Raw genomic sequence first — 933,986 nt, forward strand, 5'->3', positions numbered from 1 at the left:
AAAATTTGTCTTCACTTAACATAGGTACATGAAATAGTTTGGGACAAAGTTGACAGTCGCCATTTCTGGACAATCTTGCAGATCTCTCAAACCTCACCAAGTCACCATCTCCAACTTCTGAAGCCAGCATATCTGAATAGAAAAGAAGTGTTCAAAATAAATAACTTTTCTTTGATTAACTGTTCTAACTTAAATGAAACCAGAACAAAACTGGATTTTAGAGGATAGTAGCATGAAGTTATTTTTCGCAACAAATCAAAATCTGGGATGGACAAGCATAATTCTTGATACTGTTTAACAGCAAAAACTTATCATGAAATCAAAATGGCTACATATAATATGAAACAATTATTAGCACATTTTGAATCACAATGAATCTAAATCTAGGCTGGACAAGAACAATTCTTGATTTTGTTGTCAGTGAGAAATTTTTTAATGAAATTAAAATGGTTACAAATAATATGAAACATTACTTAACAACACATATCGAAGGGAGATAAGGGATCGAAGGGAGCCAACGAGATAAGGGATTTCCAAAATCCAGGAGAAAGTAGAAACTGTAGAAACGGCGACGATGCGACCGTCTTCATTCAGACCACGTGAGAAGTGAAAAAAGTTCTGTAGCAGACGGTGAAGGGTGAATCGCAATAGCAGATAGGCAGTAATGAATTTCTCCGCTAGATGCTATATAATCGCAGGCGGATACAATTTCCAATTTATTTAAAATACATTACTTCCTAATTAAAAGTTACTATACTATTTAAATATACTTATAATCATCTTAGTTACCTATTCATTTAATATCGTTGCGGGAATGCAAAAACCCCATCAATTGATCGACGAGGAACTTAAATTTACACTCATATAAGGGCGAGTCTGATAGACCGGCAATCGCAGATTCCGCAACTATACGAATAATTGTTCAGAGTTGTTTAGAATGTCAGAACATAACTGAGCTTAAAAACGAAATGAGCAACTGAAAAAATGAGAAATTTCTTAATGACGGTAGTATATTTACTGAATTTCTCGACTAAACACAATATACTTAAATTGTCGCTACGCTGACATTGATCAGATAAGGATACAGACAAAATAAAACGAAATACTTATTTGCGGACGAAATCGGAATCCCGGCGGAATCGTGATTAATTAATTTTTAAAGCAAGCCTCGGCCAAAATATAATAGTGAAAAGATTTGAATGATACTTTTTCTCGATGGACATTTATACAACATTGGTCAGTTGGAGATTTTGTATGCGTTCTGGGGTTATGTATAAATCATACCACGTCAGAGTGAAGAATGTGACAAGGAGTGAAAAGATAATGCGGCGGTTAGTTTTGTCCTAATTTTGCTCATCCTTGTCAATGTCATCATCGCCTGCAGGAGGGTTTTTAACAGCACATCGTCGACAAATATAATCTTCATTGGCCTTGACGTCTCTTGCTTGTAATCCGACACATCTGGAAAATAAAACAACACTTGTAGATCCTTAGCCACCAATAAGAACCAAATAAAAATAGTAATACCTCAAATGGAACCACATTTCACAGCCTCCATCACATTGCACCCAAATGACTTCCTTACCTGCAGGCTATGTTAAAAACAAAACATTAATTCTACTGAACGAAAGCGCACAATTTTCAGAAATACCTTCAGGCATTGATCGGCCGCACAATCTTCGTCGTTTTCACTTTCATTGTTTGATTGCCTTTTCTTCCCATCCGATTTCTTCATCATTCTTGGTTTCTTATTTCCTTTCATCGTTTTCGAGTTCTTGTTGCCTTTGGGACCCTTAAAACAAAAGAGAAAATATTAAAATAACACTCACAAACGAATTTGTCAACATCCGACGACTTACTCTTGGCGTCTGTTTATCCCCTGGCGGATCCAACTTTCTCTTCTTGCCTTGCATTTTCTTTTTGCTGAAGGAATCTCCATTGGATTCACAATCCTGTTCTTCATCTTTGGAGTACAGAAGAGCCATCACAGGAGGTTCTGAGGGAGCCTTGATAGCCTGTGAAGAATGAAAACAAATTATGTCACACAACTGTTGAATTACTTTGGGAAGAATTCTAATACCTGAAGAATCCTTCCTATATGGATCGTTTCGTCGAGCGACACTTCGAGTGAATCACCCTCGAGGATGAGATCTTCGAGTTTCGCAGCAGTTTGAGAGGACAGAGTTATGAGAGGAACATTCTGTGAACATGATGATGAATTGTTTGATGGCGAAGTCCACACGGAAGAGTTTAGCTGTCGAGGAACTAACGGAGATTTGCGTACATTCTTCTTGTTAGAAGTCATACAACCTGAGCCATCTGATTTTTCCAAATTACAACAAAATTTAGTTAAAAACGTAAAATTATCTTGTCGATTGTTCGACGTGTTTTTACCTCTGGAAAAAGAAGAATACGCATGCTCTGAGTTGCTAAGCGCTGGAGGTTGTTCGACAACTTCTGGAATACTGTCTCTAGCCGTACATTCGCTGTCCTGTGACTCTTCGCTGCCACTGAAGAAATCGCGGTGCTCTCCGCTCACCGACAATTTTTGAAGCTCATTTGATCCAGTCTTACCATCCATTTTCTTCCGAGAAGTAGCGTCAGTAGCACGTTGCAACATGGTAGATAATTGAGACAGACATGCTGTTAACTCTTCAGTAGATAGCAGCTGACGAGCTCGATCCTGAGTAAAACAAGAATACAAATTCGGGTTACATTTTTGAAGTGATGATTATAACAATGTAATAACACACCTGCCAGTTCATGGCCCTCTCGGTGAGACACTGAAGAGCTTCACCCTCGGGTAATCGAACAGGAAGTTTTTGTAAAGACACCAGCAACGAGAGGATCGTTTCTAGACGAGGCCGTCTCGAACGACAACAATAGCCACAGAGGTAACGGCCATCTTTGATTCCGCTAATCGCATTGCCTTCACCATTTGTCTTGTTTTTGGCCCCTGGACCTTGTTGCTTCGCTCCCCTTAAACACGAAAGATGGAACCATTCTTTGCAGAGTGCGCATTCGATCATGCCTCCCTGGGCTTTGCCTTGGCAAATACAGTAATGAGCAAGGCCCTGATCATCATGTACTTTTTTCTAAAAGGCAAAACATAAAATTAGTTTACGATAATGTCAAAGTGAATTAGGATATTTACTTGAATGTTTTGAACTCGGATACGCTTGAAGCTAGTTAATTCGTTGTTTTCACTCTCTTTGAAAGCTTCAACGATCAGTCGAGGATCTTCCTTCTTCTCTGCCTCGAGGGTGATTACGTGAGTAACGTTGATTGGGTTGAAGGGATCTTCTTTGGGTCGACGGCGTCGGAAACGTGAAGCAACTAATTTTGAAAATTGCCTTAGTAAAACAGAAAAAGTATTCAATGATTCTGAAAAAATCCATACCTAATACGTCGAGTTTCGGGGAAAGGACTTCGATCAGGGAATAATATGAGTTCTTTCGTAAAAATGTTTTAGCAGTTCTTTCGCGCCAAGCGTGAGCGGCGGCGATCTGATTTTCGAGTTCGTCGAGCGAATCCAGTCTTATCGCAATCGGTTTGGCTTTGGACATCAAGCTTTCAAGCGCCTCAAGATAAGGGCTGTACTCCAACTTCTGTAAAACCTCTAGACGGCTGTTCCAGTCACGAGCTTTCTTAGCAGCTTCCTTTAAGGCAGCGACCGAAGGCAGGTAAGTTGGCAATAAAGCCACTTCTTTGATGATCATATCAGCAGAAGAAAGTGGTAGCCTAGGCCTAGATTTAGACACAAAAATCAATAACATAAGAATTCGAAAAGGAATTAATTAAAATTTTCCTAATTCATACTTTGCCTGCAAAAAAATGTTCGCCTTATCTTCGATCTTTTCTGACATTTCGAGCAATCCTTGTAGCTTTGCTAGAGATTTTTCCAACACCGGATGAGGAGGTAGACCGACGCCAAGTTCGAGCAGCTCACGCAAAGAGTCTAGAGAAACCTCTTCTGCTTCGTCTTCTTCAGTAGCATCGCGATCAGCGGAAGGAATGACTTCGGGATCCCAAATTGGATTTGTCCCGAGTAAATCACGGTACTTTTCGATCCATTCAGCCTGCTGAATTCGCTGTAAACATTCCCAAATGATCAATTAAGTAACTCATAAATAAATCGATAAAACAAGACTGCATTTTGAAAATCGTAACCCTTACCGTTCAATATTCCAATCAGAATGATAGATAAATAAAAAGCAAAGAAGCAAAATTGTAAACAGTTCTTATAGAGAATATGAAAGTTAATGCTAGTAGGACGATCAAACTTACCAGTTTCAAGCGGCCAATTTCAGGTAGATCGATTCCAAAAGTAGCTCCACGTTCGAGACTCTTTTGCAAAACTTCGAGGTCTGGAATAGATTGGTTTTCATCGATGGGTTCAAGAAGAAGCCTAACTTCTTTTTGAAACTCGGAAACATTTTTGAAAAGTTCTGCATAAAACAGAGGGAAAAATTTGAGCAAAGTTTCAGGATGGAAATTAGATAAACAGTTTGTGCTTATACCACAAATGGCTTCGGATTCGGGTAGCTTGCAAGGAAGTTTTTTAAGTTGTTGAACAAACAACTGTAACTCCTCTAGAGTTAGACGACATTTTGCCTCTCCCTGGAGTCGAGTACGCGTACGCACTTTGCTACTCATAAGCTGTTGGGCCACCATAGTGCATTTTTCTGCACTTTCCACTGCTTCCCGAAGTGACAATACTAATTCGGTGCCGGGGAATTTCTGTTCATCCGCATCCGACAGCAGAGCTTTTAAAACCGCTAGTTCTGAAAAGTTTAAAATTATTTGAAGACGCGTTACAAACCAAATGCTAGCAAGTTTAACTTACCAACTCTATCGTCTTCTTGTCCTTTTAAAGCTTCACGTAATTTCGCAGCCCAGCTATTAAAACTGTCTACTTTTCCTTGGATTTTCAGGAGAAGACCTTGCAACTCGTCCATCGTGTAACGGTAGCGAAGCGTGTGCTTCTGGGGCGGGCACTCGCACAAAAGTTTAATGTGCCTCAGACAGACAAGTTTGTCTTCGACGCAGCTACATGTCAACGCCGATAGGAAACAGGTTGTTTTACAATGATCGCATTGGCGCTCGTCATCTGGCAATAGTTCGAATGCTTCTCTTTCCGAATCCTGTAAAAAAAAAAGATCCATCTTTACCTTCATCAATAGATTGCTAACCATTAATTTGTCAGACCTTAACTCCCCAAGCCAGGAGATTTTTTCGCAACCCCTTTTCACTTTCAACCATTTTCACCATATCCTTGTAAGCAACGGTGGCGATCTCAAGGCTTAGTTCCGATGCTGAAGATGCGATCTTGCATACCAGTTCGTCGTGAGAAAACACACAAAAGCGATGTAACTGTGAATAATTTTCGATGCACTCTCGTCCCTTGTCCAGCCAGTCAGATGGTGTAAAGTTGACAGCTTCAGCGAAATTGTATCCTTGATTGAATCCGGCGTGATAGGCGCGGGGGAAAGTGACGATAAACTCGCCTGCTGCTTGATCTATACGGTATATGGGAACACCAGCGTCCATTAATATATTGGGATTCATGATTGTCACCAACTGATGAAGAAGATCTGGCTGGCCTGAAATGAAAACATAGATTAAGTAAGCGTCAAGCAGATATCACGCAAAATTAAAACTATTATACTTTTGAATAATTCAGGGGCAGCACTCTTCATTGCTTCTTCGAATTCTACAGCTCCGTCTCCGGGAACTCCGTACCAAGTTTTATGTTCTCCCCAATGTAAATAATTGATTGAGTAACTCCAATGATCTTCGTTGTGCCAGCAAAATGCAGAAAAACACATTCCTAATTTGGAAAGTAACTTTTGTTAAAGATGTGTTTTTAACCAAAAATTCGGTGAATTGATTTTAACGTACCAACATACATCCAAGGAACCTTCATTCCAGAGATATCAGCGTTAATGTAGCCCAATACTGAACCATCTACGTTCGGTAAATTGTTAAGATTCCATCCAGATGTCGCATATTCTTCGTCACCAGACAACAAATGCCTCGAATTGAGGGTTGGAAAGCCTGTCACACGTAGGAAGTTGTTAGTATGGAGCATCAATAATGTAATGTGTTTACGGACCTGATCCATGGTCCATGGAATGCAAGTCTGCTCCGTATTCAACAACGACATCTTCATCAATAGATGAAACGACTCGCCAGAATTCCTTTTCCACCACAGATGTCGGCACCAAGTGACCGGGCATATTGAAGTAGTCAGCCTTAAATTTATCGGCCATTTCGCCAAAAGTCTGTAGTGTGTACTCTTTGGTAGCCTACAATTGAAAAAGAAGTTGAATCGCATCCGCTTCGATCAAATTAATAAAAAAATAACCAACCTGTTCAAAACCAAATGCTTCTGTTGGTTTACTAACTTCTTCAGCTACGCAACAAGGACAGCGCCAGTCTCCTTTCGGAATTTCATTTAGAGGTGGATTCAGACAAAATGTATGATAACTGTCATCACATCCATCGCACAGCAACATGGCTTCTTCTGCATCACCTCGACCACAATTGTGACAAACATATTTTTCTAACGGGTCAAATTCGGTATTTGTATCCACTATAATCATAAGTAAAACCATTAAGAAATATTTTTCATATTGATTGATTGACAATTATAATAACCTTGTCCGCGAGTAACTCGATCGGTAGTTTCTCCATCGTCTTTTTCAGTAGGAGTGAAATGGCGATTACGTCTGGATTTTTTGGCTAAAATGCGAGAAAAATGAGATTAGTTTTTATAATTTTATGCAGGATCATAACGTAAAACTTACTGGGAGGGGGAGGTTTAACTGCCATCCGCGAAAGGATGTGATGAGGAACATAGTCTTTGTCCCTATCTGCGTCTTCTACCTTAACTTTTTCGTTTCCTACGCTAACTCTCTTGGTATTTTTCCCAGTTTCAAAGATAACGTACGGATATACAACTCTTTCATAATGGGTCCGGAGAATACCACCGATGCCTTTATTGTTGGCTGTTTTTAAGCCCATTCTTGTAGCAAGAGTTGTCCATCTTCTTTCTTTTGTGATTAATTCCATTCCACCTAAAATCAACACAGTTAACCATGTAAATTAGAATTCCAAACAATAAGCACTACCTTCTTCTTGAACAAGTTTGTGCAGTGTAAATAAGTCCAAAGCTTTCTTGTCAACAACAGGGATTCTCAGGGAAGATCCCTGTAATTCCCAGAATCTTGCAATTTTGTCCAAAAAATTTAATTTGATTCTGGTTTGAGCCTAGAAAATTTTTAAAATAAATTATTACATCTACATCTGAATCTGAAGGGATATAAGGGGACTTGCCTCTAGCTCATTAAGCCTCTGAATTCTCGGTGTGAATTTGCAGTTATCAACATCAACAGCAAATGGAGGCTGCCAACCCTATAACATTAAGCATTTTAATAAATTTATAGAAAAAGTGTCTAAAATGACATGAAAAACAAGATCAATGCATGTCCATCACCAATAAGATGAAAGATGTAAAAATGGAATGAACAACATGGTTGCCTGAGGGAAAGGGTGCATAAAGAAACCTGCTGTCTCTCTAGCACATGCTTTGTCAAAACCTCCCAGACAAATCTTTGGGGAAATAGCCATCCACATGCAACACAAAGATGGAATTTCTCAGGCTTAAAATTAATATAAATTGATGTCACTTACAGGTGGTGGCTTAATCTTGCACATCCCATATTTTTCAGCTTCCGGTCGGATTTTTGCAATATAAGCCAACGGGTCCTTAAATTCTCCTATTGATGGACAATATGTTGGTGCTGGTGGAGGAGGACGGAAACCCAATTCGGCTGACATTTTCGTCACTTTTACAGAAAATTCCAAGTCTCGATCTAACTGCGTTCCAGGTGTTTTAAATGACGAACGTCATGGACATTTCCTGCGTTAAATAGTGCACAAATCGTAAAGGCAGTTACGCTGTGCTTCCACTTCTTGCCTGCACGTACGCAACTTAATAGTGAGTAGTGGAGTACAGATTTTTTGGAAAGGGACGCCTGAAGGAAGAAATTATTTGTGTGAATAGTCGTTTCTTTAGCAGCTAGATGGAGTTTACTTTTTTCAAATAGACATTTAAATTGTTGCCATTTGACAAAATAAAAACAATTATCATAATTAAAATATAATATGAAAATATATTTAAGAACTATAATAAAAATAAAATGTTTTTAAAATTATTTTTCTTTCTTATTTTTCTTTTTTTTATAGGAAATTCGATGAAAAATAACTACTGGCAAGCTTGCTTCTGCAGTTTTGAAATTGATGGCCGATTTGTTTTGAAAAGTACTCAACACACAAGCTCAAGCTTTCTTACTTTCTATTACCGGCAGTTTTAAGGAAAAAGACCTAAAAGCATCTCAGTATGTCAGGAAAATACATTGAAGAGCTTCCCACAACAAGAGAAATGGTTCAAAAGTACAAAAATAAGCTGGAAAAATGTTTGAGGGACTATGAAGGATTGAATAAGACCCTCGCAGCGTAATCATTTTATGTCATGATTATGTCTTCTCTACCTGCCTTAACCAGTTTTTTGTAGTTTAAAATTTCAGTTTGAAGACAGAGAAAATCTTGAATCAAGGATTGATTCCATGGAAGAAAATCTCCGAATGACTAACAGTGTTTTAAGCAGGACGCAAGCCTTATTACTGAAAGAGCGCAATAATTGTCAACAAATGGCTCTTCATATTGATCTACTTAAAGTAAATCTAACCTTAAATTTAAAAAAAATATGTATTAATTAAAATTTATTTAGAAACAACATGAATTGGATTGTGACAAACTAGATCTCCTCTTGTCACTGGATGGAAAACCTGTTCCAAGCCATTATTTTCAAGGAGAACTTGTTTTAAAACAACATATGGCAAAAATGGATAAACTGACAAAGGAACAGGCCTCAAAATTACTTGAAGAGCGTTCTCTTTTGAAAGAAGAGTGGGACAGAGAGAGACGTTTAAACGAGAAATGTAAAAAAGACATGAGACAAAGGTAAAATATAAAGAACATGACATGGTGAATTATAAAACAATAAAAAATAATCATTGTTAAATTTAAGAATCCAGGATTTGCAGGAAAAAGCTGTGCTAGCAAATGAAAGCAGAATACTTCATAGCCAGAAGCATTTACAGAATTTTCTTTCTGGGAAGCCTGTTGATGAAAATGATTATAATTTTCATGGTGATAGCAATTCAAATGTTTACGGATCGAAGATGGATCATTGCTCTGATCAAGAAACCAAGAGGCTTAGGGTAGAATAACATTTATTTTTTTAGGTCATGTGTACAGCACATCACGTTAATCTTATTGTACTATTATAGAAAAAGGTCGCAGAACTACAAAGCGAAATAGAATCGTGCAATAAAAAATTGACGGCGCAAAACAGTATAATTCATGAAATCAAGGACGAATCTAAAAAAAGACAGGAAAAATTTCTAGTATGAACACTTATAACTCAATTGAAAAAAAAAAAAACATAAAAACGAATCAACTTTTATTGCATTTTCATTTTCAGGCACAGACGAAGTCTATGAAGGAGATAATAGAGCGGTTAAAGGAGGAAAACAATCAGTTGAACAAACGGAGACTAACCGAAGGTTCCGGTTTCCGCACTGAAATCAAATTATTACAAGATCAGCTTCATAGAACTCAACGCCAGCTTTGTTTTTTAACCTTGAGAAAATCTGAAGAATGAAACTTTTCTCCTTACATTCACCCTTTTTTCCCATCTCTTTAGTTTTTTGTTCCGTTTCCAAAAAAAAAATTGACCTGATTTTATGAGTGACTAATACGTGTGTTGAATAAGTATACATTGCGGCTTTCATTTCACAATCATGCAGCTTTGCGCTTCTTCAGGTGGGGTCGGAACAATTGTACCTACTACTTAAGGCCTGAAAACCGCGTTTACATAGTTCGACCCTTTTTGTAGTTGGTCCTCCTCCTCACTCCTCACTTGTTCCTTCTCCAGCTCTTTGAGTTGCATTGGCCATACAATATTTTGCCGCTAGGTTCGCTCGTTATGTCCTTCAAGAATCTGGGCGTAATTAAAGAATTTACTTTTCAGGCCCTAAACATGTACTGAGCTTTGCAAAACAGATACAGAATTGAAAAAAAATCTCTGGGTGGTTATCAGTTTCTGCGTCAATCAATTTTTGTATTATTCGTCCAATGTCCAAGATTTTTTTCAGAAATCTACTTTAAATAGGTAATGTGTTCAGTTACTTTCTAAATTTGTAACTTAGCTAAGCTTTCAATAGTTCCAAATAAAATCTCGAAATTATTTTATATTATCTCTTCACACTTTATAATCAGGCAAGTCATTTATTTGCTAAGCTTATCAATAAACATAGTTAAATATAGGTCAGACCAATAATTTATTTTGCTGGGTATTGCGTGTGAAAAAATGTGACCTTTCACTTGCACGAAAAGTGTGTGATGAATGATGCACATGTACATTTTCTAATTAATCATCTCATTTCTTAAATTCATTTTCTATTTCAGGTTAAAAGATGTCTCGTCTGAAAAACTTTTTTAAGCGAGGAAATAACAATCAAAGTGACTCAGGACCTTCTGATATTAGTGGTCCAGTGAGTGTTTCTCATAATGTTCATGTTGCCCTCAACCATCAAACAGGTGCTATTGAAGGACTCCCTGAAGCCTGGCTAAAGTTGGTTAATAAAGAATTGACGTAAGTAGCGTTTTGCCAACTTTTTTTTTTAAATGCCTGTGTATGCCTATTAATTTGTTGAAACAATTTAGTCAGGGAGAATTAAATGAGAATCCAGATGCCGTCCTTCAAGCAGTTCAGTATTTCATGTTTTCTCAGAAACAAGGCCACAAAAATTTACCTTTCAAGGTAAATTAACCTCCAATAATTATTTATTGCAATAATTCAAATTAATTGTGTTCTGTCTATTAAGATTTTGGCTACCAGAGAGATAATTGAAAAAGAATCTATGGAAATTGAAAACATGGGTAAGTTTTGAACCACTTTACGCTTTGTTACTTTCTGAATTCAAAAAGTGAACAGCTGAGTGCAACATTCTCGTCAATAAGGATCAAGCAAAGTTGCGACTGCTATGCTTGCTAGTGCTGCCGTGAATCTCGGTATGGCTTCTATGACTTTACCTAGCAAACAGCCCCAAACACCTCCCGCTTTACCCGCCCGTTCACCTGTTGGTATTACAACACCGACAACGTCTCCTCGGCCGTCCCTATTCCCTACGGGCCATGTTCCACCGCCCCTGCCTGCTGTTCCGCCTAAAGGTAGCCGTGTATCCCTGGAATCTACAAATCTTGATGACTGTAAGTGTTCCTCGACGCCAAGCTTTCATTTTATGAATCTGTGAGCTTTATCGATTTTTTTTCTTTGATTTTCTTTGATTTTTTTTATTGAATGATCCTAATAATATTTTTATTTTGTGTCAGGCGGACCTAATTTCAACAAAACTGTCGTCGTTAAAGACGTAAATGATATTTTTAATTTTATTTCTATCTTCTTATATAAAATGTGCTGAAGCAATTTTCAAATTTAAGGGTAATTTAAAGGAAGCAAAGAATGAACAAGAAGATTTCGATGGAGGAAGCCCACTTCTTATTCGCAAAAAAGAAATTAAAATGGATGGTATGATGTCTGATGATGAAGTTGATTCCGCATTAAGAAAGCTTTGCAAATGTGGCAATCCCTTTATGCGTTATGTTCGACTAAAAGAAGTTGGCGCTGGGTATGTGCTATTTAAATAATATTTATTCATTCGATACATTTAAACAATATTCTAAATTTTTAGAGCGTCTGGCACGGTTTACATTGCCAATGATTCAGAGTCAGAAGGGAAAAATGAACGTGTTGCCATCAAAGAGATTGATTTGTCAAAGCAACCTAAGCGCGAAATGATTCTGAATGAAATTTTCGTTATGCGTGACATCATTCATCCAAATCTAGTCAATTTTCTTGATGCGTATTACGACGAAGATTTCCTTTATGTAAGTGCAATGTGCTAAAAATATTTGATCGCCAATGATTAAAGAATTGAAATGCCGTAGGTGGTAATGGAACTTCTAGAAGGAGGACCATTAACTGATGTCGTAACAGAAACGGTGCTCAAAGAAGGACAGATTGCTGCTGTCTGCCGCGAAGTTCTTCTTGGAATAACGTACTTACATAGCAAAGTAAGTGTTGGAGATCTTATGATTCCAAACAAAGCCCTTAACAATTTTTCTGCTTGTTTTTAACCAGGGTATTATCCATCGAGATATCAAATCTGACAATGTTTTGCTTGGCATGGATGGAACAGTTAAAGTGACAGATTTTGGGTTTTGCGCAAATATCCAAGGCGATGAGAAGCGCCAAACGATGGTGGGAACTCCTTATTGGATGGCCCCAGAGGTAATTTACATTTCGTTTAGGATTTAAAATGACAATGTCTAAGTATATTTTAAAATCAAATAGGTTGTAACCAAAAAGAAGTACGGTAAGAAGATAGATATATGGTCGCTTGGTATCATGGCCATCGAAATGATAGACGGAGAGCCACCCTACCTAAAAGAAACTCAACTGAGAGCTTTGTTCTTGATCGCAACAAATGGTCGACCTCAAATTCCGTCATGGAACAAATTGAGTCCCGAGTTTCAAAATTTCTTAGAGCGGTGCTTAGAAGTAGATGCAGACAAGCGAGCTTCCAGCGAGGAATTACTCAAGCATCCCTTTCTCCTCCGTGCTTCTGATTTGCGAACTCTTAAAGGAAATATTCAAGCTGCTCAGCAAATCTTGAAGAAAACGATGTGAGAGAAACTGCCTTTACCCTAGCTGTTAAATGACAAAGTCCCTTTAAACGAAATAGGGTATAAACTTGCGGGACCAAAACCGAGTGCCATACCATTTTTAACGAAAATGATCCTTACAAAGATTTTTGGGTGTTCCATTTTGTTTTTTAACTTCGGACAATCATTTGACTAAAGTATCTTATTTGTTTTAAATTTCAAGCTGTCGCTACCCCCCAAAACTAAGGTTTTCATGGACCACTCTTTCTTTCCCTAGTCTTGTTCATCAAGCCTTAACTTTCACAGTATTTTATGTTCCGTAAGACGGATTGATTGTCGCTTGGCTTTTATCCTTATGTGCATTAAATTGATGCAATATACAACTGTGAACCTTCGTTCCAATTCGATTTTAATTTAAATAAGCGCATCAAATTGAATAGATTGACTAGACGACCAGATTGTTGAATAACTCGAAATTCAGAGAAAAATTATTCTAAAATTTCCGTGTATTTAATTCAAAACTTGGTAATTTCTGTTTAATCGTATTTATACATCACAACGAAATATTTTTTTAAATAGAGGCAAATAGAGATTGAAGAAACCATGGCGCCCAAGATCCTGTATATCACTTACGTTTTGCACAACAGACAACTGAGAGATCGTGCGACAAAACGAGCCCAGGTGATTATGGTAACTACTTTCGGATTTCATGTGGGCTGTTGGCTAAGATGGAACATAAAGTCTGAGTATTTTCTTGCAATTGTGCTGCCAGATTACTTATGTACTCCTTTGCCTCGCAAAGCTCTTTCTTCAGATTATCTATATCGCTGTTACAAGCCTTCAATGCAACTGATTTTTGTTCTAGTTGGTATCTCAAAGAGGTTACTTCCTCAACGGAGTTGCGACAATTGCAAGTTGGGCGTAAATTGTTTGGGGCAGCAACATCGGGGAGAATATAGTCACAGTCGTCCTTAGTTAGGTCTACAACTTCGTGGTTTGCACTATCGCGAGTGACTCGAGCAGTTGAAGCTTGGGCTTGGGCTTGAGCAGCTGGTTTTCCCGAATCCAAAATGTTCTTCTGGTGATGATTAATTAGATTCAGCAATAAAGAACTCAGATTAGTGTCCTGAGCGGTGGGGTTCTTTTTAAGCATCAGGTCTCGGATGTAAGTATCGATGTTGTGCAGATTTTGAGATATCTAAAGAAAAACCAAATCGTTAAAAATCGCAAAGAAATACTGAGGCAACTACAGTAATAAATTACTAGTCCATTTTGAGGAGCTGGCGATGATGGTTCCATCATTTCCATTCGAGATACGACCTCCGTATTTTTTGGCAATACAGGACAGGAAGGGTTTGCAGATTTTGTTTGTGCTGCAACAGTTGGTGAAGTTTTAGCAGGTTCACCTTTTTTCAGAATCAAAGTCTTGGCAGCAGGTTGTAGCATTTTTAATGGTTCAGCTACGTTGGTTTTGAGGGCTGGATCTGTTGAAGAAAAAGCTTTACACTTAATAGTCGGAGTCGAGTTTCCCGCGAGTTTTGGTTGTTGCTGGAGTGTCGTGGAAGAAGGAGGAGCTTGGATTTGCTGTACAATCTTTCCAACATTCTTTTGTACGATGTGAGGCGGAGTATTTAATGATGACTTTAGCGTTATCACGGTTCTCGAAGTTTTATCAAATGCATCTTTTCTCACAATCAAAATCTTGGAGGGAAGTTTCACGGTGTTTTTCAATGGTTCAGTTACTCTTTTAGGAGCATTGCTATCTCTGCTTTTTGGCGCAATTTTGACAGGCGTCGATTTTCTTCCTGAACCTTGACCGATTTGACTTAACGATAAAAGCTGCAGAAATTCGTTCTTTGAAACAGATGGTGCCAAAGGGGTAACTTTATCCGTAGACGCAACAACCAAATTTGCCTCGACGTGTTGTTGTTGAGCGGATGGTCCGGAAATTATCAGATGACCGTTGGATACTGTTGGTGAAATGCTTGATACAGGCGGTAGAGTATTCGACATATCTTTAACTTCGGTTGTGATGGAGTCATTTCCTGATGTGTTGAACTGTTTACTAATTTCACTTATTCGCGTAAACGACGTGTCGAAATGATCCTCAGCAGAGGGTAGTTGCATATCGATTGATTCAATTTGATTTGCATTTGGTTCAGGCAGCACCTGATTTTTAAACATTGTTATTATTTGGTGAAGTTCTAGGTAACAAAAAATTGTCTATACCTTGTTTTTTTTATTATTCTTTCTTAATAAAAGAGCTGCTTCTCTCTCTGCTATTTTAATTTTTGCTTCTCTTTTTGCCTTTTTTATGGCAAGTCTCTTTTTCTTCCATTTCTTTTCTCGAATTTTTACCTCGATGTCTTTGGCTTTTTTCTCTGCTTTCGTGGCTTTTTCAATAGCCTTCTCTTTTTTCTTTTTAAGTATTGGTAGACGACGACTACGCCTCTGACTCAATAATCTTTTTTTTTTAACTATACATGAATTTACAACATTGTAGTCAAAGCAAAGGTTGAAAAAGGTGATAATGACTTAGACACTATCGTACCTGAAACAGTTGTCTTCCATTGGTAAGCAGTTGGTGGCACTGTTGACTGACAGTAACTGTGCTCTTCTGTGGGGGGTGGAACAGGTATGATTTTTGGAATCGGAATGTTTAAACTTGGCACCCAATCCACACCTACATCAGGTTTACCTATATAGATATTGAAATATGATCAAATTATTTTCACACATATTCTATCTAACATACCTGATACAAAATGTTTTGAGCAAACTAAAATTGGTTCTCTTTCCGTATCAGCTTCAGTAAGACCCAATGCTTTCAACCACAAAGAACGTCTCTTTTGGATTAATTGTTTTGTCAATTCACACATAGGCCCAGCTTTTACCTTTGGGATACTTGGCATACTAAAGTATTTTTCATTTCCGTTACCCGATGTAACAGATGTGCAATATGGACTCAGAAAACATCTGTTACGAGGTCCCATCTTAAAGACGATTGAATATTAACTAAATATTCCTTTTATTGTTTTCACAGTTTCGGAGGGAGTTTGAGTTCAGTTTAAGTTGTAAACAAAAACCCACAACAATTAATCGATAGTGGAAAAAACTCGATAATCGATATATTTCCTCGTGGCTTCTGCTTTTGCCAGAAGATTCTTGTCTTAACTTGCAGTCTTGCTCTTGCACCACAGTCCCTTGCAGAATTATTATTTAATTCGCTGATAAAGTTCATCTTCGTTCGCTCTATTCATTCTTTAAAATCTCAATTTGTAAGACTCTGTTAAAGTTCAAAATCTCATTCCCATAATGTCATTTTCGGTGATAAATGTCGTTCGAAACGTTTCACGCCATGCGTTACCGGCGTCCATGAGGTCTATCCTGTCGAAACCCATTACCAGGTCTTTGTGGTACATGTCTAATCCCACAAATCAATTTGTCCCAACAAAACTTTCTCCAGCATTCAAACATACTCCCCTGAGCCCTTCCTGCCCATGTGGAGAATGCAGAGGAGTTCATACAAGAGGTAATACATTTTAACCATTTCACGTCACATTTAAATACAGCATAATATATGTTGCATCATAGGGGACAAAGAGCTGATTGAGTTCCTCTCAGAGGAAATTGCTGCTGAGAAGAAGGGAATGAGCAAAGCCAGGCCTGTCGCTAACTTGGATGGATTTGATGTTAAACACAATGGTTCAGAGATAGTATTGTCTAAGAAATTTAATGATGAACAGTGAGTAAATCTTTATGGGACAATTCTAAATTGAAACTTGTGGCTTAATTTTATTCATTAAACAGAATTGAGATAACAGTTAACGTCAACCATTCTGTTGATGCTGACATCAGTGAGGAAGTTGACAACAAAGCTGACAATCCTCCCCAGGCTGAAATGAAATCAAAACCACACTTTGAAGTCAAACTAATGAAGGGAAATCAAGTAACCAGATTTGCCTGCAGTTACATTCAAGATGCAGGAGAGCCTGTTGAAGATGCCCCAAGTAAGTGTTAATTGTATTTGAATAGCCAACAATATAAATAACACTCGATTTTTTCAGATGACATTTTCACTATTGATGAACTTGCAGTATATGAGGACAAACATAATGATCAGACTTATGCTGTCGCTGGAGACATTCTTGATGGGGTATATTTTAAAGTCAACAATATTTTAACCAAATTAAACTGATATTTCACATTTTCGTTATAGTACATGTACGACCTTCTGATGAATCTGCTCGAAGAACGAGGAGTATCCAACGAATTTGCTGAAAAGCTGAGCGATCTAGCTACCAAGCGGGAACACCATCTATTTATTAATTTGTTAGAGAGCCTTCAGTCTTTTGTCCAAGGCAAATGAAAGGTTTAGAATAGTTTTGAGATGAAAAATAAAAAGCTATGTAGTCATTTTGTTTAAAATGCTGATTTATTATTTATGGTTTTCCAAAACAATGGTTATTTAGAACCATCAGGGGTCTTAAATTCATTTTCAGTCCCCATTACTTCTTTTTCTATTTCTTTAAGGTCAATATTCTGTTCCTGGATTGCTTTCTAAAACAGAAAAGAGTAGATAAACATCTATAAAAGACAGAAATGTTGGACCAAAATTAACTTACCCTAACACATTCACGATACACCTTAAAGAAAGGACCACATGAGTCTGTTGAATGATCCCCTCTTAAGAATTTTTCTGTGAACCATGTGTTGAAACATGCATCATAATTTTGCTTCAATTGGCTACAGGCTTCACTTACACTATTCATGGTACAAATTTAACCTAGAAAAATAAAAATACAATAATCAATTAACATACTTTAAGAGCTTTGTGTGTCCCACACTTGTACCTTTGAACTGTAGATGAAGATTGGGCAGGATAAGCAGAGATCATTAACAAATTAGAGCACTTTTCTTGATTGAAAATTTATTCAACACGGTTGTAATTTCAATTAAAACCGGTCCTCAAAACATATTATGTACTAGGTAGTTTACAGCATTATCAAATCATGTGTACTTTGATTCGATCGTCTGCTCCATTGAGATAGCCTAGCGGCGAAAGAAAGTAACTTTTGTAGCAGACAATATTTTGCATCATTTCTCATTACCATAATCCCATTCCCTTCCTGCAATTCCTTGAATTTGGACGAGCTCACATGTGGACACTATTTATTACAGCTGTTGTAAATTATAAGAAATACTTTTCTTTGCCACAAGAGAATTGAAATACTGAATTAAAGAATGAGCTCCAATAAAACTTCCAAATCAATGTCCAAGTCCGGTTCTGAAGTTCTTAAACAAGAAGATGTTGTTCTTGCTGTTCTAATCGCTGATAGTTTTTCAATACGCTTCGCACCTGTAACTGATTCAAAACCGAAGGTGAAGATCCTACAATTAGATTTTTTAACGTTGAGGACACATATAACTGTTTAACTATTATTACATCAGGCACTTCTTCCGCTGGTCAATAGGCCCATGATTGACTATGCCTTGGAATCTCTACTTCTTAGTGGAGTACAGAAAACCTTTGTTTACTGTGTTGCACATGCTGATCAAATTCGTCAGTACCTCAAAGAATCTAAATGGATGAGATCTGTGTCTCCTATGTCCATTGAAGTTATTTCTCAAAGCCCTGATGACTGTCGATCTCTTGGAGATTCCCTTCGAGACATAGATGGAAAGTCATTGATAAGAGGAGACTTTATATTGATGTCTGCTGATGTCATTTCTAATGTACAGCTCATACCCATATTAGAAGAGCACAGGTAAATTGTAACATCTCTATAAAGTTGTAATCAAATCCATATCAAGTTTTTATTTTGATTTCATGCACTCTTTAATAGAGAAAAGAGGAAAACTGATAAAGGGATTGTCATGACACACATTTTTAAGAAATCTTTCCCGGGTCATCGATCCCGTTCTGCAGAAGAAGAACTCGTCTTAGCCATCAATCCCACCAACGGTCGTATTCTCAATTACCAGCAAACAACAAACCTGAAGAAGCTCAGTTTTCCTTTGGTGAGTTTCTGCTTTCAGTGTTTCGAAACCAACGATTCTTATTGATTTTCATATCAAATCTACAGGAAATGTTTAAAGAGCACGGTCTTGTTGATTTGCGCTATGATTTGGTTGATACGCACATTTCTATTTGTTCTCCCGTGGTTTTGCCGCTTTTTTCCGACAATTTCGATTACCAAACGTGGGGAGATTTTGTCCGAGGTATTCTCATCAACGAAGAAATTCTTAATAATACCATCTACTACCATCAGTTGGAAGGATCATACGCGGCACATGTTTCGAACGTTCCCATGTATGATGCTGTGAGGTAAGGAACACTTTCCAACATTTTAAATTCTACTCATCAAGTAACGAAAATGTTTATTTTTACAGCAAAGATGTTATTCAACGATGGGCATTTCCGCTTGTTCCCGATTTGAATCGGAGTGAAACAACTCCTCGACACACTTTATCACGTCACAATGTTTACAAGCAGCCTGGTGTCACCTTGGCCAAGTACACAATAACCTTTTCTCTTTTTTATTTCCATGTTACCATGATAACACCCTATTTGCGAAATAGGGAAAGTGTTTTGGAAAGGGACGTGGCGGTAGGAGAAAACTCTAAAATAGGAGAACGCACATTCGTCACCCAGTCCGTCATTGGCAGCCGTTGCACAATCGGAAACGACGTGTACATCAATAATGCTTATATTTGGGACGATGTTAACATCAAGGTTAGACCCAGCGAAAATTTTATTTTTGATAAATAATCAAACAATTTGCTTTTAATTAGAACAACTGCCACATTGAAGTAGCTCTCATCGCCGATGGTGTTGTGTTAAATGAAGGAGTCAAAATCGGCCGAGGCTGTGTCATTGGACCCGGAGTAGTTTTAGCTGCCGGTACCAAAATCCCTGACAATACTCGCCTCATGGCCCATCCTCCCAAATGTGATAACGACTTTGAAACATCGGACGAAGAAGATGGTAATGCAAACTTGAATACGTATGTCTATTAATTTAAATATAGTTACATTGGTATTTTTGTTTCCCCTTTTAGATAAGGTAGCTAAACCGTTTAGTGCCGATAGTGTCGCTTACGTTTATCAACGACCCGTCGAAGAAGATTCCGATGCAGAGTCTTTGATTGATGAATTATGGGGCTTGGACATTGATGAAGATTCAGAAAGTGAAGAAGATGAAGACGAAGACGAAGCTGATAACGACGAAGATGAAGAACACGAAGAAGAAGTGGACGTGGGCGACCTGCCAGAGGATATGAATGCTAGATGTAAGTTGCCTATGTGAACCTAAAAAATTAATTTACTAATTTGTTGAATTTTTCTATAGCATTTTATAATGAAGTCTTGGAGAGTCTTCAAAGAGGCTACGAAGAAAAAATCAAGGGTGACAACTTGGTTCTTGAAATTAACTCGTCCAAATACGCTTATAACGTTACCATGAAAGAGGTGAACATGCTCGTTATCAAAGCTATGCTTTCGTTGCCATCCGTCATGACTAAGGTAAACTTTAACGGCGAATCTTTTTGTATTAGATGTTTGATTGAAATTTGGTTGGCTTTTACAGAAGGCCGCCACTGGCACCAACGAAGATTGGGTCGCTCTAAGGCCGATATTGCAGCACTTTCTTCCTGTCATGAGAAATTACTTGAAAAACAATCAGTCGATGTTGGATTCTCTCGAGGCTCTGGAAGAATTTGGAGTTCATAACTCCCATTTTGTGAAATCTATTTGTAAAGTTCTCCATTTTTTGTACGGCGAGGACGTGTTGAGTGAGGACGCAATTTTGGAGTGGTACACCAATCCACCGAACGATCCCAGTGCATTGAAAACTATCCGGAAAACTGTACGTCTTAATTTCTTGAAAAGTTGACTTGATCCTTGGCCTGTTATTAACTTGTTTGTGTTTTGAAACAGGTGGAACCATTTATTACATGGCTGGAAGAAGCGGAAGAGGAATCATCGGAGGAATCGGATTGATAAGTCGCACTTGAATTTGTCCTGGTTTCTGAGAGCTGTAACAAATATCGAATTTATTGAAGTATATCTTTTTTCACAATTTATATGTCACTACTTCACATTTACTTGGATAACCATTGAAAATTACAGGCGTTGGTCACATAAGTAATAAGTGTAATGGTGGCGTATTTAAGAGTAACCGATTCAGTTCATGTCGTGAAAGAAACCAATTTTGAAAATCCTTTCGTAGTTCCAAATGGGTTAAATCGTAAAGAAAAAGGACGTACAAAATTATTTTAACGGATGCATTTATTTGAGAAATTTTGTGATTAACCGGTAAATGGAAATGCTCATCAAATGAAGACGTTGGAATGTGGGATGGAAAGAAAGCAATCCAAACCAAACGATTATCCATTTAAATCTTTTTCTTGTTTGCTGGTAAATTCATTCTCCAAATGGTGAAGGTGAGTAGCGAAGCGAAGCTCACCCAGACCAAGTAGGGCATCATCAAGTAAGAAGCCGTTTCGTTGACAGATTTAAAAGTGTAGACACAAGAAGCGATGCCGATAAGCAGAGCGATGACTTCGTAGAATGCCTGGAAATAGATAAGTCGGTAACAAAAACTAAAACTCTTTTTTTTTTAATACTTTTAAATTGAATAAATACCCATTCCAGATTGTGATAATAGAAGAAGATGAACGACCAAGCATAGTTGAGGACGAGTTGAATGGCGAAGAGGGTGAGTGGCAAGCCGGCCGGGCCGTTCAAAGTCTCGCCGCCATCACGCCAGACCAAGTAAGAAGCGAAACCCATCGTGAGGTAAAGCAGAGTCCACACGATTGGGAAAGCTAAATTGGGGGGACGCCAATTTGGTTTCTTGATATCCTGCGCGCGTGTGGTTCAAAGTCAATATTTAAATAAGGGCGCCAATGACAACGCTGTATAAATTACGTAAAAATCATGCAATGATTTTCGGGAATTTTCTACTCTTCCCTTAAATTTTCCACCCAATTTTGACACACAGACAACCATTCCTTGCATGTTACGTAATTTATGTGCACTGTCAAACACTCTTGACAGCGGCAACGCCTGTTGATTGTTTGGTTAAAAAGCGACACAAATCAAATGTTTTTTTGGGAAAACTTACGTTGTACCAAGTTTTGATTTGTTTCCTGGTTGCCATGCCTGCGGGAAGGGATCCAATCCATGGCAAAAGTGTCAAAATGATGGCGGACCAGACGATTTCCATTTTGTTAATTCGATGTGTGATGGTTAACTCCAAACCTTACTGCTGCTCAGACACTGCGTGAATGGCGGGGTGCTTTGACTGCTTCTCTCTACCGCGGCTCGAGTGTTTTGACATTCGCCGGAAGGCGTGGTCTACGTGCCTGGCAGCAGGATCTTGATTTGTTGTATAAGAATAAGGAACGAAACAGAAAATATCCAGATGTGCATGTGGCAACTGGATACAGTTTGGGGTTTTATCTTAACTTGACCCTGGGTCGTAAAAAAGATTTCGAGTTCAATTTTTTGGGGGAAACACAGTAAGTCTTTCACACGTGGCTAGTAATTTTACAACTAGAATTCGTAAATCAACATGTCATTCTTAAAAGTTAAACCCTAGTAGCGTAAACCAAAATAATCTGTTCACTAAATTGTTGTCGAGTCCATCAAATTATTTGTTTTTTGGCCTTTTACCTTTATGACGAATTTCCCTTTTTAATTTTGAACCTGCCAACGATTTTGTTGGAGAAATCTTTTATCACTGTTATCTATCGTTGACTTGCCCAAGACTCACTCTGGACACACTCGTGTATGACGTTTGAGGTTTATTTATATTTTGAAGTGAAGCGAATCAGCTGACATCTAGCGGTCATATTTGGAGACGCCATTTCTTTTTGTTGGCTTTTATGACTAATGATTAGAAACGTGTGTGGCTTTACTAAATGTTACTTTGGACGAACACAAATAGAAATAGAGTCGTGACACATCGGCCGGCTATGCCGACATCTCTTCGTGAGTTTTTGACGCAGACTTTGTGGACAAGATGGATGACTAACGCCTTTATAATATTCAGACTCCGCATTCACAACAGAGCCCTTCTTTTGTTTTCATTCGATCACGTTCTCCGATGTATGTATTCCGTCACGATCGAAAAATCATCAAAGATAAGTTGCTATTCAATTTGAATACCGTCGTGACGTTTTGTCTTCTCCCCCCCCCCCCCTGTACCGAAGGTAACAAAATAAAAAAAAACACGTCGGCGGGTTAAAATTCCTCGAGTATAAATAGCCGTGACTGTGCGTTCGGCGAAATGAATTTATTTCTTTTTAGGAAGGAGAGAAGAGGCCGACATATGCATGGGTGACATTGCATGCAGGCTGTGCCCCGCGTTGGACGCGAGTTATAGTCTAAATGGAACAGCCCCCGGTATTTTTAGCAGAAACTGGGGAGAAAAACAAAGTGTCTGAAAAAAAAACTCAAATTCCATTCGGTCTACTTATTTCAAATGCACACCACCACCACTAAAGCTTTTTTGTTTTTTAAAAGAACGGGCCTACACTACGTAATAGTCGTGCGCGTTGGGGGTGGATTACGGGATATCTAAATATTTACAGGGTCCCTAAAAACACCAATCCATCAACACTATAAGCGGATGAGCGCTAACTTTGTTTGTTGATATTCCAAATGATTAGTCGAAACTTAAATTATTACGATTTTAAATTATGCAATTTCATTTTTTTCTTTTTAGAGTTTCCATGGCGCCGCACCGGATGATGGAAGAATTCAGAAACGATTTCCGGGTCGACTCGAATTTCGTACGGGCCCACGGAATGAGACCGACAGTGTATATACGTATATATGCATATTCCGTCCGTCCGCCCGCCTCATAGACTACAGAAAACTCGCGTCTGTGTCTCAGTCATTGAGTCGACGCCGTCCCGACTGGGCGTCTGCTGTATCCCGAAAACAGGCGAAAAAGAGAGTGAGAGTTTTTAAAAGCTTTAAAAAAAAGAAATAATAATTTTATCCCCAGTGTGTGAGCGTGTGTGTGTTAACAGCTTTTCTGGTCAGTTCGACAGCACATCATGGCGCAGGCGTTAACGATTCAAATGTCCCGCTCGGGCAACCAACAACCGTGGGGATTTCGGCTTCAAGGCGGATTGGATTTCGCGACTCCGCTTACCGTTTTGAGGGTATGAAACTTAAAAAAAGAGAATCGAATGACACATTGGCAAATTAAATTTTTCGTCCGAAATTGGAAAAATTAAACAGGTGAATATGGGAAGTTTGTCGGAGAGCGCCGGATTGAAGGCTGGCGATGTCATTTTGAGGGTCAACGAGGTCGACGTGATGCGTTTACGTCATCAAGAAGCTCTGGACGCTATTGCCCAAGCTGGGAATCAATTCCAGCTGCATATCGGACGGTAATAAAATAATTTTGAAGTTCAAAAAACATTTTTTAAAAAAATTTTCCAGGAACCGTTTTCACGTTAGACAAATAAGTCGAGGGCGGAAATAGCTGGAATATTTTCGCTCTTAAGAGAGTGATGGTTTCCGTTTTGTTGTTTTTCCATTTCTTGTTTTTCTCCTCCAAACCCCGGCCTCAAAAATAATGAGACACCTACGCCGTACGCGAAAAGAATTGGCGCGCTATTTGAAAAACTCTGCGGGGGAACTAGAAAGAAAAAAGAAAGAAGGCGGTGCCGATTGAAATGAGGCTGCTTTTTTAAAGACTCGGCTTTTTCTCTCTCTCGGGACTCACGGTGTACTATACTCGCATGTGGATCAAATGGGTCGACTCTAAATCGGGATCAGCTGTGAGACCTGAACAGTCTGGACGGCAACGAATCTATTTCTGGGTCTTAAAAAAAAGCCATCAGTCGCGAAATAAATGTATAACACACACCGCGTGACCCACGGCGTCTAAACGCTCTGAATTAGGTTAACAGCATCTGTCGTTTCTAAATAAATATTTCACCGTCTGTGATTATCATTCATAGGGCTGGAATATGGAAGCCGCAAGTGACGCCGTTGGCCGAACCCGTTCAGGCTCCAACTGGCGAATCTTTGTTGACCAAAACATCTCTAGCTCTTCATCACGAAGTAAAATTTTTAAAATTTTTAGTCAAACAAATTGCAAATTAGAAATTTTTGAATTTTTTTTGGCGGGATTTTTGAAAACAGGAAGCTCAAAGGATCGGATCCGCTCATAATACCAAAGCGGCCCCATTCACTTCTTCGGTTAAGGTATTCCAGTAATTAATTAATTTTTACATTTGTTATTAAATCGTTTTAATTCAATTTTTCTTTAGGATGAAGCCAAGACGTTGAATCGTCAACAATTCAACTCCCCGATGGGATTGTACAGCGAGGAAAAGATTGCCGAAACTTTGACGTCGCAAGCTGAAGTCCTGTCTCAAGGAGTTCTAGGGTATTTCATCCATCTTAACTGAATTAGTAATTATGACATTTAATTCAATAATTTTGAAATATGCCAGGATCAATTTTAAGAAAAACGAAAAGATCTACGACTCCACCAATAGCGAAGTCTTGAAAATGCTTCAAGAAATGGACAAGGAGCCGCAGGATGAGCCTGATGAAGATCCGGCGGAAGTGACTCACCGTGCTGTTGCGGTTAATCCGCCGATTAAGAGCCAAGCTCCCCAGCAGCAGCCGTTTGTCGTTCACCACCCAGTCGTTCAGCAACAACAACAACAACCTAAACAACAGCCGGTTGTCATTCATCATCCCATCCACCAACAACAACCGCAACAACAACAACAACAACAATACGGTACACTAAACAGCTCCCCATTAATGAAAATGACTTGATCATCTTTTTATTTTGTTAAAAAATGTTTAACCAAATATTTCAGTACCGGTTGCAGCACCTGTGACGTCACTGGTTGGTCCAATGTCCGCCCCGGTGGCCCCAGTGTCACGTCCGGCCGGAGTCCGGTCCGTGACTGCGCCCACGGCGCCGGCCAATAAAAGTTTCAAGGGTCCTGAACCTCCGCAAGCCACGGCTGATAATCCGAGATGTGCCGAATGTGATCGGCTCATTGTGTAATTTATTTATTCATAAATTGAAAACATCAAAATTTAAAATTCGACATTTTCTGAATTATTCGCAGGGGAGTGTTTGTCCGCTTAAAGGAAAAGAATTTGCACGTCGAATGTTTCAAATGTTCAACGTGCGGCACTTCACTCAAAAACGTTGGTAAGTGTTTAATTTTCAAATTATCGACAAACTTAATTATTTTAATTTAACCCTTTTTTTTTACAGGATATTACAAACTCAATAACAAATTGTATTGCGACGTTCACGCCAAATTGGTGGCTAGTCATCAACCACCGGCTCCTGATTTGACCCCCATCACTGTCAAGCCGTAAGAAAATTATACCATTAGTTGTTTAGTTTTTTTAAAAAATGAATTGTAAATGATGACGTAAGAAACGGGTTGACATGTCACGCGTGATTTAGGGGAGCGCCAATCCCGAAGAATGCCCTAACAACTGAAGTGGCAGCCAAACAGCTGGGGGCTTCTCTGATGTCGATGGCTTCTGGACCACCTCCAGTAGGCGGCGTTCGCATCTTCCCGCCACCATCGTTCAAATAATATTATTAGATTTTATTTAAAAATGGGAAGAAGAAGAAGAAAAAAAAAGGAAAAAATTTGAAAAACGCACGTCAATCTCGGCCAATCCCGACCCACCTCTACACACCCAACGCATAACTTGATATTGCCTGCGTCCTTTATAATTTGTATAATAATAATATTAATAATATACTTTTAAATTTAACCCACTATTATTTGACTAAATTTTATATTATGGCACAAACAAACAAACACACACACAAAACCCAAAGTCATTTAAATATTAATCCAATCTTATCTTGCATTTGATTTCTTGTGATGTTTCACGTCATTATGAACTGATATGAGGAATAAAAAGAAAAATCTCAAAAGTTAGACCAACATTGCACTGTGTAAATACAGACGTCTGACACGATCAAGTCATTTGATATCTTTTGGCTATCCACACAAAAACAGTCTCAAAAGATAAACAACTTTACAAATTTGTGTAAGAAAATAAGACAGTCAATGCATCACGCACACATTTCATCGAGTGTGGTCTTTAAGTCTAGTAGTCATATCGGGATCATTTCATTTCAAACATGGCGCTCCCATATGTTTTGAAAAAGAAAAAAATGAGTAGTTGTTTTTATTTTTTAAACAAGAGTGAAAAAGATTTTTCTGCTGGAGCTGCTGGATGGAAATAGAGGATAAGAGACAGAGAGTTCCGGATCTCCGGTCGTCTTGTTTTTTCTTCCTTTTTCAAGGGCATCTCGTGAACTAAAGGAGAGAAAATTTTCAAACAAGAAATAAAATCCCAGTGAAAATACATATAAGAGGTATGTATATAGGGCTGGCCATTGCAGTATATAGCAAGGGGGGCTAAAATAGATCACTATACCCACCGTATACAAAGCTGCTTGGGCTTGGCTGGGCTGGGCTGGCTCACGTCTTTTCGCACTCGACCGCCAAAACACATTCCTCTCAGTCACGACCGACCGTCAACTTCACGATCCAAATCAAACATTCTCCATCCAACGACAAATCTATGAAATTGGCAAACTTTCTTTCACTTTTCATCGAACTGATTTCCTACTTTTGGAGAATTGAAAATCAATTTTTAAGTGCAAAAAGGAAAGTTTTATTTAGGGGATTTTCACCCAAAAACAAATGACAAACCAGTTTCGATTCCCATACAAAGGAATGTCGTCTGTCGTGAGAGCGGGATGTAGCAATCATCCATTATGTAGATAAGCTCACAACATATATTGGCCAATTTAAAATAAAAAAGAAAAAGATAAATTTGCATTTTTTTTATATATTCTCAAAACGGAACCAACAAACCACGAAATTATATTCGAAAAAAAGAAAGAAAGAAAAAGGCGATTGTGTATGCAATAACTTCCGGGTGAGGGGAGATGGCGCAGCGATCATTTTGGCGCCGTTCAGTTATTGAGTGGCTGCCGACCAGTGTGGTCGCAAGTTTTATTCGGTGTGAGAGCGTGAACGTGCTGCCCCCCTTTAAATTTCCCTGGTGTGTTTCTTAAACGGTGTGAGCTGATAATCGAGTGTTTTGTCTTAATTGAGAGAGAGAGAAAGAAAAATTTGATAACCAAAATGGCCGAGATGACGTCGATCAAAATGTCGAAATTCGACAACCAACCGTGGGGCTTCCGACTACAAGGCGGTATCGACTTCTGCGCTCCTTTGACCGTTCAAAAAGTGAGTTATGGCGTTGATCCTCCAATTTCCAAAATTTGATTTATAGTTGTTGGCTTTGAAGCCTAAAGGGGATAATCATATATCCAAAATGGCCGATGAGTGGGAGGAGGAGGAAGAGTATCGAAAAATCAGCTGTTCATTATGGAGAAAGTTTCTTTGGTTGTACTCTCAGCCTCTTTGCTTATATTTCACCTGATTATTTTTAGTATGGGAATGTTTTGCGGTTTGAGAAAAAAGAATTGTTGTACACACGTTTTTGTTTGTTGTAGTTTTGTTCAAAAAACTAAATAAGCCGGGAGGATTGCTGCTCTCCGCTATATTTACAACACAGGGTCTGTGTGTGTGTGTGTGTGTCGTTTGGCAAAAGCTTCTAAGAATCTTTTCTTCTTCTTCTTCTTCCATGTTGTTCACGTTAAATTTCCTTGGCTCTGCTTTTTTGGCTTCGGACGTCTGCGCTAAAAATAATATTCGAAAGCCCAGCAGCACCTCCTCCATTGCGTTTCCTCTTTCTATTTGGTCGTGATCTCACGATCGCCAGCTAGAGAGATCTATACCTTTATTTTCTTTCACACGATTCTCTCATATCTCTCATCTTTTTTTCTGATATCCGTTACGTAATTATTCACTACATCTTCCCGCCTTTTTTAATCAGTTGGGGAAAAAAAATGGCCGTTGATAAAAAATTGAAATCCCGCAACGACACGGTTAATGTGATTGGCTGGGGTTTTCACTTGTATCCACTTCAATAACTATCGATTTTTTTGAATTTGTGGGAGGGAAAAATCTATGACCTAATTGAATAAGAGCAACAAAAGAAGGAAGAAGATAATGGGTATATTACAAACAATGACTCACTGTGTGTGAGAGTGCTGTTACGCTCGATATATTCGATACACCAAATGACTCAGAGCAATTAAGAAAAAAACACTTAAGAATGTTTATCTTATCGAATTTACTTTTTTTTTTAAACTTTTAGGTGAATGGTGGCAGTTTGGCCGAAAAGGCTGGGCTTCGCGTTGGAGATGCGCTGATCCGAGTCAACACGACGGACATTTTCCAACTGCGTCATAAAGAGGCCCAGGATGCCGTGGCCAGGGCCGGCAATAATTTCGAACTCGTCGTCAGCAGGTCTATTTAATTTTTACATTAAAAAAAGAGAAAAACATTATTTCCTCTCTCTTTCTCCTTTCACACATCTGTTTGTTGCGGTGTTGCCCAGGCTGCACGATTTCATTAAAAAAAAAAACTTTCCGCACTGATAAAAAACGGTGGCGGCGGGATATTATTTGAGGTCGTAGGTGTGGCTTACCGTAATCACGATTTTTCCATTACGTTTCAATTTGGGTCACCAACGTATAGAGTAGTCACAATCTTCGAAATTTTTTTTCGTGATTTTTTTGGGTGAACGAAAATTAATTTCCTTTTTTTTTTCAATTTCTGGGGGTTGGGTATGCGTGTAGAAGCGCTAATTCTGGAGTCCCAGCACGCAGACAGAGGCCCGGCTCAAGTGTCTCGGGAGTTTTTCTTCCTTTTTCACGCGCCTCCTTTTAGGATTTGTCCCGCCGAGCCGAGGGAAATCTATTCCTGGGTTTATTGTGCGTGTGTGTGTGTGTGTAGGGGAAAGAAGATGAAGAAACCCCCACCTTCACCTACACACACACACGTCTGCTTGTATTTTTCTCACACCGGCTAGCAGATGGCGCTTAGTCGGGAGACATCTTTTTTCTTCTCTCTTTAATGTCTTCATGTCTTTAGCGCGTCCCTATTTTTCTAATAATAACTGGGCGAAACAATAACAATCGAAAAACACGAGATATTTAAATGAATCTCCCGTTTATGTTCAATTTTCCAGGGGTGGAGGAATGCCCAAAACGGCTGTCAAACCCAGCGATGTCATCGACAACATCCTACCGGTTCAAGCGCCACCAGCTCCAGTCCAGCAGGTTCTTTTATTTTCTCTTTCTGCCCACCCACCTTATATAGAATTAATTAGGTTTTAATTAAAAAATTATCGCCTGACAAAAATGTTGCACGATTTGTTGCATGGTCCTTTCCCACACACAGCCGTTGATTCACAAGTCGTTGAATTTAACGGCCAAACCTTTCGTCCGTTCCACCCACACGATGGCGACTTCGGTGTCGTTCATCGAGAAGAAAACGCCGAAAGAAACGGAATGCAACAATAACAACAACAATAACAACTACCTGACGTCGCCTCCTTCTCAGTCGGACACGGACTACTCGTCAATGTTCTCCTCTAACCCTTCGTCTCTGTCGTCGTCCAACAATAGTCTAAACAATAAATGTATCACGCCGGACGAAACGAGCCGGGCCAAAGAATTGATTTCTCAGCGTCTGTCGGTTATGCGCATTCATCCGGCGTCGTCGTCGTCGCCACCTGTTCGATCCGCTAACAGCTCACCTCTAGTCAACACACCTGCATCCCCGTCATCACTAACCTTTAACAAGTCCAACAATGTAAGTTTGATTTAATTTTGTTTGAGTCTTTTTTAAAAAACTATGTGGTTTCAAAAAGGAATGTTGTTAGATTAAATAGATTTTAAATATAGATGAAAGTGACCAAAATCCGTTTAGAAAAAAATGTCCTTTTTTGTTTTGTACGTGTACGCTAATGAAACCAACAAAACAAAAATGTACACACGTCATACAAACAAAATATATAGGCTGTCCCTACCGGGTATAAAAGTGCTGGCACCGGCCCGGCTTCTTACGTAGCCATCAAGGTAAAATTGTTACTAAATTGTGTGTGTGTGTTTGTATAGCCTGCATGGTGTGCTGCTTGAACGAACAAACATGATAAAAGAAAAATAGTAATAATTGAATTTTACACGTTTTAATCATTTAAAAGTGTTGTTGAAAAATTTGAATGTTTTAAAAACTAACGGCTGTAATAATGTAATTTCAAAAACAGATGTATACTGCGGTGGCGATTTGGTTTAACTCTTTTGATTTTTTGGGTGCCTTAGGAAATGTTAAAATTTTGTTTTGCTAAATTAATTTGCGAATTAAATTCCTAAATAGAAAACCGACGGCAGTGGTGTCAAGATGGTCAACCGCCAATTCAACTCTCCGATGGGACTCTACTCTGAAGAATCGATTGCTGAAACGCTTTCGTCTCAAGCCGAAGTCCTTTCCCAAGGAGTCCTGGGGTAAATTGATTCAAGTAACAATTCAAATTGATTGCCTTAAATAAATCATTTGGGTTCTAGGGTGAATTTCAAGAAGAACGATAAAACTTACGATCCTGGCAATAGCGAAGTATTCAAGATGATCCAGGAGATGGACAAAGCGCCGAAGGAACCCGAGCCAGGTATTGACATTGATCCAGCCGACGCCTCGCCGGCCCAGAAGGGCCTGGCATCTCGCACGATTCAGTCTCGCACCTTCCAGCGCATTCATCAGCAAGCCCTTCGGTCTTTAGAAAGTTCAGCGTCTTCAAATCCAACATCACCCCTCCTATCCCCCAATACTAGCATGGAAGGTAGGTTGGTCTATTCCCCCGCACTCACCCAACACCCTTCTTCCACATTTTAGAATTTATTTTAAAAATATTTAAAAAAGAAGAAAAAGGCCAATCTATTTCCAGGATTTTTTTAATCATTTCCTTCTCTCTCTCACTTGTAAATGTGTAGCATAGTCTTTTGTTTTTATATATGTCTTAAATTGACTTCAGGTAAGGTTTCTCGAGATTGGCTTTCAAAAACATTTGCACGGAGTTATATAAGAAACAACAAATTATTTGGGGGTGTAGCTGCTTCCGGTTGCGGTGCATTTGAAAGAAATAATAGTTTTTTTTTAGTTTTTTTCTTTTTGGAAATTGTGTCTGTCTTGTCTAATGTTTTCGTGTGTTGTTGCTATTTGCCATGGGGTTTTTTACTTCTTAACGGTGTGTAGGTTTTAGCGTTGTAGTGGACTACCAAAGAATGATTGATTTTTGTGTGTAAAAATTGTGCGTAACATTGTCATTATCTGTTGTTTTTGTTGTTTTATCGATTAGATCGCCATCAACATATGGCTCATTCGGCTACTCCGACCCACAAGCCAATGTCGTTCAATTCTCCCGTTTCCATGGCGGTCAACGTGAGTCTTTTTACAATTGATTTTTTTTTTGAATAAAATAACAAAATTCGATTGCGGTCGATAATTGTTTTTCGTGTTGTTTTCACCCAGAATTTCGGTGGCGGGGCTCTTTCCCCGAGTGCTCATCATCCTCCACCAGTGGGTGGCGTCCGAATTTTCCCGGTGGCACCGGCTCCAGCTCCGGCCAAGCCGCAAGTCAAGGTACTGTTTTTAGATTTTTCTATTGTTGTTGAAAAGGTTAAAAAAACAAAATTTTATTTCCGGGTGCTGTGTGTGTGTTTGCGTTTTTCTATTCCTTTTATTTGATTTTATTTTTTAAAAATTTTCTGCCATTTTTTAAATTTTCAGTTTGATGTGTTTTTAATCCTTTTGCACGGTTTTCTGATTTCTTTTGCCTTTTCTATTACCATTTTCTTCCACCTGGTGATTTCGCTTTCCTAAACACAAAAATAAAATGCCCAAAAACGAACGGTGTGTGGCACAGTTCGACGAATCGGTTGAGGAAGTCAAAGTGGAAAACACCGTCAGTTCCATGATGGGCACCGTCATTTCTTCTTCCTCTTCTTGCTTCAACAGCAGCACTGTCACCACCATTGAGGAGACTGTGGCCACTTCGACCACCAGCCTGACCTCTCACGAGGTATTCCCACGTGATAAAAATCACACGCACAACGGCTCACGAACCCTCATTATACATGCATGATAGCACTTGGATTATTACTTTTCTTCCACCTTTTCTAACCTTGTTTCACATCAAATTTGAATTATTTAAAAATTAATTTTGTCATTTCTTTTTCTAGCCGGCTGCTATTCAAGGCCCAGCTCCTCCGGCTGTCAAATCCGTCTCGTTCACTCCGGCCGCTCGTCCATCAGGTAAGACTAAACTATTTCAACATTTTAAAATCATCATCCCCCTTTATTTATTAAAAATAATAAAATGAAAAAAGCAATTAGAATCCCAGAAAAATAAAATTTGAAACTTGTGTGAGGTAAAGAATTTAGCGAAACAAACAAACCAAAAAAGAGAATCGGGACAACATATACTCCCCTCCCCTTTTTTGTGGTTGATGTTGTTGTTGTTGTTGTTGTGGTCTACCGTCTCTGTGTGTGTGTGTGTGTGTGTGTGTGGTCTTTTTTTTTATTCTTTTCTCCTACGGGTTTCTCTCTCTCTCTTCTCTCTCCTCTCTCTCTCCTTGTTCTTGCAGGAGTTGTTGATCGCTCCTTCAATGCTGCGCCCAAGCCATTCACACTTTCTCGCTAACACAAACGACATTTTACACACCACCAACCGAACCAACACACACACCAACCACGCGCTCTCTCTCTCTCTCCAATCCTCGATCATCTTAACACAATTTGGCTGATGCTGCTGCTGCTGCTACTACTTGCTTGGAACTTGTGTGTGTGTGTTTGGCTACTACTACTACTACTACTACCCTCGGCTTGCTTTATAATTATCAGTGATATATGCATGGCTTTATTATTCTTAAAAAAAATATCGAATTAATTGAATTATGTAAAGATTTATTTTAAAATCATGTCTTTGAAAAAGATAATGGCTGCGTTAAAAAAAAAGATAAATTGCTTATATTTTAAAAACTCAATAAAAATCGCCGTGCTTTCATTAAAAACCCTAAAAAATAATAATAATTCTTTCTAAAAAAATAATGCTGCTCAATGTGATTTTTCTTTTTTAATTAATTTCATTCTTTCCTCTTTTATTTTTCTCACACCTTTTATGTGTTTTTGTGTTTGTCACCTTTTTGTTTTGTGGTTTCGTTAATGTTGGGGTGCAAAAGAGCCGGCGAGTGGCAATCGGGTGGTTTGGCCACCGGTGCCGTCTGAGCCGGAAGAACCCCACCGGAATGTGGCTTTGCCTGCTGCTTTCGAACCCCCTTCACCCTTGCCAACGATGCAACAAAATCCTTTTGCCTCTCTCACTGCTACTGCTGCTACTGGGGTTGTCGATAGCGACGGAATTCCTTTTGCCCTTGACGGTTTAACTCCTTCGCCCTTTGCTGCTGCTGCTGTACCCGCTGAACTTGTTGTCGAACCACCGACACCCGTGGCAGACGTCCCTCCTCCTCTTGTCCCTACACCGGTGGTAGAAGTTCCCGTTCGTATGCCCAGTCCGATCCCGTCCACGTTGACGGGACTCAAGGCCAGTCCCATTAGTGTCTTAGGCTATGGTGGTGGTGGTGATGATGGAGGCAAGCCAACAGATTTTGGTCAAATGCTACAACAACAACAACAGCAACAACATCATCATCATCACGAACCATCCAACCCCGGTCTCGCAGGCTTTGGCTCGGCGGCAGCTGTGGCTGCATCGGCGGCGATGGCGGCCCAGGCCCAGCATCAACAACAACAAGCCCTACCACCTCAGCTACCACCTCAAATGCCCCAACAGCCACCCAAAGGTGCCGGCTCCGGGATCCAATCGGCGCCCAGACGTGGCAAAGGTGTCCTCAATCAACAAGTGGCCGCTGGAGCTCGCGTTCCCGTTTGCGCTTCTTGCAAGGCCCAAATTCGGTCAGATTTATTATTTTAATATTAACTGTAAAAAAAATGTGTAAATTTGTTTGTTATTTTATTAGAGGCAAGTTCGTGACGGCTTTGGGGCAGACGTGGTGTCCTAACCATTTCAGCTGCGCTATGCCGGATTGCAAACGTGAGCTGCACGATATTGGATTCGTCGAAGAAAAGAAGCAACTCTACTGCGAGGGATGTTTCGAGACTCACCTGGCTCCCAACTGCTCCCGCTGTTCAAAACGCGTTAAAGGCGTACGTCGAATTAAATCGAGATTTATTAAATTTTTATTGATTTTTACAATTTGATTTGATTTGATTTTTGAAAACAGGATTGTTTGAATGCCATTGGCAAGCAATTCCATCCCGAGTGCTTCTCCTGTACTTACTGCGGATCACTTTTCGGCAATAGTCACTTTTATCTTGAGGATGGCCTCCCTTACTGCGAAGCCGGTAAGTTAATTCGATTAATTTTTCATTTTAAATCATTAATTTGATTCATTTACATTTTATTTTTTTATAAAGATTGGAATGAGCTGTTTACCACCAAGTGTTACGCTTGTGGATACCCGATCGAAGCCGGTGATCGCTGGGTGGAGGCTATGAACAACAATTACCACAGCCAATGCTTCAACTGTTCGGTAATTTTAAATAATCATCAAAATGGCAAATTTCAATTTTTAAAAATTATTTTAAATGTTTTACTTTACAGGTTTGCAAGAAGAATTTGGAGGGACAGAGCTTTTTGGGCAAAAGTGGTCGACCCATGTGCAAAAGCCACGCCCGCTAAATATTCAACAATTGAAAAAACAAAACAAAAAGAAAACGATGGAATTGTTCCTTTTTGTTTGTTTTTGGATGGGACACTCGGCGGATATTCTTCTTTTTGGTAGGGAAAAGAAAGGGGGAAACAAAAATACTATATGCGATTTTATTATTTTTTAGTCAATACCACCAACAAATGGATACGTCCCATTACGATTGTGATCGGACGTTGTGTCTTTATAATCTTTCTATTATTCTATATTAAATAATAATACCCAGTTCCTTTTAAAAAAACAAATGGCGCTTCCTCCCCTAATTTTTTCTCTTTTTCTTTTCAAAAAATTATTTGGGTCGTTTCCCAAACCAAAAAAAAAAAGTTTTTATTATTTTCCCTCCCACAATTTTGTTGCCGCGTGTGTGCTGTGTAGTTTGCTATCAAAAAATTCTTTTTTTTTCCCTCCGCTTTCCCCTCTTTACAAAAATCAAATTTTTACCCACGATTTTCGATGGCTTTTTGTCGAGAGAAAGAAATTGGTGTGACACACATCTTTACGATAATTACAGTCCCACTTAGTCAGTGTAAAATCCTAGATCTAAAAAATTACATTTTTGTGTTTTTTTTTGTGTTGAAAGCAAAAGATTTCACTTTATATCGGAATGAAATTTGTTGTTTTGCTTTTGTACACCACAACAGTCGAAAATACCGAAACGAAAAAGAATAATAATTCAACTAACTGCTGTGGGCTTTTAAAACTAGACTGTCCGTGTGATTTGAGAGAACAATGGGGAAAAGAAAAATAATAATATAACAAATCAAAGTAACCAACCCGATGATCGAAATACTATATTCAATTATTTATGTTATGTTGTCCAGACGTTCAAAAAAAAAGAAAGAAAAAAGAAATATACTGCCAAGACAAAAAAGATTGTTACTTGATTGATTGACTTGATCTTTAGTGGCTTGTTATCGATGGGTGGCAGTCAACAAAAAGTTTGAATGACAAATCTTCTTTCAGCATGGCAATTATTTGTTCATTCCTTATCATCTACCTGGTTTGGAAAATCTGAAAGAATGATTGATCAATATATTTCATCACAGAAAAATGATTTACCTGTTTATTGTGATGCGCAAGGTATTTGACCCCCATGAAATGGCATTTCCAGACGATAAAAAACCAGTTGAAATTTGTGCGTTCAATCGTCTGAAGATAAAAACAACTTGAGAAATGGCAAAAATGTTAATTCAAAGTCATCAAATTCGGTTAACAAAGGAAATCTATTGACTGCCGACCGACTATTATCCTGGCGGGTCGTGATAAAGCCGTTCGCGTTATGGCCAAAAAGCATCGAAGAGGTCTTTTATAATATATACAAGTCGTTATAATAAGAGCTAGGGGAATAATAATCTGCGTAAAAAGTCTATACGGTTTAAATGAAACTCACGATCGGGGATTGAGTCTGCACGTTTTTATTGCCCTGGCGTTCGCATTCATCAAATCGACATGAAGAGGAAAAGTATAATCGCCGTGGGGGGGACCGCTGCAACAATTTCGTGACTTTGTCTACAACAACAACCGCCAGGTGAGGAAAGCCAAAACACGCCGAAACGCAGAGCCATCCGCCAGCAAGAAAATGGTTTACGTGGAAGTGAACGCGGAAGACTCGACGACCACGTTCTTCGTGGCCGAGGACAGAGGTACACATTTGCATAGATTGAGCGCGAAGGAAATTAAAACTGCCAAACAGGTGATTGAAGAGACCTTCCAACCGAGTCACTCCATTGATGGACACGCTGGCACCATTGTCAACTCTGGAGGTTATCGCATAGATTTGCAAGGTTACGTAAATAATTGCGGGACGAAATGGGCCAATGTTCAACTTCAATACGGCGTGAGGCGACCTGGATCGTCCAATATACTTTTGCCCAGGTATACTGATCCCCACTGAAGATTCGATTGATTGCTCTCATGACATTAGACTTAAGGCTCTTTTTCTCAGTTTAGAGCATCGAGTCGCTGTTTGGGTCCGAATTGTCCCTGCCACTCCCGACGAACTGAAAGGAGCCCCGTTTCGTGATGATTTTGTCAAAACGTGAATCTATACAGCACAGCACAATGAATCTGGACTCTAGTCGTCCTCAATTATTATGAGGTAATCCTTATCACCTAGTCGCAACCTTTTGGCATTCACACAAAGCACAGTCAACGATCTCCAGAATAATCAGTATTGCATTATCTTGTAAATGTTCTCGTTTGAAATTGTGAAAGGGGCAGTTCTTGTGAATACATTCTTTGCGAAACTACATTGACCTTTAACATTACTTCCAATAATCTATTTATCAACAGGCTACTCGGAATGCAACCTTTTGGTTTTACAATCTTCAAAGGTCAATAAGTTTGAGTTTCATTTCAAAGGAAATAAGAATAAGAACTTTACAGATCCTTAACCCAAGATATAATTTAATGCTATTTAGATGTCTATACCTATACTCAGAAAAACATAAATGTAAATGTACACACAAAAATTCAGAAAAGTAAGTTAAAACCCAAATACTTTCAAAATTTCCAGTTAGGGTTGGTTCTCTCTCAAGTCAATAATTTTAAAGAAGATTAACAGATTAGATTGACGAATGTGAGTACGTGATCAGTTGTTTGACAGTCGACACAAACACAAAAGCGCAGACGACCTTTAAATACGTTGCCAAACGATATTTCTTCATAAACAGGAAAGGTTTTTTCCGGTGGGGTTTTTCCAGCCCTAATTCCCACGATAATTGATTATAAATCCTATTTATAACTTATTTTCCACCCTCAAAGATATATAATTCCCTCTAGAGATGATCATTAAGGGTCGAGAAAATGTCGGTCTGGGGCAGACTTTCTGCCCTTATCAATGGCTCTATATCTTTATAAGGGCACGGTGCCATAAAGCCTTGACTTCAATAAAAAGAGAGAAAAAATATATATATCTTGTTATGCATTTACGACCTGGTTGTTGTCCTAGTGTTCAGCGCTATCATTTTTAAATGGAATTATTAGGAAACCCCTTTCTCCTTTCATTTTTGTGTTTTTGACGGTTAGATACTTGTTGCTGACCTCAATCGTTTCCCGGAAGCAATATGCTCGCAGCTGCTGATGGATATGGCGTGATGATGGATCTAGGAAATGAACGTAAAAATCTATATTATCACGTAACTGATCACACCATCGATACTCGATACAACTAGTGAGGAAGTTGATGAGCCGGAGATAAAAGTCATTCGAGCTTCAAATATTCGGTTACCAGGATACGGACATAACAAAAGACACTGAAATTATATTGACGTCGCCACCAACTGTGTGGGTTATTTGGTGTCAAAATAGATAAAGCTTTATAATCTTCGTCACACAAACACAAAAAATTAATCCAATTTTTATTTTTTACTGCGTGGTCGGTAGGGACAGGAGCTTATCTGAACGAGCGGATTGGTTCAATTTTGAGGGCGGACCGAAAATGCTCGTCATCGTGAGAATAATAAATCTATAATCTAAGGTCATTAGATTTTCATTTTATCAATTGTGTTTATGAACTTTGTTGTTGCCCAATTTTTTCCTACTGATAAATTTTTTAAACTGACGCAATATTTCATTTGTTTGACACGGGCGTGGTATTTATCCTTCCCCCCCCCCCCCTAGAGAGTTTAGTGCGTAGTTGATTGGACGAGCGGTAGATAGCGTTAAGGGAGTTGCCAGAAACCGTTTTCTACGTCGGCTGCTTTTCTGCTTCCTGAATTTCACACACAGTTTATTGGCAGCCAGCCCAGAGTTGTGTGCCACTCACCCGACGTTTTCCCTGTGTATATGAACCCGATTACCTGAGCAACTCAAGTCATTCCCGTTTGCAGCGTGAAACAGTCAACATTACCCTCTCTCAGCTCTACCCTGGGAATCGTTTTTATTGCTCTTTATACACTTGTATTTCGAAAGGAACAGCTGTGAAATGTGCGGTAAGTTTACTCGTTTTATTTTCCCCCTTTTTCGATTTTTATCTCTTGTCAAATGCTCTCCATGTTGTGGGGCCTGTCTCTCACGTCAGCCTTTCGAGTCGATTCAGGTCGACAATCTTATAGATGTATATCAACCAGCTGTTTATTGCATTTGGCTGTGCATGTGAGTGTGGGGTTCGACGTCATTGCAATGAAACATTTGGCAGATAGTTGATTAACACAACTGTTTTTCCCGGCATCCTAGCTAACTGAAATATTATTCGCTTTTAATTCTAAACCTCACATCCTATTCCGGTTGTCTTGGGTATTTTTCTCACACAATTCTTATTTATTTATGGCCCATTAATTTTACAGTTATGAAGAAAGCTTTAACAAGAAATAACGTAGTAAAGAATGTGACGAGAAAGAAAATAAAAATCAATAATCTGATCGCATCCTCAGATAACGTAAGATCGCTCGACTAGAAAAATGCTTGAGAAATGTGTGTTTACACTTTCGTTACATTTCCTCGCTCACTATTGAGACATTCGTCAACAAGTTCCAGGAATTGTTTTTTGGCAAGGTCCGTTATTATTATTATTATTGTTTTTATGGCGTGATTGCCTTTTTTGGCACGACCAGGAAAGTAAAGAGAAAGAGACCCTTTTTCCTCGATCGAAAAAATTGCATTCGCCTTGAAATAAAAAGTCGTTGCAGAACAGTACTATTCGAAAAAGAACTGGTTACGAATTGTTTTTTTTTCTTTTAGAAAGGGGTGCAAAAATATTGACTTTCTCTGTCCTTAATTCCACCATATTCTTTTAACTCATCAAGATAGAAATAACTTGTGTAAAAAGAGAGAGGCTTTCGTTATGATGGATGATGTGTGTTTTTATTTTTTTAATTTCTGTGTCTACGTGTGAGTGTCTCTTAACTGTCCACAGTGCAACCCGTTGAGATCTCTAATGACCCAGATCAAATGCCGAATTGAAGAGGGAAAGTTGGTCCACCTTTCACCTTCGCCTAAAAAGCCTTGCCCTGTAGGGTTGTTTGTTCCTTATTATTATTTAAAAAGAAAACATTTCATTTCCTTTTTTTTATTTTCGCGGTCGACGATGGGCAGCACATGTTACGATTTCCCTTTTGGGCTTAAATCATATGTTAATTAGCGCCTATACACACTTTCTCGTACAAATAAAAATGGAATGTCAAATAATAATTCTGAATTTGTCATGTTTTTCCCCGGCCAGGAATCTTTGCTTATCTGAATTACCTGACGCCCAAGACCCGGCGTGAAATCATCGAGACTCTTATCAAAGGTCTTCAACGACTCGAATATCGCGGATATGATTCGGCTGGTAAGAGAGACCACTTCCTGTGCCCTACTATCCTCGTTGAATTTTAAACCTTTCTCTCCTCAATACCACACATGAATCAAATGACTCACACACTCCTTTCTAAAATTAATTTTACTAATAATATGAAATTGAATTTTTTCCAGGAATTGGTGTCGACACCGCAGACTCTACTGGGATGAACTTGATTAAAAAGCGCGGCAAAGTCAAGGCCCTGGAAGACGAGATTGCCTCGAGTAAGTATTGGCATTGCCTTTTTTTTTAAACTTGTTTCGATTTCGTGGAAATATTTCAATGCGTTACTTTCTATTTTATTCTCGTTCGCCTTTTACCTTGCGAACAATAGTGGAAGATCAACTGGATTTCGATCACGTTCACGAGACCCACTGCGGCATTTCTCACACCCGTTGGGCCACTCACGGAGTCCCTAACGAGGTCAACTCTCATCCCCATCGTTCGGACGAGAGCAACGAGTTCATTGTCGTCCACAACGGTACTCTTGTCAATTTCGTACTTTTCAATGTTTCATGCCAAATATTAACAACGTTTGTAAACATAACAGGAATCATCACCAACTACAAGGACATCAAGAAGTTTTTGGAGAACAAGGGAAACAAGTTTGAGTCGGAGACCGACACTGAAATCATTGCCAAGCTCATCAAGCACATCTACTCTCAACATCCGACTTATTCCTTCAGGGAGTTGGTGGAGCAAGTCATTCAGCAACTCGTAAGTGATTTTAATTGAATTTCTTTTTCAAATTTAAAACGTAATTAACATTTTTTCGTTAATTTTTAATGACGAAACAGGAAGGTGCCTTCTCTCTGTGTTTCAAGAGCGTTCATTTCCCAGGCGAATGCGTTGCCACCCGACGTGGAAGCCCCTTGTTGGTCGGTATCAAGTCCAAGTCTCGACTGGCCACCGATCACATTCCCGTCCTGTACAGCAAAGGTAAGCCGAGACCCTTTTTTTTTATTCTTAAAAAAAAAAAAGAACCGTGTTTCGACTGTTCGTTTTTATTTGGCGCCCGATCGTAAAAAGGAAAAGACCCCGAATTATTTTTAACGTATACTATAACCATGTGGTGTGGTTGGCATGGTGTGCGGTTTGATTCACAATGGAATGCTGCAAAAAGCCATTCAATAATTTGTGTTTCCCAACAATCATCACGGAAATTATTTTTATTTATTTTTACCACGACGACGATGACGACGACGACATGATTATTAAGATTGCATATTATTTTACTAATCAACGAATATTGTCTCCCAAAATTTGTGGTGGAATCCAAACAAAACAACTACACGTACAAACACAGATGCACGGATTGACCTGAAAATTTTCGCAGGTACTTACGACTATTAGTTTTGAAAAAAACAAAACAAAAACTACTAGACTTGTTTTTTTCATTCTTGTATATACTAGACTTCTTTCTTTTACATTAACAAATCTGTCCTTGTTTGATTTTTACTAATAACATACTCTCTCTCTCCTAATCTTTTGGGCTATAACCTTTTAAATATTTTCGGTATCGTAGAAAAAGCTTAAATAGTCTAGACTTGAAAGTTCTTTTCCTAAATTCTAGACTGCTTTCGCTTTCACCTGGGCAACGCTTTCACTTATATATTTCCAAGTAATCGGGTTTTGGCTAATGGAGAATAGAAACCTGTCACTTTGGGCTGGAAACGAATACTGTTTGACTTGACCTTTTACGGGGGAATTGGTTTTTGAATAACATTTTGACTTAAAAATAATTCCAAAGTTTTTGTCTGTTATTTCCACACTGGCTAATAATGATTTGCTCGTTTCTTTTTTAATTATTGATAGTCATGTGCTCACCATCTTTATTTCATTTTTGTGTGTTTTTTGTCCGTTTTTTCTCTATTTTTTTGCTGCCTGACGCCATTGATCCATCGATATCCGTACCACCACACACAAACCCCCTTTTTTTTTGTTTTGCATCCATCCCGATTCCTTTTCTTTCTTTCACCTGCATCCGATACACAACCCGGAATGTCTTCTTTTTCTTTCTCTTTCGCTCCTTCCATTTCTTAACTCTCAACCTCCATCTTGTGCTTGATCAGAGATCGAAAGCAAACATGTTGTTCCAGGTACATTTTATTTTATTTTTCTGTTTTTAGTTTTCACTTTAGTGTGTGTTTATTTCACTTAGTTTTTTAAAAATATTTTCCAATTGGCACTATTTAGTTAGTTGATTGTATCACTCGTACGCGGTTTATCGGGAAACATTTTCAATATTTTTTTCGTTTTGCCTTTTCTCTCCTCGAGGCCTTTTGTTACACTTTTATTACTTTGTCTTCCCGATTTGGAATACAATTGGCAATGGGTTTTCCTTTAAAAAAAGAAAGAAAAAGATTCTCGTAAATGGAAATGGATGGGAAACTAATCTTTATTCGGTTGGAAAATTAGATCATCGCCCCGTTGGATTCGAAATGCCTTGCTTGCCGCGTGTCGACTCGACCGCCGAGTTCCACACTAGCAACGAGAACGAGGAAGTTGAATACTTTTTCGCTTCAGATGCTTCGGCCATCATCGAACACACCAACCGCGTCATCTTCCTCGAGGTGAAACAACTTTTTTTCTTTCTGCCCCAACGAGTTCCGGAAGAAAGAAACTAACGCGCATCTTTTGTTATGGATCGATAGGATGATGATGTGGCCGCAGTCAAGGATGGTGTTCTCAGTCTGCATCGCCTCAAGAGGCTGTTGGAGGATTCACACGCTCGTGAGATCACCACCCTCAAGATGGAGATCCAGCAGATCATGAAAGGTTCGTTATATCTTTATTGATCCGACTATCATTGATCGATTTTCTAATTGGACATTGTCTTTTACAGGAAATTACAGCTCTTTCATGCAGAAGGAGATTTTCGAACAGCCGGAATCGGTTGTCAACACTATGCGTGGTCGCGTTAACTTTGAAAATGGAACCGTCATTTTGGGTGGCATCACGGTAAAAAACCTATTTGATTATTATCTGAGCATGATTTTTAATTATTTGGTAATTGGGGACTGAATAGGATTACATCCCCGAAATTCGTCGCTGCCGACGCTTGTTGTTGATTGGCTGCGGCACCAGCTACCACAGCGCCATTGCCACTCGCCAATTGCTGGAGGAGCTGACGGAATTGCCCGTTATGGTTGACCTGGCCTCAGACTTCCTGGATCGCAATACCCCCATTTTCCGTGACGACGTCTGCTTCTTTATTTCGCAATCGGGTAAGCAATTATCCGTGCAGCAGCAGACTTATCGACCATAAACACACTGAACTCGATTGCCTGTAATGACTCTTTGTCTGCTGGAAAACAAATTTAGGTGAGACGGCCGACACTTTGTTGGCTCTTCGCTACTGCAAGGCCCGTGGCGCTCTGATTCTCGGCGTGACCAACACGGTGGGCTCTTCCATTTGCCGCGAGTCGCATTGCGGTGTCCACATCAACGCCGGCCCCGAGATCGGCGTGGCTTCCACTAAAGCCTACACGTCCCAGTTTATTTCTCTGGTCATGTTCGCTTTGATGATGTGCGAGGACCGCATTTCCGTTCAGCCGCGACGAGCTGAGGTAAATAAACAAAACGAAACAAAACGAACTACTAAACTATGCGTGAAACGGGTATTTAGAAAGTTAACGGTATATTTTGTCCTTGGCAGATTATTCAAGGTTTGAAGCATTTGGCTGATCAAATCAAGGAAGTGCTCGCCAATGACGACAAGGTGCTCGAATTGGCCAAAGCCATCTATCAAAACAAGTCCATGTTGGTCATGGGTCGAGGCTGGAACTACGCAACCTGTTTGGAAGGTGCTCTGGTAAGCATTTGCAAAAAATCTAGTTGAAAGAATTTCAAGGTTTTAACTTTTCGTTTCCTTTTACAGAAAATCAAAGAGTTGACGTACATGCACAGCGAAGGTCTTTTGGCTGGTGAATTGAAACATGGACCGTTAGCTCTCGTTGATAAGACGATGCCATTGATCATGATCGCCACCCGCGATCCCGTCTACGTCGTAAGTTGAAATTGTTTGAAACAACGGCCGTCATTTTGATAAATTTCTTTTGACTTTCAAAAATCTAGAAATGCATTAACGCCCTTCAGCAAGTGACAGCCCGCGAGGGTCGCCCCATAATCGTCTGTGAGAAGGGAGATTTGGAGACGCAGAAATACGCCTCGCAATTCGTCGAAGTGCCGCACACTGTCGACTGCCTCCAAGGAATCCTGACGGTGATTCCCATGCAGTTGCTCTCTTACCACATCGCCGTCCTCCGCGGCTGCAATGTCGACTGTCCCCGCAACTTGGCCAAGTCGGTCACTGTCGAATAAATAAAGAAAGGTGAGAGAGAGATGAGGGTGTCGTCGACAAGTCCCTTTTTGGGCTCTTGGACGTTCCTTCGTGATCCTGTTTTGCTCAGAAGCGCCTCTTTTTATTCCCTACTTTCTCCCACATACAAATTTCTTCCACGTTTTTGCATTTCCTCCCGTTAGCTTTACTTGCCCTCAATTTTTTAATTCTTTCATTTTCGTACATTTTCTATCGAGTGACATTTTATTAAGGTTCAAAAATCGGAATAGCTAAATTTCTAGCGGGAATTTGACACAAAAAATATCGAAAGCTATAATAGTATATTTCGGCAGCGAATATTCTTCCAAAAAAAAAAACGTTTCGAGCATTTAATTTCTGTAAATATTTCACACATTTTTTTTACAAAATATTTTTGGACGGACCGAGTGGGATTGTGTTGAAAGAAAGATCCAACTGGGGACGGAATTTCGAGACATATTTTTAAATTGGTCGATTTTATAAAAGAGAGACTGTTTTTAATTCATTTGTATTTTTCTCCCTTTTTTATAAAAATGTCCCTTCATTCCGTCGAGAGTGATGATGTATCCCCACCCCCAATTCGTACTTCATCCCTTTAAATGACAAAAAAAGGAAAAGCACTCGGTCTTGTGCTGCAGTTTCGTCCATTTTATCATTTCTTTGAATATTGTGCTATTTTGCATTCCTCTTTCTTCCTTCGATTTTTTGATATCATAGTTTTTCTCCCCAATATTTGACGGTGGGTTGTTTTCGTAATACAACGGTTATATGGTCAATCAGTCGAGTGAATTCTAAAAAGTTGTTTTTAGATTTGTAAACAAGGAGCCGTTGTTTATTGCAACAGAAATCAAAGTCGACGAGGGAGGTTTACAAATTGGAAACTGAAACAAGATGAAGAAGTCTACATGAGCCAAGAGAAAAATTCATGCCTTCCTGTGGATCAAATTAAGTCAAAAAAAACAAAAATAGTCAGTGGAGAAAAAAAAAGACAACGGCGGCAGTGCCTATTTCTTCTTTTTCAATTCGACAAAATTCAACGACGCTCACGTAGGCGACGCTCACGGCTGCGGTCTTCTCGGCGGTCAGCAGTTCGTCGGAGGAACTCGTCAACCGATCTCTCGTACTAATAAAAACGAACAAACCCACAAAGTTTAGAATAATAAAAAAATCGGGTCGATTTAAAAAGAAAAAACCTACCGAACGGTGACTTTCACCACGAGACGACCTCGATGGAAGAGGTGGTGGTGGTGGAGGAGGATACTCTGGTAATGGCGGCCCATCGTAATAACGGGCCGGAGCCAGCGGCTCAAATGGCGGCTGTAACAGAAAACGGTCATTTATTCACGTGATTGTAAAAACAAAATTTCAAAAGAAAAAGTTCCTACCGGCGGTGGATATGGTATCGGTCCTAGAGAGGAATACTCTCGCATGAACTCGGCGTATGCCTGAAAATTTTAAATCAAAAATCAAGTTTTAATGATTAGATTCATTCATTTGGTCGGAAGGAAATGCGAAAAATTGTACGGCGGTGTAAGCTCGCTCGCGGTGCATGGCATAAGGGTTGACTCCCGGCGACCTCTCCCGACGGTTGTCTTTGAAGTCACGATATCCTACGTGTGACAAATTCAATGGGGCGAGATGTAGATTTTTAAAAAAAAAACAAATAAAAACGGACAATCAAAAGTGAAGTAGATTCAAATGAAAGAATGAAGAATCGAGTCGACTACCTCGACCTCTCTTTTGTAGGTTCCTGTTGTTGTTGCGGTGGTAGTCATCATCGTTGGATTGACGTCGTCGCAGGTTGCCTCTGTTTTTAAAAAAGGTGTGTTTAACACGAGTCACAATAGGCTAATTAGCACCGGGAGTCAGAGAGAACCACAGACAACACTTAGTAGCGAGACCGTCTTTACCGGTCGCTTACGAGTCTTCATTTTTTAAACAAATTTTTTTATAATTTTTTTTTGTTTTAAAAGAAGAAGAATGGAACTTCATGCAACCAACGTTCTTTTTTCCTGCCAAACTCATTTTTCCCAAACTTTCACTTTTCCGCTTTTTTGGGGAGTTCTTAAAATCGATACGAAACGGGACGTTAAGTCATATAAGGAATCGACGTGGGGGTCCACGTCCATCGTAGATGGAACTGGACAACACTTTTGACTGTGACACGCACGCACTTTCTACATTTTTTAAGGGAGCACACAGCAAATTCTTTTTAGGAACCAACTTCGGTCACTTCGGAATTTCTTTGGGGGGGTTTGGTCACGAGACTCGGAAACCTTGGCCGCTCCATAGCACGAGCCATCGACAAAAAGTTCGAGAGGCACACATTTTTTTTTACACTAAACGTCCGCATGGAAGAATGGAGTCTCTTTTGGTTGATTTGAGCTGTGTACCTCCCCATGTCGTGACTGTCGTTGATGCCAGAACGGCCCGAACCGAATCCACCACGGTTTCGGTTTCTGTCGCGGAATCCACGCCGGCCTCCTCCTTGTTGCTGTTGTTGTTGATGCTGTTGTTGTTGTTGTTGCTGCTGCTGCAGCTGTAACGGTGCCATCGGGCCACGAGGACGGACCCCACCGTTGGCCACTTGAACGCGACGGGCAGAATCCTTTGAGCGTCGCAAAACAGTCGACCATTCCACGTCTGAATCTTCGGCAAAAAGACGACACAATTCCTCGCCTACGTGATTCTCCACTTCCTGGGGAAATGACCAAAGAGACAATTTCAATTGATGTTGTTCTATAATCAAATACAATGTCGCTCATTGAGTGCGCATTTTTAAGAAAATAAAACCTGTCCATCACGACCGATTTTCACCGGTTTGCCTTCGTTCCATGGATTGTAAAGATGCATCACTCGGGTGAATGACAAGTCTTTCCTATTGAAAAAACAGAACATTGTTGGTTTGTAAACCGACTCTTAAATTCAGGGTGAGCTTTACTTGGATATCCAGTCAATCCGGAAAACACCGCCCAACGCTCTGGAAGAGAGTCCCGGAGGGAGTATCCATTGAACTGGGCTGGCATCTCTTCGGGACTCGATTGAAAGCCGAGCGAATCCGCAAAATTTGCCACTCTCCTTGACGGAGAAAACGAGCAAGACATTGCGACACTGACGGAAAGCCTGGTTTAGTTTGGCTTCGTTTTGCGGAGGCGTCGACCAAACACCTTTTAAGGGGGAAAATGACGTAAAATAAAGTAATTCTTGTAAATGTTAACGAAGTAAGAAGATAACTCTTGAACGCCGACAACCTTTGGATTTGGCCAGAGAGATATTTTCGGGGTTGTTGCTTTTCATAAGGAAAAATCGCGCGTCGCGGAAGAGATAGTTTAGTTTTGTCGAATAATCTGGTGATAAAACTGACGTTAATACCCAAATGAAAGAATGAGATCAAACAGACAAGGCTTACCATATTTCTTTGATTTCCCTTCTCCGTCTGACTTAGGACGCTTTGGTGATGAACCTGTAAAGCACCAATGAACATTCATTTAGTTGGACTGTTGTGAAACGATAGAAATTGACAAACTTTTCTCGTCGATAGAACTTTTGAGTTGTTTGCGCTTCCTCTTGTGGCCTCGCCCCTCTTCATCGCCATCTTCTTTTTCTGCAAAACACATAATCACTTAAAAATTGAAATAATTAATTGATAAATGAGCATTAAGTACCAGAACCAGAATGAGAAGATGAAGATTCTGATGACAAAGGAGGACTGTGTTGGTTTGATACCCTGGAAGAAGAACTAACTTCACTTCTAGTGTCCATTTCATCATCTCCCACATGATCTTCATTCTAAAAGCAACCAATTGGATGATGTTTAAGAAATAACTTCTATGAAGTTGCATTTATTCTTACTTCTGTTATGTCTAAGCGTTCTTCTCCCACAACTGTATCTTCAGGTTGTGCTGTAAGAGTTATTTCAACTCCTTCTCTATTTTCCCATGACAAAGAAGAATTATCCTGGGGAATTTTCTTGGACATGGAGTCATCGACAGACTGAGCTTTCATTAGTTCAGCCTCTTCGCTTGAAGTGAGGCTAATATCCTCTGATACTTGATCACTCTGGACTTGGAGGACTTCCAAATTTTCCTAAGTGAATAAAGAACAAGTTTTAAGAGCTGACCATAGCTGACTGAGTTCAATCTTACCTTTAAGGACTTGCATTTCTTATCTTTCGCCATTTGAGCAGGAATGTCTGAAAGGGAAATGGCAATCTATAGTATTCTCTGCATGGAAACACGAAAAGCTTATCAACGACAGTGGCTTACCTTCATCCGGTAGGGAGTCAAGTCTAAGGCTCATTTCAAATCGAGATTTTTTTATAACTTGTTCATTTTTTCAATAACTGAAACAACAAAATAGTTACACCAAAATTGAGTTGATGGTTGTTTTATACCAATGGCTGGAAGAATGTCAAATTCCAAATAGGAATAGCCAAAACAGCCGTGAGACTTTACAAAGACAACCTATAAATTGGAACAAGCTGCGAATAGAGCCATCTGCCAGTCAAATGTGATGCTATTGATGATATATTCTTCCAACAGCAGATGGCAGAACTCAGCAGACGAAAATCTTTCATTCTTCCATCATCCATCAGATGGTTGAGATTCAGATCAAACAACTGAACGAACAAATATTTCTAATGTTGATTTACAAATGGTCAGGCGGTTTATAGTTGTGATTCCCATCGTACCCTCCAATTCCAGTTTGAGCATGAAAACATAGTTTTGTGCGCACAAAAAAATTATTCGGTTTTCAGGTTGTTTTGTTTCAAAGTTTTCAAAATTTTAGCTTTTGTAACTCCCTTCAATTTTGTTCCCTTTTGCGTTTCAATATGATTCACAATCCCATAGCCAATAGAAAATAGTCGATTGTAATATAAAAGTAATTTATATAACTTTAAATACTTTACATGCTCAAAATGAATCCTATCGAGGAAACATCTTACATTCGAACCATTGAATGGGAAATGTTAGATAAGAAAAAATTCATCCCTTTGAGTATTACGAGTTCATGTATGGTTAGAACCAGCCTTTACCCTTTCACTTTAGTCAAAACTAGATTGCAAATTCAGAAAGGTAATGAGGTTTACAAGGGTACCTGGGATGCTTTTCGAAAAATTGTCAAATATGAAGGCTTCAAAGGACTGTATAAAGGGTTTTGGGTCAATTTATTTTCAATCGTTTCCGGGACCTTTTATGTTTTAACTTATGAAAATGTGAGACATTTGTTGCAAACCAATGGTGTTACTGACTCAAGAATCAGAGCACTTGTGGCTGGGGGTTGTGCTTCTCTGGTGGGGCAGACAATCATTGTGCCTATTGATGTAATAAGCCAACATTTGATGATGATGGGTCAGAAAGTAGGTATCTGAGTGAAATTTTTTTTAAGATTATGTATGCTAATGTCAAATTTAAAAATTGTGCTTTTCAGATTGGTGGTGTAACACAAAATATCAAGCCAAATCTTCAAAATGGAATGGGAAAAAGTAAAACGCAACTAGCCCTGGCAATCACGAAAGATATTTACCATACCGACGGTCTCCGGGGCTTTTATCGTGGATACGTTGCTTCGTTGTTCACCTATGTGCCTAGTTCAGCACTCTGGTGGACGTTCTATCATCTGTATCAAGGTACCATCAATTGAAAACGTTAAAAAGAAATTTCACCATTAAAGAAAATAAAATTGCAGATCATCTCAGCAACCTCTTCCCTGTGTGGTTCCCCCAGTTGGGAATACAGTGCACATCCGCAATTCTAGGAGGTATAACCACAACGACATTGATAAATCCTCTGGATATTGTGAGAGCCAGACTACAGGTAAAATTATTTGAATCATTCCAAGGCGTCAATTGAATTCATTTGACGAATAAAATAGGTACAACGCCTGGACTCGATTGGACAAACCTTCCGCATTTTGTGGCGAGAGGAGCGCTTTTACACGTTCACCAAAGGATTAACTGCCCGTATCATCATGTCCACGTTTTATAGCTTTTCCATCATTCTCGGCTATGAATCTGTCAAGCGGTGGAGTGTTAAAGAGCAGTATAGGGAACAAATCAGGTGGTGAAAATTCAATCCTGATGACCTAACTTAGATAAATTTGTCGAGCTAGATTCTTTTAGCTGCATCTCCGAAGGGTAAAACTTAGAATCGAACCCGGTTTTTGTATATTGTATAAGTGGAAATTATTACAAGTTCATTCTACGCTTCCATTACATTAGGCATAGGGGAACCATATCATATTCGTTAACCGTTTCATATCTTATCTTATCTCTTATAATCTATAGATGCTCACAAAGTTGAATTAATATGATTGTATGAGTTAGTCTTAATAGGTGATCAGCGGTCTCGTACAATCGAGAAAAAAAGATTTGAATAGGTAAAATTGTTAAAAAGAATGCCATTTTTTATATTTTCATGTTAGGTTTGTTCAGTGAGCGAATAACAAGTGCAAATTTAAAATAATAACGAAAGACAAAATTAATATGCATTAGTAGATCTCGCGGAATTTTGAGGAGGTTTGATCGAATCCTGGCTGAGGCATGTTGAAACAGTATCCAAACTGGAACTACGAGACATTCTTCTTTCAACTCTTAAAGCTATACGAGATTCCTTACGTTTCCGGTTAGAACTGCTGTCTTGTGGGCAATCATCACTACTTTGTTCGGCACTGTTGCGACCTAATTTCTGTGATTTTTGGTCTCCAGAACCTTTACTGGGAGATTTAACTACATTCATGATCATATTAGAGAGCCAATTTGGTTTTCCACTGGATCCAGAACTTTTAACAGTCTCTTGCTCAGGTTTTACTGCAGGTTGAGGGACAGTTTCTAAGAAAGTAACATTTTGATTTAAATTTCTTTAAAATAAAAAAATTAATAGACAAACCAAGTGGCACTTCATGTTTTAAAGCAGCAGGATATGTTGCCTGTTGAACTCTTCTTATACTTCTTACAAAACCAGTATCCTTTCTTACTTGAGTCAAGTTGCAGTAATTAATTATATAAGGCACACAGCAGGTCTTTGAAAGATCCAAGGTTTGAAGTCCCTGTAATAAGTCAAATCACACATTATTAGTATGCACTATGCAGTATTGTTAAATAGACTCTTGTGTTAACTTACTGAGGACCAAGCTTTCTCTATGGCAACTTGAGCTTCCATACTGTACTCATTCCACTCAGAAAACCTATCACCAAGCCAATCCCATCGGATTCCTTGTCCAGCTGTACTACTCCTGGGATAGAGCATTCTTCTCACTGGGCTTGCTTCTTCTCTAACTTCACATATTTGAGTCATAGATGTCAAACTAATCCTAAAAAATTAAATATAACATTATAACAATTCAAAAGACCGTTATTCATTCACATATCCAACCTGAATCTACTGAGTGATGGGTCCGCATCTCCGAGCAAGACTTGAGTTAGTTTATTTTGATACGCTTTTTCTAAAATCTGCGAAACGGCTGGGGAATACGCTTTCCAATGCGAAGAATTTGGACGACTCAAACATTCCCACACAACTACATATTGCTGAACATGCACTGCCATCAATGAAATGAAGCTGATGAATCTTCAACAAAGGGCAATTATTAGGGTGGCCAATGACACATTCACACAGGTAGCCGTAGCACATCGATTTGGTTGTTTACAAACGAGTTCCATTAGGAGGAAGAGAAATCTTAGTATCTAAATTCACCGCTAGAGCACATTCATTAATCGATTCATCGTTTGTATTTTAGTAATACAAAGTTTACTTCACAATCTAGAAAATACAATAATTTGGTCATTTAAATTTTTATAATATTAAAGACTGTACAATTTTAAGCAAATTTCAATATTCTGTTTGAACACGATAAGTTTTTAGATTTGGCAACGCTTCTCTGCCATATGCACTGTCCGTCAACGACAACGCGTTTTCACGTCGTCCCGTCCGGCACATTTCTGTGCATTTTCCTTCAATTATTGGATATTTTTCACGCAGATTTCTATCTTTAATTAAGGTAAGTGTGTTTCTTTATGATCATCATCTACTTTATCAAGAAAAAAATGTTCCAAACGGTTATGTTGATCTTTTTTCCAATGCCGGTTGGTTGCATCAGCAATTACAGCGAATGATAGTATCTTAATAAAATGTGCTCACATTTTTTTTTAGAGTGAAAACACTACAACATGAGTCGTTTTTTCGGCACAGCCTCTGATTCGGATACAGAGAGTGATGTTAGTGAGGAAGAGGTGCAGCAGCGCCCCACAGCTGTTCCAACTTACACAGTAAGCTTACAATTTTACCCATGTTAAGTTTTGTGTATGGTTTTTTAATAAAATTAATTGTTTCTAGTTCAGTGATGATGAAGAAGAACAGAAAAGAATTGTTCGCTCAGCAAAGGAAAAGCGATTTGAAGAACTTAAGGAAATCATTAGGCTAATCAAAAACTACAAGAAGAACAAAGATTTGAGCAAAATGCTTTCTTCGTTTGAAGACTTGACTAAGGCCTACCAAAAGGCATTGCCAGTAATTACAAAGGAAGAGAAGGGAGTCACTCCTAGATTCTTTGTCCAATGTCTGGTGGAAGTTGAGACTTTCCTTAATGAACTTTGGGAAGATAGGGATGGAAGGAAAAATTTGTCCAAGAATAACTCAAAGTCACTGAGTACATTGCGTCAGAAAATGCGAAAGTACGTTAAAGACTTCGAGTCGGACGTAGCAAAGTTTAAAGAAAATCCAGGAGAAGAGGAAGAGGATGAAGAAGCCGAGGAAAAATCTGAAGATGGATCAGATGAAGAAAGTGGCGCGGAAGGCCCTGCTGCATTCCGAAAATCGGAATCTGAAACCCGTCACAAACCAGCTCCAAAGGTTAGTGTTAAAGCTTAACTGTTTTTAATTTTATTTATTTGGCTAATATCTGAACTATTTTTAGGTGAAACCAATTGCTCCTGAAGGCGATGAAAGTGACGACTCCTATTGGGACTCTGATGGTGAGGATGAGACATCTTCATCTGATGATGACTCAAAATACGCCAACCTGAAGGAGAAGTTCTTAAAGGTTGCTGGTGGCGATGAGGATAAGAAAAAGGAAAAGAAAGACCGCAAGGACAAGGAGAAGGCCCAACGACGCAAGGATCGTGAGGAAGAGGAAGAACTGGAAATGGAGGGAGGCGATGGCTGGCAGGTGCAGGGCAAGGCTACTCAAGCTAAGCCAAAGATGTTTGCCAAAGATGCCGATATTAACACAGGAGTTGTTCTTAAAAAGTTGTTCGAAATTCTTGCCGCCCGAGGAAAGAAAGGTAATAATCTAAAACTTTATTGAAAGTCGCGCTCGGTTAGTAAAGTTTGGCCTCTTTTCTAGGTACTGATCGACGTGAGCAAGTTGAAATGCTGCATGAGCTTTACACTGTGGCAGAGGCTAACAACCTCGGTGTCGGCATAGCCGTTAAAGTTAAGTTCACAATCATCTCTGCCATCTTCGACTACAATCCCAAGATCTGTGACGCCATGAAGCCAGAGCACTGGGAAAAGCTGCTGCAGTGCATTGCCGAGCTTCTGACCCTTCTTAATTCCCGTACTGACATCGTCATGGGAGAACACGTTTCGGTATGAATTTGCAGAAATCTTCATCGTTGCAGTTGTTAACTATTTTTCTTCCAGGAGGACCATGAGAAGTTAGATCAGGCCGAATATGACGCCGAGGAAGACCCAACTCGGCGCTTCTTCAGCGTTCGTGGATGCATGCTGACTACTGTCGAGCGGATGGACGAGGAATTTGTTAAAATTCTCAAGGAGTGTGACGCTCATAGTAATGAATATGTTGAGAGACTTAAGGACGAAACTCGAGTTACGGCGATCATCGACAGTCTCCAGAGTTACATTGAACGACAGAGTTTGCCCGCTGAATTGTGCCGACTTTACATGCGAAAGATCGAACACATGTATTACAAATTTGACCCGAACACCATCAAGCTACATAATGTAAGAAGTGCTTACCGAAGCATTAATTTCTTTTTTATAAATTTTATCGAATTCTCTTGTAGGATGAGACGAAAATCGAGAAAGATACCACCCTGACTGTTATGGACCGCCTATGTCGCTACATCTATGTTAACGATAAGGAAGAGAGAATCCGACCGAGGGCTATGCTGTGTCATATTTACCATTATGCTCTTCATGACGAATGGTACAAGGCGCGTGACTTGATGCTCATGTCACATCTCCAGGTATTTCAACTTCGTGTTCTTGACCAATTTTTAAGAGATAGTACTAACATTGGAATCTGGTTTTAGGAAACGGTTCATTTACTGGATCCTTCAACTCAGATTCTTTACAATCGAACAATGGTTCAGTTGGGTCTGTGTGCTTTCCGCCACGGCCACATTAAGGAGGCCCACCACGCGTTGTTGGACATCCAGTCTAGTGGTCGTGCCAAAGAGCTACTGGCTCAAGGACTCCTCCTCCAACGTCAGCATGAACGAACATCTGAGCAGGAAAAAATTGAAAAACAACGTCAGATGCCTTTCCACATGCACATCAATTTGGAATTGTTGGAGTGCGTTTATTTGGTCTCGGCTATGCTGATCGAGATTCCGTATATGGCTGGTATGTTAGTTTCTGTTGTTTTAGTCATCGATGACATTTTTTTAATGTGCATCTTTTTTTAGCTCACGAGTCGGATGCTCGCCGACGAATGATTTCCAAAAGTTTCCATCACCAACTGAAAGTTAGCGAGAGACAGGCTGTTACAGGTCCCCCCGAATCAATGAGGGAACACGTAGTAGCTGCTTCGAAGGCTATGCGAAACGGACTTTGGAAGCAAGCACACAATTTTATCATCAATGAAAAAATGAATGCTAAGGTAGTCCAACAAAAAATTTTACTAATTTAAGCATAGCTAATGCATTCACTTTTTTCGTAGGTTTGGGATCTTTTCTATCAAGCCGATCGAGTACGTACGATGTTGGTGAGGAAGATTCAGGAAGAGTCCCTTCGGACGTACCTCTTCACTCATTCATCGGTTTACGACTCACTTTCCATGGCTACATTGTCCAAAATGTTTGAGCTGGAACAACCGACTGTCCATGCTATCATTTCGAAAATGGTCATGAATGAAGAACTAATGGTTGGTTTAACTTATCTAAGTTCGCTTTCAACATTCATTTGATTATAAACTTGTTATTTAGGCTTCCCTGGATGAGCCCACTCAAAGTGTAGTTATGCATAGAACCGAACCTTCTCGTTTGCAATCCATGTCTCTCCAACTTGCTGATAAATTGGCTAATTTGGTCGACAACAACGAGCGTATTTTGAAGATCCGTCAAGGTAAAATTCTTATTTGAAGTTATTTTAACATTATTTCTCAACTATTTTTCTGGTGCTTAAGGTCCATTTGGGTTCTCTCGTGGAAACCAAAATGTGCGTTTCGGTGACCGACCGCAGTATGGCAATCGGCAAGGACAACAAGGAGGCGGTGGCAATTGGCAACGCCGAGGTGGAGATAATCGAGATAACCATAGAGGAGGGGATAATCGGGATAACCGAGACAACCGGGATAACCGAGACAACCGTGATCGGCATAACAATTAAATTTTTCCTTGTGCTATCAAAAATCAGTAATCAACCATACAGAATTCTTTTGATTTTTTTTCTATAATACATCGATTGGCTAAGGGACTCTGTGTTTATTTATTTCAACCTCCTTTACGTTACTGCTAGATATTGTAGAAAATACGGTACATCGTTGTAACACTTTTAACTTAGACTTTTAACTTTTCATTACATGTAGGGTGCAGGTAGGGTGTCTGTAGTCTGTACTAGTCTTGTCCTACTAATCCTTTCATACAACTCTTCTGTAGTCCGCTAGGTGGATATTGACATCGTCATGTCAACATGATCTGAAGCATACTGATTGGATTTGCATTGTTTTATCTTGGATATTATTAATTCATTAATTCATAGAATAGTTTTTTGCCATCAAGCAGTATATCTTAACGATGGCTGAAAGCTCCGTTGGATCATCTCAGGCAAACAATTGTGCTGATTCGACTGATAGTGTAGTTAGTTCTATTTTAGCTCCTGTGACTAAAGAGTTACCGGGCGATCACGAGAAAGAAATTCGACGTCTTCAGTTTGAATTAGATGAAGCAAGAAGTCTTGCAGCTGTTGCAAATTATTCTTTAGAAGAATCAATAGAAACTGAAAGGAGAAAATGTCAAGAAGAGGTAGCAACACTGCAGCAGTTGATGAAAGGTAAAAAGTCCATTTTCATATAGCAACTTTTTGATTGAACTAACAATTTTTTCTGAATAGAAAATATTCAAGAGGCTGTTCGTCAGACCCAGGAAAATAGTGATGCAGAAATTAGACGACTTAAAAATATAGTCACTCGCCTAGAATTAGAAGTTCATGACTTACGTAGTTCTTCAGACAGAGACAATCCAAATGTCTTTTCTGCAGTCACAAAAACCCTTGCTCGTAAAGTGGGTAATCTTACCAATCCTAATATATTAGCATCACAAACACCAGCCCCTGTTCCTCTTGTTGCTACTGCATCAACTGATTCAGCTGGAGATGACTATCTAGAGCAGAGTATGAAGAGAGCTCAAGAAGATGTGGAAGTTTTACGTTCACTGGTAAGTATTATATACTTATTGTACAATTCTATTAATGCTACCTTATACTACTCACGCCATATAGGTACTCCCACTAGAAGAAGAAATTAAGGCGCTGAAGGATAAGTTAAGATACACCGATGAACAACTAAGAGTTTATGAGAGCAATCAGGTAGAGAAAAAGCTGTAACAATTCTAATGGATTAAAATTTCAGCTGAAATATGAATAGGCTGAACTGGTTCGAGGTTCTCAATTACTGGATAAAATCGTAGAAGATGAATCATTAGAATCCGCCATAACTGATCTAATATCTAGAACTGGCATGAACACGGAGGATTCATTACCCCACCGAGACTTCGGACTATTTCTTGCGATTGTGAATGCTCAGCGAGCGACTCTTCAGGAAGAACGTGAACGTTTGAGGTTTGAAATTACTCAACTGCTTTCTGCTTTGAATAGGAAATGGTATTATTAATACAATTTTTATAGATCCCAGATGCAAGAGGCTTGCCAGTTGCTCGAGCAGGAACGCCGCCAACATCGGGAATTACGCCGTTCATTGCAGAAAAATAATTTACACCCTGCATCTCAAAACCTAACTGTAGAAAGACATCTAGAACATTCAAGGAAAACAAATTTAAATAACCTTCTTTATCTTAATCTATTAGGATTCCACCAAAGACAGTTCAAAGGGCTTCCCAATCAAGGACAGAATTGGACCATTGATAAGCCGCATCTCCCCTGTTCTCAAAAGAAAATCTTCTGCGCAATCTCCTTCCAAAGACATTTCAGCAGACTCTTACGTCCTTGATCCCGCCACATTCGGCACACCGGAAATGGTTACAAGGCAAATGACTAAGGAAGATCTTGAAAACATGTCTTCGTGCAGTGTTGATAGCAATTTAATCTCAAGCGAGGGGAACTCTGCGCGTATTGAAGACGGAAACAAGAATACGCGATTTAAAGAACTTGAAGCTGATTTCCAACAAATGCAAGAAGAAAAAGTCCAATTGGACAAGCAGTTAACTAAAGCTCGAGAAGAAGCCCGAATGTTGTCCGATCTTATAAAAGACATGGAGCATAAATGGACGGAAGTAGCCAAGGATTATGAAAAACAAGTTAGCGAAAGATAATTTTTTTCCAAAGTTTTATTTTATATAATTTTGTCTATTTCCTGCAGGTGGATTTGCTTTATGGCAATATTGAAGATGTTCAGAGCCAGCTAAAGAGTGTTACGTCCGCTTTCAAGAAGTTCCGCAATCAAGCCCAAGAAACATTACGGCAGCTACAATTTGACCGACAATCGGTCAGCACTGAATTAGTCAGGTAAAAGATAACATTTTATTTTGTGGTTTTCATGACTAATTTAACGCTGTTACTAATTTTTGGTTAGGTTGCAAGAAGAAAACGATTTCCTTGTTGGTAAGCATAGCCTTCATGCCGAACAACTACAGAATGAGATGATTAATCTACCCGACAATTTGCAAGAATTGCAATACGTTTGTCTGAACCTTAGGGAAGATTTCATTGCAGCTAAAGTACAAATTTAATTTCAAAGCAAATATTGAAATATTATTTATTACAAAGTTTATTTGCGGACATAGGTGGCAAAAGAAGCTCTGGAGAGAAAATGGCAAATGGAAACTTTAGTTCTAAAGAATCAGTTACTTAGTGAGCAGCAATCTAAGGAAACTTTGGAAAATTCCCTTACCGGTGAAATTGATTACCTGAGGGAACAGTTGGGAATGATGCGCAGTGTTCAAACGCAACTTGACGAAGAGAGTAGTCGAAAAGCCTCGCTGGAGGCAGCCCTGCTACAGGCTAAAGAGCAGCTAGCTGATATCAAAGATCGTGCTTCCGAATCTATTTCTTCAAAGGTACCATATATTCGTTTGCGTTCTTATTGAAAATTTTTATTTACGTTCTCATGCCATAGGCCAAAATGGAACATGAAAATCAACAACTGAAAAATCGCGTCAGCGCCCTCCAAGCAGACCTAGAAACATCAGAAGCCGTTCAGCGGGATTTTGTACAGCTCTCCCAGCAATTACAAGTAGTTACACTTTGTTTAGTTTAATTTAAAACAAATCGAAGAAAAATTGTCGTCTCAGGTCCAATTGGAAAAAATTCGTCAATCAGAGAAGGAACTTCGATGGCAATACGAAGAGGACATAGATCAGTGTGCTGAGTGCCGGCAAGCATTTGGAGTCGCTAAAAGAAAAGTAAGTACAACGACAACCAAATTTCACAGGAATGTGCAATTAACTCTTCTTTCTTCCACCCTTCCGTTCTTTATTGTTAGCATCATTGCCGTCACTGCTGCCAGATCTTTTGCGGCGATTGCTTGCGTAAGACTGTCACGAGTGGACCGAACAAAAGGCAATCCCGAGTCTGTAACGTATGCTTTTATCTCTTGGTACAAGAGAGTGCTCCTTTTTTTAGCTCAGAGCCTAAGCCATCTAACTGATAATCATTACATGCCAATTCTCTAATTATCATTTGTAAAATTATGTGATTTTATAGTCACTTAAGTTCTCCCGCCATTCAGCATCGTTTTTAGGAATTACTAATTAATACCATTGCCGTACTTTCAGAAATATCGCATATTGTGTATTCCAAGTAACAAGATTAGTGATGAACGCGATAAAATTATCGTTTTAAGTAAGACTTGTTTGGTTAATTTGAGAAACATATTAAAGGTTCGAAACAAAATGCGTGTATTTGTTTATTCTTCAAAAAAAGAAGTGTGTAAGTTTATATTTATTACCATATCAATATTTTTGTTTATCTGCCAATGGTTTAAAATCTGGCACAATTATTTTCTTTATAGTTGTCCTTTTAAGCTGAAACTAGCTTTAAATAGTTACAATTCTCTATACTCCAAATGGCTTTCATCCACCTAACGAAATATTTTAACATGTCTGCCCATATTGCTAGCTCAATAATTCGAAATCCACTATAGGGGAAATTCACCATGCGTGGTCAGAATCGAGTTACCTCAAAAACAGAACTGATTCCCATAATGTGGTAAGGATGGGTGTCACTCATGTAGGCAGCAATATACTTCCCGGGAATGCGGACACTTTTTTCTGGAACGTTAATTTCATAAGATCTTGATCGATCAGGTAGAGATTGGCGAGTGACCCATACATAAGAAACATACTCGCCAAGGCTCGAAAATTCCTCCTTTATAGATCAATTTTCGTTTTAGCAACAAATTTTAACACGTAATATGTAAACGTAATTTTACCCGATAAATAGCAATCCAATGCCAAGAAGAAATTTCGATGCTAGAAGGAAGTGTAACTACAATTTTTCCAACCGTTCCGTCAACCCATGACTTAATTGGATCAAAGGTAACAACATCAAGTAGCCCACCTTTTACCTAATAATTGAAAATAATTAATTATATTTTAGCGTTCCTGATCGTCCAAATCCATATGATACAAATTAGGAGAGTTAATTGTCAATAGAATAAAGGCCTACTTGTATATCAAACTGCGCTGAAACAGGTTTGTGATCGCTCACGGTGAAATTGCTGTGACTTTGATATCCTTTACATAGAACTTGGTCTGAATCCTTCCTCTGTGTTTGTTTCTCCGACGAATTCTCGAAGGTTTTGTAGATGATACGATCAGTCCAAGCTGGTCGTCTCCTAGAAACATAGCAAAAATTGAAAAGTTATGTGGTGAGGATTATATACTAACTATTTGTTTGTAAAAGCTTACTTTTTATCATATTCCTGTGAATCAGGTATGAATTTATATGTAGGCTTAAAATTAATCTTACACTCCGAAAAGCCACTAAAGGCTTTGTTACTCGAAATTGTTTCATTTAATTCATCCTTTTCCAATAAAGGTTTCAGATCATTTTGAGAAACAAGATTAACAATCTCACTTGTAGAAAATGAGTCTACATCAAGTCTAAAATTGAGATCTCCAAACCAAAAAACCAAGTCATGGTCTATGACTAAACTGATCTTTTCTTTATGGAATGTTTGTGAATTGATGATGGAGTGGTAGTCTGCTATACGATTAGAGAGTTTTTTGTCATGAGGAGAAAGGTGACAGTTGACAAGACAAACAGAACTCCCTTTGAAGTTAAAACGAATTGATACTGCTCCTTTGTTACCCTATAAGTAATTGTGAAATAGTATTTTATTTATCTGGAAAACTATTATTAACTCAAAAATAAATACCCAGAGTCCATTAAATCCTGTTCTAGTATAAGATGTTTCCACATTTCTAATGGAAAGTAAATGTTGTTTTTTCGCAAAAAAAGACAAGAGGATTCCAACTAGTCTCACTGTATGGATTTTAACATAGTCATGTTTTGCCAAAACATCTCTAAAAGTAAAAGTTTTGTGAAATTTCCATTACAACTGACAACATATCATGAACAGTTCATACCTGAAGGAATTAGTCCAGGAATCTTCATACAAGTTATCTGCTATGAGGTTCTGTGGTTGTGATTTTACCTCTTGCAACCCAATGGCAATGAAATCAGCATTCGAATCCAATAAACTTTGCAACTGATCACTTGGTGGAGGTTCTACCGTAACCACATTCCAGGTAAGAAGATAAATACTACTTTTTAAAATCATGTTAATAAGAGCCTGACACAAAACAGTAGATATTTTACCTCAGAACATCCATTGTCATGTTGATTTGATACAGGAATCCACTGCAACTATGTACCTACTTTTTTCTCTGATATATCTGATACCTACTGCTACTACTATACTGACTACAACTTCCACAACTTGACTGTAATAGTAGAGGAACGAATATTGTTACCAGCGTGTCTTCTATGTTAGGAAAAATGTCCTTAAAGATAAGATATCAATTACACATTTGGGTCAATAACGTATTGAACTATGGAACACTATCTTGGCTGAAGCGTCTAACAACGCAGGATATCTCGACTCTGTTTGGTGTAGTGTTTAGTTGTTTACTATTGACTTTATGAAAACTCAAGGTTGGTTTTATCGTCTGCCATCTCCAGAGCCATCTTCCTCCCTAGTAGAGAAACGTCGTACTATATTTTCGAATTGGAATAGTAAACCACTTCACGTCGTTTTCTTGTAAACTTGTGAGTTATTTCAGAGTGGTTATTTTAAAAATCACTTAATTTTTACGAAAATATGTTATTATTTAAAAATAAAAATGCTTGTTTCGCGATTCGATTATCCCGCTTTCCGTTTTGTCATGGACATGTTATAATGCACCGTGTTGCATTCTTTGTTAATAGACTAGAATCCGGTAAGTTAATCAGGTAAAAAAATCTTCGTTTTGCATTTTCTACTCTATTAAGCGATTTAAATTTGGTGGCTCATATCTATTTCAAACCACCTGATGGCGCGACGAAAGATCGTCTGCACATAAGCATATTAGTCAGTGTCAGACTGTCAGTTGTTCATTTCGTTCATACCTTAATTGCTTATGGAATATGGTTTATTTTCTGGACGACCACTTCAAATCTTGATTCGTGAATACAAGTATTGCCTCCAACTAATCTACATGGATCTTTATAATAGGATTCTTCGTAAATAGAATGTTGATTACAAGGTGCTGCAATTCCATCGTCATGCCATTCACATGGTTTTGCCTAATTCCCATCCAATGACGTCTTCAGTGTTGCTGAATAGCTGAAAGGAATGCAGGATTGAATTTTGAAGTCAAAATTGGTAATATTTTTCTTTCTGAGTAGAAACCTCTTTTTATTTTGAGGGGGGAGGGTTGGGTCTTGTAATCTCTCATTATTTTTAATTTAAGACCTTGATCCTCATCCCTTTAACTTAGCGTTACTCAGAAAACCTTGATCATCTTCCATTTAACTTAATACTACTTAGAAAACCTTGATTATCTTCCCTTTAACTTCAGCAGACTCAGAAACCCAACCTTAATTTGATTTCGTTTTTGAACTTTTATCACGATTTTTTTTTTTTGTTTGGCGTCTGTGTTCCGTGCCCTTGGCTTTAACATTTATAATTGCGTACGGTTTCATCCTTGTAATAATCTAGACAATATCTATCGATCGTGACAGTATTATTGAATTACACCCCACTGTTGGGTTCTTGATTGTAATTTTGAACTGATTTATTGTCGAATTTTGAACTGATTTATCTAAATTCACATTTAGATGTGTGGGCATTTGACATGGGCGTAATAACCTGAAAAATACCCAACCTGCAATCCAAAAATGTTTATTCTTTTTTGGTTACGAGAATGTTGCCAAAGTTTATTATTTGTCTTTTTCTTTCTGCTTTTCAGTTGGCTCATCTTCGTAGTTATTATAACTAAGCCACATGAATCGTATCAACCCTACGAAAACCTTGCACTGCTCTTAAGAAGTCAACTGCTCCAGCTCACACAGGTGGTCTGTTATTCATACCGAAGTGAGTAGCAAAGTTTTTTTTTTAGTTCATTTGACATGCATTATGAAACTTATTAAGTTTTTGTGAACTTTTATATTTTAATTTTTGTGAACTTATTAAGGCCTAGCCCTATTTGACTATTTCAATCCCGTATCTGTATCGGAGCGTTTACAAGCTTTATTTTGCTTACGATTACGAGTAGGGTAGTATTCGGGGGCTTACAAATTACATCTTGTACAATTAATGAATTAAATGACAATTTGTTCGTATCAGTGGCTAAAGTTATATCCTCCAAGTGACGCTTTTGTCTTCGTGAGGGACGAAATTTTGCAATTGTTTCCGAGACGCCTGAGTGGAGATGTATTCCAAATTCATTAAGGATTTACGGGGTTTTTACATTTTCAATCATGTTTTAATTGGTAATTCTAGTTTGGACTTCTTAAATTTACTGAATGCTACATGTTTATGCAATTATGTGTGAGTTTCTAGGTATAGCTTGTATAATTTCTACTTGGTCACATAATATCTCGTCTCATAATAAGTATGTAATCGTGCGTTCAGTAATGACCCTGTTGTTGGGACTCCAGTCGGATTTGAGAAAATTCTTGTTGTACAACATAATGTACATTCATTAAATTTATTTCAGGTTATCTATTCACTGTTAAGTCATAATCCAGATACTGAAGCCCTCATAGTTCCCATTCTTTGCAGCCACTATATTGTGGTCAACATCAGGTTGCAATGACCATCACAAGTTAAAATTTAAGATGATCTAAGATTCGTTGCTTTGAGGTAATGCTTGCTATTGCTACAATCTTATTTGCAATTTATTGACTTCTAAATAAATCTCCATTCTCCTTTCAGTTTAATCCTTTGCCGCTGTTCCATACTGACTTGATCCGTTGGTGAAACCGATGAGAGATTGCTGAAATTCAAGACCGATAAATTGACAAATTGTGTAGTTAGCTAAATTAAAAGTGCATTTCTGGGCTCCCTTCTTTTCTGTGGCCCCGTTTCCCTAACTAACCACTAACCAACGCCCGCCGGTGGTCACTCACCCGCTGTGAAACCAGGAGGAGGGGAGGGCTCTGGTCGAACGGGGACTTGGAAGGCGCATGATCTGAGGGTCATGAGTCTAACCCGGAAGCCTAGTAGTGACTAATCGCTCCCCAGTAAAACTTGCCTCGCACTCTTCTCTCCTCTTCCATTTCCAGGTAATCTCCCTGGATCTACGCCGACACTGCATGTGCGAGTTTTAGCAAGCAATCCGCCACCCAATTTGACAAAAAGTGATAGTTTGTTTTCACGGAAATTGCGTCAGACGGTTGAAAAATTTCTAGTTCAACAATCTCATGTAGAAATTAGCATCTAGTCTGCTGGTGCAAATTGCGATTCTTTAAGCTTGTTTAATTTTGGTGATGTGTTAAAAACTATTGTAGCTAAAAAATTGAACTAATCCACTTTTTCAGAATATTTTGAAGAGAGATCACAAGAAAATCTAAAAACAACAAAGTGATCTAAAACCAAAATATTCGGAAAAAGCGAATTAGTTCAATCTTTTAGCTACCCACATTAGCTTTTTACACATCACCTAAATCAATCAAGCTTAAAGAATCGCAATTTGCACCAGTAGACTAGATGCTAATTTCTACATGAGATTTTTGAACCAGAAATTTTTCAACCGTCTGACGCAATTTCCGTGAAAACAAACTATCACTTTTTGTCAAATTGGGTGGCGGATTGCTTTCTAAAAAGCCTCGCACAAAAAAAAATGTCTAGAACCGGACGCTCTGTTTAATGAATTGTTTATTTTGCATGTGTTCCAGAATAAATATAGATTGCACAAGTTTTATATAGTAGTAGCATTTTAATTATATAAATATAATTATAGATATACAACAATTGTGTAAATTTGATGTTGAAGATTGTGGGGTTTTAGGAATGGATGTTAGTGGATGTGGGATTTGATGTTGATGCTTATGGAGTTTGAGGAATGGATGTGTAAGTGGAAGGTATAGGTTAACAACAGATTTTATCACCTAGTACTGCATTTTCATTAAAAATATACCTCACTTCTTTTAGTAAATCATAACCAAATACCCCACCCCAACTTCCTCCTCATTCCCCCATCCTGGACATGTTTATTATTTGTTTGACATAAACCTCCCCGTATTACTATTTTTTTGTTCCTTCTCAATATATAAAGGTAAACTGCGAAGACACAAGTAGCAATCAAACAATTGGATGACACATCTGTAGCACCTTGGATGCACAAGGAACAGCAACTTGATGCAGATATCTTTCACCACCATAGGCTGCAACAACACACCACATTGGACAGCAACACCACTGCTACGTAAACATGAACCTATAACCGAAGTAAAATTAATCTTCAGCATCATTGGAAATGCTATATGAAATTTAAAAAAATATGCTACATATCATTTAAAATATTCAACCCTAATATTATTTGGCAACATTATTTTATACCTATTGTGGAAACTTAAATTAAGAAATATACATGAAACTAGACAACTCATTTAAGATTTAAATACAAATGCATTTAAACTTTAAAGGATACTCTACAGTAGAACAAATAAACAAAACTTCTTTCAGAATCTGCCTTTCTTGCATACAACAAACTCCCCTTTAAATAATCCATAACAGAACACGACCCTGAAGGAAATAGCTGTTGACTTGACGAAATCCCAAAATATTAAAACTAACCAATGTATGCAAAGCTTAATCACATTTCAATTGTAAAATCTATAACTGGATAAGATTGTCACCTTCAAATAGTGTATGTGTTCATGATGTTCACAGCAAAGGTAAATGCAACTTCCATGCAGCCTGCACGATTTGATGGAAGCCCTAGATTGGATGGCTGAAGTTTCTTTTATTAAGAGGTGCCTGCAATCCAACATTACAGATGTTATGATCCACATGTGTTTCAATCAGTTTAATTGTTAATTTTACCATTGTAAAAGCAGAATGTTACTCAGCTTCTCGACGTGGTCGACAGCATGGTTTCCAAGTCTTTCAGCATCAAAATTCATCTACAAATAAAAAATGAAATTTAAACACTTTCAGGCCACTTTAGATGCACATGCAATAGAATTTAATTGAATCAATTATACCAAGAAAACATATTATACCTACATTATATTGCTTCAAATAGAGACCCAAATACTTTACGCAAACATTATCTGTTCCCACTTAACAAAAAAAATTTACACTTGAGATTTAATTACAAATTCATCGAACTTTGGAGTACTGAACAGGGAAATAATACTCTTTCAGTATCCATCTGGCTTTTCCAACCAATTTCCCTTACACAACCCATAACTAAATACCTATGATAGAAGGACAGAGACAGACGAAGAGTTTACTTGATGAAATCCCAAATGTTAAAACTAAACAATAGTGACAAAGCTTTCCCTGAAAACTTCTAACGCTTTACTTCCAACTGAACATATTTTTCTTTTTTAAATTTGAAAAGATTGTCACCTACTTGCCTTCAATTAGGGTACATGTTGACTTTAACAGCAAAGGTAAATAGATGTAGAATACACGATAGGATGAGTGAAGCTCCATATACTAAAGGTGCCTGCAATCAAACAAAAAAAATATCATTATCCTAAATTTCATCAGTTTAATCAACCTTTCAGAACATTGTATGTAAAATGTTACTCATCTTCTGGACGTAGACGAATTGGTGGACAGCATGGTTTCAAAATCTTAAGCTTCAAGATTCGTCTATGAATAAAAAATTAAATTTAACACTCGGGTAACTCCACGTGAAATCGTATCTTCTATTACACCAAGAATAGTATACCAAGATTACCAAAATAGTAGCAAGCACCCCCCGTCCGCCAACCCGATCCAACTGTTAGACATCACAATTCACAAATTCTAAACAATCAATCTGCCAACAATCCAGCTAACATCGAAAGTTCGAAACCCCAATCGAAGGATAATGGCGTCCTTCACTCTCGAAGCCACGCTTCAACTAACAAAGAACAAAGAAGAAGGTAGGGACTAAACGGCTACCTAGCCTGCGCCCAACAACTGAAGATAAATCTGGCCGCCAGATGTCCTCTTCTGTGTCCTAGATGAACGACTGAGCGGAACGACTAGTTGCTTTCAGTTGTGCTGCTTATCCTATAGTTTAAACGGGAAATTTATCACAAGTTAAAAGAATTCTTATAATATTATGCATATCCAATTATTTACCGAGAAAGCACGATCGAATCACAATAGTCTGTTCTGTGTGAGGGAGGACCGGAGGAGGATTGGGTGTGTAAACTTCGTCTAGGGACGATCCTGTCCTGTGAGTAACCTGTGCGGCGATCACTGCCACTTTAATACTGAATTCACTGGATGCAAGATGGAGAAGGAAATCGTAGTTCCCTTTATTGAGGTGTAATTTAAAGGATAAGAATTTCTCTACAAAAATGTTACAATTAATATATGCCGGTGTATGCAAATAGACAAACTTAATACACCCAATAAATTTCCTATTTACCTCTTTACGCTCGCGGTCCTAGGCAGTCAGATTATCTGGCTGGAGATGATGTAATTCTCCGCGTCTTTAATTCTTGGAGGAGAACACAGAAATCCTCGAATCTGTACTGTTCTCTCGTTCTCTCGCGAACGGCTGGAAAGAAGAGAAAGAGTCCAAGAAATTTCGATAAACTCCTATGTAAATTTATTAATTTATGCTTTTTTTCCAGGCTCACCTAGTGTTAAAGATCTCCAACTTGTTTAATCTGCCTTTCCATTCCTCAGATGGAACGACTCAACTCCCCTGCTTTCACGCATGACTGTATAACAGTCGGTGTAAAGTAAATATTTTTCAGCTTGGATTCGCCTACATATTTTCACGATTTTCACTTTGCGCAAATGTCTTAATCATCAAGGATGGAGTGAGTGGACGAAAAGCTGTTACATGGGCATCAGAAAGAATCGAATGTATATTCAATTGTTATCGAACTAGACGGTGTTGTCGCATTGTCAGCAAGTGTCCTTCTCCATAAATTTACAGTTTTGTGTACACTCCTCCAAGCCCTTTTCAAAGAGATTAGGAAAATTCGAACATCTCAACAATTTTCAAACACGATACGTCTCGTATGTGCCATCTAGTATTGAAATTGAAAAGTATGTAGTTCGGGCAAGAAAGTGCTGGTAGTTCATACAACACGGGTTCGGGACAGCCAAAGATAAGATTCTGTTAGCAACAAGCCGTGTTAACATGGTTTTTTTGCGGATTTTTGGCAGAAATATAAATCAAAAGAAAATTGCCATATTTTTAACAACCGACTGTGGAGCGGTAGAGACTAGAATGAGTAGAATCGCAAACGCTGTGGACCGTTCTCAATAGACCGGCGAATTGTGTGCGTTGCTGATGGTGTTCACTGTTCAGCTTATATAAATCATTCCAATGTGAATAGTAGGGCGGGCGAGCTTTCTCTATAATCTCTCTGCTTATTTTATTTGTTTTGGTATTATTTAAAAAAAATAAAACCTAGGCGGGAATATCAGATGATAACATTTCTGTTTCTGCACGACGCTGGACTTTATTCGCACAAGTGGAAAAACCCAATAATTCGAATGGATCGAAGAAGATGGAAATGATTTACTGCAACTTAATTGCCAATCAAAATGGTACGACGAGTTTTAATTTTACTTGGAATTGAGGTAATTAAAACTTAATTAAACGATTGCTAATGCGAATCACGATGGGAGCAGCACTCGTCAATCGACCATTTCACTTCAATTAAATTTAAATTTTCCTTCACCTACAGTAATTGTCAGTTCTCTTTTTGGAATACGAACATATAAAACGTAAAAACGCGGGTTATAAACCAAATCAATTTTCAATAATTGATGTCAACTATTTTTTTTTCCTTTTCCCTGTTTGACCATGTCCGCAAGGTAATCTCTGCTTCAGTAAATGGTAGATTGTCCATAGCCACGTACAAAAAAAATACTATTGTACCATGACATTCAAAATTCTAATCGTAAACTTATCTTCTTATTTGCAGAGATTATATAAACACAAAGACCTGTTTACCTAAATTTATCAAGTGTAACCTTTCAGTTACATGCAACAAAGGCTTCAACTGTATAAATTGAAACGCACGTCCAGTTGGAAACCGCAGTTTCATTATAACCAATTCCGAACAACTAAAGAATGGCGCATTTTTCTGTAGTTTCACTCACCCAAGTTGTTTTGTTGTTGGTTTTCATCTGCTGGACGCCGAGTTCAACTGGCGCTGCCTTTTCCTTGGAGGAAGAATTCCTACAATTGAAGGAAAATTATGTAAGAATTTATTTAAATTTATTACTTTTCGCGTGATGTTTCTGTTGTCGACAGTCTGATTTAATTTTTTATTTTTTATGTCTTATTTTAAATGTTATTTCATTTGTCAATAGATTCTAATGAAACAAGACGTGACAAGTTTGAAATCGACAACGATTGAACAGCAGGCAAAAGTGACACAATTGGAGGCGCAACTCGAACTAAATGTAAGACTATTTGTTTAATTTAATTCAGAGTTTCACTGTTGGGTAAACACTTTTTTTTCTATGACAGAATGAACTAAGACAAGATTTGGCATTGAAAGTAATTCAATTAGAGGCCAAAAATGTCCAACTGGAAGTCAAAATTCAGGATCAAGAAAGAAGATTAACTTCCTTATTGAAAGCGGCTGAACTTCCGGTTTCCACTGATTCAAAATTATTTCCAGTTAATAAAGAAATTTCAATTCGATCAACTGGAAAGAGTGGAAGCCCAAGGACATGCAGACAACTTCAAGCGACTGATCCTTCACTTTCATCCGGAATGCATTGGATCGATCCGGACGGACAAGGTGTCGGCGATAACCCAATTTACGTTTACTGCGATATGACATCAGGTGAAACACTTCAATTTTCAATTCAAATATGATCTGATTAATCATATTTCCATAAAAACAGGATCGACCTCAATTCTACACGATAGTGAATCTTCTTTAAATGTGGGCCACTGCGCCGAGGCCGGGTGTTATTCACGTTCCATCAACTACAATTCGTCAATGGGACAAATAAAAGCTTTGATGGAATTATCCACTGAATGCCATCAGTCGATTAGAGTCAGTTTCAGTTGATCAGTTTAATTGATTTTTTTTTCTTTCACGTTTAATTTTTAATTCTATTATTAGTACGACTGCAACTATGCTCCATTCGAGTTATTTAACGTCGCCTATTCCTGGTGGAACGACAGAGAAGGAAATGCGCAATACTTTTGGGCTGGAAACGGACGCCACGCTGTCAAATTTCACACCTGCCAGTGCGGAATTGATGAAAATTGCGTCGATCCTGCGGCGAAATGCAATTGCGATACTCTTGCACCACTGCAATTAGTCGACGACGGTGCGTTACGATTCACACGTTTGTACAGAATTAAAATTTATAAAATTAATTTTGTTTGCAGGTGTCATTACCGACAAAAATGTTCTGCCCGTCACTCGTTTGAATTTCGGACGAACTCAACTGGAAACTTCATCCGGCGTCCACACGCTGGGCCGACTCGTGTGCACCGGATTAGTGACTTTGACTGGACTGCCAAAGTCGTGCCAAGATTTGTGGTTAATTGGCCACACCCTGAACGGATTTTATTCCGTCATGGGATCATCGAAAATGGAATCAGTTTATTGCGATTTCACTAAACCAACTGACGATGCGGGTAAACGTTTTGTATTATCACGAATTATTAAGTAGCAATTATCTATTTTTTAATTCTTTTATTAATTAAAAGGTTTCCAGAAATGGATTGGATACGTCGACGTCAAATCGGCGCCCGTCCATTTCTACGCCCAGAGAAATTCGAATTTTAACACAGTAAACACTCCGATTCCGTTCGATGTGGCGGTGGTGAACGAGGGAAATGCCATGGATTTGACAACGGGGAAATTCACGGCACCGCGACCGGGAATTTATTTTTTCTCTTTCGCGGGAGTGGCGCGTCTTTATTCTTCATCTTCTGTTGATTTTTCTTCTCGTATTTATTTGAACGGGAATGTAATCGGGGCGAGTAATGTTAACGAGAATAACGGTCCCGTTGATCAATATAGTCCGTTGACCGTCCAGTCGACGCTGAACTTGGAAAAAGGCGATCAACTCTGGGTGACGTTTTCTTATTCTGGTGGTTCATCCTCGTATTTGTATGACAACAATTTATACCACTACACCCATTTCATGGGTTTCATGTTGGAGGAGGAAATTGTGGCGTTCCTTTGAGGTTTCGGGTTTAACATCCAAAATGAACGTCGACACGAAATTTTGGGAGGGGAATTTTAAGGGGGATGGGTAGAAAATGCATTCGACTCCAATTTATTAAGGGATGGGAATTACTTTATCAAAATTGAACAGTGGATGCAATTACACTTACTAAATACACAAACCGAATTCAAAATTCTACCTGCAAAACTCTAGACGTTATGAACAAAAAAACAATTTAAATTGCCAGATTTAAAAAAAAGCGGTCGGACAAGAAATGGGAGTAAATTCATTCGCCTCCAATTCGTTGACGGATTGGAATTTTTCAAAAATCTTTTCACAGTTACAAACGCGAATACTTGTTCTGCATAAACTAACGTGCCTATCTTTAAAATAAGAGCGGGGTAATTTGAAAAAAACTCATTTTGATTGAAAGTTTAAAAAAAAAAAACATTTTAATGATTTGTCTATCGCAGCTCGAAATTAAATCAAATCAACACGAGAATGAAACTTTTACTTCGTATCTCATTTACCTTTAATAAATGCGTTTCACTATTCGATCGGTATGAAAATGACGACAAAGAATAGCTTCAAAACGAGAGACCAACATGATAAAATACAATTTCAATTTCAATCAGGTCGTGTTGGTTAATTTAAATTATTGCTAATGCATCCACTATTGGAACATGTATACTCGTCGACAATTCGCGACATGTAATAAAAAGTTCTTACCTGTTGCCTCCACCTTGATGAATTTCGTTTGGTATTGTCCTTGTCAATATGTCGGTGGTGTGTTTTCTTCATCTTGCCAAGTGCCAAGACTATTGCCAGGATAACTTCCTCTGATTACGTCGACGTCAATCTCACTCTCACTATAATCAAATAATCAAATGGTTTTTGAACAACTGCCACAACACTGTGAACTGAGTTGGCAGACCCACAGAGAAGTCTGCGCCCTTAACTACTTCCTAACTTCAGTAACTTGACGAGACTTGACGAGTTTCAATTTTGATTTTGCACTTCAGACGAACATTTGTGAGAAGAAGCGGCGATGCCAATTTAAATGTAAATAGACTTTCTTTTCTTTCTCCATTTTTGCCAACGTAAAATTTGAAATTGACTTTTTAACAATTTTGAATTAAATACTGTGAGTGAGCTTGATTGTTTTGATTTGATTTTTTATGTCAAATCTAATGCATTAAAGGTTTTCCCTAAGACAACAAGAGGGCGTGCGCTAACTGATGGTGCAAATCCGTTTCCTCAGACTCCTAGTCAAATAATATTCGAAAGATCGGAATGGCAAGTTGGCAACGAACGATGAACATGTAAGTGTATACATGTATTTACGCGTTTCTTATCGTTTGGTCCATATCAAATTTCGTAACGTGTTATTACATAACAAATAAATAATTACCAAAAGGGATTCAATAAATTAATAAACGACAAGACAATTTACCATTCCAAGTAGGGACTAAAAAGCTGAAATAGAATTTTGTTTCTCTTTAGAGAGTTGCGTTATTTAAAATGCTCTTTGGTTTACAAGAGGCCTCAAACTCCATTCTTCTATTACCACGTTCCAAAATTTCATGGCGTATCGTTTCTTTTGTGTGTCTTGCGAGAGTGACGAATGCGTGATTCAGAAGAATGATAGCTGCTATCAACGCTGCTGCTATCACTATCAACTGTTGCCGGTGTTTCTTCTCGATCGCTAAAGCTATCCATTTCAATATCTGAAATATGCTTCAGTTTTCTTTCTGCTTGAGTTTCCAAAGCCTATGGTATATTAAAAATTAAAGAATGATCAATGTGACAGTTGTTAGTGTAAATACCTGATCAGTGTTAGATAACTGTGGTGGTTGGTTTGCATTTTCAACAGCTATCTCCAGTTCAATCAACCTCTTATCTTTTCTCTGGAGTTCTGCTGACTTTTCAAGCAGTTGGTGTTTTAGCATCTTAATTTCTTGTCTCATGTTTTCTATTACTAATCTGGATTTCTCTTCTTCAGCAATGGCTTCAATTAATTTCACATTTATAAGTCTATGATGTTCGCTAAAGATCGAAAGCAGATTCGCGGTTTCATTTGCACTGAAAGAATGGAATTTCAGTACAAGTTTTTCCACTTCCTTCAACATAAGATCCAGGCTTTTTTCCTTCGTATCAAGAACATGCTGATAGTGATTTTGGATAACCACTTCTTTCATTTGATAAAATCCTCGTAGCTCATTCTGGAGTTTAGAACTCTAATTAAATGCAAATAACAATAAATAATAGTTATATATCAAATTTTTAAAAAATGTTTTACCATGGTCCTTTGATTGTCTCGGTAAAGTTGTTCAATTTGATTATTTATATTATCCAGTTCAGAATTCACTGAGTAAGCTCCTTGTTCGGCCATTATTGCTTCAGTTGCCTCAAGACAATCCTAAACACACATTCATAAAATAAACAATAGGTCATGAATTTTAAGTTAGGAAAGTAAGATTGCCCTCTTGCCCCTCTATGATTGACTGAAGGACTGAACTGAAGTATGCAATTAAATTACGGAGGTTTGCTTTTCTGTTACTGAAATGTCACCCACTGAAATACAGGCCTACTAAGTACTAACTCCTTAATCTTTCACAGCAGTGATGGTGATAAAGCAATAGGCCTAAACATTTTACCATGTATCATATTCATATACTAAACTGAGCAACAGTATAAACACTTCAACAATCACAACAAAACCCTGAACAAGTGAATTCTAACAGAAAAGAAGCAAAATTTACCTCAAAATAGTAATATTAAAGAAACCAAGAAGAAGTTAACCGAAATCAACTCCCCACTCTTTATACAATTGGTCAAGTGTTAACAAATTAGATCACAAAATCGTTGGAATCCACATGCCTACTCCAGACTTTTACATGTGCTTGTGCCATAAGATTCTTTCAGTTTCACACTGAAAATGCGACATTACGGAACACAGCGCCAGTGGTTTGTGGCGGGAGGAATCTGTAACACAACTTTAGGTAGGTTAAAGCTCCACCCCCATTGCTTGGGAAAGCGAAAAGACTAAAATAAAAACAGGGAATCGGTCAAATTACATTTATCATAACAAGAGGGGAAAGTGAGGTAAATTTACCGTCATGGTTTGAACAAATGACACGAAGTATAAGAAGATATTCCTGAGGAGCGGGTGGATGAGTCGGAGAAGGCGTCATCTATGTGATCGGGACACCTTGGAACCCGAGTTCGATTCCCTTGGTGAGCTTTTCTGTTAATCAATCTCCTCATCAATGCCTCAAAAATCTCCACACCCCTTGGGAGAAGGTAAGTATTGAAGAAAACTCCCATGAAGAAAAACTGTACCCGACCCGTGCTCCATTGACGTTTAATTTGTGAATTTGTGTAAGACGGCTGACGGTAGACGATCGTATCGCCAACGTGAATCTCGCTCGGCCAAGTGAGTATTAAGGTAGTATCAGTGGGTTGCGAAGACGCATGTACGCATATCCTAATATTACCCCAACCTCAACCGCTGAGCAGTGACGTACCACCGTACTGCTCGTCACTTGTGATTTGTTTCAAAATGTTTCTACGGGAAAGGATCCACCGGCTACAGGGAGCCAAAAGGTAAGTGAGCATTTTTTCCTATTACTATAATTTTGAATGTTTAATTAATCAGTTTTTTTTTTTTTAATAGTACGTGAGGGTTCGCGTTTGCGTTAAAAAATGCGAATATACTTCGGAAAGAGAGAATTATAGTCAACGAATAGCAATACTACTCCAACACCTGCTCTGATCCGGGGCGCGTTATCTAGCTGTTGTCACTTTTGTCGTGTAAAATTTGAATATAAGGCCATTACCGATACGTAACTCAATAAGCAACAATTTCCCATTACGTAAGCCTATATGGAAGCGGAGTATTTGTAACATTTGAATGGTGATCTTACGGGAACTAAATAAAATATCCCAAAGAATGATTTCCTGGACTAGATCGATAATGATGCGGTCATTAAACTAATCTGAGCTTATCCATTGAAGTGGCATGTAGGGGACTATGTTTTGTTGATTTGATTATTCCCTCATATCTCTTTTATAAATCGAGTCAGAAATTCATTTAAAATGACAAGAAAAAGCTTAAACCTCTTTAACTCTTTTGTTTAGATGACATAAGTAAGTCTAAAACAAAACAAATAGAGGTTTCCTTAAAGATTAGTTTAAAAAAGATGGCGTCTGGCGTGCGTTAAATAAGGGTGAAAGTTCGTTTCACAAGACTCCTAGTGAAATTAATTAGTCGTACTCGTAGGCTACTCGAAAGACGCAATGAATGAATGATAAAATATGTAAGAAATTTTCTTTACCTTTATTTCAGAAGCGACAGAACCCAAATTAAGAATAAGAAACATTTTCTTGTCTAATCTTGCAAGTCTATAGCAACTGACACTCATAACACCACACTGATTACTGCAAGGAACAGCTCCTCTGTTGTATACCTACTGCATGCACACAAAGGATTCCCATAAACATTAATGGCAAAATATTCTGAATTCTGATGGCACCAGCATCATGAACAGCAACAGCTTAATCTTATTTAAGCACACCATTCAACAGTAAACAGGTTGCAAAACCACATTCGATAATGTACATGGAGTCATGGACGGCCATCAAGAGTTTGAACATCACCTAGTCTGTAAAAAAACATTAAATAAAATACAATTAAAGCATAGGAAAGTTGAACTACTTCTCAACTCTTTATTTTAGATGACATAAGTAAATCTAATACCGGTAATACACTAGAGGTTTTCTTTAAGATTAAGTTCAAAAAGATGAGGTGAGGACGTTCTTCTTATTATTTCTAGAGCAGTACTTGTACACTCAAGCAGACGAATAAACGTCAGGGAAGCAGCCTGGAAGCAGCGTTGCCGATTTATGTAACTCAGCGCCACCTATCTTGGCGGCATTTTATGAAAACATAAAATTTTAATTTTATGATTTAAAAATAATATGATTTAAATTAACATGGCGATGGAAGATCATAGTTAATTATTATTGATTCAGTGCAGTTTACCGAAATAAACTCCCGTTCTTCTTTCGTTTTCTCTCAACATCTGGCCGAGTAAACCTCCGTCCACTAATCAAGGAGGTGTTCTCATCCTATGTCTTGCCCTGTTAACGAGATTTGGCTAAAAAATGTTATCTTTAGCACACTTAATTCTTTCCTCCATAACTCAGAAAAAAAGAAGTAAAGCTTGGAACTGGTTTTCACATTTTCGTCTACCAAGTTTTGTCCATCAAATGTTTCATTCACGGCGAGCGCCAAAATGACAATAAAAGAAAAGGGATCAAGTAGCCAGCGGGGGAAACACCTAGGTATAAAACGCCCGTAGAAATTACACTTAACTGTCAGTTGCTTTGAAAGCACTACTAAAGAAACTGAGTGTCTCTACATTTTAATTTTGTTTTTAGATTCGGCCATCAATTCAAGTCAAGATGTTCCTTAGGTAAGCATTCCGCATTGACTTATTCCGTATTGTTTATTGAAGCTCATCCCTTTTTGTTTTGGCTGAATAAGATTCCTTATCGCTGTAATCTTGCTGAGTATCTGTGATCGTGTTTTTGGCGCCAGTGTCAACATCACAGATTCCTTGTTGACTGTCAAAAACGCCACCAAGTTAGACAACTCGACGAAACCGCAGAATGAAAGTTTTCTTTCCAACATGAAGGTTCGAGGCTCCGATTTAAAGCTGAAGGTAATATGCATAGATATTTAAATTATGGAAATAGTTATTTAACTCCGTTGATTTATTTGACAGAAATTAGGATTTAATGTAACCGATGCCTTAGCAGCTGTTAATTCGACTCTGAATTCGACATCTGATTCTTCACTATTGAAAAATGCATCATTGGGAGGCCGTGCCATGAAGGTGCAGCAATTGTTAAAGGTAATTACAAAGTTGGATCGTTATAATCGAAATGTGCTAATTTGCTAATTTCCCTATCAGCACAAGCTTAAGGCCAACGCGACTCACGCCAATGTCTCAAACACCTCGTCGCATTTGAATTCGACTAGCAATTCGACATCAGATGCTCTGCAAATGAAAAATGCTTCTAAAATTGTCGAACGTGGGGTTTTCGTCGTCATGTTTGACAGCAAGGTAACTATTTTAAAAGTGGTGTTTCTCCATCCAACATTTCTAATTCTTGTCATCTTGATCTTAGCAGGCATTGCTGGATATTGCCAATAATACTTCTGAGGATGCAAGTGACGCATCCGATTTATTCTCACTGCTGACCAACTCCTCGTCAGTGATGAATGAGACCGAGTCTGGGCAATTGTTGGATGAATCCAACAATTCAAACAGCTCCGCTAGCCTAGGTGAGCTCTGAGTTCTTTTTCATCGCCACTTTCATCCAAACAAACAACGCCGCCGTCATCATCGCTTACGGGTGTTTCTCCTCGGTCGTCAATGGAATCCGCTATTGAACCCTCAGAATCCCTGCTATTGTATCCCTGCTATTGTTTTTTGCTTTAGCTTCACGATTGAGTTCTGCCAACAGCAACGATGATGCGTCCAAACTCGCCCCAATTCATGGAAATCGGCAAAGAGTCCAGCTCCTTTTCCGCGACCGATATTATTCGGACCACCCTTGGCGTGATTCTCCAGGTAATCTTGGTACATCCTTATCTGCAGAGGCGACAACTTTACTGACACGACGTGTTAGTGAACTTCACTAGCACGACGTGTCAGTGAACTAACACTACGTGTTAGTGAACTTCACTAACACGACGTGTTAGTGAAGTTGTCGGAACTGCAGATCAAGATGTACCAGTATTACCTGGAGAATACGTACGTATTCGTGCTTAGGAGGTATTAATTGAGTCAGAACGGCGTAATTTAAGCGTTGCACGGAATCTTCGAGCAATTTGTGCAATACATAGGCTCGTCGTTTCATAATCCAATTTTCGTCATGGAAATCGAATTTCGCTAATTCTTGTATAAAATTATGATCCCTGTAAAAACTTGTTTTAAATGTGTACAGAATTGTATTTTAAATTATTATATAAATCGCATCCATTAAATCCAATCTAAATAATGGTAAATATAACTTGCACTAGTCAATACATTATTAACAACTATTTCAAAGTATGGTGTTACCTTAAGTGGAATAAATGAGGAATCCAGAAAATCGGGCACACATTTGATGATCAATAACAGCATTTATGTCACCTTCATACAATAGCATTTTAATCTCATCGTTATTCTGGAGCAATAGAACCGAGTGAATGAAAATTGGTGCGGAATACGTCGAGTGACAGTTGCTCCCAGCACCAATTGTTTCATTGTTTAGCTTTTGAATAACGGTGCTGCACGCATTGGGACCGATGTAAGAATTACCCCGGTGGCTAGTATAATGCAATGCATATAACCCCGATTCCGGCGCCTTGAAAATTCCGGTACTTACGTCCATTCCTTCTCCTTCGTTTGTAATTATTCTAGTGTAATTTATGAGTTGGCCAATACCGTCAGGTCTACCCGTGTAGAGTGAGGAAGTTCGAATGACGTGAAAGTGAATCGGTGAGTTCCTTGAATCAGACATTACGTTTGATACGATGAAGCACAAGAAGTTCGTAATTTTCAAATCTCTGTCAGCTTCGTCAAGTTGCCCTGTATTTAGTCTGGCGTAGACTTTGTCTCCCTTCTGCAATGGCCACAAAGTATGAAAACCGGCAGATCCCCAGTGGGTGTTTCTAGTGTAACCATAACCCATCGGTTCGTCGTCGTTCCTCACTAAAATCACGTCCGTTGTGATGGAACTGGACCCGGAAAACTGGAAGAAATACGTGCCATTTACTGGGGCTGTAAATGTGCTCGTTGTAACATTAAAATTGCTCTGAATGTCCGTGTTAAGCCCATAAAAAGGAATTGTTTCATTCTTCCTACTGGCGAAGGATTCAACAGTGCGGAACGCGTGGAATGCTGATTCTCCTTCCAGAAAAAATCCTGTAAAATGGGTGCGCGGAGGATCTGACCCCTTACTTGCTTTGATCGCTCCTTGCTCCAGAAACATTTCGACAGTGTCATTCAATTTCAGGTTGAGAACGGCATTGAACGAAGTCGGCGTCCACTCTTCGTAGGAATCTCCGCAAATGGGACCATTTCCAATCGGCAAACCATTTCGATCCAGTTCAGACAAAAGTCGTTCATGCTGTTGCTAGAACGAGGCGCGACGAAATTGAAGACGTATGTACCATCAGTGGGCGCGCGAAAGACTCCCGTTGTCAAGTCCATCGATCCTGTGTTAACGTACGAGTTTTCATAACGGATAGTGTTGTTCACTTCAGCATAGCTTCCTCGACTATAGACGTGAAAGGCGACAGGACCTTCATACGGCGGAAGAAGGGTTGTAGAGGAGGTAGGGGGGATTGTGGACATTGGAGTGGTTGTACACAGAAGAGGAGTTGTTTCTGGAGGTGAAGTTTCATCCGGATGAGAGGTTGTATCCAGATTAGAGGTAGTATCCGGATTAAAGGTTGTATCCGGAATAGGAGGGCTTGTAGAAGGAGGAGTGGTTATATCTGGATAAGGAGTTGTACACGAAGGAGGAGTTGTCTGTGGAGGAAAAGTTGTCTCCGGGGGAGAAGTTGTGTCCGGAGGAGAGGTTATAGTTGGCGAAGAAGTCGGAGGTTCTAACAGCACATGAAAATTAAATATCTTGGTTAGATCAAATCCTTTTTAATGCAATTCCATTGTTACCTGGATCATTTTTCGTGCTGGCCACCACGGCATAAATCGCCAACGACGCAACTACCAAGAAAGCAACGCTTAATAAAATAATCGCCCATATATCTCGTTTGCGATCCTTGGGGAGTATGCGCGCCATTTTCGTAAGTGATAAAATTCAAAAACTGTAAAAAAAATTAACTGTCGTGAGTGGTAAGGCGCCTGCAATAAGAAAGGCGTGAACAGTTGAATTAAAATTAAAAGGCAACTGAAGGAGAAATAAAGTTACTTTGAGTTAACGCCAACGCCAAGCTACAAGAATAAAGATTAATGGAAAACTGAATTAGAACTGTCACTGACAAAGGAAACTTTAGTTCCGAATAAAATATCAGAGTTCCTGAGTGACAAGGGCAGAAAATCGTGTCTTGAACATGTCAATCAATTGAGGAGCAACGGTCAAACAGTCACACTTTGCAAACAGCTATTGGTATGGTGGATCACACCAGCACGGACGTCAATCAGACTTTGACCGCACACAATATACTACATTGTACAATCTACATTTCTTTTTTAACACGGTAGACTGAGCAGAAATTTGGACCGTTTTAAAAGTCCGCCAACGACTCAAGGTTTACATTCAACGTACGTTTGCCACAATCAAACCTAAAAGAAAACCTCCCAAAACAGTTCATTAGGATTTAGGACCAAGATTAAAATATCTTTGGAAAAAACGGATTAATACTTATACAGCTACTGAAATCCAGTAAGAATTGGCATTAATCACATTGTACAAACAAAAAAAAAAACGAGCGGCCAAAGTTAAAAAATTGGCAGCGTGATAAAAAAATCAATGATTAGACAGCAGACGGACAACTATCGAGCACGTACATACAGTATACCAGTTGCTGTTTCTAGACAACAGAATAATTCAAAATGTGTCTAAAAGCTGGTAAGAATATCTTAATCTTGGATCTATTACATTCAATCACATTGAAAAACAGTTTCCGAATTGATAGTTACTTACGGATATTTGTTGATAGCAGATAGATCAGCAGTCGCTCTTTTCCTGTTGAACGTCATCCACGACAATGTCTCTAAATTTTCAAACGTGTAGTGTTTTTGTCGTCATGTCTGACAGCAACATATAACCAACAGAACGACGTTTCTAGATGAAAAGTTCCTAATTCCTTGTCGTAGCACAGCCATTGCTCGGTATTGCATAAACTACCACTGCGAGGAAATGAGCATCCCAAATTGAATTGAATTGAAGGGCACAGTATAAGGGTTCAGTAGATTTCTTGAAAAACGTCAACACACCATTACAGCTATTTCGAAGGGAATTGAATTGATGTTTGACATTACGTGGTATAAATCAGGAACCCAGAAAATCGGGCACACATTTTATGTTCGTAAACGGCATTTATGTCACCTTCGTGCAGCAGCATTTTGATCTCGTCGTTTGTGTCGAGCGATAGAACCGAGTGGAAGAAAATTGGTGCGGAATACGTTGAGTGACAGTTGCTGCTGGTACCTATTGTTTCATTGTTGCGCATTTGAATAACTGTGCTGCACGCATTGGGGCCACCGATGTATCTATTACCCCTGTGGCTAGTGAAATGGAATGCATAGACTCCCGATTCCGGCGCCTTGAAAATTCCAGAATTCGCGTCCATCCCGTCCCTTTCATTAGAAATGATTCTAGTATAATTGATCACTTGGCCGATGCCGTCGGGCCTACCCACGTACATTTCAGAAGTTCGAATGACGTGAAAATGAATCGATGAGTTCGTTAACTCGGATATTTCGTCTGCTACAATGAAACCTAACAGATTCGTAATTTTTAAATCTCTGTCAGCTTCGTCAAGTTGCCCCGTATTAAGTCTGGCGTAGACCTTGTCTCCCTGCTGCAATGGCCACAAAGTATGAAAACCGGCAGATCCCCAGTGAGTGTTTCTAGTGTAACCATAACCCATCGGTTCGTCGTCGTTCCTCACTAAAATCACGTCCGTTGTGATGGAACTGGACCCGGAAAACTGGAAGAAATACGTGCCATTTACTGGGGCTTTAAATGTGCTCGTAGTAAGATTAAAATTGCTCTCAATGTCCGTGTTAAGCCCATGAAAAGGTATTGTTTCATTCTTCCTACTGGCGAAGGAATCAACAGTGCGGAACACGTGGAATGCTGATTCTCCTTCCAGCAAAAATCCTGTAAAATGGGTGCGCGGAGGATCCGACCCCTTACTTGCTATGATCGCTCCTTGCTCCAGAAACATTTCGACAGTGTCATTCAATTTCAGGTTGAGAACGGCATTGAACGAAGCCGGCGTCCATTGTTCGTAATCATGTCCGCAAATGGGGCCATTTCCGATCGGCAAACCATTTCGATCCAGTCGGACGTTAAGACACAACACGTCGTTTGTGGTGTTGCTATAACGTGGCGCGATGAAATTGAAGACGTAAGTACCATCAGTGGGCGCAAGAAAGACTCCCGTTGTCAAGTTCATCGATCCTGTGTTAACGTATGAGTTTTCGTAACGGATGGTGCTGTTCACTTCAGTATAGTTTCCTCGACTGTAGACGTGAAAGGCGACAGGATCTTCGTAGATATGCGGAGGAGGGGTTGGATTATCTATTATTAAATCAAAATTAAATATTGATTTGGTCCTATTACAACTTTATTTGTTACAAACCTGGTTTGTGTTTCGTGCTGGCCACCACGGAATAAATCAATAACGACGCAACCATGATGAAAGTGATAATTAAAATAAAGATCACCCATCTTCTTAGTTTGCGATCCTTAGGGAGTAGTCGCACCATTTTCGTATGCGATTAAAGTACCAAAAATGAATAAAAGTTTAAAGTAATTGAATAAAATTGAGGTGGGTGATAAAACGACGAAAAGACGTGAACCGTGGAATTTGAATAACGGTGTGCAAAGGCAACTGTGCGAGGGATAAAGTACTTCAGTTCATGACCAGACCAAGCTAAAGAATCAAGTTCTATGGAGAACAAAGTGTGTTTCTGCCAAAAAAAAAATCAGACAACAGCTTGGGATAAAATACCAGAGTACCAAAGTGTCAGAGTTTCTAAGGCCAGAGGAAGGTCTCTTGTACTTGTCAAACAGGGGGCAACAGTCAAACAGTCACACTGTCACAGTGTGAAAACAGGCAAATGACAGATGTCGATCAGACTTTGACTGCACACAATCTTTTTTTTTTTTTCAACAATAGTCAGTTGAATCATTGCCCGAGCGTAGATATATATCTTACTACTGACGACGGGAAAAGCGGACTTATGGAATACGATGCAAGTAAAACACGGTGAACTGAGCAGAAATTTGAACCGTTTCAAAGTTCGTAAGGACTTAAGGTTCACCCAACGAACCACGTATATCGCCTCTACTACTATGACACGTGCAGTTTTCATTATTGCACAATCAAATTTAAAGAAACTAGTCGATGATAAAAGTCTTATAGTAGAACTCACTAGGATAAAAAAAATTTGCATTTTGTAAATCACGGATTAATTGTGATTATTATAACTGCAGCAATCCAGTAAAAAATGGCATTAGCCAAATTTTACATAACAAAGAAAAAATTAATTGCCGAAGGTTATAAAAATGGGAGCGTGATCGAAAAGAATTAGGCAGTCGACTACAGACAACTTTTGAGCACATACCGGTAGCCGTTTCTACTTTCTAGACGACAGAATAATTCAGAATGTTTCTCAGGTAAGAATATCTTAATCTTAAATCACACTAAAAAAAATCAAATTTGGACTTTATCTACTTACGGATTACTGTTGATTGATGTAGATTTCTAGTCGCTTTCTTCTTGTTGTATGTCGTCCATGACGATGTTTTGGGTGCCGATATGTCGTATGCAAATGTCGCCTATCCCAGCTCTGCCCTCACTTGTGAATCTGACGCTGCTCCCGTGGATAATTCAACGAATGCACTGAGTGACAGTGAAATCGATGCCAGGAAATTTACGAATGCCGAGTTGAAATTCAAGGTATTTTCTCCAATTGATTGATGTAATGCAATAATTTGCAATGTACTTTTCAAATTCGTTAACAGAAGCTGGAAGTCAGTGTCCCAGACGAAGCATCACCTGTGGAAAAATCGGATAAAAAAGATGTCAAGTACCAAGTCGAAAGTGATAGCATTCCGCTCAATTCTCAGGTATGACATGACATATGCAGAGTAAAACACTACAACGTTAAGGCTACATGAAACGAAACTTACATCATTCTTTAAATTTATAGGATTCATTCCAATCTTCTTTCTTGGGACGTCTTTTTCGAGCACAAAAATAGAGCCTAGAAAGTAGAAACGTCGAAGGATTTCGATGAGTAATTTCGAACAGAACAAAAAAATTATTTATTTGTGTCCTATTTTTTACCTGAATGTATAAAATTGTCCTCTTTTAGCTTAACTTGAAATACACTGCAGTAATTTTAACTAAAAAAAAGTGTCGAAACATTTTCATCCATGGGCAGGCGTTCGCTGTCTTCGTATTACTCCACGAACAGATAACGTGGGTAAAAGACAGAAAAATGCTAAAAAAGAAAATGGCGGTCATTAAAAATAAATTAAATTATTTCATTGCACTTCTTAAATCTTAAACGAAGATTTCTTTTTTTTTACCGTCCCTGTGATATTATTCGTGACCTTAATCAATGATGCAGTGAAAATTCCTGAAATGTCGTTAACAGTGAATTAGTGAACATCCATTGTCCTTTACATTCTAAGAAACGGATTAAGATGTACGAGGGTATAGTCGGGGGTAGTCAGCGAATAAAAAGGGCCCACACAGTCAGAGAAACCAATTCAGTTGTCTGAAAGCATCCAGCGAGATACTTGTTCAGCCTCCAGATTTCATTTTGTTTCTGATTTGCCATATTCTTCAAATCCAACAGTTCAACTTCACAATGTTTATCAGGTAAAAGCGCACATTGTAATTCAACATTTGTAATTCAACCAACCTAATTATTTACCTACCATTTGAATCCGTAGATTTATCGTCGCTATGTTCTTGTTGAGCGCTGCTTACAATGTTTTAGGTGCCAGTATTGCTACTGCGGATGACGATGAACTGGCAGAGAAATTTGAAAAAGTTGCCGACCTGGACGAACCCTCCAAATCTCTAAATGAAACCACGACGTCAGCCATCAAAGTTCGAGATGTGACCACTGAACTAACGGTAATTTTGAAATTTTGCTTTTTTCCAGTTTCCGGGAATACAATAGGGTTAATTTATTAAATTAAAAAAATTATTACTCAACAGCAATTGAAAGCCAATGTTACCGTATCAGCTACCAACTCCACTGGCAATGCCACTTCATCAGTCAAGTCCACCAAACAGGACAGTGAGAAAGTAACGCCGAAGGTGGTTCCGGTTTGCAAAATGACTACTTGCTCTGTTAAAAACCGCGTCACAACTTGCAAGACAACCACCAACTGCATTTCCGCCAATTTGAAAACGGAAACTACTACTGAGAAAGTTACTACGCCAAAAGTACCAGCCCTGGACGACGACGAAGAAAGCACGAAGCAAGACTAAGGTGCTTCGAACGTTCTTCAGCCGGATGTGTTTCACCTGTATGTTTTTTAACACAACTATATTGTAATCAATATCTAAAACAAAAATACATTATCGACATATTAATTCAACATTCAAAGTTTCGAATCATGCAAATCAAATAAGGTAGTTACCGTTACTGATCCACTGAAACGAATTTTATATTAGGACAACACAACCTATTGATGGTAAAGAATGATTTGTAAAAATAGTCTGTAAAATATATCGGATAGAAAATTATACCATTAAGGGGGAACACGATGAACGGGGCAAGGTATGATTAAGGGAAAATGAAAGGGGACACAGATATTCCAACGAGGAAACTGAACTGCTCAAGGGCAAACTGTGTCTTGGCAACTGTCGGATTCAAACGAATAAAGAGGGAAAAGTTGCTCAAACTCTTCGTGTGCTTTGCGCATCTGTTGGTCAGAGCAGTGGAGATTGATCCTTGACATGATATTCCAGACAATTTGGAAAGAATTTTGGACGTTTTTATCGAGTCGAGACAGGAGTCGAATAGCTGATAGTAGCAGAATTTTCGATATGATTTCCGGGGTGACCTGACTCAATAAAAACAAGTTAATAAATACAAAAATAAACCGATTCATTTTCTTGTTATTTTTCTTAGTCTGAAATACCTTCGTTATCCTAGAAGATTTGGGTTCGACCGTGTTGATAATTCTCGTTTGCAATCTCTTCTGCCTTCTGTAGGACTCTAAAGCTGCCGCCATTTGTTGTTTAATGATATGGTCATCTTCTTGTGGAGTCCTTGCTCCAGAAAGACATTCAGAGGATGAAGGACTGCTACATTCTTCATCATCTTTTTCCTCTCTGTTGTCCAGCAACTGTTTCTTTTCGTCCGATTCTTCTATTGACCCGGACTTTGGACTAGATGTCACACATTCGTTGGCTTCTCCTTCGATTTTCTCTTCCGTTTCCACTTGGACTACTATCGTTGTGTCGTTATCATTAGTTCCAACATTTTCCTTGGACTTGCTGGAAGACACGAGCTGGAACTCTGATGTGTTGTCAGTCGGCACGGAATCAGCCGGAGGGAGCTCATTGCCCGATTCTTGAAAGTAGAAATCGATGAGAAAATCTAGCCATTGTTCGAGATCCCTCATGTGAGTTGAATAATGCAGTGCAATGTTAGCCAGGGCTACGATAAGTAAATCCGAACTGAGCCCAGTCACTTGGGCAAGACTAGGGGGTTGCGAAAAACCGTAAAGCTTCTGGAGATGCCTCCGCATGCCAAGTGCAATCTCAAAGTCGATACCGAATTCACATCCCAAACGCAAGACGCTAGTTAAAATCGCCAGGATCTTGGGCTCAACTGCAGCACAAGGTTGCATGTTCTCGGCAAACACGGCCGATTTCATAATCTTTTCATCCCTGGAAAAAGATTTGCGAAAAATTAAATCAGGTTTCAAATTGTGAACCAACAAATGTGATCATACCCGGTCAGGATCGAATTGTTGTAACACACAATATTGGCGATGGTGTTGATAGCCAACTGATAAGATAGCAAAGCGACGAATATGTTGCAGCTGCACATGGGCGACAGGGACTCGGCCACGGGTTGATTAAAGATCTGCATGGATAGATGTTGCAATCGAAATTGTTGGCGTTCCTGCTGCTCACCGGCTCTGTCATTCTGAATGAGCCTCTGCACCGCCGTGAGGCTACAGCGAACAATCAGACAAAGGGCTGAAGCAGACACTTGCCACAGTTCGCCGGAAGGGCAGAGAGTCTGGAAATGTTGTCCACAGTTGACGATCAAATGGCGCAAGCAAGAATTGCCAATGCGCACCAGGGATTCGTCATCTTGGACGGCACATTCCACGTAGAAGAGGGTCACTTCCCGGAATAAGACGGACAAGTCTTTCGTATCCACAAGACGGCTCGTCTCTTCGGCCGAGAGAAGTCGAGTCATGACTTCGCAGAGTAGGCCGCATACTTGTTTGAAAGTGCCTAAACTGGCGCCTCCAGTTTGAGTTGATCGGTTAATGCTCAACAGACCAGTCAACCAGTGACTCATCCCAGGTAGAATGGAACATCTCAGGCAGAGAAGAGCAAACTCGTACTCTGTTGCAAATAATATAGAAATATTAAATGTTCTCTCATGCACACGGAAACTAGGTGATGAAATTCTGTGTCGTAAAAGTAGCTGAATACAACTTACCGGCAATATAAAACCAAAAAAGAAGAAGCAATTGATATGTTCTGGAGATGAACTAAAAAATCAAAAGCAAAGGCAAAAGCAAATAAGCAAACATAAGAAAAAATGAAATAAAATGAAAAATAAAACAAACAAACAAAAAATCCGGCAAAATAATTTGTAATAACATCAGGACAAAAAGCCAATACGAACCTTGAATGTCGATGAGAAGTATTAGAGTGGCCATGACGACTTCGCCAATCGATTTCTGGACGGGATCTTTGGCGTGCGTCAGACAGCAGGTGACTCCGTCCAACAGCAAGTAAAATACTTTGTAAATTCCTGTAGGGTTTTCCCACAATTTGACGGCGTGACCAGATTGAGGCCTGAGCACCTCAAAAAGACTGGACCAGCAACCGTATTCTTCGGCATCCATTTGCTCACGATGCTCCAATGCCAAAGCGATTAACGGCTCGAAATCGCATTCGTTAGGTAAGAATGTCAAGCTGCACAACATTTTTCGATTAAAAATTATTGGCAAATTAAAAATACATTTGAACACTATACCTCATGGCAGAATAGAACACGGGCGTCTGGTGTGGTTCCCTACAGAGCTGGCCCAGCATTTTGGCAAATTTTTGAAGGTTGTCTAACGCCGGATCAGATAGCTCTGCTACATATCCTATTACAAAATCCTTTAGTCAGAAACACGGCAATTGAATAAAAGGCAAGATACTCAACTGTAACATTTGAGATAATGAAGCTGACAAAGAATGGCATCCATAGCTGCATTGGCGAAAATAAGCGGATGGGATCCACCCTGTTGCACAAAAGCGGCCAGTACTTCCTTGACAGTGCTGATATTCTCAGAATGAATTAGCCGGCTAGTGCTGCAGATATCTGTGGGCCCCTGGGGTGGAGGAGGCCAGCGTCGGAGGCAAGCGAAAAGTGGGCGCCATCCGGAACGAATTTCACCGCTCCAGCATTCCACCAATTCGCAAAGGGAACTCATCACCTGATCCTGCAAATCGGGATCTAAATTCTCTCTGCAAAGAACATGTTCGAAAGGTTTGAACAGCGCTTCATTAAAGTGGAAGTGAAGAGGCTCCGGTTGTTCCTGCAAAACGTGACTGATAATCGATCGCAGGATTTCCACCGAAGTTTTGGCGATGGCCGAATCACTACTGCAGGCCGCTTTGAGTAGAGTCGGACCGACGATAGCCCAACAATGTAGGGCATGATAGAGCGGCCTTCCAGTCTTGACACTCCTCAGCATCACTTCACCAATTCGATGCAAAACCCAGTGGCACTGTAAGCTGATGTTGTCTTCGTCAAGATGGTTCAACTGAACGTGACACAACTGACAAAGTTCTTCGATCAACAGCAACAGACTTTTCAGATTCAACTTGGCGGCCGCGTCTTCCATGAGCAAATCGACACGTTCGCTCAGCACTCCAATAATCCGGGCCAGTAATTTACTATCCAACTGACCGGTGTTCCTGTTTGTATAGTAAAATCATAATTATTTTTTGTGAATTAAGAGTTTTACTTTATGAAACCTACCGATAATTGTCGCATTTGACTGCTTTGTCCAACAACTGTTGGATGTCGTTGTCGTTGTTCGGCAGCTGGCTTGCTGCCGTCAAGAAACTATAGCTGTCGGTAGAACTGCTAAAGTATAACAATTTCATGAATGACGGAAACATTTCTAACTTTTTAAAGGTCTAAACCTTTCGTCGTCTAATCCCCCAAAAGCAGCTGAGGATAAATTCAAGTCATCGCCTTGCTGATCCTTTGAGCCAACGGAGTTTCTCAGTTTCCATTTGATTTTAGATGTGTACTGTTTCAGTTGGGTGGCCACTTTGAATCTGTCAGTTTTCCTCGACTGATAAACTCGTCTTTCCAACTCCGTCACGTACAAGCAACATCTATAGAATCCAGAAATTCAATTAGAACCTGTCGGTCAACCAACTAACATTGTGACACAATATACCGGAGAATATGGGTCCAAGCTTCTTTATTGTAGGACGCCAGCTCCAAGCCTTTGTTCAGGACGACATCCAAGCTGAGGATGTGCGGCAGATCAATGTCAAACACGGGTTTAGATATCAATCCGGCAAGTCGAGCCTTCATCAAGCGATTCTTCAGAGACGATTTTTGTCGAACCAGGGCACTGCCAAGTTGAGGATTGCCGCAGGCGACGGAAGCCAAAAGAGAGAAGATGGTGCCGGAACGATCCTGCAATCCTGCAAAATGGGGAATTTAACGTTTTAATCTAAACGTCGATCACACGAAGAAAATGGCGAATAGTGGTACCGAGGATGTTGGCCAATTTCGCCGCATTTTGAAGACACTCCAACGCCTGTGAAATGGCTTGGTTGTCAGTTTCGTTGGACGTCGGTGAAACGCCATTGGAATAGATAAAAAGGAACGAGTCCCAGAAGCAGGTTAGAAGACGTCTAGCAAACTTGAGACCTGTACAGAATAAGTCAATAATAATGTGGTTATGGCTAGAGGTCAAAGATTTCATTTGCGGCCGAGGTGACAGGGTTTATTAGGAGCCTGACCAGCTTGTCGACGAGGTTCCCGCAGCAGAAAGTTGGGTGTGAAGGCAAAGTGAAGTTTGCGGCAATCGGACAGGAAGCAAGTCGCTTGTTCTGGGCACTTGACTTGTCTGACATCTTTTTTGTTTGTCGCCAAAAGTTCAAAATGATCGAATTAAGGTTCGTTCAACTTCAAAGACCAAGTTTGACGTCCGTATACCAGTCAGAAGATTGATAAATGCGCAGCTGAACATCATCGATGTGTTGGAATCGGCATTGACGTTGAATCCTGCATTGCCGATGACGTCCGAGACCAGGACGCCTTGGTAGAGTTCGGCCAAGAACTCGGGCGTCAAATAAACCAATATTCCGCTGTTGAGAACGCTGGCAATGAAATCATCCTGCAAGTTTGAAGTTGATGGTATTTACAGTCTCACAAGGATAACTACAGTCTATTCATTTTTAAATACTTCGCTTTGAGCGACGAATCCAGTACGTGACGGGTAGTACTCGCGTTTGGCAAGCTCAAAGTTCAATAAAAGAGTCACATAAGTGGCCAAATAGATTCCGTCAGCATTGAAAATGACGTGATCTTGCCCGGCATCTAGATAAAGCAATAGGACCTCGTTACTAACTTATTACTGGGCTACAAAACTTTGAGAGTGAGTCAACTACTGCTTCATACCTTCACAATAGTTGGATGCGAACTGTTGGAGAGCCAAATCCACTTCGAGTGGACTGCGCCAAGAGCCCAGATTGGGAATGAACGATTGGAGATCTTCTAGGAACTTTCGAGCGGCCAGTCTCTCCAAATCAACGTGATTTGAACGGGCCTAATGAACCGGCGGAGCCGAAAATCAATAACAAAAACATTCACATCGAATCACGAAACGAATTTACCGCGTATCCATCGTTGGCGCCAAAAAGTTCGATGTCGTTTTCAGGTTCCTTGTCTACCGATTCGACGTCTTGGTCGACGATTTCGGGTCCTTCCGTCACACCAGAAGTGGTGCTGCAGTTGTCGTCATCATTGTTGGCCACCACAGTTTCCGCTGCCTCCTCATCTTCCAGCAAATGGGTGAGATCGATCATGATGGTGGGTGGCTTCACAGGGATAGTAGTTTGATCTTTCAACAACTGCTCATAGGTTTTTGGCAATCTTAGCCTCGTTGGGTAGCTTAAAGCGCCTAATCAACCCACAAGTGTAATTTGAGGCTCTTGTTCCATTTTTTGAGTTTCAAACATACCAATATAGTCGCAACTTTCTAAATCGTCGTAGAGCAAGTTAATCTTTTCCATGAAGCTATCGGATATTTGAACAGAAGTTGGGGAGCCAGTCAGACTCAATAAAGAAGTCAACAGCGTATTTGCACAAGTTAAAACAATGGTCCTCAACTCGACATTATCTGTTTGCATGCTTTCCTCCATTCCGTCGAACAATCTGAAAAGTAATAAGACAAAAATCAGTGTAACTTGTTATCGAATCAATCATCAACGAGGCGAAATAATGATATCATACACTCTGAGAATCCCGAATTCGTTTGGTTCAGGGAAAGTTTCTTGATTACTTCCCTCCACGAGGAAAGGTCCGCCGATAACCAACAATCGATGAGGCTTGGAAAAGACCTAATTACACAATATTATTAGAGCTTAGTGTGTTTCATTATGAGATAATCCTTCGCTTACCTCTTTGATGGTTTTGAACATTTCAATTCGAGTTGCGATATGATCGGTGACCAGTAAGCGGTGGAAGAGGGATTCCAACGGAGCTCGGAGTACGTTAACATTGCCAAAGAGACGCAACAGCTCACAACCAATGCTCGCCACACATCGCAGCTCGGAAATTTTACTGTCTGTAGTGGCTGGAGCGTTTGGACAAGGAACACCAACAAGTTTCAGAAGAGTGGGACAAAGGGTCCTCCAAACAAAGCTGTGACTTCTCGAGTTTAGCACCACACCATCAGGTAAATTGCTGAGCAAAGCTTGAATCGACTCGAGAGAGAATTCGACGGGGAAAACTTGAGCCGTCACCAGACCATCTTCTAGCTTGTCGCATAGAAATTGGATGATTGGAATGACTTGATTAACGTCACAATCACCAGGGACGAGGTTTTGGGGGTTAAGCGTCACGCTGATGGCGATATTTTTGCCAAAGGTTTGCAAATTTTGGACCGAGGCTGTCTGAAGAGCTACTTGATGTTTACGTGATCTTATGCCTCCGCTCTGCCCCATGTCTAACAATCGGGTGAGAAGATCTACGATGACATGTGCGTTTAAATTTAGAAACTTTGACTCCAGGCAAGCAAAACTAATATAAATCTACAGAGAAAAAGGCTCAAGTTAAAATTTTAAGTTAAAGCAATAAGAATAAATAAGTACCTTAGTCATTTCAATCTGAACTTCTTCTGACACTTTTACCCAACTGGGGAACGAAAGACAGTCCAACAACTGGGAGAGCAACCACTGGCTATCATCTGGCGGATCACAATGTTTTGAAACAAAATGATTGTCTCGTAACAGTTTCTGAATTTGAAAATTAACAATGAAAAGTCACAAAAAACAGGTAGAAGTAAAATATGTGTGTAGTGATACCTGAACACCCATCAGCCCAAGCTTCAGTAAATGTCCTGAGTTTGAAACAAGGGCAGAATGAAGCGAAATGAAACACTTTTCTCGTAGCTCATGTGGTGTGCTCTGCATTAACCCAGTTTGAGATTCTAACATTTCTGAAAATGATAAACATTAAAATCATTACATTAACACATGGAATTCACGAAGAATGGTACGAATGTATACCTAAAGCCACTTGGCTCTGTTGCTTAATGTGCAAGAAGCCACGTCCGAGTGCTTGCGAATCCCGAACGAGACATTTTAGTAGGTTCTCCATGGCCATTTTCTGCACTAAAGATGAAAGGAAAGTGCCTGTAATATTATCAATTTGTCTACAGGCGAAACAGTAGGGCAGCAACTAGGACCGAAACACCAAATCAATAACATTGAACACAACAGTCTCCAAGAGGCAAGAGCAACTAACCTGTTAGTTGGATGACGTCGTCTGCTTGTAACTTTTGTTTTTCCCAAGCTTTTGTTTATTCTTTTGGCGCTTCGTTCGAATGGTTTCAGCGACTGCCAATGAAAATGGTTTCTTTTCTTTAAAAGCTGTAGAATTATATTGTAACGAAAGAATATTATTCTAGAGAAAAAATAATTCGTTCAAATCACGGAAAAATGGGAATAACATGCTCTTTGTTAGTCAAACAGTTTACAAAATGATAATATGTTACTGATGTAAGCACGGAAATAAATCACAGTCAGATATACATGTGAAAGAGGAAAAGGAAACCGACAGAAGCATAATATTGACGGATTCCCATAAATTCTATTGAAGTGATTACAATAAACGACTCGGAGCTGCCTTTTCTCATGTTCGTATTATAATTCCGTATAGCTCCAAAGTGGTTTTGTTTCTTGTTTTTTTTCTGTGATAATCGTTTAAGAAACAAAGGAACAAGCAGAGGCAATTACGACGTCCAATTCTCCTTCAACTGCTGTACGAGTTCTTGACGATCGCCCTAGTCCGTGACTGGACCTCATTAAAAATCAACAACTGACCCACCCGACTCCGACTATACCTTAAACCAAAAGCTAACAACGACCCCACCGTCTGACTCATTCCCTTTGTACGAAAATAAAAGAAACACCAAGAAGCAAAAAAAAGTAAGAAAAATGAATATGTTGGGTTTTTTTTAATCTTTTTGAGTCAAAAGTTAACGAGGTTCAGATTTTAAAAAGCGCGCGTATGTGTAGAACGTATTGGAATTCAGTCAAGGCAGCTTTAGGACTCGGTGTCGTTGCTAACTGGGTGAAAGAGTTGAATGGAATAATGCGCATTTCATTATACGAAGATCAACGCCAACTGCCTATAGTCTCTCCCTGTTCCCAAGTGAATTTTTTACGAGCTCAGTTTATCATTGAATCAAGAAGTATTCCGGTGCGTGTTGCGCTCTGTCGATATTTACAGGGAAATATATGCGCTACGTAAGGCAGCGAAAGTTTAATTAACCAAAAAGCAAAAAGCAAAATGAAGGAGAAACCAAGGAGAGACTATCGATCCTGTTAATGTTTAGCGCGGCTGTTCATTTCAGAAATGGCTAATACTGCAGGCGATCCATCATCACTTGCAGCGCAACTGAAATATCGCCCATTTCGGCGCAAACATTTTCAACGGCTAATTATTATTATTGCGAAACTTTTTTGTTGATTCATCAATAAAATTTGAATCGGTTTGGAAGACGACGTCTAAAGAATTTGCGCCCGTCGTCATTTGTCAGGTCTCAGGCCGGAACCGGCACCTGCGAGATTTCAATATTATCCACAAAAGAAAATGAAGCTTTTGTTAAAATAGTCGTTGCTTTTGTGTTGCTTTTTTGTTCAGCCAATGAGAAAGCAGAACAGCAGAGAGAATCAAGGGGATGAAGGCGTCGTTATTGTGCGGCTGTGTTGGAATAATAAATGGGGTGGTGCTGGTTGTGGGTCGCACGCGACGTCATAAATCAATTGAGCGTGTCGTTTCATCAATCCCCGCGACCCAAGTTTTGTTTCGCATGGGAGGTGGATGGAGAGAAAAAGGTGAAAGAAGAAAACAAATTCCAATTCAAATGAGAGGATCACGCATCTCTAAATTATTAATTTATTCGTTGGCGCAGTCAATGGTAGGAACCTCGTGAACTGAAACCAATTGTTGGATCCCACGCATTTCATCAAATAGGAACGAACTGTCATCTCTATGCAAGGTCCCTCTCCCAGTCCTGTGGTAATAATATCACGAAGCTTCAACAGCAAAAGGGAGGCGGGAGGAAGGAGTCCGGTGATTCTCTAAATGATTTTTTGATCTCGGTCCCTTCTGTTTTCAAAGGGCACGGATCAATTTTATTTTAGCTGAACGGGACTATGACGATTTGTAAAGGAAAGCAACGCAGTACGACTATTCTGACCCCAGCATATATAGTTCATTCAATGGCGTGCAGATGCGCCCTTTTATTGGACGAATCTTTGTTGAATTCTTCATTGCATTTGGGTCAGATGCCATTAGGTGAGTGGCAGTTGCTCCTTCATAAAACTTTCGTGACTGCGTGGGGAACTATTATTAATAATTGAACATTTTAACAGAAGAATTGAAGTCAACCAATAAAACAGCGTCAAATCTCTTGAAAGGAGATTCGCCATATTTATTTCGTCGTTCCTACAATTTCGGTCTGGCGCTATATTCAAATCACACGACAGTTGTCAGAAAGTGAATTACATTAATTGTCGAGTCTCAATCAAATAAGTGACACTGACACAAGTCGTGTGATCTGTGACATTTGCAAAGTGAACCGAGTGATTTACTTGTCCCGGTTAAGGATCTACTGGCACGGAGTTGCAGACAATTTAACCAAAAGTTTTGGAGGTTGTGTAAGACAAAAGTTGACGAGGGGCGGTTACCAGCGGTAACGCAGTGGAAACGGAAAAGAAAGAAAAGACATTTTGAAACAATTTGACGTTACACGTCAGCATTTCGACTGTACCAGAATGTCAAAATATTCGCGATTCAATCCGTTCTGCAATTAGAAACTGCATTGCATCAATTATTTTCTACCTTAGTTATTATTCCTTCTAGTTTTATTTCATTTTGAATTCTCTGAGCTGGGCGCTGCGTGCCAAACGCCAAAATTCAGCAAAAGGCTTCCTATCTCCTTTGCATCTCGCATGAGGAGAGGCAGATCCACTTGATGAGATTTTCCATCAACTTATTGTCAAAAGCTCTGCAATTCCGCACTGCAAGTACTGCAGCTCCAATATCCAGCACCACCAGACAACGGGCGGCCGTTGACTGGGCTGGACTTAATCAAGATTGTCCCGCATCAGCGCCTGCTGTTTTTGTTTTGTGTATACATTCGTTCATATTGGCGCTCAGCTCGTCACGATAATGAACGAACGAAGAAGCGGCCGAGTCACTGGATCTGCTGTGTCTGCTGGATCTGCTGCCTCTTGGGCATGGCCGGATGGACAAAGCTCATCGACGAGCCTTCATTCAAATAAGCCCGGGATTGCATTACAACAAGATGAAAATAAGGGGAATAAGGCGCTAGCCGGACAGCCAGACGGCCTGGTCCATATTAAAACAACACCAAATTAAGGAGAAGATTCAAATGGAATTAAAAAGAAATGAGCTCGAGGGAATCAAGATTCGCTCGGTGATTATTGTACAAGTCTAAATAGGGTTCTCGGAAGTGCTGCGAGTCTGTCTGTCCGTCTGTCCGTCCGACTGTGGAAATTCCAGGAAATCGGGCGGAATGGAACGACGACCCGGCCCGGCGGCTGAGGCAAAGTCAACTCGACTCGGACAACGGCCAAATGAGAGGAACCCCACTAAAAAGATGAGACTGTTGTCCTACCCCTGCTGGCCCGGCTGCTGCTGTCGTGATGGGATGTGCATTATTACTACATGGAGGAGGAACGAGCGGGAGTCATGGCAACGGGCGTTGATGGTCTGTGATGATAAGCGACGCCGGGGAGACTGGGGAGGAGGGGATGAGAGGCGCGTGCTCGCTGCTGGCTAGACCGACTGCGGACTACTACAATGATGTCGACAACAACAAGAACAACAACGTTGTTAATGTCCGTTGCGACTAGGACCCAGCACTAGTGGAGTCTGATACACACAACTCCACTTTCCTTGATGAAATGAGTCAACTGATATGTCGGCCATTGCTGCAGGCTAGGCTAGGCTGGACTGGGCAGTACCACATAACGAACGCCAACGACCCGAAAGGCTTTGGGACTCGGCCCCGACCCGAGATGTGACTCGGATTCAACTCTATTCAGTTACCAAATATAATAAAATTAAGTTCATCTCATCCGAATTTACTAAAATTAATAAATTAGCACGATTGATTGATTTTCTAATTGACGACACGATTGATTGATTTCAACAGTCCAGCAGACCAGCAGCAGACCTACATCTAACACACGTGTAGCAATCGGTAACAACGTCATAACCTTTGTTACTAGGCCCATATCTATATTATGGAATGATTTGTTTGAAAAATTGATTTCGGACATTGTACATACATTGATTAGGCTACAACTCGTTATATCTATTACAAAAACTACGTATGTCTAGGGTAATTTTAACCATGATTGCAAGCACAAATGAAGCAAGAAACGCTTTAATCACGAGACGAACAACGAATTCTGGCTGGCTATTGGCTATTGGCTGCTACTGGAAAACAAATACGCATTTCGAAAGTAAAAAAGGTTATTTCCCTTGATTAAGAAACACTGCATATTGATGAGACTTTGTTCACTATAAACTGATGGACTTTCTTATCTAGATTAGGGGGAACTCCATCCGCCATCACGTACAGCTTCAACATGTCCTATAAATTGCGCATTCAGCAGGAAAACAGGATTCATTCGAAAGCTTTGCAAAGAAGAAAATGGCTCGTCGTCAACTTTCTGCTGCCACTTTGATCCAATGTGCCATTTTATTGGTATTGGTTTGGTCAAAAGGAACTGCTGCCATTTCCTTGGAAGGCAAATTGCAGCAGTTAGAAGAGAAACTAGAGTCAAAATTGGCTCTAGTTGAAGCCCAAAACGTTCACCTGACCGGAAAAGTAACACAACTGGAACTCCAACTACAACAGCAAGTGAGTCCCTTTTCACAATTCATTTTCTTTTCCATTTTAACGCGCATTTCTATTAACTATTAATTTTATTTAGGATGAAATCAAAGAAACTTTGGCATTCAAAGTGGATCAACTAGAATCGCTTTTGAACGCTCTGCAAAAGAATAACCAGCGACCAACCGTATTATCCGAGTGGAAAGATGATCAATCAGCAGTGGTGACCTCCGATGGAATGCCAACATCGTGCAGGGATCTGAGGATACTCGGGCACCTCTGGAGTGGAATTTATTCGGTCATGGGCAATCATTCGGTGGAGACTGTTTACTGTGACTTCACCAAAGTCCTCGATGACCCAGGTATTATTTACCAACAAACTATCCCATGAAAATTTTAAAATGAATTCGGCCTATTGTAAATCAATTGTCAATCAGGGTTCGAAAAATGGATTGGCTACACCGACGTCAAATCAGCACGCACTTATTTTTACGTCCAGAGAGAGACTGATTTCAAAGTCCTCAACACTCCGATTCCATTTGAGATCGAAAGACTCAACGTAGGAAGGGCCATGGATTTAACTTCGGGAATCTTCACGGCACCTCGCACGGGAACTTATTTCTTTTCCTTCACGGGAATGGGACATTTCATCACTTCGTCTGCGACTAGAGTTTACGTGTACATGGGTCTGTTTTTAAACGGCGATAAAATCGGATCGGGTCTGGTCGACGAAGCCAACACGGTCAGTTATCAAAACAGTCCGTTGATGATCCAATCGACGCTCAATTTAAAGGAAGGTGATCAAGTCTGGACGGCGATAACGACTGTCACAACAGGCATGTATTTACACGACAGCACTAATCACTACACCCATTTCAGTGGGTGGATGTTAGATGAAGACATCTACCAGTCGCGTTAAATTCCCCAAACAAACGCAAAGACGAATGTTTTTAACCACAAGTAGAGAAATATTAGAGAAATATACTGCAATGATAAAATGACCCGAGATAATGTCACCTCTCTTCGAAAATAAACATAGTTCACAACCACTGGTCACACCAATAAGAAAAAACGACAGTCTAACACAAGCCTAGCAGACAAAAAGTAAGAAGGTGCGATAACTGAAAATGCAGCACATCAGAGTCTGTGTGGCTGCTCAACATTTCCCTAAGCATCTACAGTAGTACCGGTAGTCGAGTAAGTAGCAACTCAATTAGAAACAGACCGGAGCGGATAATTATTAAAAAAACACGGACGGACTATAGCGCATCAAGATCCAGCCCTTTTTATGCCCAACAGCGGCAACAGCAGCTACAAATGTAATTTGCTTTTTTATGTTTTATAAAAACACGAAAAACACTCACAGCAGGAAGGAGCTATCCCGTCTGTTAATGTGCACTATAAAGTTATTGTACAAGAGTATATAAACGCGTGGATCGCCCATCTCTGCGGCCTCATGTCTGTTCGTTTTAGTGGCCTGGCGCTCGTCTTGACGTCGTGACATAAAAACACAAATTGGTGGAGAGATGACTGTCCAGTCCGGTCGGTCGACATCATCATATAAAGTGCACTGACGACTGACCCTGCATGAGAAATACGCAAATAGCCGAGGAGATTCTTATTCTCATATTTGTGGCCTTTTGGCCTTTTCCACACAACGCGAAGGCGATTTAGGCGCTGCATAAAACAACAGCCGCGCAATCTCAAATGGCCAACGATTGCGGATCAGTTGAACAAGGCCGGCCCATATCTGATGGGCATCGGGACACGTGTCGCTCAATGCTGGCCTTATTCACTATCGGACGACGATGATCGGGTCCCATATAAAGACGAGGTCCATCCACCAGAAACAAAAGAGCCAAAAGTCTTCGATTAAATCGTGGCGGATGCAAAAGGGTCAGCGGCGCTTCACCGTCGTCGTCTTATTGATCGGATGTCGAGCGGCAGAATCAAAGGAGGAAGTGGGAGGATAAATAACCGCAGACACGCGAAGTAAACGGAGGGAGAGAAAAAAAAGTTGGACTCAAATGATGAATCACGCGGCGCCTTTTTTTTGCGTGCCGACGATAATCTCGTGACAAAAAAATTCACGAAAGAAAAGGGGGAAAACAATAACAAAGTTCGGGAGAGAGTCGATGGGGGAGAATAAGAAAAGAGGAGGCGGCATAATCGGCAATGTCGTGTCCCAACACACAAGAGAAACTTAAAGCGCTGCCGGTGGTGGTGGATGGAGGTTATATTGTGAGTGTTAATGGCTTTTCAAATAGTTGATTTCGTTTCTTTCACGTTTTCAGTTTTTGTAGCCGACGGAATTCCGGCGGAATAGATGGGAGGATCAAATAATTCAGCAAAGTTGAGTCCTAAACTGTCGTAAAACTTTATGAACACCAGGGACCATGTCTAATATGTAAAACTTTAAAAAGAGCCTGTGACACGAATATGCGTCGATGCCGGCCGGCTCCGGCAGCCAAGACAAGTTAATCGCTATATGACTTCATGACAATGAGGCCCAGCTCAAATAATTGCAATGGCTTCATTTTCTATACCGGCCACAGCAATTCCCAAAAAATTTGCCTTTGGTCTTCCGCTGCCCCCGTGAAGTGGAAACCCTTTGAAACGCCCGCCGTATTACTTGCATGTCGTCTAGATTTTCTGATGTTCGTTTCTGTTGTTTCTTGTCCGCGTGACTCTGTAAGTAATTCCTTTACACGGCCGCCATTACAGCAAAGGGGGAAAAAAGGAATATTAGTCTAAAGGGAGTTGGTTGCGTAATAAGGCAAAACCGGAAGCATATTTCTCTCGCTCTCGTCCACCCCTCGTCTTATACGATTATATGGGATGCCCGTAAAATAATCAGCTAAGCAAAGTCAGGTCTAACAAATCAACGACCCCACCCTATAATATGAAACAAAAAAAAAACCGCCTGCACGAACGAGAAATAATCCATTATTTCTTGTTCTTCCATCGCCTAGTGACCAGCAGGGGCCCACTGACCCGCCTCATAAAAAGACGCCGTCACATTTCCATGGAAACCAAATTGAGAACCCAAAAGGTAGTCAACAATTTGGATGAGAGTTTGATAGTTGATTTCAATTCCGGCTGATGGTTCCCTGAATATTGTTGGATGAGGGGGGGGGGGGGGCAAAGGGAATGAGCGAGTGAGTGTTTGTGTGACTCAGCCGAGTGATGCGTCAATGTCGCACCAGCAACAGCCGACGGAGATCGTTCCGTTTCTTTATGGGACGAATCGGTTGGTGTCGGACACACCGGCCGTCCACATGCCATGGCTTATTCATCATACGACCATCAACTGCAACGTCCTGATGCACGTAACATTCAAAGAAGCAACACGAAAAGATTCTCAATCAGAATAAGAACAATCGGATCGAAGTTGACCAGCAACTCCAAATCGTCGGACTGGAACTTTTCACATCATCACATCCGCCCCTTTGCTGGTTGTTGCGGCCAACTCGTTGACCGACACTTCCGTCCTCCTCCTCCCCGTACATCCATCCCACCCCACATCTATTCTGCACGCGTGTTGCCACATTTGTCGAACGCTCCGGTATTCCAGAACTTTTCGGGTGGAGCGTCAAAAAAAGAAAAAATTGGGTAAAAACAGAAAAAGAAAAAGTTTCGGAATGGAAGAATATCATTTCCATGCAACTCGTCCGTAATCCAATCGACTTTTATTCCTTTCCGTGGGGTGATGACGTTATTCCCTTTGGTTTCTCCTTTTTTTGATTTGACTCGGTGCAACGCCCGGCAACCAAGGCCCGAAAAATCCTTCCAATGGACGTTTTTCCGTTTGTTCTTTCATACACGACGAACCTTTTTGATAGGCCGACTCTTATGTACCTGAACATCATCACATTAACTTCAAAAGGAGCTAGGCCTCAGCCTCAGTTTCTTGTGCCATCTGCATCACATAGGCTGTGTACTCATTGGCTGGATATAACGAGGTCAATCACGTAAGTACAGCCGACTGCCTGCGATGGAACAAGAAGAAGAGACGAACAAATTTCGTTAAGGGGAGTAGGCAATTATACGAGACTACACCACCATGTGTGGTGTAGTTGATCAGGTTATGTACGGGGGGCACCGGAATGTCGTTTTTCCCTTCGTCAAATGCAAAGCAGCAGCCATCAGTCGTCGGCGCTATTTGCATGAAAGAAAAAAGGATCAAACGAAAATGAACATTTTCATTATGACGGAATTTGGGAAAAGAAAAGAAAAAAAGATGTGCGCCGGTCGGCCCATCACATGGCGACTGCGCGTTCTCCCCGTGGACGGCCCAACGTTTCCATCGCAGTCGCTGCTGTGCCACTGACAGGGGGAACATGTCGACGTACCCCGCAGTTGCCATTGAGAGGCCGCCCAGTGTTGAGCTAAAAAGTGGCAAGATCCCATCAATCGGTCGTCAATTCAAAGCAACAACAAAAGTCATTGTCATTTGTGCATTTTTAAAAAGGGGGCGTATATTCACGCGTCAGTATCAAAATCATTTGGATTTATCCTCGAATTAGTGAAACATTTCGGAAAATTGTAGCGACATTTTTCGTCATCCTCGTCATATTAACATTCAACTGGTGATTATTTTAGTTCCCGCGGCTTATTCGATCGGCTATTGGTGATGTGATGTCATTCCTCCGCCCGATTTCCGGATGTTCGATCCGCCCAATCGTCAACATGACAAGTGCACCATTGACAACATCGCACTAGTTGTGCATTTCGGTGGCTCTTTAGAAATTGATCCCACAATCTTACTTCACGTGCCCAATAAAAAGAAAAGAGAAACAAGTTTAATTGAGTTCAAAATTTCATTCAGCACAGGATTTCCGCATTAAGGTAAAAGACGCAGCGCAATTTCATTAAGTCATTAGGTCTTTTATTGCTCTTGAATATTTAAATAGTAGTTGCTACGTATTATTATACTTTCGGTTATTCGGGCATTTCCAACAGCTGCAACCTTTTCTCCCTTTTGGACGTCGCCGACTTAAGTCACCCGCGTCCTGAACGACGGACTCGATTCGGCCGGTCGACCCGAGAGAAAACGGAATGGGGTGCTGGGCGAGGCCGGGGGATTTAGCGACACAGACGCTCCTAATGTCATTACCGTGCAACTGTTTTTCTCTTTTACTGCTGTGACTCACAACTGGGCACTGAACTGTATAGTGCCCAGTGTCCATTGTGACTGACTTACTGACTAAGTGCAGTCCGCCGTCGTCGTCGTCCTGTCCGTCCCGATTCATTCTCTTTTTTATTATTTTATTCGCCTTTATCTTTTATTGCTGGATGTTGTCGTCATCAGTTTAGTTGTTGGTCGTCCTTCTCTTATCTTTTGATTGTTCGCTGATTCAATCATCGACGATCAACGACTGACCGCTCAACGTTATTTTTACATTTAAATTTATCTCGTGAATCTATCGGACAACGTGAAGGCGTGAACAGCGTAGACACACAGCAACAAAAGAAATGGAAAAGTTCAGATGAATTTTTGGGGAGAAAAAAAGGCGAGTCAGTTTACTCAAAGCAAATGTTTTTGGCGCGCATTGATTCAAAAAGAAAAAGTAAAATTGAAAATCGAACATTTGCCATCGATTGAATTCAGACAAATGGAAACGGTCAGTGGCCTGAAATAGTTTTGATCCGCCATGTCCGCTGTTTCTATTTGCACAAAAGACTGGCCGAAAGTCGGTGCTTTACTTGATGACGTCCGCGTTTCTTTCTCATCACATAATGAGAAATTCCCGCGTGATATTACCGCCCATTGTGACACTGCGGCATCACGATTCTAAACGAGAGGAGAACTGCAGCAGTGCCACACGACCAGGGGGAACAAACGGGAGCGTGAGGTCTACGTGTCCACCAGCAAGGGGACGAGACGAAGGTGATTGGGTATGCAGCAGACCCCGGCACATCTGCCACACTCTCTCTGCTCTTTCGTTTGGTCCTACCTAATAGAATTTAGGGCCGCCAGGACCCATTTGGACCATGACGAATAATCTTCCGTTTCCCATTACGATGTTCAAACATTAACAAGAACCTGGATTGTATATTTGATTGCTGTTAGAACGCAGTCGCTAGGGAAGATTGTAATGTCGCCACCTTTTTTGTCCCGTACCAACACATTTTGTTTCTGTGTCACAATTTCCGATGAAAATAAGAGTCAAATTGAAGTTACGAAATCGCGAGAGAGTTTGAAAGGTGAACTAGAAGTCTACAAGTCAAAAGGTTCACGTGATATTCTTTTTCTACATTTCCATTTTTTCAAAGTTTACATGACGGCGACGGATCGCTTTGCGCAACTGCGAGTCGAAATTGACATTGCGGTAGAATATAGTGGAGACGAAATTTTAAAATTTTACCTTCTTTAAAGAATCATACGGCCACGAGAAATGAAATGGAAGACGCAACGAACAATGAGCTATCCTAGCTGGGATTCGTTTCGCCAGATCGAAATATGTCAGAAACATTTCAACCACAACCTCAGCTGTGATTGCGCCTAGCCGGAATTCAAGCCGAGCCTTTAATATTTACGTATATATTCTATTCTGGTCCATTTAAGTGTACCTGCGATACCATCCAACTTTTGAGCGATGACATTCGCACAAATCTGAAATATTGGTGCGGCTAGAAACTCTGAGTGTTCCGGTTTGAAAGGGTTTGAACTATGTCGCCCTTCCTTCCTCCTCCCACGTCGCGTGTAGTTCCGGCTATTGCCCAACGCTGAATGCGTACGCGGAATTGCGGATCGATGGAACGTGAAAGCTGGATGAAAGACCAAAAGTTCATGTCTACATCATGAGACCCTCCTCGTCTTTTTTTTCGTGAAAAATTACAAGAAATTAAAAATTTTCAGCAATTTCTTTTCTTTCCTTTTAAAACTTTTGAGTGGCAATTCGGCGACGCTTATGTCAAAGTTAGTATCGTTGATGTCCAAAAGTTACGAGAAATCACTGAAGGACATTGAAAAGTTATCGGACAAGTTATTTCATTCCCTTCAATTTTACCGAAAAGAAGAGAAACAGAAAAAAGATGAAATTCAACGTTAGTGGTGGTTAAACATTAAAAAAAAGTTATCAAGCCATAGCAACAAAATTGGCTTGATATTGTTGGAGCTCTTTTAAGGGAAATTCACCTTTAGCTGAGCCAATAACTTCTTCGACCGTTGAAAAACGAAATAAGAAGATTTACAGACTGTGTGCGATAGAAAAACGAAGTGCAAGGAGCCGCAAGGAGTGACGTTCCTACAACAGACGGGATCGGGATGTCTGTTGCTCTGCCAAGGAAAAAAAAAGGCGCAAATTCAATTACGACGCATCAGAGTAAAAGCAACGCGATCCTGCACGAAACTGCAGCCGGTGCAGATGTTGCTCAAAACAGCCCCTCCCAGTGATGGTTCCTGGTTGTTGTTTATGTATAAGTAAATATCAGACGCCCATAACACAAGGGCATAAGGAAAGCGGGCGAAATTCGCTGGGCCAAAGTGGAGAGTTGTAATTCCCATTAAAGGATCTCTCGGCTCAACAGATGCATAACCATTTCTGATTAATGGAAATGTATCCGACTAAAATTCAGCACAACCATCATCCAAGGTGTTGCTACGCTGTAATTCGCTTATTGCTCAATCGAAGGACAATGGCAATAAACGAGCTCATTTCAAAAAGTCTAGTTAGATTTGAGAAACTTACCTTCAAAACAGCTGCCAACGGACTGGGGGTAGTTAATGAGTGATGCCACAGGGCACAATCCATCAAGTCGCAATTCCTTTCATCATATTGCGACACAGTAAAGGTTTTGTCTCCTCACTTAATGGAAATCAAAGAAAATGTTTTAGTACCGTCATCAAAGGACTTTGTTAAGACTCTCATCATCGAATAATCACGAACGATACCAATCAGAACAGGCCGCAGTCATTATCAAAATAAGTCATTAGCCGACATTAATTGTGTCTATGGTTCTACAACAGTTGTTGATTGCAGTCGGTTGCTCATGAGGATGAGCTCTGCCCTGACAACATCACCCTTGTAATCTCAAACATTTAGTCTTAAACAACCAACTTTGTTTCAAATACAAAAGTATCTCAACTAAACTTTCTTATTCTTACCGTTTCTGTATCGCCAATATATAGTATAGTAGGAGAGATCGATCCGGAATAGACTCCATCGATCTTTCCTCGTGCAACAACAGGAGCAGCAGCTCATCGGATCGCCTGTGGTCTGTGCAGGACATTTGGGCGTCCGTCGCCAGGAAATTTAACGTCGCGAGATCAAATTCCGGTGGCCTGGGTCGATGATGGATCATCATGGACCAACGGTCAGACTGCCGACCAAGATCCCGAGGCTGGTGCTGGTCCACCTTTTTGTAGCTGCGCTCCTCACGGTCGAATCGTCGTCGACGTCGTTGTCATCGGCGCTGCTCCTCATCCCGGCAGATTCACAGCGTCCAGCGCCGATTTCTTCACGGCCGCCGTCATCCGACGAGGCGGCCGCCAACAGCATCGACACCTCCGACGATGAATGTGAGTCCTTCTCCCGCCTGTCCGTCCGTCTCTTTCACTCCTTTTGTTACACTCTCGGTGGGTGTCCAGCAGCAGCAGCAGCTGAGTGACTGGTCATATCGCTGGATGCGCCGGATTGTTGAAGGCGACACGACAGCAGGAAATGCGCGTCCATTTTCCATTCCATCCGCTCGCGACTGAATGGGCCGCATCTTCTGCTGGATGCGTCCCTTTTGATGAAGATGATCCAGCAGCTGTAGCGTCTCTGATCCTCGATTTCCAAATGGCCATTCACCTCCTTTCCCTTTCCTTCTAGCTTCCTGGAGAGGATTTAAAAAGTCCATATGATGACGCCATATTCCTAAGAAAATAAATTGATAAAAAACAATCAAAATTAATTCAAAATAGTTCCCGATAGTTCCTCGATAACATTCCATCATATCGCACTATGATGAGAAATAGACACAACAAATAAAATCCAATCCAATCCAAATAAGAAATGGATGGAAAAGATACAAGGAAAAGACTGCGTTCAAGAAGAAGAAGCACTGTGTTCGAGTGAATTTACGAAATTACATTCTGGAGGCTTTTTCGATCCCACTAGATCTGAAAGAATGTCATACAAAGAAAAGTATCACGCCTGGCCGAAATCACACCCATTGATCTCATCGCTGGCTCCCGCGTTCTGGGTGACCTTTTAAAAAATCGATGAGGTTTACTTCGTGTCTATGTTGTCGCACACAGAGTAAAAACTGCGAAAGAACGAACGATTTCCACAAAGTGTGCCCCTGCTGAATTATTGATTTCATCGTTGCTGTATAATTGTGTAACAGGAGTGGTCTAGTCAATTAAACATTTCCGATTTTTGAATGAACTTTTATGATCTTTCATAACCGATTACACGTTGAACTGACAGAAAAGCTCTAGATCTAGACCCAATCGATCGAATAAGTTATAATATACCATAAGTAGTAGTATCGACAATCTATCACTACAAAAGATGAATAATAGATCATCCAACAATGTCAAGTGAATGTTGTAACAATTCCAATAAAAAAATAAGAGCCGATCAATAAGGCACTGACACAGCAGATTGGCAGATATCCGAGACATAAGAAATCGTAAGAAATGCAAAACAGCGGACGGCTCCAGCACTGATTCGTGTTTGTCGGGAGAGCACGAACTACTTAGAAGTCAAGGATCTAGATGTTTGAGGATCTTTTATGTACAAAAATAAACTGAAAGTTGAAACTTGGGATGAATAAAGGACAACTAATGGAGTCATGCAGTCAAGTGGACATGTGTTGTCTCAATGTCTCGGTCTCCCAAGAAGATACTTTTGTGAGTAATCCTATTGATCACTTCCTTTAGAATTCTTTTTTAAAAGTCATTATTTAAATTTAAATGATTCAGACGTACGAAATTCCACTGAAAACGTATTGTCTCATCTAACTATATGCATAGACGTATTTGACTACTTTCAACAGGACCCAAAATGTAAATGAAGTTTAACGACTCGTCCATTGTTGTGCCATCACACGCTCATCATTCCTCATTACGAAAAATTAGGCAACTCTCTTACCTCACAGTCTAGCCCTTACAATCTACAACTTAATCTACATATAAAACTTAACAGAAATGAAAAACTTACTCGATCATAACTGCTATGTGGTCCAACTGATGGTCAACACAGACGTGAACACTGAACACGTGAATGAAAAAAGCGCGAAAATGTAACACACAGCTCCATCGACGAATCTCACAGGCCACAGCTCACAGGGCCCGTCCCTTCTATTCAATTCAACTGAAGCTGCGTTGCAATTCTAACAATGACAATGGTTAAATAATTTTTTTTTAGATGAATTTCAAAAATATTTTTTTTAATTGGATTAATTTACTGGCCATGATTCTATAGTAGTAATTCAATCAGAAATACTTTAAAATTAAAATTATTAATGTAATGATTCGAATAAAAACAAATTGCAACACTGCTCTGAATCACAGAATCAGAACTCCTCATTGTTAGTAATATAATTCGATGGACAGCATGTTGGTCATTTTCGCGCTTCTTTTTTCACGAGTATCACGACGAATGAACCAGATTGAGTAAGTTCTCCATTCCTAGCTTATATTTGTTGTTTGTTATCTTGCTTGTCAGTTGTCACTCCAAAATGATGTCCATCGTTCGACTCCCTCCCACACGCTTTTATCATTTAACTTGTTTTGCACTTTCCTAACATTCCCTCTTCGTCACTGTATGATTACCATCACGTCCAAAGGTCTTTGCTAAGCATTCGTCAGTAGGTAGAAGTGCTCGAGCCCTCCATTAAATTTTAATTTCAATTGCGTACTGTGGGTTGCGTTGTACGTTGCGTTGTACGTTCGATATGTCAATGTGTCCATGTCAACCTTTTGCGAGTTTTGTTGAAATCAAGTAAGATACCAAAAATAACGTTGGGTATGGTCATGAACGTCCAATTTCACTTGTTTCTATTTCCGTCCCACTATGGGGCTCTTTCACATCTGTTTTATTTAGCCGATTTATCTGGCAACGCAGCATGGCGCCGTCTTTTGGTAGGGCAAAAACGGGGAGAAGAAGGAGAATGGGAGGAATGGGAGGGAGGAGGGCGTCCTCCCATTCTCCCTCTTCTCCCGTTTTTGCCCTACCAAAAGACGGCGCCATGCTGCGTTGCCAGATAAATCGGCTAAATAAAACAGATGTGAAAGAGCCCTATACCTACATGTCGACCATTATTCGGTAATGCAAATTGTCTAGTGAAAGTGTAGGTGGATGTGGGTGTTTTCCATCAGGTCCAAATAAATTTTTTAGTAGATTTCTTTCCGGAAAGATGATACGAAATTTCATTTCCAATTCAAGTGAATGGCAACTCATAATCTTTCTTTTACTTCTATTCTGATGTAGAACGTACATGACAAAATTGATCTACTCCCACCATCTTTTCTCTTCATCTTTTATCGCCCTACTTGTTTATGTCGTATGTTTATGCATTGGATATTGTTGAGCTGCATTTGTTTTATTACGCTTATCGTTTCCATGGCACCGCCCAACTACAAACTACAAAGAGAAGAGAAGCAATGAATCCCCACCCTACCATCACCAGTAAACAAAGTCTTGTTCGATGTAGGGGCCCAACAGTTCAGATTGCGAAAGATTTTACGGTTTTATGATCTCGTCGAAATTTTACTGGCACAAGAGCAATGAATATTTATCTATTCTCTTGCTCTACGATGATGGAGAATCGAATGTTCTAGTCTGATACACCACATGCGTTGGATAATAAATCAACTTTGAATCTCCCCCTCCCATCAACGATCCCGCCTTATCTTTTATAAATTCCCCTCGATCGAATCGAATGGGAGGAACAAAAACAGAAATGAGAAATTCATGTTGCGTGGACGATACACTTTTCGTTCCTGATAGTTTTCGGTCGTGTCTGCATTTGTAATAAGGAAATATTTTAGGATCATTGTAAACACATTTTTAAACGCACAAACCTTGAAAGTTCGTCATCATCATCATCATCAGAAATGATGAGAGAAAATAGGTTCAGTCGTCCAAAACATTTTCAAAAAATTCTCTTATCTGTAACCCACAAAATCCCAACGATCCTTACAAAAATGTCTATAGAATCTCTGAAATCAATTAAGCAAGTGTGCAACTTTTGGGGGATCTGACCGCTCCATTAATCACTTTGATTTTGTTGTAACACCATTCGATGGATGATTGATGGTGGTGACGACGCCTGGCAATTTTCCAATCGATTCTGATTCTTTTCTTTTCAAATTTATTCCTTAGCCGTTAGATTGGAGAAGGTGTCGGTGTTGAGCGGCCGGACAGCCGAGTTGCCGTGTGACATTTCCCCACCGCCACTCGATTCCCTTTACCTCGTCCTGTGGTACAAGAACAACTCGGATTTCCCCATTTACAAGTAAGTCGAAGTCGCAAATTCATTTTCAACTTTTTCGTTGTCGCTTTAGCAATTGCACCGATTCGCTGATAATTCAATTGGCAAATTGCAGTAAAGAGTGTGGACAAATGATTGTGGAAATTGCCGTTGCGGCCAATGAAGTCAATTCAAAGTCTAACTTGACTGGTCAACGTGCGTATTTATGACGTTTGAAGTTCACGTCATAAACTGATGGACTAGCCATAGCACATGCGATTTCCCATTTGTGTGTCCCTGAACAGACACACAAGTTTGAAATCCATTTGCGTGAAAAATCAATTCCTGTCGTTACCAATCAAACATGTAATAGGAATCGAATGTGAATCTTCACTGAAGGAACAATATGCGTAATGTATTGTTGAATTAAACAGGTACGACGCTCGTCGTTCTCGGGAGAGTTACCGCCAACAACAGACGCAACACGACAGTCAGATGCTTTTGCTGCAACAACAACAGGAACAACAAGGACATCAGCAGCAGCAACAACAACAAACGTCGTCAATTGCTTCAACTGCCAGTCGAGTTCATTTCCAATTCGACAGTCACCCGGAGGCTCTTTTATTATTGAATAACGTCGGCGATCACGACGAGGGAATTTACCGGTGCCGAGTGGATTTTGGTCGGTCGCCAACTCGCAACGTCCTCGTCCAACTCACCGTCGTCGGTATAATTTCACATTTAAACTTGATTCTAACTTGAGGTTATTACAATTGTTCATGTTTCGTGTTGTCTGTGATCTATGCGACGCCCAAAGATTTGGTTCACTCCGATCTCGATCGATAGGAAGATGCGTGTCGTGTTATGTAAATGAGATGTTGTAGCAGAGGAAGGTTGGGGGGAGTTGTGTTTCACCATTAACATTTTGGAATCAAACAAGTCCTGTGACTCCCACTGGGAACAACAGGAATAATGAGTGGGGAGGATTATTCTTGTAGCGATCGATCCATTTTGGAGTGATGAAACAAAAGAGACAAAGGATTTTGCTAAATTGGCGACAAGATGGATGATTTTCAAAAGAATTGATTATTTGTATTTTTTCCTGTAATTGTTTGTTTAGTGCCGCCGGGAAAGATCCGCATCATCGAGGACAATCGCCAAGTCTCGTCCGTCATCGGCCCTTACGACGAAGGGGCTCAACTTTCGCTCAATTGCATCGTCACTGGAGGTGAATTACGTCGGCATTCATCAGTCCCGTTCGAGTCTTTGAGCTCAATGCGGGCATTGATTGCAGCAACTCGTTCACTCTGCTCATTCGTTTGCTGTTGTTGTCGGACGAGTCTCGATCAATTTCCGCCTCATCCGCACAAACGGACAAACGGAGACACGACACAACAATCAACGACTCGACGGGTTTCGGGTTACAATTCCATTGCGCTGATGATTTGTGTCTCATTTTCCCCGGTGATTGTCAACTGATGGATTTTATTTTCTGTTTTCTGTTTTGCACGAACGAAAACAGGTCGACCACGTCCGGAAGTGAGCTGGTGGTTGGACAACAAATTGGTAGATCACACGTACATTGGCACGTCGGAGAATGTCGTCCAGAATGTCCTGGTGATTCCGCAACTTCAACGCCACCACCTGCACGCCATTTTACGGTGCCAGGCGTCCAACTACTTTGGCGTCCGCAACAACACGCCGACCTACACGCCGTACCCGACCATCGCCCCTTACGTACAACAACCTCCGCATCACAGCCGACAACAACAACAGCAGCAGAGCACGATCGTCTCCAGCGTTCAACTCGATCTCAATCGTGAGTCATTATTCATCTTCTATCCCTTTTAGATTTTACCTTTTGAAATGATCGTCATATTTAAGTTGATGTCCGTTGCGCCCGAGTTGGTTCATTCGCGGACTTTAAGCCGATTGTCCATCAGAGCTCGTCTACATGACATAAATACCAAAGGGAACATCCTGGTCTCGTTGATCCCCCGTGTCATGAATAAAAAGTCCCGTCTAATCCGTTGCCGTCCGTCGTTTGATTCGACGATGATGGCCGTCGCTTTAGTCAAACATTGGGCCGGTGGATTTGATATGCGGATGGTGCGGTCAAGTCCCAGTAATAGCGACGAATTCCCACAACCACCAACAGGATGAAACGTCGTCCATTTTAAATTTAAAAATTTTTTCTTTCGAGTCGATAAATATTCACGGCCGACGTCCGTTCAAAGTCAAACGCCAACCGAATTCGCTCAAGAGGCAGCCGGAATCCACTGGTACATAAGAGGAGTGCCCTTTTCAGACATGCCAAAGGGCCATGGGCCAATATCGGACGCGTGACGTCAACTTAAGTGGCGATGGGCACGCGAATATCACCAACTTTTGTGCCCGGCGTGACAGACTCTTTGGATAAAATAGGAAAATCTGAAGGGGGATAGGGAAGCGCGTTTATAATATGCACAGACGACTGGCATGCGATATCATCCCCACGCAACGTAGCTACCGAACTGTATAGTCCATTGCATTATGTATCGTCGTCTGCCGTCGCATTTTGAAGGAGGTGCACCTCATAAAAAGATGAGCCGGAGCGACAGCGGCTGTTGTATCAATTGTATTTTACGGCGGATGCAACTGGGAAAGTTGAATAGGAAAACCGGAACAGCCACCGGGGCTTTTCAGAGTAAGGGGGGGGGGACAATTTTTATGGGAGCGACTTTGCTTGTATCCACACACTGGGCCTTTCGATATGAAATTTATATGCAAAACGACCGACGACACTTTTTGGCATTTGACACGCCACACGTTGGCACAGATACGGTGGCGCATGGCGTCCCCTTATCTTCACATGCCCAGCGCCTCTTTTCGTTGTGAATCTTTTGTGGAGAAGAAAAGGAGAATTCACCTCGGAGTTTGTTCGTTGATTTCTTTTTCTTTCTCTTTTTTTATTGGCCGCACTCGCATCTTCGCTGTGAATGCGCCACTGACTTCCCCCATCTCATCGGAAACACTTTTGGCACTCGACATGTCACGAGACCTGCACTTTTCTCGTTGACAATTCAAGTCCATGCACTGAATAAATATTCCATTTCAAATTGCTCTTTCTTTTTTAAAGAGAGAAGAACAACATTGTCGTCGCTTCCTTTTGGCAAAAAGGAAACGATAAAAGTAGAAATCCGAGTAAATATTTGAATGCGCATCGTACTCGGAGGGTCCTATTGTTTTTGTTGTTATTGTCATTCCCTTGGTATTTGTAGGATAAAACTTTCATTCATTCGTTCGTTCGAGGTAAAATAACTTTGGCAAAGAAATTCAAACAGAAGCAAAAGTGGCCCATTGTCTCCTAAAGTCGGCAGTTGTCGGCCATGAAACGACCCAATGGGCCATGTCGTCGTTTACCATTTTGAATTTGTCTTGTCCTACGATTTAACAAATGAAGTAAACTGCTGACGTAACCGTTAATAGCCGCAATTGAATAGACGAAAAAGAAAATACAAAATAGAAGGAAGAATGGTGACCGCATAAAAGCGTCGGCCAACGTCATAACTTTTTCACGTCATTCGCATTCCAAAGAGCTGAATCGATAATTCGGATTTAATCAAATTTCATTTCGATGCAAATTTCAAAAATTCTTTTCTCGACTGATATTGATCTGATATTAATTTGATCAGATTCAAACTACGGTATAGTAAAAGTAACGATGATAATATTACTGCAAGAACTTGAAGCGAATAAAATTATTGCCGGACCAGAGTCAACGGGAAAAAGTTTTTTTCCGAAACGTCCATCGCGCCAAAGTTGTTGGAATGGCGCGAGGAGGAAAAGTGATGACGACGCCATGGATCAAGGCGTCCGCCAAGTTTCCGTGGCCGAACATTGCAATGCAACTGCGGTCGGCGAAAAAAAAGGGAAAAAGGAAGAAATCCATCGCTCATTGGCGTGATCCTTGGATGTGATTTGCTGCAAGTGGGTTGTAAAGTTATTTCAGGTCGGATGAGCCGAGCGGATGACGTCCAGCCAAAGTTTTGGTGTTGGGAACAACCCACACAACTCGGCTGTGGTGAATAGTCATTATATAGTGATTAGTTTTAAGTTTATTTGTTTGATCTTTTTCTGTAAAATAATGACGAAAAAGGATAAGAAAACGAAAAGTAAAATTCAAGAAAATGAAAATGAAGCAGATGCGCCTTTCATCAAATGTCTAATCCTTGCCGTTGTCGCTCCTAGACGCTGGTTTCTGCTTAATTATGGGTGCAACATTTCTTTTAATTTGGGATAAGAAACTTGTCTAATAACTCCTATAATCAATCAACTTTCACTTGGGAAAAAAGATTATCGCCACAGCAGATTCGGCGTGAAACTCATCAAAAGATAAATCGTCGTTTGCGGATTTCCTTGACCAATCATTGCGCCTAGCCGATAAAATCTTAACTGGTACACGCCGTTATTTGTGGCGATTGCTGACGACGATTGGGTATGAAGGACGACGACGATGTTTTCCTCTTGTGGAAAGGAAATGGCCGAGTAAGAGGAGCTCAGTGGTTTGGACAGGCTCACGGGTCGATAAGCGGATAGGACCTTCGCTAAGAGGCTTTATTCAACTGAAATGATGTTGGAGATCAACTAATAGGCTTTCACCGTCCTCGTCATCGCACGTTTTATATCCTGTTCACATTCTGAGACTTGCCCAGGCCAAAATCAATTGGAAAATTTAAATTGCCATTTTGATTCGATTCCGTGAAATGATTTTTAGTTTGACATTCACCGATCGCCTTTTGTTTTTTGATTGGCAGTGAGGCCGGTATGGGTGGCCATCAGTGGAACAGAGAAGCCTCTCTCAGCCGGAAAATCCTACACGATCGAATGCGCCACTGGCGGATCCCGTCCTTCGGCCAACATTCACTGGTACCTGCACTCGATCCAGCAACAAGCCGCAACGGAACGGGTAAGATTATCGTCCATCCAATTTTTCCTGCCTTTTCCTGGTCCATCCAATTTCTTAATTGCAACAGCAACGACAGTTATAACGAGAGAAATTCACCTTGTCGCTTCAAATCTCATAAGAAGAAGAAGAGACGAGATTACATCCGACCGGATTTGGCGATCCGAATTATTACCATTTCCATCCACCCAAATCCGCACGTGACTGGAATGATGAAAACATTTTTCTCGTTTCTTTTTCTTTTTCCCTTTAGGTGACGATGGACGGGCGCAACACGACGAGCACATTGAAGTTGATTCCGTCGGCCAAGGATCACGATGCCGAATTGATCTGCTCCGCCTTCAATCCGGTAATGATTCCGGCCTCCAGTCGCAACGTCAGCAGCAGAGGCGACAACGAGGAAAATCATTTGGTGGCCAGGATTTTGTCGTTCCCGTCGTCGGTGGAGACTCGAAGAAAACTTGTCGTCCATTGTAAGAACCAACTTTCGTTTTTCTTCTTCCTTTTTTCTTTTAGTTTTTTAAGTTTTTTACACCGATCCACTTCCGCCCACTTCCTCTCAACACAAAGACACTCATCCTGATGACGACGACGACGACGACTGGCGATGATGAGATTTTCAATAATGGAATGGGACAGCGTCGTGGGAAATGGCGCCGGATTCTTTTCTTTTTCGTGAGGGAGTTTCATTTTTTCCGTCTTCGTCCGTCTCCATTCATCCGCTAAAGGGAAAGGGGAAATCCAATCCCGCGACACACCAGGGGAGGGAACAAGATGTGGTGGCGTCTTTTGGATGATGTGAACTGGTTGCAACATCAGACGACATCCAGCAGGGATTCGTGTAGCAGAACGCGGACGAGGAAATGTGCCGGAAATGGGAACTGCGGGAAATCCCAATCGGCGGGGATCCTGGCGCAGGGCAAATTCCGATACTAATAACTTTTTTGTTCCGTGTTGGGAGGATCGTCTTATCTTTATGAGCTGCGTCGGCGTTTTGACGCTAATTCCACGTCCGCCGTCCGTCGAATCATTCAAAAACGAATTATGCGCCCAAAAGGATCGAATGGCCAGCAGCTGCAGGACGGGATAAATCTGATCCTGATGCTGATCAAAGTTGCCAGGGATTAACGAATTATTTGCTGCCGCTCGTTTCCAAATGTCTCAATGACTCGGTGCTTGTACGTGTCTGCCGTTATGTAATTGCAACTGGATCGATTGGATGAACGGACGTTATAGGTTGCAAGAAATCGGGAAATTGGCGAGGGTCGGCCGGAAGGCGGAGGAAATGAGGAGCCAGTCGTCGTCGTGTGATTCGATTGCTCCTGCAACAAAAACGTCAACCTGCCAGTCTCTTTGACACGACCACCAAAGTAAAGTCTCGACAAACCGAAAAAGAAAAAGGAGAAAAAAGGAGAAGAAAATGAATTGAAAGAAACTGGTGGGGCGACGACGACATTTATTGCAACAACAAACAGCCAAATGGCGTTGTGTTTCTCACGTACTTGATGGATCGATAAACAAAAAGGAGCGCCAAGGACTGGCAGATCCTCTCGTCTTTCCCATTTTATTCGTTTAGTCTTTGGGTGACAAACAAAACAAGAGACGATGACAAAGTAGGAAAAAATAGAACAAACAAAATGGGACGACGAGGATTTTCTGTTCGAGGACGAGGGTGGCGGGGGCCCAAAAAATCGGGTCGGTCGTGCGTCACCGGAATCCCGCCGTTTCCTAAAAGATTTCACAGCGTACGAAAAAGGAAAATCTTCTGCAACTCCGCAGTGTCGCAGCGTCGGCATGGCGGCATCTGCTGCGACAAACGGACGATTAAACCTCCGTCGGTTTCATTTTAATCAAATGCGATCAAATGCCGTTGATCAAGAAAATGAACGAAAGAATTCCCGTGGCAGAAACCCAAACATTTTCACCTCCAATCCCAACCGCTGGATGGAATGGCCATTGACTTTTCAAGAAGAATTGCGCCGATGGATAAAATCCGATGCCATTCCCATCCGTCAGCTGATGATGTCGACGTCGATAATAAGCGAAGCGTCTCTGATGACGGGCAAGGCCCTCCGGCACTGCCACCGCCGCTCCTTGGCTCCCGCATTGACTGGATGCTGCCATGTTCTCTATTACATTTCGGGCTGAGCCTTTGTATATTGTCCCGTGTCTCTGTGTCTCTGCTGTGTGTGTCTGTGGGTAATGCGCGTGTGATTGGCTCTCGGCGTCGTCGTCTTCCCACTCACAGCACAGCGGCGGCTCTCAGCCGTCGACGGCGCATCACGTCGCGTCTTCACAGTCGACGACGACGGTCTTTTTTATTTCATCTTTTGGCCCGGATTCTCTTGCGGCGGCGGCGGAAGCAAAAAGCAGCAGCACTCCAATTAGGACAATCTTCCGATCCTTTCGGCGTCGGAATTTCCTTTTTTCTTCTTTTCTTTTTCCCGGTGGATTTTTTTCTTCTTTCGTTTTCTTCCGTTCTGAGGTTTGGAGTCTCTTTCATCCGATTAATCTTCCGGGTGACGATTGTCAATCCTTTAATAACCGGATCTTCCTTTTTTCCGACTAAAAATGCAAATTGGCGATTTTAAAATTCTTTTGTTTCCCCCCGTGTCAAATGTCAGTTGCTCCGACGGCGGAACTGGAACTGGGCCGCAACTTGAAACCGGATTCAATTGTCGAGGGCAACGACGTCTATTTCGAGTGTCGCATTCGCTGCAATCCGCCGCCGCATCGGATCCTGTGGACTCACGAGGTGAGTGGATGAATTCTTCCTCGTTTTTCTTTTGCATATTCATCGCGGCGGTTGTTATTTTTTATTGGCGCCCCTATTAAAACGCGTATCGATCCTCTCGAGTTGCTTGTTGCTGGTGGCAAAAGGAAAACGTGAAAAATAGACGCCGACATTCGAATGAAAAGATTTTGCCATTCAAAGGAAATTGGAAATTTTGTTTCCCCTTTTCTGTTCCGCTGAACCGCAAAAGGATCTTGTTATTATTCGAATCGAGTCGCTCCTTCTCCGTGTACAACAAACAACGGAGATGTTTTTCTTTCCTCTTTTTTATTATTTGCTGGTTGGGTTCTGGATGGGATAATAATAAAAGCGATGCAATGCACTGGGAATACCTCAGTTTTGCCGTTCCATTAAAATCGAATTTAATTGGATGTTACCTTTTATACTGCGTCTTTTGTACCGCGTGAACTTTGAATTTCTTGTCGTTACAAAAATAGTCGAAAAGTGCAAGGAATCTGAGTTGAGTCTAAAAAAAATTTTTTCTTTTGTCACTTTTAATTGAAATGATGATTTAGATTACTAGATTAGCAAATGAATTAGTTTTCCGTAAAATGTTATGTTATGTTATCTCTACTAATGAATCCTACAGGGTCAAAATGTGCGTGAAAATTCATCCGCCGGGGTCCTCATGGTGGAGCAAAGTTTAGTCATCCGGCGTGTCTCTCGTTTGCATTCCGGCCGCTACTCCTGCACGGCCATCAACACCGAAGGCACCGGACTCAGCAACACCGTCCAACTTCGCGTCATGTGTAAGTGGCAGCACCCGATCAAATTCAATCGCCTCTCTTTTATTGATCGATTGTCAAATTGCAGATCAGCCGATTTGCCGGCCCAATCAGAAATTTCTCTACGGGGTGGCCAAACAGGAGACGGCCGTCGTCCGATGCCAAACTGACGCCATTCCGCCGGTAAATAAATTATTGGATATTTCAAATCTACACGAATGAAATTATTTTAAATAAAATGAATTTTTCAATTTGGAACGACAGGCGAATTCGCACCGATGGGCGTTTAACACGTCGTCGTCGTCGTCCGAGATGACCGAACTGACCGTCAATCCGACACTTATGACGCAACTGATCAACACCCACACCGAGGTGGTACGTCAATTTCTCGCAGAATTTCATTTTGAAATTTTCTATGGCAATTTAAAAATGTGGCGGGGAATTATCGATCGGATGGAAACAATTCCAATTGGAGAAAGTACAGGCGTCGAAGATTCCGCCACATCCATTGATCGATCAAAATACTAAAATTCCCATTTGATTCTGGAAGTTGTTCTCGTTCCCATCGCTCTTCTCATCGGTTTTTCAAAGTGATTGAAAAATGGCGCCCAATTTGCCGTCGTCAATTTCTCGCGATGTGAATTGATTCGCTCGTGTCGATTTGCATAATGGAAATCCATCCACTGGAATGCGTTTCGATTGCCATCGGCGCGTCTATCCATCACCGAAATGAGTTTCCATTTTATTGATTCCCGCGTTTGTCGCATTTCGATTTCTTCATGACGGAACCAACGAACCAACGAACGAGCGGCTGATGGGCGTGGGGCAACAACAAAAGACGAAAAGAGGCCGCGACGGATCACAGTGGCCCAGATGGACTTGTGTCAAAACCTTCAATCGCATTTACATTCGCAATCCGCCACACTCCCCCCATCAATATCCGGCAACCCTTTCGACATTATCCCAGTCACGTAAATGCGCAGCCGGAAATGTGTCTGCTGGCCTCGTCGTCCGTCTTTTTCTATGACCGAGGCCGCGCATTGAGCAGCGACGTCTGAAATCTCATCTGAAGAGACTCTGTGCAGCGCTGGGATTTGTTGATCCCTTTCCTGACCATCACGTTATTACATCGTCCCAATGCTCCCCAAGGAGCGTCCACTGATTCTTCATCCAACTTATTCATTCAGCCGAGCGACCGCACCCAATGAAGGGGAGGAGAATATCAGACGGACATTTTTTGTATCGAGATTTATTGGGAAAAGAGACGGGCAAACAAAGTCCATTTCAATCATTTTCGGGTGTTCCGGTCAGCAGTCAGTTGATTTATTTTTCTTGTACCAGCCATTTCCATCCGCCCATAAAATTTATATTTTAAAAGCTGAAACCAATTTCCCTGAAAGCAAGTGGTGCGTGAACAATCCGGAAGAAGAAAAACATATTTTGCCTAATCCCATGTGACTATATCTTTATCTATTAAATTGGACATTGTTTTTTCTATGCCATTAAACTTGATGTCAAACACATTCAAATGAAACGTATACAATTCTACGCCAATTGCAGGAAGGTGCTGACGAGGTGGTGCAGCAGGGCAGCGTCTTCTCCTATTCGCCGCAATCGGACCGGGACTACGGGAGTCTCCTCTGCTGGGCCCGCAACGACATTGGCGAACAGCGCGATCCTTGCGTCTACCGCATCTTCCTCGGAGTGCGACCCGATCCGCCGACCAACTGCTCGGTCGTCAACCAAACGGCCGACGCCATCGAAGTTTGGTGTCGGCCGGGATTCGACGGCGGCCAGTCGCAACAATTTCAGTTCGAAATCTTCGACACGCAATCGGCCGTTCTCCTCTACAACAAATCCGGACGCTATCCGCATCTGCGGGTCGGCAACTTGGAGTCTGGCCTCAAACTTTTCATCCAAGTCTCGGCGTTCAATCCGCGCGGCAGGTCCGCCCTCGTCCCGTTGGAGGCGTACACCATCAAAATCGCCGACAAACAAACAGGTGAATGAAACAATCGAAACAATGAAACATTTGGCCGTTATTTGGCAGATTAGCGCTCCCAAATTATATCGATCACGCGATCTCCAGCAGATTTCTGCGAACCGAAACTTCAATATTTATATAGTTGCCTTTCCCGCTTCCGCCCGCAGTCATTCCGGCTGACTTTCTTGGTCTCGCAAGTTTGACAGCTCAAGTTGGGTGAGGCTGGAAAAGAGTTGAGTGGCAAAGTGCCAACTCAACTTGTCTTTGACTGTGTTGCATGATGAAACATGATCAAATGCCTTTGCCGGAGTAATTCCGCCGGGGGTTTCCTTCCATAAATATTGCGGTTTCTGCCGCCTCCGCCTCTGCCGGTGACTTGCACGAGATGAGATGGACGTCGGGAGGCATCAGCCAATTCAGCCCAGCACTTTGGAATAGGGGCGGCACTTTCAACAACCTCAAAGTGCCATTTGCTGCTGTTAAGGTTCTTTAGTTCAGACGTCCTCTACAATATTCTCAGCTGCTGGAGGGAAACTTTACCTTTTAAGATTTCCCACGAGACTCCCTACAACTTCTTTTGTGGAGCGCATCCGCCATTCAGTTCTCATCCGGACCAGTTTGTTTCATCCCTTTTCAAAATGTCACCGGGCTGGAGGAATTCACAACCAAAAACGGAGACTCCCTTTCCTTGATGCTTCTCATCACCAATTCATTCCGGTTTCGTCATGTTTCCATTTTGTTGTTTATTCCAGTCATAATGGAAACGACGGATCTGGGATCGGTCCTGGGCATCGCCAGCGGCGTCTCCGCCTCGGTCCTGATGATTTGCATCGCCATCGGTTTGACGGCCAGATTTCGCCATCAACAAAGTCATCAAAACCATCCGACCCGTCAACATCCGCACGGCAGCAACAACATCCGAGAAGACAAAACCGCCGTGAAATCGACCAGTCATCACCGTCCAAACGACCCGGACATGAATCCCGACATTCTCATCAACGGCCATTCCGGTAATTGTTGGGAAATCTATTGTCCATCCATCCAGTCGATAAGGAATTCAATTTCAATTACATTGTGCCCAATAAACAGCGCAGGAAGAGCAACTGGCGCATCAACCAGAATTAGCCACACAATGGAATCACCGGAATAACAATTCCGCAGTGGGCCAGCAGCCACGGATGACCACCGACCGCACCTTCTCGTCTTATAACGGCCATCATCATCCATCGCCTCATTACATTTCGTCGGCGGCTGTTGGTGCCAACGCCATCGAGGTCGTCACCATCAAAACGCCGCACCGACAGAATGAAATTCCTGAAACTTCCATTTGACTTCCGTTGGAAGTACTATGAGGCGCGAATCGGATGTCGGGTATAGACAAAATATTGACCAATTCTAATCTCTCAATTTTAAAAATCGTCTCCTTTTCCTTCAATATCACATGCTCCAAACATGATACGTTTTCATTTATTGCCTGTACATATTTACGTGTAATTGTAAAATATTTTAAATTACATTCGACATTCGAATTATTTATATTGCCCTTACTCTGTGAACTGTGATGGTTAATCTTATGATTGATATAATAGGATAAGATTGCTCGAAAGATTCATGTATCTCATCTCATATATACTACTCCGGATGGAACACTAAATAAGTCGTATGTTTTCTTGATGTTATTCAAATGGCCAAATTGATTTACATATTTTTTCTTTTCCTGTTCGCTATTACAAAATTACATGACCGGCATATGAATATGCAGAATAATAAAATCGGCTTTCAATGGCAGGACAGCCATTCTTTAGTACTTTTATCCGTTACAACTAGTATGGTATTTTCTTGTAAACGACGTCACACGTTTAGAGGAGGAAGGGAAGTAGCTACTTTTTGTAACGATTGAAAATTACGGGAGGGGTAGGAAATTGGACGGAATGAAAAAAGAGGAAATGGAAGGCAAAGCGTGAAAAATTTATTTTATTTTTAATAAAGGGAAGGGGTCTGAAAAAAAAGTTACCGTTTTTTAGGGAGATGGTACGATAAACTTTTGACAACGTGACGAGGTGGGAACTCAAAAATTGTCCAAACTGCGTTACACCTCGTCCCATATCCAAAACGAAAACTTTGGTCTCACATTTTCTTTGATTGTAAATCACCGGTAATATTTATTTTGATTACATTAATACAATTTAACAAAACAGAACAAAAGCAAATTACGTTTGCCTAGAATTATGATGCGACGGTGACGTTATCACGTTGGAAATCGACAAGAATGTGAGTGTTAAGTAATTTTGATTGATAATCGATTATCTTGTATCGAAGATTAACCAGTCCGTCTGTTTTGAAACGATTGAAACCTTCCTTCATGACGTCGAGCCGGTTGGGACTGGGCACAGCTCTTTTGTGCGACTGCATCTTGTAGTGAACGAGGACGGACGACTGGCCGTTAAACGGCCTGACGACTTTCAGATGTTGCGAGACGACGCGGTGATAAAAGTTTTCATCCTCGCCGCCCCAACCCCAGAAAGAATTGGCCAATCCGTTGATCCGTCCGAAATCATCCGCCGATATGGCGGTCACGGCCCCGAAAAAGCCCTCGCCAACCGACCTGTAATTATTCATTTCCATCTGAATTAATATTTAAATAATTATTAACAAGCAATTTACGAATAATTCTTGAAATAATCCAGGGCAAATGCCATTTGGCGAGGCTTTCCGACTTCCGGACAGGTGTAAGGATTGCCGTCGTGTTCCGGCAGCATGTCAACGTCGTGTAAGATAAAACAATCGAATGTTTCATTTAATAACTGAGCTTCTTTGAAGCCAACGTTCATCAACATCCCTCGGTTGAATGGCAAACCGTCTATTAAAAGTAACTCATTAGCCATTTTTAAAAATTACTCTAGTAATTTTACTATTATACCAGACTGTTCGACGACGATGATGATGTAATCGAGTTGCTTCCGCTGGAGGAACGGATGCATGTAGCGCAGGAAAACGGTCAAATGATCTTTCCGGTCGCGCACCGGAACGACGATGGCCACTTTGTGCGGTGAACGGCAATTCTCCGGCTGATACCTTCCGCCCATTTTCAATCCGGCCGCTTCCATCTTCGATTCGACTGTCATTTGATCCTCTTGAAGGATGGCGGCCATCGCCTCCGAAGACAAATTTGTCCATCCAGCTGTTCAATTAACAATTTACGATTTGTCACTGATAAAAGTGAAGTTGAAGCATCGCTTACTAAGTTTAGGTGAAACCTGCGGACACGGTTGCTGGGCTATTTGCCCATCAGGATGGCCATTCGATTGAGCTGTCTGTGAACTAGGATCTTCGGGGTGGAAGATGGACGAAGTTGTGACACCATTGACAGCAGCATTTGACGTGTAATGAGCGTAGAAATAAAATGACACGGCCAATAACAGAAAACTGGAAATGACAGCACGGGAAATGCTCATCGAAATGAAGTGCGGGCTTCTTGGCAACATGCTGACACACGACTAAACTATACCATAAAATACCAACAGCAACCAGTCAAGGGCAAAAGAACTTACAATATTTTTACTTTTTACTTTTTTTTTTCTCCAGACCGAAAAAATTGCTCAAGCTCAGAATGCCCTTCACGCGTACCTATACTGCATAGTTATAACGAAATAAATGCATGGTTGGATGAGCCAAAAAGGGCTGCAATGTGAGCGATGATGAATAGTATATTCGCCCTCCGGGTCAATACCCTGGGTGTTATGCCCGTCGTCCAGTACATATTTTCACAAGGTTCAGCAGTCTATAACGGTGTTTCTGGAAGCTCAAGGCGAATAAATGTGTACCTGCAATCCTGCATCGTTAGTAATTCCTTTTTTAATTTTTGACGGGTCCAGTAAATAACCCGCCAAAAATTTCAAATTTATTCCGTTATACCAAATATAGACGTCATCACAAACAGCTGTTGGTGCGATTTGCGCTGCTCCTCTCGACGCAAATCGAAATATGAAGGATTGAACAAAGAAGGAGTGATTAGAATTAGCGCTGCTATAGAACCGGCCTGGATTTCTATGGCCATTGCTGTTGGGAAACGGGTTTGACGTTTTGTATCAACAAGGAAATTATAAAGCGGATTACATATAGTATATATATGACGATGACTGCTTTCACTGAATGACGACGCCCATATGAACGGCGACGGCGCACGCCAAAATACAGTCAAAGGCTCTGCAAATGAGAAAATGCCTTTATTTAAAATTGGTCTATAGAGCTCCATTTCAGCCGTGATGCAGAAATTCAGAATTCCCATGGGAAAACGTACGATCGATAAATTAAATTGAATTTCTCTTGTCAACTTTTTCTTACTGTCTGCAAAAGTTTCTATATTAAAAGTTCCAAACTTCCAATCATTTCAATTAAATATGCCGAAACTCACCGTTGTATAAGACATCAATAGAGAACAGGAATCTGCTGTAACACCACAGTGACGTTAACACCAAAACAATAGAACAGCAATAGATATAGTTCGATTGATTGGAGGAGTTAAGTCACGATATGTACGATCTTTATCTTGAGATTTCGTTTACATCAATTGTGCATTTGTGACGTAAACGTCGTTGGGTATTACATACAAAAAAATCAAAATAACAAACAAGCAGGGGGTCTTCGAGTGCTGCTGATTATCAATTAACGTCAACTCTTAATAACCTTTGCTTGAGGCCTTGAGTGAGACGTGCTGCGAAAGACGATCTAAAGATTAAATCGCGGACCCGACGGCAGAGCAGCTCCTGCTCCCCCCACATGTGAATTTGACATGAGATTTTTGAACACGTTCACACGGGAGATGGGCGGCGGCGGGCGATTAAATCAACTAATTGTTTGCTCACGTCCCAGCCAGTCTATCCACAGCGTCGACGACGACGTCATCTATAGACAAACATGTGTGTGTGCTGTGTGCACTGGTCGAGATAAGCCGAGCTCAGCTGTGTCTGTGTCTCTCATCCAGTCGATTGTTTTTGTGTATAAAAGCGACTGATTTTTCTGTTAAGTTTCATTCGTATCATACCGACGTGTCTTAATTATATTCATCACCAGCAGCAGCAGCAGCATGGGAGTTACAACTGTCACCACCAAACCGTTTGAAACTCAACTGAGCCCGGCGCTTTTGAAGAAGGCCCAATGCGAATTGGGCGAAGATGAGGAGCGCAGGCAACAGGTGATTGAAATCATCCGCCAATGGGTGGCGCAGCAGCCGCATTTGCAACGCATCCGCATGGGTATGTATAGGAATTAATTGGTTGTTTTAATTAATTAGATTATAATTATTGACGTTTATTACAGACGACTATGGCATTATCTGTTTTGCTCGGGGCTGCAAGTACAGTCTGGAGAAAATGAAAACTAAAATGGATTTGATGTTTACGTTGAGGACGGCCTTGCCGGAATTCTTCGCCGGATGGGATCCGCTCAAGCCGCAAATTCAAGCCGCTCTTGCCTGCGGGTAAGCACTACTATAATATAGACTTAAATGTTAAACGCTATAAAATGTTGTTATATTTTATAATTATGTCCATCCAGATCGTTCCTACCTTTGCCTGATTACGACCAGCACGGCAGAAAAGTGATCGTCATGCGGCCGGGATGCTACGATCCTTTCCGCCACAAGCCGGAAGACATCGAGAAGGCCAATTTCATGATCTCTGACGTCATGGTGCAGAACGATGAGCAATTGTTCGTTAGCGGAATGGTCATCATCTACGATTGCGAAGGTTTCACACTGAACCACTTCACTCAGCGGCCGCTCTCCTTGACTAAAAAACACATGTATTACCTGCAGGTATGTATCATTGGTATAATTATTGGCGGTATAATAGTTTTGAATTTTGTTTTTTAATTTGTTTCAATTTTTTCTGCCAATCAGAGCGCTCCGTTGAGTCCGAAAACGATCCACTTTATTCGAACGACTTCCGTGTTTCAAACGGTTCACAATGTCATGACCAACTTCATCAACGATAAAATGAAGCAAAGGGTATAAAACAAAATTTGATTTGGTTTTATTCTGAATTATTAATTCAATCTTACTCCTTTAATTTACAGTTAAAGGTTCACGGTCCCAATATGGAATCCCTTTACCAAGACATCGATCGTAAGATTCTCCCCAAGGATTACGGAGGCGATGGAATGTCAATTGCCGAACTCACAGGTAAAATTAACTGATGTTTTGCTATATAGTCAAACATAGAGATAACTGAATTGTTTTAAATGCCAACAGATATGTGGAAGAAAAAAGTCGAAGAGAAAAGGGATTTCCTGATGGAATCGGAGAAAAATCTGCGCGTGGACGAGTCGCGACGACCGGGCAAAGCTAAGACGGCCCAAGATATTTTCGGCATCGAAGGATCATTCCGCAAACTCAACGTCGATTAATTTCTGTCTTCATAATAAAATATATTGTATATGTTTATTTCTTCGTTGTGTATACGTTTAGGGGGATTTTGTATAGAAATTATTTGTTTCCACCGTGTGAAAATAATGATAATAAAACAACAATAATTCGTGTTCCATCAAAATCTATGTCAATATGTCGAATGTCAAATAACGCTGGTGATCAAATATTAAATACATATCATTTAATCCGAAACATGAAATCGAATAAATCAGTTTATCATCTGTTGTATAGAACAAAGGTCCCTTTAAGTAGATATCAATTCTCCTTTATGTCCAAATGTTTATGATACGTATTCCTTGTTCCTATTATCTTGTACCCATCAAAACTTGGCTGACGTGTACCTTAATGCCTCGCACAGTACATACTTTGCATATTTTCAAATTTTATCACGCGGTCTTATATGTGCAATATCTAAGGAAGTCTACAGACCCAATGATATCACGTAACCCAACGCACCGCGTGACTGTGTGTATACAAACTACAGTTCATACTGAACGAACTTGAGCTGTGATGACTTTTTATCTTGCTTGGAAACAAGACACTGCACTGATTCCGAGCGAGAGCGAGATCAAGCCGGAAAAACAAGTTTCTTATGTGCATACGTATAGCAGCCAGCTCTTATATCCTTACATTATTCCAAAATGTTCCAAGTTTTTTCATCCACTGCATTTTGCAATAGTGAAAGAGACGTACAGAGATTTTTTAAATAGCTATTAGCTATTCAGTCTGGGCTTGAGAATTTGCTTTGATTTTTAAAAAGAGAAAGTGTCTGTAGATCGATATTTGTTATGTTGTTGTTGTTCGTATCTTATCATATATCCTATTTAGCTTATTTTGCCGAGTTGTACCTACGTTTCTGATTAATACATCTGTTAAATCAAAGTCTCCTTATAAATTAACATACTAAAAAGAGCAAATATGTATATTGATTTGGAATATTTCGTGATGAATTTTAGAAATACATTTATCTGTTTTTCTATTAGAGAAAGGAGAATTTAAGTTTCAACTTGATACTTTTTACAAGTTCATGTATATATAACGTCGCATGAAAGAACCTATAAATATTCCCGTCAGCCAAATTGAGCACTTTGCCATTTTGATTCGATTTTCGGCCTTTGATTCCTGAACTCGGAACTCGAAAGAAATGACATTGATTTCGCCATATATCAGAATGCATTTCCTCTCTATAGAGAAGAAACCGACTGAGCTGCTGGGCGTTATATGTTGTGTGTCTTTGAATAATTCCGGAGAGGCTTGCGCGCCGGAATCGAATTTCTGTTTTGCATAACCTGCTGAACTTGACGGGCTGATCACAAGTCGCGGGCAAATCGGAATTCCAATCGTGTACACTGCTGTACACCGTATATCAAAGATTATCTTATATACAGCTCTATCTATTACATATAAATCTCAAAATTCTTAGACGACTCAAAGTTGGACGTTGGGAAAGCGACTGGGAATAAAATTGGGTCGATGTAGACATGCCCGAGAAAATGAGGTTCTTATTTTTATGTAGGCGCGCTAGTTGTTGAATTTCTATAGCCGCTTTTAATTTCGAATGTCTGGGAATACTTTCATACTCAATAACCACGACCGCAATGTAATACGTTTGACGTGCAGAAGAGAAACTGCCGTCCGACGACTTTTTGTATGTAGAGAGAAAATAGTACCGTTAGAGTGAGCTGCAGAAAGAAGTATGTGTAGTCTCATTTTCCTTACAGTAGGGTTGCCACTTTTTACTCGGCTGGACTGGTTTCTCTACAAGTGTTAAAGACGGCTGCTGCTGCTGGAAATGTCGACGAAAGCTTTTCAAACTCAGTTGAGTCAAGTTATTTTGAAAAGAGCGCAGAGTGAATTGGGCGAAGACGAGGATCGCAGACAACAAGTGATTGCCATTGTCAAGAAATGGATGACTCAGCAGCCACATTTGCAGCGAATACGATTAGGTAAAAAATATTATCTAGAAAACAAGACCTTGAGATGAGAGAAATCGAAAGTTGTCTCTCACGTGACGCAATGTTACCAGTTACGTAACAATCGATTATTTATTTTATCGCCGAGCCAAATGTCGACTGCTGTTTTATTACCTCATATAAAACCATTTGAAATTGTGTTATCATTTTAATTAATTTTGGACTGCAATTACAGATGAGTATTCAATTATTTGCTTCGCGCGCGGATGCAAATACAGCCTGGAGAAAATCAAGATCAAAATTGATTTACAATGTACTTTGAGAACGGCCCTGCCGGAATTCTTCACCGGATGGGACCCGATGAAACCGAGAATCCAGGACGCACTTGCATGTGGGTAAGAATTAAATTTTCTTTTTTAAAAATTCTAAATTTCTCAAATAGTTAAATCCTATTAAAACCTGTTTATTCGTCTATAGGTCGTTCCTCCCGTTGCTGGATTACGACCAGCACGACAGAAAAGTCATCATCATGCGGCCGGGCTGTTTCGATCCGATGCTATTCAAAGCGGAAGATATCGACAAAGCCAATTTCATGATCTCCGACACCATGGGCCGGGAGGACGAGCAAATGTTTGTCACCGGCATGGTCATCATCGTCGATGTCCAGGGATTTTCACTCAACCACCTCACCCAGAAGCCGCTCGCCCTTTTTAAAAAGCAGATGTATTTCTTGCAGGTATTAGTGTGTTGGCGATTCATTTCAATCATCGTAAATTATAATCGGGAATTGTTTTTTTACTGGGGATTAGAGCGCTCCGATAAGTCCCAAAACGATCAACTTTATTCGAACCAATTCCGTCTTCCATTCGGCTTATAATATGGTGACGAATATGCTCAACGATAAAATGAAGCAACGGGTAAGTCATTTGAATGTAATTATTTTTGTGTGTACAGTTTAGACTGAAAAAAATTTGGTTTTAAAGTTAAAGGTGCACGGGTCCGATTTCCGATCGCTGTACAAAGAAATCGACCGCAGAATTCTCCCCAAGGATTACGGTGGCGATGGACTTTCACTTGCAAAACTCACTGGTATAATTTTGATTTTTCTTTAAGAAAATGATATTGCTAATTATTTGGCATTATTTTAAATAATTCCCAATTGGATTTATAAACCCTATTAATAGATTTATGGAAACAAAAAGTCGAGGAGCAAAGGGATTCCCTGATGGAATCGGAGAGGAATTTGCGTGTCGACGAATCGAGACGTCCGGGCAAAGCCAAGACGGCCCAAGATATTTTTGGCATCGAAGGATCATTCCGCAAACTCAACATAGACTGAATTTAATTTTCCAAAGACCATAACTTGCTAACAGTGACAGTGTGTCCGTTTATTCCGGCGAAATCTCCTTATAATGACTCACTCAATTGAATAGAAATATTTACAAACTTTTTTCCAGGAAAGGTTGTTCAAAAGTTGGTGATTCTCTGAACTCTGTTAACGATTTAAATGTGTTTTTTCCCATAAATTAACTCTTATGTTACTAGGCCCAGAACTGAGTGAGAGAATTTAGAGAGAAAGTCAATTTTTAATTTCAAATTGGCTTATTTTATTATCACCGCCATGGTTACTGTTTAGTTAACAAATTTGCTTGGCTTCTCAGGGAAGTTTGTCTGCATGAAAAATGGCGTCGGCCACAAATTCTTTAGTTAGTCGGCTGTGAAAATGCTGTGAGTCTGCCAATTCAGTTCATTGTAGAGATTGTGTTGAGCTTTTTAACGTCGACATAATCATCACCATTGATCCCTCAAAACTCGAGAATAGCCAAGCCTGGCAGCATCATCTGAGCCTATCCACCGACGTTAAAAAAGGAATACCAAATTCATCAAAATGGAGCCAGCAGCAGGTAAGAACTTTGTTCTGAACTCGTTTCTGGTCGCGAATTTTTATTTGAATTGCCAATTATCGACGAGTGCACGAGCCCCTAGCACTAGCAATCGTTTCATTTAACTATAAGTCTATTATAACACGAAATTATTTTTATGTTTTGCTCTCTGTTTTATTTGAAACGTTGGTCGTTGCTGTTCATTTTCATACCGTGCGAATAGATGGCGCGTCTGTCCATTTCAGCGGGCGAAATTCACATTTTGTAAATTAAAACCGAAAAAGTGAAACACATTTACTAAAGATAACCGAGATTCGTAGAGAATAAAAGCGTTTCATTCCCGTGCTGATTTATTTAAATTCGAGCTGCGATAGGAAAACAAATGAGAAATTTTAATTTTTTGTTTGGAAAATCTGTGTGTGGGAATCCAAACGAATTTTTCTATTCCCCCGCCCTTTATCCTTATGTTTACTCATGCACAACTATTATACACGTGTAACTGTGAAACGATTAATCAAAATTCCAATCCGTAAGCGAATTAGACGAGAATTAATTTTCTCTCATTTCTAGTCGCTTTTTGAAATCTAACAATTAAAATTGGTTTTTTACTGGTCGCGTTGACATTTTTACAGATAGAAATTTGAAAATTTGTATGTGCATTAAAAGTGCTTAGTTGCATGCACAGTAAAATTTTCGTCAAGTCAGAAGTCCCAACCTTTAATGAATTAGAGTCGATCGAATTTCCTCCCCTCCCATCCTGCGACCGTGAGAAGGAAATAATTAAAATTTAATTGAAATAAATTAAAATAGTGAAAAGCTCCCTTAAAGGTAAACAAGATGTGTAGACTGTAGTCGCATTCGTTTTAATTCGAGCGAAATAAAAAAATTCCAAATAAAATCAATTTTGATATATGGCAATCAAAACGAGTTTTTCACGTCCCCTGCTCTTATTTTTAGAGATAGAAAAACGAGTTTTTGTGGACGATTGCATAACTAAAATGTGAATTCATCTGTAAAAAATATTTTTGAAAATTCAGATCCGTAAGAGAATTAGAGGAGAATGAATTTCCTCCTATTTCAAGGTCTCCCGCAATTTTGTCAATCTGGCAATTAAATTTTTTTTTGTTCGTATCGTCTAGAGTTTTGCTGTTTTGCAGATAGAATTTTGAAACTTTGCTTGTGTATTCAGTAAGTGTAATTACATCTACAGTTCAATTTTGGTAAAGAAATGTCCATTCCGTAATGAATTGGAAACAAATGAGCTCTTTTCCCTTCCCCCTTAAAATTCCCTTCCCCAAATTTTCGTGTCAACGTCAACATCATTTTGGATGTTGAACCCAAAACCTTAAAGGGACGCCACAATTTCCTCTTCCAACATGAAACCCGTGAAATGGGTGTAGTGGCGACTGTCTTCATACAAATACGATGAACCAGAAATCTCAATCTGCAGCCAGAGTTGATCGCCTTTTTTCAAGTTTAGCGTCGACTGGAGGGTCACAGGATTATATTGAGAAACGGAGCCCTTATCCTCTCGAACTAAACTCGACCCGATTCGATTCCCGTTCAAATAAAGATTAGAATTAAACTGAACATAAGAAGATGAAGATTCGAGACGCGCCACTCCTGCGAAAGAGAAAAAATAAATTCCCGGTCGCGGTGCCGTGAATTTCCCCGATGTCAAATCCATGGCATTTCCCTCGTTCATCACCGCCAAATCGAACGGAATCGGAGTATTTTCTAAAACAAATTTAGAATTTCTCTGGGCGGAGAAATGGACAGGCGCCGATTTGACGTCGGCGTATCCAATCCATTTCTGTTGGTCTGTAAACAAAAGAGTTAGACAAACAACAGCAAGTAAATTAAAACAAAGCCATACCATTTTTATTAGCAAAAAAGTTGCAGTAAATCATTTCCATCTTCTTGGATCCTTTGACCGAAAAGAATCCGTTCAGTTTATGTCCAATTCGCTGCAGATCTTCACACGAGGTTGGCATTTGACCAATGTCAACTAATTCACTCGTTCGTGCTTTTAAATTCAAATTCTTTCATTTCTCTCTTATGGGAAATACATTTTTATTAAAAATTTTACCATTTAATTTGGTCACCAAATCCGCAACGGCCGACTTTGTGCTGTTCAATTCCATTCTCGTTGAGGCCAAATTTGTTTTTGCAGTTTCCAAATCATTTGAGGTTGCTGAACCATTTGATTCAATTAAAATTAAATCAATTTCAAATAATAAAACACACTTATTTTTACCTCTCAGATCTTTTTTCATATCCTCAGCAACTTTTAATTCTTGACCTAATAGATCGGAATTCACTACACAATAAATAAAAAACAGAATAAAATTAAAACCAATTATTAAAAACAAAAAAACATTTGTTTGAACGTCCAATTTGCTTTTGGGTTCGATTGAAAAATTTCTGGCCGTGATTTTTGTATCTGCCAATTCTTTTTCAGTCGGTAAATTTATTATAAAAGTTTTTACGTTCGGAGTTTTATCTTATTTTTAATGTAACAAAAAATTACCATTTAATTTTGCAGATAATTCATCGACGGTTTTGATGATATCTGCTCTCGTTTTCACCAATTCCTTTTTAGTTTCTGTGTATAATAAAAAACACGTTTACATTAGGAAAAAATTTCAAAAATTCATTTCGAACGATTTTGAAATTTTCGGTAAAACAATGAAATACCATTTAGCTTTATTGATAAATTTTCGACATTGGCCCTCGTTTCCTCCAACTCGATTTTGGTTTTCCTCAACTCCTTTTTAGTCCCTGCTCAATCACAACATTTTAAAAAATTCAGTTTTCCCAAATTCCCAAATAATTAAAAATACCTTCTATTTCATTAGTCAAATCAATGCGCGTGTTAGTTAAAGCATTCTTCGCAATGCTCAGTTCTTGATTCGTTTTCTCCAAATTGTTCACGGTTGTGGTTAAGAGCTCTGTAGTGGCTGAAATTCAATTACAATTATTTAATTCGAATAGAATAAATTTTTTTTAAAACAAAAATTTTTTCTACAACCTTTGAGTTCGCCCTTCAAAATGTTCCATTCATCGGTGACGGTCAATTCTGCGTGTTCCATAATTTTGATTGGCGCCGACAGTTCAGCGTTCGTGTAACGGACGCGGACGTTGCGATCCTGGAATGTTTGAGAGTCACGAAATTTGTCCAAATTGATTTTGCTCAGTTGCATGGGTTTGGGCACGAATTTCTCTCCGTCCCATTGAATGTGATTTCTACTTTCATCTAATAATTTTTCCACGTCTTCCTTCAAAATTTCGAACTGGCTTAAACTATCAGAATCGTTTGACATTTTTTCTGAAATTGTTGAACTAATTCTATCCACGTCAGCCCAACTGTTAGAGTCGAAATTATGTTGGATTCTTCCTTTATTCTCAAAATTTTTATTTTGTTCATTCGTTTGATTCTTTGCAAGTTCCCATTTCTCATTACGAATTTGTTCCTCTCGTCTTTTCTCGAAGTTATTACTCAAAGTTAATTTTCCTAACATTACCGATTGCTTCTCCACTTTTTGGAACATATCCGCCAGTTTCTTTTGAGTTTCCGTGTCCAGTTTTTTAATGATTTCATTTAAAGTTTTTGTCGTTTTGTCCGGCCGATAATTATCCTCATGCCAGAAAACAGAGTCCCACATTTTGTCGTTTTGCTCTTTGATGGTCGTCCTGGATGTGACCAGCAAATCCTTTAAAATATTTGAAATTTGAGATTCCGTATCAGGCGACCCAACCTCGTAGTCGTCAAATGTGTCCATTCGGATGTTGGTGGCCGTTTCCGTCAACATTTTCTTCTCGTCGTTGGCCGTCAAAAAAATTTCTTTTTTGTCTTTAAATTTCTGTAAAAGAGTAGAGACCATTTGACCGGAAGTGACGCTTTCGAAGCGGATGGTCGTCTGTTTGGTTTGCGACGACTGCGATGATAAACTGTACAGGAGTTTGAAATGGTCTAAATGTTTGGGGTCAGATCGCATTTCATTAGCGAGTTCGTCGCAGATTTTCTGTTCATAACACGACAGAGAAAACCAGAGGGTTTTGCTCTTGTCATAATTCGTCCATTCTGGAGATAGAAAATAATCTTGCGTGGCTCTTTTGCTGATGAGAAGGACCTTCTCCAAGGGAATAACTGTCATTTTGTTTGATTTAATTTCATAACCGACGACTTCATTTAAATATTTTACGACTTCATTTTCGACTTTGTCGTTCCACATTTCAATGCGGAATCTCATCTCCGGCTGTTTCGTAAATTTGTTGTAAGAACTAACGGCACTTTTGTGGTCCAATAGCGCAAGGGGAGAGTAGAAATATTTTTTCTCACTAGCAGTTGTCGTTGCTTTGTGATTGTCAACGTGTTCGTAAATATCAATGCGGAAGTTGCCGTACTTCATAGAACTGAACGTTTTCGGTGAGATTTCGCTCGTCGTCTGTTTTGCCCTAGAAGAAAACGCTAGGAAGTTGTCTGATTGGCAATTACAGCAAACGACAGAAGCCAAAATGATGGTGAGGATGCATTTTATTGGGATTGTGGCCATTTTCATTTGACCAAATAATCTTCTGGGCAAATTTATTCTTATAATTGCAACAATTAAAAAAAATTACATTTTTGAAGTCAATTTTACATAAAAATAAATCAGGTCTACCTTATCCGTAATAGATGATAAAATGCACAGATTGAAACGATATTCACTAGAATTGTTTTTTATGACACGACTGTTGAAGTAAAAGTTTGAAACTGAGTAGAGACTCATAATTTTATTCACTGAAATATTACGAAGACTCATATTCGAATTGGGTTTTTCCAAGCGTGTTTCCGTTTGCGCGAATAAAGTCCAACGTCGAGTTAGACGCGATAAAACAGAAGTGACATCTGATATTTTTATAAACTAGAGCATGCTTCTAACCTTCTAAATTTGTTATCGTTTTTATCGTTGATGTCAAGACAAAACATGTCGTGGTAATTTTTGCCCAAATAGTTCTAAAGTAAAGCCGTTTTGTTCACAATTCACATTTACCGATACACACTGGTAAACTCGATTGAATTTCTAAATCAATCGGCAGAAAATTTTATTACACTAACGTGTTTTTGACAATTATTTTTCACGATATCTTATACAACTTGGGTTACGCGGAAGGAACAGGACACGTATACAAAAGGACAGTTTGTTCTGCTAATCGTTTCATGACGCAGATAATGATGTAACATTTGACTTTTATAAGCTTTATTAAAATGAATTAAAATGAAGAAATCTGTGGTGTGATTTCGTCAATGCCAACTAATCAACTATCCTGACAGATTGATGTCGCTCAACTCACCCGATTCCCTTGTCCAAAATGCCAATTGGTTTCCGCACTCGCAACCCTTCCGTCGCTGACTGGCATCTTTTGACATGGACCGTTACGCTGGCTTCTTGATCGTGTCGCTTAAAGCGAAGTTGAAAAGTTCTAGGTAAGTATGTCTGAAATTTGTTATCCATTAATTTTAATCGTGTTTTTTTTTTAATGCTTATCTGGTCGATGCGTAACTGGCAATTTTTCACGGAGGCGGTGGCTGGTTTAACACTCGCGTCATTGGCTAAATTTTCAAGGGAAATTCATGCAGGCGATTTCATCCATTAAAGAATAGATTCTCTTCTTAGGTGCATCTAATATTCCAATTACTTAACATTCTGCTTCACTTTTAGACGAGTCCAGCTCTGTCGAGTTTATTTGAGTTGCTACTGGAAATCAAGAAAGAAGATTCTTCCGTTTTATTGATTCCTCATCGCCTAGAATAAAAAGCTAAACCTGGTAATTCCCCTAGTTGTAGCACGCCAACGTTGCAACAATTTTTCTACGAGGAATTCAAAATTAGTTTCAACTTATCTTCATTCTGACGTGGGGAAAAGTTGGTAAGCTGTTGTGTTACTTCGCAAGGTTCTAAAATCCAGTGCATTTTTGCTACAATCATCGAGACTCATTTACTTAAAAAAAAGCTTTGAAGAAAATTAATTTGACAGTTTTCTTTCATCATGAGCAGTAATTTTTATTTTGATTGTCATCACCTTCCAATATGCAATATCATCGTCTAATACTGCCAGGAAAAACATTTCAATGTATATCCTGCGCAACAGCGATTGAAATCCTTGTTTAACGTCATATTTCTACGAGACCCAAAACGTGAAAACCCTACTGCCCTATAAGAGTCCCACTTCTTTCCTTGGTATCGTTTGATATCTTCAATTATTTTCAGAGTCAATAAACTTTTTTCATTCATTACTTGTTCCTCTACTGTTTGTGGTACTAGTTACGCTGGTCTAAGAATGGAGGCCATTCACAATTTCACGAGAATCACAAATCTCTTGCCTTATTTGATGTCAACTTATTCAGATTAAGCAGAAGGACCTTTCACTTACTTCCAGTGTCCGTAACGAAAAGATTCCGGATTCCGTAAAAAAGAAATGTTGCTAATTTTGACGCTAGATGGCGAATTGTTGTTCTCGTGGCAAAACAAATGTGTGTCTAAAGTTAAGTTTTTCCTTTCTGTTCGATTTTCTTGGTTTTGACCGGTTTTGACTAAGAAAATTCAACCATAATTTGAAACCTAGGCAAGTCCATAATTGTAGACTGATCAACATAGTTCATGTATTATGATTGTAATTTGTATCAAGAATCGTTTGCTATTTACATCTGCGTTGTTCCAGACTTCCAGTTTCGTTGTTTTTATCGGTTTTCATAGACCGAATATAATCTTAAATTGATATGTAAGAAAGTCTGCAAATGTAGACTGATTAAGATTATTATAGTTTAGTATTACACACATCTCTATATTTTACTATTCCTAGATGATCATGTGTCCTCAGAGTTGATATTTCATAATGTAGGCTTTAAATTATTTGTCAACTTGATTGTATTTGCAATTTTCAAATAACTTTCAGTTTTGTTACAACACGAAGGTAAAGGATTTGATTGGTTTGCACGCTTTGCATTTTCCCGTAGGGATTCTAGTCACAGTCGAAGGAGGCTCAGTTTCGACACGCCACCGCTGCAATTCAAACTGCAAAATTCAATTGCAGTAATTAGACACTTAAATTTACGTAATTGTGTCACCAATCACGCAAATTTTTGTAGGCATTAGATTAAACAAAGAAATCTCTTTAAAATGGATCACATTTTACGAAGATATACTATATTCATTTTTTAAAACAGCGATTCTAAGTCAAACGGGGCTCAGTTTCGAAACGCCACCGCTGCAATTCAAACTGCAAATTCAAAACGACACTAAACATTAATACAAAATTTACGTAAATGTGTTTCTTATCACGAAAATTTTTGTATGAAAGAGATTAAACAAAGAAAGGTCTTCAAAATGGATCACATGAAGATATACTAATAGCTGTATTTTTTACACAGCGATTCAAAGTCGAACGGGCTCACTTTCCCGGCTTGATGTGTGTCAACCCAAAAGCTATAGTTTGCAGGCCTAACAAGAAGCGAATTTGGTAGCAGTTTTTACGACTGCCCGGCGGCCTTGTATACATGTAGATCCCCACCAAACGTGAACAGAAAAGCGTCGGGTTTGTTTGTTTACGTTTAAATGCAAAGTAAGTTTTACCAGTTTTACTACTGGTTTAGACAAACAAATTGGTTATTTACACATTTTTTGGTATGCCTCAAGTCCATAGATAGTATGTAGAATTTCAATTTGTGAGTGCAATCTACCACAATTGACAAACATTTCTTACTGAAATATTTTCCTTTCCCTTTTTAGATGCCTGGAGAAGTTCAAATGGAAGATGAAGCTGAGACTTTGACATTCCAGGCCAAGATTGCTCAGCTTATGAGCTTGATTATCAACACCTTCTATAGTTGATCTCCAACTGCTCAGATGCCCTAGACAAGATCCATTATGAATCCCTGACTGACCCAAGCAAGTTGGACAGCGGCAAGGATCTTAAAATCAAGATTGTCCCCAACAAGAATGACTCACTCTCATGGATACGTAAGTTGAGAAATTTAGTTCCTCCTATTTGAACACGAATTTGACTGTTCTGTTTCTCTTTAGTGGTATCGGCATGATCAAGGCTGATTTGGTTAACAACTTGGGTACTATTGCCAAGTCTGGAACTAAAGCTTTCGTGGAAGCCCTCTCTGCCGGAGCTGACATCTCCATGATTGGTCAGTTTGGTGTGGGTTCCTACTCTGCTTACCTGGTTGCCGACAAGGTGACAGTTCATTCCTAGCACAATGATGATGAGCAGTATGTTTGGGAATCTTCAGCTGGTGGTTCTTTCACCATCAAGCCTGATCACAGAGAACCCATGGGTAGAGGAACCAAGATTGTCCTCCACTTGTAGTATCCAGCTCCAGGCTGGATGATTCGACTACAACGACGTTGAGTAGTGTCAACTCGACGCTGGAGGACTTGGTGAGACAACAACAACAACCCAAATCGGTACAACAAAACTTGAATTCGTGATTTTATTAAAATTCTTACAAAAATAAATTTAATTCGCCCTTAAAGTTAACTACGGCAACTGATTCGGACATGGAGTCCAAGTTGTCCGCCAAGGTTCTGGTAATGCTGCCCGTCTTCCGCTTCCTGCAGTTGCTGTGTGAGAATCACAATCGAGACCTGCAGAACTTTTTGCGGGCCCAGTCCAACAAAAACAGTTACAATTTAGTGTCAGAGACACTCATGTTCCTCGACTGCATTTGCGGATCGACGACGGGCGAACTGGGTCTGCTCGGCCTCTACATTAATGAGCACAACGTCACCCTCATCAACCAAACCCTGGAAACATTGACGGAATATTGCCAAGGACCTTGTCACGAAAACCAAAACTGCATCGCCACTCACGAGTCGAATGGACTGGACATCATCACGGCTCTTCTTCTTACCGACATCAATCCATTAGGTAACAATTTCCTTTCATTCCATTTGATTCTAATAATTATTTGATCAATTATTTAGGAAAACGGAGAATGGATCTTGTTTTGGAGTTGAAAAACAACGCCTCCAAGTTGTTGCTGGCCGTCATGGAGAGTCGTGGCGACAGCGAGAACGCGGAAAGGATCCTGTACAACATGAATCCTCACCAATTAGTGGACGTTGCCTGCTAAGCCTATCAGAAAAGTTTGGTCGGTGGAGAAGAGGCGACTAGTCCCAAAGAAGTCGGCCACAACATTTACATTTTGTGCCACCAGTTGGCGCAGCACAACAAAGAATTGGCCGCCCTGATGAAACCGCCGCCAGTGGACGGAGTCAGTGGTGATGCGGCCCTGCAGTACTACGCCAATCACACGGCGCAAATCGAAATTGTCCGTCACGACCGGACGATGGAGCAGATTGTCTTCCCCATTCTGGAAATGTGCGAGTATTTGACCAACGACACGAAAGTGCGCGTCTTCCACACGGCGGAGCGCGACGACCAGGGATCGAAAGTGGCCGCCTTCTTCGAAGGAGTCGACGACATGTTTGACGAGATGAAATGGCAGAAGAAATTGCGCGGACAGCCGTTTCTCTTTTGGGTCAGCTCGCACATGTCCATCTGGAGTCAAATCCTCTTCAATTTGGCCGTCATTATCAACTTGATTGTCGCCTTCTTTTACCCGTTTGACACTGACGGACCGGCTCCTGATCCTCGCACTCACCTCTCAGGTCTGCACACCTTTAAACAGTGACTCCCATTTCCATCTTTTCAACGATCTTTTTTGTTTATTAATTCAGGTCTCATCTGGGCCGTCATGCTCCTATCCACCGCTGTGGCCATCACGTTACCCAAACCGTCGGTTATTAGGACTCTCGTCATGACAGTCATCCTCCGGCTTATTTGCTCAGCCGGCCCTCAACCCACACTGATGCTCCTTGGCACCGCCACGGTAGTGTTGAAGGGCGTCCATCTGCTGAGCATCATGGCCAACGCCGGGACATTCCAGCGGAGCGTCAGACAAATCTGCACGGACACGGAGATTGTCTACCACGTCGTTCACCTCATCTTTTGCTTCCTCGGACTCAGCACCACCCATTCGTTCTTCTTCTCCGTCCTTTTGTTTGACGTCGTCTACCGCGAGGAGACGCTGCTCAACGTCATCCGCTCAGTGACGCGAAACGGCAGGTCCATCGTTCTCGCTGCCGTTTTGGCTCTCATCCTAGTCTTCATGTTCTCCATCATCGGGTATTTCAGTTTCATGTAAGATTTCCATGTTCCATATTGAAATTCTTTTATTTTTGCCACAAGAAACGGACAAGAAAGTCGAGATGGTCGTCATTTTCAAGTCTCCCTGCTGTATCGTCACCTCCCAGTACGGCTGGACCGTCAACATGGAGCGTATCATGAAGTGAAGGCTCAGGCTTTGAGGGATACCTCCACCATGGATTACATGGCCGCCAAGAAGCACTTGGAAATCAACTCCGACCATCCCATCGTCGAAGCCCTGCGCGTCAAAGCAGAGGCTGACAAGAACGACAAAGCCGTCAAGGATTTGGTCATGTTGCTGTTTGAAACCTCTCTGCTGTCATCTGGTTTCTCCCTGGAAGAGCCAGACGTCCATGCTTCTCGCATCTACCACATGATGAAATTGGGTTTGGGTATCGGTGAAGATGATGTCCCTGCTGGTGGTGAGGAAGCCAAAGCCGAAGAAGAGATGCCGCCATTGGAGAATGATGAAAATGCTTCTCGCTGGAGAAAGGCGATTAAACGTGTCAAATACTGTTATGAAACACAAACTCAGTTTCTCTAAATTGTTCTTATTTCAGCGTTTTTGCGAACTGGAATGAGGGCATTCATATGATAAAACTAGTCTTATTGTCTTAAAATCATGGCTTCACTTCATTGCGTTGCTCCCTCATTCCTGGCATTGTATAACTACGTGTTAAGAGTTGGAATTTAATACAACCAATCGCGGTTTGCTATATAAAAACTTTGTTCGATTTCTCTCCATACCCCTGCTTGTGACAGCTATACATCGACACCGAGTTTCGAATAGAAAAGCGGTACTACATAGAGCTTAACATTTTGGTCATGAGAAATGATTTTAGAAAAATGATGACGAATGGAATTGGTTATTCGTGGAGGATAATCCGCGGAGTTGGTTGCATAAATTAGGATGCGACTTAAAATGCTTCAGTAAGAAATTCACTAGGCTACTCGACTAAGTTGATCCATAAATCACACTTCGCTAATCTATAAGTGAGTTGAAGAAAATTCTGCCCTCTCTTCATTAGAAAACAAAATTTGTTGCCTAGATAGTCCGGCTTTCTAAAGGTGCATTAAATGGCTTCAATTCCAACATGATAGGGATCCAAATGATACAAGTTGTGAAACTGGTCAAAAGGTAACCGAAAAAAAAAATACTTAGGCGTGCTCCTGGATTACAGTTACACCCCATAATAAGCGCCAAGCAATCACCCTACCGACCCTACATTGCGCGAAAAAATACTTAACCTATATATAACCTTACCCCTAACCCCCAAAAATGTATTAAGCACACTCCCTCATTTAAGTTAGTTAAACCCCAAAAGTCCCGGAGGGAAACTGGCGACGCTAGGCGCGAGGCACAATTGGCATTTGCCGCCTGATACAGGCGATTGTATAGCATCTAGCGGAGAAATTCTTTACTGCCTATCGGCCATTGCCATTCATCGTCTGCTACTCTGCTACTTAACTTCTTCATTTCTCAATTCTCACGTGTTCGGAGTGGAGACGGTCGCCTGTTCGCCATTTTCCTGGAATTTGGAAATTCCTTGTCTAGTTGGTTATCTCTCTTATAATTGTGCTACTAAATATTGTTAAATATAATTTGTTTTCATTAAACATTCCTCGCTGTCAAACAGCAACGATATTTGTTCTTGTCCAGCCCAGCTTGTGATTCATTGCTCAAAGTAACTTTCATATTGAAATTTTCCAAAAATAGTTTTGTTCTGGTTTCATTTAAGTAAGAATAGTTAATGAACCTAAACATTATTTGTGTTAATCTTTCCTATGTTATTCAGATTTCCTGACTTCAGAAGTTGGTGAGGTGTTAAGTGACGGTGAGGTGTTAAGAGATCTGCCAGATTGACCAGGACTCGTGTTCATCACCAAATTATATTGTGTAGTAAATAACCTATGTTTAGTGAACACAAAGATTCCAAGTCTGATTCCTTTTTCTAAGTTAGGACATAACAATTTTTGTAAAAGATTTTCTTTTTTGAGTTAGGATTCATTTTTGACAGGAAAATTAAAAAAAAAGTTTTTTTGAGGGGGAAGGACTAGGAGGTACTTTGGATTCTTTAATTTTATTTCTGAGGGTGGACGAGGTGGCAAGATTCAAAGTTAACTGTAAATTCCTTGACCCTTGTTCTGTGGCGTTGGAGGACAGCGTCATTTTGAGGTGATAGAATTTTCGAGTATTGTACATTTCTTTTGTTCATGTTCCTTTTTTGACTCTTTTAAAGGTTTCAGCCATGTCAAGCGATTTCGTAATGAAAGTTCTCAATTAGATATTGTTTTTTATTAGCTTGACTTCACTTCTCCCCGAGATTAGTTGTTCCTGACTAGTAATTGCTATTTTCCGTATCAACTTCTTCCTAATAGTAATTGCCACAATCTTCTCCTGACTGAATGTCTTGGATGCAGTTTTATCACGGCCATGTTTACAGTTTGACTGATCGGCGATTTCACGTAGTCATACAATTAACACAGATTGGGATAAATTTTGTTCTTTTATTTGAAGACATTTCTAAAAAGATTTTCCGAACATCAACCAGCTCTTTCTCTTGCTAAATAAACAGTATATATTCGTTTACGATATGTAGTGTGTTTTTAAAAGTATTGATTCTTAAAGTTGAAATGTGAAATTAAAAACAGAAATAAATAGTTGGAATTGCATTTATTTTCCCACCTCCGCCCACAATTCCTCCACTTTTCGTACAATATACATACATACATACAAACATACATACACTTAAGTTAACCCATTGGCTGCCACGCCATACAACCCGTAGGTTGTTGTCTACTTCTCTACGCGCCATGTCTGAAGGATCCATGACCAAGGTGGGACTTGCCATTGCTGACAAGTCCGGGCTGACACGGTGACAGGAGAAGATGGAATGCACAACCTCTAGAATCCATCACCGTATCGACAAGGGGGAAGTCCCTATGGTGCATTGCCTAACAGGGCCTTTCGGCGAATCTGGGGCTGGTGCAACTGTCCGACCCCGCGGCAAATAAACCACGAGACCGAACAGCGCGGGCCCGTGCTACAGAGCTAACATGGGGAGAACAAAGGCGTGGCAGCCAACGGGTCAACTAACGAAAACATATTACCAACAACAAATGATGATCCGCAGCTGACATTTTTGACACACTGGCGACGTTTTGGTGTCCGTCTTCTCAACGTCTCTACATAACCTGAAAGAGAAAACAATTCTTATTAAGTGACATGGCAATTTAAATTACACATTGGTAAAAGGATCAGATTTTCTGCTCTAAACTTAAACAGGGCACTTCTATTTGCTTAAAATCTAGCTGGCAATATCAAGAAATGTATGCAGAATAGAGCTCACTTGCTGGATTCATGCAAATTTTCCGGAACTGTACCGGAAGTAAGCGTTAGCGCCCTAACCATTGAGCTCCCGTAAAAATAAACCACATATTCGTGATCTCCATAAAATTTGGGGTCGATAAGGTGTGATTTCAACGAAATCCAAAATTTGGCCAAAATCAAGAATTTTCCTGAACTATTGTTCAGGAAAATTCTCGAAACCGGAAGTACGCGTACGACCAAAAAAGAACATGAACTTTACCACAAATTTTACGAGGATCACGAATATGTGGTTCTTTTGTGCGTCGAATGAAAATTTACTGAACTACTGACTGAAATGAGAAAACCGGAAGTAGAAAAGAAAACACATTATCAAAAATCTAACATGTGAGCTTTGTTGGTGGAATAGTTATCGTCAGTATTCACTAAAAAATTTCCACACAACAGCTGCCGATAATTGTTTAAAGAGATTTGCAAAGTAACTGAAACTGACTGTTTTGACAGCTGAAAATTATCGAAAAGCCATCTAGCGTTAGAAAAAAGACACACTTCTTTTACGCGCAAGATAGGGCCTGACACAGACAGAGAGTTTAACGCTATTATTATTATTAGATTACTAGTAGATAATCTACGAAAATAAGCCAATTGTCCGGTACCTGGCCATAATCCGTTGGTGAGTGACTGCAGGTGTGTCACAGCAACTGAAGTGATCCAACTCGCCAGTGAAGCAAGAAAAGTTGTGTAGCAGTACAAGAAGCGCTGAAGCAGTGAAGTTGGATTAGCGTACGTCTTGAAGATAAGGATGGAGCAGAACGTTGGTGGAAGTCCCTCTTCTGTCATGGACAAAATCCAGCATTGACTCAAGGATGTCCGTGGGGATCTTGTGTGCTATGTAAAAAAAATGTGTTACATTAATGAAAATCTAAAAATTTAAAAAGCATATCAATCTTTACTTTTTCTAAGAAGCACACTGAAATGTTCATGATGAAACCCAGCAATAATCAAATTACAGCAACCAACTGCATTACTCCTCAGGTGGGGTAAATTTCCTGATGCTAAAGAAAGGGTTATGAAGTATTATTAGTATGAAGTATTATGAAGTACAGTAGCGTGGTGATAGGTGATATTGATGCTTACCTTTATCATATGAGTGATGCTTTAGTAAGGCATTTGACGTAGTGTGGTTGGTGTGGTAGCAGTAATGGGAAAATACCTTATACCCGCACATTTATATTCACTATATGTGTGCTTCAAACATGGGTTTAAGGCTTTTGACAGCATGGGGATCTAATGGATGGAAAGTGACTGAGTGCTAGAAGTCAACTTGTTGGGATGGCTGACAGTAGCTAATATAAGCTATGCATCTAATATTTAAAATTTTAAACAAATAAGTTGGTATAACATGAAAATAAGGAAACTAGGTAAAGTAAACCTACACAAGATACGAAGATCCATTTGGTATTTGAAATCACAGGAATATAAGTATAAATAGCAACAATTTGTTTTGTTTCGCCCATTTTTTCGTCTCGTTTCATGACATGGGGACGTAAACAACAAGTGCGATAGTGGCGACATCTAGTAATGAGTTTTGAATCTTGTGTTAGTTACACAATCACAGTAGCATGACATTAACAGGACGGTCCATTAACGGGATATTCCAAGTCGTAACTTTCAACAAAAGTTCCTTCAAAACAAATTAAAACGTTAAAAAACGGAGATCGGGTAATGAGTCTACTTTTTTAAAGTAATAGGTAACACAATCCTTAGCTAATTATTCTTACTGCATTCTTTACTAAATGTTTTCAATAGTTTCAGGTGAAGTTTTCACGTGTACCTGGCCAACTAGGTGCTCGTGACAATAGAAATAAAATTGCCTAAAATCCAGTAATCCAAAGTTCGCAAACTATGTCTTCTGAAGTTAAACAATTTCTGTTGCAAGGTAGTTATTTTACCAAAATTTATCTGGTGTTCTTTCTCTGTTCTTAAAGGTTTATAATGTTCACATGAACTTTTTCTGTCAAGATTTTGTAAATCTTCAAGACATTGATGCCTTTGCCAGATCCAATTCTTTGCTACTATCTATTTTGCGGCACCACAGCAAGAAAATGCTGCCACTTAGGATTTTGTGGTAATCGCCACCTAGTTCTAATTTAGGAGGACAATGTAAGATTGATGGGTTCGATGTATTGCTTTCTGTCACTACAATATGGTTTGAAAATAATCTAAATAATTAAACATAATCTCCTTTCAGGTTAATCCCTATCCTCTGGAAACCTACAAGAGATTACTGGAATTGAAGACTGATAATTTGTGAAGGTGTAGATAAAACTGATAAATTAAAAGTGTATATCTGGGCTCCCTTTTTTTCTGTGGCCTGTTTCCCTAACTAACCACTAACCAGGTCAATCACTATCACAATCACTGATAACCAGGAGAATGAGGAGGGCTCTGGTCTAACGGGGACTTGGAAGGCGGATTATCTGAGAAAAACTTTTGGAGGGTCATGAGTCTAACCGGGAATCCTGCTATGACTAATCGTTCCCTAGCAAAACTGGCCTCGTACTCTTCTCTCTTCTTCACCGGCCAGGTAATCTCCCTGGTCGCAGACAATCAAGGCAGTATCAGATAATGTTTTCAGGGTTAACTCTTGAAAACAATTAAGTGACGTTAATTTGTCTTTTCAAAGAGCATTTCCATTGATGCTGAAGATTAATTCATTTTATTTTGATTCTAGGTGTTGTTTATGTTCGCGTAGTTGCTGTCCGCTGTGGTTCGTTGTTGCAGCCTATGCTGGTGAAAGCTCTTATTGCATGAAGTGAAACTGGCTGTTCCTTGGACCTTGGTCCTGCTGTCATGTTATGGAAATTGCATAATTATTTTGTTAAATTGTCCTTGTGTCTTAGTGTACCGCTTATGTGTTAAGAAGGAACAAAAGCAGATATGGGGATTTTTATGTCAAACAAGTAATAAACATGTTTTCGGGATTGGGAAAGGAAAGTGGAGGATGTTGGAGGGCCGGAGGGGGGAGGACATTTCAAGTATTGACAAAAAAACAGTTAATTTACAACCCAAAACATATCTCTACGAATTAATCTCCAAACCCGACAAACTTATACCTTCCAATTCTTCAAACCCCACAAACATGCACCTACCAACCCTCAAATTTATACCCTAAACAAAATAAACCAATGTTAAACCTGAACGATGTAATATCTGTAATAAATAAAAATAAATATATTGTTTGAACCAATTTTTATTTTCTTTTTGAAATGTTCAAAAATTTTAATAAACAGAGCGTCCGGTCCAAGACGGTTTACTACTGCACGAGTTTAAACGCAACCCGCCACCACCGCTGCGGCAATGAGACAAAAAGCGATGGATTAGTTTTGCGGAAATCTGCATCGTCTTTGTAACTTGACTGACGGAGATTTCCACAAAAAATAAACCATGGCTATTTGTTTCATTGGGTAGTGGGTTGCATTGTTTTAACTCGCACATGCTATTATAGGACATGTCTACGGCCCCCAGAGATAAGTATCTGGACCGAGAAGAAGAGAGAAGTACGAGGCAAGTTTTTCCGGGGAGATGTAGTCATACTAGGCTTCCGGGTTAGACTCATGACCCTCCAAAAGTTTTCATCGGATCATGCGCCTTCCAAGTCCCCGTTCGACCAGAGCCCTCCCCTCCTCCTGGTTTCACAGCGGGTGAGTGACCACCGGCGGGCGTTGGTTAGTGGTTAGTTAGGGAAACAGGGCTACAGAAAAGAAGGGAGCCCAGATATGCACTTGTAATTATTTAATCTAACTACACAATTTATCAGTCTTGGATTACAGCATTCTCTCGTTGGTTTTCAGTTTCACCAATGGAGTCCATGATCAGTAGCGAAGGATTACCCTGTAAGCAGAATGAACATTTATTTGGGTGACAATAATTTTCAATAAGATTGTAGCGACAAAAAGCAATACCTCCAATCAAGAGGGCCTGTGTAAGGAACTAAATAGGGAGATTCAAGGGTAGCAGCCATTGGGTTAGCAAACAAGGGACCTTGTTGACTTTCTTGAAAGAACATTACTTTTCATAAAGTTTGTCATGCAAATTTAGGAACCTGAAGGTTAGAACCGGTAATTGAATCATGACACATCGCGAACAGCCAAAAATCTATAGGGTAAAACTCCGTGCTGTGTTGAGAGCAGGGTTAGGTAGGTAGTAGAAGCCGGTTGGGTAGTCGAATGATGCTGGCCGCCTAAATGATTTTCATGTAGGCCGCATCTTCTCGGTCATTACCTAAATGACTAAATCAATAAACAAAATGTAAACAAAATTTAAATTCAGTTACATGACAATGAAGTTACACAGGTAACACCAATCAGCTTTCCTAAGCAATTCAGAAGATGGAATGAGTCAAGTTCGATGACAAAATGAATGATCCGCGTTGAACGTGTGGTCATTGCCTTATTTTGGAGGGATAACCAGATGCCCCACATTTGATCTTATAGGCAACATCTAAATAAGAAATCAAACAATCGTTAAAATTGCTATTAGTATGACAACTTCTCTAAATTCAATGTAAACACAACTCACAATATTTAGCCTCTTTTTTTGTTTTTGACAAATAGGGAGATTCAAGGGTAGCAGCCAATGGGTTAGCAAACAAGGAATCTTGTCGACTGTAAGTCCTTTTTCTTGAAAGGACATAACTTCTCAAAAGTCTGTCACGCCAAATTTAGAAACCTGTAAATAAAACAAAAATTCACATTAGACTGCAATTAATAAAGTTCAGTAACATGAAAAGTGAACTTACACATGAAACCACCTATCAGTTATCCGAGATTCTCTAGAAGATGGAATGAGAGATTGATCCATTCTGGAGTCAGTTATCTAGCATAGAATCTGTTCAATAGAAACAGCTGATAATTAAGATTAATCCTAATGAAACATGAAAATAATATGTGTTTTAGCATGAAATAAAGCTAGCGTTGGTTTTTACCTGTATCATTTCGATGACACATTCGGTAAAATACAATGAATTTGAACAAAATTGTTGACGTTAGGGTGCACGACCTTCACGTTTCCTCTGACTGTGAGTTGATGAAAAACATTAAGATTATCCAATATATACACGGAATAGAACAAATCACCACATCACCGACAAGTAACAGACGAAATCACTCGAGCTAACCAATGAAATCATTGGTAATTTTCGAAACTAGCCTAACGTTGACTGTTGGCTCAGATGAAATGATTTCCCTAGATTACAAACGGTATTTTTTTTTTTAGTTTGAGTAGACTGAGACCTGAGTTCTCTTATGGCATAGCCTACTTTATTATAGGAAGCCCAACGGTTTGGGCTTTTTTTGGAAGCCAATTTGGGTTCCCTTCCTCTTATTTGGCTCCGCCCTAAGTGGACCCACGGGAGCCAATTTATCGTCTAGTGGCGATATTTGAAAACATGGATTTGTTTACGTTTTTATCGATATGATTTCATTTGTGAAGGAATGGAATCAGATTGAAAGATGGAGGTGTTTGTGAGTTTGTTTTGTTTTGTTTTCACCCCGGTTCTGTAGCAAGTTCGTTTGAGAAGTAATCCCCATATTAGAAAGTAGGAGAGAGAGAAGTAGGAGGTGTCATTATTTCGCTCACCAGATGGCCCCCCTGGGTCCACTTGGAGGATGCTAAATCGGAGGAAAGGTGAGCAAAGTAGGCTTCACTTTTCCAACACGCGAGAGATATCCTTCCTTTGGGCTTCCTATAATAAAGTAGGCTATGCTTATGGCAGCCAACTAGCGTCCCGTCCCGACCCTTGTCCTGGAAAGAAGGCCAGTGGAACCCTCTACCCTCCTTCTCCTTTTCTCACGCGTAACCAATACCCTCGCGCCACCTGTTGACATATTTTTTGGCCCACCCCACCGCCACCTATTTTCAATCGTTACAAAAAAAGCTATTCCCTTCCTCCTTTAAACATGTGACGTCGTTTGCATAAAAGCCTAGTTATAGCGTTATAACTGATAAAAAGTACTGAAGAATGGCCGACCTGCCATTGAAAACCAATTTTATTATTCGTCTGCATATTCATATGCCGGTCGTGTATCATTGCGATTACGAACAGGAAAAGAGAAAGAAACAATATGCAAATCAATTTGGCCATTTGAACATCAAGAAAACATACACGACTTATTAGTGTTCCATCCGGAGTAGTATATGAGAGATACATGAATCTTTCGAGCAATCTTATCCTATTATATCAATCATAAGATTAACCATCACAGTTCACAGAGTAAGGGCAATATAAATAGTTCGAATGTCGAATGTAATTTAAAATATTTTACAATTACACGTAAATATGTACAGGCAATAAATGAAAACGTATCATGTTTGGAGCATGTGATATTGAAGGAAAAGGAGACGATTTTTAAAATTGAGAGATTAGAATTGGTCAATATTTTGTCTATACCCGACATCCGGTTCGCGCCTCATAGTACTTCCAACGGAAGTCAAATGGAAGTTTCAGGAATTTCATTCTGTCGGTGCGGCGTTTTGATGGTGACGACCTCGATGGCGTTGGCACCAACAGCCGCCGACGAAATGTAATGAGGCGATGGATGATGATGGCCATTATTAGACGAGAAGGTGCGGTCGGTGGTCATCCGTGGCTGCTGGCCCACTGCGGAATTGTTATTCCGGTGATTCCATTGTGTGGCTAATTCTGGTCGATGCGCCAGTTGCTGTTCCTGCGCTGTTTATTGGGCACAATGTAATTGAAATTTAATTCCGTATCGACTGGATGGATGGACAATAGATTTCCCAACAATTACCGGAATGGCCGTTGATGAGAATGTCGGGATTCATGTCCGGGTCGGTTTGATGGTGATGACTGGTCGATTTCACGGCGATTTTGTCTTCTCGGATGTTGTTGCTGCCGTGCGGATGTTGACGGGTCGGATGGTTTTGATGACTTTGTTGATGGCGAAATCTGGCCGTCAAACCGATGGCGATGCAAATCATCAGGACCGAGGCGGAGACGCCGCTGGCGATGCCCAGGACCGATCCCAGATCCGTCGTTTCCATTATGACTGGAATAAACAACAAAATGGAAACATGACGAAACCGGAATGAATTGGTGATGAGAAGCATCAAGGAAAGGGAGTCTCCGTTTTTGGTTGTGAATTCCTCCAGCCCGGTGACATTTTGAAAAGGGATGAAACAAACTGGTCCGGATGAGAACTGAATGGCGGATGCGCTCCACAAAAGAAGTTGTAGGGAGTCTCATGGGAAATCTTAAAAGGTAAAGTTTCCCTCCAGCAGCTGAGAATATTGTAGAGGACGTCTGAACTAAAGAACCTTAACAGCAGCAAATGGCACTTTCAGGTTGTTGAAAGTGCCGCCCCTATTCCAAAGTGCTGCTGGGCTGAATTGGCTGATGCCTCCCGACGTCCATCTCATCTCGTGCAAGTCACCGACGACGGTGGAGGCGGCAGAAACCGCAATATGTATGGAAGGAAACCCCCGGCGGAATTACTCCGGCAAAGGCATTTGATCATGTTTCATCATGCAACACAGTCAAAGACAAGTTGAGTTGGCACTTTGCCACTCAACTCTTTTCCAGCCTCGCCCAACTTGAGCTGTCAAACTTACGAGTCCAAGAAAGTCAGCCGGAATGACTGCGGGCGGAAGCGGGAAAGGCAACTATATAAATATTGAAGTTTCGGTTCGCAGAAATCTGCTGGGGGTCGTGATCGATATCATTTGGGAGCGCTAATCTGCCAAATAACGGCCAAATGTTTAATTGTTTTGATTGTTTCATTCACCTGTTTGTTTGTCGGCGATTTTGATGGTGTACGCCTCCAACGGGACGAGGGCGGACCTGCCGCGCGGATTGAACGCCGAGACTTGGATGAAAAGTTTGAGACCGGACTCCAAGTTGCCGACCCGCAGATGCGGATAGCGTCCGGATTTGTTGTAGAGGAGAACGGCCGATTGCGTGTCGAAGATTTCGAACTGAAATTGTTGCGACTGGCCGCCGTCGAATCCCGGCCGACACCAAACTTCGATGGCGTCGGCCGTTTGGTTGACGACCGAGCAGTTGGTCGGCGGATCGGGTCGCACTCCGAGGAAGATGCGGTAGACGCAAGGATCGCGCTGTTCGCCAATGTCGTTGCGGGCCCAGCAGAGGAGACTCCCGTAGTCCCGGTCCGATTGCGGCGAATAGGAGAAGACGCTGCCCTGCTGCACCACCTCGCCACCACCTTCCTGCAATTGGCGTAGAATTTTATACGTTTGATTTAAATGTGTTTGACATCAAGTTTAATGGCATAGAAAAAACAATGTCCAATTTAATAGATAAAGATATAGTCACATGGGATTAGGCAAAATATGTTTTTCTTCTTCCGGATTGTTCACGCACCACTTGCTTTCAGGGAAATTGGTTTCAGCTTTGAAAATATAAATTTTATGGGCGGATGGAAATGGCTGGAACAAGAAAAATAAATCAACTGACTGCTGACCGGAACACCCGAAAATGATTGAAATGGACTTTGTTTGCCCGTCTCTTTTCCCATCAATAAATCTCGATACAAAAATGTCCGTCTGATATTCTCCTCCCCTTCATCGGGTGCGGTCGCTTGGCTGAATGAATAAGTTGGATGAAGAATCAGTGGACGCTCCTTGGGGAGCATTGGGACGATGTAATAACGTGATGGTCAGGAAAGGGATCAACAAATCCCAGCGCTGTACAGAGTCTCTTCAGATGAGATTTCGGACGTCGCTGCTCAATGTGCGGCCTCGGTCATAGAAAAAGACGGACGACGAGGCCAGCCACATTTCCGGCTGCGCATTTACGTGACTGGGATAATGTCGAAAGGGTTGCCGGATATTGGTGGGGGGAGTGTGGCGGATTGCGAATGTAAATGCGATTGAAGGTTTTGACACAAGTCCATCCGGGCCACTGTGATCCGTCGCGGCCTCTTTTCGTCTTTTGTTGTTGCCCCACGCCCATCAGCCGCTCGTTCGTTCGTTCGTTGGTTCCGTCATGAAGAAATCGAAATGCGACAAACGCGGGAATCAATAAAATGGAAACTCATTTCGGTGATGGATAGACGCGCCGATGGCAATCGAAACGCGTTCCAGTGGATGGATTTCCATTATGCAAATCGACACGAGCGAATCAATTCACATCGCGAGAAATTGACGACGGCAAATTGGGCGCCATTTTTCAATCACTTTCAAAAACCGATGAGAAGAGCGATGGGAACGAGAACAACTTCCAGAATCAAATGGGAATTTTAGTATTTTGATCGATCAATGGATGTGGCGGAATCTTCGACGCCTCCCCCCTGTACTTTCTCCAATTGGAATTGTTTCCATCCGATCGATAATTCCCCGCCACATTTTTAAATTGCCATAGAAAATTTCAAAATGAAATTCTGCGAGAAATTGACGTACCACCTCGGTGTGGGTGTTGATCAGTTGCGTCATAAGTGTCGGATTGACGGTCAATTCGGTCATCTCGGACGACGACGACGACGTGTTAAACGCCCATCGGTGCGAATTCGCCTGTCGTTCACAATTGAAAAAGTCATTTTTTAAAAATAATTTCATTCGTGTAGATTTGAAATATCCAATAATTTATTTACCGGCGGAATGGCGTCAGTTTGGCATCGGACGACGGCCGTCTCCTGTTTGGCCACCCCGTAGAGAAATTTCTGATTGGGCCGGCAGATCGGCTGATCTGCAATTTGACAATCGATCAATAAAAGAGAGGCGATTGAATTTGATCGGGTGCTACCACTTACACATGACGCGAAGTTGGACGGTGTTGCTGAGTCCGGTGCCTTCAGTGTTGATGGCCGTGCAGGAGTAGCGGCCGGAATGCAAACGAGAGACACGCCGGATGACTAAACTTTGCTCCACCATGAGGACCCCGGCGGATGAATTTTCACGTACATTTTGACCCTGTCGGATTCATTAGTAGAGATAACATAACATTTTACATTTTACGAAAAACTAATTCATTTGCTAATCTAGTAATCTAAATCATCATTTCAATTAAAAGTGACAAAAGAAAAAAAATTTTTTAGACTCAACTCAGATTCCTTGCACTTTTCGACTATTTTTTTAACGACAAGAAATTCAAAGTTCACGCGGTACAAAAGACGCAGTATAAAAGGTAACATCCAATTAAAATCGATTTTAATGGAATGGCGAAACTGAGGTACTCCCAGTGCATTGCATCGCTTTCATTATTATCCCAACTAGAACCCAACCAAATAATAAAAATAAGAAAGAAAAACATCTCCGTTGTTTGTTGTACACGGAAAAGGAGCGACTCGATTCGAATAATAACAAGATCCTTTTGCGGTTCAGCGGAACAGAAAAGGAGAAACAAAATTTCCAATTTCCTTTGAATGGCAAAATCTTTTCATTCGAATGTCGGCGCCTATTTTTCACGTTTTCCTTTTGCCACCAGCAACAAGCAACTCGAGAGGATCGATACGTTTTAATAGGGGCGCCAATAAAAAATAACAACCGCCGCGATGAATATGCAAAAGAAAAACGAGGAAGAATTCATCCACTCACCTCGTGAGTCCACAGGATCCGGTGCGGCGGCGGATTGCAGCGAATGCGACACTCGAAATAGACGTCGTTGCCCTCGACAATTGAATCCGGTTTCAAGTTGCGGCCCAGTTCCAGTTCCGTCGTCGGAGCAACTGACATTTGACACGGGGGGAAACAAAAGAATTTTGAAATCGCCAATTTGCATTTTTAGTCGGAAAAAAGGGGAAAAAAAAACGCAATCCGGTTATTAAAGGATTGACAATCGTCACCCGGAAGATTAATCGGATGAAAGAGACTCCAAACCTCAAAACGGAAGAAAACGAAAGAAGAAAAAAATCCGCCGGGAAAAAGAAAAGAAGAAAAAAAGGAAATTCCGACGCCGAAAGGATCGTCCTAATTGGAGTGCTGCTGCTTTTTGCTTCCGCCGCAAGAGAATCCGAGCCAAAAGATGAAATAAAAAAGACCGTCGTCGTCGACTGTGAAGACGCGACGTGATGCGCCGTCGACGGTTGAGCCGCCGCTGTGCTGTGAGTGGGGAGACGACGACGCCGAGAGCCAATCACACGCGCATTACCCACAGACACACACAGCAGAGACACAGAGACACGGGACAATATACAAAGGCTCAACTCGAAATGTAATAGAGAACATGGCAGCATCCAGTCAATGCGGGAGCCAAGGAGCGGCGGAGGCAGTGCCGGAGGGCCTTGCCCGTCATCAGAGACGCCTCGCTTATTATCGACGTCGACATCATCAGCTGACGGAAGGCATCAGATTTTTATCCATTAAGGCAATTCTTTTTTGAAAAGTAGATGCCATTCCATCCAGCGGTTGGGATTGGAGGTGAAAATGTTTTGGTTTCTGCCACGGGAATTCTTTCGTTCATTTTCTTGATCAATGGCATTTGATCGCATTTGATTAAAACGGGACCGACGGAAGTTTAATCGTCCGTTTGTCGCAGCAGATGTCGCCATGCCGACGCTGCGACACTCTGCAGAGTTGCAGAAGATTTTTTCTTTTTCATCCGCTGTGAAATCTTTAGGAAACGGCGGGATTCCGGTGACGCACGACCGATCCGATTTTTTTGGACGCCGCCACCCTCGTCCTCGAACAGAAAATCCTCGTCGTCCCATTTTGTTTGTCTGTTTGTTCTATTTTTTCCTACTTTGTCATCGTCTCTTGTTTTGTTTGTCACCCAAAACTAAACGAATAAAATGGGAAAGACGAGAGGATATGCCAGTCCTTGGCGCTCCTTTTTGTTTATCGATCCATCAAGTACGTGAGAAACACAACGCCATTTGGCTGTTTGTTGTTGCAATAAATGTCGTCGTCGCCCCACCAGTTTCTTTCAATTCATTTTCTTCTCCTTTTTTCCTCCTTTTCTTTTTCGGTTTGTCGAGGCTTCACTTTGGTGGTCGTGTGAAAGAGACTGGCAGATTGACGTTTTTGTTGGCAGGAGCAATCGAATCACACGACGACGACTGGCTCCTCATTTCCTCCGCCTTCCGGCCGACCCTCGCCAATTTCCCGATTTCTTGCAACCTATAACGTCCGTTCATCCAATCGATCCAGTCGCAATTACATAACGACAGACACGTACCAGCATCGAGTCATTTACACATTTGGAAACGAGCGGCAGCAAATAATTCGTTAATCCCTGGCAACTTTGATCAGCATCAGGATCGGATTTATCTCGTCCTGCTGCTGGCCATTCCATTTGGGCGCATAATTCGTTTTTAAATGACTCGACGGACGGCGGACGTGGAATTAGCGTCAAAACGCCGACGCAGCTCATAAAGATAAGACGATCCTTCCAACACGGAACAAAAAAGGTATTAGTATCGGAATTTGCCCTGCGCCAGGATCCCCGCCGATTGGGATTTCCCGCAGTTCCCATTTCCGGCACATTTCCTCGCCCGTTCTGCTACACGAATCCCTGCTGGATGTCGTCTGATGTTGCAACCAGTTCACATCCAAAAGACGCCACCACATCTTGTTCCCTCCCCTGGTGTGTTGCGGGATTGGATTTCCCCTTTCCCTTTTGCGGATGAATGGAGACGGAAAAAATGAAACTCCCTCACGAAAAAGAAAAGAATCCGGCGCCATTTCCCACGACGCTGTCCCATTCCATTATTGAAAATCTCATCATCGCCAGTCGTCGTCGTCGTCATCAGGATGAGTGTCTTTGTGTTGGAAGGAAGTGGGCGGAAGTGGATCGGTGTAAAAAACTTAAAAAACTAAAAGAAAAAAGGAAGAAGAAAACGAAAGTTGGTTCTTACAATGGACGACAAGTTTTCGTCGAGTCTCCACCGACGACGGGAACGACAAGGTCCTGGCCACCAAATGATTTTCCTCGTTGTCGCCTCTGCTGCTGACGTTGCGACTGGAGGCCGGAATCATTACCGGATTGAAGGCGGAGCAGATCAATTCGGCGTCGTGATCCTTGGCCGACGGAATCAACTTCAATGTGCTCGTCGTGTTGCGCCCGTCCATCGTCACCTAAAGGGAAAAAGAAAAAGAAACGAGAAAAATGTTTTCATCATTCCAGTCACGTGCGGATTTGGGTGGATGGAAATGGTAATAATTCGGATCGCCAAATCCGGTCGGAAGTAATCTCGTCTCTTCTTCTTATGAGATTTGGCACGACAGGTGAATTTCTCTCGTTATTTCTGTCGTTGCTATTGCAATTAAGAAATTGGATGGACCAGGAAAAGGCAGGAAAAATTGGATGGACGATAAACTTACCCGTTCCGTTGCGGCTTGTTGCTGGATCGAGTGCAGGTACCAGTGAATGTTGGCCGACGGACGGGATCCGCCAGTGGCGCATTCGATCGTGTAGGATTTTCCGGCTGAAAGCGGCTTCTCTGTTCCACTGATGGCCACCCACACCGGCCTCACTGCAAATCAAATAACAAAAACAAAATCATTTCACGGAATCGAATCAAAATGGCAATTTAAATTTTCCAATTGATTTCGGCCTGGGCAAGTCTCAGAATGTGAACAGGATATAAAACGTGCGATGACGAGGACGGTGAAAGCCTATTAGTTGATCTCCAACATCATTTCAGTTGAATAAAGCCTCTTATAGCGAAGGTCCTATCCGCTTATCGACCCGTGAGCCTGTCCAAACCACTGAGCTCCTCTTACTCGGCCATTTCCTTTCCACAAGAGGAAAAAAACATCGTCGTCGTCCTTCATACCCAAAAACGTCGTCAGCAATGGCCACAAATAATAGCGTGTACCAGTTAAGATTTTATCGGCTAGGCGCAATGATTGGTCAAGGAAATCCACAAACGACGATTTATCTTTTGATGAGTTTCACGCCGAATCTGCTGGGGTGATAATCTTTTTTTTTCAAGTGGAAGTTGATTGATTGTAGGAGTTATTAGACGAGTTTCTTATCCCAAATGAAAAGAAATGCTGTACCCGCAATTACCTAGAAACCGACGTAGAAGCGACAACGGCAAGGATTAGACATTTGATGAAAGGCGCATCTGCTTCATCATCATTTTCTTGAATTTTACTTTCCGTTTTCTTATCCTTTTTCGTCATTATTTTACAGAAAAAGATCAAACACATAAACTTAAAACTAATCACTATATAATGACTATTCACCACAGCCGAGTTGTGTGGGTTGTTCCCAACACCAAAACTTTGGCTGGACGTCATCCGCTCGGCTCATCCAACCCCAAATAACTTTACAACCCACTTGCAGCAAATCACATCCAAGGATCACGCCAATGAGCGATGGATTTCTTCCTTTTTCCCTTTTTTTTCGCCGACCGCAGTTGCATTGCAACGAACGGCATCGCCACGGAAACTTGGCGGACGCCTTGATCCATGGCGTCGTCATCACTTTTCCTCCTCTCGCCATTCCAACAACTTTGGCGCGATGGACGTTTCGGAAAAAAACTTTTTCCCGTTGACTCTGGTCCGGCAATAATTTATTCGCTTCAAGTTTTCTTGGAGTAATATTATCATCGATACTTTTACTATACCGTAGTTTGAATCTGATCAAATTAATATCAGATCAATGTCAGAGGAGAAAAGAATTTTTGAAATTTGCATCGAAATGAAATGATTAAATCCGAATCATCGATTCAGCTCTTTGGAATGCGAATGACGTGAAAAAGTTATGACGTTGGCCGACGCTTTTATGCGGTCACCATTTTTCCTTCTATTTTGTATTTTCTTTTCCGTCTATTCAATTGCGGCTATTAACGGTTACGTCAGCAGTTTACTTCATTTGTTAAATCGTAGGACAAGACAAATTCAAAATGGTACGACATGGCCCATTGGGTCGTTTCATGGCCGACAACTGCCGACTTTATGAGACAATGGGCCACTTTTGCTTCTGTTTGAATTTCTTTGCCAAAGTTATTTACCTCGAACGAACGAATGAATGAAAGTTTTATCCAACAAATACCAAGGGAATGACAATAACAACAAAAACAATAGGACCCTCCGAGTACGATGCGCATTCAAATATTTACTCGGATTTCTACTTTTATCGTTTCCTTTTTGCCAAAAGGAAGCGACGACAATGTTGTTCTTCTCTCTTTAAAAAAGAAAGAGCATTTGAAATGGAATATTTATTCAGTGCATGGACTTGAATTGTCAACGAGAAAAGTGCAGGTCTCGTGACATGTCGAGTGCCAAAAGTGTTTCCGATGAGATGGGGGAAGTCAGTGGCGCATTCACAGAGATGCGAGTGCGGCCAATAAAAAAAGAGAAAAAGAAATCAACGAACAAACTCCGAGGTGAATTCTCCTTTTCTTCTCCACAAAAGATTCACAACGACAAGAGGCGCTGGGCATGTGAAGATAAAGTGACGCCATGCGCCACCGTATCTGTGCCAACGTGTGGCGTGTCAAATGCCAAAAAGTGTCGTCGGTCGTTTTGCATAAATTTCATATCGAAAGGCCCAGTGTGTGGATACAAGGAAGTCGCTCCCATAAAAATTCCCCCCCCCCCTTACCAACAAAAGCCTCGGTGACTGTTCCGGTTTTTCTATTCAACTTTCCCAGTTGCATCCGCCGTAAAATACAATCGATACAACATCAGCCGCTGTCGCTCCGGCTCATCTTTTTATGAGGTGCACCTCCTTCAAAATGCGACGGTAGACGACGATACATAATGCAAATGGACTATACATAGCTCGGTACGTCGCGTGGGCATGATATCGCATGCCAGTCGTCTGTGCATATTATAAACACGCTTCCCTATCCCCCCTTCAGATTTCCCTATTTTATCCAAAGAGTCTGTCACGCCGGGCCAAAAAGTTGGTGATATTCGCGTGCCCATCGCCACTTAAGTTGACGTCACGCGTCCGATATTGGCCCATGGCCCTTTGGCATGTCTGAAAAGGGCACTCCTCTTGTACCAATGGATTCCGGCTGCCTCTTGAGCGAATTCGGTTGGCGTTTGACTTTGAACGGACGTCGGTCGTGAATATTTATCGACTCGAAAGAAAAGATTTGGAAATTTAAAATGGACGACGTTTCGTCCTGTTGGTGGTTGTGGGAATTCAGCGCTACTGGGACTTGACCGCACCATCCGCATATCAAATCCACCGGCCCAAAAATGTTTGACTAAAGCGACGGCCATCATCGTCGAATCAAACGACGGATGGCAACGGATTAGACGGGACTTTTTATTCATGGCACGGGGGATCAACGAGACCATGTTCCCTTTGGTATTTATGTCATGTAGACGAGCTCTGATGGACAATCGGCTTAAAGTTCGCGAATGAACCAACTCGGGCGCAACGGGCATCAACTTAAATATGACGATCATTTCAAAAGTCTAAAAGGGATAGAAGATGAATAATGACTCACGATTGAGATCGAGTTGAACGCTGGAGACGATCGTGCTCTGCTGCTGCTGCTGTTGTTGTTGTCGGCTGTGATGCGGAGGTTGTTGTCCGTAAGGGGCGATGGTCGGGTACGGCGTGTAGGTCGGCGTGTTGTTGCGGACGCCAAAGTAGTTGGACGCCTGGCACCGTAAAATGGCGTGCAGGTGGTGGCGCTGAAGTTGCGGAATCACCAGGACATTCTGGACGACATTCTCCGACGTGCCAATGTACGTGTGATCTACCAATTTGTTGTCCAACCACCAACTCACTTCCGGACGTGGTCGACCTGTTTTCGTTCGTGCAAAACAGAAAATGAAAAATAAAATCCATCAGTTGACAATCACCGGGGAAAATGAGACACAAATCATCAGCGCAATGGAATTGTAACCCGAAACCCGTCGAGTCGTTGATTGTTGTGTCGTGTCTCCGTTTGTCCGTTTGTGCGGGTGAGGCGGAAATGGATCGAGACTCGTCCGACAACAACAGCAAACGAATGAGCAGAGTGAACGAGTTGCTGCAATCAATGCCCGCATTGAGCTAAAAGACTCGAACGGGACTGATGAATGCCGACGTAATTCACCTCCAGTGACGATGCAATTGAGCGAAAGTTGAGCCCCTTCGTCGTAAGGGCCGATGACGGACGAGACTTGGCGATTGTCCTCGATGATGCGGATCTTTCCCGGCGGCACTAAACAAACAATTACAGGAAATACAAATAATCAATTCTTTTGAAAATCATCCATCTTGTCGCCAATTTAGCAAAATCCTTTGTCTCTTTTGTTTCTTCACTCCAAAATGGATCGATCGCTACCAGAATAATCCTCCCCTCTCATTATTCCTGTTGTTCCCAGTGGGAGTCACAGGACTTGTTTGATTCCAAAATGTTAATGGTGAAACACAACTCCCCCCAACCTTCCTCTGCTATACAACATCTCATTTACATAACGCGAGTTACACGCATCTTCCTATCGATCGAGATCGGAGTGAACCAAATCTTTGGGCGTCGCATAGATCGCAGACAACACGAAACATGAACAATTGCAATTACCTCAAGTTAGAATCAAGTTTAAATGTGAAATTATACCGACGACGGTGAGTTGGACGAGGACGTTGCGAGTTGGCGACCGGCCGAAATCCACTCGGCACCGGTAAATTCCCTCGTCGTGATCGCCGACATTATTCAATAATAAAAGAGCCTCCGGGTGACTGTCGAATTGGAAATGAACTCGACTGGCAGTTGAGGCAATTGACGACGTTTGTTGTTGTTGCTGCTGCTGATGTCCTTGTTGTTCCTGTTGTTGTTGCAGCAAAAGCATCTGACTGTCGTGTTGCGTCTGTTGTTGGCGGTAACTCTCCCGAGAACGACGAGCGTCGTACCTGTTTAATTCAACAATACATTACGCATATTGTTCCTTCAGTGAAGATTCACATTCGATTCCTATTACATGTTTGATTGGTAACGACAGGAATTGATTTTTCACGCAAATGGATTTCAAACTTGTGTGTCTGTTCAGGGACACACAAATGGGAAATCGCATGTGCTATGGCTATAGTCCATCAGTTTATGACGTGAACTTCAAACGTCATAAATGCGCACATTGGCCAGTCAAGTTGGACTTTGAATTGACTTTATTGGCCGCAACGGCAATTTCCACAATCATTTGTCCACACTCTTTACTGCAATTGAATTATCAGCGAATCGGTGCAATTGCTAAAGCGACCACGAACAAGTTGAAAATGAATTTGCGACTTCGACTTACTTGTAAATGGGGAAATCCGAGTTGTTCTTGTACCACAAGACGAGGTAAAGGGAATCCAGTGGCGGTGGGGAAATGTCACACGGCAACTCGGCCGTCCGGCCGCTCAGCACCGACACCTTCTCCAATCTGACGGCTAAGGAATAAATTTGAAAAGAAAAGAATCAGAATCGATTGGAAAATTGCCAGGCGTCGTCACCACCATCAATCATCCATCGAATGGTGTTGCAACAAAATCAAAGTGATTAATGGAGCGATCAGATCCCCCAAAAGTTGCAAACTTGCTTAATTGATTTCAGAGATTCTATAGACATTTTTGTAAGGATCGTTGGGATTTTGCGGGTTACAGATAAGAGAATTTTTTGAAAATGTTTTGGACGACTGAACCTATTTTCTCTCATCATTTCTGATGATGATGACGAACTTTCAAGGTTTATGCGTTTAAAAATGTGTTTACAATGATCCTAAAATATTTCCTTATCACAAATGCAGACACGACCGAAAACTATCAGGAACGAAAAGTGTATCGTCCACGCAACATGAATTTCTCATTTCTGTTTTTGTTCCTCCCATTCGATTCGATCGAGGGGAATTTATAAAAGATAAGGCGGGATCGTTGATGGGAGGGGGAGATTCAAAGTTGATTTATTATCCAACGCATGTGGTGTATCAGACTAGAACATTCGATACTCCATCATCGTATAGAGGAAGAGAATAGATAAATATTCATTGCTCTTGTGCCAGTAAAATTTCGACGAGATCATAAAACCGTAAAATCTTTCGCAATCTGAACTGTTGGGCCTCTACATCGAACAGGACTTTGTTTACTGGTGATGGTGGGGTGGGGATTCATTGCTTCTCTTCTCTTTGTAGTTTGTAGTTGGGCGGTGCCATGGAAACGATAAGCGTAATAAAACAAATGCAGCCCAACAATATCCAATGCATAAACATACGACATAAACAAGTAGGGCGATAAAAGATGAAGAGAAAAGATGGTGGGAGTAGATCAATTTTTTCATGTACGTTCTACATCAGAATAGAAGTAAAAGAAAGATCAGGATTTGCCATTCACTTGAATTGGAAATGAAATTTCCTGTCATCTTTCCGGAAAGAAATCTACTAAGAAATTCATTTAGACCTGATGGAAAACACCCACACCCACCTACACTTTCACTTGACAATTTGCATTACCGAATAATCGTCGACATGTAGGTATAGTGGGACGGAAATAGAACCAAGTGAAATTGGACGTTCATGAACATCCACAACGTTATTCTTGGTATTTTACTTGATTTCAACAAAACTCGCAAAAGGTTGACATGGACACATTGACATATCGAACGTACAACGCAACGTACAACGCAACCCACAGTACGCAATTGAAATGAAAATTTAATGGAGGGCTCGGGCACTTCTGTCTACACTGACGAATGCTTAGCAAAGACCTTTGGACGTGATGGTAATGATGCAGTGTCGAAGAGGTAATGTTAGGAAAGTACAAAACAAGTTAAATGATAAAATAAGCGTGTGGGAGTCGAACGATGGACTGATGGACATCATTTTGGAGTGACAACTGACAAGCAAGATAACAAACAACAGACAAGACAACCACAAGTATAAGCTAGAAATGGAGAACTTACTCAATCTGGTTCATTCGTCGTGATACTCGTGAAAAAAGAAGCGCGAAAATGACCAACATGCTGTCCATCGAATTATATTACTCAATGAGGAGTTCTGATTCTGTGATTCAGAGCAGTGTTGCAATTTGTTTTTATTCGAATCATTACATTAATAATTTTAATTTTAAAGTATTTCTGATTGAATTACTACTATAGAATAATGGCCAGTAAATTAATCCAATTTTAAAAATATTTTTGAAATTCATCATTAAAAAAATTATTTAATCATTGTTAGAATTGCAACGCAGCTTCAGTTGAATAGAGGGACGGGGGGACGGGCCCTGTGAGCTGTGAGATTCGTCGATGGAGCTGTGTGTTACATTTTCGCGCTTTTTTCATTCACGTGTTCAGTGTTCACGTCTGTGTTGACCATCAGTTGGACCACATAGCAGTTATGATCGAGTAAGTTTTTCATTTCTGTTAAGTTTTATATGTAGATTAAATTGTAGATTGTAAGGGCTAGACTGTGAGGTAAGAGAGTTGCCTAATTTTTCGTAATGAGGAATGATGAGCGTGTGATGGCACAACAATGGACGAGTCGTTAAACTTCATTTACATGTTGGGTCCTGTTGAAAGTAGTCAAATACGTCTATGCATATAGTTAGATGGGACAATACGTGCTCAGTGGAATTTTAGTCCTACTACGCCTGAGTCATTTTAATTAAGTAGTGGCCTTAAAAGGATCAGTTTCTAAACTTAAAATTAATTTAGATTATTCACAAAATTATCTTTCTGAAGGACATTGAAACAACACTTGACTGCATGACTCCATTAGTTGTCCTCTATTCGTCCCAGGTTTTAAACTTTCAGTCTATTTTTGTACGTAAAAGATCCTCAAACATCTCGATCCTTGACTTTGGAGTATTAGTTCGTGCTTTCTCGACAAACACGCATCAGTGCTAGGGCCGTCCACAGTTTTGCTTGTCTTATATGTCTCGGATGCTGTCTGCCAATCTGTTATGTGTCTGATTGATCGATCGGCTTCTTTTATTTCATTGCTACAACACTCTCTTGACATTGTTGGATGTTAAATTATTAATTCTTCAGTATTGAATAGAACAACTCGATATTGATAACTTATTCGCCCGAACGTGTCCTATCCGGTCCTATCGATTGGGTACATATAGCTACAACAGGATTTTGTGGGCGAGTTCAACACTAAATTAGTTAGGAAACCTCATCTAATGTTTAGGTTGGATCGACATTCAAAGAGTGAAATGTTTAATTGACTAAGCCTCTCCTGACAGTTATAGCTCGACAATAAAATCTATAAATCAGCAGGTGCGCACACATCTTTGCGGTCGTTCTTTTCGCAATTTTATTTTGGACTCTGGTACAACTAGAAAAGAATACCGCATCGATTGTTGTAAAAAAGTCATGCAGGATGCCAGGGCCAGTGCTGGAATCGATAGTCGTGACTCCGGTCAAGGACGGAGACTTTTCTTTGTAACATACTGACATTCTTTGCGATATGTGTGTGGTGCGATTGAAATGGCAAACCGAATTTTATTTTCTAAATGAATTCAAACACGACGTTTCTTTTCCTTGTAAAAATAGGAAAACCTATTTAATTGTTTTGGATTTAATTTGTCGCAGACCCAGACAATCTATTTAGTTGCTATTTAGGGTACGAGTTGATTGTTATTCAAATATTGATGGCATATTTAAGGGGAAGATTTAATATTAATGGGTTCATTATGTCGGCGACTCTAATTAAAAGATAGTCTTAGTCAAGCATCAGTTAAGGATATACCGACGCCCATCCTATTTTCTCCTCAATCCCCCCCTCCAGGAAGTTGCAATGAGAAGGTGAATGGCCATTTGGAAATCGAGGATCAGAGACGCAGCTGCTGGATCATCTTCATCAAAAGGGACGCATCCAGCAGAAGATGCGGCCCATTCAGTCGCGAGCGGATGGAATGGAAAATGGACGCGCATTTCCTGCTGTCGCGTCGCCTTCAACAATCCGGCGCATCCAGCGATATGACCAGTCACTCAGCTGCTGCTGCTGCTGGACACCCACCGAGAGTGTAACAACAAAAGGAGTGAAAGAGACGGACGGACAGGCGGGAGAAGGACTCACATTCATCGTCGGAGGTGTCGATGCTGTTGGCGGCCGCCTCGTCGGGTGACGGCGGCCGTGAAGAAATCGGCGATGGACGCTGTGAATCTGCCGGGATGAGGAGCAGCGCCGATGACAACGACGTCGACGACGATTCGACCGTGAGGAGCGCAGCTACAAAAAGGTGGACCAGCACCAGCCTCGGGATCTTGGTCGGCAGTCTGACCGTTGGTCCATGATGATCCATCATCGACCCAGGCCACCGGAATTTGATCTCGCGACGTTGAATTTCCTGGCGATGGACGCCCAAATGTCCTGCACAGACCACAGGCGATCCGATGAGCTGCTGCTCCTGTTGTTGCACGAGGAAAGATCGATGGAGTCTATTCCGGATCGATCTCTCCTATACTATAGGTCCTGTTGGCGATACAGAAACGGTAAGAATAAGAAACTTTAGTTGAGCTTGAGTCGGATGACAACTTTTGTGCTTAAAACAAATGAGTTTGTTGTAAAAGGCAAATGTTTCAGATTGCGTATGTGTTGTTGTCGGGGCGCTCATCTACAAAAGTCGCTGACTGCAATCAACAACTGTAGGATTCGTAGACACAATTATCGTCGGCTAATGAGTCATTTTGATAATGATGAAGTCTCTGCGGCCTATTCTGGTTTCCTTCGTAATTATTCGATGACGACTGACGAGGGTAGGCCTATCAACAAAGTCCTTTGATGGAGGTACTAAAACATTTCCTTTGATTTCCATTTAGCAAAGAGACAAAATCCTTTCTGGCCCACAATAAGATGAAAGGAATTGCGACTTGAAGGACGTCCTGTGAGATGACTCATTAACAACCCCGCCCAATCCCGTTGGCAGCTATTTTCAGGAAATTTTTTGAAAACGTAATTAGACTTTTTGAAATGAGCTCGTTTATTGGCATTGTCCTTCGATTGAGCAATAAGCGAATAACAGCGTAGCAACACCTTGGATGATGGTTGTGCCGAATTTTAGTCGGATACATTTCCATTAATCAGAAATGGTTATGCATCTGTTGAGCCGAGAGATCCTTTAATGGGAATTACAACTCTCCACTTTGGCCCAGCGAATTTCGCCCGCTTTCCTTATGCCCTTGTGTTATGGGCGTCTGATATTTACTTATACATAAACAACAACCAGGAACCATCACTGGGAGGGGCTGTTTTGAGCAACATCTGCACCGGCTGCAGTTTCGTGCAGGATCGCGTTGCTTTTACTCTGATGCGTCGTAATTGAATTTGCGCCTTTTTTCCTTGGCAGAGCAACAGACATCCTGATCCCGTCTGTTGTAGAAACGTCACTCCTTGCGGCTCCTTGCACTTGGGTTTTCTATCGCACACAGTCTGTAAATCTTCTTATTTCGTTTTTCAACGGTCGAAGAAGTTATTGGCTCAGCTAAAGGTGAATTTCCCTTAAAAGAGCTCCAACAATATCAAGCCAAAATTTGTGCCAGAAAAAGGTATTTGGGAATGTTATGGCATCTATATACCATTATAAAAAGCCGTTGAATTTCATTTTCTTCTGGTTCTCTTCATTTCGATGGGACAAAATGGAATGAAATAACTTTTCCGAAAACTTGTCAGTGCTGTCCGCTATTGAGTTAATGTAGCTTGTGGACACTAAAAGTTTCGCAAAAACGACGCCGAATCGCCACTATAAAGTTTTTCTTAAAAAAAAGAAAACGAAATGAAAATCTCTGCAAAAGCCTTCTTGATGGAAAAGTATAATCTGAAAAATTTCTTGGAATTGTCCTCCAAGAAAGAAAGTGTCTCATCATGATGGAGACACGAAACCTTTGATCTTTCATCCAGCAGCAGCGGATTCTTCGCATTCGATCGATCCGTGTCCCGCTTACGCAGACAGAACACTAGCCGGAACTATACACGTGCGGACGTGGGAGGAGGAAGTAAGGGCGACAAGGTACAAACCGGAACACTCGAGAAGAGTTTCGATATAGCCGCGCTAATATTTGAATTTGTACGTCACATCGCTCATAGGCTGGATAACATCGCAGGTATAGATGAGTCAAGGTTAGTCTTGAATTCCGGCCAGGAGCAATCGCAGCTGTTCTGATCGATAGACACATGCATATCTGGCCAAATCACGAATCCCAATCATTTCAAAATTTATCTTGTGATCGATATCTTTTCTCCGCTTTCTCAATGCTCTTTCCGGGATCGCCGAACTGGTGTACAGAGAGGCGGAAGTGTTCTAAATAAGTAACCAGAAACGTAATCTGTTCCATCTGCGCACTGACGTGATGGGCGCATGATTTTGTAAAGGAAGAAGCGAAGTAAAATCTATAAAAGTTTGGATTCCACTAGTCTCTTACAATGTCAACTTTGACTCGCAGCTGTGCAAAGGGCACCGTTGATGTTACGTAAACTTAAAAAAAAAAATGTTAAAGAAGAAAAAGAACTCGCGTGAACCTTTTTACTTGTAGACTTCTAGGTCCCCTTTCAAACTCTCTCGCGATTTCGTAACTTTAATTTGAATCTTATTTTCATCGGAAATTGTGACACAGAAACAAAATGTGTTGGTACGGGACAAAAAAGGTGGCGACATTATAATCTTCCCTAGCGACTGCATCCGAACAGCAATCAAATATACAATCCAGGTTCTTGTTAATGTTTGAACATTCCGTAATGGGAAACGGAAGATTATTCGTCATGGTCCAAATGGGTCCTGGCGGCCCTAAATTCTATTAGGTAGGACCAAACGAAAGAGCACAGAGAGTGTGGCAGATGTGCCGGGGTCTGCTGCATACCCAATCACCTTCGTCTCGTCCCCTTGCTGGTGGACACGTAGACCTCACGCTCCCGTTTGTTCCCCCTGGTCGTGTGGCACTGCTGCAGTTCTCCTCTCGTTTAGAATCGTGATGCCGCAGTGTCACAATGGGCGGTAATATCACGCGGGAATTTCTCATTATGTGATGAGAAAGAAACGCGGACGCTCATCAAGTCAAGCACCGACTTTCGGCCAATCTTTTGTGCAAATAGAAACAGCGGACATGGCGGATCAAAACTATTTCAGGCCACTGACCGTTTTCATTTGTCTAAATTCAATCGATGGAAAATGTCCAATTTTCGACTTTTCTTTTTTCTTTTTGAATCAATGCGCACAAAAAACATTTGCCTTGAGTGAACTGACTCGCATTTTTTTCTCCCCAAAAATTCATCTGAACTTTTCCATTTCTTTTGTTGCTGTGTGTCTACGCTGTTCACTCCTTCACGTTTTCCGATAGATTCGCGAGATAAATTTATGTAAAAATAACGTTGAACGGTCAGTCGTTGATCGTCGATGATTGAATCAGCGAACAATCAAAAGATAAGAGAAAGACGACCAACAACTAAACGGATGACAACAACATCCAGCAATAAACGATAAAGGCGAATAAAATAATAAAAAAGAAGAGAATCAAATGGGACGGACTGCACGACGACGCCGGCGGACTGCACTTAGTCAGTAAGTCAGTCACAATGGACACTGGGCAACGGACAACTGGGCACTATACAGTTCAGTGCCCAGTTGTTGCGAGTCGCAGCAGTAAAAGAGAAAAACAGTTGCACGGTAATGACATTAGGAGCGTCTCTGTCGCTAAATCCCCCGGCCTCGCCCAGCACCCCATTCCGTTTTCTCTCGGGTCGACCGGCCGAATCGAGTCCGCCGTTCAGGACGCGGGCGACTTAAGTCGGCGACGTCCAAAAGGGAGAAAAGGTTGCAGCTGTTGGAAATGCCCGAATAACCGAAAGTATAATAATACGTAACAACTACTATTTAAATATTGAAGAGCGATAAAACATGAAATAAGCCCAGCTAATGAAATTGCAGGGTCTTTTACCTGAATGTAGAAGGTAAGGCCTGCGCTGAACGAAACTTTGAGAAATGGAACTCGATTAAGTTAATGGGTGGAATTTCACTTTTCCTCTACAGAGAAGGTAGACTGAGCAGATAGTGGGATCAATTTCTAAAGAGCCACCGAAATAACCGAAATGCACAACTAGTGCGATGTTGTCAATGGTGCACTTGTCATGTTGACGATTGGGCGGATCGAACATCCGGAAATCGGGCGGAGGAATGACATCACATCACCAATAGCCGATCGAATAAGCCGCAGGGACTAAAATAATCACCAGTTGAATGTTATATGACGAGGATGACGAAAAAGGTCGATACAATTTTCCGAAATGTTTCACTAATTCAAAGATAAATCCAAATGATTTTGACACTGACGCGTGAATATACGCCCCCTTTTTAAAAATGCACAAACGACAATGACTTTTGTTGTTGCTTTGAATTGACGACCGATTGATGGGATCTTGCCACTTTTTTAGCTCCACACTGGGCGGCCTCTCAATGGCAACTGCGGGGTATGTCGACATATTCCCCCCTGTCAGTGGCACAGCAGCGACTGCGATGGAAATGTTGGGCCGTCCACGGGTAGAACGCGCAGTCGCCATGTGATGGGCCGACCGGCGCACATCTTTTTTTCTTCTTTTTTTCTTTTCTTTTTCCAAATTCCGACATAATGAAAATGTTCATTTTCGTTTGATCCTTTTTTCTTTCATGCAAATAGCGCCGACGACTGATGGCTGCTGCTTTACATTTGACGAAGGGAAAAACGACATTCCGGTGCCCCCCGTACATAACCTGATCAACTACACCACACATGGTGGTGTAGTCTCGTATAATTGCCTACTCCCCTTAACGAAATTTGTTCGTCTCTTCTTCTTGTTCCATCGCAGGCAGTCGGCTGTACTTACGTGATTGACCTCTTTATCCAGCCAATGAGTACACAGCCTATGTGATGCAGCTGGCACAAGAAACTGAGGCTGAGGCCCAGCTCCTTTTGAAGTTAATGTGATGATGTTCAGGTACATACGAGTTGGCCTATCAAAAAGGTTCGTCGTGTATGAAAGAACAAACGGAAAAACGTCCATTGGAAGGATTTTTGGGGCCTTGGCTGCCGGGCGTTGCACCGAGTCAAATCAAAAAAAGGAGAAACCAAAGGGAATAACGTCATCACCCCACGGAAAGGAACAAAAGTCGATTGGATTACGGACGAGTTGCATGGAAAATATTCTTCCATTCCGTAACTTTTTCTTTTCTGTTTTTACCCAATTTTTTCTTTTTTTGACGCTCACCCCGAAAAGTTCTGGAATACCGGAGCGTTCGACAAATGTGGCAACACGCGTGCAGAATAGATGTGGGGTGGGATGGATGTACGGGGAGGAGGAGGACGGAAGTGTCGGTCATCGAGTTGGCCGCCGCAACAACCAGCAAAGGGGCGGATGTGATGATGTGAAAAGTTCCAGTCCGACGATTTGGAGTTGCTGGTCAACTTCGATCCGATTGTTCTTATTCTGATTGAGAATCTTTTCGTGTTGCTTCTTTGAATGTTACGTGCATCAGGACGTTGCAGTTGATGGTCGTATGATGAATAAGCCACGGCATGTGCACGGCCGGTGTGTCCGACACCAGCAACCGATTCGTCCCATAAAGAAACGGAACGATCTCCGTCGGCTGTTGCTGGTGCGACATTGACGCATCACTCGGCTGAGTCACACAAACACTCACTCGCTCATTCCCTTTGCCCCCCTCATCCAACAATATTCAGGGAACCATCAGCCGGAATTGAAATCAGCTTTTTATCAAACTCTCATCCAAATTATTGACTACCTTTTGCTGGGTTCTAAATTTGGTTTCCATGGAAATGTGACGGCGTCTTTTTATGATACGGGTCAGTGGGCCCCTGCTGGTCACTAGGGCGATGGAAGAACAAGAAATAATGGATTATTTCTCGTTCGTGCAGGCGGTTTTTTTTTTGTTTCATATTATAGGGTGGGGTCGTTGATTTGTTAGACCTGACTTTGCTTAGCTGATTATTTTACGGGCATCCCATATAATCGTATAAGACGAGGGGTGGAGAGCGAGAGAAATATGCTTCCGGTTTTGCCTTATTACGCAACCAACTCCCTTTAGACTAATATTCCTTTTTTCCCCCTTTGCTGTAATGGCGGCCGTGTAAAGGAATTATTTACAGAGTCACGCGGACAAGAAACAACAGAAACGAACATCAGAAAATCTAGACGACATGCAAGTAATGCGGCGGGCGTTTCAAAGGGTTTCCACTTCACGGGGGCAGCGGAAGACCAAAGGCAAATTTTTGGGAATTGCTGTGGCCGGTATAGAAAATGAAGCCATTGCAATTATTTGAGCTGGGCCTCATTGTCATGAAGTCATATAGCGATTAACTTGTCTTGGCTGCCGGAGCCGGCCGACATCGACGCATATTCGTGTCACAGGCTCTTTTAATTTTAAAACTTGACATTGGACATTGTCCCTGGCGTCCATAAAGTTTTACGACAGACTAAGACTCAACTTTACTGAATTTGATCCTCCCAGTTCCATCCCGCCGGAATTCCGTCAGCCTCGGCTACAAAAACAGAAAAAGTGAAAGAAACGAAATTGATTATTTGAAAAGCCATTAACACTCACAATATAACCTCCACCACCACCGGCAGCGCTTTAAGTTTCTCTTGTGTTGGGACACGACATTGCCGATTATGCCGCCTCCTCTTCTCTTGTTTCCCCATCGACTCTCTCCCGAACTTTGTTATTGTTTTCCCCCTTTTCTTTTCGTGAATTTTTTTGTCACGAGATTATCGTCGGCACGCAAAAAAAAGGCGCCGCGTGATTCATCATTTGAGACCAACTTTTTTTTCTCTCCCTCCGTTTACTTCGCGTGTCTGCGGTTATTTATCCTCCCACCTCCTCCTTTGATTCTGCCGCTCGACATCCGATCAATAAGACGACGGTGAAGCGCCGCTGACCCTTTTGCATCCGCCACGATTTAATCGAAGACTTTTGGCTCTTTTGTTTCTGGTGGATGGAGTCGCCTCGTCTTTATATGGGACCCGATCATCGTCGTCCGATAGTGAATAAGGCCAGCATTGAGCGACACGTGTTCCGATGCCCATCAGATATGGGCCGGCCTTGTTCAACTGATCCGCAATCGTTGGCCATTTGAGATTGCGCGGCTGTTGTTTTATGCAGCGCCTAAATCGCCAAGGACAAAAGGCCACAAATATGAGAATAAGAATCTCCTCGGCTATTTGCGTATTTCTCATGCAGGGTCAGTCGTCAGTGCACTTTATATGATGATGTCGACCGACCGGACTGGACAAGTGGACGGTCATCTCTCCACCAATTTGTGTTTTTATGTCACGACGTCAAGACGAGCGCATGGCCACTAAAACGAACAGACGTGAGGCCGCAGAGATGGGCGATCCACGCGTTTATATACTCTTGCAATAACTTTATAGAGCACATTAAAAGACGGGATAGCTCCTTCCTGCTGTGAGTGTTTTTCGTGTTTTTATAAAAAGATAAAAAGCAAATTACATTTGTGGCTGTTGCCGCTGTTGGGCATAAAAAGTGCTAGATCTTGATGCGCTATAGTCCGTCCGTGTTTTTTTAATAATTATCCGCTCCGGTCTGTTTCTAATTGAGTTGCTACTGGTGGCAATAGAAGATTTCTCTTTGAATTTCCGTCCTTGCCATTGGAATTTTAGTAAATTTGAATGCGATGAACGTAATTTTATTATATGAATTGGATAACTGAATAGAGTTGAATCCGAGTCCCATCTCGGGTCGAGGCCGAGTTCCTAAGCCTTCCGGGTCGTTGGCGTTCGTTATGTGGCACTGCCAACTAGTAGCCTAGCCTAGCCTGCAGCAATGGCCGACATATCAGTTGACTCATTTCATCAAGGAAAGTGGAGTTGTGTGTAGTAGACTCCACTAGTGCTATGGCTCCTAGTTGCAACGGACATTAACAACGTTGTTGTTCTTGTTGTTGTTGTCGACATCATTGTAGTCCGCAGTCGGTCTAGCCAGCAGCGAGCACGCGCCTCTCCCCCAGTCTCCCCGGCGTCGCTTATCATCACAGACCATCGACGCCCGTTGCCATGACTCCCGCTCGTTCCTCCTCCATGTAGTAATAATGCACATCCCATCACGACAGCAGCAGCCGGGCCAGCAGGGGTAGGACAACAGTCTCATCTTTTTTTTTTCGGTTCCTCTCATTTCGCCGTTGTCCGAGTCGAGTTGACTTTGCCTCAGCCGCCGGGCCGGGTCGTCGTTCCATTCCGCCCGATTTCCTGGAATTTCCACAGTCGGACGGACAGACGGACAGACTCGCAGCACTTCCGAGAACCCTATTTAGACTTGTACAATAATCACCGAGCGAGCGAATCTTGATTCCCTCGAGCTCATTTCTTTTTAATTCCATTTGAATCTTCTCCTTAATTTGGTGTTGTTTTTAATATGAACCAGGCCGTCTGGCTGTCCAGCTAGCGCCTTATTCCCCTTATTTTCATCTTGCTGTAATGCAATCCCCGGGCTTATTTGAATGAAGGCTCGTCGATGAGCTTTGTCCATCCGGCCATGCCCAAGAGGCAGCAGATCCAGCAGACACAGCAGATCCAGTGTCTCGGCCTCTTCTTCGTTCGTTCATTATCGTGACGAGCTGAGCGCCAATATGAACGAACGAATATACACAAAACAAAAACAGCAGGCGCTGATGCGGGACGATCTTGATTAAGTCCAGCCCAGTCAACGGCCGCCCGTTGTTCGGTGGTGCTGGAAATTGGAGCTGCGCTTGCAGTGCGGAATTGAAGAGCTTATTGACAATAAGTTGATGGAAAATCTCATCAAGTGGATCTGCCTCTCCTCATGCGAGATGCAAAGGAGATAGGAAGCCTTTCACTGAATTTAGGCGTTTGGCACGCAGCCCCCAGCTCAAAGAATTCAAAATGAAATAAAACTAGGAGGAATAATAACTAAGGTAGAAAATAATTGATGCAACGCAGTTCCTAATTGCAGAACGGATTGAATCGCGAATATTTTGACATTCTGGTACAGTGGAAATTTGGATGTGTAACGTCAAATCGCGTCAAAATCAAAATTTTATTTAAAAAATTCAAAATTTAATTCGAAATTTATTTTCTTTCTTTTCTATTTCCACTGCGTAACCGAACCCCGTCAACTTTCGTCTTACACAACCTCCACAACTTTTGTGTTAAATTGTCTGCAACTCCGTGTCAGTAGATCCTTAACCGGGACAAGTGAATCACTCGGTTCACTTTGCAAAAGTCACAGATCACACGACTTGTGTCTGTGTCACTTATTTGATTGAGACTCGGCAATTAATGTAATTCACTTTCTGACAACTTGTCGTGTGATTTGAATTTAGCGCCACACCGGGGTTGTAGGAACGACGACATAAATATGGTGAATCTCCTTTCAAGAGATTTGGCGCTGTTTTATTGGTTGACTTCAATTCTTCTATTAAAACGTTCAATTATTAATAACAGTTCCCCACGCAGTCACGAAAGTTTTATGAAGGAGCAACTGCCACTCACCTAATGGCATTTGACCCAAATGTAATGAAGAATTTAACAAAGATTCGTCCAATAAAAGGGCGTATCTGCACGCCATTGAATGAACTATAAATGCTGGGGTCAGAATAGTCGTACTGCGTTCCTTTCCTTTACAAATCGTCATAGTCCCGTGCAGCTAAAATAAAATTGATCCGTGCCCTTTGAAAACAGAAGGGACCGAGATAAAAAAAATCATTGAAATCTGAAAATAAATAATTCCAATCTGTTCAGCAGAAGTTGAGCGCAGTTGAGAAAACCGCTTTCATCGTTATTTAGCGGTTTCGAAAGATGGGGTCGATTTTTAATAATTTCTATCGATACCTTAGAATGATTCATTACAAGATTAGTGTCGTCTGCTTTGTTTCACACTTTCACAGTTCCGAAAAGGAGAAGACGTTCCAGATTTCAAAGAAAACGATCAGTCGATAACGATAACTCTATTACTATTTTAGTATTTTGGAAACGCACGGAAAATAGCAGCAACAATTTAAATCACGAAAATGTGGGTCGTCGTGTAAACTCTTGTGTCCCGGACCTCTGCTACTACTCTGCATGCTCTCATCGCTTTGCTGCTTCTCAGGTAAACAAAATTAAAAATACAAATATGATTGTTATGGGAGCTTAAATAGAAAGGTTAAACCTGCTCCAAATTTTTGAAATTATCCATCGCAGTTTTCCTGCACTGAAATCTCCTTTGTGCAGATTTGAGCCCTGAGCCAGCCATCACAACAACACGATATGCAATTTTTGCTTGTGCTGGTATTTATCTATCATCAGAAATAATCTTACTTTCTTTGCTGTGGTAACCTTCAGCAATTCTCCCATTTTCTTTAGAAATTTTGGTTTACCCAGTATCCACCATCTTATTTAAAACTTTTCCTAATTGTTGTTTCTGGAAATCTTTTTTCGTAACCCATTTTTTTATTTTTTATTTAGATAATCATCATCCCAATTGATTGGAAACATTCCTTGTAATCCTCTCTGTCCTCGTGTACACCCATGTGAGTGTGGGTGTATTCACGAGGGCCCCCCTTTTCCCGTCATTCAACTTTTCTGCGTGGATGGAGCACTTGTGCTGGATGCCTGGCCGTATTTCCCAGGCTTAAAAGGTAGGAAACATTTTTCTCTACTTTCCTTTCTGACTATATGGTTAGGTCAGTTATAAATCGTTACTTAGTACGGCGTACAATTCTTCTGAGACATGTCATTGACTGGAACTTTTGTTTCTCGATTGCTGTTTTTGTTTACTCAGTTAGGACTCATTAAATAAGTCATTTGTAGAACGACTGCAGATCAGGCCTGTTTTTGTACCTCACAACTTTGTCTTTGGATAAACAATCAGATTTTTAAAATCTTTTAACTTTGAACACTTCAACCAAGTGCAACTATAGAAAATTGTATGGCCAATAGGGCCCCGTCCTCCTCCTGTTACCACAGGACTGGGAGAGGAACCGTGCATAGAGATGACAGTTCGTTCTTATTTGATGAAATGCGTGGGATCCAACAATTGGTTTCAGTTCACGAGGTTCCTACCATTGACTGCGCCAACGAATAAATTAATAATTTAGAGATGCGTGATCCTCTCATGTGAATTGGAATTTGTTTTCTTCTTTCACCTTTTTCTTTCCATCCACCTCCATTCCATGCGAAACAAAACTTGGGTCGCGGGGATTGATGAAACGACACGCTCAATTGATTTATGACGTCGCGTGCGACCCACAACCAGCACCACCCCATTTATTATTCCAACACAGCCGCACAATAACGACGCCTTCATCCCCTTGATTCTCTCTGCTGTTCTGCTTTCCCATTGGCTGAACAAAAAGCAACACAAAAGCAACGACCATTTTAACAAAAGCTTCATTTTCTTTTGTGGATAATATTGAAATCTCGCAGGTGCCGGTTCCGGCCTGAGACCTGACAAATGACGACGGGCGCAAATTCTTTAGACGTCGTCTTCCAAACCGATTCAAATTTTATTGATGAATCAACAAAAAAGTTTCGCAATAATAATAATTAGTCGTTGAAAATGTTTGCGCCGTAATGGGCGATATTTCAGTTGCGCTGCAAGTGATGATGGATCGCCTGCAGTATTAGCCATTTCTGAAATGAACAGCCGCGCAAAACATTAACAGGATCGATAGTCTCTCCTTGGTTTCTCCTTCATTTCCCTTTTTTGCTTTTCGGTTAATTAAACTTTCGCTGTCGTACGTAATGCATTTATCTCCCCGTCAATATTGCCAGAGCGCAACACGCACCGAGATGCTCATTGATTCAACGTGAACTGAGCTCGTAAAGAATTCACTTGGGTAACAGGGAAAGACTTTCAGATTCAGTTGGCTCTATGGTATTCTTAAAGTCAAACTCCCTCTTTCATTCATTCTTTAACTTGCCCACAGTTATTGCAACGGCAGTCTAGACGCGCGCATTTAAAAATCTGAATCTCGTCGTTAACTTTTGATTCAAAAAAGGAAATATAAAATCTGAAGTATTTCCTTTTTTCAAATTTTTCTCTATCCTACTTGATATTTAATTATTATTTTTTTTTGTGCAAAGGGAATGAGTCAGAAGGTGGGGTTCGTTGTCAACATTTGGTTTACAGCGGAGGCGGGGTCGTGTGAGTCGGTTGTTGATTTTTAATGAGGTCCAGTCACGGACTAGAGAGGGCGATCGTTAAGTACTCGTACAGCAGTTGAACGAGAATTTGACGTCGTAATTGCCTTTTTTTTTTTCCTCGTTCCTCTGTTTTCTTATGCTATTATAGCAAAAGAACACTTGGGAGCAGACCGAAATTATAACACGAGAAAAGGCCCAGCACCGAATCGTTTATATTTTATCTCCTTTGGGAGTTGTTATATGCAAATCCGTCATTATTATACACTGCCAAGAACTTTTTTTTTTTTTTTGCATTTATGCATTATAAGTACCCCCGACAATGTCTATACTTCCTGGGTATAAATGCATTGCCTCTCGTCTAACATCATTCTTTTTTCGGTTTCCCTTTTTTTTTACCTTTTTTGAACACGCGCCAGATTTCTATCGACTTCCATGCGCCAGTCTAACATCATTTAATAATCCATCCTTTTTCTATATACATCCTCCACTTTTCAAGAACTACGACAACACATGAGTATAGATCTCGAGCGAGTTAACATTCGCACCAATTAGTTGATTCCAAGAAAAAAAAACGGGTGGAGTCGTTTCAGACCTTTTCGTTTTGTTCAAAAAGAAAGAAAAGGAGCAAAAGTGATAGAAGTTGCAGGTTACCAAGTAACAGGTGCTGTTGTGCGTGTGTGTGTGTGTGTACGGCGTTATTGATTGCATATCCTTCCTTCCGCTCTTCCCCATCTAAACTTCCGTCTGGAAAACTACGTATAAGAAATATTACCGACACGGTCCTTCAGCATCTCGAGTGTCGAAAATGGCCATGTGTGTCTTCTGTGTCGAACGTGCCGAAACGTCTCGTTCGAGATTCATTCTGGCAGACTGCTGGCAGCAGCACAGTTGCTCATCGCTGTGTCGAGTGACTTTCTGGTGCATGGTATCTCTTGTGAACTCGACGCATTATAATCACGTCTACACACCCATCATGATTCAGCTCGTTGTCATCGTTTTAAACAGAAACAAGAAAAGTGGTTTCAAACTGAGAGCAGCACGTTTCCTATTGCTTGAAGTATAGTTTTACGCATTAAAATGATTCAAGTTTATAACTTTTTCTGCCGCAAATTGCGCAGTTGACATTTCTTACTTTTTTTTCAGATCTTATATAACTGCGAAAAATGGTGAAATTTAGTGGTCAACGTTGTACTTTGATCGATCAATATTTAATTATTTACTATGTAGCTTGACTGCTTGACATAATTTTTGGTCAAAAACATAAATTGCTGAATTATTTCCAGACGTTGTTCGGTCGACTAACGTGTCACGGAGAACATTTCCCGGGTATATAGATGTACAGACGGGCGACGGCGGTCTATCGCTTGAAGCCATCGGTAATTTGACCGTGATCCAATTTCGTTGCCCTCTTGTAGGTCATGTCTGCCGGGCTCTGTTGAGAAATTTAGACCCTTAGATTGTTGGAACGACGAATCGATCCTCCCGCTACTACTCCAAGCACCGGATGTGTACGTTTCCCGACAAGCACAATTATTTCCTATAATATAATGACGAGAAAGATTTTTTTTGTTTTTGTTTTTCCTTTTGTCTCTTGGACTCTGTACATTCAGTCAGAGACGACATGACATAAGGGGGGAAAAGTTTACTTTGTTCTAATCGTTAGCGTCTAACGACACACAGTCTTGTCGCAAGATATAACCAGAAACTCTCGAACAGTTTCAAGAAAACGTCCGGGGTTTCACATCAAACCGGAAGTGGAATCAAATTCTTTTCAATGTTAAATGATCAAAGAAACTCTCAATTTAAAAATAGTGGCGTTATCCTCAACCCTACAATTTTTTTAATAGACTCCGATAGTTCCATAACATTTCATTGCCAAACAAAAATGAAATTTCTAATAGACAAATAAGGAAGTTGTTCTGCCGTGTATAAATTCTTCGACGTGGGGGGACTAATGTGAAGATAACCCCGTGAATAACTTGGGTCGTTGTTGCCCCGGAAATGTTTCAGAGTGTGTGTGAGTGTGTTGCGTGTGTTTTGGTGTAGAATATATGAAAAACACGCTCGGCTCTTTGCAAACTTGCACAAGTCGCTCGAGCGTGAATCAATCAAGCTAATGTGTATGTATACATACGGCTGTGCTGGAATGTGTATACGTCTACGTGTATACGGCTATATTTCTCTCCGTATGCTCTATACTCTCAAGGCCGTAATTCCATTGAAACCGTAGTTGTGTTTGCGGAGAGACGGAAGCGAATATTCAAATCGCAATTATGTATTGTAATACGTTTGATGGGGGGAAAATGGAATTACAAATTGATGTTGGACGCCTAAATAATTCTCGTCGTGCTTGTATATACGTTGACTAATGAGAATAACGTAACATGTGTGAGATAAGAGCTTTGCTGATACAAAAAGACAGTGCGGCGATATTATTCGATGTTTTTAGCTGCCGGAGAATATCGTCGACAAGGATAGAAATTGGATATACCCTAATAGTTTCATGTCTTATTGCGTGACGTCTGGCCACTATAAATATTACGCCAACTCTTACGTTTACGGCAAAAAAAAAACGAGGCTATTCGACCTGCAAGGACACGGTTGCCGTGCAATGCCCGATCTGTGCCGATTACGCAACTTGAGAGCGCCTATTACGTGACTGCAAACTTGATAGTCCGTTTGCTATTACCTGATGCAGTATACGAGTTTATTTAATTCATTTAATTCACCATACGATTACGCAATGCAGAAAACAAACAAACAGATCATGCCATATTTAAATTAAGTGTAATTTTATTCCACTTCAATTGCTTTACAAAATTGAAATTTTTGAATGATAAAAGCAGCATTAAAATTTTGAAAAGTGCTCCCTGGTGTATTACGTTTTACGTGTGATTGAGGTGCCCAAAAAGAGCATGTGACATTTTTAGACTTGCACTCGACGAATTCACAAGGACTTAGCTCGATCGTTTAACCTTTCGAACTTTTCACTTTATCCCTTAAGATTTATGCATGTCACCGATTGGCCATCACTAATTCGTTTCGTCTGACACGTTGCAACGGAAGTCCCAGCTTTGAAATCCGCTCGTTGAGAAATTCATCAACCAGAGACAGCGTCGAGCTGGTTGTTAAATTATCAGTCACCATTACTCTGTGTGTCTGTCTAGAACATCACTAACTAATGACTATATACTTGATCGTTGTAATGAATTGTATCGCTAATTTTCTTTTACTTAAAACAATAACGATGCATCAACGGTATAATTATACGAACGATTCAGGACAACCGAACCATTAAGAGTAACAAATACTTGTTCCCGGTGTTGAGCCATCGTGTAGTGCACCCTGCGCATTGATTTTCTATCTTAATTCATTTGTGGAAACTAGTGGGCACCGCTTCGTGACAGGATTGTCGACATTTGTCAAGTTGTCACTTGTGACTGGTGCAATTTTCATTCGCTTAAGTACCACTACTTCCAGTTGTTCGTATCCGTCCCTCACTTATCCGTATTTTCATTTGCGTGGCTGGATGTGTTAGTGGACAGTTGACTTTCATTCTTATCCCCAACCATCGGACCCGCAGTTTTCAATGTGAGGATAATTTTACCATGGTTCTAAATAACAGCCCCTCTTGACTCTCCAGAATTTGAGAAAACTCGAGGCTAATTGGTTTTTGCTGGCTTGTTAGTTTAGCTCTCACATTGCGCAGTTTTTTTAAACTAATGATTTCTTTTTTTATAAAGAGCTTGGATGGAAATTCAATATTATGTTTTCTGGCTCCCAAGTCGCCATCTAGCAACGAACATGAACATGATTATGGCAAGACGTTCGTAATAACATTGCACGGAAAATGTAATAGGAAATAGTACTAACGCAAGTTGTAAAATTTTCCAATTGCAAACTGCTATGCAATGAATGACAAACAACTCTGTAATGCGCACATTACAAAGGGTTTGCAGTGTTATTTATAATTACATTAAAAAACACTTCTTTAAAATGACTCAATAACAATTTTTAATTGCAAGAGGTTTCAATGCAGGAATTAATCTAATTTGTCTTGTAAAATTTTTTTCCCTCGTTAACTTAATTCCTGCGTTGCCTGGTTGCAAATGAAATTTTGATTAGAGAACGTAAGGTAAATGGCAAATGGACGCATGTTATTAGATGGCTCGAAGTAGCCAACGCAACATTTAGTTGAATTCGACTATTATTGGTTTGTTGAGATCTGAGAACTGAAAGATTGGATGCTGCCAATTTTGTTCGATGCCTCTCTGTAAATTCTTCAAAAGATTTAACGATTTAACTACTAAACGTCACTCTAGCAAGCAAAATCCAGTGAAATCTTTTGATATCTCCAGCAGCCCTGGCTTATGTTAACAGTTGCATTTTTACCGTTTCCATCAAACGTCGAACAAGCATTCTATTCGTTGCTGCTTTATAGCTCATTCCAAGTTGATACTTAAACTCCAGCGGCTTCATACGTTTTTCAACTGTGGCACGTTAGTATAGCTTATTCGCGTTTGAATGAACCCAAAATATTTCATGATATTGAAATTAATGTTATAGTAAATAGAAAAGAGTTCGCATAGACCACACTGGTGAAACTAGAAAAAGGCAACATGTATTTTTTGTGTGCATATCATTAGGAGTCCATAACAGTTTTAAATGATTACTTCAATTCCAAGCGCAGTTTTAAATAAGGTAGTAAATTTAACAGTAGAAATACTTTTGATTTCCGTTGACAATCACAAATCAAATGAAGTCGAAACTAAGTAGAATCTGCTCAATTCAATCACAGAGAGGAGATATTCCAATGTCCGTATTGGTACATCGGAGTGTAGAAATCGTAGAGTTCGACAGGCAAAGGATCAAGCCCTCGCTCCTTGAGCGCCAGTTGAACACTTTGAATGGATTTGAGTATCAACAAGTGCTGGCTCTCCGTAAAAGGATTCCTGCGTGCCAATCAAAAAATAATTGTGATGGAATTATCCCCCAATTGCGCAAAAATAAAATAATTATACTTTGGGTAATTCTTCGGTCCGGATTCACTCCGCTTAAAGGAGTTATCCTGATTGTGACGGAGAACGCAATCCAGCCGATCTTTATTCACATCCGGAATTCCAAGCATTTCCGCCATCCGCAACAGCTGCCGCCCAGTGTCCCGACGTAATTTCTCGTAGTAGACGACGCCTCCGCGTTTCAGTCCACGGATCCACACGGTGGCCAGCATCTCCCAACTAGCGACGCTCCGGCTGATAAACTGGTCCCATGCTAATCAATAATCAAACATTCGCTTTTATAACACAATTACGTAATCGATAAAATTACAGCATTTAGATTAGCTAACTTGAAATTTTGCGATTTCCAATTTTGACTGGTTCAATTCCTTGTTTAAATGCTTCGACCGGAGCCAATCCGGCCATGTTCCCACCGAATGCGAAATTGCGATAAGACAAGATGGCTTTGAATGGATTGCGGATGACCAAGATGCCATCGCCCCGGAAGTGCTCCACCTCTTGATTCAGTCGTTTCTCACTGGATTTATTGGCCATCGCCATGTTGTAAACCACCGAGAAGAGTGAAAGGTCGTGAGTTTTCTGGAGTAGAGAGCAATTGCAGTCCTTTTTCAATTCGTAGTTACTTCCGGCTGCCATAAAATTCAAATTCGAATGTCATTTTCTCTTGATTCATTGAAATTATTATTTCTTGATTGAGATGTATTACCTTTGGAAATGAAGAATTCGTCGCCAGGGTAAATGGTGTCGACGTATAGACCAGTCACGCCCATCAGGAGCATCCGGAGCCAAGTGTTTCCGCTTCCGGGGAAAGATACCAGAGCTCGGGGTAATAAGTTTTCCTCCAACAGGTGAACGGTGAATTGATTGCAGATGGTATCGTTCGACCACAAATCCAGCCAGTTGAGTGTCTTGTTGGGATCCATGGACGGTGGTCCGATCCTTGGCAATTTTTCTATTTTCTTGATTTTCGGTGTAACAATCAGCTCTGATTTGTCGACGTATTCTTCTGTGACAGGCGGAGCAGATTGGGGTAACACTTGATTGTCACCTGGCCGTTCCACTATGATCAAGTCGTTCGTTTTGACGTCACTAAAACTTAAATGTGGCCCTGGGTGAATGTCGTCATCTCCACTTTTAGTCGATGTTCTCAAAAGTAAAACGTAGCAGCAAGAAATAATGGCGACCGTTGAGAAATAATGGAAGTTTCGTCGCAACAAACCGAGTCGCATTTTCCACAAAAAAGTGAATTTGTAATTAAATTCTCCAGTTCAGAATAATAATATCGAAATCACGCTTAAAATTCAGTTGCGATAAAACACAACCAAATATTGAAATGGGCTCTGTTCGGAGACTTGCTTCGTTCACAATTGACAGCAAACAACTGACTAATGCAACAGAGAGGCTTTGTCAAGCGAAAAACCTGTATCTGTACCGCCTCTGCAGTCAGTACAAGGTTATTCGTATATTCACGCCGGCATCGACCATCTGGGAGGGGAGACAGCGAAAGAGAACATCGAGTTGGAAAAAAAAAAGAGAATTGAGCTGGCCCATAAAACTCCTTGCCTGATGGCATAAACCCCAACAGCTGTGCTCTTGCGTCTATGGAGGACTATTATGTTTGCCCTTCGAAGAGGGCTACGTCCTGACCAAGGACAGTCACCCCTTTCTCCAGTATATGTTATGCTCTTTGAGTAGTTATAATCATATTTTCAACTAATGAGGTTTCAGTGTAGCTGTAAGGATTGCTGAAAGTTTCTATTTTAGAATGAAATATGTAAAGCATTTTCCATTATCTGGATATGCCTTTTTACGGCGGAAGTTTGACCATCTTTTTGCCATTGTGAGGCTGGTGGTTGCTTTCAAAAAATTCCCAACCATCACTATAACAGCTGATAATTTCGTTTGATTATATGCTGTCCAGTGTCGGGAGACTATAATTAGAAATTAGTAAATTTTGCTCAACAGGAAGCACTGGTTTTTACCTGCTATGCAAAATAGGCAAGGTGTTAAGAGCTTTAGTCAAATTTGGATATGCAATTCGACAGTTCAAGGCGTATTTTGTGAATAGGTATAAGCCAATAACTCCAGCAATCGTGCAGATAAAAAGGAATAATATGCCCTTAAGTGGAAATGGAAAACTGAAATTCAAATTTGTTTCTTCAATGGTGGTCGACTGTTGGTTGCCTTGACTTGCACAAAGAGAATCGTGTTCGACGATTGTCTCCACCTAAAAACCCACCTGCTGGGTGCGCCTGTTATAGGTGTAGTTGCGTCATTACTCTTGTCCCGACTCCACAAACTTTTGAACCGTTCAGACTATAGACGTGAGGCCGTGAAACGAACTGTACTGAGAACTAGAGCAAATAAGTTTTTGAGAAAAAACGGTATTGTTGCGACAACCGAAATCGGCAATTCCTTTGCAAAGCGGTTTACGCAAATATGTATTCCTATCGGTACACTGGCGGCAACTTTCAACTCACAAAAAAATATAAATTTTTCATTTTACCTTTTCGAATGGAATTTAAGATGATAAGAATGGGCGCAGGTCCGGATGGCGGAGAGTCCCGCTGATTCCATTGTTCTCGTGTTCGATCATTCCTCAATGTCAAGTTGTCATCCAAGATTTCCAATGGCCATTCTTGTTATCGAAGTAGAAAAAATAACAAAGGCACTTTTTGTTTGGACATTTTCTCCATTCCATTCCTCGACGCCCGGGAATTTACTTTAATGTGCTTTTAGTTTTTACCCCATACCGCCCAACTCTGAATTAGACAACTATTTAAAAAAATTTGTTATTGCAATTATTTCCAACTTAACAAATCTTTATAACCCACTCCGCCTAGCATATTATTCATCACCGAATAGAGTGGCTATAGAAACTGTACTGTCCTTCTCGGTCCTTCTTATCGTATGATCTGTAAAAGGATTGCGATCCCAAGGTCAAGTTCAAATTTCTGTTCTCGATTACGTGAGTAGATAATTTAAACGCGCACTCTGTGACTACCTTTCTCTCTCTACCCACTTGCCAACCACCGCTAGCACATATATGGCGACAGTATAATATCTTTTCGGTATAATAGTAAAGCCGTGTAGTTCGTAAAAAAAAGAAGAGAGAATGTGTATAATTCATATTAAAGTCGGACTTTATTATAGTCTGGTTTTCAGTGAATAATGGAATTTCCACGTTCAAATTCACGTCTGACTACTATGGGACAAGGTAAATTTCTTGCGCTACCTCCATTATGTATACCCCATACCGGGAAGAAATGACGACAGTTAGAAAACTCGCAGTTATCATGACTAATAGTCACCAGAATTAAGTGCTGGGTAGTCTATGATGTCGGGGCATTGCCCTTTCGTGAATAGATGCGCAAAGAAACCTGAGAACAAGAGAGGTTATAACGACTGCCCTTTGATGACTCGACAGAAGTCTGGCTACACCGATGAATATCACCGTGCAACTATAGTTCATTCAAATCCTGGCAAGCTTTAGAACTTATAACAAACTAGCATGTTTTTTTTTTCTCTAGTCCTCAGTCCTTTCAAGTTGTCATCCAAAATTTGAATTGCCATTTTTTTTTCCTGTCCAAGTAAAATGACCAAGCCACTTTTGTTTGGACATTTTCTCCATTTCATTCCTCGGGAATTTATTTCAACACGATTTTTGTTTTTGACCGCATACCTGCCAACTCTTTAGAGAAAAATTTTCACTTGCATGATTTTATCATCTTTAAGAAATTTGTATCCCCTCACTCCGCATAGCATTATAGTCATCAATGAATAGATAGAGGAAGAAATTGTCGTCCTCTTTTGTCTTGACTGCAAGGTCAATTTCAAATACCTGTTCTTCTCTTCGTGAATAGATAATTCAAACCCGCACTTTGTGATTCTAATTTTTCTATAAATACACTTGCCAACGGCCACTAGCGCACACATGTATGGTGAAAACAGTGCTCATAAATAGCAAAGCCGTGTAGTCTCGTAAAAACAAGAGGGGAAAATCTCCGATTCTGGAACAAATTCAATTACTTGCGCAACTCCCATTATCCCCCCCCCCCCGACCCCATACCGGGCAGAACGAATGACACCAAACTGAATTAGAAAATAGACCCGCACCATCACCAGTCACCAAGGTTAACTGGGGGGATGTCGGTTCATTGCCCCTCCGTGAATATAAGAGTCGGATAGTTTGATATGCGCCAAGATAAGAGAGGTTAATGATTGCCATTGGAATTGTCGGGAATTACAACTTGACAGAATTACGACTCGTGCAGTTAGAGCTAAATCAATTCTTTCAAGCCTCATAACTTTTATACAATGAACAGGAATTAAAATTTTTAAAATTATTGAATTTATCATTTTTATACGCACCGACATCCACATACCGCATTCTTGAAATAAGATTTACAGGTAATCAAATTCAAAAAACAATTGTATAATCAACCGACATTAGCGAAATTGATGTAATTGGTGACTTTCTTTGAGAATTCGCTGGCGTAATCTTCGCACCATTTCGTCTGCCACGAGTCTTTGCCGTACATGAGATTGAGCAGCGGCCGAATGACGCGATTCCACTGGACGGGCAAATAGATTTTCACCGGCAAATGGGCGTCGAACTTGAGCGTGAAATTCTCCGGCGACATCCTATCGGCGTTCCAGTCGTTTCGATCCAGCCGGCTGAACCCTTTGTCGGATACCCGATAGACGGCAGCTTCTCCATGTTTTTCCATCCACTCCGTCAGCCGGATGCTGGTCATCCGCTGGTCCATGTACCACGTCGGCTGGGCGACAACCACCGGACTCCTGGCCATTTCCCCGAAAACATCGCCCAGGTAATTCAAAATACTTTCAGAGTCACCAGCAGTCGAATGATTGTCGTTCATAATTTGGCGCCAAGTCGACACGGTGGCGCCGATATTGCTCATCGGGTACATCGGGTAGGATTTATTATTCATCTGAAAGAATCCGCAGCATCCGGCGTGAACCAAAACGACATCCATCCCTGGACGGGGGTTGTAGTGTTCCTTCCGCAGCGGCCAGAGATCCGAATCGCTGGTGATGAGGAAATCGCCATCACTTCCGGGAAATTCCGGAAAGTTGACGGTGAAAGCCCGGGCCGTTTGACTCAGCGTCGGTCGATAATCCAGCGGAGCACTGACGAAAATGACCGTGGTCCTTCTGGCTTCTAAATAGGAAATGATTAGACTCAAAGTGGGATCGTTTTCCCACTCGCAACGGGAGCCGATGATGAGGACGATGGATCGGAAGCCGAGACGCTCCCAGGCCAGGGCCGTCAGCGGTAAATTAAATGCGTAATCGTAAGTGCGATAACTTTCACCGTTGGGCGTGTTGGATCCGAAAACGACGTAATTCACTGCCGCCGGTTTCCGCCCGGAATCCTTTTCGCCGAACAATCGGTAGGACAATGTTTGCTGTTTGACGATGGTTGACTCTGCTGATGATTTGGGCTGATTGACTTGCAAGGATAAAACGAGAAACAAAGTGAAAGCTGCCAAGGCGATCAGCAATTTGTGTGATTGAAAATAATTGGCCAATCGCCTAGAATTAGCCTCAGGCATTTTTTGCGCTTTTGTTATTACAATGTAATTAAATATCTCCTGTTTTAGGACAATGTTTGGTGAACTTTAAGTCAAATCTTGGCTCACTTGAGGACACATTGGTGGTGGATTGTCAAAGTGAGACTAAATCAACTCCGATCCTTACCAGACATTGTTATATGTAGGTAAGAGCCCGGAAGGGGTTGGATTTAAGCCCCGCCTTCCCAAGGGAAAGGTAAAGACGTGGGTAGGCGTGGCCAAAATCTGCTGGCCACACTTGTGCAACGTGTTGTACATTGCCATTCAGTCCCGACGGTTTGGTACGAAAACAACTGCGTCCGTGTTTGATTGTGATGTAATATAATAGTAGGCCGATATGTCGACGCCGAATTATTATCACCAAATGGTGTCCAGCCGAGTGCGTCCACTTCCGTTCTTCACTTTCGTTTCCATCACTTTGTTCGTCTTCATTTCCATGTGGTACAACGTGCACATTCCGGACGCTGCGGCCGCCGCTTACAATCAACTGCGAGGCGTCGGCCAGCAGTGCCAACAAAATGCCAATCCATCCAGGTACATTTCTTCGCTGTGCAATTGCGGTAAAGAGATTATCATGGCGGAAGATGGACCGCCAAATTCGAACGGCCTTTTCGACTGGTGCAGTCGGGAATCCAGCGTCCGGGGTCCGCACCAGAAAATCATTTCCTACGCCCTTTACGGAAACGCCCAAAACGCTTCCGTCTTCAAGCGCTATTATTCTTTATTGAGGAACATTTCACTGACGGCCGAGCGGGATTACCCCGGATGGATCATCCGCATTTACCACAACATTCCGGATAGGAATGGGCCGGAGAGGGAAGCTCACGAGCAACTCTGCGAGGTTTACTGTCGATTCAATCACGTCGATTTGTGCAGTGTGCCGCTGCTGATCGATCGGATCGGCAACGACACGACGCCCATCGATCCGGCGCTCCTGACGGGACTCAATCCGAGAATGTTCCGCTATTTGGTGATGCTGGATCCCAATGTGGACGTGTTCATCTCCAGGGATGTCGACAGTCTGATTTGGCGTCGGGAAGTCGACGCTGTTAACGAATGGCTCGGCTCCAATTACACGTTTCACGTGATGAGAGATCACATGAATCACGGATCGGTTATCCTAGCAGGTATCTATAGAATTTAATTGCTATTAATTTCATTTCAATAATTTAAACTTTAATTTCAGGTATGTGGGGTGCCAAAATTTGGCAGCGTCGGGATCTCGTCGAAGGATTGATGAGGGCTCTAGTCGTTTCCGGCCAGCAACAAGTCAAGGCTCAAGATCAATTTTCGCTGGCCGATATCGTGTGGCCGATAGCCAAATACGATGTGGTAAAAATAATTACTTATTTTTTGTGCATAATTAGCGCAACCATTAAGTCAAACATTTTTCAGATGGCCCACGATACTTACGGATGTCAAAACGAGCGGCTCATCCGGTTGTCGCCGATCAAAGTGTTTCCGTTTCCAACTAAACGCAATGGCAGTTACTACGTCGGCGGTGCTGGGCACGAGCTGTATCCAGACAAGTGTCCGGAAGTCTGCCGTCCCGAAGGTCACAAAGACTGGGAATACTGTTGAAAGTTCTCATTATCAGTCAAACAATTACATTTCTTTTTAAATGTTCCTTTCGGGGAGAAGCCAATAAACAGTGGATCAAAAACCTACCGTGCTGCATATGCTTAGGTGGTACAAATAAAAATAACATAAGCAATCATTCTTACCGGTACAGTGACTATACGCGCTGTATAATTAGACTGTGTGTTTATTTAACGTTCGTGGTCTCTATGAATTCTGACTCCTTTTTGCTTGTGTGTATTTGCCGACTTTTATGGAAAGAAATAAAAACAACGAGATGGACCGCAGACAAAGGCTTTCACTGTTAGGAATATCGCCCTGGGCTAGTTCTTCAAAATATGTTGGGTGTTTTACTTCACGAAGGGATGCCTTTGAGTTATTATCCCTCCGAGCCCTTTTCTTCTTCAGCCACCATTAACTATTCAAATTTCATGTAACTTAAAAAAAAAGAGAAAAAATAGAGGTATGAATTTTAACGTATCATCCAAAATAATCTTTTACGACTAGAGCCACCCAATGTGTTATATTTTGTCATCACTCTATTATTATGTATAATCATTCATGAATTGATGGACTCTCCAATATTTTTATAACGTCATCTTCCTACCATTTATCAATGGCATCGTTCACCGTGATCGATGACTCTGTCAGGTCTAAATAAGTTAACTGGGAACCAAAAACCATAAACGTTTTCACTTTTTTATTTTGACCTTTACACCAAAGGTACACACAACAAATCTAAAAATAAATTAACGCGTTAAAAAAACCTGCATGTAGATGAGCTGTCTGTTGGTTACAACATAAAAAAATGACCGATGGTTCGTTCGTGACTCCCGAAAAGGTAAGGCAAAAAAAAAAGAAAAATTGCGAAATTCTCCAAACAGACGAAAACGAATTTTATCACGACGGATCTATTTTTATAAAAACCAGTTTTATTTTGTAACCCCAGCTGATGATGGCATCTCAGTTAGGTGTGGCTCATCAGGAAAGACGACCCTGGATAACAGGGCAACTTGCGGATCCACCAATGGGCCACGTCGGCGTAGCTTTTCGTGACCGTTTCCAATTGCGGATCGTTGAGTTTGGCGCACAAATCGCACCAGCCCTTTTTCGGCTTCCGGACGACCTCGTAGTGTTTCTTCCAGCGGAAAAATTCCAGGTAGAGGGCGTCGTGGCTGTCGAGCAGTTTCAGGTAGGCGGCCAAGTCCTGGGGCGATTTGAAATCGGCGATGTTGATGAACGAGTGGGGCGGGGCGTATTCCGCGTAATCCGCACCGCCGTAGACGATGGGGACGATGTTCTGACCCAGGGCCCGGTAGAATTTCTCCGAGACGTAGTCCGGACACAGGGAATTCTCGGCTGCCAGGTAGAATTTGTAATTGTCCAGCAGATTCTCGCAGCGGTAGCTGTTGCGCGGAAGGCACTCCATCGTTCCGCATTTGCCGTAAATGTCCACCTGGACGAATTTGGCCAATTCCTGGACGTAATCCTCGCGCTGGCTGTGAGTCGGGCAGTGGGAGGCGAACCAGGCCACCATTTTGGTCTTGTTGGCCAATTGCGGATATTTCCGGTTGAGCAATTCCGCCGGATTGGCCGGAAGAGTGCCCGGCGGCAATTCATCCGGCAGCTGGGCGGGAAATGTCGAAAGTTTGGGAGTGATGGCGCCGTATTGCTCGGCCACGTAAACATCCGAGTCCCTCCGGTGCGTCATGGTCCAGTTGAAATAATGCGGAAGGTACTGCCTCTCCGGAAGGCATTTTCCGACGCAGGGGATGGACGTGTTGGGAATCGTCTCGTACAGGAAGAAAACGAAACGCTGGCGCGGATGCCGCTGAGCCGGAAGATCTCGACTGTTGACCTGGAAGGCGTGAAAGATGACGGCGTCGCTCTTGTCCAGTGAATTTCGATCGGCCGTCGTGATGCAATTGGTGAACTGGCAGCCGTTTTTCACGAAAGGATCGTGACCGAATCCCACGGTGTAGTCCGAGTTATTGTAATAAGGCGTCCAGAACAAGATGACCTTATTCGGAGGCGATGGTTTAGTCTCAACAATTTCCTGCAACAATTAAATTGGGAAATTTTAATTTAAAAAAATTTTGGCGCGAGATTTGAATTTTGTTTTACTTCAAGTTGATTAATATGATGGTCGTTGATAGTCCGGCTGCTGTTATGACTGCTGACTGTGAAAATGTAGCCGCCAATGACGAGTAGGGATAGAAAAATGAGAGTTCTCGGACGGACGAGTCGCGTTAACAGCGAAGTGGCTGAAGCCTCGATCGTTCCGCGGGACGAACAGGAAGGCGAGCCGGGACCGAGGCGAGATCTCATCGTGACTCGGCGGTCGGCTGAAGACTGATACCTCTGGTGGCAACGGCAGGTTTTCGTTGAGATTTTTGTGTTACAACCTTCCCTTTTTCAAGGTCTTTCTCCTCTAGCGTGCGTTTCCCCTTGGTTGGCTTTCGGGCAACATTACAACCAAGCAAGTGTCTAAGCAGCTGTAAGAAATGAATAATAAATTTGCCTGCAGCTTTTACAATTCCTAAAGGAGAATAATTATATAAAAAATTTGCAGACGAATTGGATGACTGCCAATTTATTTGCTCCTGTAAATAATAAAAATTAGATTCGTTCGTCAAGAAGGGGATTACACCATTAAACATGATGGAAAATGGCTAGCCGAAGAGAAGGAGCATCTTGACATACGGTATGAAATGATGAACATCGCTCACTGCTGTTCGAATCGAGACTGACGGAAACGGAATCCTCGTATAATTTGTCATTATCCAAGCGACGGTTACACATAAAAGAACTGAAGAAGTCCATATTAGCCTATTATTTAGGCACTGGTCCGCGGTCTAAAATGGCCAAAAGTCCGCAATAAAATATTTGTTGGCGATGCTGAAATTCTTCCTGCATCTCTTATACGTTAAACCCATAAAACTTTATACCTTTTCTGTATGCGCATTCTTTTTTTGCCCTTGAATTAATTAAAAAAAAAAACAAAGAACTTGTGAAGCAACTTGCCCGTGCATCAAGTAAAATGGTCCCCAAGAATTGATCGTCAAAGTAAAAAACAAAAATGATATGCGCGATTCAATTTTTCAATGCCAACCAGGTCTTAGATTGTTGTCAGGCGATGGTTATCTTTAAGATTTTGTCGTTGAGGAAATTATTTTTAAATTTCATGGTATAGTATCTACATGGCTCATCGTTCACATTCAGAAATAAGAAACTAAATCTCCCATCAACTGTTTCAACATTATATTCTTATCGTCTAAATGAATAAAACATTCAATTTATTATGCACTTTTCTGTGGGAAATGTAGAGATTAAATTTTAGCTGTCTCTCTACCCAGTTAATAACAATAAATAAGTTTGCGCAACCACATGTTGTAACAGTTAATAAGGTAACACGTAGACAGTGAGAAGATTAAACAAGAGATGGAGGTGGTGTCAGGCAGGTGTGGTTGCCTCCTTGCCACCATTCGGCAATGTCGGGATAAATTTTCTCTTCCGTTTTCTTGTCGCTTAACAACCGACACAATTGGCACATTCCGTCGACGGGTTTCGGATCGACAGTAAATCGATTCCGCCAGCGGAAGTAACTCAAATAAAGTTCGTCATCCGACATCAGTTTCTCCAGATGCTCTGCCAGACTCTGCGGGCTGTCGAAATCCCTGACATTCACATACGATCCGGCCGGAAGGTAAAACGAATAATCCGATCCGCCGTAAACCACCGGCACCGCTCCGTGGGCCAAGGGTCGGTACAACTTCTCCGTGATGTAATCCGGACACAAAGAATTCTCGAAACTCAGATAGAATCGATAATTCTGACCGAGAAATCGATCGCAATCGGCTCGACTGGGACACTGGTTACTTCGGTTCCCGCAGAATCCGTAAACATCAACCGGAATCAAAAGTGAGAGATGACTGACCAACGATTCACGCCGGCTGTCCGTCTTGCAATTGGATACCATCCAGGCCACCGTTTTATTCTTCATTTTCAGATCAATTTCAAATGGAAGTGATGCGGAAGTTTCTTCAGCATCCGGCGGGTCGTTCAATCGAGGGAAATCCAAACAGGATGGCGATGGATCGACGCATTTGAGTCGACCGTACGGATGGAGACTGACGATATCCGAGTCCCGCCGGTAAGTCATTGTCCTGTTGAAGTAATTCCGGAACACCGGACGCCGCAACAGGTCCAGATCGGTGTGCGCTGGCGATTCGTGATTGAAGAAGACGAAATGCTGGTGCGGAAGTCTCCATCCGGGCGGAGGTAAGTCGTTTTCCCTCAGGTCGCGAGCGTGGAAGATGACGGCGTCGCTTTCGTTGACTAAGCCTCGATCCATCGTCGTCAGACAAACAATTCGGTTATCATCGCAGGTGGCAAATGGCGTCCGTCCGAGCCCGTATTCGAAATCGACGGATGTAAAATATTTCGTCCAGTAGAGAATGAGAATCTTACGCTGGCATGGAGCTGACAGGCCGGATATATTTACAATTGCTGGTACGACCTGCTGCATTTTATTATTTTAAACTAGTAACTTGTGCCAGGTGTAAGCTAACAGAACGGAAACACGTGGATTCGTGTTTTTAGTATTTGGTATTTGGTATTCAGAGTGATTGATATATTTTTAAAACTTGAGCTTCATCTCATTCTCTATGAATCAGAAATAGGGGAAGAGGAGGGCTAGTTGGAAGGGTCACTTTTTGTGAATTTATTTGGACTTTTAGTTTTCCCGTCGTTCCAAATTACTTCGAAAATAAACCTACAACTTATCCTAGCCTAATCTTTTGCCGATTTTCACGGCTTCGCCGTGCTGATCCTGAAATTGAATTTCACGGCTCCGCCGTGATGATCCCGAACGTGAATTTCACGGCTTCGCCGTGATGATATCGAATGTGAATTCACGGCTTCGCCGTGATGGTTGTTTGGGAGCTACTACACTTGGTAACCTAACCTAACCTAACCTAACCTAACCTAACCTAACCTAACCTAACCTAACCTAACCTAACCTAACCTAACCTAACCTAACCTAACCTAACCTAACCTAACCTAACCTAACCTAATGTAACCTAATCTTACATAACCTAACCAAAGTTAGTGGCAGTTATTTGTTTTTATTTACAGAGTGGTCAATGTTGCAACTTTGGGCGCGGGCTCCGCTATTTAGCCGCGAGGATACCTCCAGCACTCCTCTCGCCAGGGCCTCCCCGTGGGCTCGAGTCCCGGTGGAGGTATCCTCCGGTATCCTCTCTACATCCGCTCAGCTACCGATTGCATCGGCTAAGTCAGTGGCAGTTATTTTTTACAGATTGGACGATGTTGCAATTTAGGAGTTGCTTAATTTTATTCGTTTTGATTCAGAATGATTGAATTCCCCCCGCCCTTCAGTTAAATTGCCAGTCAATCTCATTGTCTCCTTGCCGTTCTCCTTTTGCGAGGTAATTTTCTTTTTGCTAAAGGGATGACCCAACAAAAGCTAATTATATCTAAAAATTCAAAGCGGCCCTATTTCTCCGTCACAGAATCAGAGAAGAGGGGGTTAGTTAGAACCAACAGCGTCACCCTTCATATACTTTGCCTAGCTCAAACAAAGATGAGTGAAATACACACATTGCCTGCTTGTTATTTATAAGTTAGTTGGCCGATTCCCGTTTTTATTATTTCATGAACATATTCCTCATGGTCTTAACCACAAAGTTCATTTTTACAAATATCGTTTTCACTTCAGAGCTGTCGTAAATTTGAAAAATTAACAAATTTCCGTACTTGCTTCGCAAATTTTTCTCCCCTGTTGACATCTGGCCCGTCAATCTAATTGATGCCTTGTTAATTTTCTTCTTGCTAGACCTTTTTCGTTTTTTGATCACTTTTTTCATTTATTCATTTTAATTTGCGAAGATTTTTTTATTTGCAATTGATTTGATTGATGTTTTATTTTTATTCAGAGTGATTTAAATCCCCCCCCCCTGTTGACATCTTGCCTGTCAAACTCATTGTCGCTTTGTTGCCAGTTAATTTTCTTCTTGCTAGACAATTTTCGTTTTTTTATCACTTTTTTTCTTTTTAAGTTTTAAAGATTTTTGTGGTATCTTGATTAGCCTGTTCATTTCTTGTCCGTAGTTTATTTATTACCTAATATTCGTTACCTGCCCGTCGATTCGTCGCCTGATATTCTGTCCCTCGCTTAATTTTGTTAGAACTATTCGTGTTTTCCCTGAAAGCTTGGTCTGTTTTAGTCGCGGATGCGTTTTCAAACAGTTTAATTTAAGACTGGTATTGTTGTATTTTGATAAGTTACCCCCGTCACTCACGTTTTTCCGAGTAGCAATTTAGTCAATTGCATTGTGTTTGACCGTGAATCAAATTCGTTTTCTTCTGTTTTTTTTTCTTCTTATACGTTAATTCTCGTGTTTTTATAATTAATTTTAAGACTGGTATTGTTGTCTTTTGATTAGTTACCCGTCACTCACTGTCTTCTATTTTTTAATCCGTTAACGTTTTATTTTGATTTAGAGTGATTTAAATTTTTTTCCCCCTGTTGACATCTTGCCCGTCAAACTCATTGTCGCCTTGTTGCCAGTTAATTTTCTTCTTGCTAGACCATTTCCGTTTTTTTATCACTTTTTTTCTTTTATTCGTTTTATGTTGTAAAGATTTTTTATTTGCAAGTTATTTGAATTGCGTGGTATCTTGATTAGCCTGTTCATTTCTTTTCCGTAGTCTATTTATTACCGAATATGCGTTGCCTGCCCGTCGATTCGTCGCCTGATATACTGTCTGCCTCTCGCTTAATATTACTGTTAGAGCTATTCGTCTTTTCCCCGAAATCTTGGTCTGTTTTAGTCGCGGATGCGTTATCAACCAGTTTAACTTAAGACTGATATCTTTTGAATAGCTAGCTGTCACTCACGTTTTATAGTGTTGCACACTTATTACCTGCCCGTGAATCGGTGAATCAAATACTTTTCTTTTGTCTTTTTTTCTTATTTGTTAATTCTCAAACGGGGGGGGGGTGTGTCTGTCGTTCTTTTCTCGCTTTTTATTCTGTCTGCCCGTCACTTAATATTACCCGTCACTCACGTTTTTCCGAGTGGCAATGAGTCAATTGCAATGTGTTTGACCGCGATTAAAATTCGTTATCTTCTGTCTTTTATTTTTCTTATCCGTTAATTCTCGGGTTTTTATTATTACTTCTATGTAACAATATTTTTCGCGATGTATTAGATATAGTAGCCATAGTATTAGACCACGACAAAGAAGATCCGCTTTTAAAACATTTATGCGATTTTTTCTCCTTGAAAACGGGCCTATTCTCCTTTTCAATTCTAAGTTCCATAAGGAAATTTAATTTAAATGCTGATTCAATCTCACAAATTTTCCTTGTGAGAGTGGCTAGAGAGTTTCTGCCACCCTTTATATACTTTGCCGTAGCTCAAACCATGGTGAGTGAAATTCACATACTGCCGTCTCGTTATTTATAAGTTAGTAAGCCGATTTTAGTCTTTATTATTTCGTGAACACATTTCCCTTAGTGTTAAATATGAAGTTCATTTTTTACAAACGTCATTTTTGCTGAACAACTATCGTTAGTAAAAAAACGAACGAATTTCCGTGTTCCTTTCGCCACATTTCCTCCCCTAGCTCGATCCCCCCTTCAGCGACTCAGCCTCCCCTCTTGCAACTCGAGGATTTTCCCTTGAGGGTAAAGAACCCAAAACAGGTAGAAACTCTGGGAGCCAATCAGCGCGTGAGCACATACTATTTCAGCTCCGCCCAAGCGACGACTTGTATTATAGTATAGGATTCAATCAAATTGGATGCAGAGAAAGGAAGCCATTTAATTTAAAATTAACTCACCTGGTTTTGACGAAAGAGCAGTTTATTGTTATCCCAGAAAGCCAGCAGCAAATAATAGAGGAAGATGATTGTTATTAGAAAGCTGCTGGCCAGCCAGTAACTCACTATTTTGGACGAACAGCCGGTCTGCTTAGACAGCGAAGATTGGATGGCAATCAAATGGCGGTGGAACGTCATTTTCGCGGTGGTTCGATTTCAACTGAAACGTTGAAGGAATTTAAAGGCGTGTAGACTAAAACAAAAGATTTTTAGTTAAATTTTTGTTCTTTCTCGTTTTTTTCTTTCAAACAAATTCGACTAAAGTTAGAAAACACAAAAAACCACGCCCTCTCAATATTACTCCCACTCATTCTCTTACTTTTGTGACTAGCACGCAAAAAATCCGCTTGCCGGATAGTTAAAAATTGGGATGAAATAATGTTTAACTAACTAACCCAGTGAATACCGTGCATTCGATACGTCAAGATCATTTTCGTAAATGTTGTACTCGATGAATTAATAATTAAATTAAATTAATAAAAAAAACTATTAAAATTAATTTTTCATCCCTTTTTGCGCTGCTAAAATTCTAGGAATAAAACGCAAAAGTGCAGCATTAAATAAAAAACTGTAGCTTACCAGTTTACAACTTAACACATATTAAAGATGATTTTTTTTCAGTGCAAATCTAATGGTTTTGGATTAAATGTATACGATTTGATTCTGACTGTTGCTGAGGACTCGCTAGAACTTTGTATGCTGTATCGGAGACAACCTCAAACATACTATAGTTGTATTGAAAACTGAAGTGACTTTGTGTGTAGTTCGTGCAGTCTTCGCCAGGTCTTGGCAGTCCGAATAAGTATTTGCTTATGTTATGTCAACCGTGACTGCCAAGGGGGGCGTTACCACGAATAGCTAGCGCCGCCTATTCGTAAGATAACCCGAGAAAAGAATAATTTCACGAATGGAAATATACCCGCGAGGGGTTGACCACTCTTTTCCGGTGGTTCATCACTCGACCGGATAATGTATAAGGAAATGGCCAACAAAATAGTAACAATTTGAAAACCGTCTCCTTGAGCTATTGGTTGCTTTTCAAACGACAAAAATGATCTACTTGGAATGTACACCGAAATCTGCTCTCTATCTACTTCCACTGCATTTCCTACAGATTATTTTTATTGTGCTTTTATGAGATAGAAGGTATAATAATACCGACTCCATCCATCAACTACGAAACAAGACTCAACTGGCAACTCCTATATCATATAATGCTTAGCAACGGCCAAAACCGCCAAAATGTTCGGCTTGTGCAGACATCCAAACTGTTAAGGGCGGCAGCCATGCATAGACAAATGGTCGACTCAGGTCTAAAACCAAATGCATTTCAAGACATATATAACATTGTGTATACACGAATGCCTGGTTCCTTGACAGTCTAGTCCATACCGCCATCCCGACTAGACGATGGTCTCTGTCACCTCCCAACTGCGGGCCATCATTCGCCCGTTGGCCGTCACTTGCATCATTGTTCTCTTTTTCGTGTTTTTGTTTAACTACAATTTGAGCAGCTATCGGTCGGAGAATTCTATTTCGTACGTCGCACTGGGTTTAATCGGTAAAACATCAGAAGCGTCGAGCGTATTAGGAAATGCCACACCCAAAATGTTGGCGGAAATCAAAACGAACGCAAGTGAAATTGAACAATTGACAAATGTAGTTCCTCGTGTTGAGAAGAAATTAATTGAATTATGTCCGCTTGTTTCGCCCAAATTAGGTAAGTCAGAAATTGATTTTGTTCAATAAGAATAAAATTTTTTTTACGATTGTTCAGTTGGCTGGACTAATATCACTTCGGAGATGAAGGAAGCCCTTCTGAAAATAGACCAAGTTCAAGTTGAATTCAAGATGAAAGAGGCCGGACTTGGAATTGGTGGAAGATACGAGCCGATCGAATGCCGATCACGGAACAAAGTGGCGATCGTCGTTCCTTACCGAGACAGAAAAGATCATCTGACGGTATTTCTCCACTACTTGCACCCATTTTTACAACGACAGCAACTCAATTACGTCATTATAATTGTGGAACAATCCGGTATTGATATTAGATAATGTGATTTCTTTTAAATGTTTCACGATCTAGCGAGTTTTGAAAAATTCTGATTCGGCGCTTGTGAGCAGCAGGTACGCCGTTCAATCGAGGAATGCTAATGAATATTGGTTTCAACGAGGCCCAGTTGCAGGAAACATTTCAATGTTTCATCTTTCACGATGTCGATTTCCTACCGGAAGACGACAGTAATCCCTACACCTGTCCGGAAGACGGAAGGCCTCGCCAAATGTCATTTTCCATCGATTACTGGGACAATTACAAGTGCGGAATTAAATTCTACAATTGAAATTAAATTATACGATTGACAATTTTTAAATTTTTTTAGGCCGACACCTAGAAGCCATTTCGGAGGTGTGACCGCATTATCCACCGCCGATTTCCAAAGAATCAACGGCTATTCAAATTCTTTCTGGGGTTGGGGCGGAGAAGATGATCAACTGTTTCAGCGTGTCAAATTCAACAATCTGACGGTTGTGAGGGCCTTCGACGAGCAGCCATTGCTGGTCCACAAAGCCCGCTACAAGACGCAGTCCCACCAAAAAGCCCAGCCCAATCCAGACCGGAAACAGGTCCTCGCTGAAGGCAACGTCCGGTTCAAAACCGACGGCCTCTTCGATCTGAAATATAAGCGACTCAATTTGCAATTCAAACCTCTTTACACTCACATTCTCGTGGATATCCAGCAGCCAGGCCCAATCATCAAGTCTTGAATTTTCGTATAACGTTATTGGGAGATCCTTGGGTCCTCAGTACTGTCAAGTTGTCATCCAAGATTTCAAATGGCCATTTTTGTAATTGTATTCTGTTATCGAAGTCAAAAAAATATCAGAACTTTTTTCGTTTGGACATTTTCTCCATTTATTCCTCGACGCCCAACTCTGTAAAGAATAAACTATAAAAATGTTCATTGCCATTATTTCCATCTTAACAAATCTTTATAACCCACTCCGCCTAGCATATTATTCATCGCCGAATAGAGTGGAAGAAACTACATCGTCTTCTTTATTTGTCTTGATTGCAAGGTCAAGTTCAAAATCCTGTTCTCGATTTCGTGAATAGATAATTCAAACCCGCACTTTGTGACGTTCGCTTTCTCTATAAATACTCTCAACAACGGCCACTATCACACACACACATTTATGGCGAAGACGGAACTAAATCTCTGTTACGTAAATAGCAAAGTCGGTTCATTAAAAGTCGGACTTTATAATAGTCCGGTTTTTCAGTGTGTTGAAATTTCTCTCCGACTTTGGAACAAAGTAAATTATTTGCGCAATTCCCATTATATCCCCCCCACCCTCATAAAACCGGGCAGAGAACGAATGACACCAAAGGAAATTAAAAATACCCACAGTATCATCACCAAGGTTAACGAGGGATGTCGGGGCATTGCCCCTCCATTTGAAATCTCAGAGAGTCAATTTGCAATAATTCAAATCTCTTTATTACACTCACATTTTTGTATGGATATCCAGCCAGACCCAATCAAATCTCGTCAAATCTTGAATTTGTGTATAACGTTGGCATTTAATTCTAAATCGAACGTCTCATTTGGACATTTGCTGATATTTGTTCGTTGCCGTTGAGGGGTGGCCTATGGCTTCCGGTTGGAACGCAACAGCAGCGCAGTTATAGCTATTCCTTTATGACACTGCGCGGCGTCGTTTCAGTCACGGAGAGAGTGTCCTATTGTCTTCCAAGAGTAATAATTATTCTTAACAAAAATTTACGGTTGGTCGTAAACTTAAAACTTCGGCGACTGTCTGAGAGAATGCGCAATAATCTGCTGCCGCCAGGACAATAATAATAATACGCAATCCGACGAAAGAATGTTCCGTGTAGACATTCGAATGTATATAATACCTTTTACGATTCTACATTCAAGGCCAAAAAGGTAAAAAGCAAACAAGGATGACAAGTGAATTCAAAAAACGAAGAAGAACATCATATAGAAGGGGATGCAAATGGGGACGAGATATAACATAGTCTAAGACATTGATCGATCGAAAATGTCACCAAAGGGAAAACCGAAAAACGCGCAGCAGATTCGATTTGGTCAATACACGACTATCTAGTCTAATATACATTTTGCGCTAGCAAGATGTGATAGATTTGCATTTATGATAAAGCGTTGTTGTTGGGCGGTGGTTCGAATGTCAAGTGATATCAATCTAGATAGGAGCGGGAGAATCCCCGGTATTCTCTTTCTACATTTCGGCAACAACAAAAAAGAATTCAATGAATTTTTATTTTTAAAATAGAAAGGAATGAACAAGATATCCTGACTGGCATACCAAATTGGATTTAAAGGGTATTCATCGGGTTGCTGGTGCTGATGTGTGCCGGGATGTTGGCGCCGTTAGGGTTGAAAGTCTTCTCCTTAATCTGCAGTTCAATCACGACGCCGATTAATCAAATGAGAATTATTCTGCGCAGGTATTAGCTATAATAATAACTTGCCTGCTGAATGGGTTTGCGAATTCGTTTCGAAAATTTAACTTTCACATTTTTGGGGCTGAGTGTTGGTGAAAGTGACACTGATGGTTTCTCATTTTCAATGAACAATACATTGTTCAAAAGGTTGGTCTTGAATAACGGACTTCCGCCGCAACCGGAACTGGCAATCCTCTCCCTCATCTATGCAACACAAGTGCTGTTATTCCTGATTCCATCCATTTAGAATGTTAAGTATACAGACTCACCTGACAAAGTTTGCCGACCACATCTCGGCCGAGAATTTGACGGAACACCGACTGCAAGAAGAGATCCTTTTGAAGGATCGACAGCAGTTGATCTCGATGCCAGAGTAAAATCCGAGATTCCTCGCAAGCTTGAATGCTGGTCTATATGTGTGTGACAAAAAAATGTTGTTTCAGTTCTACCATAAGGGCGGGAAAAAAAGGTAAAAATGTTTTACTTGATGATAACAATCGTCGGATGAAACGTCAAACCATTCGGCCGAGTCGAGGAATTGCATCGGATGGAGGAAGTGTAGGGTCCGGCTATTTTCAATGACCAACATGCTGTTTAAAAAAAATTTGAATTTTTTAATGTCAATAAAAAATAATAATAATTTAATTCAATAAAAAAATAATTACAAATTTTATTTTATTTTATTAAAAATTTTTAAACGTCGCGTTATCTGTTTATAGAATAATTAACTGATAACATACCTTCCAGATAATAAGAGTGAAAGTGTTTCAACTTTGGCTTCTTTTTCAACTGCGAAATATTCACCTCTGGCCATTAGTCGGATGGATTTGATGCATTTAGCCACTTTCTTGAACTGATGCTTCGACACTTTTAGCGGCTCGAAAAAATGTTGGTACACCTTTAAACCCGAAATGAATCAAATTAATTTGAATACAAATAATTCATTTAATTAATTTAATACCTCTTCAATCTGCGGGCCGAACTTGACAGCTCGCAATGAGAAAATGAGGAGGATGGCGTGAACGGCGTTGATGAGAAGGAAAAGGCTGTTCCAGATGAAAGTGTCGAAAGCGCAAATGATGAAACAAGCCCAGCCGGCCAAGAAAGCCGAGCCGACGGCCAGCACTAGGCGCAGGTAGATGAGCCCGTAGAGAGTTGGAGGTGCCAGGTACGACAGGCAGAGGAAGACATGAGCCATCTGGAAGATGACGTGATTGATGGGCAGCCACGAGCAGCCCGTGTAGAAATAAGGCAAAAAGACATTCGAATCTCCCGCTGCTGCTGATGGTGACGCACTGTCATTCGTGGAACTCTTGTCGGCTTGACGATCCAGCAGCCCAACCGATCCGTCACTTTTCTCCGCATGCCACTGTTCGTTGACGATGGAATAGCGATTACGTCTGTCGGACGCAGCATCCGACGATATGCGATCAAGTTTCTCGTCATTGAAGGAATCGGTGAAAATTTTGATGGAACCATCGACAATCGAATTCGATGGAAAAGATTGGGATTTGCTGACGTCATCGACAGATCCAGCTAACGTTAACATCAAAAGAAAAATGCCGCCACTACAAAATCGATAAGACAGCAGCCACATTTTCTCTGATTATACGTTCAAATAGGGATTATATAAGAATGAATGGCCAGCAGCTCACGCGAATTCGCCGGCGAGTACACTTGGATCAAGACCGGCTATCAACAAACAGTAACACCAGCGGAAGCCGTTCCGCATTCAAGAGTCTTTTCAATACTTTGTCGATCCTGTCGAGCTCCCTAATACGCAATCAATTAAAGGAGAGATTTAACGGACTGAAAGGCGACTACGTCCTAGAAACAGCGGCTGTGGCGCTCACAGTCCATCAAATAACAATGACCAACTCGCTACTGCTCTTTATATATCTAAGAGATGTGGCGAATAGACTTTCACCCGAGAATGCATAAATATGCATCAGCGCAGCCGTCGTTTGATGTATAAATAGAGTGTCTGTAGAGGAGAGAGAGAGAAAGAGGGCAGAATATGTGGACTTTCACTCGAACATTTTAAAAAACATTTTGCTGATTGTTGATGCTGTGATCGAATTTCAAAAGTTACGCATGGAGTGGTTAACATATTTTGAGTATTCACAATTGTATCCAAGCGTTTCCCATGCGTCTAAATTCTAAATTAGGCCTACATTATACAGACCTGTTCAAACTACATTTTATTGCGAGACACGTGTTAGGTAAAGCTGAAGGATCGATCCTATCACTTTTTCTTCCCGGCTAACGAGAGAAATATGTCCTAGTCTTTGATTCAGTGCGGCGACTGCTGGGAAACGAGATACAAAAAGTCCCGTTGTGAGCAAAATAGCTGAATTAAAGATTACGGGATCGATTCGGCCAAAACGAAAAGACGTGCGAGACTGGGCGACAGATTTCAATCTTTTCCTTTGGCTGAATTGATCTTGGTCGATTGATTGAACTAAATAACGGCATTCATTTCACTAACTAAAAATGAGATGATTGCTGGACTCTGAGACGTGCGGTCTTTGCTTGCACTCTCGTCCTTTTTGGGCGTACAAAGGGTGTACATACTTGGTGTTAAATGAAAGTGGGTACAAGCTTGTACACCCGGGTGTACATAAGGTGTACATATTTTTTTTGTACACCTTTTGTATACCCGGCACGAGGTCATAACGTCTTTGTTTTATCAAATTCGCGCGACCACCGTTTTTCTCACCCATCCCCCACTTTCAAGAATGAAAGGAAAAAATTTTTGCTTCCCTCTATTTTATCTCTATTAACCTTTACTTCATTTAATCTGATATTTTCCTCCTTCTCATTCTGTAATTTATGGCTTTCTAATGTCTTTCACCAATTGCCATTAACGTATTTGCTTTTATCGGGAGTCGAACCCGGAACCTCAGATTTACAAGCCAGTATTTATCCGCTGTGCCACCAGCTATTGATTTCAAGTTGGGAAGCTTGTAATACCAATTAATTCTTAGGGCAGAGAAAGAAACTTCTAATTTCAAGATTTCTATTGATTGCAATCATTGTTGAATTAAAGAGCTTGCTAACAATATATTAAGCCAACAACTTATCGAGTTTTCATCTAAAAGCACCATTGAATTTCGGTGATGGGACTTAGAAACATTTTTCGTTTTTAGCCGCCATTATGGATTTCCATCGCGCGGCTTTTCAAGAAAGAACTTGAGATTAGGGCGGTTAGGGATGGGAGAGAAACGAAGAAACGAAGAGAGAAAAAAAGATTTTTGGGTCTCTTCCTTTCGCTTAAAGAGTGAAAAACTCGAAAAAACCTAATTTGCATACTTGTAAAGGAGGCGTACAAATCGTTTTTTCCTTTACAGTATATACAAAAGGTGTACAAAAGGTGTACAAAGACGAATTTGTACACCAGCTACAAATATGTAGCCTAAAAAAGGACGAGAGTGTGATTCAACTGGCCGATTAACCGGAGTTATAAGAAAGCTCATCTGATTTATTAGTATTGGTTCTGCTCTCTCTGTGAAGATAGTTCTATGGGAAGTGATCCAGATAAGGGTCACACAGAAAAATAGTGACCCGTGTTATTTCCATTCTGATTGGCAAGCTATACTAGCTACTATAAACGCTACGATACATCGCATCAGGTTCAAACTGAATTTTTAGTTATGCTGTGAAGTTTAGAGCAGAGCCAAGAAAGTAAGACGTGTCATTCACTAGAAAAAATTTGGCGAAAACAGGTTGAGACCGATAGACCTACTTCTTGTACGAAATCACGTCTAATTAGCTATTAAATGTAATCTGATAGAGATATTTTTTAAAATTAATTCAGAGATGCCTTCAGAGAGGATTGAACTCTCGGCCTTTGGTTATCTTTGATAATGTACGAGACCAACGCTCTACCACTGAGCTATAAAGGCTTGATTATTTTATCTGGTGATTTAAAAAAAAATTAGAAAGTATCATAATTATTTCAATATTCAAAGATGAACTTATAAGAGACTGAAGCGCACCAATGAAAAAAAAAATGAGAGAAAGATACTGATCTCGCGTCCTTTTCCGATGAAAATGAATTATCTATTTCATTTAAAGCTTTGAAAATGTTGCCTTGATGTCATTCAACTATGAAATGTATGATTAACTTCGTCTTAAAAAATGTCAAAAGAAATCTGTTAAGCGGCTCGTTATAACACGGTTGACTGTAACCCATACGAGGGTGTGAATGGAAGGCGAATGAATGATATGCTAACCCATTATAATATACTATAAATATAGCGAAGACATTTCAGGTGGTGTCCGTATCAAGTAATATTTAGTGTGTCCTTCACCATTGTATAGGGATGACATGACTTACCTTTTTCCACCTGACCGCAAGGTTGAACCGAATTTCTAAAGAATGAAAAGTGGCGACCGTATTTTAGTGGAACTATATATAGATCACAAGCGGATGGCGTATATAAAAGAGCCCAGCATCTTTCGGTCTAGAACGGACTTGCTATACTCATCTCCGATCTTCTTATCAGAGCAGCCGCCAGTTTCTCAGAGGTAAGTTTATGAGAATAACTTATACTTTAAGTTGAATTGTCATAATTTCAACTTGCTTATATTACCGAGGGACAGATGAAATTCGCATTGATTTTTTTGTTGGCGATGGTGGTCCTCACCCACCAGCAATTCCAACGGCCAAGAGGTCTGATTTGGGCGTCGCCTTACGTTCAACATTACAAGCAATCCGTTTACTACGGACCCATCGCTTACATCCCAGTAGTAAGAAAACATTTTTTAAAATCGCACAGTAATATCTTTAATCCTGATTTCAAAATGTTGCAGAATGAAGATTTGAATTTCCCGCTTGTTTTGGGAAGTCAAGACGACATCGACGATGAGCCGCAAGTTGAATTCGATGACGGCCAGTCAAGATTCAAAGGTTCATCTGGCGGCCGACTCTTTTACAGCAGCACAATCAACAATCCGTTCTACAAAACGGCGACGTTCACCATCACGTCGACTGTGACAACTCTCGGCTCGGTCGTCATCTGCGTCCCGGCCAACAATTTAGCGGCTAATCCCTCGCCCACTTGCGCTGGCCGGAAGAAACGTGAAGCCGACGATTCCGGAAACCAGTTCCCGATCGTCCCTTCTAAAACTCTAGAGTAAGTGAATAACACTTTTAAATATTGTTAAAATTGCGCTTCAAAGATTATTCTTTTCTGCAAAGATTGGAGCCAACGGCTCTTCCACCAAGGGCGCGTGAATCACGTCTGCTGTCAATCAATGGCGATGACCAGGTCCTCGATGGCTCTCTTGTTAGCACCGTTGAAGTTCCGTCAGAAAAGATTCAGAGTGATAATTTGAGAGAGAAACGTTTTTTCGGTGGCGGTGTGGCTGCATCGACTACGCTGACATCTTATTCGTTCATCGCAGCGACTGTGACAAGTACGGTTCTTCTAGATCCGACAGGGATGAATGTAGCTGTCTGTTTACCATCTGGCTATGTTGTTTGCTGATCGATACCACGACTGAGAATTGCTTTCCTACTTTATACCCCGTCTGACCGACTTTCATTTGAATATTTAGCAACATCCAAGCTGTGATGCTCGCTTCCGTCTTTTGCAAGCGTCGCCTATTCAGCTTTGTAACTTTTGGTTTAAATATACGGAATTTTTTACAACAGCACTTGGTATTTTTGAGAAAAAAAAAGGAAAATGGATAATTGAATAGAGGTTAGAGGTGTAATCTGGTGTAATTAATTTAGCAATTTGTCGAATACTTTTCGCTTTTTGAATTTTTATGTAACTGGCCTGAAACGCTGAAAGTACAATTCTTTTTAGGCCGTAGTGGCGCTAGTTGTACGACTTCCGGTTCCATCAGTTCAGTTTCACTTTTCAGTATTCTCTAAGTTCACTTTCAGTTTCAGTCGCGTGTTCACCACGTCGTGGAAGCAGAGCTAAAGAAAAGATGGTAATAATGTCGTATTTTTCTGTGCGTGTAGATGTGCTTGTTTTTGCCCCGTTGGAACTTCTTTTTGCCATAATATGGCCGTGTTGTGTTTGACTGTTTGGAATGTGGATGAGGTTGGTTTTCTTTAAATAGCTCGAGTGTGTGTGTTTGGTTTGGAGTCTAAATTTTTGCATATTCTTACTGTGTCGTGGAACTTGACTGAACTATTTTAATATTTTTGTAAATTTTATTTTCTGAATTTATTTACCGAGGCAAGATTATTAGAAGTAAAAATAGCACAAATGAGTTTTGGGCAAGGTTCATTGATTCAGTTATTTTGCCAAAAATTTTGCCAAAAATTGACCAAACACTTTTTTGTCTCCGTGTCTAGATGGCGCTGGGCCTTGCTGACATTTAACGAATACATCGTCTGCTCGAGAAACCTTTTAGAATTTAGACAGTAAGTTTTGATTTTTGAAAATCAAGTATTTTATATGCAGTTTCAAAGGATAAAAGCTTTTATTCCTCAGTCCCTGATTGAATTCTGTTCTTGGTGTTTTCAATTCCTTATATTTCAAAGAGTTATTCCGGTGTAATTCTAGTTTTTAGCTTAAACACATGGGCATCAATTGTCACGTGTATACCCATATGGCTTGTATGAGAGGTAGACGCTATTGTGTCCCAATTTTCGTCGAGTTTCTTTATTTTTCAACTTAAGCATCCTTTCTATAAATTAAATAGGTTTTCTTGCTTCCCATTTAGTTATATTTTAAACATCTTCGAATTAAACAAGTACAGTCAGTGACTACAGCTGTTGATTTCTATAACACAACGATTTTATATCTTTTACTTAATCTCAGCTTGTATGTGTGCACCTGCGTTTTATGCACCTCAATTTCATATTGTTTTAAAACCTCTTGCATTGGCGTTGCATACTGGCTTACAATTTCATTACAAATGAGTTATTACAAATTGTTTTCATACTGACTGAAAAGAACATCTTACTGTCATACTCCCATTGTGCTTATTAGACTTTCAGCACACTTTTTGTGAGTTTCTTTTAGGAGAAATGTGGACTTGTAAAATGTTCAAAAAAGATCTGATAAAGAATATACTTTTTCTATCTTGAATCATTATACTAGTTATCAACAACGGATTATAGTGATTAATCGTAAGAGTAGCTTTGTCATTTGTGCTAACTTAGACCGACGTATTTGAAATCTTATTTCCAAATATTTTTCTTTCGAGTTTTTGACCACGCATTACTTAATTAAAGTTCTCCCCTTTCCTTTTGCCACTAAATAGCGAAAGGTTCGTTTTTTTTTTTCACGTTCGCCGGATCATCAGTTCCAACACCGCGTGCTGAATACCTGCTTGAGTTGGACTGATTGCGCGAGGCTTCAAGTGATATCCACTATCCAGCATCAAATCTGTCGAGTTGACTATTAAACGAATGATGAAGATAAATCTAACCCTCTCAAACGTGAATCAAAAAGTCCCAGATAGGTAAAAACCGAACAAGAATACCAAAAAATTCCCATTGGAGGTATAGTTCAAATCATTATTTATCAATCTGATTTTCTATTGATTTCTTTTTACACAATGATTTATAGCACAATGAGTCAATACGTATACATCTTAAAATCTATAACGTTAATGATTCATATGTGAATAGAAATAATTTATTGTACTTTTAGTTGGATATTGTTCATGTTAATTTAAGTTCATCTCAGAAGATGCAGCCATGTGAGATGTTTGAAATTTACGCCTCACAGATCACTTTTGGCTATTAATACCTTTTTTGTTCTTTTTTGGCGACATTTTCATTCATAGGAGTGTTTCTAATGTTCTTTTTATGAAGTACGAGAAGGTTTAGTAATTGTAGCACTTGTCTTTGGTTCAAAAAGTACGAAGCGTATGTATCTTTAATGATATCAAAGAAATTCCAAACATGGGATACTAAATTTAGATTTTTTTATGAAAAGAGTGGTCCTCTTACGTTTTGTTAAAGACTGTTGTAACAAAGTACTTTATGCCGAGGATTTATTTCCGGGGTCTGTTTTTTTATTATAAGGGACATACACTGTACGCAGCAAGTGGAACAGATGTCTAAGAAATTTCAAGCCTGATGCTGTAGACCGAACAGCGGCTGTTCACTTTGAATCTCGGACTCAAAATGAAATTTTAAAAAATGTGATAGTATATAAGAGACCTCATTCCTGCTTCAGACCATTTTGTTTTTCACTTCTCGTCGCGCTCAAACGGCGTCTCATCAGAAACCTCTCCAGCAAGGTATGTTGATTGAAATAATCTGTTATATTTGAAATAAATTCTTACGATGTTTTATACCAATTGCACGTAGATGAAATGCGCTCTGCTCTTGGTAACATCCGCTTCACTGATTTTCTCCCAGCAACCGCAATCGGATCAATACGCAAAAGCCAGCAGATCACTTTGGACGTCACCTTATTACTCGCCACTGCCCGTTTCCCAAAACCACAACTATAACCAAGGCGTCAACCACAAAAATAAGGAAAATAATGACCAGCAGAGTTCCTATTATTTTACGCCCAATAAGGCCATCTCCAGTAGGCCTACTCAATCACAGGTAAAGTCGATTTAGCATTTCCAATCTGAATACGTTTTTCATATTGAATCGGATGTTTGTAACGGTACAATATCATGTAGGTTAACTGTGGCGATTCTCCTACTTCTGATTTGCTTGATCTCGCATATCACTTGCTGAAAAATCTATTTAAACAAACAAAATGTGAATACAAAAACGAAGAAGAATTGCTTGAATTCCGGCGAAATTATGATTCAGAGTTCCGCTTCTTTGGACTGAAAGCGAATGCGCTTTTTGGATTGCTGTCAGCTGTAAGAGGACCACCGGGTATGTAGTGAATAATATATTATCCACTTATTCAAAGTTCACGATATCTTCTTTTCTTTAGGACCACCCGGACCAACAGGTCCTACTGGTCCAACAGGTGATTCTACATCCACAAGTGCTTGCACAACTTGCCCACCCGGTCCGACTGGTCCGACTGGCCCAAGTGGTGCGGACGGTCCTACCGGCGCGTCAGGTATAGACGGTGCACCCGGTGTAGACGGTGTTAACGGTGCAGACGGTGCTAATGGCACTCCAGGATCAGATGGTGTGCCCGGTGTACCCGGTGCAGACGGTGCAGATGGCAATCCAGGATCAGATGGTGTACCGGGTGTAAACGGTGCGGACGGAACTCCAGGACTAGACGGCTTGAATGGTGCAGCAGGAGAACCCGGTTTACCTGGAGAACCCGGTATACCCGGGACAAATGGTACAGACGGTTCGTCAAGTTCTAGCAGCTGTAGCTGCCCTCCTGGTCCTCCCGGACCCCCTGGCCCTCCTGGAGCGGCATCCGCAATTCGTCGCCGTCCTCGACTCATCAATCACAAGGGCCAAGAAGAGGAAGGAAAAGGTGAGACCATAAACGATCCTCAGACGAAAAGAATAAGCTAAGCCATTTCCGACTATCATGCATGATTGACTGTTAAGATTTGTATTTCATAACGTTATCCATTTCTAAACATACGTACTTGAAATTAAAATATGCGTGCTTTGAGTGTACCAATTTTTCTTTCGTGTAAATGCACATGTTGAAAATGATATACGTGTTGAAGAAATATGTGTGTATTCTTAGAAATAAGAATTTCAATTTAAAATCTTTCCCAATTATGGAACAAGTTAATCTTATAGGACCATCTTGAAAAATTCTATGAGAACCTTGAGTAAGATAAATTCGTCGGAATTCGCGATTAAGTAAGTATTAAGAATAACTACGATTCATTTGTTTTGAAATCTCTGTTACATGGTAATACTTGAAGATGTACACATCAGTGCTGTGAGGTAGTAACTATGTGTTAACGGGAGAATTGCCTTTTATTGTTTAATGAATACGTAACGTTCTTGGTAACAGTCTCGTTTAATAGTGACAGTTGTTCCGGTGCCTGCTGATCACGCTTTGCCGTGTTCTCTTTTCCTTCAAACAAGGCATCGTTAACAACCGCAATTAAGTAGAAAGTGTCAGGTGAAAAACCAGATTTTCTTTTTAACTTACCCGAGGGTTTGCCATTTGGCGATTTCTCATTTTCGATCTTAGTCGATCCATTCAGTTCACTAAACCCTTTGGCTTTCACTATGTTCGTATTGCGGCTTGTCTCGCTCAGCTTATGAACAACGTCTCGCCCAAGGATCTGATTGAAAACAGATTGCAAGAAAAGATCCTTGTGAAGGATCGCTTGCAACTTATCCCGATGCCAGAGCAAGACTCGCGATTCCTCGCAAGCTTGAATGCTCTCCTATTAAATGAAACCATCATACAACCATTCACATCATACATTCTAATCTATTTAGCAGGAAAATTATTCATTATACTTGATAGATATGGTCGCATGAATCGTCAAACCAGTCCGGCGAGTCCAGAAATTGCATTGGAGAGAGAACGTAAAGTGTTTTTCCTCTTTCAATGATCAACATACTGAAAGAAAGTAACATAATCTTATTTACTAGTTGTTATTCTGTTATTTGTGTTAACCAATTCTGTTTATACATTCCAGATAGTAAAAGCGAAAGGGTCTCTACTGCTGTTTCTTGCTCGACGGCAAAATATTCGCCTCGTTTGATTGGACGGATGGACATGACACATTTCGCCACTTTATTGAATTGCTGCTTTGACACTTTCAGTGGCTTGAAAAGGTTTCTGTACACCTGGGAATTGAATGGGAGCAACAATATTGATCAAAAGGTGATCCCCCATGGTATTAACTAATTTACGTGTAATACGTACCTGTTCCACTTGTTCATCCAAGGCCACAGGTCGCAATGAAATAATGAGGACGACGGCATGGACTGCATTGATAGCAAAGAAAAGAGCGTTCCAGAGAAAAGTGTCGAAAGCGCAAATAATAATCCACCCCCAAATGGACAAGAAACCCGAGCCGATGGCCAGTGTTAGACGCAAGTAGATGAGTCCGTAAAGTCCCGCGGGAGCCAGATAAGATAGGAAGAGGAAACTGTTGGCCAGCTGGAAATAGACGTGATTGATGGGTAGCCATTCCAGGCAGCCTGTATTGAAATAAGGCCAAACGGCACTCCAGTCCATCGCTTTCAGTCCATCATCCGTTGCTGGAGGAAATTCATCGATCACCTCAGATTCGTTGCTGGCAGAAGTCGACTGATCTGTCCAAGAGTTCCTGGCGCCAGCACCGACGATCACAAATGCTGACGATACAACCAACAGAATCAAGAATTGACTAGGCTTACACAACTGAAGAAACAACAGGCACATTTTTGTTTTCACGACGAAACAAGGCGAATATCACAGAAACAGAAGGACCGAACCAGCTTGTAATTCAGCCGGTAAGAAATAAAGTGGCACGGGTTATAGAACGTGTCTTATATAGCCGATGCAAGATGACAGGAGAAAGTGTATTGGAGAGATTTTGCCTGGAACATTGGGCTGTATAGAATTCTACCGTGTATTGGGGACAGTGTAGTCGTCCAATCGCACACTTATTAAATTTTCTTTCTTTTCCCTTTCATTTTCCATCATGCACACTTTCCCTCGCACTTTCCCGTCGTAATTTATTATTAGATCTTTTCCCTTTTTCCCAATTAGATAGACTATACCGTAGAGTACAACCGTAGGCTTTAACAAACTTGCAATAAAATTTGAATTTCTTAGGTGGGAAAACATATTGGCAACGAGTGTTGAGCGGCAAAACCCACACCCGTCAGATGAGATGCTGTTTAGCATCCACCTCAACCCTTTCCTTGTTTATGTCAAGCTCGCTACTAGATTATTCTCTCTCTGTCTCTCCTGTCACTAAGAACCTGGTGTGTGGAACACAGCAATATGTGAAACTCTTTTATTCAAACTCAACAGGTTATGGGCCCAGATTTACTGATCTCCGCAAACTAGTAGTTGAACTGTTGTTTGGCTTTCTAGTAGGCTATGTCAAAAGGAGAGAAGAAAATACTTCGCTATTTTCAGGTTTGAACTGTTATTCCAAACAAGGTTTCATTTAATTTGCATAATACTGTTTAAGTGTCAGATAATCTTAATTGCGAATATTTTGTATTTCACAGCCTCTTAACACAACAAGTTTGTGAGATAAAGTATGGTTATCCTTATTTTTGCAGCTACCATTTGCCTGTCGTGAAGAACATGATCAAATGCACTAAGCTCTTATAATTTTATTTTTTTCTTGACATAATGTTAGGTTTTATAAGTCCATTTCTCATTACATCATGTGAATATTGTTATTGAGATGGAAGATGGACTATTCCCCTCGACTGTCAAAAGGGCAAGCAGTGAATAAGTCAGTCAAGTACAAGCAAACTTTGTACGAAGTGTAAGATCCTTATCTATCCCATCTTTTCATTTGTTTTACTTATTATTCTTCTATTCATATCCTTAATTGTTTTCATACAAGTTATATTGTTTATCTTGAAGGCAAAACTATTTTTTTTCCCTCTGTGATCGAACAGATATAATTTCCAAGAAAGGTCTGTACTGCAAATAGAAGAAAGCTCTTCTGATTTGTTTTCCCTGTTACTCTGGGAGAGTACATTAAGATTATCAATACCAATTAAATGTTACTTATCGTAGAAACTAGTTTAGATACCAGTAACCACTTAATTCTCTCCAACAGGTTCTTATTATTCTATCTGACATCTCATTCAGGTCTGCTGTCCGATGTGTGTTATTTGATGTTGTTTTTCTCTCTGAGACTTGTACTGAGAGGCAGGTGTATATTTCTTTTTCAAGTTCAAGTTTCAAGAAGGCCCATTTTCAGATGTTTACTTCACAAACTTTGCATCAAATCCATTGACCTGTTTGTGACTAACCTCTCATCTATCTATGTTTTGGGTGTAACAACGCAAAATGAAGCCACGCAAGAAGGAAAAATCACGAGCAGCCGGACAGCCGTGATTGAATAGTCTGAGGAAAATCTATCAACCAACTGCCACCAATTCTACTATAATCATTGGACGCCATTACGGAACGGAATCGAGAATTGGCTATTGATCGTAACATTTTTCTCAGTCTTCTTTTACTGCTTGTACGACCTTTAGCTAATTGCCAATATTGGTGTATCATTATTTATTTGGTTGATTCAATCAGACATCGGCAAAATGGTGCTTCTAGGCTTATTTAACTTATTTTTTATATTTCTCCCCAGCTAGTCTTGTTATTCCTTTTAGAAGAATTCTGATCCTTGACAGTGTGGCGAACCGGCGACTATATCTTACAACTTCTAAGGTTATCATTGTAACACACCGCCACTTCACGACTGCATGGGATGAAGGCAGCCTTGGCGGACCACCACTCCTTCTAGGCCAAAGCTGGATCTGGTAGGCTTACATGGTTTTGATGAAGTCTCATTTTAGGGAGAGTACAATCTACGATTTTTTGCTTAACAATTATGCGTTCAAAAGTTCGTTTAATTTTGATCGAGTTTGCTTACCCCATTTTTAAGTTAAGATAAAGTAAAATGATTCTTCATGCAGTCTTTAAACTGCTCGCAGACTTCATTGCTACAGATCTCCGACTTCAATTTTAGGGAGAGATTTAAATGTAAAAATAGATGTTGGAGATTCCAGAATTCCGAGGGTAAACGTGATTTCACAAATTCAATGGAGTGAATTTTCCGTAATGAAAATTTGCAGTCATGCCGAAACTGAAGACAGAACTTTTCTCTTGGTCTGTGAACACGAGAAAATCTTAGAGTCTACACATGGACTGTGATTCCAAATCACACGTAACTGATTGAATGTGTACGAGAAAATCTCTGAGTCTACACATGGACTGTGATTCCCAACCACAGGTAACTGATTGAATGTGTATGAGAAAATCTTTTGAGTGTACACATGGACTGTGACTGAATCACAGGTAACTGATTGAATGTGTACGAGAAAATTGTTCATTGTCTACACATGGACTGTGACTGAATCACAGGTAACTGATCGAGTGTGTACGAGAAAATTGTTCATTGTCTACACATGGACTGTGACTGAATCACAGGTAACCGATCAAGTGTGTATGAAAGGAACTAATGGTTTATGTGGGAACAGGCCTAATGTAACTTGCAGACAGCCGAACAATATGATCACACATGGTTGAGAAACTGTGTAAACGTTTTTTTTAATGTCGGACCTTCCCTCGAAGTTGATCCCGGCCGACCCAAGGGTCCATCTCGCATCAGACAACGTCTCAAAGGGCGAGGGAGAGAAGACTGCCTTCTCCGTACCCCTACCGTGAAGCAGTCGGCGCCCTCCTCTACGTCGCACTGATGACTAAACCGGACATTGCATAACCCGTCGGACAGGACTATGGAATCTGGCTAGTTGGAAGCCAAAGTGGACTCATCGGATACACCAACGCTAACTTCGACGGCGATCGAGATGACTGCCGTTCCACCTCTGGAGGTATTTTTCTTTCATGGTGGCCCTGTAGCGTGGTTCATCAAGAAATAGCGCGATGTCGCACAATCGACTTCCGAATTGGAGGGAGAAAATTCACCGACTGAGTAGCAACATCTAAATCCCCTTTTTCTCTTTTGAATAAATCCATCTTCCGTTTGTTTGTTTTGAGGGAGAGTGTTGAGCGGCAAAACCCACACCCGTCAGATGAGATGCTGTTTAGCATCCACCTCAACCCTTTCCTTGTTTATGTCAAGCTCGCTACTAGATTATTCTCTCTCTGTCTCTCCTGTCACTAAGAACCTGGTGTGTGGAACACAGCAATATGTGAAACTCTTTTATTCAAACTCAACAACGAGCAGTGCCCTCAACTTTCTCCCGTGAGCCGTGACTACACCTAACCGCCATAAGATTCAAAATTACGAATTTATTTATGTTTTAGGCAGAACATACAGCGAAGATAAAAGGATTTTGAATTTTTTAAATTTACATACGCAGTTAGTGGCCGACATTTTAAGGTATTTAGTGACTCACAGGCGGCCTGTAACATTGCTCCGTCTTTCATGCATGCATATTCGGTAATTGGAAATTTCGCGTCATAAAGTCAGCTTTACTTCTTAAATAATGAACTTGAAATGAATTATAGGTACTATCCGGAATTCACCTGGAAGGCTGGAACCTTTAGTGCTGAATGTCAACAACAACAGTAGTGCTCACGCTAGTACGAAATCATTAGGAAATCAATAGTCCTGTACTTTTTAAGTTTTTAGGCCATCGACTTATTTCAGTTTTTGGCTTGGGCAATTTCTTCATGGCGCTAGTTGTATACGGCTTCCGGTTAGCACATTCCCGCCACCAGACTTATTCCTCTTGGACTTGGTCACCACGTCGTGGAAGCAGAGGTGAAGATATAGGGGAAATAATAAACTTGTCTTCGGGATTGGGGAAGTAACGAGGAAGAAGTGGGATCGGAGAGGGTGATATTTTAATTAATACTGATGTGGTAGTAGATGGTGATAAACCCTTATATTATCCCATACACATCCACTTGTGCAACCATACTTAAAAATGAAAAATGCCCTTATTAACCTATAACTGAACATTCATCCAACTATCCATCCATTCCTCCAATACCATATTGTTAGATAACTAATGGATGTATACATGATTAAAATGAAAAATTAATATGTGTATCAAACCATGTCCTTTATAACTGTGGAAAAGAAACATAATTATTAATTCACTTCACGGAGCGTCCGTTTCAAGACGATTTTTCTTCTGCACAAGTTTAAACGCAACCCGCCACCACCACTGCGGCAATGAGACAAAAAGCCATGGATTAGTTTTGCGGAAATCTGCGTCAGTCAAGTTACTAATTTTTCTAATTCAACAACTCCTGTCAAATTTTGCATCTAGTTTCCTGGTACAAAAAATAATCTTATGTGTTTGGTAGCGGTAGTTAAGAAGATGGTTTAAAAAACAAACAAATAATGGTGAGTTTTTTCAGAGCCATTACTCTGGTGGCTGTTTTTTTTGTTAAATGGCTCTGGTTTTTTGGCTAAGCTCAGAACACCCCATTGTTGGTGTTTTAAACAACCACGGTTTTAATTTGCCAAGTGAGTCACTGTGTCACATCTCACTCACAGTATTCAATTCAAAATTGGTAAAAGTGAATTTCAAATTTTACATTGGCAAAAAGGAGAAAGAAAAGAAAGTCTATTTACATTGAAATTGGCATCGCCGCTTCTTCTCACAAATGTTCGTCTGCAGTGCAAAATCAAAATTGAAACTCGTCAGTCGTCAAGTCTCGTCAAGTTACGAAGTAGTTAATTAGGGCGCAGACTTAACTCTGTGGGTCTGTCACTCAGTTCACAGTGTTGTGGCAGTTGTTCAAAAACCATTTGATTATAGTGAGAGTGAGATTGACGTCGACGTAATCAGAGGAAGTTATCCTGGCAATAGTCTTGGCACTTGGCAAGATGAAGAAAACACCACCGACATATTGAACTTGGGAAATACCAAACGGAATTCATCAAAGTGGAGGCAACAGGTAAAAGCTTTTTTATTATATGCTGCGAGTTGTCGACGAGTGCACATGCTCCAATAGTGGATGCAATAGCAATAATTTAATTAACCAACACGACATGATTGAAATTGTAATTGTATTTTATCATGTTGGTCTCTCGTTTTGAAGCGACAGTTGCTGTTCTTTGCAATCATTTTCATACCGAGCGAATATCCATTTTATATTTTTTCAAATTCATATTTTCTTAATTAAAACCGAAAAAAGTGAAACGCATTTGTTAAAGATAAATGAGATACGTAGTAAAAGTTTTATTCTCGTGTTGATTTGATTTAATTTCGAGCTGCGATGCAAATTGAGAAATTTTAATTTCTTGGGTTTTCACGTCTCCTGCCCATATTTTTAAAGATAGAAAAGCGATTTTTCCTGGACGATTGCACAATTGAAATGTGAATTCATCAGTAAAAGAATTATTTGAAAATTCCAATCCAAAATGAATTAGAGGCGAATGAATTTTCTCCCATTTTAAGGCCTTCCTTTTTTTGTCAATCTGGCAATCAAAATTGGTTATTTGTTCATAACGTCTAGAGTTTTGCACATACAAACTTCAATGTAATTACATCCACAGTTCAATTTTTGTAAAGAAATTCCCATTTTTTAATGAATTAGAGTCGAATGCATTATCTTCCCTTCCCCCTTAAAATTCCCTTCCCCAAATTTTCGTGTTGACGTTCATTTTGCGAATTTTGGATGTTGAACCCAAAAACCCTCAAAGGGACGCCACAATTTCCTCCTCCAACATGAAACCCGTGAAATGGGTGTAGCGGTTACTGTTGTCATACAAATACGATGAACCACCGCCATAATTAATCTCCACCCAGAGTTGATCGCCTGTTTTCAAGTTCAACGTCGACTGGAGGGTCACCGGATTATATTGATCAACGGGGCCGTTATTTTCTTCAACATAACTCGACCCGATTACATTCCCGTTCAAAAAAAGACGAGAATAAAACCAAACAGAATATGAAGCTGAAAGACTCGCCGTTCCCGTGAAAGAGAAAAAATAAATTCCCGGTCGTGGTGCCGTGAATTTCCCCGATGCCAAATCCATGGCATTTCCCTCGTTCACCCGCACCAAATCGAATTTAATCGGAGTGTTTACTGTGCCAAATGAAGTTCCTTTCTGGACGTAGAAATGGACAGGCGCCGATTTAACGCCGACATATCCAATCCATTTCTGGAAACCTTTTCATCAATTATAGAATTAAAGAATTAGATACTTGCAGCTGAATAATCCGTGAGAATCTAAAACATTTACCAGTTTCGGTATCGTTTTTAGTGAAATCGCAGTAAACGGATTCCATTTTCGCCGATCCCATGACGGAATAAAATCCATTCAGGACGTGGCCAATAATTTTGAGATCCGCGCATGAAGATGGCAGTCCGTTGATGGAAATAGCCGATTGATTATTGCTGATTGGAACAGAATCGGTTGCTGCTGCTGTACGTTCATTTTTCTCTCGTGAAAGGGAAGTTAAAAGCGAATCTTGTTGTTCAACTTTGGTCTCCAGTTTTCCAATTTTGACTTCCAGTTGGACATTTTTGGCCTCTAATTGAGTTACTTTCAATGTCAAATCTTGTCTTTGTTCATTCTATCATAGAAAACAAAAAGTGTTTTACCCACGGTGAAACTCTGAATTAAACTTAAAAGTATAGGACTTACATTTAGTTCGAGTTGCGCCTCCAATTGTGTCATTTTTCCCTGCTGTTCAATCGCTGTTGATTCAAAGAGTTGTTTCATTTGAATCTATTAGCAATAAATGGAATAACATTAACAATAAGACTTAAAAAATAACAAATTGAATTGTACTGTCGACAACAGAAGCGTCTCGCGTGAAAAGGAAATTTAAATAAATTCTTACATAATTTTCCTTCAGTTGTAGGAATTCTTCCTCCAAGGAAAAGGCAGCGCCAGTCGAGCTCGGCGTCCAGCAGATGAAAACCAACAGCAAAACAACTTGGGTGAGTGAAACTACAGAAAAATGCGCCATTCTTTAGTTTTTCGTAATTATAGTGAGACTTTGTTTTCCAACTGGACGTGCGTTTCAATTTATATAGTTCGACTCGTTGTTGTGTTTTCGTTGTTGTGTTTGACTAAAGGTTAGTGAAAAATCGAGATAAGCGAGTTTTTGTGTTTACTTATAATCCCTGTCGAAAGAAGATAAGTTTTCGATTAGAATTTTTGAATGTCAGTCTCATGGTCTGATGTTATTTGTTTTGTACGTGGTTATAGACAATCTAATGTTTACTGAAGTGGAGATTACATTGCGGACATGGTCAAACAGGGAAAAGGAAAAAAAGTTGTTATCAATTATTGACTCAAATGAATTTGATTTATAAGTTATAACCCGCGTTTTTATGTTTTATAAAAGTATTCTAAAAAGAGAAAGCTAACAATTACTGTAGGTGAAGGAAAATTTAAATTTGTATTGAAGTGAAATGGTCGATTGACGAGTGCTCCGATCGTGATTCGCATTAACCATCGTTTGATTAACTTTTAATTAACTCAATAACAAGTAAAATTAAAACTCGTCGTACCATTTTGATTGGCAATTAAGTTGCAGTAAATCATTTCCATCTTCTTCGATCCATTCAAATTGGGTTTTTCCGCAGGCGCAAATAAAGTCCATATAGACGATAAATCAGAAATGTCATCTGATATTCCCGCCTAGGTTTTAATTTAAAAATAATAATAATAATACTAAAGCCAAAGCCATTTACTCTGCAATGGCTCTGCCAAAACAAATAAAATAAGCTAAGAGATTATAGAGAAATCTCGCCCTCCCTTCTATTCACATTGGAATGATTTATATAAGCTGAACAGTGAACACCATCAGCAACGCCCACAATTCCCCGGTCTATTGAGAACGGTCCACAGCGTTTGCGATTCTAGTCTCTACCGCTTCACAGTCGGTTATTAAAAATATGGCAATTTTCTTTTGATTTATATGTCTGCCAAAAATCCGCAAAAAAACCATGTTAACACGGCTTGTTGCTAACAGAATCTTATCTTTGGCTGTCCCGAACCCGTGTTGTATGAACTACCAGCACTTTCTTGCCCGAACTACATACTTTTCAATTTCAATACTAGATGGCACATACGAGATGTATCGTGTTTGAAAATTGTTGAGATGTTCGAATTTTCCTAATCTCTTTGAAAAGGGCTTGGAGGAGTGTACACAAAACTGTAAATGGAGAAGGACACTTGCTGACAATGCGACAACACCGTCTAGTTCGATAACACTTGAATTTACATTCGATTCTTTCTGATGCCCATGTAACAGCTTTTCGTCCACTCACTCCATCGTTGATGATTAAGACATTTGCGCAAAGTGAAAATCGTGAAAATATGTAGGCGAATCCAAGCTGAAAAATATTTACTTTACACCGACTGTTATACAGTCATGCGTGAAAGCAGGGGAGTTGAGACGTTACATCCAAGGAATGGAAAAGTAGATCAAACAAGTTGGAGATCTTTAACACTAGGTGAGCCTGGAAAAAAATGCACAAGTTAATATATTCTAATATTCGTTCATCGAAATTTCCCGGACTGTTTCTGTTATTCCCAGCCGTTCGCGAGAGAACAGTACAGATTCCAGGATTTCTGTGTTCTCCTCCAAGAATTAAAGACTCGGAGGATTACATCATCTCCAGCCAGATAATGTGACTGCTTAGGACCGCGAGCGTGAAGAGGTAAATAGGAAATTTATTGGGTGGATTAAGTTTGTCTGAAATTGCATACACCGGTATATGTGGTAACATTTTTGTAGAGAAATTCTTATCCCTTAAATTACACCTTAATAAAGGGAACTACGATTTCCTTCTCCATCTTGCATCCAGTGAATTGAGTGTAGTGGCATTGATTGACACACTTAAATAATAGTAATACTTAAAGGACAGGATCGGCCCTAGACGAAGTTTACACACCCGATCCTCCTCCAACACACAGAACAACTATTGTGATTCGATCGTGCTTTCTCGGTAAATAATTGGATATGCATAATATTATAAGATTCTTTTAACTTGTGATAAATTTCTCATTCATTTTCCGTTTAAACTTATAGGATCAGCATTACCCGGGGTTTTGAGCTGAAAGCAAAGATAGTCGTTCCCGCGTTCCGCTCAGTCGTCCGCTCAGTCGTTCATCTGGGACACAGAAGAGGACATCTGGCGGCCAGATTTATCTTCAGTTGTTGGGCGCAGGCTAGGTAGCCGTTTAGCCCCTACCTTCTTCATGGTTCTTTGTTATCTGCTTTGTTAGTTGAAACGTGGCTACAAGAGTAAGGGACGCCATTATCCTTCGATTGGGTTTTCGATTCGATGTTAACTGTATATTTGATGGCAAATTGATTGTTTAGAATTTGTGAATTGTGATGTCTAACAGTTGGATCGGGTTGGCGGACGGTGGGTGCTTGCAACTATTTTGGTATTCTTGGTATACTGTTCTTGGTGTAATAGAAGATACGATTTCACGTGGAGTTACCCGAGTGTTAAATTTCATTTTTTATTCATAGACGAATCTTGAAGCTTAAGATTTTGAAACCATGCTGTCCAGTGTCCACCAATTCGTCTACGTCCAGAAGGTGAGTAACATTTTACATACAATTTTCTGAAAGGTTGATTAAACTGATGAAATTTAGGATAATGATATTTTTTTTGTTTGATTGCAGGCACCTTTAGTATATGGAGCTTCACTCATCCTATCGTGTAGTCTACATCTCATTTACCTTTGCTGTTAAAGTCAACATGTACCCTAATTGAAGGCAAGTAGGTGACAATCTTTTCAAATTTTAAAAATTAAAATATGTTTAGTTAGAAGTAAAGCGTTAGAAGTTTTCAGGGAAAGCTTTGTCACTATTGTTTAGTTTTAACATTTTGGGATTTCATCAAGTAAACTCTTCGTCTCTCTCTGTCCTTCTATCATAGGTATTTAGTTATGGATGTGCAAGGGAAATTGGTTGGAAAAGCCAGATGGATACTGAAAGAGAATCATTTCCCTGTTGAGTACTCCAAAGTTCGATGAATTTGTAATTAAATCTCAAATTAGTCTTCAAGTTAAAATTTTTTTTTGTTAAAAGGGAACAGATAATGTTGCTGAAAGTATTTGGGTCTCTATTTGAAGCAATATAATGTAGGTATAATATGTGTTCTTGGTATAATTGATTCAATTGAATTCTATTGCATGTGTAGTGAAGGTGATCTTAAAGTTTTTAAATTTCATTTTTTATTTGTAGACGAATTTTGATGCTGAAAGACTTGGAAACCATGCTGTCGACCACGTCGAGAAGCTGAGTAACATTCTGCTTTTACAATGGTAAAATTAACAATTAAACTGATTGAAACACATGTGGATCATAACATTTGTAATGTTGGATTGCAGGCACCTCTTAATGAAAGAAACTTCAGCCATCCAATCTAGGGCTTCCATCAAATCGTGCAGGCTGCTTGGAAGTCACATTTACCTTTGTTGTGAACATCATGAACCCCTACACTATTTGAAGGTGACAATCTTATCCAGTTATAGATTTTATAATTACAATGTGATTAAGCTTTGCATACATTGGCTAGTTTTAACATTTTGGGATTTCGTCAAGTCAACAGCTATTTCCTTCAGGGTCGTGTTCTGTTATGGATTATTTAAAGGGGAGTTTGTTGTATGCAAGAAAGGCAGATTCTGAAAGAAGTTTTGTTTTATTTGTTCTACTGTAGAGTATCCTTTAAAGTTTAAATGCATTTGTATTTAAATCTTAAATGAGTTGTCTAGTTTCATGTATATTTGTTAATTTAAGTTTCCCCAATAGGTATAAGATAATGTTGCCAAATAATATTAGGGTTGAATATTTGAAGTGATATGTAGCATATTTTTTAAAATTTCATATAGCATTTCCAATGATGCTGAAGATTAATTTTACTTCGGTTATAGGTTCATGTTTACGTAGCAGTGGTGTTGCTGTCCAATGTGGCGTGTTGTTGCAGCCTATGGCGGTGAAAGATATCTGCATCAAGTTGCTGTTCCTTGTGCATCCAAGGTGCTGCTTTTGTGCTACAGAAGTGACATCCAATATTGTGTTTAATTGCTATTTGTGTCTTCGCAGTTTACCTTTATATATTGAGAAGGAACAAAAAAAAAAGTAATACGGGGAGGTTTATGTCAAACAAATAATAAACATGTCCAGGATGGGGAAATGAGGGGGAAATTGGGGTGGGGTATTTGGTTATGATTTACTAAAAGAAGTGAGGTATATTTTTAATGAATATGCAGTTTTTGGTGATAAAATCTGTTGTAAACCTATACCTTCCTGTCAACCCGTACTTTCCACTTGCACATCCACTCCTCAAACCCCATCACATCCACTCACATCCATTCCTAAAACCCCACAATCTCCAACATCATATTTACACACTTCTTGTATATCTATAATCATATTTATATGAAATAAAATGTCATTGTATAAAATAATTGTATAAAAATAAAAACATTCTGGAACATGTGCAAAATAAACGATTCATTAAACAGAGCGTCCGGTTCAAGACAATTTATTTTGTGCGAGGCTTTTTAGAAAGCAATCTGCCACCCAATTAAACAAAAAGTGATAGTTTATTTTCACGGAAATTGCGTCAGACGGTTAAAAAATTTCTGGTTCAAAAATCTCATGTAGAAATTAGCATCTAGTCTACTGGTGCAAATTGTGATTCTTTAAGCTTGATTAATTTAGGTGATGTGTTAAAAGCTATTGTAGCTAAAAAATTGAACTAATCCACTTTTTCTAAATGTTTTGGTTTTAGATCACTTTGTTGTTTTAAGATTTTCTTGTGATCTCTCTTCAAAATATTCTGAAAAAGGGAATTAGTTCAATTTTTTAGCTACCCACATTAGCTTTTAACACATCACCTAAATTAATCAAGCTTAAAGAATCGCAATTTGCACCAGTAGACTAGATGCTAATTTCTACATGAGATTGTTGAACTAGAAATTTTTCAACCGTCTGACGCAATTTCCGTGAAAACAAACTATCACTTTTTGTCAAATTGGGTGGCGGATTGCTTGCTAAAACTCGCACATGCAGTGTCGGCGTAGATCCAGGGAGATTACCTGGAAATGGAAGAGGAGAGAAGAGTGCGAGGCAAGTTTTACTGGGGAGCGATTAGTCACTACTAGGCTTCCGGGTTAGACTCATGACCCACAGATCATGCGCCTTCCAAGTCCCCGTTCGACCAGAGCCCTCCCCTCCTCCTGGTTTCACAGCGGGTGAGTGACCACCGGCGGGCGTTGGTTAGTGGTTAGTTAGGGAAACGGGGCCACAGAAAAGAAGGGAGCCCATATTATGCACTTGTAAGTTAACTAACAACTACACAATTTATATCAGTCTTAAATTCCAGCAATCTCTCGTCGGTTTTCCCCAATGGATGAAGTCCACGATGAGCAGCAAAGGATTGTCCTGTAAACAGAATGAACATTTACTTGGATGGTAATAAGATTCAAACAAAATTGTAGCCACAAGAAGACGTACCTCAAATTAAGAGGGCTGTTGTAAGCAAGTGAAAACTGAGATTAAAGGGTAGCAGCCAACCTGTTAGCAACCAATGGACCTTGCTGACCGTATAGTCCTTGTCCTTTTTCTTGAAAGAACATCCAGATAGCCTACTTCGACGAAAAACGGTAGACAATTCCGCAGGCTGTCACTCAGTCATCGCTGAGCTGTCGTCTCTATCGTCAGGACCAATGGATTCAATAATCCATATTGAATAGCGGCGCATGACGGCGCATGATTAACTATTTATGAGAATGGATGTTACTTCATAATACAACAAATTTAAAGGAAGAAGGAAGCGACACATAGCAATACCCTAAGTTAAGAGCGGGACCGAAGTCTAAGAAGGAAATTCGAAGTAGCAGCCAACGGGTTAGCAAACACCGATCGGTCGACCGTGTTATTACCATTACTTTTTCTTGGACAGAAAATCAGATGGTTCCCGTTCACTCGTTCAGTATATCAAGCATAATCTAAATAAAAGTAAACAAAAAGTAATCAAAACTGCTGTCAACATGATGAAAATTCTCAAAATTCTATGTAAACATAACTTACATATAATCTGTGATGATAAGATAACCAATAAAATACAATCTTGGTTGTTGCCATTTTATTCTCTGATAAATGCCACAAACTGTTTTCATCTACACATTTAGACAAGGACTAAAATAGCAGCACCTGTTTGCTGTTTGGAAGTTTCTGCACGTTTTTTTTATGAGAATGGAGTATAACACTTACTTCATTAACACTATCATCAACTGCTTCAGAAGTACCAAGGGAACCTGTAAAGTAAACAATATTAAATCACCTAGTTTATAATTTATTGCCACCAATTTGCTTGATGTGGTAAAAAATTTATCATTTATTATTCTTACCTATTGCACTCATTCCCAACTTATGCCGTAAAGCTGATTTTCTGCAGCTGAAGTTGTGAAAACTGGGAAGGGACTTGTAGTGAAAACTGGTAATTTCCACGATCCATAAATACAATCTGACAGGACAACAAAACACATGATCATCTAGGAATAGTAAAATATAGAGACGTGTGTAATATGTATATGTACATACAACTATGGTGATCAGTCTACAATTATGGACTTGCCTAGGAATCAAATTATGGTTGAATATTGTTAGTAAAAATAGGCTATGCTCCGCGAGATGTTATGCTGGTTTGCTGAACCACTGTGAAAGACTTCATCGACAAAACAGTAATTTTATAAGGCATCTTTTTACCTGAAATCACCAGTATGTATCGGTAAATGTGAACAAAATGGCTTTATTTTATATATACTAATTTCGGCAATAAGCATTAAGCACAATACGTCTTGACGCTTGACAGCAACAAAAACACAAGACGCAATTGTAGAAGTAAAAAACGACTAAACGCCATCTAGTTTTGAATTTTAAAAGCAAGTAGTAGTCCTATCGGTCGTGCAACTCGAAAGCAATCCGATCCCGAAAATAATTTCGGACAGCAAAACTGCCGGTAGTTTTATAATAGGGGAAACCACCAAAGGTGAAGTTTTGTAAACGTTGCGTAAACATCTGCATCAATTTGTTTGTATGAGGATATTTAGTAGTTTTAAATTTAAAGAAAAATGAAACATTGCTGGCCAGGGAAAATGGCAAACGATTCCGATAATAGTTCCAGCCAGGTCAAAATCGTGACGGTAGATGTGTATGACAGCGACGAAGGTGTCCACTACACCCATTTTACGGGTTTCATGTTGGAAGAGGAAATTGTGGCGTCCCTTTGAGGTTCAACTTCATCGGCGACACGAACCGAAATGCGACACCAACAATTGGGGGAGGGAATTTTAGGGGGACAATTAATTCATTCGATTGTTATTCATTAAGGGATTTTTACTGAATACACAAGCCAAGTTTCAAAGTTCTATCGGCAAAACTCTAGACGCGACAACTTAAAAAACAAATTTTGCTTGCCAGATTTTCAAAATGCAGGGTGGACAAGAAATGGGAGAAAATTCATTTGCCTCTAATTCGTTTACGGATTGGAATTTTCAAAAATCTTTTCACGGTTATACGCGCATTATAGTTGTTCACCGCTGAACACAAATTGGCGTATCTACATTTTAAAATGAGGGCGGGGGACTTGAATTCTCGTTATGATTGCCATATTTACCAAAAGAAAAATGCAAATTTTTAAATTTATTAGGCTATGATCGCAGCTCGAAATTAAATCAAATCAACCTGAGAATGAAATGCTTTCACCCCCTACGAATCTCGTTTCACTTTTTCGGTTTTAATTTACAAATGTGAATTTCGCCCGCCGAAATCGACAGAGTGACGGACGCGCCATCTATTCGCTCGGTATGAAAATGAACAGCAACGACCAACGTTTCAAATAAATCAGAGAACAACATACAAATCATTTCGTGTTATAGTTAATTAAACAATTGCTAATGCATCCACGATTGGGGCACGTGCACTCGTCAACAATTGGCAATTAAAATTAAAATTCGCGACAGAAACAAAAAAGTTCTTACCTTCTGCCTCCATTTTGATGAATTTGGTATTCCTTTTTTAACCTCGGTGGAATCAGCTCAGGTGATGAAGTGATGATGCCAGTCGGTAAACTTCCTATGATGTCAATGTCAAGCTTTATTACACTGTTAAACTGGCAGGCACTTGGCAGCAACAACCTCACGGGCTAGCTTACGAACTTACATGGCCGACGCCATTTTTAATGCAGACGAACTTCCCTGAGAAGCCAAGCAAATTTATGACGTAAACAGTAACCTGGCGGTGATAATTAATTAATTGCCAATTTATCAATCTAAAATTTCAGCAATCTTCCATAGTTTCTATCAATAAGTTCAGCTCATGAATTTTAATTGGGGTTCTCCTTGTAGTGCATTACACTCACAAGTCACAAGAGGGTACCACAGGGTCAGGGCTTATGCCCGGCTGCCAGCCCGTGTTCTGGTGTTATGCGGTGTTATGTAACATTCTTAGTTCTTAGTTTCTTGCAGTTGACAACAAACTTACTGTCAAAAAATTTAAAAAAAAAATTCGTCTGAATTTAATTCTGAACAGTGAATTGGGCTGACAACATAAGAACTTTTATCGGCAGCAATTTCATTTGCACGAATAATTGATAATTCAAAGAAAAGCGCGAAAATTATTTGTATCATATTTGAATTCATTGTTTATTAGTCACGATACACGAAATAAAATATCATCAATTAAAATGTCACCAGTCTTTTTTTTAATTTCAATTAAATCAAGTAGCATCTTCCTTTTTCAGTTGTATATTATTGAATTGGCAACCGGGTTTTGTAGTTGTGCTGATTCCTCTGTGCTGCTTCACTCGAATTAAGCGCAACTTATTATTCATACTATGTAATATGCGTAAAAACATTGCTGAAATTAAATAATAAAAACCAAAGATCTACGCAATTAAGAAATGTAAGTGTCGACAGTTGAACTGGAGAATCTTCGGCAGTACATTAGATCGGTTCGCCTGACAAAGCAAGGAGTACCTATTATCAATTTTAAATGAAAAATAAAAATTAACGAACATTTCTTTAGTAATTAACGATCGATACAATTATCGCTCTTATAAAAATTTTAAAATTGGTTCATTCCAGGCAATCACTCGTGTGAAAAAAATCAAGAGAAAATGTTAACTCAATTGTAAATACGTTTGAAAGAAAAAAGTAATAATAAGTCAATACTTATTAAATATCAGTGCTGTCTAGATGCTGCACAATGGAGTAGTCGTAACGACCAGTCGGGCTGTTGATGCTGGCTGGGCTGCCAATGAATTTACGAGTGTTTAGCGCCGGAGAAGTTGATCCGCTTTTGTTTCTCATCTTTTTGCTTTGAACACTTTCGTCTAAAAGCGACATTTGCTCCGGCGGTACTACCTTCAGCCCATGCTCATGCACTTTCGTTGTTGTTGTGTCAGAATTTTAAAAAAAAAGAGAAAAGAAAAGAGAAGAAGAAATGATAAAAACGGGCAAAAATTATTAGACCCACTCACATTTTAGTCATCAAGGCAACTGATTAGTTTTTCTATATAATAACTTATGCGTTTAAATCAGAAATAAATTTGTATGTTTAACACACTCTGAAATAGTGCAAAGAAATCGGAATTGAAATAAGCCAATTATTGTTTTGTAAAACTCACTAGAATTTTTAGAACTGCCAGCTGGAAGAGTTAAAGATTTCTCATTTTCGATGAACGATCCATTATTGATGAGGTTGCTGGATCTGAATGGGCTTCCGCCACCACTAGTGGGACTGGCAATCTTCTCCTTCATCTGTGTCAAATATCAGATTAATTACTTTTGCCGGCCCCCATTTATAGTTAATTAAATGCTGTCTGGTTCTTGCCTGAGTGAGTTTACGAACAACATCTCGGCCAAGAATGTGATCGAAAACGGCTTGCAGGAAAGGATCGGTGAGCAGGATCAATTTCAATTTATCGCGATGCCATAATAAGACACGCGATTCCTCACAAGCTCGGATGCTAACCTACATAAAACCCCACAATATCAAATGATAACGTCCGTTTCCTCTGTTGCTCTTATATCTCTATTCACGGTGAAATTTAAATATAATTTACTTGGAAGAAATCGTCAGATGAGACACCGAACCATTCGGGCGAGTCCAGGAATTGCATTGGGTGAAGGACGTGAAGTGTTTTCCCATTTTCAATGACCAACATGCTGTTGAAAAATAAAAAATTATGATAACACATTATCTATGTAACGTAATATTATCCTCAATTTATTTCAAATACCTTCCGGACAGCAACAGTGAAAGGGTTTCCACTCTTGTGACTTTCTCAACGGCGAAATGCTCGCCTCTCTTCAATGGCTTGATAAGTTTCATGCAGTTGACTACTTTTTGGAATTGTTGTTTCGACACTTTCAGAGGCTGAAAAATGGTTTTGTACACCTGTAATAATAAAAGTCGCCAAATTGAAATTTACATTAATTTTCGTCATTACGTTACATGTTACGAGATGTGAATAATCACCATTATCCATTGAGAATGCTATATTTTTTTTTAAAAAGAGAGAAGAAATGAAAAGAAATGTGATCGATCGACAGTTTGATGGATGCGTATGTGCCGTGCAGAACGTGAAACTTTTTTAATCTTTTTTAAAATGATCCGATCGATTCAACAGCTCTAGTAGCCGATTATTATTACAATCACGCAACATAGCTTGGTATTAATCGACTGGAAAAAATTTTAGAAAATTGATAATTTACCTCTTCGACTTGTTTGTCGAATTTGGGGGGTTTCAAGGAGCACAGCAGGTAAATAACGTGAACAACATTGATGAGTAGAAAAAAGGCGTTCCAGAGGAAAGTGTCGAATGCGCAGAGGATGAACCATCCCCAGATGGCGAAGAAGGCCGAGCCAATGGCCAACATCAATCGCAGGTAGATGAGCCCATAAAGTCCGGCCGGCGCCAGGTAAGACAGGAAGAGGAAACTGTTGGCCAGCTGAAAATAGATGTGATTGATGGGCAGCCATTCCAGGCAACCGGTGTTAAAGTAAGGCCAAACGGCACTCCAATCGTAGTCTGCTGGCTGCTGCTGGGTGGCATTGATGCCATCGACTGTCGAGTTGTTGAGACGATCCAATTGAAACAAATCCTGATCGCCGCTGGCCTCATCTTCAGATCGATTACCGCGACTCCCAGTAGAATCACCAGGAAGTAAAAGCTCGTGATTGAAAACGTCTGACTTTTCCTCTTCAGCTGCTGCTGCTGCTGAACCATCTCCAATGGAATTGGACGAATCCGGTCGTGTTTTTCTTTCGGCGTTAGCACTGCAGATCACATAAGAAATCACCAACAAGTAAATCAATCCACTGCTTCTCGGCCACATTTTTCTATATAAACAAACTAGGAAACAACACTAAATAACATGTAAGACAACGTTGGTCCCGAATATCGATCCACGTGTGACAGGAATCAACAGTATACACACACACACGACGTTCTAAAATGTTTCAACACTTTCACAGAGAAAATTTCGATTGGCACCTTTCAATTTTTACGTTACATGTTGTTGCAACGGTGGTGGACACTGGACAAGACGAGAAATGATGTCGAGAGCAGTACTGCAGGGCACATTCACAGTCGAAATGATTAGTCAGCTATACAGATTTTTATTCCTGTTTTTTTTCTTTTTCCTTGTCCACACCAGAGACCAGACCGATGAACCGGGGGGACTTGTGTCGACGCATGCGCGTGATAGACTGAGTTGCTGAACTTGCTTCGTGTCCTGTTTTGTTTCTTCCATTCGTGCTGTTGGCTGTTGCCCTGGGAGTGTGTCAGTAACAACACAAAAAGGAACCGATGTGCTGGGAAACCGGAGGGGAGCCCAGCCCATACGCCAAACATCCAGAATATAAGAGGAAGAAGAAGGAGGGGAGGGATAGCAAAAGTTTCTTACGTGATTATATGCATAGTAAAGATTTTTAACCTTGACCCCCCCTCCGCTATAGCAGTTTCCCCCCTCTCCCAACAGCTCGTGTCTATCCCTCTTCGGCTGGACTCCCTTCACGCTCTTTTCCGAGTCGGGCTAAATAATGTGTTCTTTTGGAATGCGTCATTCTGTGATGGCGGCTAGCTTGCTGCTGGGTGTTGTATATATACCACAGAAATAAAACTTTTGGTCTTTGGGAAGAAGAAGAAGAAGAAGGGGAGCCAGCAGTCGACTTTGCGACTATATATGGAACGCAGGTTCTTTTTTGGCCTGGCTGTGCTGGCTGGCGGCATCCGAAACATCATTTTCGTGCCAACAACGATTTCCGCGTTAGTTTTTTTTTTTTCAAAAATAAGTGACTTGGCTGAAAAATGGAGCTGAATTATTTTGTTTTTTCGAACTTTAGTAAGACATTCAAATTAATTGTTTTGTTGGGATACACTTAATTTTTACCATGAGAACACCCAGTGAGGTAATGATCGAGGGACGACATGCGGTTTGGTGAGCTCGTCCATTCCTTTTTTCCTCTCTCCTTCCGCTTTTGTTTTGTCCATTAAATCAAAAAAATTTCAAAAAAGGAAAAGCGTTAGTAGGTAGTATCCAAATTAGAAATGCCGGCTAGTCCCCCCGGCGTTGCCGCAGGGACTTTAATTTAGAAATTCGGGACACGCATAAAACCACTTACCAGACAGTGATAAAAAGTAAAGAAAAAAAAAAAAAAAAAAAAGTTGAGCTCTCCTCTCCGGAAATCGTGCAAATTCACAACAAGAGTCAATTAAAAAATAGTCACAGTATTTGAACGACGCCTTTTTCTCACATCCGCCACTCATTTGATTCATTAGATTACCGGCAAAGTCAAGAGTCGGATGATCCCGGCAATCTTCTCCAATGTCTGTCTTCCTGTAAATGTCGGAATGCACTTCGCCAATTTCTAAAAAGACAGCTGCAAAATTTAGAATTAAAACACATTTTCCCGAAGGGATTCTAGTCACAGTCGAAGGAGGCTAAGTTTCGACACGCCACCGCTGCAATTCAAACTGCAAAATTCAAATGCATAATATCGACACTTAAATTTACGTTATTGTGACACCAATTACGCAAATTTTTGTATGCATTAGATTAAACAAAGAAATCTCTTCAAAATGGATCACATATTACGAAGATAAATTAGCTGTATTTTTTAAAACAGCGATTCTAATTCAAACGGGGCTCAGTTTCGAAACGCCACCGCTGCAATTCAAACTGCGAAATTCAAACCGACACTAAACATTAACACAAAATTTACGTAAATGTGTTACCAATCACGCAAATTTTTGTATGAAAGAGATTAAACAAAGAAAGGTCTTCAAAATAGACCACATGAAGATATACAAATAGCTGTATTTTTTACACAGCGATTCAAAGTGGAACGGTCTCACTTTCCCGGCTTTGATGTGCGTCAACCCAAAAGCTATAGTTTGCAGGCCTTCAAGAAGCGAGTTGGGTTCTTGGGTAGCAGTTTTTACAACTGTCCGGCGGCCTTGTATAAATGGAGATCCCCACCCACCTTGAACAGAAAAACGTCAGGTTTGTTTGTTTACGTTTAACGTTTAACATGTTATTTTAAAAAATCGTTATTAATAATATTGTTTTCGTTTCTTAGATTATAAATGTCTGTGTTTCAAAGATATTTTTTAAAAATTTGCTCTTGAATTCCTAACCCAGTGTGGATGATTATCGGAACTCCTACATTGAATTACCCTCTGGTAAATCATAATTAAACTGATTTCATCTAAACATTTTCTGTATGCTTTCATTTTTCCCGTATAGGTTCGATGCAAACCACCAGTGTATCATCTTTCAGTGGAATGTCTGCATGATTCCAACTTGTTCGCTCTCCTGCTTCATGTCGTGGTCAAAAGTTTCTGTGCCTTGGACTTTACACACCCTACATCTGGAATGGAAGAGCTGGAAACAGTAAAACTTTCTGTTCTTTTGTTGTTAAAGCCACATGATCCTAGTGACACTAAATCAGAATCTTTCCAACATGCTCTTGTTGCTCTGCATAAATTATCCGACCATCAGTTGCTGCAATTCCACATTGATCCTAAAATCGATCCTGGCCTTGTGTACCATACCTTTCGCTCTGACAACAGGTATGCAATTTCTGATAGTTTAAGTCTCTTATTATCTTTTCTTTCTAATTTTTTCCTTCTTTTATTTGTAGCAACATTAAATTCAGATTTCTAGAAGCTTTAGATATGGAACACCTCCATGAAGTCATGATACATCTAGCTCCATTAGAATTGTCATATAAAGCTCAGTATCAATTAAAAAACCTTGTGATGGACAAGGATGTCGGCTTGCTGTTCTTCAATCTTCATCTTCAATCTTCTTAGTGAAGGAGTCAATCTTCCCTATGCCAGTTTCACACATTTCCTTCTTGGCTTGAGCATTCAGGCTCTATTAAGCAAGTAAGTGTCCTACTCCTCTTTAATAAAAATGCAAGTTTCTGTATTCCAGTAATTTCATGGTGTTCTGTGTTTTGACAGAACAGTAGCTGGAATCCGCGATCAGGCTCGGAGATGTTTCCATGCACATGGATTTTGGAGATAAATATTCTCGCAGATGGTCACTCTGCTGATGCCAATTCGCGTGCTTTTGAAGTGACCTAAAAACTCCTCTACCAGCTTGCTTTGTTCTCATCCTAATCTGTCGGATGTTGCTGAGAAAATGCGTCACCCATCCGTTTGCTCCGGAAAGATCTCAATTTTCGCAGCTCTCACAAATGACTTGGTTGCTAAAAGCCGTAGCTGTCGAAGTTTAAATTGCCTCGGAAAAGGGTCTTCATCACACTTTTCTCGAAGTGGATGAAACGATTGAATAGTCACGATGGGCAATATTTCTGAAAGATCTTTGCTTTGTGGCTCTTTTTTTCTGGGAACAGTACAAAAATATCATGCGATCTCGACCCAAAATTGCTGTCCTGTTGAACTCCGTCAATCTTCAGGTATTAATTTGAAGAGTATAGTTTTCGTTTAGTCGATAAAAGTTTTAACCCTTGTTGATTGTTTAGGTTTCCTAATTGACTACTCCCACTATGGAACTCTTCGATCTAGGTGCCATCGAAGCGTTGGTTAAGCAGTGTGAAATCATCAGTGAAGTCCAGCTAACGAAAGTTGCTTTAATGCTTTGTTTCAGAATAACTTGCGAAGCGAAAATTTTACCAACGTGGCTCTTGGCCAACGCCAACAAATTCTACAAAAAATTCCGAACACTCTTTTGTGTGTAGTGCAACAAAACAACATTCGATTGGAGCTTTGGGGCTTTGGGCTCGTCGTTTCTTTTACACGCCTCTTTTTTCCGGGCATGGCCCATCGATTTTACCGAAAATTTTCTCCTGCTCTTCAAGCTTCCAACACCATGCTTACTGCTCTTGGAAACCGTCTGAGTTGGATTTTTCTAGGTTTACTTAAAATTGTGTCCTGGTATGCGTTTATTTTTTGTTAACGAATTTGTTAATTTATTCCAGGCGATGGTGATCCACTCTTATCTCTCGCACAGCGAAACAATGAGCTATTTTACAGAATCGATACTAAGACTTCTCAGTTGGAGGAAACGTGAGGCGTTACTCACCGAAGTGATTTCTCACGCTGCTGTTTGGAACGCAGTGTGTGAGGAAGTCTCCAGCTGCCATGGAGTTACGCGAGCAGCTGAGTCGTCTCGAGCAAGTGACTCTTAACCTATTGCCCATCTTCATCTGGGTAAGTGTAACATAGTCGATTGCTTTATTTAATTAAAGTTTGAACAATACAGTTTTTTTTTTCAATTAGTCGAAAACACTTTGTAGGAATTTGGTTTCCTGTCCAGATGAATCGAAGGCGGAAGCAGAAGGCGGAGACGGATAGCCTCAGTTTATTAAGAGCAGGCATGATTCCTGCTCTCGATGTGGAGCAATTAGCAGAACCCCATCACGAACGTTCCGTATGCCAAACCAATTCCACGTTACTTCCAGGCACAATGAAAGAAGAGCAGAGCTAGTAAAAAACCTTACTCACATCCAGCCTATCGTCAGCATCTGGTGTACCATCTGATGAAGAGGATCACGTCCTCGGTGTTGATCCCGTTGCCTTGGGAATGCAACAGTTGGGTGGCGCATCATTGACCTTGTTTGACATACCTGTCAATGATCCAAAGTGGATGCATTGTTGCTCGACACGGCTCAGTCATTACCTGTTACTCAACTTCCCACTCCCGACTGCAGTCATTATGGACGCCGCGATACTGTCCATCGAAGCTGATTAAAAGTTAGAGCGAGCCATTCGTCACGGCGAAGAAGAATTAAATCAGGTTCTACCGTCAATGGGCTTGAAAAGTGACTGTTGAGGAGGAAACTAAACCCAAAATAATTCCAACTGGCGAATATAATCAAGATCGAGAATTGGACGACGGCGATTTTTATCCGCGCTCTCGAACACCTGTTCTGGACGTCTCTACGTGCTACAACAGGGGTCATTCATCAGAGATTGGTCTAACACCGACTGGGAATTTTCTAGGAGACTTCCCTCAGAGAGGTAATTAATTTTATATACGTAAATGATTCTTCTGCTGTTGACATTGTACTAAATTTCGGAATAGTCATCCTTTACCACCAGGAGCTGAACAGCAATACCACCACCATCAATTACCACAGCAACCGCAGCAACAACAACTGCAGCAACAACAACTGCAGCAACAACAACTGCAGCAACACAATAACCACTATAATCACCACGGTGGTCCACCTCAAGGTTTGGTTTAAATAGTAGGAAAAAAATGATGAACTTGAACTTATGTATTTGTCGGATATTTTTTTCAGAAATGGGAAATTGGGATCGTTCCCCTTTCGAACTGCAACAGCAATCATGAACCAGATCGCTTTCATTCTCGACCACCTCATAGCCAAGGCCCAATGAATAGACCATACTTTCAGCCAAAGCACCATCAGGGCCGATTTAATCAAAGTGGACCTCTACTTCCACCTCCAGGCAGAGGTACGCTCATGATTTTAAGTTTAGGTCATGTCATTTAAACTAATTTTCGGATCGAAGAATAGGGAGAGATCATCACGGACCACCAGGTGGAGATCAAGCGTGGGGTGGTCTACCATAATCTATGGATAATGAAGAAGAATGCATTATATAGGAATTGGAGGACCCACAATGCAGCCCATTGAAGTCGACATGCGGATGGAAGGCGGTTATCCGCCTCCCCCACCTCCACAAATGAGTGATCGGCATGGCGAAGGAAACTTTTGGCGGTTGGGGTCCAGGTCCTGATCCCAACAACTATCGAGGAGGTGGTGAACCTCCCGGTTCTTATGACAGAAGCGAAGAGGATGACCAGGTCATTTCGCTCCAAACTATCCTGGACAATTCCATCCACCACCACCGCATCATCAGCCTCCATCAGGCCGTTTGAATCCAGATGGCGTAGGTATTCAAAGAGGAGGATACAACAACTATTGATGGCGGAGACCTATCTAGAGAAGAATGGTAGTCATTTCAGAAGCTGAGCCATGGCTCAGTAGAAGTATCGTGGTCATTTACAACATTTCTTTGGACAACATTTCTACTAATATGTTTTTATACTGCAATTAATTCTGAAAATGAAGAAATGAACAAAGTTGGAGAAACCCTTTTTTTATTTATTCTAAGACATGACAGAATTCGTCTTTCCAGGTCATGTGGTTGATGTCGTTGTTTCACGCGAATCGTCGATTCGCTCGTCAAATTCTACTAAAATTTAATTTAAAATTCTATGCCCGTCTTATTCATTAAAAAATTTGTTTAGCTTCATTTCGATCGCCATCGTCTTCAGAAGCATCAAACGGGCTAATTAGTAATTCGTTCATCGATCCGATCCTCCTCTTCGCAAAAAAAAAAAACAAACAAACAAACAAAAAAACATCCGCGGACTATTATAGTATTCTATAGCTCTGCCCTAACCCCAAAAAATTTATTATGCACACTTCATCAAAAAAGAAAAAGTTGAACCCCAAAAGACCCGGAGGGAAACTGGCGACGCTAGGCGCGCAGCACAATTTATTGAGGTTAAACAACCGCAAGTAACGGCTGACTTTGTAATAGTTGTCAAACGACTTTTTTAAATCAATTGATCTTTAGTTTATTGTCCTTTTTGTTTCAACGAATAGCCAGCACTTCAATTGCATAACTGGCAGGCCACTCGAACCATGGGGTCAATGACTTGAGCTCCATTTCTTCGTCGATCAATTGGTTGCCAAAGATCGTCGAAAGAAATGATTAAAAATCAGCGCCCCTGTGCTTACACTCCACCATCTAGCGGTGAAAATAACAAACTCATGGTTTAAAATTATTCAAATATAAATGTTTTTTTTATCAATCATACTCACTCCCCAGATAGGGGAATCGGCAATGTATTTAAAAAAAAGTAGGAATTAAACGGGCGCCTCGAGCTCATTTTGTATAAAAAGAGGGATGATGTGACGCCATGGTTTAAATTGAAAAAAAAAAACCTTCATTCAAATAGACGAATTACAAAACAACACCGTATGAGGGGGGAGAGAAAAAAAAACAAGACTACAAAGAAACGGGAAGCAATATAACAGTCTAAATTCTTTTTCAATTTCAGTTCCAAAATTATTTTTTTGTCTTGAGCTAGAATTCCTCAGCTTTTTTGTTTTTTTAAAGATTATTGGAACCGAGATGCATCAGATTTTAATACCTCTGTTGAATTGTGACAACTTATTAACCGCCGATATAAAGATGGAACAGCTGATTAAATTATATAAATTTTTTTGTTGTATTGTTTTTTTTTTGGTGGAACCTAAGTTTTCTGTCAGCTCTTCCTTGTGTGTGTTTGTTATTTTTGCATTTTACAACTCATCGTGGTCTGCGTTGTCGGCTTCGGCTTCTTCAGCGGGTGCAGCAGGTTTGCTGGGCTCGGCATCGTCTTCATCTTCGTCATCTTCATCCTCGTTGTCTTCTTTCTTTGACTTGGCCTCTTCTTCCATCTTCTTCCGTTCTTCCTCTTCCTGAGCTTCCTTCATTTTCTTCTCGGCTTTGCTGGTGGCAGTCCACAGCTCATCACCAATCTAATGAAAAATTTAGAATTACTTTCTGTACAAACAACCATTAAAAGTCTAATTTGTATTATTACCTTTTTGGCTTCCGCAACATCGTCGGTGACGAGGACATTGTCGAAGATGGTGCCAGCCTTTACTTGCCACAAATCGAAACCAATGATGCAGGATTCGTCGTATTTACCAATGGTGGCATCGGGGGCGTACTCGGGGTTATCGATTTCTGGGTGGACCCAGACACCCTGCGATTAAGCAAAAAAGTTTTATAAAGACAAAGCCTCCCATCAACATTTTTAAATAGTTATACATACTTTGTAAGCGGGGTTGTCGATCTGCTTGGGTTTCCACTCTCCCTTGAAGGCAGGGTTGTCGATCATAGCAGGCTCCCATTCACCATCCATCTCATCATCCCAATCTTCGGGCTTCTTGGCCTCGGGGTCGGCAATGTGTTCAGGAACATCCCAGTCGGCGGGCTTGACATCTTCAGGATCATCGATCTTGGCACGGTCATCCCAATCTTCGGGTTTCTTGGCTTCGGGGTCTTTGATGGTCTTGGCAGGCAGGAAATCCCAGTCACTTTCCAAATCACCAGACTCAACTTTCTCGTTATCAATCAAAACCTGTGGAAGAAGACAAACAGTCCAATGAATAAACAGTGTGAAAGGTGAGCAATTAATAATGGACTTACTTCGTAGGTCTGATCTGGCTTAACGATGAGTGTGTACAAGTGAGTGTAAACATCATCCTTGGGTCTGATCTCTTTCTTGATGAGATGGTTCTTTCCCTTGTAGTTGAAGATGACGTGGACTTTCTTGTTGGAGGGACCGCAAATGTCAGGGCCTGTGACAGGATTTGGGGGTTATTTCAGCTACTATATCAACAAACTATTAATAAAACTTACCAAACATGATAAGGTATGGAGAGTCTCCATGCATATCATCTTGCTGCAAACTGCAGTCAAACAGCTTGACATAGCCACCTCCACAGTCAATGTTTTGTTCATGTTTGACGGTGAATTGGAGGACTAGTGGCTTATCCTTGTTGCTGAAGGGCTTGAACTTAGTGGAAAGGCCATAAAACCTGGCATCTTGGGAAGTCTGGATACCTATTAAGAGCAATTCATGTCATCAACTATCATCCAAAATAATTTATAAAATCCAGATTAATCCTTACCCAAATCTTTTTCAGCATCACCGTAGAATTTGCCGTGAGTGAGAACAAATTTGCCTGCTGTTTCACCTTTGTTGGTCGACTGGATCCACCTTTTCTCCCAGGCAGCTGAAAAGAACAAGATAAGACGTACACGTCACCAAATGCCACACATGAACTCGACAAATCGAAAAAGCCGGGTAGAGGTCGTGGCACGCTAAACGTCATCAACTTCAGTTTGAAGGTGAAGAACTTTTTCCTGTTATCTCTAGTTCACTTGGCTTTTATCATAATTTCTATTTCTCTTGTTACTAATCGGAAAATGTTAGGATCGTTTTCTAATTATTTTTAACCTTCAAATTTTTTTGTCGTCCGCAAACTCTCGTTCACGTCGTTTTAATTCCGCATGGCAGCGATGAAAACAGATGATCAACTTGATTGTAATTAAACTCTTTTTTAGTGGCATTAAAAGTGAAATTCATATTGCCACGTCCAAATAATTCGTGCATTACAACGATATCAAGCATTTGGCTTTGGCATGCAAAGTGCTTGCGTGTGAAAATGGCAGATATGTTAAAAATAGCTAGAATATTTGTTTTACGTGTTACACAGCCTCCTGTTGTAAGCTGACGAAATTTCTAGAAAAAGACTCCCCTGCTACCCTTGACAAGTAACCCTCTCCACCATCAACCAGATATCGGGAAAAAAGGGAAATACTTTATGAATCTTTTTCTTACCTCCATCTGAGAATCGCTCGTCGAGGAAGACTTCGGCCGCAACAACGCCGATCAAGGCGATTAATAATGCTAAAGCTTTCATTTGTACAAATGAATGTGATTGAAGACGATGAACGAGTGACCAGGACAGACGAGTGAGACAAACTGACGTGATGACTCTCCTTTACTCAGGAGAAGTTTTTACGGAAAGGGAATGGGAAGGTGGATAACACCCGTAATGCTCTCATTGGTCGGTTTGTCACACTAGAGCCAGAGAGATGAGCCACTTGGTGGGTGGTATCCGATCGACCTGCTACCTAGCGATAGAGGGGCTACTAGCCGGTGTTGCATATGAAGGCCCGGGAAGATTCCCCAGGCTACCGAGAGCTCATCGTTAGGTGGCGCGCAAATCATCGGGGTAGAATCTTCTAGAGAGTTGCTCATCTCATTCACGAACTCACGTTTTTCTCTGGCCGTCACGTGACTGTCGTGTACCAATCAAATTGCGCCGTCTGGCAGGCGTTCAATTTTCCACGTTTATTCCAGTTTTCGTATTATCCGGTCATCTATGAAAACGCGTTTTAATTTAATTCTCATGAACTTTATGTATTCTATTGTTAATGCGCATTTTTTTCATTCACGGCCAAATTCTTTTCTGTGGACTATTAAACAATCCTGATATTGTTATATTGAGTTTGACAAGCATTTCCTGTATGCATTTTCAGGTAATCAAAATTGGTAATCTGACATGCCCATATGGAATCTCAATATCGATGACGTGTCGTAAATAGAATATCTCTCCGATTCTCCCTTTCAATAAAAGTTGGGATACCATATATTCCCACATGTTCATACAGCCATGTGACGTATAGCTCGGGGGGTGTTGTCTTGCGATTAGATTGGACCACGTACCGAGGGATAAGACGCGCGTTACATCCCAATTGGAGGGGATTCTTACTACGTAGACAAGTGACCAAAATCGACACGTAATCAACCACAAGCAATCGTAACGCTTATACAACCGTATATTCATGAAAACATCATATCCGACGAAAGGGGGGGATAATAAAAAACGAACCGTTTAACAACCGAGAAAACACACATAGAATAATAATGTTACAATCAAAAAGAGAGAAAAAGAGAGAGAGAGAGGACAATTAATTAGAAGATTACATGTAAATTTGGGGTTTTGCAATCATGAGAATTTGGTATTAAAAGGGGGAGGGGAGGAAACACTGCAAAATGGACCAAATATTTTTTCTTTTTTTTTGTATATCGATGTTATTTTTGTGAGGTCGCGCTTCTAAGTCCGGTTTTCTTTTTCCTTATTCTTATCCTGCCATGTGTGAACACCAATTAATTTTTAATTATATACATAATAAGGTTTTGTTTGCTGCCAATTCGTCTTCGAATAGCAATTAGGGAAATTGAGGTGATTTTCACGTGCAACAACATTCAGAAGGGGAGAGGACGATAACGCACAACAACCGAGAAAAACGCAAAAACGAATGCATTCTTTCTTTAACAACTAATATAAACTTTTTCCTGCCAAATAATCAATGCACGGAATGCTCAACTTTTGATATTGCGGACCTACTACGTCGTGCCAATTTAACCCTAAGTAATCGCAGATAAACGATAATATGAGACCGATGATGTTTTCACTGTGGCTACTCAGGGAAGTGTGTGTTTGGAAAACGAGAAAAAATGGGTACAACAGTTGTGCAAACATCCTCTAACTATCGTCGGAAAGCCAGGAAAGAAAGCACACACATAAAAGGGAATGGCTGAACTTTGCAGTTGAGAAAAGAAGAAAACTAGACACAAGGAAAAAGAAATTTTTTTCTGACTAATTTTAGCTCGGGCAATTTTTGGAGGAACTGGTTCTTTTCTCCAGGCAGAGGCTACAAGAAAAACGGGGGAGAGGGGGGGGGGGTCGCCTTGAAAGGGCAGACACACATACGAACCGGATTGCATACACCGATGATTTGGTTTCCGAGTAAAAAACCGAATGATCGCGCAGGAAAATAGAGAGATAGAGTGAGAGAGAAAGATAGAAAAAAATTGACATCAACTACTGTGCAAGGAACGTCCAGGTTGATGCGGGGTTACGGGTACACGATCCTGCATGACACACGCACTACTTTAGATCCCCATGCGATTCTTCCGCGTCCAACATTTCTTCAATATCGTCGGCGTCAGCTCCACCTGTCTGTCCAGATCCTTCGCTGCCGAGTTCGTAATCCTGAAGCTCGGCCTGTAACTCCTTTTCCCATTCTTCATCTGTTTTTGTTAGTTATTAGTCATAGAGGAAGGAAAAGAAAAGGAAATTCTAGCCATGATTCCTTGATACTTAAAATTAAGGATTATTGACATTCCTAAATACCGTTCGGTTTCTTGGTGCCCAGACGTTTGATGCCCTCCTGGACTTCTTTCAGGTCTTTGGATAGCGTGTTGCTTTGATATGAATCGGAAACAAACTCGTTCATCGGAGAATCAGGCGTATCGGCGCCCTCTGCCGAAGGATCAAAGTTAAAAAGACTAATTGCATCACTTTGAAAAATAGATCTTTACCTGTTTTGTCCTCTTCGTCGAAGCTAGATTCACGAGAATGGTTGGCAGAGTCCCTGTTGCCTTCTCCTTGGGTCATCGAAGAAAGTTCCGTCGATTGCCTTAAAAGACTAACCCGGTAAAAATAGTTGCGCCAGAATAGCTCCTCTTTGATGCTGCATTAATCAAAGTAATTTGGTTAAGGATAAGAAGAGTCAAAACGAAAATATTCAATTACATTTTGGGGACCAGTTCAAAGCGCATTGTTTCCAGGTTTGGATCCTCAGCGAGTGTTGCTAGGGCGATCGGGTAGAAAGAATCATAGTCGAACTGGAAATCAACGCCTGCAGGTGGGCTTCTCACAAAATTGCGTCGATCCTGCAACGACAGGAAAGGGCCATACGGATTTGCTCTTTAAAACAAATAAAATAATCAATCCCTTACAGTTGAAAGTGACAAGATTTCAGCCTTTAGGGCCTCCTCTTCCGGGTAACCGACCCAAGGTGGGATGGATCCTTCCATTTTATTTTTGCTCTTAATGAACGCCTCTTGTTCTTTATTAAACTCACTCAGGATGGTCTGCACAATGAATTGAAAAAAAAAAGATAGAGTATTAAATTTCAATTTGCATAAATTGCTAAATTGGATTACCGTTTCTTCGACCGTTTTCTTGATTTTAGCGCCAGCTTCAGTCACTGTTTTACCAGCCTTGCTCACGGCAGAAGCAAAGAAGCTCCCGATTGTACGAGCCCCTTGCATGGCTTTATTGGAAACCTCCTCTAAGCCTTGAGAAATAAGACATCAAAGGTTAAATATTGATTTAAATGACTGAACTTGAAGTAAGTTTTACCCGAACCGAAACCTTCTTTATCTCCTTCAACTTCTCCGGTCTCTTCTTCAACTTTAGTTTCGTCTTCAACGACGACTACTGGTTCCTCTGTAAGTTGCTCCTTTGTTTCTTCTGGCTGATCAGTGGTTTCCTTCTTGGACAACCAACTGCTCATTTGATTCTTCATGCTGCTAAAGAGATCTGCTTTGGGCTGTTCTGGTTCACCTCCATTAGCCTCAGATGTAACTTAAGTGAGTTAAATAAATAATAAGAAAGGTCATTCATTATTAATTGTGATCCCATTATCTAGAAAGAACCTGGGCTGGTAGCAGCAGCTTCTGTAACAACAGGTTCATCTTCAGGATTTTGAGGGCTTGACTCCTCTGATGGGCCACCTGCTTTCTTTGCTCCAATCCACGAAGAGATTGAGCTCATTTGATTTGTAAATCCAGAGAACATGATTAAACCTGGAAGTGCAGAAACATCAGAATTTTACATGATGGATTTTTCACATGCAAATTTAGAAAACAATCCTAAACTAATGAATTATAATCCAAAATAAAGGGCATTTAGTCATAGAAAGGTTAGCTTCTTCCAGCAATTCAATGAGAACATTTCCAGCCAATAATCATAAATATTTGTGAGAACTGGAACTGTTGAAAAACTATTTTGATGTACAGCAAAATAATTTCGTAACACGTGTACGTTCGGATTCACAAGAAACGAACGAAAACACGCGACTTTTACTTTTAACAAGAAAACACTCTTATTTTCATCTCGGGATATATCGGCGTTTGTTCTGTCAAGTTTTTGAGTGGATTGAAACCATGCAGAATTCCTTAGAAAACCTCAGATTCTTTACAACAAGACCGCAAGATAAATAGAGAAATGTTGGAAAAGTCTTTACCTTGTTGAAAATACTCGTAGTTTTGCCACGTATAACGAACGAAATATGCTAAGTTAAGGGTATTGTTTAGAACAGCAATCGCGTTGAGCTCGGCAACGGACAGATGATATTGACATGCAGTTGGGGGACGAGTGCGTTCGTAAATCCACTTGCAAAAACTTAAAGCGCCGCCGTTGCTGCGCAATAGAAAAGCAGAAAAGCTCGAAATCGAACAGCTCCGTGCGTCCGTGCCGTCGTCTATGGGTCTACACACACACAATGCGGGATTATGCCAGAACAATACTCTAACAAGCATTTGGCAAGTGCGTTTCCATGTCCCCTCCCTTATTCTTTTTTTCTTTATGTATTTCTCTCGTTCTGATAAGGTATTAATTACACTTATGCACGATACCCTTCAAAGTTTTAATCAAAGTTTCGTGATGAAAGTCGTTAACACAAAACCAGATTTACGGAAACTCTAACGCGAAAAACTGACAAAAAAAGAATCAATGTTTATTATTGACTGAGCGTGTAAAAGAGACAACACAATGTTTTTCTGTTATTCCTTCAACATTTCATTTTCAGTTGGTTAGGGTAATTCCATGCTTGGTTACTTTGAATCGGATTTTCTCATACACAACGTTATAGACATTCATACTGATTCTTCTCTCACTTGTATGTACGTATTACATGAACGTTAATCAAGCGAGCACAAGTTATGCAAGACTTCTTCAACGAGTAACACGCGGCGGAGCATTCGTGCCAAAATTTCAAGGGGCACTGGCTGGGATGAATACCATACGGGCGATTCCGGTGCGCACGACGGATCGGGCAACAAGTAGAACATGTCTTTACGTGTTTTACTCTCCTCGGGGCTGTACAATAATAATAAAAACAGTTATGTAAAAGAAACAGGAAAGAAAATAGACTCCTTCGCATTACCATTTAGATACATAGAAATTGTGAATCTTCACAGGGCAACGAGACAAACAATCAAAGTTCTGTGGCATCTCCAAGGGTTTCTTACGTTTGAAAGTGGCTGTCGCATCCGCATCTGTATAAATTTTAAATTGATTATCAAATTAACCAACAAAACTGGAAGATTTACCTGTGTCCTTTCCTGTCTTTGAATTACTGAATTGAAGTGAAAAGACTTTGGCAATAATTTTACCCGAAGATCCGCCGTTAGATACTCCTACCGTAGACAAAGGTTTCTTCGTAACCTTTTGAACATTACCGAACGACATTTCGAGGTGTTGTTCGGGCGTGTACAAGCGAAAGTATTTAGTGTTAAAATAGAGCATCGTGAAAACGAGAACGATAGGTGAATCAACACCCAACTGGCGACATTTCCACAGATGAGATTCTTTCAAACAGGTCGTCACTTCCATTGTGCTGTCAGAATTAATCCCCTTCAACAAGATATCGTAAAACGGTTGCAGCTGCTTATCCAATTCGATTTGAAAAGGTAACAAAGCGGCATCCATCAGTAAATTCTGCCTACGGAAGTCTGCCCCAAAAGACAAGCTCTCTTGCAATCCTATAGTCAACAAATAATATGATGATAAAATTTCAGTAACCAACTTGAATATGAAGGAATAATTACCAGAAATGAAATAGAGAAGGACGTCTGCTCTGTATGGTTCACCGTCAGGTTTCTTGATTTGTTGCACAAAAGCTATTAGGGAACTATTAATATCCATAACACTCATTTCGCAAAGTCTAGAAAGAGCGGGCTTTTGGTTTCCTTTTCGTTTCATCCACTCGGTCCACGCCTTGACACCCACTTCTTTTTGGAAGCCACCTTCATTTCAAACATAAATTAAATATCGGCATCGCAACAGAAGAGCACTTAAAAGTAATACCTATGACATGCAGACTCGGAGAGTCAGATCTGGATGTTTTGATAGATTCTTCACTGTCACTCGAGCTCTTGTTACTATCGACATCCTTTAGCCGTTTGGATACCGGCAGCGAAAAATGTGAAGTCGAGTGCGATCGTTTCCTACTTCCATTTCGAACTAAAATGCTAGATGATGGAATTTCTAGCTCGAAATTTACTCCGTTAGAAACATCGATCGAGTCAGTGTCTTCTCGATCTTCTGATACGAGATCGTGCTGGCTGATGGGGGTAGATTCGGTGACGTCAATTGCATTCGATTCGTTGCTGCTATCGACGTCTTTCTGCGCAGGCGGATCAGCCAAAGGAATTTCGTTTTCGACTTCCTTTTTCTTTGAGTCTTCGATAGCTTTCATCATTTCAGCCAAAAGATTGGAGCCAACAGGAAATATGAACGGGGTGACAACCGGCACAGGAAAACCAACTGGAAATGGAGATGGGAAGTTGTACATGGCCATCGGTACTGGGACGTAAATCGGGACAGGAATCGGGATGGGTATAGGTATGTAGAGTGGCTTCCTAAAAAAATTGTACCATGTTAATATTAAAATGAACAACGACGAAATGAAGAACGATAAACATACCTTTCCTCATCAGTTGATGTGCCCATTTCACATTGGGTAGCTTTAGGTGATTCGGGAACATCTAGCGGTTCCGTTACACATACAGTAGACTGTTCACTTTGACTCATCGTCGATTCATTCATATTAAAACTACTCGGGCGACACCAGACAGATTTGTTCTTCATTTCTTTAGGCTTCGGTGGAACAAAAACAATCTTGTGTTGAAGCTCGATGGGAAGGATAGTCGTGTTGGTGTGTGCTGGAGGAATCTGATTAGTGCCGGCCATACTAGAAACTGAGGTTGTAGCACTGTTGATGGATGGAGTAACTGGGGCGACAGCCGGGAGATTGTAGACCATTATCGGACGGGATACTACTGGGGTTTGTTGTACCACAGGGTTCAAAAGTACAGGTGCGACACACCGTAAAGAAGACTCAACAACCAAAGACTTTGAAGGAACTGGGAGTGGAGCAGCCAAAGGAGCAGCCAAAGGAGCAGCGGGCTGAGGTGCACTTTCAATCGCTTTCCTACGAGAAGCTTCTCGGGACATCGGAATCGGGTAATGAGTGAAACAGTAAATGGAGCAAAAGTATAACATCTGTAACAAAATAACGAAAAAAGTAAAATTAACTATTACAAATGTTCTCAACTTGCATAGTAGACAAACCTGTGCATCCAGTTGGTTCTTGTCTTGCCTCGTTTTGCCCACCACGTCACCTGTCGGCTTGCGAATCATATCGACATTGTATTTCTTTACTTGACAGCGAGCACATAGTTCAATCCTTCGCTTCCTGAGCAAATGGATTGCAAAGCAGACACTACTGCAGTACCACGACAACGTTGCGTGGTGTGTTAGTAACCCTTTGTCGGTGTTCCTCGACACAAAGCGTGGAGTAACATTTACATCGAATCCACGACTGCACATCTCACACGAAAGTGTAGTCACCTATAATGGTTCACAGATTATTTCAGTCTAAATTCAGTAAAATTAGCTGTAGTACCAAAATTTCATACCTTGTTGGAAAAACGGAATGCATTGAGACAGGGTTTACTGCACAACCAGTGGCTACGCCCATTCAAAAATACCTCTTCTTGAACATCTTTTAATTCGTTACAAACGGCGCAAAACCTTCTCCCATAAAAGTAGGATTTGTTTACAAGACGCCGAGAAAGCTCTTCGCAGACTGGAGAGCAATGTACCTAAAAAACATAAGTCAGTATTATTTAAACTATTTTGTTTGACAAAATGAAATAATTACCTTATCCTTGTCCGACATATTGACCTGGCAAGTCGTACATAATTTGTGGCTACCTTTAAACTTCTCCAGACAATCGGCCGTACAAAACTGACGAATGACGGTGCCAAAGCGAACGCAAAGCTTACCCAATATATTTTCACCCACTTGCGAGTTGCACATATTGCAATGAGAGCCTATAACTTTCACGTAAGTTTCTGGAAAAAAAGTACGTAATTACGTGACAGTGACTCGCTAGTTAAAAATTTGTGGAGTTATTTACTTAAACATTTCTCAGAACAAAATTCCATGGATTCCCATAAGAGGGTATCCGTCCTATCGTAAAGAGAAATACTGCAAGACCAGCAACATATAGTTTCTCGCGCTATTTTTTCTATCGGATCAACAGCGACTACTGCAGGGACGTTATTACCGACGGGACTGAAACGATTCAAATATTTTTAAATAAATTTTATGTTACATGTTGCGTAAGGTATATAAAATATACTTGGGGTCTGCATCTTCAAACTCCATTTGAAATTCATCTGAAAGGGTGTGGATTTCTATATCTGGTTCGATAACTATATGATCTTGTAGGGAATCGCGCAATAATATGTCACTGCAATCCCCGAATGACTGCTTCCCAACATCTTTTTTCCCAGTTGACTGGGGTGTAGCATTCAGTATTTGAGCCATGGCTTTAATTTTCTCTGCCGACTTAATAGCTGCTTTACGGGGTACTCGACCTTCAGAGCTATTTGGTGATGAAGAATTTTTATCGAGAGGTAATAAACCGGGTGGTGGACCTTTTTTTAATTTTGAAACAGATTCTTTATCAGATAATGACTCTTCAATTTCAGTGCTTGGTTTAGCGACTTTAGTGATTATCTGAATATCATCAGTATCTGATTTTAGAGAGAATTTAAATAATTTTGTTAGATCCAATTGTAGCAATTAAAATTTTAAGACATCTATTACCTAAATTGTCAGTACAATCAATAGGATTTTCCTCAACAATTTGAACATCACTTTCAGCAGGCTGACTCGCTTGAAAGTTGTCTTTGGAAATCGAAGGTGCTGTGATGGGTTGTTTTTCAATTTCTTCTGTTTCACATGTGAACGAAGATCTTGAGCTTTTCACTGTGCATACACTACCGTTAACTACACGTTCAACAACAAATACAGAATCTATAGAGGGTTTGTCAACAGTTTCCTTCAACACTGCAGTAGGTTCACTGTCTACACCGGCAACACTACCCTTGAGGCCAACAATTTCCAAATCCTTTTCACTAGATTCGTTAATGTTCAGTACTTTATCCATCCTGTGAAAAGATAACAAGAGCAATTATTCTTTGGTCTAATAGGAATAGCATTAAATGTACAGGACAAGAATGAATAAACAAGACCATGTCATGTACAAAACAAAATGTTCATAAATTCATACTTGTAACTGTTGCTAGCTTTTTTCAACACTTGGAACTCACGCTTTTCTACTTTGGACGCAGTCGTACATACTAAAGTTAACTAAGCTGATGTCGAGACAGGTATCGAGACAACCCGAAGGAAATGCACTGAAATCCAACAGACAATTAACATACGCCAGCTTGGTCAAACGCAATCAAATAAATTTGTAATCAACACACAATTAACCGCTAAAAATTTTTGCCACAGTTGCTTCAAAACACCACAGAAACGCGATGTATAAATTGGGCGGTGCCAAATATATTCAATTCATTTTTTGGCCATACAACCATTTTAGAGAAAGCTACTCAATAATTCAAAATTCAAGTTTTACCCTGAACGCAATCGAAATTTACACATTCAATATGTTTTAAAAGCGTGAGTTTAACCTGAACCGAAATTTAAGACGTTTTAGTCCCGGCAATACAAAGAAATGGAATAACATAAGAAATAGTAACCTGTTAGTAACCTTCTAGAACATGTATACTATAAGGTTGTGCTTAACTTGGCAACCTTGAACAATGGCGACCATAGGGAAGGGAAAGAAGGTTGGGTATCAAGTCGCAATTTCGATAAATCGATTTCTTAATTCAAATGCAACATGCCACCATTAGATTTAACCGTTAATATTGAGTTCTATCGAAATAAAATCTTATTGTTGCAATTAACACAATATTGTTGTTTACGCACTACCAATGTTGTTACTCATCGTAATGCCATAACATGGTAAGCGATATATCCTACCATTTAAGGATGCTAAAAACAAATGGTCAGAGGGGGTAGAATCCAAGAGCCGCAAAGTTATGAACTGTCCGCTTCGAAGGTTGACGAGAAACTAGATTTTCAAGGTCGACCAAGGCCATTTGGAGGCATAACGAAAAGGGTAGGAAACCAAAATGTTTTGTTTGGTAGTTGAGTCACCGAAGAGAGGGGAGGTAAGCAACTCCCTATTTGCGCCCCCAGGCACAAACCGGAAGTCTAAGAGGCGGAGTCTAATAACGAATTTTGTGATTCTGTAGTACACCCGGGAGACCCGACGCTAGGGTTTCGTTTTAGCTACTTTACCACTGTGAAACGAATATTTTTATTAAATTTTTTTTTAGGTTGGAATGAAAAAAAAAACGTTGAACAAACTCGTGTATTGTGATTGTAAAAATGATTTGTAATTTATTTTGGTCTTGAAAATGGTTTGTCTGTTAATTGTTGTAATTGAATGTTTTAAATCAAAATTTATGCCGAATTTATGGGAAGATTATTCCCCTTCCCCTGCTGACATTCTTGCCTCATAATGGAGTTCTGACCATGAGGGTTTAGTAGCTTCAGGGCAGCCCCACATATTTATTCCAGGATACGGCTTAAGATTAAGAGGGATTTTTTTAGCAGAAACGAAAATTTAATGCCACCTTGGAACCATTTCTCCCTCCAACCTTAGGAATAATCACAATTGACACAGAACGTTTTAAAATGATCCACCAAAACGAAAATGGGTAAAACAATCTACTCTTATGATACCAATAGCAGGGCTGTAGAATACTGGTTCCGCCACTCATATGGCGAGCCCTTCCATTTCTTTTTTTCTCTGGAAGTGAAGCCTACTTGCCTGCCCTGTCCCGTAGCTATAAGCGCCACGGCGGGTGTGTGGGGAAATAGGGTATAGGAATGGTATAGGAATGGAGGGAAAAGTGGAGGAGTGGAAAGGGTCGAGATCGATATCTTAGCTCAAATTTTCACTATCGATTGCTTAAGTTGGCTTCAATCCAGAGAAAATTTCCGAGAGGAGGAGTTAACATGGCAGTGGCGCTACCAGTATTCTATAGCTCTGCCAATAGTAGGGAAAACTACCATTCTTTTAATCAATACTATGTAGTAAGTGAATAAGTACCTGATGCTGCTTAGTAAGTGTTTAGAAGTGTTAGGAAAAAACTTTTCTGCCCTTCCCAACAAACATTTCAAGAAAATAGTTAATTTTAAAATTGTGATGACGTCACGGCGCACTGTTGCCGTGTTAGTAGGGATGCAGTGAACGATGACGAATCTCGACAGTTGACCTTGGCCGGTAGGTAACAAACGAAACCTTTTTAGTTGCAGATGCCATTAACAAGAACAAAACCCGTGGATGGCAACTCAAAATTTGGGTGTATGAGATTCTGAGATTCTAAAGATTCTGTAAGATTCTATGAGAGGGGAGATTATGGCTAGGATGTACGAAAGAGATGACCCCTCGTTAATCCCCTCAAAGTTTAAACATGCGTTAAATATATTCGAGAAACTTTATCTATTGGTCCTCATGTTGGTCCTTCTAAAGTGAACATACATAGGCTATATCTAAGAAAATCATGATTAAAATAACCATTCCAATTTCTGTATGGGCATTTGGATTTCTCAAAGAATCCCTCTTTGAGGAACTGATTCCTGGATTTCCATTTGTCTCAATCTTTCTTTTGAGTAAAAGAAGGATGACATTACGTACATGTAGCTAATCTAAGTGAATTGAGTTCAACCGTATTTCTACTGTTCTACCCCAGAAACATTAACTTCCATAAACGGTGGATTCACCTGAGAATCATTTTGATATTCTTAGGAATAATCTTAATGTGAAGCAATGAGACACTTTAGAAGTAATTTGGAAGATATCATTCATCACCCTGGTTCGAGGTTGCCATTTTGGATGGTAAATTTCCCAATTTTGTTGCAGCCACAAACCGAAAGCATTGGTGGATGGTGTTTGGTTTATTTTCGTTAAGCAATTAAGAGGTACCGGGGTGGGGTAGGAATAGAAAGACAAAGGAGAGTGACAAAAAGGACAAAAAAGGACCGATCCTTTTCTTCTCCACTCGCTATTCTTCCTTGAATGCTCAACGGAAAGAACCCCTAATTGCAAATGCTTCACCTTTACGGGTTGTGGCTGCAACAAAAGTGGGAAATCGACCATCAAAAATGGCAACCTCGAACCACTAGATAGGATTGCTAATCCATTTGCTGCGCACCACGAAATATTGCAGCCTATTGCTGCTAGTTTATTATACACAACAATCTAAGGAATCCCTTGAACCCCCTACTGTATTCTTATCAATTATACCAACTGTTATTCTGAATAAAGTTTAGGTTGCCGTTTCCAATCCTTTTAATTCGAATTACTGTTTTTTCAGCCGAATTGCTCACCCTACCTTTTGTGTATTACCTCCGTCAAAACGACTAAAAATCTTAGTTGCAACACTGATTTTACGCTACCAAATACGTAGGAGGGGGGTAGAGGTCCTTGGAAAAGGAATCGTTTTCTTTGATGGCGTTTTCACGTGGGCTTTTTTGAGCGCTCTGAAAAATTACCAAGCTCGGAGCTGGATTCCTGAAAATTCCACTTGGGGCGCCTCGAAATCTGGAAAAGAACAATTATTTTGCTCGACCAGTGGAACAGAATGTCAGATGATCCAAACGTCTGTAAAGGAAAAAAACAACATCGTCTGCTTCTACTTGCTGCAGAAAATGTCGAATCTGGATTTGCTTTTTGACTCCGGCCCTTCCCCGGACTCGAAAAGTGAATCCAGAATGTGATTTTCGCTCCAAGTTTGAGCGAATTCCGTCCCAGTAGAATGACGCGACTGGACGCTCGAGAATTTTGGGCGACACTTTAGCGCCCACTGGAACGGATTATCGCGAAAAGTAGCTCCATCTTTTTTTTCGAGCGCTCTAAAAGGCCCACGTGAAAACGCCATGAAACTCCTAAGATAAACTCCAGATTTTTCAAAAATAGATTGGTTTGCAGTGTGGCCCGAGCGGGAGCGGTTGGCAACTTAAACTTTGGGTTTACGAAGATTTGAGATTCTAGAGATTCTGTAAGATTCTATGAGAGGGGAGATGGGGAGATTCTGGCCAGAGCGGGCCAGGGAGTTGTCAACCCCTCGCCAACGCCCCGAGCGCCCCCAAACGCCATTCATTCTATTAAAATTTTCTTCTTTTCAGTAAAATTCTAGTTGTTTTGAAATTAATTAAAAAAAAATAACTGACATGTTCATTCAGCTGATCGTTCCTGAAACCCTGACGCAGTGATTCTATTTGAAATTGACGGAAGGGATAGCTTAGAAAACTCATCGTACCTCTCACTCTTCATATGGTGGGAAAGTTAAGAGAAGGTGGGAAGACAGAGTAAGGTATAAAGAAAAAAGAAACTAGAACTAGAAAAAACTAATAAGAAGGAAAAAACGGATTTTAGTATATCTTCCGTCAAATTCAAACATTAAATATAAGCCCTCTATTTTTTTTTTCTTTAAGAACTTTAAAGTATATGACCCTTGAATTTTTTACGAAATTTATTATATATTGACGTAACTAGGGCACTATTATTAATTCTTGAGCGAGTAGCTAACACATTTAAAATGTGTAATGGTTGTCTTTTAAAAAAAAACACAATTAGCCTAAAAAAAAATATGTATAACCCCCTTACGCTGAACTGTTTTTCTTTTTGCGTTCTTTTTACTGAGGACATTGTAAGAATGGCAACCCTAAGAATTCGACCGGTAAAAAAAACAGTTTGCCATTTCCGTGAGATTCGAGCGCGACCATATGAAGGTGACCGATTCAATAAATATGAGACTAACGTTTCAACTGAATTGTAGCCTAAATATATCTTTTATTATTATTATATTTCTTATGTCGGAAACATTAATCGTTATAAAAAATTCAAATTTCGCAAATCCTACAATTACTGACTGAATTTAAAAAGAATCAATCTGGTATGTGTAACCGACGCAAACGATTGATATATCAGCATACTTGGAACAATGATAGAGGCACGAGTTAATAGGTTGGTTGAAATCCTTCGCAAACTGTAATGAATCGTGTAAAATGCGGTAAAATGTTTCAAACTTTAATGCACATATAACTTATTCATGCCTTCTTCATAATGAAAATGAAATGCAAAAAAATTTTGATGGTTCAATGATCTGTTTATTGCGAAACGAGGTACGCAAATCCAGAAATAAAATAATAATGTAATGAAAGATGAAATGAATGAAACGAAGTCAGATGAGCGTGTAATGGTCCAGCATCACGCGTCCTGTTCACTTCAGTTAGGTCGTTCAAGTTAGGGGCTGATCGTAGAAGTAACTGTCACTCCACGGTGTGGTCGAGTTCTTAGTAACCGTAAGCCTTGTTATCTTCGGGCTGTGTGACGTAGAATCCCCAAGGAGCGAAGCCGTAGTCGCCACCGTATCCTCCCTTGCCTTCGTAACCCTTGCTGGGACCACGGTAGACTTGCATCTTAACACGGCCGTTGGCGTATCCAGCTCCTTTGTAGGCAGGAGCAGCGTAGCCGGATGATGGTGCAGCTTCGTAAGGAGCGTCATAACTCTGGGGATAAGCAGCAGCCATGGCGACAACGACGGCCAAGAGAACGAACTGGAAAAAGGCGAAACCAAACGTATTCGTGATGAATTGTTGGTCAATTGTTGCGGAAATAGGATGGAACATTTGCGGTAATAGAAGGGATAATATTATAACAGTTGTAACACTGGATGGCGAACTTACTACTTTAAGAGAAGACATGATGATTGTTGTTGTTGTGTTTAACGTTGTCGGATGAAGACTGGTTGATTTGAAGGCCTGTTCGGCTGGCTTATATACCCGCCGAGTGAAACTAGGAAGAACGGGGAAGGAAAATGATGCTGATTACTTCAACCCATAACGCTCCCCTCTCCAGCCCCACGACGTTCTCCACACGTATAGCCCCAGGATGGAGGTGCCCTAACTTATTTCGTTTTTACAGCTTTGCTGCAAAAAGTGTACCAATGTCCTTATATGTTTATTGTAAAGGGTTTTCACGCCCAAACGACCCTGCTGTTATTAGTTCCATTCAATCTGAATTGCATTGTCGCTCGGTCTCGCCGAATAATCCTACGCCAGGATTGGTCCCATCATCTAGGCTGTGTCAGATTCAACTAATATGTCTGGTGGATGTGTTACAGTGTACCAGTTCGTGTGTTTGCAATTAATATCGTACTTGATGACCTATACACGGTAGGCAGAAATTTAAAATTCGGGTCATAGACCTCAAGCATAGAAGTGGGACTAAAGATGCAATTATAGTTCATTAGTTTTGGTCGATGTACGGGTTTTTACATTCTCGACCCATTCGAATTTCTTATTTTAGATTCGTTATATCCGAATGTGTAAGAAACCGTAACAATCAAAACAATAGGAAGCAGATGGCATTTTGCCACGAATTTCTTTTTCCGCGACAGCCAAAAGATTGGACAAAAAAATGCAATTAAAGAGAGAGCTTGTTTCCCCCCTATGTGCACCTTAATCTCCTATGGGCGATGAGTGGAACGACACGGATGGAAATTGGGACAGTGCAGAGACCATCACTCGTATCAAGACATCTATACGTAATAGCCTACTGTTGTAACATATATTTATGAACGACATATATAAACAAAGCGGATGGTTATCTAAACATCTCATAAACGAATTGAGAACTTATAAACTGTGTCGACCCAAAAGCTGTTCGGAAATAGCTCTCGGGTGAATTCTATCAAATCCTGTTGTATCTAAATATGCCACTCTTTTATAGCTGTCGCTCAATACCTTAAACTCTTGCTTAAACTATATTCAAGTTATTTATGTGACGACGTCGAAATATGAAAGAAAAATTCTTATATCTTTTCAAACACTCTATATTTCTTGATGGGAAATATTTTTAAAACAACGTCATCGACGACAACAATCTATGGAATCCAGCCACATCATGTTGCCATTGCATTCAAATAATAATAAAAATTTTTCTTGTTGAATTTGATGGTGAATTTCTTCGGAATTTGTTCGTTTTCGTGGTGATGATGAAACGGTATCAAATCATCAGGGCCAATGGTGCATTTTGAGTCGTGGCAAGTAGTAGCCTTAATAGCCCTTTCCGTAAGGTTTGTTGTCTTCGGGTTGTGTGACGTAAAAGCCCCAGGGAGCGAAAGAATCCTTGTCGTAACCTTTTCCGTATTCCTTGTTGGGTCCGCGGTACACCTGTTTGTGCGGAAAAATGTAAAGATATAACGACATATGGAATGTACAGCTGCAATAAACCGGAAAATTCAGAGCGCAATTTTTGTTTCATTTTTTTCCCCGCAAAAATATAAGGAAGAATTTGATCAAAAGGAAAGAAATTAAAGCCTTCGATTTGATCTGAAGTGTATTATACCTGCATCTTCACACGGCCGTTAGCGTAGCCTGGCTTGTAATCAGCAGCGTAAGCTGGTGGAGAGTAGGCCGGTGCGGCATAACCGGACTGGGCTGAGACGTAAGCGACGAAAGCGGCCAAAACGACCAACTGCAAATGCACATAAAAAAAAATTCGTGTCATTGGTAATAAAACCACGGAACAATAGCTGTTTTTTTTTCTTTGGGGGAAATACCCGCCGTCATATTTGTAACTAAATTGAAACCAACTAACTTACCATCAATTTCATGGAAGGCATGTTGAGTGAGTGTGGAAGGGTTGCTAGAAGAACTGCTGCTTTGAAACAACTGATGCTGAATCTAGCCACTCCAAAGCCTTTATATATGCAAGGTTTGACTGCTAGAGGGGAGTCAGCAGCTCTTATTTCGGTATGTTGTTTTCTGTAATCATATAAGTGATGGTGAATCTCCCCCAAAAACTCACCTGACCGCAACGCTCACGACGGTTTCCGGGCCGTTATTTCGCCGAAAGTTTTTCCTTTTTTTTTCTTTCTACATGCTTCATTTCTTTTCCAGTCTGTGATCCGCCTGCTGAGACTTGATGCTACCAGCAGCGCTATGTAGCGCTACGCGTGTGTAATGACCTTTAAGACTGGCAAGCATGCATGAAAGATGGGTCTGGGGGCCTCATTTTCTCCGCATTTTCTAGGGCAAACTCATTAGTCAACCCTTTGTCGAGGAATGAAATACATAAAGAAACACCACGTATAGGTCATATAATCATCATCTTCTTGGCTCCAGCGCGTGAGGTTGTCATTGGGAACAAAAGGTCAGCATTTTATATTACGCCAGACGCACGGTATATATCGTGGCGTCAAAGTGGAAAGAAAAATGATTACAAAAATAGAATAGTACATCTAGACGAAGCTAAATAAAAAAATTGAGGCCAACCTCCGCTGCTGCTAGTACAACAATTCAGGTCATATGATTTTCTTCCTTTCTGCCGTGTTTAGGGCGACCGAAAACATGTTGCACCGTTTTAACTTGGTCACCTACAAACTTCGCTAAAATTTTACAGCTCAGCAGATGACAAGAAGAAAACTATTCGCTCGTGCGGTCTGCCACTTTTTCTTTTTTGTTTTCGATAAAATTACATGTCCGTGAGCCTCACAGCGTGGTGTATCATTTCTCCTTTGCTGTATATAAGAAAGTATGTCTTCCACTATATTTATATTTGAGAGTTATAAAAAGAAAAGGCCACCTGTTATTTTTCCAGGTTCTTTTATTTTCCACCTGCAAGCGATGCATGTCCTTTTTCGACATTGTGAAAAATGGCCATTTTCTCTGCTTTCTCACAAACCGTTTTATTATGTTTGGACGACCGTCAAGCTTTCTTCGCAGACCAATTACCCTATAAAGAAGATCTCTATTCTTGTTACTAATAACGATATAACAAGAGTTGGAACAATTTATTTTCAAGTTGCTGGACCACTAAATAGGTGATTGGAGACTAGAAATAATCACTGGGAATAATATAATATATCAATCAACATGCAGATGGTATCTTTCTTTGAAGCCACCAATCGTCGGGGTAATGATACTTTTGAATTTCTATGCCTTCCCGAGGTGCAGGGAAATATTTGTTGGGTCCAAACTTGATTTCTGACAGCGGTGGCAAGGCGAGAAGGCTAGGAAAGCACTCGAGAAGTTGATTTTCGCAGTCATCAGGCAGAAGTGCTCGTTTAAGGCCGGCTTTGCGCATCATCGAGCCGGACCGTTGTTGAAACAGTACTAGGCGGGCGCTGACATCTCGACCGACAGCATCGGGAAGCCCCGGGAAACTGACCGTTTCCATCAATTTCACCTCATATACACCCTCTAGCATGTCGTAGTTAAGCACAAGATCCTGAGTCCTGAAGAACCTGGCGATGAATCCCTCGTCTTGCTGGGTCAAAGCATCTCCAATCACACACATTTCCACAGTGTGTTCCCAAGTTCTTGGTCCTTCGTTGTAAAGAGATGCCCACAGGCTTTCGTAACAGATGAAGTGCTGGACCTCCAGTATTTGTAGGGCTCTGTGGACTCGTTCAGCCAGGAAGATTACTCTAAGTTGGTCATGTGGTCTACGGTTGAGGCACTCATTTTGTTCTGTAGATCCACCTCTAGTATGATGGACGTACTTTATCAGGCACAGTATCCCCAAGGCGAAGAGACCTCCACTTACGAGCCGCTTTGGAGTAATCCTCATCTTCAAATATGCCTATGTAAAATGCATGGCTAAAGCCCATTTAGTGGTATTAATAAACTGAGGAATAATTAAACTTTAATTTTTCCTACCAGAAAATGTTGTTGGCAATTACACTTGCTATTCGTCCATAATTTTATTTCTGTCAATCAACTTGTTTGTTTATTTTTCTCGAGGACCATTCCCTTCCGTTCTGCTATCGGCATTCAGAGTGTGTCAGTGTCAAACTCATCAATTGAATTTAGACTTAAATTGAAAACGAAACAAATTCGTTTAGTAATATTCTATTAATTAAACTATTTATTTTTACATATTTTCAGTCTTATAAAATCAATTTAATATATTACAAACTGAATTGACAAATTTCACTTTATTGGGCAATGCTGAATCATTCAGGAGTCAATGACTCGAGCAAAAAACGAGCATTAGTGTTCTTTTGCATCAATCGCCAGCACCTAAATTTTCTTTAAACAGCCCTTTACCAAGTTGAGAAAGGGAAGAAAACTGAATTATTTTTCAGTGACCGTTATTCGTGCTAGTTGAGGAAAGAAGTAGTTGCTGTCGTGTGTGTATCGACTTCATTTACGGGAGTCGAGTGTTGAAGCTTTGGTAGACCTGGTTCGTTGGAGAATTTTTGATTTACGTCGTATCAGAAAGAGCAGAATTAAGGAGAATCATGTCGGCATTATTCGCTTGTTCCCGTTGTTTCAGTCGCCATCCTTTCGAGGAATTATCACAGGGTCAACAATTGTGCAAGGTGTGTGTGACGTGTGAAGTGAGCAGGAAAAAAATGTATTCCTGGATTGTGCAGTCAGATTTCTCGCAGTGGCAAAGAAATAGTTGATGTGTTTTTATGAAATGGATTCTCATCATCTTGCTCGTGTTTTCCTTTTACCTAGGAATGCAGAGGTTCTTTTCCCATCGTCAAATGCACATATTGCCGCTCAGAGTTCCAGCAGGAAAGGTAAGATGGAGAAAGTTTTCCCTATTGTAGCATTATTACTGACGTAGGTGTGCATACTATAACTTGTTGGCAGCAAAGGGAATACCAGCACTATCTGCAAAAAGTGTGAATTCAACGTCAAGCAATACGGCAAGCCCTCTGCCTGTGAATACTGCAATATAATTGCAGCTTTCATTGGAAACAAGTGCCAACGTTGCACAAACTCTGAGAAGAAATACGGGCCTCCTGTCACTTGTGAGCAGTGCAAACAAAAGTGTGCTTTTGATCGAAAAGATGAAGACAAGAAAAAGGTAAGACTCTTGATAATGTTACTTAATAATAAGTCTAATTGTTTTTATCATTTTCAAATTGTCTGAATTTCACAGGTGGATGGCAAGATGCTCTGCTGGCTGTGCACTCTATCCTATCGCCGGGCGCTGGCCAAAACAAAGCATTCTGAGCGTGGCTCCCATTCTAATTCTTCCAAAACTAAGGAGCAACAGCAGCAGCAGCACAGGGGCAGCAGTGGTCACCACAATCATCATAATAGCCATCACGGGCACCATGATAAACGTCCACAGCGTCCTGACGTCACCAAGGTGCTTTCCTAATAATTTGACGTTGTAGTCATGGCACCTTGATTGACCCCATTGCATTTGGCCCTCAGGTTGGACTGGGAGAGAGGGAAGATACCGGTCCACCAGCCAAGATATTCCGCCCCATGATCAATCGTGACGCCATGGTGGATCCCAACTCGTCTGACCATGTTGTGGCCATCACTGAACTCCGAGAGCAAGTAGCCACCCTTCAGAAGCAGCTGGCCGTCAAAGACAACCAGCTCTTGGCCAAGGAGAAACAAGTGAGTCGAAAAGAAAACACCCCATACACCCGCCATTTTGTTTTTTGAGTTTCTTGTTGCGAGTCGCGACTGCTGTTTTTTGGCAATTGTTGCACACATTCCCATATTCTCGCGTATTCAACCCCTTATAGATTACCGAGCTCAAAGCGGGCCAATTCCGCATGGACCAGGAGCACCGCGTCCGGATCAAGACGATCCAGAAGGAATACGAAGCCAAGGTGGACATTCTGCAGGAACGTATCAAAACATTCCAGAAGGAAGTAGCCACGCTGAACAAGGCCAATAACAAGCACAAATCTGACCAGCAAAAGCAGATGCAGCAGCAAAAGAAAACGGATAACGCTGTGGCGGCTGCCAACGCCACCGCGTTGGCCAATGCTGCGGCGGCTGCTACTGCGTTCGCCATCCAGAACAACAATTCGAATCCCGGTGGATCCAAGAGTCGCCAAGGATCCGGCTCGGATTCCGACAACAGTCCCAGAACTTCGTCTTAAGGCCCTTCCGTGAAAGGATCCCAAGGAATTGAAAATAACTACATTTTTTCTTCCCCAACGTTCTCTCTCTCTCTCTAAAAAAAATAATCTTGATGAATCCAATTTGATGTGTTGCCGTTCTTCCTTAAAAAAAAAGAAAAAACTGCGATGAATCGGATAAAGGTAGTGATTTTGGCTCATCTTTAACAATTTTTTTCTTCTTCTTCTCTCATCATTTGAAATTAAATTGACTCTTTGATCCTTGATAACACTCACACCCTTTTTTCCTTTTCCCCACACACACACTCCTTAGCATAATTCCAACTCAACAAAAAAATATCCTTTTTTTGAAACCCTACTACTGTGTCTTCGATGATTTAGTTACAAAAACATCGCACTGGACTTATTAAATTCAATCAAAAATAACCCGAAAAAAAATTATTTTAAATAATTGTTTTTTTTTAAATATCTTTGAGTGGGGGGGTTATTCGATAACAAATACAAAATCGCGTGGGAAATTAATTAAGGAAAGAAATAACAAAAAAAAGAAAAGAATCGTAAACTTTTCAGAATAATTTCATAATCGCTTTTCTTCCGGGTCCGGGAATTTGGGCTCCGTTTTCGTAGACGGTTACCCACCAGTGATCCGATTCTTTTTTTTTGATTCGATAAAAAGAAATATCAGACAAAGAAATACGAATTAAACAAACAAACAAACAATTTACCGTCAATTTCGATAACCCACTGATGACCGACGCGGTCCGACTTCCTGTTGTTTTTGCTCCGTTTGGGCAAAGTTGGCGTTCCGATCCATCCGAACGGATTGGCGTAAAGACCGATCACACGGAAAAGTGACGGATGTTGATGAGTTGTTGTTGTCTTTTTTTCCGGACTGCGATGGCGACGCCACGATGGCCATCCATTGCAAACGATAGTCGATAAAGTTAGAAGCAAAAACAGGGACACTGCGATCTTATCCATCTATCCGGTCGGAAGGCTGATGATGATATGAAGAGAAGCCAAAATTCCCCCAAGTCAGATAACTAGCGCGCGTATTGCACAATCAGTGATAGCGTGGTTTTAGAACGACATCTCATTTCCTTTTCCCACTCTTTCATCCGCCTCCCCGTGTGTAAAAAACCTCCTCCTCTTTTCTATATGTCTGTTTCTCGACCATAACTCGCATGTTTGATGATAATTTAACACGAAACTTTCCCGTTACAATTTTCTCCTTTTCTCTTCTACAGGCGAGAGAGAGAAACGTGCTGCAAGCAGATGCTGTCAAGAAAAACGGAGATGCTGCTGCGACACTATTCAAATAGAAATTCCGAGCGACAGATGGACGCCCAGTTTCTAATTCGAATAAAAGTGTGTTTTAATGGCACCTTTAGATGCGCCGATGAGGTAAGGATCGTCGAGTCATTCCTTCTCATTAGTGAACAATTCAAAATTATAAACTCGTAATCATACAGCGGCCGTGAGTACCGTTACATATCTTTGATTCGTTCCATATCTTTGATTAAGTTGATGAAACCCACATTTGGTTTTTGAATAGAGTTGATGGGGGGTACCGTACAAAATATTTGGGTTGGGTCTGAGGATACTCCTGAATGGTTTCCAACACGCTACATCTCCCACTGTTTTTCCATTTCTTTTTTTTTCTCCCGCGTTCGACGGTTGTGTGTACCCTCCTACAAAAGCTATTGACGAAGACTGAATTACCTGTCCGTCCCAGCACTGCTAATATCAGGTAGCTGATGTTGCTGTACACGTAATGAGATGGATATCGGCCATAAGAAAGAGAAACAACCTGGAAGTGTTTTATATATTAACGTTCAACGATGTCCTTGTTTAGACTGGACTGCAATGGACTCACGCCATTCGGCCATCATATCCGACAAATGATGATTCGTGAAAAACTCGATTCTCATATTTCATTTGGTTGATGTGTGTGTGTGCTGCAGCTGCTGTCCAGTTTCTTGTTAGCGCCGGGCCATTTTAGAGAAAAATAAATAAAAGTTCTATTTCTAGTTGGGAAAAATCACGAATCCAGTGAAAGATTTTAACGATCGCAGCTGGACCCAGCGATCAAATTTGAGAAATCATTTCCTATAAAGTCTAACCATCGACTTTGTAATTGTTTCAAAGGGGAATAGTATCAACAGGCTCCAACCCGGCGGTTCAATAAAGTGTGTCTCCCCTAAATTGTGTACATTCGTACTCTATGTGTGTGTGTATATATTCCAGGGCGGGTGTGTGTGTATGTCTGATAGGGTTAAAAGCGTCTGCGTAGAAGCAACAAGGCCGCCGGAAAACTTTGTACCATCCGATCCAGCGTTCGGAACAGGATACGCACTTGTTAGATAAACACCGTCCCTACATAAAGACGGACGTTTCCGAACCCCTTCGATTCACTCGTGTCTCTACGGTACCACCCGTTTCCTGTTTCCTCCATTTCCGATCGCCAATCACCTCGCGGGAAATTCGAATTTCTATTTGCAATTATTTTTGATTAAATTTTATTAATTTGGGACAAACTGCAAATAATTTTAAAAATTCTATTTGAGGTTAATTTGTTTTTAAGTTTCGTTTGGTTATAGGGGCACGCCCCGTGATCGATATAGTCAAAATTAATTCTTTTAATGTTTACCAAAAAATAAAAAGCCTCGCCCAATTCAAGTAAATTAATTATTATTTTTTTTTTTAAATATCGACAGGTGAAAGATGTTCTTTATAGAGGACAACGGCCAAGTGGGCGAACGCTTTGCAGACGCCGAAAACATTAAAACGGATAACCAAAAGAATACTAATCTACCGCCGTCACGACCGTCGGCCGGAATTTCTGCCGCCGTTCCCGATTTACAAGAGACGATGTGCATGTTGCAAATGATGTCAGTCGACGGACCGCTGGCCGAATTGAAACCCAAACCGGCACTTTCCGCAATCTCCATGCCGGGCATCGCCAACATTTTTGGCGAAGCTCATCTCACCCGTCGGATTGTCTGGATTCTCGTCATCGTTTCCGCATTCATCATAGCCACAATTCAGGTAAAAATAATCTTTTTAAAATTGACAAAAATAATCCTAAATTAAAAAGCAATTTCTTTTTAATTTTATCGCCATATTTGCGCTTTTAAAAAAAGATGGGCGTCATTTTCTTGGCTGTTTAAGAAAACAATTGATGCGATTTATGGGCTTGCGTTTGTGGTGTCGCGTGCTCCGGACGATAATGCACTTTTTCGTGCGTGGTTTATATTTCATAGTCAAGACAAAAATGAATGACCCTGGGGGGGTTGTATATTTTTGTTCGGTGACTTATTAGTTGGTTTTTTTCCTTCATAGGTGAAGGATCGTGTCGAGTTTTACAGTTCGACGCCGGTGACAGTCAACGTCCGAGTCACGATGAACGACACGCTACGCTTTCCCGTTCTGACCATCTGCAACAAAAACAGTTTCAACATGAGTCAAATTCGAATGCTGGAAGCCGAAGCCGGACTCGGCCGCAACAGTAAATCGGAAGTCAATATTAGTCAACTGGTGGGCGTCCGGGGAATGGACGCCAAACAGTTATGGGACGTCATAGCTCACGATCCCGATCAAATCATTGCCGAGGTAATTCATTTCTTATACTATATGGACTACCTCCTGCGGAGTGATGATAAAAAATAGGAGGTGTCTAGTTACTTATAATGTATGTCTCTGAACTTGCTCGGTGATGATTGATTTATTCTTCCGGTTGTCGGTGACACACCCCATTTACAGCCCCCCGCCATTACATAAACCGTCCCGATAGTCGGTTGGCGTGTCTTGACTGGGCAACGTAAAAAGATAAAAATTTCGGGACAAAGATGGATGAATCGATCCAAATTAAATTGAAAGTACATTTTTAAATCGAATTATTTATTCGTTATTTAGTGCTGGTTCGGACGGAATGTCAGCTGCAACCAGGTCGGCCGCTGGACCAAAGTCTACACTTATCTGGGCGTGTGCTACTCTTTCATCCGCAGTAAGTGTTTGGATTTAATGGAATTGAATTTATAGATTTCGATTTAATTTTTTTGTGCCAATTTATTAGATGAAACTTGGGTGAAAACGACGGGCAGTTTCAACAACCTCTACGTCAAGCTGAAAGATACGGAGATGGAATGCTCGTCACTTTTGTGGGGGGCCAAGAAAGGCGAAGGCGAAAGAGGCTGGAAGATGTTGATCCACGACTTGCGTGACTCGCCCGTCGTCGACGTCCGCACGCACGGCAGCACGCTCGACAATGGCTGGGGCAAGGACATCCGTATCTATTTGAGAGAAGTATAAACTGCATTCACTCAAACTGTGTTGAAATGAATTTATTTACATTTTAAATTTCCCGCTCAAACAGTTCCGCACTTTGAACGTTTGGAAACGCCCGTGTCTGAAAAACGGCAATTATTCAAAGTGCATTGAGCGATGCTTCGTGGCAGCTGCCGCCGATCGAATGACATGCAGACTACCTTTTATGGATGAAATAGCAGGTAAATGAATTTTAATTTTTTTTAATTAAAATTTAAAATTTGTAAATTTAAGTACATTTTGTTTTTAAATTTTTCAAATGAAATTATTATTTTGGTTTGAAATTTAATGAAATTATTATTTTGGTTTGAAATTTAAAGTTGGATACAATCATCGCAAGATGGAGTACTGCAATACACCGGATTCGTTTTGGAACAATTCAAAGGAAATTGATAATCTTCTCGTGTACGGCCATTGGGCGAGGAACAGTTGTAGCCATTGCCAGCGGCAATGCAATCAGGATTTCTACATCGCTTACACGGAGATGACGAAAATGAAGCCGAGCGAGAATAAAATCAGCAAATTGAGAGTTTTCTACCAGGTGGAAAAACAAATTTTAATTTCCACACGGCCAAGTCGAGTCAATTTCTGATTTTTTAATTCTTGGCAGGATTTCACGTTCGATGAGATCGAAGAGAGCGCCGACTACGGAGCTGTTTCCCTACTCTGCGATATCGGCGGATCGCTTGGTTTCCTGCTGGGCTTTTCTGTGCTGACCGTCTGCGAGATTGTCGACGCCATCGTTCAAACTTGTTTGTCGTCTACCCGACGACTGATCAAAAAATGCAGGGGAATGAATTAAAACGGAATTTTATAACAGAACTCGCGGATGATTCTTTCTACGATTTAAAATACAACTGAGGAAATATTTGTTTCCATTTATATCGCGAAATGGAAGAAGTTAAAAAAAAATGAAAAAACTTTCAACTACTTAATTAGTTTACTTTAGTGGTTACTACTACTTTCGTTGTTTAGTACTTGGGTTATAGGATTTAGGCAACAGTGGGGCCACAGACTTACAAGTCTGGGTAGCCAACTCAGTTCACGTTGTTGCGTTTAAGTGCGAACCATTTAATTATTTGATTCTAGTGAGATGGAGATTGTAGAGTTGTGCGTTGACGTAAGATGCAGAAAATTCTACTCACTTGAGCCAATACCACGCGACATTCATAAAAGTAAAGTCAGCAGGTAAGACCTTTTTTTTATTTTTTTTTCGTGAATTTTAATTTCAATTGACAATTGCCGACTGATTACGTGCCCCAATTCGCATTAGCAATCGTTTCATTAAATTGAAAGTGTTGACCAACACTTACGTAAGACCAGTCTGACATTTTGTTTTTTAACGGCCGTTTGTTGGTTCGCCTTTTTCACACCGTTCGACTGTCCATTTTATTCCGCAGGTAAAATTAATTTTGCCAATTAAACGGGGGGGGGGAAGTGAAACGCATTTACTAAAGATGAACGAGATGCGTAGGGAATAGAAACGTTTCATTCTGATGTTGATTTGATTTAATTTCGAGCTGCGATAGGGAAACAAATTGAGACATTTTAATTTTTTGGAGGAAAATCTGACAATCAAAATTAGTTTTTCACGTCTCCTGTCCTTATTTTTATAGATAGACACACGAATTTTTCTGGATAAGTGCACAACTGAAATGTGAATTTATCAATAAAAAAATTACTTAGAAATTTCATTCCGTAAGAGAATTATACACGAATTAATTTTCTCCCATTTCTAGTCCACCCTCTATTTTATAAATCTGGAATCTGACAATCAAATTTGGTTTTCTTCTTGTTGTGTCCACATTTTTATGTTGAATGAAAATGTTTATTTTCGTCGACAGTTAAATTTCCGTTTAGAAATTCCCACTCCTTCACGAATTGGAGTCGAACGAATTTTCTCCCCTTCTCTTATTTTTCTCATCCTGCGACCGTGAGGAAAAAATAATTTAAAATTTAATGAAATAAAATTGAAATAGTTAAAAACTTCCCTAACGATAAACGACATGTGTAGGCGTGGTGTTAATTTTAAGCGAAATTTAATATTTTTAAAAGATAAAATAAATTTTTCTACGTGCCCTGCCATTAATTTTAGAGATAGAAAAGCCATTTTTTCTGGACGATTGCACAATTGAAATGTGAATTCATTAGTAAAAAAATTATTTTAAAATTCCAATCCGTAATAGAATTAAACGCGAATGAATTTTCTCCCATTTCAAGGCCTCCCACTTTTTGCCAATCTGGCAATCAAAATTGTTTTTTTTGTTTGTAACGTCTAGAGTTTTGCAGATAAATTTTGAAACTTGGCTTGTGTATTTAGTAAGCGTAATTGCATCCACAGTTCAATTTTTGTAAAGAAATGTTCATTTCTTAATGAATTAGAGTCGAATGCATTATCTTAATTTCCCCCTTAAAATTCCCTTCCCCAAATTTTCGTGTCGTCGATGATTTTGCGAATTTTGGATTTTGAAGTCCAAACCTCAAAGTGACGCCACAATTTCCTCCTCCAACATGAAACCCGTGAAATGGGTCATGTGGGAACTGCTGTCATACAAATGCGAGGTTGAACCAGGAGAATATTCAATCTCCACCCAGACTTGATCGCCTGTTTTCAAGTTGAGCGTCGACTGGAGGGGCAACGGACTCAATTGAGCAACGGGGAAGTTATAATACTCTTGAACTAAACTTGACCCGATTCGATTCCCGTTCAAAAAAAGATAAAATTCAAAATAAGCAGAAGATGAAGATTCATGAAGACTCGTTATTCCCGCGAAAGAGAAAAAATAAATTCCCGGTCGCGGGGCCGTGAATTTCCCCGATGTCAAATCCATGGCGTTTCCCTCGTTCACCACCGCCAAATTGAACGGAATCGGAGTGAATTTTGTGTAAAATGAAGAATTTCTCTGGACGTAGAAATGGACGGGCGTCGATTTAACGTCGGCGTATCCAATCCATTTCTGGAAACCTTTTCATCAATTATAGAATTAGATAATTACAACTGAATAATTCGTGAAAATGGGAAACATTTACCCGCATCGTCTGGGAGTTTAGTGAAATCGCAATAAACGGATTCCATTTTCGCCAATCCCATGACGGAATAAAATCCGTTCAGCGTGTGACCGATCATTTTGAGATCCCCGCAAGAAGACGGCAGTCCGTTGATGGAAACAGCCGATAGATTGTTGCTAATTGAAACAGAATCGGTTGCTGCTGCTGTACGTTCATTTTTCTCTCGTGAAAGGGAAGTTAAAAGCGAATCTTGTTGTTCAATTTTGGCCTCCAGTTTTCCAATTTTGACTTCCAGTTGGACATTTTTGGCCTCTAATTGAGTTACTTTCAATGTCAAATCTTGTCTTTGTTCATTCTGTCATAGAAAAGGCAAAAGTGTTTTACCCACGGTGAAACTCTGAATTAAACTTAAAAGTATAGGACTTACATTTAGTTCGAGTTGCGCCTCCAATTGTGTCATTTTTCCCTGCTGTTCAATCGCTGTTGATTCAAAGAGTTGTTTCATTTGAATCTATTGGCAATAAATGGAATAACATTAACAATAAGACTTAAAAAATAACAAATTGAATTGTACTGTCGACAACAGAAACGTCACATAAAAAATAAATTTTTATAAATTCTTACATAGTTTTCTTTCAGTTGTAGGAATTCTTCCTCCAAGGAAAAGACTGCGCCAGTCGAACTCGTCGTCCAGCAGATGAAAACCAACAGCAAAACAACTTGGGTGAGTGAAACTACAGAAAAATGCGCCATTCTTCAGTTATTCGAAATTATAGTGAGACTATGTTTTACAACTCGACGTGCGTTTCAATTTATACATAGTTGGACCTGTTGTTGTTGCGTCCAACTTAAAGGTTAGTGATAATTCGAGAACAACAGGGTTTTGTCACTTTTGTGTCTGTAAATAAGAAGATAAGTGTTCGATTAGAATCTTTAAATGTCAGTTTAATGTCATGGTATTATTTGTTTTTGTACGTGGCTATGAACAATTTCTGCTATTTATTGAACAAGGGGATTATAACTTGCGGACTGGTCAAACAGGGAAAGAAACAGAAAACACAAATAGATATCAATTGTTGACTCAAATGAACTGCAATTAGTTTAGGGTTTTTTTGTAAGAAAAATAAAAAGACTCGTGAAAGAAAATAGCGCCATATTGGCCTAGCGTGAATTTAGATATGCAGAATAAATAGGTTCTGTCCTATGTGTTGTCGTTGTTGTGTTATTGGATTTTGTCGTGACATCAACCAAGTTTGTTTGAATAAATTTATTCATTTTTCAAGTAGTTGGGGGGGGGGGGGCAGCGAGGCAAACTGGGAGGGACTTAAGGCCGTGAGTCCACGCGATGTTTTCTTCTTCCAGTACGGGGTGGATCAATTGCGTATGTGGCAAATCGCCAATAGTTAAGAATTGCCTGGTTCCTTCAATAAGCTTAGTTTGGTCGATACCCAATTTATGTGCAGAAGAGTAAAATAAAATGAGAGAAACATTTATTTTTAGTTCGGATTGAAACCTGAACTCTTTATTATGGATTCCCCTGGAGTCAAATGCGTCGATCGCCATAAAGAAAAGGATCCCAGTCGAGTCATCTGGAAAAAAGACGAACCCGGACAATAGATGTGGGTCACCTATACGGTTTGGATATTAACAAAACAACAAATTCTTAGTAAATAAAACATTCATTTTAATTTATTGCTGACAGGGAGTTTTACACGTTGATGAATCAAGTGTCAAACGTTCTCAAGTCCCAAAGAGTGGGAAAAGAAGGTAATCGAGTGGCAATTTATGTCCCACCAATTCATGTCCACTCGCTGTCGCCTTAATGCTCGCTTGTTCCCGTATCGGAGTCATTATAGCTGAAACTAAGATATAGTTATAGTTATTACTGTTGGCCAAGGGGGGCGAAGTGGCAAGTTAATTGAATTGAAGAAAATGGTTGTGACAGCAGTTGAAATATTTCCGACTGTTCTATTCTCGTAGCCAAAAGAATCCTGTTGATTCATCGCCTCTTGACGTCGATCTCGATGAGGTTGGTTTAAAATAATTAATTGTTCTATTGTTCTGTAACATTAAGCTAACGACAAATTTTTGTCAGGCGATGGTTAAAGAGAGCGGCGAATGTGAACCGGCCGTTTTGGACAGCGAAGATTTGCTGTTTATGCTCTACACATCCGGCAGCACGGGAAACCCTAAAGGGATTGTTCATTCCCAAGCTGGCTATCTTCTTTATGCGTCGTTGACGCATAGTTTAGTTTTCGATTGCAAAGAAGGAGACATTTTTGGTTGCGTGGCTGACATTGGATGGATCACGGGCCATTCTTACGTCGTGTACGGCCCGTTGGCCAACGGAGTCACGACTTTGTGTCTCGATTTCATTATTCATTTGATCTCAAATACTGACGTTTAGATTTATTTGTAGGTTTATTTAATTTTTCGTTTGTGCCAAGAAGTACTGGCTCTTCCCTAGCAAGACAGGTTTTCTGATATCGAAAAAAGAAAGGTATAGGGTTGTAGATCTCGTTACGCTGATCGAAGTACTTAAGTAAGATAACTATACCGAAACTTTTGTTTGAAATTTTGTTTTTACTCTTGAGCAACATATATTTGTTTTATAATGACTCAAATAGTTACGTCACTATTATAATCCAATTATTCCGTTAAGTTTAGTTGAATCTATTTGGTTCTTTTGAGAGAAATAATTTTAATTTTGGACGAGGATTATTCCGCTTATTATGATGCTTACATCTTCGATGCGTGATGGCTCCTCACTGATTGATCAGTTGTCATGACGCCGCTTTTCATGACTCACCTGAAAACTGCCTATTTTTCGTCAGTTTTTATTTAGTCCAACAGATAAAAACCAACAGCAAAACAACTTAAGTGAGTGAGAATATATGACATTATTTATTTGTTCGGAATTTGTTTTATATATTAATTTGTTATATAATGATGTTTTTAACTTTGGACGTGCGTTTCAATTTGTATAAATAGTTCGACTCGTTGTTGCGTTATACTTAAAGGTTACGCTTGATAAATTGGTATTTTATTGCGGATGTAAATGAGTCTTATTTGTGTTTGTATAATATATCCCTGTCGAAAGAAGATAAATTTTCGATTAGAATTTGTAAATATCAGGCTATAATGTGCTCTGGCCCTTCGGTCAGTTCGGTGATGATTCGGTCGCCGGCGAGGAAAATATTTCGAGAAAAATGCCAACGTCGCACTTGATGAATTTCGTGTCGAAGGTGTTCTGTTGTCTGCTACTGTTTTGATCCTAAGACTCGGAAGGAGTGTGCAGTCTTATTTATACCGTTTATACGTCTATCAATTGATTTTCTAAAACAGTACAACTTATTTCCCAATATGCTAATTTAGGGAACAGTAGCGTTTGAATATCTGCGCGTCTACTAGAATTTCATTCATTCAAATACGACCGATTGCCGTTTTATACCTTCTGAGCGAAGATTTGACAACAGATAATGGACTGGAATATCGTATGTGGGAGTCCTTCTCTAATCTTGTGGTCCAACGGCAATATCGGGAAATGCTTTGGTCAATTAGCTTTCACCCTACCATCCAGTGTGATATTAACTGCAGTTTCGTCCTACTATTTGGGGAAAGAGTACAACTGGGTCATTCGGGACAGACTGCAAAATACTGTCCTCTCTCTAAGAGCATTCATTTGCCTCTTTTTAGCTTTTATTCCATTATCAAATATTATAATCAAATGTTACTTCAAAGAAAATCTGTTTATGGTCGATTACTTGGTCAGTTTTGTTACAACGTTTAGTTGGCTTTGCCACATGTTGTACATCATCATCTTGAAACAGAGAGTCTCTAGAAGTCTTCGTGGGCCTCTCTCTTCCCTTGCTGCGTGGATGCTCACTGTGATTCCATGCGCTTTCCAGATGAGGGAAGACTTTTATGAATTTGATGCCAAGACGATAGAAAGCACAGAGTTTTGGCTGAACATATCCTATACTTCTCTTCAGTTCTTCTACTTGCTCACTTTGATTCCATATGGCATGGCCAACGTCACCGGTTTCGACCGGTCGTTTCAATCTCTGGCCGACGAGAACCTCAATCAACGGCGACTGCTACATTACAACCGTTTCGACATTGATTACGATCGATTCTATTTGGGTATCGCTCGGGAGGGTGTCACTTTCCTCTCGCGTCTCTTCATGTCCTGGGTGCAACCTCTAATGAAAAAAGGTTTTATTTCCTCCTATCATATGAGCCATTTGATTCACTCAACTAATTATGATTTTAATTATTTTTCCAGGAAGTCGTAAACAGCTGAATTCTCCAGACGATTTGTTTGATCTGCCCCGCAAAACTACGTCGCAAATAGTGGCGCCTCGATTCGAACGTCAAATGAACGAAACCAAATCGGTCGTCAAGTCCCTCCACGAAAGTTTCGGTTCGTCTTTCTATCTGCTGGGCTTGCTCAAATTCACTGGAGATGCCTTAGGATTTGTTGGACCTTTAGTCCTCTCAGCCCTAGTCCAGTTCATCGACAACAAAACAGAACCCATGATATTTGGTTACTTCTGTGCAGCAGCCCTTTGCATAGCCTCTTTTACCGGTATAATAACATAATTAATTTTGAAATTTTAGACGTTAAACTTCGTTGATTAATTTGTTTCGTTGTGTTTTTGTTTTAAAGCGGCTCTGTGTAACGTTCACTTCAACTTTAAAGTCAGCGAAATTTCTCTCCGGATGCGAATCGCCCTCATTTCAACCATTTACAATAAAACACTTCGAGTCAGCTCTGCAGATTTGTCTAAATTTAGGTAAGAATAAAGCGGAACAATTTAATAAAAACCAATTTTTTAACATAATTTAATTTTTTTCGTAAGCTCTGGAGAAATTGTCAACATGATGAGTACTGACACGGACCGTATAATTAACTTTTGTCCGAGTTTTCATGCGTTTTGGAGTCTTCCTCTACAGGTGATTTTTTTATTTGTTTTGTGAAAATGTTTGTTCTATTTCAATTTATGGGGAAATATGTCAGGTGGGTGTTACACTGTATTTACTATACTCCCAAGTTGGCCTGGCTTTTCTCGCTGGGTTGACTTTTGCTGTGATGTTGATTCCTATTAACCGCTGGATTGCTGTTAAAGTAGGTAAATCTTTAGATTTCATTACTAGCAGAAATTTAATTGAAAATTTAAATTAAAATCAATCAATTTCCATTACCTTTTCACACTTTGAATTTTTCCTGTTTACTTTTTCTAATTCTTCGATTTTTAAAATTCCTATTCAGGTAAATATAGCGGGGAAATGATGGCTGCTAAAGACAAACGAGTCAGACTCATGAACGAATTGCTGGGCGGTATCCGTGTTGTCAAATTCTACGCGTGGGAAAAGCATTTTCGACGTCGGATCAAGCAGCTTCGAGCCGATGAGCTCAAGGCACTCAAAGCCCGAAAGTATTTAGACGCCCTTTGCGTCTACTTCTGGGCCACGACGCCGGTTCTGGTGGCCATTTTGACCTTCGCCACATTCGTCTTGATGGGTGGCACTTTGACTTCAGCCAAAGTTTTCACTTGCATGGCCTTATTCAACATGCTAATCAGTCCCCTCAATGCCTTCCCGTGGGTCATTGGTGGACTAGTTGAAGCCTGGGTTTCGTTAAAACGGGTCCGCAAATTAATTCAAGTAAGTAAGCATTGTAATTTCATCTCAGCTAAAAGAAATGTAACATTTTAAAAATTTGATTAGCTGCCCAATATGGATTCCGGATCATACTACAGTGCAAAGCGATTGGAGCCGGATGCCCAGGCTACGTTGATTATGGAACAGGCTGAATTTGCATGGCAATCGGCTGATGAAAACTTCCGATTGACCGACTTGAATGTGAGAATACCCAAAGGGCAATTTGTTGGCGTCATTGGTCGAGTGGGTAGCGGCAAAAGTTCGTTTTTGCAAGCCATCACTGGAAATTTGATCAAGAAAAGTGGCAGCATCTACGTCCGTAATTGGCAAGAAGGTCGTCCAAATTCTAATAACCAACTTTGATTTAAGTTTGAGGTTATTAACTGTTTGAAATCTATTCAGGAATGGCGATTGTGACTCAGGAACCTTGGATACAACACGGTACCATTCGGGAAAACATTTTGTTTGGGAAACCGTACGATGCTGGCAAGTACCGAATCGTTCTGGAAGTTTGCGCCCTGAATGCCGATTTGCGGATGTTGACCGAAGGTGATCAAACGGAAATTGGTGACAACGGTGTCACGCTCAGTGGTGGGCAGAAAGCACGCGTTGCTTTGGCAAGAGCCGTTTATCAGGTAAAGATTGTTGGAATTTGATCCTTGAATCACATTAAAGTTTTAATTTATTATTTGAAACTGATCAAACGTGTTTTGACAGGATAAGGGTTTTTATTTGATGGACGATGTGCTTTCAGCAGTCGATTCTCAAGTGGCCAGACACTTGGTAGATTCTTTGATGGTGGATTACCTCCGAAATAAAACCCGGATCCTGTGCACACATCACGCCCAATTTTTGCAGTCAGCTGACTGGGTTCTCGTTTTTGAAAACGGTCAATTAATTTCCCAGGGTATTCACGTTCTTTCTATTTTTCTGTAGGCCTATATAACATTCAATATTATTCAATCACAGGCCCACCTTCGAAAGTTTTATCATCTTATATGGATGGATCGACCAAAGATGGACGACCAATGAACTCTACTTCATCCGTATTGGACGAAAGAGAAGCGCCTATCCCCATTGAAGAGGAACGGTGTACCGGCCGAGTCGAATTGAATATTATTTCAACCTACTGGAAAGCCGTTGGCATTTACGTCTCACCCATCGTCCTGGCCATGCTGCTGTTCATGCAGTCGACAAGAAATGTATCCGATTGGTGGCTGGCCCATTGGGTTTCGGAACTGCAGAACGAAACGATCAACGGAACGTTAGTAGAAGCAGAAGATGATTACGATCCTACCTTCTACCTGGCCGTCTATGGAGGAATCGCTGCAGCCAACACGATTTTCACCTTCCTCCGGGCATTCCTGTTTGCCTACGGAGGACTGAAAGCCGCCACGTTTCTACACAGTCGCCTAGTTGACATTGTACTGCGGGCCAAAATGGTCTTCTTCGATACTACACCCGTCGGAAGAATCCTCAATCGACTCTCATCCGACGTTTACGCCATCGACGAATCGCTTCCTTTCGTTCTCAACATCTTCCTAGCTCAAGTTTTTGGTCTTGTCGGTATGTCCAGTCATTCTTTAACACATTAAGATGTTGATTTTCAATCGATTAATTTAATTAGGTACTATTGTCGTCACCTGTGTTGGAATCCCTTGGATATCCTTGTTGCTATTACCACTCGGCTTCATTTATTTCAATCTGCAACACTATTACCGACACACTTCCCGAGAATTGAAGCGACTGTCCACCGTTACCCTGTCGCCTATTTATTCCCGTTTCGCCGAGACTCTCAGTGGGTTGGTAACGATCCGCGCTACCGATAATTCAGCGAAACGTTTCGCTCAAGAGAATCTGGACATGGTGGAAGACAACGTCAAAACTCAATTCGCCAGCCAAGCCGCTGCCAATTGGCTGGGTTTACGTTTGCAGTTGATTGGAGTGGCTATGGTGACGGGCGTCGGAATCTTTGCCGTCGTTCAGCATCACCTGCACACGGTCGATCCTGGTCTGGTGGGACTGGCCATTTCCTACGCCTTGTCCGTCACCAGTGTTCTTTCTGGGGTCGTGATGTCATTTGTTGAAACTGAGAAGGAAATGGTCAGTGTGGAGCGCGTCCACAATTACATCCAACGGCTTCCAGTAGAGACTTCCGGTAGGATTTTACTGATACATTTCTATCCGCATTAGTTAATTTGTTGGTTATTTCAGCAACTTCTAGGGTTTCTCTACCTGTGTCCTGGCCGACTGAAGGTCGCATCGTTTTCCAGCGAGTGTCGATGAGGTACAGGGAACATTTTCCACTGGCTGTCAGAGACGTCAGTTTCGAGATCCGGCCATCGGAGAAAGTCGGAATTGTTGGCAGAACCGGATCGGGTAAAACTACCCTTTTCCAAATTCTCTTCCGGTTAGTAGACATCTGTTCCGGCGATGTGCTCATCGATGGTGTCAATGTCCAGTCACTTAGCCTTTCTGATTTGAGGTAATTCACAATTTAATTTAAGTGTACCGGGTTCTAAAAAAAGTCCTTTTGATTGATTGGGTAACAGGTCTCGACTAGCCATCATTCCCCAAGATCCGTTCATTTTTAGCGGAACAGTGCGTGAAAATTTAGACCCGATTGGTCAGTACTCGGATCGACAACTGTGGAAATCGTTAGAGCGTTGCCATTTACGGGAAACGGTAGCCAGGTGGCCAATCGGGTTGTCCACCGACGTTCAAGAACGTGGCAGATTGTTTTCGGTGGGGCAGAAACAATTACTTTGCCTAGCTCGGGCTCTGTTACTCAATTCTCAGGTAGTACCCTCACTTGTACAATTCACTTTTAGTCGCATTCTAATATTTCTTTTCATTTAAATCGTAGGTGATATGCATAGACGAAGCGACTGCCAGTGTGGATGCAGAGACAGATCGTTTAATCCAGAAAACGATACGTTCGGCATTCCGTCATTCCACAGTGTTGACCATAGGTAAGAGTGTGTTCGCACAGTGATAGGTAAAAAATCATGGCCATAATTAATTTTGCTCCACAGCTCACCGATTGGAAACGATCATGGACTCTGATCGAGTGGCCGTGATGAGTGCTGGGCAATTGGTTGAATTTGATTCCCCGTCTAAGCTGCTGGAAAATCCAGTTTCTCATTTTTCTCAGCTGGTCAACGGCTGAAAGTTTCGTCCGCTCTTCCACATTACGTAATGAATCAATTTAAAGTGAAATTATCAAAATAATTGTTAACATTTTGGGTATTTTTTTTTCGAATCTTTTTCCGAATCCACCAAAAATTCTCTTTACATTTTTTTTATCGTGCAAATCATGAGCTCTTACAAAAGGCAATTAGTAAAATAAGGTGTAATAGAAAACTAGTCTCTGTCGGATGGATGTTGAAGTATTTTCAATTGATAGAAGCCATTCAATTCCCTCTCTTTGTTGATGAATAAATCATGTAAATCGTATAGTTCGAGTGTTAACGTTTCCAACAATTGTATATTCCATCCAATCCATTTTTATGATTCTACTATTTTTATAATAATTGGTTAAACCGGGCTCTCTGTATTTTAATATTGCGTATTGATTTATTAGAACATGATATCTTCGTCGTATTCTTCAATTAAGCTCGCTGGCTTTTCCTGTTTCTTAGCAAGGCTTGCGGCCAATGCGGCTTCTTTTTTGCTGCGCAAAATCTTCTTCTTATCTTGAATCTTCTTCAGTCTAAATAACGAATTTTAACTGATTTTAGGGGTGTGACTATGCGATTTTAATCGATATGGTCTACCTGTAAAATTCTTCACGCTCCATCTCGTCCAGTTCGGAGATGATGTAGGCCAATGTGCGCTCGATTCTCGGGATGATGACTAGTTTTAGATATTTGTTTAATTTAATTTTTATGTAGTACTTTAGTAGATACTGTACTGACCGTGTTCGATGGCATTGACACGTCGATTGGTGACTTTAATGGCTTTGTCTAGAGTGATGAAAGACGTTTGCATGGAAGCCAAATCCACCAGTAATTTAACAGCTTGTAGGTAACATTTCTTCATCTTGGCCAATTGCTGGCCACCGCGAGCGATTCCAGTCAACTCGTAGCGATCAGCTCCGTCGACGTTGCTCTCAAAGACGGGCAGATTGATACCGGCTACGTTGTCCTTTCTGGAGGTTATTCTCACCTGAGCCGTGGAGACATTCTGGATGACGTACTGATTGATGTCTCCTGTTTGGAATTTGACTTCAGCAAGGGAGAAGGCCGCCTCTTTCATGACTTCGCCAACCATTTGCTTAGTCTGTTGAATACAAGATACAAGGTATAGTACATCATCTATGCATTATAGTAATTCAATTATAATTTACGTCAATGATTTTCTTCAAAATGGACCGGAATCGAATTTTCAGAGCTTCGACTTTCTTCTTCAAAAGACGATGTCCCGTTTCGGCTCCCTTCAAACGAATTTTCATGCCAGCCTGCGCTCTGTTTTAAAACCAGTATTAATTATTTTATATTATTTTAAGTAATCAATTGGAACTTACCCTCGAGATGGGAAAATAGCGATCTTGTCCTTTCCCGACATGGTTCTGATTTGGAGTACTTTGGTTGTAACAGCTGTGTGGCAGAACAAGGAAAAAATTGACTCTTTTGTCTCTTGTGATCGTCTAAAATTCGTGAAATTCACATGACTTGTGACTTTACAGACTAGAGCGCGTGACATTTGGTTGCATTTTTCGAGATACGACCAGAAAATGTATCTGTACCAGGTATAAAAAGGAACTAAAACAAGTGCGCTCTGTTCATTCCGAGTCAAAACCCCCGCAATTGTGAACAGACACAGTATTCATTGGTGAAAACCATTTGAATCAAAAATTTTTTTTCTGTATCAATTTAGGCATTTTAAATGAGCGGTAGCTTAAAGCATTGAAACTTCGTCGAAAATGAACGGTTAGTGACTCCTCAATTTTAGTATATTGTTATGATTCTACTTAATAGTTTTACAAACCGTGCCGTTTCAAATTGAAATAATATTTTAACAATTTATGTTTTTTTAGAACATGATATCATCGTCTTGCTCTTCAATCAGACTTGCTGGATCGGGCTGGTTCTTAAGACGGTAAGCGGCTTTTGCGGCTTCGGCTTTACCGCGGGCAATCTTCTTCTTATCTTGAATCTTTTTTAGTCTGATTTTGTTTTGAACATAAGTAAGTAAGCTGTTGATTATGCAAAATTTAAGTAAGGACAAGTTACCGATAGAATTCTTCGCGCTCAAGTTCGTCCAGTTCGGAGATGATGTAGGCTAGTGTCCGCTCGATTTTCGGGATAATTACTGTAAAGTCGTAGTGATCAGGAAATTAATTTAATGTATCAAGGGTTGTATCTTGCAAATGAACTGACCATGTTCGATAGCATTGACACGCCTATTAGTGATTTTAATGGCTGTATCTAGAGTGATGAAAGACGTTTGCATGGAAGCCAAATCCACTAGTAATTTGACAGCTTGTTGGTAGCATTTCTTCATCTTGGTCAATTGCTGGCCACCGCGAGCGATTCCAGTCAACTCGTAGCGATCAGCTCCGTCGATCATACTCTCAAAGACGGGTAGGTTGACACCGGCCACATTGTCCTTCCTGGACGATACTCGTACTTGAGCTGTGGAAACATTCTGCAGCACGTACTGGTTAATGTCTCCTGTCTGGAATTTGACTTCAGCAAGAGAGAAGGCCGCTTCTTTCATCACATCGCCAACCATTTCTTTCGTCTGTTATTATCCCCGGTCAACGGAAAATTAAGTATTTTAAACCAATTGAAAATATACATAGGAATCATTTTACCTCGATGATTTTTTTCAAGATGGAACGAAATCGTAGTTGCATAGCATCAGCTTTCTTCTTCAGAAGCCTGTGGCCCGTTTCGGCACCCTTCAGGCGAGCCTTCATGCCTGTCTGGGCACTATTAGGCTAATTATTTACCCCATTTCATCAATTCAAAGTTAAATTAGTTAGAAACTTACCCTCGAGACGGAAAAATAGCAATCTTATCCTTTCCAGACATAGCTGCTTACTCTTGGATATCACTTGTGTTTCTGACTTTAGCCTCCCCTCAGCTGACAAAAGAGAAATATGGGGATCCGAATGCCTTGTGATCGCCCATAAGTCACATGATATTCTCCTGTATGGTCCTGTAGCCTAGCGCGTGACTTGATTACGGTCCGAGATAAGACTAAACAATTCAATCTCAACAGGTGACGCGATAGCGCTGCAGCCAGAGCGGAAAGTTTCATTTCTAGTCGGACACTCCAAACAGACGGAAGGTTTTTGAAGAAAGTGCATCAAGAAGAATCAAAACGAAACATGTTTGAATCGAAAGTGTAAATTGCAATTAGTTATCTTTTTCTGTGGCTACACCAACAACACCAATATAAGGTAAGGAATGAACAAAACAATAGCAGTCACAATAATAGACTTGCACATCAAAAACTATTCGACATAGATTCGGATAATATCGCGCCTAATTATTATTTTTCTTTGTCGTCTTTTTTGTTCAGAAAAGAACATCCTCGTCATGTGCGTCATCGAGTATGTTGGCTGCTTCGTCTTCAATTTTCCCTTCAGCTTTACGTTTTGCCTTCTCCAGCTCAGCCTTGGCACGTGATATGCGCTTCTTATCTTGGATTTTCTTCAACCTTTTAAAAAGAGCAACGCCCTTAAATGGCTGGCGAGTATTTTGAATAATTGTAATAAATACCGGTAGAATTCTTCACGTTCTAGCTCGTCAAGTTCTGAAATGATGTAGGCCAGTGTCCGTTCAATACGAGGTATGATCACTTAATAGTTCAAGAAATAAAGTTTTACTTATTGACCAATTTGTTTAGATGAAAATGCATTTTACCGTGCTCGATGGCGTTTACTCTTCTATTGGTCACCTTGATCACCTTGTCGAGCGTGATGAATGACGTCTGCAGAGAGGCAAGCTCCACTAATAGTGTAACAGCTTTCTGGTAGTTTTTCTTCAGCTTACCCAGCTGTTGACCTCCTCTAGCCAAACCTGCCAGCTCATACGTATCACTACCATCCTGGTAGCTCTCAAACACTGGCAAATTCACACCTGGACACAACATAATAGTATTTTAAAGCAATTATTTTTGGATGATTTCAAAATTATTTACCTGCCACATTGTCTTTTTTAGACCTGACTTTGATCTGAGCCTTTGTGACGTTTTGCAGTACTACCTGATTGAAGTCACCAGTTGCAAATTTGGCTTCAGCAAGTGAAAATGCAGCTTCCTTCATCACATCTCCCATTAGTACTTTTGTCTGAAACATTGAGTAATAATTATTTTGTAATGCCAAGTAAAGTAGATACTTAATTCCTTTTCAACTTACATCAATGATCTTTTTCAGGATTGAGCGGAACCTCATTTGAAGAGCATCTGCCTTCTTTTTAAGAAGACCATGGCCTTTCTGTGCACCGGCAAGCCGATGTTTCATCAAAGTCTGTGCTCTGATTGTGTCAAGAGAAAGGAATTAAACCAAAAACTTGAAAGTTGTTATTGAGCTCTAATATGTTCTAAATTACAACTGAATCGTCTTAAAGATAAATATGACATACCCTCGAGAAGGAAAAATGGCAATTTTGTCTTTTCCCGACATTGTGTGATTAAAACTGGATCTGAATAATACAATACAAACGAATAGGGTTCGTAAGAGGGTTTAGTGTGTGGTTACCGAATTTTGACAAGAATCATCTGATCATGTGACAACAAGAGAAGGAAGAGAGGGGGAGGAGCAAATGAGCTTTCAAATCCATCTGGCGATAGAAGGATGAAACATATTTACGTAATAAGTCTGAATCGGAAAATGAATTGCGAGAACATTGGAATGTTTAATTCGAGCATTTATTCAGAAAACCAGAAAATTGACACACAGACATAAAGTTTGTTTAACACTTAGGAAGGTACATTCATAAGGGCATTCACGAAACCATGTTATAGAGAATAGGAAAATGAACAGTGAATATGAAATTATTTCAGTTTTGACTTCTTGCTCCCTCTTTTATTTATATGTCTGGATTTTGAAACTTTTCCTAACTTATCACCATTGACCCCCTCTAAACCGAGAAAATCTCTGCTGTTTTCGTCACTTCCACTCATTCCTGCTTGTGATTCAGTTTCACTGCTTCGTTCTGCTCTCTCAGAATTCAGATCAATGATCCCGCTCACAGCCTAGGTTTGAAAGAAATTTTATTTCTGTTAATTCAGTAGAAGTGTCATGCAATTCTACCGCCATAGAAGTAATTGAAGACTTGGAGAAAAGTCTTTCATTTTCCTTGAATTTCCTGTTCCTTTTGTCAGATGAAGGGTTTGACAGTTTGCTAGTACTGTTTAAATAACGGTCCCATCCTCGAATAATATTTCCGTAAAGCTGTGTATCTTCCAGGTAACTACCTTCGAATGCATAAATTTGTCTTTCCAAGTTGGCTAGGGTTTCCTACAAAACACAAATATAAACAATGAAGTAGGCAGTTTTTAAGGTTAAATTTGAATTCATTCTTACGGCGACTTCGATTCTTCGTTTGACGAGGTCAGAAAGTTCAGATCGTAAATCGGAGCTGGATGTATTTTTAGTCATTTTACAAGCCAAAATTTCGCCCTTTTCTTTTGTTGTTCAGGCGATGCTGGCGGCCATTTAATTTCGGGTTTCTTTATTGTCCGCCATGTCGCTAGTGAACGTGGCGGTGCAGACAACGTTATTCAAATGGCGGGTATACTGCCGGACGAAAAAAAGAGCTGTGATGATAACGAGGAAAAAATCATAAAATGTCCCCCTAAATCTAAAATTGGCTATGTATATTCACCGGAATTAATTCATCAATGTAATAGAGTACCAAACCTGAAGAACAGGGTAACATTTTTTTTCCATTCACCACTAAAAAATGTCACAGTTAAATTTTGACATACTTAAGCATTATGTACAACTAACTTTCAATAGTACATATAACGTATTTTGATCTCACTTTTGCTTTGTTTCTTTTCAGGCCTCATTAGTTCATCATTTGCTGGAATCTTATGGACTCTTAGATCATGTCTTGCTTTTAAACTGTGATAAAGTTAATGATGACGTCTTTCAAGGATTTCATTCTGCCGATTACATTGAATTCCTCAAAGGTGATGTGGATGTAGAGGATGAATCCAGTGAGGAATATGGTTTAGGTAATATGAATATGGAAACATGTAATGGAAATGTTAATTTATCACATTAAAATCTAATCAAGGATTTGACTGCCCCCCACTTGACAAGCTTGATGACTTTATCTCTGTGATAGCTGGTGGATCTGTAGCAGGAGCCAAAGCACTTGTTTCTGGATCTGTTGATGTGGCAGTAAATTTCTGTGGAGGCTGGCATCACGCTCAGAGAGATTGTGCATCAGGATTCTGCTACATCAATGACTGTACAATAATTTAATATTTTTATAATGAAAACACAAGGTAAAACTATTGGATTTTCAGGTGTTCTTGCCATCCTAGAATTGGAAAGAAAATTCAAACTCGTACTTTATATTGACTTGGATATTCACCACGGTAAGTCCAACCCTTTTTCAGTGTAAATGTATACAAGGATTGATACAAACCCATTTTTATTTATTTAAGGAGACGGAGTTGAAAATGCTTTCGCTTACAGCCGCAAAGTGTTTACGCTATCGTTACATAAACATGAAGAAGGATATTTTCCGGGTACAGGTTCAGTCAACGACACTGGTTTCGGCAGGGGTCGCAACTATTCATGCAATGTTCCACTCAGAGATGGGGCTTGCGATGAAACTTTCATCCACGTCTTTCAAACGTATAAATTTTCTTTTGTCTCCTTAAAACCTACAATGTGGTTCATCATCATTCATTCATCTGTGACAAAAGAGTTTTCCAGGAAGTAATGAAACGTTTTCGTCCGGAAGCAATTGTATGTCAATGTGGAGCAGATGGCCTAGCTAACGATCCATTAGGGACATTTAACTTGACACCCGTTGCATACGCCCGCTGCACCGCTGTCATCCAGAGTTACAAATTACCTACTTTGTACCTTGGCGGAGGCGGTTATCACAAGGCCAACGCGTCCCGTTGTTTCACTACCATATTGGCAGGTCTACTAGGCGTCGAAATATCATCCGATATCCCGGAACACGAAGTAAAACTTATTGTTGTAAATTTTCTTTATAGTTATCCGTTTTCTTTTAATGATTGATTTTTATTGACAGTATTTCAATTGGTACGGGCCGAGCTTCGAGTTAGACGTCAGTCGAGGTCTCCGACGGGACGAAAACAGCCCCGACTACATCCGGACTCTTTTACAACAAGTTTTCGGTATGTTGCGTCCTTAGTAGTAGCCTATAGTGCAAAGCAATGCGTGTGTGTGTGTTTTTCAAGCCTAAATTTAGTTGCAAGAGAGTTGAAATATTTTCGGCATGCCCTTGACTCCTCGCTCCTTCCATCGCGCGGCTCGGTGACACACACACCACACACGCACATCGAAACTATATAAATAGACGGGATATATGAAATTTATGTAATACCTAAGAACTCCCTCTCTTCTTCTTCTTCTTGGCAGGCAACTTGGAGCAAATCTCTAGCGAGTCGTGAACGTTTTGAATCCATCACATTTCCCTTCGGGCCATTATTGGGATTTTCGAAGGTTTTTTTTTTCTTCTCTTTTTAACTATTAACTACATTTTCGACATTTTACGTAATCAATACAAGACGACAGCCGAACGAAATGACGCCAACACTTTTTTCATTTCATAGATTAGCCGATATCGAAATGGCTATGTCAACATAAACGTCTCCCCCATTTGATTGTTTGACGGGCCTTCACTCGGGAACATTTTGAAATTTCCGTTGAATAAAATTAGACCCAATGGACTCTCCCCTAAAACAAGGTAAACACAAATAGAAATTCGATTTTCGTGATGGTGCTATTAATCCAAATATGGGCCGTTGTGTAAAGAAGAAAAACGAACAACAGCTGTGCGGTCTGCCAATGTGTAGAAATCCACCTACGCCGCCGAGCGGTTTCAGATATCAGATTGAAAAGGGCGAGGATTTCAGGTCGGTTTTCCCGACTTGTCAGATGAGGTCATCGGATGCCGTCACATCCAAAACTTACACACATTTCTTTATCCACTTAACTCATCATCGAAACAGATGATAAAACCATTTGGTGGTGGGGGGAGACAGAGCTAGGGAAATGAGTATAACAGGCTAATCTTGTATTTGATAATCAAATGACAGGCCTAGCAACCGAGCTTAAGTTTTTATTTCTTTATTTCTTTATGTCGTTTTTACAAAAAAATTGTATGTGTGTGTGGGTGGCCTTGTCTAGCAAATTTGGAGTGTCAAAGTCTCTGGATAGTTTTATTATTTTCCCGGATCGGTTGTTGGGGATTTCTGCGGTGGACGCTAAAAACGGTCTTTTGAAAAATCCTTGAAATTGCGCCATCTAGCGGTGAAAATTGCAACTCTGTTTTTTGAGGGCGGTGCATGAGACCTTGGTTCGGAGGAGGATGGGGTTGGCACTGGCAAGGCCTCTGAAAATTGGCCTCAGTCGATCGGTGGTTGTTGGTTGACGTGAGACAACGTCCCATCCTGCCGCTTACTGCTTGACTGGATTCATTGGGGGGGGGAGCCATTGGATTCCTCCATTCTTGTTGTTGGAGAGGGTTGAATTCAATACCTTTCGAAATCCACCATCTTGACCGACGAATAAAGTGGGAAATTGTTATATTAGTTTGGTGTCCCAAGTTTTCTGTGTGTGTGCTAGATTCCGCCATTGTGGTGTGTGTGTGTGTTGGGGGCCAACTACCGTGTGGATTTTAAATTTTTCTGGTTTTAAAAAAGCCACTCGTCTTCCATTCTGCCACTGGTCGTTCATTTCGAGTTTGTCGATTAAAAAGAAAAAGAAGAACCGACCGAAGAAACAACAGGCCCAAAGGTAAATATATATACACGAAGAGATAATCTTGATGGAATAGATATGAGTCATGGTTGTGTTGACATTGAAACGGTGGTAAGAAGAGGAGGTTACAATTTCACGCTGCCTTTTTCTCGTTTTTGCTGGAGCGTTTATTGCCTTGTGACGTCGTCGGGAAACGAAACAAAAGTTGAATGAATTGTCTGTTGTGGTTTTTCTCTTGTGAAAGAAATATTCCTTTTTCCGAAAGCCGAGATAAATGCAAGAGAAACGAATAGAAGGAGGAAGAAGGAAGGGGGGAATTTTGGTGGTGGTGGGGTGGTTTTTGTGGGTGGTGGTGGTGGTGAGTCACGGCCCGGATTGTTGGCATGACTCATCGGGCTAACTCTCACAGCTGTGAGTGGAGAGAGAGAGCGGCAGCGCAATGGCCACGGCGCAGATTATGTCAGTTGGTTGTTTTGTCTTTTTCTTACTTTTGGGAGGAGGGTGTGAATATTAAACGTACACAACGTTCCCGAATAGTAATAATAATCACCCAAAAGAACACACACAAGAATGAGGTCCTCTGATTTTTCCATGTCGAGGTCGTTTGACACAGACGACCTTGCGCCCTTCGTCACAAAATGGTGGCCAGCGTGGTGGCCCTCTGCATTTTGGTAGAACAAGTTTTTCTTATTTTTATCTATCTCAATAGCAGCTAGAAGTCTTGTTTATTTGTTTTCTTTCTTTAAAGAGCACACCCGTTATCGGTGATTCCTCCCTGCAGGGGATTTCGAATATAATTATTACAGTTTTTTCCACTATCTAGGATATTTGAAACCTGCCACATTATTTCGAGACACAACAAAGTTCAGATGTTTATTCTGTGTGTGTGTCACCGAGAGAAATGTTGAATGCAATCAAGAGGAGAGATCCTTCATTGGCTCGATGTTGATGATGACGGGAGTGTGCAACGGCATGACGGCGATGATGACGCATCACACCAAAAATGAATCTTTTTTTTATTTTTTCGGCTTTTATGAGGTGTGCCGTTGAATCGGCATCCGACAAGATGTTTTTCCAGTCGTCCCTCACTGAAAAAATCAAACATTTCCTTCCTTTTTATCCACTGGCACGATCTCCGATGACGTCACGCTCATTTTGTCCCGTTTTCCCCCCTCAGCTCCCGAAATTCCACAACAGCTGACGTGATCCAGCTGTTGTGTACTCCGGAAGAAGGAGTGTATTGGGCTGTATGTGTATAATAATCCAGGCATGTTTATTTATTTTGATTATCTATTGAACTTTGCGAGTGAAACTTCATTTTTCCTACACTCACGCCGGTTGTGTAGTAGGAGGTTATTTTACGCACACGATGAACTGGCGTATGTAGGTGGTCGGTTTTAGCTGATGGGGGCTGACGTTTTCCCCCCCGTCTATTTCGGGAATATCCAGTCGGGGGATTCTTTAAGGACCTCCTCTGCGTTTTTATTTTCTAATTTTCTCTTTTTATTTTATTTGTTGCTACTCCCTGGGCTTCAAAAGGGAAAGAAGAAGCAGCTGATTCATCATTTCTCCTGTCCAGTTCATTAAAGCAAAAGGATTTTTCGCATGTTTTTGACACATTTCATGCCGAGTCTCTCTCCACTCCTGTAGAATGGATGGAACTAGTGAGGGGGCTCCAATGAAACACCTGCTGTTTCTTCTTCTTCTTCAACAGATTAAGGCAATTTATTTCTTTTTCGTCTCTGGTGGACTCGCGCGCGCGCTCTGCTATTTAGACGTCGGCGTTGATGATCGTGACTCTTACGAAATTTTCTTCTTTTACGTTTTCTCTCTCTTTCTTATTTGGGAGATGACGTGATATCGGCCAAAAAGGGCACGAGAGAGAGATTCAAAGGTGTTGTTGTTTCTTTCATTTTCGCGAAAGGAAACCAACTTGGGTGGAGTGACTAAATACAAATTCTTCTTCTATAAACATTTTTCTATTTTCTTAACCATTTCCCAATGGCAGATGTGGAAACGGACAGTTTGGATACGGACGGATTCGAATGCGGCGAATGGACACAAATGACCTTCGTCTCTACCTGAGAAGCGCCACCACCAGAGATCCTATTCCGTTCAAGGGAGTAGGAGGTGGGCTCTAGTGTTAGGAAACAAGACACAGAAGAAGAAGACAACAAAAAATTGCCTAAATTCCAAATTGGGGATATCACGGAAACAACAACCAACAACGGTCGTCCTCTCTCTACGCTCAACAACACCCAAAGAAAAAAAAGCAAAAATCTTCGCATCTATCTCCTTTTTTTGACCAACCAACCGACTCAGACATGGCCAGCAAAGAGAACGCGGTGGCCCTGGTCGACCCACACCAACTGGCCTCGGTGATCCGCAGCAGCCGCTTAGACAAGGTCAGCGCCTTTTGCGAAAATAAAACAATTCAATAGAAAAACACTCTTTAGTGTGTATGTCTGGGAAAGGAAATGTGGTTATTAAATTGTTTTTATTTGTAAATCCGGAATCGATTTTCAGGTGTTAATTGTAGACAGCCGGAGTTTCCTCGAGTACAACGATCTTCACATCCAGGGCGCTGTCAATGTTTGCTGCTCCAAATTGGTCAAACGGAGACTCCAGCAAGACAAGGTCTTGACATTCTTCTATTATAACAAACTCATTTTTTCTAACCAATTTAAACAATTGGGAAATTTTTCTTTCCCCCCTTTTTTAAAATCTCTCTCCCGACAAAAGCGCGCCAAATTTGGTTGCACGCCAAAAAATCGAAAATATATTCAAAAAGGTAGTAGAAAAAAAAAAGAATTCCATTGCCCTTAGACGGGTGGACGACAGTCAAATAAAAAAAAAAAATTATTTAAAAATAAAAAGAATCGAACGTCATCGTCCCGTTTAGCCTTTTAAAATAAACGTTCGCCATCTCACGGTCAATGTTGGCAAAATTTTTCAGGTTTGCGTCCGAGATTTCCTGCTGCAAAATTGCCGTTTGGAACGTGGACTGGTCGAGTACGAAAATGGCGATGTCATCGTTTACGACCAGTCATCTGTCAGCACGGCCTCGGTCAGCCCCGACTCGTTCCTCCACGTCCTGCTCCACAAATTGATCCACGTCTTCCGGCGGGTCTTTCTCCTGTCGGGCGGATTCCTCGAGTTCCAGGCCTGTTACGGCGATTTGTGCGAGGACAAGTCGCGATTGCTGCGATCCTCTTCGTCGACCCTGCACAACATGACGTCATTATCCCAGCCGTGCCTGCCAATCACCAACGTCGGACCCACCAGGATCCTCCCGTTTCTCTACCTGGGCTCCCAGCAAGACGCTCACAATCAGGAACTTCTTTCGGTGCGTTTCCAAGCCTTTGATAACAAACTCACTTGAACAAAACAACTAAATTATTTTAATTTAAATATTTGAAATGATAACAATTAAAAATAAAAAGGATTTCAACATCACGTACGAAGTGAATGTGAGCACCAACTGCCCCAAACCGGATTTCATCCAAGATAGCCACTTTCTACGATTGCCAGTCAACGACTCTTATGGCGAAAAGTTATTACCTTATTTCGTTCGAGCTACTCAATTTATCGGTTCGTCTCCCCCCCTCCTTAAAATAATCTTTTTAATTGTTTTATCATTTCCTTATCGACTTAAATTTTTATTTTTATTTTGAAATTAAACAAACAGATAAAGTCCGTGAAACCAACGGTTCAGTGTTGGTCCACTGCCTGGCCGGTATCTCCCGCTCGCCCACGGTGGCCATCGCTTACGTCATGCGCCACTTGCAGATGACGTTTGACGACGCGTTCCGCTACGTCAAATCGAAACGCTCGTCCATTTCGCCCAATTTCAATTTCCTCGGCCAACTGCTCGAGTACGAACGGCAATTGAGGGCGGAGGAGGTGCTGGACTCTAGCGTCGGCGACGTCACCAACTGCCTGCAGCCGTCGTCGCAACCGATGACGTCGTCGCGCTGCTCGTCGTCGTCCACGACGACAACGTCGACCAGTCCGGCGCCGGGCAGAGAGCGCTGCCTATCGCGTTCCATTTCGCTGTCGTTGTCGCTCAAGACTCCCGCCCTGGAAACGGTTCCGCACAGTTGCAGTCCCAGTCCGTCGTCGGATCACCTCCTGCAGAATCCGTTTGGATTCGCCGAACTGGTCGTCGATGAAGTTGACGGATCGACGACCACCAAAACTCGCCCGATTTTGACGGCTGATCTCTCACCGACCACGGCCCTGTCCCGGCTCTCGTTCGAGGCGCTGGAAGCGGCCGCTGCCGCTTCCGGCCAACTGTCACCCCCGCCGGAAGACTCTGAAATCAAGGAAACCTCGTCGTCCTCTTATCTGATGGTCTCGAGGCGGAAGAACCACACCCGCGAGGAGACGTACCGGTCGCTGCGCCAGCGGATGTCGAACTCGTCGGTATCGAGCAGCACGGAAATGAGTCACAGTTATTACAGCAGCAAACAAAAGACGGAAACGACCAGCAGTCGCTCCTCCTCCTCGATGGTCTTGACCGTCAGCCAGAGCCAACGGGTCCAGTCGTCCAGTTCTTCCGTCAGCCCGCTGGCAACAGCGTCAGCCACTCCTGCGGCTGCCACCACCATTCAAGTACCGACGGCAACGGCCAATCAAGGCCGGAATCATCGATGGAAACTCTCGCCGATGGAGCCGTCGTCGCCTTCGTCCCATTGCTCGGAAATTTCGGTGCAAATTGAAGAATCCAAGGCCGCCAAAGGATCGGCTTCCGTCCAGTCGAAGGAGGAAGCGGCCGAACAAGTTGACAATAGCGAACAAGTGGACGAGGAAGCGGAGCAAGTCGAAATCCGCCGACGCGGTCCCAGTTTCCCCCGCCCGCACTCGGATACCGGCGGCCGGAGTTTCCATCGCGGCCACCACCACATCCATCACCCGCTGCACCACACCCGCTCGGTGCCGAGGCGGCCCAGTTACGCCCCCAGCGAAACTTGTTACTCTCCCATTTCGGATGAGATGCTGATGCCGCCCACTCCGTCGTCACCTCCACCTCCGTCCAATAGCAGCAGCAGCAGTTGCAGTAGTCACCACTTGATGGGTGGTCTACTCAGCCCCCAGGGTATCTCTAGTAGTAATAGCGTGAGCGGCGCCTGGGGCGTGGTCAGTCCCGGCCTCTACGCTCGCTCCGACTCTGTCACCACTTCCGGACTGGGATCGGAAATATCCGACAGCGAAATGGGTCAGTCCAGGGCCGATTTGGACGCCCTGAGCCTTTGCAGCGGAATGAGCGGGACGCTGAGAGGAGGAGGCGGAAGCATCGCCGGATTGGGTTTTCTCGAATCCGAAACGGATTTCTCTTCGCTGCCGCCGGATGACGGAGTCTTCACTGAACCGCTTTTCCTTCCGCCACCTCCTCCCGTTCGGCTGCAACCGCCACCTCGCGGCGGATCTGCTCGCCCCTCACGTCCGTCTTCACTCCTGGGTAAGTTTAACTAAATTAACTTAGTGCATTCAATTAATGTGATAATATTTAATTTTTCTATCGACAGGAATCACTCCAGCGCGGGATTTGGAATGGAAACCATCGCCGAGTAACAGTAGCGCTAGTGCGGATTGCATGACGTCACTGGACACTTCGCCTGGATTCAATATATTTCCGTCACTACGCAAAGCCCGTCCCACATCGCTATTGAATCCATTAGATCCTTTGGCGTCATCTGGACCGTCTGCAACGTTGGGAGATTTATCCGCACCGACAAGTCTCTCTTCCGGACAAGATTCCGGCCTACAACCAGGTGAGAAATTATTTTTTCTATTTTTTATTTTAAACTTCAGTTTCTAATTTGATGAAATTAAAATCGAAATTAGGTGAAGATGATGTGATGCCAGACAGTGCAACTGTATTCCGATTGTGGCGACAGCGGGAATTGGAACAGCAATTAGTTGACAGGTAAATGACGACATAAGAAATCCTCGTTTTAATTCAATTCTGTACATTACTTATCGAGTGGTATTATGAATTAAGTAGACGATCAAATTTTGATTGTAAAAGAAATACTTGTGAATATTATTAGGTCGGTCGCAAAAAGACGCAGTCCCTCCATCTGATGACTTCGATTTCTCTCCCCCCCCACCCCTCCTCTTTCCTATTAAAATATCTTCAATTAGTTTTACTACATTTTGTCCCCCGACACCTTGGCCATCGCCGATCCTTTCACACAATTTCGGCTGTTATATAATCCCGCAGTTATTTCATTTTTAAACCCCCAAAAAGACCCCCCCAACCCAAATGAAAAGAGGAGCAAAATTGACACACACAGAGAGAATCAAAAAGATCGAAAAATTGATGAGGAAAGAGGTTAGGTTAGGTTTTCTAGTCGCATGATTATTTGTCCACATGATCCAAAAGCAAATTGCGTGTGTGTGGATTCGTCGTGAATGATTTTCGGTGTTTTAACGAAAAGACGTCCAGTGTTTTTCCAGGCAAAACTAAACGCACGGTTTATCCTTAATCCCATCACATTTTTAAAAGTTCTTTCAAATCACACATTTTTGTTAGACTGAATCTTTTTTATTTCTTTCAATCGATTAACATTTTCTTTGTATTTCCCAGGTCCAGTGAGTCAACTGTTTCGTTATCCGCCCGTCGCCGGAGCAGCAAAGAAATTGTGACGCCGGCCGGCCGACACCAGCCAGCGATGGCTACCGAGAGTAGCAGCAGCACTTGTAGTAATAGTAGTAATAGTAGTTCAACCTCAACTTCGACTACTTCAGTCTCCAGCAAACGGAAAAGCAGTTCGGAGATTCCTCGTGACGGAGGCGGCGATGGTGCAGGACCAGGCGGAGGAGGAGGAGCGTCGCCACCGGCTGTTGTAGAGAAACGCCGATCCGGAACTCGAGGTCCGTTTATTCGCATTTCAATGGCGCGGTGATGGGGGCACTACTCGTACAAACACACACAAACAAACAAAACACTTTTTTTCAAATGATTTTTCAAATCAATTTTCGCGGCTTTTGGGAATTTTTTTAAAAATTATTATTTTAATTATTTTTCGCTAGAAGAATTTGTGAGAAAACTAAAAAGAACTACTGCCAACGCTAACACACAAACAAATGCAAACGTGTTAATGTGTTAAACTTTGATCGTTTTCATGGGGTTAATACCATTTTTACGGTCGAATTAGATATCAACAAATTTACTACTAAAGTTGTAACAAATAATTCGCCCGATTATATTTCGGGTTGGATATTAAAACAAAAATTAATTAACTTGGTGGAGAGAAAAAATTTTAAAAGCCAGTGAAGTTGAAGAAAAATTTAATATAGGCCAATGGGTTGTGAATAATGAATCGCGCAGTTTAATGTGTCCATTTTCTTCGATATTGTTTTCGTGTGTTCGACTTGTTAATTATCGTCAAGCCAAAAAATATTAACTGCGAGCGCGTAACATATCCTCCACACTACTTTTTTGTTGTTGTTGTTGTGTGCGTGTGTGGTTTGTTTTGTTCGTTTAAAGAAGAGATTTAACACCGAAATTTTTGTCATTTCTTTTTTTTTCTCTCCTGTTTTGGGTGTGGAAAAACCAAAATTTCTTCCCTTGTGAATTCATTTCGCGTTTTTTCCGTTGTGTGATTGTGTGTGTATCGTTTTTTTGTACAAGAAGAAAAAGTGGCAAGAAAAATAACAGGGTTTTGTTGTTGTATACCAATGAAATTATTGTGGTGTTACCAAAAAAAAAAAAAAGGAAAATTCATTTTAAAAAACAAAACACACAACAATTTATTTTCTCTCTCTCTTCCGGGTGGCTTCTCATTTTCCTTCCTATCTTTCTTCCGTTCCAGTTGATGGAGGTAAAACTATTTTATTTTTTAAATCTCTCACTTATTTCGGCTTTTGGCTTCCGCTTTATGTACACACACACGTTCTTTGATTCATGTAGTTTCTACCTTATAGTCTAATCATCATTTTAAAAAGTTTATTTTGTTTTTGTTTTTTTACGATTTTTATTTGTTTTAGATGTTGTTGGCGAATCGTTGATGATGTATGGACTTTGCCGCGTCAAAAGCTGCCCCGACATTGTGGATCAAATGAACCAAGATGGTCTACTACCGACCAACATCCATTTGGAATTGGAACTGAATAAAACTAACGGTAAAACTAGCGACAGCCAGCAACAGACTTTGGTCTTGTTGAGAGTGGCCAGCAGCAGATCACGCCGCGATAGTCAAACGCAACGCTATTCATGCGGAGCCCTGGATGGCAAAGTCTTGGTTACGTCGAATAATAATAACAACAGCAAAATAATAAAAGATTCGTCGTCCAACCCGTCACCCTCGCCTTCGGGCTGCGGTTCTAGACACAATAGCAATTCCAGTTTGAATTGCAACAGCTTCTCTGTTATCGAAGTGTCATAATAAATTGATAATTATGTATGTGTAATTATTTTAAACACTACTTTATTTTTAGGGTCTGAAATTTTGCTAGTTTTCACTCTTTGCTATGTTGTACACCCCCCACCTAACAGGCTGATATCATTGATACTTTTATTGATTTTATACTTGTACCTTCTATTTTAAGTGGTTACACAATGTTGTGCAATAGGTTATTTTTATTATTGTAGTCCACATGAAATGACTTGTTTTCAAAACATGATTATTCTTGTCATTGTGTAAATTATTCTCTTGCCGGAGACATTTTTCATGTGTAAAAGTGGCTAGGCTTCATCAAAATAAATATTGGAAAATATTACTAGGGAAATTTATATAAAACTAAAAAATAATAAATAGATGTTGAGAATGAAATATTCAAGTGTGGTTGTAGCATCATGTTTTTCTTATCAGTCAGCACATCAAGATTGGATGTACACAAAATCAGTTCCCCGTTAATCAAAGGTAATACACGACAGAACACAAATTGGGAATGCATTCTGACCAATTAATATAGGAAGATTAGTCGTCTCCACTTCCTGCAGCATTTTGGATTAGAGTAATGTTGTCACCTTTCAGCAACACCCGTCCTAAAATAAAACAGCATTTAGAAGACAGAATAATTGTGAGTAAATGAAAACGTCATTACCAATCTGTTTTCTGACATTTGTTTTGACGTAGACTTCCTCTGCATCATCGAGAACAATGTTCATGTACTCATCAAATCCAACAATGTGTCCTTCCATGTGCATGTTGATGTTCTCATAAAGCCAAATGTCTACTCTTGATCTTGTCTGAAGGTATCTGAAAATCAAGTTCTGGAAAAAGACATTTTTGACACACGTGCCGGTTAATAAATCTTCGTGCTGAAATCGAAGTGATAGTGGTGAAAACTTACGATGGGTTGAACCATCACTTTCTGGACTTTAGGTGCTCGGGCTGCCATTTATCTTGAATTGATATTTAATTGATTCCACACGGGAAAATTATCAAATTTCTAAATGAGAGTTGTTTGAGTTTACACTTTTTGTTGAAGAAGAAACGAACACAGACGCTCAATTGCCAACAACGTTGCCAGATATTTATTTCCTCGTAGGGATTTTCCGATATTTTTCAAAAAGACAAGGGCGGCAAAGGCAAGCAGGCAAAGCAGCCAAGCAGCCAAGCCAGAGTAACAGAATATTACTTTTTTTATGCTGGCATCCCGTTCCGGTTTGCGAGGTTCCCGTAGGAAATAATATCAATTAAAAATTTAAAAAAGCAAAAGTAAAGTAAACATGAAATTCAAAATTAATTACATGAATCTATCGGTATGGTGAATGGGAGGGGGGACGGGCTTCGCCTGCCACCCCCGCCCCCCCCCTCTTGCTTCGTTAATCGCTTAAATTACTGTTATACTTTTACATTAAATAGTATCAATCAAACAAGGCCTATCGGAACATCAAAAAATATCTGTGAATCATAAGGGGTGCGACTTAGGTGTGGCGGAGGCTTCGCCCCGCCACCCCACGTCGCACTCTCTTTTTAGCTTAAGTAACAGCAAAATTTATTATTTTCATAAGCAATATGAAATAAAAAATAATTAGTTATAGTTACAGATAAATCTGTAAACAGTTAGAACAAACCAAACCACAACACCCACCCTCTCTTACGCTTCGTTTAAGTTATTTCGATATTTTTACTTGAAATCGTATACTAATAAAAAATAATACATATCGAAATCAATTAAAACATATCGAAACATTCAAAAGTTATGTCAAACATTCAAACATTGGGGTGTGACTTAGGTGTGTGCTGTGGCGGAGGCTCTAGGCCGCCTAGAGCCTAGATAGATGCCAGTTAACTTTTACTTTTGGTCGCTAGAGCCTAGATGCCAGTTTCTACGCGCGCAGTTCAAACTGTTTTTCATTTTCGAGGCGCGCAGTTCAAACCGTTTTCCAATTTCTACGCGCGCAGTTCAAAATTCCAAAAAGCCATCTATTGGCGAAATTTGAACTAATCCTCCCGTATGCCAAAAAACCTGTAGAATTAATATATTTTTCTATTACTCTGCTGACTGGGCCTGTGGGCTGTGGCCTTGTGGCGTGTGGCCGTTCTGCGCCGATCTGCCGTTCCTTTCCTTACAACAACTGATGCTTGCTGCTTGGAAAAATTCACAGAATCACAGCTAATACTGCTAATACTTTTCATTTAATGTCAACTTTTGGGCTGTTCTCGCCTTGGGATCCACAATGAGTTTCGCTGTTCTGTTCGTGGAATAATTTTTTTAAAAAGAAGATAAGGACATATTCATACGAGGGGTCGAGGGCATTCTCTGACGTAACTATAAAACATACGGTTTTAATTTGCCAAGTGTGTCACTGTGTCACATCTCACCTACAGTATTTAATTCAAAATTGGTAAAAGTCAATTTTCAAATTTTACGTTGGCATGAAAAATGAGAAAGAAAAGAAAGTCTATTTACATTTAAATTGGCATCGCCGCTTCTTCTCACAAATGTTCGTCTGCAGTGCAAAATTGAAATTGAAACTCGTCAAGTCTCGTCAAGTCTCGTCAAGTTACTGAAATTAGGAAGTAGTTAATTAGGGCGCAGTCTTCTCTGTGGGTCTGCCAACTCAGTTCACAGTGTTGTTCAAACCATTTGATTATAGTGAGAGTGAGATTGACGTCGACGTAATCAGAGGAAGTTATCCTGGCAATAGTCTTGGCACTTGGCACCAGATGAAGAAAACACACCACCGACATATTGACAAGGACAATACCAAACGAAATTCATCAAGGTGGAGGCAACAGGTAAGAACTTTTTTATTATATGCTGCGAATTGTCGACGAGTACACATGTTCCAATAGTGGATGCATTAGCAATAATTTAATTAACCAACACGACCTGATTGAAATTGAAATTGTATTTTATCATGTTGGTCTCTCGTTTTTAAGCGACAGTTGCTATTCTTTGTAATCATTTTCATACCGAGCGAATATCCATTTTATATATTTTTTTAAATTCGTATTTTCTAAATTAAAACCGAAAAAGTGAAACGCATTTATTAAAGATAAATGAGATACGTAGTAAAAGTTTTATTCTCGTGTTGATTTGATTTAATTTTGAGCTGCGATAGACAAATAAATTTAAAATGTTATTTTTTTTGTAAAACTTTCAATCAAAATGAGTTTTTTTCAAATTACCTTTTTGCTTTTAAAGATAGATACGCCAATTTATGTTCAGTGGTGAACAAGTTTAGTGTGATTGTAACTGTGAAAAGATTTTTGAAAATTCCGATCCGTAGTTGAATTAGAGGCGAATGAATTTTCTCTCATTCCAAGTCCACCCTCTAATCCCTCTATATTGTAAATTTGGCAATCAAATTTGATTTTCTTCTTGTCGCGTCCACATTTTTACAGATAGAAAATTGAAATTGGCATGTGCATTAAAAATGCACAGTTACATCCACTGTTCAATTTTCGTCCAGAAACTCTCACCCCTTCACGAATGAAAGTTGATCGAATTTTTTTCCCTTCCCTATTTTTTTAGTACCAAAATTTGGCGTCGAAATTTTTGTTTTAATTTTTTTTAATTCCTTTTTACTTTTTTAAAATATCAGCTTAAATTTTTATGCGATTTCAAGCAGTGTCCGGCAATCAAATTGAAATTATTTTTGTAGGGGGGGAGGAGGCTTAGTCAAATTCCCTGCCCTTGATTGTGCAGATAATAAATATCCTTGAATTTTCGTTGAGTCATACAAAACTATAATTTTGTATAGAACTGTGTAGAAATTTTGAGAAAATTCCAATCGGTAACCAAATTAAAAGCAAATAAATTTTCTCCCATTTCTAGTCCACCTTCTATTTTATAAATTTGGCAATCAAAATCGGTTTTCCCCTTGTCGCGTCCAGAGTTTTGCAAATAGAAACTTGAAAATTTGTTTCTGCGTTAAAAATGTATAGTTGCATCTACAGTTTAATTTTGGTAATGATATTCCCACTCATTCACGAATGGGAGTCGAACGAATTTCTCCCCTTCCCTTATTTTTCTCATCCTGCCACCGTGAGAAGGAAATAATTTAAAATTTAATGAAATAAAATTGAAATAGTGAAAAACGTTTTTAAAGATAAACGAGATGTGTAGACGCATCGTTTTCGATTTAATTTCAAGCGAAATTTAAAAATTTAAAAATAAATTAATTTTTATATCTGGCAATCAAAATTAGTTTTCCACGTTCCCTGCCCTTGATTTTAGAGATAGAAAAGCCATTTTTCTGGACGAGTGCACAACTGAAATGGTAATTCGTCGGTAAAAAAATTATTTGAAAATTCCGATCCGTAGTTGAATTAGGGACAAATGAATTTTCTCTCATTTCAAGGCCTCCCGTTTTTTGTCAATCTGGCAATCAAAATTGGTTTTTTGATGGTCACGTCTAGAGTTTTGCAGATAGAATTTTGAAACTTGGTTAGTGTATTAAGTAAGTACAATTTCATCCACAGTTCAATTTTCGTAAAGAAATGCCTACCCCTTAATGAATTGGAAACGAATGAGTTTATTTCCCTTCCCCCTTAAAATTCCCCTCCCCAAATTTTCGCGTCGACGATGATTTTGCGAATTTGGGATGTTGAACCGCAAACTTCAAAGGGAGACGACAATTTCCTCCTCCAACATGAAACCCGTGAAATGGGTCATGTGGTAACTGCTGTCAAGCAAATGCGAGGATGAATCATAATAATAAGCAATCTGCACCCAGACTTGATCGCCTGTTTTCAAGTTGAGCGTCGACTGGAGGGTCAACGGACTATTTTGATCAACGGGGGTGTTTGCCTCGTAAACATGACTCGACCCGATTACATTCCCGTTCAAATAAAGACGAGAATAAAACACAGCAGAAGATGAAGAATAAATACTCGCCAGTGCCGTGAAAGAGAAAAAATAAATTCCCGGTCGCGGTGCCGTGAATTTCCCTGACGTCAAATCCATGGCATTTCCCTCGTTCACCCGCGCCAAATCGAACGGAATCGGAGTTCCAGTTGTGTCAAAATTAGAATTTCTCTGGACGTAGAAATGGACGGGCGCAGATTTGACGTCGACGTATCCAATCCATTTCTGGAAACCTTTTCATCAATTAAAGAATTAGATAATTGCAACTGAATAATTCGCGAGAATCTAAAACATTTACCCGCATCGTCAGGGAGTTTAGTGAAATCGCAGTAAACCGATTCCATCATCGCCGATCCCATGACGGAATAAAATCCGTTCAGGGTGTGGCCAATCAACCACAAATCTTTGCACGACTTTGGCAGTCCAGTCAAAGTCACTAATCCGGTGCACACGAGTCGGCCAAGGGTGTGGACGCCGGATGAAGTTTCCAGTTGAGTTCGACCGAAATTCAAACGAGTGACGGGCAGAACATTTTTGTCGGTAATGACACCTGCATACAAAATTAATTTTATTCATTTGAATTCTATACAAACGTTGGAACCGTAACTCCGCGTAACTCACCGTCGTCGACTAATTGAAGTGGTGCAAGAGCATCGCAATTGCATTTCGCCGCAGGATCGACGCAATTTGCATCAATTCCGCACTGGCAGGTGTGAACTCCGTCCGTGTTACTTCCGGCCCAAAAGTATTGCGCATTTCCTTCTCTGTCGTTCCACCAGGAATAGGCGACGCCATTTGACTCGAATGGGGCATAGTTGCAATCATACTAATAATATAATTAAGAATTAAAAAATAAGAAAAGAAAATCAATTAAACTGATGAAAATAAAACTGACTCTAATCGACTGATGGCATTCAGTGGATAATTCCATCAAAGCTTTTATTTGTCCCATTGACGAATTGTAGTTGATGGAGCGTGAATAGCACCCGGCATCGGCGCAGTGTCCCACATTTAAAGAAGATTCACTATCGTGTAGAATTGAGGTCGATCCTGTTTTCATGGAAAGACAATGAATCAGATCATATTTTTCTTTAATTGAAAATTTAAGTATTTCACCTGATGTCATATCGCAGAAAACGTAAATTGGGTTATCGCCTACACCTTGTCCGTCCGGATCGATCCAGTGCATTCCGGATGAAAGTGAAGGATCGGCCGCACGAAGTTCTCTGCATGACCTTGGAATTCCGCTCCTTCCAGTTGATCGAATTGAAATTTCTTTTTTAACTGGAAATAATTTTGAATCAGTGGAAACCGGAAGTTCAGCCGCTTCCAACAGGGAAGTTAATCTTCTTTCTTGATCCTGAATTTTGACTTCCAGTTGGACATTTTTGGCCTCTAATTGAGTTACTTTCAATGCCAAATCTTGTCTCAGTTCATTCTGTCATAGAAAAGACAAAAGTGTTTACCCAACAGTGAAACTCTGAATTAAATTAAACAAATTGTCTTACATTTAGTTCGAGTTGCGCCTCCAGTTGTGTTACTTTTGCCTGCTGTTCAATCGCTGTCGATTTCAAACTTGTCGCGTCTTGTTTCATTTGAATCTATTGACAAATGAAATAAAATTACATTAAGACATGAAAAATAACAAATTTAATTGTCAACATCAGAAGTCTCGCATTAAAAAGAAATGTTGATAAATTCTTACATAATTTTCCTTCAGTTGTAGGAATTCTTCCTCCAAGGAAAATGCAGCGCCAGTTGAACTCGGCGTCCAGAAGATGAAAACCAACAGCAAAACAACTTGGGTGAGTGAAACTACAGAAAAATGCGCCATTCTTTAGTTGTTCGGAATTATAGATGAGACTGTGTTTTCCAACTGAACGTGCGTTTCAATTTATACATAGTTGGACCTGTTGCTGTTGCGTCCAACTTAAACGTTGTGATGAGTTGAGAACAACAGGGTTTTGTGTCTGTAAATAAGAAGATAAGTTTTCGATTAGAATTTTTAAATGTCAGTTTAATGTCATGGTATTATTTGTTTTTGTATACGTGGCTAGGCCAATCTTCCCTTTATTGAACAAGGGGATTAACCTGCGGACTGGCCGAACAGGGAAAAAAACAGAAAAACAAAAACAAATAGATTTTAATTATTGACTCGAATGAACTGCAATAAGTTTAAATAAAAAAAAGACTCGTAAACGAAAACAGAGCCATAGTGGCCTAGCATCTGCAATTCTGTATGCAGAAGAAATAGGTTGGCGCTCCTTCTGTCCTATGTGTTGTTGTTGTCTGTTGTTGTTGTGTATTATTGTAAGAAGAGGGGGGGGGAAGAACGATCACATGTATAAATTTTGTTTACAAAAATTTTAAATCTTGTGTTCTCTTACTTTGATTCAAAGCTGGCATTGATGAGAATTCGTTACATCCACTTCACCATTCAAGAGATGCTAGACGGCCAAAGTGACACAAACCAAGTTAGTTTGAAATAATTTTATTCGCATTCTTTAGTTTTCGGAAAATTAAACTATACTTCCAAACTGGACGTTTCAATTTATATAGTTGGATCCTTTGTTGCATGTAAGTGAAAGGTTACACTTATTGATAAATTTAGATAAACGGGTTTTTATGTTTATTTAATCCCTGTAAATAAGAAGATAAGTTTTCGGTTCGAATTTTTAAATGTCAGTCTCATGGTCTGATGTTATTTGTTTTGTACGTGGCTATAGACAATCTAATGTTTACTGAAGTGGAGATTACATTGCGGACATGGACAAACAGGGAAAAAAAGTTGATATCAATTATTGACTCAAATATCTCAAGTTTTTTACGTTTTATAATCGTATTCCACAAAAAGAGAACTGACAATTACTGTAGGTGAAGGAAAGTTTAAATTTAATTGAAGTGAAATTGTCGATTGACGAGTGCTGCTCCCATCGTGATTCGCATTAGCAATCGTTTAATTAAGTTTTAATTTAATTCAATTAAAAGTAAAATTAAAACTCGTCGTACCATTTTGATTGGCAATTAAGTTGCAGTAAATCATTTCCATCTTCTTCGATCCATTCGAATCATTGGGTTTTTCCACTTGTGCGAATAAAGTCCAGCGTCGTGTAGACGATAAAGCAGCAGAAATGTCATCTGATATTCCCGCCAAGGTTTTTTAAACAGAACCAACAGATTTCGTTTCTTTAAAATAAAATAGAACAAAACCAATAAAACAACACTGAGAGATTAGAGAAATCTCGAACGCCACTCTTTTTTCACATTGTAATAAGTTTGGTCATAACTGAAAACCAACCGCTTATGCGCACAATTCGCCGGTCTATTAAGAAACGGTCCACATCAGCATTTGCCAGTTCTAGACTCTACCGCTCCACAGTCGGTTATTAATAACTGGCAGTTTTCTTTTTCTTTAAATGTTTCTGCCAAAAATCCTCATTATGCACACGACCATGTTAATGCGGCATCCGACATGTTGCCAACCGAATATCTTTTATCTTTGGTCGTTTCGAACCCGTGTTGTATGAACTACCAGCACTTTCTTGCCCGAACTACATACTTTGCATTTTCAATAGTAGATGGCACATACGAGACGTGTCATGTTTGGCTTTAAAATTGTTGAGATGTTTCGTTTTTTACAACAAACTTACCTTTTTGAAACGGCCGTTATTGCTGTTCTTTTTCACACTGTAAGTCTTGGCTGTAAGTTAATTTGCCAATTAAAACGGGGGGAAAAACGAAGATTAATGAAATGCGTAGGGACTAGGGAATAGAAAAGCATGGAACCTTTAATTCTGTTTCTTTAATGCTGTTTAATAATAATCAAGGTTTACCAACATTCCCAAACTTTTTCTTACTTTCTGTTGTTTCTGTCTAAATATTTTTCGTAACCCATTTTTATTTTTCATTTAGATAAACAGCATCCAGTTTCATTGGAGAAACTTAACGATTTCAGTCGAGTTACGAATCTCTTCAATTCCCCTTTCTTTAAATGTCCTCGTGTACGCCCATGTGAGTGTGGGTGTATTCACGAGGACGCCTTTTTCCTGATATCCCGCCCGGTGGATTCAACTCATCGGCGGATGGATGAAGTAACTGTGGATGCCTGGCTGTATTTCCTAGGCATAAAGGTAGGACACAATTGATTTTTATTCTTCATTTTTGACTATTACGTGGTGGCGTTTGATTATCAGTCGGGACAAAACATATAGAACGGAATACGATTATTCTTGAGCTAGGCCTCTAAATTGGAACTGTTTTTATTTGCCGTTTTTGTTGACTCAGTCAGGGTTCATTAAATATTTCATTTGTAGAACGCAGTTCAGGCATGTTTTGGTACCCCACAACTCACCGACTTTTGATAATTTTCTACATTTATTAGATAACTTGTGATAACTTGTTAAAAATAAAATAATCTCTTCTATTATATAGTCGTGTATCGATATTTTAACCGATAAGAAAGTCACACCAGCAAAGAAACAATTTCATTTAGAAAAATGAAAATTTGACCCTTGTCCTTGGGTTAAAGAAATCTGGAATTCTTATACTGAAAATATGTGGCCTATCACAATTTTAGCTTTGAATTTTTGTTTCGTGGCATATAAGAATCAACTGCTGTTGGCGCTGACATGGCCACCAACGTAATGTGACATTAGAAGTGAAATTATTGAGCCCCCAAACGATCGTGAATGACTGACCGTGAGTTCATCTTTGGAGTGGCGTGAGAAGAGAGATTTATTACCTCTGACATTAAAGACCAAACGAACGTCATCAAAGTAAGAAGAATCTTCATTTAATTAACTAAACACGACATGGTTCAATTCAAATGTTGATCTCAACATTTTGGTCTTTAGAAACTGAACGATTTCGTCTTTTTTTTACACCGCGTTGGCGTGGCCGTCCATTTCGTGCGGGATTTACCGTGAAATTCACATTTTTAAATTAAAACCTTTTTTAAAAATTAAAACCAATTTTTTTTTGTTTTGTTTTAAGATGATATAAGCCATTCAGCGTTAATGTTATGTCACGTTAAGCTGCGATCCCCAATCAAATTGGATTTTTCTTTATATTTTTATTATAAAATCCAGTCCCGTGTCCTTGATTTTGCAAACAGACGCGTGAATTTGCGTTCATCCATGCACAACTGTAATGAGCGTAGAACTGTGAAAAGGTTTTGAAAAAATTCCAAACCGTAAATGAATTAGACGCGAATGAATTTTCCCCCAAATTTATTCCAGTCTGCATTTAGTAAAAATTTGGCAATCAAAATTAGTTTTTTACTTGCCATGCCCACATTTTTACAGATAGAAAATTGAAAATTGGCGTGTGCATAAAAAATGTTTATTTGCATCTACAATTTAATTTTCGTCAAGAAATTTCCACTCCTTAATGAATTGGAGTCGACCAAATTTTCTATCCTTCCCAATTTTTTTTTCTCTACTCCCATCCTGCGACCGTGGGAAGAAATTGATTAAAATTTAATCAAATCAAATTTTAAAAAAATTGAAAATCTTCCTTCAAGGTAAACGAGATGTGTAGAAGCAACGTTTTCGTGTTGATTTCAATCTTTCAATTTTAAAATTAAAAATAAAATCGAGTTTTAAATCTGGCAATTGAGCAATTAAATTGAGTTTTCCACGTCCCCTGCCCTTGATTTCAAAGCCATTTGACCAGTGATTTTTTGTTGACGAGTGCATAACTGAAATTTTAATTCATCTAAAAAAGAATTTTTGGAAAATTCCGATCCGTAAGTGAATTAGGGGCAAATGAATTTTCTCTAATTTACAGTCCACCTGCATTTTGTAAATTTGACAATTAAAATTGTTTTTTTTTTGTTTGTAATGTCTAGAGTTTTTCAGATGGAAACTTGAAACTTGGTTTGTGTAGTGTATTTGCATTCACAGTCAAATTTTAGAAAAATAATGCCCGCTCCTTATTGAATTAAGAGTCGAACGAATTTTCTTCCCACCCCCCACCCCCCCCCCCCTTAAAATTCCCTTCCTCCTCAAAATTGCGTGTCAACAAAACTGTTTGGGTCGAAAATGTTTCGTGCGTCACCGATGAAGTTGAACCTCAAAGGGAGTCGAAAATTTCCTCCTCCAACATGAAACCCGTGAAATGGGTGAAGTGGGAACTGCTGTCAGACAAATACGAGGATGAACCACCAGAATAAGAAATCTGCACCCAGACTTGATCGCCTGTTTTCAAGTTGAGCGTCGACTGGAGGGTCAACGGACTCAATTGATCAACGGGGGTGTTTGCCTCGTAAACATTACTCCTCCCGATTGAATACCCGTTCAAATAAAGATCAGAATCAAGATAAACATCAGATGAAGATTTAAGATGCGCCCGTCCCGTGAAAGAGAAAAAATAAATTCCCGGTCGCGGTGCCGTGAATTTCCCCGACGTCAAATCCATGCCATTTCCCTCGTTCAGCCGCGCAAAACTAAACGGAATCGGAGTTTTAGTCGTGTTAAATGAAGAATTTCTCTGGACGTGGAAATGGACGGGCGCCGATTTGACGTCGACGTATCCGATCCTTTTTTGTTTGTCTGTACAAAGAAAAAGATTTAGATGAACAATAACAAGCAAAAATAGCACGAGTCGTACCATTTTGATTAGCAAAAAAGTTGCAGTAAACAACTTCCATGTTCTTCGATCCTTTTACCAAAAAGAATCCGCCCAATTTGTGTCCCGTCCGCTGCAGATCGTCACATGAGGTTGGCATTTGACCAATGTCAATTAATTCACTCGTTTGGGCTGTTTAAAAAAATTTGATTTACAAATTACTTAATTTAATTTACAATTTAATTAATCGTATATTGTAAACAGACTTTAAGTTTATCATTTTACCGTTTAATTTGGTCGTCAGGTCATCGACGGTGGATTTCGTTTGACTCAATTCGATCCTAGTTGAGGTCAATAATGTTTTGGTGGCTTCCAACTCTATTTCGGTAATTTCCAACATTTGTTGTACCTCTGTAAAATTCATATTAGACTTTAGTCGTAATTTGATTTCTTATTATTGATTTAATTAATTAATTAGAAGAAAACTAAATTTAATTTTGGTTATCAGTTATCACACAGAAGTCCCGCTGTGGAATGTTAAAAAACTCGCGCAAGAAAAGGAAGAATCTTTTTCACAGTAATTTGAAATTACCCGCTAGATTTTCTTCAGTGACTTTTATTTTACCTGAAAACATCTCTGAAAAGATTGCGGCAAATTCCTTTTTAGTTTCTGAAATTCACAAAATATTTTGTTTTTAATTCTTTTTAAAAACCTTTTATTTAAAAACTTAATATGCAGTTTCAACTTCTACAACTTAATTAATAAATTTTTATTATATTACCTTCCCTAATGGCGATTAGCTCTTTCGAAAAGTTAACTTCGAGATTTGCCATTGTTTCTAAAAATATTTTAATGTAAATTTTTTATGTTAGGGCCATTTTATTCGCGAATAGAATTGTGATAATGAATCAGAATGAATCCATTTTTAATACCTTTGTTGTCTTGTGCTGGCAATTTATTTTCTTCAGATATAACCCCATCATTGACACAATCATCTAGAAATGAAAAAGTCGAATAAATTTTTGTTTGTCCAGTATTTAAAAAATCAGCGCACCGTCGTTCAATTTAGGATTAAATTCAAGTTGCAAATGTTCAAATTGTTTAGGAAAATTCAGCATTTGAGTCTTCACTCGACCGCAATCTTCCCGTGTCGGGCAGATCAAGGTAAACCTGAGTGACGGCTGATTGTCATACAGGCGCCACTCATTAGTCAGTGAGAAATCAGGAGATTGCACTTTGCTGGTCAGCCTGACACTGTCGAAAGGAAGGACTTTCACGTGACTGGGCTCGATCTGTTGACTGAGGAGCTGCGAAAGATGCTGGGTCACATTTCTTTTGACTTCTTGATTCCAGATGTGAAAACTGACACTGAGAATTCCCTGGGTGACCGTTTGATTGTGAATGGAAACGACATTCAGGCGATTTAGCAGAGCCATCGGCGAGTGGAAATAGATTTTCTTGCTGTTTTTAGTTGTTTGACTGTCGTAAATGTTGACACAAACAGACTCAAATTTCACGGATGAAATTTTAATCGGCGGTTTATCCTCGCGAGGATCGGACGAGGTGGGATCTGTTAAAGGATCGGGCGATTCAGAAGAAGTCAAACTTGTCAGAAAAAAAATCGACGCAATTATCAGTTTCCATGACAACCAAATTCCCATCTGTAAATTTAAAATTTACGAAATAGCATGACAATTTATTGATATAACAACAATTATTTGTTTAATAATTGAATTTATTTCTGTTTTAATTTTTACTAACTTCGAAACAGAACTCGGATCTCTCGATGTGCTTCGGTGAAGAGCAGCTGAAGATGTGACGGTATGAACTGAAGGCCAGCAAATTTAAACGAAGTTTTGTGATGCGTCAGTCTTAACCGAAACGTTTTCTTTTCCTGTCTCGTTCGTGCACAGCAAAGTCCGGTCATGGCTATCCGCCAGCGCCTGAGGAAAATGAAGCCTATACCTATCCACTTATCAGTGATCACATTCCATCTCCAAAAGGACTGCATTGCCACTTAAGGTTAACGTACTGCGATAGCCTTGCAAACAAAGTAAAACCCCAAACAAAATTATCGACGCCATAAAAATATTTTAGTAGTACGAATCAACAACCGACACAAGTTAAGTTGCGGAATAACTGTACATTGCAAAACATAATAAGGACGAATAAGGACAAGTTAATCCATAAGTACAGCAAAAAAATTTAAATTTCATTTAGTAATTTAATTAATTTTTAAAAAAATAAGTTAGGTTAGTCTATTGCAGCTACAAATAAAATTACTGAAATCTCTTCAATTATCTGGTCATCAGGAATTAGAGCAGCTGATTGGTGACGTCCGAGGCAGATTCGGTGACGGAATCATTATGCAGACGGCATTCAACTTTACATAGACACTTTCTAACGCCGACTCCGACTGGCCAGCTGCTGGTTCCAAGTGAAGAATAAATAAGTCTTTGTCTGTCTTTATTTCGTTGTGTTGGCGAACGTCGGATCAAAGATTGGGAAACCGGGAACAAATTTACACAGGATTTACACAATTGCTTCGGTGTTGGAAGTGATTAGAGCAGCGTTGGCCACGATGTATCGCCGACAAGTAAATCACGACCAAGATCACATAGAACGATTTGGCCCAGTGGTGGCTGAATTTTTATTCAGACGGACGAGTTGCAGTCTAGTGACATTGGATCGAACAATACGCATCATAAGGTATAAGAAATTTTCCTTTAGTCCTTTGCTGTCCGATTTTGTGGTAAACCAAAGTGGCGCTTTTTTCTGTCACTTCCGAGAACGAAGCCTTGGTATAAACGACGTGTGTAAATTAGCTGTCGCCCCATTACGACTAAATCATTTTCCCCCCCTTCACTTAAATTTTTGTCTAGAATTATCTATTAGCGTGTCTCGGTCGTTTCCGCTGATACTGTGCCAATCCTATGCCGGCTGGTGTTGTGAACGATGAAACAATGACATGGATGAAGAAACCTCGTTGCGGACTTCCACGAGGTTCTTCCACTTGACGGAAGCGCAACATTGTTATACAAAATACTTGCAGTCGTTGGCATGGAATCGAACAATACGCATTATTATAAGGTGACTTACAATAGTATGATTTCCTTATTCTTCCAGTGTCCTCATATGTCAATTATTTTACGTGCTATCAGAGTGATGCTATGTAAAATTACTTCGACTCCAAAATAATTTCATCAGTTGTCTGTGCTAGAATCGAACGATCTTGCTGCCCAGCAAATAGCGATATGTCGTCTGCCAGTCTGCCACAACTCACAAGCGCCTCGTTGGAGTTAAGTAATAGTTTCCTAAAGTAAATAATCCATCTACATAATTCTGGTTTTGTGAAAAAGATCAAAAACGTGTACTTTCCTTCGTGTATTATTGTTGTATTCCTAGTTTGATTCAACATTGCTGCTCAGGCTGATTCCACAATCAACCTCAAAGGTTTGAATAACATTTAATCTTCATACTGTTTCAGTAAAATAAATTTGTATAAAAAGTTTATTTTATTTAGATTTTCCAGATTTGCACATCATCCAATTAAAGAAACGATTGCTGGAGTAAGGGTTTTATGATCCATGAAATGTAAACCAAATCAAGCGGGGGGGGGGGTAGGTGAAAGGCCACAGCAAACAAAGCAAGAAATTGGATAAAAGAAACTTCCAAAAACCGGTCAAGCTTTTGGTGTTGGAGCCTTCCAAATGAAAAAGAATGCATTTTTCAACTGGGAGGAGTGAAAATAACAAAAACCCTCAGGTGCTGGTCTTGCCCTGTTCTGATATCCTTGGCAGTGAAGTGAACACGCTAACAAGTAATTTCGTACCTATTTGTCATAGTATTCGACTTCAAACTCGTCACTTAAACTGAGCAGACTGAACCAACAAATCCCAATATGCGCATTAGAGAGCCGCCATTCTCAACGAGTTTTGAGCCGTTCCATCCAAGGAATGGAAAAGCAGATTCAAGATTCCAGCTGGAGATCTTTTAATAGTAGGTGAGCCTGGAAAAGCATAAATTAACATATTCTAATGGACGTTCATCGAAATTTCTCAGACTGTTTCTGTTATTCCCAGCCGTTCGCGAGAGAACAGTACAGATCCGAAGCTTGCTGTGTTCTCGTCCAAGAATTAAAGACGCGGAAAATTGCATCATCTCCTGCCAGATAATCTGACTACTTAGGACCGCGAGCGTGAAGAGGTAAATATGAAATTTATTGGGTGGATTAAGTTTGTCTATTTGCATATACCGGCATATATTGCAACATTTTTGTAGAGAAATTCTTATCCCTTAAATTACACCTTAATAAAGGGAACTACAATTTCCTTCTCCATCTTGCATCCAGTGAATTAAGTATTAAAGTGGCATTGATTGCCGCACAGGTTACTTAAAGGACAGGATCGGCCCTAGACGAAGTTTACACACCCAATCCTCCTCCGGTCCTTCCACACACAGAACAGACTATTGTGATTCGATCGTACTTTCTCGGTAAATAATTGGATATGCATATTATAAGATTCTTATGTAACTATTGATAAATTTCCCGTTTAAACTTATAGGATCAGCAGCACACGGAGTTTTGAGCTGAAAGCAACTAGTCGTTCCGCTCAGTCGTTCATCTGGCTGGGACACAGAAGAGGACATCTGGCGGCCAGATTTATCTTCAGTTGTTGGGCGCAGGCTAGGTAGCCGTTTAGCCCCTACCTTCTTCATGGTTCTTTGTTAGTTGAAGCGTGGCTTCGAGAGTAAGGGACGCCATTATCCTTCGATTGGGGTTTCGATTCAATGTTAGCTGTATATTTGTTGGCAGATTGATTGTTTAGAATTTGTGAATTGTGATGTCTAACAGTTGGATCGGGTTGGCGGACGATGGGTGCTTGCAACTATTTTGGTAACCTTGGTATACTATTCTTGGTGTGATAGAAGATTCGATTTCACGTGGAATTACCGAGTGTTAAATTTCATTTTTTTTATAGGCGAATCTTGAAGCTTAAGATTTTGAAACCATGCTGTCCACCAATTCGTCGACGTCCAGAAAATGAGTAACATTTTACATGTTCAATGTTCTGAAAGGTAAAATTGTTGATTAAAGTGATGAAATTTAGGATAATGAGATTTTTTTGTTTGATTGCAGGCACCTTCAATACCAGGAACTTCAGCCTTCCAATCGTGCAGTCCTCATCTCATTTACCTTGGCTGTGAACGTCAACATGTACCCTAATTGAAGGCAAGAAGGTGACAATCTTTTCAAATTTTAATATTCAAATTTTAAAAATTAAAATATGTTAAGTTGGAAGTAAAGCATTAGAAGTTTTCAGGGAAAGCTTTGTCACTATTGTTTAGTTTTAAAATTTGGGATTTCATTAAGTCAACTCTGTCCTTCTATCATAGGTGTTTAGTTATGGGTTGTGTAAGGAAAATTGGTTGGAAAAGCCAGATGGATACTGAAAGAGTATCATTTCCCTGTTGAGTACTCCAAAGTTCGATGAATTTGTAATTAAATCTCATATGAGTCTTCAAGTTAAAATTTTTTTTGTTAAAAGGGAACAGATAATGTTGCCGTAAAGTATTTTGGTCTCTATTTGAAGCAATATAATGTAGGTATAATATGTGTTCTTGGTATAATTGATTCGATTGAATTCTATTGCATGTGTAGTGAAGGTGGCCTGAAAGTGTTTAAATTTCATTTTTTATTTGTAGACGAATTTTGATGCTGAAAGACTTGGAAACCATGCTGTCGACCATGTCGAGAAGCTGAGTAACATTCTGCTTTTACAATGGTAAAATTAACAATTAAACTGATTGAAACACATGTGGATCATAACATTTGTAATGTTGGATTGCAGGCACCTCTTAATAAAAGAAACTTCAGCCATCCAATCTAGGGCTTCCATCAAATCGTGCAGGCTGCATGGAAGTCGCATTTATCTTTGTTGTGAACATCATGCACACATACACTATTTGAAGGTGACAATCTTATCCAGTTATAGATTTTATAATTACAATGTGATTAAGCTTTGCATACATTGGTTAGTTTTAATATTTTGTGATTTCGTCAAGTCAACAGCTATTTCCTTCAGGTTGTGTACTGTTAAGGATTATTTAAAGGGGAGTTTGTTGTATGCAAGAAAGGCAGATTCTGAAAGAAGTTTTGTTTATTTGTTCTACTGTAGAGTATCCTTTAAAGTTTAAATGCAATTGTATTTAAATCTTAAATGAGTTGTCTAGTTTCATGTATATTTGTTAAATTAAGTTTCCACAATAGGTATAAGATAATGTTGCCAAATAATATTAGGGTTGAATATTTGAAGTGATATGTAGCATATATTTTTTAAAATTTCATATAGCATTTCCAATGATGCTGAAGATTAATTTTACTTCGGTTATAGGTTCATGTTTACGTAGCAGTGGTGTTGCTGTCCAATGTGGCGTGTTGTTGCAGCCTATGGTGGTGAAAGATATCTGCATCAAGTTGCTGTTCCCTGTGCATCCAAGGTGCTGCTTTTTTGCTACAGAAGTGACATCCAATATTGTGTTTAATTGCTATTTGTGTCTTCGCGGTTTACCTTTATAAATTGAGAAGGAACAAAAAAAAGTAATACGGGGAGGTTTATGTCAAACAAATAATAAACATGTCCAGGATGGGGGAATGAGGAGGAAATTGGGGTGGGGTATTTGGTTATGATACTAAAAGAAGTGAGGTATATTTTTAATGAATATGCTGTACTTGATAAAATCTGTTGTTAACCTATACTTTCCTGTCAACCCATACTTTCCACTTACACATCCACTCCTCAAACTCCATAAGCACCAACATCACATCCTACATCCATTCCTAAAACACCACAATCTCCAACATCAAATTTACACAAGTTGTATATCTATAATCATATTTATATGAAATAAAAAGTCATTATATAATAAAATTGTATAAAAATAAATTCGGTCTGGAACATATGCAAAATAAAAAATTCATTAAACAGAGCGTCCGGTTCAAAACAATTTATTTTTTGTGCGAGGCTTTTTAGAAAGCAATCTGCCACCCAATTAAACAAAAAGTGATAGTTTGTTTTCACGGAAATTGCGTCAGACGGTTAAAAAATTTCTGGTTCAAAAATCTCATGTAGAAATTAGCATCTAGTCTACTGGTGCAAATTGTGATTCTTTAAGCTTGATTAATTTAGGTGATGTGTTAAAAGCTATTGTAGCTAAAAAATTGAACTAATCCACTTTTTCTAAATATTTTGGTTTTAGATCACTTTGTTGTTTTAAGATTTTCTTGTGATCTCTCTTCAAAATATTCTGAAAAAGCGAATTAGTTCAATTTTTTAGCTACCCAAAATAGCTTTTAACACATCACCAAAATTAATCAAGCTTAAAGAATCGCAATTTGCACCAGTAGACTAGATGCTAATTTCTACATGAGATTGTTGAACTAGAAATTTTTCAACCGTCTGACGCAATTTCCGTGAAAACAAACTTCACTTCACTTTTTGTCAAATTGGGTGGCGGATTGCTTGCTAAAACTCGCACGTGCAGTGTCGGCGTAGATCCAGGGAGATTACCTGGAAATGGAAGAGGAGAGAAGAGTGCGAGGCAAGTTTTACTGGGGAGCGATTAGTCACTACTAGGCTTCCGGGTTAGACTCATGACCCTCAGATCATGCGCCTTCCAAGTCCCCGTTCGACCAGAGCCCTCCCCTCCTCCTGGTTTCACAGCGGGTGAGTGACCACCGGCGGGCGTTGGTTAGTGGTTAGTTAGGGAAACGGGGCCACAGAAAAGAAGGGAGCCCAGAAATGCACTTGTAATTGAATCTAACTACACAATTTATCAGTCTTGGATTACAGCATTCTCTCGTCGGTTTCATTTTCACCAATGGAGTCCATGATCAGTAGCGAAGGATTACCCTGTAAACAGAATGAACATTTATTTGGATGACAGTAAAATTCAAACAAGATTATAGCAACAGAAAGCAATACCTCGAATTAAGAAGGCTTGTGTAACAAAGTAAAGAGAGATTCAAGGGTAACAGCCAACGGGTTAGCAAACAAGGAATATTGTTGACTGTATAGTCCTTGTGCTTTTTCTTGAAAGGACATGACTTCTCATTAAGAAACCTGTAAATAAAAAAAAATAAGTCACCCTGTTTCTGAAACTGAAATTGGAATAGAGATTTGTTTAGAATTCAAAAATTTTCGAATAATATTGTAATACTAACAAGCATTACCTCAAATCAATCAATCCTAGATCGTCTTAAATGAGAACTTGTTTTGGTGGTCTCTGCAACCTCTAGAGTGGCAGCATTCACTCGCAGTCCACAATATAGTGGCAGCAAAGAACTGGAACTGATGAGGGCTTCAATAATTGGATTATGACTTAACAGTCACAAAGTACGTGATGGGTTCCATAATATCCCAGCTGTATTCCTCCCAAGTGAGACAGGCTAAAGCGCCGAATCGGACGCCCATGAGAGCCAGGCCGGCCCAAGTTGTCATCTTCCTCTCAGCTCCGGCCATCTCGAAATTCATCTTCTAAAAAAAGATACCCATCAAAAGAAAGAGAGAAAATATTTTTATTAGCGTTTGTATGGGAGGGAAGAAAAAAGTTACAACTTTTAGTCGTCCCAAAGACGAACAAAAGGTCAATAAACTACTGCTAAATCCTAAATGAATGACATGAAATCGAATTAAACGCTCGGGGCTCGTCGCTGCCGTATTAAAGAATAAAATAATAAAGAAAAAGTATATTTTGAAATACTTGAATAATAAAAATATTCCGTAATTAAGCCAAAAAAGAATAAAATAAACAATTATTGGAAGCTTCATAATCAACCACTTTATTTTAATTCACTTTTTCTTCACGGGAACTGCAATCCTAATCATTTAGATGGAAATGTGTTCACTTCAATCATTCAATCCACATCTAACCCATCTTAAAATATGGCGAAAATTTTAATATCATAGTCAAGGAAAACGCTGAGGAAAGTACGAAAGCCAAAAATTGTGTCATCAAGACTTACGAAAAAAAACTACTCTTCGTTTCCACTATATCAACAAAAGCAAATCGCGAGATCAAGCAGGTGCCACTGATTAGCATGGAAATACGCCAATGCATAACATAATTAAATTAAAACTTATTCAATTACTATCAAATCAAACGCGAAATGTTGGTGATGTCGCCATTCAACAGTCGTTGGTAACACCTCCCTGTAATCTTGGTCTCATCAAGTCGATGGGATTTTTCATAACAGTCGGGGACATGGACAAGTTAAATGAACGACAGGTATTAGGAGGTCGGTCTGCTCTGTCTGCTCCCTGATCGTTTTGGGTACTATCACTCATGTGGGATAACTATAAACTTTGCAAATCTCTCTCGCTGTCTTGCCCCATCTATTTAAATTCCCCCACAAAAATCTATGCAAACGGAGAGCACCATATTACAATTATTGGATGACGAAAACATCAATTAATCGTGACAGTGGGAAACAAGCGAAACAATCAAAGAAAAAAAAAAACAGTTTTAACCTAATTGCAAACGAGAAATGTCGCACTCACCGAATGTCGAGTGATGCTCTTCCGGTTCGTGTGTCTTGCCGTGTGTGACGCTGGAACACACTGAAAACTGGGTTCACACTAGTTGATCACTGCTGGATTGCGGAGTAAATGCCGTGGGGTTCGTTCATGAACATTTTGTGTAGTTGAGTTGAGGCCATCGGCTAACGTCGCCTTCCGGATACCAGGAAGGCATTTTCAATATGAATACTAAGTGAAACCTGAATCATGATAAATCAATAAATTTTAAATAAGTTTTCTGATTGATTATACAATTTTTAGGTCAAGATAAATGGACAGCACGATCCGTTTCAAACTTGATCAATTCTAGCCGGGCCCAACGGAGATTTGCCTCATTCAGTGAAGGAAAATGTTTTAAAAAATGAAGCGACAAATAGAATTATTAAATTTTTTAGTAAAACAGAATCCCGTTTCTCTAATTTTCGAATTCAAACATTCGTATATCTAACAGTCCCATCGTTTATGGCTTAATATCTTTAGTAAGAAAGGAACGTGAGCTGAAAACGGAAAACAAAAATACTGAGAACAAAAAAAGTATGTCTGACTCGCTGCTATTGGACGATTGATAGACAATCAACAAATAAGAGATATGCAAAATAAGGACTTATACCAGATCTACTGCAGGTGCAGGGAGAGATTCAAGTGATTAAAGCTTCAGGTGGTGATATCATGAATGCAGGACTGACTGAGAGAGCAGACCAACAACAATAACTTGAATTGAAATTTTTTCTTCTAAATTGCAATACCAATCAATTGATGTGTGGGTAATTTATAATTTTTGAATAATAATAGCCTTTTTTCCCATTGTTGGTTTCGAGAGAATTATATAGTAAACTAATAGCCAACTTCTTCTTTCCTATCACAACATGTGTGTGCAGGAAAACGTAAAGCATTTTCTCCCTTCAGGCAGAAGTGAAAGAAGATCGTTATATTGACATGTAAAATAGATCCCCAGAAACACATTTTAGTGATTACCTTTAAAAAAGAAATCCCATCCTTAAAGGATAAAAATAAACACTCAAAACCATTGATAGCTTGTTGGCAGCTGATCAGGGAATCAAAGAAAAAATAGTGTGAAATACCAAATGTAAAGAAATCATTACCTGACTTGTGTTTTATATGATAGTCTTGATGATGTTTATTCCGATTAAACACTAAAATTTGCATTCTTGCCAGAGACTCACATTTATAGGCAAATAGATCACAGGGAAATGCACACCTTGCTTGAGATCTCTCTACTGAAACTTTGACTTCGACTTCGTCTGCAAAACAAATGCATGACCGTTTTGGCGTTTTTATTTCATGTTAGGCTTGTCAGCTGATTTGTCGTCTCGCCATCTAATTTTTAAATTCCACATTTAACTGATTTTAACGATAATTTTACATCAAAGCATTTCACACTAATTAAACTGCATTTGCTCAATAAAGATTTGTATTATGCACTTCCATTACGCAATTTAATTGATTACACCCAACACACATGAAACCCTAAAATATATGCAAACTAGATGATAAAAAAGAGAGGCGGATAAAATAACCAATTTCACAACAAATAAAAATGTGCAGGCTGTTGGCTAAGACTAGTGACGGAGCTATACTAGTGACGAAGAAGTGCCTTTAATTCACCTTTTTACATATTGTTGGCCATCTTAGTTGCAATCCAGTCAAGGTAAGTGGTGACTCGCGTGTATACGCCTGTATAACTAGGATCAGCACAATCAATATTATAGCCAACGGAATTTATACCAACTTGAACTCCATCGACGAAAAGCGGACCGCCAATGTCGATACCCTGTAATAAGCGTAAAAAATTTAATAATTTATTTTAACTGCCCTATTAACAAATAATACGATCACTTATGAAATATACGTGAGAAAGTTACCTGCTTGCAAGTGGTTATCCTCATCTGTTCCCTTCCAGTTCCACTGAAGAAATAGTCAAGTGGCACTAATTCAGACTCCCAGTCCGAGAGTGCTGGTGAACACAGGGGTTTGGCCGTTGTTGGTTTGGTTGGCGGCATTGATGGTGTCGATGATAGAGGGGTTTTCGATGTAGAAACTGGGGTCTTTGTTGACGGGTTTACTGATCCTGTAAACGAGGCGCACAACATATGGTTGCCGACAAAAGCAGGATATTGACTGGTGCAGATCGCGTTGTCCCGCACTACAACGTTAGCTTTTAGCAATGTATTTGAAATACTTCCTCCTAATGATTCAATTAATTGTTAATGTGAAACTTCAAATTATAGATTTGCAGTAAATTATTTATTACCTGGAGAGATTGTTGTTCCCCATCCAGTGAGTACGGCCGAGCTGTTGGCATAAGTACTGAAAGCCCGATTAAACATAGATTTAGAGGTTATTTGCACGGATTTCTTTTTTATATTAGTTGTTGTGGATTTTGTGGTAAATTCTGTCGTTAATTTGGTCGTTATTGTTGTTGGTTTTGTTGTTGCGTTTTGGGTCGTAGTTGTCATTTTGGTTGTTTGTGTTGTTTGTTTGTTTGTCGTTGTCGGATTTGTCGTCGGATTTTTAGTCGTAGTTGTTGTTTTAGTTGTCATTCGGGTTGTTTGTGTTGTTGGGTTTGGCGTCGTAGTTGTCGTTTTGGTTGTTTGTGTTGTTGGTTTGTTTGACGTTGTCGGATTTGTCGTCGGATTTTTAGTCGTAGTTGTTGTTTTAGTTGTTGTGTTTTGGGTCATAGATGACATTTTGGGGGTTTGTGTTGTTGGTTTGTTTGTCGTCGGATTCGTCGTCGGGTTTTTGGTCGTAGTTGTTGTTTTGGTGGTTTGTGTTGTCGGTTTATTTGTCGTTGTCGTTTTTGTGGTTGGGTTTGTAGTTGCTTTAGCTGTTGTGGGCTTTTCGGTCGTCATGAACTTCGTTGTTGATTTCGTTGTTGTTTTAGTAGTTGTTGTAGTCGGTTTTGCGGTCGGTTGTGTTGTAGTCGGTTGCGGTATATCTGGAAGGGTGACAGTGGGTACACCTGTAACTGGCGATTGTAAGACTAATAGCGCCACGTCATTGTCCTGCGTCAGATTAATTACATAAGGTTAATACGATTTTATCAATAAGCTGCGGAATCGCCAACTAGAAAAGTGTGATGCAAGCTTACCTTGGTATTTGGGTTGAAATTTTCATGAACTATAAAGTTCATTACTCCTACACGGACGACTCCATTGCCGCCATCCGTTGTGAGCGTGTTTAATAAAACTTTGAAGTTGATGGCATCCGTTTTATTACGACTGCCAAACAACAGAAACCAAAATAAATTTGGAAGACCATTTTTTTTTTAAATTTCAGCATAGGTTGCACGGATGATAAGCAGCAACGAACAATTGTGAGTTTCCCAGTTCAACTTGCGATTTAAAAAGCCACACGATTCTAAAACCGACCATAAATTTAACTTAATTTGTATCCTACCCGAATAAACATTGAGCTGCAGTCAAGATGTGGGAAGGTCCAACTAAAGTTCCTTCACATAAATCGCCATTTAGCAGCAAAATAGACTGAAAAAAAAATTCATTAAGTAAAAACTAGTTAAAAATGTTTTTGAAAAAAATATTTACCATGTACGGAAATTCCCCAGCCGAAACTAGATCTCTGTTGGCATTTATCATGTTAATACGATCAGCCACTAAATTACAAAATTACATTATCAGGTAAATATCAAAACAAATTTCGACTGATTGGTGGTAAATATGATAAACGAATTCAGATAATTTAAGCAAATTTGCATCTGCCAAGGAACATTTTTAGTCTAATACCTTCGGGAAATGAATGGGCATGCAAACCAACGATGAAGAGAAACATTACTATTGCCTATTTTCAAAAATAAAATAATGAACGATAATTACTAAAAATATAAAATTCAACACAAAAAAAAAATAAGTAAAAATTCAAAAACTAACCAAAGAAAGACGCATAGTGAGAAGCGAAGTTTGTCGCGAGAGTCGGGGATCCAACTGGTGGCCGTACGTATTCGATGAGTCTTTTTATTGCTATACGTAAAAAGGAATACAGTTATGTCCACACCTTTTTCGAAAAGATATCATGTTTTGTCATGCCATGTCAGAACCAAATTGTGAGATCTCACAATTGGATTGGACAGACATCATGTTGTGGACACGACGAAATGTTTTCTCATACAGAGTTGTATTGATTTACATATAATCTATAACAATATGAGAATCTGATGTGAAGGTGGATACATTATTTCGTTTCCAGTTGCCAGAGGTGTGTCTTAAAAGGTAAATTGTCACTTACCATTGGTCGTTAGGGTGTTTTTCATTGCAAAAAGCCACTGACCCCTTCTCTGTTTGGTTGTTCACCGCTTTTAGCCTGTTTATGCTGAAATTTTAACCAATCGGCTTCGCTGAGTAAATTCCAGAATGGCCGCCTCTCTTCGGTGTAGGAATGAAGAAAACTATTGAAAAAAAAAGACACAAACAACAACAAACTTGTGAAAGCCGGATGTCGAAAAGACCTGTTTTCTCGTCGCATCTTTATGAATATCATTATAGATACCACACCATCTGGCACTTTGTTGCATCATTTTATATCCGATAAATAGCTCGTCGTGCGTAAACTTTTGAATTTGCCGCCCCAGTTTTGAATAGGACTTTCAAACCCATCTGCATCTAATGCCTGCTGCATTTTCGGTAATTAATGGGGTTGTACATCTGCATCGACCGAATCCGGGAGGGAATGCATGGTACAGGGCCAACAACCTGATACGAAATTTCGATCCAGATGTGGAATGGTTGTCCAAATGCTGCGATGACTAAGTGTAGCTATTCAGCGGGCTATTCAGATAAAATTTTCTACGTATTTCGGTGTGGCCTGGAATACAACGTAATAGTATATAGACCAAAAAGTAATATATAAGCGGCTACCTAACTGGAGTGTCTCAACGCTTTGCGGGGCTGAAAGAAGATACATCATCGCTGTCAGTCCGAATCGCAACGTAAGTACAGAGACTCGATGTGTTCTCACTACATATTTTTACTGTAATAACAAAAGTATTTCTGAAATGTATAGATTGTTTAACTACCACAATTTATAAATTAAAGAATATGTTTAAAAATTTAATTTGAATTTTACTATTACATTTAGAGAAAAATGGCCAATACCATTTTACCAATTCTGGCAATTTCTGCGGTGGCATATTTTTTAATTGGATCAGTCACAGCGACGCCTATCTTGAAGGCTGCGGCTGCCGTGGAAGGGGAAATCTATCGGGTATACACTATACAAATCTGATACAATTATTGGTTTAAGCCGATGACAAAAATTCTGGAACTTTTAATTTTACGAAACAAAAAACTAAACTGATTTGCTAACATAAAATGAAGTGCTACTGATTTTCTTAAATTATACTCAGGCCAGCACAAATTTCGTAGCTGGAAAACCGCTGACTGAAGAATTATTGAAAGGAGATTTTTCAAACATTGGGAAAGGTAAAATTAAACAGGTTATGGACACCGATTATTTCCCCGCCCATGTACTAACAAGAATTCTCCCTCGATTCATTCTTTAATAATTACAAAATTAATTTGGTGGGTTTTGCAAATCTGTAGAAATGACGGACGAGTTCATTCCGTGGGGCAAGCAAGATCCCACACTTCACGAAGGTGACATTAAGCTTTATGGGGACAAAAATGCTATCTTGAGTAAAAGCTACCGTTGGCCCAATGCACAAATTCCTTATCAAATCTCAGCTGAGTACAGTAAGCATTTCCGTCATTTCAAATTCTTAAAACATTTTCTTCAAATCATAAACTATTTGCTATAACTTACCTTGGCCAATGGTACCTCGTTGCCGATGAAAAGCGAGCGATCAACGTAAAATAATCGCCTACGCCATGAGCGCCTACCACAACAATACGTGTATCCGTTTCGTCCCACGAACCTGTGAAAAGAGTTACATAACGATTTCCAAAACTGGAAACGGGTGCGTTAGTTTTCCAATTTTAAAAAGGCCAAAATATTTTAATCTTTTTGTAATCGTTATTCTCATAATTGGACTTATCCTTTCTCAAACTACTAAGTTGTTGGAGTTACGTTGGCATGCTAGGCATTTCAGCCCAACAAGTAAGCCTCGATGATGAATGTCTCACCAGTCCGAGGCCAGGAGTAGCCATGCACGAACTAATGCACACCGCTGGATTCTACCACGAACACACGCGTCCAGATCGTGACACCTACGTGAAGATCAACTTTACCAACATTCAGCCACGTAAGTACCTACCGGCCAGATATAGAGCAAATAAGAATTAAACAGTTGGCGATCATCAATGAAAACAATGGTACAAGGGTTATTATTTATCCGCTATAATTCTCGTAAAATTTACACAAATCAAGAATGACTTTGAAATTATACTGTACGTTTTAGAATACGCCAACAACTTCGAAAAAAATTTAGCTTCACAGGTGACTACTCTTGGACTTGCTTACGACTATGGTAAATCCGATTTTATACATTCTAAAGAGTTATTTCAATATCATTTACTAAATAAGGAAATAAGAAATATGGCCTATTAATGGATAAGTTGGGAAGTCAGAGAAATACATAACGAATAATTTTTAAACTTTGATTTTCAGGCTCTGTGATGCATTATCCTCAATATGTGTTTGCTATTAACAAAACTTATCCAACCATCACTCCACTTATTGGAAAGCCAGCATTGGGACAACGAACAGGATTCAGTTTGGTGTGTAACAAAAATAAAAATTATTTCATGATTGCTAAAATGCTAAACTTAATAACCCATTATAATACATTCAAATGAATTTTCACTTACTGTAGCTGGACCTCCAAAAATTGAACGCACTGTATTGCTCCGCATCGAAATAAATGCTTGTGACGGGCGCACGAGAATAATTTGCATCGATCTGTTTCCCATACGACTATCGTATCCTCCCTCCTTTGCAGTTTGAATGGTGATTTGGTGGCCAATTTCGTCCACAGCTGAAAAAACAGCCTTTAAAAGCCCAACTTGATACGAGTCCTTTATTTGTTGTTCTGGTGATTGATTGTCTCACATACAGTTTCAATAAAGTTTGTTCACAAGAAAACACAGATTCTCTAACGTTACTTTCCGTGTAGCCTACCCTTCGGCCTTCTCCAAGCAAGAAGCAACTGCCAAGTGCCAAACTGCCAACTATTCAAAACTGTTGTGGCAATTTTCGTCATGACAGTAACAAAACGCCATCTAGTGTTGCAATCACAAAGTATATCTGCGAGCAACTCGGAAGCCATCCAGTCGGGGCGAAAAAATATTGTCAGCTACCTGCGCTGCGTTAAGCAAGGTACCTGAAAGAGCTGTTAGTGATTTTTGTTTTTCTATAATAAAAAAATAATAAGAATAGGAATATGACCTCATGCTGCAAACGGGATGACTAGCTTTCGCTTCTTCTTTTCTTATTAGGCACCCTCAGATTCTTAGCAATGGAGTGAAAATGTACGGATGTCTTCGATGGGATTTGAAACTGGGACTCCTGCGTGCCAATGAATGACTGTACCACTAGGCTGTTAGGTAATACAATTAGATTGAAATATTGCTAGCTATTGTCAGCCAATACTTTTATATAATACGCAGGTTTTTATAAGTACTCGAAGGTTTGCTACTGCTGTAATAGACCGGTATGAAAGATGGTAAACCCTGAACGAAAAAACCTTTTGAATTTCAATTTTTTTAATGACATTAAATACCCTTTAACTAACTCGGCAGAGGAGATGCGCTGAGAGTTGATAACGACGCTAAAGGCTGGCGAGAGAGAACCCTTGTCCCATCAATTTCTCGAGCTTACATTCTATAATTTCTCCTCTGGCTTTCATCTAGAAAATAAGAAATAGGAAAAATCGCTCCAAAACCACTGCGAGAGCCAGAGAATAAAACTCCGGGCTTGTATAAGAATGTATAGGGGAAAAGAAGAAAAGGATATATATCTCGGACACAAAAGTGCAACAAGTTATAGGTCTAACAATGACCCGTTTTTCTTCTATAGGTTTTCTCTTTTGGCTGCTTGGGGGAGAGACGAAGAGGGCGACATACCTGTGGTATATTGAGCCGTCCGTTCGTTATTACCGTATCAAAATCGGAGAGGAAAGCACACGGCAATAAAAATAGCTGAAACCTACATCTAAATCAATAATGACGAGTGCTGTCTGTGTTGCAAGTTTAGTAAATCCACTTAATACAATGGACTTTTTTGGCCGTCACTGTGTGACCCATCCCGACCCATACGCGGTGCACTGTTGTGTATGACGACTTGGATGACTCTGCTTAGTTAATTAAACTATTGATATAATGCATCCACGACCACTGCCAGTCATCGTATGGCTAATGGCAAAGTCAACAGTTTCAAATTCCTCGAGTTTTGGCACCCTACACAGAAACTAGACCATCGCCAAGAAGTAGCCTCTCTGATGCTGACACAATCTTCGTGAAACCAATTGGAAAGCCACAACCCACGTGGAACTTTCCCGGTAGCAATTTACCGGGTAGATCGAGAAACATACAAAAAAAGTTCTTACTTGTTTCTTCCACTTTGATGACGTCCGTTTGGTATTCCTTTTCAACATCGGTGGAATTGGTTCTGGTGATGAATCGTCTTCATCTCACCAATCATGGTATTCAACCATGTCGCCAAGTGCCAGAGTCGTTTACTCACGGTCTCTTGAGGGATCAATGGCAATAATAACTTCCTCTGATTACGTCGAGGTCGCAGCTCTGCTTGAATCTCACTATGATCAAACAACTGAATGATTTGAATTTAAAGACAATTTAAAATTGCCATTAATATTAAATTGCTGTAATTAATGTTTTTTTTTTTAATTTTGTTACCTCCGCGGTCCGCCATGATGATGCGATTAACCGATTAACAGCAAGAAAACGTAGAGCGACGTGAAATGCATTCGTCACATGGATGTCGTAGGCACGAAGCAGAAGCACCAAATAATCTCTGAATAATAACTCTGATTCGAAAGTGGATGCAGTGACGTGAAAGGATGGATGCGATGCAACATGCAAGCGGATCTTTAAGTTTTAATGGAACTGCTTTATTAGCTGCACACTTCTTCGATTTAGATTCAGAGCAGCGGTTGTATGTAACGACAGATCTTCTTTCGGCGTGATGGATTTGTCCTGCTTGTGGCTATGGCATCAATAGAAGACTATTAAAAACCTGATTAAAAAAACACATAAAACAAAATTAAGATGGGAATTTTGTTGAAATAATTATTTGTAAGTCTAACAAAGATGCATCTTTTATGGATTTGGCTATATTTTGGATGGGTAAAGGTTTATTGTGATATGAAGATAATTTCAGCCAGAATTACTCGACATTCCTTATTGATGTTATAGCTGTTTTCAAAGAGAGGTTCACCTGTAGACTTGATCCTTAACCAAAGGTTTTACCAAAATAAGAGGAGTTTATATGTGGTAAGATATCCCATTTTGAAATTGTAATAGCCCAGCTAGCCTTCTTATTTCCTGCAATCAATATTGTGTGCAGGAAAAATTTAAACGTTTTCTCCCTTCAGGCAAAGAGAATTTATAAACCTTGTTCAGACATGTTAAAATAGATTCCCAGAGTCAACACTTTAAAGAGATTACCTTTAAAAACGAAATCCCGATCTTTAGAGATATAATTTTCCATAAGCTCGAAAACATTCGTTAATGGAAAAAAGGAAAAAGGACGTGAAATATATGAATATGAAATACTAAGAAATTTTGTGTTTACTTGACAGTAAACGATCGTTTACTCCAGATTTCTCATACCATTCTCGCCATAGACTCACGTTTATGTGCAGATCACAAAGATACTTCGTCTGCAAAAAAAAAACAAAAAAAATTCCATGATGGGCGTTTTTTTTCATGTCAGCTGATTTTGGTTGGAGTTAAAACTTTGCCACCAAGCATAATTTTAATTCGTTATTATACTTATTAAACTGATTTCAACCATAATTTTATACCAAAGGTTTTAAAAAATTAAATTAACTTGACCTGAATTGCTCAATAAAAATTGGTTTTATTGTGTACTTCCATTACGCATAACTAATACACCCAACACACATGAAACACTAAAATATATGCTAATCAATAACTAGATGATAAAAAAGGAAGGAAATAATTTGATAAACCCAATTTCATGACAAAATAAAATCATGCAGACAGTTTGAATAGATTATAGTCATGACGAATCGCCATTATTTCACCTTTCTACATATTGTTAGCCATCGTAGTTGCAATCCACTCAAGATAAGCGGTGACTCGGGTGTATAAGCCGGTATAATTAGGATCAGCACAATCAACATTGTAGCCGAAGGAATTTATACCAACTTGAACTCCATCAACGAAAAGCGGACCGCCAATGTCGAGACCCTGTAATAAGCGAAAAAGTGATTTTTATTTCCCTAAAAACACGATCACTTATGAAATTTTCGTGAAAGAGTGACCTGCTCGCAAGTGTTTGCCCTCTTGTGTACCCTTCCAGCAGTTCTATTGAATAAATATCCCAGTGACACTAATTCAGTTGCCCAGTCCGAGAGTGCTGGTGAACACAACGGATTGGCCGTTGATGGCGGTCGAGGGTTTCCTGATGTAGTAGTCGGAACCACCGTTGTAGTAATCGGATCCTTCGTTGTAATAATCGGAACCTTCGTTGTAATAATCGGGTTTTCCGTTGGCGGGTTTACAGATCCTGTAAACGTGGCACACAGCATATTATCGCCGACGAAATCAGCATATTGACTGGCGCAGATTTCATTGTCCTCCACAATGACATCAGCTTTTAATAATGTATTTGAAAGGGTTCCTCCTATTGATTCAATTATTTGTCAATCTAAATCTTCAAGTTATAGACTTGCATGAACATTATTACCTGGATAGATTGTTGTTCCCCATCCAATAATGACGGCCGGGCTATCAGCATACGAACTGGAGGCTCGATTAGTTATTTTACCATTCAACAAATCGTCAGAACGTACTATATCAGAAATCGATTCTAGAAATCTGGTTTTCTTTTTAGTTGTTGTGCGTTTTGTGGTGGGTTTTGTTGTTGGTTTTTTGGTCGTCGTTTTCGTTGTTGGTTTTGTGGTAGTCTTAGTTGTTGTTTTCGTTGTTGGTTTTGTGGTCGTCTTAGTTGTTGTTGTTGGTTTTGGTTTTGTGGTCGTCTTTGTAGTTGTTTTAGTTGTTATGGGCCTTTTGGTCGTGGTTGTTGTTTTAGTTGTTGTGGGCATTTTTGTCGTTGTTGTTGTTTTAGTTGTTGTGGGCATTTTTGTCGTTGTTGTTGTTTTAGTTGTTGTGGGCATTCTGGTCGTGGTTGTGGGCATTTTGGTCGTTGTTGTTGTAGTTGTTGTGGGCATTTTGGTCGTGGTTGTTTTAGTTGTTGTAGTTGGTATTGTGGTCGGTTCAGTTGTTATCGGTTGCGGTATATCTGGAAGGGTAACAGTTGGCACATCTGTAACTGATGATTGTAAGACCAATAGAGCGACGTCGTTATCCTGTGTAAGATTACATGAGTTAAGATTATATAAGGAAATAAACTGCGATATCACCAATGTGATCTATGCTTACCATGGTAATTGGGTCGAAATTTTCATGAATTATAAAATTCGTTACTCCTACGTTGACGACTCCTGCGTCGCCATCCGTTGTGAGCGTGTTCAACAAAACTTGGAAGTCGGTGGCATCTGTTGTAGAAAACCTTTCCAATTTTCAAAAAAAAAAAGAAACCCAATTCATTTTCAGATAGCAATTTGCCAATTTAAAAAAAAAAAATTCATCATATGCTACACAGATACATTGATTAAAAGCAAAGAAAAATTCTAATTTATTCCGCAGTTAATCTTTCGATAAAAGCAATAGAATTCGGAATTAGAATGTAATTATAACAAGTAATCTATTTACCCGAATACACATTGAGCTGCAGTCAAGATATGGGAAGGTCCAACTAAAGTTCCTTCGCATAAATCGCCATTCAGCAGCAAAAGAGACTGAGGAGGAAACATAAATATTGAAAACCATGTATAACTGTACATTTGAAATTTGAAATCATTTACCATATACGGAAATTCCCCTCCCACAGCAGGGGATCCACTGGCATTAAATTGTTTCATACGATCGTCCACTAAATTACCAAATAAATGATAAGGAAATTTAAAAAAAACTGGTATTTCATGGTGAATAAAGACCGACAATATCAAACAACTGTCAAGGAGCATATTACCTTCAGAAAACCATTCGGCACGCAAACCAACAATGAAGAAAAGCAGGGCTACAACCTGATTTCAAAAATAAAATAATAAAAGTTTTAGCAATAATAAAATACTAAATCCAACAATACAAAAGTAAAATTGTAACGGCTAACCCGAGAAGAAAGAAGCATCGTGAGTAATAGCGAAGTTTGCCGTGAAAGTCGACCCAGAGATAGCGAGTCGAGTCGTCGATCCAACTGGTGGCCGTACCTATTTGTCGGGCCTTTTTATTGCTACATAAGGGTAACCCAAGTAGCAACGTATACGAACACAGTTGAAGTTATGTCCCGCCTTTGCTAAAGATATCATTGTGTCGCCATGCTATGTCAGAACCAAATTATGAGATCTCACAATTGGGTTTGGAAAAACATCATGATGTGACGGTATTTTGTCTCGTAAAGGTATGTGTTCACATAGATTTAAACTATGAGAATATTAGAATTGTGTTAATATAATTATGTCGCGTTTCCCATTGCCAGAGGTGGGGCTTAAAAGGTAAATTATCACTTACCATTGGTCATTGGGGTCTTCCTCTTTATAATATGCGGCAATATGCCACTGATTCCTTCTCTGTTTGGTTGTTCACTGCTTTCAGGCTACCATGCTGAAATTTTAACCAATAACTTCGTTGAGAAGATTCTAGAATGACCGCCTCTCGCGGAAAAAGGAAAACTTGTGGAAGCCAGATTTCGAAGAGACCTGTTTTCACGTCGTGCCTTTATGATAACGGGTACCGCGGCATCTGGCATGACTGTTGCATCGCTCATCCGAATATCAAACTCATCGTGCGTAAACTTTTGAACTTGCCGCGATAGTTCTGAACTTGCCGCGAAAGTTTTGAACACGGTTGCTAAACGCATCTGGTTATCCTTCCTGCTGGACATTGGTTTGCATCTGCATCCACCGAATCCGGGGAGGAAAAACAAATGTGTGCCAACGGTTCACAATAGCCTTGTGCAAAGTTCTGAACCAGATGTGCTGGATGTGGCCCGAAAGCGATGACTAAGTGCAGATAGCAGCAGTGGGGTTATTTTTCCACTGATTTCGGTCTAGTCTGTATTATACAACGTAATATATAAGCAGCACCTCTAAAGCATAACTGGAGTCTATCAAATTTTTCCGGGGCTGAAAGAAGATCGCTGCAGTCTGAGCTACAACGTAAGTACCGAGACTCGTTAGTACTTACTGTATAACCAAATTTGTTGTTTTTGTTTTTGTTTTCTGAAACTTAGGCTGATAAAAAAAAAAACATATGATTAGATAAACATATATTTAAAATTCAATTTTAAAAAATGTATACTGTTAGAATTTAGACAAACATGACCAATACCTTTCCAACAATCCTGGCCATTTCCGGGGTGACGTGTTTCTTTATTGGATCAGTCACAGCTTCGCCAATCTTTAAACCTTCGTTGGAAAGTTTAATCGATCAGGTATAAGTTTTATAAACATTTTGGCTTTAGTCAGTGACAAAATATTCGGAAGCTTACAATATGCTCGAAATTAAACAAAAATGTATAAGCTGGCGTGATATGTAAGCTTCTTATTTTCTTAAATAATACTCAGGCCACCGCAAATTTCGTAGCTGGAAAACCGTTGACTGAAGAATTATTACAAAGAAATTTTTCCAACATAGGGAAAGGTAACACTAACAACTTCGCCCTCGATTCTTTCTTTTACAGTCACAAAATTAATTTTTTTTATTTTAAAAAATCTGTAGAAATAAGAGACGGGTTCATTCCATGGAACAAACAAGATCCCACGCTTCACGAAGGTGACATTATGTTACGTGGGGACAAAAATGCTATCTTGGACAATAGCTACCGTTGGCCCAACGCACGAATTCCTTATGAAATCTCAGCTCAATACAGTACTTATACACATATTTCCGAAAAATTTAAATTTCTAATTCTAAAAAGAAATCAAAATAAATATTTGTACCTGGATTGCCTGCTGATAACCGTCTTTGGCTATTTGGTAACTCGATTCCAATGAAAAGCAACCGAACAGCGTACAGTCATCGCATTCGCTATGAGCGCCTACCACGATAATACCTGCATCCGTTTCGTTCCTCGGACCTGTGAAAGAAATTATTTAACCATTTTGAAAACTGGAGGAGGGTATGTTACATTTTTTCTATTGCAATAGATCAAAGTGTTTCGTTCTCTTGTTTACATAATGTGACGAACATTTTTTTTTCGGAACTATTAAGTTGCTGGGCCATGCTTGGCATGGTAAACACTGGAGCTCAAAAAGTAAGTCTCGATGATGGTTGCATCGCAAGTTGGGCACCAGGAGTAGTTATGCACGAACTAATGCACGCCGCTGGATTCTACCATGAACACACACGCCCAGATCGTGACAACTACGTGACGATCAATTTTAACAATATTCTACCAGGTAAGTAGCTAATGGCCTACACACAGTACGTACGAGAATCGTACATCACTGATCGCCTCACTCGTAGTACGAGTGAGGATGATGAAAAGTGATGATCAATGAAAAACATTGTAATGTATATAACAGTTACTGTTTGATCTGCTACATGATTCTTTGAATAATGTATGTAAATCAAGAATTTATTGAAAATTTAAATATGAACATTTGTAGGATATGCCTTCAACTTCGACAAAAGAACAGACTCGACGACTCTTGGATTTGAATACGACTATGGTAAGTAATAAACTTCGTAAATCCGATTTGATGATGATGCAACGTTATTTGAACTAAAATAAGTCAGGGGAATAATTATTTTGTAATTCTTATGATTTTATGACACTTCTTTATTTAAATTTCGATTTATAGTTAGAGAAATCAATAACGAATCACTTCAATTTAAAAAAAAGTAAACTTGAGTCTAAAAACTACTAATAGATTAACTACCATTATTATATCATTACATAAAGTGAAGTGAGTGTTTCATGATTTTTTTTTTTTTTTGGGGGGGGGGGGAGGGGGAGGGAGGCCTTAATTTGTATGTGCTATAACACCAATTAAAAATTATTCAAAATCAGGCTCTACGATGCATTATCCGCGGGATGCTTTTGCTGTTGACAAAAGTATTTCAACCATCAACGCAATTTTTGGGAATCCAGTTATGGGACAACAAAAAGGATTCAGTCCGGTGTGTATAATTTAAAAAATAAATCAGGACTGGAAAATTGAACCCATTACAAAACTGTTCCAATGAGCCTTTTTTTTTTTTAGCTGGACATCCAAAAACTGAACGCACTATATTGCTCCGCAGCCAATTAAACACTTGAAAGGACGAGCGTGAGAATAATTTACATCGGTCTGTTTCACATACGAGTACCGCTTTTCTTTTTACAATTCCCTCTAGCAGTTATGATATTTCTATGGTGATCTAAAGGCCAGTTCTCTCCACAGCTAAAATAACAGCCTTTCAAAAACCTACTTGTACGGAATCTTTTTTTGTTTGCCTGGTGATTGATTGTCTCACATATAGTTCAATAAAGTTTGCTCAGCATGAAAACACAGGTTCTGTTACGTTTCCTGTTTCCATACGTGTGCCCTTCTCCAAGAGTCCATGAAAAATACGACGAGTATCTAACACGTCACATTGCCGGTAAGTTAGATAAAAATTCATTCATTCTACCTACATTAGAATTTATCAGTAAAAAAAAAAAAAAAAAAGGTTAGTTATCTTCACGTCACTCGGAAAAAAATGTAGTCGTGGTAAAAAAATAATTCCGGACTCCTACACAAAAGAGTTAGCGTAAACAACTTTGCTTTTGCTTGAACGACAAATTAGCGCTAGATGGCAATCATGAATCATCTTGTGAGACAATCGACAAACTAATACAGAATACGAAATCCATCCATATAGAAAAGTAATGTTGACGTGTCAGTTAATTAAACTATTGCTAATGCATCCACAACCACTGCCAGTCATCGTATGGCTAATGGCAAAGTCAATTAACAGTTTTGAATTCCTCGAGTTTTGGCACCTTACACAGAAACTAGACCATCGCCAAGAAGTAGCCTCTCTGATGCTGACACAATCTTCGTGAAACCAATTGGAAAGTAACAACTGGAATTGGAAAGAGCCACAACCCACGTGGAACTTTCCCGATAGGAATTTACCGGGTAAGAGAAACATACAAAAAAAGCTCTTACTTGTTGCTTCCACTTTGATGACGTCCGTTTGGTATTCCTTTTCAACATCGGTGGAATTGGTTCTGGTGATGAATCGTCTTCATCGCGCCAATCATGGTATTCAACCATGTCGCAAAGTGCAAGGGTCGTTTATTCACGGTCTCTTGAGGGATCAATGGCAATAATAACTTCCTCTTCATACGTCGACGTCTCCGCTCTGCTGCAATCTCAATCTCACTGTAATCAAACAATTAAATGATTAACTTTAACACAATTTTGAGTGCTATGCGGAGTTGGTAGCCTCACCGACTGTAGCCTAACTAACATCGATCTTCTGGCCGACGCCAATGTTGATCCGATCTCAAGCCGAGAATGACAAACGCTCCGGCATATTCTTTGATGTTCCATTGCTTTATTAGCTGCATACTTCTTCGATTCAGATTCAGAGCAGCGGTTGTATGTAACAGCAGACCTTAATTCTTTCGGCGTATTGGATTAGTCCTGCTTGTGTAGCATCAATAGGAGACTATTATAAAGCACGTAAAAGAAAATTAAAAAAGCAATTTAGTTGAAATAATTATTTGTTAGTCTAACAAAAATGCATCAGTTACGGATTTGGCTATATTTCAGATGGGTAAAGGTTTGTGATGGAAGAATATTTTTTCAGCCAGAATTACTCGATATTCCTTCTTGGTTTTATAGCTGTGTTCTATTAGAGGTAGGCCTACACTTGAAGCCTTGATCCTTAGCTACAGGTTTTACCAAAATAAGTGGATAGTTTATGTGTGGTAATATACCAAATTTTTGAATTATAATAGCCAGCAGCTACTTATTTCCTGCAATCAATATTGTGTGCAGGAAAAATTCAAACATTTTCTCACTTCAGCTTCAGGCAAGGAGAAAAATCTTGGAAAAAGGAGACAAATCTTGTTCAGACATGTTAAATAGATTCCCAGAGTCAACACTTTAAATTGATTAGCTACCTTACAACGAAATCCCCATCTTACGAGTTACGATAATTATTCCATACTGGAAACCATTCGTTCAAGGGTTCAAGGAAACAAAAGAAAAAAGGACGTGAAATATGAAATACTAAGATAAGAAATTCTTGTGTTTACTTGACAATAGTCGTTCCAGATTTCTCATACAAAAAAGTTGCATTCTTGCCAGAGACTCACGTTTATAAGCAAATAGAATACAGAGAAATGCACACCTTGCTTGTGATCTCTCTAATGAAGTTCAGACTGACTGTTACTTACTTACTTCGTCTGCAACACGAAGAAAAATCCATGATGGCGTTTTTATTTCATGTCGTCAGCTGATTTTGGTTGAAGTTAAAATTTTGCCGCTACATTTTAATTCGACATTAATTTTAACTAATTTTAACGATAATTTTACACCAAAGGATTTCAATAACTGGATAATTTACCTGAAATTTATTTGCTCAATAAAGAATTGGTTTATTGTGTACTACTTCCATTGCACATAACTAAAACACCCAACACGCATAAACACTAAAATCTATGCCAATAACAATAACTATATGATAAAAAAAGGAAGGCAATAATTCGATATAACCAACTTCATGACAAAATAAAACTTTGCAGACTGTTTATATGTATGGACTAAAGTGATGACGAACTGCCATTTTTTCACCTTTTTACATATTGTTGGCCATTGTAGTTGCAATCCACTCAAGGTAACTGGTGACTCGGGTGTATACGCCAGTATAACTAGGATCAGCACAATCAATATTATAGCCAACAGAATTTATACCAACTTGAACTCCATCAACGAAAAGCGGACCGCCAATGTCGATACCCTGTAAAAGAAAAACTTATTTTAATTTCCCTAAAAACAAAACACGATCACTTATGAAATTTTCGTGGAAGAGTGACCTGCTGGCAAGTGTTTGCTCTCGTCTGTACCCTTCCAGGAGTTTTATTAAAAAAATTTCTCAGTGGCATTAATTCAGTCGCCCAGGCCGAGAGAGCTGGTGAACACATCGGATTGGCCGTTGAGGGCGACGGTGATAGAGGGTTTTCCGATGTAGTAATCGGGTTTTCCGTTGGCGGGTTTACTGATCCTGTAAACTTCGCACACAGCATATTATCGCCAACGAAATCAGCATATTGACTGGAGCAGACAGCGTTGTCCTGCACTACGACGTCAGCTTTTAACAATGTATTTGAAATGCTTCCTCCTATTGATTAAGTTTTTTGTCAATCTAAAACTTCGAGTTATGGACTTGCATGAACATTATTACCTGGAGAGATTGTTGTTCCCCATCCGATAATGACGGCCGGGCTATCAGCATAAGTACTGGAGGCTCGATTAGTTATTTTACCATTCAAAAAATTGTTAAAACGCACTAAATCAGACATCGACTCTGAAGGAATCTGTAAAGATCTGGTTTTCTTTTTAGTTGTTGTGCGTTTTGTGGTAGGTTTTGTTGTTGGTTTTTTGGTCGTCGTCTTTGTTGTTGGTTTTTTGGTGGTCGTCTTTGTTGTTGGTTTTTTGGTGGTCGTCTTTGTTGTTGGTTTTATGGTCGTCGTCTTTGTTGTTGGTTTTTTGGTCGTCGTCTTTGTTGTTGGTTTTTTGGTCGTGGTTGTTGGTTTTGTGGTCGTCTTAGTTGTCGTTTTGGTTGTTGGTTTCTTTGTAGTAGTGGTTTTAGTTGTTGTGGGCTTTTTGGTCGTTGTTGTTTTAGTTGTTGTAGTTGGTATTGTGGTCGGTTCTGTTGTTGTCGGTTGCGGTATATCTGGAAGGGTAACAGTTGGTATATCTGTAACTGGTGATTGTAAGACCAATATGGCCACGTCGTTATCCTGTGAAAGATTACATGTCGTTAAGAATATGTAAGGAAATAAACTGCGATATCATCAATGTGATCTGTGCTTACCATGGTAACTGGGTTGAAATTTTCATGAATTATAAAATTCGTTACTCCTACGTTGACGACTCCTGCGTCGCCATCCGTTGTGAGCGTGTTTAATAAAACTTGGAAGTTGGTGGTTGTAGAACGACTTTCAAATTTAAAAAATTAAAATAAAATAAAATAAAATTTAGATAGAAACTTTTAAAATTCAACATATGCCCTACACTGATGATAAGCAAAGAAAAATTCCAATTTTCTCTGTTAATCTTACGATAAAATCAATGCAATTCTAAATTAAACTGTATGTAATTAGTAAGTCTTCTATTTATACTCGAATAAACATTGAGCTGCAGTCAAGATGTGGGAAGGTCCAACTAAAGTTCCTTCACATAAATCGCCGTTCAGCCGCAAAATAGCCTGAGAAGAAAACATAAATTGAAAACCATGTAAAACTGTGCATTTGAGATTTTAAATCATTTACCATGTACGGAAATTCCCCTCCCACAGCTGGAGCTCCACTGGCATTAAATTGTTTAATACGGCCGTCCACTAAATTGCCAAAATACATTCTCAGGTAAATAATAAAAATTGGTAGCTTATGGTCAATGAAAACCGATAATTAAAATCGACTATGCACTATCAAACATCTGACAAGGAGCATATTTAGTTTAGTTAATACCTTCGGAAATCCATTGGGCATCCAAACCATGGTTTGCAACAATGAAGAAAAGCAGAGCTGCGGCCTAATTTCAAAGAATAAAATAATTTCAACGTTTATAGTAATAAAACACTAAATTCAACATTCAAACAAAAATAAAATTGAAATGGCTAACCAGAAAAGAAAGACGCATCGTGAGCAATAGCGATATTTTCCGTGAAAGTCGACCCAGAGACAACGGGTCGAGTCGTCGATCCCAACTGGTGGCCGTACCTATTTGTCGGGCCTTTTTATTGCTCCATAAGGGCAACCCAAGTAGCAACGTATACGAACACAGTTGAAGTTATGTCCCGCCTTTGCTAAAGATATCATTGTGTCGCCATGCTATGTGTCAGAACCAAATTATGAGATCTCACAATTGGGTTTGGAAAAACATCATGATGTGACGGCAATTTTTCTCGCAAAGGTATGTGTTCACATAGATTTAAACTATGAGAATATTAGAATTGTGTTAATATAATTATGTCGCGTTTCCCATTGCCAGAGGTGGGGCTTAAAAGGTAAATTATCACTTACCATTGGTCATTTGGGTCTTTCTCTTTGCAATATGCGGCAATATGCCACTGATTCCTTCTCTGTTTGGTTGTTCACCGCTTTCAGGCTGCCATGCTGAAATTTTAACCAATAGCTTCGCTGAGAAAATTCTAGAATGACCGCCTCTCGCGGAAAAATACAAATTGTGGAAGCCAGATTTAGAGGAGACTTGTTTTCACGTCGCACGTTTACGAACTATAGCAGGTACCGTGGCATCTGGCATGACTGATGCATCACGCATCCGAATATCAAACTTATCGTGCATAAACTTTTGAATTTGCTGCAACAATTTTGAATACGATTGTCGACGCATCTGCATATCGTGTCTGCTGCACTTCGGTTATTAGGGATGCATCTGCATCCACCGAAACAAGGGTGGGGGGGACGAAAGGTGCGCCAACGGTTCACAATAACCCTGTGCAAAGTTCTGAACCAGATGTGCTGGATGTGGCCCGAAAGCGATGACTAAGTGCAGATAGCAGCAGTGGGTTTATTTTTCCACTGATTTCGGTGTAGTCTGTATTATACAACGTAATATATAAGCAGCTAGCTTTAAAGCATAACCGTCTAAGTCTTTGCGGGGCTGAAAGAAGATACATATCGCTGTCAGTCTGAGCTACAATGTAAGTACAGAGACTCGATCATTACTTTTACTGTATAACCAAAAGTTTTTTTCTGAAACCTGATTAAAACATCTGATTAGATAAAGCAATATTTAAAAAATTAGATTTAAATAATGTATACTGTTAAATTTAGAGAAACATGACCAATACCATTTCAACAATTCTGGCCATTTCCGGAGTGGCGTGTTTCTTTATTGGATCAGTCACAGCTATGCCCATCTTTAAATCTTCGTTGGAAACTCTAATCTATCGGGTACTATAAGTTGTATCAAAATTTTTGCTGAAATCAGTGACAAAATGTTCGGAAATTTATGATTTGCACAAAATTAAAAAATAAAATAAAATAATTTCCAGCATTATAGCTAAGTTATTCTTCTTATTTTCTTAAATTATATACTCAGGCCAGCACAAATTTCATCGCTGGGAAACCGCTGACTGAAGAATTGTTAAAACGAAATTTTTCCAACATAGGGAAAGGTAGAACTAAAAGCTAAAAATGTTTTCCTCGATTTCTTTCTTTTACTAATTTTTAAATCTGTAGAAATAAGAGACGAGTTCATTCCGTGGGGCAAGCAAGATCCCACACTTCACGAAGGTGACATTAAGCTTCATGGGGACAAAAATGCTATCTTGGACACCAGCTACCGTTGGCCCAAAGCACAAATTCCTTATGAAATCTCAGCTGAATACAGTATTTATACATATATTTCCGAAAAATTTAAATTTCTAATTCTAAAAAGAAGTCAAAATAAATATTTGTACCTGGATTGCCTGCTGATAACCGTCTTTGGCTATTTGGTAACTCGATTCCAATGAAAAGCAAGCGAACAGCGTGCAACAATCGCCTTTGCTATGAGCGACTACCACGACAATACGTGCATCCGTTTCGTTCCTCGAACCTGCGAAAAGAATTATTTAACCCTTTTCAAATCTGGAGGAGGGTATGTTACTTTTTCCTAATTATATAATTTGATTAAAACAAATATTACTATTATTGCTATTTATTTTCTTCCAAATTATTAAGTTGCTGGAGTTTCGTTGGCTTGCTTGACCAAGGAGCTCAAAAAGTAAGTCTCGATGATGGATGTGTCAAGGATTGGGCGCCAGGAGTAGTCACGCACGAACTAATGCACGCCCTTGGATTCTTCCACGAGCACACACGCCCAGATCGTGACACCTACGTGAAGATTAATTTTGACAACATTGATCCAGGTAAGTATCTACTGGCCTACATACAGTATGTTCGACTGAAACAATCGGTGATGATCAATGAAAACCATCGTTAACAATTATTATTTGATCTGCTATATGATTGTGGTTGAATTTACGTAAATCAAGAATTTTTTAAAAAAATCAATCTATCTACATTTGCAGATCAAGCCCACAACTTCAACAAAAAATCAGAATCGGACGTGACAACTCTTGGACTTGTTTACGACTATGGTAAACAATTAGTATGTAAATCCGATTTGATGATGAACTAGAGAAAAAAGTCAAAGTTTCACGATTTCCGTTCCTTTTTTTTGTTGTTTAAATTTGTATGTGCTATAACAACACCAATTAACATTTTTAAATCAGGCTCTGTCATGCATTATGACCAATATGGTTTTGCTATCGACAACAATATTCCTACCATGATTCCACTTATTGGGAACCCAACATTGGGAAACTATAAAGGATTGACTTCGGTGTGTATAATTTGTATTTCAGGATTGATAAATTGAACCCACTAAAAATTAAAATGTTTCAATGAATTTTCTTTTTTTTTTTAGCTGGACATCCAAAAATTGAACGCACTATATTGCTCCGCAGCCAATTAAACACTTGAAAGGGCGCGCGTGAGAATAATTTACATCGGTCTGTTTCACATACGAGTACCGCTTTTCTTTTTACAATTCCCTCTAGCAGTTATGATATTTCTATGGTGATCTAAAGGCCAGTTCTCTCCACAGCTAAAATAACAGCCTTTAAAAGCACATCTTTAATACGAAGTCGTTTTTTTTTGTTTGCCTGGTGATTGATTGTCTCACATTGTTTCAATAAAGTTTGTTCAGCATGAAAACACAGATTCTCATCCGTTTCTATACGAGCGCCCTTCTCCAAGAGTCTATTAAAAGCAATGCTGTAATAATACACATCGCTGGTAGGTCTGCACTCGGAAGCAAACCAGTCCTGGCCCAAAAAGAAATGCCGCTACTTCTTCTAACCCTAATGTAAGAGTTAGGCAACAACTAAAGCGAGTTCAACTACTACAGGGCTTTTTTAAAGCACAACCGTGGACAACTTGGTGACTAAAAAGGAGTTGGAGAAATACCAAAATCGGCTTGGGAGGAAACGAGGACCACTATGACTAATTTATCTACATAGTTAAATGGTATTTCGTATTTTATCGTTACACCGAAAAATTATTACTAATGATCTTAATTAAAAATCCTTTTCAATAAATTTAGCGACTTAAAAACGAATTGGCGGAAACGAAAATCGTGACCGGAAGTATAATTCATATTTTTTATAGGATGTGATTAAACTGGAAACTACAAAAACAACTTTAGCTTCGAAAGAAAGGAATTGAGTAGCACCAAGTCCGCCGTTGCTGATTTAGAGACCAAATTAAATGATTTAATTATAAATCAAATTGTTTTTTTCTTTAAGTTTTTTTTTTCGGATACGCCAACGTGAAATCAGCGCCTGTCCATTTTGATGTCCAAAGAAATTCTGCATTTTACACACGATAAACTCCAATTCCGTTCGATTCGGCGTGGGTAAACGAAGGAAATGCCACGACACCAGGGGATATTCACGGCACCACGGCCGGGAAATTATTTTTTATTATTCAAGTTCTATTTTCACATCATCGAACTCCTTCTATTCTCATCTTGTTTTTAACGGGAATCCAACCGGGACCAGTTTTGTTCGAACTGATTTGATAGCTATCTTTACAATGAGGGTCGGACTAGGATTGCGAGAAAATTCATTCAAGCCTAATTCGCTAACTACACTTCAATCTGATACGTTTTTGAGGTGATTTTTTTTTAGCAACTTTTGTTTCAAAATGAGAGACCAACATTAAAATTTAATCGTGTTTTGTTAGTTAATTAAACGATTGCAAATGCAGCCATTGCGAGTCATCGTACGGCTAATGGCAAAGACAACAGTTTCCGAGTCCTCGAGTTTTTACAGTACTAACGCACACACACAAACTCGGCCATCGTCTACGATATTGCCTCCGCGATGAAGACATCTCACGTCTCCGTAAAACACCAATTTGAACATCACACGTCACAACCCAAGTAGAACTTTCCAATTTTCGAACGGTTTGCGAAAGATATAAAAAAAGTTCTTACTTGTTGCAAGCGCTGCCTCCACGTTGATGAATTTCGTTTGATATCCCTCCTCAATGTCGGCGGTGTTGGCACAGATTCAGATACAGAGCAGCGGTTGTCGGGAACGGCAGATTCCCTTTCGGAGTATTGAGTTAGTCCTGCTTGCGGCATCAACAGGAGACTATTGTAAAAACAGACAAAATTAAAAAAAAATTGGCTTTAAACAAAAACAACAAACAAGTTTTAACAAAAATTTACCTGTAATTTACGGATTTGGCTATATTTTGGATAAGCAAAAGTCTAAAGGACTATGAAGAAAGTCTTTTCAGCCAGATCACTCGACATTTTCTTTGGTGACAGTTTTCTTCGTGTCCTTCAGCAACGTAAGCTTCAGGTGGGTAGTCATTCAGCCGATCGCAAACACGTGCGTCTCTTGATCGCAGCAACAGCTTCAATTGGCCTGAAGAACTTTTCTTGCTGAAACCTTTGGTTATTCCATTGATGCTGAAGATTCGAGAAGATTAAAGCGATATGTTGACATGCTAAACCGAGCGAATCAAGCTTCTTGGTTTCTGCTGCTGCTTCAGTGAACTAAATCTCATTTCACTTGAGATCTTCCGTTTCAATCAATTCTTCTGTACTCCAAGATGCTCGACTGGACTACCAAATAGAGTTTTAGACAGAGTATGATTACCCGGTTTGCTACAGTTGATTTATTATCTTCCATGGAAGAAATGAAGAAGCAGAAGGCGTTGATGAGGATCGACTGTATATGTCTGACAGAGAAATCGCACAGCTACTGTGGCGCCATCAACATTATTCCTTCACGTGAGCAGGAATCCGATTCCACAATTTTTCCAGAAGAACCGATCCACCCGGACGTCAGCACAGCAAGAGAGCGCAGTGCACCAGTCAGCGATACGAAGTACACGATGTTTGATTTGAGGAATTCCACAGCCGGACATGATGGGGGTTTCTTGAATCCAAAAGAGAAAGCCAGCAGGATGCAAACGGAAGGTACAGTGCTCGGCTAGCGGTTTATCCGTCAATTCGCATTCTTCACTAGGCATGGAATGTCCAACAATAAGGCAGTGACAAGCGTGGCTCTGGAGACTCACTGGCAAATCGGATGAATCTACAGAAATGCAAAAATCAAAATCAAAGGATTTGGGCTTGGCTTCGGAAGATTCTAGTCAAAATAAACGAACCGAAATTTGAATGTAGTAATCCAGTTTAATTTGTTCAAACGCGTTGACCAGCACATTGAGTCTTCAAAGCTCTTCGAAAGATTCAGTTGGCATAGCAAGAAATATACTTCACTCACTATTTTAATAGATTAGTTGACCAGAGGGGTAGCGTCTTTCATCCAGTAACTAGAGAAAACCAAAAGAAAAAGGTGAAATAATAAAACATTTCTTCAAATACATTCACAAAGGGAAGCACAAAGGGGAAAAATAAATGATACCTGCTGTCAGTTTTCGTGTATGTCTCCACAAGAGTAACCTTCTGTAGGTTGTTAAATATTAACTAATAATTAAATAATAATCAAAAGAATAACAGCGTTTGATGCAGGAAAAGAATTTTCGAACTCCAGTCTGTCAAGAAATACTGGGAGAAGTTATCGAGATGCGTTTTATTCAGCCGTGAAAAGAGAACGGGGAGACTGACGGGTTGCAATCTCGAAACCACTTCTCGTTTGCTCTGATCTGCACAACCCGTAGAGCACAGGACTTTCTCTACCGTCAGGCCATCAGCATGTCGCCAATGCAATCAAGTTAGAGGCCAAATATTTTGTCTGCCAATATGTTTTCACAAAACCGACAGTACCTGTTGATAGTTAAAATTGCGAAAAATGGACAACGGATCGCTAGTTGGATTATGCGAGGGTAAGTCAAAGCTTAAAATATTCTTTGTGCTGGAGGCTGACAGAAACCCCGAAAAGGGGTTATAACGAATATAAGTTATATTCTTTGTTTCCCTGCCAAATTCGCCACCAACACCTGGATTAAGCAATGGAACAGAGCAACGTTGGCGAAATCAACACATCCGTCAGAAAAAAGAAAAGAAGTTAGATATACGATACTACGATAACCTCATTAATAATACATCATTATACCGCAAACCAAGACTTCGATTCTTTGTGGAAATATTTTGTCGTTTTACATGTGACCCATTTCCGTCAGCCGTGAAAAGAGAACAGGAAAGGACTGATGCTTTGCAAGCTCGAAACCACTTCTCGTCTCTACTGCTGATCTGAATAACCTATTAGGCACAGCCGCAACGGGCACTTCCTCGACCGTGTGGATTTCAGCATGTCGCCACGAAAATCCTCGTTCACCTTCAATGTTTCCAGATATTTTTTCAGAGCCACTCCTTAATTTGTTCACTAACCGAGAGCGTTCAAGCAAAGAGGTAACTCTAGTTCACAGTAGACGTTCGCGGGTGAAAAAACGCTGATTTCCTGATCCAAAATAGAAATTGAATAATTGCTCGTCGTTTTCTATTCAAACTATTGAACGTTTGAAATTGTGTTTTATTTTTGGACGTGGGGCTGCAATTCCCCAAGTTGAAAATGTTTCCCATTTCAAAGAGACGGGCGCTGCTTGGACTTTTGTTTTCTTTTTTGGCCGTTCAGATTGTTCAAGCTGCTGTAGACTTACGACTACTCCCCAAAGTAGAAAAGAACGAGCAGGTGAATGAAGAAGGATCGATTGAACAAATAGGAATCGAAATTGAGAGAGTGGGACCAGCTGATGACCCAATGGAAGGATCCAACGTCACTTTAATCTGCAGTTATTTCGCATTATCCTCAACCCTCGAGTCAATAGATCCACCAACATGGTACTTTTACGGAAATGGAAAAGCGACATGGCACAAGTTTTCATTCAATTCCTTAAAGGAACCAAACGCAGGCATATAACACTATACATGCTATAAGAAGACTGACACTGATTTTTAAATTTCTTTCTATTTGCAAATCTCGCCTATCGTCGCAGATATTAGAAACGAAATTGAAAGGACGACAAACGGATTAAAAAAGTGCAAATTGCACTTGATCAACGTAACCCTAAATATCCCATACACCAAATTCAAATGCGCGTATGGCGCCGAGAATTCGACAGCAGTCAAAGAGATTTCTTTAGCTATTAAAGGTGAATATTTGATGAATTCAAATAATAAAAGATGCCAAGTCCTATGCTTACATTTAAAAAAAAATAATAATATTAACGGATTTCTTTTCTTTTCATAGAAATCAACAACGACCCAGTGTCTAATTCAATTTCCCTAAAAAAAGGTGTCGGCCAAAATTTGATCTGCAATCGATTGTCGCAATATGTTCCCATTCATTGGCTCAAGGTGAAATCTTTCATTTTCTTCTCTTACGCGGTATTTTCAGGTTGGCAATTCAATTGGTATTCTAACATCTAGGATGGCATGGCATACTCCGACTCGGTCTATGAAAACGAAACCGCGTCTATTGCGCAACTGCAAGGAAAAGAAACGGAGAAGGGATTCTACGAATGTCGATGGAAAAACAGCAAAGGAGAGCAAAGAAACAAGTTATTCACAGTCAACAGTCAAGAAAAAGATACACACACCATCATCATATCTGCATCTTTCATCGGATTACTTGCAGTCGGATTGGGAATCGGAATTAAAGTTTATCTCGACAAAGTAAAAGATTTTGACTGATTCTAATGATGAAGCACACACAAAACTCAAATCATTTTAAAGAGAACCGTAGAAAGACAACTTGAAAAAAGGCTGAATGGAGATCCGAGTAAGATCGACCCGGATGTGTCAATGGAATTTCAAACGGAATTCCTGCCTTACGACAAGAAATGGGAGTTTCCAAGGAAACGGCTCAAACTCGGTTTGTTGTTCATCACCATTGAATTAATTTAACGACAGAAAATAATTAAAAGTCAAATTAAAAGGTCAAGAACTGGGATCCGGTTATTTCGGTCGAGTTGTCAAAGCTGAGGCCGTGGGCATGAAAGACTCGGATGAAACTATTACAACAGTCGCCGTTAAAATGATGAAACCAACAGCCAATTCAAACGACGCATTAGATGCTCTTATTAGGGAATTAAAAATTATGATTTATTTAGGATCGCACTTAAATATTGTTAATTTGATGGGGGCCTGTACCAAAACCCTCGTCAAAGGTAAAAATCACCATCATTAAACAGATGAAACAAAATAAATTAAAAAAAAAAGTTGTTGTCACTTGCAGAAGAAATTCTGGTCATCATCGACTTCTGCCGATTCGGAAATTTAAAATCTTATTTAATTGAACACCGGAACAAATTCATCAACCAGTTGACCGCATTAAGTGATTTTCTACCTGGGGACGAAACGGTGGAAATCAACACACCAGCTAAGTAATAGATGAAACAGTGAACGACAGCCACTTGTTTATTCTATTCCTTTCAATATTTAAAGTCCCTCGGTTTCAAATGATTTTACCGAGCATCCGCTGTCTGTCGACAATGAAGTTCCGGGACGTGAGTTTACGCAGAATTATTTTCCCATCAACTGCGTCATATTCACATGGCTTTTATCGATTAAAAAACTGAAGGATCGGAAAATTATGTTGACAATCAGCCCGAATCAGAACAGGCCAGTAATAACGCAGAAGATTCGAAAGCAATTGCCAATCAAATAATAAAAACGAGCGACTTGATTTCCTGGTCATTACAAATCGCTCGAGGGATGGAATTCTTGGCCAGCAAGAAGGTCAAAGACGCAATCTCACCTAAAATGCAATTATTTAATCCAAATGTCCCGTCCCCTAACAGGTTCTACACGGCGATTTGGCCGCCCGCAATGTCCTTTTGGCCGATCACGGAGTCGTCAAAGTGGCCGATTTCGGAATGGCCAGGCAAATGAAGGATTACGATTACCAGAAAACGGGAGAGGTAAATAAGGCGACAGTCAAAACGTTATTTTCTTAATTACTAATTTTATGTTTTAATGATGTAGGAGTTGATGCCAATCAAGTGGATGGCCATCGAGTCCCTGACGGATAAAATCTTTTCTAGTCAATCGGATGTCTGGTCTTACGGGGTGGTTTTGTGGGAAATCTTTTCCCTCGGCAAAGTTCCATATCCAGGTGGGAAATCAATCAATTGAAATTGCCATAAAAATGAATGACTAGCGTTAAATAATTCTAATTTCAGGAATGGATAATGGTTGGGCGCTTGTAAGAGACATTCAAAACGGACACCGAATGGAAAAACCGGAATATTCTCCCAATTTCTTTGGAGATATTACGAAAAAATGTTGGCACATAAATCCAAAGGAGAGGCCAACTTTCTCCCAACTGGCAGAGATGGTGGAAAAATACATCGAGTCACTTGTCGGCTTGGATTATTTAAATATAAATAGACTAGAACGCGAAAATGATTTAATCGGTGTGACAGTCTAACGTAATTCACCATTCCAACCCTGAACCAATCCAACATGAATAAATTTCGTTCAATAATCTGTAATTTAAAAAACTGCCATCTTCTTTTTCCAAAGAACAACTTCTATCTTTTCATTGCCTCGCAAAGGAAATTGCTAAACGGGAACACCACAATCGCCGCATTGCACAAGAAAAATTGCGTTTTCGATCAGAGTGGCGAGACCAAAACCTTCACTATTACTACAAAGAAATAAAACTGCACATACCTCATATTAGAATTAAAGAATCAAGGCCGATTTCATAACGTCCATTCTTCTCCGCGGTGATGAGGGCGGTGTCGCTCGACGCACCGGAATCAGTTTGTGGGTTTGAAAAGCAATGGCATCCAAACAAACAGCAGAAGGGAATAAATCCTACAAGGATAGCGATCAGCGCACAATATAAACTTGAGTAATTTTTCATAATTGAAGAGTATCCAAGTTACCAGAAGAAGGGCCTTGAGTTTCCCGTGACTGGTGAGAATGGCGGTGACATGCTTCTATACCAATACCATCGATGAAATCGCATTAAGCGGTTGAAGTGGCGACAGTGGACATGTATAAGTCCGGAGAACAGGCTACCTAAAGGTGGTGAGGCTGATCCAATTGTCTAAAGGATTAAGATAATAGATGATGTGAAAGATGTCAAGTGCCAAAATCGAAAAACAGTAGTCGGTCTCGACTGAAGGAAAATGTGAAAGGAGAAGTAACATATCATCATTATAGAAACTGCTACCATCACTATTGCCAAAATTAGTCTTTACCCATTCCAATTGGCAGTAGAGAATGCAAAGGGCATGAAGATAATCCGATTTGTATTAGATAGATCAATACCTTATGCAAACTGGGTAAAAAAAGAGGCTTTGATCAGGCTTAGGACTCGTAACCAAATTTAAAAGGGAGATTTGAAACGGCAACCAAATTTAGATTCGTTTGAGAAATAAAAGCAATTTTGGGGGGGAAATGATACCCCCCCCCCCTTATAACAGAGTAACACTAAGTTCACGGGGCAAGATGCCCTGCATCGTTACGTTCTTGATAGCTTCAACTGCTTTCGAAAAACCCACTAAATGATCTTGTAAGGCAAAACATTCCTGATTTCTTCTAACAAATATCTTTGCTGCATGTCAAAAAAATCATTTGACGTGAACACATGTAAAGCGCTTACTGACATAATCTGTCAGTAGCATCTACCAGAAGACTGGCCCAGCCCCTCAGCTGCACTAGCATCGAAATATCTTGCATGACGGTAACAAAAAAGTTACGCAATCAAAATCAAGTTGAGCCAGAGGTGATGTTATCAAATACAGCCTATAATGTAATAAATGGATGTTCACGATAAATATGTCTTACTTCATTTCTGAAATCCCAGTCTTTCTAAAGCGACGATCCTTTTTCCTGGTGCTCTTCAGCGAAAAGCATCACCGTACGAACGTATTGTAGCGATCGCTGCAGATCGCTAGCTGCTGCCGCCTGAAGAGGAGACCAAATTTAAACTTTTCTACGGTCAAAATTTCAAATTCCTACAAGTACCACGTGGAATTTCATCTAGTAGAAAATATATATAAATTCGTATTTGGAATTTTGGACATCAAAAATTATAATACAGGAAACAACTGCAGTTGAACGTGAACAGTGGAACCAAGTTACCAAACTGTAAGTGACACATTTTGTTTAGATTATTGCTAGGAAAAGGTGATGGGATCTTCAGATTCAAAAATTATAGGAAAATTCCAGGGCAATCCAGATGAAATGAAGCAGAGGAGTCCTACACAAATGAAAATATACAAACAAATGTAAAAGAAACTCTACTGATCTCGCTCACCTTTGAAAATAAAGTAATAGAGCACTATATGTGGAAACTTTCGATTGGTGATTTTCATTCTGTTTATACATTTTCACAATTCTGTGAATGTAAAAAAATACTTAGGTTATTTTCACATATAATACTTTCGAATATTTGTCAAGCAGACTCAAGTTATTGGGCATTGACTTTAACTTAAAGATTTTAATTGACAACTGCAACTGAGCACTTAACAAGAGCCAACACGATTATTCACTAATGATGTGCATCACAAAACTTAATTGCACTTACCATCATGCAAATTTTTCGGTTTCTGGGGTTCGTTTAGAGTTTAGACACGTTTTTTTATTCAATTTTAAAAGACCAACTTGCTTTGTTTCCTGTTTTGCTGTATTGATTTCTTGATAACTAACGAAAAATGACAAAGAAAATTAAGAATCCATTTCAACCACAACCGTAGAGCTGTAGAGCACAAGTAGGCTACAAGAAATCAATTGAATGAAAAAGCAACAGGCAGGCAGCGCGGCAGCCATTTTTTCCAATAGGCCATCTATCGTTGGAAGTAACAGTTGCTGCATAATTTGAATCTGAATGCGGGAACGGAAACAACGCGTAACTTTTCCAGTCATTAATCACCAGTCACGAGTGTCAGTGACCCTTAATAGTTGGGTGGGGGGACGAGAAATGGCACTACAAACTTGCCATAGAATAGTCTTTGCAGATCTTGTCATTGATGCGACTGTGGCCAACGCTTCTGCACTGAATCCAGCGAAAACTATACGGAATGGACGGCTCCGATACTGGCACAAGCGAGCATTGAGGCGACAGCGAGTGGACAAGGCGGCATAAAAATTGCCATTCGATCACCATTTTGTACTCCTTGGGACTTGAAAACGTTTGACACTTCCATGATGGTCAGCAATAAATTGGAATTCAAAATTTGTTATGATGCTTATATCCAACCCGCGCGTATTAGGTGATCCGCTCCTCTTTTTATCCGCTAGCCTTTTTTCTTGGTACGGTACATAAATTGCGTATCGAACAAACTTACTGAAAGAACCAGGCAATTCTTAACTATTGGCAATTTGCCACATGCGCAATTAATCCGCCTGTGCTGGAAGGAGAAAAAATTGTCGGGACTCACGGCCATTAAAATGTGTGGCATTCAAAATTTATCTTATCTGCTCTAGCTTGTTTTATTTTATTTGATTGGTATATTGCGTTTTAAAGATTCGTGAACTTGTTTTATACGCAGGATATACGCCAAGCAACGACCTTGGCGGAACTATCAAATAACACTATTTTTCTATCTTTCATCTCTCGAGGACTAAAATTGGCGAAAACGGAAAAACCCTTGGAAAAACCCAATTCAAATGAGTTTGCCTTCGTATTTTTGTGGACCAATGATATTACGATTGATATCGCAGCTTGAAATCACATAAATTCGTTAAATTCATCACAAAAAAAAAATCGTTTTATTTAAAAAAAAAAACAAATAAAAATAAAAATGTGAATTTCGCCAGAATATTAAATTACATTTCTGTAGTCTTCCACTCGATGCTGGACTTTTATCGCGCACACGATAAATAAATAAATAAACCCAGTCGAATGAGTTCGTCCAACTTTTCTGTACGAATGCTCAGTAATTCTTGAGTTCCCGTTCAGTTTAAACGTCAAAGTGTCGATAAAACCAACGGAAATGGCAACTACACCGATGAAGTGCATCCTCGTCATATTTTTGATTGCCGTTTGCTGTAATTCCCAACCGGACAACCCCGGTGGTTCTTCTTCTTGGGCGAAACTGCAAATCTCACCGGACACGCTAAGTTCTATGGAGTACGGCAACTTTCTCGTTGAAATTTACGAACACGCCAATAATCACAAGGCAACGACAACATCCGGTGAGAAAAAATATTTCTATTCCCCCATTGCGCTGCTGGACCACAAAAGTGCCGTTAGTACATACAACAGAGTAACGAAACAGCCAGAGATGAGATTTCGTGTGGAAATGTGGAACGACAAAGTCCAGAATGAAGTCGTGAAACATTTAAACAAATCTATCGGTCAAGAAATACAATCCGATAAAGTGAGAGTCATTCCCTTGGAAAAGGTCATTCTCGTCAGCAAAAGAGCCACAGTGGATTATTCGCTGTATCCAGAGTGGACGAATTATGACAAGAGCAAAACTCTGCGACTTTCTCTATCGTGTTATGACCAGAAAATCTGCGACGAACTCGCTAATGAAATGCGATCCGACCCCGAACAATTTGACCATTTCAAACTTCTTTACAGTTTGTCATCGCAGACGTCGCAAACCAAAAGGACGACCATCAGTATCGACAGCGTCACTTCCGGTCAAATGGTCTCGACTCTTTTGCAGAAATTTGAAGACAAAAAAGAAATTTTTCTGACGGCCAACGACGAGAAAAAAATGTTGGCGGAAACGGCCACCAACATTCGAATATGACACATTTGACGACTCCGAGGTCGGGTCGCCTGATACGGAATCTCAAATTTTAAATATTTTAAAGGATTTGTTAGTCTCTTCCAGGACGACCATCAAAGAGCAAAGCGACAAAATGTGGGACTCTGTTTTCTGGAATGACGACAATTACCGGCCGGACAAGACGACGAAAACTTTAAATGAAATCATTAAAAAACTGGACAAGGAAACCCAAAAGAAATTGGCGAATATGTTTCAAAAATCGGAGAAACAAGCGGAAATAAGAGAAAAATTAACTTCGAGTAATAAAGGCGCGGAGAAAAGACGAGAGGAACAAACTCGTCGCGAAAATCAATCGAAAGATGCAAATGAAAAGGAAATGAGAAGATCACAAGCAACTCATCAAGAACAATTTAGTCGCAATCAAACTCGCGATGACAAATCGACAACCAGCAGAGATGACACTGATATCACCGTCGATGGCGTCGGCTCTGATGACGGCGTTAAAATTGCGACCAATAATAGTCACACGCACAATACCGATCAGCAAAATGAGAGGAAGGAAAATGCAAAGAAAAATTCAGATGAATATGACAGGAAAATGGACAACAAAGAAAGAATCCAACACAATTACGACTCAAACAGTTGGGCTAACGCGGACAGAATCAGTTCAACAATTTCAGGGAAATTGTCAAACGATTCCGATAGTTCCCGGCGAGTCGAAATTGTAAAGGAAGACGTGGAAAAATTATTACAAGAAAGTAGAAATCACGTCCAATGGGACGGAGAAAAATTCGTGCCCAAACCGATGCAACTGAGCAGAATCAATTTATCAAAATTTCGTGATACTCAATCGTTTCAGGATCGCAACGTTCGTGTCCGTTACACAACCGCTGAACTATCGGCGCCAATCAAATTTGTAGAACACGCAGAACTGACTGTCACCGACGAATGGAACAATTTAAAGGAGGAACTTAAAGGTTTTTTTAATAAATTTTGCAAAATAAATTTATTAAATTATAAATTTATTATTGGAATTGAATTTCAGCCACTACTGAACTCTTAACTACAACTGTGAACGACTTGGTGAAGACGAATACCGAACTGAGAAATGCGAAGAACGATTTAACTAATGAATTAAAAGGTATTTTAACTTATTTACCGTACTATGATTTGGCGGAAACTGCATTTAGATGTTGTTTTGTGCAGGGACTAAAAAGGAGTTGGAGAAAACAAAGGCCAACGTCAATAATTTATCTGCCCAATTAAATGGTATTTAATCGCTGTACTGGAAAAATTTTTATAAGAAATTTTTTTCAAGTCACCAAATTCAAAATAATTTTTATTATTGCAATCTACAATCTCATAATGCCTTAAAATATTCCATTTGATTGTGTTTTTATTTATACAGAGACTAAAAAGGAGTTGGTGAAAACGAGGGCTGATGTAACCAAAAACCTCGATGGTTTATCTTCAAAATTAAAGGGTATTTTACCTTTATTTATATAAAAAGTCAGATCAAATCTGAAAGCAAAAACCTTTTCAATAAATTTAGCGACCGAGAAAGAATTGGCAGAGACAAAAATAACGGCCGGGAATATTTCAACTGAGCTCAAAAGTAAATCTCAATACGAATATTGAACGAAATTGAGAAAAATTGTATCAATTAAATTTTGTTTTCTTTGATTGTGTAGTGAATTCAAACCAATTACGTCAAGATCTAAAAGTCACTGAAGAAAAACTTAAAAGAGATCTGAGAGGTACAAGTTAACTGTTTAAAATCCTATTTGCAATTCTTTACATTTTAATTGAATGAAATGGTTCAGCAACCTCAAATGATTTGGAAACTGCAAAAACAAATTTGGCCTCAACGAGAACGGAATTGAACAGCACCAAGTCAGCCGTTTCGGATTTGACAACCAAATTAAATGGTAAAATTGAATAATTAAACATTTTTATTTCTAAGACAGAAAAGAAAAATTTTCTTTTTGAAAGCCCGAACGAGTGAAATAGTTGACATTGGTCAAATGCCAACCTCGTGTGCGGATCTGCAGCGAATGGGATATAAACTGAGCGGATTCTTTTCCGTAAAAGGAACGAAAAAGATAGAAATGATTTATTGTGACTTTTATCCTAATCAAAATGGTACGACGTCGTGTTTTAATTTCATTTGTTCATCTAAATTCATCTAAATCTTTATTTTTTATACAGACAAACAGAAATGGATCGGATACGCCGACGTCAAATCGACGCCCGTCCATTTCTACGTCCAGAGAAATTCTTCATTTAACACAACGAAAACTCCAATTCCGTTCGAGTTGGCGTTGGCGAACGAGGGAAATGCCATGGATTTGACGTCGGGGAAATTCACGGCACTGCGACCGGGAATTTATTTTTTCTCTTTCGCGGGAGTGGCGCGTCTTAAATCTTCATCTTCTTATGTTGATTTTTATTCTTATCTTTATTTGAATGGGAATCTAATCGGGTCGAGTAATGTTTACGAGGATAACGTCCCCGTCAATCAATATAGTCCAATGTCTTTGCATTCGACGCTCAACTTGAAAACAGGCGATCAAGTCTGGGTGGCGTTTTCTTATTCTGGTGGTTCATCCTCGTATTTGTATGACAACAGTGCCCACTACACCCATTTCACGGGTTTCATGTTGGAGGAGGAAATTGTGGCGTCCCTTTGAGGTTTCGGGTTCAACATCCAAAATTCGCAAAATGAACGTCGACACGAAAATTTGGGGAAGGGAATTTTAAGGGGAAAGGGTAATAAACTCATTCGACTCTAATTCATTAAGGGATAAGAATTTCTTTACCAAAATTGAACTGTGGATGTAATTACTTTGACTGAATACACAAGCAAAGTTTGAATTTTCTACCTCCAAAACTCTAGACGTTACAAACAAAAAAACAAATTTTGATTGCCAGATTGACAAAAAGTGGGAGGCCTTGAAATGGGAGAAAGTTCATTCGCCTCTAATTCAACTACGGATCGGGATTTTAAAATAATTCTTTTACTGATGAATTAACATTTCAGTTGTGCACTAGCTCGTCAAGAAAAATTTGCTTTTCTATCTCTAAAAATAAGGGCAGGAGACGTGAAAAACTCATTTTGATTGTCAGATATAAAAATGAATTTAATTTTTAAATTTTTAAATTTCGTTTGAAAACAACACGAAAACGAAGCGTCTACACATCTCGTTTATCTATAGTAAAGGTTTTCCACTATTGTAATTTGATTTCAATTCATTTAAATTATTTCCTTCTCAAGGTCACGGCCGATGGGAGAAAAAAATAGGGGAAGATAATTCAATCAACTCAAATTCGTTTAGGGATTGGGGATTTTTTAACGAAAATTTGACTGTGGATGCAAATCACTTACTTTATACACACACCAACTTTGAATTTTCTATCTGGAAAAATGTAGACGCATCAGAGAGAAAACCGATTTTAATTGCCAGATTTATAAAAGGCGCGTCAGACTAGAAAATTCATTCACCTCTAATTCATTAACGGATCAGAATTTTCACAAAATTTTTTAACCGATGAATTCGCATTTCAATTTTTCATTCGTGCAGAAAAATTCGCGTGTCTATCGCTAAAAACAAGGGCAGGGATCGTGAAAAACTCGATTGGATTGCCAGATTTAAAAAATTGATTTAATTTTTAATTTAAAAATTCCCTTGAAATCAACACGAATGCGTCTACACGTCTCGTTTATCTTTAAACGGGCTTCTCATTATTTAATTATATTAAAATTATTTATTTTCACTTCAATTATTTTCTCACGGACGCATCAGGATTTCACAAAGGGGAGGATTTTCGATCGACTCCAAATTCGTCAAGAGATGGGAATTCCTTTACGAAAATTTTACCGGAAAACAAATAAATATTTTTACTCAGAAATTTAAAAATTTCAATCTGTAAAAATGTGGACGCGACCCGTAAAAAACCAATTTCAATTTTGATTTACAAAAGGCGCGTCACACTACAAATGGGAGAAAATTTATGTTCGCGTCTAATTCATTTAGGTTAAGATATTTTTCACATTTACATTCTCATTATAGTAGTGCATGGCTGAGCGCAAATTCACGCGTCTATCTGCAAAATCAAGAGCATGGGATTGCATTTGATTAGCCCCCCCCCCAAAAAAAAATCAAATTTGATTGCCGATCGCAGCTTCAAATCAATCAAAAAATTAACGCTGAAACGCTTTTATTTTTGAAAAATCAAACAGAAATAATCTAGACAAAGAAAACTGTGAATTTCAGAGTATCCCTATGGCCCGTTTCTTAGGCCGGCGAATTGTGCGACAACACTAAATCGCTATCCGGGTCGCTATCGAAAATGCATCAGCGTATAGCGGTATTCAGGGGGGCATTTCTTTCGCCAAAAATTGGCAATACATGGAACTTACACAAACTAATTTTCAAGTTTATATCTGCAAAAATTTAGGCGTGGTACAAGTCAAAACGAAAAAAGATTAATTGGTTGTGCAGCGCAGCACAAAATTCCAGCGTCTATCACAAAATCAAGGGCGGGAAACTTGTTTTGATTGCCAAATTTACGCCCCCTCGAAAAAAGGGACTTTAAAAATTTGTTTGCCCATCTCATTTTGTAATCACATCAAATCAACACGAAAATGAAACGCACAAGTTCCCTGCATATCTCGTTTACCTAAAGAAAAAGTCATTCACTTTTTCGTTTCGAATTTAAAAAACAAGCACAAAACAAGCAGTGATTTTTAGAGACAGTTACGCCAGAACAAATAATAAATAATAGCAACTGCCTTTTCAAAAAATGAGAGTCCAACATGACAACTGAAATTTCATGTCGTGTCAGTTAATTAAACTATTGCTAATGCATCCACGACCACTGCAAGTCATCGTATGGCTAATGGCAAAGTCAACAGTTTCGAATTCCTCGAGTTTTTGCACCTTACACAGACACAATCTCCGCGATTAACCAATTAGTAAGTCACAAATGGAATTGGAAGTCACAACCCTCGTGGAACTTTCGTCCGGTAATAAAAATATGAAAAAAAGTTCTTACTTGTTGCCTCCACTTTGATGACGTTCATTTGGCATTCCTTTTCAACTTAGGTTGATTTCGTGGCTCGTGGCTCTAGTGATGATAGGTAGTTTCAGTAGTCTCAGTCGGTAGCTAGTCAGTGACGTGAAAGGATGTCCTTGAAATCTCGACACGATGCAAAGATGCAATGTGGATCCCAAGACGAGAAAGACAAACGATCCTACTTTATTAAAGCTGCAACTGCACACTTCTTCGATTCAGATTCAGAGCACCGCTTGTATGTATCAGCAGATCTTCTTTCGGCGTACTGGATTAATCCTGCTTGTGGCATTGGCATCAATAGAAGACTATTAAAAAACACATAAAACAAAATTAAGATGGGAATTTAGTTTAAATAAATATTTGTAAGTCTAACAAAGATGCATCTGTTACGGACGTGGCTATATTTCAGATGGGTAAACGTTTGTGATGGAAGAAGATTTTTTCAGCCAGAATTACTCGATATTCCTTATTGATGTTATAGCTGTTTTCAAAGAGAGGTTCACCTGTAGACTTGATCCTTAGCCACAGGTTTTACCAAAATAAGATGAGTTTAATGTGGTAAGATATCAAATTTTGGAATTATAATAGCCCAGCTAGCCTACTTACTTCCTGCAATCAATATTGTGTGCAGGAAAAATTTAAACGTTTTCTCCCTTCAGGCAAAGAGAAATGATAAACCTTGTTCAGAGTTCAGACATGTAAAGTAGATTAACAGAGTCAACACTTTAAAGAGATTACCTTGAAAAACGAAATCCCGATCTTTAAAGATATAATTTTCAGTGCTCGAAACCATTCGTATATGTTTTCAAAAAAGAACAATCCATGTTTCATTTTTGGCACTATTTTCGTATTTTGATCTGGGAATCTTGGGTTGTTTCATTATTTCTTTGGTTTTACTCTTACAGCTTTGTTTAACCACTTGTAGGGGACGGGACACACGTGGATAACACAAGCACTACCCACTACGACTACGACTAGGCAGTCGAGTAACACACGAAAGCTTGTTTTTTTATGCAAATGTTCATTTTTCAAACAATTTAATGACTGGTGAAAGTTAATAAAGCTTCGGCTTATCGAGTTATCGTGAGTTGACATCCTCACCGTCTGTGGCCTAAGTCTAAGTGAGTTTTTAATTTTTAGCTGCCGTTCCAACTTTCGACAAAGTTTTCTGCAGACGAAGTTCCGTGCGAAGTTGCGAACCGGGAAGGGGGAAGCGCTGCTGCCAATTTTGGCGATTCTTGACGGCGCCCATTTGAATGAAAATTTCAGATTTAGCGGATTTAGGAAGATGTTATATATGATGATGATTGATTAATACTGATTACCAAGTACACAAACACATTTTGTGGTGGACTTGGAAGCTAAGATTTTTCTAAGCTTTTCATCTGTGAAAATCGTATTTAAACTCGGTGGAGAAAAACAAACTAGGTTAAAAATTGAGACTGAGGAGTTTCTCTTTCTAATTTCAATATCCACATTTATAAAGCCTTACATATTTCTCAATCATAGATAAATCTGAACAAAAATATACGACGATAACGGAATTTATCAGCAGGTCAAATCTGGACTATAATACGGCCGTTAATGTGTTTCAATCCTCATTTCTACTTTCTGCTGCTGGTGTGTTGTTACTTGTTAGTGTTTGTTTTATGGTGTTTCCAAGCCGGCCTGTGAAATTATTACGTGAGAGTGTAATAAATTTTTATTATTTTTTTTTTTATTTTAAGAATCAAAAGAAGCAGATTTTTCCTAACATGTTAATTTAGAATGAGAAATTAATTCTTGATTCTGATTCGGCCTTAAGTTAAAAATGCCAGGTTACAAACTTTATTATTTCGATGTCCGAGGACGTGGCGAACTTTGTCGGCTAATTTTGCACTGCGCCGGTGTTCCATTCGAGGATTTCCGCGATATTGATTATTTCAAAGACTGGCCTACGATTAAAACCAGTAATTTAAATATTTAACACCCGACGCTCACGTATAGAGCTGCAGCCTTTATCGACATTTTCAGGAATGCCATTTGGACAAGTTCCCGTGTTAGAAGTGGATGGAGTAAAAATGTTGGCTCAGTCGATGACAATCGCTCGCTACTTGGCCCGCCGACATGGACTGGCCGGTCAAAACGACTGGGAACAGAGTCAAGCTGACATGTATTGCGATTGCGTCTATGATTTGCATAATGGTATTCATTTCACGAAATTTTTATCATAGCGCACCCAGGATAATATTTAATTACTTTTTTTTATAAAAAAAGCAACGGTGGATGCTACGTGGGAAGAAGATCCTGTAAAGCAAAAGGATCTTTTCAATAAAGTCAACCAAGATACAATTCAACCACACTTGGAGAAGGTTGAGCAACACCTTGTCAAGAATGGTAGCGGTCATCTGGTGGGCCAAGGGGTCAGTTCAGTTGATTAATTTCGTAAACTGTGTTCCTTCAATGCTGAACTCTTCTTATTGATATTTAGTTAACTTGGGCTGACATCGCGTACTATGCTTATTTCACGACCCCCATCATGACGCGCTTGGGAGGTGAAGTCCTTACCAAGGCGCCTCATCTCAAGAAACTAATCGAGACGGTCGGCAACAATCCCAACATTCAAAAATACGTCGAGACCCGTCCTGTTACATCTGGATAAATACGCCATATCAGGCCTATTGTTCCCAAATTATCACATCCGCATTATTTCCATACGTCAATGTGATACATTTTAAGATTACAACATTTGGATAAATGAGAGCTTTTTAGCCTTATCATTCAGGTTTTATTTGTGCTATGGTTTTACAGTAGTGAATAAAAGAAGTCAACTACGTGTGACTTTGAAATGTAGGACATTCTTCGGACAGGAGTTAATGGCCGATGCTGGCCATTAACTCATTAAATCTCGTTTTGCATATTCTATGGCGTTAATGCGATATTGATACTATTTATGCAGATGCAATAAACCCTCAAGGTTACATAATTTGATTATCAATTCGAATTGCCTTAATTGTAATGGGACTAGCATGTCCAAAGGGACTGTTACTAACGGAATACATTGGCCGTGTATAGATAAAGGGTAATAGGTAACAACACTATTCAGATAAGACTTTATCCTACGATGTATATAATCCTATAATCCTATTCTTGATTATGACATGTAAATAATGGTCGATAATGGTAAGTTAAACAATCCTGAATATAATATTAAATTCAAATTGTATACAGAGAAAAGTGAAATTTGTTGCCAAGACGTTAATTAAGCACTTTCATTTTCAGACGAGGGATCGACGAATGGGTATTCCCATTTTCTTTTCTTTTGCATAGAGATGAACTGAAGAAGGAGAAAGTCTGGAACAGTTTTATTATTCCCTCGGCGGCCACTATAGCGATACACCGAAATTCGCTGGAAATTTGGACACTCAAATAAATTTGTGTCCCAGTCGGAAGGACAACGATTGAAAATGAAATAAGAAAATTCTACTATATATAAAGCGATTTCAAAAAAGTTAGTTCAGTACTTCCTAGTCCACCATGGCTTCCATACAGGTAAAATTTGGCATCCCCATCAATTATTCCCAGCTCTTTGTTTCAAATATAAGTAAACTAATTCAATTTTATACCTTTTTCTTTTAATAGTTATTGATTCTTGCGGCTGTTGCGTTTTGCACTGTCGTGTGCAGGCCGGCAGAGACGGACGAATCACCTTTAAAACAGCCGATAACTACGGGAACATCTCAGAAAGGGAGTCTATCCGATCCTGAAACTGACGAAGTTGGAATGAAGAATCGCATGTACCAATATGCGCTTGGTCCCCCGCAAGGATTCATTCCGGTTTATTTCATGATGCCTCCACCACCCAATCCCGGTGGAAACAAACAACGAATGCGCCGTCCTTATTACCAGAAGGAAAGAGACCAGCAGCAGAATCCACCAATGGAGAATCCCGATCCAAGTGTTGATTTGGAACAGAATCAAAAGAGTGAAGAAGATAGAACATCCATCGCCAATCCGGAGCCTAGTACTGTTGAATTTCCCGCCGGGGATTCGATTGAATCGAGTCGTCCAATGGATCAGGATCAACCCGAACGAAGCGCCAAGGATTTGGAAAAATTGCAAACCTTTTCTTCTTTGGTCCAACCACCTCGAGCGATCCCCGCAAGAACGAAACGGACTCCACAAAGAGTCCGCAGTTATCTAGACGTCGATGACTACGGTAGAGGAGGCTATGGGCATTACGGTGGTTACGGTGGTTACGGTGGTTATGGCGGCTACGGCGGCTATGGCGGTGGTTACCGTGGTTATCCTTATGGATACGACGACCAAGTCATCGACATTGATATTCAAATTTAAAGTATTTCTTTTTTTGTAAAATATCGGAAACGTGAAATAAAGTTGACCTTAAATTCTATACTTACTTTTTTAGTGTTATTAATTCATTTACGCCTTTGCCGTTTAATTTCTGTCTTTCAAATGCATTATTATATAGAGATCACTTGAACGCTTGGTCACGATAAAATACGTAAAAACAATAAACAGTTTAAAGATACGAAGCTGTATTTTTTATCAGCCATAGTTAAAATTGAGTGGTTCTAATGTTTCGTTCGTTTCAGAAAAAGATAGCCTAAATTGTCCAGTTCACATTCCTGCCTTTGCCCAGTGCAGTGTGTTGGTAGTGTGAAGTGATGTTTCCATAATCAAAAAGGTTACATTAACTCCAATGACTTCCCTGGAAAATTGATTCCGTGATCAGCGTGCAGGTATAATTGCAAGTTTAAAATAAATGAAAGTGAATAAATTTATCACGATTCATTTAAAACACTCGATCATAAGATATGCATAGGTGTATTCATAAGTGTTCAACTTCTATAGGTATACTAGATGAAGAATCAAATTATAACCCTGACGTGATTAATCAAAATGAATCAACCGTAATAAGCTGAAGGTCTATACTTTTAAGTCTGGTGGCTGATTAATTATAGTCAGATGATCTACCAATATACTACTAAAATTAAAAGGGATATATCGTGCGCGGTGGTTAGTTATTCATTGCGCCGATTTTTTCTTCCAGCATCCATCCAATGAAATGGTAGACTGAGCTAAGATACGCTTCTTTCGTCCTGGAAGAAAGCGCCACACAAATTTGATCGCCTGGTTGCAAATCCAGCATAGCCTGGATAGGTACTAATTTAAAACTATCTGTGGCGAGCACTGACCCTCCAAAATTATCATAACTGACTACGCTGTTGTTCAAATAGAGAACGATTTCAAAAAATTGCGAAGCGGAGGATTGGGCTGCTGGCATCGCCGACAAACCGGAGAAGGAAAAGAAATAAGTTCCCGCCCGGCTAACCGTGAAAATGCCTGTTGTTTCATCCATGGCTTCCCCTCTGTTGACCAGCGAATATTTGTATGTTATGGGCACTCCAATTTCGTCAAATTTATTGGATCTTCGTACGTTGAAGAAAGTGGGCGTCGACTTGACGTCAGCGTAGCCAATCAATTTCTGGAATCCTGTCGACATAAAGTGTGAACTTTTATTGTCAAAAGTGACGTCATTTTGATCAACCATCTAAATATAGTATATACCTGTTTTGTCGTTGTATTTATTGAAGTCGCAGAAAACCGTTTCCACCATAGCGGAGCCCATGACTAAATAAATTCCGCTCAGGGAGTGTCCAGTCCGCCAAAGGTCTTCACAGGAGGTCGGCATGACTATCCCCTGTCCGCTGCATTCGAAACTGCCCAACGTGTGGACGCCGGACGACGTTCTCAGTTGAGTCCGACCGAAATTCAGGCCCGTGACGGGCAAAAGGTTTTTTTCTCTAATGACACCTGCCGACATAATTTTCCGAATCAATTTTAGAACTATTATATAGTCGATTTGATATACCAGAGTCGAATAACTGAGATGGAGAGAGAGAATCGCAATTGCATTTGACGTTAGGATCGACACAATTTCCATCGATTCCGCACTGGCAGGTGTGGGTCCCCTCGTCGATGTTTTCAACTCCGGACCAAAAGTATCTGGCGCTTCCGCTTCTGTCGTTCCACCAACTATAGGCGATGTTGTTTAACTCGAGCGGAGCGCTTTTGCAATCGTACTGTATAATGAAACGTACATTATTAAAAAATTGCAAAGATGTTACAGTTAATCTTGCGGGTCGGTTTAATTTACTTGAATGGACTGGTGGCACTCGGCAGAACATTTAGACAAGGCAGTTAATTGCTCCATTGTTGCGTTGTAGTTGATGGTTCGTGAATAACATCCGACACCGGCACAATGGCCCACGTCCACTGGCGATTCGCTGTCGTGTTCGATCACAGTCGATCCTTATTTAATTAAAATTGCATACGAATGTTATTTTAGCTGAAATATCAATGACACAATACCTGTTGTCATGTTACAATAAACGTAGATTGGGGAACCACCGACTCTGTTGCCATCAGGATCGATCCAGTACATTCCGGACGGGAGCGAAGCGTCCGCCAAACGAATTTCGTTACACGTTCTGTAATTGCCGTTGCTGATCGGTCCACTATTCAAGGATTTGTCAATTCCATTTGAGGGCTGACTGGGAGCAGCAGCTGGTGACGCCCTATCGTTTTGCAGAGCTAAAATCAAGAGCTCCTGGTGTTTGACTTTGGTTTCCAGTTGATTGATTTTCGTTGCCTGTTCCTTCCTCATTTTATTCTTGAATTAGAACCAAGCGACAAATAATTAATTGATTTGCATACATATACGAAGAATAAAATGCAATAAAAAAGGAAAAAGATGACTTACGTGTTCCTTGAAATCTTTTATCATTTGGATATTTGTTTTCTCCACTTGAATCACTTTGATTTCAATCTGCTCATACGTTGCCTCAAGGTGACTGAATTTCTTTTCAATTTCCTCATTTGGGCTCATTTGGGCTTTGATTTCCACAAGTTGAACATTTTGGGCTGCGATGATTTCATTCATGTCCTCCAAAGCAAAATTCATCTGCAACTTTGATCAGGAAAAAAAACAAAAAAACAACAACAACAAAACCGACAACAACAATACCGTTTAAAGCGAAAGAGATAATGAGAATCTTTCATTGTTTTGATTATATACTCACGTAATTTTCCACGTATTTGTCCATTTTTTGCTGGGTTCCCCGCAGCGAAGCAGTCAACCAAGCCACGTACAAAACGGTCAACACCTGAGTGATCAGCATTGGGGTCCAAGAAAGATCCATTGCGGCGATTCTTTACCGACTGACTTTACCGGTTCTTAATTCACGATATTTATATGCATTTTATGCAAGCCTAGGCGCATGCATGTACACCTATGATGAATCACGATTGCCGAAATATCATACATGACCGCAAGATAAAAAACACTTATCAGGGATTAGTGCTCATAAAGTCAAGGGGTATTTTACATTTGAAATATTCGAAAAAGACGAAAAAGATTTTTGTAGTTTAAATTGGCGTTGAAAAATTAACTCACCTGTCATATTCTGTAGATTAATATTGAGAAAATTATTGCATTTTGCTAGTTTTATAAATACATTTATCGTTTTTACTTCAAGCGACATATAATATCAGACGCTTTTGTTATTGCGCACATGTTCTTTATCTCGTTGGTTTTTGTATAATTTATTTATTTTTATCTTGTTGATTAAAGCGAGCCGTTTTGCATCACGTAATCAATTGTTGCGCTCAAACTCCAAGAATTTCTCTGCTGTTTTAATATTTCTATAGACATTGAACGTAATTAAATCGACGAGATTTCGGTGCCAATCTCTTCTCGGAAGAAGAAGTTTTAAATCGGAAACATAAACCGAAACGAACTGGATCCAATTCCCTTGTCCCATCGAAATGCGCAAGAATTTTCCGGTTCTTCTTGCAATCAAAGGACAAAATCGAAAAGACGACGATGGAAAACATTTCAGTTGTTGCATAACATCTGCAACAAAGTTATTCCATATAAAAGGAAAGTTCAGTCGCCAAACCATGTTCCATTCACATCATGTCTTCCAAACAGGTAAATCTGCAATCGCCATTCGATTATTATTAATTTGTTAGAATTTTATAATTAAAAGAAAATCATTTTATTCAGGTGTTATTTTTGCTGATCGTTGCGGCTTTTGTAGTTTTCTCCGCGCTGGGCAGGCCGACGGAAATAGTCGATTCGGCGCTGAAAGATAATCCGCCGACTGGCGTCATACGGGTCCGCTTTCCATCGCATTCCGGACTGGAAGAAGTTGAAATTTTCAACCGATTATTAGAACCCTCATCAGGTGGGATGAAAACTGAGCAGCCGAATAATCAAAAGAATCTCCAGAAAGGCATCGGTTTAGAATCAAAGGGAAAAGGTAATAATATAGAATCAAAGATAACTGTAATTTGTATCAAGAATACGAGTTAAATTTGGTAAATTTCTTAGACCAACCGATGGTGGATTCCCTTAACCCGACGCCGGAGCAAAGAGGAAATTTCGAGCCTGGACAGATCGATCCTAATCAAGCGGAAGTCGATGAATCACAACAACAATAACCATATAACTTAATCGAGTATGGAATTTTTTCTTTCTATATTAAAAAAATCCCCTACGACAACCTTTTAAGGGCGGAGTTGATTGCGGTGAGTCACACACGCTCAGATCGAAAATTGTATTGCTGAAAGGCTCTTGGTTGAAAAATAAACAAGGATTTTAGTGTAATCTACTGTTTACGATTATTATTATGTATATGAACGTGTAAAACACGTCTATAGGTCATATCTCTTGGTCAAATGAACACGGTCTTAACCTTTTTACTGAAATCTCTTTTTTTTTTGTCGGCGGTAACGTATAATTGAAAGGTGACATTACAATTGTTATCGCTCTATTCAATTCAAAAGATATTACTCTTTCTTTCCCCTCCAATTGCGTAATATTCCTACTTGTCTTGAATGTACATGTTCATTCATTCATAAGGTAATAAATCTTAATTCAATTCTAAACTCAACTTCCGATCTATTGGGCGTCCCTATTTCTATAAAAGGACGTCCATCATAAAGATCGTCATCCGTAAAATCCACCAACGAAATCGTGTCGTAAGATTTCAATACAACGACGTTGCCATCCGCCATCTTCTTCTTAATTTGCATATCATCAATTTAAACTTTTATTTTGTCCCAAGGGGAAGACCGGCAAGACCCCATAGAATTTGACAGGGCGAGCACAAAAATACCTTCCCTTTATGTATAAATAACGTGTTGCATCATCGTGTGCGACTTGTTTCCGTAGCTGCCATTGCCGATTGTAGAGCAGGTCGACGGTCGAGCTGTTATCACCAATCAACAAAATCAAAGATCAAAGTCGAAAAATGTCCACTCGGAAGTCGTAAGATAATAGATAACAAACAAATAAAATTCTGGCGACCATAGCAGCGAAAAAGTACTTTCGCTCCAAAGGGAATTGTTGATTGCTGAAAACGTTTTAAAAAACTTTGGTTTTGGTTTTTCTTTCTAAGAAAGTCAAATGAAAAAAAGGACCTAAGCAATTCCCTCGATAATTGAAAATTCTTTCGAAAAATCTGGAATCAAATTTGGCGATAGCGGCAATCGACAAAAGTCGAAAAGATGACGATGACAAGTGGACGTCGCTTACGACCCTATATAAAGCTTAGCTCGATTGCACAAGTCTAGCATTCCATCCCTGGCATGATGGCTTATTCCCGACAGGTAAACAAAATTTCATCCAACCGGAACTATGTAACTAGTACTTGAATTCATTAATTTTAATAACTTAAAATAACTAACAACTCTAATTTATTTAAATTACTATTTAATATTATTACGTCATTTCTGATAATTAATGTCTGGCTATTATTTATGCAGATTTTAGTGCTGCTGATAGCAGCTGTCTTATGCAATCACGTGATGGGCAGACCCTCGAAGACCAAGGACGATTGTTCCTTCACCAGACAGAAACCCTCAGTCGGAATATTGCGCATCCGTTATTTCCTGTTTGGTGATGATTTTATCTCTCAAGAGGAGCTGGAACTTTCTGATCTTTTTGATCGGGAACCGACTGCTGGACGAGACAAGATTCCCCCGTCGGGTACGAATGAGCAGATGCGTCCGACAGATCAAAAGGGCCAGCCGAATCAGCCGATGCGCCCGGGCAATCAAAAGGAAAATCAACCGACGACGAAGCCCCCGGTCCCGATTCCAAGACAACCGGAAGGCCAGCAAGTCAATCCACAAAATCAAGAACAACTTCCTGGTAATCCACCAATGGTCGATCCTTCCAAGACCGGTGTCCCATTGCCCGATGAGTCGGTGAACCAACTGGAACAACAGAAAATTCAAAATCCAAATCCGCCGGTGTTTTTGCCTGGACAGTCGACCCAAATGTGGGGACCCATCTCTGAAGACAAGGATCGCAATCAGGAACCGTTGGAGCAACTGAATGCGCCCAACATTCTACAACAACCAAAATCCCAGCAAACCCAACAACAGCCCCAACAAAGGCAACCGCAACAACAGCCCCAACAGCAGACCCAACAGCAACCATTCCAACCTGAGCAACAACCTCAACAGCCTCAACAAGAATTACAACCCCAATTCCAACAACAGCCTCAACAGCAAGATCAGCGCCAACAACAACCTCGACAAGAATTTCAACAACTTCAACAACAGCTCCAACAAGGTCAGCCGCAGCAACCTCAACAACAACAACCTCGAGCCACGGAAAGAAGAAATAAACGATGGCAGCCACCTTTCCGTCAAGTTCCTTCCGATTACGACGATTCGTATCCCCGTTACGAGAGGGATTTCCTCTATCCCCGTTCCGGAGGGATTTTCAGACAAGCCGACGACACTCAGCGTTCCTTGGACGGCACAAGGCCAGCGACCAACACCAACACGGACTTGGGCATTCTAGACGACAGGTCCGGCTACCTACGGCCAAGAAACGACGGCGGTGGCGTCGACATCGACTTGAACGTGTGAAAAGAACTTGGATCAGAATTTCGAAAATAATTTCTTACACGTTTGTTTCTTCAATTTTATATCTACTCTTGTTTTTTTTTGTTATTATTCGTTTATCTCGATGTAACGGGTCGTGTTTCAATATACTTCTTGATAGTTGGGATGTCGCCGACGTGTTGAATCAATTTCTTCAAGTGAGGGTGGCTCTCGAGCACTTGGCCGCCCAGATGGTCCATCATCGGAGTGGTAAAATATGCGTAATAAGCGATATCAGCCCAAGTCAGCTAACACAGAAAGATTCATTAGCTTCCTGTCAATTTAATTTGATTCGCAAAATAATTAATTCTTACCGCATTGCCGACCAAAAATCCACTGCCGTTCTTGATCAGGATTTCCTCAATCTTTTTGGCGTGAGGCTGAATCATTTCTTCGTTCACTTTGTCGAATATTTCTTGCTGCTTCTCCGGATCCTTCTCTCGTGCAACGGGTCTCATTCCTGGACAATCACGCAAGACAATTCATTAAATTATTTGACTGGCCGATTAAGACCGAAAATTACCTGCGTGTAAATCGTAAACGCAATCGATAAACATGTCCGCCTGACTTTGCTCCCATTCGTTCTGCCCGGCCAGTTGGTGCTGCCTAGCCAAATAGCGGGCAATAGTGTTGGACTGGGCCAGCAAATTAACTCCGTCCACTTGCAAAACGGGTATCTGTTTAAACGGCATATCTAGTTGAATAATTACAGCGCCAAATCAGATTATTTGAACCACATTACCAATTAAATTTAAGATGGTATATGTACCTTGTTTGATGGCTGGCCAATCGCTGTGTTCAATGCGGTAATCTTCGAACGGGACGTTGGCGCAGCTCAAAATCAACCGGGAAAGTTCCGCTCTTCCTCGTACGTTAAAGTAAATCAGTTTATAATTTGGCATCTTTTCACTTAATTATTTTTTAACAGATGGGATATTGTTTCAAACGAACGCAGTCCTAAGACTGGGCGACTGTGGTTTTGTTGGCTCTCTTCTTATCAACTCGTTATTATTTTAAAAAGATAAAAGTGTATGTGTCTTAGCAACCAAACTTTGGTGTCCGATTTCTATACAACAAAGACCATCAATCACACTGGGATCGGGGCCCTCTAGCGACAGGGAAGGCGGGGCATAGAATAAAGATAGTGAGAGCTACAAATTTGGTCCTGTACAAAGTTGGATCAATCTAGTTTTTTCGGAGCCTTTTTTCGATATACTTTTTGATGGTTGGGATGTCGCCGATGTGTTTCATCAATTCCCTTAAATGCGGATGATCATCCAGCACTTGGCCGCCAAAGAGTTCCATGATCGGGGTAGTAAAATAAGCGTAATACGCCAAGTCAGCCCATGTTAACTATATTAAGAATCGATTAGTTAAAGGTCAATTTAAAAAGTAAATTTCTTACCGCATTGCCGACCAGATATCCGCTACCGTTGTTGATTAATAGCTGCTCGATGACTTCAGCGTGAGGCTGGACCATGTCTTGATTAATTTTGTCGAATAATTCTTGCTGCTTTTCCAGATCTTTCTCTCGAGTGATGGGGCACATTCCTTAACACGCAAAAGGAAAACATGTTAATCATTCAGTCAAAGATAATTTTCACACTGCATATGTCAGTGTAGAAACGGAAACGATATACCTGCGTGGAGATAACACATGCAGTCAACAATCATGTCCGCCCTAGTTTCCTCCCATTGATTCTGTCCGGCCAGCCCGTGCTGGCGGGCTAAATATCGGGCAATGGCGTTAGATTGATGAGATTCTAAATGGACTCCATCAACTTCCAAAATGGGCACCTGTCTGAATGACGTATCTGAAGTAGAAAAAAGGGGAAATTTAAAATAATTTGGGTATACAAGAATTAATTAGGGTAATAAAACCTTGTTTGATGGACGGCCAATCGCTATGTCCACAGTGGATATCTTCGAACGGAACTCCGGCGCAGTGCAGTATTAGTCGAGCGAGATCTGCTCGGCCTCTTGCGTTGGAGTAAATCAATTTGTAGTTTGGTATTTTCACTAAAATAAGAATTAAACTGTTAAATAGATATCGACCAGGATAGAAAATACAATTTAAAAAATAATACTTTGAAGTAGTGTGTAGTCCTTCCGTGTTGAAACTGAATCCAGTCTGACGAGAATAGCGGCAGCAAATTACAGAAAAACTTATTCTGCCAAGTGTGTGGGGGTAGCGGCTACTCTTATCTTAGCGCAATTACGTGCGTGATCTCGTTTCGAGGCCAAACTTACCGTGGGTGTTGTATGAAAGATTGTAAACGATGGACTCTCGCTCACTCGAAAGAGCACCTTAATCAAGGACGTTGTTGGAGGGCAAAAATCATTACGCTTCCAGCACCCACACAAATTTAGAAACGTCACCTCATCTCTAGGCTACCCTTTTTATTGTAATCTTAAAAAATGTATCACATTGTCGTAAGGAAATAATGCGGATGTGATAATTTGGGAACAATAGGCCTGATATGGCGTATTTATCCAGATGTAACAGGACGGGTCTCGACGTATTTTTGAATGTTGGGATTGTTGCCGACCGTCTCGATTAGTTTCTTGAGATGAGGCGCCTTGGTAAGGACTTCACCTCCCAAGCGCGTCATGATGGGGGTCGTGAAATAAGCATAGTACGCGATGTCAGCCCAAGTTAACTAAATAATTAAATAGAGTTTAGCATTGAAGGGACATACAGTTTCAAAAATAAATCAACTGAACTGACCCCCTGTCCCACCAGATGACCGCTACCATTCTTGACAAGGTGTTGCTCAACCTTCTCCAAGTGTGGTTGAATTGTATCTTGGTTGACTTTATCGAATAGCTCCTTTTGCTTTACAGGATCTGTTTCCCATGTTGGTGTCCTCATTGCTGTTTATGAATAAACCCGATATGAAGTTTCATGCCCATAACAAATACAACAATTATCTATAGAAAAATACCTCCATGCAAATCATAGATGCAGTCAACATACATGTCGGCTTGGCTCTGTTCCCAGTCGTTTTGACCAGCCAGTCCATGTTGGCGGGCCAAGTAGCGAGCAATTGTGTGCGACTGAGCCAACATTTTCTCTCCATCTACCTCCAACACAGGGACTTGTCCAAACGGCATTTCTGAAAATGTCAATTAGAATATTATTTCTACATTTCTGGATAAAAAGTGAAAATAATGTTAAAAATTACTGGATTTAAATGCAGGCCAATCTTTGCCCTCGAAACGGAAATCCTCGAAAGGAACACCGGCGCAGTGCAAAATCAAACGAGAAAGTTCTCCTCGTCCTCGGACATTGAAGTAGTAGAGTTTGTAGCCCGGCATTTTTCAAGGCACTCTGATAACATTTCGCTTTTGTCATTAGAAAATAGGCAAAACATTTTGCGTCGAAATATCATTTTTACCTGATTCAGATAACAGCTGATTAATTCGACAGACGATGTGTCAAAACACAACACGGCACCTAACGGAGCAGAAAAGGACTGAACCAAAAACTGTGCGTTCAACGTTTGAAAAATATTTATGAAAATGCGATAAGCATAAAGCAGAGATAATATATATGGGCATATGGCTTATAAAAGCTGATAAAGCTTTTAAACTCTTGTCAGAGTCTGATGTCAACCTCCATTCTTCCAACGTTCAAAAGCTCAAAATAAAAATCTTGTATTGATTATGTATTTAGTTTTCCCATTAGCGATTTATAACTCAAAGACAACTTAAATCCCGAACGTCAACAAAGAAATCACGTGAAAAAGAAACGATTGTAAAAGTATTTTTAAAAACTTTAGTCCTCTCCCAAAAGATAACCGAATATCTGACTTAATATGTATATATCCAGTCAATTATTTGAAAAAGGTTTATCGTGTTATTTGTTATGAACGGATTGCACGATTTCTTTTTGACGACGACGACGACGATCCGGGACTGTTATATTAGCCACTCAGGAATTCCTGTCGTGTATTCGACAGAGAGTTATATTTATATGAATGCGGATGATGAAATATCATTCAGTCTGTCAACTCATTGGTCACGATTTTCTTCCGAGTTCAACAGCATATTATACAACAATCTGATATGCTGAGCCCTACGTGTATATTAATACTACGCAAGTATAGACGCGTGATTTAGCATAAACAATTTAACATTGAACCACGTTGGATCCGGACAGTACTGGATTTTTCTGCTGGATGCGCGCCGACTGCCGTGAATAGCCGCACTCCTTTTCGCAGCAAGCCAATTACGGTGGTAAAACGGATGCAGGTGTAATTATGCAGTTGGCGTGTTCACGAGCTTCATTACCCAAAATATAAGGAAAAACATTAAAATTCCAATAACCAACGCTGAGGTCAGCGCCATCTGCCATCCTAAAAATGAAGCCCACCAAAGTAACAAAACACATGTGTTTTCTTTTTTGAAATCAAACGAGTGCAAATAAGGTCACGATTTGGATATCTATCTTTTGGATTGAGAATAAAAGTCGGCCAATTAAAGGAATTTTTCGTCAAAGTGATTTTAATGACACGTAAAAAAAATGGCGTGCAACGTTATTAAATATTGGGTATTGCAGTCTGCTGGTGGAATCAAGTTTGTCAGAGATGGCATGTGCAGAGGCACTTATCACGAAAACCGGTGCTATTATATATCCATGTTGACGAACGAGTTCTTCCAGTCTTATGTGTCACTGCAGAGGAGGCATCATTTCAAACTCTTTTTTGAATGAAATTTGTCGGAATGTAAGACAGGTCTCAGCTATAACATGTTTCATTGATATTGTTCTTATTTCTCTTGCATGTAGATGAGTTTCAACAGGTTTGCATTGAGATTTGATGCTTTTTCCCAAAAGTAGCTGTTGAATATTCCCCCGTCTCACCAACCTACTGGCACACATTGGTTTCGTTTGCAGATTGTTACAAAATTTCAATCGCAAGCCAGGTAGGCATGGAACAGATGAAATCAATTGCAGTTTGCATTCAATTTGACATTCCCAGTGGATGGGTATCTTATATAATTGAAACCCTACCCTCCCGTTCAATCGATCAACAGATGGCTCTTTAAAAAAAATTAGTGCCAGTTCTCATATTTTGTTTGATTTCCAGAATATGCTGATGGCAGGGGGTGAACCCAACGTACTGACCGAACCTGACCAGTTCACGAAAAAAATCCACATACAAGTTGCTGCGCCAATCGGTTCAAAGATCACCTTAAACTCCTTATCGTCAGTTTCCTGCTGTCAAAATGTCGCCCCAGATGTTTCGGTTCCGCAGAAGGGGCTAATAAAAAACATTAGCAAAGTGAAATCTGGTACTCGGACACCACCACCAGCTTTTCGGGATCGAAAACAACAAACAAACAGAATAAATAGGAGAATCATATCGTTTTCGTCAAAAACCCAGCACACTTGTTGGCGGTGGGGACGTTGAGGATGAAACTGGAGCCTCTGATCCAGCTGTACCCAAGTGACCTTTGATGGCCCCTGTTATTTCTTATTTTCCAGTTTAAACTGTGCTGTGTCTCATCTCGGTGAATGAGTCTATCGCCAATGTATCAATAACGATCAACAGTCAATCCTGTCCTTGAGGAACTCTCTTGTTGTAATCATTTGGGTACAAGTTAACAGATCAACGGGGGTCAATCTATGTACATGATGCAGTTGGCAACTTATTTGATTCGGGGAAAAAGAGATGGCCAGTCTTTTTCGCCGTCCCATCTTGACAGAACCTGTCCATTCAGGCCTTTTCTTTTCCCTTTTATTTCAAATCCTCCTCTCCCCCTTTTCCACCCATTCGTCACCTCCCACTATCCCATCTGACTTGCCCAGCTGTGTGTGCGTGTGTGTGTGTATATATGCGCTTCATCAGCTGGGCTACTGCTACCCCCCAGTCGACGGCCGATCGCCCAGCCAATTGGACGTGCCCCCTTTTGTCTCTCTCTCCTTTTTTATTTTTGTTATTTTTGAAAAAATCAAATTGAAAATAATCGGAAAATATTTTTCAGTGATGAACTTCAGTGTGTTTAGCTCTTAATTAAAAAACATTTGGAAAGAAAACAAACAAATCGGTTTGGAAAATGCTGATGAGGCGTCATCATCATCCGGAATCGCCGGATTACTATTCGTCGCTGGCAGCGGCCTCCGCCGGAGTCACAAGTCCGTCGTTGTCACTGGGGATCATCTCGTCATCGCTAGAGGTATGTAGCTTTTTCAATTTGATTATTTGTCTTGTCTCTTATTTTTTCGCTTTTCTTTTTATCGTTTCTCCCACCGTTTGTGTTTGGGGATTACGAAAAAAACCAAAAATATTTCAGTGTCCACCCGTTGTGTGTTTGTCTCATTTTGTCAAAACGGAATCTTGTATCTCTCGATAAGGAGAGTTTTTTGACGATGTCGAACACACACACAACACACACTGACTTTCCTTGTTTGACAATATTTTATTGCCCAATCACCCCAGCTCTCAGAGATGTTTTTTTTTAATTGGACGCCAGCCACACAGTCCAGGGTGCGATTTGACGAACAGCAGATGTCGAGCAAAAATCATTTCCAGATGGGGCACGTGCTGGAAAAAGCCAAAATAAAAATGATGGGAGGGTTCAACAAAACTAGAACATTTTTCTAATTATTTAATTGTGTCAGAAGAAGGAAAATTATTCTCTTTCTCCCTTCAATGCAATTCAAAACGTTTCGGCGGCAAGTTTCTTCTTTTTTAAAAGAGAAAAGAAAAAAAAAGGAACTTATTTTTTTGTCTGTGTGTCTGTGTGTCTCTCGAGTTGCACAGAGCCGCGCGCCAGGATCCGGGACAGTCTGGCGCCACGGGTCCAGGCGCGCTGACGACTTGTAAAGCGCCTGGGCTGGGCAAACTGGCTACTACTATACTATATGCTGCCATGAGATGTATATGTACGCGCGCCAGCAGGTCCTTATATATACTGGCCCGACTCTTTGGAGCCTCTTTTTTTTTTCTTTTTTGTTTTTTGTCTTTTATTTTTGTGTGTGTGTTAAGATTTGGGGTGCAAGTCAATTCTTTTTTCCCCCCCACTGAAATTTTTATTTTATTTTATTTTAATTTAAAATTTTTGTCTCGTGCGCGCGATGGGTAAAAATTATGAAATTTTAGTTTTGGTTATTTTACACCCCCGCCACCTGTCTCACCTGTACGTCGCCACCTGCTCCTTCGGCGGTCGTTTTGTAATTATTATTTTTATTTTTAAACTTATTTCAACGAAAAAAAGATGTGCAAACAGACACATGTGTCAATTAGATTCGTTTTTATCGCCTTATAAGGTATGAGAGAGAAAGAAGCTCTTTCGGTCAATTAATAATTCCAGAAAAAGAATAAAAAAACGTGTTTCTTTTGTTTGTTTTTTGGCGGGGGGTTTGTTTGATTGGACGGACGTGTTGGCGATTGGTCACGAAATCATTTTCGGGAGAAGAGCGGCTGTGGGTCAATTTTTTAATGTCCTTTTTCTTTACTTAAAAAAAAAGGAAAACATGCTTAATGCAGCGGAATTATATTTTGTTTGAGGAGCCAAAAAAGAAATTTGAAACGCGCGGGGTTTTTTTCGTCTTCTTTTTTTTTTTGAAAAGAGGCGCCAGACTGTCGGGCGTGAGGGCTTACATAAGAAACAAGGCGCGTTCAACTCTTCCTTTTTCTTTCTTCAACATTTTGTTTGTTGCAATTCCGAATAGAAAAAAATTTAAAAAATTTAAATTCTTTGGAGAGACCCTGTCCTATCTCGATATTGAAAAGTTCAAGTGATGGTGGGTGGGGTGGGGTGATTATATAATCCGAGTCAATAAAAGTAAAAAAATGTCGGTGGTGACCCACGGTCACCACCTTTTCCCCTCACATCACGGTTCGTGATTCTCTTTGACTCTCATCTTTTGTTCTAAACGGCACGCACCGGAGATAGATCACACGCCAGACGTCATTTGGGGTTTTCTTTTGGCCGTGCCGAAATCAAATAAAAAGAAACTTCTTCTCTTTTTTTATTTTATTTGTCGAGTGTGCTGGGCGCGTTCAATGTCGTGATAAAGCACACAACACCCTAAATACCCCCAGTAACAAACCAGGTTAAAAAACAAAACCCCAAAAAAACTGCCAATCAAAGATATTTTCTTATATGTACCCCGTGAGCGGATTGGGAGAGAGCCACACCTGCCACAACACACCGCCGGCTGTTGACTTTATTTTCTTCTTTCTATCCTTCGTGAGCTTCTCTTTTTAATTTTTAAAATTATTTTTTTCGCCCGCCCGTTTGTTTTCGCAGCTGTTGTTTACGCGTGCGTCTGTTTATTGCCCAACACAACAAACATTGGGGGTGGCAGTGGTGGTGGTGGTGGACTGGCGGATCAAAAAGAACGAACCCCGCCCAGTATTTGTCACGATGAAATGCAAATTGCCTTGCCAGCTGTGTGGACACAAGAGTAGGTGTCTACTACTAAATGTCGTGATTTCATTTCACATTTCAAATTCTTTTCATGTCCCCAAATAAGATTCTTTTTATTTCCCAGTTGCCTGGTGTTCCAGGACGACGATCGTGTCAATAAAAACAAAAAGAAAAGAAAAAAAAAGTTTCGCCCAAAAACAACGAAAGTCTAGTCTCCCCCCTCGATAAGTTTAGCTAGACTCTTTTTCTCTGCGTGCAGCTGGAACATCTGTTGCTCGGAGATCGGTCCTTCGGCGTGCTGCCCGGTCGACTTTAAGCTGGGCTGCTGGAACACACGTATTTATAGTTGGGAAACAAACAAACACATCGAAATGAAAAACTATAGAAAAAGAAGAAGAAGATGGGCACCCGAAAATGTGTTTATCCAGGCACATGTCCAGAGCGATAGCGTCCGTCTTCTTCTTCTTCTTCTCTCCACGTCGCAGTTGATGAAAACCCCCCAAGGAATGTTGTTCTTCCCGTGCCAAAGGGGATGAGGTCGGGCCATATGGTCGACAAAACAACTGACCAACACCAACAACTTTTTTCTCTCTCCTTCCGTCGGAAAATCAAATAATTTTAAAAAACATCTGGTCCGTCCAGGATTTTTTTTGCTCTGCGCGTGTCAATCTCGGCCAGTGATTCTTATCGGCCAGCAGGCGAAAAAAATAATTTTTAATAGCTACTACGTGATGAGGAAATCCAGATTTTTATTGTGACTAGCTTTTTTTCCAGCCTCGATAAAAACGTTATCGATCAAACTTTGTTGTGTCTGTCCGTCTCCGATTGGGCAATGGTCGAATCAGAAATGTGTTTTTCTAGTCCAGCTGGTCCATCCAATCAATTTGGCCACACCCTTTTTTTGTCTATCGTCTCTGCTGGGCGGTTTGTGTGAATATTGGGCAACTGTTTGACATTTTCTTTCTCCCCCATTTTGATTCCTTTAAATAGAAAATGCCACTGGAATTGAGATTGAGGAGATCGGATGACCTGCTGAGACTGGCGGCGTCTGGACGACGGGAGCGGGCCGGCGCACTCGACGAGGAGCTGTCGCCCAAGACGGAATGCAGTGAGGACAGCGTCGAAATCCGATCGACACCCATGCGGATTCATCACCGAAAGCCTCAAATCATTTTACGACCCAACGCCGTTCTGGCCTCTCCTCTGCACTCGTCCTCGTTAAAACGGCCCAGCAGCAGCAGCAGCACCTACCCACCCAATAAAATGTCGAACTGGATGGATTCCGAACAGCCGGATGAGAAGAGAATGCGACTAATGGCGGGCCAGCAGCAGCCGCCACCTTTGACACATTTTTATCATCCGGCATCTGCTCAACATCAAAATGTTCTCAAATTAGCCGGCCAGCAGCAGCATCAGCATCCGCACGAATTGCTACTCCTGGAAGCTGAGAGGAACCGGCTGTTCCATCATTGGATGAGACCCAACAATTGGCCGCTTCCGCACGTTCACCCGGCGGCCGAATCTTCGGCCGCCCACCACCTCATGACGTCGGCACTTCATTACCACTACCCTCACCTGCTCCAGCAACAACAACAACAACATCATCATCAGGGCCACAACTACAATTTACCTCCGCATCCGTTCCTGCATCCGTCGTCGCCGGCTTCTGCGGCAGCGGCGGCCTCCATTTTCAATTTGTCCTACGGCCATTTGTTACCTCATCCGATTTTTCATCATCAAAGGCCGGCGGCGTTTTTCTCGACCCCGCCATCCGGCGGAATCGGCAAAACTCTTCCGCCGCTGTCGCCCATCTGCGCTCGATCCGTCACACCTCCGCCGCCTCCGCCTTCAATACTTGGACCACTTCCTCCGCTGATTCCGGTCGGCGGATCCCAGTCTCCCCGTCACATTGGGCAGCCGCCGCTGCCTCCACCGGATTTCAATCACAAGAAAATGCCAAACACTTCCGGCGAATCTTCTTCTCCATCGGCGACGTCATTGACGATCGGCAAGAAGACCAACAAGAAATCCGCCATCCATATAGCCGGAAGGACTAGCCAAGCAACCAAAGAGTCGAGAAAACATCCGAGCGATTCCGGATGCGACCGCAAATTCTCCAGCAAAACGGCTGACGTCGTCATCGCCGTCAAGCCTCCGGTTCTTCCGCTTTTCCTCAGCGTCGAGACGCTGTTGAGCCGTGAGAAACCGGCGCCGGTGGAAAAAATCCGGCCGGAAGAAAGATTCCGCCATGCGGAATCGGAAGAAGAAGAAGAGATGGAAGAAGAAGAAATTCACTGGAGGAGCTCGTCGTCGGCCTTCAGGGACGGGCCGGACGGTTTCCAGCCGTCGGCTGCGTCTGGAGGAGCCTCGATGGCCGGCAGTGCAAGTCACCGGAATTACAAGAACATGACGCGAGAGAGGCGGATGCAGGCCAATGCCCGCGAGCGGACCCGGGTGCACACCATCAGCTCGGCGTTCGAGGCCCTGCGGCGGGCCGTCCCTTCATTTTCGCACGGCCAACGCCTTTCGAAATTGTCCATTTTGCGGGTGGCGTCCGCCTACATCGCCGCCCTGGGCCAATTGGCCGGCGATGAAGACTCGACGCAAGAATCCAGCGCTCAAATTGCAAGAGACGAGGAAAAGGACCATCAGACAACAACAACAACAACAACCACTGGCCGTCGCCAATTAGCCGAGTGCGTCGACCGTTGCACCCGCACTCTAATGACAGAAGGTCAACTCCTCCGCCGGAATAGGAAGCGATCGGGCGTGGCCAACGGCCGGCAGCCCAGCGACGACGAAGACGATTGAAATTCAATTTTTCTGCAAAAATAATAATAATTGTCTTGTACATAATGTCGATACAACAACAAAAAATTCAGAATTTAAATAAATATTATATTGAAATTAAGATTTTATTTCTCGACCTGTCAAATTGATAAATTTGTTAGACGTCAAAATCGGACGGCGTTATTTCCTTTTTTATTTTTATTTTATTGTTGTTGATTAAAAAATTTTTGTTTCATATTTCCCGCCGCCGACGAGCGGCTGACAAAATCTTTTTGATTTGTCGACGGCCTTTTTGTTTCTCTTATTTCGACTGTTGAGGTCACGCGGTTTGAAAAGAATTCGCCGCCTGGAACCCAACAACAACAACAAAATAATTCTCAAAGGAAATTGAAAAATAAAAAAAAAGATGTCGCATCTTATCGGCGTTTTGATTTGAAAGAAGACGAAAAAAAATTTCACAAGTTGTTCGCCGCCGCCGCACAGACTCCTCCCCGCCCGATTGCGTCGAATCTCGGCGTTGCGCCAGTCGGCAGTCTGGCACGTTAATCCCGGCGCTTTGCTCAGCCAACCAATCGCAGATGAGACGAGTCCACAACCAAACTTTTTTTTTGTCATTTCTTCCCCAAAAAACAAAACAAAAATCTTTTAAGTTAATTATTTTTCTTTCGAAACAAAAGAAGAAAATGAAAAAAAAGCGATTGGAGACTCGACTACAAGATGAACTGTTAAAAATCTTGTTCACACACAGAAAGAGAAAAGAGCCGACAAGAAAAAAAGATGGGGGGGTGTCTCTATAGTTTCTCTCCCAGGTGGGAGAATATCACAAAAAGACACAAGGTGGTGGCTGCTGCTGCTGGTCGGTGTGTAAATGTGGCGGCAGGACGGTCGGCGCCAGGTATTACAACCTGACAGACAGTCAAGACAAGAGGAGGGGGGGAAGGTTTATGTACCCCCAGGTGAGAACGAAAAAGAATCGAGAGATTTTTATTTTATTTTTTTAAAAAGAATAAAATCATTATTGCATCGTCAGCGTCCGGACTTTGTTGAATGAATTTTTTTATTTTGTCTGGATAAGATTTGTTTTTTTATTATTATTAAAATAAAAAAGGGAATTAAATGGCGAACGGTAGCTGCTACCCAGCTAGCTAGAGAATAGAGAATGAGATTTTATTTACAAGTTTAACAATGTTCTGTGTTCAGTTGTTCACGCACGAATGGGAGAAGCTGTGGAAAGCCCAAGAGGGTTCCTGCAGGGTCTGATTATGTTTCGGTCTTTTACAGTTTAATTATCTGCGGGTTTTTTCGTGCAAATCTTTACTTTTATTGAGACGGACGATTAGATACACAAACAATCACGATCCGTTCGAGCGTTGGTGAGACAACCGCTTTGATCGTTTTGGATTTGAGGGTCGATTTAATTTTCTATCGATATTTTATCATTTGGCTAATTAGCAGATTAGTGTCGTCTGCTTTCGTTTTGTTTACAAGTTATTTACGAAAAAGAGAATAAGTTCCAGATTACAAAGTCAAAACGAACACTTTGTGCACGAGAAATTAGCAGAACAAGTAAAATTACAAAAATGTGGTCGTCGCGTGAACTTTGTGGTGTCACCATGCTCTCCACTCTGTTCTCAGGTAAATAAAAGTAGGCCTAAGAATACAAATGCAATGATTATGAGAGATTGAGAGCTTAGATAGAAGCTAGTTTAAACCCTGTTCCCCACAGCCCCCTGTTGATGAATGGCAGTTTGTTTGCACTCATGTTTTAAACTTTTTGTTTGTGCAGATTGGAGGCCTGAGCCAGCCATATTGGCAACACGATATGCAAGTTTTGCTTTTGCTGCTATCTGATCTATGTCATCAGCAGCAATCTCAGTTTCATCGCTTGGGTAATGATTTTCGTTACAAAGATTCTTGTTGTGACCTGCTAGATATTTTTTAATGACGCAATGACTTGCACAAAAACACTGCATTACATGGGCAGCTTAAATTCCCCTGCTTATCAACAATTAGAGTTTAACCCACAGTCTTGTTTTCAACTTTTCCTTCCTTGTTGCTTCTGTCAATATAATTTTCGTAACCCATTTTTATCTTTTATTTAGGCAAACAGCATCCCATCTAATTGGTGACATTCTTCCCATATGAGTGTGGGTTCACGACGAGTCTGAGGCCCCTTTTTCCCACCTGCTGGTGGATTCAACACTTAACTGCGGATGGATGGAGCACTTGTGGATGCCTGGCCAGGCTTAAAAGGTAGGACAAATGTAAATTTATTCTTTCCTATTTGACTATGTGGTGGTTGCTTTGATTATAAATCGTTACATAGTATATACGCGGGTTAACGATTGAGACTAGAACATTTTATGACCATGAGGGACCTGGTGCCGCCACACCGGCACCTCCTCGTTACGCTAGTCCCGCGGGATAATTTGAATGAGAGAGAATTTCTTTGTTTTTTTTGTTTGTGGTTCTCCATTCACGAATGTTTGGACGACTCGATAACAATTTGAATTCGAGAATGCCGGCGGGTAACAACAGCCCCGTCCCTTCGGTAATGATCCGTCATCACCCAGAGCCTTATGAGATAATAAATCGTATAATCGAATCAGAGAAAATATGCACAGCTGGTGCCCTCGGGCGCCAATCTAAAAGACTGGCCGGATCGACACACTAATACATAACCATTCACGTCATTCGTAACACGATCATCTGCGATATGCAACACGACTTAATTGTTACGAAACGCATTCGTGATGAATTATTTCAACCTAAAAATAAGAATTAAAAGAAAAACAAAAATGTTTCTTTTTTCTCTTTCGGGAGTGGCTGAATAGAACAGCAGGTGCCGTGATGGAATTCAATAGGAAAAAAGGAGACGATTATTTCTCACTCTACCGTACACTGTACACGTTATTAAAATGTTACGCCATTTTGATTTAAAAAAGAAGAATGTTTTAATGGGGTGTCTATCACATGTATATACGGTCGTGACTGACCACCCGCGAATCTAATCTTTTTCATCAGCTGGGGAAAATCATGTCATCATCTTCCAACAGCAACGGTGGGGGCAAAGGTTTTTTTAATAATAGAATTATTCACGCAACCATCACTTGGGCTTCAAGATCATTACCTATTCGCCCGAGGGCATTGTAGATTTTTTTATTTCGAATTCTTCACGGCCTTCATCTTTTTTAAATTATAATTTTAAAAAATAAAATTGTTACACATTTTCTGAATGCGAAAAATTTTTTTCGATATTTTTATTTTTTTTTGGGGACTGGCATTGTTTCATCCATTTTCATTCGTGTCAGTTATTAGAAGAAACAGAAAAGATCAGGCAGAGGGGGCAAAACTAAAAATCCTTAATTTTTTGGCAATCTCCATCTGTACAACCGAGTTTTGATCGATGGTTTTCCATTTCTTTTTTCTTCTTCTCTCTGAAATAAAATTCGGCCCCTCCCACTCGGTTGGGTGCGAATACAGCACGCCAAAAAAACATCATCCGTCATCTGCCTTTTTCTAATACTTTGGCTGGACACTGTGAGCTGTGTGCTGGCCGCCCCCCTCATGTTGGCAGTCCCATTTGGACGGAATTTGTTACAACAGCAAATGCTGCTCTTTTTATTATTATAGGAAGGAAAACTTATCTCGTAAATGATAATGCGGAGAAAATAAAACAAACAAAAATTCGTTTCCGTTTTATTTTTTCGTGAAAGTATAAAACAATCGAAAAATAAAACATTTTCGGATGGCGCCAAAAGTATTTTTTTTTTAAATTTAGACGCGACTTGTGTCTGTACAAAAGACAAAAGAAAAAATTTGAAAATGTTGATGGCGGCACCTGCCTCCTTTCAAGTGTTATTTCAAGAATGACGAGGATTTATATATATATATATGCCTTCTCAACCCCCTTTTGTATCCTTTTGGAAATTTTTCATTTTTTATTTATTTATACGCTGCTGTCGCCCTATAAAGATATACTGGCGCCATCCAGGAATTCATTCCAGCTCCCACCCCACCCCTCAACAAACTTCTGTACATATAATATAATACGATTTAGAAATTAATCCGATATCAATTCTTATAGATGTGCGCAATCACCGGCAATTTTGTGCCACGCCTATTTTTTTCAAAAATTCTCCGCGGGACATTTTCTTTTTTAAATCATTGTACATGTTCCTCTTTTTATTTTTTTTTACCTGTATCGCATTACACCTTTTGTTTGGCGCAGGTATATCGATAGGTTGGAAAAAAAGGCCAACACATTTTGTACGTCCGTTTTTAAAAACAAAAGAATCAAATTCTCTTTTTTCTCTTTAAAAAATCTACGTGCGCGCGAGCGCATATGAATTGGGGGAGGTGATTAAACAACACACGACTCTGGTGTTGTAGGTACGTACACACGCCGTGAGACGAGTTTAGAAAATGAGGGGCGACAGGGAGGCGCCAAAAGATTCTTCTTTTCTTTTCCGCCCTCCCACCTCAGACATAGTCGAAGACACCACCACCATTGCACAGTAGGGGGGTTCCAGGTTGTTCGGCGGCTCCCAGGTATATTAGGGGAGGGGGTGTCGGGGGCCTCTATACACCAAACATGCGAAAGTGTACACCTTTTAACAACTTTTTATTTTTTTTATTTTTTTTTGTTACCTGGTAATTGAAGCGGCTCGTTCAAATAAACTTTTTTTTTTCTTTTTTAAAATCTTTGAACAATAAAAAATTCAACATTTCGGTAGCTATTTAGAAAAGAATAATGATAATGAACGTTTTACAAAGTGTTGCTTTTTATTTTTTAAGATTCTAGTCATTCTACGAGTGAGTGAAAGAAGCGATAAAAATGTTGATTACGGCGACCAAGAAAACGAGTCCGATCGTCGCGTGATTAATCAAATTGATCCAAAATAATTTGGCCTGGATATTCGGTTGTTGGTCAGCATCACCTTGCAACTCGCTGTTGGTCGCGCTATCCAATTTCGATTGGATGTAAGAGCCGAAAATTAACAGAAAGCCCACAGTAATCTGCCAAACGTTTTCCATTATCAAATTGAATTTTTTAAAAAGATCATTTTGATAACGAGTTCACCTGGAATAGAATGCTAATGGAAATGAGAACGATGCTGGTCGTCCGTTCTTGGCTTTCGCTGCTGACGACGGCGTTTTGCAGCTGATTGGCGTTGGCCGTCAGGAAAGCGAAATCCATCAGTCCGTTGGCCAATGTTTTCTTGTTGTTTATTCCTTCCGAAATCATGATTGAATTGTTTTGTCGCCATCCGGCAGTAGAATTTGCATCGGGACCGTCCCTTGTATTTGTATCGCTCTACAATTCATTTTGATGTACTATTTTACTTAATCCATTTTAAATCAATCATTTGTAGTAGAATACCTCATTATTGCGTCCGAATGAAAACAAATTTTTGATTGAATCCTTCCATGTCACCTTCTTTTGATTCGCATTCTGCATTACGACATCCAAATCAATTGCTATTTTAAAAAATGTAATTACTTAAAATTATGGTAATTTACCTGGTTATTAACTGGCTGGACAGGTTGCTGTTCAGCACCAGATTCTTCGATCGAATTGATTTCAGATGGAATCTCAATGGTTGAATTGATTTCGCCAGTCGACTCGGCCATTGTTAATGTACACGTACCTAACTGCTCAGTAGCGTCCGACTTCCGAAATGCAACTGAAACTTTTTGAAGGAAATAACTTCCTATTTTGTAATCAAGGTGTAATAAAAATAAGTTATTTTATCTTGTTTTATAACACCCCTCTCAGCATAGCAAATAACAACCGGAATGATAAGATGGTGATTCAAAAAATGAAAAACGAAATCTTTATAACGTCCTCATTCACCCGGTTTATTTTCTTTGTCGTGGGGAATAAAACAATTCAAAATAACCTGTGTGCTGCTGCCTAAAATGGACTTTTCAAATAATTCTTAGAAATAATTTCGAATCAAATTGCCAATTTGCCAAACGGTTTCAACTGGCGGCGTCTCTGGTGGCGTATCCGGATCCGTGTTGGTGTTAACGCTCTTGGTTCCGGTGGCGAAGGCCGCAATGAAAATGTTGATGATGGCGATCATGAATACCAGAGCGATCGTCCAGTGATCGATCAAATTCAACGCTCTCGCTCGCCATTGCAGATAGGCGGCCAGCGAAGCTTTCGAATTGGGATCGGTAGTGTTGCGGTTGATCGGGATCGGCTTAGCTTGGATGTAGGACCCGGAAATCAGGAGAACGCCAGCCACAATCTACACGTAACACACTTTCAAATCAGTCGAAATAGTCTAGAAGAATTGAGGATTGAAATCACCTGCAGGAAAATGCTGGACGAGATGAGGGCGATGCTGACGATGCGATCGATATCGTACGCTCGGGCAGACAGAGCGTAGTGCAGCTGATTGGCGTTGGCCGTCAGGAAAGCGAAATCCATCAGTCCGTTGGCCAACGTTTTCTTGTTGTTGAATCCGTCCGAAATGATGGTGAAATCGGCATCCTGTTGCGGGGCCGCTGCTGCTGGCAACTTGTTACCGGCAGCAGCAGCAGCAACCGCACCTGCTGGCAAATTCTTATTTCCGTTGGCCGTTGCGTTATTTCCGACGACCGCAACTGGACCACCGATTTCCCCGTCCATTGCATTTGTTAACATCTTTTTTAATTTTTAATGATATAAATTAATTTGTGGTTATGTAATTATTCAATGGGAAAATTAGACCTCGTTGGGATTGCCAAATTGGCCAGGTGATTTATTGAATGATAAAGCATTTTTGATTCCATCCGTCCACGGATGTGACGCCTTCGCTTCCGCTGGATCCGTTGATGACTAAATCAAAATTTAATTCACAGTAATAAAATGATTAAATTGATGCCAATTAAATTAAACCTCGTTGAGAGCGTCGGCGGTAGTTTCCGATTTTCCTATCGAGAAGACACTTTTTAATCCGGAGGTGAATCGGCTGGGCGTGGCTTCCTGAGTTAACTGGCCATCCGATGGCTCATCTTGCTGGAGTGTTTCCCCATCCTGCGCTGGTGTTGATGAAGATTTGCCAAAGGGAAGAATATTCTTAAATCCGGATGTAAATCTACTGGGCTTGGCTTCCTGAGTCAATTCAAATATTTGATATTGAATTTAGAGAGTTGAATTGATGTGGTTAACCAAGTCCAAGAGTAAAGCTGTTATCTGAGACTAAAGTAAAACTGTGATATCATTCTCTGTGTTTTGTCAGCGGTGAAAGTGATAAGCTGAACTCAACTTACTACTCGAACTGTCTTAACATTGCAACTTACTTTAATTGCAATCAGCTCATATTTGATGCTAATACCTGGCCATCCACTTGCTGTTCTTGTTGAGTATTTTCATCATCCGCTGGTGGTGTTGAAGATTTGCCGAATGAAAGGACATTCTTAAATCTGGAAGGGAATCTGCTGGATTTGGCTTCCTGATTTTTAATTCAAGTTGGTGTCATAACAATTTTGATGACGTAATTATGGTGATACCTGGCCATCCGTTAGTGGTTCTTGCTGCGTAGTTTCCCCATCCGCTGCTGGTGTCGAGGATTTACCGAATGGAAGGACATTCTTGAATCCGGATGTGAATTTACTCTTTGATTTACCTTTGCTGTTATTCTTCATTTATCGTTGTACAATCAATTAAATTTCATTGAATTGTAAACTGGCACGTTCAAATAATACCTCGTCACCAGGGGTTAGCTCATTTTCATCTATGACGTCTTCTTCTTCCACTTCAACCGGATAAATTGCCGAGCGGATAGGTTCCGGAACAACAACAGGTGTGATTTCGTCAGCCTCGAAAGGATCCATCCCTTATAGAGCCGTTTGTGTCTAAATAACTGAACATGAAATTCAATCAACACTCAGCCTCCCCAATCAGTTGCTGTCCCCAACTTTGATGATGATAAGAAATGTTCTTTTTTCTTTTATCGCACACTTGATTTGATAAATTTAAATCTTTTGTAATACGTGCATCTCTATCGTATACACTACGACCAAAATGTAGTAGGCCTGTACGATAAAACTAAATCCATCCATAAGTCATCCGTCGCTCAAAACATTTTAGAATAAATTATTGTTTATCCGTAGGCCCATTTTGATAGAGGAAAAATACAAAAGACAAGCTACTGGCGTCTGTCCTTTTAACCAAAAAATCTAAAAAACAAAAGTCTATACACACGACTGACGGGGGGCAGCAGCTATAGGATGACGCCACAGCGGCGCCTCCAATCTATTGGCCATTCCGACCGAGTCGCGTCGCGTCGTCGCACCTGTTGGTTTGCTGTTTGGAATCTCGGAATTTGTTTTCACCTTTTTTGGGGTCTTTGGCTGGAGAAATAAACATTTTTTTTTCATGATGGTTGAAAGAAAAAACAAAAGAAAAGAACTTGTGTGTGTGCATTGCGATTCGGAAGGTTAAAGGATGACGGGGGGTACAGGTGTCGAAGTGCACACACACACATCGGGAGTCGGAGGGAAAAGGGAAATTGCTGAGCTTCTTGGAATAACATAAGAGTCGCTGCTGGACATTGGCGCCGGGTTGTTGATGACTTTTTCCTTGACTCTCTCTACACTTTTCCAGCGGAGGTGTAGACACACACACACACCACGGGTTTCTTTTTATTCCCTGATGTTGTTTTTTGATACACATTTTCTTTTTCCTTTTTTATTTTTTGTTTTAAAAATTTTTATTTGTGGGAAGAAGCTCCTGGTGGTGGGCCATCATCTCAGTGGGAGATCAATCCCTTTGGAATTTGATACTTGTTTGAATATAGAAAAACAAAAGGGAAAATGTTCACACTCGATGAAAACGAATGCAACGCTCTTGTTTGATTAACTCCTTTTTTTTCGGGTGGAATTATTGAGGGATTTACGAGTTGGATTCCATCCAAAAGTTGTGGGGTTTTGATTTCAAAAAATGAATTATTTCTGGGAAATTTGTTTGTGACGAGGGGGGGGAATTCCGAATGGACTTCCGCCCTCGTCGCCATCTGTCGTTGGATTTATTCACCATGTGGTGATGACATCATCTATCAGAAGAATTTTGATGACAAAGTAAAATATTTTTAGGTTGAGCAACAACGAAAGTCTTTTTCCCGTCTGAGGAACTGCCAACAAATCTGTAAAAATCGACGACATCTTACGTTTTTATTCCATTTTTCAATCGCCATTATTGACTGTGATCGCTATTCAAAATTACCCACCCTCCCCCGCGCCGTTGAAATTGGGCACTGTCGTTGGGGAGAGAAGTGAAAAAAGAAAAACAACAAGATGAGTTTTCTGTTGTAAGTTTTCATTTGTTGTTTATCAGTCAGAAACGAACTAGCCCAGAGAGAGTCGTTGTGGTTGTTGGTCTCTAATCAATTGTTTTGTTTACATCCATGGCTGACGGCCGTTTGCTTCGCAATCGCAGTGGGAGCCGTTCGTCCAAGACGTTCAAACCCAAGAAGAACATACCTGAAGGAACTCATCAGTATGATTTGATGAAACATGCAGCTGCCACACTTGGCTCAGGCAATCTGAGATTAGCAGTCATGCTGCCAGATGGAGAAGATCAGAATGAATGGGTCGCTGTCAACAGTGAGTAATCACATTCTTGTAGATTTCCCGAATCACGACTAGACATTCTCTTTGTCTCCTTCCAGCTGTTGACTTCTTCAATCAGATCAACATGCTGTACGGCACAATCACAGAGTTTTGCACAGAAGAAAGCTGCCCCATCATGTCTGCTGGCCCAAAGTACGAATACCACTGGGCAGATGGTCAAACAGTTAAGAAACCCATCAAATGTTCTGCTCCAAAGTACATTGACTACCTCATGACCTGGGTGCAGGATCAGTTGGATGATGAAAATCTATTTCCATCCAAAATCGGTGAGTCATTTTATTGATGCTGATAACAAAATGGTAAACAATAGTGACACAGACTGGACTTTGTCTTGGCAGGTGTTCCATTCCCCAGAAACTTTTTATCAATAGCCAAAACTATACTGAAGCGCCTTTTCCGTGTCTATGCTCACATTTATCATCAGCATTTCCCCGAGGTGGTACAGCTTGGGGAAGAAGCACACCTCAATACCTCTTTCAAACATTTCATCTACTTTGTCCAGGTCAGTAAAGTTTGATCGAAGAAACAAATATATTTTAAAATCTTGTATTAAACGACTTCAATTTGAAATTTATCAGGAATTTAGTTTAATTGATAGAAGGGAGCTGGCTCCTCTCCAAGAATTAATTGACAAGCTCGCCAACAAAGAAGGAAGATGAACTAGTTGTCGCGGATCGTGTTGTTGCAGCCACTTCATATCATTTTTTTATTCATGAGGCCTTGAAACTGTCAACTAGAGTCTGCTGTCAATTCGTTTTACTTTTTCACAAGGATTTATACGTAGGATCTGCCCTTCCATCAATGCCACCGTGCATCTTTATCACACACACACACACACGATTGATAACTCCCCAAAACTTCACCAGAAGGATCGGTCTATCTTTACAAATGTATCCTATTATTGATCGTCACAAAATTGTTTAGGGAAAGCGTATGATTCGAAAAGAAAAATTTTAAAAAAGTGCTTTGTCCACATTGATGAGTGAGATCCCCCCCCCCCCCATAATCACGTCACATTTTTTAAAAGAAATCCTAGCGCGATGATTTTCCTTTTTGCTTTCATGATGATGGCGTTTTCCTCCCATCTCTGATGAAGTTTCCGAGATAAAAAAAAAGCCTCTCCCTTGTTAGACTGTCGGTGAAACAAAAAAAAAAATTATACTTTATATTATTATTATATAAATAATTTTGCGCGCAAGTTGAGAACGGCCACGAAAATGTTCTTGTTCTTTTTTGTTTGTTTACCTTGTAAGTGTAAATAAACAAGTCATGTAAATACATATACAGACATCGGTACACAGGATTCTTTTGGTCCGCGAAATTCCCTCGAGTATATTGGATCGTTTTAATTGGAAAATGAAAGATACAAGGAAAAAAGGCGTATAAAACTCGCGTAATAATAATAGGAAGGCACAGCAGTTAAAAAAGTAGATCGACGGTGTAGTTTACATGTTAGACTAATAAGTCAAAGAGTCTAGTTCCTTTTTAGAAAAATTAAAAAATTACAGGGGAACTATCGTCAGCGCTGCCAGTGTTCGAAGAATTTGCGTAACATCTTGCACAGCTGAGTTGGAGCATCCGACATGATATCATGGCCGGATTCTGGTATCACCTCAAGGAAAGCACGTGGAATAGTCTAAAAGAAGGGTACACAAAGTTAACTAGTTAGTTCCAGTCGATTGAGTTTGAAATGAACAAGAACGACTTACTCTTTCCATTTCGCACATCTCGACCAAGGAGACAAACGGATCCTTTAGTCCGTGAACGAGGAGTGTGGGCATCACTATTTTGCGGTGGAAGGCAACATCGCCTTCTGGCCACACCTGACCAACTGCCAGGTTGTGACGGACGTAGGAAGGAAGACTTTGAAGGTAGACCGAGTCGTGCAGGCAACTTTTCCCTGTTGTTAAGAAATGACAAAATAAGAATATTGAAACGTTGTTCGATTGGGTGAGATCGACAAGCGTTACCGCGAGGCCCGTAGAAGACATTTCTCCTCATTCCGCATGGAAGAATGCTACGAAGGCAATGAAGCAACGAAGCTGGAAGCTTCCATTCGCGACGCCACTGGACGGGCGGTGCGAGCGGAGTTGGGCCACCGCTGCTCAGCAAAGCCAACAGGGTAACATTGGCACTTCTTTGTCGCGAAAGAGCCACGGCGAATGAACAACTGAAATGACACAAAGAGATGAATGTTGCAAATTCTTTTGACCGAAAATGGTTTTGAAGCGAAATCTCACCCATAGCCGTGACCAATTAACACACATTTTCGTCCGTTGGATATGTGTGCGTCAAAGACGCTAATAACGTCTCCCAGTAGTTTTCTGAAAGTGTACGACTTTTCTACAAATGGTGTGTGACTGAAACCGTGTCCTAGCAAGTCCACACTAAGGACTTCATAGCCAAGGCTAGCAAAGTGGTGCATGAGGATCTTCCAGCATTCAGAGGATTCCCCAGCACCATGAATGAAATACAGTAAAGGCTTGTTGACATGTTGCTGTTTGAATTCATTAGCAGTGGTTACAGTTGCACCAGGGTCACTAGGGGAACCTTCGAAAGCCAAATTTACAACACCGTTTTTGTTTTCAGTTTGAGCAGGTTCAGATGTTTGAGAAGAGATTTGATTGCTAGCTTCATGTGATGCCTCTTGGATGATTTGAGATGACTGTTCAACTGCAAAGGTAGATATGACTTTCAGATCTGTGCTAGTATCACTGGTTTCGGTTTTGGGGGTCTTGTCTGCTGCTGGCAGTCGATTCTTAATGAGTCCAATGATATTCTGTTTTTGAAGGTGTTCAGCTTGGAACCGTTTGACAGTTCTCAGCGGTCTTGACCATTTGGAGAACCAGTATTCTTCATTGGACGAGTCAGATTCATATCCTTTGTCATCACACACCACCTTCTTGGCGAATGCAGATAGTGAATGATCTTTTGATGCCAGTATGTCACAGCTTAACGAAGGGTCGATGTGAACTACACAGATAACTCGTTTTCCTTTTTTGCCAAGTGTCATGAAGTCCGAATCATTGGGTAGTGAACTGACTGGGGCCACTTTTCGCCGTGAACACGGGCACCAAACACAGCTGAAGAACCCACGAAACCAAGAAAATCTGTTGCCATTTCGTTGTAGACTATTTTCTGTTGTCATACTCATTTTACACCAAGGCACCCAACCCGGGCGGTTTCAACTTTCCTCACAAAACGTAACAAACCTAAAAAAGGTCAGCTTAAATAATTCATGACCAGCAGTGAAAGGCGAAAAAGGCACTGTTTGTAAACAACTGTCAAATATTCACTTTTGGAGGTGGTCCTAATCAAACAAATAATTTGTCGGAGAAAATTGAAAATCGGCGACCAAAAAAATTGTTAAACTTCCACTTCACCAACTTTGGATGGATTTTATCAATCAGAAAATTTTTTGCAATTAAGGACGACTTTATTACAGCATTTATCGCAAAGATTTAGCTTTGATTGAAAATCTCCGTGTTAAAATGTCCTCCCCTCGCTCTCTTCCGAATCGGCTGTGACGCCATTGTTTAGGCAAACCCGAGACTGACTGTTGTTATTTCGTTCTCGGTTTACGAAAATCGTTCGAGGGGCATAAAAGTGGCTTCATGGAGAAGCAGGAACCCAATTATGCCTTACGACCAAGAAGGTCGACAACTAAAGGGAAATATCGTGAAATGCTCGGCATCAACCATTATCAAGAAAACGGCACTGATAGCTGCGTGGAAACAATGGATAACGAATTGCCGACTGATGGTGCGAACAAGGGATGCAAAATATTCCTTCTACCACTAGTGGTTTCAGGTGAAAGTGATATTCTCGCAGACAACACGATTGAGATTGAAATATCTGAAGATGTTTGTGTGTCAGACCTACCTGAGGCAGTTTATGTGAATGATGACGAACTTAAAGAAACACAGTTAGAAATAAGAACACCGGAAAACCCACTAAGGCACATTGAAGAAATCCTGAAGAAGAATGACCAACTAATTGAAAGTATTCCTGAACCACCTAGTTTTAAAAAGCGTGGGAAAAGCCTCAAAGACGAAAAAAATACTGAGACTTGTGAATCTTCCAGGAGCAGTATGTAGTTTCAACTTCATTGACGATCATCAGCTTGATGTTTCTTTTGGTTTCCAGGTACTACCACAAAGAAAAGGGTGGATGTCTTCTTGGAATCGGAGACAAATGTAAATGATGTACACAATAATGAAGTCAAAACTGATCCCTTAATTTACCAAGACCACCCAAAGAGTCATTTAAAGAGTGGAAATTCAAAGAAACAAGTATCAGAGAAAAGGTAACAGCAATAATTCAACTGATCACATGCTTGAATGATGAATTATGAATTTACAGTGATTCAGGTGAGGATGCTGAAGAGGGGAAAGAAACTTCGGGTGAGCCATTTGTTTGCGATATTTGTGGTAAGACTTTGAAGCATCAAAAGTCGCTTTACTCCCACCGGCGGACACACACAGACGCCAAAGCAGTGTGCCACATTTGCGGAGCGACTCTCAAAAGCTCTCGCTACCTTCACCATCACCTACTGCTCCATAAAGATGTAGAAAAACCCCATAAATGTGACAAATGTGGCAAAAGTTTTTTTTCAAGCAGTGCCCTCAAAGGTTTGTGAGTATTCTCTTTTGTAATGCCATTTCGCTTAGAGCTCTAACCTGTATTCGTAATTTAGTTCACCACTATTACAATCATGAAGAACATCCTGGCCGCTTCCAGTGCACCGTATGTGGAAAAAATTTTAAAGCTAAGCAAGGATTACAGGTAAAAGCGCTTTCTTTCATATTTCATAATCAATCGATGTAATTCATTGCGTTCTTTAACAGTTTCATATGGATTCTCATTCCAACGAGTTGCGGTATGAGTGCTCATACTGTCACAAGCGCTTCAGAGGATTCAAGACCTGTCGAGTCCACGAACTGCGTCATCGAGAAGCCAACGAACCCAACAAATTTAATTGTAAAATTTGCGGAAAACTGTTCAAAACTCGGCAAACATTAAAAGTAAGGCTAGAGACATTTCGGAGGCTGTGTTCTTTAAATTGTGATTCATTGGTTTTTTTTTAATGGTGGATACCAGAACCACGAAGACGTCCATGCATCCTTCAACAGATACCAGTGTTCTCTCTGCGAGAAACGTTTCAAATTACGCAAATCCTGCTTGGCCCATATCCGGGTTCACCATACAGACCATGATCGCACGGAAACTCAGCAATCCATTGTCGCCGACGAGGTTCTTTTTTTTTTTAAATAAATATTTGTACTACTTTCTCTTACGTTATATAACACCAAATTTACGTATTAGGGAGAGATGGCCATTGAGTCCTTGCTAGCCGATGGAGAGGAATACGTAGTAACGCTTGAAGAAAGTACCGAAGGAGAAGTGCTCTTGGAAGACGGTCAAGAAGAGACTTTGGAAATTATTGTTCCAGAAGCTGATGTAGAATGTGAAGTTGCAAATGTTTCATAAACAGTCTAAAAGGTCAAACTTAAATCTGGCACTTCCCCAAAGGTAAAATAAACCAATTTAAGATGCGTTTCCAAATAAATGTATTTTTTTTAGTATTCTTGGTAGGTATTTAAACATTTAACATAGGATGGTAATAATAAGGGATGGAGGTTTTCATTCTTAATTTTATTCTTTTTAAGAATGTCACTTGTCAGCACGCTACTTAAAAAACAAACAAACAGCAAAACAGCTAATTACGATCCACACCTACTTTAACGGTTTCAATTGGATCGGTTATAAAGTTTATCGAGCGCATCGCATGATTGCATTTTGAACGAATTAGCTCTGTCCATCATTGTTTTATCTCCATATTGGCGAGCACGCCAGAGAAGACTTTCTCTTTGACTCCTTTCGCGGTAGCAATTATGGCGTAACATTCCAACATACTCTTCTTCAATGTTAGCTTCTAATCTGCGCAAATTTCCATCGTAGTACTCGTTGAAATTCTCCTTTACGTAGTATGGCACCTTCAGCGCTGTAGTGTGCTTTTCCAGGGAATATTTACTAAAAGAATAAAAGGTAATTTTAAAAGAATTTCTACTTTAATGATATTTAGATTGGGCTTTCGACACTTACTTTGATTTTTGGAACGCATAAATTGGATCGGAGACCAGAAAATTGCTCATTACAGATAAGAAGACTAGAATTAAAATAGGCATGAGCTGCAACAATAGTCCACTTCCAACAGATCCCTGCTACAAATATAAAAGAAATCAATTTGGTGTAATGGGTTAAATATTAGCAGAGCTCAACATACTTGATTTGCATTTTCAGCACGTTGTCTTTCCCATTGGCGTCCACGTCTTACATAAACATTAGGTCCACCGAAGGACCCACCAAAAAACATATTGAAGAGTTCCTCTGCGCTAACTTCAGCTGGAAATCAAACGATGTGTCAAATAACATTACAAAAGAAGGAATTAAAGATTGTGAACGTACCTTCAAATCCTCTCGAAAAATCGTGTCGATTACCACGGTGAGAATGTCTTCTCATACTTGATTGTTGATCTTCAAGAGGTCCATAGAGATCATACTGCTTCCTCTTTTCCGTGTCGTTTAGAATGGCAAACGCATTTCCAATTGCTGACAGATCAAATAAGGTATGAATGGTACAAAATGTTTATAACATTTTATAAAAATATAATGTTTTACCTTTGAATGCTTCACTTGCACCAGGGCACTAATGTTACATGACAGAAATAATGAAACAATTATGATGAAAAAAATTATTCTAAACATAATTTTGGTTTTTGCAATGCAAAATACCTTGTTTTTGTCAGGATGAAATTGTAGGGCTTGTTTACGGTAAGCTTTTTTCAAGTCAGAGTCTGTAGCTTCTTTGGTTACACCAAGAATTTCATAATAGTCTTTGCATTGCTTTATTTTTTTTACTGCTTCAATCTGTTCTTGTGTGTAATCGTTTGATGCTGGCTCTGCTTGAGGAGCACGGCGCTGATGCAAGTTTGGTTGATCACCAGACTTCTCTTCACTGGAGGGGTTCTCATTCTCATTTGCATCATCCTCTGCACCCCCACTCAAAAAGTCAAGTAAATCTGTGGATATTTGGATACACATGAGTAAAATGTGATTAGAGAAGTAAAATACAACAAAACTATAAAACAGTAGTAGGGACTATTTGATGATTATATTGAGCAACTTACCTTTAGCTTTTTGAGTAGGATAAAGTTTCTCAGCTTTTATTAAGAACCTTTTGGCTTTGGCTCTATCACCAAGTTTCATATAATTCGTCGCTAAATCTATACATCGAAGACTTTCTTCTTTGTTTCCATCCATGTTGCTCAATGGATGGGGCTTGGTGCAGTAATGATATAATGAAACGTCAAAACAGATAACAAGGAATGAATACACAACTCTTTTACGGTTTACCCCAGTTTGGTGGCTCTTAATAAATCGGCTGCTATGTCTGCTTCTGCAAATCTCCAACGAATCAACGATTCAAGAATTTCCATCGATGCACGATAGTGATTGATTATCATATAATGAAAAAATATCAAAAATCAACCTTATCAACATCCAAAAATTATATCAGGCATAATATGCAATTATTTATAAATATATTTTAAATTATTATAGATGTATAAACACATTATTTTTGCAATAAAAAACTTCCAAAAACAAAAAGTTCATATGGCAACTGCCTCTAGCTCACCAGTTGTTATGCAAATTTGTGATCACAAACTACATAGAACTACAAAATTAGTTTGTGAATTCGTGATTCGTCAAACTCTGGTTCAACTGCTCCAACGAAGAATTGAAAAATGTGTTTACTGTTTCGTATGAAAGCAAGGAAGTTTCTGCAAGACGGTTCACAGATCCTAATTTAAAGGGTTTTGAAAAGACTTGCTGTGGAAATCACAAAATATGTTTACACGTGTGTGTGGTGTGGATACAACTGATTTTTTACTCGGATGAAACGTCAATGAAAATGTAAGTTTTAACCTCTTTAACATGTTTAAAGTCACCGACAATGTGTTTTCATGCCAAACAAACTGCTGTATTAAAACATGTGCAAATCAATCACCAAGTAAGCAAACAACTGTTTTACAGATGTGTTTTGGGGCTTACGTATAAGACGGGGTACATAATAAAAAGAGAAATAAAATCGACGCAAAGTTATTATTCTCACGTGAAACTATATCTAACCGGATGCGGAACAATACAATGCGTTCAGTTTTTGGAGGTCCAGCTACAATAAAAGATTTGTGAAAACATGTTCGTAATCATGTAATCAATTTCATATCTAAAATCATACGTACCGAACTAAATCCTGCTCTTTGCCCCAAGGTTGGGTTCCCAATTTTGGGAGTGATGGTTGCAATGGTGGTGTCAGTAGCAAAAGAAAATTTGTTGTAATGCATTACAGAACCTGATGACAAAAATTTATAAGCACTTTAATGCTGTATTTTTCAAGTCAGCCTTCCCCTGTTATAGTTCCAACAATTGTTTAAAAATTAATTATTTACCGTAGTCATAAGCAAGTCCTAGAGTAGTAACCTGCGAAGTAGACTTGATGTCGAAATTGTGCGCGTATTCTGTAATATTCATTCAAAAAAATTAACAAAAGATTAAAAATACAAGCATTAATTGAAGGCATTAAAGAATTTCAAAAAGGGTTTTTTTTCAAAAATTCCCTTTGGACAATTTAAATAAGACTTGCACTTACGAGTCTGAATATTGGCAAAGTTAATCGTCACGTAGGTGTCACGATCGGGGCGTGTGTGTTCATGGTAGAATCCAAGGGCGTGCATTAGTTCGTGCATGACTACCCCTGGTGCCCAACTAGCGATGCAACCATCATCGAGACTTACATCCTGAGCGCCAATGTTGATCATGCCGACGTAACTCCAGCAACTTAGTAGTTTTACAATATGTGGCCAGAATAAGTAAATAAAACAATTACATTTACAAAGTATTTTACCCTCCTCCACTTTTGAAGATTCTTATGTAATTTTTTTCACAGGTTCGAGGAACGAAACGGATGCACGTATTGTTGTGATACGTACTCATGCCGAATGCGATGATTGTACGCTGGTCAGGTGCTTTTTATGGGAAAAACGTTAACAACGATCACCATAAAATGCAGACAAAAGTAAGGTTAGGTTATTGAACAATTAGTTTTCAAATGAACGAAAAAGTTTAGATAATCGAAATCTCTGAAATACGTACTAAAGTCAGCTGAGATTTCATAAGGAACAATTGCACTCGGCCAACGGTAGCTACTGCTCAAGATAGCATTTTTGTCCCCAAAAAGCTTAATGTCACCTTCGTGGAGCGTAGGGTCTTGTTTGTCCCACGGAATGAACTCGTCCCTTATTTCTACAGATTTGCAGAATGAGTCAAGTTATATTTTTATTTATTAAGAGAAAAAGAGCGAGGGATTCGTGATCGAACCTTTTATGAGTAGCATAGACATAATAAGCAGTAAAATAAGTAGCGAATGAAATGAATTGTGGAAATCCTGTATTTAATTACTTGTTACCTTTTCCTATCTTGGAAAAATCTCCTTTCAATAGTTCTGCAGTCAGAGGCTTCCCAGCTACAAAATTTGCGCTGCTCTATATTTGTTTTTCACATAACAAATATAGAATAATTTTTTTTATTTGATTAAATTAGAAGTTTTGATGATTATTAAAAAAATAATAATAATAGTAATAGTTCCATTCAATATGATGTCATTTGTACCCGCTCATAAGGCCTGTTCTCATTTATAGGGTTAACCGCATACTTGATGACGGGCGATGCTGTGACTGATCCAATCCAAAAACATGCCACCCCGGAAATGGCTAGAATCATCGACAAGGTATTCGTCATTTTCCTGTAAAATACCTTTTAGCCCATTACTATTACATGTTAGTTTGATATACAGATATTATTAAATTCAATGAAATGTTGCTAGTCTCAAAAATATTAGAGAAATTTTCCATGTCTTTATTTATTTCTTCTTATTATTATTTAACAGAGAAAGGAATCGGGCTCCGATACTTACGTTGTGACTCGATCAGGCTAATAGTGATAACTTCTTTTAGCAAGACTCAAGAGACTTCACGACATGAGGTGATTGACGGTTTCCGAGCTGCTTACTTATAGGTCCACGTCTCTTTAGCTGTGTTCGAGAGAAAGGTGAACTGGCAAGTTATCCACAGGGATGATGTGGATACAGCTGGTGTTTACATCTGGTTCATCATTTTATTTGCCACTTGTCCAAGGTAATTTATTTCTTTTCACCCGGTACTAATTCACGTTATCGCTGAAATGTGTTAGATTTATTACTAGTTTAGTTATAGTTACATAGAAAACATGTTGCCACTCACACTCACCCACACACACACAAATGTAACTGGAAAAACAAGCTATGATAAAGTTTTATGTGCAAAAGTTTATGGACATCTGGTACTATTCCTTCGTCGGTTTGGGTGGGCTTGAAACAGCTACAGCCAGTAGTCTCAAACATAATTTCGTTTTGAATTATTACAATTTTGATGAATAGCATGCATGTGCGATGCGCACTTGTGTTATTCTACACATTATTCAGTTATACATGCATCCGCAGTAAAATGAAAATGCTAAGCGTAGAAGTATAGGCTATAACATGTAACTGAATGTCTGAATGGTTGCATTAAAATTACGGGCATTACTTTTATTTCATAGGTTACTATATCAAAATGTCTCCGAAAACTATAATTTTTATTTGAGGAGCATCGGGTCGTATAAAAAATTCACAGCGAATAACATGTTGGATGCACTTAAATGTTGTGGACAGAACATTGTTAAATGTTTATTAGCCAAACATTCTAGCTGTTGGTTTAAGCCAAATATGCTGCTAGCCAGTTGAATGATGGTTTGTTACGGAAAGGCTACAACCAATGAAATGGAAAGTTTACCTTAAGCCCCACCTCTGGGGCACTGCTCTATAGGGGTTGTTCGTCGTAAAGAACCCCAGTTTAAGATATGCACGTTTTTAGCTTAGGCTATATTCCCTTGAGTGTGGCTCACCCTAGAGATAAAAAGGCCGCGTTAATCGACGTGGTCATCAGTTGATTGCCGGCTCGTCTCTCTACTTTGCCATTTTCTCCTAGTTGGCTCTCACGATATTTCGCCCCCTGCAATGCATCTCTCTTATTGGGTTAGCCTAATTCGAAAATTTAGAAGTCATTCAGTCAATTCACATTAAATAATTGAATACATTTTTCTAACGTTTTTTAACTACATTTTTGATAATCTCTTTTTCTTTTGAATATTTAATTATAGGTTATAGCCCTCTTTTGCTTCCTTAGTGGTTTCGAATCCCAGCCACTCAACGAATGTATGAATATTTTTCCTTTTACATTAACATATTGTCTTTTGAAGGTTAAAATTATCAGACAATTCACATTAATTGATTAATTCTTTCTTTAGTGGCAGACTTTGTGGCTAATGCTTATCCTAACAAAATCGTCAATGGAGTTCCAGCTGCGTCCGGAGACTTTCCTTATATGGTAAAACCAAAATTGATCATTTAAAGAACTCTTTTCATTCTTCTCCAAACGAAATACTTTCTTTCATACCAATAATTCAAATAATTTAGAAATGTTCATCTTAAATATTTCAAATTCTTGTTTCTTTCCGTAGTCTGTCTTGTACTTGAACGGCTATTTATGTGGAGGAACTTTAATTGGACCTTCCCAAGTCTTGACTGCAGCTCATTGTTTATACGAGTAAGATCATGATTACACTGAAATTAATTTATTTTTAATTTATGAAATTATAGAAGAACCGATCAAGAGTCGCTTCCTGAAACTATTTCATGTTTTTACTATATAGAGCTAATTGAAATTGTCCATTTAATTTCTTTTCTAATTAAAATAAGCAGGACTAATATATTGTTTGAATTTTGGGGTTAGTCACACTCAAGCAGAAGTCAGCAATTTCGTTGTTGTGTTAAATACGCTTGCGATTGACGGAAGCACTACAGGAGCTGTCATAAGAGGAGTAAAGAAGTTTATCATCCACGAAAACTACAATCCAAATACCTTGGTAATTTTTATACCAATATAATAAGATTAACTTAAAGTAATGCAAATTTTTCTTGAAAAATCATCTCTAAATGATACCTTTCTATTAACTAATGTGTATCTGTTTAACGTGCAATAATCTAAACAGGATAACGACGTGGCCATGTTGATCTTAAGTTCAACAGTTACAAATTTGCCGTTCGCTACTCTTCCAACAGATGCATCTACAAATGCAACTACCCTTATGCCCACAACTACCAAAACCACGACAAAACCAACTACTAAAACCACAACCACGAAAACCACGACAACGAAAACCACAACCAAACCAACCACTAAAACCACAACAACCAAAACAACAACAAAACCAACAACTAGAACCACAACAACAAGAACCACAACCAAACCAACCACTAAAACCACAACAACCAAAACAACAACAAAACCAACAACAAGAACCACAACAAAACCAACCACTAAAACCACAACAACAAGAACCACAACCAAACCAACCACTAAAACCACAACAACAAAAACCACAACAAAACCAACCACTAAAACAACAACAACCAAAACAACAACAAAACCAACAACTAAAACCACTACAACTAAAACAACTACAACTAAACCAACTACTACAACTAAAACAACTACAACTAAATCAACTACAACTAAACCAATTACTACAACGAAATCAACGATTACAACAACAAAACCAACATCAGCCCAATCAACTACAAATCAACCGAACACAACTCAGACATCATGCTCGTGCACTTGCCCAGAAGAGCCTCCGACCACACCAGCAAGTCCATCAACGGCAAACCCATTGTGCGATTCATTCAGCGCAGACTCGGTGTCTGATTTAGTACCCCTGAGCGATTTGTTCAATGGCAGAGTTGATAATCGAGCTTTCAGTACTTATGCGAATAGCCCAGCCGTGATTGCTGGATGGGGAACGACTTCTTCAGGTTAGTAGTCATGCATGTCTGTATATTTTCGAGTAATGCCTTAACAAATAACTAAATTAAAAGGAGGAAGCATTTCATATGCATTGCTGAAAGCTGACGTCGTGGTAAAAGACAACACCTTCTGCACCAGTCAATATGGTTCATCTTTCATCGGCGCTGATATGATGTGTGCCTCAGCACCGGGCACAGACACTTGCCAGGTTGGTATCTACCAATTTGCTCATTTTTCTTAGCCATTTTAATGCAATTTTATCGTCGGTTGTAGGGTGACAGTGGCGGTCCCCTTTTCGTGAACGGTGTTCAAGTCGGTATTACAAGCTGGGGTAACGGCTGTGCTGATCCTAATTATGCTGGTATATACACGAGAGTCACCACCTACCTGGGATGGATTGCGACTACAAAGGCCGCCAACCCGTAAAAAGGATGAAATAGTGGTACGTAATCAACGTCAGCCGTCATCCGAGAACCGCACCAAAATCAGACAGCAAATTACCTTTTTTTTGTGTTAAATTGGCCACATCAAATGTGACCCAACTAATTTTTACCATCAAATTATACCGTAATGCATGTATTTTGTGTTTTTTTTTTGTGTTGAGTGTCTTTACATCATGCATAGGATGGGGCATAATAAAATTCTTTATTGAGCAAGTAATAATTAAGTTTTAGATTGATGGATTAAAAAATAGTTGAATGGTAATACGGCACTAAATATCACTAACTATTGCTTATGTAATGTCGATGTTGATGAGGCGTCCGCCATAGTTCCGACATGAAGTACAGGTTCCGATGTCTTCCGGGGTTATGGGGTTGTTGGTCGATCCTGTAATGTAACCTGCACGATTCTGCATGTTCCTTTTTTATTTTTACTTACTTTCTACACTCGAGCCATCTAGTGCCAAGTCAAGCAACTACAACCCCGCACAATCACATTTCCCCGTGCTCATCAAAGTTCGTCTGCACTCGCAGTGCCAGTGCCGAGTTATTGCTTGTTAAGCCACACGCAACGCAAATGTTAATGAGGCTGCCATCAGCATATTGTAGAAAAGTTTCAATCATTGTTCGATTATTATGAGCATTTATCAAATGAGTCAGTTCTTTGACGCAAAAGTTTTCTTTTGTTTCTCGATTGCCCAACCTGTGTTACCCACGAGTGACGCGTTCCCTATAAAGTGGTGTAAACAAAGAAATAAAATCAAGGATATGTTTCAAACAGTCCACGTGCAAGAAATGAGCATGGTTTATTTCGCTTGTATTGAATTTGCCTGCAAATGAACAATAAATAAGTGCAACAAGAAAATGTTGTTCTGTGCGTTGGTCAAAATCACCCCAACACCAATGCAACAGCAACAAGCTAAGCTTTTCGGTCAAGTATGGTGGTGCTGTTGAAGTGACCTCAGCTCGTGAAGAATCCAGCTGTATAACAAGATGTAAAACAAGTACTTGATGGAGTGAGCTCAAAGTCTCAAACATTCAGTGTCAGCAACACAACACCTATCTACGTGAACTGTCAGACACAGCATTTGCCTATAAATAAGAAGAATTCCAATCTCCAGTCTAAATGGGGATTGGCATGGATTACAGTTTCTCATCTGCAAGAAAACCCAGTGGTAAAAAAACTTCAATGTTGGTTTAAGAAAGTGCATAATTGTCGAAAGGCAACCCAGTTTTCCATTTTGATTCCATTATAACTTTGGCATCGCCCCTTCCCGGTTCTCACAAATGTTCGTCTGCAGTGCAAATCAAAACTGAAACTCGTTAGATTTCGTCAAGTTAGGAAATAGTTAGGTTACAAAGTCTGCCAACAACTCAGTTCACAGTGTTGACGGTCAAAGTTGAAACCATTTATTTGTTGGATTCTAGTGAGATTGTGGAGATTGAAGTCGACGTAATCAGAGGATATAAATCACATTTGATCCCTCAAGAGACCGTGAATAAACGACCCTGGCACTGGACAAGATGCAGAAAATTCCACTCACCTGAGCCAACACCACGAAAGTCATCAAAATGGAGGCAAAAGGTAAGAACTTTTTGTACCTGTCGCGTAATTTCAATTGCGATTTTTTGACTGATAACGTGCCATATTGGAATGATTGATTTGCACGACATGATTGAAATGAAATGGTCTTTCATTTCTTGTTTTCTAATTACCGTTTTTCACAGCGAACGAATAAATGGCGCGCCATTTCGTGCGGTTGTGGCGGGTAAAATTTTGGAAATTGAAACCGAAAAAGTGAAACGCAATTACCAAAGATAAACGAGATACGTAGACACTAAAACAGTTTCGTTCTCGTGTTGATTTGATTTAATTTGAGCTGCGATAAGAAAACAAGGAAACATTTTTAAAATCTGGCAATCAAAATTGATTTTTAACTTGTCCCGTCCACATTTTTACAGTTAGAAACTTGAAAATTTGTTTTTGCATTCAAAATGTTTATTTCTATCCACAGTCAAATTTTCGTCACGAAATTCCCACCCCCTAACGAATTGGAGTCGATCGAATTTCCTCCCCTATTCTTTTCCTATCCTGCTTCCATGAGAAGGAAATAATTAAATTGGAAGATTGTGAAAAGCTTCCTTAAAGATAAACGAAATGCGTAGGCGTGTTGTTTTCGTGTTTATTTAAGCGAAATTTAAAAATTTTTATATCTGGCAATCAAAATTAGTTTTTCAAGTCCCCTGCCCTTGATTTTAGAGATGGACACGCTAATTTTTGTGGACGATTGCAGAACTGAAAATCTGAATTCACCAGTAAAAGAATTTTTCAAAAATTTCAATCCGTTAAGTGAATTCTGTGAATTAAACGCGAATGAATTTTCTCCCTTTTCAAGGCTTCCCGTTTTTTTTTGAAAATCTGGCAATCAAAATCGGTTTTTCGTTTGTAACGTCTAGAGTTTTGCAAATAGAATTTTGAAACTTGGCTTGTGTATTTAGTAAGTGTAATAACATCCACAGTCAAAATTTTCGTACAGAAATTCCTACCCCTTAATGAATTAGAATCGATTGAATTATTTCCCCCTAAAATTCCCTTCCCCAAAACTTCTTGTCGAAATTAAACAAAAATGGTCGAAAATGTTTCTTGTTGCCAATGAAGTTGAACCTCAAAGGGACGCCACAATTTCCTCCTCCAACAGGAAACCTGTGAAATGGGTGTAGTGGTAACTGTCGTCAAACAAATGCGAGGATGAACCACCAGAATAAGAAAACGTCACCCAGACTTGATCGTCTTTTTTCAAGTTCAGCGTCGACTGGATTGTCACCGGACTCTCTTGATCAATGATGCCGTCATGTTTATGAACATGACTCGACCCGATTAGAAACCCGTTCAAATAAAGACGAGAATAAAAATCAACAGTAGATGACCCAAGACCCGCATCTCCCTCAAGACGCGCATCTCCCGCGAAAGAGAAAAAATAAATTCCCGGTCGCGGGGCCATGAATTTCCCCGACGTCAAATCCATGGCATTTCCCTCGTTCACCCGCACCAAATCGAATTTAATCGGAGTGTTTACTGTGGAAAACGAAGTACTTCTCTGGACGTAGAAATGGACAGGCGCCGATTTAACGTCGACATATCCAATCCATTTCTGGAAACCTTTTCATCAATTATAGAATTGGATAATTGCAACTAAATAATTCGTGAGAATCTAAAAAATTTACCCGCATCGTCCGGTAGTTTAGTGAAATCGCAGTAAACGGATTCCATTTTCGCCGATCCCATGACGGAATAAAAGCCGTTCAGGGTGTGGCCAATCAACCACAAATCTTGGCACGACTTTGGCAGTCCAGTTAAAGTCACTAATCCGGTGCACACGAGTCGGCCAAGGGTGTGGACGCCGGATGAAGTTTCCAGTTGAGTTCGTCCGAAATTCAAACGAGTGACGGGCAGAACATTTTTGTCGGTAATGACACCTGCAAACAAAATTAATTTTATTCATTTTAATTATGTACAAACGTGGGAACCGTAACACACCGTCGTCGACTAATTGAAGTGGTACAAGAGCATCGCAATTGCATTTCGCCGCAGGATCGACGCAATTTGCATCAATTCCGCACTGGCAGGTGTGAACTCCGTCCGTGTTACTTCCGGCCCAAAAGTATTGCGCATTTCCTTCTCTGTCGTTCCACCAGGAATAGGCGACGCCATTTGACTCGAATGGGGCATAGTTGCAGTCGTACTAATAATATAATTAAGAATTCAAAAATAAGAAAAGAATATCAATTAAACTGATGAAACTAAAACTGACTCTAATCGACTGATGGCATTCAGTGGATAATTCCATCAAAGCTTTTATTTGTCCCATTGACGAATTGTAGTTGATGGAGCGTGAATAACACCCGGCATCGGCGCAGTGTCCCACATTTAAAGAAGATTCACCATCGTGTAGAATTGAGGTCGATCCTGTTTTTATGGAAAGATAATGAATCACATCATATTTTTCTTTAATAATTGGAAATGTAACTATTTCACCTGATATCATATCGCAGTAAACGTAAATTGGGTTATCGCCGACACCTTGTCCGTCCGGATCGATCCAATGCATTCCGGATGAAAGTGAAGGATCGGCCGCACGAAGTTCTCTGCATGTTCTTGGGATTCCGCTCCTTCCAGTTGATCGAATTGAAATTTCTTTATTAACTGGAAATAATTTTGAATCAGTGGAAACCGGAAGTTCAGCCGGTTCCAACAGGGAAGTTAATCTTCTTTCTTGATCCTGAATTTTGACTTCCAGTTGGACATTTTTGGCCTCTAATTGAGTTACTTTCAATGCCAAATCTTGTCTTAGTTCATTCTGTCATAGAAAAAAAAAGTGTTTACCCATAGTGAAACTCTGAATAAGTAGACTTACATTTAGTTCGAGTTGCGCCTCCAATTGTGTCATTTTTCCCTGCTGTTCAATCGCTGTTGATTCAAAGAGTTGTTTCATTTGAATCTATTAGCAATAAATGGAATAACATTAACATAAGACATCAAAAATTGAATCAGAGTGTTGACAACATCGCGTGAAAAAGAAATGTTGATAAATTCTTACATAATTTTCCTTCAGTTGTAGGAATTCTTCCTCCAAGGAAAAGGCAGCGCCAGTCGAACTCGTCGTCCAGCAGATGAAAACCAACAGCAAAACAACTTGGGTGAGTGAAATTACAGAAAAATGCGCCATTCTTTTATTTTATTCGGAATTGGTTATAATGAGACTGTGTTTTCCAACTGGACGTGCGTTTCAATTTATACAGTTGAAGCCTTTGTTGCATGTAACTGAAAGGTTACACTTGATAAATTTAGGTAAACAGGTCTTTGTGTTTATATAATCTCTGCAAATAAGAAGATAAGTTTACGATTAGAATTTTGAATGTCATGGTACAATAGTATTATTTGTTTTGTACGTGGCTATGGACAATCTACCATTTACTGAAGCAGAGATTACCTTGCGGACATGGTCAAACAGGGAAAAGGAAAAAAAAGTTGATATCAATTATTGACTCAAATTGATTGTATTTATCACCAGCGTTTTTTACGTTTTATAAACTCGTCGTACCATTTTGATTGGTATTAAAGTTGCAACTTAAACCATTTCCTCCTCTTTTTCGATCCTTTGGCAGCAAAGAATCCGCTCAGTTTATGTCCCGTTCGCTGTAGATCCTTTTCATCTGATATTTTCGCCAATGTTTTTTACATTCTGCGTGTAAAAAAAGAAAGTTAACTACCAGGCGCATCTATCTCGCATAGACCTAAGTTGCGGGATCAAGTATTTTTTAAATCAATTTTTAATCAGATATGTTTTGACATAATTCATCATTTTTTGTTTGGCACCAATTTTCCAATTGACACCCGAATCGCCAATGAAATTTATAATTTTCTGGGGCTCTTCCTCCGCCTCGCAGTGCCATCACGTAATTTCCTTTTTTTTTTAACTTGTTGTTTTCACATTTTTACAGGTAGAAAATTCAAAGTGGGTCCGTGAATTCGAAAAGTGCCCCTATTTATAAGTTGTGCTAACAGAGAATGTATGAGAACTCAGTTATCAATTTAATCATTTTTCAATTCTTGTATAGATTTTGCCAGTAAGACCAATAATGATGTACATCTGTTTGTCCATCCAAGTAGAAATGCAACTTGCAGACACCATCAACGAGCTTCTGTCTATGGAATCCCATCGAGAGTCATCAAACAAACATCGCATGAAGCTCATAGTTGTGCATGTCTCTCTTGCTGCACTCTTTCTTCCGGATGGATCAGATGACCTTAAATGGGACGTCTATTGTTTCATGAGCGGAGAGGATGACGCTATGCCGAACCTGTAAGTCGATCTTGATCAACACCTTTTTATTTTCCTCAATTCTTCCGTGGTCTTGCAAGGATACCAACGATTCACGTTGCTAAAACCGGCCAATTGATTCTCCTCGAGGGGTTATGAGATACTGACTACTGAGCTTAGAAAATGCGTGTCGAGAAAAACGAAAACCTGTGTCCCCCTACGTACCCAACGTTGGCCAGATCTGGCCAACAATCAATTTTTAGCTTTTTCGATCCTTTGACAGAAAAGAGTCCGCTCAGTTTATTTCCCATTCGCTGCAGATCGTCGCACGAGGTTGGCAATCGACCAATGTCAACTAATTCACTCGTTCGGGCTGTGGAAAAATTATTATCATTACGGAATTGTTTATTGCAGACGACATTCAACTCTCCATGGCCACCTCCTAACGCCGACTGTGGCCAGTTGGTTCCAAGTGAAGAACAACACACTAACACAGTCTCTATCTGGCTTTGAAAATTCCCTTCAGATATTGTTGTATTGTTAATTAAATCAAAATTAAAAAAAAAATTACTTCAGTTTTACAGGCTGATTCCACTAACCAACCTCAAAGAGTTGCTGCTTGATGGCATTACAGGTAACATTTAATTTCCACATTGTTTCAGACTTTCAGCAAATGAAGCAAAGAAATTCAATAAAAGAAACTTCCATTAGCCATTCATTCTTTTGGTGTTGGAGCCTTCAAAAATGAAAAAAATTATACATTCCTCAATGTGACTTAAAATTGCCTGGTAGGTGTGAAAACAACAAACCAAAACTTAGATGCTGGTCTTGTCATGATGTTCTGATATGTCCTTGGCGGCTTCGTTCGAACAACGAAAAATGGACACGTTAACAAGCAATTTCGTACCCATTTATCTTAGTACGGATTTGACTTAAACTCGTCGTCACTTAAACTGAGCTGAGAAAACTGGACCGACAGTATCCCAAGACAGAGATTCTCAACGAGTTTTGAGCCGTTTCATCCAAGGAATGGAAAAGCAGATTGAAGATTCCAGCTGGAGATCTTTTAACAGTAGGTGAGCCTGGAAAAAAGCATAAATTCATATATTCTAATGGACGTTCATAGAAATTTCTCAGACTGTTTCTGTTATTCCCAGCCGTTCGCGAGAGAACAGTACAGATTCCAGGATTTCTGTGTTCTCCTCCAAGAATTAAAGACTCGGAGGATTACATCATCTCCAGCCAGATAATGTGACTGCTTAGGACCGCGAGCGTGAAGAGGTAAATAGGAAATTTATTGGGTGTATTAAGTTTGTCTGAAATTGCATACACCGGTATCAAGGGTGGTAACATTTTTGTAGAGAAATTCCTACCCGTTAAATTACACCTTAATAAAGGGAACTACAATTTCCTTCTCCATCGTGCATCCAGTGAATTGAGTGTAGTGGCATTGATTGACACACGTAAATAATAGTAATACTTAAAGGACAGGATCGGCCCTAGACGAAGTTTACACACCCGATCCTCCTCCAACACACAGAACAACTATTGTGATTCGATCGTACTTTCTCGGTAAATAATTGGATATGCATAATATTATAAGATTCTTTTTACTTGTGATAAATTTCCCGTTCATTTCCCGTTTAAACTTATAGGATCAGCAGTACCCGGGGTTTCGAAAGTCGGCTGGCGGTTGGATGGGGCAATGTCCCCCTCCAATCGAAAGCAAAGATAGTCGTTCCGCTCATGCGTTCATCTGGGACACAGAAGAGGACATCTGGCGGCCAGATTTATCTTCAGTTGTTGGGGGCAGGCTAGGTAGCCGTTTAGCCCCTACCTTCTTCTTGGTTCTTTTTCAAATTTCAGTTGAAGCGTGGCTTCGAGAGTAAGGGATGCCACTATCCTTCGATTGGGGTTTCGATTCGATGTTAGCTGTATATTTGTTGGCCGATTGATTGTTTAGAATTTGTGAATTGTGATGTCTAACAGTTGGATCGGGTTGGCGGACGGTGGGTGCTTGCAACTATTTTGGTAATCTTGGTATACTATTCTTGGTGTAATAGAAGATTCGATTTCACGTGGAGTTACCCGAGTGTTAAATTTCATTTTTTTATTCATAGACGAATCTTGAAGCTTAAGATTTTGAAACCATGCTGTCCACCACGTCGTCTACGTCCAGAACATGAGTAACATTTTACATGTTCAATGTTCTGAAAGGTAAAATTGTTGATTAAACTGATGAAATTTAGGATAATGAGATTTTTTTGTTTGATTGCAGGCACCTTCAATACCAGGAACTTCAGCCTTCCAATTGTGCTGTCCTCATCTCATTTACCTTGTCTGTGAACGTCAACATGTACCCTAATTGAAGGCAAGAAGGTGACAATCTTTTCAAATTTTAACATTCAAATTTTAAAAATTAAAATATGTTTAGTTGGAAGTAAAGCGTTAGAAGTTTTCAGGGAAAGCTTTGTCACTATTGTTTAGTTTTAACATTTTGGGATTTCATCAAGTAAACTCTTTGTCTGTCTCTGTCCTTCTATCATAGGTATTTAGTTACGGGTTGTGTAAGGGAAATTGGTTGGAAAAGCCAGATGGATACTGAAAGAGTATCATTTCCCTGTCGAGTACTCCAAAGTTTGATGAATTTGTAATTAAATCTCAAACGAGTCTTCAAGTTTAAATTTTTTTTTCGTTAAAAGGGAACAGATAATGTTGCTGTAAAGTATTTTGGTCTCTATTTGAAGCAATATAATGTAGGTATAATATGTGTTCTTGGTATAATTGATTCGATTAAATTCTATTGCATGTGCAGTGAAAGTGGCCTGAAAGTGTTTAAATTTAAATTTTTATTTGTAGACGAATTTTGATGCTGAAAGACTTGGAAACCATGCTGTCGACCATGTCGGGAAGCTGAGTAACATTCTGCTTTTACAATGGTAAAATTAACAATTAAACTGATTGAAATACATGTGGATCATAACATTTGTAATGTATGATTGCAGGCACCTCTTAATAAAAGGAACTTAAGCCATCCAATCTAGGGCTTCCATAAAATCGTGCAGGCTGCTTGGAAGTTGCATTTACTTTTGTTGTGAACATCATGAACACATACATAATTTGAAGGTGACAATCTTATCCAGTTATAGATTTTACAATTGAAATGTGATTAAGCTTTTCATACATTGGTTAGTTTTTACATTTTGGGATTTCGTCAAGTCAACAGCTATTTTCTTCAGGGTCGTGTTCTGTTATGGATTATTTAAAGGGGAGTTTGTTGTATGCAAGAAAAGCAGATTCTGAAAGAAGTTTTGTTTATTTGTTCTACTGTAGAGTATCCTTTAAAGTTTAAATGAATTTGTATTTAAATCTTAAATGAGTCATCTAGTTTCATGTAAATTTGTTAATTCAATTTTCCACAATAGGTATAAGATAATGTTGCCAAATAATATTTGAAGTGATGTGTAGCATATATTTTTTTAAATTTCATATAGCATTTCCAATGATGCTGAAGATTAATTTTACTTCGGTTATAGGTTCATGTTTACGTATCAGTGGTGTTGCTGTCCAATGTGGCGTGTTGTTGCAGCCTATGGTGGTGAAAGATATCTGCATCAAGTTGCTGTTCCTTGTGCATCTAAGGTGCTGCTTTTGTGCTACAGAAGTGACATCCAATATTGTGTTTAATTGCTATTTGTGTCTTCGCAGTTTACCTTTATATATTGAGAAGGAAAAAAAAGTAATACGGGGAGGTTTATGTCAAATAAATAATAAACATGTCCAGGATGGGGGAATGAAGAGGAAGTTGGGGTGGGGTATTTGGTTATGATTTACTAAAAGAAGTAAGGTATATTTTTAATGAATATGCTGTACTTGGTGATAAAATCTGTTGTTAACCTTTACCTTCCTGTCAACCTATACTTTCCACTTACACATCTACTCCTCAAACTCCATAAGCACCAACATCAAATCCCACATCCACTCACATCCATTCCTAAAACCCCACAATCTCTAACAACAAATTTACACAATTGTTGTGTATCAATAATCATATTTTATATTTAAATAAATAAAGTGCCATTGTATTTAAATCTTGTTTATTACATTTAGTCTGGAACACATGCAAAATAAACAATTCATTAAACAGAGCGTCCGGTTCAAGACAATTTTTTTTGTGCGAGGCTTTTTAGAAAGCAATCCGCCACCCAATTTGACAAAAAGTGATAGTTTGTTTTCACGGAAATTGCAACGGACGGTTGAAAATTTTCTGGTTAAAAAATCTCATGGAGAAATTAGCATGTAGTCTACTGGTGCAAATTGCTATTTTTTAAGCATGATAATTTTGGTGATGTGTTAAAAGCTATTGTAGCTAAAAAATTGAACTAATTCGCTTTTTCTGAATATTTTGGTTTTAGATCATTTTGTTGTTTTTAGATTTTCTTGTGATCTCTCTTCAATGAAAAAGTGAATTAGTTCAATTTTTTAGCTACAATAGCTTTTAACACATCACCATAATTAATCATGCTTAAAAAATAGCAATTTGCACCAGTAGACTAGATGCTAATTTCTACATGAGATTGTTGAACTAGAAATTTTTCAACCGTCTGACGCAATTTCCGTGAAAACAAACTATCACTTTTTGTCAAATTGGGTGGCGGATTGCTTGCTAAAACTCGCACATGCAGTGTCGGCGTAGATCCAGGGAGATTACCTGGAAATGGAAGAGGAGAGAAGAGTTCGAGGCAAGTTTTACTGGGGAGCGATTAGTCACTACTAGGCTTCCGGGTTAGACTCATGACCCTCAGATCATGCGCCTTCCAAGTCCCCGTTCGACCAGAGCCCTCCCCTCCTCCTGGTTTCACAGCGGGTGAGTGACCACCGGCGGGCGTTGGTTAGTGGTTAGTTAGGGAAACGGGGCCACAGAAAAGAAGGGAGCCCAGATTATGCACTTGTAAGTCTAACAACTACACAATTTATCAATCTTGAATTACAGCATTCTCTTGTCGGTTTTCAGCAATGGATGAAGTTCACGAAGGAGTTACCCTGTAAGCAGAATGAACATTATTTGGATGACAGTAATATTCAAACAAGGTTGTACGTTGTAGCAACAGAAAGCAATACCTCCAATCAAGAGGGCCTGTGTAAGGAAGTAAAGCGAGATATTCAAAGGTAGCAGCCAACAGGTTAGCAAACAAGGAATCTTATTGAATGTCTAGTCCTTGTCCTTTTTCTTGAAAGGACATGACTTCTCATAAAGTCTGTCATGCCAATTTAGAAACCTGTAAATGCAAAAAAAATAAGTCACCTTGTTTATAATTTGTGTCATCAATGTGCTTGACGTCTATGATCTAAAAGAATTCTTATCAGTGCACTGGAAATGTCCTCTAAAACATTTGATAGAGTGCAGACTTTTAAATACATATTAGATTGCAATGAAGAAAGTTCAGTGACATGACAAGTGAACTTACACATGAAAACACCAATCAGTTATTCAAGGTTCTCTAGAAGATGGAATGAGAGATTGTCTGTGCTGGGGTTGGTGATATAGCAAGTCCAATACAACAAGAAAAATTATGATGAATTCTAATAAAAGATGAGAAGAATACATTTGTCAGCAATACTGTAATAAAGCTAGTGTTGGTTGTTACCTGATATCATTTCGATGGGACATTCAGTAGAATACAATGATTTTGAACAAAATAGTCGGTAGTAGGCTGCACAACCCTTTCACGTTTCCTCCTGTAAGTTTATAAGAAACGTTTAGGTTATCCAATATATTCACGGAATAGAACACATCACGGACAAGTTGCATACGAAATCACTCGAATTTACCAATGAATTCATTCGTAATTTTCGAAGAAAAGATAGCTCAACTTTTGACAGCAAACCGCAATAAGCCCATAACATAATGACACAATCACCACGCCATCTATTTGACGTCTCAAAACTCCGTATTTGAAGGACTAGTCTTAAGATACTTACAACACTTGAAAAGCGCATTTTTGTTTGCTAAAACCTAGCAATCAATCTAGAGAAATGTTCAGAGAACAAAGCTCACTTATTAGTTTAATGCACATTTTCCGGAAGTATACCGGAAGTAGGCGATAGCGCCTTAACCATTGAGATGTTGTCAAATTAAACCAGATATTCGTGATCTCCATGAAATTTGGGGTCGATTAGATGTGATTTAAACAAAATCCAAAATTTGGCCAAAATCGAGAATTTTCCTGAACTATAGTTCAGGAAAATTCTCGAAACCGGAAGTACGCGTACGTACAAAAAAAAACATGAACTTTACCACAAATTTAACGAGGATCAGGAATATGTGATTCTTTTATGCGTCGAATGAATATTTATTGAACTACTGACTGAAATGAGAAAACCGGAAGTAAAAAAAAAAACACATTATCAAAAATCTAACATGTGAGCTTTGTTGGTGGAATAGTTATCGTCAGTTTTCACTAAAAATTTCCACACAACAGCTGCCGATAAATGTTCAAAGAGATTTGCAAAGTATCTGAAAGACTGAAACTGACTGTTTTGACAGCTGAAAATGATCGAAAACTCGAAAAGCCATCTAGCGTTAGAAAAAAAGGTCTAAGTAATACTTCGTTTGAGCGCAAGAAGGGTAATTTTGAAATTATTAGACAGACACAGAGTTTAAAGCAAGAAGATAAGTAGATACTCTATAAAAATATGTCAACTTTCGTCTTTCGGGTACCTGAGCATAATCCCGTGATGAGTGACTACAGGTGCGGATGAAGATGGTGGTTACTAAGGTGAGTACTCACGGGCGATTACTCGTCAGTGAAGTACAACAAGATGTGTAGCAGCAAAAGAAGCAGTGAAGCTAGATGAGTGTGTTTCACGAAGATAAGAATGGAGCAGAATGTTGGTGGATGTCACTCTTCTGTCATGGACAAAGGTCAGCATTGGCTCAAGGACCACACAAATCCAATAAAGAGACTGCTTTATAGTAGAGTTGTAGTAGTAGTAGTTAGTAGTTGAAAAACTGCTTAGCTAAACGGACTTCGAAAACTTTTGCTGATGACTGCTGTCTGTTGGTCATAGGAGGGAACAGGGAAGTTGCAGTATAATCTAGAGTTTCAAGTAGAAACAATAGTATAAATATAAAAACCATGCAGGCACTAGAATTAGTGAAGAAACTTACGTTTAATATGGCGTTAAATTTATTCCAAAATACTAAGAAAATTACGAAGAAACATAAAGAAAACAGAATAACTTTCGACAAGAAAATAGTGTTTTGTGACAGAAAAATAGTGCGATGTCAGCGACATCTAACCGGATTTAAAGTGACCGTTTTGCCAATTTTCTTTTATAGTCAGTACAAGCTTTCAGCTCAAAATCCAATCATTCACATTTTAGATTGTACGCCGCAAATAATTAACAAAAAAAAAATATATTTCCGGTCTATCGTTTTCTGAAAGAGTGAAGAACACATTGACACATGTCCAGATGTCCTAATTGTCCTTTAATTAGAGGAAACCTGCATCGTGTTTCGAACGACTCACTCACTCAGGACACCAAGACAAAGCGTCATCGACTAATGCAATATTTTTTTTCTCATAGTTCCAAGTACACAATTTTCACATCTGGGCTCCGTTCATTTGTGTTGCCTTGTTTAAACTACAAAAAATGTAATGAAGCAGGCCTTAACTGAAGTTAAAATCATTTATTTAGCTGAACCGAAACATACGGACTTAAACTGTTTAATGATGAGTAAATGATAATAAATAACAATAGATATATACCCAGCACCGCATACAGTGACTATTACTACCATTTTGGGAAACCAACAAATACTCAATTAAGTAGGGAATCTCTTTAACGCCCTGTTAAAGATCTAGCAGCCGTAGCCTTTGTCGAGGGCACTGTTGTTGTGTACACGTAGCAATCGCATGGCTCTCCTTTAGGACCTGGAGGACCTGGAGGACCTGGGTATCCCATAACTCCTTTCTCGCCTATAGACAGTAATGAGTAAACAATAATAAATAAATAATAACAGACTTCCGAAGTTTACGCCGTATGCAACAACCAGAAAATTAAAAATTTCATGCGGATCAGTTGGTATTACCTGGTGTGCCAGGAGTTCCTGGATATCCGGTATCTCCTTTTTCTCCTTTATAACCTGTCATTCCATCGGATCCCTTTGGGCCTGGAGGTCCACCTTTTCCTTTATATCCTGGTGGGCCTATAAAACCAAACAGTTAATTTATTGTAAAACAATCTATAGGGAACTTAGCCACGCAATTGTTGGCAAACGAGATTGATAAGTCACCTTGTATACCAGGAGGTCCAGGTGGACCTGCAGGTCCTTTGACAATCGGCTTCTTATCGTGCGGTTTTGTCCCGTGGGACCAATCGAACCAATGCGCCCCTATTTTTTTACAGTGAGAAATACCATAGTTAAATTAATACAACTGCACAATATTAGGTAAATATCAGACCTACCAGGCTTCATATGATGAAAAAATCTTGGAGAATTTGAAAATGGATCCAAATCACTGCCCGACGTTGGCAATGGATACGAAATTTTCGGGACTGCATCGATGAAATCTTAAAAAAGAAAAATTGTTTTAGTTTAACAAACAATTAGTTCAAGTATGAAATGAGTGTCCTTACCATTCTGCTGAGCTCTGCGGTTTTGGATTTCGACAGGCTGCATCGGACGATAACACTGGAAGAATGGATTAGGGAATTCCGGACATCCTGTATCGGAAGCAACAGGATTCAGCAGGAATTGGTCGTACTGGCCGATGCTTAAATCGACAAAAAAAGCGAGAACAAAACAACCGCTCAGCAGGAAAGAAGGAGACATTTTACCAGTTGACTCTTCCATGTAACCGAACTGAGCCCTTGTTTTATACTCGAGCCCTCTGTAATGGACGGATGCAGCGACATCCAAGTAGAAGTACTCTTTTTTTAGAGATGTAATCGCTCAGTATTCCAGCATCTGTCAATTTCTAAAAAAAAAATAGTCGATTTTATTCGCCGTGTTTTAAAAATAGTATTCAAGTGGTCGATTGCATGGTTTCGATTGTTTGTTTCCTACTTCTTCCTCCTACCCATCTTTTACACGGGAATATCTGTATAAGATAAGGTGAGCACTGAGCTTGACGTGACGACGATGTTGGTGTTTCTTTGAATGGATTGTATACAGTACTTTGGAGACCAGGGCAGACTATTGTTCTAACTGTTTATCTGTCGCACACTGCAAGATTTCGCAACTGCTGGAACCAAAATAGTCCCTAATGTCAAGGTTGCAATCGATTAGCAGTAGATCATAGTCTTGTTAGTCTATAAACAATTCTAAACGCACTTGTTTTGAAATCGAAAAAAAAAGCTATATTCGGATACAAGACGTGGAAGATGGTCAAGAGATTTCCTGCCGGAGGGCTCACCAGCACATCACAAGCGATTGATTATTTCCTCGTTCACTGGAATTCTAATACAAAGTTCAATTGTTCAAATCCGAAGGGAATTGTCACCTGTGCAGTGTGGTTGTACAATTGCACAACAGTGACATAAAAATCTAGAGCTTGACAAGTCGACGAAAGTAATTAAAGCCATATGCAAAGCTGCGAACGAACAAATCGTAATGTAGTGCACGAGGCGTGGCCTATCAAGCCACAGTTGTGTACACATCCACGTCCTTAAAGGCACATATTTACTGAGCAGTATTAGACTCGACGTAATCACGCAATCTCACCTAATCACTGGGACAAAACAATTCAGTTCTACTTGTCATTGTTTCGTGATTGAACCTATCTTGATCTGGGGAGCGGCTCGTTCAACATGAACACTTGTTCAACTTACTTCGGTCCAGTACGTCGTTGGAGGCAGAAAATATCGAACGCAAATTTATCACGTCTACTTCAATATTTGCTTTTGACGGGGTTTGGGCTTTTAATCGGACAATCCTGTTGGCAATATTTAAAAATCAAGGCAACTACAGGAACGCGGTCTTTGAACCGACCGTCGCTGATGAACTACACTCACGAACGCTACGAACTGATGGGAAAATATGACCAGGAAAGTCTTTCCCAAATCGACCCACCATTCAAGCGAATTCTGTTCTGGAACGAGGTATTAGACTATTAGAAGCAGTACGTAGATTCACGCGGTTACGATAGCAAATGATTGATTTTTAGGCTTACGGAAGCAAAGATTACAATGTCGGAATTGGTCGCCATGCCTTGCGGAAACGGGGGTGTCCCGTGTGGCAGTGCGAAACGTCGGACAACCGCAACGATGTCCAGGACTACGACGCCGTTGTCTTTCACCTCCGCAGTTGGAGCCGGAACGACTTGCCGCAACATCGGTCGCCCCATCAGCGCTACGTTGCCTGGATTATGGAATCTGCAGCGTGGCGTGAATACATGGTGGACAATAGTCCCATGGTTAATTTCTTCAACTGGACGTTTTCATACCGTTGGGACTCTGATATCGTCAGTCCTTACGGTTACGTCAAACCGGTTCATGGACGCGTACCTCTTCATCCTAATGAGAAACAAATGAAAGAGTATTTATCCAATTCAAAAGTCGATTACGCGAATGGGAAAACGAAAATGGCAGCTTGGTTTGTCTCCAACTGCCTGTCGAAAAGTAAAAGAAACGAGATGGTTAACGAGCTGCAAAAGCACATGCAAATTGACGTTTACGGGAACTGTGGAACGATGACCTGCCCGAGGAACATAGAAGACGAATGCCGAGAAATGGCAGCCAAAAATTACAAATTTTACATGGCCCTGGAAAATTCCCTGTGTCAGGACTACGTCACTGAAAAGTATCAATCGAAATTTTACATTTGCACGTTGAAACATGAGAAAATAATTAATTATTTATTCTAAACGAATATCAAAGGTTTTTCGCCATGATGAAATACCCGATCATTCCCATCGTTTACGGCGTTCACGACCACTACGATAGGATTGCACCGACGCATTCCTTCATCAACGCGGCCAAATTTGAATCTATGAAACAGCTGGCCGACTACCTCATTCTACTCGACAAGAACGACACGCTATACAACGAATATTTCTGGTGGAAACCTCATTTTAAAGTGTGTGACTTTAACGATGACATAAACAAAAGCATGTGTCATTTGTGCGCCTCTCTCCACAACACGACGTCACCGCCTAAAATCTACGCAAACATGACCGACTGGTGGGAAAACCAATCCTACTGCCAAACACCCAAATTCTGAAACATTGTACAGCAAAACAAACTAAAAAAACTGTTTGGGGAGAAAAACCTCCACAAACGTTTGTTATCTCTGTTTTATCTGTCCATACATGTATGAGCCCAAGCAGTGTGGTTTATCTCAATCAGTTTCAAAATATGCCAAACCACACAAGAATAAACAAAGAAAGAATAGACAAGGAAGTGTATAGATATTTCGTGGTTAACGGGGAATATCCCGAATTTAAAATAACAAATCTATTTTTGCATCAGACGTTCTAATTATTTCAAAATCGACTATTAAAAAAGGAGCGTTTAGCTTATTTGGGCAATCGAAATACCGATAGGCAACAACCTCTCGCGTGGCAACGACTCGATTTTTAAGGGAAAGGATTTATTTTTTCCAAAGTAGTCAACGCAACGAAACAGGTATCCGACCAACCAAACACAGCACCTGTTTGACTGGGAAGATTATATATGCAACGGCCACAGACACACCCTACCCTCTAAATTTATGAGACAACGTTATAGCGTGTCAAAAGCAGAGCTGGCAACAGGAGGCTAATCCACAAGTGTTTCGTTTTTCAACGAGAATTTATGACACTTTATCTTCAGTTCCCTTTCGGGTAGTGCAAAGGACAGTCATGGAAAATATCAAATAGTGTCATTTTTATTTTAAGTTACGCGGAGAAAAGGTTTCTTTTCAAAAGTGAACATTAAAGACATTTTGACGTTCTGAATTTTCGCTAGGACGAAAATGCTTCAACGTCGAGGGGCTTTCGTAATCTTAATCGGCGTTGTGTTACTAGTGTGGCAATTCTACGTCGTCCAGCAAAGCCGAATGGTTGAGAATATTAACGTTGATTTTGAATCGTTTTCAAATAAAGTGCCAAAACATTTCAATTCCATCGGAAACGAAGGGAAACACGAAAATGAGACGACGGTCTCGATGCCACATCCACTCGTGTTACAAACGAGTCTCGAACCCTACAGAGTGATGGAAAATTATGAGCAAGAGAGACTGCCTGAAGTTGACACACCTTTCAAACGCATACTGTTCTGGAATGACGTAATAGAATACTTAAACATCGCTTAGACGTTTAAATATCCCAGACCGAGATGGTTTTTTTAAAAGCAAATTTTGTTTCAATATTTAGGCGTACGGAAGCAAAGATTACGGAATTGGAATCGGACGAGATGCCCTACGCAAATGGGATTGCCCGGTATGGCAGTGCGAGACTTCGGATAACCGCACGGATGCCCAAGATTACGACGCCGTGGTCTTTCACCTCCGCAGTTGGAGCCGGAACGACTTGCCACAACGTCGATCACCCCATCAGCGCTACATCGGCTGGATTATGGAATCTGCAGCGTGGCGTGAATACATGGTGGACATGAGACCGATGGAAAATTATTTCAACTGGACGATGACGTATCGTTGGGACTCTGACATGGTCGGCCCTTACGGCTACGTCAAACCGATTGGAAATGTACCACTTCATCCAAGTGAGAGTCAAATGAAAGAGTATTTATCCAATTCAAAAGTCAATTACGCGAATGGGAAAACGAAAATGGCAGCTTGGTTTGTCTCCAACTGTTACTCGAGAAGTAGTAGAAACGAGATGGTTAACGAGCTACAAAAGCACGTCCGTGTTGACGTTTACGGAACCTGCGGAACGATGACCTGCCCGAGGAACATAGAAGACGAATGCCGAGAAATGGCAACCAAAAATTACAAATTTTACATGTCACTGGAAAATTCCCTGTGTCTCGACTACGTCACTGAAAAGTATCAAAAGAAATCTTTTTGAACGACTAAATAATGAATATTTGTTTTTGTTTTTTATTTTCAAGGTTCTTTGCTATGCTTCATCAACCCATCATCCCGATCGTTTACGGTGTTCACGACCACTACGATCAAATTGCACCGACCCATTCCTTCATCAACGCTGCGAAATTTGAAACTATGAAACAATTGGCTGATTACCTGATCCTTCTCGACAAGAATGACACGTTGTATAACGAATATTTCTGGTGGAAACCTCATTTTGAGGTGCGATACAGTCAAAAGGACAAAAACAAAAGCATGTGCCATCTATGTGCCGCTCTCCACAATACGACGTTACCACCGAAAATCTACAGGGACATGACCGAATGGTGGGAAACAAAATCAAAGTGTGCAGACTCACCTCACATATCCTGATGTGTACATACCTCGATGTTATCTGCAAATAAAAAGAACATTTAAAATTCAGAAATGGGTCACGGGAAATTATCATTAGCCACTTCTTGGATTGGGATTTTGAAATCTGACAAGGAAATGGGAATTCCCAAGTAGTGTAAGATTTAGTCACTCTGTACTTTCTTCGTTAGCCTAGTTTAATTGCGACCTCGAATCATGTCCTTGCCATTCGAGTTATCTACAGTGATGACGTTGCTAATTCAGTGGCCATGAGGCACACACTTCCCAACTGGCAAAAGGGACAAGACAAAGGAGTTCAGAAAAATCCATTCAGTTACCATACTTGGAATAAAATTGCTGGGAATTGGGAAGCAACAGTCGAGATAATTCGATTGTCATCAAGGAATAAAAGACACTGTTTTAAAAAAACTATTTTAAGACAAATAATCAGCCACAAAAGCACGTGCACCGAGCCTTCTATGGTCCGAGTACTCCGAGACTGCGATTACATTGTGACAGGAATGAATCGTCTGCTACCTAGAAAATTCCCAACAGGTGGCTACCACTTGGCGCAAATTTTGAAATTGAAAAAAAGGTAAACTTACTCAGATGTGAAACTTAATTGGGTTGGTGGTCACAGCTGTTGCCCTTGCGACAATAATCCGGACCACAAAGTCGCACAAAGTCGAGTATTTAGTTAAACACGAGAAGCTACATAAAATTCATCTTCGTAATTACGTTTACTTTCGTTTGAGTATCAATTAACCAAACAGTCTTTGTCGTTCAAGGCTAATGAGGTGTTTCTTTGTGGGGGAAAACTTATCAACTTATCAATCTCTAAACCGGTTTGTCTTGGACTAGTCATGCACTCAATAGCAGCCAAGAGAAATATTTGATCTGTGGATGACATCACCATTTTAATAGGAGTGACGTTTAAAAGACTCACGTCCATCACATGCCCAACTTGTTCGATTCCTCTGGCGAAATGAATTTCCATTTCTTCTGGAAAACACTGATTTTTTTTATGTTGGTGGAATATTCGGCCGCAATGTCTTGCATGATTTGATCCCTTTTGGCGGTGCGAAAATTTCCAGCAACCGCACTGATGCCTAATTCCCCCCCTCGGGAGTTACTACGACGCCGGGAAATTCCAAGAAACATTGGAAACAAAATAAAATCGCTCTTGCCGCAATATCGCGGTTACAAAATCAGCGTCACGATTTGTCGAGCGGATAATCTGCAGTTTGACATTACATCACTTGTTTTCTTAGCTATCGGTTGACCCATTTTACGATCAAATTGGTTCAACAATAGAATGTTATATATTCAACATTCGTGAGCAAATGATTGGACAAGGTCTTTAATCAAAGGTGGGCGATTGTCAACGACAACTAGTCGAACCGTGAAAACGTGAGAACTGATAAACATCGACATTAGCTGATGATTCGTTTCACTGCCAAGGCCTTTAACATTCGATTGCGGAAAAGAAAAGATTCGAAAAAGATCACGTCGATACCAAATTACGTAGTTACCCGTATCGGAAAAAAAATAGCCAAGGACGCGACAGAATCTAAGCGAGAGTCGTTCACATTCACAGCCGACTAGCAACAACATACTAACAAAAAGCTAAAAACCAAAAAACGTGTTTATTGCTGAACACAATCAAGGGCATCATTCAGTTTATTGTTTCGCTCTCCCATCAGCCGCTCGGTTTTTACAAGTTTTTAGGGTTTTGTATCACTTGATTTCGGGTGCTTGCGTCAAATTTTCAAAATCGTGTGGAGTCCTTGAAATTTCAATCGATTGGACCGATGCTAAATTTCCAACAGGGAAATTCCGCCAAAACAAGGCGGTTTACAAGAGAGAAAAACACAAATCAAGGTTTCTTCCAAACACGGTGGCCAAAAAATTCCAGGCATTTGCAATCACGGCGAGCGGGTTTTTTGTTCTCTGATTTCGTGTTTTCTTCGCAAATTCAGCGGTTGGCATTTACCGCAAAAAACATTTGTCAATGATGATCGAAATATTGACGAAATTTTGTAGAACAACGATTGCTTAGTTTCGCACCTTTCAAAATCCCCCCCATCCTGATTGGTACTGATTTAAATTTAAAAAAAAAAGCGCGAATATAAAACAAAATGAAATAGGCCATAAAAAGACTATTGCATGTTAGCTCATCGTTTGAAAAAACATGTGATGTGAAACAGTGTTCAAAACTTGTTTACTCTTCGATACTCTAGGGAGTTGCCTAAAGCTATGAGAAAAACCTTGGGCGTCTTCCTGCGTAAATTTCCTATTTACTATCGGATATTACAACAACGCATGATCGCATATAGAAAAAAGGATTTCCAAGGTTGGCGATGAACAAACAAATAATCGATTTCTATTGTTGTTGTTGTTTGGTCGGAAATCGGTCCTTATCGAGCCCCCCTTTTATTTTACTACCAAGAAATGACTATTTTCCATCGTTCATTGCTGGGTAACTTTGTAGTTTTACTACTCCAAATTAGAAGCTAGAGAAAGTGAAACAATCGGCGTTATTTACCGAGATTTGGCGGAAGTAGAAAACGGACGTTTCTCCTTCCGTTTCCTTCTTCCGAATTTCTACCAACAGCCAGACGACGATCACTTTTCCTTTCAACTTCCCCCCGTCATTGCGAAATTTCACTTCTCCTTTTATTGGCAGCGTCAGGAGATCAGAGGCGACAGCACGCAGTAGGATTGAGTTTCCCACCAGTCGGTCATGTTGGCGTAGATTTTCGGCGAAAGTGTCGTGTTGTGGAGAGCGGCGCACAAATGACACGCGCCAACGTTGATGTCCTTTTGAGTGTAGCGCACCTCAAAATGAGGTTTCCACCAGAAATATTCGTTGTACAGCGTGTCGTTCTTGTCGAGTAGAATCAGGTAATCGGCCAGTTGTTTCATAGATTCAAATTTTGCCGCGTTGATGAAGGAATGCGTCGGTGCAATTTGATCGTAGTGGTCGTGAACGCCGTAAACAATCGGGACTATCGGGCGATGAAGAATCCCAAAAAACCTGAATCACTTAACAAATTAAAAAAAATTAATTCCTTGATTAAAGAAATCAATCACGGCAAGAGATTTTACTGACTTTTCAGTGATGTAGTCGAGACACAGCGAATTCTCCAGCGCCATGTAAAACTTGTAGTTTTTCGCCGCCATGGCCAGACACTCTTCACTCGAAGCATCTTCTCCCGGTTTCTTTGGACACGACAAGGTTCCACAGCCGCCATAGACGTCCACTTGCACGTACTTTTGCAGTTCCTGGACCATTTCGTTTCGACTGCTTTTCGAGTGGCAGTTGGTAACGAACCAAGCGGCCATTTTCGTCTTGCCATCGGCGTAATTCACTTTCCAACTGGGCAAATACTCTTTCATTTGACTCTCACTTGGATGAAGTGGTACATTTCCAATCGGTTTGACATAGCCGTAAGGCCTAACCATGTCAGAGTCCCATCGGTAAGTCACGGTCCAGTTGAAGAAATTGGCCATCGGACTTGTGTCCATGTATTCCGTCCAGGCAGCAGACTCCATAGCCCAGAAAATGTAGCGCTGGTGAGGTGACCGACGTTGTGGCAAATCTCTTTGAGACCAGCTGCGAAAGTGAAAGACGACAGCGTCGTAGTCCTGGACATTGGTGCGATCGTTGGAAATTTCGCACTGCCATACCGGGCAATCCCATTTGCGCAGGGCATCACGGCCGAGTCCAACTTGATAATCAGGAATCCCGAAATACTAATTGAAAAATGATAATACAATTCATTTCTATCAACTAGATGAAAACGTTTCAAGTCAAAAGAGGTTCTTACGTCATTCCAGAAGAGTATCCGTTTGAAAGCCACATCAGGTAGTCTCTCCTGCTCGTATTTGTGCACCAGTTCGTAGCGTTCGATCGTCGCGTTTGACTTTGGCGGCAGTTTGAAGGGTCCTCGTAATATTCCGCCAACTGAGAAGAATCGCCTTGGAAGTTGCGAGTAGACGAGCAGCACCGCAAACAACGCCAATCCTATAAAATGAATTTGTAGCGTTTCAACTGAACCATCTTGATTTGAATAAACATCATCTCAGTCGGCACCACCGTCAAACTAAATCCAAACTTGTATCACACCACAGTTGCACAAAGCTGCTCCTTATCATTCATCTCCGTCGATCTTATCTGTTCCAAACGTCAATACGTTACGCAAGAATAACTGCCCGAGGATAGGATCAAACCAGTCAATATGCTCAAATCTATTAGCCTTATCATGTGTGTTCACTTGGATAAGAATATTTCGACAGTTTTACGTTATTTTCTTTTCATTTCTTCTCTCCTCTGATTCATTAGGCAGCCCAGTCACGCGTTACCCCGGGCCCAACACACAGGTGAATACTTTCTCCTCCAGCCGATCAATCACTCCAAATTAAATGAGACTTATGTGAGTCATAATAAATTGATTGAAACGTCACTTTTCCAAGTACTTTCCAAAAAAATCAACCCCCACTTAATTGGCGCGGCTACCCCTCGTGAATCAACTCCGGCTGGATGTCATGACGTCGATGGAATTGGATATCCCGGCCATTGGAAAATAGCACGAAAGGTGCGACCCAGTCATCGTACGTTGCACACACACCACCTTGAAATTTGAACAGATACAAAAAACAATACCTACTATAGAGGCATAACCTCAATCTTGATGGGCGTCTACACTATGGCTCCACTGTGGTAACAGAGTCACGATCTTTCGAAACTTAAAAGCTAAGCGGTAATTTTGATGCTCGGCTGTAATTCATCATCGAATTTCGTCAAAATCGTGAGAGAGAGAGAGAGAGAAAAAATTTAAAAAATAATACAAAGCCTTTTTCGACTTTTAATCCGCCGATCCGTCTGGTTCTTTCTTCTTTTGGCCCATGCGCCCACCCATCATCAACGAGCCCATCTCAACAATTATCCAGCCCATCCGGATTTCTCCGGACAAGGGAACCTTAAAGTGCGTGATTGGATAGAAAGATAAATAGAAAAAAATTACTCAGGAACTTTTGAAATCTTTAAACCTGTTAAGCAAAACCATAAAAGACACACTTTCAGGTCAGCCGTTATTTATTTAAAACTCGAAAAATGTCATATCAATTAAAATTGGTATTTTTTAAAAAAGAACCGGTACACGGGATATTCATTCGACAAGTGTTTCATTTTACGACTTTTTTTTCCCGTTCGACAGAAAACCTTTTCGGGCCTATTAACCATCTGCGTATGTGAGCGCACATCACACGTGCACGATTTATAAACTTCCAGTCACATATAATTGGCGGTTGAGCATCTGCCGTGAATTATTCCTTGTTTCAACAGTAGGCGTCGTCGTCGCCCAAAAAGACACGAAAAGGTTTTCTACCCGCAACCAGATCATCTGTTTCCGACCGCGGTTTCCCCCCTAGTCCCAACTGGAGACGGAAACGCGGGAAACCGAATAATGAACTTTGAAGGATCCAAAGTTCAAATCGTGTCCCGCCATTTCCCGAATTTAAAAAAAAAGGGCGTTCCGGCCTAAAAAAAAAACAATTTCTTTTAATGAATAATGACAAGGCTGCTGCCGAGTTTCTCTAATGCGCAATTTATTTTATTCGGATTTTTCATGGTTTTTTTAGATTTGGCTAAGGGCCTATCCGAACAAATACCAAACAAAAAACCGTTGCCATATTGTTATGCAAATTTTTTTTTTTTAAATCTTGGGCCAGGTCGAATCTATGCGCTTGTGTATATACCCCATGCGGTGATGCTGGGGGAATTGTTCTCGTGCAATAAATCGACGATACATTACAGATCAACGGGTTTGGAAGGTAAGAAATAAATTTAAAGGCAGACACACATTATACGTATGTCTACTAGATAATAACGCCGTATATAGACTTTTGCCATGAGATAAGGAATTCTCCAAAAATGAGCGCCGGAACAAACACATGTTCCGTGTTCCAGGTGCATACGCATACGCACACACAATGCCGTGACGTAATAATAATAACCCAAATGAGAAAATGTAGAGTTTGACTTTTCTGTCGTTATATCCATTTCTCGTTTGCGCTTTAATAACTCGGATTATGCGTAATTATAGCCGGCGCTAATAAACCAAAAAAGAGGGAACAGAGCCTAAACAAAAGGATAACGTCAGAAAAACGCCAACAGTCACGCAATCATTTTCCGTGTTCCGTACAATAGAAAAAGAAAAATCAACAGGAGTTGACATTTTTGTTTTTTTAGGGGGGAATTTCTCGTAAAAAAAAATATTTAGAATTTTAAAAAATAAAAATAAAATGTGTTGGCTTATTTGAATAACGCAACAAATATTCCAGGTCGGAGAAACTACCAAGCGGCGCGCCATATTCAAAAATGTTTTTTTTCTTCCGGAAGCCTATTTTGTTTTCTTCCGCGAGCTATAATAATAATTCCAATGAGCTGCTTTTGCACGCCGCCAAAAGTGTACAGCAGAAAATGGTTTTCTTTCTAAACGAGTCGTAATCACCTGCTTTTGAAAAAAAAAACAGCTTGTGAATAACATAAGACTCATTACCTGGTTGATGAACTTGGGTGTACGATTATACAGCAGAGGGAGCAGCTCATCTTGATGGACGGATTAAATGACATTGCACTCGGAAGTCTATTCCTGGATTAAAACACACGTGTTTGAACCGCTATACAAAACTGTACAACCCAATTCTTAAGTTGAATACTAAACAAAAATCTGAATCGCCTCGAAATAAACAATCGCCGAGCGCTAAAATGGCCAGAGGCGAGTTTCACATGGACTTTTGGCCGGCGTCACAAGTCGTTTCAAACGGAAGTTTTTTCTCAGCTACTCTTTACCCAAATGGTCAAACATTCAAAAAATTTGGACATGGCTGGCGCCTTTGACGACCGCCGAAAAAAAACCGGCAAATTTGAAAAAATAATAAAATAAAAAAAAGACCAGGTACTCGTGAACACGTAACTAGTGTATATATGCCCATCGTGAAGAGCTATAACTCTTGTTAGCCCGCATATACGTGTCAAGCATGCTCAGCGGGAACGCCTTCAAAAAAGTTGAAGCGAAGAATGGCGTCTACGATGGACGTGGGGGAATGATTCTAAACCTTTTTTTTCTATCCATCCCTATTTCTTCTTTTTTAAAGAAATAATATTAGGTGGAATTTGGACTTCACGGTCGTTTAGAATATTTGCAATTATTATCTCACCATTAAATGACGTAATGAGTTAATTCCAAGAATCTATTTGAATTTCCACGAACGTAATACTGATTTCTGATTTAATTATAGACTAAATTATCTTTTTTTCTTAATTTGAAAACAATAACAAGCTTCCTAAATCCACTCTGGATGAAAAAATAAATAAATGTGTTCTTGACCCGATTCACCCGAATTTATCCGGAATGGATATGACGGTACGGATACCTGTCCTATTCCGGTTTTCTCTTCATTGACACACTTTCCATCCATATTTATCCAAAGGATTTTGAACGACGTATCACTTATCCCCATATATACCAACAATACTTAAAAATGTGTTTACCGACAATCATTGTTACGTGATTTATCACGCGAGATTTCTTAGTCGCAGATTCGGACGTGACCTCGATGGAGCGGGAACAAAAAACGGACGTCACGATTTCATTGATTCCCCCAAATAAAAACAACTTTTTTGATGATCCATCAAAAAAATAGATAAATGCATTGCCCAGGTAATTTCTACGTGTGTCTTATTGAATTTCAAAGTCGCAAAAAGGAAAAGAAAAAGACAAAAAAACCATCATTTTCCTTTTTCGAGAGTAAACCCACCAAAAATCAAAAAGGAAATTCATTTTGACGGGAATAATAAATGTGTGTTTGGCCAGGTGAGAGACCCTCCAAAATAAAATGGAAAAAACAGCGGGGAATATCCCGGCGGCCAAATATTTTCAAACAAGAAAATAATAAGAAAAGAAGAAAAAAGAAGGGGCTAATATTACACATACAAATTTGTGTTTGTGTTGTGGCCGTCCGTTTTCCCCAAACGTCCAATCACGGCCATTTTCAAACAAATGGAAGCCCGTTTTTTTTTTGCCTTTTGAAAAATATGATGTTTACAGCTATACGAGAAAAGCCCCCGGAAAACACACTGTACATTCCATAGATATTGACCCCCCTGGAAAATTTGTCCAAAATCCCATCAATTTAATAATTTGTTTTTCGTTTATATTTTTAGCAAGTCTAATGCGTAATCCCTCGTCAGGAATTTTCTTTGGGACATAATAAAACAAGGAAATGTAGACCAACACAGAAAAATGACGACTATAAGGATGGTGGATGTTGTTGTCGGTCGTATACCATCGCCGGAGAAGTATTTTGGGCAATAAACGAACAAGGCAATGACGGCTACGTTTGTGTATGACCTCCGGGCTACATCAGATAGGACCCCAACACTGCCATCCTTCCATAACAAATTTCAAACCCCAAAATATATACACAGTTGGACTGTCTACAACCAACTTGCATATGCATAACTCTCGGGAGAGCTCTGGGCCCGATCGCCATCATTAGTTTCCTGACTTGCCTATGACAATAACTAACGGGGTCGCTAGGTCAAATAGAGAGGGGCCACAACCTCGATGAACCTCTTCCTTGTCTGAATAATAATGATAACACAACCCTATGCACATATATAGAGATTTGAAACCATCAGAAGAGGCTAGAAATGATTGTGGAACAAACTCAGATTCTCCAGTCGATAAACATTTTTAGCATGCCAGAGTTGTTGTTGTTGTTGTTGCTTCTGTTAATAATGACACATTTGGTTTCTACTGCCAAAAAATTCGGTTTTTTTCATTTCTACTAGACGGACCGTCGTAAATCTACAGTTTTGTGTGGGTAGTTCCATTTTTGGGATTGGATGCAACACACTGCAATTTTCGGTTGACTTTTTGGGGGCTATGGCTCGTCTTTTATTTTTCTGCTGGTTGCCGGCTGCGGAGCGAGCGAAGCGCTCATGTATATGAGCAAATGCAAAATGGATAGACGCACACATTCGGCTTCTACCTGCGTCTTAGTGAAGAGGTGCCTTCGTTAAGTTGAGTTCAGCCTGAGCGTGCGCGATGACTAGACTGCTGCTCGCATCGGTTCATCACGCCATCCTCGTGTTCTCGTGTGCTAGTCTCCTACTCTTTGGCTCGCTGTCAATTGGCGATACCATCGGCCAATCCTCCGACCGAGATGGACACGAAAATCAAACGGCCGTCACAGCACCTGCGGAGCATCGCGGCAGCACTAAAGGTATACTACACAGTTGGTGTTTAACATCGTTTCGGAGAGAAGAAAAGAGAATTTCAAGAATTTATAAATCGGAATTTTGGATAGCGGGTCACAAATATTGGCGGTGGGGATATCGCAAAACCAATCAAATCGACAGATTGGAATTACCTCGAACGGCCATAGAAGGTAAAAATTTAAATCAAAAAGTGTCAATGGCTCATCTTTCAAAGTGAATTTTTAAACCTTAAATCAAGATGACGAAAAGTGGATGCAGAAATTCGATGTGCCCCGCCTTCATTCCATCTTCGACCGTTATTTGAAAACGGTGAAAAAGACCAAATGGATGGGCAGGATTGGAAAGAGTTTGCAGACCAAATGGCTTAAGTCGATGTTGTCCAACAGCATCGATCGGCACTCTAGTTCGAGTAGGTGTCGTTAAAAATAGCAAAAAAGGAATTTCATCTCTTAAAAATGTGTTTGCAATCAGCAGTTAAAGGCGGGCCTGACGATGTCGAACATCTCCAGCCGAGAATGGACATTAGTTTCTGGAATTTGGTACCGTGCTATTCGATTCACACCGAGCCAGGTCTTTGTCTATCGACAGCCATTTGCGCAGCCATTGGCGGCACACCCAGTGGCTCCTGCATGCACCGGATGAGCATGACCAAAACGTGTTGCATCATCAACAGTAAAAATTTAAACATTCCTCCATGTTTAAAATTTTAAAATATAATCGAAACACATTCTGGCAGAGATTCTGACTACCTGTTCGGCTAATGTGGTGGCCAATAATACTTACTGGCAATCACCGCTGTTTGGTGTCGACTCCGGCTCGGTTTGCGTCATGGCCCTACATTTGAACACGGGAGTTATCCGCCAGAATTTGCAATCCATTTGCCAAGTTCGGTCAGTTTTTTCAAATCTTTTTAAATGTTTAATCAAATTGAATTTGTGTTTAAATGAAATTGTATATAGGCTCGATTTCGACATGTTTTCCATCGCTCAACCCAACACGGCATCCGTCTGCTCGACGGATGTCTTTAGAGTGGCCGGATCTCTTAACACCGTTCCGCCCATTTGCGGAGATAATTCCCGACAACACAGTAAAAAGTTTCCATTATAAAGAACAGGAGAAAATAAAATATAAAGAACGGACTCCCGTTTCTTTTATTTCCTAAAAATAAAAATAAAACAATTTTTACAGTGTACCTGACCTCAAAATCAACGGCCCGCAACATCCAGCTAATCTTCAGCATCGGTTCGGCGCCGACCATCGACCGCTCCTGGCGGATGAAAATCAGTTTGCTGCCTTGCGACGCAGACTATCTCGGTAATATCTCTACCCCTACGCTAAGTGCCGTCATTATTTAAAAAAAAACCTTTTTCAAATTCCGCGCCACTCAAAAACACCAAAAAGCCCCGCCCAATTGCCTGCAGTACATCACAGAGAGCACGGGCACAGTGAAATCCTTCAATTGGAAAGATGTGGCGGCCAGTGCGACCTCGCAGAGGCAATTGGCCGATCAGGACTACCAAATTTGCTTCAGGACAGAATTAGTCGGCTCCAATCAGCAGGTAAAAGAGAATCAATTCCCTTTGACGACCCTGCAGGGGAAGAAAACTAATTGTCAATTTACCCATTTATGGAAATATTGGTGAAGGTTCCAAACACTCATTGTCTGACCGAATGTTCGACTACCAACGGCGGCCTGGCCTTCAGTTTGAGTCGAATGGCTACCGTGGGGGGATTGACGAGTAGCGCGGGCGGGAGCGGCGTGGCGGCCGGTAGCCAATGTGCCAACGATTTTCTATTCTTCCTCGGAGGATTCGACGTCTTGGGCAATTTCAACGATCGATTCTGCGGCAATCGACTCAATCCAACGCCCGGCTCCGCCATATCGACGCCCATTTGCTGTAATAATGACCGTGCCGCTCACGGTTGCGTTGAGAATTTTAGATTTTTAGAACGTCCGAATGACCTAATTTTCGTTTTGTTTTTTGTCCTTTTGCACATAGCCAAATTCAAACCGTTCCATTTTCGATACGTAACCGACGGAGCCGAAACGGGTGACGGAAGCAACAACGGGTTCTGCTTGAATTTCGTCCAATTTTGAATTTAAAAAATCAAACAGCGACAAGGTCTTTTCTTCGTTCGTTCGATTGTTGCTGACCATTTTCAGAACTGCGTGTACATATACATTTGAAGGACGATTTAGTTAGTACTTGGTTGTTTCTCCAAACACCACTCAATTCTCAAATAAATTATTGTTCGTTATCTCACATTTCCTGCAGTCAAATCATTAGCCAAAAAATGTTTTAAGCAAACAAATATTTGTGTCAAATGGGCGAGTGCAATTCGATCCTATCGGGAGGAATGTCGCCAAGAAACCTTCGACATTTTTTTTGGGGGCGAATCAAAAAAACCAGTTCAACTTTAAATTTAGAACTTAAAGAAAAAAGAAGTGGAAAGAGATAGTAGGCCACGTATACGTAGAGTGCGCACCCTCATCAATTATGGCCACTGAAATCTCTGTGGTTGATTATAAATTCAAAACGGCAACAATGGACCCAGTGATCTACGCAACAAAGAGGAAGATAAAAATCCCGACAAGGACATTTTTTTCTACCTTCTTATTACTTAAAAAAGTAATTTCCCCTTTCCAAAAAATAATCGGGACGAAAACAAAAGAAACTTTTTCAAATTGCGCGCTTAATTTCAAAAACACAGAAAAGTTTTGACAAGGTGGAACGAAATTAAATGTAGGAAACCGTTTTGAAAAGAAAAGAAGAAGCGCCGTAGACGACACACAATCGAGGTGAAATGAATGTGATACGCTTTTATCGTTGCGTCGTGACCCCTTCACGAATGTGCCAAACCGCTACCATGTGTACGCGCATACATGTTTATACCCGAAATGTGTTATTTGCATGTGAAAAAAAATTTCCGCCTAGCGTACAGGCATCTGAAATAAGTGTGATTGAAACGGTGAAATGGTAGGGTTGCCAGTAAGACAAAAAATTTGATTTTACAAAAAATAATTAAAAATTTGAAATTTACTGCCCAATAATTTCACCGGCATAAGAAAAAGAAAAGAAAAAAATAACAATTAGACTTGTATATCTTTTCGAATGCAATAAACGAGGTGTTGGACGTCACATTCGAAATGAGAAGCGCGAAAATGTGAAGGATAGTATATATACTACATTTTTCACGAAAATAATCGTGACCGTAAAAAGATAAAGTCGTTAAAAATAGCCAGAAAATAAAAAAACGAGCGTAGTTTCTTTTTTTCTGAGAAAGTTTGGTATTCAAAAACGAAAAAGAATTAGCCTATTTTTAGTCAGAAATGTATATCTCGACACTATCCGTCATCGGGAAAACACTCGGTCTACATAAGCGCGTATAGTCTCGGCGTGCGTGCCAACAAAAACGGGTCCGATCCATCCGGAATAAAAAAAACCTCGACACAACGAAACCGAAAAAACCAAAAATATTAGACACATTTGTACGGCAAATGCGACAGCTGCTGTCAAATGAAATTAAATAACGGGATAAATTCCAACAGACGATTCGCCGTTATCAGGTTGTCTAAGTTTAAATATTAGTGCAATGATCTTTAGAACGGGGCAACCTGAATGGGTTTAGAAACGAGAAAACAAACTGCAAGAAAGTTTTTTCTGGCGTGATGTGAGTCACTCAAACGAGCAAAACGGCTGGAAAAAAAAAAAAAAACAAGTCAGAAAGACGCGTGACGTGAGAGAATCACGACAAAGTCTCAATCAAGTGCGCTAGTGGCAGGCAGTCTCCCCCGCATCTTTATGATGTCTATATACTGTGCGATCGTAAATTACAGACTCGATACAGGTACTGCATTTAATACGCTATTGTGGACTGAAAGCCAATTGAGGTCCCCTTTCCCAAACCATCTCTCCTCTATTAGCCACATGTTGATTTTGTGTGTGTGTGTTCACTTTCGCCCAGAAAATCAGAGACTGACAATCGCCCATTTGAGTTGGAATTTGGTTTCGTACATGGCGGAATAGACGAGCGTGACACGTGAGAACGCGCCCAAGGAGACGGAATAGTATAGTCAGGGGTGGAAAGAAAATACAATCAAAAGGGAGGATGACATTGAGCCGAATATTTCCCGACCATCAACCGAAACCAAAAGTGTTGGAAAAGTAGCACAAGCAACCCAAAAGGCAATGGCTTTGTTTTGCTTTTCAACGGGTAATTATTAGGGAAAAATCTGTTGCGTCTTTTTTCCTTTCAAATTGGCAACTCCCGCCGTTGGGTACTACACACATTTCCTGACACATTTCGTAATTTTAGAGACTTTTGAAGCTCTAAAGATGGGGGTCAAGGGCGGCGGTGGGGGGGGATAGAATAACTGCAAGACTTTCAAACGTGCGGACGCTGGCCCAGCAGATTTCTTTTGGCTGAAGGTGAAAATGTTGTCGTTTCATTTGATGCTTTTTTTCGCAGCTTAATGGCGGAACACAAATAAATGGGACATCACATCTGGGGCCGGGCGCTCTACTATTTGTTCGGTTCTTTTTTTAACGAGGGTACGAAAAGAAATTTCACTTTCCGTTGTGATCTTGGTAGAAAGTCTCTCAGAGTTGTAGAAACTTTTTTTCTGGCTTTGAGAAATGTAGTTTGGAAGAGATGTGACGAAATATTTGTTAGGTCTCTAATGAAGCCCAGGTGGGATGACATCAATTAAAACGAGACAAAAGCGGGAGTAAAAAAAAATAAAAATTTGGAAAGTTCTTATTTCCGTTTTGGGAACTTGTAACTTTTTGAATAACTGTGAAACAAAAAAAAAAAACTAATTAAGAATTGTAGGGGAAAACATTTCTTCATCAAAGAAATTTGTTCACATCATTTTTTTGTTTGTTTGTTTCGTAAAATAAAAATGTTGTAATTATTGACGACACGAAGGCTTTTGCGGGAATTTAGAAAAAAAAAACTGAGTTGACCCAGACCAGCCAACCGTGTGACGTGTCTAAATTAGTTACAGCGTCGGTTACAGAAATAAAAAAGGAAAATCCTTTGCTCGGGAATTTTTTAGCCTACCGGATCCGACTGGGTACCGAAAACCAAAAAAATTGTTATCTCGACATTTCGTATAAAATCGTAAGGAAACTCTCGACATTAACCCAATAAAAAATAAAAATTTCGGCGTGTAAAATTTTAATTTAAAATTTAAAAAAAGAGAAACTGCGTCGCACTGGGTAATCAACTGGTGCCATCTGGAAATATTCAGCTGCGCCGAGTCGATCAAGGTTTTCCAGTCACGCCCGACTGCACACCACCAGTCCCGAAATAATGTGACGCGCAAGCCTCGGGGTATTTTGATATGATATCGAATTCAAACATCAAAAAACCACAAAATGATCGGATGCTGAGGCTACTGTCCAATCGCAATGGGATATCCGGCTGTTTCAATATCAGCCCCCGGGAGAGAGAGAGCGGACGCGGGAAAATACGTAATAGTTCTGGCGGGATTTTCGATTAAAAGGAAAAATAAATTAAATTTCCGCGTCCTGTCGTCTGGTGCAGTCAATTTTCGTGAATTAATCGCTATATTTAGTGCGTTGCCACTGTTGTTGTTGTGTACCAGTCACACGCGAGTTGGACCACTCGGCTCCCGGCCAAAAAATGTTGCATAGCAAAATGGCCTGCCAAAAATTCTACCCTCCATTTTTAAAAGCAGAGAAATGATTTCAAATGAAGCTACAATTCAAACAACTAATTGAAGATTCATTACAACTATTACAATCCATCACACTCTGATAAATCGACGCGGGAATTTCAAACCGCAACAAGGCAAAGAATCCGAATTTTCGGCGCTCCGTTTTTAGATAAAATGACGCAATTTTCTTTCCGCTTTCGAACAATGAGAGAAATCCGACGTAGAAAATATGAGATGAAAAAAAACGATCATAGTCTGTTCGAGGTTTATGAAGGTGTGTAGCAACAATTTATACAGTGTAGTACAAGCCTACACAAAGTCGAAACGGGCTGCCGGTTTTATCGTAGCGAAGGAAAAAGTTAAAGAAGAAGAAAGTAAACGAAAAGAAGAAGAAGGAAACAACAATGGTGTCGACAACAGTGTACAAAAGAAGCTCGTCGTACCTGGTGGTGCCTGGTACCCGTGGTACGTACGTGAGGGGCTATTGACTACGTCATCACCAGGTAAGAAAAAAACCCGAAAAATCCCAACCAATCCCTAGCGGCTGTGGGGAACTCTGCCCAACGCAATTCAAATTTCAAATTTTGGTTTTTTATTTCTTCATCCAAATTAAATGAATCCAAAAAATTGTTCTTATCAAAGTTAACATGTAGGACAACTGGTGATGAGCTAATAACTTTTTTTTTAAGGTCGTAGTGTTTTATCAATTATAAGCTGCGGGGATTAACTTTTCAGTCGTCTAATAATTGACAAGGACTTGCGTATCAGATTTACCAGATTACGTCACGAATTGGTGGGGGGGATTTTAGTATTACGTTACGATTTCTATACCTGATATTCCTGTGAGTATAAAACTTCATTTGGAAGCCATCAAAGATTATATTAGACGAAACGGACGTTAAAAAACGGGGAGGTCGTACCCACAATTTCCGCCACCTCCTACCACCACCCCACAAGAATAAAAACAACCACAAGGTCCTTCTCCTCTCCCATGGCCTTTGAAAAGCAGAATAAGAAGAAGAAGGAGAGAAGTGAAGAAAACGAAAGAGAAAGAGAGAGAATAATAATAAAAAAAAGCTTTTCACAGAGTTGGGTTTTTAACTGAAAACAGCTCGAGCTCAAATGCTCAGTTGAGAAAGTGACTCGATGGATAGCGATTCATCGCGTTAGTTGCTCTAGCCACAGTTTAATAATTAGACAACGAAAAAGAATTACAGTTTTAAAACTTGTTTAACTGTGCTAAAGTGAATGTGCCCTACGCGTGGTGGCCTGGCAACCAAGAAATTCCGACTACCAACAACGTTCAGTTCCGTTGGCCATTTTCCAACAAATCATTTCTGGTTCGAGTGGAATACACCGAATTGAGATTGTGTTTTCTTAACACAAAATCTACACAAAAGAAAAAGTTGACTTACCTTTTTTTTGGAAGTGGCTGTGTAGTAGAAAATCCTGCAGCGAGTGAAGACGACGAGGTTAGTGTGTGTGTACTGTGAAGCGTGTAGGGTTATTTTGGCAGACGCCATTTTAACCCCCTTCCCCTACTACCCCTTTAGCTACCCACCCCCCACTCAACACTGTCGCATTTCTTCTTTTTATTTCGTTTCACGACATTTTTAAAGAGCACGAACGCAAATAACCGAAATTTGAGCTTTATTTTTTGACGATATCCGATATCAAAGTTTATTTTGCAATTCTAACCAATTTTTAATCGCGAAAAAAGGTCAGCGGTCACGTCAGAGATGCTGTTTAGACCCATTTTGTTTGATTGAAACGTAAAACTCGTCGATAAGTTTTCAAAATTTGTTTGTAATGGGAACCTTTCAACCCCGACCATCTGCCAAAACGCCCTTCAGACTTGTTTGAATCATCAAAAAACAAACGATCCGTATAATGACGCATTAGTTTGTCATAGTTATTTCTTAAATGTTAACGATTCGTTTTTATTTTATTGTAATGGGATGTTAAACGGCCGACATTTTTTCCTTTCCTTTTTTTCCCTTTCATTTGTTATTCAACAGGTAAAACGTAATTATTAAACACACACACACGAGGGAAAGTTGTCTGTCTGAGTTGTCCTGCTTTTATTTTTTTACTTCTCGCTGCTTTGAATTTTTCACATATCGGCGATTCTCAGTGAAAGTTGTGTGTCGGGATACGAGATTTTCGGTTCTTGCCCTAGTGCACCGTTGTAAAAAACCCTCTGGGCTGCAGTTTCTTATTTAGGGGGAAAAGTTTGATTCAGGTTTTTTTGTCAGATTAATTTATTCGACGAGATCTGCAGCCGTGTCGTATACATTTTACATTCGAGCCTTTTGCTGTTGACGTCATTCGTAGAATTTTCATGAAAGTTATATCATTGCCAATCGTGACCTTCCGCTGATTACACTCAAATTTCTTTTTCTTTAGGTGGATATTATTTCATCAGGAATATAACCGACAAGATTCATTAATCTGACGTCATGGATTTGTACGCAATCCACAAGTCATTTCTTGACTTGCAATCAGATCTCAACCGGGGCGATGCCGACAGTCCGACCGATGTCCAGCAGTCGAGAAGCCGGGAGGAAATGGCCCGTCTGAGTAAACTCATCAACATGGCCATTTTCAAAGGGATGGTGCCGTCCAACCGACAGGCGACGTACGACGTCAATTACGACAGCAGCGACTCGGTTGAAGAATTACTGGCCCCGCTGCTCCCGTACTTGAATGACGATGGCCATCCGTCGCCATTGACTCCGACAAAGCCCAGCAGCACGGAATTCAATCCCAGTTTACTATTGCCATTTGGCGGACGTGGCGGCGGCTCGTCCAGCCAAAACACTTTGAATTCAGCCAATCATTCCGGAGGATCGTCCAGAGTCACCTTGGCCGATCAGTTTACGTAAGTTTTAATAACAAAGATAATTTCAGCTATTCGAATAAATTAAAAATGGATAAATTTGAATAAATAAACAGGTGGGGAGCTGTCGTTTGCGCTGGCGTCTTTGTGGTAGTTTTCATTTGCGTCATGGCTGCCTGGTGGGTTCACAAGGTATCAAACAAATTTGAATATTTTTTTTTAAAGCGAGGAATAATTGAATTATCTTTTTAAATACATCAGAAACAGCAGTCCCGTGTCAGCCGTCGATCTGCGCATAGAGAAGCCCGAAGGCAAATGGCCGAAGGAGGTCCTTACTGCATTGAAAATGACGTCAGAGGCCCTGGCAACGTTCCAATCGGTGACATTCAACGGCCGCCTTCCTATTTTGAAGTGATCGGATTCTTTGATCCACCTCCTTCCTACAGCGACGTTTTGGGCGAAGGATCCGGCCAGCTGGAACCCAACCAACAACAACAGGTATTAACATTTATTGCACCTCCTCCCCACCAGAGATTTTTATGATCCGCCATATAAAAATCCGAAAGGAATTACTTCATCGAATTCTTTTTCTATTTTCTTCCATCAACATCTAAAGGCTTACGATAACGTCGTGGTGGTGACAATGGACGAGCTTCCTCCGCCCTTTGTGGAAGGGGATTACATTAAATCGGTTGAGAAGAATGTCGTCGAAGAAGAAGAGTCGATCATTGCTGCTGAACCCCAAACGAGTGCCATAAGTAGTCTCCCCCCAAATAACACTGCGACTGTGATAGCCGGACGCGAAGGACATCAGCAGGAAGGATCGAATTCTTGAATTGAAATATTCTATTTGATTTACTTTATCGATCGCCTGACTCTTGATTCGAAAAAAGCTAAAAAAGAAAAAGAAAAAGTGTTTTCCATGCAACAGTGCCTTACTTTGTATATTTATAAAGAAAAAGAAATCTCGACCACAAATCCCCTCCCTCTTGTGTACAACAATGTGTATATGACCATGACGCGTCATAATATAAATAAATTCTTGGAAATGATGTTTTTGAAAATATGTTTAACCTTTTAGTCTGCGCTGGAATCCTCTACCCACAGGGTCTCAGTTTTGAATATGTCGACAGGCTTGTAGACGGGAGGCACTGGGCTGGTGGGATTAGAAGGTTTCTGCAATGCAATGTCGAATGAATATAATGGACTGGTAAAGGATTAAGTACACGCTTTTGGGGTTACCAGGAATGGTTTGAAGACGGTCTTGAACACACTCTCTGATTCCAGATAGGTTTCGGCAGTGTTGAGCTCGGTCTCCATGGAGCTGACACTCTTTTCCACCTTCTTGACGGCAGACTCCAGTTTGTCTATTTGACGGAATGTCTTCTTCACTTGATTGAAGTGAGCCACAATGTGGGGAAGCAAGCTATCCACGCAGAGGCTAGTGTCCACGTTGATCTGTTACATCATCAATCAAATTGACGTTTGATAAATTTGCTGATATGAATTTTATCTTACACTCTCTAGCAGTGATGAGAATTCCTCGACATTCGAGGACAGGTTTTGGATGACTGATTGCAATTTCGACCACTAAACGAAAAACATAAATCTTGAAACTCGAGTTGTTGTTAAGATTCTGGTGTTAGCTCTTACCTCATCATTGGAATCAACAACCAGATAATTGGCGTAATCAGATGCCAACTCGTTTAGTAGATCGTCTTTTCTATTATCTTTATTCGATTGCATTTCGAGATGTTTTTTTAAAAAGAAAAAGTTACGACTTGAATTATCACAGACAAACCAGATCTCTCATTTCCATCTGTAAACAGCCAACCACCTAGCGGCCAAATGTGCAACTCGTGAACGAAATATATATGAGCTCTGCAGCGTGAATAATACGACGCAGTTTCGTCCGAATAAAAAACCCAGGATGAGAACGACGATCCCAATAAATATGTGCATCTTCTCAACCGACAACAAAGGACCGAAATAAACAAAATTCCAGCATTCATCAAAATTTGAAGGGCGAACAAATAATCGAAACGGCATCGTCGCCCTTGAAAATTCACGCCAAAACCACACACCGACGAAATAAATTCAGCAGTCGTATTCCCGACCATCTCGCTCAAACTTTCATGCACTTGGCCTTTGTACAAACTCTCTGTCTGTCTGGACATCTTCTTCTTCTTTTATTATTTACCATAAGAAAGGGAACACGTTCGGTTCTCGTCTGGAGGGTTTGGTGCTGAAAAACATTGACGAGAGTAGACCACGATTTCCTTTTGAACAACCAGACGGTGCCAAGAAAAAAAGAAAAAGTTGTTTTTTACTTGTGAGTACTCAAGACAAGTTCCTCGTCTACTTTTACGTCGCCTCTATATTTTTGCATTTATATAAGAAAGGGGGAACGGTAGCCATCGAAGAATTCCGAGCGCGTGGCAACTGCTGCATCTTCAGTTCTTTTTATATTCTACTTTTCTTTTTTCTCTTATTACGTGAGTGTATGTCTATACATATTTTTAAATCTTAAAAGGATAGAGACGTCAGAGCAGTCTGCTGGGGTTTTTTTTGTGTGCGCGGAGGAAACGCATCCGCTGGATGGTGAGTGAGAGAGACGGTGCGGAGTAGACAAATAAAGAAGCTCTGGAATAAGAAGAAGATATATCTGTGTGGAAAAAAAATGAACAACAGGGAGAGAAAAATCAACGTCACTCGACGCGATGAACAACAAACGGAGAGGAAAAGGATAAATTTGAATAATAAGAGTCGACTGCTGCAATGCCCATGGCCTTTCACCCTCAGCCCCGACACAATATGATCGAGCTGTTTATATATTTTTTACCACTTTTGAGCATTTTCAATGTCGTGATTTTTTTGGGATTAAATTTCTTTGAAGTAATTTTTTGTTCGACATACAATGGAAAGGATTTCTATTCGATCGGCCCAGCATTTCATTGGATTCAATCCGGTTTTAGAGCGCTTCTTATCATTGACCCTAGCGCTGGAAAATAGTCGGCGAGTGAATATATCTAATTTAAAATACGGGAAAATATATTCAACATCCAACAACAAAGATATTATGTTACAAAAGGCTATACAAAACGTGAACTGCTGGGCAAAAAAGATTGTTGGACAATCAAAAGGAAAGCTGTAAATAAAATATCTCCCTTACGGGTGGGTTTATTCGCTATAGAAAGATTTATTGAAATAAAATTTTTTAAGTAGATTTTGTTATTATTATTTCTTAAGAACTGTTATATTTTTTTTTGAAATAGCAGACAAAAAAAAACAGGATAACCAAGGGTTTTTCATCCGGGATTATTCGAATCAACCAGGGAGCAATAATAACTTTTTTCCGGTGTATCAAACACGCACGTATACACACAGAGCATACATACACATATAGTATTTTTATACGTGCAAAAGAAAATGAATTTTTGTTGACTTGTACACATTCGGTTCATCGACCCAAATTTCATTTAAGGTCATCAAAACACAGTTTAAATTATGGTTTTTTTTTATTGAATTTTTGGTAAGATTTAATTACAAATTTTTTAAAATGAATAAATGAGCAGATGATGTCAGCTGTGCTGACACGAATTAATTAAAACATTTTTTTTTCAGCTTCATCGAGATGCTAATATATTTATGTATATATACCTATAGGGAATATTTAAAAATTTCATTAAAATCCGGTCGTCTTCGTTAAATATTTATTATTATAATTTTTAATTTAAAAAAACAAATTTCTGATGCGAAAAAAAATTTTCCCGTGGAAGGTTAGATAATATTGTTAATTTTTTTTGTATGTAGTTGAATAACATAAAATAAGAACAGTCAATAGTAAACGCAACAACATTTGGAAAAACTGAACAAATCATCAAAATGGTGCAAAAGTTATTTTCTTTAAAAAAAATAAATAATCAAAATAATAATTGATTGGAGCCGAGGAATGGAACAAGGAGAGTTTTCATCATCAAATAACAAACGAAAAAACGAAAAAAACTCTCAGAGGAGTGACCGTTGACGTGCCGACAGGTAAATCACGGCATTTATCAACATCAACGTCATCAGTCGAACAATAGACGGCCTTCGGGCAACGCTGTACATGGCAGCCGGTCGTTCACCTATCACAAAAAAATAAATAAATAAATAAATTCGAAAATTTGTAAAATGGAAAAATAAAATATTTGAATTTGTTTTTCTCATTTCCGGTTTAGACGATTGCAAATTGTCGTGTGAACCGGAATTAAAATAATTATCCCTATAGGGCGGAACCTTACGTATTTAGGGTCGACCATATAGTAAAAAGAAAACAGTTACTTTATCGTATTACTTTGTCCAAATAATAAAAAAATGTTGTGTAGGACTAGACTGCGCATATAAAACAAAAGACATCGATCCCTTTTTGGTGCGATGACGTCTTTTGCGTTCAACCGGAACAGAGAATAGAAGGGAATAAAAAAATAAAAAGAGCTTCAGGGGGATAACAGGAACCATGTTTCTGCGGGGTTTCTGGGCGGAAATGACACCCTAATTCCTAAATATCGTCTTATCCACGCAGCAACGACAACAAACAAACAACCTCTAAGCTCTTCCCAGCACAATCTCTTCCCTTAGAAGCATATTAGTACATGTACATAATTAAATCGGGATCAAATTTTAATTCCGTTAATGATGAACCAATGAGAAGATATAGTAGCCTATACCCCCCCCCTTTACATCAATATACCTTCTAGAATGTGAATAGAAGCTTGAGCTGCCGGTGCCGACGATGGTGAACAGACGTAAACTCCCGAATCTAATTATTTCAAAATTCATTAAAAAATTTTAAGAATTTTTTTATTTAATAATAAATTTCAATTCTCACCTCTGCGTGCCGCTTTCTGAATGAGTAGAGAACTGAGCGTCGTAGCTCCGCGTTCGACCATGACGCTGATCCCGCCTCTTTTCGAATCGTAATTCACCGTCTTTTGTTTTATTTTTTAAATATCGTTCCAAGTAGTAGTAGTACATCGTCAAGCGGGATAAACGAAAGAAAAAATAAAATTGAGCCAATTGGGCACGTTTGAATCATTACTACTGCGCAAAACAAGAAGAAGAACAAAATAAAAATGAAGAAAACGATTAACCCGCGTCTTATAAAATAAGACCCCCCCCCCACCCCCATTCTCTGATTGTTTCACAGTTTAAAAGGACGTCAGCTGTAGGGCCAGCAGTACATTCTATGGGGTGTGTCCACAGCAATCAGCGCAACATACAGAGTGAGTGGGAAGATGTGAGAAGAGAGAGTTTATCGGTTTTTTCTTTTCTTTTTTTGTAGACGATGGAAGAGAACCGGAGGACGACACAATCCGTTTGGGCGATTTTTTTTTTCAAGTGCTTCTATAACAGCTCAACATATAGTGGAAGCTTTGCGCAGTGAGTGTGTATACCATTATCTGTCTTTTTAAAGAGTGGAGGGGGGAGAGAAAAAGAGTGTCGGCGTGAATTTGAGCTCAGCTGCTGCGACGGAATTAAAAGAATAGAGAAAAATACTAAAATAATACAAAAAGATAACGATCAATCTAGTAGATTTCTTTTGTTTTTTTTCTCTCTCTTTTACAACGTTGTTGGGTGTATCTATATTGATCGGCCAGCTCACTAGGTCAACAACGCAATTTCATTTCTCTCCCTTTTTATTTTATTAATTCAATTTCATTTTTTGTGTGTTTACTTGCTGATTGTGAGTCCAGAAAACGTAATCGGGAGGCTCGGGCGTGTGCTGGACGAGGCAGGTCAAATTGATTGTGCTGCCGATGTCGATGTGCATCTCGGAGCCGCCAAGAATCACCGTCGTCGGTTCTATTTAAAAAATAAAAAAATTTGAAATCAACGCGGGAAAAATTTTTAAAAAATAAAATAAAACCTAATTGATCGTATTTAGTATTACCGACGACAGAGAGGTGGATGTAATGGCTGACGCGGGGCGTCACTCCGATCTGACATTCGTATCCTCCTTCGTCTCTGAACTGGACGTGGCTGTTGTGTGTGTACACGAAAAAGTCGTTCAAACATTTGCCCAGAGGGTGTGGCAAATAAGGAAGAAAAAAAAATCGATAAAACGACATCAACGGTACAACAAAAAATCAAATCAAATTTGTCTCATCGTCGAAAACAGACCCACACACACGAAAGAGAAAAAAACGGCGGGTGCAGAAATCGATATGACGCGGGACTGACGTCCGCGTTTACAGTCTAATAGTTACATCCGAGCTGCAGCAGCAGTTCTACTTTTCTTTTTCTAGAATGAAAAAAAGTTGATTGACTATAACCTGATTTGAAGGGACCAGGCGTCGCCGTTGCCGCTGATGCCCGCGCTGAAACGTCGATCGGCCGTGTACTGTTTAAATTAATAAATTTATCGTTAAAAATAATTATTTTGATTTATTTTTATTTTTGATTTTACCGTTTGATTGCCGACCGTCAGCAACTGCAAATCCGAGTAGCGGATCCACGCCACTTGCTATTAAACAAATCATTTCAAATTTTAATCGAAATCAAACTTTAATCAAGGTTGGACGTATTATTATTATTCTATCAACATTAGAAAGAATTTGTGAATGTTTATGGGACGTTTAGAATGTATTATTAAGACAGCGCTGGCAAATCCTCTTATAAATAGCAACGGAGGCTAAAATATTTATTCAAATCTATAAAAGACCACGCCCTTATTATTATTATTATTTTCCGCGTAATCATTAAAAAATTTTAACGCCAAAACTCTTTTCCATCAAATGTGTTTTTATCTTTTTTCAAACTCGGTTACAGTTTTATTACTATATAGAGCGAACCTTACGACACAAGTTTGATGAATATTTAATTTGTTTCTCCCCTGTGAATGTCGCGCGACCGTGTATAGGTGAGAATTTGCATCTCAACTTTTCGGCGTATAGGTTATTATTAAAAACGGGGTATTAGTACAGTAGAGTGTACCGGCGCAGCCAGCCACTGGCAACTTTTCTTATTCTTGTTCACTTTCAGAATTTCCAAACTTTGTTTCCCGCTTCATCGCATATTAAAATTCGCCGTTCAAAAATTCCGCCTTGTATATAACGGCGGGAATATACGAACGGCAGCCCCATCACCCAAAAATCAAATAAACATATTTTCTCAAACTCTGATGAAATATTTAAGTATAAACGCCATTATTAGCTTACAGCATAAGCCGCTTGGAGCTCGGTGCGTCTTTTTCGTGACTGAATAAACCATGCATATACGCGACTGTGCTCTCTCTTTTCTCTTTTTATTCTATACCTGATGACATCAACTCTAATTTGCACGAATGTCGGCAAACGGGAGGGGACATGTATAAGGCACAGGCGCGGGAATATAATTGAATGTCGCGACGGAGAGACTGTCGAACGCAAAACGGCAGCGGCGGCAATAAGTTTATACAGCCCCCCTTATAAAGTCTTATTATATACCTTGGATCTATATAGCTTCTGCTGCTGCTGCATTTAGGGATATATTAGTACTATAGATGCATTAAGTTTAATCAACTTCTTACTTTCAATCAACGCGTCAGTTGGGTTCTCCACCCTCTCTTAATGCCGGGAGAAAATGAACGCCCAGCGGAGGAAAACAAGAAAGACAAGACTTTGTGATATCCTTTTCCGCAGCTCTGCTGCTGCTGCGGACTGTGTGCTGTGTGTCTCGGGAAACTTTGCAATTTAATGGAACACACGCGGACATGCAAGGGAGCGAGGTGCTGTTTGTTGTTTGTTAACTAATGGACAGCACACAAATCAACGGGTGGAAATGAGTGTAGCAGCACGTTTTCGCTGGTTAAGGCGTTGACAATATTCGTAGAATCGTACGTGATGATACACTTTACTACTCTCAACTCGCAACAGTCTTCTGAATAGTTCATTGGCGATCAAAAGCAAATTATTTGCAATTCCTTTTGAATTTGGAATAAATTTAAAACCAATTTTTTTGAATTTTTCCCGATTAAAACTCAACGCTTGGCATGGTAATTGCAGGCGTTTGGTGGCCTATTCGGTTAGGGCGTTAGTTTCCCAATCGATAGGCCGTGAGTTCGAGTCCCGTGCGAGACATGCAAATGATGATACTTTACTCTCCACTCACGACGGTCTTCTGAAACTATCCTGACGATAAGAGTATAACATCTGAGGCGAAATGTCATTTTAAAATATTTTTAAAATCATTTCGACACATTTCTTCGGAAAGATGAGTCGATGTTTTTTTTCCCCTTGGCCTGGGGGGATAAAGACGACAGCGACAAGGAAATGATTGGGACCTGTCGAGAGTTTCGTCCGTCCATCCATCTCAACCGCCCAATATAATCTACAGGGCTGCTGCTGCTGTTATATACGAATCCATTCTTTGGCATCTATTGCAAAGTGAGAGACGAGGCCCAGCAGCACAAGAGATATTTTTCTCCCATATAGTCCCATATAAATTCTTACATGGGTCATTGAGGACCGACTGGGTCTTTTGTTGCGTCGACCAAAAAAAGACGAAGAAGAAGAGGCTATCAAAAGTTAATCGAGCAGTTTTCTGATTGAATTACAAGAGCTCGGCTGTAGTAGATTTATCTTTATTGCAGTCCCTTGTATATAATATGTATAGGCCTATATATATCTATAACCCGTCCCGTTTATAGAAAAAGGTTTGTTCCCCGGCCCTTATTCTTTTTTTTTGAAAAATGGCGCCAGTTTATTTGGTTGAACAGCTTCGAGTGGCTGACGTGTCTGCTGCTGGTGACGATGGTTATATAAAGGAAGATGTAGTATATACAGCATATAATAGGCTGCTGAGCTATAGAGCAGCAGAGGGTGGCAAAAAAGACCCAAATGGATGTTTGAGAGACCCAGCTGTGTGCTGATGTCGCTCCTGTCTATAAGGGCGTGGCGATGTGTGCCTTGTGCATGTGTATAGTCGCAGAGAGATAAGAAAATAAACGCCTTCGGTGTGGAATATATATTGGATCGTGCTGGGGGGGGGGGGGGGTGGCCCGAATATCTCTGCTGCTGGCCGCACGATGATGACTTTTGTCACCGTCATCAAATCTAATATTATATATAGCGAAATGATTATATATTATACTATATAATAGAGAGAATATATAGGCAATTGGTAACCCCCCGCCTTTGATATCTATCGGTATATATACATGGCCAGAGGGCTGCCATGCAGAATGTTTTATTTGATTATATAACAGCGAGAAACGAATCTAACGCAATCGAAATATAATACCTAATACACCTCTTGTCCACACATAATATATAGAGGCTATATCGGCTATATACTATCCCCAAATAGCCCTAATATCATTTCCTCGAAAGAATAAAAAAGAAAATTGCATACATAGATGTATGTTGTATTATATTTCTGAATTGCTGGTGCAGATTTTCATCCGATAATAGAGAGACGTCAGTTTGCATATTGAAGAAGACAGAAAGCTTTTATACCGCTTTTATAGGAGAGAAAAGCGGATAGATGCGGGCCGAAATTCCAGGAGAAACGAAATATATCCGATCGATATCAATCTTACAAATAGATATGTAGGCTACTACAGTATGTATACCTATACAGGCATGATCTACCCGTGTGTGGGGAGAGCAGCAAGAGAGAGAGAGAGAGACTATCTCTATACGAGCGCATTTATATATGGGCGTATTAGTATTATAGGATCGGATCCCCAATTTTATTATTCTCAGATGCAGCATATTTTCAGTTTTTGAATAAGATATAAGGCTATAAGCTATAGTCCTATTAAGTGTATAGAGAAAGCTACATTAAAAGGACTTATTCGGAGGTGAAATATATAACGCAGAAATTTTGTAGGCCTATTATATAGTGAAAAACGCTCAATCTCTCGATTATAGATATTAGCTATAGGTTTAGGCCTTCAACGCTGTGTTGATTAACAAATCAAAATCACTTTTAGATATTGAACGCCTACATAAAATGTGTATCATATCAAAGACGTACTCTATTTTCTATAAAGATTAAGGCCTACAGCGCGCTATTCAAAAGTATATAGATATAGATGCTGGAGATATATAATATACATGCTTTAAGCTTTATTGTCTTTTCTCTGTGTCTATTCTGTATTATAATACATCACAGCAGCAGGACGCAATTTTCAATAAATGCGACGTCTTTTGCTGATACTGGATGCTCCTGGTCTATATAGGCCTACATGAAATTTGTGTGGGCGTGCGCAAGACGATGGCGGTGGAATAAGGACTCAATTGTCATCATCAATATAGTTCATTTCTCTCTCGATCCATGTGCTGCTCTGTGCTGTGTAGATGATTCCCCGCATATAAATTAGACCTAATAACAGTTAGTATTCGACTAAAGCGACATCAAAAGGATTTCCACTTATAGAGAGAGAGTTTAACCAACCCCCCTTCCCAGCAGCCCACCCTTTTCACTTCTTAAAAGAGATGGCATATATATATATTATATTTCCTTATAAAAGGGGATTATTATTAGAGAGCAGAGATGGCACACAATAGAATACCCCGGGCTGCTGGCGGCGGTGTGGTGGCGGTCCAGCGCATTTGCACAAAAGATGTAATATACAGCCATCACATAATTTCATCTTAAAGGCCTATATGTTCTTAATGATAATAATAAATGGAATATGGCGGATAATGAATTAATTATGTTAATATATGATGATGTGATAAGGGATTTTAGCAGATTTCGAATCATTTCATGCTGAAAATTAAAAGAGTCTAATTTACTTTAAACTTGTCATTTTTTACCGTTCGATTGTCCAAGAGGCCAGCGCCAACTTTGCAGGTCAAAAGGGCGGTTTTGCCGTGAGCGACAGTCACGTTTTTGGCAGTTGCCGTGACCCCAGCAGCTGAAAGCATCAGCTGAGGAGGAGGATTTTGCTGCTGTACTAGTCCTCCTGCTGCTGGCTTATTAACGACGGCTGGGTGACTGTTGGAAATCGTGGCTTTTATTGCACCGCCAGTCGTCTGATCCTGCTGCTCTGCAGGCATTGCCAATAACGTCGATTCCTGATGATAATAATCCATGCCTGGCGGCTGATGCTGGTGTCGCCCTCCTCCTCCTCCATCTTCCGCTAGCACTTCGGCCACCAGCACCACCACCGACTCACTTTCTGCGTGTGCCGCCCAACGACAAGAAAGAAATATTTATATGCAAATTGTGCCATGGTGTCTTTGAGATCGAGCTATAAGATATATATAGATGTGAAAAAATCGATCGACAACATCAAGCAGATGCTGCTGCTTGTTGGCTTTACTCTTATAAATGCAAATGAGGGCCGTTCTATCTATTTCTTTTTTTTTATCTTAGATGTGTTGGAAATCAAATCTATGATAAATATTTACCCGCGGCTCGGCATGCGGATTGTAAGATGAGTATCAGCAGAGAAAACACTGCGGTTGATGACGGCCACATCGAGTCAAATCCAATCACCACAATTAAATTTTATTTCGGAATAATAATTTCTCCTTTTTTTTGAATTTTTTTTTTTTGGCGCGTTAAAATAAATTATTTAAACCACAAATAATCACTGAATATAGCCGCCATTTTTATTGTAGATTCGTTTTTTTTCAAAATTTTGGCGGGAATCGAATTATCGAAAAAATCACTTTTCGCGAATGCTGGAGATTCTATCCACCGGAAGTAGCACAGCAGGGGGTAGAGACAGGAAAAAGGAATGTGGCGTATGTATGTATGTTCACTGGATGACGGTCGGATGTAGACTGGGGCGGTTAGATACAGATCCAGTAGCGTATACGCCGGATTAAATGTCAGCAGAGCGACGCGCGGCGACGTCGTTCGACGTCGCCCAACACCGACGACGATCCCCAATAGATAGACGAGGACGAAACTTATAGACGCCAGCCGTCGGTGTACATCTGACGTCCGTTTGTATAATATACCTTTGTACTTTCCCGAGAAAATGTTCGACTTTCCATCCATTTGTTTTATTTTATTTTATTTTTTTAAATTTAATTTAGCGGGAAATTTGAAATAGTTTTTTTTCCAAACATGTCGACATCGATTAAGGAATTCAGATTATGCGAATCGACATTTTTCACAGGAATGATCATCATTTGCTCTTTGTTTTTTTTCCCTATACACAGCGCTAAAAAGCCTCCAGGGCAAACCGTGGTAGCTTATCGATCGGATGTGTGTGTCTAAAAGAATATACGCCGCACGTAATGTATAATGTCTGCCGGAAAAGAAAAAAACAACTCGGTCCGCCATATAAACCCGTGAAAAATCAAAAGAGAAAAAATAAAAAAGTTGTTTGACGATGTTAGAAAATGGGAGCGCAGCAACAAGACGCGCGAGCGGAGGCAATATATGGAAGCGAAAAAGAAACAAAAAACGGAAGGCGGATGGGCGGATGACACGGAAGAATACGGGCTCGACCGTGAACGAGACACACATGCACAGCAGATTATATTGCTGCCGGCCGCCATGCTGGCGTGAGCACACGCGAGACATATCTGCGTATACATAAATATATATATTATCTAAAGGCATGTATAATAATAATAATAATAGTTATCTAGTATATCCTTGTGTGTATAATTTGATGTTTTATATTTTTGTTAAAATAAAATTGGAAACACCAATTTTATTTTTACCTTTTTTCTAAATTTTCCTTATATACACCATGTAAAGGGGTGAGGGTGGGATGATTAAACATTGCATGAATTTATTGCCGCTATGCAATTTAATATTATAAGTGTCTAATAATGGCATTTTTCAATGGCGGATTTTTTCGGATTTTTCTGTCAATGTGAAAATAATACCACGCGTGAAAGATATCTCGTGCGCACGCGAAAGTAGAGCGCGGGGTGTCTAATTGAATACACACAGGCTATGTTATATACCATATATCCCCTCCCCCAGGCATGGTATAGGATATTATATATTATAAACTACGCTTTTGAAAGATGAATATCGTCCTCTTTTTATTTTTTTGGGGCGATAAAAATTTGAATAGAAAAAGATGATTTTGCATAATAAATTAAGCTCATAAATACATCGAATAACCCCATCCATTTTACGAGTTATACAAGCTTTTTATCACTGCCTTATTGTTTGTTGTGCTGTAAGTGGCGCAATATCGCCGCCGTTTATTACCCAATAAAGTATTATCTATTACACAAAAGAAAAATTGCGTAAAAGACATACAAAATTATTTTACAAGAAAAATAAAATCCTTTTCGAAAAGAATAAAAAAAAAGGATAGCATATCTTTTTTTTTTTAAGTTTCTTTTGGGGCCGCTCCAGTGCATCTGTTGTTGTTAGTTCTAGTTCACCGCAGTGCAGGCAGCAAATCGATGGTCGTTTCTCTCTCTCTCTCCCTATATATACTATCCATAACAAATATAAATACAGCACACATCACATCCACATCAGATATGTAGCACAGGAATAATAATCACATGGATAAATATAGCCAGCCAAAGATATCTTCCGCTTGTGGTGATGCCATTATATTCCGCGCTGCGCTCCTGTCCGCCTATTTCCACATACCAGTATAGGACCCAGCAAAAAAAAATAAATCAAAAGACATTATGAGAAATTGATAGCCCTTAGCCCTTATATATACTATAGGATATACTATATAGGGCAAGGTTCTGGGCGGTTTGTAATATAACAATAATGATATCTCAATTGCTTTTATATGTATCGAAATACATTCAACGATATGTAAAAAAAAACAGGCGAATAAATGGATTGGAACAGAGAGAGTCATGTTTTAGATGTAGGCCAAGCATGAATTGAATTATCATTTGTATTGCGCACGAAATGTAATCAATCAACCGGGTATATAGAAAGAATATATAACGGATAGGCCTAATACATATATAAGTTTCATTTTATCGAAACAACTTGCAGGTGAAAAATGAAATCTTTGGCCTATTATAGTTATAGGCCTATTATAATAGCTAGGCCTACTTCCTCTAAACAAACATGTTCTCTTAATTCTTTAATGTAGACTACATAGCTGCCGTGCACAACACAAAGGCATTATAATACGCAGCGGCTCTATAAGTCTTGAATATTTCAGAATACATGAAAGCTTTGTATTATATAAATAGGCTGCAGCAGCATCTTGTTGTATTTATCACGGTGGGCGAAAAAAGAAAGATACATAAATTATACTAGAATACTGCCAAAAGTCTCTCTTCAGCAGAGAGATTGTGTACAGCGAAGACTGGATGCGGCGAATTTATAAGCTGACGATGATGCCGCAGATATATGTCTTGAATAACTAATGAGCTCTGTCCCCCTCAGCCAGAAACTTGTATATTTAGTTAGATATTACATTATTAGAGTCTTAGACTCTCTCTGGTTCGTGCCCTTGTGTTATTAGTTCTACTTGTGTGCGTTTAGGCTATATAGGCTACTATAGGCACTCGTCTCTATAATATAGGTCTATTATACCAGGAAATATCCTACAACAATGGTGATTTTCTTCGACACACCGGCGTCTTGTGTTGTTTACAAGTTAATATGCAAGTTGCATACAGGCCTATTTTATTGACGTAGCCTATACTAGGCTATTACTATACATAGGCCTACTTCAAAGGGCCACAACCAACGTTGTATAATTCACATACATAGGCTATTAGAGAATTTGCACATTTCGTGAATGGACGATCTTGGTTTTATATAGTTGTAGGCCTATCGATCGTGTACAACGTACAACAAATAGCTGAAAGTGATAGAGGGGCGATTAGATTCATCAATTGCTGGGTGCACAGCACTCGACCCTGACACTAGCATATTAACACAAACGACAAATGCGGATAATAGACAATCCAAACACGTTCGTCGTCATTTAAAAAAATAAATACAGAAATCCCCACCACCGCCATTGATGTTTGCTGTGCTGCTGGTGGAAAACATTGAGAGATAGATCTAACAAAGCTGCTGCTGCTGATGCTCCTGCACATCAGGTTCATTATAAAATATAGGAGCTAGCGCGAGCCCCAGACCTTATATATTCTCTCCTTTTTTTCTTCCCATCTCGATAAGAGTTTGAAGGGGTACAACGGAGCTGCTGCTGGAGCTTTCTTATCAACTCTCTCACATCTCACAAAACTCGTCTCTCGTCATCTCTTTTCCAATTCAGTCAAACACATTATTATGACGACTTCTCCTGCTGCTGCTGGCTCCTTTTTTATTTTCAAACAGGAAAAAGGAGAGGGAAAAAATATAAAAAAAGGAAGCGCCAATCTTGGTTTCTTCTTGCCATCACCGCAGCACCACCACCAGCAAAAGTTGTTGATCCTTTGATTGGGAAAGTAGAAAGGAGAAACGGACCAAAATTGGGGCCGTCCAAAAGTGAGGAAATAGCAAAAAGATCAAGGGAGGGACGTGATTTTTAGACTTGCGATCTATATATTTCCGATAGATTTTTCCAGAGAATTAAAAAAGAAAAACCTCATACACACAGACACAACTTTATATCAATAATTTCTGTATATTCCATATACAGACATCCCATCTATACTATACATAATACGACTGCTGTGACTCTCGTCTCGTTGGTAGAGTGAATACACGCCCGTATCGCTCTCGAATTCAGCCTCTTTCAGACTTCATTCTAACGACTTTGTGATTTTCTTTTCGCTCATGCCACCGCGAAGGAATATGTAAATTCTTTGATTTGAATAGCGACGAAAAAGTTTATAGACGGGGGCCCATATGTTGAGCACAGCGTGCGTCTATATATAATGCCAATATATTGAGAGAAGAGCAGCAGATGATGGATGAAAGACAAGTGGATCTATCGGTGGGACTCGGCGCCCCAACAGCAAGGGCTCTTGTGTAAATAGACACACAGCACAGGCCGGGCCTTATATCTTTAAAATAAAAACAGTCCGAGATACGCACATGATACGCTTGATCGGAGAAGAGCAATATAGAGTCTATACCCTCTTGTATATTTACTTATTCTGTATTGCGCCACCGTATATAATACAACTGTTATACATACTAAATAGAGACGCGGCGACTATATTTTCAACTGGATAAATGAAATTGTTTTCTGTTGCTGTGTCCATTCTGTCGACGATTTGATTTCATACTACGCAGTTGAAGTGAGATCAAACACAGCGCAAGGTTATTCCTGTTGCTGGGAGAAAATCGCAAATTTGCCGTTGTGTATATAGAGAAACGAAATATTTGAGCAGAAGATATATAAATACTTTAATACACTTATACTAGCCGGTTATAGCTGGCGCACAAACGTCAGCAAGATCGCCATGGAAACAATATGCGACATAAATAATCGAAGATCGTCTATGTTGTACCTACATAGTCACCGTCATTACCTTCGTATGATGGAGACTATACAACACATTTTTCTCGTTTGTTCTTTTGCTGCCCACGTCCTTCGCAAACGCCATATGTGAAAATAAAATTTCCACGAAAATTTGAATAGGCTATATAGGGCGCCTTTTACGCATTTGACAGGACTCTATGTACCTGCAGCATACATCAATTGGTTATTTGTGTCCGATTTTGTTTCAAGAAAAGTATAATGTCATTTTCTCAGATGCAAATGCGGTGCAAATGCTGCTGGCAGGGTCTAGGAGCCAAGCAGCATCAGCAGCAGACAGAAGTTCTTTCAAGCGCCATAATAATATAAGGTTAATTGAATTAAAACTTTTTTCTTGTGAAATGGGGAGAGCTCTCGTTCTCCGAGCTATTGAATAATACACACTTTATAATGTATTTTCTTGTATGTGCATCAGTGACTCCGCCCAGCGTCAGTTCGTGACTTGCAGGAATTACACGAGTGCCAGCAACGCTAATATCGATTTTTTATTCAATCAGACGCGTTAATTTGATTAGGAATTATTGAACATTGTCGCTAAAACTCCGCTGATGCCTTTAATCTCAATTACGTTAAGTAAAAAGAATAAGTTAGTATTAATAACCGGCTAAAAGGTCGATCCGAGTGCACTGCAGTCACCGTACCCAGTCACCCAAGACTACTTAAGCGGTACTCATCATCGGCTATTCATCATACGTCAAGTGTTGTCCTAGTCTATAATTCAATCAGACTATACAATTCATCGAGAAAACATCTACTGCGAAAGAATGAACAATCGTAATACGGCAAATCCCAAAAGGAATCGAACCAAAAATAATCCAGCCACTGAAATGGCCAGTCGAATTGCCATTGGCGTCATCGCAATTTTGATTTACATAACACTCTGCGCCGTCACTGGCGCCACCGTCTACGCAATTCACGGCTGGAAGGGTCCGGGATCGGGTAATATCACCATCATTCCTGGAACTACCCCTCCTGTGTTTAATCCCTGCCCGGCCGTTGCGGAATTACCTTGCCCACCGCTTCCCACCTGCCAACTGGTCAACGGAATGGAATGCCAGCCGAAATTGCCGACCCCACCTTGTTTCGTTCAACCGGCTCCTAATTGCCAGCCTTGCCCAGTGGCTTCTACTTGCATTTGCCCAACAGCGACTACCTGCCCGCCACCGGCCCCACCACCTGAGCAGTCGAAATCGATCGAGTTATTCACCAAAGGTCAAAGATTATCGAAAACTGTTTCCCAGTGGCTCAACTTGTACCCACCGTACTCGAAGAATCGGCTGATTGTGGTCACCACTTTACTGGACGACATGATCGAACCCTGGGCCCTGATCGGCTCCTTCCACAGGTGCACGGCCGACAGCAATAACGGCCATTTCAACACGACCTGCCACATCTGCCAGGATCGCTACGAGTACATCAATTGCGTCATGTCTGCCAATTTAATCGAGGAGCACACTCTGTCCACCATGGCCAAGGGCAACGGATGGTTTAATGAAGATCCTGAATTCACGCCAATGAGGGGCTGGCTCCCGCAATTCGTCTACCATTTGTGGTTTGATAATAAGATCGATGGAATCTTTTCCAGGTACATGCAAGAAATTAACGCCATGACGGTCAGGACCACCTCAGGATCGCCCTGTCGGGTCTGCAAGGATTTCAACAGGAGCGTCTATGAAAAATGTTATTCCAGGCCACCGATTTGATAAGCTTATGAACGTTTCAATCGTATAATTTCATTTCATTTCTGCGAAATTTCGAAATACAAATAATTTCCTACCATATAAATTCGAGTTAACTTTGATTGATTTATTAATAATTAGATAATGCAACTATATCCGATTGGGGACATTATCGGAGCGATAAATGCCGGATGTAAACATGGCTGATCGGGAGTATTATATGTTTTTTGTGCTATGGGGGAGGATGCTGGGCCGGATGCTGAAACGTGACTGTTGGTTGCGTTCGGTTATTTGCCACCGGAAATGGAGGAGAGTGGGGGCCAATATTGGTGTCTCCGTACGAGCGGATGATTCGAGTCCCCAATCTGTTTAGACTTTTTGGTAATCTGCCATCTTGTTTATACACACACATGGGAGGGTATAATAATATAAGATGTCAATAAAACCCTTTTTTTATTATTTTTACTTGGCACAAGAATGTGATCCGCATCTAATTGCAATTTATTATACGGTATTTGTTGATTGCGTTTGACTAATCAACTGTCGCAGGTGCGTAGGCGTGGTCTGCAATTAATTTGAGGTCGACTGGAATGTTAATGATCATCTCGGAATAAGATCTAGGTCGACAAAAAGATCGTGATTTCTATTGTGAACGGGAGGCGTCTGATGGTAACCATGGCGACAACGACGCCCTCTTCAACAGTCGACTATTATCGATCAGTTCACAAACGCACCCCCATTTCTTTTACCAAGAAAATGTGGGAGGGACAGCACCGTAATAACCCGCAGGGCGCCCTATATATAGACACGCGCCATCAAGATTTTCACGGAGGCCTGTCACGTCCTCGGACAAACTGGGACAAATTCGGACGATGCTGCCGTGCAACGCCATGACATTCGGTTGAATTTCATAGAAAGTCGACCGCGCTGTCTATTGTAACGTGATTACATTTGTCCCGAATATAAATACGATTAAATCAAATTGATTCGACCTGTACACGACCGCCTACGTGTCGGTGAACTATTTTCATTCTTCCATTTTTCTTTGGAAATTTGTTCATTTCAAATTCGGCGAATGCCAAAAGTCAATTATATGTAGACTAATAATAAGGCGCCGAAACCTGGCCGAAACTTCTTGCCGACTTTTAGACTTATATATTTTGCTTTGCTTTTATAAGTAGGTTGCCATGGCGACGGGAATGCGATCGGTGCTGTTACGAGATAGACAATTATTGCAAGTCCCGGCAGCAGCAGCAGCGCCTACTTAGATGAAAGGGAAACCAATCTGTCATCTCTCAGGTATATTGGATGGATCTTCTTCCTATTTCTCAGACATGAGAGTTTATAGGTGTCGAGTAACTTCATCCAGAGAGTCCCCAATGGAGTGTGTGGGTACTTGAGAGATCAGAGGAAACTCGACGTACCCTTAATGGAATAAACCGCCCGGTTGTTATTGGAGTCAATATTTGATTGATGTTTTATCCACCCACTTTGAGAAATTTTTTTAAAATGACGTAATTCATTAATCTTACGAATTAGTAATGTTTTAACTTGGATGAGTCTTTTTTTATTCAAGACGCCATTTTGTTATTCACCTTTTGGCGGAAAGGAAGAGAATGAAATTTTTCTCACCCCACCCCTCATATTCAAAGTTCCCGCGCGCTGAGAAAATCCATGATGGCCGCCGTGGTGATTTTTCTCGAAACGGGGGAAGGGTGAGCAAAAAAGAAAAGGACGCCATTTTGTTCCATACCTTTTGGCGGGAACGGAAATTTGTCTCACCCCACCCCTTAAAATTCAAAGTCTTTCTTCTCACGGCTCACGCGAAGAAAATCCATGATGGCCGCCGTGACGATTTTTCTCGAAACGGGGGAAGGGTGAGCAAAACAAAAGAGGATTGTCATTTGATAAAACAAAACCCGCCCACTTTCATACAGCACACTCGAAAAGGACGTAACGTTTCTATAACTTTCTAAATAAATCCCGTTTTCAATATTTATTCGGCCTCGATAGACACCCGTGAAATGAAGGAATGATTTTTATTAAATAATATTCAGATTCTTATCAAATAAAACATACAAAAAGGGGGGACGGTGGAAAAAGAAAAATGTTTTGGTGTTGATGGAAATTCACGGGTACACAGGGAACGAATCTAATTCACATGAGAATTATTCAAATTTCCCCCGTTTTTCTTCTGAATCGCTTAAACAATGATTCGATCAAATGAATAATTTCTCTACTGCAGCAGCAGCTACCGTGATGTTCACAAACTGTCAAATTTTTAAGAAGCTCTCTGCTCATATCGCAAGCAGAATCCATTATTGCCCAGCTCGGTGTTCGCCTCCGATCCGTCTGTCCGGTAGTAAATGTTGAACGGCTTGACCGTTGCTAAGGCAACACAATCAAACTATTATTAAAAAATCAATACAAAAACTACAAAATAAATCGCGCCTTATATCTTACAGCATAAGGTGACTGAAGTGGTTTGGGCGACGGCGTTCAAATTGTTGCCGCAAAATCGATCGTTAAAATTGGCCGGCGTCGACGCATCTACCGCCCCGTCGATGACGATGTAGTCGGTGTTGGCGCACTGATTGAAGGCCGTCCCGGCTCCAGCTCCGGCCGGAAGAAATGCAACCGTCGAGTCGCCCGTCAAACTCAACGCCAACGGCGTCATTTGCGGAGCAACGGCTACGGTCGTGATGACACACGGACTGTAACAAATGGACGACGAGACCTTTTGGGGAAGATATATCAAATTTATTCAAACAAGAGTTATTTGCATTAAATTGACGCCGAAAATATGACACAAGTGCTTACCCTAGGGAAAGCGTTGGTGTTGGTGACCTGCTCCGTCCGGAAGCAAATGTTGTAGTCCTGATTGGCCAGCTGACGGGGCCCTGTCGCCGATGGCGACACTTCACGCCAATTAAACGATCTGACAGTCCCGATACTTTGCGTGAAATACTGGAGACAATCGTCAGGAGCTTTTTTAAAAAATAAATAAATAAGAAGTTATATAGGATCGATCCTTGTGACGCAGAGCAGATAATAATAATAATACCAAGTAAATTCGTAGAAGTGCAGGATAGTAAACTGATCCTGATCTTCCAATTACGATCCTGTGCCGACCCAGTGCCCAACGTGAATATCAATTGAACATCAGCCGTCGACGACGGGGCAATCAAGTACACTGGAATTGAATTGGACGTCATTTAGAATCACCTTATATACACGATGATAACACCGAAATCAACTTACTGTGCTGGCCGACATTTTGGCCGCAAATAATCGGCACTTTATTGGCAGTTCCGCTCACCCGGAAGTTGTCCGTAGCGCAAACGGTCTGAGTATTGGGTCCGGCGATGGCGAAAGCTTCGAAATCCAATCTATTATATACACACACATCAATATTTCATCAATTCTTTTTCTATACAATAATCAAGTCCGTTGTGTTGGTTTGGGCTCTGCGCGTGGGATGACGGATATTATATAATAGACTCACCGAACTTGGCAGATTGGATTCCTCCTTTGTTCCGGCAATGTCGGGTCCATTTTAACGTCGAGGGAACACGTCGAGTCGGCGCTGAGCGTCGTCGGAGCCTGCCAGTAAGTATTGTTGAGCGTCACGGTGGCCCCGCATCGAGTCACCGTATCTTTTTGGATTTTTTGACATAAGTAAAATTGATGTCGTAATGGGAGAAAATTCGATTGGAGAATTAAAATTTCGACGTACTGATGCAACAGACGTTGCCGAATGAACTGCACGAGCCGCTGGATCGCCCACCGTAGCTGGAACAGAGCCTGGAATTGGTGCAGATGCCGGCCTCGGCGTTGGGCGACGTGCAAGACGTTCCATCCAGTAAACCGAACGACGTCAACAGCCCGGCGGATGGATTGTTGAAGAAGAAAGATGATGAAATGGTCGACGCCAAGTTGGGGAATGCGTTCCGTAGCGAAGGACCCAACTGCAGACGACTTTCCGTGACTGAAATTATAGTGACAGAAATTTATTTAATTGATCACAGAATTTAGTTAATTGAATAATGCATACCCGAGGGGAAGTTGTTGCTTCCGTCGGGACGGTCGGAGTAAAGTTTCTGGACGGGAGTTCTGCCTTCAATGTCAGTTATTTCTGGCTCGACGCCTGTCATTTTATATAGTCGAAAATGTGTGTCAGAAAATCATCCAAGTCTAGAAAGTTTTGTTAATTATTTTGATTGTTTTTACTTTCTTCCTCGAAATTGTTTTTGGGTAGTTGGTCGATTGAATTCCAGGAATTGACACCTGAACCGATTTTTGAATTGAATTTTCGCGCCAAATAAATTTGAAAAATGAATTCGATACCTGTAGAGTGGTAATGGCGATAAGGCAGATAGAATAAGCCGTAATAAGGTTGGTTGATCATCAGCGGTGGCCACTGGTTGGTTAGGTAAGCAGCTGGAGATGCTCCTGCCAGCAGGACGGCCATCAGGACGGACACGGTGGATGCTGGAGATGAACCGAACATGGCCAACTTTTGAAAGGATGTGATGGACGAATGTGAACGACCCGAGCCTTTTTTATACTCGGCCATATACGAGAAATGAAATGGAAACCAATAAGAAGTCAGTTTTCTATGAAGTCGGAAATTCCAGGAGAAGAATGTGTCTCTCTGTTATATTCCGGTGCCTGGAAGGAATGAACGGGCGGTGCCTTATTATTCAATCCATCAACGAATGGCCCATCATCATCGTGAAACAGACTAATACCCCCCACCACCACCACCATTACCACATTACGCCGATTGATGGATGAAGGGCTGTCCATACCAGCCACTGGAATATTTATGGATTCAAATTTTTATTTTGGCCTGACAGGTTTATAGTTTATTCGCCAAAAATGTTCCAGCGAATCTTTTTTACTAAAAATTATTTTTCCCGTGACGAAATACATTTTAGGCTCATCCATCATTCAACAAAAAGGAAATACCACACAGCAGACGAAAGATTTTGTATTTATTTATTTATTTCCAAAAACCGATTTTGGTGATGATGATTCGCGTTGCTGTCTGCTATAATGTCAGGCTAATGTATAATAAATTTATTGCGTTTCCGTTTGAAATTTCCGTGCCTGTTTGAACTCTCCGCGGAACAATGGATCCCACAGTTTTGATTTCTGATTGATTAATCGGGGAGGTTTTGTGGGAAAAAGTTGTTTCCTATTTTGAGATAAGTGCTTTAATGTTTGAATAAACAAAAAAGTTGTGTTTGTGTAGGCTTTTTTTCTTTTTGTGTGTCACCGCGCGCGGTTTAAACTGAATGTATAACCGGACAGGTATAGATTAGATTTCGCTCCTTATTTGGTGGCATATACAAGAGCCTACCGCGCGGTTCAACGTCAAAACCATTGAGTGTATTTTTTAATTAATTCTAAAAAAGAAATAAAATCGGTCGCTATTATATTCGGTTGGGCCGGGAAAAGGGGAAGGCAAAAAATTGTGATGCAATTCTGGTCACGCAGCGCCACTCTAAAACAACAAGTTCTGCTGACGATGTCTGTCGGGAGATTTATAAAAGATATTGCACGAAGGAGCTGGGCGACAAGTGCCGCCGCTCTTAAAGATGAAAAAGAGAGAGAAGCTCTTTGTTTTCTTTGGTGCTGGCCAGGCCGGCAGCGATAAATAACCGGGAATATAAGAAACACGAGCTGAGAAAAGTTCATTCAAATATTTTATTTATTTATTATTTTCAAGTGATGTCAGCAGCAGCAGCTTCAAAATGAAATGCGACGTTGATTGAGTTGAGGGAAATGACGTTAATAGACTTTGAGGGACCGACAAGTTGTGTATGTGCTCATTGAAACAATTCGTGGACGGCAACTATATTTCGCAAGTGGACGGACAATTCCACATTGTTCGCGTGCCTTGAATCGCCATTGTCTCCACCCTTATATAGGAGCAGATTTCCCTACATGACGCAATTCAACAGACTAGGAAAATCTTAGAGTTCATCGGCCCTGTTTATATACTTAATATTGCGATTAAACATGAAAATGCGGAGCATTCATGAATGTTGTCGTCAAGTCAGAGTTATTGATTCGACCACGAAATACCATGTAGGGTGTTGGTTATGAATGCGACAAGTCTTTTCATTCTTTCACCATCCATCAAACACAACCCAAGTCAATCTATGACGGGTAAAAATTCCTTATCCTATTTTAGCTATCCATAGAAGATGGCGATCGAATTCTATACATCTATGAATTAATAATTTGTTTCTGATGGACGCCACCGCTAGACTAAACAGTAAGGTCACCCACCTATACCTTATTCTATCGCAAAACGCGTACAGGTGCCAAATATTATTAGCACTTTCCTCGAACTGTTGATGGTCTAAAAATAAAAACATAATAATGTCCACAGGTGAGTAGGTGTCCATTATATATACCTGTTGTGTGTCCTAGCTCCGTTTAATTTGATGCAGAATAACAGCACCTGGATTCGGTAAATACAATTAGATACCGAATAATAAGTTCTCGCGAACGATTCGGTTTTTGATTCTTATTCGACAATTGAATGGCGACAATCGGACGACGTTAGCAGCGGAGCGTATAAAACGGCCAGGTTGAGCGTGGGTAAAGACACACAAGACATCCGTCTTTGGCATTGACAAGTTGGACATTCTCATCATGGTCAAGGTATATTTGATTAGCTTTTGGACTTGAATTGAAAATTTTATCTTTAATTTTGATTGATTTTTGACAGATATATTTCCTGCTAGCCGCCTTGTGCGGATTGGTCTCTATTAGCTTAGCTGACCCTACAATGTACGGTGCTACTCCAGCCAAGTATCCAGCAGCTCCGTCCACTTATCCAGCTCCGGCTAGTTATCCAGCTCCTACCACTTACCCAGCTCCAACCACCTATCCAGCTCCTACCACCACTTATGCAGCTCCCACCAAATACGAAACTCCTACCACCACAGCCAAGTACGAAGCTCCAACTCCTAAATACGAGAAGAAGAAGGAAGAATACCCCATGAAGCCGGAATACAAGAAGGAGACCTACCCCATGAAGATGGAATACGGCGGCAAAAAGTACAGACGTGCCGTGGATGACAAGACGGAAGAGATCCAGGAAGAGACCCAGGAAGATCCAGTTAAGGTTTCCAAAAAGGCGGAAGTGAAACTTTCGGAAAAGAATGTCCAGCTCTTACGCGATGCCGTGATCGACAATCTCTTATCCGACCCTCAATTTGGTCGTGGATTCGGTATCGGTATTGGATTCGGAGGACGAGGTGGATTCGGTGGTCGACGTGGTTTTTACGGTGGTCGAGGTGGTTACTATGGTGGTAGAGGTGGTTTTTATGGTGGTAGAGGTGGTTACTACGGGGGTCGAGGTGGATTTTACGGGGGACGACGTGGTGGACGTCCTTTTTTTGATGGCGAAGAGGATTCCGATCTGATGATGGATGATGATCAATTCTTGGACATGGAATAAACAGCATCACCTCTGTACGAGCCTAACCAAACGACTTTTGCAGTCGCTAATTTGTCGAAATCAATCCTAACTCGTTCCTGAACAACACCGACCGCTTCTTTACAATTTTATTCTCATTGCCTTTCTTTTTCCAATGGAAATTTGTTGTGATTGGCCCTTGATTATAATCACAATTGTTTTTCGTTATTTAATTGAAATGGTTGTTAACTGAATACATTCCTCTATCTATCTAAACTAGCGTATTAATCGATTTATTTTTTTTTACCCTATAATTTTTAAAGACAAGTTCAATAAAAAAAAAACTCGATGATAAAATAAAACTTGTGAGTTTATTTTCGACTCGTTTTCGCAATCTGGCAAATCCAAAACCGAACCATCCCTGATTGCAGACTATAATTAGTTAATTTTGCGAACGACATGAGCACATGACACATAATTAACTTTTGAGAGTGAGTAAATACTAGAAATCATCGATAAAACCCACTAGGAAATAATTTGTGCAATTCACAACTGAGTCTGACGTGATACTATTTTTGGCAGGTATGTTTTGAACCTGAGTTTGAATTATTTTTGTAGCCTAAAAAAAACTGTCAAGAGGCAGGCTCACACAGACATAACTTTCTTTCTTGTCAGAGGTCAGGCTGAGGCCACCGATGGTCGATAGGTCGAATGAAAAGAAAATGATGAAGGGATGAAGGCATCAATTCAGGCACCTCAGATTTTCTGTTCCAACATATCATCCAGGTTCTCGCTGGTGAAGCAACTGAAACACTCAGAACTACGTAAAGTTTTTTTCAATCAAAGAAATTTATTTATTTAGTTTTTTAATTTACTTTAAAAACTAGATAAAACTGAATAATACACTGAATATTATCTAGTTTATCATCTTGTTTGAGGTAAAAAAAAAACTCAATATTTATTTCATTTTATTACCTTTTTCGATATTAGTTTTTTTTTTTTTTATTTGCAACACTAGTACTTCTTGATTGCCTTACTGATGTGTACATAGAACTTCACTCGCTTCCTTTTTCAATCTCACGTTTTCGCGTTCAAATTTTCCCGGTAGATTGCCAAAATTTCAATTGGAAAAGGTAACAAGGCAACAGAGTAGTCTGTGCCACTTGGCTAGATCCATTGTCTAATTTGAAGTGTAATAAGGTAATTTCTGTTGTATCGATGATGGCCCTGATTTACAAATAGCCAGTTAAAAATATTCAAGTACAAGCAAAGCATCATTAGCTTTAAAGTTTGTACAAATCCATGGGTCTCGTTGGACCACATAATACTATCGCCTTAATGATTCAAAAGTCGAACGCATTTGTTTCAGTTATAAAGAAGATATTTCTTGTATTCGTTATTTCTAGGAAACTCATTCCACAAAGAACAAACCATCACAGTCGCACGAACATTACAAGCATTATAGAAAAGAAATGTCTTCCGAAAAAGGAAAATTTCGATTTGAACGCGTTGGTCGTCGTCAGTTTTTTAACGAGAAAATGAAAAGGCGGGACGATTACCACCACCGACGTTTACCAGGATCCATATCGTCCATCATATCGTCCAACTCTTCCATGGACAAGGCTTCTTCATTGCCCAACAATCCACCCACGACACCGGCACCAAAATTACTAGCCACATTCTTCAGAAATTTCCTTCTTGCAGGATCTCTTCCGTACATCTGGACTAGATCTTCAGCATCTCCGCCACGAATCTTTGAACCAATGAAAGATCCCACTGCACCGGCTCCTTCTCGGGCGAAGGTCTTGCCGAACGACTTGCGGAAGGCGGGATCGCTCTCCATCACCAGTTTCGTCATCACGGCATCACGAACGACTTTGGCTTGTTTCCTCGACAGTCCAACGCGCCAGCAATTCTCATCGTTCAACAGTCCACCCAAAACACCTCCGGCCAAATTACCGGCGAGTTGTCCAGCGAATTTCGATTTCCCACCTCTTCGGACAGGATCGCTCGCCATGGTGAAATCATCCTCATCTCTGGACAGGAACTTGAACAAATCTGTAAGGATTCCTGCCGTCGCAGGCCTTCGGACAGGATCGCTCGCCATGATGAAATCATTCTCATCCCTGACCAGGAACTTAAACAAATCTGTAAGGATTCCTGCCTTCGCCGGCCTTCGGACAGGATCACTCTCTGCTGACAAGAGTTTACTGATGACGGCATCTCGGACGGCTTTGAGATCCGTTGGGGTTAGTTTGTACATCATAGGACGTCTCATTGGGTCAGAATGGGATTCCTCGGCATCTTCGTCGATGGATCGCCTGTACTTCTTGCCTCCGTATTCCATCTTCTTGGGGTAAGTTTCTTTTTTGTACTCCATCTTCTCTTCTTTCTTGTATTCCATTGGTTTCTCCTCGGTCTTGTATTCCATCTTCATTGGGTATTCTTCCTTCTTCTCCTCGTACTTGGGAGCAGCTTCATATTTGGCAGGAGTTGGAGCTTCGTATTTTGCAGTGGTGGTAGGAGTTTCGTATTTTGTGGGAGCCGGAGTTTCGTATTTGGCAGGGGCGGGAGCAGGAGCTGGATAAGTGGCCGGAGCTGGATACTTGGCTGGGGTAGCAGGGCTACCGTACATGGTGCTGCTTGGCTCCGCAACACTCAGTGAGGCCAATCCGCATAAGGCGACCAAAAAGAAACAGACCTGTCGGATCACGAAAATAATTATACATATTTTTCTAACGAAGTCAATTGATTAGGACTTGATTGATTTACCTTTGCCATGGTGAACGATGAACAGGAGATGATCCAACTTGCCTATGTCAAAGTAGGAGATCTTCTGTGCCTTTATCCAGACTCGGACGAGCTTTTAAATACGCCATCACCCCCTATTAAGAATTTATTAACGCACAACGGCAACTTGCTTTTGCTTCCATTCGCTAGCACGAAATGTTATTGGTTGTGGATCAACATTTCTTTGAAATCGAACGCTGAATGAGTTAGCCTTTAACCTATTTACACATGCTCACGGCCATCGATTCGAATGATAATGAAGCAACACCATCGGTTCCCAAAAGACATTATCCAGCTTGACTACCGAGTGCTATTACAATTCTTGATATTGTTTTGGAGAGGGACAGGCGAGGACAGGTGAATTGTTTTTTATTCCCATCCAGTAGCTCTTGGTATAGCCAATAATTAAGTAGTTATTTGTGTTCGTTTCAGTTACGTCTGTATTTAATATTTACCTGCAATTTCCGCGAAAAGATCAACAGATACGGCCGTCACAAACTTCTTTTGTTATTCCTCAGGTGCTGTATTTAGCCTTGGGTATATTTCTCCTGATGGCAGTTCGCTGCAATTGTTTTCTAATGTTTTGATCCGGTGTCGGCTACGATCTTGGACTTGCTCGTCAGTCTATTAAAGTACCGGAACGCCAATAAGAGTTTGGATCAGTAGGTCGAAAGGAGCGTTCAAGCCAACATTACGACTTAGTTGTTCCGGTGTCTTGTCGTCATGAAGGTATCATCTATTTATCTTAAGTTCATTTCGGGAAATTGATTTTTGATTTTATCGTCCCTGGATAAAGGCTCATTTAATTCTGTTCACCTTGTGTGGACTTGGACTGTTGGTGAATGCCACGGCTATGGATATCGAAGATGAAGAAGACGATGGATTCCACCACGGATTCTCGATGGCAGATGAAATGGACGAGGAAGAATTCGGTTTGCCCATGAACGATCAGGAAATGGAAGACGACGACTTGGAGCGAATGGCCGATCCTTTGAGAGTCCGCATCCGCATTCGACGCCCTCCGCCGTTTGGTCTTGGAATGGGTGGGATGGGAGGCCTTGGTGGAATGGGTAGATTTCCCGGAATCGGAGGCTATGCTGGACTTGGCGGATATGCGGGACTCGACGGACTGGGTCTTTCTGGTGGATTTGGACTTGGCTTTGACGAAGCTGAGGAAAGATCTTCTGTTGTAGCTGATGATGAGGATTCTCCAAGATCATCCGGCCCGAAAATGGAAGACGACAACAATAGCGAAGATGAGGAACGTATGGCCGATCCGGTGAGAATCCACATTCACGCTCGACCGTCTTTCCCAAGATTTGATCCTCGATTTGGAATGGAAGATGACGAAGAGTCAACGGCCGATCCAGCGAGATTCCGCATAGGTGTTCCATCAAAATTTGTTCCTCCGGGTAGAATTACAGCTTTGGATGAATTAATGTCCGACCCGTTCTTCCGAATTCGTATGAGAGCCGGTTTAGGCCGGCCATTTGGAATGGGTTTCCCATTTGGTTACGGAGGTTTCTTTCCTAGACCCAGCCCTTACTTTTTCGACAGCCCCATGGAAAACAAGGGATCACGTTATTCCAAAAGAGGCCAAGCTGGACGTTGGTTCGATCCGTTGATCGAAGACATCACCATCAAAGAACGCATCCGCATTCGTACGCCAGATCGTTACGATCGTTACCGTCGTTACAAACCTTATTACTGGCGAATGAGGAAATATTAATTTGCACGAGATGGACACCTCAACACAATTCACTAACGTTTTGCTGGTCTCCCTTTTGCCGACAACCATTCTTTAGAGCTGTGGACGTCTTCCATTCATCCGGCCCACATGTCTTCTCGCCTTGCATGAAATTGCGCTACTGATTTGTGTTTGATTGTTCTCTTTCCTCACCGCTATACTACCTACTGTTCTCTATACCGACAAAGAAGCACGTTTGAAATCATTTTGGAAAGTTAAACTTGGTTTATAATCTATAAATACACATGTTGAATGAATTCTTCGTCAGTCAATTCTTTGAACCGTAGTAGCACAGAATTAAAATAAAATGAGTGCAATCAAATATCAGTAGACTAACTGCATAACGTCTTCTCGGAAAATCATTAAATAAACCAAAAACCGCTTCATTTGTGAATTGATGGCAGTTTGTCACGTCACACACAAGTAATGGCCGGGTATAAATAATATTTAGTTGATTTATTAAAAATCTTTCAAATTTCAATCATTATTTAATTCGCATTAATTACGAAAATCTGAATGGCAAAGTATAATGACAAATTATTGTTTGGAGACTATCGGCTATAATAAATACCCTTCTGCAATTTCTTCATTAAGATTAAATGCATAGAGTTCATAAGAAAATATATAACCTGAATTGGAAATCGTGTCATGGACATTTAATATCTTATTTATACCTGTCATCACGGTCATGACGGACAAAGTGATCAAGCTATTAGGTATTTTTCTTCGATATTGTCTTGTCGTTTCGCCCGAACTTTCCGCGGACATTAAGCGCACCTAATGCACGATTGGTGTCTCACCTTGGGTAATTCTCCTAGCAGATTATTCTGGCCCTATTATTTCTGTTGAACCCACAGGTCGTCCTTTTCTTGCTATCCCATTATTATCTCACCTTGCCGCAATCCAAATCGTCAAAACATTGGCAACGTATAAAACAGCCGTGTCGATGAGCTGTAGAGCATCAGTTGGTCGCTCAGCTCAGCTCAGCTACACAGCTGCAAAAGCCAGCCAAGATCGACTATAACCAGTCCGTCTCATCATGAAGGTAACAAACATTTTTTCTAATTTGTTTTAAAATGACATGATTCGCAAAATTTTTTCCATTTTCAATGATTCTCAATTTTGTCTTGATTTTAGATTGCTTTTCTGCTGGCCGCCTTGTGCGGAATGCTGTTGGCCACCACGGCCATGACGTTCGACGACGATGAAATGGACCAATTAGAAGATCCCATGTCCATGGGAAAATGCCGAGGATGTGCGTGGAGAGACAACGACCTGGAGGAACCCGTAACGGCTGACGAAATCGAAGATATGATGCACATGATGGATCCTCAAGGCAGACGTCGTGGTGGCGGAGGAGACCGAAGAGGTGGGTACCGAAGAGGTGGAGATCGAAGACGTGGATACGGAGATGGAAGAGGTGGTTACAACGAAGACATTTTCCAATCGCCAGCAACAACCACCGGCGATGAAATGATGCAGGATCCTCTACTTGGCTTCGGATGGGGTTGGGGAAGCCCATGGGGCGGATGGGGTGGTTGGGGAAGAAGAGGCTGGGGTGGTTGGGGAAGAAGGGGCTGGGGTGGATGGGGAAGAAGAGGCTGGGGCCGTCGCTATTTCGACTCGGACGACAGCAGCAACCAGGAAATGCAAGGAGAAGAACCGGAAGCAATCAGCGCCGACGATTTAGAAGATATGATGATGCTGGATCCTCAGGGTGGGAGACGCGGTGGATATAGAGGAGACCGGGACCGCTACAGAGGAGACCGTGACCGTTACAGAGGAGACCGTGATCGCTACAGGGGAGACCGTGACCGCTACAGGGGAGACCGTGACCGTTACAGAGGCCGTCGCAACGACATGGAACTCTAACGGAAACAAGCATTTAATGGCTTTTGGTGATTGTGATGTTGAATATTCATCAACATTGGGTTATAGTTAAATAATGTGTAATTTCACTCCGAATTCCTTGTTTCGAATGCTGCCGATTGAACATGCTTGTATCCATTTGTGTTTTCTTGGAATTGTATTTTGAAATCAAATTTGTGTAGTGAAAATATACATCTGATGCATCCAAATGTTTAATTTTTTACTCCCATCTGTCGCCGCTTCTAATGTTGAAATATTTAAAAAAAAGCACCAAACCTTTTGTCCTGTAGGAAATTTATAATTCAAGTTAGATGTAATTTGAATAAATCATAAAAATTACATAACTATTTATTTAGGAAGAAAATAACGTTAACGAGGTGACGCTTTGAGTTTTATAAATTTAAGAGCGGGAAAAAAATAGAAACTCAGCGACACTATCAAACTGGCACCGCTGTTTTTTGGGGGGTCGGGGGTCCCTGTTTAATTGTTTATGTCGACTACGTCAGGTCGGTCAAGTTTACATAACTCAGTTCCTCGTATTTGGTCCCACTTTACAAAGGTCAAGTGAAAATCTTCTTTGACTTATTATTTGTTATATTCTTGTTTTGTATGATTTGGTCCCACTCGATTTGAAAGTGCAAACAATATGACCATGGTCATCGCGTACGTGCAATTGTGATATAACGATTTCTGTGGAAAGGATCGTTTTGTGTGTAACACAACAACTGAAAGGTGACACTATGGAAACGTCTTCAGAGAGCAAAAACGTTCGGGCATCAGTTCCAAGTCTTTGACACAGACAAGTTGATCTTTGTTCATCCATCATGGCAATGGTATTTATAAGTTCTTCGTCAACTGACTTTTTCACAGCGTAACCAAATCATATTTTGATATCCTTTTATTGCCTCTGTTTGAGTGTTTGGCCTCACAGGAATTCCTGTTCGTTGTGTTCGTTGCTTCGTTGAGCCCATCGTTTGCTGACCATTCCTTGTGCGAAAGTCGTCCGGCTGTGTACTTCGTTCCTACTGAATATCAACAGCCGAACAGCGCGGAGAAGATGGAAGAATACCGGAAGAATATGGAGCAAGGGGAGAAACCGGAACTCAGTCAGAAAAAGCAATACGTTAGTAAGTGACTTACAAATGTTTGTTTGAGGAAAAACACTAAACATTCTAGTGGAAATCCAGATCCCATGAATATGAAACTGTCGTGTAAGGAGATCCAGCAAGTTGTACGACATGCCGTCATCGAGAAACTCATGTTGGACCCGATCTTGTTCCGCTTCCGTTATGGGAACCGCTTACCTTTTTACGGTCATCGTTATCTTGGTGAGCATTTCGAGTCAGCTGACCATGTCATTTAAACAGCATTCCGTACAGAATTAATATCTAAATACAAATGCAGTGAAGTACATTCTTAGATAATCAAAAATCAATGTCATTTGATGATTGGCTGTATTTTATTGTACGTCTTTTTATGTTTAATGCAGGTGTACTTTTCCGGTCCCTTTACGATCGTATAGGCAAGAGCTGCTATTGGAGTGCTCATTTTAGACAACGAAGAGGTTTTTTGTGGATATACCATCGACGTAGAATACTCTCCGTTGAGTTTGGATTTGGAATAGGCGGAGGGGGGCGAGTATATAGTCTCCATCAACAAGTCTGAAATGCGCAGTGATCCATAAAACACCCGGAAATGGAGAGGCGGATATTACGTTTCGAGCACGGTGTATGCATTGCTGGGGGAACATTTCAAATGGCGCAGAGCACGTATTAATTCCCACTTGAACGGAGAGTTAATTTGATAGCAAAAAACTAAAAATCTGGATGAGTTGCAGGAAAATAGATATGAAAATTCACCAAGCCGCACATCAAGCATGCCCGATCGGATGATAGGCCATCGAGTTTCATCGCCGAAATAAAAAGCATATGATTTTGGTTTGACCTACATTCTTTCACGGCCTGTCGCCCTTGCCCCACTATCATCTTCGGAGATGATCGGCTCGATCATAAGAAAAATGGCTGTCATTATTATATAGACGCATTTGTTTTCGATGGCAAGTAGCGTTCGCCGTATCTGGTTTGACATTTTTATCACGGACTTGTCGCCAAGTATATAGGGGTGCGCTATCCTGTACGTTGTTGACTGATGTTTGATTTATTCATCGTTTAGTCACACCAGTCAGTTGCGCAATACTGAATGACTGATTTTCTTTTCCCTCTGGATTCCGAGCCCACTTCCCGGATATTTTGACAACTATTAGGTCATTATACAAGAAAGCAAATGCTATGGAGACCGCAAACGAAAAGCGATACGCCTCCGCAGTCAAAGGATTTCAACTTTGTTTTTTTCAGGTTCCCTATCTGATTAACTCACTCGTCGAAGAAAACCGCAATCAGGAGAACAACAACGAGTTTGTGATCCGTAGCTTTTCCGAATTATTATCGGAATGAGACGGATCACTAATTGATTGTTTGTACAAGCAACACGATGGCATTTCGGCCGATTTGTGTGTTCGTCGCCACTTGTGCAATTGTCTTCGCTATCGACCCCCTACAAGCGGAATCCAGCCAGTCGCCCACGCATCGCACAGAGTCTCCCGGTGAGTCCACACATGAATAGTTGAATGAATCTTTTGTGAAATTTGCAGCTTTGAACAATGTTGACAGTGAGCTCAGAAACAATTAAAAAAGTAACGCGGGGATGTGACTATTGTTGGGTCGTGTGTACTTATCTCAATTTCCGGTAGGTTAAATTTAGAATGACAAACATTACATTTAAATGACAAAGTCCCGGGAAAAGATATTTATTTTAAAAACATGTTGAAACGATCTTTGTCGAAAGGGTTTTCCTCCTATACTTTCCTTTTTAAAATAATCCCGTCTAGGGATTTCTGTACGATCAATCGACACGCGCCATACTTTCGTGGAACTATTGGAGCGGAACACTGCGAGCTTCAATCAGTGACGTAATCAATAGAACCAATAAAACTTTGATATTTCCGACCCACAAAATCTTGTTCGGTTATTAGTTTGAACGTAAAATGTCAAAGAGTGTGTTGCTGTAGATCCCCGCGGGAGGCGCATAGATAATTATGTTTTACTTCCCTGAATTTAACTTTTAAAAAGAAAATGGTTTCATTTGTTAGTTAGGATATTATTTTATTTTATTTTTTTATCAAATGAGGTAATAGCTGGATGTATTTTTCATCAAATCATTTCTGACTTTCTCCAGGCGCTGCGACTGATTTCAAGTCATTCGACGCCGTTGATTTCCTCACGGTGCGGCCAGTCGTCCGTGAATCGCGAACGCTGCGACGGATTCGATCGATCGGTCGTATTAATCACGAGGACCACGCTGAGCAACTCGTCGTGTCTCTCGACGCATCGTCTCCCATCGTCTTAGATCTCCAGTTGAACAGGTAAATATTCCTGCCGAGATGGGAATTAAGTTACAGAGAGCTCGGCAGTTCACGGAATCAAGTTCAAAATCCAGTTCAGAGAAAAAGGAGATCAAATGGAGAACCACGGGATGGGCTCGGAAAATTGGAGTTTCATCGACAGCAATAGCGGCGGATTATTTATTTATTTTTTTGTCGTTTCGTTCCCGCCTTCCCGGTACTCCCAATCCCGTTCCCAGGTAGAGATCGTTGGGTTTCTCTATACCATCATCTAATTTTTGTGGGGTTTTTTTTTTCTGGGAAAAGAGTTGAGTCCAATTGATTTGAAATTAAGTTTCAGGCTCGCCCATTTGTGAAGCTGAAGAAAAAAACTGACAGGATTTTCATTCGATTATACAATAGGGATCTAATCACCGACAACTTTTACGTTCGCCATCACGTCAATGGAACCGAAGAGTTTTGGCGGCCTGAAATCTCTCCAGACAATCTGTCATTACCCATGTGCCATTACCGAGGGATCGTCAGGAATGCCACTAATTCTTGGGCGACTCTATCCACCTGCTCGGGACTCAGGTAATATCAGCTTAAATCCATTACGTAAATGTTGTCTAAGTCTCAAATCTGCTCATTCGACCAGTGGGGCTGTTTTTGACGGCCTGGCGCTGTACTACATCGAGCCGCTGAATCATTCGATCGATGGCGACCATTCGTGGAAGAAACACCCGCCAGGATTGAATTCCGTGACTCCAAGATGCGGTAATGAATTAATGAGACGTGGTAAAAGGCTATGCCTTAAAATCTGTGCTTGAAATCATAGATGAGGACCATCACCAAGCGCAAATGCATTCGACGAATCACAGTGTTAAGGTGACTCATTTCATATCTGAATATTTTTTTTTAACAATTCCAGTTAATTATTTGGTTATGTAATCAGGTGAAAAGGCAAATTACAAAATCGGGAGTGCAAGAGGCTTTTAGCGGAGTGCAAGTTCTCGAATTGGTGCTGGTCGTCGATTACACCATCTACCTGAGAAACGGACGCAATATGCACAAGGTTTTGAAACGTGTTTTCGACATAGTCAACGTCATCAAAGAGGTTCCATTTGATTTGTTCTTCAAGTTTGTCCAGCAGATTTAAAAATAATTGCGGTTTATTTTGATTGGATAACAGATTTATTCGACGTTGCCAGTGTCGGTCATGTTGGTCGGCGTGATCGTTTGGTCGGAAGGTGACAGGATTCACATCGGCAAAAATGCCAGTCAAACCTTGTACGATTTCAAACATTACTGCGACCATAATCTCCATGCGGAATCCCACGACACCGCCCAACTGATGACGTAATAATTGCTCCTAATGCGGCGTGAATGTTTTGGCATGTTCTAATTTTCTATATGACAACACAGAGGCGTCGAAGCTGATCACTTCAATGGTCCCGTCGGCAGGGCTTACGTCGGCACCTTGTGCAACTTTCACGAATCCTGCGGGATCGCGGTCGACAGCGCCAACTCTCCGGCCGCCATGACGGCCTCCATCATGTCTCACGAAATGGGCCATAATTTCGGCATGAATCACGACAACTACTCTCGCTGTCACTGTCCTATGGGCGACTGCGTCATGGCCGCCGCCATCGGGTATATGACATTCGTCCTCCGAAATCTCCCCCATTGTGCACAGTGCACATTAACTGATGAAATATTGATTTTCCCCCTTTTTATTTTCTTATGCGCCGATGGATTCGATATTACGCAGACAACCGACGAAGCACTGGAGCTCTTGCAGCCGCGAGCTCATCCAGGACTTGTCACGGGATAAAAAATATAATTGCCTCCGCAATCGGCCAAGCAGGTGATGCGCAATTTGAAAGACTTTTTTTCATTCCAATCGTTAAGTTAGGGAGAAATCAAATGTGGGTGATTATTTTTAGGTGTGGCAATATGGTGGTTGATCCGGAAGAGGAGTGTGACTGCGGCTTGCCCAATTTTTGCCGGAATCAATGCTGCGATCCGCACACTTGTCAATTTAGTCGGCGCAGTCTCAAGGTTCAATGTGCTCATGGCGGCTGCTGCGACTTGATGGTGAAATAATTGAAGAATTAAATTATCAAGTTTTTAATTGTAATTGTAATTTATTTTTTAAATTTAGACTTGCCAATTGGAAATGCCGGGAGTCGAGTGTCGATCGGCGGAAAATCAATGCGACATTGCGGAATACTGTTTCGGCAACAGTTCGACTTGTCCTTCCGATTTGCATAAATTTGACGGCATCAAATGCGATACCCGCAAAGTAAGAAAATTTTTAAAATTGTTATGAGTTTCAGATGAAATAAATTTCATTACTTCCGGAATAGGTGTGTATCGACAAAGTATGTTCCAGGGATTCATTGAGAAAAATCAACGGACCCCTCCAATGTCCGTCCAACTGCACCAACGGAGGATTCTGCAATAATTTAGGGAAATGCCATTGCCCGGATGGATTCAACCCTCCGTTTTGCCAACATTATGGAATGGGCGGTAGCGAAGATGGTGGACCTTCTGTGGATCCTAAAGGTTATAACACCATTCCACACACAAAATTAAATAATCTTTTGACTTTCTCTTTTGGTGTCATTTTTATAGTCCGTCGATTATTTCAAATCGAACTCTACATCATCTTTTTGGCCATCATCCCCATCATTATCTTTTTGCTCTGCATTTGTTTCACTTTCCTGCACGACGATCAGAAGAAATCCCTTGGAAACTTTTTCCGCAACGGAGTCAACAGCGGATTCGCCGGCCGGCTGTTGCATCCGGTGCCATTAATTCAATCGACCAGCGTCGACAAATCGGATGACCAGCCCAAGCGGGATTTCAGCAACTGGGTCAAAAATCGAGTGGGTTTGACGTTGCCCAGGATCAGTATCCCACCGGTGGCCAACGGTCCATCCGTCTCCATCCTGTCGCCATCCAGCGGCTGCTCGACGGCCACCATCACTCTCAGCGCCCTCAACACACCGTCGGATGAACCGCAACAGTCTACTCCGACTTTCCCGCATCGCTTACCTCAATCTTCTTCCACGACGACCGGAGACAAAAAGGAGCAGTTGCTGTTGACTCCGCCGATTCCGAGAGTCGTCCGTCCGGCTCGTCCCCCGCCTCCGCTGGTCAAAAACAAGCCAGCCCATCCGGGCTTTGCAAACAGTGCGCTGGCATTAGAAGGCGACGTCGTTAACAATGTCAAGAAGCCAGCGAGAAATAATCAGTTTCCTCTGCCTCCGCCGAGTTCCGCCAAACCGGCGTTGATTCTTTGATGACATGTGTCGCCGGAGACAATTCAAAAGAACCGCGCCCCGGTTGACTGCCTTTTCGCTTTTAAACCCTCCCCTTTTTGCTGGTTATTATTCTAATTGACTTAAGATTTTAGCGCCAACCGTCTGAAACTATATATAAAAGAGGGTTCAGTGCGGTTCGTGTAACATGCAAGTCCACAGATTTGTTATCTACTTGACATTTCCCCTCGACTGAGTGAAGAATCTCTAAAGCATTTATCGATTGAAACATAAAACATTTTTATTTCAAAAAAAAAATTCATTTAGATTGAGCGGTAATTTCGAAATTTACAGTTACAAACTAAAATACAAATGCAGATTTGTCTTTTAGTTTTTAGTTCATTTTGTTGTTGTTGGCGTTAATATCTTGCAGCCGGTAGGTTTTCGAGTGGAAATTGTTGAAGAGCTGGAAGAACATGATGGACTGGAAGACGCAGTACCAGCAGTAGATTTTGGGGAAGCCGCAGTCGGCGAAGAAGGGCATCATGCCGTGCAGTCCGACGCAGAGGAATTGAATCATCTGCAAAGCGGTCAGATGCCTCTTCCACCAGAGATATTTCTGGTAGCGTGGGCCCATGGCGGCCATCAGATAGTAGAAATACATGACGCAATGCACAAAAGTGTTGAAAGTCGGCGTGAAAGCACTCTGGCCGCCCGTCATGAAGCGGAATCCGGCGAAGCAGGCCAGCACCATGACGAAATGATGGAAAACGTGGAGGAAAGTGATTTGATTGTTCTTCTTGCGCAGGATGAAGAAGACGGTGTCGAGGAAATCGATGAGCTTCGACACGTAGAAGCAGTAGCCCATCAGGACTTCCTGGAGGCCGTCCTCGCTGGCCGAGTAGTCCACCGGCTGGCAGACGAAACTGTAGCCGTTGAACCACGTCAGACGGCAAATGCGGTAGAACATCCAGCCGTTGAAAACGATTTGAAACGAGTTGTAGACGATCAGGAGGCCCTTTAACTGGAACGGCGAACGATTGGCCATCAATTTCGGGCCCCAGATTTTCACGAAGAGCAGGTAGATGACGCAAAAGAGCACGGGCGTGAGCGGAGACTCGGCTAGGAACCATCCGTCCGTCCGCCTGTCTGTTTCAAATTCAATTCAAAAAATTGTCAAAATAAAAAGAAATAGAAACGAAATTAATCGATGGCTTACCTCTCAAGTCCCAGACTCGGCTGCATTCGCCAATAAAGGATTGAACAATGGAGCCCATGATTGCGGTATGTGTCTAGCGCTAGACGGGATCAATTTCTTTTCCTTTCTTCTATGACGTCGCAGCACGGAGAAATAAAACATGCGGCTAAATCAAATCAATATTTAGAGAGATATAACATACACGCACACATATAGATGTATACATAGAGCTACAAAGTTTTTTTGGACATTACCTCCCTCTCTCTTTCTATATAGCTTGATAATAAAAAGTCTCGTTGAATTAGTGGTCTTTTGATGTTGGTCGATCCATCCAACCGGTCAAATGGTGCTCTCAACCCTACGAGTCGTTCCTTTTATACATTAATGATATTTTTTATTCTTTTTTCTTTTCTATTTTTTGGGGGGAGGTGCACAACGAAGCGGATGGAGAGAGAGGAAGGGATGTACTAGCTAATTACGTTTTTTCTTAGATGATGTTTTCAAAATACTTGCGAAAACCTTGGATGTTTTGTTTTTTTGTTTTTTTTAAATCTACAGGTGTTAATAAAAATGAAGAAATTTTTTCTTAGAAAATGGATTAACCCTTTTATTCACCTTTGGAGAAAACCAATAGTTCAAGGAAGTGAAAGCATCTCAGGTAAAAAAAAAATTAAAAAAAATCCCTATACCTGCGTGTGAGCCTGGGGCCCTGTCTCATGGCCACCACCCCCATATTATGTGAGTTTATTCTAGAACAAAATTTACAAAATTCAACCAATGGAAACAAAGCGTCATATCAGAGGGCTTTGTGGCTTTGCACACTTGTGGCTATATATTTTATTTCAGTAACGTTCTGTTCGTCGAATGTGTAAGGTCGTCACGTGCCGGGACTTTTCTAATAGCTCGTAATCAAACGCTGTAGAAAATGAAGTCATCGCCAAAGTCTCCCGTGACAGCCGCTCAAACCGCAAACATCTCCAATGGCAAGTCGGAAAATTATTCGGAATTAACGGAATCAACTCATCCCTACGTCATGGAAATCATTTGGCGAAATGTCCTTGTCTTTATTGGTCTCCACGTGGGCGCACTCTACGGATTGCTGCTCTTCCTGACGGCCGCCAAAGTGGCCACTCTAGTCTGGGGTGAGTTTAACATTTCAACGGAATAATGACGTAATAATACGTGTGGTTGAAATTGATTTGTTTTTCTTGTTTGTGTGCTGTTTAGCGTACTATTTGTTTATTGTGGGGGGATTCGGCATAGCCGCCGGTGCCCACAAACTCTGGTCTCACCGCTCCTTTAAGGCCATCCTTCCGTTCCGTATTTTGATCGCTGTGGCGCAAACGATCGCTCTCCAGGTCAGCAGAAGAGAAAGTGGCACGCGGGAGTGTCAAGGTTTCGTTAATACTTTCCGCTCTCTCTTTATTTGGTTGTTTTTCAAAAGGATGACATCTACCAGTGGAGTAGGGATCACCGGGTCCATCACAAATTTAGCGACACGGACGCCGATCCTTACAATTCCCGGCGCGGATTCTTTTTCTCTCACGTCGGCTGGCTCTTGTGCAAGAAACATCCCGAAGTGATTAGACGAGGCAAGACGGTGGACGCCACCGATCTATTACAAGACCCCGTCGTAGTCTACCAACGAAAGTATTTAATCACGAAATTTGATTATTCAACGGATCGATTTCTCTTTTGACGTCATCATTTTTTAAAAAATTGTTCGTCACGTTTTTTTGGTTTGTTTTGTTTTAAAATTTCGTTTGTTAGATATTACGTTCCGTTGGCATTGGTGTGTTTTGCGTTGCCGGCCATTGTGCCTTGGTACTTTTGGGGCGAGTCGTTCAAAACAGCTTTTTTCGTCGCTTCCGTCTTTCGTTACGTATTCACACTCCACGCCACCTGGCTCACCAACAGCGCCGCCCACATTTGGGGCTATCATCCCTACGACAAGTTTGTTCACTTTCTCGCTTGTTACACACATTTATGTGACCGTCTGTTTAAATGACGGCCATGACGTCTGTTTTTTGCCAAATGTTTTCAGACAGATGAAACCGTCCGACAGCCGACTGGCTGCCAGTTTCAGTCTGGGCGAATGGCACAACTACCATCACGTTTTCCCCGGAGATTATAGAGTGGCTGAATTGGGGAGTTGGAGAATGAGTGCCACGGTCGTTGTCATCGATTTATTCGCCTGGATGGGTTTAATTTACGACCTGAAGACGGTCTCGCCAAAGATTGTCCGCAGCCGCGTTCTCCGGACGGGAGACGGCACTCATCCCTATGCCTTAATGGAGAATTGTCCGCTGACTTATTCCGGCGATAGCCAACACCAACACAATGTCGATAGCGAAATTTTTAAAAGCGGGCCTTCCGAATAATAACTGAAAGTTTACGAGAGTTGCAAATCTATATAAGCGTTCCGTCTTTTGTTTATTGGTGAAAATCCTTCGTTTTTTCTTTTTGAAATAATTTATTTTCGCGCCCTTTTTTTTCCCCTGTTGCAGCATCCTATTCTACTCGTCAAAAGTTAGTCGCGACACCAAAATCGAACAGTAAGTTCCAAGTACAATTTCCGCCATTAATCTAGATGTTTACAAAGTAAACTTATCGTCTTGCCATTTAATCATTTAAATCGTTTAAAATTTAAAAAGCAAAAATGGTTCGATGTCAAAGTCCGTTGCCAAGTGAATTCAGTGCCACGTGCAATGTGAATTATTCGGCTAAATGCTGTGGGTGTGCATTTATCTCCCACGCTGTAGACTGCGTTGCGTGGATTTAAATCTCTTTGCTGCACGCGTCGGCCACATTGAAAATCATGGAGTTGTTTGACATTTTTTTTTATAATTTAACTTGCTTCACCACAAATTAGAGTTGATAGACTGTGGCTGATGTGAATAAGCGAAGATTGAGAATCTGCACAACACGATATAGCACAGAGATAAATTGTAAAGCATAGCGCGTGATTCAATTTATGATTTCCCTAGTCTATTTGGTTGCACTGAAGTCACTTTGCGAAAACGGAAGTATGGTTTCTTGATTGCGGAACAGTTTTTGGATTTTAATTTTTGAGTTCGCCATTTGTTAGTCGACGTGTTTTTGCCGTTAATTTTTCAACTTAAAAAATAGGAGCCGGAAAGTTGTCAAAAGCCCCAAACAATTTACTCAGAGAAGAAGTAAATAACTGTTACCGGTACGTGGCAGAAACGGAAAAGCAGTGTTAATAATCTAGACAAAGTGTTACTTACTCGTTGCTTTCTGGATGACAACAGCTTCCTCGAAAGCCGAGGAGGAGGGCTTTTATATACTACACCAAAGTACGACCCTGAATGGAGCGTGAACGGTAAAGTCCGCCAAGGTATATCTACTGAATTCTTTACGTCCCGAAAAAAGTTCCGTTCTGAAAAACCCCCCGAAGGACTCGACGGGATCAGAACATTTTTACGGTGGAATTTTTTTTGGCTCTCTACGGTAAAACGCGCAACTAAACAAACTTTTACTCTAAAGAATGGAAGTAACAGAATAACTCTAAAAAAGGATGACCTCCTCTCAGTCTATAGCCTTAGAGAATAGTCCGTTTATGTACTTTCTGCGATAGAAAAGAACTCACCCGAGTTATTCGGATCATTCATTCCCCTTTTGAAATTGTTTGATTTGGCGCCTTTTTTAAACTGTAGGGTTGATTTCATTTTTGCGTCATTTATTCATATAACCATCTTTATCCCTATGGCGATTGTATTTTTCTTGTTTCAACAAGAGGATACATTTGTATGGGTTAGAATCAAGTTCATTAAAAGTCTAGACAGCGAGAAAATGGTATACGTGACGGACTGACGGTCGCTCGTAAAGTTTTCGATAGAGGTAGGAGACCAATATTTTATTGGTCTGAAGGGTCTGAATGTCCGAAACGAGAAAAAGCTCTTTGTTTTTTTTCGAAATTATTTTGGCAATTGACCAAATATGTTATATCCTGTTGAACTTGACCTTATGCTTTGCAATGCCAAAACAGATACCTTGTTATACGTTGAGGCTGGACATTGTTGGCAGCCAAGAACTAACGGTATACTCTCACGGCTTTTACCATATTTTATTCAAGGTTAGGCACGTAAGCCGACAGATTTTTCTACCTGTGAAAATGTTGTTGTAGTCCAGGAATCAAAGAGCAAGCTACTAGTTTTTAGAACTGAACTTTTAAACTTACTTTTCAAACTGAGTGAAAAGTTATCGTTTTTATTTTACACATGGCGAACTCGATAAGAGAGAATGGTTCGTTGTCAAGGTCTGTTTCCGGACGTGAAATGATTTCAATGCCACATACCCTGGAAATTATTTGGCGAAATGTCATGGTGTACATTTATCTCCACTTAACTGCGCTCTACGGATTCTATCTCTGCTTCACGTCCGCCACGCTGACAGCCACTTTGATTTGGGGTAAGATATTAATAGCAATGTGCAGTGACATCAGGCAGTTTGATTGATTCATTCTTCGGTTGTTTTGTGGGCCATCCAGCTTTGTTTTTACATGTATTTGGAGGATTTGGAATAGCTGGTGGAGTGCATAAACTGTGGAGCCATCGTTCGTACAATGCCAGTTTACCTCTTCGCATTTTGATTGCCGTTGCGCAAACGATCGCCCATCAGGTCTGGATGGAAAAAATTTCGAGATAAAAATTCTGCAATTAGTTAATTACATTTTCTTTTTTTTTAAAAGGACGACATTTACAAATGGAGCAGGGAACATCGGGTGCACCACAAGTTTAGTGATACGGACGCCGATCCTTACAACTCCAGACGGGGATTCTTTTTCTGTCACATCGGCTGGCTCATGTGCGAAAAACATCCGGAATTCTATCGAATGCAAAAGACCATCGATGTTAGCGATCTTTTACAAGATCCCGTCGTAGTCTTTCAGCGGAAGTATTACATAACATAATAAATTCTTCTAGCTATTTTTAGCGTTTGTCAAATATTTTATTTCTCTATAAGGTACTACTATCCATTGGCCGTGATACTTTGCTTTGTGATGCCGGCAGTAGTGCCCTGGTACTTTTGGGAAGAGTCTTTACCTACAGCTTTTTTCGTCGCTTCCATGTTTCGTTACGTGTTCACGCTCCATGCCACCTGGCTCACCAACAGCGCAGGCCACAGTTGGGGGAAACGACCATATGACAAGTTGGTTTAGCCATTAATGTTTTTCCATTGAAAAAACAGCGTTGTTAAAATTAATTGTTTTTCATATTTGAATAGACAAATCAATCTATCTGACAGTTTACTGGCTGCCAGTTTCAGTCTTGGCGAATGGCACAACTACCACCACGTTTTCCCTTGGGACTACAAAGTAGCTGAGTTAGGAAGTTCGAGGACGAGTTTCCACGTCGTTGTGATCGATTTCTTCGCCTGGCTCGATCTCGTTTACGACCGCAAAACCGTCCGGCAAAGAATTGTCCGCAGCCGTGTCCTCCGGACGGGCGACGGCTCTCATCCCTATGCCTTAAAGGATTGTCCGTTTAATTCCGGCGATATCAAAGACCACAGTGTTGACGATGATGAAATTTGAGATCGGTGCGCAAAATTATAACTGAAAATGGGAAGATTGCAAAAGAAGCTTTTTGTCCCTGTCGTGAGTGGGAAAAGGTTTGATTACATAATATAAGGATGTTAAAATAATTTTTTTTAAAATATTTTAGACAAATCATTTGATAGTCTTCCCCATTTAGTGTTGGTGAATGACACAACAACCACCAATATTTTCTTTACAGTTATTCGGTTGCTAGCCGTAAAAGTGTAGTGCACACAGTAAAAGAACCTGGCGTTCTAATTTCCGCCCACAATCATTTTCAATGTTACAATTAACGTCCAGAGAGAAAGATATCGGTGACTGTCGCTCAGACATTTTGTTATGAAAAAAGAAACAGCTCTTATTTTATTTTGCCCGAGATCAGTGAGATTCTTTAGCGCTGCCATAAGTTATCAAACGTAACCTCCTGTTTGGCTCGACCTTGTGTGTGCTTAGCAACGCCAAAATGTGTACTCTGATGCGGTAAGTGTACACATTCACATTCATGAACACACACGGAAGCCAATGTCCTCTACTACTCGTGAAAAGGTTTTTCCGCCATCAGTAATTATTTCTATCCCGCGGAGTCTTGCGGGGGTTTTTTTGAGGGCATTTTTGGTACATTCTTCACGACTTCATTGTCGTTATTCACGTTTCATTATAACGGTGGTGTTCCTGGTATAAAAGTCAGCCCTATCCACTCGTAAGGAAGGTGTTGTGATCCAGCAACCAACGAGTGAGTAACTATTCTGTCTATATTATCAACGCTTTCTTTTATGGTAACTTTTATCATTTTAAAGTTTTCGTAAATTGAAAAATTACAGAAAAATCTTTCATTTCTTCAAATGGAAAACTCGAAAAGCAAAAGTGCTTTGCAACCAACTTCCGTTTCCGGAGATGAAGTGACTTCAATGCCTTACACTATGGAAATTGTTTGGTCAAAGGTTGTCTTTTATATTTATCTCCACTTAACTGCGCTCTACGGATTCTATCTCTGCTTCACGTCCGCCGCACTGACAGCAACTTTGATTTGGGGTAAATTTATGAACAAAAACGTGCAAGTCGGTTTCATAGAAAATTCTCCTGTTTTGCCATCAACTATAGCTTCACTTTTGTATCTGTTTGGCGGATTTGGAATAGCGGGTGGAGCGCACAAACTGTGGTGTCATCGCGCTTTCAAAGCCAACTTACCTCTTCGTGTTTTGATTGCAGTTGCGCAAACGGTTGCCCATCAGGTCTGGATGAAAAAATTGACAGACAATTTCGCCAGTTAATTGTATTTCAATCTTGTTTTTCAAAAGGGTGACATTTACACGTGGAGCTGGGAACATCGGGTGCACCACAAGTTTAGTGACACGGACGCCGATCCTTACAACTCCAGACGGGGATTTTTTTTCTCTCATATTGGCTGGATGATGTGCCAAAAGCATCCGGAATTTACTCGAATGGAAAAAACCATCGATGTTGGCGATCTTTTACAAGATCCTGTCGTAGTGTTTCAACGAAAGTATGTAGCTATACATCGACGATGCAAAAAAGTTGTTTCATAATTGTATATGGAGCATTTTGCTGTGTAAACTGTATAATCTTGTTCTTCTTAATCAGATACTACACTTCATTGGCCTGGATGCTTTGCTATGCTATGCCAGCCGCCGTACCTTGGTATTTTTGGGGAGAATCTCTAACAACAGCATTTTTCGTCGCTTCCATGTTTCGTTACGTGTTCACGCTCCACGCCACCTGGCTCACCAACAGCGCAGGCCACAGTTGGGGAAAACGACCATATGACAAGTTGGTTTAGCCATTAATGTTTTTCCAGTGAAAAAACAGCATTGTTAAAATTAATTGTTTTTCATATTTGAATAGACAAATCAATCCATCTGACAGTTTACTGGCTGCCAGTTTCAGTCTTGGCGAATGGCACAACTACCATCACGCTTTCCCCGGAGACTACCGAGTTGCTGAATTGGGGAGTTCCAGGACGAGTTTCCACGTCGTTGTGATCGATTTCTTCGCCTGGCTCGGTCTCGTTTACGACCGCAAAACCGTCCGCGGAAAAGTTGTCCGCGGCCGGGTTCTCCGGACGGGAGACGGCACTCATTCCTTTGCCTTAAAGGATTGTCCGTTTAATTCCGGCGATATCAAAGACCACAGTGTTGTTGATGATGAAATTTGAGTTCGATGCGCAAAATTATAACTGAAAACGCGAAGATTGCAAATGAAGCTTTCTGTCGCTGTCGTACTTGATAGTGGGAAAAGGTTTGATATCATAATATAAGGATGTTAAACTTATTATTATTATTTTTTAATTTTAGACAAATCATTTGATAGTCTTCCCCATTTAGTGTTTGGTGAATGACACAACAACCACCACTTTTTCTTTAGTTATTCGGTTGCTCCGTAATAGTGGCGCACACAGTAAAAGAACCTGACGTTCTAATTTCCGCCCCCAATAATTTTCAATGTTAATTAAAGTCCAGAGAGAAAGATATCGGTGACGGTCGCTCAGACATTTTGTTATGAAAAAAGAAAAAAACCCTAATTTTATTTTGCCCGAGATCAGTGAGATTCTTTAGCGCTGCCATAAGTCATCAAACGTAATGTTTGGGTCACACACAAGGTCGATTGTGTGTGCTTAGCAACGCCCAACATGCCGTAGTTTACTTTGATAGTATACTTTGAGGACAGAATGTTTTGGCCACACAAGGAATACATCGGTACTATATCCTCACAACTTTTATACAGTTTCGTCAAGGTAACGCTGCGCATTTCTCCGTACAAAAGATCACATCCTCGTTGACTTGAGAAAAGTTTGTTGCCGGAGTTGCGGGACCGAAAAGTAAGTGCACTGATAAGTACCGTATTCAACATTTGATCTAGATTTTTAGAACTTCCGACTTGTTCTCAAGTTGTTTGGTTGTCTTGTTATGTAACCTATTCTTTAACTTGCAACCTGCAATGGAAATTATTTGGCGAAATGTTGTGGTGTATACTGTTTACCTCACACGCTAATTACGACCGTATGACAAGTTGGTTATTATTATTATTTATTTTATTTTTCAAATAAGATTCAACGACATTAATTTATATTTTTAATAGTTTAGATAAATCAAATCCTCTGACAGCTGACAGCCGACTGGCTGCCAGTTTCAGTTTTGGCGAATGGCACAACTACCATCACGTTTTCTCGTGGGACTACAAAGTATAGCCGAAATTATAGGAAGTCCTGGAATAAGTTTTCTACGCGTAGTAGTTGTGATCGATTTCCTTATCTGGCTCGGTCTCCGTTTACGACCGGAAAATCTCCGGACGGGAGATGGCACTCATCCCTTTGCCTCAGAGAATTGCCCACATATTCTAATACATTCCGATGAAAATGTCGGAGAAAAAGGAATTAGCAATTCTACAACCTGCTCCGACGGACGAAATCTCCCGTGAACATCAAATCGATACGTAGAACACGCAAAGTATGAAGTTGCTAAATCAGCGTTGAAACAATCCTTAACAACAGTTTTGCCCTTATCAACAACAGACAGTTGAATTGCTTTGAATCCGTCACTTTGAAGTTCCCTTTTCCCTTATGTATATATCCACGATTTTTTATTTAAGCACTCACTGGATGCATGGAGACAACTGGTGTCGAATTTAAGATCCCAACATTTGTTTGCCTTTTACAACTTTCATTTTACAACTAATCCACTAAAGTGATTTAACCTTTTGTTTAGAACAAAACTAATCTTATAATTGCGTTCCAGCATGGGGACGAGAACAATTCGACGAATGAGCTTTGCGAAATTATTCATTGTGAAATGCACAGACATGGTAAAATAAAAAATAAAAATCCTTTTAGCTTATTAATTCGTCGCTTGTTTACAGGAATTGCCTCATAGAGAGACGTGGGGTATTTTTAATTGCGATGGTCGCGTGTATTTCATTCTTTCACGATGTTGGTCAAAACGCGTGCAGTAATTTACATTCAAAGTACAGTGATACAATTCTTTAATCTCTAATTATTTTTCGCTAGATGAGAGTGCTGTTGTGTGCAACACCAAGATGGCGACCCAAAAACCATCTAATTCGTTTTTGAATGATTTCAGAATTCAATGATAAGCCGGACGGGTTTCGAGATACTTTTTAATGTTGTCGTTACTACCGATTTGGCTGACTAGAGCCGCCATGTTGGGACTATCTTTCAATATGTCTGGATGCTTGACAGTAGCGTGATTGAAGAAGGCGTAGCAGGCTATGTCAGCCCAGGTGACGCCCTTGCCGACCAGCACTCCACCGTTCTTGGCCAGCTGAGCTTCCAGGACGGCCATGTGCGGAATCAACTTTTCCGAAGCGAATTTAGTCATCAGGACCTTCTGCTTCTCGGGATCTTGTTCGTCGTGCACCGGTCGACCGTCTGCCAATTGATAAAAGCAAAAGAGTTATGACGCCAGCAACCGAAACGACGGTAATAATGGTTGATTACTAATCATGAAATCTTTGATGCAGTCGGCGTACATGTCGACTTGAGCTTGTTCCCAGTCACCCTGGCCGGCCAAACCGTGTTGCCGGGCAATGTATCGCGCGATTGCGTAAGATTGGGACAGAAGTTTACCGTCCAACTCCAAAACGGGTACCTGGCCGAACGGCATATCTAAATCATTTTGAATTGAATTAAATTGAATTAATCTTTTTAAAAAAAAGGTGGCAGATGTTAAATTCGTTGGAAACGTCACAGGCCCAGTTTATACTTACTCGCTTTCAGCTGTGGCCATTCGCTGGGCTCGAAACGGACATCTTCGAACGGCACTCCGGCGTAATGGAAAATCATCCGGGGCAGCTCGCCCATTCCGTGCAAATTAAAATAATGCAGTTTGTATTGCGGCATATCTATTTTTCTTTTCTTCTTTCTTTATAGTTTACCAAATGGGTCTGACGGATAAGTCGGAGATGCGTTTATAGTTGTTGAAAGTAGTATAGTATAACTTCGTTTCCGTATGGGTTCTCCTATTTATCTAGTCGCAGCTGGAAAGGTCCCGCACAAGCGCACAAGTTTTGAAACACGGACGTAACCAACGGAGACACTCGATAATGATCAGCAGCAGATCGTATCGGATGCGATTGAATATTTTATTACCTTCTGCGGTCTACAGGAACGTCAAATGCGGCCAGAAATTGTGTTTGGGAAAACTGTTGAGATGGAAACCGGCAAGTCATCTCACCGCGCCTCTATCGATTGGTGAGAATTTTCTAGACTGGCCGGGGGAAATAAATTTTGTAGTTCGCTTATAACCTGATTTATTTTTATTTATTTTTATTAATGCGATGAAATAAAGTTTAACTTTGTTACTTTTGTTTTTTCAGAATATGCGAGTGGCGCGGAGAAGATAACAAAATAATCTATCAAACGGGATTATAGTTATTTTTTAAAAATATCGATTGCTATTCCATCGATCTACAGTGCAGGAAACATTGTATTCTCCTACATTGTGGATACTTCAGTGTTTCAAGCTGGCGTTAATAATAGCCGTGTGCTTAGGGGGTCTAGTGTTTCGCGATCCGTACAAGGATCGATTCCGTCACTAGTGGATCGAATGAATGTGAGCAACTGAGATGGATGTAACCGGCCAGACATGACGAATGCGGACCCACTAGAAGAAGAAGAGGATAAATCGACTCTACACTCGAGATGTTTCCCGTGACCGATGGATGTCGCGGTAGGACAAGATATGTTCCTTCAATCTTTGTTGGCAGGTATAAATCGGTATAATTACATTTTTGGGAAAGAAGCACTCCTGGCTGATGACTGCTAGACAATCTTGATTATTTACTTAATAAAAGGGGCGACGCCAAGCCGAGTTACAGATGCCTTATGTAAAGAAACTTCAAACAAACACTGTATAGCCATTGTTAAGGCTTTTGGACGTAGACATGACTTGCATTTCCGCGAAAATGAAATGTGGAATACCAGGAAAAATGTGGCTGCTGTGGTCTAATACAAGAAGAGTTTTAAACTTTATAGCTAGTATATTTGAACAAAATCTATTGCAATAATAATATTTAAATTTCGGTTTTAGGACGAGATTCAACCCATTTCTTAATGTTGGGCAGAGCTTCGACCATAGCGATCAAAGCTTTCAAGAGTGGCGCATCCTTCAAGAAGTCCTCGCCGAATTTCTCGACAAGGAAGGCGAAGTAACCGTAGTAAGCCAAATCAGCCCAGGTCAACTGCAAACACAAAAGTTTTCAATCAGACGGGGTTCTCACAAAGGTTTTAAGTAATCAAATCCACCTCTTTTCCAACCAGATGTCCACTACCGTTTGTCTCCAAGTGCTTCTCAACAATAGCAACATGGGGGGCAACATTGTCAGTCATGAATTTCTGGTAGAGCTCCTTCTGCTTGTCTGCATCCTTCTCCAAGAATGCTGGTCTCATACCTGAACACAAGAGAATGCTGAATATACAGGTAATACAATTTTCAATCAAGTACTAGTTACCAGTCATCAAGTCGTTGATGTTGTCAGCATACATGTCAGCCTGTGCCTGTTCCCACTCATCTTTGCCAGCAAGACCATGTTGCCTGGCAAGGTATCGAGAAATGGTGTTTGACTGTGCTAGCATTTGTCCATCAACCTCCAAGACGGGAACTTGGGCAAAAGGCATACCTACACAAAAGTAAATGAATCAATTAAATACTCATTTTTATACAATGTCAGAAATATCTATACTCACTAGCTTTCAGTGCTGGCCATTCAGCCCGCTCGAAACGGACATCCTCGAACTCAACACCTGCCTGATTGAGAATGAGACGGGCCAGCTCAGCACGACCACGGAGGTTGAAGTAATGAAGTTTGTAAGCCGGCATTTTGGACTGCAAAGAGATAATGAAATTTACTTTTAAAATTCCAACTCCTAGACTGTCAAAACTGCGCAGTTGCTGAAAAACCGTCAGCTGTCAAAAACAGCTGATCCCACAAGAAAGAATTCGCCGAATGCCAGATCGCAATAACACCGGAGCGACGGTACGTAATTTTTCGAGCTTTTATTAATTTATTTCTACTTGTAAAATTGTAACTAGTACTTACTCAGATAAGCAGGTGTGTAAGCGTCGAGAGGTTAAGCGGGACTGAGCGATTGCAGTGGAATGCCGGGTTCTTTTTATACTCGTTGCTGTGTGGGCCTAGACTGTGGGAAAAAGAATTGCGTGAATGACACGTGTACCCGCCGTTGGATGACTAGGCGAATGGAATTTCAAAGGGGAGGATATTTAAGGGGAAGGGATGCGCAATGGTGAAACTTAATCGTTATATGTCATTATCGGTCCTTCTTTTTTTTTTTCTTTTTCTTCTTCAAAAGGATGTACACAAAATTGCATTTCTTTTATTCATTATTGCGTCACGCTTCTTCTGGCGCCGCCGGCGGATCCCGCCGACTTTTTGTTTTTCTTTTCAAGGGCAAATTCTTGCCCAAATTCAATAACCAACGAATCAAAACGAATTCGTTCAACCGCAGACAATCGTTTGAGGCTATAAAGACTAGACATGTCTGGTTTTCTCCCTTTTATTAAAGCGAATTAACTATAACTTTTAAAAAGATTAAGTGACTTGTTGAATCGTGTCGTTTGTATCAATTTGGGTGGAAGATTTATTATCGCTTTTGTCTGCAAACTTCCTGTAATTCTTGGCATCTCAGATGGGGTCTCAAGGCTATTTCTTGTTCACTTGTTGTATAACGAACGTTTTTTAAAAAAGAATTTTGTTTTAAAATGAAATAAAGTGAACAAGGATGAGAACAGCATCTCCGGTTTCTTTCGTCATCTTGAACGGACGGATGCTCATGGGACAGACGCTGAATTCACAACTCAAGTAATTCTAATAGTGATGACTGGGGTAAAATTCGTGCTGCGCGTTTCGATTATTAAGTGGACAGTCTACAGCACTGGTGACTCATCAAGTTAGCGTATATATACCCTCAACCGGAACGTTTCGGTATTTTTATTATTTACTTTCCACGCGAGTGTTTAGATTCAAGTTACCAACGTTTTCCTTGTTCGTTTACAGTTATCCAAACACAAAATCTTTTGTTGTTTTTTATGCGATAGAGATATCGAATAACCTTTGCGTTTATTATCCATTAAATTATTTGATGAAAATAGAAACTTCATTAGTGATTTGATTCAAATTAAATCCAAATATTTGTCTGCATACCTCTGCTGGACTTTAATGTTGAGGACTTCAAAAAGGTTCGTGACGTTTCGGTGAAAATCATTTGCCGTACGCGTGGCCAAGGCCATAATTTTTTGTTCTGGTCACGATTTCACGTCTACCTGTGTAGTGTATTGTGTTGCGTGGATTCTTGTTATAACACTTTCCATAGGGCAATTTCCGAGTGCAGGGAAGCGCTTACTCCGGAAATGTCTCCCGTCATCCTGACACGGCCATTAATACAAAATGCCGCTCGTACGTACGTACATTCTAGCGCGTTCCAGCAATCGTCGCCTTTTCGGTTTCCCGAATTGTTTGCTACTTGGTCAACCGTGGAAGAGAAATAGCTACATCCCATTGCTGAAATCTATTCAACATTACAGCAAGATTCTCGGACAGACGGCGCGAAAAAACTATGTAAGTTTTGTATTTCACGTATTGTATTAAAGTAATAATCTGTGATGGAATTTTCCCAATCGGATTAACTATAGCCAACTACCAGTATAAAAAAATTTCTTGTTAATTTTCTTCGGGGTATTTTGAATCTCGAAATTCAGTCCATTTCTTGATGTTGGGCAAAGCTTTGACACGGTCAATCAGTGATTTTAAAAGTGGCGCGTCTTTCAAAAAGGCCCCACCGAATTTCACTTCAATAAAGTCCGAAAAGAAAGCGTAGTAAGCCAAATCTGCCGCAGTTAGCTGTATGAATATAGAAAAATGTGATGGTTCAGAATCGCAATCGTTTGTTTGGCAAGCTGTGGCCAACTCACCTGCTTCCCAACTAAATATCCGGTGTTGTTCTTTTTCAATTGTTTTTCGACAGCGACAACGTGCGAAGCAATCGTGTCAGTCATGAATTTTTGATACAATTCTTTCTGCTTTGCGGGATCTTTCTCCATGAAAGGCACCGCTGCAGCTACACGTCAACAAACATTATTTTAATTAACAGAAAATGTTAATAACACCTTTTTTTTAGAATGGTATTTACCGTTTAGCAGGTCGTGAATGTTTTCAATGTACATGTCAGTCTGAGCCTGTTCCCACTCGTCTTTGCCAGCTAGCCCGTATTTTCTGGCCAGATAGCGAGCAATGGCGTTGGACTGGGCCAGTACTTGGCCATCAACTTCCAGAATAGGAACTTGACTAAAGGGCGTAGCTAATATGCAGTAACAAGAAAATTTGTTGTAACTAGATTTGCGGGAAGTTAATTTTAAAAGCAACACGCGGAATACTGACTGGGTTTTATGTTCGGCCATTCGCTGTGGGAGAAGCGGACGTCTTCAAATTGAACGCCGGCCTGGCTAAAGATGAGACGGGACAATTCGGCACGACCTCGACGCGGGTTGTTAAAGTAGTGAAGCTTGTAAACAGGCATACTATAATTTAAATTACCATTGAAAAAGAAATTAAAGCGATTAAAGAGAGATTAACAGATGGTTTCCAACATTTTGGGTCAATGGCAATAAATATTCAGCACATAGGGTAAAACCTAGATACCTGAATTTGAATGACTTGTTCGAAAAATTTCTGAACCGATCTGTTGAGTGAGAAGTTTACAACTGGACATCCAGCGCCGAACCTCTTCTTTAAGTACTTGTCCGCTCTCGCAGCAACTATTATTGCATCCTTCCCGAACCTTAAAGCGCCATATCTTTTTTAAAAATCTTTTAAAAGTGTGACGAAATACTTGCCTTTGATTTCGTATATTCGGTACAGTACTATACTAACACCAAGTCACGATGACTTGCATTAATTCTTTAAATACTATATTTTTATTTAGGCATTATTCACTGATGCAAAGCCTTCGTTCCCCTTATTTCAGTTTCTTCATTCTTTAAATCATTTTGACACATATGTAAGTGTACACACTAGCGTTCCCGATTTATCTTCTATCTCTATCTCGAATTCCAATGTCCAACAATCGTCGTTTTATTCGGTTTCCCGAATTGTTTGCTATATTATTTGGTCAAGCGTGGAAATTAAATAGATACATCCTCTTATTGAAATCTTTTTATTGAATTAATCTTTTATTTTAATTTTGTGACAGACTAGCTAGCGCGAAAAAAAATTTAAAGTTTTGTATTTCACGTATGTATTTAAACAAAAATCAGTGTTGTACAATTTTTACGCTTAAAATTGACGATGGAATTTTTCCGATCGAATTATTAGTGATAGCCAAGTATCATTATAATAATATTTCTTATTCATTTCCGTCAGGGTAGTATTTTGAATTTCGAAAATCAATCCATTTCTTGACGTTTGGCGAAGTTCTGACACGAACAAGAAGTGATTTTAACAGTGGCGCGTCTTTCAAAAAGGCCCCGCCAAATTTCACTTCAATAAAATCCGAAAAGAGAGCGTAGTAGGCCAAATCTGCCGCGGTTAACTGTGAATAGATGTTGTAATTAATCGGTAAAATAAGATTTGCCGCATCGTATATATATTTTTTTCAGCCAGGCAGCTGTGGCCAAACTCACCCGGTCCCCAACCAAATATCCGGTATTGTTCTTTTTCAATTGTTTTTCGACAGCGACAACATGGAAAGCGATGGTTTCGGTCATGAATTTTCCATACATTTCTTTCTGCTTTGCGGGATCTTTCTCCACGAATGGCACCGCTACAGCTACACGTCAACAAACATTGTTATAATTAACAAAAATAGGTCAAATCTGCCATATCTTGGTTGTTGTTAATTGTTTACCGTTTAGCAGGTCGTTAATGTTTTCAATGTACATGTCAGTCTGAGCCTGTTCCCAATCGTCTTTGCCAGCAAGACCATGTTGCCTGGCAAGGTATCGAGCAATGGCATTCGACTGGGCCAGCATTTGGCCATTAACTTCTAGGATAGGAACTTGCCCAAAGGGAGTAGCTATATTTAGCAAGATGAATTGATTAATTATAATTTAAACAGCGTCAAGTTGAACAAAGCAACACGGTGTACTGACTGGGTTTCATGTTCGGCCATTCGCTGTGGGGGAAGCGGACGTCTTCGAATGGGACGCCGGCCTGGCTGAGAATCAGGCGGGACAATTCGGCATGACCTCGACGCGGGTTGTCAAAATAGTGAAGCTTGTAAACTGCCATAACTAATAAATTGCCATTTAAAAGAATTAAATTCAAAGCGAGATTAAATTTCTTCCAACATTTTCAATACCTATACCTGAATTTGAATGACTTGTTCGTAACAATTTCTGAACCAATCTGTCGATAAAAAGTTTCTATCAGCATACCACTGCCCAACCTCTTCTTTAAGTACTTGTCCCGTTGTCCGCGCTTGCAGCAACTATTCTTGCATCATTCCCAAACCTTAAAGCGTCATATCTTCAATAGATCCCAATATGGTAAAAAAAAGTATGACGATATAACCTGCCTTTGATTTTGTGTACACAAGATATAGCACCAACGCCAAGTCACGATGAGTTGCCTCATTTGAATACTTTAAATATTTATTATAGGCATACACTGATACAAAGCCTCCATAGTCCATTCTCTTATTTCAGTATCTTCATTCGTTGATATCATTTTGACATACATGTACTCAAGTGTTCCCGATTTCTCTTTTATCTCTTTTAACAATGTCACAAGCAATGTCTCTTCGTTTGATTATAAGCTGCTCGGTCGCTCGTCGGTAAACAGATAAAGATAATTTGATCCATATTCCCTGCTCAGTCAGGTGTTGTAGTGTTGTTGTTTTAATCAGACCACCCCTAAGACAATGGTCTTTATCTGTGCCACTTCAGGCACTACACTACTGTGTACACTACAGCAGTTATGCGTAGAACGTTTCATTCAAAAGATAAAAATAAATTTTTATAAAGAAAGCAGAAATTTTAGTTGCTGATTTCACCAAAAATGATTGAATTTCTTTGTGTATGCAATCTACACTTATCATTTACCACATTTTTCGCAAACTATATATCAAAATCAAATATCGCGCCGTTGAGCTGAAGAAATTGGCAACTGCGCTCTCAATTCTGAGTTTCTGACGGAAGTTCGTCTGCAGTGCAGTGACCGGCTCTCGTGAAGTGAAGTATTGAAGTTTGAGCTCTTGGCATTGTTTCATTTTAGTAAGCATTCGAGTAATAAGTCCGTTCACGGATAGTTTTCTATTGTTTCTGGACTTTTAGTAGTAGTACCTGTGTCATCTACGGTTGTCTTGTTACATGTGGTTGGAACAAAGAAATCGAGTCAAGATTCCATATGCTTGAAACTGCCCAGGATTCTCAGATCACAATGGAAAAGTCTGGAAAAGTCAAAGGCTACTAAGTATTGTTAAATATTAATTGTAGCCATTTCGATTTCACCGATTTCACAAAACATTTATCCCTCTCAAACAGTATCGAATTTGTTCTTGTCCAGCCCAGATTTTGATTCATTGCTCAAAGTGACTTCACATAGAAATTTTCCAAAAATAGTTTTGTTCTGTTTTCATTTAAGTTAGAATAGTCAATCAACCACAAAATTATTTGTGTTAATCTGATTTTTGAACAGTTCTATTCTATTCAGATTCCCTGACTTCAGAAGTTGAAGACGGTGAGGTGTTGAGAGATCTGCCAGGACTCGGATTCATCACCAAATTATTTCATGTAGTAATTTACCTATGTTAAGTGAACACTCTGATTATATTGTGATTCCTTTTTCTAAGTTGAGACATGACAATTTTCGTAGAAGGTTTTTTTGGTGTTAAGATTCATTGTTGACAAGAACATCAATTTGAAGATTTTTTTTGTTGGGGGAAGGCACTTTGGATTCTTTAATTTATTTCTGAGGGTGGGCGAGGTGGCAAGATTCAAAATTTACTGTAAATTCCTCAACCCTTGTTCCGTGGTGATCTTTTTATTTGAGAAGAACAATTTTCTAAAATGAAAATTTTCTTTTCTGTGTTTGGATTCATTCTTGAAAGCAATTAGTTCATTGGTACCTTTTTTGGGAGGGATGATTATTTTGATTTTTTTTTTTTATTTTGGAGGGAGGGAGGTGGCAAGATTAAATTTTTATCTGTTACCTTGTTTCGTGGTTGTGGAGGTTAGATTCAGTTTTGAAGTGTTAATTTGAAGTACTTAATATTTATTTTGTTTGTGGTCCTATAAAATTTACTTCTTAAAGCGGTTTCATAATGAATGGTCAGTTTATTTTGATCGTTTGCTTGAATTGACCGTGAATTGATTTTCTGACTTGTAACAGGCGTTGGTATTTTTGATGAAAGGCTGCAATCTTCTCATCGCTAGGGGCATTTTTATCGAAGTCATTGTGACAGTTCTCCGATCGATCAGTAAGTTCATGTTGTCTTAACATTCAGAAAGATAAATGATTGGGTAAAATTTTGCTTTTTTATTTGAGTGGTGTTAGGAGATTTTCTGATGTTAGGAGATTCACCAGCTTTCCTATCAAACTAGAAAAAATTTATATATTTGTTGTACAACATCGAGTTAATATGAAAATAAAAATTCTTAAAGTTAAATGTGAAATAAAAACAATTAAAAATAAATAACTGGAATTGCATTTATTTTCCCACCTCCACCCACAATTCCTCCACTTTTTATACAAGTACAATTTACATACAAACATACATACTCATACAGTTAACCCGTTGGCTGCCACGCCATACAACCCATAGGTTGCTTTTCTACTACTCTACGCGCCATGTCTGAAGGATCCATGACCAAGGTGGGACTTGCCATTGCTGACAAGTCCGGGCTGACACGGTGACAGGAGAAGATGGAATGCACAACCTCTAGAATCCATCACCGTATCGACAAGGGGGAAGTCCCTATGGTGCATTGCCTAACAGGGCCTTTCGGCGAATCTGGGGCTGGTGCAACTGTCCGACCCCGTGGCAAATAAACCACGAGACCGAACAGCGCGGGCCCGTGCTACAGAGCTAACATGGGGGAACAAAGGCGTGGCAGCCAACGGGTTAACTAACACAAAACATATTACCAACAACAAAGGATGATCCGCAGCTGATATTTTTGACACACTGGCGACGTTTTTGGTGTCGGTCTTCTCAACGTCTCCTCTGCAATATCTGAAAGAGAAAACAATTCTTATGAAATGACATGGCAATTAAAGTTACACATTGGTACAAGGATCAGATTTTCTGCTCTAAACTTAAATAGGGTACTTATATTTGCTTAAAATCTAGCTGGCAATATCGAGAAATGTACGCAGAACAGAGCTCACTTGCTAGATTCATGCAAATTTTCCGGAACTATACCGGAAGTAAGCGATAGCGACTTAACCATTGAGCTCCCGTAAAAATAAACCAGATATTCGTGATCTCCATGAAATTTGGGGTCGATTAGGTGTGATTTAAACGAAATCCAAAATTTGGCCAAAATCGAGAATTTTCCTGAACTATAGTTCAGGATAATTCTCGAAACCGGAAGTACGCGTACGTACAAATAAAAACATGAACTTTACTACAAATTTGATGAGGATCACGAATATGTGGTTCTTTTGTGCGTCAAATAAATATTTACTGAACTACTGACTAAAATGAGAAAACCGGAAGTAGAAAAAAAACACATTATAAAAAATCTAACAAGTGAGCTTTGTTGGAGGAAGAGTTATAGTCAGTTTTCACTAAAAAATTCCACACAACAGCTGCCGATAAATGTTTAAAGAGATTTGCAAAGTAAATGAAACTGACTGTTTTGACAGCTGAAAATGATCGAAAAGTCATCTAGCGTTAGAAAAAAGAAACGTCTAAGTAACACACTAACACTTCTTTTACGCGCAAGAAGGGCCTGATTTTGGAATTATTACACAGACAGAGAGTTTAACGCAAATAGATTACTAGTAGATAATCTACGAAAATAAGTGAATTGTACCTGGCCATAATCCCTTGGTGAGTGACTGCAGGTTTGTCACAGCAACTGAAGTGATCCACTCGCCAGTGAAGCAAGAAAAGTTGACGTGTAGCAGCATAAGCTGTATGAGCGTACGTCTTGAAGATAAGAATGGAGCAGAACGTTGGTGGAAGTCCCTCTTCTGTCAAGGACAATATCCAGCATTGACTCAAGGATGTCCGTGGGGATTTTGCGTGCTTTTTTAAAAAAATATTTTACATTAATGAAAACATAAAAATTAAAAAAGCATATCAATTTTTACCTTTTCCAAGAAGCACACTGAAATGTTCATGATGAAAACCCGTAATAATTGCTGCATTACTCCTCAGGTGGGATAAATTTCCTGATGCTAAAGAAAGTGTTATGAAGTATTGCAGTAGTGTGGTGATAAAAAGTGATATTGATGCTTACCTTTATCATCATATAGGTGATGATTTAGTAGCCCTAAGGTATCTGACTTGGTGTGGTTGGTGTGGTAGCAGTAATTGGAAAATACCTCATACCCGCACATTTATATTCCACTATATGTGTGCTTCAAACATGAGTTTAAGGCTTTTGACAGCATGAGGATTTAATGGATGGAAAGTGACTGAGTGCTAGAAGTCAACTTGTTGGTATGACTGACAGTAGCTAATTAGCTATGCATCTAATATTTGAAGAAATAAGTTGGTATAATATGAAAATAAGGAACCTAGGTCAAGATAAACCTACACAAGATACGAAGATCCATTTGGTATTTGAAATCACAGGAATATAAGTATAAATAGCAACAATTTGTTTTGTTTCGCCCATTTTTTCGTTTCGTTTCATGACATGGGGACGTAAACAACAAGAGCGACAGTGGCGACATCTAGTAATGAGTTTTGAATCTTGTGTTAGTTGCACAATCACAGTAGCGTGAGTGCGTGACATTAACAGGCCGAGTCGTAACTTTCAAGTTTCAAAAGTTCCTTCAAAACAAATTAAACAACGGAGATCGGATTATGAGGTTACTGTTTTTAAGTAATAGATAACACAATCCTTAGCTTATGATTCTTACTGCATTCTTTACTAAATGTTTTCAGAAGTTTTCGTGTACCTACTACCTAGCCCAGACCTGGCCAACTAGGTGCTTGTGACAATAGAAATAAAATTGTCTAATCCAAATTCCAATACTGCAAGTTCGCAAGCTATTGTCTTCTGAAGCTAAACAATTTCTGTTGCAAGGTAGTTATTTTACCAAAATTTATCTGGTGTTCTTTCTCTGTTCTTTAAGGTGTTCTTTCTCTGTTCTTTTATAATGTTCACATGAACTTTTCCCTGTCAAGATTTTGTAAATCTTCAAGATATTGATGCCTTCGCCAGATCCAATTCTTTGCTGCTATCTATTTTGCGGCACCACAGCAAGAAAATGCTGCCACTTATGATTTTGTGGTAATCGCCACTTAGTTCTAATGTAGGAGGACAATGTAAGATTGATAGATTCGAGGTATTGCTTTCTGTCACTACAATATGGTTTGAAAATCTAAATAATTAAACATAATCTCCTTTCAGGTTAATCCCTATCCTCTGTTTTGGAAACCTACAAGAGATTACTGGAATTGAAGACTGATAATTTGTGAAGGTGTAGATAAAACTGATAAATTATAAGTGTATATCTGGGCTCCCTTCTTTTCTGTGGCCTGTTCCCCTAACTAACCAGGTCAATCACCCTCTGTGATAATCAGGAGGATGAGGAGGGCTCTGGTCGAACGGGGACTTGGAAGGTGGATTATCTGAGAAAAACTACTTACTTTTGGAGGGTCATGAGGAGTCTATCCGGAAATCCTGCTATGACTAATCGCTCCCTAGCAAAACTGGCCTCGTACTCTTCTCTCTTCTTCACCGGCCAGGTATTCTCCCTGGTCGCAGACAATCCAAGCAGTATCAGATAATGATTTCAGGGTTAACTCTTGAAAACAATTAAGTTACGTTAATTTGTCTTTTCAAAGAGCATTTCCATTGATGCTGAAGATTAATTCATTTTATTTTGATTCTAGGTGTTGTTTATGTTCGCGTAGTTGATGTCCGCTGTGGTACGTTGTTGCAGCCTATGCTGGTGAAAGCTCTTATTGCATGAAGTGAAACTGGCTGTTCCTTGGTCCTGCTGTCATGTTATGGAAATTGCATCATTATTTTGTTAAATTGCGTTAAATTGTCATCGTGACTATGCAGTTTATTGTTTATAAGTTAAGAAGCAGCAAAAACAAATATGGGATGTTTATGTCAAACAAGTAATAAACATGTTTTCGGGGTTGGGAAAGGAAAGTGGTGGATGTTGGAGGGGAGGATATTTCAAGTTTGGATAAAAATTTAGTTAATCTATAAAATGTATCCCTATCAATTAATCTCCAAACCCCACAAACTTATACCTTCCAATCCTTCAAACCCCGAAAACTTACACCTACCAACCCTTAAATCTATACCCTTAACCCTATAAACCAATGTTAAACCTTAACCATGTAATATCTGTAATAAATAATAATAAATACACTATATAAACTGATTTTTATTTTCTTTTTAAAATGTTCAAAAAATTCAATAAACAGAGCGTCCGGTTCAAGACGATTTACTACTGCACGAGTTTAAACGCAACCCGCCACCACCGCTGCGGCAATGAGACAAAAAGCGATGGTCAAGTTTTGCGGAAATCTGCATCGTCTTTGTAACTTGACTGACGGAGATTTCCACAAAAAATAAGCCATGGCTATTTGTTTCATTGGGTAGTGGATGCATTGTTTTAACTCGCACATGCTGTTATAGGACATGTCTACGGCCCCCAGAGATATTTATCTGGACCGAGAAGAAGAGAGAAGTACGAGGCAAGTTTTACCGGGGAGATGTAGTCATACTAGGCTTCCGGGTTAGACTCATGACCCTCCAAAAGTTTTCATCGGATCATGCGCCTTCCAAGTCCCCGTTCGACCAGAGCTCTCCCCTCCTCCTGGTTTCACAGCGGGTGAGTGACCACCGGCGGGCGTTGGTTAGTGGTTAGTTAGGGAAAGGGGGCCACAGAAAAGAAGGGAGCCCAGATTATGCACTTGTAAGTCTAACAACTACACATTTTATCAATCTTGAATTACAGCATTCTCTTGTCGGTTTTCAGCAATGGATGAAGTCCACGAAGGAGTTACCCTGTAAGCAGAATGAACATTGATTTTGAATGACAATATTATTCAAACAAGATTGTATTAACAGAAAGCAATACCTCAAATCAAGAGGCCTTGTGTAAGGAAGTAAAGGGTAGCAGACAACGGGGTAGCAAACAAGGAATCTTGTTGACTGTATAGTCCTTGTCCCTTTCCTTGAAAGGACATGACTTCTCATAAAGTCTGTCATGCCAATTTAGAAACCTGTAAATAAAAAAAATGGTCATCTTTTTTTGTCACATGATTTGTGTCATCAATGTGCTTGATGTCTATGATCTAAAAGAATAATTAAACAATAATGAAACATCAGTTTACACTCGAAATCGTCTCTTAAATTTTAGATAGATGTCAAGAGATTTAGATAGAAGTCAGATCAATATTTTAAATACATATTAGACTGCAATGAAGAAAGTTCAGAGGCATGACAAGTAAACTTACACATGAAACCATCGGTTAGTTATCCAAAGTTCTCTAGAAGATGAAATGAGAGATTGTACATGCTGCAGTTGATGATCTAGCAAGTCCACAACAGGAAAAAAAGTATGGTGAATTCTAATAAAAGATGAGAAGAATACATGTTTCAGCAATACTGTATTAATAAAGCTAGTAATGGTTGTTACCTGTATCATTTCGCTGGCACATTCAGTAGAATACAATGATTATGAACAAAATAGTTGGTAGTAGGCTGCAGAACTTTCAGGTTTCCTCCTGTAAGTTGATGAAAAACATTAGATATTTTGCATTTGTCTCACTCTTATTAACTTGGTTTACAACTGCTAATCGAACACAGAAGGCTTTTTCACAGCCTCAATCATTCAATTCTCCTCTCACACAGATTGTTCACGTTAAATATCAAACACTCATGTGGAAAAAGGCAGAAAACATTATGTAGGAAGATACATGGTGACTTTTCTATTAGTTAACACTTAGCACTCACCTCAACTGAGTGAACTTCAAATATGCTGGCAGCAGCGGTGTGACTTGCATTCTTCTTTTCTTCAGGTTGAGATAATACTCACTTTAACCACGCTTTAACTGGGCCAACTTAACTAAATAGGGCAGCAATACCAGCACGACTTTCAGAGAATCTACAAGGCAACGAACGCCAAACAAATATTTTTAAAAATTTCTCTTGATACTGCATCGAAACGTGAAAGACAGACCACCAAGCACTACCAAACACTAATCAATGTGGAGAATAGCAGCCATTTTTGTTATTGAACTGCAGTGGCACCTGGTGGGGGATTCCTGAAACTTTATTTCCTCCAATCCCAAAACTAAAAAGTGTTAAAAGAATCGGTTTGAAAATATTGTGCTTACGATTTTCAGCAACCTTAATAAATGCTCCTTCATCTTTAAATAAAAATTCATTAAAGCAGAGTCAACAGATGTATTCTAGAAAAATCAACAACGTCACAAGGATACACAGATGCAGCCGCTGTAATGTAGGTTTCGGGGGTACCATCCACAATTCCAGATCAGATCCTGACACATCGGTGCGAATTTATTGGAATCCTCGGACGGACAAGTTACGGTGTCTTCGTGCTCACAGCCTCACAGTCAGATGAGGCAAAAGAATTTGAAACGCATAAATGAAATATTTGAGAATGTTGTAAAATAAAGCGGTTTATGCTTTGTTAGGTCGCCTTATACCTTAAAAGACTGAGACTGTTGATTGGAGCAGGATGTGATCATTATCTACATAATTATTTTTCTTTCAATTCACTGCGTGTATTGGCTGTAAAATATGCTCAAGGCAATCATCACGCTTTAAAGGTACTTTGGAAAATAAAAGAAGTTCATACATCTTGGGCAAATACTCGAGTGGGACAGTTGCTGGACACTTGTGTCTAATAAATTAAATTAAATTTCACAACACAAAACCGACGCAACATCTACCTAAATCAAATATGAACTCAACCTTTCAACTCGTCCCCCCTTTGCAAAAAAGATTTCCAGTCAGGATGAATTGGGAAAATAAATAAATATTAGACATTACCTTTCCTCCTAGAATAGTGGGCCAGATTCCGTACATCGGCCTCATCGGCATGCTGGGACGAATTTCTGATCCAGGGGCCGAGGTTGTTGGACTGATGCAAATGCCTCCCGTTTCCGTTTGCCACCAAGTGTCCACAACGGCGCATTTCTCTTTGCCCACAACTTTGTTGTACCAGTGCCAAGCCTCCACGTTGATGGGTTCACCCTGGGAAGAAAATACCGTTGAAACGTGATTATGTTTAGTACGACACTTGATTAGCAACGAACCTCGAGTGAGCGGAGAGAGATGAAAACTTTTCTTTGATGCGAGTGGCCAACGCTTCCGCACTGAATCCGGCAAAGACTAATACGGAATGGACGGCTCCAATACGGGCACAGCATTGAGTCGACAGCGAGTGAACATAAATTGGTGGGACATCAATTGCCACTCGATCACCTTTTTTTTTTGTACTCCTTGAGACTTGAGAACGTTTGACACTTAATTCATCAACGTGTAAACCTCCCTGTCAGTATAATCAATTAAAATGAATGTTTTATTTTACTTGAAGAATTTGTCATAATGTTATAATATCCAACCCGCTCCTCTTGTCCAGCAGGTTTTTTCTTTTTCCCAGATGACTCGAGTGGGATCCTTTTCTTTATGGCGATCGACGCAGTTGACTCCAGGGGAATCCACAGTAAAGGGTTTGAACAGGTTTCAATCCGACCTATAAATAAATGTTTCTCTCATTTAATCTTCTGCACATACTGTAAATTGCGTATTGAACAAAAAAAGATTAAAGGAATTGAAGGAACCGGGCAATTTCTAACTGTTGGCAATTTGCCACATACGCAATTGATCCACCCCTGTGCTGGAATGAGAAAACATTGTCGGGACTCACGGCCTTAAGTCCCTCCCAGTTAGCCTTGGTGCCCTCCCCCAGCTGCGAGTACGTATAGTACTATGGGAATCAAATACGTCAAGGCAAATATTGACTGTATCATCTGCTATTGCATAACTAGACAAAGTAAATGTTTATCTCCAAAAATCGATAGCTAACTACTTGAAAAATGAATAAAAGTATTCAAACCAACTTGGTTGATGTCACGACAAAATCCAATACACAACAACAACAGAACCTATTTCTTCTGCATATTTATGCACGCTAGGCCACTATGGCGCTATTTTCTTTCACGAGTCTTTTTATTTTTCTTTAAAAAAAACCCTATAAACTAATTGCAGTTCATTCGAGTCAATAATTGATATCTATTTGTTTTTCTTTTTCTGTTTCTTTCCCTGTTTGACTAGTCCGCAGGTTAATCCCCTTGTTCAATAAAGGGAAGATTGTCCATAGCCACGTACAAAACAAATAATACCATGACATTAAACTGACATTTAAAAATTCTAATCGAAAACTTATCTTCTTATTTACAAACACAAAGACGGAAGACCCGTTGTTCTCAACTAACCTTTAAGTTGAACGCAACAACAACAGGTTCGACAAAATTCGACCATTTTATCCTTATCACATAATAAACTCGTCGACATTTTCCTTTCTCACTGTAAACCCCCCCCCCCAAATATTTGCTTTTAAATTTCGTTATCATTTTCGTTGTGTAAATTGACTAGCCGAACGGTGAGGTGGCATTAGTTGGCCATATAAATTGAAATAGATCGCAGCAGTTCAGTCGAATCGTCGAATCTAATTCAAACACTCAGCTAAAAACTAATAGAAATTTATTATTGAAGAAAATGATAAATTTTACCCGAATTTGTTTGTTGATGGTTTTGATGTTATGGACGTCTGGACCGACCAGTGCTGCGTTTTCCATTGAAGAAGAAATTCTACAATTAAAGGTAAATTACTTGAGAATAAATTAATTTAGTTTTTATTCTTTTATGATCTATTATTCTTTAGTTCCTTTAATTGATACAATTTCGTTTGCAGTTAAAAGTGGTCCAACTGGAGGCAAAAGATGCGGAAATGGAGGGAAAAAGTACCGTGCTAAAATCGCAAATTCAAGAAAAAGTTTCTGAATTGGAGTTAAAAAACGTTAAAATGGAAGAAAAAGTGACGCAACTTGAGACGAGAAATGGACAACTTGAAACTAAAGTTAAGGATCAAGAAAAAATGTTGACCCTGTTAAAAGCGTCTGAACTTGCAATTTCAGTCACTGGATTAAAATCAATTTTTAACAATGTTGATAATGCAATTGAATCAACTGGAAGGAGTGGAATCCCGAGGACATGCCGTGAACTTCGTGCGATCGATCCTTCACTTTCATCCGGAATGCACTGGATTGACCCGGACGGCCAAGGTGTCGGTGATGACCCAATTTACGTTTACTGCGATATGGCATCAGGTAATTAAAATCAAATCTTTGCTTTTAAACAAAAATTATTTAATTATTTATTTTTCATAAAAAGGATCGACTTCAATTTTACACGACAGTGAAACTGCCATTGACGTGGGTCACTGCGCCGATCCTGGATGTTATTCCAGGGCAATCAACTACAACGCATCCATGAAACAGATGGAATCGTTAATCGCGTTATCATCTGAATGCCATCAGTTCATTAAAGTAAATTTTCTTTTAATTATATTGAAACGAATTTCCCCTAATTTCCTTAATTATTGCAGTACGATTGTATCTGCGCCTCGTTCGAATACGACAACACCCAATACGCCTGGTGGAACGACAGGGACGGCAATGCGCAATACTTTTGGGCAGGAAATAAAACGAACGGAATTCACACCTGCCAGTGTGGAATTGATAAAAACTGTGTTGATTCTTCGTTGAAATGCAATTGCGACCAGGCATCACAAGATGAATTAGTCGATGAAGGTAAATTTTAAAAATATCATTTTCCTCTCAACATAACATTTTATTTTAAGGACATTGGGTTTTTTTCCTCTTTAAAAATTTGCTTATTAAAATTCAGGTCTCATAACGGACAAAAATGTTTTGCCTGTCATTCGCCTTAATTTTGGTCGAACTCAATTTGGAGGTGGAATCCACACGCTGGGACAATTGGAGTGCAGTGGATCAATCGCCGTCAATGGATTGCCCACGTCATGTGAAGATCTCTGGCGGATCGGCCACAGTCTAAACGGATTATATTTCGTCATGGAAGACGAATTAGTAAAAAATGTTTACTGCAATTTCACCAAATTTTTTAGTGAAGCAGGTACATCGTTAATGCTGATAATCAAATCGTATTAGCCGATAGATGAAATCGATTACTTTCACTTAGGTTTCCAGAGTTTAATCGGATACTCAGAAGTCAAAACCAAACCAACATATTTCGGTATGCCGACATCTTGTGACGATTTGGAGAGAGCGGGACACAGCTCGAGTGGATTTTATTCCATCAAAGGATCAGCAATGATCGAATCCGTTTTCTGCGATTTTACTAAACACCCCAGTGATGAGGGTAAATACTTTTATCATTTCATTGGGAAAACAAAATTTATTTCTATCGTTGTAAAAAGGATTTGAAAAATGGATTGGATACGCCGACGTCAAATCGGCGCCCGTCCATTTCTACGTCCAGAGAAATTCTTCATTTGACTACGAAGGAACTCCGATTCCGTTCGATTTGGCGCGGGTGAACGAGGGAAACGCAATGGATTTGAGATCGGGAATATTCACGGCGCCGCGACCTGGAATTTATTTTTTCTCTTTCACGGGACATGCGTTTATTTATTCTTCTGTCTATGTTGGGTTTGATTTTCGTCTTTATTTGAACGGGAATCGAATCGGGTCGAGTGAGGTTGACGAGTATAACGCCCCCGTTTATCAACAGAGTCCATTGACCCTCCAGTCGACGCTGAACTTGAAAATAGGCGATCAACTCTGGGTGGAGCTTGTTTATACTGATGGTTCATCCTCGTATTTGTATGACAACAATTTATACCACTACACTCATTTCACGGGTTTCATGTTGGATGAGGAAATTGTGGCGTCTCTTTGAGGTTCGACATCCAAAATGAACATCAATCATTTGGGGAAAATAATTTTAATGGGGAAGGGAAGAAAATGCATTCGACTCTAATTCATCAAGGAATGGATATTTCTTTACCAAAATCATACTGTGGATGTAATTACACTTAATAAATACACAAACCGAGTTTCAAAATTCTATCTGCAAAACTCTAGACGTTATGAACAAATAACCAATTTTGATTGCCAGATTGCAAAAAGTGGGAGGCCTTGAAATGGGAGAAAATTCATTCGCCTCTAATTCATATACGGAATGGAATTTACAAATAATTTTTTTATAGATCAATTCACTTTTCAGTTGTGCACTCGTCCAGAAAAATTCGCTTTTCTATTTCTAAAATCTAGGGCAGGGGACGTGAAAAACTCTTTTTGATTGCCAAATATAAAAATTAATTTTATTTTAAAAATTCAAAATTTCGCTTGCAATTAAATCGAAAACGATGCGTCTACACATGTCGTTTACCTTTAAAAAAGTTTTTCACTATTTCAATTTTATTTCATTAAATTTTAAATTATTTCCTTCTCACGGTGGCAGGATGGGAAAAATAAGGGAAGGGGAGGAAATTCGTTCGTCTCCAATTCGTGAAGGAGTGGAAATTTCTAAACGGAAATTGAACTGTTTGAAATTGAAACTAGATTTACAATATAGAGGGTAGACTAGAAATGGGGGAAAATTCATTTGCTTTTAATTTTTTAACCGATTGGAATTTTCTCAAAATTTCTTCACAGTTCCATATACTCATTATAGTTTTGTATGACTCAACGAAAATTCACGGATATTTACTATCTGCAAAATCAAGGGAAGGGAATTAGATTAGTCTCTCCCCCCCTACAAAAATTAATTCAATTGCCAAACACTGCTTGAAATCACGTAAAATTTCAAGCTGATATTTTAAAAAAGCAAATAAATAAAAATGTTTAAATCAATAAAACAAAAAACTAATTTTGGGACTAAAAAAAATTGGGAAGGGGAAAAAATTCGATCGACTCCAATTCGGGGAGGAGGGGGAATTTCTTGACGAAAATTGAACAGTGGATGTAACTATGCATTTATAATGCACACACCAGTTTTCAATTTTCTACCTATAAAAATGTGGACGCGACAAGAAGAAAACCAAATTTGATTGCCGAATTTACAATATAGAGGGATTAGAGGGTGGACTTGGAATGAGAGAACATTTATTCGTCTCTAATTCGTTTACGGAATAGAATTTCCAAATAATTCTTTTTACTGATGAATTCACATTTCAATTGTGCAATCGTCCATAAAAAATCGCGTGTCTATCTCTAAAAATAAGGGCAGGAGACGTGAAAAATCTCATTTTAATTGCCATTAAATTAATTGATTTTCCCCAAAAAAATTGAAATGTCTCAATTTGTTTTCCTATTGCCTATCGCAGCTCGAAATCAAATCAACACGAGAATGAAACGTTTCTATTCCCTACGCATCTCGTTTATCTTCAGTAAATGCGTTTCACTCCCCCCCCCCCATTTGAATTGGCAAAATTAATTTTACCTGCGGTATAAAATGACAGTCGCACGGTATGAAAAAGGATAAAAAGCAACGGCCGTTCAAAAGAAAATGTCGGACCAACACTTCAATTTAACGAAACGATTGCTAATGCGAATTGGGGCACGTGATCAGTCGGCAATTGTCAATTGAAATTACAATTCGCGAAAAGATACCAAAAAGTTCTTACCTGCTGCCTTTACTTTGATGAATGTCGTGGTGTTGGCTCAGGTGAGTTGAATTTTCTGCATCTTACATCAACGCACAACTCTACAATCTCCATCTCACTAGAATCAAATAATTAAATGGTTCGCACTTAAACACAACAACGTGAACTGAGTTGGCTCACCCAGACTTGTAAGTCTCAAAGTCTGTGGTCCAACTGTTTCCTAAACAACGAAAGTAGTAGTAGCCACTTAAGTAAACTAATTAAGTAGTTGCAAGTTTTTAAAATTTTTTAAACTTCCTTGGTTTTAAATTCTATTAGGTTGTAGTAAATTAGTAAGAAACAGTCAACACAATTCATCCAGTTTCAATTTTTATTTGCACTGCAGACGAACATTTGTGAGAATCGAAAAGCGGCGATGCCAAATTAAATCAGCAAAAAACCGAAAAACGCAATATTTTTTGCTATCTTCGCTATCTTCTTTTTTGTTTGCCAATGAAAATTTGAAATTGAGTTTCTAGCAATTTTTATTATTAAATACCGTGAGTGTGGTGTGACGTCAGAGAATGCTATCGTCAGTCCTTATATTTTTTTTTTATAAATACTTAAAAAATTTTAAATTTCTAGAACAGTAAAGCTCAATGTGGATCCCAAGGCGACAACTTGGCCAAGTCTTTAAGTTGAAGCAGTTGAAGTAGAATTATTAGCTGCAAACTTTCCGATTCAGAGCAGCGACTGCATAAGGAACGGCAGATCAGCGCACTGGATCTTTCCTGCTTGTGGCACTGGCACCACACAACAGAAAATTTAAACAGGAATTTTGCTGTAAGTCATTTACAAGTCAAACAAAAATTTATTACTTGATTACAATCAATTAGTAAACATAGCCAAATTGTACGGATTTGGCTATTTGACAGTTTGTGGTTTATTGAAAGCCTTTTCGCCCAGCGTTACTCGGACATTCTTTATTGATTTTATAGCCCTAATCAATCAAAGATTCACCTGTAGACTTGATCTCCTTGGATAAAAACTTTCGTGAATAAAACAATTTCCATATAAAGCACACATTTATCCTTAGCTAAAGATTTTGCCACAACGATAGCGAAAACTACATGATTTGGAATATACCTGCAATGTATGTCTATATGCGCCATCTTACCTTGACTTGGACGGAAATTAATTAAAATAAAAAGGCCCACACTCCTACCGATGAATTAAATGTTATCAGGAAAAATCAAAATTCAAGTTTAATCCAATTGCGGTTGATTGTCGCCGAGAAGCCTAGTGTTGAATTTAAAATAGTTAGAAAAATACCGGTTTCGGTGTCATCATGATAACACTACTGATTTTGCAACTGTTTGATTTTGCTCTTCTCTCAGGGGGTCTTAATTCGGGGACTAAATTAGAAACAAAAATTACCATAATTCCATGTCCAAAACGAAAAACTTGAATCAATCGGATCTTCGTTCAAAAAGGGTGTGGGATCCCCACACCCTTTTTTGGCAATTTTTCATTACGTGTTATATTTAGAAACAATTTCAAAGCAAGTTTAACCGCCAGCATTACAACCGAATAATATCTAAAAATAAACTGAAAAGAAGACCCGTGATTTGGATAACCCATTTATAGCCACCCGATTGATCGACTGATAACATTGGCCTTCAATTTGAACAGAGGGAGGATAAAGGTAACGAACTTTAGTTCACCTCCTATTCCGATGGGTTTAAAAACAAATGTAGCCTCGCCCATCAGTCGCTTAAAAAGTATATAAAGACGAAGATTGGAGTTTGAAACATACAGACTTGTGGAAGATGTCCCGTTCAATCAGCATGGTATTTTACTGCTTCCTTCTTGCTTCTCTGGCGATGGCAACCATGGGCCAAAATCGATTTGCAATGCATGATTTAACACTGATGAAGAATTTAAATTCCTATCCGCATGGTGTTCACCCTTATTTCAACTACTACTATTACAACCATCAACCGTTTGCTGAAAATGTTCAACGCCAAGGTATTAAAAAAATGTTACTATTAAAATAGTATAAGACATTTTTATAACTGTATAAGCTTTACAAATTGACTAAATATCGAATTAGAGTTAATCAGCTATTTTTTTCATTTTAGATATTTTTGCCAAGGACAATAATGATCTGAAAGGAAAATCTGAAGCTATTGCCAGACAAGTTTCGCTTATAAGCCTCCTGGGCTTGGACACCATCTTAGCTTCATTCGGTATGTCTATCGGTGGCTCACAAGAGCTCCGTTTGTCATAATTGTTATCAGTCTGACCAATTTTACTAATTTTTATAGGCCTATGTCCAACAACATCAGGATGATTTATAGAAGCTGGACCTGCTGGAGTTCTGGGTCCTCCTGGTCGTTATAGTAGAACAATTTTAAAAAACTTAATAGCGAAAGGAAATGGGGTAGATGCTGTTCACAATTCTTGATGGAAAAGTAGTTGTGTCGGTGCTGGGATTGATATTTATCTTTAAATTATATGAGTTAGTTTGTTTTAGTGCCAATCTTATGATTAAAACGTATCTGAATTACCTACCACTTAACTTAATAATCCCTGTTTCAACGTTGAAAAATACACGAATATAATGAATGCAAAACTGAATTTGAGTAAATCTTTTTTACCTGAGCATAACCAAGTGCCTCTCGTTCAATGTAAATCAAGGTCCACTGATGAGTCACTTTCTTTTGAGGTAAACTGTAACGCCCAATTGAAGATGGGATCTGGTTGCCTAAAGGAGTGCGCATGCAACGCACGGAAGATTTGAATAAAACCGCCGCCAGTCTACTTTCGTACAGGCTATATAGTTCTACGATTAGTTAAGATAACAAAAAACTATTAACAATATTATGGTTATAAGTCAGAATAACGGAAAAAAAGGAATGCATAGAAATTACAGGACAGTGCTACTGAAACTTCATGGAAACAAATTTTGTTTCATTCAAAAATATTTGATGGCAAACTTCAATGATGGATTAAATTTGATTTACCTGAAAATGTTTCATGCGTCGGTTTTACCGCAACAGCAGAACGTTCTTGTCCGAACATGTTACGCAGTCGTCAAGATTCGAATGAAGAATTTTATTCAAATCAGGTGTGCTATAAATGGAAGGTGGCTTTCGGGGCATTTTCCGGGGTTGGCAAGCGGCACCTGAGTGGTTCATCAAATAATGAACCGCACGTGGCGTATTTTTGGCGTAATGTCAATACCACCATTTTATTAAAAACTCGGCAAATGCGCTTCGTCTGGTAACTTATCGATTTTCAGAAACTGGTTTCCAATTAAAATCTAACGAAACATGGTTCTCCAATAATAGAAATCTAAATTAAGAGTTAAAAGAAGAACTGTGTTCCGAAGATGAATACTAACTGGGACTAATGAGCTCAATTCTTTTTATATATATCTACCTTGGGTGAACCATGTTGTGCTCTAAAATTAACTCGGCAAAGACCATAATTTCGATCCAAGAGCAAGCCGACCAATCGATAAGTTGGATGATTCTTTCCATCCGATCGTCGTCGAGGCACGCCTGTGCGGGGAAAAAGAGTATATAAATTGTTGTGCTATCCAATGTTGAAGAACAGTGCACTCAAAAACACAAACAGAATGTTCTCTTTGGTCACTCTAGTTTACGTATGTCTTACCGGGTTCGTGCTGTGCATGGGTCAAAGAAATTCAACCGCAATCGAGCATCGTCGGCATGGAGTTAGCTTCGATCCTTATTTTAGTCACTTTTTAATTCAACCGAAAATATCAGCCAGAACTCACCATCGTGGTATGTAAAATTATATCAGATAAATTAAACACAAAACAGCACAGTATACGCTAAAAGTAATGTTGAAAAATTGCAATTCTTACTTTGTCTTTGCAGGTAGTAACGTTCCGGAAACGGATTTTAAAAAATGGCGCGGATTTGGCCAATCGAATCCGAACCTGTCTGATTTAGTCTCGCTGTTTGCAAGAAGCGGTAAGCATATTTATGTGTGGCATTAGTTCGTTAGTCTGTGTCTTTTTCTCTAAATAATTAATCTAAAAGCCAAGGAGACAAAGGAGACTATAAGGAGACAAAGGAGACTATAAGGAGACAAAGGAGACTATAAGGAGACAAAGGATGTCCAGGAAATTCAGGTAGTACACCTGCCTGTGATGACGATGAAACTCGACTCCGTCGTCTCCATCTTCCTCACCTGGTAGCCACTAAGTAGTTAGCACGGGAATTGTTTAAGATATCAATAGATTTTGTTAGCTTGAAGACGAATTGTAGCGTTGACACTGGGTTAGGTTTTTGCTTAATACTAGAGGTGGAGTGGTATTTTAGTAGTATAAGTAGTTGTGTCGGTGCTGGGACTGATATTATCTTTAAATTATGAGTTTGTTTCAGTGCCAATCTTATGATTAAAACGTATCTGAATTACCTACCACTTAACTTAATAATCCCTGTTTCAACGTTGAAAAATACACGAATATAATGAATGCAAAACTGAATTTGAGTAAATCTTTTTTACCTGAGCATAACCAAGTGCCTCTCGTTCAATGTAAATCAAGGTCCACTGATGAGTCACTTTCTTTTGAGGTAAACTGTAACGCCCAATTGAAGATGGGATCTGGTTCCATAAATCCATATAGCCTTGAGCCAGAGGAGTGCGCAGGCAACGCACAGATGAGTTGAATAGAGCTGCGGCCAGTCTACAGGCGCTAGTTTTACGATTAGTTGATAACAAGAAACTAATAACAAGATTATGGTTATAAGTCAGAATAACGGAAAAAAGGAATGCATAGAAAATACAGGACAGAAGGAGTGCCAATGAAAAGTGTCAATATTGGAAACAAATTTGGTTTCATTCATCAAACTTTAGCGCTGGATTCATTCGCTTAAATTTCAAAATTTGATCTAAAAAAGTAATTCAAAAATAAGCTGATGTTTTATGCATCGAATTACCGCAACAGCAGAACGTTCTCGTCCGAGCATGTTACGTATTCGTCAAGGTTAGAACGTTATATAAGACTTTTATTCAAATCAGATGCTAAAAATGGAAGGCGGCATTGTGGGGCATTTTCCGGGGTTGGCAAGCGGGACGTGAGTGGTTCATCAAATAATCAACCACACGTGGCGTATTTTTGGCTCATGTCAATTCTGCCATCATTTGAAAAACGAAGCAAATGCATTTGCGGTCATGTAAATGGTAACTTATCAGTTTTCAGGAACTGGTTTCCAATTACAAACCAACGAAACATGGTTCTTCAATAATAGAAATCCAAATTAAGGGCTAAAAGAAGAACTGTGTTCGGAAGAAAAATACTACCTTCGGAGACTAATGGATGGGCTCTCGGGATCTTTTTATATCTACCTTATATGCATCATTTTGTGCTCTAAATAACTCAGCCATGTCCATAATTTCGATCCAAGAGCAAGCCGACCAATCAATAAAATTGGATGATTTCGTCTATTTTTTCAATCCAATCGTCATCGAGGACCGCCTGTGCGGGGAAAAAGAGTATAAATTGTCGTGATTTTCAATTTTGAAGAATACAGTACATTCAACAACACAAACAGAATGTTCTCTTTGGTCGCTGTAGTTTGCGTATGCCTTACCGGGTTCGTGCTGTGCATGGACCAAATAAATTCACCCATGATGGAGCACCGACAAGAAGTTAGCCATCCGTTCTTCCATCCTTATTTTAGCCAATTTTTAATTCAACCGGAAATATCAGCCAGAACTCTACAGCATCGTGGTACGTAAAAATCATTTGAAGAAATTTAAGTCTACGCTAAAAATGATGCTGAAACATTTGCAATTCTTACTTTTTGTCTTTGCAGGTAGTTACGTCCCGGAAACGGATGCGAAAAAATGGCGCGGTTTTGGCTATTCGAATTGGAATTCGAATTCGAAGGGTGTCGATGAATTATTGCTGCTGATTGCCAAACATGGTAAGAAAATAGTTTCATTTCCTAGTATTTTTGAACATAAATCCGTTAGTCTAACATTAATGTGGTGCACTAGTTTGTTAGTACTAAATTTTGAAGTAACTTACCTTTCATGTCACTTAAACTAGGAATAAAAGGGGAAAAAGGAGAACCCGGAGCGACTGGTGCCCACGGAGAAAAGGGACCAACAGGAAGTCACGGACCAACAGGAAGTATGGGACCACCAGGCCATCCAGGACATCCAGGTCCTCAAGGTCCTCGAGGATATCCCGGATTTCACGGAATGGCAGGACCAAAAGGAGATAAAGGATACAAGGGAGATATGGGACATCATGGAGAAGGAAAGGGATATGAGGGACCACCAGGCCCTGAAGGACCTAAAGGAAGCAAAGGAAGTAAAGGCAGCAAAGGAGACCATGGAGAATATCATGGAGATCATCATGGAGATCATCATGGAGATCATCATGGAGGCAAGGGATACCAAGGCAAAGGAGGCAAAGGAGGCAAAGGAGACGGAAATTCTCGATGATTCCGTCGTCTCCATCTTCCTCACCTGATGGCCACCAAGTAGATTTATAGCATGGGAATTGCTTTAGAGATATCAATAGGTTTTGTTAGCTTGAAGACGAATTGTAGTGTCACCATTGGGTTGGGTTTTTGGCTGATTAGAGGTGTGGTGATGTCTTACGAACACTAAAAACTTTTGCTAATATTATTATATCCCCAAAACCATTGTTATTACTTAAACAAATACACGACTTTTGGTGCAAGGTAAAATATTCACTTATTTGAATTTAATTCGGAACGGTAATATTTAGAACATAATAAAATATTGTATTACAAATAACAGCTATGAGAATAGGAATATGCGACAACCAACTTTTTTAAAAGAAGCCACATGCACACAGTCAACGCGCTTCTTTTAAAATAGATACAGGGTACAGGGTAAAAGGTACTAATAAATACGTAAACTTTGTGATATGAAAAGCAACGAATACCTTGTTTTACAATGACTCACAATCGTACTTTTGTTTCCGTCAGTAAAGCCAGCCGCGGTGATTGTAGGGTGTTCGATGAACTTTGTCCGCCGGACCGTTTCTAGACTGGCCACGATTGCCGACCTCTTTTCGTGACCTAAGGGTTTTATTGGTCTTGCGGCTGGAAGTCATCTCCGGGCGTAGTTTATTGTGCCAACGATGAGGAGATCGTTGCTGCTGGCCTCCTTGCTGTTGGTGGTGATGATGATGATGATGACCTCGTCCGACATCGACATGATCACGAGATCTCCGATTACCACCGTGGTGATGATGATATTGACCGTTGCGAGCTTTATTTATGGCCTGTAAAGCTATGTCCGGAATGGTTTGGCCGTCAGGACTAATCGGCACTATAATAATCTCTAATTCATTCATAAAGAAATACATAAACATCTCATAAATAATTGAAATAATCGTATATAAATAAATCACCTGGATCACTAAGGATTTGCTTTTCTGAGCTCCGGCTTACCGGTTCCATATACTCTGTAACTACATGCATGTCTTTGGGATTACGTTCTTGGTGATAGACGGCATCTTCCTTCTCCGAGTAGATGCTGTCGTCAGTGACATCGATGCGCTCCTGTTTGGGGATCAGAGCGATAAGAGAAACAATCACAGAAGTTGTCAGGCAGCCGAATCCGATGCAGGAGGACAGGAGAGCATCGCCGAGGACGCAAGCGGCTCCTAACCAACATCCGGCAAAGGCTCCTCCAAATGTGGCAGCCAGTCCAACGTGAATCGCTTGTCGAGATTTCCATTGCGATCGAGTTCTTCGGGTTGTCCGGTAGACCAGAAGTAAAATTACTCCAATCAGCAACGCTGGGTAGAGCATCATCAACAGCTGATCGTGAACTGTCAAACTGCAAGTCTTCCGGGTGCTGCGGAACAAATAGGCGATGCTGATGACGAATTGATTCAAAACGACGAAGAAGATGAGGAGCCAGTGAAGGAACACATGGGCTCGCATAGTGTGCTGGATGATTCTAGACAGCAATCCAGCGGCCAGGAGCGCATAACCGACTCCGGGGCCAATAAAAAGGGTGCGACACGATCCATCGTTTAATGGCACAGCCGCAACGATGGCGATGGAAGCCAAGCACATCAAGCCGATGAGAAATGGAATTTGCAACCACGGCAGTAACGAAGACCTCCTGAGTCGCAAAAAAAAACAACAAGTAACCTCATTAGATTATAAGAACCGTTATTTATATCCAATCAAAACTTCTGATATATAATCCAGTCGAGTAAACAGAGATCACTGTACTGTAAATGTTGCCCCCCTCGGTCTAGACAATTTATTACCTGGACAAGGAAGGCTTGATCCAAAAGCAGAAACAGACGACTGTGTACAGTAAAAGTGAGCACAGGGTGATGACAGACATGGCTGGAAAATTAAAAAAAAAATTAGTTTAATACATCACAAAATTAAATTAAATTCACTTACCCAGCAGTGGCGTAGCCCAGGGTTCCTCGCGGAAGACACCTTTGAATGCGTCCATTGTGCTCGCCATGGCGAGTTCACTTAAAAGTTAGTCCCGAGGTTTCAGTTTGGAGACGAGAGACAAACAAACTTTACTTCCTCCTCAAGGAAGGCCAATATTAAGTTCCCATCGCTTCGTTAACAGTATACTACTGCATAACCTCTAATAGAATCTGAGGCAACCCCGTCGAGGGCCTTTCTACGGTTGATAGCGCAACAATACCAACAATGCTTTGTTTCCTCGGAACCAATTAAAAACACTCGCAACGGAAACGAAAAATTGAATGTTTTAAATGGGGGAAAACTTGGAGAGTCGTATAATACCGCCACTTGAATGCAAGGAAAACGTTGTACACATTCACGAGAGAGTTGTCTGTTGACTGGCCAACACTTGCACGAATATCGGTACTTTTCTTCTTCCCGTTGCACGCTCCCACAAAAGAACGCCGCAGGGCAAATCATAAAAATGCCTCTCTCTCTCTCCCTTCGACGGCCGAGAGACTTCCGTGTTGTTTTACTCATCTTTTTCTCCCACTGTAGTGTAGTGATGATGCACAGCTTGAACAACTGCCTTGGGGCTTCTGGGCGGGATACTAATAAATGGAATCACGCTCCGTCAAACAACCAAAAAGCAGCTCCTGCTGAGCTCTACTCAAAAAGATTTCCGACGGATTCACAAGTACGTCGACCTCCCTGTTCTCCGATCGAATGAATTTGTTTGAAGTTAAAAGATTTCATTCAATTGGTCGGATTGCGGTTTCTAAAACTGCCGGAATGAAATGCATAATATGCACACGCATGACAGGATTCAAAAGCGATCGAGCCGGTAGAGAGCAGATGGCTTTCGGCGGATTAGGCAAACGTTCGTTGAACTTCGTCACGTGCATGTGGGGAGGATGCATTATTAAAACGTTTAGACAAGTAGAAATTGCTAAAACGATTTCAGGCAGATGTAAACCAGGAAGATTAATGACAGTCGGTTATACAAAAGAAAGAAACTAAATTAAATTAACTAGTCGCCCATGGCAATCAATTATACGTACTGACTCATCCGCAGGCGATTGACTTCAAATTGCTTCTAAGGTTGTTGATTTTTTCGATGTGCAAGCTTGATTGCGTCTAGATATTTCCGAAATGGTTCGCCCTAGTCAGTCAAATGAGACCGGCAGAGTGAATCGGCACACGAATCACGACGCTCACGGCTCTCGCCTACTCGATTAACTACTCCGGGCGGGGCAATTTGGGGTTAAAGAAATGGGAGCCAACTTAACATGATCATTGAAATTTATGCCTCCTCATAAAAGAAATTAGCTCAACTCTTTTTAGTAAGGGAAAGAACAGGTGGGAATAGATTTTAATCTTAAGCAGCTCCAATTTGGGCTCGGCAATAAATGGCACAATTAACTTGAACCACAAATCAAACCACCCGAGAAAAAGAATCTCCCGAATAATGAAGGCAACTGTAAGATCTTCCAAGCGCATCCCTATTGAATTGCGACATGGAAACAAATAAATTGCTGTCAACCGTGAATGAAACAGAATGGATGCGCGGAAGCCATAACACATGTCGGGAATCAAGCGCATCCAATTGTTTGCCGTGAGATACTTAACTTACTTAAGACTGGCTGCCTTTTCAAAAGGTAAAGTAGATAAAAAGTTATTGCAATAAAGGATGTATAATCGGCGATAATATATAATTTGCACGGGAAATCGCCAACGAAATTCTACACACTGTTTTAAAATCAAGTATGGCATGTTTAAAAAAAAAAGGGGGAGAAAATTCTCTAGAGGGAGTACAGCCTTAAATAAGAATAAGAAGAAAAAAGATACTCGTTTGATGTGAATCACTAATCCCATTTTGACCGTTCGGGTTCGGTAAATTTGTGTTACTCTAGGAGTGAAAAGAGCGAATCCAAGAAATTGGTTCGGCATTCCGAGTTGATCTCGATCACTGCGCATTCAAGAGAAAAACGAATTAGTAAATAAATCGCTACCTACAGCAACACAAATCTCATACCGGAGGAGTCAAAAAATACAGATGTGATTTCTGTTTGGGTATTTTCAGCTGCTTGCTCAAAGGCTTTTCCAATCAAGCTGTGACAATCGTTGCAAACGGTTAAGAAACGGTAAATGGAATTCTAGGAGATGAGGCACTTACTTTTTAGGGGAATCCAATGATAAAGGAGGCAAACCCAATAAAAGGCAATGAGATGGTCGAGACGCCGATGGGGCTGAAATGATGAGTGGAAGCTCTCTCGCTCTCAATCCACGACCTCGTGCTCGCGAGATGTGGGCTTTGAGAAGAAACTGTCCCAGCATGAGCAAACTGTGCGGATAACCATAGTACTTGGCGTCTGGTGTCCCCTGTATGTTGCACAAGTTGTTTAGATGCTATTCGTGTCAGGGATGAATACGATTCATTATTATTACGTCTTGGATAACTGCGTACAAACAAGGTCCTGCGCTGATCACGTGACCCATATCCAGACAGGTGTGCACTTCTTTTCCGATCGCCATTTGCTGAAGCTTGGCCAGTTCGATTCCTTTATAAACAGCATCCATTTTCGAGCTAAAAGATATGAAAGGAACAATGTCTCAATCACGATTCTTTCTATGAAGATGACTTGAGGTTAAGAAGCATACTTTGAAAGACATTCCAGTGCGTCGTGAAATGCATCGGCTGGATCTTTATCCTTTTCGGCCGAATCAAGCAACGCTATAAGAGCGTAGACATAGTCACTGGCGGAATTCTTTGGCCGGAATCCATACTGAGAATTAAAACTGTATTCAACGAGGTCTTCCAAGTCGTATTTTTCCACTTTTTTCTGGAAAATGGCACGCAAATCATTTCGAAGCTCGATATCCATAGAGTTAAATTTTTGGCGACACTGAGACAGTGGAAGCCTGTGAGCAATAATAAAAGACATTGCAATAATAGTAGTAAAATATATTTGGATTCTGAAATTACCCCAATTCAGCTAGAAACTCGTTGAGTTTTTTCTCTCCTTTCAGTGTCCAAAGTTGAAAATGACTGGCTGTTTGAGGAGAGTATTTTAAGCTTTCCAATAAACTCCAGTGTCGGTACATTGACAAATTTAAACTGTTTAAACAAAAAGTTAATTTAAATTACTGTAAATTAAATAGCAAAAATATTATGTTACTCTTTTTCGTGGGTTATATATAGTGCGTCTTTGGTTCCTGTCGATTCTCCACCGTGTTGCGATAAATGGGCCAATCGAATCATGTGACTTTGCAATTTGCCATTATCAAGAACCGAGGTTTTTGATTCGACTTTACCCAGAAGCTGCTGTTCGTTCACACCAATAATAGCCCACCTGCAATACCAATGAACCATGTACATTCTTACTCAGCTAAAAATTTAAAGAATTATTACCACAACAAGTCATTGCTGTCTCTAGATAATTTCCAGGCAAGTTCAAACATAAGAAGAGCAGTCTAAACGACGAAAATGAATGGTAATAAAAGTTGAATACAGTTTTGATTTTGAATTAAACTTACCGACGATGAATAAAAAGAAAATTGCATATAGTTAAACAAAATCTCCTTTCTTTTCTCATGCCATAGCCTTTTTTCTCTACGACGCATAACCATTTCAGCAGGATCCAATTTCTGACGTTTGGATTTAGATTCACGAACTTCTTCTTCATCATCATCACCATCACCATTTGCTTCTCCATCTGAAGGATTGCTGCCCTAATTATTTTAAAAATTTATCAGTTTCAAATTTAAACATATGCCAATTAATTAACTACCTCATCATCATCATCGTCATCATCATTCCCAAAGATATCTTCATATGTTGGTATATCTTCTTTCTCATTTACCTTTCCCAGTATACAAACCTAAACAATGGCACACAATCAACAAAGTTTTCGCTATAAAAAGTAAACAGTGATATTTACCTGTCCATCGTTGTAGATGTTACAAACATCATATGGCCGATGTGAGTCTGCAATATAGAAGATTTTTTCCTCTGATGGTTCTAATGTTTCTACAATGTCCAAAGTTCCTCCACAGTTTATCAGAATAATGTGGTTCGACTGTAGAAATTATATTGACACTCACTTCTTCAACACTATATATATTATTACGAATGCATTTTCACCTGTTCACAGCTCTCTTTGTAGGCTGAAATGAGATCATTTTGGCTCTGCACAGGGACTATAGAATAGCTGATTGAATCACAAAGTAACAGGTACTGCAGAATTCGACATGAAGCTATGGCATCCACGTCGAAATTCACAAATATCAAGACACGCTGTACAAAGAAAATATGAGAAAGACATTACTTTATATCACACACAAAATATCGGTAAATCAGTCGTTCATTATTACTTTTCCCAATATAACATCGTAAAACTCGCGTTTGAGGTCACTGAGAAACATTGTTAGCCATTCACAATACCCTTTCCCTGATCCCTCACTCTTCTTTTCATTCGGTACGTGAAATGGCGCGAAACTAACAACAAAATCGAAGCCTCTTCTGGTGTCCCTTTAACACAGACAAAGGAATTGATTTTGTTTTTTCGTTCGTTTTTTAAGCACACGTGATATTTTTATATTTACAAACAAAGAATTCCACACACAAAATATGAAAAATTTAATTTTTTTATTTCCCTTCTTTTTAACGCTTACTTAAGTTTTCGTTGACAATTAGCATCCGAAATTCAAATGACCAACCAAAAGTTTTCAACTTATTTTGTAGATATTTTTCTCTGTTAGAATAAATCGTCTTTATGTAAAAATCTAATTTTAATCAATCATTATCGTGGATAAAGCTGATGCAACTGTTAAAGATTCAACTATTGGGGTAATCAAATATTCGCATATTTTAAAATATTTCACGTACGGATTCTAGTAAAGTTTTGTATACGCATATGTAGTTTTTTACAAATAATAAAAACAATACGACTTTAAATGCACAAGCATGTTAATTTATCAGCTGTAGGTCTTTATAAACCGTAGTGTCTGTAGCAATTCAACAGTTGGGCGCACGATCGTCAAGGTGCCAGCGCTTTAGGTAAAAGTTCCCCACAAGGACCCGAAAAATGAAATCTGCCAGAAACGTCAATAACGTGTTATGAAAAGAACTTTACGACATGCAAATGTTTAGGTGTTTCATACCCAAAGTGATGAGTAGCAGGAGTAGTTTCCATATTGAATTCCGCGACGGGAACCCCTCTTTCAGCAACCTGGGGAGCAAACATTGCTGCTGGATAGACAACTGATGATGTTCCAACGACCAAACACAGATCGCAACTATTAAGTTCCTCATCTAGATAATAAAATAAACACGTAAATAGGACACATAAAAAATTGACATCGAAGAAAAAATTGTACTAATTACCAGCTTTTTTGAGAACGGCAGAATCCAGATTTTCATGGAACCATACAACATGGGGCCTTAGAAGGCCTCCACAGGAAGAAACTTTGCATCTGGGCAACAATGATTCTGGAACCAATTCTCCAACCTCATTTGGGGATGGTGATCTAATAAGGGTAAGACAATTAGATTTTTATTTGAAATAAGTAAAAAAGGAAAATCTTACCCCTTTCCCCTAAGAGCTTCACAAATGGGACTGTCATGATTGGGTTCTATCTTTTTACATTTCAGACACCGAGTCTTGAACAGACTGCCATGCAGTTCTAAGACATTGACTGAACCAGCCCTTTGATGAAGTTCATCAATATTTTGGGTGATCACACTGACGTGCCTTCCTTCTTTAGTCATTCTATGTTGGAACTCTGCAATTGCATTGTGTGCCTGAAACAAGAAAAAAATACAGATTAAAGTGAGGAAATCATTCGAGTTAAACTGTCGGTTATTACATTGTTGGGAGACTTTGACGCCATATTTTCTCTGCGATGATGATAAAACTCCCAAACGAGTGAAGGATTAGACCGAAACGCCGATGGAGTCGCCAAATTTTGTGCAGAATACGTCCTCCATAATCCTCCAGCTCCCCGAAATGTAGGCACTCCAGACTCTGCTGATACTCCTGCTCCAGTCAATATGACGACGGAGTTGGCTTTTTGAAGAATTTTTCGAAATGCATCCATGTCAGAGGACGGCAATAGACAATCAGACATCGTACCTAATTTTAAAATTCCGAGTTCGTCTGCAAGAGAAAACATAATACAAGTGCACGCCATCTAGTGCCATAATTTAGAAAAGCAGAAAATGATTAGCTTAGTGAATTAGATCCAGCCGATCTTCACGTTTATTTGTAAATGTAAATACATGGAAATGAAATTGAGAAAGCCGCAAAGGCAGGCAATTTGACATACTTATACAAAAAACGATTGATAATAGAGTGCATAAAAAGTCGATTTTCAAGATTCACTTGCTGGTAGCACGGATTTTACGATAATGAGAAGAGGTCGGTTTATCAACCGGAATGGTGTATGATTTAGTCGGAGCCTTGTCATCGTTGTCAAAGATTACCTGGTAAGAACACAAAATGATTAAATTTACAAACAAGAGATGATTAAACAACAAAACAAATCATACAATGATATTTTTGTCATCGTCGGTGACTTTGAAGCGAAGTTTATCAAAGTTGCACGACCGTTTTGGTTGGGAATGGCTAGGAGAACCTCTCAATGACCAAGGACCACCGCGGCCACCTCTCTTGGCAACGTTTCTTGACGGTTGAGAAGTTGTAGGAGCTGAATCTTAAAATAAATGCAAGTTGTTAGATATGCAATGTTTCGTAAGTATAAGCTACGTGTAGCATACGAGATGGGGATGCTAATGAGCTGTCCGGAGATTCAGCATCGCTGATTGAAGTGATGTCAACTTCACTCTCGTCTTCACTGCTGCTGCTTGATTTATCTTCACTCTCACTAGTCGAGTCTTCTGAGCGAGGCCGTTTCACACCAGTACGAGTTGCCGTAGTGCTGGCGGCGACAGCGGGATTCAGCATGGATGATGCTAACGGAACTGTAGCAGGCACCTCGGCAGTTGGAGATCCATTCGCACTGGTTCGCCGGGACTCTAGCGAACTGCAGTCATCACATTCCCACTCCATCGTGCTCCAGTCCAATCTGCCACATCCAATGTGGATACCCTTTGAACCACAAGAAGAGCACAGCAAAAGCTCCCATCTCCTGTACAATAAAAAATTTAATAAAGAGACCATTCTAAGTTAACTGAACTATCAGGAAACAAATTTGTTTTAACAACTTACGTTCCTTCGCCATCATGCTGCCGGCCTTTCGGACAAATACAGACAGGGTGATCACATATGTTATGTCGCTGCACTAATTCCTGGAAAGCGTTGGGTTCCAATTCCCATGACGCATCCTGCTCCGGAACGTATATTCCACATCGTTTCATTTCACTGCAGAACAAAGTGTTGTTACTGCAAATCGGGCATTTGAAGAAATATCCGGCACTCAGAGCTAGCTTTTGCATGCAGACTCTATGAAACCAGGATTGCTTCTTGCAGCAAGGAGCCCACAGGACATCAAAGTTGGGGTGAGCTACAACCTCTTCATGGCAAATGGTGCATGTGGCCTTCTGTCCATTGCCTTTGACAACTACATTCTGAACAGGCTGATGCTTGACACAGTAAGAATTAAAAGCTCCAAAGTATTGGTTGAGCATGCGGCTCTCGGCCCCACATGGGAAATGATAAGTTTTCTTGCAAGCTTTGTTGCAACAGCCAACAGTGGCTCCGTTATGCCTGCATTTGCTACAATTCAACTTACTTCCTCGTCGGCTTTCTTTAATTATATCATGCTTCAGAAAACCCAAAATACCCTCTTCATCTGTGCCTTTTTGCTCAAGTCCAGATGAAAAAAGAAGGCAGTAGTAGTGTGCTGTGACACTTTCGTTTGTGTAGAATTTTCCATACTGTAATTCATTATCTTCCTTCCTGTGGCAAAACATGCAGGTCAGCAAAGCTTGTTCATGAGGTGGCAAATCTTTAACAAGTTGAAGAGGCATTGTGGCTAAAATTTTTGATTATAGTCAACTTCAGTATTTCATAGTCCAATATGTGGTTTTAAAAGAAGACAATGGTACCTGCAAAAAATACAAAAGCTTTTAGACAGTGTTGATTTAAAAATTGTATAGGCTACTTTAGTTTTCAATATCTAACCCTTTAATTAATGTTGCTCAGTCATGTAGTCTATATAAAGATTTTCTTATAAATACCAGTGCTCAAGTTTGTTGAATCCACAAATGCTCCTTTTTGTACTTCTAGTCTGGTGTCCGTTAGTTGAAAAGCAGACGAATATGGGTGTCGTCAAAATTAATGTCAGTATTGTCAGATAAGGGAAGCCGCAATTTCAAATTTTGTTATACTTATCAGGGATGAATGTAACTTTAACTGTAATCGATACAATATCCTTGAAGTGTCCAATAATGTAATAGTTTATAATGCTAAATCTGGATGGAGGCAATTTGTCAATACAATCAAATTGCGTTGTGAGCTGCTCTTTGAGTGGAGAGTTAACGTGTACTGACTTCTCGTAGGGCTATACTATACAGTCAAGGCTAATAGGAGGGAGGAACAAATCAAATTGATATTGCGCGCCAAGCCAAACAAACTGAAATTTTTTTTTTTATTGAAAACCGTTGAAAACAGAAAAAATATGAGTTTTATTTTTATCAGAACTCGTTGTCTTATCTTATGATAATGATGTTTATAATATATTTATATTTATGATTAAAAAAAAAATACTTTGAACTTTCGTTTTCGCCAATATTTTATTATCTTTTATTTTTAACATGCCATCGACATATTTATTATGAAATAATTGAATTAATTGTAGTAGTGTATAGGAATCGACCAATGATATTGCAATCATGAACGCGGAACGAAATATATTTCAAGATTCAAGCTACATTATTTTACGGATAACAGAAAAGGGTTTTGCAGTCAGTTGCAACAACTAAAAAACCCCATCAATGATCTTCCTTTCAGTTGACAGGTGATCCAGAAGTAGATCCGACTACCCATAATTTCTCTTGAGCTTCGCCGATCACAGAGTCCCGGTACAAAATGGATTCGAATTTCGAAAGATGTGGAAACAAACAAATGCTAAAAATCTAAGGGGAAATGAGAAGGCAGAAGAAGCAACCTGACTCTTTAAACTGAAAAGAAAAATTTGGGGGAAATAAACCATAAAAGGCCACATTTCATTGACTTTAAGGTTGGGATTTCATCCAAACTTTAGTCTGGCAATGCTCCAAAGCCTATTGACAAAACAACAAAAAGAAATTGTTATTCATGTAATCGAATTTTTCAAAGACGAAATATCATTACATTGCAGGCATCAGCATGTTGAGGACTAGCGCACCAGTACGATGGACCCCAAGTGCATTGTTTTCCGCCCAACAGTTGAACTTGGCCAGGTGGTGGTTTGCACAAATGCACCGATTCACAAACCTTCTTCTTATCAAGCATAGTTGCCAGTTGGCTAAGTAGATACGGACCGTAAGTGTCTACAATGCCAGTGCACTAAACAAGGAGGAAAACCATTAACATACTGATGTGACAAGACTATCTTAGTTATTGCAATTACCTTATCTTGGGCACCCCGAGGAACCACAGTGCACGCCTTCTCAATGATGTGGTCAATGCTTGCTTCAATAGTGTCATCTGCCAGCAGTTTGTCAAGATACTCGATAACAATCTCGCAAATCTCGCACTTGCTTGGCAATTTCCATCCGGTCACTTCAAGGGCTGTTTCCTTTTCGTTTTTGTGCCCCAGCAATTTGTGGCTTTTATCGTCTCCCCAACACAATCCCATCTGTGTGCAAACGGCTTTGGGAGCAATTTCGGATGTCAACAATTCAAATAGCTCGTCGCCATATTGCTCGACAAAATCGATACACATGTCGGCTACTGTGCTGGGTAGGTGGGCGCACAAAAACTGAATGGCTCTTGTAATCTCCTCCTAATAACAACAGAAATTAAAATTATCAATTGGCAATAAAAGAGTAAAAACTTACTTCAGTGCTGTTGGTGAGAATTCGCTTTTCGAGGATGGACATGGCGTATTCGCACATTACACACTGGGGAGTATTAGTAGATTCGATTTCTTTCGGTTTAGCCGGGACATCTTGTTTGATTGTCTCGAGGAATTCGCCAACGGTAATTCCTTTGGGAGCTTCTTTAATCGTCGCGACTACAACCGATGACAGACGCACAAAACAGGATATTGTATTAAGATTAAGGAACACCCGACTGCTTGATAAGATAAACTTACTTTCAGAGGTGGTTTTAGGGTTGCACATTTTCAATGCGACACAAACTTCATCGGGTTTCAAATCAGCCAACAGCATTTCAATGATTTCTTTCGAGTAAGCATCAACTAGGCGAACGCAATCGCTTCTGACACTTTTGGGAAGACGTTGGCACACACCCTCAAGGGCTGTTTTGATCGATTCTTCAGTGCGATTATCTTCCAATTTGCTGTCAAGCATCGTAATGACAAACTCGCACAGAGAGCAAGTGTTGGCATCTCCGGATGTAGGAGCTATAATGAAATATCGTTTCAGTATTTTAAAATTTAACTTTTATCTAACAAAAATCTGACCTTTAAATGGATTAGCTGGGAGTTTAATTTCCTGTTCCGCAGATTCAGTGCACAGCTGGAGTTGAGCGCACAAGATATTGGGATCCAGTTCTTGGCTCAAGAGGAAGAAGATGGCATCTCCATAAGTGTTGATGAGATTATCACATTCATTGCTGATGCTAGACGGCAACTTTTTGCAAATGTTTTTCACGACCTATTAGGCAAATAGATTATATAGTTAACAGAAATATTCTAATGTTTTCTAAACGCAGCTTTGTGACACTTACAGTTTCAATTTCTTCTTTGACGGTGACATTTTTCAGATCGTTGATGATTTCGTGTAAAACGTATTCGCAAAGCATGCAACCAGGCTTCCTGGGGCCAAGGACGGAAATTGAGGCGGGAAGTAGACGCTCGGCTGGCAACGCTTGTAATCCTGCCAAGTTGTTGGTGCGGATAGCGTTACTTTCGTCTTGACCAACCAGGAAATCAGTGTTCACTTCGATCTCGGTCCGTTTAGCTGGGATCATTTTAGTTGCTTCAATATCTTCTGGTTGGATCCTCAAAAATGACGTTGGGAGCTATATTGAAACGGGAAAATGGTGATAAAGGATGGTTTCAATAAAGTAAGAGGTTTGTTCAGTACCTTTGAAAGTTTAGGACTTCCCAGAGAAGAAGAAGAACAAAGAGTAAGCATACGACAAGCTTCATGTGGGTCCAATTCTTTCAAGACGAACGAATAAGCCACATCTCCGTATTGTTCAACCAAAGCTTGGCACTTAGAAAGAAAACAAATTATATAATTATACGTCATTAATTATGTAACACGTTCAAAAGACTATATTACCTCTTTGGCGTAAGTACCAGTTTGTTTGCAAAGACCGTTCAAAACTTGGATGAATTCCGCTTCAGTAGTATTGCTGATGAGCATAGCACGAACATTCTTCACAAGCGCCTCACAGAACTGGCATTCAAGGTCGTCATTCATCTTTGATGATTTTTCGAGTCTGGATTCGAATTTTCTGTCATTCGACATAGGACGAACAGAAACGCGCATCGGCTGTACAAAAAGAGCATCGTGTTATCACACAGTTGCAAGCCATTAACAATATCTTAAAAATAGGTACAAACCTTTAATTGAGATTCATCACAGAAACCCAATGGCTGGCACATATCCTTCTGCAAGCTTTGCTCCAAAGCATTGAAGATTTGATCAATGTTTTGTGAAACAAGACCCATGCATGCATCAGAGTAGCTATTCATATGTGAACAGACCTGCAATAAAACATTCAACTCAATAATTTAATGTTCTTTGGTTTAAAACCCCAATTATAAATCTTACATTGAACAGGATTTGTTGGAGATCCACTTGAGAGGAACTTTGAACCTTCATGGCATTGTGACTCATGAAAGTCTTGCATGACTCACACTGTCTGTCATTGGATAACTGCTCAACAGTTTTGGTTTTCTGGGCACCTTTGTACTCTGACAACAAGCCATCAACCCAGGCATTGTTACACAAAAGAGCTGTTGTGCATACCATAGTTGGATTCATTTGAGAAGCCAGCATTTCAATCAGTTCAGGGATGAAATCATCCACCAACTATTAAGTAGAAAAATGGGTAAGGAAGATGAGGGAATATGATGTAATGAAAGGCATTACCTTAATGCACTTCAACTGAACCATTTTGATTGGCATAAGCTTGCATGAACCTTCAAAAACTTGCTTCATGTCCTCCTGGGTTTCATTGGAGAGAAGCTGGTCTCTGGCCTCCTGGACCATTTCTTTACATACCTCGCAGATGCTGTCATTATCTTCTGGGACGCTTTGCCTTTCCCAAACTGTCTGGATGCAGTGCTTTGTTGCACGGCATGATTTAGCATTGGCGATGCTCTGGCACCAATAACTTGGGCCTTCAGAACATTGATTAACTGGTGTTGGCAAGTCACCAGCAGAGATCACGACCATACCAGCAGCACACGCCAATAAGCCTGTTGTCAAGAGAATATAAATTGAGGGAAAAGCAGTCTAACAAGTGAAAGTGAAATCACAAAAGAAAGCAGTAACAGGCTAGTCAATTCAAGCGACACTTACCAAAAGCTGCAGTGAAAAACACCGCCTTGGACGCCATTTTTCAAACGAATGACGGCGAGATAATTCTTTGTATGACTATTTCGTAAATTTTCTTGGGCTTCCTCTCTTCAGAACTACGACGTTAGAAATGACGGGAATGACGTTCAGATTGAGAGAAGTTGATAACGTAATTGGTTGTTTTGTTCCTCTAGCGGCGGGTTTGGACACTCGACGAACAACAAATCCCAAAAGTGAAAGTGGAACTAATTTCAACCAATGGGAGGCCGTCCATTTCCCGCTCAACTTTAAATTGGACTTGACAAATTATGTTAAAAGAGACTAAATACTTTTTTAAAAGCTCCGTGACAAACTTAACTTAAAATGAATAATGCCTTATCGTCTAAATTTGATCTAATTTATGTATTTGCACGATCTTTGATAATTGTATAATTAGAAAACGAACAACGCGGTTGGACGATTTCTAATCCCCGGGTGGGTTACTTCGATAAAGCTTGCATCTGAGAGATCTGCGGGATAAAAAAAGTCAACCAAAATTTAATTTATGACCGGCATGTAGAATGATGACAACGCTGCTGCCCCGGATATCCCGCATGAGAGGTAAACGAACTGTCAAATCAAAATCTAATTTGCAATAATCTTAACAATATATACAGGTAAACCACCCCAGAAAACGTCCAAATGAACAACAACAACAAAAAAAAACAGCTGTTTGGGTTGTTTTTGTCGTCCTTTTTCTGGGCTTTCTAATTGGCTGAATTCCAGGTGCCCCCGCCAGCTCGCTTCCAATTGCCAAGGTATAAAACCGAGGCCCTTGGGTCCAAACGTACCATCAGTCCGTCCGAGTTATCCTACAGGATACACATAGCAAATAAACAAATGGCATTACCTTTGACTCTTGTATTCGTTTCGGCTTTGTTGATCTTCAAGGCCGGAGCTTTCCCTCCCATCGATAATGGTAACAGTAATTTACGAAATTTTGTCATTTTTAGCTTTTTTGGACACAAATTGACAATGTTTTTGGGTTTTTTCCAGAGGCTGCCGTGGTTGTCGAACGTTCGAATCTGACTAGCGCAACCACCGATCTCTGCCTGCGCGAAGGCGGTTTGTGCGTGATCAAAAGCCAATGCCCTCAAGACAAACTGGCGTCCAAGAAGGGCCTATGCGGCAAAGCGGACAAGGAATGCTGCCACTCACGTAATAACAATAAATCCACACGGACCAAATTTTTTTGTTTCTTTCTAATCTTATCATCGCAATTTCATTCCTTTGAGACACGAACAATAATACTATCATATCTTTTTTGATTTTTAATTTTTCTTACTTGGTGTTGGTGTGTGCCCTCCAGTGCCAGATACTATCGTCGATTGCCAGGAACGCGGCGGAATGTGCAGGTGGGAAAAACATTTTGGCCAGTTGTTTTTGGTTGTTGTTTTCTCGGCGATTCGTATCGAGACGAATTCGATGATGAATCGCCGATAAAATGATGATGGATCGAAGAATTGTTTCGCATTCACAGCAAACCAACCGGCACAAAAACCTGTCTAAATATTTCAATTCTTTTTGTCTTTTACCGCTCAAGGCTGTCGTCCGAATGCAGAGGAGCTTCTCGTGATGAGCTCGGTCGTTGCGACGCTGGTCACGTTTGCTGCATCCTCATTAGATAAAGTGGAATTATTCGTCGTCGTGTACGCAGAGTTTTCCTTTTTTACTTACATAATAATAAGCAAACTAATCAAAAAGTCTCAATCGGAAAATTGTGAAACGGGACTATTATAATATCATAATCTCAAATGATTGTTTGATTGTTAATAAATGGTATATATCTGGTGTTTATCGGGAACAATAATAAACCATACTGGCATTATTATAAAGTTTCTTTGTATATTTTTTGAAAATCTTTTTCAAAGTTTTTTCTTTTTTTCTTGGTGAGTGAATCCATTGAATTTTGTTTCACTCTTTACATTTTCCATCTTTACACGAGGTGAACAACAGCAGCTCGGAGATACAACAGTCGACGCTATACGATTTCAACGTCTTTTCAATGGCGGAATTTCGCGATCGATACAAATAAAAAAAGACACAAAAGAATTTCGATCGGACATATTGAAATCAAATTTTGTTTTTTTCAGATCTTTTCGCGCTCGAACGAAAGAATGAGATTTTCGTGAGTCCCCAACAAAATTTGAATTGGATCCACGAAAAAAGACATATGACACTTTTTGAGAGATAATCAGCGAGGGAGGAGATTGAAGTTGAACGGATAATCCTGATAACATCAAAAACACTCACACACACACGACACGACACTTTAATTTAATTTTTTTTTTCATTGGCACTAGAATTCACGTTGGCCAAGCCCAACATTTTGAATATGCGAACTGGAATTTTAATTTTAGAAGGGAAAATACACAAAAACAATTATTTCACATGAACTTAAACAAAGAAATATTAGATTTTACACACGTTAAGTTAAGCCGTTTTTTTTTTGTCGAGTTAGACTCTCACTTTATGCATCGCAGCAATCAACTGAATTGAAGTTTCCTACATATTATTTAAGCAGCAATTGACATTTCGATTGTATACATGGACAATACCTGAAACGTGAAACATTGTGAAATAATATCAAATCGAGTTTTTCTGGATTTAATTCCGCGAAGAATTAAATGATTGGCTCAAAAACCAAAACAAAATTAACACAAAACAAAATGACACAAACATTTTAATTTTAATTCTAACACTGCGGAATTGATAATAATGGGATGTGCTGATGGGGGGTGCGGCTTTTCTTATACAATAAGGTTTAATGTAGATTTCGTGTGATTCATTTGAAATCAAAGGGGAACAGCTTTGCGGATGAAAAGGTACTCGGAGAATTGCTGGCCTTCAACTCCGCCGCCGTTGGATGCAGCGATGCTGAAATTGGCGTTCAACAAACGCGTGATCGCCTTCAATAAAATTGAAATCATTTAAATACAATTATATGTTTTCCCGGATTTTCAATTCAATTTTCAATTTACCTGCATCGAGTTCAACTTGCAGTAGCCGTTGAGCGGGAAGCGGATGACGTGCCGAGGGTCCTGATTCCAAGCCACGCTGGATCGGCCATCCATCAGAGGCGTGGCGATTTCCGGAAAAATTTCTTCCACCAAATTCCGGTCGCCGGATAACATGATCCTCTCGCCCAAATCGGGACTGACGTACAGGGCTAGACACTCCCAACCCAAGCGGCTGTTGCAATCATCTCCGGGCGAACCGGAATCTTCGGCTATCAAATCCTTCCGGCACGTCAAACCGGCCACACCTGGAGCTCCGCCACCGCCTTCGTTGCTACTGCCTCCGCCGGGTGAATTTTGCTGGTGATCCATCCGGTTGCTGGATGAAACAGCCGAACGTAACCGGACGCCACCAGTCACGCTCATCCCGCCAGAAACGGGCGAACAACGGGACCCCGAAACCGGACTGGAACTCGGCATTGCCGGATGACCGTTGTGCTGGTGGCTGTTGTACAATTTATCACCTGGAAAATCATTTTCAAATTTCAAAAAATTTAGAAACAAAATTAACTTAAATTAAAACAGTAATTTTATTTTATTTTTTTACCGTACTGTCCATTCCGCGTCCGTCTTTCCATCCGCAACATTTCCAACGCTTTCACCATGGCTATTATTTAAAGAAAAATTTATGAAAAATTAACAATTTAAATTAAAATAAATGAAAGAATAATCATTACGGATGATGTCGTAATATTTGGCCTCTTCCAGTAAAAGTTCCACATCGGCAAAATCGTCCGGGAGGAGTAGTCTTCCGTTGCGGACGAAATTGAGGACGTGCCGGAACATCTGGCCGTCCCTATCGATAAAGTAGTGCTGCTTCAAACTGTCCAGGACGATGGGGATGCCGCCGTTGAACATTTTGGCCAGTCGCGACTCGCCGAATCTCGTCGTGAGCGTTTCCAGCGACGACGTGTAGATGGTCCCGCCGACGTCAATGTGAACGGGCGCCGTGTAACGAGACGCCGCCGCTACGCTGGGGATGCCGGCCAATTTGGGCGTGTAAGAAGCCGAATTGGAAGAGATCACCTGGAGCATCGGCGTCGTCGTGGGCGTCGGAGTTTGGGGAGCCGGTGACGACACGGCGCTCAACGTCGGTGACGTCGCCGGAGATAAACTCGGAGATAATAGCCTATCACAAAGTTAAAATTAACATCAACTCTAATTAGTTTATCTATCATCCAAGAAAAATTTTAAAAATCCCACTCAAATTTAAATGAATTTAATTTAATTTGAAAATCCCGCTCAAATTTAAATGAATTAAATTTAATTTGAAAATCCCGCTCAAATTTAAATGAATTAAATTTAATTTGAAAAAAATTTCATTTCAATTGAACCGTGAACTTTTAAAATGTCAAGCAAATTTTGATTAAATTTTCTGATTTATTTATACAGGTAAGCGGATTACCGGAATAACCGGATGCTTTTCTATTATTTTTCATCCGAAAAATAATCTTTCCAAAAAATGTTGTTACCTGGAATGCGCTTTGCCGATCATTCTCTCCACCTGCATGTTGTTGCCCGGACTTTTTGATCCACTACGTCCGTCCCTTTTTTTATTTGAAAATTTATTTGAAATTTCTACGAAAGAAAGAAAAAAACAAGGAAAATCAATTTTCGGAATATGGATTATTATTGTAGCGGATGACGGGGTATCATCACATAACCAAACATTTTAAAAGGATAGTTAATACCCTAAGGCCAACCCCGTTAGACAGAGAGACTGATATCAATTTGAGAACAAGTAATAACATTTTGATTTCTCATTTCCTCCCCTGACGACCGTTCAAGCAAAGCAAAAAAGTAAAAAATCCTTTTTTCATTTTTTTATTATTTGATTTTCTTTCGGATTGAGTATGTGTGTGTGTACCCACACAGAAATGGCCAGTTTCCAACTTGCCTCGCGGCCAAGCCCGGCACCAATCTCTCTCTACCTACATATTCTTTTTCTTTTTTCGAAATATCTTAACTTTTAACCATATCCTTTAGATCCACCCATAGCGGAGGGCGAGCAAATGGTTTCAGGTTCTGCCTCTTGGACACGGACGACCTGCGGGAATTTAAAAAAAAAACGGGAAAAAAAGGGCCGCACTCATTTGTTTTCCAAAAATGGAACGATTGGATGTTTTTGTGTCTACTGATCTTTTCGATTACCGAGGTCACAACACCCATAACAATAATCATAAAATAACGACCCATCTAGAATTTAAATAAAAACGGGATCTTAATAATCGAGTGGTCATGATGATCTAATCAACCCCGTTTACTTTTTAAAAATTAGTTTGTGCAAACTGTTGAATAGAATAAGACAACAGGTGCGCGGATATCGAATGTCACGCGGATGTAACAATCAAAAAGAAAATCGCACATTTCATTTGACCCCAATCTAGAATTGTTATGACGTCATCAGGAGATTTTAACAGTTTTTCCTAAAAGGTGCGCCAAGAAAAATAAACAAAAGACATTTCAACACGCCAATGATATGACGTGCGTGTGTTTTCGCCGTAATAAAAATAAATCTCCGATCCGTTAAAAAAAAATAACATTTTCTGCCCAGGTGGGGTGAGCAAAAATCAGGTGATATCCCCAAAGCAGAAAAATAAAATAAAAAAAGAGAAGGGACAAGAAAAAACAAAAATTTGTCGATGCCCCGTGGCCTTTGCTGGGCTGACCCTTGCAGGCAAATACCTTTGATAATTTTGTGATTTTTTCTTCTTTTCTTTTTCTCCCAACTAATAAAAGAAGAAATACACAACGTGAAATCAAGAAAAAAAAACTGTACAGCCGCAGGAAGAATCGAAAACATTTAAAAACAGCGGATCCGCTTGAACGATTATTCCGAGAGAAATAATAATTGAAAAATCAAACTTACCTAATTATACTATCTGGAAAATTTCAATAATCATCCAGTAATCAACACCGGCAGCAGCAGTCCATTATTGAGGGAAAATCCGTTTCTTTATTCTGCGGTTAAAAACAATTTCGAAAATGTTGAAAATGAGCTGACGCAAGTGTCAAAACGACACGCACGTTTCACGGACGGACGCTCGACGGAGACTGAACGTCTTTGAAAAGCTGCGGTGCCTAGCTGGCGGATCCTATAGGAGATGCCTGGAGCACTGGACAGATGCTGCTGCTGCATGATGGGGTCCACCTCTTTTTTCTTTTTTCTTTTTTAGCTGGAAAAAAGTGCCTCAAGTGCCTCCGTAGAGCAAAGGGTATAGGTTGGAATATATCGGACGAGAGAGAGAGATGGAGAAAAAGCCTCCGGCACAGCTTCCAGTGATGTTGGATATATACCTATCTCTCTCTCTGCAACTACAACCGGTTAAATTTATTTTCCTTTTTTTTATTATTTTTATTTTTAGTAGATATCCCCCTCCCACTTCTTCTTTTTTTGGGAAATTGCAAAGTTGATGATGTTCCCACCCGCCATTTCTAGGAACTCAAATGACGTGGTGGATCAATAAAGTTGCCCTTTGATTTTTATACTCTACGGAAAATTAATAAATAGGCTACTAAACTTTGAATTGCGATTTTCTGATGAATAATAATTATTTTTGTTTCACGGATAATCGTTCATTTTTCGTTGACCCGCGAAATTTGAATATTCTAATTTCTGGGGGGGAAATGATTATTGAGGGTCTATTTCAATCAGCATTACAGCCGTTCATCACATTTGCATAAATTATGCAATGACAGCATTCACTGTCGTAATAATGAAAGTTATTTTAATACCACGAAGTGTTTTCCAGCCTCTTTTGGGAAAGCCTTAAATAAATAATTACCTTTTTTTTCTTTTTTACGTCCGTAAATTGACGCAATAAAAATTGGATTAAATTAAAATGGCTGTAGGCTCTTAATAATTTTTTTTTTCTTCTCCCCCCCGTATATACACACACACAATCTTCCAGATGTCTTCACGGTTTATTTTGTCAAAAGCCTCTGGGCGGTGTGGACTGATGGCGCACGCGCTGGAGAGTTACTCCGCGCTCGTTCATCTTCAAACACACGGAGCCGAGAGAAAGATATACTGGCACATTCGTTTCTTTTCTTTTTAGCTTCCAGCTAAATGAAGAAAATAAGCAGCGAAACTTGTAACGAAAGGGTGAGACGAGAGCCCCGGGACTCGACTGAGGTATAGCGGATGATCACGACCGAAAGGTTTGTTTTCCTTTTTTAATAAGAATCAAAATTAAATGGGGTAAATTTTAAGTTTTTTTTTTAAATGAATTAAAATAGGAGGAAAAAAAAAATTATTTCAAAATGTTCGAAAAATAACATTCCGTGAAATGCATTTAAAAAAAAAACAAAGTGCCAGTGGGATGTGTCTAAAGAAGCCGCCGGCAGCAAAGCGCACCGTAACGTTCAGGAATGCTGTCCGTCGGTCCGTCGGTCCATCTCTGACGTGGCATTTTTTGTTAGTGATGGGAATCACACATCACCTGCTGGGGCTGTTGATCTCTCTAAATAGGTGTGTGTGCGCATACATTGGCTGCTGCACACACAATAGACTGGACGTTAACTGTGTATATAGACGTTGTGTGGGGAAAACGGGAATTTTGAAAAAAAAAACTAAATTCAAATTTCGCGCGCATTAATTGTCAATACATTTTCCTTTCACTTTGTTGTTGCGCAAATCACGACCGCTCACTTTAGCTCGGGGCTAGTTGATATTTTCAGAAGAAACGGCTCGTTTTGAACGCCAATTTATTGAGAGCCCCGAAAAATTATTGACACACACACACCCATGAAGTGAGTCACTTTGGACAACGAACTTCATCATAAAACAGGTTTTCTTTCTTCTTTCCTTTTGCATTCAACATTTTTTTCGTGCCAAATAAAGAAGAAGAAAACACTCTTTTACAAAAGACCAAAATACATTAAAAATAAGGAAACGGGTCATTAACCGCAGCGGCTAAAAACGAACGGGGGTCGTTTCACGCCGAATCAATTCAACAAAAGCCAATAAAAAATCCCGAAAAATCTTCATCGACCGAAATGAATGATTACATCTAATAAATTGTGAATCACTTATCAAATATTTGAGTAAAAAAAAAAAGAAAATTATTATTTTTAAAAAATAAAAGGGGGGTTTGAAAAAGTGACGGAGAAATTTCAAACTGGCTGTAGAATGCCGGAGGCAATGAATCTATAAATCCCATATCATCTAATAACACGAGAGAGAGAGAGCGAGAGTGAGTCGAGAAATAACCCAAGAGAGAGAGAGAGGCTTATTAAAGTAGCACCGGCGGGCAGAAGCGGGATAGATCCATCCATCCATCGAGCCCCAGCAAAAGAGTCGAATGCGAATCCTGCAGCAGCTCTCTGCTACTACTAGACCGTGATCGGTTGGGGCGACGCCTTGGGCCATGCTATAATGCATCACGCATCCCAACCATCCCGCAGACTCTCTCTCTGTAGTATACCATATAACTCATTATCTCAAGTGACGGGTGAGTCTTTGGATCTACAACCCGTTTTTTCTTTTTTCTTTCCAAGTTGTTTTGATTTTATTTATTTATTTTTTGGAAACTCCAACGGCTCCAACTGCTGGGATCTGTGTGGATTTGACTCAAATAACCTTATTATTATTTTTTGTTTTTTAAATAGTTACACAAATAATGTAATTCAAATAAGACTACCACCGCGCCGCTGGCGGTTCAAGCCGACGAGAGGCAATCAGTTGGAAATCTGATTGGCCTTTTTCCCGGCCCCGTCCAGCAAAAGTTGGGTCGAGATTCCGGACTCGAGAAAAGAGATGAGACATTTCTCCAGCAGCTACTCCAGTCGACATCTCATTAAAAATCTAAAGTTCAGGATTTTTAAATATTCGAATTGAAACTGTATTTTTTTGAAAATAATGCAATTGCGGAACTTGTGGCGTTACAAGACAAGCGCCAGATGTTAATTCAGCGTGAACGAACAGCGTGTCTTACAATGTGTGATTAAATTTCGCGCGAGCGAATTTTTGAAGCACGTATGAATATTTAACTATGCGGTAACTGGTTTTTTCGTTTTTGTTTTCTAAGTCACTCGACTGGCTGTATAATACATACCCATCGTATCAATCATTATTGTTATTATATTATGCGGGTCTGGCTCTATCGTCTGTGCCAACCGGATGGCCAAAAAATAAAATTTCCGTTATTACGAAAAAATAAACTTTCACCGACATTTTCCCAGAAACTCAACGTCTAAAATTGTTGTTTGGTTATTTTTACAGCTAGAGATAATCATTAATATTTTGACCCGCTTCAACAAATTATTTTCGAAAATCTATAGCTGCTGGAAAAATTAAAAGAACGAACGTCTTCATTAAATCTATCAGCGCAAAGGTCGTCGACACATCACGAATGTTTGGCATTCCGAGACGAGATTTTTTGGATTCGTCATAGTAAAAAAGAAAAGGCAAAAATAATAAAAATTCACGGCGCTGTTAACTACACAGTTTTTTTTAATGAATCTTGTTCCCATCACCGTTGGTGTGGCGTTCTTTTAAGGAACTTGTATGCCATGTCAAGGGGTTTACGATGTTATTTAAAAATGATGCGGAACATTTGAAATAATTACAGGCAGAGGAACGAATAAAAGTGTATACGGCCTGTTGATAGTAAATGCCGGGCAGTCTAAGCAATGCGGGATTTTTAGAATTGAAAATTATACGACCCGTAATTCAACAAGGATGTAACACGGTGCAGTTAAAAGTCGGTTAATGAATCAAGTGTAATGCTTCTCAAGTAATCAGTGATTTTAACTATTCTATTTAGGGAAGGAACTAACTTGGCTCGACACGAGTTATTGTGCCCTTTGATCCGTCCAGGATGACGACATCGCCGGAACGGAATACTTGAGTCACTTTATCGCAGCCCACGATCGCTGGCAGACCCTGTAAATAAACCGGAATAATTATGAGGAAAATCTATAGAATCAATAAATATTCAAAGTTCAGTCAATACATATTCTCGGGCCACAACAGCTCCGTGAGAAATCAGACCACCGAGCTCCGTCACGACGCCAGACAACAACGGGAAATACGGACTCCATCCGATGTCTGTGCTCCGCGTGATGAGGATGTCTCCGTTCTGGATTTCTTTGGCTTCTTCCAGGTTCAAGGCGACACGGACTGTTGCTCGAACGGTTCCCTTGAAGACTGGAGTTCCCGTCAACTGGACTCCATCAGCACCTACCATCTGGTCAATCAAACGCGAATAAACAATCGACTACAGAATTAAAAACGTGTCTAAAAGTCAAAAATTACCAATTCTTCGGTAGACGATTCTTCTAGGGGTTGGGGAATACCCAGTGACATTTCAGGGAAGACGAGAGCATCCAGATCTGGGTGAAGTTTCCGTCTCCTATTGGCCTTGTTGATTAATGCGACGCCATTTGAATGAATGAGCTGCTGTAGCTCCGAATGCGTGAAAAAGAAAATCAGGTTGGCGTCAGGGATTTTGCCATCTCGGACCAAAAGTTGGGCCAGTCTGCGGTAAGCCATTCGGAAGACATGAATAGTGCGGATCAACAACGACTTGGTTTTCTCGCGAGCGATAACAGCATCGCGACTGCGAGGGACGAAGAATTTCAAGGCGCGATATTTTCCCGGCTTGCTCTGTCCAATGATTTTGAGCCAGTCATCATTAGACTTGGTCGGTTGGGAGTTGGGAGCAAAGCTAACTGGATTAGCCACCATTGATTGGAGGACAGACACCAGGGATCGGCAATTCATTCCCCAAGTTTCAGTTGCAATGTCGAATTCTTTGATGCCCCGATGTCCATGTCGGGCGATGAATGAACGAAACAACCGACCGGCATGTCCGGGATCCGTCTCCAGCCAAACTGATGCGACTTCTGGTGCGTGATCAGTAAACTCTTTAACATCGTCACTCTTCAATATGGCTTCAGCAATTTGCTGTCAAAAAGCAAACACACGTTAAATGTCTAATCTAAAATTCAATTTGAAATCTGGCACGTACCTTGAGAGCAACTGGAACATCAGCCGATTCGATATTGGAAATTGAACTGAGTAACTGTGCCATTTCACCGTACAATTCCGGCGTCCATTCATTACGTCCGTCCAATAAAATGATGAAAGCAATCAATTGGCTAATCGTTCCAGCTCGGCTCACTTGCAAGTGGGTGTTACTAATTTCAAGTAAACGAGGTAGCTGAGAACTTATTTCATCATAGAGTTCCTGAGAGTTGATGTATTTTTCCGATGGAATTGAATAGTCGGCGAACTTGCGGACAGCTTTTTTCACGCGTCTAAACACGAAGAAAAAATCTAATTAAATAAACAGTGTTTCTTTCACAAATGTCAGTAAGTTGACAAACCTGTTGTTAAAACACATGTCATTAAACATGTGTCTGAATCTCAAAAGTTTCACTCCCCAGCCTGCAACACCAAAACGATCCTTGCCGATTTGGTGCATGGTCGAGTTGGAGACCCTGAGTTAAAACGAATTTTCATTTAGCGCAAATAAATTTAAATATGAAATTGCAACTCACAAGTGACCGAAAATGGCCATGTCGACGGAACGATGATGTGATGTTATTTCTTCTCCAATGTCTCGCTGGAAAGTGTCGATGACGTTGATGAAAACTTGGTTCTGGAAGAACAAGTTAAATCGACCAATACACCAAGGATTGACCTCAAAAAATCTGGCAAATTGCTCTTTAATCACAAATTGGAAACTGAGATCTAAAGCCCTGGCGGTAACTGATAGGCCAAGAGGAGAAGTTGCACCGGGAAAAACTTCGCCTGTGTTCGCCTTAGTCACGTAGTCTGAATCCGTGAGAATAGGAGAATCAAATTCATGACGAAGTTCAAAGTCAGTCCAAGCATCGAGCGCAGTAACTGGTCTTGCCTGAATAATATTTGGAAGTAAACATTTTACAAATCTATAAGACCAATACGGCAATACTACAAAGACTAGTTTAAATTTTACCTGGAGCAAATACAGTGCGCCTCCGGATACAGCAAATTCCAAGTCCCTTGGTCCACCAAATGCCTTTTCTAAATAGACTCCAAGTTGACCGAGTTCTAAGACTTTCTCGTCCGACAAGCACAATGTGGTCGATACTTCTTCCGCAATCTTTTCTTCACGGGTACCATCATCTGACAGAATCACTTTGGTTTGTTTAGCTCCGACAGTTCGAGAAGAGACGGATAATTCTCCACTTGACGTCCTTTTGATGTAAAAAGTATCGGGGTCAGCGGAAGCGGAAACAACCGACTCGCCCAACCCGTAGTTGGCAGTCAAAATCATTTTGCTTGGGTCACCATCGTTGGGGTTGACAGTGAAAAGAACTCCAGCGGCTTCGGCGTCGACCATCTCCTGAATAACCACACCCATTCCTAAATATCGTCTCATTTAGCAAATAAATCAAGAAATACGTGATGGATTAATAATACCTGGAATGAGAGGCTCTCCATGTTGACGACGATACTCGACCGACTGATAAGAAAGCAGCGACGCCCAACATTTACGCAATCCTGACATGATGGATTCGAATCCTTGACAACCGAGTACAGTGATATTTTGTCCAGCAGAAGACAATTCTTCGCCGTCTTCACCAACTGCTGACGATCTTACAGCGAACCGTTTCTTTTCAGATTCATCACCAAACAATTCCTGCCATATTTTGAGAGAATATTATTTTGTGATGTAACTAAAAATTGTTATTCGAGTTTACCTGCAGAGCTTCTCTGATGCAATCCTGAACGAACGTGTCGACAGGAAGAGAAGCTACGAGGTTCTCCGCTTTGATGCAAAAATCCTCCAGTTTCCCTTTAACCACTCCAGTTGCTACATCTTCCAGCTGTAGGAATACTTCTTCAATATCGCGGTTATTTTGTGTTTGAGCTTTCCACGCATTGACTGTCACGCAAAATCCGGCTGGAATTTGACATGCCACAGGAGCTTTCCTTGAGTTGCTGCTAAGGAGAGCCAAAGATGATCCTTTGCCTCCTACTAAACTTTCGAAGCGGCAAGCCTCTTCATTAAATAACAAAACGAGTTTTTCTGTTTCAGACGACGATGGTTCGCGATTAGGAGCACTCAAATAAGGAACAGATACTTCATTTGCGATTGGACAATATCCGTGAAACACGTTGGTGTTTACCAAAACCACGCGTCCTTGGCGTGAATTCAATGTCAAGTGACACGGGTATGTCGTGCTACAATGAACCCACGGACGTCCAATGAAATGTTCGAATGGTGATGATGGGAGCAAATGGATGGTTGCGTGATAGTTGCGGCTTTTGGTGGAAAAGCGGATTGAAAAATGTCTTGGGACTGTGCCCTTTTCCCCGATATCTTTCAAATCTAGACTCGATGCATCAATTTTGTAGAGAAATCCATTCGGTTGGAAGACATGACCCCAGACTTCGTGAGTTAGACGAGCTGAATCCGAAGTAGCGCTCAAATAGAAATAATGTCCATCCTCAGAAGCTCCAACGATATCTAATTTCCTATTAACAGAAGTCGGATGTTAGGTGTGACTCTTCTCCCATTGAAGTATCGAATTTACCTGCGCAATGTCGAAGCATTGTTTTGTCCCCAACGCCTTTGACGAAGACTGCGCAGATAAATTTCTTTTTCAATGTCCAAACTACTATCTTGATAAGTTCCGAACATAACACCCCACTGGTCGACCCCATCTACAGTTGGCTCACTAATATTTCAAAGTACATTTGATAAGGTAAAAAAAAAAGAAAGTTACTTTGTTATTAAACATTCTCAACCTCATTTGTGACCAATCAAGCTGCCCCCTCCAACGCTCCCGAGCCATTCCTTGCGCTAGTAACTTGTGACTGAATTCTCGTTTGAACTCGAACGGACGAGTAAACGTTGCCCAGATCAGGTTGATTCTCAAGTGCACTTCAGTTTCCTATACAGAATAAATCAATTAACATTTTAATTAAAGTGACGATTTAAAGAAAAAAACCTAACCTTTCCGTGGCGCGTTCGCTTCGCTAGGCCGTTGAATGTTATCCGCCATTTCTTCATGGCTTCGAGAAGTTGGAATTTCAATCTGCCGTCGGTATTAAATGATTCCCTGCCATCCGTATTTGAAATCAAAGTATCAGGGGCGGCTGTTAAACAAATAATGAATATTTTAATGATTTAAAAGAATTCAGATTGAAAATACCGGGTAATCGGTAGACAGTTCCATCTTTCAGCGTAAACAGGAGCGTAACCTGAGCTTGCCGATTGATCAGACGATTAATCGACACTTGAAGGAACGTACTGTCGCCATCGGTTCCGTAAAATGTCAACCCGTCAAAATCCTACAGGACGAGATTATTACTTAAGAATAATTCAGAAACTTAATAAATTAAAAATTGTTTTTACCGTCATTAATTTCAGGGGATGTGGTTGTTCCCATGCAATTTCCACATTGGTCGGCACCAATCTTCCAATTTGGTTGTATCCTTTGGAATTGACTTTATTGTAGTCATCGTCAATTGTGTTGTTGAGAATGCGAGGATTTTTCTTTAGTTTCCGACTCAACCAAATTCTGGCAGCGATGATTTTCAATAAATACCAAGGTCCTGATTTTATGTTTTATTATTAGAAACTTTCTAAAATACTAGGAAACGATTTAATTTGCATATTTAAACTTACCGGGATTGGTGTACGATGATCTCAACGATTTCGGAATATCCAAACTCGCAAACAGCTTCCACCAAAGAACAAAAAGCACAACGAAAATAATTAAAAAAGCGAGGCACGTAGAGAGATCCATGACTGAAGACACTCGGGCGTCACACTAGTGAGCGGTGACTGTAGATCTTGAAAAAAAAATCCAATAATAGTCGCCCAACAACAGTTCGATGGCACCAAGTCCAACTTAAAAAAAGAAAAAATTATGGAGATACATTTTGTGTTATCTTGCGATGCTGTTACATTAGCCTATCTCGGTTCAATCTCAAACACAAACATTAAATAATGATCAAAGGTCTACAAATTATTTGTTCAAAACCAATAAGGTGTAAAAGAAACTTTTGTAAACTTGTCGCTTAGAATCTATAGATACCGGATAACAGGACTTTGTATTTAGATGACAAGATAGTTGAAATTCAACGTCCAGACAGACAGTAAAATAATCTGATCAATTCTTGACGTACTTTGAACGCGATGAGTCAATCCTGGAGGAAAAAAAAATTTACGCCAAGTTCATGCACAAATTAAGCTACAACAAAAAACAAAACAAAACACAATGCACAAACTGATGGGGATTACACTTTAGGCTAGGATGTTTTAAGACAACATTCTCAGTTCCAGTTTGAAACATCAATGATAAAAACGTGTTTCTCCTTACCAATGCATCACCAAGGCCGTACAAGCTTAGGTCCTTATCTCGACGAGCACAATCTTATCTCTCATCTTGGCCGGCAGCCAAATACAAGGGAAATCACCACTTTCTCCTGACCCTATTTATCGCATCAAAACAACACGCACGGAATACTCAACAAATTAGTTGTAAAAAATTCCTTACATCAAAAGGGTCTCTCCTGTTCCTTCCCACGTATCAAAATAAATTTCTAAGAATGAAGAAAAAATAATTAAAACATTTTTAAAAAACCTAAAAACGGTCCAGCTACCCCTTCAAATAACAACTTTGAAACTGCAATACATTTTTATTTACTAAACATATGATGGGATATTTTGGACAGAGTCGTCAACAAACCTACAAGCCCTTCCACAAAAGAAACAAAACAAAAAGAGTAATTAGTTTGAACGGTCTGACGAATGTCCCCAAAACGAAGTATCTAGAAAAATACTATAACTATATTAACCGATTAATAGCATACTGCAATGGAGGATTATAATTCCCTGAATCCCCTTGTAAAATTTTGGATGACAAGACCAAATTTTAGCTCTATCAATTTTATGCTTCCACGCGTGTAATGGTTCCTTTACTTCCATCAAGGATAACTATATCACCAGAACGGAAAACTTGCGTTACTTTCTGGCAACCAACGATAGCCGGCAAACCCTAAAATAAGAACGTATGAAATTATTATCAATTCAGGGGAAGTCAAACAAAGTGAATTACATATTCTCGGGCCACAACAGCTCCATGAGAAATCAGGCCGCCGAGTTCCGTCACGACGCCAGACAACAACGGGAAATACGGACTCCATCCGATGTCTGTGCTCCTCGTGATGAGGATGTCTCCATTCTGGATTTCTTTGGCTTCTTCCAGATTCAAGGCGACACGGACTGTTGCTCGAACGGTTCCCTTGAAGACTGGCGTTCCCGTCAACTGGACTCCATCAGCACCTACCATCTGACCAATCAAACGCGAATAAACAATCGACCGCCAACTTAAAAACGTGTCTAAAAGTCAACAATTACCAATTCTTCAGAAGACGATTCTTCCAGGGGTTTGGGAATACCCAGTGACATTTCGGGGAAGACGAGAGCATCCAGATCTGGGTGAAGTTTCCGTCTCCTATTGGCCTTGTTGATTAATGCGACGCCATTTGAATGAATGAGCTGCTGTAGCTCCGAATGCGTGAAAAAGAAAATCAGGTTGGCGTCAGGGATTTTGCCATCTCGGACCAAAAGTTGGGCCAGTCTGCGGTAAGCCATTCGAAAGACATGAATAGTGCGGATCAACAACGACTTGGTTTTCTCGCGAGCGATAACAGCATCGCGACTGCGAGGGACGAAGAATTTCAAGGCGCGATATTTTCCCGGCTTGCTCTGTCCAATGATTTTGAGCCAGTCGTCATTAGACTTGGTCGGTTGGGAGTTGGGAGCAAAGCTAACTGGATTAGCCACCATTGATTGGAGGACAGACACCAGGGATCGTGAGTTTAATCCCCAAGTTTCTGTGGAAAAGTCGAATTCTTTAATGCTACGATGACCATGTCGGGATATAAATGAACGGAACAATTTTCCTGGTTGTCCTTGATCTTTTTCCAACCAGGTCGATGCAACTTCTACAGAGCCTTTCCTAAAATCTTTACCATCCGCACTTTCAGAAATCGCTTTGGCAAGCTCCTATAAGGCAAAATAAAGAATAAACATTTTTTCAAAAGTCTCAACAGTTGAAATCGAATACTTTAAGGGCAACAGGTACATCAGCTGACTCGACGTTTGAAATAGATGAGAAAAGCTCTGCCATTTCACCGTACAGCTCGGGTGTCCATTCCTTTCTTCCATCCAACAAAATGATGAAAGCAATCAACTGAGTCATGGCACTTGCGCGGCTCACTTGCGTATGAACACGACCAATTTCTACCAAGGCAGGCAGGTGGACGCATATTTCATCATACAGTTTCTGTGAATCCGTTTGATTTTCAATAGGAAACGAATAGTCGGTGAATTTCTTCACAGCTCGACTAACCAGTCTAATTTTAAAATAAAGATAATTTGTTAATCATAACATTGATCAATGTTTTATGTCTTTAGTTACTTGTGATTGAAGAACAAATCCTGAAAGATAGTTCTATATCTATTATACTTCACTCTCCATCCGGCAACCCCAAAACGCTGTAGACCAAGACGATGCATGGCGGGCGTAGTGATACTATAGGACGGAAATTAATAAAAAAATAATGATTGGTGGTTTTTATCTAAAATAAAAAATGAACAAAATAAATGTAAACGAAACTTACATATGACCAAAAACTGCCATGTCAATAGCACGGATGTTGTCGCTAATTTCTGCTTCAATGTCACGAAGAAAAGCTTCGATAACATTAATGAATAAATGATTCTGTTGGTACGAGAAAAAACGACCCCCATGCCAAGGATTGATGTCAACTAGACGTCCAAATTGCTTTTTGACAATTGTCTGGAAGTTGAGATCAAGAATTCGAATGGTGGTTGAAACTGTAAGAGGAGACGTCGCTCCGGGGGCAACTTCACCAGTGTTGGCTTTCGTGAAATAATCTGAATTTGTGAGTATAGGAGAGTCAAATTCATGACGAAGTTCAAAGTCAGTCCAAGCATCGAGCGCAGTAACTGGTCTTGCCTGAATAATACACGTAAACGCAATTTTCAGAACTCTATGAGAACAACATTACAAAGACTAGTCTAAATTTTACCTGGAGCAAATACAGTGCGCCTCCGGATACAGCAAATTCCAGGTCCCTTGGTCCACCAAATGCCTTTTCTAAATAAACTCCAAGTTGACCGAGTTCTAAGACTTTCTCGTCCGACAAGCACAATGTGGTCGCTACTTCTTCCGCAATTTTTTCTTCACGGGTACCATCATCCGACAGAATCACTTTAGTTTGTTTGGCTCCGACAGTTCGAGAAGAGACAGACAATTCTCCACTTGACGTCCTTTTGATGTAAAAAGTATCGGGGTCGGCGGAGGCTGAAACAACCGACTCGCCCAACCCGTAGTTGGCAGTCAAAATCATTTTGCTTGGGTCGCCATCGTTGGGGTTGACAGTAAATAGAACTCCAGCTGCTTCGGCGTCGACCATCTCCTGAATAACCACTCCCATTCCTAAATGTCACAACACATTTAGCAAATAAATAAAGAAAGTTTAACGTGCTGATGGAGTAATAATACCTGGAATGAGAGGCTCTCCATGTTGACGACGATACTCGACCGACTGATAAGAAAGCAACGACGCCCAACATTTTCGCAATCCTGTCATGATGGATTCGAATCCTTGACAACCAAGTACAGTGATATTTTGTCCAGCAGAAGATAATTCTTCGCCGTCTTCACCAATTGCTGACGATCTTACAGCGAACCGTTTCTTTTCAGATTCATCACAAAGTTCCTATAACATTTTGGGAGAATATTATTGGATATGCTCTGATTAAAAATCATCATCCGAGTTTACCTGCAGAGCCTCTCTGATGCAATCTTGAACGAACGTGTCGACAGGAAGAGAAGCTACGAGCTCCTCCGCTTTAATGCAGCATTCTTCGAGTTTTCCTTCAACTACTCCAGTTGCTACATCTTCCAGCTTTTTGAAAACTGCCTGCACATCTTCGTTGTTTTTAAATTGAGCTTTCCACGCATTGACTGTCACGCAAAATCCCGCTGGAACTTGACATGCTACAGGAGCTTTCCTTGAGTTGCTGCTAAGGAGAGCCAAAGATGATCCTTTGCCTCCTACTAAACTTTCGAAGCGACAAGCCTCTTCATTAAACAACAAAACGAGTTTTTCTGTTTCAGACGACGATGGCTCGCGATTAGGGGCACTCAAATAAGGAACAGATACTTCATTTTCATTCGGACAATATCCATGAAAAACGTTGGTTGATACGAAAACCACACGTCCTTGGCGTGAATTCAACGTCAAGTGACACGGGTATGTCGTGCTACGATGTGTCCATGGGCGTCCTAAGAAATTTTCGTATTGGCAAGGCTTTAGATGAATAATCGCGTGGTAATTGCGGCGTTTCGCAGCAAAACGGACTGAAAAATGGTTAGGGACTGGGCCATTTTCTCCCAGCCTTTCTAAATCCAAATTGCAGGCGTTGATTTTGTAGAGGAAGCCATTCGGATGGTAGACATGTCCCCATACTTCGTGTGTGAGCCGGGAAGAATCTGATGTGGCACTTAGGTAGAAATGATTTCCGTCCTCACAAGCTCCAATGATATCTAATTTCCTGTTACAAACACAAAGGGGAAATTATTAGGAAAGAGTATTCCCACTTGTAGTTGTTATTGATTCTACCGGTGCAACGTTGGTGAGTTGCTCTGTCCCCATCGTCTTTGGCGAAGGCTGCGGAGATAAAATTGTTTTTCTATGTCCAAACTGTTATCCTGATAGGTTCCGAGCATTGCACCCCATTGATCCATGCCATTTAAACACGGTTCACTGATATTCAAAATATTTGTTACAATTGATAAACGATAAGTTTTGCGTCACACCGCCCACAAGAGTTATAACAATTGCTTTCTTGGAATATGTTTCTCTTTGTATACAGTGTGAGCGCGCAAATAAAAATTGCTGTTGTACTAACCTCATTTGCGACCATTCTTGTCTTCCTCGCCATAACTCGCGTGCCATGCCTTGTGCTAATAATTTACGACTAAACTCGCGTTTAAACTCGTAAGGGCGGCTAAAGGCAGTCCATACGATGTTGATTCGTAAATGAACTTCGGTTTCCTTGAAGAGATTAATATGACATGCATTTTCAGGTGTAAGTAAACTGTGTCTTCAAATCAATTGCTCATTACCTCTCCATTGCAGGTACGCTTAGCCAGTCCGTTAAATAAAATTCGCCATTTTCTCATAGCCTCTATGAGTTGGAATTTTATTCCACCAGCATTGAAACTTTCTTTGCCATCTGTATTTGATATCATAGTGTCTGGAGACCCTGTACTCAGAAAATAAAAAAATTAAGATTCTTGATTCTCAGAACCAGCAATTAGTAATAATCTCAATAAGTTCTACTAAAAATGTTACAAACAATGCAGAGCATAGACCTGGTAGTTGATATGTTGTTCCATTGGGGAGAATTAACAACAATGAGACTTGAGCTTGTCTATTAGTTCTGCGTTCAATTGAAATTTTTAGGGAAGTATCAGCTCCATCAGTTCCAAAAAAACACAGTCCATCAACAGACTATTAGGAAATGGAAAGATACAATGACTGGAAATTTCTTAGCATGACAAAAATAAACACACTTCTCTATTTTTCAGCTCGTGTGGTAGTTCCCACACTTTCTCTAATTCTGTTGCAACAAGTCCAATTTTCTCATATTTCTTTGATGTTGTGTCGTACACATTTAAAACTCTGGGATGACGAACTAATTTCCAGGCTAACCAAATCCTTCCACATATTATTTTCAAGTAATGCCAAGGTCCTGATCAAAACAAAAGTATTAACTTATTCAAACAAAGAAACCTGTAATAAATTTTACCAGGGCGAGCATAAGGGGTGTGAAGAAGTTTGGGTCTGTAAGGAACTTTAACCATAGCCCTGATGATTAGGGCAAGTATTGGCCCTCCGAAGAGAAGCAACCACCATTCAATCATGTTAAATGTTCAACAAGTCAACTTGAAAGAGTCAGCAAACGATGTTTTGACGTGAGACGGCGACTCGTTACAGAATAAATTACATGGACGGTGAATCTGAAACCATTTGATAGGGCAGGCATAAATCAGTATCAAAGTGTTGCAAGGTCAATATTCAATATTCAAATTAATAATCTCTTCCTGGTTCACTAGATTACCTTATGTAAAGGCATGTAACGTGGGCAGGCGTATTGACCACGTACTTGTTAGGTATCAGAACAGTCTGCTTGTTGCTACTCGCTCGGTTGTTAAATGAGGTCTGAGGTGGCGCGAGAAGAGGAGGAGGAGCTTTATTTTCTGTGCAACAGCTGGAACACATCGCCTTCGGCAATAGGCTAAACACGTTCTACTCTAGTGACTCAGCCAAATATTTTGTACCGTTAATGTACCATTTATGAAATTGTCGGTGATTTATTGTGGGGAAACTATGACAAAACGAAAATGAAATAAACAAAAAAATTTGGAATGAAGCTAGATTCAGCAATCAATCAAACAGGGTTGTGAATTGAGTAGAATTCCAAAAGCGCAATGGTTTGATTATATGACTGGTTTAATGAAAAATAAAATTTGCAATTAAACGCTTGTAGTCCGTTAACGCCCATTTCAACTTTTAGTTAGTGGGGTAAATTGAATACGCTTTACATAAGTAAGGGTCAGTTGTTTCTTTAAACGCGCATTGACTCAGCTAATTTACAGATACGGAGATAACGTTTGAACTATGGAACTTGTGAGGCTGGAAAATACATTGATCATATCTATGTATGGGGTGTAATATATATACTTCTCATTTAAACGGTCGGACTTTGAATGGACAGATTTTTTTAAGATTGAATATGAAATACGCGATGGTCTTCAGTTTGATAACTCAAAACGAGAGTTAATCATATTAGAAAAAAAAGTAAGTACGTGGAGACACCACCTTCTTTCACGAATAATTAAGCTGCAAGACAAGACAGTGCACTATGTAGTTCGATAACAATCATCACAGTAGCTTTTAAGGGCAACCGTTAATTAAAACAACAAGTCCTGTTGTCTTTCGTCAAACAGCATACAAATATGCATTTCTTTTCTTCCCATCCAAAGGCGGATTAGTGAACGGGGAGAACCATTGAATACTGAACAGGCCAAAGACAGAGTGGAAGCTCTTCCACCGGGACTTTCTTATCCAGCGCGCCTCTTCTTTTTTCAGTTGTTCGATGCCCTAAATGAAAACACCAATTTTTAATGGAAATCGAATTAAGTTTTAGAAATGCTGAAATTATCTTACGGTCTCATCGTTCCATATCGCTTGCATCTGAGTCCCGAGCATAATAGTTGTAAAAATCGCAAAAAGCAGCGCCTCGAAACCGAGAAACAACAATAGAATGACTGTGGCTGGCGGACTATATGTCGAACATTCTTTCCATTCAGAATGTACGCATGATATGAACTGCAGAATGACCAGCACCAAAGAATGCACTGAGAGAGTAGCTATGTAGAACTGCAGAGAAAATAAAAACAAAACAAGGTTAGTGATAATCTCCAGTTCCTTGTAATAACATTGAACTTACAGTAAAAAGGACAAAAAACTTTTGATTGTTTTCCCCAACACAATTGTTAACCCAAGGGCAATGGTCTAAAAAACAATAACAACACATATTTATAAATCTCACACTATAAAAATATTTATGAAATAATGTTAGAACTTACGGTCCATCTTCCTCACACACCTGTTAACAAATTATAATTAGGATCAAAATTACAGTGTTAAAAAAAAATAAACAATATGATTACCTTTGACACACTGAACAATGATGGGCTCTCTCAGGCTTGATGGAACAGCACTTTTGGCACTTGAATATAACTTGTCCTTGTTGCAATCCCATTCGTTGAATCATTTCTTTTGTAGCATTTCCTCTTGGTACAGCTCCCTGTAGTTGAATTAGTTAGTAAATACTTGAGACAAAGTACTCTCATGATAAGCACAGACTTACTGGGTCAGTCAGCATTGTTCTAACATGTGAGATGAAGGCAAGAGACGAAAGTGCCATAAACAGGATGAGATTGAACACACTGAAAATTGTGTGGGTCGAAATTGCAGGTATCAGGATAACAAAAAACGACACAAACATTGAATAGAGGATAAGGAACCAGGTAAGGACAACGCAGATGATCCCACAAATATCTTGGATGCACCAGAATCGTCCGGAGCAACATCGGTTATGCATATCCATATCGGAAGTGAAACCGAGTCCCGAACTAACGTTAATACTCAAATCGTCGTCTCGTTGTTCCATTTGAAATTGATTGCTATTATTGCTGTGATTGTTGTAATTCATTTTGTTATTAACAACATAAAGTTTAGAACACTAAATCAGTTATGAACATTGTCAGTTTAAGAAACACTTGCGTTGGACCTTTTGTTCGATAATTTTAAATGGATTAGAAAAAAGGTGTTGGGAACGGTAAGTCGGTAAGACACGGTACAACAGGATGACAGCTCACTGCTCAGTGTTTTCAACCTGTTTCAGATAACATATCAAGGCCCTTGAAGCGCCACCGACATATACGGTAGCGATCCTAGTGTCTAAAAAAGAAACTCAATTACACAGTTTAAACTTGGTTCTGAATATGTGTATGCGTATTGTATTGTGATTTATTCATTTTTTTAAATGCCGACGTTAGAAAGCGAAAGACATGAGATTCCAATTAAAATTCGTTTCACAACTACTCGCAATTACAGCATGAGAAAAAATACCCGTTACCTTACCAGCCTTTAATTTTAAAACTTTAGTTTTTCATAAAATTCAGAACTCTGTAAAATTATAGCAATTTTTTTAGTTCACGGCGGAGAATTTTGCCAGTGTTTGTTTTGGGAATAGCGTCGAGGAAGACAACTCCACCCTTCAACCTTTTATGATGAGAAACTTTTGCATCAACAAATTCTATAATATCTTCCTTGGACAACGGGGTGCCTTCCTTTTTAACAACATAAGCTCGAGGAAGTTCACCAGCAATATCATCTGGAACACCGATCACTGCAACATCCAAAACGCCAGGAATGCGGCGTAAAACATCTTCCAACTCTGAAGGTGATACCTTGATCATAAAAAAAAAATTAATTTAATTAATTACTATCGAAATTCACCCAATTTCGTTATAATATGACGTATACCTGAAGTCCCTTGACTTTGATAAGCTCTTTCAAGCGATCGACAATAAAAAACTGGTTTTGTTCATTGTAGTAAACCATATCTCCAGTGTGGAGCCATCCTTCACTGTCATATGTTTCTTTGGTAGCTTTTTCGTTTTTAAAATATCCTTTCATCATTTGTGGGCCTTGTACACACATTTCTCCGGGTTGTCCAGGTCCAAGCGATTCACCGGTATCGACATCAATAACCTTTACATGGGTCCGCGGTAACGGCTCACCAAACGAACCGATTTGATTATTCTTCACTGGGCTTAAATGACAAGCAGAAGTTGTTTCAGTCATTCCGAAACCTAATTTGCAAAAGGAACCAAGTTAGAATTTACGTCAAAGTCACTATAATATCTAATTACCTTCTTGCATCAAGAGATCAGGCCTTCCTAAACGCTCGACGAATCTGGTGGCAACAGCTGTGCCCAACGGAGCGGCGCCAATGGCGACCGTATGCAATCGCTGGAAGGCTTCCAGTTTCAAATCAGGTCGAAGTCCCAGAAACGCCACAAGTGGAGGCACAAGATGAAGTGTTGACGGCTGCCACAAGTTTCAATGATAGAAAGTTTAACACTTGAGTGCGATGTTTGAGTGCAATACAAGTTTACATGATGTTGATGTAGAGAATTGACGTAGGACTCTCCTTCAAACCGAGGTAGAATAACCATCTTTGCTCCTAGATCCAAACCAGTCAGCATAACGCCAACCATTCCATACATGTGGAAAAACGGAAGAATGACAACGTAAACCTCTTGAAGCTCGTCGGTTGCGTTACCTGATGTAAAAGAGAAAAAAACAAAACTTAAATTGAGAGAAAACTATATCAAGTTAAGTTAAATTTTACTAGTCGGTGGTGGAGAAGTAAGTTTCATTGCTGTTGGATGCAACAGTTGTTGAATGTTAGCGGTGATATTAGCATCGGTGAGCATAACACCCTTGGGAAGACCAGTTGTTCCGCTAATAGGTAGGAATAATTTTGTTTATAATTAAATATTATAGAAATTAAATGGCTAATGAAGTTACCTTGAATAAGGGAGCGCAAATATGTCTTCTGATGGATTAACCTGAAACCCAATTGTTTATTAAATTGTAATTAATTATAAAAAATAAATTTCAATTTCATACGTTAATATTTTCGTCGTAAAGATCACCGGAATCTTGCAACATTTCTCCAAAAGTAGCAAATCCTTCTTCAGGTTGTCCTATTATGATGAGGCGGCGTATTTCTGGACACTGTTGAGCCACTTGGCGAAGAGTTCCCGCCAATTGCGGAATAGTCACGACGACAGTGGCGCCAGAAAGTTGCATTTGGCGCGCAATTTCTTCGACGGTGTAAATAGGATTCACGGTGGTAACGGGCATTCCGATACCGGCCGCTCCGAGTAAAACAATTGGAAATTCCGGAAGATTGGGAAGAAGCATTCCAAACACTTCACCTTTCTTAAAACCCATCCGAACTAGAGCACTGCCGAAACGGCGTATCAAAACGATTAATTGACCATAAGTGTATTTGCGACCAGTCAAACCGCATTCCTGTAATTGACGTTTAATTCAATGAAACTCACGCAACAACATTTAACCACTGAAAAGATACGATAAACTTACCGTAGCTGTAAGATTCGGCCACATGGAAGCTCGTTCAATAAAGCGCTGCACTACTGTTTGAGTGCGGAGATCGAAATCCTGGTGACGAGAATACACGATGTTCTTATCGATCGACGAGTTACCGACCGATGTTGCACAAGACACTGCCCGAATCTGGACACTCGGCTTAAGAAGCTGTACAGCAGTTCGACTGGCAGTCTTGGAACGGATGGCTTGAATTGCCTTCAAACCAGTTTCCAACGATTTGAGACGTTGAATGCTGAGACCCGCCATTGCTTTGCCTACAATTTCCAGTGAAAATGTAGCGAATTAATGTCTAAAACAACCATAATAAGACGAATTTATACGATTTCGAAATTTGCCAGAAATACAGTATGTTAAACTGATAAACATAAACAGTTGCAACTTGCTATTGTTGGATACCAATAAGGTATCAAGGAAATGTATAGCTTAAAAGCTAAATTAAGAACCTGGGTTGGTATGACGTTGTTTTGAAGCTGTAGAAGTCGAACTGACGAGAAAAAAGCTATAATAAACACAGTGGTATCCCGTACACGTTCCAATACCCACTGACTATGCCTCTCTACTACCACGCTACTCACTGCCAGCCATGCCACAGGGTCGGTATCGAAATCCATCACGAGTTGCCAGTTCGGGATTATGTGTTCCTAGAAAACAATTCACTTAAAAACACCTGTTGGAATTCGGATGATAATTTCTCTGTTGTTAACTTGTTATTTAAATATTTGTTTTGTTTTGACAAAAAATGTACGTTGTTTGGAATGAATCAAATCACGAATAAATACAATAATTTCTGAATTGCCATTTTGATGTTTAGATTGTCTATGTTATTGAAAATTAATCAGGATTAGGATAAATTCGGGTTAATTTCCCCTTCATCTTTCAAATTCAAACAACTTGAGTATTGCGGACGAAGAAAGATAACAGATTGCAGGACAGATACGGTCTAACAACTAACGTATCCCAGAGAACCTAGTGTTGGAATTTGGAAATAGTTACTGCGTTCAGCCGGATACCGCTACTTGTTTGAAATAGGATTCGTTTAAGTTTATTGCATACAAAAGATAATATTCTTAACGTCCGAGAACTATTCAGCACGTATACAAAAATAATTTTGCCAAAAATAAATTGCTATTTCATTATAAAATATTTTTCTACAATAATTTTTAACGTTTAAAATGGTCTGACATTTAGCCCACATAGATTTTAAGTTTATAATTATAACAAGCTCTTTAATTCACGTCGAAGTATTTTACCTGTGGCAGTTTTGGGAATCACATCAAGAAAGACAACTCCGCCCTTCAACCTTTTATGATGGGACACTTTTGCATCGACAAATTCAATGATATCTTTCTCAGTTAACAAGATACTTTCCTTTTTAACAACATAAGCTCGAGGAAGTTCGCCAGCAATATCATCGGGGACACCGATAACTGCAACATCTAAAATACCAGGAATGCGTCGTAAAATATCTTCCAATTCCGATGGGGCTACCTAGAATTTTCACATCATTATTATTTACTCGCCTTACAAAATAACAGATGAATCATATACACCTGAAATCCCTTCACTTTGATGAGCTCTTTCAATCGATCAACAATGAAGAACTGGTTTTGTTCGTTGTAATAAGCCATGTCTCCAGTGTGAAGCCATCCATCGCTGTCGATAGTTTCTTTTGTGGCTTTTTCATTCTTGTAGTAACCTTTCATGAGTTGCGGGCCCTTTATGCATACCTCTCCATGTTGACCAGGTCCAAGGGATAGACCGGTAACAAGATCAACAACTTTGACTTGAGTCCGAGACAGCGGTTCTCCAAATGAACCGATTTGGCTGTTAACTATCGGGCTAACATGGCAAACACAAGATGTTTCAGTCATTCCGTAGCCTAAAATCAAATTGAACATTAATATTAATAAACTTTAGATGCCACCAATTTTGATGCATTTAAGGCAAAGCTATGTAACCTGCGAGCGTATACCTTCTTGCATGAATAAATCAGGTTTCCTTAAACGTTCGATGAACCTAGTGGCTGCCGCTGGTCCCAATGGAGCGGCACCAACAATGACCGTATGCAATCGGTGAAAGGCTTCCAGTTTTAAATCAGGACGAAGTCCGAGTAACGAAACTAGTGGAGGTGCCAGGTGTAGCGCCGATGGCTTCGTAGAATTTTAGTTAACAATGAAACAGTCGATTCAAGATTCCAATTCGATGCTTACCCTATGTTGGTGTACAGAATTCAGGTAAGATGCGCTTTCGAAACGAGGTAAAGTTACCAGCTTGGCTCCGTGATCTAACCCAGACAACATAACGAGAAGCATCCCATACATGTGGAAAAACGGGAGTACGCAAATCAGGACTTCTTGCAAGTCTGATGAATCACCTGTTAATCAAAATTCAACGGAAATTTGAACCGGGATATTAGCAAACGAGTTTCAAATCTCATTACTGGATGTCGCTGGACAGTAGGCAACCTTCATTGTTCCTGGATGCCCAACTTGAGCCATGTTAGAACACAAGTTAGAATGGGTAAGCATGACACCCTTAGGAGGACCAGTGGTCCCGCTAATTAAGACAATTAAAACCATTGATCAATTAATCGAATCTGTGTCAACTGTTCGAATTGAATTACGCTAGTACCTTGAAAATGGAAGTACAAATATGTCTTCGGATGGAATAATCTGTAAAATGAAATGTTACTTTCCATTTAATTTACTTTGAACAAAATTCAATATTTCATACGTCAATATTTTCGTCAAAAAGATCGCCGGAATCTTGAAACATGTCTTCAATGGAAGCGAATCCTTCTTCCGGATTTCCAATAACGATGAGACGACGAATTTCCGGACACAGTTTAGCTACTTGGCGAAGGGTTTCCGCCAATTGCGGAGTAGTCACGACGGCAGTGGCACCAGATAGTTGAAGTTGGCGCGCAATTTCTTCAACAGTGTAGGTAGGATTCACGGTAGTCACTGGCATTCCGATACCGGCCGCTCCAAGTAAAACAATAGGAAATTCCGGAAGATTCGGAAGAATAATTCCAAACACTTCACCTTTCTTAAATCCCATCCGAGTCAGTGAACTGCCGAAACGACGAATCAATTGAATTAATTGGCCGTAAGTATATTTGCGGCCAGTCAATCCGCATTCCTGAAATAAATGAAATCATCCAAAATGTTTTTGTGGTTTTCTTTAAACATTTAAACGAAGAGCTAACCATAGCCGTAAGATTCGGCCATAAAGAAGCCTTTTCGAAGATGCGCTGGATTACTGTTTGACTACGGAAATCGAAATCCTGGTGACGAGAATACACGATGTTTTTATCGACCGACGTCGAGGTTGAAGAGACGCCGGAAATCGTCCGACATTGCACTCGACTCACATTACGAATCCGCTCAACAGAACCGTTCGTGAAACGAATTGTCTGAACGATGGCCTTCAAACTGGTTTCAATGGATTTAAGACGCAGTAAATTGTAACCAACCATTTCTTTTCCTACGATTTCACTTACTCACACGACAGCAGTTTTATCAAATTGATTTAAAGGATAGAACTAAGGATAAACATGAAATCAAAATTCATGTGAATTTGAGCTAAAACGAAAGTGTTTTTGTACTTGGGAACTCGGAGGTGATGACTTGTTGATCAATGTTTGTTTTTACAGGAAGGCGTGTTCTATTGAACATGGAAAATTAATATCAAGGCCGGACAACTGGATACATAAACATGTTCTAGCGATCCTGGTGTCAGTTTTCAGAAACACAAATTTAACCCAACAGTCGTTTGAAATTCTCAAAATTTGTATTTTCAAATCTCGAATTCCACATTTTTCTCAAATGGAATAACAAACTTAATTTATTATTATACCGTATATAATTAACCACTGATTTGAAATATGGCAACACGTTTACCCGGATCGAAATTCAAAAGTTCGTTAATTTATTTCCACTCTTTTTTCAATTTTGAAAATGTCTGCAGTCTCAATTTTCGCCCTCCAAAAAAGCGAGTTAAAGAATATCGGTTGTTGTGTTTTTTCCTCCGTTGGGCTATTTTCCCTGCGTTAGTTTATCACAGCTGCAGCATAGATTCGATACGCCTGGGCTCTTGTAGCCGAAAGAAAGAAAGAAAAAACAAAATAGCGGGACGAAGTGGGGGCTGCAGATGTGGTGGTGTATATATACGGGCGTTCGAAAATAGCGTAGATATGTAACAAACACGTAAACTCCGGACGTATGTGGGGAAGCCTATCCGTTCGCCGTCGAACGGATGACGCGGTTGACAAGCACGTACACACAGCACAAAGAAAGGGAATGGGGTGGGAGGCGAAAAAGAAAAAAAAAATGAATGACTCACGCAGGTCTGGAGCTATATCACGCACGCGGGTCTCTTTGGCGTTTGTTGGTTGGGGGGGATATATCGGAAATTCTAAGCTTCATTTGATAGCCGATAGATGTATCTCAAGGCCACCTGATTTTTATTTTTTTGTAAAAGCAAATGATTGTTAACAAGCTTTGCGCAATCTCGTAGTATTAGATTACCGTCTAAATGATCCCGAAATTGTGTACGGCAGTTGCACAAGAAAATGACAACTGGCATTTTGAGTGAGTGAGCGAAGAGCAGCAGTTACGTGCACAAGCGGCGAGTGGAGCCAAAAGTGGGAGGGGAAAATTTTCCCTACCTTAAAAGGCTAGGCGACTCAAAAGTTAAGTTATTTTTCTCGCCAGAGAGCGCTGGGATCGCCCAGCAGTTTTGTATCGAATCGCCCACACCGAATTTCAATCAATTGACATTCGGCTTTTTTTTCCCAAGTTTATATCCAAGTTATTGCTTTATATTCCTCCTTTTTTTCCTTCTCTCTCCCCCTTTTTCTTTCCTTCCACTTCTTTGGTTTCAACTCTGCCCGCCGAATTTCTGTTGACTCGAAATCCTTGCACTTTCTTACAGGTACGTTACTCTCCGTCTCCTCTCCTTACACAGTGCGTTTATATTCACGTTTCCCACACCTCTCTCTCACCCACACCCTGTACAATTAAAATTCAAACGGACTCCTGGCATCCGAGAGTCGTATCTCGGTGTTTGTGGTCTCTGCTGTGGTTAACATTTTGTAGTCAACTCCCCTGTATCAAATAAGTGTGACTCTGTCATTAGACCATTGACTGACACTCCTGTTTGTGTCGTTGATTGCTGCAGTTGAGCCCAATAAGTATTTCTCCCATTATCTATTCATCCCCTCCCATTTTGATTGCAGTTTAGACAGTTTACACGCTGATTTGTTGTTTGGTTGAACAGATTAATGACGTTTCCATTCTTTGTCTGCATTTCAGGATGTCTTTTCGTGCTGTTCGTGTTTCCAAGTTTAGGCATGTCTACGGGCAGGCCATGAAAAGAGACCAGTGCTATGACAACATCAGGGTGTCGAAATCTTCTTGGGATTCCACGTTCTGTGCTGTCAACCCAAAATTCCTGGCCATTATTGTGGAATCTGCAGGTGGTGGGGCGTTCATTGTTCTACCGTTGGCCAAGGTACAGTGTAGATCTCCTCTCACATCATTCATCATCACTTCTGTCCACTTCAGCAAATCACACCATATAGGGTCAAGACTTTTACCTCGATAATGTGTGTGGATTCAAAACTGCTGTAGACTAGGTTTCTTTAGTCTCAGACGGTGTTGAATTTTTATGATAAAAGGGTTCATCATAATGTCCAGAAATAGCCACTGAGTCATTAGCCTTAACATATGAGAGTCGCTTTTTTACACGCGCAGCGGGTGCTGATTATTCCCTGCCTTCTCCCCGAAATAGATTTTTTCCCTTGCGCCCTCAACCATGCACATATTCCTTGACTCCCGTTGCTTTTCACAGCTGAGAAAAACAATTCGTTCATTTCTTTTTTTTTATTAAAATTTGTTATTTCCATATGTCTGATTGTTTACATGGTTCTATCATTGTAGGTGGGGAGAATCAATCCAGATCATCCACTAGTTGGCGGCCACAAAGGCCCTGTGTTAGACATTGCCTGGTGTCCGCACAACGACAACGTGATCGCTTCCGGCAGTGAAGATTGTGTCGTCAAGGTATGGCAAGTACCCGACCATGGATTATCAAGGTAACATAAACACATTAATTCGCTAATCTTTACACATCAATTTTCTTAAATTCTATTTTTGTTTTCAATTGCAGAACGCTCACTGACCCAGTTGTGGAGTTGCTATATCATCAGAGAAGAGTTGGCTTGGTTCTATGGCATCCAACCGCTCAAAACGTCCTTCTCACTGCGGGTACGTGACATGTTTTCTGTCAACACGATTCTTTTTAATTCACCACCGCCATTGTTTTTGTCTACATTCCGTTCTTGACTGACGTTTTTCTTGACTTTTATCTTTTTATCTGCCGTCTGCTCATAAACAGGTTCAGATAATTTGGTAGTCATATGGAACGTGGGCACTGGCGAACCGACAGTTGTGATTGACAGTCATCCCGATTTGGTCTATTCGGCTTGTTGGAACTGGGAAGGCTCCAAATTGCTCACCACTTGCAAGGATAAGAAGATTCGCATCATCGATCCAAGGAATGGGAATGTTGACGAGGTGACTAATGAACCGAGCACAGAATGTCGGGTGGATTTTTATGTGAAATTCTTGTCTACAGGAGGCGATTTGTCACGAAGGATCGAAAGCTACACGTGCAATTTACCTGCGAAATGGATTGGTCTTTACGACAGGCTTCTCCAAGATGTCCGAGAGGCAGTATTCATTGCGAGCACCCGGTCATTTGAACGATCCCATCGTCATGGTTGAGTTGGATACGTCGAACGGTGTCATGTTTCCCCTTTACGATGCCGACACCAACATGGTTTACCTCTGCGGCAAGGTATATTACATCGAAAGAGACGATTTTCTATCCAAGTTTTGTCGATATTCTAATCATTTTTCTTTTTCCCAACAGGGTGATTCCGTGATTCGATACTTCGAAATCACTCCAGAGCCTCCATTCGTGCACTACATCAATACATTTCAGACACCCGATCCGCAGCGCGGTATCGGTATGATGCCCAAACGCGGTGTGGACGTGACCTCGTGTGAAATTACCCGCTTCTTCCGACTCAACAATTCCGGCCTGTGCCAAGTCGTCTCGATGACTGTACCGAGGAAATCGGAGCTCTTCCAAGAAGATTTATACCCCGACACTCCTGGAGACGTGCCCGCGCTGTCGGCTGAAGAATGGTTCGCCGGCAAAGATGACAACCCGATCCTTGTCTCCATGAGATCTGGTAGTCAATTGTCGACTAATAAACAGGATTTAAAGGTTAACATTTAGCTTTAATTATTTTTTTTATTTTTTTTTTTGGTTTCGTGGTTTTAATATTTTCCTCTCTTTCACTTGGGCAGGTCCAAAAGAAGCACAACGTGTTAAGCAAAATGCCGCCGAGGAGTCCTTCGGGATCCCAGTCGGCTATTGCTGATAGCCCTGACAGTGCGAATCCTCAAGCACCTGCCTCTCCACCCAGTTCGGGAGTCCCCGTATGTCGTTTTTATTATTTCCGCCAAATTTGTCTGGAAATTAACTTTTTTTTTTCGTGTGTGGTTGCAGACAAAGGTGGTTGAAGAGCTCATGGACGAGATCCGGCGTCTAAAGTCCCTGTTAGTCAAGCACGAGAAGCGAATCCGTGCACTGGAGGCCCGCGCCGCTTCATCTCCCAGCGCCGATTTGAACAATTCGACGGGATCAGCCAACACTTCGCTGGTTGCCGACTCGCCGCCCGCCACCACCGCCAACAACCCGCAACAGTCCGCCACTACGGGCGGCGGTCAGCACGAAAACAACCACGTCACTCACGACACCAATGCCAACGTGGCCAAGACCATCGCCGCCGAAGACATGGCACCCGATGAAGTCTGAACGCACCAACCGCAAGTAAAAATTCAAAACAGCAAAAAACAAACCTATCGTGCACACATATAACAACCTAACAATTTAAAAGGCGAGCTTCGATTTCAGTTGGCTCCGCTTTTACAAAAACCAACCCTACCCCTCTACCCCAAATTACGCGCGATGATTAACGGCCAATTATATTTGTAATATGCTTTTTTTTCCAATCCTACCCACCCTCTAATATTTATTCGTTTACAATAATTGGTTACTCTACTTTATATCACCTCCTAATTTTTCCCAATAACGTTTTTTTTTAACAAAAGAAAAATGGCGATAAAAGAAAAAAAACGAACAAGCAAAAAGAAGGAAAAGGGTCTCGAAAAATTCGTGTAGCCGTCATCGCTTATTATTACTTATCAATGAAATCCCCCCTCTCCCAATGTCCTACCCTTCTTAATTACTATCTACAAACAAAAACCTCCCTACCAAAATTGTCAGTCTGCTAGGTACAAAATCATTTAAAATTAATTATTATTATTATTATTATTCGGTTCTCTCTATTTTTCTCTAAATATTCTCTTTGACTTTCAAAAAAAAAACCAGAAAGTGAAAGAGTGATGGAAATATTTTCCCCTTCCCTTGGATGCCGCACAAGTTAATATTACCCCCCTTACAATTGCACTTGCACAAATTTTGAAACAGAGCCACATTCTTCTCCCTGATTAGGGAAACATTTGAAACACTGAGAAAAAAAAGCTTGGAAGAAAAGACAAAATGGCGAACCACCCAAATTGTTTTCCCTCTTTATGCCAGCGCAAATATCTTTAAAAAAAAACTACTCTGTATATTTTGGTGAAAAATCATCATTGATGTGTGTGGTGTTTTGAATTATTATTTTTTTCCCCCTTCTCCACTTTGCAAATTTTTTCGCTCTCTACTCCCCTACGCCTACGTTGAAAACCTATTGTGTCTTGTCGCAACATCGATGCTCTCTTTAAAAACTTTTTTTTCAAATTAAAAAGTGCCTTGGCGAATCAACTGCACACACAAAAATTAACAATTTCAGCATTAACAATTTTCTCTTTGCAAAGGAACTCCTGGAAAATCGCCTTTTTTTAAAAAATCTTTGTTGTGTGCACATATTAAAATAATGAAAGAGCCTTAACACAAAACAAACACACACACTCGTGATGTTGTTAATTTATTTTAAACGCAATACGTTGAGAAAGAAAAAAAAAGCAAATTTAACTCTTGAATTGGATTCATTTTTGTCCTCATCGTAAACAAACGCCTAAAATTTTTACAAACACAAAAGGAAAAACTTTACTACTGTCAACTTGCGCACATTTTTCCTTCGAAATTATTTCCTGGCTTGATTACTCCAAAATAAGATTGTTGTTCGAGTGCTCTCTCTCTCTATTTTCTATTCTTAATCTTAATAATTTTCTTTCCTTCCTTTTCTTCATATTATTCTCTGTTGTGAATGCGGCGAATTCAAAAAGTGTACAAGATGAAACATAAAACCATTTGCTGAAACCATCAACAAAACAAAAAATGAGAAAAATACTCTGCAGTTTGAATTCTTTTATTTTTTATTATCCGCTCGACTTTACACATTTTCTTCTGATACGAGACACACACACGAACTTTCGAAACACACCACATCCTCTTTTTCTTTTCTCCTTATCATTTCCATATTTTTTTTTTTATTATTCAATTTTTGCTGGTTCCTATACAAGGGATGTGTGTGGTAAACGATATAATGTAATATGTATATAATATTCTAAAGATTAAAGGGGAGGGAAAGGAAGAGGAACAGAGGGCAAAACTACCAACATTTTTGTGTGGTGTGTTTCTTCCCAATTTTTCGACCACAGAAAACAAAAACTGAAAAATAATCTGAATAAATACAGAAAAAAAGAAGATTGATTATCTGGCTTATAGCAGACCCGAGAAACAGTTTCAAGACAGACCCCAAAAAAGTGAAAGACCATTCAGAATTATTTTATAACTAAACTTAAACAAAGACTAAATTTGGGGGGTGTAAATAAAACTTGGGAAAAAAACAAGACATCCCCATTGATTATTTTTTTGTTTTTACGTAAGTTCTCTTCACCGAAAGCGAGTAAAGGGGAAATGTGATTTGCGTCGATACAAAAATAATAATAAGAGAAGCCGACGATGACAGGATTAAGAAGGATAAATTAAGTCAGGACGTTATTTTTTTCCTTTTGGGTAGATTGGTAGATGACATTTGTTTTTCAAATGATTCATATTTTGTTCGTCTTGTGTGTGTGATAGTTATCATTCGTTTTTTCAATTCAATTTGTAGAAAAATTGGAGAGGCATTTTAAATGCTTAAACCATCTGTGTCCGGCAGACGGTTTCCTTTAGGACGAATTAAAGTATAACAATTTTATAAATGACACACACAAAAGAAGTTAAAGAAAGAAAAATGAGGGCAGTCGGTTTTTGTTCTCCTAAATTATATAAATCGGGTCTCTCGACGTCCTAAAGCTCGGCAGGACAGTGAACGAATTCCCAAAAAGGGGGTTGCTGGAATATGCTTGCACGATTTTGGTTTTTTGATTGAAAAAGAAAGAAAAAAAAACAGACGGATGTGGCAGGCGTGAAAAATGGACGAAATAAAAAAAGTGTGTGGGTATTTTTAAGCTAGACGGAGAAAGGGTAGAGGATTCAAAATCCAACTGATTACGTTGACCAGTTTTTCGAGAAAACGAAAAGAAAAAATATGTCAGAAACGAAATTATTATTAGCAGCAGCAGCAGCAGGGGTCTTTTTGTCAATTCCCGACAAGCCTCACACTTTCCCAAAGTCTGTCCAAACCACATGAGCTAACCGAGTTCTATCCTTCTCGCTCATCATCTTAACTCGAACAGGGAGGAGGAATAAAAAAAGGCCCAGGTTGGCTGTGAAACCAGGAGCTAGTTTTTTCTTTTTCTTTTTAGGTGAGGGGAAGAGGCTCCGTTTTGTTTCTTTCACGAAAACAAAAAAAAGCGACACACTTTGAAACCTAATTTCTTTTTGTTTTTACTGATTGTTTTCTTTTTTGACTTTGTCGAATTAAATAAACTACCAGAGACGAACAATGTTCATGTCCCGGAATTTCGACTGGGCTCTAGCATCCCAGTAATTGTGAGCGAATTCCCATTTCTCGCCCTCGGCCTCGTCGATGTCAGACGTGGTGCATCTGAACCATCTGGGCTCGTGCTTGATACCTCGTTGCTCGTTGGCGATGCGCCGCTCACGCTGCGCCTGCTCCAGTTGCAACTTGGAAGCTTCAGCTCCTGGAACGTTGCCCTCTTCCAGCAGACGCTGATCCGGTCGGAATCGGCTGTCGGTTGGCGGTAGGACGTCCACCAGGCAAGGTTCAAGGTCGTTCAGTTCAATCGCAAATCGGGAAAAGCCGTAATAGTGTTCGTGATCCTCTGGAAGGGCACCAGGTCTCCAGACGCATCGAGCCGAAGGCGCCACTCCGCAGTATAAACCTTCGCTCCATTTTCCTGTTATTGGATGATGACGATCACGTAATGCCATAACTCTTTTCTCGTCGTGACATAATCAAAGCCGTGCCAAGAAAAAAGAAAAGACAAAATTACCAAACAAATGGTGGACAAGTTTGCCATTGGGATCAGTGACGGAGCCCACAACTTCGTATCGATTCGACGACCAATACGAGGCTTTGGCAAAGTTTAACTTGCAGCGGATGCCCTTGTTGTTGGTGATGATGAGGTCACCGTACTGGTCGACCCAGCGCTGACCGCCAAATAAATTGTGAACGCAAGTCGTCACTTTATTCCAACGGTAATGATCGTCGTGCATAGGAAGTCGAACATTGACCGTTCCTAAATAAATTGATAAAACATTGAGAATGATGATCAATCAAAGTTGAATTTGATATTTTACCCAGAGGTTGAAACTCCATCGATTTGCCCCAAAATTTAGTTTTGATTCGGATATCCTGCCAGAATTCAAAGTTGTCGGAAGATGCGTAGCAGGCGCTTATGGGCGGATGATGACTCACCTAAAAACAAGAGATAACAATCGACACACAAACAACAAACAAACAAAAAATAGGTGAGACAAATAAGACCACTTACACAACACCCTATGACTACAAGTGAATACGTGTGCCAGTTATTACAAGTCCCTTATTTAATCTTTGAGTCATAACTACGTAAAAAGGTGACACACTATGAGGTAGGCCTCCTACCTGTTCGCCAATGTACTTGAAGCCCTTGTCCTCTCGTACGCATTCGTAGGTTTCGCCTAGTAGGGGATTAAATGGCTTATGACCAGCGCGGACGTGCGAGGACCCGTACGCCGAAACGGCGAAGGCGGCAATCAGTACCATTCGTTCGTAAGGGTCCTCCGTTTCAGAAGCCTTATCCAGCAACTCGCTGTACTCTAATTCTTCGCTAAGTCGTTGCAACATGCCTGTTTTGTTTTGTTTTTTTCGTGAGCCAATAAGCGGGTAAATCTATTAGTATGGGACCCCTCCATAAAGTATAGTCATAATAATAACTAGGGAGGTTATTGGGATAGGTAGGTGGGTAACGGAGACAATTTGTTTCGACGTCTACGTGTGTGTGTGTTTTGAGCGTACCTATTGGTTCGTTGAGGACGACTGGCATTGAGACTTTGGACAAGTCTTTCCCTATATTGCGTTTCATCAAGTTCCATAGACTCAAATCCTCCGTACTGGGTTTAGGGGCGGGTAACTTTGTCCGGCGCCCAGTGGTGCACTTGACCACAGGCTCGGGAGATTCTGTGATGTGAAATATTCCACGTTAAAAGGCAATTCCCAAATGATAATCGTTAGCAAACAGGAGGGGGAAAAAAAAACCTGGATCGTTTGATGCTTCGTTGCCCATTTCACTGGCCTCGCTGACACTGCCTTCCTCTTCCGCCTCGTTTTCGCCTTCCATTTCCGTTTCACTGGCGTCAGAAGATGAATCGCTGACGGCTACGTCGGTCAGGTACTCCTTGGCATCAAAGAACTCTGATTGGCTGACGCATGAGCTACTGTAAGAGAGAGAATGGTGGCCCAGTCGGGCTGAAGCGTTCAAATCCAGTTCCAGGGACATGGTCAAGTTGGGGCCCTCAATGGCCACCTCGGCTTCACTCCGAATCTTCTGCAGACGGGCACGCAATTCGTTGTTCTGCTGGACGGCCACGTGTAGAGCACAGCGAAGAGAGGCAACCATGCTAGGAACTGCTGCAATCACGAAAAAAAAACACAGATGATGTAACGCGCATTTCATATGCTGAACCATTTTACAATTGACATCATTCACTCGTCCTCCTTACCAACGCCAGCGTCACGCTGCAAAGTCGCTCCGTTACGAGAAGATATGGACGACGTCTCTGTTGCCGTTTCAATGACCAACTTGAGTCGCTCTCGTTCGTGATTCAAAGTGCGTAAACACGTTGTGAGCCGCCCAATCAGATCTTGAGCCCCATTCAGAAAATCGTGGCCTGGATCGGCTGGCGAGAGCATGTTGGAGTCAGACGTGGGCGGTGCCAACATTTCAGTCGCCGAAGAGCCGTTCATCGATGGCGAGAGGGACGGGATGCTACAGCTGAGTGGAGAGTGCTTATCGTTGAGAGCAGCGTTGTTGATATTTGCTGTTGAAAAAGAAGAACAAGACAGATAAATAACGGGACAACTTATTTACCAACTGATTTATAGCGTGAGAAAAACTTACCCGACTCGGATTCAGACATGGAAGCAGAAGCAGGTGGCTCAGCCGAGTTAGTGCTAGTATTGGATTTGTTCTTTTTGCGCCTCAAAACAAATTTCTTTCGATCCTTTTTAGTGGCTGGTGAGATATTTCCCGTCGTCGACTGACTGTCGGACGAGTGGCTCCACGCTCCGGCGCACTTGACCAGGTGAATGAGCCTCTCCTGAGCAGAAACAATGTCATTGTTCAATTGCTCCAATGCTGCAGAACTTTCGCTGAGCAGCATGTTTGCTCTGGATGGTTTCAAGTTCCGCATCAGCGAGCCTTCCCGTGAAATGGGCATCAGACTTTCTGCTGTGCCAAAACTGCTCGATACGTGAAGGCCACCGCCTCCCGTTGGGCTCATCTCGTCCCGACTGCCAGGAGATAGCACCGGAGAAGCCACCATCTTCTGAGCTGAATCCCGGGTGTGCAATTGATGCTGACGGAATTGACGATGCTCTTTCAAGGCCTCTAACCATCGTCCAAACTCTTCTCGTGATTTAACCTGATCAATAAAAAACAAGATTCTTTAGTCAATTTACAGAAATTGGTGGTTGTGTTTAGTTGTACCTTGATATGATAAATAAATACTTCTGCGTCAATGTCGATGCGACATCGACGTCTCTTAGCCGATATCACTGATAGTCCTAAATCAACAGAGCCGTGGGGTTTGCCACGAGCTAAATCAGCTGAGCGTTTAGCATACATCAAACTGCCTTTATCTAGTACAAAGTATCTCTGTTGATGGAAAAATAAGAAAAAAAAATTGTTAATGAATGTATGAAATTAAAATAGTTATTCAGTTTATACCTTGTGCCATCCTTTCAGGGGCCATTTTCGTTTTTTGAGAAGAACACCTTCAAGTTTGAGGGGTACTTGATCTACCGTTTGGAGGCCTTTGAAGCTATCGATGATTTCCCACTCTGCACCTCTTCTTCGCTGCTTTGACTTGACCTGGTGTAGGTCTAATCCAGATGGTGTTGATTTCACAGGTGATCTGCCATTGTCATTATTTGACTCTGCAGAGAGGCTGTTGGTTTCTGTGCTGAGCTCTGAATCGGAAATCCTTTCACTGTGGGACTTTGTGTGGTGTCTCAATCGTGGGCTCCTTTCCATCTTTACGTCCTGACCCTTGGAATCCAAACTGTCCGGTTCCGTTGCAATTTGCCTTAATCCAGACATTATTATCTAACCAGGTCTGATCATTACCATAGTAGTGGAGCAAATTTTCTCAACAAAAGATGACAAACGCGTGTTTTCAGGCTGGAAAAATAAAATAGAACGTAACACGAAATTAGATCAACGCCGAGAGAAAAAGTCAATAAAAGAAGGTTAACTTTGCCGTGTGCCCCTTCACTTTCGTCCTAATCTCACACTGTTTGACACAAGACATAACATGGTACCGATACCGAAATAACAATGATATTACCAGGGCGAGAAAAGCGGATGACAGGTATCTCTCTTAATTTTTAAAAGAGGTAATGAAAGAGGTCCGGCCTCCTCGTTTGAGCCCGAAAATAAAATTGCCAGGATGCAAAAAAAAACACACTCCAACTTCACAGCACACAAGGATTATAGAGACTGTTGGGGACTTTGCACTAGAGTGACTGGAAAATTTTCGGATGACGAATCTGATACAGTGGAACCCTCTGGTGGTTGGTTTGGAATTATTTCTTCGTTAAGTTTTTTCTCCGAGACTTTCCTCGCATGTTTTGCCAACTTTGTTGAACCGCTTAACCAGATTTTTTTGTATACAAATAATTCGTTTAAAGCCAACTAAATGTCATTAAGTTTGCGGCGATTTTTTCGCAAAATTTTTCTGCACACTTTTGTGCAAAAATAATTCATTTTCACTTACGTTTAACTGAAAGATAAATCGCCAGCACGATAGGTTATTGACTTAACAGATGCAGTGGCTCTACTTGTTGTGTTACACTAACGTTGCTAGGCTAAGCTGGCCTGATTTTGACTTTTTAGCATTATATACAATAACGTTATGAAAGAAAAAGAAGGAGGTGGGTCTGCCTGGCTCCATGCGATAACACGTTTTACGCAACGTCACGCTACGTGAATCTACAACAAACAACAGCAGAGCAGAGATCGACTGCTGTTTTGGAAAAATAGCGAAAGGGCGAGGACAAAAAACAATCTCTCAAATAGACTCGTTATTAGTTTCTTACTTTGCTGCGCTTAATGGCCAAGACCGGGGAAACAGCTGTTGTGGACTTCTCTGCTAGGAGAAGATGTGGCGGCGGATAGGTTTTTATGCTATGCTGTGTTGAGCGCTCGACTAAACTTCATAATGCACCTCGGCAAACGTGTCTCGGATACTCTCCCGCTGCAACGTAATAATGAAATCGATCTCACGTTCGATAATGACTATAGCACTAAGCCAACGCCGAGCGAGCCTTTCAGATCCAGCCGCCCCTTAGTCTCTCTCTCTCCTCGGTTATTCCCATCAGACACAAAGGGATAGAACACAGCCCATCATCTAAACTTTTCTTTTAAAAAAAGGAATACATATATATATGCTTACAGCCGAGGCTCTAGCTTCTTAAAAGAATAAAGCGTTTTCGAGAATATTCGTATATTATAATACTGTTCACGGGCTATCGATAAACTCAAACCTAACCGTGTGTGACTGAGCCGAAGTCTATCCAGCATGTGACGTTATATTACGCATTGATTTCCTCATTTCGTGACCCACGATATTTCAACGAAATTGAAAAAAAAAAAAGTTTGTGTGCGGAATTCCGAGTGTTGTGTTTATAAAGAAGGTTCTAATGAAAATTGAGACTGGATACGACTGGAAATTCTAAACCAGAAGAGCCTTCACACACACGTATATATATATGTGGAGAGAGCAGAAAGAAAAATAAACATTAACGAGGAAAGACTGGTTATTGAAAGAGAGAGAGAGAGAAAAAATTGTAACCAGTTATGCAGGCCTTTTTTTTCCGCAGGGTCTATCTCTGTCGCTGTCGCAGGGGAAAGATATATTTTCTACAGACGTGGAAATAATCAGGTCAAGCACGCCACGCATGCAGTATACATAAAAACGCCGAAAAACAACAAGTAACACGATGCCAAAATATTTATTTCCACTGCCGCGTGACTTGGTATCTGTCCGCCGAGCTCTATCCGCGCTATACTATACGCAAGTCATGGAGATAAAATTGGTATCGATGCAACACACACACACACTATACACGAAACGTGATGAATTGGACTCAATAAAACATTCTCATGTCGTTCTGGAATTCTCTTTGGCTAAATTTTAGAGCTCGAGAATTTGCGTGCGAATTTAATAAGGGGAGTGGGCGATGAGCTACAATTGCGCTGTTGGAACTTTTTTTTTTATTTTTGATCACGAAACTTTGTACAAGATGAAAAGATGGTGTTGGTTTTACTACGCTGGTGATGGAACCGATTTCTAATTTTTCCGCTCAACGTGACATCACCCCAAAATCATTGAAGCGAAGAAGATTTCTAATCTCCCACCACAATTGCGGCAAAGTGAAAGGTCCAAACGATTCCCTTTCACATTATTTATTTATATCTCTTATTCAATGTGTTCTCTTTCACTTTCCTACTTTTCTTTACTGCTGTGCGCATTGCGTATTATTGCATAATTAATCTACCGCTAGATGGCAGTATAGAATTCGTTGATTTTCTCACCGCCAGATGGCGTGCTGAAATGAGGAAAAACAAAACCAGACAACATTTCTCCGAAACGGGAAATGAATGTGTCAAAATTCTTATCCATGTATGTCCGGTAAAATTCCGTTGGTGGTCTGTGACTTCCGTTCAAAGCCCAAGGCCGCAAACAATTTGTGGGCACATGAAAGAAACGACGAGGTATCAAAATAATGAAGTAAAATTCAATCGGCTTAACCGAATAGAGGGCACACGCAGTTTTATGTGACCTCACCGAAACCAGATCTTCGTTTTCTTTAAACTAATAAAACATTTAAATTGGCATGCAAACGGCCGTCACGAAATGTTGAAGCAAGTTGAAGAGATTCTCATCATCGATTTGGTCTTACCAATCTTGATGAAGTTGATATTGATTCTTTTCTGGCCGAACGGCGTAACACGTATTGGCATCGTGAAGAAACTGACATGTGATGAAACGTTCGACTAACTCGTCTTGTCAATGACAACGTCACGTTTGTGTAACTTCTTATTTGACATATTTGGTAGTTATTCCCACATCTAGCTAATGCGACTGGTATCAACTAGGAGAACCGTTGGAAGCAAGGCTATTAGCTAGAGTCCGACATGGACATTGTTCTTCAGCCTTGAACACCGGAGCTGCTGCCGCCCTCGATATACAAATTTAAAAAACAAAATAATAAAACACGTTTCCCCGAGCACTCTTTTATACATTCCCCTGCGGTATCATGTGCCCCCATTCGACACTATAATTTCAGTCCTGGAACTCCACTGAGCATTAATCTCGTCTGCCAATCTCTTTTCCCATTCGTCTGCCATTCTCCATTAACACGATTGACCTTGAGTGAGTATAACGGCGTTTACCCCGAATGCCTGTTCCTCGAACTGCGACTAATCATAATGCTTTTGTAAAAATGTAGAACTGGTTTTCTCTATCCCTCCAGCAAGTTATACTTTTGTGAAATAGCCGGTGGTCAGAACTTAGATCCGCATCGAGTGTACTGCTGGTCAACAGGTAGACAGACTTGTTAAAAAGTCTCTTTGAACACAGGTGTGTCTGTAGCCAAAAAAGATGCCAAATCGGCCCGTGCTGTAGTAACTTGAATGCTCTCGAGTCACTAGGGACGCGCGGCACTCTCGTCTATCCCTCGAGTTCGGTGTGCTGCGTATTTTGTTGTGCAGAGTGGCTGAAGTGTGAAACATGTGATTCGACTCAACAATTAGTCACTTTCAAGTTGATACAAACATTCTCCAACGCTGTCTGATTGTTCAGATAAGATTCAAATCGGAATATCTTCACATTCTTTTGCGTTCATGTTGGCGAATTCTCGTACCTAAGTTAGTGTGAGGAATTTTGAGGCAAGAAATGGTGGCCAGTGTTGCTCAAGTTGAGTTTATCGAATCCAGTCAGATGCACACTTCCAACTACCTGCGAAGCAGCAAAGCTGTAGGAGTCCTATGGGGGTGAGTATTTTTAAGTAATTAACTAATAGGTTGAACTTAACATTCTTGTATTTATTTTCGTAGTGTCTTCACATTTTGCTTTGCCATCATTGATGTGGTGGTTTTCATCCAGCCACAGTGGATAGGTGACACCGTGGAGTCGAAGGGAACAGGTTATTTTGGGCTGTGGAAGCACTGCAGTTTGGTTAAAAGTGCAGTCGGTCAGGAAATCATCTGCAAAGGGCAGCTCGAAGATTTCAGCACCATCCTGAATCCTGCCTTCAGATCTGCCACAGTATTCGTAGGCCTTTCAGTGGTCATCATCGTTTTATGCTTGTGTGCCATGCTCTTCTTCTTCTTCTTCAGCCCATCAACAGTCTTCCATATCTGTGGCTGGCTCCAATTCTTCTCGGGTAAATAACCACTCAACTATAAAAATAGTTTATAGCTATTCCTATAAAAAAGTTAGTATTTTCGATGTGGAACGTGACCCAAATCTACTGATCGTTTAATCTCTAAAAACGGTGAAAGCCCAGCGATGGTTTTTTTTAAATACGTCATTCAACTTTCTGCTCGACAACACAGGCATTGTTCTGTCTATTGTCTTAATATTTTCCCCTTTTTTTTTCTCTTCTTGACAAGTAGAAATCTCTCTCTTATCACTTGTATTGTCAGACCGGAACGCTTTCCATCAAGTTATTACCGTGAAAGATTTATTAGACAACAATAACATGACGTCGTTTTCTAATGTTTGTGTTTATATTTATAATCTTGGCAGGTGCCTTTTTGGTCGTGGGCGTATTGGCTTTCCCTGGAGGCTGGTCAGATCCATCTGTTCAAGAAGTATGCGGTCCGTCAGCCAGACATTTCTATCCCGGACAGTGTGGCCTGAGATGGGCCTATATCCTAGCAATGATTGGAGTGGCCGACGTTTTGGTCCTTGCCGCCTTGGCATTTACCCTCGCAGTCCGTCATGTGAAATTGTTATCACTTCAACCTTATCCCATCATCTACAAAGGTATATTTAAATGTTGTTCACACCCAAATAATGAAAACTCGTCTCCAACCGGTTTCCATTCACAGGTGAAGTCAACCAAGGTTACGCCAATGACGGACACCGATCGCGACGATCTTCAACCAACACGATTTCCGGTCATTCGGTAGCCATGTTCCCACACCCGAATGAAGTTCACGATCGAATGTCCGAATATGGAACTCCTCACAGGGCTGGTCACCGTTCCATGAACAAACCACCGTCAGCCCACTCCTATAGACCGGAATATTCCAGCTCTGCCAATCAACATCGCTTCCACCTCTAAGGAAGTAAAAAACAACCCAACCCAACAAACAAAACTCTACACCGATTATTATTCCTCTCTGCCCTGGAGATAAAACACAACTCGACAATTTGACACACACACTACAACAATCTATAGCCTATATTCTCAAAAAACAGCACGCCACTGACCTGTTTGGTTTGTCGATCTGAATGTATTACGTGTACATTAACAATTCCCTTCCTTTTTTTAGTTTTTTAATTCGTCCCGAATTGTATTTAAATGTTTTTTTTATTTGTTTTACACACAATGGATATTATCATCAACCTTTTATCTCCAACCTTTTTGACTGTTTTTTTTTTTAACGTCAAACTTAAAAAATACAAGAAAATGAAATTGATTTTTGGCGGATGTGTGACTCGAGCGAAACTAGATCTGTGTGATATTCGAAGAAAACTGAGAGGTCTTCTAATGACTAGACATAACGTTTTACGGTAAATAATTATATGTGATTTTCTTTTTTTTTTCTTTTTTTAATAGATCGGAGGGGCCAGGCCTAACTGTCATCCTTTTTTAACAAATCTTCGATGGCGTACGAAATCTTTTTGCGTTTGACGATGACCGGCGGTGGAGGAGGGACGGCTGGACTAGCACCGGATTCGGAATCAGTCGCCGTTCGTTTGCTGCTGCAGTCTAATGGCATGGCTGGATCGTAGCTGGATGTCGTTGCGGATGTCGACGGAACAGATAAATCCAGTTGAAGAATGTTGGGAAACGCATGAGCGGCGGAGGTTGGCTGTGTAGTACTTCCAGATGGCGATAGCATTTGATGGTGTTGCTGCTGTTGTTGCATCGATGCTGATTGGTTGCTGATGAACAACTGCTGCATGTGATGGCCTACCATGAGTCCGGGCCATTCCGCCGCCAAAGAACTGGATGCGGAAGCCGCTTCGCGAAGGATTCGATTAATGGATGAAACGGATGGCACCTGACCGGGATCGCAGAGCCGCTGACTCAGCAGAGCTTCTCGGATCTCTGAAGCGAATAGCGACGGCCTTTCGCTCTTGAGTCGCAACACTTTCCGCACGACGCTAGGCGTCGCAATCTATTAGCAGAAAAAGCAGTAAAATATTTTACTAGTTAGCAAACGACTGTACCGGTAAATTCCCACAATCAATTAACGACAATTAACGACCCATTTCTTGTTTTCCGTTCGAATGATTTAGTTTTCGCGCCGGAATGGTTCCGTAACTAACTGCCACCTTACAAGTAAACCAACCACCAATTTGACAAGACAAATTGGCGTTCGCTGTTCACTGAATTCCACATTCGAGAAAACGAGGAGAAATTCTCAAAATGAAAATTGATGCGAAGGTAAGAAAATGAGTTCGAGCTTATCGGTGCGTTGAAATCACCCAAATAAAATTCCCAAACATTATAGGCTTTTTAAAAGTTATATAGCTTGTCACGAAATTTAAATTTTTAACCTTATGTTTGTTGTTGACGGCAACCGATCCGGGCCGGATGGACCCCGTTTCGTAAAAGCGGGTCAGTATCTTGGAGACGCATCCGTGGGAGACTAGAAGCTGCCGCGAGATATCGCACGGACGGACGCCTAACAACGCCAGCTGGACGATCCTTCGACGGACGTAGTCTGGCAGTGGCCGTCCATTGACGAATACGCCACCCAATTGGTTGACCCCGGCTTGACCTGTTCATATTCCACCAATAATAAGTAAATTCATTTCACGGAAGGTATCAATAAATTTAAAAGTTCACTTTTGTTTTGTATTCATTACAGACCTGTATGGGGCATGATCCAGCGACCGGAATCCAGCAGTTTAATAAGGGGCGGATGACGAGCTATGAACGAGGGGCGGAAAAATGACGTCCTGCTGAAACGATCGAAATGGGATTGTTTGAATAATACAAGTACGTATAAGAGGGAATAAAAAAAAAACTATTGAAAAACACGTCATGTTTTTAGCGTCGGATCACCCCTCCCATTTCACGTGTACACGCTACTGTCTGACGCTAATCTGATCTGACAGCCCCGCACAGCCGTCGGGATTATAAAACACACGAAACAAGCTCAGCACAGTGCGCGATCATCGGTTTGATTCGTTTCTTATTCATTGCCATTTTGACGGGTGCTGATATGTTGGCTGTGGGCGGGAATGTCGTTTCCTCTTGTCACGATCACTTTTTGACGTCAAATTTACAGTTTCCAAAGGGGTATCATCATCCGGAGGGCTCAGATATTACGTCAATAATAAATCAGTAACATCCCGTGGGGACAGCAGACTTTTGGTATCTCAAAAGTTTTAGCCTAGCTCGACAAAGTTACACAACTGCCAATAATACCCTTTCACTCGACCCTTGAAAAATGAATCAATTCTACTCGATGGAAACTACAATCAATTTTCTCAAATCAATAATCGATCATTAAAATTATTTCTCGTTTTGATACAGATTCTCCGGATGATTGAAATTTTACCTTTTTGAAATTGGCGATGTATGAAAATCCGCACAAAACTGGAGAACTCACTTTAATTACTTGCGACGCAGACGACCGAGTGAACCGACAAGAGCGGCCGGAATTGCAGCGATTTGGACTTTTATAGATGCGCGGTGAAGAAGTGATTTCGGAGGAGGATGAGGCGCCACCAATCACCGGCGTATCGGTTTCTGGAGGGGGGCATAAACGAAACGGCTTTCAAAAGGACCGCACACACACACACACACACGGGTGAGAATGGGCGTTGATATTTCTGCCGCCTATAAATTTCTTTATTCGCGTTGCGTCTGCGTGTCTCATCTGACGTCAGCATTTGCCCAGCAGCAGCACAGTCTCAACGTCGCCAGCGTAAACTATAATAGTCCCAAGCATAGCCGGAACTGCACCAACTCTCTTTACAGCTCCGCCCTGTCTCCTTCTTCCGGACAAGACTCCGCCCCACGACTGGAGGGTCACGGAACCAACCGCAAATCTCATCCGAAAACTTTTCTGAGCCACTCCCCCCCTCTCCAACCCCGGATCCATTTCTATATGTGCTGCACAAACATCATCAAATCTAAGCTAAAGACAATCATTTTGCCATGATTCGCATCATTCGAAATGGTGTGTCTATTTGGCGAGAGGAAGAAGAAATTACCGGATGGCATCCATCGGAAGTTGCGGATCTGTGGCTTATACACAACCTCCCCCGAGATCCCCCCCAAAAAGTTCATTTACTCGGCCTAAACCTTTTGATAATTATCTCTCTCCTATAACCCGCGAAGCACTGATTGTCGTCTTACTTATAACCTAACCAAACAGTCCATACGGAATTTATATCTTTTTTTAGACAATAACAAAGCCATTCATCAAGTCTCATCGCCGGACCCCCCCTATCCATATCCGCTCCTATACAGGAAGGTTCCGAAGAGGGGGTAAAAAAGGCTCTTTTGTGTGTCAGATGAGAAGAGTATTGGCTTGATGATTCGCTGGAAAAACGCCGTTTGCGCTGTACACAAGAGCTGCTGGGCCGCGCCAACTGTCCAATCGATCAAGTCGTCGCGCACAGTATATAGTTACCTCACTAAATAAATCGAGAGAGAGAGAAAAAAAAAGGCGACAGCTATAATATTCTTTTGGGTTGTATACACACACAATAGGAGCAGAGAGAGACTGTTGAATGTGCTACGAGTATATTATACACACATCAACATACACAAGAGAAGAAGAGTAGTCAGTTATTTGGTAAGGGGGGCGACAAAGTTACCGATCCGGAACATGGATACCCTCATCGACTTATATGGTATATCCCAACAATGACACGCAGTCATATGCGATGTCACTTGAAAAAAATAAAAGAGAGGATAGCAGAGACTGTTGTATATCCTATTGCTAAATGTATTTGATACGATTTTTCTTTTATGTTCTAAAGTTGAGAGCTGTAGTTGATACTCCCTATTCAAACGGGGTCACATTTATATAACTACAGACGCGCTCTCAGCACAGAAGTGGAAAAGGTTTTTTTCTGCTATGACGACGTAATAGTTGATTTCGATTCCGGTGCGCTCTGGCTGCATCGGCAGAGTGAAGAAAAGTTTCCTTCTTCGCGCGTATCAGGCGCCGGCCAAACTCTCCCTGGAGGATCCCAGCATCGGACAATGTAGTATAGCATTCGGGGCTAGTTTGAGCTCTCTGTCCTCCTTTGACACACTCCCGACGTCTGCTGCTGTGAGTGTCATCGGTGCTCTCAATGTAATCGGGAATTCATAAACCCACTCGCTCCGTGGATTCAATTCCGTCCTGCATGGTGGTGGTGGGTGGGTGAGAGAAACTCTCTGCCGAAAAGAAAAAAACCCATTTTCGTTAGCTCTTTTGTCATCCGGAAATTGACTGCTGGCCCCTTTAACAAAACATTATTTCTCGTCTAGAGCTATATAGCAGGAGCAGGAGCAGCAGCCGCTGGCGCAGTTATTCAAGCGCGGGATTTTATAATTACGGCGATAGCCATCGTTTTGTTGAGCCGCAAAAGACGACGGCGACAATTGAAAATAGATGCGCCGCCTTTATATGTGAAGAGCCCGCGCCATTATGGAGGTGTAATCCGGACTGGTGTGTTTGTGTCTATCCCTATCTGTTACGACACCAACAATATGAGCCGCGGACGCCTTATTGGAAACTCTCTCTAACCCCGGGCGGACAACAGTCGAGATAAGCAGAACGTGAGCGTTGACAGCACACACACAGCAGCGGAGATGATCTGTTTGGTCCTTTCGAATTGTTGTTTGCTATTTTTTTTCCCGGGCTGCTCTCAAGTGTTGGATAATCGAGGAGCGTGTTCACAAAAGGAGCAAACGCGGTATATCGATCATTACATGAATGAAATAACAACTCGACGACCCTTCATATCTCCCCCCCCCCCCTTTCTATTGTGAGAGTCGATGGGAGTCGGCCGGCCGTAACCAGCAACCTATATAATAGAACTGACACTCTTTTTTTTTTTTTGAAACAGGGGGACCGACGACAATGGCCGCCATCCTCGCATTGGGTTTTTGGTCGTATATAAATCTCAACGAGATGAGCGGTGCTATATAAATGTTTGCGCTTGGCTCTCCCCAACATCACATCATAAGTCGATGTAAGTGCTGTGTAACGACACATCAAAATAATCCAATACATTTGGAGAGATGGATTAGTATAGGGGAGCATTATTTGAGGTTTAGGATATTTCTTTAATCTATTGGTATATAGATTCAAAGTCTTGTGGGGGTTCATTTGGTTCGACGCGAAGAAAATCACAAAGTCGTGAAATCTAATTTTGAAATTGGCGGTTTAAACGTGCAAAGAAATGTACGCCATTTTGTTTAAAGAAAAGGGTAAGAATAATTCGTTAATGTTTGTTATGAAACACCTGAAAAAAAGGTAGCAAGGAACCCAAGGATTATAATAGGTAAGGGTAAGATTAAAAAGCTTTTCTTTTCCAAGGTTTTTTCTTTTCGACAAAGAAAGGTCGTGGAAAACCCGGACGTTTTAGTTAACTCTAAAATGTATTTTAGTAAAAATGATTCTCAAGATGATCTGGAGAATTGGACACAGTAGGTAAGTAACAAAGAAAAATTCAACTTGTGGCAAATCTAAGAAAATCACAGTTAAGTATAGTTGAGCCATCACAGATCACAGTCCTTTTTAACTCAAATTTCAATCTGCTTAGTAAGGCATATGAAGCATTAAAGTTGAGTTATCTCATCATGTGTGTCAAATGAATCGAAATTGACGTTTCCTTCGCTTTCTCGTGGTTGATAAAGCGACACATATTTCGTCACATTTGTATGTCCTGGGTGGCTGGTCCAACAAGCGTCACCAATTTCGTAAGGAATATTATTGACAGTTAAGTAGTCGGAAACAGCCAGTGGCTCCAAGTAGTCTCCTATCATTTCCTGCAGTTGGCTGAACGTTGGTCTTTCTTTCGGTTCCTTTTTCCAGCAACTGGACATGATTTCTCCAAAGAGTATGGGCGCATTGTCCGGTTTCTCCATTCGATAACCATTTTGAATGACTTTGACGAGTTCGAATTTGGCGTTCCTACCTGTAAAATAATTTACTTTTTAATTTTTTTTTTCTAATTGAGGAAAATGGCAGGCTCACCTGGATATGGAACTTTGCCAAGAGAGAAGAGCTCCCATAGAAGAATCCCGTAGGACCAAACATCCGATTGGCTGGAAAAGGTGTAATTCGTCAGGGATTCAATCGCCATCCACTTGACTGGCAATGGCCCCTATCAGCCAAGACAAAATGTATATTTTTGCAACGGACAATCAGATCAAGGTATTTTAATTTACCCTTCCATTTTTCTCGTAGCTTTCGTTGTAGTACATTTTCCTGGCCATGCCGAAATCGGCCACTTTGACAACCCCGTCGTCGGCCAATAAAACATTCCGAGCGGCCAAATCACCGTGAAGAACCTGTGAGAGTTATGTAGGGAACTTGTAGGTTGCTAATGAAATCACCGCAAACAATAATAGCGTACCTTTCTGTTAGCTAAATACTCCATTCCTCGAGCTATTTGGAAAGACCAGGAAATTAAATCGCGGGTGCAAATGGTGGGAGGAGTCGCATCAGGATCTTCTCCATATTTCCAGAACGTTTCTGGTTCTTCAATGTAATCCTCCCCCTCCACTAAAATCGATAGTCCAGCACAGAATAACATTTATTGCAATTAAGTATTATTAGTTACGATAAACTTACGCGGATACTCTGAAATAGAATTTGAACTGGAATCACATTTCCTTCCGAGGCCCGACCGCTTTCTTTCCACATCCGCACAAGCGGAAGGAATTCCTCCCGTATTCTCTGCGTCGTTACATAATTTGATATTGCCAAACTCATCCAGCTGATTGACGTACTTGTTCCGGTGGTTGATTAAAAAATTTTGCAGGTTACCGAACCGGCAATATTCCACTATAACGTACAACTCCCCTACAAAATTATTATTTGAATAGGTCAGTAATACTTTTTGATATCGTAAGAATTAGATGTAACCTTTGGTGATTTGTTTAGTGCAAGCACCCAGTAAATTCACAACGTTGACGTGCGAGCCCAAATAAATGAGAATTTTCAATTCGCTGATGAGCGCGTCCATTCCGGCGTCATTAGTTTGCGATCGGACCATTTTGACGGCGACCGTTTTGTGTTTTATCCGTTGGACGACGGCGGTTTCGTCGCAGGAATCTCTGATCCCAACAGCTTCAGCTTTGACAACTCGCCCAAAGTGCCCAGCTCCAATTTCCATTCCTATAAATCGTCATAGTTTCGTTTCACGTAGATTTCAGGAATTTTAAATCTATGACAAACCGAGCGTGAGACGATTTCTCGGAAATTCCCATCGTTTGTGATCGTAGGGTAAGAATGGCAGATCCGGGTCGACTCCATTTGTATATCCATTCAACCTCCTTGTTATTTCTCTTTTAAGTTTTTTCTTTAGTTTTCAAAAAGAAACGAAAGAAGGAATTAAGGTTTAGTCGCTTGTAAAACATTTAAAAAATTGAATGTAGTTACTTTATCCAAGTATAATTTAACACTGATTCCAATTCCAACCAAGAGTAATATTATCAGCGTTAAAGTTACAGATGCGGCTATGATGGCAGCAGTGTCCGTTTCTATTATCCTGTCGTAAACTAATCCTGAAAATCGAAATTTTGACATTAGTTGCATGTATTCCACTTCCGGCTTATTCCTATAATACCTTTGATTGAAAAGGCAATTGTTTTGGACACTAATTGCTGGTCGATATTTGCTGTGCATTGATAGACTGTGAAAGTATTTAGAGTCACGTCGATCAAGTCTAGTTGACTTTCGTAATAGATGAATTCTTTGCATCCTCCCACGCATACTTCTTTGTTGAAATGTTGCGTCTTTATCTGAATACCTTCAACGATTCTATTAATTAGGTTTTACGAAACATTATCAGTTAGTTTCAGTGTATACCTGGGGTGAATTTATTTAGAATTTGCAGTGGCTCCGTATTGTTTATCCGGTAGGCCCATTCCGGTGGCGAGGAGAACTCGGTTTCAGTAAAAATTCGACAGATCAAAGTGACGTTGTTTCCTTCAAACACCGGGTCGTCGATTTCCCCAACTTTAGTCAACTCCAATCCTAATTACATTTTTCAGATATTACCGTCATTTTGATGACATTTACAAGAACTCTAGAGCGAAATACCTTTGACGTAAATATCGAAATATTTCTTATCGGTGATGTTGTTCATCGTGCCAACACATTGGTAATTGCCAGTGTCGCTGACTTTTGAATTCTTCAATGTTAGTCCGCGATCGTATCTAAGCAGCCAATTAGAATTGGTCTCGGATAACAAGTCGTGTTTTTCCAATTGCGTTGAAACTATTCCTTTTGCGGTGATTTCACTACCGCGGATGATGGAGATGTTGAGCTTGGGATGGGTCGGTTTACACGGAATGTGCAGAGAAGCTCCTTGCTGGACTAAATAGCCGGTATCGTATGGGTCCATGAAAGTGAGAAAACTAGACTGGTAACCGTCCGGAGAGTAATATACGTCTTTGTCATCTAAAAGATGATAGAATCTGGTTGTTATTTGGTCATTTTTTGAGTGACGGATATTAACTAACTGTAAACGTAGACATATTTTTCGATTTTCTTATTGCTCCAGCTATTTTCCACACAACCGTAATAGCCTGTGTCTGTATGTCGAGCTCTTAGTAGAATCAGTGTTGATGTCGAATGCGTTTCGTTCCTGTCAAATGTTTTACTGAGGCGGGTGTGAAGGTCGCCAGTCTACGTAATCAAATTCTGATGAAAATTTGAACACAAACTTAAAAGGAATTGTTAAATTACCGGGTTCTTTTCAACGTAGTCGGGCAATTTCCACCAAATATTCCCGAAATTTGTGTCATGTTCATCCCGGTACTGATAGATGCAAGTCAATATGATACTTGAGCCGGCTTCGATCACCTGTTGTGCTCCATCCGGAATCATTGGTAACCATTTAGGAAAACATTGACCAATCACTAGTAAGAAATAGAACAGCGTTGACTGCTGCAAGCCAACAGATGATGTCATCTGAGCGCAATTTTTATCCGCCCAGCGACAGCAAACGAAATATTCCAACGGATAATTCCTGCGTACCAACTCCACTCAAGTTTATTTCAAACGTAATTTTCGCACTGAAACACTCTTGCCGTAATAACAGCACATTTACACACGAGCGAAACATCCAACACGTCTGCACTGGAGAAGACAAAGTAGTACACTGAGCTTTGCACGCACAGCCACCGTCGAGAGATCAGCAGGTATACCTAATCAGGAGTGGCCGGATTGTGAAATGAAACGGTATTTCCCAGTGCTGGAGGGAGTGTGTGACGTGCCTATCTGACCGGCAAAACATCCACCGGCTGAATGAGGAAAGAGTTGAGATCTCAACAGAATTATTTGCTGTAATTAAAACTAATGAGTCGAATGCAAAATGGAAGACCCGTGTCATGCGACGACTTTCACTTTCTATCTGTGAATCAGTGGCGCAAGAGGTATAAACCCTTTCTCTCGGACATCCGTTTTTCAGCGAGTCATGGGATTTAATCGGGCGGATGATTCGATTGATAAATTTTTACCTAAGTTGGACATTTGGAAAAGAAAAAGACCTTGGATCATAACTTCATAAGTTTCTCTATCTCTATGCTGACTAAATATGTCGGCTTTATTTGGTCACCAACATGCGCTAGAAAAATGTCAGAAGGAGATATTAAATCTTATTTTATTCGTGAACTAGCTGTGTGTTGCGTATAGTCAGTATTGCGCTATTGCGAATCTCGAAAACAATTCCTTTCCTGTTTACACTCGATTTGTTACGTTGAATGTAAAATTAAATCAATAGTGCAAGCTCTGATTCGCATGGCAATATCTTTAGAAAGTCAAATTCATCAATCAATATCCCATTCTGCCGTGAATTGTATATTCTGTGGAGTGTCATCTTTGCCAATCAGATTTGTCGAAATCAACCAAAACTTTCGATTTTCAATTTTCCGCAGGAAAACGTTCTCACACAAAGTACTGATTGAATCTGCTAGATGGCGTTTCTATCTTTCGATTTTACTTCACCGCTAGATGGCAATGAAGCTGCAGTGTTGCGATCTGTCAGTTTAAAAAGAAAATGAAGTTCGCTTCCAAAACATACATTTATGTTCTTTTTTTCGGGTTTAGTTTAATATTGGTCGATGCTACATCAGAATCATTCAGTGAAGAGCTTCTCATAAAACCATTACCCACTGGTCATGTGTATTCTTTTTTCCAGTTCACTACAAAGTGGGATGTTGATCCTTCGGAAACTAAACGTGAGCCGGCTTTATTTTCTTAAGCTTGAATTAAGACAGAAAAAACTAAAAAAACAAACAAATTATTTATATCTTAGTGCAACACTACAACCTGTTTCCGAGATCAATCGGAGAGATCATACAAAAACATTCTTTGAGAGAACTTCATCTCAGTCTAACACAGAGCTTGTGGCGCACACAGAAATGGGGATACCCAGTAAGATTTGCTGGTCCTGGTGCAGAAGTTTTTGCTACTTTTCAACCTCATTTGAACAAGTAATATTTTATAAAGTTCAATATTTATCTATTTTTCTTATCATTAAATTGTCTTTTCATAGTGACGAAGTAGATGGTGCTTGGATTGATCTAGTGAACTCACTGTCTGGCCTTTTCTGCTCCTCTTTCAATTTTGTAACTCTAACAAACACCATTCAGCCTATTTGGACCTTTTCTCCAGAGGGTCTGAATTTAGGCGGAACTAATGCTTCTCATCAGCGTTATGCAAACCTGCCCAGAGAAATTGTTTGCACTGAAAATCTAACACCATGGAAAAAACTTTTACCCTGCGAAAGCCATGTTGGTTTACTTATCAAATTCCTTAAACTCTATGCACTCTACAATATTTGTTTTTTGAACAGAGTGGATTGGGTGAACTTTTAAATGCCAAGAACATGTATGACAGCAGTTACCACTCTTTGGCTCTAGATTTGAGGCCCATCTGCAGGGTAAAATGTTCTTTTTAAAAACGTCAAGCATGTCTTAACTCTTTTGATTCAAAAGGACAAAAAATGTCAAGAATCGTCCTTGGAACTGAAATTATCGCTGTCTCTAGTTTCTGAACCAACCGTCCTGCATGGAAATACCTACCACGGTATCAATGCTGACTGGTCCTTCAAAAGTATTTATGGGGCCCATTTATTCTCATCTTGTCCAAGAGCGACACTTTCGAAGGTTTACATCGACATCACTTCAAACATTGTGAGTACAGCGCTATTGAATCCTTTATTTAGAAAACAAATTTAAAAAGGATTGTATAAAAAAACCAGACAAGCACCACACACTGGAACCTGAGGCCAGACCCTGCAGCGATCGTCGTCAATCAGCGGGGAGGTAGTTCAACTCATCTTGCAGTCTATGATCTCAATGAGGTATCACCTTGGCCCATCAATGTTCGAGCTGCGTACACCAAGAAACTTTCTTATGGAATTATTCCACCACCACTTATCCACGCTACTCGTTTTGTAGGAGGTAAATTTTCTAATACAAAAGCTCAATCTGACATTTTAAATAATGAGCAATTATTGGCAGGTCATGGGCAAGCTAAAGGAAAGTTGGTGACTCGAATCCACAACAACTATTACAGCAATGATATAGACATTGTGTTTTTGGAATTGGTGCCGTGGTATTGTCGCGTTTTCCTCCATACATTGGCATTTAGTAATTCCAAAAACAAACCAGTCGCAATCGGTAATGGCCTTTTAAAATTAATACTTCCATCTGTGGATAAAGCATCAATTTATATTTGAAAAGACATACCGCAGAAACTATACTTCAGGCCTGGGCTTGATCGACAGCGACCAAACCACCTCGAATTGCGCCTCACTCTACCTGCCAACTCTGTCACTGAAATCGAGTGGGAATTCCAAAAGGGTTTCCTGAAATGGACTGAGTATCCTCCAGACGCTCATCGAGGGTTCGACTTGGGACCAGCTGTGATTTCTGCACTACTACCCGTTGCCCGCAACTGGACTGGAATACCTAGACATGTTTCTACTTTCGATGAGAGGTAGATATGAAAAATAAAACGGTATTTTTTAAATAGATTTGCATTTAAACCTCATCCGAACTTTCTAGCTGGAACGTTAGCCAGTCCGGTTATTTCGTTCGTGTTCATACCGAGACTTTGGTTGTAGCTATGGCCACCCCTGATTTCAGCATGCCCTACAACGTGATCTGCTTAGCTTGTACGGTGGTAGCTTTGGCGTTCGGACCACTCTACAATTTAACCACTAAAAGGCAAGTGAATCTTACTATTTAAATTTTATTCAGATTTGTGTAATGATTGGAACGGTACTTCTTAGGTTGGTTGTCAAAGAATCGAGTGGTGGCGGAGGAGGAGGACTGATCTCCAAATTGAAATCTGTTTTGGGAAAGAAAAACAGCAATCCTGTAGAAGAAGAAGTAGCAGCAGCACCGAAAGCAAAGGTTCTAGCAACTAAGAAGAAAGATGATTGAGTTCAGTCCGTGTACAGTAAAAAAAAAGTCACTAATTCACAGCAACTTTTTAAATTTAAGCCTCTTGAGTTTGTTTTTTTTTTCTAGTATTAAAATTTATAATAACCACAAGGAACTCCAAAATCATTTTTCCAAAATACGATGTTTATTCTGTCGGGTGAAAGTTCATGTTGCGGATGAGCATTTTGCCATTTTACATCATTCAAAGGTAAATCATTAGCAGAGAATAAGGTCGCTATACAACAGACAACGAGGAACCCGCCTTTCTATGCAACTACGGAAGCCGAAGTTGGCGAATGGTTTTCCCCGCTAGTTTCGGTGCAGAGAGATACTGTTTGACGATTTCTCCTAGTTTTTCCAAGCCTTGGTTTGCATGGAACGTAACAACACGATCGTCGTTATCACGAAGGACTATTTCTTTTAATACCCGGTACAAATCTTTAATGATCGGCTCCAAAACCTAGAAACAAAGAGTTAAACGTTTATAGACAATTAACTATAATCAAAGAGGGGTAACAACGTTTATAGACAATTAACTATAATCAAAGAGGGGTAACAAAGTACCTGTAATGCTTCAGAATCTAGTCCACGTAACAGCAAAGTAATCAAAAGGACGGCCGCTCGGCGAACTTCAACTGCCGGATCTCGAGCAGCCAAATTGCTAACGCAGCTCAGCAACTAAAAACGAGATGTTTTATAATGGCAGCTCTCATTTTCAAGCATTTGAAAGTATGTTTACCTCAAAAGCCACCGAATCCAAAGAGTAACGAAGCAGTGCACAGAGTTCACCCAGATTGTGCAAACAAGATGCTCTTACGAATGGATCTTCGTCCTTGGTTCCACGAAGGAAAGAATTGAGCAACACTCTTTTGTATTTCGGGATGAGAGGCCCAACAAGACGAACTACTTGGAGTAGAGCTTCCCCTACTTTCAAACGGACTTCTGCTGGACGTCGTACTGGTTCCGCTGTCGGAGTGTCCATTTCAGACTGCTCATATTCAGTCACCAACTGGGGCTCCTTAAGGTCAGTGAACTGTTCCAGCTGTTGAACAAGAGCTTGGACAACTTGTTCTGTAAACACATCAGCCAGAGAACCCAGAGCCTGAATTCCCATCTAAAAAGAAAACATTAAAATATTAAAATAAAATGAACAATCAAACTTGTGACTGTGAAAATACCAGATAAATGTACGAGTCCTCGTGCTCCAGCGAGTCAAGGAATACTTTCAATAAGCGTTCTCGATTTTTAAGTGCCTCTTTATCCTTTTTCTTGAGCAAATGCGACAGAGTAAGAATTGCATGACCTTGGACGGGCAGGAATGGATCACTAAGTTGATCCCAAGCCATCTGGAAAGCTTGATCTTTGGCACTGCTACTATTTCTCGATCCAGTGGGCGTAGATTCTTTATTGAACACGAAGCCTCGGGTTTGAATTGCAAGACGAAGCTCGTCTGCTCCGCTTCGAATTCGTTCCAGCGGATGCTTTTTCACCAGTTGTTCAAGGGACTCCACCAGAGGATCAAACAAAGACCACACATCAGATTTATCTCTAAAAAGTAAGAGTTAATTTAGTCAAAGTTAAACCACATTCAATATGAAAATCCTATCTTACTCTTTTCCAACAAGGTTATCGATTTGCAGGGCAATCACGGCGAAAACAATAGCCAAACCTTCCTTCTCAAGGTCTACATCAAAGTGATTGCGATCCAAATTTTCTGCAGCACGTTTGAGGAAGACCTGCGCAAAGTCTACTGCTTGATGAGGATTGTTGAGTAAGAAACTCTGTAACTGTTCATCTTCGCTAAGTAAACCAATCAGTCGAAGAGTCACTAGTCCTCTCCTAACCGAATGAAGGAGATGGGGTTGTTGGGGTGTTAGTGAGCAAGTCGTTGGCTGGTCAACCATCAGTTTGGGAAGATCTTCTAATAGCGAGACAAAGACTGAATACGTCAGGTGGACATCTTCTATGCGCTGAAGCATAGCGATGAGAGCCATCACACTCTTTTCGTCTTCGTCCAGAAAAGATTCATCATCTTCGTTACTAGCATGAATTTGAAGCAGACTTCTGAGTAACCCAACGCGATCAGGGTTATCACTATGACGAATCAGTCGAACGAGTAGCTCTTCTAGTAGCGTCTTTACTTGTAAAATACTTTGACACCAAATCCTGCGATAAAAAATCAATTTTTTAATTGGCCGGTAATTTTTCACAGTTGCTGGTGAACTAACCTGTAAAGTTGCATGAGGCGGTAGGAATGGGGCACCAGCAATAGCAAAAATCCAGAAGGATCTGTTCCATTCACGAAGATAGAGTGAAGTGTTTCAATGCAGCTGATCAAAACGTCTTGATCTTCGGAAGCAAGAGGTTGAAACAACGGTCCGAAAACGGTGTCTTCTGCCACATGACGATAGCGGGCTGCTATTTCACGGTAACAGCCAGCTGCTATGCGATTGAAAGGTCCATCAGGAAGTTCCTGAATAAAGCAGAGAAGAAAAGTTATAAAACAGTTAATTGAGCAAATTCATAAAAAATAAACCTTGTGTGATTTTGTGACTAATTCTGATAGTTGTGGGCCAATTATCGAATAATATTCCCGTTGTTTTACAGGGTCTCTGCTAGGTGGAGTAGAAATGATGTAAGCAAGGGAATCGCATCGCTGCCACATTTCGGAAGTGATTTCCGCCAAATCCATGACGCCCTGAATAGTCATAGCTAAACCATTAGGATGCATCAGCTGCTGAGTGAGCAGATGGGCACAGACACGAATCAACCATCTCGGTGCTGGTTGCGGAGCGTCCTGTAACAAAACACATCAAGTTAATACTATAAATATTATTCAGTTGGAATTAAAGAATCATACCCGAATGATTTTAGCGTGGGATGCAGAAGGTCCTTGTAATAGCAGTAAACTTTGCACCAACAACGGCGGATACGTCCGTTCGAGAACAGAGTTCAAGAGCGGAATGAACTCTTGGCGTTCTTCATGAAGTCTCTGCCAAAGTAGCACCTGAGAATCTGAAGTTGGCTTACTGATGGGTGCATGACAGATCTGGAGTAGAGCTGTCAGCAAATCAGCCAAATGTTTGGTTGCGAATTTAGCTCCAAAAGACTTGCTCTTTTCGATCTCACATAGTCCTCTAACTGTCACTGTTAATCTTGAATATTTCTAAAGAAAAAGAGAATTGAGTAAAAGTGAAAGAGTTAATCATTATTTAGAAAACTACCTGCTCATCAGAAATATCTGTTGGTTGATGGAAGAGATTAAAGAATTTTGATCTCTTTTGAATTGGAACTCCTATGTTTGGAAGGAGATTTGGAAGCAACCCAAAGCCAACAATGAGCTGAAAGCATTTTGCAATGTCAATCTCATGTTGAACTGATAGCCGAGGTAGATTGGGATCGTTGAGATTGCCAGAGTTATTACAATTTACATTGTCCAAATCAATTGATTTGGCGATTTCAAGAATTGTTTCGAGGCAAACACAACTGTAGGACCATCTGCATGAACAAGAAAATAAAACAGGATGACGATTTGGTTTCCCCATTAATAAATAATTTATGATTTACCTCACATCTCCGACATGACATTTCTCAATACCATATGTTTTCAACAAATCATGTTTCCCTTGATCTTCAGCTGCATTGAGAAGTGTATTGACTAGCGTTAAATTATTTTGCAGTACTTGATCAATGGTTTGCACCGTCGAGCCTAGGTCATTCAACAAGACGTCACAAAAGGAATAAGAGAAAAATGAGTGACAACACATGTAGCGAGTGCATATCGATTTCAAAGTTACCTTGAAATTGTTCCAACTGTGCAGGTTTTGATAGAAAACCGATTATTTTGAGACGAGTTGTCATAAGATTGTCCATTGTTTACATTGCGTGTGACAGAGCAACTCCTCCCCTCTTAACGCAACGAATACCAAACCCCGAATTGATGGCAGCGCCACCCAAAATATGGTTTGATGACTACGGGAATTGAAGCTTAATCCAACCAGGCTAGTAAACCTCGTTGTATACTTTAGTATAATTTCTTGCCGTTGGTTGCCGTCGCGTTTTCATGTGCCACAGTGCCCACAGACAGACTATGTGAATTTTTGGTCTCGCCGAAGTTTGTGTTCGAGTGAGCGTGTGTGTAGAGTGTAGACAAGCAGCAGAGAACTCGATTCCCACTCTTAACTATCGCGCCATTTAATAAAAGTACAAGTCGGGAGGAGAAGTTATCCATCCAAGAGGAGCAGAAGAGGAGAGAGGAGACGTCAAAATCAACCATAACCATATTGATTTGATTCCGGAAACGGAGCTTCTGTGGTGTGGTGTGCACAGCAGTCATTCTGGTACATGTATATTCGATCGAGATTCCTACTTCTCCGGCCCTTGGGATTATATGGTGTACTTTTGAAAGCCTCGCGAGCGCGAGGCAAGATTGTCAATTTTGTTGATGAGTTTTGACTACGACAAATAGTCTCGTCGCCATTTTGACCTGTGTGTGCAAGTGAGTTTCACAGAAAGAGAGGGGGGGGTGGTGTGCTGCTGCCTGCTGCCTATTCGTATGGAATATTTCATCCGAGCCCGTTAGACACACATTCCTTTTTTTTCCCCATTATTTAACGACAACGAGAGATTGAGAGAAGGGCGATTGTGTTTTCCGTCTGGCTGCAGCCATGCAAGTTATTGCTGCAGCAGCACAACCTTCAGTTGTTTCTTCTTCAACTTATAACCATTTTCGATTCGGCTTGCTTACATTTTGGTAACCCATCCGTCAATCAAAGTGAACTGTCTCGGCTCGAACAAGCCACACAGTTTGTCGCAGAGTTATAACAGAGAGAAGAACTCAAGAGCCTCTGTAATCCGCGGCCATGGTGCATACCGACAGCCATATCTCGAAAATCTCTCTCTGTTCTGGTAAAGAAACTTAAAATTGTGAAAATAACTGGGTTTTTCGTTACTGCTCTTTTTCGATTCGGCGTTTCAAGTGCCATTTTGTTGAAGGACTAGAATTACTTTGACCAAATTGCTGGATGAATGGAAAGTTTTATCCATTTATGTGAATCCAGACATTTCATTCATTCATCAGCTGCCATGTTAAATTTGCTACCCAGTAAATTTTGCATTCTCCATGGGTGTGTGCCTTTCTTTCTGACTAATGGTTGTTTCTATTTCTCTTTTCAGTGTCGATGAGATGAACTTGCCAGCCAACTCTGTCCTTCTACATGAACCATTCTGCGTCTTTGCATAGCTGTTCACATCTCATAATGTCTGGTGAGTAACAACTTGCTAATTGTTGGTGTCTGTGTTTGCCTAACCCGTCTCAGCTGTCACAACCCAACAAACCATTGTCTAGGCAGATGACGATTCATCCACCACCACCACCACCAGCTAGTACTAGGCACAAGCTCGATTAATCAGGATTGCAGATGTGATCGTGCATTATCAAGAAGCTGTTGTGCATGTGAAGACTGGTGTTCAGTGATCTTTGCGTTTATCAGTCAGTGCTGTGTAACCTGTCGTACTCAGGAATCTGATCTGACATTTGATATTGAATGGGGAGGCAGAAAGTCAGCATGTTTATTAAGTGTATTTCTGATGAGTGAGCTAGTTTAGAAAAGTAAGTAATCTGCAGCCATTGCTTCTTTTCAACATGCCAGTCAAGGTTGCCATCAAGTGTGTCTACTCACACACACACACACCAGGCCCCCCTGTCCTTCCTATATCCCCCCCATCACCACCCTCCAGACGTCATACGTTTGTCCGACCGTTGCCATAAGAGAGAGAAACAACCCACGATACAACACACACATAGGAAAGGGGAGGACGAAAGGAGAGAAAAAATAAAATGACCAGCAATGGTATCGATTTTTTTTTGAACGTGAACATTGGGTTTAGGGCCGCCTCTCCGCCTCCCCAATACTTCCGTGCATCTCAATAGATCTTAAAAAGGGAGAGAGAGAGGCAGGGACGAGGCGAATAGAAGGGAGAAGAGAGAAAGAATGTGGTGACGGAGCGCCAGTGTGTGTAAAAGGAAAGGATGGAAGAAGAGTGGAATGAGAGATAGAGAGAGAGAGTAACAGTACTGTGTAGTGTATAGTAAGCTGCTGCTGCAGCCGCAGAAGCAAAAGCAAAGGACTTATAAAGGGAAAAGGTATATACGTATCGGTGTGTGTGTGATATGTTCAGTCAAGGAAATAGCTAAGAGACTAGCTGGGGGGGAGGGGAGACAAAGTACTAGTATGTGTGTGTGTGTGTGTGTGTACTGTTCGCCCAGTCTGTTATTGATCCGCGATGGGCCTCTGGACTAGACTCTCACACACACACACAACACTCTTTAGTATAGTATACTAAACAGTACTACTGTACTATGAGTCGGTTTGGTTGCCTTATGAACATAGACAGCCGACTTGTCTCCTCCGGCGGCCAGTTTGTGCCGAGTTTCTCGCACTCCTATTTTTCTCTAACCAACCAACCATCCGTCCGTCCGTCCGTCCGACCCACCCGCACATCGCCCGCTCTCTACCGGTTTATTTCTTCTTTACTTTAGCTTGAGCATTTTTTTTGCTATGCTACACCTTTCGGACTTGGATCAGAGCCCACCACCGCCATTCTTTTTCACTTCTGTGGCATTTGCATTACGTTAGTAGTCGAAGCTTGTGTGTGTGTGTGTGTTATAATCACCCAGGGCAGTCCCCATGTCACCGACAGGCATAGCCTCGATTCTATTTCTTTCCCGCTTGTCAAGAGAGCGCCCCAAAGAACAACATTTTTAGGTACTAGTGACTGGTGGTGCATTGTGGATAAGGAGAAAGAGAGAGAGACTAGTAGACAACTTCCACCTCCGACCTAGCCCGCGCTCCAGGAGTTGCATCCGGCAACTTAGCGAGCGCCCACCAATAATCGAGTCCGTGTGTCCTGGAGCTTTTGGTTGGGGACTCGTTAATTCCTTTTCTTTCTCTCTCTCTCTCTATGTATGTATGTATGTGTGTTGTGTGTTGTGTGTTGCTTATCTCTTTTCTTTCTTTGCCCTCGCGGGCTGTTCTCTTTCTCTCCTTCTTCTTCTTCGTCCTCTTCTTTCCATTTTCTTCGTCTTTCAATTCCCTTGAAATGTCCCTGATTGGGCGTCGTCGACTGTTGGGCGATCAAGGAGGAAAAGAGAATGAGAGAGAGAAGAGTAAGAAGCAGAGAATGAGAGAGAGAGAGACACAAAACGATCGATAGAACAGGCAATCTGTGCCCCCTCTCCGATCCCCCGAACCGCCACTATACTAGGCGAGAAGAAAAGTGAGAGGCGTAGATGTCTAGTAGTGTACTTTGTTGTATTCCACACACATCCAGAAGAGAGCCAGCAGAGAAGCAGCAGCAGCTTTTGACGTCGTGACCTCCTCCCTCACACGCCACCCACTATATAGCGACCCCCTTTACTTTCTCTCTGGACCGGCGTCATCGGGATGAATAGAAAACCCCACCGAGCGACCGACCCACCGCCCGCCCGCCCAACCTGCCAAAAAGTCAATGCCCAGACAGTCTTAGTGTGGGGTACAGTAGTAGGATCGGGATTGCAGGAGGGGGACGGCATATTTTTCGGGATCCGTCATGGGGGAGATATTTTTGAGTTTTTTGGAATCCTCAGCATTTTGAAAATATTTCATTTTCTTTTTGTGTGTGGTTCTACAAACAAAAAATTTGTTGTTCCTCTATGTGTGCAGGTCCTCGGGTGGACAATTTCCAGGCGTTAGATCCACGCAAGCAAGAGCTGCTGGAGGCCCGCTTCCTCGGCATGAGATCGACGTCGAATCCGGCCGGCGGGAGTGGCGCCACACTGCAACATCAGCAGCTTCAGCAGCATGCTGCGACTATGGCTGGATCCCACTCTGCTGGGCCACCGCCGGGTTGTCACGTCATGACAGCAGCGGCAACCAACCAACTAGTACAGCAATCACTCCAACAGCCTAGTCCGTCCAGTCTCCTCAACGCCTCCGCCAACGCACCGCCACTACCGCCACAACAACAACAGCAACAACAACTTGCAACTCCCCAGTTCACGGCTGCCTATACGAATCCCTCCACCAACAATCATGGTGAGAAGAGATACACTCCCCATTCCCTCCCAACGATCCCCCACCACCACCAATTTCTTTTTTCCTCCTTCCATCCCTGTCGTAGAACATAAATATGCGTGTGTTGTACACGAAATGTGGTCGGACCGGTTTTCTTTTTCCATTGAATCGCTTCAACCCTTTGAATCCAGTTGCTCAGTATTCCCGTCACGTTTTTAACCCTATTGACATAAGACGACCAAGATCGATGATGAGATAAAAGACCGGCAGGACCATTTTTTAACGATTTCTTTTTTTAATTCTATTTCCAAAAAAATTAGGTTCGGGAGGTTCGGGCAGCTCTGGAAGCAGTGGCTATTCCAACCCGAATCAGCCGGTCCTGTACAACTTGCCGGCGCCTGGCGGTTTGGGCGGTGGGTGCCCGCCAACTAGTGGATCTACTCCTTTGCAACATCAACAACATCTGCAACAACAACAGCAGCAGCACCAGCACAACCAAGATTCGAACCTGAGTACGGGCTCTTCCGACCGGGAACTCATGCGACTCAACGACAACAACACGAATGAAGAACTACGGACACCTGAGCGCGGTGGCAGTAGTGGAGGTGGCAACAACAGTGGCGGCCCACAGCAGAGGATTTCTAGCTCTAATGCGATAGCGGCCAGCGTCGGATCGGCCCAGGCGGCCGCACCGACTACCCCCACCGAGCGGAAGAGAAGACGGAAAAATGCCGACGACACGGTGGCACCTTTAGGTAATTCCTCGGCTGTTTCTGTTTTGTTTTTTAATTCTTTCCTGACTTTTGATTTGATTTTGACATTACAACCCATCCAAACCCTGGTCTTCCTTTTCTACCCTGCCACCCTCGCTTGTCGTTTCTGTTCTCTTGGCTTTTTTCCTTTTCGTTTTTGTTGGTTGATACGATTGAATCATTTGGAATGACATTAGGCAAACAATCACGTGGAGACAATAAGAAAATCAGCGAATATTTCAAAGGTCACCCACCGAATAGCCCAGGCCGTCAAAGCGGGACCAAATCCCCATCTCCAGTTCACCAGCAGCAGCAGCAGCAGTTGCAGCCGATGCAGAGCCAACAACAGTCTTTCATGGGAGTGCCCAATATTTGCCCGTCTCCTCAGGGCGCGGCGACTACCACAACAACAACAACAGCCGCAGCAGCAGCAGCAATCACGGCGTCCTCAACAGTGCCGTCGTCGACTGCCTCCAGTTATCCAAATTCGAACATGAATCATTCGGCACCGTCTGGTGCGTTTCTTTCGCTTTTACTACACCTCTACCACCTACACCCGCAACTACCTACTACCCCCTTTTTGGCCTGCTCTCCTTATTTATAACTTTTGTCTTTCGGTCCTTTTTTTCGTGTTGTTGTTGGTGGTGTGGCTGAGATTGAGAGAAAAAGAAAATTTCTTGACGCAATTCTATTACCGTCCATCAGGTGGCATTCCAGTCAACAATACGGTGATGGTGACTGGAAACGGAACGCCCGGCGGATTCGGATCCGGGCTACAACAGTCTCCTGTAGCCCAGTCAGTGACAGCCACAGGTGCCCAGGTGACTAGTGGGTCGAATCAGCCGATCGCGGCGGCCGGAGGAGTCCCAGCAGCTTCCACGCCCGCAGGAGGAGTGGTGGGCGGATCTGATGCCGGATTAATGCAACCACCACGAAACCCGGCGCCTTCGACACACCACAAGAAAGTGGGCGTTGCCGTGGTCTCTTCAGTGGGCGCCATCGGCGCCGGTCTTGCCGTCTCTGCTGGCCTGGACGGCACCAATAGCAGCGGTGGTGGCATCAACAGCAGCAGCAGCAGTCCGGCCGGAAGCACAACGAGGCGGAGAGGTGTTGCCGCTGCCACAATTTCCAGTGTTGCCGCTGTCGTCGCAGCGGTGGCAGGTGGCGGGGCCGGCCCCGGTCCACCTCCCATCGTGACCGGTAAGTTTTATCGTTGAGCTCTGAAACATTGTGAATCTCTAGAAATGACTTGATTTTATTATCGATTTTATTCTCTCGTTCAAAGTAGAAGTCAATAAAACACAACAACAGAACGAGCTGGAGCTCAAAGAGAATCGGATAGACGAGCTGTTGCGATCGAACGAAGAATTATCGGCCAAAGTGTCTGCCCAGCAGAAGGTGGTTGACCAGCAAAAGGCTTCCATTCAAAAGTGTCTAGACGTTGTCAAAAAATTGCTGATCGAGAAATCGACCATCGAGAAGAAGGAGGCCAGGGCGCGATGTATGCAAAACCGGCTCAGGCTCGGCCAGTTCGTGACGCAAAGGGTCGGGGCCACTTTCCAGGAAAACTGGACGGACGGCTACGCTTTCCAGGAGCTGGCCAAGCGACAGGAAGAGCTGAGCACCCTGCGCGAAGAAATCGACAGGCAGCGTAAACTCTTGTGCAAGCGGAAGCCGACCACGTCGGAAACGCCGACGGGAACGACCCGGAAGCGGACGGCGGCCGGCAGCGGCAGCTCTAGCACCTCTTCCGGGCGAGACTCGTCCAACAGCAACAACCTCCTCAACGGGACGGAGAGTACGCTCAAGTCGGGCGACCTCAACCGCGACTTCAACATCCAGGAGTACTACGAGGCCGAGGAGATCCTGAAATTGAAGCAGAACGCTTTGAAGAAGGAGGACGGCGACCTGCAGCTGGAAATGGAGAAGCTGGAACGTGAGCGCAACCTGCACATTCGCGAACTGAAGCGGATTCACAACGAGGACCAGAGTCGCTTCAACAACCACCCCATCCTCAACGATCGGTACCTGCTCCTCATGCTGCTGGGCAAAGGCGGCTTTAGTGAGGTCCACAAAGCCTTTGACCTCAAGGTACTTGTTTTGATTCCTTGTCTTGTCAATTATTAGAAAAGTGGGGCATGTTGACAATTTGGCGTTTTTGCAGGAGCAACGGTACGTGGCTTGTAAGGTCCATCAGTTGAACAAAGACTGGAAGGACGACAAGAAAGCCAATTATATCAAGCACGCTCTCCGCGAGTACAATATTCACAAGCAGTTGGACCATTCAAGAGTCGTGCGGTTGTTTGACGTTTTCGAGATTGACGCCAACTCGTTCTGCACCGTCCTCGAGTACTGCGACGGCCACGATCTGGATTTCTATCTGAAACAGCACAAGATTATCGGCGAACGGGAAGCCAGGTACAAAAAAACAACAACAACAACACTCACTCTCGGCTATTTTTCCTAATTAAAATGTTGTTGTGTCTTTTTGTTTTTACTTCAGGTCGATCATTACGCAAGTTGTTTCGGCTTTGAAATACCTGAACGAGATCAAACCTCCAGTCATTCACTACGATTTGAAGCCGGGCAACATCCTGTTGAGCAACGGTAGCATTTGCGGTGATATCAAAATCACGGATTTCGGCCTCTCGAAAATCATGGACGAGGACAATTACAATCCGGAGCACGGCATGGATCTGACGTCGCAAGGCGCCGGAACCTACTGGTACCTGCCGCCGGAATGCTTTGTTGTCGGCAAAACGCCACCCAAAATCTCCTCCAAAGTCGACGTCTGGAGCGTCGGCGTCATTTTTTATCAGTGTCTCTATGGTAAATCATTTATAACTTTAATTTCAATTTAACCTCCTACAATTTAATTTGTTTTTTTTTTGCAGGTAAAAAACCATTCGGACACAATCAGTCGCAAGCCACCATTTTGGAGGAGAACACCATACTCAAAGCGACTGAGGTGCAGTTTCCCACCAAGCCAGCTGTTAGTTCGGAAGCCAAAGTAAATACGAATGAAATTCAATTTTTAAAATGAAGTGAAATTAACTTTTTATTTGTTTTTCCCCGTTAGAACTTTATCCGGCGATGTTTAGCGTATCGCAAAGAGGATCGAGACGACGTGCTGTCACTGGCCCGTCACGAATACCTGCAGCCGCCTGTCTCAAAGCACGGGCGCCAGTCAGCTCAAGTGCAGCAGCAGCTGCAACAACAGCAACACCATCACCAACTACAGCAACAACAGCAGCAGCACCAAAGTCAGCCGCAGTCGGGACTCTTTACTGGAGCCTTTGTCAGTTCGGGAATGAACGCATCCAGTTCGTCCTAGACCCAGAAAGAAACAAGACAACAAACAACAACATCAACAACAACCAAAAGACTAAAAAAAAAATGAAATAACGAGATAACATTGAAAAACATGAAATGAAGCACCTGCTCTCGATCCTCCTCTTCTTCCTTCTTTACTTCTCCTCCACCGTGATCAATTGTCAAAAAAACAACAAAAGAAAATAGCAGGAGAAAAGAAAAACCCACCCTCCCGGCCCCTCCCAATGAAATGCTCTGTCGAGGACTGGAAAAAAACAAAACAGGGGAAGGAATTAATTCATTTTTTTTTTCTAAATTCAAAAGTTTATGCGAGTGAGAGTGTGAGAAAATAATTGTAAAGTACGTAACTATTGAAAAGAAGAAGACGACAGAAAATGATGCCAGTGTATCTCGTGTGTGTTCGTGTTTCAAAGAAGAAGGAGAAAAAAAAAGTGAGAGTGGTGTGTGAAAACGTTTGCGCTCGTGTTAAGTGTGTGCCGTGTGTGACGTTGTTGGTTGCTGAATACCGACGAACCAGGTCTGTGATGATGCCTCCTTTTTTTGATGATTGTGCGGCCACTTCCCCCCCTATCCCCCCATTACTACCCCCCTTACTTCCGTCATCCTTTACCGACATCGGCTTCAAGCTACAATTGATAACTGTGCGTGTGTTTTTTTTTTCGAGTGTGACTACCTACTCCTACAAACTGGCAAACAACAGCACCCGATCGGAATTTTAAAAAATATATCCAGCGGATCATAATTTTTTTTTTCCGGCGGAAGGCGGAAGGATTATACAACACGATATACTTCTTCTAATCCTCCCATACATCATTCGTCTCGTGCTGCTGCTCCCTCCCTACTCTTTTTCCAATTATTATCAACATATTTGTTTGTTTGATTATTTTTTTTTCCCTTCTTTCCTTTTGGGTCTTGTTCATATCTTCCCTCCATCATTTTCATTCTCTCTCTCGTCACCATTAATCCATTTGTCAAACCGCGTGTGTGTGTGTTTTGTATGTGCCGCGACCTCCCGACCCTCATCGTGCGAGTGCGATCTGCTCGCGCTGATATTTAGACAATGAGGAAATTCTAAAGAAGGAAAGAAACCGGCCAAAAAAGTCTGCTAATTATTTTTTTTTTTTTTCGTTTTTCTTCTTCCTCCTCCGCCCAGCCCTACAATAATGTTATTTGCCGATTCCGCTCCATCTTAATTCACGTTTTTTTTTCTCTCACCCCTCCCCACATCTCAAATTCCTTTATTCTCCGTCATCCAAAAGTCTTTTTCCGGCCAATTTTTTCAATGACGATTGGTTCATTCAAAAGCTGCTGCTGCTGCTGTGTGTATGTGTGTGTGTGTGAATTCCCTCATTTATGATATGCAGATGATCGCTCCTCCTCCTCCCCCCAATCTTTCTAATCTTTCTCAATTGAATTTTTTTCTCTCTTTACAATGACCGTTTGATTGACAAAGAAATACTTCTCTCTCTCTTGCTCTCGAAAAAAAAAACAGAAAAACAAAAAAGAAACGGCAATCTTTTTTCATACACTTATCGTATACCGATATACGTATATAACAAAACATATTTTTTTTTTAAATTATCATCGATTCATTTATTTTCGAGATGGAGAGGAGAAATTGATTCAAACACAATCCTAAGGGAAATTCATTTTTATTGAATGAACGCAGTGACAGCAAGCAGACGACGTCGTCGTGAAAGACCCTGTCTTTCATCGACTCATTCCACCACTATCAACACCCTCAGAATTGATTTTGCACCACGCCCTTTTAAGTAACGCAGATATTTGTTTTTATTACAATTTTTCATGTCATACCACACACACATCATACACACACGCAGCCACTCCTCCCTGTTTTTTTCCCCTTTCCAATGAACGATTTTAAAAAAAGAAATGACTTGGAAGACGAAAAGTTTTGGACTACAAACAATTGCGCCGCGTTAATATAAATGAAAATAATAGACGTGCAAAACAAAACATGATGTCAAAAAAAGCAAAACCAATTTTTAGCATGTGTTTTCATTTGTGCTTGTAAATAATAACAATAATTATTATTAATTATGGTGATGATTTTTGGATGATGAAACTCCTTCACTGATTTGGGCCAGGTCGCATCGGAGTAGTAGACCCAGGAAAACTTGCGCGGAATCTATGATGAGAGAGAAAATAGAAAATGGACAAGTTCTCTTCATGAATTGAACAGTGTGACTAATTGCCGTAATGTAATAAACCAAACCCCTCGTTCCTTTTGTCGTCTTCTTCTAAATCCATCAAAATCAAGACAAAATGATGAACCTATTTCTGATTATTTTTTAAATTATTCATGCGCCTATTCACTGTCTCCTTCAAAAATTTGTGTTTTTCTTTTCTTCAAATTCCTGGATATTATTAACTCCCTTTTTTTAGTTATCAAAAAAGATCCTTGTAATATTTTTTCCTCCCAATCCTTCCTGCCTTTATTCCCATTATTTCCGTTTTTTTTTTCATGCAAAAAGAAAAGAATGAAAGAAAAATGGCGATTGATATTTATCGTCGCCGAAACATAAACGGGGTGACAAACAACACGATCACAAAAAAATGCAAAAAAAATCAACCAATTTGTTTTTCTTTTGTCAAAATTTATTTCGGCTAATTTTATTTGCTACTTCCTCCTCTAGCGGCTACTTAACGAATTAGCCAAATTTCGTGAATTGTCAAAAAAGTCTCAAAAGACTCTTATTTAGTGATGAACCGATAAAACATTCTTCTTTTCATGAGTCATGAAACAGACGACACCAAGGACGACGTCGATGAAAGAAAGAAGTCACGGAATTAGACACGACGCTTCTTTTTGGGGAAGGGGGCGGCGGCGGCCATGATGTTATCCGATAGGGCCCTCTATAACCGTGACGGCCGAGTTCTGTATGCCAGTGCCAACGGTCCGTGGTGTGACGTGGTGTTACATGTCCGCACTAAAAGGAACAGGGCCGGTCGGGCGACTCGTTGAATGTGTCTACGCTGCATATTATAATCCCGGAGACACACACAGTGTCACACAAGTGACTCCGCCCACCGTGAGCTTGGTTATACAAAACGACGGGGATGACACGTATTATTACACGTAAGCATCCGATAAAATAGAGACGAGGAAATGTTCAAAAATAGCTCGCAGTCTTTTCATACATGAACGCCGAGTAGCGTATATTTCCAGGGTCTTTAACCAGCCAACCCAACCGTGCACACACACACAAAGACATTTTGGATATTTTTAAAAATGAACTTTTTTTATTTTTTGTGGGTTTTTAGCTGCTGGCTGGGAATATGGTCGTGCTCGTTCAATTAGAAAACAACCTGTTACATATACAATGGGGATTTGAAAGGGAACAAATCTAAAACCACAAAACTATTAAGCTACGTTGAAATGCCTGTGGGTTATGGCGGTCTATAAATAGAAATCCGTTCCGTTGGACACACGCTGTGATTACAGACAAGAGTCCCGAATTTCGTACACGTGGATGGCAGTTCCATTAGCAGCGCTCGACTTCCCATTTATTCCCACATTTCTTTTCTGGGACAGTAATTATAACGATAGCGAACATCGATGAATTCAATATCATGCCAGTCGGCCTTGATCCCGAGAAAAACATTTAATATCCAACTCTTTTAACGAAAAATAATGAGTGCATGTTGCTAGGGCCGAGAGCGTGAGTAAACAAGTTTCTTTTGAAAATCCCGTCAGGCACCACTTCTTGCCATCGTACGGACAACGGGAGAACCATGTCCTCCTATCGATCCACCTGTTTTTCCTCTTTTTCAAATATCGAATAACAGTCTTCTGTAAATATAAATTGTAAACTTTAATCACGTTGAAGAGAAAAAGGATTTAGAACGCGATGAAATTACAACTAGACGTCTTTTTAACCAAAATTGAATTTTGTCTGCTAGTTGAGAAAATGGCGACGTTTGTTATGAATACTGACAGTAACAGCCTACCTCATCATTTTCGTTCGTAGACTCGGCTACAATGTTCTTCTCATTAGTCTATGGATAGAAAATGATATAGGGATCCCGAACACGTGAACGTATCGAAGAACTGAGCACATCTCACTGACCAATTTCGTTCGTGTGTATCGAATAAATTGCATTCGAAAAATAAGAAGGGTCGAAGCCCCCCTCGAAGGCGCATGTTTTCTCATGACCAATCCGGTAACCCACGGTAACCCGTCTTGGACTGCCCACTGTAGACCAGGAAAGGTAACGACCTATTGGAGGAGGCCGTCCTCTGATGATCCAGTTCCATGTACTGCTTTTGGATTTCTAGGTATATTTATTTCGACCAGTCTTCACTGTTGAGTCTTTGCTGTTGGTTGTGTTTCCTGTGAACTCGTGTGAACCCTTTCATAACCCTGGGGTTGATTATTGTTATGACAGATGTCTCTTTCAACAAACGAAAGCATCAGCAGCCCAGAAAGTGGTCCCATCATTCAGTTGGATCACTCAACAGTTGACGTACAAGTAAGTGGGTTGTTGGTTGTTAACCTAAACTTGCATGTTTTATATTTAAGCTACTTATTGCTAAATAAGGTGCGGATATTTTCCTCTTCAATGGCATCCCGAGGCGCAAATCAGCCGAATACCGCCCCATTGGCCGCTGACTTGACTATTCGTTTGCCTCCCGTTCAGCACTCTGGTAACCATCATCCTCTTTGTTAGGATCGGCAATCGATAATATAATAATGGTTTATTTGTTGTTTCTAATAAATTTAGGATCACGGAATCATTCGGGGGCTCGCACGCACATCACAGAAGGAAGTGCGTGGAAAGGCCAGCAGCAGCAGCAGAATCGGCCTTGCCCCGCTATTGTCGGAGGAGGAGCGACCCTAAATCCCGGTTGGCTTCCAACTGATACTGGAGGTCGCGTGAATAATAATCCAACTAATTACGCTAACCGACGCAGAAGTCCCAGCCCGTCAGTTAGGAAATCTCCCGCCGTCGGCCATCAGACAACTAATCTGGCAATGGGGGCTACTCATCAGCAGCACCGACCCAATAACGTCTCCTCGGCACGATCTTCATATCACGCAGGGTGTCAGCATTCGAACCAGTCAAGGATTCCCGTCTATCAACGTAATCAATCATTCGACACGGTTCAGAGTCTCTGGGTTTTTCAAAACCTTCTAATCGGGTTGGACTTTTTTTTTTCCATTTTGCAATTTTTTTGGTTTCTGGGCGTTTACAGTTTCATCCTCGATTTCATCGCCTTCGGCATCACGCTCCTATCCACAGCCGCTGGAGCTTCTCATTCCAGCCGTCCGAACTCCGCATCGATTTTCCTACCACAATCCAGCCGTGGCGGCGATGGCAGCAGCAGCAGGTTTTGATTGACTCCTCTATTGAATCCCATTAAGTCCTCCCGTCTCAGCGGGAAAAAGAGAAAAATCCTTTTCCCGTTTATCTCGGTGATGGTATAGGGGGCGCGTTGAGATTGGCGGGCATTGATAAGATAATAATACAAAAACACGCAACACAAAGCCCTCGAAACCCCGGCACATAATCATCAACATACGTAAGCTGCGTGTGTGTGCCCCGCCAGATTATTACAAAATGGTCTAAGGAAAAACTCGCTGGTTAGTTAATCTTTGAGCTGAGAGCACGATAGCAATGATTGGGCATGAGTTCCACATTTACGTCATCAACTGGTCGCAACCTTAAAAAAAAAAGACACTCGCCCTTTCGCCTTCGGTCGTGTCGCATCTCTTCAATACCGAAAATTTTTCGTTTTGGCCGCATTTCCAACAGAAAAATCGTCTGCGCATCACAGCAGTTTGAGGCGCTGCCTCGGATTCATTTCGACAAAACAAACAACAAGATTTCATTCAGCATTACAGGAAATCAGTGGAAGCGTCGAGTTTAAGATTTTGGTTTTTCAATCAAGAGGTTTAAAGCTTTTAAATCCCCTCCCCAGTGATTATGTGATAGTGAATCCGGTTTTATTTCTAAATCGAATCAGGAGTAGAAAATCCAATCGACAAAGTTGTTACCCTGACACTGCTACTTGTTTCCTGTCGCGACAGCTAGTGCAACTAGACGTAAACGAATGTCGAGAGTTTAATTGAGTGTATTTTACGATCGAATAGGAATGCGAAAGCCTTGATACTCTTAAGGAAATTTACCTCAAATATCCCTTGTGATTAAAGTTACCGAATTGTTTATAAAGCTGTGCTAATCCTCGGTGCTGCTGTGTACTTTTGCTGTTGCTGATAAGCCACGTTGTAAAACATCATCACCTACATTGGTGTCGCTGATGAGATATCGCTTATAAAATCTCAAGTTCCGTTTGATTGTGTATACGTACTAAATTCACCTCTACTAGGCAGGATGGGAGACGGACCGTTGAGCAGCAAACACGTCACTGATTACCTGAAAGCCAACAGGGGATTCTTGGAACATCACGTGCTGGAACATGTCGATGCCGCCACTTTGGAACGTTGGTACATGCGCCGGGTCTGGAGAGAAAAGGCCATCAAGTCGCCAACGGTCGAGAATCCGTCGGAGGAAATGTTGAGCAAGAAGATTAGCATGTCAAAATGGAAGGTATCAAGTTCAGTATCTTTTTAAGGAAAAATGTTATTGACTTGAAAATGTTTTTGACAGTTCTGTAGGCACACTGATAAGCGCCAAATGCTGGAAACCCTCATGAATTCCTTATCGACACAGCCGCAACCTGGCAGGATACTATGGGAACTAGCGTGTTGCGTTGCTTCGTCGGTAGGAGCCGACGGATTCATTCTACATCTCTCGCATCCGCAAACGGGAGGATTCCGCGTCTTTAGAAGGTACTTGCGCTAAATTGATTTGCTCTCGGATCGTTGATTAATTAAATTTTCGCAACAGCTGCGACATAGAAGCCGATATCGACAATGGAATTTTCAACTTGAGAATGGACCAAGAATTTGGCGGATATGATAACGATGAAGAGACAACTGGACCCGGCGACAATTTCTACTCCCTGTCAAAGAGTGAGAATCATACGGTCGCTTCTTACGTAGCTAAAAATCGCCACACGATAACAGTGCGGGATATTCGTCGCCCGGATTCTAGATTCAAGGACGGAAGTATCTGTTTAAAGGTGAGGAATTATTTCTGAAATTAAAATCTAGCGCCAGACATTTTAACAGTTGATTTCAATACTTTAATTAGGAAGGAGGCATTCACATTCTAGGAGCGCCAGTCGTACAAAATGATGGGACCCTGACTGGAGTCATTGAACTCTACAGGTGACTTATTATTAAGTTCTTGCAATTGAAATGTTAAAGTTTGACTTTTTCACAAGTGCAGACGATCTACGGAACATTACAAATCTTCTCGAGGGCCATTCGCACAAGATGACGAAGAAATCGTTAGTAGTTTTCTAGTTTGGGGCGGGATCGCTTTGCACTACGCGGACATGTACCACGCATTGGCCAATCAGCGCAATTTGCATCAGTTTCTATTAACCGTCGTTAAATCCATTTTCCAGGTAAAATTTTACCATCAGAAGGAAAATCACTTTACCTAACACCCAAATTTTGCACAGGATATGATTAGCATGGATACGGTGATTGCCAAAGTAATGACTTTTGCGCAAAAATTAGTGGACGCCGATCGGGCATCTCTTTTTCTTGTGGACCACAAATCCAACGAACTTTACGCTCGCATTTTCGATATGGGCGACGGAGTAGGTGATGGACAGACCCCTGCAGCTGCCCAAGAAATTCGTTTTCCTATCGGTACTGGCATTGCCGGCCAAGTAGCCGTCACCGGGAAGGTAAACTAATTTCGTGGAATTTCGTTGAAAATGAACAACTACAAAATAATTTTATCATTAGGTTTTAAATATCCCTGACGCTTATTTGGACCCGAGATTTAACCGAGCTGTTGACCACCAAACGGGTTATCATACGACATCTATTCTGTGCATGCCCATATTTATACAAGGGCAGGTGATTGGGGTTATGCAAATGGTCAACAAGCATCACGGAACATTTAGCGCTGAAGACGAAGAATCGTTTGAACTTTTCGCCGTTTATTGCGGATTGGCCCTGCACCACGCCAAGTTGTACGACCGGATCAGAGTGTCGGAGCAAAAGTACCGCGTCACGCTCGAAGTCCTTTCGTATCACAATTGCTGTACAGAGGGTGAATTCGAAGCGTTGCAGCAACTGGATGGCAATGCCGGCGTGACGGAATCAGAAGAATCTGAAACTCAGTCGGTTCAACAGCAAGTCACGACGACTGTTGTCGGCTTGGACCAGTTTTGGTTCAGCGCCTTCAGCATCAACGACATGGAGAAAGTCCACAACGCCGTCTACATGTTTGTCGATTTGTTTGGGTTGAACCAGTTCGAGCGGGACTCTCTCGTCCGTTTTATGTTGACTGTCCGCAAGAATTACCGGCGCGTCCCCTACCACAACTGGACGCACGGCTTCGCTGTGGCCAATTCCATGTACGTGATACTCAAACGGGCGCCGGATGCTTTCAAGCCGCTGGAAGCTGTGGCTCTTTTCGTAAGCGCTCTCTGTCACGATCTCGATCATCGTGGGAAGAATAATAAATTTATGCTGGATACGGCCTCACCGTTGGCGTCCATTTACACCACGTCGACGATGGAGCATCACCACTTCAATCAAACTGTAATCATTTTACAACAGGAAGGCCACAATATTCTGGGCAAACTTAAAAGCGACGAATTCAAAGAGGTCTAACATTCTGCTTAATTTGACATGTTTTTAGTGAATTTTATTGATTATTTTTGTTGTACAGGTGTTGAGGAATATCAAACATTGCATTTTGGCCACGGACTTGGCTCTCTTTTTTCCCAATCGAGCCAAATTAGCCCAAATTGTTGAGAAAGATCAGTTTACCTGGGACAATAAAGATCACAGACTTTTGGTTCAAGCCATAGCCATGACGGGATCGGATTTATGTGCATCTTCAAAGCCCTGGGATATTCAATCTGAAACGGTATTACATTTTTTGGGTGATTGCTTCAAAAGAATTCATTTATTTAATTATTTCATAAATTATTAGGTTAATGTAATCTTCCAAGAGTTCTACGAACAAGGAGATGCGGAAAGAAAAGCCGGTCGTGTGCCAATCCCAATGATGGATAGAACTCAACTGCACTTGCAGCCGGATTCCCAGGTCGGTTTCATATCAGGAATCTGTATCCCTTGCTATGGTTTACTCTATCGATTGATTCCGGAGACCAAACCTTTACTGGACGGCTGTCAGAGCAATTTGGAACGGTGGAAACAACTGGCCAAGGAGAACGAAAATGTTCAATTAAACGGTGTTGTAGAGTCTGATAATGATGGATCGACGTCGGCTAAAGATCCGAAACACTTGCTTACCCGTGCAATCTCGCTTCCTAACCGGTCAAATAACGATCTCGACTCGCCCGAGTGAGTATCTTTTGTTTGTTTGTTTGTTTTGCTTTGACACATTTGTTTCAAGGTGTATCACAAATTGCCACCGATTCATATGTGAATTCATGTCTATTGATTTCCCACTGGATGGAATGTATTAAATTAGTTAAAAATCTGACCGTCGTGCACGGTAACAATAATTGCTTTACAATCTTGGTTCCAAAATTTCCATTTGTTCTATATTGTAAGCTATTTGGGTTTTTTGGGTTTGTTGTGCAAGACCCTTAAATGTTCAACATACTGGTCACAATGGATTAGTACTCAAAGATACAAATAAATATGTGAAAAGAACGATGTAGACCTACTTTTCTAAATGTAAGTACATGAAATCTCATGCATCGAATGGACGATGGTTCGGGTTGCTGACAGTAGAACTCCAAAGATAGAAGAACCCCAATATTTTAAATAATTTCTAAAGATTGCTTTGTATGCGACAGTAGAACTCCAAAGACATAAGAAGTTCTACTGTCGGGCGCTGGAGTTCTATTGTCGGGTATTTTTAATAATATTAAAAAAGGAGTTCTTATGTCTTTGGAGTTCTACTGTCGTTGGAGTTCTACTGTCGCATGCAAAGAAATTTTTAAACATTATTTAAAATATTGGGGTTCTACTGTCGGTGGAGTTTTCTGTTTTTGTGTCTTTGTACGTATAGTTCTATGGTCGCCATACCGATGGTTCAGCCTTCAGGTATAAAATTTACCAGATGTTGAGTCCTCAGAGTTGATATTTCACAATGTAGGCTTTAAATTATTTGTCAACTTGAGTGTATCTGCAATTTTCAAATAACTTTCAGTTTTTTTTACAACACGAAGGTAAAGGATTTGATTGCATTGCTTTTGCCGCCTGATACAGGCGATTGTATAGCATCTAGCGGAGAAATTCTTTACTGCCTATCGGCCATTGCCATTCATCGTCTGCTACTTAATTTTTTCATTTCTCACGTGGTCGGAGTGGAGACGGTGGCCTGTCACGCCTGATCCCCATATTCCTGGAATTTGGAAATTCCTTGCCCAGTTGGTTATCTCTCTTCTAATTGTGCTACCAACTATTGTTAAATATAATTTGTTGTCATTTCGTTTTCATTAAACATTCCTCGCTGTCAAACAGTAAAGATATTTGTTCTTGTCCAGCCCAGCTTGTGATTCATTGCTCAAAGTAACTTTCATGTTGAAATTTTCCAAAAATAATTTTGTTCTGGTTTCATTTAAGTTAAGAATAGCTAATGAACCTAAACATTATTTGTGTTAATCTTTCTATTTTATTCAGATTTCCTGACTTCAGAAGTTGGTGAGGTGTTAAGTGACGGTGAGGTGTTAAGAGATCTGCCAGATTGACCAGGACTCGTGTTCATCACCAAATTATTTCATGTAGTAATTTATCTATGTTTAGTGAACACACAATTTCCAAGTCTGATTCCTTTTTCTAAGTTGAGACATCACAATTTTTGTAAAAGGTTTTCTTTGTGTTAGGATTCCTTTTTGACAGGAAAATTAGAAGTTTTTTTTTTGGGGGGAAAGAGGTACTTTGGATTCTTTCATTTTATTTCTGAGGGTGGATGAGGTGGCAAGATTCAAACTTAACTGTAAATTCCTTGACCCTTGTTCCGTGGCGTTGGAGGACAGCGTCATTTTGAGGTGACAGTATTTTCGAGTATTGTACATTTCTTTTGTTCATGTTCCCAGAAAATTGACTCTTTTTAAGGTTTCAGCCATGTCAATCGATTTCGTAATGAATGGTCTCAATTAGATATTGTTTCTTATTAGCTTTACTTTACTTCCCCCCGAGATTAGTTGCTCCTGACTAGTAATTGCTATTTTCCGTATCGACTTCTTCCTAATATTAATTGCCACAATCTTCTCCTGACTGAATGTCTTGGATGCAGTTTTATCACGGCCATGTTTACAGTTTGACTGATGGGAGATTTCACGCAGTCATACAATTAACACAGATTGGGATAAATTTTGTTCTTTTATTTGAAGACATTTCTAAAAAGATTTTCCGAACATCAACCAGCTCTTTCTCTTGCTAAATAAACTATATATATTCGTTTACGATATGTAGTGTGTTTAAAAGTATTGATTCTTAAAGTTGAAATGTGTAATTAAAAACGGAAATAAATAGTTGGAATTGCATTTATTTTCCCACCTCTGCCCACAATTCCTCCACTTTTCATACAATATACATACATACAAACATACATACATACACTTAAGTTAACCCGTTGGCTGCCACGCCATACAACCCGTAGGTTGCTCTCTACTTCTCTACGCGCCACGTCAGAAGGATCCATGACCAAGGTGGGACTTGCGATTGCTGACAAGTCCGGGCTGACACGGTGACAGGAGAAGATGGAATGCACAACCTCTAGAATCCATCACCGTATCGACAAGGGGGGAAGTCCCTATGGTGCATTGCCTAACAGGGCCTTTCGGCGAATCTGGGGCTGGTGCAACTGTCCGACCCCGCGGCAAATAAACCACGAGACCGAACAGCGCGGGCCCGTGCTACAGAGCTAACATGGGGGACCAAAGCGTGGCAGCCAACGGGTTAACTAACGAAAACATATTACCAACAACAAAGGATGTTCCGCAACTGACATTTTTGACACTCTGGCGACGTTTTTGGTGTCGGTCTTCTCAACGTCTCCTCTGCAATATCTGAAAGAGAAAACAATTCTTATGAAATGACATGGCAATTAAAGTTACACATTGGTAAAAGGATCAGATTTTCTGCTGTAAACTTAAACAGGGCACTTCTATTTGCTTAAAATCTAGCTGGCAATTCAAAAAATATACGCAGAATAGAGCTCACTTGCTAGTTTCATGCAAATTTTCCGGAACTAAACCGGAAGTAAGCGATAGCGCCTTAACCATTGAGCTCCCGTCAAAATAAACCAGATATTCGTGATCTCCATGAAATTTGGGGTCGATTAGATGTGATCTAAACGAAATCTAAAATTTGGCCAAAATCGAGAATTTTCCTGAACTATATTAGTTCAGGAAAATTCTTGAAACCGGAAGTACGCGTACGTACAAACAAAAACATGAACTTTACCACAAATTTGATGAGGATCACGAATATGTGGTTTTTTTGTGCGTCAAATGAACATTTACTGAACTACTGACTGAAATAAGAAAAACCGGAAGTAGAAAAAAAAACCATTATTAAAAATCTAACAAGTGAGCTTTGTTGGAGGGATAGTTATCGTCAGTTTTCACTAAAAAATTTCCACACAACAGCTGCCGATAAATGTTTAAAGAGATTTGCAAAGTAACTTAAACTGACTGTTTTGACAGCTGAAAATGATCGAAAAGCCATCTAGCGTTGGAAAAAAGAGTTCACAATTCTTTTACGCGCAAGAAGGGCCTGATTTTGGTATTATTACACAGACAGAGAGTTTAACGCTATTATTATTATTAGATTACTAATAGATAATCTACGAAAATAAGTCAATTGTCCGGTACCTGGCCATAATTCCTTGGTGAGTGACTGCAGGTGTGTCACAGCAACTGAAGTGATCCAACTCGCCAGTAAAGCAAGAAAAGTTGTGTAGCAGCACAAGAAGCGCTGAAGCAGTGAAGCTGGATGAGCGTACGTCTTGAAGATGAGGATGGAGCAGAAAGTTGGTGGAAGTCCCTAGCTTCTGTCATGGACAAAATCCAGCATTGACTCAAGGATGTCCGTGGGGATCTTGCATGCTCTGTAAAAAAAAATGTGACATTAATGAAAATATAAAAATTAAAAAAGCATATCAATCTTTACCTTTTATAAGAAGCACACTGAAATGTTCATGATGAAAACTTGTAATAATCGAATTACAGCAATCAACTGCATTACTCCTCAGGTGGGGTAAATTTCCTGATGCTAAAGAAAGGGTTATGAAGTATTGTACAGTAGCGTAGTGATAGGTGATATTGATGCTTACCTTTATCATATGAGTGATGATTTAGTAAGGCATTTGACGTAGTGTGGTTGGTGTGGTAGCAGTAATGGGAAAATACCTTATACCCGCACATTTATATTCCACTATATGTATGCTTCAAAAATGGGTTTTAGGCTTTTGACAGCATGGGGATCTAATGGATGGAAAGTGACTGAGTGCTAAGAAGTCAACTTGTTGGGACGATGGCTGACAGTACATAAGCTATGGATCTAGTATTTGAAGAAATAAGTTGGTATAATATGAAAATAAGGAAACTAGGTCAAGATAAACCTACACAAGATACGAAGATCCATTTGGTATTTGAAATCACAGGAATATAAGTATAATTAGCAAAAATTTGTTTTGTTTCGCCCATTTTTTCATCTCGTTTCATGACATGGGGACGTAAACAACAAGTGCGATAGTGGCGACATCTAGTAATGAGTTTTGAATCATATGTTAGTTGCACAATCTCGGTAGCACACACATATTACATGGACATTACAAGTCGTAACTTTCAGTCTTTCAAAAGTTCCTTCAAAACAAATTAAAACGTTAAAAAACGGAGATCGGGTAATGAGTCTAATTTTTTAAAGTAATAGGTAACACTAACACAATCCTTAGCTAATTATTCTTACTGCATTCTTTACTAAATGTTTTCAATAGTTTCAGGTGAAGTTTTCACGTGTACCTGGCCAACTAGGTGCTCGTGAGTCGTGACAATAGAAATAAAATTGCCTAAAATCCAATAATCCAAGTTCGCAAGCTATGTCTTCTGAAGCTAAACAATTTCTGTTGCAAGGTAGTTAATTTACCAAAATTTATCTGGTGTTCTTTCTCTGTTCTTTAAGGTTTATAATGTTCACATGAACTTTTCCCTTTCAAGATTTTGTAAATCTTCAAGATATTGATGTCTTCGCCAGATCCAATTCTTTGATGCTATCTATTTTGCGGCACAACAGCAAGAAAATGCTGCCACTTAAGATTTTGTGGTAATCGCCACTTTGTTCTAATTTAGGAGGGCAATGTGAGATTGATAGGTTCGAGGTATTGCTTTCTGTCACTACAATATGGTTTGAAAATCTAAATAATTAAACATAATCTCCTTTCAGGTTAATCCCTATCATCTGTTATGGAAACCTACAAGAGATTACTGGAATTGAAGACTAATAATTTGCGAAGGTGTTCCCTTCTTTTCTGTGGCCCGTTTCCCTAACTAACCACTAACCAGGTCAATCACTATCACAATCACTGATAACCAGGAGGATGAGGAGGGCTCTGGTCGAACGGGGACTTGGACGACGGATTATCTGAGAAAAACTTTTGGAGGGTCATGAGTCTATCCGGAAATCCTGCTATGACTAATCGCTCCCTAGCAAAACTGGCCTCGTACTCTTCTTCACCGGCCAGGTAATATCCCTGGTCGCAGACAATCAAGGCAGTATCAGATAATGTTTCAGGGTTAACTCTTGAAAACAATTAAGTGACGTTAATTTGTCTTTTCAAAGAGCATTTCCATTGATGCTGAAGATTAATTCATTTTATTTTAATTCTACTAGGTGTTGTTTATGTTCCTGTCATTGCTGCCCGATGTGGCACGTTGTTGCAGCCTATGCTGGTGAAAGCTCTTATTGCATGAAGTTAAACTGGCTGTTCCTTGGTCCTGCTGTCGTGTTAAATTGTAATCGTGTCTATACAGTTTACTGTTTTTGTGTTAAGAAAAAACAAAAACAGAAATATGGGGATGTTTTATGTCAAAAAAATAATAAACATGTGTTTGGGATTGGGATAGGAAAGTAGAGGATGTAGTAGGGAGGAGATTTCAAGTATGGAAAAAATCAATTAATCTGTAACACAACAAACATATACCTACTAATTAACCTCCAAACTCCACAAACTTGTAATCTTCAAACCCCACAAACATATACCCAGCATATACCTACCAACTCTCAAACTTACACCCTCAACCCCATAAACCAGTGTTAACTTAACAAAATGATGTATGTAATAAATAAAAAAGATACATTTAATGCAAACTTTTATTATTTTTCTGCAATATATTATAAAATCACTTAAAAGAGCGTCCGGTTCAAGACGTTTTTCTTCTGCACGAGTTAGAACGCAACCCGCCACCACCGCTGCGGCAATGAGACAAAAAGCGATGGTCAAGTTTTGCGGAAATCTGCATCGTCTTTGTAACTTGACTGACGGAGATTTCCACAAAAAATAAATCATGGCTATTTGTTTCATTAGGTAGTGGATGCATTGTTTTAACTCGCACATGCTGTTATAGGACATGTCTACGGCCCCCAGAGATATGTATCTGGACCGAGAAGAAGAGAGAAGTACGAGGCAAGTTTTACCGGGGAGATGTAGTCATACTAGGCTTCTGGGTTAGACTCATGACCCTCCAAAAGTTTTCATCGGATCATGCGCCTTCCAAGTCCCCGTTCGACCAGAGCCCTCCCCTCCTCCTGGTTTCACAGCGGGTGAGTGACCACCGGCGGGCGTTGGTTAGTGGTTAGTTAGGGAAACGGGGCCACAGAAAAGAAGGGAGCCCAGATATATGCACTTTTAATTTAGCTAACTAGACAATTTATCGGTCAGTCTTGAATAGCAGCATTCTCTCCTCAGTCTTTGGAACAGCGGTAAAAGATTCAACTGAAAGAGGAATAAAGATTTGTTTAGAATTCAATAATTTTCAAATAATATTGAATAATAATCAGCATTACCTCAAAACAATCAATCCTAGATCGTCTTAACTCTTAAATGAGAAGTTATTTTGGTGATTTCTGCAATCTCTAGAGTGGCACACACACTCACTCACAGTCCACTTTAATATAGTGGCAGCAAAGAATTGGAACTGATGAGGGCTTCAATATTTGGATTATGACTAAACAGCCAACAATTACGTAATGGGTTCCATATTATCCCAGCTGTTTTCCTCCCAAGTAAGACGGGCTAAAGGGCCGAATCGAACGCCCATGAGAGCCAGGCCGGCCCAAAATGTCGTCCTCCTTTCAGCTCCGGCCATCTTCTAAGAAAAAATATATCCATCAAAAGAAAGAAAGAAAATATTTTTATTAGCGTTCGTATGGGAGGGAAGAAAAAAGTAACAACTTTTGGTCGTCCCAAAGACAAACAGAAAGTCAATACAAAACCCAGGCCATTAACAACAAACCCTACTGCTTAAAATGGGCTCGTCGCTGCCGTAATAAAGAATGAAATAATAAAGAAAAGGTACATTTAAAAAAAGACTTAAATAATAAAAACATTCCATAATAAAGCCTAAAAGGAATAAAAGAATCTATTAGTGGCAGCTGCATGATCAACCAGATTATTTTAACTCGTTTATTCTACACGAGAACTGCAATCCTTATCATTTAGATATCATATATAGAGAAATTTGTGCACTTAAATCATTCAACCCACATCTAACCCACCCTTAAATATGGTGAAAATAATAAATAATAAATAAATAAATTGGGGAAAGCGCAGAGGAAAGCCAAAAATTGTGTCATCAAGACAAGCGAATTTACGATGTTGAAAAAAGACTGGACTCCAAAAATGATATTGAAATAATAATTTGAACACTTCAACATTTAGAACATGTTGAAACTATAAATATAATAAGAAACTTACTTCAAGTTTGAAAGACTTCCCGAAATAAAAAAAACGTGTACAGTTCAACTTTTGAATAACAAAAGCCTTTTTCCCACAGTTGGTTTTGAGAGAAATATAAAGTAAACTATAAGTCAACTTCTTCTTTCCTACACAATGTGTGTGCAGGAAAACGTAAAGCATTTTCTCCCTTCAGGCAGAAGTGATAGAAGATCCTTTCAATGACATGTAAAATAGATCCCTGGAAACACAGTTTAGTGATTACCTTGAAAACGAAAACCCATCCTTAAAAGATAAAAATCAATTCGAAACGATTGATAGGAAATCAAAGAAAAAATGGCGTGAAATACGAAATGTAAATAAATCATTACCTGACTTGTGTTTTAATTGAAAGTTTAGATGATGTATATTCCGATAAAACATCAAAATTTGCATTCTCTCAAGAGACTCACGTTTGTAAGAAAATAGATCACATAGAAGTGCACATTGCACACCTTGCTGGCGCGAGAAATGAAGAGAAGACATTAAGTAGCAGACGATGAATGGCAATGACAGATAAGTAGTAAAGAATTTCTCCGCTAGATGCTATACAATCGCCTGTATACAATCCGTCAGGGTTTCTTGACTGCTGGATGGATGGATTAAGTCGGATGCAGCGGTAAACTTGCCCAAAAATTTCAGCAAGCGATGGACCCAGACGAAAATCATAATTGAAAATATTTTGAAGATTTGATACATTCCCCGCGTCCTTTTATAGCTGTGAAAATTTCTCTTCTGATCACCGGCATCAATAGTCGAAGGTTTCAGAGGAAAAATCTGTCTCACTGCAAAGGGCGTCGCCTATAATCACGCGGTTGGTGGGTGTCAGCTAGCCAAACTCATTTCAATGTGAAATATGCAGCGTTCGAGATTTCTTCAGCAATCTCTTAGCTTATTTTATTTATTTTGGTATATTTTGTTTTAAAGAATCAAGAATCTGTTTGTATACTCGGGATGTTCTGTTTATAAAACCTTGGCGGGAATATCAGATGACATATTTTTTTATCTGCAACTCTCGAGGATGAACTTTATTCGCGAAAACCCAATTCGAATGAGTCTGCCTTTATATTTCTGTATCAAATTGTGAGTCTTTATTCAATTTCAAACTTGAACGTCAACAGTCGTGTCAATAAAACCAATAAACAATTCTAGTGAATATCGTTTGATGTGTACAACCTGTGCTTTGTATCATCTAAGGTAAGCCTGTTTAATTTTTCTGTGGAATTGATTAAAAAAAAATTATTTTCAATTGTTGCAATTACAAAAACAAATTCCCCCAGAACAAATCCCCATTGATTGTGGTTACGATCTCAATAAATTGCATCTTCGCCATCCTTTAGCCGTTTGTGAGCAATAATGTATCATCTTCAATAGTGCTTGGGTGTTGGTGGATAACACAGAGTAATATGAGTGGCATTCGAGATTTCTATGACCTTTAAGTTTCATGTCATTTGCCTGGGAGTTTGTTTAACTGCTGATTGAGGATTTCATTGTCCACCAGAAATGTTACTCTTAGTACGAAATACTACTTAGCCAGGAATATTGAATTACACTTCTGTTTAGTCTTCCACTCAATCCTGGACTTTAACCGCGCACACGAATAATAACAAAATAAGTTTTTATCGCGAACCTTGAACAGTGTACACGCACTGCTAGCGAATGAGTCTGCCCAACTTATCTGTATGAAGATACGCAGTGATTCGTTAGTTCCATTTTAGTTAAGAGTTTAAGTGTTAAATAAAACTAAAAGTGGTCCCCGGTTTCATTTAAAAATAAATTCTTTTTCACTGTTACAAGTTTTGAACGGAAATGGTTACTACACAAATGAGGTGCATCCTCGTTACAGTTTTGGTTGCCGTTTGCTGCAACTGCCAATCGGACAACCCCGGTGGTTCTTCTTCTTGGGAGAAACTGCAAATCTCACCGGACCCGTTAAGTTCCATGGAGTACGGCAACTTTCTCGTTGAAATTTACGAACACGCCAATAATCACAAGCCAACGACAACTGCCAGTGAGAAAAAATATTTCTACTCTCCTCTTGCCCTATTGGACCATAAAAGTGCCTTTGTTACTTACAATAAGTTTACGAAGCAAACAGAGATGAGATTCCGCATTGAAATGTGGAACGACAAAGTCCAAAATGAAGTTGTCAAACATTTGAATGAAATGCAAATGGATGGCCATGAAATCAAATCCAATAAAGTGAGAGTCATTCCCTTGGAAAAGGTCATTCTCGTCAGCAAAAGACCCACAATGGATTATTCGCTATCGCCAGAGTGGACGAATTATGACAAGAGCAAAATCCTTTGGCTTTCTCTGTCGTGTTATGACCAGAAAATCTGCGACGAACTGGCCAATGAAATGCGATCCGTTCCCAAACATGCAGACCATTTCAAACTCCTGTACAGTTTGTCATCGCAGACGTCGCAAACCAAACAGACGACCATCAGCATTGACAGCGTCACTTCCGGTCAAATGGTCTCGACTCTTTTACAGAAATTTGGTGACAAAAAAGAAATTTTTCTGACGGCCAACGACGAGAAGAAAATGTTGGCGGAAACGGTCACTAGCATCCGAATGGACACATTTGACGACTACGAGGTCTTGTCTCCGGACACGGAATCCCAAATTTTGAGTATTTTAAAAGATTTGCTGGTCACGTCCAGAACGACCATCAAAGAGCAAAGGGATAAAATGTGGGACTCGGTTTTCTGGATTGAGGACAATTACCGGCCGGACAAAACGACGAAAACTTTGAACGAAATCATCAACAAACTGGACAAGGAAACTCAAAAGAAATTGTCGGATATGTTTAAAACTCGAGAGAATGAAGAAAGAATCCAACACAATTTCGACTCAAACAGTTGGGCTGATGTGGACCGAATAAGTTCAGTCATTTCAGGGAAAATGGCGAACGATTCCGATAGTTCCCGGCGGGTTGAAATTTTGAAGGAAGACGTGGAAAAGTTATTACAAGAAAGTAGAAATCACGTCGAATGGGACGGAGAAAGATTTGTGCCCAAACCGATGCAATTGAGCAGAATCAATTTGGCCAAATTTCGTGATTCTCAATCGTTTCAGGATCGCAACCTCCGTGTCCGTTACACAAGCGCTGAACTATCAGCGCCAATCAAATTTGTAGAACACGCAGAATTGACCGTCACTGGCGAATGGAACAATTTAAAGGACGAATTCCAAGGTTTTAAATAATTTTTGCAAAAAATTTAAATATTGAATTCATTAAATTGAAATTGAATTATTGTAATTTAATTGCAGCCACTACTGAGCTCTTAAACATAACCGTGAACAACTTGGTGAAAATAAATGCCGAGCTTAGTCATGTGAAGAACAACTTGACTAATAAATTAGAAGGTATTTTGAATTATAGAAGGATTGACAAAAACTGCATTCCAAAACGATGTGCGTTTGAACAGGGACTAAAAAGGAGTTGGAGAAAACCAAAATCACCTTGGAGGAAACGAGGTCCAATTTATCTACCCAGTTAAATGGTATTTTATTGTTACTTAATAGTTACAAAAAATTAAAATGCAACCAAAAAATTTCGCTTTTATAGCAAATTTTAACATTTTTTCAAACAAATACTTTTGCATTTCGTAAGCTACAAGATCTTGGATTGATACCTTAAAATTGTGTTCTTTATACACAGAGACTAAGCAGGAGTTGTTGAAAACGAGGCCCGATTTCCTAAAAACCTTTGATGATTTATCAACAAAATTAAATGGTATTTTATTTTATTTTAAAAAATTTGACAAACTTCAAACGCAAAACCTTTCCAATACATTTAGCAACTAGCAAAGAATTGGCAGAATTGAAAACCATGGCCAGAAATTTGTCAACTGAATTCGAAAGTAAATTTTAAGTTGAATGAAATTTTTTTGAAAATTTGATTTAATTTAATTCTGTTTTCTTTGAATTTATAGTGACTAAAAAGGAGTTGGGGAAAACCAAAATCGACTTGGAGGAAACGAGGACCAATGTTAAGAATTTATCTACACAGTTAAATGGTAATTTTGTTGTTTTATTAGAAAATGAGATCAAATCCAAAAACATTTTCATAAATTTAGCAACTAAAAAAGAATTGGCAGAATTGAAAACCAAGACCGGAAATTTTTCAACTGAATTCGACAGTAAATTTTAAATTGAATAACAAGTTTTTGAAAAATAATTTGTTTAAATTAAATTCTATTTTCTTTGAATTTATAGAGACTAAAAAGGAGTTAGGGAAAACCAAAATCGACTTGGAGGAAACAAGGACCAATGTTAAGAATTTATCTACACAGTTAAATGGTAATTTAATTTTTATATTAGAAAAAGAGATAAAATCCAAATACCTTTTCATAAATTTAGCGACTAAGAAAGAATTAGCAGAAACGAAAATCACAGCTGGAAATTTCTCAACTGAACTCAAAGGTTAACCGGGCATTTCTTTAAATATTTAATGCACATTATAATGAAATTATAAATGAAATAATTCGACTATGTAAGCGCATAGCAAATATTAAGCCTTTTCCTTAACAAAATAGGTTCGAAATATTTTTTTGTTAAAATTTTGTAAGCTTAAAACCTTACGATGAATTTGTTTTTAACTCGATTTAATTGTGGTTTTTTAAATCACACAGAGACTAAGCAGGATTTGCTGAAAACAAGGGCTGATTTGACAAAAAAAGACGATGATTTGTCAATCAAATTAAAAGGTATTTAACTGCTAGATTGAAAAATTATAAAAACCCCAAATGCCAAAACCTTTTCAATGAATTTAGCGACTGAAAAAGAATTGGCAGGATTGAAAACCACGACCGGAAATTTTTCAACTGAATTCGACAGTAAATTAAAAATTGAATAAAAGTATTTTTAAATAATTTGTTTAAATTTAATTCTGTTTTAAATCTGAATTTATAGGGACTAAAAAGGATTTGGGGAAAACCAAAATCGACTTGGAGGAAACAAAGAGCAATGTTAAGAATTTATCTACACAGTTAAATGGTAATTTTATTGTTAAATTAGAAAATGAGATATAATCCAAGTACATTTTTATAAATTTAGCGACTGAAAAACAATTAGCAGAAACGAAAATCACAGCCGGAAATTTGTCAACTGAACTCAAAGGTTAAACTGAAATTTCTTTAAATATTGAATGCACATTATGTTGAACTTAAAAATTAGGTAATTCGACTATATAAGTGCATTAATAAATATCAAACATTTTCCTTAACAAAATACGTTCGAAATTTTTTTTATAAATTTTGTAAGCTTAATACCTAAAGTTGAATTTGTTTTGAACTCGATTTAATTATTTTTCTTTATCACACACAGAGACTAAGCAGGATTTGCTGAAAACGAGGACTGATTTAACCAATAAAGACGATGATTTGTCAACAAAAATAAAAGGTATTTTAATGCTAGATTGCGAAATTGGAAAAAGCCCAAATGCAAAAACCTTTTCAATGAATTTGGTGACTGAAAAGTGAAAAAATAGAGTCGACTTTTTCGGCTACATTTGCGACCAAAGGTAGCCGGAAAAAACCTCAATAGAATTTGTACCAACTAATTTTTTTTTAAATTTGCTTGTGTATATCGATTGCGTAACGATTAGAACACGAACTTAAAGTCGCCGAGGAAAATCTGAGTACAGTGAAAGGTAGGTCTAGAATTTATTTCTTGAATTTATTAATTGTTTTAATTTTTAATATAATCCAATGAAATGGTCTAGAAATTTTCTATGTTTTGGGAATTACAACAAATTTGAGCACAACGAGAACGGTCGTTGGTCAAATGCCAACCTCGTGTGCAGATCTGGAGCGAAATGGACAAAAAGTCAATGGATTCTTTTTGGTAAAGGGATCGAAAAAGATGGAAACGGTTTACTGTAACTTTTATCCTAATCAAACTGGTATGAAATGTTGAAGTTTCTTGTTTATTGATTCCCTAATTAAATTAGTCGAAATCTTTTGTTTACAGCCAAGCAAAAATGGATTGGATACGCCGACGTCAAATCGGCGCCCGTCCATTTCTACGTCCAGAGAAATTCTTCATTTGACACAAAAGACACTCCGCTTCCGTTCGATTTGGTGCGGGTGAACGAGGGAAATGCCATGAATTTGATAACGGGGAAATTCACGGCACCGCAACCGGGAACTTATTTTTTCTCATTCGCGGCAGTGGTGCGTCTTTCATCTTCATCAACTTTTGTTGATTTTTATTCTCATCTTTATTTGAACGGGAATCCAATCGGGTCGAGTAAAGTTTACGAGCATAAAAGCCCCGGTGATCAATGGAATCCGTTGACCCTCCAGTCGACGCTGAACTTGAAAAAAGGAGATCAACTCTGGGTGCAGAATTGGTATCGTGATGATTCAGCCTCGACTTTGTATGACGGCGGTAACCGCTACACCCATTTCACGGGTTTCTTGTTGGAGGAGGAAATTTTCGACTCCCTTTGAGGTTCCAACTTCATCGGCGACACGAAACATTTTCGACTCGAACATTTTTCTTTAACGTCGACACGAAATTTTGGGGAAGGGAATTTTAAGATGGAAGGGGAAATAATTCGATCGACTCTAATTCATTTTATCATTTAGGGGTAGGAATTTCTTTACTAAAGTTTGACTATGGATGCAATTACACTTATTAAATGCACCAACCAAGTTTTTAGTTTCTATCTGCAAACTCTGGACGTTACAAACAAAAAACCAATTTTGATTGCCAGATTAAAAAAAAAAACGGTCGGACAAGAAATGGGAGAAAATTCATTTACCTCTAATTCGTTTACGGATTAGAATTTTTCGAACACAATTTCAAAATGACACATAGGTAAACCGCACGCATAGCTGAACGCAAATTCGCTTTTCTATATCTGTAAAAACCTGAATCCTCCAAAAAATTTCTCAATTTATTTTCTTGTCGCAGCTCAAATTGAATCAAATCAACACAAGAACGCAACTCTTTTAGTGTCTACGTTATCTCGTTTTTCTTTGGAAAATGCGTTTCACTTTTCAGTTTTAATTTACAGAATTTGAATTTCACCCGCCACAATAAATGGCGCGCCATTTATTCGTTCGTTGTGAAAAGACGAAAAACGGAAAAAGCAATGGTCGTTAAATCAAAAAGAAATGAAAGACCAATTTCATTTCACATTTCATTTCAATCGTGTCGTGCGAATCAATCATGCCAATTGGGCACGTCATCAGTCAAAAAATGACAATTGAAATTTCAATTCGCGACAGGTACAAAAAGTTCTTACCTGCTGCTTCCATTTTGATGAATGTCACGTGGTGTTGTGGGGACTTGTGGCTCATCAGGTGAGTGGAATTTTCTGAATCTCTTGTCCAGAGTCTCGCGTTCGGCCATTCACGGTCTCTTGAGGGATATCAACTTGTGATGATTACGTGACGTCAATCTCCACAAATCTCACTAGAATCAAACAAATGGATTCAACTTTGACACAACACTGTGAACTGAGTTGTTGGCAGACTTGTGGCCAAATTAATTCTTTACTTGACGAAATTTAACGAGTTTCACAACTTTCAGTTTTATTTGGCACTGCAGACGAACTATTGTGAGAACCAGGAAGCGGCGATGCCAAAATTAAATCAGCAAAACAAAAAAAAAAAAAAAAAAAACAGTCTTTTTGATTTCTTAACAAGCGATCTCCCACTCAACCGGACCGAAATGGTGGGGGTACTTTTCGGATCGTAATCCGGAAAAGAACTTTACAAATCCGGACTAGGTCTAATCTGTTCAGAATCGCAAGGCGATTCCAACGGAATTAAGTCCGGATTTTTATCTTTTCCCGTTCACGAGATAATCACGGTTGAAAATCGTGAAATATCACGAAAACCCAAAGTCTCCACGTCCGACTACATCGCTTTTAGCCGTATATTCGGCTTGTAAAAAAAAACTAATTGATACAAAATGTAGCCCTTTCATCCCTCTTTCAGAATCCAAAAGGATTTTTTATAATTCTTTGAGATGTTTGAGATATCACGATTTTCGTGATACCCCCATTTCGACAAATTTTTCAGGCATTTCATTCGGCGTTGCCGATTGCCGTATATGTGACTTCGCCCCCACTCCTTCACATTTTCCATTGTTTCCTATGTATCAAGTCCCATCTGTATCGATATACAAGGCCTTGATACATAGGAAACAGGGGAAAAGCGAAGGAGTGGACAGGAAAGGGGGCGAAAAGCACATATACGGCAATCGGCAACGCCGAATGAAATGCCTGAAAAATGTGTCGAAATGGGGGTATCACGAAAATCGTGATATCTCAAACATCTCGAAGAATTATAAAAAATCCTTTTGGATTCTGAAAGAGGGATGAAAGGGCTACATTTTGTAACAATTAGTTTTTTTTTACAAGCCGAATATACGGCTAAAAGCGATGTAGTCGGACGTGGAGACTTTGGGTTTTCGTGATATTTCACGATTTTCAACCGTGATTATCTCGTGAACGGGAAAAGATAAAAATCCGGACTTAATTCCGTTGGAATCGCCTTGCGATTCTGAACAGATTAGACCTAGTCCGGATTTGTAAAGTTCTTTTCCGGATTACGATCCGAAAAGTACCCCCACCATTTCGGTCCGGTTGAGTGGGAGATCGCTTGTTAAATGATTCTCAAATAATAAGTTTTTATTTGCAAAAATGTAGACGTGACGAGTAAAAAACCGACTATGATTTAGATTTACGTTTAGAAATGATGGGAGAAAATTCATTCACCTCTTAATTCTTTACGGATTGAAATTTTTCGAAAATCTTTTCAAGGTTAAACGCGCACTACAGTTGGTCATGGCTGAATACAAATTGCGTGCCAATTTGTAAAAATACCGGGACGTGAAAAATTCATTTTGATTGCCAGATTTTCCAAAAAAAATGTTAATTTCTCAATTCACATCAGAGTTAATGATTAACTCAATCGACATGAGAACTTTAAAAGATGAGAATTTGTTATCACCGGTTATCACTTAGCTGGGGGCGCAAGATCTGGCTGCGCAAGGAATGTCGGCAACGTAGTCAACAGTAAATTTCTTTGTTATCTCTACTTCCAGTTCCGACCAACGTTGAATGTAGGGGGACACAAGCTTTCGTTTTTCTCGACACGCAAGATGCATTTTGTAAGCTCAGCATCTCGAAACCCCTCGAGGACAATGAATTGGCCGGTTTTAGCCACCGATTTGTTGGTATCCTTGCAAGACCCCGGAAGAATTGAGGAAAATAAAAAAGTGTTGATCGAGATCGACTTACAGGTTCGGCATAACGTCATCCTCCCCGCTCATGAAACAATAGACGTCCCAATTTAAGGTCATCTGATCCATCCGGAAGAAAGAGTGCAGCAAGAGAGAGACATGCACAACTATGAGCTTCATGCGATGTTTGTTTGAAGACTCTCGATGGGATTCCATAGACAGAAGCTCGTTGATGGTGTCTGCAAGTTGCATTTCTACTTGGATGGACAAACAGATGTACATCATTTGGTTTTACTGGCAAAATCTATACAAGAATTGAAAAATCATTAAATTGATAACTGAGTTTTCTACAATCTCTGTTAGAACAACTTACAAATATGATGGCACGACTAATATAGAAGGAAAACTCTCCCCTTTGTGGGGAATTATCTGAATATACGGACCAACTTGTGAATTTTCTACCTGTAAAAATGTGGAAGCAACAAGTAAAATTATAATTGTTTTTTTTTTGTTTTTTTTTCAAAAGGCGAATTACGTGATAAAACTGCGAGGCGGGCGAAGAGCCCCGAAAAATTTGCGATTTTAATTGAAATTTAGGTGATAAAGAAAGTATCCTACACCACTACGACTCAAACAGTCCAATCGATTTGGCGGTGGTGAACGAGGGACCTCAAACGGGAATTTATTTCTTCTCACTCATAACATATAGGACTGGTGCAAATTTCAAATGAATCATCTTTTTCTATTCGGTTAGGAGTTGGTTGTTTTTTGAACGGGGATCGAATCGGGTCGAGTTATGCTAAAGAGTTAAGCACGGTCGAAACACAATCGAGTTCTCTGGCCCTCCACAGTCGACGCTGAACTTAAAAAAATTCGATCAAGTTTGGGTGGGAATTGATTTGATGTAGTCAAAACAAAACAAAAACGAAAAACACTTAACCCATTTCACGGGTTGTGTTGGAGGAGGAAATTGTAAAGGCGCCCTTTGAGTGTTGATCAGCCGAAATGCGTGAAATAGTAATCGACTTAGAGATGGTAATGACGAGGGTTGGAAGGAAATTAATTTGATTCTAATTCGTTAAGGGGTGGGCATTTCAATGTGAAAGTGTATGCAAATATTAATTAGATAGATATTGATAGAGATAGATTAGCGGATAGATGCGCCATCTATTCGCTCGGTGTGAAAAAGACAACAAGGAACAGTAATAGTCGTTAAAAAAAATAGAAAAACCCCAAAAATGAGAGACCAGCATTACAATTTCAATTCAATCACGTCGTGTTAGTTAATTAAACGATTGCTAATGCATCCACTATTGGAGCATGTGCACTCGTCGACAATTATCAAATTCGCGACAAATAAAGAAAAGTTCTTACCCGTTGCCTCCAGTTTGACGAATTTCGTTTGGTATTTCCCTTCGATGTCGGGTGGTGGTGGCTCAGTTGGCCAAAATACCTTCCTCTGATTACGTCAACGTCAATCTCCATCTCACTGTAATCAATGGCAGACTCACAACTTTGATCCGACTATTTGAGCTATTTGGCAATTGTTTTTAGTTTGCCATCAACAAAGCGAAATAAAGCCGAACAGAGAATGTGTTTTTCTTCACTTGGAACCAGCTGGCCAGTCGGCGTTAGGAGGAGGCCATGTACCGTTGAATGTCGTTTGTATAACAATTCTGTCACCGGATTTGCTCGGCCGCAACCAATCAGCTGCCCCAATCCTAATAACCAGATAATTGAAGAGATTTTAGTAATTTACTTTTGTCTAACCTATGTTTGCTGCAATAGTCTAACCTGACTTATTCTAATAGAAATTTACAAAGCAGTATGAGTCCTTAATCCATTAGTCCTTAAAATACTTTGTGTCAGTTGTTAACAAAATATTTGTATGGCCCTGAAAATTTTGTGTTTGGTTTTACGTTGTTTGCAAGGCTATCGTTGTACGTTTACCTTTGGCAATAAGGTACTCCTTCTGGAATGTGGACATAGGTAGTGAGTTGATCAGAGGGAAGGCAGGCTCGTTTTTGGCCGTGAGGTTTCATTTTCCTCAGGCACTGGAGAATGGCCGTGATAAGACTTTGCTATGCACGAACAGACAGGAGATCATGCTCGAAACAGGAAAAGAAAACGTTTCGGTTAAGACCTTCGCATCACAAAACTTCCTATTAGATTCAACCTTCAGTTCATACCGTCTCACATCTTCAGCTGCTCTTCACCGAAGCACATCGAAAGATCCGAGTTCTGTTTCAAAGGTAGTAAAAATTAAACCAAAATAAATTCAATTATTAAACAAATCATCCTTTTGTTATATCAATAAATTTTCGTGTTATTTCGTAAATTTCAAATGTCATTTATAGATGGGAATTTGGTTGTCATGGAAACTGATACTAGTTGCGTCGATTCTTTTTCTGACAAGTTTGGCTTCTTCGGAATCGCCCGACCCTTTAACCGATCCCACCTCATCTGATACTCGCGAGGATAAACCACTGCCGAATAAAATTTCCTCGGTGCAGTTAGGGTCTGTTTGTGTCAACATTTACGACAGTCAAACAACTTCACGAAATAAGAAAATCTATTTCTACTCGCCGATGGCTCTGCTAAATCACCTGAATGTCGTTTCCATTCACAATCAAACGGTCACCCAGGGAATTCTCAGTGCCAGTTTTTCAATTTGGAATCAAGAGGTCAGAAATAAAGTGGTCCAGCACCTTTCCCAGCTCCTCAGTCAACAGATCGAGCCCAGTCAAGTGAAAATTTTTCCTTTCGACAGTGTCAGGCTGACCAGTAAAGTGCAATCTGCTGATTTCTCACTGACAAATGAGTGGCGCCTGTATGACAATCAGCAGACACTCAGGTTTACCTTGATCTGCCCGACACGGGAAGATTGCGATCAAGTGAAAACTCAAATGCGCAACAGTCCTGAACAATTTCGACATTTGCAACTTGATTTTAATCCTAAATTGAACGACGGTGCGATGATTTGTTTAAACTAGATTCATAAAAAATCTTACTTTACTTTTGCATTTCTAGATGATTGTTTCAATGATGAGGTTGGAGTAGCTAAAGAAAACGAATTGCCAGCACAAGTCAAAGGTTTTTAAATGAATTCATTTGGATTCATTATCACATACAATTTGATTATGAAATGGCCCTAGTTTTAATAATTTTAATTCAAACATTTTTAGAATTATTGGTAAATCTCGAAGACAAATTTAAGAAAGAGCTAATCGCCATTAGGGAAGGTAATACACATAAAAATTAATTCATTAAGCGGTATAAGTTAAAATTGTAGGATATATCAATTTTTTAACTTAAAGGTTTTACTGATAAAAAAGAATTTTTAAAAATCTGTTTACAAATTTCAGAAACAAAAAGGGATTTTGTAGCAACTTCACAGATGCTAGCAGCTAAAATAAAAGTCACTGAAGAAAATCTAGCAGGTAATTTCCATAATTATTGGAAGAGATGCGGTTTTTAGTGTTCAACAGCGGGACATTACTTGTGTGATAATAAAATTCAAATTTAGTTAATTTCTTAAATCAATAATTTCAAATTGAAGTAGGCCTAAAGTTCTACATTTAATTTGTTTGCAGTGGTACAAAACAAGTTGGAAATTACCGAAAAAGAGTTGGAAACCACCAAAACATCATTGACCTCAACTAGGATCGAATTGAGTCACACGAAATCCACCGTCGATGATCTGACGACCAAATTAAAAAGTAAAATGACATCATTTTGGATTGTTCCTTTCCTAATAAAATCCGCAATTCAGTTATCATTTATTTATTTATTTTTTTTGTAACTGAGTAGCAAATTCACAACGATTAGATAACGAACTAAAAGCTACCGAAGACAATCTGAGAAAAGAACTGAGCGGTAATATCTCTATTTAAATAAAAATGAAAAGTTTCTTGTAATGTAACCGAATGAAATGGTTCAGCAACTTTGAATCAATTGGAAACCACAACAACAAATTTGGCCTCAACGAGAACGGAATTACGAAGCACAAATGCTATCGTTGAAGATTTGACAACAAAATTAAATTGTAAAATTTTAAGTTTGTTTTTAATACGAGGAATTGAATCAAAGTTTTTTCAATAGCCCGAACGAACAAAATAGTTGACATCGGTCATATGCCAACCTCGTGTGAAGATTTGGAGCGAATGGGACAAAAAGTCAGTGGATTCTTTTCTGTTAAAGGAGCCAGGAAGATGGAAATGATTTACTGTGATTTTCATCCTAATAAAAATGGTATACGACAAGGGTTAATTTTACTTCTTATTGATCGTCTAATTCTTTTGCTTGCAACCTTGCAGATTTGCAAAAATGGATCGGATACGCCGACGTCAAATCTGCGCCCGTCCATTTCTACGTCACGAGAAATTCGTCATTTTACACAGAATACACTCCGATTCCGTTCGATTTGGCGCGGGTGAACGAGGGAAACGCCATGAATTTGACATCGGGGATATTCACGGCACCGCGACCGGGAATTTATTTTTTCTCATTCGCGGGAACGGCGTATATGTCAGAATCGTCTTATAATTTCTATTCTCGCCTTTTTCTGAACGGGAATCGAATCGGTAGAAGTTTAATTCGAGGCAGAAACAGTCTGAGCTATAAATTGAGTCCGCTGACCCTCCAGTGTACGCTGGACTTGAAAAAAGGCGATCAACTCTGGGTGACGATTGAATGTTCTGATTCCTCGTATTTGTATGAAGACGGTCATTATGGTGGTTTATATTACAGCCCCATGGGAATGGGCGGTGGTTTTGACGACGGTGGCCACGACACTCATTTCGCGGGTTTTATGTTGGAAGAGGAAATTGTGGCGTCCTTTTGAGGTTCAACATCATCGGCGACCCGAACATTTGGGGGAAGGGAAGAAAATTCGTTCGACTCTAATTCATTAAGGGGTAGGAATTTCTGTACCAAAATTTGACTATGGATGCAATTACGCTTACTGAATACACACATTAAGTTTCAAATTTCTATTTGCAAAACTCTAGACGTTACAAACAAAAAACCGATTTTGATGGGGGGGGGGGGAATGGGAGAAAATCCATTCGCGTTTAATTCACTAACGGATTGAAATTTTTAAAAAAAAATTTTACTGATGAATTCCCATTTTAGAAAAATTCGGATTTTACATTTTGTCCAGAAAAATTCGTTTTTCTATCTCTAAAAATAAGGGCAGGGGAAGTGAAAAACTCCTTTTAATTGCCTTGCCGTATATAAAAATTAATTAATTTTTTTATTTGAAAATTTCGCTTGAAATCAACACGAAAACAATGCATCTTTACATCTCGTTTATCTTTAAGGAAGTTTTTCACTATTTCAATTTTATTTGATTAAAAATTCTAAATTATTTCCTTCTCCCGGACGCAGGATGATTGGAATTTTTCAAAAATCTTTTCACGGATTCACGAGCATTATATCTTTGCAGCGCTGCACTTTCAAAAACTTTCAACACTGCAATTCACGCGTCAATTTAAAAAATCAAAGGAAGGGGATTTGTTTTGATCCCCTCCCCTAAAAAAAATGCCTTGAAATTTAAAAAAATTAACGCTGAAGTTACCCGCATCTTTAGACCCTCTCCCCACAAAAAAAAATGTTTGGTTTTAATTTATAAGAAAAATGTGAATTTCACGGTAAATCCCGCAAGAAATGGACGGACACGCCACCGCGGTGTCAAAAAAAGATAGAAATTGTCAATTTCGAAAGACCAAGATGTTGAGAGACCAACATTTCAATTGAACCACGTATAGTGTTAGTTAATTTAATGATTGTCGACGACTTAGTTTGATGACGTTCGTTTGTTGTTTAACGTCGGCTGTGTTGGCTCGTGCAGGTGAACCTCCTCCCTCATGTCAAGTGGTCTCGGTCATTCACGATCACAATGGTGATGACGTCAATCTCTACAATTTCCATATCACTATTGTAATCAAACCATTGAAATGGTTTACACTTAAACATATTACACTGTGAACTGAGTTGGCAGCCTGTTTTCTCCGTGGAATCCGCCAATTTCTCAACGCAGGAATCCGTTAAGTTACAATGAGACAATTCGAGTTCACAAAATTGACAAACTCCCGCCGTTTGAATGCTGCTGCACACGGCTGACGTCATTATTCGTCTTTATTTGAATGAAAAGGCCAATAACTAGCGGGAATCATGAATAATGCCCACCTCGGATGATGGCGCCACTACTAATATCCAGCAACCGTGCGAATTACGTTTTGTTGGCTACTCTCGACCTCCCCTGGAAGTTACATAATTTATCGCCAAGGATTAATCATACCAACCCCAGACGATGGTGACTTATTATCGCCCAAACTTTTTTCTGCCCAGAGAGAAGAAAATGTTTCCATATAAAGTGGCGGCCACATTAGTCAAAAAAAGCAGGCCGGAATAATAAAGGAGAAATTAATCGAAAAGAGTATGAGCTTTGCTTCGTGTTTACGCCCACTAATGTCCAACAACAAATTGAGCTGCCTGATGAGAACACACGGAAAAATAATGCCTCCGTCACATGTGTGTCGGATCTAATCAACCTAAGTACGAACATCCAATCGGAAACTTTTCTCTCCCCGCCGCCTTCTCAGTTCTCACGCACCAACTTCATTTCACGGATGATTAGGTTCCAGTATATATCGGCATCATTTTCTTACCGACTTTTTCATCAACCGATGATGACCTTCTGGCTTGTACCAGCCCCCCTTTTATCTTGGCGATCGCAGCCTCTGGGAGTGACACACGACCCCCGTCAGTTATTATTAATAAATTCCAATATCTCCGTCGTTGCAACAACAAGCAGTATACACAGAGCACGTTTGATTGAATATTGCTGGCTATATAAATGTCAGCCCGAAAAAGTCAACAGTTATGGGGAAACAGGTGTTTAGATAGTACATTATATGACCTCATATATATATAGGTAGCTGGGAATAAATATGAAATTGCTACCGGCGGGAAGTAAGGAACAATTCACCGTCAATTGAGCCAGTAGCCGATAAATATTTTATACACGCCGTCCAGTTTTTCATTATACAACGACAAACACAACATGTAAGCCTTTGGAATCAACTAAGCCAAACATTTTCATGGGCTTTTGTCAAAAACAAATAAGGTAAAAAGCTTTGGCTTTGCCTCGAATGGATTCGGCCGGGCTGTTGTGTGTAATAACGATCCTTTCTCACGAGAACGGCGGCCCAATCGATATCGGCCGACGAACAACATTAACAGGACCTCCTCCTGTCTTGGCTCTCTACTGTTATTGACAACTATAAGAAATTTGCTAATAAGGAACTTTCGTTTAGCCAAAAAGAAAGAAAAATGACAAGTAACAGCGGCGGTTTTGCCACCCACAACAATGAAAATGAAGTGACCAGGACATAACTATTGCAATAACAAGGATCGGTGTATATAGTGGCAGTAGGGGAAACTGCCCAGCTATAGCCGGGGCGATTCAATTTGCTGTTATATTGCAAATGTCAGATTAGATCAAATATCCGCCAATTCAGCCCGAAAATATGGCCAGACAAAGGAAACATATGGCGTGTCGTTTCCCCCCCCCCCCCCCCGGTATACCAAGAAGTCAATGAACCTGTAAATCTAACAAGTACATATACACACACTCTTGTTGCCCTCACACGCCCCTTTCCGCGCCTGTCTGTGCTGGCGCTATTATACAGCCAAACTCCCGACAAACAGTTGCCACACTTGCCATTGGCTCTCCACTTCTCGGATAGAGCTGGGAATCTGCGAACGTTTCCCATCTACAGTGAGCGAATTTGTTGTGACGTGAAAAAAGTTTTTTAAATCAATCCCGAAGAAAGGAAAGAAGCAATTCTCTATTTCTTTATAGGTTTAGAAAATTGGATAAGAAAAAGTTATTTATGACCATCGATCGATTTGATTCAGAAACTATCCTTGTGCTATTACGACAATCGTGCGATCACAGATATTTTAGCTTTAACAAAACGATAGAGAAGAGAACTGCTGGGCGGTTTAGCTGGAAAAAAATTGGTGGATGCGCGCACATCCCCCAATTGTGTTACATTGGAAAAGGTCCAGCAACTACACATTTCAGTTAAGAGAGCCTTTGTGATAGTTGGGACTTTTATCGATTCAGACATGCCCGTTTCGGCTGTCCATCGTTGCGGATTCAACAGCAATCGCGGCGTGTAGAGATCGGAACAATCAAAAGTGCTGAGCGCGTGAAAAACCGTGAAATCAAAAGGACGAATTTTTCGAGTGAAATGGCGTTGGCCAATTTTGGAATGCCAATCATTTCAAAGAGGTCGGTGCTTGTACTGTTCTACATTTTACTCGTGACTGATCAAAGTGACAATCAACGGATACAAATGATTCCCGATGGCGACGAGCAAGTTATTGACGTCAATTCAACGCTCACGCTGACTTGCATCTCCCAATTGGACGATCACGACAAATCCTACAACATTTCCTGGATGCTGCCGGAATACCTGGACAAATTCCCAAAAGTACTACCAATAATTATCTTTAATTATTATCTGTATAATCATCTCAACGGCTCTTTTTTAATTGTTAAGAAAAGTGATGCTGCCAGACGCCTTCAATTCACGTTCGGCGACAACGAAACGCATTTGACAACGACGATGACTCTAATCGAAACGACAATCAAAGATTCGGGCGAATTCGGCTGTGCTGGACGAGTAAACGTCAGCCAATACGTCTACGTTTACAGTTGAATTCAATAATTATTCATTATTAAATTATCGCAATGTTTAAACAAGTAATTGGTGATTGACAGGTGAAGAAAGGTACGTCTACATGGACCACAAAGATAACGTCAAGGATTTCTACAGTTCCAAACAAGGCGAAGTCCTTCACATTCCTTGTAAGCGGACCCACCCTAATGTTAACGTCTCTTTGAATATTGTCCGGCAATGGGCCAGCAAAGAATGGGCAGACGACAACTCGAAGGTAAAAAGTTTAAAAAAAGACAATCATTAAAAGCGAAAATTATATGGGAAATGTCAAACAGGATTTGTTGTCGGATCCGGATTCCAGCTGGTCATTCAGTAAGGAATACGGACTGACGTTAAGCGACCCAAAGATAAGCGATTCCGGCTATTACCAATGTGTAGGCACATTAAACGATGTGCCCAATCACGAAAATTTCCGAATCATTGTCAAAGGTAAAGATGAATAGATTTTTCATCCAGGCCACGGATTGAGTCGGATTAACCCGGATTTTTTTAAACAAGGGATGGAACTGTCTCGAGTCGGGGATCTGGAAGATCCATTAGAAGGAACTAATGTTACTTTAATCTGCCTCATCCATACCGATGGAGAAAATCAATTACGGAGTGGATTTCCCTCGCCGCCAGAGTGGTACTATCGGATAAACGATACGGGAGAAATGCAAATGGTTAATAAAAGTAACCCACCCGAAGGTTTGGCAGTTTTCCCAGACAATTCTATTATCAGAAGCTATTCATTTTGAACGTAATTAAAAACCCAATAAAATCAGGTATTCACATGAAGAAGGAATATGAAATAAGGCTATTACGTCATCTCCATGGCTTTTATGAAAGTCGACTTGATCTGATCAACCTCAACATTTCAGATACGTACACCAACTTTGAATGCAAATCAAAAGTCCACAGCAGACAATTAATGACTAAAACGATTGCTTTTGCCATCAGAGGTAGGAATAAATTCAGCGATAAAAGCCCAGCAGGATCGTAAGAATAATCTTTGATTATACATCCAGTCGAGTTGGAGGAGGCTAGACCCAAAAATTTAACTTGCATTAAATCATCCAAAGAAATTGATTTCCGATGGCTAAAAGTAAGCGAAATAGAATCATCCCCCAAACAAAATTCGATTATTCTGACGACATTGACATTTTCAGGACGGAGAAGAATATTTCGGTAAAGTCTACCAGAATAATGAAAAATCCGAACTGACGCTCGAAGGAATCCCGGCGGAAACGGGCGCCTATGCCTGTCAATGGAACAACAGCGATGGAGAGCCGAGGTATCGCAATTTCACCGTCATCTTCACTGAAGGCCACTCGGAAATGGAAACAGTTCACACGACAATCACAGCGTTTGCAATCACTCTGGCGGTGCTACTCGTTCTGGGGGTTGGTGTCAGCATCAAACTTTACTTTGATTTGGTAAGTGGTACAAATTCAGGTGAATTGGTAGCCAACTGATCGAGATATTTGCGACAGAAAAAACAAGTTTTCCCGGGTGCCAAGAAGTTGCTCGATGGCAATTTGAAAGAACTCAATCCGCAATTATCAATGGAAGAGCAAACTGAATTGATACCCTACGACAAGGGATGGGAGTTCCCCAGGTGTCGCCTTACGCTCGGTAAGTTGTATAATGATTAGCTTTCTTGGAGGATTAATGTTTCAAAATTGATGGTTAAATTATTTTAGGGGTGACACTGGGATCGGGTTGTTTTGGACGAGTCGTCAAAGCGGAAGCTGTTGGGATCAAAGGAAGCAACGAAACTGTCAAAACGGTGGCCGTCAAAATGGTTCGATCGCAAACAAATGTCGCCGCAATGGAATCACTCGTTGGTGAACTGAAAATTCTTATTCACTTGGGATCGCATTTAAATGTTGTCAATTTACTGGGAGCTTGCACCAAAAGAATTACCAAAGGTAATAAACCCCCCAAAATTGTACTTGTCCAACAATAAGTTAAATGTCCTTTACAGGTGAGCTTTTGATAATCGTCGAGTACTGTCGATACGGAAATCTACAAACGTACTTGTCCAAACATCGAGACAGTTTCATTAGTCTGTTGGACGATTTCGGCAACATGAAAACAGACAGTGAAATAGAAGAGTTAAAAGCGTCAATTTTGCCTGAAATCCCTTCGTCTGATCGAAATTCTATCGCATTGTCAGGTAAAAGCTATTTTAAAATTAATTCGCTTCAATTACCAACGATTTTTAAAACAATTCCAGGTCGCTCATCGGTATGTTCGGGTCATTTTCAATCGCCGGAATGGTGGCACAACAATCAGCAACGACCGGATGGCACTTTAAATAAAATCATTTCCACCCGCGATTTAATCTCGTGGTCGTTCCAGGTAGCACGAGGAATGGATTATTTGTCAAGCAAAAAAGTAAGGGCCCCCCGTCGCCTAACCCCATGAGAATCCAACCATTCAAATTGATTTAACGTTTATAGGTTCTTCATGGAGATTTAGCCGCTCGCAATGTTCTGCTGGCAGACGATGGGGTGGTCAAAGTGGCGGATTTTGGCATGGCAAAGAAAATGTACTACGAGAGCAACTACGAGAGAAAAGAAGTATCAATACTACTCATCTGCTCAAAATAAAGTCTCAGTTAATCGCAACTTTGATTATAGCAAGGATTGATGCCAGTCAAGTGGATGGCCATTGAATCGCTGACGAATCGAATCTTTTCATCTCAATCTGACGTCTGGTCGTACGGAGTTTTACTGTGGGAACTTTTCACTCTGGGTGAAGTTCCGTATCCAGGTGACGCAAACAAAATTTAACTCGAAAGAATTTCAAGAGACGTAAGGAATACCTTTCTTTTTAGGAATGGATAACGGCCATTTACTCGTCAAAGAAATTAAAAGTGGTTATCGAATGGAGAAACCAGAAAATGCGCCAAATTTTTTCGGGGTAATCATGGCAAATTGTTGGAAAACAGAGGCGAATCAAAGACCCACATTCCAGCAATTGGAAGCGATGATTAATGGCCACATGGAATCGTCTGTCAGCTGTCACTATTTGAATTTGACTATCCCATATGGAACATTCCAAGAAGACGATATTTGCGAAATTCCAGGCGAACTTTTCGTACTCACAGATGAGTTGACAGATACAACAGATTCCAAACCGACAGAAAAAGTTTAAACAAAGAAGCAGAAACGATCGATAACTGCATAGCAGATATCGTTCAAAGTATGCAAGATTCCACTCGTTTTCACATAATCAAATGTTTTACCATAATTACTTTTCATTCAAAATCGATTCGTTTCTCATTTCTTTCAAAACCCATACAGTGTGTTTTCTCGTTAAGTTGTGAATTTGGTACCTGCATGCAAAAATGCGTCACTACACCAACGCGGGATTCCGCGAGTATATTCCCTATTTCATTTCTGCACAATCACTTCGATTTGTCGACTTCGTCTAGTCAAGAAAATAAATGTGTTGTTGGGACAATGCGCTCTTAAACCCCTCAAACGCGAACAGTTTACTATTGTGTGTCGTTGTTTCTTGTCTAGAACATAATAGAATATATAAATATGGCCCTACCTTGATTGGATTGCTGTGTGTGTTGCTACCATTGTTGAATAGATACAGCATTGACGACTGATGAATCCCTTCAGGGCTGTGGCAACATTTTTCTATTTGCCTCCCAGATGATTAACCTACAAAAATTTGACATTCATTAGCATATTTCTGTCTGACAAGTAGGCCTATAATGTAAGTAATCAGGATCCTTGAGATTGGATAGCCAATTGGCTGGTCATTGCCTTGCATCCCCAATTCATCGTTATCAAATTCACTAATTAATTTTCAGGCACACACAGTTGCTATTTACAAACTTTAACCATAGACTACGTAGTACCTTGAAGTCTATGCTTTATTAACAAGAAAGCATATAAATAGTCATATCATATGATGCTTTTACAACTGTACGAAAGGCAATCGACCGAAAACAGCAATTATTTCGTTCAGTTCAAATACCCCCTACAAACAAATCAGGGGATATTGTGTTCAGGGATATTGTGTTATCCAAGTAATCAAAAATTCATCAAAATATAATTAAATGAATAAAAATAACGAACCTATCACAAGAAACTCGAATACGTGAGCTCGAGACCACAGCACACGAGGTCCCAAGTCACCAAACACCAGCAGCAGAAACACAGCGCCAATTAACGTGAGCAATTCCGTCTGCTAACCTAACATCATTAAAGATTGCTGCACGTGCACGTGCACGATTTCCAAAAAAGAAAAAACGTACTGACAAGTTCTACGTGTACAGACACAGACCATGCACAGACTCTCTGCTCATTTTTCTCAGAAAATTATAACAACATGTCAATAATCAATGCTTCTCTATTTAAACAACAAAGAAACTCTAGGACTAGAAGATGTTCAAGGATACTGTTTAGTCTTTAGTGTTTAACTTGTCACAAAAATGTATTCATTATTAGAAAAAAAATGCCAAATTTCAACGTGAGATCAAAAGTTATTACATTAATCATCAAATTGCCCTTGAAAACGTAAATAACTTGAAAAAATATGATCACATAAATCAAAGAATATCGTTTCAATTAATACATAACAAATTGGAAGAGGACGGAATATTAGAGAACAGGAGAAGGTTGCATATTAATTTCATCTTGATTGAATGCTGAATCACAAGTTATTAATGATACCTTTGCACTGCGTTGACCTAAGAAGATCGAGTGGTGGAGTTGTCTTCCATTTATTCCGGAATCGTGCTGGATGAGGCATTCTTAGGTTTGACGGAAGGCGGTGAACTGGCAATGGACATATCTTCTATCGAAAGGAGGGCTTCTCGTGGAGACTGAAGCAGTGTCTGTTGTTGAACGGCGAGTAACGCAGCTGCGTCTTCTTTCACTAACTCTTTCGTGAATTCGCTAAGATAATGTAACACGGGAGCAAAATAATCATAATGGCGGATGGAAGACCGAGCCCATTTAGACAGCTGATTCACATAGCGCGGTGTTTTAGCGAAACGATCATCCACAAGTAGAATAGCTCCCCAATCGCCTGTGTGTCTTATGCAACGTCCTAGCGCTTGATTTAACGCCCTGTATAATAGATAAATTCTTGTATCTCATACCATTCCGATCCACTGAGTAGTGAAGAACAAGTCGACTTTTTATCATTGTACTTGCGTTTCAGTTCAACTTGCTTATCTTTCAAGTACGGAAATGGAATCCCGACACAAACAACAGCGCTGGCGTTGTAGTCAGTGAAGTCCAGTCCTTCACTAACTTTGCCTCGACAGACAGCCAACATTAAAGCGCCACTGGGGGTCTGATATTTTATTTTGCTGGGACACTCTTCCGCCATTTCTTCACCGGAAGTGTTCAAAGAGGAATTAAGCACCCTAGAAAATTCAGAAAATTGATCAGTCAGCGAGAAAATAATAACTGTAAGACTGTATACCTTTGGCTATCTTCGATGGCCGAATAAAAATCCTTGAGGGTCTCTTCGAATGCGCTGGAATTCCGCGACTCACACACAAGAGTTTTGATGGCAGAAAGGTGTTGCCACAGACCCGTGTCTTGCCACCGAGCAACAAGCTTCTCCAGTAGGCTGTAGGATGGTAAGAAACACAAAACTCCATGGGGAATGGTCTGGCATACGGATAACATCAACCGTCCCAATTCGTCCTTGGAAAATAAGAGTTATTTGTTTATTTTCACAGTTGTTATGAGAAAATATTTATTACCTGGTATTCAAAGGTACTAGTTGTCTTGTAGCTGCCGTTCAATTTAGTGCTCCTGGGTCCTTGACTGATAGAAGCTATCCACACACGATTCGCCGGAATTACGTGACTGGCTTCCAGGGTGATCATGAAATCTATGCCCAATTCACTCGCATGTGAATCCAAAGGCGACAGCGTTCCTGAAGTGACTATGATGGATCGCGTTATTTGGCGGATTTGCTTCAAGACCATCGCTGGATTGAGACACCACAATTTCAGGACGGGGGTCCACCGAGATGGGCTACTACTGAATTTGTTTAGAAAATTTAGGTCGAATAATTGGAAATTATGACGAAATTGCTAGTACCTGTTTGACGATTGGGAGTTCATGTTGCCTTTTTGACTACGTGCAACTGCGACCTGGTAGTCGTCCAAATGGGTTTTTTCGTCAACCAACATTAAATTAACAATCGTAAGGAAATCTTCTAGAGTGGCTCGAGTGGTGGCCAATAAATGCAACCTTGGGTCAACTAATTTTGAATCAATTTCAGGTTCTTCTTCCCCTTCTTCAATCTTGATTGGACTCGTCGTTAATGAGGATCGACCACCATTTTGTTCGTTAAAGATGACTTCAACCACAAAACTTAGTTTGGCCAAGATATTTGGTCCATATTCGTCAAGAACAAGTTTGTCCAAGAATTCTTTGCTTGTCATGATGGCCTTATCGTCGCTGCTGCTTTTAGGGGCCATACCGTCCATCAAATTCATCATGTAAGATGAAAACTGAGCCAGTTTGGAGATCTGTTTCAATCTGTCTTTGGATTTTTGGTCTTTTACTCGTACCTGTAGAACCTAGACAAAAAAAAAAGGTATTCGAAAATATGTTACATTAAAAGATAAGACAAATTTAATGTAGTTCTTGTGGCACAGCGGTACAGGGCGCTATGTGTCACGCAGAAGGTTCGAAGTTCGAGCCTCCCTAACGTGCGATCTGTTAAAGCAGTGATGTGAAACCATTAAATGAAGTGCTATGCTTACACCAAAAAATATATACCAACTGTACGAACCACTGAGCTTGAGTCAGATCCACGATGAAATTTTACACGAATCGACAATATTTTAAATTCAAACATCTGTTACCTTTTCACAGTCGTTGAGAGCCAATCGAAAGTCTTCCTGAGAAAAAGCGCTGCTGGCAGCTGCACGAGCCGAATCCTCAATATTATGAGCCTCGTCGAGGATAATTATATTGCCGTTGATCGGAATATGCATCCTTTTGCGCACCGCAGGATCGATCAGATAATTATATGGCACGAATATATTTCCGCTTGCTCCATTAGATCCCTCGAAGCGTAATAGGGGCAACGCTGTAGTTTTCGGTCTAAACCAACAAGATCTTCGATATCCTACAAATAAATATTTATCTTGTAAAGGGAGAAACATAGCAAATAATGGTTACAAGGGAAAGGTTTTATGTACCCAGCCGTTGTCGTAACCATAGACGTGTTTATAGAGATGCAGGAAACTTTTATCCCTTTAATTACTTTAGTTCCAGATTAAGTTATAAAAAGCATTTAAATTAAGGTAGTAGAAAATGTTTTAATTTGATTTGACTTCATGAAAATCAGGAATCATTGGGTTTCGATAAATCAGTTACCTACCAGCTACCAGGCTGGGCTTCAAATTCTACAATATAATTTCATAATTCAACTAAAGTTTTACATTCTATTTCAAAATTACCTGGTATTAGTTGAAGTCACAAAATGTGTTGAAGAAAACAGTTAATCAGAACTGTCAGTCGAGAAAGCGTAGCAGCCATGAAGCTAATGTAAATCACATAACATGTAGCAATACTGGTTTTTTAAGAATTACGTACCTTCTCAAGCTGTTTGAAAGACTAACTAAATATATAAATAAACAAGACTGCTTTAATGAAATTGAAATGTTGGAACATGTTCACCAACATGGTTCACAACGACGACGGAAAAACGAAAGTACCGGCAAAAACAACACAAAACCTCGTCTGCTACAGAAGTGCGTTCGGAAACATTTGAAATTTTTCTTTTTCTTATGAAAAATTCTAAATTTCTATTCTAACGAATCAATCGAACGAATGTCGAATGCATTTTAAATTCAAGACCTCTTCAAAAATGTTATTAAACTCTTTTCCAGCGCTAAAAAGTAAAAATAAAGAATTACCGTGTGCAAAAATGTAAATGACTGAGACTGAATTAGTAAATAATAATAAATAAATAAATCGTTTCACCTTTGCCCGTTTCATAAACACGTATAAAAATGCAAACAAACATATTTCTCCGATTTCCGCTTCCCGAATCGGCGAATGGTAAATTGGTAATCAGGTAAAAATGCACAAATTGGATAATCGGAAGCAGTCGGAAGTTATAATCAAGAGTTCGTTTTTGCGGTTATTAATACAAGATTGCACAATTTATCCCAATATCGAACCAAAACGAAGCTCTGAATATTTTAACAAACTATATACTTTGACATAAAGTATGTCTAATCCTTAATCCAGAGTTACAATCATTAAGTTGAAGTAGAAATGTAAAAACCTACAGGTTATAAGCCTATGACATCGCAAGATTCAGAATATCTTTCTCTTATTCTTTCCCAACAGCTTTTACCTAATGTTTTGAATCGCTTCAGTTGCCTTTACCAAGCTCTTAGGAATTGTCTAGAATATGCGTTAAAATAGTTCGGAAGGAGCTAGAGAATCAGCACCATGGCTATATAGATAGTAAACACCTAAAGCTGTATTGAAATAATCAATTATTACTAACTTAAGTTTAATTAAACACATTAGAGTGGTGTTGGTGTTAAATTCTTTATTGGTGTTTGCTTACTGCAACTTATCTACAAACAAAATCTGCATTGAAGTGAGCTCATGTTTAAACTTGGTATCCCACAATGCTTCCTTTGCCAATGCACTCGCCAACGAAGAACCAGAAAGCAATTTCTGCAGTGATCAATGTGTTTAACCAAGCTTCCTACAGGCGGGAAGAAAATAAATATTAGATATCTTCTTTTATAAGTGATATAACTTATATTAATACCTTCACTGGGACCTCCTTCCATTTACCAGTCCTGGCAGACTTAACAAGGCTGTTAAGTCCTTGTGTGATTTTAGGAATATCGGCAGGGGAAGGAGGAGTCAACTCAACACGAGCATAATGCCAGAAGGTGTTCAATTTGGGAGTTGAATAATCAACAACACCTGTAAGTTTAATGTAAGAAATTAATTAGTTTATACACAAGTACATACAAAAGACATGTATATATTACAGATTTGGAGATATCTAGTTCGAATTTACACTACTCATCATCGTAGAGTCATTCGAAAGACATAATGTTTTCCAGTAATATACCTTCTTAATTGTGACCATGGCTAAAATACATACATTCATGCAACCCAAATCAGGTTTTCTGAGTGCTATCACAGGTGAAACTATGAGCCCATTCATAACCAAACATTGCCATAGCATCCTTAATCTACCAAGACTACGGGAAGTTAAATAGATACCTTTGATCAATCCTGGAGCTTTAGCGGCCAAACCAGTCAGAGCTTTTGCCATTTTTATTTAGTAAAAGTTGTTGAAATCTGCACCGGTTCACAAGAGAATTCCCAAAATGGACGCAAGCGAAACTCTAGTGGCAGGAAAAGGAACTACGACATGGAATCAGCTGAGTCGGAAATAGTTCTAAACAGCATCCTTATTATTTAATGTAAATTTGTAATATTCTATGGAATTGTTAAACTCTCAGCGTTTTACACTTTAATTAAATGTATGAGAGCTAAAACTGAATCATTTTAAGTTTGTTGAAGATTTCATTTATGCTTTTATTGCCGTATTACCTGCCACCTACCGCTGATTAGATGAACATAGAAAACACTAAGAGGCGGTTCATTCAAATCTTAAAAGGTACGCTACGTTTCCTTTCGCAACGATTCTGAAAATCATTACCAATTGTTACAGCAGGTTGAATGGTCTAATAGATAGGTTGAACAAATAATTAAAATCTAACATCTGGTTCAGAATCTTTAAATTGTTTTTCATTCAGGGTTTGCCATTTTTCATGCCGGTCTGCGGTCTGTTACAGCAGCAGTCAACATCCCTGACAAAATTTTCCCATGTCCTACGATAAGTAATCGATCTGCCTTACCCTGAACTGTTTATTTTAAGTTTATAATTTTTCTACAGCGCATAGATGTTCATTAAGATAGTTGTGTTTAATCGGACATAATTTGTATATTTCGTTACGAAACATCGATATAGTTACTGAAACTGTCTGTACTTCATTTGATAATGTAAACTAATTGAAAAAAAAAACGGATGACTTGAAAATGAAAACTGAATTACTACGCTTAAGTAATATAAGAATAGTTTTTAAGGAGAACAAAAGTATTCATTCGTCTTCCTCGAAAAGGTGCATGAAAGAAATGGGTAGCGTGGCAACGTGTTCAATAAACAAATAAATAGCCAATCGATCCGGGAGAGTATAAACAGAAATTCCTCGCAAAGGTGGACAACGTGTCATCAGCGTTTTCAGCCACCGCAGTTCGTCCGAAGCGTGAGCTCCATTCTTGGCGTACGACATGGACACGTTCATAATTGATTCCTGGAACACCTCTACACCTTCTGGTTCTTTCAAATCAGGTCTAGATGACTAGATGTTAAAATTAAATGAATTAGTGACACCAACAATTAATTATGAATTCAATAATACTTGAAGAATCCACGTAGCCATCACAGTGGCGGCCTCAGCTTCGTCCAATTTCAAATCAGCTACGCGTTGAGCGTAGTTAAAAAGTGGCGACAACATTCCCAGCTCCGGTCGAGCTAAAATATCGGCTCGAGTCAGAAAACGATCACCTCGCAAATGGAATCCTTGACGTTCAACATCAAATCTCAGTGCAACTCTCAGACAGAGAACCTCCATACACGATCCTCCTAATAGGCAAATCTGGTCGTCTGTAGAGAACTGAAATTTAAATTAATACGTGTTCTTTTATAATATAAATGGGTTCTTACAGTGTTAAACCCAGGAAGGGCTTTAGCAAACGTGATGACTTTGGTAATAGTTGGCGTTAAAAGGTCACCAATCTGAAGAACTCCCATAGAATTGGTGTCGTCTACGTGAAGCAGGGAATTACTCTGTAAATTTTAAAACAACTTTAATTTAAGCAGTAGAAAAACATGGTTTAAATTCGTTACCCGACTGGGTCCGACTCGAGTGAAAGTCTCCCGATAAGCACGAACGATTGGACCAAGTAGCTCGTTCACGGGATTGCGCTGGATCACCTGTTGGGGGAAACGTCTCTTGACGACGGTCGTTTTTGAAATTGGCGTGATATTGCTTTCCCTCACGACATATTTCGATGGGTTATCGGTAGGCGTGGGTGGTGGTACGCTGCCTTGTGATGCGTTTGGAACCATTCCGACAGCTAGGCATTTTTCGTAACGACATTTCTGGCAATGGTTCCGGGAGTATTTCTCCATGACACAGTTATTATTCCTCTCACACGTGTAGGTTGAATACTTTGAGATACTACGCCGGAAGAAACCCTATTACACAATTAAAATAATTAAGAGTTGATAAAGAAAATGAATTGAGTGTTATCATTTACCTTGCAGCCATCACAAGTCCAGCATTTGTAATGGAATCCAGATGCGTAATCACCGCAAACGCTGCAGATTTTTATAGTCTTGTCCTTGACGGAAGTTGTATGGTCTTTTCTTGGTTCCATCATTCGTTCCTTACAAATTAATGAGTCATCGACTTCCAATTTTTCGGCCAGATCTCTGATAATGGAATCGAACACTCTATATGACACAAAAACAATGGTAGATATCGAAATCATTAAACTTAAACGGAGAACGGTTTGGACATTAAATTTCACACACTTAACACGTGGCGACCAGCGAGTAAAGAATTTACTTACGGAAAAGTCCTGGAAACCATTTTTTCCCCTAACAAATCTTATACGAAATAACCAAACAACTCGGGACACTGATAGTCGAGCTGTGATCACAAGCTTCGATCGAAGTAAACTGAACAGATGTTGACATACTGAGAAGAACTCGCCGCAGTGGCGCTGATTTACCCCATCAGCCATGCCTCCAGCGATACGTTGCAAAACAAAATTATGGTAATGAACGAGAAAACAAATAACGCCCAATGTTTTTGGTTTCCCCGTGTCCTTGGTGGAGATGACTAAACTTTTCTACGAGAAAATGAACTTAACATTATGACACCGACAACCTAGACGTTAAATAGTTAAGTTACAGATTTCCGATTTAATTCTAATTTTAGAAGAAAATTCTAACATTTAATTTAACTAAATGGACCCATTAACCTACACAATAGCAGAACAGATTGGAATTACTCCAACAATTAAAATAATCGCGATTTTTATTGTACCAGATATTTACAGAAAGTATTGTCAATGATGTCATTTGGGCGAAAATTAAAACGAGGTCAGATTAGAATTAAGAATAAAATTGCACGCGATCAATTCGTTCAAGCATTTGTCACTTCACTAGGCACCACAGATCCTTCGGCAATCATAGCTTTGTCAACTTCAGTTGGGTAATAAGGTGCAGGTGCAACAGCATCTCCATTGCCGTACATCAAAGCCTAACAATAAAAGATAATGTCAATTTGCCTGGATTTTCCTAGATTAAAATTTTACCTGGGATGGAGCAACACCAAACTGCACGTACTGAGGTTCTACAGCTCCATATCCGGCCGGATAAACTGCATACTGGGGCACACTGGCATCAGCAGCAACCGGAGCGGAAGCAACCGGAGCAGCCGGAGCATACATGGCGTAAGAGGCAGGTGGAGGTGCCATGTACATCGCAGCAACAGACGAATAGTCGACCACTGGCTGCTGCTGTTGTTGTTGTCCATCAGTTTCAGACATTGTCATCACAGCTGGAGAGATGGGCAACAGACGATCGGCAACAGCTGAAGTCGTGTCGTCAGACGCGTACATCGGGACGTAGACCTTCTTGGCCACCAGGATCACCTTTCGCCCGGCATTCGGTGTTGCCTGGGCCGCCAACTTTGAACCTTTGTGTGATTTGGTAGTCTTGTCTAGATCGAGGAACCAGGCGTTTGTGACGACGACCAACAAGCTCAACAATGTCAAGTTAACAATTACAGACTAGGCAAATCAAAATTAAACAATTAGACATACAGTTGATGACATAATTATTTATTCTAAAATACTTTACCTTCATGTTGACTGAGAGTAAGTGAGTTGAGCTGTTCTGTGTTGGAGAAGAAGATGAAATCTGCGTAATGATTGTAAAGTTCACCGGGTTTATATACCCACTGTCACACCCATAAATCACCTCTAGCTATCCACCTTAATTAGTTTATCAAGGTTAAAGACTGTCTGGGTTTTTTCTCAATGAGGGTAGGGGCATAAAACCGCCCCTCGCAATCAACTGAATTTAGATCAACTTTAAATACATTAAAAAAATGGCGCGAACATTTGAATGCTCTGAAAAATTCAAATTATGACGTCAATTCATTCGTCGTAATCAGGGTTATGGTTTCAAGTATTCAAGTAATGAACGTCAATTGATTTAATTTTCAGAATAGAGTTTAATGAATGTGTATTTTCTTGAACGGAACGGGACGTAACAGAAATATCAGCAAAATTATTCTTCCATCGACTGATGAGTCGAAATTAAATCATAAAATCAGCTCAACTCGGCAAAAATGTTAATTCGGGTGAAATATGGCTCTCTCTGTCTTGTCATATATTAGCTTATACCTACACTACGTTCGTGATTTTCTTTTCTTAGAGGGAAGTAGTGAATTTTTTGGTGGGAAATGAACTGATGGGGAAAGTTTAATAAAGAGAAAAGGCGGAAGAAAATTAATACGAGCCATTTCTAATTGAAATTGGCATCTGATAAAAGTTGGTTTATTTCCAGCCCGATGGAAGTCGTGAACACGATGTTGACGGCCGTGTGTTTTTTATCCCCAAACGCGGACCGCATTGTCCCAGGAAGACGTAGCAATGCCTAAACCGCTGTCAGCCACGCTAAGGCCGGTAATTCGGTTTTCATGTCCTTGAAGGTTTCCTGTTAGTCGTTGGCGGATCGATGGCGTGTTAGCAGTTGTACAAATCATTTGACTTAATATAAAGTTACGTAATACCATTATGCTCTCCTTTGAGGAGATCCCACAGGTGAACCGTCGAGTCATCCGATCCGGCTAAAAGGATTCGTCCTGATTGAGACACGCTGCAGCAAGTCAGGCTGGAATTGGCAGTAGGAGGTCGGTACACGCATACCTGCAAGGATCGATATTTTAAATGACACGTCTCACTTGATTTTGATTATTTGTTCATTATATTACCTGCTGATCGGAACGGATGTCAAACAGACGGGCAGTTTTATCCTCCGAAGCCGAAACGAAGGCTGTGCCGGAAGGATGGAACTATACATGTGCCAAATGAAATGTTGTTTATAGTTTTCAATTGAAATCAATCCTGGTTAGTGAAAATTGATTTTTTTTTTAAACTTACGCAAACAGAGTTGACATCGGCTTCGTGTCCAAAGAAAGTCTGGGTGCACTTGAGCGTCCGGACGTCCCACAGTTTGATGCATCGATCCACTGAGCCGGTGACGATAATGTTCTGCTCCACTTTGAGTGACATGGAACAGACATCACCGACATGGGCGGGTGTCTGGTCCAGTTTCTTGCCCGCCTCCAGATCCCAGAGAGTAAGCATCATGTCTCCGGAGCCGGTCACAATCTTGCCATCTGTTTAATAATTAAATAAAATCCCGTTAACACATAATGAATTAAACGCACAAATCAAACAATTCTCTGACCTTCCAAGAAGCGACAAGTGGAAAGGAAACCTTCGTAGCCGGCCAACTCGCGAGTAATCTTAGCTGCTCCCGAACTATCACGATTGTTGACGTCATAAACGGTGCACATGTTGTCCATGCCACCGCAGGCTAAGAGTAAAACGAAACCGTAAATCATCAACAGGATCAAACAAAACATAGAAAAGTTGTCACTTACCAACGTAGTTGCCCGAAGGAGCAAACACGGAGCACATCACCCATGCCGATCTCAGCGGAATGACTTGGATCTTGTTACCGGTCCACGTGTCCCACACGATCAGCTTACCGTCAAGAGAGCCGGACACGAGATGCCTGCACAATATTTAAATAAAAATCCCAGTAAATAAATATAGGAAATGGAAACAAACAGCCCAACAAAATTAATCCGGCGTCAAAAGCGTTTGTTTTCTTCCCCCCTCCCTTTGCCGTCTTTATATCCGGTTGTGTGTACGTGTCGACTCGGCACTGGGGTTATTATGGAGCATGGAGTTAATCTTGTTTGTTTCGTCATTTTCAAAAAGTTGAAATGACCTTTCCCTTCTATTTTTCTTATAGGCACATTCAAATGGCTTCCTACAATAATAACCCGAGAATTCCGCATCGATCCAGCACAAATAAATTACCCCCAAGTAAGAAATGTGATTACACCCCGGTAAATACAATGGCTTAAATAAGTAGAACGGATGATTATTTTACTGATTGAAATGGAAAATTGACGTTACCGTGAATCGCCGGAATAATGGCAAGAAGTCACTTTGTTGATGTGGCCTTTAAGCATCCGCCGGGTGGATGCCTTGATCCGCGGAATATCCTCAACGCTAGACGTGCAAGCTTCCAGTGTCGTATCAGCGACACTCTTTTGCTTTCCCTGGACACACAGAAAAATGAATAATAAACGCGTGAATTAATTTTTACTTAGCTAAGAAAAATAGCGTCATTGTATTTACCTTGCATTGCTCTATGAGAGCCTGCAGCTCCTGTTTCAACTTGGCAGTTTCGGGATCGTCTTTGGGTGGCATGGCGGTGGATGGCTGTTATACGTGATGATTCGGCTGATGAGGCAAGACAACACAGCGGAGCACTGCAGCGGCTGATCACCGAGTGACGAACATCAGCAATCAAATGGAAGCAGGAAAAAGCCCAGCCAGAGCACAAGGAAGGAACACGACAGCCTGGAGCACAATGTCTAGCCCTCCCCGCGCTCCTAATCAAATTAGTAACAGCGGTGGCCATAAGTTGTGACTGTGCTGTATGTAGCTGGTTCTGCAGAGGATCTGGTATAATATGGCCTGCGCGGCAAATCCAATTGAATGCGCCGAAACTACAAGTGTGACAAGAAGCTTAGAGTCATGTCATTGAGAAGCCATCGAAAACAATTCCGCCGTATACAGCTTCGTTCGGGCGAAAAAAATAAAAAAATGAGGAATAAATAAGACGACTGGAATTTGTTTCGTAGCAGTTTATAATTTCTGGAAGAAGAAAAAAAAAGATAAGTTTAATGTGCGTAATACACGGAGTTTGTGTTGTTAACAAATTTTGTAAATATGATTTTTTTTGTAACCTACTGTCAGACACATCCACTACGAAGCGGAATTAATAATAATTTTAATTGTTCTAAAAATTTGGGTAGGTCTTATTTGATATCACACAAGAGAGCCACGCCCCGTAGTGTCCAATGTTTGGGATTGACATCCGTTTCCAGATCGATGGAGCCGATGTAAGTCGTCGTGGAACGGATGGGCTTGCGGTAGATGGGACATTCGTACGATTTGGGATCCTTGCCAGCCGTCGAATTGATGGCGTAGACGTAAATGACGGGCATCGGCTCGTAAAGGATCTTGCCTTTCGTTTCCACCAGCCTGCCCGTTTTGCGGTCGAGTGAGGCGCCCTCCAGGTACATTCCGTGAATATAAACTCCTTTTTGGTTTGTTTGTAGATGAAAAGACAAATTTGAATGTAATTGCGGAAGAAGAATACCAAAACAAAACTTGAAAAGAAAAATGATGACACACCTTCTGAGGGGTGGTCCGTCACCTCCTCTTTACTCAATCGAGTTATCACACTTTGCAACACGACGGAATCGAGGGCCCAGCCTCGATGCGCTCTCGTCACTTCCTGTCGCATAGCCGTCAAGAAGCCTTGCGGATTAAAAAATCCGGCGATCCAAAAGACTTTAGGTTTCCCCTGGAATTTTGGCGTCGAATTAAAATCGAGAAAAAAAATTGAGACTCTAGGAGGAAAATCAATACCTGGAAAACCCATCGAGTGAACTGGGTGTTACGTTCCAGGAATTCGGTGAACCAGAAACCCAACGTCGAGCTCTCCCAAGAGATGCCCTTCCACATTTCCGGCACTCTGGCGTCGTACATGGCGTCCATCGCTTGAAGAAGATGCGGTGACATGATGATGGTTCCCTCAATGGCCAGTTTGAGATCCAGCAACACTTTGCGCACCTTTATATTTAATAAAATGATTAAATTTGATTTTCACGACTGGGCGTATTGATTATTGAATACCGTCAGAATGACCCGTTGCATTCGATCGATTTCCTGGCGAAGGAAAATGGCCATGGGCAGTAAGGGACCCATCCTGTTGAGGGATTCCCTGACTTCATGGTCGACATAGTTTCTGGGCATTTTTTCCAACATGTCGTCAGCCAAGCGATAGACTACCGACTCTCTCGTGTCACTTCCGCGTATGTTGCCGCCTTCTTTCGGCTGGATGGAGAGAATCGTGTCCAGGATAGCTTGCGCTCTGCCATCACAAATGGTGAAAAACGTTCATTCGGTGGTGATGAATTGTATTAGACTGAGATACCTGTTCATTTGGTAAGTGATTTCAGCGTTAGAGTCCAGTCCTAGAATCAGAGGGGAGTCTGTTGCAGGTAAATTGGCGACATGATCCAGGCATCCACCAATACTCTTGGCATTCACTCCGGAGGGCAACGTATAATTCTGATAAAATTCGAAACCAGCTGCAAGGATCCGGTCGCTAAACCACAGAGAAGTGAACGTTAATAGCAGCCGCTTGTCAAAATCATCCGTCACCTGGGGAAATTTAATTTTTGAAATGAATTAAATCAAAATTTAGTTTAATTATCGCCTAAAATTATAAAGTAATTTACCCGGCCACCGTATTGGGCTTCTCCAATCATGAAGCAAATAGTCGGCCATGAAATACCCTTCCTAGGATCCATGTCGTCCAGGTGATTCTGAACGCACTGGATGGCCCCGTTCAAATCCGACTGGTTGAACTCGTACTGAGTATTCCAGCCAAGCGGCCCGTATTTACGACGTTCCATCAGCACCGTGTGCAGGAAAGCCACAGTGTAAACGAGCGTTGGCCAGGAGGGTGACGGCGAATAGTCGAGCAGATCCTGCGGGACATCGGTCAACGTCCGTTTCATCGAAGCGCGGATTCCTTGCGGCGGTTCGTTCGTGAATTTGATGGCCGTTTGGAGTAAACTAATCGGGAATTGCGGATGCACTTCGGTAGTGATCCACAGCCGGAATCCCGCATGGACATCACCTTCCATCAAGGACTCTAGGAGCTCGTGACAAAAGGCTAAATTCAAATGGCAATTTTGAAGGAGTAACCAGTGTCCAGTCGACATGGAATCGGCCAGCAAACGTCTGGCGTGAATCTCCTGGCCTTGACCCATGGACAGGGCTTTGATCTCGATATCTTTTTGACGTGCCAAATGCTCAATCTTCTGTGAAGGATCGGAACAAGTGGTCAAAATGCAAATGAGCGGAACCCTGGGCTCGGATTCGCTCCACATGACCTCCAAGTCCAGCAAAGGAGAGTCAATAAATTGATTTCCCAACGAATGGATGACGTAGTTCTGAGCCGACTGCAACATCCGATCGGGACACCACGAGCGGATGAGCAAAAGCTTCCGGAAAGCAATTCCGGCCAGGGCTTTGGTATAGCCGCACGGGATTTCCTCTTGCTCCGGTTTCTCCTTTTCCACCCAGGATCGCCACTCGCGCTCATTTTCCAGCACCTGTTGCAGGAGATCGGTGAAAGGGTGGAGCGTGCTCAGTTCGACCAAATTGAGCCAAACGGCGTCCAGGATCCATTTGTACGGTTTGGGCGGGGCTGTGTTGAGATCCAACGAGGCTCCGCCTTTAATCAATTTCATGAATTCGGCGTGGCTGATGGAGCCGTTGTGCAGGTCGATTTTGATGGCCATCAAGAGGGTGAAAAGGAACTGGTGTTGCTCGTAAAGGCCCCGCAAAGTGTAGGCCCACACTTCCCGGTTGAGGGTGTTGAGGACCGAACTGACCCGTTCCAGGATGTTGGGCGTCCTCATGGATTTGCTGAGCGATCCGTCGAAGAGATGCAGGAACTGCTTCAAACTCGTCTGGTACATGACGTTGACGTGGGACATTTCCACGATCAAGAAGTAGAGGATCGATCCTCGAGTGGCCACTGGACGGAATTCTTCGCGAGCCGTGTTGATTTTGTGTTCCATCTCGGATGAAACGACCAGTTTGTGGTTGACTTCCTGGGCTGTCATCTTGGTGTCGTGAAGGACAATCAGCAGATCCTCGTCGTCGATCAAACTACCCACGGTGGAAGTCAGCCGGAAGAGCAGATTGTCTTCCAGCTGCTGAATGAGTCGCTTGTTTTCCATCACCGACTCGAACAAACTCGTCCGCTCGGCTTCCAGGTCAGAGCGTTCGGCGGAGACGACCCGGGCCAGCAGCTGATCCTCCAATCCGCGCTGAGTCACCGTGAAATCGATCATGGTCACCTTGGAACTCACTTCCGGAGTGTAGGCTGGATTGGGTAATTTGGTGGTGATGTAGAGAGTGAAGCCGGGCATAATGTCGCAATCCTTGTCACCAATAATGACCTTTTCTGTCGAACCGGCCCGGATAAAATTCTTGTTCAGTAGATTATCCAAAACGGGATCTAATTCTTCGCCGACGTCTTCGATTAACAATGGCCGGCCAAGGGAGAGAGCGTCGTCTAAATGCGTCCGGAAGTATTTGTGATTGAGCGAAGTCGTTTGCAATTCATTCATCCCTTCTTTGGCTTTGATCCAGTTCTTGCCTTGGCCCTGAGGATCGATCAAAAGCGGGTACGAATGCGAACGGACGACGATAACCGCGTTCTGGATGGAATGGTCATCGCTGGGCAAACCCTGAAGCGTCCACTCGGTTTGCTGGACCGTGTCGGACATCATTTGGGCAACATTGAGGGTTGGCGTGAAGGGGATGTCCCGATTTTTCAGAGTTTTCTTCCAGGCCTGGAAAATTTTCGTCCGGAATTCTTGGTTGAACGGTCCGGCGTAAGAGAGGAAAGCGGTTGCTAGAATGGCGTCGCCTACCAAGCGGCCGATTTGTTCTTTAAAGGCTCGGCATTGCAAAGTCCAGCGAAGTTTCTCTCCACTCAGTCCGCTAATCAACGCAGCGGCAATGCCCATCTTCCTGCGGCAAACTGCGGCCGCTTCCGTCAAGCGCCTCTTATCCGCCATGGCCGAATCGTATTGAGACGTCACGAAATCGAGGGCTCTCTCTTTCTCGGACAGAACGTCTTCCGCCTTGGCCAACTCCGACATGGCGGCCGACAATCGAACTTCTTGCAGAGCCAAATTTGCCTATTTGTACGAAATTGAATTAAGCTGTTAAAATTGTGTTTAAATGACAATTGAATTAATACTTTTAGTGGCAACACTTCTTTGTTGACTGTAAAGAAAAAAGCCATGGCTCGAGACCAGGAAAGTAATCCTGCAACGTCACCGCAAACGCGTTTGGCTGTGTCAATGTTGTACTCTTCGTCCCGGAAGTATGGCTCGAGAAGTTCCACAGTTTCGTCCGATATGGAATCTTTCGGGAAATATTGCAATTGCTGCAGGAAACTCGTGCTGGCCATCATCTGCGTGACAAGAGCATTAGATTAGTTTTTGTTTCAATGAAAGCTAAGGAAAACATTTACCTTGAGGGATTCGTTCCAGGAAGGTTTAAATCCTCCCATAGCTGGTTCATGGCAAACGGGTTGGATTTTACGCTGGAACAGGATCAACACGGCGTCCATGATTCTCATAATGAGTGGCGGAGGTCTACCCAATTTACGCACGGTGGCTGTAAATAATTCGAAACGTCAAAAATTAATACTTTTGAAATAATGAAGTTAGTTAAATGGACCTATGTGAGCTGGTTTGATGGTATTCAGGGCTGCTTCCGCTTCCTCTAGAGCAGGACGGGCGGCTTCCAGTTTCTGTTCGGCCACGGCTTTGTCAGCCGCAATGACGTCGACCAGCTGCTGTGCTCGATCTTTGGCCAGCAAGACGTGATTTTTGGTCGTTTCTGCTTCACGGGCTCGATGCGTCACTTCAACCAAAACCTACAAATGAATCCCAGTTAAAATGAGAACTTTTAGAATAAATAAGTGATGGATAAGCAGACCGTTTCGGCCGTTTCGGAAGCCAGGGCCAATTCTTTCTCCATTTCCGCTAGATCCATTTTGAGTTTTTCGACCGTTTCGGAAGCTTCTTGCAGTTTTGCCAAACCCGTTTCGATTCGAGTGGACATTCCGCCAATTTCCATCGTTTTATTGGCGAAAACCGTTTTGTAGCTGGACAGGAAGCTCAAATAGGTCCTGGGCGTCACGTGAGTCGATCGTCTAAACCTCTGGAAATACTCCTTGGCCGTTTCAGCCACGCTCTCCTGGATGGATCCCAGGGCGTTCTCCACTTCGTGCAACAAGTCCGTTTGATTCAAAAGGGTAAAATCGGCGAGGAAGTGCCGCGCCACGGCGACAAGGGCCTCTCTTGGCCACGGTTGGAACCAGTCCAACGTGCAACCGGAAGTCAAGCCGGGAAATTTGAACGCCCGCTGACGGAATTTCTCTCCCACCTAACAACAAAAGAAAAATTCGTGAATGACATTATCCACAAATAAAATAAGTAAAGAACAAGTTACCGGAGAAAAGCAAAGGGCGATGTGAAGATGTTGTCGGACTCGTGACATGAAATATTCCATAACATTTTCCTGATTCAATTCACGCTTGGGAAATTCACGTTTCATGATGGGAATCAATTCCGAGATGATTTCACCTTGCTCGTCGCGGTTAAACAGATTCGAAACGACTCCTAAGGCGGAAGAGGAATTTAAGAACTCATTCAAATCAGGATCGCTCAACTCCAATCAGTCAAGTTTACCGGAAGATAACACGCTGTTCAGGTACTCCAGGAAAGCCTCTTCCTTGACATCTTGGTCTGTGAAAATAAAAGTCGTTCCTTTGCCTTGAATACCGCAAGTTCTGTAAAGAACTTTGAGATCCTCCAGGAAATTACCGACGTTGTACGATCTGTAATGTGAATAGAATTATTTCAATTTCAACAAAGAGACCCCAAAAAGATATAAGAAAATACCTCGTCAGGGTAATGTGGAAGGTTTTATATCCGGCTATGAAGGAAGCCAGTTTAGTGAGCGATTGTTTGCCAGATCCACCGACTCCAACCAAAAGGACGTTGCCACCAGGATGTCGAAGAATACGCGAAATCTAAAAATGAATTTGTTTTTATTTAAATAGTTCTTAATCGATTTAAAGATATGTGAACCTTGATTAAATGTTCGACAGCATCTTGGAAGAAAACCAAATCCATTCCGTGGCCTCGAATCATATCGTTGTATTGGGTCAGGAACATGTTAAGACGATCTTGGAGATCGTCGAATGACTGGACGGGCTCGTAGACTTTAGGTAATTCCATGTCAACTTCTTCCGTCTCATCACCTGTCGGTTCGGGAGCGTCCCGCATAAAATCGACAAAGTATTGAGTCTCTTGGACGAATTCGACGAATTCATCGCCCAGGTATTTTGCGACATGCTGGATAAGTTCTTTCTCGAACCAATCCTTGTCCGCCTGAACGGTAAATCTATTGGTGGAAAAATTTAAAGTAAAATATTAAATTATTTAAAAAAAAACTGCTTAATTATCTTATACCTGTCCGCAATGACACGCGTGACTTCGTGTTTCCAGGCAGCCATAAGCACTCTAGTGTTGTCGATGACGTTGCACAAGAAGCTGCTCATTCCTTGCCAAATGCGAGACAAATCGCGCAAGTTGAAAATGTAGTGAAACTTAGCTGGAGTGGGTAACATTTTAGCCTATTCAAATCATGGAAATTAATTTGAAATGTTTGACATTTTTTATCTTCTGGCGTAGTCAGTTTACTTTGGTTGACATCCAAAGAAGTCGGGTGAGGGGTACGAGTTTCTCCACCAATTCACGGACTTCTTGAGAAAATCCACGTTTGATTGAGTAATGACCGGAAGCGATGGTACCAAAGACTTTGTCCATGGACGTGTGGGATGGCAAGGGACAGTTGAAAATGCAGAAATGTCGTTTCAATCTCTGCGGAATGTCATTGCGACCTCCACCTATCATAATTAGGGATTATAGCCATCAATAATCGATTTTAACCCAGGAGATAAATAGGAACCTGGATGAATCATAGCGGCGACGAAATGGAGATCGATAATGTGGGTGAAATCCCCTGGTTTTTCCAACGAATAAAAGCCTTTCATCTCCAGTAATTGTCGTACAATTTCGTTGGTGGCCTGATCGCCCCATTCGTTGACATAGGGCAAATTAACATCGTCGATAAAAACGGTCAACTTTTTGCCAGCCGGCGGGCCATAAGTGTTGCCCATTCGCTTATCCACACACCCTTCGATAGTTCGCTATAAATCCCAAAACATAATTAATACATTTTCTGTTATTTTCTTTTTAGAAAATGGTGAAGATTTTTACTTGAAGTTGGAACGTTGTGGTGGCCGATGAGAAATTCAAAGAGCGGATAAGGTTGTAGTCGCTCTTGTGCTTTTTGAGGTAGGCATTTATCATGACAGTCTTTGCCGATCCTTGTTCTCCAATGAGCAAGACGGGCTATATAGAATTCCCACAATTCAGTTAGTTGCCCTAATAATTCTAAATGAAAAAATTAAAATTACTTTTCCCTGTTTGGCGATGGTGTTTAACAGGAATTCCGTGCGGACGCTGTCAACATTGGGGACCAGCATGGACGCAAAATCAATCATGGCCGTTTCAGGGTATTGGAATGGTTGAACGTGATTTCTCCAATGATCCCATTCACCTGAAATGCAATTAACTATATGGTATAATTAATGATTCAAACATACCGCGAATAACTTAATCACCATCGCTTCCGACGACAAAGTCGAAGACAGTGTCTTCGCTATCGGGTTCCTTGGGAGGTAGAGCCAAATGAGAGAAATGCATAGTCAGGAATGCGTCTAATTTAATTCGATCCTCAATCTCCAAGAAGGCGCCGATAGACCAGACCACTGAGAAGACATAAAGTCGTTCCAGCTGAAGACGGGTGACTCTAGGTGTCGTTCCACCTTTTGATCCCGACTCGCCAACATCGTTATTGAGAACTGAAATAAGACAACAGACACAAATCAGTTAATTTTGGAAATTTTGAATACATTGAACGGCCTTTCAAACCTTTCAGATCTAAAGCTAGTTCTGGGATCTCTGGTGGAGGGCCGTCTGGTGCCTGCCCTAGGGCAGAGGACGACCTTTCGTAGGTGCTTTCTTTATGCTCATTGTCTTCATTTGGAATCAAACCTTCTAAAAGACACAGCGCCTGGAAATCATTTAAAAATTACCAGTTAAAAATCACAAACGTTAAATCCAAACAAATAATTCAAACCTGGTTGATAATATTGAATTCCAGGACGTCCATCATGTATTTCAAATTCTGCCGGCTCCACTGGTAGATTGGCGAAAAAGATTCTTCGAAAATATTTCGAAGGACTTCCATTTCAGTATTGGGTCTCTTCAAAAGCCAGGCGGCCAGCAACGGGCGCCAATCCAAGCCGGAAGAACTCATGTACACCTTTGAAGTTAAAATCATTGAATAAACCGCTGCATTTCCAATTAATTCAATAACAAATTAAAACAAACATTACCATTCCACATCGGGATACTGTGGCGGGTGAGGCGTTGTCGATATTGTGGGGCTCGAAGATGATTTTGCAATAAGGTGACATGGGCAATCGATCGCCATTGGCTAGCGTGAGGGTGCGGTTATCGTCAAGAACTGAATTGAGATTTTCAATCCACAGAGAGTCGACGGGTCCGTCGAGGACTAACCAAATGTGTTCACCTCTTTTAGTGCGCAAAGTCTTCCGCCACAATGCCGAAAAGATGCCGTCAGTCCTGGAAATAATTTAAATAATTCTTTAATTCTGTGCGCTTCAATTATTTAACTTTTTAAATTCACCAATCATTAGTGGCCACATCCAATCGACCAAACATTTGAGCGGCCGAAATGGCTTTGGGATTCATCCGGAGTTCTCGATGTGGCTGACCACAAGCAGTCAGCGATTTCTGTGAATTTTAAAAATGTTTAAACGACGAAACAAAAATAAAAATAATTAACAAATTACCATCAAAATTTGAATGCAAGCTGTTTTTCCAGAGCCGGTCGGCCCTAAGGTCATGATTCCATGTCTTACAAGTTGCGTTTCGTACAGCTGGATCAATTTCAACAACCAAGGGGGATGCATAATGAGTCCAGCTGCTTTGACCTGTTCCCTGATGGCGTTTTCAAGGTCTGCGTAGTTCGTTTTTTCCAGCGCCGTAGTTGGAAACAGATCGCCGATGAGCGACATGAACAACGGCTCATCCTCGTCCACCAATTTGGACAAATTCATATCCCGCAGGACTCTCATGACGATCATACTCTCCGAGTCCCGGACGTTTCCGCGCTTTGTGGCTCCCAACGTCCGCAAAACGGACAAGATATTCCGCAAACCGAAATCGTAGTGGACCTGTTTGGTCAGCTGTTCCTCGCAGAGTTTGTAGAGAGTGTAGAACTTGCGGGCCAGTGTAATATTTTCCAAAAATCCGCAAGAGGCCAGTTTGACACGGATAATAATTTGTCGATCGGGCACCATCTTTGAATGGAAATGAATTATTTCTAAATTTTCTTTATTTCACTTTAAATAGTTCAACATACCATGGAGACGAAACGGAACTGATTCTTGAGATTTTCGGGGAGTTGTTGACGTCCAGCATAGCCGGGATTCATCGTCAAAAAGATTCCGAATTCCGGATTCATCTCGATAGTGTCGCCGTCCGTAAAGATTAGCTGTTTCCTCTTTTCTCTTTTGCCGGCGAGAACGACAGCGACTTGCTGGGCAGCCACTGAGAGAACGGCCAGTTCGATTCGGTTGAACTCGTCGAAACAACCCCAAGCTCCCGATTGGGCCAGTCCTTTGTAAATTCGACCGAGACCACGGAAATCCATTTGGTCGGAGCAGTTGAAGACGACGACGTATTTGCCCAGTGTTTTGCCCATGTCTTTAGTAGTTTCTGTCTTGCCCGTTCCAGCTGGACCGCTTGGACAACCTCCCATGGACATGTGTAAGGCTTGAGCCAAAGTGATGTAACAACGATCCGTCAACGGAGTGATGACCAGCCGCTCAGTACAGCCCAAAAATTCATTTTGGTAAGTGAATGACACATCCGTGATACTGATGGCCATCTCGTCGTGCTCGGCTCTAAAATAGAACCGAAACCTGGAACAAAAATAACGAATAAAATTAATTGAATTAGAATAAACAGAAATATTAGACAACTCAACTGTTTGATCCATTCAAAGTCCGTGATGGAACGGATGCCAGTGCGGCAAAGTTGGTCAAAGATATCACGTTGATGGACGTGAATGGTGATGAGCGTTTCGAATTTGATACGTTCCAGTCGGTCGAGATTCTTAGTCGTTTGCTCGATGAGGGTGTTGAGGACTTCCAGGAATTTGGAATTGGTTTCTTGCATCACTTTGCGGTCGTATCGGCACTGGGCGAGAGCCGATTCAGCGTCGCGAGTCCACAGCATTTGAAGACCGAGGATACCCACTTGAGACGGGAAAGCGGCCAAGAATTCCAGCAGATTGAACTCGGTGTTTTGAATGGCCTGACTGGCCAGGCGGATGATGGAATGCAGGGAACGGTGGGCTTCCTGCAGGAGACGCATCAACCATATTTCAACACTGCCTTCCGCACGGACTGGCTGTTCTAAAGCGATCGATTCTCCCTGAAATCAATCCATTAAAATAAGTTTAGAAACACAAATTCAATTGTAGTACGAAGTTATTTCTTATTTTTACCTCTGTAGAAACGATGGCCAGGATTTTGTCGTATTCCTGGTCGTGGAACCTTACACAAGCCGTGTTATCAAAGATGGACAAGAGATGGCCTTGAATGGTGTGAGAATCTGAGGCCTGTCCAAGAATTTCGAGAAGGGCAGGATCGGAAACGAAAAAGAAACGTGGGAAACTGAGCCTCTTCTTCTCCAAATAGCCGGACAGCGACTTTTGACACAGCTCCAACTCGTCCTGCAAATGCGGAAGGAGTTGGCTGAGCGTTTCGTCGCCAACGCAGCAGATGACGACGTTGGACGTTTCGTGAGCGCGGGCCATCATTCTCTGCCACGACTTGTCGATTTTGTGGAATCGTTTGGCCTCTTTGGGCAGCTGTTTGGCGATGTCTCCGCCCACGAAAACAGCTTCCAGGTAAACCCACAAGTTCTGGACCATCAGCCAGCGCTCCAGGATTTCATTGGTGTTGGAGAGATCCGTCACCCACTTCTGGATCTGCTTCCGGAACGGGACGTTGTAGCGATTGGACAAGAGGGAACTGAGGACCATCAAAGAGTCTTCCAGCATGGATATGAGTTCGGCAGCGCTGTCTCCGCGCAGTAGCAATTCCCCGCGATTTTTGAATGTTGTGAATGTCAATTGATTCGTGGTCCAGTCGTTGGTGACTTGACGCAATTTAGCTTCAATGTCCTTCTCCTTGAGAGCGGAAATGCAAACATCTTCAACGTCTTCCTTGTGCTGCAACAGCGGAGCTTCCACGACTTGGCGCAAGCAGAATCCTTCCAGTTCGACGTGGAAGACGTGCCCAGTGATCTCGGTCATGCGTACCCAATGGCGAGGCTTCATGGCTTTGTTGGTCATCAATTCCAGGAGCGGACACAAGTCGGAGAACTCGTCAATGGTTCGCTTGAGGGCACCAAAGGCCGGCCACTCCTTCAGGCCTTTAGGGAGTTTACGGCAACGGTTCTGGAACTCGATGAGTTCGTTGTTTATGTCTTCAATGTTGACGCTGTTCCAGCTAATGTCGTGGTAGGCTGCAACGCGATCGATAACGTCGTTGTACAATCGATAGAGTTTCTGTAGCAAATTCAGTTCCTTGCGGATGCGGTTCAATTCCGGAACATCGGGCATCAACAATCCAAATAGTTCGGCTCCGCCTTCGTATGATGTCAATCTTCTCCAGAGAGCATCGAAACGGTTTTGGAACAGGAGTAGACGGTCGGATGCTTCTCGTGGAGACAGACCCTGGATCATTGGACCATCAACGTCGTAGTCGGCGCAGAATTGAGTGCAATCGACACGGAATTGTGTCAAATTATCCAGCAACTCTTGTCGGAAACTGGGTTGAATAGCCACAAGGTGACAATGGTGATCCAGCGAGCGCTGCTGCAATCGATGCCAAGTAATCCGCACGGCGTCCACCCGTTCGACATCTTCTTCAGTTAGTGGAACGTGAAATTTCATCATGATTCCAATCGCTTCCTAATAATTCAAGAAAGTTTTAACAAAATCGTACGAGTCGGCTAGAAGGATTTCGTGTACCTCAACAAGTTCAATAGCCATTTCGAATTCCACTTCTTGTATGCGAATATCTCGCAGACAATCCATAGAGATCCTGGTGTCCTCCAGGTCACGGATTTTACGATCGAGCTTCTTGTCTAGTAAATTAAATACCACCATTAACCGTTCCATATCACGCAACGTCCTTCGATACAGGACGGTGGTGTAGGCTTCCATCCATTCTTGAATTTCTTGTAACAACGTCGCCTGCATTTTAGCTGTTGAATAATAAAAACATTATTGAATTATATTTCAATTTGTGGGTGGTCAAGTTTCGTACTCGTTGAAACGTGAATGGGGCCAAATTCCAGAAGACTTTTCTGTGATTCAACGACATCTTCCAACTGTCGAAACTGACGCAATTGCTGATCCCTGGACAAGTAAATTTTTTAAATAAAATGAATCAATAAAATGAATTAAATTTTCTTACCAGTCCCAAACTGATGGGTTCTTGTTGACAAAATTTTTAACGACAACTCGTCGATTGTAGCAGCAAATCTCCTTGCAGAGATTCTCCCACTGGCGCAATTGTTCTCCACAAGTCTAACAGACCAATGCACTTAATTCAAAGATGAACCACGAAATTAATTTAAAATAAACACTTACACTTTTGACGTGAATCAAGCATGTTGACAACAGATTCAATCCTTTGACAACTTCTTTATTCTCCGAAACTGAAACGTAAATATTGTGTCTAACCGCCGACATCACATTTGATCTCGATTCGATAGCGGACCGATATTGCCAGCGCTTAATTCCTGCGTTTTCATAATAAATCAGTAAAAGTATTAAATTTAAAAACAATAAACACATGTACCTTTGGCGACACATAACATAATTTTCCCTGCCGTGTGAATAATGTCTTGAATGTCGTCCAAACTCGGAGTGATCTCGATTGTTGTGTGATTCAGCTGCGAATGCAGTAAGAACAGAGCCGTGTGTTGCTGCTGGACGACTCCGCTTTTATGATTGGGTGGCGGGACAACCGAGTAACGCATCTGGTCAATCTGGGAGCGAAGCCAAGTGACGATAACCTGGAGGATCCTTTTAGAGTACAACTTTTTCCACTCAATGATGGCCTTCTCCAATTGGACGACTAGGAAGCCGTAATCTGCGACCAGGATCACGTTGGGTTCGTCTCGACCATCGTTTGATATGACCGAGTTTTTCCGAGATGAAAATTCCTGGCCGGAAGCAAGACTGGAATTGGATCTTGCCGATAATGGAGGCAAACACGTCGGCGGATTTTTTGGCTCTTTGGTTGGACTTGATCTTTTGCTGCTGAGTTTCGGTAGTTTTGTCCTGATCTGAGACGTTTTGCTGGGCGCCGGAGGCGGTTTGCCGGTTGGGCCTGCTGGATTAAGTGGTGGCAATCCATTTCGATTAGTTTCACCACCGTTACTTGTCCTGCGCTTTGACGCTCGCTCTCCATATTGAGCACTTGGCGGACTTTTGCTACTGATGCGACTCGAATCCGGATTGGTTTCAGATTTTTTCCGGTCGCTAGTTATCGATTTCGGTCGTGCCGTTTTGGCGGATGAAGAAAATGACGTCCTTCCTTTTTCAATTTGCGCCGCAATGGCCTCAGTTGGAATTTCAAAAAACTTCATGACATCCTTCACTCTGATCAGGTCGATTAATTCAAAGACTCCATTTTCTAAAAGCCAATTCCTTTGCTGAATTTCCTGTAATTAATTTGGGAGCAAAAATGTATTTTGAATAATTAAACTGTTAAATTTATAATTCAATTACCGAAGTGGCTTTGCGACAAGCATCTTTGACGGCGTCAATAAACTCGTCAGGCACCCAAGTCCTGTCTCTACTGCTGTCCGGGCACAACGTGAAATAGCGGAGGGAATCCAAAATGCGTTCCAGCTGGTTGATGCGAATGTCTTCCAACCGTTGGCACAGCAGTTTAAAATGCACCATCGATTTGCGGCACTGATTAAAGAAACGGTTCCATTTCGACTGCTTGAGGTTCCAGCTGAGTGCCACCGAGGCCGGACGGAGTGTCAAATACAATTGATGGACGTGACAGCAGAGAAGCGGTTTCAACTCCGCATCAATCGAGTCCAATAATGACTTGTGATTTTCTATCAAGTACTGGACACGGAATATTCTCTTAGTGAAGTTAACAGACATTTAAAATATATAAAAATAACAAACCTGAGCCTCGTCCTTCATCTTCAAAAGTAATCCTTTACGAGCGAAAATAAAAACGGATGATGCCGGAACTTTAAGCCCGGCTTGACAGGCGCCTAGTTATAAAAATGAAGTTATGAAATAGTTTGGCTAAATTTACAGATATGGTATCTTACAGTGAACTTCCTGGAACAGCGAGATTATTTTGGGATTGAAGTTGACGGAAAATAAATGCGGGTTCTCAAGGTTTGGAGTCAAAATGTTCTGAGATAGACATGTTTCCACTTCGGCTGCCTAAAAAACCAAAAATCAGGGCAATTAATAAAACTATTATTTGAAAACTGTATGTTCGAATGTACACTGAGCAATGTCCAGGAGCGCAGATGATAGTTGCCGAGCTGAACGATGTTGACCAAAACATTTTTGTACTTGCGAAACACTTGCCGGCCAGTTTCGCTGTGCAAAATTGGCGCGTGTTCTTCAAGCCTGAGTTCCAGGCAACGCTGTAAAGTTGCGCACCACATCATTTTCCCTATTCAATTCAGAAAACGAAAAAGGTTAGAACATTTTAGGTCATTTAGACGTAGAATTTACTCGACCGACCTGTCGTTGGCGAAAAATTATTCGGAATAGGAGGCTCATCTCCAAATTTGACTAGAACTCTGCCAAGTCTATCCATATCGGCTAGCAATTGATTCAAAATGCGATTGTGCTTGATTTCCATAGCCACAACGGGAATGACGCGGCCGATGCGCTGGAACTTTTGAAGGAAGCGCATCGCCTGGGCTGTTTCCCAAACAGGATCGTAAGCACGCTCCAAATAACTGCCAACGTAGAGTTTGAGATCGTTGAGCCTGGCTTCGAATTCCGACATGTGTTGGTCAAAACCAAGCATCCGGTGGTTCAAATAATCGTAAGGTCGCGATGTAATATCTTTGACAGCTGCATGATATCTCCTTAATATTTCGTCCATCACTAAAATTTGTTCATCAAGAATTTTAGTACAAGAAATCAAAGAAAAGTTTGAAGACTGTCAAACCTTCTTCTTCTTGCAGCAGACCCTCCATGCGGCTTTTCAGCAAACTTTCGTGCTTGTCAATGACGTCGTAAAGCCGAAGGATCTTTCTTAGTCGAGCGCAGAAAGCGTCGAATTTACCAAAGACCGAGTGTTCACTGCAGGTTAATGTCGACTGTTCTTTAGGCTGGAGTTGATTTTGCTGAGATTGCTGGACGCTTTTCTGATAAGATTCCAAGTCTTGTTTCATGTTCGCATAAGCACTCCTTTTTTTTGTTTCGATGAAATTATGAAATAAATATTTATAGGGCAAAGTTGATGAGTGCTTGATTTCACAGAAATATACCTGTAGGCAGTGTGTAGATTTAAACAATCCTGCAGTAAAGGCTTGACAACCGACGCTGGTCGTGACCAAACAGTTTCCCTACCGTGACTAGTGATATGCCTCCGACACGAACGAATCAGTTCATTGGTAATCTAATTATAAACCGATTTAAAGGTCCCCTCTGAATATCAATTTTCAATTTCACCTTGATATTACCTTGACTAGAAGTGAAGTTATTCGCTCTGAAGTATTGTAGTAAAGACTCACGCAGCAAATAAGTCGAACTGTGCTCAAAAGTTGATTGATTGTGGGCAAAAGACGAATCTGTTCGAAATAAATCAAAATTAATACTAATTACTGAGTTAAATGAATAAGAAATTTACCGGATCCCAAACGTAAAGTGTTTTGCAGTGATTTTCGAAATCGCTCAAATAAAGAGTATTGTTATTAGCTTCGTGACAGCAGTGCGTCAATTTCCTAAGTGCTTCTACCCAACGTTTCATGAGTTTGGAACGATTCACGTTGAGACACTGAACGACCAGAGCCACTTGTGGGCTGTTAAACTGTTGCTGGATCAAATTCAAGCGGGTGCTGCGAGTTTTCCAGTACTCGATCTCGTCACGCGGACTGTCGTCGTCGCAATCGCGGCGCAGCATCTCGGATTCACAGTTTTCCTGCACAAAAGGACACGCTAAATTTATTTCTTAATTGTGATAAACTTTGAAATATAATTCGCACCCTCTCGATCATGGAAAGCCAATCGGTAGCAATCTTCTCCGCTTTTGCCACTGTATCCGGATGGCGAATAAAGTCTGCACGTTTCTTGGATTCATTCGGTAGATCCAGGTTATCCACTTGCCGTTGGGCCAACAGAGTGTTGTCGTGTTTCAGGATATTCTCAGAGACTAGAACAGAAAATATTTTGATAAAATCCAATAAAATTAACGGGTTAATGTTTAATACCTTTAAGTGACGAATACAACGACTGGATAGCCATTAGGACCTCCTCGTAAACGCGGGTTTTATCGGGACCCTCGTCGGCGAAGAAGAGCAAACTTTCCAAAGCGGGCCGGTAAATGTGATGGAGGAGCTGAATAAAATTTGAAAGTAATTCCTCCTCCATGGCGTCACACATCCCGACCATCAAATCCTGAAAGGCAGAGAGCAAAATTCGTAATTTTCCACCAAAATGAACGAACAACGAAATTTGAATGAACTCACGCGGTGAACGTTATCTTCGGTCAACATTTTCTTGACGTTGAGTTTGAAGTAATAGACTGCTATTCCATCTAGAGGATATTTCCTCTCGTCACTCACGACAACCAACTGTGAACGGGGGGAGGGTATTTTATAACGTTGTTTCATATTGGCTAATTGTGTTTTAAAAAAGTGCGCAAATTCAAACTATATTTTACGGTTTTATTCGGAGCAACGAGTTTGTTGTTGGAAGGGTTGGATTTTTCGACTCGACTCTTCAAGTTTTGATCTTGAAATGCTTGGTAGAAGAGCAACACCGTCCTTTTTGTATCCTGCAAGACGAATAATAAACTCAGTGGTGTGACACAAAGATGAGGTGATGCAATTAGTATCTACATACCTTCAAGACGAAATCATGAATATTCCTAACCTAAAAGAAAGGAAGTATAGTCATCATAATAAAACGTGAGTTGGTATTAGCTGTTGTGATGACAGATGGGCTTTAGACCCGGAATGCATTCGTGAAGTGTTGTGGTGTCACAAACAACACGCGACAACAACATCTGGCAATATGTCATTTGGCTTACCCAGATTTCTTGCAGCAAGCTGTCAATAACATCTTGCTTGGTGATGGAACAAGACTCTGCAGCCCAGTGGAACAGGAAGTCGTAGCGATAATCTGGAACAGCCGCATCAAAAGAACGTGATCGCAATGCCACCATGTAAATATGCAAACAAAATGTGTATAATAATCGAGCAGTCAGCCGAACGGCTGCTGAAATCATACAAACATACCTAACTCCCCGCGCCGCCCTTTTCGTTCGCTTCCCTGTTGTGGTTTTTTTTTTCACGTGATAAGAAAGAAAACATTAAATCGATTCAATCAACAAAACCTGGAAAAGAGAAAAACTTACGAAGTTATCCGAGCTCTCCATAATTTGTTTATTTCTTGAACATCGTTGAGAGGAACAGTGTTTATCGTCCAGTCACAGTTTTCTCCAGACAATGGGACACTGTTGGGTCGATCCAAGATTTCACATAGGTTCAAATGGACGGAACGCCTATCGATCAAACGCACGTCCGCCGTTGGGCCCCTTGGTGGATACGTAAGCGCGTACACCCAACTTTTTTTGATTGGCCGAGCCGCCGAGACTACGTCTAATAAAAATGAAGCATGTACACGCTACTTTGTGATTTCAATTTAAAAATGTGATGAATGTGGTTTTCTCAGTGAAAATTCTCAAAGGTAGGACCTGCATAGGGGAAAAAAAAAACATGGAAATGGAGGAGTTCTGGTCAACAACATTTACGCACGTTAACGATAAACAAATAAAAGTTGAAAGAAAAGATATCAAGAAGTAATTTTACCTTGCTGAATATTAGAGTAAAATCCAACTACGAAGGCTTATTTGTATCATTATAATGGACAGTCACTCATCAATTTAGATTATAGGTAATAGCAAATTAGGGGAGAATGGAAAGCCTGAATGATTAAAATTGGATAAGGGGAATGAGCGGTAATTATAAGGTGGCTCAAGGTCAATAACCTTGGTCGTAATAAATGAATTCCAAAGGTAACCACAATAAAAAGAAAAACATCTTCGCACTTCTACAAATAGCTTAGATCAATGAGGTTATTACTGTTAGTGACAAAAAAGTTAAGTTACCAGTCGGGGCTGCAAGTTAACTTCTCGTGGAAGACACATGGACACGAATTCAATCCGGTGGCTAGTCGTTTTTGTATCTAACACGTAAATGTAACCAACATGAGCGACGACACAGTGAGAAATATAACGGCTTTCCGGCTGAATGACATGCACGTGGAAAGATGAGGCGCTTTGTCTCAACAGTCAACAACCAAATGGCAATAAACAACATTTGACGTCTAGGTCATCTGGTGGGCATGTTTGAATTTAAAGCTTGTTTAGGACTTCTTTTTTTTCAAGATACACAGTTACACACACGTTAAAAATTCAAATAAACTTGTGCCGATCGCTAAACGAACAAACACGACACATAGGCTAATAAAAGGGAAGCATTAAATGAAGAGCAGCAGATTAAATTAAAATTGTTGAAAAATTGTGGTAATAGAACATAAAAACTTCTGATTTTCTGGATTAGAAGCACATCTTTTCAATTCATGAAAAGACGGTAACTGAGATATCATAAAAGCGGAGTTTCTTTAGCTGTTTTCACTGAGCTCTGAGTGTGGAACTTTTCAACGTGACGCATCAGAGTAGTTGATTGGTACGTCCACTAAAAAAATCAATTTCATTTTGTTAATAAAAATGTTTCAAATGTATGAAATCAGTCGATTTACGTAATCGCAAAAGGGGCAGCTTAGAAATCGATCGTTATAATTTTCCCGGGTTTTTGAACTTTTCTAGAAGAGACCATTGTCGCGGAAGTGGTTGTGGGCTTTGGCTTTTTAACACAAACTGATTCATGTTTAGCACACGTTTTAGCATGTACAAATTTCTATCAACATAATAATCGATAGTTCAATCTCGATCCTGGAACGATTATAAACTTCAATTTTTAAATTGTACCTTGTTGCAGTGAGTGCACCAGAATCCTTTTTCCACCTGAGGATTATTTTCTCCAATAGGCCTACCACGACTCGACAAGGAGTGCTTGTTTCTCATGTGTGAGTTAAGACTATTTCTCAAACGATATTCCTAACACATTTCAATGCAAAGTCATGCATAAATTGAAAACAAAAGAGTATGCAAAAACAACTCATTTACCTTGCCACAAATCTCGCAACAAAATGACTCGTTATTTTGGTTCGAGCTGATTTTCTGATTGTCAGAATTCGATTTCTTGGTGTTCTTGATATTAACATCATGGTTGACGACAACTGCTTTGGCACAGAGATCAGCCATTTCTAGTGTTATAATTGATGATGATCCATTTGAAACATATGGGCTGAGCTGAGTAGGTTTGGTCCTTTCCATTGTTTCCTAAATATAAGAAATCAAAGTTTAGATTTTCTATAGAAATTACTGTTACAGTGCACAATTAGTTTTTTTTCTTGCCTTTTCAGTGATTTTTTGAATCTCTTCCATCAATTGTTGCTTCGAAGATAGGCACTCCCTGGATAAGCTGTCTATCTTGCCATCCAACTCTTCGAACATTTGGTTCACTCCTTCTACTTTGTGTTCCAAATTTTCAATTTTTTCTGCATTCAATAAACCTGAAAACAAGTTTGTGTTGCTGAGTACATACATTTTAAGTAAATAATAATGAGAATGGACACCTCGAGCATAGTGTGCATTCACACGATCATGAACACTTCGAACTATATCATAGGTATCTTGACGATCTCGCAAGTTCTGCAGTCTATCTATTTTGTTTTCTGCCCGCAGCTGAGTAAACTGATGCAGAAATTCGTCTCGTGTTAAATAGACGTCAGACAATCTGTTTTCTGTTTGGATGGAATCATCATATATATCGATTGTATTACACTGCATTGGACCTTGGATTTGATTAAACTCCATTCTGTTAAGCCTCTTGGGATGAACTACAGAATTAAGAATGTGAGGATAAGCCCAAAATCTCAAAGACAACATCAAATAAAGAGAACAACTTGCTGATGACCTGACCAATTTACCACGTGTTACACAGAGTCGATCACAACGCTGTCTAAACTTGTCTATCGAAGTCGAAGTCGAAGCTGTTTCACCCATGGTTGATGGTTGATGGTAATCACCTAGCGCCACGACGGTGGCGCTGACCTCTTAAATCACACATATAAATGTTATTAACTATAATCCAATTAAGAAAAACTTCAGCACAATTTCCTTAGGGGTGCCTTTGATTTAATCTTCGCTTTTGAAAGAAAATGTGCACAACTCAAACTCAATCTGATCTCTGATGCTCAGCCTGGTGCATCTCTGGCCTGGTGCACCTATAATGCGCAATTTTACGTAGGGAATAGAAATAGACAAATTTTTCAATCCCATACATTACATTTTGTATTGTCCAGCAAAGCAAACTTTAACCGGATGGGCCACAACGGAATAAAAAAAATAATGCTCATCCGAATTATTGCAATAGAGTAAGGAAATAAAAAAAACCAATCATGAATAAATATACAGTCGTTTCATTGAATAAAAGGTGGAATAACTCAAAAAAGGAAAATGCTTTCTTCCCCCAATCGATGATTACTTACGTAAAGAACAGCGTAAATTAAAAAAATTAAAAAATATGAAAACGGTATTGTAGAGAACGGTCTTGGCTATCAAATTTTGATGATGTTTGTCGATTTGCTTAACTTAAATTCTTTTTTGTTTGCCATGATTCAGAATCAGTTCCATTCCGGGAAGTCCAAGTCGTCGAGTGCCAGACAAGAACGGTAGAGCATTTACTTTTGGCATAATGACCTAGAAACGAATTAATTAAAATTAGCACAAACGGATAAGACTAAGTTCGTCAACATTAATACTGGCGATTTTAAGGCTATTACCTGATCCACAACATGAATGACACCGTTGAGGGCTAGTTGATCACACGAGAGAATGTGAGAGTCTCCAGCAGTCAGACTTCCGTCAAGGTGGCGCTGGAGAGATATCCAGCTTCCATCGATAGTGCGACGGCGGTTGCTGGTGAACCAATCACCGCGGAATCCAGAACAGCACACGTGTTCTAAGAAAAAGAAAACAAAGCGGCATTTAGAAACAGCTGGGTTTTGAATTTAACAATAAAAACAAATCAGGTTAATGTGTACAATTACCAGGTAGAATGTGTTGTTTCAAAATAGTGGCGGCTTTACGAGGATCTTTTGTAATTTCGGATAAGACCTCTTCGGGCATTTGATAGAATGCCACATCAGGAGGCGCCAGAACGGTGTAAGTGCCCTCAGCACTGAGAATTTCATTCAATTTGGTATCCTATTGACCAACATTCAAAGCCCCGTTATGTTAATGAATGTATTAAAAAAATCATTTGGGTTTAACTATACCTTAAGGAGTGTTGTCATAATAGAGAAACTGCGATTGTTGGCCAACCATTGAGTGATGCTATTCTCCGGTGGGATCATAACTCGGTCAATAATGTGGACATTACCATTACAGGCATCCTGCTCCCAGCGGAGAACAGAGCCGCACTGTACGCTGGCCCGAAGCGGTGCAGCATTGAAGAATGGCATCTATTTTAAAACGAAATTAATTATAAGATTAATTGATTTTCAAATGATAATTCTCTAGAGAAAAGTCATACCGACTGATAAAAGTTCATGCGGACACTCTGGCCCTTGAGTCCAGTCTCAACCATTTGGTTGTTGGCTAGGCCGGCCTGACGGACTCCGGGTTGAACCAAATGGTACATAAGAACTTGTTTCAGTTTCTCAGGATTGGTCATCCACGACTGTTTGACCTCATCGGGAATGGAGCGGATGGCGTAGTTATTTGGAGCGAACAGCGTGGCGTTGGTGAGGGAATCCAACATGGGGACCATTCCTTTTTTCCAAGCGTGAATATAAATCGACCGTTATTTATCTCCGAGCTGATAACAAAAAGTCCCCAACTTGACATTGTACCTGCGGCTTCGACTAAACGGGCCAGCTCAGTGAGATTGTGGGAGGAGAGAAGTTGACTAAAGCTGCGAGCGTTTTCCGGAATGAGGACGCCATCGATGACATGCAGAACGCCGTTAGAGGCCACGACGTCGCGTGTAATCACCTGTTTGCCGTTAACGTAGAGTTTGCCCTCCAAGTCACGTTCCAGCAGCAGGGAAGAGCCGAGGAGAGAAGTCGAACGGGCCCGCCCTTGGATGACAGTTGAGCAGATCACATTGGGCAGCACGTGGTGTTCGACTACGCTGTGCACGCAGCCCTCGCCTTTCAGGAGACGCCCTCTCAATTCCGGATTCAATTTGGCGAAGGCGTCGTCAGTTGGAGCGAACACTGTCAACTGGCCGGATTGGCTGAACATGGCCACATCTTGTTCTCTGAGTACTTTGTTTTTAAATAAATGATGAAAATGATTATCAATTTAACCACAATTGTCTTTGTGTAAAAATGAAATTACGTTTGCGGAAGGATGAAAAATGCGGCTCGGATTCCAGCAACTGGGCGATGGTCTTAGTGGCGGGTTTCATGACTCCATCGAGCATGTGAATAACACCCTGGTGGGCGTAATTGTTTGTCGAGACCAAACGGACGCAGTTGGCTGTATAAATGCGAGCCGGAGCGTTGTACATATTGATGCGGATCTTGGCCTCGCTATTTTCTGTCTCCAGTAACTGTAAAACGTTTACAAATGAAAAAATGGGAATTTTTAAAATTATCACAATTGATTAATTCAATACCTGTTCGTCGCGGAAATTTGAAGTGAGGTAGATTCCGGGCACCATGTGACCACGGACGACTGTGCGAACTTCGGTCATGTCACGGGGCTCGGCATCCATCCGCATAATGGTGGTGGCCTGGCGACGCAAGCGGACCGACTCATCCTGTTTAACATCGGTCGTCAGCCCTTCGTTCTGAGTATTCTGCGAACCATTTATTGTTTAGAAGTGCAATTAACGGGATTTAATTACAAAAAAAAAATTATTACCACATCATTAGCTACATCGCTGGCTGCCGGTGAGGAACGATCAACCGGAACAAAATAAGTGTGGTTTTGGTTGAGGAATTTCGGGTCAACTTCAGCCTCCGCCATTAGGGAAAGAAAACTGCGTCCGCCAAGGGCGAAAACGGTTTCCTATTTTTGGATTGATGCGCAGTCAGAAAGAGGGTTAGTGACCAGTCTTCTTTCTACCTGACTACACAAATACAATTCTTCACAGATCCGCATTTGTATATGTATGTATACCTGGAGGCTACGCAACTCGACGGCGTGACAGCCGAATTCACCTGCCTCACGAACGGTACCGTAACAGCAATTGTACCTCGTCTTGTAAATTTTGCGGATGCCATTTGACCGGATCCTGTGAAACAAACAAACAAAATTTACGACCGTTTACAAAATGCCTTATTTAAAAAACTGTATCCACGGGAGTTGAGTTTTATACTTTGTTTCGCAAGAATAAGATAGCCCTTCGTCATTGCAGGAGGACATGCGGACGTGTGCGCTAAATTGACGACTTTGTCGGGTTCCCAAGTCCGCTTCGCCGATTTTGGAAATGTCTTCAACTGGCAGTTCGTCCTCGTCCAGTGTGACGTCACCTTCAGTCTGGATGGGGGCCGGTCGTTGAGTAGACGCAGGGGAAGTCAAATTGCTTTTTTTGGCTTCGTCGATTTCTTCCCGTTCGATGCAAATGTTTGGTCTGAAATAAATTTGGAAATAAATTTCAAATAAACAGGGAAAAAAAGTTGATTATTTGAAAAAATTACCCTTTCCACCATTCTCGTTGGGGGGTGTTGTCAAAGAAGCTCTGGAACAATGGCGAGAGTCCTAAATCAAATGGGTTAGCACCTGCGATACAAATAACGAGCCGTTATTGATTACAATTCTAATTGAATTCGCATTGAATTCAGTCCTGTACCTTCGTTTTGGTTGGCCAGATTTGGATTGGGCGGAATTACAGGGTTGGGATGGCCACTGGATAGCGGACTAAATGGCCTGTTCCAGATACCCAGCGACTCGCGTACGTTGTGTGCTTTATTGCTCAATTGTTCCACAACCGGATTGAGTGTCTGTTTCAAGCTGCTGTCAATGTCGGCACCGAGGCGTTCGGCCAGCGTGTCCACCCTACAAAAACATAATTAAAACAAATAAATTAAACAAGAAAAGAAATCGGGTGAAATCCATGTCCCAGTTGGCCGCAGATCATCAACAACAAATTTTCGGTCTTATTCGAGGGCCGAGGTTGACCCATTTCCAATTGGGACTCTATGTGGAATGACCCGATTACGTCACCATTCCAAACCGCGAGCGAAATTGGCTTACACGAAAAGACTTGAGGGCCTGGGTCATCTTATCGGAAACCGGTCAGTTATCTTTTTGGGCTTAAAAAGATTCAAACACGCAATAGAGTCGATGATCGGCTCTCCCTGTCCAAAATGATCTCCAATGGGGAAAAAAAAAACCTCCTTTGTGTCCACTGCGGAGTCTTATTTCTTTATTTATGACGCGGATGAAGTTGTATACCTAGGGGGAGGGAAGTCTTCCCTCTATCCGAAATATTTTGTCTTTTTTCGGTAAACTGAAGAGGATTGCTGTCGGGTTTTTTTCCAGTCTCGGGGCGGGTAAACGACCTTTGGCTTTAACCTACATTTACCCTACGGAGGGCCCCATTTCCGTATTTAAAAGATTTCTTTAAAAAAAAAAAAAAAAAAACGGAAGATTTAAAAAAAGGGATTGTTTTGTTTTCCGGAAAATGTGTCGTTGACTCCGGGGACCGATTCACCAATAAAATACGTCAAGTTTTAACAAAAAAGGGCCTTTCAACCGCAAGTTGATAAGCGACTCAATTTGTGATGCGGAACGACACATCCTCTTGTACCCATCTCCACCTGTGGTTCATCCTGTGTTTTTGTTTCCACCTTGAAAGTGTGCTGAACCAAGACGTTTCCGAAAAAAAACTGGTGGAAAACTTTCCCATGAACGATATCGACTATCCAACCGAACGAAAAAAAAAAACCGGAAATATAATTCACGCACGAGTGCAAGTGTGAAAAGACCACAAAGAAAATGGAATTATTAGATAAGAATTTAAAAAAGGAAAAATGCTCAGGTTCATTACCTTTGACTCAGGCGGTCGAAAAGGCCAGTCCAAATAGCGACACTGGCTGGAACTAGATAGATGACCGCTATCACCACTAGGCAGGCTGATTTCATTTTATGTCAATGTTTTTTAGTCTTTTTCTAGTATGTTTTGGTTTGGGAAACGAGAAAATAAAAAAATAAAACAATTGATCGTACACTGACGATAACAAAAGAATTGAGTTGGCTTAGAGAGACAAGAGCGCACCGTCTACACTGTCGACCAGTTGAACAGTCAATGACGGGTAGACTGGAACTTTCCTGGGCTTTAAATAGGTGACGGGAGAGAGGCTCGAAAAACCCCCTCCACCTTTTTCTTTCTTTCCTCCCCATCATCAAACTGCTGCTGCTGTTCATCCCGCAGGGGCCTCTGAGAGAGGGATCAATGCTCACGAACGCATGTGTCAATCCTCTTCGCATCCGATTCCACGTTGTTGCGGCTGCAAACGAAAATGAACGAAAATAAGTGTAGGAGAGAAAAAAAAAAACGAGAGAGAAATAAAAAGATGCGGTCTAACGTGAAGAGATTAACCGTATGCGTGCGTACCCATCACGGAAATATTACCCATGACTGGAGTTGAACGCATAAATTGAATTTCTCTCGGTCTGCCAGTTATTGTCATCCGCGTTTGAAACACAAGAGAAGAAGAAGAGAGAAAAAACGAAACCGCTGAGAGCGGAGAACGCGGGGCGAGTTGGTTGGACCGAGGTTCATGACCTTGACAAAACAACAATACCGTTATAGTGTTATTTATTTTATCCCTCTTATTCTTTTCTCTTTCTCCTGGTTTTTCTCTCTCTCTTACCTTTCTATTCGGTAGTCCGAGACTCATCCAACACCTTTTCCGTGACTTCAATGGCTATCAAAATTTATTTAGCTTTTATTATTATACCTTTTTCGTCTTCTTCGTAATAATGCGCACGATGAAGGGAGGAAGAAAGGAGTTGACGTCACGATGACCGAACCCCACGTTCAAGGGCAATCGGAGGACGTGTAGACATTTTATTTTTTAATAAAATAAAACCTCAACTCGGCAAACGTCAAAAATCATCCAGGGCTTGGCTTGGCCTCGTATTGAATGATGAACCAGGCGATGGGAAATCCCGAAAATTTTTGATCAGATCAGTTTCGCTTCTTCATTTTTATCACGGTCGACTTTACTTCCTCATTCGAATGGGGGGGGGGGGGTTGTCACGTTTCTGAGTGATGAACTGCCTTGATTTAATCGAGCTTCTACTTGCGCTGCAAATAATAAAGGATATTAATAACTCACATCCGAAAAGCAAAATGATAGGAGGGAACTAAATTAACGGTAACCCCGCCGCCCATTCACATCGCCAGCCAAAAGAAGCTAGAACGTTCCATCAGATTTGGACGCGCTAAGTACAACCTGCAGCTGGCTTTGGATGGAGTATACCTAAGTCGGTGCGGGTAAATAAATATCGAAGAGGAGAAAGAAAGAAAAAAAGAAGAACGGTCATGTTTGCACCACCCCAAAAAAAGAAAAAAAAATGTGCGGTGACTTCCTGGATTGGGTAATCGTTGGGTGACTGGTTATTCCGTTCTTGGCAACCCTGGCATGAGTCAATGTGGCACAGCACAGCAGTGTCGGCGAAAAGGTGGGGGGCAACAACAGAACGAGCAATTAACATCGGATGGGAAACAAGTAAAATTTAAAAAAAAAAAAACCTTTGAGCCGTTGAAGAACGCGTGAAAAGAGCCCGAATGCGTTTCGTCGTTCCTCCTATCGCGTTTTAATCTCTTCGCAGAAGAGCTGTTGCACGCGAGGAAAATGGGGGCGCCGATCCGCCATCCAACAACAGAAACGTCTCGTGTTTCAGCAGCGCGTGACTGTAAATAATAATTTTAAAAAATATAAAAAAGAAATACTGTTTAATTCAAATCAACAGGAGGACTAGATCTATTTTCCCACTTACCACGGTAAACGTATAAATTGGCCGGTGATGAATCACGATGAATCAGCCATTTCACGTCATCGAGGATTATTTGAAACTGCAGAACCCTATCAAATGAGCTTGCCTTGGAGAGTTTTGTGCGATATTCAAAAACTAAAACTGCGCATTTGAAACAATATCCTGAATTGCTGAAACTGCAGAATTGATATCATCTTCTCTCCGTTGCTCAAATGTCTTGGGTTTTTTCTAGACGAATCAAAACGAGGTTCTTCACATTGGTCAATAGAATATTAAGATTATCCGGTTGGTTTCATGTTTTGGCTCTGCTAGCGCAAATACGGGCACACTTATTCACATTGCTCGACATTTCGCAACGGATGATACCCGCAGCAGCAACTAGAAGGAAACAGCCAAAATAATAATAAGGAAACGTGTTTTGAATAATGCGCGAACCGGATGAACTAATTTATATTCTGTGAAAACAAGCCGGGGAACCTCGCAAGAAAGAAACATTGATCTTATCCAATTCCCAAGGACTTTCTTTCTAGAAGTTCGACTTACCCAATAGTATATATAACAACCGTGTCTTTCACGACATCTATGTGTAACCGAAAAAGTATTTATTATCTTGTTTTCAGGTGGGAGGGGTTTCAAATTTAGGGACCGAAATTTAAGAAGTTAAAAAACTCAAGTACTTATGAAGATACTCTGATTCTAATTCAAGGCCAGTATCCAAATGATCTTCTTCCGTTCTCGGAATGTCTTTGGCGAGACGTTTGTAAGCTGCTTTTTCTTTCTTCGTCTCTTCTTTACGTTTTCTGGTAGCTTCCACCTTCTCGAAATCTCTTGACGTCCCTAAAAACACATTGAGAAATTAATTTGTATCAATCAAAACCACCGAAATTATGCTAATACCTGCGACGGGTTGATCGTCTGGTCGGCCAAGATTCGATGCCAGTTCCTCCACTGCACGTTCCACATCTCCGTTATGCTTTTCAAGCATTTCTTTGGCTTTCTCAACTGAAAACCCCATCGATATTACCTGAGAAAAAATTTGTTAATGCAAAACGATCCACGAACTTTGTTAAAAATCTTACCTGAGCGAGGGATTCTTCACTAAAATATCCTGTAGAAGCATCGTCTGTCCCGAAGGAGTCAAAATCATTTTGTAAAAATTCCAATGTCCTATTGATGTCGTTATTCGTTTGTTTCAATCCTTCAGCAGCCCGTGATCGCTCGAATCCCATTTGGACAATAGTGTTGAGGTAACCAAGATTGACCCACTGGTTGTTGGCCGTCTTTCCCAATTTCCTGCGCTCTCGATCGCGTTCTTCTTCTTCCTCTTCTTTCTTCAAGCGCTCCTCTCTCTCGGCTTCGCGCCGCTGCAAATACACGCAAGCCGCATTCAAATCACCCCTACAGGCGCGCAAACTAAGTCGTGCATCAGACAAAGTGAAGCCTATGTAAACACAAATATGCTAATAAAACATTTGACACATCGATGAGCTGCAAATGATTAGTCACCTAGGCCAATTAACTGAGTCAAATCGCCATCGTTGATGGTGAGTTTCTGGATCTCTTCCTTGGCTTGATTCAAAAGTTTGATCGACTCCAGCGTTTTCCCTTGATGGAATGCCACTACTCCCTGGAGTAAGTGGAGCCGTAAAAATAACACAGCTTCGTTGCCTGATAGATAAAAAGGAATGTATGAGGAATTAACTCGAAAAAAGCAGAAATAAATAGCTGTGGGAAAAACCTGTAGATCCTTTCAGGGTTAGGAGACGTTCCATCTGTGCTCCATAGGTTTTGTAGAGGGACTGCTCGCATTGGTTCAAACGGACAACAGCATCGGGGATATCGGCTGCATTTCCGAGTAGAAGATAACACCAAGCAATGTCCAAGTTTAGTAGGGCAGCGTTGTCTACTGCTCTAAGTAATTCCGATCTACAAGCACTGTAATATTGTCTTCGTTGAAAAACTGGAAAGAGTGGCAAATTATTTAGATATTTTTACTTGAATTTTGAATCGGCCTCGTGAAATAGTGTTAAAGCAAGTGACACTTGATTCCGTTTAAGAGCAGAACGGCCTTTTTCATGCAGGGCCATGGCTACAGCCAAGGATTTCTTTTCTTCAAATGGCAGGGCAATAATGTTTCCCGATTGATCAGCTATTCTGAGATAGTTTTCATCCTCCTGACTTGCCAACAGGTCAGCATCAGCTTTGATCATTTCAACTTCTTGGAATATTCTTTCTTCCATCTAGAGGAGAAATTATTTTACCATTAAAGTCATACACAATATAAAATTAGTATCTACTTTCTGGGATGCTGGATCACATGAAAGGATAATGGCAAGAATCTGGGAGTTATTGGTGACTTTTTGAGCTTGCAAACTTTTAGAATCATCCAGAATCAATCCACTGCAAATTAGTTTTAGTCTGTGACCACAAATTAATATGATTTGGTAAAAAAGTCAGGAAATTAAATTTTTTAAAAAATATTAAAATCATTCGTACCTAGTTGTAGATGGATGGTTCATTTCAGATATAATTCTTCTTTTTAAAGATTCTCCAGATTCATTCAAGGATATGACAATGTTATTCTGTGCGTCAGAACCTCCAACAATCTTTGTCCGTAATGTGGCCATTCCTGTTTGTTGGAACTGATTCCTGGATGCAAGTTTTTCAAGAGCATGGGACTGCAGAGTAGTTAACATGACAAGAATGGCATTACATGGTATAGCGAGCATATCAGAAAGATTCATTGCCAATTCCTGTAACATGAAATCTGATTTTTAGAATTTCAACTCAATGACTATAAAAAATGTTTTTACCTGCAAGTTCTCTACACTGGTCTTATTATCTACGAAATATGGTGAAATCCATAATTTCACGCCATCCTCTTGAAGTTTTTGTCTAATTCGAGCTAAATAGTGTTCTTTGTTGAAATCCATGATCAACGTTTTCTTGTTTTTCGATAACGATATTCTGACGATAGTCGTCTGCTGCAAGGCGCGAAATATTTCAAAGTTTTTGTTTTGATCAATCAGAGCCATCTATCAGATATCTCTGAGAGATGGCGCCGCTGTCACTGTGTAATTAATATGGAGATGGGGTCCGTGCTTCCCCCGCAAAACAATGGGATGGGATATGCAAATTGATATGCAAATTGATGACGTCACGAATAAAAAGCGCGAATTGTTGATGGCAACGTCATATATACGTAAGGATCAGAAAAAAAATCATTGTTAAACAAATGAGAAAAATGTCTAATAAAACAAAAAAAAACATTAAATTAACGATTTTTTTTAGAGGCCTGGCTGGTGCAAATTTTACTTAATTTCTTTCATAATTGGTTTATTATTTTCTTAAAATTTCTCACGCACGTTTACGCTTCTACCTAACCCCTAATTTCATAATCCAACCTGAAAAAAGTGACAAGTGACAGTGTACTTTCATATTAATTGCTTTAATCTTGAAATAACAAATAGTATTACCGATTTCTAGGGTAGAATACATTCAACAGAAGTTGTTACTAACGCGAATGCGGACAAGCAAAAACATTAACAAAGGAACTGTAGCAATAGAATTTCATTGAAAACTAGGATTGAACGCACCAAAAGATTCCTAAATTAAAGTCAACTTCATAATGATGACGTAGGCCTACTGAGATTTTTCAGTTCACGGCGAAGTAACTTTCCAGTGTTGGTCTTGGGAATCGAGTCGAGGAAGACTACGCCGCCCTTCAACTTTTTGTGAGGAGCAACTTTGACGTCGACGAATTCAGCGATATCTTCTTTAGACACCGCGACTCCCTTCTTCTTGACCACGTAAGCGCGTGGAAGTTCACCAGCAATCTCATCTGGTACACCGATAACTGCGACATCCGAAACACCAGAATGGCGTCGTATAACATCTTCCAGTTCTGAAGGAGACACCTGGATAATCAAACGGATACAAAAATGACATTTTGTTATACTGTCAGAAAAAAGCCGTCAAATATGTAAACAAACCTGAAGCCCCTTCACTTTGATGAGCTCTTTCAACCGGTCGACGACGAAAAATTGATTTTCTTCGTCGTAATAAACAATGTCTCCGGTGTGAAGCCATCCATCGCTGTCGACAGTTTCTCTGGTGGCCTTTTCGTTGTTGTGGTAACCTTTCATCATTTGCGGGCCCCGCACACACATCTCGCCTTGTTGGCCAGGCCCCAAGGATTCACCGGTCTCAACGTCCACAACTTTGACTTGGGTCCGAGACAGCGGCTCTCCAAACGAACCGATTTTGTTGTTCACTGTTGGGCTCAAATGAGTCACTGAAGATGTTTCAGTCATCCCGTAACATGGAAATCAAAACACACAGTAACAACACAGCAAACAGAGATGAAGTGTAATCGACTAATTTCGTATACCTTCTTGCATCAATAAATCGGGCTTGCCCAAACGCTCGATTAGCATGTTGGCAACCGCCGGTCCCAGTGGTGCAGCGCCGATAATGATGGTATGCAATCGGCGAAAGGAATCCAATTTCAAATCAGGGCGAACTGAGAGGTACGAAACCAACGGAGGAACGAGTTGCAACATCGTAGGCTGTAAGTAGAATCGATAAAAGTTTATAAATGTAAAAGCTAAAAATCGTCACCACTAAATTTATAGTTGTATTTACTCGATGTTGGTGAACATTTTCCAGGAAAGATTCGCTTTCAAAACGAGGTAGAGTCACCAACTTGGCGCCATGATCTAAGCCGGTCAGCATCACGCTCACCATCCCATATATGTGGAAAAACGGGAGCACACAAACGAAGACCTCTTGCAAATCTGACGCATCACCTGAAGAAATATTCGAGCGAAAATTTTACAAAAATGTGACCAAGGAAATTTGTCGAAGATCTTTACAGTTTGTTGCTGGACAAGAAGATACTTTCATCGTTCCTGGATGCTCGATTTGTTGAATGTTGGCGGTAACATTTGCATTCGTAAGCAAAACGCCCTTGGGAAGACCTGTTGTTCCGCTGTTTAAAAATATCAAAATAGTTTAATGACTGGTGTTTTATGGAAATTATTTTAAAAAAATACCTTGAATAGGGTAACACAAATGTGTCCATCGAAGGATCAATCTGTCAGAGGAAATTTACCTTTGTTAGCTCCAAAGTACATAAACTGTCTTTTATAAACCTTTATGTTCTCGTCGAAAAGGTCACCGGAATCCTGCAACATTTCCCAAATGGAAGTGAAACCTTCTTCAGGATTTCCCAGGACAATAAGACGACGTAATTCCGGGCACAGTTGAGCCACTTGGCGGAGTGTTCCCGTCAATTGCGGAATGGTCACGACGACGGTGGTATTTGAATTTTTCAATTGGCGCGTAATTTCTTCCACGGTGTAAATAGGATTCACGGTGGTAACGGGCATTCCGATGCCGGCCGCCCCGAGTAAAACAATTGGAAATTCCGGAAGGTTCGGAAGAATCATTCCGAATACTTCACCTTTCTTAAAACCCATTCGAACTAGAGCACTGCCGAAACGGCGGACCAATTCACGTACCTTGTCATAAGAGTACTTCCGTCCTGTGAGCCCACATTCCTGCAACAATTAATTAGCTTAAATATTAACACAGTCAAAAGTGATAACCTTACTAACCGGTGGGGGGGCATTTAGAATTAGAAACACTCAACTTCGCTTCGAAGGATTGGGGTACATGGATGGCCTTACCAAAGCTGTAAGATTGGGCCATAAAGAAGCTCGTTCGAAGAATCGCTGCACCACCGTTTGATTGTGGAGGTAACAATCTGCGTGGCGGGAGTAAACGATGTGCTTTTCTATCTTTTTCAACGACGATGGAGCAGTAATGACGCTAGTAGTCACCAAAGACTTTGATTGGTGCTGAACTTGATTCAATTTCGTTAGGTGCTTAGTAGGTCCGGTTGTGATACGAAAGGAATAAACCAACGCATTCAAACCGACTTTAAAAGGTTTTAGAAGAGGCGATCGGAAACCCATCATCTCCCGATTTAGCTAACAAGTTTTGATAAGTAGAGCGTGAATATTAATTTAGTCTGTCAATTTGAAAGTAATAAAATTTACCTGCGGGTCCAGTAGTTCAAAAAGGAGCTGAATCCTGGCAACTGTTGTTTGTTCAGCTCTCTGTCAAAGACAATGTTTGCAATCCTGTCAGAACTTGGACATTAGACTCGTCCTTGAGTTGCATGGATACTTAGGGCTTTGGTGCAGGGTGTTTGCACTAAGATTGATAGCAATTTTCAAAGAAACAGCTCGAAGAACAAGAGACAAACGTGCTGGAATCGTAGATTTCTGTCCCACTGCGAAAGGAGGTAAATGTTAGTAAACGTGCTGTCTTCGTTGGTGACCTGCGAAGTCCCGAGATACTTACTAAATACTTATAAATACTTACACTAAATACTTATAAAATGATGCAATCGTTATCAAACAGAAATACTATCAAAATGATTTCTTGAGAATTGTAATAAGTATCAAAAAGACACGAGGTACAAAGAAATTCACAATAAATAGTATTGTTGTTTTTTTTGGAGGCCGTTGTATGCATGTATGTATAGTAATAATAATAATATGATAGGTCGATAAAGGTGGAGAGTACAAATGAACCAAGGAAGGCAAAAATGTTGATAGGAATAATCTGAATGATTCCACGAAAAAGCCGGAAGGGAAGTTAAAGACATACGATACCAATGCTGTACATAACAAATTAGTTATTCTGCAATTTGCATCCTGAATTGGACCCCCTCCTTCCTCAAAAAAAAATTTAATAAAATTGAAATCATAGAAAATTCAATTTTTTTAAAAAGGAAACCAAACCACCTGCGCACGGGCTTCACCAGCGGCTGGTTAACTCCTATCTAATACAAAAACATCGGGACATACTTTTTGAGGGGTAAAATAATGAAGCACAAAATTGATCGACAAAAGATCGCGTTTCCCTATACACAGCAACACAATTATTTCTCACATCTCAGCAGCAACAAAACAATTGTCTCTAATCGAAATTCCCAACGAATTCTGTCACTTTCTTTTTGATCCCCGTGTAGTTTTTTTCTCATATTAATTGGGATTAAAAATAAGAAACAATCATTTTAAAAAAAGATAATAAGTGATATCAAAACCACGAAACGGCTGATTGGGGTTTGAAAAAAAGGTTCAAAGAAATGACATCAAATTGGATAAATGGTCCGCACGTCATTGCTGGAGATTATGGAAGTTTCAGAACAAGGAAGATAAGTCAATGAACTGAGTAGGACAACAGAGAAGAATAGACACCAATTGTTCTCCATTTCCCAGACAGTACAACAATAAACCGAACCTATAACTCCCCCCCCCCCCTTTGAAAGAAATGACACGCGAAAATGTTGCACGACAAACACGGCGCAACTCTTTGCATAGCGTTTTCTTGTGAAGGTTTTTGAAAAATAAAAACCCAAGCGGTTCAACACCTTCGTGCACAACTTAAAATAAAACCCCAAACATAAAAAGTCATTAGTTGATGGAGGCACAGCACACTCACACACACACACACAGAGCAGTAGTAATAGTAATGTAACCGTGGGGGGACACCGTAGATATAGTATAAGATGGACACAGCATGAACACAGTAGGGAAAATGTATAACGAACACACTTAAAAAAAAAGTCACGACGAAGAAAGGCGGGACGTCGACGGGAAATCAACAACAACAACAAAAGCATATCGCGCATTATGAAATTTGAATTGTTTCATACAGACAATAAAAAAAGACACGACGGAGAAGAAGAAAAAAAAACGAAAATCATTTCTCATATGATGCATATTTACGAGTTCAGTAGAGTCTCTCTCGACTCGGCGACGCTCGGCGTCTCCCTCAACATGGGGAGGCTTTCGGCGTGACGGAGGTCAAGAACTTAGAAATTGGTTTGCAGTTTTTCTGTCTTGTTTTGTTTTGTTTTTTTCATCAATACGCAACACAAAAAAACGGTTTTGGAATAGCAGCTGTCATTTCTTTTCCCCCCTCCATTGCGTGGTCAAAAAATAAAACGAGGCAACTTTTCGTCGACAACCGGAAGAGAAAAAAAAACAGCGTGAGAAGATCACGCAATAAGTCATTCCGGTATCAAAAGTACATTTCACGCATCAAAAGGGTTAGTCCAACATAATCGGAGTTAACGAATTCATGGAATATTAAATTTCCTACTGAACTAAATCAAAAGTCACGTCACACGTACAAGAAAAAAAAAACAGTCGGGTTTACAAACGTGAAAGAAAAGAGAGATACAATCATTGCCAGATTTTTGCGTTTGTTTTTAAGAAAAAAAGATGAGAGATTGCTGATTTGCATATAACGATGTCACTTCCGTGTTCCAGGATTTGCCCGATATGTGCCGCGGATGTTTCTTATTAAATTTGTGTTTTTTCCTGTCCGATTTCATTTAAAAAAAGGAAGAAGAGGAAACATTTCTCTGCCGTGTGGTCCCAATTACTTCGCCGATATTCAGGATACAAGAAGAAGAAGATGAAGGAAGAAGAAAGATGGAAGGAATGCTGAGACCGGAATCATTCCCCACCATTTTTGTTTTGGGTAAAAAATAGTCGCGCGGGAATAATAAGAGATGAGGAGGAGGAGGAGAGACATACTTTTTTGTTGTGTGTTGTGTTTAAGAGGATTGATGAGATAACCGGGCATTCTCTTTGATCTCCAAAATGGCCTGCTGGATGCGCTTGATGTGGCCGACTTTGTGGATGCCCAACTCTTTCAGATCGCGTCGCTCCAAGGTGAGTAGCTCCGAGCCGCGGATGTCGTGCCGGATAAAGTCGTCGCGGTACTCGTCCAACTGGAGGGATTCCAGCCAAACAGCCACTTCGCCGTTGCCCCACAGGTGGACGTTGAGGCTCAGATCGACCGATGAGGACGCGTTGACCGGCCCGGCGCTTCGGCCGCCACCACCGCCGGAACTGCCTCCGCTAGCGCTGACTCCGCTTTCAGAGGATCCCATATCCGAGTGCCGATGACCCTGACTGGCCGAACGGGAGCGAGATTCGGCTGGCCGGCGGAATTTGAGTCGGAACAAGCTACTACCACCACCACCACCACTACTGTTACCACCACCACCACTATGACTTCCGGTGACGCCGCCACCACCACCACCCCCACCGCTAGACTTGACGGCTCGCGATTTCTTCTCCGACATCTGTTTGATAAAAAAAAATGAGACAAAAAAAAAAATGGATGGGCAAAAAAGACCAAAACCGGTGTGAGTTTCATTAGTGCAAAGTATTAACACGCCATGCAAAAGGCTTTCTAGATTTTAGTTTCGTTTTAGGATTATTAAATGTTTGTGGTTAGCGATGGATGGAAATGAAATGAGCGTTTGATTTCAGGTTAAATCTAATGAAGGTGATGATGATGAAATGAGAGGGTTAGTGATGAAGGGAGAAAGGATCGATTCGTTTTAGGGCCAGCAGGGTCGGATAGGTTTGGGCACTTTGCTCTTGTTGGTGGGAGCAGGGCTGGGTGGAGTGGAAGAGGACGAAGAAGACGGAGTGGGTGAAGAGGAATTGGAGCCTACTTCTTCCGACGTGATAAAGTGCACCAGGCCGTTGATGTCGGTGCATTTGCGCAGCTCGCAGACCACGTGCGACAACGAAGAAGCCAATTTCTTTTCCTGGTTGGGCCGCAAGTTCTGCCAGATCAAAAACATCCATTAGTTGCCCGGCACCCAATCGATCGAAAAGGATCAACTCACGTAAAGGGCTGCTCTCTCTTTGAGGAAGTGATCCGTTTCCAGGTGAAGTTGGCGGACGACATTGACCAAGTCGGTCAGGTGAAGGCGCAAACTCGGCTGCAGAAGACCACAATAGACAATCATCGATCCATTTCAATTAAAATAAAATATGAATGAAATCTTACTCCTTCGATGATTTTGCCACCCGGATGCATCTTGTCCAGCATCGTCGAGGCTTGAGTAGCAAGGCTGTACAGCTCCTGGTCCAAATCCGGTTGACTGATGGCCAACAACCGGACGTACCTACCAACCAACAATCAACGAAATAATTTAGTGAAAAAACTGTTTTAATGTCTAACACTTAAATCTTTTTTAAAACTCACCTGACTAGAGCTGTGGTAGCTTCGAGGAAGGTAATAAGTACGTGATTCTCGTCGTCGCTAAGTGAAGTGCCGTGCAACATCTTGTGGCCGGCAACCAGTTGGTATCGCTGCTGTTTCTCTTGCCAAGCTTCCAGTGATCGTTCCAGGGCCTGGAAAACACATGGGGGGATTAACAATATGGTTTGGTTAATCGATCAATCAAAATACCCTGTTGCGGCAGAGCATCTGCATGCGATTCTTGTGGACGATGCGGATGAGTCCGGGCGGCTGGAGCCAGGCCTCGCCGTCCACCTGGACGGGCACGCCCTCATCGCCCAGAATGGTGATCTTGACAGAGTGGCACTGGGCGATCCTGTGGTGTTGAAGATTGATGATCCGCGAGGCGGCCATCTGAACCGATCCGAAAACGGCCACCACCTCCAGGACTCGATCGTCGAAGCTGGGAGCGATGAAACAGTCGTCCTCCTTGTTACCTCCCCAAAAATTGGTTCCACCCATAAAACTAAAAACAAGAGAAAAGAGAAAAGAAATGAAAAACGGAATTGATTTAAAAATCGATTCAAATAGATAGCGGAATCTACCTGGGGATGTTGAGCACGACGATGCCTTGCAGGCTGGGCAAAGGTATCCGGGTACCATCACATTCCAAGAGAACCCGCTGTTCCAAATTCTTGTAGGTTTTCTGTAATTCAATCAATCAAAAAAATGAGAAAGTCACACAATCACAATTGTCGACATGCAACATCACGACCGACAGACGTCACGGAGTGAGCGGAGAGAGAACCCAATTCCAGCAGTCAGACACTCACCTGGAGCCATTCTTTGCTGCCAAGGACTCCGTACCACATGTAGTTGCGTGCCCTCGATCGGCACTTCTCCGGATGCTCTTCGCGCTTCATGTGGAAATCCAACGTAATTTTGGCGTCGATCCCGATCCCGAAATAGGAATTCATCACGCACTTTTCATCCATCATGTCCCTGCAAGTGCCAACCATCGTCGACGAATATAGACGTCAGATAATCGATAATTGAATTAGTCGAGTCGACGACGGGAAACATCAATAATTTGAAAAATATAAACAACTTACGCCGGATCTTCCTCGACATCCATCAGAGGAGAGACGGCGGCGCAAAGGGCGTCGGCATTGGCCAGGAGCACTTTACTGATTAATCCGCCCGTTTCCACGTCTGGCAAATGAAGACATTAAATATTCATTAAACGGGGGAAAAAAAAGCTAAAAGGGAAAATTGGCCGGCTAAAAGGTCATTAATTCCGGAAGCCGGAAGCATTATCAATGAATCGCAATGCGTTGGCGCTGTTCAATGTTTTACGTTTCAAAAGAAGAAGTAGAAGAAGAGAAAGTTAAAGTCCCCCAAAACAATTGAGAATCAAATAGTCGGAAGAGTGTGCAGTTTGAGAGAAGGAGAAGAAGAAGGAAGTTGAAAGGAAGCCGGAAGGTATATAAGAAAAAGGAATAAGATCAAAGTAAGTTTCCCTTGCCAGCGTCAGGCAAACACCCCCCCCCCCCCCCCCCCGGAAAATGTTAAAGCTTACTAGGCCACATAGGAAGGGTAACGAGTGGGTTGATGATGGGCATTTTCCGTTTCTTAACGGCGGCAGCGCCGGAGCTGATGGCCTCCCTCTCTCTGCCCGAGTGGTGTTGGCCGTCGACGGTCGACTCGTCCGGACTGGGCGGCCGCTGGCCGTGATGGTGGTGGTGCTGACTCGACGGCTGGTTGTGGCTGTCTGCAGAGGACAAGATGGAAGCCAATGAAGCGTGAACCGACGCTCCGCACGCCGTGCCAGCCGCGGAATCAATGGAGCCGGCGGCCGAGGAGGCCAGCAAAGTGGATCCGCTCGAAATCCTCCGCGACGCTGTCGGAGAAGGTTGAAGTGTTGACGACGTGGCTGGCGACACGGGCACAAGCAGCCGAGACTTGGCCAAACTGTCGGGCACGTCACCGCTGCTGCCCGTTGCCCGTGTCGCAGTCAGCCAGGGTGAAACCGTCGGTTCGGTCTCGTGACACAACAGCGAACCACTCGGTCGTGTCGGTGTGAGTCTACTAGTGGGTGTAGGTGAACGAGAGGTGGTGACCAGGAGGTTCGGTGGTGGTGATTGTGGTGATTGTGGTGATTGTGGTGGTGGTAAGGTGGTAAGAGAGGTGGTCTGTGCATGCCTCCTAGCACGTTTGTCGGCTTCGAAAACAGGATTCCAAACAGCAAGAAATACCCAGTTGAGGAGAAAACAAAAAGAGACAAATGGAAGATTTGGAGAAACAAAAGGGATTGGTTTTTTTCTTTCTTTCGTTTAATGTTACGGTACGTGTAAGTTTAGACTCTTTTTTAAATTAAATTAAAAAAGGGTGTTAACATTCTAGAAATAAAAAGATAAGAGACAAAAACACCAACAAGTTACAAGACACCAAAGACACCAGACATTCCCAGGTAGAATTAAAGCGTGAAAGGATTTTCTTTCGATTACTTTTGTACCGGATGGAAAATATACAAGGAACAGTCAGGTTTGTTCTATCCATCGAGGATTCGGGAAACCAAATAAAGCCGACGACAACTAAACATGCGAACCGTTACACAATCAGGTGGGAAATTTCGAATTGTTGTTATCGGGTCAAAGTTTTTGACTAAAGACGGAAGGAGTTGGATTAGGAATCCGGATTCCCGATTCGTCGTCTAATTGGTGTGTGTTTCGTCTTCCGTCACGTTGTGTGCGTAATGACTGGGAAATGTTTGTTTTTGTCAAGAAAAATTGAAATGAGTCCCAGTACCTCGTGCGGCAGCTGCCGAGTTGGTCCGCTCGACGACGGGCTCCTCGGCTCCTTCGACGATCCGTTCGCCCAGTCGGGCGATGGCGGCCGTCTCCAAAGCTGTTTCCTCTTCCACTTGGTCTAGGTCTTCCTCTTCTTCCATTTCTCGCTCTCGATCGGCCCTCGTTCGCGTGTCTTCCGCCGGAGCGGAGGCAGCATTTTCATCCGCTTCCTCCTTGGCTGGCCTGGCCTGGCTGCTGTCCTCACTGGAAGGAGGTTCCACAACGACGCTGATGTTGACTTGCTGCAGCGACCGCAATATGGGCTTCACCTCGACTTCGGCCGGCTCCTCATCCAGCTCCATATCTGACGGACAAAGGATCAATTACCGGATGAAATAAAATAAAAGAATTGGGGAGGAGTCGTTCACTTACTGGGAACATTGTCGCGGGATTCCGTCTCTTCATCAAAGACGTCGATGGGCACGTCCTGCAAGCTGTCAGTGTCGGCGAATTCCAGCGGGACGGGCAAGGCCAGGGCCGAGTAATCGAATTCGCACGACGTCCTCGTCTCGGAGGCGTCGGGCACCGGCGAGATGGCGTTCAATTTGGCCTGGAGACTGAGCATGGCCGACGAGCGATCCTCGTCGCCTTCGCTCTCGGCCGACTCCTGGTGGGAGACGTAGCAATTGCGGCCGGCCGAAGGCGGTCGGGGTGACGAGGAGCTGCTCCGCGGCCGCTGCGGCTGAGTATTGGGGGGCGTGGCCATCCGGTAGAAGACGGGCGGATTGGGGTAGCGAATAGGCGAAGTGGGGAGCAGCGGGAAGTTGGTGGTCAGCGACGGGGCCATGGGGATCGGCGACGGACAAGGCGACGGCTCGCTGGAAGAGTCTCCTCCGCCTATGGCGCTGTAGAGTTGCAGTAATGCCATGGGCATGGCGGCAGCGGCGGCGGCGGATGCCCGCGATTTGGCCAGGGCGCCGGAGCTCTGCTTCATCATCATCTCGTTCGACATGGGCGAATCGCCGTCCGGGTGGGTCACAATCAACTTGATTTCACTCCCGCCGCTCACCAAGCCCGACGTCTGGCTGGCGCTGGCCGAGTGCATGGATCGCGATGGCTGGATCCCGTTCTGCTCGTCCAGGGCCCTCTCGGCGTGCTCGATGATCTGCCGGACGGCCTTCTTCAAACTGTTGGCTCTCGACATTAAGGCTTCCCGTTGGTTGAACTTGGCTCTCTGCATCGCATCCGGCAACAAATGTTATTTCAACTCCGGAATGGGTTTTTTTTTGTTTTTCTTTAATTAACGAACTCTCACCACTTTGCGCGCTCCTTTCTGACGGGCTGCACGGCCTTCGTTCCGCGACTCCTTGGCCTCCTTGGAGCTCTTGGTGATTTCCGGAGGCTCCTGCTGTGAACAGTCAAAAGGAAACGGGTTTTGTTAGAAAGGACTCAAACGCACCCGATCGATCGGCGACTTGGGATCGAGGGGGGGGGGAACGTACGGAAGATTCGACGTTATTGGGCGGGTCTTCCTCGTCGACGCTGGCCCTGGAGACAGCGTGGACGGGCGAGGCTTCCTCGTGCAGCGTACCAAGCAGCTGGTCCAGCTTCTCGTTGAGAATGCGGCACTTTTGGGCAATGGACTCGTCTCCGCTCGCCAGCGACGAATTGTCATCCGCCGTGTGAAGGCCGGCCATTTTGCCAATAAATTCTTTGATTGTCTCGCAAAGGATTCTTTTTTAATAAAATCAAAACACAAATCACAAACCGTAGTCAAAATAATTCATCCGCTTTGTTCCGATCGAAAAGTTGGTCACTCACTTGGCGGATGAGATGACGATGGTGTGCTCGTCCGATTGCAGGATCTTGCTCAGGTGGCTGACGATGGAATCCTCGAAGGCGGTAATGGGCTCGTAAGGCAGGACGACTTTGGCCGCAGGTAAAGGCATGCTCCGCTCCGAGGTGAAGATGCTCCACCTGGACAAAAAAAAAATGGAATTGCATCGAATTGTTAATCCACCGGGGCGGATGATAATTTCTTTTGAATTTAAAAAAAGAAAGATGAGGCGCACCTATCGAGCATTTTGACAGAGGCTTTCTCGTAGCGCTCCAGCAACTGGGGTAGATGGGCATCGTCATCGCAAACGCTGCCCCAGCCGATGACTCGTGCCAAATCGTTGCCCGTGCCCAGTGGCAGCACTCCAATCTGGCATTGCTTCTGCACCACGCCATCAAATATTGAAAAAGGAAAAAAAAAAGAAAAATCATTCATGTTTTGTCAGTGTTTGTCCAGTCATCACTTTATGCAATCAAACAAGGAGCCGCAAGGAGCCGCAAGGAGGAGCCGCAAGGGGGAAAAAGTCAAGCGAGTGCACTCACATCCATATGGAGCTTGTCGATTTCGGAAAGGACCCAACCAATAGATCCGTCGCCACTGCAAATCAGGATCCGGAATGGATCAAAGTGCCGGAATAACCTCAATCTGTCGGTAACAGAACACAAACAGCGGGAGGCCACACACAAAGAAAAAAGAAAAAAAGAAAAGACGACGTTATTTGAGAACTCGTGTTGAAAGGGGCGGAGAAAAGAAAATCATATAGTTCTTGACGTCATTTGCTTCTTTTCATCAACAACAACAACAACAACAACCTAAAGGGTGCCAAAAGAAAAATCCTTCTCACCCAAGACCGGGCCCTCCGTTCATCAGATCAAACACTTGAGCCGGATTGAGGAGCTGTTTGAAACGTCGCAGGAACTTGACGCCTTGGTTATCGCCCGATTTCGAATTGACAAAGACCAGGAGCGGAGAACAGCCCTGCGGCCTCACAGCCTCCCAAGCTTCGTCCGTGCCTGAGTGATCCGATAACGAAATAAGAAAAAAAGGAGAAAAGAAATTCAATAAATTGAATCAGAAATCCATAAACATGAAATATTGAACACACACACAATGTCAGTTTGTTTCTTTTTTCTTCTTCTTCTACACCAACCCAAATTCGATTTTGACGTGCATGGCGACCTCCACAAGGCCAGGAGAGCCAATACCGGCTGAAAGTCTTACGTATTTAGGACAAGCGGGAACGGGTTGCCTCCTTGCCCCAGTGACAGTGATGAATTTATTTCCCCGCACACTTAACGACGAAACGAGTTCTCATTCCCTTTTTGGTTGTTGTTTCGCTCTCAACAAAGAAACACGATATCCCAGATACTATATATTCCGCCCTCCCACAACAACAAAAAAACTCTTCTTCTTCTTCTCTACTATCAAGGGCGTCGTCACCATAAGCTACTGCTGCTGGCCCAGTGTGTGTGTGTTTTCTGTCTACATTCCCGTGGGCACGGGGGACTCCGCTTTGCGCCAGCTCCGGGTTCGTGTGTGTATTTGACCGAGTTTTCCCTTTTGTTTGGACTTTCGCCTTCCATCATTCAAAGTAACGTAGTGTGTTGGAGAGTTGTGTATATATACGCACCGACGCTGTGGAGAGCCGTGGGCGGGACGATGCTGACCCGGCAAGGGCCCAGTGGGCAACGCACCGGGTACTGTGGGCGGCAGGCCGTGTGAACCATGGCCCGGCACCACAGGCAGCGCCAGTCCTGCAGTCTGCGCGTCACTCATCGCGAAACAAACAGAAAAAAAAAGGAGCAGCCAAATGATTAAGGATCCTACTCAGAAAAGCGATGGGGGAAGAAAAACAAAACGGAAAGTCGGGACTCACCTAAGAACCGACCCGCACGTTTTGTCGCAGACGGAACATTTGGCAGAGACGGGCAGATTACCCTCCATCCATTGGTGAGGCATGGCGATGTTCTGCATAATACATCAAACGAAATTGAGAATACCAAAACAACAACAGGGAGGTCAAAGGGAGGGGGATTTCTTACTCCTTCGTCATCTTCGATTATGTCCTTGCCGACGCTGGCCAGTGTCGTCCACTTGCAGTTATTGATGGCTTTGACGGCGCATCGCTTGTGCGATTTGAACTTGCAGACCTCGCAGCTCAACCCGTGTGATGTCACGCCTGTTTTAAAAAATACAATTCAAACATTTTTAGCGCGAAATTCAAAATTGGTTTTGTGTTTGATTGGTTCTAACGTTTTTAGCGCTAAATTCAAAATGTGTTGATTTTACGTTTTACGTTTGATTTATTTTTAAGCGGGAAATTTAAAAAAAAATGTTTTCGCGGGGGAGATTTGAACTTTTGGATTTTAAAATCGATAAAAAAAAGACGGTCGATCGTATATCTTACCCGAAAGCGCTTCGCGGCAAACGTTGCAGTAGGTGGGTCTGGCGTGTGAAGTGGCGTACCAATTGTGCCGGCCCGATAGGAAATCGTGATGATCAGCGCTCTGTAGTAGTACGTGTACGCAATGCATAAATGAATGAGAATCGCGGGTGGCGTGGGGGAGGTAGAGTAGAAACGTGAAAGGAAAAAATAAATAAATAATATTAAAAAAGAAAAACCTTGCCGACATCATCGGTCAAACACAGAGACACACACGGTGCGACACGATATAACGACAGCGTTCAAATAGGTTGCTGGAATGGCCCCCCCGCCTTCCGGCGTTGAATGTTTCCATGCCTCGGCCATTAGTTTGGCTGGGCATTGCGGCACGTTCCACGGTCGCCGTGAATGCCACACAACCGTCCGACAGGGACACCCCATTTTTCACCTCGGCCCGTTCAAGTGAGTGTGCGGCTAACACGAACGAGCACACCCATGTAAAAAAATAAAAGGGCCGTCGGTGGTGTCGTCAGTGTGGTCGACGAGGACGGATAGTATTGGTGGGGGGAGAGAGAAAAGAAAAAGAGATTATTACAAAATAGACTTACATCGTAATATTCCTTGTTGGCGGCTGCCTTGAGCGCCGTGATCCATTCTTCCATTTCTCGCCGGGATTCGGCGCACAAGACGAGCGACCGGAACGGAGTGATGACCTAATTCGTTTTTTGTTTCGTAAGGATCGGGTGGAGGATTTTGTTGTGCCGTGAAACACCAAAACGGTTGTTTTGTTTATTTTTCACATGGACGCCAAAAGCCATCGACGACGTCATGTCATTTCGTTGTTTGTTGATGTTCAAGTGTCGTCGTCGTCGGACCAATTTCATGGCGAATGGTTCCAGGATCGAGGCACCAGCCAATCGCGCGGGCGAGGTAGAGGGAAATAATGCACAAAGAAAAGGGAAAAGAATTAGATCACAAGTTTTATCACACGCACACACACAAGAGGGAAGGTTATAGGATAAACATGTGGGGGCGGGATCGACTAGGGGGGACAGGGCGAATCGATTCTTTCCCGACTGACGCAATAGTGTCAACCGTCACAGGGATTTTCTTATTTTCAGCCGCTTTATTCTGACCCCCCTAACCTATTGGTGAATAATGAATAAACCCCGCCTACTTGTAGGGAGGATTTACTAGTAGTAGTAAAAATAGTAGGACGACTAGATCCTTTCCATTTAAACGAGGTCGTGTTAGACAAGTTTCGTCTAGCGGAAAAAAAAGACCAACAATTCGACTGGAAGACAAGAGAAAAGATGGAAACGGTTTTGAACAAAGCGGAGAGGAAATGTGTGCGGATGTCGTGGGAAGTCGCCAAAGCGAAACGCTCCAACGAGTCGATAAACTCGACAAGTCACTCTCATTCGCTCCCTCCGTTTTTTCTTCGAAAAATGCCAAAGCCCATCGCATATACACAGACACAAAACGTTATGAAAAAGTTGGGGCAAACACAAAAGGGCCAAAAGAGGCAGAAAATGTTCGGGGTCCTTGTACATAGAAAGTTCGGCAGGATCGACTTGATTCCGAGAAATGAAAAGAGGCTTTTTGGCTCTTCCTTGCTGTTCCTTTTCTACATTTTCGCTTGGCTTTGCCTATTATATAAAGGGAAAAAAAAACGCATTGATACAAGACACAAACACAGAGAGACAGGCCGAAGGGAGCCAGGGCGTTTCGGCTTGGTGGAGCGCGTATTCCTCCCGTTTTCGAACGGATTTGGGTTTGTCCTCTATAACTATTACTGCAATGGTCGGGAGGGCTGGAGTGCGCAACGGGACGGAAATAGCCCCATAGCCAGGGTCCTGAGCTGCGTATATAGAGCCGGAACACACACACAACACATGTATATACGTAAAAGAAAAAAAAAATCGTAGAGGAGGTAAAAGGAAGACGGATGGATGGATGGAAGAAAACGGGAGTAGTACTATCATTAGAAATGTAACTCTTACTATATAATATCGTCTTACCTGGAAGCTATGGTTGGCGTTCTTGATGCTGCACTCGGCAACGCTCAAATCAGGAAGGCTGATCTCGTCGAAGATCACAGACTGTATTTCCAAGAAAAGTAAAACAGAAATTCAATGATTAAAATTTAATTCTTGAGGTAAATTTTTCATGGGAGGATTTCATCCATTCAAAAATATCTGAAAAGGGTCGGGATAAAGTTGAGATTTCGTTTCGCTTGACGAGTTAAAATCTCCGTCATCAAACCGGACCGCTAATGAAGTCGTTAGTTATTGACGATGGGAAACGGGGACGGCATTTGCCACCTGGACAAATTTTGCTGTAAAAGTTTCTCTTTGCTGCTTTCGTCGTGGATATGTGTGACACAGAGTTGAGTCGAGTCCAACAGCATCAAACAGCTAAAGCGTGGGGGGTCCGGGACCGGCGACCGTGTAATTATCTAGTTACATATTAATCGGCAATGATGCAAGATTCAGATGGGAGAGAGAGAGAGACGTCGCCTATGGCCATTTGCGCCCAGAAGTTTCCCAGAGGTGCAACTCAAACCCAGGGGGGGGGGGGGGAGAGGAGTGGGTGGATGTGGAAGGCGAGGAAAATCCTAACGAGCTGCAATGACCCATTACTGGGGTAGTTAGACGCCAGTTGCTAGGCCCAATCTAAACGTACCGTACTGTGCAATCCCGGCGCTTCACAAGGCAGCCCTCAGGATCCTAGCCATGAGAAATGAGCGGCTCCTATTTCGTTCGTGGCAAGAAGAAAAAAGAATAAAACTGGAATTGCGGGATTCCGTGTGCGCAAAAAAACCCCAAAAGATAGGAAATCCCGGAGACCACCCTGGCAGTAGAGTTGCCTATAGCGTGAAAGGCGATGAGCGAGAGAGAGATAACAGCCATCAAAGTTGGCTGGTCGGTGGTGGGGGGAACAAAATTTAAAGCTTCAACTGAGCGTGAAATGAACCGCCCAACATTTTCAGTCAGACGATTCCGGCCAAGTTTCTTTCTTTTTTCCTTCACGTCTTCACCTTTCCATCGATTGAATAGAGAAACAGTCACGAATCGGTGGCTGACGTAGTCGGGTAGAGATGGGATATACAAGACACACATCAGGAGCCGAGAAAGAGGGTTAGGGTCTTGATGATTATTATTTAATGATTGCTACTATTACCAAAGCCAGTCTCTCTGTGTAGCTTCTTACTGGACGAACAAGTCTACAAGGAGAAGGAGGGGGGTTCAAGTAACGCTACATCAAAAGAGACGAGTAGTGGGGAGACAAGTACGACAAGGAGCCACCACAAGAGGGTTGCTGCTGCTCTTGGAGCTGCCTTTGATCTCGGCAGGAAAAGAAAAAGGATCCATTTTCTTTTGCACCAGACTTTCCTTTTTTTTCTTCTTTCTTTTCTCCCTTTTCAAGACATTAATACGGGAGATGCTCCTGGCCCATCACGAATCTGCTGGCCTGGAACACGCAGGCTCTCCCACCCATCATCATCATCTGTATATATACGAGACCAGAAACTGGAGAAGGATCTCGTAAAGGGGTGGCGTACGTAGTGCGTGCCTCCTTCCCGGCTAGGGACATGTATTTATACACACACACACACACACCACAGGAGCACATTAGGGCAACACACTCAAGTTATTACCGACTGGGGCTTGGCTTGACATTCAATTTCGTGAGGTTCCTATAACCATAGCATGGCTCTCTCTCTCTTATCTGCCACCAACCAAACACCAGGCCTCCTCCTAGAGAGCTCCTTCTTAGCTTTTTTCTTGGCATTTGCCCATTTTTGACGTTCTGCGGCCTATTGTTTATTGACTTGTTAGACGGGTCATGGGCCGCTATGGTTACATTAGACGGGTTATACAGGGGGTGATGTTTTTTTTCTGCACAGCCAGACATTTCCGAGAATGACTCCCATCTGCTCCTATGGCGTTCGCTATAAGTAATTTTGATTCAAAATTCACGGGGCGCCACAAGGAAGTCGATTGGAGATAGGACCAATTGAGGAGAGAATCAGAGATGAATGGGAAAAAGACGGTCGACAGGGAAACACCATCCAAGTATAGAGTACGATTCAACCTGCAGGTTCGTTTTATAGCTAGGCAATGTCATAATCCGCACGACTGGGCTGATCGCCTCCTCCGCCCAGTCGTCGATGTTAACGACATGATTTCCGCTAGTCGTTCTATTTTGGAGATGCGCACCGGGGAAACAAAATATAAAACAAGAAAAAAAAAGGTCAGCGGGTCTGGTTGAAATGAATTCAGTGAATTCACCTGGACGATTCCATCCCGAGAAAAAAGAGATTCAACAGATACATCTAAAACAGCTCGAAATGAAAACCGAATTCAAATCAGTAAGAAGGGGAAGCGGCTCTTGACGACGTCAATATCGTTCTTGTTATTTGTTTGTCTTTTTATCTTTTTTCCTCCTTCTCCTTCCATCTTCTATTCTTTTATCTTTGGCAATCTCCTTTTCCCTCGATTACACGTAAATCCCCGCTGTGCTTTCCATCCGCCTTGTTTTCTCTACATCAAGTAAAAAAAAGGGGAAGATGGGAAGGAGAGAGTGATTGGAACTCGAATGGCAAACGACGCGAATGCGGATATCCCCACGGGAAGCAACGGGATTTTCTTCTTTAGTTCTTTTGTAGATAACAAAAAAAAAAGAGATAATAAAATAACACGGGACCAGCGGCGGTAGAGAGAAAATACAGTGCAGTATCCGAAGCTCCAAAGTGGTTGCTTTCCATTAGATGTCGAAGTAAAGCGGGTCGTCAGAACGCACCTGCGAATCACTTCCCCCCTTCCCTTAAGACTCCTCCCGCATCCTCCTCCTCCTCCGGGCCTCTCTCTCTTGTGATCTAACCACCGCCGAGTGTGACGTCAATCTCCCCGGCAATATTTATTTACCGAGCTAGATCTTAACAAACAAAAAAGGCTCGCAAATAGTCAGAAGAAAAAATTTTTTTCTCATTTTGTTTTTCTCCTTTTTTTTGAGGGGGGAAGAATAAACAAAATATTGATAACCCCAGACAGGAGCGGGAAAGAAATAAAATAGGATCGATTCCGGGTACGTTGTATAGACACAAAACGTGTTTTCCAGGTAGAAAAAGGAATTAAAGGAAGGAAAAAAAGAGAGAGAGACCTTGATGGGTGACATAAGCAGCTTACTTTCATGTGTAATTCACAATCTAACACGATCGTGAATTTCCATTAGTTCGTGATCAAATAACGGATTACATTTCTCACGCAATTCTTTTCATTTTTTTTTTCGAGCGAAGTTTAAAAAAAGAAGTGGAATAAAAAAAGAGATGGAAAAACAAAAGAAACAGTGATTTGAATATTCAATGAAACTGAATGTGTCAAACCTGGTCTACTCTGATGAATTGAGCCGTGATGGCTGAAATTTGGCTGCGATGAATTTTTCTGTTTGTTAGTTTTTTCAAGGTTTCCCGCCCTTTTCAAATGTTTGAATTACCCAAAAAACACACGAACGAGAAAGTAGTGTCCCTCCATTAAAACAAAAAAACCAAAAACAAATCTGTTGGGAAATTTCGGCCAATCCGTCAATCACGGGAAAACCCTCCTGTGAAGGGGGATTCGTTTTCCCCTCACGACGGTGGGGAGGCGGAGTGAGCGGCGGCGGCGAAGACGACGACGTTATCGAACGGCCGTTTCGATCGTGACTGACGAATTAGTAGCGACTGCGGGTACATTCCCTCCAACCAACCCCTGTTTATACTTCGGCGTGAATCCCCCTCCCTTCCCCCCAACCCGACCGAAATCCATCTTACGGCGCATGACAATCCGACGAGACACGTACACAACACATAGTAAAGTAAAGGGGAGCTACAGCTAAATACATTGACCATCAAAAACTCTGAAAGGAAAAGAAAGAAAAAGTTATCGGGACCGACTATATCGTTTCTTGATATCACCGACTTCCTAGGAGGAATCTAAAAGTTTTCCAGGAGCTCTGAAAAACTCTGGCGCCTTCCATCGACGATGTCGAGCGTGAGCAAATGGAGCAACTATTATTCGACAACTATTTAATCCGTCCCTTGTTCCCTCAAAAAAGCAAAACAATGGCCGAAAAAGACACCCAAGTGTGTCGTGGTACAGAAAACGTGGTACAATCTATTGTCGATTAGTTTTAGATGTTCTTTTAACAGCGGAGAGCACAGCAGAAGCGTCGGTGCTGCGGATAGAGAACAAGTCCAAGCTCCCAAAGTGTGTTCGTCTTTTCTATGGCTGTTTCTCCCCTCTCTGTGTGTGTGTGTTTTCACTCAAAATAGTACTACTACTACTCCCGAGCTGGGATGCTTGTTCGTCTTCAAAATAAAATAAAAAAACGGGAGAAGAGGAGCAGAGAGGAGCCCCAAGGAGCTGGATAATTGGTCGATCGATACACACGCACATATAACCGAGACGGGAGCCGAAGAGGGCCGAAGATAAAGGGGGGAGACTTGCACACACACACACACACAAAGTGGCGAGCGCACTGCAGAGTCGAAACAGACAGACAATGCAGAGGAGAGAGAGAGAGACAGAAAATGTTATAACAATTCAATGAGAATTTCTAGGAGTAAGAAAAAGGCCGGCGTTGCCATAGGAGCCGTCCCCAGAGTTAAATATTGAATTTCGCTAATGGCGCCGAACCTTAGCACTAGCTATATAGCCAGGGCTACCGACGACCATAGTCCCAGCACCTGTTATATCTCTTTTGCGTGTTTGCTCTTCTTCTTCTCACTCCGTCGAGCGTCCCATATCCGTTTGATTGCAAGGAGCTCCAGCCAACCAGCCAATTAAGACCCAAGTCGAGTGAAATTGAAAGCGAGAGAGCGAGACGAGCTCTGGGGGCTGTAATACAACCGACCGACTCGCAAAACTGCGGCTACGACGTATACGTATAGCGCCAGCGGAACATCGATCTTAGGAGCCGGAGCCGGCCCTCCTGGGAAGGCACGACACACAAAAGGCCAAGAAAAAGAGGAGCTGAGAAAAGAGAGACCAAAAGAAGCTTTTTTTCTCAAATGGCAAGATGATGAGCACGGGGGCGCCAAAGAGCCATCAACAGTTGAGAGCACCAGACATGGGGAGAGTGGCGAAATGTGCGCGTGTTCAATTGCAGCAGCAGCAGCGCTCAGCCCGCCGCTGCCACTCTCATCTTCAGCTCTACAGACATTTAGATGACTAAGACTAGTGGGCATGAATTCACGGAACCCTCCCGCACACATCTAAACTTAATAGAGACAATACAACGCTGTGATGAGGCGGATCGCACAAGTTTGCCGATTACTTTCTCTTTGATGGACATTTCTCTAGTGAGCAATGGATCCCCTTTTTGGCTGGGCCAATTGTGTTTTGGGATAAGTGGAAGGCCTCAGGAGCTAGTGCTACTGCTGCTACTACTACTACAAACGGTCTATATATGATATACGTAAGATAAAGGGCAAACAAATTGCGCGATACGCAACGACCCCTTTTTCTTTATGATGGCCCAGCGCGTCTATATCTATATCCAAACTGGCAAGAAAGCGAAAAGAAGGAAACGAGTAAAGTGTATACAAACAATAAAAGGGGGAGAAAAAAAAATTCTATCACTTGTCTTCAAATGTCAACAAGGAAAAAAAAGAAAAGGGGGGCCCAAGTTGAATCGATGGTCTGAACGTCATCCCTACACAGCTGAAATGCATTTTGCAAACACACACAGAAAACTGTGCAGCACACACGCCAGTCGGGAGGAAATGGAAAAGTATAGGAGCCGAGTCGATCGATCGCTTTCTCTTCAAAAGGTAGAAAATAACTGGGAGAAAGTAAAACAAAATTATTATTTTTTTTTCTCCAACAGAAGAGATATACACAAGAAGGGATGACCTTTGACGGTCGGAAGATTCATCACCGAAACGCTAATAGCACACCGAGGCCCAGAAAAGAAGAAGTCCCTTGTGTGCCCGCTTCTGTTGCTACAAGACCTAATAACGTCGTCAATCAGCGCCGCAGCGCTCGGGACTAGAACATCAAAAACACAGGGGTCGACCCGGTCAAAGAAAAAAGAAAATGAAGAGACCCGAAAAGCTGTGATGGGTAGCAGCAGCAGCAGCAGCAATAATAAGCCGCAGCCAAAAAGCAGTATTTTCTGATGAAAGCTCAACTTTGTTACTAATGCTCCTCTCCCGTTTGTTTGTTCTTTGGGGGCCACCAATCATCTAACCTCTCTCTCTCTTTGCTTCTTGTGATCTCTTCCCTTTTGATCGCAATCGATGAACTCCGCCGAGAAAATGCCAATTTCATCGAGAGAAGAACAGAAAGTTTAAGGGCCCCAGAATAGACTAGGCGGCGGTGGCAAACGCTAACGATATTGAGCATGGAGATGAGGAGAGAGAGAGACATTTTACCTCCGTCGTGTGTGTATACCTTTCGGGATAGGTAAGAAGAAAGACGTCACTCGCCTACACCTCTTCGAAATTGAGACTCTTCTATTTACTCCGGGAATATTCATCAACATCGACGGCACACGAACACACACACACACAACCACTCGGAGGAGGAGGAGAAACGTACGGGATTTGAATAGGATCGGTATAGGCAATCCTATTTTGGGCATTCGTTGATCCTCTGAGATCGGATCCCACGACGACGACGACGACGAAGAAAGAGCCAAAGACTCAATCGGTAAATCAACTGTCAGAAAGCAATTCGAACAAAATCAAAACGGCGGGTGCTGCTGCTTCACCAGAGAGTGTAGGACAAAACTGTTACAATCGATATCGCCGTCATCATCGACGACGACGACTTTTATTCCCCGGGAAATTTAAAAAAAAATGGGAGCTCTACTGCAATAGACCGTGACAAGAAAAATCAAACAACTGGTACTTCAATCTTCTCCCCCGAGAAGAGCTGATGTTCTCCGATGGATCTGCATGGAGATTTGCCCGTTGGCGCCACCACCTGCCAGATTGTATTATCGATTTTGTTCAGACAACAACAAGGACCCTAGCCCCGGCTGTACGCCTGTCAATAAGAGACTACTACTACTACTCTCGGCCGGCAGTTGTCGATGTGCAACGGGTTACACCAACAACAGGCGTTTCGTGCACTACGCAAAAAAGGAGTGGCCGACACACAACCAGGCAAAAAAAAAGCAAAAGAGAAAAGGATTCAGATCGATGGCTCCTGGCACCCTACCATGTTACTCTCCAACGCAAAAAAAAAAGGAATAATAAAGAGAATTAATAAAACAGATACAAACAGAGAGAGAGAAATAAAAGAACGTGAAAAACAAAAAGGAGTGAAAGCGCGACACACGGTGAAAGGAATGTGCTGTTGGTGGTTGTTGATCGGGTAACCGGATCGAGGGCAGATCGATTTCCTTTTTTTTTCACTTTCTCTCTCACTCTCTCAGTCTTTTCTGACCCTGTCTTGTCTTCGGCTGTGAGCTCGATAAATTATTGATAAATTATGTGTATACGCATACCTTGGTATCCTTTGCATAGTAAAGAGTCCGCCCTTTGAGTTTGAAGTATCGTCTGCGCCATCGCTGGAACGACGACGTCTGCTTCATGAGGAATCCTTCGCGAGTGCAGACCTGTGACAATGAAAAAGATATGAAGACTAGTGGTGGTGGGAACTGGTTGTAGGTCAATGGGCTGACACTCGCAATCAAGTGACAAGCCCCATGTGTGTGCGTGCGTGTATGTTTTAGGAGAGTCTGGGCCGCCGCCCATTCAATCTAAAGAGTTGGACAGGGAAGGACGCAGCTAGCTACCCATTGAAGGGATCCCAAGGAAAAAAAGGGAACAATTACTTTTCATTTGACGAGACGGACAGACACGACCCGACGGCTTTGTTGGCTTAGGTCCAAGGATCGATACCGAGTGGAAATCCCGCGTATGTATATGTACACATAGGCCCGGGAGGGAATAAAAAAAAAAGGGAACGAACGAAAAACTAGGCCAACCGATGGGGGTGTGGAAGAGAGGGCTTTTTTCGTTACTCCCCCGACAAGCCTCCCCCCTTTTCTATGGCTCATCACGCACCCATGCGGAAGCGAACAAAAGCCACGGGCCCAATGCTTCCGTGGCTAAAAGCCAACCTCAAAAACTTTGACGAGGAAGGATGCTGGAAGACTTTTAAAGATGGACAATTTTCTTTTGAAAAGAAAAATATGCTGTTAGTGGGGGGAGTGTGTGTTTTTCTTTCGTGCTGAATCACCGCAGCTGTATACTACTAGGGTACTACTCTGCACGTTGGGTAAAAGGAGATCGATAATTGGATGCCGGATTTGGCGGGAGAGAGAGAGGGGATTTGCCGAAATGCTTTGCACTGTTGCTAAATCACGAGGGAGGGAAACTCCCTATTTTCTTCGCCGCTAAGGCGGTCGACATGATGGGCGTTGGAAATCTCACGCTGCCTAATGAATCGCTTCATGTTATATTACCTGTAACATTGGACGCCCAGAATTCAAAAAGTACAATGCGAATATATAGACAATGGCCATCTTTTATGAGGATTAAGGGATGTCTCACTATTTTAATATTTCCTTTGCTTACACATTTTTTATCTTTCCCCCTACTTGTCGGTACAATAGGGAGCTTCAACAATAGACAGTGCAATATTCTGTGTCTTTGTTCTTCGCATTTCCATCTATTCACTGCGCATCAGTCTGGCTGTGATTAGCTGCTTGGGTGGGCTACAATTCTGTGTTGCCATTGATTGTCGAGACAGCTGAAAGAAAAAGCCTGCTAATTTGCAAAGAAGAATATGCTTATTTACCGATGATTTGATGTTCTTGTTGGTGGAGAATCTGCGGTGGAAGGATTTGGCTGGCTCAGTCTCTCCATCGCTTTCAGAGGAGTCATCACCCACTGCTGAGACAGGCTTCGTGGAGATGGTAGTTTCATTTGCCGCCATAAGACTGAAGAGATGGTGATCAGCTTTCTAGACTCTCCTATGACCAGAGAAATGGGGCAGGGTTGGCCACTTCGCTTCCTTAAGGTTTCGACACCTCGGTGAAATGATGGCGAGAAACCTTCTTGTTTACTCTGCGACAAACAAGCACAACACCCCGTAAAACATAATATCAAACCATCAGGCACCATATGGAACCTTCCACGGGCAAATCTTTCCAAGCTGCGATCAGGAGGCCCAACTCATTTGCCTTTTCTTTCCCCAGTGCTTCTCAATGGGATATTTGTCGAAAACTTTTTTTCAGACTGAAAGTAACAGGCAAGAGAGGGAAAGCAGCCGAATCCCAAAACGCCCTGCAATATGATAATGAAAATTCATTCAGTCTTAATTGGCCGCCGCTAGATGGCACGTAAAATATTGTGAAAACACGATTTTCTTGAATTTATTTTCAAGAAATAATTCAGGGAAATTCCCACTACGTAATTTGATAAGGCAAAAATACGCACATTGTGGTCGGCTTTATATGAAAGTGGCTACTTTTTATTTGCAGTAGAGTAAACAAAGTTTCTGCAACTCTAGTTGGTGGTTGCCAAACCTTTTCGGCTGTTGCAGACGACAATGTTTGAAATGTCAATATTTAAAAATTCTTGTTGCATCAACAACATCACGTGGTTTCTTTTAAATTGTTGCTTCTTGCTTTACCTTCATGATATTCTAAAGTGATGGAATCTGCAATGGAAGAGGTTTCAAGTGAAATGGCTCATGATGGCGAGCCACCAAGTGTGTTACAAGAAGACGTGGTTGAAGGCGTTGTCGAACTGCAGGAAGCTGTGGTTGTTGAGGAGGTTGCACTTCAGGAAACAATTGCCGAACCGGTGTACTATCCTGAGTATCAGTTTGATACGCAGTGGACACTAATTTGTGGAACTAAAAAGGAATTTGAAAATAACAAATCACAAGGATTTTTGAAAGGTTGTAAATGGTCACCTGATGGAACGTGCCTTTTGACATGTGCTGATGACGGCCTTCTGAGGCTGTTTGATCTGCCTGCTGATCTCTACAACAGCCACAAGACAACCTTCCAGGGATGTTCCACGACTGAGCTTTCACCATCTTTGAGGATCAAAGAAGGAGAAATCATCTATGACTACTGCTGGCACCCCCATATGTCTTCATGGAATCCAGAAACATGCCTGCTGGCTAGCTCATCCAAAGGCAGTCCAACTCACCTGTGGGATGCTTACAAAGGAAGTTTGGCAGCCACATACCGAGCTTACAATAAGTAATAAATAAAAACCCTTGTTAATTATTTGAGATTTTTTTAAAATTTGAATTGAAAGCGTCGACGAAGTAGAAGCAGCCAACAGTTTGTGCATCAGTCCAGACGGAGAAAAATTGTATTGCGGTTTTGACAAGTGCGTTCGTGTCTTTGACGTCCAGGTGCCAGGCAGAAATTGCCAAATCCGTCTGACCAAATGTGAGAATAATAATTCAGTTCGGTTAAACGAAAGTTTTTTTGATACATTGTTGTATACGTAATCATGTTCATTTTGTATGTCGACATCGACCAGCTACCGATGGATTGTCAGCAAGCCAATCGGGAATTATATCGTGCATCGCGGTGAACGCGGCCCTTCCCTCGGTTTACGCGGCTGCTAGTTATCTGAAAACGATCGGTAATAATAATAATCATAATAACTGAAGTGATATCCTACGTAATGACGAAACCAAACGACTGGATGCGGTTACATATCATTACACTCACACATATTACACAGGATTGTATTCGGAGCCTGAAGGCACGGCCCTGTGTGTCTTGGAGGGCCATCGAGGAGGCGTAACTCATCTCAAATTCTCTCCCGACGGTATGGTATTGTACAGTGGAGGAAGAAAAGATCCGGAGATACTATGGTACGTATCTACGTATATTATCCAATTCCTAGTTGACTCAATAAAAAATGATAATAAATATAGAAACCCCTACGAGTATAGTAGACGTACGTAAATTTTTACCCCTTTTTTTTGTTTGTTTCTTTGCACAGTTGGGATCTACGCAATCCAGGTCAGGTGCTCTACACTATGAACAGGACGGTTGAGACGAACCAGCGAATCTATTTCGATTTGGATCCCAGCGGGCATTACCTCATCAGTGGTACGGCAAAACTTTCCCCGAATCGGGTCCAAAGAACTCGTTGGATTACGCCATGATGGCGCCGCATCTTCCATGTTTAATCGGCTTTTCCACCAAGAAGCCGGGAGGGCGGGCTTAGAATATGCATACAATAATCATGCCTACTACCTTGCCTTCGCCGCTGCGTTTGTGTGTTTCCAATTTTTCTTTTATTGTAATTTTTTTATTTATTTTTCCCACAACAGGAGACACGAGCGGCTGCGTGACAATTTGGGACACCCAAATGGGAGTGGAAACGAGCGCTAGCGAAAGTCCTTTGTTGTCCATGAAATCGCTGCCGGAAAGGTTTCGTTGCAGAGTGAACGACGACTGTACGAACGGTGTCAGGTGAGAGCTTCGACTAATTTTGAATCGCAAGGCCGTTTGGTCGTGTTCAGTTGTTGATGCAACAACGCCAAAAGAGTTATTACGCAGTCCGCACTTGAGGCCAAGTCAATGACTTTCACTCTTTTTTTTTATTATTATCTTCTCTGCGATCATTAGCTCCCCCATATTCTATTTGATTATTATTTTTGGACTTATTTTTCTAAATTTCTATTCTTTGCATAATTATTCAGCTTTCATCCATGGCTGCCCTTAGTGGCCACTAGTTCCGGCCAGCGGCATCTAACCTGTCGGCTCGACGATTCAGTTCACGACAGTAGCGGCAGCGAGTCGTCCGACTGTGAAATCGATGACGAGCCTTCAGCACGGCACCAATCGAGGGAGAACTCTGTCAAGCTGTGGTGGGCCGGCAACTACAACACCGACCACCAAGAGGCGTAATTACCATACACTGACATTACTGTCAAATTTTCTCTGACAAAATGGTCGCTTCTAATGTGAACATGCAACAGCGGCCGTCATTCATTTTCTTCCTCTAATGTAAAGCCTAAAATTTCAAATAAAAGTCGAGAATGGAACGTGTGTGTGTCGTAGCTTAAGAGAAAACAAAGTGAAAATGAGAGAAAAGAATCCACCAAAATTGAAAACAAAGGACAAAATTCGCACGCTAAGAGCGGCGAATCTGGTGCCGTCGGAGCTTCAGATCAAGAGTGAATCGAGAACTGCTGGTGTGTGTAGGGATAGAAAGCGTTCATTGAGGATTTTGGACGAAGAAGAAAAAAAACCCCGCCACATTCTCGCGGTTTTTTAGTTGGTTAAGGCTTATCGGTTTCCACAGGAATTAAAATTAGAGAATCTTCTTTTGAGCCGATAGAGTGAAACTTCTTTTTTATTTCGCTAATCCACGCCATTTGTCTTTTTTTGGAAGAGAAAAGCCAAACGTCGATCGGGCAATAAAAATGGGATGCCCTGCAAGGGGCAGAAACTAATTAATGATTGGGCAACAACTTGGGTTATTGCATTAAACAGGCACGCACAAAAGTGCTTTTTGTTGGGCACACATAATTTCCTTTTCGAGTTTGGGGGCGAGCACGAACTTCCAACGTCGCAATTAGACCATCTGCCGCTTGTTCTTATTCGGGGCTAGCCGACAAGCAGGACCCTGCGCACAACTGCTGACGTTTTATATATATCTAATGTCTAATGTTGTGTCTGCACAGTACTATGGGCGAATAATGTATTGTTTTCTTATTTCTTTGCTTATTGCACACTCGGCGGGATATGTGTTTTTTCTTCTACTATAAGTCGGGTACGTACACATGTATTACAACTCCATTATCATCAGATATTGAAGATAGAAGTACTTCCCATTTTGGCCCCGACTCGGAAAATTCACTAAACCGGAAAAATAAAAACTAAAAATTCCAAGAAGAAGAAGAAGAAAAAACTTTCTCGCGATTTCAACTCGCACAATAAGGTACGTAGACCACCGCTGTCATAAACAATTTTTTCCCACTTTTTTCTCTCTTGTTTCTTCCTTGCAATGTTCACTTGAGAAGTGACCCAATTACCTTTTTTTCTCGTTCAAATGTTTCTTACCCACATTAACGGCCCTTTAAACAAGGTGAGAGTCTTTTTTTTTTCCTTTTTAGTCCGCCGGAATACGGAATGGTTTTGCCTCCTTTTTTTTTGAAATAAAGCTGATGGACGATATGAGTTCTTGTCAGCTTTCGGTTATTTCGGTTTTGTCTCGGAACAACAAAAAAAAAAGAAGAAAAGAAATACAAGACACGAGGGCTTTCTCTCTTTTTGGGCCTAACTTTCCGTTCCGTTATGTGTTTTAGGTTTGAAAGAAAACCAGACGAAATGAAAGAAAAAGAAGAGTGATGTCTTTTCCATCAATAAGTTCCGTTGCTGATCACGACAATTGCTCAATTCAGAGACAATACCAACCAACCGTGATCTGGCCATCGCTAACGATGGACTCATGTCTAACGAAACGGATCGGCGGATTTTATTGGCGACAATATCCACCAATGGATTCGGTCGCATTTCGTATTTGCTCTGGTCTGACATAATTAGAGTAGTAATCTCTCTTTGCGCCGTCTTTTACACAAGGTTCCCAAACGAGTTTCACCTCGAAAAGTACTCGAAGGTACGAACCCCCCCACGCATCGCGATGCTGCCCTGTGTTATTTAATTGGCGTAAAGTACTCAACAACGATAAAGTTAAGAAACTCTTAATTCGTTGTTATTCCCCGACGATTAAAACAGGGTAATAGCATAGCGCGGGAAAAATGAAAAAGATGAGGAACGCAAAAGATCTTAACGTATGCTATACGACGACCTACCAGAATGTCCCAGATAAAAAGATGCTTATCGCATATAGCGGAAGGAAAGAAGAAGAAGAAAAAAGAGAAAAGGCAGGCTGAACGATTGGTTTTACACGCAGTTTTGAACATCCACAGCGTCACGGATTCTTTGCGTGGCGAAAGAAAGTAACAAAAGAGAATTCGGCAGAAAATGTAACATTACATTAAATCAAGACAAAATGCTATAAATTACAGTGATAAGAGTTTCAGCTCTAGGAATCTGTTTCATTTCTCGCTAGATTTTCTATCGCAGACCGATAATTCATCGAAGCTTATTTTCTATATGGTCTATTGCAGATGGAAGAAGCAACTCTTGCCATACCACCTGTGGCTATTAACGTACCTTGAGTGTGTAGTGTCGATCTTGACGACTCAATAATCTTAACTTTCTTTTATTGAACTGTTGCTGGTCGGTTGTAGCTGCCAAAATGGGTCCATTCTCAAGTCGCGAGCCCCTCCAAATTTTTAATGACTTGAGTCCTGTGGAAACGGAGACAGAAAAATGGAGCTCATTACTTTACGGAAAGTACGGTTAAAATGAAACTGGCAAAGAAAGAAAGTCAAACATTTTTCTGTTGAATAATAAATTTTCAAGCGGCGCTAAATAATAAGTCGTCCACTTACGAATATCTGTAGCATGTTTCTCTTTCTGGGGACGGATGGACAATGGAACTAACTCAATTTTCCAAGAAAAAAGAGAGAGAGAGAGAGGATGTGGTGGTCTTCTGTTTTCCAACTTGAATCTCGGCATGACGACATCAGGTGAAATGAGATACACACACACACACAGCCGACGACGACGACCGGGATGCATAATGGCCCATTGGTTAAACAGACTGTGAAAGAAAGAACAAAAAAAAAATAAAGAGTCACCGTGCCACTATTATGCCTGGCTGAATGACGGGCACGCCAAAAACATCTGGAGCTCGTAAAAATTCGAAAGAAAAAAGTATAGAGACCGACCGAAAGAAATTCCTTAACTTTTTGTTTCCCGAGGTTTTTTAAACAGGGCTGACCACACCAGCCAAAAAATTCTTATTTTTAGACATCAACTAATATCTCACCGGGAATATTATACACAGCGAGAGCGAAAGCCGGATCGAGAAATTCACGCTCGACAAACGATTCTGCCCTCGCTCTGTATCATTATCTAATCAAAACAAGATCTATAATGGGTGGAAACAAATTACAAGTTTACGATATCGTGCGACTGAGCGGCTCTGCGAAAATATCCAACGCATTAACGGCCGTCTCTTTAATGACAACCGTGGGAGGTCGCCATGATGAGGAGCGTGAGACAACGACAGTCGCCTGTGTCGTCTGCGGCCGATTATGATGATGAGATGCGCCATAACTTTGACTATAATACCCCCACTGCCTCTCGGTTTGGCGAAAGCAAATGCTGGCCACCACGGCAGCAACGGGCTGGCCAGCTGCTGTTGTTTTTTTTTCTAAGAAGAAAATACGACCAATTTCAAATGCTGGACGCCAAAACAAATGGAGGAGGAGACTCGTTCTTCAAATCCAAGCGATGGTTTCACTTTTCTTCTTTCCATGCGGCTGCTGCTGCTGATAGCCGCCACGGTCGCCCGCTCATCTGATTTCTCTCTGCGTGGCACGAGCTCCAGCCGTTTTGCTCTCAGATGTTCCATGCAGGTACGTGTACTCCACATACATCGATGTACACGGTGTGTGTGTGTGTGTGTGTACCTCCTCCATTGCCATTCACCTGGATTCGTCCATCCGCCAAAGAGACTTTCCACAATGGAGAAACCTATATAAAAGCGGGGGGCAGGCAATGAGTACCACAGTCAGACAACGTCTTCGGCATCGACAACAACAACAACAACAACTCACCGACATCCCAGCCAAATAAAAAAATAAAATAATCCAGCGACAGTTAACAAATCGCCGCAAACAGGTTCACTGGGAAATTGGTTTCATCGTCGGATTCGATCGATTAGTGCATCAAGTCTCCGAAATCATCATGGGGCTTCGACTGTCCCAAAGCGTAAGTCCTTCTAAATAACAAAACATTTGATTAGTTTTAATTTCCTTGTAGCTCAGGAAATTTGGAACAGTAGGTCGAATTTATTTGATTTCCGCGGTCCTTTGTCTTTTTGTTTCATTTTCGTCGTGTTTGTTTTTAGTGAATAAAATAGGGGGGAGGATCTTTTATGGGAAACCACAAATTTGAGATGCAACAGGGAAAAATTCGTGGAAGTCTGGAAGAATTAAAAAATTTCAATGAAAAATGGGTTTTTAATTGGTGTCAAGAAAAATTCAACTACTACGGACTCAAATCCGCTCGAATCTAATAATAAGGAAAGAATTTTTCCCGCTGTCATCCATCACCCATTCGTGACATTTCTGTCGAGTCCCTAATCCGCTCTGGCAGCAGCTCCGAATCCGCATTAGCATTTCTATAATTCAGCTCACGGAGTCGACCATTTTCACTGGAACAATTTCATATGGAAATAAAGAAGCGGGCGCACCATTTCCCATCATCTTCATCTTTCGCCCAGTTATTTTCCTCGACATTTTCTGATGATAGAATTCACTGGGAAATGGAAACTTTTTTTTTTTCGGGACAAATGTAGGTCGTTGGTCGATATCCGGCCGCCGCATCTGCGTCTGCGGTTTTTCCAATTCAATGTGCGCGCAGTGTGGTCAAGCCGGAATGATTTGCACATGGATATATGTATCCAAACAAGAGACAAAGAAGCTCATATTTGAAAAAGAAAAAGATATAAAAAAACACACACACACACAGGGTGAAACGTTTTCCATACCTAGCAATTTTGATGTCTTTTCTCTCTTTCTGGTTAAAACGATCGGTACGTGGAATGTGGACCAGTAAAATATTCCGCCAGGCTCAATAATTCTTCCTGCTCTGTTATTAAATATCGGTGCAAAATTTCTGAAAAAGGAAAAAAATTAAAAAGAGAACTGGGCCTTGTTTGGGAAACTTATTTTCGAAAAGGAAAGCTGATAATTGTGTAGATTCTCACGAGACACCGATCGGATAACAGATGGTCTTTGCGGCTTGCGACTCTATACGGATCGTAATGAATTCAATCTTTCTTTTTCTGCTGGTTTCTTTTTCTGCGTGTGTGATACAGGTAACAATGGTGCTCTCACTTTGGCTCATGCTGATGGCAATCAACTTGAGCGAAGCCAAAACCATTCAAAAGCGGATGTTTGCTACTGGAAATCCATTCACGTTCGGTGGCTTGCGCAACGCCATTCTCCATCGCCAACTGCATCAGGAGCCATCGGAAGGTGTCGCCTGGCCGAAATTCGTAGCACTCAAGGAACACATCCGACCCAGTCGCCAATTCCAGCCGATTGTCGGTTCTTCCGCCTTCATTCCACTCGGAAATAACGTTCCGCTGGAACCGGAGCACCGCGCTGTGAACCATCACGATTCGTCGCCACATCTCAACGAGGTGGACGTTCAGAGTTCAACCGATTCGACACCTGAACCACCGACGGAATCGCCGATTCTTTTCAAACAGTTCACTCCGTCTCTCCCCATTCCAATTCCGTTCCTTCCGTACAGCGTTCCAGTTAATCAGCAGACGTCTGTTCCAGCATCTTTCACTTCGTACAACGGCCAAGTCTCCCAGACATCGTCTCTTCCGCAACCCACACCTGTTCAGGCATCTCTTCCGACGTCTTTCACTACGAGCAACAACCCAGAGCCGGCGCAATCTTTCGTCCCTTACAACGCTCCTGTCCAGCAGCAGCCCCAGCAACCTAGTTCCCAGTCTTTCACCACTTTTAATGACCAGTCATCGCAGCAATTGCCTGCTGCTCAGCCTACATCTGTCGCCGAAACTTTTACTCCGTTCACCAGTGCTGAGCCACAATCTGCATCCGCATCTTTCCCTTCTTTCAATATCCCCCCACCGCAGCCTCAATATTTCACTCCTTACAATAACCAAGCCTCGCAGCCATTGCCATCACCTCAACCCACATCTGCTCCGGCGTCTTTTAATCCATTTAACAATGCAGATCAGCAAGCTGCTCGCGCATCTTTCACTCCTTACAATGGCCCTGTTCAACAACAATACACTCCCAACAACGCTCCTGCTCAACAACCACCTCCACAGCAGTTTACTTCTTACAGCGCTCCTGCTCAGCCTCAACCCACTGCACAGCCATTCATTCCTTCACAGTTCGTTCCTGTTCAACAATCCCAGCCCGCTCCACAGCAGTACGCTCCTCACAGCGCTCCTGCTCAACAATCGGCTTCACAGCAGTTTACTCCTTACAACGCTCCTGCTCAGCCTCAACCCACTGCACAGCCATTCACTCCTTACAGCGCTCCTGTTCAACAACCCGCCCCACAACAGTACGCTCCTGCTCAACAACAACAACCCGCCCAACAACAATACTCTCCTGTTCAACAGTCCCGAGCTGCATTTTACAGCAGTCCCATTCAACCCCAATCTGCTCCACAGCACGAAGAATCTTTCTCTCCGTTCAACGGTCCTGCTCCACAGATCCAGTCGGCTCCTAACAACCCTCAACCTGCACAGGAGCCTCAGCAGCAACCGTTCCAGCCAGCCAATCAAGCGGCACCAGCAGTAGAAAGCGCTCGATCTTACGAAGACACCCAAGCGTACGGACCACCGCAAGTTGCCCAGCCATTTTCTATATTCCAAGAAATGATCCAAAAGAATTTGGTGGGTTGGCCAGGCCAGGTTGAGCAACCATCGCAGGGACGCCAATATGAGCAGCCGCAGTACGCCCAGCAGCCGCAGTACGCCCAGCAGGGAGCTGATCACCAAAACTACCGCAACTCGTACGCCAACTCTCGTTTCCTCAACTTTGAGTCGCCAACGAGTCAATTCGCCAAGAGATCGCTGGAAGCGCCGCCATCACCATCCGAATTGGGTTTCCCATCGATCGGCAGTTTCTTTGAAAATTTCAATAACGATGTCGACTGGGCCAATTTCGCTGGTAGACGCAAGCGCCGCTCGGCCCAGAGACCCACCAACACCAGAAGATCGGCCCAAGATTGGGGCAATCGAAAGATTATTGAAGATTACGACAACATCGCAGTTGAGGCTAGACAATCCACGGAATCCCGCGTTCCGGCTCCCTCTTCCCGTTCAGTTTCCAACGACAGAGGACACAAACAAGAGCCCAAACAAGAATACGACGGCCCCTATGTCTACACTCAACTTTTCGGTCCAGTAAGTAGAACACCTCCATATTGTCTAATTTCTAAATGAGAAAACCGAGCGAACAGGCGAAATTGATGTTGATTGCTTTCTCTTTTTCGCTTTTCACTTGAAGCCTTACGAAGTGGGATACATCCGCAGCCCCATTCCGTCCAAGCATGTTTATGAGGACTACCTGCAGTTTGTCCGATCGTGGAGCGCCGCCAGTCGTGATGCCGTCGATGACCAGCTGAGAACCAATCCAGCAGCCGCCAAGGACTACTCTTCAGTGAAATACACGGATTCCGCACCGGCCTACAAAGAATCAGCGCCAGCTTACAAAGAACCAGCCCCGGCCTATAAGGAACCTGCACCGGCCTACAAAGAACCTGCATCCACCTATAAGGAATCAGCCCCAGCCTACACGGAGGCTCCAGCCTATAAAGAATCAACCCAGTCCTACAAGGAATCAGCCCCGGCCTATAAGGAAACTGCTCAAGCCTACAAGGATGAGTACAAAGCACCAGCTTTCAAGGGACCATCTCAATCTTACAAAGAGCCTGCTTACACGGAGCCGGAATACAAGGAGCCCGCCTACAAGGAGCCCGCCTACAAGGAGCCCGCCTACAAAGAGCCTGCTCCGGCCTACAAGGAACCTGCCTACAAAGAGCCCGCTCCGGCCTATGCAGAATCTTCTTCGGCCTACAAAGAATCCGCCCCGGCCTACAAGGAATCAGCCCCAGCTTACAAAGAAGTCGAGTACAAAGCACCAGCTTTCAAGGGACCATCTCCGTCTTACAAGGAGCCTGCTTACACCGAGGATTACAAAACACCAGCCTACAACAAAGAACCCGAATACAAGGAACCATCTTCATCCAAAGGGTCCGCCACTGCTTACAAAGAGCCAGAGTACAAGCAACCAGCCCAGGCCTCCTACACCGAAACTGCTCCAGCCTACAAAGAACCCGCTTACAAGGAGCCTGAATACAAACAACCAGCCAAGGCTGCCTACACCGAAGCTGCCCCATCTTACAAAGAGCCTGCCTACAAGGAGCCCGCTTACAAAGAAGAATCCTACAAGGAACCACCTCGCACGGATCGTCCAGTTTTCAGAGATGAGATTCCGTACCGAGGAGAAACATCCCACAAATCTTCCTACAAGGATGAAGCGCCGAAAATAAACTACCACTCGCCGCAGTCCGACTACGTCGCTCCTGACTCTGAATTCCGACCAACCAGCAGACCCTACGAAGCCGTTGGACCCAAATCGCCCGTCTATGTCGAACGTGATTTCATTCCCATCAAACCACAAGCTCCGTCTTACGATGCGCCAACCACCACTTACCGGACGACGACTGCCTATGAAGCTCCTGCTAAAAACGGATATCCTACATACCCCCCGACTGCCGTTTACGAACCAGTTACCGTCAAGTACAAGGCTCCTGAAGCGTCGTACGACTCGCCGACTCAAAGTTACGAACAAGCCACAACCAAATACAAGGCACCGGAGGCATCCTACGAATCGGCGGCTTACGAAGCTCCTAAACGGTATGTAGAAACCCCAACTCGTGATTACTTGCCAGCCAAGAAATACGAAAACCCACCATCACGAACACCTTCACCGTCCGTCGCCTATTACAAACCTCCAAACAGGTACGTAGAACCACCAACGAAATACGAATCTCCCGCTGCTTACGACAGCCCAGCTCCAGCCAAATATGTTGAACCGGCCTACGAAGCTCCTAAAAAGTACGAAGCTACTTATGACAGCCCAGCTCCGGCTAAATACGTTGAACCGTCCTATGAAGCTCCTAAAAAGTACGAAGCTACTTACGATAGCCCAGCTCCGGCCAAATACGTCGAACCGGCCTATGAAGCTCCAGGTAAATATGTCGAGTATCCTCCTACTACCCACAAACCAGACGGATACCGAGTCGAACCGCTGACCACTCCTGCCTACAAGGAAACTTATCCAGCTGACGATTACGCCCCTAGTGGTTACAAGGATGATGTCGAATTGTCCAGTACTAGTTACCAGGCAGTGTCCAAGAATTACGATTCACCCATTGATGATTATGGTAAACCACCAGTGGCTTACGATCAAGTGAAAAAGCCAGAAGAGTCCTATTCGGCTGAAAAAGAATCGTATCCATCGTCTTCATCGTACGACGATGCCAAGAAACCGGATGACACCTACGGAGCTGATGCTGGATCGTCACCCTCTTACGAAGCACCCAAAAAGAAGCACTACCCAGTCATCATTGGTCGCTACCAGGTCACCGACTCCAGCGCCTTTTTGCCTAAAAAGGTCGGCGGTGAAAGTGGCGGAAGCAGTAGCGGAAGCAGCAGCGGAGGGAAATCGGTCGGATCGCAAGTTCATGGAGCTAATGGAGAGGAATATGTTGTCTATTACTTACCTTACGGTCAGCCACTTCCGATTCCAGTCCGACGCAAGAGAAGCACACAAGACTTGGAGAACGTCCAACCAGTCTACACCATCCGGCGCTTGAAGAATTTGGCTGATAGCCAGCGTCACCGACGCAAACTGCGTGGAGAGAGCCCACCGGTACACAAATAAAACAATTCAATTCAATTAGCCAACCAAATAATAAAATTTCTATTTGTCATAGGAGGAACAAGTACTTACTCCGGAGGAGGTCCACAAACAGGTCGCATACGCCAAAGCAGTTGAGACTGCGAGAGCTGAAGTGGTAACTGAAGAAGCCGTCACCGAAACTGTCCCCTTTGCTGTTCCAGTTGTCGAAGAAGAAGTCCTTATCCCAGAAATTGATTTGAAAAAGGTACAGGATGAGACCGCTTCAACTCAAGACGACGTTGACCGAGATGAAATCGTTGCACTACAAGTTGACGACCTAGTACAGAACGACAATGTTCCACCACAAGCTGACATTTCAGACGACGAAATCGTTGCACCTCAAGTTGACGAAGTGCTTGACGAAATCATTTCATCATCAATTGATGTTTCACAGGATGAAATCGTTCCAGCCCAAGTTGAGGAAATCTTGAAAGAAGATCTTCCAGTTCCGGCTGAAATTGTCCAGGAAACCCCATCCGACGACGAAGACGATGTATCAGTTACAACCGATTTGCCAATCACCATGGATGAAATGATGGTGGCCAAGATCGAAGAGGACTTGACTAGATCTTCCATGCTTCCCATGACTGTCGTAGTACCAGAGACGCCCATGTCAGATGTTGAAGAACCTGTAGGAGAAATTATCATTGTCAAAGTATCGGCTGACAATGAGGAGAAACCTGTTATCGTGGCTGTCGAAGAAGTGAGCGTCTTACAAGTTAACACGGCTCCTGAGACGGAAGAAGAAGAACCCCAGGTAACTTTTGGTATTGCCGAAGAGCCTGTTGTGGTCATCAATGCTGAAACACCCATCGAGGTAGAAGATGAACCTGTTGTGGCTGTCGAAGGTGGAGTCGCCAATATCGATTTTCTTACGGAGACGGAACAGGAGGAAGAAGTGAATGAACCTCCATTCACCTCAGAAGTGGCTTTCATCACCGAAAAGGGAACCAAGGACTACCCTGCCAATCCATTTGCATACGAAGGCAAAAAGAAGAAGCCCGCAATTTTCAAGCAGTCCACCTTGCCCGGCTTAACTCAAAGGCCCGTCAAGTACCTAAAGCCTCCCGGAATAGCAGCCGATCCTAAGGAGAGTTCCGGAGGTTATTCGACCTGGTGGACCAAAATCGGATCACGAGTTTCCAAACATTATAATTACGAATAAAGTGAATGAATGTAGTATTGAAGTTTATTACCTGCAGCACCGTGATGTAAAATCAGAAGAATGATGGGTGTCACGACCGCTTGGCGCTAGTGTACATGTCACCATTCGTCTTTTTCAGCATGCCTGCATGTTTGTTTGGTAGTCCCCTGTTGGTGTTTAAAAAAAATATGCGCCAAAACCCATAATGTGCGCATTGAATTGCAGTGCCTTTACCCGCCTCTTCACCTACCAAAGTTTATTCTTTCTTTCAACTGATGTATAAATAGGTGTTTGATGAAAACAGAATTATACGATTTTTATATTCCCAAATGCAACCGACACGCTTCACTTGAATTTTATTCTCACTAAAGGGAACTGGTTTTTAAGTGGCAATTTTTTTTTTCAAATGAATTACACGAAAACTTTAATTTTCATTACACGCTGGCGACAACATCTTTGTAAGTTGAATAGGAAACGGCGAAATCGAAGGGGAGAGCAAATAACATTGCGGTAATCGGGAGAGTAGACAAAAAGAAATTTAACAAGCCCACGAATCAAAGGAGAATTTCAACGTACGTCCCAAGCCGCCCAATACGATCGAGTATAGAAAAAGGAAAAATAATGTTCTTACGAAGAAAAACCGCAGCAGTGATCAGCTCCCGAAGTTGTGAATAGCGTAACGGATGATTAATCCGTAGACCAAGACCCAAAAGGAAAAAATGTTAATTTCAACGGTCTTCCAACAAATAGGCACGATCGAGTGAATATATACCACGTTAATATACATAATTTAACCGACACGAATGGGAAAAGACGGTCATATGGTAATAAAGATGTAGAGAATTGCAGAAAATAAAGAAACAGGGAAAATGGGGTAAATTTTAGATTTTACCAACGACAATATCGATGAAATCAACCCATGAAGTGGTGCATAAAGCCGCCAACTCTTGGTGATTCAGACAAAAGCTCCTCCATAACCTGATCGCTGTCGTAGAGTGAATCGTCACGACCGATAGGTTTGTCAATAACAAGAGGTGACACAAAGTCCATCGATGAGGGCAAGAGGTATTTCTCGAATGGATATTCTGTATCCATGACAAATGTGTCAGTTGTAGCTTCAGGTATACAAACCCTCTGATTACGAATCATGATGGTGTGACAGAATACAATCTAAACGAGAATTTCGGTTAATTACGTTACAAATCAACTTGATTGATAGTGGTACAACCTGCAGATGTGAAGCGGATTCTGCGAATTGTCTGACAGTTGTAGCGTGACAATAGCGTAGTGGGTTCAAAGGTGAGTTGACAATTCGGTTCAAATCCAGGGCTTGCAATCGGGCGAGAACTGCAAAAATGATCAAAAGGTTAATTGAATTCCAACAATAAGAAAGAACGATCATCGTACGCTTTCTGTCGTTGACAATATCTCGATGCCTAGCAGCCAAAACGTAGAAGGGAATATGACAAGCGGCATAGAATGCTGCATGGGCTCGGATTTTAAAAACAGCTGCTCCCTCACCCTTTGATTGCCGATCGAGGTATGCGTGAATCCACTGACACACTCGATCCAGACAGTCAATGACGTACCTTTAGAGAAATCACGAGTTAATGTTTGGTTTGATTGGTCTTATTATCACAAATGTGAACGTACTTCATGGGTACAAAAGAGGCTCTCCCCAAAAACGAAGCAAGGTAATCGGCACACGATTTTCGAATATTCAACTGAGATGAAGGGGTAAGAAAAATGACCCACAAGCGCTCAGTAAAAGCTTCATAGAGAGCAGTTTTGGTACTACATATGTAGAACATCAAGTAATGGACATGATGGATACCGGCGGCCGGTAGTATCAAAGATTCGAACGTAGCGTACATGTCCTGATAAAAATTCCGATGAACAATCCATTCGCTATGACATTTGCGATGACACAACTCAAACATAACTTTCATGATTTCGTCTAACGTTTCAGAAGCTTGATTCAAGACTGTATCCTCATCAAACTCCATAGGCTGATTGAATTTTTGTAGCAAGTCCTCTCTTGAAACTCTGCTGTCCAATTTAATGATTCTATACAAAAATTATTCAATTAGTTAATTAAAATAAATGAATTAAAGACTGACATACCTTCCAATGATGAGATGTAAAACACGGGGTCCAGACATTTCATGGTATTCAACAAAATGTAGAAGATTTCTGATGTAGTTTACTTGATTGCAACTGCTTGATCCAATGTAGGGAAAACCATTATTTAAAGAATCCCAAATAATACTTTGAGACCTGTCAATACAAAAACATTATTTTCTTGATCCTGGAAACAAATAATTACAGGGCTCTTACAATGGTATCAGCTGCAAAATTCCCCTCAAAACTAGATGCACATTCGATGTAGATTTTTCACAGTCTGAATTAAGTGTCAGATGTGAGACTAGCATTTTGACTACTGATCTACAGTAGAATGTGTGTGCTGAAACTAGTGTTTGGAGAAATGTCAAATATTCATCAAGTACTGGGGGCTGTCTTGTTGTCCATGAAATATGCAGCAATGCATCAACAAAGGAATCAACTTTTGGAGTCAGCAGACTGATAGAGCTGTTTACTTGTTGAAGAATCAGGAGTAAAAATCCATCCTAAAAATAAAAAAATTCTTAGTTCGTAATCTTGTAATCCTACGTCCAGTTTTTTCCCCAAATTACTTACATTGACATTAGGATCATTTTTCAGATTCAATAATTGGTGATATTTCACTTCGCTTCGCCCTTCGATATAATCCTTCAAAATTGAAACCACGTCAATTGTGACCAAGGAGTCAAATCGGACCTGCAAAGGCTGGGAAAGTTTCTTGGGTTGCATACTGATTCGCGAACTGGGTTTCAATATGGACTGTGGTATGGGAGTCAACTGGGAGCAATTCGTACTCGCCATGGCTATCGTTTCTTTTACTTAATACAATAATAAAAAATAAAACTACTTGGTTCTCGAACTCTTAACGATTTCTGATTTTACTATAGTGATGAGCTCTGTGCTTGTGATCTTTGCAATCACTAAAACTGAAAAAAAACGGCCAAGACCACGTTGTCTCATCAATGTAGCTCTCACTGCTCGCGCTGATTTTTTATCAGTCTGCTAGTGCGATGATACTATTAGCCTACAGCGTTGTCAAATTTCTTTACGATTTAATACATTTATAAATTTAAAATAATAGTTCCAAACATCGAAAACGAGCAACATTTTATAAATTTTATTATTAGGATTTTTTTTTAACTCGAAGCCAAAATGAAAACGAAAGTTGTGGTTAAAGTTGTTTTGCCATAATGACTCAGGTAAGATGTGACAGCTGTATTCACGCACGATATTTCAACTTGTTTTGACAGAGACAAACAGCTGGCAAGTGACAACGTAATTTCCGTAATAAAGCGTACGATCGAATTATCTTTAAGTGTATCCATAAATTATCTCAAACATTCCATATAACATTCGTTTGCTGAACTTTTACAGGAAGAAATATTAGAGCTAAACACTCATCCTGAGATGGTCAACATTCTTGAAGCTGTAAAAGGAGCTACGCTTAATTACGGAAAAAGCAGCATGGAGGTCGACCGCGATTTTAAAGTAAAACAATCGATGTAATTTCTTCATAGTTTCATATCATCAATTTATTTAAATGACAGAATTGGGTTGCCACTTCACCTTTAAGTGTCCCTGCTAGCCAAGGAGAAGGGACCAATTGGGGCAAGTTCCTCATGATTAGCTCTGTTCATCAAGAGTTGGCCAAGAATGTTTCCATTATGAAACGTGTTGATGGTGACTTTGAAGAATTTGTGAGAGCTCTCAAGCAAGACAGACAAAGAAAATGGTCACACATCCAATGGCTAGAAACATCTGCCAAAATGACTGAGTATCATATGTTTGTCTAAATGTGTTATTTCTGTATTTGTAATCACCAATTATTTCTAAAGACTTGGGATGTTATTAAGTCAACCTGAATATCAAAAACTTCTTGGTTTGGCTCTTTCAACCACTTTTGGCAAACCTCTACGCTACTGCATCCAACATGAAATTGTTCCAGCTGCAAGTTATTGGACCTATTATGCTGATCAGCTAGAGTCATGTCCTGTTACTCAAGTATTAAATTCATTATCAGTTGCATTACTAAATTTTTTCTACTAAAGTTTATTGGTTTTTTTTTCAAAGATTGGGAACAATATTGCTGTTGTAATTGTGGGTTCATCTAATCCAGTGCTGTCTGTGTCGCGTGCAATCGCACCACTCGTTTCGAGAGGAATGTAAGCATAAGTTAGCCCTTTATCTTATTGATAAACGAAAATACTGAATTACCTTTTGACTTTAGGCCAATTGTATTGGTCCCTGAAAATGATCTTCTAGCAATTCCATGCCTTTTAATGGGGGAATTTTTAAACAAAGTGGGATTGGACTGCAGCGTGTATGCCGGAAGTTCTGAAAGGTTGAAAGGAATCACTTCTTCAGAGGGCATCGATATTATTGTTTGCGGTAGCTATGATCAAGCGCTCGCATTGCGCGATGGAGCTTCGAATCTCAAATTGGGTAACTTTGTGCCGTGAGATTTTAAATAATTTTAACTAATCCTGTTTTTTTTTAATGCCAAACAAGATCTCGACGGGAAAAAAGCAGTCGTGGTGTTGGAAACAGGTGATTGCGATGCCGCTGTAGATGCCGCACTTACCGCTTTGAAGACGAGTAGCTTCAACAGCTGTGGTCTTTACCTGATCGTTCAGGACTCTATGTTGGAAGAGATTGATTGGCGTTTGCGAGAACGCTTCAACGCTAGTCGCTCGGGCGAATTATTAGATAAGACTATTGATTTTACAGAAGATTCTTGCTATCAAGCTCCCTCAAAAGTGACCGACTACCTCCAAGGAACTAAATTAGATGTAATTATTTTTGTTTTTAATATCCCATTTCAATTGTTTGTTCTAATAGAATGTCTCAGATTTTGAACGTAGGGAACGCCCGTGTTATTTTCAACGCACAACCTTCAATGCCTATTACCCAGTGGGGAATTCTGGGGCAAACTATGCTTGTTTTCTCTTATCGCTCTGCCGCAGAGTTACTCAACGTTCTTACAAATCTCACCGGCATGAGTGAAATCTCATTGTGGTGTGAGCAGCAGTCTATCGCCATGCACATCATCAACCAATTCAAGGTATTACGATGTCGTCATTCAAATCAAACAAACCACATGATAACTTTGGACGGTTTGTAACAGGTACCTCGCATTTGGGTCAATGGATTCGCTTCTTACGAGCCAGGATTTGATCACTTGCTGCCCGTTAAAGACAGTAAACTCAACAATGTTTCATCCTTTGGGGATGGAAAGCCCAACGCAACTCTGCTTCCCATTCTCGATAGTCTACGCTTGACGCAACGTTCGTGGGCTGGCCAAGGAAATAGGAACGTTCTAGTGACCAAATTTCTCAAGCAGTTGCTGACACAAGAGCCATTAATCACCAAAACTGGTAAGACATTCGTAATCCAAATTAGAGATACATTCTGTTGAAAGATGTGCTTTTTTGCAGACTTACTGTTGGAATTAATTACCGCAATCAGTCGCGATACGGGAAAAGTAGCTACGAGTGCAGCTAAACGTGGAGTTATCTTCGACCTTGCTGATCCTGTAGGAGTCATCGCGCTTATCGCTTCAGACAGTGATAGGCTCGATTCGTTGATCCGAATCATTACGTTTGCCTTGTTAAAAGGCAATGCGATTATGTTACTCAATGTCCATAGTACAAGTGCTATCGCTATGAATCTCCTCAAGTAAGAATTTAGCGTCCGTTATTTCTTTGCTTATCATTTGGTTTTTTAAATTTCTTCGTCTTGATAGGATTGCCAAGGAAGTCGGTTTGCCAAACGTTCTCATCACTTGCCCGTGGAACCAAGAAAACTGTCGAGCTTTGTTAAACCATCACGGCACTCGCATGATTGTTACGTGCGGCGATGAAACCTTGCCAACGAAACCTGGAAATCACGTCAAGAGAATTTTGGAGCTGGACACGAACAATGAATCTTGTAATCAAATCATCGACAATGTAGTCGTACGCAAATGGGTCTGGATGGCCACTGGAGAAGGTTTAGCAAACTGAAACAGTCAAATCATTCCGTAGTCGCGCCTTATTAACATTACAAAAATAAGGTGGCAAATGTTAGAGAAGGGAGAAATGCTTATTACTTTTATTTACATGTTTATTACTCAGAACCCATAATATTGTTGAAATAGAATAGAATGCCCGCTGGAAGGAATGGAAAACAATGTTGTTGAATTATTATTGCGGTGGTTGATGGCAACTTGTTTGAGGGATAATGAATGTTGAGAGATGGAACAAAGGTGGCTGGGGTGGGGATAGTGTATAATTTTAATTATGCAGACATGGCTGACACCTGTTCTACCATCACCCTAAAAAGATAACTTTTCAATGGGTGGCAAAACATGCCTCACGCAGGTACGTAACATAAACAAGGTACCAAAGCTAATAAATTGGGTCGTCATAAAGAATAGACACTTGGTCTTCAATTCAATTAGGAGGCTGTAGTAGGGGAGGAAGAACAAGACAATTCTTCGTCATCACTCGCCCGATTCAACGTGCAGTTTGAACTGTGTGCAAATAAAAAAAAACATGGAAAATGTGGTGAGCATTCTCAGCAAGTGTCATATAAAATAAAAGTTGAACTTACACTAAGCTGAGAATATCGCATTGGTCTAAATCAAAATTTAGGGACGGTGGAGGTGAGCAACTTTTCTCCGCACCCACACCCGGCTCTCTCGGTCGTGAAAGTAGTCGGCGCTCGTGGATCTCTTCTGAAATGCATTCTAATTTTTTCAGCGTGTCTGAATAGCTTTGTTTAGCTTGGGTGACGCTCTGCTGAATGAGTTCAACTTTTAACTTCTGTGCCATCAGTTTATTTTGGAAGTCCTCTTTTTGTTCTGTTGAGAAATTGAATGAAAACTAGGCGTTACTGGAGCGATCAAAATCACTGGAGCGTCAACAATTATAATACACACCAAAGTAGGGTCTCGATTTTTGAATTGCGCTTTTCAAATCTTTCTCAAGGTATTGATACTGCAAATAAAGACAGATTTCTATGTGTTACTCTAATTATTTTTCCAAGTAAAAGGCAATAGGCACCTTTTGCTTGGCAGTCTCGAATATCGCAGCACTCTTTTGATGTTCCTTTTCACTTAGTTGTCTTTGAGTTTCAGCTTCCATCACCTAAATTCAAATTAAAAACATTTACGTCAGATTAAAACTCATAAAGAAAAAAACATTTCGATCACTTTACCCTCATAGTCGCTTGATTCAGCATTTCCTGCCATGCATTGTCAAACTTCCATTCATGTTGATGACTAATAAACCGCTGTTCAGCAAGAGCTATTGTTTCTTTAGCAGCTTTGTGAATACCTTCAACGAGGAAAATATAAGCCACGAAATTGCTGATGTAGACAAATAAGAAGGTTGCTTGCTCACCAAATGCTCTCTGAAACTGCACAGCTGCTTCTTGGCAACGCTCTTGAGCCGTTTTGTATTCTTCAAAGGCATCATAATATGGTCGGGACTTTTCAATGCAACTGCCTAGTTTTTTGGCCAAGGCTTTGAGTTGTTGAGTCGACTTACTCAGCAAGGTACGAAATCCAGCATTTGCTTCCTACATCAGATATACAGATATGTCAAGGTCAGAACCTGGTAACAAAATTACTGTCAAATCTGGATTTACATCAAGTTCTGTTTCCCAGCGATTGATTTCATCTGTTGTGGTGTTGAGCCTCTCCAATTCCACCTAGTGCAGCAATAAACAAAGGGGTTAGTGGAGTGAGGTTTCCTACTGTTTTGAATTCAGCAAGAAAACACTGACCTGGATTCTTGGATCGAGCTCTTCGTCATCTCCAACAGCTGGCGATGAACGAAACATATTTTGACAGCGAAATTATTGAGACCACACTATTAACCAAAGAAAAACCTAGCAATGATCTGAATTTTTGAAGATCCCTGGGCCCAACACAGAGAGATATAAAAAGTTGTGCGTCAGTTGCTATCAGCCGGCCCTTTCGGACGTGTACATTTTCATGTCGACTGATACAAGAGACTGAAGTTGTATGAAGCCGTTGGGCAAGTTGGTGGAGGGTATAAGCCCACGCGCAGGGCGGGAGAGACTCACAGATTTTGCAGTTGTTGGAAACTCCCGAGAGCGTCGACTAGAGAAAAATAAAAAAAGAATAATAACATTTTTCAATGGAATAAGGGCGAATAGAAAAGAGTAGGAGGGGAAGTTCGAGGTTGACATTTATTTTGTTTTTCTTTTGTTTTGTCGTTTATAATGGAAAAATATTTATTTCACGTGTACAGTTAAATCACTTGCACAGTGTGTGAAAAAGTCGTGCAAGGGCAAAACCGGCAAGAATACCAAATAGAAATTTATGGCTTATTTTCATCTATGGGTTTATGTAACGAGGAAATATTTCCAACAACAAACGAGGAAAAATGGTCGCCAACTATATACAACGAGGATACATTCCTCAAACGTAATTTAATTTTGTCAAGTTCAAACAACCTGGCACGATGTTATATAAAGTTTTATTATGGAATGTTATTCGTCAGAGCAGTCGTGGACAAAAAAGGAATTTGACATTTTCCGAAACCGGAATCTGTATACGCAATTCAGACTCGCCCAGGCTTCGTTTGCATGTACACACAACACTTGAGAGAGATAAGATTTTCTTGTTTTTACAGCTGATATGCTGCCTCACCTTTCCACTGTGTTTAGTTTGAGTCAGTATGTGTGTGCAGTCTTATCGAGAAGACGATACGAAAACGGCCTTATCGCGTTGGCGTTCACTTTGGTTGCTGGGATATTCGATAAGTGTTACGAGGACGCTCATTTGTTCCCAGGGCGGGGTGGTGTATTATTACCAGCTACTACAACTAATTCTATTCTAGTTTGTGAATTCCGCGGTGAAGGAATGTCGAGAAGGCAGCCCAGGTAGTTTTCTAAAAATTCATGGCTATTGTTGTTGTTGTGTGTACATTTCATGTGGTTTATATTTCTGGAAAAATACAGGGCGAGTTCTTCACAGAGAAGGAGGTCGTACGTGGAACTGCAAGAAGAGGAGGTGCACGAATTGCGGTTGCAGCGCCGGAAGTGGAGTCGACAGCACGGGCTGGGATTGACAGTCGCCGGCGGAGGAGGATCGTTTCCATACCGGGGCAGAGATGAAGGAATTTTCGTGGCGAAAATTGTGCCAGGAGGAGCGGCCGATGCTGCTGGACTCAAGTTGGACGATGAAATCATTTCCATCAACGGCGTTTATTGCTCAGACCTGGAACACCATCAAGCCGTTGACCTGCTCAGGAATTCCGGAGGCGATTTGCACGTTCGAGTTCTCCGCAAAATCAGTCGACTGGTCGAATCGGCCGTTCCAATGGCGACCAATATGGGCCCACTCATCCGCTCACGATCCAGTTACCAGTTGAATTCCTCGAGAAGAGATGACAATAATCACAGGAGCCGGACTCCCGATCCGCCCAGACGACGACGTATGTCATCCCACCAGGTGAACGACATGATTTATCCGAGTCCGATGGAAGAGGAAGGTTATTTGAGACCTAGAACGCCTCCAGTTCGACGGATGTCCAACTCTTATCAAGTCCAGTCGCCCATCACGAGTGTAGCTCCGTATCATTCCAGTAGCGTGGGACTCCAGCACACGTCTCACCTGGATTCGACCGGCGTCCATTTCCATCCGTATTGTTTCGCTTGTAATCCGTCCGTCGTCCACCTGAATCCATCGCTGATGGCTCCGCTTCAGTTACCTGCCATTTCGTCATTCCCCCCGGAGCATGTTTACGCAACGCCTACGCCAACCGCCAGCGGTTATCCATCGCCAATGGAACCGCAAAAGACGTTCAACTCCTCCAGAAATTCGACGAAATGGACGGATGACGAAGAAGAAGAAGATGACGACAGTTTGTCCGACACGAATCGATTCACAGTCAAACTGCAACGCGATGACGTCACCGGATTGGGATTCATCGTGTCGTCCAGAGACGGCCAGGCCAACTCTGAAGTATTTTGTTGTTGTTCTTTATTATTTCTTCATCTAATTTCACTTTTTAATTTTGATTTGTGGTGGTTTAGGGCGTGTACGTTTCGGGAATAATTCAAGGCGGAGTGGCGGATCGAAGCGGAATGCTGGCAGTGGGAGATCGCATCATTTCAGTACGAAAAACCTGTTTGAAAATAATTCAAAGATAAACATTTAAAATAATTAACTTTTTGCCAAGAGTAGATTAACGGACTAGATGTCGAAAGGGCCAGACATAAAGAAGTAGTTACTTTGCTGAGTCGTTCCAAACCGTACGTTCAACTGGAAGTGGAGCGCTATCCAATCACTCCCAAAGTCGACTACCCAGAAATATTCGATTCCGGAAATGAGCCGGAACAGTTTATGGCCAGGCGTAGGAGTTCGCTACGCGGCAGCATCTCCAATCAATCGGATGCGGGTTTTTCGTCCGCAGGAGCAGCAGCACCCTGGCAGCAAAAGTATATTAAGCATTCCATCGAAATTTTCAAAAACTGAATGAATAAAAAGAAATTTCCATTTTGAAGCAATTACAGCCAGATCAATCACAATCCTCCGAGACCTCCACCGGCGCCACTGAAAAGCAGTTTAAAGTCGCACGTGCCAATTCGCACCAGCCATCACATTCCCATATCGAAACCGGGTCGATATCCATCTCCGCCGTCGTCTCCTCCGCAGCCTCCGCATCGTTTGTCATCGACCAATTTCCCTTTGAGACCCGTCTCCGTCGATCCCAACGATCTGCAGTTGAGCGAGCTTCAATTCCCGCCAGCGCCGACGGAATTGGGCCGTTTTAGAGAGTCCATTACCAAAAATACTTTGACCGAAACGGTCGTTACTCGGGTAACGACCAACCAGAAAGGCCAGCGACCCGTCATTACCGAGGTTTTTTTTTATTTTTACAACTTCCTTTTAGTTGTTTGGCGAAGCGCTTTGTCAATAGTCGCATTGAAAAAGTTAAATAATCCGCTTACATGCGTGTTGTTTCGCTTGTTGCTTGCCCCAGGATGTTGTCATCCGGAAAGATATGGGAACTCGACTGGGTCTGAGAATCGCCGGCGGCAAAGATTCATCTTGCATTCCGTTCGGGACGGATGAGCCGGGCATTTTCATTTCCAGAGTCATTCCGCAAGGGACGGCCGGCCGCTCGGGTCGGCTAAGGATCGGCGATCGATTGCTGAAAATTAACGGCAAGGAAATCTCCGATTGGACCCACCACGAAGTGATTCGGACCCTGTCTGAACCGTCGCAGCAGATCATCCTCACCGTCCGTCACGATCCGCAGCCGGAAGGCCTGGATGAATTTCTCATCCAGCGCAAAGATGACGAGCAGTTTGGCATCAAAATCATCGGCGGAGTACTCGAACAGGACAGCTACTGCGGCAAGAAATACGATTCGGGTATTTTCGTCTACAAAGTCCATCGGGGCGGAGCCATCGCTAAAGACGGCCGTGTTAAGGTATAACAGATAATCCTCGGCGTCACTAAAATTAAATGGATTATATTATTTGGTGGGTTATTTGATGATATTGCAGGAAGGAATGCGTTTGCTGGAAGTCAACGGAACTAATGTGATTGGTGTAACACGGCGTGAAGCCATTGAGGCTTTCCGGAGAGCTGGGCACGTGCTCCGGCTTATGGTCTGCGATGGATGGAACAATGACAATAGTGGCGTAACCAAGGGTGTGTCGGACGGTGACGACGTCATGAGTAATCGATCATCAGTTATGAGCGGTTCAAGTTGGTCCGACAGACCCGGAAGCGTCCAATCAATGCGCCATCAGACGGTAACATTTTTTAAATGTTTCCTACAACAGGGAAAATACGTGATTAGTTTAGAATTCATTTTCGCCATTTATTTTATAAAAATTCATTTCCTTTTTTCCCGTTTGGCAGATTAATGGATCCAGGCAACCGAACGGTTTGGCGGCCAGTTCGAACGAGTTGAATTCTGCGAAATCAACTCCATCTACATCTAAAAAGGTGAATGAATGGATTTGAGATAAATTGTGAACAATTAAAATTCAACTTGATCCTCGCAGAAATTCTTGAAAATGCCGGACTTGACGGGATCGAAACACTTTCCGAAATCTACCAACGTGTCAAAAGAAGCTGATGATGTCAAAACGACCACCATCGTCATGTCGAGGACGTCCGTCAACAAACCTGACAGGGAGGTCTTTGACGAGTATTAATTCAATTAGTAATATACTATACGTATCCGTGTTCCAGTTTTGCGTGAAACAACATTTCATTAAATGCGTTCAATACACGTAACATTTGTGTTTTCTTACAAATCTGTCCGTTCATGAGATTATTATCTGCCTTTTTCATGTGATAAAATATTTTTTAACATTTTTGTTTCTTTACCCTGGGCGATTCCAAGGGTCACCAACCGTCACATGTCAGTAGATTAAAATCTGATCCAATGACCCAGATATTTACAGAGCCGACGTCATGTGATTTGTTATCACACCTTCGCCAATCGAAAGTCCTTATTTTCACGAGGTGTTGATTGTATAGAACTCACGGTCGTTGACTTCTGAATAATTCATGATGAGCTTCACGGGGTAGTGTATGTGAATATCAATCAAACATACACAATTCCAGTCATTTCTCAAAAATTTGGCGGAAACGTCTGATTTTCAAGGACGATGAATGAATCAAAATGGCATTTTCCATTCAACTTTACAACCCTGACACAGATTCATTATTAATATTTTAAAAAGTTAACTATAGTTAGAAATAAAAAAATAAAATAAAACTAAAATAATTTCAATCCGACTTTGGAGGAATCCGGATACCGACTGATCTTCAGGCTAATGTTGTTGGGTTTTATTCTTAAATTCTTAACACTGACCTTTGACACTTTGCCAGCAATAATTCGTAATTTCCAATGTCACAGTTGAAGAAATAAGAGCTTTAAAGCATAATTGCAAATTTCTTTCAGAGCACACAGGGAGTCAGGGACAGAGAAATTCCGATTCAGTCACGTTCAGGGCAAACGCGATATGGTAGGATCCCTTTTCTTTAGTACAGATTTGTGTGATATTACGATCGGATCGGATTATACGTTCATCGTTTTACCACCAAGATTTTCTAAATGAAATAAAACTGCCGTCGCAGTGGTACAGGGCAATAAAGGAGTGGCCATTTGTGCAGAATCCATAACTCATATCGTTCATATCCACCCAGCACAGCACAATGGCCTTTTCATTCGTCAGCATTGGGAATCTTCGAACACGGACGCTCCTCGCCGTTTCTAAAGAAAATTCCCCGCAAACGTTTCTGTTCATCACGTTCCCGGCCGTACCCGGCAGTGCAGTTCACTGGACTGGTGGGTATAGAGCTTTTACTATATAGTGTACCATGACTAGTCACATTATTTATACGACCAACTCGGACAATCTAGCGCACATTTTTGGTGACCTTTCGCGGTCGCTTCCATATTTGAAATCCTTTTTTTCTTTTCCTTTTCTGGTCGTTTTATAGGAGCGCCTATATGGAATTCAGAATAAATTAGTCGAAAATGGATGTACTGGCGAGTACAGTTGTATCATGGTGCCACACAGCGACACAGATGGCATTAAAAATGTACGTGAACGTGTTGCGAAATAAACTGAAAGATAAACATTAAACAGAACACCAGAAATTGTAATTTGGTCGATCGCTGAAATAGCTAAAACCACTTATTAATTATTATCTGTGTGTCAATGCCATCTAATTTTTCCAGGAAAACATCTTTGATAAGAAGGTAGAACACCATGCTCAATTATAGTGCTAGTTTCATATTTGTTGTCTAATAATTTTAGAAATCGCCAAAGGTCTACGTCAAAAAGGATAGGCTACCGCAGAAATGAAATTCTTTTAATGAAAAAAAAAAAAGTTAATTAATTCGCGTCAAGACCGCAACTTGTTGGATACATTTGTCTAATAGTTAATACACTGCTGAGTATAGCGCAGTTAACTAAATACACGGCACAAAATGGGCGGTCTTTTCTGTGAAATAAATTTGCGCTTCTTAAGATGTCTAAATAGGTTCTGCGGGTATTTCAAAAATAGTCAAAGAGCTGCAGCACAGTATTTCTTGTACGTATTAAGTAAGCTATACAGCAGGGATTATGCACTATTTCGGTCTCGTCTTTAAAGATTTTATTTTTTCGGTGGCATTGAAAAACAAATTTGTCTTTTGATAAATTTGATAAGCCAACATTTTTATTGTGACATAGAAACTTCAAAGCTCCTGTTATGGTAATTTAAAAAAAAATATATGTTTTACAATTGGTGTATAAAAGCTCTGCCAGAAATCGTTGGGAGGGCAGAACCTCATCAGCATCAGCGCTAGTTCACTGGATCTTCGCACCAAATAGCTTCAAAGGTAGTATGATAAACTTTTATCATTACTGTGTGTTATCTAAACATGTTCAAATTTAATTATGTTATGGCAGATGAAATTTGCGCTGATTTTCCTGATGGCGTTTGTTGCCATGTCTCAACAATTTTACTTTCAGCGCCCTAACATTCCAATGGTTTGGCTGGCACCTCACCCCGCGCGGTATTTCATGAATAATTACCGGCCTCTAGTTGCCTTTGTAAGTATTTTTGAAGTATTGCAATAGGATAACAAATTTTACTTGTAAACCAATAAGAAGGGTTCTATCGAATTCAATTAAGACAAGGGAAATTAAAAAACTCATAATACAATTAATTGTTATCATTAGAATGAAGATTTGAACCGAGATTTGGCAGATAGTCAAAGTAACTCTAATGGCGAACAAGAGGAATATCCTGACGTACAATCAAGGATCAAAGGTAACCGGCCATCGGATTTCGAGATCCAGCCGCAGAGTGGGCGGTTTCTGGCCGGAAGCTTTGGGAACAATGATGGCTACAGCTATAACGCAAATCAGAATAGCAATCCGTTTTTGAGAACGTACACCACCACAACCACCAGTACTTCAACATCTTATAGTTTATCAACCAGTACATCTACCAGCATTATCGTCACCGCAACCACTACTAGTACCAGCACGGCTACAATAGTTAGCACAGCTACTTTATCTCTGACATCGGTCGTTAGATGCGTCCCGGCTTTGCAAGTTTCGGCAATTCCAGTTTCTTGCGGCCGGAAGAAAAGGGGAATCGACGAAGATTCCGAGGAACACCACCAGTTTATCATCTCTCCCTCGGAAACGCTCAAGTATTGATCAATTCAAAATTACCTTGTATTTCTGAAATAACACTACGATTAATTTGGATGCATTCAGATTGACGCCCACTGCTCTTCCGTCAGAAAGAAATGAACGAGCCCTACCTAATACCGATGACGTTACATCGTCCAAAGACGAAGTCGCCAACGTTGAAGTGTCCCAGGAAGATCAGAGCAGAGCCAAACGATTTTTCCTACTGAACAGAAATTTATATTCCACATCGACGGTGTTGACAACGTCGACTTCCACTATCGTTATCCCCACAACTACAGTGTCTCAGTCAATATCCACTGTGACCACATTCGCTACGACGACCTCCACCTCATATTTCTTTTCCAACTCGACCGTCACACAAACAGTAAATCTACTCAATCCAGCACCCGCTGTTCAGTGTGCAGCAGTAGCTGTAGCGGCAGCTGCTCCTGCAGCAGCTATACCACAGTGTATTTCCTGTTTACCGGTAGGCTACATTGTCTGCCCTGCGTCCGGTTAAAATGGCAAATCAAGCCACTATTTTTTAGCCAATTGAAGTTGAATGATTCAAGTTGATGCCTTAGTGCATTGAAGAAAAGTAAAAAAAAATAATGTTTAAATTAAGCTGACAGTTGCACCTCAACGTTATCACTGTATTTCTTCATTGATTGTATTTTCTCGGCTTTTCTTTCGTGTAGATTGAACTGCCTGTATTATTTGCTCCTGCGCTTATTACTTATAATTATTACTGAGCGCATTGCACGCGGCTGTCGGTTGAATAGATTTTTAGCAGCATCATTCACTTGTTCGAACTAGTCAAATTTATTTTATTTAAGTTTGATAAATAAATGAGGAGTCGCCCAGAGGTGAAAGAAACGCTAGAAGTGTGGGACATGAACAATCTCAATCCAAATAAATCCCTACATGGATTTCATGCTGGAGGTCTGAGTAATAGCAAAAGCAATGCGCAAGATACTTCCAAACACATCACCTCTACTTACATGACAAACTCTGAAATTATAATTTGCTGGTTAACTATAAAACCACTTAATTTTCCTTGTCATCATCTCACCCCATGAACAGAATATACTTGATAAGAAGAAAGGTTGTCATGCTTATCACAATTTTCTACCTCTTAAATTACTATTTTAAAAATAATTACAAATAATAGAATTTTATGTAGAAAAGAGGACGACACAGAAACTATACCATGAATAAAGAAAAAGTTCTTGATGTAAAGGTTGTGCGACAAGTGACAAAAGTCAACCTAATACATGAAGTCTATTTTGGGAAAAAAATTCGCAGCTCTTTAAAGTGACCAAAAAGGTAGATTATTGCGGGGATTTTAATAGGCAACAAGATACGCAGTTTAGAATATTTCAGGTAAGGTATAATCGGGATTATACGTACACTTTTTGGGGTATCGTCCTTATTAAAAAATGCCCTTCGTTCTTTAGCATTACAAAACAAATCGTTTGATGAATGGAAAATTTAAAATGGTTAAGCCGACATTTTGATTGCGACATTGAACTTTCAAAGCTCCTATTACGGTAATTTAAACGAAAAAATCCTATTTTCATTCGGTGTATAAAAGCTCTGCCAGGTATCGTTGGAAGAGCAGTTCTAGCCTCAGCAGCATCAGCACTAGTTCTCTCACTGGATCTTTGCACGAAATACAGTTCCAAAGGTATTCTAAACTTTAATACAGTATGTTGTCTATCATGTTAAACTACATCCTGGGAGACTACATCCAGATCTAATTAATGATATACTATGGCAGATGAAATTTGCGCTGATTTTCCTGATGGCTTTCGTTGCCATGTCTCAACAATTTTACTTTCAGCGGCCTAACAACCCGATGGTTTGGCTATCACCTCACCCCGCACGACATTTCATGAGCAATTACCGGCCACTAATTGTTTTTGTAAGTATTTTTATATCAATAGTATTGCTTTTGCTTGTGATCGGGGGGGGGGGGCTGTTCAGTTTAAAAGAAAATCAGGGCAATGAGAAACTTTTAATTGGATAAATTGTTATCATTAGAACGAAGATTTGAACCGAGATTTGGCAGATAGTCAAAGTAACTCTAATGGCGAACAAGAGGAATATCCTGACGTACAATCAAGGATCAAAGGCAACAGGCCATCGGATATCGACATCCAACCACAGAGCGGACGGTTTCTGGCCGGAAGCTTTGGGAACAACGACGGCTACAACTACAACGCAAATCAGAATAGCAATCCGTTTTTGAGAACGTACACCACCACAACCACCACTACCGCGACATCCATCAGCTTATCTACCAGCACATCTACCACGACTACCATCTCTTCGACCACTAGTACCAGCACGGCCATAGTCGTTAGCACAGCGACTTTATCTCTGACATCGGTCGTTAGATGCGTCCCGGCTTTGCAGCTGTCGCCAGTTCCGGTTTCTTGCGGCCGGAAAAAAAGGGGAATCGACGAAGATTCCGAGGAACATCACCAGTTTATCATCTCTCCCTCGGAAACGCTCGAGTAATGATCAATTCAAAATTACCTTGTATTTCTGAAATAACACTAAGATTAATTTGGTTGTATTCAGATTGACGCCCACTGCTCTTCCGTCAGAAAGAAGTGAACGAGCCCTACCTAATACCGATGACGTTACATCGTCCAAAGACGAAGTCGCCAACGTTGAAGTGTCCCAGGAAGATCAGAGCAGAGCCAAACGATTTTTCCTTTTGAACAGAAATTTCTATACGACATCTACGGTAACAACAACGTCGACCTCGGTTATCGTGGTTCCCACAACTACAGTGGCTCAGTCAGTGTCCACTTTTACTACATTAGCTACGGCAACCTCCACTACATTTGTATTTTCAAACTCGACCGTCACACAAACAGTAAATCTACTCAATCCAGCGCCCGCTGCTCAATGTCAAGCTGCAGCTGGTGCAGCAATACCGCAGTGCGCGTCCTGCTTACCGGTAGGCTACGTTGTCTGCCCTGCTGCCGGTTAAAATGACAAATTGAGCTCTGAATCTCTGATATTCCAACCAATTGAAGTTGAATGATTCAAATTGACAACCTAGCGCATTTTGTGAAAAGTAATTTAAATTTTAGCGCCACAAAACTTGATTACTGTACTATTTCTTCATTCTTTCTATTTTTCCAGCTCTAGCTTGGTACAATGTTATCGTTCATGTGGATTTCATTGTATTACTTGCTTCCGCTTTTTCTACTTATTCAGTGCATGTGGCTGTCGGGTGAATAGATTTTTAGCAGCATCATTCAGTCGAATCTATTTTCTCTAGTTTAATCAAGAGAATAACGGAACGTTATCCGTGAAACAACAAATTCAATGCGTAGTTCAGGTGAGATCATGCAAGCGGTGTGGGACAACCTCAATTAAAAAATAACAAAAGCAGAGAGCAATACACTTCAAAAAGAAAACCCGGAATAATCCGGGTCGATAGAAAAATGTTCTACTTCCATTTTAGATTTTCGTAGCTACACGAAGTTAATGGAAGGTTGTAAAAAAATTGAAGCCGACTTGCGGGTTTTAAAAAAAGTCACGAAACAAGAAAATGTCACGCGCCAATTAAATCGTAAATTGTTTGAGAAAAGTGTAAGGTCGACAACACGATGGTCGGTACTCGACAGTACCGTGGATTCTAATCTAAATTTTGTTATTCAAGAAGAATCCGCCTTCCCTCCCGATCTTTTTTCGAGTTAACGATACAATTTTCATCCCTCCTTAAGCTGTAACGACCGCAAAACGTTACGGCTACCGTAAAACTAAAATTGCAACATGGTGTGACCAATTGTCAAATGAGGATTTACACCTTCAGATTGAATGTTTCTAGTTGTACCGCCAAAGGTTAAGTCAACAAAACCACAAAACGGCAAGAGAAAACAATGCCCAGTCAACTGCACAGCTCAGGAATTATCGTATACGTACGTCACCAAAATAGTCAAATAGGAAGAATAGAGATACATTTTCCTACCTTTTAAGCCTGGGAAGTCACCCAGGCATCCGCAGTTGTTTCCTCCGTTGAAAAGTTGAATCCACCACCAGGCGGGATAGGAAAAAAGCTAGGGCCTCAGACTCGTTAATACAACCACATTCACATGGGTGTACACGACGACAGAGGGGATTTAAAGAGAAGATGAACTCGACCGACACCGGTAGTCTCTCCAATGAAACGGGGTGCTGTTTATCTAAATGAAAAATGGGTTACAAAAAATTTTTTCGAAGTGAGAATGAGAAAACTGGTAAACCCTAATTGTTAAAATTTTAAATAAACAGGAGAACTTGAGGTTTCCATGTACTGCACACTGAACTTTTGCAAGTCATGTATCATTAAAATAAATAGCAGTGTTGCAGGAACAAAAGTCACAAAAATTACCCAAGCGATGATGACTGAGATTGTTGCTGATGATGATGATGCTGGTACATAAGCAAAATTTGCATAACTTATGGTTATGATGACTGGCTCTGGCCTGAAATTTGCAAATATAGGAAAGAGTTACATATAGTGCAAAAAAAACTGCCATGCATCAACAGGGGGCTTACATGATTAAATGCTAGTCAAAAGACAAAAACTAACATTTGACAAATTTGGAACAGGTTTAACTCTTCGATTTAAGCTCCCAAAATCATTCCAGTTTATTTACCTGATAAACAGCACGGAGTGGAGAGCATGGAGATCCGCGACACTAGAGACGACGACCAGTGACCAGTCGACCACGTTTTAAGATTTCGAAACTTCTAAAGCGAAGCAGACGACACTAATATTCTAATTAGCCATAAGATATCGATATAGAAATAAAATCGACCCCACCCCCCCAAATCCAAACCGCTCAAAAACGATCGATAAGCGGTTTTCTCACCTCTGTTTTCGATATCCGCTGAACGGATCGGGATTATTTTCATGAAATTGCACTGAACCCTTCTACCATTCTCAAGTTAAACGTAAATATTTGCACAAAACCCACAGATAATTACTTTTAGACCGAAACCGCCACAATAACAAGACCCTCTTTGGAAGCCAAGAGGTAATAACTTTTATTGTTAATGAATTATGATTTCGAAAGATAGCGTGTAACAGAAGTACACACCTGTTCTGCATAATGCCCTCTACTGTTTGTTAAGTAAAGATCTTTTGCTTTGATTTCAGAAAAACAAAATTTCCTATTTTGGTGATTGAATAAACGTCAAAGCCGAAAAACAAAACACTGCCGTTTTTGTTCGTCGTATAAAAAGCTTTGTCGTCCATCGGTAAAGAGCAGAAACCACCAGCCCTTCGAGGTAAAAACAGTTTTCAAGGTAGCTTATGTCTAATTGACTAATTCTGCTAAACTTATTTTAATTCCAAGTTAAAACTGCAAATTCATTCGTTGTATGCTAGATGAGATCTTCGCTGATTTTCCTGCTGTCGGCCTTTTTGGTCACCTCTCATCAATTTTACCTGCAGCGGCCAATTGTCCCGTTGCTATGGTTTCCATCGCCATACTTGCCACATCGATTCATCAATAATTATCACCTGATAGACGAAATTCCGTTTCACCGTCACTTAAATCCGCCTAGGACCTCCATCTATTTCCAAGTAAATCTGACAAAAGATAATTTGATTGAAAAAGTAATTGAATATGTTCCGTATTTCAGAATGAGAATCCAAACTGGACGACCGCCACGAACAATCTGAATAACACGGAAGGTTTCCCAGACACCCAGTCGAGGATCAGAGACTTTAATCATCCGTTAAATGATAATCATTCAAGGCGATTCTTCCTGAGTGGTTTCAATTCGGGCAACAACAACAACCCGTTTTTCAGAACGTTTACCACCACATCGACCAGCACAACTTTCTTAACCGATTTCAGCACCGCAACCAGCACTTCTTTCGCCGTGTCGACTAAGACATCCATCATCACTTCCACCAGCTTTCTGTTCAGCACCAGCACGGCCACCACTACCAACACGGCCACTTTGACACTCACGTCGGTCATCAAATGCGTCCCGTCTTTCCAGCTGTCGGCAGTCCCGATTACTTGCGGCTGGAAGAAAAGGGCAATCGATGAAGATGATGAAGAGCATCAGCAGTTTCTCGTCTCTCCCACGGAAACGCTCAAGTAAAATCCAACTCAAACGATCTATTTAAAGAATGTTTTCAAATTGAATTATTTGATTCAGATTGATGCCCACTGCTCTGCCTACACCAACAGGTGAACTGGCCTCACCTGTCGGTCAACTGACATCGTCCAAAGACGAAAATGAAATGTCTAATGAGGAACAAAGTACTAGGAGGAGCAAGCGATTCTTTTTCAACCGATTTCAATTCTCCACTTTGTTAATGTTTGAGAATTCTACGACAACGTCCGTGTCGACGTCTGTAATTAACTCGATTATAGTTATTCCCACGACAACTGTGACGACATCAGTGTCGACATTGACGGCCTTCACCACGTCGACTTATTCGTCTTACGTGTTTTACAATACGACCAGCACTCAAACTGTTAATCTCATCTTACCGGCGCCAACTGTTCAATGTAAAGCGCTTTCACAAGCAGCCGGTGACATCGTTTGTGTCGCCTGTATACCGCCCGGTTACGTAGTTTGCGCTGCATCCGGTTAAAAATCGTTAATAATTTTTACTTGCAGCTTATTCTATCTATTTATTTGCACTTTTGCTTCTGTAATTATTTGTGGGTTTGGTTGAATAAATTAATTAGAGGCATTTCTTCATCGTTAGACATTTTTACATCTGGGTTCTTTCATTAATAACCAGGTTGGCCGAGTGGTTAAGGCGCCAGACTTAAGATCTGGTCTCTGAATAGAGACGTGGGTTCGATCCCCACACCTGGTAATTAATGGCTGATTAATTGAACAATTATAGTTAAGAACCGTGTATTTTGGTTAAGTGGTAGTACACGCTCAAATTAAATAAACGGAAAAGAGTAATCAATCAAAAATAACAATGCCCAATAACCATGTAAAGGGTAATAACAACCAAAATCCTTTTGGAATTGCTTATTTTCCAGCTTCCGGACAGATGATGTAACTGGGCGGCAGACAGTTCAAGTTCACTGCTGGAACGTATGTGCTGGTAAAGACACTGGAGACAACCCCCCAGGTAGTTTTAGTCACCGATGTCAAGAAATACCAGGGCAGGAATCGTCCATGATTCATGATGGGCTCCTTGCTGTTGGAAATTCCTTTTCCGGATTGGTACGTGCTGTCCATGATGTTCTCTTCTTTCGACGAAACGATATCAATCCTTCGGGTGTTATCTTTCGTGGTAGCATCCGGCAGCGCGGTAGGATACACCCTGTCATATTGTTTCAAAAATCAATCCTATATCCATCTCATCATGCTGGCAAACCTCCAAACGGAAACTTACATCCGCACTTGGCTGGGCGTGATGGAGAATTGGCCGTTGTCGTTTTCTCCGAGATGACCCGGGTTGAATTCGCGCTTGCGTCGACAGTTGGGTACAGCGGCCGGAGCAGCCGGAAGTAAATTGAGACGTGGAATGCACGAAGAAACCTGTTTTAGGATAATAATTAATTGGTTAAATAATTTTAAAATAATAATAAATTAATGAAAACAATATTTATTTGATTGAAATTGGTTTCCGTTTCTCTTACGGTTAGAGCTGTGCAAGTGGATGTGATGAAGAATGTGGCCGTCTTGGTGAACGGCTGCTGACTGGTGCTACTGCCAAACAGGAATTTCTGTTGCTGGATCGACTTGAGAAATTTTCGGTGCGGTCCATAGTCTTTGATCCTGGGCTCGACATATCGTTGGTGTTGGTTCACCACGTACTGGTTTTCCATCGGCATCGATCCGGTTGTCTCATCCTGAATGGGGGAGCAATTAGAAATAATTGTTAATTAGCCGACAGCTGATGGGCGGAACAAATGAATTTAATTACGTCATTATAGATGAATACTGGTCCCAGACGATTGTAGGGTGAATAGTTGTAAATTTCATGTTGCTGAGGATCCGCATTATAATGGGATGGCTGATGATAAGAAAATGGCAACCAGGATCGAGGCACCAGGAATTGTTGATTGTATTGTTGTTGGGTGACAACAACCAAAACGGACAAGAGGATGATGAATTTCATTTTTGATTTCTACATAATTAAGAAAAACATTTAATGTTAGGACTTTACTCGATTCAAGTTTTGAAATAGTAAATTACCTTAAAAAATCCTGGGGGAGTTATTTTGTTAAACCAAAGACTTGCCAGTCGAGCTGAAGACGAACTACATTTTGAGTTGAGCCTCCAAGTGGCTTTTATACTTGCCAGTCGAAAATTCCGTACTTGAAGATTATCGATTCACTTTCGCCTCAGTGCAGAATAACTATATAATAACCGGAAACAGAATCTTAGTGAATTTGGAAGACCATAACCACTGTTATTATGTTCAAATTATTCTATTTACAGAGTTTCCTCCTATATTTACTCGATGAGATTTTCACGCTCTGCATAGTATGGCGATAAAGACTGGAACGTTATATAACCATCAACACGCATCCGCCAATGGCAAAACGTTAACCTTGCCATTGGTGAATTGCATATAGAGACGCGATTTTTTCCTTGACGTTAACTGGAGTGGTTTTAATAATATCAATTAGTCTACTCACACTTGAAATTGGCTGTTATTACCTCGACCACCATCTGTAACAACATTTCAAATAGCCGGAGAATTATGGCCAAAATTCAACTTTTATTCCGGATAGTATAAAAGGAACTGGCGGATTGGTGAAACATCAGTTCACTTTCAGTTCAGCTACAAGCATCATCTAGTCTCAAAGAAATATCTACAAGGTATCTCAATTACAAAGTTGCAATCATTAAATTAAATTACATCATTTTCAATTTTTTTCTGAATTTAGAATGAAGTTCATCATCCTCCTGTCCATTTGCTTTGCCGTCAGTCATCAACAATATCGTGAGCAGATATTGATGCTCCGCCCTTGGGTGTCACAATTTTATCCAACTACTTATGGCGATTACCTTCCGGACATCCGTAAAGGAATCCATGGCGATTCGAGAATCAATCCCATCTTCTTCCGCACCAACGTAACATTGATGGCTAATAAAATTTTGATTCCAATTATCATCCGTCGTTAATATTTCAGGAGGACCAGATGGATCCAAAATCGCCGGGCAATCAGTACGAATCCAACGGATATGTCCAGTCCAGGAACAAGAACATGGTGCAGCAACGGCCAGCACTGCTCCCGATCCAGGATCAAATCAACAAACGATTTTTCGACGGCAACACTCGACATAATTTCCTGACCAGAGCTGCCACCTTCACCATCACTTCCACCTGCACATCCATCGCCTTCTCGTCGTGCATTCCTCGCGGTAATTTACTTCCGGTGGCTCCGGCCGCTGTTCCCAACTGCCGGAGAAAGCGTGAGCTCCTAGCAGAAGACGATGGCCAATTTCCCATCAATCCTACAGAAGTTGGACTGTAAGTTCAATGAATCCGCCCATTAGAATGTTATAACTCATTTAGTTATAATTCATTTCCCAGGGTGTTGTCTACCGTTCTGCCAAGGGCAACCAACGAAATGATGGCTGACGACCGTGAATCCACGACTATCGAAATCATTTCGTCGAAGGAAGATATTAGCACAGGATCGCCAGCAGCCAACTCGGAAGGGGATCAAAAACTGAAAGTGAAACGATTTTTCTACTGGCCGAATTACATCAGCACGGTGACGACGACTACCTGGTCGGTGGTTTCGACTGAACTGACACGGACTTTTGTACCCGGTGTCAATTTGGACTGCCTGCCACCAGGTTACAAGGTTTGCCCCCAAGCCGGATAAACATATTATAATCCGCCTCTCTTGTTAGACTTTTCAACGTTTTGCTTATTATTATGACGCACTTTTCCAATGCTAATTTCCCATTAAATTTGTTCCCATTGATTAGTTACGTAACTTTGAGCACGTGTTTATCAAACTGACTTTTTCAAAATACATCTTCAGAAGTGTGGCACCAACAACAAACTGAATTATTGATTTTGGCAAATAGGACCAGTAACAATAAATCTAGCTCGTGTTACAGTAGACCTAGCAATCAGTTTTTCTTGGTATCATTTGAGCTCACAGTTATGTTATTCTTGTTATTATCATCGGGAGCTTTAACTTCCTTCTCTTTCGGCTTGATAGTTGTGGTAGTCGTCGGCGGCGGAAGCGGCGTCGGTTTGGGAGGTGCGAACCAACGCGTTGCTTTGAGTTCGACATCCGGCGGTGGTTCTGGAACGGCAGGGCGTTGATCCACCACTCCGTAAGGACGGATTTGATAGAAGAATAAATCCAGCATCCGCATGAAATTCGGATCGACGTAGTGGAAGGAAATGGCACTATCCGAGCAGCAATTGCGTCCCTATTTTAATTAATTATTCCCAATTTTAATTTGCTACCACTCAACTATAATGATGACACGTATGCAAACCTGGGTAGGAGGATAGTAGATGTAATCCCAGTACCAATAATCGCCGGCGTGAATGTCACCGGGATTGTAGTGTGAATCGGGATTGAAAGGGAAGAACCTTCCTCTCCCTTGCGAGTCCCTTGTGTCCATGGTCGACACGTTCAGATTTTGCATACAAGTTCCTTTTTTAAAAAATGAATTCAATTAATAATAATTTTTTTCTTTAAAGAATAGAACTACCAACCCATTTCCGCATCCTCCGCTCCACCCTGGTCCTTCCGACAAATCGTTTCGTTAAAATATCTGCAATTAGTAAAAGAAAATCATTTTTTCGATTCTGATTATAAAAATTATTATTATTAAAAAATTAAATAATAAAATTATTAAATAAATTTTAATAAATCAAATTATTATTATGAAATACAACAAAAAAGTTACGCTTCTTTGACGAATCTCTTGGTAGCTTCTCTACTCAGTGCGTAACCTATTGAAATCATTTTTATTTTTGCAAATTAAACAAAACGAAATAGTTATTTAATTGATGCTCTTATTACCAGCTCCCCCGCTAAAATATCCGTTCTTTACAAGGGCTTTAAACTTGTGGCCGAACCACATCGGTTTCGACGTGTTGAATCCCGACAGAAAATACCGCAGGTTCTCAACAATGATGTACCTGGTATAATTAAATTTACCTTACCATTACAATTTTCTGAAAATACAAAACAGATGAAATTACGTGTCATCGTCAGCTTTGAGAAACCAGTCGACTTCATCTTGATAACGATCCCAAGCGTAACGAAACGCTTCCCGGGTCTTTCCCCACAATCCGTCCCGGCCGCTTTTCACTTCGAATTTGACCGTTGGCAATTTCGGATCTGTAATTTTTCAAATTCAAACGATAATTTATATCACTTTGCACATCAAAATGATGACACGTATACCGTCTTCCGTGCTAATAAAAAGTAAAACGTTGCAACGTGGCCCCCACGTCTCCTTGACGGCACGAGCTTTCGTGTCGTGATTGGCGGGTGTCGTCATGACCCAACATAAAATGCGGACTCGATCGTAGAGACTTTTCCCTTTATCATCTTAATAGAATTAAAAGAACATACACTTAAACATTTTCCGGCGCATCAAATCAAATTTTCTAAAAATTTACCGATGACAATTTTGTCAACAAAAGAACGGATCACATTTTTAGTTGACTGATTTTTGACCGTTTTTGTTGCTGATACGACATTGGTGTTTTGATGAAGCCTAAAGCAAAATTAAAATAGTGAATTGAAAATCATTGAAATTAAATTTCATAATTATAAAATTATTTTACAGAAGGTGAAGGAATTGATTGACGAATGCGATGAGACAGCAACCAATGATGGCACCGGTAAGCAGCGACAAACAGGATTGACGCCGACAAAAAATCATTATTGTTGGAAAATAGTTATTATTCCGTGGAGAACTTGAAATTGCGCTATTATTTCTGTTCAACTATTTATTGCCTCACTGCCTGGAGCATCCCTGATGAACCTTTTACACGCACTTATTAATTTATTATCCCGCGCTACTTTACTCAAGTGACACTTGGACAATTTTTGGAACAGGTCCGCAAGGTTGGATTGGCATCGCCGGAATACTAAACTTTCAGAAACTTTTATTGTTGTAGACGAGTGGGGAAAATATGGACTCGGTTATGTTGTAGGATATTTTTTTAGACGTCGACTCACAATGTATTTCTTTTCATTGAAACACATGTGGTATGCACTTGTGCAATAAAAAATGTCACGCGATAAATGTACGGCCATACATACACTGACGTGTCCACGCAGCAGGAGAAATAAACGATCCACTTTTTTACCGAGAAGGGGGAAAAGGGCGGGGAGATGTTTTCAACGAAAATTCTGTAACATTTTCTACCTCAGAATAAAAATAGGAAATAAAAAATAATAATACTAACAGCTCTGAGTTAACTCTAACTAAAATTCAGGTCTGTTCTCTCGAATAGCAATGCAACACAATGGCACCAACTAACTAGTTAACATCATCTTATATCTACCCAAACATTTCTATTACCGCGCAGTTCTAGAGGTTACAATCACGGAAATGTAATTGTACACTTAAATCACGTACATGTGAAATCATTGATCCATTATGCGTGCCTCACAATAAAGCACGTTTTAAACACTTAAATATGAAGTCAGCATGACATCATTCTCAATCAATGACACTTCCATATTTGGATACAAAATTAGCACAATGATCTGTTACATATACGTTTTCGAGGGGGAAATTTGAATTTGATGGCTATTTTTAGTTTAAAGCAGCTGGAAAGGTTACTGGTGGATGTCTTATACTCTAATAGATTTATCTTCTTGTGCAGAATAATAATTTGGGAGTTTTCGATTTCACAGAAACAAAAACAATGGAATCTTTTGTCTATCTACCGTACCGGAGTTGGGATTGCGACACGGAAGCACAGCTATTGTTGTGGTCCATGAAAGGGTGACAGCTACAAAGTTTAGGATTTGAACTATGGGTAATAGAGAATAATTGGGTTCTGATTGAAAATTGGAAAAAAAAAACTAATATTAGGACATCATTTCAATGCTAAAACCTTTGTCTCTTTTTCTGTGCGATCGTTCATGCGCAATTGTATTATATGCCTGTCAATAAATAAAACATGTTTTAAGTGTCGTGTTTCACAAACAACACATTTTCTTGTTCGGTTCCATTGATTATTAGACGAACCGAGTGAACGACGAATTTACTATCAAGAATATAAAAGAAAAACGTAAATCCTCCCAATAACTATAGATTCATTTTCAAATGAGCCGCCATAGTTTGTCATCACCATGGCAACCAACGTCAAAACAAGCAGAAAAGAATATTCCCCCCTTGTTTTCTTCCAGAGATAGATGGAGCTTCTTTGCAGTGTTCCGTAGTGTTGGTGATATTCATGATATTTAAGATATTCGATTAATCGATACATAGTATCATGGTATCATGATATATCGGCGAATCGTTATCATGAAAAACCGCTGAATATGATGCAAAACAAATAACTAAGAATCTATTCGCACAGTCATGGTGGTATGGCTACAGTCTCGGCTTGTGACGCAGGGTGTCAGAGTTCGAGTCTTTCCGGGGTCAAGTGAAATAAAATTTTAGTTTATTCAATTTACATCCCCTCGGGCAATTTAGAAAATCTGATGAACGAATATCATGAAATATCAAGAATACTAGGCTTTCACATAAGATACCATTAAAATAACTAACATCATTGTGTACGTCATGGGTAAGTGGATACAATCTCGGCATTCCACTCAAAAGATTGAAGTTCGAACCCTTGTGGAGGCAGAATCATTCACATCGCTTTCATTTTACAAGATCTTGTGAAAGAATATAAAAATATTAAGATGACAAAAATTTCAAAGAAAATATGAGACATCCATTGATTATTACTACTCCATGTTCATGGCTTTGTGGATATAGTTCTTGGTTCTTAGTTCTTGGTTCCTACATGGGAGTCTCGAGTTCGAATACAGCATAAATCCGAGAAATCGGCTGGACGAGTGCTTTAAGTTTATTCATTGAAAAATCGTCGTCATCTTCCCGCTTTCGTCTATTTGGAGCGCTGCTTTTTCCCTTTAGCTCTTCCCATACCTCTTTGTGATGGAGTTCTAAATGTCTCCATTGATTTGGCGTGTTCTTGCAAGAACCTACAGTTTTGCAAATAACACAAACCCAATTGACTTTTATCCTCTTTCACTTCCTGGAAATATTGCCATAGCCCATATGGCACTTGTGCGACATTTCAAATTGACGACGACGACAAATCGCGACATTTCAAGTGACTTGAACTGACATTTCAATTCAAACCACTATCACAGACACAAACAATAGGCAGAAGATAATCTGGGCAGGTAGAACGATCAAGAGTTAATCACGAAAAAAACTTTCTATTTTTACCGCTAGATGGCGTTAATTCGATACTTCATGATACCACGATATATCATGATTCTTGATATTCAGTCCGACGATGCCGATTCGGTGATATATCGATGTATCAACATCAGTATCACCAACACTAGTGTTCCGGAACAGTACGAGTTTGGCGTTCAGGGGAAGTGGTTGTACGTGCAGTTTCTTGGTTCCAATAATGATTTTCCATATGAACGTGTGTCTTAGACAGCATATTTAGAAACAGGTGAGTAATGATTTTAGAAATCTGAACTTCTTCAACAACAACAGCTCTCTAACTTTGAAACTTTCACAGCAACAGACTCTTGTATTGGAAGCAACAACAGGCAGACTAACAAAATGACCGACACAAAATCATCTGATGATGTCATCGCCGTCAGTCGCGAAATGCCGCCATCTGCAAGTAAGACACCTTCTCCTGAGAAAGAGATTGTGCCTGCCAATCAGAAGAAAAGGAAACCACCGCCTACACTCGGGAAAAGTTTGGTTGGGCTCTGCAAGATTGCCGCCAAACACTTACCTCTGGTTGTTGGTGTTTATGCCATGGGGTATTTCAACTTCTCCATAGCCTGGATACTCGGCATAGTGGGAATCACGGCAGCTACAGATCAATGGAGAAAAGAGAGAAATTACAGAATGAGTACTGCCCGAGCTTCAGCTCTCTATTCTGATAAAGACGTTATCATGGCCCGGGTCAGTGATCTTCCTTCTTGGGTAAGTGCCAAATCACTCTTTATCTTTTTTCTTTTAAAAATTTCATGTGACAAATTCTGATGACATACATCCTCATGCGCATACATATTCATATTTCTTAATGTGGGTGTTAATGTGCTAGCTAGCTGCTGAGCGTTAATGTGATATCAGTAAACTACTATACTTTCTGTAGTTTATATTTTGGCACTATTCCAATTGACTGTATATACTAGACAGCATCTGCCCTACCCAGAAAGCATTTCTATTTTTACCTTTCACTTTTTGTGTGTCTTGTTCTTTAAAGTTTCCCCTTTTTCTTTTTTCCACACAGGTTTTTTTTCCGGATTTTGACAGAGCAGAATGGCTCAATAAGGTAAATACCATTTATTTTCCTCGTGTTGTTTTTTCCGACTTTGTTTTTAGGTCAATAAATTAAGTCGGAAGAACATAAGTTGGCAATAGTTTATTTGTGATTTCCTGTAAACAAGGAAACAAATTCTCGCCAACTTGTTTGTACACGCCAACAATCTCTCACATGGTTTGATTTTGTTTCTTTGTTTTTACATCAACAGATTTTGAAGCAAGTGTGGCCAAACGTTGGACACTACGTGAGGAACATCATTTTGGAAGCCGTTCAGCCTGGCATACGTGAAAGTTTGAAGGCCTACAAGCTGGGCGGATTCAAAATGGATAAGATTTCTCTTGGAACGATGGTATATAACTCTGAAAATAACTTTTTGCAATCCACGTTTCCCCTAACCTTGGTATGTGTTGTATACAGCCCTTCAGAGTTGGCGGCGTTAAGGTTTACGATAAGAATGTCTCGCGTAATGAAATTGTGATGGATATGGACATTTGGTAAATTGCCACATATTCACCATCTTTTCGTCGAGAAAAAAATCTAATTTACCCTTTTGTTTTTAAATCTTTATTTCAGTTATGCAGGGGATTGCGACATTCGTTTTAGTATCAAAGGACTTAAAGGCGGTATCAAGGACTTTCAGGTATTCACGAGCTAAGCTATACTGTATACGTAAACAGAATCAATATATTCTCACACATGTTTCATTTCAATTATAAGATGTCAGGAATGCTGCGTGTGATTATGAAACCCCTAATTTCGCAAATTCCGCTTTTTGGTGGCATTCAAATTTTTTTCCTCAACAGCCCGTCTGTAGATTTCAATCTGATTGGCGTGGTAGACGTATTGGATATGCCTGGCTTAAAGTATATTATTCACTTATTCATTACTATACTTGCTTCGATTTGCTTTAACATTCAATTGAAATGTTTCACAAAATGTCGTACTCATTTTTATTTTCATTGTGAACAAATCCAGTGGTATTCTACGACGCGTAATTATTGAACAAATCGGGGCTTTCCTTGTTCTACCCAACAAACTAAGTTTCACGCTATCAGATGTCGTGTCGCCCATCGTCGTGAAAATTCCCGAACCTTCTGTAAGTATCTCTCTTGTTGGTGCAATTAAGTTGTAATGGAGACGGCAAACAACAACTTATCTGTTGTTGCTGTACAGGGCGTGCTAAGAGTCCGAGTCATCGAAGCCAAGCAATTGATGAAAATGGATCGCGTCTTGGGCATTGGAAAATCAGATCCCTACGCCATCATCACGGTCGGTTCTCAAGAGTTTCGCACTAAAACCATCTACAACACGGTCAATCCCAAATGGGATTTCTACTGCGAGGTAAGCTCTCAAGTTGTGCACGCAATCGTGAGGGGGGGGGGATGTTAAACTGGTCCAACAGACATAAAACTAAAAAAAGAAAAAGAAAAGTAGTCCACTAGATGATTCAAAAAAAGATAAATGTGCGTTTGTAAAAACAAAACAAAAGAATCCTGAAGTAATCCCGTATGATTGCATTTAGCCGAGAGAGTGCATTTTTGATTCCAAGTGTGCTGATGCGTTTCCAACTTTTTGCATTTGTTTTCTTTTTTTGCCACTCACGAAGTATGTTGTAAGCGAGCGAAGAAGTCAGCTCTGCTTTCTCAGAATGTTCGATCGCGATGAAACGGGTGGAGAGGATGATCCGCTGGGCAAGTAAGTTACACACACACACACAGCAGTTCATCCGGCGCCTCGTTTCGCCTTTTATATTCTTACATGTGCTGAGCTCCGCCCTTTTCCTTTTTTTTAAAATTATCCTTTGCCGTTGTTACATATTTCTTCTTTCATCTTACTCTTTTATTTTGTCACGTACTGTGCTACTTTTGTTTCACAACAGCCTCATTCCACGACGATTTCATTAATAGGTAAGTGTCTCAAAACCCCTTTTGCTGATGGTTGCACAATCGCCATTGTTTATTAAATAGTAAATCTTCTAGTGCATGTTGCGCTTTGTGAAAGTTCTTTTTTGGTGGTTAGATCTTTCCTCTTTAATTGTTCTTAACATGCCTAGAAGTTTACATCGTTTGAATGTTTAGTCTATTCAATTTTGTGGATACTTTTGACGTATGGAGTGTCCTTGTAAACCTTCTTGACAAGTGAGAACAACCTATAACTATTTCTAAGGCAAAAGTGGAGTCTTTGCGAGCCCAGAATTGTTTCATCCAAGTATGGGATTACGACGCCGGATTTCCCGGCATACAGAATGATGATTATCTAGGAAGGTGATTTCTCTTTCATTTCTTTTTTTTTTTTTTTTTCACTTTTCACTTGCTTCTCGGTTTCTTTTTTTCCAATTTCCCCGTCTGGTCTTTTCTTCGTTTAGTTTGTCTGTTTTTATTGCAAATTTTCGTTTCGCCCGTGGCTGTTTCCTAATTGGTTTTTTTAAAGCTTTTTGCCTTTTATTGCGACTCGCCGACAATAACCGGAATTTTACTCCCCGTAGTGATTTACATTTACTGTAAATTGGCGAATCGGCGATGGTATAAAGCGTACCGCTTATATCGTAGGTAGTCGCGCGTTCAACCGGAATTCATTCCATTATAAACTTAGAGTATAATCTAGCTTGGTGGAAGGGCTGTGGTTTTTTTTACCGGTTTTACATTTTCGGCATGCACTTGAATGGCGCTTTGGGATGTTTACAGGAATTGTTTAGAAGGAGGCTTGTGGATTGCAATTGGTTCAGCTGCTCGTATTTGTAATTCAACTTTTAATTTAATCGACGAGATTTTAGCATTTCTCTTTTCTTTTTTTTCTTGTATCGTTTAGAGCCACGATTGATATCTACAGCATCGCCAAAGCTGGAAAGAAAGATATGGTAATGTTTTAATTAATTATTCGTTACATTAATTTAAAAAGTTAATTTATTTTTCAACCTTTTGCAGTGGGTGACGTTGGAAGACGTCAAATCAGGAATGATCCATCTGGAGTTGACTTGGTTTAGTTTAATGGACGACCCAGTCATGTTAAAAATGGTAAATGCAATTAAAGTCATACCGTTCCGCCAGCTGCGACTATTGATTTCTTGTTTTTTTTTTCTTCTCTCCAGCACGCCGCTGAAACACAAAGCATGGGACTCAGTTCGGCGCTGCTCATAGTGTACGTCGACTCGGCCACGTCCCTCCCCGTAAGGATCACTCGATTCAAATTGAATCTGAGCTTGCTTAACGTGATTATTGTCTTCATTAGAGCGCCAGGACATCTTCAAAACCCGATCCTTATGTGATCGTGACTGCCGGCAACCGTAGCGAGCAAACTTCAGCTCGGATGCGTACTTGCGATCCCACTTGGGAGCAGGCCCTTGTCTTCCTCGTCTGCAATCCCGAATCGGACGATCTATATTTAAAAGTAAAAATTTTTTAAAAATCCATTTACATCATTATCAAATTTTTATAATTTCGTTTTGATTGGGGGATTTATTCGTCGGATAGGTTATGGATCAGAAAACCGGTGGAGAACTTGGTGGGGAGAAGATAACGCTAGTGTCTTTGCTAACTCTTCCCAACATGGAATTGAGTCATCAGCCGTTGAGCTTGAAAAATTCTGGTCCCGAAAGCAAACTCATCGTTTCCATTCGATTAAAGGTAAAAGTCTCGATTCTATCACACATTTCAGCGGGTGGTATCAAAGTTGATCCCCGTTTATTCAGGTGATGGTACCCGGGCAGCCCATGGAAGGAAACGAATCGATTTTGGATACGGGAGATTTCGCCAGCGATCCACCTCTTCCCAGTACGCCGCCACCCTCAAGTTCTGATTCGATGAAAGCCAAACCGGAGCCAAAATCGGATGCACCCGGAGGTAATGACATGCAAACTTCCGCTTCAGGATCATCATCATCCGCCGCGGGCGACACCATTAGCCTAGGGTATGGGGTATAATATATTTCTTTTCCTCGTTTTCCTTGTCGCGTCCACGCCCCTGGGAATTTTGGAAATAATTCGCAATTATTTTTGGCACGATAGCGGAAGAAGCGAACAAACTTCGTTGTTAGACAAATCGATGAGCTCTTCAACCAACACTCTGGTGTCTGCGGCTAAATTGAGTCTCGACCGCGAATCGAATTCGTCCATTCGGCGGAGGCAAAAGGGCGGGTACGTGCCATCTTGTGTGTGTGTGTTGTTACGGTTATAACTTTTGACGTAGTATACTACGTATACATGGAATCGCATTGTGTTGACGCGTGTGTTTTTCGGGTAATTGGCCATCCCAGGTTGCCCCCTGGCGTCGTCAGTCAAGTGCAGCTCACACTGCGCTATAGCAGTCAGCGACAGAGACTAATTATCGTCGTGCACAAAGTCAGGTATCCTATACATTTTGTTAGCCGTGGGTAGTTTGCCAACTTTTCGTATTAATGATGGGACACTTTTTCCTTATCTGCCGTGTGGAAAAAAGCCAACTGCCGGGCGGAGACCAACCCGATCCGCCCGACCCTTATGTGAAACTCTACCTACTTCCAGATCGATCGACCAACAGCAAACGTAAAACCGAGGTACGACACAATTGCGTGTGGTTTTGTTCATTTGATGGGAGTTTCCTGTTTCATTTGCTCTTTTTTTTTGGTTCACAGATTGTAAAAGACACCGTCAATCCAGTTTTTGACGAAACTTTCGAGTACACGGTCGTCCCGATCGACTTGCCGTCACGTGAGCTTGAAGTGAGCGTCATCAATCGCAAGGGACGGTTCGCCCGCAGTCCGCTCATGTGCAGTTGCGTCGTCATCCTGGGTCATCACGATCTGACTCAAGCCGTCACTCAATGGTTTGAGATGAAACCGTCGGAGTAAATTTTTTCCTAAGATGATCCTACCGTCGGTTTTGACAGTTACTTATATTTGATTACTAAATTTTTCACTTGATTTCCTTCCTCCTTTTTGAGGCCTTTTACGCAGCTCTCTTTGCCACTTTGTTTCCCGGTCAGTATTTTAATAATAGCTTACATCCGACTGCTTAGACTCTCTCTATTATCTGAAGACACTAAGGCCCACAACGTCCAAAACTTTCAAACGTTTATTACTAATCATATTACTCTTTGACAGAAAAGGAAATACCCATGTTGCATTTGTACCGCAAATACCCGAGTGATTGTGTGATACCACAAACTGTTTTTATTTGGTCGCTGCCTTGTTTAGAAAGTAAAAGAAATTTTTTTTTTTTTTTTTTTGGTTTAGATGAAGCAGCTATTTTGTCAATTTTTTTTTTGTTTTGTTTGTGTGTGTCTTTGGACACAGGAATTTAAAGAAAAAAGTTTGATGGCTTTGTTGGAACAGCTCTTTTTCATTTTGATATCTTTATCCTCCATCTCTTTTGTCTTTTGGGTTCTTTGTGCCATACGTGTTTTGTTTGTATTCTTTGCGCTTGACATTTTTCCTATGGATAGAGGGGGTCTCGACTTGTCATTTTTATGCTCTCTGCCTCAATACCTATATCCTATCAATGTTTCCCGAATATACAAACTCTATGACAAAGATGATTGGACTGATCATTCAGCATTTCAGGGCTTCCCGTTTACTCTCAGGATCTTTTAGGAAGGAGTTTCTTTTGACTACATTTTCCCGAGCTGTCATCACTCGTCAGTTGGTAATTTAACATTTCCATTTTCTTGCATGGCAGAGAATTATTTGAATGCGTTTTTTTTGTTCATAGTTTAGGTTGCCAGACTGGTTTATTTTGATTAAAAAACAAAACACAATCTGGAAGGCTGATTCTTAGCTGTCAAAGGAGATATTGGTAACGATTATTCTGATGTGATGATTGATGAACCGATTTCCTTCGTCTGAGCAGTGCAGTGCCGACCGTGACTGCATCTACCAAGGCTTCCGTAGACTCTATTCCATCCTGGACGACCCAAACGATTTCCAAATCGATTTCCTTCCCGATTCAGACTACCATATTTCTACCAAATAAGCCTTCGAAGTTGTCACTGTCAGATTCCATAACGACAACGACGACTGGGAAACCCATCACATACGTTATCCTTACTTCTGTGACAACCGCTGATGCTCCGATGATTTCTCCCCCCCCCCCCTCCCCCCCCTCCAGGCTTCATCCAACAGTTCCGGGTTGACTGTTGTTGACAGATCACAATTAGGCAAAGACTTCATCCCAGCAACAACTAACTATTCTAGTGTAGAAAACGACAAGCACTGTTTAAAACAAAATTGGATTTCGTCGTCCCCATGGCAGTTCCCAATTAACAGCGGCTTGGGATGCAGATCAGCAGAATATCTGCCAAGATCCAGCCGGAACCGCAAACGATAATTATGCAAGATTATGCGAATTTTGACCATCCAGCAAGAAAAATTCCAGCAGACAATATGTCAGAATTTGCTTCAACAGTGCAGGCAATTAACCTCCCAATATTATGATTTAACTTGACAACCATAGGCTATCATTAAAGCGTGCAATTCCGGCATTGCGCGTTAAACTGCTGCCAGATAACACTAACGATGTTGTGACAAATTGGAATACCTTATTTTGTTTTCCTTTTTGTGAAACGGTAGCTATTTTTACCTTTCGCTATGATTTCCTTATCTTAAAATTATTCAGATATTTTTTTTGCGTCGTGAATGAGCAATTTTCACGTGAAAAAAAACACTTCTTTCAACTCCGTCTCTGGTATCAGGTAAAATTTCCTCACCTTGGCACGATTCCAATTCTATTGTATTCTTCTCACATATTCCGCACGATTTTCCGTCTGACTCTATCAGTTGATCACCGTCGCTTGGTTGTTCAACGTGCAAAATTTGGATTTATCAACCGGCATTAACTTTGATTGAATTTGAAAATTTGGGAGTTATTTTTCGTGTGTTTTTAGAACATTCAAACGGGCCGCTTGATGGTGTTAGTCATCGTTCATAAAACAGCCAAGACTCGTCAAGGTCGAATCTTTCGTCTGCAGGTATAGGTGCAAAGGTATTTCAACACAACCCACGCAATAGACATCTGGTTATTTCAGCCGTCTGGCTCTCGGCAGTTGGTCGCTTATTATTGTTTCAGTTAGTTATTGTGGAAAGTGCTGAGAAATGTCCAAGAAATTCATCAACCACCCGGATGATTGCGTTGATGAAGCTTTAGAAGGCTTGGTTATGACCCACCTTGGTCTTCGTATTTTGGGAGAGCAACGTGTCATCGTTCATGAATCGGTAAGAATACCATTTTTTAAAAGAATTTCAGTTTATCCTTTTGTAGCTACGCCCCACTAAAATACCTAGTAATTAGACCCATATAAAATTTCTTATTTCCTAGGTAATTGAATTACGAAAATTATTATTTTTCCAACATGTGCGTTTTATCATTTTTCGTCATTGTTTTGTTTACAGGGAAGAGCTGCAAATGGAAAGGTTGCTGTTGTTGCTGGAGGCGGCGGAGGGCATGAACCGTTCGCTGCCGGTAAACTTCAAAACGTTTGTCTAGGGAAAAGCAGCTCTTTGTTCACGATTCTTTATCCCGTTTTGCGTAGGTTTCGTCGGGCAAGGCCTTTTAACAGCAGCCGTCTGTGGCCGGGTTTTCTCTTCGCCGCCGGCTGGAGCTGTTTTAGCTGCGATCCGGGCCGCACGTTCAAGTGAAAATGGTATCATGACTTGCAAATGTACAAGAATGTAGCATTTTGTTTAAAACAAATGCTTTTAATTGTTTAAGATGGGGTTTTATTGATCGTGATAAATTACACCGGAGATCGATTGAATTTTGGTCTGGCGCTTGAGAGAGCGCGGATGGAAAACGTTCGCGTAAGGATCGGAAAAATTTCATGTTTGATTCATATTGAAATTTAACGGAATTGATTCTAATGTAGGTGAAAATGGTCATCTGTGACGACGACTGTGCTCTTTCGAGTTCCTTCAAAGCATTTGGTCGTCGAGGATTGGCAGGATCTTTGTTCCTCATGAAGGCGGCCGGGGCGTTGTCTGAAAGAGGAGAAATGCTCGAATCGATGGTTCACGTGTTGGAAGAGATGAAAAAGTCCATCGGCACTATCGGGGCGAGTCTGACATCGTGTAGCGTTCCAGGTAAAATGGCAAGATAAATGTGTCCTTTCAAGTCAGCTTAGTTAATGACGGTTTCATTAAAGGTGGTGAAACAATGTTTCGTTTAGAGGACGACGAAGTCGAACTAGGACTTGGTATTCACGGAGAAGCTGGAGTCAAACGAATCCAGGTACTATTTTTTAATATTAACTTGCCGGACTATGTTTTGGTTATTTCATTATTCGATAATCAGATGACGACTGCCTCCAACATAATCGAAGAAATGTTGAATCGAATGACTGACAGTGATTCGTCGTGTTCATTTCCTCTTCCATCTGGTTGTTCTGTTGCCCTGATTGTTAACAATCTGGGCGGATTGTCCATCATGGAAATGTTCATTGCTGCTCGCGAAGCCATTAAGCAACTTGGTAACATTTCATTCTATTTCTTGTTTTTTTTTTATATATCTAACTGAAACTAATTTGGCCTATAATTTAGAATCCCGTGAGGTTAAAGTTGTTCGCTGCTATGTCGGTCATTTGATGACGTCATTGGAAATGAGAGGAATCCAGTTGTCCGTTTTGCGTGTAGATGAGGACGAGAGGAGTTGGTGGTTGAGTTTACTGGACGCTCCCACTTCTGCGCCTATGTGGCCACACCCACTGTATCACGATCGAATTACACCCGAAAAACTCTCAGATGACGTTGACCACTGGGATCACATCAAAGTATTTCTTCACTTTGCTTAACCATCAAAGTAAAAATTAATTTTATTAATTCAATACAGCATCGAGGACCCAAGTTAAGCAAAAGAGGCCAGCGAGCTTTAAAGATCGCCATTCATGGTGCCGCAAGCGCATTGGAATCTCACGTCGATCGTCTGAACGAACTGGACTCCGGATGTGGTGATGGTGACTGTGGTTCCACTCTTAACCGTTGGGTCGATGGTGCGCTATTCCTGACAAATTTGGGGGTAAACTGTACCCGTTTAAATGACCAAAATTGTCCGTTCCAGGTATGCGCCAGATTGAACTAAAACTGAAATATCCCTGCACTGTCCTCCATCAGCTGAGTTATTTAATGGAAAGTAAAGTAGGAGGAACTTCTGGCGCTATTTACGGCATTTTTTTCGCAGCAATGGCCAAAGCTTTTGAAGTAATGGATGACATGATTTATCATTATTTATTAATCTTTAAAAAAAAACTTTATTCGCGCTACTAAGGATTCGGATATAAGTGGAATAACACCTGAACGATGGGTTCATGCCGCTAAAGTTGGTCTTGAAGTTGTAAGGAAGTACGGCAATGTGGGGTCTGGCGACCGCACACTTGTAAGTTTCATGTTCATTTCTTAATGTGCCAATCGACATCAATAAATCTTGACTTAACCTTTAGGTGGATGCTCTCCTGCCAGCACTGGAACATCTACAGTTTCATTCTAAAAATTGCATCAATGAGATATTGGATGAATTATTGGCTGCCTGTGAAGTTGCAGAGGAAGAGGCTGAGAAAACTGCCGGAATGCGAGCGAGGTTTCCGTTTAAAATTAAACAATGGTATTGTAATAGTTTTTATCTAACCAAAAATTTTTTTTAAATCAGGGTCGGAAGAGCTAGCTACGTCAATGAAGATCTCTTATCGAAACCCGACGCCGGAGCCACTGCTGTCGCTATTTGGTTCCGTGGTTTTGTTTCTGCTTTAGACTCCGAGCTACATTCAGAATTCTGCGCAAGGAAGAAATGCGGAAATAGGAGAAATAGCATCAGCAGCAGTTCCTCGAGTGACGTTGAATAAAATTCAAGGCATACGTATACATTCAGACGCAATGGGAATATTGGAATTCCCAAGAATTTTATCATCCAACTATACGCAATGAATTAGATTATTGTTCTTTGACCACATTGTAGTATTTTATTATCGGGACATTTATTTTAAAATACTGCGTTGTGTGATATTTCAATGGTGTTTCGGTTAAAATTTTCCATAGTGCTTGTCCGGATACTGCTATCTTAAAGATAAATAAGCTACAATTATCTTTCCTTGTTGAAATGAGTGTGGTTCAATTATCGACATGTTTGTTTCATGTTTTCGTTTCCTTATCTTAACACGTCAGCCAATGTAGAAAAAATAGTTTTCCAATTTTGAAATGTTTTGCTTTGTTGCGCAATTCTGACAGAGCATCGCAGTTTATTCTTATTTACATTCTTATCCATGAACACAATCCTTATAAAAGACTTACCGACTGACTTATTTATCACTCGTTCGTCTGTCCTCCATCGGTCAACGTGCAAGGTACAACGTCGATATACTTATTCAATCATGTTTTCAATTCGACTCAGTATCTTTAGATAACAGGTGTGTTGCCGTTAATAGACGTAAGCTATCGCAAAAGAAAAATATTTCCCCCCCACAACGACGAATCATCAAGGTCGAACCTCTCTCGTCAGGTGTCGGCACATTCCAATCACTGCAACCCCCGCAACAGACACAGGCATTCTGCTCGTTTACAACCTTGGTTCTCTTATTTCTCTCGAGTTGTGCGGTCGTTTGTCGGGTTTGTACTCATATTGGTTGTGGTAACAAGTGCTGAGAAATGTCCAAGAAATTCATCAACCACCCGGATGATTGCGTTGACGAAGCACTGGAAGGTTTGGTTATGACAAACCTTGGTCTTCGTATTCTGGGAGAACAACGTGTCATCGTTCACGAATCGGTAAGAAGACTATTTTTAAAATACCAAATAGAATACCTAATGTTCAGACCCATTTTAGTTTTTCTGTTAAACAAATTATTGAATTATGACTAATCTTAAGTATTCAGTACATGTATTGTAAGTTTGAAACGTGATTCAGTCGTTGTTTTGTTTACAGGTAAAAGCTGCAAATGGAAAGGTTGGAGTTGTTGCCGGAGGCGGAGGAGGGCACGAACCGTTCGCTGCCGGTAAACTACAAAAACGTTTGGCTAGGGAAAAGCATCTGTTCACGATTCTTTATCACGTTTTGCGTAGGTTTCGTCGGGCAAGGCCTTTTAACAGCAGCCGTCTGTGGCCGGGTTTTCTCTTCGCCACCGGCTGGAGCTGTTTTAGCTGCGATCCGGGCCGCACGTTCAAGTGAAAATGGTATCATGACTTGCATGTGAACTCAAATGTAATACTTAAGATTAATGCCAAATTATTTTGAATGATATTAGATGGTGTCTTAGTCATCGTGATAAATTACACGGGCGATCGATTGAATTTCGGTCTGGCGCTTGAGAGAGCGCGGATGGAAAACATTCGCGTAAGGATTGGAAAAATTTTATGTTTGATTCAAATTGAAATTTAACGGAATTGATTTTAATGTAGGTGGAAATGGTCATCTGTGACGACGACTGTGCTCTTTCGAGTTCCTTCAAAGCAGTCGGTCGTCGAGGATTGGCAGGATCTTTGTTCCTCATGAAGGCCGCCGGAGCGTTGTCTGAAAGAGGAGAAAAGCTCGAATCGATGGTTCACGTGTTGGAAGAGATGAAAAAATCCATCGGCACTATTGGGGCGAGTCTAACATCGTGTAGTGTTCCAGGTAAAATGTCTATATAAAATTATCTTTTCAAGTCAGTATAGTTCATGGCGGTTCTATTGTAGGTGGTGAAACAATGTTTCGTTTAGAGGACGACGAATTCGAACTAGGACTTGGTATTCACGGAGAAGCTGGAGTCAAAAGAATCAAGGTAAATAGTTTAAATTTAATTTTGCCAGACTAGTTTTGTTAATTTCATTATTCGATAATCAGATGACGACTGCCTCCAACATAATCGAAGAAATGTTGAATCGAATGACTGACAGTGATTCATCTTGTTCATTTCCTCTTCCATCCGGTTGTTCTGTTGCCCTGATTGTTAACAATCTGGGCGGATTGTCCATCATGGAAATGTTCATTGCTGCTCGCGAAGCCATTAAGCAACTTGGTAACATTTCTTTTTTTATTGGGATCTAACTAAAACTAATTTGGTCTATGATTCAGAATCCCGTGAAGTAAAAGTCGTCCGCTGCTATGTCGGTCATTTGATGACTTCGTTGGAAATGAGAGGAATCCAGTTGTCCGTTCTGCGTGTAGACGAAGACGAGAGGAGTTGGTGGTTGAGTTTACTGGATGCTCCCACTTCTGCGCCTATGTGGCCACACCCACTGTATCACGATCGAATTACACCCGAAAAACTCTCGGACGATGGTTACCGTTGGGATCATCACTTTGAAGTAATTTTGATTTCTCAAGTGGTCATTCAAAGGATTTACTTTTACTGTTAAACAGAATCGTGGACCGTCACTAGGCGATAGAGGCCAAAAAGCGCTAAAGATTGCAATTCACGCTGCCGCCAATGCATTGGAATCCAATGCCGATCGCCTGAACGAACTGGATTCCGGATGCGGTGATGGTGACTGTGGTTCCACTCTTAACCGATGGGCCGATGGTACTATTTAAATTCAATTTAATTCATTTCATTCTATGAAATTGTGATCCATTATATTATGAATATAGCTGTTCGCCAGATTGATTTGGAACTGGAATACCCCTGCACCGTATTCCATCAACTCTGTTATTTGATGGAAAGTAAAGTAGGAGGAACTTCCGGGGCTGTTTACGGTATTTTTTTCGCAGCGATGGCAAATGCTTTTGAAGTAATTCATAGCGTAATTTCCTAATTAGGAGTAATTAACTCACAACAAATTTGTTAAAATATAGGAATCGGATATTGATGATGATTTACTGCGATGGACTCATGCTTCTAAAGTTGGTATAGAAGCTGTAATGAAGTATGGTAAAGCTGAGCCTGGTGACCGCACAGTCGTAAGTTAATGAACATTTACCTACTTTATATGATGTCTAGAAAGTTGGTTTTTACTCCTAGGTGGATGCCCTTCTTCCTGCGCTAGAACATTTACAATCACATCCTAAAACTAGCATCAATGAAATATTGGATGAATTGTTAGCCGCTTCCGCTGTTGCTGAGGAAGGAGCGGAGAAAACTGCCGGAATGCGAGCGAGGTTTCCGTTTAAAGTTTTACAATGGCAACGGTCTTTTATAATTAATAAAATGCTAACAATTCAGGGTCGGAAGAGCTAGCTACGTCAATGAAGATCTCGTAACGAAACCCGACGCTGGAGCCACTGCTGTCGCTATTTGGTTCCGTGGTTTTGTTTCTGCATTAGATTTAGAATTTCGTGAGCCTGAGCCTGAGCCAGAGCCTGAACCCGAACTGGAACCGGAAACACGTTCACGAAGCAGCAGCAGTAGTAGCAGCAGCAGCAGTTCCTCAAGTGACGAAGATAGTCTGTGTGCCTGTGCATCTGTGCATCATTTCGATTAACGAATAAGGAAATAATCGTATTCGTTATTCGTCGAATACAATTTTCTTTATTCGTATTCGTTATTCTTATTCGTTGTACCTCACGCTTCATGATTTCGAATACAATTTCGAATATTAAAAAAATTTTTTTTTTTTTAAAGTTTGCTGTTTAGTATAGATTTTTCATTTTTGCCTCGTCTCAGTCGCGTGTCTGTCGCCGAGATTTTTGGAAAAATCTATTGGAGTCCGTAATCCGGACTCCTCCAACGTCAAGCCTTGCTATTGGAGTCCGTAAATCCAGATGGCTCTGGTGTCGCCGACCAGCAGACCAATCTGTTTTTTTTTTTTAGAGTTGATTAACGAAGGGAAAAGAATGGATTCTGAATTAATCACGTTCACACTACTCTTTTTGAGCGTGATGTGTACCGTGATCTAAGAATAAGCTACGATTTTACACATGAGAAAAACCGATTATGTCTTCCTCGCAACAGTTACAAAGGCTGTAGTGTGATGTGTTGGTGATGTGTTCTCTTTTAAAAAAGAAACTGAATTTTAATCAGGTCAAATAAGATTGCAGTTAATCATTTCGGCAGTTAGCTGCTATAATAGCGCATTTAATAATGAAATAAGATTTATTTTAAAATGTTTGCCTGTTGTATTTAACCACTGGTTAGTTTTACGGAATCCAATAGCACTTTTTGCCTTTAGAGGGGTCTGGATTACGGACTCCAATAGGCGCGACCTTTTATTTGCTATTCGAAATTTTATTCTAAATTTTATTCGTATTCGTTATTCGAGCTACGTTCGAATCACGAAAAACCTTATTCGACAGAACACTGGACGAAGATTAATATTTTACCTGGAATCATTCCCACCTTTGGATTTCTATCCATTAGCCTACTATGTGCTTGGTGTCATGTCAAATTCTTTTCAAGTTTCAACACAGATCCTGCAAGTTAAAAGTTAAAATTTTTATTAAGAAATGTCCATCTTAACCGGGGGTTGGCAACTCAAAATTTGGGTGTACGAGGATTCAGAATCTCAGAGATTCCGAGAGATTCTAGAGATTCTGAGAGATTCTGAGAGATTCTACGAGATTTCCTCGAGATTCTGAATCAAGTTTTCCCCAAAATTCCGCTAGGGGCGCCACTAGTCCTTGGCCCAGTTTCTGTACAGAAGTATGCACTATGTTACGTAGTGGGCGTAGCTCCGTTTTGGCATGCTCTATACAGCTTATAGACATGTAGATCGTATTATCTTAAAGATAATTTACTGATAGGAAAAGGTGCTACAATGAAGTAAACTGATAGTTAGAAATTTGATAGGTTTGAATTAAAAGTCCAGATTATTAATTTTAAAATAAAATATACGGAGAAAATTAACTTTAATTGCTGGGAATTATTGGCATATTATCAATAAAGTGTTTTTTAACCATAAATTTTTCCAACCCCATCTTACATTCATGAGCAGATGAAAAAATGTGTACGCCACCATTCGGTGGGAAAAAGGAGGGAAAATTTAAAAAGATTTAGCGCAACCCATATTTTTACATTTTGCAGTATTTCTAGTGCATTTTTTACAATTGGAGCTTTTCAAAGACCAAATTCACAAAATATCTTGAATTTTAGACGGTTTTGGGGTAGTTTAAAGTTAAAAAAGGGGGTAAATTTAGTGAGATTCTGGAGATTCTACGAGATTCTATGGGATTCTACGGGATTCTGTGAGATTCTAAAGATTCTACGAGATTCTGAAGATTCTATGAGATTCCGGGGATTCTGGAGGGATTCTTGAGATTCTGACAAGATTCTGGCTAGGGTGTACGAGGATTCTGGGGAGTTGCCAACCCCGATCTTAACATTAAGATTTTATTATCTGATGTTAATAACTGTTAAACTTTCGATTGGAAAGATTTACTTGGATTATTATTTTAACTTTAAAAATTTATTGGTAATAAATCTAATAGATGGCTCTGATTCATCAAAACAAAAACTTATCGTGCATTGCAGCAGACGACTGCGGCTACAACAACATCGGTCAGATCCTAAGATCCCAAGATCCTTGAGAGAAGCATACAACTGTCAACCAGAACCAGCAGATGGCGACCAGAGCGTTGTCGGACTAGACCATTGACTTCCGAATCATAGACTGGGTGGATTGCCGATTGTCTAAGTGAAACTAGTCCATTTACCCAGTTCATGTCGTGCCATTAATTAGACTACATTGAATTATTTGTGTAAATGCAAATAAGTTAATTGTGATTTGTGAAAGGTATAGGTTCCTATCCTAGGAAAGTTTCAAAATATTTACACAACTTTTGCTGCAAAACTACAGACTATGAGACTACAGTCACAGCTATGCTGTGTGTGTGCAATGGGAATCAACATTGATTAAACTTTAATTTTTAATGTAATGGCAAGAGTAATGGTGTTAGGACATTTATTATAATTTGGTCACGCCTATTGTCCTCCAGAATCTGGGGGTAAAAATGAAAAGCCCAGACAAAACGCCCAGCTTGTTTTTACTTTTGTCTCAGTTTAGTTTTGATTGTGTCGTAAGTGTGAACGGTTGTGGACAGTGTAGTAGCAGGGCATTTGTGCAAATTTCCTTCTGGATATCATCAACATCAATAGTGACGTCATCGACATTTCATCGTGGATAATCTGCGAGGTGAATTTCTCTTTAAGATGATAAATATTTATTACCATTTATCACCGTATTTCCGATGTCTTTTTTTTCTATTTCGATTCCACACAATTGTGTAATCAAACCGTTTTTTCGTCTTATTATTTTCCATTAGTTTGAATTTTTCAATGGAGCGTTTGCTGTTGAATAATGTGAAATGCATCTTCTTCCGTTGGGTTTCTCCTTTACCTCGACGTCTCTCGTGTACGTTCATGCGAGTGTGAATGTATTCACGAGAACGTCATTCCTTTCTTTTTCTACCTGAAATGCCAACGGACGAACCACATCGCGATGATGACGTCACGCCCCGTTCACTCCATTCTACTTCAAGTCGCCTCGTTCACTGCAATCAAGGTAGGATCAAACTTAAATATCGGTTCTTTATTATAAAAAAAAAAAAGAAACGCAACTGGTGGCGCAATCCTTTTATTTTATTGGGATTTATTTTGTTTCCGGTTGTTAAATTCTCTGAATATTGAACAAGTTTCTTACATCTTTTTTTTTACACACTTGAAAGAACATCGTTTGTTAAATTGCGCATGCAGACATATTAGAACGCGTCAAATGATGTAATTGAGCCGAAATTGATTCAGCGTTTTTAATGTATCCGTTCGTAGTCTCCTTTTCAACTGAAAAATCATCTTCACAACAGTCGTAGAAAATTATGTCATCGTCCTCTTCGTCGTGCTCTGTTGGACATAAATGCGTCATTTCTTCAATATCTTCTATGAGGGCCGATAGTCTTTCAGTCATAGTTTTTAACGCTCTTACATCATCCATCGTTTCGGCTATCGTTTTGCTACTTAGAGAACTAATCTGCTCTTGAAGTTCTTCAATCAACGGAAACGCCCAATCCACCTGGTGATTTGACTGAAGTTGGACTCGTACGATTTCCTCCAGTTTATCCAGTTGCATCTTCCACAATTTTTTATCCTCGTCGTTTATAGGAACAGGGATTTTACAGACTGAACCCGTCCAAACGTTCTTGACGTGACTGGCCATTTTTGAAATCTCTCTGTAAATTCCTGGTGCTGCGTAAGCTAAAATCAACCAGCTATCAACGGCGACGACTAATTTTTCAGCTACTGAATTTCTGTTATACGGGCTGTGAATGAAAGTGGTTTCATCTCCACGGCAAGTCACCGATGGCTGGCCGTGCCACTCGATCGGCCTGCAGTCGTGGAATGTGTCTTGATCCTGTTGCAACGGAGGAGGACTAATGTCGACCCAAGGTGATTGGGTAAACACCATCGTTTGTCCATGATGTCCGTAACAGGTTATAGCATTTTTAGAATAGGAGTAACAATTACCGATTGAAACGTCGCGGTAATCAGTTTGAGAAACGTCGTCCAGTTGAGGTAATAGATCGACAGCCTCGTGATTCTGTGGGAATTGATTTGGACGAATGCTTTCGATAGGAACATCAGGCAGCCGCAGAGACACTGTGACGAAATCGAATATGGAATCAAGCGAGGCGATAGTTGCGATTAATTGACGACTAACAGTAATAGACGAAATTAAATCGATCCAACTGGCAGGTCGAGATGCGCTGGAGACCAAATATAAAGGGGCTGATGTTGGGTATGAATAATTAAGAGTGTTTTCATTCAGATAAGTTTCTTCTTTTGTTGATTGGCATCGGAGTGGATGAGTTGTATTTCTCGTATCCAGCAATAAGACGGAACGACGGTCTCGCTTGTTTTGAGCACGCTCCACATCACGAACGCCGATCTGTTCTGACCATCGGCTTCGCGCTGGTTGTTCACTGCTACTGGCTGACTTTAGAGATTGCACATAGTCTTTAAATTGTTGTCTGTTTTGAAATTTCTTCGATCCAAGTGAAACAGCTTCTTCTTGAGAAAGCGGAATCGTATCCAGTTTCCGAATATATAAATCGACCTTTTCTTTGTTGCCAAATTCATACAAGCGACGGAAATCCAGAATGCTATTCAGGTTTCCTTGATTGCTTTCTGATTTCAATTCCTTGAATTGAATGTACGCATCGTTCCATAGTTTAGGGAGGAACTTCGCTTCATTATCCGCCATGTTTGAGAACGAATTCTTTTTGGACGCAAAATACCACTGGCCATCAGTAATGTCTCTATAGAGAATAGGTGTGCTGAAAGTGATCGGCAGACCCTTGGAATGCATTACATTGTTGTGATGTCCTGGGAAAGCCAAGTAATCCTCCCAACGAATAACAGTGTCATATTTGGCAGCCAAATCATCCTCAATCTGCTTGAGTCTAAGATTTTTCTTTATTATGTCTTGTATTGGTTGTTTATTTAACTCTTTGATTTCCTCAAAATTGCCATTATGATCCTTCCGGTATATATTTTCCAAGGGAACGATTGCACCATCTTTTGGATGTAAAACATTTCCACTTTTGTCGAACAATTCCAGGGCACCATCCAGTTCAATAATTTTTTTCAAATAATCATCTCGGTAATAGCCCTCTTCCAAGTAAATTCCAAATTGGCTGTCACGGTTGTGATGAAATACCGTCATTTTTGGCTCATGTTTTCCGTCTTTTCCTATAAAATCATAATCGTACTTGACATATATGGAACAACTCTGCAATTCTGGAGTTAAAATGATACGTGTTTCACCAAATGGGTCGATCTGAATCTTTTCTCTCGTTTTCAGCCAATAGGCCTGAACTGAAGTAGGATCGTTCAATGATATTGGCTTGGCTATCAAACTGTAACTTGCTTGGCCGATTTCAGGATAAAGTTGGAATTTGTATGTACCCCCATTCTGAAATCCTTTGGGAAATTGTTGTTGTGGGAAAAGTTTTGGGTCTCCGAGTTTCCTTAAGGAAATTGGTGAATTTTTCAGCACACTGACAGGATCTTTATTCAACTGCGCTTGCAGTTCAGTGTTAGGTAAGGCTATGGGACATTTAGAATTCGAGTTTCCTCGTTTCATGCGACGTTTTCTAAGTCCCGGGCGACATCCAAACGACCCCATCTCCCTGTCTGCAAACGCTTCGTTCTCCCGGTTTCTCATTTGATTCTTGGCATCTTCCATAGCCTCCAGTCGATGCAAAGCTACTTTCTGAGCGTCTGGCAGTTCCAACAGTTTGTTACCCGATATCTTATTGGTCGAAAATTGAAGTCCGTCTTTGGAGAGGAGCAGTTTGCGGGTCGTTTTTAACTGAAAAAGATTATGTTTGATCCAACGTTGAATTTTTCCCGATCGGATATTGTCAAACGCCCGTCCCATGTCGAATCGCATTTTAGTCACCAATTTTGGTAGTTTCACTTTCAGCGCATTATTCGCTTTAGCTTTTAAATGACGGACTTGTTTGTTTCCCGCTTTCAGCATGTTGCGAGCGCTTGTGCCAAAAATCAGGCCATTCAAGAATCCTTCGTAAGTAGCAAATGAATGGGCATCCCATCCGCTAGGATCGAAATTCTCATTGGCCATACTGGTCATCAAATAGGCGGTGACAGCTGCAGCGGCTACTTTGCCTGTAGGTCCTTTAGCAATACGTTTAAGTAAAGGTTTCAATTGCTTCAGTTCGAATTTTTTCAGCATAGGAAGAAGGGTCGATAATTGTTTGGGACTATTTTTAGCCAATTTTAATATTCCGGAACCCATTTGAGTCAAATCGGTAGGTAAACCGATTCCACTGTCGACACCTTCTAGTAAGGCGTTGAGGGTATTCAGGTTGGTCCAGTCCCATTTCCATGGTGCAAATTCTCCGTTATTGGCCGATACTGCTTTACCGTAGGCAAAGCCAGCAGCTGTAGTATAAGTTCCTCCTAAAATCAAAAATTTGCCGAGCTTCCCAAATGTATTGGCGAACTGGTGAACCACTGCACCGCCTCCAACGATGCCCATTCCGGTGCTGACACCCTGGAAAAGTGCGTTATAAGTGCCCGGCTCATGCCACTTCCATTTGGTATAGTCCGCATTATTGTTGGCTGCAGCCGCTGAGACGTAAGCGGTTACCAAACCGAGCGAGACGGTTGCATGGATCCCTATAGCGGCAGTTGCTGCAACAGCTCCTATGGGTATCATGGCCCCACCTATTCCACCTCCAATTATGCCGGACCAAGTTTTGCCACTCTTCCAATCCCACTTGCCCGGATTCCAGTTATTGTTGGCTGTAGCTCCTCCCAAGTAAGCACCGCCAACCGCAAACAAACCAATTAATAGTCCCAATAAAAGTCCAAATTCTCCATCGGGATCTACCAGCGAGACGGGTGAATTGCCCACGTACTTGTACGGATTAAAATATTGTTCGCGAGGATCCGGTTGATAGAACCGTCCAATATCCGGATCGTAAAATCGTGCGTGGTAGTTGTAAAGTCCCGTTTCTCCATCCCATTCTTGCCCGGTGTAACGGTAGAAAATTTCAGCCGCCGGATCACTTCCGTAGGAGCGCATAAGTTGGCCGTAAGGAAGATAATCGTAAGCGGCCACCACTTGGCCATCTCGTAAGACCAACCGGATCGAGCCGGAGTGATCGGTCCACACGCTGTGGAATGCGCCGTTGCGAACGAAGCCGAGGAGTCCACGAGGGCCGTAGATGTAAGACGTGGACACGACTACAGCCGCTGCATCTTTCAATTCAGGAAGTAGCGAAGAACTCGCCGAGGAATAAGTAGTTCGTCGATCAAAAAGAACTTTACCTTCTGTGTCACGGACATAATGCGCCTCGTGGATTAAATGGCCATCCTTGGCCATCACTCGTTTGAGAATTCTTTCACCATGGGCGTCGTAGGCGAAACGAACTGTCCTCCCATCCGTCAGGTGAATGGCCGTCGTCCGCATTGATGCGTTGTTGTATTCTATCCGTTCGATGCCTTTGTGAAGCGCTTGGATGACGTTACCACGGGTATCGTGAAGCATCGTCTTCTTCGCTTCCTTATCGTCGAGTTGACCCGGTTCTTCCACTTTAATGGAACGGATCCGATTAGCTTTGTCGTCATCGTATGAAAATTCGTAGCGATTGAAACCCGTGTAGAATTTCTTGTGGTTCCCATTTGCGTCGATATCAAACGAGGCCACGTCAAATGGATGTTCGCCCAGCGCGTAAGTGAAATGTTGGTCAAGGATGCGGATGAAATCAGCCAAGTATTTTGAATACTGAGGCGCGTTGAATATTTGCCTCAACTTGGCATCCAGCCAATCTGTGGTGTCTTTGGATTTTCCCATTATTACCTGGTGGACTTTTTCGGCCGCCCGCCTCAATTTTTCGGAATCGGCAAACGGCATTCCGTCGTCGAAGCCACTCCATTGCCGGAATATTTTCTGAAAATCGTCCAGTGTTGATAATTTATTCCGTCGTTGTCCAATTTCTTTCAAAATCATCTTTTCTATGAGATTCCTGTAAAGTGTGACGTCTTCTTGGGTGCCCGTGACAGCCGCAAGTAGAGTCTTTAAATCGTCACTGCGGGTGAAAGATTTCCCCGGATTGGCTACGGCCGTCAACCAGTCGGATTTCCTTTGATCAGACACAATGAATCCAGCGTCATCCAGTTGCTTCCAAACGTCGCGCGATTGTTGCTTGTTTAAGGCCGTTTGACGGGACAGCGTGTCCGGCTGGAATGGAACGGCCAATTTCTCCGTCTCATCTGTAAAATATTTGGCTTTAACAAGCTCCCGGTGGTTTCCGTAAGCATAACTGTGCCCGTAAATCCTAGGCATCCGCTTTTGAGCCAATATTCGAGCCATTTGTTGGCCATTCGGTCCTCCGCACACTAGCGGCATCCAAGTCCTGCCATCACTAATTGCGAAGTGATAATCTTTTAGAGGACGACCAGTCTTAGTCAAGTAGCCGTTGCGTTTGAGAGCCTTAAAGCACAGCTGAGCCGACGAGTTTGACTCTAACATTAGCTTTGAATGATTCGTCAGTTGGAACCAACGCCAGTCGGCGCTAGGGGGCCACGTAGCGTTGAATGCCGTCCGCATAACAATTCCGTCACCGGTTCCACCTTGGCCGTATCCACCATCCGTGTATGACACCAATTCGGTTAGGAAAGGATCAGATATCTGTTCTAAGAAGCCAGGCGAATTGTAATGAAAAGTTCGATTGAAATTGTGTTGGCTTCCAGGTAGAACGTGTTCACTAGCCAATTGTCCACTTCCGTGGTAGTTGAAACGGACAATATCTCCAGATTGGCCATCCAAACTCAATGCAATCAGCTGCCCCAGTTTATTGTAACGATGTTCCAGTTTGACGCCCAGATTATTTTCGCCACTGACTGACGGATATTGAATTGATCGCAGTCGGTTACTGTGAGAGTAGTATGTCTTCCTGATTTCTGTATCAGCCTGCTGATCAAAGGAAACCAGTTGTTTAAATTCGATTAAGCGGTCTTGGCTGTCCCAGCGCATCTCTTCCACTAAAACGTTGTCGTCAAAGTTATGAGTCACAAAGGTGGCGTTACGTTCACCTCTCAACACCGACGGATCGTAGTGTCGTTCTTCCGCTTCTGTTCGATCGATTAACTGGTAAAAATTGGCGTTGGCCAGCGATCCTTCAGCAAGGGAATTTTTGAATTTTTGGCGGGACATGGGCATTTGTTCCAAAAATCCCGTACGGGCGACTGCTCGTCCGTTGTCATCGTACTCGTAAAATACGACGCTATCAATTTCGTTGGATTCTTCCGAAACGGAATGAACTTGCAGACGGAGTTGGCCATCTCTGTTATAATAATACTCAAAGTGTCCAGTGTCTGGGGTCGTCTTGCGAATAAGTAGCCCAGTGTCGTCGTTATAGGTCATAAAGGTACCCAGAGTTTTCTGCAAACGAATTTCTTCAGACGAAAGTTTTGTTTTCGTCACAGGCCACAACGGTTTGGACTTCATAAAAGTGTCAGCACGTTCGTGATAGATTGGTGGAAGGCTTTTGATGAGCCGGTTCTTGGAATCGTATTCATAAGTGCTAAGCAAATGATCATGGCCGGGCACGTAGATGTAAAGGGCCACTCTGTTTTCCTGTTGATCCAGGACAGCCACTCTTTTAGTTCCGTTCGGCATTTCTTCCATTTTATGCCGGAAGCCATTACTCGTCGGGAAATGATTTTCGATAACGGCGATTTCATCCATTCCGCCGGCCGATGTTCCAAATTTCTTGGCGTACGGACCGTTAACGTTGAAATCCGGACCGGGTTGTCCTTCCACTCGTTTTTCATTCAGCGGATTAGTTTCATATTCGGTGCGAAAGTAAGGGACTCCTTTGTCGAGCGGATTCAAACGATCCACCATCCCTCGCAGGCGATGGGTCTTCCATACTGAAAGGGAATTCTCTGGATCAATGGGTCCACTGACGAAATCCGAGTAGTAAGTCAGCAGTGGCTTTGCTTCATCTACGCTGACTCTTGTTAGTTTGGTAATGATTCCCTCTCGACCGAGCTTGTCGTAAAGGGTCTGCGACACAAGAACGGATCTATCCGACTCCAGCTGGATGGTTTGAATTTTCTCGCCCCATTCGTTTAGAAATTCCATCTCGGTTCGTGGATTTCCCATGAAAACGCAATCCTCGACGAAGGTGTTTCCTTGAGCCTTAAAAGCGAAAAAAGTCCATGGATTTTTAGCGGATAAAGAAGCAACTAGACGGTCTAGAAGAAGGACACTGTCGATCCAGATAAAGAAACGACCGCCTTCGGTCATCACAATAATTTCGCCGCTATTAGGTAAATTTGTCACGGTGGTATGGGGTGCGTCCGGCTGGACTTGAAACGTCAAAGTGCTGGATGACTTGTCAGATTTTCGGGCCAATCGAACTTGTCCACCTGCCATTTTCCAAGTCATGGATGCGGTGGGAGAAATCAGCGAATAATAGCAGCGGATAGCTGCCGACGACGATTCCGCACCAAACAAAATGGAAGGATCAACACTGACGAGTTGGTGAGATTGTTGATGATTGTGCCACAGTCGAGCCGGAGCTGTCGTCCAGACCGATGAATCCTTAGATGAATCATTCCAGCGGTTCCGCCAAGCGTAAGCGTCGAACGTTTCGTACAGTCCGCCATTCTCCGGATAGAAAACGGTGCGACTTCGTTTAGCTCCGGTGACGATTGACGGCGATCCATTTGGCGTGGGAATTAAACGACCGGTGTAACTAGATGTCGCTACTTGCTCCACCTGCTGTTGGCCGTTGACAGTCACATCTACTACAACAGCCATTTCACGGTCACGATAGTAGATGGTTCGGCTGATGGAACCGCTGGAGCCGATAACAGAAACCGGCCTCCCATTATCGGAATTGAAAACTGTTGCTTTAAAATCGTGCAAAACAGGTGAAAATCGGACGTGATCGACATCCAGATCAGCTGCATGGCCGTCATGCTGGTCAGCATCGATAGTTAATTTAATGGTGAACTGGGGCGTCTTTTCGTTTTGACTTGCCTGTTGACTTTCCGCATAGAGACGCTTGACAATGTCGAAATTGATCAACACTTCTAGGTAAGCCCAATCACCAACCGAGCGTATGATTCGAGCCAGTAGTCCCACAATTTCTTCTCCCGTCTCATTGACACTAATTATTGCTTTCAAGTAAGGCGTGACTTGACTTTGCTCGGTGGTACTGACGAAATAATCGATTCCGTTGGATGGGCGAATCCAGCAAGACGCGACGTAAGTAAGGTCTTGATCAGCTGGAGTGAACATTCCTTCCAGTAGCGGATGGCTAGCGTTTAATCGCAAGTAATTCTCTCCAGTCAGTGCGAAACCCCTCTTCACTACATTCGATTCCGAAAATCGCCACCGGAATGGAGAACTGGAATTATTCATTTCGTATGATTCGAATCCATAGTAAGAGGCCAATTGGTCGGTTAAATTATATGGTGAGAAATCGCTGATAATCCGGCCCTTGTTGCGGTCCCACAAGATGCTTTCATCTGGAGTCTTTGATGGTTCGGCAGAATCGTTCTCGGTTTTCTTTTGAACTAACTGGCCATCAGCGCCAAACATTTCCAATGACGTCTGGCTCCACCCGCCAGAAGATGAAATCTCGCGAGTCGTCCAAGTTTGTTGGATCCATCCGGCTAATTTGCGATTATTTCCGGGAATTATTGTTGCAATGACGTTGCCTTCGGCATTGGTGACCCATTCATAACCCGTCGAGCGTGTCGTACTGTTATTGCTCATCTTGACCGATTTAACGACAAATCGTTTGGCATTTTTGTTGGGATTAATCGAGCGTAAGGAACGTGTCACCAACGCAAACTTTTCCGCTGCGTCTTCTTTTGATATGCTGGCCAGTGTTGTAAGCCGATCGTAGGAGCTGCTTTCACCCAACAGCTGCTCGTCGGGGAACGTGAAAACCGTTCCCAACGTTTTCCCGTTGTCAGAGAAGAATATGACGGTCGTGCTTTTATACCGAGTCTCGTAAGCCAAATACACCGGATAGCGACTGAAGATCTTATCTGGCGGACTGATTTCCAATCGGTGAAGTGCTTGGCCAATTTTTTTATTTGAATCCATTGGATCCTGCGCGTACAACGTTAAATTTCTCATTTTATTATTTTCTTCCTGGTTGGCATTGGCAACAGATTCCTCTAGAACGAAAGAATTTCCTATGGAATATATCAAAGACAAATTATTATTTTTGTTTTCCGTTTTGTTTGCTTTGATTTCCTCCAGTTGCCAATCACCGCCAGTCATTCGTATCAGTGTGTTGTTTCCGGCGTAGAGTCCCTTTGCTGTTATCACCGTACGGTGGGCAGTCCAGTTCACTAGGAATGCAGTGTCGAACAATTTTTGAAAATTTTCCAGCGCGTTTATCTCTGTCAGGACTTCTTCCTTGCTGGGTTGTGGGCTGTTTTTCTGAGTGTCCAACCATAAGTCACCTGACACATCAACGACGGTCAACCGGAAGAAATTATCGTTCATCACTTTGTATCCCAGTTGATAACTAGTACCATCATTGTGGAATTCGTGCCTCAGCTGGAGAATATTGTCGGTTTTGACGCTGAATTCTCGGCGGAGTACCACATTGTGGTCGGGATCCAAAAGAAACAAACGCATCCGCAATAACAGCTGCTGGCCATCCAACAAATGCAATGAAGTGAGAACGAAGGAATTGCTAGATAACTGCAATATGTCTTGTTTAAGAGTTTCAATCAATTTTTTCTCCGTGTCGGATGGTAAGCGGAATTTTTTTACGATACTTGATCCTCCGCTGAACAGATTTGGAATTGTTTCAATAATGCGCATTTGCCATTTGCTTTTCGATCCATGTGGATGGCAAACAAAAAGTTGGCGGTCGTCATATCCAACAATTAAATGACCCTCCATTTCGAGACGGATTACAGACTGATTGGATGGTAATTTTAGTTTGTGTTTGATCCATTTCGATCGATCGGCTGACAATTGAAATATCAGAATGTCATTATGGCTGTCGACTACGGCCACGCCAGCTTCGGTGGACCTTATTAGCGCATCGCCACGAAACCAATCGCAGGTGGGGTCTTTATTCCATTTCCGGATGCCGTCCTTGCTCTGGTGATGGAACAAACACATTTGTTTTTTATTCCCTTTTTCCGTTTCCAGTAAGACGACACAAAAGTCTGGCAAGGATGATACGTTATAAGAACGAATTTTCCCTTCCGTCTGCGTTGTTACTGGCAAAGGGGATAATTCGGCTAATGTTTCAAGTACTTCAGCACCCACAATCTTCACCTGAATCTTGTTGGGTAGCTGACGTTGCCGGAATACCATGGCCGCATAGTCGTGACTGTAGCTGATGGCAGGTTTCTCGTCGACTGGATGCCTTACAGACGAATAAGGATCGGGTAAATCAATAGCAGCAATAGAATGGTAACGAAATTGAGTTTTTAATTCACTGGGTAACTTTATTTCAGTTAACAATCGCTCTGCAGATTGGGCTTCTTCTTCGTTGTAACTAAACTGGAAGATGGATTCGCTTACCGACAAGTTGATTGGCTGCTCAATAGAAGTTAACAAGCGCCGACCCTTTTCTACTTGATAAACAAATTTGAGCGTTTGACTGTAGTGCTCAGTAACGATTTGGCAGCCGGTTAAGTAATGGGATTCCCTCATCCGTACCGGGAAGACAAAGTTCTCGGAATCAAACGGGTGATTAAATGTTTTGTATTCCTCCTTTACTTTGATGGCGTATTTGAAAGTGATGGTCGTTGATGAGTCGACGCTAATTTGTTTCAGTCTAATGGCCGCTGTCCAGCTGGACGCTGGACGGGAATTTTTGTATTCCACAGAATCGATTTCGTAGTGATAGATAATTGATTTACCGCTTTCTTTCACCTGATGTTCGATTAAATACCAAGCGATTGGAACTCGTTTAAGCAATTTGACATCACTGCCTGGTCCTCGCCAAAGCGGCCAATTCAAATTCCAGCGGACGGCTTCCATATTCCTTGTCGATCCATAGGTAAACGTGTCCGTTTCAGTGATGATTACCCAGCGCTGCTCTTTTGGGTGGAATTTAATTGTCCATTTAGGTTGTGAATATTCTTGAAAAAGCCGAACTCCATCGTCAACTTGGACATCGGTCCAAATAGGTTTCAGTTGTAAAAAAGTTCCATCCACGGTTAAATAAAATACCGCGTCTTCAGCAAAGATACTGCCTCGATAGTCGACGGAAATGCAGTTGTCTGGCAAAGGAAGTGACCAGCCTGAGCCGACAATGTTGGACAGTGAGGCCTGTTGGCTGTGGTACGAAAGCGAAATTTGATAAGGGATAGCTGGATCGGAGACACTCGCTTCGAAGATGGGCAAAGTGAAATCGACGGAACCTGCCACAGGATCGACTAAATTTGAAATCGATAACGACTCGGCCCACTGTTCTGTCCACCTCAAGACAAGTTTCTCTGATTTTGGGGTGGTCCGTTTCACTTGAGACGGGATCTTAACAGCAGAAGTCTTAGATAACGTTTGGTTAGTAATAACAGGAACAAGTCTGGAATCATGAGATGTTTTTGGTGGGTGCAAGACTGTTTTAACCAAAAGATTGCCCACGAAAAGCCTCTTCTCTTCATCCAGAATGAACAAAACGGACTCTCTCTTATTAACCCCTTGGTTGACGGCATTAATGGCTCCAACTACATTGGCGAATCGGAACGGAGTGTCCAGCAGAGACGATGATGGGTCCAGCAGTGTTTTCCACATTAAAAGGACCGGATCGAAGGTGAGGATAGTCAGTCCTTTTGAACCAGTAAAGATCAGGTCATCGTGGCCATCACCGTCAGCATCTGTAAACCGCATCGATTCGTCATATTCCGGTATCCAGCCGTTTGTGTCGGAAAATCCAGCATGATAATGAACCAAGGTATAATCTTTGATGGCGGTATTAGTTGACGATTGATTACCTCCCAATTGGTACACAAACAGTCCATGCCTATTAAACTGGACAACGTCAAGATAAGGCTGGTCGGTCAAATCGACAAAAAAGAATCGTTCCGTTAATAATTCAGAGGTCCAAGGGCCGTCCACAAGCGACACTTTGGCCACTTGCTGGAGCTCGTATTTGTCATTAAAGCGATACATTTCCAATTGAGTTTGCGTTCTTAATGCTATGCAATCTTGTCCGTTGCGTTGAACATCCGCCGTGTACAAGTTGATGGCCTCAGAAATCTTTGCGACTACGCTGTTGTCCTTGTTCTTCTTCAATGGAAAAAGCGGATGCGGTTTTCGGGTCTTGAGTCGCTCCTGCGATGCTCCGTAAAATTTAACTTCCGTTTCTTTTCCGACCTTCTGGCGAGCCATAACTCCGATCAGCCGGGTATCGGGAAAGAATCGAGCGACGAGGACAACGGACTGGTTGGCCTCATCCCATCCGTACAGATCACGAAAGGAGGTGTCACGCGACAGACCTAGAACTTGGATTGGTCTCTCATTTGCATGGAAACGGTAGAAACCGATTCCATCATCTTCGTTGCGGAGGACAATTCCGTCGCTTCCGTCGTTCAGCATCGTATTGGTAACGAGCCACGGATAAGTTTGCAACGGGTACGACGCCCTTTGAGCATCATTGAAAAAACGGCGGTTCCATAGTCGCGTCCATGTTTCCGGTTTGTTAAGTGCTGAGCTGCCGCTGGATGACACGTTGAAGGCGACTACATTGGCACCGTGACGGATGTATAGACGCGAGAGATTATTCTTACCGCCATTCACATCCGAATTGATTAAGAAAATGTCATCGACTTGGCCACCAAATGGACCACCAAGGAAAACATTTCCGATTTCGGAGATGGACAGCAGTTCAAGAGTCGTTCTTCTTCCATCGTCTTCCATCTCGATTACTATAATAGGCCTACCTGTATAATCGTGTAGGAAATACCGGGAAATACTTTAACTGATTTCTCTTCTGAAAATGAGTCATTAAAAAAATACTACTTGTCACTGAATTATCATATAAAAATCAATCGAAAGTATTTTTATTGAAAATTTCGTGATTGTCAACTGATATTTATTGTTTCATTGACTCTAAAATGTAGCTACACTCTAAATTTTCTCGGACATACTTAGACCCTTTTTCTATTGATTTCCCAAGGTGAAACGATCCAATCGCGTATACTAACTAGTACGGAGCCTCTTCGTTTATACAGATAAAAAGAGCTTAGTATCCCTCGTACGAAAGATTTGTCATTGTTTTTTAAAAAAACATCGTCCGTGTCGGGAATTTCGAACCTCGGCACCATATTAAGAAAAGATACTGACTTAATGGTACCGCATATGACGTCGTAAGGTAAATTAATGGTTATGGATTGTTTCTAGAATGTAGCTATACTAAAAAAAAAGGCAAAGATTCAACTCTCGTCATTGAAAATGTCTTCCAATATTGCTTTTATGGGTTCTACAACTTTCAATTCCGCATTTCAGGGTTCATTCGATTTACTGTACGGCTTTCAATCGTTATACCTTGTTCTTTTCATTCATTTTCCTATCAATATCGTACGTATATTTAAGTTATTTACAGATTAATGACCTTGGTGATTCCATATGGAAAAGACCAAAACCTGTGGCAACCATCTCAGGGATTTGATCGTCACTGTTTTCTTTGAATGACTTTGAAAAACACTAAAACAGACAAGCGGACTTTTTAAAAATTTTAACTTGCGCCAGGCAAACGCGCCACTTCTCTAAATCCTCCGAGAAAAAATTATTTTTAAATCAATTTTTAATCGACAAACCCTACATAGTGGCGATCAAATCCGTGAGATGGTCGCCACACGTTTTGATCGTTTTCATGTGGAATCACCCACCTAATGGATCATGAAAGGATTAAACCCTAAGTCATTTCTAATCCTATAGGATTTTATAAAATCCAAATGAAAATCATTAAAATATCAAATTTTTCTGTGATTTTTCATGCGGCGTTTTCATAAGAGTTCATACAGTCAATAACAAATTTATTTCTATAACAACTTAAACCGGACTAAGAACTTTAAAAAAATCAAAATGTCAAAAATGATAACATCATGGAAATCTGTTGGCAACCCAGAAAGTGGAATTAAACGATATCGCTTTACCTATAACGAACTTCAATACGTTTACATATACATAAACCAATAATTAAATGCGAATTAAAAGTGACTATAACCTTACCTTGAATCCAATTCGAATGGTTGTGCTTGTTGCGGAATGCTGTGATGCTGTGACGCTGTGACCACGAACGAGTGCGTTTAAGCTATTTGACCTAACGCGATAAAAATTGGGTATAGGATAAACAAGCAACTCCTTGCAGAGTGTAACAGGATAATGACATATCCTCATGCGCATTATTTTTTATCAGTGTCAATGCGCAGTTGAAATAAGAGCTGACCAGTGCTGACGTTGATGGAAAAACCAGTTTGGAAAAATCCAGCGAACATGACGACATAAAATATGATAAGAATTCGTCGTCAAGCAAAGCTCCAAGATCCTTCTCTTGGATACTAATTGCCTCGAAAAATATGCGACTCGTCTATCTGTTTGTTTAGGGATTTTTTTGAAGCCATCTCATGTATTTTGCCTTACACCAGTTTCGTTAGCTACCGCGGAAACATCATCAGTAAATGCTAGCAGCGATTTCAAGTTCAAAATGGGAAAAAAAGTCAGCTGTTCGCCAGTTTTTTGGTTGTTGTTTCTAATTTTCATTTTTAGCGAAACATCATTCATTTCACCTTTCAACGCGTCAGGTACACAATTATATTATCAACCGAACTTTTAGCATGATTGCCGATTATGTGATATTTAAATTAATAAAATTTTCTCCAATATTTGCAATAGAATTTGAAATTGATGTTGATCCATCGAAACTCTTGATCAGTTATCCAACGGTCTTCGTTAAGTTTGATGGCGTTTTAAATGGAATCAAAGATTTGGCATCATCAGTTGCGGCAGCTGGCCATAAAAACAATCTAAGGAACCGAAGTAAAAGGACACCATTTGAGAATAATTTTGATTTCCCCAACTCTTGTTCCTTGACGGAAAACGAGCTCGAAAAAATTAATAATTTACTCAACAGCTTGCACGATGGGAAAGATAATCAGTCAACGTGTGAAGCTAAACCGACTGAACTGTCAGTGATCAACTCGGTTGATTCATCCATTCGCTGCAATCAGCTGATTGAATCCATTATTGAAAATGTAAAAGATGTCAAAATGGCTATGAATTGTCTTTTAAAGAAAAATGCAAAGGACTACGACATTCGTTACGAAAAGCTGAGAGCGACTTACAAACAAGAAATATCTAAATTGCAACAAAAACTGGACAACGCCGAAAAAAGATTTGAGCAGAAATTCAAAAAGAAGATTAACGATTTGAACGAACGTGTTCAAGAGCTGGAAAAAACTGTGTGGGGACTATTGAAGGAATTAGAGATTGAGCGCTCCAAAGTCCGAATTTTGAATTTGAAATTGATTCAAGTGTATTTGGAAACTGGCAAAATCCATTTGGCGTCGGAAACGTTCAAAAGTCATTTGATGGGACTCGACAGAAACAATATCATTACCATAACTACGAACGTCACTAACATCTCAAAGAGAAACGTTATCGAATTCACGTCCGGATTGAAAGACGACGTTGACGCAATGGTCAGTGGTGTCATTAACCTTTTCCATGAGTTGGAAAAAAGAAAGGGTCTTGATCGAGGAACTGCACGTCTTTTACAAGAAAAAGTTGATGACATCATTCAATATTGCAGAGATCTAGATGGGACGGACTTGGAGGAAACGAAATTGAAATTGGACAGAAATGTAACAGACGGACTCATTTTGGTTTATAATAATCTCCATTTCATTAAGAATAATCCATCATTTTATCTGTAAATGTATTGCACAGAACGAAAAATGCACTTTTCCCACAATGAGACTCACTATTTGTATTTGTATTGATATTATTATTAAGCTACAATAATATTAGACACTCTTGCATGATTATATATAGTCATTAGGAATCATGACTAATATAATAAAAGCTGTTTATGGACGGATATTGGCAGAAACATGACAACAGTTATCAAATAAATATATAGGCCTATCTCGCATTTGAAATTGAAATGTTGTAAAAATGGTTTTTGAATTTGAAAAAATTCTGAACATAATTCACGCGTGCAGTGTGACTTTCAATAGGGGTTATCAAATTTATGTCTGCATGTGAAGGTTAAAACTAAATCTTATAAACGATGTAGCAATACGAGCATTAAAAAAAGAAAGAATTTAAAAAATATTTGATATAAAAAAAATAGGCAAAGAATATTTGAAAATGTACTAGCGAAATGTCTTTGCTTGTATAAAATCATTATCACTGGTTCAGCGTTTCATGTTACTCTGTTATCTCTGGGCAAAACCAAGAGGAAGTCAACGTAGTTCAAGTCAAGCAACTCTCTTTCTATATTCGTCGAGAATTGGCCGCAGTCGGAGAGTAGGAAAGAATGGCCAACTATTCAGCAGTTATTCAAGTGTGTTTTTTTCTTTTGGCTTATTACATCTGTTTGACGGCTGGAACGAATTTGGAAAGCAGATTTTTGCAGCTTGAAAAAAATTTCGTGAGTAATATTTCCACTTCATTATAATAACCTCTTACAATCGTTATTTATCAGTGCATCGTAACAATTGTATTCTGTAATATTTTGAAGGTGAATGTCAAAGAAGCTTTGAGGGCTAGAGTTGTGACTTTAGAAACGAAAGTGACTCGACTAGAGGCCAAAGTGGAACAACAAGAATCGCAAATCGCTGCCTTGATATTGAAGGAAAGAGAGAAAGACCAGAGTTCTTCAACCAAGAAGTTTACGATGAGTGTTGAACTGAATCAAAATTATAAACGAAACGCCATCTTTAGGACATGTCAAGAGCTTCGCTCATCAAATCCGCTGTTGGAGTCTGGCATGTATTGGATCGATCCTGACGGCCAAGGAGTCGGGGATGACGCTATCCATGTCTTGTGTGACATGAAATCAGGTAATTCGTATTAAATCGTATTAAAAAATAAAATAAAAACATTAAGTATTACTTGATTTAATATTTTTTATTGTATAGGCAAAACGTCGATTGGGCACGACAGTGAATCGAAAATACATGTCGAAAAATGCGCCGAGCCTGGATGTTTTTCCAGGAAAATCAATTATTACGCAACAGATAGGCAAATTGAATCTTTAATCGGATTGTCCGACAATTGCAATCAAACGATCAAGGTACGTTATTTTCTTTTACCACATGAGACATGGCTGAAATTATGTTTTTAAAATATTCTGTCGAATGTTGCAACTGTTTTGAATGAATTTGAATTTGAATACGCGAATGCATGGCACCTATATAGATCAATTGCAATAATGCACCGTTAAATGTCGGTGGTGTTGCCTATTCTTGGTATAATACCAACAACAAGAAGTATGATGGAAAGCAAACATTTTCCTGGTTAAAAAACTGTGACTCTGGGGGAAACACACAAGACGATGGTAAATAGAAACTAAATGAAAGTGTTTTTATGCGACCAATGTCTAGACTATTTGTATTTCTTTATGCATTCATACAACTAAATCAAATAGGATATTGGCCGAGTGCATTTCTGCCCATCACACGCCTTCATTTTGGCGGCACCTTAAAAGGATCCCTTCAGCACACGCTGGGGAAAATAGAGTGTGAAGGAAAGGCAAAATCTGAGGGAATGCCCAAGTCGTGTGAAGACTTGTGGAGAATTGGACACACCCTGAACGGAATTTTTGCTGTAAAGGGAAGTAAAAGCATCGAAAGTCTCTACTGTGATTTCAACAGACGCCCCAATGAAAACGGTATAGAGTATATAGAGTTCTTAATTTTATTATTCATTCATTAACTACTATACTTGTTTTATGGAACTAATTGTTTATCAGGTTTTCAGAAATGGATCGGATACGCCGACGTCAAATCAGCGCCCGTCCATTTCCACGTCACGAGAAATTCTGATTCTGAAACACAAAACACTCCGATTCCGTTCTCGAGGGCGTTGGTGAACGAGGGAAACGCCATGGATTTGACGTCGGGGAAATTCACGGCCCCGCTACCGGGAATTTATTTTTTCTCTTTCGCGGCAGTGGCGTATCTAAAAGATTCATCTTATGTTGATTTTTATTCTCGTCTTTTTTTGAACGGGAATCTAATCGGGTCGAGTAATGTTCATGAGAATAACGCCCCCGTTGATCAAGTTAGTCCGTTGACCCTCCAGATGACGCTCAACTTGAAAAAAGGCGATCGAGTCTGGGTGGAGATTGTTTATTATGGTTCATATTCGGAGATTGAATCATCGTTGAAATCCTCGTATTTGTCTGACGGCAGTTCCCACTTTACCCATTTCACGGGTTTCATGTTGGAGGAGGAAATTGCCGCGTCACTTTGAGGTTCTTTAACCAAAATTTGACTGTGGATGCAATTACACTTATACTTATTGAATACACACACCAAGTTTCAAGTTTCCATCTGCAAAACTCTGGACGCGACCATCAAAAAACCAATTTTGATTGCCAGATTTACAAAAAGTGGGAGGCGGGGAACAAATTTTCACTCGCCTCTAATTCGTTAACGGATTGAAATTTTCAAATATTTTTCCACTGGTGAATATGCAATTCAATTGCGCAGTCGTCCAGAAAAATTCGCTTTTTTATCTCTAAAAATAAGGGCAGGGGACGTGAAAAACTAATTATAATTGCCAGATATTAAAATTGATTTTATTGTGATTTTTAAAAATTTCGCTTGAATTAACACGTAAGTAAACAATTTGTCTTCTTCATTACATCTCAATTATATTTTAACTGGGTTTTTCACTGCTTTGATCTAATTTTATTCAATTTTAATTATTTCTTTCTCACGGACGCGGGATTTTACAAAGAAGGAAGGGAAGAAATTTGATTGACCCCAATTCATTAAGTGGTTGGCATTTCTCTACGAAAATTAAACATTGGATGCAAATAAAGATTTGGAATGCAAAAACAAATTTTCAAGTTCCTATCTTCAAAAATGTGTACACGACCAGCAAAAAACCGATTTTAATTGTCAGATTTACAAATTGAGAGTCGGACTAGAAATGGGAGAAAATTCATTCGCGTTTAATTCGATTACGGATTGAGATATTTAATCTATCTTTAAAAATAAGGGCGGGGGACACGATAAACTCATTTTGATTTGCATATCTAACTCATAAAGGCGGGAAAATCACTCCCATAGAATTTACAAGAATGGCATCATTGCTTGCATCTATCACCGTTTTCCAGTCGGCACGAAAGTTCGTCTGCAGTATCAGCAGTTCCATTGGGCTGCGTTTGACGTTTGGGCTTGGAGAAGCAGTTGGAAGTGTAAAAGTAAAAGTGCCAACTCAATTGACCTTGTGACTGTGACGATTTGATCAGATTTGATTGTAGTGGGCATTAACCAAATTAATTCGTCCAGGTAGTTCGGCTGTGTTTCTCGATTGCCTAAATCGATTCCCAGATACCAACAGTGCAAAACAAGTGAGGCGCATGATTTGTTTCTCCTGGGTTGGATTATCTATTTCACAGTGCTGCAAAACAATTGAAGTGCTTCATTTGAATTTTCTGTTGTCTTTATTAGGCCAAGGTTACAAACTCACTAAGCTCAAATACAACAACAACAGTGTAGCGCAGCAGAGTATAAGCCTTTCAAACTTTCATATACAAAGTAATTGTAAAGTTTCTTCTGTTTAAATAGAATTCAGTGATGAAGAACCGGCCATTAGTTGATGTAAATGGGAACTCAAAAGTTCAGTGTCAGCCACACCTACCCTCGTAAAGTGCCAGACACTGTTTTGCCTGAATAGCAAGAATTCCATGGCAGCAGTGTTACTCCAGCCAATTCAAAACTTCAATCACCTTCACAAGCTGACGTCATTTTTCAAGTTGGACATGGTAGGCTGGCACAAGATGTATGTTAATCGGTACACTATAGCAATCCAATTGCACTCAATATAGCCAGCCGTCATAGAAGAGAGACCCCACTCCTAACCAACTTCGGCCCTTTTCCTGTTGATCCTAGTTGCTTACATCCGCCCAGTTAATAAATCTTCTGTCTGACATGAGTTACTTGGTCACATTTGACAGAAGGCCCTTGAACGTGATGAAGGCCAATCATGTCTGGAACTCAACAGATTAAGATCGTGTAAGATCTGCCCTTTTAACGTAAGTTTGGCAATTTTCAATCCATTTGAAATCGGTTAAGTAAAAAATGACTTCTGTTTTGTTATTTTCAGAAATTGTAGTAGTTTTTTTATCCAACCAGGAGAAGAAATTTGCTTCTTCGTTATCGCAGGTGGTCAGTAAGCTGCACAAATGCACCGACATATCAAAGGCCTGGTGCACTTTATCACGCCGGAAGAAGTAGGCTTCATTTCATTTTTAATTTCTTTTTGCCTGCTTCACCCTTTTCTACTCCGCCCAGCTTTAATCCCACCAACCGAAGCAAAATGCCCAGACCTATCTTACCCTGCTGGCCATAAAAAGAGATCCTTCCGTCTCATTACTCTACAGCAGCGCCATCGGCGGAGGAGACTATTCCAGTGAGTGGTTACCCTGTCCGTCGCCGATTCCCATGGCCCCGTCGCTGACCAACAACTTCCTGCTGCTCCGCACTTTGTTCATTCGCTACCCGAATCCGCCCATCTTCTATCGGCTGGCCACGCCCCCAATACTCATCCGCTGCAGCTCCTCGTAACCTTGGCACAGTTGCTTAAGCCTTTGGCCGACAGTAAAGGCGACGAGGATCACTCGTCGGCCATGCTTATATTATCCTGGCCAAACGAGGACGTAATCCTAATTCGATTATTCGGCCCTGCTCCTGCCAATTCCGGTGGAATTCGCCGACACTGACAGTTTGCAGGACGTGCCCATCGCCGTCTTTGATATTGAGACGGAACCCCGCGACAGTGTTCTCAGTAAGTAAACGACGACTCTCTGATTCTTGTTTTTATTTCATCCGGTAATTGATCCATCCGTTCTTTTGTCCATCAGATATGGAGCTGGATGAGGAGCCGGCCGAAGTTGAGGTGAAAGCCCAATTGCGGTCGCTGCAGCAGCTAATGTTTAAGAATCAAAGTGGAGACAGCAGGTAAGAACTTTTCTTTATATGTCGCGCATTTTGCTTTAATGCTTCAAATGTGAATGCATTAGCAACCAAAAATGAACTAATACGACATGATTTAATTAAAATTTGTATGTTGGTCTCTTTTTGTTTTCTCTTTTGTATTTATTTTCTCTTGTCAAACGGCCGTTGCTTTTTCTTTGTTGTATTTTTATCACCTAGCGAATCGCGCATCTATCCATTAGCGGATTGGCTGTTTGTGTGGGGTGGAAATTCCCACTGCGGTTATAAACGGGAGGTCGTTCGCTTTGCCAAAAATGCAGAGCCAATGGTAAGAAATTTTCCTTTAATCCTTTTCTGTCCGATTTTGTGGTAAACCAAAGTGGCGCTTTTTCCTGTCACTTCCGAGAACGAAGCCCTGGTATGAACGGCGTGTAAATTAGCTGTCGCCCCATGACGACTAAATCATTTTTTTCCCTTCACTTTAATTTTTGTCTAGAATTATCTAGCGAGTTTCGGCGTGGAGTTTTGGCTATGGATGGGGAAATCGGATCGTTGCGGACTTCTAGATCGTATTTTACCGGAAGGTTCTTCCACTCGGCGGGAGCGCAACATTGATATTAAAAGGGTAATGATATTTCTTTGCGATCGTTTGAAAGTTATTTCAGGTGACTCATGTTTCTTTTTAAAAGAAGACCCATGGACTAAAGATGATTCCTCTTACGGTATTCGCAACTATACGATGAATCTGAAAAAATCCACCGTAGGTCGAGAAATCGCCAATGCAGTTTGGCTCTGAGAGGAAGTAACTCCATTGACCTTCAGTTGTGTTAAAAGGGGAAACGTGGACATCGAAATCAGGTAATGAAGTACCCTAAGAACGTGACGTTTATTGCATTATTTCTGCTATTATTGTTTCAATCTATAAAATTGAACTTTTACAGTTTTGAGTCGAAAAGTCATTCCAACCGTCTGACGGCCCGACGGGTAGCGTTATGGGTCACGTATTCTTTCCGAGGAGTGATGGGGTGGACACCTGGAAATAACCACTTGTGCGGATATCACAGGCTGTTGATTTTGCCAAATAAAAACAGAGCTACCTGTAAGATTATTCTTTCAGTTCCCTTTTTCGACCCCAACGGACTTGTTCTCATCACCAGACGTCTAAATCGTTTTTTTTCATTTCTCAAATGTTTTTCAGTTTATTTCTGTTGAGTGTCGCGGTAAATCAACTTGACGCTTCTCCGGTCCCTCCCGAAACCGATGTCAATGTAAATGGCGTGTAAATAATCTGTCGCCATGATGACCTAACTCATTTTTCCCCTTTATTCGCGTCTTGTTTAGAATTATCTAGCGAGTTTTGGTTACCTACATCCGAAATACAAGAATTCCTCTAATTCGGTCATTGCAGGGGAAACTATCCGAATTACCGACAGAGATTTCCAGTCCTTTTTCGGCTTGAATATAACAGGTAATATGATTTACATACCAAATCCCACAATGCAATTAACATTGGATTATCTTTGAATTTGTCTGTTTTCAGGTGAAGAAGACGAGGAAACATTAAGATGGATTAGGAAGCCTCGTTGCGGTGTTCCGGATCGAATCATAACGGATGATTCTTCCACTCAACAGAAGCGCAAAATTAATAGTAACGGTAATGATATTTCTTTTCGCTCATTTGTGAGTTATTTGAGGCGACCCGTTTCTAATTTCAGGAGAAAACCGGTGGACTAAAAATAAATTAACTTACGTTGTTCGTAAATTCACGCCGGATTTGGAAGAATCCTTCGTGGTTGGAGAAATCGCCAGAGCATTTCGGCTGTATGGAAAAAAAGTTTACCTTCACTTTTATTGAGACGGGAAAAGTCGACATTGAAATCCGGTAATTAATCACTAATCAGTTATTTACACCTGCTGTTGTTTCAATAATTAATTGAACTTAATTTTTGTACAGTTTTGAGAAGGGCTCTCAGACGATAAAAATCACCAAAAGTTTGCAAAGTTTGATGATGGCCCGGGTGGTGTTTTGGCTCACGCTATCTTTCCCGAACGTGGTGATACAATCTTCGATGAAGCGGAAACATGGACCATCAGCAGTGAGGGTAAACAATTTTGTCGGTAACATTATACCTATTTTAATAAAATTGCCCTATCCTTTTTTATTGAGAAATCTAATGGTTATAAATTGCACAGGTACGAATTTGTTCCAGGTGGCTGCTCACGAATTTGGTCACGTCCTTGGACTGCCGCATTCCGATACCAAAACGGATGTGATGACTCCAAGTTACGATTACCGCCCTGTATTTCAAATTGGAAACTGGTGACATCAGTAGAATCGAGGTTTTATCAATTCCGAGGCTGATTATTGTCACCACCAGGTTACTGTTTACTTCACAAATGGGCAACTCAGTTCTCACGAATGTTCGTCTGCAATGAAAAATCAGAACATGGTGTGTCGTTGAGTTAAGTCTGGTGTCTCGTTGAGTTAGGAAATAGTTGAGCCATAAACTGTGAGTCTTTCAATTCAGTTCACGGTGCTGTGTCAAAGTTCAAACCATTTAATTGTTTGTTTATAGTGAGATGGAGATTGTGGAGAGATTGACGTCGACGTAACCAGAGGAAGTTATCCTGGCAACTAGTCGTGGGACTTGACAAGATGAAAAAAATTCATCATCTGATCCAACACCAACGACATCGAAGGGAAATGCCAAACGAAATCCATCAAAGTTGAAGCAACAGGTAAGAACTTTACTGTATCTGTCGCGAATTTTAATTTGAACTTTGAATTGCCGACGAGTGTACGTGTCCCAATCGCGGATGCGTTAGATTTATTAATCAACTAACACCGGCCGTAACACAACATGATTAAATTCGAATTGTAATTTTATCATGTTGATCTCTCATTTTGTAATGGCCGTTGCTCTTTGTTTTTCACACCGAGCGAATCGATTGCACGTCTGTCCTTTTCATGTGGGTGCAGCGGGTGAAATTTACATTTCGTTAATTATAAAACCGAAAAAATGAAACACATTCACACAATAAGCGTTTCATTCTCGTGGTGATTTTATTTAATTTCGAGTTGCGAAAGCCAACTAAACTTTTGAGCCATAGAAACTTGAGAATTTGTTTGTGCATTGAAAATGTTTATTTGCATCCACAGTTAAATTTTTGTAAAGAAATTCCCACCCTTGATGAATTACAATCGATTGAATCATCTTCCCTTTCTCCTTCCCTATTTTTCTCCAATCCCATCCTGGGTCCTTAGAGTAAAATTTAATGAAATCAAATTAAAAAAGTGAAAAACCCCTGTTAAAAATAAACGAGATATGCGTAGACGCATTCGTGTTGATTTCAAGCGAAACTTCAAAATTAAAACGCCACAATTTCCTCCTCCAACATGAAACCCGTGAAATGGGTGTGGTAATTTTTTGTTGTTAACGTCGTCATGCAAATGTAAATTTGAGGATGAACCAGAATAATGAATAGATCAATCATTCGGCCCAATCGCCACCCAGACCTGATCTAAATTAAAATCTTTTTTTCTTTTTTGACCTGTCTTTTTTCAAGTTCAGCGTCGACTGGTCACTAGACTGAATTTATCATTGGCGCTCCTGCTCTCTTCAACAAAACTCCGCAAAACTCGTCCCGATTCGATTCCCGTTCAAATAAGAAGAACGGAAATTAGAAAATCCTGAAGAAGATGTAAAACGAAGTAGAACTCCTTTTTTTAAATATTATTAAAAATACCCGACAATAGAACTCCAGTGCCCACAGTAGAACTCCACTACGCGACAAAAGAACTCCAATAAAATCTTTAGTTATTTTCAAGTTCGACAATAGAATTCTATTATTTAAAATTTAAAATTATTTATATATTTTAAAAAAGGAGTTCTACTATCGGTGGAGTTCTACTGTCGCATGCAAAGAAATTTTTAAACATTATTTAAAATATTTGGGTTCTACTGTAGGTGGAGTTCTACTGAGCTTTGGAGTTCTACGGTCGCCATACCGATGGTTCAGCCTTCAGGTATAAAATTTACAAGAAGTTGAGTCCTCAGAGTTGATATTTCACAATGTAGGCTTTAAATTATTTGTCAAATTGATTGTATTTGCAATTTTCAAATAACTTTCAGTTTTGTTACAACAACGAAGGTAAAGGATTTGATTTCATTGCATTTGCCGCCTGATACAGGCGATTGTATAGCATCTAGCGGAGAAATTCTTTACTGCTTATCGGCCATTGCCATTCATCGTCTGCTACTTAATTTTTTCATTTCTCACGTGGTCGGAGTGGAGACGGTCACCTGGTCGCCATTTTTCTGGAATTTGGAAATTCCTTGCCCAGTTTGTCGTGTCTTTGTTATCTCTAGTTGATTATCTAGCTTCTAATTATGCTACTAAGTATTGTTTCATATTTTTTGTAGTCATTTCGTTTCCATTAAACATTTCTCGCTGTCAAACAGTATCGATATAATTTGTTCTTCATGTCCAGCCCAGCTTTTGATTCGTTGCTCAAAGTAACTTCTATATTGAAATTTTCCCAAAATATTTTTGTTCTTGTTTATTTAAGTTAGAATAGTTAATGAACCTAAACATTATTTGTGCTAATCTGTCTATTTTATTCAGATTTCCTGACTTCAGAAGCTGGTGAGGTGTTAAGTGACGGTGAGGTGTTAAGAGATCTGCCAGATTGACCAGGACTCGTGATCATCACCAAATTATTTCATGTAGTAATTTACCTGTTAAGTGAACACTAAGATTATATTGTGATTCCTTTTCCTAAGTTGAGATATCAAAATTTTTGTAAAAGGTTTTTTTTGTGTTAGGATTCATTTTTGACAGGAAAATTAAAGAAGTTTTTTTTGGGGGGGAAGGAGGTACTTTCTACTTTGGATTCTTTAATTTTATTTTTGAGGGTGGACGAGGTGGCAAGATTCAAACTTAACTGTAAATTCCTTGACCCTTGTTCTGTGGCGTTGGAGGACAACGTCATTTGACAGAATTTTAGAGTATTGTACATTTCTTGTGTTCCTGTTCCAAGAAAATTGACTCTTTTTAAGGTTTCAGCCATGTCAATCGATTTCGTAATGAATGGTCTCAATTAGGTTTTGTTTTTTATTAGCTTGACTTTACTTCTCCCCGAGATTAGTTGCTCCTGACTAGTAATTGCCATTTTCCGTATCGACTTCTTCCTAATATTAATTGCCACAATCTTCTCCTGACTGAATGTCTTGGATGCAGTTTTATCACGGCCATGTTTACAGTTTGACTGATTGGCGATTTCACGTAGTCATACAATTAAAACAGATTGGGATAAATTTTGTTCTTTTATTTGAAGGCATTTATAAAAAGATTTTCCGAACATCAACCAGCTCTTTCTCTTGCTAAATAAACTATGTATATTCTTTTACGATTTGTAGTGTGTTTAAAAGTATTGATTCTTAAAGTTGAGATGTGTAAATAAAAACAGAAATAAATAGTTGGAATTGCATTTATTTTCCCACCTCCGCCCACAATTCCTCCACTTTTCATACAATATACATACATACATACATACATACATACACTTAAGTTAACCCGTTGGCTGCCACGCCATACAACCCGTAGGTTGCTTTTCTACTACTCTACGCGCCACGTCAGAAGGATCCATGACCAAGGTGGGACTTGCCATTGCTGACAAGTCCGGGCTGACACGGTGACAGGAGAAGATGGAATGCACAACCTCTAGAATCCATCACCGTATCGACAAGGGGGGAAGTCCCTATGGTGCATTGCCTAACAGGGCCTTTCGGCGAATCTGGGGCTGGTGCAACTGTCCGACCCCGCGGCAAATAAACCACGAGACCGAACAGCGCGGGCCCGTGCTACAGAGCTAACATGGGGAACAAAGGCGTGGCAGCCAACGGGTTAACTAACGAAAACATATTACCAACAACAAAGGATGTTCCGCAACTGACATTTTTGACACTCTGGCGACGTTTTGGTGACTTCTCAACGTCTCCTCTGCAATATCTGAAAGAGAAAACAATTCTTATGAAATGACATGGCAATTAAAGTTACACATTGGTAAAAGGATCAGATTTTCTGCTGTAAACTTAAACAGGGCACTTCTATTTGCTTAAAATCTAGCTGGCAATATCAAAAAATATACGCAGAATAGAGCTCACTTGCTAGTTTCATGCAAATTTTCCGGAACTATACCGGAAGTAAGCGATAGCGCCTTAACCATTGAGCTCCCGTCAAAATAAACCAGATATTCGTGATCTCCATGAAATTTGGGGTCGATTAAGTGTGATTTAAACGAAATCTAAAATTTGGCCAAAATCGAGAATTTTCCTGAACTATAGTTCAGGATAATTCTCGAAACCGGAAGTACGCGTACGTACAAACAAAAACATGAACTTTACCACAAATTTGATGAGGATCACGAATATGTGGTTTTTTTGTGCGTCAAATGAGTATTTACTGAAGTACTGACTGAAATGCGAAAACCGGAAGTAGAAAAAAAAACCCATTATTAAAAATCTAACAAGTGAGCTTTGTTGGAGGAAAAGTTAACGTCAGTTTTCACAAAAAAATTTCCACACAACAGCTGCCGATAAATGTTTAAAGAGATTTGCAAAGTAACTTAAACTGACTGTTTTGACAGCTGAAAATGATCGAAAAGCCATCTAGCGTTGGAAAAAAGAGTTCACAATTCTTTTACGCGCAAGAAGGGCCTGATTTTGGAATTATTACACAGACAGAGAGTTTAACGCTATTATTATTATTAGATTACTAATAGATAATCTACGAAAATAAGTCAATTGTCCGGTACCTGGCCATAATTCCTTGGTGAGTGACTGCAGGTGTGTCACAGCAACTGAAGTGATCCAACTCGCCAGTAAAGCAAGAAAAGTTGTGTAGCAGCACAAGAAGCGCTGAAGCAGTGAAGCTGGATGAGCGTACGTCTTGAAGATGAGGATGGAGCAGAAAGTTGGTGGAAGTCCCTAGCTTCTGTCATGGACAAAATCCAGCATTGACTCGAGGATGTCCGTGGGGATCTTGCATGCTCTGTAAAAAAAATGTGTTACATTAATGAAAATCTAAAAAAATTTAAAAAGCATATCAATCTTTACCTTTTATAAGAAGCACACTGAAATGTTCATGATGAAAACTTGTAATAATCGAATTACAGCAATCAACTGCATTACTCCTCAGGTGGGGTAAATTTCCTGATGCTAAAGAAAGGGTTATGAAGTATTGTACAGTAGCGTGGTGATAGGTGATATTGATGCTTACCTTTATCATATGAGTGATGATTTAGTAAGGCATTTGACGTAGTGTGGTTGGTGTGGTAGCAGTAATGGGAAAATACCTTATACCCGCACATTTATATTCCACTATATGTGTGCTTCAAAAATGGGTTTTAGGCTTTTGACAGCATGGGGATCTAATGGATGGAAAGTGACTGAGTGCTAAGAAGTCAACTTGTTGGGACGATGGCTGACGGTACATAAGCTATGCATCTAGTATTTGAAGAAATAAGTTGGTATAATATGAAAATAAGGAAACTAGGTCAAGATAAACCTACACAAAATACGAAGATCCATTTGGTATTTGAAATCACAGGAATATAAGTATAATTAGCAAAAATTTGTTTTGTTTCGCCCATTTTTTCATCTCGTTTCATGACATGGGAACGTAAACAACAAGTGCGATAGTGGCGACATCTAGTAATGAGTTTTGAATCTTATGTTAGTTGCACAATCTCAGTAGCACACACATACATGTCATTACATGGACATTACAAGTCGTAACTTTCAGTCTTTCAAAAGTTCCTTCAAAACAAATTAAAACGTTAAGAAACGGAGATCGGGTAATGAGTCTAATTTTTTAAAGTAATAGGTACGTAACACTAACACAATCCTTAGCTAATTATTCTTACTGCATTCTTTACTAAATGTTTTCAATAGTTTCAGGTGAAGTTTTCACGTGTACCTGGCCAACTAGGTGCTCGTGACAATAGAAATAAAATTGCCTAAATCCAATAATCCAAGTTCGCAAGCTATGTCTTCTGAAGCTAAACAATTTCTGTTGCAAGGTAGTTATTTTACCAAAATTTATCTGGTGTTCTTTCTCTGTTCTTTAAGGTTTATAATGTTCACATGAACTTTTCCCTGTCAAGATTTTGTAAATCTTCTAGATATTGATGCCTTCGCCAGATCCAATTCTTTGATGCTATCTATTTTGCGTCACCAAAGCAAAAAAACGTTGCTACTTAGGATTTTGTGGTAATCGCCACCTAGTTCTAATTTAGGAGGACAATGTAAGATTGATAGGTTCGAGCCTCGAGGTATTGCTTTCTGTCACTACAATATGGTTTGAAAATCTAAATAATTAAACATAATCTCCTTTCAGGTTAATCCCTATCATCTGTTATGGAAACCTACAAGAGATTACTGGAATTGAAGACTGATAATTTGTGAAGGTGTTCCCTTCTTTTCTGTGGCCTGTTTCCCTAACTAACCACTAAGCACTAACCAGGTCAATCACTATCACAATCACTGATAACCAGGAGGATGAGGAGGGCTCTGGTCGAACGGGGACTTGGAAGGTGGATTATCTGAGAAAAACTTTTGGAGGGTCATGAGTCTATCCGGAAATCCTGCTATGACTAATCGCTCCCTAGCAAAGCTGGCCTCGTACTCTTCTTCACCGGCCAGGTAATCTCCCTGGTCGCAGACAATCAAGGCAGTATCAGATAATGTTTTCAGGGTTAACTCTTGAAAACAATTAAGTGACGTTAATTTGTCTTTTCAAAGAGCATTTCCATTGATGCTGAAGATTAATTCATTTTATTTTGATTCTACTAGGTGTTGTTTATGTTCCTGTCATTGCTGTCCGATGTGGCACGTTGTTGCAGCCTATGCTGGTGAAAGCTCTTATTGCATGAACTTAAACTGGCTGTTCCTTGATCCTGTTGTCATGTTATGGAAATTGCATAATTATTTTGTTAAATTGTCATCGTGACTATGTAGTTTACCGTTAATATGTTATGGAACAAAAAAGAAATATGGGGATTTTTATGTCAAACAAGTAATAAACATGTTTTCGGGATTGGGAAAGGAAAGTGGAGGATGTTGGAGGGGGGATATTTAAAGTTTGTGTAAAAAAACAGTTAATTTATAACCCTACAAACATATCCCTACCAATTAATCTCCAAACCCCACAAACTTATACCTTTCTTCACACTCCAAAAACATACACCTACCAACCCTCAAATTTATACCTTTAGCCAAATAACCCAATGTTAAACCTGAACGATCTGATATCTGTAATAAATAGAAATCGAATGTTTTATTTGAACTTATTAATATTTTCATTTTGAAAAAATTCAATAAACAGAGCGTCCGGTTCAAGACGATTTACTACTGCACGAGTTTAAACGCAACCCGCCACCACCGCTGCGGCAATGAGACAAAAAGCGATGGTCAAGTTTTGCGGAAATCTGCATCGTCTTTGTAACTTGACTGACGGAGATTTCCACAAAAAATTAACCATGGCTATTTGTTTCATTGGGTAGTGGATGCATTGTTTTAACTCGCACATGCTGTTATAGGATATGTCTACGGCCCCCAGAGATATTTATCTGGACCGAGAAGAAGAGAGAAGTACGAGGCAAGTTTTACTGGGGAAATGTAGTCATACTAGGCTTCCGGGTTAGACTCATGACCCTCCAAAAGTTTTCATCGGATCATGCGCCTTCCAAGTCCCCGTTCGACCAGAGCCCTCCCCTCCTCCTGGTTTCACAGCGGGTGAGTGACCACCGGCGGGCGTTGGTTACTGGTTAGTTAGGGAAACGGGGCCACAGAAAAGAAGGGAGCCCAGATATGCACTTTTAATTTAATCTAACTACACAATTTATCGGTCAGTCTTGAATTACAGCATTCTCTCCTCAGTTTCACCAAAGAATCAAGTCTTTGGAATAGCGGTAAAGGATTCAACTGAAAGAGGAATGAAGATTTGTTTAGAATTCAATAATTTTCAAATAATATTGAATAATAATCAGTATTACCTCAAAACAATCAATCCTAGATCGTCTTATAACTCTTAAATGAGAAGTTATTTTGGTGATTTCTGCAACCTCTAGAGTGGCACACACACTCACTCACAGTCCACTTTAATATAGTGGCAGCAAAGAATTGGAACTGATGAGGGCTTCAATATTTGGATTATGACTAAACAGCCAACAATTACGTAATGGGTTCCATATTATCCCAGCTGTTTTCCTCCCAAGTAAGACGGGCTAAAGGGCCGAATCGAACGCCCATGAGAGCCAGGCCGACCCAAAATGTCGTCCTCCTTTCAGCTCCGGCCATCTTCTAAGAAAAAATATATCCATCAAAAGAAAGAAAGAAAATATTTTTATTAGCGTTCGTATGGGAGGGAAGAAAAAAGTAACAACTTTTGGTCGTCCCAAAGACAAACAGAAAGTCAATACAAAACCCAGGACATCAACTAAGTACTGCTAAAACAGGGCTCGTCGCTGCCGTAATAAAGAATAAAATAATAAAGAAAGGTACATAAAAAAAAAACTTAAATAATAAAAACATTCCATAATAAAGCCTAAAAGGAATGGCATGAAGTGGCAGCTTCATAATCAACCACATCATTTTAATTCACTTATTCTTCACGAGAACTGCAATCCTAATCATTTAGATAGAAATCTGTTTACTTGAATCATTCAATCCACATCTAACCCATCTTTAAATATGGCGAAAATTTTAATATCATAGTTGGGGAAAGCGCCGAGGAAAGTCAAAAATTGTGTCATCAAGGCTTACGAATTTACATGTGTTGATAAAGACTGGACTCCACAAACGATATTTAAAAAATAATTTGAACACTTCAACATCTACAACATGTTGATAAATATAATAAGTAACTTACTTCAAGCTTAAAAGACCTTCTGATAAGAAAAACGACTCTTCGTTTCCACTATATCAACAAAAGCAAATCGCGAGATCAAGCAGGTGCCACTGATTAGCATTGAAATACGCCAATGGATAACATAATTAAATTTAAACTTATTCAACTACTAAATGAAAGTATGAAACGCGAAATGTTGGTGATGTCGCCATTACACGAACAGTCGTTGGTAACATCTCCCTGTAATCTTGGTCTCAAGTCGATGGGATTTTTCATAACAGTCGGGGACAAGTTAAAGGAACAGCAGGTATTAGGAGGTCGGTCTTCTCTGTCTGCTACCTGATTGTTTTGGGTACTATCATTCATGTGGGATAACTACTAGCGTTGAAAATCTCTCTCGCTCTCTCTCCCCTCGCTGTCTTGCCCCATCTATTTTAATTCTCCCACCAAAATCGATGCAAACGGAGAGCACCATATTACAATTATTGGATGACGAAAACATCAATTGATCGTGACAGTGGGGAACAAGCGAAACATACAAAGACAAAAAAACAGTTTTAACCTAATGGCAAACGAGAAATGTCGCACTCACCGAATGTCGAGTGATGGGATGGGTCTTCCGTTTTAGTGGGGGGTGTGTGTCTTGACGCTGGAACACTGAAAACACAAGTTGATCACTGCTGGATTGCGAAGTAAATGCCGTGGGGTCCTTTCATGAACATATGCATTTTGTGTAGTTGAGTTGAGGCCATCGGCTAACGTCGCCTTCCGGTTTTCGATAGGAGTATACTAAGTGAAACCTGAATCGTGACACATCAAAAAATTTTAAATAAGTTTTCTGATTGATTATACAATTTTTAGGTCAAGATAAATGGACAGCACGACCCCTTTCAAACTTGATCCATTCTGGCCGGGCACAACGGGCATTTGCCTCATTGAGTGAATTAAAATGTAAAAAAATGAAGTTATAACATAGAATAATTCAAGTTTTTAGTACACCAGAATCCCGTTTCTATAATTTTTGAATTCAAACATTCTTCTATCTAACAGTCCCATCGTTTATGGCTTATCTTTAGTAAGAAAGGAACGTGAGCTGAAAATGGAAAACAAAAACTAGAACAAAAAAAGTATGTCTGACTCGCTGCTATTGGACGATTGATAGACAATCAACAAAATAAAGAGATATGCCAAATGAGGACACATACCAGTTCTACAGCAGGGAGAAATTTAAGTGATAAAAGCTTCAAGTGGTGATATCATGAATACAGGACTCACTGAGAGAGCGCAGCAAAAATCAATAAATCACAATTTGAATGGACCATTTTCTTCTAAATTGCAATAGCAGAAATTAATTGATGTGTGGGTAATTTATCTAATGTGTACCATTCGACTTTTGAATAACAAAAGCCTTTTTAACACTGTTGGTTTCGAGAGAAATATAAAGTAAACTATTATCCAACTTCTTCTTTCCTATCACAACATGTGTGTGCAGGAAAACGTAAAGCATTTTCTCCCTCCAAATTCGCGACAGATAAAGAAAAGGAATTAAGTTCTTACCTGCTACCTCCACTTTGATGACGATTTCCGTTTGGTATTCCTCTTCAATGTCGTGTTGGCTCAGGTGAAGAATCTTCTTCATCTTGTCAAATTGACTAACCACGTCAATCTCTGCAATCTCAAACTCATTTTAATCACACAAATAAATTATTTGAACTTTTCTGTGAAGTGTGAACACCGAACAGAGTTGGTCATTGTTCACGTTGTTCTGTTTTACATTTTACTGAAAATTCTGCAGACGACAGGTTGCACGTTGCCAGACTGTAACCCAACGATACACTTTTTATTTCAAAAATATTCAGAAAGTTATCGAGGAAATGACATTCCATGAAATAAATGAAAGATAAAAAACCTAAGAATTTATTGTACTGGAAATTTTATTAGTGGCAGTTCTTGTGCAAGCGATAAAAGAATATTGACACAATTGGCATTTGAGCCTCAACTTACACAGGGAAAAGATATACATACTCATATTATTGTGCTGTCGTATGAACATCTCAAACAAAGCGGACGAGATCAATCAGCCCTGGCATCTATATTGCTCGATATAAGTTGGACTATGAGACAATGCCGGACATGGAGCACAACAACTGTGCTGCTGGAAAACAATCTGACATGCCCGGCACTCTCGTCCGTCTCCTTTTATTGGTGTTTGAGGAGTCGTCGTCGTCGTCGTCTTATTATTATTCAAAGGCTCGAATTGATCGTCGAAGGATAGCAGAGTACAATGCGATCCGTCATTCTCGCCGAATCGGTAGGCCACGCTGTCGGGATCGATCCAGACGGTCAGTTCCAAGGGCAGTTGAATGTCGGCGTAAGTTAGACCGGCCACAATGACGGCCGTCTCAATCAGAGCTTCTCGACCGCTGGATGGATTGAGTCGGATGCAGCGGTAAGCTTGCCCTCGGCTCGGATGCTCCGGATACCAATGATGTTCCAAACGACTGGCCAGCAGTTGCTCCAAGCAGACGACGAAATCCCGGCGTTTCACCTCATCTTCCACTCGCGACGAAATGAAATTGGATAAGAAATTGGCAGCCACTTCGGTCGCCCGTCGCATAATTACCAAGTCATCTGGATGCATTTTTTATTCTTCTCGATTCTTTCTTGATGATGAAGCTCGTCTCGTTGCTGCTGACTGGGCGAAAACTGATGCAATTATATCGTCCTCCATCTCATCAACGGGGGCTATTTAATAGCCAACATGGCGGCTCGGCTCGACTGCACAGACCTTTCTGACATGTTTCTCATTTGAAATTCGCCCTTCAATCCCTTTGAAATGAAATTGACGACTATAAATCAACGTGCGACATTATAACGAACATTGTTCAACCATTTTTTGACGCCTTTCGGGATCTTTCCTGTTGAAAAACATAACAAAACGTCACCGTGATGGCATGTGATGATGGCTACTAACAAGTTTCTCTCTCTCTCTCTGAGAGCTACTTGGGGTCCCTTTTGGCTGGGGGGTTGATGAGACACGCGTCTCATTGTGATAAGCCGCGGCGAACAGAAAAGAAAAAGAAATAAAAAAGAACCGGGACCTGAAAAGATGTCACGTTCACATCCTCGGCTAAACTATACACAACATACTCTATTTGAGTATGCATTTATGTATAATGCAGCCGGGGATATAGAACTGTAGTAGTCTACATACATCTATTCTATCCGCTGGCAATGGGGAAACAACTCAAAGAAACTCGACACAAAATGTACAAACCGTATACCCCGTTATATTGCAAGGCAAACAAATCCCTTCTTTGCCCCATTCTTTACTTCGTTCTTTTTTCCCACACACACGGCGACGACGTGATTACACACGAATGAAACTGTTTGTGGGGTAGACGCTGGATATTCCCTAGATCCTCTATTGTGTATCGGGAGAAAGAAAGACGAGGATGCAGATACACACACTCGTCGGTCACTGTCTTGAATAATAGGAGCCGTGAGACTGGCGACAGATGAGATTATTCCGATCCGGAATAATAATAACAATAAAAACACAGGGAGAAAAGAAAAGAAAAATATGACGGGATTGATCATCATTCATGGATTGTGTATCACAGCTGAATTATAATCGTCAAAAAAGAAAAGAAAAGAAGGAAGAAGATGAAAGGTATAATATAGTTAGTAAGAGTAATAATAATAACAATCATTATTTCGGTATGGAAGGAGGAGGAGCAATGACAAATCGACTCTACCGAAAAAAGAGCTAAACCAAAAACGAATTTTCTTGTTTTTTGTTATAAGAGAGAAATAGAAGTAGAAAGAACAATGTTCAGCACAGTTCAGCACCTATATAAACGCTAATGAACATGATTAACAATACTGCGTTAAGTAAAAGATTAGGGAGGGAGGGGGTAATTTGTAATAATAATGTACCTAATCGAAGGAAATTGAACCTGTAATTGTTTTGTTGCGTCATGAATTTTTGTTTTCTCATTTTTCGTTTTGTTCGTTTTTGTTCTGGTTGAAAATGTTAAGGTTGTTTGGAAGTCCGTAGAAGATTTTGTAGACGGAGTTGAGTTCGATTCCAGAGGCTCGTCGACACGAGGTCGGAAGAGGAGCCCATGGCGGCCGCCGATGGATCGAAGAGTTTGGCGCCGGCCGGCGGATGGTGAACGCGCAGGGGATCCCGCAGCCGCTTCAAATCGTTTTCAACCTGGGCGAGGCTCTCCTGGAGTCGATTGTACTCGGCCACGTTCATGCCCACCTTCTTGGCTCTCTTATGGAACTGCAGCAAGTACTCGTGGTCACGAACTTCGGGCAGAATGTATTCCTGTTGTCAATGGCATTCAAAGATGAATCGATTTTCTTTTAAATGATAACTGGGTCAAATGCTATACCTGCTTAGTGAGGACGTAATAGGCGAAGCAAGCCATGGACGTTCCGTAGGTGACAAAGTACGTGATGGGCTCCATAATGTCCCAGCTGTATTCCCACCATGTGAGACGGGCCAGAGCTCCGAATTGGACGCCCATGAGAGCCAGTCCGACCCAAGTGAAGGTTGTCGTCCTCCGCTCGGCTCCGGCCATCACTAAATTCTTCTTCTAAAAAGAAAAGAAAGAAAAGAAAGAAAAGAAAGAAAAGAAAGAAAAGAAAGAAAAGATCGGCTGTGGCAGCCCAGGGACGCAACAGGGTAAAACCGATTTTGATTGTTTACAATTCAACTTTTGAATAACAAAAGCCTTTTTCCCACTGTTGGTTGCGAGAGAAATATTAAGTAAACTATTAGTCAACTTCTTCTTTCCTACACAATGTGTGTGCAGGAAAACGTAAAGCATTTCCTCCCTTCAGGCAGAAGTGATAGAAGATCCTTACAATGACATGTAAAATAGATCCCTAGAAACACAGTTTAGTGATTACCTTGAAAACGAAATCCCATCTTTAAAAGATAAAAATCAATTCGAAACCATTGATAGGAAATCAAGGAAAATATGGCGTGATGCAAAGAAATCATTACCTGACCTGACTTGTGTTTTATTTGTAATTGTAGATGATGTATATTCCGATAAAACACTAAAATTTGCATGCTCTCAAGAGAGTCAAGTTTGTAAGCAAATAGATCACATAGAAATGCACATTGCACACCTTGCTGGCGCGAGAAATGAAGAAGTCATTAAGTAGCAGACGATGAATGGCAATGGCAGATGGGCAGTAAAGAATTTCTCCGCTAGATGCTATACAATCGCCTATACCAATCCGTCAGGGTTTCTTAACTGCTGGATCACTGGATGGATGGATTAAGTCGGATGCAGCGGTAAACTTGTCCTAAAACTCCAGCAAGCGATGGACCCAGACGAAGGAATCATAGTAAATCATAATTGAAAATATTTTGAATATTTGATACATTCATGTTCCCGCGTCTTTTGAGAATTATAGCTGTGCAAATTTATCTTCTGTTCACCGGCATCAATCGAAGGTTTCAGAGAAAAAATAAAGGCTTGTCTCACTGCAAAGGGCGTCGCCTATAATCACGTGGTTGGTGGGTGTCAGCTTACCAAACTCATTTCAATGTGAAATATATGCAGCGTTCAAGATTTCTCTGATCTCTTAGCTTTATATTTTATTTGTTTTGGTACATCGTTTTTAAAAGAATCGAGAATCTGTTTGTGTACTCGGGATGTTCTGTTTATAAAACCTTGGCGGGAATATCAGATGACATTTCTGTTTTATCTTCAACTCTCAAGTATGAACTTTATTCGCAAAAACACCATTCCATTGAATCTGCCTTAATATTTCTGTCCCAAGTCCCAATTTAGTTTCAAACTTGTAAGTCCACAGTCGTGTCAATAAAACCAATAAAAAAATTTAGTGAATATCGTCTAAAGTGTATACCTGTGCTTTTTGTCATCTATATAAGGTAAGCCTGTTTAATTTTTCTGTGGAATTGATTTCAAAAACTTTACTTTTCAATTGTCGCAAACTCGCAATTACAAAAACAAATCCCCCCCCCCCAAAAAAAACAAACAAACAAACGAAACAAATCCCCAACTGAAAATAGTTATGATCCCTATAAACTGCATCCTCGCCACTGTATGACCGTTTGCGGTTAATGCCAATCAGACAACCCCAACTTCTTGGGCTTGCGCTATTGGCCACTCAGGTGTCGTAAGCATTTACAACAATAAGGTGACGAATCTGCGACAAATTGGCCAATAAAATGCGATCCAGTTACGGGCAGTTCCGACAAAAAAAAATGATTTATCTACAAAATTAATTTGGTATTCTTGAAATACTGAAAAAAAAAATTATAAATGCAAACAATTGGCAGAATCGAATTCACGGCCGGGAATATGTTGAATGAAATTAACTCAAAACTCAACAGTCGTGTTGGCAATAAATTTTGCAGAATTATAGCAAATATTTTCTCAATTGAATATTAGCTTCAAAGTGACTGCTGTAATCCCTGAAAATTTCCTTAAATGAAAGAGAGAATTTTATCCTTTTATAACTTGCACAGTCATGATAAACAATAAAGGCCTTGTAAGTTTTGAGGATGCAGAGAGGGTCATATAGGAATGTTGGGGAACAGATTCAGAATGCCAAGCAGGTTGCCTAATCCAGAATCTGAGATTTTTGTGGGTCGCAAAATAAAAGGCAGAAATAAAATTATTTGCAGCATTTCTCCTTTGCATTTTTCTCGTAATTTTGCTTAAATCCAATTATTATTTCAATGCAGAATTTTCACATTTTTAAAAGAGGCAAATTTACAGAGAAGAATAAACTGAGATTCCAAAATCCACAGATTCAAACAGTAAATTTTTAATTGTTAATTGTTAGAAATTCTGTACTATTTAAGTTATTTTAAAAACAAACCGAGTTGGGGAACCATACGATTTTGATTGGATTTGGCCACCAATTAATCAACAGTAGGTAACCACAGTATAGCAATAAAAAGGGCAGTACTGTACCATCTTCAATAATATTTCATTGTCGTTGGCTAACCCTAACACTGACGTAGAGCAATATGAGTGTCATTCGAGATGACTACGAAAATTCGTTTTATTTCATTTGTCGGGATTTCGTTTAACTGAATGAAGATTTGCTGGTTCACCAGAAATGTTATACTTCGTCAGGAATATTAAATTACATCTCTGCGTGTTTAGTCTTCCACTCGATGCTGAACTTTAATCGCACAAACTAAAAAAATAAAATAAACAAGTGTTTAACGCGAACCATAATGGGTGTGCCGTTATGCCCAATTTTTCTGTATGAATGCGCATTAATTCACGGGTTCCGTTTAGTTTGAAACGTACGTTTAAGTGTCAATAAATTTAATACTGGTCCACGGCATCATCTAAAAATAAATTCTTTTTCACTAATATTACAAGTTTTGAACGGAAATGGCTACTACACAAATAAGGTGTATCCTCGTCATATTTGTGGCTGCCGTTTGCTGCTGCAACTGCCAATCGGACAACCCCGGCGGTTCTTCTTCTTGGGCGAAACTGCAAATCTCACCGGACACGTTAAGTTCCATGAAGTACGGCAACTTTCTCGTTGAAATTTACGAACACGCCAATAATCACAAGGCAACGACAACTGCCAACGAGAAAAAATATTCCTACTCTCCTCTTGCGTTGCTGGATCACACAAGTGCCGTTAGTATTTACAACAACGTTACAAAACAGCCAGAGATGAGCTTCCGCATTGAAATGTGGAACGACAAAGTCCAGAATGAAGTGGTCAAACATTTAAACAAATCTATCGGCCATGAAATCAAATCCAATAAAGTGAGAGTCATTCCCTTGGAGAAGGTCATTCTCGCCAGCAAAAGACCCACAATGGACTATTCGCTATCGCCAGTTTGGACCAATTACGACAAGAGCAAAACTCTGAAACTTTCTCTGTCGTGTTTTAAACAGAAAATATGTGACGAACTGGCCAGTCAAATGCGATCGAATCCCGAACAATTTAACCATTTCAAACTTCTGTACAGTTTGTCATCGCAGACGTCGCAAACCAAACAGACGACCATCAGCATCGATAGCGTCACTTCCGGTACATTGGTCTCTAATCTTTTACAGAAATTTGGAGACAAAAAAGAAATTTTTCTGACGGCCAACGACGAGAAGAAAATGTTGACGGAAACGGCCACCAACATCCGAATGGACACATTTGACGACTCTGAGGTCGGGTCGCCTGATACAGAATCTCAAATTTCAAATATTTTAAAGGATCTGCTCGTCACATCCAGGACGACCATCAAAGATCAAAGTGACAAAATGTGGGACTCTGTTTTCTGGAATGACGACAATTACCGGCCGGACAAGACGACGAAAACTTTAAATTAAATCGTCGACAAACTGGACAAGGAAACTCAAAAGAAATTGGCGGACATGTTCCAAAAAGCGGAGAAGCAATCGGAAATAACAGAAAAATTAACTTCGAGTAATAAAGACGCGGAAAAAAGACGAGAGGAACAAGTTCGTCGTGAAAATCAATCGAAATTTGCTAATGAAAATGAAAATAGAAGATCACAAGGCACGGACCAAGGGCAATCCAGCCGCAATAAAACTAGAGATGAGAAATCGAATACAAACAAAGTTGACACGGAACTCAGTGGCGGTGGGTACGGCTTTAGTGCTGGCGCTAAAGTCGGAGTAGAAAATAGCAACAGGCACAATGCCGAAAAAGAAAATGAGAAGAGTGAAAACGCCAATAAGAAAAATGTAGAAGAATATGACAGAAAGTTAGAGAATAAAGAAAGAATCCAACACAATTTCGACTCAGAAAGTTGGGCTGACGTGGACAGAATCAGTTCAACAATTTCAGAGAAATTGTCAAACGATTCCGATAGTTCCCGGCGTGAAGAAATTTTGAAGGAAGAGGTTGAAAAATTATTACAAGAAAGTAGAGACAACGTCGAATGGGACGGAGAGAAATTCGTGCCGAAACCGATGCAACTGAGCAGAATCAATTTGGGAAAATTTCGCGACTCTCAATCGTTTCAGGATCGCAACGTCCGTGTCCGTTACACGACCGCCGAACTGTCGGCACCGATAAAATTTTTAGAACACACAGAATTGACCGTCACTGACGAATGGAACAATTTAAGGGACGAACTCAAAGGTTTGAAAAATTGAAAGACGAAAGATTCGATTAATTTATTTAAAAATTATTGTAATTGAATTGCAGCCACCACTGAGTTGTTAAGAGCAACTGTGAAAAATTTGTATATAACGAATACCGGACTGAGTAATGCGAAGAACGATTTAACTAATACAAATTATAAATTAGAAGGTATTTTGAATTATTTATGATTTGGCGAAAACTGCATGTAAATGTTGTGTGCAGGGACTAAAGAGGAGTTGGAGAAAACGAAGGCCAACGTCAATAATTTATCTGCCCAATTAAATGGTATTTAATTATTTTATTGGAAAACATTTTTATTAGAAATTTTTTTCAAGGCACCCAACTCAAAATAATTTTATTATTGCAATCTACAATCTGTCAGTGCCTTACTATATTCCCTTTTATTAAATACAGAGACTAAAAAGGAGTTGGTGAAAACAAATACCGAATTGAGTAATACGAAGAGTGATTTAACTAAAACGCGAATTGATTTAACTGATACAAATTATAAATTAGAAGGTATTTTGATTTATTTATGATTTGGCGACAACTGCATTTACATTTTATGTACAGAGACTCAAAAGGAGTTGGTGAAAACGAGGGATGATTTAACAGATTTAACCAAAAACCTCGATGGTTTATATTCAAAATCAAAGGGTATTTTACCTTTTTAAAAATTAAAAATCAGATAAAATCCGAATGCAAAAACCTTTTCAATAAATTTAGCGACCGAAAAAGAATTGGCAGAAACGAAAATAACGACCGGAAATTTATCAACTGAACTCAAAAGTAATCTTACAAGCATTGAACGAAATAGAGAAAAATTATATAAATTAAATTTTGTTTTTTTAATTGTGTAGTGAATTCAAACCAATTACGTCAAGATCTAAAAGTCACTGAAGAAAAACTTCAAAGAGATCTGAGAGGTTTAAATTAACTTTTTTAAATATGTGAAATTGGTTAATTTTTAATTGAATGGAATGATTCAGCAACCTCAAATGATTTGGAAACTGCAAAAACAAATTTGGCCTCAACGAGAACGGAATTGAGCAGCACCAAGTCCGCCGTTGCAGATTTGACAACCAAATTAAATGGTAAAAATATTAAATGAATGGTTTTATGTGACACGATTAAAAGAATTTCAATTGCATTAAAAAGCCCGAACGAGTGAAATAGTCGACATTGGTAAAATGCCAACCTCATGTGCGGATCTGCAAGGAATGGGACAAAAAGCCAACGGATTCTTTTCCGTCAAAGGATTAAAGAAGATGGAAATGATTTACTGCAACTTTTTTGCCAATCAAAATGGTATGACTTGTTCACGTTAATTGGTTATTGTTTGTCTAATTGGTTTTGTTTACAGACAAACAGAAATGGATCGGATACGTCGACGTCAAATCGGCGCCCGTCCATTTCTACGTTCAGAGAAATTCAGATTTTAACACAATTGAAACTCCGATTCCGTTCGATTTGGCGCGAGTGAACGAGGGAAATGCCATGAATTTGACGTCAGGGGTATTCACGGCACCGCGACCGGGAATTTATTTTTTCTCTTTAATGCGCAATAATGCGCAATACTTTTGGGCCGGAAATAACACGGACGGAGTTCACACTTGCCAGTGCGGAATTGATTCAAATTGCGTCGATCCTGCGGTGAAATGCAATTGCGATGCTCTTGTGCCACTTCAATTAGTCGATGACGGTGCGTTACGGTTCTCACATTTGTATAGAATTAAAATGAATAAAATTAATTTTGATTGTAGGTGTCATTACCGACAAAAATGTTCTGCCCATCACTCGTTTGAATTTCGGACGAACTCAACTGGAAACTTCATCCGGCGTCCACACGCTTGGCCGACTCGTGTGCACCGGATTAGTGACTTTCACTGGACTGCCAAAGTCGTGCAAAGATTTGTGGTTGATTGGCCACACCCTGAACGGATTTTATTCCGTCATGGGATCAGCGAAAATGGAATCCGTCTACTGCGATTTCACTAAACTCCCTGACGATGCGGGTAAATGTTTTAGATTCTCACCAATTATTCAGTTGCAATTATCTAATTTTTAATTCTTTAATTGAATGAAAAAAGGTTTTCAGAAATGGATCGGATACGCCGACGTCAAATCAGCGCCCGTAAATTTCTACGTCCAGAGAGAATCTGATTTTGGCACAACTGCAACTCCGATTCCGTTCGACTTGGCGTTGGTGAACGAGGGAAATGCCATGGATTTGACGTCAGGGATATTCACGGCCCCGCGACCGGGAATTTATTTTTTCTCTTTCACGGGATTGGTGCGTCTTTCGGATTCATCTCATGCTTCGTTTTATTCTTCTCTTTTTTTGAACGGGAATTCAATGGGGACGAGTACTGTTGAAGAGAATAACGGCCCCGTTGATCAATTTAGTCCGTTGACCCTCCAGTCGACGCTCAACTTGAAAAAAGGCGATCAACTCTGGGTGGAGATTAATTATTCTGGTTCATCCTCGTATTTGTATGACGATGGTTGGCACAACACCCATTTCACGGGTTTCATGTTGGAGGAGCAAATTGGGGAGTCCCTTTGAGATTTGGGGTTTAACATCTAAAATGAACGTCGACACCAACATTTGGGGAAGGGAATTTTAAGGGGAAGGGAAGAAAATTCAATCGATTTCAATTCATTAAGGGGTGAGTTTCTTTACGAAAATTTGACTGTGGACGCAAATACACTTACTGAATACACAAACCAAGTTTCAAGTTTATATCTGCAAAAATGTAGAAGCAACAAGGGAAAAACCAATTCTAATTGCACAAATTTATAAAAGACGGTTAGAAAGATCGGACTAGATGTGGGAGAAAATTCATTCGCCTCTAATCCATTTACGGATTGGAATTTTTCGAAAAACTTTTCAAGGTTAAACGCGCAATATAGTTGTTCATGGCTGAACACAAATTTGCCTGCCTATCTAAAAATAAACGGCGTGGGACGTGGAAAACTCTTTTCGATTGCCAGATTTTCCTCCAAAAATTTAAATGTCTCAAGTTATTTTCCTATCGCAGCTCGAAATTTAATAAAATCTACACGAGAATAAAACATTTATATTCCCTACGTATCTCGTTCATCTATAGTTAATAAGTTTCACTTTTTTTTCTCGTTTCAATTTGCAAAATGTGAATTTCACCCGTACCCGAATGAAATGGACAGTCGCTCGACGTGAAAATGACAACAAAAAGCACAGCTTCAAAATGAAAGACCAACATTTCAATTTAATCATGTCGTGTTGGCTAATCCAAATTAAAATTCATAAAAGGTACAAAAAGTTCTTACCTGCTGCCTTATGATGTCGTGATGCTCAGGTGAAAGATTTTCTTCATCTTGTCCAGTGCCACGTTCGGTAATTTACGCTCTCTTGAGGGATCGTTGGTGATGATTACGTCGACGTCAATCTCCATCTCACTATTTTCAAACAATGAAATGGTTCGCACTTTGACACAACACTGTAAACTTGAGTTGGTAGCCTAACCGTTTTCAGCCTGTAGCCTAACTGTTTCTTAACTCGGTGTGAAAAAGAACAGCAACGGCCGTTATAAGAAAGGACCAACATCAATTTCAATTCAATCATGTCGTGTTAGCTAATTAAACGATTGCTAAAGCGAATAGGGGCATATGATCGATAGATAAATCGCAATCGAAATTTAAATTCGCGACAGATACAGAACATTTTTTACTTGCTGCATTTGATGAATTTTGTGGTGTTGGCTCAGGTGAGGAATTTTCTTCATCTTGCCAAGTGCCAGGATCGGTAATTCAAGTGGTGAGGGATCGGTGAGGTGAGTGATCTTCCGGTGATGATAACGTCGACGTCAATCTCTACAATCTCAATCTATCTCTGATCTCACTGTAATTAAACAATTAAATGGTTCGCACTTTGATACAACACTGTGACAGAGTTGGTAGCCTCACCGTCTGTGGCCAAACTGTTTCCTAAAATCCTAACTTAACGATACACGAGACTCAATCAAGACACAAATACACAAAAGTTGTTGCTCTGCAGACGAACATTTGTGAAAATCGGGAAGCGGTGATGCCAGTTTCAATGTAAACAAACTGGAAAACACGAAAAGAAAAAGACAAGTTTTTCTCTGGGTGTGCCAAAGCAAACGGTGAATTAACCTGTCAAAATAAAATACAGATATTACGCGCATTGAAAAATAACATGAAAAACGGCCAGTCTCGCAGTGTGGTACTCGGCCATGAACGACACATAAACAATTTATTCTACACAATAGATGGCGCTGGTAACTGGCACCACTCTTCTTGCTAGAACTGGTTTACTGGTCTGTGCTAACACTAACACTAACACGTATAAATTCTCAGTTGTTTACTGCCATTTATCAAGCTAAATTTAACTTCGGTTACCCCGGAAGAAATTCAGTAATTCTTTAAATGGCTACGAAATTTCGGCCTAGTGATGGCGATTGGACTTGTCCTGATGAAAGGTTAACAATTAACTCGTGTAATTAGAATCAATATCATTCAATATCATACTAACCTCCCGTTTGCAATTCAGCTGTGGAAATGTCAACTTTGCTAGACGAAGTGCCTGCAATCGTTGTGGGAAAGCCAAAGAAGGTACTCATTAGTTAATATTCATAACTACTTACTGTCTGTGAGTCTTCATGTTTTAATCGGAAATGTTTTTGAATGATGCAGATGACAAAGCAAAAGCTAAGAAGCTTGGCATGGAAATCGGGAAAGATGCAGCAGAGAAGAGCAAGGGCCTTTTTAGTGCAGATGATTGGATGTGTACAAAGTATAATATCTTAAAATTTAAACCTGTTTGTGCTATTTCTAATGTACTATTTATTTCAGATGTGGAAATGTAAACTGGGCCAGAAGAGGAACTTGCAATGTATGCAATGCCCCAAGGTTTGGAGAAGTGGAAGAACGAACAGGTAATTCCAATGGACAAGACATTTGGAAATGTGTCTTATCCTAACTGTGAATGTGTGTAGGTTATGGAGGAGGCTACAATGAACGTGGAACAGTAGAGTATAAAGAAAGAGAAGAGTCAGATGATGAATTTGATGAATTCGGACGTATCAAGAAAAAGTTCAGGAAAAATGATGTGGTAGGTTCTGTAAACTTAAACTTTAAAAGTAAGTTTTGATTGAAAGCTTTTTTTGTTGTCACGTTAGAACTCTGATGAGTTACCTTCAACATCACGTGAACCAAAAACATTAGACGACGAGGAGGAGGATGAGGAAGAAGATGATGATGATGGAGATTTATCAAAATACGATCTTAGTGGTTGGGGTGACGAAAGTAACGAGAATCCCGAAGAAAAGAAATCATCACCTGTCAACGATGCTCCAGTAAAATCAGAAAATGGCAGCAAATCCAGCGGAGTGCGTCACTCTGAAAAGTATTGAGTTATCTTTTACCACTATTGAATTGAGCTCATGCTGTTTACATTTTGGCAGATCCAGGTCTCCCGGTCGTTCCAGGTCGTCTTCTCGTGATCGATCCGGTTCTAGGTCAAGGTAACACCCGGTAGCGACAATTTGGCTATCGGGCAAACAACTTTTGTTTTTCTGTTGATTCCAAAACACCTCCAAAATTATTTTTGAACGGCTAAACTATCATTCTTGTCAATGTGGTTGAGGTAACCGCTTGTAAGGTCCGTATCTAGTTCGAACCCAAACGGTTATTCGAAACAATTGTCCACACACGTGTTTTTTTTATCGACCGAAATTTTGAGATTACGTAGAAATTTCTCCACTTTAGCAGGAGCAGAAGGTCAGATAAACGCAGTGATCGCCGCCGACGCCGTTCAAGATCTTCAAGCGACCGTTCTAGAAGCCGTTCTCGGTCCAGGTTTGGTTTGCCAATCAAGGGCTTTCATTTTTAGTTGCTTCACAAACAGAACAATCGTCAAACATGTTGATTAACTATTGCGAATATTGAGACAAGTTCCTCTTCTTGTATACTAGGTCTCGTTCTAGAAGCCGCAGACGTCGCTAAACTTCTTCAACTTTACTCAAAAGCAATTTGAGTTGATGATCAACTGCATCGCTTGCAAAATTACCCTTTTACACCCATAATAGATTTTGATAGTAACATTATCTTCACCTTTTCCTGCAATTTATTTTCTCATGGCAGAAAAATAAACAATTACTTCCAAACTTTGCATTTCTTATGCCTCCAGTTTCGTCTTTGTTGTCACGGCGTAGTATAACACACCAAATGCAACAATAACAGCAGCTAATTCAGAGTTGATCCACGGTCCAGTGTAGGCACCCTGAAATGAAATCACGACTCGTTTAGTTTAGAAAATCAGATAAGATTTAAGGTTTCTTTAGCTTACGGGATGGTACAGGACCACAACACCGACAGTTGGAACAGCGGAGGTGTCTTCACCGTTGCGTTGAGCCTAAAAGATGAATGAGTTAATTTTCAGGTAGGAAGTAGGGGTTCGACTAATGAATATTATTTACCTTGCGAACGGCAGCGTAACCTTCATCATCGTAGACTTTGATTTCAAAGTTTCCACGGGGAGCTTTCTTGGTTTCCTCCAACCAGCTGACAACATATTCGTTGGTTTCCTTGCTCTTTACAACAGACAAGGGTTTGCCACCAACCTCGGCATACAGTGGGATATCCTGTATATTTGGTAAAGCTTGTGAAATTTCAGTTAATTTAATAAAAACAGGAATGTCTTACAGCAGGCTCTCCATCGCAGCTCAGTTTAAACTGGGAGACATAGGCGATATTTGTGAGAATGGTGCCATCGAGAGTGGTGAAAGATGTGGAGGTCAAACTTGGACTTGAGCAGGAGGAAGCTGAAAATAATGAAATAGATAATCAGATTTGTTTCACACTATTACAATTAATTGAGAACTCATGTATCTTCCCCTAAATAATATAACATACAACTAATTTGGTTTAAATACTTGGTGTCCCCATTTCAAGTTCTTTGCCCCGTTACTGAGATCCCAAAATTCATACTAAAAACAAATCAGCTTTTCTTTAATAGAGTTAATTAAAATCCTGTTTCTGAAAACTTATATAGTATCTAAATAGAGTTGCAATATGGGAAGATAATCACAAATTTCTTATTTTCCAGACCGGCTTCGAAACTATCCATGGACGGTTTAAATAGGAAGGCTACTCCGAAAATAATGATTGTTACAAAAATAGATACCTGAGACAGCGGAGAAACAAACGGCGATGGAAAACACGACCAACAATTTGCAAGACATGATGGGATTCAAAAGGATTGCGAATGGACAGTGGTTGTTACAAATTTTCGTTGGTTTTTGACAGCAACTGGATGGTTTAATTTTTGGCCACCAGAGGCGTATAGGCCACGTTTGATGATGTTTACGTGTGCTGCCAGATTTGTTTGTCTAGATTTCACTCAAATTGATTTAATTTCAATAAAACATTAAAATAATTAGATAAAATGAAGAATAATCTTCTGATAATTAAAAAAATTAACATTGCAGTTAATGTCTCTGTTTGACAAAGTAAAATAAAAAGATTGGCACGTCGTCCATTCCCGCCATCTAGCGAAGAAACGAACAATCCTTCGTGACAACAACAACAACAAAAAACACCGTGAGTCCGTGACCGCTTATGAACCTAATAAATAATGATAAACATTAGCATAAAAATATAGTAAAAAGAACTATATTATTCCCGCAGCATAATGAATAAATAATGAACGCACGAAACAAAACATATCACGGAGCAGCAGATGTTTCACCAAAACAGCAGAGTGACATTGAACTTGGCAGCCATATGAATAAATTCTTAATTCCCCGAATTTTTGCTTCGGATCAAATACCTTCCGTCAACGTAAATATAAACACAGCCGTTGCCATTATTCCGTCTAGAATTATCGTCACAGCGCAAACCGGAATGAAGAGATTCAAATTTTCCGCCAACGACGAAAGGTCACAACCGTCAAATTGTTTCGGTGGTGGTGGGAAGAATTTCATGTCAAAAGAAAAATGAACATGTTGAGGCATGAGGGGGTTATTTCAACAAAAGCTTCTTTTCTTTTCTTCATGTTTATTACATACAATATCAAAAGGTACTATTAAGTAAAAGAGTCAAGTAAAACTCGTGTGCTTTTCTTGCGAGCCCATTCTTGTCCGCCCTGGGTACGTATCATTTCATGGCCGCCCACCACAAACGGGCGAATTCAAAAGATATTGCCCGTTCGTGAGAGTGTATATCCCGCGCCGCCACACGAGAGGCGGGACTACCGGCTCTACTATATATATATATGACTCGATTTGGTGAATTTCTCCATCTATAAACAAGATACACACACACACGCACAATGGTCGGTTCCCAGTGAGTAAACACGTTTTTCTTTCTTCACATTTTCACGAGGAATGCGCCGTCGAAGAATCGGGAAGAAGAAAAAAATTCCACGAAATAAAACGCAGACGAGCGGAACAATTTTTGTTTTTTATTTAAACTCTCACACGCAATCATCATTTATCGATTACACCGAGAGGGAGGAGGATTGAGAGGGGGGGCGCTGAGCGAAACAACACGTCAATCGGTTGTAGAATCGAAATGGCGGGACCGAGCGCTAGCCAATAGCACGCGGGAGAAGAAAACGAAACAAAAATTAGAGACAAAAAAACAAAAACGCGCACACACAGACACAAAATCAGAACACGATCATTTTCCATCATTTCGTGGGACAACAAAACATGGGAAGAAAAAAAACAAAAATTTAAGGAGTGACACACATTTTGCAATTGAAACCGATTGAAACATGATCGGGAGAGACCAACATTATTTTTCTTCTTTCTTTTGTTTTTCTGAAAGAAAACACACACACAAAAATATTGGAAAAAGAAAAGAAAAAAAAAAAACATAATTTCTTTGCACCCCATTCTTAAACCACCCCCCAATATAACAGACGACACGACACACACGACCAAATGTCGGGGATATAAATTTTTTTTTTGTTTTAGTATAGCCCGCGCAACTCACGATATGTTCTTGATTCCTTGGTTACGGGCTGTGTGTCTATGTGTGTGTCTATCTTACACACACACACACACACAATTTCTTTTATTATTTGATTTCTTCTTTTTTTCAAAACTTTTCTTCTTCTTTTTCTTCTCACACGTAACCGGCGAAACACACACACAGAGGGAAAAGACCGGAAACATGCACATACAATAAGAGGATGGGAAGAGGGGGGGGGATGGTATATGTGTGTTTAAAGAACCAAAGCGAACGATGGCCTTTTTAAACCCCAAAGTCGAAACGGACACACACACACGTAGTAGTGGAGGAGGTGGGAGTGTACCATCGTTTCGATTTTTCCATGAAAGACCTAAGGGGGGAATATTTATAACAATAAAAAAATAAAAAAAAATAATAAACTAATTTTTTAGAGGGCACATAAAAAAATAATGAAAGAAGAAAAAAAGAGTAGCGTGATGAATTTCTTCTGGAAGATGAGAAATGACAGCTGACTAGCTGGGGGGCTAATTGGGGATGGATAGGGTTTGGGAGGAGGAGGATTATTATTTTTTTAAACCAGCTAGCGCGGAGGATGTGGTAGGATGAAAATTTCGTATCCATAATCATGATTAATTAATTAATTCTTTAGCTTCTTAAATGAAAAAGGGCAAGAGAAAGACAAACGCTGATTTACAAGACAGAAAAAAAGGCATTAATCGAATTTTGCATCAACATGATTTTTACTGGAAAAAAGGAGAAAAAAGTTGCACGAGTGGCGCCAATCTAGAAGAGTCGAATCATCATTATTCGTTACAAAGAGAAAAATAAACGTAAAAGAATATGAAAGGAGGAAAAGGAAGGAGCTGGTGGAGAGAAAGATGGAAAGAAGGGTCGCGAAACGAGATCAATGAACGCGACGTGGAAACCAAAAATTTTTCGCCGATGATTGCAGTTGAAAAAAGAGTCGTAAAGAGGAACGAAATAAAAAGAATTCGTCCTCTCTACTCTTACACACAAGGTAGTTGTGGTGCTACGTGATTGAACACAAATGGGGGTAATTTTTGTTGTCGTTTTTTTTCTCATCATATCTCCTCTTTTTTATCTTTTGGTGGGCGGAGGAAGAGAGATCAGATTTTGTCGCCGTCCAATTCGGCGAATTCGCGCAACACCGTCAGGGCGAAGACGAGCCGTTCGCGCAGCGTCGATTCGCAACCGAGTTGGGAAATGTCCACCAAACGGTAGGTGGCGCTCAATCGGTCGCTGTTGATGTAAGTTACCCAATACTGGGTGACGGCCGACGTCGAGGTCGTGTCGGCCGACAAGACGATCTTGGTGTGATCTTTGAAAAAGTTGATCTAAACACAAACAAAAATTATCTTTTTTAAATAAAATTCCGGAATGAATAGAATAATCAATTGATTTTACCTGGAGCGTGTTGTTGTCTAATTGCATAATGATAGCCTTGGGCGTGCGCACCCAACGCTTCATGTGGACAAAGGATCGACGTCTGTGCACGGGTGACGTCGACGGTGTCGTCGAGGCCTGTTCCTGTTGCTGCTGGCTGTCGCCTCCTTCCGTCAAATTCTCATCCATATATTGGGCGAAATAGCGAAGGAGAGTCAGCCGCTCCATCAGATACGATGGAAGAGCGTTCAGACTGTAGCTACTCGTCTTACCGGTGGCGTCTTGGAAGTCCAAGCGACTAAAACAGAACAAGGGGAGAAAGTGAAAAAGAAAAAATCATGGGTTAGATAATGTAATCCATTTAACACTCTATAACGGAAGCAAAGACTTACTTCCGGTCGCCAGAGTAGCTTATCCTGGTGCTGTCATTGAACAGGACGCCCACGGCTCGGTCAGACAGCTGGAAACCGAAGCCGTACTTGTTCGAGTAGTCGATCCATTTGGAAATGAAGAGCGGATTACACGGCACCGGGCACGGGTTTGACGGAACTAAACAAATTTTAAAAATTTTAATTCCTTCTAATTAGGAGGTAAGTTGAAAAATTGATTTGTCTTTGTTACCTTGGGCTGCGTGATAAAGGCAAGAATCTAAGGCGGTGTACAAAGACGGTTGTTGTTGCTGTTGTTGTTGTACGGCAGGTGCTGCAGATGTTGGAGGAGGCGGAGGACCAACCCTTCCGCTCGGCTCCTTATTGTTGTGGTCGTCGGTCGTTCGATCGGGACACAAAACGTTGGTTATCTTTTGCTTCAAAGAGCCAGGAAGACCTCTGTGCTGCTGCTGTTGTTGTTGCGTCTGCTGCTGTTGTTGTTGTTGAGCCTCTTTCTTCTCCTTCCGACAGGCCGGCGTCTCCTTCAAACTGTGACTTCTGGCAACGCGTTGATCCTTTTGACTCTGGTTATTACCATTGCTGGGAACCTAAAAAGAAGAAAAAGTAAATAAATAAATTGCCCACACACGGAGAGAGCGACGGACGGAATGTTTGTGTGTGGTTAAGTTGTTTTCACTGCTCTCTATACCTTGACGGATTCCGGGCGTGATCTGTTGCCTTGAAAACTAGACGGGACGCGGAGGTGATGCGGCGCTAACGGACTGGTATTCTCATTAGTGGAATCTCCGTCCGACTTGATTCCGCTGTCGTTGGAGGCGAACGTCGGGGCTTTGGAGCAGCACGACGGAGGCAGTGAGACGGGCATGAATCCGCTGGTGAAGAAATCGTGTTTCAGCACCTGATCCAACGTGGGGCGGTGGGCCGGATCGGGGGCCAACAACTGGCGGATCAACGAGCGAGCCGGACGAGACACCCATTGAGGAATCACGTACATATTGTGGGCGATCCGCGAGTACGTCTCGGCCAACGTCGACGTCTCAAACGGCGGCTGCCCAACCAACATGGCGTACCTGATTTTTAAATCATTCAAATTAATTTATAGCTCTAAATTTTAGAATTTAAGAAACTTACATGATGCAGCCCATGGCCCAGAGATCGGCTTCGTATCCGTGTCCTTGGCGACTCAACACTTCCGGCGCGATATAGTTCGGCGTTCCGCATATCGTCCTTGAGGGGTTCAAAAATAGAGCAGACATTGAAGAATCAATTGGCACAGATAAAAAAAGAAAGAACTACACCGCTCTTCTACCAAGTCCCGACAGGTAAAAAGAGGGGTGGAAAAAAAGGTTCGATCGATTCTCTACAAGGAAAAAAACAGGGTCAGAAGACTCAGAACTGTAGCGGCGCATTCTTCCAACAACTTTGGTCGGCATTTGGACAAAAGAAGACAAACTTGAGAGAGGGTAAAGAATTGGGATCAATTGGACCGTCTTCCCTTCATTTTTTAGTGCCCCCGTTATATCCCATTTGACCACCGCTGCTTCTTTTGTTAACTCGTTTCAACAACCCCTACACAACCCCCCCCCCTTTCCACTTTCGAATTCAACTCTCGTCCATTTCCAACATTCCATCGGTAAACAACATGTTTGTGTGACAATGTGTGTCTCCCCTTATTCTTCTGTCTGTCTGTCGGCCCCCCTCCAGAGATAACGAGATTGGGATGTCATTTAATTTAGAAAAAAAACTTACACTTTAGTTTCGGCGTGGAGGCGGGCAGCCAATCCGAAATCGCCAATTTTGACCGTCATGTTCTCAGAGAGGAACATGTTGCCCAGCTTGAGATCACGGTGAACGATTCGAGCGCCGTGGACGTAGCGGAGACCGTCGGCCAGCTGGCGCAAGTAAAAACGAACTTCGGGTTCCGTCAATGTTTTACGATGTTTCATCACGTGCACCAGACTCTGTCGTGAAATACATAAATAAATAAATAAATTATTCATTCCCAGTTTCGTGTGGGTATCGTTTTTTTTTTTACCTTTTTGGAACAATTCTCCAGAATGATGTAGACATTTTCAGAGTCCTCGAAACAGTGATAGAATCGAACCACGTTGAGGTGAACCAAGTTGCGATGCAGTTCAATTTCCCTGGCGATCTAAAATAACATAAAATAAAAATAAAATAATAATTCATTCAATTTTTCAGCTAAAAATACAAAATGAGTTTTTAGACCCCCAGTGAGTTGTGGGGCAAAAGGAAAAAAAGGGATCCATCTCCCTGGGAGAGAAAGAGAAAAGAAACCGCCGAGACTTTTGTGTGTTACGTCTGTTGGGGGTCATTTTCCCCCTTTTTTTTACTTCATTAATATTATGATTACAATTATTTTTAGAAAAACGTTTTCTTTTTCAAAAAGGACCTCCTCTGACTCATGAAATCCCATAAAGAGAATCCCAGGCAACTGCGGAATGTCGCCGATTTTTCTCTTGTTATTTCCATTCTTCTAGCCCGTCACTTTGGGGCGAGTTGCAACAACAAGGGGCGACGACGACACGTTCACCCAGCCACACCAATGAGAGAGAGAACCACATAACCGCAAAGCTCTATTTTTATACACCTCACGTTCACATAGCAAAGGCTATTTGGCACGATGTCACACGGACGTTTCGTTTCGTTCGTTTTTCTCTCATGGGGTAGTAGTAGTAGAAGAGTCGCTTGTTGGCAGATGTTTTTTTTTTTCTTTTCCCCCCGTTCAATGAATTCCAGAATCCAAAAACTGCCTTTTGGCCCCAGCTGCCGACAAACGAGCTTCAACGACCGAGATTAATTAAAAAACATTTTCCCAATTCTTTCTTGGTGTTGAGCCCAGAATTATCTCCCGGGAGGTGGCAGATGGTCCATCACCCCCTTCCCAAACGAAAGTTATTCATCAGCTGCTGGCTGGACACACATCTTTTCTTTTTTGTTTTGTTTGTAATTCTTCTTCGTTCCAAACTGATTATGGCGTCAACTTGCGGGAGGAAGGCCGTCGTTTTTGTTTTCGTTCCCACGCCCAAATATTTCAGAGAGACTTTTTGGGGTTCTGCTGGGGTAGTAGGAAAAACTTCGCGCTCAGGTCACATGTCTCTGTCCGTCTCTTTTCTCTCCCCATTCGTCGGTTTAGAATTTCAAACACACACACAATGAGGAGGCAGTGGGGGGATAGAAATAAGGGGCGGAGGTGGCGATCTAGCGATAGCGACTGTCCACCAGATGGATCTATTCCTTGTGTCAAAACTAGGTCACAATTAAATCGAATCACACAAATTTCGTCATTCGAATCAAACAGCTGCCAACTCTGAAAAAAATTTCCCAATTCCAAACATCTGTCAAATACTTTTATAGCCCTCCTCCCAGTTTCTTTTTTATTTTATTTTTGTTACGTGTTAATTCCCGAAAAAAAATTGTGGCTGGGCGGAAGCCCCTTTAAAGATAATAGCCGACTAAATAGACAGGGGAGCGACTCTTCTACTAATAACATGTGACACAATAAGTAACTGGAAAAATATATATAAGAAAATGGCTTCCTGTGATGCAATAACACAGCTGTTGTCTCTTTTGTTTCATTTTTTTTTTTACCTTTTCTTTGTGGTGAGGTTTGGTGATGCGCGATTTTGGGATGATTTTACCCGCGTAGACATGTCCAGTCGTCAAATCCGTCAGTTCATGGACCCGTGCGAATCCACCCTGGGAAAACAAAACAAAACAAAAAGAGGATCAGTATCGGAGATGGCAGACGATGATAATTGTTAATTGCGCCAGAGAAGAAGAAGAGGGATGGAAACTATTCTTAATGAAGTGGTTGTTGTTGCTGCTGCCTGTGTCTAGACAGGATTTATGTGGATACAAGAAAATTTTTATCCTTTTAAAGGGGCTGCCCAGTTTTTTTTCTCTTTATCTCAAAGAAAACCAGTTTGACCCCTATGAAATAAAAAAAAATAAAATTCCATAAATAAAATTCAAGAGAGAGAGAAGAAAAAAATACATCTCCGACAACAAGACAAATCTGAGTTCACAAAAAAACATATAAAAGAAGAAGACGGTGATGGTTGCCAGAGATAGGGGTTATATGGTGAGAGGAGGGGTATACCCTTGGAGCGAAAAAAAAACCTTCCAGCGAACGGTTCTTTTCGTGATTGTTCGGCATCGAAGGCGGAGGAACTGCTGGCAGGAGGTCTGACAGAGTTATTTCCCTTTCATTTCAATATCTTTTTTCTTCTTCTTCTTCTTCTTTCTCTATGCTATAAATATATATGTGTGCGCAGAGGATATGATGGCATTTTCTCTCCTTTTTCGGGGGTCCGTCGTGAGACAGACCCGCGCACCTTGGAAAATGGAATGCCCCCGACACACAAGAGGAAATACCTGGACACATTTGGGGGGGAAACAAGAAAAAAAGAAACCCCCTAAAAATAGAAAATGACCACTCTGTAACCATTATCACGAGTAAACCCCCCTCCTCCAACCCAACAGGTGATTTGAAAGGGCACACACCTGATACTGGCCAAACCACCAGCATCCTGTGTGTGTAGGGAGAGAGAGAGTCTTGTGCCGACTCATTTCTCAAGTTACCCCACATTTTCTTGTTTAAAAAAATCCTCCGGTGTTGGCCATTGTGGCGGCCATCCAGCGGAAGTGATTCAACACATAACCCACAGCTGCCTCTCTTTTTCTCTCCTGTGTTGTGTAATGCGGTTGGGGGGTGTACATGATCTTCCGGTCAACGTCTTTTCTCTCTCTCTCTCCTTTGTCTTTATATGGTCAGTTCCAGCGAAAGAGAGAAGGAGAAAAGAGAGGAAAGGGAAAAGAGATTTTGTGTGTGGAAATTTAAGCTTGTGGTTTTCCCTTGGTGGTTGGTGCATCCAGATGAAGGCGGAATGTCGTTCCCACAAGACGTGGGCGTCTCTTCACCTGTCTTTCCGGTCGCACGAAAAAAGTATTAAACAAAATATCTCTCTCTAGAAGAACACTGACCGATAAGACTTTTATCCAGATAGAAAAATATTCCCTAAAGGCATTTAGCCTTTTAAATCTGCTGCTGCCCCTTCGTCTAATTATTCCTCGCCCAAAAGTTCACAAAGGGATGTTGGAAATATACGGGTTCTTCTTCTTCAGGTAAGAAATAAACGAATGTCGGTGCAAAGAAGAAGAATGAAAAAAGAAAAGAGAGACGAAAGTATATAGTAGCCCCTGCGGGAGTGTGTAGAGAACCCAAAAACGAGAGGGATAGAGAGAGAAACAACCCGATTCAAGGTTTTTCTTACACGACGACGAATCAAATTCTTCTTCTTCTTCTACTGTTGCCAGTTATTATATCAAAGAGAAGAAGAAAAAAAAAGTCAGTGGGCCAGCCACTTCCTTTAGACTAGAGTCGTGACCCCACCAGCAGGTCACACATATGCTACTTCGTGATAATGATATTTTTCCGGTCATTTCCCCCCTCCATTTTACGACTAGATTTCCTTAATTGGTCGTCGGTAAGAAAGAAGCTTCTTCTTCTTCTCCTGGTCTAATTAACCACACGCTAAAGAGAGAAAGCCCAATGCAATCCACGTCCACATCCACCAAGGTTATGAAGAGGTGAAGGGCCTTCTTGACCGATTCTGGTGTGTGTCGCCAGCCGACACAAAAGATAACCCAAAAACCACCCCTACGGTTTTTCTCCTAAAGAACCTGAACAAAAAAAAGTACAATCACAGAAGAAGAAGAAGGTAGCAGCAGCAGCAGCAGTGCAGGGGTTGGTGGCCATTTACCTGCCCCAAAGGCAACAAGAACCCGTTGTTGTTGCTGGTAAAACTTCTTCTTCTTCTTCCCTAGATGCCCTCCAGCTACTACCAACAACACTGGGGTTGTATACAAAGGGGAAGAAGAAAAATATGTTTTTCGAAGGGGGGTATACACACACACACGAACCCCCCGGTCTGCAAAAGGGAAAAATCTGTGGTTTTCTTTAACGGAATCAAAAAGAAGAAGAAGAAGTTGTTTGGGAGGATTACATCGACCATCAGCTGATCAAGTGGGTCAGAAACAACAAAGGGACCCTAAAGGCTCTTCTCTTCTGTGTTGTTGTTGTTTTCCCCCCCTCTTACCAGTTTCTTGTTCGCTTTCGTTCCAAGGTTGAGGCCAAAGAGAAAACATCTAATTCCACCCCAACCAAACAACAACTTTGCCCAGGGTTAATTGACACATCTACTCTATAGTTACCTTTCCCAGGAATCTGCCTTTGAGGTAAGTTGTATTTTTGCTCCGGTCGACAATGTACTGGAGTCCGTCATCGTGAACTGGTGGCAGCAGCAGGGTGGATGACGGGGTGGTGGCCAAAGCTGATTGCTGCTGCTGAGCGTGATGGTGGTTGAGCAGAACGTGACTGCTGCTGCTACTGCTACTCGTAGCGGAAGTGGGCGAACCCCCATGGGGCGTCGTCAGACCATCGCGAAGACCAGCCACCCCGGAATCCATCGACTCGTTGTTGGGCTCTTTGCATCCGGCAGACGGACTCGATGATGTGCTATTCTTCAACTGGGCGGCCAATACGGAAATCGGACTCGTCATGATGGCTGTCGACGAAGGCACTGGACTGTTGCGTTGCTGGGGTGGGTAAAGCAAATGGCGAGACTCGTGTCTCAACGAACCCATGACTTTCTCTCTCAAAAAATCAAACCCACACACAAATAGATTTATATCGGCAGAAATTTCAAACCCAAAGAAAGAAATCAAAGGCGATGACTCATTACATCAACACGTGTGTTGTGCGGAAATATTCTGCAGCCCCAACGTTTTGTTCTTTTTAATGGCCGATCTCTCACAGCCACGTGTTTAATTCTTTCTCCCTCAAAAATTTAACGATATAACAATCCCTTAGAGATAATTCACGAGTGTAACATTTGGGATATTTTTTTTCTTTTTCTTTCTCTCTAAACACACTCACTCACACACACACAATATATTAAATAACGAAAAAAAAAGAAATTAAAAAAGAGAGAGAAAATCGTGTATGTCCTCTCTCCTCTCTAGCACCGAACCAACTGACTTTGGAAGGGGGGAACTGCCTTAAAGCCATTGCCCCTGCCTCACTGCCTGGCTGCTGCTGCTGGCAGACGATGCGCATGGAACTCCGCCCACTGCCTCCAGCTATTCCCCACAATGAGCTTTATGACTTTTACTCCTTTTTCCTTTCTTCGATAAATTTTGGTGGTGGTGGTGGAAATTTTATAAAGTGGAATCGATATTTTTTCGAAAAAAAAACCTGTCAAAATAAGGAAATACTCGAAAAATATGTTTCAGAAAGTTTTGTTTACTGTGTGTGTGTGTGTGTGTGGAAATAGATAAAGGTTATCACCGTTATATAGATAACTGAAACTTGTCTATCCCCCCTCGCCTTTTAAACCTTATCCTCGGGTTTAAATGAATTATATATACATATGCCCCAGCTCTACATACAGAAACTTGTGTACGATTGTCTCGCTGGCTTAATTGAAGCCGCTCTGACGAGTTGTTGACGTGATGATTACATTCAGAAAACTATCCCCCTCTACAACTACTACTACCCTACATACAGACCAAACATCTAAAAAGTCCTTTAGACTTCTTTTTGTTCCTTGTAGAGAGGGGGAGAATCTGTTATTATTTTATAATCAGGACCACCATTCAAAATGATGAAGTCTTTTCACGCGATCCACACCAGTAAATTTTAATAATTTTTTCGTGAAAATTTTTTTTTAACTTCCCGAGCTTCTTTTATTATTGATGGGAATGTTGTTGGAGCTATAAGAAAAACTCAGCCAAGCCCGAAAAGAAAATATGCCACTACCGCGCTACACGTTATAAACACAAAAAGAATTTCGACACGCGTATGGTCATGCCCAGACCACTGCTGCTGTCCTTGCAGGAGGATAATATCGCTGAGCTGTGTGTGTCAATCTGAAAAAAGAAAAAATAGTTGCGGTCATTGATCGTTGGGAATTGCACGCGTCAAATCACTAGCAGAACACAAACGGGTTCGACTAAATATATTTTTCTTCTCTCATTTATTTTTCATTATCATATCTATATCCCTTAAAAGGTATAGAAAAAGGGAGGGTTGGAATAAGATGGACACGTTTATAACGACACAACTCGTTTTTTCTCTAGCCCCCTGATTGTGTGTCTCCATGAGAAAAATTCCGAGTAGCAACTTTTTAAAAAAATAAACCAGGTGGTCTCTTCACCAAAAAAAGATTTAGGCTCTATATACAAGGCCGAGCTTGAATTTGATTAGAAAATTATAATAACATTAAAAATCGTCTTTTTCTTGTTAAAGTCGAGGCCTTTACTGGTCTAAACAAAACACTGTGCCAGCCAAAGCGTATCGAATGAAGTAAGAGTGATGCAGCAAATCGAGACGTTCCAGTCGTTTGACTGCCACACACAACAGCTGCAGCAGCAGCGATGGAAGAGAGAGAAAACTAAGCCAACCGTGTCACGCACAACTTGTTTGTTTTTTTGTTTTGTTCGTCTTTCCTAGGCGCCAGAAGAAAACAAATCCAAGATCGTGAGATAAACGATACGCAACGATGATTTCTTAACCCTTTTATATATAATATAGACAAGGGCGGTATGTATGTACGTGAAATTGTCCTTTTTTTTATGCACTGCACTCTCTGGCCGACAATAATGGACGATACGGTTCAAGTGAGCTTTATTTTTTGACACGGATAATACTCGATTGTTGTTATTTAATCTTCCAAAAAACTTGTCAGTCGCCAGCACTGAGAACGCCGGCCCAGGAAACGAACAACTGCTGCAATATTATGGCAATCATCTATAGAAGAATAACAAAACAATATAACCAGAGGTCAAAATTCTATTCCAACCAAAAAAAAAAGGTTTGATATTTTTCAAGGTTAAATTATACTTACCAATTCCACTGTGTAATCGACCAAAATGGACCAGTTTGGCGTGGGACAACATGTGAGGGAGATTACGTGGGTAAACTCCAGTGGACTCGGCGAATATCTAAATAAATATGATTTATATTTCCGATCGCGTGTGAGTACACTACGACATCAAAAGAAATGTTTTGGTGTTTTTTTGTTTCTAACCATCTTGATATTGATCCACGACTTGAAATAAGCAGGTACGACCTGTCCCGTATGGAGGAATTGACGTGGGAGGAGCTCCTTCAAGTCCCAATCGCCGCAAGTCACGACAGCGAATTCTTTGTTTAGCAGATGTTGAGATAGGAGCCATTTGTGGAAGTCTTCCATTACTTCTTTCAAGGGGGCTGCATCTTCGACCATATCCTTTCAACAGGGGGGGAACAAAAAAAAAACAGATCTAATCAAGAGATAAAGGACTCGGCAACTCCCCATATTCACCTGAATAATCCCTGTGAGGCTGGTGCAGAAAGGTGTCAGGGTGGGGTGGACTTGTGGTTTGACATAGCGATGAAAAGTGCCCACTATCTCAAACCCATTTGTCTCCACATTGAGAACAGGGAACTCGATAATCTCCTGATATTTTTTCAAGGTTTCACATATCAGGGCTTTTTATCATCATCATCGTGCAGGATAAAAGACGAAGCAACAACACTGTTGTTGTTGCTGGTTTTATATACCTGTGGTCGAATGGTGCCACGTTGGCTATCGCAGGTGGCCTCAAAATCGAGAACCAACAAGCGTTCAAAACGTTGGCGGGATTCATTGCAGCGATTAGACAAACTAAATTGACGAGAAGCAGTTCGTGCTGATGGAATAACTAGCCACTTACCGACCGAGTTGTACATTCGCAGCCCGCTTATTAATAGCAATCACAAAGTTTGACAAGCAACAACTCCAGGAAGCTCTTAAAAAATTGTCGTTAAAAACTTGGGAAATAATTCAAGAGTCTGATGGTTATTATTTACACTTTGTTCCGCTCTATCAAACGCCGCCACGTGATTGTGTGCGGCCGTCGACTGCTAGCTGAAACAAAAGAAAAACATTGACACCAGCAGAGCCATCTGGTGTGTTTGGCGTATCCTCACGAAAGATGTATAATAGATTGGACGGATGAGTGAATGAGAGGGCTTATTGTTGGCGCCGTTCACATATAATAAATACACGTGCCGTGAGATATATACAGGCTTTCCTAGAAATAAAATCGATCCATCATGTGTTGTGTCTGGCATTCTGATGTAATCCGAACACACACACACACACATCCAGGGGAGAGAATCAAAAAGAAGCCAACGGATGGATGGAAAAACACTCGTCTAGTCCCTTTTTTTCTGCGCTCATCATTTGGCGTTTATGAGGCTTGTAAAAACTAAAGTCATTAAACATGGCAAGCACGAAAAACACCCGTTTATGACACTCGGCAATCTTTTTTTTTTTAAATAATAAAGTTCATACAAAACGTCATAACGCAATCAGTTCTCGAATTCATAAATTTGAGTCGGAAAAATCGCCCAAATTCCCACGTGATTCAGTCCAGTACAATTTCAGAAAAAAATATGACGCAGTTGTGCTGTTTATCAGCGACGCAAATATGTAGGAAGGAATGAATTAGTCGGCGGTGTAACATTATAGTCGATCCAAATATGTGCCTAGCCTAACTAATAATCTGAAACGCGACATATCTTATAGACCGCCGTTAGAGAGAGTCGGATTGAATAACTTTTAGTAAACACTTTTGACACCGGGTTCCGATAACCTTGTGCAGTGCAATATATACAACTTCGCATCGCACATGTAGTATATAGTATATAGTACCGGACACGTATAATATCGTCTAGGCCATAAAATCACTTTGAACCAATAATATCGATTGATGGTTTCCATGCGAGAGCCATAGACTATTTTCCTGGAAAACTTTGATGGTGGAAACTTATTGTATCAATGTAAACCTGTATAAAGGTGATTATAGTATATAGACTCGTCCATCATCAATTCGATATAGTATATAACATGTTATGTAGTATGTTGAATCGACCTGCAATCGGTCGTACGGCGGCGGTCACGACATGTATAAAAGGGAAACGCGCGGGTCATGTCAGACTGCTCCATTTGATATCGATCGTCGGCAATCATCAGCAAACTTCACGAACAACTCATTTACAGACATGTGCCTAATAAGTCTATAGCTTTCTATACTTTATTGATATGCTGCTGCTGCTATATATGTATGTCGTAATAGCATATATATTGCTGAGCGGGAAAATTCGTGATTCATTCGAAATTGATCGTCGGTCTTCAACTTAAACTGGGCCGAAAAATGTTGTGAAAAAAAAAAGTTTCCGCGAAGGAAAAAAGGAAAAAAATTCTTTTGGAAGCTCAAAATGAGAGTCTTCCGTGCAATGGATTGCCGTCAAACGGGGGCCGGGGTTGCACGACGAGCTGAAAATAATAGACCGAGTTCAGAGGATATATATTTAGCTTAATATTTGCTGACAGGCTTTTATCTCCCAATCAAGGTTACTATATCGACTTATCTCGGTCGTGCTACGACATCTAATTCGTGAATTATTCTGGAATTTTTCTTGGCTGTCGTTTTCTTATGCTACAATTGGCAGTGCGGAAAAATGGTTTAAAACATTTCCTTTTTTAAAAAAACAGACTTCAAATTAACAAAGAAGAAAAAGAAGAATAGAAACAACCAGCTACTAGACTCTTAAAGGATTGGGGTCAGCGTAGGATTTGGCTGAATAAAATGACTGAAAAATAAAACACTTTTGTGAGATAAAGAACAAAATACATTTTCCTTTTCATGACTGTCGAGAGCAACCGGGCCTATAAGACTGATGGACCTCTAATCCCGAGTTTTTATACGATAAAAACCAAATTTTTAGTACTTCACATTATGAATGTTGTACGTGAATCATTGTTGTCGAAAAATGGGAAGTAATAACTTGTTCCATACCCTGTTACGCCCTGTTATATTCCTTCTTCCGCGCGCTCCAGTTTGAGCCGGGTTAATCACGAAGTCACGTGATGTCTGACGGATGGTCACGGGCGGATACGACGCATATAGGCCGTAGATTGATGAGCCCAACAACGTTTTGAGAAATACCTTATCGATGAAACTTTTTTTTTCCTAACAACTTATCGTTTCATCTTTTCTGTTTTTGCATTTAGCTTAGCTTACTAAACTGACGATAGATGTCCTCGTTTAATAGTGTACTTTGCAGTTGATAGATGGCTTAAAGAAAAACAAAAGCATTTCGAAATAAACAAATAACAGGACTTGCTAATTTCACCAACTCTCACTTATATAACACACGTCAAGCATTCCGGTCTGGCTACCTGTACGTATTGTCTTTCTATTTAATTTATGCTAATCTGTATTTAATTTAAATGGTGGGTGAAGGTTGTTTTCTTAACTGGTGTTGGGTATCTTTCAGGAAAAACTGTTTTCTCTATAACTACTTCAACTTTATAAAATGGCACCCAACAAAGGTGAAACTAAATCACTACTTTCCAATAAGGGTTAGTGCATGCTTTGTTTGATATCTTTGAATGTTAGTACATTACAAGATTCTAAATTCTCGATTAAAATATTTCAGTAGTTGAACCTACCAGAAGCTGCTGTTGCTCTAGGAAGATGGCAATTCTTTGTGTGTCCGTATTTGGTGTTGCTTTAAGCGCCATCAGTCTCAGCTTTTTCGCAGTGTCATCCTACCCTCTGCATGCATCTTGCCGTGTGGACTGGTAAGAACTTATAACTTGAAGGTCACATTGTTGCATAACTTCATTTTTTTTTCATATTTCAAGGACTTTTGGAAAACCATGTGATGTTGTTCAAACAGCTCTAGGTAATTAAAATTAAATATTTCTTGATTTTTAATATGTTTTATTGCTTGGTTTGATTTTACTTTAGTGAATCAAATGCAAAAATGGAACATGGATACTCAGAACTTGTGTGGCTCTGGACAAAAGTGTTTGTACCAGGTAACTGACAGAAGCAATAAGTCACTTTCACCATGTTTTATTGTTCAGTTCATTTCTTAGTTAATTTTATGTCGGTTTTTATAGTTCCTTACTTCATCCCCAACCAAAGTTACGGGAACGCACACAACTCCGGTGAAACGGTAAGCATTTCATGTTAAAAATCATTGAAATTAAGACAGTTTCTTTCATTTTTTAAATATTTGTAGTTATGTTGATGACGTTTCGTACACTTTTACTCCCGCCGCAGACAATTCCTGTTCCGTCCAGGTAATACAGATAAATTATTTTGTTAAATTACTCATCCGTTTCATGAGAATGCTTTGAATTTTCCCAGGGCTTTTCAACATCCCAGACGTGGTACGCAGTGCTGGTAAGTTGGAAATATTCGATTCAATTGAAAGAATAACTGATATTTACGTCTGTTGTGTTTTTAGGATTATGGAACCAATTACTGTAACATCAAAAACCTTGTGGATGTAAGCAATCTGACATTTCCTATTCAATTGAATCTCTTTCGCAATATTTCATCATCTACTAGCAAACACAGTTCAAAGTTATGTTCAATTAATAAGGCAATAATACTTGTATTATAGGGATCCAACCTAGGAGTCAACGATTCCAAATACAGTGAGAACACTCGTGATGCCGTATGTACGCAGTATTCTTCAGCGAATTGCGAAGTCTACTAGAATGTGTCAAATTCTCTCTACTATTTCTCTTGATAATATCATTTAAACTACATTAAGCCCATTCCTACCTACTGTACTTAGCCTTAAGATGGTGTAGTATCGATACCGGAATCATACAAGCATTGCGTAAAACTGAATAAAAATCTACTTGAAAATGTTAATTGAATGGATAATACATCACATTGCGAAAATTTACAATCTTGCGCTTTCTAAAGGGGAAAAAGAAATTTAGTTGGATTTCTCTTTTACAGCTGCAAAATATCGAATCTCAAGCTACGCAAAAAACTTTATTAATTCTGGGTTGTAAGGGAAAGTTAGCCAACATGTATTTTTCATAAACTTACGCCACAGTGAGGATATATTAGGGGAATTTAGAAATCTAGACATGGAAGAAATACCATGTGATAATACACAAAAATTAACTGGAATAGCCTTTTCAATCAGATAAATGACTAGCCACTGTGAAAAGTTGAAAATAGAAATTTCCTTTGCAAACAGCTATTTGTTAATTTAAAAAAATATTATGAATAGTAATAAGGAACTCATTCCATGTTAAAAGTAATGTAACGAATAAGCGATGTTGAACAAAAATAATTAACCTTCGTCCCCGGCAGTCTAAAAAAATTAATTACTGTTCAGAAATCTGAAGAAGACTATCGACGATTGCTTCACGACGCCCATCACATGCGTCAATGACGCTCTGAACTACTTGAGGGTCAAGCGTCGGGAACATGCTCATAATTTCTTTAATTTCCTGCAATTCGCAGTTTAATGAAGAAATTTCAGTACAATCTCAGTATTAAAAAATAAAAATTGTAAATTACCTCTTGAGTAAGTGGTTTCGGGCGGGAAGCGACGGGAAGATTTCCTTGGGGAGTCACCAAAGCTGGATTGGCTGTGTTGTAAATGGGCATTTGGACACAGGAAGGAGCATAGCCGGGCATGACCATCATAGGAGTTGCTATTGGTGTTTGCCCAACCGGAACAACTGTGGAATTCACTAGTGGATAACCGCCGTACGCTGGAGCCATGGCGAATCCCATAGTCCCCGGTGCAATCAGCTGTGGGGCGGCAATCGGCTAAAGGAAAAGAAGCCGCGCGTCACAAAACCCCAAAAAATAACTGAAGGGCAAATGAAAAGAAATTTTTACCAGGAGTGTAAAAATCATGTGAATAGACCCTTCTTTATGTTCGCCTTGTTTGCCGCTTAATTGCAGCCACTGGTCGGCGGATTCTCCGCGAAAAACAATTTCCGGAATAGGAATCTGGCCGTAGGCAATCAGTTCATCCATTGTTAATGCGCACTCGTCGTAGACTTCAATACTAATGCTTTTCACTCCAGTCGGTAGATAACTATTGGCAAATTAAATACGTCATTTTAGTAATGAAAATGACTCAGCATAAAGTTTTTATAGATTGTTTATATACCTTTGGATGCGCTTATTCCAGCGAGGGGTTCTGCCACCGCTTGGACAAGCAGGGGTTTCGTAGATTGTGTGGCCAATGCGAACACGGACATAAGGATCCATTCGAGTTACTCCGTAGTTCTTAACAAATGAAGCCTGAAATGATCAAATGTCGTGAAATTTAATGTTGACTTCATTTTGGCTTTAGATGATTTGATTTTACCTCAACAATGGTGATGATTAGTTGACCGGCATAGCTTTGGTTGACATACTGAATATTTGCAACACGCTGCTGCTGGTGAAGTTGGATAGCCAGTTCTCTATCAATACGTTCTTGGTGAGATGGATTACTACCCTGGAGACTGTCAGGTCTTAGAAAATCATCAGGTAGATTTCCCAGCACAGCCTTTGGTAAAGAGGAAAAAATATATGGTATCGTAAACAATGAGGAAATAAACTAAGGCTTTGTTGTAACTTGTAAGAAGCTCTACAATGCCAGTCAAAGTATTGTGTTTTGAGAATTTGCATTAGTTTCTTTTCGATCAATTCATCCAATACAGGTGTAAAATGATATGAAATGTTACATTGAACCCTGATTGATTGTTAAATAATTCAGTACTTGGAAAAAGAAATTGTGTGGGTTGTGGTAAGAAATCAATAGAGATGAGTCATTTCACACGAAAGTATACTAATCAACGTAGTTGCGCAAGGTGAATGACTATGCAGTGCTATACTTTTATACGGCCTAAATAAAGAAATGAGTTGTGGTTACCGTGCGTTGACGATATCTACTTTGTCCAGCATTAGAATCTGATGGAACACCAGAACCAGCACTTGCCATTTTCAAGAAAATAATTACGTTTCCAAACTTTTGTGTCAAGAGACTGTCTTCCACGGATACAGCAGTACACAGCAGTCGTCAACTTGTCAGTACTGTCTGCCTGTACATGTAAGTAAAAATTGTCATTGCCAGATGGCGTAATGATCTGATTTCTCCTATCTCAATTCAAACACATTTCATTAATGCTATCTTTCAAATCAAAAATGAACCCCGGAAAAACAAGAAAAAATTGTCTGTATTTCTTTCAGATCCAACAAAAAATTATTCAGCTTCTTAGTGATAAGCCGGACTTAACGATCGAGCAAACAGATATCAAAGTTTATGCATTGACTAGTTATTGACCAGTCACAAGGACAAAGTACACAAACATGAATTTTCATATCTCAGTAGGAAGATCTAGTCTTTAGTTTTTACCCGTTTATTCGTTGCTGCGTTAGTTGTTTCTCCTTGCACTTGCACGATTTTCTCTCGCATCGATCTAACTTCAGTTTCTTTTTCCTGAAAAAATTGATTTATTACATTAATGCCCCAATAAGTGATGCCAGTGATTATTGATTGAGTCGAACCATTAATCGAGATTCCGTTCTTCTCAATTTCTGTTTCAAAATCCTAATTTCCTTTTGGGTTTCCTGCTTCGACTTCACCAATTCCTCGTTGCTCAAATACTTGTTAACAACATATTTCTTTTTCGCCAATGACGTTGAAGGATTTTCTCCTTGTTGGAAGTAACGAAGAAGAAGAGTTTGTTTAAAGGAAAAACACGATCCGCATAATCCTTGAACTTGTCGAGAATCAGGAAATACGGAACACCTGAATCAAGTTTTAAAAAATATTATAATTAATTTAACGGTGCCAGGAAGTTGGAGGACATAATAAAATAGTCTTTAGAATAATAGATACACTTACGCGGTGGAATGCCAAAAACCATTTTTTAGGATTCCGAAATCCGTCGAGCAATCCTTGACGAAATGGCACGGGACATCGTCAATTCCGGTACATAACGGCAATGCGTCAAAAATTTTTAGAGTCTCGTTGAGACTGTTGACGGTTTCAAAGTTCCGATACAAACCACACGGAAGTTCTTTGTCGAGCGGTAGCGCATCTTGATAAACAAAAAAACTAATCGATTTTGCCTTAACGTCAATTTTGACACCTTTCCGGATAACCACAACTTCTTCTTTGACTATAGCTTCGCAACAAAACAAGATCTGTTCTGCACCTCGCATCGAGTACCAATTTTCACCCGGCAGTTTTATGGAATTTGGAATCATCACAAAGACACCCACCTTAAAAAATAAACACATTAAGATATAGTTGCATAACAATTAAACGCAATGTCAAGTTAGGAGAGGAATTATAAAGTTAACTTACGATTGGACCGTCGACAGGTGTTGGCGTGGTACCGCCAACCGCGACATTAAACTGACTGACACTGGAAGCGGAAATGCCTTCTACGTCGCAACATCCTAGGTGGGTGTTGCCTGAAGTAGTAGTCTTTTGTTCAAGACTTCTTTTTATCACAGTACTCGACGAATCCATGGAAATTTCAGCTTCGGAGGTAGTTTTATGTCCGTTATTCATCTCGTGCGGTTGATAGAGTATCGGAGGATTTATTTCAATAGACGACTGCTTAAAATTATGTTGGTTTTGCAAAGTACTGTAAGGCAGCAATTGTTGTACTGGAACCTTTCATGGTAAACACAAAATGTATTAATCATGTTGAAGAAAGGAAAAAGTTTATGTCAAACCTCAGAGTTATTGTTATTAATTGCCATGGTTGAAGAATCCATTTCGAATGAAGCTGAATCAGTACCACACTCTTTAGTACTTAAACTAGCATCTTGTAGTTGTAGTCCACCCTTCAATAATCGAGAAACTCCAAAAGATAAACTGTTATCTAATCAAACAGAACTTTAAAATAATTATAAATTGATGCATATGTTTTCAGGGTCATACCATTGAATATACTGGGCACTGAGTTGGGTGCCAAACTCCACTTCATTCTAGGAACAGACACAGATTTACCATTGATTACATAAATGTCTTCTTTGATAACATCTGTTTCTGCAAAGTGATTATAGCACAAAGGCAAATTTTTGTTGACTTTCAACAGCTCTTCACAACCTGGGATCTGTTTTTTCCATTCTTCTTCAATGGCAGGATTATTAGATGGAATGGTAAATATGCCTTTTGCATAATACACGCCGCAATAGCAGCACATAATCTTCATCTTGATCTATTTTTTATACAACATAAATCATGTGATTTTCATTGAGACACATGTGAACACGACGTCCCCCACGTTTGTAATTTGAATAAGAGCCGACGACGTTACTTGGTCTCAAGGTTGCCATGGTTTTTTCCCGCATTCCATAATTCCGCTGTTTTCATAATTTTTCACGATTATGCGTTCCACTTACACAGAATCCTAATTCCAGTCCAGTGGCAAAGAAATAATCTTTAACAAAATTAATAATATATGGATAGTTGGATACTAGCTGGCCCGACGATAAATTTAATTTTTTAATAAATATTCATATTCGACAAAGTGTAATTATTAAAAAGTGTATTTGTTATCTTAGTTTCATTTACGAAAGAATCTTCAGAGAATTCTTAAGTTTCAAAAAATCCGAGTTATCTTATCGAAAAAATTACAAAATTCTTGATCTTAATCGCCTTCCAGTTTCAGCGTCACGTGAAACTTTTCATCCAAGAATCCTCCAACATCCTTTGCTCCCACCAATCCAATTTTATACCACGAACGTAAACATATAAGAGCTTCAACGATCTCGGGATTTAAATTCGAATCTGGAATTCCGAAAACATCTTTGCCCAAGATGAAGGCCCTTTCGCTAGCTGCACTTGTCGCTGGAATGCCGAGAATCTCTTTAGCCATACGAGCCAATCGAGGCCATCGACAAGACCGGTTGGCCCAGTAAGTGAAAACTGCAGAGGGATCACAGTCCACCGGTTCCGTTCTTTCCATCTCGTATTGTTCCAATTCATCCATTTCAAGCTTCACCACTGGACTATTTTTTGATAGAACCTTGGAAATATAGCTTTCATTAAATGCGGGTCTCTTGCCAGTGACGGTTTTGCTATTCGCGGGTTCAATAACTGGAGTCTCTCTATAATTCTTCCAAACAGATTGTATCCTAAAAATCAAATACTTGGTTACTCGATATAGCGATAAGGATGACACAAAATTTATATAACTCACGCTGGCTTAACTCTGCTTGTGATCAGTTTCTTATCCATAGCTTGAAGTGCATCTTGCGATTCTTCACCACAATTCCAACCATTTTCGATGAAATATTGCATCTTAAGTCTCGGGTCCATAAAAGTTGCCGCCATAACAACAGGAGATGACTTATCGTAATAGGAAGCCAATTTCTGAAGGCCAGCGGCAGCTCCCTTTACGATCAACGAATGAGTGATCGATTCGTGACGGCCTTTTGAAACGTCTTCCAATATCACCAACAACCGATTGTACATTGGTACAACAAGCGATAAAGTAGGAAATCCACTTCCTTCAATATACTTGGTAATTGTGGCAAATTCTTCCAAAAATTCAAGCACTTGATCCAAGTTCTCCCAGTCTTCTTTGTACATTTCATTTCTTTGCAGATCTGCCTCTTTAGCGATTTCATCAATGGCCGGTCTCAGCTTCACAGCACGTCTGAGGAAGTAATAAGTTGAACTCCATTGCGATGTGTGATCCAAAATTGGGAGAAGATCGCGAGCAATAACCGAACCTTCGGGGAACGCCATTTCTTCTTCTTCTTCTTGATATCCTTCGTCGTGTAATCCACATGATTCTAGGACATTCTTAAATTTCTGAATCCTTCGATGCGAAGCTCGGATTGAATTGATGAGATCGCGAAGCTGTTGATGGGAAATACAAAATTGTCAATATAAAATTTAAATTCAAACGGATTTTTCTGCTTCACTTTTTGGAGAAGTATAGATACAGTCCCAAGAATGGTTTGCACGCAGATGTTCATGACATACGCGAAACATCTAACCCACAAGCCTTTATCGAAAGGTTGTGAACTGCCCTTGGTCAGGGAGACTATGTGGTCAATGAAGGTTTCATCGGAAGTCGCATTATCTGTTGTTATAGATAACATCTGGGGGTGAACCGGTGAAGGAAGGAATATAGTTAGAATGATTCACTGTAAAATAAATCGTAATAAAGATAAACAATACGTACTTGTTCTTGGAGTTCAAAGGACTTGATCGTTTCAAAAAAGGTATCGCCAAAATTTGAGCCGGAACGCTCGCCTATAATTTGCTTGAATCCTATTATGGCATCAATCGGTTTAAATTGTTTAGTGAGCAAGGAAACTGTGATGCCCATAAATGCCAAGTTGTTTGACGTGATCTTGAGGTCCGTTGTTAAGGCTACGTTGATTCCTTTTAGAATTGTAAAGACTTTCTCTCTTGTTTCCAAGAAAGTTGACATAAGTTTATCTATCACTGCAGCTCTGTCCATTGGCTCGTACAATGGTTGCAGACAGGAAATTAAGTCACGAAATGCAGGTTCCTCTCCCATGGAAAGTGATTCGTTGCCTGATACAATGAATTCAAGAAAATCTCTGTCCGCTTTTTCACGGTCAAACTTCAAAAACAAAAAAATTCATGTCAAATATTTGCTAAGGTACTTATGGTACAGAATAAAGATAGCCTACTTTGAACGGCGGAGCCGATTTTTTAGAGTTAGTCGGACTGCATGGGGTTGGAGTATTCTTAATTTTGTTATTATGCATGTTCATCAAATGCCTCGAGATGACACCTGTGCCATTTCTAAGAAATGTCTTTTTACAATACATACACTTGTACCTATCAGGTTGACCTTTAACTTGAATCAAGGTAGTGTATTTCCAAATCCATGACTTTTGTTTCCTCACTTTCATGTGTGTCACACTCTCAGAATGTGGGATATCTGTAAATATGTTAACAATATACAAAATTATGATTATAAAAATTACTAGAAAGAAAGGATAATTAGTACCTTCTGTTTGAGCTGAACTTGACTGATCGGTAAATTCTGTAGAAAGAATTTGAAGTGCATCATCATCACTTGTGTGCTTCTGCAAACTTTTTTTTTTGTTGCTGTAGGATTTAGGCACAGCTGGACGTTTAAATGATGATTGCTTGCCATTCTTGAGTTAAAATATGTTAGTCAAGGCAGTTGCGGTACAGAATAAAGACAGTTCAAACCTACTTTGAATGGTGAGACCAACTTTCCAGAGTTAATCATGGTGCATTGAGTATTCTTCATTTTATCAGAATGTTTGTTGATCAAATGCCTTGAAATGGGACTTGTACCATTTCTAACAAATGTCTTTTCACAATACATACACTTGTACTTTTCAGGTTGACCTTTCACTTGAATCAAGTTTGTATGTTTCCAAATCCATGAATAGCACCGTTTCTTTCCTTTCTTGAAAGTCTCACTCTTGGGTTGTGTGCTATCTGTTAGTACATTGACAACAATAAACAACATTATAATTTAATAGATTAATGAAAGAAAGAATATTAATACTTTCTGTTTGAGCTGGACTTGACTCATTGGTACTCTCTGCTAGATAAAGTATAAGTGGATCGTCATCAATAATCTCACCATCAGTTTCAACGGTTTCAACAGTAATGTTTAGCGGCCATGTGCCAGCGGCATCGTCTATATCACAGGATTCAGGCAGACTTGGACGTTTAAAGGATGATTGCTGGTCATTTTCAGTCGACTCACGTTTAGACATAATCTAGCCTGTTTTGTTTTGAAGCTACGGCACGTGTAGGACCGGTGCAATAGACCTGCTCAATTTGATGGAGCACTGCAATTTCTTGAGCTATTGGCTTAGCCGTAGCCTAGCGTATGAGCTACGAGCCTTTTTGTTGACTACTAGATGTCGAAGCTTTTAAGGGTCAGACCCGTCCAACAAAAAAATTGTCTTGACGTTCACCATTTTTCGGGATAACATGACCCGGGCCACAACCCTCTGTGGGGGATGAAAATAGCCATTGATATGTACATGATTAAAATTTAATAGCACGCAGGTTTCAAATAATAACGAGCAAAATATAATAACGTTAAGAATTTTCAATCTCTTGAGACTTAAACAGGTCACCGTTTCGAAACCGAATATATTTTTGTAGTCGAATTTGTCAACACGAGATGGCGGGTTTTTGACGTTTGAGCTAGTAAACACTGGGCGTCCCTAAACTGCGAAAGCGAAACGCGAAACGCGAAACGCCTAAAATGCGGAAAAGCTGTGCGAAACGGACCAAAATTTTGGGACCGTTTCGCGGGACCAAATGCCGGAGGGCATACTAAAGAGCGAAACATCTTGCGAAACAAAAAGTTTTCCTTTTCTCCACAGAGGTCCAAATTGACGGAGATTGCCGCCATTTTTCATTGTCTCCCGCTATGATGAGGCATTAAAGGAGGAAGGGGGGCAATCAAATTCGATTTCTTCGCCACTACCCCTGTATGTTTTAATGCGCATTTTACGATTATTAAACTAATGAAAGACATAGAGCAGCGTGTTATGGTGATATTTTTAAATAATAAAATATTAGGTAATGGCCCAGGGATTATACATTACATTAAATAATTTAAATCAACCAGTAGGTACGTGCACAAAGAAATAATCGGTCATAACAGTATGAGTGCCTTATATCAAGCTAAAAATCAAAGCTACCATGTTCCAAATAAAGCTAAAATTTAATCAGCTAAAACTTTCCTTAAAATTAAGAATGATAGGTCTGATTGATACTGATAGCCTACATGGAAACGAGAAGTTCCATTAATTTTTTTATACCAATCTTTTAATTTAAAACACCTGTTGCATATTGCATTCAAGGTATTCCGTATTCATGGTCAACACACAAATAGACCAGCCATAAAGTGCGCGAAACTCGAAGTCTCGAAAATTTGAAACTCTTAACAATTTGTTTGTTGACGGCGTCCATTGTCGTCTGCTACCAAGACGTTTACACTGCGACGTTTCGCTCACACCGATTTCGCAGTTTAGTACGGACCCAAAGACTAAAATGCGAAACAGGGTCCCAACTTTTGGGTCCGTTTCGCACAGCTGTTTCGCCTTTTAGGCGTTTCGCGTTTCGCGTTTCGCTTTCGCAGTTTAGGGACGCCCGTAAACACTAAACAAGAACGGATGCAAATTCCAGAAGTTTTGATTTGGAAGTGAAACAAAAGGCGGAAACATGTCATCAGCGGTGGATAATGAAAAAATTCTGCAGTTTTTACCCTTCAGTTCCGTTATCTCTAGCTCATTCTGGCACAAGTTGACTCAAATGAAAATTGATGTTTATGCTTTGAATGACGAACCTGTTGAGATCACTGGCTATTATACAAATCAGTCTACATCGTCAAGGCTTCCCGCCTGTTTAAACGTTGATTACTCTTCTTTCGAAAAGTAAGCAAGATTTATCTGTTAGCTGATAGTTAAATTTCAAAGATTGCTTTCTGAAGTCGTCAGGTGTCTGATGCAGTGAGTACCAACGGAATTCTCTGTCAGGGACTCCTACAGAACACAAACACCCTTGAGGCCTTCAAGGAAATCAACAAACAAACTGCCATTAACAAGTGTGGTGAACAAATCTGGAATGACATTTTGAGTGGAGCAGCTCTGTCAAACCCTAGTCTCCTAACCCGTTTTCTCTTGCTCACATTTGCAGTAACATACAAAACACATTATATAATACATTTCATGCCACTAACTATTTATAAAAATAGGATTTAAAGAAATATCAGTTCTACTATTGGTTTGCCTTTCCAACACTGGTTTTCCCGTCTAAAATCCTCTTAAATGACGAACCTAAAGAAGTGGACAAAGTTTTAACAAAAGAAGAGGTGTGTCCTTTTAAAAGTGAATGCAGAGACAAATGTTTACTAATACCTCGAATATTCCTTTCAGCTTCTTCAGTTCCAGCAGGCTTACGATGAATTCAAGTCCTCACATGGTCAGAGTGCTTTTGTGGTTGAGAAGAATACTGAATTAGGATACAAATGCCATCCTTTGAAAGAACTGGCCAATCTCAAAGATATTACGTGGATTGGGTTTTGTGACCCGTCTTCCCTACCTACCAACCCCGGATGGCCACTGCGAAATCTTTTAGCTTTATTAGCTCATCACCATAAAGAACGTCTCGTTGGCCTCTCTATTCTCTGCTGGCGTGATGGAGTGCGCGACGGACAACGCCGAGTTGGCTCTAGTCTCTTAATAGAAATCAAAGATGTCGTCTATCCTGGCGAGACCGATTCCATACCCAAATGTCTCGGCTGGGAGAAGAACGAACGGGGCAAACTTGGAGCTCGAACGGTGAATCTCAGCAATTCCATGGATCCCGAACGCTTGGCCGAATCAGCCGTCGATCTCAATTTGAAGTTGATGAAATGGCGTTTATTACCGGAGCTCAACCTGGATCTCATCCAAAATACCAAATGCCTACTCCTCGGAGCTGGAACTCTTGGTTGTTACGTCGCCAGAACGTTGATGGTATCACACACACAATTAATAAATGCAATTTAATCGACTTGAATTCAACTTATTTACACATTTGTTTTAGGCATGGGGAGTCCGTCACATTACATTTATCGATAACGGACGAGTCTCATATTCCAATCCGGTACGCCAATCGCTTTTCGGTTTCGACAATTGCCTCAACGGAGGTCAACTCAAAGCTGAAAGCGCTGCAAATTCTCTACGTAAAATCTTCCCTGGAATGGTTTGTTTTTATCCCAAATTTTAAATTTTCTATTCGAAATTGATGTGATTTTAATTGGAGTAGATCAGTCGAGGGATCGATTTGCGCATTCCGATGCCTGGCCATTACGTCACGGATGCCGAAGAAGTTGAGAAGGACGTCCAGATGTTGGCGGACGCAATCGATGAGCACGACGTCGTCTTCCTGTTGACTGACACGCGAGAAAGTCGTTGGCTGCCTTCCATGTTGTCTGCTTATCGCGGAAAGGTTTTTAAAATAATAAATAATAAAACAAATAATTATTTATTATATTTTTATACAAGTTTCCTTGTTTAAGGACGTAAAAATTCATTCACAAAAAAGAAAATTTATTTAAAATAGTTTTTTTCTGTTTACAGCTGGCCATCAATGCCGCCTTGGGCTTTGACACGTATTTGGTTATGCGTCACGGACAAAGAGAGCCGTGGAATCCCGGTCAAGTTCAATCTGAAAAATCGAAAGGCGTCATGCGGGGAGCTCTGGCTGGTCGCCAGCTGGGCTGTTATTTCTGCAATGACGTTGTCGCTCCTGGCAATGTGAGTATTCTTATTTTTTCGCAAAGGGAGGGGGTCTGGATATCGTGACGTTTTGACGTGGAATTCTTCCAACTTGTTTTTATATATATTTTTCTTGTCCATTCAGTCGACCAAAGATCGGACCCTTGATCAACAATGTACCGTCACGCGACCCGGCATTTCTCTGATCGCCTCCGGATTGGCTGTCGAATTGATGGTCTCTGTTCTCCAACATCCTCAAGGGTTCGTTTTCGTTTGTACATCGACACCAAACATATCATTGCAATTGCTCATTGTTACCCGCCAAAGGCAAGACATTCGAGTAATAATATCCGTCCGTATTTTCTTCATTCCGACAGGGGAAACGCGTCGGCTGAGATTTCCACCGATGCCATGACAACCGTCCAGCAACACCAGCAGGAAGAGTTGGAAAAGAAGGAAGCGATTAATAGCAGCCCGCTCGGTGTCGTACCTCACTCGATTCGAGGTTTTCTCCACCGACACCAGCAAGTGCTTCCGGCGACGGAAGCATTTTTCAATTGCACGGCTTGCTCACCGCTCGTTATCCAGCGCTACGCCGAAAAAGGCTACACCTTTTTAGCCGAGGTTTTCAATGATTCCGATGTCCTGGAACAAGTGTCTGGATTAGCCGATCTTCATAAGGACATTGCTACCATCGAGGTAAATTATTTTATCCCAATTCTGAAAATGTTGCAAACAAATTTGAATTAATCCATTTTTCAATTCAGGATTGGGATTATCCGGAAGAGTCGGAAGGATCAACAGATTAGATTAGCAAATATGAAATTTATTCACACATTGTATTCCTCGCTAGAACTGAATGTCATCACAATGTCGTAACGAGATGTCAAGGAAAATGTCTCTCTATCGAAATTAAATCGAAAAATACAAAGCAAAGAAAAAAATATTATAATTGATAGGAATTCCAACAGAAGAGAGGGGGGTAAAAAAAAAGATCACGTATGGAAAGATAATCTTTTTTGTCACATCAAACACACACACACACACAAATTACACATCAACTCGAGGATTTTGAAAAAAAGTTGAAAAATCGAAATACCACATCAAGTTTTTTTTTCTTTTTTTAAATTTGGCCAAAAAAAAATTATTTAAAACAAACTGAAAAATATCTAATAAATAATCAAATTGGAACTGATTTCGGATTTTAATTAATTATTAAAAGTTTGCTGTTTTTTTTTTTTTAGTTTTTTTTTGCACACGCACACACAAAAACTCTCTACCGTTAAAATATTTTCGTGATCGATTATTTGAAAAATAAAAGAGAAATAATATTAAGTGAGAAGAAGTCCTTGTCGCTGGGCTGATGACGGTAGTGGAGAGCCTGGCTGGGAGTCGGTGTTGGCCTCCTTTTCCTTGGTTTCACTCTGCAATTTGAGCCAAGTTTCTCCAAGGGCTTTGGCGAAATGATCATCCACTATTGAAACCAAAAAAAGGTTAGAAAATGAAAGAAATTTTAACAAATATAAAAATGTTGTCCTTTTTTCTTTACCTGAAAGTCCTGTGACGTTGACAGTGGACGGCATTTTATTGGCCGCCCCACCATCGCGTGAGGATGAGTCATTGGTGGTCGTTAAATTGGAGGTAGACGACGATGAAGACGATGGCGACGACGAAGCAAACAGGTGAGTGTAACGTTCGCCCAGCGATCGCCGGAAATGTTCGTCAATCACCGGGTCGCACATACCTATATTTGGTCAAGAAACAAATGAAAATCGTTTTATTATTATGTCAGTCGTCCTTTTTTTTTCGAGAGTCGTGAGCTGAATGTCAACGAACTCTGGTCAAAAGGGACCCACTGTCAAGTGGTGGCCTTCGAACAACAACAACAACAACAACAACAACCAAACTTCTTTCTTTTTTTTTCTCATCTATTTTCCCCTCTCTCCTAAAAGGTGTTGATGATTATCGATCGTCCAGCATGTACACACAGCTGGCTGGCGCGTCCATACGCTCCTTCTATAACCCTCCTGAAGATAGGAGCCCAACAGCACCCCATGAATGAAAACGTTTTCTTCTTCTCCAACAAAGAGAAAAGACCAAATGGAAGGGCGACCTTCATCGCTTCAAGCGCTTGGTTCGATTCCGTTTTCAACCGAGTTTTCATCCAACTTCTCTTCTTTGGCTTCTTCTTCTTCTTCAACTATTGTTGTAGATATTTTTTCCAGCAAAAGGGTAGGATTTCTTCTTTGGACCCTTACCTGTGATCTTCTCTCTCCCCCCCATCAACACTTTCCGAAAGGTAAAAAGGAAGAATATATCGATCGGCCTTGAGGGTATGGGGGGTTCTCTTCTTTCCCTTAACGTTGAAAAATGGTAAACAGCCGCGCGGGACTTTTGACCCCTTTTAACAGAGTAAGGAAGAAGAAGAAGAAGGGTCCACCTTCTTTTTTCAGGAGAAGAGAAAAACTCCTCCCAATCAGCAATTAGCATTGGCTCGGAAAAAGAAAGAACCGACCAACATAAAAGAAATCTTCTTTCTGCACTTGTATTGTTTCCCTGTTTGAAACAATCGCTAGATATGGGGCTCGGCTCCTTATAGGAGCCCTCCTGAAGAAATAAAAGTAAGTTACCGATATCAAAAAGTGCGGTGGAGCGCAATGATCCGGAGAAAATCCACACACACAAAGGAACCAGAAAATGGGGTGGTGGTATATACACACACACACACGAGGGTTGTTGGTTAGGTACATCTAACACACATTGTCTTCGTGATTTCCCCCCACCGTCCACCTGTGTGACCTCGCCCGAGGCTAGCCTCCTTATTTTCTTATTTTTCGGTGGCGCCACTGAACTAGAGGGGAGAAAATATCTTTGGTGAGCCCCGTCTGCTCCTCCTCTTCTTCTTCCAGGTAATTAAAAGTTTCACCTTCCGAGAGACGAGCTTTTCCTCACCCCCCATATATCGCCCAGCACACACACACGGCCCTCCTTTTGTTTCAACAAAGAAAAATAATAGAAAACGAACCTGAGGAAATGATTTCGCGGCGTTGTGGAGGAAGTCTAGCCTCTCCGTCAGCTGTTGGACGCGAGCGAACTGGTGGTGGTGGAGGAGATCCATTGCCTGCTGTGGTTGTCCGAGCTGACTGGGAGGCCGACGAGCTCGTACTGCCGCAAGGACTCGGACAGCTGGGAGCCGGACTCGATCGCAAACTGGAAGCGCAAGTGATGACAGAAGGTCGAGGACCTGATGAACTTCCGTAATCCGGTGGACTGGGATATCTCAGCGGATAGGACGGAAGGATTCCAGTTGACGATCCAGCCGCTGGATAAGGTGGAGGTGAGGCTCGACGTCCAGTGCTCATATCCAACGGTCTGTCCACTTCATCAGCCGTTTCCACCGGAATTCTCCTTTTTTAATCAAAATAATCAAATGAAAATGAAGTTGAATTGGAATTAAAGTTAAATGTAATTTACTCTTTGCGAGCCCTGGCGGCGGTAGAAAGCAATTCGTGATGGCGTTCGTGACGTCTTCGTTCTTTCTTGGTCCTCGTCGGGAGTTCTTTATTTCCACCCCCATCATTGTCAGCACCGACCCGATTGGATGTTAAATCCCGATCATCTATTAATTAAAAAGAAAGCATTAAAAATGATTCAATTCCACACCAATCAAAATGACAAAACGATTGGGGAAGGTAGTAGGTAATCACCATCGCTATCTGACCACGGCTGCCACAAAGGCTTTGGTCTGACGGCCGCAGGAGGAGGATCGTGAGGAGGAGGAACTCTCTGTTGACTGGGTTCGTGGTGGCTGGCCATCGGCCTGCCGTTCGCCCCGTGAAAGACACAACTGAATAGCGTTCGACGACAGGATCCCCCAAACAACACTCAACCGATTCAATTCAAAGCCAAACAAAATCCCGACACGCACAGCAACCTGGACCGAGTCACGTCATTACACCAGAAACTCGGTCAATCAACTAGAGCCAAAAACGTTGGTGTCTTAATTTTTCAAACTGTGTGTGTGTGTAAATCCAATTCGACCAAAGTGAAGACGTCAGAGAACGAGCGTCATAGAAGCGCGTCAGGTGCACCAAACGAAACAAAAGACACACACGGGGTGCACAGAAGCCAGTTTTTCGGGTCAAGTTGAATGCGTTATGACGTCACAAAACACTAACAAACACACACACACACACAAAACTTACACACTGGACGTAAGAGCGAGAGGGAGGAAAGGCGCGGGCCGTCTCACAAGGCGCCGCATCTCGAATGCCTGCCTTTTCGATAGTGGGCCAACACGAAATGCAGAAGAAGAAGAAGCGCCACAGATTGCAGCGCCACCGCTTCACAACAGCCGCCCCGAGAGGATTTTTCTTCTTCTAACCACGCGGTTGGCCACACCACAGGTACGCCACCTGTCCCTAATACCTCCCCCTTTCTTCTTCTTCTCCCCCCTCTTCTTCTTCTTGGCCAGAAAAATGATAATAATAATAATCATAATAAATACGAGAAAGGCTTTTTAAAGTTGTTGGTAGAAATTCGAGTCTACGAAAAAAATTTGGACAAGTTCATTGTCTCAGAAAATAGTTTTTAACTAATCCACCGTTAATTGTTGGGCTTTTTTTTCATCAGTCATGCGAAGGCCACGTGATTGGTTGGTTCAACAGGTGGCTACCGACGCAACGAATTTTTCTTTTTTGTGTTGGGGACCATCTCTTTTAATAACAATTCTCTGACTCATTGAATATAAAATAAAAAAGGTTTCTCGGTACTGAACCTCAAAAGCGGAAATGGCAACAGAAATTGCACGAATAACTTTTTCCTTTAGTGGTTTGAGATTCTCGGAGAAACCATAATCAAAGAAATAAAATAAGTAATCGATTCTTTTCGGGTCGGCCTCATATTATCAGTGCGAGTTGGCTTGAGGTCTGCCATTCGTCTTTTTTTTCCAGTTAATTTTGAAAAATATCCCTTCGACTGTGAATATCAGTGTCGGTTGAGTTCCCAGACTTTTCTTTCTTTTTTATTTTATCTTCCTGGGCTTGACGTCATCAGAGAGGGGGGGATAAAAAATGTCTACTACTACTACTAGGATACTACTGTGTTATTCGTCACAAAAGACTTCCTTTCTTTCTCACACGTTTCCCCCCGTCTCGGTGAGTAATCGACCACCGTCAATGCCTCGAGTCGACGCCATTAATCACGTGGACGCCATTTTCTACCTTTTTGTATTTTATTCTTTTTTTTTCGTTTCTTTTATTTTTGGTCGAAACAGTAGGCCACGCCATCTAGCGGCCAAAATTATCACTTTTTGTTCGCCACCTAGCGGTCGAATAAACAACTACGCACAAGTCCAGTTATTTTTGAAAAAAAAAACCGAGAAACATTTGCTGTGCTCTTCCCGAAATTCTCAAGTTTTTACAGAGCGTGAAAAGGGGACCGTTCGCCATTGCGCCTATAGCCCCCGTAGTGCGTAAAAAGTCAGGAATGCGCACGGTAATCCTCTTGTTATAGCTTTTTCACGCTGGAAAGCGACAAGTCAGCGTTGCCAACAGAAAAAGAGAAAAGGAATAGAGCTCTCCTAACTACTACTTCAAAAAAGAGAGATGGTGAACATTTGTGCTTGCATTGCTTACGGATGACCTTTAAGGTCCTTGGAGATAATTCAATTAAAACTTTCTTTTCTTTCTCTCTCGTTTTTTCCTAGTAAAATAAACTTTTTAATAGATAGGGAGGGGGGACTACTGGAAATAACAGGAGGAAACGGAAACTGGGATTCATTAAATTTATAAAGAAGAAAAACGAAAAGATGAAACCGGATCGTTCCACACATACACACGAGGACACCAAAGTTAGAAGGGGGGGGGGTGTTGGATAGCCCCTTTTTTCCATCCATCCGGCCGGCTGTGTGTGTGTGTGTTAGTACAACAGCCATTTTCCGTTCACAATTGGGTTATAAGGAAAAAAAAAGCTGAATGTTGTACATGTGTACAAGCCTGCGTGGGACTTTTTTAATAGTCTGTAAATAGCCGTCAACATATGGAAAAATAGAGATCGGACGGGCAGATGGGGCACACACACACAAGGACGGACATACTATCCATAGTGGGGGGTTATAACCGAGGGGAAGAAAAGTATAAAAAGGGGAGCATATATAAAGGGAAACTGGTCGATATATATTTTTTCCCGTACAGCTGCTACTACCCCCTACACACAGCCTTGTGTCGCATGCAATCGCCTCCTGAAATTATGAAGGGGACAGGACAGACACACAACCCCAAAAAAGGCCAACCCAATTTCTTTATGGATATCAAAAATCCTTGTGTGTGTTGATTGGGAGACTCGTTTGACAGACTCTCCGCATTCCACAGTTAGTACACACACTTCAACAGCGTGTCTGTGTGTTAAAAAAGTGACTTTCTTTATGGCTGGAGGGCACGGAACGCTAGCACCAACCAATCCCAATAACATTGACATTCCTGACATTTTGTTCCGCCGTGAGCGCGGAACGCACACCGAAATAAAAAGAAATAAAAATTCGATTTGATATTTCGTACCTGGTCCCCGAACCACATTCCTCTGTAATCTTTTTAATCCCAATTTTCCTATTTTCTACCTTTCAACAACGAAACGAAACAAATTTGAAATTTCGGTATTTTACCTTTGTGTTTGTTGGCAGTTGATTTGTGAAGTTGATCGTGAATGAGCGTGGCAGCTCTCGACAGCACGTCCAACGGCGTCTCCATAGCGTCGTCGACTGTTGGGGGTTGGATTTTACACGACGCGCGCGCGCAAACGTTGGCGATCGATTTCCGAACAACAACAACAACAACAACAACAACCCAAAATCAATGATCAACACACACACACCCACAAACTGAATAATTTCACGTGAAAAATCAAAAAGAAGAAGAAGCTGAACCGACTGACTCGGCAATCTGAACACGAATGAGAAAGTCACAACTGTGTGCGGTTGGTGTAGCTCAGGAATTCGACAGACAACCTTTTTTTTGACTTAGTTCCTTTTTTCTTCTCTTGTGTGTGTGTGTGTGTTGTTGTCAGCTGCTGCAGACAGAAAAGAGAGTCGCCCGGCTCTACTCTATAACTCTGAGGCTAAGAACCGGCCAGGAATGTTTTCCACCATTTGGCACCGCCTTCTTTCCCCTCTTTCACAACGGACCACTCCCACTGTACACACACACGCTCCCGGGGCTCACTCTTGGGGGGGGGGAACAACAAAACAGCTGATTGTGTGTGAGTCTCACGAAATAGACTCAGCGCCATTCTTAAAGGAACACACACACACACGGGACTCACGCATTTACACACTGTATTTTTAATGTACACACATTCCACACTGTCGGGATGAATGTGGTTTTGGTTCACTTTTTCGGATAGCCACAAAATAGCCAAAGGGGATTCTAATTTTTTGGGTTTTAAAACCGAGGATGGAGTTGATCGATCGACGCCCACTTTTTTTTTGTACCTTTATATATTTTTATCTTCTTTAATAACTCTTTTTTCTTGGGAGAGTATTATTTTATTTTGAAGGGGTTTTTTTTTTCAATTTTGTCTTTGGGCTCAGCGAAAATGCCGTCTGCTGTACCTAGGACGCCATCAGGCGGTTGGAATGTCAACACCACGTGACTCTCCCCCAATTGGTCAGACACCGACTCCGCCCCTCTTTGGAAACAAAAAGAAAATGGAAAACGACATTCTTTCGCATTTCAGCCTCCCGTTATACATTTTACTTGCTGGTTACTTCTGCTGGGGCTGTAATGCACAGACTCTCTGCCTAGCTAGAGATCGTGAAAGAATCCCTTATTCGACTCGGAAGGCCATACAGTTCACGCTTTCTCTCAAACAAGGCCTTTTGTTGTGTGTAGATCACGACACGGGTCACGATCATTTCCCAAACGCCAGAGAGGGCCAAGCCCGCGTGGGAATCGAATACGAAAAAAAAATAAAAAAACTGGCTAGAACTAGAAGAGCATGAGCCAAGTCGCATATTTCCCAAAACATTCTTTTGAATCTTTTCAACAATTTCGTTATTTGTTTGCTCGGTAAAAGAAAAAGGAAAACTTGTTGCTGCCGACCCAACAGCTGATAGGCGTCCCGTCATCCCGTCCCGTTGTTGATTGGAGTGGTTCCAGCACAGATAACGACGATGCTGATTCACTAACGAAAACAAGTCGAAAAAATATTTTGGCACAGCGTTCTGCGTGAGTTGGACAAGGACCTTGTTCATCATCATCTTACGCCAATCTTTACGTTTAAAAAAGTCAGTGCACGTAAACAAGTCGATCAGAGCAGCAGGTTGACCAAAAACATCAAATGATGGCCGCTGCTAGTACAACAGGTCGATCGATATTTCGAATACGACACTACGACTGCGTCGGATTCGACATGGTACACACATTCCGTTAATCGTTTTAAAAGTTTTTAGAAAGTGAATTTAATTAAAATTGTGAATTACACAGGATCACACTTTATGTCGGTACCGACTCGGAGCAGTTTTCGAAATGGTAAATTGTAATTGCTTTAATTAGGTTTTTAAAAATTTTGATTAATTTCATAATGGAATGATAGGAATATCAAGCTCTGGCGGATTATTTGATCCGGGAGAAAGGCTACGACGCTCGTCTCAAGAGACCTCTGGCGGAAGACGCCAATTTCTTGCACAAAGGCATCGTCATGGATGTCGACTTTGGTAATTTCGTCAAACTGTCGGCTGACGGTCGCGTCCTTCGTGCCAGTCACGGGACCCGGGTGATGACGGACGCCGAAATCACCGGACAATACGGACCTCTACGATCCGACGAGTCGCTCCGGCAAATGGCCGCCGATCCCATCGACGCCACCGAAGGGCCCATCCATCGAAAGTATCGACCGTTTAAAGATTATTTCGATCTACCCGCACTCGTCATGTGCGCACGCATCGTCGACTTGCTAGACTACGCCAACGGCAATAAACCTCTAGAAAAATACAATTTCTGGAAAGACGTCCTCTACGGATTGGTCGAAATGTTCAGCAGGTTTTCCCCCATCAAATTTACATAATCAAAAAGAAATAATCAATTAATTCGTGGTTTCTATTTTTTAAAAAAGGGATAATTTGAAATTGAACGCTGGAGGCTATTACCCGAAAATCAAACTCAATCCGGAATTGTACCTGAGGCCGTGCGGTGATGGACTCAAGAAATGGTTGACGGAAGTAAAAAAGAAACAAGTGACGTTTCTCATCAGTGGATCCGATCCCGACTACGTCCAGTGGGTGGCCAGTTATTGCCTGGGAACCGATTGGAAAAACTATTTCGATTACATCGTCTGCGCCAGTAAAAAGCCTGGATTCTTTAGCGGGAACAGACCGTTCCAGCGATGGAATCATTCCAATTCATCGGCGGGCGGAGTCGAGGATCAGGAAATTGAACTGGAAGAATTATTGCCCATCAATAAGACAATCTACTTGAGAGGCAATTGGAATCAATTGAAATCTTCCATGGCCTGGTGCTGCGGAGTGGACCACCCCAAGGTCCTCTACTTTGGCGATCATCTCATCCAGGATGTCCTGGCCGCCGACACGAGTCGATTGGACGTCGTTGCCATGGTGGAAGAATTGGCGGCCGAAAGTCAACCCAAGAAAAGTCCCCCGATCGATGGCCTCTGCTCCTACAAAAGGTGGGGCTCCTTCTTCTACGACGAACGAGGCCTGGATAGCAACGGTCCTGGACGGCTGCCGGTCGATAGGATGAACACCCTGTGGAGCAATTTGATCGCCCAACACGCCCGGCTCTGCATTTCCTACATGGAGGCGATTTCAGATTACCCGACCGATCACGAATTCGCCACCACTCAAAATGGACATACGAAATTCCTGGGATTCTTGCCCAGTCTTCCAACTTGTTTATTGTAAAATGTCTGTGTGTGTGTGAACCAATTCCTTTAGCGCAAATCGAATGGAACGTGAATACAAAACTCAAGCGTGTGCGTGTCTATAACAGCTGGGAAATTTATGCGATCATTTCTATCCTTCCTTTTAACTCGGTTCGTAATGGCCACCATTTTCTTTACGGGAAAATTCCAGCTATAACGAGTCCTCGGCTGTTTTTTAAAAAGTCGTGAGCTCGTGATTGAGACATCGTGATGAATTACTCATGCAACGTTTCAGCATCAGGCTTCCCAAGTTAGGTGATAATCTACGACGTCAAATAACCTTAGGTTAGACACTTGGTGGTTAAAAAGTTTTTAGTCGGAATTTTTTCAACGTGACTCATTCTTCACTTACATATCGTCGATATGGGAGATAAGAGCCTACTACAATGTACAAGCACGGCAAGGCATTAATTTTTGTTTTTTAAAAAAGGTGAAGAATGTACATCATTCATATTTTTCCCTTTTTTCTTCTGAGAAAAAGAACCGATGACCGCACCCGATTCATCACTGCCGTAATAGCTGTCTTGAAGTGTCTAACCCACTTTGAAAGTCAAACATCCAGCTGGTCCCGCTTCATGATTATGTGTAGTGCTTTGTTATAACCGTTACATATCGCCCGTTGGGTTTGAGTCTGCAGCATACCAAATTTGTAGAAAGGGTTTGGCAAATCAAGCAACCAACAGACTTCATTAAATCGATAGATATCGGAATGTTTGCGGCGCTTATTTCTAATGAATTTGAGCAAATTTTTTAATGGTCGTTTTAAAAAAGTTACGTTCAATATTTAATACCGACAAAGAGAAGCAATTTGACAGGAAAAAGTTTATGGATGGATGGATCAGCAGGGCTAGCTTTTCAACGCAGATTAAGAAAATGCTCTATCACTCATCTACTTATATATTTTTAAATATATAATCACTCGACGTTTGCCAGGGGTTTATTCTTTCTGGGACGCATAAGTAATTGTGTACGGCACTCCTCTTTCGTTAAGAGGTAATAAAAGTCAGCTTAAAATAAGGAGATTATTTAAAATTGAAAAATGTACGGAAACAACACAAAACGAACTTAATGACCCTCTTATTCGGTGAATACGGCAGAACTGGGAGTTAACTGTTTTTGGAAATTTTTTAGAGATTTAATTTTAAAATACCGTAGTTACCGATATTCCACACTCCACGGTAGATTTATCTAATAAATTCGAGAATAAATTGTTGGATGTAGTCCTAGTGATTATCTCATTCGAAATTCGACGCAGTAAAAATTGACGCGTTTCATGACATATCTAAAACTGCACACAAGTACACAGTACGCACAAAAACATTAACGCATAGAAATAGGACAACAAGTTGCCGAACCGGTAAATCGCGTTGCTTGATATGTCTGTCAAATGGAATCCCCCGTCAGGATTGTTTTTTAATTACATCCGTTAAACATAAATGTATCCGGAGAATTCATACAAAAGTTGCGTAAAAGACCTAGAAGCATTCAAATATTTTTAATCAATGATTCAATTGCCATCTATCAATGATGACAAGAACGAAATCAGAACGCAAACAGCTGATCTGTCAAAGTCATTTGCAAACAGATTATCATTGAGTCATCAATATACTTTGTCATTGAATATTTAGCGTCATTGGCCTATTGAACACGTTATCTTGATCTCGCCTATAGCTTTTGATCATTTGTGAACCTTAACAAGCATTTTTACTGTTGATGGAAGATGGCTAACAGCAATTTCGGCACGTCATCCTACCAAGCCGGCCGTGAAGGCGATTTCTCAAAGTTGTCTCAACAAATCGGAACGAATATACAGAAAATTTCTCAAAATGGTAAATTTACAGCTTTACAAAATTGCCTGAAATCACACTGTCCATTGATGCATATAATGTTTTAATTTTCCTTCTCTCCTAGCATCGTCTATGCAAAGAATAGTCGTTCAACTGGGAACCCCAGCTGATAATCAACAACTTAGAAACCAATTGTGAGTTATAAAATGTGTTTCATGGAAACCCAATCAATAACCGTATTTTACATTGTAGGCATCAAATTCAGCATTACACTGGCCAGTTGGCCAAAGACACCAGCAAATCATTGAAAGATTTGGGTGCTATTTCTCTACAGTCATCGGAACAGGTCTTTTTGATTTCTCTATGTCGTCAAAATCATCCTTTTAAACTAGCAATTTTATATCTAGAGGGTCTTCAAACTCCAACGAGAAAGGCTTTTGAATGACTTTACAGCTGCATTAAACAGTTTTCAGAGCTTGCAGAGAGAAGCTGCTCAACGTGAAAAAGATGAGGTAGAACACTTAATGAAAGAGAAATTGGAATTTTCCACTTACCATCGTTACGACACAGGTCAAAAGAGTTAGAACTGCTTCGATCCTCAATCCTCCAGAGAGCTCAAAGGAGGCCTTGGTTGTACTTGATGAGACCAAATCTCAACATTTCCAATCGTCGCAGCAGCGCCAGATGCAAATGCAAGAAGAGGAGGTGGACGTTCAAGCTCTTGTTGAACGCGAAAGAGCTATTCGCCAATTGGAGGTAAAATTAATTAACCACTAACTCATTAATTAAATATTGAGAGCGCCCACAACTACGTTGTACACTGAAGGGGGTCTTGAATATTGTGACAGTAATAGGAGGGGGGACAAGCAAATTTGACGTCCCTACCTGCCGTCTGTTTCGGAGAAAAACGTTACAAAAATTTTTGTTGAAAGGAAAAGAAGGTCATTTACGTAAGATCATTTTGAAGGGAGGGGGGTGGATGCCTTGGTGACAGATTGGAATGGGGGGGGGGGGGGGTGGAGGGTACAAAATTTCTAAATTTTGCGTGACTTAATTAATGGATATTTAATTACAATTTATATAATTTCAGTCTGATATCGTTGACGTCAATACCATCTTCAAAGAATTGGCTACGATGGTCCACGAACAAGGTGAAATGATTGACAGTATTGAAGCTAATGTTGAAACTGCCCAAATGCGCGTTGAAGAAGGTACTAGCCAATTGGCCACTGCTGCATCTTATCAGGTAAATCAAATTCAAAATTTAATAGATTAAGATACGCAAAATAAATGTTACTATTTCGTTTCCAGACAAGAATACGTCGAAGAAAATGTATTATAGCAATCATAGCGGCCATCGTAGTGATGATAATAATTGGTATAATTATCTGGCAGTCACGTTAAAAATTCCAGCATCCTTTTTAATTTGAATCCTTCCTCTATATTTCATTTCCCTGATTAATACTAACAATCACATACATTATGAGCAGTGGCTACACTCATTCCAATAATGCTATATTCTTCTTTCCCTCCTCCCCCTCAGTCATTCATCAGACATCAGCTCATCTGTAATCCCGGATAAATGTATTATAAAATCTGATAAGAAATGGGCGAGAAAAGCTATTGATGTTATTTTCGTGAAGTTCCTTCATATGTATTATTCCTCGTAGAGTCCCCCTAACGAATCATTATTTGGATGTGTGGATTTAGAAAAACCGTTGCGTTTAAACATAACGTATAGCACCAGCCGAAATACACAGACCCATACGTTTAACCCCGTCAAACTATGCATTAGTATACGTTTTTCTTTCGTTAAGTTGAAGTTCGGAAACACGGAAATACGACTATTTACAAAAAAAAAAAAAAATATTAAATTAAATCAGCCGATTTCCTTCGCGCTTTTATTTCAAATTACAAACACGACAAAATTTCAGAAAATTACCATCAATTAAAATTATATGTTTTGGGGCAGTCATTGCATTTCAGAATCTGAATTTTTGAAATTTTTAACTAATTTAAAAATCTCAAAAACATTTTAAATTATATGCGTAGCTTAACCGGTAAAAATATTCTATCTTGCAGATAATGAATTCGAGTATTCGACCCACTCCTGCTAACAGCTAATAACGCTAACCTACAAACGACGTTATACCTCGCGTTACCTTCGTTTGTTCCAGTTAACTTATAACTTAGTTAACTTATAATAACTGCTCTGAATTCACCATTAGAAATCGCATTTTCGAGGGAATCTGTCATCAGTGCACTACCTCCTATTACGTCAAAGTTTAGTTGTTCTGCAAGTTTTGAGTAAAAGCTCAATACAAGCTTGCATTTGTGTATGTTGGTAACTATGTAGGTCATCAGTGAAAGGGAAAAACTTTGTTCCATGATTATTATAGCTGTTTGATCAATAGGAGTCGCGAGAAAATTGTTGACTTCAAAACAGACTTAAAGTGATTTTTTCCCCCTAAAAAACAGCAAACCAAACAGAAAACTACATAGTAAAAATGGATTCATCAGAGCCCATTCCAGTAAGTTTTGCTCAAATGGAAAAAGATCTTATTTCTGCCCTTGAAAGTGATGCTCACAGTCAGCTAGAGAATGAGGCTAAACTCAGAGCCATATCTCAGCGGGTTTCATATGATGAATTCAGGTAAAGATTTTGTCTATTCCGCTGTTGATTAAGCACTAACAATCTTGTAAAATCTTCTAGAGACATTGTACGTGGAGTTCATCTAAAACCAGTACCAACTGGCTCGCTTTCTGTCAACAAACCACAAAAAGGAAGAATATGGAATAACATTGCATTGAGCAAAAAAAGTTATGAAACAGAGGCATGTGAAGCTAGAAAAGTAACAGCAGCAACACCAGCAAATAACTACAGCCTTAATCAACTCCCAATATCTGCTCAATTTCTGAATTCCTGGCAGCAATCAGACACAAAATCAAGGCTTTTGATTTTGTATAAAATAGGTCCTGCAGGTTTAAATAATATATTTACAATTGACATGCCAACTGCCCTGTTGGGAGAAATTTTTGAAGCTCTCCTCTGTTTCAATCCTGTAACAGATGTGGTAGCAGTGATTAAGTTGATGGAAGCGCTCACTAAAATTAAGCGTTTCAATCTAATTGTACATTTTCTCAATGCTTCTGAGAGGGCAACCTGTCAGCAGTTGATTCATAAGCTCTTAGCTAGTCTTGTTCAACGGGAACAAGATTTTGCTGAAGAAGGCATTACAGAGTGGACCATTCAAGAATTGGGCAAACGATTTCTAGTTAGGTTATAAAGGAATTCACCCACTACTTACCTTCTTGTTCCTCCCAACTGTCAATCTCCAAAGACCATTTCTCTAAGAGAAAGCCAGCAGCAAAGTATTCATCAGATTCTGAAAGGGGAAGAATTATATTTTAAATTTTTTATACCTAATTATCCACTGAACAAAACATTTTCATTTGTTACAGTGTTGTTAAAACTGCCAATTATTCCCGTTTTTATTGTCATTTGTTCAGTCATTCCTTCTATTAGTTATATAAAATTTAGTTCTTTGGAATATCGGTTTGTGATGTTACGCAATCAACTCATTTTCTTAGCTTTTTCCAGCCTTTGTGTTTGTCTGGCATCTTTAAAACTCAATTAGAAATAAATAATACAAAATATTAAATTTTTCTCTTTTATTGACAAACACCGTAGCCACACAAATATTCATCCAGAAATTAAAATAGGACAAAATGTAAGCGAGAAATTGGATTTTGAACAAGCAAATGCTGTTTTCTTCTCATCTTGAAAACTGCCATGGTAGGGTAGTTTGCACGTGACATGACGAATATGTAAGATATCTTTTGCAAGATGCTTAAAAACCGTGAACTTTGAGCTGTTCTGGCTTAGCCAACCCAGTTTTCGTCAACCACTGACAGATATTTTCTCTTTGGTCTCCCTGAAGCTGAAGAACCTCACCATACTCGGGGTGTTCAACAACAGTACCGTTGCAAGCAAATTCCTGGAGCAACAAAACATTTACATCAGTCCATTTAACAAAACCTTGCTTGACATACCTTCTTGCAATGGCGAACAATTTTCTTTAAATCGTATTCGGCAGATAATCCTTGAATAGTAGTTAAAGTTTTACGACCATTACGCTGCTGAATACGGATGTGAACTAGACCATCCTGTACTGCCTCTCCCGGACCCTTATCGGCGTCGGCGAAGGGATCTAAAGTTTTAAAAACAATGAAAAATTCATTAGTTATTTGGCATGAAGTTAGCAGACGCGATGTCAGCCATATTGTTACTGCAACCAATAGCACGGTATAAGACCACATTACACTACAAGTAATCCTTTTTGCCGGTCCCGAAGATTTGTAAATTTACTCACCAAAAGTTTTCAAATTTTGGAAGGACATGCGAAGTTTCTTCTGCCTGTGGGCAACAGAAATATGTAGCTGAAAATTTGGTGAAGTTTGATGGCAAGAACCACAGAAAACAAGCAACTAGCAAGCGACGAAACGTTGACGGGATGGGAAGAATAAAGCTCTGAGCGCGGTGTTGCCGTCGCAAGTATTACTGCCTGCCAAAGTCGGAAACGGACTGAGGTCAGATTTCTTCCGAGGTGCTATTTATAGGTTATCGGTATCATGCATTTCGCAATAAAAATTGATGACACCTTCTAATAGAAGAAAATCGTAAGACAAACGATGAATGATGATGAAATAGCAATGGCGCATTGCTTTTTGCTTTATCGTCACCGATTCACCACTGCAAGTCTTTCCAATTGATTTAAGCTTATTTTCATGAATATGAAATAAATTTTCATCTATTACAAAATATTTAACGTTTTGTTAAATAATTAGTTATAAAATGGCAAATTTTCCGGAAATAAATTGGAGTCAATTTTTCCAAATACTGGCAACGCCGTTTGATAATTTTTATTACACTATTGCAGCAGCCACAACAAAACAACGAAAAAGATTTTATCGTTTGTTGAAACCATTTTTTTTTCTAATTACAGGTTAACATCAGGTAAATGAAAAATGGAAGATAATTTGATTGCTTCACATAATTCATATTTTTGAATTTTCCCTAGGTGCAATGTCGAAATCCTCGATCTCAGTGTTGCAATCATTGACGGCCACATACACCGACTCAGAAGGGGAAGATGAAGAACGTTCTGACAGGAAAAGAAGATCATCCTCCCTCACATCAGATGGAAATATGGATGTAGAAAAAGAATCTACAGCTACCAATACTGCTACCTCAATTGCTACTCCAGAGAGTAATAAATCTGGGACCAACACACCACAGTCGGGGAGCAGCATAAGTGGTAATTCTACTTTTTTCTTACTCATTCAAATTCATAATTTCAAATTATCTATGTAGCTGCTGAGATTCGACGTGTTGCTGCACGTCTTGTTTCCTACAATAATGATGAAGCCATGTCTGATGAAGATGACGGGGAAGAAGAAGATAGTAATAGCAGGGTAGAGTTCCCTGTTATAAGATCCAGCAGACCTGTCAGCCCCAGTGCTGAACCAATCAAATTGTTGCCTGGAGAAGAATTGCTCCCTCCAGAGCCTACTGGAAAATGTCCAGCTGATTTACAAGAAAAAATTACAAGACAATATGAAAGCATGTTACAAAGAAATATTTCATCTTTGAATTTTCAAATTCAACAAAGAAAGCAGTTCCGAAACCCCAGCATCTATGAAAAGCTTATTGACCACTTAGACATAGAAGAAATTGGAACTAATTATCCCCCTGTTAGTCATTTTTTTTTGGATTACTTGCTTGGATAGAACTAACTATTACTTTTAATTTGCAGTCCATCTATGATCCTTATCAATGGGGTGAAGAATCCTATTACGAAAACCTTTCCAAAGTTCAGCGGGAAGAAATGGAGAAACGCGAAAAAGAGCGACGAGAACGAACAAAAGTAGAGTTTGTGTCTGGAACAGCTCCTAAAAAATCGGGCAGCAGCGGTGGGACTGATGAAGAGAAGAAGAGGAAATCGAAATGGGACCAAACCGTCCCACTAAGCCAGGGTGCCAATCTCACTTCCGTGGCTACAGGTACAAAAATGGCAATTCCAGCATTTGGAACGCTACCTAAGAAAGCCAAACAAGTATGACACTGGTTTCTAAATTTAATATCTCAATTTCATACCGTGATCCCATAATTGTCTATTCGCAATGCATAACCACTAATACATTCTTGTTCCATAGATTTATGATAAATTGCAACAGAACAGTAAACATTAAAAATTGAATAGCAATAGAATTAGATTTGATTTAGAAAAAAAAAATTTCATACAAAGTTTTACTCATTGTGAGTTTAGGGTCAGGTTAAGCATTTTGATACATTTGGGGTCAAATTGTGCGCAGTAATTAGTCACCAACATCGCTATCTTTATCACCAATCAAGTAGAGGATATGAAAAGCAAGTGCTAAAAAAGCTGTTCCCAGTAAATCTCCTAACGCAGTTAAATAAGGTATCGCAGAATTATCTGGATCGATAGAGCGGCTCCACATCCACAGTACCATTACATGACCGATGTACAGCAACAATAATACCTGATTTTAAAGAAAAATCGATTATAAATTGAGCAATAAGAAAACCTATTATGTAACAAACTAACTTGAAGAAAAGCAGAAAACATGTAGATCACAAAAAACACCGGAGTAAGGCTAGTATGCCCTGCTTGTAGGTAGTATATAGCAAGCGTAAAGATTACATGACCTGGAAGTACCTACGTAAGAGACATAGAGATTGTTATTACCACAATAGAAATCATTAATTTGATTTCTAATTTACAAGTAAAAGTAGAACTCGAGCTGTTTTAGCGTGGACTCCTCCTGTACAGAAAGCGGATATAGGGCTGACACAGACTGAGCTTACAACTCTGTCGCTCGCACTATTGACCGGAAATTCTCCGGGTCGTCCACGTTTATGAAGCCAAGTTGATAACTTGCTGGCTTGAACGGCAACCAAATTACCACCGACCCCGTTAATAACAGGTTGAAACACGGCTATTCCATTGTAAGCCTTAACTGTACAGTCCAATATTATTCCGCCCATACTGGTAACATAAAACAGAAGCTATATTTGATGAACATAAGGCGTATGATTTGTAACTCTCACCTGCTGATTGTCATGGCGGCAAGTACGGGAGACCACCCGGAAGACAAAACTTCGCGAGTTAATGAGTTGGAAGAGGCAACACAAACCAACCATGGCAGCAAGGCGATGAAGGCACATAGAATGCAAGGAGATATCCACCAAAGACCAGCTTCAACGTTTGCTAAACAAAACATCAGAGCTCCGTTAATTCATTCAGTCACACCATTAACTATATTCACAGAAAAATTACTGATTGCATTGAAGAGCCAAGTAGAAATTGCTGCAAGAAGCCCTAAAGTGGTCAAATCTCCTAGCGAGGCTGCAATTGGGGTCGCTACATCTGAGAAGAAATAGGTTTTTTTTCAATAAGAAAATAAATAATAAATGAATATAATTTCTTACTGTCCGGATTAATTTTGTAACGATGAGAAATAATTATCACAACCACCATAATAATACCTAAATGAATTTGGAAAGGAAAACTTAAGTATCGCAATTGCAAAAATTGTTTATCTCAATATTGCTGTACCGAGAACAAAACTTGCAAAGGAGGCAGTAAGTACAGCGCTTGCGCTAATGAGCAATGCATGATAAATGTCAAATGTGCCTTCGGGAATCCAACCCATGATAACCGCAGCTATTGATGCGAGAAAGCCCACGACAATTGCCTGACACTAGAAGAGGTTTGGGACAAATCTTCAAAGGTCTTCCTGGAATTAGGATTTAGACAAACTGTACATACCTGTATCAATGCTAAATTGCTTTTGATTAAACTCCAGCGCTGATCTGGCGAATCCATTAGGCCAAGATTCGCTAGAGTAGACAGCCTAGAAGCCAATGTCATTTCAAGATTGCCTTTGAGCCCCAATAAAGCTGGCACCAAAATGAAAAGCTCAGTTACCACTTGGAAGACATTCCAATGCTGGAAATAAAATACATGTTTTTGTAATAAAATCTGTTCATAAAAAATGAAAAATGATATCAAATGTTCCTTTTCTTACCTGAACGATATCAAGCACAATCCCAGCTCCCACCATCCCTAATCCAGCAATGAGAAATGGAAAGAATACTTGAAAGGCAAGTAGCCAGAAGCCTTCTTCAATTTCTTCAACAACATCATCATTGATAGCCTTTGGTGATGATGTCTTCAGCATGACTTCACATTCCCCTTCTTCACTATTTTCCCAATCATCATCTTTGTTAGTATCAGATGTAGGAATTTGTTCAATCATTTCAATGACTTCACAATTGTTGTCCTCTGTCTGGGGACCCATTTTCTTTCCTACAATTCTTTTTCTAAGATTGTTAGATGATTTGAATTTCACATTAGGGAAAGAATTCATAATGGCTAAGCCTTCAAATTTGCAGCCTGTAAATTAAAAATATATCAATTACAAGTTCAAACTGAGAAATATTATGAAAAACATACTACAAGTACAGAAGGCATGATGAATATTGAGAGATTCATAATCACAGTTGTCAGGTACATGACTATTATGCTGATATAAATCTATGGGGTATCAAAATGTTCACACAGCACCTTAGCAAGGACAGGCTAAAGCAATAACAAGGAAGACTATAATAAGCAAAAGGATTTTACATTGTGCGTCACTGAAACGAAAAGACAAACAAATTCGACCTTAGAAAAAGAGCTCTGTAACACAAACCGTTATATACAATTTTAAGAGATCGCGGAAATTCTAAGAGCTGAGCTTAATTACTAACTGCAGTTTATAACTACTGATACAAAGTGAACAATACGGGAGCGGGAGAACGAAACGTGACATAGAACGAACGAACACAATCGAACACAGACATCTGTCACTTTCTCACAAGACGTGGCAAAAATAGCAGACGGCACGGCCTACACCTTTTTACGGGGTGCGTTCATAAGTCGTCGTACTTTGTTCACAAATGATTTCCAAAAAAAAAGGTCACCAAAATCGCCAAAGGCTATTAGCTATTAGCTCACCCTACAACAGAATGGAGATTTTTACATTTTTGTCCAAATTCTCCAAAGATCAATTCTCGACAACGAATTTGATTATTTCTCTATTTTCTAACAAGACAAACTTGAATTAATAAATTATAAAGAGCCGGGTTAACTGATCTCATATCATCAGTGCATATTTCAAAAGTAATATCTTCTTATGAGTTTTCATGTCATTTTCAATTTAACTTTATCTCCGTTGCGTCGGCAGCGGCATTAACTTAAAATTTAATCAATATCGAAATTTAGTTATTACATGACTATTTTGAGCGCCTTCTCTTTTGTGACCTATCATGATTGTGGATCTTATCATTTAGGTAAATGTCTGTCTTAGCATCTTGAACAACAGATTTTTCCCATTCATGACCTGTGAACGCATTGATAAAATTGTAAACGCTACTGTGAGATTATTAGTTTATTACATGTTTAAAAATCATTATTCGGAAGACACGTCAGCAGTTGTTAAGATATTTTGTTGTTTTTTGTGAACTTGAAAGTGATTTCAATGAGGGAAACATTTTAAAAGTGTGACTGTAGCTTACAGAAATAAGCGAGAAGTGAAGTAAAAAAACACGAAAATCCTGTAGAATTTAAATATGAATAATTCTTGTACTTACTCTAATCGGCAGACGTAAAGTCATTAATCGCTTAACTTGTAATTAAAAAGTTTGTGGTCTTATCTTTGATACAGTAAAAGCAAGGCACCTTGTGAAGGAAAAAGAATTTTAAAATTCAGCATATTTATCAATTTAGTAATTTACTAGGAGTAAGAATATTAAAAGGTAAACAAGAGCCGGAAAAAAAAACGAATCCAATTATGTTGATTCGTTACTTATTTTTCCCATACTAATTCGCTGCAGAGCTTTTCCTCGGGCTAGTCTCGTAAGCTTTCTTCAAACGCTTCCGAAGTTCAGCCGGAAATTTATCGAAACATTTTTTACAAGTCGGTTTCAAGTCGAATTCGTAGAACTTGGTTTTCTGCGACATTTTTGTGTCACAAACCGAACAAGCGAAATGGTGAACACACCAGGCTTTGTTCAATGCGGTAAACACTGAAAAGAAAAGCCAATCAAGGTGTTAATGTCTTAAAAGAAGAACATGTATAAAATGCTTTACCATCTCCTCCAATAACTTGATTGCAAACGAAGCAAAGATTGCCGAAAAGCTGATGATAATGGGTTTCGCAATAGGCAAGACCCTTCTTCTCATAATGGCGATTACCCAAGAACGGTTTCTCGCATTTGGCGCATACGAAATGCTACAAATCAATCCATTGTAATAGGTAAATTTAATCCCTGTGATGATTTCATTAAGTTTTATACCTCAACATGAAAATGCTTTCCTAACGCCGTAACGACACGCTCTTCAATTGGACGACGGCAAGCACCACAAATTGGAATACCCATTTTGTCGTGGCATCTCAAGCAATACAACTCGTTCTGTGTAAATTTTAAACAATTGTCACAAAGATATTAAATGTTAAAAAATAATGTGAAATACCATCTCATTAGCGGTGAAACCTGGTCTGCTTTTAACTTCACGTGCGTCCGCGTTGAGTTCGATTCCGCAAGACGAACAGTTGAAATGATAAGGATGATAGACTTCGCCACGGAAACGTAGCGGACGATCATCAATCATAGAGCTAAATAAAAATAATGATCCTTAGATTCCGATGAAATTTTCAACTATACACAGCACTTACTGGCACTTATGGCAGACATGTTTTCCCAAGCTGGCGGCTTTTGCTCGAGCGTTACAATCGTGGCAGAGTGCCTTATTCTGGTGACGAATGAACCCCTGGTCGGCTAGTTCTTTGTCACACATCTCGCAGAGGAAGCACTTGGGATGCCAATTGGCATTCATTGCTTTAATAACACGACCGATGATAAATTCACCTAAGAATACAAAAAATGCGTTATTATTTAAAAATCTATGAATTAGTCAATCGATTTAACGCTTACCACAGCGACCGCAACAAGGAGCAAAGAGCATCTGAAAATCATGCTCACAATACTTGCGACCCTCAAACTCGTAAAAAATTCCTTCTGGAAAGGAGCGAAAGCATTGAGCGCACCTGTGAAAGATTAAGAAATTAGAATTCAATTTCAAGTAAAAATGTTGGTGTGAGTACTTACACAAAGCACTGGGGATGCCACAGCTCTCCATTTGTATTGACAATCTTTTCATGAGGCTCAAAACCATAATCACACCTCACACATTGGGTGTTCTTGTACATATCGCTTTAAAGTTCAAACCATTATTAGTTTCTTGAAATTCAGAATGTGTGAAATCTACTATACTAACTGTTAAACCACAATACCTATCAATATTACTAGGTTTAAGGTTTCTAGAAGGAAGTTTAGGAGGGCTGTTAGCATAAGTATTTTTTAAAATGTAAGTTTGAACTGAATTCAAGCTAGGTATCTGAGGAAGTGGTTGATTTTGAATTCCCTTCGGAACATCATTAGATGTAAGGTCTTCAAGCAAACCCTCAAGTTCATTTACTTCACTTGCACTTGCACTTGGTTTCATCTTATCCTCCATTCTTCTAAGGTAAAGGTTACTATTTTCAAAGGGTTTAAGAACAAGAATGTTAGGTCTTTTTGCCATGGTGAAAAATGGAGTTTCTTCAGTGAACACAACCGAAATGTCCAGCAATTTATGGGGTGAAGAACGGCAATTGATAACTAAATGTGTTATCTCATGTGTGGCCACTTCAAGAGCTTATTAATATCAGTAATAGTATTTATCTTATCAATAGCTTACCCAGGCGGCATTTGAAATGAACACAACGATAAAATAAACTCAATAACTATAAGAACTTCAACAGATTGTAGAGACCTGTGGACGAAATCGGGTGCTAACACCAACACAAACCGCGCCCGTTCAGAGATCAGCCCAAATAAGGAGATAATTTTGTGAAAAAAGTGAAAGGGACTAAAATGCGGGAAAAAAGCTAAGAGAAACGCAAAAATACTATGTGCTAAAATTGATAAAATTCCTTGTAAAAAAATTAACATTTGGTTCTCGCATTTTTTAAAATTTACCTTAATTCGGATTGAGCCCCGACGAATTTCGAAATCGTTGTTTTAGACATTTCCCTTCTTTTTCTTTATCATTTTACCGCATCTTCTAAATCCACGATTTACTGCATCCGGTCCGTATTATAATGTTTTGATTGACTTGTAGAGCCATCTGGTGGTCATTCAACGAACTCGATTAATTAATTGTTGTCTTTTCGATATCAGTATATAAAAAGCACACCATTACCTTTGTAAAATTAATTTTCTCTGCATTTGTGACGTTTTTCAATTATCGGAACTTCAACCCATTTTATTGTGACATCTGACATTAAACGCCGCCCTCTGTACACGCCCCTTCAAAACACGCCGCCAGGTGATGTAAGAAGCATAATTTTGATAGTAAACATGGCTTCAGAAGTAGTAGATTGCGAAATTATTGTTTCGAATTCGGTTAACAATTTTGATGCAGCTACTAGCTCCAGTCATGGAATTCTTGACAGCAGTGATCCATATGAAAGTCTAAATAATTTAAGCGGTACCAGAACAAATAGTGATTCCAATGATGTGAGCTTAAACATACAACCTCCTGCAGACCCCGGTTGTACTGATGGTTTTCAGAACGGTGATGTCGGATTATTAGAAATTGCCGTTGAAGCTCAACCTGATTTGATTTTTGAATCAGATCTTGTCTCCAATAACCAAGACCAACAATTTGTACGGCCCAGGGTCTACTTAGAACGAGAGTCTTTCAGCAATCAAAATGAGGATTCCATATCACGTACAACCAATGTGAGATTTACTGAGTAATAATCTCCCCTCAAGATTTGTTAAAAAGCATTAATGAATCAGGCTTCATCAATCTTGGAAGAAAATTCCCTGCCAGCTGCTGCTGGTGATGAAGAGAGTGGATCAGACTCCTTGCTGTGGAAAAATCAAAAGAAACATTTCTTTGTCTTGAGTGAAGCAGGAAAACCCATCTACACAAGGTTGGGTTTGAATTAGCTATTTGTCATTTTTTATAATTAATTGTTTTCCTTTTTAAATTACAGACATGGAAATGAGGAGCAGCTTGTTACCTTATTTGGAGTGATGCAGGCACTTGTTTCATTTGTGGAAGATGGGGAAGACTCCATGGATATGATTTTGGCTGGTGATACCAAATTTGTTTTTCTACACAAAACACCTCTTATTTTGGTAGCTGTTTCGAAATTACGAGATAGTGTACTTCAGTTACAGCTGCAATTAGAGTAATGCAATTATAAATTTTTTAGTTAGTTTCAAATCTAAATTGCTGCCTTTTTAGGTATATCTTCAATCAAATCTCTAGCGTTATTACTCGAGCACACCTTGAAAAAATCTTTGAGCAGAGGCGAAATTACGATCTTCGGAGGCTTTTAGGTATGCCTTGACTTCTTAGTAATCGAGTTAAAATCTTTCCTTTATATAATTATTTGTTTTTTTAGCTGGTTCCGAACGACTCATGGATAATTTGGTCAACTACATGGACACCGATTTTTCCGTTCTACTTGGTGCAGTCAAATGCCTACCGATGCCTTCTTGTGACCGAGATGCGGTCACGCAAACTATCCATCAACAATGTAGCAAAATTAAGGTGTCTTTACAGTTAGAATTCAAATGCTCACGTCTCGGGTGACTAAACATTTTCTTTCCGTTTTTACAGGGCTTAGTCTTCACTGTGTTGATTGGTAACAATCAGTTGATCAGTTTGGTGCGTGTTAACAAAAAGCACCTGCTTCATCCCTCTGATGTACATCTAATCATCAATCTAGTAAACTCATCCGAAACATTTAAAACGGCTGAAGGTTGGACCCCCATATGCCTTCCACATTACGATCCGAGGTCTGGCCCTTATCCATTACAAAACTGCAAAATCAGACATTTTTATTTGTTAATTTTTTATTTTCTCGAATTAGAGCGTTTTTGTACGTTCATGCGTCATACCTGAGTGAAGATTGTCAAGCGTGCCTGCTCTTTTTTACTACCGATCGTGATTCTTTTTTCAGTCTTTCCGATGCCAAAAAGAATATCGTCGATGTAAATTTTTTTTTTTTTTTTTTTTTTTTTTTTTCAGTTTCTTGGCTGCTTAATCTAATCGATATTTTGGTTCCTTTGTCCAGAGACTACGACGCCACAATAACATTCTCGAATCGATCACTCTGGCTTTACATTCGATCTGCCCTATCCTTAGTCAAGTGGGCTGTTCGGATATCCGACATTTTGTGTACAAGTCAAGATTGTCTGCTCAGTACACTTATTCTAATAATGGTCCGCCTTATCAACATGAACAAGGGCAGCTCTATTTAATGGATCTCTACCGACATGTTCACGGTCGCATGCATTCTCCATCACGCCCATTGAAAATGATGTGTCACACTGCTGAAAAAGAGATACTTTTTGGCTTGGTAAGTTGTTTCAAAATAAAATGGCTCACCTTTTTTAGATTTACTTACTAATAATATGATTTATCTTCAATATCTTATCAGGTTACTCCTACTTATGAACTATATATGGTCGTAGAGCCGATGACGACAAAAGCGGCAATAATGAACGCGGCCAATGCTATACTTAAGGTAATTGAATGGCTCCGATGTACTGAATCCACATTTATAGGTTGATTGTTATTATGTTCCCCTTTAGTGGAGTAAGCGTGAAGAAGAAATCCACTTCATCACTACTTCAGGAAGTTGGTAAAGTACCGAATGCAGCCTTCCTTTACATTCACCTTCGTTTTTCATGCATCATGATATATTTAGACTTCCAGATTTATCTGTTATGGTTGTGTTAATATTCATTCCATTTGTGATACATTATAACTGCAAATGAGAAAACGAATCTTTTGTAGAATTTTTTATTGAAGTTCTACAATATATCTTTAAAGAACTATCCAACCAAGAGATGTGTGGGGACACTTAGTAGCCAATTGCAGGAAAAAAGGGTAAGGGCTTAAAACAAGTGATAGGAAGAGAAAATTTTTAGTGAAATATCGCCAACTTGTAAATGATTAAACTCTACAATTCCAGCTGTTTGGGTATTTGATTTCTGCGAACTAGCTTTGGCCAGTCAACAAATTCGGGGCCATTGACCACGATAAAATAAGAAGATGCTACTGCCATGCCCGACCAAAAAAGAAGATACAAAAGGCTTTCGGTGCTCAGTTCTAAGAAGAAAAAAAAAATTTAATATGTTTCTATTAATGAAATCTTTTAATAAATTATTTACCACTCGGGAGCAAGACGGTTACAAATACCATAGTGGCCGCGATACACCAGATTCCGGGAAGCTAGACGAAAAATAACAACATTCCACATAGTAAAAAAAAAAAGAAGTGAAAGGAAAACATAGTAATACGAACCAGTAAATATTTCCAACCACGATCGATACGGGGTGCAAGTCTGCCCTCTTCAACTACATAATTACCAAGAAAGAGGTCGATGGCATCCTGCAGAGGTAATAAAAGATTGTCAAAAGACACAGAAAGGTCAACCAAATGAGATAAATTCGAAGAAAAAGAAATGTACTTGTCGAAAACCATCAGCGAAATTATTCTTGTAGTAGCGGACGAGCGAATTGACTCCATCACGAAGCAAGCCAGCTTTGGTCCTTTTTCCAAGGCGAGTAAAATCAGTTTTTAAGGCTCCTGTACCCGAATACTGAGTCGAAATGACGTCAGCGTGATCGGCCCAAATATTCTTGAATAGACTTTCAAAATCTTGCTGATCTTCAACGCGCTGGCCTTCACTTAAAATGCCGAATTTCTGAAATTAATTCAAGATTGCACAAGACATTTTTTTTTTATAGTCTGGAGTCTCTAATTATTTAAGATAGAAATACCATGAACACTTGTTGAAGGTTTCGTCGGGCTAAGAGACTCTGTAAGACGTTGGTTCTGTCCAAGCAATCAATGCAATTCGTTCGGAAAACACCGTCTTGCTGGCGAACTACTGTTCCATCTTTAAGCAGCATGAAATATACATATTCCTCTTGTTCAGCGCTGACGCGGTCGAGAAGAATACTCAATCGATCGTAGCGCATTTTTCTACACTCGTGATGAAAATCAAAAGCTTCATATCTAATAAGCAATAAAATGTCGACGTTGAATGCAAATTTAACTAGTAGTGCTGTGATAAGATTGGCTTACTTTACAAATGGGCTTCGAAAGCTGTTGATTACATCTGAAAAGGCTTTTTCTAGTTTCCCTTCTGCTCCTTTTTGATCAATCTTAATGTGAAGAAATGTTAAAAAATAGTGATGCAATGAAATTTACTATAATTACTTACCAAGTTTAGGATAACTTGTTTCCCATAATTCAAAACTTGGAAATCGAAATGTCTGGAAAGTCCCTCCAGATGATTAGCGCCTTGTACCGCTTCGGGTTTCGGTTTGTATTTCAGGGTGGGCAATTGAGACCAAAAGATTGGAATAGATCCCCTAGTCTAAAGTGGATAAAGTTTTAGTAACGCACAAGAACACAATAACAAAACTTGTTACCTGAATAAAAGAGCATTTGTCGCCTTGATATTCGATAATTTGTTCGGTTTCAACGTAGTTGGCCACTTGACCCTCCTGATCTACGCCCCTCATGAAAAATCGAGTACCAGCTCTGTAACAGCATCGCCGTGAAATAAGCGTGTAGAGTAATTTCTTCCGGTTAACTGTAACGTGATGGGTCTGAACAACTGTTTTAAAACGGTAATGTTAGAAACTAGCTGGGAAAAATTAACACAGTTTTTTTAGCGGGAATAGAAAGTCAACTCACATCCTAGCATTACAGGTAAAACAAACTTTGCCATCTCCGGCTGACTGACCAGATCACGAATAAGATGACGATTCCAAACAAATCTTTCATCAGCTCTTTCATGTAATGGTATCTGAAAATTAAACACAACACATAAATTAATAGAGAACTTTTTTCAGCTGTTCATGCTGAATTTGACTAACCTGTAAAAATTCTGGCATAGTGTTGTGCAGCCTTTGCAGGGAATGTGTTAAATCATATGTATATGAGAAGTACAAGTGTGGAATATTGAGGACATGCTCAATCATTGCTGTGTACACTTTATTATCTGCAAGCTAAGATCAAAAGTTGAATATGATTATTTCAAATTGAATGAATGTTAATCTAAAGGTGACAAAATTTTACTTGTTCTTCATTGAGATGTAAAATAGTTCTGGCAAACGGTATGATTTCAGTTTCATCAACTTTCCAGATGTCTTGACCATTAACCATTCCAGCCTTTGAACATTTTGTGATGACAACCAGATAGGGGCCAGCGAGAAGACGAATGGTTCCAACAATTCCAAAAATTGATCTGCTCTTTGCAGTACTAGGGACATGTTTTCTACCATCAACTAAACTAAATTCATGGTTGAGTCTATCAATGACCAGAATGTTTGTTGGATTTTGACTGGGTTCAATAAAAAACTGATCGGAAGTTTCGTGCCTGATAACAAATAATCGTGATGAATTATCAATTAAATAAAACCCCATTGAAAATTTGAAACACTTGATACATAAAATAATTAACCACTTACAGTATTAAGCTATCATATACATCCATATTGAAGACTTTGAAGTTTCTTTGAAATTGGCAGTCACCACTTTTGAGCGAACCTCTAAACTTGCAAATTAAAGCTCCACTGCCGATAACTGGGACTGATTACTAGTCTGCTCTGGTCTTCTGTCAAGACGAGACAGGTTTTACCGGTAGGGAAGGGAATATCTAATTTCATTTTACACGACCAATAGATGGCGTTCATTAAAAATTTAATAGAAAATAGAATCACTGATTTGCGAAACTGAAGATTGTATTGACGATTACTTATTACACAATATACGATTAGACACTACATCCCTTTTAAAACTCGAACCCAAAATTATCTATAATTGGCAAGGACTTCCAAGCCAAAGCTGTTTAGTAGTAGAAAACGTAATTTTAAGCATCCCTCTCGCTAACTTACAATGTTCATGGACTTGAGGAATTATGGAAATGAGACGAATTTCATCAGAATACGACAAAAATGCCAAATATTTGAATACAAGCAAGAGAGAGATGCGGATCTCGTTCAGTTCCGGTGATGATAAAAGGGGGAACGCTTAATATTAAGGAGCGGATTACGGGAGGACGAACTTTTGTGGCACTCATCGTTACCCAGACAAAAAATGTTCAAATATTAGGTTTCATGCAGTACACATGACATGGTATGGTGGTGGTGGTGGGAAGTAAAAGGATGAACAGGAGAAGACAGAATCTTTAAACATAGGGAAAAGAACACCACAAAAAAGTATAGAGACTGTACACGTGTTTAAACAGCAGTTGCTTTTGGCGTTTCTTATCAACCGGCCAGGATGCAGTTCATGTGAAAACCGTCTTTACGTACAGTAATGTAATAAGATGGTACTTAAATTTATTATTATTTTTTTAGCTCCATTCACTTCTTTTCATGGTGTTAAGGGAAACAAAATCGTCTCTTCACTAACACCTCTTCCACTCCCAATTCCACGTCACTATTAGTTGACAGGTACAATCGTTTTTTTCCCCAGCCAACTACACGGCAATTGTCTCTCGGTGAATTCTACTGTGAAGGTCCACCTCCGCTTGGTCCTGCTCCGCCACTTGTACCTGCTCATAGAAAAATTCAAACATATTACCAACTGTTATAATTTGCCTTTCATCATGGGTTATAACAGACTTCTTCCAAATTACGCTTCATCGAATTCTTTACGAGAATGAAAATGACATTAGTTTATACGTTGCAAGGAACATGTGTATTGACGGCCACTGATACACTTGAACGTGAAAGTGAATGAAATGACAATGTATTGAAAGTGAAAAAAAAAAAAATTAAGGAGCATGACCTAAGAACTGTGTGTATAGAGGCGGGGAGAAGGAGAGGATGAAGAAGGGACAAAATCAAAGATACACTTCCAGAGAAATGGCGTTCCCTTGCAAGATATTTGTCATTTCCACTCTCGTTAGATTAGATAAAGGGCAAATGGGTTGATGATTTGTATTGGACAAAAAAGGAGGGATGGGATGGGAGATGTGGCTGCCCCACATGTTGCCGTGTTGAACTTGTAAGTAGAGGTGTCAACATAAACAGGTGTGGACAGGGACTATGAACGTAGCGAAAGAGGATAATAGTGGAAGGGTTTTCGTAGCTGGTTTCGGACTGAACATTTGTTGTCATTATTCCCTTCGCAGTCTCCCTCCCTAACCGGTGGATTACAATGGTTTACTCACCGCCTCCTACCGACGTTCCAGGTGGTAAGAGTGTCGGAGAGGTTGACAAACTTGCCAGTCGATTCTGTTCTTTCACAATGGGGTCTACGTACGATTCAAAAAGTAAATATTACAAGAAAATGTCAACTAGCTCAAAGTTTACTGATAACACCACCAAATAAATATTCGCTATGACTAATGCTTCTTTGATACGTATCCCAATGACCTATCCACTTAATCAACTATTGAATATTAAAATGTGTTAAATACTTACAAAAGTAAGGATGATCCATGGCTTCACGAGCCGTGAGCCTCTCCTGGTGATCATACCGTAAAAGTTTGTCCAAAAAGTCCAAGGCTTCAGGTGAAATCAAATGCTGGTTTTCACTGTGCACGAAGCGTTCCCACCTCTTGCGTGAATGTCTGGAAATGGAATGAAGGTTAGGAACACGGAATAAATGAACAAGCTTCCCGAAATCATTTATACCTGCCGAGGATATCATTGAACCTTGGATCAAGTTCAATTTGATACTTGTCAAGATACTCAAAAAGTTCTTCTGTACCCAGAACTTTGGCGATGCGGACCAGCTGGTCGTAGTTATCATGACCATGGAAGAAGGGCTCTTTGCGAAATATCATTGAAGCTAACATGCAACCGAGTGACCACATATCAAGGGAATAATCGTACATTTGATAGTCCACCAATAACTCTGGTCCTGTGTTTAAAAGATAAAATATAAGTAAACGCACAATTTTGTGTTGTTGCTTTTAAAAATCTAAAAGGAACCTTTGAAATATCTTGAAGCAACTCTAACGTTGTACTCTTGGCCAGGATGATAAAATTCCGCTAAACCCCAATCGATCAATCGAAGCTTACGATTTTCATGGTCGATCATAACGTTGTGAGGTTTAACGTCCCGATGCATAATGCCCATACTGTGGCAGTAATCCAGGGCTTTTAACAACTCGTACAAATAGAACCGAATATCGTAGTCCGTCAATGTCTGGTAAAGTAACTTGAAATCCGTGTTGTTGACATGTTCGAAAATCAATGCCGGAGTTCTTGACACAGGATCTTTAACCACCGCTTGTAGAGTAATAATGTTGGTTCCGCCACGCAAATTTTCCAAGATTTTTATTTCGCGTTTAATCTTCTTCTTTTTGACGGGCTATAACATAATTTTTAAACACAATCACTTGGTTATGATCACTAGAACTAAGTTTGATCTTATAACAATGTTTTTACCTTGAGGATTTTTACAACACACTTTTCGTTGGTAACTACATTGATGGCTTCAAAGACTTCACTGTATTTGCCTCTGCCTAATTTCCTAACAAGTTGGTAGTCATCTTGCTCCCTAAAGATGTCAATTTTAATTATAATGATTGCATTGCATGGTATATGCAAGGATATATGGCTGGAGACTGAACTTACCCCCATTCAATGACATGCGATTCATAGTCCCAGTATTCTCTTGCTCTATGCAAATTCACATCTGCATAAACCCTAGCTTGACTGGCTAAAGGCATGGTGGAAAATGTAGATCTGCTTGGTTCACACCTTCCCTGCTTAAAGGCACCTAAATGTAAAATTAATTTTGTAACACATGGGAACAACACCACACCAAACTGGATAAACTGATAGCTCGCACTTCAATGCCCTGAAGTGCTCAATTTTATCACTGGCTTTAGAACAAACAACTTCATTTTAGGGCAGTTAACTTTTTTACTTTCTTACTGCACTCAGGTGTTACCATATTTTAACTGAATGTACAATATGTTGGGTCATCAACAAAGGATATGACCGGTTTAGGTGGACGAAAAAGTTGAAGCCTCGCGGCTAGTCCACATAGTACTTTGGCATTTTCTTACCTGCAAGATGGAAGGTGTTTGAAATAAATCGGTTGTTGTTTGGCGTTGGACAGAATCTAATAGCTCGGCCGGCAAGAAGAAAATTTGAAAACGAATATCGAAAAATCTTTGCGTAGATTACAATGTCAGCAGCCACAACGTATGAAACTTTTCACGTTCATTTGTCGAAGAAAGTTACCCAGCCTTGCGACGCTCCCACTCCCAGCCAGCTAAAAAAGCCAGCGACTAGTTCTCTCTGATGAAGAGCATGGTGGCTCAATAAGAAGTAGTATCGTTTAAAGCCGCCAGATGCCCACGTAATACCAAATCAGTTGAAAAAGTATCGTTGAAAAAGGCTTGTTAGCTAATGATTCTATCTGCAATTGCCATTTAATGCTTTTGATTTAATGGCGAGAGTATTTTAATGAATTACATCAGAATTGAACAGCAGCTTTCGATAAACGTTTTGGAAATTTTACTCGAATTCCGAGGTTTTAAGTGCCATCTTACGGCGTTACACTCAATCGAGGAAACGCGTGACGACAGAAAAAAATGGCCGGTCAACCGATCGCCGAATAGCTATCTCCTCAATTTATTATTTATCTCTCAGCCCTGACGTCCGCCCTTTGGGTTGATGATGGGCAACAACCCGTTTCCTGCAACCTTATCTCATTATGCATCTGAAACATTTTCTTGCATACCTTCTTTGCGCCCTTCTTCTACTTAATATATATTGTTTGAAGAGCACGACGAAACTTCTTTTGGCCTTTTGCAACGTGGGACATATAGCAAAGTGAATCTTTGTCGAACAGATGATATCGCATATTTAGAACATTAGTCGCCTCAATACCAACAATCCAATAGCATACCAGATTAGATTTTGCCTAGCGGCAAACACTTCAACCATGTTGAATTCAAATAGCAATCTTTTTTGGTTTTTACACACCGTAAACTATTTAAAGTATTCAGTTCGCCAAATAAAAATAAATACAAATACATAATAACGTGCATGCAAGTAATAACTATGGGAATTTTGACAAGGAAACGACGGAGGTGGGGATTCGAAGGCTTCTATCCCTTCCTTCTTTTTTCAGAGTGTTCTACGGCGAAAGAACATGTCAAAGCTTTTCTTGCCATGCCCATGTGCTGCAAACGGATTAGAACGTCGGCCAGTCTAAACTTTACGGGACACGAAGGCTCTTCTTTTGTTGATAAGCTCTCGCAAGAAAAAGAATATTCGACATGATGAAGTGCATTTGCACGATTCATACTCAACATTTAGTCGACTGGAAATATTCGCAGTTTCATTTGAATGGATCGATCACAGGAAAAGAAGCTTGTCACTACCTTATTTCTCAACGTAGTCAACTGTTTTGCAACCCCATAAATCAGCACCAACAGAAAATTGGCATTCTCTGCCATGTTGAACAACAAAATGGACTTTTCAAAGAACTAATTCAACTTGATCTGATATCCCCGGCGTCCAAAATATTCACTCGGGTGGCTTCTCTCGAAGACATTAGATTTTCAGTTGCGTACACACTCTCTGTTCGACTCGCTGTAGCTTGGAATCCTGTCGGGAAATGGTTTATTCATCGAGAGCAGCAAAATTTTTTGGATGTGGAAGACACAAGTGAGACGTTTCAGGCAGTCCAATTTGAAATACGCTTATCAGGTGACCACAATTCAAATGCGATTGTAAATTAATCGAAAATACAATCTTTCTTTCCCTTTTTTAAGGATTCCTTATTGAAGTGTGGGTCCGCGGTGGAGAACTGAAGCTGTATCCGATTTCACCCCACAATTTAGTTATGAACTTGGAGGATCTCATCCGTTTCAGAGAAGATTCAAATGCAATCGTTAACTTTGAACCTAACCCTGATCACCGCTTCTTCTACTTGCCAAAGTAACTACATTATTGTTTGTTTTTACAAGTCGGATAACTCGCTTTTTTCCTAATTAGGGTTAGAGTCGGCACCTTAATTTCAGTCAGTCGAAACCTGCCTGAATCTTCTCCGTTTCGTAATTACGCTGACCTGTGCAACTATTGGCAGCAACAGGTGACAAATCATCAATATCGTGAGCAAGTGTTAACTTGGTAATTTACTGTTTTACTTTTCCTTTAGTACGGGTACAACTTGCCAGAGGAGTCGACTGGAATGGTATACTTTAACGTGGCATTTACAAACGTAGGACCGTCACGTATCATTTACACGTATCCATCTTGCTGCGTTTTTCTTGAGCCACCACTATCAGTCCCGATATCCAATAAGAAATCACTTTCCATCATTCGGCAATTTTGGAATTTTTTGGAACCGCTTCTCGCTTGTTTTCCCGGACAAATGATGGTGCAGCCTTGGTTGACTAATCCATTTGTGAGAATCCCGCTACAAGAAAAATGCGCCGAAGACCTTAAACAGGATGTCAAAATGAAAGCTCTCATTGGATGTGAAGAACAGATCGAAGGTACTTCAAAGTATTTTCCACAGGCACCTATTGAGAGTTTCACAAGAAAGCAAGAAAACAAGCCGTCCAACCCGAAAAAGACCCAATTCAAAAAGAAAACATCCGACTCCCCACGAATGACCAACAGTACAATCACACAATACTTTTCTAAGCAAAATCCGAACGTCAAGATCCGCCGCACTGCCACCAAAGTCACGTTTAAAGTATGTTGTTTTGCCAATTCAAACTTGCCATTTTCGTTCATAATCGGATTTATTATTTTTTTCCAGCCGATGTGATCGCGTTAAGAGAATAAGGAGGTTCATTAAGAAGCCTGAAAGTCATTATATCGTATAACCGGCCTTTAATTGTTACATGGTACCATGTAGTATCACCCTGGAGTTATTTAAGGGGTATTAACGCAAGCTACAAGCAGATTATTTTCCTGTGGAAGAGCCAAGCTCATCGTACATTTTTTTTTTTCAAAGAATTGTTGACTATGTAGTCTGATTTTGTCGTAACACAATAAACTGTCATATAACTTTCACAATGTATACATAAGGGTTATCTCACTTTTTAAGTTTTTTCTTGCCGAACGTCATCCGTTTCTTTAAATCAGTTCTATGTTGTCTTAGTTTTCCCCGGAAAACGTCACCTCGCTTGGAGAACTCATCCTTATGTTTTTGGTAGAACACCTGCATTTTCTCTTTGGATGCTGGTTTGATGTAGCCCCAGCGCGTAAGATAATTTATGGAAAGAGTGGTGCCTATGGGAATATGTATTGTATATTAACTTATCTAGAGTGTGATGGTAATGATGAATAAAATTGTAAGTTACCTCCAACAGTCACAGCATAACGTGCAGGACTGGCCACTTTATAGAGCGCATAAGTTAGGGCATAGTACCCCACACTTGAATTTCTAAGAGGATTTATGATTTTTTCACCAACTCCTATATTTTCTAGTAGTGCAACAACATCTAGGCCACTGTAACACAACAGATTAGGAAATTCCTAAAAAAACACATAAAGACGGTATTACTTTTTAACTGCAAAGTAGAAGCCACAGGTCCAAACGGCAGAAGTTGCAACATGTACAGGAATCAGGACATACCAATAGTCCTTGTACATTTGTTTAAATCTTTGAAAGAGTGAAACCTTAGCTGGAGGGCTATCAGAATTTGATTGGTCTTGTGCTTTACTCGGCACTTCACTCTTAGCCTTTTCTTGCTCTGACTGTTGGTTACCTTGAGCATTATAAATAGTTGAGATGTGTAGAGATTTGGAAAATGAATTACATGGCTTTCGTGAGTAGTATCGGTTACATAAATCGAACCGGTAAACATCACATGTCGGACGTTGAGTAGTCGGAAATTTGACAACTACAGACGCAAGTACCGGATGTGAACGAAGTAAATAGACTGAACTGATACATCGCGTGACTAAGGCAGACATTTAGTTTAAATGTATCAAAACTTTTCAAATGCAACAACAAAATGTAATTTCATGGCATGTGGACTCACGTATACCAATCTTGCCGAAACGTCGCAGCAGACGATTCTGATCGACATTAGGGTAACCATAGAAACGATTACATTTGAATGCAATTTGTTCATCCGTTTTTTATGATGTAAAAGATTATAAATAAGAAAGTAATTGTAACCTTGGTTACGCAATAAATTACTTAAATAAAAATGCATGTTGCCATTTAAAAAATCGAAGAAACGGCATCATGCAATAAAAATTCCCTTTTAAAATTTAAAATTAAATATTTGTGATCTGCCAAGTTTTTTTTTTCTTTTTTCACTTGACATTATCCAAAGAAAAATTCAAGTGAAAACAAAGGGAGTTTCTCGGCTGTTTTCCTGCTGTTCCCAAGCCAATTTATTTCTAGTCACAGACTTGCTTTCGTCGTGTGAGTGTGTCGTCTACCATTTCAGTTTAACTTCTTATGCAGTAGAGGTCGGTTGCCGGTTGGTCTTTAGCAGGTCTCAGCTTTCTTGTTGTTCGGTCAGACAGCCACTCTTTCTTCTTCAAACTATTTGATATCAAAGACATCTTGGTTTGAAGGGAAGAGTTTGACTTATTTGTTACCGTCTTACGAGGAAGGGAGAGAGAAATGCCACGAATCGACAATGACGTCAAGCTCGACTTCAAAGATGTCCTCCTACGTCCAAAACGCAGCACACTCAAGAGTCGTGCCGATGTAAGTATTATTTTCCCCCCATAATATTTCAATGTGGAGCTGCATCACTTTGATGTCTTCGGCTATCTTTAAAGCACAGACTACAAAGTTGACATGGGCTATTGTTTTTCGTATTCTATATGCTTGAAGTGAGCTGTTATCGCATTTTAGAGGTCATGTCTGCACCGAGAAAAACACGTGCGTTTCATTTACTTGGGGTTCAGTGACCTAAAAATTGTAGAAATTCTTAAAATGCTGTCTGTGGTCGATGAACTACAATACCCGATTAATATTTGTTTGTTGCATAGGTTGATTTGTTTCGCGAAATCAAATTTCGGAACTCGAAGCAAACTATTCGAGGGATCCCCATCATAGCTTCCAACATGGACACAGTCGGAACTTTCGAAATGGCTTCTGCCCTAGCTAAGGTATTAAGAAAATGTCGGTTGTAAAACCGGTGTATCCCATGGCACTTCCTGTTACTTTTCATGGTGCTATTTCCGTATTGTATTCACCGACTAGATTATAGTCGCTGTGTGCGCTTGACTGCCATCTCTTGATTTTTTCCCTTATCTAAATTTATTTATTTTTAAAAAAATCAGCATGGACTGCTAACAACCATCCACAAGCACTACCAAGTTGAGGAGTGGGTCGATTTTATGCAAAAGGTAAAAAATAAATCTTAGTTTTCATAAGATAATGTATCTAACAGTTTTATTCACGTTTTTAGAATAAAGATATTGCTGGATTCGTTGCTGCTTCTTCTGGCTCGGGTAAAGGGGATTTCGAGAAACTGTCCAAGATTCTGAATGCTGTGCCCGAGGTGCGCTTTGTCTGTCTAGACGTAGCCAATGGGTATTCCGAACATTTTGTCGAATTCGTTCGCAGTGTCCGGGAAGCCTTTCCTCAACACGTTATTATGGTAACTTAAAACTACCCAGTAATGCTTTGTTAAAATGCTAAAGGAATTTCCCACATACAGGCAGGAAATGTGGTCACTGGAGAAATGGTGGAGGAACTAATTCTTTCAGGAGCAGATATCATCAAGGTCGGAATCGGACCAGGCTCCGTTTGCACAACTCGTAAGAAGACTGGTGTGGGCTATCCTCAGATCAGTGCAGTCATTGAATGCGCTGATGCAGCTCATGGACTCGGTGGCCACATTATATCGGTAAGGAAGCAGTTTGATCACACACGTAAAATTTATACTGAAAATTTACGTTGTAGGATGGAGGGTGTACTTGCCCAGGTGATGTTGCTAAGGCCTTCGGAGCCGGAGCAGATTTTGTGATGTTGGGTGGTATGCTCTCTGGCCATGATCAGTCAGGTGGAGACGTGATCGAGCGAGATGGGAAAAAGTATAAACTCTTTTACGGCATGTCTTCCGCAACGGCTATGAACAAACACGTTGGTGGAGTCTCTGAATACAGGCGAGTAGTAATTTTAAAAAAATTAATGAAGAATATTTAAAATAAACCTTCGTTTTCTTCTCTACAGGGCTTCAGAAGGAAAGACTGTTGAGGTTCCGTATCGCGGAAATGTGGATGCAACCATCAGCGACATTTTGGGTGGTTTGCGTTCTGCTTGCACATACACTGGAGCTGCTCGCCTTAAGGAACTACCTAAACGGACAACTTTCATTCGCGTCACACAGCAAACAAATGAAATTTTCAGCGCTTTTTCGTCTGGGGATTGAAGATGCCGTCTAAATCTTTTTACATTTCATCTCCGCAATATTGCGCAATTATAGTAATCATGGTTTTGTGTGGTTAGCGTGTTTCTTAATACACTTCTATCTTCGATTCTGAATTAAATTTTCCAACTCTTATTTAAATAGTATGCAGTATTGTATCAACAGAATTACAAGTTAGTTACACAAGTCTGGGCTTTTTCTCTGGTGGAGGTTTGTTGGCTTGAGGTTCTGTTTTAACTTCTACCTTAACTTCGACTTTAGTATTTTCTTCTGTTAATGCTCTTTGTTCGGGTTGTTGATTGGTAGCTGGATAAGGAGTATTTTTAAGAGGAAACTTTTTGGCAAGGTCAGCAAGCAAAACGTTAACTCGATGCCTTTGGAACATGGAACCACTCTCCTCCTTTGCTTTTTCCTTCGAACTCTTTTTCTGTGCTTTCTTCTCATCTTCATCTTTCGATTCTGTCTCCTTAAACTCCCACCAATAACCTTAAAAATACCAAAATGATAATAAAATTTACTTAAAAAATGTAAGAAATTGTATACCTTTGCTTGGGTGATATCTTGAGTATGTCCTAGCTTCATCAAAAGCCCCTTGGAGATGATTGACTGTTGTAGACTGATTGAAAAAAAAATTCTAATTAGTTTAGACTGATACTAGAACATTTTCCGATTTTCTTACAATTCGAGAATTGATCACAGAACCAAGATCTGGTGCTTGATAGACTACACCAGCAATAATGTAGAAATCTGCAAGTGGAGTAACTACAGCTGCAGAATGCCTATGCTGCTTTCGAATTACATACAAAATTGGTTCTTGAACATGAAGAAGCATATACTCAAGTCCTGTCAAGTTACTGTTGAATTTTATAAATGATTAATAGTAAAGTTTTAATTGAATGTGGTTTGTAATATACTTGAGGTGTTCCATATTGAGACGCTGCATTTTGACAATTTCATTGTTGCAAGTTCGATCATAGAAAGGGTTTGTAGTTGACTGAAAGTAATCCATTACATTGGTAGGATTAAGAATGGGTATCCAAGCAGAGTCATGCCAAGAAATCCACAAAAGGTTATCTAGAATGCATGGAGGGAAAAAAGTTGTTTTTACATAATGGCCGATTGAATTGAGGTTTCCTTAGAGAATTGATGACCCACCTTTAGAATCACCCATTTCGAACCAAATTATATTCCTCCTTGTTGTTTGAACTCAAATTGATTTACACAAATTTTCATACGAGTGTGTAAACAACAATAATTTTATTTTGAAGTATAACGGTAAGAAATTAAGGCCTAGCTTAGAAATGCTACAAACAGTCAAGCAACGCCATCTATAAAAATCTTGAAACCAGAAAACAAGAGAATGGAATGGCCGCACAATTTTATCGTGAATTTTCGGTGGGAAAACGCTTTTCGTTTTGCCTTTTTGATCTTTTTTTTTTTCTTTTCACTTTCATTTACCAGTTATTTCCCCCATCATTTGCCTAGCGCAGAAATAGCAGAATTAAGATAATAATCAATTGTGGTTATAATTGTATTTCTTTAAGTAAAATCAGGGGTTTTCTAAGAAGAACAATAAGATTGAAGATTATCAAGCAGGTTGAAGTTAGAATTTAGTTAAAATTTTGATGGAAAATTTCCATTTGTTATGAATTAGACAATAATTTTCTGAACAAATTCTTCCTCCAATAAGATTCCAGTGAAATGAGTGAAGTGAGCACTATCGTCATACAGAGACACTCCTGGTGACATGCAGCAAATTTGTAGCCAAACTTTATCGCCTTTTTTCAAATTCAGCGTCAACTGTAGGGTCAGTTGACTCTTTAAATCAGCGACGTTGTGAGCCTCTTCAGTCCGACCCTCTGCAATTTCACCACCATTCAAATAAAGTTGAATGCCTAAATAAGCAGGGGAAGGTGAAGCTGGAAAATTAGCCAGTCCAGTGAAGGAGAAAAAATACGTTCCCGATCGCCGGGACTTGAATACTCCCGATGTGGAATCCATTGCATTTCCGTAGTTGATAACTTCACGCTGGAACGGAATCGGAACTGATTTTGTGCTGAACGAATCGTATCTGGTAACGTAGAAATGGACGGGTAAGGATTTTATGTCGACATATCCAATCCAGTTTTGTAAATCTGTCAGATAATTTATCGTAAGTTTCCACGTTACAGAAATAATTTAGTTGGGGGCTAATTTGCTACTTACCATTTTCGCTTGGGGAAAAGTCGCAATAAACAGCTTCAAACTTTGTCGATCCCTTAACAAGAAATATTCCGCTGATTTTATGCCCCATTCTCTGCAAATCTTCACATGAGGTTGGCATTTTACCGATGTCCATTATTTCGTTTTTTCTTTCTGTTTAAATAAAATTAAATTGAAACATCAAAATAAATTTAATTCCAATTTCAGGAGAAAAAGGAGTGAGGGTTACTATTTTAGTACCGTAAATTTCTTTTTTCAAATCTTCGACGGTGTTCTTCAGTTTTTGCCATTCATGGGATGGGGTCAATTTTTCTTGTTGGAAAAAATTTATGGGCGTTGACAGAATGGCGGTCGTATAATTTACGCGCACTACTTTGTCTTGAAGTAACTGAGTGTCACGGAAATTGGCTAGATTGATTTTGCTCAAGTGCATGGGTTTGGGTACGAATTTTTCTCCATTCCACTCAACGTGATCTTTAGTTTCCTGGTAAAATTTATCTGAATCTTCTTTAGAAATGGAACTGTGGCCAGACAAATCAATATCCAGGGAGCCTTTTAATCCAGCTAAATAATCTAACTCCAACCGGCCTCCCCCTTTCTTGGTATTCGTGTAGATTTCCACCAATTTCTTCTGGGCATCAATGTCCATTTTTGTGTAAGCATCATTCAAGATTTGTGTCGTTTTGTCCGGTCGATAATTATCATCGTTCCAGTAAACCGAATCCCACATCGTGTCGGTTTGCCCTTTGATGGTCGACCTGGAAGAGATGAGCAAATTCTCCAACATTGTATAAATTTTCTTTCCTGAACTAGTGGATACAACATCCGAGTCCACGAACGTGTCCATCCGGATGTGGGTGGCCATTTCAGTTATCATTTTCTTTTCGTCGCCGGCCGTGAGAAAAATTTCTTTTTCAAAACCAAATTTCTGCAAGAGCTTGTTGGCCATGTCACCCGTTGTGACACTTTCAATTTGGATGACCCTTTCTTTGGTATTGGCCGTTTTCAACGACAAACTGAAAAGAAGTTTGAAATGGTGAAACTGTTGCGGATCGGAGCGCATTGCCTCGGCCAGTTTGTCGCAGTCACTTTGGTCAAAACAGTTGAGAGTCAAGCAAATCTCCTTATTGTTGTTCATTGGTTTCCAATCAGTGGGCAAATAAAAAGATGACGTAGGCGAGGAAGTGGCCAGAATCACACTGTCGAGTGGAAAAACTTCCACCTGGTTAGGTTTAATTTGTCGATCGAACATATCGGTCAACCAGTTGACCACTTTATTTCGAACATCGTTGTTCCACATCTCCACATGGAATCGCATTTCTGGCTGATTTGTGACGCTGTTGAGTTTGCTGACGGCACTTTCGTGATGCAATAGAGCGATAGGAGCGTAATAATACTTGTGTTGGTTAGATGTCGTATTTGGCTTATAGTTATCAACGTGTTGGTAAATGTTGACGCCAAAATTGCCATACTCAACATAGCCAAGCCTCTCTCGGGATATCTGCAAATTATTCCAAGGGTAAGTATCGGGAGTGGAAGGGTCTGAATTGTCCGACAGTTGATTTGTACAAATAACAGCTGCAGCCAGGAGAAGCATTGCCAATAATTTTGACGGGCACAAGTTCATCATTTTCTGTTTTATATTATAAAAATTCCTTTTTGAAACCTAAACGATTATAATAATAGAAATATTTTACTCACACATTTCTGAAATCACGTAATCTATATGGGTGATCTTAATATGTGTAAAACCATTAAAAAAATTTGCTATTTAAAGTTTTCTATTTACCTTTTTCCTTCGACAGAAAGGTTAATACACGTAGGACGTAGCCTGTGCACTATTTCGATTAAATGAAACCAATGAAACCACAATTTATCAGGGTTGTTATCTTATTTTAAATGTTACGCTATCTATAAGATATGACGACGAAAAAATTAGAAAAGTGCGTGGGCGTCATCATTGGTGAAAACTGAAAACTGAACTTCGCGCCTAAGCGGCAGCGCCACCTATTAAACATTTAGATTTATGGAAAATCAGGCAACGTTGCGACTATCCAATGTCTCCTTAAACTTCAAACGTCATAGTAATGTTCAGTTTACGTTCGTTGTTATAAATGAATTGAGTCCCCAAAAAATAACATCATGGATAAACCCGTACCAAAAAGGGCCGGCCTTGCTATACCAAGAAGCAGAATTCCTTCCAACAGGTACTCTTAGAACAAATTGTCAATCTTTTCAGTCTACCATGGCTCATCTTGGACAAGTTTAACATTCTTATTTCTGTGAATAAGCTCTACTCCAAGTAGTGTTATACCACGACGAGGTACTTCTACCCCAACAGGATCATCAAGCAAAAATAGGAGCTGCAATTTTTCCCCAATCACAAACCCGGATTTCTCTAAATCATCTGCCGGGTCAACCGACAAACTTGAACCAAAGCTGCTCAAACCTCTGGGTCAGTGAAATAATTAAATTTGTCTTGGTTATGATCACTTAAATATATAATGCTGGTTTCTTTTTTCGTAGGCCCATCATTTCCTGCTCAACAAACATTAGCTGAAAAGAAATTAGCCCAATCAAGAACAAAATTGTCTACTGAAGAGCAAGCTACATTGATGTACATGATGTATCAACAGCAACATTTCCTAAATAATCAAATTGAAGAATCTAAAGACAGAGTGTTGGCAGAATGCAAGGTAAACAATATACGATTATAACATTAATGTATACTCTTATTTAATTTTTTAACAACACTCCTAACATTTTAATTGAAAATGGTTTCAGGAACAAATGGAAGACCTCTGGAATTTGATCAAAATTAAGGAAAACAAAATTTCCCAAATCAAGGAAAGGAAGAGACTTGAAGAAATGCGGTTGGAACTCACTTCTCAGATTGAAGTATTGGAACCAATTGTGAAGCAAACAACAGGTTTGTCAAAATGTTCACATACTAGAGACATTCTTGAATCTTGGTTTGCATTTGTATTCAGATGCACTAAGTACTGTAACCCCTAAAGTTAAAGAGCTAGCAGATGGTTTGGACATCTATCGCCATCAGATTCGTCTAATTGATATCAATGAATTTAAAAAAGAAGAAACAGATGAATTGATCAAAGTTTTTAAGAACAGCACAACTCTATCCGATAACATTCAGGTGGAAAAGTTTGATGAGTTTATTAAAGCCGCAAGCGTAATTTCTGATCTAAACGGAACTACTGCTATGCAAATTGGAATCATGGAGGAGTATGTCTGCGTTATTTAAAAAAAAAACTCTTTGTCTAGGTCGAAATAAATTATTTTCTGTTTTAGATGCCAGAATATGATGTCGCAATCGATTACTCGGCTTGGCCAAGAACTAACACTGAGAGATACAAAAACGGACTTTAGAAAATTAAGCGATTTGGATGTATAAAAGTTACGTTTTGTTTATATTGTAAGATTATTTCTGTCATGATAATTAAATACTTTGATAGAAATCCAACCATTTCCTGTCATTTGTTTCTTACTGCGCTTCTATTAATGGGTAGGTTAATCCCCAAAACCATGTTGTTTGTATCTATGAAATAGCGGGAAACATTTAATAAGCATCGTTTTGGTTCTTTTTTAACTTTTTTCCATAGGAATAACATTTTCTATATATTTAACGAGCAGCATAAAAATAATTAATAAACTACGGCACTGCAAGATTCAAATTAATTTAAAAAAATTCAGTTAAGAAAAGGAATATAGGTTTTTTGTCCCAGTCGAACAAAACGTTTTTCAATGAATTTAAAATTTAAATTACAAACGACAATTTTAATATATTCGAAGTTTATTCATTGATAAATTTTGGTGATAAAATTAACACGGCGTATCTTTGATTTTAATAAGTAAGCGGAGTAGATATTGAAGCAAGGTACGAATAATACAACGTTCAGCATTTCTATTGTTTGAAATTTTGAAATTGAAAAGCTTCGTGTAATTAGGAAAAAGGTAAATTTTGGCATACAAGATGCAACAACCAAATTTGCCAAAAATGAATATGAAATTTAACACACAGAAAGAACCAATTGCCTCTTCATAGTAAGAACATTAGCTTAAAAGTGGCTGTATCTCCCCAAGTATGCTTTGCAATTTGGACAAGCATGATGAACATTCATGCACTCAGGAATACAGCAGGGGATAAGGCAACAGCCCAACCAACATCTGGTAATAAAAATATATGTGTTATATCAATGTGTAACTCTTAAGAAATTGCTGACTGTGTAATACCCAAATAGAACTAAAAGACCTCCAGAAAGCCAGGCAATCAGACCAGGTTCAGTACGCACAGAAGTGTCAATTTCAGCATGGCAATGTGGACAGACCTGTAAAGAAAGAAGATAGAGAAAATAAAATATATAATTAACTGTGGAGGGAAAAACTAACAGTGTGTGTTGTTCCGGGTCCAACAGGTATCACGGTTGTCACAATAATAGGCTGCTGGTTGGTTACATCTATTAAAAGAGATAAACATTGTGATTTTGAATGTGAGGCACATTTCCCATTAAAAGTTAAAATACTAAAAAAATGCTTTACTTTGATGAGGAGTAAAGGGGCTTGATGGATTAACACCACCCACTGCTTCCATGTAAGAAGGAGGGGCAGCTGGAGGAGGACCTTGTTTACTCATCTGTGAAATAGTTTATGGAGAATCCAATGAATTATTGGTAAATTGGTAATCAGAATATCAGACCAACATTAACTTCAATGTTTTGTATTCTGAATCATGAAAGAGTTTAAATTTTATTTGTTATTACCTTAGAAAGTCATGCAGTACAAGTAAGTTATTCACAAACGTTTACACTCTGTGCTCTAGTTAACACTACACAGCTGTTCTTAAGCTCCGCCCCATGACTTTTCAGAATGTAATCAGCAGGAATTGGACAGCGGAAAAGCTGATGTAATTGAAAGTCTTCCAATGTTTCAGAATGTTATAATTGAAAACCATTGATAAATCAAGGGGAAAAAAAATTTCCTTGAAGTACCTCAGCAGATAAGACCGTCTTCTTTATCTATGGTTAAAAGTACAATCAAGTTTCAGTGACTTGCAGATGTGGCCGAAATAATACGAGTCACGCTCGTCACTTGTTTCATTTGTTTACATCTTCAGTGAAGATAAAATCTCAACAGCCAATCGGGGCATACTTGAAAAAATTCATTTCCGTGTCGTCTGCGTGCTAAACATTCTAAACGTGTTATCCGGGACATGGGGTTACCGATATAATTTCTGGCGGCATTTCGAATTTTTTTTTAGTGCAAACAACTAAATTTACATTGAAGTAAAGAAAAATGAAATGTCTTTTGGATGCAACCAGTGTTAAGGGTACGACATGATGTTTCATTTGATTGTACTAAAGCAGTTGAAAGCTAAAACACTTTCTTTTATTCTTTAGTTTTGGCGCGAGCCATACACTCATTGGCTAAGATAGGTGATGAATTGCACATTTCACCAATGGAAAATGGATTAACTCTGAAGACCGTCAATGCTTCCAAATCTGCCTATTCAGCTTTCAATTTTCACCTACCTTTTTTTCTTGACTACACGCACATAAGTGAAAATACTGTTCACGCTGATCCAGAAGAAGATACTGTGATTAAATGTAAACTTCCCATGAAGGTCTGACAAATAACTTTAATGTGAAGTATTGTGTGTTTACAATGATGTTTTGTTTCCAGTCCATCTTGTCTGTATTTAGGTCGATCGGAAGCTTGGAAAAATCAGTTGAAACATGTAAGATAATGCTACCACTTCTTGAGGCTCTGTTAATCATTGAGTTCAGGTGCAAACATGGAATTGTTAAGTACTTCAACTTAAGATACTTTGAATGTGAAAGTGTTGAAGTAAGTCCTTTGATTTGGTCTCGCCAGACTTTTAATGAAAATAACCTAAAAATTCATAGGCAGAATTCTCTAAGGAGGGTTACCCCAGTAAATTTTCCTGCTCTTCACGTTTTTACAATGAAACTCTTCAAAGTTTTCATTCAAGCACTCAAGAAGTTACTTGGTAATCCAACAACATAATTGTCATGTTTAAATAACCTCAAATTTCGTTTATTCTTTCAAGGTCCCTTGCAATGGATCAAGTACATTTGAGTAACCATATTGATGATGAAATAGACCCATCCAAATGTGTTCGTACGGAAGTCACGTTGGTCAAGGATGAATTCATTGAATTTAACGTCGCTCTGTGTACTCAAGTTACATTTTGCTTGAAGGAATTACGAGCTATTTTGGCCTTCGCAGAAGCCCTGAAACTCGATCTTGATTGTCGAATGGAAGGCGCCGGACAGTAAGCAATATTTCATTTTACTTGTGATTCAAAAGTTGCATCGATTATTTACGGAATTCCTTCTACCAGGCCTGTTTTGTTCAGTCTACAAAAGGATGACTTGTATTCAGCAGATTTTCTCCTTGCAACTCTAACGCCTGCTCTGGACACTACGGCATCCATTAGTTCGCGAACTGCCAAACACGAAATGTCAGTACAAGGCAATACCTCCAACCATCCGTCTCCTGTCCCTACCCTGAGGAATAAAACAGGTAACAAAACAGGCTTGAAAGGGAAGTCAGGATCTTGACATACATTGCTCTCCTCGTGAATTTTCTAGATTCCAGGACCATTTCGCGTGCCAATTTGGTCGATTCTAGGAACGGTTCTCGTGCAAGCACGACACACACTCGTTTACACACACCTTTGATACGACAAACGCCTGTTAACGAGGATCATACCCCACGTCTTAACAGTCTATCTCTTATCGAGCCCCATCCGTTTCCTGATATGGAAGTAGATTTGGAACCCGAAATTCAACCACCTCCTAATAAGAGAGCTCGGGCTCGCTACATATTTCAGAATTGTCTCAAGTTAACACAAGAATACAGAGAGCGACCAACTGAAGTCTTTGCTCCGGATTCAGAGGAAGATGAATAGCAAGAGACGAAATAACCCTTTCCCGGCTTTCCCCTCATCCAACGATTTTGTACATTTTTCTTTCGCCGAGTTAACTCAGTATTGTTTTGTGTCAGAATTTTGTAACGGTACATCACTGTATCCTATATAATGATCACAAAAGTTAAAGTGCCATTAAATGTTGATCAGTCCATTTTTTATTTATTCGTGCCATTTCAATGTCATTTTCAAATTATTTCTTTAGAAGCATGGACCGGAAATCGGCATTGCTCTTCGAAGCACTGGCGGGAACACTGACGGGTGGCGGCATGGTGGAAGACTGAGATGTCTGGCGAAGGACGGCGTTTGGAACAAACGACACTTGCGTTCTCCTTACCCGTGTTCCGCCACCCAAAGATAGTTCATCCTTGTCCAGGTTTCTGTCTTCGCGACGTGGAGGTGGATTGCTTAACGCAACCGTCAAAACTTTGTCCTGGAATGTAGTTCCGTCTGTCTGGTTCATAGCCATCGTCGCTGAAACTTCATCTTCGAATTCAACGTAAGCCAGACCTTTGGGCTTTCCTTTATATTTAATTAAATAGAAGTTAGTAAAGAAAAAATAAATTTAATTTAGATTATTAAACGCTACCGTTCCGTAACGTTACTAATCGAACGTCCTTCAGAATTCCAAATTTTTTAAACAGAGCTTCCAAGTCTTCTTTAGTAGTAGTGAAAGCTAAGCCTGTTATAACATCAAATAGATTTGGGATAAAAACAAATTAAGCTCGTACCTAAAGATCGCAAATACGTACCTTTGATAAACAGTTTTTTCTTTTCTAATGTTGACTGGTACTTGAAAGCTGGATGCTTCAATGCTGCGTCCGGTTCGCTTGGAGACATGAAAACCGGTCGTCCTTTCATGAGCTCACGGTCCCGCTTCAGAACTGCTCTCGCTTCATCCTAAGATAGTTTTAAATGAATTTAACGGACAAGCGTAGGAAATTTAATTATGGAAGTTTACTTGTGAAGAAAATTCGACAAAACAAAATCCTTTGCAACGTTGTTTGTAGTCCAGAACAAGACGTATGTCCGTTATGGTGCCGGAAGAACTCATCATGTTGCGTACATCTTGTTCAGATGTTTCGTAGGCCAGATTGCTTAAAAAGACCGTATTGGCATGACGGGAAGGATCGGTAACCGGTTTAGGAATGACAACGGGCTTGCTAGCAGGTTCGGTGGCGTTTACTTTAGGTTCAACTTTCTTTTTGGGAACAACTTTCGTACTAGTTGCTGCGGCATCATGGCTTATTTTAGGTTTTTTGGCAGGCACGGGTTTCGATTCTTTCGCATCTTCAATCTTTCCTCGTTTCCTACCTTTAGCCGTTTCTACTTCTTGAACCGTTTGCCCCTCTCTTTCTTTATTAACCTTCTTCATCCGAGCTTCACACCTGGCATATTTAAACAATTAAAATCAAAATTTTCAAAAGCTTTAAATTATTTTTCAGACCTCTGTTTAGCGATATCCATGGTTTGTAAGTCTCCTTCTTCGCGTTCAAATTGCAGCCATTGCTTAACGATCAACTCTGGCCAATCGGACGAAGAGACTCCATTTAGACTCTTCGTAAATAATTTGCGGACTTCTTCTTTATTGTTATCGTGTGTTCTGTTATAATAAGCATTGTGTTAATATAACTCTAATAGAATTAACTAATTAGATCAATAACCTTTCAAACTGAACACGAGCCAGCCACCACTGAGCAGATTTACTGTGTCCCCGGCTTATAATCTTGCTCCAGAGGTCTCGAGCTTTAGGCATATTATTCAGCTTTTTTGCTTCGAAATATGCCCAATATTGTAGCAGTGTACACTCCGGGTCTCCTTCGACATCATAAGCTACAAAACAAAAAAGTTATAGTTTTTATATTGGCGATTTCATTGGTCTTAGAAAAACTTACTTTGATCTAAATGTTCGGTCGCTCGTGTAAAAGCTTCACGAAGTTGAACGATGTTCTCATTGTCACTGTCACCCCATGTGCATTTTCGTACAAGGTATTCAATGAAACTCATCCAGACGGACAGCAAATCGGCCGCTGTTGCTAGTCCCGCATTGAAAGCCTTCTCTACTAAACCTGTTGAGTAAACCCTTGAATTATTAACGTAAAAAACAATATGAATGGTTATTATAATTCGCTATTTATCTACCTGCAATGAATCCATCCTCTTTTTTGTAGCGCTCGGCAGCCAAGATGTACTCAGACCAGATGGGTCCGTTCCACGGACAGTTGCGGATTGCTCGTTTAAAAATGGCAAAAGTGGTTTCTGCGGCTTTGAATTGATGATCGACGAACTTGCAATAATCGTTCCAGAATGAGTCATACAGCGGCATCTCGGCAACAATACGCTCGAAAAGTGCTTGAATGCGAGCAGGATCTTTAAATTCATTCATCTCGAGATCCAAATACGTACGGTAAGCTGCAACCTTGTGGTCGTTTTCAACAGCGATTATCAGGGTGTCTTCTATGGGTGCTATCTTTTCCATTTGTCCCTTTGCTTTGTCATAAGTGGCTTTGACATGTGGTTCAATTTTCTGATCCAAAATCTGAAGCCACTCATTGTATTCTGTCCAAGTTCGCTCCTGAAAATAAGACTTCAGTAAGAAGAACAAATCTACGATATTTAAGAAATTTACCATATCCAGCAAGGGAACGGAGAGTTGACGGTTGAACAAATGCGTGATTTTTTGGGCTTGACTGGTCTTCTCAGTTTCACTTCCACCTTTAGTTGTTTGATATATCGCCATTTCAAAATCGCGATAAGAATCCCACAGCAAAGCCCCCTTTACAACATGAAGTCCTCCATGTCGAATGGCTTCTTCCATAACTGCTCTAATTTTTTTCAATGCTTCAACACCTCCAATATCCATTCCAGCAAGACAAAATTGGATGTATTCCACCCAAATATCAATATCTGAAAATGATAATATTTATATTTTGAAAAGTTGAAAATTTATATTTTTATATACTTAAGTAGTCCTCTGTTGCCCTTTGAAACAGCAATTCAATTTTCTTTTTGTCTTCATCTGTTAATCCAAGTTTAATTTCATCTCTTAGCCAGTCAAGCCATAGTTCTAAATAAGAGAATAAGGAATGTAAAAAAAAAATTATCTAAATTGTTTATTAAATCTTACCTTCAGTCAGAGGATAAATGGCATGCATAGATTCTCTGGCATATCTCAACTGATCTAGTTCCCCAAGTTTTTGTAGAGAACTAATCAGTTCAACATGTGTGTTGTAGGCATTTGGAGATTTTGCGAGCTAAAAACATACAATTTTTTTAAAAATTGAACCAAAAAATTCACAAACATGGGAAAACACTTACTTCTTTTCTTAGTTCAACAATTCTTCTCTCGAGAACATAATGCTCTTCCCTTTCTTTTTCTGAATCATCAGAATCAGAGCTGCCTGACCCATTAGGGTTGTCATTGCCTTCAAAACTCATTTCTTCAGTCTCATCTTCCTCAGCAAAACCTTGCTGGACATCCATCATGAAGCTCTTTTTGTGTATGTGTATAAATAGAAGCACTTGTACTGTATAATTCTTTAATAATTCGAGATCGAGTTTTGGGGTTGTTGGGTTAATTTCAAAGACAACACAACATTACATCGATGTTGTTCGTATTCGGCACGCACAGCCTAGCGGCAGATGAATGAACTATCAAGCAGAAGACTTAAATCTTCACATGAATCACATCTGCTATTCTGCTTAACATTAATTGATTTGATTGACTGTTGAAAACAACACATCCAAGACGATCGCTCAACGAAATTCGAAATATACTTTATTTAGCTTTTTTAAAGAGTTGAAGAAATATATTTCCAGTGATTTTTAGACTTGGTTGACTCTTAAACAAAGAAATGGAAAACAAGACGAATTTTAAATCTCTGGACGATCTGTGGACTCGGAATTTGTTGGCCATGTATAAAAATCAATGTCACGCAGATGTAACTTTAATTTGTGAAGGAAAAAAAATTTTGGTTAATCGTTCTGTTCTCGCTTCGCTTAGCCCTTTGTTTAGCCAGTTGCTATTGGGTTGTGATTCCCATGTTGAGCCTGTCATTTTCCTTGAAGGATTCAGGTAATAGTCATTCCCATTTGAAACTTATTAAAAAATAACCATTTTTATCTTTTACCATTCAATAGTTATAAACCTATGGTCTGCTTGGTTAATTACCTTTACAATGGGATTGCTGAAGGATCATCAGTCGACTTGGTGACAGTGTCCACATATGCCAAAGAACTTCAAGTCAAAGGTCTTGTAAAATTACATGGGAAAGAACAATTCCAAGTGGAAATATTAGAAAAGAGAAAGGTTGAGGAACAGCTGCAAAAGCTGCAGTCGCATGAAATTGAATGTGATTCTGATTCAAGCTCAAATGAAGATGAAGATCTTCAAATAATTTATGAAAATGTTCAAGAATCTCTTCCCACAAAAACAGATGATTCAAATGAAAATTTGACCAAAAACACAGTTTCTTCAGAAATCAATTCTAAAAGGAAAAGGCAAATCTCCCAGTGCTCTACACACACTGAAAAGAAGATTATTTTAGAGCCAATTCCAGGTACAAAAATAAAATTGTATTACCAGTCTGTATAGTGATCACAAATTTGTCTATTTTCTTTACGGCAGAATCATCTAATAATTCAAAATCTGCTGTTGCAGTAAAAGCCCTCAAGTGCTCTATTTGTAAAGAGACATTTAATGCAAAAACAGAGTTAAGAAGTCATCTTGGAATTCATCATTCCGAGCAGCTGACTTGTAGCATCTGTGGAAAATTGTTTACCTCGCGCATTACTTTAAAGAGACATTTAAGGAGGCACATTTCTTCACTTGATGGCCTCCTTGGTTCGTTGTCACAGTGCCAACTTCATCTAAACGAGCCGTCAGATAACATCGCCAATTGACTTTAACTTCTAGTAAAGATGATCAACCATAACTGTAAAATTTTTATTGCAATTCTCCTTTTGGCCTATTGCACCAATATCCGTCTCAAGTAAGCATGTTATTTTCGATATTTGGTATGTGCACTACCCCTATATATTATTTTGAATAACTTAAATTGATTGCATTTGCTATTGAGTTCTGTGGGCTGATAAGATATGATAAAGATTTTCTGATAATTAATAATTTAAAAAGTCAATCGTTATGCATAATTGCGGTTGCGTATTTTTGTACGACGCCGTCTGGTGGCTGAAGCTCACGATACAATACAATAACAACAGTTTTGAAGTAAACAAAGTGCTGGCGGTAATATTTACTCCTTAAAAATATTATATTTACCATTTTCAAAATTCAAACTTAGTTTTAAAATATTCTTAAAGTGCAATAATGTCTCAGAGATATTTTGAAAGTGTCACACATGCTAATGTTTATGCTAAATTTCGCCCGTGTCCGCCGAAGCAGCTTGGAAATAGAATAATTAACTATCTTAAAGAAAAGGTAACTTGAAAATCTTTAGGGTTTGAATTTTGACCCAGGGCAGTGACTAAACTGAGGACACATGAAATTCCTGTTTCATGTTTTGCAGTATGAAGGGGAACTAAGCCTTTGTTTGGACGCTGGGTGCGGAAATGGCCAGAGCAGCAACCTATTCTCATCAGATTTCAAAAAGGTGATTGCAACAGATGTGAGTTCTGCTCAAGTCACTGTTGCAAAGACCATGAATCATCCATCCAACATTGAATTTCTGTAACATGAAGAATTCATTTTTTTTTTTTAAACCAAAACAACCAACAAAATGAATTTATTATTTAGGGTAAGCCCTGCTGAACAAATTCCTGCTAAAGAAAGATCAGTGCAAATTGTCAGTGCTAGCCAAGCATGCCATTGGTTTGATCTACCCCAGTTTTTTAAAGAAACTAAAAGAGTTCTTTGTTCAAATGGTATTGTGGCCTTGTCAGGATACACATTTCCTAAATTTATACATCCAACCAGAGAACAAGACTTTCAAAGGGCTTTTGATTTGGTACTAGATCTAATAATTTATGGTAGCCTAATTGTCTTGGACTATAATCTTTCTTTCTTGTTCTGGAAATAGCTTTATTACCAAAGAACAGGCCCTTATTGGGGAAGTGGTCGTGAACTCGTAGATAACGAATATTCTAATATAGTGCTTCCGTTTGAAGATTTCATAAGGTATCCTACATTTGAATGCTCCAGAATTTACTTGAATGAATCTTGAAAAACTTCATTTTTTTCATGGACATTGAGAGAGGAGTTTTGGACAGAGGAAACCAGAACAACTATTTCAGAGTTTGTTGGGTACATTACTACTTGGTCTGGTTACCAGAATTACTGCAAAAACCATGGAGCCCAAGCAGGAGAAAATTTTAACTGAATTTACATCAAGGTATCAAATTACATTGCTGCTTAAGTATTATTGTTCATCCCAACACCTTTCTTTTGTGTGTCTGACATTTGGTGACAGCTGCCTGAAAGCCTATGAGGACAATAAAGACGAGGGGCAGTTTACAATAAGACGTAAATATTTTTTGCTGATGGGGCGCAAAGGAAAAGAATAATGTCGAAAAGTCAATAAACCAAGGATGCTGACATATGTTCCATGAAAAGAAATAAAATAGTTTGATTTTAAAACATTGATTATTGGTGAGTTCAATATAAAGGGAAATGCAACTACAAGCTTAAACCATACAACTTTGTTTGAAGTTGAAAGTAAATGTTTATGTAACCGTGATGACCTTTCATCCGGATCTGTCTCCTAATGCCCCTATCCTATCTGAGTACTCGGTACACTCTGAAGGAACAGAAAACGTAAACAATTAAAGGGAATTCTTCGCATTTCGCCTGTCAGTTGTTTTCTGTTAGTACATGAAACATCCGTTAGTATGAATCGTCGCATAGTCGCTGGCCTTTTTCTTTGGTCGTTTTCCCCGCTAGAGCGATCATTCGGACGCCATTTTCAGGGGAGGGGAAAAATCACATTCTGGAAAAGAAGTCCGTCAAAGAGACTTGTTAAGCAGTGTTTCACCCTATATACATTCGCAAAGCGACCAGTGTTAAATAAGTTTTGCGTTCATGAAGGTCAGAATCCGTTCCAGCGTGTACGCCAAGGCAGATTGCCTGAACTTATGGTTGAACAATAACTTCAAAATTTGAGCAAGAGGGGCCCCACTTCAGCTCAGGCACCTGTGCCACTGCTATGGCACCAGTAGTGAACGCTCCCAATTCTGATAATTAAATAGAATTGGTCGTTTGAAACCCCGTCCTACCACTATCTGCATAAAAGTGCTGTGAAGTTTCTGGCAAGATGTCAAAGTGATTCCAGTTGGTTGCCGGAAACCCCCATTAATCAGCTGGAATCTTGATGGAGACGGTAAGATCTCTCCCACTGCCATCTCACAGCCCTGCAGCTAGCAGTCCACGAGTCAACACAATGCCATCCAGTTATGGACAGACTCCAACCAGGCTGCCCTCTCAATCTACTTCGGGACCATTACCGATTGCTCACATTGGAAGGTATCAAATCTAGGTTAAATTGAAAACACGAGGAACCGGAGAGATGATGCCATTGTAGTTCTGATTCCTTTTCTTCTTGTAGACCTCCTGTTCGACCTATGCTGGATGGATCACCATACAAAATGAGGTCCATGCCTGTGGCAGCTGGAGTCAACAGTGGCTTGAGTCTGGTGCCATCAGCTCATTTATTGCAAACGAGTCACGTAGGTCCGGCTACCGAACCTGTTACGCCTCCTCCACCTCAGGTCTCCCACTCGAACTTGTCGCAGGTGGCCCGTGCACATCCGTACGCTGCCGCTCTCCCTGCGGCTCCATTGCCTCCAAACAGCAGCGCCATGGAACGTTATTCTTCTGGCCAGTCATCGATGCCTTCATCATCGGGGATTTATTCCAGTTCGCCCACTTATAGTAGGGCCGAGCCCGCTGTTTTCCCTTTGCGATCGCCACCCGATCGTTCTGGGGAATTCCGTAGACGTCTTACCCTTTTGCCATACTCCGGACTGTCACCCATGGACTATGGCGGAGGTCCACCTGGGCTGAGTGGCCCTGGACCAGGAGGTGGAGGCAACAGCGGCGTTGGTGTTGTTAGTGGTGCTGCTTTAGGGGGTAGTAGCGGAGGAAACAGTGGAAGACATCATACCCTGACTGGACACCCTTCTCAGATGGCATATTCAACAGCTCCGATGGAATCCTATCGTGAACCGTTGATGTTGCCCATTGCCCCCGCCGTGGCTAGCGCGAACGAATCTGCGCACAAAAAGTTGCGCATCAGTGATGGCGAGCCACTGTTAATGAAAGCCACTTTGGCCCAGCCGTTGCGAATCGACACGCGGCCCGTTTCGGCTTTGGCGCCTTTGAATACAGGCCCTCAGATTGTACCCGTGCATCGCGAGTCACAACCAGCCTACATCCCACAGGTAGAAGCCATCAGCCCAACTCTTCCTGGTGATGGCGAGGACCCGCTCAAAAGGGACGATTCACCTTTGCGTTCCACGAAAGATGAACTTTTAAAGCAAATCACAAAGGTAATCAATGAATCTACTGAAGAATGATGGAATTTTGGCACAATGTTTCTTTTCTTTCTGCATAGGTGGATGGTGAAATAGCAAAGGTGGAAAATAACATAACCAAATTGAAAAAGAAGCAACAAGATCTAGAAGAGGCCGCCAAGAAGCCTCCGCCGGAGCATGGTGAATTAAGAACACAAGGAACAGGACCCAAGAACCAAAGCGTCGCTCAGCTTATCTACGCTGAGAACCGTCGGAAAGCGGGCGAGGCGCACAAGATGCTTGCGTCGTTGGGTCCAGCAATAGACCTTCCTCTCTACCACCAGCCGTCCGACACAGCCGTGTACTTACGCAATCGGACGCAGTTTCAGGCTTTTCGGCCGAGGTTGTTGAAGTTTTTACGGCGTCGCCAAAAAGAGAAAGAGGGTCGCCACCGCTATCTGATGAAGACTTACAACAAATGGATGAACGAGTGGGGCAAGCGAGTTAGCGACCTTGAGAAGGCCAACAACGTCCTTTCCGTTGTAGCCACCGGGGCAACTGTTGCTGCAACGACGACTGTTGCAATTACCTCGGCTGGCAGCAGCACATCAACTGCTGCTCCTACTGCATCCGGCGTTACGGTAATGTTGTTCATAAAAAAGTTGTTTCTTTCGAGATGATCGAAATTGACATTTTCCCTCGTTGATTTCCTCTCAATTAAAGCAGCCAAACTCGGTCTTTGGACGGAAGAAGGAGCGAGAGTTTTATGAGAAGGTATTCCCAGAGTTGCGTAAACAAAGGGAAGATCGGGAAAGGTTCAGCCGAGTGGGATCGCGAATTAAATCGGACGCAGATCTGGAGGAGATAATGGATGGCCTTCAAGAACAAGAGGTAACACACAAAGTTCCAGTCACCATTTTGTGCCCGTCTGGCATAACTTGAGAGGGGTGTAGGTTAGATGGATGTTCATAGATTTCGACCTTTGGATATTTACATTCTCGATTTCAAACATTGGTCAGTGAGACCGAAGTGATCTTTTATCTTATCCATTCTGTGTTGCTACTGGAATGTGATCTCACTAATTTATTGACTTTTACTCGTGTTGCTTGACGATGCTGATGACTTTATCTCTTTGTTGGTTTAGAACGAAGATAAAAAGATGCGGTCATTAGCTGTGGTACCACCGGTATTACTAGACTCTCGGGAACGACGGTTGTGCTTTGATAATCGTAATGGCTTGGTTGAGGATCCCATGGCTGAATACCGCGAACGTCCGTTACTGAACGTTTGGACTGAACAGGTTTGTCTTATCTTGGCCTTCTGTCCCGCTTCGTTTAAAGCTAATTACCACGTTTTATTTTTTACTTTAGGAAAAAGAGATTTTCAAGGAAAAGTACCTGCTGCATCCAAAGAATTTTGGATCAACTGCCTCGTACCTTGAGCGCAAATCAGTGGCAGATTGCGTCCAATTCTATTATCTCTCTAAGAAGACAATCAACTACAAGCAGCTGCTTCGTAAAACGAAGATGAAGAGAAATACGAGAGCGATGCAAAAACCAAATGCTGCTGCCGCCGCCGCTGCAGCGGCGGCTGCGGCTGCTGCGGCCGCTGCTGCTGCTGCCGCTCAGAATCAAAGTCAATCGATAAACGATGCGCCCGGTACTGGAGTAACGACACGCCTTCAACGAGAGCAGCTGATGCGCCAGGAAGCCATCACTACGACCTCTAGTTTTAGCCAATCGACTGCCACAACCACCTCCGCTACGTCGGCGTTGAATAGCAGCAGTACGACGACAACGACCACCTCTTCATCTTCCGTAACTGAAACGACAATTGTTTCTGCTGCTCCCTCGATAGCAAATTCCAGTACCCCCGCACAGCCTGAACCTACTCCGACTGCCACATCCGAATCGGCTTCTTACAACAACAAAAGCCCCAAAGGAGAAAACAGTATGGACACAGTCAATTAAAAATCTTTGTAATATTTATATTGTATTCATTTATTTATGTTCGCTTTTAAGGCTGTGACAGTACTGAGGACGATGACGATGAAGAAGATGAGGAAAACGGATTAACTTCTGCCAGCGCTTTCGGCACCGGCGGCCCTCATCCCTGTGTTGTGTGCAAAGCTGTTTTGGAGCACCACGGCCAGAGTAGACCCTTGCCTAAACATCAAGCTTCCCAATATGGATTAGCGGTAAGAAAAAAAATAAAGGAGCTTGTCGACTTCTTCCAGAGCATCGCATTAATCCGGCTGTTTGTTATTTCATGTAGGAAGTTGATGTCAATGCCGAGGCACGAGTTTGTAGCGCTTGTCGTTGTCGTGTTGTGAGAAGACGCATCGTCCAATGTCCTCTACCCACATGCCCGACTGCGAAAAGGCGAGTGAAGCGTTTGCGTCCATTACCAAACAAATGGAACGAAATCCCGGCCGATATCCGAACTGCGTTGGAGAATGAATTTCAGGTATGGTCGATTGCGTTTTTTTTTTTTTACGATCGCGGTTAGTTCATTTTTACAACTTTTCCCCAGATCGGACAAGACATGCCCAAATGCTGTTCGACTTGTTGCAATCGCATCAGCCGCAAATTAGCTGCGCTTACTGGGCAAGCGCCCACCGGTCAAACCGAAGGCTCGAGTATTGCATCTGAATCGGTTCAAGACGAAACGAATGCGCCGAGAACAGAGGAAAGCAGCGTAACATCGGGTCCACCAGCGGGGAATTCTGTCGTTGTCGATGTCAAGCCCGAAATAGCTCCAAATAGAGAAGAAGGTCCAGTGGTGGAGGAGAAAACGGTTCGCCAGGAACCGCAGATTTTGCCTCCTCATCCGCTGACGATGGTGGAGCCGCGTCCTGTGGCCAGAATCATTCAACCTGTTGGTGCAGACAACTCAGAAACGGACAGTGCCGATGAAATGGGGGCCAGTCAGAATGCGGCAGCCGAAGCTCAAGCCAACAACAACAACATCAACCCGCATGCCAATGTCAGTCGCAGTAACGGCAATATTGGACAGGTATTGATCGATGTTATTCTGCCATCGAAAAGACAAGTCCCGAGAATATCTTTGTTACAGGAGGCCTTGACCGTGCGAGATTTAGTGTCTAATGTCATTGAGAGTCACTTGAAACGATCTGATCTTCAGCACATGTCTGCTCCGCTCGGCGTTGGCTCCCCCGTTTACCCGCCGGGACCGTCGGAATCGCCGACCATCACGTCCATTCTGAAAGATTCTCAGCGTAATTACGCAGTTGGTCGAAGTAGTGCGCCGTTGACGATCGTCACCAATACGGCGCCCACTCAGTCGCCACGTTTGATGATGTCGCAACCTCACGATATGAAGCAGCAAACGATCCTCGTTATCGATCAGCCTCAAACTGTACGTTTTCTTTGTTTGTTTTTGTTGTAACGTGGAACGTGTTGTAACTTTTTTGTTTGTTTTTTGTTTGGGGAATTTTGCAGTCTCATTCAGCCCGAAGGTCATCTCCGTACCCACCTCCTGCCGTTATGGGACAGATGTCACATCCGGGAAAAGCCCCTCTTGGTCCCAATGACGAGTACAGTGCCAGTCTCCCACGCGAAGGTTTGGCATTCCACCAAGTTCAGCAGACGATGCGTGACTTTGAGCGTGAGCGAGCGCGGATGAACCGTGACGTTGAGGGTCAAACTCTTGACTTGTCGATGCCCAAAAAGCGTGATAATAAGGATTCACTAATGCCGCCGAATCCATCGGCGCAAGGGCCGTCTTACGGTCTTAGTGTGTCGCCTTATGCTCCCCCTCCACCAGCTCACTCGAAGACGAGCAAAGAACAACAACAGCAGCAGCAGCAGCAGCAACAACAACAACAACAACAACAACAGCAGCATTATCGGGGCCCTCCTGGTTCGGCAGGTATCGACCCAATGGCTGGATATTCGGCTGGCATGAGAGCTCCAGCTCCTTACCCACCCAGATCGACTCCACCCGCTCCCAATTCTTCAAGACCACCAGCTGGCTCAATTATGCAGGGCACTCCGCTCTCTATCTCGTCGCCGTCTACAAATTCCTTACCAGTGCAGCTGCAAATACCGAGAACGGATGGGTTGATACGCCCTACCGTCCAAGGTCGTGAATCATTGACGGGTTCCATTACACAGGGTACGCCCATTACTGTGAAAGATCTGGAGACGAGATCGGGTTTGCCACAAAGTGGGTCCCATTCTTCTCATCCTGCTTATGAAGCCTATTACCGAGGTATGCCAACGCCTCAACAACAGCAGCAGCAGCAACAACAGCAACAACAACAACAGCAGCAACAACATCAGCAGCAGCAGCAACAACAACAGCAGCAGCAACAACAAGCCGGTCCACCCCGACTTCCGTATCAACCCGACCCACAGTCATATTCCAGACAGATGATCCTCAGCAATGATTATCTGTTATCGCAACAAATGGCAGATCGAAATCGCGGTGGAAGGGATCGAGAACTACTCGGAGGATCTTTACAACCTCAAATGCCCGTCACCTCGAGACCAAACGATCGACAACCTCCGCCTCCCCCTTCTCACCCAGCGTATCAACACAGACCTCCGTCGCCCATGTATGTGCAAAAACTTCCTTCCTACGTCATGGATCAACACCATGGCTACCCTTCGCATTCGAGTGGTGGTGGACTCCCTCCTCCACTCCAACAACACCAGCCCCCACCGCAGCACCAACAGCCGCCTCAACCCCAACAGCAGAGGCAAGGAGTCATCCAGCGAAATTCGTCCGTGCCTTCAGCGCGCCAACCTGATCCACGACCGTCCCCGCCCGCTCCCAACCCGTTACAGCAACAAAATAATCAAGGGCGGACATCTTCGCCGGGTGGACTCCTTAATCTGGGACCTGGAGGAGGAGGTCTCCATTCCAGCAGCCGACCCAATTCGATTGTCGGTGGTGCTCCTCCCGTTTCCATTTCTCCAAGGGGCGACTCGATTTACGTGCACGACGCATTCGCTTCGCTGGTCAACGCTGCCGCCGCTCAGCCGAGTCTTCCTGTTCCGGATCGTGATCGAAGGGATCGTGAAAGAGAGAAGGAAAGAGATCCAAGAGGTCATCTGCAGTCTTTGCCCGTTTCCAGGTAAATTAACGCAAACATTAATTTTGATGAAGTAGGATGTCATGTAACATGTTTTCTGCTTTGATTAAAAGGTCAATGCATCCGGATAGAAGAGAAGAAGCAATGGAGCGAACCATGGCGTACCAACGGGAGTCGCCTAAAATTGCCAGCGGCCCTCCAGGACAATCCAGTGCTGGCGGTGCGCCCGGTGGTGGTGACTCTACGCTAACGGCCGCCTCTCTCATCGACGCCATAATCACCCATCAAATCAATCAGTCTTCGAATCCTAACGATATGGTTGTCACCAATTCCAAAACCAGCAACGACAGCTTCTACAATCGGTTTAGGAGGAATGCTAGTCCTGTCGATACACGTGGAACGAGTTTAGATCATCCCCGTGCTGGACACAAGGAACAACAGCGCCATGAAGACGCACCTCCGCCATCATCCGGCATTCCGCCGCAACAACGGCCTCCTTCGTCGTCTCCTTCATTGCCCCCGCCACCGCAAGGATCCTCAAGCAAAGCTGCTTTTACATTAGGAGAACATATTGAATCCATCATTGCCAAGGATTTCCATCAAGGATCTGGAGGAGGAGGAATGCCCATGCCCGGCGAGCAAGATTGGGGACCAGAATGGCAACGGCGTCAGGCTGAGTTTTCGAAATCCCGTATGGCAGCTCCCGAGTCCTTGATGAACGATTACGTCAAGAGCCGTGCAGCCCTTGATTATGCTGCCAAATGTCGGGCTGGCGAAGGGCAACAGATGCAAGATTATGGTCTACTTCGAAGTAGTGGTGGCGGTGGAGGAGGGGGAGAACCTGATCCTCGTCAACCCGCCATCTCCCCCCTTGACTACGTCAAGAAAAAGATCGTCGAAGTGATGCGGACTTCTTCAGATGGTGGTATTCCAGCCGGAGGAGGAGGTGGTGGTGGAAGTTCCAATCACGAAATGGCGCCACCAAGTTCACCTGCTGGCCGACGTGGAATCAGTCCAGCTCCATCGCCCAACAAAAGACCACGCATGAACGAGGATGAAAGAGGTGGACCCTCTCCAGTTGTACCGCATTATATTTCAACACCTTATCCATCCATGGGTTATCCATATTCTATCCAGCCTAACGTCCCCATGAGCAGCAGCGCTCCAACTGCCGTCACCTCCGCATCGACCAGTTCGACTGGCAACCAAACAACAGGCCAGCCAGTTGTTTTGCTATCCTCTCAATATGAACCTCTCTCAGATGAAGATTGATGAAAACGTAACAAAAAAAAAATATATTTAAAAAAATTTGAAAAAAAAAACTTTAAAAAAAAAACTAAATAACAAAAACAAAAAAATCTAATAATAAGCACGCTCTTCTTCTTTCCACTGAGCTTTGTAATTGGCTCTTTTGACGGCCAATACAAGGAACTGGATGCTGAACAACGGATCGCTTTGTTTCAGGTACTCAAATGAGTTGTTTCAATCCAGCAACTGAATTCTAAAACAAAGCTACACCCCTCCCCCATCATCATCCAACATCGTCTCTACTCCTTTGCCTGTTAACTTTATGTGGTTCGTTCATCATCATGTTGTCTTTGAATTGGCTGATTCTTTCTCGAATCATCCGCAACCTTTCCGATAAGGTGTTGACTCGTTTTTTTTTTGGTTTCTACTTGCCCATATTTTTTTTTGGTATGTATGTGTGTTTTTGAATGACTTTTGAAAGTCTGTATGTGTGTGCATGCGTGTACCGCAAAGCGTTTTGTCATTGATAACTGGAAGAAAAAGGAATCTTGGATGTACATTATGTGTGTATATTCTGTTGGATTTGGGACACAGGAGTGAATCGGTTCCAATACATGACCGACATTTTTTACGTGATTTCTTCTATATATTTTTTAAATTGTCAAACAAAGGTCAATTGGTTATTCATGTATTCAAATTTATAGTTGAATTGAATCGGTACGAGAAATCTTAAAATTTCGTCATGAAAACAAACAAATGAAGCGTGCGCAATAGGAGCGGCAAAATGTTTCGAACTTGTTCGAACTGCGTTGATCGAAAGATAGGTAGCGTTGCTGAGCTCAGCCTAGTCGGCGTCGGCCATATTTGAAAGAATCGAGAAGCAGTTACGTGTCTCGTATTTCCCGTTTCTGGAATATTTAATTGAAAGATTGATCTTGTCTATTTTCTGGAATCGTCGGCTTTTATTTGCTTCACTGGTTAATTTGTCGAAAGAAGGTGTTTGACTTGTCCGTTTGTTTCACTGTTCAAACCAGACAAAGGAAAAGATTTAGTATGGCTTCTGAATTTCATATACCAATTCAATGCAAATTCATTCTTTTTATCTTGTTTTTCTACAAAAATAGGTCTCAATTCCAGCAATGGATGCCGAAGAATTCTGTGTGCGGTGGAATAACCATCACCATGTTTTAGTTAGTGTCCTTGACAAATTATTGGAGAAGGAATCTATGTGTGATGTGACTCTTTCCGCTGACCATCAATTTGTTAGAGTTCACCGACTAGTATTGTGTGCTTGCAGCAACTACTTTGAGGTTAGCTAATTACTATTTTTTTAGATTATGGTAATTTGTATTCAAATGCTTTTATTTATTTTCCAGGAAATGCTGAGCAAGCAAGTCGACAAACAGGCATTCATATTCTTAAAAGATGTCAGTTTCCCAAATCTCAGGGCACTGGTTGATTACATGTATAAAGGAGAAGTAAATGTTGCCCAGGAACAACTTGTTAGTTTTTTGCAAACAGCTGAAGCCCTTGATATCAAAGGTGAGTTATTTTTTAACATTGATCCTACCACATAGATCCAATTTTGCGCTCTTGCAGGATTGGCATACAAAGAAGGTGACCAGTCTAAATTCAAATCTGGTCAAAATGCAAGGACTAATGCTGCCAAGAGAACATTAAGTGAATCAACATCAACTCCGTCAGTTGTATCGACTCCCAGCAATTCTCAACGACCCGAAAATGACAACATTTCACACACTCCTTCTCAGAACCAATCATCCTCTAGACCAAAACCGCCTCCTCCCATGAAAGCTCATGTGGTACCATCGGAATCTCCTACACATCCAGCGAACACAGACTTAGATGACCACTTTGTTGTAGTCGATACGAAAATGGAATCGGAATTAGAATCTGACCACATAGAAGACCAAATAGATAATAACGGACCAGAATCATCACGGGTATGTGTTAAAAGAGTGGCTGAACTTTTCTTAATAATGTTAATTTTTAATTTTTAAAAATCCCAGGACTGTGACGACGACTGGAGCACATCTGACAACGGCATGATATCCATTGTACCCAACTCGACCCGCGATATTACCTTTGGTAATATATAAACTCCCAGTCATAGTTTATAACACACCCGTATTTTTAAAAATGTATTTTTTTTTATTCCAAGGCCCCTCTACATCAGACACGCGAATGGGAGACAATGTTGCCGGACCCTCAGGAACACAACCCAAGGCTAACAATTCATCTAGCGGCGCAGCATCTCGAGGTAGGCATTCCTCTTCAATATTAGTCCTCTACTTAGTGCTAGATTCTCTCTCGTACCGTAGTCTGCTCTCTTTTTGATCCGCCTTCCTTCAGCCCCTTAGAAAACAGAAAGACCGCCTTGGTGTCGTTGTTCACGACATTCACGTGGATGAACTTGCATTAGTGTCCCGAATCAGGTTTTTTTTTTTTAAATTCCTTCAGTCTTGCAACATATCCCTTATTAATAAAACTTTAAGATGGTTTTTTTTTTTAAATTTCAATCATTGAACTTTAAGTTTAAAAATAGGAAAATATTAGTTGAGCAAACTAAACGTAAATGCAAATAACTTGTAAGGATATCAAACTGTGAATGAAAAATCCCACAGGATTGCAGTTGCGAAAGGGAAGTGTTGATACGAGGTTATTCGACACGAGGTGATTTAAAAGGGTGCCACATACACACCGTTTCTGTCTGATTGTTTTTACCCCACCAAAAAAAAACACGAAAGAACATTGCTCCATCAACAACCTTATTTAAACGGTTTTTTCAAAACCTGTAAAAAATGTCAGAAAACGTTGTTGGCATACCGTTTAGTAACGGAATGCTGATTAGTGGGGCTGACGCCCATACCATGAACTAATTATTCATTTTATAAAAAAAAAATGCAGAACTAAGAGCGAAAAGAAATGAAGAAACACTGGGAGCGAGGGAATTGAGATTGCGTGCTGTTAGGGAACGTTACGCCGCAAGGAAACGTAATAAAACCCAAGAAGAAAATATCCTATATCGGGCTGAACAGGCTAAACGACAACGTAAAGCACGTCAACAGGAAACGCCCGAAAAGAGAGAAGAAAGACGCAGAAAAAATAGAGAATACTATCAGATTCGACGTGCAGCAGAAGAAGCCGAAGCTGATCTTGCGAGAAGACGCGTAGAAGAAATGCATCAAGGAATTCGTCTTACTGAAGAAAAACAGGAGGTGGCGGGATTAATCGTATTTCTGGCCTCTACATCAGACACGCGAATGGGAGACAATATTGCCGGACCCTCAGGAACACAACCCTAGGCTAACAATTCATCTAGCGTCGCTGCATCTCGAGGTAGGCATTCCTCTTCAATATTAGTTCTCTACTTAGTGTTGTTATTAGTCTTTGCCCGTTTCCAGGTAAATTAACGCAAACATTAATTGATGAAGTAGTATGTCATGTAACATGTTTTCTGCTTTGACTAAAGGGGAATGCATCCGGACAGAAGAGAAGAAGCAATGGAGCGAACCATGGCATACCAACGGGAGGCGCCTAAAATTGCCAGCGGCCCTTCCCTCCCCGATCAGGACAATCCAGTGCCGGCGGTGCGCTCGGTGGTGACTCTACGCTAACGGCCGCCTCTCTCATCGACGCCATAATCACCCATTGAATCAATCAGTCTTCGAATCCTAACGATATGGTTGACACCAATTCCAAAACCAGCAACGACAGCTTCTACAATCGGTTTAGGAGGAACGCTAGTCCTGTCGATACACGTGGAACGAGTTTTGATCATCCCCTTGCTGGACACAAGGGACAACAGCGCCATGAAGACGCACTTCCGCCGCAAAAACGGCCTCCTTCGTCGTCTCCTTCAGTTTCAATCTAGCAGCTGAATTCTAAAACAAAGATACACCCCTCCCCCATCATCATCCAACATCGTCTCTACTCCTTTGCCTGTTAACTTTATGTGGTTCGTTTATCATCATGTTGTCTTTGAATTGGCTGATTCTTTCTCGAATCATCCGCAACCTTTCCGATAAGGTGTTGACTCGTTTTTTTTTGTTTCTACTTGCCCATATTTTTTTTTTGTATGTATGTGTGTTTTTGAATGACTTTTGAAAGTCTGTATGTGTGTGCATGCGTGTACCGCAAAGCGTTTTGTCATTGATAACTGGAAGAAAAAGGAATCTTGGATGTACATTATGTGTGTATATTCTGTTGGATTTGGGACACAGGAGTGAATCGGTTCCAATACATGACCGACATTTTTTACGTGATTTCTTCTATATTTCTTTTAAATTGTCAAACAAATATTAATTGGTTATTCATACGTATTCAAATTTATCTAGTTCAATCGGTACGAGAAATCTTAAATTTCGGCATGAAAACAAACAAACCAAGCGTGCGCAGGAACGGCAAAATGTTTCGAACTGCGTTGATCGAAAGGTAGGTAGCGTTGCTGAGCTCAGCCTAGTCGGCCATATTGGAAAGAATAGCGAAGAGCAGTTTACGTATCTCGTTTTTCCCGTTAGTTTTGTTTCTGGAATATTTAATTGAAAGATTGATCTTGTCTTTTTCTGGAATCGTCAGCTTTGTTTACTTCACTGGTTAATTTGTCGAAAGAAGGGGTTTGACTTGTCCGTTTGTTTCACTGTTCAAACCAGACAAAGGAAAAAGGTTTAGCATGGCTTCTGAATTTCATACAACTTCATTATTTTTATCGTGCTTTTCTACATAAATAGGTCTAATTTCCAGCCATGGATGCAGAAGAATTCTGTTTGCGGTGGAATAACCATCACCATGTTTTAGTTAGTGTTCTTGACAAATTATTGGAGAAGGAATCTATGTGTGATGTGACTCTTGCCGCTGACCATCAATTTGTTAGAGTTCACCGACTAGTATTGTGTGCTTGCAGCAACTACTTTGAGGTAAGCTAAATATTATTTTCGTAGATGCTGATGGCAATTTTTTATGCTTTTATTTTCTTTCCAGGAAATGCTGAGCAAGCAAGTCGACAAACAGGCATTCATATTCTTAAAAGATGTCAGTTTTCCAGATCTCAGAGCACTTGTAGATTACATGTATAAAGGAGAAGTAAATGTTGCTCAGGAACAACTTGCTAGTTTTTTGCAAACAGCTGAAGCCCTTGATATCAAAGGTGAGTTATTTATTAACATTTATCCTACCACATAGATCCAATTTTGTGCTCTTAAGGATTGGCATACAAAGAAGGTGACCAGTCTAAATTCAAATCTGGTCAAAATGCAAGGACTAATGCTGCCAAAAGAACACTAAGTGAATCAACATCAACTCCGTCAGTTGTATCCACTCCCAGCAATTCTCAACGACCCGAAAATGACAACATTTCACACACTCCTTCTCAGAACCAATCATCCTCTAGACCAAAACCGCCTCCTCCCAAGAAAGCTCATGTGGTACCATCGGAATCTCCTACACATCCAGCGAACACAGACTCAGATGACCACTTTGTTGTAGTCGATACGAAAATGGAATCGGAATTAGACTCTGACCACATGGAAGACCAACTAGATAATAACGGACCAGAATGGGCATCACGGGTATGTGTTAAAGAGTGGCAGAACTTTTCTTATTAATGTTAATTTCAATTTTAAAAAATCCCAGGACTGTGACGACGACTGGAGCACATCTGACAACGGCATGATATCCATTGTACCCAACTCGACCCGCGATATTACCTTTGGTAATATATAAACTCCCAGTCATAGTTTATAACACACCCGTATTTTTAAAAATGTATTTTTTTTTATTCCAAGGCCCCTCTACATCAGACACGCGAATGGGAGACAATGTTGCCGGACCCTCAGGAACACAACCCAAGGCTAACAATTCATCTAGCGGCGCAGCATCTCGAGGTAGGCATTCCTCTTCAATATTAGTCCTCTACTTAGTGCTAGATTCTCTCTCGTACCGTAGTCTGCTCTCTTTTTGATCCGCCTTCCTTCAGCCCCTTTTGAAAAACGCTCTGGTGTCGTTGTTCACGACATTCACGTGGATGAACCTGCATTAGTGACCCGAATCAGGTTTCTTTTTCTTGTTTTAATTCCCTCAGTCGTGCAACATTACTTTTATAAGCAGACACGCTGAAGATGTCTAGTTTTTATTGAACCCGGAAGAGGAAGAAAGGGTAGATAGACAGAAATTAGGTTTCATAGCTAAAGAAAAAACCAAATATTCCGAACTTGACGGGTGACTTTCTCCGAATTAATGTATAGGTGACTTTTTGGACGTACCCGTGGACGACAGTCACGACACGAATCGAATGATTGCCCCGGCAGTCTCGGCAAGGGGTCCTGCAACCGTTTGTCCGCGATGTTCGGTCAGGTTCCTTCGGGTTAGTGCCCTGGTCGCCCACTTGCATTCGAACAAATGCGACTCGGTGACTATGTTTAAGTGTCCTTTAGCCTCGTGCACTTTCACCACACGCCACCAAGGAAATCTCAAACGACACTTTTTGAAGTGGCACCCTTTATGAATCAAATGCAAATTAAATTCACTCAACAATTCTTATTTTTGTCCCTCCATTACCTGTGCTGTTTCTCTTCAATAAACAGAACTCAGATTGATTTTTTGTAGACACAAAATCTGTCAAATCAAACGACCATGCGAAAATTGAATACAGGCAGCAACTCTTTTTGAAATTTTGACCAATTAATTTTGAGCAAAGTTATTTTGACTCTTTCTTTTTTCTCATTGGTCCCTTGTTTTTGTTTTTTTCTCCCAACTCTTCTGTTAGGGTACGACATGGACGATCAGTCTCTTGACGAACGCTTCGGTTGCCCGAATTGCCGGCGGAGTTATAAGCATAAGAAACATTTGTACCGCCACCTGCGCCAGGGATGCGATGAAATGACGTCGGAAGCGGCGGCGGCGGCGGCTGGCCAACGCGACGGCCTATCCAGTCATATTCCCATCTTCCGTTGCAGCTTGTGCTCGTATACCACGTACTTGAGGGCTTCTCTGTTTCAGCACACGCAAATCGAACACGAACAAACGGTTATTCCTCCCTCTCTGCGCGCCAGTTCTATCCACTTTCTTTTGAATTCCTCTGCGACGCAAAACGTTCCAGTTGTAGATAAAAATACGTCCCGATTGTAGATGATTAGAATAAGAAGAAATCCAGTTCGAAATAAAAATGTGTTAAAATGTAAGAAAAAACAAGAAATTGATTTCGATTATTTTCTGACTACTACCGCGAGTACTTGGGAAATCATTAAATCTGATTTCTCTGTTTGTTTATTTTTTTATTTTTATTTTTTTTCTCTTTAATTTCACTCGGTTGCTGCTGGCAGGCGTCGCTGAGGACGTGCTCCAAGGTCGCCATGCTTGCCCCAATTGCCATCGGACTTATAAGCTTAGAAGACTCGTGTTCCGTCACCTGCGCAAGGGCTGCGATTTAGCGACAACGGAAACGATGGCCAATTACCACGGATACAAAACTCCGCTTCCCGCATTCCGTTGCAATTTCTGCCCTTTCATTACGTTCATTAGGGAATTCCTAAAAACACACAATCAAAAAGAACACGGCGGCGATTGCCAACCGAGTTTGAAACGCGCTTGAATCGCTTGTTCTTGTATTCGTTTATTTTAAAAAAAAAAGTATCGATGTGAAATCCTGCCGATGAGATTCTGGATCTTTTTGATTTTTGTTTTCGCTCGTGAATGATTTGAAATTTCTTTTTTTCTTTTCGAATTTGGTTCAAAGTCTCATGGGTGTCCATTGTTGTTTTTTCTCAAATGTTCTGACCATCTAGGTGACGAGGTGGACGGTCAATCTCGCGTCGGTTGCCCCAATTGCCAACGGACCTATAAGTCCAACAAATTTTTGTACCGTCATCTGCGACAGGGTTGTGGCGAAATAGCGTCCGGCTACCGAGAAGACCTTCCGTGTCATCTGCCCGTCTACCGTTGCCATGTCTGTCCTTACATCACGTTCATTAAGGGATTCTTGCACAGACACTCTCAGACTGCGCACTAGACCGTTGAGACCTCAATTATCTAACCAGCGGCTGCCCCCCATCTTTGCTCTTTCTTTCTTGGTCCACTTTTGACTCACTACTCACTAGCAACTCTCTCCGGTTTCACCTAGAGAATCCATTTTTTTGAAATGCGACTAATACAAGTCCCCAGTTGAATGAATCGGTATTTTTGATTATACATTTATTATTTTATTTTATTATCAATCGTTCTCTCTTACGTTTCTGTCAAATCCTCGATGGACAGTAGGTGATCAAGATCAATCGAGGGTGTCTTGCCCGGCTTGCTGTCGGACTTGCAAGGATAGGCGAAATTTGTTAAACCATGTACGTTACAGCGCCAAGTGCTATCGACCGAAAATCTTGCAACTCCTCGGACTTAGGCCGAGAAACAACCTCGTCTGAACGAAAAATTGTAGGAGACGAAATCGAGTCGGAAAATCGGCTCCCAATCAATTTGATTTCCCCGTCATTCCGACGTTCTTCTCTGTGCACGCATTAGGCCACTTTGAAAAAAATTCGCTTTCTCTGGATTGTAATTTGTTTTTTCGGTTATTAGCTCAGAATGATAAAGATTGGGAAGTCTCTAGTTGAGTTACTTTGATTTGATGATCCTGTTTTTATCTGAATGGTTCTCTTTCTCCGTTTTTTGTCCCATCTTCTGAACCCACAGGTGATGACGGGAAGGACAATCGAGTCATTTGCCGGGTCTGCCATCGGACTTATAAGTCGTGGAAAAATTTGTTGCAACATTTGCGCCGGGACAACACGGGCTGCGCACAACCCAACCTCATCTCGCTCATCCAAGAAAATCGCAGAGTCTCGTATAGGGACTTTGCGCGAACCCTGGCCATCGAGGCCGACCCTGAAGCTCACCAACCCCTGATCAAATGCCCCAATTGCCATTTCAGTTACAAGTTTAAGAAGGATCTGTACCGCCACTTGCGCATGGGCTGCGACGCCATGACGACGGCGACGACCGTCGGCTCCCGCGACGGCCAGCTGTGCGACTTGCCCGTCTTCCGTTGCAATTTTTGCCCTTACGTCACTTTCGTCAAGTCGTCCGTGCGCAGACACGTTCAAAGCGCCCACAGCAATCGATCCCACAATGCGACTATTTAAAGAAATCCGCTTTTTTGTTTTTGTTTTCTATTTGATGTCCACTTTTTCCAACTTTCACAGAGAGGCCGATCCTAATTGATTTGATTCCTTATTTGTCTTTTGTCGCCCCATTGCCGCCGACAGGTGCCGAAGTGGACGAGCAAACTCGAGTTGTTTGCCCCAATTGCCATCGGACTTATAAGTACCGAAAACTCTTGTATCGCCACCTGCGACAAGGATGCGGAGAAATAGCTTCCGGTTACAGCCAAGACCAGCCATGCCCTCTGCCTGTCCACCGTTGTCCCTTGTGCCCTTACATCACATTCATAAGGGGATTTCTAAACCGACACGCCGTCACCGCTCACGGCCAAACCTCCATGCATCCGTCTTCTTCTTCCCATTTGTAGTCTCTCTCCAAATATTCAAATTAGCGGCTAGTAATTGCATATATCCTCAGATCAGGCCTTTGTATAAAGTTGAATCGAATTTTCATTGGTGAATTTTGTTTGTTTCTTCTTGTCATACTATGGTCCACAAAATACCTTTCAAACTCTCTCTCTATATTCTGGCTGATGCAGGTGACGAGTCGGGCGTCTATCTATCTGGGCGAGTCAGTTGCCCCGTCTGCCGTCGGAATTATAAGTGTAGGAAACATTTGTTGCAACATCTTCGCCGGAATTACCAGGGCTGTGCTCAGCCTCATCCCGGCTTGCTGGTCGGACAGATTTATTCGCACTTGCCCCACTTTCGTTGCTCTTTTCACTCGTGCTCGTACATCACTTTCGTCAAGAAGTTCCTCCACGAGCACGCCCTAGAAGCCCACGGCGTCGCCAGCGTCGTTGAAGGACCCGATTTGATGGATAGTCTGTGAACAAAAAATCTAATCTATCCCTCCCAAAAAATAACCCACTCATGATACTCGTATTTAAATGTTTGCTGTTTTATAACAGTTTCCCCCCTCTCCCCCCTTCGTCTTGTGCATTCCATTTGATTTGATTTTGATTGAGTTCCGTTTAGATGTGAAATATTGCGCATTGGAAATGTTTGACAGAAAGATTTGGAATAAAAAACAAATTGAACAAAAATCATCTGTTTGATTTCTGCTTCGAAATTCTGTTTCGGTTAATGAATGACGCCGTGTCTTTATGGATAGAAACGATCGAATCGGTTGTCCCAAATGCGATCGCAAGTCCTTACAAGAGTAAAAAGTGTTCGACTGCGGTAGCCCAGACATTCTGTGCTCCTACAAATCGTTTAGAAATTATTTACAGTATCTCAACAAAAGAATCATTCAAATCGTTTCACGACATGTCCAACGACGAGAAAAATTCCCTCTCGTGCCATTTTGTCCAGTTTTTCTTGAGATTTTATAAATCTGTAGTACATGGTGGAGTTTCTGTCCAAATAAAATTGTCTGATCTTTTGTCTACCCGCTAGTTAGCCTGAAAAAAAAAATGTTGTAGAGCTTCGGGTTTATATACTACAATATGCCGATCGTTGATATTCGTCGTTAATTGGATCGGAACTTTCGAAATGTTTGGTTTTCTTTTCTGGCAATCTTGTTAGCTTTTTTTTTACAGCCTAACGAATCGTTGTATGGGTCTACAATGAAACAAAAAGATTATTACAAAAGGACTCGCTCAAGACTAGTATATAGGGCCTCGAAATTCCCACATCAAATTGATCATTCTTTAATCGAAATTCACACCATTTGTGTAATGATTGCTGTTGTTTCATCATTTTCATTCCTGGATTGTTGGAATTTTTAACTAGGTGGAGCTCCATTCTCGATGTCCTGTCCGAATTGCTTCAAGTGTTACACTCACCCAAATTCTTACACCAGGCAATTAATTAAACATTCCTATGAATCTAACCCAAATCGCACTCGTGTAATCTATTTTTCCTTCAAAAAATACTAATTGAAAAAGGCACGTGAAAAACGAGTGCGTGGCAGTCGAACCGAGATTTGTGTGCACCGCTTGTGGATCCCGTTTCCGCCGTAAATCCTACCTCAAAGATCACTCCTGTTCGGTAAATATTCTGCATAGTATCTCTTATGTTTCTATCCCTATTAATTTTCTCCGCTTTTTTATTGCCTGTGTCTGGCTACTACTAACTACTGTACACCATCTGTCGCACGTTTCAAATGATTTTCTTTTTTCTTTCTTCAACGAAATAAGAAAATCTGATTGATGAGTCGTGACAGTCGGCCTTCTTAGAGACGGGATTTTCTAAGAGAAGACTCAAACACATTTCAGAGAGTCTCCCGGATATGTCTTGTATGCAACTTTCTCTTTGCTTCCATTTCTTATACGTGTACTCTATATAGCTGGCTGCATCTTTACGATCTGACATGAATCACATGAATCGGAAAATCCCATTCCAGCCCATTTTCTCTCTGATGATGTTGTTGTTGTTGTTTTCTAGGCAACCAAAGGCAACCGAGTCGCCTTCGTCTCAACCACCAACTCATAATCTCCCCCGTCTCCAATAAGAAGAAAGCCCCATAAGCTCTTTTGGGTGTGTGTGTGAACCACATAATTATTCTGTGTGTCCCTCCTGTTTCATACATGTACATACCACCTGCCCCAGCAATTGTTGGTTCCAACCGACGACGACTCAGATATGTACCTCATAACTTTAACGGATTGGCTCTCTTCTACAATTCGCTCGTTTCAAATTGTCTGGAATTGGCGACGTCCAAAAAAACAACCAAAAAGAGGCGGATCCTTTCATACACATCGCATATAGTCCGACAACCAAAAAATGCACCTACAAAAAGAATAACAAGCAGTCACTGAAGGGTTTTACAAGGTTGAACAACCCGCGTGAGTGAGTTGCTGCTACTTATATATCATACCGCGCCTTCGTGATTCGATTGAAGGAGCCTCTCTCCTATATGTTTATAACCCCACCAAAAATACAGAAAACCCCAAAGTCTCTGTTCTTCCTATTCATGTGTATTCACGAAATATGTTTTTTTTTTTATTTTTCATTTTTCATTTGTTTTGTAATTTTGGTCTTGTTGTCGACTCCGTCCCGACTCACGGTCTGCCGTCGCGGCGGAAAGTTTTGACGTCACTGCACGCAGACTGCTGTTGACATTGGTGTTGAACAGTTGTGTTTTTTCGACGTTCGTGCGTGAATGTGAGTGTTCCCCCCCCCTTTCATTGTTTTTCGTGTTGTGCCCTGTTACACACAGAGATTGACGGAATAAAAAAAAAACGAATTTTATTTCTAAAACCGAATTTAGGCCGGATAATCGTTGCCGGTCACGTCATCGCGTTTTAGAGATTTGACTTTGTGATGTTGTTGTGATGTTGTGATTTATCCAGGCAAGTTTATTTGTCGTCGTCGTCTATTTACTCGTCATCTTTTTGGGTATTTTGTTCTCCAACCGGTTTCCGTCCGATTTGTTGGTTTCCGTCCGTCTTTTTCCCGACTTGTTGCACTTTTTTTCGGCTGTTTGTGTTGGTTGTGTGTCCATTTCCGCTGGATTTTTTGAAGCAAATGACATCACCGTCACGTTGTTATTGTCAGATAATGACACGTGCAAAACTAGTCGTTTATCGCTCTCGACAAAACATCGTTGGGGTTGGTACAATGCACATTGTTGCCTTTCGTGAGCGTCGGTTCGCTTTCAGTGTGGCGATGTATATATGGCTCTTGTACACATCTTCACCAGCCTTACATTTTGCTTTTGTTTGGTTTCAAGATAAGGCGGGGAGGAAATAAATTAAAACTGGTTTGCTGGCAGGAATGTGTAGAGTAATAATCACGGCTGCAGTTGAGTAGTCACGACACGCTAGAGATGATTCTACGATGACTATAGTAGTTTGGTGGGAAGATTTTGTTCTTTTTCCGTTTTCTTTCTTTTTGTTTTATTTTAACGAAGGAAACCAGGTGGTGGTCTCAGCGCCATCTCTTACCGCGTGAATTGATGCTGAACTGATGGCCTGGAATAAAAAAATATTTCGTCGAAACATTAAAAAAAAAAACGAACGAAAAATCGTGAAATAAAAAAAAACGGCGGCGTGGAATAATAATTGCTCGTGTAGCGGTTGTGAAAGAATTTTCCAAGATTTCCTTTTCGTGCAGCATTTTTATTTCGGTGAATCTCTAGCGTTTTAAATTTCACTCGGCGGGTTATGTAGTTTAATGGGTTATTATTACGGGATTTGGTTGAAAAATCCAATAGATGGCGCAAGTTGTTTTTATTGATTTCAGCCACTCAAACCTGTTTTTGTTTCAGTGGCCGTGAGAAAAATTTGTCTGCGTGATGTGTGTTATGTGACGTCTCGTTTTTTTTTTCTCTTTTTTGTCGAGGGGGGGATTCGTAATTTCTTTTATCAGCAATAGACACACACACTAATCGTTTAGAAATTCCTGTCCCTCGTTGATATTTATCGTCGTGCTGCCTTTTCCATCCCAGCGCCGCTCAATTCTAAGCCATTATGCTGGGTGGTTCAGGTTGGTTGGCTTTCAGACCTGTTTAAGCACATTTCTCTTCCACTGTTGTTCAAAACTCTCCTCCGCCAATTGGCCGTGCTTTGAAATAAAAAAGAGTCGCTTTTGATTCACTCCAGTCAACAATGAGAAAAGAAGAAGCAAACATCTTGTTTGAAAGTTGGATAATTAAGGCTTTCTTTCTTGCTCTCGTCTATCACCCAGGACCTCATCATTTGAGATTGCACTGATCTTGCGCACAGTTGACAGTCCCCTTAGCTGTGTATTTAACCCCCCCTTTTGAAGTACGTTTAATTTCCTTTTTGGTTTTGGGGCTTTGTGTCTCTTTCCATGTGGGGGAGAGAAGGACAGGTGTGCAGTTGGGAAGCATTTATATTTCTGTTTCCTGACGTTGTATGGTTGTAGGCTATTTAACAGTATTCTGTGAAGCCCTTGCTCCACATGTATCAAATTGCCATGCGAAATCTGACTACGGTGTGTTGTTTCTCTTTTCCCTCCAGGTTTCACTCACAGCAAGCAAATGGGCAATTGTGTTTCGTCACAGAGCCAGCAGGCAGTGGTGGAGAAACAAGCAGCAACTGGCAGAGGCAGAAGCATAGTTTCTCTTCGCAAGGTAAATGTGTTTTTATTTCGTTCTCTGCCCACAAGTTCCCTAGTTACACTTGTTTGAAACAAACCAAAACAAACGCTTTATAGTGTGCAGTGTGCATCATCGTTGATCGAAAAATCGACAACAAAACACGTGGGTTGAGAGGGTACGATAGGTTTATCGAACGCCTCGGCGCAGGCGCAGCAACCATCCAGTGGAAACCTTAATGTAAAACGGTATTGATTATCAAAGGGTGGGGGGATCCATCTTGTTGTTGTCCTTCTACGCCTTTCCACAGTCTTGAGACGACATCCTTGACGCATCCGGCTCTCTCTCTCACTCTCTCACTCCAGCACAGTAGATATTCTTGTGTAATTATAATTGAAAGTTTGAAGTTTTTGATAATTTCGGGGCTGAATTCGTGTCGTGGCGTTGATTACTCTCATTTTATATCTCTTGAACCGCTCTCTCTCTCTCTCTCTCTGTACGTTGTGCACGAGATGTACAAAGTTTCAAGTGCGTGACATTTGACCCAACGTTCTTCTTCTTTTTTTTTTTCTCCCCCCATTGTATTCAGGCTGCAATGGAGAAGTATCCGGTTCCCACCAAAAACCGCTTGGTCCTCGGCAACGAAGGGACAACTGGCGGCCTCAGCAACAATAGCAGCTGCAGTAACAACGCCCCAGCCGGCACACAACAGACCAACGATGCCGGCAACAACGACATAACGCAATTACGCTCGAAATTACGGCCACCCTCCGTCATCATCGCCAGGCCGGTCAGCATCCAGCTGACTAATAAGAGTGGCATTGACACCAACGGCAACATACCTCGACCCTCTAGTCTACCCCGTCTGTTGAAAACGTCAGATAACAACGCCACGGCCAAGATTGAGTCGCTCCAGCAGCAGCAACAAGCCAAACCATCCAATTTGACGGGCTGCGCCACGTTCCGGACCGTCAGTTTGGATTCCAAGAACCGGACGATTCTCAATCCGCCGCCCGTAGTCTCGGCTTCATCGAACAAGACATCGACGGCCTCCAAGGATTCGAGGTCCGTCTCCCCTTCGCCATCGAGCATGTCCATAGCCTCGAGTTTCGGCTCGAATAAAAGTCATTCGGTGGCCGATTCCGGAATCGCCACTTGCTCCAGCAGCCGCTCGCAGTCCACCATTTCCGAGCGGAAGTCGGCCCTGTCTCTGAAATTCGGTTTCTTCACCAAGAAGACGGCCGGCGCCACTGAAACCAAGAAAGCCAACGTCGATCGAATCAATTCCGCCAATAGCATCCTGACGGCCACTCCGCCTCCATCTTCGGCCGTCAGTAAACTTCGCGGTACATGCGAGTTGCCACGTCAGACTAAATCGCCGCGTCCAACTTCCCTCCGCTTAAGTTCGTCGGTTACCGTTGGATCAGCCGGCGTCCAGCGAGTGACGGGCAGGATACAGCAGCCGGCAACCCATAAAAGTCCGGCTAGAATGCCGACTCCCCAATTGACGTCGATAAAGAACAGAGCCGCTTTAGTGCTGGGCCGGAGTAAAAGTTCCGATTACAAATCGGTGGAGCTCAGGCCGCGGCTGAGCGTCGAGGCTATCGTGGCTTCTCTCGAACAAGAAATCCGACATCAATTGGGTCCAGAACCGCCTCCATTGGCCCTCAGTCCCAAGAAGGAAGTCAAGGAAATCTCGACTCCGGCCGAGAAAGTTGAAGTGGAGCGATTCGGCATCGAGACGGCCTCCAAGGCCCAAATCGAATTCGTCGACGAAGATGAGGACGAAGATTTCATCGAAGATATCGAACTTCAACTTCAAACGCCATCCAGCGCCGCCGAGTGTCAGCCTTCTCCGTCAGTCATTTTATAAAAATTTTCTTAAAACTTATGCAAATTACTTTGTGCATAAAATTTGAATTTTTCGGTTGTTAATTACAGGGAAGGCGACGATCAAAGTCGAGACGAAGGTCATCATGGCGACGAGGAAGATTCTAATGCAACATCCATTTCAGACGCCATGATAGACGATGAAATTGCCGACCAGCCCGGTCTTGTCATGCTCGGACAGGTTGATTACTGTTCTTACTCTGTTGGTTTTCTTTTTTTCTTTTTCTTTTTTGGGTCTGTTCTTGGTTTGATGATGGCCATTTAAATGTAAATTATTCTTTTGTTTTTTTCTAGTCGTACTCAGTTCCGGCGTCGCCGATGCATTCTTGGAGATCCGAACTGTTTCATTACAACCTACCGCCCATGTCCATGATCAATTATCCGCCGTCGGAAGACGATCAATCGGACGTCTCATCCTACCATCACAGGTCAGTGCGTTTGTGGTGTAATGGGAGTCGTTTCGGCGTGAACGTCGTGTTCCTCCAGGGGCGTTCCAGTCGAGTAGATTTCCAAGGGCCTTTCTTCTTTCTTCTTACTATTTTTCAAAACTTCTCCGGTAGCAGGTGGTCCGCGGGCAAGAAAGCGTGACGTTTCAGATCGAACGCATTCGTCTGTGATGAAAAGCAACTGTGCACCTTTTTCTTTCGTTCTTTATTATTATTATTTTTTGGTTGTACACCTCTTACCACTACAACCAGTAGCTGGACGCCATTTTGTTTCCTTTTTCTCTCTGCTTCAAATTTTTAGTTATCGGTTTCAGAACAAAAGTGGAGTGGCAGCGTATCAGATCATATAGACGTTGGGGAGGGAAGCAGCTATATCGATTTTACTATTTCATTTCACCGTTTTCATGCGTCCATGGTTGCGATCATTTCTTGTCTTTTTCCTGGTTGTCTCGTCTGTCGTTGCGCCCAGCGCTGCAGACGGACGCTGGAATTCCGCCAGAGAGTTGTGAGATAGAAGCTGGAACAGCACGGGACTCTTTTCTTGGCTCTGTTTTGGTGCGCCGGCCGTTGCTTCTGTCTGCATAGGTATTTTTTTTTCTAAATTACGATATGTACATGCATACAATTTACTCGTTTTTGTTGTTTTTGGAGGGAAACAAATTCCTATCTTTTTATCTTTTTTACCCTTTTACGGTTTTAAAACAGTTAAATGTCCGTCTTGGAAATAACAAACAAACAGATGCCGCTGTCTGGTTGTTGTTAATTTATTGACCGGTCAACTTATTATTCATTCGGTTATCGTTTCGGTCGGCTTAGAAAAACCAAAAAGTTATTCTTCTTTCTGGAAGGGAAAGCGTAGAGAAAAAAATGGCCATTTTGTTTCTTTGGTCCTCGGTCCCTTTTGTTGAGTTATTTTGGGCCCGTAATTTATCCAAGTGAAGTGGGACCTTCGACAGGCGTAGTAGTAACTGCACGCTGGGTGAACTTGACGACGTTCGACGCTTTTAAACATTCTTTTAACGCAAGTAAATGGCGAGCGGACACCTGCCAGAACAATTCATCGGATGGCTGGCGACTTACCAGCCAAAATAATATTATTATGTAATGGGGTAGTTTTTTTTTTTTGTTTTTCTGTTTTATTTGGACGCCTGCCCTTAACACGCCCAGCCTAGAAGAAAAACCAACCACAAGGGCAGCGAACTTATTGCTCGTGTTTTCTTTCCTCATCCATTTCGATTGTTTTTTCTGTCTGTCTGTGTTTGTTTTTGTCTTTTTTTTTTAATTTCTTTTGGCTTCGGCTCAAAGAGCCTGATCACGAACCGAAAAGTTCATCTTCTTGACTGAGGGAACGAGTTTTTGTTCTTATTTCACGCACGTCAACCGTTAGCTCGATGAACTCCCGTTGGTCACATTGTCATTGCCACCGGATGAACCGCTTCAGCTTCCCGTCTTTTCACTCAAAACTGTTCAATCAATTGAAATAATGAGGCAAAAATCGTCTGGACAGGTTGAAATTCCCGCACTATCGCCTCTTTCTCACGACAAAGAAGAAGAAAGAAAGAAGAGAGTTGAATGCTCTGCTGTGTCCATGGCCGTCGTCGTTACTGCCCAGTGGAAATCCCCCCCACCTTATAACTCCATTGCACTTGATAACACATGAAATTTTTCCCATAGTGAACTCGGAGGAAATGCCGCTGGGCATTGGCCGTCCGTTGTGGAGGAGAGACGAGAGAGGCTTAGTCTTGTTCTTCTCCTCTCGTCGTGAGAACGTGTGAGAGATACGTCAGTTTGCGTTCACTTGTCGACCAGTCATTTCTCTCTCGTGTGTGTCCAGGATATTTAGTCCGGCTCGTGTGCCCATGCGGTCGAAAGGGACAGAACCATCTGTCCGTCTCTATTGTGTCTGATTATTTTTGGTCTGTGCGCTGCTGCTGCTGCTGCTGTAGAGCCCTGGTTATTATTTTTAGCTGTTTGAAGGATTTTGGGCGATAGCTTAGAGGAAAAACTAAGCCAAGAGATCGATTTCTTGTTTGCAGACTAGTGCGACGACGCGTTGCCAGTGTCAGCGATATCGACGACGGTCTCAAGGAGTCGCCCGTGGCAGCGGCGACGGCCAGCAGCAGCAGTCCTGTTGCTCCCGCCGATGGGATCAGGGCGTCGACGATGAGAGCAGAACTCTTCAACTCTCCGTCGTCCAAGCATCGAGAGAGCAGCAGCACCAGCTACTGGCCGCCCTCGGAAGCCACCATCGTCATTGAATTGGAGGAGTACACGAGTATGGCCAACGAGCTGGCCGACATCAAGTCTCAGCTCATCACTTTGCAGAATCTTTTGGTAACTAATTTGAAAAATTAAAAATTTGACTTTCGATTGAACTTTTTTAAATTTTTTCAAATTTTTCAGGTGGAAACGGTGGCAGATGGCGGAAGCAATTGCGGTGGCATAGATCCGCCCGGATCGCACACGGCGCCTCTGTGGGACTTGAAGCGTGATCTGGTTCTCTTGCGAGAGGAACTCCAGGAAAAGAATACGACAATCAAGACTTTGAAGAATCAACTGCGGGCCGTCAACGGCCGGACATCCGTCAACAAGAACAAGGAATCGACGGCCACCACCAAAGCTTCAGCTTCGTGCAATGTAGCCACTCAAACTGACAGGGTAATAATCATATGTTGTTATGTTTTGTATTTTTGTAGTTTGGAACCTTAATCTTTTATACTTTTTTTGAGTAATCGCGTTTGGTTAATTTTTATTTTTCTTCTTTTTAGCCCCGAAGTGGCGCCTTCACCAACGGTCTATCCCCGTCTGATAACGACGAGGTTCAATTAGTCAGGTACGATTCTTTGTACTTGTGTGTCACCAGTAGTTTCGTAACCTGATTATATCGAGCTCGGACAACTTCTAAAGTCCTTTTCTCTCTCTTATCTTTTGTCATTTCGTCATGTACTGCAGCTTTAGGATAGGGCAGGTAAAACATCCAGGGGAGAAGGGTCTTTGAGTTTTTCTTTTGGTTTTTCCGATATTTGTTTATTGCACGCGGTTTTCGATTGGAACATTTCGAAAATTATTCTAATCAAATGTTTTTTCTCGATTTTATTTTGATGCGCAGCAGTACTAAATTGAAGCTGCCCACCGTTTCTGGGTTACCTGTCCGGTCACGTCCGATCAGATTGACGACTAAATGATTTGACGACCCAATCATTCAATCAGCTTCTTTATGCCGTTACGTAATATCGGAATTTTTCCATTCTCCGTCAACTATTCTTCTTATTTTCCTTATCTAAAATTAAAACACACCATGAATTTCCGATTCACCATCTATGATTATGTTCTCGCACTGTATCCCGTTGGTTTTCCTTTTCCCTCCCGTGATTCCGTCATTGAAATTGTATGTACATTCTCGATTGCAGACAGGCTAATAATGGTAACGTAAAGCTTTAAAATAATAGGATAGGAGTTCATAACCGAGAGAGAGAGAGAGAGCTTATTAGGTTCCACACACCAGAATGATCTAATTCGGTTTAGATGTGTAATTCCCTAGTCATTTTCTACCCCCGATGTAATAACTTACCGTATATTATTTACGTCTGAAACCTTTCTTTTTTTTCAATTGAGAAGGCAAAATAACTAAATTAATCGAAAGCACAAGTATCTTCAACGCATATTCAAATTAATTATTAAGGGAAAAGGATTTTTTTTTTCGTTCAATTCCGATTCAAATGAGAAAAATAATCACATAGTACTAACAAAGCCGGACATCTAACCATCTTTATTAACGCCAATCACCTCCACCCACCCCACTTTTTCCCTGCTATTATAAAAATTACAATTGATTTCTTTTGATAGATACTGAAAGTATTTTTGGGGGGTTTTTTTCAAAGTCACTCAACAACTTATAGCTCGCCGTCTCCTTATTTGTCGATCCCTCCAATTCCAAGTGTTTTGTTTAGATTTGCTGTTCATCGACGTTGACGTATAAAAAACCACACATAACTAGGAACCATATAACTGCATTAATTCTTGACCCCGTATTAATCCTTACTTATATACCGTCCTTATTATTAATTTTTTTTTTTTGGCCCCTGTGTTTTTTGTTATAGTTTTTTTTTTTTTTTGTCCTGAACAACATCACAACAACAACAATACATGGCTTGGTTGATTCCGCCACATTCCTCTGATCCACGCCCTTATTATTGATTTTATGGTTATTTTTTATTTTTATTTTTTTAACTTATTTATTTTTCCTACTAACTATTTATTGATCGGCGGGGGATTTATTATATTCGCTCGATCCTTGTACAACATCTACTATATAAAAGAAAACTTTTGGCGAATTGGATCGATCGGATCAATTGGAAACCCCTCCGAGTATTTCCCCCCTCCGATCCGTTTATCGTAATCGTGTACGTAATTGTATCCTCAACTGAAATGTAATCAGTGCATATGTAATTGGGTGTACGGCAAGAGATAATCCGAGTCCTATCAAATTACACGGTCTACGTATATACCCAACGTGCGTCAGGATTTCAATTTACGTCACTGGACGAATTTTTTGGGGGTTTTCTGTTATTGGAGTCGAAGGACCCCCTGGAAGGATTCGGAACTGAGTTGGGCGTGTCGCCAGAGAAGGAAAGTTCACATCCTGAACAAATGGTGGTAAGTTAACTTTTAAAAAATTTCCTTTTTTATAGAAAATTGAAATCAATCACTAAGCGCCATTTTGATTCCATTTTCTCCAAGTTAAAATCTCATTTTCTTTTTTTTCTTCCATTTAGGTGATGCGATTCCCGTACACTAGATGGATGATTGTTATATTCCCGCGTGAAAAAAAAGGCTATTCGCTAAGTGAAAAGTAGAAAACAAAATCAGATGGCACGTGGCAGTACACGCGGCGTTTGTTATTGATCCGCCCTCTTTCATCTCTCTTCAGATCCCATCGCCACTTGCAGGATCTTCAATTAAAAAAGGTATTTAGCTAGTAGACTCGATGCCCTGTCAATAAGCTTAAAAGTCGAAAGGGAAATCGCGTGCCCTCTTGGGTTTATTCTAGTGAAGCTCGGCTTATTCTTGTCTGAAAATGGGATTTACCCCAAACAGTAGAAATTGCTACATTTTAACCCCTTTTTCTTATCTAATCGCTCCTTGTTTCAAAGGCTTCCAACCCTTTGATTTCAGCCAGACGAATCCTTTCCAAGGATTATAAAACACATTTCCAAAAGAAAGATTGCAACCCTTTTGAAAATGTGTCACGCAAACAAATCAATAATGAACGTAAAATCGATAACGTGATTTTGATTAAGTCTTATAAAACCACACCCGAACTAAATAATAATAATCAGAACACACAATTTCTATTCTATATGCCAAATTTTCGCTAAATTCGGACACGTGTGTGCTGGGACCCTGAGACACTCAACATTTTGGTTTGTTTATTTATACGCGAGGGAACTAAATTCTTATCACCTAATCCCGTTTTATGAGGGTGAAAGAGTGCAAGTATAGTAGTTGCGTGAGTGTGGCCTAGTTTTCACCCCCTTTCCTCCCGCGGTATATATCGTAGTGACCAAAAAACTTACAACTCCGTCTTTACCTTGACACAGACACAGTTAGTGCGTTTGCGATCTAAACGTACATAACAATTGATTAATAAGGCCCGCACCCCGCCTACTTCTTTCTCTCGGCTGCAACACACTGGGGTATGGCGTCTTTTAAAAGTTGAAGGTTTCCTTTTCTTCGACCTCGTCCACATACCGAAAAACCCGATGCGCGTTTCATTCCGATTCAGGTGACCCAATGACCGCTAGCAGCGACCCGCCCCGTTCGTATATTTTAATTTGTTATCCCGCAATTCCAGTTCGATGTAGACCGCAGTCTCAACATTGACCCGGTTGATGTGGACGGTGGTCATCAAAGTTTTAAAAATCGTAAAAACCAAGATGATCTGACCATTGATTTGATTAAATTTGATTTTGGGAAACTTTCACCTTCGCCTTTCTCTCGCGGCTGTCGGATATGATCCCCTCTACATTCCTGACATCTCTGAGCATCAATTTCTTATTTTTGATTATAGAGTGACGACTCGGAATTTATATACATGTTTTCCCAATGTTTCTGGGCGCCTTCATCGCTCAATTTTATGTTACCGTAATCAATGAGGGTTTCTCTCTCACTGGGTCAAGGGCTGACGACAAAGAAACCACTTTGATTTCGTCACCTTTGCCCGGAGATATAATACCCTTGCTGGATCTCACGTTGGATTTTGTAGAGGAAACGCGCGTGAAAGAC

At 40.6% G+C, this 933,986-nt stretch overlaps 194 protein-coding genes, 36 long non-coding RNA genes and 2 other non-coding genes across 452 annotated transcripts; 112 read left to right on the forward strand and 120 right to left on the reverse strand.

The window, feature by feature from the left end:
* Positions 1-992: 992 nt before the first annotated feature.
* On the reverse strand, positions 993-8,061 carry LOC124203749 (lysine-specific demethylase lid-like). Its single transcript, XM_046600560.1, has 23 exons — positions 7,696-8,061; positions 7,339-7,416; positions 7,134-7,272; positions 6,810-7,079; positions 6,661-6,744; positions 6,372-6,595; positions 6,116-6,308; positions 5,902-6,057; positions 5,669-5,830; positions 5,209-5,603; positions 4,847-5,144; positions 4,521-4,784; positions 4,288-4,448; positions 3,820-4,091; positions 3,401-3,747; positions 3,155-3,336; positions 2,754-3,095; positions 2,395-2,683; positions 2,081-2,319; positions 1,860-2,015; positions 1,652-1,792; positions 1,528-1,592; positions 993-1,461 (listed from the first exon to the last, which is right to left on the reverse strand). Exons 1-23 carry the CDS (start codon positions 7,840-7,842, stop codon positions 1,344-1,346), a joined length of 4,722 nt encoding a protein of 1,573 aa, XP_046456516.1. The 5' UTR covers positions 7,843-8,061; the 3' UTR covers positions 993-1,343.
* A 1,451-nt stretch (positions 8,062-9,512) lies between these two features.
* Positions 9,513-9,844, reverse strand: LOC124203758. The gene is made up of 2 exons (XR_006878605.1): positions 9,709-9,844; positions 9,513-9,647 (listed from the first exon to the last, which is right to left on the reverse strand). It is a non-coding gene; the product is annotated as an uncharacterized LOC124203758 (long non-coding RNA).
* Positions 9,845-10,099: 255 nt separating this feature from the next.
* Positions 10,100-13,190, forward strand: LOC124203753 (serine/threonine-protein kinase PAK 2-like). Of its 2 annotated transcripts, XM_046600579.1 has the most exons (11): positions 10,100-10,240; positions 10,537-10,723; positions 10,795-10,891; positions 10,956-11,010; positions 11,092-11,340; positions 11,464-11,501; positions 11,572-11,759; positions 11,823-12,018; positions 12,079-12,204; positions 12,272-12,421; positions 12,485-13,190. In XM_046600579.1, the coding sequence occupies exons 2-11, from the start codon at positions 10,545-10,547 to the stop codon at positions 12,818-12,820; spliced, it is 1,614 nt and encodes a 537-aa protein (XP_046456535.1). In that variant the 5' UTR covers positions 10,100-10,240; positions 10,537-10,544; the 3' UTR covers positions 12,821-13,190. The 2 variants fall into 2 exon arrangements, with proteins under 2 accessions (XP_046456535.1, XP_046456536.1); XM_046600580.1 differs by lacking the exon at positions 11,092-11,340.
* A 93-nt stretch (positions 13,191-13,283) lies between these two features.
* Positions 13,284-15,788, reverse strand: LOC124203752. The gene is made up of 5 exons (XM_046600578.1): positions 15,551-15,788; positions 15,347-15,493; positions 15,025-15,272; positions 14,059-14,964; positions 13,284-13,993 (listed from the first exon to the last, which is right to left on the reverse strand). The coding sequence occupies exons 1-5, from the start codon at positions 15,786-15,788 to the stop codon at positions 13,490-13,492; spliced, it is 2,043 nt and encodes a 680-aa protein (XP_046456534.1). The 3' UTR covers positions 13,284-13,489.
* Positions 14,669-17,223, forward strand: LOC124203755 (complement component 1 Q subcomponent-binding protein, mitochondrial-like). The gene is made up of 5 exons (XM_046600583.1): positions 14,669-16,327; positions 16,390-16,540; positions 16,606-16,805; positions 16,863-16,951; positions 17,015-17,223. Exons 1-5 carry the CDS (start codon positions 16,111-16,113, stop codon positions 17,162-17,164), a joined length of 807 nt encoding a protein of 268 aa, XP_046456539.1. The 5' UTR covers positions 14,669-16,110; the 3' UTR covers positions 17,165-17,223.
* Positions 17,224-17,867: 644 nt separating this feature from the next.
* LOC124203751 (translation initiation factor eIF-2B subunit epsilon-like) lies at positions 17,868-21,016 on the forward strand. 2 transcript variants are annotated; one of them, XR_006878603.1, is made up of 12 exons: positions 17,868-18,177; positions 18,247-18,563; positions 18,642-18,816; positions 18,882-19,123; positions 19,189-19,311; positions 19,378-19,531; positions 19,591-19,783; positions 19,857-20,087; positions 20,147-20,319; positions 20,384-20,662; positions 20,734-20,857; positions 20,926-21,016. XR_006878603.1 is itself a non-coding variant. In XM_046600576.1 (11 exons), the coding sequence occupies exons 1-11, from the start codon at positions 18,040-18,042 to the stop codon at positions 20,794-20,796; spliced, it is 2,088 nt and encodes a 695-aa protein (XP_046456532.1). In that variant the 5' UTR covers positions 17,868-18,039; the 3' UTR covers positions 20,797-20,879. The 2 variants fall into 2 exon arrangements, 1 of the variants encoding a protein (XP_046456532.1); XM_046600576.1 differs by lacking the exon at positions 20,926-21,016 and having other exon boundaries at positions 20,734-20,879.
* Positions 21,017-21,066: 50 nt separating this feature from the next.
* On the reverse strand, positions 21,067-22,617 carry LOC124203756 (translocator protein-like). Of its 2 annotated transcripts, none has more exons than XM_046600584.1 (4): positions 22,474-22,617; positions 21,923-22,272; positions 21,442-21,660; positions 21,067-21,370 (listed from the first exon to the last, which is right to left on the reverse strand). In XM_046600584.1, the coding sequence occupies exons 2-4, from the start codon at positions 22,022-22,024 to the stop codon at positions 21,191-21,193; spliced, it is 501 nt and encodes a 166-aa protein (XP_046456540.1). In that variant the 5' UTR covers positions 22,025-22,272; positions 22,474-22,617; the 3' UTR covers positions 21,067-21,190. The 2 variants fall into 2 exon arrangements, with proteins under 2 accessions (XP_046456540.1, XP_046456541.1); XM_046600585.1 differs by having other exon boundaries at positions 21,923-22,176; positions 22,474-22,613.
* A 963-nt stretch (positions 22,618-23,580) lies between these two features.
* LOC124203754 (PDZ and LIM domain protein Zasp-like) lies at positions 23,581-26,753 on the forward strand. 2 transcript variants are annotated; one of them, XM_046600581.1, is made up of 11 exons: positions 23,581-23,761; positions 23,851-23,972; positions 24,052-24,203; positions 24,780-24,882; positions 24,964-25,026; positions 25,092-25,210; positions 25,278-25,573; positions 25,656-25,845; positions 25,914-25,999; positions 26,066-26,168; positions 26,264-26,753. In XM_046600581.1, the coding sequence occupies exons 1-11, from the start codon at positions 23,638-23,640 to the stop codon at positions 26,397-26,399; spliced, it is 1,494 nt and encodes a 497-aa protein (XP_046456537.1). In that variant the 5' UTR covers positions 23,581-23,637; the 3' UTR covers positions 26,400-26,753. The 2 variants fall into 2 exon arrangements, with proteins under 2 accessions (XP_046456537.1, XP_046456538.1); XM_046600582.1 differs by having other exon boundaries at positions 23,681-23,761; positions 23,838-23,972.
* On the reverse strand, positions 26,209-27,545 carry LOC124203759. The gene is made up of 2 exons (XR_006878606.1): positions 27,263-27,545; positions 26,209-27,137 (listed from the first exon to the last, which is right to left on the reverse strand). It is a non-coding gene; the product is annotated as an uncharacterized LOC124203759 (long non-coding RNA).
* Positions 27,546-27,792: 247 nt separating this feature from the next.
* Positions 27,793-35,803, forward strand: LOC124203750 (PDZ and LIM domain protein Zasp-like). Of its 14 annotated transcripts, none has more exons than XM_046600561.1 (15): positions 27,793-28,079; positions 29,056-29,207; positions 29,932-30,022; positions 30,144-30,557; positions 31,122-31,249; positions 31,310-31,581; positions 32,098-32,180; positions 32,271-32,381; positions 32,665-32,820; positions 32,981-33,053; positions 33,980-34,712; positions 34,778-34,964; positions 35,042-35,162; positions 35,235-35,350; positions 35,422-35,803. In XM_046600561.1, the coding sequence occupies exons 1-15, from the start codon at positions 27,975-27,977 to the stop codon at positions 35,497-35,499; spliced, it is 2,820 nt and encodes a 939-aa protein (XP_046456517.1). In that variant the 5' UTR covers positions 27,793-27,974; the 3' UTR covers positions 35,500-35,803. The 14 variants fall into 14 exon arrangements, with proteins under 14 accessions (XP_046456517.1, XP_046456519.1, XP_046456521.1 ...); XM_046600563.1 differs by having other exon boundaries at positions 31,310-31,410; XM_046600565.1 differs by lacking the exon at positions 30,144-30,557 and adding an exon at positions 30,764-30,823.
* On the reverse strand, positions 35,607-38,563 carry LOC124203757. The gene is made up of 2 exons (XR_006878604.1): positions 36,587-38,563; positions 35,607-36,524 (listed from the first exon to the last, which is right to left on the reverse strand). It is a non-coding gene; the product is annotated as an uncharacterized LOC124203757 (long non-coding RNA).
* Positions 38,564-39,249: 686 nt separating this feature from the next.
* Positions 39,250-45,902, forward strand: LOC124203761 (glutamine--fructose-6-phosphate aminotransferase [isomerizing] 2-like). 4 transcript variants are annotated; one of them, XM_046600589.1, is made up of 16 exons: positions 39,254-39,459; positions 40,689-40,796; positions 40,940-41,029; positions 41,140-41,286; positions 41,356-41,522; positions 41,603-41,744; positions 42,112-42,141; positions 42,878-42,904; positions 43,224-43,378; positions 43,460-43,583; positions 43,651-43,766; positions 43,834-44,032; positions 44,130-44,374; positions 44,464-44,619; positions 44,686-44,814; positions 44,883-45,902. In XM_046600589.1, exons 1-16 carry the CDS (start codon positions 39,453-39,455, stop codon positions 45,126-45,128), a joined length of 2,088 nt encoding a protein of 695 aa, XP_046456545.1. In that variant the 5' UTR covers positions 39,254-39,452; the 3' UTR covers positions 45,129-45,902. The 4 variants fall into 4 exon arrangements, with proteins under 4 accessions (XP_046456547.1, XP_046456546.1, XP_046456545.1 ...); XM_046600591.1 differs by lacking the exon at positions 42,112-42,141 and having other exon boundaries at positions 39,250-39,459; XM_046600590.1 differs by lacking the exon at positions 42,878-42,904 and having other exon boundaries at positions 39,253-39,459.
* LOC124203763 (YTH domain-containing protein 1-like) lies at positions 45,656-49,615 on the reverse strand. Its single transcript, XM_046600593.1, has 15 exons — positions 49,392-49,615; positions 49,272-49,318; positions 48,979-49,212; positions 48,792-48,915; positions 48,653-48,730; positions 48,536-48,589; positions 48,378-48,473; positions 48,068-48,293; positions 47,920-48,004; positions 47,520-47,824; positions 46,854-46,933; positions 46,651-46,736; positions 46,512-46,571; positions 46,324-46,443; positions 45,656-46,249 (listed from the first exon to the last, which is right to left on the reverse strand). Exons 1-15 carry the CDS (start codon positions 49,423-49,425, stop codon positions 46,160-46,162), a joined length of 1,719 nt encoding a protein of 572 aa, XP_046456549.1. The 5' UTR covers positions 49,426-49,615; the 3' UTR covers positions 45,656-46,159.
* A 96-nt stretch (positions 49,616-49,711) lies between these two features.
* On the forward strand, positions 49,712-56,783 carry LOC124203765 (eukaryotic translation initiation factor 3 subunit C-like). Its single transcript, XM_046600595.1, is given in 16 exon segments — positions 49,712-50,485; positions 50,557-50,755; positions 50,815-50,942; positions 51,001-51,188; positions 51,666-51,787; positions 53,277-53,392; positions 53,460-53,975; positions 54,040-54,406; positions 54,469-54,713; positions 54,768-55,088; positions 55,151-55,333; positions 55,400-55,712; positions 55,775-55,968; positions 56,029-56,232; positions 56,294-56,432; positions 56,494-56,783. Coding segments are annotated over 16 exon segments (3,888 nt in total). The 5' UTR covers positions 49,712-50,035; the 3' UTR covers positions 56,697-56,783.
* A 166-nt stretch (positions 56,784-56,949) lies between these two features.
* On the forward strand, positions 56,950-60,434 carry LOC124203760 (rab GTPase-binding effector protein 1-like). Of its 2 annotated transcripts, none has more exons than XM_046600587.1 (12): positions 56,950-57,359; positions 57,420-57,742; positions 57,807-57,893; positions 57,952-58,145; positions 58,212-58,323; positions 58,391-58,840; positions 58,903-59,048; positions 59,116-59,260; positions 59,327-59,599; positions 59,659-59,775; positions 59,834-59,944; positions 60,025-60,434. In XM_046600587.1, exons 1-12 carry the CDS (start codon positions 57,104-57,106, stop codon positions 60,187-60,189), a joined length of 2,379 nt encoding a protein of 792 aa, XP_046456543.1. In that variant the 5' UTR covers positions 56,950-57,103; the 3' UTR covers positions 60,190-60,434. The 2 variants fall into 2 exon arrangements, with proteins under 2 accessions (XP_046456543.1, XP_046456544.1); XM_046600588.1 differs by having other exon boundaries at positions 56,951-57,359; positions 58,212-58,317.
* On the reverse strand, positions 60,423-62,686 carry LOC124203764 (phosphatidylinositol 4,5-bisphosphate 5-phosphatase A-like). The gene is made up of 8 exons (XM_046600594.1): positions 62,364-62,686; positions 62,132-62,308; positions 61,921-62,068; positions 61,451-61,854; positions 61,209-61,377; positions 60,973-61,107; positions 60,720-60,908; positions 60,423-60,621 (listed from the first exon to the last, which is right to left on the reverse strand). The coding sequence occupies exons 1-8, from the start codon at positions 62,381-62,383 to the stop codon at positions 60,586-60,588; spliced, it is 1,278 nt and encodes a 425-aa protein (XP_046456550.1). The 5' UTR covers positions 62,384-62,686; the 3' UTR covers positions 60,423-60,585.
* A 440-nt stretch (positions 62,687-63,126) lies between these two features.
* Positions 63,127-65,137, forward strand: LOC124203766. Of its 2 annotated transcripts, none has more exons than XR_006878608.1 (4): positions 63,127-63,408; positions 63,995-64,119; positions 64,745-64,890; positions 64,963-65,137. It is a non-coding gene; the product is annotated as an uncharacterized LOC124203766 (long non-coding RNA). The 2 variants fall into 2 exon arrangements; XR_006878609.1 differs by having other exon boundaries at positions 63,995-64,097.
* Positions 65,138-66,249: 1,112 nt separating this feature from the next.
* Positions 66,250-68,213, reverse strand: LOC124203767. The gene is made up of 6 exons (XR_006878610.1): positions 67,943-68,213; positions 67,610-67,854; positions 67,075-67,154; positions 66,888-67,008; positions 66,361-66,466; positions 66,250-66,309 (listed from the first exon to the last, which is right to left on the reverse strand). It is a non-coding gene; the product is annotated as an uncharacterized LOC124203767 (long non-coding RNA).
* Positions 68,214-70,202: 1,989 nt separating this feature from the next.
* LOC124203768 lies at positions 70,203-72,553 on the forward strand. The gene is made up of 7 exons (XM_046600596.1): positions 70,203-70,420; positions 70,534-70,626; positions 70,694-71,015; positions 71,077-71,231; positions 71,301-71,511; positions 71,573-71,824; positions 71,897-72,553. Exons 1-7 carry the CDS (start codon positions 70,292-70,294, stop codon positions 72,376-72,378), a joined length of 1,644 nt encoding a protein of 547 aa, XP_046456552.1. The 5' UTR covers positions 70,203-70,291; the 3' UTR covers positions 72,379-72,553.
* Positions 72,554-73,681: 1,128 nt separating this feature from the next.
* LOC124203769 lies at positions 73,682-76,757 on the reverse strand. Of its 5 annotated transcripts, XR_006878611.1 has the most exons (5): positions 76,698-76,757; positions 74,660-74,779; positions 74,187-74,597; positions 73,814-74,130; positions 73,682-73,710 (listed from the first exon to the last, which is right to left on the reverse strand). XR_006878611.1 is itself a non-coding variant. In XM_046600597.1 (4 exons), exons 1-4 carry the CDS (start codon positions 76,740-76,742, stop codon positions 73,942-73,944), a joined length of 765 nt encoding a protein of 254 aa, XP_046456553.1. In that variant the 5' UTR covers positions 76,743-76,757; the 3' UTR covers positions 73,682-73,941. The 5 variants fall into 5 exon arrangements, 4 of the variants coding, with proteins under 4 accessions (XP_046456553.1, XP_046456556.1, XP_046456557.1 ...); XM_046600597.1 differs by having other exon boundaries at positions 73,682-74,130; XM_046600600.1 differs by lacking the exon at positions 76,698-76,757 and adding an exon at positions 75,476-75,596 and having other exon boundaries at positions 73,682-74,130.
* Positions 76,758-77,703: 946 nt separating this feature from the next.
* On the forward strand, positions 77,704-79,471 carry LOC124203774. Of its 2 annotated transcripts, none has more exons than XM_046600618.1 (5): positions 77,704-77,837; positions 77,909-78,086; positions 78,150-78,278; positions 78,339-78,491; positions 78,556-79,471. In XM_046600618.1, exons 1-5 carry the CDS (start codon positions 77,827-77,829, stop codon positions 78,721-78,723), a joined length of 639 nt encoding a protein of 212 aa, XP_046456574.1. In that variant the 5' UTR covers positions 77,704-77,826; the 3' UTR covers positions 78,724-79,471. The 2 variants fall into 2 exon arrangements, with proteins under 2 accessions (XP_046456574.1, XP_046456575.1); XM_046600619.1 differs by having other exon boundaries at positions 77,705-77,837; positions 78,559-79,471.
* Positions 79,472-79,475: 4 nt separating this feature from the next.
* On the reverse strand, positions 79,476-84,988 carry LOC124203772. Of its 3 annotated transcripts, XM_046600616.1 has the most exons (6): positions 84,852-84,988; positions 83,750-84,080; positions 82,806-83,688; positions 82,084-82,739; positions 81,093-81,244; positions 79,476-81,025 (listed from the first exon to the last, which is right to left on the reverse strand). In XM_046600616.1, the coding sequence occupies exons 2-4, from the start codon at positions 83,874-83,876 to the stop codon at positions 82,418-82,420; spliced, it is 1,332 nt and encodes a 443-aa protein (XP_046456572.1). In that variant the 5' UTR covers positions 83,877-84,080; positions 84,852-84,988; the 3' UTR covers positions 79,476-81,025; positions 81,093-81,244; positions 82,084-82,417. The 3 variants fall into 3 exon arrangements, with proteins under 3 accessions (XP_046456572.1, XP_046456569.1, XP_046456571.1); XM_046600613.1 differs by having other exon boundaries at positions 82,084-83,688; XM_046600615.1 differs by lacking the exons at positions 81,093-81,244; positions 82,084-82,739 and having other exon boundaries at positions 79,476-80,495; positions 83,422-83,688.
* LOC124203776 lies at positions 84,649-85,532 on the forward strand. The gene is made up of 4 exons (XM_046600621.1): positions 84,649-84,789; positions 84,874-85,072; positions 85,138-85,242; positions 85,326-85,532. Exons 1-4 carry the CDS (start codon positions 84,779-84,781, stop codon positions 85,374-85,376), a joined length of 366 nt encoding a protein of 121 aa, XP_046456577.1. The 5' UTR covers positions 84,649-84,778; the 3' UTR covers positions 85,377-85,532.
* On the reverse strand, positions 85,372-94,475 carry LOC124203771 (brefeldin A-inhibited guanine nucleotide-exchange protein 3-like). Of its 9 annotated transcripts, none has more exons than XM_046600610.1 (24): positions 94,139-94,370; positions 93,935-94,068; positions 93,722-93,865; positions 93,029-93,661; positions 92,862-92,968; positions 92,590-92,783; positions 92,243-92,529; positions 92,028-92,175; positions 91,813-91,946; positions 91,563-91,743; positions 91,367-91,480; positions 91,116-91,274; positions 90,793-91,045; positions 90,530-90,727; positions 90,363-90,470; positions 89,541-90,298; positions 89,367-89,481; positions 89,013-89,305; positions 88,099-88,726; positions 87,280-88,033; positions 86,885-87,201; positions 86,776-86,820; positions 86,062-86,659; positions 85,372-85,757 (listed from the first exon to the last, which is right to left on the reverse strand). In XM_046600610.1, exons 1-21 carry the CDS (start codon positions 94,233-94,235, stop codon positions 86,974-86,976), a joined length of 5,667 nt encoding a protein of 1,888 aa, XP_046456566.1. In that variant the 5' UTR covers positions 94,236-94,370; the 3' UTR covers positions 85,372-85,757; positions 86,062-86,659; positions 86,776-86,820; positions 86,885-86,973. The 9 variants fall into 9 exon arrangements, with proteins under 9 accessions (XP_046456566.1, XP_046456565.1, XP_046456564.1 ...); XM_046600609.1 differs by having other exon boundaries at positions 86,062-86,697; XM_046600608.1 differs by adding an exon at positions 94,377-94,475 and having other exon boundaries at positions 86,062-87,201; positions 94,139-94,243.
* On the forward strand, positions 85,808-86,728 carry LOC124203775. Its single transcript, XM_046600620.1, has 3 exons — positions 85,808-86,001; positions 86,073-86,263; positions 86,348-86,728. The coding sequence occupies exons 1-3, from the start codon at positions 85,992-85,994 to the stop codon at positions 86,621-86,623; spliced, it is 477 nt and encodes a 158-aa protein (XP_046456576.1). The 5' UTR covers positions 85,808-85,991; the 3' UTR covers positions 86,624-86,728.
* Positions 94,476-98,785: 4,310 nt separating the features above from the next.
* Positions 98,786-100,007, forward strand: LOC124203773. Its single transcript, XM_046600617.1, has 3 exons — positions 98,786-99,033; positions 99,107-99,368; positions 99,444-100,007. The coding sequence occupies exons 1-3, from the start codon at positions 98,824-98,826 to the stop codon at positions 99,923-99,925; spliced, it is 954 nt and encodes a 317-aa protein (XP_046456573.1). The 5' UTR covers positions 98,786-98,823; the 3' UTR covers positions 99,926-100,007.
* Positions 100,008-107,140: 7,133 nt separating this feature from the next.
* LOC124203777 (synaptogenesis protein syg-2-like) lies at positions 107,141-123,650 on the forward strand. 4 transcript variants are annotated; one of them, XM_046600622.1, is made up of 14 exons: positions 107,141-107,530; positions 111,327-111,459; positions 111,849-112,141; positions 112,535-112,642; positions 112,937-113,233; positions 116,211-116,362; positions 116,613-116,832; positions 118,984-119,114; positions 119,743-119,902; positions 119,967-120,061; positions 120,143-120,253; positions 121,439-121,880; positions 122,615-122,872; positions 122,952-123,650. In XM_046600622.1, the coding sequence occupies exons 1-14, from the start codon at positions 107,302-107,304 to the stop codon at positions 123,191-123,193; spliced, it is 2,871 nt and encodes a 956-aa protein (XP_046456578.1). In that variant the 5' UTR covers positions 107,141-107,301; the 3' UTR covers positions 123,194-123,650. The 4 variants fall into 4 exon arrangements, with proteins under 4 accessions (XP_046456578.1, XP_046456579.1, XP_046456580.1 ...); XM_046600623.1 differs by having other exon boundaries at positions 120,143-120,250; XM_046600624.1 differs by having other exon boundaries at positions 107,147-107,530; positions 122,957-123,145.
* On the reverse strand, positions 123,565-125,648 carry LOC124203779 (beta-1,4-galactosyltransferase 1-like). The gene is made up of 4 exons (XM_046600626.1): positions 125,104-125,648; positions 124,783-125,043; positions 124,527-124,722; positions 123,565-124,467 (listed from the first exon to the last, which is right to left on the reverse strand). Exons 1-4 carry the CDS (start codon positions 125,345-125,347, stop codon positions 124,089-124,091), a joined length of 1,080 nt encoding a protein of 359 aa, XP_046456582.1. The 5' UTR covers positions 125,348-125,648; the 3' UTR covers positions 123,565-124,088.
* A 1,236-nt stretch (positions 125,649-126,884) lies between these two features.
* LOC124203780 (retinol-binding protein pinta-like) lies at positions 126,885-128,481 on the forward strand. The gene is made up of 6 exons (XM_046600628.1): positions 126,885-127,117; positions 127,182-127,341; positions 127,419-127,677; positions 127,762-127,869; positions 127,938-128,043; positions 128,113-128,481. The coding sequence occupies exons 1-6, from the start codon at positions 126,949-126,951 to the stop codon at positions 128,265-128,267; spliced, it is 957 nt and encodes a 318-aa protein (XP_046456584.1). The 5' UTR covers positions 126,885-126,948; the 3' UTR covers positions 128,268-128,481.
* A 1,384-nt stretch (positions 128,482-129,865) lies between these two features.
* Positions 129,866-138,364, forward strand: LOC124203782 (retinol-binding protein pinta-like). Its single transcript, XM_046600630.1, has 7 exons — positions 129,866-130,235; positions 130,438-130,597; positions 130,680-130,938; positions 131,012-131,119; positions 131,186-131,291; positions 131,387-132,106; positions 137,403-138,364. Exons 1-6 carry the CDS (start codon positions 130,082-130,084, stop codon positions 131,539-131,541), a joined length of 942 nt encoding a protein of 313 aa, XP_046456586.1. The 5' UTR covers positions 129,866-130,081; the 3' UTR covers positions 131,542-132,106; positions 137,403-138,364.
* On the reverse strand, positions 133,233-136,882 carry LOC124203781. The gene is made up of 9 exons (XM_046600629.1): positions 136,750-136,882; positions 135,117-136,678; positions 134,929-135,045; positions 134,783-134,866; positions 134,616-134,690; positions 134,343-134,405; positions 134,175-134,279; positions 133,962-134,111; positions 133,233-133,906 (listed from the first exon to the last, which is right to left on the reverse strand). The coding sequence occupies exons 2-9, from the start codon at positions 136,645-136,647 to the stop codon at positions 133,431-133,433; spliced, it is 2,601 nt and encodes an 866-aa protein (XP_046456585.1). The 5' UTR covers positions 136,648-136,678; positions 136,750-136,882; the 3' UTR covers positions 133,233-133,430.
* Positions 138,365-139,840: 1,476 nt separating the features above from the next.
* Positions 139,841-143,008, forward strand: LOC124203783 (inositol 1,4,5-trisphosphate receptor-like). The gene is given in 6 exon segments (XM_046600631.1): positions 139,841-140,087; positions 140,151-140,540; positions 140,610-141,003; positions 141,060-141,746; positions 141,816-142,263; positions 142,327-143,008. Coding segments are annotated over 4 exon segments (2,007 nt in total). The 5' UTR covers positions 139,841-140,087; positions 140,151-140,540; positions 140,610-140,633; the 3' UTR covers positions 142,829-143,008.
* A 762-nt stretch (positions 143,009-143,770) lies between these two features.
* On the forward strand, positions 143,771-144,774 carry LOC124203784. Its single transcript, XR_006878612.1, has 2 exons — positions 143,771-143,969; positions 144,081-144,774. It is a non-coding gene; the product is annotated as an uncharacterized LOC124203784 (long non-coding RNA).
* A 1,494-nt stretch (positions 144,775-146,268) lies between these two features.
* On the reverse strand, positions 146,269-146,976 carry LOC124203785. The gene is made up of 3 exons (XM_046600632.1): positions 146,750-146,976; positions 146,566-146,667; positions 146,269-146,500 (listed from the first exon to the last, which is right to left on the reverse strand). Exons 1-3 carry the CDS (start codon positions 146,838-146,840, stop codon positions 146,391-146,393), a joined length of 303 nt encoding a protein of 100 aa, XP_046456588.1. The 5' UTR covers positions 146,841-146,976; the 3' UTR covers positions 146,269-146,390.
* A 73-nt stretch (positions 146,977-147,049) lies between these two features.
* Positions 147,050-148,855, forward strand: LOC124203786. 4 transcript variants are annotated; one of them, XR_006878615.1, is made up of 6 exons: positions 147,204-147,363; positions 147,422-147,551; positions 147,635-147,795; positions 147,864-147,928; positions 148,045-148,199; positions 148,347-148,777. It is a non-coding gene; the product is annotated as an uncharacterized LOC124203786 (long non-coding RNA). The 4 variants fall into 4 exon arrangements; XR_006878616.1 differs by having other exon boundaries at positions 147,050-147,363; positions 147,635-147,775; positions 147,864-148,199; XR_006878613.1 differs by having other exon boundaries at positions 147,202-147,363; positions 147,864-148,199; positions 148,347-148,855.
* Positions 148,856-149,458: 603 nt separating this feature from the next.
* On the reverse strand, positions 149,459-150,918 carry LOC124203787. 2 transcript variants are annotated; one of them, XR_006878617.1, is made up of 6 exons: positions 150,600-150,752; positions 150,414-150,502; positions 150,194-150,343; positions 149,965-150,115; positions 149,578-149,904; positions 149,459-149,506 (listed from the first exon to the last, which is right to left on the reverse strand). It is a non-coding gene; the product is annotated as an uncharacterized LOC124203787 (long non-coding RNA). The 2 variants fall into 2 exon arrangements; XR_006878618.1 differs by lacking the exon at positions 149,459-149,506 and adding an exon at positions 150,759-150,918 and having other exon boundaries at positions 149,510-149,904; positions 150,600-150,690.
* Positions 150,919-151,644: 726 nt separating this feature from the next.
* On the reverse strand, positions 151,645-171,921 carry LOC124203788 (protein turtle homolog A-like). 4 transcript variants are annotated; one of them, XM_046600635.1, is made up of 15 exons: positions 171,388-171,921; positions 167,537-167,932; positions 163,778-163,910; positions 163,102-163,394; positions 162,598-162,705; positions 162,001-162,303; positions 158,909-159,060; positions 158,443-158,662; positions 156,185-156,315; positions 155,401-155,560; positions 155,242-155,336; positions 155,054-155,161; positions 153,418-153,859; positions 152,425-152,682; positions 151,645-152,345 (listed from the first exon to the last, which is right to left on the reverse strand). In XM_046600635.1, exons 2-15 carry the CDS (start codon positions 167,763-167,765, stop codon positions 152,104-152,106), a joined length of 2,874 nt encoding a protein of 957 aa, XP_046456591.1. In that variant the 5' UTR covers positions 167,766-167,932; positions 171,388-171,921; the 3' UTR covers positions 151,645-152,103. The 4 variants fall into 4 exon arrangements, with proteins under 4 accessions (XP_046456591.1, XP_046456590.1, XP_046456593.1 ...); XM_046600634.1 differs by having other exon boundaries at positions 155,051-155,161; XM_046600636.1 differs by having other exon boundaries at positions 152,152-152,340; positions 155,051-155,161.
* Positions 171,922-177,340: 5,419 nt separating this feature from the next.
* LOC124203792 lies at positions 177,341-178,078 on the forward strand. The gene is made up of 3 exons (XR_006878619.1): positions 177,341-177,566; positions 177,659-177,745; positions 177,923-178,078. It is a non-coding gene; the product is annotated as an uncharacterized LOC124203792 (long non-coding RNA).
* A 6,123-nt stretch (positions 178,079-184,201) lies between these two features.
* LOC124203789 (WSC domain-containing protein 2-like) lies at positions 184,202-186,098 on the reverse strand. Its single transcript, XM_046600638.1, has 4 exons — positions 185,327-186,098; positions 184,950-185,249; positions 184,624-184,873; positions 184,202-184,554 (listed from the first exon to the last, which is right to left on the reverse strand). Exons 1-4 carry the CDS (start codon positions 185,847-185,849, stop codon positions 184,395-184,397), a joined length of 1,233 nt encoding a protein of 410 aa, XP_046456594.1. The 5' UTR covers positions 185,850-186,098; the 3' UTR covers positions 184,202-184,394.
* Positions 186,099-190,325: 4,227 nt separating this feature from the next.
* Positions 190,326-191,868, forward strand: LOC124203790. The gene is made up of 3 exons (XM_046600639.1): positions 190,326-191,344; positions 191,404-191,549; positions 191,613-191,868. Exons 1-3 carry the CDS (start codon positions 190,555-190,557, stop codon positions 191,796-191,798), a joined length of 1,122 nt encoding a protein of 373 aa, XP_046456595.1. The 5' UTR covers positions 190,326-190,554; the 3' UTR covers positions 191,799-191,868.
* Positions 191,869-192,480: 612 nt separating this feature from the next.
* LOC124203793 (alpha-(1,3)-fucosyltransferase C-like) lies at positions 192,481-200,493 on the reverse strand. Of its 4 annotated transcripts, none has more exons than XM_046600640.1 (4): positions 200,283-200,489; positions 199,665-199,896; positions 193,920-196,317; positions 192,481-193,851 (listed from the first exon to the last, which is right to left on the reverse strand). In XM_046600640.1, the coding sequence occupies exons 3-4, from the start codon at positions 194,121-194,123 to the stop codon at positions 192,763-192,765; spliced, it is 1,293 nt and encodes a 430-aa protein (XP_046456596.1). In that variant the 5' UTR covers positions 194,124-196,317; positions 199,665-199,896; positions 200,283-200,489; the 3' UTR covers positions 192,481-192,762. The 4 variants fall into 4 exon arrangements, with proteins under 4 accessions (XP_046456596.1, XP_046456598.1, XP_046456597.1 ...); XM_046600642.1 differs by having other exon boundaries at positions 199,665-199,863; positions 200,283-200,469; XM_046600641.1 differs by having other exon boundaries at positions 193,920-196,314; positions 200,283-200,469.
* Positions 200,494-201,064: 571 nt separating this feature from the next.
* Positions 201,065-202,850, forward strand: LOC124203794 (beta-1,4-N-acetylgalactosaminyltransferase bre-4-like). Its single transcript, XM_046600644.1, has 4 exons — positions 201,065-201,423; positions 201,481-201,741; positions 201,828-202,020; positions 202,085-202,850. The coding sequence occupies exons 1-4, from the start codon at positions 201,114-201,116 to the stop codon at positions 202,467-202,469; spliced, it is 1,149 nt and encodes a 382-aa protein (XP_046456600.1). The 5' UTR covers positions 201,065-201,113; the 3' UTR covers positions 202,470-202,850.
* A 726-nt stretch (positions 202,851-203,576) lies between these two features.
* Positions 203,577-206,060, reverse strand: LOC124203814 (blood vessel epicardial substance-like). The gene is made up of 7 exons (XM_046600676.1): positions 205,154-206,060; positions 204,933-205,090; positions 204,677-204,782; positions 204,462-204,602; positions 204,220-204,396; positions 204,054-204,144; positions 203,577-203,966 (listed from the first exon to the last, which is right to left on the reverse strand). The coding sequence occupies exons 1-6, from the start codon at positions 205,787-205,789 to the stop codon at positions 204,064-204,066; spliced, it is 1,299 nt and encodes a 432-aa protein (XP_046456632.1). The 5' UTR covers positions 205,790-206,060; the 3' UTR covers positions 203,577-203,966; positions 204,054-204,063.
* Positions 206,061-208,012: 1,952 nt separating this feature from the next.
* On the reverse strand, positions 208,013-208,097 carry Trnat-cgu. The gene is given in 2 exon segments: positions 208,013-208,048; positions 208,062-208,097. It is a non-coding gene; the product is annotated as a tRNA-Thr (tRNA).
* Positions 208,098-208,665: 568 nt separating this feature from the next.
* LOC124203831 lies at positions 208,666-210,014 on the forward strand. Its single transcript, XM_046600706.1, has 4 exons — positions 208,666-208,722; positions 208,798-208,944; positions 209,008-209,330; positions 209,396-210,014. The coding sequence occupies exons 2-4, from the start codon at positions 208,798-208,800 to the stop codon at positions 209,682-209,684; spliced, it is 759 nt and encodes a 252-aa protein (XP_046456662.1). The 5' UTR covers positions 208,666-208,722; the 3' UTR covers positions 209,685-210,014.
* Positions 210,015-210,077: 63 nt separating this feature from the next.
* LOC124203821 (collagen alpha-1(I) chain-like) lies at positions 210,078-213,766 on the forward strand. 5 transcript variants are annotated; one of them, XM_046600686.1, is made up of 7 exons: positions 210,078-210,138; positions 210,509-210,577; positions 211,423-211,663; positions 212,192-212,409; positions 212,480-212,725; positions 212,806-213,010; positions 213,072-213,766. In XM_046600686.1, the coding sequence occupies exons 5-7, from the start codon at positions 212,480-212,482 to the stop codon at positions 213,617-213,619; spliced, it is 999 nt and encodes a 332-aa protein (XP_046456642.1). In that variant the 5' UTR covers positions 210,078-210,138; positions 210,509-210,577; positions 211,423-211,663; positions 212,192-212,409; the 3' UTR covers positions 213,620-213,766. The 5 variants fall into 5 exon arrangements, with proteins under 5 accessions (XP_046456642.1, XP_046456643.1, XP_046456641.1 ...); XM_046600687.1 differs by having other exon boundaries at positions 211,423-211,623; XM_046600685.1 differs by having other exon boundaries at positions 211,423-211,623; positions 212,346-212,409.
* Positions 213,767-213,768: 2 nt separating this feature from the next.
* Positions 213,769-215,534, reverse strand: LOC124203820 (blood vessel epicardial substance-like). The gene is made up of 5 exons (XM_046600684.1): positions 214,947-215,534; positions 214,710-214,867; positions 214,535-214,637; positions 214,218-214,458; positions 213,769-214,139 (listed from the first exon to the last, which is right to left on the reverse strand). The coding sequence occupies exons 1-5, from the start codon at positions 215,445-215,447 to the stop codon at positions 214,021-214,023; spliced, it is 1,122 nt and encodes a 373-aa protein (XP_046456640.1). The 5' UTR covers positions 215,448-215,534; the 3' UTR covers positions 213,769-214,020.
* Positions 215,535-220,903: 5,369 nt separating this feature from the next.
* Positions 220,904-222,730, reverse strand: LOC124203824. Its single transcript, XM_046600695.1, has 4 exons — positions 222,530-222,730; positions 222,331-222,414; positions 221,926-222,259; positions 220,904-221,852 (listed from the first exon to the last, which is right to left on the reverse strand). The coding sequence occupies exons 1-4, from the start codon at positions 222,656-222,658 to the stop codon at positions 221,377-221,379; spliced, it is 1,023 nt and encodes a 340-aa protein (XP_046456651.1). The 5' UTR covers positions 222,659-222,730; the 3' UTR covers positions 220,904-221,376.
* A 1,489-nt stretch (positions 222,731-224,219) lies between these two features.
* Positions 224,220-226,918, forward strand: LOC124203847. 3 transcript variants are annotated; one of them, XR_006878651.1, is made up of 8 exons: positions 224,220-224,360; positions 224,568-224,648; positions 224,732-225,093; positions 225,182-225,250; positions 225,338-225,438; positions 225,902-225,981; positions 226,048-226,168; positions 226,591-226,918. It is a non-coding gene; the product is annotated as an uncharacterized LOC124203847 (long non-coding RNA). The 3 variants fall into 3 exon arrangements; XR_006878650.1 differs by having other exon boundaries at positions 224,226-224,360; positions 224,563-224,648; XR_006878649.1 differs by lacking the exon at positions 224,220-224,360 and having other exon boundaries at positions 224,397-224,648.
* Positions 226,919-228,760: 1,842 nt separating this feature from the next.
* LOC124203840 lies at positions 228,761-231,226 on the reverse strand. 2 transcript variants are annotated; one of them, XR_006878624.1, is made up of 3 exons: positions 230,707-231,226; positions 229,075-229,190; positions 228,761-228,981 (listed from the first exon to the last, which is right to left on the reverse strand). XR_006878624.1 is itself a non-coding variant. In XM_046600717.1 (3 exons), the coding sequence occupies exons 1-3, from the start codon at positions 229,507-229,509 to the stop codon at positions 228,863-228,865; spliced, it is 312 nt and encodes a 103-aa protein (XP_046456673.1). In that variant the 5' UTR covers positions 229,510-229,542; the 3' UTR covers positions 228,761-228,862. The 2 variants fall into 2 exon arrangements, 1 of the variants encoding a protein (XP_046456673.1); XM_046600717.1 differs by lacking the exon at positions 230,707-231,226 and adding an exon at positions 229,433-229,542.
* Positions 231,227-231,355: 129 nt separating this feature from the next.
* LOC124203810 (blood vessel epicardial substance-like) lies at positions 231,356-235,635 on the reverse strand. The gene is made up of 10 exons (XM_046600671.1): positions 235,460-235,635; positions 235,123-235,207; positions 233,443-234,007; positions 233,207-233,224; positions 232,968-233,125; positions 232,791-232,893; positions 232,559-232,699; positions 232,353-232,485; positions 231,898-232,109; positions 231,356-231,702 (listed from the first exon to the last, which is right to left on the reverse strand). Exons 1-9 carry the CDS (start codon positions 235,506-235,508, stop codon positions 231,901-231,903), a joined length of 1,461 nt encoding a protein of 486 aa, XP_046456627.1. The 5' UTR covers positions 235,509-235,635; the 3' UTR covers positions 231,356-231,702; positions 231,898-231,900.
* Positions 235,636-235,713: 78 nt separating this feature from the next.
* On the forward strand, positions 235,714-240,322 carry LOC124203844. Of its 8 annotated transcripts, none has more exons than XR_006878633.1 (13): positions 235,718-236,235; positions 236,312-236,414; positions 236,479-236,625; positions 236,734-236,804; positions 236,876-237,122; positions 237,201-237,658; positions 237,725-237,767; positions 237,850-238,114; positions 238,181-238,412; positions 238,482-239,222; positions 239,287-239,438; positions 239,507-239,681; positions 239,739-240,322. It is a non-coding gene; the product is annotated as an uncharacterized LOC124203844 (long non-coding RNA). The 8 variants fall into 8 exon arrangements; XR_006878634.1 differs by having other exon boundaries at positions 235,719-236,235; positions 239,744-240,322; XR_006878632.1 differs by having other exon boundaries at positions 235,714-236,235; positions 236,684-236,804; positions 237,206-237,658; positions 237,725-238,114; positions 239,744-240,322.
* A 1,124-nt stretch (positions 240,323-241,446) lies between these two features.
* Positions 241,447-243,854, reverse strand: LOC124203816 (calreticulin-like). The gene is made up of 7 exons (XM_046600680.1): positions 243,637-243,854; positions 242,924-243,028; positions 242,652-242,855; positions 242,439-242,590; positions 242,062-242,370; positions 241,828-241,992; positions 241,447-241,762 (listed from the first exon to the last, which is right to left on the reverse strand). Exons 1-7 carry the CDS (start codon positions 243,716-243,718, stop codon positions 241,544-241,546), a joined length of 1,236 nt encoding a protein of 411 aa, XP_046456636.1. The 5' UTR covers positions 243,719-243,854; the 3' UTR covers positions 241,447-241,543.
* A 768-nt stretch (positions 243,855-244,622) lies between these two features.
* Positions 244,623-248,234, reverse strand: LOC124203805 (synapse-associated protein of 47 kDa-like). Of its 3 annotated transcripts, XM_046600664.1 has the most exons (10): positions 247,902-248,026; positions 247,742-247,832; positions 247,312-247,461; positions 247,016-247,240; positions 246,817-246,950; positions 246,610-246,744; positions 246,404-246,543; positions 246,190-246,341; positions 246,002-246,130; positions 244,623-245,898 (listed from the first exon to the last, which is right to left on the reverse strand). In XM_046600664.1, the coding sequence occupies exons 3-10, from the start codon at positions 247,451-247,453 to the stop codon at positions 245,756-245,758; spliced, it is 1,200 nt and encodes a 399-aa protein (XP_046456620.1). In that variant the 5' UTR covers positions 247,454-247,461; positions 247,742-247,832; positions 247,902-248,026; the 3' UTR covers positions 244,623-245,755. The 3 variants fall into 3 exon arrangements, with proteins under 3 accessions (XP_046456620.1, XP_046456618.1, XP_046456619.1); XM_046600662.1 differs by lacking the exon at positions 247,742-247,832 and having other exon boundaries at positions 247,902-248,234; XM_046600663.1 differs by lacking the exon at positions 247,742-247,832 and having other exon boundaries at positions 245,823-245,898; positions 245,994-246,130; positions 247,902-248,211.
* Positions 248,235-248,372: 138 nt separating this feature from the next.
* On the reverse strand, positions 248,373-253,972 carry LOC124203796 (zinc finger MYM-type protein 4-like). Of its 2 annotated transcripts, none has more exons than XM_046600647.1 (13): positions 253,785-253,972; positions 252,558-252,901; positions 252,088-252,484; positions 251,863-252,020; positions 251,604-251,797; positions 251,359-251,544; positions 251,012-251,290; positions 250,365-250,942; positions 249,746-250,299; positions 249,487-249,684; positions 248,989-249,420; positions 248,823-248,934; positions 248,373-248,755 (listed from the first exon to the last, which is right to left on the reverse strand). In XM_046600647.1, the coding sequence occupies exons 2-13, from the start codon at positions 252,898-252,900 to the stop codon at positions 248,578-248,580; spliced, it is 3,609 nt and encodes a 1,202-aa protein (XP_046456603.1). In that variant the 5' UTR covers position 252,901; positions 253,785-253,972; the 3' UTR covers positions 248,373-248,577. The 2 variants fall into 2 exon arrangements, with proteins under 2 accessions (XP_046456603.1, XP_046456602.1); XM_046600646.1 differs by lacking the exon at positions 253,785-253,972 and adding an exon at positions 253,024-253,468.
* Positions 253,973-257,962: 3,990 nt separating this feature from the next.
* Positions 257,963-258,712, reverse strand: LOC124203842. The gene is made up of 2 exons (XR_006878625.1): positions 258,564-258,712; positions 257,963-258,434 (listed from the first exon to the last, which is right to left on the reverse strand). It is a non-coding gene; the product is annotated as an uncharacterized LOC124203842 (long non-coding RNA).
* Positions 258,713-259,695: 983 nt separating this feature from the next.
* Positions 259,696-260,639, reverse strand: LOC124203843. The gene is made up of 3 exons (XR_006878626.1): positions 260,483-260,639; positions 260,227-260,355; positions 259,696-260,051 (listed from the first exon to the last, which is right to left on the reverse strand). It is a non-coding gene; the product is annotated as an uncharacterized LOC124203843 (long non-coding RNA).
* A 2,192-nt stretch (positions 260,640-262,831) lies between these two features.
* Positions 262,832-264,817, forward strand: LOC124203819 (protein FAM76A-like). Its single transcript, XM_046600683.1, has 6 exons — positions 262,832-263,206; positions 263,349-263,413; positions 263,487-263,703; positions 263,779-263,991; positions 264,060-264,251; positions 264,383-264,817. Exons 1-6 carry the CDS (start codon positions 263,126-263,128, stop codon positions 264,743-264,745), a joined length of 1,131 nt encoding a protein of 376 aa, XP_046456639.1. The 5' UTR covers positions 262,832-263,125; the 3' UTR covers positions 264,746-264,817.
* On the forward strand, positions 264,777-270,057 carry LOC124203811 (acid-sensing ion channel 4-A-like). Its single transcript, XM_046600672.1, has 9 exons — positions 264,777-264,907; positions 265,972-266,128; positions 267,442-267,772; positions 268,067-268,336; positions 268,640-268,730; positions 268,800-269,029; positions 269,100-269,232; positions 269,371-269,591; positions 269,661-270,057. Exons 3-9 carry the CDS (start codon positions 267,449-267,451, stop codon positions 269,850-269,852), a joined length of 1,461 nt encoding a protein of 486 aa, XP_046456628.1. The 5' UTR covers positions 264,777-264,907; positions 265,972-266,128; positions 267,442-267,448; the 3' UTR covers positions 269,853-270,057.
* Positions 265,091-265,757, reverse strand: LOC124203848. The gene is made up of 2 exons (XR_006878652.1): positions 265,450-265,757; positions 265,091-265,376 (listed from the first exon to the last, which is right to left on the reverse strand). It is a non-coding gene; the product is annotated as an uncharacterized LOC124203848 (long non-coding RNA).
* A 1,473-nt stretch (positions 270,058-271,530) lies between the features above and the next one.
* LOC124203533 lies at positions 271,531-272,812 on the reverse strand. The gene is made up of 4 exons (XM_046600205.1): positions 272,684-272,812; positions 272,487-272,570; positions 272,081-272,414; positions 271,531-272,015 (listed from the first exon to the last, which is right to left on the reverse strand). Exons 1-4 carry the CDS (start codon positions 272,810-272,812, stop codon positions 271,531-271,533), a joined length of 1,032 nt encoding a protein of 343 aa, XP_046456161.1.
* Positions 272,813-275,290: 2,478 nt separating this feature from the next.
* On the forward strand, positions 275,291-281,203 carry LOC124203795 (ATP-binding cassette sub-family C member 10-like). Its single transcript, XM_046600645.1, has 15 exons — positions 275,291-276,274; positions 276,345-276,647; positions 276,729-276,855; positions 276,922-277,015; positions 277,080-277,191; positions 277,332-277,726; positions 277,790-278,057; positions 278,126-278,358; positions 278,441-278,630; positions 278,693-279,289; positions 279,351-279,881; positions 279,938-280,208; positions 280,276-280,522; positions 280,590-280,695; positions 280,759-281,203. Exons 1-15 carry the CDS (start codon positions 275,539-275,541, stop codon positions 280,890-280,892), a joined length of 4,344 nt encoding a protein of 1,447 aa, XP_046456601.1. The 5' UTR covers positions 275,291-275,538; the 3' UTR covers positions 280,893-281,203.
* Positions 281,191-282,500, reverse strand: LOC124203829 (V-type proton ATPase subunit D-like). The gene is made up of 5 exons (XM_046600702.1): positions 282,249-282,500; positions 282,072-282,189; positions 281,641-282,004; positions 281,500-281,578; positions 281,191-281,435 (listed from the first exon to the last, which is right to left on the reverse strand). Exons 1-5 carry the CDS (start codon positions 282,425-282,427, stop codon positions 281,303-281,305), a joined length of 873 nt encoding a protein of 290 aa, XP_046456658.1. The 5' UTR covers positions 282,428-282,500; the 3' UTR covers positions 281,191-281,302.
* A 155-nt stretch (positions 282,501-282,655) lies between these two features.
* LOC124203833 (V-type proton ATPase subunit D-like) lies at positions 282,656-283,879 on the reverse strand. Its single transcript, XM_046600708.1, has 5 exons — positions 283,721-283,879; positions 283,542-283,659; positions 283,105-283,468; positions 282,958-283,036; positions 282,656-282,890 (listed from the first exon to the last, which is right to left on the reverse strand). Exons 1-5 carry the CDS (start codon positions 283,759-283,761, stop codon positions 282,758-282,760), a joined length of 735 nt encoding a protein of 244 aa, XP_046456664.1. The 5' UTR covers positions 283,762-283,879; the 3' UTR covers positions 282,656-282,757.
* Positions 283,880-284,059: 180 nt separating this feature from the next.
* Positions 284,060-285,480, reverse strand: LOC124203832 (V-type proton ATPase subunit D-like). The gene is made up of 6 exons (XM_046600707.1): positions 285,319-285,480; positions 285,093-285,210; positions 284,876-285,023; positions 284,599-284,814; positions 284,455-284,533; positions 284,060-284,392 (listed from the first exon to the last, which is right to left on the reverse strand). The coding sequence occupies exons 1-6, from the start codon at positions 285,357-285,359 to the stop codon at positions 284,251-284,253; spliced, it is 744 nt and encodes a 247-aa protein (XP_046456663.1). The 5' UTR covers positions 285,360-285,480; the 3' UTR covers positions 284,060-284,250.
* A 110-nt stretch (positions 285,481-285,590) lies between these two features.
* On the reverse strand, positions 285,591-286,405 carry LOC124203838 (chromatin modification-related protein MEAF6-like). Its single transcript, XM_046600715.1, has 3 exons — positions 286,263-286,405; positions 285,990-286,196; positions 285,591-285,931 (listed from the first exon to the last, which is right to left on the reverse strand). Exons 1-3 carry the CDS (start codon positions 286,335-286,337, stop codon positions 285,731-285,733), a joined length of 483 nt encoding a protein of 160 aa, XP_046456671.1. The 5' UTR covers positions 286,338-286,405; the 3' UTR covers positions 285,591-285,730.
* A 58-nt stretch (positions 286,406-286,463) lies between these two features.
* Positions 286,464-288,474, forward strand: LOC124203817 (histone deacetylase 8-like). The gene is made up of 8 exons (XM_046600681.1): positions 286,464-286,610; positions 286,744-286,918; positions 286,981-287,157; positions 287,216-287,287; positions 287,357-287,549; positions 287,621-287,888; positions 287,959-288,064; positions 288,309-288,474. The coding sequence occupies exons 1-8, from the start codon at positions 286,464-286,466 to the stop codon at positions 288,338-288,340; spliced, it is 1,170 nt and encodes a 389-aa protein (XP_046456637.1). The 3' UTR covers positions 288,341-288,474.
* Positions 288,475-288,502: 28 nt separating this feature from the next.
* On the forward strand, positions 288,503-298,379 carry LOC124203797 (serine-rich adhesin for platelets-like). Of its 3 annotated transcripts, none has more exons than XM_046600649.1 (10): positions 288,503-288,636; positions 291,661-292,057; positions 292,179-292,289; positions 292,609-292,998; positions 293,096-293,243; positions 293,341-295,113; positions 295,181-295,426; positions 295,500-295,581; positions 296,245-296,531; positions 297,648-298,379. In XM_046600649.1, exons 2-10 carry the CDS (start codon positions 291,977-291,979, stop codon positions 298,043-298,045), a joined length of 3,516 nt encoding a protein of 1,171 aa, XP_046456605.1. In that variant the 5' UTR covers positions 288,503-288,636; positions 291,661-291,976; the 3' UTR covers positions 298,046-298,379. The 3 variants fall into 3 exon arrangements, 2 of the variants coding, with proteins under 2 accessions (XP_046456605.1, XP_046456604.1); XM_046600648.1 differs by lacking the exon at positions 288,503-288,636 and adding an exon at positions 289,203-289,688; XR_006878622.1 differs by lacking the exons at positions 288,503-288,636; positions 297,648-298,379 and adding exons at positions 289,206-289,688; positions 295,706-295,989 and having other exon boundaries at positions 296,245-296,426.
* Positions 298,380-298,440: 61 nt separating this feature from the next.
* On the reverse strand, positions 298,441-299,128 carry LOC124203841 (probable small nuclear ribonucleoprotein E). The gene is made up of 3 exons (XM_046600718.1): positions 298,956-299,128; positions 298,707-298,875; positions 298,441-298,647 (listed from the first exon to the last, which is right to left on the reverse strand). Exons 1-3 carry the CDS (start codon positions 299,001-299,003, stop codon positions 298,580-298,582), a joined length of 285 nt encoding a protein of 94 aa, XP_046456674.1. The 5' UTR covers positions 299,004-299,128; the 3' UTR covers positions 298,441-298,579.
* Positions 299,129-302,489: 3,361 nt separating this feature from the next.
* Positions 302,490-311,343, reverse strand: LOC124203802. Of its 2 annotated transcripts, XM_046600657.1 has the most exons (9): positions 311,254-311,343; positions 310,547-311,153; positions 310,425-310,487; positions 310,274-310,330; positions 310,117-310,161; positions 309,777-309,902; positions 309,534-309,683; positions 309,471-309,475; positions 302,490-303,152 (listed from the first exon to the last, which is right to left on the reverse strand). In XM_046600657.1, the coding sequence occupies exons 2-9, from the start codon at positions 311,151-311,153 to the stop codon at positions 302,679-302,681; spliced, it is 1,527 nt and encodes a 508-aa protein (XP_046456613.1). In that variant the 5' UTR covers positions 311,254-311,343; the 3' UTR covers positions 302,490-302,678. The 2 variants fall into 2 exon arrangements, with proteins under 2 accessions (XP_046456613.1, XP_046456612.1); XM_046600656.1 differs by lacking the exons at positions 309,471-309,475; positions 309,534-309,683; positions 309,777-309,902; ... (3 more) ...; positions 310,547-311,153; positions 311,254-311,343 and adding exons at positions 303,223-303,474; positions 303,546-303,750; positions 303,820-303,974; ... (1 more) ...; positions 304,433-304,525; positions 304,630-304,889 and having other exon boundaries at positions 302,490-303,157.
* Positions 311,344-311,385: 42 nt separating this feature from the next.
* LOC124203850 lies at positions 311,386-313,102 on the forward strand. The gene is made up of 5 exons (XR_006878654.1): positions 311,386-311,682; positions 311,805-312,201; positions 312,375-312,582; positions 312,654-312,945; positions 313,002-313,102. It is a non-coding gene; the product is annotated as an uncharacterized LOC124203850 (long non-coding RNA).
* A 12-nt stretch (positions 313,103-313,114) lies between these two features.
* Positions 313,115-316,480, forward strand: LOC124203846. 3 transcript variants are annotated; one of them, XR_006878648.1, is made up of 10 exons: positions 313,115-313,257; positions 313,338-313,495; positions 313,575-313,698; positions 313,881-313,986; positions 314,058-314,412; positions 314,475-314,571; positions 314,633-314,733; positions 315,199-315,278; positions 315,345-315,465; positions 315,888-316,480. It is a non-coding gene; the product is annotated as an uncharacterized LOC124203846 (long non-coding RNA). The 3 variants fall into 3 exon arrangements; XR_006878647.1 differs by having other exon boundaries at positions 314,058-314,398; positions 315,888-316,418; XR_006878646.1 differs by having other exon boundaries at positions 313,117-313,257; positions 314,058-314,389; positions 315,888-316,418.
* Positions 316,481-317,743: 1,263 nt separating this feature from the next.
* LOC124203851 lies at positions 317,744-320,397 on the reverse strand. Its single transcript, XR_006878655.1, has 3 exons — positions 320,174-320,397; positions 319,053-319,270; positions 317,744-318,029 (listed from the first exon to the last, which is right to left on the reverse strand). It is a non-coding gene; the product is annotated as an uncharacterized LOC124203851 (long non-coding RNA).
* An 86-nt stretch (positions 320,398-320,483) lies between these two features.
* Positions 320,484-324,287, reverse strand: LOC124203804 (cell wall protein DAN4-like). Of its 3 annotated transcripts, XM_046600661.1 has the most exons (12): positions 324,197-324,287; positions 323,960-324,071; positions 323,597-323,906; positions 323,331-323,490; positions 322,976-323,065; positions 322,832-322,886; positions 322,634-322,701; positions 322,488-322,573; positions 322,180-322,309; positions 321,343-322,093; positions 320,954-321,276; positions 320,484-320,862 (listed from the first exon to the last, which is right to left on the reverse strand). In XM_046600661.1, the coding sequence occupies exons 5-12, from the start codon at positions 322,988-322,990 to the stop codon at positions 320,701-320,703; spliced, it is 1,590 nt and encodes a 529-aa protein (XP_046456617.1). In that variant the 5' UTR covers positions 322,991-323,065; positions 323,331-323,490; positions 323,597-323,906; positions 323,960-324,071; positions 324,197-324,287; the 3' UTR covers positions 320,484-320,700. The 3 variants fall into 3 exon arrangements, with proteins under 3 accessions (XP_046456617.1, XP_046456615.1, XP_046456616.1); XM_046600659.1 differs by having other exon boundaries at positions 323,331-323,906; XM_046600660.1 differs by having other exon boundaries at positions 323,331-323,906; positions 324,174-324,263.
* LOC124203826 (hatching enzyme 1.2-like) lies at positions 323,907-326,141 on the forward strand. The gene is made up of 9 exons (XM_046600700.1): positions 323,907-324,030; positions 324,180-324,305; positions 324,448-324,523; positions 324,644-324,793; positions 324,897-325,017; positions 325,115-325,302; positions 325,459-325,527; positions 325,668-325,777; positions 325,873-326,141. The coding sequence occupies exons 2-9, from the start codon at positions 324,186-324,188 to the stop codon at positions 325,918-325,920; spliced, it is 882 nt and encodes a 293-aa protein (XP_046456656.1). The 5' UTR covers positions 323,907-324,030; positions 324,180-324,185; the 3' UTR covers positions 325,921-326,141.
* Positions 326,142-329,079: 2,938 nt separating this feature from the next.
* On the reverse strand, positions 329,080-335,970 carry LOC124203806 (cell wall protein DAN4-like). Of its 3 annotated transcripts, none has more exons than XM_046600666.1 (14): positions 335,749-335,970; positions 335,464-335,679; positions 333,268-333,404; positions 332,657-332,733; positions 332,513-332,559; positions 331,838-332,380; positions 331,440-331,750; positions 331,299-331,353; positions 331,132-331,199; positions 330,980-331,065; positions 330,647-330,776; positions 329,952-330,573; positions 329,527-329,888; positions 329,080-329,452 (listed from the first exon to the last, which is right to left on the reverse strand). In XM_046600666.1, exons 7-14 carry the CDS (start codon positions 331,455-331,457, stop codon positions 329,291-329,293), a joined length of 1,503 nt encoding a protein of 500 aa, XP_046456622.1. In that variant the 5' UTR covers positions 331,458-331,750; positions 331,838-332,380; positions 332,513-332,559; positions 332,657-332,733; positions 333,268-333,404; positions 335,464-335,679; positions 335,749-335,970; the 3' UTR covers positions 329,080-329,290. The 3 variants fall into 3 exon arrangements, with proteins under 3 accessions (XP_046456622.1, XP_046456621.1, XP_046456623.1); XM_046600665.1 differs by having other exon boundaries at positions 331,838-332,328; positions 332,413-332,559; XM_046600667.1 differs by lacking the exons at positions 332,513-332,559; positions 332,657-332,733.
* Positions 332,383-334,821, forward strand: LOC124203830 (hatching enzyme 1.2-like). 2 transcript variants are annotated; one of them, XM_046600703.1, is made up of 9 exons: positions 332,383-332,484; positions 332,633-332,759; positions 332,893-332,968; positions 333,047-333,196; positions 333,326-333,446; positions 333,539-333,726; positions 333,937-333,999; positions 334,341-334,450; positions 334,534-334,821. In XM_046600703.1, the coding sequence occupies exons 2-9, from the start codon at positions 332,646-332,648 to the stop codon at positions 334,579-334,581; spliced, it is 870 nt and encodes a 289-aa protein (XP_046456659.1). In that variant the 5' UTR covers positions 332,383-332,484; positions 332,633-332,645; the 3' UTR covers positions 334,582-334,821. The 2 variants fall into 2 exon arrangements, with proteins under 2 accessions (XP_046456659.1, XP_046456660.1); XM_046600704.1 differs by having other exon boundaries at positions 332,394-332,484; positions 332,640-332,759.
* Positions 335,971-336,882: 912 nt separating the features above from the next.
* Positions 336,883-340,016, reverse strand: LOC124203812 (cell wall protein DAN4-like). The gene is made up of 9 exons (XM_046600673.1): positions 339,552-340,016; positions 339,151-339,464; positions 338,997-339,060; positions 338,799-338,866; positions 338,649-338,734; positions 338,342-338,465; positions 337,709-338,267; positions 337,341-337,645; positions 336,883-337,264 (listed from the first exon to the last, which is right to left on the reverse strand). The coding sequence occupies exons 2-9, from the start codon at positions 339,166-339,168 to the stop codon at positions 337,103-337,105; spliced, it is 1,386 nt and encodes a 461-aa protein (XP_046456629.1). The 5' UTR covers positions 339,169-339,464; positions 339,552-340,016; the 3' UTR covers positions 336,883-337,102.
* A 43-nt stretch (positions 340,017-340,059) lies between these two features.
* On the forward strand, positions 340,060-342,254 carry LOC124203827 (astacin-like). Its single transcript, XM_046600701.1, has 9 exons — positions 340,060-340,192; positions 340,326-340,445; positions 340,594-340,669; positions 340,734-340,883; positions 341,013-341,133; positions 341,217-341,404; positions 341,567-341,635; positions 341,771-341,880; positions 341,965-342,254. The coding sequence occupies exons 2-9, from the start codon at positions 340,332-340,334 to the stop codon at positions 342,010-342,012; spliced, it is 876 nt and encodes a 291-aa protein (XP_046456657.1). The 5' UTR covers positions 340,060-340,192; positions 340,326-340,331; the 3' UTR covers positions 342,013-342,254.
* Positions 342,255-345,726: 3,472 nt separating this feature from the next.
* On the forward strand, positions 345,727-349,010 carry LOC124203803 (vascular endothelial growth factor receptor 2-like). The gene is made up of 13 exons (XM_046600658.1): positions 345,727-345,927; positions 346,151-346,427; positions 346,512-346,667; positions 346,766-346,872; positions 346,945-347,190; positions 347,251-347,389; positions 347,454-347,684; positions 347,753-347,900; positions 347,962-348,023; positions 348,098-348,255; positions 348,318-348,437; positions 348,502-348,631; positions 348,699-349,010. The coding sequence occupies exons 1-13, from the start codon at positions 345,859-345,861 to the stop codon at positions 348,944-348,946; spliced, it is 2,091 nt and encodes a 696-aa protein (XP_046456614.1). The 5' UTR covers positions 345,727-345,858; the 3' UTR covers positions 348,947-349,010.
* A 4,216-nt stretch (positions 349,011-353,226) lies between these two features.
* LOC124203798 lies at positions 353,227-356,094 on the forward strand. Its single transcript, XM_046600650.1, has 9 exons — positions 353,227-354,190; positions 354,259-354,354; positions 354,420-354,482; positions 354,622-354,696; positions 354,766-354,828; positions 354,905-354,970; positions 355,037-355,141; positions 355,206-355,355; positions 355,422-356,094. Exons 1-9 carry the CDS (start codon positions 353,347-353,349, stop codon positions 355,901-355,903), a joined length of 1,944 nt encoding a protein of 647 aa, XP_046456606.1. The 5' UTR covers positions 353,227-353,346; the 3' UTR covers positions 355,904-356,094.
* A 3,801-nt stretch (positions 356,095-359,895) lies between these two features.
* Positions 359,896-361,014, forward strand: LOC124203834 (glutathione S-transferase 1-like). The gene is made up of 5 exons (XM_046600709.1): positions 359,896-359,980; positions 360,094-360,238; positions 360,303-360,473; positions 360,546-360,691; positions 360,760-361,014. The coding sequence occupies exons 1-5, from the start codon at positions 359,939-359,941 to the stop codon at positions 360,928-360,930; spliced, it is 675 nt and encodes a 224-aa protein (XP_046456665.1). The 5' UTR covers positions 359,896-359,938; the 3' UTR covers positions 360,931-361,014.
* Positions 361,015-363,100: 2,086 nt separating this feature from the next.
* On the reverse strand, positions 363,101-365,530 carry LOC124203800. 2 transcript variants are annotated; one of them, XM_046600654.1, is made up of 7 exons: positions 365,375-365,530; positions 365,056-365,256; positions 364,665-364,965; positions 364,450-364,604; positions 364,165-364,375; positions 363,861-364,106; positions 363,101-363,785 (listed from the first exon to the last, which is right to left on the reverse strand). In XM_046600654.1, exons 1-7 carry the CDS (start codon positions 365,492-365,494, stop codon positions 363,310-363,312), a joined length of 1,710 nt encoding a protein of 569 aa, XP_046456610.1. In that variant the 5' UTR covers positions 365,495-365,530; the 3' UTR covers positions 363,101-363,309. The 2 variants fall into 2 exon arrangements, with proteins under 2 accessions (XP_046456610.1, XP_046456609.1); XM_046600653.1 differs by having other exon boundaries at positions 365,056-365,262.
* A 617-nt stretch (positions 365,531-366,147) lies between these two features.
* On the forward strand, positions 366,148-366,963 carry LOC124203839. The gene is made up of 3 exons (XM_046600716.1): positions 366,148-366,285; positions 366,361-366,616; positions 366,688-366,963. The coding sequence occupies exons 1-3, from the start codon at positions 366,271-366,273 to the stop codon at positions 366,795-366,797; spliced, it is 381 nt and encodes a 126-aa protein (XP_046456672.1). The 5' UTR covers positions 366,148-366,270; the 3' UTR covers positions 366,798-366,963.
* A 971-nt stretch (positions 366,964-367,934) lies between these two features.
* On the forward strand, positions 367,935-369,377 carry LOC124203818 (putative mediator of RNA polymerase II transcription subunit 26). Its single transcript, XM_046600682.1, has 2 exons — positions 367,935-367,967; positions 368,124-369,377. Exons 1-2 carry the CDS (start codon positions 367,947-367,949, stop codon positions 369,237-369,239), a joined length of 1,137 nt encoding a protein of 378 aa, XP_046456638.1. The 5' UTR covers positions 367,935-367,946; the 3' UTR covers positions 369,240-369,377.
* On the reverse strand, positions 369,332-370,266 carry LOC124203837 (glutathione S-transferase 1-like). The gene is made up of 4 exons (XM_046600714.1): positions 370,024-370,266; positions 369,778-369,948; positions 369,569-369,714; positions 369,332-369,502 (listed from the first exon to the last, which is right to left on the reverse strand). Exons 1-4 carry the CDS (start codon positions 370,154-370,156, stop codon positions 369,332-369,334), a joined length of 621 nt encoding a protein of 206 aa, XP_046456670.1. The 5' UTR covers positions 370,157-370,266.
* A 147-nt stretch (positions 370,267-370,413) lies between these two features.
* LOC124203534 lies at positions 370,414-372,782 on the reverse strand. The gene is made up of 10 exons (XM_046600207.1): positions 372,653-372,782; positions 372,440-372,585; positions 372,200-372,370; positions 371,983-372,128; positions 371,751-371,914; positions 371,342-371,385; positions 371,136-371,273; positions 370,895-371,068; positions 370,660-370,805; positions 370,414-370,607 (listed from the first exon to the last, which is right to left on the reverse strand). The coding sequence occupies exons 2-10, from the start codon at positions 372,570-372,572 to the stop codon at positions 370,440-370,442; spliced, it is 1,284 nt and encodes a 427-aa protein (XP_046456163.1). The 5' UTR covers positions 372,573-372,585; positions 372,653-372,782; the 3' UTR covers positions 370,414-370,439.
* A 901-nt stretch (positions 372,783-373,683) lies between these two features.
* On the forward strand, positions 373,684-380,837 carry LOC124203799. 2 transcript variants are annotated; one of them, XM_046600651.1, is made up of 4 exons: positions 373,684-373,981; positions 374,044-374,180; positions 374,345-375,434; positions 378,624-380,837. In XM_046600651.1, exons 3-4 carry the CDS (start codon positions 375,315-375,317, stop codon positions 380,442-380,444), a joined length of 1,941 nt encoding a protein of 646 aa, XP_046456607.1. In that variant the 5' UTR covers positions 373,684-373,981; positions 374,044-374,180; positions 374,345-375,314; the 3' UTR covers positions 380,445-380,837. The 2 variants fall into 2 exon arrangements, with proteins under 2 accessions (XP_046456607.1, XP_046456608.1); XM_046600652.1 differs by having other exon boundaries at positions 373,684-374,180.
* Positions 380,838-381,549: 712 nt separating this feature from the next.
* LOC124203849 lies at positions 381,550-384,189 on the forward strand. Its single transcript, XR_006878653.1, has 3 exons — positions 381,550-382,058; positions 382,210-382,312; positions 382,526-384,189. It is a non-coding gene; the product is annotated as an uncharacterized LOC124203849 (long non-coding RNA).
* An 855-nt stretch (positions 384,190-385,044) lies between these two features.
* LOC124203836 (ninjurin-1-like) lies at positions 385,045-386,099 on the reverse strand. Its single transcript, XM_046600712.1, has 4 exons — positions 385,947-386,099; positions 385,807-385,878; positions 385,507-385,740; positions 385,045-385,442 (listed from the first exon to the last, which is right to left on the reverse strand). Exons 1-4 carry the CDS (start codon positions 386,055-386,057, stop codon positions 385,233-385,235), a joined length of 627 nt encoding a protein of 208 aa, XP_046456668.1. The 5' UTR covers positions 386,058-386,099; the 3' UTR covers positions 385,045-385,232.
* A 161-nt stretch (positions 386,100-386,260) lies between these two features.
* On the reverse strand, positions 386,261-388,463 carry LOC124203813. 2 transcript variants are annotated; one of them, XM_046600674.1, is made up of 8 exons: positions 388,122-388,463; positions 387,927-388,055; positions 387,752-387,868; positions 387,586-387,615; positions 387,313-387,528; positions 387,145-387,252; positions 386,743-387,078; positions 386,261-386,680 (listed from the first exon to the last, which is right to left on the reverse strand). In XM_046600674.1, the coding sequence occupies exons 1-8, from the start codon at positions 388,248-388,250 to the stop codon at positions 386,366-386,368; spliced, it is 1,380 nt and encodes a 459-aa protein (XP_046456630.1). In that variant the 5' UTR covers positions 388,251-388,463; the 3' UTR covers positions 386,261-386,365. The 2 variants fall into 2 exon arrangements, with proteins under 2 accessions (XP_046456630.1, XP_046456631.1); XM_046600675.1 differs by lacking the exon at positions 387,586-387,615 and having other exon boundaries at positions 388,122-388,458.
* Positions 388,464-389,005: 542 nt separating this feature from the next.
* Positions 389,006-391,343, forward strand: LOC124203835 (MOB kinase activator 1B). 2 transcript variants are annotated; one of them, XM_046600711.1, is made up of 5 exons: positions 389,006-389,725; positions 389,854-390,020; positions 390,086-390,313; positions 390,386-390,549; positions 390,626-391,343. In XM_046600711.1, exons 1-5 carry the CDS (start codon positions 389,712-389,714, stop codon positions 390,704-390,706), a joined length of 654 nt encoding a protein of 217 aa, XP_046456667.1. In that variant the 5' UTR covers positions 389,006-389,711; the 3' UTR covers positions 390,707-391,343. The 2 variants fall into 2 exon arrangements, with proteins under 2 accessions (XP_046456667.1, XP_046456666.1); XM_046600710.1 differs by having other exon boundaries at positions 389,458-390,020.
* A 7-nt stretch (positions 391,344-391,350) lies between these two features.
* Positions 391,351-393,430, reverse strand: LOC124203815 (protein ABHD8-like). The gene is made up of 4 exons (XM_046600677.1): positions 392,288-393,430; positions 392,018-392,217; positions 391,757-391,947; positions 391,351-391,683 (listed from the first exon to the last, which is right to left on the reverse strand). The coding sequence occupies exons 1-4, from the start codon at positions 393,199-393,201 to the stop codon at positions 391,567-391,569; spliced, it is 1,422 nt and encodes a 473-aa protein (XP_046456633.1). The 5' UTR covers positions 393,202-393,430; the 3' UTR covers positions 391,351-391,566.
* Positions 393,431-393,661: 231 nt separating this feature from the next.
* Positions 393,662-395,627, forward strand: LOC124203808 (zinc finger protein 391-like). The gene is made up of 7 exons (XM_046600668.1): positions 393,662-394,136; positions 394,194-394,353; positions 394,410-394,678; positions 394,744-394,832; positions 394,895-395,071; positions 395,148-395,300; positions 395,373-395,627. Exons 1-7 carry the CDS (start codon positions 393,662-393,664, stop codon positions 395,535-395,537), a joined length of 1,488 nt encoding a protein of 495 aa, XP_046456624.1. The 3' UTR covers positions 395,538-395,627.
* LOC124203823 (dnaJ homolog subfamily B member 12-like) lies at positions 395,601-397,544 on the reverse strand. Of its 4 annotated transcripts, none has more exons than XM_046600694.1 (8): positions 397,464-397,544; positions 397,238-397,388; positions 396,843-397,129; positions 396,729-396,756; positions 396,516-396,659; positions 396,334-396,452; positions 396,153-396,268; positions 395,601-396,080 (listed from the first exon to the last, which is right to left on the reverse strand). In XM_046600694.1, the coding sequence occupies exons 2-8, from the start codon at positions 397,368-397,370 to the stop codon at positions 395,798-395,800; spliced, it is 1,110 nt and encodes a 369-aa protein (XP_046456650.1). In that variant the 5' UTR covers positions 397,371-397,388; positions 397,464-397,544; the 3' UTR covers positions 395,601-395,797. The 4 variants fall into 4 exon arrangements, with proteins under 4 accessions (XP_046456650.1, XP_046456647.1, XP_046456649.1 ...); XM_046600691.1 differs by having other exon boundaries at positions 396,153-396,271; XM_046600693.1 differs by having other exon boundaries at positions 397,238-397,529.
* A 525-nt stretch (positions 397,545-398,069) lies between these two features.
* On the reverse strand, positions 398,070-400,282 carry LOC124203825 (astacin-like). 4 transcript variants are annotated; one of them, XM_046600698.1, is made up of 9 exons: positions 400,084-400,282; positions 399,780-399,912; positions 399,577-399,652; positions 399,264-399,413; positions 399,016-399,136; positions 398,761-398,948; positions 398,561-398,629; positions 398,354-398,463; positions 398,070-398,283 (listed from the first exon to the last, which is right to left on the reverse strand). In XM_046600698.1, exons 2-9 carry the CDS (start codon positions 399,906-399,908, stop codon positions 398,236-398,238), a joined length of 891 nt encoding a protein of 296 aa, XP_046456654.1. In that variant the 5' UTR covers positions 399,909-399,912; positions 400,084-400,282; the 3' UTR covers positions 398,070-398,235. The 4 variants fall into 4 exon arrangements, with proteins under 4 accessions (XP_046456654.1, XP_046456652.1, XP_046456655.1 ...); XM_046600696.1 differs by having other exon boundaries at positions 399,780-399,923; positions 400,084-400,242; XM_046600699.1 differs by having other exon boundaries at positions 399,780-399,916; positions 400,086-400,206.
* Positions 400,283-401,080: 798 nt separating this feature from the next.
* LOC124203809 (cell wall protein DAN4-like) lies at positions 401,081-403,711 on the forward strand. Its single transcript, XM_046600669.1, has 8 exons — positions 401,081-401,220; positions 401,346-401,400; positions 401,493-401,572; positions 401,706-401,791; positions 401,978-402,110; positions 402,237-403,059; positions 403,123-403,259; positions 403,325-403,711. The coding sequence occupies exons 1-8, from the start codon at positions 401,203-401,205 to the stop codon at positions 403,475-403,477; spliced, it is 1,485 nt and encodes a 494-aa protein (XP_046456625.1). The 5' UTR covers positions 401,081-401,202; the 3' UTR covers positions 403,478-403,711.
* Positions 403,712-405,959: 2,248 nt separating this feature from the next.
* On the reverse strand, positions 405,960-408,297 carry LOC124203801. The gene is made up of 7 exons (XM_046600655.1): positions 408,090-408,297; positions 407,907-407,990; positions 407,528-407,849; positions 407,304-407,458; positions 407,030-407,234; positions 406,717-406,968; positions 405,960-406,651 (listed from the first exon to the last, which is right to left on the reverse strand). Exons 1-7 carry the CDS (start codon positions 408,216-408,218, stop codon positions 406,158-406,160), a joined length of 1,641 nt encoding a protein of 546 aa, XP_046456611.1. The 5' UTR covers positions 408,219-408,297; the 3' UTR covers positions 405,960-406,157.
* A 26-nt stretch (positions 408,298-408,323) lies between these two features.
* Positions 408,324-413,408, forward strand: LOC124203845. Of its 11 annotated transcripts, XR_006878645.1 has the most exons (13): positions 408,955-409,355; positions 409,597-409,646; positions 409,728-409,947; positions 410,025-410,101; positions 410,234-410,389; positions 410,471-410,594; positions 410,675-410,885; positions 410,969-411,131; positions 411,434-411,530; positions 411,592-411,692; positions 412,173-412,252; positions 412,319-412,439; positions 412,850-413,408. It is a non-coding gene; the product is annotated as an uncharacterized LOC124203845 (long non-coding RNA). The 11 variants fall into 11 exon arrangements; XR_006878637.1 differs by adding an exon at positions 408,324-408,948 and having other exon boundaries at positions 409,111-409,947; XR_006878638.1 differs by adding an exon at positions 408,325-408,948 and having other exon boundaries at positions 409,163-409,947.
* Positions 413,409-414,836: 1,428 nt separating this feature from the next.
* LOC124203880 lies at positions 414,837-416,578 on the reverse strand. The gene is made up of 4 exons (XR_006878661.1): positions 416,485-416,578; positions 416,035-416,411; positions 414,962-415,052; positions 414,837-414,896 (listed from the first exon to the last, which is right to left on the reverse strand). It is a non-coding gene; the product is annotated as an uncharacterized LOC124203880 (long non-coding RNA).
* A 413-nt stretch (positions 416,579-416,991) lies between these two features.
* Positions 416,992-419,623, reverse strand: LOC124203871 (collagen alpha-5(IV) chain-like). Its single transcript, XM_046600754.1, has 6 exons — positions 419,492-419,623; positions 417,957-418,297; positions 417,786-417,890; positions 417,613-417,711; positions 417,409-417,525; positions 416,992-417,295 (listed from the first exon to the last, which is right to left on the reverse strand). The coding sequence occupies exons 2-6, from the start codon at positions 418,171-418,173 to the stop codon at positions 417,159-417,161; spliced, it is 675 nt and encodes a 224-aa protein (XP_046456710.1). The 5' UTR covers positions 418,174-418,297; positions 419,492-419,623; the 3' UTR covers positions 416,992-417,158.
* Positions 418,984-420,700, forward strand: LOC124203857 (alpha-(1,3)-fucosyltransferase C-like). The gene is made up of 3 exons (XM_046600727.1): positions 418,984-419,420; positions 419,486-420,120; positions 420,198-420,700. The coding sequence occupies exons 1-3, from the start codon at positions 419,130-419,132 to the stop codon at positions 420,538-420,540; spliced, it is 1,269 nt and encodes a 422-aa protein (XP_046456683.1). The 5' UTR covers positions 418,984-419,129; the 3' UTR covers positions 420,541-420,700.
* Positions 420,701-421,272: 572 nt separating this feature from the next.
* On the forward strand, positions 421,273-422,769 carry LOC124203856 (alpha-(1,3)-fucosyltransferase C-like). The gene is made up of 3 exons (XM_046600726.1): positions 421,273-421,584; positions 421,673-422,304; positions 422,370-422,769. The coding sequence occupies exons 1-3, from the start codon at positions 421,273-421,275 to the stop codon at positions 422,716-422,718; spliced, it is 1,293 nt and encodes a 430-aa protein (XP_046456682.1). The 3' UTR covers positions 422,719-422,769.
* LOC124203867 (glycoprotein 3-alpha-L-fucosyltransferase A-like) lies at positions 422,628-429,742 on the reverse strand. 2 transcript variants are annotated; one of them, XR_006878656.1, is made up of 4 exons: positions 426,528-428,061; positions 425,810-426,453; positions 425,243-425,734; positions 422,628-422,740 (listed from the first exon to the last, which is right to left on the reverse strand). XR_006878656.1 is itself a non-coding variant. In XM_046600744.1 (4 exons), the coding sequence occupies exons 3-4, from the start codon at positions 426,250-426,252 to the stop codon at positions 425,386-425,388; spliced, it is 792 nt and encodes a 263-aa protein (XP_046456700.1). In that variant the 5' UTR covers positions 426,253-426,453; positions 426,528-426,724; positions 429,261-429,742; the 3' UTR covers positions 424,360-425,385. The 2 variants fall into 2 exon arrangements, 1 of the variants encoding a protein (XP_046456700.1); XM_046600744.1 differs by lacking the exon at positions 422,628-422,740 and adding an exon at positions 429,261-429,742 and having other exon boundaries at positions 424,360-425,734; positions 426,528-426,724.
* A 1,987-nt stretch (positions 429,743-431,729) lies between these two features.
* Positions 431,730-434,252, forward strand: LOC124203854. 2 transcript variants are annotated; one of them, XM_046600722.1, is made up of 10 exons: positions 431,730-431,991; positions 432,076-432,156; positions 432,225-432,395; positions 432,458-432,658; positions 432,723-432,876; positions 432,946-433,073; positions 433,175-433,300; positions 433,388-433,545; positions 433,632-433,884; positions 433,987-434,252. In XM_046600722.1, exons 1-10 carry the CDS (start codon positions 431,814-431,816, stop codon positions 434,082-434,084), a joined length of 1,548 nt encoding a protein of 515 aa, XP_046456678.1. In that variant the 5' UTR covers positions 431,730-431,813; the 3' UTR covers positions 434,085-434,252. The 2 variants fall into 2 exon arrangements, with proteins under 2 accessions (XP_046456678.1, XP_046456679.1); XM_046600723.1 differs by having other exon boundaries at positions 431,731-431,991; positions 432,461-432,658.
* Positions 434,253-440,128: 5,876 nt separating this feature from the next.
* Positions 440,129-441,560, forward strand: LOC124203863. Its single transcript, XM_046600734.1, has 4 exons — positions 440,129-440,550; positions 440,625-440,700; positions 440,770-441,006; positions 441,125-441,560. Exons 1-4 carry the CDS (start codon positions 440,129-440,131, stop codon positions 441,341-441,343), a joined length of 954 nt encoding a protein of 317 aa, XP_046456690.1. The 3' UTR covers positions 441,344-441,560.
* LOC124203876 (breast carcinoma-amplified sequence 4-like) lies at positions 441,078-442,361 on the reverse strand. Of its 2 annotated transcripts, XM_046600761.1 has the most exons (5): positions 442,162-442,361; positions 442,027-442,098; positions 441,751-441,966; positions 441,583-441,684; positions 441,078-441,401 (listed from the first exon to the last, which is right to left on the reverse strand). In XM_046600761.1, the coding sequence occupies exons 1-4, from the start codon at positions 442,252-442,254 to the stop codon at positions 441,586-441,588; spliced, it is 480 nt and encodes a 159-aa protein (XP_046456717.1). In that variant the 5' UTR covers positions 442,255-442,361; the 3' UTR covers positions 441,078-441,401; positions 441,583-441,585. The 2 variants fall into 2 exon arrangements, with proteins under 2 accessions (XP_046456717.1, XP_046456716.1); XM_046600760.1 differs by lacking the exon at positions 441,078-441,401 and having other exon boundaries at positions 441,435-441,684; positions 442,162-442,360.
* Positions 442,362-442,401: 40 nt separating this feature from the next.
* LOC124203877 lies at positions 442,402-443,407 on the forward strand. 2 transcript variants are annotated; one of them, XR_006878659.1, is made up of 2 exons: positions 442,402-442,840; positions 442,907-443,407. It is a non-coding gene; the product is annotated as an uncharacterized LOC124203877 (long non-coding RNA). The 2 variants fall into 2 exon arrangements; XR_006878658.1 differs by having other exon boundaries at positions 443,042-443,407.
* A 134-nt stretch (positions 443,408-443,541) lies between these two features.
* Positions 443,542-452,279, reverse strand: LOC124203860 (zwei Ig domain protein zig-8-like). The gene is made up of 9 exons (XM_046600731.1): positions 451,890-452,279; positions 451,293-451,657; positions 446,957-447,013; positions 446,823-446,890; positions 446,441-446,529; positions 446,225-446,352; positions 445,379-445,478; positions 445,241-445,309; positions 443,542-444,635 (listed from the first exon to the last, which is right to left on the reverse strand). The coding sequence occupies exons 1-9, from the start codon at positions 451,957-451,959 to the stop codon at positions 444,517-444,519; spliced, it is 1,065 nt and encodes a 354-aa protein (XP_046456687.1). The 5' UTR covers positions 451,960-452,279; the 3' UTR covers positions 443,542-444,516.
* An 8,555-nt stretch (positions 452,280-460,834) lies between these two features.
* LOC124203855 lies at positions 460,835-463,088 on the reverse strand. Its single transcript, XM_046600724.1, has 10 exons — positions 462,904-463,088; positions 462,787-462,843; positions 462,611-462,703; positions 462,293-462,544; positions 462,062-462,212; positions 461,818-461,945; positions 461,621-461,749; positions 461,377-461,543; positions 461,020-461,293; positions 460,835-460,944 (listed from the first exon to the last, which is right to left on the reverse strand). Exons 1-10 carry the CDS (start codon positions 463,064-463,066, stop codon positions 460,838-460,840), a joined length of 1,521 nt encoding a protein of 506 aa, XP_046456680.1. The 5' UTR covers positions 463,067-463,088; the 3' UTR covers positions 460,835-460,837.
* A 2,091-nt stretch (positions 463,089-465,179) lies between these two features.
* Positions 465,180-466,270, forward strand: LOC124203868 (nucleolin-like). 2 transcript variants are annotated; one of them, XM_046600748.1, is made up of 3 exons: positions 465,180-465,234; positions 465,302-465,562; positions 465,596-466,270. In XM_046600748.1, the coding sequence occupies exons 1-3, from the start codon at positions 465,226-465,228 to the stop codon at positions 466,034-466,036; spliced, it is 711 nt and encodes a 236-aa protein (XP_046456704.1). In that variant the 5' UTR covers positions 465,180-465,225; the 3' UTR covers positions 466,037-466,270. The 2 variants fall into 2 exon arrangements, with proteins under 2 accessions (XP_046456704.1, XP_046456701.1); XM_046600745.1 differs by having other exon boundaries at positions 465,302-466,270.
* Positions 466,271-467,353: 1,083 nt separating this feature from the next.
* Positions 467,354-468,856, reverse strand: LOC124203858 (translation initiation factor IF-2-like). 2 transcript variants are annotated; one of them, XM_046600729.1, is made up of 3 exons: positions 468,767-468,852; positions 468,079-468,695; positions 467,354-467,988 (listed from the first exon to the last, which is right to left on the reverse strand). In XM_046600729.1, exons 1-3 carry the CDS (start codon positions 468,773-468,775, stop codon positions 467,550-467,552), a joined length of 1,065 nt encoding a protein of 354 aa, XP_046456685.1. In that variant the 5' UTR covers positions 468,776-468,852; the 3' UTR covers positions 467,354-467,549. The 2 variants fall into 2 exon arrangements, with proteins under 2 accessions (XP_046456685.1, XP_046456684.1); XM_046600728.1 differs by having other exon boundaries at positions 467,354-468,695; positions 468,767-468,856.
* A 458-nt stretch (positions 468,857-469,314) lies between these two features.
* LOC124203864 lies at positions 469,315-470,788 on the forward strand. Its single transcript, XM_046600735.1, has 2 exons — positions 469,315-469,513; positions 469,581-470,788. Exons 1-2 carry the CDS (start codon positions 469,508-469,510, stop codon positions 470,511-470,513), a joined length of 939 nt encoding a protein of 312 aa, XP_046456691.1. The 5' UTR covers positions 469,315-469,507; the 3' UTR covers positions 470,514-470,788.
* Positions 470,789-471,489: 701 nt separating this feature from the next.
* On the forward strand, positions 471,490-472,609 carry LOC124203869 (TATA-binding protein-associated factor 2N-like). Its single transcript, XM_046600749.1, has 2 exons — positions 471,490-471,576; positions 471,669-472,609. The coding sequence occupies exons 1-2, from the start codon at positions 471,571-471,573 to the stop codon at positions 472,401-472,403; spliced, it is 741 nt and encodes a 246-aa protein (XP_046456705.1). The 5' UTR covers positions 471,490-471,570; the 3' UTR covers positions 472,404-472,609.
* A 302-nt stretch (positions 472,610-472,911) lies between these two features.
* Positions 472,912-474,577, forward strand: LOC124203875. 2 transcript variants are annotated; one of them, XM_046600759.1, is made up of 5 exons: positions 472,912-473,233; positions 473,332-473,527; positions 473,588-473,728; positions 473,890-473,964; positions 474,025-474,577. In XM_046600759.1, exons 1-5 carry the CDS (start codon positions 473,225-473,227, stop codon positions 474,063-474,065), a joined length of 462 nt encoding a protein of 153 aa, XP_046456715.1. In that variant the 5' UTR covers positions 472,912-473,224; the 3' UTR covers positions 474,066-474,577. The 2 variants fall into 2 exon arrangements, with proteins under 2 accessions (XP_046456715.1, XP_046456714.1); XM_046600758.1 differs by having other exon boundaries at positions 473,890-474,577.
* A 171-nt stretch (positions 474,578-474,748) lies between these two features.
* Positions 474,749-479,435, forward strand: LOC124203852 (disintegrin and metalloproteinase domain-containing protein 12-like). The gene is made up of 13 exons (XM_046600721.1): positions 474,749-475,002; positions 475,635-475,821; positions 476,203-476,373; positions 476,438-476,556; positions 476,618-476,667; positions 476,735-476,896; positions 476,972-477,138; positions 477,205-477,432; positions 477,551-477,646; positions 477,726-477,876; positions 477,944-478,084; positions 478,149-478,347; positions 478,417-479,435. The coding sequence occupies exons 1-13, from the start codon at positions 474,891-474,893 to the stop codon at positions 479,085-479,087; spliced, it is 2,454 nt and encodes an 817-aa protein (XP_046456677.1). The 5' UTR covers positions 474,749-474,890; the 3' UTR covers positions 479,088-479,435.
* LOC124203866 (elongation of very long chain fatty acids protein AAEL008004-like) lies at positions 479,329-483,574 on the reverse strand. Of its 5 annotated transcripts, none has more exons than XM_046600742.1 (4): positions 483,492-483,574; positions 480,502-480,614; positions 480,265-480,411; positions 479,329-480,194 (listed from the first exon to the last, which is right to left on the reverse strand). In XM_046600742.1, exons 3-4 carry the CDS (start codon positions 480,320-480,322, stop codon positions 479,440-479,442), a joined length of 813 nt encoding a protein of 270 aa, XP_046456698.1. In that variant the 5' UTR covers positions 480,323-480,411; positions 480,502-480,614; positions 483,492-483,574; the 3' UTR covers positions 479,329-479,439. The 5 variants fall into 5 exon arrangements, with proteins under 5 accessions (XP_046456698.1, XP_046456695.1, XP_046456697.1 ...); XM_046600739.1 differs by having other exon boundaries at positions 480,265-480,409; positions 480,498-480,614; XM_046600741.1 differs by having other exon boundaries at positions 480,265-480,409; positions 480,498-480,601; positions 483,492-483,573.
* LOC124203859 (acyl-CoA Delta-9 desaturase-like) lies at positions 481,059-482,655 on the forward strand. Its single transcript, XM_046600730.1, has 5 exons — positions 481,059-481,385; positions 481,471-481,601; positions 481,688-481,893; positions 482,014-482,196; positions 482,288-482,655. Exons 1-5 carry the CDS (start codon positions 481,169-481,171, stop codon positions 482,622-482,624), a joined length of 1,074 nt encoding a protein of 357 aa, XP_046456686.1. The 5' UTR covers positions 481,059-481,168; the 3' UTR covers positions 482,625-482,655.
* Positions 483,109-485,902, forward strand: LOC124203865 (acyl-CoA Delta-9 desaturase-like). 2 transcript variants are annotated; one of them, XM_046600736.1, is made up of 6 exons: positions 483,109-483,601; positions 484,506-484,674; positions 484,754-484,884; positions 484,955-485,160; positions 485,230-485,415; positions 485,491-485,902. In XM_046600736.1, the coding sequence occupies exons 2-6, from the start codon at positions 484,542-484,544 to the stop codon at positions 485,798-485,800; spliced, it is 966 nt and encodes a 321-aa protein (XP_046456692.1). In that variant the 5' UTR covers positions 483,109-483,601; positions 484,506-484,541; the 3' UTR covers positions 485,801-485,902. The 2 variants fall into 2 exon arrangements, with proteins under 2 accessions (XP_046456692.1, XP_046456694.1); XM_046600738.1 differs by lacking the exon at positions 483,109-483,601 and having other exon boundaries at positions 483,649-484,674; positions 485,491-485,805.
* A 547-nt stretch (positions 485,903-486,449) lies between these two features.
* On the forward strand, positions 486,450-492,433 carry LOC124203861 (acyl-CoA Delta-9 desaturase-like). 2 transcript variants are annotated; one of them, XM_046600732.1, is made up of 8 exons: positions 486,450-486,536; positions 486,625-486,835; positions 486,905-487,035; positions 487,102-487,307; positions 487,406-487,591; positions 487,667-490,421; positions 490,493-491,027; positions 491,153-492,433. In XM_046600732.1, the coding sequence occupies exons 2-6, from the start codon at positions 486,646-486,648 to the stop codon at positions 487,974-487,976; spliced, it is 1,023 nt and encodes a 340-aa protein (XP_046456688.1). In that variant the 5' UTR covers positions 486,450-486,536; positions 486,625-486,645; the 3' UTR covers positions 487,977-490,421; positions 490,493-491,027; positions 491,153-492,433. The 2 variants fall into 2 exon arrangements, with proteins under 2 accessions (XP_046456688.1, XP_046456689.1); XM_046600733.1 differs by having other exon boundaries at positions 486,941-487,035.
* On the reverse strand, positions 489,703-490,678 carry LOC124203874 (glutathione S-transferase 1-like). The gene is made up of 3 exons (XM_046600757.1): positions 490,544-490,678; positions 490,275-490,442; positions 489,703-490,205 (listed from the first exon to the last, which is right to left on the reverse strand). The coding sequence occupies exons 1-3, from the start codon at positions 490,674-490,676 to the stop codon at positions 489,901-489,903; spliced, it is 606 nt and encodes a 201-aa protein (XP_046456713.1). The 5' UTR covers positions 490,677-490,678; the 3' UTR covers positions 489,703-489,900.
* Positions 491,796-493,033, reverse strand: LOC124203872 (glutathione S-transferase 1-like). 2 transcript variants are annotated; one of them, XM_046600755.1, is made up of 5 exons: positions 492,875-493,033; positions 492,522-492,660; positions 492,287-492,454; positions 492,081-492,226; positions 491,796-492,016 (listed from the first exon to the last, which is right to left on the reverse strand). In XM_046600755.1, the coding sequence occupies exons 2-5, from the start codon at positions 492,652-492,654 to the stop codon at positions 491,849-491,851; spliced, it is 615 nt and encodes a 204-aa protein (XP_046456711.1). In that variant the 5' UTR covers positions 492,655-492,660; positions 492,875-493,033; the 3' UTR covers positions 491,796-491,848. The 2 variants fall into 2 exon arrangements, with proteins under 2 accessions (XP_046456711.1, XP_046456712.1); XM_046600756.1 differs by having other exon boundaries at positions 492,871-493,022.
* Positions 493,034-494,404: 1,371 nt separating this feature from the next.
* On the reverse strand, positions 494,405-497,241 carry LOC124203870 (probable glutathione S-transferase 7). 4 transcript variants are annotated; one of them, XM_046600751.1, is made up of 5 exons: positions 497,154-497,236; positions 495,230-495,369; positions 494,982-495,149; positions 494,764-494,909; positions 494,405-494,692 (listed from the first exon to the last, which is right to left on the reverse strand). In XM_046600751.1, exons 1-5 carry the CDS (start codon positions 497,219-497,221, stop codon positions 494,513-494,515), a joined length of 702 nt encoding a protein of 233 aa, XP_046456707.1. In that variant the 5' UTR covers positions 497,222-497,236; the 3' UTR covers positions 494,405-494,512. The 4 variants fall into 4 exon arrangements, with proteins under 4 accessions (XP_046456707.1, XP_046456709.1, XP_046456706.1 ...); XM_046600753.1 differs by lacking the exon at positions 497,154-497,236 and adding an exon at positions 495,491-495,638; XM_046600750.1 differs by lacking the exons at positions 494,405-494,692; positions 494,764-494,909; positions 494,982-495,149; positions 495,230-495,369 and adding exons at positions 496,058-496,379; positions 496,471-496,616; positions 496,695-496,862; positions 496,939-497,078 and having other exon boundaries at positions 497,154-497,241.
* A 3,678-nt stretch (positions 497,242-500,919) lies between these two features.
* Positions 500,920-501,734, reverse strand: LOC124203878. The gene is made up of 4 exons (XR_006878660.1): positions 501,556-501,734; positions 501,256-501,490; positions 501,107-501,193; positions 500,920-501,041 (listed from the first exon to the last, which is right to left on the reverse strand). It is a non-coding gene; the product is annotated as an uncharacterized LOC124203878 (long non-coding RNA).
* A 174-nt stretch (positions 501,735-501,908) lies between these two features.
* LOC124203882 lies at positions 501,909-503,007 on the forward strand. The gene is made up of 5 exons (XR_006878663.1): positions 501,909-502,050; positions 502,152-502,312; positions 502,378-502,447; positions 502,551-502,715; positions 502,863-503,007. It is a non-coding gene; the product is annotated as an uncharacterized LOC124203882 (long non-coding RNA).
* A 956-nt stretch (positions 503,008-503,963) lies between these two features.
* LOC124203881 lies at positions 503,964-504,483 on the reverse strand. The gene is made up of 3 exons (XR_006878662.1): positions 504,450-504,483; positions 504,071-504,215; positions 503,964-503,997 (listed from the first exon to the last, which is right to left on the reverse strand). It is a non-coding gene; the product is annotated as an uncharacterized LOC124203881 (long non-coding RNA).
* Positions 504,484-504,511: 28 nt separating this feature from the next.
* Positions 504,512-506,712, reverse strand: LOC124203883. The gene is made up of 6 exons (XR_006878664.1): positions 506,586-506,712; positions 506,277-506,512; positions 506,011-506,214; positions 504,949-505,949; positions 504,632-504,719; positions 504,512-504,563 (listed from the first exon to the last, which is right to left on the reverse strand). It is a non-coding gene; the product is annotated as an uncharacterized LOC124203883 (long non-coding RNA).
* A 917-nt stretch (positions 506,713-507,629) lies between these two features.
* LOC124203884 lies at positions 507,630-510,231 on the forward strand. Of its 2 annotated transcripts, XM_046600763.1 has the most exons (8): positions 507,630-507,846; positions 507,938-507,986; positions 508,020-508,352; positions 508,417-508,571; positions 508,631-508,835; positions 508,933-509,178; positions 509,245-509,424; positions 509,483-510,231. In XM_046600763.1, exons 1-8 carry the CDS (start codon positions 507,742-507,744, stop codon positions 509,962-509,964), a joined length of 1,755 nt encoding a protein of 584 aa, XP_046456719.1. In that variant the 5' UTR covers positions 507,630-507,741; the 3' UTR covers positions 509,965-510,231. The 2 variants fall into 2 exon arrangements, with proteins under 2 accessions (XP_046456719.1, XP_046456718.1); XM_046600762.1 differs by having other exon boundaries at positions 507,938-508,352.
* Positions 510,232-513,446: 3,215 nt separating this feature from the next.
* On the forward strand, positions 513,447-514,286 carry LOC124203891. Its single transcript, XM_046600771.1, has 3 exons — positions 513,447-513,679; positions 513,793-513,900; positions 513,979-514,286. Exons 1-3 carry the CDS (start codon positions 513,481-513,483, stop codon positions 514,002-514,004), a joined length of 333 nt encoding a protein of 110 aa, XP_046456727.1. The 5' UTR covers positions 513,447-513,480; the 3' UTR covers positions 514,005-514,286.
* LOC124203893 lies at positions 513,802-517,410 on the reverse strand. The gene is made up of 4 exons (XR_006878668.1): positions 517,282-517,410; positions 515,096-517,166; positions 514,678-515,008; positions 513,802-514,496 (listed from the first exon to the last, which is right to left on the reverse strand). It is a non-coding gene; the product is annotated as an uncharacterized LOC124203893 (long non-coding RNA).
* On the forward strand, positions 517,199-518,391 carry LOC124203890 (otolin-1-like). Its single transcript, XM_046600770.1, has 3 exons — positions 517,199-517,421; positions 517,507-517,617; positions 517,743-518,391. Exons 1-3 carry the CDS (start codon positions 517,244-517,246, stop codon positions 518,141-518,143), a joined length of 690 nt encoding a protein of 229 aa, XP_046456726.1. The 5' UTR covers positions 517,199-517,243; the 3' UTR covers positions 518,144-518,391.
* A 36-nt stretch (positions 518,392-518,427) lies between these two features.
* Positions 518,428-521,657, reverse strand: LOC124203887. Its single transcript, XM_046600768.1, has 4 exons — positions 520,099-521,657; positions 519,957-520,038; positions 519,084-519,805; positions 518,428-519,013 (listed from the first exon to the last, which is right to left on the reverse strand). The coding sequence occupies exons 1-4, from the start codon at positions 520,163-520,165 to the stop codon at positions 518,652-518,654; spliced, it is 1,233 nt and encodes a 410-aa protein (XP_046456724.1). The 5' UTR covers positions 520,166-521,657; the 3' UTR covers positions 518,428-518,651.
* A 134-nt stretch (positions 521,658-521,791) lies between these two features.
* LOC124203885 (cell division control protein 45 homolog) lies at positions 521,792-524,628 on the reverse strand. Its single transcript, XM_046600764.1, has 13 exons — positions 524,491-524,628; positions 524,261-524,413; positions 524,058-524,195; positions 523,908-523,997; positions 523,654-523,848; positions 523,529-523,590; positions 523,296-523,469; positions 523,103-523,234; positions 522,778-523,038; positions 522,565-522,703; positions 522,293-522,498; positions 522,152-522,228; positions 521,792-522,085 (listed from the first exon to the last, which is right to left on the reverse strand). Exons 1-13 carry the CDS (start codon positions 524,539-524,541, stop codon positions 522,021-522,023), a joined length of 1,743 nt encoding a protein of 580 aa, XP_046456720.1. The 5' UTR covers positions 524,542-524,628; the 3' UTR covers positions 521,792-522,020.
* Positions 523,464-524,132, forward strand: LOC124203892. Its single transcript, XR_006878667.1, has 2 exons — positions 523,464-523,610; positions 523,720-524,132. It is a non-coding gene; the product is annotated as an uncharacterized LOC124203892 (long non-coding RNA).
* A 48-nt stretch (positions 524,629-524,676) lies between the features above and the next one.
* Positions 524,677-526,278, reverse strand: LOC124203888 (NAD-dependent protein deacylase). The gene is made up of 5 exons (XM_046600769.1): positions 525,985-526,278; positions 525,705-525,919; positions 525,503-525,645; positions 525,280-525,430; positions 524,677-525,210 (listed from the first exon to the last, which is right to left on the reverse strand). Exons 1-5 carry the CDS (start codon positions 526,243-526,245, stop codon positions 525,156-525,158), a joined length of 825 nt encoding a protein of 274 aa, XP_046456725.1. The 5' UTR covers positions 526,246-526,278; the 3' UTR covers positions 524,677-525,155.
* Positions 526,279-526,340: 62 nt separating this feature from the next.
* LOC124203886 (G2/M phase-specific E3 ubiquitin-protein ligase-like) lies at positions 526,341-528,645 on the reverse strand. 3 transcript variants are annotated; one of them, XM_046600767.1, is made up of 6 exons: positions 528,467-528,645; positions 528,317-528,366; positions 527,346-528,184; positions 526,895-527,265; positions 526,667-526,830; positions 526,341-526,600 (listed from the first exon to the last, which is right to left on the reverse strand). In XM_046600767.1, exons 3-6 carry the CDS (start codon positions 528,104-528,106, stop codon positions 526,496-526,498), a joined length of 1,401 nt encoding a protein of 466 aa, XP_046456723.1. In that variant the 5' UTR covers positions 528,107-528,184; positions 528,317-528,366; positions 528,467-528,645; the 3' UTR covers positions 526,341-526,495. The 3 variants fall into 3 exon arrangements, with proteins under 3 accessions (XP_046456723.1, XP_046456722.1, XP_046456721.1); XM_046600766.1 differs by having other exon boundaries at positions 528,261-528,366; XM_046600765.1 differs by having other exon boundaries at positions 528,261-528,645.
* A 328-nt stretch (positions 528,646-528,973) lies between these two features.
* LOC124203894 (prosaposin-like) lies at positions 528,974-533,069 on the reverse strand. Its single transcript, XM_046600772.1, has 13 exons — positions 532,781-533,069; positions 532,349-532,677; positions 532,028-532,288; positions 531,817-531,960; positions 531,533-531,745; positions 531,332-531,463; positions 530,973-531,266; positions 530,707-530,899; positions 530,377-530,646; positions 530,120-530,295; positions 529,690-530,064; positions 529,431-529,625; positions 528,974-529,360 (listed from the first exon to the last, which is right to left on the reverse strand). The coding sequence occupies exons 1-13, from the start codon at positions 532,815-532,817 to the stop codon at positions 529,313-529,315; spliced, it is 2,667 nt and encodes an 888-aa protein (XP_046456728.1). The 5' UTR covers positions 532,818-533,069; the 3' UTR covers positions 528,974-529,312.
* Positions 533,070-533,590: 521 nt separating this feature from the next.
* Positions 533,591-534,651, forward strand: LOC124203896 (U-scoloptoxin(19)-Tl1a-like). Its single transcript, XM_046600774.1, has 4 exons — positions 533,591-533,735; positions 533,813-533,974; positions 534,126-534,171; positions 534,360-534,651. Exons 1-4 carry the CDS (start codon positions 533,657-533,659, stop codon positions 534,442-534,444), a joined length of 372 nt encoding a protein of 123 aa, XP_046456730.1. The 5' UTR covers positions 533,591-533,656; the 3' UTR covers positions 534,445-534,651.
* Positions 534,652-535,268: 617 nt separating this feature from the next.
* On the reverse strand, positions 535,269-539,140 carry LOC124203895 (BTB/POZ domain-containing protein kctd15-like). Its single transcript, XM_046600773.1, has 6 exons — positions 538,703-539,140; positions 537,306-537,411; positions 536,511-536,962; positions 536,381-536,440; positions 535,798-536,297; positions 535,269-535,725 (listed from the first exon to the last, which is right to left on the reverse strand). Exons 2-6 carry the CDS (start codon positions 537,341-537,343, stop codon positions 535,612-535,614), a joined length of 1,164 nt encoding a protein of 387 aa, XP_046456729.1. The 5' UTR covers positions 537,344-537,411; positions 538,703-539,140; the 3' UTR covers positions 535,269-535,611.
* A 3,398-nt stretch (positions 539,141-542,538) lies between these two features.
* On the reverse strand, positions 542,539-548,320 carry LOC124203897 (prodigiosin synthesizing transferase PigC-like). 2 transcript variants are annotated; one of them, XM_046600776.1, is made up of 16 exons: positions 548,158-548,320; positions 547,461-547,984; positions 547,188-547,387; positions 546,985-547,123; positions 546,786-546,928; positions 546,578-546,723; positions 546,364-546,507; positions 545,527-546,304; positions 545,246-545,465; positions 544,779-545,188; positions 544,339-544,697; positions 544,165-544,278; positions 543,807-544,095; positions 543,092-543,742; positions 542,790-543,023; positions 542,539-542,719 (listed from the first exon to the last, which is right to left on the reverse strand). In XM_046600776.1, the coding sequence occupies exons 2-16, from the start codon at positions 547,579-547,581 to the stop codon at positions 542,609-542,611; spliced, it is 4,059 nt and encodes a 1,352-aa protein (XP_046456732.1). In that variant the 5' UTR covers positions 547,582-547,984; positions 548,158-548,320; the 3' UTR covers positions 542,539-542,608. The 2 variants fall into 2 exon arrangements, with proteins under 2 accessions (XP_046456732.1, XP_046456731.1); XM_046600775.1 differs by having other exon boundaries at positions 547,461-547,685; positions 547,964-548,320.
* A 136-nt stretch (positions 548,321-548,456) lies between these two features.
* On the reverse strand, positions 548,457-554,377 carry LOC124203898 (prodigiosin synthesizing transferase PigC-like). The gene is made up of 16 exons (XM_046600777.1): positions 554,001-554,377; positions 553,689-553,899; positions 553,453-553,631; positions 553,252-553,390; positions 553,003-553,142; positions 552,786-552,931; positions 552,497-552,640; positions 551,654-552,428; positions 551,374-551,590; positions 550,898-551,307; positions 550,466-550,824; positions 550,264-550,377; positions 549,910-550,198; positions 549,198-549,848; positions 548,896-549,129; positions 548,457-548,835 (listed from the first exon to the last, which is right to left on the reverse strand). Exons 2-16 carry the CDS (start codon positions 553,801-553,803, stop codon positions 548,728-548,730), a joined length of 4,020 nt encoding a protein of 1,339 aa, XP_046456733.1. The 5' UTR covers positions 553,804-553,899; positions 554,001-554,377; the 3' UTR covers positions 548,457-548,727.
* Positions 554,378-554,439: 62 nt separating this feature from the next.
* LOC124203910 (palmitoyltransferase ZDHHC3-like) lies at positions 554,440-556,345 on the reverse strand. Its single transcript, XM_046600806.1, has 6 exons — positions 555,816-556,345; positions 555,616-555,752; positions 555,532-555,551; positions 555,393-555,457; positions 555,110-555,322; positions 554,440-555,043 (listed from the first exon to the last, which is right to left on the reverse strand). Exons 1-6 carry the CDS (start codon positions 556,158-556,160, stop codon positions 554,882-554,884), a joined length of 942 nt encoding a protein of 313 aa, XP_046456762.1. The 5' UTR covers positions 556,161-556,345; the 3' UTR covers positions 554,440-554,881.
* A 95-nt stretch (positions 556,346-556,440) lies between these two features.
* LOC124203907 (4-coumarate--CoA ligase 3-like) lies at positions 556,441-559,269 on the reverse strand. The gene is made up of 9 exons (XM_046600801.1): positions 559,099-559,269; positions 558,629-558,909; positions 558,149-558,556; positions 558,047-558,087; positions 557,868-557,980; positions 557,632-557,798; positions 557,386-557,563; positions 556,997-557,325; positions 556,441-556,920 (listed from the first exon to the last, which is right to left on the reverse strand). Exons 2-9 carry the CDS (start codon positions 558,899-558,901, stop codon positions 556,645-556,647), a joined length of 1,785 nt encoding a protein of 594 aa, XP_046456757.1. The 5' UTR covers positions 558,902-558,909; positions 559,099-559,269; the 3' UTR covers positions 556,441-556,644.
* A 184-nt stretch (positions 559,270-559,453) lies between these two features.
* Positions 559,454-562,326, reverse strand: LOC124203908 (4-coumarate--CoA ligase 3-like). Its single transcript, XM_046600803.1, has 8 exons — positions 561,864-562,326; positions 561,389-561,796; positions 561,287-561,327; positions 561,096-561,211; positions 560,866-561,029; positions 560,628-560,805; positions 560,206-560,534; positions 559,454-560,143 (listed from the first exon to the last, which is right to left on the reverse strand). Exons 1-8 carry the CDS (start codon positions 562,131-562,133, stop codon positions 559,868-559,870), a joined length of 1,782 nt encoding a protein of 593 aa, XP_046456759.1. The 5' UTR covers positions 562,134-562,326; the 3' UTR covers positions 559,454-559,867.
* A 781-nt stretch (positions 562,327-563,107) lies between these two features.
* Positions 563,108-568,084, forward strand: LOC124203909 (coronin-6-like). Of its 2 annotated transcripts, none has more exons than XM_046600804.1 (9): positions 563,108-563,590; positions 563,971-564,169; positions 564,598-564,752; positions 564,827-564,924; positions 565,055-565,233; positions 565,295-565,516; positions 565,592-565,951; positions 566,035-566,166; positions 566,237-568,084. In XM_046600804.1, the coding sequence occupies exons 2-9, from the start codon at positions 563,972-563,974 to the stop codon at positions 566,543-566,545; spliced, it is 1,653 nt and encodes a 550-aa protein (XP_046456760.1). In that variant the 5' UTR covers positions 563,108-563,590; position 563,971; the 3' UTR covers positions 566,546-568,084. The 2 variants fall into 2 exon arrangements, with proteins under 2 accessions (XP_046456760.1, XP_046456761.1); XM_046600805.1 differs by having other exon boundaries at positions 563,584-563,849.
* Positions 568,085-568,087: 3 nt separating this feature from the next.
* Positions 568,088-576,409, reverse strand: LOC124203905 (oxysterol-binding protein-related protein 3-like). The gene is made up of 12 exons (XM_046600799.1): positions 576,312-576,409; positions 573,475-573,528; positions 573,076-573,409; positions 572,836-573,003; positions 572,248-572,770; positions 571,850-572,167; positions 571,386-571,757; positions 571,146-571,307; positions 570,753-570,976; positions 570,446-570,563; positions 570,139-570,384; positions 568,088-570,042 (listed from the first exon to the last, which is right to left on the reverse strand). Exons 3-12 carry the CDS (start codon positions 573,379-573,381, stop codon positions 569,612-569,614), a joined length of 2,868 nt encoding a protein of 955 aa, XP_046456755.1. The 5' UTR covers positions 573,382-573,409; positions 573,475-573,528; positions 576,312-576,409; the 3' UTR covers positions 568,088-569,611.
* Positions 576,409-579,060, forward strand: LOC124203911 (LHFPL tetraspan subfamily member 3 protein-like). Its single transcript, XM_046600807.1, has 4 exons — positions 576,409-577,404; positions 577,468-577,796; positions 578,162-578,401; positions 578,467-579,060. Exons 1-4 carry the CDS (start codon positions 577,307-577,309, stop codon positions 578,700-578,702), a joined length of 903 nt encoding a protein of 300 aa, XP_046456763.1. The 5' UTR covers positions 576,409-577,306; the 3' UTR covers positions 578,703-579,060.
* A 98-nt stretch (positions 579,061-579,158) lies between these two features.
* LOC124203912 (paired box pox-neuro protein-like) lies at positions 579,159-581,202 on the reverse strand. The gene is made up of 4 exons (XM_046600808.1): positions 581,158-581,202; positions 580,464-580,555; positions 580,148-580,371; positions 579,159-579,765 (listed from the first exon to the last, which is right to left on the reverse strand). The coding sequence occupies exons 2-4, from the start codon at positions 580,474-580,476 to the stop codon at positions 579,217-579,219; spliced, it is 786 nt and encodes a 261-aa protein (XP_046456764.1). The 5' UTR covers positions 580,477-580,555; positions 581,158-581,202; the 3' UTR covers positions 579,159-579,216.
* LOC124203913 lies at positions 580,255-584,062 on the forward strand. The gene is made up of 3 exons (XR_006878672.1): positions 580,255-580,395; positions 580,462-580,592; positions 581,133-584,062. It is a non-coding gene; the product is annotated as an uncharacterized LOC124203913 (long non-coding RNA).
* A 240-nt stretch (positions 584,063-584,302) lies between these two features.
* Positions 584,303-588,155, reverse strand: LOC124203903 (vascular endothelial growth factor receptor 1-like). The gene is made up of 13 exons (XM_046600798.1): positions 587,521-588,155; positions 587,295-587,460; positions 586,873-587,232; positions 586,639-586,806; positions 586,397-586,579; positions 586,210-586,334; positions 586,006-586,129; positions 585,694-585,945; positions 585,400-585,630; positions 585,182-585,330; positions 584,994-585,116; positions 584,800-584,929; positions 584,303-584,740 (listed from the first exon to the last, which is right to left on the reverse strand). The coding sequence occupies exons 1-13, from the start codon at positions 587,743-587,745 to the stop codon at positions 584,382-584,384; spliced, it is 2,595 nt and encodes an 864-aa protein (XP_046456754.1). The 5' UTR covers positions 587,746-588,155; the 3' UTR covers positions 584,303-584,381.
* A 616-nt stretch (positions 588,156-588,771) lies between these two features.
* LOC124203906 (GPI transamidase component PIG-T-like) lies at positions 588,772-591,286 on the forward strand. The gene is given in 11 exon segments (XM_046600800.1): positions 588,772-588,822; positions 588,824-589,013; positions 589,091-589,268; positions 589,331-589,568; positions 589,631-589,717; positions 589,773-589,970; positions 590,039-590,240; positions 590,301-590,459; positions 590,523-590,778; positions 590,847-591,008; positions 591,074-591,286. Coding segments are annotated over 11 exon segments (1,860 nt in total). The 5' UTR covers positions 588,772-588,786; the 3' UTR covers positions 591,228-591,286.
* A 64-nt stretch (positions 591,287-591,350) lies between these two features.
* Positions 591,351-595,184, reverse strand: LOC124203902 (transport and Golgi organization protein 6 homolog). 2 transcript variants are annotated; one of them, XM_046600796.1, is made up of 11 exons: positions 595,025-595,184; positions 594,795-594,936; positions 594,452-594,725; positions 594,088-594,393; positions 593,764-594,024; positions 593,456-593,700; positions 592,839-593,393; positions 592,406-592,775; positions 591,967-592,341; positions 591,792-591,905; positions 591,351-591,687 (listed from the first exon to the last, which is right to left on the reverse strand). In XM_046600796.1, exons 1-11 carry the CDS (start codon positions 595,098-595,100, stop codon positions 591,502-591,504), a joined length of 2,904 nt encoding a protein of 967 aa, XP_046456752.1. In that variant the 5' UTR covers positions 595,101-595,184; the 3' UTR covers positions 591,351-591,501. The 2 variants fall into 2 exon arrangements, with proteins under 2 accessions (XP_046456752.1, XP_046456753.1); XM_046600797.1 differs by having other exon boundaries at positions 591,646-591,723; positions 591,764-591,905; positions 595,025-595,177.
* Positions 595,185-595,255: 71 nt separating this feature from the next.
* Positions 595,256-604,628, forward strand: LOC124203899 (serine/threonine-protein kinase tousled-like 2). 15 transcript variants are annotated; one of them, XM_046600779.1, is made up of 12 exons: positions 595,291-596,135; positions 596,207-596,331; positions 596,403-596,492; positions 598,931-599,302; positions 599,602-600,036; positions 600,231-600,548; positions 600,739-601,233; positions 601,319-602,124; positions 602,198-602,451; positions 602,537-602,862; positions 602,928-603,043; positions 603,113-604,628. In XM_046600779.1, the coding sequence occupies exons 3-12, from the start codon at positions 596,444-596,446 to the stop codon at positions 603,365-603,367; spliced, it is 3,426 nt and encodes a 1,141-aa protein (XP_046456735.1). In that variant the 5' UTR covers positions 595,291-596,135; positions 596,207-596,331; positions 596,403-596,443; the 3' UTR covers positions 603,368-604,628. The 15 variants fall into 15 exon arrangements, with proteins under 15 accessions (XP_046456737.1, XP_046456747.1, XP_046456748.1 ...); XM_046600783.1 differs by having other exon boundaries at positions 601,322-602,124; XM_046600781.1 differs by lacking the exon at positions 596,207-596,331 and having other exon boundaries at positions 595,256-595,567.
* Positions 604,629-606,279: 1,651 nt separating this feature from the next.
* On the forward strand, positions 606,280-613,103 carry LOC124203901 (probable 3',5'-cyclic phosphodiesterase pde-5). Of its 2 annotated transcripts, XM_046600795.1 has the most exons (15): positions 606,280-606,466; positions 607,359-607,666; positions 607,777-607,860; positions 607,930-608,035; positions 608,113-608,472; positions 608,585-608,719; positions 609,719-609,939; positions 610,000-610,181; positions 610,240-610,474; positions 610,546-610,622; positions 610,684-610,864; positions 610,922-611,152; positions 611,214-612,083; positions 612,148-612,348; positions 612,415-613,103. In XM_046600795.1, the coding sequence occupies exons 3-15, from the start codon at positions 607,777-607,779 to the stop codon at positions 612,790-612,792; spliced, it is 3,261 nt and encodes a 1,086-aa protein (XP_046456751.1). In that variant the 5' UTR covers positions 606,280-606,466; positions 607,359-607,666; the 3' UTR covers positions 612,793-613,103. The 2 variants fall into 2 exon arrangements, with proteins under 2 accessions (XP_046456751.1, XP_046456750.1); XM_046600794.1 differs by lacking the exon at positions 606,280-606,466 and having other exon boundaries at positions 607,486-607,599.
* On the reverse strand, positions 606,873-607,459 carry LOC124203914. Its single transcript, XR_006878673.1, has 2 exons — positions 607,339-607,459; positions 606,873-607,180 (listed from the first exon to the last, which is right to left on the reverse strand). It is a non-coding gene; the product is annotated as an uncharacterized LOC124203914 (long non-coding RNA).
* Positions 613,104-613,444: 341 nt separating the features above from the next.
* LOC124203916 lies at positions 613,445-614,944 on the forward strand. The gene is made up of 2 exons (XR_006878674.1): positions 613,445-613,967; positions 614,079-614,944. It is a non-coding gene; the product is annotated as an uncharacterized LOC124203916 (long non-coding RNA).
* A 265-nt stretch (positions 614,945-615,209) lies between these two features.
* LOC124203917 lies at positions 615,210-616,797 on the reverse strand. The gene is made up of 4 exons (XR_006878675.1): positions 616,738-616,797; positions 616,575-616,676; positions 616,277-616,512; positions 615,210-615,469 (listed from the first exon to the last, which is right to left on the reverse strand). It is a non-coding gene; the product is annotated as an uncharacterized LOC124203917 (long non-coding RNA).
* A 415-nt stretch (positions 616,798-617,212) lies between these two features.
* On the forward strand, positions 617,213-618,764 carry LOC124203918. Of its 2 annotated transcripts, none has more exons than XR_006878676.1 (5): positions 617,213-617,336; positions 617,401-617,536; positions 617,621-617,781; positions 617,847-618,144; positions 618,294-618,764. It is a non-coding gene; the product is annotated as an uncharacterized LOC124203918 (long non-coding RNA). The 2 variants fall into 2 exon arrangements; XR_006878677.1 differs by having other exon boundaries at positions 617,213-617,307.
* Positions 618,765-619,466: 702 nt separating this feature from the next.
* Positions 619,467-642,013, reverse strand: LOC124203922. Its single transcript, XR_006878678.1, has 7 exons — positions 641,898-642,013; positions 631,552-631,842; positions 630,976-631,322; positions 629,975-630,063; positions 629,660-629,905; positions 627,656-627,825; positions 619,467-619,771 (listed from the first exon to the last, which is right to left on the reverse strand). It is a non-coding gene; the product is annotated as an uncharacterized LOC124203922 (long non-coding RNA).
* Positions 621,430-627,059, forward strand: LOC124203919 (CAP-Gly domain-containing linker protein 1-like). 3 transcript variants are annotated; one of them, XM_046600809.1, is made up of 18 exons: positions 621,430-621,591; positions 622,192-623,593; positions 623,671-623,766; positions 623,829-623,903; positions 624,062-624,136; positions 624,201-624,263; positions 624,336-624,419; positions 624,480-624,542; positions 624,619-624,702; positions 624,763-624,825; positions 625,035-625,109; positions 625,176-625,238; positions 625,315-625,398; positions 625,459-625,521; positions 625,729-625,803; positions 626,009-626,053; positions 626,126-626,305; positions 626,374-627,059. In XM_046600809.1, exons 2-18 carry the CDS (start codon positions 622,204-622,206, stop codon positions 626,853-626,855), a joined length of 3,060 nt encoding a protein of 1,019 aa, XP_046456765.1. In that variant the 5' UTR covers positions 621,430-621,591; positions 622,192-622,203; the 3' UTR covers positions 626,856-627,059. The 3 variants fall into 3 exon arrangements, with proteins under 3 accessions (XP_046456765.1, XP_046456768.1, XP_046456767.1); XM_046600811.1 differs by having other exon boundaries at positions 621,478-621,591; positions 624,492-624,542; XM_046600812.1 differs by lacking the exon at positions 624,763-624,825 and having other exon boundaries at positions 621,477-621,591.
* Positions 631,646-634,589, forward strand: LOC124203921. The gene is made up of 10 exons (XM_046600814.1): positions 631,646-631,853; positions 631,959-632,571; positions 632,632-632,694; positions 632,787-632,843; positions 632,967-633,041; positions 633,195-633,320; positions 633,412-633,477; positions 633,542-633,646; positions 633,703-633,852; positions 633,918-634,589. The coding sequence occupies exons 1-10, from the start codon at positions 631,707-631,709 to the stop codon at positions 634,442-634,444; spliced, it is 1,929 nt and encodes a 642-aa protein (XP_046456770.1). The 5' UTR covers positions 631,646-631,706; the 3' UTR covers positions 634,445-634,589.
* Positions 637,344-641,801, forward strand: LOC124203920 (vascular endothelial growth factor receptor 1-like). The gene is made up of 15 exons (XM_046600813.1): positions 637,344-638,105; positions 638,175-638,328; positions 638,396-638,568; positions 638,630-638,783; positions 638,853-639,041; positions 639,119-639,295; positions 639,362-639,438; positions 639,503-639,769; positions 639,827-639,968; positions 640,037-640,264; positions 640,321-640,512; positions 640,573-640,733; positions 640,799-640,918; positions 640,979-641,111; positions 641,176-641,801. The coding sequence occupies exons 1-15, from the start codon at positions 637,863-637,865 to the stop codon at positions 641,493-641,495; spliced, it is 2,730 nt and encodes a 909-aa protein (XP_046456769.1). The 5' UTR covers positions 637,344-637,862; the 3' UTR covers positions 641,496-641,801.
* A 783-nt stretch (positions 642,014-642,796) lies between the features above and the next one.
* LOC124203535 (Fanconi anemia group J protein homolog) lies at positions 642,797-645,671 on the reverse strand. Its single transcript, XM_046600208.1, is given in 9 exon segments — positions 642,797-643,431; positions 643,434-643,720; positions 643,762-644,017; positions 644,077-644,359; positions 644,420-644,904; positions 645,193-645,374; positions 645,377-645,458; positions 645,532-645,586; positions 645,667-645,671. Coding segments are annotated over 9 exon segments (1,986 nt in total). The 3' UTR covers positions 642,797-643,080.
* Positions 645,672-646,883: 1,212 nt separating this feature from the next.
* Positions 646,884-647,757, reverse strand: LOC124203923 (ATP synthase subunit g, mitochondrial-like). Its single transcript, XM_046600815.1, has 3 exons — positions 647,594-647,757; positions 647,127-647,287; positions 646,884-647,060 (listed from the first exon to the last, which is right to left on the reverse strand). The coding sequence occupies exons 1-3, from the start codon at positions 647,643-647,645 to the stop codon at positions 646,962-646,964; spliced, it is 312 nt and encodes a 103-aa protein (XP_046456771.1). The 5' UTR covers positions 647,646-647,757; the 3' UTR covers positions 646,884-646,961.
* Positions 647,758-648,300: 543 nt separating this feature from the next.
* Positions 648,301-650,131, reverse strand: LOC124203924 (thyroid hormone receptor beta-like). Its single transcript, XM_046600816.1, has 6 exons — positions 650,015-650,131; positions 649,700-649,895; positions 649,287-649,637; positions 649,104-649,226; positions 648,799-649,053; positions 648,301-648,738 (listed from the first exon to the last, which is right to left on the reverse strand). The coding sequence occupies exons 1-6, from the start codon at positions 650,032-650,034 to the stop codon at positions 648,478-648,480; spliced, it is 1,206 nt and encodes a 401-aa protein (XP_046456772.1). The 5' UTR covers positions 650,035-650,131; the 3' UTR covers positions 648,301-648,477.
* A 335-nt stretch (positions 650,132-650,466) lies between these two features.
* Positions 650,467-651,410, reverse strand: LOC124203925. The gene is made up of 3 exons (XM_046600818.1): positions 651,312-651,410; positions 650,765-651,241; positions 650,467-650,709 (listed from the first exon to the last, which is right to left on the reverse strand). The coding sequence occupies exons 1-3, from the start codon at positions 651,315-651,317 to the stop codon at positions 650,593-650,595; spliced, it is 600 nt and encodes a 199-aa protein (XP_046456774.1). The 5' UTR covers positions 651,318-651,410; the 3' UTR covers positions 650,467-650,592.
* Positions 651,411-651,681: 271 nt separating this feature from the next.
* On the reverse strand, positions 651,682-654,122 carry LOC124203938 (guanine nucleotide-binding protein subunit beta-2-like). Its single transcript, XM_046600842.1, has 8 exons — positions 653,894-654,122; positions 653,669-653,814; positions 653,125-653,258; positions 652,929-653,057; positions 652,619-652,857; positions 652,450-652,530; positions 652,249-652,384; positions 651,682-652,172 (listed from the first exon to the last, which is right to left on the reverse strand). The coding sequence occupies exons 1-8, from the start codon at positions 653,963-653,965 to the stop codon at positions 652,066-652,068; spliced, it is 1,044 nt and encodes a 347-aa protein (XP_046456798.1). The 5' UTR covers positions 653,966-654,122; the 3' UTR covers positions 651,682-652,065.
* Positions 654,123-654,229: 107 nt separating this feature from the next.
* LOC124203927 (dynein axonemal heavy chain 5-like) lies at positions 654,230-674,288 on the reverse strand. 3 transcript variants are annotated; one of them, XR_006878679.1, is made up of 55 exons: positions 674,076-674,288; positions 673,878-674,006; positions 673,649-673,806; positions 672,996-673,584; positions 672,243-672,486; positions 672,124-672,157; positions 671,916-672,007; positions 671,729-671,758; positions 671,547-671,660; positions 671,353-671,457; positions 671,095-671,281; positions 670,870-671,036; positions 670,515-670,805; positions 670,348-670,455; positions 670,153-670,283; positions 669,831-670,072; positions 669,395-669,766; positions 669,151-669,323; positions 668,968-669,085; positions 668,816-668,907; positions 668,402-668,752; positions 667,467-668,334; positions 667,256-667,407; positions 667,080-667,192; positions 666,930-667,021; positions 666,632-666,867; positions 665,099-666,571; positions 664,577-665,025; positions 663,950-664,511; positions 663,378-663,887; positions 663,212-663,318; positions 662,898-663,147; positions 662,639-662,824; positions 662,431-662,572; positions 662,121-662,360; positions 661,914-662,056; positions 661,714-661,848; positions 661,403-661,643; positions 661,135-661,340; positions 660,904-661,067; positions 660,520-660,835; positions 660,331-660,461; positions 660,118-660,266; positions 659,879-660,048; positions 659,363-659,812; positions 659,102-659,300; positions 658,893-659,038; positions 658,617-658,832; positions 656,071-658,554; positions 655,764-655,993; positions 655,463-655,700; positions 655,196-655,399; positions 654,959-655,130; positions 654,512-654,863; positions 654,230-654,415 (listed from the first exon to the last, which is right to left on the reverse strand). XR_006878679.1 is itself a non-coding variant. In XM_046600819.1 (54 exons), the coding sequence occupies exons 5-54, from the start codon at positions 672,261-672,263 to the stop codon at positions 654,580-654,582; spliced, it is 14,286 nt and encodes a 4,761-aa protein (XP_046456775.1). In that variant the 5' UTR covers positions 672,264-672,486; positions 672,996-673,584; positions 673,649-673,806; positions 673,878-674,006; positions 674,076-674,288; the 3' UTR covers positions 654,230-654,579. The 3 variants fall into 3 exon arrangements, 2 of the variants coding, with proteins under 2 accessions (XP_046456775.1, XP_046456776.1); XM_046600819.1 differs by having other exon boundaries at positions 654,230-654,863; XM_046600820.1 differs by lacking the exons at positions 672,996-673,584; positions 673,649-673,806; positions 673,878-674,006; positions 674,076-674,288 and having other exon boundaries at positions 654,230-654,863; positions 672,243-672,746.
* On the reverse strand, positions 673,492-675,017 carry LOC124203536. Its single transcript, XM_046600209.1, has 6 exons — positions 674,942-675,017; positions 674,795-674,851; positions 674,367-674,524; positions 674,076-674,291; positions 673,878-674,006; positions 673,492-673,584 (listed from the first exon to the last, which is right to left on the reverse strand). Exons 1-6 carry the CDS (start codon positions 675,015-675,017, stop codon positions 673,492-673,494), a joined length of 729 nt encoding a protein of 242 aa, XP_046456165.1.
* A 262-nt stretch (positions 675,018-675,279) lies between these two features.
* On the reverse strand, positions 675,280-680,294 carry LOC124203932 (transforming growth factor-beta-induced protein ig-h3-like). Its single transcript, XM_046600835.1, has 14 exons — positions 680,017-680,294; positions 678,817-679,022; positions 678,665-678,746; positions 678,343-678,597; positions 678,144-678,258; positions 677,886-678,032; positions 677,638-677,820; positions 677,358-677,571; positions 676,868-677,284; positions 676,549-676,787; positions 676,292-676,477; positions 676,064-676,220; positions 675,797-675,975; positions 675,280-675,713 (listed from the first exon to the last, which is right to left on the reverse strand). The coding sequence occupies exons 1-14, from the start codon at positions 680,109-680,111 to the stop codon at positions 675,606-675,608; spliced, it is 2,583 nt and encodes an 860-aa protein (XP_046456791.1). The 5' UTR covers positions 680,112-680,294; the 3' UTR covers positions 675,280-675,605.
* A 2,258-nt stretch (positions 680,295-682,552) lies between these two features.
* On the reverse strand, positions 682,553-685,021 carry LOC124203934 (NEDD8 ultimate buster 1-like). Its single transcript, XM_046600838.1, has 9 exons — positions 684,785-685,021; positions 684,468-684,724; positions 684,269-684,389; positions 683,967-684,211; positions 683,710-683,906; positions 683,478-683,639; positions 683,051-683,412; positions 682,869-682,995; positions 682,553-682,808 (listed from the first exon to the last, which is right to left on the reverse strand). Exons 1-9 carry the CDS (start codon positions 685,004-685,006, stop codon positions 682,624-682,626), a joined length of 1,878 nt encoding a protein of 625 aa, XP_046456794.1. The 5' UTR covers positions 685,007-685,021; the 3' UTR covers positions 682,553-682,623.
* A 382-nt stretch (positions 685,022-685,403) lies between these two features.
* Positions 685,404-688,311, reverse strand: LOC124203935 (4-coumarate--CoA ligase-like). Its single transcript, XM_046600839.1, has 9 exons — positions 688,034-688,311; positions 687,662-687,964; positions 687,125-687,532; positions 687,026-687,066; positions 686,846-686,961; positions 686,616-686,779; positions 686,362-686,539; positions 685,964-686,292; positions 685,404-685,888 (listed from the first exon to the last, which is right to left on the reverse strand). Exons 2-9 carry the CDS (start codon positions 687,950-687,952, stop codon positions 685,595-685,597), a joined length of 1,821 nt encoding a protein of 606 aa, XP_046456795.1. The 5' UTR covers positions 687,953-687,964; positions 688,034-688,311; the 3' UTR covers positions 685,404-685,594.
* A 103-nt stretch (positions 688,312-688,414) lies between these two features.
* On the reverse strand, positions 688,415-709,979 carry LOC124203929 (diacylglycerol kinase delta-like). 9 transcript variants are annotated; one of them, XM_046600826.1, is made up of 26 exons: positions 709,842-709,979; positions 708,544-708,654; positions 701,067-701,147; positions 699,654-699,758; positions 699,070-699,169; positions 698,705-698,841; positions 698,539-698,630; positions 698,293-698,423; positions 697,507-697,675; positions 697,205-697,307; positions 696,898-697,043; positions 696,647-696,802; positions 696,328-696,559; positions 696,141-696,230; positions 695,258-696,059; positions 694,845-695,189; positions 693,616-694,257; positions 693,149-693,248; positions 692,870-693,038; positions 692,642-692,742; positions 692,268-692,562; positions 692,061-692,209; positions 691,863-691,980; positions 691,699-691,794; positions 691,522-691,635; positions 688,415-691,143 (listed from the first exon to the last, which is right to left on the reverse strand). In XM_046600826.1, the coding sequence occupies exons 1-26, from the start codon at positions 709,977-709,979 to the stop codon at positions 690,610-690,612; spliced, it is 5,256 nt and encodes a 1,751-aa protein (XP_046456782.1). In that variant the 3' UTR covers positions 688,415-690,609. The 9 variants fall into 9 exon arrangements, with proteins under 9 accessions (XP_046456782.1, XP_046456783.1, XP_046456781.1 ...); XM_046600827.1 differs by having other exon boundaries at positions 693,616-693,936; positions 696,141-696,233; XM_046600825.1 differs by having other exon boundaries at positions 696,141-696,233.
* Positions 709,980-710,698: 719 nt separating this feature from the next.
* On the forward strand, positions 710,699-713,069 carry LOC124203937 (telomerase Cajal body protein 1-like). The gene is made up of 7 exons (XM_046600841.1): positions 710,699-711,258; positions 711,317-711,453; positions 711,548-711,652; positions 711,755-711,887; positions 712,019-712,128; positions 712,353-712,494; positions 712,725-713,069. The coding sequence occupies exons 1-7, from the start codon at positions 710,699-710,701 to the stop codon at positions 712,930-712,932; spliced, it is 1,395 nt and encodes a 464-aa protein (XP_046456797.1). The 3' UTR covers positions 712,933-713,069.
* Positions 711,349-716,863, reverse strand: LOC124203941. Of its 3 annotated transcripts, XR_006878682.1 has the most exons (6): positions 716,721-716,863; positions 716,054-716,637; positions 715,488-715,699; positions 715,207-715,343; positions 711,500-711,639; positions 711,349-711,443 (listed from the first exon to the last, which is right to left on the reverse strand). It is a non-coding gene; the product is annotated as an uncharacterized LOC124203941 (long non-coding RNA). The 3 variants fall into 3 exon arrangements; XR_006878680.1 differs by having other exon boundaries at positions 715,488-716,637; XR_006878681.1 differs by having other exon boundaries at positions 711,364-711,443; positions 711,512-711,639; positions 715,488-716,637.
* LOC124203928 (protein piccolo-like) lies at positions 716,744-724,104 on the forward strand. 3 transcript variants are annotated; one of them, XM_046600824.1, is made up of 5 exons: positions 716,744-716,874; positions 717,986-720,067; positions 720,171-722,600; positions 722,665-722,835; positions 723,025-724,104. In XM_046600824.1, exons 1-5 carry the CDS (start codon positions 716,851-716,853, stop codon positions 723,793-723,795), a joined length of 5,478 nt encoding a protein of 1,825 aa, XP_046456780.1. In that variant the 5' UTR covers positions 716,744-716,850; the 3' UTR covers positions 723,796-724,104. The 3 variants fall into 3 exon arrangements, with proteins under 3 accessions (XP_046456780.1, XP_046456779.1, XP_046456777.1); XM_046600823.1 differs by having other exon boundaries at positions 717,986-719,225; positions 719,265-720,067; positions 722,665-724,104; XM_046600821.1 differs by having other exon boundaries at positions 722,665-724,104.
* Positions 724,105-724,113: 9 nt separating this feature from the next.
* LOC124203936 (RNA polymerase I-specific transcription initiation factor RRN3-like) lies at positions 724,114-726,918 on the reverse strand. The gene is made up of 7 exons (XM_046600840.1): positions 726,472-726,918; positions 726,112-726,401; positions 725,899-726,051; positions 725,428-725,841; positions 725,182-725,363; positions 725,003-725,121; positions 724,114-724,944 (listed from the first exon to the last, which is right to left on the reverse strand). The coding sequence occupies exons 1-7, from the start codon at positions 726,694-726,696 to the stop codon at positions 724,687-724,689; spliced, it is 1,641 nt and encodes a 546-aa protein (XP_046456796.1). The 5' UTR covers positions 726,697-726,918; the 3' UTR covers positions 724,114-724,686.
* Positions 726,919-727,117: 199 nt separating this feature from the next.
* On the forward strand, positions 727,118-730,060 carry LOC124203933. Its single transcript, XM_046600837.1, has 11 exons — positions 727,118-727,170; positions 727,270-727,383; positions 727,443-727,669; positions 727,731-727,896; positions 727,966-728,057; positions 728,123-728,337; positions 728,404-728,684; positions 728,744-728,956; positions 729,020-729,269; positions 729,330-729,570; positions 729,638-730,060. The coding sequence occupies exons 2-11, from the start codon at positions 727,303-727,305 to the stop codon at positions 729,894-729,896; spliced, it is 2,025 nt and encodes a 674-aa protein (XP_046456793.1). The 5' UTR covers positions 727,118-727,170; positions 727,270-727,302; the 3' UTR covers positions 729,897-730,060.
* LOC124203939 (SH3 domain-binding protein 5 homolog) lies at positions 729,971-731,804 on the reverse strand. Its single transcript, XM_046600843.1, has 8 exons — positions 731,662-731,804; positions 731,524-731,586; positions 731,277-731,454; positions 731,092-731,210; positions 730,938-731,021; positions 730,814-730,871; positions 730,486-730,735; positions 729,971-730,405 (listed from the first exon to the last, which is right to left on the reverse strand). The coding sequence occupies exons 1-8, from the start codon at positions 731,716-731,718 to the stop codon at positions 730,330-730,332; spliced, it is 885 nt and encodes a 294-aa protein (XP_046456799.1). The 5' UTR covers positions 731,719-731,804; the 3' UTR covers positions 729,971-730,329.
* A 174-nt stretch (positions 731,805-731,978) lies between these two features.
* LOC124203931 (protein lap4-like) lies at positions 731,979-736,182 on the forward strand. The gene is made up of 10 exons (XM_046600834.1): positions 731,979-732,082; positions 732,153-732,786; positions 732,865-733,870; positions 733,942-734,022; positions 734,093-734,346; positions 734,413-734,770; positions 734,892-735,344; positions 735,421-735,672; positions 735,782-735,868; positions 735,928-736,182. Exons 2-10 carry the CDS (start codon positions 732,542-732,544, stop codon positions 736,078-736,080), a joined length of 2,889 nt encoding a protein of 962 aa, XP_046456790.1. The 5' UTR covers positions 731,979-732,082; positions 732,153-732,541; the 3' UTR covers positions 736,081-736,182.
* Positions 736,183-738,155: 1,973 nt separating this feature from the next.
* Positions 738,156-739,866, forward strand: LOC124203942 (cell wall protein DAN4-like). The gene is made up of 4 exons (XM_046600844.1): positions 738,156-738,263; positions 738,334-738,477; positions 738,607-739,085; positions 739,153-739,866. The coding sequence occupies exons 2-4, from the start codon at positions 738,334-738,336 to the stop codon at positions 739,586-739,588; spliced, it is 1,059 nt and encodes a 352-aa protein (XP_046456800.1). The 5' UTR covers positions 738,156-738,263; the 3' UTR covers positions 739,589-739,866.
* A 787-nt stretch (positions 739,867-740,653) lies between these two features.
* LOC124203943 (cell wall protein DAN4-like) lies at positions 740,654-742,342 on the forward strand. Its single transcript, XM_046600845.1, has 4 exons — positions 740,654-740,755; positions 740,849-740,992; positions 741,112-741,587; positions 741,655-742,342. The coding sequence occupies exons 2-4, from the start codon at positions 740,849-740,851 to the stop codon at positions 742,070-742,072; spliced, it is 1,038 nt and encodes a 345-aa protein (XP_046456801.1). The 5' UTR covers positions 740,654-740,755; the 3' UTR covers positions 742,073-742,342.
* A 1,999-nt stretch (positions 742,343-744,341) lies between these two features.
* Positions 744,342-745,803, forward strand: LOC124203944 (mucin-5AC-like). The gene is made up of 4 exons (XM_046600846.1): positions 744,342-744,363; positions 744,464-744,661; positions 744,721-745,187; positions 745,249-745,803. The coding sequence occupies exons 2-4, from the start codon at positions 744,464-744,466 to the stop codon at positions 745,688-745,690; spliced, it is 1,107 nt and encodes a 368-aa protein (XP_046456802.1). The 5' UTR covers positions 744,342-744,363; the 3' UTR covers positions 745,691-745,803.
* A 35-nt stretch (positions 745,804-745,838) lies between these two features.
* Trnal-uaa lies at positions 745,839-745,921 on the forward strand. Its single transcript has one exon. It is a non-coding gene; the product is annotated as a tRNA-Leu (tRNA).
* Positions 745,882-747,323, reverse strand: LOC124203945. Its single transcript, XM_046600847.1, has 5 exons — positions 747,262-747,323; positions 746,990-747,193; positions 746,703-746,915; positions 746,456-746,601; positions 745,882-746,383 (listed from the first exon to the last, which is right to left on the reverse strand). The coding sequence occupies exons 2-5, from the start codon at positions 747,182-747,184 to the stop codon at positions 746,086-746,088; spliced, it is 852 nt and encodes a 283-aa protein (XP_046456803.1). The 5' UTR covers positions 747,185-747,193; positions 747,262-747,323; the 3' UTR covers positions 745,882-746,085.
* Positions 747,324-747,841: 518 nt separating this feature from the next.
* LOC124203947 lies at positions 747,842-749,090 on the forward strand. Its single transcript, XM_046600849.1, has 4 exons — positions 747,842-747,891; positions 747,960-748,146; positions 748,206-748,546; positions 748,610-749,090. Exons 2-4 carry the CDS (start codon positions 747,961-747,963, stop codon positions 748,905-748,907), a joined length of 825 nt encoding a protein of 274 aa, XP_046456805.1. The 5' UTR covers positions 747,842-747,891; position 747,960; the 3' UTR covers positions 748,908-749,090.
* LOC124203946 (glycoprotein-N-acetylgalactosamine 3-beta-galactosyltransferase 1-like) lies at positions 749,019-751,536 on the reverse strand. The gene is made up of 9 exons (XM_046600848.1): positions 750,845-751,536; positions 750,677-750,774; positions 750,459-750,605; positions 750,254-750,392; positions 750,072-750,190; positions 749,956-750,001; positions 749,762-749,820; positions 749,539-749,699; positions 749,019-749,469 (listed from the first exon to the last, which is right to left on the reverse strand). The coding sequence occupies exons 1-9, from the start codon at positions 750,940-750,942 to the stop codon at positions 749,161-749,163; spliced, it is 1,176 nt and encodes a 391-aa protein (XP_046456804.1). The 5' UTR covers positions 750,943-751,536; the 3' UTR covers positions 749,019-749,160.
* Positions 751,537-753,582: 2,046 nt separating this feature from the next.
* Positions 753,583-760,057, forward strand: LOC124203948 (extended synaptotagmin-2-like). 4 transcript variants are annotated; one of them, XM_046600852.1, is made up of 20 exons: positions 753,583-753,721; positions 753,791-754,209; positions 754,520-754,561; positions 754,761-754,901; positions 754,970-755,046; positions 755,126-755,192; positions 755,270-755,415; positions 755,528-755,648; positions 755,726-755,893; positions 756,159-756,247; positions 757,361-757,409; positions 757,477-757,566; positions 757,641-757,718; positions 757,781-757,939; positions 758,023-758,175; positions 758,241-758,458; positions 758,556-758,684; positions 758,804-758,893; positions 758,986-759,082; positions 759,161-760,057. In XM_046600852.1, exons 2-20 carry the CDS (start codon positions 753,835-753,837, stop codon positions 759,374-759,376), a joined length of 2,505 nt encoding a protein of 834 aa, XP_046456808.1. In that variant the 5' UTR covers positions 753,583-753,721; positions 753,791-753,834; the 3' UTR covers positions 759,377-760,057. The 4 variants fall into 4 exon arrangements, with proteins under 4 accessions (XP_046456808.1, XP_046456807.1, XP_046456806.1 ...); XM_046600851.1 differs by lacking the exon at positions 756,159-756,247 and adding an exon at positions 756,719-756,816 and having other exon boundaries at positions 753,604-753,721; XM_046600850.1 differs by lacking the exon at positions 756,159-756,247 and adding an exon at positions 756,719-756,816 and having other exon boundaries at positions 753,610-753,721; positions 753,797-754,209.
* A 1,034-nt stretch (positions 760,058-761,091) lies between these two features.
* LOC124203949 (triokinase/FMN cyclase-like) lies at positions 761,092-768,851 on the forward strand. Of its 14 annotated transcripts, none has more exons than XM_046600867.1 (14): positions 761,092-761,504; positions 761,566-761,734; positions 761,912-761,981; positions 762,052-762,162; positions 762,231-762,319; positions 762,385-762,598; positions 762,661-762,746; positions 762,810-762,984; positions 763,055-763,284; positions 763,344-763,503; positions 763,572-763,711; positions 763,779-763,886; positions 763,951-764,087; positions 764,157-764,801. In XM_046600867.1, exons 2-14 carry the CDS (start codon positions 761,615-761,617, stop codon positions 764,347-764,349), a joined length of 1,833 nt encoding a protein of 610 aa, XP_046456823.1. In that variant the 5' UTR covers positions 761,092-761,504; positions 761,566-761,614; the 3' UTR covers positions 764,350-764,801. The 14 variants fall into 14 exon arrangements, with proteins under 14 accessions (XP_046456823.1, XP_046456822.1, XP_046456813.1 ...); XM_046600857.1 differs by lacking the exons at positions 762,231-762,319; positions 762,385-762,598; positions 762,661-762,746; ... (5 more) ...; positions 763,951-764,087; positions 764,157-764,801 and adding exons at positions 765,745-765,833; positions 765,899-766,112; positions 766,175-766,260; ... (5 more) ...; positions 767,440-767,576; positions 767,641-767,955 and having other exon boundaries at positions 761,107-761,504; XM_046600858.1 differs by lacking the exons at positions 762,231-762,319; positions 762,385-762,598; positions 762,661-762,746; ... (5 more) ...; positions 763,951-764,087; positions 764,157-764,801 and adding exons at positions 765,745-765,833; positions 765,899-766,112; positions 766,175-766,260; ... (5 more) ...; positions 767,440-767,576; positions 767,641-767,955 and having other exon boundaries at positions 761,107-761,504; positions 761,589-761,734.
* A 2,119-nt stretch (positions 768,852-770,970) lies between these two features.
* LOC124203951 lies at positions 770,971-785,209 on the reverse strand. The gene is made up of 2 exons (XM_046600869.1): positions 785,105-785,209; positions 770,971-783,813 (listed from the first exon to the last, which is right to left on the reverse strand). The coding sequence occupies exon 2, from the start codon at positions 783,788-783,790 to the stop codon at positions 771,089-771,091; it is 12,702 nt and encodes a 4,233-aa protein (XP_046456825.1). The 5' UTR covers positions 783,791-783,813; positions 785,105-785,209; the 3' UTR covers positions 770,971-771,088.
* Positions 785,210-785,433: 224 nt separating this feature from the next.
* LOC124203953 lies at positions 785,434-786,850 on the forward strand. The gene is made up of 2 exons (XM_046600871.1): positions 785,434-785,676; positions 785,768-786,850. Exons 1-2 carry the CDS (start codon positions 785,580-785,582, stop codon positions 786,805-786,807), a joined length of 1,137 nt encoding a protein of 378 aa, XP_046456827.1. The 5' UTR covers positions 785,434-785,579; the 3' UTR covers positions 786,808-786,850.
* Positions 786,851-787,280: 430 nt separating this feature from the next.
* Positions 787,281-789,424, forward strand: LOC124203952. The gene is made up of 6 exons (XM_046600870.1): positions 787,281-787,526; positions 787,617-787,938; positions 788,017-788,171; positions 788,297-788,435; positions 788,526-788,768; positions 788,850-789,424. The coding sequence occupies exons 1-6, from the start codon at positions 787,413-787,415 to the stop codon at positions 789,350-789,352; spliced, it is 1,476 nt and encodes a 491-aa protein (XP_046456826.1). The 5' UTR covers positions 787,281-787,412; the 3' UTR covers positions 789,353-789,424.
* Positions 789,425-790,164: 740 nt separating this feature from the next.
* LOC124203954 lies at positions 790,165-797,524 on the forward strand. 7 transcript variants are annotated; one of them, XR_006878691.1, is made up of 10 exons: positions 793,162-793,313; positions 793,387-793,513; positions 793,586-793,699; positions 793,761-793,927; positions 794,000-794,147; positions 794,239-794,555; positions 794,622-794,784; positions 795,613-795,757; positions 796,014-796,120; positions 796,198-797,524. XR_006878691.1 is itself a non-coding variant. In XM_046600872.1 (5 exons), the coding sequence occupies exons 1-4, from the start codon at positions 791,975-791,977 to the stop codon at positions 792,786-792,788; spliced, it is 387 nt and encodes a 128-aa protein (XP_046456828.1). In that variant the 5' UTR covers positions 791,922-791,974; the 3' UTR covers positions 792,789-792,903; positions 792,987-793,080. The 7 variants fall into 7 exon arrangements, 1 of the variants encoding a protein (XP_046456828.1); XR_006878692.1 differs by having other exon boundaries at positions 794,239-794,365; positions 794,424-794,555; positions 796,014-797,524; XR_006878687.1 differs by lacking the exons at positions 793,162-793,313; positions 793,387-793,513; positions 793,586-793,699; ... (5 more) ...; positions 796,014-796,120; positions 796,198-797,524 and adding exons at positions 790,165-790,460; positions 790,561-791,144; positions 791,216-791,342; ... (4 more) ...; positions 792,735-792,903; positions 792,987-793,080.
* A 2,279-nt stretch (positions 797,525-799,803) lies between these two features.
* Positions 799,804-801,387, forward strand: LOC124203955. Of its 3 annotated transcripts, none has more exons than XR_006878695.1 (6): positions 799,805-799,932; positions 800,001-800,128; positions 800,213-800,380; positions 800,446-800,515; positions 800,603-800,750; positions 800,901-801,387. It is a non-coding gene; the product is annotated as an uncharacterized LOC124203955 (long non-coding RNA). The 3 variants fall into 3 exon arrangements; XR_006878694.1 differs by having other exon boundaries at positions 799,806-799,932; positions 800,213-800,353; XR_006878693.1 differs by having other exon boundaries at positions 799,804-799,932; positions 800,446-800,750.
* A 473-nt stretch (positions 801,388-801,860) lies between these two features.
* On the reverse strand, positions 801,861-804,719 carry LOC124203956. The gene is made up of 4 exons (XR_006878696.1): positions 804,514-804,719; positions 803,549-803,756; positions 802,103-802,409; positions 801,861-802,031 (listed from the first exon to the last, which is right to left on the reverse strand). It is a non-coding gene; the product is annotated as an uncharacterized LOC124203956 (long non-coding RNA).
* A 217-nt stretch (positions 804,720-804,936) lies between these two features.
* On the reverse strand, positions 804,937-807,582 carry LOC124203957 (calcium uniporter protein, mitochondrial-like). Of its 2 annotated transcripts, none has more exons than XM_046600874.1 (2): positions 807,360-807,582; positions 804,937-807,292 (listed from the first exon to the last, which is right to left on the reverse strand). In XM_046600874.1, the coding sequence occupies exon 2, from the start codon at positions 805,595-805,597 to the stop codon at positions 805,034-805,036; it is 564 nt and encodes a 187-aa protein (XP_046456830.1). In that variant the 5' UTR covers positions 805,598-807,292; positions 807,360-807,582; the 3' UTR covers positions 804,937-805,033. The 2 variants fall into 2 exon arrangements, with proteins under 2 accessions (XP_046456830.1, XP_046456831.1); XM_046600875.1 differs by having other exon boundaries at positions 806,549-807,292.
* Positions 807,583-811,355: 3,773 nt separating this feature from the next.
* On the forward strand, positions 811,356-814,818 carry LOC124203958. 2 transcript variants are annotated; one of them, XM_046600876.1, is made up of 12 exons: positions 811,356-812,088; positions 812,155-812,259; positions 812,314-812,376; positions 812,506-812,610; positions 812,665-812,748; positions 812,818-812,880; positions 812,952-813,017; positions 813,081-813,185; positions 813,250-813,399; positions 813,455-813,793; positions 813,855-814,106; positions 814,182-814,818. In XM_046600876.1, the coding sequence occupies exons 1-12, from the start codon at positions 811,356-811,358 to the stop codon at positions 814,655-814,657; spliced, it is 2,541 nt and encodes an 846-aa protein (XP_046456832.1). In that variant the 3' UTR covers positions 814,658-814,818. The 2 variants fall into 2 exon arrangements, with proteins under 2 accessions (XP_046456832.1, XP_046456833.1); XM_046600877.1 differs by lacking the exons at positions 812,314-812,376; positions 812,506-812,610.
* A 1,571-nt stretch (positions 814,819-816,389) lies between these two features.
* LOC124203966 (zinc finger Ran-binding domain-containing protein 2-like) lies at positions 816,390-818,258 on the forward strand. 3 transcript variants are annotated; one of them, XM_046600890.1, is made up of 9 exons: positions 816,390-816,572; positions 816,644-816,705; positions 816,787-816,886; positions 816,946-817,028; positions 817,089-817,204; positions 817,272-817,498; positions 817,557-817,616; positions 817,861-817,950; positions 818,067-818,258. In XM_046600890.1, the coding sequence occupies exons 1-9, from the start codon at positions 816,520-816,522 to the stop codon at positions 818,095-818,097; spliced, it is 822 nt and encodes a 273-aa protein (XP_046456846.1). In that variant the 5' UTR covers positions 816,390-816,519; the 3' UTR covers positions 818,098-818,258. The 3 variants fall into 3 exon arrangements, with proteins under 3 accessions (XP_046456846.1, XP_046456845.1, XP_046456847.1); XM_046600889.1 differs by having other exon boundaries at positions 816,399-816,572; positions 817,861-818,258; XM_046600891.1 differs by having other exon boundaries at positions 816,399-816,572; positions 817,272-817,481; positions 817,557-818,258.
* Positions 818,201-819,441, reverse strand: LOC124203969 (translocon-associated protein subunit delta-like). The gene is made up of 5 exons (XM_046600901.1): positions 819,278-819,441; positions 818,797-818,915; positions 818,571-818,735; positions 818,441-818,506; positions 818,201-818,374 (listed from the first exon to the last, which is right to left on the reverse strand). The coding sequence occupies exons 1-5, from the start codon at positions 819,333-819,335 to the stop codon at positions 818,270-818,272; spliced, it is 513 nt and encodes a 170-aa protein (XP_046456857.1). The 5' UTR covers positions 819,336-819,441; the 3' UTR covers positions 818,201-818,269.
* Positions 819,442-820,535: 1,094 nt separating this feature from the next.
* On the reverse strand, positions 820,536-829,963 carry LOC124203960 (serine/threonine-protein kinase PLK1-like). Its single transcript, XM_046600879.1, has 10 exons — positions 829,101-829,963; positions 826,476-826,583; positions 824,899-825,015; positions 824,613-824,824; positions 823,995-824,090; positions 823,552-823,933; positions 823,096-823,450; positions 822,867-823,023; positions 822,496-822,772; positions 820,536-822,425 (listed from the first exon to the last, which is right to left on the reverse strand). The coding sequence occupies exons 1-10, from the start codon at positions 829,530-829,532 to the stop codon at positions 822,198-822,200; spliced, it is 2,364 nt and encodes a 787-aa protein (XP_046456835.1). The 5' UTR covers positions 829,533-829,963; the 3' UTR covers positions 820,536-822,197.
* A 1,593-nt stretch (positions 829,964-831,556) lies between these two features.
* Positions 831,557-833,086, reverse strand: LOC124203967 (ERI1 exoribonuclease 3-like). Its single transcript, XM_046600892.1, has 5 exons — positions 832,492-833,086; positions 832,253-832,387; positions 831,977-832,177; positions 831,794-831,890; positions 831,557-831,696 (listed from the first exon to the last, which is right to left on the reverse strand). The coding sequence occupies exons 1-5, from the start codon at positions 832,657-832,659 to the stop codon at positions 831,611-831,613; spliced, it is 687 nt and encodes a 228-aa protein (XP_046456848.1). The 5' UTR covers positions 832,660-833,086; the 3' UTR covers positions 831,557-831,610.
* Positions 833,087-835,044: 1,958 nt separating this feature from the next.
* Positions 835,045-836,622, forward strand: LOC124203968. 6 transcript variants are annotated; one of them, XM_046600894.1, is made up of 10 exons: positions 835,057-835,158; positions 835,255-835,339; positions 835,420-835,561; positions 835,625-835,665; positions 835,731-835,801; positions 835,886-835,941; positions 836,008-836,068; positions 836,136-836,171; positions 836,236-836,277; positions 836,395-836,622. In XM_046600894.1, the coding sequence occupies exons 2-10, from the start codon at positions 835,294-835,296 to the stop codon at positions 836,488-836,490; spliced, it is 591 nt and encodes a 196-aa protein (XP_046456850.1). In that variant the 5' UTR covers positions 835,057-835,158; positions 835,255-835,293; the 3' UTR covers positions 836,491-836,622. The 6 variants fall into 6 exon arrangements, with proteins under 6 accessions (XP_046456853.1, XP_046456850.1, XP_046456851.1 ...); XM_046600895.1 differs by having other exon boundaries at positions 835,073-835,158; positions 835,255-835,309; positions 835,417-835,561; XM_046600896.1 differs by having other exon boundaries at positions 835,073-835,158; positions 835,255-835,309.
* A 169-nt stretch (positions 836,623-836,791) lies between these two features.
* LOC124203965 (toll-interacting protein B-like) lies at positions 836,792-838,846 on the reverse strand. The gene is made up of 6 exons (XM_046600887.1): positions 838,669-838,846; positions 838,120-838,302; positions 837,919-838,052; positions 837,642-837,843; positions 837,315-837,569; positions 836,792-837,244 (listed from the first exon to the last, which is right to left on the reverse strand). Exons 1-6 carry the CDS (start codon positions 838,735-838,737, stop codon positions 837,119-837,121), a joined length of 969 nt encoding a protein of 322 aa, XP_046456843.1. The 5' UTR covers positions 838,738-838,846; the 3' UTR covers positions 836,792-837,118.
* Positions 838,847-838,954: 108 nt separating this feature from the next.
* On the reverse strand, positions 838,955-840,967 carry LOC124203962. Its single transcript, XM_046600882.1, has 6 exons — positions 840,694-840,967; positions 840,486-840,634; positions 840,109-840,423; positions 839,644-840,023; positions 839,304-839,547; positions 838,955-839,235 (listed from the first exon to the last, which is right to left on the reverse strand). Exons 1-6 carry the CDS (start codon positions 840,965-840,967, stop codon positions 839,134-839,136), a joined length of 1,464 nt encoding a protein of 487 aa, XP_046456838.1. The 3' UTR covers positions 838,955-839,133.
* A 321-nt stretch (positions 840,968-841,288) lies between these two features.
* On the reverse strand, positions 841,289-844,734 carry LOC124203959 (zinc finger BED domain-containing protein RICESLEEPER 2-like). The gene is made up of 8 exons (XM_046600878.1): positions 844,286-844,734; positions 843,965-844,215; positions 843,752-843,902; positions 843,429-843,682; positions 842,951-843,358; positions 842,688-842,867; positions 841,958-842,622; positions 841,289-841,892 (listed from the first exon to the last, which is right to left on the reverse strand). Exons 1-8 carry the CDS (start codon positions 844,497-844,499, stop codon positions 841,406-841,408), a joined length of 2,610 nt encoding a protein of 869 aa, XP_046456834.1. The 5' UTR covers positions 844,500-844,734; the 3' UTR covers positions 841,289-841,405.
* Positions 844,735-844,869: 135 nt separating this feature from the next.
* On the forward strand, positions 844,870-848,939 carry LOC124203961 (ubiquitin-like modifier-activating enzyme ATG7). Its single transcript, XM_046600881.1, has 11 exons — positions 844,870-844,941; positions 845,895-846,176; positions 846,233-846,437; positions 846,497-846,613; positions 846,678-847,259; positions 847,330-847,488; positions 847,552-847,734; positions 847,866-848,042; positions 848,149-848,264; positions 848,381-848,702; positions 848,771-848,939. The coding sequence occupies exons 2-11, from the start codon at positions 845,965-845,967 to the stop codon at positions 848,810-848,812; spliced, it is 2,115 nt and encodes a 704-aa protein (XP_046456837.1). The 5' UTR covers positions 844,870-844,941; positions 845,895-845,964; the 3' UTR covers positions 848,813-848,939.
* LOC124203964 (transcription cofactor vestigial-like protein 4) lies at positions 848,824-854,798 on the reverse strand. 3 transcript variants are annotated; one of them, XM_046600886.1, is made up of 5 exons: positions 854,665-854,798; positions 851,478-851,622; positions 851,029-851,411; positions 849,553-849,747; positions 848,824-849,477 (listed from the first exon to the last, which is right to left on the reverse strand). In XM_046600886.1, the coding sequence occupies exons 1-5, from the start codon at positions 854,747-854,749 to the stop codon at positions 849,335-849,337; spliced, it is 951 nt and encodes a 316-aa protein (XP_046456842.1). In that variant the 5' UTR covers positions 854,750-854,798; the 3' UTR covers positions 848,824-849,334. The 3 variants fall into 3 exon arrangements, with proteins under 3 accessions (XP_046456842.1, XP_046456841.1, XP_046456840.1); XM_046600885.1 differs by lacking the exon at positions 854,665-854,798 and adding an exon at positions 851,711-852,400 and having other exon boundaries at positions 851,029-851,408; XM_046600884.1 differs by lacking the exon at positions 854,665-854,798 and adding an exon at positions 851,711-852,393.
* A 1,475-nt stretch (positions 854,799-856,273) lies between these two features.
* On the forward strand, positions 856,274-857,988 carry LOC124203963 (5'-nucleotidase domain-containing protein 1-like). Its single transcript, XM_046600883.1, has 4 exons — positions 856,274-856,412; positions 856,484-856,528; positions 856,593-857,038; positions 857,112-857,988. Exons 1-4 carry the CDS (start codon positions 856,338-856,340, stop codon positions 857,914-857,916), a joined length of 1,371 nt encoding a protein of 456 aa, XP_046456839.1. The 5' UTR covers positions 856,274-856,337; the 3' UTR covers positions 857,917-857,988.
* A 1,497-nt stretch (positions 857,989-859,485) lies between these two features.
* On the forward strand, positions 859,486-861,503 carry LOC124203970 (syntaxin-7-like). The gene is made up of 7 exons (XM_046600902.1): positions 859,486-859,765; positions 859,848-859,917; positions 859,976-860,069; positions 860,131-860,235; positions 860,294-860,479; positions 860,814-860,969; positions 861,035-861,503. The coding sequence occupies exons 1-7, from the start codon at positions 859,657-859,659 to the stop codon at positions 861,125-861,127; spliced, it is 813 nt and encodes a 270-aa protein (XP_046456858.1). The 5' UTR covers positions 859,486-859,656; the 3' UTR covers positions 861,128-861,503.
* Positions 861,504-861,873: 370 nt separating this feature from the next.
* Positions 861,874-863,385, forward strand: LOC124203971 (coiled-coil domain-containing protein 103-like). Its single transcript, XM_046600903.1, has 3 exons — positions 861,874-862,075; positions 862,138-862,376; positions 862,437-863,385. Exons 2-3 carry the CDS (start codon positions 862,231-862,233, stop codon positions 863,008-863,010), a joined length of 720 nt encoding a protein of 239 aa, XP_046456859.1. The 5' UTR covers positions 861,874-862,075; positions 862,138-862,230; the 3' UTR covers positions 863,011-863,385.
* On the reverse strand, positions 863,381-864,426 carry LOC124203972 (eukaryotic translation initiation factor eIF1). Its single transcript, XM_046600904.1, has 3 exons — positions 864,097-864,426; positions 863,777-863,934; positions 863,381-863,721 (listed from the first exon to the last, which is right to left on the reverse strand). The coding sequence occupies exons 1-3, from the start codon at positions 864,122-864,124 to the stop codon at positions 863,575-863,577; spliced, it is 333 nt and encodes a 110-aa protein (XP_046456860.1). The 5' UTR covers positions 864,125-864,426; the 3' UTR covers positions 863,381-863,574.
* A 209-nt stretch (positions 864,427-864,635) lies between these two features.
* On the forward strand, positions 864,636-865,940 carry LOC124203993 (SAP30-binding protein-like). Its single transcript, XM_046600969.1, has 4 exons — positions 864,636-864,740; positions 864,805-865,041; positions 865,098-865,477; positions 865,540-865,940. The coding sequence occupies exons 2-4, from the start codon at positions 864,810-864,812 to the stop codon at positions 865,843-865,845; spliced, it is 918 nt and encodes a 305-aa protein (XP_046456925.1). The 5' UTR covers positions 864,636-864,740; positions 864,805-864,809; the 3' UTR covers positions 865,846-865,940.
* Positions 865,878-868,685, reverse strand: LOC124203981 (solute carrier family 41 member 1-like). 3 transcript variants are annotated; one of them, XM_046600941.1, is made up of 11 exons: positions 868,502-868,685; positions 868,264-868,389; positions 867,836-868,203; positions 867,577-867,756; positions 867,364-867,508; positions 867,237-867,293; positions 867,085-867,174; positions 866,856-867,015; positions 866,529-866,793; positions 866,353-866,463; positions 865,878-866,287 (listed from the first exon to the last, which is right to left on the reverse strand). In XM_046600941.1, the coding sequence occupies exons 3-11, from the start codon at positions 868,175-868,177 to the stop codon at positions 866,102-866,104; spliced, it is 1,536 nt and encodes a 511-aa protein (XP_046456897.1). In that variant the 5' UTR covers positions 868,178-868,203; positions 868,264-868,389; positions 868,502-868,685; the 3' UTR covers positions 865,878-866,101. The 3 variants fall into 3 exon arrangements, with proteins under 3 accessions (XP_046456897.1, XP_046456898.1, XP_046456896.1); XM_046600942.1 differs by lacking the exon at positions 868,264-868,389; XM_046600940.1 differs by having other exon boundaries at positions 868,264-868,685.
* A 539-nt stretch (positions 868,686-869,224) lies between these two features.
* On the reverse strand, positions 869,225-872,003 carry LOC124203984 (LIM and senescent cell antigen-like-containing domain protein 1). 4 transcript variants are annotated; one of them, XM_046600953.1, is made up of 8 exons: positions 871,872-872,003; positions 870,960-871,064; positions 870,786-870,898; positions 870,527-870,719; positions 870,325-870,466; positions 870,147-870,263; positions 869,941-870,082; positions 869,225-869,876 (listed from the first exon to the last, which is right to left on the reverse strand). In XM_046600953.1, exons 1-8 carry the CDS (start codon positions 871,919-871,921, stop codon positions 869,671-869,673), a joined length of 1,068 nt encoding a protein of 355 aa, XP_046456909.1. In that variant the 5' UTR covers positions 871,922-872,003; the 3' UTR covers positions 869,225-869,670. The 4 variants fall into 4 exon arrangements, with proteins under 4 accessions (XP_046456909.1, XP_046456908.1, XP_046456907.1 ...); XM_046600952.1 differs by lacking the exon at positions 871,872-872,003 and adding an exon at positions 871,666-871,790; XM_046600951.1 differs by lacking the exon at positions 871,872-872,003 and adding an exon at positions 871,591-871,763.
* On the forward strand, positions 871,846-874,700 carry LOC124203980 (protein SAND-like). 3 transcript variants are annotated; one of them, XM_046600938.1, is made up of 11 exons: positions 871,846-871,981; positions 872,073-872,636; positions 872,697-872,833; positions 872,897-873,094; positions 873,151-873,245; positions 873,311-873,459; positions 873,529-873,707; positions 873,782-873,902; positions 873,986-874,270; positions 874,352-874,438; positions 874,506-874,700. In XM_046600938.1, the coding sequence occupies exons 2-11, from the start codon at positions 872,253-872,255 to the stop codon at positions 874,557-874,559; spliced, it is 1,689 nt and encodes a 562-aa protein (XP_046456894.1). In that variant the 5' UTR covers positions 871,846-871,981; positions 872,073-872,252; the 3' UTR covers positions 874,560-874,700. The 3 variants fall into 3 exon arrangements, with proteins under 3 accessions (XP_046456894.1, XP_046456895.1, XP_046456892.1); XM_046600939.1 differs by lacking the exon at positions 871,846-871,981 and having other exon boundaries at positions 872,059-872,469; positions 872,530-872,636; XM_046600936.1 differs by lacking the exon at positions 871,846-871,981 and having other exon boundaries at positions 872,059-872,636.
* LOC124203979 (phosphatidylinositol-3-phosphatase SAC1-like) lies at positions 874,701-877,561 on the reverse strand. The gene is made up of 12 exons (XM_046600935.1): positions 877,401-877,561; positions 877,009-877,309; positions 876,807-876,938; positions 876,625-876,736; positions 876,357-876,544; positions 876,146-876,301; positions 876,007-876,086; positions 875,700-875,937; positions 875,387-875,623; positions 875,221-875,307; positions 875,088-875,148; positions 874,701-875,025 (listed from the first exon to the last, which is right to left on the reverse strand). Exons 1-12 carry the CDS (start codon positions 877,424-877,426, stop codon positions 874,877-874,879), a joined length of 1,767 nt encoding a protein of 588 aa, XP_046456891.1. The 5' UTR covers positions 877,427-877,561; the 3' UTR covers positions 874,701-874,876.
* Positions 877,562-877,655: 94 nt separating this feature from the next.
* Positions 877,656-881,222, reverse strand: LOC124203990 (casein kinase II subunit alpha). 4 transcript variants are annotated; one of them, XM_046600963.1, is made up of 8 exons: positions 880,961-881,222; positions 880,524-880,668; positions 880,335-880,446; positions 879,876-880,257; positions 879,576-879,804; positions 879,363-879,511; positions 879,110-879,193; positions 877,656-878,488 (listed from the first exon to the last, which is right to left on the reverse strand). In XM_046600963.1, exons 2-8 carry the CDS (start codon positions 880,616-880,618, stop codon positions 878,442-878,444), a joined length of 1,098 nt encoding a protein of 365 aa, XP_046456919.1. In that variant the 5' UTR covers positions 880,619-880,668; positions 880,961-881,222; the 3' UTR covers positions 877,656-878,441. The 4 variants fall into 4 exon arrangements, with proteins under 4 accessions (XP_046456919.1, XP_046456920.1, XP_046456921.1 ...); XM_046600964.1 differs by having other exon boundaries at positions 880,524-880,654; positions 880,961-881,187; XM_046600965.1 differs by lacking the exon at positions 879,110-879,193 and having other exon boundaries at positions 880,961-881,187.
* A 141-nt stretch (positions 881,223-881,363) lies between these two features.
* On the forward strand, positions 881,364-883,807 carry LOC124203988 (uncharacterized protein C18orf63-like). Its single transcript, XM_046600960.1, has 5 exons — positions 881,364-882,614; positions 882,680-882,845; positions 882,903-882,999; positions 883,066-883,608; positions 883,675-883,807. The coding sequence occupies exons 1-5, from the start codon at positions 882,182-882,184 to the stop codon at positions 883,681-883,683; spliced, it is 1,248 nt and encodes a 415-aa protein (XP_046456916.1). The 5' UTR covers positions 881,364-882,181; the 3' UTR covers positions 883,684-883,807.
* A 17-nt stretch (positions 883,808-883,824) lies between these two features.
* On the reverse strand, positions 883,825-884,975 carry LOC124203997 (uncharacterized protein C18orf19 homolog A-like). Its single transcript, XM_046600973.1, has 3 exons — positions 884,425-884,975; positions 884,222-884,370; positions 883,825-884,150 (listed from the first exon to the last, which is right to left on the reverse strand). The coding sequence occupies exons 1-3, from the start codon at positions 884,835-884,837 to the stop codon at positions 883,954-883,956; spliced, it is 759 nt and encodes a 252-aa protein (XP_046456929.1). The 5' UTR covers positions 884,838-884,975; the 3' UTR covers positions 883,825-883,953.
* A 243-nt stretch (positions 884,976-885,218) lies between these two features.
* Positions 885,219-887,376, forward strand: LOC124203992 (GMP reductase 2-like). The gene is made up of 7 exons (XM_046600967.1): positions 885,219-885,588; positions 885,876-885,995; positions 886,170-886,235; positions 886,298-886,489; positions 886,550-886,738; positions 886,795-886,997; positions 887,065-887,376. Exons 1-7 carry the CDS (start codon positions 885,502-885,504, stop codon positions 887,261-887,263), a joined length of 1,056 nt encoding a protein of 351 aa, XP_046456923.1. The 5' UTR covers positions 885,219-885,501; the 3' UTR covers positions 887,264-887,376.
* A 19-nt stretch (positions 887,377-887,395) lies between these two features.
* Positions 887,396-888,563, reverse strand: LOC124204000 (mediator of RNA polymerase II transcription subunit 6-like). Its single transcript, XM_046600976.1, has 5 exons — positions 888,416-888,563; positions 888,175-888,334; positions 887,940-888,114; positions 887,804-887,876; positions 887,396-887,746 (listed from the first exon to the last, which is right to left on the reverse strand). The coding sequence occupies exons 1-5, from the start codon at positions 888,429-888,431 to the stop codon at positions 887,439-887,441; spliced, it is 732 nt and encodes a 243-aa protein (XP_046456932.1). The 5' UTR covers positions 888,432-888,563; the 3' UTR covers positions 887,396-887,438.
* A 212-nt stretch (positions 888,564-888,775) lies between these two features.
* LOC124203978 lies at positions 888,776-891,440 on the reverse strand. Its single transcript, XM_046600934.1, has 4 exons — positions 891,252-891,440; positions 889,703-891,128; positions 889,466-889,615; positions 888,776-889,395 (listed from the first exon to the last, which is right to left on the reverse strand). The coding sequence occupies exons 2-4, from the start codon at positions 891,090-891,092 to the stop codon at positions 888,911-888,913; spliced, it is 2,025 nt and encodes a 674-aa protein (XP_046456890.1). The 5' UTR covers positions 891,093-891,128; positions 891,252-891,440; the 3' UTR covers positions 888,776-888,910.
* A 64-nt stretch (positions 891,441-891,504) lies between these two features.
* LOC124203995 lies at positions 891,505-892,943 on the forward strand. Its single transcript, XM_046600971.1, has 6 exons — positions 891,505-891,669; positions 891,754-891,917; positions 891,989-892,158; positions 892,247-892,391; positions 892,453-892,705; positions 892,772-892,943. The coding sequence occupies exons 1-6, from the start codon at positions 891,605-891,607 to the stop codon at positions 892,872-892,874; spliced, it is 900 nt and encodes a 299-aa protein (XP_046456927.1). The 5' UTR covers positions 891,505-891,604; the 3' UTR covers positions 892,875-892,943.
* A 312-nt stretch (positions 892,944-893,255) lies between these two features.
* Positions 893,256-894,388, reverse strand: LOC124204004 (lipopolysaccharide-induced tumor necrosis factor-alpha factor homolog). The gene is made up of 5 exons (XM_046600980.1): positions 894,241-894,388; positions 894,020-894,113; positions 893,870-893,937; positions 893,714-893,808; positions 893,256-893,647 (listed from the first exon to the last, which is right to left on the reverse strand). Exons 2-5 carry the CDS (start codon positions 894,111-894,113, stop codon positions 893,539-893,541), a joined length of 366 nt encoding a protein of 121 aa, XP_046456936.1. The 5' UTR covers positions 894,241-894,388; the 3' UTR covers positions 893,256-893,538.
* A 176-nt stretch (positions 894,389-894,564) lies between these two features.
* On the forward strand, positions 894,565-896,583 carry LOC124203987 (cell cycle checkpoint control protein RAD9A-like). Of its 2 annotated transcripts, none has more exons than XM_046600958.1 (7): positions 894,565-894,806; positions 894,877-895,100; positions 895,160-895,324; positions 895,384-895,487; positions 895,548-895,772; positions 895,842-896,035; positions 896,092-896,583. In XM_046600958.1, exons 1-7 carry the CDS (start codon positions 894,773-894,775, stop codon positions 896,409-896,411), a joined length of 1,266 nt encoding a protein of 421 aa, XP_046456914.1. In that variant the 5' UTR covers positions 894,565-894,772; the 3' UTR covers positions 896,412-896,583. The 2 variants fall into 2 exon arrangements, with proteins under 2 accessions (XP_046456914.1, XP_046456915.1); XM_046600959.1 differs by having other exon boundaries at positions 895,842-896,023.
* On the reverse strand, positions 896,565-900,077 carry LOC124203974 (squamous cell carcinoma antigen recognized by T-cells 3-like). Its single transcript, XM_046600913.1, has 12 exons — positions 899,748-900,077; positions 899,557-899,683; positions 899,392-899,496; positions 899,059-899,336; positions 898,572-899,004; positions 898,325-898,498; positions 898,094-898,262; positions 897,877-898,032; positions 897,391-897,817; positions 897,182-897,329; positions 897,019-897,111; positions 896,565-896,951 (listed from the first exon to the last, which is right to left on the reverse strand). Exons 1-12 carry the CDS (start codon positions 899,913-899,915, stop codon positions 896,623-896,625), a joined length of 2,607 nt encoding a protein of 868 aa, XP_046456869.1. The 5' UTR covers positions 899,916-900,077; the 3' UTR covers positions 896,565-896,622.
* A 20-nt stretch (positions 900,078-900,097) lies between these two features.
* On the forward strand, positions 900,098-901,573 carry LOC124203994 (zinc finger and BTB domain-containing protein 18-like). Its single transcript, XM_046600970.1, has 3 exons — positions 900,098-900,504; positions 900,570-900,988; positions 901,057-901,573. The coding sequence occupies exons 1-3, from the start codon at positions 900,284-900,286 to the stop codon at positions 901,329-901,331; spliced, it is 915 nt and encodes a 304-aa protein (XP_046456926.1). The 5' UTR covers positions 900,098-900,283; the 3' UTR covers positions 901,332-901,573.
* A 58-nt stretch (positions 901,574-901,631) lies between these two features.
* Positions 901,632-903,021, forward strand: LOC124204001 (putative methyltransferase DDB_G0268948). Its single transcript, XM_046600977.1, has 7 exons — positions 901,632-901,674; positions 901,749-901,866; positions 901,955-902,115; positions 902,182-902,392; positions 902,465-902,562; positions 902,638-902,776; positions 902,855-903,021. Exons 2-6 carry the CDS (start codon positions 901,756-901,758, stop codon positions 902,762-902,764), a joined length of 708 nt encoding a protein of 235 aa, XP_046456933.1. The 5' UTR covers positions 901,632-901,674; positions 901,749-901,755; the 3' UTR covers positions 902,765-902,776; positions 902,855-903,021.
* Positions 903,022-903,301: 280 nt separating this feature from the next.
* On the forward strand, positions 903,302-911,835 carry LOC124203973. 7 transcript variants are annotated; one of them, XM_046600912.1, is made up of 12 exons: positions 903,302-903,903; positions 903,986-904,928; positions 904,994-905,533; positions 905,616-905,783; positions 906,037-906,192; positions 906,263-906,842; positions 906,914-907,089; positions 907,167-907,358; positions 907,425-907,907; positions 907,968-908,270; positions 908,354-909,993; positions 910,065-911,835. In XM_046600912.1, the coding sequence occupies exons 1-12, from the start codon at positions 903,752-903,754 to the stop codon at positions 911,221-911,223; spliced, it is 6,492 nt and encodes a 2,163-aa protein (XP_046456868.1). In that variant the 5' UTR covers positions 903,302-903,751; the 3' UTR covers positions 911,224-911,835. The 7 variants fall into 7 exon arrangements, with proteins under 7 accessions (XP_046456868.1, XP_046456862.1, XP_046456866.1 ...); XM_046600910.1 differs by having other exon boundaries at positions 903,308-903,903; positions 903,962-904,928; XM_046600911.1 differs by having other exon boundaries at positions 903,308-903,903; positions 903,962-904,928; positions 905,619-905,783.
* Positions 911,836-912,064: 229 nt separating this feature from the next.
* On the forward strand, positions 912,065-921,381 carry LOC124203985 (protein tramtrack, beta isoform-like). 5 transcript variants are annotated; one of them, XR_006878697.1, is made up of 8 exons: positions 912,065-912,250; positions 912,324-912,509; positions 912,576-912,741; positions 912,799-913,160; positions 913,227-913,305; positions 913,379-913,477; positions 914,125-914,621; positions 914,690-914,761. XR_006878697.1 is itself a non-coding variant. In XM_046600954.1 (7 exons), the coding sequence occupies exons 2-7, from the start codon at positions 912,339-912,341 to the stop codon at positions 921,190-921,192; spliced, it is 1,170 nt and encodes a 389-aa protein (XP_046456910.1). In that variant the 5' UTR covers positions 912,065-912,250; positions 912,324-912,338; the 3' UTR covers positions 921,193-921,381. The 5 variants fall into 5 exon arrangements, 4 of the variants coding, with proteins under 4 accessions (XP_046456910.1, XP_046456912.1, XP_046456911.1 ...); XM_046600954.1 differs by lacking the exons at positions 914,125-914,621; positions 914,690-914,761 and adding an exon at positions 920,900-921,381; XM_046600956.1 differs by lacking the exons at positions 914,125-914,621; positions 914,690-914,761 and adding an exon at positions 920,466-920,773.
* On the forward strand, positions 915,665-922,886 carry LOC124203983 (protein tramtrack, beta isoform-like). 5 transcript variants are annotated; one of them, XM_046600949.1, is made up of 9 exons: positions 915,666-915,882; positions 915,948-916,133; positions 916,198-916,363; positions 916,420-916,784; positions 916,849-916,927; positions 917,001-917,099; positions 922,095-922,164; positions 922,250-922,352; positions 922,749-922,886. In XM_046600949.1, exons 2-9 carry the CDS (start codon positions 915,963-915,965, stop codon positions 922,794-922,796), a joined length of 1,101 nt encoding a protein of 366 aa, XP_046456905.1. In that variant the 5' UTR covers positions 915,666-915,882; positions 915,948-915,962; the 3' UTR covers positions 922,797-922,886. The 5 variants fall into 5 exon arrangements, with proteins under 5 accessions (XP_046456900.1, XP_046456901.1, XP_046456905.1 ...); XM_046600944.1 differs by lacking the exons at positions 922,095-922,164; positions 922,250-922,352; positions 922,749-922,886 and adding an exon at positions 919,894-920,346 and having other exon boundaries at positions 915,665-915,882; XM_046600945.1 differs by lacking the exons at positions 922,095-922,164; positions 922,250-922,352; positions 922,749-922,886 and adding an exon at positions 917,981-918,391 and having other exon boundaries at positions 915,665-915,882.
* Positions 922,887-923,368: 482 nt separating this feature from the next.
* LOC124203976 lies at positions 923,369-931,879 on the forward strand. Of its 9 annotated transcripts, XM_046600925.1 has the most exons (10): positions 924,545-924,791; positions 925,289-925,401; positions 925,955-927,222; positions 927,307-927,436; positions 927,550-927,683; positions 929,738-930,035; positions 930,105-930,359; positions 930,470-930,534; positions 930,654-930,669; positions 930,811-931,879. In XM_046600925.1, the coding sequence occupies exons 1-10, from the start codon at positions 924,776-924,778 to the stop codon at positions 930,817-930,819; spliced, it is 2,304 nt and encodes a 767-aa protein (XP_046456881.1). In that variant the 5' UTR covers positions 924,545-924,775; the 3' UTR covers positions 930,820-931,879. The 9 variants fall into 9 exon arrangements, with proteins under 9 accessions (XP_046456878.1, XP_046456880.1, XP_046456876.1 ...); XM_046600922.1 differs by lacking the exons at positions 924,545-924,791; positions 930,654-930,669 and adding an exon at positions 923,369-923,468; XM_046600924.1 differs by lacking the exons at positions 924,545-924,791; positions 930,654-930,669 and adding an exon at positions 923,528-923,656.
* The last annotated feature ends 2,107 nt before the right edge of the window (positions 931,880-933,986 follow it).

This window comes from Daphnia pulex, chromosome 10, assembly GCF_021134715.1.
Source record: "Daphnia pulex isolate KAP4 chromosome 10, ASM2113471v1".
Lineage (NCBI taxonomy): Eukaryota > Metazoa > Arthropoda > Branchiopoda > Diplostraca > Daphniidae > Daphnia > Daphnia pulex.

Excerpts from the sequence above, each read along its gene's own strand:
- LOC124203749 (XM_046600560.1), bottom strand. The coding sequence starts at position 7,842 with ATGTCAGCCGAATTGGGTTTCCGTCCTCCTCCACCAGCACCAACATAT. Across the intron at positions 5,145-5,208 it reads TCCTGGCTTGGGGAGTTAAG|GATTCGGAAAGAGAAGCATT; the intron begins GTCTGACAAATT and ends TTTTTTTTACAG. Across the intron at positions 4,785-4,846 it reads ACAAGAAGACGATAGAGTTG|AACTAGCGGTTTTAAAAGCT; the intron begins GTAAGTTAAACT and ends TAAACTTTTCAG.
- LOC124203753 (XM_046600579.1), top strand. The coding sequence starts at position 10,545 with ATGTCTCGTCTGAAAAACTTTTTTAAGCGAGGAAATAACAATCAAAGT. Across the intron at positions 10,892-10,955 it reads ACAAAAATTTACCTTTCAAG|ATTTTGGCTACCAGAGAGAT; the intron begins GTAAATTAACCT and ends CTGTCTATTAAG. Across the intron at positions 11,011-11,091 it reads TATGGAAATTGAAAACATGG|GATCAAGCAAAGTTGCGACT; the intron begins GTAAGTTTTGAA and ends CTCGTCAATAAG.
- LOC124203752 (XM_046600578.1), bottom strand. The coding sequence starts at position 15,788 with ATGGGACCTCGTAACAGATGTTTTCTGAGTCCATATTGCACATCTGTT. Across the intron at positions 15,494-15,550 it reads CTCAAAACATTTTGTATCAG|GTAAACCTGATGTAGGTGTG; the intron begins GTATGTTAGATA and ends ATATCTATATAG. Across the intron at positions 13,994-14,058 it reads CAGCTCCTCAAAATGGACTA|ATATCTCAAAATCTGCACAA; the intron begins GTAATTTATTAC and ends GTTTTTCTTTAG.
- LOC124203755 (XM_046600583.1), top strand. The coding sequence starts at position 16,111 with ATGTCATTTTCGGTGATAAATGTCGTTCGAAACGTTTCACGCCATGCG. Across the intron at positions 16,328-16,389 it reads CAGAGGAGTTCATACAAGAG|GGGACAAAGAGCTGATTGAG; the intron begins GTAATACATTTT and ends GTTGCATCATAG. Across the intron at positions 16,541-16,605 it reads AAGAAATTTAATGATGAACA|AATTGAGATAACAGTTAACG; the intron begins GTGAGTAAATCT and ends TTCATTAAACAG.
- LOC124203751 (XM_046600576.1), top strand. The coding sequence starts at position 18,040 with ATGAGCTCCAATAAAACTTCCAAATCAATGTCCAAGTCCGGTTCTGAA. Across the intron at positions 18,178-18,246 it reads TAACTGATTCAAAACCGAAG|GCACTTCTTCCGCTGGTCAA; the intron begins GTGAAGATCCTA and ends TTATTACATCAG. Across the intron at positions 20,320-20,383 it reads TGCCATCCGTCATGACTAAG|AAGGCCGCCACTGGCACCAA; the intron begins GTAAACTTTAAC and ends TGGCTTTTACAG.
- LOC124203756 (XM_046600584.1), bottom strand. The coding sequence starts at position 22,024 with ATGGAAATCGTCTGGTCCGCCATCATTTTGACACTTTTGCCATGGATT. Across the intron at positions 21,661-21,922 it reads AAATCAAAACTTGGTACAAC|GATATCAAGAAACCAAATTG; the intron begins GTAAGTTTTCCC and ends ACACGCGCGCAG. Across the intron at positions 21,371-21,441 it reads ATTATCACAATCTGGAATGG|GCATTCTACGAAGTCATCGC; the intron begins GTATTTATTCAA and ends ATCTATTTCCAG.
- LOC124203754 (XM_046600581.1), top strand. The coding sequence starts at position 23,638 with ATGCATATTCCGTCCGTCCGCCCGCCTCATAGACTACAGAAAACTCGC. Across the intron at positions 24,204-24,779 it reads TTCCAGCTGCATATCGGACG|GGCTGGAATATGGAAGCCGC; the intron begins GTAATAAAATAA and ends TATCATTCATAG. Across the intron at positions 25,846-25,913 it reads GAATGTGATCGGCTCATTGT|GGGAGTGTTTGTCCGCTTAA; the intron begins GTAATTTATTTA and ends AATTATTCGCAG.
- LOC124203750 (XM_046600561.1), top strand. The coding sequence starts at position 27,975 with ATGGCCGAGATGACGTCGATCAAAATGTCGAAATTCGACAACCAACCG. Across the intron at positions 33,054-33,979 it reads TCCGGCCGCTCGTCCATCAG|AGCCGGCGAGTGGCAATCGG; the intron begins GTAAGACTAAAC and ends GGGGTGCAAAAG. Across the intron at positions 34,965-35,041 it reads GTTCAAAACGCGTTAAAGGC|GATTGTTTGAATGCCATTGG; the intron begins GTACGTCGAATT and ends TTTTGAAAACAG.
- LOC124203761 (XM_046600589.1), top strand. Across the intron at positions 41,745-42,111 it reads TCCCGTCCTGTACAGCAAAG|ATGCACGGATTGACCTGAAA; the intron begins GTAAGCCGAGAC and ends GTACAAACACAG. Across the intron at positions 44,375-44,463 it reads TTCAGCCGCGACGAGCTGAG|ATTATTCAAGGTTTGAAGCA; the intron begins GTAAATAAACAA and ends TGTCCTTGGCAG.
- LOC124203763 (XM_046600593.1), bottom strand. The coding sequence starts at position 49,425 with ATGAGCCTTAGACTTGACTCCCTACCGGATGAAG. Across the intron at positions 48,731-48,791 it reads ATCTTCTCATTCTGGTTCTG|AAAAAGAAGATGGCGATGAA; the intron begins GTACTTAATGCT and ends TGTGTTTTGCAG. Across the intron at positions 46,250-46,323 it reads GTGGTGAAAGTCACCGTTCG|TACGAGAGATCGGTTGACGA; the intron begins GTAGGTTTTTTC and ends CGTTTTTATTAG.
- LOC124203760 (XM_046600587.1), top strand. The coding sequence starts at position 57,104 with ATGGCTGAAAGCTCCGTTGGATCATCTCAGGCAAACAATTGTGCTGAT. Across the intron at positions 58,146-58,211 it reads GAAGAACGTGAACGTTTGAG|ATCCCAGATGCAAGAGGCTT; the intron begins GTTTGAAATTAC and ends CAATTTTTATAG. Across the intron at positions 58,324-58,390 it reads CTGCATCTCAAAACCTAACT|GATTCCACCAAAGACAGTTC; the intron begins GTAGAAAGACAT and ends TTAATCTATTAG.
- LOC124203764 (XM_046600594.1), bottom strand. The coding sequence starts at position 62,383 with ATGACAATGGATGTTCTGAG. Across the intron at positions 60,909-60,972 it reads ATTGGATTGCTATTTATCGG|GAGGAATTTTCGAGCCTTGG; the intron begins GTAAAATTACGT and ends TGATCTATAAAG. Across the intron at positions 60,622-60,719 it reads GAATCAGTTCTGTTTTTGAG|GTGGATGAAAGCCATTTGGA; the intron begins GTAACTCGATTC and ends ATATTTCGTTAG.
- LOC124203768 (XM_046600596.1), top strand. The coding sequence starts at position 70,292 with ATGGCGCATTTTTCTGTAGTTTCACTCACCCAAGTTGTTTTGTTGTTG. Across the intron at positions 71,016-71,076 it reads TTACTGCGATATGACATCAG|GATCGACCTCAATTCTACAC; the intron begins GTGAAACACTTC and ends CCATAAAAACAG. Across the intron at positions 71,825-71,896 it reads TAAACCAACTGACGATGCGG|GTTTCCAGAAATGGATTGGA; the intron begins GTAAACGTTTTG and ends ATTAATTAAAAG.
- LOC124203769 (XM_046600597.1), bottom strand. The coding sequence starts at position 76,742 with ATGTTTCTTATTCTTAATTTGGGTTCTGTCGCTTCTGAAATAAAG. Across the intron at positions 74,780-76,697 it reads CTGTCGCTTCTGAAATAAAG|GATTGTCTTGAGGCAACTGA; the intron begins GTAAAGAAAATT and ends ATGTGTGTTTAG. Across the intron at positions 74,131-74,186 it reads AGTTATCTAACACTGATCAG|GCTTTGGAAACTCAAGCAGA; the intron begins GTATTTACACTA and ends AATATACCATAG.
- LOC124203774 (XM_046600618.1), top strand. Across the intron at positions 78,087-78,149 it reads GCTCCGATTTAAAGCTGAAG|AAATTAGGATTTAATGTAAC; the intron begins GTAATATGCATA and ends TTTATTTGACAG. Across the intron at positions 78,279-78,338 it reads AGGTGCAGCAATTGTTAAAG|CACAAGCTTAAGGCCAACGC; the intron begins GTAATTACAAAG and ends TTTCCCTATCAG.
- LOC124203772 (XM_046600613.1), bottom strand. The coding sequence starts at position 83,876 with ATGGTGCGACTACTCCCTAAGGATCGCAAACTAAGAAGATGGGTGATC. Across the intron at positions 83,689-83,749 it reads CAGCACGAAACACAAACCAG|ATAATCCAACCCCTCCTCCG; the intron begins GTTTGTAACAAA and ends ATTTAATAATAG.
- LOC124203776 (XM_046600621.1), top strand. Across the intron at positions 85,073-85,137 it reads ATGCCGAGTTGAAATTCAAG|AAGCTGGAAGTCAGTGTCCC; the intron begins GTATTTTCTCCA and ends ATTCGTTAACAG. Across the intron at positions 85,243-85,325 it reads GCATTCCGCTCAATTCTCAG|GATTCATTCCAATCTTCTTT; the intron begins GTATGACATGAC and ends TTAAATTTATAG.
- LOC124203775 (XM_046600620.1), top strand. Across the intron at positions 86,264-86,347 it reads ATGTGACCACTGAACTAACG|CAATTGAAAGCCAATGTTAC; the intron begins GTAATTTTGAAA and ends ATTACTCAACAG.
- LOC124203771 (XM_046600608.1), bottom strand. The coding sequence starts at position 94,235 with ATGGCCATGGAGAACCTACTAAAATGTCTCGTTCGGGATTCGCAAGCA. Across the intron at positions 93,866-93,934 it reads TTGGGCTGATGGGTGTTCAG|AAACTGTTACGAGACAATCA; the intron begins GTATCACTACAC and ends TTTCAAATTCAG. Across the intron at positions 92,784-92,861 it reads GAATTCGGGATTCTCAGAGT|ATTGTTCGACGGAATGGAGG; the intron begins GTATGATATCAT and ends ATTACTTTTCAG.
- LOC124203773 (XM_046600617.1), top strand. The coding sequence starts at position 98,824 with ATGGCTCGTCGTCAACTTTCTGCTGCCACTTTGATCCAATGTGCCATT. Across the intron at positions 99,034-99,106 it reads AACTCCAACTACAACAGCAA|GATGAAATCAAAGAAACTTT; the intron begins GTGAGTCCCTTT and ends AATTTTATTTAG. Across the intron at positions 99,369-99,443 it reads CAAAGTCCTCGATGACCCAG|GGTTCGAAAAATGGATTGGC; the intron begins GTATTATTTACC and ends ATTGTCAATCAG.
- LOC124203777 (XM_046600622.1), top strand. The coding sequence starts at position 107,302 with ATGATGGATCATCATGGACCAACGGTCAGACTGCCGACCAAGATCCCG. Across the intron at positions 121,881-122,614 it reads AATCGCCGACAAACAAACAG|TCATAATGGAAACGACGGAT; the intron begins GTGAATGAAACA and ends TGTTTATTCCAG. Across the intron at positions 122,873-122,951 it reads TCTCATCAACGGCCATTCCG|CGCAGGAAGAGCAACTGGCG; the intron begins GTAATTGTTGGG and ends CCCAATAAACAG.
- LOC124203779 (XM_046600626.1), bottom strand. The coding sequence starts at position 125,347 with ATGTTGCCAAGAAGCCCGCACTTCATTTCGATGAGCATTTCCCGTGCT. Across the intron at positions 125,044-125,103 it reads GCAGGTTTCACCTAAACTTA|CTGGATGGACAAATTTGTCT; the intron begins GTAAGCGATGCT and ends TTAATTGAACAG. Across the intron at positions 124,723-124,782 it reads CATCGTCGTCGAACAGTCTG|ACGGTTTGCCATTCAACCGA; the intron begins GTATAATAGTAA and ends TACTTTTAATAG.
- LOC124203780 (XM_046600628.1), top strand. The coding sequence starts at position 126,949 with ATGGGAGTTACAACTGTCACCACCAAACCGTTTGAAACTCAACTGAGC. Across the intron at positions 127,342-127,418 it reads CAAGCCGCTCTTGCCTGCGG|ATCGTTCCTACCTTTGCCTG; the intron begins GTAAGCACTACT and ends ATGTCCATCCAG. Across the intron at positions 127,678-127,761 it reads AACACATGTATTACCTGCAG|AGCGCTCCGTTGAGTCCGAA; the intron begins GTATGTATCATT and ends TCTGCCAATCAG.
- LOC124203782 (XM_046600630.1), top strand. The coding sequence starts at position 130,082 with ATGTCGACGAAAGCTTTTCAAACTCAGTTGAGTCAAGTTATTTTGAAA. Across the intron at positions 130,939-131,011 it reads AGCAGATGTATTTCTTGCAG|AGCGCTCCGATAAGTCCCAA; the intron begins GTATTAGTGTGT and ends ACTGGGGATTAG. Across the intron at positions 131,120-131,185 it reads ACGATAAAATGAAGCAACGG|TTAAAGGTGCACGGGTCCGA; the intron begins GTAAGTCATTTG and ends TTGGTTTTAAAG.
- LOC124203781 (XM_046600629.1), bottom strand. The coding sequence starts at position 136,647 with ATGAAAATGGCCACAATCCCAATAAAATGCATCCTCACCATCATTTTG. Across the intron at positions 134,691-134,782 it reads TTTATCAATAAAGCTAAATG|AAACTAAAAAGGAATTGGTG; the intron begins GTATTTCATTGT and ends TATTATACACAG. Across the intron at positions 134,112-134,174 it reads TTTGGTGACCAAATTAAATG|CACGAACGAGTGAATTAGTT; the intron begins GTAAAATTTTTA and ends TGAATTTAAAAG.
- LOC124203785 (XM_046600632.1), bottom strand. The coding sequence starts at position 146,840 with ATGTGCGGGTATAAGGTATTTTCCCATTACTGCTACCACACCAACCAC. Across the intron at positions 146,668-146,749 it reads GCATCACTCATATGATAAAG|CATCAGGAAATTTACCCCAC; the intron begins GTAAGCATCAAT and ends CCCTTTCTTTAG. Across the intron at positions 146,501-146,565 it reads CAGTGTGCTTCTTAGAAAAA|CACACAAGATCCCCACGGAC; the intron begins GTAAAGATTGAT and ends TTTTTTACATAG.
- LOC124203788 (XM_046600634.1), bottom strand. The coding sequence starts at position 167,765 with ATGATGGATCATCATGGACCAACGGTCAGACTGCCGACCAAGATCCCG. Across the intron at positions 156,316-158,442 it reads ACGAAAACTTGTCGTCCATT|TTGCTCCGACGACGGAACTG; the intron begins GTAAGAACCAAC and ends GTCAAATGTCAG. Across the intron at positions 152,346-152,424 it reads TCTCATCAACGGCCATTCCG|CGCAGGAACAGCAACTGGCG; the intron begins GTAATTGTTGGG and ends CCCAATAAACAG.
- LOC124203789 (XM_046600638.1), bottom strand. The coding sequence starts at position 185,849 with ATGCGACTCGGTTTGTTGCGACGAAACTTCCATTATTTCTCAACGGTC. Across the intron at positions 185,250-185,326 it reads CGAATTCTTCATTTCCAAAG|CCGGAAGTAACTACGAATTG; the intron begins GTAATACATCTC and ends ATTTTATGGCAG. Across the intron at positions 184,874-184,949 it reads TGGAAATCGCAAAATTTCAA|CATGGGACCAGTTTATCAGC; the intron begins GTTAGCTAATCT and ends ATTATTGATTAG.
- LOC124203790 (XM_046600639.1), top strand. The coding sequence starts at position 190,555 with ATGTCGACGCCGAATTATTATCACCAAATGGTGTCCAGCCGAGTGCGT. Across the intron at positions 191,345-191,403 it reads CGGATCGGTTATCCTAGCAG|GTATGTGGGGTGCCAAAATT; the intron begins GTATCTATAGAA and ends CTTTAATTTCAG. Across the intron at positions 191,550-191,612 it reads CGATAGCCAAATACGATGTG|ATGGCCCACGATACTTACGG; the intron begins GTAAAAATAATT and ends AACATTTTTCAG.
- LOC124203793 (XM_046600640.1), bottom strand. The coding sequence starts at position 194,123 with ATGAGATCTCGCCTCGGTCCCGGCTCGCCTTCCTGTTCGTCCCGCGGA. Across the intron at positions 193,852-193,919 it reads ATCATATTAATCAACTTGAA|GAAATTGTTGAGACTAAACC; the intron begins GTAAAACAAAAT and ends TAATTGTTGCAG.
- LOC124203794 (XM_046600644.1), top strand. The coding sequence starts at position 201,114 with ATGGTCTCTGTCACCTCCCAACTGCGGGCCATCATTCGCCCGTTGGCC. Across the intron at positions 201,742-201,827 it reads TATAATTGTGGAACAATCCG|CAGGTACGCCGTTCAATCGA; the intron begins GTATTGATATTA and ends GCTTGTGAGCAG. Across the intron at positions 202,021-202,084 it reads GATTACTGGGACAATTACAA|GCCGACACCTAGAAGCCATT; the intron begins GTGCGGAATTAA and ends AAATTTTTTTAG.
- LOC124203814 (XM_046600676.1), bottom strand. The coding sequence starts at position 205,789 with ATGTGGCTGCTGTCTTATCGATTTTGTAGTGGCGGCATTTTTCTTTTG. Across the intron at positions 205,091-205,153 it reads TCGGCCCGCAGATTGAAGAG|GTGTACCAACATTTTTTCGA; the intron begins GTATTAAATTAA and ends TCGGGTTTAAAG. Across the intron at positions 204,603-204,676 it reads CCGACGATTGTTATCATCAA|ACCAGCATTCAAGCTTGCGA; the intron begins GTAAAACATTTT and ends ACACACATATAG.
- LOC124203831 (XM_046600706.1), top strand. The coding sequence starts at position 208,798 with ATGAAATTCGCATTGATTTTTTTGTTGGCGATGGTGGTCCTCACCCAC. Across the intron at positions 208,945-209,007 it reads CCATCGCTTACATCCCAGTA|AATGAAGATTTGAATTTCCC; the intron begins GTAAGAAAACAT and ends AAAATGTTGCAG. Across the intron at positions 209,331-209,395 it reads GTCCCTTCTAAAACTCTAGA|ATTGGAGCCAACGGCTCTTC; the intron begins GTAAGTGAATAA and ends TTTTCTGCAAAG.
- LOC124203821 (XM_046600685.1), top strand. The coding sequence starts at position 211,571 with ATGATGAAGATAAATCTAACCCTCTCAAACGTGAATCAAAAAGTCCCA. Across the intron at positions 212,726-212,805 it reads GTAGGCCTACTCAATCACAG|GTTAACTGTGGCGATTCTCC; the intron begins GTAAAGTCGATT and ends AATATCATGTAG. Across the intron at positions 213,011-213,071 it reads AGCTGTAAGAGGACCACCGG|GACCACCCGGACCAACAGGT; the intron begins GTATGTAGTGAA and ends TCTTTTCTTTAG.
- LOC124203820 (XM_046600684.1), bottom strand. The coding sequence starts at position 215,447 with ATGTGCCTGTTGTTTCTTCAGTTGTGTAAGCCTAGTCAATTCTTGATT. Across the intron at positions 214,868-214,946 it reads TGGATGAACAAGTGGAACAG|GTGTACAGAAACCTTTTCAA; the intron begins GTACGTATTACA and ends TTCAATTCCCAG. Across the intron at positions 214,459-214,534 it reads CATGCGACCATATCTATCAA|GAGAGCATTCAAGCTTGCGA; the intron begins GTATAATGAATA and ends TTCATTTAATAG.
- LOC124203824 (XM_046600695.1), bottom strand. The coding sequence starts at position 222,658 with ATGGCGCATTTTTCTGTAGTTTCACTCACCCAAGTTGTTTTGCTGTTG. Across the intron at positions 222,260-222,330 it reads AGGCGCAACTCGAACTAAAT|AATGAACAAAGACAAGATTT; the intron begins GTAAGTCCTATA and ends TTTCTATGATAG. Across the intron at positions 221,853-221,925 it reads TAAAAACGATACCGAAACTG|GTTTCCAGAAATGGATTGGA; the intron begins GTAAATGTTTTA and ends ATTGATGAAAAG.
- LOC124203840 (XM_046600717.1), bottom strand. The coding sequence starts at position 229,509 with ATGCTTATTGCCGAAATTAGTATATATAAAATAAAGCCATTTTGTTCA. Across the intron at positions 229,191-229,432 it reads ATACATACTGGTGATTTCAG|ATTGTATTTATGGATCGTGG; the intron begins GTAAAAAGATGC and ends TTGTCCTGTCAG. Across the intron at positions 228,982-229,074 it reads GTTGGGAATGAGTGCAATAG|GTTCCCTTGGTACTTCTGAA; the intron begins GTAAGAATAATA and ends TTTACTTTACAG.
- LOC124203810 (XM_046600671.1), bottom strand. The coding sequence starts at position 235,508 with ATGAATCAAATGAGTGGCGGATGTGAGAAAAAGGCGTCGTTCAAATAC. Across the intron at positions 235,208-235,459 it reads AAAGGCGTCGTTCAAATACT|CGGAAGGAGAGAGGAAAAAA; the intron begins GTGACTATTTTT and ends ACAAAACAAAAG. Across the intron at positions 232,700-232,790 it reads CATCTGACGATTTCTTCCAA|GTTAGCATCCGAGCTTGTGA; the intron begins GTAAATTATATT and ends GGTTTTATGTAG.
- LOC124203816 (XM_046600680.1), bottom strand. The coding sequence starts at position 243,718 with ATGAAAGCTTTAGCATTATTAATCGCCTTGATCGGCGTTGTTGCGGCC. Across the intron at positions 242,591-242,651 it reads TCCATACCTTATCATGTTTG|GCCCTGACATTTGCGGTCCC; the intron begins GTAAGTTTTATT and ends ATCCTGTCACAG. Across the intron at positions 241,993-242,061 it reads TCGACAACCCCGCTTACAAA|GGTGTCTGGGTCCACCCAGA; the intron begins GTATGTATAACT and ends GCTTAATCGCAG.
- LOC124203805 (XM_046600662.1), bottom strand. The coding sequence starts at position 248,196 with ATGCTTGTTAGAGTATTGTTCTGGCATAATCCCGCATTGTGTGTGTGT. Across the intron at positions 246,342-246,403 it reads TTTGAACTGGTCCCCAAAAT|CATCAAAGAGGAGCTATTCT; the intron begins GTAATTGAATAT and ends TGATTAATGCAG. Across the intron at positions 246,131-246,189 it reads CGACGAAGAGGACAAAACAG|AGGGCGCCGATACGCCTGAT; the intron begins GTAAAGATCTAT and ends ATCCTTCGGCAG.
- LOC124203796 (XM_046600647.1), bottom strand. The coding sequence starts at position 252,900 with ATGGATAAAGTACTGAACATTAACGAATCTAGTGAAAAGGATTTGGAA. Across the intron at positions 251,545-251,603 it reads ATATGTCGGACAAGGATAAG|GTACATTGCTCTCCAGTCTG; the intron begins GTAATTATTTCA and ends TATGTTTTTTAG. Across the intron at positions 250,300-250,364 it reads ACATCAACTGATGAGGAAAG|GAAGCCACTCTACATACCTA; the intron begins GTATGTTTATCG and ends CAATTTTTTTAG.
- LOC124203819 (XM_046600683.1), top strand. The coding sequence starts at position 263,126 with ATGTCGGCATTATTCGCTTGTTCCCGTTGTTTCAGTCGCCATCCTTTC. Across the intron at positions 263,414-263,486 it reads TCAGAGTTCCAGCAGGAAAG|CAAAGGGAATACCAGCACTA; the intron begins GTAAGATGGAGA and ends ACTTGTTGGCAG. Across the intron at positions 263,704-263,778 it reads AAGATGAAGACAAGAAAAAG|GTGGATGGCAAGATGCTCTG; the intron begins GTAAGACTCTTG and ends TGAATTTCACAG.
- LOC124203811 (XM_046600672.1), top strand. The coding sequence starts at position 267,449 with ATGTTCTTTATAGAGGACAACGGCCAAGTGGGCGAACGCTTTGCAGAC. Across the intron at positions 269,030-269,099 it reads TCCGTATCTATTTGAGAGAA|TTCCGCACTTTGAACGTTTG; the intron begins GTATAAACTGCA and ends CCGCTCAAACAG. Across the intron at positions 269,233-269,370 it reads TTTTATGGATGAAATAGCAG|TTGGATACAATCATCGCAAG; the intron begins GTAAATGAATTT and ends TGAAATTTAAAG.
- LOC124203533 (XM_046600205.1), bottom strand. The coding sequence starts at position 272,812 with ATGGCGCATTTTTCTGTAGTTTCACTCACCCAAGTTGTTTTGCTGTTG. Across the intron at positions 272,571-272,683 it reads TACAACTGAAAGAAAACTAT|ATTCAAATGAAACAACTCTT; the intron begins GTAAGAATTTAT and ends TATTGCCAATAG. Across the intron at positions 272,415-272,486 it reads AGGCGCAACTCGAACTAAAT|AATGAACAAAGACAAGATTT; the intron begins GTAAGTCCTATA and ends TTTCTATGACAG.
- LOC124203795 (XM_046600645.1), top strand. The coding sequence starts at position 275,539 with ATGGACTGGAATATCGTATGTGGGAGTCCTTCTCTAATCTTGTGGTCC. Across the intron at positions 277,192-277,331 it reads CTGGATTGCTGTTAAAGTAG|GTAAATATAGCGGGGAAATG; the intron begins GTAAATCTTTAG and ends ATTCCTATTCAG. Across the intron at positions 279,290-279,350 it reads TCAAGTTTTTGGTCTTGTCG|GTACTATTGTCGTCACCTGT; the intron begins GTATGTCCAGTC and ends TAATTTAATTAG.
- LOC124203829 (XM_046600702.1), bottom strand. The coding sequence starts at position 282,427 with ATGTCACGCGCTCTAGTCTGTAAAGTCACAAGTCATGTGAATTTCACG. Across the intron at positions 282,005-282,071 it reads TTTTGAAGAAAATCATTGAC|ACTAAGCAAATGGTTGGCGA; the intron begins GTAAATTATAAT and ends TGTATTCAACAG. Across the intron at positions 281,436-281,499 it reads GAGCGTGAAGAATTTTACAG|ACTGAAGAAGATTCAAGATA; the intron begins GTAGACCATATC and ends TTCGTTATTTAG.
- LOC124203833 (XM_046600708.1), bottom strand. The coding sequence starts at position 283,761 with ATGTCTGGAAAGGATAAGATTGCTATTTTTCCGTCTCGAGG. Across the intron at positions 283,469-283,541 it reads TCTTGAAAAAAATCATCGAG|ACGAAAGAAATGGTTGGCGA; the intron begins GTAAAATGATTC and ends GGATAATAACAG. Across the intron at positions 283,037-283,104 it reads TGTCAATGCTATCGAACATG|TAATTATCCCGAAAATCGAG; the intron begins GTCAGTTCATTT and ends ACGACTTTACAG.
- LOC124203832 (XM_046600707.1), bottom strand. The coding sequence starts at position 285,359 with ATGTCGGGAAAAGACAAAATTGCCATTTTTCCTTCTCGAGG. Across the intron at positions 285,211-285,318 it reads GCCATTTTTCCTTCTCGAGG|AGCACAGACTTTGATGAAAC; the intron begins GTATGTCATATT and ends TGACACAATCAG. Across the intron at positions 284,534-284,598 it reads AGTAAACGCCATCGAGCACG|TGATCATACCTCGTATTGAA; the intron begins GTAAAATGCATT and ends TGAACTATTAAG.
- LOC124203838 (XM_046600715.1), bottom strand. The coding sequence starts at position 286,337 with ATGACTAAAAATACATCCAGCTCCGATTTACGATCTGAACTTTCTGAC. Across the intron at positions 286,197-286,262 it reads AACGAAGAATCGAAGTCGCC|GAAACCCTAGCCAACTTGGA; the intron begins GTAAGAATGAAT and ends TGTGTTTTGTAG. Across the intron at positions 285,932-285,989 it reads CTTCAATTACTTCTATGGCG|GCTGTGAGCGGGATCATTGA; the intron begins GTAGAATTGCAT and ends TTTCAAACCTAG.
- LOC124203817 (XM_046600681.1), top strand. The coding sequence starts at position 286,464 with ATGGCGGGTATACTGCCGGACGAAAAAAAGAGCTGTGATGATAACGAG. Across the intron at positions 287,158-287,215 it reads ATTCTGCTACATCAATGACT|GTGTTCTTGCCATCCTAGAA; the intron begins GTACAATAATTT and ends TTGGATTTTCAG. Across the intron at positions 288,065-288,308 it reads TCTTTTACAACAAGTTTTCG|GCAACTTGGAGCAAATCTCT; the intron begins GTATGTTGCGTC and ends TCTTCTTGGCAG.
- LOC124203797 (XM_046600649.1), top strand. The coding sequence starts at position 291,977 with ATGGCCAGCAAAGAGAACGCGGTGGCCCTGGTCGACCCACACCAACTG. Across the intron at positions 295,114-295,180 it reads ACGTCCGTCTTCACTCCTGG|GAATCACTCCAGCGCGGGAT; the intron begins GTAAGTTTAACT and ends TTCTATCGACAG. Across the intron at positions 295,427-295,499 it reads AGATTCCGGCCTACAACCAG|GTGAAGATGATGTGATGCCA; the intron begins GTGAGAAATTAT and ends AATCGAAATTAG.
- LOC124203841 (XM_046600718.1), bottom strand. The coding sequence starts at position 299,003 with ATGGCAGCCCGAGCACCTAAAGTCCAGAAAGTGATGGTTCAACCCATC. Across the intron at positions 298,876-298,955 it reads AAGTGATGGTTCAACCCATC|AACTTGATTTTCAGATACCT; the intron begins GTAAGTTTTCAC and ends GTCTTTTTCCAG. Across the intron at positions 298,648-298,706 it reads AAATGTCAGAAAACAGATTG|GACGGGTGTTGCTGAAAGGT; the intron begins GTAATGACGTTT and ends GTTTTATTTTAG.
- LOC124203802 (XM_046600656.1), bottom strand. The coding sequence starts at position 304,758 with ATGGCGCATTTTTCTGTAGTTTCACTCACCCAAGTTGTTTTGCTGTTG. Across the intron at positions 304,363-304,432 it reads AGGCGCAACTCGAACTAAAT|AATGAACTGAGACAAGATTT; the intron begins GTAAGACAATTT and ends TTTCTATGACAG. Across the intron at positions 303,751-303,819 it reads AATGCCATCAGTCGATTAGA|TATGATTGCAACTATGCCCC; the intron begins GTCAGTTTTATT and ends TTATATTATTAG.
- LOC124203804 (XM_046600661.1), bottom strand. Across the intron at positions 322,574-322,633 it reads CTGGGGAATTTCCGTACATG|TCTATTTTGCTGCTAAATGG; the intron begins GTAAATATTTTT and ends TTTTTTTTTCAG. Across the intron at positions 321,277-321,342 it reads GGGAACAACAATCTCTCCAG|GAGGAAGTATTTCAAATACA; the intron begins GTAATAAATAAT and ends TTGAATCATTAG.
- LOC124203826 (XM_046600700.1), top strand. The coding sequence starts at position 324,186 with ATGGCCAATACCATTTTACCAATTCTGGCAATTTCTGCGGTGGCATAT. Across the intron at positions 324,794-324,896 it reads TCAAATCTCAGCTGAGTACA|CGAGCGATCAACGTAAAATA; the intron begins GTAAGCATTTCC and ends GCCGATGAAAAG. Across the intron at positions 325,528-325,667 it reads TGGACTTGCTTACGACTATG|GCTCTGTGATGCATTATCCT; the intron begins GTAAATCCGATT and ends TTTGATTTTCAG.
- LOC124203806 (XM_046600667.1), bottom strand. Across the intron at positions 330,777-330,979 it reads GCAGCTCAATGTGTATTCGG|GTTTTCTACAACAGATGCCA; the intron begins GTAAATAGATTA and ends AAAATTGGAAAG. Across the intron at positions 329,889-329,951 it reads GGGAACAACAATCTATCCAG|GAGGAACCCTTTCAAATACA; the intron begins GTAATAATGTTC and ends TTGAATCAATAG.
- LOC124203830 (XM_046600703.1), top strand. The coding sequence starts at position 332,646 with ATGACCAATACCTTTCCAACAATCCTGGCCATTTCCGGGGTGACGTGT. Across the intron at positions 334,000-334,340 it reads TGGATTTGAATACGACTATG|GCTCTACGATGCATTATCCG; the intron begins GTAAGTAATAAA and ends ATTCAAAATCAG. Across the intron at positions 334,451-334,533 it reads AACAAAAAGGATTCAGTCCG|CTGGACATCCAAAAACTGAA; the intron begins GTGTGTATAATT and ends TTTTTTTTTTAG.
- LOC124203812 (XM_046600673.1), bottom strand. Across the intron at positions 338,735-338,798 it reads GAGGGGAATTTCCGTACATG|GCTATTTTGCGGCTGAACGG; the intron begins GTAAATGATTTA and ends TTTTCTTCTCAG. Across the intron at positions 337,646-337,708 it reads GGGAACAACAATCTCTCCAG|GAGGAAGCATTTCAAATACA; the intron begins GTAATAATGTTC and ends CTTAATCAATAG.
- LOC124203827 (XM_046600701.1), top strand. The coding sequence starts at position 340,332 with ATGACCAATACCATTTCAACAATTCTGGCCATTTCCGGAGTGGCGTGT. Across the intron at positions 340,446-340,593 it reads TGGAAACTCTAATCTATCGG|GCCAGCACAAATTTCATCGC; the intron begins GTACTATAAGTT and ends TTATATACTCAG. Across the intron at positions 341,405-341,566 it reads TTTTGACAACATTGATCCAG|ATCAAGCCCACAACTTCAAC; the intron begins GTAAGTATCTAC and ends CTACATTTGCAG.
- LOC124203803 (XM_046600658.1), top strand. The coding sequence starts at position 345,859 with ATGTTTCCAGATATTTTTTCAGAGCCACTCCTTAATTTGTTCACTAAC. Across the intron at positions 346,428-346,511 it reads CTTAAAGGAACCAAACGCAG|ATATTAGAAACGAAATTGAA; the intron begins GCATATAACACT and ends CTATCGTCGCAG. Across the intron at positions 347,191-347,250 it reads TTAAAGTTTATCTCGACAAA|AGAACCGTAGAAAGACAACT; the intron begins GTAAAAGATTTT and ends ATCATTTTAAAG.
- LOC124203798 (XM_046600650.1), top strand. The coding sequence starts at position 353,347 with ATGTGGGACTCTGTTTTCTGGAATGACGACAATTACCGGCCGGACAAG. Across the intron at positions 354,829-354,904 it reads TATTTCAACTGAGCTCAAAA|TGAATTCAAACCAATTACGT; the intron begins GTAAATCTCAAT and ends TTGATTGTGTAG. Across the intron at positions 354,971-355,036 it reads ACTTAAAAGAGATCTGAGAG|CAACCTCAAATGATTTGGAA; the intron begins GTACAAGTTAAC and ends GAAATGGTTCAG.
- LOC124203834 (XM_046600709.1), top strand. The coding sequence starts at position 359,939 with ATGGTGTTTCCAAGCCGGCCTGTGAAATTATTACGTGAGAGT. Across the intron at positions 359,981-360,093 it reads TGAAATTATTACGTGAGAGT|TTAAAAATGCCAGGTTACAA; the intron begins GTAATAAATTTT and ends TTCGGCCTTAAG. Across the intron at positions 360,692-360,759 it reads GTCATCTGGTGGGCCAAGGG|TTAACTTGGGCTGACATCGC; the intron begins GTCAGTTCAGTT and ends ATTGATATTTAG.
- LOC124203800 (XM_046600653.1), bottom strand. The coding sequence starts at position 365,494 with ATGGATCTTTCTTGGACCCCAATGCTGATCACTCAGGTGTTGACCGTT. Across the intron at positions 364,605-364,664 it reads TTATTGTAACATGACAACAG|GATCGACTGTGATCGAACAC; the intron begins GTATTGTGTCAT and ends TAATTAAATAAG. Across the intron at positions 364,107-364,164 it reads ATCTCAGTTATTCGACTCTG|GTGTCATTAGAGAAAAAAAC; the intron begins GTATATCAAATC and ends TTATGTCGGCAG.
- LOC124203839 (XM_046600716.1), top strand. Across the intron at positions 366,617-366,687 it reads TTTAGAATCAAAGGGAAAAG|ACCAACCGATGGTGGATTCC; the intron begins GTAATAATATAG and ends TAAATTTCTTAG.
- LOC124203818 (XM_046600682.1), top strand. The coding sequence starts at position 367,947 with ATGATGGCTTATTCCCGACAG. Across the intron at positions 367,968-368,123 it reads TGATGGCTTATTCCCGACAG|ATTTTAGTGCTGCTGATAGC; the intron begins GTAAACAAAATT and ends TTATTTATGCAG.
- LOC124203837 (XM_046600714.1), bottom strand. The coding sequence starts at position 370,156 with ATGCCAAATTATAAACTGATTTACTTTAACGTACGAGGAAGAGCGGAA. Across the intron at positions 369,715-369,777 it reads CGTTTACGATTTACACGCAG|GAATGAGACCCGTTGCACGA; the intron begins GTAATTTTCGGT and ends GTGATTGTCCAG. Across the intron at positions 369,503-369,568 it reads GATTTTTGGTCGGCAATGCG|CTGACTTGGGCTGATATCGC; the intron begins GTAAGAATTAAT and ends TTTCTGTGTTAG.
- LOC124203534 (XM_046600207.1), bottom strand. The coding sequence starts at position 372,572 with ATGCCGGGCTACAAACTCTACTACTTCAATGTCCGAGGACGAGGAGAA. Across the intron at positions 372,129-372,199 it reads CATCTATGATTTGCATGGAG|CAATGAGGACACCAACATGG; the intron begins GTATTTTTCTAT and ends ATTCATAAACAG. Across the intron at positions 371,915-371,982 it reads GTCATCTGGTGGGACAGGGG|TTAACTTGGGCTGACATCGC; the intron begins GTCAGTTCAGTT and ends TTAATTATTTAG.
- LOC124203799 (XM_046600652.1), top strand. The coding sequence starts at position 375,315 with ATGCTGATGAGGCGTCATCATCATCCGGAATCGCCGGATTACTATTCG. Across the intron at positions 375,435-378,623 it reads TCATCTCGTCATCGCTAGAG|AAAATGCCACTGGAATTGAG; the intron begins GTATGTAGCTTT and ends TCCTTTAAATAG.
- LOC124203836 (XM_046600712.1), bottom strand. The coding sequence starts at position 386,057 with ATGGCCGAGTCGACTGGCGAAATCAATTCAACCATTGAGATTCCATCT. Across the intron at positions 385,879-385,946 it reads TCCAGCCAGTTAATAACCAG|AATGCGAATCAAAAGAAGGT; the intron begins GTAAATTACCAT and ends GTCGTAATGCAG. Across the intron at positions 385,741-385,806 it reads CATTCGGACGCAATAATGAG|AGCGATACAAATACAAGGGA; the intron begins GTATTCTACTAC and ends AATGAATTGTAG.
- LOC124203813 (XM_046600674.1), bottom strand. The coding sequence starts at position 388,250 with ATGGATCCTTTCGAGGCTGACGAAATCACACCTGTTGTTGTTCCGGAA. Across the intron at positions 387,529-387,585 it reads CAGCTTTACTCTTGGACTTG|GAAGCCAAGCCCAGTAGATT; the intron begins GTTAACCACATC and ends GAATTGACTCAG. Across the intron at positions 387,253-387,312 it reads CCGCCGACGCTCTCAACGAG|TCATCAACGGATCCAGCGGA; the intron begins GTTTAATTTAAT and ends ATTTTGATTTAG.
- LOC124203835 (XM_046600710.1), top strand. The coding sequence starts at position 389,822 with ATGGCTGACGGCCGTTTGCTTCGCAATCGCAGTGGGAGCCGTTCGTCC. Across the intron at positions 390,021-390,085 it reads TGAATGGGTCGCTGTCAACA|CTGTTGACTTCTTCAATCAG; the intron begins GTGAGTAATCAC and ends GTCTCCTTCCAG. Across the intron at positions 390,550-390,625 it reads ATTTCATCTACTTTGTCCAG|GAATTTAGTTTAATTGATAG; the intron begins GTCAGTAAAGTT and ends GAAATTTATCAG.
- LOC124203815 (XM_046600677.1), bottom strand. The coding sequence starts at position 393,201 with ATGAGTATGACAACAGAAAATAGTCTACAACGAAATGGCAACAGATTT. Across the intron at positions 392,218-392,287 it reads TTAATTGGTCACGGCTATGG|TTGTTCATTCGCCGTGGCTC; the intron begins GTGAGATTTCGC and ends GTGTCATTTCAG. Across the intron at positions 391,684-391,756 it reads AGATGTGCGAAATGGAAAGA|ACTATTCCACGTGCTTTCCT; the intron begins GTAAGTCGTTCT and ends CCCTTCTTTTAG.
- LOC124203808 (XM_046600668.1), top strand. The coding sequence starts at position 393,662 with ATGGAGAAGCAGGAACCCAATTATGCCTTACGACCAAGAAGGTCGACA. Across the intron at positions 394,679-394,743 it reads TTCAAGCAGTGCCCTCAAAG|TTCACCACTATTACAATCAT; the intron begins GTTTGTGAGTAT and ends TTCGTAATTTAG. Across the intron at positions 394,833-394,894 it reads AAGCTAAGCAAGGATTACAG|TTTCATATGGATTCTCATTC; the intron begins GTAAAAGCGCTT and ends GTTCTTTAACAG.
- LOC124203823 (XM_046600691.1), bottom strand. The coding sequence starts at position 397,370 with ATGGATGGAAACAAAGAAGAAAGTCTTCGATGTATAGATTTAGCGACG. Across the intron at positions 396,757-396,842 it reads TTCATCCTGACAAAAACAAG|TGCCCTGGTGCAAGTGAAGC; the intron begins GTATTTTGCATT and ends ATGTAACATTAG. Across the intron at positions 396,453-396,515 it reads TTTTTCGAGAGGATTTGAAG|CTGAAGTTAGCGCAGAGGAA; the intron begins GTACGTTCACAA and ends TTTGATTTCCAG.
- LOC124203825 (XM_046600698.1), bottom strand. The coding sequence starts at position 399,908 with ATGACGAATACCTTGTCGATGATTCTAGCCATTTCCGGGGTGGCATGT. Across the intron at positions 399,414-399,576 it reads TTTTTCCAAGATAGGAAAAG|AAATAAGGGACGAGTTCATT; the intron begins GTAACAAGTAAT and ends GCAAATCTGTAG. Across the intron at positions 399,137-399,263 it reads TGAAATCTCAGCTGACTTTA|CACCTGACCAGCGTACAATC; the intron begins GTACGTATTTCA and ends TCCCATAAAAAG.
- LOC124203809 (XM_046600669.1), top strand. Across the intron at positions 401,401-401,492 it reads ATCCCAGCCACTCAACGAAT|TGGCAGACTTTGTGGCTAAT; the intron begins GTATGAATATTT and ends TTCTTTCTTTAG. Across the intron at positions 403,060-403,122 it reads ATGGGGAACGACTTCTTCAG|GAGGAAGCATTTCATATGCA; the intron begins GTTAGTAGTCAT and ends CTAAATTAAAAG.
- LOC124203801 (XM_046600655.1), bottom strand. The coding sequence starts at position 408,218 with ATGGCGCATTTTTCTGTAATTTCACTCACCCAAGTTGTTTTGCTGTTG. Across the intron at positions 407,850-407,906 it reads AGGCGCAACTCGAACTAAAT|AATGAACTAAGACAAGATTT; the intron begins GTAAGTCTACTT and ends TTTCTATGACAG. Across the intron at positions 407,235-407,303 it reads AATGCCATCAGTCGATTAGA|TACGACTGCAACTATGCCCC; the intron begins GTCAGTTTTAGT and ends TTATATTATTAG.
- LOC124203871 (XM_046600754.1), bottom strand. The coding sequence starts at position 418,173 with ATGGAAGAGTCAACTGGTAAAATGTCTCCTTCTTTCCTGCTGAGCGGT. Across the intron at positions 417,712-417,785 it reads TTTTCATCATATGAAGCCTG|GGGCGCATTGGTTCGATTGG; the intron begins GTAGGTCTGATA and ends GTAAAAAAATAG. Across the intron at positions 417,296-417,408 it reads AGGAACTCCTGGCACACCAG|GCGAGAAAGGAGTTATGGGA; the intron begins GTAATACCAACT and ends TACTGTCTATAG.
- LOC124203857 (XM_046600727.1), top strand. The coding sequence starts at position 419,130 with ATGAACACTTGTTCAACTTACTTCGGTCCAGTACGTCGTTGGAGGCAG. Across the intron at positions 419,421-419,485 it reads GAATTCTGTTCTGGAACGAG|GCTTACGGAAGCAAAGATTA; the intron begins GTATTAGACTAT and ends ATTGATTTTTAG. Across the intron at positions 420,121-420,197 it reads CAGGACTACGTCACTGAAAA|GTTTTTCGCCATGATGAAAT; the intron begins GTATCAATCGAA and ends CGAATATCAAAG.
- LOC124203856 (XM_046600726.1), top strand. The coding sequence starts at position 421,273 with ATGCTTCAACGTCGAGGGGCTTTCGTAATCTTAATCGGCGTTGTGTTA. Across the intron at positions 421,585-421,672 it reads GCATACTGTTCTGGAATGAC|GCGTACGGAAGCAAAGATTA; the intron begins GTAATAGAATAC and ends TTCAATATTTAG. Across the intron at positions 422,305-422,369 it reads CTCGACTACGTCACTGAAAA|GTTCTTTGCTATGCTTCATC; the intron begins GTATCAAAAGAA and ends TTTATTTTCAAG.
- LOC124203867 (XM_046600744.1), bottom strand. The coding sequence starts at position 426,252 with ATGGAGTCTGCTGCCTGGACGGAATACATGGACACAAGTCCGATGGCC. Across the intron at positions 425,735-425,809 it reads CTCGACTACATCACTGAAAA|GTTTTTTGGGATTCTTCATC; the intron begins GTCAGTAAAATC and ends TAAGTGATTCAG.
- LOC124203854 (XM_046600722.1), top strand. The coding sequence starts at position 431,814 with ATGACTAGACTGCTGCTCGCATCGGTTCATCACGCCATCCTCGTGTTC. Across the intron at positions 431,992-432,075 it reads GCATCGCGGCAGCACTAAAG|CGGGTCACAAATATTGGCGG; the intron begins GTATACTACACA and ends AATTTTGGATAG. Across the intron at positions 432,157-432,224 it reads ACCTCGAACGGCCATAGAAG|ATGACGAAAAGTGGATGCAG; the intron begins GTAAAAATTTAA and ends CCTTAAATCAAG.
- LOC124203863 (XM_046600734.1), top strand. The coding sequence starts at position 440,129 with ATGGATTTGTACGCAATCCACAAGTCATTTCTTGACTTGCAATCAGAT. Across the intron at positions 440,701-440,769 it reads CTGCCTGGTGGGTTCACAAG|AAACAGCAGTCCCGTGTCAG; the intron begins GTATCAAACAAA and ends TAAATACATCAG. Across the intron at positions 441,007-441,124 it reads AACCCAACCAACAACAACAG|GCTTACGATAACGTCGTGGT; the intron begins GTATTAACATTT and ends CAACATCTAAAG.
- LOC124203876 (XM_046600761.1), bottom strand. The coding sequence starts at position 442,254 with ATGCAATCGAATAAAGATAATAGAAAAGACGATCTACTAAACGAGTTG. Across the intron at positions 442,099-442,161 it reads TTGTTGATTCCAATGATGAG|TGGTCGAAATTGCAATCAGT; the intron begins GTAAGAGCTAAC and ends TTTTTCGTTTAG. Across the intron at positions 441,685-441,750 it reads CCGTCTTCAAACCATTCCTG|AAACCTTCTAATCCCACCAG; the intron begins GTAACCCCAAAA and ends ATTGCATTGCAG.
- LOC124203860 (XM_046600731.1), bottom strand. The coding sequence starts at position 451,959 with ATGTGGCCGTCATCAACCGCAGTGTTTTCTCTGCTGATACTCATCTTA. Across the intron at positions 446,530-446,822 it reads GCCTGGTCCCTTCAAATCAG|CCACGTCCAGTTCAGAGACG; the intron begins GTTATAGTCAAT and ends CACACACAACAG. Across the intron at positions 445,310-445,378 it reads TCAGAAAGCGGCACGCAGAG|ATTCGGGAGTTTACGTCTGT; the intron begins GTGAGAATTGAA and ends TGAAATAATTAG.
- LOC124203855 (XM_046600724.1), bottom strand. The coding sequence starts at position 463,066 with ATGTTCGGTTCATCTCCAGCATCCACCGTGTCCGTCCTGATGGCCGTC. Across the intron at positions 462,704-462,786 it reads AAACAATTTCGAGGAAGAAA|GCGTCGAGCCAGAAATAACT; the intron begins GTAAAAACAATC and ends ATAAAATGACAG. Across the intron at positions 462,545-462,610 it reads AAGCAACAACTTCCCCTCGG|TCACGGAAAGTCGTCTGCAG; the intron begins GTATGCATTATT and ends CTATAATTTCAG.
- LOC124203875 (XM_046600758.1), top strand. Across the intron at positions 473,528-473,587 it reads TCAGAAAAAGCAATACGTTA|ATCCCATGAATATGAAACTG; the intron begins GTAAGTGACTTA and ends GTGGAAATCCAG. Across the intron at positions 473,729-473,889 it reads TTACGGTCATCGTTATCTTG|GTGTACTTTTCCGGTCCCTT; the intron begins GTGAGCATTTCG and ends TGTTTAATGCAG.
- LOC124203852 (XM_046600721.1), top strand. The coding sequence starts at position 474,891 with ATGGCATTTCGGCCGATTTGTGTGTTCGTCGCCACTTGTGCAATTGTC. Across the intron at positions 475,822-476,202 it reads TTAGATCTCCAGTTGAACAG|GGATCTAATCACCGACAACT; the intron begins GTAAATATTCCT and ends ATTATACAATAG. Across the intron at positions 476,557-476,617 it reads TTCCGTGACTCCAAGATGCG|ATGAGGACCATCACCAAGCG; the intron begins GTAATGAATTAA and ends TTGAAATCATAG.
- LOC124203866 (XM_046600742.1), bottom strand. The coding sequence starts at position 480,322 with ATGGGCTCCATTGTTCAATCCTTTATTGGCGAATGCAGCCGAGTCTGG. Across the intron at positions 480,195-480,264 it reads CCGAGTCTGGGACTTGAGAG|ACAGGCGGACGGACGGATGG; the intron begins GTAAGCCATCGA and ends AATTTGAAACAG.
- LOC124203859 (XM_046600730.1), top strand. The coding sequence starts at position 481,169 with ATGAAGTCATCGCCAAAGTCTCCCGTGACAGCCGCTCAAACCGCAAAC. Across the intron at positions 481,386-481,470 it reads AGTGGCCACTCTAGTCTGGG|CGTACTATTTGTTTATTGTG; the intron begins GTGAGTTTAACA and ends TGTGCTGTTTAG. Across the intron at positions 481,894-482,013 it reads GTCGTAGTCTACCAACGAAA|ATATTACGTTCCGTTGGCAT; the intron begins GTATTTAATCAC and ends TTCGTTTGTTAG.
- LOC124203865 (XM_046600738.1), top strand. The coding sequence starts at position 484,485 with ATGGCGAACTCGATAAGAGAGAATGGTTCGTTGTCAAGGTCTGTTTCC. Across the intron at positions 484,885-484,954 it reads CGCAAACGATCGCCCATCAG|GACGACATTTACAAATGGAG; the intron begins GTCTGGATGGAA and ends TTTTTTTAAAAG. Across the intron at positions 485,161-485,229 it reads GTCGTAGTCTTTCAGCGGAA|GTACTACTATCCATTGGCCG; the intron begins GTATTACATAAC and ends TTTCTCTATAAG.
- LOC124203861 (XM_046600732.1), top strand. The coding sequence starts at position 486,646 with ATGGAAAACTCGAAAAGCAAAAGTGCTTTGCAACCAACTTCCGTTTCC. Across the intron at positions 486,836-486,904 it reads GACAGCAACTTTGATTTGGG|CTTCACTTTTGTATCTGTTT; the intron begins GTAAATTTATGA and ends CATCAACTATAG. Across the intron at positions 487,308-487,405 it reads GTCGTAGTGTTTCAACGAAA|ATACTACACTTCATTGGCCT; the intron begins GTATGTAGCTAT and ends CTTCTTAATCAG.
- LOC124203874 (XM_046600757.1), bottom strand. The coding sequence starts at position 490,676 with ATGCCGCAATACAAACTGCATTATTTTAATTTGCACGGAATGGGCGAG. Across the intron at positions 490,443-490,543 it reads ATGGCCACAGCTGAAAGCGA|ATATGCCGTTCGGCCAGGTA; the intron begins GTAAGTATAAAC and ends AAAATGATTTAG. Across the intron at positions 490,206-490,274 it reads CATCAAAGATTTCATGATTA|ACGGTCGACCGGTGCACGAC; the intron begins GTAATCAACCAT and ends ATCAATTGGCAG.
- LOC124203872 (XM_046600755.1), bottom strand. The coding sequence starts at position 492,654 with ATGCCGGCTTACAAACTTCATTACTTCAACCTCCGTGGTCGTGCTGAG. Across the intron at positions 492,227-492,286 it reads CATCAACGACTTGATGACTG|GTATGAGACCAGCATTCTTG; the intron begins GTAACTAGTACT and ends TCTTGTGTTCAG. Across the intron at positions 492,017-492,080 it reads GACATCTGGTTGGAAAAGAG|TTGACCTGGGCTGATTTGGC; the intron begins GTGGATTTGATT and ends TTGTGTTTGCAG.
- LOC124203870 (XM_046600750.1), bottom strand. The coding sequence starts at position 497,221 with ATGCTGATAGAAACTTTTTATCGACAGATTGGTTCAGAAATTGTTACG. Across the intron at positions 496,863-496,938 it reads ATGGCCGAACATGAAACCCA|CTACTCCCTTTGGGCAAGTT; the intron begins GTCAGTACACCG and ends TGCTAAATATAG. Across the intron at positions 496,617-496,694 it reads CATTAACGACCTGCTAAACG|CTGTAGCGGTGCCATTCGTG; the intron begins GTAAACAATTAA and ends GTTGACGTGTAG.
- LOC124203884 (XM_046600762.1), top strand. The coding sequence starts at position 507,742 with ATGATAAATTTTACCCGAATTTGTTTGTTGATGGTTTTGATGTTATGG. Across the intron at positions 509,179-509,244 it reads CAAATTTTTTAGTGAAGCAG|GTTTCCAGAGTTTAATCGGA; the intron begins GTACATCGTTAA and ends ACTTTCACTTAG. Across the intron at positions 509,425-509,482 it reads TAAACACCCCAGTGATGAGG|GATTTGAAAAATGGATTGGA; the intron begins GTAAATACTTTT and ends CGTTGTAAAAAG.
- LOC124203891 (XM_046600771.1), top strand. The coding sequence starts at position 513,481 with ATGTCCCGTTCAATCAGCATGGTATTTTACTGCTTCCTTCTTGCTTCT. Across the intron at positions 513,680-513,792 it reads TGAAAATGTTCAACGCCAAG|ATATTTTTGCCAAGGACAAT; the intron begins GTATTAAAAAAA and ends TTTTCATTTTAG. Across the intron at positions 513,901-513,978 it reads CACCATCTTAGCTTCATTCG|GCCTATGTCCAACAACATCA; the intron begins GTATGTCTATCG and ends TAATTTTTATAG.
- LOC124203890 (XM_046600770.1), top strand. The coding sequence starts at position 517,244 with ATGTTCTCTTTGGTCGCTGTAGTTTGCGTATGCCTTACCGGGTTCGTG. Across the intron at positions 517,422-517,506 it reads CAGAACTCTACAGCATCGTG|GTAGTTACGTCCCGGAAACG; the intron begins GTACGTAAAAAT and ends TTGTCTTTGCAG. Across the intron at positions 517,618-517,742 it reads GCTGCTGATTGCCAAACATG|GAATAAAAGGGGAAAAAGGA; the intron begins GTAAGAAAATAG and ends CACTTAAACTAG.
- LOC124203887 (XM_046600768.1), bottom strand. The coding sequence starts at position 520,165 with ATGGCGAGCACAATGGACGCATTCAAAGGTGTCTTCCGCGAGGAACCC. Across the intron at positions 519,806-519,956 it reads ATCAAGCCTTCCTTGTCCAG|GAGGTCTTCGTTACTGCCGT; the intron begins GTAATAAATTGT and ends TTTGCGACTCAG. Across the intron at positions 519,014-519,083 it reads GCAAATCCTTAGTGATCCAG|AGATTATTATAGTGCCGATT; the intron begins GTGATTTATTTA and ends TGAATGAATTAG.
- LOC124203885 (XM_046600764.1), bottom strand. The coding sequence starts at position 524,541 with ATGTTTCTCAGTGACCTCAAACGCGAGTTTTACGATGTTATATTGGGA. Across the intron at positions 522,499-522,564 it reads TGTACGCAGTTATCCAAGAC|GGGACACCAGACGCCAAGTA; the intron begins GTAATAATAATG and ends TGCAACATACAG. Across the intron at positions 522,229-522,292 it reads TCATTGGATTCCCCTAAAAA|CTTGATTGGAAAAGCCTTTG; the intron begins GTAAGTGCCTCA and ends CGATTGTCACAG.
- LOC124203888 (XM_046600769.1), bottom strand. The coding sequence starts at position 526,245 with ATGTCTGATTGTCTATTGCCGTCCTCTGACATGGATGCATTTCGAAAA. Across the intron at positions 525,646-525,704 it reads GAAGCTCTTAGGGGAAAGGG|ATCACCATCCCCAAATGAGG; the intron begins GTAAGATTTTCC and ends TACCCTTATTAG. Across the intron at positions 525,431-525,502 it reads TGCCGTTCTCAAAAAAGCTG|ATGAGGAACTTAATAGTTGC; the intron begins GTAATTAGTACA and ends TTTATTATCTAG.
- LOC124203886 (XM_046600767.1), bottom strand. The coding sequence starts at position 528,106 with ATGCCTCTTCAACTTGTTAAAGATTTGCCACCTCATGAACAAGCTTTG. Across the intron at positions 527,266-527,345 it reads CAGCATGATGGCGAAGGAAC|GAGATGGGAGCTTTTGCTGT; the intron begins GTAAGTTGTTAA and ends TTTATTGTACAG. Across the intron at positions 526,601-526,666 it reads ACGATGACAAAAATATCATT|GTAATCTTTGACAACGATGA; the intron begins GTATGATTTGTT and ends TGTTCTTACCAG.
- LOC124203894 (XM_046600772.1), bottom strand. The coding sequence starts at position 532,817 with ATGGCGTCCAAGGCGGTGTTTTTCACTGCAGCTTTTG. Across the intron at positions 531,464-531,532 it reads CTGGTACTTACGCCAAAGAG|TGCCAAGCTTTGGTTGAACA; the intron begins GTAATATAGTCT and ends TTTCTTTCTAAG. Across the intron at positions 530,900-530,972 it reads TCAAAGAAGAAATTGAAACT|GTCGTGAAAAACATTTGCAA; the intron begins GTAAGTGTCACA and ends TTTGCCTAATAG.
- LOC124203896 (XM_046600774.1), top strand. The coding sequence starts at position 533,657 with ATGGCATTACCTTTGACTCTTGTATTCGTTTCGGCTTTGTTGATCTTC. Across the intron at positions 533,736-533,812 it reads TTTCCCTCCCATCGATAATG|AGGCTGCCGTGGTTGTCGAA; the intron begins GTAACAGTAATT and ends GGTTTTTTCCAG. Across the intron at positions 534,172-534,359 it reads GAACGCGGCGGAATGTGCAG|GCTGTCGTCCGAATGCAGAG; the intron begins GTGGGAAAAACA and ends TTACCGCTCAAG.
- LOC124203895 (XM_046600773.1), bottom strand. The coding sequence starts at position 537,343 with ATGCAGGTGGAGAGAATGATCGGCAAAGCGCATTCCAG. Across the intron at positions 536,963-537,305 it reads ATCGGCAAAGCGCATTCCAG|GCTATTATCTCCGAGTTTAT; the intron begins GTAACAACATTT and ends ACTTTGTGATAG. Across the intron at positions 536,441-536,510 it reads CAAATATTACGACATCATCC|CCATGGTGAAAGCGTTGGAA; the intron begins GTAATGATTATT and ends TTTAAATAATAG.
- LOC124203897 (XM_046600776.1), bottom strand. The coding sequence starts at position 547,581 with ATGGATCTCTCTACGTGCCTCGCTTTTTTAATTATTTTCGTTGTGCTT. Across the intron at positions 546,724-546,785 it reads AGCGAACGCGCCACGGAAAG|GAAACTGAAGTGCACTTGAG; the intron begins GTTAGGTTTTTT and ends TATTCTGTATAG. Across the intron at positions 545,189-545,245 it reads TGGAGAGCCTCTCATTCCAG|GAATGGGTGTGGTTATTCAG; the intron begins GTATTATTAATC and ends GACGATATTTAG.
- LOC124203898 (XM_046600777.1), bottom strand. The coding sequence starts at position 553,803 with ATGATTGAATGGTGGTTGCTTCTCTTCGGAGGGCCAATACTTGCCCTA. Across the intron at positions 552,932-553,002 it reads AGCGTACCTGCAATGGAGAG|GAAACCGAAGTTCATTTACG; the intron begins GTAATGAGCAAT and ends AATCTCTTCAAG. Across the intron at positions 552,429-552,496 it reads AACTCACCAACGTTGCACCG|GAAATTAGATATCATTGGAG; the intron begins GTAGAATCAATA and ends TGTTTGTAACAG.
- LOC124203910 (XM_046600806.1), bottom strand. The coding sequence starts at position 556,160 with ATGAATTACAACAATCACAGCAATAATAGCAATCAATTTCAAATGGAA. Across the intron at positions 555,753-555,815 it reads GAACAATGCTGACTGACCCA|GGAGCTGTACCAAGAGGAAA; the intron begins GTAAGTCTGTGC and ends ATTCAACTACAG. Across the intron at positions 555,044-555,109 it reads CGATATGGAACGATGAGACC|GGCATCGAACAACTGAAAAA; the intron begins GTAAGATAATTT and ends GTTTTCATTTAG.
- LOC124203907 (XM_046600801.1), bottom strand. The coding sequence starts at position 558,901 with ATGGCGGGTCTCAGCATTCAACGTCTCAAATCGTTGGAAACTGGTTTG. Across the intron at positions 557,326-557,385 it reads TGATCTCTTGATGCAAGAAG|GTTTCGGAATGACTGAAACA; the intron begins GTAATTAGATAT and ends TTTGCAAATTAG. Across the intron at positions 556,921-556,996 it reads TCAAAGTCAAGGGACTTCAG|GTATCACCTTCAGAGTTGGA; the intron begins GTATACGTCATA and ends TTTATGATCAAG.
- LOC124203908 (XM_046600803.1), bottom strand. The coding sequence starts at position 562,133 with ATGGTTGGTTACAATTTACTGCGTCTTAAATCCATTGAAACCAGTTTG. Across the intron at positions 561,212-561,286 it reads TTTGTACTTCCATTTTCAAG|CGGGACCACTGGTCCTCCTA; the intron begins GTACTAGCGTAA and ends TGTCTTAATTAG. Across the intron at positions 560,535-560,627 it reads TGATTTATTCATGCAAGAAG|GCTACGGAATGACTGAAACA; the intron begins GTATACGCTCGC and ends ATTTGATTTTAG.
- LOC124203909 (XM_046600804.1), top strand. The coding sequence starts at position 563,972 with ATGTCTTTTCGTGCTGTTCGTGTTTCCAAGTTTAGGCATGTCTACGGG. Across the intron at positions 564,170-564,597 it reads TTGTTCTACCGTTGGCCAAG|GTGGGGAGAATCAATCCAGA; the intron begins GTACAGTGTAGA and ends CTATCATTGTAG. Across the intron at positions 565,234-565,294 it reads GGAATGGGAATGTTGACGAG|GAGGCGATTTGTCACGAAGG; the intron begins GTGACTAATGAA and ends TCTTGTCTACAG.
- LOC124203905 (XM_046600799.1), bottom strand. The coding sequence starts at position 573,381 with ATGGAAAGGAGCCCACGATTGAGACACCACACAAAGTCCCACAGTGAA. Across the intron at positions 572,168-572,247 it reads CATGTCTGAATCCGAGTCGG|CAAATATCAACAACGCTGCT; the intron begins GTAAGTTTTTCT and ends CTTTTTCAACAG. Across the intron at positions 571,308-571,385 it reads CGAAGCATCAAACGATCCAG|AATCTCCCGAGCCTGTGGTC; the intron begins GTTTTTTTTTCC and ends TTCACATCACAG.
- LOC124203911 (XM_046600807.1), top strand. The coding sequence starts at position 577,307 with ATGGTGGCCAGTGTTGCTCAAGTTGAGTTTATCGAATCCAGTCAGATG. Across the intron at positions 577,405-577,467 it reads GCTGTAGGAGTCCTATGGGG|TGTCTTCACATTTTGCTTTG; the intron begins GTGAGTATTTTT and ends TTATTTTCGTAG. Across the intron at positions 577,797-578,161 it reads CTGGCTCCAATTCTTCTCGG|GTGCCTTTTTGGTCGTGGGC; the intron begins GTAAATAACCAC and ends TAATCTTGGCAG.
- LOC124203912 (XM_046600808.1), bottom strand. Across the intron at positions 579,766-580,147 it reads CCGTCAACAACAAACATAAG|ATTGCGACGCCTAGCGTCGT; the intron begins GTTAAAAATTTA and ends TTCTGCTAATAG.
- LOC124203903 (XM_046600798.1), bottom strand. The coding sequence starts at position 587,745 with ATGACATCATCTGTTGGCTTGCAGCAGTCAACGCTGTTCTATTTCTTA. Across the intron at positions 587,233-587,294 it reads AAAATATGTCTACGTTTACA|ATGACAAAGACGTATATTAC; the intron begins GTTAGTTAATAT and ends ATCATCTTTTAG. Across the intron at positions 585,117-585,181 it reads AGTATTTAGCTAACAGAAAG|GTTCTTCACGGTGATTTGGC; the intron begins GTACGCTATTAT and ends TAACTCTCACAG.
- LOC124203902 (XM_046600796.1), bottom strand. The coding sequence starts at position 595,100 with ATGGACAATCTTATGACAACTCGTCTCAAAATAATCGGTTTTCTATCA. Across the intron at positions 594,394-594,451 it reads CAGATATTTCTGATGAGCAG|AAATATTCAAGATTAACAGT; the intron begins GTAGTTTTCTAA and ends CTTTTTCTTTAG. Across the intron at positions 592,342-592,405 it reads AGGACTCGTACATTTATCTG|ATGGGAATTCAGGCTCTGGG; the intron begins GTATTTTCACAG and ends TTTTCTTTTTAG.
- LOC124203899 (XM_046600781.1), top strand. The coding sequence starts at position 596,444 with ATGAACCATTCTGCGTCTTTGCATAGCTGTTCACATCTCATAATGTCT. Across the intron at positions 601,234-601,318 it reads TCCACCTCCCATCGTGACCG|TAGAAGTCAATAAAACACAA; the intron begins GTAAGTTTTATC and ends TCTCGTTCAAAG. Across the intron at positions 602,863-602,927 it reads TTTTTATCAGTGTCTCTATG|GTAAAAAACCATTCGGACAC; the intron begins GTAAATCATTTA and ends TTTTTTTTGCAG.
- LOC124203901 (XM_046600794.1), top strand. The coding sequence starts at position 607,540 with ATGACCAATCCGGTAACCCACGGTAACCCGTCTTGGACTGCCCACTGT. Across the intron at positions 610,865-610,921 it reads TCGTTAAATCCATTTTCCAG|GATATGATTAGCATGGATAC; the intron begins GTAAAATTTTAC and ends AATTTTGCACAG. Across the intron at positions 612,349-612,414 it reads GGGATATTCAATCTGAAACG|GTTAATGTAATCTTCCAAGA; the intron begins GTATTACATTTT and ends ATAAATTATTAG.
- LOC124203919 (XM_046600809.1), top strand. The coding sequence starts at position 622,204 with ATGGTTACTACACAAATGAGGTGCATCCTCGTTACAGTTTTGGTTGCC. Across the intron at positions 623,594-623,670 it reads TTTAAAGGACGAATTCCAAG|CCACTACTGAGCTCTTAAAC; the intron begins GTTTTAAATAAT and ends ATTTAATTGCAG. Across the intron at positions 625,399-625,458 it reads TTTATCTACACAGTTAAATG|CGACTGAAAAACAATTAGCA; the intron begins GTAATTTTATTG and ends TTATAAATTTAG.
- LOC124203921 (XM_046600814.1), top strand. The coding sequence starts at position 631,707 with ATGCTCGAAACAGGAAAAGAAAACGTTTCGGTTAAGACCTTCGCATCA. Across the intron at positions 633,478-633,541 it reads TCTGAGAAAAGAACTGAGCG|CAACTTTGAATCAATTGGAA; the intron begins GTAATATCTCTA and ends GAAATGGTTCAG. Across the intron at positions 633,853-633,917 it reads TTTTCATCCTAATAAAAATG|ATTTGCAAAAATGGATCGGA; the intron begins GTATACGACAAG and ends GCAACCTTGCAG.
- LOC124203920 (XM_046600813.1), top strand. The coding sequence starts at position 637,863 with ATGGCGTTGGCCAATTTTGGAATGCCAATCATTTCAAAGAGGTCGGTG. Across the intron at positions 639,439-639,502 it reads TTGATTTCCGATGGCTAAAA|GACGGAGAAGAATATTTCGG; the intron begins GTAAGCGAAATA and ends TGACATTTTCAG. Across the intron at positions 640,513-640,572 it reads AAATTCTATCGCATTGTCAG|GTCGCTCATCGGTATGTTCG; the intron begins GTAAAAGCTATT and ends AAACAATTCCAG.
- LOC124203923 (XM_046600815.1), bottom strand. The coding sequence starts at position 647,645 with ATGGCAAAAGCTCTGACTGGTTTGGCCGCTAAAGCTCCAGGATTGATC. Across the intron at positions 647,288-647,593 it reads AGCTCCAGGATTGATCAAAG|GTGTTGTTGATTATTCAACT; the intron begins GTATCTATTTAA and ends TTAAACTTACAG. Across the intron at positions 647,061-647,126 it reads GGAAGGAGGTCCCAGTGAAG|GAAGCTTGGTTAAACACATT; the intron begins GTATTAATATAA and ends TCCCGCCTGTAG.
- LOC124203924 (XM_046600816.1), bottom strand. The coding sequence starts at position 650,034 with ATGGTTTCCAGGACTTTTCC. Across the intron at positions 649,638-649,699 it reads GGACTTGTGATGGCTGCAAG|GGTTTCTTCCGGCGTAGTAT; the intron begins GTAAATGATAAC and ends ATTGTGTAATAG. Across the intron at positions 649,227-649,286 it reads CTCGAGTCGGACCCAGTCGG|AGTAATTCCCTGCTTCACGT; the intron begins GTAACGAATTTA and ends TAAAATTTACAG.
- LOC124203925 (XM_046600818.1), bottom strand. Across the intron at positions 650,710-650,764 it reads TTGGTGTTGCTCCATCCCAG|GCTTTGATGTACGGCAATGG; the intron begins GTAAAATTTTAA and ends TTTTATTGTTAG.
- LOC124203938 (XM_046600842.1), bottom strand. The coding sequence starts at position 653,965 with ATGCCACCCAAAGACGATCCCGAAACTGCCAAGTTGAAACAGGAGCTG. Across the intron at positions 652,531-652,618 it reads CCGATGTCAACTCTGTTTGC|TTCCATCCTTCCGGCACAGC; the intron begins GTAAGTTTAAAA and ends GCACATGTATAG. Across the intron at positions 652,385-652,449 it reads ACATCCGTTCCGATCAGCAG|GTATGCGTGTACCGACCTCC; the intron begins GTAATATAATGA and ends CGATCCTTGCAG.
- LOC124203927 (XM_046600819.1), bottom strand. The coding sequence starts at position 672,263 with ATGGAGAGCTCGGATAACTTC. Across the intron at positions 663,888-663,949 it reads AGTTCCGTTTCGTCTCCATG|ATGGTGCCCGATCGACAAAT; the intron begins GTATGTTGAACT and ends TTCCATTCAAAG. Across the intron at positions 658,555-658,616 it reads AAGAAGTGTTGCCACTAAAA|GCAAATTTGGCTCTGCAAGA; the intron begins GTATTAATTCAA and ends TCGTACAAATAG.
- LOC124203536 (XM_046600209.1), bottom strand. The coding sequence starts at position 675,017 with ATGGGTGAAACAGCTTCGACTTCGACTTCGATAGACAAGTTTAGACAG. Across the intron at positions 674,007-674,075 it reads GTTGCGAGATTTGTGGCAAG|GAATATCGTTTGAGAAATAG; the intron begins GTAAATGAGTTG and ends GAAATGTGTTAG. Across the intron at positions 673,585-673,877 it reads GGTGCACTCACTGCAACAAG|TGGACGTACCAATCAACTAC; the intron begins GTACAATTTAAA and ends TGATTTTTTTAG.
- LOC124203932 (XM_046600835.1), bottom strand. The coding sequence starts at position 680,111 with ATGAAATCAGCCTGCCTAGTGGTGATAGCGGTCATCTATCTAGTTCCA. Across the intron at positions 677,572-677,637 it reads CAAATTTCCGCGACGAACAG|TTACTGGAGACAGAAAATAG; the intron begins GTATTGAATTAA and ends AACGTTTTACAG. Across the intron at positions 676,221-676,291 it reads TTATGACAACACTCCTTAAG|GATACCAAATTGAATGAAAT; the intron begins GTATAGTTAAAC and ends GTTGGTCAATAG.
- LOC124203934 (XM_046600838.1), bottom strand. The coding sequence starts at position 685,006 with ATGGCTCTGATTGATCAAAACAAAAACTTTGAAATATTTCGCGCCTTG. Across the intron at positions 684,212-684,268 it reads GTGATCCAGCATCCCAGAAA|ATGGAAGAAAGAATATTCCA; the intron begins GTAGATACTAAT and ends TTTCTCCTCTAG. Across the intron at positions 683,413-683,477 it reads GACTCAGTTAATTGGCCTAG|GCTTCACTTTGTCTGATGCA; the intron begins GTGACTAATCAT and ends GTGTTTACATAG.
- LOC124203935 (XM_046600839.1), bottom strand. The coding sequence starts at position 687,952 with ATGATGGGTTTCCGATCGCCTCTTCTAAAACCTTTTAAAGTCGGTTTG. Across the intron at positions 687,067-687,124 it reads TTTTCGACGAGAACATAAAG|ATTGATCCTTCGATGGACAC; the intron begins GTTTATAAAAGA and ends TTCCTCTGACAG. Across the intron at positions 685,889-685,963 it reads TCAAAGTGAAGGGGCTTCAG|GTGTCTCCTTCAGAACTGGA; the intron begins GTTTGTTTACAT and ends TTGATTATCCAG.
- LOC124203929 (XM_046600825.1), bottom strand. The coding sequence starts at position 709,979 with ATGGCGGCAAATGAAACTACCATCTCCACGAAGCCTGTCTCAGCAGTG. Across the intron at positions 697,308-697,506 it reads AACGGAGGGCCCGGTCTTGG|ATTGAGGTTATTCCGGCACT; the intron begins GTGAGAAGGATT and ends TGTTACCGACAG. Across the intron at positions 692,743-692,869 it reads GCAGCAAAGAATGGCTCCAG|AAAACCTACAAGAATTTGGA; the intron begins GTGAGTGTCTGA and ends ATTGAATTACAG.
- LOC124203937 (XM_046600841.1), top strand. The coding sequence starts at position 710,699 with ATGGAATCTGCAATGGAAGAGGTTTCAAGTGAAATGGCTCATGATGGC. Across the intron at positions 711,259-711,316 it reads ACATACCGAGCTTACAATAA|CGTCGACGAAGTAGAAGCAG; the intron begins GTAATAAATAAA and ends TTGAATTGAAAG. Across the intron at positions 711,653-711,754 it reads TAGTTATCTGAAAACGATCG|GATTGTATTCGGAGCCTGAA; the intron begins GTAATAATAATA and ends CATATTACACAG.
- LOC124203928 (XM_046600821.1), top strand. The coding sequence starts at position 716,851 with ATGGGGCTTCGACTGTCCCAAAGC. Across the intron at positions 716,875-717,985 it reads GGCTTCGACTGTCCCAAAGC|GTAACAATGGTGCTCTCACT; the intron begins GTAAGTCCTTCT and ends TGTGTGATACAG. Across the intron at positions 722,601-722,664 it reads TGCGTGGAGAGAGCCCACCG|GAGGAACAAGTACTTACTCC; the intron begins GTACACAAATAA and ends TATTTGTCATAG.
- LOC124203936 (XM_046600840.1), bottom strand. The coding sequence starts at position 726,696 with ATGGCGAGTACGAATTGCTCCCAGTTGACTCCCATACCACAGTCCATA. Across the intron at positions 726,052-726,111 it reads ATTTTGCAGCTGATACCATT|GTCTCAAAGTATTATTTGGG; the intron begins GTAAGAGCCCTG and ends TTGTATTGACAG. Across the intron at positions 725,842-725,898 it reads TTACATCTCATCATTGGAAG|AATCATTAAATTGGACAGCA; the intron begins GTATGTCAGTCT and ends ATTTTTGTATAG.
- LOC124203933 (XM_046600837.1), top strand. The coding sequence starts at position 727,303 with ATGGTCAACATTCTTGAAGCTGTAAAAGGAGCTACGCTTAATTACGGA. Across the intron at positions 728,685-728,743 it reads TCCAAGGAACTAAATTAGAT|ATTTTGAACGTAGGGAACGC; the intron begins GTAATTATTTTT and ends AGAATGTCTCAG. Across the intron at positions 728,957-729,019 it reads ACATCATCAACCAATTCAAG|GTACCTCGCATTTGGGTCAA; the intron begins GTATTACGATGT and ends GGTTTGTAACAG.
- LOC124203939 (XM_046600843.1), bottom strand. The coding sequence starts at position 731,718 with ATGTTTCGTTCATCGCCAGCTGTTGGAGATGACGAAGAGCTCGATCCA. Across the intron at positions 731,022-731,091 it reads TGAATCAAGCGACTATGAGG|GTGATGGAAGCTGAAACTCA; the intron begins GTAAAGTGATCG and ends ATTTGAATTTAG. Across the intron at positions 730,406-730,485 it reads TGCGATATTCTCAGCTTAGT|TTCAAACTGCACGTTGAATC; the intron begins GTAAGTTCAACT and ends ATTTGCACACAG.
- LOC124203931 (XM_046600834.1), top strand. The coding sequence starts at position 732,542 with ATGCTGCCTCACCTTTCCACTGTGTTTAGTTTGAGTCAGTATGTGTGT. Across the intron at positions 734,023-734,092 it reads TGGGAGATCGCATCATTTCA|ATTAACGGACTAGATGTCGA; the intron begins GTACGAAAAACC and ends TGCCAAGAGTAG. Across the intron at positions 735,345-735,420 it reads CTAAAGACGGCCGTGTTAAG|GAAGGAATGCGTTTGCTGGA; the intron begins GTATAACAGATA and ends ATGATATTGCAG.
- LOC124203942 (XM_046600844.1), top strand. The coding sequence starts at position 738,334 with ATGAAATTTGCGCTGATTTTCCTGATGGCGTTTGTTGCCATGTCTCAA. Across the intron at positions 738,478-738,606 it reads ACCGGCCTCTAGTTGCCTTT|AATGAAGATTTGAACCGAGA; the intron begins GTAAGTATTTTT and ends TGTTATCATTAG. Across the intron at positions 739,086-739,152 it reads TCTCCCTCGGAAACGCTCAA|ATTGACGCCCACTGCTCTTC; the intron begins GTATTGATCAAT and ends GGATGCATTCAG.
- LOC124203943 (XM_046600845.1), top strand. The coding sequence starts at position 740,849 with ATGAAATTTGCGCTGATTTTCCTGATGGCTTTCGTTGCCATGTCTCAA. Across the intron at positions 740,993-741,111 it reads ACCGGCCACTAATTGTTTTT|AACGAAGATTTGAACCGAGA; the intron begins GTAAGTATTTTT and ends TGTTATCATTAG. Across the intron at positions 741,588-741,654 it reads TCTCCCTCGGAAACGCTCGA|ATTGACGCCCACTGCTCTTC; the intron begins GTAATGATCAAT and ends GGTTGTATTCAG.
- LOC124203944 (XM_046600846.1), top strand. The coding sequence starts at position 744,464 with ATGAGATCTTCGCTGATTTTCCTGCTGTCGGCCTTTTTGGTCACCTCT. Across the intron at positions 744,662-744,720 it reads GGACCTCCATCTATTTCCAA|AATGAGAATCCAAACTGGAC; the intron begins GTAAATCTGACA and ends TCCGTATTTCAG. Across the intron at positions 745,188-745,248 it reads TCTCCCACGGAAACGCTCAA|ATTGATGCCCACTGCTCTGC; the intron begins GTAAAATCCAAC and ends TATTTGATTCAG.
- LOC124203945 (XM_046600847.1), bottom strand. The coding sequence starts at position 747,184 with ATGAAATTCATCATCCTCTTGTCCGTTTTGGTTGTTGTCACCCAACAA. Across the intron at positions 746,916-746,989 it reads CAGTATTCATCTATAATGAC|GATGAGACAACCGGATCGAT; the intron begins GTAATTAAATTC and ends TCCCCCATTCAG. Across the intron at positions 746,602-746,702 it reads CCACTTGCACAGCTCTAACC|GTTTCTTCGTGCATTCCACG; the intron begins GTAAGAGAAACG and ends ATCCTAAAACAG.
- LOC124203947 (XM_046600849.1), top strand. The coding sequence starts at position 747,961 with ATGAAGTTCATCATCCTCCTGTCCATTTGCTTTGCCGTCAGTCATCAA. Across the intron at positions 748,147-748,205 it reads CCATCTTCTTCCGCACCAAC|GAGGACCAGATGGATCCAAA; the intron begins GTAACATTGATG and ends TTAATATTTCAG. Across the intron at positions 748,547-748,609 it reads AATCCTACAGAAGTTGGACT|GGTGTTGTCTACCGTTCTGC; the intron begins GTAAGTTCAATG and ends TTCATTTCCCAG.
- LOC124203946 (XM_046600848.1), bottom strand. The coding sequence starts at position 750,942 with ATGATTTTTTGTCGGCGTCAATCCTGTTTGTCGCTGCTTACCGGTGCC. Across the intron at positions 750,393-750,458 it reads TTTTATTAGCACGGAAGACG|ATCCGAAATTGCCAACGGTC; the intron begins GTATACGTGTCA and ends GAAAAATTACAG. Across the intron at positions 749,470-749,538 it reads TCTACTATCCTCCTACCCAG|GGACGCAATTGCTGCTCGGA; the intron begins GTTTGCATACGT and ends TAATTAAAATAG.
- LOC124203948 (XM_046600851.1), top strand. The coding sequence starts at position 753,835 with ATGACCGACACAAAATCATCTGATGATGTCATCGCCGTCAGTCGCGAA. Across the intron at positions 754,902-754,969 it reads AGATTTCTCTTGGAACGATG|CCCTTCAGAGTTGGCGGCGT; the intron begins GTATATAACTCT and ends TGTTGTATACAG. Across the intron at positions 759,083-759,160 it reads ACAGCAAACGTAAAACCGAG|ATTGTAAAAGACACCGTCAA; the intron begins GTACGACACAAT and ends TTTGGTTCACAG.
- LOC124203949 (XM_046600857.1), top strand. The coding sequence starts at position 761,615 with ATGTCCAAGAAATTCATCAACCACCCGGATGATTGCGTTGATGAAGCT. Across the intron at positions 766,498-766,553 it reads CGAAGCCATTAAGCAACTTG|AATCCCGTGAAGTAAAAGTC; the intron begins GTAACATTTCTT and ends TCTATGATTCAG. Across the intron at positions 767,002-767,069 it reads TCTTAACCGATGGGCCGATG|CTGTTCGCCAGATTGATTTG; the intron begins GTACTATTTAAA and ends TTATGAATATAG.
- LOC124203951 (XM_046600869.1), bottom strand. The coding sequence starts at position 783,790 with ATGGAAGACGATGGAAGAAGAACGACTCTTGAACTGCTGTCCATCTCC.
- LOC124203953 (XM_046600871.1), top strand. The coding sequence starts at position 785,580 with ATGGGAAAAAAAGTCAGCTGTTCGCCAGTTTTTTGGTTGTTGTTTCTA. Across the intron at positions 785,677-785,767 it reads TTCACCTTTCAACGCGTCAG|AATTTGAAATTGATGTTGAT; the intron begins GTACACAATTAT and ends TATTTGCAATAG.
- LOC124203952 (XM_046600870.1), top strand. The coding sequence starts at position 787,413 with ATGGCCAACTATTCAGCAGTTATTCAAGTGTGTTTTTTTCTTTTGGCT. Across the intron at positions 788,436-788,525 it reads GGGAAACACACAAGACGATG|GATATTGGCCGAGTGCATTT; the intron begins GTAAATAGAAAC and ends TAAATCAAATAG. Across the intron at positions 788,769-788,849 it reads CAGACGCCCCAATGAAAACG|GTTTTCAGAAATGGATCGGA; the intron begins GTATAGAGTATA and ends ATTGTTTATCAG.
- LOC124203954 (XM_046600872.1), top strand. The coding sequence starts at position 791,975 with ATGGAGCTGGATGAGGAGCCGGCCGAAGTTGAGGTGAAAGCCCAATTG. Across the intron at positions 792,374-792,541 it reads CCAAAAATGCAGAGCCAATG|AATTATCTAGCGAGTTTCGG; the intron begins GTAAGAAATTTT and ends ATTTTTGTCTAG. Across the intron at positions 792,671-792,734 it reads GCAACATTGATATTAAAAGG|AAGACCCATGGACTAAAGAT; the intron begins GTAATGATATTT and ends TCTTTTTAAAAG.
- LOC124203957 (XM_046600874.1), bottom strand. The coding sequence starts at position 805,597 with ATGCATCCAGATGACTTGGTAATTATGCGACGGGCGACCGAAGTGGCT.
- LOC124203958 (XM_046600876.1), top strand. The coding sequence starts at position 811,356 with ATGTTCCAAAAAGCGGAGAAGCAATCGGAAATAACAGAAAAATTAACT. Across the intron at positions 812,089-812,154 it reads TTTAAGGGACGAACTCAAAG|CCACCACTGAGTTGTTAAGA; the intron begins GTTTGAAAAATT and ends ATTGAATTGCAG. Across the intron at positions 812,881-812,951 it reads TTTATCAACTGAACTCAAAA|TGAATTCAAACCAATTACGT; the intron begins GTAATCTTACAA and ends TTAATTGTGTAG.
- LOC124203966 (XM_046600889.1), top strand. The coding sequence starts at position 816,520 with ATGGCTACGAAATTTCGGCCTAGTGATGGCGATTGGACTTGTCCTGAT. Across the intron at positions 816,706-816,786 it reads TTGTGGGAAAGCCAAAGAAG|ATGACAAAGCAAAAGCTAAG; the intron begins GTACTCATTAGT and ends TGAATGATGCAG. Across the intron at positions 816,887-816,945 it reads GATGATTGGATGTGTACAAA|ATGTGGAAATGTAAACTGGG; the intron begins GTATAATATCTT and ends TATTTATTTCAG.
- LOC124203969 (XM_046600901.1), bottom strand. The coding sequence starts at position 819,335 with ATGTCTTGCAAATTGTTGGTCGTGTTTTCCATCGCCGTTTGTTTCTCC. Across the intron at positions 818,916-819,277 it reads TTGTTTCTCCGCTGTCTCAG|CTTCCTCCTGCTCAAGTCCA; the intron begins GTATCTATTTTT and ends CATTATTTTCAG. Across the intron at positions 818,507-818,570 it reads GTTACGCTGCCGTTCGCAAG|GCTCAACGCAACGGTGAAGA; the intron begins GTAAATAATATT and ends TTCATCTTTTAG.
- LOC124203960 (XM_046600879.1), bottom strand. The coding sequence starts at position 829,532 with ATGGGTTCGTTGAGACACGAGTCTCGCCATTTGCTTTACCCACCCCAG. Across the intron at positions 826,584-829,100 it reads AAGGCAGATTCCTGGGAAAG|GGTGGATTCGCACGGGTCCA; the intron begins GTAACTATAGAG and ends TTGTTTTCCCAG. Across the intron at positions 823,451-823,551 it reads CACGCCCGGAATCCGTCAAG|GTTCCCAGCAATGGTAATAA; the intron begins GTATAGAGAGCA and ends TCTTCTTTTTAG.
- LOC124203967 (XM_046600892.1), bottom strand. The coding sequence starts at position 832,659 with ATGTACAACTCGGTCGGTAAGTGGCTAGTTATTCCATCAGCACGAACT. Across the intron at positions 832,388-832,491 it reads GTGGCACCATTCGACCACAG|GAGATTATCGAGTTCCCTGT; the intron begins GTATATAAAACC and ends AAAAAATATCAG. Across the intron at positions 831,891-831,976 it reads CGTGGATCAATATCAAGATG|ATATTCGCCGAGTCCACTGG; the intron begins GTTAGAAACAAA and ends ATATTTATTTAG.
- LOC124203968 (XM_046600893.1), top strand. The coding sequence starts at position 835,294 with ATGGCACCCAACAAAGGTGAAACTAAATCACTACTTTCCAATAAGG. Across the intron at positions 836,172-836,235 it reads AGACGTGGTACGCAGTGCTG|GATTATGGAACCAATTACTG; the intron begins GTAAGTTGGAAA and ends TTGTGTTTTTAG. Across the intron at positions 836,278-836,394 it reads ACATCAAAAACCTTGTGGAT|GGATCCAACCTAGGAGTCAA; the intron begins GTAAGCAATCTG and ends CTTGTATTATAG.
- LOC124203965 (XM_046600887.1), bottom strand. The coding sequence starts at position 838,737 with ATGGCAAGTGCTGGTTCTGGTGTTCCATCAGATTCTAATGCTGGACAA. Across the intron at positions 838,303-838,668 it reads GTAGATATCGTCAACGCACG|GCTGTGCTGGGAAATCTACC; the intron begins GTAACCACAACT and ends TCTTTACCAAAG. Across the intron at positions 837,570-837,641 it reads ACATGATTTTTACACTCCTG|CCGATTGCCGCCCCACAGCT; the intron begins GTAAAAATTTCT and ends CTTTTCCTTTAG.
- LOC124203962 (XM_046600882.1), bottom strand. The coding sequence starts at position 840,967 with ATGAAGATTATGTGCTGCTATTGCGGCGTGTATTATGCAAAAGGCATA. Across the intron at positions 840,024-840,108 it reads CACCTGTCGACGGTCCAATC|GTGGGTGTCTTTGTGATGAT; the intron begins GTAAGTTAACTT and ends TTATTTTTTAAG. Across the intron at positions 839,236-839,303 it reads GAACGGAATCTCGATTAATG|GAAAAAGAAACTGAAGTTAG; the intron begins GTTCGACTCAAT and ends CAATTTTTTCAG.
- LOC124203959 (XM_046600878.1), bottom strand. The coding sequence starts at position 844,499 with ATGTCTAAACGTGAGTCGACTGAAAATGACCAGCAATCATCCTTTAAA. Across the intron at positions 844,216-844,285 it reads AAGTCCAGCTCAAACAGAAA|ATAGCACACAACCCAAGAGT; the intron begins GTATTAATATTC and ends ATGTACTAACAG. Across the intron at positions 843,683-843,751 it reads AAGTTCAGCTCAAACAGAAG|ATATCCCACATTCTGAGAGT; the intron begins GTACTAATTATC and ends ACATATTTACAG.
- LOC124203961 (XM_046600881.1), top strand. The coding sequence starts at position 845,965 with ATGTCATCAGCGGTGGATAATGAAAAAATTCTGCAGTTTTTACCCTTC. Across the intron at positions 846,438-846,496 it reads TTCTCTTGCTCACATTTGCA|GATTTAAAGAAATATCAGTT; the intron begins GTAACATACAAA and ends TTATAAAAATAG. Across the intron at positions 847,489-847,551 it reads GTAAAATCTTCCCTGGAATG|ATCAGTCGAGGGATCGATTT; the intron begins GTTTGTTTTTAT and ends TAATTGGAGTAG.
- LOC124203964 (XM_046600884.1), bottom strand. The coding sequence starts at position 851,819 with ATGGCCAGCCACCACGAACCCAGTCAACAGAGAGTTCCTCCTCCTCAC. Across the intron at positions 851,623-851,710 it reads GCCGTGGTCAGATAGCGATG|ATGATCGGGATTTAACATCC; the intron begins GTGATTACCTAC and ends TTTAATTAATAG. Across the intron at positions 849,478-849,552 it reads CAACGTCACAGGACTTTCAG|TGGATGATCATTTCGCCAAA; the intron begins GTAAAGAAAAAA and ends TGGTTTCAATAG.
- LOC124203963 (XM_046600883.1), top strand. The coding sequence starts at position 856,338 with ATGATGGCCGCTGCTAGTACAACAGGTCGATCGATATTTCGAATACGA. Across the intron at positions 856,413-856,483 it reads ACTGCGTCGGATTCGACATG|GATCACACTTTATGTCGGTA; the intron begins GTACACACATTC and ends TGAATTACACAG. Across the intron at positions 857,039-857,111 it reads TTGGTCGAAATGTTCAGCAG|GGATAATTTGAAATTGAACG; the intron begins GTTTTCCCCCAT and ends TTTTTAAAAAAG.
- LOC124203970 (XM_046600902.1), top strand. The coding sequence starts at position 859,657 with ATGGCTAACAGCAATTTCGGCACGTCATCCTACCAAGCCGGCCGTGAA. Across the intron at positions 859,918-859,975 it reads CAACAACTTAGAAACCAATT|GCATCAAATTCAGCATTACA; the intron begins GTGAGTTATAAA and ends TTTACATTGTAG. Across the intron at positions 860,236-860,293 it reads CTCAACGTGAAAAAGATGAG|GTCAAAAGAGTTAGAACTGC; the intron begins GTAGAACACTTA and ends GTTACGACACAG.
- LOC124203971 (XM_046600903.1), top strand. The coding sequence starts at position 862,231 with ATGGATTCATCAGAGCCCATTCCAGTAAGTTTTGCTCAAATGGAAAAA. Across the intron at positions 862,377-862,436 it reads GTTTCATATGATGAATTCAG|AGACATTGTACGTGGAGTTC; the intron begins GTAAAGATTTTG and ends AAAATCTTCTAG.
- LOC124203972 (XM_046600904.1), bottom strand. The coding sequence starts at position 864,124 with ATGTCCTTCCAAAATTTGAAAACTTTTG. Across the intron at positions 863,935-864,096 it reads CCAAAATTTGAAAACTTTTG|ATCCCTTCGCCGACGCCGAT; the intron begins GTGAGTAAATTT and ends TTAAAACTTTAG. Across the intron at positions 863,722-863,776 it reads TTGTTCGCCATTGCAAGAAG|GAATTTGCTTGCAACGGTAC; the intron begins GTATGTCAAGCA and ends TTGTTGCTCCAG.
- LOC124203993 (XM_046600969.1), top strand. The coding sequence starts at position 864,810 with ATGTCGAAATCCTCGATCTCAGTGTTGCAATCATTGACGGCCACATAC. Across the intron at positions 865,042-865,097 it reads GTCGGGGAGCAGCATAAGTG|CTGCTGAGATTCGACGTGTT; the intron begins GTAATTCTACTT and ends TTATCTATGTAG. Across the intron at positions 865,478-865,539 it reads TTGGAACTAATTATCCCCCT|TCCATCTATGATCCTTATCA; the intron begins GTTAGTCATTTT and ends TTTAATTTGCAG.
- LOC124203981 (XM_046600942.1), bottom strand. The coding sequence starts at position 868,177 with ATGAATTCTTTCCCTAATGTGAAATTCAAATCATCTAACAATCTTAGA. Across the intron at positions 867,757-867,835 it reads TTGTGCTTGATATCGTTCAG|CATTGGAATGTCTTCCAAGT; the intron begins GTAAGAAAAGGA and ends TTTTATTTCCAG. Across the intron at positions 867,175-867,236 it reads TTACAAAATTAATCCGGACA|ATGTAGCGACCCCAATTGCA; the intron begins GTAAGAAATTAT and ends ATTTCTTCTCAG.
- LOC124203984 (XM_046600950.1), bottom strand. The coding sequence starts at position 871,434 with ATGGCAAAAAGACCTAACATTCTTGTTCTTAAACCCTTTGAAAATAGT. Across the intron at positions 870,467-870,526 it reads CATGTCTGCCATAAGTGCCA|CTCTATGATTGATGATCGTC; the intron begins GTAAGTGCTGTG and ends ATTTTTATTTAG. Across the intron at positions 869,877-869,940 it reads TCAAGTTATTGGAGGAGATG|TGTTTACCGCATTGAACAAA; the intron begins GTAAAGCATTTT and ends TTTTCTTTTCAG.
- LOC124203980 (XM_046600938.1), top strand. The coding sequence starts at position 872,253 with ATGGCTTCAGAAGTAGTAGATTGCGAAATTATTGTTTCGAATTCGGTT. Across the intron at positions 873,460-873,528 it reads AACAATGTAGCAAAATTAAG|GGCTTAGTCTTCACTGTGTT; the intron begins GTGTCTTTACAG and ends CCGTTTTTACAG. Across the intron at positions 873,708-873,781 it reads CTTCCACATTACGATCCGAG|AGCGTTTTTGTACGTTCATG; the intron begins GTCTGGCCCTTA and ends TTCTCGAATTAG.
- LOC124203979 (XM_046600935.1), bottom strand. The coding sequence starts at position 877,426 with ATGGATGTATATGATAGCTTAATACT. Across the intron at positions 875,938-876,006 it reads TTTCGAAGCCCATTTGTAAA|ATATGAAGCTTTTGATTTTC; the intron begins GTAAGCCAATCT and ends ATTGCTTATTAG. Across the intron at positions 875,026-875,087 it reads AACCGTCTTGCTCCCGAGTG|AACTGAGCACCGAAAGCCTT; the intron begins GTAAATAATTTA and ends TTTTCTTCTTAG.
- LOC124203990 (XM_046600963.1), bottom strand. The coding sequence starts at position 880,618 with ATGCCTTTAGCCAGTCAAGCTAGGGTTTATGCAGATGTGAATTTGCAT. Across the intron at positions 879,512-879,575 it reads TTCAATGATATCCTCGGCAG|ACATTCACGCAAGAGGTGGG; the intron begins GTATAAATGATT and ends TTCCATTTCCAG. Across the intron at positions 879,194-879,362 it reads CATGGATCATCCTTACTTTT|ACCCCATTGTGAAAGAACAG; the intron begins GTAAGTATTTAA and ends AATCGTACGTAG.
- LOC124203988 (XM_046600960.1), top strand. The coding sequence starts at position 882,182 with ATGATGAAGTGCATTTGCACGATTCATACTCAACATTTAGTCGACTGG. Across the intron at positions 882,615-882,679 it reads ATTTGAAATACGCTTATCAG|GATTCCTTATTGAAGTGTGG; the intron begins GTGACCACAATT and ends CCCTTTTTTAAG. Across the intron at positions 882,846-882,902 it reads CGCTTCTTCTACTTGCCAAA|GGTTAGAGTCGGCACCTTAA; the intron begins GTAACTACATTA and ends TTTCCTAATTAG.
- LOC124203997 (XM_046600973.1), bottom strand. The coding sequence starts at position 884,837 with ATGTCTGCCTTAGTCACGCGATGTATCAGTTCAGTCTATTTACTTCGT. Across the intron at positions 884,371-884,424 it reads TTCTACTTTGCAGTTAAAAA|TGGCCTAGATGTTGTTGCAC; the intron begins GTAATACCGTCT and ends GTTGTGTTACAG. Across the intron at positions 884,151-884,221 it reads TTATGCTGTGACTGTTGGAG|GCACCACTCTTTCCATAAAT; the intron begins GTAACTTACAAT and ends ATATTCCCATAG.
- LOC124203992 (XM_046600967.1), top strand. The coding sequence starts at position 885,502 with ATGCCACGAATCGACAATGACGTCAAGCTCGACTTCAAAGATGTCCTC. Across the intron at positions 886,236-886,297 it reads GGGTCGATTTTATGCAAAAG|AATAAAGATATTGCTGGATT; the intron begins GTAAAAAATAAA and ends TCACGTTTTTAG. Across the intron at positions 886,998-887,064 it reads GGTGGAGTCTCTGAATACAG|GGCTTCAGAAGGAAAGACTG; the intron begins GCGAGTAGTAAT and ends TCTTCTCTACAG.
- LOC124204000 (XM_046600976.1), bottom strand. Across the intron at positions 888,115-888,174 it reads CTCAATATGGAACACCTCAA|TAACTTGACAGGACTTGAGT; the intron begins GTATATTACAAA and ends AAAATTCAACAG. Across the intron at positions 887,877-887,939 it reads CTGTGATCAATTCTCGAATT|TCTACAACAGTCAATCATCT; the intron begins GTAAGAAAATCG and ends TTTTTCAATCAG.
- LOC124203978 (XM_046600934.1), bottom strand. The coding sequence starts at position 891,092 with ATGATGAACTTGTGCCCGTCAAAATTATTGGCAATGCTTCTCCTGGCT. Across the intron at positions 889,616-889,702 it reads TTTGAAAAAAGAAATTTACG|AAAGAAAAAACGAAATAATG; the intron begins GTACTAAAATAG and ends TTATTTAAACAG. Across the intron at positions 889,396-889,465 it reads CTTTTCCCCAAGCGAAAATG|ATTTACAAAACTGGATTGGA; the intron begins GTAAGTAGCAAA and ends ATTATCTGACAG.
- LOC124203995 (XM_046600971.1), top strand. The coding sequence starts at position 891,605 with ATGGATAAACCCGTACCAAAAAGGGCCGGCCTTGCTATACCAAGAAGC. Across the intron at positions 892,159-892,246 it reads GAGTGTTGGCAGAATGCAAG|GAACAAATGGAAGACCTCTG; the intron begins GTAAACAATATA and ends AAATGGTTTCAG. Across the intron at positions 892,392-892,452 it reads AATTGTGAAGCAAACAACAG|ATGCACTAAGTACTGTAACC; the intron begins GTTTGTCAAAAT and ends ATTTGTATTCAG.
- LOC124204004 (XM_046600980.1), bottom strand. The coding sequence starts at position 894,113 with ATGAGTAAACAAGGTCCTCCTCCAGCTGCCCCTCCTTCTTACATGGAA. Across the intron at positions 893,938-894,019 it reads CCCCTTTACTCCTCATCAAA|ATGTAACCAACCAGCAGCCT; the intron begins GTAAAGCATTTT and ends CTCTTTTAATAG. Across the intron at positions 893,809-893,869 it reads GACCCGGAACAACACACACT|GTCTGTCCACATTGCCATGC; the intron begins GTTAGTTTTTCC and ends CTTTCTTTACAG.
- LOC124203987 (XM_046600958.1), top strand. The coding sequence starts at position 894,773 with ATGAAATGTCTTTTGGATGCAACCAGTGTTAAGG. Across the intron at positions 895,488-895,547 it reads AGCACTCAAGAAGTTACTTG|GTCCCTTGCAATGGATCAAG; the intron begins GTAATCCAACAA and ends TATTCTTTCAAG. Across the intron at positions 896,036-896,091 it reads TAAAACAGGTAACAAAACAG|ATTCCAGGACCATTTCGCGT; the intron begins GCTTGAAAGGGA and ends TGAATTTTCTAG.
- LOC124203974 (XM_046600913.1), bottom strand. The coding sequence starts at position 899,915 with ATGATGGATGTCCAGCAAGGTTTTGCTGAGGAAGATGAGACTGAAGAA. Across the intron at positions 898,033-898,093 it reads GCTCGTGTTCAGTTTGAAAG|AACACACGATAACAATAAAG; the intron begins GTTATTGATCTA and ends TTATTATAACAG. Across the intron at positions 897,330-897,390 it reads TTGTCGAATTTTCTTCACAA|GATGAAGCGAGAGCAGTTCT; the intron begins GTAAACTTCCAT and ends AAACTATCTTAG.
- LOC124203994 (XM_046600970.1), top strand. The coding sequence starts at position 900,284 with ATGGAAAACAAGACGAATTTTAAATCTCTGGACGATCTGTGGACTCGG. Across the intron at positions 900,505-900,569 it reads ATTTTCCTTGAAGGATTCAG|TTATAAACCTATGGTCTGCT; the intron begins GTAATAGTCATT and ends ACCATTCAATAG. Across the intron at positions 900,989-901,056 it reads TATTTTAGAGCCAATTCCAG|AATCATCTAATAATTCAAAA; the intron begins GTACAAAAATAA and ends TCTTTACGGCAG.
- LOC124204001 (XM_046600977.1), top strand. The coding sequence starts at position 901,756 with ATGTCTCAGAGATATTTTGAAAGTGTCACACATGCTAATGTTTATGCT. Across the intron at positions 901,867-901,954 it reads TTAACTATCTTAAAGAAAAG|TATGAAGGGGAACTAAGCCT; the intron begins GTAACTTGAAAA and ends CATGTTTTGCAG. Across the intron at positions 902,563-902,637 it reads CCGTTTGAAGATTTCATAAG|AGAGGAGTTTTGGACAGAGG; the intron begins GTATCCTACATT and ends ATGGACATTGAG.
- LOC124203973 (XM_046600905.1), top strand. The coding sequence starts at position 903,752 with ATGGAGACGGTAAGATCTCTCCCACTGCCATCTCACAGCCCTGCAGCT. Across the intron at positions 905,534-905,615 it reads CTACTGCATCCGGCGTTACG|CAGCCAAACTCGGTCTTTGG; the intron begins GTAATGTTGTTC and ends TCTCAATTAAAG. Across the intron at positions 909,994-910,064 it reads CAGTCTTTGCCCGTTTCCAG|GTCAATGCATCCGGATAGAA; the intron begins GTAAATTAACGC and ends TTTGATTAAAAG.
- LOC124203985 (XM_046600954.1), top strand. The coding sequence starts at position 912,339 with ATGGATGCCGAAGAATTCTGTGTGCGGTGGAATAACCATCACCATGTT. Across the intron at positions 912,510-912,575 it reads CTTGCAGCAACTACTTTGAG|GAAATGCTGAGCAAGCAAGT; the intron begins GTTAGCTAATTA and ends TTTATTTTCCAG. Across the intron at positions 913,161-913,226 it reads ACGGACCAGAATCATCACGG|GACTGTGACGACGACTGGAG; the intron begins GTATGTGTTAAA and ends TAAAAATCCCAG.
- LOC124203983 (XM_046600944.1), top strand. The coding sequence starts at position 915,963 with ATGGATGCAGAAGAATTCTGTTTGCGGTGGAATAACCATCACCATGTT. Across the intron at positions 916,134-916,197 it reads CTTGCAGCAACTACTTTGAG|GAAATGCTGAGCAAGCAAGT; the intron begins GTAAGCTAAATA and ends TTTTCTTTCCAG. Across the intron at positions 916,928-917,000 it reads GACCCGCGATATTACCTTTG|GCCCCTCTACATCAGACACG; the intron begins GTAATATATAAA and ends TTTTATTCCAAG.
- LOC124203976 (XM_046600920.1), top strand. Across the intron at positions 927,223-927,306 it reads GCCGAGTGTCAGCCTTCTCC|GGAAGGCGACGATCAAAGTC; the intron begins GTCAGTCATTTT and ends TGTTAATTACAG. Across the intron at positions 930,036-930,104 it reads TCACTTTGCAGAATCTTTTG|GTGGAAACGGTGGCAGATGG; the intron begins GTAACTAATTTG and ends CAAATTTTTCAG.